General features: G+C 44.4%; 2 protein-coding genes across 2 annotated transcripts; one reads left to right on the top strand and one right to left on the bottom strand.

The window, feature by feature from the left end:
- Positions 1–11,059: 11,059 nt before the first annotated feature.
- LOC138651418 (beta-2-glycoprotein 1-like) lies at positions 11,060–77,668 on the bottom strand. The gene is made up of 8 exons (XM_069741601.1): positions 77,521–77,668; positions 44,941–45,081; positions 33,224–33,412; positions 28,994–29,096; positions 28,257–28,333; positions 27,384–27,563; positions 25,906–26,103; positions 11,060–11,379 (listed from the first exon to the last, which is right to left on the bottom strand). The coding sequence occupies exons 1-8, from the start codon at positions 77,597–77,599 to the stop codon at positions 11,306–11,308; spliced, it is 1,041 nt and encodes a 346-aa protein (XP_069597702.1). The 5' UTR covers positions 77,600–77,668; the 3' UTR covers positions 11,060–11,305.
- A 77,200-nt stretch (positions 77,669–154,868) lies between these two features.
- Positions 154,869–896,283, top strand: PRKCG (protein kinase C gamma). The gene is made up of 18 exons (XM_069742550.1): positions 154,869–155,398; positions 272,239–272,270; positions 495,700–495,782; positions 659,771–659,882; positions 671,390–671,521; positions 737,267–737,423; positions 739,618–739,752; positions 740,279–740,369; positions 767,306–767,335; positions 778,267–778,398; positions 821,047–821,220; positions 821,878–821,969; positions 822,315–822,377; positions 840,870–841,008; positions 886,897–886,977; positions 887,469–887,576; positions 889,602–889,742; positions 892,279–896,283. The coding sequence occupies exons 1-18, from the start codon at positions 155,229–155,231 to the stop codon at positions 892,456–892,458; spliced, it is 2,052 nt and encodes a 683-aa protein (XP_069598651.1). The 5' UTR covers positions 154,869–155,228; the 3' UTR covers positions 892,459–896,283.
- Positions 896,284–1,153,433: the final 257,150 nt, after the last annotated feature.

The raw sequence follows: 1,153,433 nt of genomic DNA on the forward strand, positions 1-1,153,433 counted from the left end.
GTAGTATATTACCCAGCCACGTAATATATGGCACAGCCACGTAGTATATTGCACAGCCACATAATATATTGCACAACCATGTAGTATATAGCACAGCCATGTAGTATATAGCACAGAGACGTAGTATATAACTCTGCCCATGCAGTATATAACCCAGGCCACGTAGTATAGAGCACAGCAATGTAATATATTCCCCAGCCACGTAATATATACCAAAGCCATGTAGTATATAGCACAGCCCACATAGTATATAGCACAGAGATGTAGTATATAACACAGCCCATAGAGTATTTAACACAGCCCACCTAGTATATAGCAATGTGGGCACCATATCCCTGTTAAAAAAAGAATTAAAATAAAAAAATAGTCATATACTCACCTTCTGTCGGCCCCTGGATCCAGCCCAGGCTCCTTGCGACACTCCAGTCCCAAGAGTGCAATGCGGTCTCACGAGATGATGACGTAGTGGTCTCGCGAGTTTGTGGTTATTTATGTTATATAAATGACCTGTTGGTGCTCCAATATGCCGGTGATTTGTTGTGCCAACCAAGATCGATCAGCTGTTAGGCTGGTTTCACACGTCAGTGGCTCCGGTACGTGAGGTGACAGTTTCCTCACATACAGGAGACACTGACTCACGTAGACACATTGAAATCAATGTGTCTCTGCACATGTCAGCGTGTTTTCACGGACCATGTGTCCGTGTGCAAAACACGGAGACATGTCAGTGTTCGTGGGAGCGCACGGATGACACGGACCCATTAAAGTCAATGGGTCCGTGTAAAACACATACCGCACACGGAAGCTGTCCGTGTGCAGTCCGTGTGCCGTGCAGGAGACAGCGCTACAGTAAGCGCTGTCCCCCCAGCAAGGTGCTGAAGCCGCCATTCATATCTTCTCTCCAGCAGCGTTCGCTGGAGAGAAGATATGAAAAAACCTTTTTTTTGTTTTTTTTCGTGTTTAAAATAAAGATCCCTGTCCCCACCCCCTCCCACCCCCTGTGCGCCCGCCCGCTGTTATTTAAATACTTACCTGGCTCCCTCGCAGCGTCCTGTCCTCGCCGCAGCTTCTCCTGTATGAGCGGTCACGTGGTGCCGCCCATTACAGTCATGAATATGCGGCTCCACCTCCCATAGGGGTTCCCATTCATCTTCATCAGCGAGGTATCCGGCACTCCACGAATACCACGAAGTGAGTACAACACCAAAAAATGATCCATATATATACCACTTATATTCGTTCAATCCATGTTAGTTCTATTAATTAGCGCGGTGATTATCCTTAATTATTATTAAGCGGGATTTCTATATTGTCACAGGCAGACATTTGCATGTTAAGGTGAATTTGTTTGCTTTTTTTTGCCATGTAAGCTTAAGACAGCAGGAGAAAGAGGCTGAAACACAGAATTCGGGGATGTGATCCTTGTCAAAGTGCATGATGTTTATTAAATGTGAAGGAGTTGTCACTAAGAGATTAACATTGCTGGACTACTTTAGTCAGGCCATGCCCCCTCCCCCAGTAATAAGCACCTCACTGTCTATGGAGTTCGTATATGGAGAGCCTGGTGTGGGCGGGGTTAGCTTTCTCAGCTCTGCTTCATTCTAAAGCTGAAATATCTGATTGTGTCAGAATCGCTGCACCCAGTAAACTAAGTAGTAGATCATTGGATTCAGCTTACCTTTGCCTACATCATGCTGCTTCCAGATGAGGTAGCAAAACTTGCTGACAGATTCCCTTTAAAACACACCTGCTCCTGTGCTGTGAGAGAAGATATTGTTGCTGGTTCCTGGTTTCTGCCTCCATGCTGCACGTTATGTGGCCCTTTCTGGCTGTGTTATTCAGACCCGTTCTCTGTTTTTTCAGCTTGCTCTGCTCTTCATTCCTTGTTTGCTCCTTCTCTCTGCTTCTTCCTTTTGTTTGCTCTGCTTTCTTCCTTGTTTGCTCCGTTCCTTTCTTTCTGCTTCCTCACCTGCTCCCTGCACTGTATTCTTTGTGCTCATTTGCCCAGTCTGCCTCCTCATGGCGTCAGCCTATATGTTCCTATATCTCACATTGCCTGCACCCCCTTGCACCACTCTATTTCACACAGTCTGTATCCCATAAACCTTTCTGTCTCATACAGCCTACACCCATATTCCACAAGCCTTCACCCCATACACTCATCTATTCCACACAGCCTGCATCCTCTATATCACTCAGCCTGCACTCCTCTATCCCACAGTCTGCACCGTCATGCACCCTTCTATCCCACAGTCTGCACCGTCATGCACCCTTCTATCCCACACAGCCTGCACCCCATGCACTCACCTATTCCACTCAGCCTGCACTCATCTATCTCACTCAGCCTGCACTCCTCTAGCCCACAGCCTGCACCGTCATGCACCCTTCTATCCCACACAGCCTGCACCCCATGCACTCATCTATTACACTCTGCCTGCACTCCTCTATCTCACTCAGCCTGCACCGTCATGCACCCTTCTATCCCACAGCCTGCACCGTCATGCACCCTTCTATCCCACAGTCTGCACCGTCATGCACCCTTCTATGCCACACAGCCTGCACCCCATGCACTCACCTATTCCACTCAGCCTGCACTCATCTATCTCACTCAGCCTGCACTCCTCGATCCCACAGCCTGCACCGTCATGCACCCTTCTATCCCACACAGCCTGCACCCCATGCACTCACCTATTCCACTCAGCCTGCACTCATCTATCTCACTCAGCCTGCACTCCTCTAGCCCACAGTCTGCACCGTCATGCACCCTTCTATCCCACACAGTCTGCACCATCATGCACCCTTCTATCCCACACAGTCTGCACCGTCATGCACCCTTCTATCCCACACAGTCTGCACCGTCATGCACCCTTCTATCCCACACAGTCTGCACCGTCATGCACCCTTCTATCCCACACAGCCTGCACCCCATGCACTCACCTATTCCACTCAGCCTGCACTCGTCTATTTCACTCAGCCTGCACTCCTCTAGCCCACAGTCTGCACCGTCATGCACCCTTCTATCCCACACAGCCTGCACCCCATGCACTCATCTATTCCACACAGCATGCACTCATCTATCTCACAGCCTGCACCCTCATGCACCCTTCTATCCCACAGTATGCACCCTCATGCACCTTTCTATCCCACACAGCCTGCATCCTCACATCCTACAAGCCTGCATCTCCATGCACCTCTGTATACCCATATCCCACAAGCCTGCACCCCATGCACTCATCTATTCCACACGGCATGCACTCCTCTATCTCACACAGTTAGCCCCCTCATGCACCTGTAAGGAGGTGGCGGGGACCCTAATGTACCCTCTCTCCCCGTAATGCTGTTCACCTGTGTCACATGTGGCACCCTGATGTTTTACTAATGTTTTGCTATTGTGTGCACTGCAATGTAATTGTACTGTAATGTGATGTATTGCGCTTTTGTGGCACCCCAGAAGTTCGGGTACCACAGTAGTGCTGCCTTCCTCTCGGGGAGGGTAGTGCTATGTCTGGAGACAAATGAGAATCCCTTTGGTAAGTTATCACACACACAACACCTTCCAAATCCAGGCCAGGAGGGGGAGCTCAAAACCCTGTTTTAGGGCAGCCTCCCTGGATAAAGATCCTGGTTTGGAGGTGGAGCTAGTTCAGTTAGTGCAGACAGTCTGTGTGCGATGACAGACAGGGTCGGAGCACAGTGGAGAAACAGGACTCCAGGAGGGGACTAGAAAGGCCTCCTGGGAGTCAGAACACATTAGCCAAGCATCGGGAACCCGAGGCTTTTGTGGACTATAATACACAGAGCAGAACATGAGGGCATTGAATTACATGGACTTTGCCCATATTTACCTGTGGCACAGCAGCACCTTGGAGCCTGGAGTCACCGTGAAAGGACCCCAGTAGGCACGGCTCAAGCTGCCTGCCATACAGGTACCTGTCCCTGGACAGGAGAACAATTAAGGACTTTGCTTAGGACACTTAGTGGCAGCAGGGACCTCAGAGACAGTGAGCGCAGAGTGGAAGGCTCCTACCTGACCTGCTAAGGGGATTCCACTTGTCCCTGGACTTCTTATTCACCTGTTGCCGGTGCCCTGGACTATGGCCTGTCACCCACAACTAAACCAGGTAAAGGCTTACAACCCGTCTCCTCCATTTATTCACCGACTTTACCATCTACGCCACACACCATAGGACCCCTGGGGACACCGCTTCACCTGTAGGAAGTGTAACATCTGGGCTGCCGCAACATCCCTGAGGGGACCACTGTAATGCAGCGTCAGTCAACATATTGACCGAACTCCACAGGTGGCGTCACAACAAGCTTTGAACATTTAACCCCTTTAACGTTGATGCCCAGGGCTACGGACCGGGTCGCAGCCACCGTGATGTCCCCCTTTACAACCGGACCTGGTACTAAGTATCCCACTGCCCTGTGGGTGCGTCACTTTAGCTTAGGGATAAATTAGTACATAGTGCAGGACCATAATTTAGCTTTCATCGCCGCAGCTGAATGATTTGCATCTGTTAGCCAGCATAAGTACACGTGGGGGTTGCCTGGTTGCTAGGGAATCCCCACATGCAATCGAGCTGGCGAGTAGCTGCAAATCATTCAGCTGAGGTGAGGAAAACTAAATTTCCAAGCACTAAAATGTACTTGGAGGACACCCGAGCGTGCTCGGCAAATCTCGAGTAACGAGTATATTCGCTCATCACTATTAGTTAAATAAAGACAGCATAGAGGTTAAGCAGATGGGAGGAGTCACACAGCAGAGCAGGACAGAGCGGGCTGTATATGACAGATACTTCCTTGTTCTGTCAGATGCCCAGGCATCTTGCCCAAGGGCAGGACGCGCGAGCAGAGTATTACAGGCTGTGAGGATAAAGCTGTTTCAGTAATGGGGCCCTGGGCTGAGAATCGTGCAGGTGGTCACCAGATTATACAGAACCATTCCAAGGAAGGATCCGAAGCTAGCAGCTGGGATTAGGAGGCAGCTGAGTCGGCGAGCATGTTACCCTATAACTCGCAGCTGGGCCAGGGAAACAGCAGGAAGCTGATGGGCTTGGAGCACGAGTGGGACAGAGATTGTCCAGAAGAGTGACAGAGATTGTCCAAGGAAACAGGTGGGACACAGATTGTCCAGGAATATAGTTGAGCTTGCCGGGAAAGGGAAGCTGATGCAGAAAATGGAGTCTGTCCGGATGATAGGGAAAGATAAGATGTCTCTGTGTTTAACTTGTGCTGCTTGTGTGAACAATGCAGATAAGAAGATGTCTCTGTGTTTGACTTGTGCTGCCTATGTGTGAATATGCTGCTGTCTAGTAAAGTTCAACTGGTGGAAAAAGACCTTGTCTCTGATGTGATTTTCGGAGCCGACATGGCAGCAGCTGAGGGGAATCTGACACAGCTCATGAGTATGCTGTGATGCATGATACACATACAGTACAAGGGACTTTATTTCTCTTTTCATGTACAAGGTGCCGGGGTGCTCATTGACTGTTGCTTAGTGAACTCGCCCATGACTACCACCCCGTGCCACCTTCTTACACACCCTTCTATCCCGCACAGCCTGCATCCTCGTATCCTACATGCCTGCATCCCCATGCAGCTCTGTATTTCATATAGCCTGCATCTTTCTATTTCAAACACACCCTGTACTGCATGTACCCATCTATGATATATATCCTGCACTCCCCATGTTCTCCTGTTCCCTCATTACCTGCCTCCAGTGCCCCTTTGTTCTCCAGCTTACATACTGCTGCTTCCTGCCCTGGAAAAGGAAAAACTTCCTCCACAACTCTATGATGGCTTCTTCCACACAAGTCATCACAGGTCCTGTACCATTAGTATGCATTCTCTTCTGTCTGTGCTGTGAGATAATGATGGCTTTTCTACTCCTGCAACATGATGCATCACTATAGCACCCCCCTTGCAACTTGCCACCATAGACACATGTTCTCCAATGCCTAGTGGCTAATAGAGCCCTGGTTCTGGTAAAGTATTCATGTACTGACTATCCTTTTGGTGATGTAATCCTGTACTGATCGTGGTTGTGATGCTGTATTTCTGCACTGATGATTCTTCTGGTGTTGTATTCATGTACTGTTATTGGTTCTGATCCTATATATATATATATATATATATATATATATATACACAACAATTCACAACTTGACAGAAAACCTGATACATGACTATGTTATTAACCTTCGTCCGGCTGAGTAGGTACAATTGTAACTATTCCGTTTTAAAATTGCAATAACTTTTTTTTCCGAAAAGCCGTAGAGGGCTGAAATTTCGTGACATCTCTGCAGTTTTGGTCCAGAATATATTGGCCAAATTTCAATAAAATATATATGAAGGTACAATTGTACCTCTGCAGCCTGTTAACGTTGCAAAAATTATGCAGCCTGACGAAGGTTAAAGTATTATGCCATCTGACAAGTTCAGGGTTACTCTATCTGTATTTATGTTAGGTACATTATTTACAAAAATAATCACTCTAGTGTGCCAAATCCTAACCGTATGTAATATATTCACTGCCAGGATTCGGCTCTGCTTGCCAATTTAAGCTGTCATCATGTGACCACACATACACTATTTTCATGTTCATGGTCACATGCAAACTAGCTTCTCTTTCTGCCTCTCTTAATGAAGCAAACACTGTAATGTTTCACTGAACATTGAGAGAGTTTAAAAGAGCAGGTAGTTGCTGTTATGCCGTTCTGTCTGTTTCTGGTTTTCGGTATGACAATGCATATGTTTGCTTTAACCCTTTACTCTTTTTGCCCTAATTTGAGCTGGGATACTGTTGGCTGTTACCTTAAAGGAGCCTTCTCAGTTCCCTGCTCTGCTGTGCAGTCGTACATGGGCATTTAGGTATTTGCCCTGCTGCATACCTTCCTCATGTGCGGTCCCTGGTTGCTGCTGTGAAGCTGTCCGTGGGTTGTGAAATCATTTGCAGCTGGTGCATGACTTTCCACGTGGCTCAGTGCATGCAGTCTCAGCCAGGTGCCCTGAGCCTCAGATCCTGCACTGTTTGTGCTGTAATGGTTTCTGTGTGTGCTTAGGGCATGCGCGGCCACACCTCCCCTGCTTTTATCAGGGTTAGGGTGTGTACTTCAAATGCTGTTTCTAGCCAATTGCTGAGGGGCAGCTCATATATAAAGTTCCCCTGCCCTATGGGCGGGGCCTGAGCTACACTCATAAAGCTCTAGAACTTTGCTATGTGTGTTTGTGGTCCTGCATCTCTCCTGTCTATGTTTTGGTACCAAAGTCCTTGCCTTGATTCCTGTTTTGTCCTGTTCTGGCACCTGTCCTGGAGGCGGTAAATCCAGGCCCAAATCCTTGATCCTGTACCTGAACCTGTCTGAACTGTGTCTGCTGTGATTATGTTCCTGGAATCCCTCTGCATCTGGAGCCTCACTCCCAGTGACTTTGAGTGTCTTGAAACCGATGTTTCTGCTGAGCATCTACTACTCTGTGCTCTGACTGCCATGCGGTGTTAACCCCATCTGGCTCATGTCCAGTACGGCGGTGTTTGCACCATCACGCTTGAGTTCCTTCCTAAGTCCAATGCCCGGAGCCTAATGACCGCAGTCTGGAACCTGATGACCGCTGTCTGGAGCTTGGAGCCTGAAGACTCTGGTGGTGCCGGTAGGTCGTGTCGGATGTCTGGAACCGAACGACTCCTGTCTGATGTCTACCGGTGACCCTGGGTCCAGATGTCCTGATGTCCTGTCTGTACCCTGATGTCCTGCCTGTGTCTTGAATACCTCTTGGACCCTGATGTCCTGTCTGTACTCTGATGCCCTGCCTGTGTCCTGATGTCCTGAGGTCTTTCCTGTGTCCAGATGTCCTGGCTGTATCCTGATGTCTTGCCTGTGCCCTGATGTCCTCGTGTATCCTGATGTCCTGCCTAGGTCCTGATGTCCCGCCTATCTGTGCCTCAGTGATCCGTTGGTGCCTTGGGGTCCACTGGGTGGTACTCTTCTGAGGTGTGGAATCGGGAGCCTGACATTGTCATGTTTTGTTTATGTACTGTGTGACTTTGCTTTAGTAAACTTTACTTTCTCTATACCTGAAGTATCGGTGTAATCAAGTCCTATGTGTCTCTTTCCTTGTCCACATGCTCAGCTGCCACAGAACCCCGTTCGCTGCCCTCCCCTAGTTCGGGTAGGCCAGGTCCCCCTCTGTGGTTTAAAGGGTCCGTATTTCATCCCCGGGGGACGCACACCCCACGCCTTCTGAGGTTGGTCGGCTTGGGGGTGTCTATGGGCTGCGCCGCATCTGCGGCCGCAGCTGATCGTGACAGTTGCCACATGACGACTACTCAAACTTAAGCTGCATATAGGAGGAGCACCAAGCCAAATTTTTGCCCCGGGTAAAGGAAAACTAGACTTGCATCTGATTGTAGCAATGTCTTATGTTGCCACTTGCCAGTCTAGATAGAAGAGGAACCATGGAGATCATTAGAGGACTGGAGCAGTGTTGGAAAAAGAGTGGCGAGAAACAAGTAATGTGAATTTTTTTTACTTTGGCCTCCTACATCTTTTTTAAACCCTTTCACCTGTTGGGTGACTGATCCTGCCAATTGAAAATACAGTGGGCACAGAAATTATTCAGACCTCTTTAAATTATTCACTCTTTGTTTCTTTGCAGCCATTTGATAAATTCAAAAAAGTTCATTTTTTTCTCATTAATGTACACTCTGCACCCCATCTTGACTGAAAAAAAACAGAAATGTAGTACGGTAATTTATGCAAATTTAACGGGGTCTGAATAATTTCCGTACCCACTGTATCTATTATCTATCTATCTATCTATCTATCTATCTATCTATCTATCTATCTATCTATCTATCTATCTAATATTAAGTGTCAGTACTTGTACTAGTTTACACATTGCAGAGAAATCATACAGTTTTGTAAAGTTAAATAATTTCTAGTATAATTATTTATGAGGAGTCGGTCTAATCCCTTCCTGAAGTATTTGTTATCCTATAATCATTGGCGTGTAGATTTTCTCTTCTATTTATGTGGTCATCCTCTCCGTCATGTGTTCTCAAATACAGATTGCACATTTGTTTCTAGTAATTCAAGGTCAAGATCCCCCAAACTCGTCATTCTAATAGCAGTGACTTTCTCCAGAGGTCTTGGATCACTTATAATGAGATTGATCTCTGTTGACATTTTGTGTTTGTGAAGTAAAAGATGAAACGGCAATGCTTGTCAAATCTTCTACCTCTGTACCCTGTGGAGAAAACTACAAGGTCATTGGTGTGAGCCTTGCTCATTTTTAATCTGAGTTTTCCTGCCGGGTTGTGCAACCTTTTACAAACAAGGGACCTGGAGGCAGCCATAAAATAAATGCAGAAAAACAACAACACCGGCCATTGAGTGGTAGCACATTTCTCACGTATTCGGTTTTGTTATGGGGACGTCAATGATTTCTGGCAAATCTACAGTATCTGAAGATATAAGGGGACACATCTCCTTACAATATTTTCAACTGGCCATGTAAGATGCAGCATGTGATGTGGCAATATGGTGCCAAGGCCCAGGCGTAATTCCCTAAACCATTCCTAAAGAGCTCTGCAGGAGTGGCTTAAGGTATTGAATAGTAACAGTCACAACTGGACCATCCCGTGTGGATCTGCATGTCCTACAGGGAATTGCACATTTCTTTTTAGGAGTTGCAGCTGCTGGATTCGATTTTGTTAGGTTTCCCATTTTCTTGTCAAATTGGAATAAAAATTAATGTGAGGCTGAAGCCAAAAAAAAAAAATTGTCAAAATTTCGATAATTATATATGTGCAGATAAGCTGCTTACATGCTGTGCTCCATAAATTGTAAGTTGCCCAAAATATTAGCAAAATGCTATAATATAACATAGTAATACTTACAGTACCAAGAATTCAAGCGCCTAACTGGGGCATTTAAGCCTCCTAGGCATCCTAGGCCTCCCAGGTTCATCTACAAAATTACCTGGAATGTCTACCACAGAAATTGAGATTGAAATCGTGACTTTTACCAATTTTGTAAAGTTTCTATTAGAATAATTTCCTTTAACAGTGATAGCTTCCATTACCCATGTGATACTAAAGGAAATCGAAGCCCCTTCTGCTGACCTATTGCCTGTTACTGCAGTTGTTGTGCTGTTATTCCATCTTGAAATGGATAAGGTAATTGGAAGTAGTCTGCTACTTTTGCCATGGTCAATAAGGTAAAGAATATCTATACACTATCTGAAATTATCAGCATTGAATGGTCAGGGTCAAAGTGAACTGATAATATTCAATTGTTAATTTGGACCAATTTGCTCCAGAATTTCTATTTTGGAAGAATTAGCTCTAACATGTCAGGAGAGGTGGTAGACCCTTTAAAATGATACCGTCTACAGACTGGTACAATGGGAATATGGTGGCACATGTTAGAGACAAATAAGTTGTAGGGGCAAGTCCTTTTCAACTTAGAAATTCCCCATCTAAAATAAAAATAACATAATCACATCCCATGCCACCACCATTTTAGCGATGTCTCCCAGGGCTCACATGACATTATGTCATGTGATCCCTGCAGCCAATCAGCCGCCACTATTGAACTGCTGCTCGCTCACATCCTTCATCATCTTCAACCTTAGACAAAGGTAATTAGAGAGAGCATAGCATCCTACTAATAGCGACCACTTACTGGCTGCAGAGCTCATGTGACATAATGTCACGCAAGCCCTGGGAGACCCGGTGCTGGCATCCCTGGGATAATGGAGGTGCCGGAGTATATGTTATTTAAAAAATAGGATGTGCAAGTATTATGCTTGTTTATATAGCGCCATCATATTTCGCCACGCTTTACAGACATAACCATTGCTGTCCCCATTGGGGCTCATAATCTACATTCCCTAGAAACATGTCTTTGCAGTATGGGAGGAAATAAGAGGAAACCCACACTTTATGACATGGACTGATAATACAGAAGTTTGAGTAAGTGATCAAAAATCATTACATTGTATTATTTCTGGTCGGTTCGGCTTCTTCTCTGAAAACAAGAACACATGCAAAACCCCATCAACTTAAATGTATTTAATAAAAGTTGCAGTCATTACAAATAAATATCACTCTGTACACATTGTGCTAAACTCTATATTAAAACCATTTAATTGCAGCCCCTGAGAGCGGCCGTTCTTTCACACCGTCTTGAAGAATTATTTACCGCCAGATGGAAAGGGTTAACGATGACGAACCAACACACAATGGCGCGCTTCTGTCTTGGTAGCAATACTTATAGCGACATCTCCCATTCTTTGAAAGCATTTACAGTTCTTGGCAGGAAGAAATTTCTGATACAAGGTTCTTGGAGAAAAAAGTGTACTGGACCCAGGTCGGCTCTAAGAAAGATTGAAAAGAAATATATTTAGAAAAATGAAGTCTGGAATCAATGTATTTCTTCCCCCGAGGACGTTCGGCGGAGCTGACCCAATCATTCCTCAGCTTTAAGGCTCCTCTCGGCACTGTCAAGTACATAACAGCCCGCGGGGTCAAATTAGCATCCTATGGCGTGGAGACACCTCATATATGAAGTTTTCGCTAATTAGAAGTGTGCTTATCTTTCAAGTGAAAAATAAACTGTGAGATATAATGGATGAGTGGATTGTAAATCTCGTTACTTTCTGAAAATGATTAAAGGGGGACTGAGAGTTTTATTTGGATCATGTCCATCTGTCATCCATACAAATTATTTTCCCTTTTGTAGCTATGTGGGTTCTAAGAAACGCTTCGCGACCACTTTGCCTTTTCATAGGATATACTAAAATGGAGCTTTTATATCAAGACGTTGCAATTCCAACCTTTGCTTTCAGAAAGCTCCAGCTGCAAGCAGAGTGACCAATATTGATAGCCAGCAGTTGCAGAGGGGTTATCTGAATACAGCTGCTCATTAAGACATAGGGATGTTATGATTTCCTGCCTTGGACACCCTCTATGTACCATGGGAAACCACCCTTGCAAACCTTGCATTATATCACTGGTTCCCAACCTTTTATTACCAAACGCACTATGCTGGTACTAAGTAATAGCATAATGTAGGCAACTACAAGAAGGTTGCAATGCAACACACAAATTATTGTGACACACATGTCCCAATAAACCTAAATCCTTAGCATTTTCTACAACTTGCGAGTGACAGGTGTCCAATCGAGAGTATTCAATTTTTCCACTATACTGAAATGTAGCACGATATTTGGTTACATGATGATTGACATTGCCTAACTTTTTTTGTAGCCTTAGCCTTGAGCCATTTTTTAGAATAACACATTTCACGCTCCATATAAAGAACCGCCATGCGTCTCCTAACTTGAATTAACAACCTCATAGGCAAATATACAGTAAGGCTGCTAGATCGGGTCAAGATACATTTTTCCGGTCTGTGCGTTATGGTTCATTTATGGATCTTGAGACATGCTCGTCTGAAATCAACCTTCAATCACATATCCACGTAACTCGGTTGCGGGTTTCCCAACCCAAACTCAACAGGCTCTTGAGCATTTTTGAGACTCTCAAGTTTGGGTCAGAAGCCAGTAGCCAATCAGTATCATGCACTCCACTTTGAAGAGGTTATCCAGGCCTATGGTTTTTTTTATACTATTGGCCTAAGAACTCTTACTGGCAGGTAGATGCTAACTACCTGCCTGTTCGTCCCCGTGACAATCCCTTCTGGCTCAATCAGTGATTCTCCAGCTTCATTTGACCTCATGTCAGTAGAGAAGCTCTTTCACTACCGGTGTGCCCTGCAGACAGATCATCACTGTCGATGTCATCCTAATTGACAGCTGGATCACCGCTGTTAGGCAATGGATAATTCGTATAAGAAGAGAAGGAACTGCTCTGTTGACGTGATGTCATTGGAAGCACAAGAACCACTAGCAGGAGTGATCTGTGACTGCTCTGAACTCTTATAGATTGTCGCAGGGTAGAACTGACAGGTAGTTAGCTACCACATGCCAATAAGTTCTTAGTCCCACAGCCAAAAAAAACCCCAAAGTCCCATATAACATCTTTACATCTCAGTTCACATTTTCATACAGTTATAATAGTCAAAACTATGAATAGAGTTAAACAGAGGAATGTCCAACCTAGAGAAGAATTGTGCTTATTTTTGATTAATAATATCATATTTTTTGCTAGAACCTGTGCCTAATTTCTTATTATACTTGTAGGAATAAATCTTTGGGAACACTAATAGTATTGCTATAAAAATAAGCACATTTTTCATGAAGCCCATCATATGTACATTATGTGTACCGCACTAATAGATTAAATTCAGAATTATATCACATCTAGAGATAGAGAAAATGTCCTACAGGAGTGAATAGAAAGACACACTGCTCTCTGAGGGACTTGTAGGTGTTTTTCTTTTGTGATGATTTCTCACATTGGCAAAGCCGAGTTTGGCACTCCAACATAGTGATAGACTTTAAGAAGCTTCATTGGAAAATGACACATTATTTCTACATGGACCTTTTTTTGGAAGCTTGTAATGATTTTGCAATATTCTTTCTATATCAATTTATCACAGTTGTCAAGATCTTCTTGTGCTGCCATTCAATAAGAAATTATTGATTCCCATTGGATTAAAATACTGCTCATATGATGAACACAGGTCCATAAAAAAATAAGTGGAAGCATTGGGCCCGATTTACATCTTTTTTTTCCAAGTCACATTCTTTTTCCAGGACATCCCTCATGACAGCACACCAGGAGGTGGTCCTTCTCATATTCTAGGGACAGGAAACACGAGAGGTTAAAAGCACCCCTCTCCACCTCACCCTCTGTGTTTTTCCCATCTATGAAGATCTGAGGTTGTGGGTTGTAATACTCACCTAGGCAGGTTAACGAAGCAACTATTTTTTATTCCTTACATCCATGTTTGTACAACAAATCCAGGTAGATGGCCAAAATGTAATGTCCTCAGTCCACAAGTTCGCAACCTGGAATTGGTAGTTCCACTGCCCTGTACCAGGCAATACCCACTGTCTCCCAACTTTTGGTTGGTCCGCAGCTTTTGGTATTTCCAGACGGTATAGTGTGCATTCACAGCTTATGTTCCTCCAGACATTGGATATCACAATTGTAGCACAATGATACTCTTTCAGCCAACAACCAATCTCCAACTCCATTGGTCATCCATCCATGTGCTTCAGGACCTCATCCTCGATCCTCTCCCTTCTAAGTCACTCTTCTCACTGCCTGACAAAACATGTGGCTTCTTTTTCTCCCGCCCCCTTAAACATTTGCTTTTAGCTCAAAGAATGAAGCATATTCCATAAGCCCATCACCTGGGACTACATGTGAGACCCCCTGTAGTAAAAGCTCCATTAGGTCTACAATCCCCATTTACACAATGGAACTAGTGGCTGTAAGAACAACGGAATGATAGAGTTTCTTGATTACTAATCTTGGGTTTGGCCTAATGTATGCATCAGATCTAGCCTGCAAGTCTTCCTCTGCTTACTGTCACTGAATGGAAACATTGATTCCTGAGGCTGAACTGATGAACAAGCAAATCACTAATAAAACACAGCAAGCAAATCTCTAATAATATACAATAATATCAACGCAACCAGTGCTCTGTGCTGGAAAAAGTTAGCAACTTGTAGAGCCATGAACTCCACTCTATGTCTATTTGTCCAATAGTCTTTAATAAGTGGACAGCTCCTCACACTGTCCCTAGGAGGACAGACACGCGGTAGATGCGCATTGGAGCAAGGATTACCTGGAATGTGCTCAGGGGGATCGGAGGGGATACCTCATTTCCTTTCCTCCTGTGAAGAGGCACATGGCTGATACCTTGCTGAGTAGGGGGCACTCAGCCTGGGTCAGTAGAGCGGGAAGTGGCTCCTGGCTTTCACCACTTACCTCTGTGGATTCCTCTCAGCTGCATGCTGCAGCTTCCCCTAAGGCACGCATTCAGACAGGCTGGATCGAGCCGCCCGCCCCCCTCCCCCGGGCGGCGTACGTGGAAGCCGCCATGACAGGGGGTTTGGAGCATGGGGAGGGGGGGCGTGGGGTTTGCTCCAGGGGGAGGGTTAACTTGCTGGTGAGGGGTATAGTGGGAGCAGGTGGGAGGAGCTGTTCACTTCCCGCTCAGTGGACTCGTGAGCAGGAGGGAACACACACCAGCGCTGACAATGGCAGCCATTGAGCAGGTTCTGGCACAGCTGCGGGCGGCAGCGACGTCGCAGCCTCCCGGCTGGCTAGAGGCACAAGTATCAGACATCCTAGGCGATACCAGCAGCAGCGGCAGCGGCGCGGATCCCTCGGCGGCTGGGCCCGGTGAGCGGCGGCCTAGGCGCGTGCGCCCCCCTCAGCGCCTATCCCCTGGCACTGCCCCAGCATCACAGCGGCGGCGCAGGAGCCCCTCACAGGACCCTCCGGGCCGCGTGCCTGCGCACAAGCGCCCCAGCAGGCCGCGGTCCAGGAGGAATCCACCTGCCGTGCTGGGGCCTGCGGCGGCAGTCGGGCCTTCTCCCCCATCACTCCGGGGGTCTGGGCCCATGCGCGCCAGAGCGGCTGCAAGACACGGTGATGTCACGGTGGGCCGTGGCGGTTATGCCTGTCCCAGGCGGCCTGGTTCCGGCGGCACCATGAGACGGCGGGGGAGTATCCCAGCGGCGGGCGGCGCCCCAGACCCGGCGGGGCTGCTGGACTCGGCCGGGGTATGCCATTCCCCTCATGCATCGGCGAGCGGGCCCGCACCTCTTCCTGGGATGGCGGCAGATGGCAGAGTTTCGGATGGCGGGTCCGGGTCTGGGCCTGACGGATACATGCTCGAGTGACGGGGTCGGCACGGTCCCCTCTGCAGGGGTCGGATCAGCTGGAGCTGTGAGGTGCGAAGTTCACATCCGGGGGGACGCACGGACGGCTTCGGGATCAAGAGACGGCTGGACGGCGACGGCGTCTGCGGCTGGGGGGATCACAGCTCCCCTGCAGCCTGGTGAGAACCCTTCTATGTTTTGTTTGTCCCCGGCGTTGTCGATGCCGACTTTGACTTCGGTGGATCGGGTTGGGGGGTATGTAGAGCGGGGTGAGGGAGTTGGTTTGCGGGCAGATACGAGTCGTGAAGGGGTGGGCGAGTTGTTGTCGGGGGTGCGGGAGCTGTTGTCGCGGTTGAGCAGTGGTAGGCCAGGGCCGTCTCCTTTGATAGCTTGGGTCGGATTGTTGGGGTTAGCATTGTTAGGCAGCGGTTCGGGTGACCAGGGCAGGTCGGCCGAGCCGGTCTCGGTATCTGTACAGACTGAGAAAGAGAAAGAAGGGGGCATTCGGCTAGATGATAAGGCGTGTGGTGAGGTGTATGTGTGCTTTGAAGGGCCGTTGTGGGTGCATTTGAAGAAGGAGGTGCATGAGAATATTTGGAAGGACGATTACGTGGAGATACTTTCACTTTTACCGCTGGAGAAATTTAACCTGGATAAGAATAAAAAGGAGGATAGTAAGAAGGAGGATGAGGAAAAGCGGCGATGGCGCCTTATTCCTCAGATGTTTGTGAACTGGCTTCAGGCATTTGCGATTTGGTAAGTGTTATTGGCGAGAAGGCTCCCGAGAATTGCTCAGCTTTGTTTTGTTATATGGATTCCATAGGGGAGGCGCATAGGGCCTATGGTGGTCAAGCATGGTTACGATAAGATGAGCAGTTTCGGCAGCGGAAGGCAGTTTGTCCAGCGATCAGATGGGATCAGAAGGATACTCCTTTCAAGGCGGGGCCGGAACTTCCGGCCAAGGCACTGGGCATGGTTCCTCTTCAGGAGCCGGGGGTCAGGCGGGACAATCCAGCAGTCAAAAGCACGGCATGTGTTGGCAGTTCAACGAGGGCCAGTGTAAGTTCGGAGCGACTTGCAAGTTCAAGCATTTGTGCTCGCACTGCAACGGCGCTTCACACGGAGCCTCCAAGTGCTTTAAGAAGAAAGGGAAGCCAGAGGGTAATTCAAAAGGGGGTGACTCCGGTGAGGTTGGACGCAATGGCTCCTTATCTAGATAAGTTCCCTGATAGGGAGAGGGCAGAGTTACTCCGGGCCAGGTTTGATGTTGGCTTTTGTATACCGGCCCCGGGTTTTGCGGTACCACCGACGTTGAAGAATCTTAGATCGGCCGAGTTGCACGCATCAGTCGTGTCTGAAAAGTTGGGCAAAGAGGTGGCGTTGGGTAGGATGTCTGGTCCGTTTCCCATTCCCCCTTTGGATGATTTGGTGGTGTCGCCTTTGGGCGTAGTGCCCAAGAAGGAGCCGAATAAGTTCCGGCTCATTCAGCATTTGTCATACCCGAAGGGGAGGTCGGTTAATGATGGGATTGATCCGGAGTTCTGTTCGGTGGTTTATACGTCGTTTGATGAGGCAGCCAGGTGGGTGCGCAGTTGCGGTAGGGGAGCATTGTTGGCCAAGACCGATATTGAGTCGGCCTTTTGTTTGTTGCCGGTTCACCCCGATAGTATGAGGTTGTTAGGCTGTTATTGGGACGGCGGGTTTTATGTTGACCGATGTTTGCCGATGGGCTGTTCACTATCGTGCGCTTATTTTGAGGCTTTCAGTTCCTTTTTGGAGTTGGCGGTGCGGGATGTGTCCGGTTTGGACTCGGTGATTCATTATCTGGATGACTTCTTGTGCATAGGCCCCGATCAGTCTCAATGTTGTGAGGTCCTGTTAAGGACGGTTGTTAGGGTCGCTGAGCGCTTTGGGGTCCCGATGGCACCGGGCAAGACGGAGGGTCCGTGCACGAGTTTGTCCTTTTTGGGTATTGTCATCAATTCTGTGAGGTGGGAGTTTAGGTTGCCGGTTGACAAGGTGTTGGGTCTGAGAGACGAGGTGGCCCGAGCTAGACGTTTGAAAAAATTGCCACTGCGCGAAGTGCAGTCGCTCTTGGGGAAGTTGAACTTTGCGTGTCGAATTATTCCCATGGGGAGAATTTTTTCACGGAGGCTGGCCAGTGCTACGGCAGGGGTAACCGCCCCTCATCATTTTGTTCATTTGTCAGCCGAACACAAGGCTGATTTGGAGGTTTGGGACCGTTTTTTGTCCTGTTACAACGGGCGTTCGTTGTTGATGGAGGAGGCAGTGGGTAATGCTGACTTGGACTTGTTTACAGACGCCTCGGGCGGTATTGGTTTTGGGGCCTTTTTCGGGGGCCGTTGGTGTGTAGCTAGATGGCCGGAAGCCTGGTTTGAAACAGGGTTGGTGCGGAACATCACGTTGTTGGAAATTTTCCTGATTTTGGTGGCGGTGCAGCTTTGGGGCGACGATATGCGGAACAAAAGGGTTCATTTTAATTGTGATAATATGGCGGTTGTGTGCGCCATTAACAGTTTGACGACGGCGTCGCCCCCGGTGATCAGAGTTCTTCGGCAGTTGGTTTTGTCTTGCTTACACTTGAATGCTTATTTCACGGCTTTGCATGTGCCTGGTGTTAATAATTGCATTGCCGATTCTTTGTCTCATTTCCAGTGGGAGCGTTTTTGGTCGCTTGCGCCGGATGCCGAGGAGATGGGGCTGGAATGCCCGGCGGAACTCTGGAGCATGGTGTCCGGGCTGCACAGCCTCTAATCCAAGCATCCTTCGCTCCGAGTACGTGGTCAGTTTATCAGGCGGTATGGAGCAGTTGGGAGAGTTGGCTGGCGGCTTGCGGCGTTGCGGGTGCGGGTTTGGACCAGGTGGGGGCATTGTTGTTGTGGTTGAGACATGGGGCGGATCAGGGATGGTTGGCAGCGAAGGTGGATAGGACGATAGCGGCTTTAGCCTTTGGTTTCAGGCTACGGGGCCTTCAGGACGTGACAAAGTCCTTTTTGGTAAAGCAAGCTGCGAGCGGGCTGAGAAGATCATGCAGCCGTGGAGATTGCAGGCGCCCGGTGTCCTTTGAGATGTTGGAGCGGTTGGGGGTACGTTTGGGCGACGTATGCGTTTCCAGCTTTGAGGTTGTGCTTTTTCTCTTAGCTTTTTCGTTGGCCTTTTATGGAGCTTTGAGGATTGGGGAGTTAGTGTCACCCACTAAGGTTCATCAAGGGGGCCTGTGGGCGGGGGACGTTTTTGCTTCCGAGGGGTCACTGCAGTTTTGGATTCGGAAGTCTAAGACAGATCAGATGGGGTGGGGTAAAAAAGTGGCTTTGGGCGCTGTTCCCGGTTCTGTTATGTGTCCTGTCCGTTGCTGGCAGGATTTTGATAGGTTTCACCTGTGTGGTGATGGGCCTTTGTTGCGTCATGAGGACAGGTCTTTCCTGTCTAAATATCAGTTTGTAGCGGTTTTTCAGCAGTGTTTAAAGGCCATCGGGGTAGATTCTGCCAGGTTCGCCTCCCATTCTTTTCGGATCGGGGCTGCTACTAAGGCGGCGCGAAATGGATTGGCTCCTGAGGTGGTGCAGAAGATTGGGCGGTGGGAGTCCGGCCGTTATCGGAGTTATGTGAGGCCTTGAGCAGCTGGGGACTGTTCGATCTTTTACTCGTTTTGGCGCTTGTTTAAGTTGTTCATGTTTTTCAGGTTCATCCTCGCTGTTGGTGTGGATTGTCGGCCACTCGTATGTGTACTGGGGCGCGAGGTGGGCAGACGTCAGACAGGATGGAAGACAGCTCGGCTTTTCCAGGGATGTGGCCGTCATCAGGTAGTTGGGGTTTCGGGGGTTAGGTTGGAACAGAGTCCTGGAGGAGGTACATAATGGCATCTGAATGGACAGACCTCCTGATATTTTGGTTCTGCACGTCGGGGGAAACGACTTGGGAATTCGGCCTTGTCGTGAGTTGATCCGGGCCATTAAACACGACATGCTGCGGTTATGGGTTTCTTTTCAGGAGATGTCCATAGTATGGTCGGAGATTGTTCCTCGGACATCTTGGAGACACGCCAGGTCGGTGGACAAGATAAATAAAGCCCGAATTAAGGTGAATCGGGCCGTGTCGGGTTTTGTTGTGCGGAATGGTGGTTTGGCCGTGCATCATTTTGAGTTGGAGCGGGGCGGTGACCAATTTCTTTTGGGTGATGGGGTTCATCTGAACGCGTTGGGCATTGATTTGCGGGCCCTGGGGTTACAGTCTGGAATTGAGCGGGCCATAGCGGTTAAGGTTGGTGGGGTCTCGGGTACTTGAGGGGGTCAAGTATCCTCGTGGTGGTGGGGGGAGGGGTCCTTGGAGTTGGTGCTAAATTGGCCTGGGGGGTCCGTCAGGATACAGACTCTCCAGTTTGGTATAAGTTTTGGTTGCGGGTCTGGCGATTTGGGGGAATCTTGGTAACGGTGGGCCAGATTCCTAAGTTGGAAGTGGACAATGGTAACCCTACGGGGTATTTTAATGCTCTCGAGCCTGTGGGGTAACGGCTGAGAGTAATCTACAGTTGGTCTCTTGTCCACTTGTTTATACTATGGTTGACACCAGACTTTTAGCTTCAAGGACCCCTTCCCAGCTCATTTTATGGTTATATGTTTTGTTTGATTATAATAAAGGCCGCTGTGGCTAATTATTTCCAACTTGAGACTTATGTCGTTATTTGGAGGTTGGGAAGGAAAGGGGGTCGGTGACCCCTTGGGAAGGCACTTATCCATGGTAGTCGACAATACCAATGTCAAGACAGGCTGGAGCGAGCCGCCCGCCCCCTCCCCCGGGCGGCGTACGTGAAAGCCGCCATGACAGGGGTTTTGGAGCATGGGGAGAGGGGGCGTGGGGTTCGCTCCTGGGGGAGGGTTAACTTGCTGGTGAGGGGTATAGTGGGAGCGGGTGGGAGGAGCTGTTCATTTCCCGCTCAGTGGACTCGTGAGCAGTCCCGCCCTCCCTTTATTTTTGTGTTCAAGGGTGTTGTTTGGCTTTCTGTTTTTGGGTCATAGTGGCTGTAGGCGGGGGAATGGGTGCTTGGAGTTGGTGCTAAATTGGCCTGGGGGGTCCATCGGGATACGGACTCTCCAGGTTGGTATAAGTTTTGGTTGCGGGTCTGGTGATTTGGGGGAATCTTGGTAACGGTGGGCCAGATTCCTAAGTTGGAAGTGGACAATGGTAACCCTACGGAGTATTTTAATGCTCTCGAGCCTGTGGGGTAACGGCTGAGAGTAATCTACAGTTGGTCTCTTGTCCACTTGTTTATACCATGGTTGACACCAGACTTTTAGCTTCAAGGACCCCTTCCCAGCTCATTTTATGGTTATATGTTTTGTTTGATTATAATAAAGGCCGCTGTGGCCAATTATATCCAACTTGAGACTCATGTCGTTATTTGGAGGTTGGGAAGGAAAGGGGGTCGGTGACCCCTTGGGAAGGCACTTATCCATGGTAGTCAACAATACCAATGTCAAATAACATGCACGGCATGCGTTCCAGAGTGGAATGCATTTTCAGAATTACAGGGGAAGGACGCAGGACTATCTGTCAGCACGGCGTGCATTCCAGGGTGGAACACAAGGGATTATGGGCGGTGGTGCTGGTGCATATACCGGAAGACAAGGTAGGACACTATAAAAGCTTATTGTGGATGAGATTTGGGTGTACACTGTCTGACAATTAATGTTAATCTACTCGTTCAGAGACATCGTCCAAACAATCCTTGGGTACAGTAGGTCATAATGATTAATATTAGCCCTAATGTTTCCTTGAGTCAGTTCAGAAAGTCTTAGCCCCTTTTTCTCCTATCTTGTTTACCTTTAGGTCAAAGGAGTCCCTATAAGGTCTGGTTCTTCCTCCAGGAAGAAAACCAGTAGATGTGCAACATGTATTACCCAAAACACATAAACAGTTGTCTGCCAAGTGTATCATGAAGATCCGGAAAAAAGGAGCAGGCCTCATTTATGGCTGACATACTATCCATGATTACGGAATAAGTACAAAGTACTGTCTCCAGCCTAGTTCCCCTTTAGATGATACAGGTCTTGCCGCATTATAAATGGGCAAGATGAGAAATGGAGGGGTCATCAGAAGAGGAGGAATGTTCCTATTATTCTGACCAGGATCTGGAAGGTGAAGAGGATACACCTCAGATTCCCATATAGGAAAGAAAAAAAATATTATTTCTCGTCTGAAGATACTGATGAGCTTTAATGTAATGGTCCCGCTCATTACAGTGAGGAATATGCACATATTCATCACTGTAATGAGCGGTACCAAGTGACCGCTCACACAGGACCTGCTGCAGGTGCTGAGAGGAGAAATTGCAGGAGCTGGGTGAGTATTTCCCGGCAAGCAAGGGGGTGCACAGGGGATGGGAAGCGGGAGGGGACGCACAAACTTTATTCTTAAGTGAAAACAAAAAAAAAGCATTGATTTTTAATTCCTTCTCTCCATCGAACACTGCTGGGGAGAAGGGATGAATGCCGGCTTCAGCACCACACGCAGGGGGGACAGCGCTTACTGTAGCGCTGTCTCTCCTGCGGGCGGTATGTGCACACGGAGGAGAGTGTACACTGTTCTCCGTGTGCACGTGTGCTGTCTGTATTGTGGTCCGTGCTGCCGGTAAAAAACGGACATGTCTATGTGTTTTGCACATGGACACACGGCCCGTGTGAAAACACGCACATGTGCAGAAACACATAGATCCTAATGGCTCTACGTGTGTCAGTGTCTCCGGTACATGAGAAAACTGTCACTACACGTACCGGAGACACTGACGTGTGAAAGAGGCCTTAGACTGCAGCTATCATAAAGGTCATGCCCAAGAGGTCATCTACAGCAGACTCTGGCCTTTAAAAGCTTCAAGTAGGCAGAGAGGGCTGTTATTTTTTGTTTAACAGTGGTTCACCTGAAAGGCAAACAGGAAAACTGTATGGACTGTATGGTCCTCAGAGTGGGAATTAAACACAAAAGTGTTTCATCAGCTATCACAATGTTGGGGTGTCCCTTGAGTAGACTTGTGTGCATCCTGGAAAAATGGAAAAGTGGCAATTTTCTTTTTCCTGAACACTGAAGACAACACGGAGGGGGTGGACGACTTGTCCAAAAATTGGGACAAGAATTTTCTATATGCCTTCCTGCCTTTTCCATTTATCCTATGGGTCCTGAGAAAGATTCAGGAAGTTCAAGCTACTATAATACCAATCACCGCTATTGGCAGAAAAGTAGCCGTTTCCTCTAGTAAATCTTATTGCTCTAGAAGATCCACTTCTCCTGCCAGAAAGGTATGACCTTGTCTCTCAAGGTCCTCTCTTACATCACAATATAGAGCTATTGCTTATGACAGCTTTGATCGTAAGAGGCAGATCTTAATGTTTCAGGGTCTGTTGGATCGGGTGGTCATGACGATGCGGGCAAGCAAGAAACTAGTGACTTCTGCTATTTCTATAAAAATCTGGAAGAAGTTATGATCGCAATACAGGGAAACCGTTATCAATTCCTCCTGCCCGAAGATTCCTATAATCGTGGATTTATTACAACTGGTGTTCGAAAAGAGTCTAGGACCAAGTACACTAAGGGTCCAGATCTCAGCACCGAACATCTTTTTTGTCTCTGGCAAACCATTCAGGGGGTGCTAGATTTTCTAAAGCAATGAGCAGATTAAGACCCACAATTAGGAAATCAGTGCTCCCGTGGGATCTAAGCTTGGTACTGAATGCTCTATGCAATTCTCCTTATGAACAGAAGGGAAACATTAACATGAAGATGCTTTCCCTGAAGATGAGTTTTAGTGGTCACTTCAGCGAAGAGAGTCAGAAAAATCCAATCCCTGTCAGTGAGAAATCTTGAACCACGAAATTGTCCTACCCTCCTTTTGCCAGAATTAAAAGAATCGGAAGGAGAAATTGTTTCATTCATTGGATCAAAGATGCACGGTTCTACGTTATGTGGGGGCTACCGAAAGTTGGAGGCAAAGTTCAAACCTCTTCGTCCAGATCGCAGGGAAGAATAAAGGCAAGAAGACTTCAAAAGTGACATTGGCCAGATGGATCACACGCACTATTTTTCTGGTATACTAGGCAAAGGTGAAAGCACTGCTGGAACGTGTCAAGGCACATTCAATAAAAGCGATCTCTGCTTCTTGGGCTGAATGGACAGGAGCATCAGTGGACCAGATTTGTAAAGTCACAACCTGGTCTAACTTAAATACCTTTTGTAAACATTACAAGCTGGACATATTATCTGGCCAACAGGTGACCTATGGAAGGAAATTCCTTCAGGCAGTGGTCCCGTCCTAAAATCCATTCATTTGGTATTTCTCCTGGTGTAATGTCATGAGGGATATCCTGAAAAGTAGGAATTAGTCCTACCAGTAATTGTATTTCCAGGAGTCAATCATGACAGCACTCTTACATTCCCTCCCATGAATTCCTTGTACTTATGTGCAGTTAACATTTGTGTAAGAGAATTCAATAAAATTGAGTTGCATCCATTCTGGTGTGGTGATTGGTAAAACAATGAGGGTGAGGTGGAAGGAGGAGAATCTTCTAACTACTTGTGTGTTTCCAGTTCCTAGAGGATGAAAAGGACTACCTCCTATTGTGCTGTCATAACGGACTTCTGGAAATGCAAATACCGATAGGACTAATTCCTACTTTTTGTCGTCTGGTAATCATTGCAGATTTTTTACGCCAATTTCGTAAAAATCGGGTTGATGAATTTTTCATCAAAATAAAAATGTTCTTTTGTTCTTATGTCTTTTACCTTTTTCGGGCCTTTTTAGAGAAAAAGTTGCATAAAACTTAGATGCTAAAGATGTACAAAGATATGGATAGATAAATAGATAGAAATGGGGTAAATAAATAGATAGATAATAGATATAAAGATAGACAGATATTCCTGAGATGTTGTATAGAATTAGTGCTTTGCATGTGAAGCTTACTGTACACAGATGTACACTATACTGCTCTTCACAGTCACCGGATCTCACTGAGCGCAACATGAGCCAAATTTGGGGAACGTCGAGGGAAGTGCTGGACTACGTTGGACCTGTGTGGGAACTTTTTTTTTCATAAAGTGGTGAAGAAGGGACAGTGTCTTGTTTTTAACTTATCTCTTTTTAGGGTTTCCACGTGGTGATTACATTGGATTCCCTGGACTATACTGGACATTCGTATTTTTTTTTCAATTTAATCAGCTGTGTTTTTTGACAATTTACAGTTGTCGTCAACCCCAAGCCCCATTACCCTGATTACCACCGCACCAGGGCAATCAGGAAGAGAAAAGGCGAAGCACCAGAAATGGTGCATCTAATGTGATGTGTCACGTCTGGGGTGGCTGCAGGCTGGTAATTTTAGGCTGGGAAGGTCCCAATATCCAAGGACCTTACCAGTCAGACAATAAAAGCTCATAGCTGTCTGCTTTACCTTTGCTGGTTATCAAAAAATGAGTGGACCCCATGTTATTTTTTCATTTATTTATTAGGTTAATTCATATATAGTAAGCTACACATGCAAGGCACTAATTATATATCTCTCGGATATCTATCTCATATATGTCTATCTCATCTATCTATCTATCTATCTATCTATCTATCTATCTATCTATCTATCTATCTATCTATCTATCTATCTATCTATCTATCATCTATCTGCACATCTTTAACACCTAAACATCTGTAATTTCTATTCTGCATTTTATTCTCGTACATGTCACACAGATAATGCACACTTATGACATCCATGTGCACATGTGTGACACATATTGTCTTCCGTGCTGCCTGAAAATAATGGGCAGGTGCAGACGACCGGATTTTCACACCAATGTGAAAAAAAAAGACTTAAAAGAGAAAGACAAATTAAAACCTGGTGTAAGACTTATAGAGAATAAGGTGCAAATACTAAACGCTACAAAAAAAGAACAAAATACTCCAGAACAGTGGAGAAACAGTAATGTGAATAGGGGCCAAAGAATGTTATTGTGCTCACTATGGTCAAAGTGGTCCCTCCTCAGGGAACATGCTGCACAATCTACAGTGTATGTCCGCCCCTGCGTCACCTAATGGCATTAGTTTACCTTCATAACATGGTGGTGGTCTGAGTACACCATCAAAGCACTGGCCGGAGGCTGTATAACTACAGGCTTGTGTTTTATTCTGGCAGAAAAACTCCACGTTCTCTGAGTGATGCACTAGACCTTCATCGATCTCTGTGACCCAGAGCTTCTGACCTTTGTAAATCACTTGGCTCCGCTGTACTGGCACTTTACATCTTGCTGTGTATAGAACAGAGATGGACACATACATTTAAGAGAAAACCAAAAAATTAGATTAAACATTTTTGTATGCTCAACATTTTGTCTTTGCTGAAATTGAAAGCAGGTGCCACTATCAAAAAAACCCTTGTTTTACAGTCAGGGCCGGACTGGCCATCTGGCAATTCTGGCAAATGCCAGAAGGGCCTGTCTGGTTGTGGCCGCCTTGTCTGCTACATTGTTAGCAGAATCTGTGTTCTCAAGACACCCATACTGTTAAGAGTTGTGACGGAGCACAAAGTCGCTGACTCCGTCACTTACCCTGGCAGCCACGGGTATCATGAGAAATATTGGTCTTGTAGAAAATCTTCCTTTCCTCCATCCAGGGTAATATTGGTAATATATCCCATCTGGTTCATCGGGATGAGGACAAATGGGCCTGTGTGATTTTACATGCCAGGGCTGAATTTCAGCCCCAGTCCGTACCTGTTTACAGTCCTTACTTATGAGTTCTATTGTGCATGAGATATGGCCACCAGCTCTCCCCATTTCTATAGATGCAGGTGTCTGTGATCTGCTTTGTTGCAGGAGCTTGAACAGAGACATTTTCACATGGGGTGAAGATTGTTAATCTGTGTTGCTGCCGATGGTTTTGAGGTCACACAGACACAGCTTATACTCAGTTGAGGCATGCTAATGTAGCTGCTGCCACCCCTCAGAGTACAAGCTCCATGGCTACACAAAAATGTTGGGACACTTCTTGATGGTTACACATCGACATTAAAGCACAGAGCTTAGTGATAACATAAGAACAGGTCAATATTAAAGCACAGATCTTGATGATAACATAAGAACAGGAACAGTCTGTTTATTGAGTGTCTAAATTACAGTTCTGTGGCATGGAACTTGATGGTTACACTGCTAGACAGAGGCGTGCAGCTTGGTGGTTATTAATTATTGTCTTTCAGCAAATGTAACCAGGTCTTCTGGCTCAGGACAAAGTCAGGTTACAGAAGCTCAAGGTCCAGGCCAGAGTTGACTAATTGTCTCAGACTACAGGAGAGCTATTCTTTTGATGAGCTCTGCTATTCACCAGTCCTGTGACTGCACAGACATTGTTTGCGAAGCTGCGGGGATGAGCATGAGTATGCTTGCCTCAAAAATTAAATAAATATGGCATATAATGTTCCCAATATCAAATCTTACTTTAACTGCAAGTGTCCCATTCCTAGAGGAATTTGCTGTAGTTTTGCAAAGTGTAAGATAATAAACGCAGACTTCAGTGAGTTCCCATATGTTACCTCTGCAGGCAGGACCGTCAGACCATTGTCCATCCGCCATACACGTTACACTATGTGATCCATCCATAAAGAAGTTTCTTTTGCACATGTAGTAAATCACTTCTGAGACTTCATACTCGGCTTTCTTCACTGCTACCAGAATGCCTTCTTTGATCTCAGGAGGTGGTGGACAGTAGACTTCTAAAATTAAAAATGTGAACTTTTATTCTCAATAGACAAATGTAAGTGGTCATTGAGTCTGGAGGACCAGCATGTGGAAGGGGAACACTGATGGTCTTCAGGTAAGTGAGGACAGCATGTGACTGGTTGTACTTCTAAGGAGATATTGTGGCTCATCATGTGTCATTTATACCATAATCTCTTCGTATGGAATAAAGGGATGTTTTAGGCTCTCTCATGCTCCAGGGCCCTGTTGCAGACACAACTACTGCACTCCATAAAGTGTCATCGCTGTATATAGGACAGCACGGTGTCGCAGTGGTTAGCACAGCAGTCTTGCAGCGCTAGAGTGTTGGGTTCAAACCCCACCAAGGACAACATCTGCAAGGAGTTTGTATGTTCTCATTGTGTTTGCGTGTGTTTTCTCCGGGTACTCCAGTTTCCTCCCACATTCCAAAGACATACTGATAGGAAATTTAGATTGTGAGCCCCAACGGGGACAACGATGATAATGTGTGCAACCTGTAAAGCGCTGCAGAATATGTTAGCGCTATATAAAAATAAAGAATATTATTATATGCCTGTTTACGTATATGTACATATGAGTTAATTCCTGACCCTTCCGTTACTAAATCTTGTGTATACCACTAAATGAAAAGATATAAAATATAGATAAACTGAGCAAACTGTTGCATAAAGAGAATAATAACTTACTTTTACATGTGGGGACATTGCTAGACCAGGTCTTGTTCTCCAAGCACTTTGCGAATACCGGACCTTCTAATGTGTAGCTGTCAAGAAGAAAGAAAAGTCATATATGTCTATAGAACAAAGACAACTGTGTGGCTGCTGTACCCTAAACCCTTCCCACATTAGGGCATGAATTAACATCAGGGGAAGGGGCCTGTAAGTGTGAAGGGTGCTCATGAGGTGTGACTGATGCCAGGTAAATGACATAGCCGACATCTACGGGATCTCCAACAGCCATTGCTGGAGCTGAGTTCAGGCTGTTAACCTCTTCAATCTATGACTGCGGCATTTAAATGGAACACATGGCGTTCCTTGTGTACATTGGCTCCAATTTTAGGGTTTTTCAGCAGTCTTTTATGCTGTAAATTTTAAGTGAGTGTTACACAGCCATGACTTTCTTCAGCCAGAGATACCTCCTGAAACTTCTCACCCATTCTCCACTATGAAAACTCAAGTTTTTCCAGATTGAAGTGTTTCAAAGTTACTAAAGTAATACCATTGTATTTGCAGTAAATCTCCTTTTTGGATGATGGAAATAGATTTGACTCCAAAGTATAATATACACAGAGTCCAATACTATGTCCCTGCGATACCGTCGTTCTATACTGCCCAGTGTCCTGGTAGCTGCACGGTAGCTCCACTTTGTGGCTTTCAATTGTAGTAATAATTGTAAAAGAAACCATTGTTGGCTTTACACTTACCCTTGGTCGCATTCATAGCGGACCATTGCTCCTTCTACCAAATGTCCATTCTTTACAAAGTATCCATTCTCAATGCTTGGAGGATCGGCACACGTGGATACGACTGAATATAAAACAAAGGAGGGTTGCTCAATAGCATACTAATCTAAAACCTATCGATACAACATTATAAGCCATGACCAGCATATATGTGGTCCCTGCTTGGGACATCTGTCTTTTAACTAGATGCCATGTAATACAATGGATTCCATGCAACACTAGAGCTCCATTGCAGTAGCTGAAGATATGGAAATGTACGGGCATTTGATATTGAGAAGAGGTTGTTCTGGGGTACAAACCCATTTTAAGAAATGATTGCACTTTATGGCACTATAGACAAATTATCACCTATTGACTGTCAATAGATCAATATGGTTCCATCTACAGTGACCACCACAGATCTTCAGAATAGGAGTGTCCATTTATCTGTAAGCCATATGACTGTGAACTGGAGAAGTTGAATGTCTGGTTGAGCAGCCGAGCGCAGTGGTCATCAGAGCCTTCGACTTTGAATGGAGCAGTAGGGCGCATACACTGTCAGACTGAAGAACATTGGGCCTACCTTCCTCCCCCACTCAAGAGTCCCATAGTAGCTGCAAGGTTTGCACTGTGAACTCTCCTGAAGGAGAAGGCAGGGCCCACTGGAGGATTCTCCAGTTTTCTGGTGGACCAGTCCAACCCTGGGTGCATTGCAGCTTCTCTCACCCACGGTCTTGTGACTGGTGGGGGACGGAGTCCATCAGTCGTTGCCACCATAGCAGATGAACCCACATTAATCTGATTACTAGGATCTAAATAATGGAAATGTGATAATTTGGGTAACCTGCAATTAGTAGCTCATTTCTCAAGCTTGCTCTAGAGCAGTGCTTCCCAAACCTCTCCGGTATGACCCCCAACAGGCCATGTTGTCAGGATTTCCTTAGCATCTCACAGTCGTGAGAACCTGTCGCAAATACTGATGTCTTTCTAATAAAGCCATCACCAGGACAATACTAAGAAAATTCTGAAAATATTATTTGTTGATGCCATTAGGACTGGGGCTTGGGAAACTCCGGTATAGATGCAGATTCACACTGGTGCATGATTGTACAGTACGTCATTTGTAGGATATCTGAATTCATGGCTTGCTCTACCAGCTTCTGCGTGTAAAAAGCTGAATGGGTAAATAATCATTATAACACGATGACCTTGAAACATAATTTGGTCATTTCACGTGGTTTTTTACTAATAAGTCATCGACACCGCATTTAGATTCCAGAAATATTACAAATAATGACAGATGGAGTGGATGTGAGCAAATTGAATCATGATGTGAGCCAATCATACTGAATTGTTGAGTAGTAAAGTAATAGATACCGACGTTCCTGAAAGTGACACTTGGGTATTTCTTATTGTTAAAACCGACATCTCTTGTATAGGGTTGAGCGACTTTTCTTTTTATAGGATCGGGTCGGGTTTCATGAGAACCGACTTTTTCAAAAGTCGAGTCGAGTGAAATCGGCCGATCCTATAGAAAAGTTGGGGTCGGGGTCGGCCGAAACACGAAACCCAATGCAGTGCATTGGGTTTCTAATGGTTCCCAGGGTCTGAAGGAGAGGAAACTCTCCTTCAGGCCCTGGGATCCATATTTAAGTGTAAAATAAAGAATCAAAATAAAAAATATTGATATACTTACCCTCGGACGCGCCCTGGTTCTCACCGGCAGCCTTCCTTCCTAAGAATGAGCGCCTGAAGGACCTACGATGACGTCGCGGCTTGTGATTGGTCGCGTGAGCGGTCACATGGGCGTCACGCGACCAATCACAAGCCGTGACGTCATCTAAGGTCCTTCAGGCGCTGATTCTTAGGAAGGAAGGCTGCGGGTTAGAACCAGGGCGAGTCCAAGGGTGAGTATATACTTATTAGGAATATACTCACCCTCGGACGCGCCCTCGGACGCTTCCTTCCTAAGAATTAGCGCCTGAAGGACCTTAGATGACGTCGCGGCTTGTGATTGGTCGCGTGACCGCCCATGTGACCGCTCACACGACCAATCACAAGCCGCGATGTCATCGAAGGCCCTTCAGGCGTTCATTCTTAGGAAGGAAGGCTGCCAGTGAGAACCAGGGCGCGTCCGAGGGTGAGTATATCAATATTTTTTTATTTTTATTCTTTACTTTACACTTAAATATGAATTCCGATACCGATTCCCGATATCTTAAACATATCGGAACACGGTATCGGAATTCCGATTCCAGATCAGAAGATCGCCGACCTCATGGCCGACCCCACACAGGGGTCGGGTCGGGTTTCATGAAACCCGACTTTGCCAAAAGTCGGCGACTTCTGAATCTGGCCGACCCGTTTTGCTCAACCCTACTCTTGTATAATAGATATACCCTTTAGCAAAACATGTGCAGTGTTTGATCATTTCTGTACTGGGCAGGCTGTAACACATGGTTTTAATATGGCTGTTTTTAGGTTTTGTTTTGACCACATCTGAAGGTCACAGAATCTTCCAAAAATAAGTTGCCAAGTTTTACATCTACTCTTTTTAGGAGACAAAATCTGCAGGGTCGTCATTTGTGCCATTCTACAAACTCAGTCTTTGCTACTTGTCATGTAAATATAACAATAAGATGCAAAGTCATCCAAGATTGACCATTTGGATTTTGGGCATGTTTGACCATAAAATGTCTATTTTTTATAGTAAGTGAAATATATGGTAGAGATGTTTTCACAAGCACAAAAGTGTAAAAATCCCAGCTTCCTGTGGCCACTGGATCCATTGCAAAGGTGATACCTATAGTACCCAATGGTTTCAACCGTGGCATTCTGAGTTTCGTCATGTTGGTGGTAATAAACAGGGCTGCATGCAGTGCCACTTGTTTCCTTCAAATGTAATGAAATCTGTAATAAAGGTTCCCAAAGATGATATGAACGTATCTTATTCGGTGAGTGTAAATGTGGCTTTAATGGGGGCAAAGTTAGACTTAGACTTAGTCAGACACTGCTTTGCCACAAATTCTACTCCAGTCCCTGCTGGAGTAAGACTTGTGGAGTAGCGAACATTACATTACAGCTGGTCATGAACTTGCCAGGCAGTAGTAGCCACATCACTGCCCTGTCCCAGCTTTGCGCTCTTTGTCGAAGTTGGGTGAAATTGGCATGAGAAAGCCAAAATTCACAAGATTTGAACGCAGCCTCCGGTTACACCCAAACTATGAGACTTTTCAAAGCTTTGTTATGTGAGAATCCTGCGTAAAAGCTTTGATGAATCGGGCCCCTAGTGACTAGGGACTGTAAATACAGGCCTGCCCGGCTTCCCATTCCAGCATTTCCCTGGCCCCCTGTTAGGATCAGTACCTCCAGTGTTGGTCACTAGAGATGAGCAAGCATACTCGTTGCTCGGGTTTTCGGGTGGTCTCCGAGTATTTATGACTGCTCGGAGATTTAGTTTTCAAATGATTTACAGCTACTAGCCTGCTTGATTACATGTGGGGATTCCCTAGCAACCAGGCAACCCCCACATGTACTCAACCTGGCTAACAGCTTTAAATCATTCAGCTGCTGCGATGAAAACTAAATCTCCGAGCAGTCATAAATACTTGGAGGTCACCCGAGCGTGCTCAGGAAAACCCGAGCAATGAGTACACTTGCTCATCACTATTGGTCACCCATACAGTGAAAGATTGGCTGCAGTGGTCACATTTCTGCTTGGACTAAGCAGGACAGACAGAGACCGGCGGGTGACCCTGGAAATTTCGGAATGAGCAGTCAGGGATAAATAAAGTGAGCGTTGTCAGAGTTTTTTTTTATTTTTAAGAGGTCACACAACCCCAGAAATATAAAATCTGCCCTCAGCCTTTAGCTGCGGGCCTTCTGTCTGCCTCCCTCCCTGGCGTCTGTGTATTTGCTCCGCTTCGTAGCCTGTTTTACATTAGCATCGGAAGAACTTTTCCTGGAAAACTTATTTATGACGGTGTCTATAGGCAGCATGGTAAGTAGTAGTGATTAACAGCCTGAGGGGAATAAGGCAGCTCGCTTCCTGGCAGACTCAGGATAACAGCTGCACCCAGGTCCATCTTCTGCCGTTCCCACTGGTGAAAGTGTTTAAAAATGTAAAGGGGAAGATTGCGGAGAGCCGGCGTGTGAGCAACATTACGGATTACAGCGCTGGAATAAAAATGAATCATGTCACTTTGCTATTACCATCACAGGGTGCTGTCACACTCCACTTCTTGTCTCCCTGACAACGGCTTTGTGCCATCTCCTGTCCGTCGGCCATCTTGAATCCCGGATGGCAGTGCACTAACATCTGATCTCCGAAGTTCCATGTTTCCTGCTTCAGGGACACGTTCGCATTCTCAAGGCTTACAGGCCACGGGCAGCTGCTGCGGGCTTTCATGTGGGAACCAGAGGAAATCCACCGTCAAAATGTGTCAGACAAAATGCAGATAATATACAGTTAATCTTCCTGACAATAGAATAACATTGATACGAGTGGTATCCGTCAAAACCATGGACATCTAATGACCAAACAAACCAACTCCGGTGTCGGGTTAACCCCTACCATATACCTTTGTCTAGCATGAAGCTACATCTCCCAGTTTGACCTTAAAAACATGGGATAGCCCCTTATCATTTGCCATATTTCCTGGTGTAAATTAAAAATATCTTGTACTCACCTCTAGTGCTGGCGCCAATGGTCTTCTGGGGCTCGCGCGACATTGATATGTCACGTGGATCCCTGCAGCCAATCAGCAGCCTCATCACTATCTCCTCCTTCAAACAAAACTGATATCAGGAGGAAATGAGCTATGCTGCTGCTATCTGACTTCACCTGGATGTCAGTTACATCCGAAAGAAGTGAGAATAAAGCAACTACTGTGGAATAACAATGTAACATGAGCCCTGGGACACCAGGCATCGATGTCGTTGGAACGGCATTGGAGGTGAGTATAGGCTGCTTTAGTTTTACAAATGGAAATATAGCAATTGAGAAGGAGTTCTCCAATTAGTGTACAATCCCTTTAAGAATTCATAATATGAGAATGAGGATCCCACACATATTGCCAATATTCTGAGGAAGCCTCCTCCTGTGATGATACACGTAGGGTCCTAATTCCCATCTGAAGGTTTTGAGCCAATTCCTCTGTGACTATTCACAGTGCACTGTGTTATTGCAGACCTCTTTAGATTGTTTTGATGCCACATTATTTTATATTAGCTGTACTTGTGCATTACTCCTCTCTCTTTTATTGAATATTCTTTGACATTTCTTTAGCTGTACAGTTTATTTGTACCTATTTCAGGTATCCACTTTATTACATGGTCTATTGGATATCATGCTGGTCATATGAGTTTTAACTCAATGCCAGATTATAGCCTAGGAAACAGATTCTGGTGCATATTTTAATTGGTTTTATGCTTTTTTTGTGTTTGCTGCAAAAAAAAAATTTGCATGCTAAAGTTTAGGAAGTGCAACCAATCTCTTGCATGTGTCTTTCCTTTTTTTTTTTTGAATGACAGATTTGTGCTTTTCTTATACTATGATTAAGGACCAAGATCCGAAACGCATCTCTATGTCTTCATCTTGATGTAATATGTGGAATTTTCAGCCAGGAAAGTATTTTATTGGATTGTTAGTGTTGGATTTTTTGTGTTCTATCATGCTACCTGTCGGGAGTGAGGTTGAATTTTTGTGCTTTTTACTGTACACATGGTGACTGGTGAAATAAATAATTTTCTACATGGTGCCCCTTGGTGCAATAAACCATTCCTCTCTGAACATAAAACAAATACTCTAGACACATTACAACTTTTTTGAGTAATTGTGTGTCACGGGTGTGTCAGGGGCTGCAGAAAGTCGCACTGCATCTGGCTGCAGAAAATCTCAGCCGTTGGCCTTGCAAACTAGTGGCCACCTCCCCCGGTCTTAATGGTGTTACCTGGATCTGGGTGTTTATAACACCCAACTTCTTGTTGGGAGTTGCGAGTGTTATTTTCTATTATCACTTCTCTGTTGAGGCATGGAGCTGCAGCAGTCCGCTAGCGTCCTCTTGGAGTGTGAAGGATGACGGTGTTTCTCTCTTTGTCTACTCTAGCTAAGTGTACCCTTGTTTTGTGTATCCCAGTTTTCTTTAGCGGTAGTGGGGATTGACTAGTGCACATCCTGTCCTTCTCAGTGCAGGACTTATTCCCAAGGTCAGGCAGGTATGAGGTATCCTGCTCGGCGATAGGTGTGAAACCTATATAGAGACGATAGGGCAGACAGGGTGACGTGAGATCTTTCTAGGGGTCTCCACTCCCCCCTTCCCTAGTGTTTTATTCCCCTTCCCTTATCCCTTTGTGTTGCACTTAGTCTGTCCTGCACTGTGTGTGACATTGTGTGTTTTATGCACTTTTGAATTGATTTTGCTAAAGGAATCAAAGCACAATAAAAAAATGCGAAAGACTTATAGCAGTTTATAAAAGCCATAAGAGATCTGCTCTTAAACTGAAGAATGCCTCCAACTATAGTCTGTTGCCTGCTGAAAGATTTGCGAGCCAACACCAGAGAATTTCCTGTAGCCCCATCTATAGTATTGCAGCACGACACTATATCGTACATCGCCATGTCAGGGCATAAAATTCCTAGAACTATTATAGCAGGATAACCAAAAGTGACCTTCGAGAGTTCTGAGAAAAATGATGGAACCGTAAGAAAACAAGATGTCCCTTGCTATCTGAAGGCTGCGAATTGTGCGGAAACCCTAAATGCATGGCAAATTCATGCTTCCTGTTGGGGTTCGCCTCTATTTCACAGTATTAAAGCTTTCTGTGTGTGAACAGAATCATTTTTCTTAACAGCTTGCACCTTAAATAAGTCAAATGTGCGTGATGATATTAAAGGAAACAGCACCATCTGGTCACCTTCCCTTTGGTGATAAAAGTCATTTATCAGGCAGAGCATCTGGGTTTCCGCAATGCCCTCCTCTGCAACATGTGTGCCAGGGAGTCAGGACGATGCTTTCCTGTGATAAGCCTTTTACTAGCTTTTCATTTTACAGTGAGGCTCCCCTGGCACAAAAATGTCTCCTCTTTTGATATTTTATTCATATTCTTAGTCATTTTTCACTGTGTCGCTGTATTACTGAATTTGTAATGCTGCCACTTACATGGCAGGAGTGACAGACTTGGTCATTACCTGGTGTGATATCACTAGGAATGATGGAGAAGGAGACTATTACGTGTAGTCTGGCAATAATACCATTTTTAGAATATTAATGGTTTATAGGGTTGGTCAGCAGAGCATTGTGCCGTATGGGGGCTCTGCTGCAATGGAGCTCTGGGGTCCTAATCTGGAGGAACATCTCAATAAAGTGTATGTCCCCAGTGTGAAGGTTTCTTGCCACACTCCGAAAACAAGGAAATTGACCCTAGTTTTTGTCCAGTCGGTTGCCGTGATCATGTGACAGAACAATATCATGTGACCTCCGGGGATTGCAAATGTGACACCAATCCGGGAGCTGAGTATTTGTTTTTTTTATCATTTGTGGGCTCTTAAAGAGAATCTTTGATCAGGTATTTGCTACTCCATATGAAAGCAGCATAATGTAGATACAGAGATACTGATTCTAGCGGTCTATCAGTTACCGAGCTGCTTGCTATAGTTTGGATACAATCTCTGTTTTACCTACTGCAGATCTACCAGTTTGTTGAATGCGGAGCTCTGTTTAGCCCCATCCACGCCACTGATTGGCAGCTTTCTGTGTACACTGCATAGTCAGAAAGCTGCTAATCAGTGGAGAGGGAAAGGTTATACATGGCTCATGAATATGGAGGATTATATGGTGGCAGGTTTTCTAGTTCTTTAGTGATAAAACAGTGATTATGTCAAAACTACAGCAAGCAGCCAATGAGTAACACATCAAAGGAATCAGGGTCTATGTCTCTATGTAATGCAGGTGCCACAGATCTGGTGACAGATTCCCTTTACGCTTCTAAGAAATGGTTGTCCAACCCCTTTAAATTGTGTGCCTAATTGGGGACTTAGAAGTGAATGGTGACAAACTCTGTATAATGCTGCCACCTAAGAACTGGGAAGGATACTGCATAGAAAGACTAGTTAGCACGCTAGGTTCTGTGCTGTGCTACTAGTTACCGTAGTTGATGATATGGAGCGCCCCGTCAGGCCAGTGGGGTACTCGGTACCGGGTCCTGCGGTTCACAGGGGATGTCACGGTGGCTAACCCGGTTCGTGGCCCTGGGACGTCCGTGTAAAAGGGAATGATCTTTAAAGGGGAAATGTTCATGATGCCACCTGTGGTATTCGGTCAGGGTGACCGACGCTGCTTTAAAGGGGTCCACTGGGGTGATGTTATGGCAGCTAGATGGTATACCTTCCCACAGGTGAAATATATCCCCAGGGCTTCCCAGTTTGTAGGTGGTGGATGGTGAGAGGCGCAGTGAAGAACGAGGACACAGGTTTGCAGTCTCTTTACCTTTTACTGAAGACTTCAGCATCCACAGTCCAGGGCACCAGATCACAGGGCAGACAGAGTCCGGCCGGTTTGGAGGCAAGTCCAGAGTCCCCTTGTCCAGGTGGAAATCAGTAGCCTTCCTTTGCACTGCAGTGTTGTAGTCACTTACTGCTAAGCTTCTCATAAGGTCCTCACAATTGTTGTAGATGTTATGTCTCTCTCTCTGTCCCCCGAATAGGATAGGACCAACCCATATGACTGGTGGCTTGAGGCGGTTTATAGGGACTCTATCATGCTCCAGCCTCTATGGGGTGCCACAGTGCCTCCTGGGTGTAGGGTGGACAGGTAACGTGAAATTAGCTGTCCTGCCGGTCTCTGGAGCAAGGCATAAAGGATCGTTGCTCCCTCGGTGTTCTGGCTACTGGGCTTCTGCGCCTCAGAAGGAGGCAGCCTGTGTAGGGCTAGTCCCCTTCTGATATCCTCTCTTTGCTACGACTTCCTTCACGCTCGCTGCAATACAATTCTGCCTTTGATATCTCTTCCTAGGAGCTGCAGCTCTGAGGGCATGAACAGCTTCTTGTCCTTCTCCTTTGATCTCTGACAGGATTCCACCCCTGCCAGGGACCAACTAACTGAGCGGAGCTTATCCAGCAACTCACTAACTTTCCCTACAGGCGACCAGTTTTACCAATGTGGGGAGTGACCTAATAAATAGGAGCAAGAGCTCCCTCTGGTGGCCCGGAGTGTGAAATATGTTGCATGTTTGTGGTACCTGGATGCAGTTATCCTTCTTTGCCTCCAAACGTAACACCACTCTCCCCTAGAGGAGAATGACATTAGTGCAATGACCAGGACCCTGGGGCGCTGCAGATACAGTCCACATGAACGATTATCGAAATGGACGCACGACTGGACTCTGTCCTGCGGATGCCCGGAAACACAATGTGAACTGTGGACAGGTATATGGAATTGCACAGGAAGTGTAAACATGTCCGTTTGTTCCAGACGATCAAAGAGTTGTATTAATTTAGCAAAAGAGATGTTCAAGTTTACAAACATTTTTTTCCTGCTTATTTCCCCGATTTTAGGGATTTGCCCTGCAAGTATGTGCAGTGGCATATAAAAGTTTGGGCACCTTCGTCAAAATTATCGTTATTGTAAACAGTTAAAGAAGTTTAAGATGAAATGATCTCTGAAAGACCTAAAGTTAAAGATGACACATTTACTTAGTATATTAGGCTTACAAATATATATACTGTATATATGGTAATTTTTTATATTTTAAAAATTATAAGAAGGAATATTGGCTAATGCAAAAGTTTGAGCACCCTTCGAGATTTGTGGACGCAGATAACTTTGATCAAGGTTTAAGACCTTAAATAGCCTTTTCACACCTTAATTAGTCTGTTAGGGTTATGGCTTGTTCACTACCATCTTTATGAGAGGCCAAGTGATGCAAATTTCTCAGCTTTACAAAAGCCCAGCCTCCTTTAAAGGGAACCTGTCACCCTGTTTTTTGAGATTGAGATATAAATACTGTGAAATAGGGCCTGCGCTGTGCGTTACTATAGTTTATGTAGTGTACCCTGATTCCCCACCTATGCTGAGAAATACATTACCAAAGTCGCCGTTTTCGCCTGTCAATCAGGCTGGTCTGGTCAGGTGGGCGTGGTGACATCGCTCTTTTCTTCCCCAGCTTTCCGTTGGTGGCGTAGTGGTGTGCGCATGTCGAAGTTCCGAATTCCCTGCGCGCAAACTCGGCTTTGGGAAAATGGCCGCCGCGATCTCTTCTGCGCACGCGCGGCATCCCGCGGCCATTTTCCTGAAGCCCCGTGCAGCAGAGCACTCCATCTGCGCACGCGCGGCCCCAGGAAGATGGCCGCCCCCACCGATGAAAGGGATAACAGCGCAGATCGCGCGCTGTTTCTTCACGTGCGCGCAGGGAATTCGGAACTTCGACATGCGCACACCACTACGCCACCAACGGAAAGCTGGGGAAGAAAAGAGCGATGTCACCACGCCCACCTGACCAGACCAGCCTGATTGACAGGTGAAAACGGCGACTTTGGTAATGTATTTCTCAGCATAGGTGGGGAATCAGGGTACACTACATACACTATAGTAACGCACAGCGCAGGCCCTATTTAACAGTATTTATATCTCAATCTCAAAAAACGGGGTGACAGGTTCCCTTTAACCTTGTGCCAAAAGACAGCAGCCATGAGTTCTTCTAAGCAGCTGTCTAGCACTCTGAAATGGGGGAGGCCCACAATGCAGAAGAAGGCTTTAAGAAGACAGCAAAGTGTTTTCAAGTTGCCGTTTCCTTCATCTGAAATGTAATTAAGAAATGGCAGTTAACAGGAACAGTGGAGATCAAAATAAGGACTAGAAGACCAAGAAAAGTTTCAGTGAAAACTGCTTGTAGGATTGCTAGAGGGGCAAATGAGAACCCCTGCTTGACTGCAAAAAAACTTCAGAAAGATGTAGCAGACTCTAGAGTTGTGGTACATTGTTCTATTGTTCACAGACCCCTGCACAAATATGGCCTGCATGGAAGAGTCATCAGAACAAAACTTCTCCTGCATCCTCATCCTCATCATAAAATTCAGCTTCAGAAGTATGCAAAAGAACATCTAAACAAGACTGATGCATTTTGGGAAAAAAGTCCTGTGGATTTATGAGGTTAAAATAGAACTCTTTGGCCACAATGATCAAAGGTATGTGTGGAGAAAAAAGGGCACAGAATTTTCAGGGAAAGATCATCTCACCAACCAACAAAGAGGGAAATAGGAGAGCAGGGCAGGCCAGATAGGTGCTGGTCATGGGGGACTCAATTATTAGGGGAACAGATAGGGCAATCTGTCACAAAAACAGGGATCGTCGAACGGTGTGCTGCCTACCTGGCGCTCGAGTCCGACACATCGCTAATTGGGTGGACAGATTACTGGGAGGGGCTGGTGAGGGCCCAGTGGTCATGGTGCACATTGGCACAAATGACAAAGTTAGAGGTAGGTGGAAGGTCCTTAAAGATTATTTCAAGGAATTAGGCTGAAAGCTGAAAGCAAGGACCTCCAACGTTGGTATTTTCCGAAATACTGCCTGTACCACGTGCCACGCCAGATAGGCAACGGGAGATTAGGGAGGTTAATAAGTGGCTCAAGAATTGGTGTAGGAAGGAGGGGTTTGGGTTCCTGCAGAACTGGGCCGACTTCTCAGTTGGCTACAGGCTCTACGCTAGGGACGGGCTGCATCTCAACGGGGAGGGTGCAGCTGTGTTGGGGGAGAAAATGGCTAGAAGGTTGAAGGAGTGTTTAAACTAGGGATTGGGGGGAGGGTATTCATTTTATAGGAGGGGAAGATAGTGCAGATAGAGACCTAGACACAAATAAGGAAGTTGGGGGTGGCGGTGGCATGGGGGGTGGGGTTAGAACAGTTAATAATTTAAGAAAGAATCGAGGTGCAGAGAGGAACATCAAGTGCGTGTATACTAATGCCAGAAGCCTCACCAACAAAATGGACGAATTAGAACTAATGTTGTTGGAGCATAATTATGACATGGTGGGGATATCTGAAACGTGGCTGGATGAGAGCCATGACTGGGCTGTTAACTTGCAGGGCGATAGCCTGTTCAGAAATGACCGTACAGATAAGCGTGGGGGTGGGGTGTGTCTATATGTAAAATCGTCCTTAAAACCCATCCTGCATGATAATATAGGTGAATCTAATGAAAATGTAGAATCCCTGTGGGTAGAGATAAGGGGAGGGGGAAAAAATAATAAATTACTGATAGGGGTTTGTTATAAATCTCCAAAAATAATGGAAGCAATGGAGAATATTCTCGTAAAGCAAATAGATGAAGCTGCGACTTAAGGAAAAGTCATTATTATGGGGGACTTCAACTACCCTGAAATAGATTGGGGAACAGAAATCTGCAGTTCCAGCAAAGGTAATCGGTTTTTGACAACTATGAGAGACAATTACCTTTCACAACTGGTTCAGGACCCAACAAGAAGGGGGGCACTGCTAGACCAAATATTAACCAACAGGCCAGACCGCATAGCAAATATAAGGGTTGGGGGTCACTTGGGAAATAGTGATCACAAAATAATAAGTTTTCATGTATCCTTTAAAAATATGTGTAATAGAGGGGTTACAAGGACACTAAACTTCAGGAGGGCAAATTTCCAACGGATGAGAGAGGATCTTGGTGCAATTAACTGGGACGATATCCTGAGACACAAAAATACACAAAGAAAATGGGAGACGTTTATTAGCATCCTGGATAGGACCTGTGCACAGTATATACCGTATGGGAATAAACATACTAGAAATAGGAGGAAACCAATATGGCTAAATAGAGCTGTAAGGGGCGCAATAAGTGACAAAAAGAAAGCATTTAGAGAATTAAAGGAAGTAGGTAGTGATGAGGCATTAAATAAATACAGAAAATTAAATAAATTCTGTAAAAAGCAAATCAAGGCAGCAAAGATTGAGACAGAGAGACTCATTGCCAGAGAGAGTAAAAATAATCCCAAAATATTCTTTAACTACATAAATGGTAAGAAACTAAAAAATGATAGTGTTGGCCCCCTTAAAAATAGTCTGGGTAAAATGGTGGATGAGGATGAGGAAAAAGCCAATATGCTAAATGACTTTTTTTCATCAGTATTTACATAAGAAAATCCCATGGCAGACAAAATGACTAGTGATAAAAATTCCCAATTAAATGTCACCGGCTTAACCCAGCAGGAAGTGCGGCGGCGTCTAAAAATCACTAAAATTGACAAATCTTCGGGCCCGGATGGGATACACCCCCGAGTACTGCAGGAATTAAGTACAGTCATTGATAGACCATTATTTTTAATCTTTAGAGACTCCATAATAACAGGGTCTGTACCACAGGACTGGCGTATAGCAAATGTGGTGCCAATATTCAAAAAGGGGACAAAAACTGAACTCGGAAATTATCGGCCAGTAAGCTTAACCTCTACTGTGGGTAAAATCCTGGAGGGCATTCTAAGGGATGCTATGCTGGAGTATCTGAAGAGGAATAACCTCATGACCCAGTATCAGCACGGGTTTACTAGGGACCGTTCATGTCAGACTAATTTGATCAGTTTCTATGAAGAGGTAAGTTCCGGATTGGACCAAGGGAACCCAGTGGATGTAATGTATATGGACTTTTCAAAAGCTTTTGATACGGTGCCACACAAAAGGTTGATACATAAAATGAGAATAATGGGGATAGGGGAAAATATGTGCAAGTGGGTTGAGAGCTGGCTCAGGGATAGGAAACAAAGGGTGGTTATTAATGGAACACACTCGGACTGGGTAGCGGTTAGCAGTGGGGTACCACAGGGGTCAGTATTGGGCCCTCTTCTTTTTAACATATTTATTAATGACCTTGTAGGGGGCATTCAGAGTAGAATTTCAATATTTGCAGATGACACTAAACTCTGCAGGGTAATCAATACAGAGGAGGACAATTTTATATTACAGGATGATTTATGTAAACTAGAAGCTTGGGCTGATAAATGGCAAATGAGCTTTAATGGGGATAAATGTAAGGTCATGCACTTGGGTAGAAGTAACAAGATGTATAACTATGTGCTTAATTCTAAAACTCTGGGCAAAACCGTCAATGAAAAAGACCTGGGTGTATGGGTGGATGACAAACTCATATTCAGTGGCCAGTGTCAGGCAGCTGCTACAAAGGCAAATAAAATAATGGGATGCATTAAAAGAGGCATAGATGCTCATGAGGAGAACATAATTTTACCTCTATACAAGTCACTAGTTCGACCACACTTAGAATACTGTGCACAGTTCTGGTCTCCGGTGTATAAGAAAGACATAGCTGAACTAGAGCGGGTGCAGAGAGAAGCGACCAAGGTTATTAGAGGACTGGGGGGTCTGCAATACCAAGATAGGTTATTACACTTGGGGCTATTTAGTTTGGAAAAACGAAGACTGAGGGGTGATCTTATTTTAATGTATAAATATATGAGGGGACAGTACAAAGACCTTTCTGATGATCTTTTTAATCATAGACCTGAAACAGGGACAAGGGGGCATCCTCTGCGTTTGGAGGAAAAAAGGTTTAAGCATAATAACAGACGCGGATTCTTTACTGTAAGAGCAGTGAGACTATGGAACTCTCTGCCGTATGATGTTGTAATGAGTGACTCATTACTTAAATTTAAGAGGGGACTGGATACCTTTCTGGAAAAGTATAATGTTACAGGGTATATACACTAGATTCCTTGATAGGGCGTTGATCCAGGGAACTAGTCTGATTGCCGTATGTGGAGTCGGGAAGGAATTTTTTTTCCCAAGGTGGAGCTTACTCTTTGCCACATGGTTTTTTTTTGCCTTCCTCTGGATCAACATGTTAGGGCATGTTAGGTTAGGCTATGGGTTGAACTAGATGGACATATAGTCTTCCTTCAACCTTAATAACTATGTAACTATGTAACTATGTAACCATTAAGCATAGGGATAGAACAATCATGCTTTGGAGTTGTGTTACAGCCAATGGCACAGGGTACATTTCTTGGGTAATGGGAAGAGTGTATTCAATGAAATTTCAACAAATTCTTAACGCAAATATAACACAGTCTATAAAAAAGCTGAAGCTGAAGAGAGGATGGCTTCAACAAATTGACAATGATACTAAATACACGCTAGACAACCTCAAAAGATGCAAACTGAAAGTTTTACAATGGCCCTCACCGTCCCCTGCTTTTAACATCATTGAAAATCTGAGGCTAGACCCCCAAAATAGAAGTTCATGCAAGACGACCCAGGAATCTCACAAAATTGGAAGAAATTTCCAAGGAAGAATTGGTGAAAATCCCTAAACAAGAATTGAAAGACTCTTGTCTGGCTACAAAAAGGGTTTACAAGCTGTGGTACTTGCAAAAGGGCGTGCTGCTAGGTATGAGCTATGCAAGGTGCCCAAATTTTTGCATTGGTCCATTTTCCTTTTTATAATTTTTATATGTAAAAAATGGCAGTATTTAAATATATATTTTGCCTAAAATACAAAGGAAATGTCTCATCTTTAACTTTAGCCGTTAAAGAGATCATTTCATCTTCAACTTACTTAACTGTTCACAATAACAGTGATTTTAACCAGGGGTGCTAAAACTTTTACATGCCATTGTACTTATCACCCGTAGACTTTGGATATGTCCATCAGGATCTATGATCGTTGGTTAAAATCAAGATCAAGCACACAATACATTGCTATAGCCATGGCCCCTGAGATCAGTGCTCGTGAAGTGTTCATAATAGATACTATATTAGGAAATGAGGACGCGTCTTCTGCTCTGCTAATTGAGTTCTAATTATACTCTCCTGGAGAACCACATCACCGTCCTGTTACAATTTATAAAATGTGATAAGGTAACAGGAACATTTACATGACGATCACTAGAGTAATGATACGAGCTATAGACATACGTGGAACGCAGCTCATCCCGCATTCTCCATCACAGAAACATTTCAGCCTCTTCTTTGGACAGTCTTGGTCTACAGCACAAGCCTTTTGACAAGTATGACCAACGGGGCTTTTATTTCTCGTTGGGCAAAAATCTGCAATATCTGAAAAAGATATGAACAAATGAAACAGTCAAATAATCCTATCACTGTGTCTGAACAATAATGCTGATACCAAAGTTTACAGCAATCATAGCAATTTATAATAAATTCAACATGTAGAACAGGGTTGGGTTGAGAACGGCTGAAAAGCTACAAGCAGGTTGTGGGTTCCACTCCTACAGCTACTGACTCCCGACTACAAGCTCATGGAAATATCAATTTACACAGTTTATTAAACTCTAGGATGAAGGGATTGGGTGGATTGAGTAGCACTCTTCTCAGTAAAAGACCAGTCAGAGACAAATTTGTTTAACCCTGGAACTGGATTCACAGCCACACAGATCAGTACTTCTATATAATCTTTCTAGAGAAAGAAAAGCAGGAATTTTTTCTCTGTCGGCATTTGCATTTCTACATTTTGCAGTTGCCCAATCATCAAATCTAGTTACCCCTCCATATACATATATCACATTTCCAATATGGTGAAAAGCTCAAAAAGGTAAAAATTGGTAAAATCAATTTATCCTAAATGGAAGAAAACAGGCAAACAAAATTTTTAAGGGTTTCGCAAAAGACGAGTTATCAAAATTAGGGTTATTCAGTTAGGAAAAACAAAGGCTTAGGGGCGATCTTATTATAATGCGCAAATAATTGAATGGACAGTACTGAGTTCATTACATCTTGGCCTGCAACCATGACAATGGGACATCCTCTACATCTCGAATTAATTCTTTACTGAACAAGCAGTGAAACTATGAAACTCTCTCCGACACAAGGATATAATGGTCATTTCACAAAATAAAAGTTCTAGGAGGGCCTGGACGCCTTTCTTAAAAATGAAATATAGGTTATTGGTCCTAGATTATGTAATGGGACTTTTATACAGGGAGCCAGACTAATTGCTATACATGGAGCTGGAAAGCAAAGTTCACCCAATATAGGGCCAATGAAATCTGACGCTATTTCCGAACATTTCAAGCTTTATCACCTACTTAAAATTAGGTAGTAATATGCCCTGTAAGAAGAGAGCACGCCTCCATTCATTGTCTATGGAAACTGTCATAGATAGCCCAGTGCAGTGCTCTGCTTTCTCCATCAGTCCTATAGACGATAAATGGAGCAATGGTGCACATGCACAGACAGTGTTTATTTCCAACAAACCATATCAAAGCCTTGTTCTTAGCAATATGTAGGTCTCAACTGTCAGACCCAGACTGATCAGCAAGTTATCACTTATCCCATGGACTTGCAATGCTGGAAACAATCCTTTACCCTTTAATTAATTTTAAAAGAAAAAAAAAAGCATTCCATGTTCCATCTAAAGTGAGGAAGCTTATTAGGGTAATGAAACCTAGAGCTCAAAGGTCATGTAGAAGAAAAGTGACCATGAGATGTCAACGTATCTTCATATGAGTCTAAAATTACACAGAATAATTATAGTATTACATGCTGCTAGTGATGAGTGTGGGCATTAGGAGCCCCACAATTTGATCCAAATCAAAGTTGAGTTTAATTTCATGAAATGTGCAGGTCCCAGCAAGCAAAATTCAATTATTTGTGATCCAATCACCCTTCCCCCCCCAAAAAAAATTGTGCCAGTTATTAGATGCCACTTATTCGATGCACCAATTCTGGCGCTTTGCCTGGCTCTTCCCACTTGCACTGGTGCGGTGGCAAGTGAGGTAGTATTTATGGGGTTGATGTCAGCTGTTTTATGGCCACTGACATCAAGCCAAAGGGTTAGTAATAACACCTTTTTTATTTAATAGAAAAAAACAAGGTTATACTCACCTTCATGCCTACTCCACTGAAGCCAATGTCACCTGTAAAAGACAGAAAATAATAAACAACCATAATACCTTTACACCTAATCTACCGACACCCATGTCCCCTGTAAATGAAGAAGCATAATAGACAACTAAATATCTTACCTGTTTGATGTGAAGATAATCTATCTCAGAAAGATCCAGATGATTTCAATAGTGGTCACATTAGTGATGCAACCGCTATCAGTGTGAGCTGGCTTGCGTGAATAGCAGTCATCATCAACTTAGGATTAGGTGTGAAGGTGAGTAATATCGTTGTTTTTCTTTTTTTGTTCTGCCCAAACCACCTTTTCCCGTCATTTCTTCCCCTTTACTAGCCCTGCTATCCACAATGCTTCTTCTGGGGTAAAGGCCAGGACCTCTTCCACATGCCCATGAGGTGGAGCGCTTAGGGACATTATGCAGGATCAGGGCTTTACCGGGAAGAGGGGCAGAGGCTGACCACTACTGCACTCACTGCTGCTGCTCTGCTACCATGTCCATAGGGTTTTGGTGCACCACGGCCACAATTATTTCTTGGCCACACGATCCAGGCACTTTGGCTGCATCTTCTTTACGGCCAAGTGATCAAGATTCCTCGGCTGCATATTCTTCCTGACTGTGTGGTTCAGGCTCTTCAGCCACAACTCCATTACGGGTGCTCCTCACTTCCCTCCATTTATGATACAGCTCTCTGACCAGGATAGGAAAGTCGTTGTCTTTGTGATCCCCGTTGGAGTCGTCCATTCTCCAGAGGCCTCCAGGACACTCTTCTTTTTCAGCCAACAGCTACACTGCCCCTTAATTTGGCTGATACCTCCCTGGTAAGTCACACTGCTGTTCACCATCCTGGTTGGTGTTGTCTCTCACAATGGCACCAGGCTGCTGAGGACAAGGGATCCCTCTTCCAGAATGCGTCCTTCCTTGGGTGGAGTCACTTACGGCTGCTGTGCCCGTTCGACTTCAGTTTTCTCCCATGCTTCAATGATCTGCATTAAAAGGTGGGGTTTCTTCTTTCTTCACTCCACCCACCGTGGGCGGGCGGGCACTGTTCACAGGGGGCTGACTTCTGGGCTCAGGTCACCACCCATACCAGGAGGAATTTGTGATGTTTTCTGCTAGGCTGCCTATGATTGGTGAACCTTTTGTCAGCCTCCATGCCATCATCTGCCATTTCTAACAGTTGCTATCTTGGCCATTTCAGGAGTTCCTCTCTTTTCTTCACACAAGGACTGTAAATCCTGCAGACTATGCCAAGTTGTGAGGCTTCTTTGTTTCCACACCCCGGCACCTCACAATTAAATAATATCCTGTCTCCCTTGTGCTTTGTGTGAATTGGATTACACTCATGGTTTCACTGGAAGCTGTCACTGACTCCACACCCCTGGATCCTGGATCAGCCACACTTTGAACGGGAGGCAATTGATAATTTTCAAACAAATGAACTTTACTGAACTGTCCAATTTTCAGCACAATGCGATGTTATAGTCACATCTTTTTCAGCCTGAGGTATCTTTTTCTGGTCTGGCACCCCAAGCCCCTGAGATACTCTGTCTAGCACCGCAGCTTTCATGGGTTTCGTCCCACCTTTCTGACACAGTTCCCCGTTAAGCTTCCCCTTCTGGAATGTGAATAATGCATTCTCCTCCATAACTTATTCGAGCCATAGGCCCCGGATGTCTCGGGAAGGTCTGCTGCTGCCCAAACTTTCTTACTTTCCTGTGCTTTTCAGCCCTAATGCTTTGGACTCCACTGAATCAGTCTTTCTCTCTAATCTCTCATCTCATCTCTATCTGACTAAAACCAGGAAGTGTTTTCCCATATAACTATCCTTCCCCTCCCAAACTGGGGCTGTTCCTGAATACTTCAACTGCTTCTATGCTATCTTCCACTGCAATTTCACATTCCCATCTATGCCTGTCACTTTATCTTATTCCTATACATACATCCTAATTTCCTATCCTCATACTGTCCCTATATTTAATTCAATGAAACACTACACTTTATCAAAGAACTTTTTGCGTCATCCACAATATTATTATTGAAACATGGTGTATCATTATTCATATTACAACAAAAAACCCACCCATTTTATTAGGAAGGGAAGAATAACATGCTTGTCCTTGACATACTCCTGCAATCACATTACATGGTATAGTGCAGCCAATCAGGAGAGACTATCATAGCATGCATAACAACAGAGACAGGTAATGCAGCAGCAGAAACCATCACTGATTGTGGAAACTTCACACTAGATCTTAGAAATCAAGGTCCCAGAGTCTGGAGGAAGAATGGAGAGACAGACAATCCAAGCTGCTTAAGGTCTAGTGTGAAGCTTCCTCAATCAACGATGGTTTGGGGAGCCATGTCATCTGCTTGTGTAGGTCGACTATGTTTTATCAAGACCAAAGTCAGAGCAGCCATCTACCAGGAAATTTTAAAGCACTTCATGCTTCCGTCTGCCGACAAGCTTTTTGGAGTCGGAAATGTAGCTCTCCAACAGGACTTGGCACCTGTCCACACTGCCAAAAGTACCAATACCTGGTTTGCAACCAACAGTATAACTGTGCTTGATTGGCCAGCAAACTCACTTAACCTTAACCCCATAGAGAATCTATGGAGTATTGTACGGACGAAGATGAGACACACCAGACCCAACAATGCAGACGAGCTGAATGCTGCTATCAAAGCAACCTGGGCTTCCATAACACCTCAGCAGTGCAACAGACTGATTACCTCCATGCTACTCCGCATTGAGGCAGCAATTGATGCCAAAGGAGCCCTGACCAAGTATTAAGTGCATTTACTGAACATACATTTCAGTAGGCCAACATATTGGATTTTAAAATAATTTTTTCAACATGGTGTTATAAAGTATTCTAATTTACTGAATCTATGACTTTTGGGTTTTAATTGGCTGTAAGCCATAATCATCAACATTAACAGAAATAAACATTTGAAATATATCACTCTGTTTGTAATGACTCTATATAATATATGAGATTCAGTTTTTGTATTGCAGAACTGAAATAAATTAACTTTTTGATGATATTCTAACTTTGTGAGATGCACCTGTAGCACATCTCATGTCCCAATCACAGCAGGATTATGTTATCTCTGACAGCGACACCATCAGTTTGAGTCAGTGTTCTGTAAAGAACAGTCTTCCTAATCACAAATGACCAAGACGGATCATTTCTGGATGATATTATTGATTTTAAAAGAAGTAAAAAATAATCCTATACTATGCTTTAGAATGAGCTCTACTGCCGGATTAACATCCATTCTCTGGTGAGGTCACTCTGACATTGCTAAGGCCGTGTTTGCTTATTAGAGACTGCAAGAGGTCGGATACACTCCTTGTAGGCCTCAGAGAGTTATACACATCTTTTCAAGGCAAATGAAGTTCCTTCCAATCAAATGTTTTGAAAAATTCAACAAATCTGGCAAATTCAAATTCTAAAAGATTTGGTCATCTCTACTTTTTACCTTGTTACAGCAGATATGAATGCAATTTATATTACCCCTTAAGATCTACTAGTGTGTCAGGGAAAGATAGTGTCTGGGTAGTTTTTAAAATTAATGTAATACTATTATTTCTCACTAGATGTCAATGGAATCTTTAAGCAAACCTCAGTTTACCGTTGCAAGCATTCTGCAAAACGAGGATTACATTGCTATACAACGCTCGACTGCAAGAACATGTGACTGCTGAATGTATTAGTTACCAAAGATACCAACAGTGGGCTGCAAACTGTTCCTGCTCATCAGCACAGCTGGCAGCACCTTTCATCAGCAGAAAGATCCTTATTCACGTAGCAACGGAACGGGAAAAATTGCATTAACAAACTCAGGTCTACATTCCCAACACTACATAATCATTATACCGAGTGTACCTACTATAGCTACAGCGCACAGCAAAGCTGAATAGCCAAGCAATAGCAAATAGTCTACAAAGGCAGTAAAAAAAGATATTTAAGCTCATGATCATACATGACAAAAAATGCAAAAAATAAAACAAAACACAGCATTTAACAGTTTAAGGAAATGGAATGTGATTTCATAAAAAGATGTTGTTGAATTCTATATTTCTTTTTGCACAAAAATGTAAAAGAGGTTGTTTTTTTTAAAGCAGGACAAAGCTTTCCTGTACTAAAATATGCATTAAAAAATCTGCTTGCGATTTGCCCCAAAAACCAGATCTTCCAACTTTTGAAGATTAGAAAGAGGGACAAATTTTGCGGCAAATTTTGGCCATACCCCAATCCGCGCCCATTTACCACTTCTCCCTTGATAGGAGGAATTGTCAGAGGGACGCTGGCAGTGAGGGACATTCAACAGATGCCCGAGACTGCAGGGCGTAGACCTACTCAGTAGGTTTTGATGCATTTTTCCTCTATAAGCTTCTTCTGAAAAAACACACACAAAAAAACGCATTTGAATTTTTAAGCGCAGAATAAACACTTTTCTGCATTATTGAAAAAGCGCTAAAAGCTCGGATTCACATCGTCATCAAAAATGCATTAAATATGGCGATAACAGGCAGAAAAGAAACGCAGCAAACACGCACTAATCAGAGAAGATTGCTATTGCGTTGTGTGGTGAAGACATCTGCACAAAAAAAGCAGCAGAAAAAAATGCAGCATTCACTCTACATGTGAACACAACCTAAGCATTGCATTTTTATTACATTTTCTTATGAGTTTAATATAGAAAAAATATCAATCAAGCAAATATTTTTTACGCCATTTACCGATCCCAGTAAATAATCTGATCACTGTGATGTGTGGGTTGTATGATTAATGGACATCAAATAAGTGCATGTTATTTGCTGACTTGTGATGTTCATTATTTTTTTTAAAAAGTGCATTAAAAATGACAATATTTTGATTGTTTTTCATTATTTTTTAATAATGTTATAGTTTAAAAAAATCAATTTTATTCTCCCTCTAGAATACAGAAGCATAGAAATACATTTTGTACAATGTATCACTACAATCTGCGTCTGGAATCAGAGCCTGCAATACAGATCAAGCACACAAAATTCTCACCACTTATATCACCAGAGCTTGTGACTCAATTGCTTCCTCTCCTGCCTGTCATGTTGAAAGTTGTGGGTTCTATTACATAGAAGAGGATTCTTTACTGTTAGGGCGGTGAGAATCTGGAATTGCTTGCCTGAGGAGGTGGTGATGGCGAACTCAGTCGAGGGGTTCAAGAGAGGCCTGGATGTCTTCCTGGAGCAGAACAATATTGTATCATACAATTATTAGGTTCTGTAGAAGGACGTAGATCTGGGGATTTATTATGATGGAATATAGGCTGAACTGGATGGACAAATGTCTTTTTTCGGCCTTACTAACTATGTTACTATGTTACTATGTTACTATTACAGGGGAGAATCACAAAAAATACTTTTTTGTAATTGCGTTTCTTTATTTTTAGCATTTTTATAGGAGCAAAAAATATATGACTTTTTGTTTACCTCAGTGTACAGGTAACATAAAAACACGCAGGAATATGCAATATGTGTTTTTACACACACTACTCCCATAGACAGGGGTGCAGAGCAGAGCAATTTGTTTTTACACACAGCACTGCCACAGAAACAGGTGCAGAGTATAAAACTTTGGTTAGGCACCTAACTTTGATAGACACTGGTGCAGAGTATAAAAAATTGGTAGACACGGGTGCAAAGTAGAAAAAATTGATTAGGCAGACTACTCCCACAGACACAGGTGCAGAGTAGAAAAAATTGATTGTAGGCACACTACTTCCACATACACGTGTGCTGAGTAAACACAGGGAGGCTTTTTGGAAAAATGCGCACACACAAAATCTAATGCTGTCCTTTCCTCCAGCTGTCCTGATGTTTGCGATGGCAATTCACGACCAAATAGCGGCCTTAGAGTCTGCCGGCTGTTGTAACCTGTTCAGAAGTTAGCGGCATTTACGTGGTAAACATACACTTTTTCATTTCTGTCATGCCACTTTGCATTATTTCCAGAAAAAGCACCTAAAGGGTTAATAAACTACCTGACTGCAGTTTTCAATATGTCTGGGGGTGCTGTTTTTACAATGGTACCACATTTGGGGGTTTCCCAATATATGAGACCCCTAAAGGCACTTCAAACCTGGATAGTCCCCTAAAAAAATAAATGTTGTAAATTTCCTTGAAAAAATGAAAAATTGCTGCTACATTTTTAAACCTCCTAAAATGATAACAAAATGCAATAATGTTTTACAAATGGTGTTGATGTAAAGCAGAATGTGGGGAATGGTATTTATTAATGGTTTGCGGTGGTATGACTATCTGGATTAAAGGGATAATCATTAAAATTTAGAAAATTGCAAATTTTTTAACATTTTTCTCAAATTTTTGATATTTTTTATAAATAAACACAAAACATATTGAGCTAAATTTATCATTATCATAAAGTATAATGTGTCACGAAAAAACATTCTCAAAATCACTGGGATTTGTTGAAGTGTTGCAGAGTTATTACCACATAAAGTAACACTGGTCAGATTTCAAAAATTTGGCTCCGTCACTAAGGGGTTAAAAATCTCCAGCCCAATCTATTGGGTTTAATTTAGGAGCACGGTGATTCCGTGGAGGTAGAGGGCAACAGAAGAGTGGATGAGGCTGCTAAAGTAGCAGCAAGGCGGCCTAGGGAGCAGAGGACGGTGGCGGGAAATCAGCAAATTTCAGCCACACTGAGCCTAGGTGTCCTGAAATCCCTCCAGCTGCCCAAACAGAGAAGGAACACAACACTGGGAGAATGGGAGCTGAGCTGAATTCAAATGGAGTATGGGAGAATAAGGATAAATTGTATATACCAAGGTCCCTGTTTCCAATCATGGCACAAGCAACACATGGCCCCACTCACACCTCAAAATGTCACATGTGTCCATGGTAGATGCCTTCTGGATCGCTCCTGGTTTCAGTTACGCAGCCGCAAAGCTCGTACGGTCATGCCTCATCTGTGCACAGCACAACCCAGGTAAAACAGGAAAAGTCCCCAAGAAAGCGACACCCAGGCCTCTCTACCCGTTCCAGAGACTGCAGACTGACTACATACAGCAACCCAAGGTAGGAGTGTGTGAAAAATATCCTAGTATGTGTAGATCTCTTCTCTGGTTGGCTGGAAGCCTATCCGGGAATATGTGCAAATGCTAAAGCGACTGCAGACAAACTGATGAAAGAACTGATCTGCAAGTATGGTGTCCAGAAACCATAGAAAGCAATAGGGGTACACACTTCACAGGATAAATAATGAGGGAAATCATGCAGGCCCTGGGAATACTGCAAACATATGTAGACTGCAACACCATGTAGACCACAAGGTAGTGGAAAAATGGAAAGACTAAATGGGACACTTAAACTGAAACTTCAAATGGCCATGGCAGATGCAGGAAAGAGCTGGGTAGAGTGTTTGCCTCTTTCACTCTTTTCAGTCAGACACACTCTAAATAGAAAGACAGTCCTGCTATTGTTATGTGAATCCACAATAAAGAATGGACTTTTTGCACGGATGGTGAGTGCTCTTCCTTCTTAAATATTTTATCCAAGTCTTTCACATACTGTTTTCTGAATGAGCACCCGTAATCCGGCGTGGCTAAAGAACGCATTTCAAACGAATGGGAGGTGCGACAGGTGCTTTGAGCTGATTGTGCGCACCACTTTTTTCTATGCTATTTTGGAAAGACAGTCTTGACTCCTTTTGAAGTCCTGTTTGGTAGTGCGCCAAAGACTGGTCTGTACTTCCCACAGGTGCTACAAATGCAACACGGTGCTATGACAGCCTATGTCCAGGCCTTGCAGAAAAGACTTAATGTGGTGCATAAACATGTGTTCTCATCCATTTCCAGATCCTAATGCCAGTGCAGACGTACATCAGCTGAATCCAAGTGATTGGGTGATCATACACAGACACGTGAGAAGGAGCCTAGATCCACGATTTGATGGCCTGTTTTAAAGTCCAGCTGACCACATTCACCTCAGTGAAACTTGAGGGAAAGCCCACCTGGATCCATGCCAGTCACTGCAAATAAATCTTTTCACCAACAGAATGACAGTTCTCCTAATCACCTTGCTGGCAGTGGCAGGGTTATTGCACTCTACAGAGACACCGGATAAACTTTTAAATGTTCACAGGCACAACAAACTTATTCATGACCGCGTATGGCCAATAAAGGATCCTTTCCGTAAAGCATCCCCCACCCCCAACTACCTTGCCCCTCTTAACCCCTCCATCTATTACCCAGGAAAACACACCACCACGTTAATTTCTTTTTGGATAATTTGGCCACAGCGGCCATTTTATTAACAAACAAATACATAAATAACAACATGTAAACAGTAAATATATAAAACCTCGAGGGGGGGGCTCTTGGAGCTAAAAAATCTGGCTCATAATAGGCAGAGAGCCTACCCAAAATTTTTACAAAAAACACGTATTTACCCTCAGCCGTAACCACCAGCTCGAGGGCACCATGTAACCCATTTCGGGCAAACCAACCACAAAGCTCCCGAGGTAAACACCCCGTCCAGAGCCCGTACCAAAAGCCAGATCAACCCTATCAGCATCATCACCAACTCCAAGAACCCCACCCCCCGCCAACGCCACTGTGACAATAATACAGAATGCTTGCCTTCAATAAATCAACAGAAAAGAAATATAATTCAAAAGACCCCTTTTTTTTTTTTTTTTTTTTTTTTACCTTAAGAATTGACGAACTCGCCGATCTTGCCTAAAGCTACGTTGCCTCATAGAACCGCTAAAACAGGGAGGGTGGGAGGGACTCACTTCGCCCGTCTAAGGTAACTGATCTCCCCTTTTCCCGCACTTTCCCAAGCCCCCACCTCCCTTTTTGCATAAATCCCCACCCCAAATCCTACTCTTCCAATCCCCGGGCTCCTTTACTCAATAACACCTTTATTTTTTAAAAGAAAACCTACTGCACTGCTCCCATGGCAACGCAGTCATGTGGGGGCCTCCTTTTAGCTGCGCCCCATACAGCCCCCCCTCTTGACCGCGTATGGCCAATAAAGGATCCTTTCCGTAAAGCATCCCCCACCCCCAACTACCTTGCCCCTCTTAACCCCTCCATCTATTACCCAGGAAAACACACCACCACGTTAATTTCTTTTTGGATAATTTGGCCACAGCGGCCATTTTATTAACAAACAAATACATAAATAACAACATGTAAACAGTAAATATATAAAACCTCGAGGGGGGGGCTCTTGGAGCTAAAAAATCTGGCTCATAATAGGCAGAGAGCCTACCCAAAATTTTTACAAAAAACACGTATTTACCCTCAGCCGTAACCACCAGCTCGAGGGCACCATGTAACCCATTTCGGGCAAACCAACCACAAAGCTCCCGAGGTAAACACCCCGTCCAGAGCCCGTACCAAAAGCCAGATCAACCCTATCAGCATCATCACCAACTCCAAGAACCCCACCCCCCGCCACACACGAACAGCCCTGACCACCTCAGGCTCGTGAGTGCCCCACCACCGCCAAAGCTCTTTCAACTCCTTCCTGTAGACCGAGCGCCCATAAATCCATCCCGATCTCGTTAAGATGCACTCCATCATCCCTCCAAAAATTACCGACCCCGGCCTCCAGCTCGAAATGCCTCACGGCAATACCCCCATTCCGGGACACAAAACTCGCCACCATCCTGTTCAATTTTACCCTGGCTCTGTTAATCCCTTTATGGGAACGGGCCTCCCGCCACGTCTTCCGCGGCACAATGTCTGACCACACAGTCAGCATACCGGGAAAAGATACCCACAGCCTCAACAAGTCATAACGGATATCCCGAATGAGTTCCCTCACGGGTTTTGCCCCCAAATCATTACCCCCCAAGTGAACCACTAAAATATCCGGAGGGCGATCCAGACGGGCGGCGCGGGAGAATTCCGGCAAAAAACTACGCCACGACATACCACGAGTCCCCATCCAACGGATGATCACTGCCTCTCGGCCGAAACCCAGTTGCCTACCATTCGCGCGCGCATCGGCCCGGAGGGCGCCCCAATAAACGAAAGAGTGTCCGACAATCCACGCCAAAAGAGGGGTACGACCTGAAAAACACAACCATAATTAACAATCCGCAAAGATGTCCCTCTTCACCCCGCATTGTTGATTTAATGCCGCACATAAGACAGGTAACGATTAGAACTCCATCTGCCTATTTTCTTGATCACCTCCGGCCCAAGGCCCAAACCATCGGCCTCAGATGCGGCCCCAATCCTAAAAGAATGCGAGCCGAAATTTTCCGGGTTAACACCCAGCAAACCCAAGCCCTTCTTCAAAATGGCTACAAACTGGAAACGTGACAAGAAATCCCCCTCTTGGTGTTGCAACAGAGGGCCTGACCTGACTGATGACAAATTCCAATATGCCTCTAAGCAGCGTTGCGGACACATCCCGCTTCCCGCCACTCTTCCTAGCACTACTTTCTTTCCCCTACCTAGCTGATCCGTCTTTGAACGCCTTATCCAAAAGGCAACTCCCCCTTCCCAAAAAACCACATCTTCCGCCAAAAGACCACCTGACCTGTCCTTGCTCGGGGAAACCAATTCACCCAGACGCAAAGCACCAAAAAACGCTAGAGAAAAGGCCAATTGAAACAGTACCACCTCAAACTGAGATGAACAAATTACGCCCAAGGCCTCCCCTAACCGCTGCAACAACCCAAAAGAAATGGGCCTGCGCTTATCAAAAGTCGAATTACCCTTACGAAAACCTTTCAACGCCTGCCGTATAACAAAGTCCTTTGTGACGTCCCTCAATCCTTGCAACTGAAAACCAAAAGCCAAACCTGCTATAAACTTGTTTAACCTAGACACGGACCAACCCCACTCCACGACCTTACCTACCAGTGCCAATATCGCCATTGCCCTGTCGCTATCTGACTCAGCCGAGCCGCATTGAAACAACCAACTTTCCCACATGGCCCATGACGCCGCATAATCTGACCATGTCCTGTTTGACACCGAGGCTTGGATCAATCGGCCTCCCCTTCCGTAACCACCTGCCACAGATGCAAAGGACATGCTGCTCCTGCCGCCTCCGAATCTGGAGCCAAATCCCGGAATCGGTCCCACTGCAAACGAGACAAAGCATCAGCTATATTGTTCTGAACTCCTGGCACGTGCACCGCCGTAATCCATGCATTCAACTCCAAGCATCTCAGTACCAACTCCCTGACCAACCTAATTACTGGAGGGGAAGAAGAAGATAAGCTGTTAATCACGGCCACCACGCTCGAGTTATCGCAATGGAAACGTACTCGCCGATCACGAAAGCTGTCACCCCAAACAAACACTGACACCACAATCGGGAACAACTCCAACAATGCCAAATTCTTGGTGAGCCCCTTCTTTCGCCAATCCTCTGGCCACACCCCAACGCTCCATTTTCCTCCACAGTAGGCCCCATAACCAACTCCACCTGCTGCGTCTGTGTAGATCTCGCAATCAAAAGCATTCAGATCCTCCTGCTGAATAAGCGACCTGCCATTATAGCCTTCCAAAAAACGTTGCCAAACAAGAAGGTCCTCCTTATGCTCTCTACCCAAACGAATAAAATGATGAGCCGACCGAACTCCAGCCGTCGCCCTGGACAATCTGCGGCAAAATATCCTGCCCATTGGCATAATACGACAAGCAAAATTCAGGCGGCCCAGCAGCGACTGCAACTCCTTCAATGAAGTCTTCCGCAATTTTCCAATCCGACTCACCTCTCGCTTAAGCAACTCCAACTTATCATCAGGCAACCTACACTCCATTTTCTCAGAATCAATGAGAATCCCTAAGAAACTCAAGACCGTGCAGGGGCCCTCCGTTTTTCCCTGTGCCAAAGGAACACCAAACTGTCCGGCCACCCATTCCATGGTCCCAAGTAAATGACAGCACACTGCTGAATCCGGTGGACCAACAAACAAAAAATCATCCAAATAGTGAATGACAGAAGGAACGGCCGATACATCTCTCACTACCCACTCTAAAAAGGTACTGAAAGTCTCAAACAATGCACAGGAAATAGAACATCCCATAGGCAAACACCTATCCAAGTAAAAACCACCCTCCCACCAACAACCTAACAAAGGAATGCTCTGCGGGTGCACCGGCAAGAGCCTAAATGCCGACTCGATGTCCGTTTTTGCCAGCAATGCTCCAGGCCCGTACATTCGCACCCACCGAACAGCCGCATCAAACGATGTGTAAACAACGGAGCACAACTCCTCCGCAATCCCGTCATTAACCGAGGATCCTTTGGGATATGAAAGATGCTGAATTAGCCGGAACTTGTTCGGCTCCTTCTTGGGCACCACCCCAAGCGGGGAAACAATTACACCCGCCATGGGCAACGAACTAAAAGGCCCCGCCATTCTTCCCAGCTCAACCTCTTTTGCCAATTTAGCCGAAACCACCTCCGCATGCAAGCCAGCTGATCTCAAATTTTTTGTAGAAAAAGGAACAACATGCATCGGGTGAGGGATCTTAAACCCCTCAAGAAAACCGTCCCTAATAACCTCCGCCTTTTTAACATCCGGGTATCTACTTAGATAGGGGGCCATCTTTTGAACCCTCACCGGAGTCACCCCCTTGACCGCCACCCACTGATGGCTTACCACGTGATTTCTTGAAACACTTAGCGACTCCGTGAGAGGCGCCGTTGCAATGGGAGCACACGTGTTTAAATTTACAAGTGGTGCCATACTTGCACTGGCCCTCATTAAACTGCCAGCATGTCCCAGATTTTTCCTTTGAACCCTGAGACCCGTGTCCTCCACTTTGTCCTGACTGCTGACTGCTACCCCCCCCTCCCCCCTGAAAGGACTGCCCATAACGCACCGGAGCCATCACCTTCAGCCACAACCCGATGTCTTTTTGGTCCCACCTTATCTCCGGCCTCACTGCTTTTCGCTGCCTGAACTGTTCATCGTATCTCAGCCAAGCCTGGCCCCCGTAGGTACGATGCGCCTCACCAATAGCATCCAAATAACAAAACAGGCCCGAGCAATTCTCGGGGAATTTCTCCCCTATAACACTCGCTAGAATGGCAAAGGCCTGCTGCCAGTTAACGAACGTCTGAGGAATAAGACGCCAACGCCTCTTTTCTTCCTCTTCCTTTTTGCTGTCGTCTTTCTTTCCTTTATCCAAGTTAAATTTTTCTAAAGGAAGGAGAGAGAAAATCTCTACGCATTCATCTTTCCAAATCTTTTCCTTGACTTCTTTCTTCAAATGGGCCCCCAGCGGACCCTCAAAACACACATATACCTCGCCTTTTGCCCTGTCGTCTAACTTAACGGTATCACCTTTTCCCGTTTCCGTTTGTACCGACACTGACACCCCCGCCACAGAAACAGGTGTCCCGCTACCCGAGCTCGCAATCTCGTTCGAACCCCCTGCTACGCCCCCGGCAACTGACACCCAGGCACCAGCGGGCGACGATCCCACACTGTTAGCAACTGAGCTACCCCCGCCCCCATCCAATCTACGCAAAATCTGCGACATACCCGCTAGAAGTTCTCTGACCCCCGGGACCTCATTACAGCCCCCACCCCGCTCCACCACACCCGAAACACCCGGCACTGGGGAAAGACTGGACATGTACTCACGTGGCTGCGCAGGTGCTGTGACCCCACCAGCCGTGCTTCCTGAATCCTGCTGGTCCATTTCGTCGCGATGTTCGTTCCCGGAATCATCGCTGCCGCTCATCTGCCCCAGGCCCGCGCCCCTGGCCTCCACGTCACCAGGGGGGACCGAGACTGGCGAAGGCGACCGGTCCCTCGACCTCCTGCTGGATCTGGATCTGTCCGGCTCCGTGATTCCTCTGCCTCCAGCCGCTGGACTGTCTCCTCTGGACGCCGCTCCTGCGGCCCGACCGCGACCCGCTCCTTGCCGTGATGCCGCCGCTGTCCTGCCCGATAGTCTGCTCTGCCGTCCTGTCGCAGAGCCAGGCGCACTGGGGGGATGGGATCCGGGTGCAACCGCCGCAATTGCGCCCGCCGCGATACTCCCCGGCTCCTGCCTGGTGGATGCTGCCGCCGCCGCTGGGCTCCTTCCCCGTCCCCCTGCTCGTGTTGCCGCCACCACGGGAGGTGCTCCCCGGCGGGTAGAAGCTGCTGCTATCGGTGCTGCGGCGCCGCCGCGCCCTCTGCTAGGCCGCACCGGAAGTGCGACCCTGACATCCTGTGCAGCGCCGGCGTCCTGCCGCGTCTGCACCGCTCGCCCAGCACCGCGCCGCCTCGCGCCGGCAGGGCCGCCAGGTGGATTCCTGCCGGGGGAGGGGGCGGGCAAGGTGGATCGGCCGCGTCCCCCAACCTCCGCAGGGTCCCTGGAGGGGCTCCGCGGCCTGCGCCTGCCGCACGGTGTAGTGTCGGGGGACAGCCTGTCTGGCGGCCTAGACCGCCTGGTTCTGCTGCCCCGGCTCCCGCTGTCCTGGCTCCCACTGCCTCCGAGCAGCCCTGTGAGCTACTCCTCCAGCCATCCGGCCCTCCTGGAACTGGCCTCCCGATGAAGCTGAGCTACCAGGCTGTCCACAGAAGACATGGTGAGAGGGATGTGGCAGCAGGTCCACTCACTTCGCCCGTCTAAGGTAACTGATCTCCCCTTTTCCCGCACTTTCCCAAGCCCCAACCTCCCTTTTTGCATAAATCCCCACCCCAAATCCTACTCTTCCAATCCCCGGGCTCCTTTACTCAATAACACCTTTATTTTTTAAAAGAAAACCTACTGCACTGCTCCCATGGCAACGCAGTCATGTGGGGGCCTCCTTTTAGCTGCGCCCCATACAGCCCCCCCTCTGCATCATGCTCTTCTTATAAAGGACGTGGAAGGGCAAAAACCAAAAGACTGATGGATCTGTACACACAGCCCCTGTATCTGCAAGGACTATGCTGTACTTAGCCTTACCCCTGGAGCGAAGGAAGGTTTTAACACCACACTGCATACACAAGGAGACTTGGACTCAGATTTTCTTGGTTCCTTGAGGTTCTTAATGAGACTAATACAGTACAGAGACTCCTTTTTAAATTCTGCCAATTGGTTTAGTGGACTAGCAGGATGTTTTTTTTTGTATTTTACAGACTTGCATGCAAATTTTATTGTTTTGTTTATTGAATAGTGTATGTGTAAGGAAGGAATTTAAGGCTGAGCCTTCCATAGTGTATCATAGACCCGAGATAACCACTGCTGACTGGGGAAGTGAGTGTCCACACTGAGGGTGGATGGGCGAAGCAGGTAGAAAGCCCCCTTATGGGTACTAGACCTGTTAGACAGTAGCTCCTTTGTGGACATCAGCTGACCCTGTGGCAGAGGTTATACCATTTACAAAAGGGGAAATTGATATAGAAGGGTTAATGTTTTGCCTTTAATTTGCCTTTTGCCTTTAATTGCTAGAATGTGTTTAATCATGATGCAGTAGTCTAGTCAAGGAGACTACACTTCTTATCATATATGTTCTCAATAGTCAGCCACAGCATGTGCTGGGTATGTGGGAAATAAGGTCAGCATGACCTGGGGTAACGGAGGAGGGGGGCTACATGAATTACATTGAGTTTCCTTTGTTGTAAATGGTATAAAATACTGCCTCTTGCTCCACTAGATCAGATAAAGTGATTTTGCTCACAACATCTGTGCAGCTTCCTTTTTCTCCAAGCGCGCTTGTCGATTAAGGGTGTAATTCCACAATTTGGCCTCACTGGTGATCTGGCTATCTGACTCTGGGTAAGAGTGAAAACAGCTATGACAATTATAATAAGTAAGTAACATACGGTAAGTATGATGCAAAATATTCCCTGACTAAGTATAAAAAGAATATACTTGTTCACATTTTCTTTTTTAATTAGGTCAGCTATATTGATATCAACTCTAGTTATTAAGTTAATATTATTCCAGTACTATGAAGTAGCTCTCAGTGGGTTAACACTGGAAATTATGGGATCATAAATGGCAGCTTTTACTACAAAGTGCCCTATAGAGATTTGCTGGGATATTGGCTGTAATTGGAATGTTCGGGGGCTGTTAGCAGCAGAATACAATGTTGTAACTCGCTGGTGTTTAGTATAATTACTTTGCTCATATTGCTGATGAAGCCTCCGGAGGTTGATTTTGTATACAGACTATCAAATACTGCTTGGGATCCTTGAAATAGGTCACATGAAGAAAGGAATCTAGTTGGAGCCGGAACTATTTATTTCTGAAAAATAAGCTCTAATCCACAGTCTAATAATAAAAAATAAATAAAAAAAAATTGGTGGTTAAAAAGATAGGCTAACGACAAGTAATATCCATGATGCAGAAAATGGGGGGAAGATAGTCAAGGTATACAGGTCCTTCTCAAAAAATTAGCATATAGTGTTAAATTTCATTATTTATTATAATGTAATGATTACAATTAAACTTTCATATATTACAGATTCATTATCCACCAACTGAAATTTGTCAGGTCTTTTATTGTTTTAATACTGATGATTTTGGCATACAACTCCTGATAACCCAAAAAACCTGTCTCAATATATTAGCATATCAAGAAAAGGTTCTCTAAACGACCTATTACCCTAATCTTCTGAATCAACTAATTAACTCTAAACACATGCAAAAGATACCTGAGGCTTTTATAAACTCCCTGCCTGGTTCATTACTCAAAACCCCCATCATGGGTAAGACTAGCGACCTGACAGATGTCAAGAAGGCCATCATTGACACCCTCAAGCAAGAGGGTAAGACCCAGAAAGAAATTTCTGAACAAATAGGCTGTTCCCAGAGTGCTGTATCAAGGCACCTCAATGGTAAGTCTGTTGGAAGGAAACAATGTGGCAGAAAACGCTGTACAACGAGAAGAGGAGACCGGACCCTGAGGAAGATTGTGGAGAAGGACCGATTCCAGACCTTGGGGAACCTGAGGAAGCAGTGGACTGAGTCTGGTGTGGAAACATCCAGAGCCACCGTGCACAGGCGTGTGCAGGAAATGGGCTACAGGTGCCGCATTCCCCAGGTAAAGCCACTTTTGAGCTACAGAGAAGCAGCACTGGACTGTTGCTAAGTGGTCCCAAGTACTTTTTTCTGATGAAAGCAAATTTTGCATGTCATTCGGAAATCAAGGTGCCAGAGTCTGGAGGAAGACTGGGGAGAAGGAAATGCCAAAATGCCTGAAGTCCAGTGTCAAGTACCCACAGTCAGTGATGGTGTGGGGTGCCATGTCAGCTGCTGGTGTTGGTCCACTGTGTTTCATCAAGGGCAGGGTCAATGCAGCTAGCTATCAGGAGATTTTGGAGCACTTCATGCTTCCATCGGCTGAAATGCTTTATGGAGATGAAGATTTCATTTTTCAGCACGACCTGGCACCTGCTCACAGTGCCAAAACCACTGGTAAATGGTTTACTGACCATGGTATTACTGTGCTCAATTGGCCTGCCAACTCTCCTGACCTGAACCCCATAGAGAATCTGTGGGATATTGTGAAGAGAAAGTTGAGAGACGCAAGACCCAACACTCTGGATGAGCTTAAGGCCGCTATTGAAGCATCCTGGGCCTCCATAACATCTCAGCAGTGTCACAGGCTGATTGCCTCCATGCCACGCCGCATTGAAGCAGTCATTTCTGCCAAAGGATTCCCGACCAAGTATTGAGTGCATAACTGAACATTATTATTTGTTGTTTTTTTTGTTTGTTATTAAAAAACACTTTTATTTGATTGGATGGGTGAAATATGCTAATTTATTGAGACAGGTTTTTTGGGTTATCAGGAGTTGTATGCCAAAATCATCAGTATTAAAACAATAAAAGACCTGACAAATTTCAGTTGGTGGATAATGAATCTATAATATATGAAAGTTTAATTGTAATCATTACATTATGGTAAATAATGAAATTTAACACTATATGCTAATTTTTTGAGAAGGACCTGTATTTGATGTAATGTACTGTAATTTTTTTAGAAGGTGTGTGGAGAGGGGGTAATTATCTAGAACTGTAAGGGTTATTAAAGGGAATGAATCATCAGAAGATAACCTGAAGTGTTTAAAGTGTAAAGGTACCGTCACACTAGACGATATCGCTAGTGATCCGTGACGTTGCAGCGTCCTGGCTAGCGATATCGTCCAGTGTGACAGGCAGCAGCGATCAGGCCCCTGCTGTGCTGTCGCTGGTCGGGGAAGAAAGTCCAGAACTTTGTTTCGTCGCTGGACTCCCCGCAGACATCGCTGAATCGGTGTGTGTGACACCGATTCAGCGATGTCTTCGCTGGTAACCAGGGTAAACATCGGGTAACTAAGCGCAGGGCCGCGCTTAGTAGCCCGATGTTTACCCTGGTTACCATCGTTAAAGTAAAAAAAACAAACGCTACATACTTACCTACCGCTGTCTGTCCCCGGCGCTGTGCTTCTCTGCACTCACTGTGAGCACAGCGGCCGGAAAGCAGAGCGGTGACGTCACCGCTCTGCTTTCCGGCTGCCCGGCGCTCACAGCCAGAGCAGAGAAGCACAGCGCCGAGGACAGACAGCGGTAGGTAAGTATGTAGCGTTTGTTTTTTTTACTTTAACGATGGTAACCAGGGTAAACATCGGGCTACTAAGCGCGGCCCTGCGCTTAGTTACCCGATGCTTACCCTGGTTACCGGCATCGTTGGTCGCCGGAGAGCGGTCTGTGTGACAGCTCTCCAGCGACCAAACAGCGATGCTGCAGCGATCCGGATCGTTGTCGGTATCGCTGCAGCGTCGCTTAGTGTGATGGTACCTTAACTGACATTTCACGAGAACTTCCTAGAGGAAGTCACAGGCATTCTGCTGCAAGTTCTGCTGAAACATCAGTTACAGCTCCTCCCTCCTCCTGCCCACTTCCTTCTCCATAGAACCTTATGAGCACCAACTATCATCTCCTATTTCAGAAATGGGAAAATCTGTATTTACTGAAGAGAGATTTTACCTGCAAATTGAGAATTTTGAACATGAAAGATCAGTCCAGTAAAAAGAAAGAAGCAAAGGAGATACAAAAGTTTCTTATTTTTATGTGTACTATTGATTAATGAAAAATAAATAAATAAATGAAGGTTACTTTTTAATTCATCAAAACCCGTGGGTAACGCATTAGGGATGATAAACTTTCACGCAAGTGTGGGATCCGGTCACCACTGCAATTTCAATCTACACTGGACATGCCCTGGATTATGGTCTGATATAGGCGCCGTGTCACTTATTCCTAACTGAACATGTGTGGAGCGGATTGAGTGTAAAAAAAGTTGATAATAATTTTAAAACATATAATAAAACATAAAAACGTGATTTAAACAGTATGTCATTTTATAATTACATGTTCCCCTTAAATACATTTCATGAAGTCTCTAATCTCTGATCATGTTATCACTAGGTGAAACCATATTTGTCGCTCAGTGCCCGCTCTCCTCTGGTGTTTTCCTGTCAAGGTGACCTGTTTGTGGCTACTCTTTGGTTTGGATCTTCTGTGCCTGGCCTCCTGTTTACCACCAGTGTCTTCCTTTTGGATCCTCTGCTAATGATGGCACCAGCTTCTTGAAGCCTCAGCGCCCAATCATTTGTCCTTTAGTCAATGCCCAAATCGTCATAACCTTTTTGAATATGCGGACCACATTGTTCAGCTCTTTAGTAATAGTAAGGTCCTTTTCGTTCCTATACTATGTGCCTTTTCCTTGCATCACTTGGCTTTAAATTAACTTGTTTCTGACCACGTCATATCGGCTGGTGCCTGTCCCGACCTCTGCCTCTCGTCTGAGGGTGACTGAGAGTGACTGATCTCTGCCTGTCCTCATCTGTGACTGTCTGACCTACTGTTTAATCCAGTTATTGCTAAAAGATACTACTCTGGGCGAAGCAGCCTGGGAATTCCTTGTGGGAAAGGTAGACTCTCAATCTTTTAAATGGGTTGTCTAATTCGATGTCCATTTCTTAGTGTAGGTCATCAATATGAGATTGGTGGAGATCCGACACCTGGAACTCCCACCGTCAACTATAACTAACTTCAGTAGCAGCCGTCTATACACCATTGAATGGAAGTGGACAGTACAGCCCTGTACTCTCTCCATTAGAAGCTGATGGGCATGGAGCGCCCCCAGACACAGGGTTGCAGTCTCTTTACCTCTTTACTGAAGGCTTTGGGATCCGCAATCCAGAGCACTGCTAACAGGGCTGTCTGAGACCGGCCGGTCCGAAGGCACATCCAGAGTTTCCTTTGCAGGTGGAAATCAGTGCCTACCCACTAGCGCCTGTGTGTTGTAGTCCTTCCCTGCTGAGCACCACGGGATAGTCCTCACAACTGTTGTGTCTGTGCTCGTTGTTCTTTCTCTCTTCGTCCCCCAGATGATATGGTTAGGACGCACCCATATGACTGGTAGGCCTGGAGTTATTCTGGGACCCTAGAGACGCCCCTCTCCCACAGTAGCCTCCTCTGTCTGCTTAGGTGATTTAGGAGAGACAGCCAACCTATAATTAACTGTCTTGCCGTGTTGAAGTAATGCGTAAAGTCTTTCTCGGTGCTCAGGCCACCGCTATGCGCCTCAGAAGGATGTTGCCTCGGTCTCACGACACGACTCCTACTGGCTCTATCTCCTTTACACGATGATCCCACTTCTCACTTCTCCACAATCAACTTCGCTTTGTGTCCTTTCTTAGAATACCGCTGCAAGTAGTGCAGGCGCGGCTCCGTAACGATCTGTTCTCTTTCTAGACCGCTGTCAGAATCCCACCCCTGACAGGTCCTCTCCCGAACTCTCCTGGGCTCTTTCTGTCCAACTTCCTGTCCCACCCCCAGTTTTACCAGAGTGTGAAGAGTGGCCTACTAGATAGAACCACTCCCCCTGGTGGCCGGAGTGTGAAGTGTCATGTGTGTTTGTGATACCTGGTCAGAACTCCTTTAGTGCCATCAGACGTACCATCACTCCCCTTAGCGGCAGAGCGTCATACTGCAACGACCAGATCTCTGGGGCGCTGCAGGCACGTCAGGGCAGATGATAAAGATTGTACAAGTGTGTGCTCTACAGGTCTGTACAATTTTTACATCTGGACGCCACCAAAGATAATAACAGATGATCGGTGGGGTGGTGCTGTTTTGGTATTGATGACCAATCTAAAAGATATTTCTTAAATATTAAATGCCTGAACTATCGCTTTTTACCAACCCCTTGAAACTGAGCCCTGATAATATGGAATCACCAATGTTTTAGGTCCACCTCAAGGCAGTTTGTCCACTTCAACTAAGGTAGGCCTCATGAGTCACGTCAATAATTTTTATAACAATGGCTGTATTTTTCAGGCACACCCATCTAAGGTATTTAGACAACCTAAAGATGCCCTTAGCTTTGCAATGTAGTTACCATTTTTAGAGCACTGTTTGTAAATTATTGATGCACTGTAGTTTTTTTTAACCTATGTTGACTGCTCATGCTGTGGAAAGAAAACGTTGGCACCATCTTGGTCTCTGTCTCGCTGGATATTTTATCAAAAATTGCCTAACTCGTCATCAGGCATGTACGTCGCCGTGAGAATACCCCAGTCTTGGTGATTGTCGAGGAGGTCTCGCCTTTACAATTTATTTAAGCCTGAATGAACCGCCATGAAAGACTATGTTAACGAAAGTTTACGATAGAGTTATATCTGTCCTGCCTCCTCCCCTGTAGCTGCTGGATTTTTCTTTGTAAGAAAAAAAGATGGGGGTCTCCGTCCTTGCCTCAATTTTTGAGAACTGAACAAAATAACGGTTAAGAATGCATATCCACTTCGACTCATCTCCGACCTATCTACTATATAATTGTCTAGGGGTCACTTCCATCTGTCTGTCTTTCTGTCTGTCTGTCTGTCACGGATGTTCATTGGTTAAGGTCTCTGTCTGTCATGGAAATCCAAGTTGCTGATTGGTCACGGCAAAACAGCCACGACCAATCAGCAACGGGCACAGTCCGGAGAAAATGGCCGCTCCTTACTCCCCGCAGTCAGTGCCCGGCGCCCGCATACTCCCCTCCAGTCACCGCTCACACAGGGTTAATGCCGGCGGTAACGGACCACGTTATGCCACGGGTAACGCACTCCATTACCGCTGCTATTAACCCTGTGTGTCCCCAACTTTTTACTATTGATGCTGCCTATGCGGCATCAATAGTAAAAAAAGGCAATGTTAAAAATAATAATAAAAAAAAACCTGCTATACTCACCCTGTGTCCGACGATCCGCTCGCGCCTGCCGCCATCTTCCGTTCCCAGCGATGCATTGCAAAATTACCCAGAAGACTTAGCGGTCTCGCGAGACCGCTAAGTCATCTGGGTAATTTCGCAATGCATCCTGGGAACGGAAGATGGCGGCAGCCGTGCGCATATCGCCGGAGCTTCGGTGGATCCCAGGGGTGAGTATATAACTATTTTTTATTTTAATTATTTTTTTAACAGGGATATGGTGCTCACAGTGCTGTATACTCCGTGGGCTGTGCTATATACTGCGTGGGCTGTGCTATATATTATGTGGCCACTGTTATATACTGTGTGGGCAGTGTTATATACCATGTGACTGGGCAATATACTACGTGGCTCTGTGCTGTATACTACATGGCTCTGTGCTGTATACTACGTCGCTGGGAAATATACTATTTGGCTGGGCAATATACTAGTTGGCTCTCTGCTGTATACTACGTGACTGGACAATATACTACGTGACTGGACAATATACTACGTGACTGGGCAATATACTACGTGACTGGGCAATATACTACATAGCTGGGCAATATACTACGTGACTGGGAAATATACTATGTGTCTGGGCAATATACTACGTGGCTGGGCAATATACTACGTGGCTGGGCAATATACTATGTAGCTGGGCAATATACTACGTGACTACGCAATATACTACGTGGGCTGTGCAATATACTACATGACTGGGCAATATACTACGTGGGCTGTGCAATATACTACGTGGACATGCATATTCTAGAATACCCGATGCGTTAGAATCGGGCCACCATCTAGTAGTATATAATTGTCTGTGCTGTATACTACGTCGCTCTGCAATATACTATGTAGCTGGGCAATATACTACATGACTGGGCAATATACTATGTGGCTGGGCAATATACTACGTGGCTGGGCAATATACTATGTGGCTGGCAATATACTACGTGACTGGGCAATATACTACGTGACTGGGAAATATACTATGTGTCTTGGCAATATACTACGTGGCTGGGCAATATACTATGTAGCTGGGCAATATACTACATGACTGGGCAATATACTACGTGGCTGGGCAATATACTACGTGACTGGGCAATATACTACGTGACTGGGAAATATACTATGTGTCTTGGCAATATACTACGTGGCTGGGCAATATACTATGTAGCTGGGCAATATACTACGTGGCTGGGCAATATACTATGTGGCTGGGCAATATACTACGTGACTGGGCAATATACTACGTGACTGGGAAATATACTATGTGTCTTGGCAATATACTACGTAGCTGGGCAATATACTATGTAGCTGGGCAATATACTACATGACTGGGCAATATACTATGTGGCTGGGCAATATACTACGTGAGTGGGCAATATACTACGTGACTGGGAAATATACTATGTGTCTTGGCAATATACTACGTGGCTGGGCAATATACTATGTAGCTGGGCAATATACTACATGACTGGGCAATATACTATGTGGCTGGGCAATATACTACGTGGCTGGGCAATATACTATGTAGCTGGGCAATATACTACGTGACTGGGCAATATACTACGTGACTGGGCAATATACTACGTGACTGGGAAATATACTATGTGGCTGGGCAATATACTACGTGGCTGGGCAATATACTATGTAGCTGGGCAATATACTACGTGACTACGCAATATACTACGTGGGCTGTGCAATATACTACATGACTGGGCAATATACTACGTGGGCTGTGCAATATACTACGTGGACATGCATATTCTAGAATACCCGATGCGTTAGAATCGGGCCACCATCTAGTAGTATATAATTGTCTGTGCTGTATACTATGTGGCTCTGTGCTGTATACTACGTCGCTCTGCAATATACTATGTAGCTGGGCAATATACTACATGACTGGGCAATATACTATGTGGCTGGGCAATATACTACGTGGCTGGGCAATATACTATGTGGCTGGGCAATATACTACGTGGCTGGGCAATATACTATGTGGCTGGGCAATATACTACGTGACTGGGCAATATACTACGTGACTGGGAAATATACTATGTGTCTTGGCAATATACTACGTGGCTGGGCAATATACTATGTAGCTGGGCAATATACTACGTGACTGGGCAATATACTACGTGACTGGGCAATATACTACGTGACTGGGAAATATACTATGTGGCTGGGCAATATACTACGTGGCTGGGCAATATACTATGTAGCTGGGCAATATACTACATGACTGGGCAATATACTATGTGGCTGGGCAATATACTACGTGGCTGGGCAATATACTATGTAGCTGGGCAATATACTACGTGACTGGGCAATATACTACGTGACTGGGCAATATACTACGTGACTGGGAAATATACTATGTGGCTGGGCAATATACTACGTGGCTGGGCAATATACTCTGTAGCTGGGCAATATAGTACGTGACTACGCAATATACTACGTGGGCTGTGCAATATACTACGTGGACATGCATATTCTAGAATACCCGATGCGTTAGAATCGGGCCACCATCTAGTAGTATATAATTAGCTAATGGAGGCTAAATGGTTGTCTAAACTTGACTTTAAGGGACCTTACAATTTGTTCCGCATCCGGAAGAATGATAAGTGGAAAATGGTGTTTTTAACATCTGAGGGCATAATTGGGATACTCAGTGCACCTCCTTTATTTCAAAATTTTATGAATGGTATTTTTTCTAATTGCATTGGAAGATTTGTTGTCATTTACCTGGATAATATTCTAATTTTCTCGCCCGATTTGGACTCTCACCAGAAGCATGTCCTTGTAGTTTTACAAAAGTTTACTCACGGCTCTTTGCTTGCTAAATTAGAGAAAATGTGTTTTCTGTTCAAGAAATTTCACATCTGGGGTTAATTTTGTTAGCAGAATGGTTTAAGATGGACCCTGGGAAAGTGCAGTCCTCCCTAAGGATTTTTCTCAGGTTGCTAAACCTCTTACTGACCTTAATCGTAAGGGGGCAGATCTCAAGGTTTTTGTCCCCAGATGCTATTAGGGCTTTTGAAAGATTAACAGTGTTTCATGTCTGCTCCTTTTCTCATTCATCCCGATCTCCAAGAGCCTTTCATTGTGCAGGTGGATGCTTCAGAGGTCTGGGGCAGTTCATCAAGGGGCAGTTCATCAAGTTACCGTGGTCACTGAACATAGGAATCTAATTCACATTGAATCAGCTAAACAATTAACCCCCAGACAGGTCAGATGATCCCTGTTTTTCTCTAGGTTTAATTTCTCTATCACATTCATGCCAGGGTCCAAGAATGTGAAAGCTGACAAATTATCTCCCTGGATTCAGTTTCTCCTCCATAACCTCAATCAGCAAACAAGCTCATTTGCTTCGTTTGTTAGGATTACAATTTCCATGTTGGTTATTTCTCATATTTTAAGGTTGCCTGTGATCACTCCTAACATTGTCTATGATAGGGGAGCGCAATATGTCTCTAAATTCTGGAGAACATTTTGTAGTAAACTGGAGACTGACTTGTGATTTTCCTCTTCCTATCAACATGAAGCCAATGGTCAGACAGAGATGATAAATCAGTCTGGAACAAATTTTAAGGTGCTTTTCTGCAGCTCAGCAGGAGGACTGGTCCTCATTCTAACCTCTCGCTGAGTTCGCCTTTAAAAGTCAAGTCAATCAGTCTATTAAAACCTTGCCATTTATCTGTAACTATGGTTGTCATCCCCATTTTGGAGAATTTTCTAGGACTAGTTCTGAATGTCTGGGATGAACGTTGCCATACAGAAACTTGGGAATGTCTGGAAGGAGGTTCAAAAGAACACTTAGATTCTCCAAAAATGTAAGGCTGATAGAAAACGGTAGGTGGGTCTTGTCTTAAGGGTAGGTGATAAGATCTGCTTAACTTAAAGTGCAGTTGGCGAAGTTTGGTACTACATTCTTTGATCCTCATGAGACCCTGGAAGTAGTCAATCCTGTGACTTTTAGATTGAACCTTCCTCAGTCTCTTCGGATCCCTAATGTTTTCTATAGATCCCTATTAAAGGAGTTTGTCCCTTTCGTAGTACCTCCCTCATCCCCACCTTCTCCGGTTTCGGTCGATGGCTTGGATTATGAGGTTCAGAGGATCGTGGATTCTCAAGGGGTTTGAAATTCTCTGCAATACCTCATCCACTGGAGGGGATATGGAGTCGAGGAGAGATCCTTGGTCCTAGCTCGAGATGTGAAAGCTGATTGGTTGGTCAGGGCCTCTCGTTTGAAATTTACTGGAAACCTGGGGGTCCGGTGGCCCATCTAGAAGAGGTGGTACTATCACAATCTTGCTGCTCACTGTGTCCTAGGGATGTAGTGAGTGACCACTCGGTCATCCTATAGATTGAAGGGACATACTAGACTGTCAGTTTGGGAATGGGATTTCTTTGCATCCCAATTAGGCCACTCCTGCTCAAAATCCTCCAGTTGATGCCCTTTCAGGATAAATTCTTGGCAATTAAGCTGTCTGGATATGCTGGGACAATTGCCTGCCTTAGCTTTCAACTCAGTGGTATGTTTGCTTTGTGCTGCGTACTCTGTACTCTGATATTCTGATCTTTGTTGTCGGATATTGGATTTGCATTTTGACTGTTTGTATTACCCCTTTTGCCTTGATGCACTTTGACCTTGGAATTCTGACCCCAGACAATGACCTGACTACACCTTTGTATCTCCCCTCTTTTTATGACATACTCTCCCTTGCCCGCAGACTCTTTGACTTCTCTGCCTCACGGCTTGTCCAAGTGAAGTGACTTAACCTCATAGCAGACTTACACAAAAACAAAAAAAATAAATATTCAGGGTAGCAGTGGAAATAAAAAAAGAGCAAAAACTGGCTAATTTTGACCTGGACACAGGCCATTTGATAGGCTCATTGTAAATGGGCCGATAATCTGGAAATGAACGTTCATACGACAGGCTGAAGAGTGAGCAAACTGCTCACTCTTTTGGTGGAATAGCTGTTTCCTAATAGATGTAGTCAGAAATTGTCTTGATGTTTACTTTTCTTCATTTCTTTAACCAAGAAACTCAGTATCTCTATATAGATTTAAAATGTATATACATTGATATTTGCTACATGTATATAGGTAATTACCCTCATGTCCTTGCTGTCAACTTTTCACCCCACCTGTAAGTAGTTTTTGCACGTCAACCACACCTTAGGGATTTCCAGTGACATGCTTACATTTGCCCCAAGAGGAAGAGTGGTCAGATTATACAGGTATGAGGTGTTCATTTGCACGGACATAGTGCCAACAACACAACCATCCAATACCTGGATAAGAAGATACGGATTTTGAAGGGAAATATATATATATATATATATATTTCCCTTCAAAATCCGTATATATATATATATATATCTATATATTGTGAGGGGTTCCATAGTTCCAATGGTTCCAAAGGTAGACACAGGAATGCTTCTTGTGGTAAATCATCTTTTGGTTTATTATGGAACATCATAAACCATAGCAGGGTTCAGCAAAGTAAACGTGGCCTTTTTGGCATAACAACACAAAAAGATAACATATAGTAAAGTCCATATGTCTGAGGGGTTCGCCTGCTCAGACCACCATGTGTCTTCAGCTCCACCTGGAGCCACGTCTGGAGTCTCTCCTCTCCAAACCACAACATCAAGAAAAAAAAACAGTGGCTGTACATTTAACATCCCAGCCACATCCTTGAGGTGGAGATATGGTAAGTAGGCATCCCACCCGTCTCTTACCTACTAACCTAAACACCCATCCCATAATATGGCTGATTAACTCCTTCAGCACCTAGCATGCATAAGAGAAACTTGTGTGTTTCTGGATCACAGCAGAAAGCAATCTTCGTGACACATATCTCCCCTCCTATTCCATGCCAATGACCCTGTCACTATATATATACAGTAAAGAGCAAAAGGGTAACAATGTTTTGAACTCTTGACTTTCAGTCTCCATATCTCACCATCAACTACTGCTTTGAACTTGAGACTATCATCATTTTATAGACAATCATCTTGGATATCTCATACATAAATGTGACTTGAAACTATTTGGCATATGATTAGTTATATATAATTCTTGTCATGTCACTGCATTGTTATGTTTTGTTGCTAAAGATTTACATTTTTATTATTCTGTTAGTAATTTGTAAATCCGCGTTTGGATTTCAACACTGCCTGGATCCTTCTGGGCATGCTCTCTGTCAGATTCAAACATGTGTTGGCTGAAATTTGATCTTAGGTCTTTTCTACACTTTCCGAAAGTTGGTGTATAGCAGTCGACTCACTTGGGTATGTACAGTTTTTTCTTCAATTCTACCCATAAGTGTTTGATTGGGTTGAGTTCTGGAGACTGTGGGGGCCATTCCAGCACTTCTACTACAACCATTTCTTTGACAATCTCGATGTTTGCTTCTTGTTGTCCCGCTGGAACACTATATCATCCTTGCCATAGTACTTGAGTGTATGAAGTAACTCATCTTGTATGATACTCACATATAACCCAGCATTGAGACCACCATTGACCTTGGTCAAGTATCCAATGCATTTGGCTGTAAAACAGTCCCATATCTCAAGCAGGGAAACAGGGTTTCTCAAGCGAACTTGACATTTTCTTCAATTTCTCAATCCATTAGCCCTTTTTCCCCTTGTTTCTTCCATACTCATTTGCACCTATCAGAGCAGAGTCTACCGACTTTCATCCAAATCATCTGCTTACAATCTTCTACTGTCCACTTTTTGTACTTGTTTGCAAACTCGATCCAACGCTTTTTATGACAATATACAAGTTGAGGCTTCTTCACCTTTTTTCTGGTCACCATTCCAGACTTGTGTAATGTGCGTCGCACCATGCTTGTATCGAGGTCTGTGATCTCACTAATAAGAAGCATACGAGCCACCTCCACTGCCGTGTTTGTCACTCCAGAACTGATAGACCTTGGAATGAGCCAATGTGTTGACACCGATATCTTGCCTGGATGTCCACCTTTTGGCTTCTGAATGAATGGATAGACTTGATTTTTGAATTCTTCCAACTGTCATGGCACTCACATGATGCAGTTTAGCAATTTTTTTGGCCAAGAGACCTCTATCGATAAGCGTATGATGCTGTCAATTGTCTTCAAGGCTGTTCCTTGATTAGAACCAATGACCTTTCACTTGGGAATCAACCTAGTCATACATTGAGCTAGTAGGGAATGTGAGAACAGGTTGTATTTTGTAGTATTCAGGAAGAAAAATATTTTTCCACCACCAGCAGCAAATCAGTAACATGACAAAAATCTGCATAACTAATCATATGCTAAATAGTTGCAAGTCACATTTAGGTATGAGATAGCCAAGATGATTGTCCACAAAATCATGATAGTTTCTTGTTCAAAGCCATAGGTGGATGGAGAGATATGGAACCTGAAACCCAAAGTTCAAAACATTGTTACCATTTTGCTCTTCACTGTATATATATATTCATATGGACATTTTTCCAGAGTATGAGGTTTATATTTGCTGTGTCCACAGCTAGATAGGCTTCTTTGCGCCCCAGGGCAGTGGTGAAACTGTCAAGAAGATGTGATGCCAGAATACAACGATGACAAATTACATCTTTCCATATGTGAAAATACACAAGCACATTCCATCAGAACAAGGTGGAAAGGACACATCATAGTCAATGACTGAAATGCATTGCAATTGTGTATAATTTAGTATATAGACTTGATATTGATTCTTATATATTTGACATGTGCTAATATTCTACTGATTTGTCGTGATTTATGCATAGTTTTCTTAGTCAATAAACTTGTTATATTTAACTATAATAAAGTGTCATTAATCAGTGTGCTCATGTGCAAAGTAATAAATATTTTAGGATAAGGATAAAGGTGGGAAAGTATAATATAATTATATAATTATTATAAATTATTATAAATCTGTTTCTGCTTTTAGAATATGCATTCATCTCATCTTATAATTCTGCATAATGGCTGCATGATGGGGGCAAAGGATTTGGATCAGAAATGGGAGTTCTAGTAACGAACCAAGATGTCCACAATTGACACCTATTAATGGCCGCCATTATAGCGCCTGGAGAGGATATTATCCTACATTTCACAATCTCTGGTGGCGTCTGACAAAGTGCATAGAATTGGGACATGGAACATTTTAATTTAAATATTACTTTCATTTGTTTATTAAATCTCAATGTTGTCATAATCTAGCATTTATAGTCACAAGTCAATTTTATGACGGATATTTAGAGAGGTAAACTTGAAAGCCTATAACTTTGGGATGGAATAACTGAGATCTACAATATTTACCAGATACCAAAACATAGGACAAATCTACTACAGAAGATGAAAAAATGACCCATAAGCAGAAATCAGCAAATACTGGTATTAATGAGTAGCTAACAATACTATACCTTTATCTCCAAAGTCACAATGGACGGCGATCGGGATGAAGACCATTAGGAAATATATTTTCCAAGCCATTTTTAGCATTGTCAGTATCCAAATGTTGTCGCTCTTCACTGGTTCCTACTTTTCTACTCTGCACCTTCTTTACAAATTAGAAATGTTACTGATCAACCAGTTACTAGTACGAAAAATAACAAAATCTGTGCTAAAGGCCATGTTGACTGTGGGCTCATCCTTCTGATTTGGTCACTGACCTCTCCCACGCTGATAGTTTAAGAACAAAGAAACAACTAACAGTCTCATGCCGGCTGGGAAAAAAAGTAAATATAACATAATAGAAACTGTATTTATCAATGTCAGCAATGTAGGATTCTATGGGATTTTATATTTCCAAATCAGGAACTCAGATCTCTGCCCCTACATCATGGACTCAAGCCCTGGTGACATATTCACTTCAGAAGGGTTTTCTCATCACAAACAACACATTTACGGTTCGCGCACACTAACGTATAAACAATCTGTCCTATTCTCATCCAGAAATGTTGGACGAGTGGAATCTGTATGGTTTATCTTTTTGTCATGCGAGTGTGAGCATTATTTTCTTAGCTTGGATCTGTATGCGATCTGTATGATATACGTATGAAATCCGTATGCAACACTTTTTTAACATAATTTTTTACATCATATACTGTACATACTATAATACACTATGTAAACTTAAATCTAGATGCCAAAAAATAATAAAGCAATCATATATAAAGATATAGGTAGATGATAGAAAGACATTAGATATACAGTATGTTAGGGTTGGCGGAACGCACCGAGTATAAATATATGCAATAATAGGTGCGTTTGCAACCCGGGGTCCACCGTGCAGGAGAGGAACCTGCTGCTAGCAAATGGCAGCGCTATATGGCGGTATTAGCGAACTCTGTTACATCACAGAATCGCTAGGATAGGGAAATGCTGTGCCCTGTTAACCTCACAGAGGAACACAGCTACCAAACACAGCAAAACTGTGGTCATGCAGTCAGCAAAGCACACAAACAACTCCTCACCGGAGGTGCCGGTATTCTAGGGGCTTATTTCAGCCAAGACCTGAAACCAAACACACAAAACTCCTCACCGGAGGTGCCGGTATTCTAGGGGCTTATTTCAGCCAACCCTGACCTCATGCAAACATGGCTCTGCCAATGCAACTTGACGCCTGCACACCAATCCATCTAAGTTTGCATTCCAAATAGCGCTCTTTTCCTTCCGAGCTCTGCCATGCGCCCAAACGGTGGTTCCCCCCACATATAGGGTATCAGTGTACTCAAGACAAATTGGACAACAACTTTTGGGGTCCAATTTCTCCTGTTACCCTTGGGAAAATACAAAACTGGGGGCTAAAAAATAATTTTTGTGGAAAGAAAAAAGAATTTTTATTTTCAAGGCTCTGCATTGTAGTGTAGTGAAACACTTGGGGGTTCAAAGCTCTCACAACACATCTAGATAAGTTCCTTAGGGGGTCTACGTTCCAAAATGGTGTCACTTGTGGGGGTTTCAATGTTTAGGCACATCAGGGGCTCTCCAAACGCAACATGGTGTCCCATCTCATTTTCAGTCAATTTTGCATTGAAAAGTCAAACTGCGCTCCTTCCCTTCCGAGCTCTGCCATGCGCCCAAACAGTGGTTTACCCCCACATATGGGGTATCAGTGTACTCAGAACAATTTGCACAACAACTTTTGGGGTACAATTTCTTCTGTTACCCTTGGGAAAATAAAAAATTTGGGGCAAAAATTTCATTTTTGTGAAAAAAATATTATTTTTTATTTTTACCGCTATATCTTATAAACTTCTGTGAAGCACTTGGTGGGTCAAAGTGCTCACCACACATCTAGATAAGTTCCTTAGTGGGTCTACTTTCCAAAATAATGTCACTTGTGGAGGGTTTCAATGTTTAGGCACATCAGGGGCTCTCCAAACGCAACATGGTGTCCCATCTCAATTCCTGTCAATTTTGCATTGAAAAGTCAAACGGCGCTCCTTCCCTTCCGAGCTCTGCCATGTGCCCAAACAGTGGTTTACCCCCACATATGGGGTATCGACGTACTCCGGACAAATTGCACAACAACTTTTAAGGTACAATTTCCTTTCTTACCCTTGGGAAAATAAAAAATTATGGGCAAAAAAGATCATTTTTGTGAAAAAATATGATTTTTTATTTTTACAGCTCTGCATTATAAACTTCTGTGAAGCACTTGGTGAGTCAACGTGCTCACCAGACATCTAGATAAGTTCCTTAGGGGGTCTACTTTCCAAAATGTTGTCACTTGTGGGGGGTTTCAATGTTTAGGCACATCAGTGGCTCTCCATGCGCAACATGGTGTCCTACCTCAATTCCTGTAAATTTTGCATTGAAAAATCAAACCGTGTTCCTTCCATTCCAAGTTCTGCCATGCGCCCAAACAGTGGTTTACCTCCACATATGGGGTATCAGCATACTCAGGACAAATTACACAACAACTTTTGGGGTCCAATTTCCTCTCTTACCCTTGGGAAAATAAATAAATTGGGGCAAAAAAGATCATTTTTGTGAAAAAATAAGATTTTTATTTTTATGGCTCTGCATTATAAACTTCTGTGAAGCACTTGGTTAGTCACAGTGCTCACCACACATCTAGATAAGTTCCTTCGGGGTCTACTTTCCAAAATGGTGTCACTTGTGGAGGGTTTCAATGTTTAGGCACATCAGGGGCTTTTCAAACGCATCATGGCATCCCATCTCAATTCCAGTCAATTTTGCATTGAAAAGTCAAAGGGCGCTCCTTCCCTTCCGAGCTCTGCCATACGCCTAAACAGTAGTTTACCCCCACGTATGGGGTATCGACGTACTCAGGACAAATTGTACAACAACTTTTGTGGTCCATTTCTCCTGTTACCCTTGGTAAAATAAAACAAATTGGAGCTGAAGTAAATATTTTGTGAAAAAAGTTAAATGTTCATTTGTTTTAAACATTCCAAAAATGCCTATGAAACACCTGAAGGGTTAATAAACTTCTTGAATGTGGTTTTGAGCACCTTGGTTATTTTCTATCATATAGACCCCTCAAAATGACTTCAAATGTGATGTGGTCCCTAAAATTAAATGGTGTAAAAACGAGAAATTGCTGGTCAACTTTTAACCCTTATAACTCCCTAACAAAAAAAAAATTTGGTTTCAAAATTGTTCTGATGTAAAATAGACATGTGGGAATTGTTACCTATGAAGTATTTTGCGTGACACATCTCTGTGATTTAAGGGCATAAAAATTCAATGTTGGAAAATTGCAAAATGTTCTAAATTTTTGCCAAATTTCCATTTTTTTGACAAATAAACGCAGGTAATATCAAAGAAATTTTACCACTCTCATGAAGCCCAGTATGTCTCGAGAAAACATTGTATGAATCACTGGGATCCGTTGAAGCGTTCCAGAGTTATAACCTCATAAAGGGATAGTGGTCAGAATTGTAAATATTGGCCCGCTCATTATCGTGCAAACCACCCTTGGGGCTTAAGGGGTTAAAATAATCAGAAATTTTGGCAAAATATTGAAAATTTTGCAATTTTCAAACTTTAAATTTTTAGGACCTTAATTCAGGGGGTTAATCGAAATAGTTAAAAAATATATCTAATTTACATCAGCACAATTTTTAAAGATTTTTTTTCTTAGGACGTTATATGAGTTAAAAGTTGACCAGCGATTTCTCATTTTTCCAACAAAATTTAAATTTCCATTTATTTTAGGGACCACATGTCACTTGAAGTGACTTTAAGCCGTGACAATAAAAAAAATCATATTTTTCCCACGAAAATGTTCTCTTAGCTCCAACTATTTTATTTTCACAAAGGGTAACAGGATAAAATGAACCTCAAAATTTGTTCTGCAATTTAGTACGCCAGTACTCCATATGTTGGGCAAAATTACTGTTTAGGTGCACGGCATGGCTCAACAGGGAATGAGCGCCTTATGACTTTTGGAGGTCAAAATTGACTGCAATCATTAGCAGGCACCATGTTGCATTCAACCCCGGGCCCTCACTGATCACCCCATTTTGGAAACTAAACCCCTCTAGAAATGTATCTAGAAAGATGTGTCGTGAGCTCCTTGAACCCACAGGTGCTTCACAGAAGTTTATAACGTAGAGCCGCAAAAATAAAGAAAATCACATTTTTCCCACAAAAATGTGTTTAGAACCAATTTTGGATTTTCACAAGTGTAACAGAAGAAATCGCATTATAAAATTGCAATTTCTTCAGAATACGGGGTGAAAACTACTGTTTGGGCACATGGCAGGGATCAAAAAGGAAAGAATAGTGTTTTGGAATGCAGAATTTGATGGAATGGTCTACAGGTCTCATGTTGCGTTTGGAGAGCTCCTAAACAGTAGAAATTCCCCAAAGTGACCTCATTTTGAAAATTAGACCCCTCAAAGAATTTATCTAGATGTGTGGTGAGAACCTTGAACCCACAGATGCTTCACAGAATTTTACAACGTTGAGCTGTGAAAATGAGGAAACATTATTTTTCCCGCAAAAAAGTTGTTTTAGCCCCAAATTATTTCACTTTCGCAAGGATAGCAGGAGAAAATTGACCCGAAAAGTTATTGTGCAATTTCTCCTGATTAAACTGATACCCCATATGTGGTCGAAAACTACTTTTAATGCACTGTGCAAAGCTTAGAACGGAAGGAGCGTCATATTGCAGTGCAATTGAGGTGCCAGAAAAGCAGAACCCCAAGTGACCCTATTTTCAAACTATACCTCTCAATGAACTCTAGGGCTGCAGTGATCATGGTGCCATCACCATGGTCAGGTGTGTCACAAATTTTATACCATTGAGCAGTGAGTAAAAAATAATTGCATTGTAACCACCCAAATTTTGTTTTAGCCCCATATTTTACATTTTCACACTGGAAAATTGGTCAAAATTGAACCAAAATTTTTCTCACTATTTCTGCTGAATGTAGAGATGTGACTGTACAGTATTATTTAGCTATACGAAGAGACTCGGGAGGGACGGAGTGCTATTTGCCTCCTGGAGCGCAGATTTTTCTAAAATAATTTGCAGACTCCATATACAGAGAATCTAAGTGCTAGAAGAGCAGAATTCCCCCTCAAGTGACCCAATTTTGGAAATTATATCCCTTTGTGAATTTATTTACAGGTGTAGTGGTGATTTTGACTCCATGAGTGTGCATCGCTCCAGGGTCCTGGTCGTCGCAGTGGTATTGCTTTCCTCTCGGGGAGAGTGATGCTGCGTTTGGAGGCAATGAAGGAGAACTCTTTGTCCGGTAACACAATGCATGTAACATGTTCACACTCCAGACCAGAAGGGGGAGCTCTAAGCCTGTTTAAGGTGAACTCCCCTGTAAGAACATCCTGATCTGGAGGAAAAGTGTTCAGTTCCTGTCAGAAAGACAGAAGGAAAGGAAGGAGAGGAGCCCTGTGGCCTAAAGTGCTGCAGCTCCTAGGAAACAGATGGATAGAAAGCAGAACATATTGCGGCAAGCGTGAAGGAAGTCAGAGCAAAGGAGAGGATATCAGTGGGAGATCAGCCAGGAGCAGGCTGACTCCTTCTGAGTCGCAGTAATCCGGAAGCCAGAATACCGAGGGAGTAAGGATCTCTATGCTTTACTTCAGAGACCGGCAGGACAGCTAATTGCAAGTTACCTGTCCGCATCTACACCCAGGAGGCACGGTGGCACCCCTCAGAGGCCGGGGCATGCTAGAGGCCCTACAAACAGCCTCAAGCCACCAGTCATATGGGTTTGTCCTATCCATCTGGGGGACAGAGAGAGAGTCATAACATCTACAACATCTGTGAGGACCTTGTGAGAAGCTTAGCAGTAAGGGACTACAACACTGCAGCGCTAGAGGAAGGCTAATGATTCCACCTGGACAAGGGGACTCTGGATTTGCCTCCAAACCGGCCAGACTCTGCCTGCCCTGTGTGTTATGTTTGCTAATGACAGGTGTTATGAAGGCAATCCAGAAACACAGTGTGCTTAGCGATCAGAGCGCACACAGTGATCTGACAAATACCCAAAAATACAAGAACGAGCTCTGAGACGTGGAAACTCTGTAGACTGCACACCTGATCCTATCCTAAACACAACTAAAAGCGGCTGTGGATTGCGCCTAACAACTACCTAGGCAACTCGGCACAGCCTAAGAAACTAGCTAGCCTGAAGATAGAAAAATAGGCCTGACTTGCCCCAGAGAAATTCCCCAAAGGAAAAGGCAGCCCCCCACATATAATGACTGTGAGTAAGATGAAAAGACAAAACGTAGGGATGAAATAGATTCAGCAAAGTGGGGCCCGATATTCTAGGACAGAGCGAGGACAGTAAAGCGAACTTTGCAGTCTACAAAAAACCCTAAAGCAAAACCACGCAAAGGGGGCAAAAAAAACCCACCGTGCCGAACTAACGGCACGGCGGTACTCCCTTTGCGTCTCAGAGCTTCCAGCAAAACAAAAGACAAGCTGGACAGAAAAAAAGCAACAAAAAAACAAAAAGCACTTAGCTATACAGAGCAGCAGGTCACAGGAACAATCAGGAGAAGCTCAGATCCAACACTGAAACATTGACAAGGAGCAAGGATAGCAGCATCAGGCGGAGTTAAGTAATGAAGCAGTTAACGAGCTCACCAGAACACCTGAGGGAGGAAGCTCAGAAGCTGCAGTACCACTTGTGACCACAGGAGTGAATTCAGCCACAGAATTCACAACACCTTTAGTCCGGTGCCCTGGACTGTGGATGCTGAAGTCTTCAGTAAAGGTAAAAAGACTGCAACCTTGTGTCCTCGTTCATCATTGTGCCTCTCACCATCCCCCATCTACACATTGGGAAGCCCTGGGGACATACTTCCCCTGTGGGAAGGTATACCATCTAGCTGCCATAACATCACCCCAGCGGACCCCTTAAAGCAGCGTCGGTCACCCTGACCGTATACCACAGGTGGCGTCACGAGCATTTCCTCTTTAAAGACCTTTCCCTTTTACACGGACGTTCCAGGGCCACGGACCGGGTCAGCCACCATGACATCCTACTGTGAACCGCAGGACCTGGTTCCGAGTACCGCGCTGCCCTTGGGGGCGTTCCAGGTGTTTTCCAGAAACAAGCAGCAGTGCATGTTGCTGAGTGAAAATTGCAAACTGACATTATAGTGCCCACACGTTGTACTACCAGTAAACTTTAGTGCCCAGTATCTTGTAGTCAACAGTAGTACGTTGTAGTGCCCAGTATGTGGGAGTTTGGGGCATTTGGATTTGGGAGTGGAGAATTTGCTGAATTTCTTTTGGCGGGTGAGGAGCCATTTCGCTTTTCTAGAGTTTTTGTGCTACCAGTAATGTGGAAGCCCCCTATATATCCATTAACAGATGACAGTCCTGAGTGAGGACTTGCTTTTTTTGTGGATTGAGTTGAATCTTTTATTGGGAACATTTTCCATAACGTTTGGGATCACATTTATCTGGTGCTCTACGCTGAGCAATTACTTTGTTTTTTCCATCTAAATCTCAGAGGAGTGACATCATTCAGATGAAACCCCTGATGGATCCATTCACTATAATGAGGCAGTAGAGTTACTCTGGCCTCTGTTCAGTGGTGTCCTTCTTTTCTGAAGTGAACGACTGTGGCCGACCACGCTTTTAGAAGAAGATGACATTTTCAGCGATACCATAATAATACATAGTAAATAGATATTAGATAGATGATAATAATCTTTATTTTTATATAGCGCTAACATATTCCGCAGCCTTTACACACATTATCATCGCTGTCCCCAATGGGGCACACAATCTAGACTCCCTTTCAGTATGTCTTTTGGAATGTGGGAGGAAACCAGAGTACCCGGAGGAAACCCACGCAAACACAGAGAGAACATACAAACTCTTTGCAGATGTTGTCCTTGGTGGGATTTGAACCCAGGACTCCAGCGCTGCAAGGCTGCAGTGCTGACCACTGAGCCACCGTGCTGCCCTCAATAGATAGATAGATACAGGTTCAGACTGGCCCACGGGGTAACAGGGGAATCCCCCGGAGGGCCCATGTGTAGATCTGGGCCCACAACACCACTGTATGAGCAGTACTTGGCAAAATACTTTATTCACTCTGTACAAAAAAAGCAGCATCTCATCATTCATTAACCACACTACCCAGTTTAATATTATATAGAGATTTAGGTAAATTTGTGAACGAAGGTAGTATAATATTTGCATGCAGGTGAAAATTGGGCCACCCCAAAGTCAATGTTACTGGTGGGCCCTTGTCACCCCAGTCCGACACTGGATAGATAGATAGATAGATAGATAGATAGATAGATAGATAGATAGATAGATAGATAGATAGATAGATAGATAGATAGATAGATAGATGATATATAGAAAATAGATGGATAGATAGATAGATAGATAGATAGATAGATAGATAGATAGATGATAGACAGACAGACAGATAGATAGATAGATAGATAGATAATATATAGAAAATAGATGGATAGATAGATAGATATCCTGTAGATATACAATTTCACATCTCTTCTGCATATTATAAAATTGCACACTTTAGTGCCTTTCATGTGGAGTTTATGCTATAGCTTTTTATGCTTGTTTAACCTAATAAATGAAAATTACTTTGTGAGGTACTCCCTTATTTTATGAAACAGGCAATGTTAAAGCAGACAGCTGTCAGGTGACATTATCAGGCTGGGAAGGTCCATGGTTATTGGCCTCTTCCAAGCCTAAAAATACCATCCTGCAGCTGCCCCAGAATTGACACATCACATTAGATGCACCAGTTCTGGTGCTTTGCCCTGGTGTGGTGGCAATTGGGGTAATGGTAGTTAGGGTTGATGTCAGCTGTGAATTGTCCAAAGATACAGCTGTCATCAAGCCCTGGGGTTAGTAATGGGGAGGAATCCATCAGACACCCCCATTACTAACCAGTAAGTAAAAAGAAAAAACACACAGACAAAAATCATTGTTTTAAAAAAAACTCCCCCACACTTTCTCTTGTTCACCATTTTATAAAAAAAATTCCAATGCAGGTCTGACATAGTTCACAAAGGGAAACCTGAAAAACAAACCGAGAGAATTGAATGCAAGACTCTGTCGTTCACCACTTTATTAGAAAAAAAGGTCCCATGCAGGTCTTACTTAGTCTAGCGCTTCCTCCCAATGTTCCCTGATACCATGACCCAGAGCCTATGGAACCTCGTTCCGAGGCAGCAGCCCCTCCCAGCTTACACTGCACTTCAGGAGACCCAGCGTCTTTGATGAGCGGTGACATCAGTAGCGTTACTGATCTTCACAATGGTGATTGAGAGCTCTGGCTGGCCTGACAGTGCTCACTCCAGGCATACCAGTGCTGTCAGTCACCAGTGAGGGAGGTGTAGTTTGCAAAACCAATGGGCGGAACCATGCAAGGAGTCCCTCTTTCCTGTAAAAGGTGTGCAGAGCACCCTAAATTTCATATTTAATTTGGCTTTCTTTTCTACAGCGATTAGAACATTTAGGTGTCGTTTTCTATGGGTTATATCTATAATATAACGCTGGGAGCGTCACTCTGTCCGAAGCCTTAATAAACTGCGCAGGCGCGACGCTCCTAGCGTTACATTACAGAAAAAATGCCGCCGAGAGCAGGGGGTCGGGAGCACGGGGACGCCGTCTACATATGTGCGCCCTGTTTATGAAAATAATCCGCCGCCATATTAAGTTTTTACTTACGCTATTCGTTTCGGGCGCCACTGTCTTGCTCCTCCTGGTGCCGGAATCGGCGCCTGCGCAGTCCGTGCTTACCGGCGCCATTTTCTTGAAGACACACAGCAGTGTGTCTTCAAGAAAATGGCGCCGGAAAGCGCGGTTGCGCAGGCGCCGATTCCGGCACCAGGAGGAGCAAGACAATGGCGCCGGAAAAGAATCAGGTAGCGTAAGTAGTGTTGAGCGATACCGTCCGATACTTGAAAGTATCGGTATCGGATAGTATCGGCCGATACCCGAAAAATATCGGATATCGCCGATACCGATATCCGATACCAATACAAGTCAATGGGACATCAAGTATCGGAATGTATCCTGATGGTTCCCAGGGTCTGAAGGAGAGGAAACTCTCCTTCAGGCCCTGGGATCCATAGTGAGGTGTAAAATAAAGAATTAAAATAAAAAATATTGATATGCTCACCTCTCCGGTAGCCCCTGGACATCACGCTGGTAACCGGCCGGCTTCTTTGTTTAAAATGAGCGCGTTTAGAACCTGCGAATGACGTCGCGGCTTCTGATTGGTCGCATGCCGCTCATGTGACCGCCACGCGACCAATCAGAAGCCGCAACGTCATTCTCATTCACTAAACTCCTAATTCTAGGAATTTAGGACCTGCGAATGACGTCGCGGCTTCTGATTGGTTGCGTGGCGGTCACATGAGCGGCACGCGACCAATCAGAAGCCGCGACATCATTCGCAGGCCCTAAACGCGCTCATTTTAAACAAAGAAGCTGGCCGGTTACCAGCGTGATGTCCAGGGGCCGCCGGAGAGGTGAGCATATCAATATTTTTTATTTTAATTCTTTATTTTACACATCCCTATTGATCCGATACCGATACCCGATACCACAAAAGTATCGGATCTCGGTATCGGAATTCCGATACCGCAAGTATCGGCCGATACCCGATACTTGCGGGATCGGAATGCTCAACACTAAGCGTAAGTAACAAATTGCTGTGCCATGAGGCTGTGGCACTTCATGCCACAGCTATTTGTTACTTACGCCACCTGATGGGGGTCATAAACCTTTATGGAGCAGCGTATGGGGCATATGTATGGGAGCAGCACATGACAGAATAGGGCAGCACATGACAGAGCGGGGGTGCAGGATGGCAGCAGCACATGACAGAACAGGGGTGCAGGATGGAAGCAGCACATGACAGAACAGGGGCGCAGGATGGGAGCAGCACATGTCAGAACGGGGGCGCAGGATGGCAGCAGCACATGACAACGGGGGCGCAGGATGGGAGCAGCACATGACAGAACGGGGGTGCAGGATGGCAGCAGCACATGACAGAACGGGGGTGCAGGATGGAAGCAGCACATGACAGAACGGGGGCGCAGGATGGGAGCAACACATGACAGAACGGGGGTGCAGGATGGAAGAAGCACATGATAGAACGGGGGTGCAGGATGGAAGCAGCACATGACAGAAAGGGGGGCGCAGGATGGGAGCAGCACATGACAGAACGGGGGCGTAGAATGGCAGTAGCACATGACAGAACGGGGGTGCAGGATGGAAGCAGCACATGACAGAACGGGGGCGCAGGATGGAAGCAGCACATGACAGAACGGGGGTGCAGGATGGAAGCAGCACATGACAGAATGGGGGCGCAGGATGGGAGCAGCACATGACAGGATGGGGACGCATGATGGGAGCAGCCAGTGACAGAATGGAGGCGCAGGATGGGTGCAGCACATGTCAGAATGGAGGCGCAGGATGGGTGCAGCACATGTCAGAATGGAGGTGCAGGATGGGTGCAGCACATGTCAGAATGGGGGCGCAGGATGGGAGCAGCACATGTCAGAATGGGGGCGCAGGATGGAGCAGCACATGACAGGATGGGGGCGCAGGATGGAGCAGCACATACCAGGATGGAGACCATATACCAATATAAATGCTCGCCACCCCGGCGTAGAACGGGTTCAATAGCTAGTCCCCTATAAGGCTGGGTACTATTATATACTTTTAGTTTGGGCTGATAGGTTCCCTTTAAACGCTCTAAAATGATTATATAGCCGTAATGATATGGATATTTCGAGTAGGTACACCAGTCTCATCAGGTCTAAGAGATTTATTTATAAATGTATGTAGTTTGTATTGTGAAATCTGACAACAGATCCAATTTAATGAAATTTATGGAAAGGTACAGGCGGACACATCTGTACAGTGATAACATGAATTTGCAAGCGTGGGAGCAGCTGCTAGTTAGTGGCTTTTCTCTGGCTCAGGGATTATGCTTTTTACAATTAATGTGCATCCTAAAGTATCAAAGTGTAAGAAATATCTGAGAAGACTCAAAGGCGAATTCAGCTGGGACTCAGTGAGGGGCCAGAGACTGGGATTGCCATCAATCTTCATTTACCAATCCTGACGCTGCTCCTGCTCTCTGCATGGCTGCACCAACCCCCAGGACTTAACCAATGCTATCTGCTGTTCAGGATCTAGTCTACTGTACAGATGCCGACCGATAAGTGCATAACTGATAGCATTGGTTAAAAAGTAAATGTCATTTTATTTTATTTTTTTCAAAACTCAATAGTACACATGAAAACAAGAAATCTTGTAATATATCAGAGAAATCTCTATGTGACTGCAGACTTGTGAAACCTTACAGAGCATGCACTGTATGCTGTGAAGATTTGCCAGGGCTGGGAGCAGGTGGTAACTTTGAATACTTCTGGCCACACTCTGACTAGACATGTCTGGCCTTGCTCAATTTGCTTGTATTGAGTGTGGTCATGCACTTCTAATTGGCATGTGACTGCATTCATTCAAAACACAAACTTGAAGTCACATGCCCGCCACTCCCGTCTCTGGCCTTGGAGAATCTGCACAGTGCATAGTACACATGATGCAAGGATTCCCAAGTCTGTAGTCATATAGAGTGACTGAAGACTGGACAAACCCTTTAAGTGTTTGTAGAGATTCAGACTGCCGTCACACTAGCAGTATTTGGTCAGTATTTTGCATCAGTATTTGTAAGCTAAAACCAGGAGTGGAACAATTAGAGGAAAAGTATAATAGAAACATATGCACCACTTTTGCATTTATCACACACTCCTGGTTTTGGCTTACAAATACTGATGTAATATACTGACCAAATACTGCTAGTGTGACGGCAGCCTCAGACTAATATGTGAATTGCACGTACAGTTGGTTAAATCTTGGACTGGGCAATAGTTAAAATGCTTCAAAATAAAAGAAGTTGTGTTTGTGACCAACCATAAAATGATGTAGTTCTTCCTTCTAAATTTTACTTCTTTGCTTTAAATTAGCCAGGCTTACAGGTCTTTACCCACACTCCCCAGATCCCTGGTAAATCTCTCTCTACTGCAGCACTGATGTCACATTAGTGGCACTGCAGTGCTGAAGTCATATTAGCGATGCTGTAGCACTGAAGTCACATTAGCGGTGCTGCAGCACTGAAGTCACATTAACGGTGCTGTAGCACTGAAGTCACATTAGCGGTGCTGCAGCACTGAAGTCACATTAACGGTGCTGTAGCACTGAAGTCACATTAGCGTTGCTGTAGCACTGATGTCACATTAGTGGTGCTGCAGCACTGAAGTCACATTAGCGGTGCTGCAGCACTGAAGTCACATTAGCGGTGCTGCAGCACTGATGTCACATTAGCGGTGCTGCAGCACTGAAGTCAGATTAGCAGTGCTGTAGCACTGAAGTCACATTAGCGGTGCTGCAGCACTGAATTCACATTAGTGGTGCTGCAGCACTGACATCACATTAGTGGCACTGCAGCACTGAAGTCACATTAGCGGTGCTGCAGCACTGATGTCACATTAGCGTGCTGTAGCACTGAAGCCACATTAGCGGTGCTGCAACACTGATGTCACATTAGCGGTGCTGCAGCACGGATGTCACATTAGTGGTGTTGCAGCACTGACGTCACATTAGTGGTGCTGCAGCACTGACATCACATTAGTGGTGCTGCAGCACTGAAGTCACATTAGCGGTGCTGCAGCACTGATGTCACATTAGCGTGCTGTAGCACTGAAGCCACATTAGCGGTGCTGCAACACTGATGTCACATTAGCGGTGCTGCAGCACGGATGTCACATTAGTGGTGTTGCAGCACTGACGTCACTTTAGTGGTGCTGCAGCACTGACATCACATTAGTGGTGCTGCAGCACTGAAGTCACATTAGCGGTGCTGCAGCACGGATGTCACATTAGTGGTGTTGCAGCACTGATGTCACATTAGTGGTGCTGCAGCACTGACGTCACATTAGTGGTGCTGCAGTACTGAAGTCACATTAGTGGCGCTGCAGCTGTTCTGTCCTCACTAGCTGAGGCAGGCTCATACGTAGCTATACAGTCAGCTAAACCGCTATACCGGGGTCCAATAAGGAGACTGTGGTTGAGTCTGTGCTTTCTTAAACGTAGTGGTATATTGATGCGGTGAAACTGTGAACAATGATATACATAGAATCAGTGCATGGCATAGAACAGATACATAATACACATGATATACATTATGCATAACATTTAGAAAGCTAGTGACTAAACTGGGAGTACAACTGGTTAAACTAAGCTAATATAGAGCAGGAATATCTATAGGAAGCATAAAGACATACCGGCAATGCAATCGCAAGGGGGATGAAGTGAAGCGTCTTTCCTTGAAGGCAAACTGAAGAAAGTGAAAGGAAAAATGGAGGGAAATGGAGGCTGAGCTACCATAATGCATTGCAAAGGAGGAGGAGAATCAGACATGGATAATACAAAAACAAGATTGAACTGCCAACATAACTCTGACCACTAGAGGGAGCCAAAGCATCACAGATGAATAAAGGCATGAATATATCAATACTGTATACTGAGGAAACTGCAATTATGCAAGCAAATAATCAGGGTAACAATATTAGATGGCGGAGACAGAACAGCAGCACTGTCATCACATCAGTGACGCTGCAGACGATCACTGAGCTCCCAGGCCTGAGTGACTCATGCCTTAAACTTTGGCAAAGTTGCAGCGCTGTTAATGTGACATCACTGCTGCAAACAGCAACAGACATGGGAAGCAAAGACTCAGTGTTGCACCCGGGGATGATGAGCAAAGCCCTGATTTTGCAAAACCATGCATCCCTTTAAGAATGGTTGCAGATTTTTCAGAGAGGCTTAAACTTAAGAATTGCTATTTATTGAAATGGACAAATGATTGTGAATTCACCAAGCGTCGTCGTGCATAACATAACATGCCCGGTGCTTTGGAATTTAACACATTGTTGCCATGTCAACAGGCAGGTGCAGTGACCATAGAAATTGATAATCTCCAAGTTACCAACTGATATGCAAACAGCACTCCGTATAAGCTGCAGAATGACAGGTCGAAAAAATGTGAAGAGCTTGACTGGGTTTTATATAAGGGGCAGGTAAACAGCTTACTAAGAAATCTATGGAAAGACTGTGAAAAAACACCCCAACACCTCTGAAAGACGACTTTATTCCTAATCCTTACCATTGAAATACATTTATGCATTTTTTTTTAACCCATTAACTTCCTACTGGCCAAGGATGAATATTTATAAGAGAGGGGATTCTAAAATTAGCAGAAAATAAAGGGTGTTGCAAGTTTGTGTATCTGCAACTGCAAAAAAAGGCATTATAGCAGATGGTAATGTTGCCTAGCAACCAGGAATGCGGGTACAGCGCTGGTCCTTCCGCTTTAACATGTACAGTTAACTCCTTTGGACCTTGTTTTGAATGGATAATAGTGGTACAGTTTTTACTATTACAGCCTCTGCCCCTGAAAAAGCCTTTATCAAATGTAAAAGTATCTAAGCAGCAGCATAATTCTGAAATCAGAAATCTCCATATATGAACAATGCACCAATGGACAAAAGTATTGGGACACCTATACGTTACCCTACCGGAGGTTTTATGGCATCCCATTCTAGATCCATAGACATTAATATGGAGTTGGTCCCCACTTTGTAAAACTGACAGTTTCCACTCTTCTGGGAAGGCTTTATACAAGGTTTTGGAGCAAATTCATCCAGAAGATCATTTATGTGGACAGATGTTGATGATGTAGGAGAGACGGGCTCATATAATGCACAATTCCACCAGTTTTGGAAGTGTTCGTTGGCCCCTTACATCTTGGGTCCCCATAAGATTGAACAAGTTGTAAGACTAGTATGTCCACCCCTGCCCTAACAGTGTTGGATGGGGATGAGATTGGTTGAGGTTAGGGCTCTGTGTGGTCGGTCTTCTTCTTCTTTATTAAATTCCTCCAACTTTTATGGTCTACACTCTGTCCACTTGTAAAGGTGAAGAAGATGGCATAGCACCCTCTCTGAAGATCCCTATTGTTACATCATGTGTGGATTATATATATATTTTTTTTACCCTCATGAAGGCTGCATTTTCCTGTAAGTCAGAGATGACAGGGTTAACTGGAGGGCCAGCCCTGAGTTGAGGAAAAGTGATAGGCACTAGTGTTTTAGCTCCTGGTTTTTAAATTAGTTTAGAGAGAGAGAGAGAAGAAAGGACACCCTCAGAGAGTTATGTCATTATTGGGTGTGTATGAACAGACCTGATAGGGAGCATGCTAAAGCAAGCAATCTACAGTGGCGGGAGTTTTCATCATTTGCGGCACCTATGCAAGAAGATTTAAAGCAAGTCTCGGTGTTAGCCTGACCTGAAGATCAGTTAGGGTGCACAGTCGGTAAAGTGCAACACATTGACTCGTGTGTCTCTGTATCGGAAGATGGAGGCCTCCAGGGTAACCCGTTATGCATTTGTAACTATCATGGCTCGGCTTCATGGCTCGATCCAGTGACCTCTGGCTGGTGGTTTGTTTCTGTTTCTATTGGACCACAGCTTGTGTTGCTCTCAGTCCAACTGCTGATAATACTCTTGTCTTTGCTTTGCTTTACTGTGTTGCTTCTATGCAGGTGTTTCCATTTTCTTGTTTGGTTTGTCCTACCACATCTTGGGAAGGGCTATTTATACTCACCTTGAACTGGCAGTCTTTGCTGGCTATATTTGTCACGACTCAGCTGTCTGGAGACCTGTGACCAAGGGCTCCTTCCATGTCTCTACAATAGGGGGCGCCCTAGCTCACCCTATTCCCTGGGATAGTTCTGAATGTGAATATGCCGGGGCCACCAACCTTGTCTTATCTCCTTAAACCGCCCTTTGTCTGTTCCCTTCACCCACCCACAGAAGAGGGGAGCTGCCATGCACCGTAGTACAAAAACCAGACAAACAAGGCAACAGGAACAAGGGCAATTAAAAATACCAGGCATACAAAACTTCACTCACATATAACAGAGGAATAAACTGGGGAGTGGAGGACAAAGAAAAACCAAAGTATTGGGAGGGAAGGGAATTATCACACTTATGAACCCAAGCAACAGTCACAGAAAAATCCACTAAACTCCTTCACATATAACCACTAAGCAACAATCCTCCCAGCCATGCATCATAAGCTAGCTCTGACGAGGTGTTTCAGTAAGGACCCAGATAAATATAGGGGATAGGAGTGGGTAACCGAGCTCTGCTGAGAGCAGATACTCCCAGAGCTCCCAACATGGACGATTAACCACTGTACTGCCAAAAGAAATTTACACCGTTTAAATAGAAGGTGAAGTGCCTCTATCAGCACAGGAGTAGAACGCTGCAATCTTCTGACTCCTCTCTGTAGCGGTAACCCGTGACAATATTCCAAGATTGATGGTGTTTTGAGTTCCAGCTTCTCAGCTAGGTATTACCGACCTGACTAATCTCTGTTGTTTTCCAATGGTTTGCGTGTCTTCCTCCCTAGTACCCTTTCCTTTCGTCTACTTTTAGGGTGTGGGAGGTTTTCCATGTATTCCTTTTGATGTTTGTATCTTATTATTTTCTTCTGTCTTTTCTGTGTGGCTGTGTGAACACATCCTTAGCCCTGTCTCTCACGCTGTGCTTGTGTACACTACTTTCTGTTGTGGTTTTTGGAGTACACACTGTGTGTAGTTTATGGTGCAGTTAAAGACACTCATGGTCAGGAATTTAGAGGCCCCATACTGGCAACATTTTTGGGGCCCCTTGAGTATTCACCCAGGCTCCACCCCTAGAACTGTTCACAGTCCCACTGCTCTCTCTTGGAAAAACTCCACTTCTCGTGAGTCTCACATAACAGTTCCCATCACCAGATCACACATGTAGCCAGCAGCTCTTGTTTTGGCTAAAAGATTTCGTAAATCTGCCACCACAACAAGGTAGATTATTTGGGCCAGGCCCTACTCTACTGTAGCCTGTTAAACATTTGTTAAAATAAGCAATGCAATTTAGGTATATTTTTATATATTTTTCAATTTTTAACATGACCAATAATATCACATACAAGGGACAAATACCACCGCACCATGTCCAGACCACATATTACCACCACACGGTGACAATTAATACCACATACAAGGAACAAAAGCAACACAACATGACCAGACCACTTATTATCACCATGCAGTGACCAAATAATAGCACATACAAGTGACAAATACAACCACACCATGACCAGACCACATATTATCAACACATGGTGACCAAATAATAGCACATACAAGGAATAAATACAACTACACCATGGCCTAACAACATTTTACCTCCAGATAGTGACTGAATACTACCATACTGATCATTAATAAAAAAACACAATACTACTACCATAAGTGTCATTATACACAGAAGATCTGTACTTAGAATTCAGTGTCTGTATACAGGTAATACAGGTATCACCAGTGACATTATACACAGGAGCTCTGTATATACTGTCAGTGTACAGTTAATACAGTGATCACCAGTGACATCATACACAGGAGCTCTGTATATAGCGTATAGTGTACAGGTAATACAGTAGTGATCACTAGTGACATTATACACAGGAGCTCTGAATATAGTGTCAGTGTACAGGTAATACAGTGATCACCAGTGACAATATACACATGAGCTCTGTATATAGTGTCAGTGTAAAGGTAATACAGTGATCATTGGTAACATTGTACACAGGACATCTGTATATAGTATACAGTGTATAGTGCCAGTGTACAGGTAACACACTGACTCACCAGTGATGTCAATAGGTGAAGTCCTTCATCTTCGCTTTTCATCTTTATCCAGCACAGACCGCCATCACTTCTTCCAGCCAGGGCTCGTCTCTGCAGGAACTAACACAGTTATCTAGAGATCCGCTTGCAGAACACATTACTTAATTTTTTTCCCAACTTCTACACTACACCAGATGAAGAAAAAAAGGCAACATAGTGTCACTCTGCACAGTAACAGGACCGTCCCCCCATTTAAAACAATATTCTCAAAAAATAAAATAAATACATCATTGCATTAATAATATCCCTTAATTAGCACATATGGTAATAATATCCACCATCCTGGCCACGTGTATCTCATTCCTGGCTCAAGCCATATGTTCTCCCATCCTGCCCTCATAAGTATCCATTCTGCCCCCATATGATCTCCCCATCCTGCCCCATCTGTCACATGATCCTGCCCTATCTGTCTCCATCGTATCCATCCTGCTCCATGATCCTGCACCAAGTGTCTCCATCTTGCAATATGATCTGCACCATGTGTCTTCTTCCTGCCCCATGGCCCTGCCCATCTGTCTCCATCCTGCCCCATGACCCTGCCCCATCTGCCTCCATCTTGCCCCATATTCCTGCCCCATCTGTCTCCATCCTGCCCCATATTCCTGCCCCATTTGTCTCCATCCTGCCCCCATACCTCCCATCCTGCCCCGTATCTCCCATCCTGCCCCGCATCTCCCATCTTGCCCCATGTCTCCATTCTGCCTCGGGCTTGCAGCTTTCAATAAAAATAAAAACAAAAACTCTCTTCTTACCTGGCCACGCTCATACTCAATACTCATGAGAACATAGGGAATGAAATAAGAGCAGACGCTGGCCACTTTTGACCTGCTGACAGGACCTATTTTACATCAGTATCTGTAAGCCAAAACCAGGAGTGGGTGATAAATACAGAAGTGGTGATGTGTTTCTATTATACATTTCCTCTGATTGTTCCTCTACTGGTTTTGGTTTACAAATAGTGATGTAAAATACTGACCAAATACTGAATGTGTGAACGTGGCCTTAAGACAATAAAATCCCACCCTAAGGCTGCCATTACACTAGCAGTATTTGGTCAGTATTTTATATCAGTATTTGTAAGCCAAAACCAGGAGTGGAACAATTAGAGGAAAAGTATAATAGAAACATCTGCACCACTTCTGCATTTATCACCCACTCCTGGTTTTGGCTTGCAAATACTGATGTAAAATACTGACCAAATACTGAGCGTGTGACGGCAGCCTTAGTCTATTGGAACAAATCTTGATATTAGGTATAATTAAATGTAATTCTGATACTAACTTAGGCCTCATTCATACATCCGTGTCTCCAGTATGTGTGGTAACTAGTGATGAGTGAGTATACTAAATACTCGAGATTTTCCGAGCATGCTCGGGTGGTCTCTGAGTACTTCGGCAGGCCCGGACATTTAGTTTATGTTGACGCAGCTCCATGATTTGCGGCTGCTAGACAGCTTGAATACATGTGGAGATTGCCTAACAAACATGTATTCAGGCTGTCTAGCAGTCGCAAATCATGCAGCTGCGTCGACATAAACTAAATCTCTGAGCCCGCCGAAGTACTCGGAGACCACCCGAGCATGCTCGGAAAATCTCGAGTAACGAGTATACTTGCTCATCACTAGTGGTGACAGTTTTCACACGTACCGAAGCCACTGACACACGTAGACATGTCCGTTTTGTACTGTTAGCACTGGTCGCAAAACGTCCCACACACTGCACACGGTGAACACACATGAATGTCATCCGGATGACACCCATCGGCGCCGGGGAAGAATCATTACAGCAAGCGCTGTTCCCCAGCTCCGGGTGCTGAAGACGGCTCTCATCATTCTCCCAGGTTCTGCCGGCGATCGGGGTCCCTATGCTATTTTTTTAAATTGCTTAAATAAATAATTTAAAAAAAAACAGTATGGGGACCCCTCTATTCTTGATAACCAGCCTTGCTGAAGCTGACAACTGAGGGTTGCAGCCCCCAGCTGTGAGTTGCTTGGCTGGTTAAAGAAAACACGGGGGAACCCACGCCATGTTTTTCATTCATTTATTTAGTTAAAGCGCAGGCGGGTGAGAAATATCCCGATCATCCGCTCCGGCCGTCACTGTTATTAGCGGCAGCAGGTGTAGGTTGACGAGAGTAATTGTCCCAAGAGCCCCCACCTGCTGTTATTGATCTTACTTGAATATAACTCTCATCATTCTCCTCTGCTCACTACGATCTCCGGCAGAGCAGGTGAGAATGATGAGAGCCATCTATAGCACCCGGCGCCGGGGAGCAGCGCTTACTGTAGCGCTTCTTCCCTGCTGGCCATCCGTGTGGTACTGATGCAGCAAGTATTACACAAACACATGGACATGGATGTGTGAAACCGGCCTTAGATGGGTTCTGGTAACATAGGCTTTACAATGCTTGGATAATCTATCAGAAATTGAGAACCTTCATAATTTACTTGAAATTCTGCTCTGTTCCTGAGCTGTCACATGAGGCCATGTGACCTCCAGCTCCTTACTTCCTGTTACAATCCATTCAAAGCACAGAGTACAGAGATTTCCTGCCTGTGCTTTGTAAAGCTTGGCCAGCAGTTCTGCAGTGTGCTCTGAACAATGATGTCATGGGGTATTTTTATTGACTGCAGATTAGCACAGGAAGGGATGGAGAGCACATTGCAGGCTCCACACAGAAGTATTCATGTCAAGTTGTGACTTTGGGCAGAGGGGATGGAGCTGGAGATTCTAGAGTTCTACATTACATCATATTATAATACATGAATATAATCAGGACTGAAGTGGAATAAAGAAGCAGCCCAGGCGCACACACCCTACCAGCCTTCATACTATAACACTCACCATCTAGGAAAAATAGTGCTCAATACCAGGCTCAGAATATCTTACCTTTCTCTGTCATGCCTCTGACCAGTCCCATAACACAGATTGTCTAGGATTCATTTTATTTGCTCATAGGCTTTCAAATGAAATAGCATACACCTCAATACTCATCCTCTGCTGGTCCATTTCTGCCTCTCTGGTGCCATTCCTATCTTTATTGACAGACTGCAGTAGTGACCTCATGATTACATAGCACATGACTGCTGCTGTCATTCATTGGAAGCAGCGGTTATGAAGAATTATGGCCTCCATATGCATTACATAGCTGTTGGCAGACAGCTATATATCCTGACTTCCCTATACAAGAAACACTCAGGGGATCATGTTTTCTCTATGACAGAGTTGTTGTCAGACTCCCTCATTCTCTCCAGACTCCCTTGTCCTCTTCAGACTCCTTTGTCCTCTCCAGATTCCCCTGACCTCTCCAGACTCCCTTGTCCTCTCCAGACTCCCTTGTCCTCTCCAGACTTCCTTGTCCTCTCCTGACTCTCCTGTCCTCTTCAGATTCCCTTGTCCTCTCCAGACTCCTCTGTCCTCTCCAGACTCCCTTGTCCTCTCCAGACTCCCTTGTCCTCTTTAGACTCCCTCATCCTCTCCAGACTTCCATGTCCTCTCCAGACTCCCCTGTCCTCTCCAGACTTCCATGTCCTCTCCAGACTCCCCTGTCCTCTCCAGACTCCTCTGTCCTCTCCAGACTCCTCTGCCCTCTCCAGACTACCCTGTCCTCTTCAGACTCCCGTGTCCTCTCCAGACTCCCCTGTCCTCTCCAGACTCCCTTGTCCTCTTTAGTCTCCCTCATCCTCTCCAGACTCCTGTGTCCTCTCCAGACTCCCCTGTCCTTTCCAGACTCCTCTGTCCTTTCCAGACTCCCCTGTCCTTTCCAGACTCCCGTCCTTTCCAGACTCCCCTGCCCTTTCCAGACTCCCCTGTCCTCTTCAGACTCCCTTGTCCTCTCCAGACTTCCATGTCCTCTCCAGACTCCCCTGTCCTCTCCAGACTCCTCTGTCCTCTCCAGACTCCTCTGCCCTCTCCAGACTACCCTGTCCTCTTCAGACTCCCGTGTCCTCTCCAGACTCCCCTGTCCTCTCCAGACTCCCTTGTCCTCTTTAGTCTCCCTCATCCTCTCCAGACTCCTGTGTCCTCTCCAGACTCCCCTGTCCTTTCCAGACTCCTCTGTCCTTTCCAGACTCCCCTGTCCTTTCCAGACTCCCATCCTTTCCAGACTCCCCTGCCCTTTCCAGACTCCCCTGTCCTCTTCAGACTCCCTTGTCCTCTCCAGACTTCCGTGTCCTCTCCAGACTCCCGTCCTCTCCAGACTCCCCTGTCTTCTCCTGACTCTCCTGACCTCTCCAGACTTCCTTGTCCTCTCCAGAACCCTCTGTCCTCTCCAGGCTCCCCTGTGTTCTTCAGACTCCACTGTCCTCTTCAGACTCCACTGTCGTGTCCAGACTCCCTTGTCCTCTCCAGACTTCCCTGTGCTCTCCAGACTCCACTCTCCTCTTCAGACTCCCTTGCCCTCTCCAGACTCCCCTTTCTTCTTCAGACTCCTCTGTCCTCTCCAGACTCCCTTGTCCTCTCCAGACTCCCTTGTCCTCTTCAGACTCCCCTGTCCTCTCCAGACTCCCCTGACCTCTCCAGACTCCCTTGTCTTTTCCAGACTCCCTTGTCCTCTCCAGGCTCCTCTGTCCTCTTCAGACTCCCTTGTCCTCTCCAGTCATCCCTTTCCTCTTCAGACTCCCTTGTACTCTTAAAACTTCCTTGTACTTTCCAGACTCCCTTGTCTTCTTCAGACTCCCTTGTCCTCTCCAGACTCCCTTGTTCTCTCCAGACTCCCCTGTCCTCTTCAGACTCCCCTGTCCTCTCCAGACTCCCCTGACCTCTCCAGACTCCCTTGTCTTCTCCCGACTCCCTTGTCCTCTCCAGACTCCCTTGTCCTCTTCAAACTCCCTTGTGCAAACATTATACAAGCCGAGAGTATAATCACGCAAGCCATACCTCTTAACGTTTGAAGAATAGAAGGATGGACAGATCATACGTTGCGCATAATGCACCGTCGCTAATTTTGGCCATGCCCCAATCCACGTCCATATACCATTTCTTTCTCCCCTGACAGGCAGAGTTGTCAGAGGGGCACTGGCAGTGAGAGGTGTAGACCCAAATCCAGGACTGTCCTCTGTATCCGGGACAGTGGGGACTAGAGCTGAGCGGATGGATTCCCGGGTCTCTTGTCCAGGTCAGTGGTACCTGGCGGCTGGACGTGGGGGCCATGAATCTTTTACCTTCCGGGGTCCCCGGCAACTTTTCATTAGTCCGGGCAGCGTGGCGTCATCTGTGCGTCCGGCTCCTCTCTAGTTGGGACCTGGGGATTATGGTCTGTTCCTTCATTCACAGTCGGAGCCGCCAGAACTTTCTCATATTTATGTAGCGCCACTATGCGACCTCCGGCTTTGGGGTCTGTACAGCCGTGTTCACACGCTGCAGAAATACTGTGTTTTCTGCAGGATCCGCCTCAAACTACACAATAACAATCTTCTCCCCTTATTTGATGCGTTTTTGGTGCAGATGTGAAGCCGCGTTATTAATCTGCTTTTTATAGTACAGAAAAGCTTTTATTCTGCACTTAACAATGTCTGCAGTTTTGTACATGCATTTTATTTAGACACCATAGAAGCATCTTGAGAAAAAAAGCCCCAAAGCCGCACAGTTCTGTAGCATCTTTAGACAACAGGGCGAGCAATTCTCATGACATCACATCCAGATGTAGCGCATGGCTCAGTAGTTAGTCCTGGGTTCAAATCCCACCAACGACAACATCTGCAAGGTGTCTGTTTGTTACCCCCGTATTCGTGTGGGTTTCCTCCAGGTTTTCCGGTTTCCTCCCACACTCCAAAGACATACTGATAGGGAATCTAGATTGTGAGCCCCCATGGATACAGCGATGATGATGTCTGTAAAGTGCTGTGGAATATGATAGCGCTATACAAGCAAAGCATAATAAATAATCCACTTTGCTTGGGCAGTTAAACACAGCAGAATTTTTTTGCAAAAAAAGCAGCAGAAAATACAGACCATTTACGCTACATGTGAACATAGTCCAAAGCGCAGAATTAAAGCTTTTCTGTACTATTAAAAGGCACTAAAAACTCTGATTCACATCTGAACCAATATCGTGTCCAATAAGGTGGAAAACGCACAAAAGAAAGACAGAAAGCATGCAATAATGAGGGAAGATTGTGTGGTGAAGACAGCGGCAGAAAAAAACTGAAAAAATGGCAGCGTTTATGTTACATGTGAATATGGCCTCAGTGTTATAGTTTATTACATTTTTATGGGTTTAATAGAGAAAAACTATCAATCACGCAATTATTTTACTTCATTGACCGATTCCTGTAAATAATCTGATTTCTGTTGTTACAATTACAGTGACGTCAAATATGTCCCTGTCATTTGCTGATTTGTGATGTAAAAACATTAAAAATGCAATATTTTTTATCAAGTGTTTTTAGTCATTTTATAGGATGAAAAAATCAGTTATTCTCCATGTAAAATACAAATATATACATTGTACACAGCAATATATTTTTATCAGTATAATCTGCCTGTGGAGTCAGAGTCTGGAATGCAGATCAAGTACACAAAATTCTCCCCATTTCATCACCAGAGCATGTAGCTCAGTAGCTTTAGGTCCTGGCTGTAATATTAAGGTGTAGGTTTGAGACTTGGGGAGACTTTCACAGAAAAATTGCATTTTTGTGATTGCTTCTTACTATTTTTACTTTTTTTGAAATAAAATAAATATTTTTCTTCATCTCAGTATACAGTGGCCATAGAAATACAATATTTATACACATTCTATCTCCATGGACATGTATACTTGCACTACTTCTGGGTGTACTAGGTTAAGACACATGATGTGTCATGTGTAGTGTTGAGCATTCCGATACCGCAAGTATCGGGTATCGGCCGATACTTGCGGTATCGGAATTCCGATACCGAGATCCGATACTTTTGTGGTATCGGGTATCGGTATCGGATACATAGAGATGTGTAAAATAAAGAATTAAAATAAAAAATATTGATATATTTACCTCTCCGGCGGCCCCTGAACTCAGCGCGGGTAACCGGCAGGCTTCTTTGTTCAAAATCAGCGCTTTTAGGACCTGAGAATCACGTCCCGGCTTCTGATTGGTCGCGGGCCGCCCATGTGACCGGCACGCGACCAATCACAAGCCGCGACGTCACTGCAAGCTATTAGCGCGCTCTTTTTTGAAAAATGAGCGCGTTAATGACTTTCAAAGACGTAGCGGCTTGTGATTGGTCGCGGCCACGCGACCAATCACAAGCCGCGACGTCACCGCAAGCTATTAACGCGCTCATTTTTAAAAATGAGCGCGTTAATGGCTTTCAAATACGTAGCGGCTTGTGATTGGTCGCGTAGCCACGACCAATCACAAGCCGCGACGCCACCGCAAGCTATTAACGCGCTCATTTTTAAAAATGAGCGCGTTAATAGCTTGCGGTGACATCGCGGCTTGTGATTGGTCGCGGCTACGCGACCAATCACAAGCCGCTACGTATTTGAAAGCCATTAACACGCTCATTTTTAAAAATGAGCGCGTTAATAGCTTGCGGTGACGTCGCGGCTTGTGATTGGTCGCGGCTACGCGACCAATCACAAGCCGCTACGTATTTGAAAGCCATTAACGCGCTCATTTTTAAAAATGAGCGCGTTAATAGCTTGCGGTGGCGTCGCGGCTTGTGATTGGTCGCGGCTACGCGACCAATCACAAGCCGCTACGTATTTGAAAGCCATTAACGCGCTCATTTTTAAAAATGAGCGCGTTAATAGCTTGCGGTGACGTCGCGGCTTGTGATTGGTCGCGTGGCCGCGACCAATCACAAGCCGCTACGTCTTTGAAAGTCATTAACGCGCTCATTTTTCAAAAAAGAGCGCGTTAATAGCTTGCGGTGACGTCGCGGCTTGTGATTGTTCGCGTGCCGGTCACATGGGCGGCCCGCGACCAATCAGAAGCCGGGACGTGTTTCTCAGGTCCTAAAAGCGCTGATTTTGAACAAAGAAGCCTGCCGGTTACCCGCGCTGAGTTCAGGGGCCGCCGGAGAGGTAAATATATCAATATTTTTTATTTTAATTCTTTATTTTACACATCCCTATGGATCCCAGGGCCTGAAGGAGAGTTTCCTCTCCTTCAGACCCTGGGAACCATGAGAATACCTTCCGATACTTGATGTCCCATTGACTTGTATTGGTATCGGATATCGGTATCGGCGATATCCGATATTTTTCGCGTATCGGCCGATACTATCCGATACCGATACTTTCAAGTATCGGACGGTATCGCTCAACACTAGTCATGTGTGTAAACTAGTGTTTTAATCTCTTTTTAAATAAATACTCATTAAAGCAATCAAAAAGACACAGTCCGAGATTCAACCACAGCAACAGAAGACAGTGCTTATTCTGGTCTCCCTTTCTGATTCTTCCAAATGTGTCTTTGACAGACCCTCATTGGCTACATTGTTTCCAGCCAGGGTCTAGAGATGGATCTGGAGAAGGTCTTTGCTTTCCTCTCCTGGCTTTGTCCCTAAGTATTGCATGCCATCCAAAGGTTCATGGCTTTTGCCAAGTTCTATAGATAATTTATACCACACCTCTCGTCTCTCAAGGCACCCATCTCTACCTTAACCAAGAAGGGGGCTATGCCAGAATCTGGTCAGAGTCGGCTGTGTCTTTCTTCCAGCATTTGAAAGAGGCCATCACGAGAGCTCCAGTTCTGTATCACCCTGATCCCATCAAACAATTTCTTTTGGAGGTAGATTCCTTTTCTACCAATGCTTGAGTGGTGCTCCTGAAAAGAACTTCTTTTGGGCAGTCTATCTCGTGTTTTTTTTCTGAAAAATGTTTTTCGCCGGCTGAGCCAAAATGTACCATTGGGTATTGTGAACTTCTGGCCATTAAGATAGCACTCAAGGAATGTTGACATCAACTGGAGGGTGTCAGTTCTCTGGTATTATTAAACATGAACCATACAAACCTGACCTTCCAGCAGTCCACCTAGCTATTGAATCCCCATCAAGCCAGGTGGGCACTCTTCTTTGCTCATTTTAACATCAAATTATTCTTCCGCACTGCGGAGAAGCATGACAAAGCAGATGCTCTGTCTCGATCTTTTATGTGACCAATTCTGTGGAGGAGTCTTAACACATCGTTGACATGGCCAGGATTATTGGAGTAGCCCCAGTCCCTTTAAAGACATTCCTGAAGGCAAAACATTTGTGCCTACAGCTAAGAGGAGGAGAATTCTTTGCTGGGGATACAAATCCAAGTTTGCTGGCCATATGGGCATATGCAAGTCCGCTGAGCTGATTACTTGACACTTCTGGTGGCCTTCGCTGATAAAGGATTTCGCAACTACCTGTCAGCAGTGCGCCAGAATGACAAGTTGGATTTCTCCTCCGTATATCACCCTCTGACCAATGGGCAAATAGAAAGAGTCAACCAGGTTCCTGAGAATTACATGCATCACTTTGTCTCTGCCCGCCAGGATAATTGAGTGGAATTATTATTATTATTATTATTTATTTATATAGAACCATTGATTCCATAGTGCTGTACATGAGAAGGGGTTACATACAAATTACAGATATCACCTTGGCTAGGGTCACATTGCGTTAGTGCAATCCGTTTAGCACTAGTGCTAGCGGATTGCGCTAACGCAATGTTTTTTATGGGGCCGCGTTCGGGGTCGCGGTAACGTCCCCGCTCTCGCAGATCCCCGATCTGCGAGAGCGGGGAACGGACCGCGGGCGCGCCTCGGACGCTGCAAGCAGCGTCCGCGGCGCGCCAGGAATCTCCGGCGCGTCGCTAGCGCGTGCCGAATATGGCACGCGCTAGTGTAGCGCGTTCCTATTAGCGTGAATGGGCGCGTTAACGGCCGCGTTGCACAGCGTTAATTTAGCCGTGCAACGCTGTCCGTTTAACGCGGTCCCATAACGCAATGGGAACCCAGCCTTACAGTAAGCAAACTAACAATTACAGGCTGATACAGAGGGGAGAGGACCCTGCCCTTGAGGGCTTACATTCTACAGGATGGTGGGGAAGGAGATAATAGGTTGAGGGTTGCAGCAGCTCCGGTATTGGTGAGGCGGTAGCTCCGGTAGTGGTGAGGAGGCAGCAAGGTCAATGCAGGTTGTAAGCTTTCCTGAAGAGGTAGGTTTTCAGGTTTTGTCTGAAGGATCTGAATGTGGTTGATAGTCGGACATGTTGGGGCAAAGAATTCCAGAGGATGGGGGATATTCAGGAGAAGTCTTGGAGGCGGTTGTGTGATGAGCGAATAAGTGTGGAGGAGAGAAGGAGGTCTTGGGAGGACCGGAGATTATGTGAGGGAAGATATCGGGAGATTAGTTCAGAGATAAAGTATATGGAGGAGACAAGTTATGGATGGCTATGTAGGTTAGTATTAGTAATATGAACTGGATACGCTGAGAGAATGGGGGTCAGTGAAGAGCTTTGCAGAGGGGGAAGCAGAGGAGTAGCGAGGAGAGAGATGAATTATTTGGGCACAAGAGTTAAGGATAGACTGGAGAGGTGCAAGGGTGTTAGGCCACAGAAAAGGATGTTGCAATAGTCAAGGCGGGAGATGATGAGGGCATGCACAAGCATTTTGGTAGATTGATGGTTGAGGAAAGGACGGATTCTGGAGATATTTTTGAGCTGGAGGCAACAGTAGGTGGAAAGAGCTTGGATGTGTGGTTTGAAGGACAGGGCAGAGTTGAAGGTTACTCCGAGGCAGTGGACTTCTGGCACGGGGAAAACATGATGTCGTTAATTGCAATAGAAAGGTCAGGTAAGGAAGATCTATGACATGGAGGAAAGATGATGAGCTCAGATTTGTCCACATTGAGTTTGAGGAAGCAAGAGGAGAAGAAGGAGGATATGGCGGATAGACACTCTGGGTTTCCGGACAGCAGAGAGGTGACGTCTGGGCCAGAAAGTTAGATCTGAGTGTCATCAGCATAAAGGTGGTACTGGAATCCATGAGACTGTTAGGATTTGAACCTGCGACTCTTTGTTTGCTTGTCTGTTCCTTTGCTTGGTGAGCTTTTTGGAACTTGCTTGACTTCTGCCTGAAACCATATGAACTTCGTCTGAGATAGAGATCATCACCTGCCCTGCTGATTTGTCCCCACCCTGATTGAGCTTGATTGGACCTGCTATATATACCTGGCCCTGTGCAGCCTCCTGTTGCTGAGTATTTTGTGTGCTCAGTCTAACTGAGTGAAGCAATCTCTGAGCTCCTGGTTGGAAGGTGTCTTGCTGGCATCTTTCTGCTTCTTATTGACTTTCTGCTGCTACTACCCTGAACTCCTGCTGCTCTTACGGACTTTGTGCACGTGTGTGATCCAGGCCGGCCCTGGCTCGGGCTGGTCCCTGCATCTGCGGATATATTGAACTGCCACTGCCATATATTGCATCTCCTGAGGTCTTTCCACAGTCCGGTCACTTGTATACATCTGCTTCGGCCACTGACCTTCAGTCCTGTATCGCCAGTAACGTGACAGGATACTCAGCCCAAAAATGGAGGCCGCTGGGGCAGAAACTATGGAGACACGTGTCAGAAAACTGCAGGGTGCAATGTCCAATCTGCACGGCGAACAGATGAATGGAAAAGCACGGATGGACGCATTTATTATACAAAACGACCATAATGTCCAGAATCTCCAACAAACTATCCAAGATTTGCAGAATACGGTACAGGTGTTGACTGTCCGAATTACACAGCTAGAAGGACAAGCTTCCGTCTCAGCGTCTGACAGGCCCCCTAAGTTGCCACCGTTTCGTTTTGGAGGTGATCGAGATAAATTTCGTGGATTTTTGAACCAATGCTATCTGTTCTTCGATACACATCCAAATCAGTTCCCGACCGATAGGTCAAAGGTTTTATGCATCATTATGCTGTTAACCCACAAAGCGATCGCTTGGGCGAATCCTCTGATTGAGACTAGGGACGCACGTTTAGACAATTTGAATGAGTTTATCCGGGCGATGCAGCAGATGTTTGATGACCCAAATCGTGCAGCTACAGCTGAATCAACGTTGCTGGCATTACGACAAGGCAAACGTCCCGTCGCAGAATATGCTATGGAGTATAGGAGGTGGGCCGTCGACAGCGTCGGACTGGAGTACCTTGGGCCCACCAGAGAAAAATCATTCTTGGGGCCCACCACACAGTTTAAAAATACCACCCAGGATAGATCCTATGTACCACACCACACACAAGAGCTGACAGATCCTCTATATACTACACCACATACGAGAGCTGACAGATCCTCTATATACTACACCACACACGAGAGCTGACAGATCCTCTATATACTACACCACACAGGAGAGCTGACAGATCCTCTATATACTACACCACACAGGAGAGCTGACAGATCCTCTATATACTACACCACACGGGAGAGGGGGCAGATCCTCTGTATACTACACCACACAGAAGAGCTGACAGATCCTCTATATACTACACCACACAGGAGAGCTGACAGATCCTCTATATACTACACCACACAGGAGAGCTGACAGATCCTCTATATACTACACCACACAGGAGAGCTGACAGATCCTCTATATACTACACCACACGGGAGAGGGGGCAGATCCTCTGTATACTACACCACACAAAAGAGCTGACAGATCCTCTATATACTACACCACACAGGAGAGCTGACAGATCCTCTATATACTACACCACACACGAGAGCTGACAGATCTTCTATATACTACACCACACGGGAGAGGGGGCAGATCCTCTATATACTACACCACACGGGAGAGGGGGCAGATCCTCTGTATACTACACCACACAGAAGAGCTGACAGATCCTCTATATACTACACCATACAGGAGAGCTGACAGATTCTCTATATATTACACCACACAGGAGAGCTGAGAGATCCTCTGTATACTACACCACACAGGAGAGCTGACAGATCCTCTATATACTACACCACACGGGAGAGCTGACAGATCCTCTATATACTACACCACACGGGAGAGCTGACAGATCCTCTATATAATACACCATACAGGAGAGCTGACAGATCCTCTATATATTACACCACACAGGAGAGCTGACAGATCCTCTATATACTACGCCATACAGGAGAGCTGACAGATCCTCTATATATTACACCACACAGGAGAGCTGACAGATCCTCTATATACTACACCACACAAGAGAGCTGACAGATCTTCTATATACTACACCACACGGGAGAGCTGACAGATCCTCTATATACTACACCACACAGGAGAGCTGACAGATCCTCTATATACTACACCACACAGGAGAGCTGACAGATCCTCTATATAATACACCACACGGAAGAGGGGGCAGATCCTCTGTATACTACACCACACAGAAGAGCTGACAGATCCTCTATAAACTACACCACACAGGAGAGCTGACAGATCCTCTATATACTACACCACACGGGAGAGGGGGCAGATCCTCTGTATACTACACCACGCAGAAGAGCTGACAGATCCTCTATATACTACACCACACAGGAGAGCTGACAGATCCTCTATATACTACACCACACACGAGAGCTGACAGATCCTCTATATACTACACCACACGGGAGAGGGGGCAGATCCTCTGTATACTACACCACACAGAAGAGCTGACAGATCCTCTATATACTACACCACACAGGAGAGCTGACAGATCCTCTATATATTACACCACACAGGAGAGCTGAGAGATCCTCTATATACTACACCACACAGGAGAGCTGACAGATCCTCTATATACTACACCACACGGGAGAGCTGACAGATCCTCTATATACTACACCACACAAGAGAGCTGACAGATCTTCTATATACTACACCACACGGGAGAGCTGACAGATCCTCTATATACTACACCACACGGGAGAGCTGACAGATCCTCTATATACTACACCACACAAGAGAGCTGACAGATCTTCTATATACTACACCACACGGGAGAGCTGACAGATCCTCTATATACTACACCACACAGGAGAGCTGACAGATCCCCTATATACTACACCACACGGGAGAGGGGGCAGATCCTCTGTATACTACACCACACAGGAGAGCTGACAGATCCTCTATATACTACACCACACAGGAGAGCTGACAGATCCCCTATATACTACACCACACGGGAGAGCTGACAGATCCTCTATATACTACACCACACAGGAGAGCTGACAGATCCCCTATATACTACACCACACAGGAGAGGGGGCAGATCCTCTGTATACTACACCACACAGGAGAGCTGACAGATCCTGTATATACTACACCACACAGGAGAGCTGACAGATCCTCTATATACTACACCACACGGGAGAGGGGGCAGATCCTCTATATACTACACCATACAGGAGAGCTGACAGATCCTCTATATACTACACCACACAGGAGAGCTGACAGATCCTCTATATACTACACCACACAGGAGAGCTGACAGATCCTCTATATACTACACCACACGGGAGAGGGGGCAGATCCTCTGTATACTACACAACACAGGAGAGCTGACAGATCCTCTATATACTACACCACACAGGAGAGCTGACAGATCCTCTATATACTACACCACACAGGAGAGCTGACAGATCCTCTATATACTACACCACACGGGAGAGATGTCAGATCCTCTATATACTACACCACACGGGAGAGCTGCCAGATCCTCTATATACTACACCACACAGGAGAGCTGACAGATCCTCTATATACTACACCACACAGGAGAGCTGACAGATCCTCTATATACTACACCACACGGGAGAGCTGACAGATCCTCTATATTCTACACCACACGGGAGAGCTGACAGATCCTCTATATACTACACCACACGGGAGAGCTGACAGATCCTCTATATACTACACCACACGGGAGAGATGTCAGATCCTCTATATACTACACCACACGGGAGAGCTGCCAGATCCTCTATATACTACACCACACAGGAGAGCTGACAGATCCTCTATATACTACACCACACAGGAGAGCTGACAGATCCTCTATATACTACACCACACAGGAGAGCTGACAGATCCTCTATATACTACACCACACGGGAGAGCTGACAGATCCTCTATATACTACACCACACGGGAGAACTGACAGATCCTCTATATACTACACCACACAGGAGAGCTGACAGATCCTCTATATACTACACCACACAGGAGAGCTGACAGATCCTCTATATACTACACCACACGGGAGAGCTGACAGATCCTCTATATTCTACACCACACAGGAAAGCTGACAGATCCTCTATATACTACACCACACAGGAGAGCTGACAGATCCTCTATATTCTACACCACACAGGAGAGCTGACATCCTCTATATACTACACCACACAGGAGAGCTGACAGATCCTCTATATACTACACCACACGGGAGAGCTGACAGATCCTCTATATACTACACCACACGGGAGAGCTGACAGATCCTCTATATACTACACCACACAGGAGAGCTGACAGATCCTCTATATACTGCACCACACAGAAGAGCTGACAGATCCTCTATATACTGCACCACACAGGAGAGCTGACAGATTCTCTATATACTACACCACACGGGAGAGCTGACAGATTCCCTATATACTACACCACACGGGAGAGCTGACAGATCCTCTATATACTACACCACACAGGAGAGCTGACAGATCCTCTATATAATACAGCACACAGGAGTGCTGACAGATCCTCTATATACTACACCACACAGGAGAGCTGACAGATCCTCTATATTCTACACCACACAGGAGAGCTGACAGATCCTCTATATACTACACCACACAGGAGAGCTGACAGATCCTCTATCTATTACACCACACAGAAGAGCTGACAGATCCTCTATATACTGCACCACACAGGAGAGCTGACAGATCCTCTATATACTACACCACACGGGAGAGCTGACAGATCCTCTATATACCACACCACACAGGAGAGCTGACAGATCCTCTATATATTACACCACACAGGAGAGCTGACAGATCCTCTATATACTACACCACACAGGAGAGCTGACAGATCCTCTATATACTACACCACACAGAAGAGCTGACAGATCCTCTATATACTGCACCACACGGGAGAGCTGACAGATCCTCTATATACTGCACCACACAGAAGAGCTGACAGATCCTCTATATACTGCACCACACAGAAGAGCTGACAGATCCTCTATATACTACACCACACGGGAGAGCTGACACATCCTCTATATACTACACCACACGGGAGAGCTGACAGATCCTCTATATACTACACCACACAGGAGAGCTGACAGATCCTCTATATACTACACCACACAGGAGAGCTGACAGATCCTCTATATACTACATCACACGGGAGAGCTGACAGATCCTCTATATACTACACCACACGGGAGAGCTGCCAGATCCTCTATATACTACATCACACAGGAGAGCTGACAGATCCTCTATATACTACACCACACAGGAGAACTGACAGCTCCTCTATATACTACACCACACGGGAGAGCTGACAGATCCTCTATATATAGTACACCACACACGAGAGCTGACAGATCCTCTATATACTACACCACACAGGAGAGCTGACAGATCCTCTATATACTACACCACACGGGAGAGGGGGCAGATCCTCTGTATACTACACCACACAGGAGAGCTGACAGATCCTCTATATACTACACCACACAAGAACTGACAGATCCTCTATATACTACACCACACGGGAGAGCTGACAGATCCTCTATATACTGCACCACACAGAAGAGCTGACAGATCCTCTATATACCACACCACACAGGAGAGCTGACAGATCCTCTATATACTACACCACACAGGAGAGCTGACAGATCCTCTATATACTACACCACACGGGAGAGCTGACAGATCCTCTATATACTACACCACACAGGAGAGCTGACAGATCCTCAATATACTACACCACACGGGAGAGCTGACAGATCCTCTGTATACTACACCACACAGGAGAGCTGACAGATCCTCTATATACTACACCACACAGGAGAGCTGACAGATCCTCTATATACTACACCACACGGGAGAACTGACAGATCCTCTATATACTACACCACACGGGAGAGGGGGCAGATCCTCTATATACTACACCACACAGAAGAGCTGACAGATCCTCTATATACTACACCACACGGGAGAGCTGACAGATCCTCTATATACTACACCACACGGGAGAGCTGACAGATCCTCTATATACTACACCACACAGGAGAGCTGACAGATCCTCTATATACTACACCACACAGGAGAGCCGACAGATCCTCTATATACTACACCACACAGGAGAGCTGACAGATCCTCTATATACTACACCACACGGGAGAGCTGACAGATCCTCTATATACTACACCACACAGAAGAGCTGACAGATCCTCTATATACTACACCACACAGGAGAGCTGATAGATCCTCTATATACTACACCACACAGGAGAGCTGACAGATCCTCTATATACTACACCACACAGGAGAGCTGACAGATCCTCTATATAATACACCACACAGGAGAGCTGACAGATCCTCTATATACTACACCACACGGGAGAGCTGACAGATCCTCTATATAATACACCACACAGGAGAGCTGACAGATCCTCTATATACTACACCACACAGGAGAGCTGACAGATCCTCTATATACTACACCACACAGGAGAGCTGACAGATCCTCTATATACTACACCACACAGGAGAGCTGACAGATCCTCTATATATAGTACACCACACACGAGAGCTGACAGATCCTCTATATACTACACCACACGGGAGAGCTGACAGATCCTCTATATACTACACCACACGGGAGAGCTGCCAGATCCTCTATATACTACACCACACAGGAGAGCTGACAGATCCTCTATATACTACACCACACAGGAGAGCTGACAGATCCTCTATATATAGTACACCACACACGAGAGCTGACAGATCCTCTATATACTACACCACACAGGAGAGCTGACAGATCCTCTATATACTACACCACACAGGAGAGCTGACAGATCCTCTATATACTACACCACACAGGAGAGCTGACAGATCCTTTATATACTACACCACACAGGAGAGGGGGCAGATCCTCTGTATACTACACCACACGGGAGAACTGACAGATCCTCTATATACTACACCACACAGGAGAGCTGACAGATCCTCTATATATAGTACACCACACACGAGAGCTGACAGATCCTCTATATACTACACCACACAGGAGAGCTGACAGATCCTCTATATACTACACCACACAGGAGAGCTGACAGATCCTCTATATACTACACCACACAGGAGAGCTGACAGATCCTCTATATACTACACCACACAGGAGAGCTGACAGATCCTCTATATATAGTACACCACACACGAGAGCTGACAGATCCTCTATATACTACACCACACGGGAGAGCTGACAGATCCTCTATATACTACACCACACAGGAGAGCTGACAGATCCTCTATATACTACACCACACAGGAGAGCTGACAGATCCTCTATATACTACACCACACGGGAGAGCAGTATGTGTAGTAAAATACTTACCGGTGGCCATATTCCACTGCAATGAAGAAACAACCAACGACACAGCGGCAGAAGATGGCGACTGCTGCATATTTTTTTACACACAGGGAAGTTTTCTGTTGGGGGCGAGACATTGTTTTTATTAGTACGATTTTGGGATAGATGTAATGTTTTCATCATTTGTTTTAGTTTTTTTGTGGAATTGTGGTGAACAGAAAAAAGGACATTTGGCATTTGTTTCTTTTTACGGTGTTTTCTGATCAAGTTAATTGTTTTTTATAGTTTTATCGATCGGACTTTTCTGAACCCAGCAATACCAAATATTTGTTGTTTTTTATTTTTAAAATATATTTATTTTCAATGGGATAAAAAGGGTGATTTGAACTTTTAGGAATTTTTTTATTTTCTTTTTACCTTTCACTGGTACAGTTAGCCCCCTTAGGCTATGTGCACACGTTGCGGATTCTCTGCGGATCCACAGCGTTTTTTGCAGTGCAGAAACGCTGCAGATCCGCAATTGATTTATAGTACAATGTAAATCAATGAGAAAAAAAATGTTGTGCACACTTTGCGGAAAATCTGCTGCGGAAACACTGCGGTTTAAAAGAAGTAGCATGTCACCTCTTTTTTGTGAAATTGCAGCGTTTTTGTACCCATTCCATTATAGAAAACCGCAGGGGTAAAAAGCGCAGCAAATCCGCAAGAAAACCGCAGCAAAAACGCACAAAAAAAGCTGCGGAATTGCACAAAAAAATGCGACAAATCCGCAGGTCCTTTTTATGCCAGGAGAGGCTGAATACGTACCATATATTCCTAAGCCTAATCCGCAACGTGTGCACATAGCCTTCGAGGACATGAAGATGCGATCATCCGATCACATGTGCTATTATATACAGTGATGCCACAGCATCCCTGCATATAGAAGAAATTATGGTCTCCTTTAAAGCTCAGCTACAGGAAGAAGACCCCTGGCTGTCATTAAAACCCATCGGCGACCCACGATCACCTCATGGGCACCAATGGGTGAGAGAATGATACGCACGCATGCTGGCATGTGTTATATGCTGCAGTCAGAGATTGACACTGGCATTTAACACGCGCCATACATGTAAGGCTGATGTCGTAACGGTGTTAATCACCTGAGGACCCCCTTCACCACTGTGTCACCCAGTATCCTATGGGCCCCCTCCCCCACTGTGTCACCCAATATCCTCCTCCCCCACTGTTTCACCTCTATTTCCTGTGGGCCTGCTCAGAGAGTGAAAGGGAAGCCACAGTAAGACGATGCAGATTTTGCTGCGGATCCGCAGTATTTCCGCAGCTGCGGATCCGCAGCAGTTTCCCATGCGTTTACAGTACCATGTAAACCTATGGGAAACAGAAAACGCTGTGCCCATGCTGTGGAAAAAACCGCGTAGAAACGCAGTGGTTTACATTCCGCAGCATGTCACTTCTTTCTGCGTTTTCCGCAGCGGTTTTACAACTGCCCTTACGGAAAACCGCAGTTGTAAAACCACAGTGGAAAATGCAGAAAAACCGCGGTGAATCCGCAGCGGTTTTCCACTGCGGATTTATCAAATCCGCTGCAGAAAAATCCGCAGTGGACCCAGAATACGTGTGCACATACCCTAAAATAGAGGTAGGGGAGGGGGCCCACAAGAAAATTAGAATATCACTGTGGGCCCCCTCCCCTGTGTCACCTATAGGATGCATGGGGCCCCCTCCCCAACTGCCTCTGTGGCCGGAGATCTACTCAGGGTGCCGGCATCATATAGCTATGTACTTACAGTCACACTGACTGCAGCCATCAGACTCCCTCTGCTCCACTGCTGCCTGGGTAGGACTCCTGACCAATCACAGCGCAGCTCCTTGCCTGAGCTGTGCTGTGAGCTCACACAAAGAAAACTAACGCTGATTGGCTGAATTGCAGCCAATCAGCGTTTACACTGCTGCCCAGGGCATTTTTGAAGAGGAGCAGAGGACAGAGCACAGGAAACAGGTGACTGCGGGTGAGCTGTGTGCTGTCTGCCCTCAGCCTCACAGTCAGCTGTTCCTCTGACTGCTGGCTGTATTGAGGGTCAGCACTCTGCACACACCGCTCTCTGCACACACCGCTCTCCTGGCAGAGGAATGGCAGCGGCAGCAGGTGATGTGAAGGAGCTGCTCCTGCACTTCCCATCACCTGTGCAGTCTGCCAGCTGCTGCGGTGCCGACTATACAATGCGGTGCCGGCTGGGTTTACACTATGAGCAGCATGATGCAGGGGCCGGGCAGGCACAAATGAAGGAGGCAGGAGCTGGGGGCGGGGCCCACCGGAGGATTGTCCGGTGTCCCGGTGCCCCAGTCCGACCCTGGCCGTCGACACTGAATGGAATAATGCAGCAAAAGTAACTTTCTTTAAAAGAGGACTTTCTAGTGCAGTAAAGGACGAACTTGCCCGTGGAGAGACCCCTTCAGATTTGGATGATTTCATCAAACATTGCGTCCGGATTGATACCCGTCTGTCTGAACGACAACAAGAGATGTGGAATTCCATGAATCGCTCAACAAACTCATATAACCCTTCCCTGCCATCGGTCATCAAAGAAGTGCCTAGCCGGAATCCCAGGGATACAGAATCAGAACCGATGCAAGTAGACGCGATCCAAAGACGAGCGAGTGCAGAACGAAGAGAACAAAGATTTAAAGAGAATCTATGTCTGTACTGCGGGGAAGCAGGACATTTTCTCATTAACTGTCCAAGTCGTCCCACAAGCCGTTCACGAAAAATGGTGGTGGCCATAATGGACCCTGACTCCTCCGACGAGGAGTCTTACATTTCAGAGACTGACTATGCTAAGGATGAGATCCAGTCTATATCATCCATAGCTCCACATGTTAGGAAAGAGAACCGAGAATCGCATTATTTTATAACTATTAAACTGAAGGTCAACTCCATGTGGATCACCGCATCATAGTTACATAGTTACATAGTTATTAAGGTTGAAGGAAGACTATATGTCCATCTAGTTCAACCCATAGCCTAACCTAACATGCCCTAACATGTTGATCCAGAGGAAGGGAAAAAAAACCCATGTGGCAAAGAGTAAGCTCCACATTGGGGAAAAAAATTCCTTCCCGACTCCACATACGGCAATCAGACTAGTTCCCTGGATCAACGCCCTATCAAGGAATCTAGTGTATATACCCTGTAACATTATACTTTTCCAGAAAGGTATCCAGTCCCCTCTTAAATTTAAGTAATGAATCACTCATTACAACATCATACGGCAGAGAGTTCCATAGTCTCACTGCTCTTACAGTAAAGAATCCGCGTCTGTTATTATGCTTAAACCTTTTTTCCTCCAAACGCAGAGGATGCCCCCTTGTCCCTGTTTCAGGTCTATGATTAAAAAGATCATCAGAAAGGTCTTTGTACTGTCCCCTCATATATTTATACATTAACATAAGATCACCCCTTAGTCTTCGTTTTTCCAAACTAAATAGCCCCAAGTGTAATAACCTATCTTGGTATTGCAGACCCCCCAGTCCTCTAATAACCTTGGTCGCTCTTCTCTGCACCCGCTCCAGTTCAGCTATGTCTTTCTTAAACACCGGAGACCAGAACTGTGCACAGTATTCTAAGTGTGGTCGAACTAGTGACTTGTATAAAGGTAAAATTATATTCTCCTCATGAGCATCTATGCCTCTTTTAATGCATCCCATTATTTTATTTGCCTTTGTAGGCATGTTAGGGCATGTTAGGTTAGGCTATGGGTTGAACTAGATGGACATATAGTCTTCCTTCAACCTTAATAACTATGTAACTATGTAGCAGCTGCCTGACACTGGCCCCTGAATATGAGTTTGTCATCCACCCATACACCCAGGTCTTTTTCATTGACGGTTTTGCCCAGAGTTTTAGAATTAAGCACATAATTATACATCTTATTACTTCTACCCAAGTGCATGACCTTACATTTATCCCCATTAAAGCTCATTTGCCATTTATCAGCCCAAGCTTCTAGTTTACATAAATCATCCTGTAATATAGAATTGTCCTCCTCTGTATTGATTACCCTGCAGAGTTTCGTGTCATCTGCAAATATTGAAATTCTACTCTGAATGCCCCCTACAAGGTCATTAATAAATATCAGCCATGATCGATTCTGGGGCCAGCGGGACTTTCATGGATTCTGCGTTTGCGCAAAAACATGGCATAGATGTGCAGAAAAGACATTCACCTATTGTGATGGAGACAGTAGATGGATCTCCACTGAATTCGGGGCCAGTGGACCATGAGACAGGACTTTTGGAGATCTATATTGAGCCACAGCACCGTGAGATGTTGACATTCCTAATTATTTCTTCCCCACATTTTCCCATTATTTTAGGTCTGCCCTGGTTACAGAAGCAAAATCCTTGCATCGACTGGGAGATGAAAAAGATCAGTTTCCCCGTAATGGACGTTCGGGTGGAAGTTCCAAGTGAGTCAAGATTAGAAACAGCCCAGAATTCAGAATTACCTCAGCTACCAGCGGTGTATGAAGATTTTCTAGATGTCTGTGACAAGAGGGGGGCGGATACCCTTCCCCCGCATCGACCATACGACTGCCCTATAGAGGTACTCCCGGGGGCGGCTATGCCATTTGGAACTATCTACCCTCTAGCAGGTCCTGAACTAAAGGCTCTCAAAGAATTTATTGAAGAAAATCTAAACAAAAAATTCATTCGTCCATCATCCTCTCCCGCTGGAGCTCCAATATTCTTCGTTAAAAAGAAGGATGGAACACTTCGGCCAGTAGTGGACTACAGGGAGCTTAATAAAGTGACGATTAAAAATCGTTATCCCTTACCATTGATCCCGGAACTCCTAGAAAAGGTGCGATGTGCGAAGATCTTCACTAAGTTAGATTTACGTGGGGCATATAACTTAGTACGTATAAGACCTGGGGATGAGTGGAAGACAGCTTTCCGTACCCGATATGGACACTTTGAGAGTCTAGTGATGCCCTTCGGACTTTGCAATGCTCCAGCTACTTTCCAGCACTTGGTGAATGATATTTTCCGAGACCTGTTGGACGAGTTCATGGTTGTTTATCTAGATGACATCCTGATTTTTTCTAACTCTGTGGAAGAACATCAGACGCACGTAAGACGAGTGCTAGAACGTTTAAGAGAGAATTCATTGTGTATTAAATTAGAAAAATGTGAATTCCATCGAGAAGAGATCCAGTTCCTCGGATACATCATTTCACCTCAAGGATTACGGATGGATGCTAAGAAAACGTAAGCTATCACCGAGTGGCCTATCCCTACAAATGTGAAAGAGGTCCAGCGTTTTGTGGGGTTCGCCAACTTTTACAGACGTTTTATTAAAAATTTTTCAGAAATTGTGGCACCCATCACGCAACTGACAAAAAAAGGAGCAAATTTCATCTGGACTCCACAGGCGCAAGAAGCATTCTCTCGTTTAAAAATGAAATTCACGACGGCTCCCATATTACGCCATCCTGACCCAGAATTGGCATTCATCATTGAGGTGGATGCCTCAGATTGTGCGGTCGGTGCTATCCTCTCTCAGAGGACAGGGGAAAAGAAGTTGCTGCATCCATGTGCATTTTTCTCACAACGTATGTCCTTAACCGAAAAGAACTATGACGTGGGTAATAAAGAATTGCTCGCCATTATATCAGCATTCAAAGAGTGAAGACATCATCTTCAAGGGGCTGCACAGCAAATTTTGGTGTTGACTGATCATCGCAATCTAGAGTTTATCAGGTCTGCAAAATGCCTCTCTCCTCGGCAGACCCGTTGGAGTCTGTTTCTGAATCAGTTTAATTTTGTAATTTCATATCAACCAGGCTCCCGCAACAAGAAGCCAGACGCATTATCCCGAATGTTTTCAAGTGATGTTAACCTCGTAACAAAACCCAAGCCTATTGTGGCCGATACTAAAATCGTGGGAGTAATACATGATGGAGATTTGCTGGAAAATCTGAAAGCAGCATACGAAACAGACTCTTTTCTATCACGTTCATCAGGGGCTTTACACCTATTTTTCAAAAATCAAGTATGGACTGATGGTCGACGACTATATGTGCCAGAAGCAGCTCGGTTAAAAGTTCTACAACTACTGCACGACTCTAAAGTTGCAGGGCATAAAGGGGTACAGAAAACGCAGGAGTTTTTGTCACGTTTCTTTTGGTGGCCGAACTTTCAAGAAGACGTGAAGAAGTACGTTAAGTCTTGTGACATCTGTGCCAGACATAAGACCCCACGTGTATCGCCTATGGGACTACTGCAGCCTCTTGCCATTCCAACATGGCCATGGGGATCGATTTCAATGGACTTCATAGTGGATCTACCTGATTCCAAGGGAAAGACATCCATTCTGGTAGTAGTGGATCGACTTACGAAAGCAGCGCATTTTATCACGTGTACAGGTCTGCCTTCAGCAAAAGATACAGCTGATCTGAAATTTGCAATGTTTTTCGTCTCCACGGAGTGCCAGATGAAGTTGTCTCAGATCGAGGTGTACAATTTACATCTAAATTTTGGCACAGTCTGTGCTCAGCACTAGATATCAAGGTACGATTGTCAACCGCTTATCATCCGCAATCTAACGGTCAAACAGAACGTACGAATCAGACGCTGGAGCAGTATTTTCATTGCTATATTTGCCATCTGCAAGATGACTGGGTAGATTTGTTGCCATTTGCGGAGTTTTCATACAACAATTCACAGAATGCCTCTACGAAACAGACGCCATTTTTTGCAAATCTTGGATATCATCCAAACATCCTTCCCAAGAATCCTGTGGCGCCATTAATAACAGCAGTCGCAGAAAGAATCTCTCTCCTACAAAAAAATCTGAATGTCCTGAAAGACACATTAAGGGAAGCTCAGGAGAAATATAAAAAAGCTGCTGACAGGTATCGTAGACCCACTCCCACGTTTAGGATTGGAGATCGAGTGTGGTTATCCACTAAGAATTTGAAACTGAAGATTCCTTCTCCTAAATTAGGACAGAAGTTTGTGGGACCATACAAAATCAATAAGATTGTGAGTCCATTGGCTGTTCGTTTACAGCTACCAAAATCAATGAAGATTCATCCCGTATTCCACGTGTCTTTGTTGAAAGCCACCACAGCCAATCCATTCCTAGAGCGATCCCCTCCGCCTCCTGATTCAATTGAAGTGGACGGACAGGAGCAGTTTGTGGTGGAGAATATCTTGGATTCTCGAATTAATAGAAATGTTTTACAATATTTGATCAAATGGCAGGGCTACGACACGGAAGAAAATTAATGGGAACTGGTAGGCAATGTCAATGCTCCCCGTTTGATTAGACAATTTCATCAGCGGTATCCTGCAAAGCCTGGGCAAGTTGCGTCCAGAGGCCGCCATTAAGAGGGGAATATTGTTAGGATTTGAACCTGCGACTCTTTGTTTGCTAGTCTGTTCCTTTGCTTGGTGAGCTATTTGGAACTTGCTTGACTTCTGCCTGAAACCATATGAACTTCGTCTGAGATAGAGATCATCACCTGCCCTGCTGATTTGTCCCCACCCTGATTAAGCTTGATTGGACCTGCTATATATACCTGGCCCTGTGCAGCTTCCTGTTGCTGAGTATTTTGTGTGCTCAGTCTAACTGAGTGAAGCAATCTCTGAGCTCCTGGTTGGAAGGTGTCTTGCTGGCATCTTTCTGCTTCTTATTGACTTTCTGCTGCTACTACCCTGAACTCCTGCTGCTCATACGGACTTTGTGCACGTGTGTGATCCAGGCCGGCCCTGGCTCGGGCTGGTCCCTGCATCTGCGGATATATTGAACTGCCACTGCCATATATTGCATCTCCCGAGGTCTTTCCACAGTCCGGTCACTTATATACATCTGCTTCGGCCACTGACCTTCAGTCCTGTATCGCCAGTAACGTGACAGAGATTTTATGAGTTGTCCCAGGCCAAGTGTAAAGTTTGAAAACAGTAGGTGTCCTAGAAAAGAGCTTTGGGGGACTTTAACAGAGAGAAGGTGGGATTAGGAGGCAGTGTGGGAGGGGGAGACGCTGAATGTGCGGTTGGAAAGGTATGAGAAGATCCAGGATAGGGTGACGTTCTTGATGCCAAAGGAGGAGAGGATCTATAGTAGGAGGCAGTTGTCAACTGTGTCGAAAGCAGAAGACAGGTCTAGAAGGAGGAGTACAGAGTATTGTCCGTTAGCTTTGGCTGTAAGTAGGTCGTTAGTTTTGGTCAGGGCTGTCTCAGTTGAGTGATGGTGGCAGAAACCAGATTGTAGATTGTCAAAGAGCAAGTTAGATGAGAAGTGAGAGGAAAGTTCAGCATGGAGGTGCTGTTCCAGGAGTCTGGAAGCGAATGGGAGCAGCGATATTGGGCTATAGCTGGACATAGCAGTTGGATTGAGGGCTGGCTTTTTAAGGATAGGCGTGATTGTGGAATGTTAGAAAGCAGAAGGGAAGATGACAGAAGTTAATGATAGGTTGAAGAGGTGGGTTAGGGATTGGATAATAGTGGTGGTGAGGTTGGGGAGGAGGTGGGATGGGGTTGAGCACACAGGTGGTGAGGTGCGATTTGGAGGGGAGACAATTAAGCCCCCCTTCAGTGATGTTGGATAGGGAGGTTATGGGGTTTGTGCATTTGTCTGGTATACAAAGGGGTTATGGTGGTTGATCAATGAAGACTTGCCTTGTTTGGTCAATCTTATTTTTAAAGTGTGTGACAAAGTCCTGAGCAGAGATGAGGGAGGTCGGAGGAGGGAGTTAAAGGTTTTGAATAACTGTTTGGGGTTGTAGGATAGGGAAGATACGAGGGTTGTGAAATAGGCCTGTTTAGCAGAGGATAGAGCAGATTTAAAAGCGAGTGTTGCCTGTTTAAATGCAGTGATGTCATCTTGCAAATGTGTTTTCTTCCAATGCCGCTCAGCAGCCCTGGACACTTGCCCTGGAGCTTTTTAGTGGTGTTATTGTGCCAGGGTTGTCTATTGATACGTCGCACTCTGCCATGAACGAGAGGGGCAACCGTGTCAATAGCTGATGCGAGAGTGGCATTGTAGAAAGCAGTGGCATTGCCTGTGTCGTGGGGTGAGGATATGGATGCCAGTGGTAGGATAGAGTCAGAGAATGTGTGGATGTCTAGGTGTGCAAGGTTTCTGCGGGGGTGCACATGTTGCTGGACATGGGTGACCAGTAGTGTTGAGCATTCCGATACCGCAAGTATCGGGTATCGGCCGATACTTGCGGTATCGGAATTCCGATACCGAGATCCGATATTTTTGTGATATCGGGTATCGGTATCGGAAGTGTAAAATAAAGAATTAAAATAAAAAATATTGTTATATTCACCTCTCCGGCGGCCCCTGGACATCAGCGGGAGGATCCGGCGTCCGGCACGGCTTCTTTCTTCAAAATGCGCGCCTTCAGGACCTGTGGAATGACGTCCCGGCTTCTGATTGGTCGCGTGCCGCCCATGTGACCGCCACGCGACCAATCAGAAGCCGCGACGTCATTCCTCAGCTAAAGTCCTAGAATGAGCGCCTTCTAGGACCTGAGGAATGACGTCGCGGCTTCTGATTGGTCGCGTGGCGGTCACATGGGCGGCACGCGACCAATCAGAAGCCGGGACGTCATTCCACAGGTCCTGAAGGCGCGCATTTTGAAGAAAGAAGCCGTGCCGGACGCCGGATCCTCCCGCTGATGTCCAGGGGCCGCCGGAGAGGTGAATATAACAATATTTTTTATTTTAATTCTTTATTTTACACTTTAATATGGATCCCAGGGCCTGAAGGAGAGTTTCCTCTCCTTCAGACCCTGGGATCCATGAGGATACATTCCGATACTTGATGTCCCATTGACTTGTATTGGTATCGGATATCGGTATCGGCGATATCCGATATTTTTCGGGTATCGGCCGATACTATCCGATACCGATACTTTCAAGTATCGGACGGTATCGCTCAACACTAGTGACCAGTGAAGAGGACAGTGATGAGAAAGTGAGCAGGTGGTGGTCGGATAGAGGGAGAAGGGAGGTGGGGAAGTTAGATAGAGAGCAGAGATGGGTGAAGACCAGGTCTAGCATGTGTCCATCTGTGTGGGCGGCTGCGGAGGACCACTGAGTAAGTCCAAAAGATGAAGTAAGGGACAGAAGTTTGGAGGCTGTTGACTGAAGGGTATCAGTGGGGATGTCGACGTCAAACATGATGATGGTGGGAATGTCAGCAGAGAGAAAGTGAAGCCAAGTGGAGAATTAATCAATAAAGGCAGTGGCTGGGCCCGGAGGTCGGTATATGATGGCCACTTGGAGGTTGGAGGGAGAGTAAATGTGGACAGAGTGGACTTCATAAGAGGCGAGGATAAAGGAGGGTAGAGGTTAGATTGGGTTAAAGGTGCAGTTTGAAGAAAGGAGAAGACCCAATCCTCCACCATGTCTGTTGCCGGGGCGAGGGACGTGGGTGAAGTGGAGGCCGCCATAACACAGCTCAGCAGGGGAGGCAGTGTCAGAGGGTGTTAGCCATGTTTCTGTGAGGTCGAGGAAGGCAAGCTTGTGAGAGAGAAAAAGGTAATGAATCACATGAAGCTTACTGCAGATTGAGCGGGCATTCCAGAGTGCTCCAGAGAGAGGGAGCAGGGGGATGGGCATCAGGGGCACAGGTTTTATGTTCGAAAGATTGCGGTAGTTCCTATTAGATAGGGAGCAGTAGGAGGGTGTAGTATTGGGAGGTATGAGCTGTGGGGGTCCAGGGTTGGGAGATATGTTGCCAGCAGTGACAAGAAGCAGAGAGACAGAGCAGGTGGGAGAAGGAGAGTGGGTGGCTTATTTTATGTTTTATTAGGACAGATTTTAGGTTGAAGAAAGAGGGAAGGGGATATTTGGTTAGAGGGTGCTGGGGTTTGTGGATAGCAAAGGAGAAAGAGGATTAGGGGAACAAACACTGTAAGGACATATGTAAACATGGTGAAGGAGTAAGATGGGTTAATAGAAAGGCTAGATGCAAGTAATAAGAAGTGCTTACTCAGCAGACATTCCCAAAAGAGACAGATACATAGAGTGGGATCATGACTTTTGCCGTGACTAACTGCCGTTGAAATAACTGCACTTCACAATAATTAGCTGCCGTGGTACTTTGCTACCGTTATTCCCTGGGCAGAATTTTCCTACAAAAACCACATTGCATAGTCTTCCAGAGCAAATATTATTGTATACTCCCAGCATCTTCTAGTGCACTCTCATATGTCTGATTTTTGTGGATCGCCAGCAGCTGATTCCTTGTACTGTTGTAGCAAGGCAGTTGCCACAGGCGAGGCACGACAGTGGTGTCATTAGGAAGCTCTGCCCACCATTCCTTGCCTGAACATAGGCTCCTAGTAGCTTGTCCTTAGTTCCTGCTTGTGCATGTTTGATCTGTCTCAACTCTTATTGACACAGCTTGTTTACCATTTATCCTAATTTTTCTGCTTCTGACCTCAGCTACTTATATTGAACCTCTGCTGCCTGCCCTGTTGTCAGATTGTCTAATCATGTCTTTGGCTTCATTCCCTGTACCTCTTACTCGTTGGTCTGCTGCTGCAGACCCGGGGACTGCCCTGGAATGGTACCTGATGAGTACCTGTGGCCAAACCTATGCTTACCATCAGAGGCTCCAGTGAATCCCAGGTAGTCACTTAGTTACACTCCTCCAGGCTAAGCCCTTTCTGTGGTGCAATGGGTCCACACCCACCAGCGTTACACAAATGCAATTTGCGCACCTCACACAAGCACAGCACATGTCACACATGCACAGTGCACACATCACATCACATGAGCTCAGGCTAACTGGTTAGATTTCCCACTGCTAATAAACACAACCAGGCGCTCTGACTACACTAATGACAAGCAGGGGCCCCAGGCTAAGTAAGATGTGGAGTTTTGATATTGAAACAGATCTAGCTTTGCCTCCATTGAACATTCCGACGGCCAGCAGCCAATCTCCACAGTAGCACCATATGTGCGATGCAGGAGCTGCCTGTGACATGTAAAGGGACCAGGAAAGGTGGGGATGGGAACAAGCAGCACAGATGAGGCAAACGGCTAGTCTGGGATGGTAAAAGTTAAATAAGGCATATCTCTCCTGCAGGAAACTGAACCTATGTTGGAGATTATTGCCTGCAGGAGACTATCAGGACAGTGCATACAAGGTGAAGGAGTGTTAGGAAGAAGAAAGTATGTGCAATGATGTATCCTTCTTGAGACTATGTAGGAGCCCTTAGGTGGTACTTTCTAGGTAATGGGTGGGAAATATAGCCTAGAGACACATAGAAAGATGGCAGGAAGTTCAGGATGTAACTTCTCTCTTCCCCTCTTATCTCCTCTTCCCACAATCACATACAAGATTTCTCTCGTGCAACACCCCTACTCTGGAACTCTCTACCACAACATATCAGACTCTCACCTACCATCGAAACCTTCAAAAAGAGCCTGAAGACCCACCTCTTCCGACAAGCCTACAACCTGCAGTAACCACCGATCGACCAAACCGCTGCATGACCAGCTCTATCCTCGCCTACTGTATCCTCACCCATCCCTTGTAGATTGTGAGCCTTCGCGGGCAGGGTCCTCTCTCCTCCTGTACTAGTTAAGACTTGTAATGTTTAAGATTATTGTACTTGTTTTTATTATGTATACCCCTCCTCACATGTAAAGCGCCATGGAATAAATGGCGCTATAACCATAAATAATAATAATAATAACTAATGATAGACCACAAGGATGGCTATAGGGGGCTAAAAATGTAAACAAATATGAAATGCCATTTACATTTCACAATTAGTGTGAATAATTGCTCAGTCTGCACAAAGGCCTATGACCTGAAAAACTAGCAAAAAAAGCTCGTTCTTCAAGTAAAATGATCTTTTCGGTTGCATAATAGATCATCCTTATCGGCAGCGCCTTATCCTATGTAAACAGAAGCTATGCTGCCAAGAAAAGGCTACTAGACGACAGCCGATTGCCAAAAATGATATCGGTGGGCGGTCGTTGAACACTCATAAATACACCTTAACAGTGGGGCCTTATTTCAGAGACAGCCAGATCAATTTTTACTTTCTTTGTGTGCCTGGAAAACCCCTTTAATGATTTATAAGTGCACTAGTGTTGATGAGCTGAATTTACCAGATAACAGATCATTTCACTATGAACTGTTCCGAGCACTGCTCACCCTGACAAATGTAGCACTGCTAGCTTTGTAACGTAGCATTTCCATGAGATTTTCCGGTGATCGAACGATAAACCAATTAGTGGAATGAGCGCTGTGGTAAGCCTAGCATGGGGAGGGGAGCTCATCACATGTGACATACCTTAGCGTCTGCTCATTAACTAACTGACCACTGTAGGAATCATGGAGAGACTCGGTCAGCCTAGTCCCAGGTAAGTGAGCACATAAACAGGGCCACGTGCCATGGCGTCACGTCATATTCCAGGATTGTGTGCCGGTTCATATTCACTAATGTGCAAACCATTGTATGTTTCCTACCTGCTGTGTCCTTAGATGATACTCTAAAGCACAGTAAAAAGCAAGGAAACAGCAAAGACTGTGCTATTCTGTTAACACATATCAAAGGAAAAAAGTAATAACGAAGCTGAATAATATAACCTTCAATGCTATCCAAATAAATGAACTATATAAGCTAAATGTATTTCAGGAAAAAAAGTATGTCAATAAGTAACCTGGGGGAGGATGGGGGGGGGGCGCAAGGTATAACATAAGGCACTAAAGGCCAGTATAATATTAACTATACTACGCAAAATTGTGTTCATTATAATTACGCTGAATTGAAATATTGATGAATTAGAGTAATTAACGAATGTACAAAAGATAAATAGTAATAGTTATGTCAGCACCGTGTCACATACATAAAGCAAAGGACTCATAAAGAAGAGAAGTATTCCTAAGCTGGCACCCAAAACTCATCACAGTTTTGATACAATTTTAAAGTTTCCAGTATTCGAGAAGCATCGGAAAGTGTGGCATGTTTTGTCCTACAAGCATCTCCCCAAATAATCTAGTCTCGGAACATGTTAGACTTGTATGTGAACCAAAGTTGTTTTAAAGAGTTATCCCCCCACCCAAAAAAAGGTTATCCCTTATTCAGTGAATAGGGGATAATCAGTTGATCACTAGCTTGGCGGCTGCTGTTTCTTGATTGAAAAAAATGCGAAAGCCAAGCTTGGTTGTGTGTCCACTAGTTGGGCTCAGTCCTTCTCCAGTTTTTAATATTAGAGTTAGGACTGTCCCAATTTTGGTGGCCGTGATGAGGCGGGATGGCTTCTGCGCTTTTTTAATCAAAAAAACATGTTAACTAAGTACCATATATTATCTTCATGCAATATCCAATTTTTTATTTACTGCAGAGTATTTAATCATTATGTTTATATCTTTGTTTTTTTATGTTTAACTAGATGGTAGCCCGATTCTAACGCATCGGGTATTCTAGAATATGTATGTAGTTTATTTATGAAGATTTTAGAATAATACATTGAATACACAGGATTCGGCCAACCGCGACCAATTAGCGAAGCGTGGTTCAAATCCCGCGCCAATTCGCAGACGGACTGCGCCTGTCGCTGATTGTTCGCACCCGGCCACGTAGTATATAGCACAGCCACGTAGTATATAGCAGCCCACGTACTAAATAGCACAGCCACGTAGTACATAGCACAGCCACGTAGTATATAGCATAGCCCACGGAGTATATAGCACAGCCCATGGAGTATATAGCACAGCCACGTAGTATATAACACAGCCCACAGAGTATATAGCACAGCCACGTAGTATATAACACAGCCCACAGAGTATATAGCACAGCCCACGGAGTATATAACAGCCCACATAGCATATAACACAGCTCACGTAGTATATAACAGCCCACGCACGCAGTGTATAACACAGCTCACGTAGTGTATAACACATCCCACGTAGTGTATAACACAGCCCACAGAGTATATAGCACAGCCACGTAGTATATAACACAGCCCACAGAGTATATAGCACAGCCACGTAGTATATAACACAGCCCACAGAGTATATAGCACAGCTCACGTAGTATATAACAGCCCACGCACGCAGTGTATAACACAGCTCACGTAGTGTATAACACATCCCACGTAGTGTATAACACAGCCCATGTAGTGTATAACACAGCCAACGCAGTATATAACAGCCCACGTAGTGTATAACACAGCCACGTAGTATATAGCACAGCCCACATAGTATATAGCAAAGCCACGTATTATATTGCACAGCCACGTAGTATATTGCACAGCCATGTAGTATATAGCACAGACACGCAGTATATTGCCGAGCCACTTAATATATTGCACAGCCACATAGTATATTGCACAGCCACGTAATATGTTGCACAGCCACATAGTATATTGCACAGCCACATAATATATGGCAGAGTCACGTAGTATATTGCACAGCCACGTAGCATATTGCACAGCCACGTAGTATATTGCACAGCCACGCAGTATATTGCACAGACCACATAGTATATTGCACAGCCCTTGTAGTATATAACAGCCCATGTAGTATATAACAGCACATGTAGTGTATAACACAGCCACGTAGCATATTGCACAGCCACGTAGTATATAGCACAGCCCACATAGTACATAGCACAGCCACGTAGTATATAGCACAGCCACATAGTATGTTGCACAGCCACATAGTATATTGCACAGCCCACGTAGTATATTGCACAGCCCACGTAGTATATTGCACAGCCCATGTAGTATATTGCACAGCCTACGCAGTATATTGCACAGCCCACGTAGTATATAGCAATGTGGGCATCATATCCCTGTTAAAAAAAAGAATTAAAATAAAAAATAGTGATATACTCACCTTCCGTTGGCCCCTGGATCCAGGCGAAGCATTTACCGATGCTCCTCGCGCGCTCCGGTCCCAAGAGTGCATTGCGGTCTCGCGAGATGATAACGTGGCGGTCTCGCGAGACCGCTACGTCATCATCTCACGAGACCGCAATGCATGGAGCGGTCACCGGGGCATCGCGAGGAGCGAGAAAGGCCTGTTCTGGATCCGAGGGGCCGACGGAGGGTGAGTATATAACTATTTTTTATTGTTTTATTATTTTTAACATTAGATCTTTTTACTATTGATGCTGCATAGGCAGCATCAATAGTAAAAAGTTGGTCACTCAGGGTTAATAGCAGCGTTAACGGAGTGCGTTACACCACGGCATAACGCGGTCCGTTAATGCTGCCATTAACCCTCTGTGAGCGCTGACTGGAGGGGATTATGGAGCGGGCACTGACTGTGTGGAGGAAGGAGCGGCCATTTTGCCGCCGGACTGTGCCCGTCGCTGATTGGTCATGGCTGTTTTGCCGCGACCAATCAGCGATTTGGGATTTCCGTGACAGACAGACAAAAAGACAGATAGACAGAAAGACAGATGGACAGAAAGACGGAAGTGACCCTTAGAAGATTATATAGTAGATGGCCAGTGTGAACATGCTCTTACATGCTGCATGCACACCAGTTTATATCCCAGTTCATACCTTTGGGTTTTGTTCAGCTTACTTGTAACTAGAAAACCCAAGTCCTTCTCCTGTTCTGTAGTCCTGAGTATACCCCCATTTATTGTATATGCAGTGTGAGGGGTTGACACAGGAACACTTTGGTGGTGAAACGCCTGCTGGTTTATTAACATCAGCATGCACCAAGGCAGGGTTCAGAAAAACAAAAGCAGAGCCTTCCTGGCTTAACGGAAAACAAAACAAATAAAGTATAACAGAGTCCTTTCTCTGCAGCTTTAAACCTGCAGACACCACACACTGTCCTCAGCTCCACCATGTAGCTACTTGGGAGTACCTTCCATCCCAAGACACCCACACACTGACTGACTCTCATGCCCAGGTATTTAACAACCCATGTGATAACCACACGACCTTGACTTCACACAGGTCCTGTTAGGACTCTGCAAGTGGAAATATCGTGGACCTTCTCTCTATGAAGGTCCACTAAAACCACTAAATAACATAACTTAACCCTCTCAGTACAGAGCGTGCTGGAGGAAAACAATTCTGGTTTTACATCATTGAAGCCAATATGCACAGTGGCACATATCTCCCTTCATAGACTGTGCCAGTGACCCAGTCACATATCCCCCCCTCTGCCCAAAGGACAGTCCCCAGGTATATGCTATTTGGGGTGCCCACCGCCACTCAAAATACAGTATGTGTGTATTTTCCCTATGCGTTTCCTCCCCAATAAGGGGGATTCATCAGGGGAATCTAATGATAAATGTCAAAGAGTGGACTCTCTATAAAGTAGTTTTGCAGTTCAAAAATGTAAATGTGCCACATTTACAATAGGGTTGGTGATGCTATTGGTCACACCTTGAGAGGGGGATGTCTGCCACTGCAGGTCTCCCTTATAAGAGCAATGCAGGGACACAACAGGGAAGGATAGATATCCTCCTTCCCCCCCGCTATTATATTAGGAAGGCACACATTCTTGCTCCTGTTCATCATGGATTCGATAAGGTTCTACGAGACTTGGTGAGACTCTACCATTTTTTTTAATTGAGCACTTTTAAGCACTTTTATGCTTGATTATTTGTGTCACTCATGTGGATTGTCCAGAATTAAGTTTAGTGGATGGAAACCAATAAAGTTATATTTTATTGTTATTTAGATAGGACCCTCAGAGCTAGATTACATTATATTTCGAGGGGAATTGTGTTGATAGATAATTAAACAACCAAAAAGCTGACTTTAACGTACCCTGTGGCACCCAGTCGCTCAGTGAGTTCATCCATGCAGGGTATCAGGTACGTGTCAAAACGGGACACCTCATTGAGCTTCTGGTAGTCATTACAAAACCGCCAATCGCCATTGGGCTTCGGTACGAGGATGACGGGACTTGACCAGCCACTTTTTGATTCCTCTATCACCCCGAGGTCCAGCATTCTCTTCAACTCCTTGGAGATTATCTCCTGGCGAGCTTCAGGGATTCTGTAGGGTTTGAGGTTTACCCTTGCATGTGGTTCTGTTAGCACATTGTGTTCCATGACCTGTGTGCGAACTGGCAACTCCGAGAACAGGTCACGGTTCTGCTGCAGCAGTTCTTGACATTGTTGCTTCTGGGCCAGTGTTAGCTTCTCAGTGATCATGAACTCTTCGATCTTGGCTTCGCGTCTGGTCCAGGAAAGGAGCTTCCAGCGATTCACGGTCCTGCCAAAGTTTGAGTAGGTTCACATGGTATACCTGGTGCGGCTTCCTGTGACTGGGCTGGTGTACCTTGTAATTCACGTCCCCGAGTTTTTCCACTATCTCACATGGATATTGCCACTTTGCCAAGAATTTGCTCTCCACTGTAGGGATAAGTACTAGCACGCTGTCCCCGGGCTGGAATTGCCTTAGCCTCGCTGATCGGTTGTATACCCTCGCTTGGGCCTCCTGTGCTTGGAGAAGATGTTCCATTACAATAGGCATTACATGTGCCATCCTTTCTTGCAGCTGTGCGACATGCTCAGTGACTCTCCAGTATGGCATGACCTTGGCTTCCCAGGTCTCCTTGGCGATGTCCAGCAGCCCTCGTGGATGTTGACCATACAGGGGCTCGAACGGCGAGAAGCCACTAGAGGCCTGTGTTACTTTTCTCATAGAAAAGAGCAAGAATGGGATCAGATAGTCTCAGTCCCTTCAACTGCTAACCAGAAATTTTTATAGCAGTTGTGGTTTGTAAAGCTGAGAGGTGCGGTTGACCTGAGATGGTAAATTGAAACATTCTCACCCATTTATTGCTCTTCCTATTAGATCAGGATGTACCTGGAGTTTTCATACAGGAAAGAGACGGTGTTCTGAATATCCCTATAGGTCCCTATGATGGCTATGTCTGATTCTAACCCCGAGTCCCCGAGTATTCCTGCCCTGAGTACGAGAAGAGTGAAGTCCCAGTCTTCTTTATTGCACAATCTGACCCGTTTTCTCCAAGTAAATCATCAGGGAACTAAACACTTGTTTCTTATGAATAAGGTTTCTAAGGTGCTAGGGGCTAGATAGACTCTCTGTACTTTCCTGCAAAGGTCCTATTATTGTATATGTACCTGTAATAGGATCTTTTGTCTTCCAAAAGTGGCTGGATCATTTTAACTGTCCTGCTGTGTCTAACCCACTCCATGACACAACTCATAAGATATATAATTTTGATCTCCACACTGCAGGGAAGATCAAATCATTCTATACTATTTTAATAAGATAGACAGAGCTCCATATCTAGGGGTGATTTGATTTATACCTGATCTTTTTTTAGGTGCCACTTTTTTATTTAAATTTGGAACTATTAAAAGTCTTAAGTCTTAATATTATCTCACAATGTCTGTACACTGCTGTGGCAAGGAGGTCAAGGGTGAAGACTGGCTGAAACATCATGCAGGGGATTATTATTATTTATTTTTAGAGCCCCGTTGATTCCTTGGTGTTGTACATGAGGAGGAGTTTTATACAAAACACAAATAGAAATGACAATGAACAAACTAATAGTGACAGACAGGTACAGAGGGAAAAAGATCCTACCCTTGCTGCATAATATTCTACAGGACAATAGGGAAGGAGACAGTAGGTTCAGGAGGTGGCAGAGGGGTCATTGCAGACTGTAGACTGTTCTGAGGATATGGGTTTTCAAGATCTCCTTGAAACTTCCAAATATAGGAATAATGACCACAGAATTCTACAGGACGGGTGATAGTTGGGATAAGTATTGCAGGCAATTGGATGAGGCACGAACGATTTTTGAGGAGAGAAGGAGGTCTTGGGAGGACTAGAGATAACGTGGTGGGAGATATCATGAGATTAGTTAAAAGATATATCGGGGAGACAAATTATGGACAGCTTTGTAGGTTAGTGATAGTAGCTTGAAGTGGATACGGTTATGAGCAGGAATAGCTACACTGAAGCGACTTGTAGACGCACTTTGCGCAAGCCACCACTGCTAGGCAAGTTCTTGAGAGCCAGGAAACTATTCTCACACTACCAAAGGAAGTGTGTGTGTGTGTGTGTGTGTGTGTGTGTGGGGGGGGGGGGGGGGGGGCTTTACAGAGCCGTCTTCAGACTGCTGCCACAGGGTGATTTCTGTTAATGCGGAAGATGTGAAGTCAGGTTCAAGATTAAATCCAAAGCTAGCAAAAAACTCAAATGAAAGCCAAATGGAAATCAAGGACAATAGCTAATAAAGAAGAACCAATAGCAATTATTAGCAACACTGAACTGGATTAGAATCAGACCTTATAAAGCCAGACCTTATCCAAGGGCAATAATCAGATGATGAATTCATCCCAGTCATGTCAAGGAAGCTACTCCCTGCTCACTGAAGAGCAGGGTGCACATCTCCCCATCATTGGCTAACACAAGGCAAAGCAATGTCCTCTGTTGCCGGCAACCCAGGAGACAGAGCGTCCAAAGGCTCCCATCCAGCAAAGCGCAGCATCCCGTGTTCTGTCATCGCTCAGCACTTCCACACACGAGGAACCACTATATATAGTCACATCACCCAAGTGAGCGTTGGCTCCATCACCAGAGTGGATCAACTGGCGAAGCACGAAACTGGAGGAGGACAATTGCATCCACGGCATGTATTCCTATCAAATAAGTCGTGGAATTGTGAGACACTGAAGGGATCTGCAGAGGGGAGAAGGAGTAGAGTAGCGAGGACAGAAATGGATTATTAGGTCAGCAGAGTAACGGACAGACTGGAGAGGTGTGATGATGCAATAGGAGATGATGAGGTCCTAGACTCACACATGAATTCCTATTACACATACATTGGAGGAATTGAAATGGGTATTGTCCAATTTCTGCAAATCTTTTGCTATCAGTTAGTTTTGCAGTGGATAAATCACATAATTCATCAAACTGTTTGATAAGGGAGGCAGTATCTCTTTTAACTGCCCACTGGGTAAATGTAGTGGTGGCTGGGTCTGAGGCGGAAAGTGTTTTGGTGCATGGCCTACACACCACCGAGGTTTGCTGGATGTTTCTCTGTCCATGTTACCTCCTCTTCTTCCACCACCTCCTCAACTGCCTCCTCATACAGTCGACAACTGCACAACCAACTTCAGCACAGCCAATGAGAAACTACAGCAGGCTGCTCTGAAACTCCAACTGTTTGAGGGAAAATCCCACACTACGCAGGATCTGTGTATGTGGATTAAAGACTGTAAAGATGTGTGGTTGGTGCCGCTAAACCTCAAGCCAAGCCTGGTGGTGTGAAATCTTGTATCAGCTCTGAGCCTAGATGGTTTGAGGCACATCCCTTGCCTGGCGCATCTGCTGAATTTGGTGGTTAGAGCTTCCTTAAAAATTACACAGATGTGTCAGAGCTGCTGCTGAAACTGTCGGCTGATTGTTCACACCCTGATGATGCTCGCCTGCGCTGCAGCTTCAATTCTGCCTTCCTTCTCATTGCCTCATGTTATGCACCCACAAGGTGGAACTCCAACTTGCACATGCTGGAGAGACAGTTCAAGCAGCAGCAAGCAAAACGTGAATTTGAGCTGCAGAACGCATAGGTGAGTTCCTGTGCGGCGGGACAATATCACTTCATGACCAGCGAGTGTGCCTTCGTGCGGAATGTGTGTGCCGTGTTGTGCTTCTTCGAGTACTCCATGAACATGGCCAGCGCTGATGATACCATCAACGGCATTACTATCCCACTTTTTTGCCTCCTAGAAAACCAAAGTTTCAGGTGATGATGGACAAAGTGGTGGCACAGGAGGAAGAGGAGGAGGAACAGCAAACAATTCACACCATTATCAGGCCAGGCATCCAAACATCTTTGTGGGTGGGTTCCTATACCAATCTCAGCCCGGTAGACAAGTTTCCAGCCAGGGGACAGTTTTGAAGAAGGAGGAAGGAGGATGAGGAATAACTGCGTTCACAGCAGGGTGGCACTCAAGGCAGTTCACAGGCTTCACTGGAGCATGGCTGGAGAGATACAGACAATACTGAGAACTCAGGTGATATCTGGCAGCATGGCACAAATGAGGCAATACAAGCTGCTTTGTCTGCGCAATGACTGCCGAGTTGGTAAAATTTTTACAAGTGCTGATTACTGTGTGGTCAAGCTTCTGGATCCCCAATATATGCACAACGTGCCACCCTTACCTACTAAAATGTTATCAGAAAATGTGGGAATTCAAGTGCACGCCGAAAGACACACTACTGAAGGCATCCTCACCTGACAACAGGGAATCAGTGGAAGAACAACACAAAGGAAGAGGAGGGGGGTATGGAGCGCCCCCAGACACAGGGCCACAGGTTACTCAGTACCGGTCCTTTCTGTCTCAGTTCTGGGGTTGTCACAGTGGCTGGACCCAGTCCGTGACCCTGCTAAGGGGCGTCCAATAAAAGGGGTGATGCTAGTTTGTCAAGGTTTTGTGACGCCACCTGTGGTGTTCAGTCAGGGCGACCGACGCTGCTTGGGGTCCGCTGGGGTGATGGACTGGCAGCTAGATGGTATACCTTCCCACAGGTGAAGTATGTCCCCAGGGCTTCCCAGTAAGGTGGATGGTGATGGTGTGAGGTGCAGACAATAATGAGGACACAGGGTTGCAGTCTCTTTACCTCTTTACTGAAGACTTCAGGATCCTCAATCCAGAGCACGGTTAACAGGGCTGTCTGAGACCGGCCTGTCCGATGGCACATCCAGAGTTCCCTTTGCAGGTGGAAATCGTTGCCTACCACTAGCGCCTGTGTGTTGCAGTGCTACCCTGCTGAGCATTCGGAATAGTCCTCACAACTTCTGTTCTCATTCGTTCGTTCTTTCTAATTCGTTCCAGATCTTTCTAGTTCTCCGTCCCCCAGGTATGTTATGGCTAGGACGCACCCGTTTGATGGGTAGGCTCGGAGCTCTTCCGGGACCCTAGAGATGCCCCTCTCCACGCGTTGCCCCCTATGTCTGCTTAGGTGATGTAAGGTAGACAGCCAACCTATAATTAACTGTCCTGCGGAGTTTGAAGTAAGGCATATAGTCAGTTACTTCCTCGGTGTTCCGGCCACCGGCTACGCGCCTCAGTAGGATGTTGCCGTTCTCCGGGCACGACTCCTACTGGCTCTCATTTGTGCTTGATCTCGTTTCTCACTGTTCCACAATATCCCTCGCTTCGTGTCTCTTTCTTAGGATACCGCCGCGGGGTGTGCAGGCGCGGTTCCGTAACGTTCTATTCTGGTCGCTGGGTACCTGCCAGGTTCCCACGCCTGACAGGGACCCCCCTGAATCTTCTCCCTGCAACACCCCCTGCCACGGGATGTTGCCTCAATCCAACCCAGTCAGCTCTGACTAACTTCCTATCCAACCCCTAGTTTTTACCAGTGTGAGGAGTGGCCTAGTAAATAAAACCTTTTGCTCCCCCTAGTGGCCGGAGTGTGAAGTGTAATGTGTGCTGGTGATACCTGGTCAGAAGAACTCCTTTAGTGCCATCAGACGTACCATCATTCCCCTTAGCGGCAGTGCGTCATACTGCAACGACCAGGTCCCTGGGGCGCTGCAGGTGCCATCGCAGCTGGGCAGGAAGGGAGGGTTAGTATGACAGAAATGTGGAAAACCTTACTCAGCATGTCGCAACTTCCAGCACCCCCATCAGATGCGGTCTGTATTAGCAGGCGGCAGCGTTTAGGTTATGCCTGTGTAGCAACTCACTCAGTAGTAATAGGTTAGACACTAAAAAACCCAACTAAGCCTGGCGGTTCCTCTACAGACTAGATATCTTGACATCACAGTCTCTAGTAGTGCCTGCTGGTACAGAGATAGCTGTAACCAAAGAACTATTAGATGGCAACTCAGACGTAAACTCCCTAAACGACGGTCGATTTGCTTCAGGTTCCTCTTAAAGGACCGGTGGGCAGAGCAGAGTGTGAATTAACAGCAAGTAGAGAAGTGTGCTGAACAAAGGCAAGATGTTAGAGTGGATACATTAAATCGCGAGATACCAAACAATCATATAATTCCTCATAACAAATACTTACTAAAGTTAAGCAGAAGAGAGATGCAAAGTATAGCAAAGAAACAACAAGGTGAAAATCCTTAGCACAAAGCTCACATACTGGCTCCAAACATCAATACAATGTCAGAACACCTAAATGAATCTATCACTAGCAGTAAATGCAATGGGGGAGATAGAATATAAAGCTGCATCCAGAGTAGAAAAATTTGTTTTTACGCACAGTACTCCCACAAACACAGGTGTAGAATATAACTATTTTTAAGCCCACAACTCATACAGATACAGTGGTAGAGTATAAATATTTTTTAGTAGACAGAGAGGATTTCTGGCACAGTACACAGTGGCTTTTTAGCGCATTATTACTAGGGACAGGGTTGCAGAGGCATAAAGGCACAGTTATTTTTTAGGCACATCTATAACTCGTGCAGATACAGCAGTAGATTAGAATTTCTTTTAGACACACTACTCACAAAAAGACGGCTGCAGAGTAGAGTATCTTTTTGGAAACACTACTTGTATAGACACAGCGATAGAATAAAATAATTTTTTCAGCTCACAAATGGGAAAGAGGCTGCTACAAAGTAGATTTTTTAAAGACACACTGGTAGCAAAAAAAGCTCCGGAGTACAATAATTTTTTACACACACTACTCACAAAAAAACACTGCAGAGTACAATTATTTTATTTTTTACACACACTACTCAAATAGACACAGCGGTACAATAAAATTTTGGTTTGCCCTGCAAATGGTAACGAGACAGCTGTTGCCAATTGTTTATTTTCCAGGCTACTAAAAAAGACACAATGGTCCACAAAAAATATTTATTTAGCTTATAAATGGCAATGAGATGGAAATGCCAATTATTTATTTGCAACACTACTAGGAAACACTCACTGGCACTGAAAAATTACCGCATTTATTTGTTCTATAACTGGTAACGAGATGGCTGATGCAAATTATTTATTTCCCAGACTACTAAAAAACACACAAAAGTGTAGAAAAAATATTTTTGGACTTTAAATGGTATTGAAGTAGCTGTTGTCAGTTATTTATTTGCAACACTACTGGAAAATACACAGCGGAACAGAAAAATTATTTATATGGCCTACAAATGGCAAGGAGATGGCTGATGCCAATTATTTATTTCCCAGACTAGTAAAAACCAGACACCAGCCCAGAAAAATTATTTTGGGGTCTAGAAATCGTAACAAAACGACTGATGTGACATATTTCTTTGCAAAACTACTAGAAAACACACAGTGGCCTTGAAAAATTATTTATTTGGACAACTAATTACAATGAGACGTCTGGTGCCAATTATTTATAGCTCAGACTGCTAGAAAACAAACAGTGGTATAAAGGACAATGTTCTCACAGGCGGGCGGTGCAGAGTACACACAGCAGCTTAAAGTAAAGTACTCCCACAGGCAAGGGGGTGCAGGATACACACAGCAGATTTTAGCACAGTACTCTCACAGAAGGGTCTGCGGAGTACACATAGTGACTTAAAGGACAGTTCACCCACAGGCAGGGGGTGCATAGTACACAAAGTTGATTTTAGCACAATACTTTCACAGATGGGTTTACAGAGTACACAGTGATTTAAAGGACAATTCTCCCACAGGCAGGGGGTGCAGAGTACACACAGCAGATTTTAGCACAGTACTCTCACACATGGATCTACAGAGTACACTCAGCAGCTAAAGGACAGTATTTCCATAGTTGTGTGTGTGGGGGGGGGGGGGGCAGAGTACACCAAGGCTTAAAGGACAGTACTCTCAAAGGTGGGGGTGCAGAGTACACACAGCAGCTTAAAGGAAAGCATTTCTATAGGTGTGGGAGGGTGCAGAGTACACCACGGCTTAAAGGACAGTACTACCACAGACAGGAGGGTGCAGAGTACACACAGTGGATTTTAGCACTATACTGTCACAGATAGGTTTGCAGAGTACACACAGTGGCTTAAAGTACAGTACTCCCACAGGCAGGGGGTGAAGAGTACACACAGTAGATTTTAGCACAATAATCTCACAGATAGGTTTGCAGAGTACACACAGTGATTTAAAGAACAGTTCTCACACAAGCAGGGGTGCAGAGTAAAGCGGCATAAAGGACAGTACTCCCACAGACAGGTGGGTGCAGAGTACACAGCGATTTTTAGCACAGGACTAGCACTCACCGGCGATTATACGAAGCGCTTGTTTTACAGAGTGAACAGTCAGAATCTGTCCCTCACTCCAGCTGCGTCCTGTCCCTAAACAAATAAAAGTAGAATAGCGCCGACACTCGTGATCTGGCCTTTATATAGGCCAGTTGATGTGCTGTGCCGGCTAATCACAGCCATGCTAATACTTGGTTGTGATGGCTCCGAAAATGCCCGAGTCTAAGGCCGCCGTCACACATGCGAGTTTTACGGACGTAAGAGCGCAGAATCTACGTCCGTAAAACTCGCAAAAAATACGGCACAATTATTCTCTATGCCCCTGCTCCTATTTGCCGTATTTTACTGATCAGTATTATACGGCTTTCTACGGCCGTACAAAATCGCAGCATGCTGCGTTTGTCACCGTACTGCGCAAGAAATACGCCAATGAAAGTCTATGGAAGCGTGAAAAATACGGATTACACACGGACAAGCAGTGTGACTTGCGAGAAATACGCAGCGCTATTAGAGAGAAAAGCCGGTAATTCAGTGCGGTGTACAGTAAAATCACACTGACAGCTTACAGTAGAATAGGTAGAATAAATGTGTACACATAGAATAGGTATATATATATATATATATGTCAGTGAGACACATATATGTATATATATTAATATTTATTCCAGCGCTATACAGCTTGAAAGCAGGTAATTCAATTACCGGCTTTTTCCTTCTCCTTCCTAAAACCCGACATGATTTGAGACATGGTTTACATACAGTAAACCATGTCTTCTCTCCATTTTTTTTGCAGATTCCACACTACTAATGTCAGTAGTGTGTATCTGCAAAATTTGGCCGTTCTAGCTCTTAAAATAAAGGGTTAAATGGCGGAAAAAATTGGCGTGGGCTCCCGCGCAATTTTCTCCGCCAGAGTAGTAAAGCCAGTGACTGAGGGCAGATATTAATAGCCTGGAGAGGGTCCACGGTTATTGGCCCCCCCCTGGCTAAAAATATCTGCCCCCAGCCACCCCAGAAAAGGCACATCTGGAAGATGCGCCTATTCTGGCACTTGGCCACTCTCTTCCCATTCCCGTGTAGCGGTGGGATATGGGGTAATGAAGGGTTAATGCCACCTTGCTATTGTAAGGTGACATTAAGCCTAATTAATAATGGAGAGGCGTCAATTATGACACCTATCCATTATTAATCCAATACTAGTAAAGGGTTAAATAAAACACAAACACATTTTTTAAAATTATTTTAATGAAATAAAAACAATGGTTGTTGCAGTATTTTATTCAACGCCCAATCCAGTCACTGAAGACCCTCGTTCTGTGAGTAAAAAAACATAATAAACCAACAATATACTTACCCTCCGCAGATCTGTAACGTCCAACGATGTAAATCCTTCTGAAGGGGTTAAAACATTTTGCAGCAAGGAGCTGTGCTAATGCAGGCTGCTCCTCGCTGCAAAACCCCAGGGAATGAGGCTAAAAATAGATCAATGATCTATATTTAGCTTCATTTGCGGTGAGGTGCCCTCTGCTGGCTGTTCATAGATCGTGGGAAATTACCTAGAAAGCCAGGGAGCCAGGGAGCTTTCTAGGTAATTTCCCACGATCTATGAACAGCCAGCAGAGGGCGCCTCACTGCAAATGAAGCTAAATATAGATCATTGATCTATTTTTAGCCTCATTCCCTGGGGTTTTGCAGCGAGGAGCAGCCTGCATTAGCACAGCTCCTTGCTGCAAAATGTTTTAACCCCTTCAGAAGGATTTACATCGTTGGACGTTACAGATCTGCGGAGGGTAAGTATATTGTTGGTTTATTATGTTTTTTTACTCACAGAACGAGGGTCTTCAGTGACTGGATTGGGCGTTGAATAAAATACTGCAACAACCATTGTTTTTATTTCATTAAAATAATTTTAAAAAATGTGTTTGTGTTTTATTTAACCCTTTACTAGTATTGGATTAATAATGGATAGGTGTCATAATTGACGCCTCTCCATTATTAATTAGGCTTAATGTCACCTTACAATAGCAAGGTGGCATTAACCCTTCATTACCCCATATCCCACCGCTACACGGGAATGGGAAGAGAGTGGCCAAGTGCCAGAATAGGCGCATCTTCCAGATGTGCCTTTTCTGGGGTGGCTGGGGGCAGATATTTTTTGCCAGGGGGGGGCCAATAACCGTGGACCCTCTCCAGGCTATTAATATCTGCCCTCAGTCACTGGCTTTACTACTCTGGCGGAGAAAATTGCGCGGGAGCCCACGCCAATTTTTTCCGCCATTTAACCCTTTATTTTAAGAGCTAGAACGGCCAAATTTTGCAGATACACACTACTGACATTAGTAGTGTGGAATCTGCAAAAAAAATGGAGAGAAGACATGGTTTACTGTATGTAAACCAGGTCTCAAATCATGTCGGGTTTTAGGAAGGAGAAGGAAAAAGCCGGTAATTGAATTACCGGCTTTTAAGCTGTATAGCGCTGGAATAAATATTAATATATATACATATATGTGTCTCACTGACATATATATATATATATATACCTATTCTATGTGTACACATTTATTCTACCTATTCTACTGTAAGCTGTCAGTGTGATTTTACTGTACACCGCACTGAATTACCGGCTTTTCTCTCTAATATATGTGTCTACTGACATATATATATATATATATATATATATATATATATATATATATAGACAGTATATATATATTTTCTTTTCTTTTTGGGACACATGGATCACTTCTATAGCGGTATGTTGGTTTTGCTAGCCTGCGAGAAAACCACGCAGTACGGATGCCATACGGATTACATACGGAGGATGCCATGCGCAAAAAACGCTGACACACCCTGCCTACGGAGGAGCTACGGACCACTTTTTTCGGGACTTTTCAGCGTATTACGGCCGTAATATACGGACCGTATTGTTTTACGCTGTGTGTGACGCCGGCCTAAAAGTATGTTCATTGGCCACACAACCAGATCTACCCTCTCCTAGAGTATCCTGACCAATCCCCTGCAGACTGTGAGCCCTCACGGGCACGGTCCTCCGTCCTTACGTACCTGTGTGCCTTGTTTTTTGCTCATGTTTAATGTGTTTGTCTATATTTGCCCCCTTTTTCACATGTAAAGCGCCATGGAATAAATGGCGCTATAAAAATGTATAATAATAATAATAATAATAAATTGGCTGCACCACAGCCTTTCAGCATGCTTTATTAGACTAGTCGAACCTGAACAGGAAAAAAAACATACAGGTAAAAGTCTATGTTTGGGGTTCAATAACGCACACTAGCTGCCCGGTACAAAACCTAAACTTTACAGGATGGGTTTGCTCATCCCTAATTATGGTCTGTAAAAGATAGTGTTCATTGCTCCCTCTGTGATATATTGCAAGGTGTTTTACTGTATGTCTACTGTTCAGGCAAATTTGGGCAGTGTAATTTGCTGGTGGCAGTCATAGTTGCTTATAAAGAGACTATACCTGTTGATTGCCATAAATGCCAAGCCTTGCCACTAGTGATAAGTGAGTATACTCGTTGCTCGGGTTTTCCCCAGCACGCTCGGGTGAACTGCGAGTATTTGTTATTGCTCGGAGATATAGTTTTCATCGCCTCAGCTGCATGATCCGTTTTTTTCTCACAAACTTGTATTAGCGACGGATTGCGACATGGCCTCACATTTCATCCGTTTTTCACCAGATCCTTTAAAAATTGATTTTCCGGCGGCAGGAGAAAACAGACGTAGTAACCTTTTTTTCTCCATTGAAAAAACAGACAGCGACGGATCCATCGCCGTCATTTGCTAGAATGGAACCCTATGGCACCGGATTCTGTTTTTTTTTTAACTGAGCATGCTCTGATTTTTTTAGGATCCAATTAGCTGTATCAGCTAGTCGGATCCGTAGAATAAAAGGATCTGTCTCATCAGTTTGTCACAATCTGCGGCGGATCCGTTTTTTCAACATTCGACGGATTGTGCCTAACAGCAAAAAACTGATGTGTGAAAGCAGCCTAACTGGCAACAACTGTGCCATCATTGTTTTCTGGCGTAATTAAAGTGGACCTGTCATCAGGTAAAAGATGGCCAGTTTTTTCACTTTTTTTTATTTCCGCTGTTCTCTTGAGTATTCCCTCTGGCAGATTCCAGAGGAAACCCAGCCATTAAACCCAGTACAGGGATCTGGTCTTAAAAAAAGGTCTATTGGATTGTTTCCACAGAAGAGCTGCTATCCGGAGAAGTGAACCAGAGGCAAGAGAATAGTTGGGTAGCTGGGTCAGAATTAGGAAGACCATCAGGACTTTCCACTGGGACAAAAGCAAGGCAAGTTACACTGAAGCTGGTCAGAATATAAAGTAACTGGCAATGGACATCAAGACCTTAAAGGGAACCTGTCACCCCCAAAATCGCGGGTGAGGTAAGCCCACCGGCATCAGGGGCTTATCTACAGCATTCTGGAATGCTGTAAATAAGCCCCCGATGTATCCTAAAAGATGAGAAAGAGAGGTTAGATTATACTCACCTGGGGGCGGTCCCGCTGTTGGTCCGGGTCCGGCATCTCCGGGTCCGGCATCTTCACGCTGCGGCTTCAGTGCATGCGTACTTTGTCTTCCCTGTTGAGGGCAGAGCAAAGGACTGCAGTGCACAGGCGCCGGGAAATACGTGAAATATGCAAAAAAAAACCCGCAAATAATCCGCAATAATCTGGATTTCATGCAGAAAATGTCCGGTTTTGTTCAGGAAATTTCTGCAAGAAATCCAGACTAGGGTTGAGCGACTTTTACTTTTTTAGGGTCGAGTCGTGTTTCATGAAACCTGACTTTGCCAAAAGTCGGCGACTTTTGAATTTGTCTGATCCGTTTCGCTCAAGCCTAATCCAGACGTGTGCACATACCCTGAATAGCTTGCAGCCCCACCCAAACCACTCAGCAGTTAACTCTATATCTCCCAGTATAGATGGAACTGCAAGATCCAGAGGAGATAAAACTGGAATTGTCGCCTCAAGTGAGAGTGTGGCACCACCAGGCAAGAGAAGCAGAGGCAGCAAGGGTAGGCACTAGTGATGAGCGAATATACTCGTTACTTGAGATTTCCCGAGCATGCTCAGGTGTCCTCCGAGTATTTTTTAGTGCTAGGAGATTTAGTTTTCATCGCCTCAGCTGAATGATTTACAGCTATTAGCCAGCCTGAGTACATGTGGGGGTTGCCTGGTTGATAGGGAATCCCCACATGTAATCAAGCTGGCTAATAGCTGTAAATCATTCAGCTGCGGCAAAAAAAACTAAATCTCCGAGCACTAAAAAATACTCAGAGGACCCCCGAGCGTGCTCAGGAAATCTCAAGTAACGAGTATATTCGCTCATCACTAGTAGGCACCTATACAGATTTCACACTTATGGTGGATTAAAAAAAATAGCCGATTACTTAAGGGGAACACTGGAAGTAAAATAAGAGCAAATACTGTCCATGTTTGACCTGGCGACTGGTCCTCTGTAGACTTGCCTGCCTCACCTTACCTTTACCTTTGTCTTGTCTTCATCGATTGCTGCGTCCTCTTGTAACAGTTTTAGGAGTCAAAGGCCCACACACACACAACAACTGATCCACTTACAGTCATCATGTGACAGCTGCTCCAGATAATGAAGATGTATAAATATATCATACCTGTGATTATTAAAATGCCTGAAAGAGTGAAATCTGGGGCAGGTGTGGGGGGCTTACACAGTGAAGCCATGCGTTATATGGCTCTGTCTACAACGACAGAGATGTAATATCGCCGTGTAAAGGTCAGCCGTCATACTTTTAGATGAGATATCTTACTACACATGTATCACGGAGAGCCTCGGCATGGGTAGTGCCTTCATACAGTATCCGAGTCTGACATAATTCTGCTGTCTTCTCTGCAGCTCTGTGGTTACGAGCTGCCTGCATGCCGGACTGGGGGCATTAATGCACTGATATATTCATGTCTTCATAAAACAGCTTTCTCCGTTACATTGACACCCCGTTCCCTTCATCTAGCAGATTGGAGTTGTTCATGAGCAGGAAGCCAACAATTCAACTAACATTCCTGACAACCAATGACAGATACGGAGCAGCGATCTGCATGCATCCCCCGGTCACTATGGAGACTGATACACTATGGACTGCCGGCTTCTTATGGCATTTCCACCACATTATCACCATTTGTTTACTAGGAGAACGGCAGAACATTAGTGTCCGTCTATGGTAACCTTTCCACTAGCTATAGCACAAGGCTGGCATTTGCTGTCGGCAGCTTCATTATATATCCTTTATAATGATGTAGTTCGATAAAAGGAACAAGTGTTAGATGTCCTCCGAAACTAATCCATCCTTGTCTGTGGAGTCTGAGGAAATGTATGAATTCTTTATTGTAATGCTCAGATTAAAGCAAAACCTCACACGGCCATGAAATCTTTCCGCATGAAATTTCCTCTGATTCACATATGTACAATCCACATGAGAAAATAACAAAACGGACTGCAAAAACACGTTGCATCCGTCGCAATGCGTCGCTAATGCAAGTCAAAGGAGAAAAAACGCATCCTGCAGGCAACTTTGCAGGATGCATTTTTTTCTTCAAAACGACGCATTGTGACGTGCGTTGAACGACGCTAGTGTGAAAGTAGCCTAAGACAAGTCTTATCCGACATGCAGAAGAGATGAGTGCATACTGTGATTTTTTTTCATGTAGACATTCAGTCCATCTAAAAAACAGTCATCTTAACAGCCCTATTGAATACATTTGAGCCTAGTGCTCTCCTTTGTCCGTGTGATATAATTTTTTTCCTCGGACAGCACTTGGACCTAAAATATGTTGGTGTGAACGAACTCTTATCTCTACATGAAGGAGGAATAAAAGCTGCAGCACCACTAAATAGCACTTCTAGCTAGGTCAGTCTTCAAAGATATACTCAATACTTCTGGACTGTCATGATATGAGATGAGCGAACATCGTCGGCTCCATCCTTATTCGGCAATTTATAGCGCTTACCGAAGAAGCTGCATCGGGAACACGGATACCTGGATCGTTCCCAATAAAAAGGTGTCCGGCGCCACAGCTGCATGTGTCACGGCTATGTGTCAGTCACAACACATGCATGGAGAGCCTGATAGTTGTGACAGTCACACAACCACGACACAGCCGCGGCTCGGAACAGCTGATTATCGGGAGTGATCCATGTATTCGGGTTCCTGCTGCAGCTTCTTCGGTAAGCGCTATAACTTGCCGAATAAGGATGAATCTGATGATGTTCGCTCATCTCTAGTCATGATGGCATGCGACTCCCTGAGTCATACCCCAAAATGAATGCAGACCATATTCAAGCCAACCTTAAAAAAATACAGACTTCTCAAAAGACATCTTAAAAATATTAACATCTTTGTAAAAACTCCAGTCCAGCTCTGTCTTTTAGTAAAGTAGAGTTGGCGTGCACACCGTGGATGAGGTGAGGTGTTGGTAGAAGAGGGTGGTGGTGAGCACCTGGGACATCGAGTGAAGTAAATTCACCGCACACTCAAGTTGAATGCAAAGTTCTTTTGTTTTCATTTCAGATTACAGATACACACAAGCTCTGTTTAGGTAAAGAGAAAGATTGTAGTAGTTGTGACCTAGACGTTTCAACCTAGTCCTGGGTCTTGTTCACAGAGTCACGCTTATAGTGTTGAGCTTGAGCTAAGATGCTGATGGTTCCTGGAGGGGTAGAAATGGAGGGGCTTCTCCTGAAGGAATATCTTGTACAGTGCACATCCGTGCCTCTGACATGTGCCCACAACCCTTCCTCTATACCTAAATTGAGCTTGTGTGTAACTGTATTCTGGAATAAAAACAAAAGAACTTGTATTCAACTTGAGTGTGCAGTGACTCAGCTCTTTTAAACAGACACCAGACCAAATCCGCTATATACAGACCTCAATCAGACCCACACACCATGCAAACCCCAATCCTGGCCCCACTGTATACTGAACAAAGACACTACGGTCCATGAATAGAGAGCTCAAATAAAACCTTCATCTGACAGCCCTCAGATCAGACCCCAATCAAATGCCAGACTGGTCCTTAATCCAGACAATACACCAAATAAAGACCACAAGCTAGACTGCACTATTTAGATACTCAAGACTAAATATTCCTCATTTGTATAGACCCAAGAATAGATCCTCCATTAATACAGACCTAAGATCCCTCATTTAAACAGATCCCTGACAAGACCCCCTATCTATGCAGACCGTATACTAGACACCCTGTAAACTAATCACTGACCAGGGCCCCCATCTTCATACAGTTCAGCCTGACACCCGAGCTATACAGACTTCAAGCTAGAAGCTAGACTATCTTCATATATACACACCCCAGACCTCCAGATATAGAGACCCAATACTTTACCCACTTTTTAACAGACCATAACCACAGTCACATCAGTACAGACCTGAGACATCCACCTAGTCAGACCCCAAACAAGGCCATCTCTCTCTACAGACACCAGACCATATCACCACTTTTTACGGCCTCCAAACTTAAGCCCTTCTTTTACAGACCGAAGAACAGACCGCATCTTTCTATAGACCCAAGAACAGACCCTTTGTCTCGTCAGACCTCAGACCAGATGTACAACAATGGCCAGAAAAGCATCAGTATCCGAACATTGTGTGTGTCAGCATCAAGGCATGAAAAGAAGTGTGAGAACATCGAGAGGTAAGTGTCATTTAAACGTAGGCTCCTGTAAAAATTCTCCTCTCTTCCAGGAGTTACAGAATACCGTAGAGCCATCCCCCAAGGTGTACCTAATCAGGATGGTCCCTAACACCTGAAGTTTTTGTACCCTCGGTACTTCTTGACTTCAAGAAGTTATACGACCCTCTTAGGTATACCCCAAAAACTGCCTATCATATTCTGGCCAACCTAAATAAATACAGACCTCTTAAAAGACCCCTAAAAACCGTAAACCTTCTCTTTGTAAAGACTCCTGCCCAGCTTATATTTTTTAAATGGACACCAGACCAGGTCCACTATGTACAGACCTTCCAGTGTACACACCCCAATCCTGGCTCCCATGAACACTGAATACAGACCAAACGATCCATGAATAGAGAGCTCAAACAAGGTCCTGATCTGTACAGACCTCAGATCAGACCCCAATCAACGCCAGACTAACTCTTAATCTAGACATCATGCCAAATGAAGATCACAAGCTAAGCTAGACTGCACTATTTATAGACTCAAGAATAAATCCCCCATTTGTATAGACCCAACACTAGATCCTCCATTAATACAGACCCTTCTGGAGTGCCCCCATGGGCAGTGGGATACTCGGTACCGGGTCCTTCGGTTCTCGGGGGGATGTCACGGTGGCTGACCGGTTCGTGGCCATGGGACGTCCATTTGAAAAGGAAAGGTCTTTAAAGGAATAGAGTTTATGTTCATAATGCCACCTGTGGTATTCGGTCAGGGTGACCGACGCTGCTTTAAGGGGTCCGCTGGGGTGATGTATAGGCAGCTAGATCATATACAGTGGGGCAAAAAAGTATTTAGTCAGTCAGCAATAGTGCAAGTTCCACCACTTAAAAAGATGAGAGGCGTCTGTAATTTACATCATAGGTAGACCTCAACTATGGGAGACAAACTGAGAAAAAAAAATCCAGAAAATCACATTGTCTGTTTTTTTATCATTTTTTTTGCATTTTATGGTGGAAAATAAGTATTTGGTCAGAAACAAACAATCAAGATTTCTGGCTCTCACAGACCTGTAACTTCTTCTTTAAGAGTCTCCTCTTTCCTCCACTCATTACCTGTAGTAATGGCACCTGTTTAAACTTGTTATCAGTATAAAAAGACACCTGTGCACACCCTCAAACAGTCTGACTCCAAACTCCACTATGGTGAAGACCAAAGAGCTGTCAAAGGACACCAGAAACAAAATTGTAGCCCTGCACCAGGCTGGGAAGACTGAATCTGCAATAGCCAACCAGCTTGGAGTGAAGAAATCAACAGTGGGAGCAATAATTAGAAAATGGAAGACATACAAGACCAGTGATAATCTCCTTCGATCTGGGGCTCCACGCAAAATCCCACCCCGTGGGGTCAGAATGATCACAAGAACGGTGAGCAAAAATCCCAGAACCACGCGGGAGGACCTAGTGAATGGACTGCAGAGAGCTGGGACCAATGTAACAAGGCCTACCATAAGTAACACACTACGCCACCATGGACTCAGATCCTGCAGTGCCAGACGTGTCCCACTGCTTAAGCCAGTACATGTCCGGGCCCGTCTGAAGTTTGCTAGGGAGCATTTGGATGATCCAGAGGAGTTTTGGGAGAATGTCCTATGGTCTGATGAAACCAAACTGCAACTGTTTGGTAGAAACACAACTTGTCGTGTTTGGAGGAAATAGAATACTGAGTTGCATCCATCAAACACCATACCTACTGTAAAGCATGGTGGTGGAAACATCATGCTTTGGGGCTGTTTCTCTGCAAAGGGGCCAGGACGACTGATCCGGGTACATGAAAGAATGAATGGGGCCATGTATCATGAGATTTTGAGTGCAAACCTCCTTCCATCAGCAAGGGCATTGAAGATGAAACGTGGCTGGGTCTTTCAACATGACAATGATCCAAAGCACACCGCCAGGGCAACGAAGGAGTGGCTTCGTAAGAAGCATTTCAAGGTCCTGGAGTGGCCTAGCCAGTCTCCAGATCTCAACCCTATAGAAAACCTTTGGAGGGAGTTGAAAGTCCGTGTTGCCAAGCGAAAAGCCAAAAACATCACTGCTCTAGAGGAGATCTGCATGGAGGAATGGGCCAACATACCAACAACAGTGTGTGGCAACCTTGTGGAGACTTACAGAAAACGTTTGACCTCTGTCATTGCCAACAAAGGATATATTACAAAGTATTGAGATGAAATTTTGTTTCTGACCAAATACTTATTTTCCACCATAATATGCAAATAAAATGTTAAAAAAACAGACAATGTGATTTTCTGGATTTTTTTTTCTCAGTTTGTCTCCCATAGTTGAGGTCTACCTATGATGTAAATTACAGACGCCTCTCATCTTTTTAAGTGGTGGAACTTGCACTATTGCTGACTGACTAAATACTTTTTTGCCCCACTGTACCTTCCCACAGGTGAAGTATGTCCCCAGGGCTTCCCAGTGTGTAGATGGTGGATGGTGAGAGGCGCAGTGAAGAACGAGGACACAAGGTTGCAGTCTCTTTACCTTTTACTGAAGGCTTCAGCATCCACAGTCCAGAGCACCAGATCACAGGGCAGACAGAGTCTGTCTGGTTTGGAGGCAAGTCTAGAGTCCCCTTATCCAGGTAGAAATCAGTAGCCTTCCTCTAGCACCGTGGTCTTGTAGTCCCTTACTGATAAGCTTCTCATAAGGTCCTCACAGATGTTGTAGATGTTATGTCTCTCTCTCTCTGTCCCCCAGATAGAAAGGACAAACCCGTATAACAGGTGGCGTGAGGTGTTGTACAGTGACTCTGTCATGCCCCAGCCTCTAAGGGGTGCCACCTTGCCTCCTCGGTGTAGGGAAGGACAGGTAACGTGAAATTAGCTATCCTGCCGGTCTCTGGAGCAAGGCATAAAGGATCTTTGCTCCCTCGGTGTTCCGGCTACCGGATCCTGCACCTCAGAAGGAGGCAGCCTGTGTAGGGCAGAACTCCTCCTGGTTTCCACTCCTTTGCTATGACTTCTTCACCCTCTCTACAATACAGTTCTCCTTCAGTGTCTCTTTATAGAAGCTGCCACACTTAGGCAGGCACAGCTCCGCATCCTTCTTCCTCGATCTCTGACAGGCTCCCACCCGTGTCAGGGACCAACTACCTGAGCAAAGCTCAGCCAGCAACCAACTCCCTGAGCGAAGCTCAGGCAGCAATTAACTAACTTCCTCCCCAGGCAACCAGTTTTACCTAAGTGTGAAGAGTGCCCTAATAAATAGGAGCAGAGCTCCCCCTTGTGGCCTGGAGTGCGAAATGTGTTGCATGTTTGTGATACCTGGATTCAGTTGTCCTTCTTTGCCTCTAAACGTAATATCACTCTCCCCTAGAGGAAAATGACATTACTGCAACGACAAGGACCCTGGGGTGCTGCACTTCATGTAAACAGTTCCCAGACCTGAAACATTATCTGTACTATACTTATAATAGATCACCTCAGTAAACAGATCCTTGACAAGGCAACTCCATCTTCATAGATTTCAACCAGACAACCCACATATAAAAACTTCAAGCCAGACTATCTTCATATAAACAGTCCCCAGACCAGACTCCCAGATAAAGAAACCCCATACTTGACCGACTAGCTTGATCCCTAACCACAACCACCATCGGTACAGACCCGAGACACCCATCTAGTCAGACCCCAAACCAGACGCTCTCTATCCATAAAGATATCAGACCTGATCACACCTTTTTACAGACTCCAAAATTAACCTCTTCTTTTCCAGACCCAAGAACAGATCCCATCTTTCTACAGCCCAAAGAACAGACTCTTTGCCTCTTCAGACCTCAGACCAGATGTACAGCACGAGTCAAAAGAGCATCAGCGTCCGAACATTGTGTGTGTCAGCATCAAGACATGAAGAGGAGTGCGAGAACAAGGAGAGGTAAGCGTAACGTAAAACTTAGGCTCCTGTGATATTTCTCCCCTCTTCTAGGAGTTACAGTATATCATTCATATATCCTCTTATTTCAGCAGAGTAGGCAAGTTTTATTTAGTGTCAAATACTCTCCTATTACCGGTATATTTATATTTTTACTTGGTTATATAATGCCATACTCCACCGTAGAACACCTTTTCCTGATTTGTCCCATCACGATATCTTATCAGGTTAGGGTCACATAATAATTTTTCTCTTATTTGAGAAAATTAGTTTGATTAAGGTAATCACAGTGTGATCAGAGTTTGATCAGAGTGTGATCTGATATTCTCAGATGTGGAGAATAATAAAAAATAAATTCTCCAACTTCTCCATTCTATCAGTCCATGAACATTGAATGAATTTTTTCTACTGAGCCATAGACATGAATGGCTGAGTGCAGTATGCTAATCGGTGCTGTGATTTTTTTACTTGAACCACTTAGAGGAAATAATCAGACAGGTGTGCGCTGCTCCATAGAATAATTTGGAGCCGAGTGCTATCCGTCAAAAAGACGGATAGCACTTATTCAATTTTTACATTCACGTGCACGAGCCCTTAGGATGTATTTTAGATGAGTGATTTTTCTAGCAGCTCCTTATGTGTTTTTTTTTTCACAATTTTCATATTTTGTCAATTTTGGGGGGAATTGTCACAATTTTGAAAAGCGGAAAAAAATTGCAAAAAAAAAAAAAACATCTGGTGGAACTACACCCTTAGCTCTAAATATACGGCTCCTCCAAATAGTCCTTTTAACGTAGTGTGAGCGCTAACCTAGAAGTGTGCTGCCACATTTTTGAAGGCAAAATATCAAGATGATCTATTCCAGAGATCAGAACCCCCGGAAGAATTTGCCCCCAAAACGCTCTTTGGTGAACGTATGGCGCTGCTGGCATTTATCTAACACCGGCGTCCACCGAACTAGGACACGTTCCACAACCGAAAATACTATAAACATTTCCCTGTCGATTCACAGGACGCGCTGATGCCATTGTAGGAGCTTATTATTGGCTGAATCGTAGAAGACATCAGCATGATAATTGTTTTTAACTCTTACATAGCCAGCCAATTCCATTATTGTTTTCCTTTATTGAACTCCCCCCGTTTGCTCCCGATAGACAGGGAAAAGTCCTTCCTTTTGAAGGATACGTGGAAGAACTGCCCTCTCCATCTCCTAGGCTCGTGAGGATAGCATCCAACCGTGGCTCTCCGCAGTCACACACACACACTCACACGTACACACAGCCGTGACGACTGCCCTACAGTTACAGCAAGTGTCTCCAGCGAGAGGCTCGTAGCTACAGCTGACTGCAGCTCTCTCCTCTGCCAGCCTTCATTTCCACAGGCACCTATTAAAGAGCTCATTCTGGTTTTCTCTCTGCCAGGTGTTCAGGTTTTATTTCCTCGCTGTGTCCCCTGGCATTGGGCGAATCTGGAAATCTCACAGACAGTCGCAGCCATAAAGACCTGGACAAGATGGCTCAGGTGTGCACTGGCACCGACGTGGAGCAGCCTTTTGTAAAACCACTGTTTTGTAGGAAGGGTGCCCTCAGGCAGAAGCTGGTGCATGAGGTCAAGAGTCACAAGTTCACCGCCAGGTTCTTCAAGCAGCCAACCTTCTGCAGCCATTGTACTGATTTCATATGGTAAGTTTCCTATGAGGAACTTTTGGTATTTGCATGCATCCTATACTCCGAACATTGCATCTCTGTGGAGAACACCTCATCTCTCTCGTTGTTTTCTCATCCTTCACATCCAGTGTCTGACTTTATGCCGTACTGATCATTTGCATGGACAGATGTGGCTGGAAAACAATGTGTGTGCAGAGCAGATGTTTACGGTAAAAGACAGCAAAGAGCACCTGTGTGCAAGTCTCCGAAAGAAAGGCTGTCCCTCATCGCCGTCACCTTTCAGTGCAGCATGGCATGGACGCTAGTAATACACTCGCTACAGAACCAAGCGGCACACATATCTGCTCCAGTTCCTGCTTATATATTGTAGTAATGGCCAACAGTGTGACAGGGAAGATATGAGCAGTATACATATATATAATCATTAGTGCATGGACCCAAACATGGCAGAAATGACCGATAATCACAACGATAATCCTGTGTATATGACCCCAAACATGTAAGGTATGACCAATCATACCTATAATTGTGTGTACATAGATCCCAACATGTAAAGTTTCACCAATAATCATACCTATAATCCTTGTGTATAGACCCGAACATGTAAGGTGTGACCAATAATCATCCTTACAGTCATGTGTGTATGGAGCAGAACATGTAAGGTATGACCAATAATCATCCTTATAGTCATGTGTATATGGACCCGAACATGTAAGGTATGACCAACAATCATCCTTATAGTCATGTGTGTATGGACCCGAACATGTAAGGTATGACCAATAATCATCCTTATAGTCATGTGTGTATGGACCCGAACATGTAAGGTATGACCAATAATCATCCTTATAGTCATGTGTGTATGGACCCGAACATGTAAGGTATGACCAATAATCATCCTTATAGTCATGTGTGTATGGAGCAGAACATGTAAGGTATGACCAATAATCATCCTTACAGTCATGTGTGTATGGAGCAGAACATGTAAGGTATGACCAATAATCATCCTTATAGTCATGTGTATATGGACCCGAACATGTAAGGTGTGACCAATAATCATCCTTATAGTCATGTGTGTATGGACCCGAACATGTAAGGTGTGACCAATAATCATCCTTATAGTCATGTGTGTATGGACCTGAACATGTAAGGTGTGACCAATAATCATCCTTATAGTCATGTATGTATGGACCCAAACATGTAAGGTGTGACCAATAATCATCCTTACAGTCATGTGTGTATGGAGCAGAACATGTAAGGTATGACCAATAATCATCCTTATAGTCATGTGTATATGGACCCGAACATGTAAGGTATGACCAATAATCATCCTTATAGTCATGTGTATATGGACCCGAACATGTAAGGTGTGACCAATAATCATCCTTACAGTCATGTGTGTACGGAGCAGAACATGTAAGGTATGACCAATAATCATCCTTATAGTCATGTGTATATGGACCCGAACATGTAAGGTATGACCAATAATCATCCTTATAGTCATGTGTGTATGGAGCAGAACATGTAAGGTATGACCAATAATCATCCTTACAGTCATGTATATATGGACCCAAACATGTAAGGTATGACCAATAATCATCCTTATAGTCATGTGTGTATGGACCCGAACATGTAAGGTATGACCAATAATCATCCTTATAGTCATGTGTATATGGACCCGAACATGTAAGGTATGACCAATAATCATCCTTATAGTCATGTGTATATATAGTAAGCATAGTTATTAAGGTTGAAGGAAGACTATATGTCCATCTAGTTCAACCCATAGCCTAACCTAACATGTGTGTATGGAGCAGAACATGTAAGGTATGACCAATAATCATCCTTATAGTCATGTGTATATGGAGCTGAACATGTAAGGTATGACCAACAATCATCCTTATAGTCATGTGTGTATGGACCCGAACATGTAAGGTATGACCAATAATCATCCTTATAGTCATGTGTATATGGACCCGAACATGTAAGGTATGACCAACAATCATCCTTATAGTCATGTGTGTATGGACCCGAACATGTAAGGTATGACCAATAATCATCATTATAGTCATGTGTGTATGGAGCAGAACATGTAAGGTATGACCAATAATCATCCTTATAGTCATGTGTATATGGACCCGAACATGTAAGGCATGACCAATAATCATCCTTATAGTCATGTGTATATGGACCCGAACATGTAAGGTGTGATCAATAATCATCCTTACAGTCATGTGTGTATGGACCCGAACATGTAAGGTATGACCAATAATCATCCTTATAGTCATGTGTATATGGACCCGAACATGTAAGGTATGACCAACAATCATCCTTATAGTCATGTGTGTATGGACCCGAACATGTAAGGTGTGACCAATAATCATCCTTATAGTCATGTGTGTATGGAGCAGAACATGTATGGTATGACCAATAATCATCCTTATAGTCATGTGTGTATGGAGCTGAACATGTAAGGTGTGACCAATAATCATCCTTATAGTCATGTGTGTATGGAGCAGAGCATGTAAGGTGTGACCAATAATCATCCTTATAGTCATGTGTGTATGGAGCAGAACATGTATGGTATGACCAATAATCATCCTTATAGTCATGTGTGTATGGAGCTGAACATGTAAGGTGTGACCAATAATCATCCTTATAGTCATGTGTGTATGGAGCAGAACATGTATGGTATGACCAATAATCATCCTTATAGTCATGTGTGTATGGAGCAGAGCATGTAAGGTGTGACCAATAATCATCCTTACAGTCATGTGTGTATGGAGCAGAGCATGTAAGGAGTGACCAATAATCATCATTATAGTCATGTGTGTATGGAGCAGAACATGTAAGGTATGACCAATAATCATCCTTATAGTCATGTGTGTGTGGACCTGAACATGTAAGGTGTGACCAATAATCATCCTTATAGTCATGTGTGTATGGAGCAGAACATGTATGGTGTGACCAATAATCATGCTTATAGTCATGTGTGTATGGACCCGAACATGTAAGGTATGACCAATAATCATGCTTATAGTCATGTGTGTATGGACCCGAACATGTAAGGTATGACCAATAATCATGCTTATAGTCATGTGTGTATGGACCCGAACATGTAAGGTACGACCAATAATCATCCTTATAGTCATGTGTGTATGGAGCAGAACATGTAAGGTGTGACCAATAATCATCCTTATAGTCATGTGTGTATGGAGCTGAACATGTAAGGTATGACCAATAATCATCCTTATAGTCATGTGTGTATGGAGCAGAACATGTATGGTGTGACCAATAATCATCCTTATAGTCATGTGTGTATGGAGCAGCACATGTAAGGAGTGACCAATAATCATCCTTACAGTCATGTGTGTATGGAGCAGCACATGTAAGGAGTGACCAATAATCATCCCTGTAGTCATGTGTGTATGGAGCAGAACATGTAAGGTGTGACCAATAATCATCCTTATAGTCATGTGTGTATGGAGCTGAACATGTAAGGTATGACCAATAATCATCCTTATAGTCATGTGTGTATGGAGCAGAACATGTATGGTGTGACCAATAATCATCCTTATAGTCATGTGTGTATGGAGCAGAACATGTAAGGTGTGACCAATAATCATCCTTACAGTCATGTGTGTATGGAGCAGGACATGTAAGGTATGACCAATAATCATCCTTATAGTCATGTGTTTATGGAGCAGAACACGTATGGTGTGACCAATAATCATCCTTATAGTCATGTGTGTATGGAGCAGAACATGTATGGTATGACCAATAATCATCCTTATAGTCATGTGTGTATGGAGCAGAACATGTAAGGTATGACCAATAATCATCCTTATAGTCATGTGTGTATGGAGCAGCACATGTAAGGAGTGACCAATAATCATCCCTATAGTCATGTGTGTATGGAGCAGAACATGTAAGGTGTGACCAATAATCATCCTTATAGTCATGTATGTATGGAGCAGAACATGTATGGTGTGACCAATAATCATCCTTATAGTCATGTGTGTATGGAGCAGAACATGTAAGGTATGACCAATAATCATCCTTATAGTCATGTGTGTATGGAGCAGAACATGTAAGGTATGACCAATAATCATCCTTACAGTCATGTATGTATGGAGCAGAACATATATGGTGTGACCAATAATCATCCTTATAGTCATGTGTGTATGGAGCAGAACATGTATGGTGTGACCAATAATCATCCTTACAGTCATGTATGTATGGAGCAGAATATGTAAGGTGTGACCAATAATCATCCTTACAGTCATGTATGTATGGAGCAGAACATATATGGTGTGACCAATAATCATCCTTATAGTCATGTGTGTATGGAGCAGAACATGTAAGGTATGACCAATAATCATCCTTATAGTCATGTGTGTATGGACCTGAACATGTATGGTATGACCAATAATCATCCTTATAGTCATGTGTATATGGACCCGAACATGTAAGGTATGACCAATAATCATCCTTATAGTCATGGGTGTATGGAGCAGAACATGTATGGTGTGACCAATAATCATCCTTATAGTCATGTGTGTATGGAGCAGAACATGTAAGGTATGACCAATAATCATCCTTATAGTCATGGGTGTATGGAGCAGAACATGTATGGTGTGACCAATAATCATCCTTATAGTCATGGGTGTATGGAGCAGAACATGTAAGGTATGACCAATAATCATCCTTATAGTCATGTGTATATGGACCCGAACATGTAAGGTATGACCAATAATCATCCTTATAGTCATGTGTATATGGAGCAGAACATGTAAGGTATGACCAATAATCATCCTTACAGTCATGTATGTATGGAGCAGAACATATATGGTGTGACCAATAATCATCCTTATAGTCATGTGTGTATGGAGCAGAACATGTAAGGTATGACCAATAATCATCCTTATAGTCATGGGTGTATGGAGCAGAACATGTAAGGTATGACCAATAATCATCCTTATAGTCATGTGTATATGGACCCGAACATGTAAGGTATGACCAATAATCATCCTTATAGTCATGTGTATATGGACCCGAACATGTAAGGTATGACCAATAATCATCCTTATAGTCATGTGTATATGGACCCGAACATGTAAGGTATGACCAATAATCATCCTTATAGTCATGTGTATATGGACCCGAACATGTAAGGTATGACCAATAATCATCCTTATAGTCATGTGTGTATGGAGCAGAACATGTAAGGTATGACCAATAATCATCCTTATAGTCATGTGTGTATGGAGCAGAACATGTATGGTATGACCAATAATCATCCTTACAGTCATGTGTGTATGGAGCAGAACATGTAAGGTATGACCAATAATCATCCTTACAGTCATGTATGTATGGAGCAGAATATGTAAGGTGTGACCAATAATCATCCTTATAGTCATGTGTGTATGGAGCAGAACATGTAAGGTATGACCAATAATCATCCTTATAGTCATGTGTATATGGACCCGAACATGTAAGGTATGACCAATAATCATCCTTATAGTCATGTGTATATGGACCCGAACATGTAAGGTATGACCAATAATCATCCTTATAGTCATGTGTGTATGGAGCAGAACATGTATGGTATGACCAATAATCATCCTTACAGTCATGTGTGTATGGAGCAGAACATGTAAGGTATGACCAATAATCATCCTTACAGTCATGTATGTATGGAGCAGAATATGTAAGGTGTGACCAATAATCATCCTTATAGTCATGTGTGTATGGAGCAGAACATGTAAGGTATGACCAATAATCATCCTTACAGTCATGTGTGTATGGAGCAGAACATGTAAGGTATGACCAATAATCATCCTTACAGTCATGTATGTATGGAGCAGAACATATATGGTGTGACCAATAATCATCCTTATAGTCATGTGTGTATGGAGCAGAACATGTATGGTGTGACCAATAATCATCCTTACAGTCATGTATGTATGGAGCAGAATATGTAAGGTGTGACCAATAATCATCCTTACAGTCATGTATGTATGGAGCAGAACATATATGGTGTGACCAATAATCATCCTTATAGTCATGTGTGTATGGACCTGAACATGTATGGTATGACCAATAATCATCCTTATAGTCATGTGTGTATGGACCTGAACATGTATGGTATGACCAATAATCATCCTTATAGTCATGTGTATATGGACCCGAACATGTAAGGTATGACCAATAATCATCCTTATAGTCATGGGTGTATGGAGCAGAACATGTATGGTGTGACCAATAATCATCCTTATAGTCATGTGTGTATGGAGCAGAACATGTAAGGTATGACCAATAATCATCCTTATAGTCATGGGTGTATGGAGCAGAACATGTATGGTGTGACCAATAATCATCCTTATAGTCATGGGTGTATGGAGCAGAACATGTAAGGTATGACCAATAATCATCCTTATAGTCATGTGTATATGGACCCGAACATGTAAGGTATGACCAATAATCATCCTTATAGTCATGTGTATATGGAGCAGAACATGTAAGGTATGACCAATAATCATCCTTACAGTCATGTATGTATGGAGCAGAACATATATGGTGTGACCAATAATCATCCTTATAGTCATGTGTGTATGGAGCAGAACATGTAAGGTATGACCAATAATCATCCTTATAGTCATGGGTGTATGGAGCAGAACATGTAAGGTATGACCAATAATCATCCTTATAGTCATGTGTATATGGACCCGAACATGTAAGGTATGACCAATAATCATCCTTATAGTCATGTGTATATGGACCCGAACATGTAAGGTATGACCAATAATCATCCTTATAGTTATGTGTATATGGACCCGAACATGTAAGGTATGACCAATAATCATCCTTATAGTCATGTGTATATGGACCCGAACATGTAAGGTATGACCAATAATCATCCTTATAGTCATGTGTGTATGGAGCAGAACATGTATGGTGTGACCAACAATCATCCTTATAGTCATGTGTGTATGGACCTGAACATGTATGGTGTGACCAACAATCATCCTCATAGTCATGTATGTATGGACCTGAACATGTATGGTGTGACCAACAATCATCCTTACAGTCATGTATGTATGGAGCAGAACATATATGGTGTGACCAACAATCATCCTCATAGTCATGTATGTATGGACCTGAACATGTATGGTGTGACCAACAATCATCCTTACAGTCATGTATGTATGGAGCAGAACATATATGGTGTGACCAATAATCATCCTTATAGTCATGTGTGTATGGAGCAGAACATGTAAGGTATGACCAATAATCATCCTTACAGTCATGTGTGTATGGAGCAGAACATGTAAGGTATGACCAATAATCATCCTTATAGTCATGTGTGTATGGAGCAGAACATGTATGGTGTGACCAATAATCATCCTTACAGTCATGTATGTATGGAGCAGAACATGTAAGGTATGACCAATAATCATCCTTATAGTCATGTATGTATGGACCTGAACATGTATGGTGTGACCAACAATCATCCTTACAGTCATGTATGTATGGAGCAGAACATATATGGTGTGACCAATAATCATCCTTATAGTCATGTGTGTATGGAGCAGGACATGTAAGGTGTGACCAATAATCATCCTTATAGTCATGTATGTATGGACCTGAACATGTATGGTGTGACCAACAATCATCCTTATAGTCATGTGTGTATGGAGCAGAACATGTATGGTGTGACCAATAATCACAATTAAGGCAGTTATATCCTAATTACGATACTGGAGCATTACGGCACATTGTCGCGCCTACGTCCGGGTCTACGCCTATGCTCAATGTTCATGGAGAACCTCACAGGCAGTGTGTGGGAATTCCACCATTCCAGCATATCACATTCTGATATAAAGAGTAGAGTTGAGCGACCTTGACCTTTTTAGAGTCGAGCCGGGTTTTGCGAAACCCGACTATGTCCAAAGTCGGGTCGAGTGAAATCGGCCGATTATGACGTAAAGTCGGGATCGACCGAAACACGAAACCCAATGCAAGTCAATGGGGCAGCATAGTCGGCAGTGAGTGGGGCCAGGAAAACACCTAGAGTGCCCATTTTAATGTCAAAACCATCCATTCTTCTTAATGAAGCTTGTCAAGCGTAATTTACCTTATAATAATTGGAAGGCATTTGAAATTGGGGGTCATTTGGCTAAAGTTGTGGGGGGTAGGGCTGGTTCAAGTAATTAGTGGGCCCAGGAAATCTGGACCACGTCACGGCAGTGGAGCAGGGAGAGGTAAGTATTTCAACTTTGCAAGTGCTGTGAACCTGAGCAAGCAGGGGGGGCCCACTCGTTGGCATTGGCACTGGCACAGGGCCCCTCAAAGTACAGCGGTGTGTTTGCACGGCGGGGGCGCCTCCCACCGGCAGCAACACTTTTGCGTACTATGAGAGGCCCTGTGCCAGTGACGTCGCCAACTAGTATTCCTCCCCCCACCTGATGAAGGAACCTGCACTTTCATCTGCACCTTCCTCTTTGTCCCCGTGTAAGGTGGTATGGTATGCGGGAAGAGCAACCTGACTTTCAGCAGGGTCACAATGTTGTTGTGTAGCGTGCACGGGGAATGTTGCGTTATGGGTCAATGTACCAGCAGACTCATCTATCACTGGCTGGGCAATGGGCACGATGAAGTGGAAACACAGATATAGGCCCAAAGAAGAAAGTGGGCTAAATGCAGTTCAAAATTGGTAACACAGGAATAACCAGGGGGCATTGCAGTGGAGGACAACTGGAATGAGAGGCTGACACAGAGAGTAGGGCCAAATCAGTAAGTAGTTGAAATGCAGTTCAAAATTGGCAACCGTAGTAAACAGGCGGCACAGCTTTGTTCAGTGGAGGAGAACAGCAAGGAGTGGCAGACACCGATAGTAGGCCCCAACCCAACTAGTAGGCCAAATGCAGTCTAACATTAACAACTACTTAACGAGAGGCTGAAAATGGTATTTCAGGACAGGAAACCAGGAGAACAGCAAGGAGTGGCAGACACCGATAGTAGGCCCCAAACCAACTAGTACGCCAAATGCAGTTGTTCCATTTAACCACAATTTAATGAGAGCCTGAAGATAGAAGCTCAGGAAAGGCAACCTGGGGAACACCTTGGAGTGTAACACACCATCTCTCTCCACCCCATACCCATTTTGTAGGCCTAATGCTGTGTACTTTTCTACAACTACTAAACGAGAGTCGGAAGACCGAAGCAATGGCAAGGAAACCTGGGGAACACCTTGGAGTGTAACACACCATCTCTCTCCACCCCATACCCAATTTGTAGGCCTAATGCAGCCTACTTTCCGACACCTACTAAACGAGAGCATGAAGATCGAAGCTCAGGAAAGGCAACCTGGGGAACACCTTGGAGTGTAACACACCATCTCTCTCCACCCCATACCCATTTTTTAGGCCTAATGCAGTGTACTTTTCTACAACTACTAAACGAGAGTCGGAAGACCGAAGCAATGGCAAGGAAACCTGGGGAACACCTTGGAGTGTAACACACCATCTCTCTCCACCCCATTCCCCATTTTTTAGGCCTAATGCAGCCTACTTTCCGACACCTACTAAACGAGAGCATGAAGATCGAAGCTCAGGAAAGGCAACCTGGGGAACACCTTGGAGTGTAACACACCATCTCTCTCCACCCCATACCCATTTTGTAGGCCTAATGCTGTGTACTTTTCCACCAACTACTAAACGAGAGCCGGAAGATCGAAGCTCATGAAAGGCAACCCGGGGAACACCTTGGAGTGTAACACAACCTCTCTCTACACCACGAAAGGGCTGATTCTTAGGAAGGAAGGCTGTTGTAAATAAGCATTGCGCGTCCGAGGGTGATTATATTCTTATTCGGTATCTACTCACCCTCGGACGCGCCATGCTTCTTGATTTGTAATTAATGTTTATTTGCAATGTGCTTTTGACTTACTCAATTATTTTTTTAATTATTGATTTTATTAAATTAATAGTTTAACATCTTATTGGAAATAATTTAAAGGAGACGCGACAGGACAACACTCGGTGGATGCCATATCTGTGTTAACAACTCCAAAAAACTTTCAGTTAACTTCTTGCAGGAGAAAGAAATTGTAGCTGTTGGACCTTTGTAGTACAGTTCCAGATATTTGTTGTGTGTTTGTTTTGATTGTTAAAATGTCTGCATTTGAGATCTCAACACGATCTTATTTTTTATAATCAAATTAATTTTTTTTATATTTAATGATGTTGGTTCAAGGGGTACACGGGCAGCAATAGACAGGTCAGTGGAGGCCTAGTGGAAGGAGTGACGGCAGACAGGCATCAAAGGCCTAACATTGGGCTGGCTGTAGGCAAGTTAAAATTGGTTCCAGGGGAACACGGCCATCAGTGGCCTGGTCAGTGTAGTTGTAGTTGAAAGAACGGGACGCAGACAGGCTTCGAAGGCCTAACATAACAAACTTGGGCTGGCTGTAGGCACTTTTAAATTTGTTCCAGGGGTACATGGGCAGCAGTGTATGGTCAGTGGAAGTCTAGTGGAAGGAGTGACCGCAGACAGGCTTCCAAGGCCTAACATAACAAACTTGGGCTGGCTGTAGGCACTTTTAAATTGGTTCCAGGGGTACACGGGCAGCAGTGGTCTGGTCAGTGGAAGTCTAGTGGAAGGAGTGACCGCAGACAGGCTTCCAAGGCCTAACATAACAAACTTGGGCTGGCTGTAGGCACTTTTAAATTGGTTCCAGGGGTACACGGGCAGCAGTGGTCTGGTCAGTGGAAGTCTAGTGGAAGGAGTGACCGCAGACAGGCTTCCAAGGCCTAACATAACAAACTTGGGCTGGCTGTAGGCACTTTTAAATTGGTTCCAGGGGTACACGGGCAGCAGTGGTCTGGTCAGTGGAAGTCTAGTGGAAGGAGTGACCGCAGACAGGCTTCCAAGGCCTAACATAACAAACTTGGGCTGGCTGTAGGCACTTTTAAATTGGTTCCAGGGGTACACGGGCAGCAGTGGTCTGGTCTGTGGAAGTCTAGTGGAAGGAGTGACCGCAGACAGGCTTCGAAGGCCTAACATAACAAACTTGGGCTGGCTGTAGGCACTTTTAAATTGGTTCCAGGGGTACACGGGCAGCAGTGGTCTGGTCAGTGGAAGTCTAGTGGAAGGAGTGACCGCAGACAGGCTTCCAAGGCCTAACATAACAAACTTGGGCTGGCTGTAGGCACTTTTAAATTGGTTCCAGGGGTACATGGGCAGCAGTGGTCTGGTCAGTGGAAGTCTAGTGGAAGGAGTGACCGCAGACAGGCTTCCAAGGCCTAACATAACAAACTTGGGCTGGCTGTAGGCACTTTTAAATTGGTTCCAGGGGTACACGGGCAGCAGTGGTCTGGTCTGTGGAAGTCTAGTGGAAGGAGTGACCGCAGACAGGCTTCGAAGGCCTAACATAACAAAAATGTCAAAACAATGGTATTGTCAGTGCCAGGCATTGAAGGATGTCAGCGCCTAGACTACACATTGGTGAAGCTGTGAGAGATAATTTTGCTAGTGGTAGAGCACTGTTTGAGCTGGGGGGGGGAACTGTCTTGTGGCCGGCGGTACAGGCACAGGGCCCCTCATATTACAACGGTGTGTCTGACGTTGGGTGCGCACCACCACCGCCAGAGACACTTTATTGTACTATGAGGGACCCAGTGGCAGTGCCGTCGACCAAAAGCGGCCACACCCACCTCTTCAGACAAACAGCACTCTCAAGGGTCCAAGCGCAAAGTGGCGATAGCACGGCCCCGTGTGGGGAGTTTGGCCATTTCGTGAGGTGGAAACATGTCGTATGCTGGACAATCAGGTGAAGAAAATTACGAGATTGGAAAAGTCATTCAGAATAGTCCACAGGCAAGACCTTTTCATAGGAAAGCTAGGTGTCAGCCGGGCAGGGTGGGGCAAAAGATTTTGAAATCCAGTTGTGGTTCATTTTAATGAAGGTTAGATCATCTACATTTTGGGTAGCCAGACGAGTCCTTTTTTCTGTTAGTATTGAACCTGCAGCACTGAATACTCTTTCTGATAGGACACTAGCTGCCGGGCAAGCAAGCTCCTGCAATGCATATTCTGCCAATTCTGGCCAGGTGTCTAATTTGGATGCCCAGTAATCAAATGGGAATGACGGTTGAGGGAGAACGTCGATAAGGGATGAAAAATAGTTTGTAACCATACTGGACAAATGTTGTCTCCTGTCACTTTGAATTGATGCTGCAGTACCTGTCCTGTCTGCGGTCATAGAAAAATCACTCCACAACCTGGTCAGAAAACCCCTCTGGCCAACGCCACTTCTGATTTCTGCCCCTCTAACACCTCTGGTCTGCTGGCCCCTGGAGCTCGTGTGAGAACGATCACGGGCGCTGTGTGCAGGGAATGCCAGAAGCAAACGGTCAACAAGAGTTGATTGTTTTGTTGCTAATATTAGTTCCAAGTTCTCATGTGGCATAATATTTTGCAATTTGCCTTTATAGCGAGGATCAAGGAGGCAGGCCAACCAGTAATCGTCATCGTTCATCATTTTTGTAATGCGTGTGTCCCTTTTGAGGATACGCAAGGCATAATCCGCCATGTGGGCCAAAGTTCCCGTTGTCAAATCTGCGGTTGTGCTTGGTTGAGGGGCAGTTGCAGGCAAATCTACGTCACTTGTGTCCCTCAAAAAACCAGAACCCGGCCTTGCCACGCCACCAATTTCCCGTGCCCCCGGGAAAGCTTCCTCATTAAAAATATACTCATCCCCATCATCCTCCTCATCCTCCACCTCCTCTTCGCCCGATACCTCGTCATGTACACTGCCCTGACCAGACAATCGCTGACTGTCATCAAGGCTTTCCTCTTCCTCTGGTGCAGACGCCTGATCCTTTATGTGCGTCAAACTTTGCATCAGCAGACGCATTAGGGGGATGCTCATGCTTATTATGGCGTTGTCTGCACTAACCAGCCGTGTGCATTCCTCAAAACACTGAAGGACTTGACACATGTCTTGAATCTTCGACCACTGCACACCTGACAACTCCATGTCTGCCATCCTACTGCCTGCCCGTGTATGTGTATCCTCCCACAAAAACATAACAGCCCGCCTCTGTTCGCACAGTCTCTGAAGCATGTGCAGTGTTGAGTTCCACCTTGTTGCAACGTCTATGATTAGGCGATGCTGGGGAAGGTTCAAAGAACGCTGATAGGTCTGCATACGGCTGGAGTGTACAGGCGAACGGCGGATATGTGCGCAAAGTCCACGCACTTTGAGGAGCAGGTCGGATAACCCCGGATAACTTTTCAGGAAGCACTGCACCACCAGGTTTAAGGTGTGAGCCAGGCAAGGAATGTGTTTCAGTTGGGAAAGGGAGATGGCAGCCATGAAATTCCTTCCGTTATCACTCACTACCTTGCCTGCCTCAAGATCTACAGTGCCCAGCCACGACTGCGTTTCTTGCTGCAAGAACTCGGACAGAACTTCCGCGGTGTGTCTATTGTCGCCCAAACACTTCATAGCCAATACAGCCTGCTGACGTATGCCAGTAGCTGCCCCATAATGGGAGACCTGGTGTGCAACAGTGGCAGGTGCGGATGGAGTGTTTGTGCGACTGCGGTCTGTGGACGAGCTCTTGCTTCTGCAGGAGGACGAGGAGGAGGAGGAGGAGGAGGGGGTGCGAACGGCTACAGACAACTGTTTACTAGACCGTGGGCTAGGCAGAACTGTCCCAAACTTGCTGTCCCCTGTGGACCCTGAATCCACCACATTTACCCAGTGTGCCGTGATGGACACGTAACGTCCCTGGCCATGCCTACTGGTCCATGCATCTGTTGTCAGGTGCACCTTTGTGCTCACAGATTGCCTGAGTGCATGGACGATGCGCTCTTTAACATGCTGGTGGAGGGCTGGGATGGCTTTTCTGGAAAAAAAGTGTCGACTGGGTAGCTCGTAGCGTGGTACAGCGTAGTCCATCAGGTCTTTGAAAGCTTCGCTTTCAACTAACTGGTAGGGCATCATCTCTAACGAGATTAGTCTAGCTATGTGGGCGTTCAAACCCTGTGTACGCGGATGCGAGTCTAAGTATTTCCTTTTTCTAACCATAGTCTCATGTAGGGTGAGCTGGACTGGAGAGCTGGAGATCGTGGAACTAGCGGGGGTGCCGGTGGACATGGCAGACTGAGAGACGGTGGGAGATGGTATTGTTGCCGCCGGTGCCCTAGATGCAGTGTTTCCTACTACGAAACTGGTGATTCCCTGACCCTGACTGCTTTGGCCTGGCAAAGATACCTGCACAGATACAGCAGGTGGTGCGCTAAATGGTGGTCCTACACTGCCGGAAGGGATGTTGCGTTGATGACTAGCTTCATTGGCCGAGGGTGCAACAACCTTAAGGGACGTTTGGTAGTTAGTCCAAGCTTTCAAATGCATGGTGGTTAAATGTCTATGCATGCAACTAGTATTGAGACTTTTCAGATTCTGACCTCTGCTTAAGGAAGTAGAACATTTTTGACAGATGACTTTGCGCTGATCAATTGGATGTTGTTTAAAAAAATGCCAGACTGCACTCTTTCTAGCATCGGATACCTTTTCAGGCATTGCAGACTGAGCTTTAACCGGATGGCCACGCTGTCCTCCACCAGGTTTTGGCTTTGCCACGCGTTTTGGGCAAGATACGGGCCCGGCAGATGGAACCTGTGGCGATGTTGATGCCTGCTGCGGCCCCTCCTCCTCCTCTGCTTCAGAACTGCTGCCGCCTGCACCCTGTTCCCCCAATGGCTGCCAATCGGGGTCAAGAACTGGGTCATCTAATAACTCTTCTTGTACCTCCTGCGCAACTTCGTCTGTGTCACCGTGTCGTTCGGTGGTATAGCGTTCGTGATGGGGCAACATAGTCTCATCAGGGTCTGATTCTTGATCAGCACCCTGCGAGGGCAATGTTGTGGTCTGAGTCAAAGGACCAGCATAGTAGTCTGGCTGTGGCTGTGCGTCAGTGCACTCCATGTCAGATTCAATTTGTAATGGGCATGGACTGTTAACTGCTTCACTTTCTAAGCCAGGGACGGTATGTGTAAAGAGCTCCATGGAGTAACCCGTTGTGTCGCCTGCTGCATTCTTCTCTGTTGTTGTTTTTGCTGAAGAGGACAAGGAAGTGACTTGTCCCTGACCGTGAACATCCACTAACGACGCGCTGCTTTTACTTTTACCAGTTTCACGAGATGAGGCAAAAGAGCTAGAGGCTGAGTCAGCAAGATAAGCCAAAACTTGCTCTTGCTGCTCCGGCTTTAAAAGCGGTTTTCCTAATCCCAGAAAAGGGAGCGTTCGAGGCCTTGTGTAGCCGGACGACGAACCTGGCTCCACAGCTCCAGACTTAGGTGCAATATTTTTTTCCCCATGACCACCTGATGCTCCACCACTACCACTACCCTCATTACCAGCTGACAATGAACGCCCCCGGCCACGACCTCTTCCACTAGACTTCCTCATTGTTTTAAAAACGTAACCAAACTAACGTTATTTGTTGCAGTCACACAACTTACACGGTGAGCTATAACTTCAGTATGATTTAGCTACCCCTTTACAGGTTGGTGAGACCACAGCGAAAATCAGGCCCAATGTTACACACTCTTTTTTTGGTGGCTGCAAATTAGAGAGATGCCCCACACGCAGGACTGTCACTGAAGCACAAATGTTAATATTAATGTCACACTATTATTTTTTTTTTATTTTTATTTTTTTCAGGAACACTTTAGAAACCCCCCAAAAAAAAAAAAATAGATTTTTGCAGGGAGAATTTAGAAAACAAATGTAACAAACTATATGCTTTCTATGGGCCACTGAGTGAGAGATGACGCACACAGGAATCAGGAGTGGCACACAAGCCCAGAGGCCAATATTTTTCTACCAATGATTGATGGAGTTATTTTCTCTGGTAGATTTTGGAACCCAAATCAAGGAAAAAAAATGTAGGCTTTCTATGGACCACAATTGGAGAGAGAGAGAGAGAGAGAGAGAGATGGCACACCCAGGAGTCAAGACTGGCACACAAGCAGAAAGGCCAATATTAATCTCCCATTTTTTTGGGGGTTTTGTTTTTTTTTTTTGTTTTTTTTTTTTTTCAGGGAGACTTTAGAAAAAAAAATAATAAAAAAAATATGATTTTATCAGGAAGAATTTAGAAACCAAATAAAATAAAATGATTTTTTCAGGGAGAATTTATAAAACAAATAAAAACAAAAATAGGCGTTCTATGGCCCACTGACTGAGAGATGACGCAAATAGGAGTCAGGAGTGGCACACAAGCCCAGAGGCCAATATTTTTCTACCAATGATTGATGTAGTTATTTTCTCTGGTAGATTTTGGAACCCAAATCAAGGAAAAAAAATATAGGCTTTCTATGGACCACAATTGGAGAGAGAGAGAGAGAGAGAGAGAGAGAGATGGCACACCCAGGAGTCAAGACTGGCACACAAGCAGAAAGGCCAATATTAATCTCCCACTGTTTTTTTTGTTTGTTTTTTTTTTTTTTTTTTCAGGGAGACTTTAGAAAAAAAAATAATAAAAAAAATATGATTTTATCAGGAAGAATTTAGAAACCAAATAAAATAAAATGATTTTTTCAGGGAGAATTTATAAAACAAATAAAAACAAAAATAGGCGTTCTATGGCCCACTGACTGAGAGATGACGCACACAGGAGTCAGGAGTGGCACACAAACCCAGAGGCCAATATTTTTCTACCAATGATTGATGTAGTTATTTTCTCTGGTAGATTTTAGAACCCAAATCAAGGAAAAAAAATATAGGCTTTCTATGGACCACAATTGGAGAGAGAGAGAGAGAGAGAGAGAGAGAGAGAGAGAGAGAGAGATGGCACACCCAGGAGTCAAGACTGGCACACAAGCAGAAAGGCCAATATTAATCTCCCACTGTTTTTTTTTTTTTTTTCAGGGAGACTTTAGAAAAAAAAATAATAAAAAAAATATGATTTTATCAGGAAGAATTTAGAAACCAAATAAAATAAAATGATTTTTTCAGGGAGAATTTAGAAAACAAATAAAACCAAAAATAGGCGTTCTATGGCCCACTGACTGAGAGAGAGAGAGAGATGGAACGCTTAGTACTGGCACACAAGCCCAAAGGGCAATATTAATCTCCCTTTTTTTTTCCAGGGAGAATTTCTAAAACCCCAAAAAAAAAAAAAATAGGCTTTCTATGGCCCACTATTTGTGAGAGAGATGGGACGCTCAGGACTGGCACAGATGGCACGCTCAGGACTGGCACAGAAGCCCAGAGGCCAATATTAATCTCCCTTTTTTTCTGGGAGAATTTATAAAACCAAAAAAATATTTAAATAGGCTTTCTATGGCCCACTATTTGTGAGAGAGATGGCACGCTCAGGACTGGCACAGATGGCACGCTCACAACTGGCACACAAGCCCAGAGGCCAATATTAATCTCCCTTTTTTCAGGGAAAATTTATAAAACCAAAAAAAAAATTAAATAGGCTTTCTATGGCCCACTATTTGTGAGAGAGATGGCACGCTCAGGACTGGCACAGATGGCACGCTCACAACTGGCACACAAGCCCAGAGGCCAATATTAATCTCCCTTTTTTCAGGGAAAATTTATAAAACAAAAAAAAAAATTAAATAGGCTTTCTATGGCCCACTATTTGTGAGAGAGATGGCACGCTCAGGGCTGGCACAGATGGCACGCTCAGGACTGGCACACAAGCCCAGAGGCCAATATTAATCTCCCTTTTTTTCAGGGAGAATTTATAAAACCAAAAAAAAAAATAAATAGGCTTTCTATGGCCCACTATTTGTGAGAGAGATGGCACGCTCAGGGCTGGCACAGATGGCACGCTCAGGACTGGCACACAAGCCCAGAGGCCAATATTAATCTCCCTTTTTTTCAGGGAGAATTTATAAAACCCAAAAAAAAATAAAATAGGCTTTCTATGGCCCACTATTTGTGAGAGAGATGGCACACTCAGGACTGGCACACAAGCCCAAAGGCCAATATTAATCTCCCACTGTATTTTTATCAGGGAGAATTTATACACCCCACAAAAAAAAATACAGAAAAATGAAAAGGCTTTCTATGGCCCACTATGTGAGAGAGATGGCACACACAGGGATGGCACTCTAGCAGAAATGCCAAATTGCCAATCTTAATCTCCCACCAAAAAAAAAAAAAAAAAAAAAAAAACAGGGAATGTCCTACAATTACTATCTCCCTGCCTGCAGTAATCTCAGCCAGGTATGGCAGGCAGCTACTATCTCCCTGCCTGCAGTAATCTCAGCCAGGTATGGCAGGCAGCAATAAGGAGTGGACTGATGCACAAATGAAATAAAAAGTGTGGACAAACAAAAAAGATAGCTGTGCAGAAAGGAAGGAACAAGAGGATTTGTGCTTTGAAAAAAGCAGTTGGTTTGCACAGCGGCGTACACACAGCAATGCAGCTATCAGGGAGCCTTCTAGGGCAGCCCAATGAGCTACAGCGCTGAGGGGAAAAAAAAAAAAAAAAAAACTTCCACTGTCCCTGCACACCGAGGGTGGTGTTGGACAGTGCAAATCGCTGCAGCACAAGCGGTTTTGTGGTTAATGGACCCTGCCTAACGCTATCCCTGCTTCTGACAAAGCGGCAGCAACCTCTCCCTAAGCTCAGATCAGCAGCAGTAAGATGGCGGTCGGCGGGAACGCCTCTTTATAGCCCCTGTGACGTCGCAGACAGCAAGCCAATCACTGCAATGCCCTTCTCTAAGATGGTGGGGACCAGGACCTATGTCATCACGCTGCCCACACTCTGCGTTTACCTTCATTGGCTGAGAAATGGCGCTTTTCGCGTCATTGAAACGCGACTTTGGCGCGAAAGTCGCGTACCGCATGGCCGACCCCGCACAGGGGTCGGATCGGGTTTCATGAAACCCCGACTTAGCCAAAAGTCGGCGACTTTTGAAAATGTTCGACCCGTTTCGCTCAACCCTAATAAAGAGGAATGAAACCTTCTGCTCAAAGTGCTTAGCAACCATACACCGCTGATAAAACGCTATTTACATAGCCCTGATCTCGCGTCTATGGCTCTGCATCTGTGCCAGAAGAAACTGGAGGTTATTGGGCTCAAACAGGTTGCCATCTGGATTAACATGACAATTAAAGCTCATTATTGGCTGCCAATTACCATGTTATGGATGTTAGATATATAAAAAGAAAAAGAAAAACAGGTTTAAATAGAAATAACCATTTGAACAGGAAACACCAAGCCCAACACAGATCGTGAGTAGCAGTATGCACTTATGGGGTCTTATAGACACCGGCAGACCCGCATTTTGTTTTTGTTTTGAAGACACTTCAATTTAATGCCAGGGGTGTTTTCATGAAGTGTCTTCTTTTATTTCCTTTTTATGGCGTACTTTTTTATTCCATATATAAAGTAATGATGCCGCCTGAAAAATAGACCTTTTCTTTTAGCTGCTTTACAACTCTCAAGACCTGAAGTGGTAACAAGAATTGTAAGCGGCAAGAAAGCACACTGTCAGTGTGCATTGCACGGAGTTTACCAGGCAAAGTTATATTGGTTTTGGCGGTGGGACAGATCTATGCTTTTCCTGCTCTCCGGGTTATCGCTTTACAATGCACAGTGCCAGTGCACTCTCTTGCCAGCTCATCGCTTCTCATCAGAGCCAGCGATGGAGTGCACTGTCACTGTGCACAGTAAGAAGGGAGCTCGTTGGAGTTGACAACCAATGCAGAGACTAGCCCAATCCCTGAAACAGACGTCAGTGATGAGGCTTCATTTTAAGGTGGGAACAGAAGCTTTAAAACAGACTGATCATATGCACAGCAAACCAGTTTTGATAATGCTGTGTATATATACAGTGGGGCAAAAAAGTATTTAGTCAGTCAGCAATAGTGCAAGTTCCACCACTTAAAAAGATGAGAGGCGTCTGTAATTTACATCATAGGTAGACCTCAACTATGGGAGACAAACTGAGAAAAAAAAATCCAGAAAATCACATTGTCTGTTTTTTTAACATTTTATTTGCATATTATGGTGGAAAATAAGTATTTGGTCAGAAACAAACAATCAAGATTTCTGGCTCTCACAGACCTGTAACTTCTTCTTTAAGAGTCTCCTCTTTCCTCCACTCATTACCTGTACTAATGGCACCTGTTTAAACTTGTTATCAGTATAAAAAGACACCTGTGCACACCCTCAAACAGTCTGACTCCAAACTCCACTATGGTGAAGACCAAAGAGCTGTCAAAGGACACCAGAAACAAAATTGTAGCCCTGCGCCAGGCTGGGAAAACTGAATCTGCAATAGCCAACCAGCTTGGAGTGAAGAAATCAACAGTGGGAGCAATAATTAGAAAATGGAAGACATACAAGACCACTGATAATCTCCCTCGATCTGGGGCTCCACGCAAAATCCCACCCCGTGCGGTCAGAATGATCACAAGAACGGTGAGCAAAAATCCCAGAACCACGCAGGGGGACCTAGTGAATGAACTGCAGAGAGCTGGGACCAATGTAACAAGGCCTACCATAAGTAACACACTACGCCACCATGGACTCAGATCCTGCAGTGCCAGACGTGTCCCACTGCTTAAGCCAGTACATGTCCGGGCCTGTCTGAAGTTTGCTAGAGAGCATTTGGATGATCCAGAGGAGTTTTGGGAGAATGTCCTATGGTCTGATGAAACCAAACTGGAACTGTTTGGTAGAAACACAACTTGTCGTGTTTGGAGGAAAAAGAATACTGAGTTGCATCTATCAAACACCATACCTACTGTAAAGCATGGTGGTGGAAACATCATGCTTTGGGGCTGTTTCTCTGCAAAGGGGGCAGGACGACTGATCCGGGTACATGAAAGAATGAATGGGGCCATGTACCGTGAGATTTTGAGTGCAAACCTCCTTCCATCAGCAAGGGCATTGAAGATGAAACGTGGCTGGGTCTTTCAACATGACAATGATCCAAAGCACACCGCCAGGGCAACGAAGGAGTGGCTTCGTAAGAAGAATTTCAAGGTCCTGGAGTGGCCTAGCCAGTCTCCAGATCTCAACCCTATAGAAAACTTTTGGAGGGAGTTGAAAGTCCGTGTTGCCAAGCGAAAAACCAAAAACTTCACTGCTCTAGAGGAGATCTGCATGGAGGAATGGGCCAACATACCAACAACAGTGTGTGGCAACCTTGTGAAGACTTACAGAAAACGTTTGACCTCTGTCATTGCCAACAAAGGATATATTACAAAGTATTGAGATGAAATTTTGTTTCTGACCAAATACTTATTTTCCACCATAATATGCAAATAAAATGTTAAAAAAACAGACAATGTGATTTTCTGGATTTTTTTTTCTCAGTTTGTCTCCCATAGTTGAGGTCTACCTATGATGTAAATTACAGACGCCTCTCATCTTTTTAAGTGGTGGAACTTGCACTATTGCTGACTGACTAAATACTTTTTTGCCCCACTGTATTCAGTATTTTTACTTTTTTTAACACATTTTCAGGCAGGTTCCAGGCGAAACCTGCCTGAAAAAGATGTATACAGATATAATCAGAGACGCAAAATTCATCTGTTTTAGCACATGAAGAGGTGCTAAGCTTGGGTGAAGGATCAGAGCCTACTTTGGCACAGTGTGAATTGGCAGCTTGAATGATGTATTGCTGTTGTATGCGCAAATTGAAAATCTGCTGAAAATTCCATTTGTAGCATTATGGATGATTTGGAGCTTTTTTTTTTTTTACAAAATCTCATCCGCACCCTGCAGGAAATCTGTAATGTAAATTGACCGAAGATTTGATATGAAGCGAAGGTTGACATATACTGTAAATCCAAATTTTCGCCCAAGTTTCAAATTTGCCGCAGATTTTCCATGCAGATCTACCCTAAATAATTATCATTTGCATGGGTAGGAGGGCTGAGAGTTATGTAATCCCAGGTAGTATATGCAGCTCTTAGGGGGACAACAAAATCCCAGACAATGATTGTGATTATTGAGCGTAAGAATTAAGTTTGACATTTCTTCCTCCGATCCTTTTACAAATCCAATGAGGTAGGTTTGCCGCCCATGAAACTTCTGCTTGACATAACTAGGCAGCCCGATAAATCAAGGCATTTTCTGTTATTGATTTGTACAAGGCTGGAACTCCCCGCTGGAGTTTGAGACTCGTGAACGCTCGGGAATGTCGCTCAATGATGTCCTATTGTGGATAAACAATGAACGTCTACGGCATCAAATGGAAGCTGGCATTTACGATATAATGAAAGGCTTAGCAATATTAATTAACGCTCGGCTGTGTGCACGTTACGCAGCCTAATGTTGACATATGAGGTGGTTGTATATAGGATCAATACTTTTTTTTTAGCTTCTAGAAATTACAATTAAACATTTGCTTGTTTGTAATTTGTCTATTTTCAACGACATAAATAATCCTGATGATGTGCATTCACATAACGGGCTCGTACCTTATTAGCTGCTGATTGAAGCCACTTATAGTTATTATAGAACCACATTATGAGCAGTTGTCTATCATAATAGTATAAGGTTGAGTACAAATGATATTAGTCTCCTCTGTTTATGGCCCGGAGTTCTCGAAGTATTGATCCTGAAAAAAAAGCAGTTAATTCAAAGAAATCTAACACTATGTTCCGATAAAAAGAGATGTAACAAACCAAAATAAATCTTAGAAAGTTTTAAAATTGGCAAAGTACTGTTAATAAAATTCACACTCAGGTGTTGGATACAGTGTATGGTCACCCCTAAAATGCACTTTTTCTTGTATTATAAATGTAATTCTTACTTATACTAATACTTACTTAAAGCCTTAATAACTGCAACATTCATGTATCATGGCTTCAGAACTTATATCTTCCAACATTCCCACTTTTGACGTGGCTTTCATTATAAATCTGCCAAATACTACTACTACCACATAAATCATGTTAATTTAAAATAGACTCCATTGGATTCTCCATTAAGTTGACCAGAGACAATGGACAAATTTGACCAGTGACAATGGACATTATTGATCAGAAACAATGGACGCTTTTGATTAGAAACAATAGACACGTTTCACCAAAGACAATGGGCACTTTGGATAAAAAACAATAGACACTTTTCATCAAAGACAATGGGCACTTTAGATAAAAACAATGGACACTTTTCATCAAAGAGAATGAGCACTTTAGATAAAAACAATGGACACTTTTCCCCAAAGACAATGGGCACTTTAGATAAAAAAAAGTCACTTTTCATCCCAAACAATGGGCTCTTTAGTTTAAAAACAATGGATACTTTTCCCCAAAGACAATGGGCACTTTAAATAAAAAAAACAATGGACACTTTTCACCAAAGACAATGGGCACTTTAGATTATAAACAATGGATACGTTTCTCCGAAGACAATGGACACTTTAAACAAAAATAATGGATACTTTTCCTCAAAGACAATGGGCAGTTTAGATAAAAAAACAATGGACACTTTTCACCAAAGACAATGGGCACTTTAGATTAAAAACAATGAATACGTTTCTCCAAAGACAATGGACACTTTAAATAAAAATAATGGATACTTTTCCTCAAAGACAATGGCCACTTTAGATAAAAAAACAATGGACACTTTTCACCAAAGACAATGGGCACTTTAGATTAAAAACAATGGACACTTTTCACCAAAGACAATGGGCACTTTAGATTAAAAACAATGGATACGTTTCTCCGAAGACAATGGACACTTTAAACAAAAATAATGGATACTTTTCCGCAAAGACAATGGGCACTTTAGATAAAAAAACAATGGACACTTTTCACCAAAGACAATGGGCACTTTAGATTAAAAACAATGGATACTTTTCCACAAAGACAATGGGCACTTTAGATTAAAAACAATGGATACTTTTCACCAAAGACAATGGGCACTTAAGATTAAAAAAATTGACGCTTTTCATCAAAGACAATGGGCACGTTAGATAAAAAAATTGGACAATTTTGCCCAGAAACAGTGTGACTCAGAATTCATCTCAAAGAACAAAAGCAGAGAGCTCCTCAAGTTGACCATACGAGTTTGACAAAAAAAAATGTGCAGGACCATTGTCCAGTGGTCATGTCAGTAGTCCGTACCTCTACAACAGAGCGAACTTCCTCTGGGCCCACGGTAATTCTCGGCACCTCTACTGATTAGTAGGTTTAATGCAATGTCAACAACTCCACAATGAAGAAAATGCGCCAAGTCTACAACATAGGCCTACTTATCAGAGGAAGCTCCAATGATGCTGGCAGATATCTACCATATCTTTGTATCTCTGCACCTTTGAGTAGTGTGTCTATTGACAGGAGCCGGTCCATGGGCCACGTCAGTGATCTGTGGAAGCCCTGAGAACCACCTCTTATATGGTGCCATTCTTAGCTTCTCTATTGATTAGTCAGCCTGTCATAACATCATGGTTTTGGTGTGAAGCACTTTGGATGGCGTGCCAGATCGACTAATAGAAAAAAAAGCTTCAGATATTGTCAAATACAGTTGGTTCTGAAGGCTCCAGTCCAGCAGCCATAGAATAGATTGGCACCATCTCTTGTGTGTATCTGTTCAGCTTGTTATCCCTTTACTTTCCCCATCTGCCTACATATTCACTTGTCTGTCTGCCCTGATAACGATAGCCATATTTAAAGCGTATAGTCAGTGTAGCCGCGATGCTCTCGGTGATATACGGGGAGTTCTCTATCAACTCTCGCCTTCTGTCGCTGAAGGTAATGAAGCATAGGAATGCAGCTTATCAGAGATTACAATTACGGGAAAACCATTTTTCTATTCTCTTGTTAAAGTTCAAAGATTTAGCAATGTGGTGAGACTAATCCGAGGAGCGATGAACGTATCTCTTCGGAAGGGGGTCTTGTTACGGAAACATGACATTTCTTTCCAGTTACACAAGGCATGAAAGGATGCGGAGTCCGGGGTATCTCCCAGGCTGATGCTTCTCTGTATCTCTTACTGGCATCTCAGAATAAGCAGAACTTGTGGATTTATTACTAATGGCGGCCAATATCATAGCCTCAAGCTATCCACACTCACTACATTGATACTGTCATCATGAAATATCTAACCTGGATGAATTCCCTTGGCGTCCTCCATTTCCATATAAACGATCAAGCATCTTTGGCTAAAGTAATTCGTGTCAATAGGTTGATGATGAATATTGATGGGTTATGTAGGTGACAACGGACGCCTGGTCAATGTTACGGTCAATTTCCCTTGACCCCCTCGCTGACTGTTTCTGTTTGTGAATAAATTGGAGCATGAACCGAAAATGCATTTTACAAACCACCTCTGTCAAAAACAGATCAGATGCTGTAGGCCGCACCACCGGGGCTTGTCATAGTCAAAGCTCTATTGCCTAAAGTGCCGGACAAAATAATGGCAGTCTGGTTTATAAACCCTATCCATAAATACTGCAGTTGTGTGAAAAAGTGTTTGCCCCCGTCCTGATTTCCTATTCTTTTACATGTTTGTCGCATTACATGTTTCAGATCAAGTAATCACAAAATGCAGTTTATAAATGAAGGTCTTTATTACTAAGGGAAAAAGAAATCCAAACCTACAGGGCCCTGTGTGAAAAAGTGATTGCTCCCCACACCTTAAAACATATATTATCTGTGGTTTATCACATGCCCTAGTCACACACAAGCCTGAGTACTGCCACACCTCTTCTCAATCAGGACCAGTTTATTAGCCAGAGAGATGATCAGGATCTCAAGCTATGGTATGGTGGAAACACCTCTACTTGTGGCACTGGAGACAAAAAAAATTAGGATTCAAAGAGTGATGATCATTTTCATTATTAAAGGAAATCTGTCAGCAGGTTTTTGCTACGTAATCCGAGGACAGCAAGAGGGAGGGGCTGAAACACAGATTTCAGTGACATGTCACTTACTAGGCTGTGTAATGCATTTTATCAGCAGGAGATTATCACTGCGGACTGGTGATCTTGTGAGTCCTGGTCCAACTATGCCCTCAGCTTTCTGACAACATACAGAGTATAATCAGTGGTATGGGTGGGGGCAGCTTCTGAGCTCTGCTGCATACTACATTTAAAAACTGATTGTCACAGCTGCTGCACCCAGTAAACTAAGTGACACATCACCGGAATCGGGATCTCTGTCCCTAAGTTATGCTGTACTCAACTTAGGTCGCAAACCTGTCATGTCAAAAAACACTATTAACCTGCAGATGTGGGGTTTATTTTTTTGTTAATGGCGTTTTAAAGCCATGCAGCCACTAATGAAACCCTGGCTACTGGGAGGAAATAAGCGTTTACCCTTGCCCCAGCATTGACTGGCAGCTGGCTGTGCTGTGCCTCAGTACAGAGCTGGCTATCAGTCAGTGCCGGGGTGTAGTTACAGCAATTACTTACTATGTACTGAGCAGTGACTGAAATCACTCTGGCCACGCCTCTATGACTGAAAGCTGGAGGCCGATGAGAGGAACTAGGTCAGGGTCACACTTGTGAGTGTGATGCGAGAAACTCGTGCATCAATACCTGGCACTGCTGCCAGCACTTGGGACCGGAGCGTTCTCCTGCATAGAAATACATACTCCGTTCCCGAGTGCCGGCGGTAATGCCGGGAATTGAGGCGAGAGACTCGCAAGTGTGACCCTGGCCTAAAGTTAATTTCCTCCCTGTTGCCGAGCTTTCATTTCGCGGTCTGCACAACTTTAGAATGTTATTAACCTGCAGATTAACCCTGTATCTGCAGGTTCATTGCATTTTGGGACATGAAAGGTTCTCTTTAAGTTCTCTTATTGTTGCATACATTGACCCTTATATCATTTAATCCCTTATTTGTCAAAAATTCGGCATAATGCTCCAATGCTAGGCATGACTAGTGATATGTTATTTCTGTTATGCTGTAATGTCTATTGTCTGTACAAGTCCCCTCCATAATTTGTAAAGCACTGCGGAATATGTTGGCGCTATATAAATAAAAATTATTATTATTATTATTATTATTATTATTTGTATACCTTAAGTATGGAGGCATTTTGAATACATCCTGTTCTTTTATAAGCTTTAGCAGCAGCTGACTGGCATTGCTTTCTGCTGCTCATTTTAATTACAACTAATTTCCCCTGTTATTTTTTCATGTCAGTGTTGCCAAATGTTATTCTATTGAATATGTAGTGATGACATTTATTAAATCATTCTCAATGTATAATCGTATATTAATCTACAATAAACCTTCCCATTTCTCCAACTTCCTTAGTAATATCACACTATCAATCTCTGACATGCATCGGCAGGGGGGCATGCATCATTCCACGTGATGCTATCGCAGGGCACCATTGGGTTGTCATGACAGCCGGGGGTCTGATAAAGACCCCCGGGTTTGACATGACGATTCTTTTATTCATAGGAGAGTCTGATTTTTCACTATACATACCAGTGTTGATGTACTACTGTGCATAGTACAGATGATCGAGGCTTCGATTAATAAAGTAAAAATACAGTAAAAAAAAATATTTTGAAAAAAAATGAAAAAACTCAAAAGTTCAAATCACACCACTTTTTTGGCCGACGCAAGCAAATTTTCTTTGCACTATGCATATTTGGTATCCGTGTACTCGTACTGACCTGCAGGATCATATTACCTGATCAGTTTTCCATATAGTAAACAATGTAAATTAAAAAAAAAAAAACAATTGTGAAATTGATCTTTTTTTTTACAATTTCAACACACTTAGAATTTTTTTCCGCTTTCTAGTGCATTAAATGATAAAAATGAATGGTGTCATTCAAAAGTACAACTTGTGAGGCAAAAAAACAACAAATGATACGGCTATGTGGACGTAAAAGTATAAAAATAAGGCTCTTAGAAGAAGGGGAGGTAAAAACGAAAATGAAAAAAAGGAAAATGACTGCGGAAAGAAGGGGTTTAAGCCTTCTAATAGAACAATCACTTAGCGGCAAATATGGGGAAAGGTATTGAGTCCCCGTTGTATTTATTTATAGGCTTATTATTTGCAGACTTATTATTTATAGGGTTAGTACCACTTCCTGTAATTTACATGACTCTAACTGTGTAAAGAATATTTAGCTTTTCGTTAGTTTGTGTAGCTTACATATTTTCTCCTATTATATTACCGATTGGCTCCTCATTTGCCATAAGACCACACATAATGTAAGAACATGGAAGCACCATGCAGTAGTCCTGATTTAGGCTTTCTAAGGCATCATTTATAATGAAACTGTCTCAGAGCGTCATGTTTTTCTCTTGCCTTTTCACAAGGGTGACATCAAATATGCCTGGTCCGTCATTAAATAGTAAAGGTAATAAATAAAAAATCCAGGTCACAAAATTATTCAGGTTCCTTTTATCTAGATGGTGCAACATTCTTCTTAAAGAGTAACGAAACTTTTGAAAAAATTTTTTTCACATTTCTTTGCCTCAATAATTACAAGCAAATTGGTGGCGGTCAGAGTCCGGAGGTGTCCGATGATTGCTCAAAATCCCCTTCCCGAGAGGTGCACAGGTCAGGAGACAGGAGCGCGCAGCTCCTGGTTGAGTACACGCAAAGAGTGGGGTACGGATATGCTTTCAATTTAATCTGAAGTAGAAAAACTGGAATGACAATGAGCACAAAACGGTTTTATCAAGTGGCATTGGGGAGACCAAAGGCAATGGTACTCATCTGGTAAGGTTGTGCATCCGCATCAACTAAAAAACTCAAGGCTAAGATGAGAACTGAAATGGAATGAAAATGGTTAATTCTGCGCTGCCGGTAGTCAAAGATGGAAGAGGAGAACAATATCCAGGAATTTCTTTTGTTTGTCAACGCATTTCGAAGATCCAAACTTCTTTGTCAATGTAAACCACAGTGACCCGGTTGTAACTTCGAAACGCATTGACAAATGAACCTCATTCCTGGATACCGTTCTCCTCTACCGGCATGTCAGAATGAACCTTTTTTTCCCGTTTCAGTTGTTCAATCTAATCTGCACATTATGTTGTTTGCATGCATAGCCAAGAGGAGCTGTGCACTCTTGTCTCCTGAGCTGTACACCTCTCACGGATGGGGTTGAGTTTAGGCAATCAATGGGTGTCTCAGGACTCAAACTCCCACCAATCTGCTTGGAATGATTGGGGCAAGAAAATGTCAAAAAACCTTTAAAAGGCTTAGTAACAAATGAAATATTGTGTGGTAGCATTACAGAAATCAGCTCGTAGTGATAGTATAATGGGGGGACTGTTTACAGTCACAAGTCGGCTTTAAAAATGGCTTGCCACTCCGTTTACCAAATCTCATGGGTTGTCCTGGCCTTCACCTATTTAATTCTGAACAGGGATCTAATCTTTTGCAGGGTCCCCTGGTTTGGCGCCACAGTGTCGGCTATTGCTCTTCAATGATGTGGGCTGGCAGGAATGGTGTGATAGCCAGGTGAAAATCAGAAAGGCAGATAAGGTACAAAATCATGAGGCAAGAGAATAGTCAGTAAACAAGCTGGGATCAGAAACAGGAAAATCCACTAGAAACCAGGCATTAAAAATCAGAATGTGTGAACAAGGCAAGCCGAACTATATCTGGCAGCTTCCAGCAGGAAGCTTGGAGCTTTTGCAAGGTGCGGTGCTGTCCAACTGGTCAAGGTAGGAAGTTGATTACTCCATCTGATGCACACACCCATAGTCTAGGTGCAGAAAAACATATTTTTTGTCTTGCAAGAAAATCGGATCAATTAAGCAAATGACACTTTGCTCAAACTGTGATCAGACTGTCAGTATAATGTGATCTGATTCTGTCTGATGATGAGAAGATTGGGAAAAAAATGTCTCCATCCTCTCCATTTTGTCAGTACATGGAAATCGGTCTGCACTCAAATGTCATTCGACATTTGAACTTTAAGTCCTGACATCTCCTTTAATGAAACATTTAAGCAAGTACCTCTTCTTAGTAAAGCTTACCCCATTATAGAGACTGTGTCATGTTCTGTCCATGGTTTCAAGAAAGGAATCACCAGCTTGGGCCATCCTATAAATTATAGTAAGGTTGCAGCCAACTGCACACGTTTGGGCATCGAAGACTAACACTGAAAAATCATCTGTTGGTCTAAGTGTGTGTTCTTAATGGGAGAGGGGAGTCACTGCTGGTCAACCCTGAAGACCATTTATCTCCCTTGAGAAGAAAGGATCGGGCATGTTGAAATTGTTGCACTTCTGTTCATTGCGTTGGATTATCTCAATGCATTCAAAATAAAAAAATGTAATCTTTATAGAAATTTCCCTTGTTTTCTCTATTTCTTAATTAAAGATTTTTTTAATGTAGATAAGCAAAAAATGGAGAGAGATGGAAAGGTGCATGACTGCACAATATTATTACACAGACAGGACTTGTTTGTAGTCTGTAACCATGGTCTACAAAAGGGAGTATAAAAAAAATCAAAAAATATATACAACAAAATTTCCCATTTCAGATGCTTTAAGATGATAGAAATAGTTGTGAAGGTGTACACAACCGACTTTACATGAATCTATAAAAGATAAAGGTGAGACATTTCTGAGAAATGACCTGTGTAATATAAAGGTCCTCTATCGTCTGGGCATTATATTGCATGACAATATATTTCATTATTGTATTAAATTGTATGGAAACCCATTGACTTTTTGGTTTGCCATGACCGGATGTTTTACAGTTCAATAAACTTTTTAATGGATGGGAACTTGGTAGAGAGTATAAACAGGAGATAAGCGGAAGTTCCGGAAGTATTTTGCTGTGTTCCGGGACATAGTGCGCCGGCGCATGCGCACTAATGGTTTTCGGCTTTGCCCGTAGTTGGGCAAAGCATACTGAGCGTGCGCAAGGCAAGATTGCTTTGCATACGCGTTAACTAGGGAGGAAAGCGAATCAACAGCAAGTCAATTTCACGACCAGCGGGAAAAAATGGGAGTAATAAAAGACCCGAAAACACCGCCCTTATGACCCAAAAAAGGACCCGCCAATTTCAGGTGACAGGTTCTCTTTAACTCTCACTATTTCTACTGTCAAAATACACACATTATCAACATCATTAACACAAATCACAATTCATATTCATATCACTGTTCATATTACACAGAACAATTTACATAATCGTCAAGGGGGAACATGAGCAATATGTCCATATCCTTACACATGCAAATGGGGATACGGCAGAAATAGATGGCAGCTGCCTATTGTGTATTACAGTGTAAATTGCAGGACCTGACAGATGAAAATGGCTGTCCAGCTCATGGAATCCCGTTAATCAACATGAAAATCTATACAAAGCTCAAAGTATGTTAATTCTTTCATAGAGTCAATGTTTTGAGACTGGCACAAATTGTGTTTTTCACAAAGTTTGCTGCTTCACTAATTTTAGTCAGATGTTTCTCTGGTTATAAAAGTACAATTATCAGCATTTCATAAGTTCTTAAATTGTTATTGACAAATATATCAACGTAACGCAAATACTCAATATGTATAGCGTTGACCCTTATTTTTCTAGACTTCTGCAATTCTTCCTGGCAGATAGATATCAGCGTCTGGGCCAAATCTTGACTGATAGCTAGGGTTGAGCGACCTTGACTTTTTTAGAGTCGAGTCGGGTTTCGCAAAACCCGACTATCTCAAAAGTCGGGTTGAGTGAAATCGGCCGAATATGTCGTAAAATCGGGATCGACCGAAACACGAAACCCAATGCAAGTCAATGGGGCAGCATAGTCGGCAGTGAGTGGGGGCCAGGAAAACACCTAGAGTGCCCATTTTAATGGCAAAAACATCCATTCTTCTTAATGAAGCTTGTCAATCTTAATTTCCCTTACAATAATAGTTAGGCATTGGAAATTGGGGGTCATTTGGCTAAAGTTGTTGGGGGTAGGGCTGGTTCAAGTATTTTGTGGGCCCAGGAAATCTGGACCACGTCACGGCAGTGGAGCAGGGCGAGGTAAGTATTTAAACTTTGCAAGTGCTGTGATCCTGAGCAAGCAGGGGGGGCCCACTTGTTGGAATTGGCACTGGCACAAGGCCCCTCAAAGTACGGCGGTGTGTTTGCACGGCGGGGGCGCCTCCCACCGGCAGCGACACTTTTGCGTACTATGAGGGGCCCTGTGCCAGTGACGTCGCCAACGAGTATGCCCCCCCCACCTGATGATGGAACTTGCACTTTCATCTTCACCTTCCTCTTTGTCCCCTTGTAAGGTGGTATAGTATGTGGGAAGGGGAACCTGAATTTCAGCAGGGTCAGATTCTGGCTGTGTAGCGTGCAAGGGGAATGTAGTGGTCTGGGGCAATGTACCAGCAGACTCATCTATCACTGGCTGGGCAATGGGCAGGATGAGGAGGAAACACAGATATAGGCCCAAATAATAAAGTGGGCTAAATGCAGTTCAAAATTGGTAACAGGACTAACCAGGGGGCATTGCTTTGTTCAGTGGAGGACAACTGTAACGAGAGGCTGACACAGTGAGTAGGCCCAAATCAGTAAGTAGGCTAAATGCAGTTCAAAATTGGAAACAGAAGTAAACAGGCGGCACTGGTTTGTTCAGTGGAGAACAGCAAGGAGCGGCAGAGACCATTAGTAGGCCCTACCGAAGTAGTAGCCCCAATGCAGTTTTCAAATTCCTATAGGCTGAAAACCAGACAATTGACGCTCCGCTTTTTTCAGAGGAGGACAGCTGTATTGAGTGGCGCAGACAGACACAGGTAGTAGGCCTTAAACAAAAATTTTGGCTCAATGCAGTTTAAAAAAGGTTACAGGGGTACACAGGCAGCATTGGTGTGGTCAGCGGAGGATAATTTGAATTAGGGACTGCAGACAGACTTAGAAGGCTGTCCCCTGTAAACCATGCATCCACCACATTAACCCAGTGCGCCGTAATGGACACGTAACCTTCCGTGGACATGCCTACTGGTCCATGCGTCTGTTGTCAGGTGCACCTTTCTACTCTTAGATTGCCTGAGTGCATGGACAATGCGGACTTTTACATGTTGGTGGAGGGCTGGGATGGCTTTTCTCGCAAAAGAAGTGTCGACTGGGTAGCTCGTACCGTGGTACAGCGTAGTTCATCTGGGCTTTATAAATATAAAATAAAGAAAAAAAGTAGGCTCTATGCACTTTCAACTAGGTTCCAGGGGTACACGGCCAGCATTGGTCTGGTCAGTGGAGGACAATTTCAATTATGGACCGTAGACAGACTTAGTACGCTGTTATGAAAGGCAATTCAGTTCCACAATGGACATAGCGGTCAGAGCACATACAGTGATCTGACAATAACCCAAAATCATAGAACGAGCTCTGAGACGTGGGAACTCTGCAGACCGCAATCCCTAATCCTCTCCAAACAACACTAGAGGCAGCCGTGGATTGCGCCTAACTCTGCCTATGCAACTCGGCACAGCCTGAGAAACTAACTAGCCTGAAGATAGAAAATAAGCCTACCTTGCCTCAGAGAAATACCCCAAAGGAAAAGGCAGCCCCCCACATATAATAACTGTGAGTTAAGATGAAAAGACAAACGTAGAGATGAAATAGATTCAGCAAAGTGAGGCCCGACTTTCTTAACAGAGCGAGGATAGGAAAGGTAACTTTGCGGTCTACACAAAACCCTAAAGAAAACCACGCAAAGGGGCAAAAAGACCCTCCGTACCGAACTAACGGCACGGAGGTACACCCTTTGCGTCCCAGAGCTTCCAGCAAAACAATTAGACAAGCTGGACAGAAAAAATAGCAAACAAATAGCAAAGAAGAACTTAGCTATGCAGAGCAGCAGGCCACAGGAATGATCCAGGGAAAAACAAGTCCAACACTGGAACATTGACAGGAAGCCAGGATCAAAGCATTAGGTGGAGTTAAGTAGAGAAGCACCTAACGACCTCACCACATCACCTGAGGGAGGAAACTCAGAAGCCGCAGTACCACTTTCCTCCACCAACGGAAGCTCACAGAGAGAATCAGCCGAAGTACCACTTGTGACCACAGGAGGGAGCTCTGCCACAGAATTCACAACAGTACCCCCCCCTTGAGGAGGGGTCACCGAACCCTCACCAGAGCCCCCAGGCCGACCAGGATGAGCCACATGAAAGGCATGAACAAGATCGGGAGCATGGACATCAGAGGCAAAAACCCAGGAATTATCTTCCTGAGCATAACCCTTCCATTTAACCAGATACTGGAGTTTCCGTCTTGAAACACGAGAATCAAAAATCTTCTCCACAATATACTCCAACTCCCCCTCCACCAAAACCGGGGCAGGAGGGTCAACAGATGGAACCATAGGTGCCACGTATCTCCGCAACAATGACCTATGGAATACGTTATGTATGGAAAAAGAATCTGGAAGGGTCAGACGAAAAGACACAGGATTAAGAACCTCAGAAATCCTATACGGACCAATGAAACGAGGTTTAAACTTAGGAGAGGAAACCTTCATAGGAATATGACGAGAAGATAACCAAACCAGATCCCCAACACGAAGTCGGGGACCCACACGGCGTCTGCGATTAGCGAAACGTTGAGCCTTCTCCTGGGAGAAGGTCAAATTGTCCACTACATGAGTCCAAATCTGCTGCAACCTGTCCACCACAGTATCCACACCAGGACAGTCCGAAGACTCAACCTGTCCTGAAGAGAAACGAGGATGGAACCCAGAATTGCAGAAAAATGGCGAAACCAAGGTAGCCGAGCTGGCCCGATTATTAAGGGCGAACTCAGCCAAAGGCAAAAAGGACACCCAGCCATCCTGATCAGCAGAAACAAAGCATCTCAGATATGTTTCCAAGGTCTGATTGGTTCGTTCGGTCTGGCCATTAGTCTGAGGATGGAAAGCCGAGGAAAAAGACAAGTCAATGCCCATCCTACCACAAAAGGCTCGCCAAAACCTCGAAACAAACTGGGAACCTCTGTCAGAAACGATATTCTCTGGAATGCCATGTAAACGAACCACATGCTGGAAGAACAATGGCACCAAATCAGAGGAGGAAGGCAATTTAGACAAGGGTACCAGATGGACCATCTTAGAAAAGCGATCACAGACCACCCAAATGACTGACATCTTTTGAGAAACGGGAAGATCTGAAATAAAATCCATAGAGATATGTGTCCAAGGCCTCTTCGGGACCGGCAAGGGCAAAAGCAACCCACTGGCACGAGAACAGCAGGGCTTAGCCCGAGCACAAATCCCACAGGACTGCACAAAAGTACGCACATCCCGCGACAGAGATGGCCACCAAAAGGATCTAGCCACTAACTCTCTGGTACCAAAGATTCCAGGATGACCAGCCAACACCGAACAATGAACCTCAGAGATAACTTTATTCGTCCACCTATCAGGGACAAACAGTTTCTCCGCTGGACAACGATCAGGTTTATTAGCCTGAAATTTTTGCAGCACCCGCCGCAAATCAGGGGAGATGGCAGACACAATTACTCCTTCCTTGAGGATACCCGCCGGCTCAGACAAACCCGGAGAGTCGGGCACAAAACTCCTAGACAGAGCATCCGCCTTCACATTTTTAGAGCCCGGAAGGTACGAAATCACAAAGTCAAAACGGGCAAAAAACAGCGACCAACGAGCCTGTCTAGGATTCAACCGCTTAGCAGACTCGAGATAAGTCAAGTTCTTATGATCAGTCAATACCACCACGCGATGCTTAGCTCCTTCAAGCCAATGACGCCACTCCTCGAATGCCCACTTCATGGCCAGCAACTCTCGGTTGCCCACATCATAATTTCGCTCAGCAGGCGAAAACTTCCTGGAAAAAAAAGCGCATGGTTTCATCACTGAGCAATCAGAAACTCTCTGCGACAAAACAGCCCCTGCTCCAATCTCAGAAGCATCCACCTCGACCTGGAACGGAAGAGAAACATCTGGTTGACACAACACAGGGGCAGAAGAAAAACGACGCTTCAACTCTTGAAAAGCTTCCACAGCAGCAGAAGACCAATTGACCACATCAGCACCCTTCTTGGTCAAATCGGTCAATGGTTTGGCAATACTAGAAAAATTGCAGATGAAGCGACGATAAAAATTAGCAAAGCCCAGGAACTTTTGCAGACTTTTCAGAGATGTCGGCTGAGTCCAATCATGGATGGCTTGGACCTTAACAGGATCCATCTCGATAGTAGAAGGGGAAAAGATGAACCCCAAAAATGAAACCTTCTGCACACCAAAGAGACACTTTGATCCCTTCACAAACAAAGAATTAGCACGCAGGACCTGAAAAACCGTTCTGACCTGCTTCACATGAGACTCCCAATCATCCGAGAAGATCAAAATGTCATCCAAGTACACAATCAGGAATTTATCCAGGTACTCTCGGAAGATGTCATGCATAAAGGACTGAAACACTGATGGAGCATTGGCAAGTCCGAATGGCATCACTAGATACTCAAAATGACCCTCGGGCGTATTAAATGCAGTTTTCCATTCATCGCCTCGCCTGATTCGCACCAGATTATACGCACCACGAAGATCTATCTTGGTGAACCAACTAGACCCCTTAATCCGAGCAAACAAATCAGATAAAAATGGCAAGGGGTACTGAAATTTAACCGTGATCTTATTTAGAAGGCGGTAATCTATACAAGGTCTCAGCGAACCATCCTTCTTGGCTACAAAAAAGAACCCTGCTCCTAATGGCGACGATGACGGGCGAATAAGCCCCTTCTCCAGGGATTCCTTCACATAACTGCGCATAGCGGCGTGCTCAGGCACGGATAAATTAAACAGTCGACCTTTTGGGAATTTACTACCAGGAATCAAATTGATAGCACAATCACAATCCCTATGCGGAGGTAGGGTATCGGACTTGGGCTCATCAAATACATCCCGGTAATCAGACAAGAACTCTGGAACCTCAGAAGGGGTGGATGATGAAATTGACAGAAATGGAACATCACCATGTACCCCCTGACAACCCCAGCTGGACACCGACATGGATTTCCAATCTAATACTGGATTATGGGCTTGTAGCCATGGCAACCCCAACACGACCACATCATGCAGATTATGCAACACCAGAAAGCGAATAACCTCCTGATGTGCAGGAGCCATGCACATGGTCAGCTGGGTCCAGTATTGAGGCTTATTCTTGGCCAAAGGCGTAGCATCAATTCCTCTCAATGGAATAGGACACTGCAAGGGCTCCAAGAAAAACCCACAACGCTTAGCATATTCCAAGTCCATCAAATTCAGGGCAGCGCCGGAATCCACAAATGCCATGACAGAATACGATGACAAAGAGCAGATCAAGGTAACGGACAGAAGAAATTTTGACTGTACCGTACCAATGTTGGCAGACCTAGCGAACCGCTTAGTGCGCTTAGGACAATCAGAGATAGCATGAGTGGGATCACCACAGTAGAAACACAGCCCATTCAGACGTCTGTTTTCTTGCCGTTCAACTCTGGTCAAAGTCCTATCGCACTGCATAGGCTCAGGTTTAAGCTCAGGTAATGCCGCCAAATGGTGCACAGATTTACGCTCACGCAAGTGTCGACCGATCTGAATGGCCAAAGACATAGACTCATTCAAACCAGCAGGCATAGGAAATCCCACCATGACATCCTTAAGGGCTTCAGAGAGACCCTTTCTGAACATAGCTGCCAGCGCAGATTCATTCCATTGAGTGAGCACGGACCACTTTCTAAATTTCTGACAATATACCTCTATCTCATCCTGAGCCTGACAAAGAGCCAGCAAATTCTTTTCTGCCTGATCCACTGAATTAGGCTCATCGTACAGCAATCCAAGCGCCAGGAAAAACGCATCGATATTACTTAATGCAGGATCTCTTGACGCAAGAGAAAATGCCCAGTCCTGAGGGTCGCCACGCAAAAAAGAAATGACGATCCTAACCTGTTGAACTGGGTCACCAGAGGAGCGAGGTTTCAAAGCCAGAAATAGTTTACAATTATTTTTGAAACTCAGAAATTTAGTTCTATCTCCAAAAAACAAATCTGGAATAGGAATTCTCGGTTCTAACAAAGAATTCTGAACCACAAAATCTTGAATATTTTGAGCTCTTGCCGTGAGCTGATCCACACATGAAGACAGACCTTTAATGTCCATTGATACACCTGTGTCCTGAACCACCCAAATGTCTAGTGGAAAAAAAAAGGCAAAACACAGTGCAAAGAAAAAAAAATGGTCTCAGAACTTCTCTTTTCCCTCTATTGAGAATCATTAGCACTTTTGGCTTCCTGTACTGTTATGAAAGGCAATTCAGTTCCACAATGGACATAGCGGTCAGAGCACATACAGTGATCTGACAATAACCCAAAATCATAGAACGAGCTCTGAGACGTGGGAACTCTGCAGACCGCAATCCCTAATCCTCTCCAAACAACACTAGAGGCAGCCGTGGATTGCGCCTAACTCTGCCTATGCAACTCGGCACAGCCTGAGAAACTAACTAGCCTGAAGATAGAAAATAAGCCTACCTTGCCTCAGAGAAATACCCCAAAGGAAAAGGCAGCCCCCCACATATAATGACTGTGAGTTAAGATGAAAAGACAAACGTAGAGATGAAATAGATTCAGCAAAGTGAGGCCCGACTTTCTTAACAGAGCGAGGATAGGAAAGATAACTTTGCGGTCTACACAAAACCCTAAAGAAAACCACGCAAAGGGGCAAAAAGACCCTCCGTACCGAACTAACGGCACGGAGGTACACCCTTTGCGTCCCAGAGCTTCCAGCAAAACAATTAGACAAGCTGGACAGAAAAAATAGCAAACAAATAGCAAAGAAGAACTTAGCTATGCAGAGCAGCAGGCCACAGGAATGATCCAGGGAAAAACAAGTCCAACACTGGAACATTGACAGGAAGCCAGGATCAAAGCATTAGGTGGAGTTAAGTAGAGAAGCACCTAACGACCTCACCACATCACCTGAGGGAGGAAACTCAGAAGCCGCAGTACCACTTTCCTCCACCAACGGAAGCTCACAGAGAGAATCAGCCGAAGTACCACTTGTGACCACAGGAGGGAGCTCTGCCACAGAATTCACAACAGTACGCCTACAATTAAAAAAAGGATGCTCTATGCAATTTAAAATAGGTTCCAGGGGTACACGCCCAGCATTGGTCTGGTCAGTGGAGGACTATTGGAAGGAGGGACCGCAGACAGGTTTAGTAGGCCTAACATAAGAAAAGTAGGCTGTAGGCACTTTAAAATAGGTTCCAGGGGTACACGGGCAGCAGTGGTGTGGTCAGTGAAGGACAATTTCTATTATGGACCGCAGACAGACTTAGTAGGCCTAACATAACAAAAGTAGGCTCTATGCCGTTGGAATTATCTTGCAGGGGTACACAGGCAGCATTGGTGTTGTCAGCGGAGGCCGATTGTAAGGAGTGTCTGACAGTTAGTACTCCCAAAAAATAAATAGATGTTAATGTCTCGCAATACAACAAAACCAAAAAACAAAAGGGTGGCATACTTAGGTACAGGGGTGGGCTCCTCTGCTGAGTTTCAGACCTAGTAATTTGGCGCTAAGTATTTACTGGTGTAAATATAGGACACTGCCCCTGACTATTTTAAGTAGCATCATACATGTCAACACATTGGTATTGTCAGTGCCAGGCATTGAAGGATGTCAGCGCATAGACTAAACATTGGTGGAGCTGTGAGAGATAATTTTGCAAGTGGTAGAGCACCGTTTGAGCTGGGGGGTGGGAACTGTCTTGTGGCCGGCGGTACAGGCCCAGGGCCCCTCATGTTACAACGGTGTGTCTGACGTTGGTTGTGCGCCACCACCGCCAGAGACACTTTATTGTACTATGAGGGACCCAGTGGCAGTGCCGTCGACCAAAAGCGTGCACACCCACCTCTTCAGACAAACGGCACTCTCACGGGTGCTTGCACCAAGTGGCGAGACCACGGCCCCGTGGGGGGAGTTTGCCCATTTAGGGAGGTGTAAACATGTCGTATGCTGGACAAACAGCTGCTGCAAATTACAAGATTGGAAAACTCAGTCAGACCAGTCCACAAGCAAGACCTTTTCATAGGAAAGCTAGGTGTCAGCCGGGAAAGGTGGGGCAAAATAATTCGAAATCCAGGAGTGGTTCATTTTAATGAAGGTTAGATCATCAACATTTTGGGTAGCCAGACGAGTCCTTTCTTTGGTTAATATTGAACCAGCAGCACTGAATACTCTTTCTGATAGCACACTAGCTGCTGGGCAAGCAAGCTCCTGCAATGCATATTCTGCCAATTCTGGCCAGGTGTCTAATTTGGATGCCCAGTAATCAAATGGGAATGACGGTTGAGGGAGAACATCGATAAGGGATGAAAAATAGTTAGTAACCATACTGGACAAATGTTGTCTCCTGTCACTTTGAATTGATGCTGCAGTACCTGTCCTGTCTGCGGTCATAGCAAAATCACTCCACAACCTGGTCAGAAAACCCCTCTGTCCAACGCCACTTCTGACTTGTGCACCTCTAACACCTCTGGTCTGCTGCCCCCTGCAGCTCGTGTGAGAACCATCACCGGCGCTGTGTGCTGGGAATGCCTGAATCAAACGGTCAACAAGAGTTGATTGTTTGGTTGCTAATATTTGTTCCAGGTTCTCATGTGGCATAATATTTTGCAATTTGCCTTTATAGCGAGGATCAAGGATGCAGGCCAACCAGTAATCGTCATCGGTCATCATTTTAATAATGCGTGGGTCCCTTTTGAGGATACGTAAGGCATAATCCGCCATGTGGGCCAAAGTTCCAGTTATCAAATCTGCAGTTGTGCTGGGTTGAGGGGCAGTTACAGGGAAATCTACGTCACTTGTGTCCCTCAAAAAACCTGAACCCGGCCTTGCCACGCCACCAATTTCCATTGGCCCCGGAGAAGCTTCCTCATTAACAAAATACTTATCCCCATCATCCTCCTCGTCCTCCTCCTGTTCGCCCGCTACCTCGTCCTGTACACTGCCCTGACCAGACAATGGCTGACTGTCATCAAGGCTTTCCTCTTCCTCGGCTGCAGACGCCTGCTCCTTTATGTGCGTCAAAATTTGCATCAGCAGATGCATTAGGGGGATGCTCATGCTTATTATGGTGTTGTCTGCACTATCCAGCCGTGTCCATTCCTCAAAACACTGAAGGACTTGACACATGTCTTGTACCTTCGACCACTGCACACCTGACAACTCCATGTCTGCCATCCAACTGCCTGCCCGTGTATGTGTATCCTCCCACAAATACATAACAGCACGCCTCTGTTCGCACAGTCTCTGAAGCATGTGCAGTGTTGAGTTCCACCTTGTTGCAACGTCGATGATTAGGCGATGCTGGGGAAGGTTCAAAGACCGCTGATAGTTCTGCACACGGCTGGAGTGTACGGGCGAACGGCGGATATGCGATCAAAGTCTGCGCACTTTGAGGAGCAGGTCGGATAACCCCGGATAACTTTTCAGGAAGCACTGCACCACCAGGTTTAAGGTGTGAGCCAGGCAAGGAATGTGTTTCAATTGGGAAAGGGCTATGGCAGCCATGAAATTCCTTCCGTTACCACTCACTACCTTGCCTGCCTCAAGATGTACAGTGCCCAGCCATGACTGCGTTTCTTTCTGCAAGAACTCGGACAGAACTTCCGCGGTGTGTCTGTTGTCGCCCAAACACTTCATTGCCAATACAGCCTGCTGACGCTTGCCAGTAGCTGCCCCATAATGGGACACCTGGTGTGCAACAATGGCAGCTGCGGATGGAGTGGTTGTGCGACTGCGGTCTGTGGACGAGCTTTCGCTTCTGCATGAGGACGAGGAGGAGGAGGAGGGGGGGCGAACGGCTACAGCCAACTGTTTCCTAGACCGTGGGCTAGGCAGAACCGTCCCAATATTGCTGTCCCCTGTGGACCCTGCATCCACCACATTCACCCAGTGTGCCGTGATGGACACGTAACGTCCCTGGCCATGCCTACTGGTCCATGCATCTGTTGTCAGGTGCACCTTTGTACTCACAGATTGCCTGAGTGCATGGACGTTGCGCTCTTTAACATGCTGGTGGAGGGCTGGGATGGCTTTTATCGAAAAGAAGTGTCGACTGGGTAGCTCGTAGCGTGGTACAGCGTAGTCCATCTTAAGGTAGTTGAACATTTTTGACAGATGACTTTGCGCTGATCATTTGGATGTTGTTTAAAAAAATGCCAGACTGCACTCTTTCTACCATCGGATACCTTTTCAGGCATTGCAGACTGAGCTTCTTTAACCGGATGGCCACGCTGTCCTCCAACTGGTTTTGGCTTTGCCACGCGTTTTGGGCCAGATACGGGCCCGGCAGATGGAACCTGTTGCGATGTTGATGCCTGCTGCAGCCCCTCCTCCTCCGCTTCAGTACTACTGCCGCCTGCACCCTGTTCCCCCAATGGCTGCCAATCGGGGTCCACAACTGGGTCATCTATGACCTCCTTTTCTATCTCGTGTGCAACTTCGTCTGTGTCACCGTGTAAGCCGGTGGTATAACGTTCGTGACGGGGCACCATAGTCTCATCAGGGTCTGATTCTGGATCAGTACACTGCGAGGGCAATGATGTGGTCTGAGTCAAAGGAACAGCATAGTAATTTGGCTGTGGCTGTGCATCTGTGCACTCCATGTCCGATTCAACTTGTAATGGGCATGGCCTGTTAACTGTTTCACTTTCTAACCCAGGAACGGTATGTGTAAAGAGCTCCATGGAGTAACCCGTTGTGTCGCCTGATGCATCCTTCTCTGTTGTTGTTTTTGCTGAAGAGGACAAGGAAGCGACTTGTCCCTGACCGTGAACATCCACTAATGACGCGCTGCTTTTACATTTACCAGTTTCAGAAGAGGAGGCAAAAGAGCTAGAGGCTGAGTCAGCAAGGAAAGCCAAAACTTGCTCTTGCTGCTCCGGCTTTAAAAGCGGTTTTCCTACTCCCAGAAAAGGGAGCGTTCGAGGCCTTGTGTAGCCAGACGAGGAACCTGGCTCCACAACTCGAGACTTAGGTGCTATATTGCTTTTCCCACGACCACCTGATGCTCCACCACCACTACCATCATTACCAGCTGGCAATGACCGCCCACGGCCACGACCTCTTCCACCAGACTTCCTCATTGTTTGCAAAACGTAACCAAAGTAACGGTATTTGTTACTGTAAAACAACTTACAAGGTGAACTCTAACTTCTGTAGGATTTAGATATCCCTTTATAGGTGGGTGAGACTGCAAGGAAAATCAGGCACAATGTTACACACTTTGTTTTCTGTGGCACAAAATGAGAGAGATGCCACACACGCAGGACTTGGGGGCAGTGTTCTGGATCACTGCGTTGAGAAACACGTGATGGTGTCTCCGCGGTGTTGGATGTTTTGGTCTCCATGAGGTCAATCATCCGTGCCTTTATATATTTTATACACACGCAGGACTGTCACTCAAGCACAAATGCCAATATTAATCTCCCACTAATTTTTTTTTTCAGGGAGATTTAAAAAAAAAATAAAATAAAACAGTATTATAGACACTAGGCTTTCTGTGCCCCACAATTTGAGAGAGATGGTGTTAGGGTTGGCGGAACGCACCAAATATATAGTTTATTAAATGGAATTGGTGCGTTCGCAACCCGGGATCCACCGTGCAGGAAAGTACCTGCTGCTAAGTAAGACGGACTATATGGCGGTACTATAAGTATACATACAAGGGTTAACTTCACCCTGCGTGAAGGAAGCGATCCTGTTGCGTCACAGGACCGTGGCACCGCACATAGAGCGCGAGCAATAAGTCAGCGAACACAACCCCAACTAGGATTGAAGTCCGATTAGACCACTTGCTGGCACAACACCGCAACTGGGTGTGAAAGGAAACTATTGAAATAGTAAATAAAGGTACGAGAGTGCGTGCGGTGCCGCACTGACGGACGCCACTAACCACCCAGGCTTGGGTAAGGAAAGCGCAGAGGAAGCGCACGGCGCCGTACTGGCGGACACAGCAACTGGACGCTGTGATGTGTGTTACGTGCTGTAGGATAAGTCGGGCACTAGATAGCAAACATACACCTTCCGCGAACAGACATTCATTAGGGAGGGTTATTTAAAGAGCGACTTTCACTCACAACACACACACATATTTACAACACAATACTAGCGCATGGCCGTGCGTTCATGCGCAGTTTATATAGTTGCAGCACAGGAAGCTGCTACTGAAGTTTTTGCCCTTTCAGGACTTTCCAGGAGGACCAATGGAAAGTGCTGGAGTACCTGGGCATGTTTTGCCCTTTCAGGACCTTCCAGGAGGACCAATGGAATGTACTGCAGTACCTGAGCATGTGACCGAACATGTGGCCCTCGACCTCCAATGGGAGACCCTGCCCTGGGCATGCTCAGTGTGAGTAAATAAGGACTTAGTCCCAGAGAGGCTCGCTCGCCGCAGATCAGTGCAGGGTACCATAGGAAAGCCAGAAAAGGCAGTAGTGACCCTATGCACCGAATCAGCCTCAGCGAGACGCTGGGAGCGACGTCTCTGCTGAGCAGAGCCCACTGCGGCCGATACCGAATGGGAGACCGCAGCAGAAACGGATCGAGATTCCCCCTGTGCAGCAGAGGAAACTCGACTCCTAACAGATGGCACACATGACTGGCACTCAAGCACAAATGCCAATATTAATCTCAAACAATTTTTTTTTTTTTTTCAGGTAGAATTTAAAAAAATAAAAAAATAAAACAGTATTAGACACTAGGCTTTCTGTGCCCCACAATTTGAGAGAGATGGCACACACGACTGGCACTCAAGCACAAATGCCAATATTAATCTCCCACTATTTATTTTTTTTCAGGGAGAATTAAAAAAAAAAAACAGTATTAGACACTAGGCTTTCTGTGCCCCACAATTTGAGAGAGATGGCACACACGACTGGCATTCAAGCACAAATGCCAATATTAATCTCCCACTATTTATTTTTTTTCAGGGAGAATTAAAAAAAAAAAAAAAAACAGTATTAGACACTAGGCTTTCTGTGCCCCACAATTTAAGAGAGATGGCACACACGACTGGCACTCAAGCACAAATGCAAATATTATTCTCCCACTATTTATTTTTATTCAGGGAGAATTTAAAAAACAAAAAACAAAAACAGTATTAGACACTAGGCTTTCTGTGCCCCACAATTTGAGAGAGATGGCACACACGACTGGCACTCAAGCACAAATGCCAATATTAATCTCCCACTATTTATTTTTTTTCAGGGAGAATTTAAAAAAAAACAAAAAACAGTATTAGACACTAGGCTTTCTGTGCCCCAAAATTTGAGAGAGATGGCACACATGACTGGCACTCAAGCACAAATGCCAATATTAATCTCCCACTATTTTTTTTAAGGGAGAATTAAAAAACAAAAATAAAAAAACAGTATTATAGACACTAGACTTTCTGTGCCCCACAATTTGAGAGAGATGGCACACACGACTGGCACTCAAGCACAAATGCCAATATTAATCTCCCACTATTTATTTTTTTTCAGGGAGAATTAAAAAAAAAAAAAAAAAAAACAGTATTAGACACTAGGCTTTCTGTGCCCCACAATTTGAGAGAGATGGCACACACGACTGGCACTCAAGCACAAATGCCAATATTAATCTCCCACTATTTATTTTTTTTCAGGGAGAATTTAAAAACAAAAAACAAAAACAGTATTAGACACTAGGCTTTCTGTGCCCCACAATTTGAGAGAGATGGCACACACGACTGGCACTCAAGCACAAGTGCCAATATTAATCTCCCACTATTTTTTTTTTTTCAGGGAGAATTTAAAAAAAAATAAAATAAAACAGTATTAGACACTAGGCTTTCTGTGCCCCAAAATTTGAGAGAGATGGCACACACGACTGGCACTCAAGCACAAATGCCAATATTAATCTCCCACTATTTTTTTTTTTTCAGGGAGAATTAAAAAAAAAAAAAAACAGTATTAGACACTAGGCTTTCTGTGCCCCACAATTTGAGAGAGATGGCACACACAACTGGCACTCAAGCACAAATGCCAAAATTAATCTCCCACTATTTTTTTTTTATTTCTGGGAGAATTGGCAAGAAATCAGGCCCACTGTTAGACTGTATGTTTTCTGTGCCAGAAAATGAGACACAGATGCCACACACAGGACTGCCACTGATGCAGATTTGCCAATTTTAATCTGCACCCTTTTTTTTTATTCAGGGAGACTAGTGAATAAATGTGGGCCACTGTATTAGACTATATTTTCTGTGGCAGAAAGTGGCTTGAAGGACTGTCCTACAATTACTATCTCCCTGCAGTAATCTCAGCAAGGTATGGCAGGCAGCAATAACAAGGAGTGGACTGCTGCACAAATTAAATCAAAAGTGTGGACAAACAAACAAGATAGTTGTGCAGAAAGGAAGGAACAACAGGATTTGTGCTTTGAAAAAAGTAGTTGGTTTGCACAGCGGCGTACACACAGCAATGCAGCTATCAGGGAGCCTTCTAGGGCAGCCCAATGAGCTACAGCGCTGAGGAAAAAAAAAAAAATGTAGCTTCCACTGTCCCTGCAAACAAAAGGTGGTGTTGGACAGTGGAAATCGCTACAGCACAAGCGGTTTCGGGGTTAATGTACCCTGCCTAACGTTATGCCTGCTTCTGACGAAGCGGCAGCAACCTCTCCCTATGCTCAGATCAGCAGCAGTAAGATGGCGGTCGGCGGGAACGCCCTTTATAGCCCCTGTGACGCCGCAGACAGCAAGCCAATCACTGCAATGCCCTTCTCTAAGATGGTGGGGACCAGGACCTATGTCATCACGCTGCCCACACTCTGCGTCCACCTTCATTGGCTGAGAAATGGCGCTTTTTGCATCATTGAAATGCGACTTTGGCGCGAAAGTCGCGTACCGCATGGTCGACCCCACACAGGGATCGGGTCGGGTTTCATGAAACCTGACTTTGCCAAAAGTCAGCGACTTATGAAAATGAACGATCCGTTTCGCTCAACCCTACTGATAGCAACACATTCTTGTGTATTCCATGCTGGGAGTTGATCACAACTTTGCTGTTTTTGTTTGTCCACTCGGCAAGCTCTACACTGATGTTGAAATGAACCTATAGTGGAATCCTCTTTAGGAATTGATCCTGGCTCTTGCTTTACTCTCTTTGGTGCCTTAAAGTTTTATTCACAGCAATGAACAACTCTCTTTAACCCCTTCATGACCCAGCCTATTTTGACCTTAAAGACCTTGCCGTTTTTTGCAATTCTGACCAGTGTCCCTTTATGAGGTAATAACTCAGGAACGCTTCAATGGATCCTAGCGGTTCTGAGATTGTTTTTTCGTGACATATTGGGCTTCATGTTAGTGGTAAATTTAGGTCAATAAATTCTGCGTTTATTTGTGATAAAAACGGAAATTTGGCGAAAATTTTGAAAATTTCACAATTTTCACATTTTGAATTTTTATTCTGTAAAACCAGAGAGATATGTGACACAAAATAGTTAATAAATAACATTTCCCACATGTTTACTTTACATCAGCACAATTTTGGAAACAAAATTTTTTTTTGTTAGGAAGTTATAAGGGTTAAAGTTTGACCAGCAATTTGTCATTTTTACAACGAAATTTACAAAACCATTTTTTTTAGGGACCACCTCACATTTGAAGTCAGTTTGAGGGGTCTATATGGCTGAAAATACCCAAAAGTGACACCATTCTAAAAACTGCACCCCTCAAGGTACTCAAAACCACATTCAAGAAGTTTATTAACCCTTCAGGTGCTTCACAGCAGCAGAAGCAACATGGAAGGAAAAAATGAACATTTAACTTTTTAGTCACAAAAATTATCTTTTAGCAACAATTTTTGTATTTTCCCAATGGTAAAAGGAGAAACTGAACCACGAAAGTTGTTGTCCAATTTGTCCTGAGTACGCTGATACCTCATATGTGGGGGTAAACCACTGTTTGGGCGCACGGCAGGGCTTGGAAGGGAAGGAGCGCCATTTGACTTTTTTAATCAAAAATTGGCTCCACTCTTTAGCGGACACCATGTCACGTTTGGAGAGCCCCCGTGTGCCTAAAAATTGGAGCTCCCCCACAAGTGACCCCATTTTGGAAACTAGACGCCCCAAGGAACTTATCTAGATGCATAGTGAGCACTTTGAACCCCCAGGTGCTTCACAAATTGATCCGTAAAAATGAAAAAGTACTTTTTTTTCACAAAAAAATTCTTTTAGCCTCAATTTTTTCATTTTCTCATGGGCAACAGGATAAAATGGATCCTAAAATGTGTTGGGCAATTTCTCCTGAGTACACCAATACCTCACATGTGGGGGAAAACCACTGTTTGGGCACATGGTAAGGCTCGGAAGGGAAGGAGCGCCATTTGACTTTTTGAATGAAAAATTATTTCCATCGTTAGCGGACACCATGTCGCGTTTGGATAGCTCCTGTGTGCCTAAACATTGGCGCTCCCCCACAAGTGACCCCATTTTGGAAACTAGACCCCCCAAGGAACTTATTTAGATGCCTAGTGAGCACTTTAAACCCTCAGGTGCTTCACAAATTGATCTGTAAAAATGAAAAAGTACTTTTTTTTCACAAAAAAATTCTTTTCGCCTCAATTTTTTCATTTTCACATGGGCAGTAGGATAAAATGGATCATAAAATTTGTTGGGCAATTTCTCCCGAGTACGCCGATACCTCATATGTGGGGGGTAAAACACTGTTTGGGCACTCGGCAGGGCTTGGAAGGGAAGGCGCGCCATTTGACTTTTTGAATGGAAAATTAGCTCCAATTGTTAGCGGACACCATGTCGCGTTTGGAGAGCCCCTGTGTGCCTAAACATTGGAGCTCCCCCACAAGTGACCCCATTTTGGAAACTAGACCCCCAAGGAACTTATCTAGATGCATATTGAGCACTTTAAACCCCCAGGTGCTTCACAGAAGTTTATAACGCAGAGCCATGAAAATAAAAAATAATTTTTCTTTCCTCAGAAATGATTTTTTAGCCTGGAATTTCCTATTTTGCCAAGGATAATAGGAGAAATTGGACCCCGAATATTGTTGTCCAGTTTGTCCTGAGTACGCTGATACCCCATATGTGGGGGTAAACCACTGTTTCGGCACACGGCAGGGCTCGGAAGGGATGGCACGCCATTTGGCTTTTTAAATGGAAAATTAGCTCCAATCATTAGCGGACACCATGTCACGTTTGGAGAGCCCCTGTGTGCCTAAACATTGGAGATCCCCCAGAAATGACACCATTTTGGAAACTAGACCCCCAAAGGAACTAATCTAGATGTGTGGTGAGGACTTTGAACCCCCAAGTGCTTCACAGAAGTTTATAACGCAGAGCCATGAAAATAAAAAAAAAAAATTATTTTCTCAAAAATGATTTTTAGCCTGCAATTTTTTATTTTCCCAAGGGTAACAGGAGAAATTTGACCCCAAAAGTTGTTGTCCAGTTTCTCCTGAGTACGCTGATACCCCATATGTGGGGGTAAATCACTGTTTGGGCACATGCCGGGGCTCGGAAGTGAAGTAGTGACGTTTTGAAATGCAGACTTTGATGGAATGCTCTGTGGGCGTCACGTTGCGTTTGCAGAGCCCCTGATGTGGCTTAACAGTAGACACCCCCCACAAGTGACCCCATTTTGGAAACTAGACCCCCAAAGGAACTTATCTAGATGTGTGGTGAGCACTTTGAACCCCCAAGTGCTTCATAGAAGTTTATAATGCAGAGCCGTGAAAATAATAAATACGTTTTCTTTCCTCAAAAATAATTATTTAGCCCAGAATTTTTTATTTTCCCAAGGGTTACAGAAGAAATTGGACCCCAAAATTGTTGTCTAGTTTCTCTTGAGTATGCTGATACCCCATATGTGGGGGTACACCACTGTTTGGGCACATGCCGAGGCTCGGAAGTGAAGTAGTGACGTTTTGAAATGCAGACTTTGATGGAATGCTCTGTGGGCATCACGTTGCGTTTGCAGAGCCCCTGATGTGGCTTAACAGTAGAAACCCCCCACAAGTGACCCCATTTTGGAAACTAGACCCCAAAAGGAACTTATCTAGATGTGTGGTGAGCACTTTGAACCCCCAAGCACTTCATAGAAGTTTATAATGCAGAGCCGTGAAAATAATAAATACGTTTTCTTTCCTCAAAAATAATTATTTAGCCCAGAATTTTTTAATTTTCCCAAGGGTAACAGGAGAAATTTGACCCCAATATTTGTTGTCCAGTTTCTCCTGAGTATGGTGATACGCCATATGTGGGAGTAAACTACTGTTTGGGCACATGCCGAGGCTCGGAAGTGAAGTAGTGACGTTTTGAAATGCAGACTTTGATGGAATGCTCTGCGGGCATCACGTTGCGTTTGCAGAGCCCCTGATGTGCCTAAACAGTAGAAACCCCCCACAAGTGACCCCATTTTGGAAACTAGACCCCGAAAGGAACTTATCTAGATGTGTGGTGAGCACTTTGAACCCCCAAGCGCTTCATAGAAGTTTATAATGCAGAGCCGTGAAAATAATAAATACGTTTTCTTTCCTCAAAAATAATTATTTAGCCCAGAATTTTTTATTTTCCCAAGGGTTACAGGAGAAATTGGACCCCAAAAGTTGTTGTCCAGTTTCTCCTGAGTACGCTGATACCCCATGAGTGGGGGTAAACCACTGTTTGGGCACACGTCGGGGCTCAGAAGGGAAGTAGTGACTTTTGAAATGCAGACTTTGATGGAATGGTCTGCGGGTGTCACGTTGCGTTTGCAGAGCCCCTGGTGTGCCTAAACAGTAGAAACCCCCACAAGTGACCCCATTTTAGAAACTAGACCCCCCAAGGAACTTATCTAGATATGTGGTGAGCACTTTGAACCCCCAAGTGCTTCACAGACGTTTACAACGCAGAGCCATGAAAATAAAAAATCATTTTTCTTTCCTCAAAAATTATGTTTTAGCAAGCATTTTTTTAGATTCACAAGGGTAACAGGAGAAATTGGACCCCAGTAATTGTTGCGCAATTTGTCCTGAGTATGCTGGTACCCCATATGTGGGGGTAAACCACTGTTTGGGCACACGTCAGGGCTCGGAAGTGAGGGAGCACCATTTGACTTTTTGAATACGAGATTGGCTGGAATCAATGGTGGCGCCATGTTGCGTTTGGAGACCCCTGATGTGCCTAAACAGTGGTAACCCCTCAATTCTACCTCCAACACTAACCCCAACACACCCCTAACCCTAATCCCAACTGTAGCCATAACCCTAATCACAACCCTAACCGCAACACACCCCTAACCACAACCCTAACCCCAACACACCCCTAACCACAACCCTAATTCCAACCCTAACCCTAAGGCTATGTGCCCACGTTGCGGATTCGTGTGAGATATTTCCGCACCATTTTTGAAAAATGCGCGGGTAAAAGGCACTGCGTTTTACCTGCGGATTTTCCGCGGATTTCCAGTGTTTTTTGTGCGGATTTCACCTGCGGATTCCTATTGAGGAACAGGTGTAAAACGCTGCGGAATCCGCACAAAGAATTGACATGCTGCGGAAAATAGAACGCAGCGTTTCCGCGCGGTATTTTCCGCACCATGGGCACAGCGGATTTGGTTTTTCATATGTTTACATGGTACTGTAAACCTGATGGAACACTGCTGCGAATCCGCAGCGGCCAATCCGCAGCCAAATCCGCACAGTGTGCACATAGCCTAATTCTAAAGGTATGTGCACACGCTGCGGAAAACGCTGCAGATCCGCAGCAGTTTCCCATGAGTTTACAGTTCAATGTAAACCTACGGGAAACAAAAATCGCTGTACACATGCTGCGGAAAAACTGCACGGAAACGCAGCGGTTTACATTCCGCAGCATGTCACTTCTTTGTGCGGATTCCGCAGCGGTTTTACAACTGCTCCAATAGAAAATCGCAGTTGTAAAACCGCAGTGAAATGCGCAGAAAAAAACGCGGTAAATCCGCCATAAATCCGCAGCGGTTTAGCACTGCGGATTTATCAAATCTGCAGCGGAAAAATCCGCAGAGGACCAGAATACGTGTGCACATACCGAAACCCTAACCCTAACCCTAACCCTACCCCTAACCCTACCCCTAACCCTAGCCCTAACCCTACCCCTAACCCTAACCCTACCCCTAACCCTAGCCCTAACCTTACCCCTAACCCTACCCCTAGCCCTAACCCTAACCCTAACCCTACCCCTAACCCTAACCCTACCCCTAACCCTAACCCTATTCTAACATTATTTTTTTATTGTCCCTACCTATGGGGGTGACAAAGGGGGGGGGGGGTCATTTATTATTTTTTTTATTTTGATCACTGAGATATAATCTATCTCAGTGATCAAAATGCACTTTGGAACGAATCTGCCGGCCTGCAGATTCGGCGGGCGCACTGCGCATGCGCCCGCCATTTTGGAAGATGGCGGCGCCCAGGGAGAAGACGGACGGGACCCCGGCTGGATCGGTAAGTATGATGGGGTGGGGGGGGACCACGGGGGGGGGGATCGGAGCACGGGGGGGAATCGGAGCGCGGGAGGGGTGGAACGGAGCACGAGGGGCGTGGAACGGAGCACGGGGGGGCTGGAATGGAGCACGGGGGGGTGGAACGGAGCACCGGGGGGTGTGGATCGGAGTGCAGGGGGGGTGATTGGAGCACGGGGGGGTGATTGGAGCACGGGAGGAGCGGACAAGAGCACGGGGGGGAGCAGAGCACTGGACGGAGGGGAGCCGGAGCAGTGTACCGGCCAGATCGGGGGTCTGGGGGGGCGATCGGTGGGGTGGGGTGGGGGCACATTAGTATTTCCAGCCATGGCCGATGATATTTCAGCATCGGCCATGGCTGGATTGTAATATTTCACCAGTTATAATAGGTGAAATATTACAAATCGCTCTGATTGGCAGTTTCACTTTCAACAGCCAATCAGAGCGATCGTAGCCACGAGGGGGTGAAGCCACCCCCCCCTGGGCTAAACTACCACTCCCCCTGTCCCTGCAGATCGGGTGAAATAGGAGTTAACCCTTTCACCCGATCTGCAGGGACGCGATCTTTCCATGACGCCACATAGGCGTCATGGGTCGGATTGGCACCGACTTTCATGACGCCTACGTGGCGTCAAAGGTCGGGAAGGGGTTAAATAATTGATTTAAGGTAATGTTATAAGCAGCAATGTCCTTGTCTGTAAAGACCTTTTGATGCAAGGAAATGATGACTGGAAGTGTTTAATTAGAGGTGACCATGGTTAATAGAACAATTTCAAACAACAGCCCCATTTTAAACCAAAGAGTCTGCACTCATAAATCTATTAACATGACAGAGTTATATCAATTGCCTTGTCCTCGTTACTACTTTCTTCAAAGCTAACGAGAAGATCACTGAAATGATGTAAGCATTTTATTTTTTTGTAGTAGAGCTGTAATTCAATGAAAATTCAATGTTATTTTGTTCATTTTCATGACAAGTAATGGCTTTCCAATTTTTTGCAACTCATCTGAACACTCTCCATAACCATCTAAAGTTAAAGCGGTATTCACAATTTATTAAATTCCATTAATTAGGTAACATGAAAATAAGCAAGTTTGCAATCGACTTGCTTTCTCTATCTACTGTCAGTCTCCTGTTTTCTTTCATAGTGTAAAGCTGCTTTCCTTGGAGCCTGGCAACTAGAGTCGGCCCAGACCTTGACCAAGATTGCAATGCACAATAGTTACATTCCAGGAATTAAGATTAACTACTAACATACCAGCAACTGCTCTTCAGCTCATTATTTTTCTATAGTAGTTTTTTGCTCACCTCACTTCCTCTCCCTCTCAGTTCCTGATAAGCTGCTATTATCAATCTTGCAAAATCATCAGCTCATAGACCTCAGACCTTCCTGTCCTAAGCTATGTGCTTGTTCAAATGCCCTGTTCTCTTTGTATGTAACTATTGTGAAAACAGTTTAGATGCAAAACAGACCACTGATAGCTGAAGGTGGTATAGCAAGACTTGTGCTGAGTTATATAGTTTTACTAATACTGCAACTCTATATTTCACATGAACTGCCATTCAAGATGGTGCCCCCACCTTACCAAAATCAGGAAGTAAGGAGACTGCATAGCTGTGAGATGCTCAAGAGGCAACATGAGACTATACCTTTAATGCAATTTGCCACTATAAAAACTAAAGTAACAAACTTTGTGAAAACCAAAATTTTTATCAGTTTCAATACTTTTGGTCAAGTGTAACACGGCATGGGGCGTAGCCATGACCGAGGCACTCATCTTCTTTTATGCCCTGACATGCTACATGAAAGTGTAGGTTCTGGCTGGGTGTGTTGGCTACAGCTGTGGTAACTCTTTGCTGAATGGTAACTTGGTAAAGGTTATATACAAGGGATAGTGGGTACAAAGTCTTATGGACGTTTTCTTCACGGTACAAAGCATTTTCCACTTTCAATATCCTTCCTCCGTAGTTTACTCCATGGCTAGTGAGGCACACTGTTTCATCTTATTCTGCCACAACCCAGCTTTCTCTCTATAGCTCTGATTAGCAAGATTTCTTATTTGCTCTCTGGTTCCATGTCCTATTTTTTTCCACTACTGGCACCCTGGAATCCTTGCACTTGGAACCTCCACTAGTCTGTCATACTCAGTTCTGCTTAAGTCCTTTACCTTCTATGTTACAAGCTCTGGGGTTTGTTACTCTGTGTCTTATCCAAAATACCTCGCTGGAAGTGTCTCATCAGTCACTTCTCTTCAAGATCTCACTATCCCTCTCCTTAGTCTCCTCTAACTGTGAACCACCTTTTTGCAGCTCTGCTCACGTTACGCACCAAACTCTATCTCTGTAACTATCAGGAACTCCATCACATCTCTTTATTCTGAGAGCTATAGCTTTTTTATTTTTCTACTAACATAGCTTTGTCATGGCTTGTTTTTTTGCACAACAAGATGCGCTTTGATTGTTATATAGTTTGGTCTTTTTTATCGTGTTTTATTCCACTTTTTGTTTGGCGGTGATGATAAAGCATAGTTTTTTGCCTCTTTTTTTTTTTTTAAAGTGTTCACTGGAGGGGTTAACAAGTGGGACAGTTTTATAAGTTGTGTCATTCCGGATGTGGCGATACCAAATATATGTGCTTTTAAAAAAAAATAAAAAATGTATTTATTGGATTAATATTATTTTTTGTTGTTCTTCTTTATTTTGTGATTTTTAAAAAATATTTTTACACTTTTTATTAACTTTTTTAAAAAACTTTTTTACATTGTCCAAGGATGGGACATCAACTGTATAATGACAGATCGCTGATGCAGAGCATTAGAGCAGCGTCTCAGATGCAGGGAGGAGGTGAGTCAGCTCGAGCTCTCAGTATGAGACTCGGGTCACCATTGAGAGCATCGTCACAATGCGATCACATCGTGTTGTGCCGATTGGAGCACACAGGGAGCTCACTCCCTCTGCGAAGCCCGACGATGTCGCTGTCACTATTGACAGCGGCATCACAGGGATTAAATGCCCGTGATTGGGGCTAGCACCGATCATGGGCATCGCTGCAGGGCGTCAGCTCTTTCATAGAGCTGTCACCCGCACTCAATTGCGGTGGTGAAGCCTGGAGAGACTACAGTATATCACGAAGATTCAGATACTGTCCAAATATTTGTGGACCTCACTGTAACTACGAAAGTGTAGAGCTTTGTCGTTACTTGCCTCAGTCAATAGCCTTGGTGCCGTGCATATACAGTAATCATTTAGAGGATATGTTCTTTTAACGATAATAACGAGCCTTTAGTTCACAAGCATGGGAACATGACAGAGGAGAGCAGATCCTCAGATCACAAAAACAAGACAGAAGATGAAACAAGGGTACAAACCAGATACTAATGTGTGTATTTACTAATTTGATGACAGCATGTATAGAAGTCGTGGAAGGATTTCTCAAGGGGGAGGCTTGACAGCAGAACAGAGCAGCAGAAGATAAACCATGACAGTTGTTCTGTATTTCCAGTCTGCTGATATTCTAAGCATCTCCCATGGAAATTATGAATGCCAATATTCTCTCTACAGAAGATAGTGTACCGAAGACCGCGGCTTCTGTTTACTGTTTAACCCTACAATGACCGATATTTTGGGCCATAAAATGTAGATATTTTGTAGATATATATTTCTGCCTGTACTGATAATGAAATGATGGCTCATACACCCAGTGTACACAGCTGGATCTAAAAGTTATCTATCTGCAAAAGTCAATTAAGGCTCTGTTGTGAGTGCTCAATTGCAAAAAATTGTAATATATATATTAACTTTTTGCATTTTTAAATTTAGGGAAAAGAAAGAAAATAAGATAAAAATTATTTTTCTCTGGATTACTGACTATAAAAGTGTTAGTTACAATTACCGTATATACTCGAGTATAAGCCGACCCGAGTATAAGCCGACCCCCCTAATTTTGCCACAAAAAACTGGGAAAACTTATTGACTCGAGTATAAGCCTAGGGTGGAAAATGCAGCAGCTACCGGTGAATTTCAAAAATAAAAATAGATGCTCCATACCGTTCATTATTGCCCCATAAGATGCTCCATATAAAGCTGTGCCACATATAATGCTCTGCACCGTTCATTATGGCCCCATAGATGCTCCATATAAAGCTGTGCCACATATAATGCTCTGCAACAATCATTATGGTCCCATAGATGCTCCATATAAAGCTGTGCCACATATAATGCTCTACACCGTTCATTATTGCCCCATAGATGTACCATAGAAAGCTGTGCCATATAGTGCTCTGCACCGTTCATTATGGCCCCATAGATGTACCATAGAAAGCTGTGCCATATAGTGCTCTGCACCGTTCATTATTGCCCCATAGATGTACCATAGAAAGCTGTGCCATATAGTGCTCTGCACCGTTCATTATTGCCCCATGGCTGTGCCATATAGTGCTCTGCACCGTTCATTATTGCCCCATAGCTGTGCCATATAGTGCTCTGCACCGTTCATTATTGCCCCATAGCTGTGCCATATAGTGCTCTGCACCGTTCATTATTGCCCCATAGCTGTGCCATATAGTGCTCTGCACCGTTCATTATTGCCCCATAGCTGTGCCATATAGTGCTCTGCCCCGTTCATTATTGCCCCATTGATGTACCATAAAAAGCTGTGCCATTGCTGCTGCTGCTGCTGCAATAAAAAAAAAATGCCATACTCACCTCTCTTGCTTGCAGCTCCTCAGCGTCCCGTCTCGGCGTCTCTCTGCACTGACTGATCAGGTAGAGGGCGGCGCGCACACTAGTACGTCATCGCGCCCTCTGACCTGAACAGTCAGTGCAAGAGGACGCGAAGACAGAGCGGCGCCCGGCGTGTGGAACGCGGACAAGTGAATATGTAATACTTACCTGCTCCCGGCGTCCCGCTCCTTCTCCCGGACAGCTGGTCTTCGGTGCCGCAGCCTCTTCCTCTATCAGCGGTCACCGTTACCGCTCATTAGAGAAATGAATATGCGGCTCCACCCCTATGGGAGTGGAGTCCATATTCATTTCTCTAATGAGCAGTCCCACGTGACCGCTGAACAGGGGAAGAGCTGTGGCACCCGGAGACCGTGGGACTGCAGGGACAGTGCCAGGAGCCCCGGAAGCAGGTAAGTATGCCTCAGCGCCCTCTCCCCCTCACCCACCGACCCTGCCGCCGACCGTGACTCGAGTATAAGCCGAGAGGGGCACTTTCAGCCCAAAAATTTGGGCTGAAAATCTCGGCATATACTCGAGTATATACGGTAATCGCACTTTGGAAAAAAACAAATATACAGTACCTTGCAAAAGTATTCGGCTCACTGGAACTTTTCAACCTTTTCCCACATATCATGCTTCAAAAATAAAGATACCAAATGTAAATTTTTGGTGAAGAATCAACATGTGGAACACAATTGTGAAATTGAACAAAATTTATTGGTTATTTTACATTTTTGTGGATATTCAAAAACTGAAAAGTGGGGCGTGCAATATTATTCGGTCCCTTTAACTTAATACTTTGTTGCGCCACCTTTTGCTGCGATTACAGCTGCAAGTCACTTGGGGTATGTTTCTATCAGCTTTGTACATAGAGAGACTGAAATTATTGCCCACTCTTCCTTGGCAAACAGCTCGAGCTCAATGAGGTTTGATGGAGATCGTTTGTGAACAGCAGTTTTAAGCTCTTTCCACAGATTCTCGATTGGATTGAGGTCTGGACTGTGACTTGGCCATTCTAACAACTGGATACGTTTATTTCTGAACCATTCCACTGTAGATTTTGCTTTATGTTTGGGATCATTGTCTTGTTGGAAGACAAATCTCCGTCCCAGTCTCAGGTCTTTTGCAGACTCAAACAGGTTTTCTTCAAGAATGGTCCTGTATTTGGCTCCATTCATCTTTCCATCAACTTTAACCATCTTCCCTGTCCCTGCTGAAGAAAAGCAGGCCCAAACTATGATGCTGACACCACCATGTCTGACAGTGGGGATGGTGTGTTCAGGGTGATGAGCTGTGTTGCCTTTACGCCAAACATATCATTTGGCATTGTTGCCAAGAAGTTTGATTTCGGTTTCATCTGACCAGAGCACCTTCTTCCACATGTTTGGTGTGTCTCCCGGGTGGCTTGTTGCAAACTTGAAGTGAAACTTTTTATGGATATCTTGGAGAAATGGCTTTCTTCTTGCCACTCTTCCATAAAGGCCAGATTTGTGCAGTGTACGACTGATTGTTGTCCTATGGACAGACTATCCCACCTCAGCTGTAGATCTCTGCAGTTCATCCAGAGTGATCATGGGCCTCTTGGCTGCATCTCTGATCAGACTTCTCCTTGTTTGAGATGAAAGTTTAGAGGGACAGCCGGGTCTTGGTAGATTTGCAGTGGTATGATGCTCCTTCCATTTCAATATGATCGCTTGCACAGTGCTCCTTGGGATGTTTAAAGTTTTGGAAATCATTTTGTATCCAAATCCGGCTTTAAACTTCTCCACAACAGTATCACGGACCTGCCTGTTGTGTTCCTTGGCCTTCATAATGCTCTCGGTGCTTCAAACAGAACCCTGAGACTATCACAGAGCAGGTGCATTTATATGGAGACTTGATTACACACAGGTGGATTATATTTATCATCATTAGGCATTTAGGACAACATTGGATCATTCAGAGATCCACAATGAACTTCTGGAGTGAGTTTGCTGCACTGAACGTAAAGGGGCCGAATAATATTGCACGCCCCACTTTTCAGTTTTAGAATTTCCACAAACATTTAAAATAACCAATACATTTTGTTCAACTTCACAATTGTGTTCCACTTGTTGTTGATTCTTCACCAAAAGTTTACATTTGGTATCTTTATGTTTGAAGCATGATATGTGGGAAAAGCTTGAAAAGTTCCAGGAAGCCGAATACTTTCACAAGGCACTGTATCAGAAGTCAACGCATGGGGTAGAAAAAAATTCTGTGCAAACCTAACATGTGCAATTATAGGGAAAACGAGACAGTCTCTCTACATGTCTTCTAGATCAGTCTAAACAATTGAGTTATGTATGTTTTTATGATATGGATTGAAAATGTAAATTTATTAATTTAATTAAAATACTTTAATTCTAATAGCAGGAAGGAAGCCACGGTCAGTGGCAGAAAGCGTGGGATGACTTGTCCCTTCATTTTCTGTAGCCCTGTATCTGGTGATACTTCTGCTTCTTTATTCTTTATGATTTTGTGACTTTGAGTCACCAGCTTTTTGTTTATTTTTGAATCTCTTTCAGCCATTTGTAACACCCCAGGAAGCCAGCTGATGCAGTGGTGTCTCTTTCCTTTTGGGGAGGGTGATGCCATGCCTGGAAGCGAGGAGGATCCCTTTAACAGGTGGTACATACATGCGACATGTTCTGATTCCAGGCGAGAAGGGGGAGCTCTGAACTCAGTTACAGGGGAGCTTCCCCAGATTTATATATATTCTGGCTTGGAGGAGGAGTTAGTGAGATGGTGTCAGTTGGAGGAGACAGAGGGAGCAGGAGAACTGGGGCCGTGCAGCCACGTGGTGCTGCAGCTCCAGGCCAGAGAGGAGAAGCGGACAGTGCTGTATCTGTAGAACGTGCCAGAGGGGAGAAGCACAGGAGAACTAAGGAGCTGGAAGGGAGCTGCGACTGAGCTCCTTCCATGCTGAAGCGCAAGAGCCGGGCACAGGGAGCCCTAGGCTGTGTGGAACTGTATGTCCCATAGCAGAAAGCGGAGGGCAGAAGATTCTAGGTAAATAAAAAATCACCTGCAGCAGGCGGCGGAGCCAGCGCTGCAGCATGATCAAATGTGTAATGTGCAGTTCATTCTTTTATATCATGCTATAAATAAATTCTTGAGAAAAAAGATGTGTCTGAAAATGGCGCAGGCTGCATCTGTGCATCTGTGCAGTAGCAACTATCGGTAATCTGATAGCTGTTACTGCGGAGTCACCAGCGGCAACATCTTTCTAGATTAAAACATTTCCTCCTCAAAAATGGCAAAGCAGGCTGCTGCGCAGTAGCAGCTATGAGATTGTCGATAGCTGCTACTGCGCTGGCTGGTGTCATTTTCAGACACATTTTTTTAAATTATGTATGCCATCAAAAACAATAATTAAATACACAATATAGATGCGATCATGCTGCAGCGCAGACGCAGGTGCCTGCCTGCAGAAAGTGATTTAAAAAAAATATATATAATAATCATTATGCTAACTAAGGGGCAGGTCAGTGAAGGACCTGTCAGAAGCCATATAGATGAATACCTAATCAGAGCACCACATGAAGACCCCCCACAGGCTGCCCGGGGGAACGAGCATATCATTAACTCAAAACTGAAAATAAAGATTACACAACAATCACAAGACGGTTTTTATGACCAGGTATCATTGTAATCAGTATAACGACACCGACCTGACAGTGTCCGTTGGTTACTCAGCACAATCCTGCTGACAGGTTCTCTTTAACTTATTTTTGGAAACTGAGTGAGTTTATATTTGTTGCATTGTGGTTAAATCACACAATCACTGTTCTTTATTCTAAATATAAAATCTATAAATCACTTTATTTAAAGATTATAGTTTCTTGCCCCTGAAAAATCACTCCAAAGTTCCTGTCACTAGATGTCTCTCTCTCAACTGCCTGTTGTCAAGAGTAATAGGTCACTAGCAGCAGAAACACTGTGATGGAATACAAGTGGAGACTAGATTTGGTGCAAATTGAGTAACAGAACCAAATCCATCGGTCATGTCAGTGTTCTGTGGTCACTAGACAGGAGCCTTCAGAACCTCCTCCTACCTCCCAGCATTCACAACTCCTCTTCTGATAAGCCGGTCTCATGCAGCATCATTACCGTGGTGTGATGCACATGTGACATCACTCCAAGCCCGCTAATCAAAAGAAGAACCATGTATTCTAGGAGGTAAGAAATGGTTCTTTGGGCTCCAATTTATCGGGAACATACTATGAACATGGCCGACGGACAGGTTCCTGCAAATTGATTTGAATCAACTTTTGTGAAGACCGGGCTTTGTCTCTCTGATTCTGCTGTTGTATTTGTGTAAAGGTACCGTCACATTAAACGACGCTGCAGCGATATAGACAACGAGACGATCGCTACAGCATCGCTGTTTAGGTCGCTAGGAGACGTCAAACACCGGCAACAGCTGAACGATGCAGGAGCGATCCAGTGATGTACTTATCGTTCTCGCTGGTTGTTGCTCCATGAAAAAACATTGCAGACATCATTGCTTTTGCTGTCAAACATGACGAATCACGCCGACGTGACGACCAAATAAAGTTCGGGACTTTCAGCGACGACCAGCGATGTCACAGTGGGATCCTGATCGCTGCTGCGTGTCAAACACAACGAGATCGCTATCCAGGACGCTGCAACGTCACGGATCGCTGTCGTTCTCGTTGGTAAGTTGTTCAGTGTGAAGGTACCTTAAAGGCATATCAAAGAGAGACAGCCTTTCAGTGCAGGGCAGCTAAGCCAATGGGCAATATCAGAGGAAGTACATGCTGGGTAGTGAATGAAAAAGACAGTCCAGATTCTATAATGATGGCAGAATGCTGATAAAGAAAACCGCCCTTGTTACAGAGCACATGGATATTCTAGACTGGTATTTGGAGCTGTTTTGTTATTGTAACCAATTTTCCATTTTTGAAGTCTGGAAAACGCCTTTAAATTAAAGTCGAATCAGGGGCTCAAAGTTTATATTTTAGTCTGTACTTACAGAAGACTCTGATCTGTTTATTTGTCTCAGGTTGTGTTGCTTGGCTCAGCTTTATTTAATCAAATCTATGATTAGTTACTACAGTTTCACTATACATCCTACAGGGAGTCTGAGGTGGTCTGAGACACACCTCCTGTCTCATCATTGGTTCAGTGCACTGCTCTGTCCCACCCCCAAGGAACTCTTCCACCTCAGATTGGTTGCTGTGTATTGCTTAAGGCTTGAATAGGTCTCTACGTGGAGAGGGGATTTCTATTACATCAAGGGCAGAATGAGTATAAAATGCAGAATGGTAACAACCAGTAACAAAAAATAAGATTACTAGGCAACTATCAGTTTTTTTGTTAACCAAACTGAGCTTTAGTAGGGTTTAGGCTGAATGGTCACTTTTATGTATTTGTGACCCTTTTATTGATATTGCTTTATATGTAAAAGACACAGTGAATTTAATAAAACGCAGATTACATTTATACAATAGATTTTATAGTAGATCTATAAATGGAAAACTAATCTCTGCAGAGCAGAACATGAATATTTCATGTCAGATCATAGACTTAGATTTTTATGTTTGCATCTATTCTCATGGTGCCCATACATATTTAAAGAATTGAAAATCTGTTGTTAGAAATTGAAATTTAACTACATGTTCAAGTCTATAATTTGGCCCACAAGGGGCACTATCAGTCAGAAGTGCTAGTGTATGTAGTCAACAAGTTTGGCTTATTTAGGAAAAGCAAAGGCAGAAAAATGACAGCCAATTTTCCGAGATAGAAATACTCCCAGCATGCTTCTCTTCCTCTGCTCCTCTGGGTACGTCCTAGAAAATGCATTACTCAGCAGGGGTCGGCCATGAGAAGAGGAGGAAGCGCTTCTGAATGAAGGCAGTTTCAAATTGGCACGATTAGATTCAGATTCAGATTCAGAAAAATTTGTATAAATTCAGAATAAAACATTTATTAATAATTCACTGCAATTATCAATTATTTATAATCTGTATCTCCATAAGCCTCTGTAAATGATCCTGTAAATGATTAATATCTGCTCCTGTAAAGAAAACTGATTCCACATGGATGACAAGTGAGAAAAAAATTGGGATGAAACTCTGTACGATATTTGAAATGCTCTTTTTATAATTATAGCCTTGATATTCATAACTAAGAGGACATATCACAAATGTATTAACATGGAAAGACGTGATATCCAAGTTTTACCGACAAATCTTCTAAGTGATTTCCATTGGCCACATGGCAGATGTCTAGTCGGTAGCGTAGGTCTGTCCAGACTCGTGCCCGTATATCCTCAGATATAGATTCCATGGTTTCAATGATCCGTTATAATAGATGAAATGTGGATTACATCCGCGCTGCTGAGACAAATAATAGATCCAGATATACTTGTAAGATGTTCGGGTGGTTTATTCAACGCGTTTCGAAGCTCATGGCTTCTTCTTCAGGAAGTTTCCACACAAAGATATATCTTTGTGTGGAAACTTCCTGAAGAAGAAGCCATGAGCTTCGAAACGCGTTGAATAAACCACCCGAACATCTTACATGTATATCTGGATCTATTTGTCGCAGCAGCGCGGATGTAATCCACATTTCATCTATTATAACGGTTCTGAGAGGTCGCAGCCCCGACCCGTGGATCTGCAGCAGCTGACAAACTACACGCTTGTGCTGTGTACTACCAGGTGAGCAGTTCTCTCACAATTGATCAGAAACAATCCTGGGGATAAGACCCTATTTGCGCTTTTTTTGGATCCTATCTTTCAATACTAATGGTTTCAATGATGTGTTGTCTTAGGCCGGTTAAATACTTTTATGGGGGTGTGGGGACAGGTAAGCTGAATCCTTGATGTAGACCCACAGAAAGATGTTGCAAGGTCCTAAACCTGGTGATAGTGAAGGCCAGCACTTTTTTTTATTGACCTGAGGCAACAGATCACTGAAACAGTGGATCCTTATCTTAGAAAATGCTGGCATGTGTAAGGACATATGTTAATTATTGCCGCAACATTCTCCTTGTCATCAATGGAAATAACGTGGAATATTTCTAGCCTATAGATAAAACCTGGACAGATATTATTTATTTTCTTGTTAATATATTTGCGTTATGTTCTTCTCTTGGTTATGAATACCAAGGCTATAATTTTGTACCATCCTTTTTAAATCAGACTGCACATAATTGTTGAACATAATTTCACTGCTTTTTAATACATTTTGCACATTTGTCATCAAGTTTTCGTATTCCCTCATTAAGAAATATTTTAGACAGAGTTGAGAGCCAAGAATGCACCCAATGTCTTCAGTTCCATCAGACTTGAATCTTCAACCTCTTGGGACTTCTTGCTTGGACCAAACAAGAGATAGTTTGATGGGACAAGATCATGAATTTGGAGCAGATTGTTTGACTCCTTTTGACATCAGTCATGGACATGGACTGCTGTCCAACTTCTTCTTCATGGCTAACACTTTTGCCACGTAACGTGAACTTTCCTATCCATTCATACACACTTCTTCATGACAAAACATTTTCTACAACCTGTGCACAAAGGCCCACACCAGTCTTGACAGGAGGATATGGTGGAGTCGGAGGTGCGCGATTCATTGAGAGGCACATATTTAATGAAACTGGGTGCATCTGAAAAGTGGAGTGCGCCTACAAACGCTTTGCGACAAATCTTACTCCAGATTTCTTGTATGAGGTACAGCACAATTCATTGTCAATTAGTTGAGCTGTGGCATCACATCCCCGTTTCTCCCTTGTTTTGCCTCATCTCATGATCCAGACCGGGTTTTGAGTCTTGTCTTACTTTTTCCCTGTCTGATCAGGAAAAGAGGTTAACTTTTCTCAGCCTCAGTCTGGTCTCAGATTTTCTATTTAGCCCCGCTGTGTTCTGCAGATCATGTCAGTAATAGTTTCTGCCTAGTGCTGCTGTAGCTGACTCTGAATGCTCCGATTTGTCCTGCTGCATTTGCTTTCTGAACCCATGTCTGTTTTCTCCTGTTCCCATCTTGACTCAGTGTTTCTCGTTAGTGTGCATACTCCCTGGTTTGACTTGGCTGGTACCCTGACCTGTTTCTGTCCTTTGTCTTTTGGCTTATCCGCTCCTGAACGTTTTTGACCCCCTGGCCTCTCTCTTACCGCTAGTTTGTTTTTCCTTTGGTACTGCGCTACAATCTAGGATTTGACCCGGCTTGTTTTGACTGTTCTGCTGCCTGTTGTAGCCTCACTGCTGCACTGCAGGTTAGCTCTGTTTAGGTGCAGACCTGCTTCCTCTCTACTGCCATCTTGTGAAGCCTGCACCTACTGGCATTTGGTGACTTATCAAAGTGTTTTATGCCTGATTTATGGTGAAAACACTTACTTAAATGAATGGGGGCCAAAGACATTCGTAATTATCCTTACGATGAACTGCCATGACACATTCAAACCAGCACAGTAGTGACCTGTAAGACAGCGACCTCTTACAGAAACGACTGATAAGACAGGGAGGCCAACAAAAGTTTTACTACCATTAGAGTGCATCATATTTTTGACTCACTCTTGTATATTGGTAACTTCATTTAACGTGCAAACTGAGGTATCCTGTCATACATTACATGATGTTAAAAGGACTCACAAACAAAAGGTACAAGGCAAACACATCACTATTCACATAGTGTGATATGGACTCTACAAGGGTAGTTCCATATGCATCAACGCATGTTTCACCCTGCTTCATCAGGGGACATGTCAAGAGAAGTTATATAGCAAGTATGTACGCCATGAATAAATTGATGCTAGTCAATACCTGTTGAGAGGCATCACTACCATGAGTTCTATACTTATATTTTTGTCTACCTTACTGATTAACTTTGTCGCTTACATGTCTTTTAATTGCCTCTTATGAATTTTATCTATTAGCATTTTATATGATTAGTGGATGAGATTTCCCTTTCCATAGTGACTTGAGATTTTTGTTGGGAAGAGAATGATGGCAAGTATGGGAATAATATTCTCCGCAGATCTGTGTTAACTCCTTGTGGAGCATTGCTCCTTACATACTTTCAGCATGGTGCATCCAGTGCCAGGCTCCGGACTCCTCGCCTCTTTAAAATCTGTTCCTCATAAAACTGCAGCACTCAATTTCAGGCAAAAAAAAAAAAAGTCTAGTTTCCATAGAGCAGTTGCTTTGTTTCATACTGATTGTTTTCAGCAAAAGAATCCTTGCTTCATAAAGAATCAGTATGGTTTGAGATTCATTACACACACAATGCATAGGATTACTTCTATTCATTTTTTTTTTGTGGTGAGGGTAAAAGAAACAGCATTTTTTTCTGTTTTGCTGTAGCAGTAAATGCTGTGCAATGTAATTACCATGATGACTTTATTCTCTGGGTTAATATGATTATGGTGATGCCATATTTATATCATTTTTAATGTTTTACTACTTTTGTACAATAAAAAATATCATTTGTTTTTTTTTACTGTTGTCGTGTGTAAGGCTACTTTCACACTAGCGTTTTCTGCAATCCTTCACAATGCGTCGTTTTGCAGAAAAAACGCATCCTGCAAAAGTGCTTGCAGGATGCGTTTTTTCCCCATAGACTTGTATTGACGACGCATTTGCAACGGAATGCCGCACGTCACATCCGTCGAGCGACGGATGCGTCGTGCTTCTGCGGACCGTCGGGAGCAAGAAACGCTACATGTAACGTTTTTTGCTCCTGAAGGACCGCTTTTTGCGACCGCGCATGCGCGGCCAGAACTCCGCCCCCACCTCCCCGCACCTTACAATGGGGCAGCGGATGCACCGGAGAAATGCATCCGCTGCCTCCATTGTGCAATGCGCTAAACGCTAGCATCGGAATCTCTCCCCAACGCATTGCGACGGGGAGATTCCGACGCTAGTGTGAAAGAAGCCTTTGACCAAAAACACTTTGATTTAATTCCCGAATGTGTTTGAGGGCTTCATTTTTTGCAACAAGAGTTAACGATATTATTATTGGCAATATTTTTTGGTATATTTAACTTTTTGATCAATTTTTATTACTTATTGTGGAGGAGAAATTACTTTTCTATTTTTAAAGAAGTTCACCACATGGGATAAATAATAGGCTAATTTTATAGTTTGGTAAGTCAAGATCTCTTCGTTTGGCATCAAAGGCCATGCCCTATCCTGGATCTCCTCATGCCTTACGACCCGCACGTTTAGCGTTTCCTACTCCCACACTACCTCCTCATCCCACCCTCTCTCTGTTGGTGTCCCTCAAGGTTCTGTCCTAGGACCCCTACTCTTCTTCATGTTTACCGTACACTATGGATAGCTCATGAAGTCCTATGGCTTCCAGTACCATCTATATGCTGATGACACTCAGATCTACCGATGTCCACCAGACGTCACCTCTCTGTTGTCCAGAATCGCAGAGTGTCTATCAGCCATATCCTCCTTCTTCTCCTCTTGCTTCCTCAAGCTCAATCTGGACAAATCTAATTATCTTTCCTCCGCCTCACATACCTTCCCTACCTGATCTATCTATCACAATAAATGACATCTTACTTTCCCCTGTCCTGGAAATCCTCTGTCTTGGAGTAACCCTTGACTGTCCTGCTTTCGCCACCTCATTTCGCCTTCAGCTCAAAAATATTTCCAGAATCCGTCCTTTCCTCAACCCTCACTCCACCAAAATGCTTGTGCATGCCCTAATCATCTCCCGCCTCGACTACTGCATCTTCCTCCCCTGTAGCCTTTCTTCTAACAATCTTGCACCTCTCCAGTCCATGTTTTATTCAGTATGTGGCAAATGTTTGATCACTTTTATATTATAGTAAAGGTCCCTATACACATTGGACTAATGTTAGCCAAACCTGCCAATATTGACGGGAACGGCAAACAGATGGTCGGGAGATTACCGTATATACTCGAGTATAAGCCGACCCGAGTTTAAGCCGACCCCCCTAATTTTGCCACAAAAAACTGGGAAAACTTAATGACTCGAGTATAAGCCTAGGGTGGGAAATGCAGCAGCTACCGATAAATGTCAAAAGTAAAAATAGATACTAATAAAAGTAAAATTAATTGAGACATCAGTAGGTTAAGTGTTTTTGAATATCCATATTGAATCAGGAGCCTCATATAATGCTCCATACAGTTCATGATGGCCCCATAAGATGCTCCATATTAAAATATGCCCCATATAATCCTGCATAAAGGTTAATAATGGCCCCATAAGATGCTCCATAGACATATTTGCCCAATATAATGCTGCACAAATGCTGATTATGGCCCCATAAGATGCTCCATAAAGATATTTGCCCCATGTAGTGCTGCACAACCATTGATTATGGCCCCATACAGACACTTGCTCCATATAGTGCTGCACAAATGTTATGGCCCCATATAGTGCTGCTCAAACGTTATGGCCCCATATAGACACTTGCCCCATACAGTGCTGCACAAACGTTATGCCATATAGACCTGCACAAACGTTATGGCCTCATATAGTGCTGCACAAACGTTATGGCCCCATACAGTGCTGCACAAACATTATGCCATATAGAGCTGCACAAACGTTATGGCCTCATATAGTGCTGCACAAACGTTATGGCCCCATACAGTGCTGCACAAACGTTATGCCATATAGAGCTGCACAAACGTTATGGCCTCATATAGTGCTGCACAAACGTTATGGCCCCTGTTGTGAATTCTGTGGCTGAATTCACTCCTGTGGTCACAAGTGGTACTGCAGCTTCTGAGCTTCCTCCCTCAGGTGTTCTGGTGAGCTCGTTAACTGCTTCATTACTTAACTCAACCTGATGCTGCTATCCTTGCTCCTTGTCAATGTTTCAGTGTTGGATCTGAGCTTCTCCTGATTGTTCCTGTGACCTGCTGCTCTGTATAGCTAAGTGCTTTTTGCTTTTTTGTTGCTTTTTTTCTGTCCAGCTTGTCTTTTGTTTTGCTGGAAGCTCTGAGACGCAAAGGGTGTACCGCCGTGCCGTTAGTTCGGCACGGTGGGTTTTTTTTGCCCCCTTTGCGTGGTTTTGCTTTAGGGATTTTTGTAGACTGCAAAGTTCGCTTTACTGTCCTCGCTCTGTCCTAGAATATCGGGCCCCACTTTGCTGAATCTATTTCATCCCTACGTTTTGTCTTTTCATCTTACTCACAGTCATTATATGTGGGGGGCTGCCTTTTCCTTTGGGGAATTTCTCTGGGGCAAGTCAGGCCTATTTTTCTATCTTCAGGCTAGCTAGTTTCTTAGGCTGTGCCGAGTTGCCTAGGTAGTTGTTAGGCGCAATCCACAGCCGCTTTTAGTTGTGTTTAGGATAGGATCAGGTGTGCAGTCTACAGAGTTTCCACGTCTCAGAGCTCGTTCTTGTATTTTTGGGTATTTGTCAGATCACTGTGTGCGCTCTGATCGCTAAGCACACTGTGTTTCTGGATTGCCTTCATAACACCTGTCATTAGCAAACATAACAGTACAAGGAGCCTAACTAATGATTCTCAATAGAGGGAAAGAAAAAGTTCTGACATCATTTTTTTTTTTTTCTGCTCTGTGTTCACTTTTTTTTTTTTTCCCCTAGACATTTGGGTGATTCTGGACACAGGTGTGGACATGGATATTCAGGGTCTGTGCTCTTCAATGGATAATCTCGTTATAAATGTACAAAAAATTCAAGATACTATTGATCAGAAATCTATGTTAGAACCAAGAATTCCTATTCCTGATTTGTTTTTTGGAGATAGAACTAAGTTTCTAAGTTTCAAAAATAATTGTAAGCTATTTCTGGCCTTGAAACCTCATTCTTCTGGTAATCCTATTCAACAGGTTTTGATTATTATTTCTTTTTTGCGCGGCGACCCTCAAGACTGGGCATTTTCTCTTGCGCCAGGAGACCCTGCATTGAGTAGTGTCGATGCGTTTTTCCTGGCGCTCGGATTGCTGTACGATGAGCCTAATTCAGTGGATCAGGCTGAGAAAAATTTGCTGGCTTTGTGCCAGGGTCAGGATGATATAGAAGTATATTATCAGAAATTTAGGAAATGGTCAGTACTCACTCAGTGGAATGAATCTGCGCTGGCAGCTTTGTTCAGAAAGGGTCTCTCTGAGGCTCTTAAGGATGTCATGGTGGGATTTCCTATGCCTGCTGGTTTGAATGAGTCTTTGTCTTTGGCCATTCAGATCGGTCGATGCTTGCGCGAGCGTAAATCTGTGCACCATTTGGCGGTACTGCCTGAGGTTAAACCTGAGCCTATGCAGTGCGATAGGACTATGACTAGAGTTGAACGGCAGGAATACAGACGTCTGAATGGTCTGTGATTCTACTGTGGTGATTCCACTCATGCTATTTCTGATAGTCCTAAGCGCACTAAGCGGTCCGCTAGGTCTGCCGTCATTGGTACTGTACAGTCCAAATTCCTTCTGTCCATTACCTTGATATGCTCTTTGTCGTCGTTTTCTGTCATGGCGTTTGTGGATTCGGGCGCTGCCCTGAATCTGATGGATTTGGATTATGCTAAACGTTGTGGGTTTTTCTTGGAGCCTTTGCGGTGTCCTATTCCATTGAGAGGAATTGATGCTACACCTTTGGCCAAGAATAAACCTCAATACTGGGCCCAGCTGACCATGTGCATGGCTCCTGCACATCAGGAAGTTATTCGCTTTCTGGTGTTGCATAATCTGCATGATGTGGTCGTGTTGGGGTTGCCATGGCTACAAACCCATAATCCAGTATTGGATTGGAATTCCATGTCGGTATCCAGCTGGGGTTGTCAGGGGGTACATGGTGATGTTCCATTTTTGTCGATTTCGTCATCCACCCCTTCTGAGGTCCCAGAGTTCTTGTCTGATTATCAGGATGTATTTGAAGAGCCCAAGTCCGATGCTCTACCTCCGCATAGGGATTGTGATTGTGCTATCAATTTGATTCCTGGTAGTAAATTCCCTAAAGGTCGATTATTTAATTTATCCGTGCCCGAACACGCCGCTATGCGCAGTTATGTGAAGGAATCCCTGGAGAAGGGACATATTCGCCCATCGTCATCACCACTGGGAGCAGGGTTCTTCTTTGTAGCCAAGAAGGATGGTTCGCTGAGACCGTGTATTGATTACCGCCTTCTTAATAAGATCACTGTTAAATTTCAGTATCCCTTGCCATTGTTATCTGACTTGTTTGCTCGGATTAAGGGGGCTAGTTGGTTCACTAAGATAGATCTTCGTGGTGCGTATAATCTGGTGAGAATCAGGCAAGGAGATGAATGGAAAACTGCATTCAATCCCCCGAGGGTCATTTTGAGTATCTAGTGATGCCGTTCGGACTTGCCAATGCTCCATCTGTGTTTCAGTCTTTTATGCATGACATCTTCCGTGAGTATCTGGATAAATTCCTGATTGTTTACTTGGATGACATTTTGATCTTCTCAGATGATTGGGAGTCTCATGTGAAGCAGGTCAGAATGGTTTTTCAGGTCCTGCGTGCTAACTCTTTGTTTGTGAAGGGATCAAAGTGTCTCTTCGGTGTGCAGAAAGTTTCATTTTTGGGGTTCATCTTTACCCCTTCTACTATCGAGATGGATCCAGTTAAGGTCCAAGCCATCCAGGATTGGATTCAGCCGACATCTCTGAAAAGTCTGCAAAAGTTCCTGGGCTTTGCTAATTTTTATCGTCGCTTCATCTGTAATTTTTCTAGCATTGCCAAATCATTGACCGATTTGACCAAGAAGGGTGCTGATTTGGTTAATTGGTCTTCTGCTGCTGTGGAAGCTTTTCAGGAGTTGAAGCGTCGTTTTTGTTCTGCCCCTGTGTTGTGTCAGCCAGATGTTTCTCTTCCGTTCCAGGTCGAGGTTGATGCTTCTGAGATTGGAGCAGGGGCGGTTTTGTCACAGAGAGGTTCTGATTGCTCAGTGATGAAACCATGTGCTTTCTTTTCCAGGAAGTTTTCGCCCGCTGAGCGTAATTATGATGTGGGCAATCGAGAGTTGCTGGCCATGAAGTGGGCATTCGAGGAGTGGCGTCATTGGCTTGAAGGAGCTAAGCATCGCGTGGTGGTATTGACTGATCAGAAGAACTTGACTTATCTCGAGTCTGCCAAGCGCTTGAATCCTAGACAGGCCCGTTGGTCGTTATTTTTTGCCCGCTTCGACTTTGTGATTTCGTACCTTCCGGGCTCTAAAAATGTGAAGGCGGATGCTCTGTCTAGGAGTTTTGTGCCCGACTCTCCGGGTTTATCTGAGCCAGCGGGTATCCTCAAGGAAGGAGTCATTGTGTCTGCCATCTCCCCTGATTTGCGGCTCGTGCTGCAAAAATTTCAGGCGAATAAACCTGATCGTTGTCCAGCAGAGAAACTGTTCGTCCCTGATAGGTGGACTAATAAATTTATCTCTGAACTTCATTGTTCGGTGTTGGCTGGTCATCCTGGAATCTTTGGTACCAGAGAGTTAGTGGCTAGATCCTTCTGGTGGCCATCTCTGTCACGGGATGTACGTACTTTTGTGCAGTCCTGTGGGATTTGTGCTAGGGCTAAGCCCTGCTGTTCTCGTGCCAGTGGGTTGCTTTTGCCCTTGCCGGTCCCAAAGAGGCCTTGGACACATATTTCGATGGATTTCATTTCTGACCTTCCCGTTTCTCAAAAGATGTCAGCCATTTGGGTGGTCTGTGATCGCTTTTCTAAAATGGTCCATCTGGTGCCCTTGGCTAAATTGCCTTCCTCCTCTGATTTGGTACCTTTGTTCTTTCAGCATGTGGTTCGGTTGCATGGCATTCCTGAGAATATTGTTTCTGACAGAGGTTCCCAGTTTGTTTCAAGGTTTTGGCGAGCCTTTTGTGGTAGGATGGGCATTGACCTATCCTTTTCCTCGGCTTTCCATCCTCAGACTAATGGCCAGACCGAACGAACCAATCAGACCTTGGAAACATATCTGAGATGTTTTGTTTCTGCAGACCAGGATGATTGGGTGTCCTTTTTGCCGTTGGCTGAGTTCGCCCTTAATAATCGGGCCAGCTCGGCTACCTTGGTTTCTCCATTTTTTTGCAATTCTGGGTTCCATCCTCGTTTCTCTTCAGGACAGGTTGAGTCTTCGGACTGTCCTGGTGTGGATTCTGTGGTGGATAGGTTGCAGCAGATCTGGACTCAGGTAGTGGAAAATTTGATCTTGTCCCAGGAGAAAGCTCAACTTTTCGCTAATCGCAGACGCCGTGTGGGTCCCCGACTTCGTGTTGGGGATCTGGTTTGGTTATCTTCTCGTCATATTCCTATGAAGGTTTCCTCTCCTAAATTTAAACCTCGTTTTATTGGTCCGTATAGGATTTCTGAGGTTCTCAATCCTGTGTCTTTTCGTTTGACCCTCCCAGACTCCTTTTCCATACATAATGTATTCCATAGGTCGTTGTTGCGGAGATACGTGGCACCTATGGTTCCATCTGTTGAGCCTCCTACCCCGGTTTTGGTGGAGGGGGAATTGGAGTATATTGTGGAGAAGATTTTGGATTCTCGTGTTTCTAGACGGAAACTCCAGTATCTGGTTAAATGGAAGGGTTATGCTCAGGAAGATAATTCCTGGGTTTTTGCCTCTGATGTTCATGCTTCCGATCTTGTTCGTGCCTTTCATGCGGCTCATCCTGGTCGGCCTGGGGGCTCTGGTGAGGGTTCGGTGACCCCTCCTCAAGGGGGGGGGTACTGTTGTGAATTCTGTGGCTGAATTCACTCCTGTGGTCACAAGTGGTACTGCAGCTTCTGAGCTTCCTCCCTCAGGTGTTCTGGTGAGCTCGTTAACTGCTTCATTACTTAACTCCGCCTGATGCTGCTATCCTTGCTCCTTGTCAATGTTTCAGTGTTGGATCTGAGCTTCTCCTGATTGTTCCTGTGACCTGCTGCTCTGTATAGCTAAGTGCTTTTTGCTTTTTTGTTGCTTTTTTTCTGTCCAGCTTGTCTTTTGTTTTGCTGGAAGCTCTGAGACGCAAAGGGTGTACCGCCGTGCCGTTAGTTCGGCACGGTGGTTTTTTTTTGCCCCCTTTGCGTGGTTTTGCTTTAGGGTTTTTTGTAGACTGCAAAGTTCGCTTTACTGTCCTCGCTCTGTCCTAGAATATCGGGCCCCACTTTGCTGAATCTATTTCATCCCTACGTTTTGTCTTTTCATCTTACTCACAGTCATTATATGTGGGGGGCTGCCTTTTCCTTTGGGGAATTTCTCTGGGGCAAGTCAGGCCTATTTTTCTATCTTCAGGCTAGCTAGTTTCTTAGGCTGTGCCGAGTTGCCTAGGTATTTGTCAGATCACTGTGTGCGCTCTGATCGCTAAGCACACTGTGTTTCTGGATTGCCTTCATAACACCTGTCATTAGCAAACATAACAGGCCCCATACAGTGCTGCACAAACGTTATGGCCCCATATAGAGCTGCACAAATGTTATACCCCATACAGTGCTGCACAAACGTTATGGCCCCATATAGTGCTGCACAAATGTTATGGCCCCATATAGTGCTGCACAAACATTATGGCCCCATACAGTGCTGCACAAACGTTATGGCCCCATACAGTGCTGCAGAAACGTTATAGCCCCATATAGTGCTGCACAAACGTTATGGCCTCATATAGTGCTGCACAAACGATATGGCCCCATACAGTGCTGCACAAACATTATGGCCATATATATTGCTGCACAAACGTTATGGCCCCATATAGTGCTGCACAAACGTTATGGCCCCATACAGTGCTGCAGAAACGTTATGGCCTCATATAGTACTGCACAAACGTTGTGGCCCCATACAGTGCTGCACAAACGATATGGCCCCATACAGTGCTGCACAAACATTATGGCCCCATATATTGCTGCACAAATGTTATGGCTCCATATAGTACTGCACAAATGTTATAGCCCCATATAGTGCTGCACAAACATTATGCCCCATATAGTGCTGCACAAACGTTATGGCGCCATACAGTGCAGCACAAACGTTATGGCCCCATATAGTGCTGCACAAACGTTATGGCCCCATACAGTGCTGCACAAATGTTATGGCCCCATATAGTGCTGCACAAATGTTTTGGCCCCATATAGTGCTGCACAAACGTTATGGCCCCATATAGTGCTGCACAAATGTTATGGCCCCATATAGTGCTGCACAAACGTTATGGCCCCTTATAGTGCTGCACAAACGTTATGGCCCCATAGATGCTCTATACAGACACTTGCCCCATTTGCTGTGATAAAATAATATCGCATACTCACCTCTCCGTCGCTCAGGCCCCCGGCACTTTAAATATTCACGCGCTCCTCATTCCGGCGCCGCTCCATCTTCAGCACTGGCGTTTAGGCTGAGGGCGCGCACTAACCATGTCACCACGCCCTCTGACCTGAGCGCCACTGCTGACGATGGAGCGGTGCCGGAACGAGGAGCAGGTGAATATCGCGCAGCGCTCCCCCTCCCCATTATACTTACCTGCTCCTGGCGCGGTCCCTGCAGTCCCTGCTTCCCCGGCGCTGCAGCTTCCTCCTGTACTGAGCGGTCACCGTTACCGCTCATTACAGTAAAGAATATGCGGCTTCACTTCGATGGGAGGTGGAGCCGCATATTCATTACTGTAATGAGCGGTACCATGTGACCGCTCAGTACAGGAGGAAGCTGCCGGCGCCTGGAAGCCAGGGACCTGCAGGGACCGCGCCAGGAGCAGGTAAGTATAATTAGACAGCCCGCGCTCCCCCTCATCTGCCGACCCCTGGGTATGACTCGAGTATAAGCCGAGAGGGGGACTTTCAGCCCAAAAAAGCTTATACTCGAGTATATACGGTATATTTGGGAATGTCCAATTTCAGACTGCCAATTGCATTGTTCCCCTGAGGTAGACTGCCGGCCAACATGTCACCAAGCGGTTTTCTCGTAGAGAATACAGTAGGAGGAGCGGTCAGCGTTCATAGCAAGTGAGTATTTCTAATAGTCAGGCTCAAGCCCTGCTCTGTGTAGCACAAGTGATCGGATGATTTCAGCTTCTAGTCACCCATGGAGACTATTGAAGCAAGTGTAAAGTTTAAAAAAAAAGTTTTAAAAAATATGAATTTTTTTTTAAAAATATAAAAGTACAAATCACCCCCCTTTTGCCCCATTCAAAATAAAACAATTAAAAAAATAAAACATACACATATTTGGTATTGCCGGGTACACAATCGCCTGATCTATCAAGATATGAAAATAATTAATCCAAACAGTACCAGTGTAGTGAGAAAAAAGTCAAAATCACGATTTTTTTGGTCTCCGCAACATTGCATTAAAATGCAATAACGGGAGATCAAAAGATTTAATTTACATAAAAATGGTATCAATAAAAACAATGGCTCATCATGCAAAAAATAAGCTCTTACATGGCACCAGATCACGAAAAATGGATTTTTTACGGGTCTCGGAAAATAGTCCAATTTTTCTTTTCTTTTTTTAAACAAACTTTGCATTTTTTTTTTCACCACTTAAGTAAAAAATAACCTAGACATGTTTGGCGTCTATGAACTCGTAATGACCTGGAGAATTATAAAGGCAGGTCAGTTTTAGCATTTGGTGAACAGCTGTATAATTGCACTTTTTTTGCAATATAGTGCAGTATATAGCACAACCCACGCAGTATGTTGCACAGCCCACGTAGTATATTGCACAGCCCACGTAGTATATTGCACAGCCACGTAGAATATTGCACAGCCCACGTAGTATATTGCACAGCCACATAGTATATAGCAATGTGGGCATCATATCCCTGTTAAAAAACAGAATTAAAATAAAAAATAGTTATATATTATATACTCACCTTCCATTGGCCCCCAGATCGAAGCGGTTACCGATGCTCCTCGCGCGCTCCAGTCTGAAGAGTACATTGCGGTCTTGCGAGATGATGATGTAGCGGTCTCGCAAGACCGCTACGTCATCATCTCGCGAGATCGCAATGCATGGAGCGGTAACCGGAGCGTTGCAAGGAGCGGGAAAGGCCTGTTCTGGATCCGAGGAGCCGACGGACAATGAGTATATAACAATTTTTTAATTTTTTAATTATTTTTAACATGAGATCTTTTTACTATTGATGCTGCATAGGCCGCATCAATAGTAAAAAGTTGGTCACAAAGGGTTAATAGCAGCGTTAATGGATTGTGTTACACCGCGGCATAACACGGTCCATTAGAGCTGCCATTAACCCTGTGTCAGCGCTGACTGGAGGGGAGTATAGAGCGGGCAGTGACTGCGGGGAGTAAGGAGTGGCCATTTTGCCGCCGGACTATGCCCGTCGCTGATTGGTCATGGCTGTTTTGCCGCGACCAATCAGCGACTTGGGATTTCCGTTACAGACAGACAGACAGAAAGACAGAAGTGACCCTTAAACAATTATATAGTAGAAGGGTTAAAAAACACACATACACATTAGGAAAAAAGTATTTTAATGAAATAAAGACACAGGGTGTTGTAATAGTTTATTAAACGCTCAATCCAATTGAAGACCCTTGTCACCTGAAACAAAGTTAAAATAAAAAAACAACAATATCACATGCCTCTCCGGTGTTACAGTCAAGTCCCACGATGTAAATCCATCAGAAGGGGATAAATAATTTTTCAAGCAGAAGCCTGCTAATGCAGCCGCCCTTGCCTGTAAAAACTGGGGAATGAAAGGAAAGCAGGGGAGCGTAGCTACCTAGACTTGCGGTGCTGCGCCCCCTGCTGGCATAAACTCATATGAACTCGAACGTGAGAAAATATTCAGAAAAATTCCCACGCTCGAGTTCATATGCGTGTATATATATATATATATATATATATATATATATCTATGCTATGTGTAGACATTAATATTATCTGTTGTATTCTAACCTGTCAGTGTGATTTTACTGTACACAGCACTGAATCGCAAGTCACACTGAGGGTCCGTGTGTAATATGATTTTTTCTTCCACCAGACTTGCATTGGCGATTCTCGGCCGAGATATGCTGACAATCGCAGCATGCTGTGATTTCACTTGGATCCTGAATACGGACGAGAAAACAACTGATGATAGGAGCTGCCCCATAGATTAACATTGGGCCGAGTGCCCAAAATTTAGCAATGTTCAACCTTTCAATTTTTAATATCCTTAAACCAGTTAGTCATGCTGTACAAAATAATTTATAAATACCATTTCCCACATGTCTACTTTACATCTGCATAATTTTTTAAACCTAATTTTTTTTTCATTATGAAGTTAGAAGAGTTAAAAGTTTATTAGCAATTTCTCATTTTTCCAACAAGATTTACAAAACTGTTTATTTAGGGACCACATCACGATTGAAGTAACTTTGAGGGGTCTATGTTGTGAATTCAGCTTTTGGGCTCCCTCCGGTGGTTGTAGAGGGTAATGCAGTTGTGCCTGGACTGCAGGAGTGGACAGGTGTATCTACTAATTGCAAAACTGACTGGGGTATATAGCTTTGCTGGATCCTTTGGTCAGTGCCAGTTGTCCATTGTTCTTGAAGGATTCACTTCCCTGCTGGTCTCTCCAGTTTGCTGTGTTTTTCTACAAAGATAAGTCCTGGCTTTGTTTTTGCTGTCCACCTGCTGTGGACCTTGTCCAGCTTGGTCTGTGAAGGATTTTTTGCAGCCTAGCTATTTCTCTGGAGATGCAGATATACCCCCCATGTCTTTAGTCAGATGTGGTGATCCGTATTTTCTGCGGTGGATATTTTCTAGTGTTTTTATACTGACCGCATAGTACTCTGTTCTTTTCTTTCTTTTTAGCTAGTATGGCCTCCTATGCTAAAATCTGATTTCATATCTGTGTATGTTATTTCCCTCTCCTCTCACAGTCAATATTTGTGGGGGGCTATCTATCCTTTGGGGATTTTCTCTGAGGCAAGATAGGTTTCCTATTTCTGTCTTTAGGGGGTAGTTAGATCTTAGGCTGTGCCGAGGGGTCTAGGGAGTGTTAGGTACCCCCCACGGCTACTTCTAGTTGCGCTGCTAAGTTCAGGGTTTGCGGTCAGTACAGGGACCACCTTCTCCAGAGTACGTCTCATGCTGCTCCAAGGCCACCAGATCATAACAGGTCTATATGACAAAAATGCCCCAAATGACACTATTTTAAAAACTGCACCCCTCAAAATTCTCAAAACCACATTGAAGAAGTTTATTAACCCTTTAGATGCTTCACAGGAATTAAAGCAATGTGAAAGGAAAAAACAAACTTTTTACTTTTTCTCACAAAGAAAATGTTCATTTAGCCTCAAATTTTGCATTTTTACAAGGGTATTACACACCGGCGTGATCAGTAAATGAAATGACCCCGACCATGGTACAAAATAAAAACAATATTTATTATATGATGTTAAAAACAACAAGTTTCTACTAGTAAGGAAGGTGCTGGAACCAAAGAACGAGGGATGGATCTGCCATAGGCTAATCTCTAACATATGAACTGGTCGACTTCTAATAATACTAAAACATCGTACATAGCCTTGTAAACATGTGAACGGTAAGATATCTGTATGGTTTTTAGTTTATCATATATACATATAGGAGAGGCTTGAACGCTATGTCTCCTAGTTATATGACCAAACAAGACAAAGATGACCCTACAAAGGCATTAAGATGTAAATATCTAAAATATACCTGATAGTCAGTCCAATGGGGATAAGCCGCGGCGTCCCTCTGCCCCGACGCGCGTTTCACACTGCTTCTTCAGGAGGCCTCCTGAAGAAGCAGTGTGAAACGCGCGTCGGGGCAGAGGGACGCCGCGGCTTATCCCCATTGGACTGACTATCAGGTATATTTTAGATATTTACATCTTAATGCCTTTGTAGGGTCATCTTTGTCTTGTTTGGTCATATAACTAGGAGACATAGCGTTCAAGCCTCTCCTATATGTATATATGATAAACTAAAAACCATACAGATATCTTACCGTTCACATGTTTACAAGGCTATGTACGATGTTTTAGTATTATTAGAAGTCGACCAGTTCATATGTTAGAGATTAGCCTATAGCAGATCCATCCCTCGTTCTTTGGTTCCAGCACCTTCCTTACTAGTAGAAACTTGTTGTTTTTAACATCATATAATAAATATTGTTTTTATTTTGTACCATGGTCGGGGTCATTTCATTTACTGATCACGCCGGTGTGTAATAGTTCAGTTTAATGGTACTTCGTCCCCCGTTGGGAGGGATATTATAGATACTATTGAGCCCAATCTGTGAATATATTTTTACAAGGGTATCAGGAGAAAACGGACCATACAATTTGTTTTGTAATTTATCCTGAGTACGAAGATACCCCATATGTGAAGGAAAACTACTGTTTGGGTGCATGGCAGGGCTTGGAAGAAAAGGAGCGCCATTTCACTTTTGGAGTACAAAATTGGCTGAAATAGATAGCGGGAGCCATGTTGCTTTTACAGAGTCTTTGATGTGCTTAAACAATGGAAACCCCGCACAAGTGACTCTATTTTGGAAACTACACCACTCAAGGAATTTAGAAGTGTGATGAGAAACTTCAACCCACAGGTGCTTCACAAAATTTTATAATGTTGATCTATGAAAATGTAAAATTACAAAAATTGTTGCTCAGCATCAAATATTTAATTTTCACAACAGGAGAAAATGAATCATACAATTTGTTGTACCAAGTAAACCGATAACCTATTTGTGGTGGAAAACTAATGCTCGGGCACATGGCAGGGCTTGGAAGGGAAGGAGTGTCAGCTCAGCTCAGAAGGGAACAAGTGCCACACTGTAGTGCACAGTTTGCTGGATTGGTTTGAGTCTACCATGACACACTGGAAGAGCCACTGAGGTGCCAGAACAGCAGAACCCCCCATAAGTGACCCCATTTTACAAACTGCACCTCTCATTGACTTCAAATAAGGGTCCAGTGATCATATTGATGCCACATGTGTGTCACAGAATGTTATACCACTGGATGATGAAAAAAAAAAATTACTGTCCATTTTTAGCATAGAAAATTAGTTTTAGCTTCCGATTTTACCTTGTCAGTCAGGGTAATGTATAAAAATGGCAACAAAATGTGTCCCATAATTTCTGCAGATCATGGTGACACCCTATATTTGGCTGTGCAGTACTGCATACGGAGCGACTCGGGAGGAACAGAGCGCTATTTGACTCTCAGAGAACAAATTATCGTAGAATAGTTTGTGGACTCCATGCATAGAGCCCTTAAGAGCCAGAAGAGAAGAATATCCCCTCAAGTGACCCCATTTTAGAAATTAGACCCCTCTTGGAATTTCTCTACAGTTGTAGTGACGATTTTGACTCCATTGGTGTTTGTCAGAAACTAGCAAGAGTGGATGTTGCTGAGTAAAAATTGAAAAGCTGCCACTGTAATGCCCAGTACTTTGCAGTACCCAAACATTGTGCTCAGCTCGTGATTCTGGAGACATGGACCCCGTAAGTTAGGTGAGCTCTCATCACTACAGAAATGCCAAACGTGGACGCTATATGTGGTTTAGGTATACTGCAGAGCTCAAAAGGGGGGGGGGGATTTGGATTTAGAGTCTCATAATTTGTTGGATTTCTTTTGAGGATGAGGAGCCATTTAGCTTTTTCAGAGGCTTTTTGCTACCAGTAATGAGAAAGCACTGTATATTTCAATTGGTAGATGACAGACCTGAGTGAGGACTTGCTTTCTTTGTGGATTCAGTAGAAGCTTTTATTGGGAACATTTTACATAACACTTTGGATCACATTTATCTGGCGCACTACCCTTAGCACGTACTTTGGCGTTTCCATCTAAATCTTTGAGTGATGCGATTCAGGTGAAACCCCTGATGGATCTATATAATGAGGCAACAGAGTTACTTTGGACTCTGTCTGGCCTCTGTTCAGCTTTGTCCTTGTTTTCAGAAGTGCACAAAACTGTGCTTTTATGCAATCCTAAAAACACAGACACCGCCGGATCCCAGGTCAGACGGCATCCACAGTGCCTCCATCTGCCTCATTATAGGGAATCTTCTGCCGGGAGTTCTGTCTGAATCACATATTTTAGAGATTTACATGGAAACCCTGGTGTAAGTGCTCAGTGCAGAGCGCAGGATAAATGTGCGCTGAGACTTACTGCGATCTTTGGGAGGCAAAATGAATGAATGAATCAACAGCAGGTGAAGAATTGGTTTTATTTATTTTTTACGCCGTTCCTCGTGCGGTATAAGTGATTAGGCGACTTTATTCTTCAGGTCGGTGCAATTACAGCGATACCAGATTTATATCGGGTTTTTATGTTTGGCTGCTGTCACACACTATAAGATGCTATTTTTATAAAACAAAGTCTTTTCATCGCCATATTTTGAGAGCTATCATTTTTTCTGTTTTCTGCCTATAGATTCATGTGAGGGCTTGATTTTTTGCTGTCCGAGATGTGATTGTATTGGTACCATTTTCGGGCATGTAACACTTTTTATTCCAAAGAATTTATTGGGTTTTCCAAACTTTTTAACTGGGGAGGCTAGATCAGGGGAGGGGGAAGGGAGGGAAAGGGAGGGATATGAGTGTAGGGAAAGTACCCCTATAAAAATAGGGGAGACGGACCGTCACACAATACAGTAAGAATATACAAAGTTGGAGTGGCATTGAGATAAAGCATCATAGTAGGTTTGTAGAGTAATATAGTGGCCATTATTTTACATATAAGAAACAAATATATGAAAGCCCAACCTAAACTTGATTAGATAACTCTGACGATATGTTGCAGCTCCAAAAGTACTACCTAAAAACAAAAAGGTTAGTTAAGAAATGCATAGACATAAATAATGCATTAGCTCTGAAGCTGTTCAGTGATGGCATATTATACACGGAAGTATAGATTGCTCAAAAGCTGTCCAGTAGAAATGAAGATTATGTGAAGGCCTGTTGGCTCCCGGACATCATCAGATGACCTATGGACCTTGTGGGCAAAATGTTCGGTTCAAATACAGGCTGTGACGTGGACTAAACGTAAAGAAGTGAGATGTCCCTCAAAATTCTCAATTTGGTTTGGGTTTGGACGCAGGGCCAGGGGGAGATCTAGGAGGACCAATTCCCACACAATACAGGAAGTCCGCCGCCCCGTCTGGAGAAGTGAAGGTGCGCCACTTTGCCGCAAAAAAGAATCTTAGGCTGGAGAACTGATGCCAAATGTACTGCATTCCAGCCTGCTGCAGTCTATAGGTGACGTGTTGGAATGATTTTCGTTTTTGTAGAGTATCCTTACACAGATCCCTGTAGAAGGACAAGTGGCTGTATGGGGAAGAGAGAAATTTTGATTCCCTTGCGACATTGAGCAATAAGTCTCTTAACCAGTTGGGATAGAATGAGATAATTACGTCTGCAGCTAGATTTGACGGGAGAGACGGTGGTCTGGGTATCCTGAATGTTTTCGCAACTAAGTTTTTCCCTTTCGTATCAGGGAGCAGGTAAGATATCATAGATGAGACATAGTCTCCCAGTTGAGATTTTCCCACTGATTCTGGGATTCCTCGGATTTTCAGGTTGATCTTTCTTTTAAAGTTTTCAAAATCTGATAAGTTGTTCTTAAAGGGAAGGTGCCGCGTTTTAATATTGTAAAAAAAAAAAAAACCTCTTTAATTCCTTATTTTTATAAGTTATTTTCAAGTGCATAGTATTTATTGTTTTTTTTTTATTCATTTTTTTTTCTGCCACTGGGCGCCGCCATTTTCATTTGCAGGACTGTAAGTGTAGCTGCACGACACTTACAGTCTTCACATACGGCAGCCCTGGACATAGAGATCTGCAGTCGGGAGGCGACCCCATAGCTAGCATTGTCTGCTCTCTGCTCTGATGTGGCCACGCTCCCTGGGCTGTCTCCACATCACAGCAGAGGCAGGAGGTCGGCGCCATCTTGCTTCAGCCTACAGTGGAGTGTATCTGTGAGCTCCACTGTGACTGAGCTGTGCTGTTGGAGGGGCAGCTCCATCTGTCTCCCCTCACACTCAGCGGCCGTTCCCTGTCCTCTGCTGCCTGGTGTGTGGCTGAATCTCTAGAATCGCTAGAGAGTCTGAAGTGCTGGGGTCTGATGTTCTCTTATCAGGAGCTACAGAGAGGTAACAGAGGGGGATGGGGGAGACTCTGTGCTGCTCCGACCTCACTGCAGCTCCTCACAGGACATCAGACCTTGCATCTATCACTATACTGTGCTGAGCCGTGTATCTAATCCTCTCCTGTGCTGACCTGTGTATCTAATCCTGTGGAATACTGACTGCTGAGCCGTGTATCTAATCCTCTCCTGTGTGATACTCTCTGCTGAGCCGTGTATCTAATCCTATCCTGTGCTGACCTGTGTATCTAATCCTCTCCTGTGGAATACTGACTGCTGAGCCGTGTATCTAATCCTCTCCTGTGTGATACTGTCTGCTGAGCCGTGTATCTAATCCTATCCTGTGCTGACCTGTGTATCTAATCCTCTCCTGTGGAATACTGACTGCTGAGCCGTGTATCTAATCCTCTCCTGTGTGATACTGTCTGGTGAACCGTGTATCTAATCCTATCCTGTGCTGACCTGTGTATCTAAGGCTATGTGCACACGTCTGGATTTTTAGCGGGTTTTTTTTGCGGAATTTCGCCATAAAAACGCTATAAATCCGGTAAAAAAACGCTAACATTATGCATCCTATCATTTAGAATGCATTCCGCATTTTTTGTGCAGATGTTAGTGTTTTTTTCCGCAAAAAAAACGCATACCGCAAAAAATCCGGACATGCTCTATCTTTTTGCGGATTTTTTGCGGATTTCCTATCAAAAAGGACATTCCGGAAAATAAAAAAAAAAGCAAAAAATCCGCAAAAAACGCGCAAATTCCGTGAGAAATCCGCGCAAAAAAAGCACGCGGATTTCTGGCAGAATTCTCAGGATTATGTCAGGAAAAAATCCTGACGTGTGCACATAGCCTAATCCTGTGAAATACTGACTGCTGAGCCGTGTATCTAATCCTCTCCTGTGTGATACTGTCTGGTGAGCCGTGTATCTAATCCTCTCCTGTGTGATACTGTCTGGTGAACCATGTATCTAATCCACTTCTATGCACTCCTCTCCCCCCTGCATATCTTTCCCCATTGCGCACACAACTCAATGCGTGCGGTAACAGGAGCTGCGAGCGTCATGCTGTATTATGGCATTATGTGAGATCTATATGATGGTATTATGTGATCTGTATGGTGGTATTATGCTTGATCAGTATTGTGAGAATTATATGGTGGAATTGTGTGTGATCTATATGGTGGTATTATGTGAGAACACTGGCAGCATTATGTGTGATCTTTATGGCGGTATTATGTGAGAACACTATGGCAGTATTATGTGCGATCTATATGGTGGTATGTGAGAACACTGGCAGTATTATGTGTGATCTATATGGCGGTATGTGAGAACACTGGCGGTATTATGTGTGATCTATATGGTGGTATGTGAGAACACTGGCGGTATTATGTGTGATCTATATGGCGGTATTATGTGAGAACACTATGGCAGTATTATGTGTGATCTATATGGCGGTATGTGAGAACACTGGCGGTATTATGTGTGATCTATATGGCGGTATTATGTGAGAACACTATGGCAGTATTATGTGTTATCTATATGGCGGTATGTGAGAACACTGGCGGTATTATGTGTGATCTATATGGTGGTATTATGTGAGAACTGTATGACAGTATTGTGTGATCTATTTGATAGTATTGTGTGTGACCTATATGGCGGTATTATGTGAGAACACTGGAAGTATTATGTGTGATCTATATGGCGGTATGTGAGAACACTGGCGGTATTATGTGTGATCTATATGGCGGTATTATGTGAGAACACTATGGCAGTATTATGTGTTATCTATATGGCGGTATGTGAGAACACTGGCGGTATTATGTGATCTATATGGTGGTATTATGTGAGAACTGTATGACAGTATTGTGTGATCTATTTGATAGTATTGTGTGTGATCTATATGGCGGTATTATGTGAGAACACTGGAAGTATTATGTGTGATCTATATGGCGGTATGTGAGAACACTGGCGGTATTATGTGTGATCTATATGGCGGTATGTGAGAACACTGGCGGTATTATGTGTGATCTATATGGCGGTATGTGAGAACACTGGCGGTATTATGTGTGATCTATATGGTGGTATTATGTGAGAACTGTATGACAGTATTGTGTGATTTATTTGATAGTATTGTGTGTGATCTATATGGCGGTATTATGTGAGAACACTATGGCAGTATTATCTTCAGAAAGCGGACCCATTCTATGGTGGTTCTGGCTGAGCACCTGCTCGCAGGTCTGGGGTAATAGAGGGGCAGCAGGACCTCCAGTTAGGTGTAGTCAGGGGAAGGCTGGTGAGGCAGCTGAAGAGAAGCGTCTCATTTTTATTGTTACTATATGGCTACATTTCCCCCCAGCGTCACCCCGTACTTCGCCTGTCGTCTCGCTTTCACACATTGCCAGGACAGGATGGAGAAGACAGGATCTGAGGAGGGGAATGGGGTCTGTATGCAAAGTCTGGATCAGACCAGGCCATAAATCCGCAGAAATGTTTCCTGGATTTCTGTGGAGCAAACAAGCAGAGGGTCCATCCATGTGTATAAAAGACAGCGCTCTATGTACAATCCCTGGCTGCTCCGCACACCAAACAGGGGGCCCCTATAGACCAGCACACTGCTCTCCTGAAATACTCTGTGCTGCTGTCACCCTGCTCCCTCCACCACCTATCTCCCAGAATCCTTGCTGCCTGCCATCCTCGGTGACTGTCTACTTGTCAGTATAAGGCTGCTTTCACACTAGCGTCGGTACAGGCCTTTCGCAGTGCGTCATACCGACTCATGCTGTGACAGAAATGTCCGACGTGGGCAGCAGAAGCAGTCTTACGACGCTTCCGCTGCCCCATTGTTAGGTCTGGGGAGGATGGGGCGGAGTTTCGGCCGTGCATGCGCGGTCGAAAATGGCGGACTCGACGCACAAACATTACATGTAACTTTTTTTGTGGCTGCGGTCCACCAAAACATGACGCAACCGTCGCACGACAGTTGTGACGTGTGGCAATACGTCGGTAATGTTAGTCTATGGGGAAAAACGCATCCTGCAGACAACTTTGCAGGATGTGTTTTGTCTCCTGAACGACGCATTGCAACGTATTGCAAACAACGCTAGTGTGAAAGTAGCCTAAGGCTGCCGTCCACTATCAGTATTTGGTCAGTATTTTACCTCAGTATTTGTAAGCCAAAACGAGGAGTGGGTGATAAATGCAGAAGTTGTGCATATGTTTCTATTATACTTTTCCTCTATTTGTTCCACTCCTGGTTTTGGCTACAAATACTGAAGTAAAATGCTGACCAAATACTGATAGTGTGACGGCAGCCATACTCTGCAGTCACCAACAAAATGGCTGCTCACTGGGTTCCTGAATATCATCCTCTCTAATCCCTTAGTAAACACCCAGAAGGGGAGGAGAGGAGACATCACACACGTCAGCAGACTCTGCCCATAATTACTGCAGTGCTGTAATGTGAGCTAGTTGTACACTAGGTTTTTCTGAAATTTCAGCAGCTGCTCCCCCTAGTGTTGAAAAGTGGAAATTCCAAAACTTTTCAAATTATTTTTCATATTTTACTAAATTATAAACAAATGATAATATTTTTTAAGAAAATGTAATCATTAATTCTTTACATTTTTACAATTTCTGAAAAAAAAATTTTTTTGATGGCACCTTCCCTTTAAATGTGACAATATCCTTTTTTAGATTGGTCATAGGATCTGGTTGTATAGGTTCACCCCCTGTATTATGGGAAGACTTCAACTCGTGATGTTCCCTAGAGGCGTCAGACTTTTTCAGGGTGACGGGAGGTTTGACAGAGGACATTTTAAAGTTAGAGGTTGGAACAGCATTAATTTGTGAAAAAATGTCTTTAAATAGTTTTTTGAAGATTTTCTCAGATGTTCTGGTTCCCGTTATGTCCATAGATGTTAGGAGAGCCTTACATAGATTAACCATGAATTTCACTGAGGGGTAGCTGTCAGAGGCTGAGATTTTGTCTATCAAGGAGTAATTAGGGACCTCATAGCAAGAATGTTCATGCTCCATGTCGCTATTATCTGAGGACTTTGACATATCGTCTAAGCCGCTCAAATCCTCAGTGTCGGTAGACCCCTCTGAGTACCCGTCTGAGCCTGATAGGCCCTCATTGTCAAAGTCATCAGATGAACCGTTGTAGTCAATGTCGGAGGAAACTGAAGATTCCATGCAGTTGTCTGGGTGTGCATATTTCTCTTCTAATGGTGACATAGGAGGGTCAGGGGTTAACTGAGAATAGTCAGTATTGGGCTGATCTTTAGATATCCCTCCAGTAAGGGTTTCAAGTTGTGCATTGAGTGAGTCAATAAATGCCTGGGGCATCGTTGCAGCAAGTTCTGCTATTTCTCTTAGTGAAGAGGATTTATTCTTACACATATTGGATTTATTTTTTGAGGATACACAGTCATTGAGGATCCAGCTCCAGTGATAGTACTTCTTCTTCCTCCTCAAAATTCAGCACTGGAGGTGATAGGGAGTTGTCTCTGTGATTGTGCCCCTGTTGTGGGTACGATTCTGTCCCATCCCTAAGGGGTCTGTCCCAGTCTGATGAATTACACTTATTGCCGCTTTTTTTATCATTAGGCAATTTCCCCCTCATGCTCTGGAGGGGTGTGCGGCACCCGTAATGCTCTCTCTCAGGGTGTAGTGAAGCGGTTAAGCCTTGCCGCTGCTCTCCGGCTTCACCATCCTCTGCCGCCACTCCCCGTGATTGATCCCCTCTGCCCCCTTCACATCCAGGTACGAATTCTTGGGCATCGTACCTTAGTGTGCTCCGGTGTGTCAGGGGGATCTCTCAGCGGCTGGGCTGCTGAGCTGCCTGTGTCTCTTCTGTCGGCTTCCTCAGCGATGCCAGGGCTTGCGACGCTGGGGTGGACTCTCGGCGTCTTCTATCCACTTCCCCGCCTGTCATCGGTAGCTGGACGGGTGCAGGGATCCTCGTCGCTGGCGCCGCTGCACTATTTGCGGTATACCTCCGCTGCGTCGCTGCATAGTGGAGCCCGGCTGTCTCTTTGCTTCTTATCGGGTTATCCGCAATCTGTGCCGGGGTAGAGGCAGGGATAGGGGACCTCCACACAGCCGCTTGGGTGGTCTTCGGTAGTCTTTGGGGCTGCAGGACCGCTGTATTCCGACCAGCCGCTCTGCTGCTCTGAGTCCCGGAACTACTTCCTCTCTCTCCAGAAGGAAGCTTGTGGCCGCCATTACTGAGATTCTCCCGGGTACTTCTGAGCCCAAATGAGGGAGATTTCGTCGGAGTGCTGGCATTTTTCTTCGTCCCCCCTGGTCCTGACATGTTCTTGTTGGTTGGGGAGTAAGATAGTCCACGTTTAAGTATGTTTGAATAGTAGCAAACAAGGGAATAGCAGGAGCTTCAGACAAGCACGTCTGCTCCTGTCCCTTGGCAAACCACGCCCCGGGCATGTAACACTTTTTGATCACTGTGTCTATTATGATTTTGTGAGATAGAATAAACAAAAATCAGCAATTTAGGAATTTTTTTGTTTCGGCAGAATGAATGAATGAATCATCAGCAGCTGAAGAATGGGTTTTATTTATTTTTATGCCATTCCTTGTGCGGTATAAATGATTAGGCGACTTTATTCTTCGGGTCAGTGCGATTACAGTGAAACCAAGTTTATATTTTTTTTAATGTTTTGTTGCTTTTACACAATAAAAACTATTTCATAGAAAAAAGAATTGTTTTTACATCACTGTATTCAGAGAGCTATTCCTTTTTTATTTTTCCGCTGATTGAGCCGTATTGTGGCTTGTTTTTGCGGGACAAGATGATGTTTTCAGCTATACCATTTATATTTACATTTGTCTTTTTCATTGCTTTTTATTCCACTTTATGTTTTTTGCCCCTTTTTTACAGTGTTCCCTGAAGGGGTTTATTAGTATGACAGTTTTATAGGTCAGGTCATTCCAGATGTGGCAATACCAAATGTGTGTACTTTATTTGCTTATTTTTGATTTTGCATATACTGTATGTATTTATTGGATTAATATTTTTTGCTCTTTATTTTGTCATTTTTTAAATATTTTTACAATTCTGAAAAACTTATTTATACTTTTTTATTTTGTCACAAGATGGGGCAGTAACTTTCCCTACCCCAAGCACTGATCTAATACTCTGCAAATGCATCTCACACAGGTAGGAGGTGTGTGACCTCCTGCTTGGAGCAGGAGCTTACAGGCCACTGTACCTGGGTGACCCCGCGGCCATCTTTCGGAGCAGAGAGGGAGCTCCCTCCCTCTGCGATGCTCATTGATGTTGCTGTCACTATTGACAGTGGCATCAGAGGAGTTAAACGCCCACAATTGGTGTTAGCACCGATCATGGGTCTTGCTGCAGGGTGTCAGCTTTTATATAGCGCTGGCACCTGCTTTTCGTTTTGCCGGAGTAAGCAGCGCAAGATGTCGAGAAAGGGGCTAAAGGGAAATTGTTACAAGGATTTTGCTTCCTCATTTGAGAGCAGCATAATGTAAGAAAAGAGACCCTGATTCCAGCTATGCATCACTTAATTTACTGAGTGTAGCAGTTGTGAAACAATCAGCATTTTTAAGCTCCCATTACACGCCCTGGTGATTTTGGTACTGCCTATGTGCCATCCATGTGTGTGGGCATGTGACATCCATGTGCTGTCAGTGTGATAACAGTGTAACACGTATGGAATGAAATGCAGCATAGAAATTAAAGAGTGTTATGTATTAAAGATGTTCAAAGATAGAGATAGTGATGAACATATTAGATAGATAGATAGATAGATAGATAGATAGATAGATAGATAGATAGATAGATAGATAGATAGATAGTAGTGATGAGCGAATATACTCGTTACTCGAGATTTCTCGAGCGTGCTCGGGTGTCCTCGGAGTATTTTTTAGTGCTCGGAGATTTCGTTTTTCTTGCCGCAGCTGAATGATTTACATCTGTTAGCCAGCATAAGTACATGTGGGGGTTGCCTGGTTGCTAGGGAATCCCCACATGTACTTATGCTGGCTATCATATGTAAATCATTCAGCTGCGGCAAGAAAAACTAAATCTCCGAGCACTAAAAAATATTTGGAGGACCCCGAGCGTGCTCCTGAAATCTCGAGTAACGAGCATATTCGCTCATCAAATAGATAGAAATATGCCAGTGTGCTGTATAATCAGTTCTTTGCATATTTTGTTTTTTTGTACTAGCTTTTTATTTTTAGGCAAATAACTTGATTTAAAAAAAATGGCATGGGTTCCCATGTAATTTTCATAACCAGCAGAGGGAAACCTGCTTTCTGGGAGCTGATGTTACTATTCTGGGAAAGGGGACAATATTCCAAAATGTTCCCCGGCTATTAATAACAGCTCATAGCTGTTTGCTTAGCCATTACTTGTTAGTTTATACAGGGACACCAGAAAAAAATGACGTACAGTCTCCTTATAAATTGTAGCCAGTAAAGGCTAAACAGACAGCTGTGGATTGATATTAATAGCCAGGGAAGGGGCCATGGATATTGGTCACCTTCTCAGGCTAATAACATCAGCCTTTAGTGGCCTCAGAAATGGCACATCAATAAGATGCGCCAAATCTGGCACTTAGTCTCACTCCTCCCACTTGCCCTGATTGGGTGGCAAGTGGGGTAATATGGTTGGGGTTGATGTCAGCTGTTTTATGGCATCAAGCCCAGGGGATAGTAATAGAGAGGCAGCTATAGGACGCCCCCATTACTAACCCCATAGTCATATTGTTAAAAATATACAGCCAGAATTTCTTTATTTAAAAGAAACCACAGACTCTTTTATTTGAAATGAACACTTCCCACACACTTACCTATTTACTAGTGTAAAAAAAAAAAAAAAAAAAACATTCCTCACCAGTCCGACGATAATCAATTTGTCCCACGCCATAATCCATCTCTGGTTCATCTGGATGCCTTGCTGAACAGTTTCATGATGTGACCGTTCAGCCTGGCATCCAGAAGACACTGAGCTGAGAGTCAGAGCACAGCTTCAGTGACTTGCGGTGACTTCATTGAGGTTACTGCAGGTCACTAAAGCTGTGGTTCCCACAGACTGCTCATTGTGAGCATCCTGATGAACTGCGGTGACCTCAGTGAGATCACCTCTAGCACCGTGAGAAATTTCTTGATGTCAGCAGCCATAAAACAGCTGATATCAAACCCAACCCTATTACCCTACCTGTAGGTTAGAATTTATAGGGGGACTTAATGTAATTTTTTTTTCTGTGGTCCCCCTGTACAATAACCAGTAAAGGCTAAACAAACAGATGTGAGCTGTTATTAATAGCCTGGGAACATTTAGGACTAATGGCCCCTATTATTATCAGCTTCCAGCAGTTGGCTTTTTCTCTGCTGGTTATGAAAAATAAGCGTGAGCCCACACTGTTCTTTTTTAACATTTATTTAATACACCCCTGGACACACGCTATGACTACAACTATCAGCAGTGTTGCCTGCTCTCGCTGATCGCAGGGAGAGTAGGTGATAATGATGAGCTGCCTTCCGAATTTGGTGTCTGGGAACAGAGCAAACTATACGTGTTTTCACGGATGCTGGTACGTGACACACTGATGACACACAGATGTTATCCGTGTTATCAGTGTGGACGTGTGCAGCATGCATTCTGTCCGTGGTGCTGTTAAAAAACGGACATGTCTGCAAGTTTTTCATATGGACATACTGTCCGTGTTAAAAGCCTGACATGTGCACACCACCATTAAATACAATGGGTGTGCGTGTGTACATATTTGCGGTCCTTAAGAAATGGACCACATACGAACATGAAAAACGGACGTGTGAAGGAAAGCTCAGGAAGCTAGCCCTACACACTGTAGCAATATGTTATATGTTCATGTGGCCTCTAGGGGTCTCACTACTTTTATGTGTGTTCTATATTCTTTGTTTGGAACTTGTTGGATGTTGTTGTACTCGGTAGTTTTGAGCGAAACGGGTCGTTCATTTTCAAAAGTCGCCGACTTTTGGCAAAGTCGGGTTTCATGAAACCCGATCCGACCCCTGTGCGGGTTCGGCCATGCGGTACGCGACTTTCGCGCCAAAGTCGCGTTTCAATGACGCGAAAAGCGCCATTTCTCAGCCAATGAAGGTAAACGCAGAGTGTGGGCAGCGTGATGACATAGGTCCTGGTCCCCACCATCTTAGAGAAGGGCATTGCAGTGATTGGCTTGCTGTCCGCGGCGTCACAGGGGCTATAAAGGGGCGTTCCCGCCGACCGCCATGTTACTGCTGCTGATCTGAGCTTAGGGAGAGGTTGCTGCCGCTTCGTCAGAAGCAGGGATAGCGTTAGGCAGGGTCCATTAACCACCAAACCGCTTGTGCTGTAGCGATTTCCACTGCCCAACACCACCTTCGGTGTGCAGGGACAGTGGAAGCTACATTTTTTTTTTTTTCCCCTCAGCGCTGTAGCTCATTGGGCTGCCCTAGAAGGCTCCCTGATAGCTGCATTGCTGTGTGTACGCCGCTGTGCAAACCAACTGCTTTTTTCAAAGCACAAATCCTCTTGTTCCTTCCTTTCTGCACAGCTATCTTTTTTGTTTGTACACACTTTTTATTTAATTTGTGCATCAGTCCACTCCGTATTGCTGCCTGCCATACCTGGCTGAGATTACTGCAGGGAGATAGTAATTGAAGGACACTCCCTGTTTTTTTTTTTTTTTTTTTTGTGGGAGATTAAGATTGACATTTCTGCTAGAGTGCCATCCCTGTGTGTGCCATCTCTCACTCAGTGGGCCATAGAAAGCCTATTTATTTTTTTGCTTGATTTGGGTTCTAAAATCTACCTGAAAAAATCACTACATCAATCAGTGGGAGAAAAATATTGGCCTCAGGGCTTGTGTGCCACTCCTGACTCCTGTGTGCATCATCACTCACTCAGTGGGCCATAGAAAGCCCATTTTTTTTTTTTTTGCTTTATTTGGGTTCTAAATTCTACCTGAAAAAATCAATAAATCAATCAGTGGGAGATTAATATTGGCCTTTGGGCTTGTGTGCCAGTCCTAAGCGTGCCATCTCTCTCTCAGATAGTGGGCCATAGAAAGCCTATTTATTATTTTTTTTATTGGGTTTATAAATTTTCCCTGGACCAAAAAAAAATAAAGTGGGAGATTAATATTGGCCTCTGGGCTTGTGTGCCAGTCCTGAGCGTGCCATCTCTCTCACAAATAGTGGGCCATAGAAAGCCTATTTATTTATTTTTTTTTTTTTTTATAAATTCTCCCTGAAAAAAAAAAGGGAGATTAATATTGGCCTTTGGGCTTGTGTGCCAGTCCTAAGCGTGCCATCTCTCTCTCTCTCAGATAGTGGGCCATAGAAAGCCTATTTATTATTTTTTTTATTGGGTTTATAAATTTTCCCTGGAACAAAAAGAAAACAGTGGGAGATAAATATTGGCCTCTGGGCTTGTGTGCCACTCCTGACTCCTGTGTGCGTCATCTCTCACTCAGTGGGCCATAGAAAGCCTTTTTTTGTTTTATTTGTTTTCTAAATTCTCCCTGAAAAAATCATTTTATTTTATTTGGTTTCTAAATTCTTCCTGAAAAAATCATTTTATTCTATTATTTTTTTTTCCTAAAGTCTCCCTGAAAAAAAAAACAAAAAACAAATCAGTGGGAGATTAATATTGCCCTTTCTGCTTGTGTGCCAGTCTTGACTCCTGGGTGTGCCATCTCTCTCTCTCTCTCCAATTGTGGGCCATAGAAAGCCTATTATTTTTTTAGCTTGATTTGGGTTCCAAAATCTACCTGAAAAAATCACTACATCAATCAGTGGGAGATAAATATTGGCCTCTGGGCTTGTGTGCCACTCCTGACTCCTGTGTGCGTCATCTCTCACTCAGTGGGCCATAGAAAGCCTTTTTTGTTTTATTTGTTTTCTAAATTCTCCCTGAAAAAATCATTTTATTTTATTTGGTTTCTAAATTCTTCCTGAAAAAATCATTTTATTCTATTATTTTTTTTTCTAAAGTCTCCCTGAAACAAAAAAAAAAAAATCAAATCAGTGGGAGATTAATATTGCCCTTTCTGCTTGTGTGCCAGTCTTGACTCCTGGGTGTGCCATCTCTCTCTCCAATTGTGGGCCATAGAAAGCCTATTTATTTTTTTGCTTGATTTGGGTTCCAAAATCTACCTGAAAAAATCACTAAATCAATCAGTGGGAGATAAATATTGGCCTCTGGGCTTGTGTGCCACTCCTGACTCCTGTGTGCGTCATCTCTCACTCAGTGGGCCCTAGAAAGCCTATTTTTTGTTTTATTTGTTTTCTAAATTCTCCCTGAAAAAATCATTTTATTTTATTTGGTTTCTAAATTATTCCTGAAAAAATCATTTTTTTTGTATATTTTTTTTCTAAAGTCTCCCTGAAACAAAAAAAAAAAATCAAATCAGTGGGAGATTAATATTGCCCTTTCTGCTTGTGTGCCAGTCTTGACTCCTGGGTGTGCCATCTCTCTCTCTCCAATTGTGGGCCATAGAAAGCCTATTAATTTTTTTGCTTGATTTGGGTTCCAAAATCTACCTGAAAAAATCACTAAATCAATCAGTGGGAGATAAATATTGGCCTCTGGGCTTGTGTGCCACTCCTGACTCCTGTGTGCGTCCTCTCTCACTCAGTGGGCCCTACAAAGCCTTTTTTTTTTTTTTGTTTTCTAAATTCTCCCTGAAACAATCATTTTATTTTATTTTGTTTCTAAATTCTTCCTGAAAAATTCTTTTTTTTGTATTTTTTTTTTCTAAAGTCTCCCTGAAAAAAAAAAAAAAATCAAATCAGTGGGAGATTAATATTGCCCTTTCTGCTTGTGTGACAGTCTTGACTCCTGGGTGTGCCATCTCTCTCTCTCTCTCTCCAATTGTGGGCCATAGAAAGCCTATTTATTTTTTTGCTTGATTTGGTGTTGTGAATTCTGTGGCTGAGTTCACTCCTGTGGTCACAAGTGGTATTGCAGCCTCTGGGCTTCCTCCCTCAGGTGTTTTGGTGAGCTCGTTGGCTGCCTTGCTATTTAACTCCACCTGAGTCTGTCTTCCTTGCTCCTTGTCAATGTTCCAGTGTTGGATCTGAGCTACTGCATCTTTCCTGTGGCCTGCTGCTCTGCTAGATAAGTGTTACTTTGTTTTTGTTTCCGTTTTTTCTGTCCAGCTGTGCTATTCTCTTTTGCTGGAAGCTCTGAGACGCAAAGGGTGCACCGCCGTGCCGTTAGTTCGGCACGGTGGGTCTTTTTGCCCCCCTTTGCGTGGTTCTGCTTTAGGGTTTTTTGTAGACTGCATAGTTCTCTTTGCTATCCTCGCTCTGTCTAGAATATCGGGCCTCACTTTGCTGAATCTATTTCATTCCTACGTTTTGTCTTTTCATCTTGCTAACAGTCATTATATGTGGGGGGCTGCCTATTCCTTTGGGGTATTTCTCTGAGGCAAGTCAGGCTTGTATTTCTATCTTCAGGCTAGTCAGCTCCTCAGGCAGTGCCGAGTTGCATAGGTAGTGTTAGGCGCAATCCACTGCTGCTTTTAGTTGTGTGAGGATAGGTTCAGGTATTGCAGTCTGCAGAGATTCCACGTCTCAGAGCTTGTTCTATTGTTTTTGGGTTATTGCCATATCACTGTATGTGCGCTGATTACTGCACACTGTGTTGCCTGATAGCACAGCATAACAGTACAAGGAGCCCAAACCAATGATTCTCAATAGAGGGAAAAAAGAAGTCCTGACATCATTTTTTTTTTTCCTCAGCTCTGTCTTCAGTGTTTTTTTTTTTGTTTTTTTTTCCCCTAGACATTAGAGTGCTTCAGGACACAGCTGTGGACATGGATATTCAGGCTCTGTGCTCCTCAATGGATAATCTCGTTATAAATGTACAAAAGATTCAAGATACAATTGATCAGAAATCTATGCTAGAACCAAGAATTCCTATTCCTGATTTGTTTTTTGGTGACAGAACTAAGTTCCTGAGCTTCAAAAATAATTGTAAGCTATTTCTGGCCTTGAAACCTCATTCTTCTGGTAATCCAATTCAACAGGTTTTGATTATTATTTCTTTTTTGCGCGGCGACCCACAGGACTGGGCGTTTTTTCTTGCGCCAGGAGACCCTGCATTGAGTAATGTTGATGCGTTTTTCCAGGCGCTTGGATTGCTTTACGATGAGCCTAATTCAGTGGATCAGGCTGAGAAAAATTTGCTGGCTTTATGCCAGGGTCAGGATGATGTAGAAGTATATTGTCAGAAATTTAGGAAGTGGTCAGTACTTACTCTGTGGAATGAATCTGCGCTGGCAGCTTTGGTCAGAAAGGGTCTCTCTGAAGCTCTTAAGGATGTCATGGTGGGATTTCCTATGCCTGCTGGTTTGAATGAGTCTATGTCCTTGGTCATTCAGATCGGTCGTCGCTTGCGCGAGCGTAAATCTGTGCACCATCTGGCGGTATTGTCTGAGATTAAACCTGAGCCTATGCAGTGCGACAGGACTATGACTAAAGTTGAACGGCAAGAACACAGACGTCTGAACAGGCTGTGTTTCTACTGTGGTGATTCCACTCATGCTATTTCTAATTGTCCTAAGCACACTAGGCGGTTCGATAGCTCTGCCGTCATTGGTACTGTACAGTCCAAATTCCTTCTGTCCATTACCTTGATATGCTCTTTGTCATCGTATTCTGTCATGGCGTTTGTGGATTCAGGCGCTGCCCTGAATCTGATGGATTTGGATTATGCTAAACGTTGTGGATTTTTCTTGGAGCCTTTGCGGTGTCCTATTCCGTTGAGAGGAATTGATGCTACACCTTTGGCCAAGAATAAGCCTCAGTACTGGGCCCAGCTGACCATGTGCATGGCTCCTGCACATCAGGAAGTTATTCGCTTTCTGGTACTGCATAATCTGCATGATGTGGTCGTGTTGGGGTTGCCATGGCTACAAACCCATAATCCAGTATTAGATTGGAACTCTATGTCGGTAACCAGCTGGGGTTGTCAGGGAGTACATGGTGATGTTCCATTTTTGTCTATTTCGTCATCCATTCCTTCTGACATCCCAGAGTTCTTGTCTGACTTTCAGGATGTATTTGAAGAGCCCAAGTCTGATGCCCTACCTCCGCATAGGAATTGTGATTGTGCTATCAATTTGATTCCTGGTAGTAAATTCCCTAAGGGTCGTTTATTTAATTTGTCCGTGCCTGAACACACCGCTATGCGCAGTTATGTGAAAGAATCCCTGGAGAAGGGACATATTCGCCCATCGTCATCACCATTGGGAGCAGGGTTCTTTTTTGTAGCCAAAAAGGATGGTTCGCTAAGACCGTGTATTGATTACCGCCTTCTTAATAAGATCACTGTTAAGTTTCAGTATCCCTTGCCATTGATATCTGACTTGTTTGCTCGGATTAAGGGGGCTAGTTGGTTTACTAAGATTGATCTTCGTGGTGCGTATAATCTGGTGAGAATCAGGCAGGGAGATGAATGGAAAACGGCATTTAACACGCCCGAGGGTCATTTTGAGTATCTGGTGATGCCGTTCGGACTTGCCAATGCTCCATCTGTTTTTCAGTCTTTTATGCATGACATTTTCCGTGAGTATCTGGATAAATTCCTGATTGTTTACTTGGATGACATTTTGATCTTCTCTGATGATTGGGAGTCTCATGTGAAGCAAGTCAGAATGGTTTTCCAGGTACTGCGTGCTAATTCCTTGTTCGTGAAGGGATCAAAGTGTCTCTTCGGTGTGCAGAAAGTTTCATTTTTGGGGTTCATCTTTTCCCCTTCTACTATCGAGATGGATCCGGTTAAGGTTCAGGCCATCCAGGATTGGACTCAGCCGACATCTCTGAAAAGTCTGCAGAAATTCCTGGGCTTTGCTAATTTTTATCGTCGCTTCATCTGTAATTTTTCTAGCATTGCCAGACCATTGACCGATTTGACCAAGAAGGGTGCTGATTTGGTTAATTGGTCTTCTGCTGCCGTGGAAGCTTTTCAGGAGTTGAAGCGTCGTTTTTGCTGTGCCCCTGTGTTGTGTCAACCAGATGTTTCTCTTCCGTTCCAGGTCGAGGTTGATGCTTCTGAGATTGGAGCAGGGGCGGTTTTGTCACAGAGAGGTTCTGGTTGCTCAGTGTTGAAACCATGTGCTTTCTTTTCCAGGAAATTTTCTGCTGCTGAGCGTAATTATGATGTGGGCAACCGAGAGTTGCTGGCCATGAAGTGGGCATTCGAGGAGTGGCGTCATTGGCTTGAGGGAGCTAAGCATCGCGTGGTGGTATTGACTGATCATAAGAATCTTACTTATCTCGAGTCTGCCAAGCACTTGAATCCTAGACAGGCCCGTTGGTCGTTATTTTTTGCTCGTTTTGATTTTGTGATTTCGTACCTTCCGGGCTCTAAAAATGTGAAGGCGGATGCTCTGTCTAGGAGTTTTGTGCCCGACTCTCCGGGGTTATCTGAGCCGGCGAGTATCCTCAAGGAAGGAGTCATTGTGTCTGCCATCTCTCCTGATTTGCGGAGAGTGTTGCAGAAATTTCAGGCTAATAAACCTGATCGTTGTCCGGCCGAGAAACTGTTCGTCCCTGATAGGTGGACTAGTAAAGTTATCTCTGAACTTCATTGTTCGGTGCTGGCTGGTCATCCAGGAATCTTGGGTACCAGAGAGTTAGTGGCTAGATCCTTCTGGTGGCCATCTCTGTCACGGGATGTGCGTGCTTTTGTGCAGTCCTGTGGGATTTGTGCTAGGGCTAAGCCCTGCTGTTCACGTGCCAGTGGGTTGCTTTTGCCCTTGCCGGTCCCGAAGAGGCCTTGGACACATATTTCGATGGATTTCATTTCTGACCTTCCCGTTTCTCAAAAGATGTCGGTCATTTGGGTGGTCTGTGATCGCTTTTCTAAAATGGTCCATCTGGTGCCCTTGGTTAAATTGCCTTCCTCCTCTGATTTGGTGCCTTTGTTCTTCCAGCATGTGGTTCGTTTGCATGGCATTCCTGAGAATATTGTTTCTGACAGAGGTTCCCAGTTTGTCTCGAGGTTCTGGCGAGCCTTTTGTGGTAGGATGGGCATTGACCTATCTTTTTCCTCGGCCTTCCATCCTCAGACTAATGGCCAGACCGAACGAACCAATCAGACCTTGGAAACATATCTGAGATGTTTTGTTTCTGCTGACCAGGATGATTGGGTGTCATTTTTGCCGTTGGCTGAGTTCGCCCTTAATAATCGGGCCAGCTCGGCTACCTTGGTCTCTCCATTTTTCTGCAATTCTGGGTTCCATCCTCGTTTCTCTTCAGGACAGGTTGAGTCTTCGGACTGTCCTGGTGTGGATTCTGTGGTGGATAGGTTGCAGCAGATCTGGACTCAGGTAGTGGACAATTTGACCTTGTCCCAGGAGAAGGCTCAGCTTTTCGCTAATCGTAGACGCCGTGTGGGTCCCCGACTTCGTGTTGGGGATCTGGTTTGGTTATCTTCTCGTCATATTCCTATGAAGGTTTCCTCTCCTAAATTTAAACCTCGTTTTATTGGTCCGTATAGGATTTCTGAGATTCTCAATCCGGTGTCTTTTCGTCTGACCCTCCCAGACTCCTTTTCCATACATAATGTATTCCATAGGTTGTTGTTGAGAAGATACGTGGCACCTATGGTTCCATCTGTGGAGCCTCCTGCCCCTGTTTTGGTGGAGGGGGAATTGGAGTATATTGTGGAGAAAATTTTGGATTCTCGTGTCTCTAGACGGAAACTCCAGTATCTGGTCAAATGGAAGGGTTATGCTCAGGAGGATAATTCCTGGGTTTTTGCCTCTGATGTCCATGCCCCAGATCTTGTTCGTGCCTTTCATGTGGCTCATCCTGGTCGGCCTGGGGGTTCTGGTGAGGGTTCAGTGACCCCTCCTCAAGGGGGGGGTACTGTTGTGAATTCTGTGGCTGAATTCACTCCTGTGGTCACAAGTGGTATTGCAGCCTCTGGGCTTCCTCCCTCAGGTGTTTTGGTGAGCTCGTTGGCTGCCTTGCTATTTAACTCCACCTGAGTCTGTCTTCCTTGCTCCTTGTCAATGTTCCAGTGTTGGATCTGAGCTACTGCATCTTTCCTGTGGCCTGCTGCTCTGCTAGATAAGTGTTACTTTGTTTTTGTTTCCGTTTTTTCTGTCCAGCTGTGCTATTCTCTTTTGCTGGAAGCTCTGAGACGCAAAGGGTGCACCGCCGTGCCGTTAGTTCGGCACGGTGGGTCTTTTTGCCCCCCTTTGCGTGGTTCTGCTTTAGGGTTTTTTGTAGACTGCATAGTTCTCTTTGCTATCCTCGCTCTGTCTAGAATATCGGGCCTCACTTTGCTGAATCTATTTCATTCCTACGTTTTGTCTTTTCATCTTGCTAACAGTCATTATATGTGGGGGGCTGCCTATTCCTTTGGGGTATTTCTCTGAGGCAAGTCAGGCTTGTATTTCTATCTTCAGGCTAGTCAGCTCCTCAGGCAGTGCCGAGTTGCATAGGTAGTGTTAGGCGCAATCCACTGCTGCTTTTAGTTGTGTGAGGATAGGTTCAGGTATTGCAGTCTGCAGAGATTCCACGTCTCAGAGCTTGTTCTATTGTTTTTGGGTTATTGCCATATCACTGTATGTGCGCTGATTACTGCACACTGTGTTGCCTGATAGCACAGCATAACAATTTGGGTTCCAAAATCTACCTGAATAAATCACTAAATCAATCAGTGGGAGATAAATATTGGCCTCTGGGCTTGTGTGCCACTCCTGACTCCTGTGTGCGTCATCTCTCACTCAGTGGGCCATAGAAAGCCTATTTTTTTTTTATTTGTTTTCTAAATTCTCCCTGAAACAATCATTTCATTTTATTTGGTTTATAAATTCTTCCTTAAAAAATCATTTTTTTTAATTATTATTTTTTTTCTAAAGTCTCCCTGTTAAAAAAAAACAAACAAATCAGTGGGAGATTAATATTTACATTTGCGCTTCAGTGACAGTCCTGCGTGTGTGGCATCGCTCTCATTTGTTGCCACCAACAACAGAGTGTGTAACATTGTGCCTGATTTTCGTTGTGGTCTCACCCACCTGTAAAGGGGTAGCTAAATCATACTGAAGTTATAGCTCACCGTGTAAGTTGTGTGACAGCAACAAATACCGTTAGTTTGGTAACGTTTTTAAAAAAATGAGGAAGTCTGGTGGAAGAGGTCGTGGCCGGGGGCGTTCATTGTCAGCTGGTAATGAGGGTAGTGGTAGTGGTGGAGCATCAGGTGGTCGTGGGAAAAAAAATATTGCACCTAAGTCTGGAGCTGTGGAGCCAGGTTCGTCGTCTGGCTACACAAGGCCTCGAACGCTCCCTTTTCTGGGAGTAGGAAAACCGCTTTTAAAGCCGGAGCAGCAAGAGCAAGTTTTGGCTTATCTTGCTGACTCAGCCTCTAGCTCTTTTGCCTCCTCTCGTGAAACTGGTAAAAGTAAAAGCAGCGCGTCGTTAGTGGATGTTCACGGTCAGGGACAAGTCGCTTCCTTGTCCTCTTCAGCAAAAACAACAACAGAGAAGAATGCAGCAGGCGACACAACGGGTTACTCCATGGAGCTCTTTACACATACCGTCCCTGGCTTAGAAAGTGAAGCAGTTAACAGTCCATGCCCATTACAAGTTGAATCTGACATGGAGTGCACTGATGCACAGCCACAGCCAGACTACTATGCTGGTCCTTTGACTCAGACCACAACATTGCCCTCGCAGGGTGCTGATCAAGAATCAGACCCTGATGAGACTATGTTGCCCCATCACGAACGCTATACCACCGACCGACACGGTGACACAGACGAAGTTGCACACGAGCTACAAGAAGAGGTAATAGATGACCCAGTTCTTGACCCCGATTGGCAGCCATTGGGGAAACAGGGTGCAGGTGGCAGCAGTTCTGAAGCGGAGGAGGAGGGGCCGCAGCAGGCATCAACATCGCAACAGGTTCCATCTGCCGGGCCCGTATCTTGCCCAAAACGCGTGGCAAAGTCAAAACCTGTTGGAGGACAGCGTGGCCATCCAGTTAAAGCTCAGTCTGCAATGCCTGAAAAGGTATCCGATGCTAGAAAGAGTGCAGTCTGGCATTTTTTTAAACAACATCCAATTGATCAGCGCAAAGTCATCTGTCAAAAATGTTCAACTACCTTAAGCAGAGGGCAGAATCTGAAAAGTCTCAATACAAGTTGCATGCATAGACATTTAACCACCATGCATTTGCAAGCTTGGACTAACTACCAAACGTCCCTTAAGGTTGTAGCACCCTCGGCCAATGAAGCTAGTCATCAATGCAACATCCCTTCCGGCAGTGTAGGGCCACCATTTTCTGCACCCCCTGCAGTATCTGTGCAGGTTTCTTTGCCAGGCCAAAGCAGTCAGGGTCAGGGAATCACCAGTTTCGTAGTAGGAAACACTGCATCTAGGGCACTGGCGGCAACAATACCATCTCCCACCGTCTCTCAGTCTGCCATGTCCACCGGCACCCCCGCTAGTTCCACGATCTCCAGCTCTCCAGTCCAGCTCACCCTACATGAGACTATGGTTAGAAAAAGGAAGTACTTAGCCTCGCATCCGCGTACACAGGGTTTGAACGCCCACATAGCTAGACTAATCTCGTTAGAGATGATGCCCTACCGGTTAGTTGAAAGCGAAGCTTTCAAAGCCCTGATGGACTACGCTGTACCAAGCTACGAGCTACCCAGTCGACACTTTTTTTTCCAGAAAAGCCATCCCAGCCCTCCACCAGCATGTTAAAGAGCGCATCGTCCATGCACTCAGGCAATGTGTGAGCACAAAGGTGCACCTGACAACAGATGCATGGACCAGTAGGCATGGCCAGGGACGTTACGTGTCCATCACGGCACACTGGGTAAATGTGGTGGATGCAGGGTCCACAGGGGACAGCAAGTTTGCGACAGTTCTGCCTAGCCCACGGTCTAGAAAACAGTTGGCTGTAGCCGTTCGCACCCCCTCCTCCTCCTCCTCGTCCTCCTGCAGAAGCGAGACCTCGTCCACAGACCGCAGTCGCACAACCACTCCATCCGCAGCTGCCACTGTTGCACACCAGTTCTCCCATTATGGGGCAGCTACTGGCAAACGTCAGCAGGCTGTATTGGCTATGAAGTGTTTGGGCGACAACAGACACACCGCTGAAGTTCTGTCCGAGTTCTTGCAGAAAGAAACGCAGTCGTGGCTGGGCACTGTAGATCTTGAGGCAGGCAAGGTAGTGAGTGATAACGGAAGGAATTTCATGGCTGCCATCTCCCTTTCCCAACTGAAACACATTCCTTGCCTGGCTCACACCTTAAACCTGGTGGTGCAGTGCTTCCTGAAAAGTTATCCGGGGTTATCCGACCTGCTCCTCAAAGTGCGTGGACTTTGCTCACATATCCGCCGTTCGCCCGTACACTCCAGCCGTATGCAGACCTATCAGCGTTCTTTGAACCTTCCCCAGCATCGCCTAATCATAGACGTTGCAACAAGGTGGAACTCAACACTGCACATGCTTCAGAGACTGTGTGAACAGAGGCGGGCTGTTATGTTTTTGTGGGAGGATACACATACACGGGCAGGCAGTAGGATGGCAGACATGGAGTTGTCAGGTGTGCAGTGGTCGAAGATTCAAGACATGTGTCAATTCCTTCAGTGTTTTGAGGAATGCACACGGCTGGTTAGTGCAGACAACGCCATAATAAGCATGAGCATCTCCCTAATGCGTCTGCTGTTGCAAAGTTTGACGCACATAAAGGATCAGGCGTCTGCAGCTGAGGAAGAGGAAAGCCTTGATGACAGTCAGCCATTGTCTGGCCAGGGCAGTGTACAGGACGAGGTAGCGGGCGAACAGGAGGAGGAGGACGAGGAGGATGATGGGGATGATTATATTTTTAATGAGGAAGCTTTTCCGGGGCCAGTGGAAATTGTTGGCGCGGCAAGGCCGGGTTCTGGTTTTTGGAGGGACACAAGTGACGTGGATTTGCCTGAAACTGCCCCTCAACCAAGCACAACCACAGATTTGAGAACTGGAACTTTGGGCCACATGGCGGATTATGCCTTACGTATCCTCAAAAGGGACACACGCATAACAAAAATGATGAACGATGACGATTACTGGTTGGCCTGCCTCCTTGATCCTCGCTATAAAGGCAAATTGCAAAATATAATGCCACATGAGAACTTGGAACTAATATTAGCAACCAAACAATCAACTCTTATTGACCGTTTGCTTCTGGCATTCCCTGCACACAGCGCCCGTGATCGTTCTAACACGAGCTGCAGGGGCCAGCAGACCAGAGGTGTTAGAGGGGCAGAAATCAGAAGTGGCGTTGGCCAGAGGGGTTTTCTGACCAGGTTGTGGAGTGATTTTGCTATGACCGCAGACAGGACAGGTACTGCAGCATCAATTCAAAGTGACAGGAGACAACATTTGTCCAGTATGGTTACTAACTATTTTTCATCCCTTATCGACGTTCTCCCTCAACCGTCATTCCCATTTGATTACTGGGCATCAAAATTAGACACCTGGCCAGAATTGGCAGAATATGCATTGCAGGAGCTTGCTTGCCCGGCAGCTAGTGTCCTATCAGAAAGAGTATTCAGTGCTGCAGGTTCAATACTAACAGAAAAAAGGACTCGTCTCGGCTACCCAAAATGTAGATGATCTAACCTTCATTAAAATGAACCACAACTGGATTTCGAAATCTTTTGCCCCACCTTGCCCGGCTGACACCTAGCTTTCCTATGTAAAGGTCTTGCCTGTGGACTATTCTGAACGACTTTTCCAATCTCGTAATTTGCAGCACCTGATTGTCCAGCATCCGACATGTTAACACCTCCCTAAATGGCCAAAGTCCCCACACGGGGCCGTGGTATCGCCACTTGGCGCCAGCACCCGTGAGAGTACTGTTTGTCTGAAGAGGTGGGTGTGCCCGCTTTTGGTCGACGGCACTGCCACTAGGTCCCTCATAGTACAATAAAGTGTCTGGCGGTGGTGGTGCGCACCCAACGTCAGACACACCGTTGTAATATGAGGGGCCCTGGGCCTGTACCGCCGGCCACAAGACAGTCCCCCCCCCCAGGTCAAACAGTGCTCTACGACTTGCAAAATTTTCTCTCACAGCTCCACCAATGTTTAGTCTATGCGCTGACATCCTTCAATGCCTGGCACTGTCAATACCATTGTATTGACATTTTTTTTATGTTAGGCCTTCGAAGCCTGTCTGCGGTCACTCCTTCCACTAGGCCTCCACTGACCTGTCTACTGCTGCCCGGGTTCCCCTGGAACCAATTTTAAATTGCCTACAGCCCAATTTTTGTTATGTTAGGCCTTCGAAGCCTGTCTGCGGCCCGTTCTTTCCACTACTACTACACTGACCAGGCCACTGCTGCCCATGTTCCCCTGGAACCAATTTTAAATTGCCTACAGCCAGCCCAATTTATTATGTTAGGGCTTCGAAGCCTGTCTGCGGTCCCTCCTTCCACTAGGCCTCCACTGACCTGTCTACTGCCGCCCGTGTTCCCCTGGAACCAATTTTAAATTGCCTACAGCCAGCCCAATTTATTATGTTAGGGCTTCGAAGCCTGTCTGCGGTCCCTCCTTCCACTAGGCCTCCACTGACCTGTCTACTGCCGCCCGTGTTCCCCTGGAACCAATTTTAAATTGCCTACAGCCAGCCCAATTTATTATGTTAGGGCTTCGAAGCCTGTCTGCGGTCCCTCCTTCCACTAGGCCTCCACTGACCTGTCTACTGCCGCCCGTGTTCCCCTGGAACCAATTTTAAATTGCCTACAGCCAGCCCAATTTATTATGTTAGGGCTTCGAAGCCTGTCTGCGGTCCCTCCTTCCACTAGGCCTCCACTGACCTGTCTACTGCCACCCGTGTTCCCCTGGAACCAATTTTAAATTGCCTACAGCCAGCCCAATTTATTATGTTAGGGCTTCGAAGCTTGTCTGCGGTCCCTCCTTCCACTAGGCCTCCACTGACCTGTCTACTGCTGCCCGGGTTCCCCTGGAACCAATTTTAAATTGCCTACAGCCAGCCCAATTTATTATGTTAGGGCTTCGAAGCCTGTCTGCGGTCCGTCCTTCCACTAGGCCTCCACTGACCTGTCTACTGCTGTCCGTGTTCCCCTGGAACCAATTGTAAATTGCCTACATCCCAATTTTTGTTATGTTAGGCCTTCGAAGCCTGTCTGTGGCCCGTTCTTTCCACTACTACTACACTGACCAGGCCACTGCTGCCCGTGTTCCCCTGGAACCAATTTTAAATTGCCTACAGCCAACCCAATTTATTATGTTAGGGCTTCGAAGCCTGTCTGCGGTCCCTTCTTCCACTAGGCCTCCACTGACCTGTCTACTGCTGCCCGGGTTCCCCTGGAACCAATTTTAAATTGCCTACAGCCAGCCCAATTTATTATGTTAGGGCTTCGAAGCCTGTCTGCGGTCCCTCCTTCCACTAGGCCTCCACTGACCTGTCTACTGCTGCCCGGGTTCCCCTGGAACCAATTTTAAATTGCCTACAGCCCAATTTTTGTTATGTTAGGGCTTCGAAGCCTGTCTGCGGTCCCTCCTTCCACTAGGCCTCCACTGACCTGTCTACTGCTGCCCGTGTTCCCCTGGAACCAATTGTAAATTGCCTACATCCCAATTTTTGTTATGTTAGGCCTTCGAAGCCTGTCTGCGGCCCGTTCTTTCCACTACTACTACACTGACCAGGCCACTGCTGCCCGTGTTCCCCTGGAACCAATTTTAAATTGCCTACAGCCAGCCCAATTTATTATGTTAGGGCTTCGAAGCCTGTCTGCGGTCCCTCCTTCCACTAGGCCTCCACTGACCTGTCTACTGCCGGCCGTGTTCCCCTGGAACCAATTTTAAATTGCCTACAGCCAGCCCAATTTATTATGTTAGGGCTTCGAAGCCTGTCTGCGGTCCCTCCTTCCACTATGCCTCCACTGACCTGTCTACTGCTGCCTGGGTTCCCCTGGAACCAATTTTAAATTGCCTACAGCCAGCCCAATTTATTATGTTAGGGCTTCGAAGCCTGTCTGCGGTCCCTCCTTCCACTAGGCCTCCACTGACCTGTCTACCGCTGTCCGTGTTCCCCTGGAACCAATTGTAAATTGCCTACATCCCAATTTTTGTTATGTTAGGCCTTCGAAGCCTGTCTGCGGCCCGTTCTTTCCACTACTACTACACTGACCAGGCCACTGCTGCCCGTGTTCCCCTGGAACCAATTTTAAATTGCCTACAGCCAGCCCAATTTATTATGTTAGGCCTTCAAAGCCTGTCTGCGGTCCCTCCTTCCACTAGGCCTCCACTGACCTGTCTACTGCTGCCCGTGTACCCCTTGAACCAACATCAGAAAATATAAAAATAAGTATTTTGCTTATAAAAAAGAAAATACTGGAGAGATATCAAATGCAGACATTTTAACATTAAAAACAAACACATACAACAAAAATCTGGTACAATACTAAAAATGGCCACCAGCTACAATAACTTTCTCCTGCAAGTAGTTAACTGAAAGTTTTTTTCAATTTAAAACACAGATATGGCATCCACCGAGTGTTGTCCTGTCGCGTCTTCTTTATATAATTGTCAAGAAGATGCAAAACAATGAAAATAATAAAATCATTATTTACCAAAAAAATTGAGTAAGTCAAAACCACATTGCAAATAAACATTCATTACAAATAAAGAAACAGGGCGCGTCCGAGGGTGAGTATATACCTAATAAGAATATAATCACCCTCGGACGCGCCCTGCTTCTTTCCGACAGCCTTCCTTCCTAAGAATCAGCCCTTCCGTGGTGTAGAGAGAGGGTGTGTTACACTCCAAGGTGTTCCCCAGGTTGCCTTTCCTGAGCTTCGATCTTCATGCTCTCGTTTAGTAGTTGTCGGAAAGTAGGCTGCATTAGGCCTACAAATTGGGTATGGGGTGTAGAGAGATGGTGTGTTCAACTCCAAGGTGTTCTCCAGGTTGCCTTTCCTGAGCTTCGATCTTCCGGCTCTCGTTTAGTAGTTGTTGGAAACTACACTGCATTAGGCCTACAAATTGGGTATGGGGTGTAGAGAGATGGTGTGTTCCACTCCAAGGTGTTCTCCAGGTTGCCTTTCCTGAGCTTCGATCTTCCGGCTCTCGTTTAGTAGTTGTTGGAAACTACACTGCATTAGGCCTACAAATTGGGTATGGGGTGTAGAGAGATAGTGTGTTCCACTCCAAGGTGTTCTCCAGGTTGCCTTTCCTGAGCTTCGATCTTCCGGCTCTCGTTTAGTAGTTCTTGGAAACTACACTGCATTAGGCCTACAAATTGGGTATGGGGTGTAGAGAGATGGTGTGTTCCACTCCAAGGTGTTCCCCAGGTTTCCTCGCCAATGCTTCGATCTTCATGCTCTCGTTTAGTAGTTGTTGGAAACTACACTGCATTAGGCCTACAAATTGGGTATGGGGTGTAGAGAGATGGTGTGTTCCACTCCAAGGTGTTCTCCAGGTTGCCTTTCCTGAGCTTCGATCTTCCGGCTCTCGTTTAGTAGTTCTTGGAAACTACACTGCATTAGGCCTACAAATTGGGTATGGGGTGTAGAGAGATGGTGTGTTCCACTCCAAGGTGTTCTCCAGGTTGCCTTTCCTGAACTTCTATCTTCAGGCTCTCATTAAATTGTGGTTAAACGGAACAACTGCATTTGGCGTACTAGTTGGTTTGGGGCCTACTATCGGTGTCTGCCACTCCTTGCTGTTCTCCTGGTTTCCTGTCCTGAAATTCCATTTTCAGGCGCTCGTTAAGTAGTTGTTAATGTTAGACTGCATTTGGCCTACTAGTTGGGTTTGGGCCTACTATCGGTGTCTGCCACTCCTTGCTGTTCTCCTCCACTGAACAAAGCTGTGCCGCCTGTTTACTACGGTTGCCAATTTTGAACTGCATTTCGACTACTTACTGATTTGGGCCTACTCTCTGTGTCAGCCTCTCATTCCAGTTGTCCTCCACTGCAATGCCCCCTGGTTATTCCTGTGTTACCAATTTTGAACTGCATTTAGCCAACTTTATTATTTGGGCCTATATCTGTGTTTCCTCCTCATCCTGCCCATTGCCCAGCCAGTGATAGATGAGTCTGCTGGTACATTGACCCATAACGCAACATTCCCCGTGCACGCTACACAACAACATTGTGACCCTGCTGAAAGTCAGGTTGCTCTTCCCACATACCATACCACCTTACACGGGGACAAACAGGAAGGTGCAGATGAAAGTGCAGGTTCCTTCATCAGGTGGGGGGAGGAATACTAGTTGGCGACGTCACTGGCACAGGGCCTCTCATAGTACGCAAAAGTGTTGCTGCCAGTGGGAGGCGCCCCCGCATTGCAAACACAACGCTGTACTTTGAGGGGCCCTGTGCCAGTGCCAATGCCAACGAGTGGACCCCCCCTGCTTGCTCAGGTTCACAGCACTTGCAAAGTTGAAATACTTACCTCTCCCTGCTCCACTGCCGTGACGTGGTCCAGATTTCCTGGGCCCACTAATTACTTGAACCAGCCCTACCCACCACAACTTTAGCCAAATGACCCCCAATTTCAAATGCCTTCCAATTATTATAAGGTAAATTACGCTTGACAAGCTTCATTAAGAAGAATGGATGGTTTTGACATTAAAATGGGCACTCTAGGTGTTTTCCTGGCCCCCACTCACTGCCGACTATGCTGCCCCATTGACTTGCATTGGGTTTCGTGTTTCGGTCGATCCCGACTTTACGTCATAATCGGCCGATTTCACTCGACCCGACTTTTGAGATAGTCGGGTTTCGCGAAACCCGGCTCGACTCTAAAAAGGTCAAGATCGCTCAACTCTAGTACTCGGAATTCATGTAATGGAGGTTGAGACATGATGTGAATAAAGAGCCTGGAGATACTCACAGAGTGTGATTTATGACAGGATTCATTAAACAGAACACACACCAACACAGCTTTTGTGTGCATTGTCTGTTGACAGTAAACTGCTAATCAGTGCTGGGGGTGGAGTTGAATCTCAATGCAGGTAAGCACCAGTCTGGACCGCTCCTGCTGATAAAAAACTCATTGTATTGACACAACAGCATAGAGACTAATAAGTGAAACCTCTCTGAAATCTGCATGTCAGCTCCCACATAATGTTGAAAACTTTACTAATTAAGGGATTTTTTCCATTTCCTAAAATGATGACACATCTCTAGGAAATAGCGTTACTTGATAAGTGAAAATACGGAGTGAAGTGGCTATAGCATTGGTTTAGTGCTGTTACCATTCATACTTTTTACTATATACTCGGGCTCCTGGCCACCGATTGTGCAGGGAATGAAGAATGGCCACATTCACTTGCACAGTGAGTACTTGGAAATGATGCTGTGCCGTGAAATACAGCGAAGGGATATGGAGCTAAATTAGATTTTTCCTACATTTGACTTCTTGGACACGTAGTACCTGGCGGTCTCATTTTCTTTCTCATTAGGATTATTTACCGGTGAAGACTAGCGATGAGCGAGTGTACTCGTTGCTTGGGTTTTCCCCGAGCACGATCAGGTGACCTCCGAGTATTTGACTGCTCGGAGATTTAGTTTTCATCGCGGCAGCTGAATGATTTACAGCTACTAGCCAGCTTGATTACATGTGAGGATTCCCTAGCAACCAGGCAACCCCCACATGTACTCAGGCTGGCTAGTAGCTGTAAATCATTCAGCTGCCGCTATGAAAACTTAATCTCCGAGCAGTTACAAATACTCGGAGGTCACCCGAGCGTGCTCGGGAAAACCCAAGCAACTAGTACACTCGCTCATAACTAGTCAAGACAAACTCTGCTATATTTAATTCTATGGTGAAAGGGTTGTCTCACCAGGTTCAAGTGATCTCTATCCAGCTGTTTGGAGGAAGCTCTCAGGTTGAAGTTACCATTCAGCCTTGCATTTCTCTGTAGCAGCCTCTCTTGTATGGGGGCTTACTAAAGTCAAGAAGGAGGATGAACCCCCCTATGATCTACTCAACCTCCAGTGGACACAATCACTATATACAGAGAGAGAATAGAGAGCAGATAGGGAAGTATTATCACTTTGATTTTCTGTTGGTGACCCAGTAAGTGACTGGCACTCCACTTTGGCTCATAGGGGGTGGTCCTGAGTGAGGACCTCTTTTGATAATGTTCATATGTTCGTTAATAGGGAGTCCAAATATTTTCAAGTTAAATACCGAAATAACATTTTTACATTTAACCAGCCAAGAAGAGATTATATTTTATACTAGGATGAAATCAAAGATGATAGTACTTGTCTGGCTAAAACGTATTTATTTTAAATGAAGACAAATCTTTGGTTCAATTTCAAAGGTCAAAGATTCTTTAAGCTCATTACCAAAATCTAATAGACTTTCCTCTAATACATGCTGTCCTGAAATGAAAGCCATAATAAAATCAATGTAAGCCATATTTATTCCAGTTATCTCGCTGGGAATTAAACATGCTGTGCCTGTTACTATCACATTAATTATGTAGATCTTTATGTCACAGGAACTTTCTGAATATGGGGGAGATAATTCACAATATTTCAATTATGTGCAATAATCTTATAGTTTTTTGTGAATTTAAAACAATATACTGTACAGCATATACTTTAGTTTTTTTTTAATGTAGATTTAGGCTCTGTTCTTGTTGGTGTTTGTTCCCCTTCCACCAGGGTTCCAGTTTTTTAACATCAAGAATAGTCAAAATTGCAACACTTGCCTTGCTGTCCAAAATGAGGAAACCATGTGGATTTTAAAAAAAGCATACTGTAAATCCTCCAAGACTCAAACTTTAAGGATATTGTTAAACTGGTTGTCTCGTCCTTTTATATCTATGGTCTACACTTAGGGAATCTGATGAAGCAAAGCAAAGATAGCGGTGTAGGCGAGTAGACTGAGTGATGTGGTGAAGTTGACTACGTGGCAGAGTCCGAAATCTAAGTACAACAAATCTAGGCATGAGGCACAGTCCTGTGCAAAGCAGGTACAGCATATGGTAGAATAAAATGCAGTAAAGTCAATGAAGGTACTGCAGCTGAGTGGAATAGTGGATTAGAGCTCACCCTTTGAGGAAGCACATTGTGTGAAACGTGTGTTGAGCCTGATAGGTGACTAGATTCCCTGCTTGCACTTTATCAGTATTTTATTCTTAATTTGGATTTGTCCCTGGCTTTTTTACTCTGTATACATTGGAATATATAGACTTTTTTTTACTTGTTTTTTTAATAATACTTATTTGTCAGTTCATTTTAAAACTGAGCCTGGAGTGTTGTTGTGTATATGTATGTATACTTACTAAACTATTAAATCAATTCAATACTTGATTCTATAGATGTTATTGAGGTTCTATAATGCTCCACACATTTCTTACGTTCGAGTTTACTATTTAAAACGTCTTTTTATCAGTGTCTTATTTTAATATGCATTATCAAATACAGTTTGCGTAAAGTTTTTACTGATTATTTTTGGTGACATTCATGATTTGTGTTTGGAGGATTCATGGCAATGTAGCAAAACCCAACAAAGCAGGGAATGTCAAGAGGCACACTTGTAGCAAAATAGCAGAGCCCAGCCACAAAACATGGCTGTCTATGTCAGAAAGCACACTTGTTGCAAAATAGCAGAGCCCAGGTGTGAAGCTAAGCTGAGTGTGTCAGGAAGTGTAACAGAGCCCAGTGGTATACCAGACAATGCTGCATGTGTTAGGAGATATACTTGTGCTAGCACTGATAAGAAGAGCCCAGAGGTGTGACAGTTGTAATGGTCAAATTACCTGAATACTCAGGTGGTGTGCTGCCTGAGCCAGCCTAGAAGTTTTAGCAGTCTTCCATCAGAGGTGCGTGACTGGTTATGTTGGTAAATTGATGCACATAAGAGCAAATAGAGCTGTATATCGGAAGAGGAGCCTGCAGAGTCTAACACTGGAGCCAGGACAGGTGAATAACACAGTGAAGCATTATAAATTAACCCTTTCTGTGGTTGATTTTCTATATTTAAGTTATCCAATTATTTTTATTTCTCCACGCATGCAGGTGGCGCATGTAGTTTGTGGACATACTCTAACACGGTGCTGGATTTACTTAGGAGGGACGTAGCTAAACGGCAGCCTGGTGTTCATTAGAGCTCCTGATGGTGGAGACAAGTTTGAGCTACAGGTAGCCGTCAGGTACCACTCCTAGGCAGCCTCCAGTACTGCAAATGTTGAGCACAGGGATAGATATGCAGACACGGATATGACTTGGTCTCCATTCAGGATCGATGGGTAGAGTGGTTGCTGACATGGAAACTCAGACAGGATTGACCCAGAGACTGATAGGTCCAGATACATGAAATACTTGCATAGGTACACATTCAGATACTGGCCGCACATGGACCGACGGATGAGGTTAAAAAACTGGCCGCACAGAGACTAGGGACTATGGGTTCAGGACTGACCATGCAAAGAACAGGGACTACGGGTTCCCATTGCCCACATGAGGACTAGTGGTTTGGATTCAGAACACTGGCCACACCAGCACTAAGGGATCTCATAACTCACTAGTAGACTACCACACCACCTAATGATTCTACGTTGTGTCTGCACCTCCCTAATGAGGAGGCTGCCTTTTAAGCAATATGCCTCCCAGTTATTGGCTGGGGTCATCTTGAACGTGGCATTCTAAGAACAGGGCAGCACGTGCGTGCATGTACTATGTGTGCTATCAGAAATTCAGAGACGCAGGGAGACACCGCGTGGCCGGGGCAGTGAGTATCTCACCGTTCCTGCATGGAGAAGGAGCCATGGGGGGATGCTGGATGCGGTGTTGCAGAATTTGAGCGATATAATCTTGTCAGTAACTTTAAAATAATTTATTATAAGACAAAATCATTGATAATTTCTATGCACCTATGGCAATTATTGCAGGCAACCCAATTTCTTCTATCCACTTTGAGATAGGGGATAAAAGTATGTTGGCGTTTCGATTCTCATACCATTGATGGACATGTTTGACCTAAATCTAAATCTCTATTAAACCATATACAGTACTTAACAAACTAAAGTAATATAATAAATCTTTGTCCTTGTGTGGATAAATTATTAAAAAACACATTCTATATATTTATCAAATCAGTCCTCCTTATCGAAGGATCTCTCAGTAGGGTTTCGCCATTTCGTATAGGTGTTGGCCAAACCTCAGATGAGGTTAGACACAATATTTGAAGAAAAGGCTACTTTTGTAGTTGGCCACCTTAATTTTAGTCAATCCTTTCATGCAGCCATCTTATCTAGGACAGTTAATTGATCTCTATCCTTTGAAATCAGGCAGTGAATGAGACTTGAAAGTGATCTTTTCTCCTTATAAGCTGATATCTCTACATGGATCTCAGAAAGTAATGACTATGAAGATGGATACATTTCTCATTAGCGACCATTCGCACTTTAGAGGTTTGGAGTTATTACCTAAGTCTAGAAAAAAATCTACTCGTTGTTCCAGGTCCTTTATCATTCCTTTTTTTGTAATCTTCATTTTTATCCAACCATAGCTGTTTCTCAGTTTCTTTGGTCATAGTCGACCGGCAAACCATGTCTAAATGAAATGACCTCAACATCGGGGGAGATTGGTTTACTCAATACGTTCAGTGGGTCCTACCTGATTTATCGCTGGTTCAGCTACAGTATTCACAATTACAATGGTTTGTTAGTGAGATTGCATCCACACCGATTCTGAACCTTTTTTTGCTTTCTACTAGAAATCTACCTACTGATTTCTCTCTTGTTTATTTTTCCAGATTGTGGATAGAGAAATTAGAGATAATTTCCAATTCTGGGCAATGCACCAACATTTTTCTCTTAAAGCATAGAATTCCCTTGGCACATCATGCTCGGAAAAAAATTATAAAACGTTGTCTCACTGGTACACAGTACCCACCATGCTTCACAGGATGTTCCCCTCTGTATCGGAGCTGTGCTGACTATGACTCTGACCCGGGCTATTCTCCATGCTTGGTGCAGTGGTGCATCTTCACACCCCTTCTGGAAGCCATATTTGAGATTTACAACCATCTTTTTGTAACTACATTAAGGAATATCCCACAGTTGACTTGGCCTGCTCCGATGCTTTTTGGCAGCTGCTAAGGATGTCATCCTTAAGATATTGGAAATCTACATGGGCCCAATCAATTCAGGAATAATGTTTTTGAAATGAATCTCTCTGAATGCTGAGCTCGGTTTAACCCTGTCCACACCACTGATTAGCAGCTTTCTGCCCATGTACGCAGAAAGCTGCCAATTAGTGCTGGGGGGCGGGGTTATACAGAGCTCATTATTATGCTGGACTACTTGGTAGAAGGTTTACTAGTCCTCCTGCTGAGAAAACAGGTATTTTATCAATGCTACACCAAGTAGCCCAGTAAATGGCATATTGCTGGGATGTGAGTATATGAAAGAAGGGTATACCAGAAGTATATAAGATGTGATAGGATCACACAATTATGAGCCCTGATTGTATTTCCGTATAAATATAAACATATTATTATACCATGTACTGTGAATGATATAGAAAGTCATGTATCCACTCTAGTCCACAGCTGAGATTCTTTGATGATGCCCCATTCCATAATATTCACATTCCATATTCATCTAATGAATCCTATTTGTTCTTTCATCTCCACAGGGGAATTGGAAAACAAGGATTCCAGTGCCAGGGTAAGATGTTTATTTTATGCTTTGCTTTATTTGTGCGTTCTCTGTTCCTCTCATTTTCTCTAGAGGATGCCCTCTGCTATTTTTTTGCAGCTGTGCAGAGGAGAAAATGATTCATTTATTCAGAACGCCTTTTCTTTTGCTGTAGGTAATACTGGCTGCCTAATTCTCCAATGCCTGGAAATACATATAGCATACCGCAATTTAATTTAAAATATGCCAAACCCATATCATGTAGCATAGCAGGCTGCGCTTAATTACTTAATTAACAGGCATTAAAATGTTTATGCCGATATCACAATTCTGTGCTCCCTTACTTCTCTGTATGTTCCAAGTACGATATTCAAACTGCAGCAATTGAACGTTCACATTTTGGAATACAGATGTTGGATACGTGGATGTGTCATTGTCGTGAGCTTTAAAAACCTTAAAGAAGTTGTCCACTATTAACCCCAGTTTAATCGATTTAGGACCCCCAAATAAAATAGCAATATATACTTACCTCCTGCAGTGGCACCATTCCAGCGATGTTGGCGCACCTGTTCTTGGTGCATAACGTGACTTGTCGAGACACATCGTGAGGAGTTGACTCACTCACCTGCTTTCAGAAGTAGACACAGGAACGTAACTCACCTGCTGGTTTATTATGGAACAGCATAAACCATGGCAGGGTTCAGTAAAGTAAACGTGGCCTTTCTGGCATAACGGCCAAACAGAAAGATAAATCACAGCAAAGTCCTTATATCTGAGGGGTTCACCAGCTCAGACCAGCATATGTCTTCTGTTCCTCCTGGAGCCACGCCTGGAGTCTCTCCTTTCCAAACCACAACACTAAGAAAAAAAAACAGTGGCTCAACATTTAACTCCCCAGCCACTGCCTTAAGGCGGAGATATGGTGAGTAGGCCACCCACCCCTCTCTCACCTACTCACCTAAAAACCCATCCCTTATCATGGTTGATTGACCTCTTCAAAACATAGCACGCTGGAAAGAAACTTATGGGTTTTTAGATCACGGAAGAAAGCAATCTCCGTGACACGTATCTCCCCTCACATACGGTGCTCATGACCCTGTCACAATATACAAACCGCAGCCAGTGAGTGGTCACTCTTTGGCTGCAGCTCATCAATATTCCATCAGGATGGAAGAGTAAAGGCTGCAGCTGACAATTGTCCGCTCATTGGCTGCAGCCTGGATAGGAAACAATAATTTAAACTGTTGGAATGGTGCAGTTGCAGGAAGTAAGCAGTTAACCCATTTGTGACATGTATGACACTTTGAGTGGTGTGAGCAAGCTTCATACATGTCTTGTACAAGCTGTTTTATACAACTGACAGTACTCTTCAGCTGCTGAAATAGAGACAGATCTGAGCCCTGTGGTTTAACCTCTTAAATGCCACGGTCAATAGCAGCCTAAGTCTAAGGCATTAGGCAATGGGACGCATCGTTAGCATTCACATATTGATCGTAAGTTGCTAATGGCTTGTTCTAGTGCTGGATCAGGATTCCACTTTGTAAACCAAAATCAGAGCAACACTCGGAACTCCGATCCATTAAAATAAGAAATTATAAGTGCAATCATTAGACAGTATTATAGTAAACCACAAAGGCCAAAATGGCACAAATATACTGTCTGAGAATTGCCGTGATAAATCTTTATTGTAACAGATGTACTGAGTAGTTATTTTTGATTGGAGTTGAATTCTACTTGAATATTCCAAAAAGTTTATAACTTGCTTCCGCAGAGTCAGAAAAATGGTGAAGAGGTATCAAAAGGATAAAAAATTGTAAAAAACAATAAAAACAATAATTATGCTTAACTTTCCATCTGGAAGGTTTCTATACTTGTGCACCAAAAGTCAAGGCACACATTGTGCAACCAAGGTCAATGCATATGTTGTGTATCCAAGTTTAAGGTATACATTGTGCACCCAAGGTGAAGGCACATGTTGTGTATCCAAGGTCAAGGGATACGTTGTGCACCCAAGGTCAAAGCACATGTTGTGCACCCAAGGTCAAGGCACACGTTGTGTATCCAAGGTCAAGGCACACTTTTTATATCCAAGGTCAACTGGTACGTTGTGCACCCAAGGTCAAGGCGCACGTTGAGTATACAAGGTCAAGGCACACGTTGTGTATCCAAGGTCAAGGCACACGTTGTGTATCCAAGGTCAAGGCATACATTTTGCACCCAAGGTCAAGGCACACGTTGTGTCAAGGGATATGTTGTGCACCCAAAGTCAAGGCACAGGTTGTGTATCCAAGGTCAAGGCACACATTGTGACATCAGTACATCATGACCTTATTCAGAGATGTTCCAGGCCTCATCAGAGCCGGAAGTCCTGACCTGGGGTAAAGAGGCAGATGAATTTAGTGCTCGGTGGTGATATCAATATGTACTGAGGAATTGACTGAGGGGCCGGAGAGGGGAGTATAGCAAGGGATATTCAGTTTGGAGAGAATAATTTTTCTGAGAATCGAATTTTCTGGAAAATTTGCTTGAGAAGATGAATTTGAAATTTGACTGATCCATTTATCTCTTATATTGAGTTCTGAGTGTTACTGTAATAGCTATACTGATTTAGGACCACATCAAAGTTAGTAGAGGTCAGAAGACCATTCAGGAGAAGAATGACAAGGGTCATCATCTTGACCATCAAAGAAACACAATGATGTAATTACTCAGTTACTGTGCGTATTGAGTGATACATAGGAGCCAAACCGTCAAAAACTTTTAAAGAAACCCTATTGATAAAATTGCTTTTACCCAAAGAAACATTCAAGCAAAAAAAATGACTCAATGGTGTTTATTTCCTTAAAGATTAAGGCCCATGTAAATAAATGATAATATAGCACAGATCTCCTATTAAGGAGTGTCGGTGTTGCCTAATGGCTTTTCTCATGATAGCCAAGTGCTGGACAGCAATGTCTTGACTAAATGGCTGAACAAATCATTTTAATGATTAATTTTATTGAACAATTTCATAATCATTGTTATTTTTCGTTCTATTACACTGTACAATAAGCCTAATGGTTGCACTAAATTATTGAATGCTCAAAAATTCCAAAGTCAGTGGAAAATAAGAAAAATACTGTAGCTAACAAAAAATGTTTCCGCCATGCTTGCACTTGCATTGCAGTTTCTGATTATTAGTCTATATTCAAACTTACATTTTAACATAATGTTTGCTCAATTTTAGGAATAAATTAATGGAATTAATATATTTGTCCAGTGAATACAAGTTATCATATACCTACAAGATAGGTGACACGTTGCTGATCGGTGAGTTCCAACCACTGGACTGATCGGTATATCAGGTAACTTTTATCCCCAAGAAAACTTTAACCCCTGTTACAAAAAGTAGTGGCGTACTGGATGCATGACCACATCTATTGTTTCTTTATGGGGCTGTGAGAAAAAGTGGAGCACAGCTTCTAGCAGCCCCATAAAGAATGACTGGAGTAGCGGTCGATCATGCTGGCTTCCGCATGGGGATAAAGTCCCAACCACCAGTTCTATAAATTGGCTCAGTTCCCAATTTTTGGACCACCACTAATCAGTAAGTTATCCACCTGATGGATATAATAACCTGTTTTTCACTGGACAACTCCCTTCTATGTCAACTGTTGTACAACTGACGAAAATGGAAGCTGAGGGACTCCATTGATTATTATGGGGCCTTCATGTCTCTGTTTTTAGAACGGAAGAAAAAGTGCATCATGCAGAACAATTTCTTCCATTCTAAAGACTTCATGATATTCCAATACGGGTAACATGACCTCCACGTTTAGTCATCCATAATATCGTCATATGTATTTTATTTTTATTCTTTTGGTAATCGGGCAGGAATAATTAATTCCTATTGCATCTGTTATTAAACCACTTGGAACAATTAGTCATCACTTTAATTATTGGAGCAACTTGTTATCATGGAGATTTCGATACAGTTAGTAGGGAATGTTACTAAAATTGCCATTTTTTACATTAATACTAAGGCCGGGTTCACATTAGCGTAAGTGTGAGCAGCATATACCTGCACACCGATCCGCATGCGTCTTGAGTACATATATTTAACATTGTGTACGCAGGGACATGTGTTTGCATCAGTTCGCATGCGGATGTGTACACAAGGGTCGTTTCGCGGTGTACGTCGAATACAACATGCTGCATTTTTTGAGGCATCAATTAAGCGCAGACATGCGCTTGCGGATGAGTGCGTCAAAATAACGCACTGCTGTCTATGGGAATGCATTGGTACGCAAGGACATGCATACGCATGCGTTCAATGAGCTTGTGTACTTCAGACTGCACATGTCCAGGAACTGATTGATGCAAAAGATCTAACCCTGGCATACTCCACTGACCACCGGCCAATCAAGACCACTTTTGACAGACTTCCATAGGGCAATCTGAGAACACGGGACATACATACAATATACAGAACTACCATAAGATTGTTCTCCTGATGAAGGCTTGTACCTGAGCTGAAACATTGGAAACCATTCTCTTTTGCACAAGATAAATTAAAAAAAACTTTGAAAGCAACAGTTCTGTCTTCACGTTTTTGCAGTGTGCCGGGGTTAGATCTTTTGTATTGTCTTACCGTTTTACCCCTGAGCACCTAACAGTGGATGAGCCTGATCCTATCCGCTTTCAGGAAGTGATTGAGACATACCCAGACAAGCCCTCCTGGAAATATCGAATGCATGCTGTTATGATCTGGTGGTTTAGGAACAACATGAGACAAGCTCTGAAGGAAGTGGTATCTGTACTGACCGCAGACCCTGAACCTAGCAGCGCAACTAGAAATAGCCGTGGGGGGTACCTGACGCTCCCTAGACCCCTCGACACAGCCTAAGATCTAACTTCCCCTAAAGATGGAAACAGGAAACCTATCTTGCCTCAGAGAAAATCCCCAAAGGAAAGATAGCCCCCCACAAATATTGACGGTGAGAGGAGGGGAAAATAACATACGCAGAGATGAAATCAGATTTTAGCATAGGAGGCCAGTCTAGCTTGATAGATAGGACAGGAAAGGATACAATGCGGTCAGTATAAAAACTACAAAACAATCCACGCAGAGTTTACAAAATCTCCACACCTGACTAAAGGTGTGGAGGGTAAATCTGCTTCCCAGAGCTTCCAGCTAACAGAAAAAATCCATAATGACAAGCTGGACAAAAATAGAATGCACAGAACAATAAGTCCACAACATGTGGACTAAAATGAGCAAAGCCAGAACTTATCTTTGCAGAACTGGTCAGGAAACCAGGAGAATCCAAGCAGAGATGTGAATCCAGCCAGAGAACAATGACAAGTGGCATAGGCTGAAGACTAGAGCCAGGTTAAATAGCAGAGCAGAAGAGACGATAAGTGAAAGCAGCTGATGACAGCTAACTCCAAGGAGCGGCAGTTCCACTCAAAACCACCAGAGGGAGCCCAAGGACAGAATTCACAAAAGTGCCATTTTCAACCACTGGAGGGAGCCCAAGAACGGAATTCACAACTGTATGCGCATACTTAGCCTTATTCAGCATTTTTTTTTAAATTACGGTAACTTATTGCTGTTTTGCTGTTATTGACCCCCAGACCATGTGTGTAATTTCATCCCAGATTTCATTTTTCCACTTTTGTTTTTCTTGACTCATTTCCAAAAGTCGTAACTTTGTTGAAATTTCAGTAGAAATAACCATAAGAGGGCTTATTTTTTTAAAATGTATATATTTTTTTTATGATCTTTCATTTTTATTTTCAACAGAAAAAATAATAATAAAACAAAATAATCATTCAAAATGCCAGCTCGCGAGCTTGGTTGGATAATAGCATGAAACCAATATTCACATTTTAGAAGCATAAGATGCAATATTTCACATTTCTAGCAGGAAGAGACTATAATAATTTATAATTAATTTTAAGAATGGTAACTATCCGTTCGATTTTCTCAGGTGTGAAATACTTCAAAATAAATTGCCTCCATCTCTTATAGAAACTATCCCTCTGCCTGACCTATTTCTTTTCAGTGTTGAGTCTTTCTATGATCAGGAGATGCCCCATTTGGTCCAGAAGCTCTAATACTGTTGGGCAGAATTTCTCAACTAATGTTTAAGCAAGAACCATTTGGCAGATAATGACATCACAAGCAATAATTGAGACAACATGAAAACTTCCAAGAACAATCATTCTCTTCTGCCCAGTAATTCAACAGAATAAGATGAGGAGACTGCTCCAAATGTTATATCCAAAATTACATGATGCGCCTTCAAACCATTGTAAAGTGACCGAAGGTGGTAGCCATGACGGAGTTGCTGCTTCACATTGCCCCGGCACTTTACTGGAAAGTTGTGTCCCAGTACTAACGTGCCTCCCAGAGTGGAGTATTTGTTTATTATAGTTGGCATATGCCTTGTAATGAGCAGGCTACGCTTCTGAGTCTTCTCCAAAGTCACTGACGCTTCACAACATAATGGTAAGTCACGGAGCATAAAGAACACCTATGTCCAGGAGTGGACACAGACAGAAGAAGGCACCTGTGAAAAAGGATTGATGTGCCCTTTGCAGTCTAATTGTCACAACTCAGCTGTCGGGTGACCCGGGACCCGGGGCTCCTTCCTTGTCCCTAACACTAGGGGGCACCCTAGCTCGCCCTATTCCCCAGGATACCCATGTGCACGTTACATGGGTTGGTGTGTCAGATCCATTCCTTTGTTTTCCTGTGATTTCAATGCTCCCCAGCGGAACAAGCACTCACCCGGAATTTTCATTTGGACTCAATCTCACGTGCATTCATCTGGATAACATTTGCAGCACCCTACCTCTCTCTCCTACCTGTAAACAGAATCTTTGGCCCTGAGGAAGTGGCAGATTGCCACAAAACGCGTCAGCACAATAAAGCTTTCAAGAACATTTCCATCGTGTGTGGTCAGCGCGGATACATTGAGAAACCTGGTCTTCTCCTTCCTTCTTTGTCTACCTGTAAACAGGGCAGTGTCTAGTTTTGTTTGTAGGAACGGGGGTGTTTTGGTTCGGCATTTTGAGTTGGAAAAGGGGAATAATGATTTCTGGTTGGCAGATGGGATTCATTTGAAATCAGTGGGTAGTGGCACTTGGTTTACAAGATGGTATTGAAAGAGCCATAGCATTTCGGTGTAGGGGAGTCTCGGTCATTTGAGGTGGTCAAAGGCCCTTGTCGTGGCGGTTGGGGGAGTCCTTGAAGTTGGTTGCAAACTGGTCTGGGGATCAATTGGGATATGGATTCCTCAATTTGGAATTTAACTTGGTGTTGGATCTGGTGAAATGTGGAGGGGATTGTCAGATCCCCAGGAAGTTCAAGTGAACATTGGAACCCTTGTGGTTATGGTGCTCCTGAGCCAGTGGGGTAACAGCTTGGAGTAATTGATGGTATATTTTATGTTCACTTTTTTATATTTGTTAATCACCAGATTTTGGGAGCTTCAAGGACCCCTCCCAGCGCGTTATTGTTATTTGTTTGTTGCTTATTATTGCATATTTGTTTTAATAAAGGCTGCTGTGGCCATAATTATCCAACAATTTTGTAGTCACCGTTTTATTTTAAGGATTGGTAAATAAGGGGAGGTATAGTTAAGGGGTATAATTATATTATAGGGTATCCCCACAGGTAGAACTTCGACAATACCAGTGTAAGGATGCAAACACCAACATAAAAAATACTCATCAGTTTACCTTTCTTTTGTGTCCTAAACTCTGACTAAAATTTAAATGAGAAAAATGAGTTAACCATGCTGCTAAATCAAAGATAACTGCAGCCAGAGAAAGAGCTTTGCAGTTTATAGTCATCTATATGAAGACTGAGCTGCGGAACTAGATAGTGTTAGATAAAAGTGTAAAATGTTAGGCGCTATCTGCTAAATTGGCTTCCAGCTTTGAATCGATTTACGATATAAAAACTGCTTTCAATGCTATGCACAAATAAAGGGAATACTAATACAAGATATAAAATATTTAAAAGAACTTGTTTACACAATTAAATATTTTATTCCATTTATTCTAACATAGTTTAAAGATCACAGGCTGAGATGAGATTAGTCCGGCGCTGCCCGGCCGGCTTCTTTCCGCACCGCTCAAGTTGACTGACAGGGCTCTCCCATGTGGTACATCTAGAGAGATCTTTAAACCTTTATGTTTTCTCTGAAACGCCAAAGAGCTTCAGAGGAGAATGTACCGGCTTGCATTCATTCTGACAGGTTCTGATTAATGTTTCTTGCGGTTTGGGCAGCATGAATCAGCTTTGTGTGCACAAATAAAATTAATAAGAATAGAGGATATTTGTAAATATTTATAAATATCCATAGAAATTTTACAAATTTTATACCCCCTATTCTTCTTCTAATATCTAATCTGTATCTTCTCCTTTTCAGTTTCATTCCATTGCTTCTTGTGCTTCCATTTGCTAATGAGAATAAGGATGATCCCTCTGCTCTGTGACAGTGACAAACCTTTAGATATTTGTAGACAGCTATTAAGTCTCCTTTTAGCCTTTGTTTTTGCAAGCTTAAAGGGACACTGTCACCTGAATTTGGAGGGAACAATCTTCAGCCATGGAGGCGGGGTTTTTGTGTGTTTGATTCACCCTTTCCTTACCCGCTGGCTGCATGCTGGCTGCAATATTGGATTGAAGTTCATTCTCTGTCCTCCGTAGCACATGCCTGCACAAGGCAAGATTGCCTTGCGCAGGCGTGTACTATGGAGGACTGAGAATGAACTTCAATCCAATATTGCAGCCAGCATGCAGCCAGCGGGTAAGGAAAGGGTGAATCAAACACACAAAAACCCCGCCTCCATGGCTGAAGATTGTTCCCTCCAAATTCAGGTGACAGTGTCCCTTTAACATTCCCTGATCCTTTTATCACTCCATGTAGGACATGCTTTGCAGTCCGCTCACCATCCTGGTAGCTCTACTCTGAACTTCCTTCAGTCTTTCAATGTCTCTTTTAAAACATGGTTCCCCAAACTGGACACAGTATTTCAGATGCGGCTTGACCAAGAAGGAGTAGAGGGGTATAATTACTTCACATGATTTAGACTCTTTGCTTCTCTTAAAACATCCTAGAACTGTTTGCCTTTTTGCTGCTGCATCACACTGTTGACTCATGTGCAGTCTGTGATCTACAATTATAACCAAGTCTTTTTCACATGCGCTATTGCTTCATTTTATTCCTCCCATTCTGTAGATGTAATTTTTGTTTTTCTTGTCCAAATGTAGAATCTTGCATTTTTACCTGTCAAATACCATTCTATTAGTCGCTGCCCATTGTTCAAGTTTATTTAGATCCTTATGAATCTTTTCTCTGTCTTCCTTGATGTTAGCTATCTCTCCTAGCTTTGCATCGTCTGCAAGTTTGATCAGTTTACCTTCAGTTCCCTTATGTAGATCATTTATAAAAATGTTGAACAACACTGGAGCCAGGACAAAGCCTTGTGCTACCCCAGTTCAAACACTGCTCCAATTGGATGTGCAGCCATTTATTACCACTCTTGGAGTACGATCACTGAGCCAGTTATGAATCCACCTAACCGTAGCCTGGTCAGTCCCACACTTGGTCATTTGTTCAATAAGGATAGTATTAGATGCTTTATCAAATGATTTCCTGAAGTCGAGATATACTATTTGTGTACAAATCCTTACTTGTAGAAGAAAAGGACAGAGCCAGGAGTCAGCTAAACTGTATATATAGAAAATGGGAGGAGAAAAATAAAGAGTTTTAACTGGAAATAATAATATTATGGATTGGTGAGGAAAAGAAGTGATGAAATAGATAAAGCACCACTCCAGTGATTTTATTATTGCAGCACTGGAGTGGTGCTTATAATCTAAGTTTCTTGTCCTTAGTCTTGTACTTACCAACCACCATCTTCTTTTTTTATCAGTGCCGCTTTTTTTGGTCAACAGTAGTGATGAGCGAGTGTACTCGTTACTCGAGTTTTCCGAGCATGCTCGGGTGTTCTCTGAGTATCTTGGGCATGCTGGTAGATTTTGTTTTAGTCCTCGCAGCTGCATGATTTGTGGCTGTTAGACAACCTGACCACATGCAGGGATTACCTGTTTGTTAGGTAATCACTACATGTATTCAGGCTTTCTAGCAGCCGCAAATCATGCAGCTGCAGGGACTAAAAGATAATTTACAAGCATGCCCAAAATACTCGGAGAACACCTGAGCATGCTCAGAGAACTCGAGTAACGAGTACACTCGCTCATCAATAGTCAGCAGCAATTTGTAACCTGCCGGATGGCTCTAATGTTTGCTTAGTGATCTGAGTCCCAACTTAATGTATGCCTATGAGAGCTAGGACGAGGCCAGAATGAGGGTCTCATAGACTTACGCTGAGAACTTGTGACCGTTATCTCTGACTTCAAGTCAGTAAGAAGTTGCGGTCACGAGATGGCGCCAAGGGCCTAGATTGGCACTGGGAACAGCAGAAGAAATCCCTAGTAGGTATAATACTAGAGTCAGGTTCCTTACATTAGTGACACCACTTCAGCACTTCAGTTTATCCAATTGTTTTCAAGTGGAACATCAGAATGTGTAGGGTGAGACTCCAGGTTCTGGAATCAGTAGAGTTAGTGCTACCTTCATTTCATAAAAAAAGTGGTGTTCTGTACTATTATAGTGGGTGAGAGTACAGGGTAATTATTATAGTTTTGCATCTGCTGCTAGAGTTGGGCAGATCGATTTACAGGACATTGGTCCATCGGCCAGATCAGTAGTCTCTTGCAGCTGGATGGTTCACAAATCTCTTATCTTCAGGGATCCCAAGAATGGCTTTTGATTAGTCAGTCTGGTGCAATGTCATATGTGTGTCATGTCACAACAATGCTATCTCACCAAACCATCTAATTAAAAGCCGCATTGGAAATTTAGGAAGGAGGAGTCCTGTTAATCGATCCACCCACTTCTATCTTCTGCACAATAATTAATGTCCTCTCATGATCAGGCATTGCTCAACAATGACAAGTACTGAGCAAATGTATTCATACTAATCAAATTCATCACAAATTTCATTATAAATTTGAACTCATCAGAATCCAAATTTTTCCTGATTAGTTTTTTCAAATCCCAAAAAATGATGGCTGGCCAATTTGATGGATTCTCTTGAGGGCTAGGGATGTTCTAATTTAACAATAAAAGATTATACTCTCCTGTCCAAGACCTGCCCTTTAACTGTCCTGCCATAACTGCTTCTTCCATGGTTCTCAAAGCTTTGCATTGGATCTTCTGGCCCCAGTCTTTGGATCTTCTGGCCTATGACCTTCGGGTTTTCAGACCCTGACTAGACCTCACACAGTCACATAGGGCACAATGCATATCAATGACATGTGTTGCATGCTGTGTGACTGCGTGAGGTTTGGCCAGTGCTGGAAGACCCAAAGACCTCAGGCAAAACTATCCGGTCACAGAGAATAGAAGGTCTGAAGTGAAGACTAGAGGACTGAGTGGGGTGCAATATCAACAGGACAGGTGAGTACAATCTTTTATTGTTTCTTAACCTTTTTTCTCGCCCTGAACCAAAAACTAATTTTGAAAAATTCTTTCAACTCTAACAGTGGCATAACATGAAGCTGGTGGGCCCCAATGCAAACTGTAAAACAGGGCCTCCAAATATCACGAGTCTTTAATAGTATCATTCTTCTAAAATGGGCCAAAGGGACCTTTTGGGCCCAGATGTGACTGCTACTTCTTCACTTACTACAGTATATACACCCCTGGTGACCAATATTGTTATATAATTTTTGGATTAAATTTATCATAAAAGAGTTTATACTGGACTATTTTTTATAGGTTTATTTGCCAACTACCTGCCTGGTCAACACAGCACAAGCACGCTGCTGTCGACAATTCAGCTGCTCTGTCACAAAAGAGTACCTCTTCTTCTTCTGGGCTTCTCTGTCAACAAGGCATGACCACCGATGTCATGCTGATTGACATCTGGCTCCCTGCAGTTAAGCAGCGGGAAGCCAGGTATCAATCATCATGATGTCGGCAGTCACGCCCCATCAGCAGAGTAGAGATTAAGAGAAGCTGCCGCCCTGTTGATGTGACATCAGCTGAAGCCGCTTAATCGCCGGCTGTCTGTAACCATGCTGTGTTGGCGGAGATCGGAGCTGGTTGGTTTCTAGTCCTATGGTGAAAAAAAAATAGTCCTGGATAAACCCTCTCTTAAATTTTACTCCAGAAAATGTTGGCATGGTAACCCACGGTCCAACAAATTTTCCATTCTTTAAGCCAGCTGGTTCTCATTTTAACTTCTTTTGTAAACAGATGCGCAAAGATGCACCTCATTTTCCAGCCTCTTGATAAATTACTCTAGCGGGCACTTTATTGGAACTGGTTTATAAAATAGTGATCTTAATGGATTGTCCAACTCTGAGGACAACTTCTTTTAATCAAATGCATGTATTATGGGCTAAAAATAATTTTAACAAATTGGTTTCATGAATGATGTTGCACCGTTTGACTTTTATTTCATCTTTATTGTGATCTGTGGTCATAAATCAGCTGAGAGGAGCTCAGAAAAAAGTTAGGTAAGAGAATTTGAGACTCTCCTATTGGGCCATCAGAATGGGATCAATCAATGATTCCCAGCTTACTCATCTTGCAGCCTGGCATAAACAAGGTAAGGCAGAGGATATAGAAAGAAAACTATGAAAATTTATTTATGAAATCTCACTACGAAAAATAGTTTTTAGCCCAAAATACATAAGAAAAAAATGTATTCAAATGTTGACAACCCTTAAATGGCACATCTAAAACATAATAATGCTATCATCATCACTCTCGGATTGGCTGTTTAGTGAACCATGGCTTTTAAGCCCAGCTTAACACGTAAACTGATTGAATTCAGTCACAACAAGGCCTTAGCCACTAAGTAATAGTTAAACTGAAGTAATAGCAGGGAGCAAAGTGGTAGTGGCAATTACACACAATAGTTGTAGCTTAATTGTTGTCATCAAATTATTATTGTATTCTACATCAATTGTAAATTTTAAAGAACCACAAACATCTGAGGGTCCCCACCGCGCACCATAATAACCAGTTGTGGCCCCCTGGCTTGAGGTTGGCACTCGCTCTATTACTCTATAGCAGCATTCTGCATATTACTGTTGCAGAGCAGATCCGGCTGATAGTCTAGTAATTTTCCTCCTTTGTAATTCGGATTATTTGAACTATTAATTTGATGCTTTTATTCGCTAATTAAACAACAAGGATAAAACAGTCTGAACCGTCAATCCGGCTCTAGGATAACTGGTGCTCACGGAATGAAAAAAGGAGCCTTGTATCTAACCTGTCATTTAATTACCTTTATAAATTAGATTTTTTTTTTCAATATTTAGGACTAGAAATGTTTTCTTTCAGGGTTTCTATGACAACTTCAAAATGCTTTGGCATTGCATCCTTTATCCGAGGTTTGAATTTAATACATAAATTGAAAATGTGTAACCTAGAATTATGCAAACACTGAATTCTGAGATATTTATATATACAGTATATATATATAGTATTATATGTTGTTTTTCTTACATGAATATATGTATTAAATGGAGAATTTAGTTGTCCGGGGGAAGGCAAAAAGGCCCGGACAGGTTACCTGACCTGGAAGCTGGGGGTGTGGTTATAAAAAAACAAAACCGCCTGCAGCGTTGGGCAGTTTCCCGCCAGCGGTGACAGAGGCAAGGTGCGTGCACAGCAAGCTCTGAAGGGGTGCGCAGCCGGGCCACAAAGATACGCGGGTGATCCAATGCTGGGATGCTACCAGAGCCCACTGCAGTAACAAGGAAAGAGCCGGGAGCCCTGCTCAGCTAAGCTCCGCACGTCAGCCTAAGAGCCAGGGTAGAGTTCGGGACTGTTAGCTGCTACCGTTGTCGTCAGACTGTTGTCTACAGGACCTTTTTGGAGAAACATCGTACCAGCTGTTGTTGGCGCTACAGATTTGGTGGGAACAGGCAGCGCGCAGCAGAGAGAGAGAAGTGCAGTGCGCCCGATAGCAGGCAGAGAGCGAGGTGCCGTGTGCTTCGTGACCGTGGGTACAGTGCACGTACCGCAAGGCGAGAACCAAGTACTGGACAGACTTTTGCAACCCACCTTACCAGCATATACCTTCCCGCCCACGGGAGACCATGATTGTGCTGCAGCCTTGTTTGCTCCTGCCACATATGTTCATGGACTATGGGCTTAGCGGAAGGTACCACACACCGACCGCTGCCAGCATAAGATGGACCACTGTTACCAGCTGAACCTTCTTGTACAAGCACAGCACCAGCCGTTGTTGGAGCTATTGACTTCCCAACAGAATTCACAGTCTGGGGAACTAGTGCCACGTTAAGTGATTCACAAGAACTGCTCAATCTGCTTTCATGTAGTCTAATCCCGCCTCCACCACTTAATTGGCAGCTTTCTGCCTATGCATGGTGTATACAGAAAATTAGCTACCAATCAGTGGTGTAGGTGGAGCTCAAAATTCCAAGAACTGCTGCAAATAAAATTCCTGTTTTATAAAAACTGCGGCAAGCAGCCCATTATTTATTTATTATACTTACTTGTGGTTTCTCTAAACCCCTCTCCTTTACTGTCAGTTGGCTTGACTGTCCCACCAATGTTATGACAGTTGAAAAGTTCTCAAGAACTGTTTGGTTTCTTTGTGAGGCATATGATGAAGTTGATGGCTTAAAGAGTTATTCCCAAGATAGTAAATTCTTTCCAATCCCTAAGATAGGGCATAGAGAACTTATTGATTGATCCCCAGCGATCCTGAGAGCAGGGCTACAGAACCACAAAATGTGTGCACCGTCCGCTAAACTCTGTCTTGAATGGAGTGTAGGTGCACATGCTCCACCTCTTTTCCATTCATTATCTATTGAAAGGTTTTCCATCAATTATCTATTGACGGAATGCTTTTATGCAATCCTAAAAAGACGGCCACCACCGGATCACAGGAGATATGGCGCCCATACTGCCTCCATCTGGCTCATTATAGGGAATCTTCCGTCAGGGGATCCGAATTCGGCTACACTCCTGAGACACGGACTGCGTCCACCTTCTGCTACGTGACTGATGAAGGTCCGGCTAATAGGACAGAAACTTTTTCTGCTACTAAGCGTGGATACAATTAAACCACTTATAAAGCCAAGTTTGAGTGCCGAGTGTAACGGGGTCTACTGTGCTGTAGTACCTCTTTCAGCACCCCCCGTGTTTCAGGAGGTCCACTCTGCTTTTGCTGGATTCTGAATGAAGGACGCTGGCTAGAATTTCTTGATTACATGGGAACATATAAAAGCTGACTGCTACTCCAGGTATTTCCAGTCTAAAAGAACACACTTTATTTACAACACAGAGAATATATAACACAGATACACAGGGCAGGCCAATAGAAAAAGCAGGCCAGACATACATTACAATAGCCGCAGGGGGCCGGAGCCTGCTGTTATTTACTGTGGGAATTACAAAGGTGGGGGAGGTCAGAAGGAGAATATCTTGTCCCCTCTGCCCAGGGATGCAGCCTGTGGACTGATGCATTTCATATGGAACCTATTATACATAATATATATATAGCATAACATATTCTTGGTGCTGGGGGTTCTGTAACACCGAGTTTTTTGCTAAACTTCACGGTATTGGAACCTACTCTGGCACCTTATATACGGCTGTGCACGTGCTTATCTTTCTACTATGGAGACAATAGGCACAATTGCCGATGTGCCGATGGGAGCAGAGAGGGAGCTCCCTCCCTTTGCGATGCCCATCTATATCGCTGTCACTATTAAGAGCGGTATCAGAGGGGTTAAATGTGAGATCCGAGATAGCATTGATCCCTGATGTTGTTGCAGAGTGTCAGTTGTCATATAGGTCAGACACCTTCAGTTGATTGTGGAGCGCCCGCTAGGGCCATGGGGTACTTGGGCCGGGTCCAGTGGTACTTAAAGGGGTGGTCACAGAAGTGGTGACCCGATCTATGGCCCTGGGTAACCAATAAAAATGACAAAGGACAGTGGGAAAATAAAGTCTATAGGGAATAACTCGTGATGCCACCTGTTGTGAATTCTGTGGCAGAGCTCCCTCCTGTGGTCACAAGTGGTACTTCGGCTGATTCTCTCTGTGAGCTTCTGTTGGTGGAGGGAAGTGGTACTGCGGCTTCTGAGTTTCCTCCCTCAGGTGATCTGGTGAGGTCGTTAGGTGCTTCTCTACTTAACTCCACCTAATCCTTTGATCCTGGCTTCCTGTCAATGTTCCAGTGTTGGACTTGCTTTTCCCTGGATCATTCCTGTGGCCTGCTGCTCTGCATAGCTAAGTTCTTCTTTGCTATTTGTTTGCTATTTTTTCTGTCCAGCTTGTCTAATTTGTTGCTGGAAGCTCTGGGACACAAAGGGTGTACCTCCGTGCCGTTAGTTCGGTGCGGAGGGTCTTTTTGCCCCCTTTGCGTGGTTTTCTTTAGGGTTTTGTGTAGACCGCAAAGTTACCTTTCTATCCTCGCTCTGTTAAGAAAGTCGGGCCTCACTTTGCTGAATCTATTTCATCTCTACGTTTGTCTTTTCATCTTAACTCACAGTCATTATATGTGGGGGGCTGCCTTTTCCTTTGGGGTATTTCTCTGAGGCAAGGTAGGCTTATTTTCTATCTTCAGGCTAGTTAGTTTCTCAGGCTGTGCCGAGTTGCATAGGCAGAGTTAGGCGCAATCCACGGCTGCCTCTAGTGTTGTTTTGGAGAGGATTAGGGATTGCGGTCTGCAGAGTTCCCACGTCTCAGAGCTCGTTCTATGATTTTGGGTTATTGTCATATCACTGTATGTGCTCTGACCGCTATGTCCATTGTGGTACTGAATTGCCTTTCATAACAGTACAGGAAGCCCAAAGTACTAAGGATTCTCAATAGAGGGAAAAAAGAAGTTCTGAGACCATTTTTTTTTCTTTGCACTGTGTTTTGCCTTTTTTTTCCCCTAGACATTTGGGTGGTTCAGTACACAGGTGTAGCGATGGACATTAGAAGTCTGTCTTCATCTGTGGATCAGCTCTCGGCAAGAGTACAAAAGATTCAAGACACTATTGATCAGAAATCTATGTTAGAACCAAGAATTCCTATTCCTGATTTGTTTTTTGGAGATAGAACTAAGTTTCTGAGTTTCAAAAATAATTGTAAATTATTTCTGGCCTTGAAACCTCGCTCCTCTGGTGATCCAGTTCAACAGGTTTTGATTGTTATTTCTTTTTTGCGCGGCGACCCTCAGGACTGGGCATTTTCTCTTGCGCCAGGAGATCCTGCATTGAGTAATATCGATGCGTTTTTCCTGGCGCTCGGATTGCTGTACGATGAACCTAATTCAGTGGATCGGGCAGAGAAAAATTTGCTGGCTCTTTGTCAGGGTCAGGATGAGATAGAGGTATATTGTCAGAAATTTAGAAAGTGGTCCGTGCTCACTCAATGGAATGAATCTGCGCTGGCAGCTATGTTCAGAAAGGGTCTCTCTGAAGCCCTTAAGGATGTCATGGTGGACAGGTTGCAGCAGATTTGGAGTCATGTAGTGGACAATTTGACCTTGTCCCAGGAGAAGGCTCAACGTTTCGCTAATCGCAGACGCCGTGTGGGTCCCCGACTTCGTGTTGGGGATCTGGTTTGGTTATCTTCTCGTCATATTCCTATGAAGGTTTCCTCTCCTAAGTTTAAACCTCGTTTCATTGGTCCGTATAGGATTTCTGAGGTTCTTAATCCTGTGTCTTTTCGTCTGACCCTTCCAGATTCTTTTTCCATACATAACGTATTCCATAGGTCATTGTTGCGGAGATACGTGGCACCTATGGTTCCATCTGTTGATCCTCCTGCCCCGGTTTTGGTGGAGGGGGAATTGGAGTATATTGTGGAGAAGATTTTGGATTCTCGTGTTTCTAGACGGAAACTCCAGTATCTGGTTAAATGGAAGGGTTATGCTCAGGAAGATAATTCCTGGGTTTTTGCCTCTGATGTCCATGCTCCCGATCTTGTTCGTGCCTTTCATGTGGCTCATCCTGGTCGGCCTGGGGGCTCTGGTGAGGGTTTGGTGACCCCTCCTCAAGGGGGGGTACTGTTGTGAATTCTGTGGCAGAGCTCCCTCCTGTGGTCACAAGTGGTACTTCGGCTGATTCTCTCTGTGAGCTTCTGTTGGTGGAGGGAAGTGGTACTGCGGCTTCTGAGTTTCCTCCCTCAGGTGATCTGGTGAGGTCGTTAGGTGCTTCTCTACTTAACTCCACCTAATGCTTTGATCCTGGCTTCCTGTCAATGTTCCAGTGTTGGACTTGCTTTTCCTTGGATCATTTCTGTGGCCTGCTGCTCTGCATAGCTAAGTTCTTCTTTGCTATTTGTTTGCTATTTTTTCTGTCCAGCTTGTCTAATTTGTTGCTGGAAGCTCTGGGACGCAAAGGGTGTACCTCCGTGCCGTTAGTTCGGTGCGGAGGGTCTTTTTGCCCCCTTTGCGTGGTTTTCTTTAGGGTTTTGTGTAGACCGCAAAGTTACCTTTCTATCCTCGCTCTGTTAAGAAAGTCGGGCCTCACTTTGCTGAATCTATTTCATCTCTACGTTTGTCTTTTCATTTTAACTCACAGTCATTATATGTGGGGGGCTGCCTTTTCCTTTGGGGTATTTCTCTGAGGCAAGGTAGGCTTATTTTCTATCTTCAGGCTAGTTAGTTTCTCAGGCTGTGCCGAGTTGCATATGCAGAGTTAGGCGCAATCCACGGCTGCCTCTAGTGTTGTTTTGGAGAGGATTAGGGATTGCGGTCTGCAGAGTTCCCACGTCTCAGAGCTCGTTCTATGATTTTGGGTTATTGTCATATCACTGTATGTGCTCTGACCGCTATGTCCATTGTGGTACTGAATTGCCTTTCATAACAGCCACCTGTGATGTTCGGTCAGGATGGCTGACGCTGCTTAAAGGGACCGCCGGGGCTGATGGTAATGCAGTGGGGATGGTTCTGCTCTCCACCGGTGGAGCGGGGCCCCAGAGCTACTGGTACAGTTGGTAAGGGGTGATTGACGGAGGCGTGCAGGACGGAGGGCGTAGGAAATGATTGGACGACACGTGGATTGCCGTTTCCTTTACCTTTTACTGGTGAATTGCAGGTCCGGGGCACAGGTAACAGGTGATGATGGGGTACGGGTGGCTTGGAAGTAACTTGGGATCCACCTAAACAGGTGGGTTTGGAGGCTTCCCTTCTGCGCTGTATTTTCTGTCTCTTGCTGCCTGAAGCTTTGCACAAGTTCCAGTCAGTGTCTGTTACTCCTAACCCGTATGGCTGACAGCTTGAGACTTTCATGGGCACTGTCTTCTCACTGGCAGACCCAGGCTCCTGACCTGCTGTGGTGCCTGCAGGTATCAAATGGGGAGAGGAAACTTGCAATCTCCTGCCCTCCGTCTTTAGTTGCTTGGCATTTAGTACCCATGCAACCACGGATTCCGGAGTCCGGTCTCTTTGGTTTAATCCTGGGGTGAGCTCAGTCGCAGCTCCACACCCCAGGCTTTCCTCTCTTGCCTCCTCGACCCTCACTCACTGTCTCTACACCACCAACTAACTAACCCCGCCTCCAGACCAGAAATTATAGGGAAGTTCCCCTGAAACCGGGTTTAGAGCTACCCCTTCTCGTCTGGAGTCAGGAAGGTGTTGCATGTTTGTGTTACCTGCCAAGGGGATCATATAATAATAATAATAATAACAATCTTTATTTATATAGCGCCAACATATTCCGCAGCGCTTTACAGTTTAACAGCTTCAAATACAACAGTCATAAGTAACAATGTTAACAATACAATAATTAAAGCAACACAAGACGACCCCGCTCGTGAGAGCTTACAATCTACAATGAGGTGGGGAAATACAAAGTACAGGTGTGTATTTACAATGATGTATTTACAATGATGGTCCAGGCATCTTCAGGGAGTGGGGGATAGATGGAAGTAGTGAATGGGCTACACACAAACAAAATAACTGATTAGGGAACATGATAGGCCGCTCTGAACAAATGTGTTTTGAGGGAGCACCTAAAACTCTGCAAATTGTGGATGGTCCTAATTTCTTGGGGTAGAGCATTCCAGAGGATTGGCGCAGCACGGGAGAAGTCTTGTAGTCGGGAGTGGGAGGTACGGATTAGTGCAGAGGTTAGTCAAAAGTAATTTGCAGAGCACAGAGGTCGGTTAGGCCGATAGACAGAAATGAGGGAGGAGATGTAAGGGGGTGCCGCACTGTGGAGAGCTTTGTGGGTGAGAACAAATACTTTGAATTGTATCCTGTAATGAATGGGCAGCCAGTGTAATGACTGGCGAAGAGCGGACGCGTTTGAGTAATGATTAGCCAGATAGACAACCCTGTATGCTGCATTAAGGATAGACTGGAGAGGGGAAAGTCGAGTGAGGGGGAGGCCAATTAATAGAGCATTGCAGTAGTCCAGACGGGAGTGGATCAGGGTGACAGTGAGGGTTTTTGTTGTTTCTATGGTGAGAAAAGGGCGGATTCTAGAGATGTTCTTTAGGTGTGAGCGGCATGCGCGGGCAAGAGATTATATATGGGATGTGAAGGAGAGATCGGAGTCAAACATAACACCCAGACAGCGTGCCTGCTGCCAGGGTGTTATTATGGTGCCACCCAGAGAGAGGGAAATGTCAGGTTTAGGGAGGTTAGTAAATGGTGGAAGCAGAAGAAGTTCAGTTTTGGAGAGGTTGAGTTTCAGATAGAGAGCGGACATGATGTCAGAGACTGCGGACAGACAGTCAGTGGTGTTCTGTAGTAGAGCAGGAGTAAGGCCAGGGGATGACGTATATAGTTGTGTGTTGTCGGCATAAAGATGGTGCATAAAGCCAAATCTGCTGATGGTCTGTCCAATTGGGGCCGTGTAGAGGGAGAAGAGAAGGTGGCCAAGGACTGAGCCCTGAGGTACCCCGACAGTGAGAGGAATAGAAGATGAAGTGGAGCCAGAGAACAGAACACTGAAGGAACGGTCAGAAAGATAGGAGGAGAACCAGGACAGAGCAGTGTCCTTAATGCCAAGTGACTGGAGCCTAGAGAGTAAGAGAGGGTGGTCAACAGTGTCGAAAGCTGCCAAAAGATCAAGAAGAATGAGCAGAGAGTGGTCACCGTTACATTTTGTGTCAGAAGGTCGTTGGTCACTTTGAGTGCAGTTTCTGTCGAGTGTATGGGGATGAAGCCGGACTGTGAAGGGTCTAGGAGGGAGTGAATGGAGAGGTAACAGGTAAGGCGGGAGTAGACTAGGCGCTCCAAGAGTTTAGAGATGAAGGGGAGATTGGAGACCGGTCTGTAGTTGTTTGTGCAGGATGGGTCGAGGGTGGGTTTCTTTAGTAACGGAGTAATGATAGAGTGTTTGAAGGAGGATGGGAAAATGCCTGAGGAGAGTGAGAGATTAAAGATTGTAGTTAGGTGAGTAGTGACGACTGGAGAGAGAGACTGGAGGAGATGAGAGGGAATGGGGTCTGTAGAGCATGTAGTTGGATGAGAAGAAGAGAGGAGCCTGGAGACTTCTTCTTCTGTGATGGGATCAAATGTGGAGAGTGAGCCAGGGGAGATGCAGGGAGGGATGGGAGTCATTGCACTCGGTGTCTTGGAGCGGATTTCCTGATGGATATTGTCTATTTTGTCTATAAAGTGGGAGGCCAGGTCATCAGCACAAATGTCTGTGATAGGGGCTTGAGTTTTTGGCCTGAGGAGGGAGTGAAATGTGTCAAAAAGTTTCTTAGGGTTGTTGGATAGTGAGGAGATCAGAGTGGTGAAGTAGGTCTGTTTGGCAATGTGAAGGGCAGAGTTATAGGTTTTTAGCATAAATTTGAAGTGTATGAAGTCTTCTGGTGTGCGAGTTTTCCTCCATAAGCGTTCAGCACTCCTAGAGCATCACTGGAGAAATCGGGTTTGTGATGTGAGCCCGGGCTGTTTCACTCTGTGTTTGGAGGTTCTGAGGGTGAGGGGAGCTACTTGGTCTAGGGTGCTTCTAAGAGTGTCATTGTAGTGATGTACCGCCAGATCAGGACAGGAAAAAGAGTTGATTGGGGACAGTGTTTCCAGGCATGACATCACCCCCTGTGAGGAAGGCAATGCCATTGTGGCAACCGGACTCCTGGGGTGCCACAATTGTAGCGGTGCTCAGCGTGAGCCCATGTGATCATCAGGAAGTATTTGTGCAGCGGTTTGCAGGAATGCAGCTCACACTGAGCCGTACATATACTGCACTTGTCGGGAAGGGGTTAAAGGTGTATGACTTTTTTGTTCCATGGCTGTAAAAATTCTTTACTCACTTATTGCAGGTTCAGTGCTGCCTCTCTACTACAATCCTTAAACTTTGTTTACAGGCTGCAGTAGTGACTTCACGGCCACCGCACATCTGACATCTGCAGACAATCACAGCGCTCAGCAGTCTCTTGCTAACTACCCCAACCCAGCGATTGGCTTCAGTTATGTGTGCGGTAGTCTTGAAATCACCACTGCAGTCTATCAACAAATACCGGTGCAGCAGCAAAGAGCCAGCACTTGAACCTGCAGTGGGGATTCAATGATTCATTTTATTATTTTTTACAGGGGGGAAGCCAAGGAACAAAAAGATTCTTAGAACTTAGAACTTAGAGCACTCCTATAATGATTATCCTTTTCATTGTAGTGTTTCTCACTGACAATTTATTTTTACAAAATATTTGCTAAGCTACTTCCAGCACAGGTCTGTAAACTAATGAATTATTACTAGTGATTTCCATAAAAATGTTTAGAAGTGGAAATATTTTGTAATAACTTTAGAAATGGAGATTAGAAAAAGGACTGTGAACAGAATACAGAACTCAAAGCTTTAAAGTCTATGATTATCTGTGAACACCATTATACAGTTTACATAGATAATCTACCTAAATGCTTGAGTGACTTTGAAAATACATCGCATTACTAATCTTGTCCTCATCCATAGGCATGTATTATAGCTCAGAGCGGCATTCACAATTCACAATGCTTTTTTCTGGCTCAGTGTCTGCACAGTGATAATTAGCATTCTGGGAACTGTCACCCTTCTTACTTCGGGCGCTGTGCAATAATTTCATGCAGGGAATAGTCCCTCCATTGCTGCAGTGTAGGCGTTTAGCTAGGCTAAGGTGTATCTGGTGATAAGCTTGTTGATATTTTCCAAGAGCCACCAGCAGAACTTTAAATGCAGCTCTGGGATGTAAAACATAATGCAACTCAAGACCAATATATTTTATATAAGACATTTAGATTAGACTTTCCCTACTTTTACTATGAACCTAGGGCAATTTTTTTCCACCAGACACTGAAGGTTCAGTGCCTAAGGAGGCAGATTACAGGGGGCGTCATCAGCCAGAACTAATAAACTTTTTTTTTTCTCTTCATTTAACAAGAACTTTCTCAAGTAGGAATGTTGCATCCAACACATGTGTGGTGGCTGATAAAGCGATGGTCAGGACATCTCTAGGGTAAGATCAAACAGTGTTACTGCCACGTGACCAAAGCTCTGCCCACTCATGGCTGAGAAATGGCCCCTCGATTGTTAAACAAAATTGTGCAGCAATTTACCATCACTGTGGATTCAGCTTTGGACACATGCAGCCAGCTACACCATCTGGCCATACCCTTACTGTGCATGCACAGAATGCCTCTGGAACTTGATTGCTGGCAGTTTGGGTGAAATCAGATGGCCATATAAATCAGAATGAGATCATAACTCTATGTACAGATTGGCCGGCAGCACTCCTGATCCAAGTGTGACAGCTGCATAGGAACACATGTAACCATGTAACCATCAAGCTTGGGTCGGGAGAGCCGCTGACTGGATCATGTGTAAGGAGGCCAGGGTGGTAGTCATGGCAATGAGTTGTAGTGTTCCCACACCCTGGTGCCTCACAAATGAAGTATAATGTCCCTTCTGCGGTATATACAACGTGCGCAGCAAAACAGTCACATTAGTTGCCGGAGTCCCCTCATCTTTGGTCATTCTGGCTCCGGATCTACGGGTCTCACAAACAACTCCAGATTCAATGTTCATTCTCAACAGTTCAACTTTACATCCTGGCAATCACTGCTCTTCCTGGACAATCCCTGTCCCATCCTGGCAATCACTGCTCTTCCTGGACAATCCCTGTCCCGTCCGGGCAATCACTGCTCTTCCTGACCAATCCCTGTCCCATCCTGGCAATCACTGCTCTTCTTGGACAATCCCTGTCTTGTCCTAGCAATCACTGCTCTTCCTGGACAATCCCTGTCTTGTCCTAGCAATCACTGCTCTTCCTGGACAATCCCTGTCCAGTCCGTGCCTTTAGGTCCACCAACTTCCTCCTATTCCCCTTGCCCAGCTTCAAAAGGAAAAGGTAAAAGGCTCACCATCTCAGCTTTGCCTAGTCCTGGCTGTAGGCCCTAGATCCTCTTCACAATGGTTACCGTTTAAGCAGGTGACCCCCTGCATGCCACTGAGCCTGGGGTCGCTTCCTGCATTAGCAGCTTCAACCCCATGGCTATCAGACTGTCATCTGTCACTGCTGCATCCTTACTGCTCTCTAACCAGAAAGTCCTATCACTACACTCTACTGTTACTCCTCCAAGTCTGGAAAACCATTATTTGCCTATTCTTACACTCTCATTCCCTATCTCTAATGTGCCCCACTATTCTATCTTTGCGATTGTCTACCCCTTTGTCCTTTATACCTTTCCCTAACCCTATGCATAACACATGCATAATACATACACATTACATGAATACATAAACCGTTATAAGCACTATGGAACCGCACACAGTTAATGTGAATACTCTTCAAAGAGGGGGAAGCATATGACGGACTCTGTCACCTCCTTTCACATGCATTGCAGTCCACTCTTGGTCAGGTAGCAGGTAGCGAGCTACCCAATAATTACATTAATGCTGCTTGAAATTATGACAGACCTGATTTCCGCAGCATGTCTTCTGTGTGTGAATATGCACTAGTTTTATAAAACCCACCCTTAGTACTTGCTGCACAATGTGAGCACTGCAAGGTAGGAAGCCATTGTGTTCATGATGTGCTGAATCAACGATTAGTGAGTGCACTTGTGTTTTAATGGAGGTCTAAGTGGTTTTATGGATATGGGCCATTTGTGGTTCTTGCAGCCATTTGCAAGAGTTTACATCTGTAAATATAATTGTTTTTGGTTATATATTTGTCTGATTTTCTCTCTTGGCATCTCAGACTTACTAAAGTGAATATCAACACTAAAGACTGTTAGAATCAGTTTTGCTTATCTAGTATTTTTCTTTAAGAACAAATTACTTTTTGAAGTTACAATTCCTTTAGTGAAAATATACTTGTTCACAATTGAAATAAACTATGGTATGTCCTCTCCTTTCTGTAGTTACAATGCTGGTAATAAAACAAGGCAAAATGATAAATGATACCAGCGTTCATATATTCAGATTTTAGAGCTTATTGTCTTCGAAACAAATGCAAAAAGAAATCTAAAAAAAACAAAAAAAAAACGCCTACTTGTATATAAAATAGAAAAGGTTTGGTAGTTAGAAACTAAATTATAGATATCAGCTGTGGGGAAAGGGTGAAATTTGTTTGGCCATGCCACCACCATTGCAGCCATCTTGAAGTTCTCGATTTGAATTCAACTTCAGTTTTTCACTTGGGAAGACAGGTGTGGCATGAGTTTTCATGTTAAAACATAGATTTTTCTTCTTTACAGGCGATGTGCAGGATGGCATTATCCCAAGCAGAATGTGTGCTTATGTGGTGAGCCGTCATCACCAAAGCATGCCTCTTTATCATCCAAACTTATTGCCAAATGTTTTAAAACAGAAGGAATTAATAGCTGAATTAGCAAAACCACTACGGATGTATCAGCAGAAGTTATTGTACTGGCATCATTCAGCAAGAGTCCACAATGTAGCCTTCATCGTCTATCAGAGGCCTTCAAAGCCTCAATTCAGTGATTTTTGTCTACCCATTAAGATACTGCAAAGACTAGGGTTGAGCGAAACGGGTCGGCCAGATTCAGAAGTCGCCGACTTTTGGCAAGGTCGGGTTTCATGAAACCCGACCCGACCCCTGTGTGGGGTCGGCCATGAGGTCGGCGATCTTCTGATCTGGAATCGGAATTCCGATACCGATTCCCGATATGTTTAAGATATCGGGAATTTGTATCGGAATTCATATTTAAGTGTAAAATAAAGAATAAAAAAAAAAAAATATTGCTATACTCACCCTCGGACGCGCCCTGGTTCTCACCGACAGCCTTCCTTCCTAAGAATGAGCGCCTGAAGGGCCTTCGATGACGTCGCGGCTTCTGATTGGTCGCGTGAGCGGTCACATGGGCGGTCACGCGGCCAATCACAAGCCGCAACGTCATCTAAGGTCCTTCAGGTGCTAATTCTTAGGAAGGAAGGCTGCCGGTAAGAACCAGGGCGCGTCCGAGGGTGAGTATAGCAATATTTTTTATTTTGATTCTTTATTTTACACTTAAATATGGATCCCAGAGCCTGAAGGAGAGTTTCCTCTCCTTCAGACCCTGGGAACCATTAGAAACCCAATGCACTGCATTGGGTTTCGTGTTTCGGCCGACCCCGACCCCGACTTTTCTATAGGATCGGCCGATTTCACTCGACCCGACTTTTGAAAAAGTCGGGTTTCGTGAAATCCGACCCTATAAAAAGAAAAGTCGCTCAACCCTAGCAAAGACGATCCAAAAATTCGGATAGAAATTTTGATAGAATTGAATTAAAATGAGTGACACAGTAACTTTAACTAAACGATCATTTTCTGTATTAAATACTGTTCAGTGACGGCAAGGAGTTTGGCTACTGCCATCGCTGGTTGGCGTTGGATGAAATCTTCTGCAATGACTCGTGTGCTTCATTCTTCAGAAATAAGGATGATCTTAACATGTTTTGTTTGGGATAAAGCCATCCTGCACATGAAAATAAGCCATCAATTTGAAAAAGGAGTTGACATTAAAAATGAAACTGTTAACCAGTATGGATCGGCGTATTGCGCTATATACAATAGGAATAATAGATGAGAAGGAAAAACAGGTCAGGGATGAATGACCCACTGTATTCCTAGAAAGATGTTATTCTCTGGCATGATTAAGAAACATGTTTTGCAACAGAGATTATTAGATCAATGAACTTTGTTTTTCAGGATGTTGTGGAATGTGTTCATGAACTATCTGATATTGGCATGAATCTTTGGCAGTTTCCATCTTACTAACAGACCGATCATGTCATGTTGTTTCCTTTGTATTCGAGGTGAACGTATCTATTCACAAGACCCTGATCCAGAGGCCATGTCAGAAGTCCGTGGCTGCTGAGATGGAGCCTTGCGATCCGTCTCCTTATTGCCATAATCTCTGGCGTCTCTTCTGATCTGTAGGTTCGATGTGACATCATTTTTGCCATGTGACATGTGCATGACATCACGCCAGGCCTACTAATGAGAAGAAGCACCAGAAATGGCGGCAGGTAGGAGTTAGTTCACATTATTCCCATCGAGTAGCTTCAGATTAATGTGGCTTGAGAATTGGTTTGCTCATCTTTACATTTTATTTTTTATTGTTTTATTAAAATGATATTAATATAATAATTGGATCGGCCTGTCATGTGTGGTCTTTACTGTTGATATAAGTAGTTATAAACACTAGAAAAAAATCTATGACATGGGTTTGGATTGGATAATGCAAGAGTGCGTGATTAAGGGTTTTCTACTAATGGACAACTCCTTGTGAACGATCTTAGAGTGCTGCATAAAATAAAAAATTGACCTTACCTGCACTCCACACACTCCGCTTCTTCACTCTCAGCGCTATGTCACCACAGGTCTTGTGCGTAATCCATGCCTTGTGACCACTGCAGCCAACCAGCAGTCACTGTTTCACAATTTCATCAGAACACTATTGGTCCAAAAGGCAAGTATTCATTTGTTTTATTTTATGCAGCACTTTGTGACCATTGTCCAATAGGGATAACTCTTTTAACCCCTTCATGACCAGAGCTATTTGCATTTTTGCGTTTTCATTTTTTGCTTCCCTTCTTCCCAGAGCCATAACTTTTATATTTGTGGCCGTGGCCAAGTGAGGGCTTGTTTTTTGCGGGACAAGTGGTACTTTTGAAAGACACCATTGTTTTTAACATATTGTGTACTGGAAAACAGGAATAAGATTTAAAGTGCGGTGAAATTGCAAAAAAGTGAAATTCCACAGTTTTTTTTTCTTTTTTTTCACTATTTTCATTAAATGCTAAACCTGACCTGTCATTGTGAATCTACAGGTCATTGCGAATTCATAGACACCAAATATGTCTAGGTTCTTTTTTAGTTAAGTGGTGAAAAAAAAAATCAAATGTTTGGTTAAAACAAAAATGGTGCCATTTTCCGAGACCTGTAGCGTCTCCATTTTTCGGGGTTTGGGGCTGGGTGAGGGCTTATTTTTTGTGGGTCGAGCTGCCATTTTTATTGATACCATTTTGGTGTGGATATGATCTTTTGATCGCCTGTCATTGTATTTTATTTTGACGTTTTGGTAGGACCCCAGTAATTTCTCCCATGGAATCAATGGTGCTATATAAATAAATAAATAGTAATAATATTAGTAATAATAATCACACATGTACTATGTGTCCTGTGGAGAGCTGATGCGAAGTAAACTTTAAAAAATAATAACTAAGTAAAAGGTCTTAAAAGCCCAATCAACTTCTCATCCAACACTTGATTATACATTTTTGCAGCTACTTTGGGTCCTTAGATTATATATTGAAACCAAAGAACAGGCTCTTCTGTATGTGTTCTCAATAATCTCATTAGATAAAAAGGAGTAGAAACACAAAGTATTATTTTGGCGTTTTTATGAAGATGTATGGTCTTTTTGTTTATGGAATACATGTAGTTATTGCATGAGCTCTTTACAAAGATCGTCAGCAAGTCATAATGACCCGGTGTACTGAATAAGAAGGTTAGCGCAAAAGCATTATTTACTGATGGGTTTTATGAAAGCGAGAAGTCGCCGAGTTAATTCATTATTAATTAATTAATTAATTAATTTGCATTCCATCTTGTGGTTTTTTTTGTTCCTAAGAGAAAATGACAAAAAGACATTATCTGTTAATATTAATTAAAACCTTCTGCATTTGCTGCTTAGGAATGGGGAACAGTCATTGAGTTTATTGAAACATCCATTTTTGAACTTTAATGTGTCGGAAATAAACATTAATTTGTGATTGTCTCTATTGCTTCGCACCTTCCGACATTTGTAATGCTTTTGTGTATGATCTTTAAATGTGACCTTTTTTTTTTAGTTTGGGCAAAATCTGTCTCATGCATGCTAGCGGTATGTGTCCATCTGGAGGCTAATGTCCTGCTGAGCCTGAAAATGCAACAATACTAATGAGATTGTCCCCTGCTGATGCATGTGAGAAAAGTACTCTTGTCATCTCCATGTGACTTGACTCTGTAGGAAATTCCATCAAAACATGGTGGTGCAGTGTATGGAAGCTCTCTAAAGGTACCTTCACACATAACGATATTGTTAACGATATCGTTGCTATTTGTGACGTAGCAACGATATCGTTAATGAAATCGTTATGTGTGACAGCGACCAACGATCAGGCCCCTGCTGGGAGATCGTTGGTCGCTGAATAAAGTCCAGAACTTTATTTCGTCGCTGGACTCCCTGCTGACATCGCTGGATCGGCGTGTGTGACACCGATCCAGCGATGTCTTCACTGGTAACCAGGGTAAACATCGGGTAACTAAGCGCAGGGCCGCGCTTAGTAACCCGATGTTTACCCTGGTTACCATGCTAAAAGTAAAAAAAAACAAACAGTACATACTTACCTACCGCTGTCTGTCCTCCAGCGCTGCGCTCTGCACTCCTCCTGTACTGGCTGTGAGCCGGAAAGCAGAGCGGTGACGTCACCGCTCTGCTTTCCGGCTCCCAGACAGTACAGGAGGAGAGCAGAGAAGCAGAGCACAGCGCTGGAGGACAGACAGCGGTAGGTAAGTATGTAGTGTTTGTTTTTTTTTACTTTTAGCATGGTAACCAGGGTAAACATCGGGTTACTAAGCGCGGCCCTGCGCTTAGTTACCCGATGTTTACCCTGGTTACCGGCATCGTTGGTCGCTGGAGAGCGGTCTGTGTGACAGCTCTCCAGCGACCAAACAGCGACGCTGCAGCGATTCGGATCGTTGTCGGTATCGCTGCAGCGTCGCTAAATGTGAAGGGGCCTTTAGGAATGGCAGATTATCATATCAACAGTGCGTAATTTATGCAGAACCGTACACTACGCTATAAAAGGCTGCAGTCCGTCATCACATCCGAGTCAGCAGTCCATGTCATCCCATAATACTGCTCCGATGTCTGAGAATTTTGCAATCCTTTTAAATCCATGATTATACTGTTACTTTCTGCTGATGTTACAGCTGATGAACACGTTTCTTTTGTGAAAGGCATCAAATCCATTTTTACTGCTACAACCCCTGGCAAAAACATACAAACGTGCAAACACCTTGCAGATGTTGCCCTTGGTGGGATATGAACCCAAGACTACAGCGCTGCTAATCACTGAGTCACCATGCTGCCCCATGATACGATGTTTCCTACCAAAATACACAAAATATATAACCCCTGGCAAAAATTATGGAATCACAGGCTTTGGAGCATGTTCATTCAGTTGTTTAATTTTGTAGGAAAAAAGCAGATCACAGACATGGCACAAAACTAAAGTCATTTCAAATGGAAGCTTTCTAGCTTTAAGAAACACTAAAAGAAATCAATAACAAAAAATGTGGTAGTCAGTAATGGTTACGTTTTTAACAAAAAATAGGGGAAAAATTCCGTAATCACTCAATTCTGAAGAAAAAATTATGGAATCACCCTGTAAAGGATTTACTGGGTTAGATGCAGTAAAAATTTAGATACACAGGTGGTGTAGCTAGCTTCACAGGCGGGCTACTCCCTTGACGTGCAGACACTGCTCCTAGGCCCAAAACAATTTACTGGGTTAGATGCAGTAAAAATTTAGATACACAGGCGGTGTAGCTAGCTTCACAGGCGGGTTACTCCGCTGATGTGCAGACACTGCTCCTAGGCCCAAAACGATTTACTGGGTTAGATGCAGTAAAATTTAGATACACAGGTGGTGTAGATAGCTTCACAGGCGGGCTACTCCTCTGACGTGCAGACACTACTACTAGGCCCAAATCTATTTACTGGGTTAGATGCAGTAAAAATTTAGATACACAGGCAGTGTAGTTAGTTTCACAGGCGGGCTACTCCGCTGACGTGCAAACACTGCTACTAAGCCCAGAAAGATTTACTGGGTTAGATGCAGTAAAAATTTAGATACACAGGCGGTGTAGTTAGTTTCACAGGTGGGCTACTCCGCTGAAGTGCAGACACTGCTACTAAGCCCAGAAAGATTTACTGGGTTAGATGCAGTAAAAATTTAGATACACAGGCGGTGTAGCTAGCTTCACAGGCGGGCTACTCAGATGACTACCAGACAATGCTACTAGCCCAAAAGGATTGGCTGAGCTAGATTACACCAAATGCTGTGACAAACACTTGCACATCACTGGCACAGACCTGCCTGGCAAAAAGTGCTATGAACTGCTGTAACCTACCCTGAAAAGGGCTGATATTACAACTAGTCCCGACTCCTCCCGACTCTCTAAACCTATCTCTCTGACAATTCGCTCCCAAAAAAGACTCATAGTCTGTATAGCGCCCACAGCAGCAGTGGTGCCGTCAAACACTAAGCTGCAGCAGTGAGGAAATGGTGGCGACGGGGAAAATGGCTGGTTTTCATAGGGCAAGGACATGTGACATACACAGCCAATGACACCTGCCCTTGCTTGTGTGCATCACCTGCACATTGCTGTGTGTGTGTGCACTGCTGATAGGCTGAGAGACTGCACCGCCCCACTATAAATGCGGGAAAGGAAAATGGAGATCGGCATTATTTCTGCACAGATCTATCCCCCTCCCACTATACACTGAAACAGTCTATTAACAATGATAAACAGTTTTAATGTGCAAATCAAGTTAGGCTTTTGGTGAATGAACAGTTATCGAACAGAAACTCGAACGGCCGAATTTCAAGCAAATAGTTTGAGTTTGTCGAACGACTCGAACACCGCCCAAAACAGCTCAAATTTGAAATTGGCGAACAATTCGACTTGAACACCGCTCATCTCTAATGAGGAGGCGTAATGGTGCACCAAAATCTTGGCCGTAGCAAGGGTGTACCAAAGCCTCTTCATTGGCAGATGAATTAACAGTTACTTTCTCAGCATCTGTACCAGAAACAGGTACACTGCTAGTATGGTTGTAATAGGGGGTTAATCCCGTACAACACTGTATGGTCCATTTAGAATGAATTTTGGAGTTGATGGACCCACTTTAAATTGACATCTCCTTAAAATGCCATTGATGATGTTCCATTCCAGTCACCAATGATAGTTCTCTGTGGTCAATTGTCTGAAGAACGGGTCATCATCGCTTCCTGCTTAACTGAAGTCCACTGACGTTGCAGAGGTTGGAGTGGTTGAGTGTACCTTCTTTCATTATTTTTTAACCATCCCTTCCTTCTATAATTTTTTTTTCAAAGTCGAACAAGCCTCACCATATGCAATAACGGGGTGACAGGTTTCTTCATACCTTTTTATTTGCTTACAGCAAATAAGATGTGCTGCATCTACTGATACTTAAACGATAGGCTACTGTTACCAATAATTTCTCAAAATAAACAGAGAGGGCCTCATTACTGAACAACCTATAGCAATTAATCGGAGCTCAGTATTAATTTATTAACTGCAGGTGAACTGTCAGACTCCCCATTGAGAAGGCAGATTAGGTTTATTACCATCTCTGTCTTTCTGAACACTGCATACACACCTCCAAACAAGCATTATGTAAAGACAGGGCTTCTTTCTGCTGTCCTAGTAATCACACTGGCAGATTTGTACAAATGTCTGAATGTGCTTTAAGGATGACTTTATCTATATATTATTTCAAGGGTCCCACCACCTCCCAACCACTCCTTAGTTCTCTTAGTCTTAGGTTGATGAGCGGCATTTACCATACAAGAAGGCCATATTTGTTCCAAATTATTATGCAAATGATATTTTTCTCGGACTTTCCTAAATGGTCGGTGTAAATTACAGTCAGTCTCAGAGGCGTAGCTAGGGTTTTGGTCCAGGGGGGGGCAAAGCTTCTGAGTGGGCCCCTAACCAGGTAACCTTGATTACAACTCGGTGATGCGCCCTAATAGTGGAGGAGAACCTCAGCAGATGACCGCGCTATTACTGAAGAAAATCTCTATATCAAGACCAATATGGATATTACCGCCATATGGTCAGTGGTAGAAACCAGTCCTACAGAACATATAACAGATCACTGCACAATTATAGATGGTGACTTACCACTGACGTCCTTTCTGATGGAATCGTTCATTTTTCCCATCTTTTCCATCTGGCCCAGACCGACATAACAACCTCTTCCAGCAATGACTCACCTGCAAAGAATACAACAAAGACACAATTAACTTCTCATATTCCAGCCCCGTCACCATCTATTCCCAACCTGCACAAACTCCTCATCCTGCTGATACCCCAATACTGAGCTGCTGCTGCCGTATGTGTCCCTATTACTGCACCTGATACCCCAATACTGAGCCGCTGCTGCCATATGTGTTCCTATTACTGCCCCTGATACCCTAATACTGAGCCACTGCTGCTGTATGTGTCCTTATTACTGCACCTGATACCCCAATACTGAGCTGCCGATGCCGTATGTGTCCCTATTACTGCACCTGATACCCCAATACTGAGCCGCTGCTGCCGTATGTGTCCCTATTACTGCACCTGATACCCCAATACTGAGCCGCTGCTGCCGTATGTGTCCCAATTACTGCCCCTGATACCCCAATACTCAGCCACTGCTGCCGTATGTGTCCTTATTACTGCACCTGATACCCTAATACTGAGCCGCTGCAGCCATATGTGTCCCTATTACTGCACCTGATACCCCAATACTGAGCCGCTCCTGCCATATGTGTTCCTATTACTGCCCCTGATACCCCAATACTGAGCCACTGCTGCCGTATGTGTCCCTATTACTGCACCTGATACCCCAATACTGAGCCGCTGCTGACATATGTGTTCCTATTACTGCCCCTGATACCCTAATACTGAGCCACTGCTGCCGTATGTGTCCTTATTACTGCACCTGATACCCCAATACTGAGCCGCTGCTGCCGTATGTGTCCCTATTACTGCACCTGATACCCCAATACTGAGCCGCTGCTGCTGTATGTGTCCCTATTACTGCCCCTGATACCCCAATACTGAGCCGCTGCTGCCATATGTGTCCATATTACTGCACCTGATACCCCAATACTGAGTCACTGCTGCTGTATGTGTCCTTATTACTGCACCTGATACCCCAATACTGAGCCGCTGCTGCCGTATGTGTCCCTTTTACTGCCCCTGATTCCCCAATACTGCGCTGCTGCTGCCGTATGTGTCCCTATTACTGCACCTGATACCCCAATACTGAGCCGCTGCTGCCATATGTGTCCTTATTACTGCACCTGATACCCTAATACTGAGTCGCTGCTGCCGTATGTGTCCCTATTACTGCACCTGATGCCCCAATACTGAGCCGCTGCTGCCATATGTGTCCCTATTACTGCACCTGATACCCCAATACTGAGCCGCTGCTGCCATATGTGTCCTTATTACTGCACCTGATACCCCAATACTGAGCCGCTGCTGCCGTATGTGTCCCTATTACTGCACCTGATACCCCAATACTGAGCCGCTGCAGCCGTATGTGTCCCTATTACTGCACCTGATACCCCAATACTGAGCCGCTCCTGCCATATGTGTTCCTATTACTGCCCCTGATACCCCAATACTGAGCCACTGCTGCCATATGTGTCCCTATTACTGCACCTGATACCCCAATACTGAGCCGCTGCTGCCATATGTGTCCCTATTACTGCACCTGATACCCCAATACTGAGCCGCTGCAGCCCTATGTGTCCCTATTACTGCACCTGATACCCTAATACTGAGCCACTGCTGCCGTATGTTTCCCTATTACTGCACCTGATACCCCAATACTGAGCTGCTGCTGCCGTATGTGTCCCTATTACTGCACCTGATACCCTAATACTGAGCCACTGCTGCCGTATGTTCCCTATTACTGCACCTGATACCCTAATACTGAGCCACTGCTGCCATATGTGTCCCTATTACTGCACCTGATACCCCAATACTGAGCTGCTGCTGCCATATGTGTCCCTATTACTGCACCTGATACCCTAATACTGAGCCGCTGCTGCCATATGTGTCCCTATTACTGCACCTGATACCCCAATACTGAGCCGCCGCTGCCGTATGTGTCCCTATTACTGCACCTGATACCCCAATACTGAGCCGCCGCTGCCGTATGTGTCCCTATTACTGCACCTGATACCCTAATACTGAGCCACCGCTGCCGTATGTGTCCTTATTACTGCACCTGATACCCTAATACTGAGCCACTGCTGCCGTATGTGTCCTTATTACTGCACCTGATACCCTAATACTGAGCCACCGCTGCCATATGTGTCCTTATTACTGCACCTAATGCCGGGGTCACACTAGACCGTAATATGGCCTAGTGCAATGCGATAAAAAATCGCATTGCACTCGGACCAAGGTTACCATATGGGGCCGCTCCCACCAGCCGACTTTTTGTCGGCCGTTTTCCTCAGCCCGAGACAATCGCAGCATGCTGCGATTGTCTCGGACCGAGGAAAACTCTCGGCTCACTCGCAGCCATATAAGCCTATGGGTGCGAGTGAGACAGCACACACCACTCGGATATCATCCAAGTGATGTGCGCTATAAGCGGACCCCAGCAATGGAGGAGATGGAGAAATTCATTTCTCCGCCTCCTCCGCAGCTGTGCTCCGATCCTCCCTGTGCGAGAGAATCGGAGCACAGACGCATGACACTCGGCTCCTGCTCTGCTGCGAGCAGGAGCCGAGTGTCATTAGCATATTGCATCCGATGCTCTCGCTAGTGTGACCCCAGCCTAATAACCCAATACTGAGCCGCTGCTGCCATATGTGTTCCTATTACTGCACCTGATACCATAATACTGAGCCACTGCTGCCGTATGTGTCCTTATTACTGCACCTGACACCCTAATACTGAGCCACTGCTGCCAGTATGTGTCCTTATTACTACACCTGATACCACAATACTGAGCTGCTGCTGCGGTATGTGTCCCTATTACTGCACCTGCTGTGTGGTTCTCTGTGCCCTCTAAATTCTGAAGCAACTCTCTACATTATAGTAATGCCGGGTGCAAGTGCCCTAGAAAACAGTGCCCATATTTTTCCCCTAGAAAGTAATAATGCCCTGTGTGCCCCTTTGATAGCCACAGTAACTTGAGTTCCCCTATAACAATAAGTGCCCTCTTTACATTTAATAAAGTCCCGAATCTCCCCCTGTACAGCTCCCCTTTACACAGCATGATGCTCTCTTATACACAGTATAATGCACCCACACAGTATACTGACTCCTTAGTAGCCCCGCAACTGTTTGATGGCTCCAACACTGTATAATGACCTCCACACTGTAATCTCCATACTGTATGATGGCCCCTTAGATAGCCTCCATATACAGTAGCATATTGCATTAAATAGTCCACAATATAGTATAATGCACTCCCCATAGGCAGACTTCATAGCATAAGGCAGTACCCCCGTAGGCAGACTCTGTAGTATAAGGCAGCACCCCCATAGTCAGACCCTGTAATAAGGCAGCCCTCATAGTCAGACCCTGTAATAAGGCAGCACCCCTATAGGCAGGCCATGTAATAAGGCAGTACCCCCATAGGCAGACTCTGTAGTATAAGGCAGCAGCCCCATAGGCAGACCCTGTAATAAGGCAGCACCCCCATATTCAGACTCTGTAATTAGGCAGCTCCCATAGTCAGACCCTGTAATAAGGCAGCACTCCTATAGGAAGACCCTGTAACAAGGCGGCAGACCCTGTAATGAGGCAGCACCCCCATAGTCAGAACCTGTAATAAGGCAGCACCCCCATAGGCAGACCCTGTAATAAGGCAGTTCCCATAGTCAGACCCTGTAGTAAGGCAGCACCCCTATAGGCAGACCCTGTAACAAGGCGGCAGACCCTGTAATGAGGCAGCACCCCCATAGTCAGAACCTGTAATAAGGCAGCCCCCTTAGTCAGACCCTGTAATAAGGCAGCACCCCCATAGTCAGACCCTGTAATAAGGCAGCCCCCATAGTCAGACCCTGTAATCAGTGACGCTGCTACCATGAGACATTTTGAGCTCTTTGGCTCAGGCGGCAGAAGAGAGTGGGCGGCAGATTCTGTAGTATTATACTCACCTACTCCCGGCGTGGTCCCTGGACGTCCCTGCTTCTTCCAGCGCTGCAGATTCTTCCTGCACTGAGCGGTCACATGGTACCGCTCATTACAGAAATGAATTTGCAGCTCCACCTCCCATAGGGGTGGAGCCGCATATTCATTTCTGTAATAAGCGGTAACTGTGACCGCTAAATACAGGAAGAAGATTATTATTATTATTATTATTATACATTTTTATAGCGCCATTTATTCCATGGCGCTTTACATGTGAATACGGGGCAAATATAGACAAATACATTAAACATGAGCAGATAACAAGGCACACGAGTACATAAGGAGGGAGGACCCTGCCCGCGAGGGCTCACAGTCTGCAGGGGATGGGTGATGAAACACTAGGAGAGGGAAGAGCTGGCTGTGCGGCTGTTCAGTAGGTTGAGGATCACTGGAGGCTGTAGGCTTGTCGGAAGAGATGAGCCTTCAGGTTCTTTTTGAAGGTTTCTATGGTAGGCGCAAGTCTGATGTGTTGGGGTAGAGAGTTCCAGAGATGCAGCGGTGGAAGAAGCAGGGACGCAGCGCCAGGAGCAGGTGAGTATACGGGGAGGGGTAGCGCAGCGCAGCGCTGCGCGATACTTACCTCTCCTCGTTCCAGTGCAGCTCCGTCTTCAGCGTCCTCTGGCAGTGACGCTCAGGTCAGAGGGCGCAGTGACGTCAGTGCGCGCCCTCTGCTGAACGTCAGTGCCGAAGACGGAGCCGCACGAGGAGCAGGTAAATATTGCCAGTGCCGGGGTCCTGAGCGAAGAGAGGTGAGTATGTGATTTATTTTTTTTTATCGCAGCAAAATCATATGGGGCAAGTGACTATACAGAGCATCTTATGGGACCATAACTCTTGTGCAGCACTATAAGGGGCAAGTGGCTGTACGGAGCATCTTATGGGGCCATAACACTTGTGCAGCACTATAAGGGGCAAGTGGCTGTACGGAGCATCTTATGGGGCCATAACACTTGTGCAGCACTATAAGGGGCAAGTAGCTGTACGGAGCATCTTATGGGGCCATAACACTTGTGCAGCACTATAAGGGGCAAGTGACTATACGGAGCATCTTATGGGGCCATAATGTTTGTGCAGCACTATAAGGGGCCGTGACTGTATGGAGCATCTGTATGGGGCAATAACGATTGTGCAGCGCTATAAGGGGCAAGTGGCTGTGCGGAGCATCTTATGGGGCCATAACACTTGTGCAGCACTATAAGGGGCAAGTGGCTGTATGGAGCATCTGTATGGGGCAATAACGATTGTGCAGCACTATAAGGGGCAAGTGGCTGTACGTAGCATCTTATGGGGCCATAACGCTTGTGCAGCACTATATAGGGCAAATATCTCTATGGAGCATCTTATGGGGCCCTTATTACCCTTTATGCAGGATTATATGGGGCATATTTTAATATGGAGCATCTAATAGGGCCCATCAAACTTTATGGAGCATTATATGAGGCTCCTGATTCAATATGGATATTCAAAAACACTTAAACTACTGATGTCTCAATTAATTTTACTTTTATTGGTATCTATTTTTACTTTTGAAATTGACCGGTAGCTGCTGCATTTTCCACCCTAGGCTTATACTCGAGTCATTAAGTTTTCCCAGTTTTTTGTGGCAAAATTAGGGGGGACGCCTTATACTACTCGGGTCGGCTTATACTCGAGTATATACGGTAGCTGGATTTGCGCCGCTAGGTTTTTTTGTTTTTTTTTATAAAACTCCGGGGTCAAGTGCCCGCCCCCTCCTCCCTCCCTCCTTCCCGCCTCCCTCCAGCAGGGACTGTGGGGGGGGGTGCCATTTTTCTGTTCGCCTCAGGCAGCAGAGAGGCTAGGTTCACCCCTGTCTGTAATGAGGTAGCCCCCCTATAGTCAGACCCTGTAATAAGACAGCCCCCACAGTCAGACCCTGTAATAAGGCAGCCCCCCATAGGCAGACCCGGTAATAAGGCAGCCCCCACAGTCAGGCCCTGTAATTCGGCAGCACCCCTATAGGCAGACCCTGTAACAAGGCGGCAGACCCTGTAATGAGGCAGCACCCCCATAGTCAGAACCTGTAATAAGGCAGCCCCCTTAGTCAGACCCTGTAATAAGGCAGCACCCCCATAGTCAGACCCTGTAATAAGGCAGCACCCCCACAGTCAGGCCCTGTAATTCGGCAGCACCCCTACAGGCAGACCCTGTAACAAGGCGGCAGACCCTGTAATGAGGCAGCACCCCCATAGTCAGACCCTGTAATAAGACAGCACCCCCATAGTCAGACCCTGTGATAAGGCAGCAGCACCCATTAAAAAAAAATACTCCCCTTTCTTCTTCCTGATTCCTGCATTGCTCCCACTGATCTCTTGACAGCGGGCGCCAGGGCAGTGACGTCATCGCGCCCGCTGTCAGTTTCGGTGACATCAGATGCCGACACTGACAGGGGGATGATGGGAGAAGGAGTGCAGCGCTCCTTCTCCCATCATTGCGATCAGCTATATCGGCTAAATGCTGGTACAGCTGACCTTCCGATGATGGCGGGGGGCCCACTGCTGGCACCAGGCCCCCCTGCCTGCTCAGGGGCCCCATAGTGGCAGAGCAGGGAGATTGATTCTCCCTGCTCTGCCGCTGAATGTAACTGTATCGGCGCGCTGCGCGCGCCGATACAGTTACAGTAGCGTAGATCCGGTTGGGCCCCCTCAGAGCGCCGGGCCCGGGGCCACCGTACCCTCTGCCCCCCGGTAGCTACACTACTGGTCAGTCTAATAAAAGTCATCACCCATTAGATTATACATCGAATTTTATTGAAGAAACCTCCCAATGATAACAGAATAATCTCCAAAATGAATAAAAACTCAAAATGCACTGTTCCAAATTATTAGGCACAGTAGAATTTCTATACATTTGATGTTTTAAAGAAATGAAAATGCTCATTTGTGGAATTTGCAGCATTAGGAGGTCACATTCATTGAACAAAAAGCTATTTACGGTAACTCCAAATCATCCTAACAGGCAAAGTTATATGTTAACATAGGACCCCTTCTTTGATATCACCTTCACAATTCTTGCATCCATTGAACTTGTGAGTTTTTGGAGAGTTTCTGCTCATATTTCTTTTCATGAAGTCAGAATAGCTTCCCAGAGCCGCTGTTTTGAGGTGAACCACCTCCCACCCTCATAGATCTTGTGCTGGATGATACTCCAAAGGTTCTCTATAGGGTTGAGGTCAGGGGAAGATGGTGGCCACACCATGAGTTTATCTCCTTCTATGCCCATAGCAGCCAATGACTCAGAGGTATTCTTTGCAGCATGAGATGGTGCATTGTCATGCAGGAAGATGATTTTGCTCCTGAAGGCACGTTTCTGCTTTTTATACCATGGAAGAAAGTTGTCAGTCAGAAACTCTAAATACTTTGCAGATGTCATTTTCACACCTTGAGGAACCTTAAAGGGCTGTTTCCCCATGATTCTGGCCCAAAACATGACTCCACCTCCTTGCTGACGTCGCAGCCTTGATGGGACATGGTGGCCATCCACCACCCATCCACTACTCCATCCATCTGGACCATCCAGGGTTGCTCGACACTCATCAGTAAACAACTGTTTGGAAATTAGTCTTCATGTATGTCTGGGCCCACTGCAACCATTTCTGCTTGTGAACACTGTTAAGGGGTGGCCGAATTGTAGGTTTATGCACCACAGCAAGCCTTTGTAGGATCCTACACCTTGCGGTTCTAGGGACTCCAGAGGCACCAGCAGCTTCAAATAACTGTTTGCTGCTTTGTAATGGTATTTTGGCAGCTGCTATCTTAATGCAATGAATTTGTCTGGCAGAAACCTTCCTCATTATGCCTTTATCTGCATGAACTCTGTCTGTGCTCTGTTTCAGTCAAAAATCTCTTCACGGTATGATGATCACTCATTTTTGTGAAATATCTAATGTTTTCATACCTTGTCCAAGGCATTGCACTATTTAATGCTTTTCAGCAGCAGAGAGATCCTTTCAGTTCCCATATTGCTTGAAACCTGTGGCCTGCTTAATAATGTAAAACTTCATTTTTAAGTAGTTTTCCTTTAATTAGTGGAGCAGGGCAGGTAGGGAAGGTAAACGATTGCATAGCATTTTGGAATCAGTCATTTTGCCAAAGGTATTGCCTTCCATCACATTAATACCAAACATGACTGATTCCATACTATTGTACAATTTTTAGCAAATAAGGATGACAATAATAAGGGGGAGCACTACAGGAAAAACTGATCCATTGGGCCCAATTCTTCATTTGAGTTTTGTTTGGTCAATTTTCTTTTCTCGTTTTATGGTAATTGTTGATGGTTTTTGCTCTAAATTCTTCAAAATGGTGCAGAGGGTTTGTGATTTTTGAATAATGTGATATAATTGCTTTCTTTCATCTCCTTAGTGCAAAAAGTCTCATGTGCCTCTAAATTATTGCAAAATTGGATCAAAACTTCATGCAGATGTAAAATTCCTGTAAAATGATGTGACTTTTTCAAAAGTTGAAATTGATGAATTAGTCATAAATATCAGGAGACCCCAAATTTTGTCCATAGCACGGGGAGCGGAAAAAAGGCCCACCCTCACAAGTGACGCCTGTTTTGGGGCGGGGTGGGCTGGTTTCTGCTTGCCGTGCTCTCTCTTTACAATGTGCACTTACAGTGCGCTCTTTTGCTTGCTTTTCACTTCTAATTAGAGCCTGTGAAAGTGTGCACTGTCAGTGTGCACTGAGAAGAAGATTGCACAGTAAGGCTGCCGTCACACTAGCAGTATTTGGTCAGTATTTTACATCAGTATTTGTAAGCCAAAACCAGGAGTGGGTGATAAATGCAGAAGTGGTGCAGATGTTTCTATTATACTTTTCCTCTAATTGTTCCACTCCTGGTTTTGGCTTACAAATACTGATGTAAAATACTGATCAAATACTGCTAGTGTGACGGCAGCCTAAGAAGGGAGCCCAAACTGAGTATACATTGAAATTGAATCACCGTAGACTAAGCTTATTTGAACAAATATTAAAATATAACTTTTAACAATTTGTAATTAAAAAGTTACTGATTTAATGATATTTAGTGGCAAGTCAATTAATCTCTTAGTATATTTCTCATGTGTAGAGGGAACTTGGAATATCTAGAGGAGACCCATTTAAACATGGAAAGAACAAATAAACTTCAGGCTTCAAGATTTAGCACATATAATGAACTTTAAGTCACAACTTTCCATTATACTTCACTTCAGTCCTTCACAATCCTCGAGATCTCTGATTGTCAGTGAATGAAAACGTTCTTGATTCAGTACAAAATGAAATTCTCACTGGGGGTTTTCAAATAGGTATCAGTTTGGGCACTCCTCTGTGAGCAAATATTTTTCCTACTCAAAGTTTATTACTTATATCAGGACTTCATCAAGATTAGTATTTCTCAGACGACCAGAGTCCTCAGACCTCCGATCCACCTTTTAATACGTCCACCATCATCCAGGCGCAGACTGATGGGAGAGATGATGTCATGCATGTTCATGGCTCATTCCATTTTAATCTGTGGAAGTCACACAAGCATGCTTTCTCAGACGCTTCCCTAATGCCTATAAAATAAACTATTAAAAAAGAATTGTCCTGTCAGACATTTTGCACCTCTGGTACCCTATTGTACAGTAAATAAAAATTACGTAAAACACCCTTACTATGCACTAAAACACCAGACCATGCAAAGATGTGCAATATTTGCAAATATGCTAATTATTGACAAACTTGTCATGCAACCAAAATGTACTCAGCAGAAAAGTGTAAGGTAAGAAGAAGAGATGAGCGCATGGCTCAGCGGAGGATCGAGTTTGAGTTGAATTTAGAACATTTTGACATTTGTTTTGAAAAAATAAAGAAACACTTGCCGGGCACCATTTCTCTCACTGCTGAAGCATTAGAGCTCAAGCTGACATAATTTTGTGTGGTTTCGTGGGCCTCCGTACAATGCCATTCAGCAATGACATCTTACGGATGATCATACCTTGTTCAGTGGTGGTCAATGCCGGGGCCATCACAGATCAGTGTTTCGCAGTGGAACACAGTTTGTACAGCAGAGTTGTTTTCTATCTCAAGAGTCACTGGGTAAGTCTCTTTCTCCTGTAAAGTGTAAGCTCTTATGGTCAGTGTGATCCTCTCCCTTTTGTACAGTGTAAGCTCTTATGGTCAGTGTGGTCCTCTCTCTCTCCTGTAGAGTATAAGCTCTTATGGTCAGTGGGGTCCTCTCTCTCCTGTAAAGTGTAAGCTCTTCTGGTCAGTCTGGTCCTCAATCTCCTGTAACATGTAACGTCTTCTCGTCAGTGCTGTTCTCTCTCTCTTGTAAAGTGTAAGCTCTTATGGTCAGTGGGGTCCTCTCTCTCCTGTAGAGTGTAAGCTCTTATGGTCAGTGGGGTCCTCTCTCTCTCCTGTAGAGTGTAAGCTCTTATGGTCAGTGGGGTCCTCTTTACTGTAGTGTGTAAGCTCTTATGGTCAGTGGGGTCCTCTCTTTTCTGTAGAGTGTAAGCTCTTATGGTCAGTGGGCTCCTTTCTCTTTCCTGTAGAGTGTAAGCTCTTATGGTCAGCGGGGTCCTCTCTCTCTCCTGTAGAGTGTAAGCTCTTATGGTCAGTGTGGTCATCTCTCTCCTGTAGAGTGTAAGCTCTTATGGTCAGTGGGGTCCTCTCTCTCTCCTGTAGAGTGTAAGCTCTTATGGTCAGTGGGGTCCTCTCTCTCCTGTAGAGTGTAAGCTCTTATGGTCAGTGGGGTCCTCTCTCTCCTGTAGAGTGTAAGCTCTTATGGTCAGTGGGGTCCTCTCTCTCTCTCCTGTAGAGTGTAAGCTCTTATGATCAGTGTGGTCCTCTCTCTCCTGTAGAGTGTAAGCTCTTATGATTAGTGGGGTCCTCTCTCTCCTGTAGAGTGTAAGCTCTTATGGTCAGTGGGGTCCTCTATCTCTCCTGTAGAGTGTAAGGTCTTATGGTCAGTGGGGTCCTCTCTCTCCTGTAGAGTGTAAGCTCTTATGGTCAGTGGGGTCCTCTCTTTTCTGTAGAGTGTAAGCTCTTATGGTCAGTGGGCTCCTTTCTCTTTTCTGTAGAGTGTAAGCTCTTATGATCAGTGTGGTCATCTCTCTCCTGTAGAGTGTAAGCTCCTATGGTCAGTGGGGTCCTCTCTCTCCTGTAGAGTGTAAGCTCTTACAGTCAGCGGTGTCCTCTCTCTCCTGTAGAGTGTAAGCTCTTATGGTTAGTGGGGTCCTCTGTTTCCTGTAGAGTGTAAGCTCTTACAGTCAGCGGTGTCCTCTCTCTCCTGTAGAGTGTAAGCTCTTATGGTCAGTGTGATCCCCTCTCTCCTGTAGAGTGTAAGCTCTTATGGTCAGTGGGGTCCTCTCTCTCCTGTAGAGTGTAAGCTTTTATGGTCAGTGGGGTTTTCTTTCTCCTGTAGAGTGTAAGCTCTTATGGTCAGTGGGGTTTTCTTTCTCCTGTAGAGTGTAAGCTCTTATGGTCAGTGGGGTTTTCTTTCTCCTGTAGAGTGTAAGCTCTTATGGTCAGTGGGGTCCTCTCTCTCCTGTAAGGTGTAACCTCTTCTTGTCAGTGGGGTCCTCTCTCTCTCCTGTAAATGGTAACCTCTTCTGGTGGTCAGTCTGGTCCTCAATCTCCTGTAAAGTGTAACCTCTTCTGGTCAGTGTGGTTCTCTCTCTCCTGTAACATGTAAGCTCTTAGCATTTGCTGGGTTCTCTCACTTCTGTACAGTAGAGTGTAATCTCTTAAGATCTGTGGGAGCTTCTTTCTCTTTGTCTTCAGTAGAGTGCAGCTTTTATGGTCAACAGTGTCTTCTTTCCCCTGTATAGTATATGCTATCAGTGGGGTCCTCTAGTGTCTTTTCACCCCTCTCTGTCTCCTGTCGAGTGCAAGCTCTTATGATCAGCAGGGTCCTGTCTCTCTTTACTATAGTGTTAGCTCCTATTATCATCTCTCTCGCTCTCTCACATTCTGTCTCTCAGAATCACGGGAATTTTTATTCACCATCAATCAAATATTTGGGAAAAATTTGGCAAAGTCGGTGAATTAGTATTATAAAAGGTCATCTCTAGTAAGAAGCTTATACATACCGCATATCACTACTTTCACACTTTCATAAAGAGACAACAAGACCACATTAATGCGCCAAATAATTTTTTCCATTCAAATTAGATTAGCCATTATTATTTTCCATCCCTGTACATGAAGTCTAACCGTAATTAATCACAGATCTCTAACATAATGTGTTAACTAATATTAACAGCTTTGTGGAACTTGTCCACCCTAAAAATTCTTGGTTGAATTTTCCCCATTGAAAGTAATTAGGTCAGTGAAAAGCAGAAAATAGTCTGACATAAAACTGATTCAACTCTTGTAGAAAAGTAACTGACCAATTTCAATCTAAACACTGCCTGTAACCCTCACAAAACATTAAACTGAGCCACACTCAATGATATCGTCAGATTCGGCCAACAATATATTGTGTATGGGGCACCGGTCGACAGATTGTAGGTGAAATGTTGATTGGGAATGTCCGATTTCGGACAGCTGATTACTTTGTCTCCCCAGAGATAAGCTACCGGCAGGCATGTCTGTTGGGGGATATTCCATAGAGAACACAAGCGCCCTGTGTATGGGAGACACATTCAAGATGATTGCCGAATGATTGGCCAAAGCATCATTCAGCTGACAGCCATCTAATGTGCATGGGGCCTTAACTTTCAAAATGTCAGTGTTTTGTACATTGTACCAATAATAGAATTCACTATACAGCCATTAAATAAGATACATAGGAACCAGATGGAATGACTAAATCTCAGAAACACGGAGCCTTCCGTTTTATACAGTAATTTAGATGAGCAGAATGTAGATTTCCTATCCTAATTAGCTTATACTGTACATCAGATTCTCAGACCAATTTAAAGCATGTTTAAATATAGCAATTGTCAAGTTGTCTGAGACAAGAACATATCCCCAGGCGCTGGTAGCTTTCCTAAGATACTTGCACATGACTCTGATTAGCGAGTTATAAATGTTTGTTGTTCACTTTCATTACATATCTGACTTATATAGTTTCATGTAAAAGAAAGAAACAAATCGCTATGTACTGCAACATTTATACTTGATTTATACATTTCTGCTTCTAAATCTGGTGCTGAAAGTTGCAATAGGTGATAGCACTTAAATATCTGTAATACTGTGTATGGCTAATCAGAACCCGTGACTGCCCCTCTCCTCCAACATAGGGCTGCCACCAGGAATTTCAGGGTCCCATACTGTCAAAATTTTTGGGCCCCCTTGAGAATCCGCCCAACCTCCACCCTTCAAACATTCCACAGTGCCACTGCCCACTCTTGGAAAAACTCCACCTTTGCACCACGTCCTCCCCAATCACACATTAACAGTTGCCATCGAACACCAGATCACATACAGTACATAGCCAGCAGCTTTTGTTTTGGTGAAAAGGTGATGACCCGTTGAAGCACACACCGTGCGAAACGGCCGTTGTCCTTTCTCCACTCCCGCACCCTCCTGTCTGACCTGATGTCCTAACGGATGTATTAGATGTTACTATTTCAATTTTCCAAATAAAGAACACGAATTCCACAGCAAAAAAGGGTGAGTGTCGCACTTTTCTTCTGTTCTGTTGGACAATACTAATATTGCCATAAGTGCCATTATACACTAGAGCTCTGTATATAGTTTATAGCGTACAGGTAATTAAGGGATCACCAGTGCCATTATACACAGGAGTTCTGTATATAGTAATAAATGCATAGGGTAACTGTACAGGTAATACACTGACTTTTTAGTGACCTTATACGCAGGAGCTCTGTATATAGTATATAGTATCAGTGTACAGGTAACACACTGACTCACCGGTGATATCTCTAGTTGAAGTCCTTCATCTTTGCTTTTCTTCTTCATCCAGCATAGATCACCATCACTTCTTCCAGCCAGACTCATCTCTGCAGAAAATAGCACTGTTATCCAGAGCACCAATTCCAGAGCACATTCCCCACTTTTTCCCCAACTTCTACACTACTAATGCAGATGTGCACCCACCATTAATATATAATAAGTTAATATGCAACCCACCATTCCAAATATAAATTGTAATCCACCACTGCGCCATCAATAACTATACATAGCCACTTTTCCCACCTAATAAATACATAAATTAATTAGAACCTGTACTCTTTCCACCAATTCATTACCAGTCACACGCCTGCATCTTCAATGCCTCCACTTTACACCTCCAGCTCTCCCGATTCATTATATTTATATGCCCTCTCCACCCCATTTCATTGTCATGTCCCCTTTCTCTTCCACCATCAATTCATTATTTGCTCTCTCCATCCCCTCACCACTAAATAATCATTTGCTGTCCCCAACCCTCAATTTATCATTTGCTGTTCCCTACCCCAATTCATCATTATTTGCGCTCCCCCACCATAAAATATATCATCATTCACTGTCCTCCACCCTGAATTCATCATTTACCGTCCCCCACTCCCAATTTATTATTTTTTTATGCTCCTCCACCTCAACTCATCATCATTCATTTGCTCCCACCCAAGCCCATTTAATTCATTTCACTAAAAAAAATAAAAATTCATACTTACCTCTCATATGATCCCCTGCAGGCTCCGCTCCGCTTCTGATGTCCTGGCAAGTGGCGTGCGTGCATATGAGAAGAAGTTATTACATACACACCGTCACCAGGGTATCACAGAACAGGCGGAGGGACTCCCTTGGAGTTGCACGGCTGTTCCTTGAAGCTCCAGGAAGGCTGCCTGTGTCAAGATGTATGGCACCGATGGCGGTGCCCTAGCACACAATGGTTTATTATACCCTGGGGCCCGGTGAGCAGAAACATAAGAGGGGAGGCCCATGAGCAAACATAAAGGGGAGTCAGGTTCTATGTTAATCCGATACTCATCGATGTGATATTAATAACCTATTCTAAGCATAGGTCACCATTATTTTATACTCGGACAACCCCTTGAAGTAGAAGTATCGGTAATAATATGACTGTCATCTGCCAAAATAAGTTGTTGAGAGACTTTCTGACCTCACATGTAGCTATGCCAATAGAATCCATGAGCAGCAGCGGAGATTCAGTGCCAGAGCAGCGGTGGTTGAATTGAATATTATTACCTTAATTTTAAAGATTGAAATCCCTCTTAACAAACACACATAATATAGATGACATTTAAGGAAAAATATCTGTGTTTTTTTAAGTAGCGATAGGCAGCAGACTAAACCTTGACCCGTGGTCATATAAAGCAAGCAATAAAGAATATTGCAGCCCTAAAAAGGATTAAGAAGAATATCGCAGTTTATTATTTAGTAATAATAATTTATTTATAATAATAATAATTTTATTTATATAGCGCCAACATAAAATTGATAATGAAATATGACACTGGAGTAAAAAAAAAAAGACACTAAATTTTCTTCTGAATAGCTGTAACATTCTTCATGAAAGAAAAAGCAAAACCTGTGTGGGTCTTAACGCCTCAGACTTTTGTTTTTCACGTAATTGTTCTGCCCATGGTTTTCATGGACAGAACACGTACCCATGATAGTCTATGGGGCTGTTCACATGTCCATGGTTTTTTACGTATTGTGTCAATGCAAAAATCATGACAACATTTCCATTTTTTACTGGCATCATGGATGAAAAGTACCAATATAAATCTATGGGTCGGTAAAAATTACGGACCGCACACGGATAGCATCAGTGCAAAGTCTTTGTACTGTCCATTTATTGGAGAAGCTTTGTATTTATTTACTTATTCATCTATATGTGAAATAACTGGTAGAAACAGACACACGGAGAAAAAAAAAATTATAAAAATTAGATCCGAAACACTGATGAAAATCCTACTTTTTTAATAAATTTTCTTTTCGCACGTGAGCCAACACAGATATCTGAATGAGGCCGTAATGCAGTTTATTAATGTCACAGTTTATATTGATCACGGGCGTACATCAGAAAGTGAAGCGAATAAAAAGCAAGTGAAAAATTGCTCTGGGCGGCATCCATCAGTGGCCAGCTGTGCTAAATGCACAAAACTGCATTGCGTCAGAGGCAAAATCCTTCCAGCCAGTAACTCCAGAACAATATGCTAATGTGACTGTGTTTGGATTTTGATGTGAAGTTTTGTTTATTGGTTTTCTAAAAATAAGTTATCATGGCAATGTATTTTTGCTGTGGTATTTTCCTGTTTTCTAGCATCAACAGAAAACTAGAATCATTTAGACTTGTGTAAATAGTCGTTAGTAACATTGTCAATCAAATCAACATTTAGAAACCTTTTACCCTTGTCTTGAAACTAGGCCAATTCGCATGTCGTTACAATTAATAGATGCTTTCGATACTTTTTTTTTCTATGAAGCTTCATACAAAATTGGAAACCACTTGATCATGCTGCTTGTGAAAGGACAGACTCGAAGCAAACAGGGAATACAGAGTGAAACGGGCTGGGTAGTGGAACAACTGTGCCGAAGCCCAAGAAAAACCTGGAGGGGCGTGACTAGGAGCCTCCACTAATCTGACCATGGATACGCAGCAACATACAATACCGAGATCCAAGGAGAGACAAGAGAAGTAGTCCAGGTGCTACTCCAGGACTGACCTTGGGTAGGTGGCCGCTGACCCCCTAGGAAGGGATAGTTGAGGCGGCCCGAGGGAATGTTCAACAGATGCAGGCAGACAGAGTAAGAGGACAGGAACCACGGATTCATACTGGACCTGCTGATGAAGAATTGGGAACTAGCAAATGCAACTGGACCAAATGATGTAGTGATAAGCAAAGGCAGGTGCAATGAGACAGGCTGACTTTGAGTATTGCATGGCAGGTGCCACGGGAGCGGCTGATGTTGAGATGAGAACTGGCAAGTGCAGCGGGATCAGCTGACATTGAGATGAGCACTGGCAGGTGTAGCGGGATTGGCTGACGTTGAGATGAGCACTGGTAGGTAGAGGGTACAGAGACCTGAGAACTCATAAGAGTGTTAAAAACAAACTCACAACGCTTCACAGGCACCTCCACTTTGGAGGAGGTGCCTTAAATAGTTAGTGTCCTCCAGCTATTGGCTGAGGACACTTTAGGGGAACATGCACTGCTCCTTTAAGAAAGGGGAAGTGTGCATGTGCCCTAAGCACAGTGCCCGGGGACCTGTGCTGCATGCACCCCGGGCAGCTGCAGACTTGAAAGGAGGAGACAGAGCAGAACGGGTGCCGAGGCGGTGAGCACACTGCATCTCTGCAGGAGGAGAAGGACTGCCTGCAGAAATTCCAGCGCTCCACAGAGACCAGTGGGATACAATGGCCAGTGTAGGAGGGATGTGGAATTGGCACATTGACTTTATTTTACCATGAGGTTTAAGGGGTAATGTTTCTCCTTGTAGAGAGTGACATGCCTGACATTCCAGGGTAAGGAGACTTATAGGCCATGCAATGCTCCTCTGAGAAATGAAATATGCAAATTGCTTCTTTAGAGATGAAGAGGACTTGAACTCTAGTGCCACCTATAGGAGGTATCAATCCTAAAAATCAATACCGACCCCTTAAGGAGCCTTGCTATATGACTTAGACACGTTTTGGGGTGTTGCCCCTCCTCAGTGAAAAGTGTGACATCTGATTTTGGCTGTGTAAGAGAACTCAAACTAGAGACTAAGGGGTTACTTTTTTCCTTGTGTAGACTAACATGCCTGATGTACCAGGGTAAGGAGACTTATAGGTTATGCATGCAATTATTTTATAATGTTACCACATTCTGGCTGCCTTAAAAAAATGTTTACAGACCGGACAACCCCTAAGGCTGGCGTCACACTCAGCGTATGAAAATACGGTCCGTTTTTTACGGCCGTAATACGCAGAAATGTTCCCAAAATACTGATCCATATGTCATCCGTAGGCAGGGTGTGTCAGCGTATTTTGCGCATGTCATCCTCCCTACATAATCCGTATGGCATCCGTGCTTCGAGATTTTCTCGCAGGTTTGCAAACCGGACATACAATGGATCCATGGTCTCAAATATTCGTTAAAACATATATACTGTCTATATATATATATATATATATATATATATATACAGTGGGGCAAAAAAGTATTTAGTCAGTCAGCAATAGTGCAAGTTCCACCACTTAAAAAGATGAGAGGCGTCTGTAATTTACATCATAGGTAGACCTCAACTATGGGAGACAAACTGAGAAAAAAAAATCCAGAAAATCACATTGTCTGTTTTTTTAACATTTTTTTTGCATATTATGGTGGAAAATAAGTATTTGGTCAGAAACAAACAATCAAGATTTCTGGCTCTCACAGACCTGTAACTTCTTCTTTAAGAGTCTCCTCTTTCCTCCACTCATTACCTGTAGTAATGGCACCTGTTTAAACTTGTTATCAGTATAAAAAGACACCTGTGCACACCCTCAAACAGTCTGACTCCAAACTCCACTATGGTGAAGACCAAAGAGCTGTCAAAGGACACCAGAAACAAAATTGTAGCCCTGCACCAGGCTGGGAAGACTGAATCTGCAATAGCCAACCAGCTTGGAGTGAAGAAATCAACAGTGGGAGCAATAATTAGAAAATGGAAAACATACAAGACCACTGATAATCTCCCTCAATCTGGGGCTCCACGCAAAATCCCACCCCGTGGGGTCAGAATGATCACAAGAACGGTGAGCAAAAATCCCAGAACCACGCGGGGGGACCGAGTGAATGAACTGCAGAGAGCTGGGACCAATGTAACAAGGCCTACCATAAGTAACACACTACGCCACCATGGACTCAGATCCTGCAGTGCCAAACGTGTCCCACTGCTTAAGCCAGTACATGTTCGGGCCCGTCTGAAGTTTGCTAGAGAGCATTTGGATGATCCAGAGGAGTTTTGGGAGAATGTCCTATGGTCTGATGAAACCAAACTGGAACTGTTTGGTAGAAACACAACTTGTCGTGTTTGGAGGAAAAAGAATACTGAGTTGCATCCATCAAACATCATACCTACTGTAAAGCATGGTGGTGGAAACATCATGCTTTGGGGCTGTTTCTCTGCAAAGGGGCCAGGACGACTGATCCGGGTACATGAAAGAATGAATGGGGCCATGTATCGTGAGATTCTGAGTGCAAACCTCCTTCCATCAGCAAGGGCATTGAAGATGAAACGTGGCTGGGTCTTTCAACATGACAATGATCCAAAGCACACCGCCAGGGCAATGAAGGAGTGGCTTCGTAAGAAGCATTTCAAGGTCCTGGAGTGGCCTAGCCAGTCTCCAGATCTCAACCCTATAGAAAACCTTTGGAGGGAGTTGAAAGTCCGTGTTGCCAAGCGAAAAGCCAAAAACATCACTGCTCTAGAGGAGATCTGCATGGAGGAATGGGCCAACATACCAACAACAGTGTGTGGCAACCTTGTGAAGACTTACAGAAAATGTTTGACCTCTGTCATTGCCAACAAAGGATATATTACAAAGTATTGAGATGAAATTTTGTTTCTGACCAAATACTTATTTTCCACCATAATATGCAAAAAAAATGTTAAAAAAACAGACAATGTGATTTTCTGGATTTTTTTTTCTCAGTTTGTCTCCCATAGTTGAGGTCTACCTATGATGTAAATTACAGACGCCTCTCATCTTTTTAAGTGGTGGAACTTGCACTATTGCTGACTGACTAAATACTTTTTTGCCCCACTGTATATATATATATATGTCGGTGAGACACATATATGTATATATAATAATATTTCATACAGCGCTAGATAGCAGAAAAGCCAGTAATTCAATTGCCGGCTTTTCCTATCTCCTTCTAAAACCCGACATGATATGAGACATGGTTTACATATAGTAAACCATCTCATATCCCTTCTTTTATTATATATTCCTCTTTAGTAATGTAAGAAGTGTCTTGGTGTAAAATTTGGTGTGTCTAGCTATTAAATTAAAGGGTTAAATCCCATAAAAAACTAGCGTGGGCTCCCGCACAATTTTCTCCGCCAGAGTGGGAAAGCCAGTGACTGAGGGCAGATATTAATAGCCTGGAGATGGTCCATGGTTATTGCCCCCCCCCCCACGGCTAAAAACATCTGCCCCAAGCCACCCCAGAAAAGGCACATCTGGAAGATTTGCCTATTCTGGCACTTAGCCTCTCTCTTCCCACTCCCCTGTAGAGGTGGGATATGGGGTAATGAAGGGTTAATGTCACCTTGCTATTGTAAGGTGACATTAAGCCAGATTAATAATGGAGAGACGTCAATTATGACACCTATCCATTATTAATCCAATAGTGCAAAATGGTTAATAAAACACACACACATTATTACAAAGTCTTTTAATGAAATAAAGACACAGGGTGTTTTAATATTTTATTATACTCTTAATCCACCTGAAGACCCTTGTCACCTGAACCAAAGTAAAAAAAAACCAAACAACAATATTCCATACTTTCTGTCATTACAGTCTTGTCCCACACTGTAAATCCATCTGAACGGGTTAAATCATTTTACACCCAGGAGCTCTGCTAATACATCTGTGCTCGTGGATGCATAAACCAGGGAATGAATGGAATGCAGGGGAATGTACTGTAGTTGCCTTGAGTCGTGGTGATGCGCCCTCTGCTGGATGTCCTCATATGAACTCGAGCCTGGGAACTTTTCAGAATATTTTCCCACGCTCGAGTTCATATGAGTCAGTGCCCGCTCCATACTCCCCTCCAGTCAGCGCGTTATGCCGCGGTGTAACGCACTCCCTTAACGCTGCGATTAACCCTGTGTGACCAACTTTTTATCAATAGTAAAAAGTTCTAATGTTAAAAAAAATAAAAAAAATAAAAAAATCATTATTTACTCACCGTCCGTTGGCGCCCACATCCAGAACCGGCCTTTACCGCTCCTCGCGTCGCTCCGGTGACCAGTCTATGCATTGCGGTCTCGTGAGATGATGACGTGGCGGTCTTACGAGACCACTACATCATGATCTTGCGAGACCGCAATACACCGCGTGACCAATCAGCGACATTGGCGCGGGATTTAAATCCTGCTTTGCTGATTTGTCTCGCCCAGCTGACCTTGGCATGGGATTTAAATCCCGCTTCGCTGATTGGTAGCACCCAGCCGGCGCACATGACCAATCAGTGACATTGGCGCGGGATTTAAATCCCGCTTCGCTGATTGGTCGCGCCCAGCCGACATTGGCGTGGGATTTAAATCCCGCTTCGCTGATTGATAGCGCCCAGCCGGCGCGACCAATCAGTGACATTGCCGCGGGATTGAAAACCCGCTTCGCTGATTGGTAGCGCCCAGCTGGCACGACCAATCAGTGACATTGGCGCGGGACTTAAATCCCGCTTTGCTGATTGGTCGCGCCCAGCTGACATTGGTGCGGGATTTAAATCCCTCTTCGCTGATTGGTCGCGCCCAATCAGCGACATTGCTGCGGGACTTAAATCCCGCTTCGCTGATTGGTAGCGCCCAGCCGGCGCACGTGACCAATCAGTGACATTGGCGCGGGATTTAAATCCCACTTCGCTGATTGGTCACGCCCAATCAGCGACATTGCTGCGGGACTTAAATCCCGCTTCCCTGATTGGTCGCGCCCAGCCGGCGCGACCAATCAGCGACATTGCCACAGGACTTTTTACTGTTAAGGCTGCCTATGCAGCATCAATAGTAAACAGATGTAATGTTAAAAATAATAATAAAAAAAAAAACCTGCTATTCTCACCTCCCGTAGTCCGACGATGCGCTCGCACCGGCCGCCATCTCCCGTTCCCAGAGATGCATTGCAAAATTACCCAGAAGACTTAGCGCTAAGTCATCTGGGTAATTTCGTAATGCATCCTGGGAACGGAAGATGGCGGCAGCCGTTCTGCTCGGCACAGCTTCGCTGGATCTCAGGGAGTGAGTATATAACTATTTGTTATTTTAATTTTTTTTTTAACAGGGATATGGTGCCCACACTGCTAAATACTACGTGGGCTGCGTTATATACTACATGGCTGCTATATACTACATGGGCAGTGTTATATACTCCGTGGGCTGTGTGATATACTGCGTGGGCAGTGCTATATACCACGTGCCCTGTGTTATATACTGCGTGGGCTGTGTTATACACCGCGCGTGGCTGCTATATACTACATGGACAGTGTTATATACTCCGTGGGCTGTGTGATATACTGCGTGGGCTGTGCTATATACTTCGTGCCCTGTGTTATATACTGCGTGACCTGTGGTTTATACTATGTCGCCTGTGTTATATACTGCATAGCTGCTATATACTCCGTGGGCTGTGTTATATAGTATGTGGGCTGTGTTATATACTGTGTGGGCAGTGTTATATACTGTGTGGGTTGTGTTATATAGTACGTGGGCTGTGTTTTATATAGTACGTGGGCTGTGTTATATACTGCATGGGCTATGCTATATACTACGTGGGCTGTGTTATATACTGCGTGGGCTGTGTTATATACTACGTCGCCTGTGTTATATATTGCGTGGCTGCTATATACTGCGTGGGCTGTGTTATATAGTATGTGGGCTGTGTTATATACTATGTGGGCTGTGTTATATACTCTGTGGGCTGTGTTATATACTCTGTGGGCTGTGTGATATACTGCGTGGCTGCAATATACTGCATGGACTGTGTTATATAGTACGTGGGCTGTGTTATATACTCCGTGGGCTGTGTGATATACTGCGGGACCTGTGTTATATACTGCGTGTCCTGTGTTATATACTGCGTGGCTGCTATATACTGCATGGACTGTGTTATATAGTACATGGGCTGTGTTATATACTCCGTGAGCTGTGTGATATACTGGGTGGCCTGTGTTATATACTACGTGACCTGTGTTATATACTGCGTGGCTGCTATATACCGCGTGGCCTGTGTTATATACTGTTTGGGCTGTGTTATATACTGCGTGGCCACGGTTATATACTGCGTGGCCTGTATAAATGCATCGGGTATTCTACAATATGTATGTATGTATATAGCAGCCACATAGTATATAGCACAGGCCACGTAATATTTGCTATATACTACGTGGCCTGTGCTATATACTATGTTGCTGCTATACACATACATACATATTCTAGAATACCCGATGCGTTAGAATCGGGCCACCATCTAGTATATATATATATATATATTTATTTATTTATTTATTTATATAGTTGCCTTGTAATGTTTTTATTTCCTGTTCTGTCCAGCTGTCACCATATTCCAGAATTCCAAGCGGAGGAAGTTCACCGGCTGCCATATTTTGACACCCAAGTGATGAGTGTCCCAATATGGAAACTGCTGCTGGTACCAACCTATTGCGCGGTACCACCAGCGGAGCACCATCACACCATACACACACACGCCGTACGCACCACACACACACACACACACTCACACACTCACACATGCAGCCTCTTGAGCGCTACCACCAGCAGAACACCGTCGCGAACACGCTGCCGCTGGGATCAGCCAAATGATTCACCGACTGCCGCCATCTTCGTACAGGAGGAGCGCATGCGCAGTTTTAATGTGACCGCCGCTATCTGTCTGCACAAAGATGGCAGATTACGCGCAAGTGCAGTGAATCATTCGGCTGATCCCGGTGGCAGGTTTTCCCACAAACGAAAGTTCATTTTAAAAATTGACTGTGTCTGACCATGTACAGAACATACCACATCTCCATGGCAGGGGAGGAAGCAAAAGATAATACTGACATTAGAGCAGGGGATCACAGTGGATTCATTTTGTGAGGTAAAATATTTCACTGACTGTTTTAATAAAAATATTTATTGCTTTCTGAACTCCTCCTGATTTAAAACATTAGTATTGTTGTTTCTAAATGATTATGAACGTGTTTTCTTAACATTATTTGAGGTCTGTCTGAAATCACAGTTTTTTTTTTTTAATTTTGACCATTTTTGTTTGTGAGAAAAAAAATACAAAATGTGTCGCTTGGAAATTTGGAGACATGTTGTCAGAAGTTTATAGACTAAAAGAACAATTTACATTAAACTCAAAAATATACCTATAAAGAGAAAATCAGGCAATCTGAACATTTTGCAGCGGTCTTTTAATTTTTGCCACAGCTGTATAAATATATATATATATGTATATGTATATATCTTGCAAACAGCGTCTGCGGCGGCACCTGTGCTGCAGCATGATCGCATCAACAATATGAATGCAATCCTTTTCCTTCAAGTTATCCATCATTTCTTTAAAAAAAAAATCAGTTTGAAAATGGCACTGGCTGCGCATGCGCCATCTTGCAAGAGGAAAAAAAAATCCTCCTCCAAGATGGCGCCACTCTTACGGAGTAGCAGCTATCTGCGATCATCTAATCAAAGCACCACATGAAGACCCCCACAGTCCGTCTCTGGAGCATGAGCATATCGTTAACTCAAAGCTTAAAATAAAGATTAAAGAACAACCACAGGACGGATTTCATCAACCAAATACAATACATCGGGATTGCAGGATTTTATCTCTCTTTTTGGACCCCCTAAAATTTTGCTTGCTTTTGCAGCTGCTGCTTGGCATTGAGTGCTGCTGTTTAGCTTATTGTAAGCAGAATACTCAAATCTTTAGTAGTTGCGTTTTCTGGGTATTGTGGTGCTTCCTCATTCATGTTAATAGCACAATAGGGCAATATCTAATATAGCTGCTGCTGTATACAGAACAGTGAACCCACTAAATGGACCAAAGGACAGCGCTCGTACGAACACCGCAATCTCTTATTACAGCTCATTGGTGGGAGTGCCTAGAGTAAGACCCTCACCCTTCTGTTTTGTGACATTATTATGATGCTGAAATCCCCTTTAGTAAATCATAATTTTCCGACATCACACAGTGTCTGTATAGAGGCGAGGAGAACTCACCAATACAATCCCAACTGTATTTTGTAGGAAATATCATCATTTAGTAGTTTGGTGTGAAGGTAGTTGAGATGAGTTTCATGTCCCCATGAGGATCAGAACCATATATTTAGGTCGATAACATAATGCAGTGAGATAAACCAAGCTTACGAGTCAGGAATCACAAGTAAAATCTGTAGATTATAATATAGAGTGATCTATTGATCTGTGGAAAAAATGTAGAAAAATCAGAAAGTGAATGCTATTATCTCTGGTCTCATCTATAAATTTACATTCACATAGCTACAGATGTTCCAGATCCTGCACGTTATTATTTTCTTACCTGCACTCAAGGACATCGTTTTAAGGATAATGGGAAAGCATTAATTCGGGGTCCTGCTGACTGGCCAGCTGTATTATCTCTACGGCACCCCATCCAACATCATTCCATTAACCCAATCCACACCGTTCTGATTCTCTACAAATGTCACTACTGCAGTCAAGAAATCATGTAATTATTATAATTATACATTTAGATGAAACTAAATTTAAATATATTACTAATTATGCTTAGGGATCCAGTCAACGAGTCAAGTGTAGTTTATGGAAATAAGATGTCTGAGTGGATGCACTGTGATTTATATTCATGTTAATCTCTTTTAGTTCTATCTTTTACAGTATATTAACATGAAAACCCTAGAAAACATTGATTTAAGAGTGAATAAAAATTTACATTTTTAATTTTAGGCAAAAAACAACTATTGGCTTCCTGTACATTTTCAAAATTACAAAAAGGAATGTAGTCCGATGCAAATATTTGGGCACCTTTGGAGATTTGTGCTCAGATAACTTTGACTTTAATTGGCCTGTTAGCAATATGGCTTGCTCACTATCATTGTTAAGAATGGCAAGGTGATTCAAATTTCTCAGCTTTATAAAAACCAAGCCTCCTCTAACCTGGTGTTGTCTAAGCTGCTGCCAAGTACTGTGAAAATGAAAATGGTGGAGGCCAGGGCCGGACTGGGACTAAAATTCAGCCCTGGCATTTGAAGTTACACAGGCCTACTTGTCACATGGTGACTGTATAATATCTGTGTACACTTGTAGGTTACAAGAAGTGAGGGGAGTGTAACACGACTATATAACATATAATCACAGCTGTATCCAGCATTACAGCTCAGTCCTATTTATTGCTTTTAGTTGCGGTACCAAGAAAAGCCGCTACTTTACCTACATAACTGGATCTCGTAGATAATGAAGGGATTGAGAAGAGTAAAGGCTAAGGAACCTCATTCTGATGCTCCATATACTTTGCCTACAGCCACTTTTGGTTCTGCTGCGCCGCACGAGACCCGTTGACTCTGAAGAGCGGTGACATCAGTAACGTCACCACTCTTCAGATATTCCGGGTCTTGCGCTGAGCTCGGCGACTGTAAAGAGCGGTGTTGTTACAACCGTCACCGCTCTTCAGAGTCGCTGGGTCTCGCCAGGTCTGAGCTAGTAGTGGGGGTGTCTGATAGACACCTCTCCATTACTTACACCAGGGATTGATAGCAGCTGACATTACGCAGCTGACATCAACCCTAAAAATCATTACACATACCAGAATTAAGTGCTTTGGCGGCTGTGAAAAGCAGTAGAGTTAGCGCTATTCCCAGGCGTCGGGTGCTAACTACAACTGTCATCATCCTTGCCTGGTCTCCCTGCGAAGCATTTCTGCTGTATTTACATGCGCTGATCTCAGGCCACTAAACGAGTGTGATCGACAATACTGATCGACAATACTGAAGTCATTCGCTTGTTTCCTGGCCTCTTTACACCAACTGAGAAAGAATGAAGGGAACAGAACAATCACAATTAGATCAATCTGTTCCCATACAGTATCATGTTATCAGCAGCACAACTACAGTTTACACCGGCGATGTGCTGCTGGGAACAAGGATTTCTGTTCCCACATAGACAATACAATCACTCGATGAATAGGCAGAATTTTGCTTGTTTAGTATAATACACTCCTCAGTCCTCCATATAGTATAATACACTCCTCAGTCCTCCATATAGTATTATACACTCCACATAGTCCTCCATATAGTATTATACACTCCTCATAGTCCTCCATACATTAAAATACACTGCAATTCCTCCAAATAGTATAATACACTCCACATAGTCCTCCATATAGTATAATACACTTCTCATAGTCCTCCATATATTAAAATACACTGCAATTCCTCCATATAGTGTAACTAGATTGTGGCCCGATTCTAACGCATCGGGTATTCTAGAATATGCATGTCCCCGTAGTATATGGACAATGGTGATTCCAGAATTTGCGGCAGACTGTGCCCGATGCTGATTGGTTGAGGCAACCTTTATGACATCATCGTCGCCATGGCAACCATTATGACATCTACGTCGATACTGTGCCCGTCGCTGAATCAGAAACGTGGGATTTCTACGTCCTTTATGACATCATCGTCGCTGTGCCCGTGGTGGCCTCGACCAATCAGAGACGCGGGATGTCTACGTCCTTTATGACATCATCGTCGCTGTGCCCGTCGCTGATTGGTCGAGGCCTGGGGGCCTCGACCAATCAGAGACGTGGGATTTCCAGGACAGACAGACAGACAGACAGACGGAAAAAACCCTTAGACAATTATATATATAGATACACTCCTCAGTCCTCCATATAGTATAATGTACTGCCACAGTCCTCCATATAGTTTAATACACTCCTCAGTCCTCCAAATAGTATAATACATTCCTCATAGTGCTCAATATAGTATAATGCCCCGCCATTCAACTTCCCCAGATTTCCAGCGGTGTGAAGCGAGTGGGCGTGTCCCTGAAGGACACTTGACCTAGCAGTAGGGTTGAGCGTGTCGCTTAAGCTTGACAGAGATAGAGGGGAAAGAACAAAGCCAAGGAGCCTGCAGCAGCTGTCACAGAGTCCGGGTGAGTCGCGAAGGCAGCAGCTGATGTGCGGCCAGTGTGCTGCTTCCACCTGTCATGCATGCACCTACCTCCACCCGCAGAGCCGCACACCTGTGCACACAGAACCTGTGATGAGGTCACAGGAGGCGAGGAGTCAGGGGTCCATGATCAGGTGCCTCAGTGTATGCAGGACTCTGCTGTGCTGGTTGTCATGGTGCTGGATGAGGGGAAGTTTATGTGTGGGGTCAAGAGGGTTTACAGTGTGGATGTAGCAGAGTCGTGTGTGTTCAAGGTGTACGGAGCAGAGCCGTGTGTGTAGTGGAGCCATGTGTACGAGATGTACAAAGCGCAGTCAGGTGTGTACGAGGTGTACAGAGCTGAGCAGAGTGTGAAAGAGGTGTACGGAGCGGAGTCGTGTATGTATGGAGTGTACGGAGTGGTGCTGCGTGTTTTTGAGGTGTATGGAGTGGAGCCGCTTGTGTAAAAGGTGTGCGGATCGGAGCCGCGTGTGTACGGGGTGTACGGAGCGGAGCTGTGTGTGTACGAAGTGTACGAAGTGCAGTGAGGTGTGTAAAAGGTGTACAGAGCTGAGCCCAGTGTGAAAGAGGTGTACGGAGTGGAGTCATGTATGTATGGGGTGTATGGAGTGGTGCTGCGTGTTTACGACATGTATGGAGCGGAGCCGCTTGTGTACGAGGTGTGCGGAGCGGAGCCGCATGTGTACGGGGTGGACAGAGCGGAGCCACGTGTGTATGGAGTGTACGAAGCGGAGCCGCATGCGTATGGAGTGTACGAAATGGAGCCACGTGTGTACAGGGTGTACAAAGCGGAGCTGTGTGTGTACGAGTTGTATGGAGTGGATCCGCGTGTGTAAAAGGTGTACGGAGCAGATCTGCGGGTGTAAGGAGAGGGGCCGCATGTGTACGAGGTGTACGGAGTGGAGCTGTGTGTGTATGGGGTTTACGGAGTGAAGCCGCGTGTGTACGGGCTGCAAATTTCCAAGTCGGGAAGAATGGTACACGGCTGTGGGCAGAGCTCAGCATGTGTCATGTGCACTGTGGGGGAGTATTGCGTGTACTCGCCAGCGTCAGAATGTGCAGGGCGTATGCTCCAGAGCCAACCAGTACACCCAATATACCCCCACACTGCACAGGACTGGAAATGACGCAGACGGGCGTCATACTAGGAAGAAACAGCATACAGATTTCAAACGCCGGGAGTGCACTTGGAATTAGAGCGAGGGAGGATATGAACGCCCAGAGTGCACTTCCGAGGACATCACCTTAATTAGCATAGGGACATGTTAGTTATAAAATCATTTTTCTCAGCGATTAGAGGGCAGTATTAGGTCAGACAAAGAAAAATATTCCAAAACTAATATATACAATAACTTTATTTCAAACCAAAAAAAAATGGGATTAAAAACTTTAGCACAACGCCCAAAATCCCTTATAGTTAGGGAATGGGTAGATAAAAAATCTGGCCTATTGGTGAAAGGACAGATGGGTGGGAGCAGGATAGAAAACCCTATACGTCCCTGATTTCTCCCTGCCTGTCAGCGGAAGTTGGCACCCTCTTGGACGCAATATGGCGCCCCCGCTCCTCGACGGCTAAACCTAAAAGCCCTACAAATATAAAAATGGGGGAATGCTAAATACCTCTAGATACCTACTAACTAGCACCCAGACACACAAACCACATATACCACCAAAAACACCAGATGGTAAACCACCAAAAATAAATTAAGTTAGGAAAGCTCGATCTGACCGTACCACACCCTACAGATACAGTTAGGGCCAGAAATATTTGGACAGTGACACAAGTTTTGTTATTTTAGCTGTTTACAAAAACATGTTCAGAAATACAATTATATATATAATATGGGCTGAAAGTGCACACTCCCAGCTGCAATATGATAGTTTCCACATCCAAATCGGAGAAAGGGTTTAGGAATCATAGCTCTGTAATGCATAGCGTCCTCTTTTTCAAGGGACCAAAAGTAATTGGACAATGGACTCTAAGGGCTGCAATTAACTCTGAAGGCGTCTCCCTCATTAACCTGTAATCAATGAAGTAGTTAAAAGGTCAGGGGTGGATTCCAGGTGTGTGGTTTTGCATTTGGAAGCTGTTGCTGTGAGCAGACAACATGCGGTCAAAGGAACTCTCAATTGAGGTGAAGCAGAACATCCTGAGGCTGAAAAAAAAGAAAAAATCCATCAGAGAGATAGCAGACATGCTTGGAGTAGCAAAATCAACAGTTGGGTACATTCTGAGAAAAAAGGAATTGACTGGTGAGCTTGGAAACTCAAAAAGGCCTGGGCGTCCACGGATGACAACAGTGGTGGATGATCGCCGCATACTTAATTTGGTGAAGAAGAACCCGTTCACAACATCAACTGAAGTCCAGAACACTCTCAGTGAAGTAGGTGTATCTGTCTCTAAGTCAACAGTAAAGAGAAGACTCCATGACAGTAAATACAAAGGGTTCACATCTAGATGCAAACCATTCATCAATACCAAAAATAGACAGGCCAGAGTTAAATGTGCAGAAAAACACCTCAAGATGCCAGCTCAGTTCTGGAAAAGTATTCTATGGACAGATGAGACAAAGATCAACCTGTACCAGAATGATGGGAAGAAAAAAGTTTGGAGAAGAAAGGGAACGGCACATGATCCAAGGCACACCACATCCTCTGTAAAACATGGTGGAGGCAACGTGATGGCATGGGCATGCATGGCTTTCAATGGCACTGGGTCACTTGTGTTTATTGATGACATAAGAGCAGACAAGAGTAGCCGGATGAATTCTGAAGTGTACCAGGATATACTTTCAGCCCAGATTCAGCCAAATGCTGCAAAGTTGATTGGACGGCGCTTCATAGTACAGATGGACAATGACCCCAAGCATACAGCGAAAGCTACCCAGGAGTTCATGAGTGCCAAAAAGTGGCACATTCTGCAATGGCCAAGTCAATCTCCAGATCTAAACCCAATTGAGCATGCATTTCACTTGCTCAAATCCAGACTTAAGACGGAAAGACCCACAAACAAGCAAGACCTGAAGGCTGTGGCTGTAAAGGCCTGGCAAAGCATTAAGAAGGAGGAAACCCAGCGTTTGGTGATGTCCATGGGTTCCAGACTTAAGGCAGTGATTGCCTCCAAAGGATTTGCAACAAAATATTGAAAATAAAAATATTTTGTTTGGGTTATGTTTATTTGTCCAATTACTTTTGACCTCCTAAAATGTGGAGTGTTTGTAAAGAAATGTGTACAATTCCTACATTTTCTATCAGATATTTTTGTTCAACCCTTCAAATTAAACGTTACAATCTGCACTTGAATTCTGTTGTAGAGGTTTCATTTCAAATCCAATGTGGTGGCATGCAGAGCCCAACTCGCGAAAATTGTGTCACTGTCCAAATATTTCTGGCCCTAACTGTATATGACTATCCTACTTAATGGCTATTACACCCTCAAAAAACCCTACCTGGTAATACCTGCCTAACGGCGGATGTTGGCACCCTCTTGAACGCAAATTGGCGTCCCCGCTCCTCGGCGGCTGTCCCTACTGACCCCTAGACAATCCCTATAAAACAGGAATCCTGTAAAAAGGTGTCTAAGGGGCTACACTAGTGTGCTTTACCAAATTACCCCTATTGCTCAGTCAGATCAAAAACAGATACCCAATGACACAAGCACACAGTGGTCTAAAACGATATCCTTATTAAAGCCCACCAGAGTATTAAACAGATGTTAGCACATATTAAATGGGTATAACAGTAACCTCGCCCAGGTACAGTGTTATAAATCTTAATTGCTCATAGCCATAACACTAACTCAGATGTAAAGATCTCATATTACCAAGGGCACAATACAGCTGATATATAAACATTCATATGGTGCCCCAATTATAAACATACAGATGGTGGAATACCAAAGAGAATACAACTAAAAGACCAGATACACTTATCTGTGTTCAGGTCTTGCCTCTACGCGTTTCCCCCCCATGATATGGTTCCTCAGGAGGCGTATGGGTAAATCAGAATCCGTGTGCTGAAGACACATCAAAGATAGGTGCTGTGCCTGGTTGTAGGCATGGGGATAGCACTGCCCAAGCCATCATTAAATAGCCACCGCCCTTAAAATGCACAAAGGAAGGGGAGGGGGCTGAATGATGCTCATATGTAATAGCTATTACACAATCTAACTGGGTACCTGTACTGTAACTTGTGCGGCTATAAGCCACAGCCGCCATAATCCTCATGTTCCCACCGGCGTCCTGGTTCTGCACGTGTGCCAAATGCAGACCCTAGAGGTACATTTCTCTCTATTTGGCACTGCGCATGCGCTGCTGTCCTCCACTACCTTGAAGACCACAGCGCACTACGCAGGCGCCGTTAACTCAATCGCCGGGTCCCGGAGCGGCATCACGCAAGCGCTGCCATCCACCATTATATTGAAGACCACAGCGTACCACGCAGGCGCCATTTACTTAGTCGCCGGGTCCCGGAACGGCACTACGCATCCGCTGCCGTTCGCCCTATTCCCAAAGACAAAAGCGCAATACACAGGCGCCATTAACTTAGTCGCCGGGTACATAAGCTCTCGGTCAAAAAGACCTGTTATAGCATTAAACTAGGCATAATGACAAAGTCTCTGGTATATGATCAGTTTGAATATGCGCTAAATAGTGGGCCACCACACTGAACATATATATATGCATGTTAGCCACATAAGACAACTAAGTCCACTGAGACTATATCAAGGTACCCCAATGTAAGTATACCATTGATTATATACCCCTAAATCCTGCCAGTACACCTAAACAATGGAGCTCATGGCTAAAACCTATTTATTAGACTAGGGTACACAGATAGACCCACAGGCAGGCCCTCAGATAAAAAATTAACGTGCACAAAAACAATTGGCAATTCCCCAAAACCCCATTACCCTAATCAAACACCCATTATAAAGATAATACTTATTATTAGATACTAATGGAGTTATAGTAAAACTCCTATACTCTGATAATACGTACTGCAAACCGTCTACTAGGTCTACACGGCTATCTTATTCATATCAGGGGAAGATGGACAAAAAGCGGAACCAGATGAAAACAGTTCACACAAAACAACTATAAGTCAACCGCTCATTTAGTCCTCTCGGGACCACCGACTCCATCCTAAATATCCATTGGGTTTCCTTCTGCAGGATAACCTTATCCCAATCACCTCGCCTACCATTTTGTTTAACCACCTCTAAGACACAGAAAGACAGTACCCTATTATCGCCCTGATGTGACTCCCAGACATGGCGTGCTATGGGGGTATCTCTACCATTCTTTATATCTCCCAGGTGTTCCCCGATCCTCCTTCTCAGTTCTCTTTTTGTCTTCCCTATATAATTTCGTGGACATGTACATGTAGCCATATAAACCACCCCGATGGTTTTACAGTTGGCAAAATCCCTACAGAAAAATTGTTTTCCGTTAGATGCACTGGTGAAACTTTTACACGGTACTATGAAGTCACAAAATGAACAATTTCCACACTTGAAAGTGCCATTAACCCGTCTCTCCAGCCAGGTTCCTTCATACTTTGGTCTTTTATAATGGCTGTGTACAAGCCGATCTTTCAGGGAATGTCCCCTACGGAAGGTGATCTGAGGTCTACCTGGGATGATATCTACCAAGGTCTCATCCATTTGTAGAATACCCCAATGTCTATTGAGGACACTGTAAATTCGATTGACCTGATTGTCATAGGTACCAATGATCCTCGGGATATCTTTGACCTCTGGTTTACTATTAGTCTGTAGGAGAGACCGTCTATCTTTCCCCACAGCGTTTCTAAAGGCCGGATCAAGGACCTCATCCGGATAACCTCAGTCCCTAAACCTCTTTCTTAGATCACATACCTGTACCCTGAAAGTAGCAGGACTGGAGCAGTTTCTTCTTGCTCGTAGATATTGGCCTCTCGGGATGCCCCTCTTCAGGGGGGCCGGATGATGACTCTCCCACCGAAGAAGGGCATTTGTAGCCGTCAGCTTGCGAAACAGTCGTATATCTAGAATACCATTCTCATTGATGGTGATCTTAACATCAAGAAAGGCCAGTTCACACATATCATTCTCTGACGTGAATTTAAGGCCCACCGCATTATTGTTTAGACCATGTACAAAGCTGTTAAACTCCATTGCTGTGCCATTCCATATCACCAGGACATCATCGATATATCTATACCAAGCTGATATCTTATCTGTCCACCATTCCTCTGTACCAGAGAACACAACGGTTTCCTCCCACCAGCCCAGGAGGAGATTAGCATACGAGGGTGCACAAGAGCAACCCATCGCGGTCCCCCTGAGCTGGTGGAAGTACTTCCTGTCAAAAAGAAAATAGTTGTGGGTTAAGATAAACTCCATCAATTCAACCACAAATTTGTTGTGTTTCTCAAAGAAGACGGCTCTAGTTCTTAGAAAGTATTCAAGCGCCCTAAGGCCCATGTTGTGGGGAATGCTACTATATAAGGCCTCCACATCGATCGAGACCAAAATGGTACCTTGTTCAACTACAACGCCGTCAATCTTTTGAAGTAAATCAGAGGTGTCCCGCACATATGAAGGCAATGATGTTACAAATGGACGTAGGATATTGTCTACATAGATACCGACATTTTGGCTCAATGAGCCAACCCCTGAAACTATGGGGCGTCCCCTAAGGGGCGAGAGGCCTTTATGCACTTTAGGGAGTGCGTAAAAGGTTGGAATCATTGGGGTACGGGGGGCCAAGAACTTATGCTCATTAAAAGAGATTAGCTTTTCATTCAGACCAGCGTCCAAAATAGTCATCAATGATGCTGTAAACCTTTCTGTAGGGTCATTTTCCAATCTGCCATAAGTCTCCTTGTCATCAAGGATTAGTTTACACATATCGACATACTTCTGATGGTCGAGGATGACCAAATTACCACCTTTGTCAGATTGCTTGACTATAATTTGATCATTTTTCTCCAATCTCTCTAAGGCCTCCCATTCATCACTATTCAGATTTGATGGTACATCTCCATTTCTACGGCCAATCTTTTTGAGGTCATCCTCGACCAATTTAAGGAAAATGTCAATATTAGTGTAATCTCCGGGGGGGGGGGGGGGGGGGGCAATCTATTACTCTTCAATTTAAGGTCAGTATGTGGACCCATCCCTCTCCCCCTTTCATTGTCTTCCAAGAGGTCTCTCAGGGCATTAACCCCCTCTAGATCCTCTTCCGAGATACCAAGTTCTAAACACTGTTGTTTATTGTGTAAAGAAAAAAACTTTTTCCATCTCAGCTTACGGCAGTAAAGATTCAAGTCTTTAACCCAAGAAAAAGTATTATAGCAAGTAGTAGGGACAAACGTAAGCCCCTTTTTTAATACATTAATCTCTCCAGATGACAAAGCATAACTACTAAGGTTCATAATCTGATTATCATCAAACGTAGTTCTCACATCCGTTTCCTCAGATCGTACCCCGCAGGAGCCCTCTGCTCTAAAAAAGAGGAAGATTGAGGTTCAGAGATAGAAGAGTAGGAAGATCCTGGCGCTGGAACCGAAGACCTGTTTGGTGCCCCAAAGCCATTTGCTCCTTTCATGTGGCCCATGAAGCCCTGATCCCGGTCCCTGCCACCCTGATATCTGCCCATCTGGCCTCTTGGTCTCTGCCATTTTCCTTTCCCCCTATATGACGAGGAACCTCCTCCACCTCTTTGTTTCCAATATCCCCCTGGCTTTTCTGTGTCTGAGCCCTCTGCCTCAGAAGATGAGATCTCAGAAACAGTTTCTATGCCTCCTGAAAAGTTATAGGCTCTGTTGGTTTTAAATTCCTCAGAGTCCCGCATAAACTGTGTATGTTTGCGATTCTTCAGTTGGTTATGATAACGTTCCACTGAAATCACAGGAGGCGAGGAGTCAGGGGTCCATGATCAGGTGCCTCAGTGTATGCAGGACTCTGCTGTGCTGGTTGTCATGGTGCTGGATGAGGGGAAGTTTATGTGTGGGGTCAAGAGGGTTTACAGTGTGGATGTAGCAGAGTCGTGTGTGTTCAAGGTGTACGGAGCAGAGCCGTGTGTGTAGTGGAGCCATGTGTACGAGGTGTACAAAGCGCAGTCAGGTGTGTACGAGGTGTACAGAGCTGAGCAGAGTGTGAAAGAGGTGTACGGAGCGGAGTCTTGTATGTATGGGGTGTACGGAGTGGTGCTGCGTGTTTATGAGGTGTATGGAGTGGAGCCGCTTGTGTAAAAGGTGTGCGGATCGGAGCCGCGTGTGTACGGGGTGTACGGAGCGGAGCTGTGTGTGTACGAAGTGTACGAAGTGCAGTGAGGTGTGTAAAAGGTGTACAGAGCTGAGCCCAGTGTGAAAGAGGTGTACGGAGTGGAGTCATGTATGTATGGGGTGTATGGAGTGGTGCTGCGTGTTTACGACGTGTATGGAGCGGAGCCGCTTGTGTACGAGGTGTGCGGAGCGGAGCCGCATGTGTACGGGGTGGACAGAGCGGAGCCACGTGTGTATGGAGTGTACGAAGCGGAACCGCATGCGTATGGAGTGTACGAAATGGAGCCACGTGTGTACGGGGTGTACAAAGCGGAGCTGTGTGTGTACGAGTTGTATGGAGTGGATCCGCGTGTGTAAAAGGTGTACGGAGCAGATCTGCGGGTGTAAGGAGAGGGGCCGCATGTGTACGAGGTGTACGGAGTGGAGCTGTCTGTGTATGGGGTTTACGGAGTGAAGCCGCGTGTGTACGGGCTGCAAATTTCCAAGTCGGGAAGAATGTGCCTTCTGGGAAAGCGAAGAGTCTCCCTAAGCTAGAAGATCGTTGGGTACAGCCGGGACCAGCTGCTTGGAAAGAATCACCAAACCGCGCGCCGTAATTTTTGCCTGTAGGACATTATTGCAAGAGAGCTTGGCTGAGTAGATTACACAAGAAGGAAAACACACAGCAACTCAGCAGGATCTAGGAGCAACATGGCAGATGTGACAACCTACATGGTGAGCTGCAGCATGTGCTACATGTTCACAGATCGACCAGAAGAAGAATTAAATTTCACCTGTCAGAAGTGTAGACTAGTGGCCCTTTTAGAAGAAAAGGTGCGGGGTCTGGAAGAAAGAATAGCAACTTTGAAACTCATCAAAGAGAATGAAGACTTTCTAGACAGAACAGAAGCATCTCTACTGGTCACAGAAGGTGAAAAAAGTGTCAGAGAACCTCCAAAAGCAGATGAGTGGAAGCATGTGACCAAAAGAAGCAAGAAGACCATGGAGAAATCACCAACCACACAACTGAAGAACCGATATCAAATCTTTGTAGAGGATGAAGATGGCACACCTAAGGATGAAGCAATACCAGCAAGCAAAAAAGAAAAGGGCACACAGCAACAAGTGACAGCAAAAAGTACAGCCAAGAAGCAACGAAGAGTGGTGGTGGTGGGAGACTCACTACTGAGAGGCACAGAAGCAGCCATCTGCAGACCGGACATAACTGCAAGAGAAGTATGCTGCCTTCCAGGTGCAATGATCAAGGATGTGACCGATAGGATACCAAAGCTCTTCAACTCCAAGGATGTCCACCCATTTCTTCTGATATATGTTGGCACCAATGACACGGCAAGGAAGGACCTACCGACAATCTGCAAAGACTTTGAAGAGTTGGGGAAGAAAGTAAAGGAACTGGATGCACAGGTAGTTTTTTCTTCTATCCTTCCAGTAGACGGGCATGGCACCAGGAGATGGAACAGGATCCTTGATGCAAACAACTGGCTAAGACGATGGTGCAGACAACAAGGATTCGGATTCCTGGACCACGGTGTGAATTACTTGTACGATGGACTCCTCGCCAGAGACGGACTACACCTCAACAAACCTGGGAAACACACATTCGCCAGAAGACTCGCTACACTCATCAGGAGGGCGTTAAACTAGAAGAAGAGGGGACGGGAAGAAAAACATTAGACTTGAACAAAGAAGATCCAGGAAAACATACTCAGAAGGGAGGTAAGAACATTTCTAAAACAATCCACAGCGAGGAGATTGGAACAAAACAAAATCCTCTAAACTGCATGCTTGCAAACGCCAGAAGCCTGACAAACAAGATGGAAGAACTAGAAGCAGAAATATCTACAGGTAACTTTGACATAGTGGGAATAACCGAGACATGGTTAGATGAAAGCTATGACTGGGCAGTTAACTTACAGGGTTACAGTCTGTTTAGAAAGGATCGTAAAAATCGGAGAGGAGGAGGGGTTTGTCTCTATGTAAAGTCTTGTCTAAAGTCCACTTTAAGGGAGGATATTAGCGAAGGAAATGAGGATGTCGAGTCCATATGGGTCGAAATTCATGGAGGGAAAAATGGTAACAAAATTCTCATTGGGGTCTGTTACAAACCCCCAAATATAACAGAAACCATGGAAAGTCTACTTCTAAAGCAGATAGATGAAGCTGCAACCCATAATGAGGTCCTGGTTATGGGGGACTTTAACTACCCGGATATTAACTGGGAAACAGAAACCTGTGAAACCCATAAAGGCAACAGGTTTCTGCTAATAACCAAGAAAAATTATCTTTCACAATTGGTGCAGAATCCAACCAGAGGAGCAGCACTTTTAGACCTAATACTATCTAATAGACCTGACAGAATAACAAATCTGCAGGTGGTCGGGCATCTAGGAAATAGCGACCACAATATTGTACAGTTTCACCTGTCTTTCACTAGGGGGACTTGTCAGGGAGTCACAAAAACACTGAACTTTAGGAAGGCAAAGTTTGACCAGCTTAGAGATTAAAATAGATAAATCTCCGGGTCCGGATGGCATACACCCACGAGTACTAAGAGAACTAAGTAATGTAATAGATAAACCATTATTTCTTATTTTTAGGGACTCTACAGCGACAGGGTCTGTTCCGCAGGATTGGCGCATAGCAAATGTGGTGCCAATATTCAAAAAGGGCTCTAAAAGTGAACCTGGAAATTATAGGCCAGTAAGTCTAACCTCTATTGTTGGTAAAATATTTGAAGGGTTTCTGAGGGATGTTATTCTGGATTATCTCAATGAGAATAACTGTTTAACTCCATATCAGCATGGGTTTATGAGAAATCGCTCCTGTCAAACCAATCTAATCAGTTTTTATGAAGAGGTAAGCTATAGGCTGGACCACGGTGAGTCATTGGACGTGGTATATCTCGATTTTTCCAAAGCGTTTGATACCGTGCCGCACAAGAGGTTGGTACACAAAATGAGAATGCTTGGTCTGGGGGAAAATGTGTGTAAATGGGTTAGTAACTGGCTTAGTGATAGAAAGCAGAGGGTGGTTATAAATGGTATAGTCTCTAACTGGGTCGCTGTGACCAGTGGGGTACCGCAGGGGTCAGTATTGGGACCTGTTCTCTTCAACATATTCATTAATGATCTGGTAGAAGGTTTACACAGTAAAATATCGATATTTGCAGATGATACAAAACTATGTAAAGCAGTTAATACAAGTGAAGATAGTATTCTGCTACAGATGGATCTGGATAAGTTGGAAACTTGGGCTGAAAGGTGGCAGATGAGGTTTAACAATGATAAATGTAAGGTTATACACATGGGAAGAAGGAATCAATGTCACCATTACACACTGAATGGGAAACCATTGGGTAAATCTGACAGGGAGAAGGACTTGGGGATCCTAGTTAATGATAAACTTACCTGGAGCAGCCAGTGCCAGGCAGCAGCTGCCAAGGCAAACAGGATCATGGGGTGCATTAAAAGAGGTCTGGATACACATGATGAGAGCATTATACTGCCTCTGTACAAATCCCTAGTTAGACCGCACATGGAGTACTGTGTCCAGTTTTGGGCACCGGTGCTCAGGAAGGATATAATGGAACTAGAGAGAGTACAAAGGAGGGCAACAAAATTAATAAAAGGGATGGGAGAACTACAATACCCAGATAGATTAGCGAAATTAGGATTATTTAGTCTAGAAAAAAGACGACTGAGGGGCGATCTAATAACCATGTATAAGTATATAAGGGGACAATACAAATATCTCGCTGAGGATCTGTTTATACCAAGGAAGGTGACGGGCACAAGGGGGCATTCTTTGCGTCTGGAGGAGAGAAGGTTTTTCCACCAACATAGAAGAGGATTCTTTACTGTTAGGGCAGTGAGAATCTGGAATTGCTTGCCTGAGGAGGTGGTGATGGCGAACTCAGTCGAGGGGTTCAAGAGAGACCTGGATGTCTTCCTGGAGCAGAACAATATTGTATCATACAATTAGGTTCTGTAGAAGGACGTAGATCTGGGTATTTATTATGATGGAATATAGGCTGAACTGGATGGACAAATGTCTTTTTTCGGCCTTACTAACTATGTTACTATGTTACTATGTTAATGGTACACGGCTGTGGGCAGAGCTCAGCATGTGTCATGTGCACTGTGGGGGAGTATTGCGTGTACTCGCCAGCGTCAGAATGTGCAGGGCGTATGCTCCAGAGCCAACCAGTACACCCAATATACCCCCACACTGCACAGGACTGGAAATGACGCAGACGCGCGTCATACTAGGAAGAAACAGCATACAGATTTCAAACGCCGGGAGTGCACTTGGAATTAGAGCGAGGGAGGATATGAACGCCCAGAGTGCACTTCCGAGGACATCACCCTAATTAGCATAGGGACATGTTAGTTATAAAATCATTTTTCTCAGCGATTACAGGACAGTATTAGGTCAGACTACACAACATTGCAACAAAACTATAGTGTGCGAATTGAATAGGGAAAATGTGAATTTCGGTGGGAAATATTTTGGCATTGAGGGGGCCCCATTTGAAAGTTCGCACTGGGGCCCATAACTTTGTAGTTATGCCACTGCTGATGCATTTTGCAAACAAGTCCTGTGAACCAATGAGGTTACAATAGAACTCTTTGGCCCCAATGACCAAAGGTATATGTGGAAAAAAAAGGGCACAGAATTTCAGGAAATGAACATCTCGCCAACCATTAAGCATGGGGGTGGATCAATCATGCTTTGTGGTTGTGTTGCAGCTAATGGCACAGTGAACATTTCACTGGTAGAGAGAAGAATGGATTCAATGAAACAAATTCTTGATGCAAAAATAACACCATCTGTAAAAAAGCTGAAGTTGAAAAGAGCATGGTTTCCACAAATGTATAATTATCCTAAACACATGTCAAAACTCACAATAGACAATCTCAAAAGGCAGAGGTTGAAGGTTTTACAATAGCCCTCATAGTCCACTGATCTGAAAATCATTGAAAATCTGTGGCTAGACCTCAAAATAGCAGAGCATGCAAGTCGACCTTGGAATCTCCAGAACTGGAAGAATTCTTTGATGAAGAATGGATAAAAATCCCTTAAACAAGAATTGAAAGACTCTTGTCTTGCTGCAAAAAGCGTTTACAAGCTGTGATACTTTCAAAAGGGGGTGCTACTAAATACCAATCATGCAAGGTGCCCAAACTTTTTCATCTGCCCATATTTCTTTTTGTAATTTTTAAAATGTAAAAGATAGATGACAATATTCTTTTTTTTTGCCTAAAATACAAAGGAAATGTGCCTGTCTTGTCCCTCCCTTTGATGTGGGCTTCGGTGATGAGCCCACATGTTTCCTGGCACATGTCAACTGTTTTGAACCCAATCAAACCTGATTTGTTGATTTCAAAATGATGGGACAACACTTTGTGTCTAAATCAGTCAGCCTGATTATTGCAAACACCCAAAACAGCAGCAATTTACTTTACTGCTATGGCCGTCCTAACAGAGAAAGTTTCAGTATAGGACATCAATATTACAGTAGATTTGTGGGCATCTAGCTCTTTGCACCCTTGCCAAACAGCTGCTTGAATGGAGAGAGCACGGCATCCCTTTTATTGTTTCCACACAATGCCATAGCTTTAGAACTGCCTGTGTTTAGTTTTATGGTTTGCAGAGAAAGAAGACGGTCACAGGAGTGCTGGAAAGAGACTCAGATACTGGGATGGGGTTTAGCCACAACTCGTTTCGACGGAGGCTTCGTCTTAATCAGATGGAACTTGTGTTCAGTTTTATAGCTCAAAAACATTCACTTGGAAATAAAGTAGTAATACCAGGCGCATAAAGAAGAGAATGCAGGAGCACTTCGATGCCTTCAAACAGCTAATCAGGAGTGTTTACAAGAGTCAAAACCCTACAAACCTAATATTGATGGCCTATACTATTATTGAGCCATCCAATGTAAAGAATTAGAAAAATTATTCAAGCCAATGATATTCATTATTACTTTTTTATTGCACTATGATTTGTGCACAGCATCTCCATGAGTATTGCAAAGGAACTTCACTTCGCCAAATGTTAGCATTATTTTGCCAAATAGTATAAGCTATGACACTAGTGAAGGGGGCTCAGGGCCGGTTGTGACTTTTTTTCACCCTAAAACCCCTCTTCTAAACTGATATTCTTCCCATGTGTGTTGTGCTCGCTCTGCACTTACTTGTGGGCTGGAAGCCTCTGCTACATTTGTTTCCTTGGGACTGGGATTAGTAGCACACACAGCAGGAGGCCTTGGGTCTGGGTCAACAGGTTTTGTTTTACTGTACAGTTTCGTTACATTCAACTGCGGCACACAGTTTGGGGCAGAGCGCCCTCTGGTTGATGTTCCCATAAAACAGTACACTTCAAGGTCCTGCCTTCGGTCTGCCCGATCTCTCCCTACATCATCCGCTTCTGTTGGGACTAAGTACTCCTTGACTGGCAATCCAGCTTTTCTGAGGCTGGTCACCAGGTCCTCTTGCTCTTTTTCTTTGGATAGAATGAAACATGGACTCCAATGCCTCTTCCGAGCCATAGGCCTCGGACCGTCCAGGGATCTACGCTATATTCTCGCTGCGGCCTCCTGCTGTTTGGCAGCTTGGTTCTGTTAGGGCCCATTGCAGCTTGTACTTGAACTGACTTCAACTTGGTGCTATCACTGTTGGAAACTCGCACTCCTCTCTAAACTCTTTTCATCAGGAAGTGCTTCTGCTTTTTGTTAGACATAATCCCTGCCAATATGTGGGCAATTCCCAAAACATTTATCTGTTTCTTAACTCTGTATGTACTAACCACATCCCAACAGCTCCCCTATTGGTCAGCCCTCCCCAATTCCCGGAGATGGCCTTGAGGTAAAGCCTCCAGGAAACCGAAACACAGGCCAGCAATAAGGGCAAAATGCACATTTATATTATATATATATATATAAATATATAAAACACGTAACCATAACACCTCTATGAGATACAACTCTCTCTTGCCATGGCTTTTTCTTGACCATTGCTCACCCTTTTACACTAGGGTTGCGGAGAATCGCATCAAACTTGCGATACTTGGCATTTCAACAAAAAAATCAAACAGTAAATCTCCAACAGATTTTGAAAAAAAGATGCAGTCGATTGATTTATCCAACATGCAACCTTTTCTGCATCTCATGAAGCCTCTATTAAGAATTTCCACTAGCTCCCTTGGACTTAGTAACACATAAGACCCACATATTGAGTAAATAAAGTAATTGAGTAAATGAAGGCTTGAGAGGGTTTATTTTAGTTTTCTCCGTGTGTTTTGGTTTTATTAGTCTATGATTATTATTATTATGTTGTTATACATTTTCTTGAAAACATCAAAATGTTCCGTTTGGAAAAAAAAAAGAAAAACATATGCATCCAAATGTGACCTTTTTCTGACTTTAACTTGAATGCTCTATGACTATTTTATGATTACTGGCCATCACTAACTCCTTTCTCTAGCACTGATTGACTTTTATTGTTGGGATACATAGAAAAATCAAATAAACAGTTAAACAAGGAGAAAAAAAAGATGAGAGGTTTTATGTTTTGTTCACCAGTTTCTTGTGATGATTTTATTGACATTATTTTTTATTATGTTCATTAAATGAAAATTGAACCTATGTGACTTCTACTTCAAGTCATTCGTAAGTAAAGTAGATTACAAACGTTTGTTGTTTTCGCTCTACTTTAGGAATAGATCAGGTCTGAATAGGTTTCACTATGGCTACATCATAAGAGGTATAAAAACATCTTTGGCCCAATTCATTAGTTCATTTGCTTTTCTTTTTTTGGTGTTTTTCATCTATTTTTTCATTTGCCCCTAATTACTTTTTTAATTTGGACCTTTTTTAAGGAAGTTTATTTTACCTGTTAACATGTTGTTTTTGTGCAGATCTTGCCCTTTGTTCAAAAGGTGTAATGTGTTGTAAACATAAAAAAAGGTGCAAAAAAAGTAAAAACTCAACAAAAAACAAATGCAAATGCAATAGTGAATCGGGCACATAGTGCTGGCCACCATACTATCCTTACAGAAATTACAGCTGGTGACTCCATGAAGTTTCCACACCTTAAAATAGTGTTATCCAAATTTGCTAATTTTTCCAAGATGTCCGGGAGGCTCCAGAAAAATGGGAAGACCTCCTTATGATGGCAAGTTTCCTGGGTGTTGCAGAAGACTCCTTGAAGCTCCTATGCAGGGCCAATGTCACCACCCAGATTCGGGGCCCTGAGCAAGTGGGGGGGGGGGGGGAGTCACTGGCTGTTGGGTACACTGGCATGCTATGGGGCCCATGAGCCGGAAGTGCCCCGATGCCAGCGCCCCCCATGCCCATGCTTCACACTGTTTGCAAGCCTTACCTCTCCTTTTTCCCAGCTGGCCCCAGGTGCTGTCTCTTCTGCGTTTTGTAACTTAATGACATCACAAGGCAGAAGGGGCAATAACATCACTACAGCGCGTCCGCTGCCCTGAGCAGCAGGGAGGCAGAAGCCGCTGAAGAGACTGGACCTGCGGCCAGCAAGGAGAGGTGAGTATTTGATTTTTTTTAATGTGTGGAGCATTATATGGGGTCCATTCTGTATAGAGCAATATTTAGGGCCCATTCTGTATGGAGCTTTTATGGGGATCATTCTGAGGAGCATTATATGGGATCCATTCTGTATGGAGCGTTATATGGGGTCCATTCTGTATAGAGCAATATTTAGGGCCCATTCTGTATGGAGCTTTTATGGGGATCATTCTGAGGAGCATTATATGGGATCCATTCTGTATAGAGCAATATATGGGGTCCATTCTGTATAGAGCAATATTTAGGGCCCATTCTGTATGGAGTGTTATATAGGGCCCTTACTGTATGGAGCAATATATGGGGCCCACTCTATATGGAGCAATATATGTGGCCCATTGTACTGTATGAAGCAATGTATGGGGCCCATTATTTTGTAGGAAGCATTATATGGGAATCATTATTCTGTATAGAGCATTATATGCGGCCCATTACTCTGCATGGAGCAATACATGGGGCCCATTCTGTATGAAGCATTATATGGTACCCATTGTTTTGTATGGAGCATTATAAGGAGGTCCTTCTGCATGGAGCATTATATGGGGTTCGTTATTCTGTATCGAGCTATTTATTGGCTCATTATACTGTATGGAACAATATATGGGGCTCATTATACTGTATGGAACAATATATGGGGTTCATTATATTGTATGGAACAATATATGGGGCTCATTATACTGTATGGAACAATATATGGGGCTTATTATACTGTATAGAACAATATATGGGGCTTATTATACTGTATGGAAAAATATATGGGGCTCATTATACTGTATGGAAAAATATATGGGGCTCATTATACTGTATGGAACAATATATGGGGCTTATTATACTGTATGGAACAATATATGGGGCTTATTATACTGTATGGAGCACTATGTGGTGCCGATAATACTGTATGGAAGACTATACTATCCTATCTAAAATGAAAACTTTTGCATTCCCCCAGGGCATGCACTGTGCGCTGCGAGGATTCTCCAGTTTCTGAGCTATTGTAGGATGTACAATAGATATAACTCCTGTAATGTAATAAGTGAAATCTTTGGCATTGTACTATACCTACATATATTTCTCTGCTGTATCTGTGCATCATGAACCATGGTATGTGTTAAAGGGACCAACTGAGACTCTTTCATCAGGGGCCCACGAAAACCTGGAGCTGTCCCTGCTATGGATCTCTGAAGGTTTCCTCATTGTAGAGTTGGGTTGCTTCATCAGCATTGCAAGCGCCAGCATCCAGATGCACAGGCCTGTAAAAGAGGTATTATTATCTAAAAAATTCATATGCTTCCTGTAGGGATTTCATGCTCCTTTGGCAGCCGTTAGCATCTACACAGGCAACGTCTCAATGTTTTATTGCTTTCATAAAACTTCAGTGGTTACAAAAACAAAACAGTCTCTTCTGGGCCCAAAGGTATAACAGAAAATAAACAGTTCTTGCACCAGCAAATATATAGCCCACCCATCTCTTTTGGCCGTTCCTAAAGCCCGGTCCCAAAATCTGCACCCATTACAAAACCTCTCCGCGTGATCTGTGCTGAAGCCTGCTTTTCCAGGCTCACATCACAAAAGCTAACCACCTCCGTGACACATATTTCACATCTAGGATCTGTCCAGCTGCCACCTTACGCTCCATATTTTGGAATATCTCGCAAAGCTACTTCACAAAGTTAACATGTATGGTGTAATCTTAGGTGGATGAAGTTTGAGACTATTATTAGATGGAATCTGTCACCAGGTTTTTGCTATGAAATTTGAGAGCAGCGTGATGGTGGGGCAGAGAACCTGGTACCAGTAATTATATACTGGTTTGCTTAGTCTAGTTTTTATGGAATCCCTGTTTTCTCTGCTGCTGATCTATCAATTTTCTGAATGTTGAGCTCTATATAACTCTACCCACATTACTAATTGATCTTTGACAAAAACCGACCTTGCAGATACATACACTAGTATTTTCCAGTTATTGACTTTGGTTAGCGATCCGACTCTTTGAATGACCTGCCAGTACTTGTTCCCTGCTCTAAAATGGCCTCTTAGTGGTGCGCATGCGCGGTGGATCCCTGCCTGTTTGCGTTCCAGAAGGCATCTGCCACAGCGACGCACAGACTACTGACGTCACAGGAATTTTATTCCTCATCTGTGCACCGCTGAGATGGCCGGAAAGAGCGCAATACTGGCTTGGGAGACCCGCCCCTATGCGCCGCATGATCTAAGCAACAATTAGTTACAGATGTGGTAGGGAGATATAAACCCAACACTATCCATAATGCACAAAGCCCCCCGAGGAAGCTCAGTACGCGAAACGCGCGTCGGGGCTTATGGTGGACGTATCCAGTGGCAGGTCTAACATGGGTAAGCAGTACTGATGGCACTTTGGATTGATGCACCTTTGTGTGAATAAAACTGGGCTATGTGCAATATGGGAGGGAATTTATGGGGTTGAACAATTGGTTCATATTCCACAATAGGATTGAGTTTTGGTCCATATGGGACTAATTCCATATATTCCTTATATCCCTGAGACGTAGCAATTGTTTTGTGTTACTTAGTATTATATGATGTGCCGCATTGTGGTGCACCTTTATATTCTGAATGTGGGCTTTTCAGCTGGAATCGTTCGTTTGATCATTCACTGACCCTAATCATACTGATATTGTGCAATTACTGGTTTTACAAAATATTATATATTGTGTGATAGTACTAATAAAGTTTATATTTTTATACTAATTTGGTGACGTCATATCTATTTTGGGGCAGTATGCTCTTAGTTTATCTGTAGGACCACATTACTAATTGGTAGTTTTTTTTTCTGTGGATAAGCAGAAAGCTGCTACTCAGTCATGGGGATGGGACTGCTCAGAGCAGAAGGACTACATGGCATGAGACACCTAGTCTTCTAGTGATAATCTCCTGCTGATAAAACACTGATTTTATTGTGAAACTACAAGCAGCCCAGTACATAGCAAAAACCTGCTGACAGATTTCCTTTAATCTTTCCCCTTAATGTGTGGTCCTGCCGTTCAGAAGGTTGTTGTTTCAACTTGTTTGTATTCCTTTTTGTTTCATTATTACATGTTTGCCTGCTGCCTTATTAAATGTGTAATGTGACTATGAGCGGAGCCTTTGCTTCAGAAGTGGACCTTGCATAACACCTGCCTAGGTACCTTGCTGCTTTCAGCATTCATTATTATAAAGCATTGAAACACGGCATGACTTCACGTTGCTATGCAGACGGGTATTATTACTTTTATGTGATATATCTGAGATGTCTGCACAATAGCTTAATGGAGTCGGGGCCTTTCCGTCACTAGTTGCCATAATGAAGTCTTGTCAAAGCTATACTTAGCATTTCTTTAGGACTTTCTTACCTAACTTGAATTACTTTAAACAGCCTTTGTGAATTATTTATGCAGATTCCTATCACTCACATGCTCACTATTTTAACTAATTTGAACAAATAGTGCTGCTATGTCAAATGGTTTAGAACTCTAATGTCATCACAAAGATGATCTGTCAGGTCCCCACTGCTCCCCTACAAATCTGATGACAGCATACGCTAGAGGTAGACATTTTAGTATGGTCTGTTTCAGGATTTTCACGTACATATCTGACTACATGACCAGCCAAAGTAGTGAACAGGTCATGGTCTATCTCGACCATTGGATAAAGGGGGCTGTTGGGTCGTGAAACCATATTGTATAGGAGGCTAATAAAGAAGCTTCTGCTAGATCTATACCATGGATTTCATTAATCGTGAGGTCTCCAGAGTGGTAGTCATGACGAGCGGCTACTGTTCCTTCACACCCTGGTACCCAGCGTCGGACTAGAGCACCTTGGGCCCACCAGAGAAAATCATTTTTATTGCCCACTATGTAGCTACATAGAAATAAATACAAGACCACCAACTGTGTAATAAAAAGCGCTAATATCAGGGTATAATGTAAGGTATTCACGTCTTAATTATGTAGCAGGATTGGGGTAGAATCATAGAGGGGTAGCCCCCTCATAGAATATAATGTCGCCCCCTCATAGAATATAATGTAGCCCCCTCCATGAAATATAATGCAGCCCCCTCTCATAGAATACAATGCAGCACCCCGCAAAATATAATGCAACCCCCTCACGTATAACGCAGTCCCCACCATAGAATATAATGTAGCACCCTCATAGGGTATAATGCAGCCCCCCTCATAAAGTATAATGCAGACCACCACAGAATATAATGCAGCCCCCATATAGTATACTGTAGCCCCCTCATAGGGCATAATGCTGCCCCCTCATGATTTAGCCCCCAGAATATAATGTAGTCCCCTGAGATAATAATGCAGGCCTACCACAGAATATAATGCAGCCCCCCATAGAGTATACTGTAGCCCCCTCATATTATGTTGTAGCCACGCAGAATATAATGTAGTCTCCTGAGAATAATAAGGTCCCCCACAGAATATAATGTAGCCCCCTCATTAAGTATAATGCAGTCCCTTCCACCCCATCATTGTCCTAATCACCACCTCCATCATTGCCTCTTCCCCCACCACCATCATTGTCCATTTCATCACCACCATCATTGCCCATTTCATCATCTCCATCATTGCCTCCCCCACCACCATCATTGGCCATCACCTCCATCATTGCCTCCCCCACTGCCATCATTGCCCATCACCTCCATCATTGCCTCCCCCAACATTATTGCCCATCATCACCTTCATTGCATCCCCCACTATCATTGCCTCCCCACCATCATTGCCCATCACTTCGATCATTGCCTTCCCCCACCACCATCATTGCCCATCACTTCCATCACTGTCTCCCTCCACCGCCATCATTGTGCATGACCTGCATCATTGCCTCCCCCACCACCCCTCTCTCCCACACACACACAGCACTGCATCACTATCACACTCACACACAAATCACAGCACCACATACACATAGGCACACAGCACAGCTCACCTCGCCGCAGCAGCAACTCATCCCGGCAGCCTCTTCCTCACCGGCAGCTTTCAAATTCTGTCTGAGACAGCGCGCTGGATGATGACGTCATCCAGCTGGGCTGTCTCAGACAGGAAGCAGGATGCCGGGATCTTCTGCTCTGTGTGCCTGCGTGTCTGCGTGTGTGTATGTGGTGCGTTGCTTTGTGTGTGTGTCTTTTCTAAATCTAGCCGAACTTATAGGAAAAACTTTTCTATAAGGGTTCACTCTTCACAAACCCCACAGATCTCCGCAGTTTATAGATTTAGATATTTGCATGTAAAAAAATTTAGAGTAATACAACAAATAAAAAATTTGTCAACAATGTGAAATAGAGCAAGATACAGCTGCATGCCAAACCCTCTTTCTATTTTGTCACATCTTGTGCTGAGTAAGCAAAACAGACCACAACTATTCTGAACACTCAAAGTAGTGCCCAGGTCATCATCCCAGAGAGAGTAACACGAATTACAGTGTTGTCATTCTTTAAGCACCACCACATTATGGGTGTCAGGTCCGAGCATTCCTACATGAACAGTTAACTGGAAAGTGGATTGGTCATCGTGGGTCAGTTGAACGGCCACCAAGGTCTCCCAATCTGACCCCCTTAGACTTTTATCTTTGGGGTCATCTGAAGGCAATTGTCTATGCTGTGAAGATACGAGATGTGCAGCATCTGAAACAACGGATACTGGAAGCCTGTGCTAGCATTTCTTCTGCGGTGTTGCTATCAGTGTGACAAGAGTGGGAGAAGAGAGTTGCATTGACAATCCAAAACAATGGACAGCACTTTGAACATCTATATATATAATTGCCTAAGGGTTTTTCCGTCTGTCTGTCTTTCTGTCTGTCTGTCTGTCTGTCTGTCTGTCTGTCCTGGAAATCCCGCGTCTCTGATTGGTCGAGGCCGCCAGGCCTCGACCAATCAGCGACGGGCACAGCGACGATGATGTCATAAAGGACGTCGATATCCCGCGTCTGATTGGTCGAGGCCGTTACGCCTCGACCAATCAGCAACGGGCACAGTATCGACGTAGATGTCATAATGGTTGCCATGGCGACGATGATGTCCTAAAGGTTGCCTCGACCAATCAGCGACGGGCACAGTCTGCCGCGAATTCTGGAATCATCATTGTCCATATACTACGGGGACATGCATATTCTGGCGGCCAATCAGCAACGGGCACAGTCTGCCGCGAATTCTGGAATCATCATTGTCCACATACTACGGGGACATGCATATTCTAGAATACCCGATGCGTTAGAATCGGGCCACAATCTAGTATTTTATAAGTGGTCACAAACTTGTAATTAACTCATGAAAGAATAAAGTTACGCTAAAACCAAGCACACCATTGTTTTTCTTGTGAAATTTTCAATATGTTTGATGTGTCACATGACCCTCTTCCCAGTATAAAAAATAAAGTTGGATACAAAATGGCCAACTTCAAAATGGCCACAATGGTCACCACCCATCTTGAAAAGTTTTTCCCCTTCCATATACTAATGTGCCGCAAACAGGAAGTTGATATCACCAAGCATTCCCATTTTATTTAGGTGTATCCATATAAATGGCCCACCCTCTATATATTTTTAAGCTAAAAAACTCCATTCGCACCTTTTTGTTGATTAAAGTCGCAGCACACATGCTTCATATCTGCTCCATTCATGTTTGTAAGCCTTTGGAACTGGATGTGCACATGCTTGTCCACAATTATCATCTAGTCAATGGTGTAGTGGTCACATACTTACAATTCCTCTTCATTCAAGGGGTGACATGGAATTACCATTTTTATGATATTGGAAGTCCTAGTGTTGTGAATTCTGCTCTTGGGCTCCCTCCGGTGGTTGTAAGTGGCACTTTTGTGAGTTCTGCTCTTGGGCTCCCTCTTGTGGTTTCTAGTGGTATGGCTGCTCCTTGGAGTTAGCTGTCATCAGCTGCCTCCACTTATCGTCCGCTATTTAAGTCTGGCTCTTTCTTCAGCCTGTGCCACTTGTCAATGTTTCCTGGCTGGATTCACATCTCTGCTTGGATTCTCCTGGTTTCCTGACCAGTTCTGCAAAGATAAGTTCTGGCTTTGCTCATTTCAGTCCACATGTTGTGGACTTATTGTTCTGTGCATTCTATATTTGTCCAGCTTGTCAGTATGGATTTTTTCTGTTAGCTAGAAGCTCTGGGAAGCAGATTTACCCTCCACACCTTTAGTCAGGTGTGGAGATTTTGTAAACTCTGTGTGGATTGTTTTGTAGTTTTTATACTGACCGCACAGTATCCTTTCCTGTGCTATCTATCAAGCTAGACTGGCCTCCTATGCTAAAATCTGATTTCATTTCTGCGTATGTTATTTTCCCCTCCTCTCACCGTCAATATTTGTGGGGGGCTATCTTTCCTTTGGGGATTTTCTCTGAGGCAAGATAGGTTTCCTGTTTCCATCTTTAGGGGAAGTTAGATCTTAGGCTGTGCCGAGGGGTCTAGGGAGCGTCAGGTACCCCCCACGGCTATTTTTAGTTGCGCTGCTAGGTTTAGGGTTTGCGGTCAGTACAGATACCACCTCATTCAGAGCTTGTCTCATGTTGTTCCTAAACCACCAGATCATAACACCTAGTGGTTGATCCCCTAAAACCATTCAATTATCACCATTAAGGAAGCATCAGACTCTGTATAATTCGGAAGAGAATCACATCACAATTCTCAGCCTGGCCATCGGATCTCCCACTCCGAGCATGACAACATATATTTCTATGCTGCTGCCACACTCGGGTTGGGAGAGCCAAGAGCTAGTCCAAGCATTGCGATACGATCCTCATCCGAATTATATGTCCATCTGGCTCTTTCCTTACGATCGATAGGTGATTAATGCTGTTCATGGGATAACCAAGGCTAAGTTCCAATACATATAGGCAATTTGAACTCACAAATTTTAATGGCATTGGACAATTATATAGTGTTTGTAGTGTTGTTCCAACCCTTCCCATAAAGGCAGATGTCAATGGAAAGAAGGATAGTGGATTCTGAAAGTTCACATGCCTCATGCTATGTGAAATAAGACTCTTCCACAAGTGCATGATAGCGACTTATTCTCCAACATTTGCACTTGGTCAGATGAGCATGATTGTATATAAGAAGAATGGCCTAAGGAATGTTCAGCCGACAGCTATCATATGTTTCGGGGCCTCCTCAGAGCAATATTCTGAATATTCTAACTCAAATTCACCATACCCAAATTCAGTAACTCGACTCCATCTGTTAGAGACAAATTCCAACTACTTAAAGGGGTTGTTCAGCATTAAACAACTCTATGTGACTGCAGGCTTGTGAATCTTCACATTGCTCACACTGCATGCTGTGAAGTTCCTCTGGTGCGCCCTTATGAACTCGAGCCTGGGAAAATATTCTGAAAAGTTCCCAGGCTCGAGTTCATATGAGGACATCCAGCAGAGGGCGCATCACCGTGACTTAAGGTAACTACAGTACATTCCCCTGCATTTCATTCATTCCCCGGGTTTTTACAGCCACGAGCACAGCTGCATTAGCAGAGCTCCTGGGTGTAAAATGATTTAACCCCTTCAGATAGATTTACAGCGTGGGACAAGACTGAATGACGGAAGGTATGGAATATTGTTGTTTGATTTTTTTTAACTTTGTTTCAGGTGACAAGGGTCTTCAGGTGGATTTAGAGTATAATAAAATATTACAACACCCAGTGTCTATATTTCATTAAAGTACCGTACTTTGTAATAATGTGTGTGTTTTATTAACCATTTCATACAATTGGATTAATAATGGATAGGTGTCATAATTGACGCCTCTCCATTATTAATCTGGCTTAATGTCACCTTACAATAGCAAGGTGGCATTAACCCTTCATTACCCCATATCCCACCGCTACACGGGAATGGGAAGTGAGTGGCCAAGTGCCAGAATAGGCGCATCTTCCAGATGTGCCTTTTCTGGGGTGGCTGGGGTCAGATGTTTTTAGCCAGGTTGGGTGGGGGGCAATAACCATGGACCCTCTCCAGGCTATTAATATCTGCCTCAGTCACTGGCTTTCCCACTCTGGCGGAGAAAATTGCGCGGGAGCCCACAACAATTTTTTCCACGATTTAACCCTTTAATTTAATAGCTAAAGCCACCAAATTTTACATCAAGACACTTCTTACATTACTAAAGTGGAATATGTAATAAAAGAAGGGATATGATATGGTTTACTGTATGTAAACCATGTCTCATATCATGTCGGGTTTGGGAAGGAGATAGCAAAAGCCGGCAATTGAATTACTGGCTTTTCTGCTATCTAGCTCTGTATGGAATATTAACATACTGTATATATATATATATATATATGTATATATATATACATATATATGTTGTATATATGTGTCTCACACATATCAGGTTTACTTGCCACCTCACTAATTATACACATGCACTTTACTAATATATTTAGGTTCTGTTATTTCTGCTGATTACATCTTCATGGCATATATACATAGATATGCATATATATGTTGAATTTCCATTGTGGCTATACTTATTATTTATGATTGCCATTTGTATGTCCCTGATGTAGTGCCTTGTTGTGAATTCTGCTCTTGGGCTCCCTCCTGTGGTTATGAGTGGTAGTGCTGCGGTAGTTGGATCGCAGCATTCATCAGGTATATCCATTTTTTGCAATTTGGGCTGGGCTATTTAAGCCATTGTTTTTGGAGGATTCACATCCATACTTGGTCTCTCCTGGTCTGCTGTTCATTTCTTCAAAGATAAGTTCTGGCCTTGTTTTTGCTGTCCACCTGCTGTGGACCTAATAGTCTGTGCATTTTCTTGTTTTGTTTTGTCCAGCTTTGTCTGTGAAGGATTTTTTGCAGCCTAGCTGTGTCTCTGGAGATGCAGATATACCCTCCATGTCTTTAGTCAGATGTGGTGTTTTGTATTTTCTGTGGTGGATATTTTCTAGTGTTTTAATACTGACCGCATAGTACTCTGTATTCTTCCTTTTTAGCTAGTATGGCCTCCTATGCTAAATCCTGATTTCATGTCTGCGTATGTTACTTTCCTCTCCTTTCACAGTCAATATTTGTGGGCGGCTGTCTATCCTTTGGGGATTTTCTCTGAGGCAAGATAGTTTTCCCGTTTCTGTCTTTAGGGGCAGTTAGTTCTTAGGCTGTGTCGAGGGGTCTAGGGAGTGTTAGGTACCCCCACGGCTACTTCTAGTTGCGCTGCTAGTTCAGGGTTTGCGGTCAGTAAAGGTACCACCTTCTCCAGAGTACGTCTCATGCTGCTCCTAGGCCACCAGATCATAACAGTACAACTGGCCAACAATGAGTTAAATGCATCTCAGAAGAAGGGAAGGAAGCTCTTGAGCCATTTTTTTTCTCCAGTCTATTCTGTGTTCTCTTCCCTCTTAATCTCTGGGTGGCTACGGAACCTAGTATTAACATGAATGTTCAGGAGTTAGTTTCTCGAGTGGATCAGCTTGCTGCTAGGGTACAGGGTATTTCAGATTTTATTACTCAGACTCCTGCCTTAGAACCTAAGATTCCCACTCCTGATTTATTTTTTGGTGACAAATCCAAATTTTTGAGTTTCAAAAATAATTGTAAACTGTTTTTTGCATTGAGACCCCGTTCTTCTGATGATCCCATTCAGCAGGTTAAAATCATCATATCCTTGCTGCGTGGTGACCCACAGGATTGGGCATTTTCCCTGGAATCTGGCAATCCTGCTTTGCTTAATGTTGATTCTTTCTTTCAAGCATTGGGGTTATTGTATGATGAGCCTAATTCTGTGGATCAAGCTGAGAAGATCTTGTTGGCCCTGTGTCAGGGTCAAGAAGCGGCAGAATCGTATTGCCAGAAATTTAGAAAATGGTCTGTACTGACTAAATGGAATGAGGATGCCTTGGCGGCCATTTTCAGAAAGGGTCTTTCTGAATCCGTTAAAGATGTTATGGTGGGGTTCCCCACGCCTGCTGGTCTGAGTGATTCTATGTCTCTGGCCATTCAGATTGATCGGCGCTTGCGCGAGCGCAGAGTTTTGCACACTGTGGCGTTGTCCTCCGAGAGGAGCCCTGAGCCTATGCAGTGTGATAGGATTTTGTCTTGAGCTGAACGACAAGGATTTAGGCGTCAGAATAGGTTGTGTTTTTACTGCGGCGATTCTGCTCATGTTATTTCTGATTGCCCTAAGCGTACAAAGAGAATCGCTAGTTCTGTTACCATCAGTACTGTACAACCAAAATTTCTGTTATCTGTGACCTTGATCTGCTCATTATCGTCATTTTTTGTCATGGCATTTGTGGATTCAGGCGCCGCTCTGAATTTAATGGACTTAGAATTTGCCAGACGTTGTGGTTTCCCCTTGCAGCCTTTGCAGAACCCTATTCCTTTAAGGGGGATTGATGCTACACCGTTGGCTAAAAATAAACCTCAGTTTTGGACACAGCTGACCATGCGCATGGCGCCAGCCCATCAGGAAATTGTCGTTTTCTGGTGTTGCATAATTTGCATGATGATATTGTGCTGGGTTTTCCATGGTTACAGCTACATAATCCGGTGTTAGATTGGAAATCCATGTCTGTGACTAGTTGGGGTTGTCAGTGGGTAATGATAACGTTCCTTTGATGTCGATTTCCTCTTCCCCCTCTTCTGAAATTCCTGAGTTTTTGTCAGATTTCCAAGATGTATTCGATGAGCCTAAATCCAGTTCCCTTCCACCACGTAGGGACTATGATTGTGCTATTGACTTGATTCCAGGTTGTAAGTTCCCTAAGGGTCGACTTTTCAACCTGTCTGTGCCAGAACATGCCGCCATGCGGAGCTCTATTAAGGAGTCTTTGGAGAAGGGGCATATTCGGCCATCTTCTTCACTATTGGGAGCAGGTTTTTTTTTTGTTGCCAAGAAGGATGGCTCCTTGAGACCGTGTATTGATTATTGCCTCTTGAATAAGATCATGGTCAAATTTCAATACCCTTTGCCTTTGCTTACTGATTTGTTTGCTAGGATTAAGGGGGCTAGCTGGTTTACTAAGATTGACCTTCGAGGGGCATATAATCTTATTCGTATTAAACAGGGTGACGAGTGGAAAACTGCATTTAATACGCCCGAAGGCCATTTTGAATACCTAGTGATGCCATTCGGACTCTCTATTGCCCCATCTGTGTTCCAGTCCTTCATGCATGATATCTTTCGGAGTTATCTTGATAAGTTCATGGTTGTATATTTGGATGATATTTTGATTTTTTCCGATGATTGGGAGTCTCATGTGAAACAGGTCAGGATGGTATTTCAGATCCTCCGTGATAATGCTTTGTTTGTGAAGGGGTCGAAGTGCCTCTTTGGAGTGCAGAAGGTTTCTTTTTTGGGCTTCATTTTTTCTCCCTCATCTATAGAAATGGATCCGGTTAAGGTTCAGGCCATTCATGATTGGATTCAGCCCACATCTGTGAATAGCCTTCAGAAATTCTTGGGCTTTGCTAATTTTTATCGTCGTTTCATTGCCAACTTCTCCAGTGTGGTTAAACCTCTGACCGATTTGACGAAGAAAGGCGCTGATGTGACGAATTGGTCCTCTGCGGCTGTTTCTGCCTTTCAGGAGCTTAAACGCCGATTTACTTCTGCCCCTGTGTTGCGTCAGCCGGATGTTTCTCTTCCATTTCAGGATGAGGTTGACGCGTCTGAGATTGGGGCAGGGGCCGTTTTGTCTGAGGAATTCTGATGGTTCCTTGATGAAACAGTGTGCCTTCTTTTCTCGGAAGTTTTCACCTGCGGAACGCAATTATGATGTCGGCAATCGGGAGTTGTTGTCTATGAAGTGGGCATTTGAGGAGTGGCGTCATTGGCTTGAGGGGGCCAAGCACCGTATTGTGGTCTTGACTGATCATAAGAATCTGATTTACCTCGAGTCTGCCAAACGACTGAATCCTAGACAGGCTCGATGGTCCCTGTTTTTCTCCCGTTTTGATTTTGTGGTCTCGTACCTTCCTGGTACTAAGAATGTTAAGGCGGATGCCCTCTCTAGGAGTTTTTTTCCTGATTCCCCTGGGGTTCTTGAGCCGGTCGGCATTCTGAAGGAAGGGGTGATTCTTTCTGCCATCTCCCCTGATTTACGACGGGTTCCTCAGGAATTTCAGGCTAATAAACCTGACCGCTGTCCAGTGGGGAAACTGTTTGTTCCTGATAGATGGACTAGTAAAGTGATTTCTGAGGTTCATTGTTCTGTGTTGGCTGGCCATCCTGGGATTTTTGGTACCAGAGATTTGGTTGGTAGGTCCTTTTGGTGGCCTTCTTTGTCGCGGGATTTGCGTTCTTTTGTGCAGTCCTGTAGGATTTGTGCGCGGGCTAAGCCTTGCTGTTCCCGCCCTAGTGGGTTGCTTCTGCCCTTGCCGGTCCGTAAGAGACCTTGGACGCATATTTCTATGGATTTTATTTCAGATCTTCCGGTTTCCCAGAGGATGTCGGTTATCTGGTTGGTTTGTGACCGGTTTTCTAAGATGGTTCATTTGGTACCTTTGCCTAAATTGCCTTCCTCTTCTGATTTGGTTCCGTTGTTGTTTGAGCATGTGGTTTGTTTGCATGGCATCCCGGAGAATATTGTGTCCGATAGAGGTTCCCAGTTTGTTTCTAGGTTTTGTCGGGCCTTTTGTGCTAGGCTGGGCATTGATTTGTCTTTTTCTTCCGCATTTCATCCTCAGACAAATGGCCAGACGGAGCGAACTAATCAGACTTTGGAAACTTATTTGAGATGCTTTGTGTCTGCTGATCAGGATGATTGGGTGGCGTTCTTGCCATTGGCCGAGTTTGCCCTTAATAATCGGGCTAGTTCTGCTAACTTGGTTTCGCCTTTTTTTTGTAATTTTGGTTTTCATCCTCGTCTTTCTTCAGGGCAGGTTGAGCCTTCTGATTGTCCTGGTGTGGATTCAGTGGTTGACAGGCTGCAGCGGATTTGGGCTCATGTGGTGGACAATTTGGTGTTGTCTCAGGAGGAGGCTCAGCGTTTTGCTAACCGTCGTCGGTGTGTTGGTTCCCGGCTTCGGGTTGGGGATTTGGTCTGGTTGTCTTCCCGTCATGTTCCTATGAAGGTTTCTTCCCCTAAGTTCAAGCCTCGGTTTATTGGTCCTTATAGGATTTCTGAGATTATCAATCCAGTGTCTTTTCGTTTGGCCCTTCCAGCCTCTTTTTCCATCCATAATATGTTCCATAGATCTTTGTTGCGGAAGTATGTGGTGCCCGTTGTTCCCTCTGCTGATCCTCCGGCCCCGGTGTTGATTGATGGGGAGTTGGAGTATGTGGTTGAGAAGATTTTGGATTCTCATTTTTCGAGGCGGAAGCTTCAGTATCTGGTCAAATGGAAGGGTTATGGCCAGGAGGATAATTCTTGGGTTGTTGCCTCCGATGTTCATGCTGACGATTTGGTTCGTGCCTTTCATTTGGCTCATCCTGATCGGCCTGGGGGCTCTGGTGAGGGTTCGGTGACCTTTCCTCAAGGGGGTGTACTGTTGTGAATTCTGCTCTTGGGCTCCCTCCGGTGAGTATGAGTGGTAGTGCTGCGGTAGTTGGATCGCAGCATTTATCAGGTGTATCCATTTTTTGCAATTTGGGCTGGGCTATTTAAGTCCTGCTTTATCCTTTAGTCAGTGCCAGTTGTCCATTGTTTTTGGAGGATTCACATCCATACTTGGTCTCTCCTGGTCTGCTGTTCATTTCTTCAAAGATAAGTTCTGGCCTTGTTTTTGCTGTCCACCTGCTGTGGACCTTATAGTCTGTGCATTTTCTTGTTTTGTTTTGTCCAGCTTTGTCTGTGAAGGATTTTTTGCAGCCTAGCTGTGTCTCTGGAGATGCAGATATACCCTCCATGTCTTTAGTCAGATGTGGTGTTTTGTATTTTCTGTGGTGGATATTTTCTAGTGTTTTAATACTGACCGCATAGTACTCTGTATTCTTCCTTTTTAGCTAGTATGGCCTCCTATGCTAAATCCTGATTTCATGTCTGCGTATTTTATTTTCCTCTCCTTTCACAGTCAATATTTGTGGGCGGCTGTCTATCCTTTGGGGATTTTCTCTGAGGCAAGATAGTTTTCCCGTTTCTGTCTTTAGGGGTAGTTATTTCTTAGGCTGTGTCGAGGGGTCTAGGGAGTGTTAGGTACCCCCCACGGCTACTTCTAGTTGCGCTGCTAGTTCAGGGTTTGCGGTCAGTAAAGGTACCACCTTCTCCAGAGTACGTCTCATACTGCTCCTAGGCCACCAGATCATAACAGTGCCTATTTCTGGTATTTTTTCCACTCTACCACATCAACATATATTTTAATAAATTTTGTTATATATACCTTACATTGGACTTTGTTTCGGGTTTTTTCTTTGTGTTTTCTATTTGAGTTACCGATTTGTCCATTATATATCCTATTGGTGCACATTGGCGGTGATGGTTCCCTCCTTTACATTATTTGTTTATGTGTACCGTGCCTTGAGTTTTCTATATCTATGAGGGGGCTGCATTATACTCTGTGAGGGGGCTGCATTATTCTCTATGGGGTGGCTGCATCATACTCTATTAGGGGGCTGCAATATATTCTGAGGGGGTTGCATTATACTCTATGAGGGGGCTGCATTATTCTCAATGGGGTGGCTGCATTATACGCTATGAGGGGGCTGCATTATACTCTAAGGGGGTTGCATTATACTGTATGAGGGGGGCTGTGTTACAGTCCGTGAGGGGGCTGCATTATACTCTATGCGGGGGCTGCATTATTCCCTATGGGGTGGCTGCATTACTCTATGAGGGGGTTTCAAGACACTCTATGAGGGGGCTGCATAATTCTCTATGGAGTGGCTGCATTATAATCTATGAGGGGCTGCATTATACTCTGAAGAAAGTCACATTATACTTTATGAGGGGGCTGCATTAAACTCTATGAGAGGAGTTGCATTATACTCTATGAGGTTGTTGAATTATTCTCTATGGGGTGGCTGCATTATACTCTATGAGGGGGCTGCATTATTCTCTATGGTGTGGCTGCATTATACTCTGAGGGGGGATGCATTATACTCTGAGGGAGGCTACATTATACTTTGCAAGGGGGCTGCATTATACTGTATGGGGAGGTTTCATTATACTATGGGGTTTGCATTATACTCTTTGAAGGGGCTGCATTATACTCTATTTGGAGGTTGCATTATACTCTATGGGAGTATTATATGTTGTAATATTGTAATAGTGTGTATTATACTTTATGGAGGACTATGGGGAGTGTATTATACTATATGGAGGGCTATGGGGAGTGTATTATACTATATGGAGGGCTATAGGCAGTATATAATACTATATGGAGGGCTATGGGGAGTGTATTATACTATATGGAGGGCTATGGGGAGTGTATTATACAATATGGAGTGCTATAGGGCACATTATACTATATGGAGGACTATGGGGGCATTATACTAAACAAGGGAAATGCTGCCTATTCATCCAGTGATTGGATTGTTTATGACGGATCAAAAATCATAGTCCTCGGCAGCACATCGCTCACTGAAAACTGCAGATATGCTGCTGATAGCATGATACTGTATGGACTGATTGATCTGTTAATGATTGTTGTGTCCCAATCATTCTTCCTCAGCCGGTATAAAGAGTCCGGGAAAGAAGACTTGAACGACATCAATATTGTTGATTACGCTCGTTTAGCGGCCTGAAATCAGCGCATGTAAATGCAACCAAAATGTTTCTGTGTGATGTGCAATATGTGAGCATTTGAGGCCCCACTTTAAGCTTTTGCCCAAGTCCCCACTTTGTATAAAACTGGCCCTGCCTAAGGTCCAATAACCCCTTTAATACTGCTGTCAACAACTGTCAGCAGCGGAGAGCCCGCCATATGCGGTCACCCCATCATATCGTTACGTCCATATGGGCAAAAGGGTTAATGTTTTATAGTTCTGTTTTAAGACTTGTAGAATTACTAAGTTTTTACTTATGGTTTTCTGCTAAAAGTACAGTAGTTTGGGATTTAATACTCAATCTGTACACTTCAGAAAATTAATATTCATTGGATCTATATGGCAATGGCTTGACTCATTCATGTCTCTTTTATCACACTTGTATGAATAGCTCTGTGACTTGTGGGTGGAAATAGGGTCTAGATTGGCAGGTGGTATTGTATAGTATGGATGAATGCTCTGTTTGCCTCCAGACTCCGCTAGGGAAGTAGGAGACTTTTTCGAATATCCTAATGGCTGAAAGAGAAATTCAATTTAAGTTACAGAGGCTGAAGAGCTGCTGGAGTTTCTCATTTCTTTGTGCAAATCTATTGATAGAGTATTGCACTGATCATTGCAAGAAAAAGAATAGCTGCTACCGGCAGGTTGTTGAGAGTCTATAAAAATGACTATCACTTGGAGAGAAACTTCTTCCGAACACATTATGAGGATGCTCCTCACAAGCAGCAGGCAACTGTTGGGTCATCCAGTATGGCAAAAATGGCCACATTTTCAGAAACGAGACAATGGCTAGAATATGAGGCTACGGTATTGCTCTAACAGTAGAGATAAGAGCAACCATTTGTCACTATGAACACTGATAGACCTTCGTTTAGACTAGGCCTATACGCAACTTGATGCATCCCACGTCTAATGACTTCCTATGGTGTCTGTCAATCATCACATTTCGCAAAAGACTTATTCAGTTTGGAAAAAAGATTAGGGGTTATCTCATTACCATGTACAAATATATAAGGGGCAGTACAGAGATCTTTCTAATGATCTTTTTGCACTTAGGCTTGTGATGGGGACAAGGGGGCATCGTCTACGTCTAGAAGGAAGAAGTGTTAATCATAATCATAATCAGAGACGCAGATTCTTTCCTATAAGAGCAGTGAGGCTATGAAACTCTCGACCACATGATGTTATAATGGTTGAGTCACTACTAAAGTTCAAGGAGGGTTTGGATGCCTTTCTTGAAAATTACAATTAGGGGAACTAGATTCTGAGATGGACGTTGATCCAGGGAACTGGTCTGATTGCCATATGCGGAGTCGAGAAATAATTTTTCCCCAAATATAGAACTATTCGTATCTTCTTTTTTCGGATCATCATGTTCGGTAGGTTGAACTCAATGGACGAAAGCCCCATGTAACCCCAGCTTATTTTTTGTCATAAGAAATCCCAGTCACATGATCACCATTAATGGCAAAACAACCCAAGGACTGTTCGGTCATATTTTCTATTGTTAGGTCACACTTTTTGATACAACATAAAAATAATAAATCTTCCAATGAGTTTAATAAAAGTAAAATGAATGGGAAAAAGTATCGTAAAAAAATCAATCAAAAGTTCATATTTTTTAAAATGTAGGTTTTATTGATATAATAAACATAAGGTCAAGGTTGGGGCTACACAGTGACCAAAGTTTGCTGGATGTCACTGCTACACCGCCGTACAAAACAAGTCAATGAGATCCCATTGAAACCTGTGGCCATGAATCTACAGCCTTAGGCATGTAAAATAATAAATGCAGACAAAAATGAACATTTTTCACAGTTAAAAACCATTACACTGTATAAGTTTCCAAACAGTATTTAAAGGTGTGGGCCAATACTAATGCTTATTTAATCGTAAATGTCTGTCTATGTAAAGGGAACCTGTCACCGGGTTTTTCCCGGCACCTGTAAGCCCTATATGACAGCATGCTAGAATGCTGTGTATGTGTTTCCAATGCGCTCTGAATAGCACAAAAAATAGCTTTTATTATAATCACCTACGGAGCGATTCGGTCCAATGGGCGACATTGGTCTTCATCCGGCGCCTCCTGTCTTCTTGCTTTGTGTAGATCACGTGTTCTCCGTCATCCACACAGTGTCCTCGGCATTGCTCTCATACGCAGGCGCACTTCTTTTCCATGCCAAGGGCAGAGCAAAATACTTTAATATGCATACGTGGGGAAAGGCCAAAGTTCATCGGTACATACGCACTATAATACTTTACTCTGCCCTCGGTAGGGCAAACAAGGGCACCTGCGTAGGAGCGCGATGTTGAGGATACTGTGCGGATGACATAGAACACATCATCTACACGAAGCAAGAAGAGAGGAGGCGCCGGATTAAGACCAGCGACCCCCATCGGTCTGGAGCATCCCATAGACGAGTATATTTAAAGCTATATTTTGTGTTAGTTGGAGCTCATTGGAGACATATATCCAGTATTCTTGAATGCTGTCACCTAGGACTTACTGGTGATGGTCATACTTTGTATAGGAAAAAACTGGTGACAGGTTCCCTTTAATGTAATAATCTAATTCCTTTTCTATTCTACTTTAATGAAGCATTCCCCACTGTTCCCTCTCTACATTATCTAGCTGCTTTTTTTTTGCCAAGTTCCTGTTAGATGACATTTATTTTGAGAATCTCCATGCTGGGATACTCTAACGAAACATCATCAGGGGGCAGCAGCTGTGATATCTTTCCAAGGTGGGCCTCATCTTTTCTTTTTCTGCTTGTCAGGTCCTCTCCTTACAATGCGCACTGACAGTGCGTTCTGTTGCTGACTTGTCATTTCTCATCAGTGTCGGTGAACGAGCGCACTGTCACTGCGCATTAAAAAGAATATCGCGCTGTGACAAAATCCTACTGAGCGTACGTTGAAATTCACAACCAATGCATGCTCAGTAGAGCAGGGACTAGCCCAGCATCATTGATTACCCTTCATTTTAGGATGGAGACAGAGGATGTGACAGTGACTGCAGCCTCGGCTCCCTGATGACGTCACATTTGAGTATCCCAGCATGCACTGGGGGGCTCTCCAATGAAATTTCATTAAACAGGAAAATGATTAAAAAAAAACGCCGATAGGGTAGAGATAGAAAGGTAGGGATTTTTTAAATATGGTATATTAAAAAAAAATCAGGTCATCACATTAAGCAGACAGACATTTTGGATTAAATCAGTGTTAGTTTCAGACCACCCCTTTGATATACACATATTTGTTCTTCCTTATGATGTCCATGGTCTATTAAAATATAGATAAATGTTTTTCATTTTCTAGTTTCCTTTTTTTTTCAAAGAATTTTGTTTTCCATTTTTGTCAGGCCATTAGCAGATGTGTATACCTTCTCTTATCATGATGCTTTTTGAAGACTTTCTGTATGTGCTTTGTAGAGCGGCTGAATAATAAACGACTTAATGTGACAGTAGCACAGAACATCGGCATCTAAGGTCCAAGTCTGTACTTATCCTGCCTGATGTTTCTCTAATGTGTAATCTGGGCTGCCGGGTGTAATGCATCTGTCATTGTACTATCCAATTAATGTGTACAGCAGTAAATATATATGTAGGAAACCAGCTGAACGCAACAATGAGGAATCCAGGTCAGAATTTAGCAAACGAGCTGTAAACTTTAACGAGGAACTTGGTAAATATCTTACTGGTACAACTCATTAAACGCAACTTGCTGGAATATCCTGGATTATTTGCTTCAATGGTTCAGACATCACAGAATGATTGAGGAGAGATTGTGGCTGAGAAGTGTAATCCCGGTATCTGCTCCCCGGTCCATAATCTGACCTTTCAGGGCTTTGTAGCCATTACATAAAGGGCGACATAAAAACACCTTATACCGTTAAGGATAATGTTTACTTTTTTAGCACTGAACATGGTAATATTCTGACAATGATTGGAACGGGGGATCGATGTGTGGAACATGCGGCCACGAGAGGTGGTGAGTTCTCCTTCAATGGAAGTCTTCAAATAGAAGCTGGACAGACATCTGTCTGAGATGGGTGAAAGAATCCTGCATTGAGCCGGAGGTTGACACATAACTTTGGAGGTCTCTTCCAAAGATTCTATGATTCTATAACACCCTTGCCCATCAAAGCACAATACATGTTCAGTAAATTTTGACTTACTTGGTCATGTCCCTCGTCAGTTCTTTAAAAGATTTTTTTTGATGAGGAACGTCCACGTATGAATGGAGCTGCAGTATGCATTATCGACCACAGCTACAGTGGGGCAAAAAAGTATTTAGTCAGTCAGCAATAGTGCAAGTTCCACCACTTAAAAAGATGAGAGGCGTCTGTAATTTACATCATAGGTTGACCTCAACTATGGGAGACAAACAGAGAAAAAAAAAATCCAGAAAATCACATTGTCTGTTTTTTTATCATTTTTTTTGCATATTATGGTGGAAAATAAGTATTTGGTCAGAAACAAACAATCAAGATTTCTGGCTCTCACAGACCTGTAACTTCTTCTTTAAGAGTCTCCTCTTTCCTCCACTCATTACCTGTAGTAATGGCACCTGTTTAAACTTGTTATCAGTATAAAAAGACACCTGTGCACACCCTCAAACAGTCTGACTCCAAACTCCACTATGGTGAAGACCAAAGAGCTGTCAAAGGACACCAGAAACAAAATTGTAGCCCTGCACCAGGCTGGGAAGACTGAATCTGCAATAGCCAACCAGCTTGGAGTGAAGAAATCAACAGTGGGAGCAATAATTAGAAAATGGAAGACATACAAGACCACTGATAATCTCCCTCGATCTGGGGCTCCACGCAAAATCCCACCCCGTGGGGTCAGAATGATCACAAGAACGGTGAGCAAAAATCCCAGAACCACGCGGGGGGACCTAGTGAATGAACTGCAGAGAGCTGGGACCAATGTAACAAGGCCTACCATAAGTAACACACTACGCCACCATGGACTCAGATCCTGCAGTGCCAGACGTGTCCTACTGCTTAAGCCAGTACATGTCCGGGCCCGTCTGAAGTTTGCTAGAGAGCATTTGGATGATCCAGAGGAGTTTTGGGAGAACGTCCTATGGTCTGATGAAACCAAACTGGAACTGTTTGGTAGAAACACAACTTGTCGTGTTTGGAGGAAAAAGAATACTGAGTTGCATCCATCAAACACCATACCTACTGTAAAGCATGGTGGTGGAAACATCATGCTTTGGGGCTGTTTCTCTGCAAAGGGGCCAGGACGACTGATCCGGGTACATGAAAGAATGAATGGGGCCATGTATCGTGAGATTTTGAGTGCAAACCTCCTTCCATCAGCAAGGGCATTGAAGATGAAACGTGGATGGGTCTTTCAACATGACAATGATCCAAAGCACACCGCCAGGGCAACGAAGGAGTGGCTTCGTAAGAAGCATTTCAAGGTCCTGGAGTGGCCTAGCCAGTCTCCAGATCTCAACCCTATAGAAAACCTTTGGAGGGAGTTGAAAGTCCGTGTTGCCAAGCGAAAAGCCAAAAACATCACTGCTCTAGAGGAGATCTGCATGGAGGAATGGGCCAACATACCAACAACAGTGTGTGGCAACCTTGTGAAGACTTACAGAAAACATTTGACCTCTGTCATTGCCAACAAAGGATATATTACAAAGTATTGAGATGAAATTTTGTTTCTGACCAAATACTTATTTTCCACCATAATATGCAAATAAAATGTTAAAAAAACAGACAATGTGATTTTCTGGATTTTTTTTTCTCAGTTTGTCTCCCATAGTTGAGGTCTACCTATGATGTAAATTACAGTCGCCTCTCATCTTTTTAAGTGGTGGAACTTGCACTATTGCTGACTGACTAAATACTTTTTTGCCCCACCGTATATTGCAAGGGGCTTGTTAGAGCACCCGTTCTCAGAGTCAGTCGGGGTCCCAGCTGTAAGACCCCCAGTAATCAGAAAGTTAACTTCCAATCCTGACCTAACCCTTTTAAACCGGTTGTTCCATTTCTATTTGCCAAATTGCAGCGCACATGTGGAGAAGATGGAGAACTTAAATGCTGCGTCTTCTCCATGGTTCTGTGCGACGCGTACATCGGCAAAGAATTGGCTGACATTTAAGTGTACTCCGATGTTTCATACATACCCATAAACATCATAGAACAAAAAATCTGACCAGCACCTCCATATAATGTGAACAAGTGCTCGCTGCAATGACTACATAACTTGCAAAAAGGAGGAACACAGCAGCACTCTGTAGAGACCAATATATATGCAAACACAAAATCCATCATAATAGCTGAGTAAACTGTAATAACAAGTATGAAAAAGTTAAAAATGTACTTACAAAAGTGAAGGTTCATGGCGCATAAATTGGCCAATTCATGTGAGCCCATCAACCACGACAAGGTGACACTCCTCTGATGGGTCCTATCATCTAAAACATGCCTCTCTTAGGCTATAAAAGCCTACAGTGTGAACGGGCAAACATGCTTCTTGTATGTTTCAGAGTGTCAGCTTAGTGTGATCCGATTCTCCCGAATGAGAGGTATGACAGGTAAGGAGAAGATGGAGAACAAGATTTCTCCATCTTCTCCATTGTGTGAGTCTGAAGACATCAGACTGTGTTCAGATGACATCCAAGTGCAGTCCAATGTTTTCCATGCACACATAGACTTTTATAGCTGAGTGGCATCTGATTTGCACTGCAAGTGTATATATATACATTGACAGAGCAGAATCGGAATGGAAGACCTCCTCTGTTGACATGGAGCAGTCAGGAGAAGTTGGTGACTGCTGTGAGACGATGTCAGGTAGAACAGGCAGGTTATTTAGCACCCACCTGCCTGTTCGTTTTTAGGCCCATATTAAAAAAGAGTAGTCTTAAGGTACCTTCACACTGAACAATTTAACAATGATAACGATAGCGATCCGTGACGTTGCAGCATCCTGGATAGCGATATCGTTGTGTTTGACACGCAGCAGCAATCTGGATCCTGCTGGGAGATCGTTGGTCGGAGCTGAAAGTCTGGAACTTTATTTCGTTGCTGGACTCCCGCAGACATCGCTGAATCGGCGTGTGTGACGCCGATTCAGCGATGTCTTTACTTGTAACCAGGGTAAACATCGGGTTACTAAGCGCAGGGCCGCGCTTAGTGACCTGATATTTACCCTGGTTACCAGTGTAAATGTAAAAAAAAAAAAACACTACATACTTACCTTCCGGTGTCTGTCCCCTGGCGTTCTGCTTCCCTGCACTGTCAGCGCCGGCCGGCCGTAAAGCAGAGCACAGCGGTGACATCACCGCTCCGCTTTACGGCCGGCCGGTGCTCACAGTCAGTGCAGGAAGCAGAACGCCGGGGGACGCGACAGACACCGGAAGGTAAGTATGTAGTGTTTGTTTTTTTTTACATTTACACTGGTAACCAGGGTAAACATCGGGTTACTAAGCGCGGCCCTGCACTTAGTAACCCGATGTTTACCCTGGTTACCAGGGGACTTCGGCATCGTTGGTCGCTGGAGAGCTGTCTGTGTGACAGCTCTCCAGCGACCACACAGCGACGCTGCAGCAATCGGCATCGTTGTCTAGATCGCTGCAGCGTCGCTAAATGTGACGGTACCTTAAGATAAACCCTTAAATCATGGAAATGTGGTACTAGTCTATGTTCCAGCTTCCAACATCAACTTCTACAACTGCCTACTCATTATCTGCCCAATGTACTCCACATCTTGAAAGCTGCTATTGCCCTACGGTAATCAATGGCTGATTGCTACGGTATATACTGTAGCTGACGTTGACTTCAATCCTAACTTTGCCAGATGCATTATGGATTTACCAATCATGAAAGAAGCTTCAATCTGCACAAGGCCGGTCTGCAAATAAAAGATGATTTTTATTTTATTTTTTATTTAGCCCTTCTGAGGCAAATGAACAGCAGAATGCCAATCAGGAGAAGCAGACCATGCCAAATCTTTAAAGGTGCTCACCGCGTGTCAAATCTACAATTAAACAAAAGAATATTTGCATGAACGAAAAATAAAATTGGGCTGCAGGAAAAGGATCAAATAATGTGACTGAATGAATGGGGAAATCATTTCACAGGCCTTAGAGACACCAGCTCTGAATCACAAAATTCACATGGGACCCGGCAGAAGCGAGTCGTCCATTTATCCAGTTGACAATGAATGATTATAATTTCTGTCTTTTGTGCTTTGTTGTCTTTTAACCATTTATTTCATTAGCATACTACTGTATTTCTTTTTTCTTAACTTATCCATTAACTTACAGGGCTAAATATGAAATACACAATGACTTGTTTTTATTTTACTACATGTAGGGCTCATTCACGAGTTCGATCTTCCCACGTAGGAGAAAAACAGACTGATTATGCTGATCAGACTTTCATCAGTGTGGTCCAAAAAGCATCCATTTTTCCCATTCGTGGAGAAATTATATAAAAAAAAAAACATTTTGCACCTTCTCCGTGCTGACAATTCATGAAAGTCTGACTGCACTTAGATATCATCAGAATGAAATCTTAATTTTCACGGACCCATAGACTTACCTTGTTGATTTTGACCCAACTCTCGGATTAAAATCAGACATGTCTCATGCATTTTCCGCAGACTACTCAAGTAGCTCTTGTATGCGAAAATCGGACAGTACAGGTGCATCTCACAAAATTAGAATATCATCAAAAAGTTAATTTATGTCAGTTCTTCAATACAAAACGTGAAACTTGTGTATTAGAAAGAGTCCTTACAAGCCGAGTGATGTATTCTAAGTGTTTATTTCTGTTAATGTGGATGATTATGGCTTACAGCCAATGAAAACACCAAAGTCATTATCTCAGTAAATTAGAATACTTTAAAACACCAACTTGAAAAATGACTTTAACCCCTTTACCCCCCAGGGGTGGTTTGCACATTAATGACCGGGCCAATTTTTACAATTCTGACCACTGTCCCTTTATGAGGTTATAACTCTGGAACGCTTCAACGGATCCCAGTGATTCTGACATTGTTTTCTCATGACATATTGTACTTCTTGATAGTGGTAAAAATTCTTTGATAGTACCTGCGTTTATTTGTTAAAAAGACGGAAATTTGGCGAAAATTATGAAAATTTTGCAATTTTCCAACTTTGAATTTTTATGCAATTAAATCACAGATATATGTCACACAAAATACTTAATAAGTAACATTTCCCACATGTCTACTTTACATCAGCACAATTTTGGAACCAAATTTTTTTTGTTAGGGAGTTATAAGGGTTAAAAGTTGACCAGCAATTTCTCATTTTTACAACACCATTTTTTTTTATGGACCCCATCTCATTTGAAGTCATTTTGAGGGGTCTATATGATAGAAAATACCCAAGTATGACACCATTCTAAAAACTGCACCCCTCAAGGTGCTCAAAACCATATTCAAGAAGTTTATTAACCCTTCTGGTGCTTCACAGGAATTTTTGGAATGTTTAAATAAAAATGAACATTTAACTTTTTTTCACAAAAAATTTACTTCAGCTCCAATTTGTTTTATTTTACCAAGGGTAGCAGGAGAAAATTGACGACAAAAGTTGTTGTACAACTTGTCCTGAGTACACCGATACCCCATATGTGGGGGTAAACCACTGTTTGGGCGCATGACAGAGCTCGGAATCGAAGGAGCGCCATTTGACTTTTCAATGCAAAATTGACTGGAATCGAGATGGGACACCATGTTGTGTTTGGAGAGCCCCTGATGTGCCTAAACATTGAAACCCCCCCCCCCCAAGTGACACCATTTTGGAAAGTAGACCCCCTAAGGAACTTATCTAGAGGTGTGGTGAGCACTTTGACCCACCATGTGCTTCACAGAAGTTTATAATGCAGAACCGTAAAAATAAAAAATCATATTTTTTCACAAAAATTATCTTTTCGCCCCCAATTTTTTATTTTCCCAAGGGTAAGAGAAGAAATTGGACAGCAAAAGTTGTTTTACAATTTGTCCTGAGTATGCTGATACCCCATATGTGGGGGTAAACCACTGTTTGGGCGCATGGGAGAGCTCGGAAGGGAAGGAGCGCCGTTTGACTTTTCAATGCAAAATTGACAGGAATTGAGATGGGACGCCATGTTGCGTTTGGAGAGCCCCTGATGCGCCTAAACATTGAAACCCCCCATAAGTGACACCATTTTGGAAAGTAGACCCCCTAAGGAACTTACCTAGAGGTGTGGTGAGCACTTTGACCCACCAAGTGCTTCACAGAAGTTTATAATGCAGAACCGTAAAAATAAAAAATCATATTTTTTCCTAAAAATTATATTTTCGCCCCCAATTTTTTATTTTCCCAAGGGTAAGAGAAGAAATTGGACCACAAAAGTTGTTGTACAATTTGTCCTGAGTACGCTGATACCCCATATGTGGGGGTAAACCACTGTTTGGGCGCATGGGAGAGCTCGGAAGGGAAGGAGCGCCGTTTGACTTTTCAATGCAAAATTGACAGCAATTGAGATGGGACGCCATGTTGCGTTTGGAGAGCCACTGATGTGCCTAAACATTGAAACCCCCCACAAATGACACCATTTTGGAAAGTAGACACCCTAAGGAACTTACCTAGATGTGTTTTGAGCGCTTTGACCCACCAAGGGCTTCTCAGAAGTTTATAATGCAGAGCCGTAAAAATAAAACAAAATTTTTTTTTCCCACAAAAATTATATTTTAGCCCCCAGTTTTGTATTTTCCCGAGGGTAACAGGAGAAATTGGACCGCAAAATTTGTTGTCCAATTTGTCCTGAATGCGCTGATACCACACATGTGGGGGGGAACCACTGTTTGGGCAAATGGGAGGGCTCGGAAGGGAAGGAGCTCCATTCGGAATGCAGACTTAGATGGAATGGTCTGCAGGTGTCACATTGCGTTTGCAGAGCCCCTAATGTACCTAAACAGTAGAAACCCCCCACAAGTGACACCATTTGGGAAACTAAACCCACTAAGGAACTCATCTAGATGTGTTGGGAGAGCTTTGAACCCCCAAGTGTTTCACTGCAGTTTGTAACGCAGAGCCGTGAAAATAAAAAAAAAAAACTTCCCCCCAAAAATTATTTTTTAGCCCCCAGTTTTGTATTTTCCCGAGGGTAAGAGGAGAAATTCAACTCCAAAATTTGTTGTCCAATTTGTCCTGAGTATGCTGATACCCCACATGTGGGGGGGAAACCACCATTTGGGCGCATGGGAGGGCTCGGAAGGGAAGGAGTGCCATTTGGAATGCAGACTTAGATGGAATGGTCTGCAGGCGTCACATTGCGTTTGCAGAGCCCCTAATGTACCTAAACAGTAGAAATCCCCAACAAGTGACCCCATATTGGAAACTAGACCCCCCAGGGAACTTATCTAGATGTGTTGTGAGAACTTTGAACCCCCAAGTGTTTCACTACAGTTTATAACGCAAATTATTTTTTAGCCCCCAGTTTTGTATTTTCCCAAGGGTAACAGGAGAAATTGGACCCCAAAAGTTGTTGTCCTATTTGTCCTGAGTACGCTGACACTGCATATGTTGGGGTAAACTCCTGTTTGGGCACATGGGAGAGCTCAGAAGGGAAGAAGCACTGTTTTACTTTTTCAACGCAGAATTGGCTGGAATTGAGATCGGACGCCATGTCGCGTTTGGAGAGCCCCTGATGTGTCTAAACAGTGGAAACCCTCCAATTATAACTGAAACCCTAATCCAAACACACCCCTAACCCTAATCCCAACAGTAACCCTAACCACACCTCTAACCCTGACACACCCCTAACCCTAATCCCAACCCTATTCCCAACTGTAAATGTAATCTAAACCCTAACCGTAACTTTAGCCCGAACCCTAACCCTAACTTTAGCCCCAACCCTAACTGTAGCCCTAGCCCTAACTCTAGCCCTAACCCTAACCCTAGCCCTAACTCTAGCCCTAACCCTAACCCTAGCCATAACCCTAGCCCTAACCCTAACTCTAACCCTAACCCTAGCCCTAACCCTAACCCTAGCCCTAATCCTAACCCTAGCCCTAACCCTAGCCCTAACCCTAGCCCTAACCTAGCCCTAATGCTAACCCTTTTAATTTTTCCCTCACTAAGGGGGTGATGAAGGGGGTTTGATTTACTTTTATAGCTGTTTTTTTAGCGGATTTTTATGATTGGCAGCCGTCACATTCTGAAAGACGCTTTTTATTGCAAAAAAGATTTTTTGCGTTACCACATTTTGAGAGCTATAATTTTTCCATATTTTGGTCCACAGAGTAATGTGAGGTCTTCTTTTTTGCGGGACGAGTTAACGTTTTTATTGGTAACATTTTCGGGCACGTGACAATTTTTGATCGCTTTTTATTTCGATTTATATGAGGCAGAATGACCAAAAACCAGCTATTCATGAATTTCTTTTGGAGGAGGCGTTTATACCGTTCCATGTTTGGTAAAATCGATGAAGCAGTTTTATTCTTCGGGTCAGTACGATTACAGCGATACCTCATTTATATCATTTTTTTATGTTTTGGCGCTTTTATACGATAAAAACTATTTTATAGAAAAAATAATTATTTTTGCATCGCTTTATTCTCAGGACTATAACTTTTTTATTTTTTTGCTGATGATGCTGTATGGCAGCTCGTTTTTTGCGAGACAAGATGATGCTTTCAGCGGTACCATAGTTATTTATATCTGTCTTTTTAATTGCGTGTTATTCTACTTTTTGTTCGGCGGTATGAAAATAAAGCGTTGTTTTTTGCCTCGTTTTTTTTTTTTTTTTTCTTACGGTGTTTACTGAAGGGGTTAATTAGTAGGTCAGTTTTATAGGACGGGCCGTTACGGATGCGGCGATACTAAATATGTGTACTTTTATTGTTTTTTTTTATTATTTAGATAAAGAAATATATTTATGGGAATAATATATATATTTTTTTCATTGTTTAGGAATATTTTTTTTAATTTTTTTTACACATTTGGAAATTTTTTTTTTAACTTTTTTACTTTGTCCCAGGGGGGGACATCACAGATCGATGATCTGACAGTTTGCACAGCACTCTGTCAGATCACCGATCTGACTTACAGTGCTGCAGGCTTCACAGTGCCTGCTCTGAGCAGGCTTTGTGAAGCCACCTCCCTCCCTGCAGGACCCGGATGCCGCGGCCATATTGGATCCGGGCCTGGAGCAGGGAGGGAGGTAGTGAGACTCTCACAGCAACGCGATCACATCGCGTTGCTGCGAGGGGCTAAGGGAAGCCCGCAGGGAGCCCCTTCCCTGCGCGATGCTTCCCTGTACCGCCGGCACATCGCGATCATGTTTGATCACGGTGTGCCGGGGGTTAATGTTCCGGGAGCGGTCCGTTACCGCTCCTGGCACATAGTGCCGGATGTCAGCTGCGATAGGCAGCTGACACCCGGCCGCGATCGGCCACGCTCCCCCCGTGAGCGCGGCCGATCGCGTATGACGTACTATCCCGTCGGTGGTCATAGGGGCCCACCCCACCTCGACGGGATAGTACGTCTAATGTCAGAAAGGGGTTAAAATCCATAATGTTGGGCTACTGACATGTACATTCAGTAAATGTACTCAATGCTTGGTCAGGGCTCCTTTAGTATCAATTACTGCATCAATGCGGCATGGCATGGAGGCAATCAGTCTGTTGCACTGCTGAGGTGTTATGGAAGCCCAGGTTGCTTTGATGGCAGCCTTCAGCTCGTCTGCATTGCTGGTTCTGGTGTGTCTCATCTTCCTCTTGACAATACCCCATAAATTCTCTATGGGGTTAAGGTCAGGTGAGTTTACTGGACAATCACGCACAGTTACTGTTTTTATTAACCCAGGTATTGGTACTTTTGGCAGTGTGGACAGGTGCCAAGTCCTGCTGGAGAATTAAATTTCCATCTCCAAAAAGCTTGTCGGCAGAGGGAAGCATGAAGTGCTCTAAAATTTTCTGGTAGACGGCTGCGCTGACTTTGGTTTTGATAAAACACAGTGGACCTACACAAGCAGATGATATGACTCCCCAAACCATCACTGATTGTGGAAATTTAACACTAGACCTCCAGCAGCTTGGATTATCTATCTCTCCATCCTTCCTCCTGACTCTTGGACCTTGATTTCCAAGGTCTAGTGTGAAGTATTCACAAACAGTGATGGTTTGGGGAGCCATGTCATCTGCTGGTGTAGGTCCACTGTGTTTTATCAAGATCAAAGTCAGCACAGCCGGCTACCAGGAAATGTTAGCGCACTTCATGCTTCCCTCTGCCGAAAAGCTTTTTGGAGATGGAAATTTCATTCTCCAGCAGGACTTGGCACCTGTCCACACTGCCAAAAGTACCAATACCTGGTTTAAAAACAACAGTATCACTGTGCTTGATTGGCCAGCAAACTCGCCTGACCTTAACCACATATAGAATCTATGGGGTATTGTCAAGAGAAAGATAAAAGGCACCAGAACCAACAATGCAGATGAGCTGAAAGCAACTTGAGCTTCCATAACACTTCAGCAGTGCCACAGGCTGATGGCCTCCATGCCACACCACATTGATGCAGTAATTGATGCAAAATGAGCCCTGACCAAGTATTGAGTGAATTTACTGAACATACATGACAGTAGGACAACATTTCAGAATATAAAATAATTTTTCAAGCAAATGTTATAAAGTATTCTAATTTACTGGGATAATGACTTTTGGGTTTTCATTGGCTGTAAGCAATAATCATCAATAGGGTTGAGCGACTTTTACTTTTTTAAGGTCGGGTTTCGCGAAACCTGACTTTCTCAAAAGTCGAGTCGAGTGAAATTGGTCGATTATCGCGAAAAGTTGGGGTCGGGGATCGACCGAAACACGAAACCAAAAGCAAGTCAATGGGAAATCTCTCTCTCCATATATTTATATTTACTTCAGCGCGATATAGCAGAAAAGCCGGTAATTCAATTGCCGGCTTTTCATTTATCCTTCCTAAACCCGACATGATATGAGACATGGTTTACATACAGTAAACCATGTCATATTCCCATTTTTTTGCATATTACACACTACTAATGTTAGTAGTGTGTATGTGCAAAATTTGGGCGCTGTAGCTATTAAATTTAAGGGATAAATCACGGAAAAAATTGGCGTGGGCTCCCGCGCAATTTTCTCCGCCAGAGTGGTAAAGCCAGTGACTGGGGCAGATATTAATAGCCTGGAGTAGGTCCACAGTTATTGCCCCCCCCTGGCTAAAAACATCTGCCCCCAGCCACCCCAGAAAAGGCACATCTGGAAGATGCGCCTATTCTGGCACTTGGCCACTCTCTTCCCATTCCCGTGTAGCGGTGGGATATGGGGTAATGAAGGTTTAATGTCACCTTGCTATTGTAAGGTGACATTAAGCCAGATTAATAATGGAGAGGCGTCAATTATGACACCTATCCATTATTAATCCAATTGCATGAAAAGGTTAAAAAACACACACACATTATTACAAAGTCTTTTAATGAAATAAAGACACAGGTTGTTGTAATATTTTATTAGACTCTTAATCCACCTGAAGACCCTCGCTCTGTAACAAAGGAAATATAAAAAAACAACAATATCCCATACCTTCCGATGATTTGTCACGTCCCACGCTGTAAATCCATCTGAAGGGGTTAAAATATTTTACACCCAGGAGCTGTGCTAATGCAGCTGTGCTCATGGCTGTAAAACCTCAGCGAATGAATGGAAACTAGGTTAATGACCTGTAGTTACCTTCATTCGCAGTGATGCGCCCTCTGCTGGATGTCCTCATATGACCTCGAGAGTGGGAACTTTTCTGAATATTTTCCCAGCATCGAGGTTATATGAGGACATCCAGTAGAGAGCGCATCATCCCGACTGAAGGTAACTACAGGTCATTGACCTACATTACCTTCTTTCCCCGGGGTTTTACAGGCACGAGCACAGCTGCATTATAGCAGAGCTCCTGCCTGTAAAATATTTTAACCCCTTCAGATGGATTTACATCGTGGGACAGATCGACGGAAGGTATGAGATATTGTTGGTTTATTATTTTTACTTTGTTACAGATCGAGGGTCTTCAGGTGGATTGAGAGTGGAATAAAATATTACAACAACCTGTGTGTTTATTTCATTAAAATACTTTGCAATATTGTGTGTGTGTTTTTTTAACCATTTCATACTATTGGATTAATAATGGATAGGTGTCATAATTGACGCCTCTCCATTATTAATCTGGCTTACAATAGCAAGGTGACATTAACCCTTCATTACCCCATATCCCACCGCTACACGGGAATGGGAAGAGAGTGACCAAGTGCCAGAATAGGCGCATCTTCCAGATGTGCCTTTTCTGGGGTGGCTGGGGGCAGATGTTTTTAGCCAGGGGGGGGCAATAACTGTGGACCTACTTCAGGCTATTAATATCTGCCCCAGTCACTGGCTTTACCACTCTGGCGGAGAAAATTGCGCGGAGCCCACGCCAATTTTTTCCGTGATTTATCCCTTAAATTTAATAGCTACAGCGCCCAAATTTTGCACATACACACTACTAACATTAGTAGTGTGTAATATGCAAAAAAAATGGGAATATGACATGGTTTACTGTATGTGAACCATGTCTCATATCATGTCGGGTTTAGGAACTAGAAATGAAAAGCCGGCAATTGAATTACCGGCTTTTCTGCTATATCACGCTGAAGTAAATATATATATATATATATATATGTGTCTCAATGATATATATATATATAAAAATGGCGCTGAACGCGTCATATGAAACCCAACTTTGGTGCGAAGATCGCCGACCGCATGGCCGATCCCACACTAGGATCGGGTCGGGTTTCATGAAACCCGACTTTGCCAAAAGTCGGCGACTTTTGAAATTGTCCGATCCATTTCGCTCAACCCTAATCATCAACATTAACAGATATAAACAATTGAAATACATCACTCTGTCTGTAATGACTCTATATAATATATGAGTTTCACTTTTTGTATTGAAGAACTGAAATAAATTAAATTTTTGATGATATTCTAATTTTGTGAGATGCACCTGTATATTTCTAATGTGCATATGCCATGTACAATGATCACATTCTGATTGCAGCTCATATTAAAAGTAAATCATTTAAAGAAGGCAATAGCCGAAACGTGCGTAGGGGCAGGCACCATCACCCACCAGAGGTAATTTTTGTGCTATCTTGATTTTTTTCTTAAGGGTTCTTCACACTTCTTTAGGAGAATGTTCTTTCCCTAGAATTCTTTGGTTGATTTTTTTGTATGTATTATCCTGTGAAGTGTGTTACTTTACCAACTTTCATGTACAACCTCTATGTAACATGTGGTGGGCTTTTGGTGCCAAATTTTTGGTTTCACTTTTTAATAACCTTGTCTGTCTCTTTGGTTCTTTTTGTTAACAAACATTTGTATTTTTTACTATCATTGGTTCTTGTGTACATTTTTCTCTCTCTGATTTTATCGTATTGTACTGAACCCCGTACATGTCCATTCCTTTCCGCAGTTTATTATTATTTTTGAATATTGAATTTGGTGTACTTTGATTTGATGCAATAACTATCGACCCAACCCCCCATAGCATAACATAAATAAAACATTTCAGAACATTAGCCTCAATTTGCAATCTGTTGCTGATGATACAGTAGTTAACGGGGTTGTCCGACACCGAAATATACTTCTTTACTCACCTTCCAGTGCCCCTGTGATTGGTTACAGTATTCAGGTGATTAGAAAAGTGTGTCATCAGATGTTTCTGTTTCCGGTGACTTACGAACGGCGTAGACATCACTCTTTGATGAAGTTTGGACCTCTGGAGGAGCCTACGCTGGATACTTGGGGGCAGTTGATGGTGGGTATGCCTCTGTTTACCATTTTAAAACCAATCATGTAGTAATCAATTAAGTAAAATTTGTTTTGGTGATAAGCGACCACTTTAACACTTGTTAAAGAGAATCTCTCTGTAGAATCAACCCACTATAGTCATCTATATGGGTATGTAGGTCAAAAAAATAAAAAATACACCCTGGTGGCAAATCTTCAAGGAGATCTATGTCCGGGACTTAGATCTTAACAGCTCATTTGCATATTATGAAAAATCTGGATTTCTCTGGAGTAAGACATCAGATCTCAGATATCAAGGTATCATTTTATTCAACTTCCTATTACCTGCAAACCTATATAAATAGCTTAAGGAGGATTGATCCTACTGAGATGTTCTCTTTAATTTTAAGGGGTGATATTACCTATTTAGTTGGAACTAATTCTTAAAATGGAGTGTATATGTCTAGCATCCCCTCCCCTTCTGTATTGTCTGCTGTCTTTTTGCCATATTCTGTGTTATGTCCTAACTGTGTCTGTCCATTTTGTCTTTTGATGTTTGGAATGGAAAAGATCTGCAAATACCTTCTCCATTTCACTATGATTGTGGAGCAATGGAAAGGAGAAGACAGCGGTATTGGCATACTCGTGGTCCTCAATGTGAGAACAGCTTCCTTATGGGCTGAACAATTAAGGAGAGAAAAACATTGTCATCTTCTTTGCAGTGGTGATATTTAGCCATGATGATACCATGTGGTGGTGGAGGTCAGTAGACACAGTGAAGCGCTGTTGGTTAATGGTGCATGTAGGAGAAGGAGGCAGTATAAAAAGAAGATAGGGCCGTCATACACATTAAGCTAACGTTGGCCAAAACTGCTGATATCAAGAAGTTTGGCCTACTGTTTATCGTGTATGAAGGTCAGCAATTAGGATCTGGGGTGTCCGATGTTGGACTGCTAATCCTTTTGTTCTCTAAGTGATAAACATCAGCCAAAGATGTCTGGGAGCTCTTTTCTTACAGAGAACACAGGAGTACTCAGCAGAAAGAGTAAGGGTTAGGCTACTTTCACACTGGCGTTTTTTGCCAGACGTCGCAATGCGTCGTTTATGGCAAAAAACGCATCCTGCAAAGTTGTTTGCAGGATGCGATTTTGCCCCATTGATTAACATTAGCGACGCATTGCAGCGCTTTGCCACACGTCGCAACCGTCATGCGACGGTTGCGCCGTGTTGTGGCGGACCGCCGGTAGCAAAAAACGTTAAATGCAACGTTTTTTGCTCCTGACGGACCGCTTTTTCCGACCATGCATGCGCGGCCGGAACTCCGCGCCCACCTCCCCGCACCTCACAATGGGGCAGCGGATGCGCCGGAGAAATGCATCCACTGCACCCGTTGTGCAGTGCATCATCAAACGCTAGCGTCGGAATCTCTGCCAGACGCATTGCGACGGGGAGATTCCAATGCTAGTGTGAAAGTAGCCTAAGAGAACTAGGAAAAACAATCAGCCAAACAGATACCTAAAGTGTGTGGGGGGCTATAAGTGCAGAGGCACCTACGCAGTGGTTAGCACAGCAGCCTTGCAGCGCTGAGTCCTGGGTTCTAATCCCACCCAGGACAACATCTGCAAAGAGTTTGTATGTTCTCTCCGTGTTTGCGTGGGTTTCCTCCGGGCACTCCGGTTTCCTCCCACATTCCAAAGACATACTGATAGGGATTCTAGATTGTGAGCCCCATCAGGGACAGTGATGATAATGTGTGCAAAACTGTAAAGCGCTGCGGAATATGTTAGCGCTATATAAAAATAAAGATTATTATTATTACTTCAAGTACTGCAAATGTAAAAGGCCCAACCTAGCTGTCCAGAGGGGAACTGGTGGGCAAGAGACAGCTAATGAAGGCCACCCCTGTGTTGATCCCCACAGGTTTTTAATATCAGATAGTATAGGTTCTGTCCCGATCAGGGGCACATTGACGATGATGGGATGGTTTTTATGCTATTTTTGATGAACACAGTAATACTAAGAACCCTGTGTCATTTAACTCCTTAATCCCATATGAAGTACTATTCCGTCGAAGTGACCCGGGACTTAATTCCCAGTGACGGGATAGTACATCATAGTTGATCGTCCGCGTTCACGAGGGGAGCGCGGCCGATTGCTGATGGGTATCAGCTGATTATTATAGCTGACATCTGGCACTATGTGCCAGGAGTGGTCACGGACCGCTCTCGGCACATTAACCCCTGGAACACTGCGATCAAACATGATCTCAGCATTCTGGAAGCATAGGGAAGCATCGCGCAGGGAGGGGGCTCCCTGCGTGCTTCCCTGAGACCCTTGGAACAACGCGATGTGATCGCTTTGCTCAGAGGGTCTCCTACATCCTCTTGCCTGCAGGCCCCAGATCCAAATGGCCACGGGGTTCCTTCCGGGTCCTGCAGGGAGGTGGCTTGCAAGCGCCTGCTCAGAGCAGGCGCCAGCAAGCCTCACTGTAGTGCCTGTCAGATTGCTGATCTGACACAGTGCACTACAAAGTGTCAGATCAGCGATCTGATAATATATAGTGATGTTCCCCCCTGGGACAATGCTATAAAGTAAATAAAAAAAAGATATTTACATGTATTAAAAAAAAAGAATTCCTAAATAATGAAAAAAAAATTGTTCCAATAAATACATTTCTTTATCTAAATAATAACAAAAAAACAATAAAAGTACACATAATTAGCATTGCCGCGTCTGTAACGACCCGACCTATAAATCTGTCCCACTAGTTACCCCCTTCAGTGAACATGGTAAAAAAACGAGCCAAAAAGAAATGCTTTATTATCATACCGCCAAACAAAAAGTGGAATAACACGTGAAAAATATGGATATAAATAACCATGGTACCGCTGAAAATGTCATCTTGTCCCGCAAAAAACAAGCCCCCATACAGCATCAGCAGCGAAAAATAAAAAAGTTATAGTCCTCAGAATAAAGCGATGCAAAAAAAAATTTTTTTTATATAAAATAGTTTTTATCGTATAAAAGCGCCAAAACATAAAAAATTATATAAATGAGGTATCGCTGTAATCGTACTGACCTGAAGAATAAAACTGCTTTATCAATTTTACCAAATGTGGAACGGTATAAACGCCCGCCCCAAAAGAAATTCATGAATAGCTGGCTTTTGGTCATTCTGCCTCACAAAAATTGGAATAAAAAGCGATCAAAAATGTTGAGTGCCCGAAAATGGTACAAACAAGACCTCACATGACTTGATATGATGATATGCCAAAATATTGAAAAATTATAGCTCTCAAAATGTTGAGACGCAAAAACTATTTTTTGCAACAAAAAGCGTCTTTTAGTGTGTGATAGCTGCCAATCATAAAAATCCGCTAAAAACCCGCTATAAAAGGTAGTCAAACCCCCTTCATCATCCCCTTAGGCTAAAAAATAAAATAAAAACAATGTATTTATTTCCATTTTCCCATTATGGTTAGGGTTGGGGCTAAAGTTAGGGCTAGGGCTACAGTTAGGGTTGGGGCTACAGCTAGGGTTGGGGCTACAGTTAGGGTTAGGGTTGGGGCTACAGTTAGGGTTAGGGCTAAAGTTAGGGATGGGGCTAAAATTAGGGTTAGGATTGGGGTTAAAGTTATGGTCAGAGTTGGGGCTAAAGTTAGGGTTGGGGCTAAAGTTAGGGTTGGGGCTAAAGGTAGGGTTAAGGTTGGTGCCAAAGTTAGGGCTAGGGTTGGGGCTAAAGTTAGGGTTAATGTTGGGGCTAAAGTTAGGGTTTGGATTACATTTACGGTTGGGATTAGGGTTGGGGATGTGGTTAGGGTTATGGTTGGGATTAGGGTTAGGGGTGTGTTGGAGTTAGGGAGAGGTTAGGGTTGAGATTAAGGTTAAGAGTGTGTTGGGGTAAAGGGTGTGGTTGGGATTAGGGTTAGGGGCATGTTCGGGTTAGGGGTGTGGTTAAGGTTATGGTTAGGATTTGGGTTAGGAGTGTGTTTGGGTTAGGATTTCAGTTAGAATTGGGGGGGTTCCACTGTTTAGGCACATCAGGGGCTCTCCAAACGCGACATGGCGTCCGATCTCAATTCCAGCCAATTCTGCGTTGAAAAAGTAAAACACTGCTCCTTCCCTTCCGAGCTCTCCCTTGCGCCCAAACAGGGGTTTACCCCCACATATGGGGTATCAGCATACTCAGGACAAATTGGACAACAAGTTTAGGGTCCAATTTTTCCTGTTACCCTTGGGAAAATACAAAACCTGGAGCTAAAAATAATTTTTGTGGAAAAAAAATGATTTTTTATTTTCACAGCTCTGCGTTATGAACTGTAGTGAAACACTTGGGGGTTCAAAGTTCTCATAACACATCTAGATAAGTTCCTTGGGGGGTCTAGTTTCTAATATGCGGCCACTTGTGGGGGGTTTCTACTGTTTAGGTACATCAGGGGCTCTGCAATGCGACGCTTGCAGACCAATCCATCTAAGTCTGCATTCCAAATGGCGCTCCTTCCCTTCCGAGCTCTGCCATGCACCCAAACGGTGGTTCCCCCCCAACAAGTGGGGCATCAGCGTACTCAGGACAAATTGCCCAACAACTTTTTTGGTCCAATTTCTCCTGTTACCCTTGGGAAATTACAAAACTGGGGGCTAAAATATAATTTTTGTGGAAAAAAAAAGAATTTTTATTTTTACAGCTCTGCGTTATAAACTGTAGTGAAACACTTGAAGGTTCAAAATTCTCACAACACATCTAGATCAGTTCCTTAGGGTGTCTTCTTTCCAAAATGGTGTCACTTGTGGGGTTCTTTAATGTTTAGGCACATTAGGGGCTCTCCAAACGCGACATGGTGTCCTATCTCAATTCCAGTCAGTTTTGCATTGAAAAGTCAAACGGCACTCCTTCCCATCCGAGCTCTGCCATGCACCCAAACAGTGGTTTACCCCCACATATGGGGTATCAGCGTAATGAGGGCAAATTGCACAACAACATTTTGGGTCCAATTTCTTCTGTTACTTTTGGGAAAATAAAAATTGGGGGCGAAAAGCTAATTTTTGTGAAAAAATATGATTTTTATTTCTGCGGCTCTACATTATAAACTTCTGTAAAGCACTCGGTGGGTCAAAGTGTTCACCACACATCTAGATAAGTTCCTTAGGAGGTCTGCTTTACAAAATGGTGTCACTTGTGGGGGGTTTCAATGTTTAGGCATATCAGGGGGTCTCCAGACACGGCATGGCGTCCCATCTCAATTCCAGTCAATTTTGCATTGAAAAGTCAAATGGCACTCCTTCCCTTCCGAGCTCTGCCTTGCGCCCAAACAGTGGTTTACTCTCGCATATGGCATTTCAGCGCACTCAGGACAAATTGCACAATAACTTTCGGAGTCCAATTTCTTCTGTTACCTTAGGGAAAATAAAAAATTGGGGGCGAAATATCATTTTTGTGAAACAATATGATTTTTTATTTTTATGGCTGTGCATTATAAACTTCTGTGAAGCACTCGGTGGGTCAAAGTGCTCACCACACATCTAGATAAGTTCCTTAGGGGGTCTACTTTCCAAAGTGGTGTCACATGTGGGGAGTTTCAATGTTTAGGCACATCAGGGGCTCTCCAAACGCGACATGGCATCTTATCTCAATTCCAGTCAATTTTGCATTGAAAAGTCAAATGGCGCTCCTTCCCTTCGAGCTCTGCAATGCACCCAAACAGTGGTTTACCTTCACATATGGGGTAATAGCGTACTCAGGACAAATTGTACAACAACCTTTTGGGTCCAATTTCTCCTGTTATCCTTGGTAAAATAAAACAAATTGGAGCTGAAGTAAATTTTTTGTGAAAAAAATTTAAATGTTCATTTTTTTTTAAATATTCCAAAAATTCCTGTGAAACACCTGAAGGGTTAATAAACTTCTTGAATATGGTTTTGAGCACCTTGATAGGTGCAGTTTTTAGAATGGTGTCACACTTGGGTATTTTCTATCATACATACCCCTCAAAGTGGCTTCAAATGTGATATGGTCACTAAAAAAATGGTGTTGTAAAAGTGAGAAATTGCTGGTCAACTTTTAACCCTTATAACTCCCTAACGAAAAAAATATTTGGTTCCAAAATTGTGCTGATGTAAAGTAGACATGTGGGAAATGTTACTTATTAAGTATTTTGTGTGATATACAGCACAGACCAAAAGTTTGGACACACCTTCTCATTTAAAGATTTTTCTGTATTTTCATGACTATGAAAATTGTACATTCACAGTGAAGGCATCAAAACTATGAATTAACACATGTGGAATTATACACTTAACAAAAAAGTGTGAAACAGCTGAAATTATGTCTCATATTCTAGGTTCTTCAAAGTAGCCACCTTTTCCTTTGATGACTGCTTTGCACACTCTCGGCATTCTCTTAATGAGCTTCAAGAGGTAGTCTTCAGTGTGAATGTACAATTTTCACAGTCATGAAAATACAGAAAAATCTTTAAATGAGGTGTGTCTAAACTTTTGGTCTGTACTGTATCTCTGTGATTTAAGGGCATAAAAATTCAAAGTTGGAAAATAGCAACATTTTGAAAATTTTCGCCAAATATCCATTTTTTTCACAAATAAATGCAGGTAATATCAAGAAATTTTACCACTATCATGAAGTCATACGTCACGAGTAGTGTTGAGCGATACCGTCCGATACATGAAAGTATCGGTATCGGATAGTATCGGCCGATACCCGAAAAGTATCGGATATCGCTGATACCGATACCCGATACCAATACAAGTCAATGGGACACCAAGTATCGGAAGGTATCCTGATGGTTCCCAGGGTCTGAAGGAGAGGAAACTCTCCTTCAGGCCCTGGGATCCATATTAATGTGTAAAATAAAGAATTAAAATAAAAAATATTGATATAATTACCTCTCCGGTGGCCCCTGGACATCACCGCTGGTAACCGGCAGCCTTCTTTGTTTAAAATGAGCGCGTTTAAGACCTGAGAATGACATTGCGGCTTCTGATTGGTTGTGTGCCGCTCATGTGACCACCACGCGACCAATCAGAAGCCGCGACGTCATTCCTCAGGTCCTAAATTCCTAGAATGAGGAGTTTAGGACCTGAGGAATGACGTCGCGGCTTCTGATTGGTCGCGTGCCGCTCATGTGACCGCCACGCGACCAATCAGAAGCCGCGACGTCTTTCCTCAGGTCCTAACTTCCTAGAATGAGGAGTTTAGGGCCTGAGAATGACGTAGCGGCTTCTGATTGGTCGCGTGGCGGTCACATGAGCGGCACGCGACCAATCAGAAGCCGTGACGTCATGGGAGTCCCAAAACGCGCTCATTTTAAACAAAGAAGGCTGCCGGTTACCAGCGGTGATGTCCAGGGGCCTCCGGAGAGGTAAGTAAATCAATATTTTTTATTTTAATTCTTTATTTTACACATAACTATGGATCCGATACCGATACCCGATACCACAAAAGTATCGGAACTCGGTATCGGAATTCCGATACCGCAAGTATCGGCCGATACCCGATACTTGCGGTATCGGAATGCTCAACACTAGTCACGAGAAAACAATGTCAGAATCATCAGGATCCGTTGAAGCGTTCCAGAGTTATAACCTCATAAAGGGACAGTGCTCAGAATTGTAAAAATTAGCCCGGTCACTAACGTGCAAACCACCCTTGGGGGTTAAGGGGTTAAATGCACTGGCTTTTTACTTATTTAGTTACAGCAGGGTTTTTTGCTCATTTTGTTTCTTATAGGATTTAGGATCAGAAAGTAGAAGATCCATAAAAGTTAAAATTAAGGGTAAGCTTATAATCTGCATTGTATGGCCGGGCTTTTTTTTGTATACATTGAGTCATTCTGCTGAGTGTAAAATAGTTTTCACAATGACTTGAGAACTTCAAAGCTCCTCAGAAAGGCAGAGCTGAATTGCTTGCTTACCCTGATGACAAATTGTTAAAGGTGAAAGCTCCAGGGATTCAGTCTTTGCAAGGCAATCTATTTTCTTAGACAGCTGGGTGGTTAATAAACCCTCGAAATACAGAGTCAGCTTAAGAACAAAAATGTTGCTTACCGCAGAAACAGTGAATAAAGGAATAGTATTATGGTAAATGTTTCATACTACTAAAATATATGGACAAATTTGGTGTGAGGGTTTTATTATTATTATTATTATTATCATTATAGCACCATTTATTCTATGGCGCTTTACATGTGAAAAGGGTATACATAATAAAATACAAAAACAAGTACAATAATATTAAACAATATGGACAAATTTGGTGGGAGGAGGGACTTCATTATTATTATTATTATTATTATTATTATTACACCATTTATTCCATGGCACTTTACATGTGAAAAGGGTGTACCTAATAAAATACAAAAACAAGTACAATAATATTAATCAATATGATGTCATTCAGTCTAGAGGATCGGAAAAACCAAGAAGACCTACATTTATTTTGCAGCATGATGGACATTTGCCGTGGCATGGCTATAAACGCTTAATATGCTCTCCTAGAAAATATATATATATATAGCAGCATCTGCAGTGTACATTTTAACGCAAGCAGTTGACGGAAAAAAAACAAGAATGAAGAATCTGGAAAAGTTGCAACACATTTATCAGTTTCTGGTGAAGGGACATGGAAAAAAAAGAGGATCTCATTTTTATTTGGTGTGTCGACGATGGGGTTAAAAGTAGGTTGTGTGAAGCGAGTAATATGTGGAACAAAAAGGACGGCAGTATTGAGGAATGCAATGAATGGCATGAAACACACGTAGAAATGTGCTCCATAACTCACCAAGGCAGTGTGGGTAAAATGGAGATCAGCGCTACCACTGTTATTTTTTTAAGATCACAGGAGGAGCACAGAGCTCTTTTGGAAAGGAACATTGGAGACAGGGACAGCAAAACGTTTCACTGAATTGTTAATCCGTATGAAGATGAAGCTACTGTCGTGAAAAAGGAGTGTGTAGCCACGTGCAAAAACAATTCACATGAGACTTCGCCAGGCAAAAAAATAACAAAGGTATCGGTGGTAAAGGAACTGGAAAGTTAACAGATACAGTTCTTGGTGAACTCCCTAAGTATTATGACTTGGCGATTCACAAACATTCAGATTTCCTCGAGGAAATGAGGAAAGAAATATGGGCCACGTACTATCATAAAAGTTCTATCGATGATAAACCGCAACATCGCAACTGCCCGCTGGTGCAAGTGGTGTAAGACCAAAGCCGAAAGTACACTCACAACCTTCCATCAAAATAAACCACCTCTTACTGCGATGGTACTGGAGGTAAAAAAGACAATTAATGAAGCGCTGTCATCAGATGATTTGCTGTAACGTTGTGTTGGAGCAGTAACACAAAATAACAACGAATCGCTCAACCCACTCAAAACATCTTCATTCGGGTGCAAAGATTGTGAACATAACTACGTTTTTGGCAATAATTATTTTTAAGGAGGGATTTCTGCCAATTCTTGAAGTAATGGACGTGCTGGGAATGATTATGGGAGAGCAAGCGGAGATGCACGCTCAAGCTCGGGTCAAGGTTCGTTCAAGTCTCTCGGAGTGGCGTTCGTCTGACTCCGTTCAACATGACAGATCTCATCACCGAAAAGAGAGAGCAGCTCTGCAGGAATTTTATGTGCATGAGGAAGGATCACTCAATAATCCTGAAATAGCTGATTGTTACTACCCATGTCTCTGTATAATCAGTACGAAAAACGTTTTCTCAAAACCACTTTTTTCAAATCGGTGGCCACAATATCTCCAGAACCAACTGGTCAAGTGAGTGGGGCTTGTAAACACACTTTCAGCATATAAGTGCCTATTTCATGTACTAGAATTAAGTCAAAAATTTTTTTATATAATATTGATGGACCTCCTATTGTGCCAAAAAGTGGCAATACTCAATCAATACTCAATTTTCAGCATGACGCCATTTTTTTTGGTAATTTTTACAGTTTTTTTTAATTCTGCTATAGTAGATGGCAACAATCAAAGTAGTTAAGAATATCTTTATTTTTTTTTGTTTCAGACAAGTACAACAGCCGGGATCGTGGTCAACATTCACCACTCTTTAGTTTTCCTTGCCCACATCACTGCATTTTTACAGTACTTATTTATGCTCTTTTCTTAAAATAACAATTTGTAAGCAAGCTTAAAACATGTGTAAATTATTCTAACAAAAAACTATCCTAAAAATCCATTTACTTTTTCCACCAAATTTTTTTTGTAAAAATAGCATAAAAATCTGGGGTCTAGACTATAAGACACCTGTAGATGTTGGTATTTTGGCTAAAAATCATTTTGTTTCAAATGGTATTCATTAAGGGCATAGAAATTTAAAGTTTGAAAATTGCAAAATTAGAATTGTAAAATCTGGCCTCATCAGGAAGGTGAAAATAGGTTTGGGCTTGAAGAGGTTAATTCTGTATTGAGATGGGCTAGTGACTTAGTTCTTGATAGACTGTGATTATTTTGTGATCATTTCCTTTGAAGAAAGTGTTATTTACATTACATGGCAGCTACTATTGGCATGGGAAGTGGTTTTAAAAGGATTCTGTCAGTAGGATCAACCCTCCTAAGCCGAATATATGGGTACACGAATATAGTTGCACTTTGATATCTGTGAACTGATGTATTATTCCAAAGAAATCAACACTTTTCTTATATGTAAATGAGCAGTTTGGATCTATGGGCCGGACATAGATCTCCCTGAGAATCTGCCTCTAGAGATAATTGTAAATGAAACGGGGCATAACCAGTATGAAACATGTAAAAAAATGGGGTGAGAACAGAAGAATAGAACCTGACTAAGGGCAGAAGTGGGATTAGGGATGAAGGAAATAGTATGTGAGACCATAGAGAGATGGGAAATGAGATGCGGGTGGTTGGATGAAAAAGTGTAAAGGTAAAAAGACAAAAAAGCCATCTAAAAAAAAGTAATATTTGAGGATTTTATCATCAAAAGAAATTCCAAGGTCAAGATCACTGAGAGCAAAGTGCAAAAAGGTTTATTGTGTGCAAAGTTAGTGCAGAGTACAAAAAGAGCATGTGGAGAAAGAGAACAGTGAAAGGGAAGAAAGAATGGCTGTTGGTGTGAGGAAGAAGAGTATGAGAAAAAAAGTAAAAAAAAGAATTAGATAAAAACAAAGAAAAAATAAAAGTGAAAGGAGTGATGCTAAAAAAGAAAATGGAGGAACTAGGAGGATCATAACTCAGAATTGAAGTGAGAGCAATGAAGGAAATACGGCATCAAGTGTGTGGGGCTGAAAGAGACAGGGATAAGTTGGTGAAAATGGGGTGATGGCCAGAATTGTGAACAATGTAAGGTAGGGATAGTAATGAATAAATGGAAAAGGGAGTACAAGACAGAAAGTTATTAGTTACAAATATAATTGCGCAGGAGGAGAATAATGGAGAAAAAAAATGCTGGAAAACTGCTGTCAATCAGCATGACGCCGACATTCACGACCCATCGACCGAATAGCCCAGAAGAAGGAGAGCGGATCTGTTGACATGGAATAGCTGATTCGTTGACTGCTCTGAGCCGGTGCCAGGCAGGTGATTACCTCTGTTAGCAACTTCCTGCCTGTTAGTTTTTAGACCCATAGTAAAAAAAAAAATTCCTGGATAACCTCTAAGTATATCTGCAATTACATTAATTTCTTACAGACATTTCTGTCATCTTGTAATGGCTTATGTTCAGCGTTGTATGGCAGCTCGAAAAATTGTAACCCACCTCTATCACTGAAAGGTTCCGGTTTTGGAAGGGTGTGTATTGTCATTGATTTTTTGGTTGATTTATCTTTACATTTGAGATTGGGAATGTTGCAAAACAACAGACATGAGCACATTACAAGTACGACACTCTCGATGTGTGAAAACTTTCATCATCATCCTCACCAGACGTCTCCTTAGGAATTTGAGAAGATTTTAAGACATACAAACTGCAAGTGGAACAGGCAAATTTCATGTAGCAAAGTGGTCATGGATTTTAAGTTTTCACCTCCCCCATGCTTGGCTCCTTCCAGCAATGCAGAAAATCTGAGTATATTTGGGGAATCTGTTGTCATGGAGACTAGGATTGGATTCTGCAAGTGCTAAGAAATACATTACGTCTTTCTCTTTGTAGTTCTATGCGGATGGGGTGATTTTTCTAACTAACTTCAACTGTGTTAGTTTGTTTCTTTAGTTAAAGTTCTTTGAAAATAATCCTGAAGGGACCATAAAATGGTTCTTTAGGCATATTTTGATAGTTATTAATTGTAAAGTACCTTCTGCTTTTGCCATACAGTTGGCTATGAGATACTTTATGTGGGATTACTTTCATTTCTGGGTGCAATGATAAGAAATTCATTCAGTAGAGATCCACAAAACCTTGCCAAAGTTGATAGAAATTGCATTGTTTGTTATTCGTAAGGAAAAAATTATATAACTGCTCCAACTTCAAAATAACCATAAGTTTATCTGGCAGAGCACTTGGACTGGTTGCTAAGTCTACTGTGTTATCCCAAAAATCTCAAATCTGGGGAAGTTTGCAGGGGAGGCTTTCAACATTGTACAAGCAACTTTACTGTTCCCACTTCCAACCACTTTTAAACTTCTGTCGAGAGACATTTTCACAACATTATACACTTTATATAGCTTTAACGATCTTTGCAAAAACTTTGTAATATATCGTACCAGAGTGGCACGGTGGCGCAGTGGTTAGCACTGCAGCCTTGCAGCGCTGGAGTCCTGGGTTCAAACCCCACCAAGGACAACATCTGCAAAGAGTTTGTATGTTCTCTCTGTGTTTGCGTGGGTTTCCTCCGGGCACTCCGGTTTCATCCCACATTCCAAAGACATACTGATAGGGAATTTAGATTGTGAGCCCCATCGGGGACAGTAATGATAATGTGTGCAAAATATAAAGCGCTGCGGAATATGTTAGCGCTATATAAAAATAAAGATTATTATAAAAGATTATTATGTACCAGAAAAATATGCTTCTTTCATCACTTAAAGGGAACCTGTCACCTGAATTTGGCGGGACCAGTTTTGGGTCATATGGGCGGAGTTTTCGGGTGTTTGATTCACCCTTTCCTTACCTGCTGGCTGCATGCTGGCCGAAATATTGGATTGAAGTTCATTCTTTGTCCTCCATAGCAGGGGTCCCCAACTCCAGTCCTCAAGGCCCACCAACAGTTCAGGATTTCCTTTGCATTGCACAGGTGATGCAATTATTACCTGGGCAAGACTAAGGAAATCCTGAAAACATGACATGTTTTACCTGTGCAAGGTAAGATTACTTTGCGCAGGTGTGTACTACGGAGGACAGAGAATGAACTTCAATCCAATAATGCAGCCAGCAGGTAAGGAAAGGGTGAATCAAACACCCGAAAACTCAGCCCATATGACCCAAAACCAGTCCCGCCAAATTCAGGTGACAGGTTCCCTTTAATAGCCTTCTTTTCTCCATCATGAGCTCATCATTCAATCTAAAAAATGGCTAAAATCCAACTATCATAGCAGTGAGCGTTAGGAGTCGAGTTCCCACTGATGCACAGGAGGAATCTCGAGCCTTGTTTGTTGTGGTCTCCCATTCTGCTTCAGCCGCAGTGGAGCCTGCTCAGCGGAGACGTCGGTCCCAGCATCTCGCTCAGCCTGATACTGTGCAAAGAGTTACTGCTGCCTTTCCAGGCTCAGCCATTGTAGCCAGTACTGGTCAGCGGTGAGCAGATGTCTCTGGGACTAAGTCCTGCTTTTCCTCTTCTGAGCATGCTCAAGGTAAGACCTCTCATTGGAGGTCACGGGTCACATGCTCAGGTACTGCAGCAGCTACTATTGGTCCTCTAGGAAGGTCCTGAAGTTGCCCAGGTACTGTAGCAACTCCCATTGGTCCTCTAGGATGGTCCTGAAGTTGCTGCAGCTATAAAAGATTTGCATGGCCATGCGCTAGCATCAAACCAAAGTATGTGAGCTCAGCGCCAGTGTGGTCATGTCTGGATGCGGTTAGGGTTTGGCTGAAATAAGCCCCTAGAATATCAGCACCTTCGGTGAGGAGTTTGTATGTGTGTATTCAGGGTCTTGGCTGAAATAAGCCGCTAGAATACCGGCACCTCCGGTGAGGAGTTGTTTGTCTGTTTCTCTGACTGCATGACCACAGTTTTGCTCTGTTTGGTAGCTGTTTACCTCTGTGAGGTTAACAGGGCACAGCATCTTGTTTCTAATGAATCTGTGGAGTTAACAGAGTTTGCTTATACCACCATATAGCGCCGCCTTTTGCCAGCAGCAGGTTCCTCTCCTGCACGGAGGACCCGGGTTGCGAATGCACCTATTAATACATATATATATATATACTAGATTGTGGCCCGATTCTAACGCATCGGGTATTCTAGAATATGCATGTCCCCGTAGTATATGGACAATGATGATTTCAGAATTCGCGGCAGACTGTGCCCGTCGCTGATTGGTCGAGGCAACCTTTAGGACATCATCGTCGCCATGGCAACCATTATGACATCTACGTCGATACTGTGCCCGTTGCTGATTGGCCGAGGCCTGGCGGCCTCGACCAATCAGACGCGGGATATCTACGTCCTTTATGACATCATCGTCGCTGTGCCCGTGGCTAATTGGTCGAGGCCTGGCGGCCTCGACCAATCAGAGAGGCGGGATTTCCAGGACAGACAGACAGAAAGACAGACAGACAGAAAGAAAGACAGACAGACGGAAAAACCCTTAGGCAATTATATATATATAGATATATATATACACTCGGTGCGTTCTGCCAACCCTAACAGTGAGTCTCCACCCACTAGTTCAGAGACAACTGTAAATCAGTGATAGAGTTTGCAGAGGGAAACAAGTGAATAATGAAGGATACAAGTCATATAATGGCAAGAAATAGGGTTTTTCTAAACATAGAAAGCAAAAATAATAAACAACTACATCCCTCACCTCTCCGACGTGAAGATAATCCTCCCATGCCCATGTCCCCTCTAAAAAGAAAACCAAGTAATAAACAACCATATCCCTCACCTGTCCGACGTGAAGATAATCCATTCGTACCTTGATGCCAGCTGACAATACAAAGCTAATATAAACCTTTTCCCCCACTTGCTACCATCACAGGGCAAGTGGGAAGAGCTAGGATAAGTGCCATAAGATGCGCCATTTCTGGGGCAACTGAAGGCTGATGTTGAAACCCTGGGCAATGTCTCTGGCCCCTTCCCAGGCTATTAATATCAACCCACAGCTGTCTGTTTAGCCTTTACTGGTTTGCATTTATAGGGTGTAATTTTTTTTCTGAGGTCCCCCGTAAGTTCACCAGTAAAGGCTAAGCACACAGCTCGGAAATTTTTAGGATATTGTCCCTTTTCCCAGATTATTAACAGCAGCCCCCAGCTGTGGGCTTTCCATCTGCTGGTTATGAAAATTACACACCCATTCCTTTTTTAAATTTCATTATATATTTTACACAGATTGTACACAGCGGGTGCTGAATACAACTCCAATCATTGTCTCCTGGTTGCGCTGATCACAGGGAGACCAAGCAACAATAATGAGAGCTGCCTTCAGTAGCCGACGCCTGGAATCAGCGCAAACTGTACTGCTTTTCCCAGATCCTGGTATGTTTCACACGGATGGCACAAGGATGTGATACAAGGACACACGGACAGCACACGAATACATGGATGTCACATACGTACATACGCATGGCACACAGACATGGACCATGGATCTCATCAGTACTGGTTTTTCATGTACAGGAATCAGCAGGACATGTGAAGGAAGCCTAAAAGGGTTGTCTCATTTTAATAAATTGGTAAAAAAGGAAAGAGCTTGTAAAAATACGCAACTATGCAATTTATCTCTTAAAAATCCTATCTGATCTAAAAAAAACAGAAGGATTTTTAATTTTATAGTTTATAGCTCTTTGCCAAGGTTGCTGGTTAAATGAGAGGTAGCTAGTTTCCTAGGCAAGGAGTTTGAGTTTACAAAATGTTTCCTATACACCTTGCAAGAGCTGCTCTGAAGGTGGCCAGATTGCTGGATTTGCATTAAACGTTCACAGTAGATTTAATTTTCAGAAAGCAAATGTACTGAATCCATAGTAAATTTACAAAAAAAAACACCAGCATGTAACGAAAGCATCTGAACTCATACAGTCATCTTGAATTAAAGTTAGAACATTTTTAAAGTAAAAGATCTAACAAGGATTCCAAGAGCTACTGGTAACCAATATAAAAAATTGGTAGGGGATGACAACCAGCACCCCAACCAATCAGCTGATACCTAGTCCCGTGGTCAGTGGAAGTGTATGGAGCAGTACCACCCTATACACTGTCTATTGGCCTTTCTTGGGTACTGCAACTCAACTCATCTCCATTACTAAGCCATGGGCTTGATGTCACTGGACAATACAAACGTGACATCAACCCCACAAATATGAAATTTGCCACAGCTACAGGGCAAGTGGGAAGAGTCGGGAAAAGTGCTAGAATTGGCACATCTAATAGATGAGCCTTTTCTGGGCTGCCGAGGGCTGCTATTTTAAGGCTGAGGCAATATCCATGGCCCCTTACCAGCCTGAGAATACCAATCCTCAGCTGTCTGCTTTAGTTTGGTTGGTTGCCAAAATTTATTTAAATGTATTTAAATAATTAAAAAAAAATCAGACATGGAACCCCTCTATTCTTGATAACCAGTCTTGCTGAAGCAAATAGCTGAGGGTTGCAGCCCCAAGCTGTGAGTTTTGCCTCGATGATTATCAAAATTACAGGGGAACCCAGTGACTTGAGGTAAACTTTTTACTTCCGATCACAGCTGCGGGCTCACGCTGTCATTTGAGGACAGCTGGATTTGCAACATGGTCAGTTCTAGTCAACTAGCACAGCAGTGAAGTAATTCACGTCCTCATAGTTTTGATCTCACCCTTTCACGTGCCACTCAGAACAGGAGGATTACACTGGACACAGCACATGAAAATTGGAAAAGCTAAAGCTCCAACTTAAAATATGTTGGTGTCTCATAAAAATATATCACAGGGTGAAAATATAGGGTAGAATAAAAAAAGAAAGCACATCTTCTGACGCCGTTCGAGCGTTCATAATACACTTAATCATAGACACTAGATGAGAATTTGTCAGTTGCTTAAATATCTTTTCCAACCTCCAGTTACGCCTTATTAAAATTAGCAGGTGCATGGGAAAATGATGCACTATAAAACAAAACATGGAAACATTGGCAAATTAGGAATTAAAAACATAGAAAATACACAAGTCACAAGGGAAAGACTAAGATGAGAAACATAAGTTACTATTAGATCTTGTATTTTTATGAAACCAAACAGAACACAAGTATTCATCGAGAAGATCCAATAAGTCTTCCTGATGAACAATTTTTGGAGATGGTCTTCACCCCTGAATGGTGCATTAACTCTATCTGTACCCTCTTCTTTCAAATGTGAGGTGTTTCCGGAGTATTTTCCCTCCCGCAATGCACCAAAACATGGGATGTTTATTTTGCTTGTACCAGCCGCGTAAGTTAAGTGTCTTGTGATATGAGTCTTTAAATTATCGGAAGTTTAACCAACGTCTTGTACTTAGCAGGAAACACAAGTTATTAAATACACCACAAAAGCAATGTTGCAGTTCATATATTGGCAAGGTTGGAATGTTTTATCATTAGACATAAAATTGAGTTATACTGACAAAACTTTACAGCACAAACGTGCGTGGATGCCTTTGAAGTTGTGTTTGATTGGTAACCCAACAGCAGGAGGTGGTGGTGCATCCGTAAGAAAAGATTAAAGCAACTTCTTTTATGTTGGTGCTTTTCATGGAACATATTGCAACGCTGCATCATCAGAACTTTGTAGAAATCTTGCCATATAGTAAGGGAATATTCTTTTTGATAATCTTTCTGATATCATTAAACAGAATATTGAGTTGTGAAAATGAATTCAGATGAACCGTGTGCATCACGATTAGATTTTTGTATTGGACTTATGATTCAACAGTTGTTTTCTGCTTTTAGATCTTGCAATAGTTTCTGCACAGATGATTGTCCATTCTGGATATGATCTGGACCTTCATTAGAGAGGAACTACTCAGCTTCCAATGTGAACGAGTTGGTATTAGTGTAATTGCATTTTGTTCTGAAAAGCTCGCCACGGGGATCTCATTAATAAAATGTAAAATGAAACAAAAATCCATCCTAATCCAACTAATTGTCTGAATATTTTCTGCCGGGGAAAAAAAACATTTCCTTTCAAATTATAAAAAGTTTAGCATCAAAATGAATTTTGATGCTAATTTAAAAATGAATTTGAATTTGAAAATTTAAAAAATGGAAATAACATTGGTGTGGTGCAAAATCAGTGCATGGAGTTTCACTTCCTACTAGAGATGAATGGATCGCTTTGCACTACAGTCCACGATCAGGGTCAGTGCCTACTGGCCATCGACAGGAGCTGTGTGAATTTTTAGGTATGTGGTCTAACACTGTTCCTTCCCCTGAACACAGCAGCTTCACTATGTGAATACTGTTGTGCATTTTTTTAAGTAAAAGTAACGTGTGTCTAATGCAATCCAATGTAATGTTTTATGGTGATGTATAGCATAAGGATAAGCTTCGGACAGCATAGAATATAGCATAAGGATAATAGGTTAGCAATAGCATGAAAGAAAGGAACGTGTTAAGGTTAGGATTAGCCTAGTAGGTGGACACTAGTTCTGATAACAATGGGGTCACTTGCTGGTTAGAGAGAGTTCAGTGTCAGCTAGTGAAGTGTACAGTGGAGTCCAAGTTTAGCTGAGGGTTGTTAGGGGCAGCATAGACCAGACATTCAAGGCAATGGGCAGACAAATAGAGATCTCTGATGGTCATTCCAATAGCATCTGGAGCCTAGGGCTCAGGCCACGTACCATGGAGTAGACCTGGTCTTCTGACATCATGCGGTAGATGGACATGGAGTTACTTGGGGGACAAATGGTCGATCCTGGGTGCACTGCCAGAGTGGACAACGAATCCCCTAGGCCTGTGGAGTCAGTGGGCTTGGGTGTAGTCCAGAATGAATGTGTGGCAAGACAGAAGAGAAGCTGTACTAAGAATGAAGGAAGTGTGAATTGCTGTGCCCTATCCCACTTCTACCCTCCTGATGAACTTGAACTGTTTAGTAAAAGTTTGACTGTTGCAAAGAACCTAGTGTCCCATGCATTGTGTGCAGCGCCTCCTGAGGATGGAACCCAGGAAGCAGTGGAGGCCTACTGACTACAATTTAGTGTGATGCACCCCATGTTCTACAGCACACAAGAAATGGGACTTGCCTTGTATGTAAAGTGACAGAGCGCAACCAGACAGCAGCTCAGTCGTGACTATCACTCTGGAGCACTTTACAGATTTCCCTACTTTTCGGGATTCCAGGCTCAGCTTATGATTTTCATGGCTAGCGAAACATCACCTTTGCATCACACCGATGATGTTTACACAGGCGGGCAAATTAAATGCTGCGCCGAGGAACCTGGACACTCAGGAAATTCATACAGTTCTCATTTATTGCCGTTATTGTCTCTCCAGAATCCTCATCAATGAAGAAGTTTTCATATTATTTTTTATTGGAATTTATAACAAAGAACTAAATAGTGTGGTGTCTGAGTCTTGCACAGCCACAATTGTTTGGAGACCTTTTTTGTTGTGTTATCCTAATTGCTTGTGGTCAAGTAGTGTTACCCTAGAGAGCACTCTCTGGCTTTTTCTTGAAATACAGTCTTTCATACCTACCAGATGACTCATTAATGCTTATGGAGAGCGAAATTTGAACCATCTCGTCTAATCCCACAGAAAAGCTACTGTAGAACAAATTGGAGACATTGTTAAGGGAATCTGTCACCTCCTGGACAATTTTGAGCTATTACTATGGGCATACAGGTATTAGAATGGTTAAACCAACCTTACCTGTGTGCAGTGGGAGACTCGCCTATGCCTGTGCGGAAGATCAATGCAAACATTGCCCATAGGTGAGCGAGCAAGATTATCATAACCTCGCGCAGCGCTGAACAGATCAGTGTGACGCTGATGGGAGGGGGGTACTATTATAATGAAGTCAGGAGGCAGTGATTTCTTCCAGGTACCACACGCCCAAAAGCCTGGAAGAAATCATTAACATATAATATTATAAATGAATTTCTCAAGATCTACACCACAGCTAGGAGGATATGGGTAAAGCTGGTTTAACCATTATATTACCTGTATGCCCATAGTAATAGCTCAAAGTCATCCAGAGGAAGACAGATTCCTTTTAAAGCTGGCTGTGATGGAAGCATGTCAAAATGAACAATCCTTAACAGTTCATTATGACTTGCACTGCATAGTGGCCAGTCAGAGTACCCTTTCAGGCCACTTACAGTGGATGCCAGGAAGGTTGCCTTGTCATCTTGGTTTTAACATTTCACAGATTTAATGGTTATGATTTAATTAATACTATACTGTCTTCTGTAGATACATTCTGGATAATACTTATTTTGGAGGAAATATCGTATAAATCTGAAATAATCTGAGCTCAAAATATTACCTTACAGTTAGAATATAACATATTTGTTCCATATCTAAAAATATCCTTCAAATTTTTAAATCTGTCCAAAAGTTCTGCATTTAACCAACATGATTTCCATCATTTGTGAAATAGCAGTGAGAAAAAACAAACAAACAGGGCGCTCAAAAGAGTATCACTTCTGGGTTACTGCATACTCATGCTAGAGAGATCAGTTAGGATTACGGTAGATAGCTTTTTAGGATAAGCAAAATGTTATTGTATAGTTTACAATAGGATCAATGAAGCCTGATGTACCAAACCTGCTAGAAGAGTTGCTGAGTTCAATGAAGGTTGAAATTGACAGAAAAAGACTTAGGTCAGTTGTTAAACAGATCCAGGTAAGCAGACATCAGTGGGCACCATAGATTCTGAGGAATGAAGAGGATGTTTGGGAGCATAATGGCTGAAAAATGACCTGTCACTTGCTGAAAAAAAAAGTTAAATACCGTCTAATAATCCCTGATCTTCCCTGATTTTGCAGCTCTTTTCCCGTTTTAGCTGCTTCATTCCAATGCACAAATGCTCACATTTTTTCCTTCTGGATCACTGTATGCGAAATATCTGCTTGCAGACCAACTGGGTGTTTATTCAGGATATTCTCTGGGGATCTGGGCAGCTGATATAGCAGTCTATGAAGAAACACCAAGTTGGACTGTGACACAGAGATTTCACATACTGAGCTCCAGAGAACAAAACAAATGAGAATATAGAGCACCCGCTAGGGCCATGGGGTACTCGGGCCGGGTCCGACGGTTCTTAAGGGGGGTGGTCACGGCAGCAGTGACCCGGTCCCTGGCCCTTGATGTTGTAGCGTGGCTAAAGGTCATGTGATTAATGGACGGTATGTATCGCAGAGGTGGGTGGCCCTGTGATGGAAGGCTGGGTATGTTTTGCTCAAGCAGATCTACTGCTGAGGGATTTGTTTACATTGGGAAGGCTTTCAGGTGATTGGAGAGATGGGTGGGTTCAGTCACCTACAAACCCACCCCAAGAGGCATGTTTGAATACCTAAGATGGTTTTGTGTTGAAGGACCTGTGGTGATGTCACACTCACCTGACTGGCCATGTGACAGGTATCTGGGTGTGGTTACACTTATGTAAAGAGGTGTGTGTAGCCCATGTGGTGAGTGTGTTTGGGAGTCTGCAAGAGTGGACAGACTTCCATGTGTCCTGGCTGGACACTGCAGAGTGGCCTGTGTTTTGGAGGGTTCCAAGTGGGGACAGACGTCCCGAACAGCACACAGAGACCATATTTAGGCTGGAGAGCCTACGTGCTGGACATGGCACAGCCTGTATGCCTACTGGTCTGAGAGAGAGCGGAGCTCTAATATGGACATTGAGGATTCAACTGTCTGAAGTAAGACTGTTTACCTGTTGTTCCTGTTGCTATGTGGTTTATGGAGCAATAAACCTGTGAACTTTTAATGAAATGTGCCTCCAGAGTGTCATCCGCCGCACCTGAGCGAGTACAATCCCTACAGTGTCCAATAAAAGTCAATTAAAGGGGAATTAAAGTTTATAGGGGATTTGTTTGTGACGCCACCCGTGGTGCTCGGCAGTAGGGAAATGGCCGATGCTGCCGTTCAGGTCCACTGGGGCAGATGGTGATGCAGCAGAGATGTTTCAGTTCTCCACAGGTAGAGCTAGGCCCCAGGGCAGTTAATGAGTTAAAGTTAATGATGGTGAATGTTGTGATGCACGGCAGGTGACACAGTAATAATTCAGAGGACACAACAGGGAGCAGTTTCCACATTTTTACTCACAGTTCTTAAATGCAGTCCCAGCTGGGTGCTGTGTCCTCCGGGTCTGTGGTCCAGCCAGCTCTCAGGTAATTTGGGGTCTTTGCCAGAACCCCCTTCTTATGTTCCTTCCTTATCGTCTCACTGCGCTGGCTCCTGCCTCTCCTGCCCTGTGCCATCACACACAGTGTCCCAAGCCAGCATCCTTGGATTCTGTCAGGCAACCTCCTGGTCCCCTTGATCCTATATGGCTGCCTTTTCAGTGAGTGTGTATGGTTGACTCTGTGGCACGTACAGATACCACAGCCTCCGGCTGGCTAGCTGAGCCTAGTATTTCTCCACTAGTCTGGGGGCCGGTTCCCCCACTGTGACCTGGTCCCTCCACCAAGCTACAGTCGGCATGGATCCAGGCTCCACGAGTGGATTCCTCACTACCTCTGCCCCTAGGACCCCTTCTCTCTCTTCTTTCTGTCAGGAGCTTCTCTCTATCTTCCATGTTCTCTCTCTCTATCCTCTGGTGCTGGGATGAAATCCTTACTGCTCAAGTCCCCAGCTCTAACTTCCTAGTTCCCTCCAGGCCTATAGAGGTCCAGTGTTGGGTGCTAGTGTGTGGGTCCTGGGTAGTGCCCCCTTCTTACTCAAGAGTGAAGGCCACACCTCTGGCTGAGATGCAGTACATCTGTAGCAACTGGACCCTCAAGTGCACCACAAATATCTCTACAATTGATCGACTCAGAATCAGGGGAGCTCAGGAATTATCGTACAGACTGGACACAAATACAAAGATGGTATAGAAGATGTAAAGCACAGCCTAGGAGGGAGGTGCACAGTCAATAGGTGCCCAAACCTTGATGTATAGATTATAAGTGACTAGCACACTCCAAGAAATTGTGATGCAAATAAAGGGGGTTTATTACATACAAAGATCAGAAACGTTTCGGTCTACTCTTGACCTTCATCAGTGTGCTAAATACACTTGTATGCTTGCATGAACCCCAAATATTGGATAGTATATTTTTGCATCAGTATAATGGATCTGGTGAACCTGAACCAGATAGGGTTACAGAAGGCTGTCCAAAACAAAGGTAAAGCCAAAAGAATCTACGGCTGTAAAATATAAACAGCCAATCAGCGCACAGGAGAGGATATAGGTATACGCGGTATCCACCGCAAGAAGGTGTGCGGTGGATACCGCATATACCTATATCCTCTCCTGTGCGCTGATTGGCTGTTTATATTTTACAGCCGTAGATTCTTTTGGCTTTACCTTAACCCTATCTGGTTCAGGTTCACCAGATCCATTATACTGATGCAAAAATATACTATCCAATATTTGGGGTTCATGCAAGCATACAAGTGTATTTAGCACACTGATGAATGTCAAGAGTAGACCGAAACGTTTCTGATCTTTGTATGTAATAAACCCCCTTTATTTGCATCACAATTTCTTGACAAATACAAAGATGACTAGCTGGGCTTAAAAAATGGTAAATAGTTGCCCTTTTTCACAGTAACATGAAATAAAAGTTAGATTGATGCGATCATGAAGCAATAATGATAAGAGTAATAGCTCATTTTTGACATGATAAGAAATTGTGTCATTAGAGACTCTAGGGTAAATTGTGTCATATAGTGGAAGTCCAAGGATAATTGTTTTAGTAATATCTACATGAAGGCACTACATTTGACATGTCCAGAAGGCAAATCAAAATGGTACACAGATGAAAGCGCCTAAAAGTACTAGACAGGTTGTGTGTATGTGCATTAATTTTTAAGCACTATTTTGGCCCTTTTGTCACAGCCCACCCAATCATCAAAACAAAGTTTATTTCTATATATTTTTTAATCATGATTGATATTTGATTTTTAAGTAAATGTATTTAATCAGCATCCATTAACATCATGAGTAATCATTTTTATCCAGCTATTAAACCCACTACTAATCTCACGATACAGTAAGAGGTTACATTTTATTTTGCACAGTTCTGTTTCAGTTCACCAAGTCTTCCATCCTATCCCTTACAGCCAAACTTTTAGCTAATACTGGGACGCTACACTTCCTGACATGAAGCTTCAAGTCTGGCAGCTATGGACAATCAGGGACAATCAGTGACATGGGTCTGGCTGCGCCTACGTCACTCTTCCTCAACCTTTTGATATATGGGTTGCTATTAACAGCTTTCCTTCTCAATTTGAATCTTGCCTTGCTCAGAGGTGTGGTGCAGATTGTCAGGTTTGCTATAATAACCTTTGATGCCTTTCCATGTTTCCTGGGACCTATAATTATATTTGTCGTTGTTCATTTTTTTAGGCACTTGGCTAGTATATTTTATTGTTAAGTTTTGTTGTCATGACTTGTGGGGACATGAGGGTCCATGGGTGCTCTCGTCCGCTAGCCCGAGACCGCCTGGATGAGGGATCATCCCACAGAACACCTGTACTCCTTTCCTGTGGACAGAATACTACTCAGACAACACAGGGTGAAGGTAAAACAGCGTGGCAGTACATTATCGAACCAACAAGCATACAATAACATATAGAACTGTCCCAGCAAAATATCCACGATGACTCAAGCTACAGAGTCTCACCCTACTGCTGGCTAGCCGGGATTAGAGAATCTGCAACTTTGGGGCTTCAAGGGCCAACTAATCCCACTACTGGCACCCCGATTTTGGTGGGCACCCACAGGGAGGAGGTAACAACAAGCTTAGGAAGCTGATCGAATGCAATGAGGTATGTGGCCAGGTGACTTGATTGTCCCAACTTGGATTCTCCAAATGTCTTTGTAGGTTTAGTGATGGTCAATGGAGCAGATTTGCATTCTTCCAGCTATGGTCAAGGTCCTTAATCCTGTAGAATGTAAAATTTCTTTCTCTCTTGATGGAGCCATGGTGTTCTGGCAGCTGTCCTGTAGAGTGTTCCTGGCAGTGGTTTTGTAAAGTTGCCCTGATACAGAGGCAGAGCCCTCTTTCATAGTTCACAGCTCTTATTCAGGCATTTTTCCTCATGATTTTGAAAAGGTGGCAGGGGCTCATCTCTCATTGTTTGAGTATTTAATCAATTTACATTGTCCTCCTCAGTTTTGCAGGTTAACAAACTGCATGGCCTGATACAATGTGTAATCAACATATTAGCAAACATGATTGTTCAATGACCCTGCATCCCTGTTTTGCAAAAATAGGAACAATAACCTGTAGGAGATGATTTAAGAGGTAAAGAACAGCTAATAAGCAATTTAACAAGCAACAATTCTAGTGTCAACATTCAGACTCATATGACAATAGACCATGTGCCTTGACCAACTGAAGAAAAACACAAATTCAATAGTCAACTTCAAAATAATTGCCTAATAGCCTATTAGTGATGAGCGAGTATGCTCGTTGCTTGAGTTTCTCCGAGCATGCTCGGGTTGTCTCTGAGTTTTTCAGTTTTCTCGGAGATTTAGCTTATGTTGACACAGCTGCATGATTTGCAGCTGCTAGACAGCCTGAATACATGTGGGGGTTGCCTGTTTGTTAGAGAATCGTACATGTATTCATGCTGTCTAGCAGCTGCAAATGATGCAGCTGCGTCGACAGAAACTAAATCTCCGAGCACGCCAAAATACTTGGAGACCACCTGAGCATGCTCGGAGAAACTCGAATATCGAGCATACTTGCTCATCACTATAGCCTATGTCTCGTGGCCTACTAAAAAAAGACAACTGAATAATTAAGATTAAATGGTGTGTCATCACATGTCTGTTATCCCTAATACCACTGAATCATCGAGCAATAAGTAGTTTGCAATGTTGCTTTGCAGTGTTGGGATCTTGGGTTCAAATTCCACCAAGGACAACATCTGCAAAGAGTTTTATGTTCTTCTGTTTGTTTCCTCTGGGTTCTCTGATTTCCTCTCACAATCCAAATACAGACTAACAGGGAATTTAGATTGTAGCCCCAATGGGGACAGTAATGCCAATATCTGTAAAGTGCTGTGGAATATGATGGTGCTATATATGTAGGCATAATAAATATTACCTCCCACCAGATGGTCTTAGAAGTTTGGCAACATTTTAAATTGTATTTAAGGACCTTAAGCTACTGTGGTCCCACATGTCTTTTTGTACTTGACGTTGGGGTCTGAGATTATCCAAATAAACAAGACTCTTCCACAATATCTTGCTTTGTCTCCTCCCAATTCATTTATTTGGGACTATTGTCCCCAAGGATGTCTCCTAACTTGGGTAAGTCTAACAACAAACCTAAGCCTTTTTCAATCAGTGTCTATTACAAATGTAATTTGGAATTGGACTTATTATTGGCTGAACTGATAAATCTAATTCTTCACTGCAGGAAACAGAACAGAACATAATATAATAAAAACATAATATAAAGTAACATAATGTTTAATAAGAACATAATATAAGATTTGACATTATAGAATCCTGCACCAGTGTTTAGCAGCATTAAATATTCCAGTTACATCTGAATACTGGGATATTGACTCATTAGAATATTATCTGTAAATGTTGCTTGGACCTTTTCATCATCAGTTGGAGTCAAAATTAGGTATGCATGAATAAAATCTTCAGGGAAGCGGGGCAGAGAAGGCAAAAGGGTTATTGACCGTTGGAGCACAGCATTTGATATGCTCACTCTCCATGGATGACAGACACCTAGCTGGTATTTTCCACATAACAGCCATGAGCAGAATATATAACGAGGAGTAGTGTTTTTTTCACGGGAAGTAACAGTAGACAACATTATTAAGCAATTATATCATAATCTGAATGTTTTATTTGTTATGGAGACTAAGATTTTAGCCATTATTGTTGATAAAATGAATTTACCAGATTTCAGATTCTATTTGATTACTGTAAAAGGGAATATATATAAACCGATATTCCTTGCTAGACATTATTCCCCACAGACCCCTGACTTGGTGTAAAGAGTTGACATTTATCACTTTTTGTTAAACTCCTGCTTGATTGCTATGTCTTGTGCTGTTTGTTACATGGATGGGAGGAAAGTAAAATACAGATGTCCACCAATTACTTGTCTTGAATTGTGTTAACCTAAAGTATTTGTCTTGATTAGAGATGAGTGGAACCATCAGCAGAGGATCAAATTTGATTTTGAACATTTTAAGATTTGATTTGCAGGACACAAAAAAAAAACACATTTCCCACACTGCTGAAGCATCAAAGAGCATAGCGAGCTAGTGTGATTTTTCGTTGCCGTGTTGGTGTCTCCATAATGTCTTGCAGCCAGAGGGGTAGCTAGGGTTTTGGTTCAGGGGGGGCAAAGCTTCTGAGTGGGCCCCTAACCAGGTAACCGTGATTACAACTCGATGACGCCTCCTAATAGTGGAGGAGAACCTCAGCAGATGACCGCACTGTTACTGAAAATAATCTCTACATAAAGACCAACATGGATATTACCGCCATATGGTCAGTGGTAGATACCAGTCCTACATATAAGAGATCACAGCACAGCTATAGATGGTGACTTACCGCTTTCTGATGGGGTTGTTCACTTTTCCGGTCTTTTCCATCTGGCCCAGACCAACATGACAACTTCTTCCACCCGGGACTCGGCTGCAGAAAATACATCAAAAACACATTTCACTTCTCATATTTTCAGCCCCATCACCATCTATTCCCAACCTGCACAAACTCCTCATCCTATTGGTACCCCAATGCTGCTGCCGTATGTGTCCATATTACTGCACCTGCTGTGTGGTTCTCTGCCCTATAAATTCTAAAGTAACCCTCTACAATATAGTAATGCCAGGTGCAAGTGCCCTAGAATACAGTGCCCACATTTTGCTCACTATAAAGTAATATTGCCGTCTGTAAGCCCCTTTGATAGTCACAGTAACCTGAGTTCCCCTATAACAATAAGTGCCCACTTAACATTGAATAATGTCCTGAGTCTCCCCCCTGTACAGCTCCCCTATACACAGCATGATGCTCTCTTATACATAACATGATGCCTCCTCACTGTAATGTATCCCCACACAGTGTACTGACCCCTTAGTAGTCCCCAAACTGCTTGATGGCCCCTTCACTGTGTGATGGCCCTTTCACTGTAATCTTCACACTGTATGATGGCCCCCTAGATAGACTCCATATAGTATAATGTGCCAAATAGTCCTCAATATAGTATAATACATTCCCCTTAGGCCTGCATAGAATAATGCATTCCCCATAGGTCTGTGTAGTATAATGCACCCTCCATAGGCCTGTATAGTATAATGCACTCCCCATAGGTCTGTGTATTATAATGCACTCCTCATAGGCCTCTACATTATAATGCACTCCCCATAGACCTGCATAGTATAATGCACTCCCCATAGGCCTGTATAGCATAATGCACTCCCTATAGGCCTGTATAGTATAATGCACTCCCCATAGGCCTCTACATTATAATGCACTCCCCATAGACCTGTATAGTATAATGCACCCCCATAGGCCTGTACAGTATAATGCACTCCCCATAGACCTGTATAGTATAATGCCTTCCCCATAGGCCTGTATAGTATAATGCACTCCCCATAGGCTTGTCAAGTATAATGCACCCCCATAGGCAGCCAGTACAGTATAATGTACCCCAATTAGGCAGCCAGCACAGTATAATGCACCCACCCCCATAGGCAGCCAGTGCAGTATAGTGCACCGCCATAGGCAGCCAGTACAATATAATGCACCCCAATTAGGCAGCCAGCACAGTATAATGCACCCCCATAGGCAGCCAGTGCAGTAGAGTGCACCTCCATAGGCAGCCAGTACAATATAATGCACCCCATAGGCAGCCAGTACAGTATAATGCACCCCCATTAGGCAGTCTGTATAGTATAATGCACCCCCATTAGGTATTCTGTATAGTATAATGCACCCCAATAGGCAGTCTGTATAGTATAATGCACCCCCCATTAGACAGCCAGTACAATATAATACACCCCCATAGGCAGCCAGCATAGTACAATGCACCCCATAGGCAGCCAGTACAGTATAGTGCACCCCCATTAGGCAGTCGGTATAGTATAATGCACCCCCATTAGGCAGTCTGTATAGTATAATGCACCCCCATTAGGCAGCCAGTACAGTATAATGCACCACCATTAAGCATTGTTCATAGTATAATGCACCGCCATAAGGCAGCCAGTACAACTTAATGCACCCCATAGGCAGCCAGTACAGTATAGTGCACCCCCATTAGGCAGTCGGTATAGTATAATGCACCCCCATTAGGCAGTCTGTATAGTATAATGCACCCCCATTAGGCAGCCAGTACAGTATAATGCACCACCATTAAGCATTGTTCATAGTATAATGCACCGCCATAAGGCAGCCAGTACAACTTAATGCACCCCAATTAGGCAGCCATCTAGCACTGACATCATTGCGACCCCCTGTCAGGGTCGGCGTCGGTGACATCAGACACTGACAGTGGGATGAGGGGAGAAGGAGCGTAACACTCCCTCTGTTAACAATGCGATCAGCTGTAGCCGATACAGCTGACCCTGTGATGACAGGTGGAGGGCCCACTGCTGGCACCAGGTCCCCGACCGTCTCCTCAGGGGCCGCACAGTGGCCAGACGGCAGAGCAGGGAGATCGTGTCTCCCTGCCCTTCCACAGAAAGCTATGTACGCCAATACAGTTACATAGCGTAGCTCTGGATGGGGCCCCTCAGAGTGCAGGGCCCTGGGCCACCGCCCCCTCTGCCCCCCCAGTAGCTATGCTTCTGCCTGCAGCTAAGATATATCGTGGATTATCATACTTTGCACAGTGGTCATCAGTACTTTGGCCATCTCAGATCAATGGTTCAAAGTTGAGCATAGTTTGTATAATAGAGACTAGTGATGGTCGAATCCATGGTGTTCAGCTCTGGTGAGTTCAAACACCTAAAAAAAAGTTTGGCTCGAGTACCAGAACGGTACCCGAACAAAAACCTGAACCCGGACACCATGCAGATGAATAGGGGGCCTGAACATTTGTTGTTTGTGTGACAGCACGACAGACAAGGGCCAGTTTTGATGTAGTTTTGTATAATTTATTTTGAAGAGTTCACCATGTAGGATAAACATTGGTATTTTTTTTTCCACTGGTTATTACATTAACATGATACCAAATATGTGTTCTCCTTTGAGCATTTTTATTTTATTAAATCAAACAACATTTTATTTTGAAAGTTTTTTTTTGCATATTTATAAATATTTTAAAACATTTTTGGCTATTCTGCTACAATGTTTATTAGTTCCATAGGGGGACATGAACACGTGGTTCCTTGATTGCATAGATAATCCTCCCAAGGGTGGGTTCACACAACTGATATCTCACCATTTGTGAATAAATGGATCAGACTTTGATCAGAGCGGCATCAGTTTTTATCGTATGCGGAGAGAAAAAAAATGTTTTTCCACCTTGTCCTTTATGTCTGTCCGTGAAAATCGAACCACAGTCTTATTCCTTCTGAGTGTGGTCTGATTTTTTTTCACAGATCCATAGATTTGCATTGCCAATTTTGATCCAGCTCCCTTGGATCAAAATTGGACATGTCTCTGATTTCCTCCGATGACCACTCGATCCAAGCAAAAGATTGGACATGTGCACTGCCTCATAGAATATCATCTGTATGTAAGTCGTGTATCGGGGTGTGTTCCTCAAAATACAGTGAAGTCACTGGAGGGAAAGCCTGAGTCCTACACAGTTCACTCACTGTAAGTAATTTACTTGGATATGTGGATTACTCAACCAGAAAATAGACAACATTCAAAACATCAAACAGACATTCAGGCCTGAGGCTGAGATCCTTGTGCTGTACAGGCTGGTGCCCAAACAATCTGTACCCACTATACTTTCTATAAATCTACTTACTGGCATGACTGTCTACACTGGCCACCGGCTACCTGTTAACATGCGGAGAACTGGGACTATTATATGAGTGTAATGTACAGGCTCACCACAGTTTATAATCTTACAATCAATTACCTCTATCCTCCAAACAAATATTCCTTTCCTGTCCTGATGTGACTTCAATGAACTCAGAAGAATAGCCCGTCCTGAACTATACCAAAAATACCAACTGCGATGGCTATTTAGCCGTAAACTAAGTCTGTAGAAGTTGAACAAATGTCCTGTGCTATAATGTTCCTCAGAAACTCTTTCCTGAAATAAAAATAAGTTCAGGTTTGGTCTAAAGTCCATTGTATGCTGTGTTAGAACCACGGTGTGGATTAGGATTCTTAACTAAGGAAGAAACAGGAAACATGGCAGTGAATCAGGAAGTTCCACACACTGATTTTGGCAATAAACATGGCCGGAAACAGTTAATATGCCTATCTATCTAACTACAGGTCCTATCTCAGCCTTGAATATTTTGGTGTCAGAATGTAGTGAGGTGTATGCACGGTTACCCGTTGTGGCAGCATAGTGGGCTTTATTTTCTTACCTACCAGGGTCTGCTCCGGACAAACAATTGGTATATACGGAACGGATGAGGGACCCCTCCAGAACAGTACTGTTGATGACTGTGACTTAACTCCTCAATTGTGTTCAACATCTCTCATGCCAGGTGCCCGGCCTTTTCTGCCTCAGCAGTGTCTCTGGCAAAAATGTTCTCACATCTGGATAGGTTCTGGTCACAGACATGATCAGCTCCACCCTGCCACTAATCTGGTCTCCATGGAATTCTTCCAGGGGATGATGTCATTGGATTCCCCTCCAGCACATCCTCTCCCTGATCTCAAAAACTGCAGACCCCTTCATGACCTTGGGATTTTTCATTTTTCCGTGTTCGTTTTTCACTCCCCTCCTTCCCAGAGCCATAACTTTTTAATTTTTCCGTCAATTTGGCCATATGAGGGCTTATTTTTTGCGGGATGAGTTGTACTTTTGAACGACATCATTGGTTTTAGCATGTCGTGTACTAGAAAATGGGAAAAAAATTCCAAGTGCGGTGAAATTGCAAAAAAAGTGCAATCCCACACTTGTTTTTTGTTTGGCTTTTTTGCTAGGTTCACTAAATGCTAAAACTGACCTGCCATTATGATTCTCCAGGTCAGTACGAGTTCATAGACACCTAACATAACTAGGTTATTTTTTATCTAAGTGGTGAAAAAAATTCCAAACTTTGCTAAAAAAAAAAAAAAAAAAAAAATTGCGCCATTTTCCGATACTCGTAGCGTCTCCACTTTTCGTGATCTGGGGTCGGTTGAGGGCTTATTTTTTGCATGCCGAGATTACGTTTTTAATGATAGCATTTTGGTGCAGATACGTTCTTTTGATCGCCCGGTATTGCATTTTAATGCAATGTCACGGCGACCTGAAAAATGTAATTTTGGCGTTTCTAATTTTTTTCTCGCTACACCGTTTAGCGATCAGGTTAATGCTTTTTTTTAATTGATAGATCGGGCGATTCTGAGCGCGGCGATACTAAATATGTGTAGATTTGATTTTATTTTTATTGATTTATTTTGATTGGGGCGAAAGGGGGGTGATTTAAACTTTTATATTTTTTTAATTTTTTCACATTTTTTTAAACTTTTTTTTTTACTTTTGCCATGCTTCAATAGCCTCCATGGGAGGCTAGAAGCAGGCACAACGCGATCGGCTCTGCTACATAGCAGCAATCTGCTGATCGCTGCTATGTAGCAGAAATGGAGGTGTGCTGTGAGCGCCGTCCACAGGGTGGCGCTCACAGCCACCGGTGATCAGTAACCATAGAGGTCTCTAGGACCTCTATGGTTACCATCCTGACACATCGCCGACCCCCGATCATGTGACGGGGGTCGGCGATGACGTCATTTCCGGCCGCCCGGCCGGAAGCGGTAGTTAAATGCCGCTGTCTGCGTTTGACAGCGGCATTTAACTAGTTAATAGGTGCGGGCAGATCGCGATTCTGCCCACGCCTATTACGGGCACATGTCAGCTGTTCAAAACAGCTGACATGTCCCGGCTTTGATGCGGGCTCACCGCGGAGCCCTGCATCAAAGCAGGGGATCTGACCTCGGACGTACTATCCCGTCCGAGGTCAGAAAGGGGTTAAGATGGCCGCACATCCTGTTCCTGTGTTTCACATCATTTCAGATCATAACTACACCTCTGGCATTAACTTTTTGCATCTTTTTACAGTCTTTTGGTAATGTTTAGGCAACAGCCACATTAGTGACCGAATAACAATATTACAGCAAAGAATAAAATCTATTTACAACAGGTAGAGTATTAAACTGATGGAGACGCAGGTATACACATTAAACTGATGGAGACGCAGGTATACACATTTATACCACCTTGGTTAGCCAACACACATCTCACAGGTATAAGTGTTATCCATGAAAACCACAGATTTCACTTACGAGTGAAAATGTCCATAGAATGCCCTTTTTACCTGTCTTCTAAAATGAGCATACAGTGCATAACCATCCATCAGCGCCTGACTATTTAGTGCCGCTGTTTTACTGTTGTCTAAAATTATATTATGTAGAAAAGTAAATGATCTGAGATAATATCAAATAAGAATCAATAAAGGTTCTCAATCTTCGAGCATTATGGAACCGTTACAGATGCACAGTGCATGGAAATAGATACAATTACCTATTTTTTTCTGGATTATTGCAAAAGTCTTATTGCATGAAGTAAACCTTAGGAATAAAAGTAAATCGAGCAAATTACCAGAACATAGCAGCACATAAATTGCTGAACGTTTGATGCTATTTGTAGAATGTGTCCCTTAAAACACTTTATTTATAGCACTGCTTAAGCCTGGAGACAATTGTGTGTGTATTTACATTACCTAAATGGTAGGTATCACATCCACACAGGCATTGGAGCCATCATTTGCAGAAAGCATATAACGTACTAGCAAAACTATAAAATTTTAGTCTTGCTAGTACTCTGAAACTTTAGAAAAGTTACCATTTCATATCGGTTGTGGTCCAACTCCTGCTCAACACCCTGAGGGCCCACAGTATTTCCTTCAGCTACATAATTTGATTGGTGGGGATGCTGGACATCAGATTTGCTCTTGAGAATGTGTACTATGGATTCTATGTCAATATCAAACTCGAGAAAAAACACTAAGGCCTCTTTCACACTTCCGTCGTTTGGCATCCGTCGCAATCCGTCGTTTTGGGCAAAAAACGGATCCTGCAAATGTGCTCGCAGGATGCGTTTTTTGCCCATGGACTTGTATTAGCGACGGATCGTGACGGATGACAACATGTCGCGTCCGTCGTGCGACGGATCCGTCGTGTTTTGGCAGACCGTCGTCACAAAAAAACAATCAAGTGAATGTTTTTTTGTCCATCGCATCCGCCATTTTCAACCATGCAGGCGCGGCCGAAACTCCGCCCCCTCCTCCCCGGACTGCAGAATGGGCAGCGGATGCGTCAAAAAACTGCATCCGCTGCCCACGTCGTGCAAAAATTTCACAAAGTGTGTCGGTACGTCGGCCCGACGCATTGCGACAGACCCGTACCGATGCAAGTGTGAAAGAGGCCTAACTCCTTCAGAAAGCTGGAAATTAACAAGTAACAGGGCCCCAAACATCAAGAAGTCCAACAGGCATGGTGTGATAGGCTGGGAGCCCCACTATAGAATTTCTTTTGGGTTAAAGTTCATCATCATTTTACAGAATTCTAGCATAATTTGTTAGAGATGAGCGGATCGACCCACTAAGAATCCAACTCAAATTGAATTTCCTGAAATCGGAGGTTTAACAAGAATTAGAACGTTATATTCAAATTGCAGTTCACAAAAAACCTTTGCTCGGCAGCAACACTGCTGAAGCATCAGAGAGCAGGCAAATGTCATCTTGCATTGTCGTGCAGACCTTCCCATAATGCTCTGCAGCTATGATGTCTAGTAGATGATCATGCATTGCACAGTGGCGGTCATTACCTGGGATATAACACATCACTGGTTCCCAATGGAGAACAGCTTGCAGAGTCCCTTTTCATCTCCAAAGTCACTGGGTAAGTCTCCTATAGTGTGTAAGCTTTACAGTCAGTGGGGTCCTCTCTCTCTTTCCTGTAGAGTGTAAGCTTTACAGTCAGTGGGGTCCTCTCTCTCTTTCCTGTAGAGTGTAAGCTCTTACAGTTAGCAGGGTCATCTCTCTCCTGTAGAGTGTAAGCTCTTATGGTCAGCGGAGTCCTCTCTCCTGTACAGTGTAAGCTCTTATGGTCAGTGGGCTCCTTTCTCTTTCCTGTAGAGTGTAAGCTCTTACAGTTAGCAGGGTCATCTCTCTCCTGTAGAGTGTAAGCTCTTATGGTCAGTGAGGTCCTCTCTCCCCTATAGAGTGTAAGCTCTTACAGTCAGCAGGGTCCTCTCTCTCTTGTAAAGTGTTAGTTCTTACAGTCAGTGGGATCCTCTATCTCTACTGTAGAGTATAAGCTCTTATGGTCAGTGGGAGCATCTCTCTCCTGCAGAGTGTAAGTTCTTATGGTTAGTGGAGTCCTCTCTCTCTCTCTACTGTGAAGTGTAAGTTCTTACAGTCAGCGAGGTCCTCTCTCTCTCTCCTGTAGAGTGTAAGCTCTTACAGTCAGCAGGGTCCACTCTCTCTCCTGTAGAGTGTTAGATCTTATGGTCAGTGTAGTCCTCTCTCTCCTGTAGAGTGTAAGTTCTTATGGTAAGTGGGGTGCTCTCTCTCCTGTAGAGTGTAAGCTCTTATGGTCAGTGGGGTCCTCTCTCTCTCTCCTGTAGAGTGTAAGCTCTTACAGTCAGCAGGGTCCTCTCTCTCTCCTGTAGAGTGTTAGATCTTATGATCAGTGGGATCCTCTATCTCTCCTGTAGAGTGTAATCTGTTATGGTCAGTGGGGTCCTCTCTCACTCCTCTGTAGTGTGTAAGCTCTTATGGTTAGTGGAGGCTTCTCTCTCTCTATGGTGAAGTGTAAGCTCCTACAGACAGTGGGGTCCTCTCTCTTCCCAGTACAGTGTAAGCTCTTATAGTGAGCAGAGTCCTCTCTCTCCTGTAGAGTGTAAGCTCTTATGATCAATGGGGTTCCCTCTCTCTTTATGGTATAGTGTAAGATCTTACAGTCAGCAGGGTCCTCCCTTTCCTATAGAATGTAAGCTCTTAAGGTCAGTCTTCGGGTTTGCAGAAAGCACTAAATAAAATATAATAATATAGTGCATTCGCCACCTGGGGTCCAACGTGCAGAGATGTAAAACTGCAGCTAATGTGAGCAATGGCGGAGAACGAAGTGAGCGATTGCTAGCTCTCACTGCAATAGAACAGTGTCACTCGCACACAGTAATGAAAGATATGATGCTAGACATGATCCCTGTTAACCTCACAGAGGATCGAAGCTCACTAACAGAGCAGGTAGCATACAGTGGTCATACAGTCAGCAACCGCACTCAAAACAACTCCTCTCCGGAGGTGCCGGAATTCTAACGGCTTACAGCTGACCCTGAGCACATGCTGACACAGACCACAGAGTATCAAAATTCATACACCCATGAAGATAAGTTGATACTAGCGCACCGGCGTGCGCCTCAGAAACCTTTTATACCTTAAGCTCAAGTCCAGACAGAATGGTCCACATGCAAGTTCCTATCTGAATCTGCCACATCACCAGAGCAGCTGACGTCCGAGCACCAATGAGAAGGGGCAACATCATGAACATGCTCAGTAGGGTGAATTCTGGACTTAGGCTCCAGAGCATAATGCTGCACGTGTATACCAGTAGTCACCATAGGCTTAGCTGGAGAGCCAGCGGTAACTACACATACAGCAGGAGTCTGGGCAAGGTGCCGGGACTGATGTCCTTGCTGAAAAGTACTCACAGCAGTCGAAGCTGAATAGGAGACCGCAGAGGCAGACAAAGGTTGCTCTACTAATTGGCCTCCCCCTTACTCAACTTTCCCTTCTCCAGTCTATCCTTAATGCAGCAGCCAGGATCGTCCATCTGGCTAGTCATTACTTGGACGTATCCGCTCTTTGCCAGTCGTTACACTGGCTGCCCATTCATTACAGGATACAATTCAAAGTACTTGTTCTCACCCACAAAGCTCTCCACAGTGCGGCACCCCCTTACATCTCCTCCCTCATTTCGGTCTATCGGACTAGCGGACCGCTGCGCTCTGCAAATGACTTTCGACTAACCTCTGCACTGATCCATACCTCCCACTCCTGACTCCAAGACTTCTCCCATGCTACGCCAATTCTCTGGAATGCTCTACCCCAAGATATTAGGACCATCCATAATTTGCATAGTTTTAGGTGCTCGCTCAAAACACATTTGCTCAGAGCGGCCTATCACATTCAGTAATCAAAGTCATGTTATGTTTGTGTGTGCCCATTCACTATCTCCATCTATCCCCCACCCCTGAAGATGGTTGGACCATCATTGTAAATACATCATTGTAAATACACACCTGTGCTTTGTATCTCCCCCACCTCATTGTAGATTGTAAGCTCTCACGAGCAGGGTCATCTTATTTCGCTTTAATTATTGTATTGTTAACGTTGTTACTTATGACTGTTGTGTTTGAAACTGTTAAACTGTAAAGCGCTGCGGAATATGTTGGCGCTATATAAATAAAGATTATTATTATTATTATTATACATCCTGAGCAGTGAGAGAATCCCTGCGCCTAACAGTCAGCAAGGTCCTCTCTCTCTCCTGTAGAGTGAAGCTCTTAGAGTCAGTGGGGTCCTCTCTCTTTCCTGTAGAGTGTAAGCTCTTGTGGTTTGTGGGGTCCTCTCTCTCTTCTGTAGAATGTAAGCTCTTATGGGCATAAGGGTCCTCTCTTTCTCTTGCGTAAGCTCTTATGTTTAGCTAGGTCATCTCTCTCTCTCTTTCTCCTTTAGAGTATAATTTCTCATGGTCAGTGGGTCCTCTCTATCTCTCGCTCTCTTTCCTGTAGAGTGTAAACTCTTATGGTCAGTGGGGTCCTCTCTTCCTGTAGAGTGTAAGCTCTTATGGTCAGTGGGGTCCTCTCTTCCTGTAGAGTGTAAGCTCTTATGGTCAGAGGGGTCCTCTCTCTCCTGTAGAGTGTAAGCTCTTATGGTCAGTGGGGTCCTCTCTTTCTCCTGTAGAGTGTAAGCTCTTATGGTCAGTGGGGTCCTCTCTCTCCTGTACAGTGTAAGCTCTTATGGTCAGTGGGGTCCTCTCTTTCTCCTGTAGAGTGTAAGCTCTTATGGTCAGTGGGGTACTCTCTTTCTCTCCTGTAGAGTGTAAGCTCTTATGGTCAGTGGGGTCCTCTCTCTCTCTCCTGTAGAGTGTAAGCTCTTATGGTCAGTGGGGTCATCTCTTTCTCTCCTGTAGAGTGTAAGCTCTTATGGTCAGTGGGGTCATCTCTCTCTTTCTTTCTCTCTCTTGTAGAGTATAATTTCTTATGGTCAGTGGGTCCTCTCTATCTCTTTCTCTCTCCTGTAGAGTGTAAGCTCTTATGGTCAGTGGCGTCCTCTCTCTCCTGTAGAGTGTAAGCTCTTATGGTCAGTGGGGTCATCTCTTTCTCTCCTGTAGAGTGTAAGCTCTTATGGTCAGTGGGGTCATCTCTCTCTTTCTTTCTCTCTCTTGTAGAGTATAATTTCTTATGGTCAGTGGGTCCTCTCTATCTCTTTCTCTCTCCTGTAGAGTGTAAGCTCTTATGGTCAGTGGCGTCCTCTCTCTCCTGTAGAGTGTAAGCTCTTATGGTCAGTGGGGTCCTCTCTCTCTCTCCTGTAGAGTGTAAGCTCTTATGGTCAGTGGGGTCATCTCTTTCTCTCCTGTAGAGTGTAAGCTCTTATGGTCAGTGGGGTCATCTCTCTATTTCTTTCTCTCTCTTGTAGAGTATAATTTCTTATGGTCAGTGGGTCCTCTCTATCTCTTTCTCTCTCCTGTAGAGTGTAAGCTCTTATGGTCAGTGGCGTCCTCTCTCTCCTGTAGAGTGTAAGCTCTTATGGTCAGTGGGGTCTTTTCGCTCTTTCTCTCTCTCTTGTAGAGTGTAAGCTCTTATGGTCAGTGATGTTTTACTTCCCATAGAGTGTAAGCTGTTATGGTCAGTGAAGTCTTCCCTCCTGTAGAGTGTAAGCTCTTATGGTCAGCAATGTCCTCTCTTCCCCTGTTCTGCAGTGTGTAAGCTCCTATGTTCAGCTAATTTCTCTCTCTCTCTCTTTTCTCCTTCGGAGAAAGTTATCAACTCTCTACAGAATAGGTGATAAACTCTAGATCAGAGGTGGTCTGACCAATGAAACCCCATCAATTGGTAGAATAGGGCACTTTCCTAACTGGGTAGTACAGTAAGTAGTGTGCATGCTCGACACTGCTCCACTCGTTCTCTATGAGACTGGTGGAGAGTGATAAATTCAGCATGTGAACGAGATAACAACATCCAGAGACTATTGTGAGGCAGATGACACTTTTCATTTCTAAGAGTTTATATTTCACGTATGAGCCAAAATGTAATGGAATAAAGCAAAAGGTGAATATACCAACTAATCGAAAAGTATCAACCTCTGCATGACACTTTTTTCTGACTTATTACTTTTTGTCATCATGTTCGGTATTTAACCCTCATAAAGCCAAGATTTTTGGACAAGTCCCACAATTCCAGCCAGGTGAGGGTTTTTGGAGGATGCGTTATACAGGCTTGACTTGATCTTTTGTATATAAACAGAGAGAAGGACGACTCGTGTTCCCCTCTCCACCACAATCCCTTTATATAGCAGTTTTCTCTGTGCTGATCCAGTTTCTATAAAGGTGACAGTCTTCTAATGCCACTTTTGGAATCTGCCATTGGTTTCCATGGAGACAAGGAATCTAAATATGTTCTTTCCAAGCAAACCCACAGTTTGCCTCCTATTCTGAAGACTAATGAGAATGGATAGAAAAAAAAGCAGAGGATTAAAAAAAAAAAAAGACCTTTAAAATTAGTAAAACCGTTTGTCTCTGTATTTAGTTGCGATCTGCTGTGGAACATTTCACATTTTCCGTTAAATGTCATTGCCATTCATTTCTATAGACCTAACTGATGTATATCACATTAATAAAAAGTTATTTTTTTACCTAGTTTCCACTAAAAACAAGTATGCAAAGAGGAGTTTTTGCTCTTATTTTATTCCCGTTACTCCTCTGCTTTTTCAATTTTTTTTAAATCTACAATATGGTTCAAGAGTAAGAGACCTTTCATTTAGATCTACTTTTTACAATCTTTACAAAGGGGTGTTGCTCACAAGGATCTCTGGGGGTGCTTCTCATAGGATCCTCTGGGGCATGTCTTTAGGCTCCTCTCTATAATTACCCCTTGAAAAGACCATAAACTTTTGCACTGAATAAAAAGACGATATTTCTGAAAACCTATGATGGATTTAAAATATAAAAAATAATATGAAATAGTCAGAGAAGCTGCGGAAATAAAGTAAAAGCCAAATCTTGCCACTTTTCATCCGGTCAAAGGTCCGTTTTAATCATTTTACTTTTTTCCATAACATTCCCATCTAGCAGCATCATAACGTCATTAACCCCTGTGATGCCAGAAGTCATTAGGGATGTAATATATGTGGAGTATATTATAATTATAACCAGACATCGATTTATTTTTATCAGAAACTGAGTGCCAAAAACCAATATTACAAATTGTGCCCCTTGTGACCATCTCTAATACATGCTATTGTCCAAACTGGTAATTCAGTTCTTCAGCTATTGCTGCTCTAAAAACTCTGTTTTATTTTTTAACATGAAAATAAGAAAGGTTGTAATATATCTGATCAAAGAAATCTGCTTATTTTTATTTCCTGAGCTTTCATTCTCAATATTCTCAATTCAGAGGTAAAATCTGCCTACAGTGAATACAGATTTTCCCACTTCAGAGGAGGGAGATAGCAGTTGGTGCTCATAAAGTTCTATGAGAACTTATAACAGAATGTCTATGACTGACTCTAGCTCCTGCCTCCTCCTGCCTTCTCCATAGAAATTTAAAAGCACCAACTGTCCTCTTCTATCTCAGGGAAGATCTGTATGCAGATCTTCACCGGAGGCAGATTTCTTCCAATGAATTGAATGAAAATTGAGAGTGAAAGATCAGTCCAGAAAGAGAAAGAAGCAAATTTCTCTGATAAGATATAATACAAAATGATTGTTTTAATGTGCATTTTTGATTTATGAAATAAAAATGAACATAATTTATGTTTTATGGCCTTCATACAAATTAGAGAACAGTCAGACAACCACGTAATGTGTTAAGGAGCCTTCCGACAGATGAAATGAGTTACACTGAACTTGAATGCCCAAACCTTTTGTTTTCCCAGAAGATAAGGTCCGTCCTGCCAGTGGTGCCTGGCGGTGGTGTTGTGGTCCACGTTCATGTGCATGTTGATGTCAAGAAAAACAGCTGAACAAGTGTTCATTCAACAATTATCTAAACAGTCTGGGCAAGCCTGGTTACCGATAGGCCATCATTCATCATAAGCACAATCTGGTATCATTCTCTACTGCTAGAGTAGGAATTCTTGCAGCGCATGTATACTGAGGGTATCATATGTAGGCTTTCTTCTTATCACCACATCTCTGTTTGTTTTGATTTCTTTCTGGGTATATACAGAAGTCCAGGCACAAGCTTATCAGACAATCAGAGCATGGAATATTAAAGGGTTTTACAGCCTTTAGCTGCAAGTCTGCAGTCATTCTATAAGACTGCAGACTTGTGAATCCACACATCATGTGCACGGCGGGGCATTGAGGATTCTCGGGTGTCGGCTGCAGCAGTGGGTGGTCATGTGACCGCAAGCATGCGCTTTGCAAACTTCTGGCCACATTCCAACTAGACTGTGTCCGGCCTCGCTCAATACACTTTCATTGAGAAAGGCTGGACTCGTCTAGTCTACATATGACTGCATGTACATAAATCATATACTTGCAGTCATGCGCCAACATCGTAGAATTCTCACAATGAACAGAGCATGAGTTACGAGGCTTCACAAGTCTGCAGTCATATAGAGTGACTTTAGATTTGTAGCCTTGGAAGTATGGATACATACGCATGATCGCCTCCAGAAGTCAGCTGATTCTGACAGCTGACATCCAACTCTCAGTGCCAGGCATCAATCCCAGCACTTTAACCCCCTAAATGCTGCGAATACTTGTAGTGAGCAGGCAGAGGGAAGAAAACTCCTCTGCCCTTGGATCGGAGTTGATGCAGCATAATCGCGGGGTCTCGATAGTTGCTATGGTGACCCAATGTTCTCATGACGACACCAGGTACTAGCAAGTTAGTTGGATCATACAAAGAAGAATATGAGTGGGCACCACTAGAAAAAATGAAACCATATCTAAGGAGGGTGCAACTACTGCGCCGAAACATAAATTCCAACAAAAAAGAAGAAAGAAGCGCAGAAACAAGTGCACACACAACCATATAAATGTGAACAAGGCTTTATTGAGGCAATAAAGTGCTAAAGACATAAAAACATTTTAAAAAGTATGTTGAGACATACCCAAAAGGGAGCACCCCTTATATAAAAGGGTGTGCATGAACCAGACAGAAAAGGGAATAAATGACCCCTAAAAAGAAATCCAGTGAGTGTAACCCATACATATTTAAAAGTGCATATAACAACAACAAACCCTAGGCTCAAATTGTAGAAAATCCCCACATATATATGATAATGATTCCATAAATAGAGAAAAATCAAATATTCAATCAATATAAAATACAAAATAATCTGTATAAAAATCACTGTGCAGGACAGCCCACATCAAGCCCAAGGTAGGTGCTAATAGACAAAGAGATGAAAGCAATAATGGATATGCATACAATAATTATACTTGCCACTCACTGGAATCCAAAGGCCCCACTCCCAACGCGTATATCGCTACACACGGTAGCCTCGTCAGGGGAAGTCAGTTGGGTCATGCGCAATGCATGATCTAACTTGTGTCTGCAGGGCTGATAGGGTACAAGGTATAGCAATGCTCCTGCATTGTTATTCCTTATAACTGTGATCAGACTGCAGAAAGTAAAAAGTTAAACCATCACTGATTGTGGATACTTCACACTAGACCTTGGAAACCAAGGTCCAAGAGTCTGGAGGAAGGATGGAGAGGCCACAATCCAAGCTGCTGGAGGTCTGGTGTGAAGTTTCCACAATCAGTGATGGTTTGGGGAGCCATGTCATCTGCTGGTGTAGATCCACTGTGTTTTATCAAGACCAAAGTTAGCACAGCCGTCTACCAGGAAATTTTAGAGCACTTCATGCTTCCCTCTGCCGACAAGCTTTTTGGAGATGGAAATGTAATTCTCCAGCAGGACTTGGCACCTGTCCACACTGCCAAAAGTACCAATACCTGGTTTATAGACAACAGTATCCCTGGGCTTGATTAACAGCAAACTCGTCTGACCTTAGCACCACAGTAAAAGGGATCAATATGGTAGAAGTTGGTATTTGGGGAGGTAATGTCTTGAGGAAACTCGCTCAGATGGAGTCCAGATTAGTGTTGAGCATTCCGATACTGCAAGCATCGGGTATCGGCCGATACTTGCTGTATCGGAATTCCGATACCGAGTTCCGATATTTTTGTGATATCGGAAATCGGTATCGGAGTGTGCGGTGCATATGGTTCCAAGGGTCTGGAGGAGAGGAAACTCTCCTTCAGGCCCTGGGATCCATATTAATGTAAAAAATAAAGAATAAAAATAAAAAATTTGGCTATATTCACCCCTTCGAAGAACCCTGGCTGTCATCGCTGCAAGCGTCTGCCTCCGTTCCTGAAAATGTAGTGAGTGAAGGACCTTCGATGATGTCACGGTCAGGTGAGCGGTCACCTGACCGCGACGTCATCGAAGGTCCTTCACTCTCTGCAATTCTCAGGAATGGAGGCAGACGCTTGCAGCGGTGACAGCCAGGGTCCTTCGGAGGGGTGAGCATAGCCATATTTTTATTTTTATTCTTTATTTTTTACATTAATATGGATCCCAGGGCCTGAAGGAGAGTTTCCTCTCCTTCAGACCCTGGGAACCATCGAGGATACATTCCGATATTTGTGTCCCATTGACTTGTATTGGTATTGGGTATCGGTATCGGCGAGATCCGATATTTTGCCGGTATCGGCTGATAGTTGATACCATCCGAAACCGATACTTTCAAATATCGGAAGGTATCGCTCAACACAGATGGATCTGGACATTGGGTACTCTACATCCATCTGGACTGAATGAAAACATTAGCTATGCTCCCTTTCTCTGATCATGTGTCTGATTATTAAATTGTTTTGTTTATGCTATCATTTTAATTATTTTTAATTTTTAACAATCCCTGTCCTTAATGCAGTAATTCCAGGTGCCACCCTTGATGTAATCCTGAATAATCGTTCCCCCATATATTCCATCTGGTGGCTCCAGATGTGAACATATATATGGATGCATTGTATATGTGATAATGAACATTTATATTATAATGTATACGTAATTTTTTTTAAGTTTGTTGTAGTTTTTGTATTTGTAATCCATGCCTTTGTGATGGGATGCTGTGGAATACATTAGCATCGGGGACCAGTATTGTAGGTGGTGGTATTTAAATTCTATCTTATCTTAATTATGCCTGTTTGTGATGATTATATTATGGTTAAGTCCTTTCTGTGGGGAAGTGCGTCTCTTGCCTGTACGTGTGTGCTGGCCTGGCATCTGTGGCTCCTCCTGGCTTTCGGCATCTCTATGCAATGGATCATGCATGTGCGCTCTTCTGGATGATGCCGGGTGGTGTCGCCGTTGTCCCGGCGATGCGCGCTGTTGTGAATTCTGTGGTCAAGCTTCCTCCTGTGGTCATGAGTGGTACTTCGGCTGGTTCTGTCTATGAGCTTCCTCTGGTGGATGTGAGTGGGGCTGCGGCTTCTGAGTTTCCTTCCTCAGGTGACGAGGTTAAGTCGTTAGGTGCTGCTCTATTTAACTCCACCTAGTTCTTTGTTCCTGGCCTCCAGTCAATGTTCCAGTATTGGTCTTGCTCTCTCCTGGATCGTCTTGTGGCCTGTCTGCCCTGCATAAGCTAAGTTCTGCTTGTGCTACTTTTGTTTGCTCTTTTTTCTGTCCAGCTTGCTATATTGGTTTTTCTTGCTTGCTGGAAGCTCTGGGACGCAGAGGGAGCACCTCCGTGCCGTTAATCGGTACGGAGGGTCTTTTTGCGCCCTCTGCGTGGTTGTTTGTAGGTTTTTGTGCTGACCGCAAAGCTATCTTTACTATCCTCGGTCTATTCAGTAAGTCGGGCCTCACTTTGCTAAAACCTATTTCATCTCTGTGTTTGTATTTTCATCTTTACTCACAGTCATTATATGTGGGGGGCTGCCTTTTCCTTTGGGGAATTTCTCTGAGGCAAGGTAGGCTTATTTTTCTATCTTCAGGGCTAGCTAGTTTCTCAGGCTGTGCCCGAGGCGCCTAGGTCTGGTCAGGAGCGCTCCACGGCTACCTCTAGTGTGGTGTGATAGGATTAGGGATTGCGGTCAGCAGAGTTCCCACGTCTCAGAGCTCGTCCTATGTTATTAGTAACTATCAGGTCACTTTGTGTGCTCTTAACCATCAGGTCCATTGTGTTTCTGAATCACCAGTTCATAACAGTACTGGAGGCCCAAAGTACTAATGCTTCTCAATAGAGGGAAAAGAGAAGTTCTGAGACCATTTTTTTTTCTCTGCACTGTGTTTTGTCTTTCTTTTCCCCTAGACATTTGGGTGGTTCAGGACACAGGTGTAGTGATGGACATTAAAGGTCTGTTTTCTTGTGTGGATCATCTCGCTGCAAGAGTACAAAATATTCAAGACATTGCGGTTCAGAAATCTATGTTAGAACCTAGAATTCCTATTCCTGACTTATTTTCTGGAGATAGAGCTAAGTTTCTGAATTTCAAAAATAATTGTAAACTGTTTCTGGCTTTGAAACCCCGCTCCTCTGGTGACCCAGGTCAACAAGTTAAGATCATTATTTCTTTATTGCGTGGCGACCCTCAAGACTGGGCATTTTCTCTTGCGCCAGGAGATCCTGCATTATGCAATATTGATGCGTATTTTCTGGCGCTCGGATTGCTGTATGATGAACCTAATTCAGTGGATCAGGCAGAGAAAAATTTGCTGGCTCTGTGTCAGGGTCAGGATGAGGTAGAGATATATTGTCAGAAGTTTAGGAAGTGGTCTGTGCTCACTCAGTGGAATGAATGTGCGCTGGAAGCAATTTTCAGAAAGGGTCTCTCTGAAGCCCTTAAGGATGTCATGGTGGGATTTCCTATGCCTGCTGGTCTGAATGAGTCTATGTCTTTGGCCATTCAGATCGATCGACGCTTACGTGAGCGTAAAAATGTGCACCATTTGGCAGTATTATCTGAGCATAAACCTGAGCCTATGCAATGTGATAGGACTTTGACCAGAGCTGAACGCCAAGAACACAGACGTCAGAATGGGCTGTGTTTTTATTGTGGTGATTCCACTCATGCTATCTCCGATTGTCCTAAGCGCACTAAGCGGTTCGCTAGGTCTGCCACCATTGGTACGGTAAAGTCGAAATTTCTTTTGTCTGTTACTTTGATCTGCTCTTTGTCATCCTATTCTGTCATGGCATTTGTGGATTCAGGCGCTGCCCTGAATTTGATGGACTTGGACTTTGCTAGGCGCTGTGGGTTTTTCTTGGAGCCCTTGCAGTATCCTATTCCATTGAGAGGAATTGAAGCTACGCCTTTGGCCAAGAATAAGCCTCAGTACTGGACCCAGCTGACCATGTGCATGGCTCCTGCGCATCAGGAGGATATTCGCTTTTTGGTGTTGCATAATCTGCATGATGTGGTCGTGTTGGGGTTGCCATGGCTACAAGTCCATAACCCAGTATTGGATTGGAAATCTATGTCTGTGTCCAGCTGGGGTTGTCAGGGGGTACATGGTGATGTTCCAGTTCTGTCTATTTCATCATCCACCCATTCTGAGGTCCCAGAGTTCTTGTCGGATTACCGGGATGTATTTGATGAGCCCAAATCCAGTGCCCTACCTCCGCATAGGGATTGCGATTGTGCTATCGATTTGATTCCTGGTAGTAAGTTCCCTAAGGGTCGACTGTTTAATTTGTCTGTACCTGAGCACGCTGCTATGCGGAGTTACGTAAAGGAATCCTTGGAGAAGGGTCATATTCGCCCGTCGTCGTCGCCATTGGGAGCAGGGTTCTTTTTTGTGGCCAAGAAGGATGGTTCGTTGAGACCTTGTATTGATTACCGCCTTCTAAATAAAATCACAGTCAAATTTCAGTACCCCTTGCCGCTGCTGTCTGATTTGTTTGCTCGGATTAAGGGGGCTAGTTGGTTCACCAAGATAGATCTTCGTGGTGCTTATAATCTTGTGCATATTAAACAGGGCGATGAATGGAAAACAGCATTTTATACGCCCGAGGGCCATTTTGAGTACCTGGTTATGCCATTCGGGCTTTCCAATGCTCCATCAGTATTTCAGTCCTTTATGCATGACATCTTCAGAGAGTACCTGGATAAATTCCTGATTGTATACTTGGATGATATTTTGGTCTTCTCGGATGATTGGGAGTCTCACGTGAAGCAGGTCAGAATGGTGTTCCAGGTCCTGCGTGCGAATTCTTTGTTTGTGAAGGGGTCAAAGTGTCTCTTTGGTGTTCAGAAGGTTTCATTTTTGGGTTTCAGTTTTTCCCCTTCTACTATCGAGATGGACCCTGTTAAAGTTCAGGCCATTTATGATTGGAATCAGCCGACATCTCTGAAGAGTCTGCAAAAGTTCCTGGGCTTTGCTAATTTTTATCGTCGCTTCATCAATAATTTTTCTACTATTGCTAAGCCGTTGACTGATTTAACCAAGAAGGGTGCTGATGTGGTCAATTGCTCTTCTGCTGCTGTAGAAGCTTTTCAGGAGTTGAAGCGTCGTTTTTCTTCTGCCCCTGTGTTATGCCAGCCAGATGTTTCGCTCCCGTTCCAGGTCGAGGTTGATGCTTCTGAGATTGGAGCAGGGGCTGTTTTGTCGCAAAGAAGTTCTGATGGCTCGGTGATGAAACCATGTGCCTTCTTTTCCAGGAAGTTTTCGCCTGCTGAGCGTAATTATGATGTTGGCAATCGAGAGTTGTTGGCCATGAAGTGGGCATTCGAGGAGTGGCGTCATTGGCTTGAAGGAGCTAAGCATCGCGTGGTGGTATTGACTGATCACAAGAACTTGACTTATCTCTAGTCTGCCAAACGGTTGAATCCTAGACAGGCTCGTTGGTCGCTGTTTTTCTCCCGTTTTGACTTTGTGGTTTCGTACCTTCCGGGCTCTAAGAATGTGAAGGCGGATGCCCTGTCTAGGAGTTTTGTGCCCGACTCTCCGGGTTTGCCTGAGCCGGAGGGTATTCTCAAAGAGGGGGTAATTTTGTCTGCCATCTCCCCTGATTTGCGGCGGGTGCTGCAAAAATTTCAGTCTAATAGACCTGACCGTTGCCCAGCGGAGAAACTGTTTGTCCCTGATAAATGGGCGAGTAGAGTTATCTCTGAGGTTCATTGTTCGGTGTTGGCTGGTCATCCTGGAATCTTTGGTACCAGAGATTTGGTGGCTAGATCCTTTTGGTGGCCTTCTCTGTCGCGGGATGTGCGTTTGTTTGTGCAGTCCTGTGGGATTTGTGCTCGGGCTAAGCCCTGCTGTTCTCGTGCCAGTGGGTTGCTTTTGCCCTTGCCAGTCCCGAAGAGGCCCTGGACACATATCTCTATGGATTTTATTCAGGATCTCCCCGTCTCTCAAAAGATGTCAGTCATTTGGGTGGTTTGTGATCGCTTCTCTAAGATGGTCCATTTGGTACCCTTGTCTAAATTGCCTTCCTCCTCTGATTTGGTGCCATTGTTTTTCCAGCATGTGGTTCGTTTACTTGGCATTCCGGAGAACATCGTTTCTGACAGAGGTTCCCAGTTTGTTTCGAGGTTTTGGCGAGCCTTTTGTGCTAGGATGGGCATTGATTTGTCTTTTTCCTTGGCTTTCCATCCTCAGACAAATGGCCAAACTGAACGAACCAATCAGACCTTGGAATCATATCTGAGATGTTTTGTTTCTGCTGATCAGGATGATTGGGTGTCCTTTTTGCCTTTGGCTTAGTTCGCCCTTAATAATCGGGCCAGCTCGGCTACTTTGGTTTCGCCGTTTTTCTGCAATTCTGGTTTCCATCCTCGTTTCTCTTCAGGGCAGGTTGAGTCTTCGGACTGTCCTGGTGTGGATACTGTGGTGGATAGGTTGCAGCAGATTTGGACTCATGTAGTGGACAATTTGACATTGTCCCAGGAGAAGGCTCAACGTTTCGCTAACCGTAGGCGCTGTGTGGGTCCCCGACTTCGTGTTGGGGATTTGGTTTGGTTGTTGTCTCGTTATATTCCTATGAAAGTTTCCTCTCCTAAGTTTAAGCCTCGTTTCATTGGTCCGTATAGGATTTCTGAGGTTCTTAATCCTGTGTCTTTTCGTTTGACCCTTCCAGCTTCTTTTTCCATCCATAATGTATTCCATAGGTCATTGTTGCGGAGATACGTGGCACCTGTGCTTCCATCCGTTGATCCTCCTGCCCTGGTTTTGGTTGAGGGGGAGTTGGAGTATATAGTGGAGAAGATTTTGGATTCTCGTATTTCGAGACGGAAACTCCAGTACCTGGTTAAGTGGAAGGGTTATGGTCAGGAAGATAATTCCTGGGTCTTTGCCTCTGATGTTCATGCTGCCGATCTTGTTCGTGCCTTTCATTTGGCTCATCCTGGTCGGCCTGGGGGCTCTGGTGAGGGTTCGGTGACCCCTCCTCAAGGGGGGGTACTGTTGTGAATTCTGTGGTCAAGCTCCCTCCTGTGGTCATGAGTGGTACTTCGGCTGGTTCTGTCTATGAGCTTCCTCTGGTGGATGTGAGTGGGGCTGCGGCTTCTGAGTTTCCTTCCTCAGGTGACGAGGTTAAGTCGTTAGGTGCTGCTCTATTTAACTCCACCTAGTTCTTTGTTCCTGGCCTCCAGTCAATGTTCCAGTATTGGTCTTGCTCTCTCCTGGATCGTCTTGTGGCCTGTCTGCCCTGCATAAGCTAAGTTCTGCTTGTGTTACTTTTGTTTGCTATTTTTTCTGTCCAGCTTGCTATATTGGTTTTTCTTGCTTGCTGGAAGCTCTGGGACGCAGAGGGAGCACCTCCGTGCCGTTAGTCGGTACGGAGAGTCTTTTTGCGCCCTCTGCGTGGTTGTTTGTAGGTTTTTGTGCTGACCGCAAAGCTATCTTTACTATCCTCGGTCTATTCAGTAAGTCGGGCCTCACTTTGCTAAAACCTATTTCATCTCTGTGTTTGTATTTTCATCTTTACTCACAGTCATTATATGTGGGGGGCTGCCTTTTCCTTTGGGGAATTTCTCTGAGGCAAGGTAGGCTTATTTTTCTATCTTCAGGGCTAGCTAGTTTCTCAGGCTGTGCCCGAGGCGCCTAGGTCTGGTCAGGAGCGCTCCACGGCTACCTCTAGTGTGGTGTGATAGGATTAGGGATTGCGGTCAGCAGGGTTCCCACGTCTGAGAGCTCGTCCTATGTTATTAGTAACTATCAGGTCACTTTGTGTGCTCTTAACCATCAGGTCCATTGTGTTTCTGAATCACCAGTTCATAACAGCGCGCATCATTTCTAGCCAGGATGCAACTTCCAGTGGGTGGTGCCGCTCCTGGATTAGCGGCGTTAATTATGAGTCTGGTATATACTGCGGTGGATGGGGGTAGTGTGTGAACCCTGAAGAAGGCAGGACCGAAACGCGCGTTGGGGCGGGCACACACTTCCCTGCGCACTCTGCACTTTAACAATAGGTATAAGCTTGAATCTTTTGTATTCACATTCCCTTGTTGTTATGGCTATGTGGGGGTAGGATAATTTGGATGGTAGTAGTGTTGAATATCAATTGTATTGATTCATGCCTTGTATTAGGTGTGCAATTATATATTATATAATGAGATATGAATTATAGTACCTTTTGATGGGCTCAATTACGTGGTGTATGCACCTGCTTAACAGCATATTATTTATTTTATACTATTCATCTGCTGAATCCTTTTTTGTGGAAGTGCATTGAACAGCAAGGTGGATTGCTGCTGAGGGGATAAAGAAAAAAAAAATCTTTAAATCTCCAGCTTAGCGAGTGTGAGCGAGCTGAGTGTGATCTGAGTGTAAGTGTGGACGGCGGTAAGTGTGACTTGTGATTCAGTGACTTTGGATTCAGGGAGTTTCCAAGGGAGGAATTGCTGTCTGTTTTTTATTAATACTTTGTATTTATTTTTATTTAACGCTTTTGTCTGGTGCAATCCCCATTAGGAAATGTGATCCACTATTGTTAATGCCATCCAGTGCACATCTTGCCACATGTATGCAATCCTTGATCAGCCGGTCGAGGGTGCATACTGCTGTGCGAGATGTGAGCACGTCGTGCATATGGAAACCCAGATTCTGACTCTAAATGTGCAGCTGGCAACACTGAGATCCATAGACAATATGGAGAGGAGTCTTCTGCTCACGGAGCAGACGCTCAATCGGACAGATGAGGGGGGGATGGTGGGATGGAGCTGCAGGACGGTGAAATAGCAAGCTGGGTGACAGTTAGGAAGCGGGGTAGAGGGAAGAGTGCCAGGGAGGCTAGTCCTGATCTGGAACACCCCAATAAGTTTGCTAAGTTGGCAGATGAGGGGGGTGCCAGTACAGGGGTAGCACTGCTGCAGCCAGGCATGTCCTCTGAAAGCCGGAGGAGTGACTGCTCCAGTAAGGAGGGAAATAGGAGAGCAGGGCAGGCTAGACAGGTGCTGGTAGTGAGCGACTCGCTTATTAGGGGAACAGATAGGGCAATGTGTCACAAAGACAGGGATTGTCGAACGGTGTGCTGCCTACCTGGCGCTCGAGTCCGACACATCGCTGATCGGGTTGACAGATTACTGGGAGGGGCTGGGGAGGTCCCAGGTCCCAGCAGTCATGGTGCACATTGGCACAAATGACAAAAGTTAGAGGTAGGTGGAAGGTCCTTAAAGACGATTTCAGGGAATTAGGCTGCAAGCTGAAAGCAAGGACCTCCAACGTGGTATTTTCCGAAATATTGCCTGTACCACATGCCACGCCAGAGAGGCAACGGGAGATTAGGGAGGTCAATAAGTGGCTCAAGAATTGGTGTAGGAAGGAGGGGTTCGGGTTCCTGCAGAACTGAGCCGACTTCTCAGTTGGCTACAGGCTGTAGGCTAGGGACGGGCTGCACCTCAATGGGGAGGGTGCAGCTGTGCTGGGGGAGAAAATGGGTAGAAGGTTGGAGGAGTGTTTAAACTAGGGAATGGGGGAGGGTATTCATTTTATAGGAGGGGAAGATAGTGCAGATAGAGACCTGGGCACAAATAAGGAAGTTGGGGGTGGCGGTGGCATGGGGGGTGGGGTTAGAACAGTTAATATTTTAAGAAAGAATCGAGGTGCAGAGAGGAACATCAAGTGCATGTATACTAATGCCTGAAGCCTCGCCAACAAAATGGATGAATTAGAATTAATGTTGTTGGAGTATAGTTATGACATGGTGGGGATATCTGAAACATGGCTGGATGAGAGCCATGACTGGGCTGTTAACTTGCAGGGCTATAGTCTGTTCAGAAATGACCGTACAGATAAGCAAGGGGGAGGGGTGTGTCTATATGTAAAATCATCCTTAAAACCCATCCGGCGTGATAATATAGGTGAATTTAATGAAAATGTAGAGTCCCTGTGGGTGGAGATAAGGGGAGGGGGAAAAAATAATAAATTACTGATAGGGGTTTGTTATAAATCTCCAAAAATAATGGAAGCAATGGAGAATATCCTCGTAAAGCAAATAGATGAAGCTGCGACTCATGGAGAAGTCATTATTATGGGGGACTTCAACTACCCTGAAATAGATTGGGGGACGGAAACCTGCAGTTCCAGCAAAAGTAATCGGTTTTTGACAACTATGAGAGATAATTACCTTTCACAACTGGTTCAGGACCCAACAAGAAGGGGGGCACTGCTAGACCTAATATTAACCAACAGGCCAGACCGCTTATCAAATACTAGATTGTGGCCCGATTCTAACGCATCGGGTATTCTAGAATATGCATGTCCCCGTAGTATATGGACAATGATGATTCCAGAATTCGCGGCAGACTGTGCCCGTCGCTGATTGGTCGAGGCAACCTTTAGGACATCATCGTCGCCATGGCAACCATTATGACATCTACGTCGATACTGTGCCCGTTGCTGATTGGTCGAGGCCTTGCGGCCTCGACCAATCAGACGCGGGATTTCTACGTCCTTTATGACATCATCGTCGCTGTGCCCGTTGCTGATTGGTCGAGGCCTGGTGGCCTCGACCAATCAGAGACGCGGGATTTCTACGTCGATGCTGTTCCGGTCTCTGATTGGTCGAGGCCTGGTGGCCTCGACCAATCAGAGAGCCGGGATTTCCAGGACAGACAGACAGACAGACAGACAGACGGAAAAACCCTTAGACAATTATATATATAGATAAGGGTTGGGGGTCACTTGGGGAATAGTGATCACAAAATAATAAGTGCACATGTGTAATAATAAGTTTCGGATTTCATGCGAAAACAGCGCGGAGGGGACGGCGCCCGGAGCCCCTGCAGATTTGAGTGACGGCAATGTGGCGTTTCAAGCAGGGGGGTTAAGACCTGCCTCCAGGTCTAAAGAAAGGTATTTTGGAGAAGTTATAAAACCCTTTATTTTGGGAATACATGCACCAAAAACTAAAAGAGCCACCTTGTTAGGCCGGCTTCACACTCAGCGTATGAAAATACGGTCCGTATATTACGGCCGTAATACGCTGAAAAGTCCCGAAAATAGTGGTCCGTAGCTCCTCCGTAGGCAGGGTGTTTCAGCGTTTTTTGCGCATGGCATCCTCCGTATGTAATCCGTATGTCATCCGTACTGCGTGTTTTTATCGCAGGCTTGCAAAACCGACATACGGCTATACAAGGGATCCATGTGTAAAAAAACAAAACAAAACATATATACTGTCTATATATATATATATACTAGATGGCGGCCCGATTCTAATGCATCGGGTATTCTAGAATATTCGTCGCCATGGCAACCATTATGACATCTACGTCGATACTGTGCCTGTCGCTGAATCAGAAACGTGAGATTTCTACGTCCTTTATGACATCATCGTCGCTGTGCCCGTTGCTGATTGGTCGAGGCCTGGCGGCCTCGACCAATCAGAGACGCGGAATGTCTACGTCGTTTATGACATCATCGTCGCTGTGCCCGTCGCTGATTGGTCGAGGCCTGGCGGCCTCGACCAATCAGAGCCGCGGGATTTCTACGTCGATGCCGTGCCCGTCTCTGATTGGTCGAGGCCGCCAGGCCTCGACCAATCAGCAACGGGCACAGTATCGACGTAGATGTCATAATGGTTGCCATGGCGACGATGATGTCCTAAAGGTTGCCTCGACCAATCAGCGACGGGCACAGTCTGCCGCGAATTCTGGAATCATCATTGTCCATATACTACGGGGACATGCATATTCTAGAATACCCGATGCGTTAGAATCGGGCCACAATCTAGGATGCGCCTAGACCAGAGTCCAGGTACCCCACCTGTCCCTGAATCCTGACCCAGTGGTGACAGCGGTCAGGGGAATCGTGACAAGCCTGCTCTACACAATACAGGCTGCTACACTGGCTGCAGGGGGAGGACTCCTCCTAATCACTGTATAATAGACTGCTCTGCACAATACAGGCTGCTACACTGACTGCACATGGGAGATTATACAGTATACAGTGGAGGATTCTGGGTGATGAGAGGAGACTGCTGGGAGATTATACAGTATACACTGGAGGATTCTGGGTGATGAGAGGAGACTGCTGGGAGATTATACAGTATACACTGGAGGATTCTGGGTGATGAGAGGAGACTGCTGGGAGATTATACAGTATACACTGGAGGATTCTGGGTGATGAGAGGAGACTGCTGGGAGATTATACAGTATACACTGGAGGATTCTGGGTGATGAGAGGAGACTGCTGGGAGATTATACAGTATACACTGGAGGATTCTGGGTGATGAGAGGAGACTGCTGGGAGATTATACAGTATACACTGGAGGATTCTGGGTGATGAGAGGAGACTGCTGGGAGATTATACAGTGTACACTGGAGGATTCTGGGTGCCTAGCAGGTAGTACCTCAGGGTATCCGCGGCCCATTTTATGGCTAAGCACTCTTTCTCAGCGATGCCATAGTTTCTCTCCCATGAAGAGAGCTTCCAGCTCAGATACAGGATGCTCCTCCCCACTCACTTCCTGAGATAGCACGGCTCCCAAGCCGGCTGTCCCCGCACATGATGCTCCATACTGTATAATGGCCACACATGATGCTCCATACTGTATAATGGCCACACATGATGCTCCATACTGTATAATGGCCACACATGATGCTCCATACTGTATAATGGCCCCACAATGCTCCATAATGTATAATGGCCCCACAATGCTCCATACTGTATAATGACCGCACATGATGCTCCATACTGTATAATGGCCACACATGATGCTCCGTACTGTATAATGGCCACACATGATGCTTCGTACTGTGTAATGGCCACACATGATGCTCCATACTGTATAATGGCCCCACAATGCTCCATACTGTATAACCCCTTTCTGACATCGGACGTACTATCCCGTCGAGGTGGGTGTCCCCTGATTCCAGAATTCGCGTCAGACTGTTCCCGTCCCTGATTGGTCGAAGCAACCTTTATGACATCATCGTCGCCATGGCAACCATTATGACATCTACGTCGATACTGTGCCCGTCGCTGAATCAGAAACGTGGGATTTCTACGTCCTTTATGACATCATCGTCGCTGTGCCCGTCGCTGATTGGTCGAGGCCGCGAGGCCAATCAGAGACGCGGGATTTCCTGGACAGACAGACAGACAGGAGGACTGATCAATATAGAAGTGTCAGGAGGACTGATCAATATAGAAGTTTCAGGAGGACTGATCAATATAGAAGTGTCAGGAGGACTGATCAATATAGAAGTGTCAGGAGGACTGATCAATATAGAAGTGTCAGGAGGATTTATCAATATAGAGGTGTCAGGAGGACTGATCAATACAGAAGTGTCAGGAGGACTGATCAATATAGAATGTGAGGAGGACTGATCAATATAGAAGTGTCAGGAGGACTGATCAATATAGAAGTGTCAGGAGGACTGATCAATATAGAAGTGTCAGGAGGACTGATCAATATAGAAGTGTCAGGAGGACTGATCAATACAGAAGTGTCAGGAGGAATGATCAATATAGAAGTGTCAGGAGGACTGATCAATATAGAATGTCAGGAGGACTGATCAATATAGAAGTGTCAGGAGGACTGATCAATATAGAAGTGTCAGGAGTACTGATCAATATAGAAGTGTCAGGAGGACTGATCAATATAGAAGTGTCAGGAGGACTGATCAATATAGAAGTGTCAGGAGGACTGATCAATATAGAAGTGTCAGGAGGACTGATCAATATAGAAGTGTCAGGAGGACTGATCAATATAGAATGTCAGGAGGACTGATCAATATAGAAGTGTCAGGAGTACTGATCAATATAGAAGTGTCAGGAGGACTGATCAATATAGAAGTGTCAGGAGGACTGATCAATATAGAAGTGTCAGGAGGACTGATCAATATAGAAGTGTCAGGAGGACTGATCAATATAGAAGTGTCAGGAGGACTGATCAATATAGAAGTGTCAGGAGGACTGATCAATATAGAAGTGTCAGGAGGACTGATCAATATAGAGGTATCAGGAGGACTGATCAATATAGAAGTGCCAGGAGGACTGATCAATATAGAATGTCAGGAGGACTGATCAATATAGAAGTGTCAGGAGGAATGATCAATATAGAAGTGTCAGGAGGACTGATCAATATAGAAGTGTCAGGAGGAATGATCAATATAGAGGTGTCAGGAGGACTGATCAATATAGAAGTGTCAGGAGGACTGATCAATATAGAGATATCAGGAGGACTGATCAATATAGAAGTGTCAGGAGGAATGATCAATATAGAAGTGTCAGGAGGACTGATCAATATAGAAGTGTCAGGAGGACTGATCAATATAGAGGTATCAGGAGGACTGATCAATATAGAAGTGTCAGGAGGACTGATCAATATAGAAGTGTCAGGAGGACTGATCAATATAGAAGTGTCAGGAGGACTGATCAATATAGAAGTGTCAGGAGGACTGATCAATATAGAGGTATCAGGAGGACTGATCAATATAGAATGTCAGGAGGACTGATCAATATAGAAGTGTCAGGAGGACTGATCAATATAGAGGTATCAGGAGGACTGATCAATATAGAGGTATCAGGAGGACTGATCAATATAGAGGTATCAGGAGGACTGATCAATACAGAAGTGTCAGGAGGACTGATCAATATAGAAGTGTCAATCAGAGACGCGGGATTTCTACGTCGATGCTGTGCCCGTCGCTGATTGGTCGACCAGAGACGTGGGATTTCCAGGTCAGACAGACAGACAGACAGACAGACAGACAGACAGAAAGACAGACAGACGGAAAAACCCTTAGTCAATATAGAAGTGTCAGGAGGACTGATCAATATAGAAGTGTCAGGAGGACTGATCAATATAGAAGTGTCAGGAGGACTGATCAATATAGAAGTGTCAGGAGGACTGATCAATATAGAAGTGTCAGGAGGAATGATCAATATAGAGGTGTCAGGAGGACTGATCAATATAGAAGTGTCAGGAGGAATGATCAATATAGAGGTGTCAGGAGGACTGATCAATATAGAAGTGTCAGGAGGACTGATCAATATAGAGATATCAGGAGGACTGATCAATATAGAAGTGTCAGGAGGACTGATCAATATAGAAGTGTCAGGAGGACTGATCAATATTGAAGTGTCAGGAGGACTGATCAATATAGAGGTATCAGGAGGACTGATCAATATAGAAGTGTCAGGAGGACTGATCAATATAGAAGTGTCAGGAGGACTGATCAATATAGAAGTGTCAGGAGGACTGATCAATATAGAGGTACCAGGAGGACTGATCAATATAGAATGTCAGGAGGACTGATCAATATAGAAGTGTCAGGAGGACTGATCAATATAGAGGTATCAGGAGGACTGATCAATATAGAGGTATCAGGAGGACTGATCAATATAGAGGTATCAGGAGGACTGATCAATATAGAGGTATCAGGAGGACTGATCAATATAGAAGTGTCAGGAGGACTGATCAATATAGAGGTATCAGGAGGACTGATCAATATAGAGGTATCAGGTTGACTGATCAATATAGAAGTGTCAGGAGGACTGATCAATATAGAAGTGTCAGGAGGACTGATCAATGTAGAAGTGTCAGGAGGACTGATCAATATAGAAGTGTCAGGAGGACTGATCAATATAGAGGTATCAGGAGGACTGATCAATATAGAGGTATCAGGAGGACTGATCAATATAGAAGTGTCAGGAGGACTGATCAATATAGAGGTATCAGGAGGACTGATCAATATAGAAGTGCCAGGAGGACTGATCAATATAGAATGTCAGGAGGACTGATCAATATAGAAGTGTCAGGAGGACTGATCAATATAGAGGTGTCAGGAGGACTGATCAATATAGAAGTGTCAGGAGGACTGATCAATATAGAGATATCAGGAGGACTGATCAATATAGAAGTGTCAGGAGGAATGATCAATATAGAAGTGTCAGGAGGACTGATCAATATAGAAGTGTCAGGAGGACTGATCAATATAGAGGTGTCAGGAGGACTGATCAATATAGAGGTATCAGGAGGACTGATCAATATAGAAGTGTCAGGAGGACTGATCAATATAGAAGTGTCAGGAGGACTGATCAATATAGAAGTGTCAGGAGGACTGATCAATATAGAGGTATCAGGAGGACTGATCAATATAGAATGTCAGGAGGACTGATCAATATAGAATGTCAGGAGGACTGATCAATATAGAGGTATCAGGAGGACTGATCAATATACAGGTATCAGGAGGACTGATCAATATAGAGGTATCAGGAGGACTGATCAATATAGAGGTATCAGGAGGACTGATCAATACAGAAGTGTCAGGAGGACTGATCAATATAGAAGTGTCAATCAGAGACGCGGGATTTCTACGTCGATGCTGTGCCCGTCGCTGATTGGTCGACCAGAGACGTGGGATTTCCAGGTCAGACAGACAGACAGACAGAAAGACAGACAGACAGAAAGACAGACAGACGGAAAAACCCTTAGTCAATATAGAAGTGTCAGGAGGACTGATCAATATAGAAGTGTCAGGAGGACTGATCAATATAGAATGTCAGGAGGACTGATCAATATAGAAGTGTCAGGAGGACTGATCAATATAGAGGTATCAGGAGGACTGATCAATATAGAAGTGTCAGGAGGACTGATCAATATAGAGGTATCAGGAGGACTGATCAATATAGAGGTATCAGGAGGACTGATCAATATAGAGGTATCAGGAGGACTACGTCGATGCTGTGCCGGTCTCTGATTGGTCGAGGCCTGGCGGCCTCGACCAATCAGAGAGCCGGGATTTCCAGGACAGACAGACAGACAGACAGACAGACAGACAGACAGACAGACGGAAAAACCCTTAGGCAATTATATATATAGATAAGGGTTGGGGGTCACTTGGGGAATAGTGATCACAAAATAATAAGTTTTCATGTATCCTTTAATAAGATGTGTAGTAGAGGGGTTACAAGGACACTAAACTTCAGGAGGGCAAATTTCCAATGGATGAGAGAGGATCTTGGTGCAATTAACTGGGACGATATCCTGAGACATAAAAATACACAAAGAAAATGGGAGACGCTTATTAGCATCCTGGATAGGACCTGTGCACAGTATATACCGTATGGGAATAAACATACTAGAAATAGGAGGAAACCAATATGGCTAAATAGAGCTGTAAGGGGCGCAATAAGTGACAAAAAGAAAGCATTTAGAGAATTAAAGGAAGTAGGTAGTGAGGAGGCATTAAATAAATACAGAAAATTAAATAACTTCTGTAAAAAGCAAATCAAGGCAGCAAAGAATGAGACAGAGAGACTCATTGCCAGAGAGATTAAAAGTAATCCCAAAATATTCTTTAACTACGTAAATAGTAAAAAACTAAAAAACGATAGTGTTGGCCCCCTTAAAAATAGTCTGGCTGAAATGGTGGATGAGGAAAAAGCCAATATGCTAAATGTTAAGGACCGGCGGAACACACCAAGTATAGATGATATGAAACTAGGTGCGTTCGCAGTCCGAGGTCCACTGTGCAGGAAAAGACCCTGCTGCTAGTAAGACGGACTTCCTTTTGGAAGTGCATTTGAACAGCAAGGTTGATTGCTGTTGAGGGGAACTAGAAAAAAAAAAAAAATCTATAAATCTTCAGCAGAGCGAGTGTGAGCGAGCTGAGTGTGATCTGAGTGTAAGTGTGGACGGCGGTAAGTGTGACTTGTGATTCAGTGACTTTGGATTCAGGGAGTTTCCAGGGGAGGAATTGCTGTCTGATTTTTATTAGTACTTTGTATTTATTTATTTATTTATTTTTTAATTGAACTGTTCTGTCTGGTGCAATCCCCATTAGGAAATGTGCTCCACGATTGTTAATGCCATCCAGTGCACATCTTGCCACATGTATGCAATCCTTGATCAGCCGATCGAGGGTGCATACTGCTGTGCGAGATGTGAGCACGTTGTGCATTTGGAAACCCAGATTCTGACTCTAAATGTGCAGCTGGCAACACTGAGATCCATAGACAATATGGAGAGGAGTCTTCTGCTCACGGAGCAGACGCTCAATGGGATAGATGAGGGGGGTGATGGTGGGATGGAGCTGCAGGACAATGAAGTAGCAAGCTGGGTGACAGTTAGGAAGCGGGGTAGAGGGAAGAGTGCCAGGGAGGCTAGTCCTGATCTGGAACACCCCAATAAGTTTGCTAAGTTGGCAGATGAGGGCAGTGGCGTATCCAGGGGGGGGCAGCCGGGGCATGTGCCCCGGGCGCAGCCGACAGGGGGGCGCCAGCGGGCCGCCTGATGATGCGGCGGTCCAAGGAGGCTCGGGTGGGACTGCACTTGTCCCGCAGCTGAGCAGAGCCCCTCCACCGCAGAGAGCCGCACACCACAGCTATTGCTTGTGCAGCTCTGTGCTCACAGGACCTGTGATGAGGTCACGGGGGGGAGGAGTCAGGAGTCACATGATGAAGGGCTTCTGTGTAGTGCAGGACTCTGCTGATTGTCATGGTGCTCGGTGCTGGACGAGGGTAAGGGTCAGGAGTGGTTTGTGTGGATGTAGCAGAGCCATGTGTGTACTAGGTGTACAGAGCGGAAGCCGTGTCTGCAAGGTGTACGGAGCGGAGCCGTGTCTGTGTACAGAGCGGAGCCGTGTGTGTACGGAGCGGAGCCGTGTGTGTACGGAGCGGAGCCGTGTGTGTGTACGGAGCGGAGCCGTGTGTGTTTACGGAGCGGAGCCGTGTGTGTGTACGGAGCGGAGCCATGTGTGTACGGAGCGGGGCCATGTGTGTACGGAGCAGAGCTGTGTGTGTGTACGGAGCAGAGCCGTGTGTGTGTGTACGGAGCGGAGCCATGTGTGTACGGAGCGGAGCCATGTGTGTACGGAGCGGAGCCATATGTGTACGGAGCAGAGCTGTGTGTGTGTACGGAGCGGAGCCGTGTGTGTGTGTACGGAGCGGAGCCATGTGTGTACGGAGCGGAGCCATGTGTGTACGGAGCGGAGCCATATGTGTACGGAGCAGAGCTGTGTGTGTGTACGGAGCGGAGCCGTGTGTGTGTGTACGGAGCGGAGCCGTGTGTGTACGGAGCGGAGCCGTGTGTGTGTGTACGGAGCGGAGCCGTGTGTACGGAGCGGAGCCGTGTGTGTGTGTACGGAGCGGAGCCGTGTGTGTGTACGGAGCGGAGCCGTGTGTGTGTGTACGGAGCGGAGCCGTGTGTGTGTGTACGAGGTGTACAGAGCTGAACTGCGTGTGTGCAAGGTGTACATAGCGGAGCCGTGTGTGTACGAGGTGTACATAGTGGAGCCGTGTGTGTACGAGGTGTACATAGCGGAGTCGTGTGTGTACGAGGTGTACGGAGCGGAGCCGTGTGTTCAAGGTGTACGGAGCTGAGCCGTGTGTATACAAGGTGTATGGAGTGGAGCCACGTGTGTACGGAGCGGAGCCGTGTGTGCAAGGTGTACGGAGCTCAGCCACGTGTGTAGGAGTAACTAGGTGTGGCCATTACATTACTGTACTCAGTGTGTGTGTGTGTGTTTGTGCGTGCATGCGTAGCGCTGCGGGTGAATGTGCAGAGACGTAAATGGTTTTGTGTGTGTACGGAGAGGAGAGGCGAGGGCAATGATGGGACTGACGGGGAGAGGGCAATAATTGGGATGGAGGGGGAGGAGGAAATGATGGATGTGGTGGAATGGGCAATAATGAGGGGGGGAAGAAATGATGGAGGTGGTAGAATGGACAAGGATGGTGGTGGTGGAAAGCACACTGATGATATTGGAGGGGGAGAAAATGATGGAGGTGGTGGAATGGGCAAGTATGGTGATGGTGGAAAGGACAATGATGATGGTGGTGGAAAGGGCAAAGATGGAGATGGTGGGGGAAAAGAAAATGATGGATATGGTAGAAAAGGCAAAGGAGGAAATGATGGAGGTGGTGGAATGGGAAATTATGGGGTGGTGGGGGAGAAAGCAATTATAGTGGTGGTGGAGAAAGTAAAGATGGAGGTGGTGAAGAGAGCAATGATGGGGTGGGGTAGAGGAAAATAATGGGCATATATGAGGAAACAGTTCAGGAGAATGGGGGGCATATCTGAGGAAACAGTATGGGGGATGGGTGCAGACAGTATGAGGAGCGAACGGGGGAATGTATGTGGACACAGTATGAGTAGCAATGTGAAAAATGTATGTGGACAGAGTACGGGGAGTGAGGGTGATGGGATGTGTGCAGACACAATATAGGGAGTCGGGTGAGCAGGCAGTATAGAAAGCGAGGGGGTAAATATATGAGGAGACAGTTTGGTGAACAGGAGGGATGTGAGAGGAGACAGTATGAGGAGGGAAGGGAATAGTGTGAGGAGACAGTATGCGGGAGAAAAGTGAGTGGGCACAGAATAGAAACTGAGCAGTAGGGGTGTAGAATGAGGGGACAGTGTAAGGGCACAGCCAGCAGAGGACGGTATACCAAGGAGGGGGGAGTGTAATCAGAGTACAGTACAAATACTGGGCCCTATAGAGGGGGACACAGTGTGAGAGGACAGTGTGAAGAGGGGACCGGTATGGAAAGGAGAGGTTAGAGTGAAGAGTATGTACCATAAGAGGGACAGTGTGGGGGTCATATTTTGGGCAGACAATATAGTGAGGGGCAATTTTTTATTCAGGAGCATTATAATGACACTTGTATCTTTAAGGGCGTCATGTGGAGATTTTCTGCAAAAGAGCGGACAAGATGGAAGTCTGCAGAGACGGCTGTGGATGAGAAAACTCATCATGGGGTCTGGACAAGATGAAGAAAAGAAGTAGAACGACTCCAGAGATGACGACATCTATAAGGTACCTGGATGTAAATGTTATTTGTGTGTTGTGAATTCTGTGGCAGAGCTCCCTCCTGTGGTCACAAGTGGTACTGCGGCTTCTGAGTTTCCTTCCTCAGGTGATGTGGTGAAGTCGTAAGGTGTTGCTCTATTTAACTCCACCTAGTGCTTTGCTCCTGGCCTCCAGTCAATGTTCTAGTGTTGGTCTTGCTTCCTCCTGGATCTTTCCTGTGGCCTGTCTGCTCAGCATAAGCTAAGTCTGCTTGTGTTTATTTTGTTGCTATATTTTCTGTCCAGCTTGCTTTTTGGGTTTTGCTTGCTTGCTGGAAGCTCTGAGACGCAGAGGGAGCACCTCCGTACCGTTAGTCGGTGCGGAGGGTCTTTTTGCCCCTCTGCGTGGTTGTTTGCAGGTTTTTGTGTTGACCGCAAAGCTATCTTTCCTGTCCTCGATCTATTCAGTAAGTCGGGCCTCACTTTGCTAAACCTATTTCATCTCTGTGTTTGTATTTTCATCTTACTCACAGTCATTATATGTGGGGGGCTGCCTTTTCCTTTGGGGAATTTCTCTGAGGCAAGGTAGGCTTATTTTTCTACCTTCAGGGCTAGCTAGTTTCTCAGGCTGTGCCCGAGGCGCCTAGGTCTGTCAGGAGCGCTCCACGGCTACCTTTAGTGTGGTATTATAGGATTAGGGATTGCGGTCAGCAGAGTTCCCACGTCTCAGAGCTCGTCCTATGTTTTGTGGGTTTTGTCAGGTCACTTGTGTGCTCTGAACTTCAAGGTCCATTGTGGTTCTGAATTACCTAATCATAACATTGTGATACTGACTAACTCATGTTTTTATTTATGTTAGGAGCATTAAAGGGGTTGTCCAGGTTTGTAATGAGTCTGCAGTCATTCTTTGTGACTGCAGACTTCTGAATTCTCACAGTGCGCCCTGCACGCTGTCAGGATTCTCTCGTGCTGGTGATTTACATACATGCGGTCACGTGCTGACTAGACATGTGTGGCCTCACTCAATGAAAATGAACTGAGCGAGGCCGGCACGTCTAGTCGGAATGTGGTCAGAAGTATACAAATCACATGCTTTTGCTGACATGACCGTCCACCGGCAAGGGAGAATCCTAAAAGAATTCAGAAGCTGCGATGTCAGGATTCAGCTCTGCAGGTTCCAGTAGTCGTCACATGGACACTTCACTCATATGCGACTTTCAGACTTGTGGTCCTGTGACAACGAGCTTCTCTTCTGCTTCTCTCAGTTTTTCACTGAATATTGAGAGCATTAGGGAGAGGAGCTCGTGGGTACATGACTAAGTGTGAAAATCACATATGTCCTGGGGGGGGGGCGCCGAAATGAATTCTTGCCCCGGGTGCCAGAAACCCTAGATACGCCTCTGGATGAGGGGGGTGCCAGTACAGGGGTAGCACTGCTGCAGCCAGGCATGTCCTCTGAAAGCCGGAGGAGTGACTGCTCCAGTAAGGAGGGAAATAGGAGAGCAGGGCAGGCCAGACAGGTGCTGGTAGTGGGGGACTCAATTATTAGGGGAACAGATAGGGCAATCTGTCACAAAGACAGGGATCGTCGAACGGTGTGCTGCCTACCTGGTGCTCGAGTCCGACACATCGCTGATCGGGTGGACAGATTATTGGGAGGGGCTGGTGAGGACCCAGCGGTCATGGTGCACATTGGCACTAATGACAAAGTTAGAGGTAGGTGGAAGGTCCTTAAAGATGATTTCAGGGAATTAGGCTGCAAGCTGAAAGCAAGGACCTCCAACGTGGTATTTTCCGAAATACTGCCGGTACCACGTGCCACGCCAGAGAGGCAACGGGAGATTAGGGAGGTTAATAAGTGGCTCAAGAATTGGTGTAGGAAAGAGGGGTTTGGGTTCCTGCAGAACTGGGCCGACTTCTCAGTTGGCTACAGGCTCTACGCTAGGGACGGGCTGCACCTCAATGGGGAGGGTGCAGCTGTGCTGGGGGAGAGAATGGCTAGAAGGTTGGAGGAGTGTTTAAACTAGGAATTGGGGGGAGGGTATTCATTTTATAGGAGGGGAAGATAGTGCAGACAGAGACCTGGGCACAAATAAGGAAGTTGGGGGTGGCGGTGGCATGGGGGTTGGGGTTAGAACAGTTAATAATTTAAGAAATAGAAGTACAGAGAGGAACATAAAGTGCATGTATACTAATGCCAGAAGCCTCGCCAACAAAATGGACGAATTAGAACTAATGTTGTTGGAGCATAATTATGACATGGTGGGGATATCTGAAACGTGGCTGGATGAGAGCCATGACTGGGCTGTTAACTTGCAGGGCTACAGCCTGTTCAGAAATGACCGTACAGATAAGCGAGGGGGAGGGGTGTGTCTATATGTAAAATCATCCTTAAAACCCATCCTGCGCGATAATATAGGTGAATTTAATGAAAATGTAGAATCCCTGTGGGTGGAGATAAGGGGAGGGGGAAAAAATAATAAATTACTGATAGGGGTTTGTTATAAATCTCCAAAAATAATGGAAGCAAAGGAGAATATCCTCGTAAAGCAAATAGATGAAGCTGCGACTCAAGGAGAAGTCATTATTATGGGGGACATCAACTACCCTGAAATAGATTGGGGAATAGAAACCTGCAGTTCCAGCAAAGGTAATCAGTTTTTGACAATTATGAGAGACAATTACCTTTCACAACTGGTTCAGGACCCAACAAGAAGGGGGGCACTGCTAGACCTAATATTAACCAACAGGCCAGACCGCATAGCAAATATAAGGGTTGGGGGTCACTTGGGAAATAGCGATCACAAAATAATAAGTTTTCAAGTATCCTTTAAAAAGATGTGTAGTAGAGGGGTTACAAGGACACTAAACTTCAGGAGGGCAAATTTCCAACGGATGAGAGAGGATCTTGGTGCAATTAACTGGGACGATATCCTGAGACACAAAAATACACAAAGAAAATGGGAGACGTTTATTAGCATCCTGGATAGGACCTGTGCACAGTATATACCGTATGGGAATAAACATACTAGAAATAGGAGGAAACCAATATGGCTAAATAGAGCTGTAAGGGGCGCAATAAGTGACAAAAAGAAAGCATTTAGAGAATTAAAGGAAGTAGGTAGTGAGGAGGCATTAAATAAATACAGAAAATTAAATAAATTCTGTAAAAAGAAAATCAAGGCAGCAAAGATTGAGACAGAGAGACTCATTGCCAGAGAGAGTAAAAATAATCCTAAAATATTCTTTAACTACATAAATAGTAAGAAACTAAAAAATGATAGTGTTGGCCCCCTTAAAAATAGTCTGGGTGAGATGGTGGATGAGGATGAGGAAAAAGCCAATATGCTAAATGACTTTTTTTCATCAGTATTTACACAAGAAAATCCCATGGCAGACAAAATGTCTAGTGATAAAAATTCCCAATTAAATGTCACCTGCTTAACCCAGCAGGAAGTGCGGCGGCGTCTAAAAATCACTAAAATTGACAAATCTCCGGGCCCGGATGGGATACACCCTCGAGTACTGCAGGAATTAAGTACAGTCATTGATAGACCATTATTTTTAATCTTTAAAGACTCCATAATAACAGGGTCTGTGCCACAGGACTGGCGTATAGCAAATGTGGTGCCAATATTCAAAAAGGGGACAAAAATTGAACTCGGAAATTATAGGCCAGTAAGCTTAACCTCTACTGTGGGTAAAATACTGGAGGGCATTCTAAGGGATGCTATACTGGAGTATCTGAAGAGGAATAACCTCATGACCCAGTATCAGCACGGGTTTACTAGGGACCGTTCATGTCAGACTAATTTGATCAGTTTCTATGAAGAGGTAAGTTCCAGATTGGACCAAGGGAACCCAGTGGATGTAGTGTATATGGACTTTTCAAAAGCTTTTGATACGGTGCCACACAAAAGGTTGATACATAAAATGAGAATAATGGGGATAGGGGAAAATATGTGCAAGTGGGTTGAGAGCTGGCTCAGGGATAGGAAACAAAGGGTGGTTATTAATGGAGCACACTCGGACTGGGTAGCGGTTAGCAGTGGGGTACCACAGGGGTCAGTATTGGGCCCTCTTCTTTTTAACATATTTATTAATGACCTTGTAGGGGGCATTCAGAGTAGAATTTCAATATTTGCAGATGACACTAAACTCTGCAGGGTAATCAATACAGAGGAGGACAATTTTATATTACAGGATGATTTATGTAAACTAGAAGCTTGGGCTGATAAATGGCAAATGAGCTTTAATGGGGATAAATGTAAGGTCATGCACTTGGGTAGAAGTAATAAGATGTATAATTATGTGCTTAATTCTAAAACTCTGGGCAAAACCGTCAATGAAAAAGACCTGGGTGTATGGGTGGATGACAAACTTAAATTCAGTGGCCAGTGTCAGGCAGCTGCTACAAAGGCAAATAAAATAATGGGATGCATTAAAAGAGGCATAGATGCTCATGAGGAGAACATAATTTTACCTCTATACAAGTCACTAGTTCGACCACACTTAGAATACTGTGCACAGTTCTGGTCTCCGGTGTTTAAGAAAGACATAGCTGAACTGGAGCGGGTGCAGAGAAGAGCGACCAAGGTTATTAGAGGACTGGGGGGTCTGCAATACCAAGATAGGTTATTACACTTGGGGCTATTTAGTTTGGAAAAACGAAGACTAAGGGGTGATCTTATTTTAATGTATAAATATATGAGGGGACAGTACAAAGACCTTTCTGATGATCTTTTTAATCATAGACCTGAAACAGGGACAAGGGGGCATCCTCTGCGGTTGGAGGAAAAAAGGTTTAAGCATAATAACAGACGCGGGTTCTTTACTGTAAGAGCAGTGAGACTATGGAACTCTCTGCCGTATGATGTTGTAATGAGGGATTCATTACTTAAATTTAAGAGGGGACTGGATACCTTTCTGGAAAAGTATAATGTTACAGGGTATATACACTAGATTCCTTGATAGGGCGTTGATCCAGGGAACTAGTCTGATTGCCGTATGTGGAGTCGGGAAGGAATTTTTTTCCCCAATGTGGAGCTTACTCTTTGCACATGGGTTTTTTTTGCCTTCCTCTGGATCAACATGTTAGGTTAGGCTATGGGTTGAACTAGATGGACATATAGTCTTCCTTCAACCTTAATAACTATGTAACTATGTAACTATATGGCGGTACTAAGTATACACACATGGGTTAATTTCACCCTGCGTGAAGGAAGCGATCCTGTTGCGTCACAGGACCGCAGTACCGCACATAGAGCGCGAGCAAGAAGTCAGCGAACTCAACCCCTACTCAGGATTGAAGTCCGATTAGACACTTGCTGGCACAACACCGCAACTGGGTGTGTAAGGAAACTAATAAATAGAATATAAAGGCACGAGAGTGCGTGTGGTGCCGCACTGACGGACGCCACTAACCACCCAGGCTTGGGTAAGGAAAGCGCAGAGGAAGCGCACGGCGCCGTACTGGCGGACACAGCAACTGGACGCTGTGATGTGTGTTACGTGCAGATGGCTAGTCGGGTGCTAGATAGCTACCAACATCCGCGAGCAGTCAACAACACTAGGGAGGGATACTTAGGAGCTTTCATCCATCGACATACATCCATCTACACACACACATTATCAAGACAATACTAGCGCATGGCCGTGCGGTCATGCGCAGTTTATATAGTTGCAGCACAGGAAGCAGCTACAGAAGTTTTGCCCTTTCAGGACCTGCCAAGAGGACCAATGGGATGTGCTGCAGTGCCTGAGCATGTGACCCTCGATCTCCAACGGGAGATCTTGCCCTGGGCATGCTCAGTGTGTGTAAATAAGGACTTAGTCCCAGAGAAGCCCGCTCGCCGCAGATCAGTGCAGGGTACAACAGGAGAGCCAGAAAAGGCAGCAGTAACCCCCTGCACAGAATCAGTCCCAGCAAGACGCTGGGAGCGGCGCCTCCGCTGAACAGAGCCCACTGCGGCCGAAGCAGAATGGGAGACCGCAGCAGACACGGATCGAGATTCCCCCTGTGCAGCAGAGGAAACTCGACTCCTAACATTACCCCCCTTCCTAGGAGGAGGAATAGCCAAATGGTAGACCACAGGGTTGACCTGTTCCAGAACCTTAAACGGGCCAATGTAGCGAGGAGCAAACTTAGTGGACTCAACTCGCAGCCTGATGTTACGGGCGGAGAGCCACACTAAGTCGCCAGGACCAAAGACCGGAGCGGGGCGCCGGTGTGTATCAGCCGAAACCCTCATTCTCTCCTTGGAGGCCCGGATGGCATCCTGTGTGCGGTCCCAGATGTCACGTGCCTCCACCGCCCAGTCTGCCACCCTAGAATCGGTCGATGACATGGGCATGGGCACAGGGACATGCGGATGCTGGCCGTAATTAAGGAGAAAAGGAGTCTGACCAGTGGAATCGGCTACGGCGTTGTTCAAGGCAAATTCCACCCAAGGTAGCAAAGATGCCCAGTCATCCTGCCTAGCAGAGACGAAATGTCGCAAATATGTCACCAGAGTCTGGTTGGTTCTCTCCACCAACCCATTCGTCTCGGGATGGTATGCAGAGGAGAGGTTTAACTCTATGCTGAGTAAACGGCAGAGCTCTCTCCAAAACCAAGACGCGAACTGGGGACCCCGATCGCTGACAATCTTATCAGGCATACCATGCAATCGGAAAACGTGCTTAATGAACAACACCGCCAAGGCCCGTGCTGAGGGTAACCGAGGAAGCGGCACCAAATGCACCATCTTAGAGAAATGGTCGGTGACAACCCAAATAATGGAGCAGCCACGCGACTTGGGTAAGCCCACCACAAATTCCATCCCGACCATCTCCCAGGGCCTGTCTGCCACCGGTAGAGGGTAAAGCAACCCAGCAGGCCGTTGCCGAGGAGACCGATTCTGGGCGCAAGAAACGCACGCCTGAATATAGTCCCTGACATCTCGGGCCATATGCGGCCACCAGTATGTTCTCGCCAAAAGCTCAGATGTCCTCTTGGTCCCAAAAGGCCCACCCACTCTGGAGGAGTGAGCCCAAGAGAGAACCTCCGGTCGCAAGTTAGCTGGTACGAAAGTCTTGCCCGGGGGCACAGACTCTAGCGAAACCGGAGCTACAGTTCTCAGGCTCTCAGAAGGGACAATAAGCCGAGGCTCCTCCGATGACACCACGGAGCGGGAGAGAGCGTCAGCACGAACGTTCTTCTCCCCGGAGAGGAAATGGAGAGTAAAATGAAACTGGGAGAAGAACAGGGACCATCTAGCCTGGCGAGAATTCAGCCGCTGGGCCGTTTGTAGATATACCAAGTTCTTGTGGTCAGTGAAGACTTGGAAGGGAAAGCGAGCTCCCTCCAAGAGATGTCTCCACTCAGAAAAAGCCAACTTCATGGCTAGTAACTCCCTGTCCCCGATGAAATAATTCCTCTCCGCTGGTGTGAAGGTCTTGGAGAAGAACAATGTAGCACAACAGCTGACGCACTCCTAAATTAGTGTCAATGCAACATGGGTGGGGGTGCAGAACCAGTGGCTAGAATGTATAACATAAAACAACAAGAAAAAGAAAAGAAGCCACCAAATGAATGTTCGCACACCACCTGATACGTATAAAAAAGGAACAACTTTAATGGGTAACACCACAAATAAAAACATTTAAAAGCAATCCAACAAAACTCCCCCCGTCAGGCCCATAAAGCTCGTAAGTATATACATATACATGCTGTGTAAAGCCGGCTGTGTACAACGATAAAGTACCATATAATGTCACATAAAGCAATACCATAAAGAACCGGGCATCCGGAAGATCTGGGCCCAAATGCCCCACAAGGGAACTCTAAGGGGAGAGGGAAAAGAAGGACAACACGCCCAACCCCCTCAAATGAAAACCCCTAGAGAGCCTAAACCACTGTGGCGTACTGTAAACGAAGGTCTTGGAGAAGAAGAAGCAAGGATGCTTCCGACCTTGAGCATCCTTTTGGAAAAGGACTGCTCCAGCACCAACGGATGAGGCATCCACCTCCAAGATAAATGGTTTATCAACATCGGGGCGATGTAGGATGGGAGCGCTAGCGAAGTGTGACTTGATCGAGAGAAAGGCTTTGGAGACCTCCTCTGACCACAACTTGGGATTTGCTCCCTTCTTGGTGAGGGCAACCAAGGGAGCTACCAAAGTTGAGAAGTGTGGAATGAACTGGCGATAGTAATTAATGAACCCCATAAAGCGATGCACCGCTTTAAGAGAATGGGGTTCCTGCCAGTCCATTACAGCCTGTAGCTTGGCAGGATCCATAGCCAAACCCTGGGCAGAGATGATATAACCAAGGAAAGGCAAGGATTCCTGCTCAAACACACACTTCTCCAACTTGGCGTAGAGGGAGTTTGCCCGTAAGAGGTCGAAGACTTTGCGAACATCTCTCCGATGGGAGTCAATATCTGGAGAGAAGATGAGAATATCATCCAGATAGACTACGACCGAGGTGGTGAGCATATCCCGGAAGATGTCGTTCACAAAGTCTTGGAAAACGGCTGGGGCATTACAGAGCCCGAAGGGCATCACCAGATATTCATAGTGCCCATCCCTGGTGTTAAAAGCCGTCTTCCATTCATCCCCCTCACGGATGCGAATCAGGTTGTAAGCACCCCGCAGATCTAACTTAGTAAATATCCTCGCTCCCCGTAGCCTATCAAACAGCTCAGATATCAGGGGTAATGGGTACTTGTTCTTAACGGTGATGGTGTTAAGACCCCTGTAGTCTATGCATGGACGTAAGTCTCCAGTCTTCTTCTGTACGAAGAAGAACCCAGCCCCTGCAGGTGACACTGACTTCCTAATGAATCCTCTTGCCAGATTCTCTTGGATATACTGAGACATTGCCTCCGTCTCTGGGAGAGATAACAGATAGACTCGACCCCGGGGAGGCTCAGCACCAGGCAAGAGGTCAATAGGACAGTCATAGGGGCGGTGAGGCGGAAGGGTCTCCGCAGCTCTTTTGGAGAACACGTCTGCATAGGGCCAATAGTGCTTGGGGAGAGAGGAAAGATCTGCGGGTACCTGTGTAGTAGCAACCTGAATGCACTCCCTCTGACATCTACCCTCGCAGGATTTACTCCATCCCAAAATTCTCCCAGAGGACCACTCAATATGAGGAGAATGGTAGCGAAGCCATGGTATCCCCAACAGGACCTCATCAATTCCCTCAGGAATGACTAATAGGGAGATTATCTCCTGATGTGATGGAGACACAGAAAGCGTGAAAGGAATGGTCTAGTGGGTAATCTGTGAGGGTAGTGTTGACCCATTTACCACTCGAACGGTTACAGGCTTGGCGAGCATCACCAAGGGTATTGCGTGACGCTGGGCAAAAGAGGAAGACATAAAATTACCCTCTGCCCCAGAATCCACGCATAGCTCGACCATAAGAGTGGATGGGCCTATGGTAATTGTCCCCTTGAAGGACAACTTTGAGGCAAATGTCGCCGTGTCTAGTGTACCTCCTCCAACTGCCACTAGACGCTGACGTTTCCCCGACCGCTGAGGACCCTTGGAGGCAAGATGTCCTGACTGCTGGCAAACATGACGGACCCTATGTACACGGCCGGACTGAGATTTGGATCCCGCTCGTGTCACCTCTAAGGCCTCATGTGACTCAGATGCCTGGATTGGAGATTCCAAAGGTTTGGCGAAGGTGGGAGCCAGCCGAAACCTCTGCCTACACTGGGCTCGCTCTAAACTCCGCTCGTTAAAACGGAGGTCAATACGAGTAGAGACAGTTATTAACTCCTCCAGTGTGGCAGGAATCTCCCTAGTGGCCAGAGCGTCCTTAACGTGATCAGCCAGGCCCCTCCAAAATATGGGGATAAGGGCTTTATCCGACCACTCCAGCTCAGAAGCTAAAGTACGGAAGCGGACGGAAAAATGGCTGACCAAGGACTCACCCTGAGTTAATGCCAGTAGTTAGAGCGCTGTGTCATGGGTGACTTGAGGTCCTAAAAAGACCTTTTTCAGAGTGCTCAGAAACAACGGAGCACTCTGCACCACATGATCATCACGCTCCCACAGCGGCGTAGCCCACTCCAACGCCCTGTCCGACAAGAGAGAGACAATAAATCCCACCTTAGCCCGCTCTGTAGGAAAACGTGCAGCCAGGAGCTCGAGATGGATAGAGCACTGACTCACGAATCCCCTACAAGTTTTGCAATCTCCAGAAAATTTTTCTGGCAACAGGAGGCGAGATAATGTCGGAACAGGCGTGGCAGTGGACAAGGTTGCTGCAGCCACGCTAGCAGCCTGTACAGCAACTGCGGTAACATCCACAGCTGAGGTTGAGCTCTCGAGAGCCAACAACCTACCCTCCAGCTGCTGGATATACCGCCAAGATTGCTGAATGTCCGCCATTTACTAGCCAGACCTTGGAGCTAGTATTATGTTAAGGACCGGCGGAACACACCAAGTATAGATGATATGAAACCAGGTGCGTTCGCAGTCCGAGGTCCACCGTGCAGGAAAAGACCCTGCTGCTAGTAAGATGGACTATATGGCGGTACTAAGTATACACACATGGGTTAACTTCACCCTGCGTGAAGGAAGCGATCCTGTTGCGTCACAGGACCGCAGTACCGCACATAGAGCGCGAGCAAGAAGTCAGCGAACTCAACCCCTACTCAGGATTGAAGTCCGATTAGACACTTGCTGGCACAACACCGCAACCAGGTGTGTAAGGAAACTAATAAATAGAATATAAAGGCACGAGAGTGCGTGCGGTGCCGCACTGACGGACGCCACTAACCATCCAGGCTTGGGTAAGGAAAGCGCAGAGGAAGCGCACGGCGCCGTACTGGCGGACACAGCAACTGGATCAGTATTGGGCTCTCTTCTTTTTAACATATTTATTAATGACCTTGTAGGGGGCATTCAGAGTAGAATTTCAATATTTGCAGATGACACTAAACTCTGCAGTGTAATCAATACAGAGGAGGACAATTTTATATTACAGTGATGATTTATGTAAACTAGGAGCTTGGGCTGATAAATGGCAAATGAGCTTTAATGGGGATAAATGTAAGGTCATGCACTTGGGTAGAAGTAATAAGATGTATAATTATGTGCTTAATTCTAAAACTCTGGGCAAAACCGTCAATGAAAAAGACCTGGGTGTATGGGTGGATGACAAACTCATGTTCAGTGGCCAGTGTCAGGCAGCTGCTACAAAGGCAAATAAAATAATGGGATGCATTAAAAGAGGTATAGCTGCTCATGAGGAGAACATAATTTTACCTCTATACAAGTCACTAGTTCGACCACACTTAGAATACTGTGCACAGTTCTGGTCTCCGGTGTATAAGAAAGACATAGCTGAACTGGAGCGGGTGCAGAGAAGAGCGACCAAGGTTATTAGAGGACTGGGGGGTCTGCAATACCAAGATAGGTTATTACACTTGGGGCTATTTAGTTTGGAAAAACGAAGACTAAGGGGTGATCTTTTTTTAATGTATAACTATATGAGGGGACAGTACAAAGACCTTTCTGATGATCTTTTTAATCATAGACCTGAGACAGGGACAAGGGGGCATCCTCTACGTCTGGAGGAAAGAAGTTTTAGGCATAATAACAGACGCGGGTTCTTTACTGTAAGAGCAGTGAGACTATGGAACTCTCTGCCGTATGATGTTGTAATGAGTGATTCGTTACTTAAATTTAAGAGGGGACTGGATACCTTTCTGGAAAAGTATAATGTTACAGGATATATACACTAGATTCCTTGATAGGGCGTTGATCCAGGGAACTAGTCTGATTGCCGTATGTGGAGTCGGGAAGGAATTTTTTTCCCCAATGTGGAGCTTACTCTTTGCCACATGGGTTTTTTGCCTTCCTCTGGATCAACATGTTAGGGCATGTTAGGTTAGGCTATGGGTTGAACTAGATGGACTTAAAGTCTTCCTTCAACCTTAATAACTATGTAACTAATTAAGAATCTTTTTATAAGTGTTAATAAAGTTCAAATGTTTAATATTTGGATTTGTACATCATTTGTTCCTTTGGAACTGCGGTTATGGCTATTCCTTGATGTGTCCCACTAGTTTAATTATCCACATTTAATTTTTCTATAATATATAATGATAGTGGAAAATTGAGTGTACAGTATCTGATATTGGTGTTTTTTGTATATATTATGCGGTCTAGTAGTGGTTGGATGTAAACAATGTACACACTGTTGTGGCTCAGTATATTGTTTAATTTTTACTAACTATTTAGGGGAGTGAGAGATAATGAGCAGCACGCAGTAGCGTAGCTACTGGGGGGCAGAGGGGGCAGTCGCCCAGGGCCCCGCGCTCTGAGGTGGCCCACCCGGAGCTACGCTACTGTTACTGTATTGGTGCGCGCAGCGGGCCGATACAGTTACATTCTGTGGCAGTGCAGAGAGAATCGATCTCCCTGCTCTGCCGCTATGGGGCCCCTGAGCAAGCTGGGGGCCTGGTGCCAGCAGTGGGCCCCCGCCCGTCATTGCATGGTGAGCTGTATCGGCATCTAGCCAATACAGCTCACCGCAGTGATGAGGGAAGGAGCGCTGCGCTCCTTCCCCCATCATCCTCCACACCTTCTGACAGCGGGCATGATGACATCACTGCCCAGCGCCCGCTGTCAGATGAGCGGGAGCAGGAGCAGGAAGCACCTCTGTAACAAGGAGGAAGAGAGGTGAGTATTTATTTACTGTGTTTTTATGGGGCTGCCTTAGGTATCTGCCCATAAGGGGGGAGTGCTGCCTTATATAAAGGATCCGCCTATAGGGGGAGTGCTGCCTTATTCTACAGTATCTGCCTATAGGGGGAGGAGTGCTACCTTATATACAGGATCTGCCTATAAGGGGAGGGAGTGCTGCCTTATATACAGGATCTGCCTTTAGGGGGAGTTCTGCCTTATTCTACAGTATCTGTGTTGTGAATTCTGTGGCAGAGCTCCCTCCTGTGGTCACAAGTGGTACTTCGCCTGATTCTCTCTGTGAGCTTCTGTTGGTGGAGGGAAGTGGTACTGCGGCTTCTGAGTTTCCTCCCTCAGGTGATCTGGTGAGGTCGTTAGGTGCTTCTCTACTTAACTCCACCTAATGCTTTGATCCTGGCTTCCTGTCAATGTTCCAGTGTTGGACTTGCTTTTCCCTGGATCATTCCTGTGGCCTGCTGCTCTGCATAGCTAAGTTCTTCTTTGCTATTTGTTTGCTATTTTTTCTGTCCAGCTTGTCTAATTTGTTGCTGGAAGCTCTGGGACGCAAAGGGTGTACCTCCGTGCCGTTAGTTCGGTACGGAGGGTCTTTTTGCCCCCTTTGCGTGGTTTTCTTTAGGGTTTTGTGTAGACCGCAAAGTTACCTTTTCTATCCTCGATCTGTTAAGAAAGTTGGGCCTCACTTTGCTGAATCTATTTCATCTCTACGTTTGTCTTTTCATCTTAACTCACAGTCATTATATGTGGGGGGCTGCCTTTTCCTTTGGGGTATTTCTCTGAGGCAAGGTAGGCTTATTTTCTATCTTCAGGCTAGTTAGTTTCTCAGGCTGTGCCGAGTTGCATAGGCAGAGTTAGGCGCAATCCACGGCTGCCTCTAGTGTTGTTTGGAGAGGATTAGGGATTGCGGTCTGCAGAGTTCCCACGTCTCAGAGCTCGTTCTATGATTTTGGGTTATTGTCAGATCACTGTATGTGCTCTGACCGCTATGTCCATTGTAGTACTGAATTGCCTTTCATAACATATCTGCCTATAAGGGGGGAGTGCTGCCTTATACTACAGTATCTGCCTATAGGGGTGAGTGCTTCCTTATATACAGGATCTTCCTATAAGGGGAGGGAGTGCTGCCTTATATACAGGATCTGCCTATAGGGGGGAGTGCTGCCTTATATACAGGATCTTCCTATAAGGGGAGGGAGTGCTGCCTTATATACAGGATCTGCCTATAGGGGGGAGTGCTGCCTTAAATACAGTATCTGCCTATAGGGGGGAGTGCTTCCTTATATACAGGATCTGCCTATAAGGGGAGGGAGTGCTGCCTTATATACAGGATCTGCCTATAGGGGGAGTGCTGCCTTATTCAACAGGATCTGCCTATGGGGGGAGTGCTGCCTTACATACAGTATCTGCCTATAGGGGGTGTGCTGTCTTATTCTGCTTTATCTGCCTATAGGGCGGAGTGCTTCCTTATATACAGTATTTGCCTATGGGGGGAGTGCTGCCTTATTCTACAGTATCTGCCTATAAGGGGGGAATGTTGCCTTATTCTGCAGTATCTGCCTATAGGGGGAGTGCTGCCTTATTCTATAGTATCTACCTATGGGGGGAGTGCTGCCTTATTCTACAGTATCTGCCTATGGGGGGATTGCTGCCGTATTCTGCAGTATCTGCCTATAGGGGGGAGTGCTGCCTTATTCTACAGTATCTGCCTATAGTGGGGAGTGCTGCCTTATTCTACAGTATCTGCCTTTGGGGGGAGTGCTGCCTTATTCTACAGTATCTGCCTATAAGGGGGGAGTGCTGCCTTATATACAGGATCTGCCTATGGGGGGAGTGCTGCCTTATTCTACAGTATTTGCTTTTGGGGGGGAGTGCTGCCTTATATACAGGATCTGCCTATAGGGGGAGTGCTGCCTTATTCTACAGTATCTGCCTTTGGGGGGAGTGCTGCCTTATATACAGGATCTGCCTATAGGGAGAGTGCTGCTTTATTCTGCAGTATCTGCCTATGGGGGGAGTGCTGCCTTATTCTACAGTATCTGCCTATGGGAGAGTGCTGCCTTATTCTACAGTATCTGCCTATGGGGGGTGCTGCCTTATATACAAGATCTTCCTATGGGGGAGTGCTGCCTTATTCTACAGGATCTGCCTATGGGGGGGTTCCTTATGTACAGGATCTGCCTATGGGGGTGAGTGCTGCCTTATTCTGCAGTATCTGCCTATGGGGGGAGTGCTGCCTTATTCTGCAGTATCTGCTTATAGGGGGGAGTGCTGCCTTATTCTACAGTATCTGCCTATAAGGGGGAGTGCTGCCTTATTGTAAGGTATCTGCCTATGGGGGGGAGTGCTGCCTTATATACAGGATCTGCCTATAGGGGGAGTGCTGCCTTATTCTGCAATATCTGCCTATGGGGGGGAATGCTGCCTTATATACAGGATCTGCCTGTGGGGGTGAGTGCTGCCTTATTCTGCAGTATCTGCCTATGGGGGGGAGTGCTGCCTTATTCTACAGGATCTGCCTATGGGGGGTGCTGCCTTATATACAGGATCTGCCTATGGGGTGAGTGCTGCCTTATTCTGCAGTATCTGCCTATGGGGGGAGTGCTGCCTTATTCTACAGTATCTGCCTATGGGGGAGTGCTGCCTTATATACAGGATCTGCCTATGGGGGGAGTGCTGCCTTATATACAGGATCTGCCTATAGGGGGAGTGCTGACTTATTCTACAGGATCTGCCTATGGGGTGCTGCCTTATTCTACAGGATCTGCCTATTGGGGGGGGTGCTGCCTTATACTACAGGGTCTGCCTATGGGGGGAGCTGCTTTAAACTACAGGGTCTGCCTATAGGGGTGCTGCCTTGTGCTATATTGAGGACTATCTGGCACATTATACTATATGAAGGTTATCTATGGGGCCATCATACAGTGTGGGGATTACAGTTTTGGAGACATTAAACAGTGTTGGAGCCATCAAACAGCTACTAAGGAGTCAGTATTCTGTGTGGGTGATACTATACAGTTAGGGGGCATTATACTGTGTATAGGGGAGCTGTACAGGGGGGAGACCCGGGACATTATTAAATGTAAAGTGGGCACTTATTGTAATAGGGGAACTCAGGTTACTGTGACTATCAAAGGGGCACACAGAGGGCATTATTACTTTCTAGGGGGCAAAATGTGGGCTCTGATTTCTAGGGCACTTGCACCCGGCATTACTGTTTTATAGAGGGGTGCTTTAGAATTTAGAGGATACAGAGAACCAAAGAGAAGGTGCAGTAATAGGGTCACATACGGCAGCAGCGGCTCAATATTGGGGTATCAGGTGGCGTAATAGGGACACATACGGCAGCAGCGGCTCAGTATTGGGGTATCAGGTGGAGTAATAGGGTCACATACGGCAGCAGCAGCTCAGAATTGGGGTATCAGGTGGCGTAATAGGGACACATACGGCAGCAGCGGCTCAGTATTGGGGTATCAGGTGGAGTAATAGGGTCACATACGGCAGCAGCATTGTGGTATCAGGTGCAGTAATAGGGACACATACGGCAGCAGCGGCTCAGTATTGGGGTATCAGGGGCAGTAATAGGGACACATATGGCAGCAGCAGCTCAGTATCGGGGTATCAACAGGATGAGGAGTTTGTGCAGGTTGGGAATAGATGGTGATGGCTGGAATGTGAGAAGTGAAATGTGTCTTTGTTGTTTTCTCTGCAGACGAGTTGTAGCTGGAAGAAGTTGTCATGTCGGTCTGGGCCAGATGGAAAAGATGGGAAAAGTGACGATTCCATCATAAAGAACGTCAACGGTAAGTCATTATCTATAACTGTGCTGTGATCTCTTATATGTTCTGTAGGGCTGGTATCTACCACTGACCATATGGCGGTAATATCCATGTTGGTCGTTATATAGAGATTATCTTCAGTAACAGCGCGGTTATCTGCTGATAATAGTTCTCCTTCACTATTAGGGGGCATCATCGAGTTGTACTCAAGGTTACCTGGTTAGGGGCCCACTCACAAGCTTCACCCCCACTGTACCAAAACCCTAGCTACACCTCTGGCAGCACGTGTGGGCGGCGGAACAGAAGTGCAGACAGACCTTTGTTTTATTGAACTCAATGCCTCATTCAATGTAGGGGCTAAACCCAATGTGGACATCTCCTAAGCTATAATTACATAAACCTTGTGTATTCCGACACATGACCAGAACTGGTTAGTCTCCTATCCTAAATTTTGATGGGTGCACTGGTGGCTACTTTCCTCATTTATAAAATCTAAAAAAGATGGAGATGTTTGATTCATGTTATTTCTACTTTTCTCTAATTAAATTCTGTGATCTAGAGTTTTTTTTTTAAAAAACAAATCTAGTGAGTTTAGCATAACTTCTCTGAGTTCAAAGATTTGTATTTTCTGTGTTGAAGCTATTGCCTTCACGCTGGTTTTCACATTATATTGATTCTCAGTATCATTGGCTTATGCGTGACTCATGATGTCCCTTCCTCGTAGAACGTGTATATCAAAGCAATGGTATTTAAGTGTTTGCAGATCAAAGTACTTGGCAGTAGATTTAAGCATCCCTTTCACTGCTTTAGCTGGTACAAACAGGGAGACATTGGCATTGTACACTGCATATCATCCCCCGCAGAGATGGGTTATTTGCTTGATATGACAATTAAGGAGGGTTGGGAAAAATTGCAAGAGGGTGGAGGACTAGCAATGGGTTTGAGAAAAATAACATGGGATGTCTGCCAGAAAAATCCATTGTTAAACCACTACAGTTAAAGCACTTGGAAAATCAGACGCTTGTTCATAGCTGTGTTGCTTTCATGTTCAACATAATTTATTAAAGCTAATATTCAGGTTTTTTTTATAAATGTGATTACAAAAATGTATTCAGTTGTAAATTCATTGGTATGAGTGAAGAACCCACACCTCGCTACCCTGCCTGACGTCACTATTACGTCTGAAGGATCACGTAGTGCAGTCTCCCCACTTTCACCAACTTGACGTTCCACACCTCCTGGGAACATATAAGGTCAGCTTGGTACAGTTTTGCCCAGACACCCCTCCCTTTCACATGGGCACAGGGAGGCATGAGGACGCACTCACTCACTACCCTGACAGGCTGAGATGTCCTTTTCACGAGCACCAGTGAAACGGCACCTGGTCAGCCTGGTGGGAAACTGCAAACCAGTTCCTTGTGAGATATAAGCCTGGTCCATTAACAGGATTATATTGGGCCAGAAACCAGCACCGGTAGCATGGAAAGTTAAGCTGAGAATATGGACGTGTGGACTCGTAGATCGAGATAAGTTAAATTATATATGTAATTGCCTTAATGACACACTAGACAATACACTATATACACAATGGTTATACATATACAATGGACAGATATGCAGATACATGTGAAGTGCAAAAGATATAAGCAGATGAATCCAGTCCATTTCCGGTTGATGTTCAATCATGTGTGCGCTGGGATGAAGGGGGCATGGGCTGCCAGCTGGTTCCTAGTTCCATCACAGCAAGATACTCAATGAAGCCCCCACTTTTCGAAGTGAACAGCAAGCAAACCAGAGAGAAAGCACATCACCTTACACAAGCCTTTATCCCCTTGGTTGGTCACACTCCTTTCCATCTCAGGAGGGTCCTGTTTCCCCTCCCCTGGAGGTTTGTAGCTACATCTCCCAAAACCTATGAAAGATCACAACTTCCTGACGGCAGGTCCTAGGGAGGAGGGACAAGTGCCATCGGATCTGGCCTGACCCCATTATTCTTGGTTATGAAACACGGCTTGGCTACATGGCTCTTACTTACCTTTCTACCTTTCTCCCCACTCTGGGGTGTTAGAATGGATCGAGACCCTGGAAGTCATTCAGCCCATTCCAGAGATCGTAAAATGTAACTGGTACGTGGCTAGAATGTACAATAAGTCCATATTCTCTTTATAAAATCATAGCTGACTGAACAAAGCAGTTAGACCGCATGGTACACACAAGGGGTCTTCCTGTAGGAGCTTGGATGTGGGGGTGTGAATTTCTCCTCTGAAGCTGATTAGGCTAGGGACCCCTGCCAGGTATTCTGTTACAGCTGCACAAAGGAAGGGAATTTTATAATCCCATGCCAAATATGACACAAATGATTGATATGAAATTATAGCCCCAATATTCTTCACAGTAGGTATCTGTAGAATATGGAGATGGGAAATATAAAGCAGCACAACGTGACTATTAAACTAAGCAGTGGGCAATAAAAAGTTGGGTAAAGGATACTATGCAACTTAACCAGATCACAGCTGATGGCCAAACAGATGCAAAAATGTATCAGATGGAGAATTGAGCAGATCAGGCAATTGATTTTTATCTAGGGAAATTTGAAAATTATTCTCTGCAAATTTTATGTACCTTAGTATGCTGTGGGGTCTCTCTAGACACCAGAGCAATACTAAATTTAATATGTAAAAATGTAAAAAAAAAAATCCTTATTCCAACCCTCACCTGTCCAGACCCTCTGCTCCTCACCATTACCTGTCTGGTCCTCATCTTGCTCATATTGAAATTCCCAGTTCTCTCACAATGAGCCATCATTTCTGACTATGTTTAGGCATGGGAGGATTACATGTAAGCATACAAAATTTCATGATGTCATGATGTGGCCAATGACCTCGCGTGCGCATGTACAGATCCGTCTCAGCCATCATCATAGTGGGAAGTCCCTGTTCAGTGTGAGAGACCCAGAGATATCAGCATGTGCCACATAGATGGGAAGATGCAATGAGAATCAGACAGGTGATTGATAAGATGAGTACGGATTTCTCTGTTTACCTTTCGATGGTCAACAGGTGTCATTTTGCTAAATCGCTTGGAAGTAAATTACAAAAAAAAAAAAAAAATTTTGACAATTGCAAATTTTTGTAAAATTAGAGTTATATTCAATTTCACTCGAATATATTTTCTCTTCTCTAATAAATTGCTATCACGATTTTTCATCATTTCACGTCAGAGCACAAGTAGATCACTGGTCTGGATCACAACGATACATGAAATGTGATCCCAGCCATCGGATCTGCACCTGCACCTGTCCAACTGATGCATTGAAGAGGCATAAATGATCCAATTGCAAACATTGTGATTAGTTCATCCATCATCTACCAACAGGTGTTTTAGTTAAAACTATTGTATACATCGTATGTAGAGAAAAGCAGAAGAGTAGAGATGTGCGAACCCGAATAGTAGAGTTTCTGTCAGTACCGAACACCTACAGAGTTCACCACAAAGTCCGTGTTACTTGTTCGGGTTTGCCCCCCTGAACACTGGTTGTTGTGCATATGCATGACAGCACAGCAAACACAACTTCTGATCGGTGGTAAAATCTGGTGCTTTGCCCTGCTCTTCCCAGGTTTATGTCACCTTTGCATTGTCCGGTGACATCAAGCCCATGGCTTAGTAATGGAGAGACATCAATAAGACACCCATCCATTACTAATTCTATAGTTATATTGTAAACAAATACACAGCCAGAATAAAGTCCTTTAATTGAAAGAATGACATAGACTCACTTCATCACCCATTCCATTGAAGCACTCGTCTCCTGTAATAAAACAAAAATAAAAAGCAGTCATATCCCTCACCTCTCCATCGCTCTTTCCCACACTGTAATCCATGTCTGGGGATAAGCAATTTTCAACCTGGATGGTGCCAAGATGCAACCATTCAGGCTGCGAACCACTAGGAGAATGAGCTGTTGCGAGATCCCCGCTAGCACAGTGACAAAAAGCCTCATAGTGCAGCCGTGAGTTTACCGGGAGAAATTTCTCACAGTTAACTGGGGTGAACTCTCTGAGCTCAGGGCTGCACTGTGAGACTTTTTCTCACAGTACTAGCAGTGTACTCACAGAAGTCACGGCAGTTCAGGTGCCCGGCTGGGAATGAAGCCTCAGTGACTGGCGGTAACCTTGATGAAATCACCGCTGCTCACTGTGCTCTGACAACAGTTCATTCTCCCAGTGGTTCTCAGCTTGGATGGTCACATCTTGGCACCGTCCAGGCTGAAAACTGTTTATTCACACACATGGATACTAACCCGTGGAAGCGCAAGTACAGCGCGAAACGGCCATCGTCTACTCCTGCTCACAAGAGCTCCGCTCCTCACTCCCCAGGCCATGGAATTTTAACATGAAGATGGAATAAAGTTGGTAATTTTGGATCGGTGAGTGCCTTCTCTTTCTTCTTGCATATGATCACAGACATGGATGAACTTTGATGGAAATGCTTCTTTAATGAAAAGGACCCATTTTTCTTTCATGGATCTAAATTTGCAGGATTAACATGTAGCATGTTTACCCATACGCCATAATATTTAGATTTATGGCATGTGTGGGATTACTTCTAAGAGAGAATACAGTGGCGCATGTAATACCTTTAGCTTTGCACAATGGATCTGTAGATATGCCAAAGCTCTGTCATGTACATGTACATGGATCCTTTTTTGTTAAAAAAATGTATTTGTTTTGACCTTTAAGTGACAAATACATTCATGAGGGCTGGGTAGAAAATGTAATTAGGGTTATACAGGTTACCCAAAATGAAATTATGCTAAATAATAGTGGCTGATAGATTTCCCAGACATCCAGAATGGCAAATTTAATTTAACAAGCCCTTTCAGGGTACACAAGACACCTGCAGTTACAATATTTTCACAGAGCAGGAAAAAAAGAGATGCAAAGTTTGAAGTTTTATTATGACTGTCAGTTGATTCTGCCAACATTGGTGAGTTTGGCCAACATTAGTATAATATGTACTGGGGCTTTTAATACTATTTATACCCATTGCTAAATAATAAGAAAAATATATACTGTATATAATTGTAGTGTGTTACCCAGTAGATGGAAAAAATATTACAATTTGAGGGTCCTCAGTGGTTGATACTCTTTAATGGCTAACTGAAAAGATGATAACAAATTGCAAGCTTTTAAGACTGCTCAGGTCTCTTCAACAGGCAAAGACTAAAATAAATTCTGAAGAATCACATATTTATGCACAAGATACAGGAATAATGCAATAGATAAGACAAGTGACATGAAGCAGAACTATCATTATGGGAGAGGGATAAACAGTTGTGGCTGTAAATATTTGAACAGTTCATGGATAAGGAGTGTGAAAGTTTTATTTTCCTGTGATTGAGGTCTGTTTGGGTTGTGATGCCCCATCAAGGTCTGAGGAGCACATTCCTTAGTTGATAAAGAAAGACATAAATCCATGTGACATATTCATTCCTGCAAGAGAAGTAGAATGAACAGCGCTCCATCCGGGTGTAGAAATCTTGAAAAAATAGTTTATTCAGCCATAATACAGCAACGTTTCGACCGATACACGGTCTTTGTCAAGCATATAATACAGCAAGGGCAGCCATCTTAAATAGTATAGGTGCCTCACAGTGCACTAATCAGCATCATACGCCGCCCCCCACACAAAACATATAATCTCATAGAAAAAAACAGACATCGGTACCCCACATACAAAAGTGTCACAAATATAAAACCTTGAACCATAAAATAAATCACATTACGCCGCATACATGAGGAAATCTTCTTATGTTCAACCCGGATTCTTGCGTTGCTCCTTCCTGTGTGTCCATCTCCGTGGGAACACCTAGCCAATCACAGCATCCAGTCCCGATATGTGGTGTCAAGGGAAAAGAACACCCAATAACATCCTCCAATACAAATAGTTCCACAGAGGACACCCAATAGACGACGCTCTAAGCCAACATAATCCTACATACAATATCCGGGTCAATGACGCCCAAGACTAGAACGCATAGAGCCACGCAGGCGCATAAGCGCCGGAGTGAGCCGACGCCCCCGGCCCCAGCGAGGACCAGCCCATAAGACATAAAGCGCACGCGCATCCACTCAGCACCCGAACACAGGTGCCTCATAGGTGCGCAGGCGCATCACATCAAGGACCAGGCACCGCCGCCGACCCGGAGCGTCCGCCCACCCCCGCATCCCAATGCACAGGCGCCACCACATAAGTCATGTAATGCACTGGCGGCGAGTACACAGGGAGCAACCGCAGTGGCGCGCAGGCGCGTCCCAGCCAGGGAGATGTAACGAAAAGCTCACCTCACGGTCTGGATACGAGAGCGCAACCACCGCAGCGGACCCCCGCCCGCCCACATCAGGGGTTAAGACATGAAGGGAATACCATCCCTGAAGCATAGATACGACTCATGAGTAGACCCATAATCACTATAAACAGTAAAGAGAAATCACAACATAGTTACACGGCAACAAAGGTGAAAACCAAAACTACACCATATATATAAAATGCAAAGGGACAATCGGGCAGCATACATGGAGGCATATACACCAATAAACATCCATTTATTACTAAGTCTTACTGAGAGGAAAATTCCTTCAAGTAATGAGAAATCCATCTCCAACAGCCACCGACTGTCCCAATGCCTACAAGACAAAGCATAAAAACATGACACAAGAAAATAATAAAGGTCCATTTAAAAACAAACATATACTGACGGGTCAACTGACGGGAAACGGCCAGGTTACACACATGACAGCAAGTTGAAATCCAAGTTCAATCCCTTTGGTTGCAACGTACCCAGTGTGTAGATCCATCTCATCTCTTTTTTCTTTAACCCCTTCATGACCCATCCTATTTTGACCTTAACCCCTCTGTGACCTTAGACGTACTATCCCGTCGAGGTGCCCTGGGCTTATCTGACCCTGGACGGGATAGTACGTCATAGCCGATCGGCCGCGCTCACGGGGGGAGCGCGGCCGATCGCGGCCGATCGCGGCCGGGTGTCAGCTGCTTATCGCAGCTGACATCCGGCACTATGTGCCAGGAGCGGTCACGGACCGCCCCCGGCACATTAACCCCTGGCACACCGCGATCAAAGATGATCGCGATGTGCCGGCGGTGCAGGGAAGCACCGCGCAGGGAGGGGGCTCCCTGCGGGCTTCCCTGAGCCCCCCGCAGCAACGCGATGTGATCGCGTTGCTGCGAGGGTCTCCTCACCTCCCTCCCTGCTCGAGCCCCGGATCCAAGATGGCCGCGGATCCGGGTCCTGCAGGGAGGGAGGTGGCTTCACAGAGCCTGCTCAGAGCAGGCACTGTGAAGCCTGCAGCGCTGCATGTCAGATCAGTGATCTGACAGAGTGCTGTGCAAACTGTCAGATCACTGATCTGTGATGTCCCCCCCTGGGACAAAGTAAAAAAGTAAAAAAAAAATTTTCCAAATGTGTAAAAAAAATAAAAAAAAATATTCCAAAATAATGAAAAAAAAAAAAATATATTATTCCCATAAATACATTTCTTCATCTAAATAAAAAAAAAAAACCAATAAAAGTACACATATTTAGTATCACCGCGTCCGTAACGACCCGACCTATAAAACTATCCCACTAGTTAACCCCTTCAGTAAACACCGTAAGAAAAAAAAAAAAAAAACGAGGCAAAAAACAACGCTTTATTATCATACGCCGAACAAAAAGTGGAATAACACGCGATCAAAAGGACAGATATAAATAACCATGGTACCGCTGAAAGCGTCATATTGTCCCGCAAAAAAAGAGCCGCCATACAGCATCATCAGCAAAAAAATAAAAAAGTTATAGTCCTGAGAATAAAGCGATGCAAAAATAATTATTTTTTCTGTAAAATAGTTTTTATCGTATAAAAGCACCAAACCATAAAAAAATGATATAAATGAGGTATCGCTGTAATCGTACTGACCCGAAGAATAAAACTGATTTATCAATTTTACCAAACGCGGAGCGGTATAAACGCCTCCCCCAATAGAAATTCATGAATAGCTGGCTTTTGGTCATTCTTCCTCACAAAAATCGGAATAAAAAGCGATAAAAAAATGTCACGTGCCCAAAAATGATTTCAATAAAAACGTCAACTCGTCCTGCAAAAAACAAGACCTCACATGACTCTGTGGACCAAAATATGGAAAAATTATAGCTCTCAAAATGTGGTATTGCAAAAAATATTTTTTGCAATAAAAAGGGTCTTTCAGTGTGTGACGGCTGCCAATCATAAAAATCCGCTAAAAAACTCGCTATAAAAGTAAATCAAACCCCCCTTCATCACCCCCTTAGTTAGGGAAAAATAAAAAAAAATGTATTTATTTCCATTTTCCCATTAGGGCTAGGGTTAGGGCTAGGGTTAGGGCTAGGGTTAGGGTTAGGGCTAGGGTTAGGGCTAGGGTTAGGGCTAGGGCTAGGGTTAGGGTTAGGGCTAGGGTTAGGGCTAGGGTTAGGGCTAGGGTTAGGGTTAGGGCTAGGGCTAGGGTTAGGGCTAGGGTTAGGGCGAGGGTTAGGGCTAGGGTTAGGGTTAGGGCTAGGGTTAGGGCTAGGGTTAGGGCTAGGGTTAGGGTTAGGGTTGGGGCTACAGTTAGGGTTGGGGCTAAAGTTAGGGTTAGGGTTTAGATTACATTTACAGTTGGGAATAGGGTTGGGATTAGGGTTAGGGGTGTGTCAGGGTTAGAGGTGTGGTTAGGGTTACCGTTGGAATTAGGGTTAGGGGTGTGTTTAGATTAGGGTTTCAGTTATAATTGGGGGGTTTCCACTGTTTCGGCACATCAGGGGCTCTCCAAACACGACATGGCGTCCGATCTCAATTCCAGCCAATTCTGCGTTGAAAAAGTAAAACAGTGCTCCTTCCCTTCCGAGCTCTCCTGTGTGCCCAAACAGGGGTTTACCCCAACATATGGGGTATCAGCGTACTCAGGACAAATTGGACAACAACTTTTGTGGACCAATTTCTCCTGTTACCCTTGGGAAAATACAAAACTGGGGGCTAAAAAATAATTTTTGTGGGAAAACAAAAAGATTTTTTATTTTCACGGCTCTGCGTTATAAACTGTAGTGAAACACTTGGGGGTTCAAAGTTCTCACAACACATCTAGATAAGTTCATTGAGGGGTCTAGTTTCCAATATGGGGTCACTTGTGGGGGGTTTCTACTGTTTAGGTACATTAGGGGCTCTGCAAACGCAATGTGACGCCTGCAGACCAATCCATCTAAGTCTGCATTCCAAATGATGCTCCTTCCCTTCCGAGCCCTCCCATGCGCCCAAACGGTGGTTCCCCCCCACATATCTGGTATCAGCGTACTCAGGACAAATTGGACAACAACATTTAGGGTCCAATTTCTCCTGCTAACCTTGGAAAAATACAAAACTGGGGGCTAAAATATAATTTTTGTGGAAAAAAAAATATTTTTTATTTGCATGGCTCTGCGTTATAAACTGTAGTGAAATACTTGGGGGTTCAAAGCTCTCACAACACATCAAGATGAGTTCCTTAGGGGGTCTACTTTCCAAAATGGTGTCACTTGTGGGGGGTTTCTACTGTTTAGGTACATTAGGGGCTCTGCAAACGCAATGTGACGCCTGCAGACCATTCCATCTAAGTCTGCATTCCAAATGGCGCTCCTTCCCTTCCGAACCCTCCCATGCGCCCAAACGGTGGTTCCCCCCCACATATGGGGTATCAGCGTACTCAGGACAAATTGGACAACAACTTTTGGGGTCCAATTTCTCCTGTTACCCTAGGGAAAATACAAAACTGGGGGCTAAAAAATAATTTTTGTGGGAAAAAAAATTTGTTTTATTTTTATGGCTCTGCATTATAAACTTCTGTGAAGCCCTTGGTGGGTCAAAGTGCTCACCACACATCCAGATAAGTTCCTTAGGGGGTCTACTTTCCAAAATGGTGTCACTTGTGGGGGGTTTCAATGTTTAGGCACATCAGTGGCTCTCCAAACGCAACATGGCGTCCCATCTCAATTCCTGTCAATTTTGCATTGAAAAGTCAAACGGCGCTCCTTCCCTTCCGAGCTCTCCCATGCGCCCAAACAGTGGTTTACTGCCACATATGGGGTATCAGCGTACTCGGGACAAATTGGACAACAACTTTTGAGGTCCAATTTCTTCTCTTACCCTTGGAAAAATAAAAAATTGGGGGCAAAAATATAATTTTTGTGAAAAAATATGATTTTTTATTTTTACGGTTCTGCATTATAAACTTCTGTGAAGCACTTGGTGGGTCAAAGTGCTCACCACACCTCTAGATAAGTTCCTTAGGGGGTCTACTTTCCAAAATGGTGTCACTTGTGGGGGGTTTCAATGTTTAGGCACATCAGTGGCTCTCCAAACGCAACATGGCGTCCCATCTCAATTTCTGTCAATTTTGCATTGAAAAGTCAAACTGCGCTCCTTCCCTTCCGAGCTCTCCCATGCGCCCAAACAGTGGTTTACTGCCACATATGGGGTATCAGCGTACTCAGGACAAATTGGACAACAACTTTTGAGGTCCAATTTCTTCTCTTACCCTTGGAAAAATAAAAAATTGGGGGCAAAAATATAATTTTTGTGAAAAAATATGATTTTTTATTTTTACGGTTCTGCATTATAAACTTCTGTGAAGCACTTGGTGGGTCAAAGTGCTCACCACACATCCAGATAAGTTCCTTAGGGGGTCTACTTTCCAAAATGGTGTCACTTGTGGGGGGTTTCAATGTTTAGGCACATCAGTGGCTCTCCAAACGCAACATGGCGTCCCATCTCAATTCCTGTCAATTTTGCATTGAAAAGTCAAATAGCGCTCCTTCCCTTCCGAGCTCTCCCATGCGCCCAAACAGTGGTTTACTGCCACATATGGGGTATCAGCGTACTCAGGACAAATTGGACAACAACTTTTTGGGTCCAATTTCCCCTGTTACCCTTGGTAAAATAAAACAAATTGGAGCTGAAGTAAATTTTTTGTGTAAAAAAGTTAAATGTTCATTTTTATTTAAACATTCCAAAAATTCCTATTAAACACCTGAAGGGTTAATAAACTTCTTGAATGTGGTTTTGAGCACCTTGAGGGGTGCAGTTTTTAGAATGGTGTCACACTTGTGCATTTTCTATCATATAGACCCCTCAAAATGACTTCAAATGAGACGTGGTCCCTAAAAAAAAATGGTGTTGTAAAAATGAGAAATTGCTGGTCAACTTTTAACCCTTATAACTCCCTAACAAAAAAAAAAATTGGTTCCAAAATTATGCTGATGTAAAGGAGACATGTGGGAAATGTTACTTATTAAGTATTTTGTGTGACATATCTCTGTGATTTAATTGCATAAAAATTCAAAGTTTGAAAATTGCGAAATTTTCAAAATTTTCGCCAAATTTCCGTTTTTTTCACAAATAAACGCAGGTACTATCAAAGAAATTTTACCACTATCATGAAGTACAATATGTCACGAGAAAACAATGTCAGAATCACCAGGATCCGTTGAAGCGTTTTGGAGTTATAACCTCATAAAGGGACAGTGGTCAGAATTGTAAAAATTGGCCTGGTCATTAACGTGCAAACCACCCTTGGGGGTAAAGGGGTTAAAGACCTTGCCATTTTTTGCAATTCTGACCAGTGTCCCTTTATGAGGTAATAACTCAGGAACGCTTCAACGGATCCTAGCGGTTCTGAGATTGTTTTTTCGTGACATATTGGGCTTCATGTTAGTGGTAAATTTAGGTCAATAAATTCTGCGTTTATTTGTGATAAAAACGGAAATTTGGCGAAAATTTTGAAAATTTTGCAATTTTCACATTTTGAATTTTTATTCTGTTAAACCAGAGAGATATGTGACACAAAATAGTTAATAAATAACATTTCCCACATGTTTACTTTACATCAGCACAATTTTGGAAACAAAATTTTTTTTTGTTAGGAAGTTATAAGGGTTAAAATTTGACCAGCGATTTGTCATTTTTACAACGAAATTTACAAAACCATTTTTTTTAGGGACCACCTCACATTTGAAGTCAGTTTGAGGGGTCTATATGGCTGAAAATACCCAAAAGTGACACCATTCTAAAAACTGCACCCCTCAAGGTACTCAAAACCACATTCAAGAAGTTTATTAACCCTTCAGGTGCTTCACAGCAGCAGAAGCAACATGGAAGGAAAAAATGAACATTTAACTTTTTAGTCACAAAAATTATCTTTTAGCAACAATTTTTTTATTTTCCCAATGGTAAAAGGAGAAACTGAACCACGAAAGTTGTTGTCCAATTTGTCCTGAGTACGCTGATACCTCATATGTGGGGGTAAACCACTGTTTGGGCGCACGGCAGGGCTTGGAAGGGAAGGAGCGCCATTTGACTTTTTGAATCAAAAATTGGCTCCACTCTTTAGCGGACACCATGTCACGTTTGGAAAGCCCCCGTGTGCCTAAAAATTGGAGCTCCCCCACAAGTGACCCCATTTTGGAAACTAGACATCCCAAGGAACTTATCTAGATGCATAGTGAGCACTTTGAACCCCCAGGTGCTTCACAAATTGATCCGTAAAAATAAAAAAGTACTTTTTTTTCACAAAAAAATTCTTTTAGCCTCAATTTTTTCATTTTCACATGGGCAACAGGATAAAATGGATCCTAAAATGTGTTGGGCAATTTCTCCTGAGTACACCAATACCTCACATGTGGGGGTAAACCACTGTTTGGGCACATGGTAAGGCTCGGAAGGGAAGGAGCGCCATTTGACTTTTTGAATGAAAAATTATTTCCATCGTTAGCGGACACCATGTCGCGTTTGGATAGCTCCTGTGTGCCTAAACATTGGCGCTCCCCCACAAGTGACCCCATTTTGGAAACTAGACCCCCCAAGGAACTTATTTAGATGCCTAGTGAGCACTTTAAACCCTCAGGTGCTTCACAAATTGATCTGTAAAAATGAAAAAGTACTTTTTTTTCACAAAAAAATTATTTTCGCCTCAATTTTTTCATTTTCACATGGGCAGTAGGATAAAATGGATCATAAAATTTGTTGGGCAATTTCTCCCGAGTACGCTGATACCTCATATGTGGGGGTAAACCACTGTTTGGGCACTCGGCAGGGCTCGGAAGGGAAGGCGCGCCATTTGACTTTTTGAATGGAAAATTAGCTCCAATTGTTAGCGGACACCATGTCGCGTTTGGAGAGCCCCTGTGTGCCTAAACATTGGAGCTCCCCCACAAGTGACCCCATTTTGGAAACTAGACCCCCCAAGGAACTTATCTAGATGCATATTGAGCACTTTAAACCCCCAGGTGCTTCACAGAAGTTTATAACGCAGAGCCATGAAAATAAAAAATAATTTTTCTTTCCTCAAAAATGATTTTTTAGCCTGGAATTTCCTATTTTGCCAAGGATAATAGGAGAAATTGGACCCCAAATATTGTTGTCCAGTTTGTCCTGAGTGTGCTGATACCCCATATGTGGGGGTAAACCACTGTTTGGGCGCACGGCAGGGCTCGGAAGGGATGGCACGCCATTTGGCTTTTTAAATGGAAAATTAGCTCCAATCATTAGCGGACACCATGTCACGTTTGGAGAGCCCCTGTGTGCCTAAACATTGGAGATCCCCCACAAATGACACCATTTTGGAAACTAGACCCCCAAAGGAACTAATCTAGATGTGTGGTGAGGACTTTGAACCCCCAAGTGCTTCACAGAAGTTTATAACGCAGAGCCATGAAAATAAAAAAAAAAAATTATTTTCTCAAAAATGATCTTTTAGCCTGCAATTTTTTATTTTCCCAAGGGTAACAGGAGAAATTTGACCCCAAAAGTTGTTGTCCAGTTTCTCCTGAGTACGCTGATACCCCATATGTGGGGGTAAATCACTGTTTGGGCACATGCCGGGGCTCGGAAGTGAAGTAGTGACGTTTTGAAATGCAGACTTTGATGGAATGCTCTGTGGGCGTCACGTTGCGTTTGCAGAGCCCCTGATGTGGCTTAACAGTAGAAACCCCCCACAAGTGACCCCATTTTGGAAACTAGACCCCGAAAGGAACTTATCTAGATGTGTGGTGAGCACTTTGAACCCCCAAGCGCTTCATAGAAGTTTATAATGCAGAGCCGTGAAAATAATAAATACGTTTTCTTTCCTCAAAAATAATTATTTAGCCCAGAATTTTTTATTTTCCCAAGGGTTACAGGAGAAATTGGACCCCAAAAGTTGTTGTCCAGTTTCTCCTGAATACGCTGATACCCCATGAGTGGGGGTAAACCACTGTTTGGGCACACGTCGGGGCTCAGAAGGGAAGTAGTGACTTTTGAAATGCAGACTTTGATGGAATGGTCTACGGGTGTCACGTTGCGTTTGCAGAGCCCCTGGTGTGCCTAAACAGTAGAAACCCCCACAAGTGACCCCATTTTAGAAACTAGACCCCCCAAGGAACTTATCTAGATATGTGGTGAGCACTTTGAACCCCCAAGTGCTTCACAGACGTTTACAACGCAGAGCCGTGAAAATAAAAAATCATTTTTCTTTCCTCAAAAATTATGTTTTAGCAAGCATTTTTTTAGATTCACAAGGGTAACAGGAGAAATTGGACCCCAGTAATTGTTGCGCAGTTTGTCCTGAGTATGCTGGTACCCCATATGTGGGGGTAAACCACTGTTTGGGCACACGTCGGGGCTCAGAAGTGAGGGAGCACCATTTGACTTTTTGAATACGAGATTGGCTGGAATCAATGGTGGCGCCATGTTGCGTTTGGAGACCCCTGATGTGCCTAAACAGTGGTAACCCCTCAATTCTACCTCCAACACTAACCCCAACACACCCCTAACTCTAATCCCAACTGTAGCCATAACCCTAATCACAACCCTAACCGCAACACACCCCTAGCCACAACCCTAACCCCAACACACCCCTAACCCTAACCACAACCCTAATTCCAACCCTAACCCTAAGGCTATGTGCCCACGTTGCGAATTCGTGTGAGATATTTCCGCAACATTTTTGAAAAATCCGCGGGTAAAAGGCACTGCGTTTTACCTGCGGATTTTCCGCGGATTTCCAGTGTTTTTTGTGCGGATTTCACCTGCGGATTCCTATTGAGGAACAGGTGTAAAACGCTGCGGAATCCGCACAAAGAATTGACATGCTGCGGAAAATACAACGCAGCGTTTCCGCGCGGTATTTTCCGCACCATGGGCACAGCGGATTTGGTTTTTCATATGTTTACATGGTACTGTAAACCTGATGGAACACTGCTGCGAATCCGCAGCCAAATCCGCACCGTGTGCACATAGCCTAATTCTAAAGGTATGTGCACACGCTGCGGAAAACGCTGCGAATCCGCAGCAGTTTCCCATGAAATTACAGTTCAATGTAAACCTACGGGAAACAAAAATCGCTGTACACATGCTGCGGAAAAACTGCACGGAAACGCAGCGGTTTACATTCCGCAGCATGTCACTTCTTTTGTGCGGATTCCGCAGCGGTTTTACAACTGCTCCAATAGAAAATCGCAGTTGTAAAACCGCAGTGAAATGCGCAGAAAAAAACGCGGTAAATCCGCCATAAATCCGCAGCGGTTTAGCACTGCGGATTTATCAAATCCGCAGTGGAAAAATCCGCAGAGGACCAGAATACGTGTGCACATACCGAAACCCTAACCCTAGCCCTAACCCTACCCCTAGCCCTAACCCTAGCCCTAACCCTACCCCTAACCCTACCCCTAACCCTACCCCTACCCCTAGCCCTAACCCTAACCCTAACCCTACCCCTAACCCTACCCCTAACCCTACCCCTAACCCTAACCCTACCCCTAAACCCTACCCCTAACCCTACCCCTAACCCTAACCCTATTCTAACATTAGTGGAAAAAAAAAATTTCTTTATTTTTTTATTGTCCCTACCTATGGGGGTGACAAAGGGGGGGGGTCATTTATTATTTTTTTTATTTTGATCACTGAGATAGATTATATCTCAGTGATCAAAATGCACTTTGGAACGAATCTGCCGGCCGGAAGATGGCGGCGCCCAGGGAGAAGACGGACGGGACCCCGGCTGGATCGGTAAGTATGATGGGGTGGGGGGGGACCACGGGGGGGGATCGGAGCACGGGGGGGGGGGAGTCGGAGCACGGGGGGGGAATCGGAGCGCGGGAGGGGTGGAACGGAGCACGGGGGGGCTGGAATGGAGCACGGGGGGGCTGGAATGGAGCACGGGGGGGTGGAACGGAGCACCGGGGGGGTGTGGATCGGAGTGCAGGGGGGGTGATTGGAGCACGGGGGGGTGATTGGAGCATGGGGGGAGCGGACAAGAGCACGGGGGGGAGCGGAGCACTGGACGGAGGGGAGCCGGAGCAGTGTACCGGCCAGATCGGGGGGCTGCGGGGGCGATCGGTGGGGTGGGGTGGGGGCACATTAGTATTTCCAGCCATGGCCGATGATATTTCAGCATCGGCCATGGCTGGATTGTAATATTTCACCCGTTATAATAGGTGAAATATTACAAATCGCTCTGATTGGCAGTTTCACTTTCAACAGCCAATCAGAGCGATCGTAGCCACGAGGGGGTGAAGCCACCCCCCCTGGGCTAGACTACCACTCCCCCTGTCCCTGCAGATCGGGTGAAATGGGAGTTAACCCTTTCACCCGGCCTGCAGGGACGCGATCTTTCCATGACGCCGCATAGGCGTCATGGGTCGGATTGGCACCGACTTTCATGACGCCTACGTGGCGTCATGGGTCGGGAAGGGGTTAATATCTGTACCCTATCACCACCTCTTCTTAAGACGGGAACACTATCAATTACTCTGAAACGGAGCTGGTTCACAGAGTGTCTCATGTCCACAAGGTGTTTCGGAATTGGTAAACCTGTCAAACCTGTCCTTATCGTGCTTTTATGTTTGCTGATGCGGACTTTAACTGCTGTAGTCGTCTCACCCACATAAGCCAAGCCACATGGGCACACAATCATGTACACCACGTAACTAGACAAGCAGGTGTATCTATCCTTCAAATAGATCTTTTTACCAGTGTGTGGGTGATAAAAAAATTCACCTTTCAACAGATTATGGCAGCAGGCACAACCCAGGCACGGAAAATTACCATGCCTGGCTGTGCCAAAAAACTGTTGCGTAAGGGTCCTTTCGGAACCGATGTCAGATCTCACCAATTTATCCTTTAAGTTCCGACCCTTTCTAAACGACATCATTGGAGGTGACCTGAATCCCACAACGGACGGCAGTCCCCGTTGAAGAAAAGACCAATGTCTCTTCAACACCCGACCAATTTGATTGCTGGCAGAATTATACGTGGACACGAAGGGAATACGCTCACATGGCTGTCTATTCAGTGGCCTATTACAAACACTATCCCGTGATGTATTCCGTGCCCTTATCTTAAAGTCATTCACCACCGTCCTTGGGTAACCCCTCTGCAAAAATTTGCCACACATCTCCTCCAATCGTAAGTCCACCCTTTCGTCATCTGATACAATCCATCTAACACGTAGAAGTTGACTCCACGGCAAGGAGTCCACCATCCTCCTGGGGTGATTGCTATTAAACAATAGAAGGCTGTTTCTATCAGTCCCCTTAATATAGATATCCGTCCTCAACACTCCTCCCTCTTTATAGACCAGAGTGTCCAGAAACTGTATCTGGGTAACAGAATGGGTAAGCGTAAATTGTAGTTCGGGGTATACACTGTTGATCTCCCCCCAGAAGTCCTCCAGTCCTTTCAGGTCACCGTCCCATATGACAAAAATATCGTCAATATAGCGCCACCAGGCTCTGACGTGGCGCCAGAGGATGGAGCTGTACACAAACCTGTCCTCGAATACCACCATATAAATATATTCATATATTCATTCCTGCAGTGACTGTGTCAAAGGTTGGTGAGACAGGGCATAACCTTAGAACAAGGATGAATTCTCATCACCACACAATAAAAGAAAAAGGAATAGATCTCCCTGTGGCCAAGCTTTTTTGTATTACCGATCAAAGCACCATGGACAAGAAATTACTAGTATTAAATGGTAACTTAAATCTCAGAGACACAGAAGAGTCTGGCAGTATAAACTTATGACAACTTTTGACACCCTCAGTGCAGGAATGAATGTGTCGCATGGATTTATGCGTTTCTACATCAACTAAGGATTGTGCTCTTCTAACCATTTGGGGGCATCAGGACCATGGACCAGACCTCAGTAACAGGACAATAACATTTTCACACTCCTAATCTATGAACTGTTCCAATATTTGTGTCCATAACTGCTTATCCCTCAACCATAATGATACTTCTGCTTCACGTCACTTGTCTTACCTATTACATTATTCCTGTCTTGTATATAAATATGTGACTTCAGATTTTGCACTATTCTATGCCTGATGAAGAGATGTGAGTAGTGTCGAAAGCTTGCAAGTTGTTACTATCTTTTCAGTTAGCCATTAAAAGGTGTCAACCACTGAGGACTCTCAAATCTTAATATTTTTCTATCTACTGGGTAGAAAAGTACAAATATATATATATATATATATATATATATATATATTGAGCTTGAATAATAATACATTTAGTTGATACTGGCTCTAAACATTAGCTTCTCTTAGAGTAGCTTTTTTTGGTTGATAGAGTCTTACAGGGAACCTGTCACCCCCAAAATCGATGGTGAGGTAAGCTCACCGTCATCAGGGGCTTATCTACAGCATTCTGTAATGCTGTATATAAGCCCCAGATGTTACCTGAAAGATGAGAAAAAGAGGTTAGATTATACTCACCCAGGGGCGGTCCCGCTGCGGTCTGGTCAAATCGGTGTCTAAGGTCCGCTCCGCCACCTCCCATCTTCATTCCATGACATACTCTTTTGGTCTTCACGCCGTGGCTGTGGCGCAGGCGTACTTTGTCTGCCCTGTTGAGGGCAGAGCAAAGTACTGCAGTGCGCAGGCGCTGGGCCTCTCTGACCTTTCCGGCGCCTGCGCACTGCAGTACTTTCCTCTGCCCTCAACAGGGCAGACAAAGTATGCCTGCGCCGGAGCCGCGGCATGAAGACCAGAAGAGGACATCATGGAATGAAGATGGGAGGCGCCAGAGCGGACCTGAGACACCCATTTGACCAGACCGCAGCAGGACCGCCCCTGGTTGAGTATAATCTAACGTCTTTTTCTCCTCTTTCAGGTAACATCGGCGGCTTATCTACAGCATTACAGAATGCTGTAGATAAGCCCCTGATGCCGGTGAGCTTACCTCACCATCGATTTTGGGGGTGACAGGTTCCCTTTAAGCAGTGGACTGCCTTTGGTACATCCTTCATACAAAATTAAAAACACAAAACAGGAAAGTTTTTTTTCAACCAAATTTGCATTAACAGTTTTCAAGATAACAAAATTATTTTATGGACAATTTTTTATTTATTTCAAAATTATAATTATTTTACAAAATAATGCTGGACATTGCTAAAAACACAATACAATACAATTCAGTAATCTTACAGTGTATCATATGAGCGACTAAACAATCACAAATTGAAGCTTTTAAACATAGAACAAAAAATACAAAATATAAGTTTCAGTTCCCTTTACTTTGCTATTCATCACATAAGAAACCTAAACAATAAATATGATTTTAGGTATCACTTCATCTAAATGGATAGCGCTAGTACAATATCTACAATAGAACAATATCCATAAAAAAATAAAGTGTAAAAATTGCAGTATTTTTGTCATTTGACTATTCCACAAAAAATTTAAAAAAGGGATAAAAATTGCAGTATTTTTGTCATTTGACTATTCCACAAAAATTTAAAAAAGGGATAAAAAAGGTTTCCTGTAGGTCAAAATGGTAAAAATGAAAATTACAGCTCTTCCTGTGAACAAATAAACCCTTTAAGTGCTCTGATGATGGAGAAATAAAAATAAATTATTGATCTAAAAGGACACAAACCAAGTTAATTTTTAAAGATATAACACAGGTGAAGAACTTGGTACTCCAAAGTGGATGCTAGAATTAGGATTATTTATATCACAAAGCAATTCACGGTATATTATTATTATGTTTATTATTATTATACTTTTTATAGCGCCATTTATTCCATGGCACTTTACATGTGAAAAGGGGGAAAATATAGACAAATACAATAAACATTAGCAAAAAACAAGGCACTAACAGGTACAGAAGGAGGGAGGACCCTGTCCGTGAGGGCTCACAGTCTACAGGGGATGGGTGAGGATACACTAGGAGAGGGTAGAGCTGGTTGTGTGGTGGTTCAGTAGGTTGAGGATCACTGCAGGTTGTAGGCTTGTCGGAAGAGGTGAGTCTTCAGGTTCTTTTTGAAGGTTTCTATGGTAGGTGAGAGTCTGATGTGTTGGGGTAGAGAGTTCCAGAGTATGGGGGAAGCACGGGAGAAGTCTTGGATTTGGATCTGGGAAGAAGAGGGGAGTAGAGATGGAGATCTTGAGAGGATCAGAGGCTGCGTGTAGGTAAGTACCGGAAGACCATGTCGCAGATGTATGGAGGAGACAGGTTGTGGATGGCTTTCTATGTCATAGTAAGGGTTTTGAACTGGAGTCTCTGGACGATAGGAAGCCAGTGAAGGGCTTGGCATAGGGGAGAGGATGGGGAGTAGAGGGGAGACAGGTAGATTAGTCAGGCAGCAGAGTGTACGATGGATTGGAGTGGTGCCAGAGTGCTGGAGGGGAGGCCAGAGATGTGAGGTTGCAGTAGTCAAGGCGGGAGATGATAAGGGCATGCACTAGTGTTTTTGTCATTTCGTTGTCGAGGAATGCGCGGATCCGGGAAATATTTTTGAGTTTGAGATGGCAGTAGGAGGCAAGGGCTTGGATATGTGGCTTGAAAGAGAGGGCAGATATACACATTAACGTTTTTGGCCTTTCGTCAGGCCTAAATCAGAAACAGACTGCAGGGTTCAATAACGAAAGCAATACAACAATGAATTGTGGTAACAGCCCTTAGGTTGTATACAAGTTTGTGCTGTGAAGTTCTTCATCTGTGTTATATTTGAAGTATCATCTTTGAGCACCCAGCCATTAGGAGTGCAACGCAGCTCTACGTCCTTAAAAGAACATATCATTATTGTGTTGCTATAATAGCACAGATGTGCCGAATAAAGTGAACAAGTCATTTTTATGTCAGAGTAAATGTTGTAAAACTAAACTGAAAAAACAAACAGGCAACTTGTTTTATGTCATTTCCAACCCACAACTCCACAACATTTTTTTTTCCATACAGTTTATGATAATTTAAATGGTGTCTTTAACAGCATACTGTTCTGTCATGTATAAAGAGCACTTGACAATTGTTTTTCCATGAAAGATATATGTCACATTGATTATATGAATACTGCCTATGTATCCGAGTGATCAGCTGCAGGTGATTGACAATGTGTGTGTAGATGGCTTCTGCAGAAACTGAAGGGAGAACACAGATTGCTGTAGTTTAATGCCTTAATCCCTTTACGACCGCTATGACATATAAATACGTCATAGGTCATGACCCGGCATTTGATGCGGGCTCCTGAACTGAGCCTGCATGATTTCAGGCACAAGATAGCAGATCTGATCAGCTGTCATGTGTCCCTAACAGCCGCAGGTGGAATCACGACCCATCTGCTGCTGTTAACATGTTAAATACTGCTGTCAATCTCTGACAGCGGCATTTAACATGGACAAACAGGTTGTTTGTCACAAACCCCACCTATCTGCGCCCCTGTCACATGATTACAGGACGCCAATGGTTTCGCATGACAACCCAGGGTCTATGGTAGACCATTGTGGTTGTCAGCAGCAAGAGCTTTCATGTACCGCACCAGAAATGTTACTCCAATCTGCGTCTCTGATGTGAAAAACTCCACCGCTTTTCATGAGATTTGATGTGCTGACATAGCCTCACTCCTTCCCGCCATGGCTCCTCCCCAGCTTAGCCCGTTTTGGTGGAGCTGCCAGGAAATGTGTTGAAAATGTCAAAAGTCGCAAATTTGTTCTGATTTTTCAAAGTGTGGTAACGTTTTGGGATAGATATGACTTTGTGCTTTCATTTTATTTCATATTTTTTAGATGGTTATGAGCCAAAACAGTAATTTATTTTTGCGGCCTTCATCGTGGGTGATGAATACTGAAACCATTTTATAGCATGCGTCATAATAGACACAGTAATGATAATGTATGCCTTGCTTTAATGGTGTTTTTTGTAAAGAAATCATTTTTTTATTAAGGAAAACTAGCTTTTTTTAATAATAATAATAATAATAATATTTAGGGCTGATTTACACTACCAATTGTTATCCTTGAATAAAACGGACAGCACTCAGACCAATGTTATTCAGTGGAGCAGTGCAGACTGGGGTGTGCATAGCATTGGTGCAACCTAGTTCGGGGGCCTCTTCGACCTCCAGAGCAGGTGGAGTTGTCCATTACTATGAGCCATTGGACTGCAAGGGGCCCATATACTATTTTTTCACAGGAGCCCTCTTCTGTCTGTGTCCGCTAGTGAGTGCAGATGAGCGGTTTTTTTTCACTGAATGAAAAAAATCGCAGCATGCACTAGTTTCGGATGAGAGTCAGTTATTCGTCAAGGGTGTGCAAATAAAATGGAATATCACATGGAGCCATGGTATAGCATCCAATTTTCAGGGATACTATAAAGATGAGATTATCAGTCTCCTGATAATAACTGTTTTTCTACATATTCTCTGCATAGAACAGGGGGTGTTGTCATTCCCCCTGTCCCCGGACTGGCTGTTACTCACAGGAGGGAGCTGCATACTAGTGTGTGATGTAATGTCCTAGATGGAAGGGGAGAGCAGTGAGGAGCAGCTCTTGTCACACTAAATTATAAGTGTAATTATTACAAATGTACATGCAGAGCCTTACTGGCATAGGTACATAAATTATATTAGGATAGATCAGCCATAGCAAAGAGCCATACCAGATGGATGGGTGATGTGCTGTGTTTGAAGTTTGGAGCCAAACCCCGACGCGCGTTTCAGACCAGATCAGACCAGACCTACATCAGACCTGCTATTTAAATATATTGTTTATAAACATCTTGGTTTGTTTGTGTTGGTTTCCTACATAGGGCATTTGTAGGGTGGTGATTTGTGACTATCCATAGACAATTTTTGTTGTTTTTTTGTTCTGTATGTTCACCTTTGAGTTGAGTTGTTTTGTTTTAAAGATATCTAATAACACTGAGGTTAAAAGATATTTTATGATTCGGCTGTAATAGCTAATGACTACAGGAACAAGACGCTATTAATATAGGGTCCTTGCCCCTCTGTATTAGTCTGTCATTATTAGATTGATTACTGTAAGTGATATCTGTAACTTGTATGTAACCCATTATCATGTACAGCACCATGGAATCAATGGTGCTATATAAATAAATAATAAATAAATAATAATAATAATAATAATAATAATAATATAGAGAAGACATCTGCCCAATATGTTTCACCCTTTCTGGCTTCATCAGGGTCAGGAGGCAAATGCAAACCAATATGGGGAGGATATAAATAGTTTGTTCGGCCATATTGGTTTGCATTTGCTTCCTTACCCTGATGAAGCCTGTAAGGGTGAAACATATTTGGGAGGTGTCTTCTCCATATTAATAGCTCCTTGTTCCTGTGGTCATTACACAGTAGAGTACACTCCCTCAGGGCTAGATAATGGCGGCCGTCCTTGTGCTTTATGTTGGTTATATACTTGGAGCTGTTACCGATGTGGCTACAGATAGATCTACCCATATGTATATTACACTTTTATGACACTGCTAGTGCCGCAATGTGACCGCTTAGGATGCATTTATACATAGCACCAATAAGGAATAGAGTGAAATTTTAAAGTGCATCTTAACATATGATTTTCACTAGTTTCTCTTATTTTTAGTTTAATAATTAAAAGTTATGTTTTATTTTGTATTGGTTAAATAGTATTTTTTTGGCCTTTGGCTATTGGATTTAAATTATTAGCTAATCTCTACTGATACCATTGAGCAATTCTGATGTAATCTTAATTCATTTGGAGCATCTTGTTCCTTCAAGCGCCTCATTAAGGCTGGCTTATGAAATACCGATCTTAATGAATCCAGGCTTCTAAGCTTAATGAGAGATGTAAAAACTAGCCTGTTAGCGAGATACTTGTTTTTAGCCCATTGAAGATAAAGCTATTTTTGCATTGATGAAATGGTTATTTTTAATTTGTGCATCAACACTTCCTGAGAGCCATAACCTATATATTTTCCCAATCACTCAGCGGTGTGAGGACCTTGTTTTTCATTGTGTACGACTTGCATTTTTAATGACAACATTTAAGGATATTTATAATTTGTTGACTTTTTTTTATAAATATTCTTTTTTGAAGATTTTTGTTTGTTATGCTGTAGAAGTGACCACTTTATTTTATGCTTCAAAGAGAAAACAGACAAAATAAATAATGGTATGCACACTAAAACAACAAGAAAACAAATGATTACCTCCCCTGACGAAGCTGCTTTTAGCAGCGATACGCGTGGGGCTCTTTCCCCACACCCCTGCTCCATGTCAACATTTTTGCCCATTTTGGCTGCCGCATGATTTCTCCAGAGCCGGTCAGGTAGCTATATTTAAGGACAATTCTATTCATTTTTCAATCTTGACACTGTCATTTTTTTTTTACTTCTCGGCTGCTTTCTTGGCTATTATGCCACTTAGATTGTACATGTTGTGATTCTATGGGTAATACAGGTCCTTCTCAAAAAATTAGCATATAGTGTTAAATTTCATTATTTACCATAATGTAATGATTACAATTAAACTTTCATATATTATAGATTCATTATCCACCAACTGAAATTTGTCAGGTCTTTTATTGTTTTAATACTGATGATTTTGGCATACAACTCCTGATAACCCAAAAAACCTGTCTCAATAAATTAGCATATTTCACCCATCCAATCAAATAAAAGTGTTTTTTAATAACAAACAAAAAAACCAACAAATAATAATGTTCAGTTATGCACTCAATACTTGGTCGGGAATCCTTTGGCAGAAATGACTGCTTCAATGCGGCGTGGCATGGAGGCAATCAGCCTGTGACACTGCTGAGATGTTATGGAGGCCCAGGATGCTTCAATAGCGGCCTTAAGCTCATCCAGAGTGTTGGGTCTTGCGTCTCTCAACTTTCTCTTCACAATATCCCACAGATTCTCTATGGGGTTCAGGTCAGGAGAGTTGGCAGGCCTATTGAGCACAGTAGTACCATGGTCAGTAAACCATTTACCAGTGGTTTTGGCACTGTGAGCAGGTGCCAGGTCGTGCTGAAAAATGAAATCTTCATCTCCATAAAGCATTTCAGCCGATGGAAGCATGAAGTGCTCCAAAATCTCCTGATAGCTAGCTGCATTGACCCTGCCCTTGATGAAACACAGTGGACCAACACCAGCAGCTGACATGGCACCCCACACCATCACTGACTGTGGGTACTTGACACTGGACTTCAGGCATTTTGGCATTTCCTTCTCCCCAGTCTTCCTCCAGACTCTGGCACCTTGATTTCCGAATGACATGCAAAATTTGCTTTCATCAGAAAAAAGTACTTGGGACCACTTAGCAACAGTCCAGTGCTGCTTCTCTGTAGCCCAGGTCAGGCGCCTCTGCCGCTGTTTATGGTTCAAAAGTGGCTTTACCTGGGGAATGCGGCACCTGTAGCCCATTTCCTGCACACGCCTGTGCACGGTGGCTCTGGATGTTTCCACACCAGACTCAGTCCACTGCTTCCTCAGGTTCCCCAAGGTCTGGAATCGGTCCTTCTCCACAATCTTCCTCAGGGTCCAGTCTCCTCTTCTCGTTGTACAGCGTTTTCTGCCACATTGTTTCCTTCCAACAGACTTACCATTGAGGTGCCTTGATACAGCACTCTGGGAACAGCCTATTTGTTCAGAAATTTCTTTCTGGGTCTTACCCTCTTGCTTGAGGGTGTCAATGATGGCCTTCTTGACATCTGTCAGGTCGCTAGTCTTACCCATGATGGGGGTTTTGAGTAATGAACCAGGCAGGGAGTTTATAAAAGCCTCAGGTATCTTTTGCATGTGTTTAGAGTTAATTAGTTGATTCAGAAGATTAGGGTAATAGGTCGTTTAGAGAACCTTTTCTTGATATGCTAATTTATTGAGACAGGTTTTTTGGGTTATCAGGAGTTGTATGCCAAAATCATCAGTATTAAAACAATAAAAGACCTGACAAATTTCAGTTGGTGGATAATGAATCTATAATATATGAAAGTTTAATTGTAATCATTACATTATGGTAAATAATGAAATTTAACACTATATGCTAATTTTTTTAGAAGGACCTGTAGATGTAGATGTGGTTAATTTATTATTTCAACGGGGTTGCACAATACAGGCCACTTACCCCTTCAACAAGCTCATCAGCATGCTTTTTGCAGCAGCCTTTTGCTTGCGTATCTATTTTGGTACTTTAGCATGTGGTAATTTTAAAGTTCTAATCGCATGTGTTTATATGCCTGCTTTGTCAGACTCCTTTACTCAGCAGAGATATTTTGTCCTCTATTGTCTGACATTTCTTTGGCTCAGGGGTGTGATTCATTGATCATGAGTTGTTCATGTTTTTAAGTGGTTTTAATACACATTTTGTATGTCCTGGTTTTCTGATAAAAATAATTTGTCTTCATGTTGTTTGGGTGTGCATACCATTATTTGTTTGGTCAGTTTTCTCCTTGTATCATGGTTTCCATCCAGGTATTGCACCCCATCTTTACTCTACAAATATTTATTTGTTTACGAATGTAGGTGCACCCTATACATTTTTTGTGGTACACTTTATTTTATGGGTCAGTGCAGCTGCAATGCTGAATATACTGTGTATGTATACATATATGTACTAGATGGTGGCCCGATTCTAACGCATCTGGTATTCTAGAATATGTATGTAGTTTATTTATGAAGATTTAAGAATAATGCAATGAGTACACAGGATTTTCCGGGTAAAATATATACAGTATCAATGAAGTGGTGATTAAATCCCGCACCAATATCCCTGATTGGTCGCACCCAGCTGGCCGCAACCAATCAGCGAAGCGTGGTTCAAATCCCGGGTCAATTCGTGGCCGGACTGCGCCTGTCACTGATTGCTTGCACCCGGCTGGCCGCGACCAATCAGAGAAGCGTGGTTCAAATCCCGGGTCAATTTGCGGCCGGACTGCACCAATATTGCTGATTGGTCGCGGCCTCCATGTTACTCTCCCACTCACAGACGGTCCATGTTATTCTCACCCTCACAGACTGACCTCCATGTTATTCTCTCCCTCACACTGTCCTCCATGTTATTCTCTCCCTGACAGACTGTCCTCCATGTTATATTCTCCCTCACAGACTGTCCTTCATGTTATTCTCTCCCTCACACACTGTCCTCCATGTTAGTCTCTCCCTCACAGACTGTCCTCCATGTTATTCTCTCCCTCACAGACTGTACTTCATGTTATTCTCTCCCTCACAGACTGTCCTCCAGGTTAGTCTCTCAAACACACACTGTCCTCTGTGTTATTTTCTCCCTCAAAGACTGTCCTCCATGTTATTCTCTCCCTCACACACTGTCCTCCATGTTATTCTTTCCCTCACAGACTGTCCTTCATGTTATTATTGTTCTAGTATATGTATGTAGTTTATTTATGAACGCTGATTGGTCATGGCTGGCCGGGCATGACCAATCAGCAAAGCGTGGTTCAAATCCCAGGTCAATTCGCGGCCGGACTGCGCCTGTCACTGATTGGTTGCACCCGGCTGGCCGCGACCAATCAGCGAAGCGTGGTTCAAATCCCGGGTCAATTTGCGGCCGGACTGCACCAATAGTGCTGATTGGTTGCGGCCTCCATGTTACTCTCCCACTCACAGACGGTCCATGTTATTCTCACCCTCACAGACTGACCTCCATGTTATTCTCTCCCTCACACTGTCATCCATGTTATTCTCTCCCTGACAGACTGTCCTCCATGTTATATTCTCCCTCACACACTGTCCTCCATGTTATTCTCTCCCTCACAGACTGTCCTTCATGTTATTCTCTCTCTCACACACTGTCCTCCATGTTATTCTCTCCCTCACACACTGTCCTCCATGTTATTCTCTCCCTCACACACTGTCCTCCATGTTAGTCGCTCCCTCACACACTGTCCTCCATGTTATTCTCTCCCTCACAGACTGTCCTTCATGTTATTCTCTCCCTCACACACTGTCCTCCATGTTATTCTCTCCCTCACAGACTTTCCTCCATGTTATTCTCTCCCTCACACACTGTCCTCCATGTTATTCTTTCCCTCACAGACTGTCCTTCATGTTATTATCGTTCTAGTATATGTATGTAGTTTATTTATGAATGCTGATTGGTCATGGCTGGCCGGGCATGACCAATCAGCAAAGCGTGGTTCAAATCCCGGGTCAATTCGCGGCCGGACTGCACCTGTCACTGATTGGTCACACCCGGCCTTCCGCGACCAATCAGCGTGGTTCAAATCCTGTGCCAATTCACAGCCGGACTGCGCCAATATCGCTGATTGGTTGCGGCCTCCATGTTATTCTCTCAAACACACACTGTCATCTATGTTATTTTCTCCCTCACAGACTGTCCTCCATGTTATTCTCTCCCTCACACACTGTCATCTATGTTATTTTCTCCCTCACAGACTGTCCTCCATGTTATTCTCTCCATCACACACTGTCATCTATGTTATTTTCTCCCTCACAGACTGTCCTCCATGTTATTCTCTCCCTCACAGACTGTCCTCCATGTTATTCTCTCCCTCACAGACTGTCCTCCATGTTATTCTCTCCCTCACAGACAACCCTTCATGTTATTCTCGTTCTAGTATATGTATGTAGTTTATTTATGAAAGCTGATTGGTCAAGGCCGGCTGAGCACAACCAATCAGTGACGCGGGATTTCGGTTAGAGATAAACATACCCTTAGACAATTATATATGCACAAAAGTCCTATAGTGCACAACAGTCCTATCAAATAGGACTATACAAATAGGACTAAAAGGACTATCCTCCTACCAGTAGGACTATGCACGATAGTCCTACTGAGTAGACTGTTAGAATTTGTATTATGGCAAGAAAAAAGCAGCTAAGTAAAGAAAAACGAGTGGCCATCATTACTTTAAAAAATAAAGGTCAGTTAGTCCGAATAATTGGGAAAACTTTCAAAGTGTCCCCAAGTGCAGTGGCAAAAACCATCAAGCGCTACAAAGAAACTGGCTCACATGAGGACCGCCCCAGGACAGGAAGACCAAGAGTCACCTCTGCTTCTGAGGATAAGTTTATCCGAGTCACCAGCCACAGAAATCGCAGGTTAACAGCAGCTCAGATTAGAGACCAGGTCAATGCCACACATACACATCTCTACAACTGTTAAGAGGAGACTTTGTGCAGCAGGCCTTCATGGTAAAATAGCTGCTAGGAAACCACTGCTAAGGACAAGCAACAAGCAGAGAAGAGACCTGTTTGGGCTAAAGAACACAAGGAATGGACATTAGACCAGTGGAAATCTGTGCTTTGGTCTGATTTAGTCTTAGAGGGACTGCAGACTTGTAACCTAAGGCTGGCCAATCGTTCAAGTAGTTCTGTAGTTCTGTAAGACTATAAAAGAGCTGACCTGGGATCATTAATTAGGCCCTCAACCTCGAAAAGAAAGGGAATAATAATAATAATCTTTATTTTTATATAGCGCTAACATATTCCGCAGCGCTTTACAGTTTGCACTCATTATCATCACTGTCCCCGATGGGGCTCACAATCTAAATTCCCTATCAGTATGTCTTTGTAATGTGGGAGGAAACCGGAGTGCCCGGAGGAAACCCACGCAAACACGGAGAGAACATACAAACTCTTTGCAGATGTTGTCCTTGGTGGGGTTCGAACCCAGGACTCCAGCGCTGCAAGGCAGCAGTGCTAACCACTGCGCCACCGTGCTGCCCATCTCTTCCCTGCATTTTTCCTTCCCATTTCCTAAGCTCTTAGATAATAATAGGATCATTATTGGCCTTGGCATCTAGGAGGTTCAGTGACCTGGATTGGAGCAATATCTGATCATGACAGCTGCAGAAAAGTGTTAGATGTAATATTATATTGACACCTGCTGAGGATTGTGAGTGAGGGCATCAGCTTCTGAACCCATCTCATGCCAAACTGCACTTGGTGGTAACTACGCAGAGCCAACATCATTTAGGTGTTAGCAAATTGGACTGACACTGGGCTGCAATGTATGTAATGGACACAAGTCTCCTGATCAGAGAGTGACAGGTTCAGTTATTTCTGTGAAACTGTCGGGAGACCCGGTCTGATCTTAGACCGATTTGCACAGACATCTACCTGCACCCTAAATGTACAGGGGCCGTTATCAAAGAGTTAAAACAAAGTAGGATCCACGTAAATGACAATGTATTTTTGTATTGCGTTTACCTATTTCTGTAAAATTAATTTGATCTTTCTTTTCAGTTTGCAGCTTTGTAGTACACAAACGATGTCACGAGTTTGTCACCTTCGAATGTCCCGGTGGCGGTAAAGGACCACAGGCAGATGTAAGTACTATGTGAATAGCCCGATGTTGGCTCCTTCCTGTAAGTGTCGGCCCACACAATCTTTGACAAATATGGTGCACTCTGCTATGAGAATGACTGGTATCAGCAATCATCTGGTATTAACAAGATACGGTACTTATATGCTAATCCAGGATTATTTTTGTATTCTGAAATTTTCTTTAACAGTTTACGTGCCAAGCAAGGTCAGAATTAGCATTGAAACCCATCTGGTGTTTGAAAATGAATTACCAAAGATAAGACAATGAAAATTGGCTCATTAACCTTTGTCTACTTTGAGCAAATATACAATGAGATGAATAAATGAGTAGGAACGTGTGATTGGCAATAAGTCATAACTTCTGACACCTAGAAATATGAGGTGACCCAGGCTTATCTTTCAATAATTCAGCAGCCATACATCCATGACAAGCAACGTTGTGGTCAGTAGTAAAATTACAGTGTGCCAACAAAAGTGGACCTTGTCAGAACATTGTTTGTAATGTATCTTTCTTCTATAAAAAAAAGATTTGCATGGATTTTAATTTTTCCTATGCCGTATTAGAACATGTGCTCAGAACTCTCTGCTTAGAACTCTTAATTATTAGCCAGAACAGAAAATTCCTACAAAGACCATGTTTCGCCCTGGATGATACCTCATGGATCCTGCTCTTTTCAGAAATCACAATATCATCACAGACCGGATTACAGTGACAGTTAATATCTTTGTGCAAGGTCTAATAACATGGAATCCACAATCACGAGTGGTGTCACCGCTCTCCCTGCTCCACCTCCCTTCACAATCACCTCTGCACATGCTCGTTAGATATTTAGTTAAATGGAACAGGGTCTGAGTCAGTCTAGTGCTGCTAATGTACAGTGAAGTTTCTGAAAGAACAGGCATCATGAGTCTAAAATAGCCCCAATGGCCACTGTGAGAATTGTAAGAGTTTTAATTTGTATTCAATAAAGAAAATGATATATAAAAAAATACCAATTTTGTTTTCCCAAAAAATAAAACATAAGCACATGATTTAAAGAGCACGTGATTTTTTTGATAACACATCCCCATTAAGACTAGGCAACTCCAGTCATTACTTCATCTACACATTAATTTAATTTCCGTGCAAGAAAGTAACCTCATGTTCGAATCAAGTTTTTATGTTAAAAATAATTTTATATTTTGGGGCTTTTTCCTTATCATCAAAATAAACATGATAGAATTTGCAATTTTGAAACTGATTATGGAGCCAACATTGCAGTGATGGTTTACATATATATAAAAAACTTCCTTCTCACCCTCCACTGGAGTTGCTCGTTTTTGTCCTTTCTCATTCTCAGGTCCTCTACCAGGAGCCTGGGAGTTTGAGGGTTCTGCACAGGATCTTAGTTGTTCCCTGCATTGCGCTTTTCTGGACAGAGATCTCAGATGTTGCTCCTGGGATTTGTTGTAGCCATTTTCCCAACTTAGGGGTCACTGCTCCAAGTGCTCCTATCACCACAGGAATCACTGTTGCCTTCACCTTCCACATCTTCTCCATTTCTCCTTTGAGCCCTTGATATTTCTCCAGTAGTGTTGAGCGATACCGTCCGATACTTGAAAGTATCGGTATCGGATAGTATCGGCCGATACCCGAAAAATATCGGATATCGCCGATACCGATATCCGATACCAATACAAGTCAATGGGACATCAAGTATCGGAATGTATCCTCATGGATCCCAGGGTCTGAAGGAGAGGAAACTCTCCTTCAGGCCCTGGGATCCATATTAAAGTGTAAAATAAAGAATTAAAATAAAAAATATTGTTATATTCACCTCTCCGGCGGCCCCTGGACATCAGCGGGAGGATCCGGCGTCCGGCACGGCTTCTTTCTTCAAAATGCGCGCCTTTAGGACCTGCGGAATGACGTCCCGGCTTCTGATTGGTCGCGTGCCGCCCATGTGACCGCCACGCTACCAATCAGAAGCCGCGACGTCATTCCTCAGGTCCTAAAAGGCGCTCATTCTAGGACTTTAGCTGAGGAATGACGTCGCGGCTTCTGATTGGTCGCGTGGCGGTCACATGGGCGGCACGCGACCAATCAGAAGCCGGGACGTCATACCACAGGTCCTAAAGGCGCGCATTTTGAAGAAAGAAGCCGTGCCGGACGCCGGTTCCTCGCGCAGATGTCCAGGGGCCGCCGGAGAGGTGAATATAACAATATTTTTTATTTTAATTCTTTATTTTACACTTCCGATACCGATACCCGATATCACAAAAATATCGGATCTCGGTATCGGAATTCCGATACCGCAAGTATCGGCGGATACCCGATACTTGCGGTATCGGAATGCTCAACACTATTCTCCAGCTTCTCACCTGCTTATCCATCTGGATCTTGAAGTCCCACAGGATTTTAGCCCTTTCATTCTCCACCACATTTTCTGGGGTCTCCCACCTGGCCTTAGGGGGACTTAGCCCATATGATGTGCAGATGCTCCTGTATACAATTACCGCTACTTGGTTGTGGCGTTCGGTTCACGCTGTTCCTGCTTGCATTTTGCATCCTGCTGTAGGAGGGGGGAACCAAGGAGGTAGCCATGGCCGACAACAATCCCTGCATCACTCCCTGGACGCCCTCCTGCATAAGATCACGTCTCTCTGCTGCGTTACCTCTATGCTGATTCTCTGCACCATCTGGACTTGCCCGCTACAGGGATGTATTCTTCACAGACGGTTCCGAAATAAGGGAGACTCCGGCTCAACTTCAATGTTAACTCTTTTACTCAGCACAGCTTGTTCAAATACAGGCACTTCAAGAATCACAGTTGACTTGTTCTTTTCTGTCCCTTCTCTGTCCCTTTCTTCGCTATGCTCAGCCCCTGGTCGGACCGAATCTTCTGGTCTCGCAGAATCTATTCTATCCGGAATTCTTGCCTCACATGGGGGAGTCCTACACTGCCTCTCCCCGGTTCTAAGAACTGCTGCCCAGGCAAAGACCTGCCACATCTTGTTCTATGCTGGGCCCCTTCTCTTGTAACGTTGTGGGGCACAGTGACTACTGGCTAGGCAGCCTAGCAAGCTGCACGGGCACCCAGGCCCTGACTGACTAGAAGTAGGAAGCCTAACTCTTCTTATGCCACTGTGCCCCTCCTACTCTAACTATATGCTAAAGCGCCCCATCTAATGGCCAACTATGGACATTACGCCCCTATCACTATACTGGGCCTTGGGACAAACTTTCCCTATAAACTATATGTGCTAGCAACTGTGCATGTAAAGACATACATATATTAAGAGCAATACACAAGGGGTGTAGCAATACTCTTGTACACGGTGGTAATACACTTTGTGTGTAGCAGTACCACCATGTACGAACACAATAAGGGCTTGTGCACACGCTGCAGATTTTGCTGCGGATCCGCAGCGGATTTGACGCTGCGGATCCGCAGCAGTTTTCCCTAAGTCTACAGTACCATGTAAACCTATGGGGAAAAAAACCGCTGTGCACATGCTGCAGAAAAATCCGCGCGGAAAACGCTGCAAATTATTTTCCGCAGCATGTCCATTCTTTGTGCGTATTCCACAGCGGTTTTACAACTGCACCAATAGGAAACTGCAGTTGAAAATCCACAGTGGAATCCGCAGAAGAAACCGCAATAAAATCCGCAGTGAAAACCGCAGTGGTTTTGCACTGAGGATTTTCCAAATCCGCTGCGGAAAAATATGCAGCAAAATCCACAGCGTGGGCACATACCCTAATAATATACAATATACACACTTAAGGGATTGGGGAGAAGAGGGAACAACAAAAGTTTCACATCCCCTACATTTCCCCCTTTCTTAAAGATGGTTGTCCTCAACCATATAAGACTTTAGTATGAAAACATTATTAAACATAATAAAGGACTTAATAAGATTTATGTCCATATTATTCTTCAAAGGGGAGCTGACCTGCTTCCTTTAAATAAGATACTCCTGTACCAGAAACATAATTCACTGGTGAGTTTTGCATCTCCAGCAGAATAGGCACAAGGGGTGCAACCAAAAAGAAAAAGGGGTTGGGGAGAAGAGCGAAGAACAATACTTTCACATCCTCTAAACTGCCACTATGTGTTGGACTGTTTCTGAGGTTTCTTTGCATAGTCTGCACCTTGGGTCTTGTCTTGTGTGGTAGATTCCTGCTTCTATGGATCTGGTACTTAGTGCTTGCTCTTGTGCCACTATGATTAGTGCCTCTGTCTGTCTCGGAGTCCAGCTTTCTCCAACCATTGGTAGGATTTCTCCATGTCAGCCACCTTCATTATCGGTCGATGGTACATCCCATGCAGTGTCTTGTCTTGCCATGGCGCTTCATGGTCCTGTTCTTCCTTCCAGATCTGTTGTTGTTGCTGCCTTAGGCTTTCTCTCAGCATCTCATCTTTTGGTGCCATTTTTTTTCTGATGTATTCCTGGATACTCCTTGTTTCGTCTGTGATGGTGGCTTGGATGCTTATCAAGCCTCGCCCACCCTCCTTGGTATACAATCTTTGGGCGTTAGACTTAGGGTGTAGACCTCCATGCATTGTGAGGAGCTTTAGTGTTTTCACATCTGCAGCTTCCATCTCTTCTCTTGGCCAGCACACTATGGCAGAAGGGTATCTGATAACTGGCAGGGCATAGGCATTGATGGCACGGATTTTATTCTTCCCAATTGAGCTGGTTCTTCAGGACGTGTCTTACCCTTTGATGATTTTTGGATGTTGCTGCTTTCCTTGCCTCCTCATCATAGTAACTGTATCCCTGTGGGATGCCGAGGTACTTGTAGCATGTCTGCACATCTGCTATGTGTTCTGTAGGTAATTTCACTCCATCAGTCATGACTACCAACCGGCCGCACATCTCCAGGCCACCTAGGCCATTTTTATCATTTTTTTGTTATTTTTCTCTTTTGAATTTTCTCTCAGAAATGGGGGATAAAGGAAAAACAATATATGTACACCCATTAATACCAATAAGTATAAAGAGTAATGATATATATGTACATATAAAAATATCTTAGGCATACATATTCACTAATAATAATGCCAGACAAGTCAGTATTGATCTATGTGCCTATTTTCAATACATGATGTTTTTAGAACTTTATCTACATTTGGATGTTTGTGTATTCACTGAGCAACATTTTGATTCCTAATAAAATACCGTATTTATTCTTTAAATTGGAAAGAGCCATAGATTATTTTTTCCGTTTTCTCTTCTTCTTCTAACGAAAGCTCAGGCAAGATGACCATAATCATATACAGATATTGTAATAACAAAAATCTATAAGAAAATGAAAACAGTTTATAAAATAATGTTTTACTATCTGACTTTAATTATTTCATATTTCAAAGTGTTCATTGAATCTATATACAGTAAAAAGTAGAAAAAAGCAAATGAAATGAGGACATAAGACCTGAAGGCATAATAAACAAAAACAAATTAGATAGCAATAATGACAATTATATCAGATCATCATAATGGTCATAGTATAACAATAGTAGTAAATAAAACAATATAAGTGGCACAATTCTTTTAAAGAGATTGTCCAATCAAATACGTATATAACCAATCAACAGGATAAGATGATAAATGAATGATCTCTGCAGACCCAGCTACTGAGACCCTCTTTGATTCCGAGATCAAGAGGTCAAAATTACTCTGTGAAAATGAAAATGTTACTGAGCATGTGCAACCCCTGCTTTTCCATTAGGTTTATGACATCATGTGATTAAAAGCTGACGAGCTGAATGCTTCTAATCTCTATGGAGAAACAGGAGGTCAATTTTACCTGTATGAGTAATCATAAGTCACTGAAAAAGGCCCTGGCAGGGGAGAGGAGGGAGCAGCTAGGTCAGGAGTTGAAGAGGGGAATGATTTATGCAAAGACAAGAGATTCCTGTTTCTACATAGGAAAAGATAAGAACTAGTTGGGTAGAAAGGCAAAATGAGCAATAGTAAGCATACAGTGCTATATAGTATGATGAATTCAATATATTAAGATAAAAAATTTGATGGAAGTGCTTCTTTCATGGACAATTAATGGAGCAGTGGCTGCACATGCTCAGTAATGTTTCATTAATAAAGGGATCATAGATTTAACATAGATTTAACATTTTTCCTGTATATGGGTGATAAACTGTATATTGTTTATGGCAAAACCGCTTTAACCCCCTTCCGACATATGATGTATTGATACGCCATTTTTCAGCTCCCTCACTTTCATGTGGGTTTGCACGCCAAGGCTTGCTTAACCCCTTTCTGACATCAGACGGGATAGTACGTCCGATGTCAGAAACCATGCTTTGAGGTGGGCTCCTGCTGTGAGCCCACCTCAAAACCGCGACATGTCAACTGTTTCCATCAGCTGACATGTGCCCGCAATAGGCATGGGCGGAATCGTGATCCGCCCTCGCCTACTAACTAGTTAAATGCCGCTGTCCAACTCTCCAACGGTGGTATCATTAAAAATGTCAGCAAAAAATTAGCCTTCACCCAACCTAAGATCACGAAAAATGGAGACGCTACGGGTATCGGAAAATGGCACTTTTTTTTTTTTTTTTAGCAAATTTTGGATTATTTTTTTTTCTCCACTTAGATGAAGAAAAAGAACCTAGATATGGTGTCTATGAACTCGTAATGATCTGGAGAATCATATTCGCAGGTCAGTTTTAGCATTTAGTGGACCTAGCAAAAAAGCCAAACAAAAAACAAGTGTGGGATTGCACTTTTTTTGCAGTTTTGCCTCACTTGGAATTTTTTTTTCCGTTTTCTAGTACACAACATGTTAAAACCAATGATGTTGTTCAAAAGTAGAACTTGTCCCGCAAAAAATAAGCCCTCACATGGCCAAATTGATGGAAAAATAAAAAGGTTATGGCTCTGGGAAGGAGGCGGAGCGAAAAACGAAAACGCAAAACTGAAAAAAGCTCCGGTTATGAAGGGGTTAAGAACTTTATGCCTGTCATTACCATCTTCCTGCGAAAGCCAGCATTTAGCTGACGTTCATAAAACATTGTGATTTTCACTATACATAGGACTATATACCCCCCTTTTGCCTCATTAAAAAATAAAACAGTTTAAACAAATTTAAAAGTATAAAAAGTATTCATGTTTGGTATCTGTGTACTCGTATTGACCTGGGGAATCATATTGCCAGGTCAGTTTTACCATATAGTAAACATGGTAAATAAAAAACCCAAAGAACCATTGTGGAGTTGCACTCTTTTTGCAATTTCAATGCACTTTGATTTTTTTTCTCGCTTTCCAGTGCATCACTTGATAAAATGAATTCAAAAGTACAACTTTTCCCCCAAAAAATCCCTTATACGGCCATACTGATGCAAAAAAAATGTGTGACTCTAGAAGAAAAGGAGGAAAAAATGAAAATGAAAAAAGTAATATGGCCACAGCATAAAGGTTTTTTTTTCAATAAGCTCATCCTATAATGTCACCAAATGTATTGACACTCATTGCCTGGATGGCTGTGTGTTTGGTGTCTGCATTTAGCATTGTGTTCTTGGCTGTTACCATTTCCTGTGGGGTTTTTTAAGTCTACTCACTGATATCATGGCCATCTGACCTTTAGGCTGTATGCCCACGTTGCGTTTTTTAAGCGTTTTTGCCACGATGTTCCGCTGCGGAAACGCTTAAAAAACGCTTACAAAATGCATCCCATTATTTTTAATGGCATTCCGCAATTGTTCTGCCCGTGCCTACAACACCATTTTATTTTAGGGACCACATCTCATTTGAAGTCATTTTGAGGGGTCTATATGATAGAAAATACCCAAGTGTGACACCATTCTAAAAACTACACCCCTCAAGGTGCTCGCAACCATATTCAAGAAGTTTATTAACCCTTCTGGTGCTTCACAGGAATTTTTTGAATGTTTAAATAAAAATGAACATTTAACTTTTTTTCACAAAAAATTTAATTCAGCTCCAATTTGTTTTATTTTACCAAGGGTAACAGGAGAAAATGGACCCCAAACATTGTTGTACAATTTGTCCTGAGTATGCCAATACCCCACATGTGGGGGTAAACCACTGTTTGGGCGCATGGCATAGCTCGGAAGCGAAGGAGTGCCATTTGACTTTTCAATGCAAAATTGACTGGAATTGAGATGGGACGCCATGTTTCGTTTGGAGAGCCCCTGATGTGGCTAAACATTGAAACCCCCCACAAGTGACACCATTTTGGAAAGTAGACCCCCTAAGGAACTTATCTAGAGGTGTGGTGAGCACTTTGACCCACCAAGTGCTTCACAGAAGTTTATAATGTAGAACCGTAAAAATAAAAAATCATATTTTTTCACAAAAATTATCTTTTCGCCCCCAATTTTTTATTTTCCCAAGGGTAAGAGAAGAAATTGGACCCCAATAGTTGTTGTACAATTTGTCCTGAGTACGCTGATAGCCCATATGTGGGGGTAAACCACTGTTTGGGCGGATGGGAGAGCTCGGAAGGGAAGGAGCGCCGTTTGACTTTTCAATGCAAAATTGACAGGAATTGAGATGGGACGTCATGTTGCGTTTGAAGAGCCACTGATGTGCCTAAACATTGAAACCCCCCACAAGTGACACCATTTTGGAAAGTAGACCCCCTAAGGAACTTATCTAGAGGTGTGGTGAGCACTTTGACCCACCAAGTGCTTCACAGAAGTTGATAATGCAGAGCCGTAAAAATAAAACAAAATTTTTTTTCCACAAAAATTATTTTTTTAGCCCCCAGTTTTGTATTTTCCTGAGGGTAACAGGAGAAATTGGACCCCAAAATTTGTTGCCCAATTTGTCCTGAGTGCGATGATACACCATATGTGGGGGGAACCACTGTTTGGGCACATGGGAGGGCTCAGAAGGGAAGGAGTGCCATTTGAATGCAGACTTAGATCGAATGGTCTGCAGGTGTCACATTGCGTTTGCAGAACCCCTAATGTACCTAAACAGTAGAAACCCCCCACAAGTGACACCATTTTGGAAAGTAGACCCCCTTAGGAACTCATCTAGATGTGTTCTGAGCGCTTTGACCCACCAAGGGCTTCACAGAAGTTTATAATGGAGAGCCGTAAAAATAAAACAAAAAATTTTTCCCACAAAAATTATTTTTTAGCCCCCAGTTTTGTATTTTCCCGAGGGTAACAGGAGAAATTCGACCCCACAATTTGTTGTCCAATTTGTCCTGAGTGCGCTGATACCCCATATGTGGGGGGGAACCACTGTTTGGGCGCATTGGGAGGGCTCGGAAGGGAAGGAGCTCCATTTGGAATGAGGACTTAGATGGAATGGTCTGCAGGTGTCACATTGCATTTGCAGAGCCCCTAATGTACCTAAACAGTAGAAACCTCCCACAAGTGACACCATTTTGGAAACTAGACCCCCTAAGGAACTCATCTAGATGTGTTGTGATAGCTTTGAACCCCCAAGTGTTTCACTACAGTTTGTAACGCAGAGCCGTGAAAATTAAAAAAAAAAATCTTTCCCCCCAAAATTATTTTTTAGCCCCCAGTTTTGTATTTTCCCGAGGGTAAGAGGAGAAATTCGACCACAAAAGTTGTTGTCCAATTTGTCCTGAGTACGCTGATACACCGTATGTTGGGGGAAACCACCGTTTGAGCGCATGGCAGAGCTCGGAAGGGAAGGAGCGCCATTTGGAATGGAGACTTAGATGGAATGGTCTGCAGACGTCACATTGCGTTTGCAGAACCCCTAATGTACCTAAACAGTAGAAACCCCCCACAAATGACCCCATATTGGAAACTAGACCCCCCAGGGAACTAATCTAGATGTGCTGTGAGAACTTTGAACCCCCAAGTGCTTCACTACAGTTTATAACGCAGAGCCGTGAAATTAAAAAATCTTTTTTTTTTCCCACAAAAAATATGTTTTAGCCCCGAGTTTTGTATTTTCCCAAGGGTAACAGGAGAAATTGGACCCCAAAAGTTGTTGTCCTATTTGTCCTGAGTACGCTGATACCCCATATGTTGGGGTAAACACCTGTTTGGGCACACGGGAGAGCTCGGAAGGGAAGAAGCACGGTTTTACTTTTTCAACGCAGAATTGGCTGGAATTGAGATCGGACGCCATGTCGCGTTTGGAGAGCCCCTGATGTGCCTAAACAGTGGAAACCCCCCAATTATAACTGATACCCTAATCCAAACACATCCCTAACCCTAATCCCAACAGTAACCCTAACCACACCTCTAACCCTGACACACCCCTAACCCTAATCCCAACCCTATTCTCAACCGTAAATGTAATCTAAACCCTAACTGTAACTTTAGCCCCAACCCAAACTGTAGCCCTAGCCCTAACCCTAGCCCTAACCCTAATCCTAACCCTAGCCCTAACCCTATCCCTAACCCTAACCCTAACCCTAGCCCTAACCCTAGCCCTAACCCTAGCCCTAGCCCTAACCCTAGCCCTAACCCTAACCCTAGCCCTAACCCTAGCCCTAGCCCTAACCCTAGCCCTAACCCTTGCCCTAACCCTAACCCTAGCCCTAACCCTAGCCCTAACCCTAGCCCTAACCCTAGCCCTAGCCCTAACCCTAACCCTAGCCCTAACCCTAGCCCTAACCCTAGCCCTAGCCCTAACCCTAGCCCTAACTCTAACCCTAGCCCTAATGGGAAAATGGAAATAAATACATTTTTTTAATTTTTCCCTAACTAAGGGCGTGATGAAGGGGGGTTTGATTTACTTTTATAGCGGGTTTTTTAGCGGATTTTTATGATTGGCAGCCGTCACACACTGAAAGACGCTTTTTATTGCAAAAAATATTTTTTGCGTTACCACATTTTGAGAGCAATAATTTTTCTATATTTTGGTCCACAGAGTCATGTGAGGTCTTGTTTTTTGCGGGACGAGTTGACGTTTTTATTGGTAACATTTTCGGGCACGTGACATTTTTTGATCGCTTTTTATTCCGATTTTTGTGAGGCAGAATGACCAAAAACCAGCTATTCATGAATTTCTTTTGGGGGAGGCGTTTATACCGTTCCGCGTTTGGTAAAATTGATAAAGCAGTTTTATTCTTCGGGTCAGTACGATTACAGCGACACCTCATTTATATCATTTTTTTATGTTTTGGCGCTTTTATACGATAAAAACTATTTTATAGAAAAAATAATTATTTTGGCATCGCTTTATTCTCAGGACTATAACTTTTTTATTTTTTTGCTGATGATGCTGTATGGTGGCTCGTTTTTTGCGGGACAAGATGACGCTTTCAGCGGTACCATGGTTATTTATATCTGTCCTTTTGATCGCGTGTTATTCCACTTTTTGTTCGGCGGTATGATAATAAAGCGTTGCTTTTTGCCTCGTTTTTTTTTTTTTTTTTTCTTACGGTGTTTACTGAAGGGGTTAACTAGTGGGTCAGTTTTATAGGTCGGGCCGTTACGGACGCGGCGATACTAAATATGTGTACTTTTATTGTTTTTTTTTTTATTTAGATAAAGAAATGTATTTATGGGAATAATATTTTTTTTTTTTTTCATTATTTTGGAATATTTTTTTTTATTTTTTTTTACACATTTGAAATTTTTTTTTTTTACTTTTTTACTTTGTCCCAGGGGGGGACATCACAGATCAGTGATCTGACAGTTTGCACAGCACTCTGTCAGATCACTGATCTGACATGCAGCGCTGCAGCCTTCACAGTGCCTGCTCTGAGCAGGCTTCTGTGAAGCCACCTCCCTCCCTGCAGGACCCGGATCCGCGGCCATCTTGGATCCGGGGCTGGAGGGAGCAGGGAGGGAGGTGAGACCCTCGCAGCAACGCGATCACATCGCGTTGCTGCGGGGGGCTCAGGGAAGCCCGCAGGGAGCCCCCTCCCTGCGGGAAGCTTCCCTGTACCGCCGGCACATCGCGATCATCTTTGATCGTGGTGTGCCAGGGGTTAATGTGCCGGGGGTGGTCCGTGACCGCTCCTGGCACATAGTGCCGGATGTCAGCTGCGATAGGCAGCTGACACCCGGCCGCGATCGGCGGCGCTCCCCCCGTGAGCGCCGCCGATCGCGCTGGACGTACTATCCCGTCCATGGTCATAGGGGCCCACCCCACATGGACGGGATAGTACGTCCGATGTCAGAAAGGGGTTAAGATTGACATTTCTGCTAGAGTGCCATCCCTGTGTGTGCCATCTCTCACTCAGTGGGCCATAGAAAGCCTATTTATTTTTTTGCTTGATTTGGGTTATAAAATCTACCTGAAAAAATCACTACATCAATCGGTGGGAGAAAAATATTGGCCTCAGGGCTTGTGTGCCACTCTTGACTCCTGTGTGTGCCATCTCTCAGTCAGTGGGCCATAGAAAGCCTATTTATTTTTTTGCTTGATTTGGGTTCTAAAATCTACCTGAAAAAATCACTACATCAATCAGTGGGAGAAAAATATTGGCCTCAGGGCTTGTGTGCCACTCCTGACTCCTGTGTGCATCATCACTCACTCAGTGGGCCATAGAAAGCCCTTTTTTTTTTTTTTGCTTTATTTGGGTTCTAAATTCAACCTGAAAAAATCAATAAATCAATCAGTGGGAGATTAATATTGGCCTTTGGGCTTGTGTGCCAGTCCTAAGCGTGCCATCTCTCTCTCTCAGATAGTGGGCCATAGAAAGCCTATTTATTATTTTTTTTATTGGGTCTATAAATTTTCCCTGGAACAAAAAAAAAAAAGTGGGAGATTAATATTGGCCTCTGGGCTTGTGTGCCAGTCCTGAGCGTGCCATCTCTCTCACAAATAGTGGGCCATAGAAAGCCTATTTATTTTTTTGCTTGATTTGGGTTCTAAAATCTACCTGAAAAAATCACTACATCAATCAGTGGGAGAAAAATATTGGCCTCAGGGCTTGTGTGCCACTCCTGACTCCTGTGTGCATCATCACTCACACAGTGGGCCATAGAAAGCCCATTTTTTTTTTTTTTTGCTTTATTTGGGTTCTAAATTCTACCTGAATTAATCAATAAATCAATCAGTGGGAGATTAATATTGGCCTTTGGGCTTGTGTGCCAGTCCTAAGCGTGCCATCTCTCTCTCTCAGATAGTGGGCCATAGAAAGCCTATTTATTATTTTTTTTATTGGGTTTATAAATTTTCCCTGGAACCAAAAAAAAAAAAAAGTGGGAAAAGTGCCAGTCCTGAGCGTGCCATCTCTCTCACAAATAGTGGGCCATAGAAAGCCTATTTATTTATTTTTTTTTTTTGTTTTATAAATTCTCCCTGAAAAAAAAAAGGGAGATTAATATTGGCCTTTGGGCTTGTGTGCCAGTCCTAAGCGTGCCATCTCTCTCTCTCAGATAGTGGGCCATAGAAAGCCTATTTATTATTTTTTTTATTGGGTTTATAAATTTTCCCTGGAACAAAAAAAAAAAAGTGGGAGATTAATATTGGCCTCTGGGCTTGTGTGCCAGTCCTGAGCGTGCCATCTCTCTCACAAATAGTGGGCCATAGAAAGCCTATTTTTTTTTTTTTTGTTTTGGTTTTATAAATTCTCCCTGAAAAAAAAAGGGAGATTAATATTGGCCTTTGGGCTTGTGTGCCAGTCCTAAGCGTGCCATCTCTCTCTCTCAGATAGTGGGCCATAGAAAGCCTATTTATTTATTTTTTTATTGGGTTTATAAATTTTCCCTGAAAAAAAATAAAAAGTGGGAGATTAATATTGGCCTCTGGGCTTGTGTGCCAGTCCTGAGCGTGCCATCTCTCTCACAAATAGTGGGCCATAGAAAGCCTATTTATTTTTTTTTTTTTTGGTTTTATAAATTCTCCCTGAAAAAAAAAGGGAGATTAATATTGGCCTTTGGGCTTGTGTGCTAGTCCTAAGCGTGCCATCTCTCTCTCTCAGATAGTGGGCCATAGAAAGCCTATTTATTATTTTTTTTATTGGGTTTATAAATTTTCCCTGGAACAAAAAAAAAAAAGTGGGAGATTAATATTGGCCTCTGGGCTTGTGTGCCAGTCCTGAGCGTGCCATCTCTCTCACAAATAGTGGGCCATAGAAAGCCTATTTTTTTTTTTTTTTTTGGTTTTATAAATTCTCCCTGAAAAAAAAAGGGAGATTAATATTGGCCTTTGGGCTTGTGTGCCAGTCCTAAGCGTGCCATCTCTCTCTCTCAGATAGTGGGCCATAGAAAGCCTATTTATTTATTTTTTTATTGGGTTTATAAATTTTCCCTGAAAAAAAATAAAAAGTGGGAGATTAATATTGGCCTCTGGGCTTGTGTGCCAGTCCTGAGCGTGCCATCTCTCTCACAAATAGTGGGCCATAGAAAGCCTATTTATGTTTTTGGTTGATTTGGGTTCTAAATTCTACCTGAAAAAATCAGTAAATCAATCAGTGGGAGATAAATATTGGCCTCTGGGCTTGTGTGTCACTCCTGACTCCTGTGTGCGTCATCTCTCACTCAGTGGGCCATAGAAAGCCTTTTTTTGTTTTATTTGTTTTCTAAATTCTCCCTGAAAAAATCATTTTATTTTATTTGGTTTCTAAATTCTTCCTGAAAAAATCATTTTATTCTATTATTTTTTTTTCCTAAAGTCTCCCTGAAAAAAACAAAAAAAACAAATCAGTGGGAGATTAATATTGCCCTTTCTGCTTGTGTGCCAGTCTTGACTCCTGGGTGTGCCATCTCTCTCTCTCTCTCTCTCTCTCTCCAATTGTGGGCCATAGAAAGCCTATTATTTTTTTAGCTTGATTTGGGTTCCAAAATCTACCTGAAAAAATCACTACATCAATCAGTGGGAGATAAATATTGGCCTCTGGGCTTGTGTGCCACTCCTGACTCCTGTGTGCGTCATCTCTCACTCAGTGGGCCATAGAAAGCCTTTTTTTGTTTTATTTGTTTTCTAAATTCTCCCTGAAAAAATCATTTTATTTTATTTGGTTTCTAAATTCTTCCTGAAAAAATCATTTTATTCTATTATTTTTTTTTCCTAAAGTCTCCCTGAAAAAAAAAAAAAAACAAATCAGTGGGAGATTAATATTGCCCTTTCTGCTTGTGTGCCAGTCTTGACTCCTGGGTGTGCCATCTCTCTCTCTCTCTCCAATTGTGGGCCATAGAAAGCCTATTATTTTTTTAGCTTGATTTGGGTTCCAAAATCTACCTGAAAAAATCACTACATCAATCAGTGGGAGATAAATATTGGCCTCTGGGCTTGTGTGCCACTCCTGACTCCTGTGTGCGTCATCTCTCACTCAGTGGGCCATAGAAAGCCTTTTTTTGTTTTATTTGTTTTCTAAATTCTCCCTGAAAAAATCTTTTTATTTTATTTGGTTTCTAAATTCTTCCTGAAAAAATCATTTTATTCTATTATTTTTTTTTCCTAAAGTCTCCCTGAAAAAAAAAAAAAATAAAACAGTGGGAGATTAATATTGCCCTTTCTGCTTGTGTGCCAGTCTTGACTCCTGGGTGTGCCATCTCTCTCTCTCTCTCCAATTTTGGGCCATAGAAAGCCTATTATTTTTTAGCTTGATTTGGGTTCCAAAATCTACCTGAAAAAAATCACTACATCAATCAGTGGGAGATAAATATTGGCCTCTGGACTTGTGTGCCACTCCTGACTCCTGTGTGCGTCATCTCTCACTCAGTGGGCCATAGAAAGCCTTTTTTTGTTTTATTTGTTTTCTAAATTCTCCCTGAAAAAATCATTTTATTTTATTTGGTTTCTAAATTCTTCCTGAAAAAATCATTTTATTCTAATTTTTTTTTCCTAAAGTCTCCCTGAAAAAAAAACAAAAACAAATCAGTGGGAGATTAATATTGCCCTTTCTGCTTGTGTGCCAGTCTTGACTCCTGGGTGTGCCATCTCTCTCTCTCTCTCTCCAATTGTGGGCCATAGAAAGCCTATTATTTTTTTAGCTTGATTTGGGTTCCAAAATCTACCTGAAAAAATCACTACATCAATCAGTGGGAGATAAATATTGGCCTCTGGGCTTGTGTGCCACTCCTGACTCCTGTGTGCGTCATCTCTCACTCAGTGGGCCATAGAAAGCCTTTTTTTGTTTTATTTGTTTTCTAAATTCTCCCTGAAAAAATCTTTTTATTTTATTTGGTTTCTAAATTCTTCCTGAAAAAATCATTTTATTCAATTATTTTTTTTTCCTAAAGTCTCCCTGAAAAAAAAAAAAAAAAAAAAATCAGTGGGAGATTAATATTGCCCTTTCTGCTTGTGTGCCAGTCTTGACTCCTGGGTGTGCCATCTCTCTCTCTCTCTCTCCAATTGTGGGCCATAGAAAGCCTATTATTTTTTTAGCTTGATTTGGGTTCTAAAATCTACCTGAAAAAATCACTACATCAATCAGTGGGAGATAAATATTGGCCTCTGGGCTTGTGTGCCACTCCTGACTCCTGTGTGCGTCATCTCTCACTCAGTGGGCCATAGAAAGCCTTTTTTTGTTTTATTTGTTTTCTAAATTCTCCCTGAAAAAATCATTTTATTTTATTTGGTTTCTAAATTCTTCCTGAAAAAATCATTTTATTCTATTATTTTTTTTTCCTAAAGTCTCCCTGAAAAAAAAAAAAAATCAAATCAGTGGGAGATTAATATTTACATTTGTGCTTCAGTGACAGTCCTGCGTGTGTGGCATCTCTCTCATTTGTTGCCACCAACAACAGAGTGTGTAACATTGTGCCTGATTTTCGTTGTGGTCTCACTCACCTGTAAAGGGGTAGCTAAATCATACTGAAGTTATAGCTCACCATGTAAGTTGTGTGACAGCAACAAATACCGTTAGTTTGTTTACGTTTTTAAAACAATGAGGAAGTCTGGTGGAAGAGGTCGTGGCCGGGGGCGTTCATTGTCAGCTGGTAATGAGGGTAGTGGTAGTGGTGGAGCATCAGCTGGTCGTGGGAAAAAAAATATTGCACCTAAGTCTGGAGCTGTGGAGCCAGGTTCGTCGTCTGGCTACACAAGGCCTCGAACGCTCCCTTTTCTGGGAGTAGGAAAACCGCTTTTAAAGCCGGAGCAGCAAGAGCAAGTTTTGGCTTATCTTGCTGACTCAGCCTCTAGCTCTTTTGCCTCCTCTCGTGAAACTGGTAAATGTCAAAGCAGCGCGTCGTCAGTGGATGTTCACGGTCAGGGACAAGTCGCTTCCTTGTCCTCTAAAGCAAAAACAACAACAGAGAAGAATGCAGCAGGCGACACAACAGGTTACTCCATGGAGCTCTTTACACATACCGTCCCTGGCTTAGAAAGTGAAGCAGTTAACAGTCCATGCCCATTACAAGTTGAATCTGACATGGAGTGCACTGATGCACAGCCACAGCCAGACTACTATGCTGGTCCTTTGACTCAGACCACAACATTGCCCTCGCAGGGTAATGATCAAGAATCAGACCCTGATGAGACTATGTTGCCCCATCACGAACGCTATACCACCGACCGACACGGTGACACAGACGAAGTTGCACACGAGCTACAAGAAGAGGTAATAGATGACCCAGTTCTTGACCCCGATTGGCAGCCATTGGGGGAACAGGGTGCAGGCGGCAGCAGTTCTGAAGCGGAGGAGGAGGGGCCGCAGCAGGCATCAACATCTCAACAGGTTCCATCTGCCGGGCCCGTATCTTGCCCAAAACGCGTGGCAAAGCCAAAACCTGTTGGAGGACAGCGTGGCCATCCGGTTAAAGCTCAGTCTGCAATGCCTGAAAAGGTATCCGATGCTAGAAAGAGTGCAGTCTGGCATTTTTTTTAAACAACATCCAATTGATCAGCGCAAAGTCATCTGTCAAAAATGTTCAACTACCTTAAGCAGAGGACAGAATCTGAAAAGTCTCAATACAAGTTGCATGCATAGACATTTAACCACCATGCATTTGCAAGCCTGGACTAACTACCAAACGTCCCTTAAGGTTGTAGCACCCTCGGCCAAGGAAGCTAGTCAGCAACGCAACATCCCTTCCGGCAGTGTAGGGCCACCATTTTCCACACCACCTGCAGTATCTGTGCAGGTTTCTTTGCCAGGCCAAAGCAGTCAGGGTCAGGGAATCACCAGTTTCGTAGTAGGAAACACTGCATCTAGGGCACTGGCGGCAACAATACCATCTCCCACCGTCTCTCAGTCTGCCATGTCCACCGGCACCCCCGCTAGTTCCACGATCTCTAGCTCTCCAGTCCAGCTCACCCTACATGAGACTATGGTTAGAAAAAGGAAGTACTTAGCCTCGCATCCGCGTACACAGGGTTTGAACGCCCACATAGCTAGACTAATCTCGTTAGAGATGATGCCCTACCGGTTAGTTGAAAGCGAAGCTTTCAAAGCCCTGATGGACTACGCTGTACCACGCTACGAGCTACCCAGTCGACACTTTTTTCCAGAAAAGCCATCCCAGCCCTCCACCAGCATGTTAAAGAGCGCATCGTCCATGCACTCAGGCAATCTGTGAGCACAAAGGTGCACCTGACAACAGATGCATGGACCAGTAGGCATGGCCAGGGACGTTACGTGTCCATCATGGCACACTGGGTGAATGTTGTGGATGCAGGGTCCACAGGGGACAGCAAGTTTGGGACAGTTCTGCCTAGCCCATGGTCTAGGAAACAGTTGGCTGTAGCCGTTCGCACCCCCTCCTCCTCCTCTTCGTCCTCCTGCAGAAGCGAGAGCTCGTCCACAGACCGCAGTCGCACAACCACTCCATCCGCAGCTGCCACTGTTGCACACCAGGTCTCCCATTATGGGGCAGCTACTGGCAAACGTCAGCAGGCTGTATTGGCTATGAAGTGTTTGGGCGACAACAGACACACCGCGGAAGTTCTGTCCGAGTTCTTGCAGAAAGAAACGCAGTCGTGGCTGGGCACTGTAGATCTTGAGGCAGGCAAGGTAGTGAGTGATAACGGAAGGAATTTCATGGCTGCCATCTCCCTTTCCCAACTGAAACACATTCTTTGCCTGGCTCACACCTTAAACCTGGTGGTACAGTGCTTCCTGAAAAGTTATCCGGGGTTATCCGACCTGCTCCTCAAAGTGCGTGGACTTTGCTCACATATCCGCCGTTCGCCCGTACACTCCAGCCGTATGCAGACCTATCAGCGTTCTTTGAACCTTCCCCAGCATCGCCTAATCATAGACGTTGCAACAAGGTGGAACTCAACACTGCACATGCTTCAGAGACTGTGCGAACAGAGGCGGGCTGTTATGTTTTTGTGGGAGGATACACATACACGGGCAGGCAGTAGGATGGCAGACATGGAGTTGTCAGGTGTGCAGTGGTCGAAGATTCAAGACATGTGTCAAGTCCTTCAGTGTTTTGAGGAATGCACATGGCTGGTTAGTGCAGACAACGCCATAATAAGCATGAGCATCCCCCTAATGCGTCTGCTGATGCAAAGTTTGACGCACATAAAGGATCAGGCGTCTGCAGCTGAGGAAGAGGAAAGCCTTGATGACAGTCAGCCATTGTCTGGCCAGGACAGTGTACAGGACGAGTTAGCGGGCGAAGAGGAGGAGGAGGACGAGGAGGATGATGGGGATGATTATATTTTTAATGAGGAAGCTTTTCCGGGGCCACTGGAAATTGGTGGCGCGGCAAGGCCGGGTTCTGGTTTTTGGAGGGACACAAGTGACGTGGATTTGCCTGAAACTGCCCCTCAACCAAGCACAACCGCAGATTTGAGAACTGGAACTTTGGCCCACATGGCGGATTATGCCTTACGTATCCTCAAAAGGGACACACGCATAACTAAAATGATGAACGATGACGATTACTGGTTGGCCTGCCTCCTTGATCCTCGCTATAAAGGCAAATTGCAAAATATAATGCCACATGAGAACTTGGAACTAATATTAGCAACCAAACAATCAACTCTTGTTGACCGTTTGCTTCTGGCATTCCCTGCACACAGCGCCCGTGATCGTTCTCACACGAGCTGCAGGGGCCAGCAGACCAGAGGAGTTAGAGGGGCAGAAATCAGAAGTGGCGTTGGCCAGAGGGGTTTTCTGACCAGGTTGTGGAGTGATTTTGCTATGACCGCAGACAGGACAGGTACTGCAGCATCAATTCAAAGTGACAGGAGACAACATTTGTCCAGTATGGTTACAAACTATTTTTCATCCCTTATCGATGTTCTCCCTCAACCGTCATTCCCATTTGATTACTGGGCATCAAAATTAGACACCTGGCCAGAATTGGCAGAATATGCATTGAAGGAGCTTGCTTGCCCGGCAGCTAGTGTCCTATCAGAAAGAGTATTCAGTGCTGCAGGTTCAATACTAACAGAAAAAAGGACTCGTCTGGCTACCCAAAATGTAGATGATCTAACCTTCATTAAAATGAACCACAACTGGATTTCGAAATCTTTTGCCCCACCTTGCCCGGCTGACACCTAGCTTTCCTATGAAAAGGTCTTGCCTGTGGACTATTCTGAATGCCTTTTCCAATCTCGTAATTTTCTGCACCTGATTGTCCAGCATACGACATGTTTACACCTCACTAAATGGCCAAACTCCCCACACGGGCCGTGGTATCGACACTTGGCGACAGCACCCGTGAGAGTGCTGTTTGTCTGAAGAGGTGGGTGTGCCCGCTTTTGGTCGACGGCACTGCCACTGGGTCCCTCCTAGTACAATAAAGTGTCTCTGGCGGTGGTGGTGCGCACCCAACGTCAGACACACTTTTGTAATATGAGGAGCCCTGGACCTGTACCGCCGGCCACAAGACAGTTCCCCCCCCCCAGCTCAAACAGTGCTCTACCACTTGCAAAATTATCTCACAGCTCCACCAATGTTTAGTCTATGCGCTGACATCCTTCAATGCCTGCCACTGACAATACCATTGTATTGACATTTTTGTTATGTTAGGCCTTCGAAGCGTGTCTGCGGTCACTCCTTCCACTATGCCTCCACTGACCACACCACTGCTGCCCGTGTACCCCTGGAACCAATTTAAAATTGCCTACAGCCAGCCCATTTTTTTTATTTTAGGCCTTCGATGCCTGTCTGCGGTCCATTCTTTCTACTACAACTACACTGACCAGGCCACTGCTGCCCGTGTACCCCTGGAACCAATTTAAAATTGCCTACAGCCATGTGTTATTATTTTAGGCCTTCGATGCCTGTCTGCGGTCACTCCTTCCACTAGGCCTCCACTGACCACACCACTGCTGCCCGTGTACCCCTGGAACCAATTTAAAATTGCCTACAGCCAGCCCATTTTTTTTATTTTAGGCCTTCGATGCCTGTCTGCGGTCACTCCTTCCACTAGGCCTCCACTGACCACACCACTGCTGCCCGTGTACCCCTGGAACCAATTTAAAATTGCCTACAGCCATGTGTTATTATTTTAGGCCTTCAATGCCTGTCTGCGGTCACTCCTTAAAATATGCCTCCACTGACCACACCACTGCTGCCCGTGTACCCCTGGAACCAATTTAAAATTGCCTACAGCCAGCCCAATTATTTTATTTTAGGCCTTCGATGCCTGTCTGCGGTCACTCCTTCCACTAGGCCTCCACTGACCACACCACTGCTGCCCGTGTACCCCTGGAACCAATTTAAAATTGCCTACAGCCATGTGTTATTATTTTAGGCCTTCGATGCCTGTCTGCGGTCACTCCTTACAATATGCCTCCACTGACCACACCACTGCTGCCCGTGTACCCCTGGAACCAATTTAAAATTGCCTACAGCCAGCCCAATTTTTTTACTTTAGGCCTTCGATGCCTGTCTGCGGTCACTCCTTCCACTAGGCCTCCACTGACCACACCACTGCTGCCCGTGTACCCCTGGAACCAATTTAAAATTGCCTACAGCCATGTGTTATTATTTTAGGCCTTCGATGCCTGTCTGCGGTCACTCCTTACAATATGCCTCCACTGACCACACCACTGCTGCCCGTGTACCCCTGGAACCAATTTAAAATTGCCTACAGCCAGCCCAATTTTTTTATTTTAGGCCTTCGATGCCTGTCTGCGGTCCGTTCTTTCTACTACTACTACACTGACCAGGCCACTGCTGCCCGTGTACCCCTGGAACCAATTTAAAATTGCCTACAGCCATGTGTTATTATTTTAGGCCTTCGATGCCTGTCTGCGGTCACTCCTTACAATATGCCTCCACTGACCACACCACTGCTGCCCGTGTACCCCTGGAACCAATTTAAAATTGCCTACAGCCAGCCCAATTTTTTTATTTTATGCCTTCGATGCCTGTCTGCGGTCACTCCTTCCACTAGGCCTCCACTGACCACACCACTGCTGCCCGTGTACCCCTGGAACCAATTTAAAATTGCCTACAGCCATGTGTTATTATTTTAGGCCTTCGATGCCTGTCTGCGGTCACTCCTTACAATATGCCTCCACTGACCACACCACTGCTGCCCGTGTACCCCTGGAACCAATTTAAAATTGCCTACAGCCAGCCCAATTATTTTATTTTAGGCCTTCGATGCCTGTCTGCGGTCTCTCCTTCCACTAGGCCTCCACTGACCACACCACTGCTGCCCGTGTACCCCTGGAACCAATTTAAAATTGCCTACAGCATGTGTTATTATTTTAGGCCTTCGATGCCTGTCTGCGGTCACTCCTTACAATATGCCTCCACTGACCACACCACTGCTGCCCGTGTACCCCTGGAACCAATTTAAAATTGCCTACAGCCAGCCCAATTTTTTTACTTTAGGCCTTCGATGCCTGTCTGCGGTCACTCCTTCCACTAGGCCTCCACTGACCACACCACTGCTGCCCGTGTACCCCTGGAACCAATTTAAAATTGCCTACAGCCATGTGTTATTATTTTAGGCCTTCGATGCCTGTCTGCGGTCACTCCTTACAATATGCCTCCACTGACCACACCACTGCTGCCCGTGTACCCCTGGAACCAATTTAAAATTGCCTACAGCCAGCCCAATTTTTTTATTTTAGGCCTTCGATGCCTGTCTGCGGTCCGTTCTTTCTACTACTACTACACTGACCAGGCCACTGCTGCCCGTGTACCCCTGGAACCAATTTAAAATTGCCTACAGCCATGTGTTATTATTTTAGGCCTTCGATGCCTGTCTGCGGTCACTCCTTACAATATGCCTCCACTGACCACACCACTGCTGCCCGTGTACTCCTGAAACCAATTTAAAATTGCCTACAGCCAGCCCAATTTTTTTATTTTAGGCCTTCGATGCCTGTCTGCGGTCACTCCTTCCACTAGGCCTCCACTGACCACACCACTGCTGCCCGTGTACCCCTGGAACCAATTTAAAATTGCCTACAGCATGTGTTATTATTTTAGGCCTTCGATGCCTGTCTGCGGTCACTCCTTACAATATGCCTCCACTGACCACACCACTGCTGCCCGTGTACCCCTGGAACCAATTTAAAATTGCCTACAGCCAGCCCAATTTTTTTACTTTAGGCCTTCGATGCCTGTCTGCGGTCACTCCTTCCACTAGGCCTCCACTGACCACACCACTGCTGCCCGTGTACCCCTGGAACCAATTTAAAATTGCCTACAGCCATGTGTTATTATTTTAGGCCTTCGATGCCTGTCTGCGGTCACTCCTTACAATATGCCTCCACTGACCACACCACTGCTGCCCGTGTACCCCTGGAACCAATTTAAAATTGCCTACAGCCAGCCCAATTTTTTTATTTTAGGCCTTCGATGCCTGTCTGCGGTCCGTTCTTTCTACTACTACTACACTGACCAGGCCACTGCTGCCCGTGTACCCCTGGAACCAATTTAAAATTGCCTACAGCCATGTGTTATTATTTTAGGCCTTCGATGCCTGTCTGCGGTCACTCCTTACAATATGCCTCCACTGACCACACCACTGCTGCCCGTGTACCCCTGGAACCAATTTAAAATTGCCTACAGCCAGCCCAATTTTTTTATTTTAGGCCTTCGATGCCTGTCTGCGGTCCGTTCTTTCTACTACTACTACACTGACCAGGCCACTGCTGCCCGTGTACCCCTGGAACCAATTTAAAATTGCCTACAGCCATATGTTATTATTTTAGGCCTTCGAAGCCTGTCTGCGGTCACTCCTTACAATATGCCTCCACTGACCACACCACTGCTGCCCGTGTACCCCTGGAACCAATTTAAAATTGCCTACAGCCAGCCCAATTTTTTTATTTTAGGCCTTCGATGCCTGTCTGCGGTCACTCCTTCCACTAGGCCTCCACTGACCACACCACTGCTGCCCGTGTACCCCTGGAACCAATTTAAAATTGCCTACAGCCATGTGTTATTATTTTAGGCCTTCGATGCCTGTCTGCGGTCACTCCTTACAATATGCCTCCACTGACCACACCACTGCTGCCCGTGTACCCCTGGAACCAATTTAAAATTGCCTACAGCCATGTGTTATTATTTTAGGCCTTCGATGCCTGTCTGCGGTCACTCCTTACAATATGCCTCCACTGACCACACCACTGCTGCCCGTGTACCCCTGGAACCAATTTAAAATTGCCTACAGCCAGCCCAATTTTTTTATTTTAGGCCTTCGATGCCTGTGTGCGGTCCGTTCTTTCTACTACTACTACACTGACCAGGCCATTGCTGCCCGTGTACCCCTGGAACCAATTTAAAATTGCCTACAGCCATGTGTTATTATTTTAGGCCTTCGATGCCTGTCTGCGGTCACTCCTTACAATATGCCTCCACTGACCACACCACTGCTGCCCGTGTACCCCTGAAACCAATTTAAAATTGCCTACAGCCAGCCCAATTTTTTTATTTTAGGCCTTCGATGCCTGTCTGCGGTCACTCCTTCCACTAGGCCTCCACTGACCACACCACTGCTGCCCGTGTACCCCTGGAACCAATTTAAAATTGCCTACAGCATGTGTTATTATTTTAGGCCTTCGATGCCTGTCTGCGGTCACTCCTTACAATATGCCTCCACTGACCACACCACTGCTGCCCGTGTACCCCTGGAACCAATTTAAAATTGCCTACAGCCAGCCCAATTTTTTTACTTTAGGCCTTCGATGCCTGTCTGCGGTCACTCCTTCCACTAGGCCTCCACTGACCACACCACTGCTGCCCGTGTACCCCTGGAACCAATTTAAAATTGCCTACAGCCATGTGTTATTATTTTAGGCATTCGATGCCTGTCTGCGGTCACTCCTTACAATATGCCTCCACTGACCACACCACTGCTGCCCGTGTACCCCTGGAACCAATTTAAAATTGCCTACAGCCAGCCCAATTTTTTTATTTTAGGCCTTCGATGCCTGTCTGCGGTCCGTTCTTTCTACTACTACTACACTGACCAGGCCACTGCTGCCCGTGTACCCCTGGAACCAATTTAAAATTGCCTACAGCCATGTGTTATTATTTTAGGCCTTCGATGCCTGTCTGCGGTCACTCCTTACAATATGCCTCCACTGACCACACCACTGCTGCCCGTGTACCCCTGGAACCAATTTAAAATTGCCTACAGCCAGCCCAATTTTTTTATTTTAGGCCTTCGATGCCTGTCTGCGGTCCGTTCTTTCTACTACTACTACACTGACCAGGCCACTGCTGCCCGTGTACCCCTGGAACCAATTTAAAATTGCCTACAGCCATGTGTTATTATTTTAGGCCTTCGAAGCCTGTCTGCGGTCACTCCTTACAATATGCCTCCACTGACCACACCACTGCTGCCCGTGTACCCCTGGAACCAATTTAAAATTGCCTACAGCCAGCCCAATTTTTTTATTTTAGGCCTTCGATGCCTGTCTGCGGTCACTCCTTCCACTAGGCCTCCACTGACCACACCACTGCTGCCCGTGTACCCCTGGAACCAATTTAAAATTGCCTACAGCCATGTGTTATTAATTTAGGCCTTCGATGCCTGTCTGCGGTCACTCCTTACAATATGCCTCCACTGACCACACCACTGCTGCCCGTGTACCCCTGGAACCAATTTAAAATTGCTTACAGCCAGCCCAATGTTTTTACTTTAGGCCTTCGATGCCTGTCTGCGGTCACTCCTTCCACTAGGCCTCCACTGACCACACCACTGCTGCCCGTGTACCCCTGGAACCAATTTAAAATTGCCTACAGCCAGCCCAATTTTTTTACTTTAGGCCTTTGATGCCTGTCTGCGGTCACTCCTTCCACTAGGCCTCCACTGACCACACCACTGCTGCCCGTGTACTCCTGGAACCAATTTAAAATTGCCTACAGCCATGTGTTATTATTTTAGGCCTTCGATGCCTGTCTGCGGTCACTCCTTACAATATGCCTCCACTGACCACACCACTGCTGCCCGTGTACCCCTGGAACCAATTTAAAATTGCCTACAGCCAGCCCAATTTTTTTATTTTAGGCCTTCGATGCCTGTCTGCGGTCCGTTCTTTCTACTACTACTACACTGACCAGGCCACTGCTGCCCGTGGTCCCCTGGAACCAATTTAAAATTGCCAACAGCAATGTGTTATTATGTTAGGCCTTCGATGCCTGTTTGCGGTCACTCCTTCCAATAGTTCTCCACTGACCAGACCAATGCTGGCCGTGTACCCCTGGAACCCAGCTGAAAGTGCATGTAGCCTCCTTTTTTTCTTTGTTTTATATTTAGAAAGCCCAGATGAACTACGCTGTGCAACGGTTCAAGCTACCCAGTCGACATTTCTTTTGCGAGAAAAGCCATCCCAGCCCTCCACCGGCATGAAAAAGTCTGCATTGTCATAGCACTCAGGCAATCAAACAGTAGAAAGGTGCACCTGTCAAGAGACGCATGGACCAGTAGGCATGTCCACAAAAAGTTACGTGTCCATTACGGCGCACTGGGTTAATGTGTTGGATGCATGGTCCACAGGGGACAGCCTACAAAGTCTGTCTGCAGTCCCTAATTCCAATTTTCCTCCGCTGACCACACCACTGCTGCCCGTGTACCCCTGGAACCAATTTTACAGTGTCTACAGCCTAATTTTGTTATGTTAGGCCTACTACGCCTGTCTGCGGTCCCTCCTTTCAATACTCGTCCACTGGCCACACCACTGCTGCCCGTGGACCCCTGGAACCTATTTTTAATTGCATAGAGCATCCTTTTTTTAATAGTAGGCGTACAAAGTCTGTCTGCGGTCCACTATTGAAATTGTCCTCCACTGCCCAGAGCACTGCTGCTTGTGTACCCCTGTAACTTTTTTAAGCTGCAGTGAGCCACATTTTTGGGTTAAGTCCTACTACCTGTGTCTGTCTGTGCCACTCAATTCAGCTGTGTTCCTTTGAAAAAAGCTGAGCGTCAATAGTCTTGTTTTCAGCCTCTAGGAATTTTAAAACTGCATTGGGGGTACAACTTTGGTAGGGCCTATTAACGGTGTCTGCCTCCCCAAGGTGTGCCCCAGGTTTCCTCGCCATTGCTTCGATCTTAATGCTCTCGTTTAGTAGTTGTTGGAAACTACACTGCATTAGGCCTACAAATTGGGTATGGGGTGTAGAGAGATGGTGTGTTCCACTCCAAGGTGTTCTCCAGGTTACCTTTCCTGAGCTCCGATCTTCCGGCTCTCGTTTAGTAGTTCTTGGAAACTACACTGCATTAGGCCTACAAATTGGGTATGGGGTGTAGAGAGATGGTGTGTTCCACTCCAAGGTGTTCTCCAGGTTGCCTTTCCTGAGCTTCGATCTTCCGGCTCTCGTTTAGTAGTTCTTGGAAACTACACTGCATTAGGCCTACAAATTGGGTATAGGGTGTAGAGAGATGGTGTGTTCCACTCCAAGGTGTTCTCCAGGTTGCCTTTCCTGAGCTTCAATCTTCCGGCTCTCGTTTAGTAGTTCTTGGAAACTTCACTGCATTAGGCCTACAAATAGGGTATGGGGTGTAGAGAGATGGTGTGTTCCACTCCAAGGTGTTCTCCAGGTTGCCTTTCCTGAGCTTCGATCTTCATGCTCTCGTTTAGTAGTTCTTGGAAACTACACTGCATTAGGCCTACAAATTGGGTATGGGGTGTAGAGAGATGGTGTGTTCCACTCCAAGGTGTTCTCCAGGTTGCCTTTCCTGAGCTTCGATCTTCCGGCTCTCGTTTAGTAGTTGTTGGAAACTACGCTGCATTAGGCCTACAAATTGGGTATGGGGTGTAGAGAGATGGTGTGTTCCACTCCAAGGTGTTCTCCAGGTTACCTTTCCTGAGCTCCGATCTTCCGGCTCTCGTTTAGTAGTTCTTGGAAACTACACTGCATTAGGCCTACAAATTGGGTATGGGATGTAGAGAGATGGTGTGTTCCACTCCAAGGTGTTCTCCAGGTTGCCTTTCCTGAGCTTCGATCTTCCGGCTCTCGTTTAGTAGTTCTTGGAAACTACACTGCATTAGGCCTACAAATTGGGTATCGGGTGGAGAGAGATGGTGTGTTCCACTCCAAGGTGTTCTCCAGGTTGCCTTTCCTGAGCTTCGATCTTCATGCTCTCGTTTAGTAGTTGTTGGAAACTACACTGCATTAGGCCTACAAATTGGGTATGGGGTGTAGAGAGATGGTGTGTTCCACTCCAAGGTGTTCTCCAGGTTGCCTTTCCTGAGCTTCGATCTTCCGGCTCTCGTTTAGTAGTTCTAGGAAACTACACTGCATTAGGCCTACAAATTGGGTATGGGGTGTAGAGAGATGGTGTGTTCCACTCCAAGGTGTTCTCCAGGTTGCCTTTCCGGAGCTTCGATCTTCCGGCTCTCGTTTAGTAGTTGTTGGAAACTACGCTGCATTAGGCCTACAAATTGGGTATGGGGTGTAGAGAGATGGTGTGTTACACTCCAAGGTGTTCTCCAGGTTGCCTTTCCTGAACTTCTATCTTCAGGCTCTCATTAAATTGTGGTTAAACGGAACAACTGCATTTGGCGTACTAGTTGGTTTGGGGCCTACTATCGGTGTCTGCCACTCCTTGCTGTTCTCCTGGTTTCCTGTCCTGAAATTCCATTTTCAGGCTCTCGTTAAGTAGTTGTTAATGTTAGACTGCATTTGGCCTACTAGTTGGGTTGGGGCCTACTATCGGTGTCTGCCACTCTTTGCTGTTCTCCTCCACTGAACAAAGCTGTGCCGCCTGTTTACTACGGTTGCCAATTTTGAACTGCATTTCGACTACTTACTGATTTGGGCCTACTCTCTGTGTCAGCCTCTCATTCCAGTTGTCCTCCACTGCAATGCCCCCTGGTTAGTCCTGTGTTACCAATTTTGAACTGCATTTAGCCAACTTTATTCTTTGGGCCTATATCTGTGTTTCCTCCTCATCCTGCCCATTGCCCAGCCAGTGATAGATCAGTCTGCTGGTACATTGACCCATAACGCAAAATTCCCCGTGCACGCTACACAGCAAGATTGTGACCCTGCTGAAAGTCATGTTCCTCTTCCCGCATACCATACCACCTTACACGGGGACAAAGAGGAAGGTGCAGATGAAAGTGCAGGTTCCTTCATCAGGTGGGGGGAGGAATACTAGTTGGCGACGTCACTGGCACAGGGCCTCTCATAGTACGCAAAAGTGTTGCTGCCGGTGGGAGGCGCCCCCGCCATGCAAACACACCGCTGTACCTTGAGGGGCCCTGTGCCAGTGCCAATGCCAACGAGTGGGCCCCCCCTGCTTGCTCAGGATCACAGCACTTGCAAAGTTGAAATACTTTCCTCTCCCTGCTCCACTGCCGTGACGTGTTTCAGATTTACTGGGCCCACTAATTACTTGAACCAGCCCTACCCCTCACAACTTTAGCCAAATGACCCCCAATTTCAAATGCCTTCCAATTATTATAAGGTAAATTACGATTGACAAGCTTCTTTAACAAGAATGGATGTTTTTGCCATTAAAATGGGCAGTGTAGGTGTTTTCCTGGCCTCCACTCACTGCCGACTATGCTCCCCCATTGACTTGCATTGGGTTTCGTGTTTCGGGCGATACCCGACTTTTCGCGATAATCGGCCGATTCCACTCGACTCGACTTCTAAGATAGTCGGGTTTCGCGAAACACGGCTCGACTCTAAAAAGGTCAAGGTCGCTCAACCCTACTGACAATCCTTTTTGATTCTGACACATTACACTGGCTACTCCTGCCAGCCTACTCCACCGTCCAGTGGATTCTCTGATGACTTAAAACCAGGTTCCCCTTGTAAGTCCACATCCTTGTACTGGGATGTAAGGGTGAAGGTCAGAGCTTCCCTGGAACCAGACAGTCTGAGTAACTTGTGCAAAATCTGTTTGTGAAAACTATTTAGAGCTGTCAGATGCCCACAGACAGAGCCAGTTTACATTTACCTCAGTTTTTCCAGAAAGTTCTAGTTATATTAAATTATATGATCTCAAATAATCCTACTCAAGATCTGCTTTTTGGATCAAATGATTGCAGTTTATGTTACAAAATATACTCAGTGCTCATTTCAATTAACTTTATTCACACTTACGAGCTGAACACCTTTGAGGAACATGAAATAGCCATCAAGATGACTTACAAGTACAACGCATGAATGTGTATGTGTGAGAGATTGCTGCAAGAATTATGTCCATACAAGAACTACCGAGGACAATGCTGGAGATATCTACTTAACAACAAACAGAGATTTCATGCAAATGGTATCAAAAAAGCAAAGAGGGATTCTGTCTGAAATGTTAGTACAGTTCCAGAATTTGGGAATCTTTGTCATCTAAGTGTCTATGCAGGAGAGTGTTGCTGAAAATGATCAGCAGTGCAGTGCAAGAATATGATCCTCCTCGCCATTCATTGACCTTGGTTATGATACTGATGACGGGTGATCAGATGCTTGAAAGTGAATGAGGACCATTAGGCATCAAGGTACTGGTTAAAAAAATAAGTTTTGGTTATTTTTCTGTCACCCTTGCCTTTGAAAGAAAAGTATGCTCTATACAAACCTTATACGAGTTTGGAATATAAATAATTGCTCATTGTTCATTACTTACATATGTTTCTGTAATTTAACCCCTTCACGACTGACATATAGGTACGTCATAGACCATGTCCCGGCGTTTGACGTGGGCTCTGGTGCTGAGCCCGTCTCTTTTCCGGCACATGATTTGATCAGCTGTCATGTGCCCCTCACAGCCGCTGGTGGAATTGTGTTCCACCCGCGGCTGTTAACATGTTAAATATCGCTGTCAATCTCTGACTGTGGCATTCAACTTGTACTGACAGGAAGCACGTCACAAACCCCTCCCATCAGCACCCCCGTCACATGATCGCAGGGGTGATGGGTTGGTATAAAAACCAAAGGTCTGCAGAAGACCCCCGTGCTTGTCATTACAGATCTCCTTTAATTGCCGGCAAGTGGAGATGATGAAGCCCCGCTATGTGTAGCACAAGCGATCCGATGATCGCAGCTTCAAGTCTCCTTAGAGGACTATGGAACCCAGTAAAAACTTTAAAAAAATGTTTTCAACACATACAAAAAAATAAAAGTTCAAATTGCCAGTGATGACAATCGATGATGAGTTTTAGGCTGCATTGAAGACGTAATCACCGGACAAGAGAGCTGATTACTGGCATGTTTGATTGTGACAATTATTGGAATCAGTAGTCCTCGAAGTTTCCGCTTGGTCTATCATAGGCCCTTGTAAAAGGACCTTAATCAGGAGAAAACATCATCTAGTCAGGTAATAAACAACAGAGTGATGCCTTCTTCGTAGTAAGTAGAAGAGAAGAAGTGGAAATAAAACTGTGACCGATGTGGTACGATTTCATGCCCAGCCATTCAATATGACAGTCAAGTAGGTTTATGTGCCAAGAGCTGTTAAAGCTGAGGAAGAAATGGAAACAATTTATGGTCAAGCAAGACTGAAGATGACAATCCCTCTAAAGAATAACTGTCGACTATAGATTGGAATGGCAAGGTGGTAAATGTGTAGGAAAACATAAAGCGGGTCACGGTAGCTGAAATAGCAGGAAGTGTTCTGTCAGCGTGATTCAGTTACGTCTGGGATAAAGCCACGGAGCCCTCTTATTATTAGTATATTTACTGATAAACTTGTAAGGGGATGATCAAATATAGTTTCAATATTTTTCAACATTTGCAGATGATCTAAAACTCTGTAAAGTTAATCAAGACAAAGGAAAAAGCTCTAATATTACAAAAGATGTAAGAAAGCTGGAGGATTGGGCTGAGAGAAAACAAAGTATGTTTAAAGGGACACTGTCACCTGAATTTGGAGGGAACAATCTTCAGCCATGGAGGCGGGGTTTTGGGGTTTTTGATTCACCCTTTCCTTACCCGCTGGCTGCAATATTGTATTGAAGTTCATTCTCTGTCCTCCATAGTACATGCCTGCACAAGGCAAGATTGCCTTGTGCAGGCATGTACTACGGAGGACAGAGAATGAACTTCAATCCAATATTGCAGCCAGCATGCAGCCAGCGGGTAAGGAAAGGGTGAATCAAAAACCCCAAAACCCCGCCTCCATGGCTGAAGATTGTTCCCTCCAAATTCAGGTGACAGTGTCCCTTTAAAGGGAGTCTGACGACTTAATAGCCCTGAAGAAATTACTGTAGAGCCTCCATAAAAAAATTGTACCTTTAGTGTTGTAATCACTGCCTCCCTACGGTAGAAACTGAATTTAGTCAAATATGCCACATAGGGTACTTGGTACACCCTTGGTGTGGCTTAATAGCTCAAAGCACCATTCTGCCCACTGATTTTGCATTCTTTTGCTTCCCTCACTGGTGATTGGCAGCGATGGCTGGACTCGAGCCATTGCTGCTTTCAGAGAAAATTCAGACAAGTCAGCACTGTCAATCATCAGTGAGGGAGGTGGAATGGTGCACAGAACCTCTGGGTCACAGTTAGGGTGCACCGATTACTGAACACCCTAAGTTAAACTTCAGATTCTGTAGAAAAGGTACAGTGATAAGAAAATAACATATCTACATATTGGGTGCATCCCATAGTAAGGAATGTCCTATAGTACAGAAATTACAGTATATGTCCCCCTCCTCTGTGCTGTTCTAGTTATTTCCTGGGTATGAGGGGTGGTGTCATCTAGGGGGAGAGTCTATTTAAATGTCTGCTGTGGCGGCCCTGACACTCTGAATTACAACACTGGAACACAGTTAACTTAATTCTCACAACTATTGGCAAACAGCAACACACAAAACAAAAATTATGGGCTGCATCAAAAAAAAGGCAGACATGCACATAACATAAAATCATGGTTCTGTTTCTCAAGAATTCACTAGTTAAAGCATAAATTAGATTTATTTTGCACAATTTTGGAAGGAGCGAAATTACAGTGGGTGCAGAGGAGGAGGACAAAAGTAATTAATAAACAAAAATAAGAATTACTGGTCCTTCCAATTAATGAACAAGTAAACAGTAATAGTCCTCCTCACACTAATTGAACACCACTGATAAAATAAATGATCCAGGGAAATGGGGTAAAGACGTGATAAAGTAAAAATGTGAGTTACAAAATATCACCTTTATTATCATTTCATTAAAATATACACGTACATTATTTTTTATCAGCTATCGACAGCAGTACATAAAATATGTACACTGCAGCCTGGCAGTCCAACTGTGGTTCAATATTATTAAAAAAGAGCCACTTAGGTGAAACTAGCTGAGATCTCCTAGAAAGGCTTGTATTCTATGCAGCAGAAGCCCCTGTTACAGGATTTTTCTATTTACACTACAGAAAGGGCTATATTAGTGCTGCAATTCTGATTAAAATGATACCTGCGGTGAAGAAATCTGTTTTGTGGTTCTTGTGTAATGAGTGAGTAAACTTTTGCCATAATCATGTTTTCATGCATCGGGGCGGGACTATGGGTAGTCTCTTTTCCTGTTGCTCCTGTTTGAATGACATGTCATTGATTCGTCAGTGACCTGCCTTCCAATTGAAATAGTACTTTATTTTGTCTAAAAAATCATTGGTGGCGGTGGCGCATGCGCAGTTGCATTCAAAAGTCTATACTACTTCTTAATCTGCGCATGCGCCACCCACCGTGCCCAGAGCACCAGGGCGGGAGTGCGCAGAAGAAGAGACCGTAAACATTGCACAATCCAGCATTTCCATAAGCTGATTATAGACGCTTTCGAGAACAGGGGCAGTATCTCTTAAGTGATTGTGGCAGCTTCCGGTGTCTCTTTCATGAGACTAAAAACATTGGCGTACATCACTTTCTCATAGATTAAAACATTCCTATCTCTTTCTTTCTACCATACTGTCCTTAATAATGGTTACAAGAACAATCATCCTTACTTAGGTTTCGCCTAATTTACTGGCTTCTTCAAGAAGCGCAGCCTACCCAGTTGGCAAGCCCCTACAAAGGCTTAAAAAAAGCATAAAAACTTAAATTACTATCATTATGTTACTAATTATACAGCTGTTATATCTATGGTAATAATAAATAGCTTTCAAAAAAAGAGATAAAACATCTGCAACACTGTTATGTATTAAAAACAAAAAGGGCATGTTCTCTCCAAATATAAACTTTTTTAGAAGGTACAGCAACATGCAAGATCAATATGAAGATTAAACTGTGTATGATTTAATTAATGCACTTTGTATTACCATATAAATTCTTCAAGTCCATGAAACTTAAATGTATACAGCTAGAAACACTGCCACATACGAAATCCCTGGTAGTAAAAATAAAAATTAAAAAAGATATTTGCTGTAAAAGGTGCCATGTAGAGCCATAAAGTGTAGCATGCTAGTTTCTATTATTATATGAGATGTCACATAAAATGAATAAAGCCATTCAGCCTAGTGTAACGTTAGGTCGTTAGGCAGTCCGGCATAACTCATAGCATGATAATATTCACACCATACCTGTAGTCATCTATAAAATAAAAATAAATAATGATCCAGATAAGCATAAAATACTATTATGTGAAGTTCCATTTTTTTAAATAGTTATAAATAATTTAGATATGTATGAAGATTCTGTTTAGCATTATTTCAGCATTCATGCAGCCCCACATAAGGAGACTGTCCCCACCATGTTTCACTGTAGGCACCATTTTTTTTCTAAATTCATTTTCTAACTGAATGGTGCCTACAGTGAAACAAAGTGGTGGCAGTGTTATTATGTGAGGCTGCATGAGCTGCTGGTGTTGTGGAGCTACATTTCTTTGATGGTATCATAAATTCCCAGATGTACTTCTCTATAGTGAAAGAGAAGATGCCACCATCGCTCCATGCCCTTGGTAATCGGGCACTTTCCCGACAACACAATGATCTAAAACACATTTTAAAGGGGTGTACATACTCATTTATGCTGAGCACTGTGCGTATATGCATTTATTTATACTTGCGCAGTGCAACTGATATGTGTTTTGGACCATTGCATATATATATATATATATATATATATATATATATATATATATATATATATATATATATCCACTTAACCACCAAGACGCATAAATATACACTGGATACGGAAAGCAAATTAAAGCCCAGGACCAAATACTGTAAATTTTTAATGTTTTGTCATTATCAAGTTACTAGATCAAATGTGGCCATTTTTTCCGTTTATTTTACTCGCAATGTTCCCTTGAAAATGCAATGTATATGGTTACAGAAATATGGGCCTCTTCTATTTAGTGTTAATTTTTATGCCATTTACCAAAGGGGAGTGGCTCACAGAAAAATGATGTAGAGCAACCTATAGACATACCCACAAAGAATTCTTTGCTCATCGCCCCATTGTAAAGACGATAAAAAACAGGACACAATAAAAAGTTCCATATATCGATAAAATGTATGACGAATTCCTAAAAAAATGTTTTAGGTGAGCATGAGCAACAGGAATAAAGTAAGAGCAAAAACTGTTATTTTAACCTATGACAGGTCTTCCATAACACTTAAAAATAGATAGAATTTTGCAATTCAAACTTTCTCTGTTATTTCGAATATTGTATTTTGCTGACATTTCAAGAAAGAATTCTGGCAGTTGAATCAATAATTAACTTCATATTCTATCATTAAACAATTATTATGACTTTCTCTATGATTATTTTATATTTAATCCTGATCTTCAGAAAAAAATATATTTTTTTAAATTTGTTTCAACTTGTGCAGCGATCTTTCCCTAAGGAATCCTTGTCCCATTTCTAAGATCTATTATTAATGTTCAGAAAGAATGAAGAGAATACAGTCAGCACAAGTTCTTTGTCCCCGATTGCATTGTGCCCTTGGCCTTTTTATTAATAGGGAAGACAGGTGCTTTGTAAAAAAAAAAAACTCCAACTAAAATGGAACATTACATGGAATCAAAGAAAAACACAGCATTCTATTTTTTAAACTGCTCACTATCAAAGGCAGACGCTCAATGAAATACACTATATAGAGCGGCATCTAAAAGTTTGGGCACCCCTGCTCAAAGTTACTGTTTCTGTGAACAGTTAATCAAGTTGAAGATGAAATGATCTCTAGAAGGCTTAAAGATAAAGATGACACATCTCCTTTGTATTTTAGACAAATATATATATATAAACTAGATGGAGGCCACATGCTATCGCATCGGGAGGGCGGTATTGTCACAATGGGGGCAGGCTTTGCAGCGTTGAGAATCTCTCCCCCCCATGTGCTCACCCACCTATCCATTCTCTCTTTCCTTATGTGCTGACTTCTCCCATCTGTGCTCTCTTCTTTGACCGGTCTACCCCATGTGCTATGTGCTCTTCCTGTATAAAGATGGTGGCGGTCAGTGAGTCATTTGGCTGATCCCATCGGTGGGGTGTTCGCGATGGTGTTCCACTGGTGGTACAATACAAGAGGCTGCATACGGCGTATACAGTGAGAGTGTGGTGCGTACGGCGTATACATTGTGTGTGTGTGTGTGTGTGATGCAACAGTGTCTGGCCAGTGGTACCGTGCCAGAGGCTTGTACCACCAGCAGTTTCCATATTGAGACACCCATTATTTGGGTGTCTCAATATGGAGGTTGGTGAACTTCAGCAGCTTGGAATTCTAAGATCCAGACACATCTCGAGTCTCGAATGAACAGGGTGTGAAGACATTACAAGGTAAGTATACATTAAGATATATATATATATATATATATATATATATCCAACATAGTAAGAAAGGATTGCAAATGCACTCACCGACTGCAGTTCAAAGTGTTTATTCCAACAACAAGTAAAACATCTTCACGGCACGGGGGAAAGGAAATTAGCCAGGGAGAGTGCGGCAGACGAGACGACGGCCGTTTCGCGCTGCACAAGAGCGCTTCTACGGGTCCTTCTCATTTAAAGATTTTTCTGTATTTTCATGACTATGAAAATTGTACATTCACACTGAAGGCATCAAAACTATGAATTAACTAGTGTTGAGCATTCCGATACCGCAAGTATCGGGTATCGGCCGATATTTGCGGTATCGGAATTCCGATACCGAGTTCCGATATTTTTGTGATATCGGGAATCGGTATCGGGATTTAGATTAATGTGTGAAATAAAGAATAAAAAAAAAAATATTGATATACTTACCCTCGGACGGGCCCTGGTTGTCACCGCTGCAATCGCCATGTTTTCCTTCCTATGAATGAGCTTGTTAAGTACCTTCGATGACGTCGCGGCTTGTGATTGGTCGCTGAGCGGTCATATGACCGCTCACGCGACCAATCACAAGCCGCGACGTCATCGAAGGTTATTAACGCGCTCATTCCTAAGACATTCTGCCAGAACAGCAGAAACCCCCCCATAAGTGACCACATTTTACAAACTACACCCCACAATGAATTAATCTATGTGTGCAGTGAGCATGTTAACACCACATGTGCCTTACATAACTTTATACCATTGGGCAGTGAAGAAATAATATTTAGATTTTTACAGCTAAAATGTTGTTTTAGCCCCAAATTGGAGGACAGGGGGAGCCCCCTCCCTCTGCCCGACTTCTGGCATTTAGAGGGCTAAAGTGCTGGGAGCGGTGCGGGCAATGAGTGTAGGGTGTCAGCATCAGCTGAACATCTGGCGGCAATCGTACGTACAGCTCCTGTGTGGGCAAAATCACCTGGATGAATTCATACGTTCAAGATTGGTAAGAACTTTCCAACCTGGACGCATGATACATCCTAGGTCCTGAAGGGGTTTAGAAATTGAATTAAATTAAAAACACATCAGTGGTAGTGTCTTATGTGTGATGGATTTTAAAGGAAGTATTAAATGAAACCTTAAGATGTTACCTACAAGTGTATGCCAAATGTAATTGTAATTATGGGAATACTGAAAGGTACACTCATCAAGACCTGAAAGGAACAATAACGCTTTTGTGCAGAGTGAAATTGGTGTACGTTTCTTATCATTAAGGAACTTTACTGCTTACTTACAAAAGCCATTAACCCTCCGTCACATACAACTGATCTGACAGGCGCTTCTCTTTTACTTTCATTTCTCCTTCCTCACCAGATTGTGAGGAAACCCCCTCCCTCCAGGTAGTCTCCTGTCTCTTGAAGGTCTGTGAAGCCTGATATCACAGTTGGATTTCAGAGCTTCAGGGGAGAGGAAATAGCTGCACAGATCTCTCAGGCTCATTGTATGTGAATACGTCACATTCAGTAAGGTTGGTATTTTATGTTTTTATTCATCACAATAGTTTATTTAGCTTGTTTTATGAATGTATAGCACAAAATGTGAGGATATTTCATAGAAATAAGGGAGATTTTATAAAAGAAAGTGTGCTGCTCAGGCATATACAGTAGTTCCCTAACATATTCCTTCTCTTGCTTCAGATTATCTGCTGAAATGGAGAGGAAAATGTACAATTTATCCAAACAACTTGATGTTGAGGAAGTAACAAACATGCTGTTAGATGATAGAGACCTCACACTGAATGAGGATTTAGGAGAGGAAAGTGAGATTGATTCTCATGATGAGGTGGAAGAATGTGTCCTGGATTCTGAAACAGAGCAAGATGGTGACAGTGGTGAGGATGAAGAAGTTGGATCATATTATATTGGAAAAGATAAAAATACTAAATGGAACAAGAAGCCATTCCAGAAAAAACTTAGGGAACCTTTAAACATTATTACTCACCTTCCTGCAGTAATAGGAACTGCACGTAATGCAAAAACTGCAGTTGAATGCTGGAACAGTATATTTACAGATGACATTCTGGACTCTATTGTCACATATACCAACCAATATATAGACATTATAAAGGACAAGTACATCTGCAACAGAACCATCAAGCCCACAGATGAAATAGAACTGCGTGCCTTTTTTGGATTTCTGTACCTTGCAGGAGCTTATAGGGCAAATAGACAAAGTTTGGAGGAACTTTGGGGTAAAGATGGGGATGGAGTTGAAAAATTTAGCCTTGTTATGTCCATAAACAGATTCAAGATTCTAATTTGTTGCCTTCGGTTTGACGACAGAACTACCCGAACCGAACGCAAAACACATGACCGACTTGCTCCAATTCGTGATATATTTCAAAGATTTGTTGTAAACTGTAAACAAAGTTATTACCCTGGAGAGAATCTCACTATTGACGAAATGCTCCCTGGTTTTCGTGGTAGATGTGCCTTTCGTCAATATATTCCATCAAAGCCAAACAAATATGGAATAAAAATGTATGCCCTTGTTGATGCCAGTAAGACCTACACTTACAACCTGGAAGTTTATGCAGGAAAACAACCAGAAGGTCCTTACTGTGTGAGCAACAAACCCATTGATGTTGTAAAAAGACTGGCTGAACCCTTATTTGGATCGGGTCGCAATATTACCGCTGACAATTGGTTTACAAGTTGTGATCTGATTGATTATCTGAAAATTCAGAAGCTGTCATATGTGGGAACTGTAAGAAAAAACAAAAGGGAATTGCCGCCACAGTTTGTAAGTGTGAAAGAGAGACAACAGTACAGCAGTATGTTTGCATTCCATAATGGAAAGGCTTTAGTTTCCTATGTACCACATGCCAAAAAAATCGTACTTCTTCTATCAACACTTCATGATGATGCTGCCATCGATCCTGGGACTGGGGCAGAAAAAAACCCGGAGATAATTACATTTTACAATGCCACCAAAGGGGGTGTGGATACAGCAGATCAGATGTGCTCCACTTTCAACGTCAGCAGAAACATCAAACACTGGCCAATGGTCATATTTTTTGCTATGTTGAATTTGGGTGGTATAAATTCACAAGTAATTTATCTTGAAAACAAGCTTGAACCACTCCGTAGACGATTGTATCTGAAAAAATTGGCCCATGAACTAGTACTTGGAGAGCTACGCAGGAGAAGCGTGAAAACAATCGGTATCCCCTCTCGCCTTCAAGTTCAGCTCAAAAGGTTCCGCCCAGAAGATGATGGTGAAAAGTCACCATCTGCACCACCTCACAAAAGAAGGAGATGCACCACCTGCCAAACGGAAAGCGGAACCAGAAGGCTTTCAAATTATGAATGTCTCAAATGTCATAAAGCAATTTGCCTGACACATGCAAAAATGGTGTGTAATTCTTGCTATTTGCTCTGCAAGTGTGACTTTTCTGGGGAAACCTCAGCATCTACTTCTGATTGAATATGTTTTTAATAGTACTTAAGGTACCTTAAAATTAAGTTTGTGTTCAAAAATTTTCTTTGTACATTTTTTTGAGAGAGTCGAACTGGGGACTATTTGGCGGGAGTTTTGAAAAGTTTGTATTTCATAGTTATTAGTTTTATGTTAAGTAAATGTTTTTTTTTGCAACTGATTATGTGTAGTCTCTTTTATTACATCCCTATGAAGGTCACTGATCACTTTTAGAGCACTGAAATTGCAAACATTAGATATTATAGGTATTTTTCCAGCAGGCGCCTGACAGGCACATTGTATGTGAACTTGTGGCATGTCCAAAAAATATGACAAAATGAACCAGGCGCAGGGACATTTATCATCATAATTAGGGCAGAGTCTGTGCAGTCTTGTACACCTAAGGCTCTGTGGACTATACAAATTTGTAAAGTTCATTGTGGTTAGAGGCAACTACATTTAAAGAGATAAGAGTCCTATTCCATTCATCTTCTGCAAGTAAATCTCCCATGCACCCCTGAGGGTTATGAGCTTGGGGACTCTTATTTTTTTCTGAGAGAAGAGCATAAAAAAAGCAAAATTCAAGCTGCTAGATCAGTGATAGATGAAAAAAATGTAAAAGTTGGATATCTCAGTGTAAGACAACTCTATACAAAGTAGTTGAAAGGCAACAAAATTATCTTAGTCACCTATCTAAACCATAGGGGGGAAAAGTAATTTTGGGTCATTGTATATAGTAGTTGCATACAAAGAATGCTGCCTCAACAAAGAGTAATTCTAGTGTATTGTAGGACACAGATGAGAATATGTGAGAGATGGAAGAATCCTGGCATAATTATTAGTATCTAGACTTGTATTTTGTTGTCTGGTATCCCATCAAATGAGGTCTGGCGGCAATATTGGACTTCAATTGTAACAAAAATATGTGTTAGTAATAAACGGGAGATTGATAACATAAGTATAGAATTATGAGTATGGAGCAAGTAGTAAAAAAGAGTAGCATAACCCATTACCATTATCGGTGAGACTCGTCAGGAGAGGAACTTGAGTTGATGGAACACGCAGTATAGGAGGAAGAGGAGAGCTGCCAAGCTCCATGATTGGGAGGAACAGCTTAACCGGTGAGAAGATGTTAGTTCTTTCCTTCATTCTCGAGCATCCCAGTGAATAATCAAGAGGTGCGGTGTGATAAGGTGTCTAGTAGTGATGAGTGAGTGTGCTCGTTACTTGGGTTTTCCGAGCATGCTCGGGTGTTCTTCGAGTATTTTGGGCATGCTTGTAGATTATGTTTGTTTCTCCACAGCTGCATGATTTGCGGCTCCTAGACAGCCTGGATACATGCAGGGATTTCCTGTTTGTTAGGAATTCCACACATGCATTCCGGCTGTCTAGCAGCCGCAAATTATGCAGCTGTGGAGACACAAACATAATGTACGAGCACGCCCATGATATTCGGAGATCACCCAAGCATGCTCGGAAAACCTAAGTATCGAGCACACTCGCTCTTCACTAGTGTCTAGACATTTTCTGTATGAACAAGAGGACAGTTTACATGCAGGGAGAGCAGTGAATAAGTAGTTTCTCTGCCTTCATAAAATCTTCTCTGTGTTTTGCCTTCACTGTTTCTCAGCACTAGAGTGTTATCAGTAACTCCTGTTCTCCTTCTTGGTGTAAGATGTTTACAATTTCTTATTTTCCTCCCCATATATCTCTAGCTTTTTTTTTTCTGTTATCTATTTTTTTTCCCTATTCTGTATTTCGGCCCATGTGGCTTATACCCTTCATAAACTGCAATAATGTTTGTTTCTGATTAAGTGGATAATTCCAGCATCTACAATTAAAAAAAATGGAAAAAAAAAATATTCACAATATTGGTCACTGTAAAATTTCAAGGACAAAAAATCAAAATAAAAATCACTTGGCCTACGCATTTCAAGTCCATTCATAGCCCTTTGTTATAGATGCTTTTCAAATATTTTTGCTCTAATTTATACTTTTTTTGGAACAGATGTAACCAAATTTGATGTGATGTGGATGTCCTCGCTTTTCTACTAACCTCCTAGTTATTAGTTTAGCACGGGTCTTTGGATACGTGATATAGGCCGGTACGAAAAAAAAACAGTAGGTCTAGACTTGAGTATAGTGATCATGGCCTCTCACATTATGTGGGGAAATATCATGTCACACTAAGGCAGTGTTCCCCAACGCCAGTCCTCAAGAGCCACCAACAGGTCATGTTTTCAGGATTTCCTTAGTATTGCACAGGTGATTGAATGCTTGTCTGTCCAGGTGATGCAATTATTACCTGTGCAACACTAAAGAAATCCTGAAAACATGACCTGTTGGTGGCTCTTGAGGATTTGAGTTGGGGAACACTGCACTAAGGCTACAGTACATACTACTAAGTATCTTAGTAAAAGTGTCAGGGCCCCATTACGAAGGGTGAGCCATCCTGAAGGATAAATGGTTGTTCTAAACCTTTTTTTCCTTCTTTGTAAAAAAAAAATTGTTGTCTGGAGAAAGGAGACTTTTCTTCTTGGCTGCATGTGGTTTGAGATGGTCTGGTTTTGCAGAGCCATTCACACTTATTTTACTCAGCGCAGTTTTTTTATATTGAAATGGTACCGTATATACTCGAGTATAAGCCGAGAATTTCAGCCCATTTTTTTAGGCTGAAATTGCCCCTCTCGGCTTATACTCAAGTCATTCCCAAGGGTTGGCAGGGGAGGGGGAGCGGCAGCTGTCTAATAATACTCACCTGCTCCTGGCGCGGTCCCTGCAGGTCCCTGGTTTTCCGGGCACTGACAGCTTCTTCCTGTATAGAGCGGTCACATGGTACCGGCTCATTACATTAATGAATATGGACCCGACTCCACTCCCATAGGGGTGGAGCCACATATTCATTACTGTAATGAGCGGTACCATGTGACCGCTCACTACAGGAAGATGTCAGTGCCCGGAGAACCAGGGACCTGCAGGGACCGCGCCAGGAGCAGGTGAGTATAATGGGGGCATATTCACCTGTCCCATGTTCCACCGTCGGCGCCGCTCCATCTTCCGCGTCCTCTGCAGTGACGCTCAGGTCAGAGAGCGCGATGACACGATTAGTGGGCGCGCCGCCCTCTGCCTGAACAGTCAGTGCAGAGGACGCGGATGATGCAGCGGCGCTCAGCGATGGAACGGGAAAGGTAAGTATAGCAAGTGCCGGGGGCCTGAGCGACGAGAGGTGAGTATGTGATTTTTTTATCACAGCAACAGCATATGGGGCAAATATCTCTTTGGACATCTTATGGGGCCATGTGCAGCATGATATGGCGCAAATATTTCTATGGAGCATCTTATGGGGCCATGTGCAGCGTTATATGGGGCAAATATTTCTATGGAGCATCTTATGGGCCATGTGCAGCATTATATGGGGGAAAATATTTCTATGGAGCATCTTATGGGGCCATGTGCAGCGTTATATGGGGCAAATATTTCTATGGAGCATCTTATGGGGCCATAATCAGCATTTGTGCAGCATTATATTTAATCTTAGTCCATCTTTCCCTGTAGCTTTACAAGCTGAGTGTGCCCAAAGGCCCCGATGTTCATCTTAACGTTCTCCAGGCCTGTAGACAGAATCACATGGAAGAGTATTTTTGGCAATCCACTGCCGCTATTGTTAGGCCCTCATTGTCCCTGGCAGCCTATTACATGAGACTGCTGTTGACACTTTTCTCTACTTTTCCCTCAACTGTCTGACACTTATGAACCTGACATTAACACTCAGTTCCCCCTTCCCCCTTCCAATCTGGGCCGACCATTACAGTTAACCCTGCCTAGGTTTGACTGAAGCTCCAGTGAGTGTTACCCTTTTATAACATGCATGATATAAAATACAATTAACCCTTTTAGAGTGTCAAAGAGCAGACCATCAGCTCCACCACTCCTGCATCTACATAGCTTGGTGTCATCAGCAAAGAATGACAATTTCTCTTAATTCCATCCACAATGTCAGTACTAAAGAGATTACAAATAATTAGCCTAGCACAGATCCTTGCGGTATCCCACTGCTGACTTTATCCCATCTAGAGAATGTACCATCCACAACTCTGCTTCCTGTCTTTTAGCCGTTTTTTTACCCATCTCTATATATTGTCCCCTAGTCCTTGCTTCTGTAGCTTCAGTATAAAGCTGTTATGTGGTTCAGCATCAAATGACTTTGCAAGTCAAGATAAATCACATCAGCCGCATTACCAACATCGAGATTGGCACTTATCTCCTCATACAAACCCAACATGTTAGTTAGACATAACTTATCTTTCATGAATCCATGCTGGTTGTCAGTTATTATATTATTCTCTGCAATATATCTCTACAGGTCATATCTTATTAGGCCCTCAAAAACTTTGCACACTACTGATGTCAGACTTACAGGGCGGTAATTGCTAGGATCCACCTTCTTATCTATCTTCATTTATGGAGTTCAATTCCCTCAATATCCATGGATGAATGCCATCTGGCTCATAGGATTTGCAATGTTTAATTTGGTCATACGCAGGCGTACTTTTTCTTGTGTTAAACTAGTTATATCAGGTGCTGAACTTTTATTTTGCCTTGTTAAATGATCCCTGGAATGGTTAGTAGTTCATTGGTAATGAAAATTGCCTGTTTAATATCTGAGCCTTTTTTCTGTCCTCTATAATTACCTTGTTATTATCATCTTCTAAGGGGCAGATACCATCCTTTTTTTGTTTTTGGCATTTCAAAGCTTTCAGACTCTCAGGGAAATATTTAAAAGATGGAAGAGAAATCTACCTAAGGAATGATCAAAATCTGGTCTAGACAAATAACCTGCATTTAAAACTGCCCTATGTAATAATGAGTAATTCACTACTAAAATTTAAGAGGGGAATGGATGGCTTTCTTGAAAAGTATAATGTAACAGGTTATATATACAAGATTCCTTGATAGGGCGTTGATGCAGGGAACTAGTCTGATTTCCATATGCAGGGTGGGGAAGGAATTTTTTTCCTCAGTGTGGAGCTTAGTGTTTGCCACATGGTTTTTTTTGCCTTCCTCTGGATCAACTTGTTAGGCTATTGGTTGAACTAGATGGAGTTAAAGTCTTCCTTCAACCTTAAGTGCTATATTACTATGTTACTATATGTCGGAGGTATGGATATGCATTAGGTCTGTAAATGCAAGAATATCATCAATGGTTAAACTCAACAACGACTGATTAAAGCTAGGGAAGAGGGCATACAGTAGCAGAAGCAAAATTGTCCAAGGGGATTGTCCCAGGAGCAATTAAAGGAAATTACAGGCATTGTCAGGTTGGTGCTGTTAAGGGTTGGTGAAGGTTCAGTGACCTGTCATTTAAGCCCATATGGATGAGTATGTGAACAGAGCACCATATAAAGCCCCAACCACAGACCTACCCCAGAGCACAAGGAACTCATTAACTCAAAACTGCAAACACAGATTAAACAAGAAACACAAGATTTCTTCAACCTTGTTATCATTTTAATCAGTATAACAGCACCAACTTGACAGTGCCTGTGGTTTACTTAGCAAAATCATGATGACAGGTTTACTTTTAAATTGCCAAAGTGAACATCTAGGACAGATTTGCATGAATATCTGAATGATCCCTAATTCAACAGAGCTGCTTTTATGTCACCCACCATTTGCATATCCTATCACCAGTAACTGATGTGCCACTTTTCATGATTCCTTCCCTTCAGGTTCTGCCAAGCTTCCTTGCCCCTTGATTGCCTTCAGTGCAGTGGCAATTCTGTCTTGGATTGTCAGATTGCGACAAACTGGTTGTAGTTTGCCTGATGACCCTATTGAAAAGATGTTGGTTGTTATTCTCTATACCTTCGTCAATGAGAGTGCCTCATATGACTCTGCTGTTCTTCCCAGCAACTTGGCAGCAGTCATTCTTTGCTATCCTTTTTGTTAAACAGATCTTTTTAAAATAAGATTTAGGCTGAAAAACCTCACAAAAAGGTTAAAGTGTAATTAGACAAAAGGCTTTTTTTAAACCAAGGTCGTTAAAGTTGCTATACAGTGTGGTCATCAGCTTGGTTAAAATCCGGAAAGGTCCTCCGAGCATGAATGAAACATATTGGTAAAATGCTGTGATGTGAAAATAGCTACGTAATGAGTAGCCTTGTTCGGATTCAATGAAAATTTTTCACGGCAAAGAACTCAAAGGTCCATTTCAATTCCATTTGCAATTCGCTGATGCATTAAAGGACACTAATGTGCAAAGAGTTATATTGCTCATATGTCATTAATTTTGCAACTTAATTTATGTCTGTTTTAGATTAGTTTCATATTGATTAGTGCTGTAAGTAATATTTATTTTTGATAGCTTTTGATTTCTAACTCAAGGGCACGACATTGGTTAGCTATTTGATGATTACTCAAGGAGTAATCATCACTAGTGGGACATTGTTCTGTTCAGGTGTGGAACTATGAAATGATAGGTCAAAGGAGCATATGTACTGTGTATAAATGGTATGTACACACTGCAGCATGTGAAACTAGAGTAATTTATATTATTTTATTACTGATATGATGAAATATGTGTTTTAAATTATCTAACAAATGGTACATTTTATTTATATTTTTTCATCAAAGTGTGGCATTTTTCTTTGTAGGATTTGTGATTGATTTACACGGTTATTTTTATTGTTTAGTAAATTGGTAATCTAAGAAATATTTAGAATCAAGAATAAATTTTCTCAATACACCTTGAATTACCATTTTCAATGTCTCTGTACATATTTCATGTTCTTAAGGTAGACTGGCAATCGAACAGTCATAAAGTAAAATGATAAAATATTAACTAAATCTTCTGAAAGAGACAACCCAGAGTCATCAAAAAGTTTTTACCAAAAATCTGGCATAAAAGTAAAGCACGGTAAGGTCTTTGGCATAACGCAAAGTTGAGCTAAATTTGGTGTCTTTAGGGGGGGAAGAAGAAAAAATTAAAGGCCCCTTCACATTAAGCGATGCTGCAGCGATACCGACAACGATCCGGATCGCTGCAGCATCGCTGTTTGGTCGCTGGAGAGCTGTCACACAGACTGCTCTCCAGCGACCAACGATCCCGAGGTCCCCGGGTAACCAGGGTAAACATCGGGTTACTAAGCGCAGTGCCGCGCTTAGTAACCCGATGTTTACCCTGGTTACCAGCGTTAAAGTAAAAAAAACAAACGCTACATACTTACCTACCGCTGTCTGTCCCCAGCGCTCAGCTTCTCTGCACTCCTCCTGTACTGGCTGTGAGCACAGCGGCCGGAAAGCAGAGCGGTGACGTTACCACTCTGCTTTCCGGCTGACCGACGCTCACAGCCAGTACAGGAGGAGTGCAGAGCACAGCCCACGTAGTATATAACACAGCCTACGTAGTATATAGCACAACCCACGTAGTATATAACACAGCTCACATAGTGTATAACACAGCCACGTAGTATATTGCCCAGCCACGTAGTATATTGCCCAGCCACGTAGTATATAGCACAGCCATGTAGTATATAGCACAGAGACATAGTATATAACACAGGCCACGCAGTATATAACACAGGCCACTCAGTATATAACACAGCCACGTAGTATATTGCGCAGCCACAACATAGTATATACCACAGCCCACGTAGTATGTAGCACAGCGGCGTAGTATATAACACAGCCCATGCAGTATATAACACAGGCCACGCAGTATATAACACAGCCTGTTGTGAATTCTGTGGCTGAGTTCACTTCTGTGGTCACAAGTGGTATTGCAGTCTCTGGGCTTCCTCCCTCAGGTGTTTTGGTGAGCTCGTTGGCTGCCTTGCTATTTAGCTCCACCTGAGTCTGTCTTCCTTGCTCCTTGTCAATGTTCCAGTGTTGGATCTGAGCTACTGCATCTTTCCTTGGGCCTGCTGCTCTGCTAGATAAGTGCTTCTAGTTTGTTTTCTGTTTTTTCTGTCCAGCTTGTTATTATCTTTTGCTGGAAGCTCTGAGAAGCAAAGGGGTGCACCGCCGTGCTGTTAGTTCGGCACGGTGGGTCTTTTTGCCCCTTTGCGTGGTTTTCGTTTTAGGGTTTTTTGTAGACTGCATAGTTCTCTTTGCTATCCTCGCTCTGTCTAGAATATCGGGCCTCACTTTGCTGAATCTATTTCATTCCTACGTTTGTCTTTTCATCTTGCTAACAGTCATTATATGTGGGGGCTGCCTATTCCTTTGGGGTATTTCTCTGAGGTAAGTCAGGCTTGTATTTCTATCTTCAGGCTAGTCAGCTCCTCAGGCAGTGCCGAGTTGCATAGGTAGTTGATAGGCGCAATCCACTGCTGCTTCCAGTTGTGTGAGGATAGATCAGGTACTGCAGTCTACAGAGATTCCACGTCTCAGAGCTCGTCCTATTGTTTTGGGTTATTGCCAGATCTCTGTATGTGCGCTGATTACTGCACGCTGTGTTGCCTGATTGCCAGCCATAACAGTACAAGGAGCCTTTCAATGATTTCCAATAGAGGGAAAAAAGAAATCCTGACATCATTTTTTTTTCTTAGCTCTGTCTTCAGTCTTTTTTTTCCCCTAGACATTAGAGTGCTTCAGGACACAGCTGTGGACATGGATATTCAGGCTCTGTGCTCCTCAATGGATAATCTCGTTGTAAATGTACAAAAGATTCAAGATACTATTGATCAGAAATCGATGCTAGAACCAAGAATTCCGATTCCTGATTTGTTTTTTGGTGACAGAACTAAGTTCCTGAGCTTCAGAAATAATTGTAAGCTATTTTTGGCCTTGAAACCTCATTCTTCTGGTAATCCTATTCAACAGGTTTTGATTATTATTTCTTTTTTGCGCGGCGACCCACAGGACTGGGCGTTTTCTCTTGCACCAGGAGATTCTGCATTGAGTAATGTTGATGCATTTTTCCAGGCGCTGGGATTGCTTTACGATGAGCCTAATTCAGTGGATCAAGCTGAGAAAAATCTGCTGGCTTTATGCCAGGGTCAGGATGATGTAGAAGTATATTGTCAGAAATTTAGAAAATGGTCAGTACTCACTCTGTGGAATGAATCTGCACTAGCGGCTTTGTTCAGAAAGGGTCTCTCTGAAGCCCTTAAGGATGTAATGGTGGGATTTCCTATGCCTGCTGGTTTGAATGAGTCTATGTCCTTGGCCATTCAGATCGGTCGTCGCTTGCGCGAGCGTAAATCTGTGCACCATCTGGCGGTATTGTCTGGGAGTAAGCCTGAGCCTATGCAGTGCGACAGGACTATGACTAAAGTAGAACGGCACGAACACAGACGTCTGAACAGACTGTGTTTCTATTGTGGTGATTCTACTCATGCTATTTCTAATTGTCCTAAACGCACTAGGCGGTTCGATAGCTCTGCCGTTATTGGTACTGTACAGTCCAAATTCCTTTTGTCCATTACCTTAATGTGCTCTTTGTCATCATATTCTGTCATGGCGTTTGTGGATTCAGGCGCTGCCCTGAATCTGATGGATTTGGATTATGCTAAACGTTGTGGATTTTTCTTGGAGCCTTTGCGGTGTCCTATTCCGTTGAGAGGAATTGATGCTACACCTCTGGCCAAGAATAAGCCTCAGTACTGGGCCCAGCTGACCATGTGCATGGCTCCTGCACATCAGGAAGTTATTCGCTTTTTGGTACTGCATAATTTGCATGATGTGGTCGTGTTGGGGTTGCCATGGCTACAAACCCATAATCCAGTATTGGATTGGAACTCTATGTCGGTAACCAGCTGGGGTTGTCAGGGAGTACATGGTGATGTTCCATTTTTGTCTATTTCGTCATCCATTCCTTCTGACATCCCAGAGTTCTTGTCGGACTTTCAGGATGTATTTGAAGAGTCCAAGTCTGATGCCCTTCCTCCGCATAGGAATTGTGATTGTGCTATCGATTTGATTCCTGGTAGTAAATTCCCTAAGGGTCGTTTATTTAATTTGTCCGTACCTGAACACACCGCTATGCGCAGTTATGTGAAGGAGTCCCTGGAGAAGGGACATATTCGCCCATCGTCGTCACCATTGGGAGCAGGGTTCTTTTTTGTAGCCAAGAAGGATGGTTCGCTAAGACCGTGTATTGATTACCGCCTTCTTAATAAGATCACTGTTAAGTTTCAGTATCCCTTGCCATTGATTTCTGACTTGTTTGCTCGGATTAAGGGGGCTAGTTGGTTTACTAAGATTGATCTTCGTGGTGCGTATAATCTGGTGAGAATCAGGCAGGGAGATGAATGGAAAACGGCATTTAATACGCCCGAGGGTCATTTTGAGTATCTGGTGATGCCGTTCGGACTTGCCAATGCTCCATCTGTTTTTCAGTCTTTTATGCATGACATTTTCCGTGAGTATCTGGATAAATTCTTGATTGTTTACTTGGATGACATTTTGATCTTCTCAGATGATTGGGAGTCTCATGTGAAGCAAGTCAGAATGGTTTTCCAGGTACTGCGTGCTAATTCCTTGTTCGTGAAGGGATCAAAGTGTCTCTTCGGTGTGCAGAAAGTTTCATTTTTGGGGTTCATCTTTTCCCCTTCTACTATCGAGATGGATCCGGTTAAGGTTCAGGCCATCCAGGATTGGACTCAGCCGACATCTCTAAAAAGTCTGCAGAAATTCCTGGGCTTTGCTAATTTTTATCGTCGCTTCATCTGTAATTTTTCTAGCATTGCCAGACCATTAACCGATTTGACCAAGAAGGGTGCTGATTTGGTTAATTGGTCTTCTGCTGCCGTGGAAGCTTTTCAGGAGTTGAAGCGTCGTTTTTGCTGTGCCCCTGTGTTGTGTCAACCTGATGTTTCTCTTCTGTTCCAGGTCGAGGTTGATGCTTCTGAGATTGGTGCAGGGGCGGTTTTGTCACAGAGAGGTTCTGGTTGCTCAGTGTTCAAACCATGTGCTTTCTTTTCCAGGAAATTTTCTGCTGCTGAGCGTAATTATGATGTGGGCAACCGAGAGTTGCTGGCCATGAAGTGGGCATTCGAGGAGTGGCGTCATTGGCTTGAGGGTGCTAAGCATCGCGTGGTGGTATTGACTGATCATAAGAACTTGACTTATCTCGAGTCTGCCAAGCGCTTGAATCCTAGACAGGCCCGTTGGTCGTTATTTTTTGCTCGTTTTGATTTTGTGATTTCATACCTTCCGGGCTCTAAAAATGTGAAGGCGGATGCTCTGTCTAGGAGTTTTGTGCCCGACTCTCCGGGGTTATCTGAGCCGGCGAGTATCCTCAAGGAAGGAGTCATTGTGTCTGCCATCTCCCCTGATTTGCGGAGAGTGTTGCAGAAATTTCAGGCTAATAAACCTGATCGTTGTCCGGCCGAGAAACTGTTCGTCCCTGATAGGTGGACTAGTAAAGTTATCTCTGAACTTCATTGTTCGGTGCTGGCCGGTCATCCAGGAATCTTTGGTACCAGGGAGTTGGTTGCTAGATCCTTCTGGTGGCCATCTCTGTCACGGGATGTGCGTGCTTTTGTGCAGTCCTGTGGAATTTGTGCTAGGGCTAAGCCCTGCTGTTCACGTGCCAGTGGGTTGCTTTTGCCCTTGCCGGTCCCGAAGAGGCCTTGGACACATATTTCGATGGATTTCATTTCTGACCTTCCCGTTTCTCAAAAGATGTCTGTCATTTGGGTGGTCTGTGATCGCTTTTCTAAAATGGTCCATCTGGTGCCCTTGGTTAAATTGCCTTCCTCCTCTGATTTGGTGCCTTTGTTCTTCCAGCATGTGGTTCGTTTACATGGCATTCCTGAGAATATTGTTTCTGACAGAGGTTCCCAGTTTGTCTCGAGGTTCTGGCGAGCCTTTTGTGGTAGGATGGGCATTGACCTATCTTTTTCCTCGGCCTTCCATCCTCAGACTAATGGCCAGACCGAACGAACCAATCAGACCTTGGAAACATATCTGAGATGTTTTGTTTCCGCTGACCAGGATGATTGGGTGTCATTTTTGCCGTTGGCTGAGTTCGCCCTTAATAATCGGGCCAGCTCGGCTACCTTGGTCTCTCCATTTTTCTGCAATTCTGGGTTCCATCCTCGTTTCTCTTCAGGACAGGTTGAGTCTTCGGACTGTCCTGGTGTGGATTATGTGGTGGACAGGTTGCAGCAGATCTGGACTCAGGTAGTGGACAATTTGACCTTGTCCCAGGAGAAGGCTCAGCTTTTCGCTAATCGCAGACGCCGTGTGGGACCCCGACTTCGTGTTGGGGATCTGGTTTGGTTATCTTCTCGTCATATACCTATGAAGGTTTTCTCTCCTAAATTTAAACCTCGTTTTATTGGTCCGTATAGGATTTCTGAGATTCTCAATCCGGTGTCTTTTCGTCTGACCCTCCCAGACTCCTTTTCCATACATAATGTATTCCATAGGTCGTTGTTGAGGAGATACGTGGCACCTATGGTTCCATCTGTGGAGCCTCCTGCCCCTGTTTTGGTGGAGGGGGAATTGGAGTATATTGTGGAGAAGATTTTGGATTCTCGTGTCTCTAGACGGAAACTCCAGTATCTGGTCAAATGGAAGGGTTATGCTCAGGAAGATAATTCCTGGGTTTTTGCCTCTGATGTCCATGCCCCAGATCTTGTTCGTGCCTTTCATGTGGCTCATCCTGGTCGGCCTGGGGGTTCTGGTGAGGGTTCGGTGACCCCTCCTCAAGGGGGGGGTACTGTTGTGAATTCTGTGGCTGAGTTCACTTCTGTGGTCACAAGTGGTATTGCAGTCTCTGGGCTTCCTCCCTCAGGTGTTTTGGTGAGCTCGTTGGCTGCCTTGCTATTTAGCTCCACCTGAGTCTGTCTTCCTTGCTCCTTGTCAATGTTCCAGTGTTGGATCTGAGCTACTGCATCTTTCCTTGGGCCTGCTGCTCTGCTAGATAAGTGCTTCTAGTTTGTTTTCTGTTTTTTCTGTCCAGCTTGTTATTATCTTTTGCTGGAAGCTCTGAGAAGCAAAGGGGTGCACCGCCGTGCTGTTAGTTCGGCACGGTGGGTCTTTTTGCCCCTTTGCGTGGTTTTCGTTTTAGGGTTTTTTGTAGACTGCATAGTTCTCTTTGCTATCCTCGCTCTGTCTAGAATATCGGGCCTCACTTTGCTGAATCTATTTCATTCCTACGTTTGTCTTTTCATCTTGCTAACAGTCATTATATGTGGGGGCTGCCTATTCCTTTGGGGTATTTCTCTGAGGTAAGTCAGGCTTGTATTTCTATCTTCAGGCTAGTCAGCTCCTCAGGCAGTGCCGAGTTGCATAGGTAGTTGATAGGCGCAATCCACTGCTGCTTCCAGTTGTGTGAGGATAGATCAGGTACTGCAGTCTACAGAGATTCCACGTCTCAGAGCTCGTCCTATTGTTTTGGGTTATTGCCAGATCTCTGTATGTGCGCTGATTACTGCACGCTGTGTTGCCTGATTGCCAGCCATAACAACAGCCCACGTAGTATCTAACACAATCCACGTAGTATATAGCAATGTGGGCACCATATCCCTGTTAAAAAAAGAATTAAAATAAAAAATAGTTATATACTCACCTTCCGGCGGCCCATGGATCCAGCCCAGGCATTTAGCGATGCTCCTCGCAACACTCTGGTCCCAAGAATGCATTGCTTATATAACTTGTGATGATGTAGCGTTCTCGCGAGACTGCTACGTCATATCCGGTCATTGCTGCAATGCATTCATGGGACCGGAGCATCGCGAGGAGCGGGAAAGGCACTGGAAGGTGAGAATATAGTGATTTTTTAAAAATTATTTTTAACATTAGATCTTTTTACTATTGATGCTGCATAGGCACCATCAATAGTAAAAAGTTAGTCACACAGGGTTAATAGCAGCGTTAACGGACTGTGTTAAACCGCATTATGCCACGGTGTAACGGAGTCCATTTAACAGACTGCTAAACTGCTATGGGGGCACTGACTGGAGGGGAGTAGGGAAGGGCGAATTCACGGCCGGACTGTGGCTGACGCTGATTGGCTAGCCGCGACCAATCAGCGACACGGGATTTCCGTGACAGACAAACAGACAAACAGATAAACAGACGGAAGTGACACTTAGACAATTATATAGATAGATGTCTTGGAATACCAAAACAAGGGGTATTATCAAAATTGCTAACACCGACATGTAGATATTATCCCATTTTTTACTTGCCTTTTAAAATCTGAAAATAAGGGAGGAAAATAAGGGAGGAAAATAAGGGAATGGAAGAACAGAGGAGAAACTATGAAAACAATAGAGGACAACATCTGCAAGGAGTTTGTATGTTCTCCCCATGTTTGCCTGGGTTTCCTCCGGGTTCTCCGGGTTCCTCCCACATTTCAAAGATATACTGATCGGGAATGTAGACTGTAATATCAGTAATGCTCTGTGGAAATTTAAAGCGCTAGATAAATGAGTGAAATTAACAAATAATTATCATCAAAAGTGACATTTATGGAGTCTGGTCCATCACACGTCGTAGTGACCTTCAGTCTTGGACTACACATGACTTGAACCCACGATTCATATTATTTGAGAGAACTAGCTACAACCTAACAGAAATTCAATTTGGACAATCCTTTGTGTTTTTTTCCAATTTTTCCGAAGTTATCTTTCCTTTTTCTCTGTCTTTATGTGTCCACACAAGTTCATATATTAGCTGCCTTCTTCTTTTCTCCAAGAAGCTTTCTCTTTGAAGCAGATAACCTGTAAGAAATGAATGATTCTCTTGAGAGGTGCTTAACAATTACTGTAGATAATTATTCATATCCCGGTACGGAGAGCCCCAGAGCCTCATTCAAAAGATGTTCTATATTCTGGGAACGGGACATTTATCGTCGCTCCAGGGATATCTGTCGCATCAAAATATAAGTAGCTTCCACTTTTTCTAAAGTACGCTACTACTAATATGATATGTTACAGTAATTTCAATTATTAAGAGTACAAGCAGCAGATACACGTTATGTAAAAATCAAAGCCCAAAGCTAATCAGTTAAATTAATTCATTTTACAAGTCATGTGTCCTGTGATTGCCTCGCTAAATGCTTTTGGTTTCTACAAAAGGTGAGAAACACTGGGGGACATTTATTAACTTTTGAAACCTCTCAAAAACAATAGTCTTAAAAAATAAAACACACTTTTTACATTAGGATGATGATAGGCATTTTTCTATATTTGTGTCTTCCATTATTGTGGAAAACCTTTATGGACATTCATTTATAAAGACTTGAAGTGCAGTTCCACTAGTGAAAGTGTAAAATAGTGCTCAGAGTTGGCCTTTGAAGAGCTAAACTTTCTTGCAACCAGGGCTGTGGAGAACGGAGGTGGAGTCGTGGAGTCGGAGTCGGTGTCCATTTTGGACCAACTCCGACTCCTAAAATGAATAATAAATTGTGTACAGTAGTTCAATGAAGGATGTGCTGTAAACTTTATCATATATGAATTTGGGAAATTATGAAATGTCACACAAGCATCTGTTCTGTTCCTGATCTAAGGATCTCGGCTTTCAGTTGAGATGAATCTGTGCTGCACTTTATGCACATGCTCAGTAGTGAGGCAGTGCTGTGGAGTCGGAGTCGGAGGTTTGGCTTACCGGCTCCACGGCATTGATTGCAGCTAACATCCTTGAAGGCCATAATAGATTACACTGACAGCACATTTTCTGTATGGCTCAGATAAAGAAGTGGTGGTTCTAATTATTTCAGATGTTCAATCGGCACATATCTGTGTCTGACATTCCTCTCCTGGTCCCAAACTATCACCAGGAGCGTCTTATCTCCTCTAATTAAGCTCAGAGCTCCACTCGGTGGTTCAAGGCTTTCTAGGTCCATCCCCATGGCATCACCTTTTGATTAAAAAATTGTCTACTCCACATGTGTATTCTACTTTCTCACAGGAACCTCTTATATTTATATATTCCCCATTGTTCACACGTAGCATGTGGACCATAGTTCAACAATGTCTGAATCCTCCTCCTCTGCGCCATCTTGAGATGGGCATTACCTCAAAAAAGGAAGAACTACTATCTCTGATTTTTAACGTAACATACTTTATCATGGTATGCACATTCACATAAACTGTATAGTATTTCAGCATAATTATCAATATGACTTATTAAGGAGTTTTCGTCCCCACCTTACAGCAGCACAAACTTAAAGGGTTTGTCAAATAGATCCCGCATAGCATGAGTTGTCAGGATTCTCCAGTGTTGGGAGCGGGTGGTCATATGAATGCAAGTATGCAATAAGCATACTCCAGGCCACATTCCAACTAGACATATGCAGCCTTGCTCAATACAGGTAAAATGAGCAAGGCCACAAACATTTAGCCGGAATGTGGCCGGTAGCAAACATATCACATATGGCACTTGCAGACACATGACCACACAGTCTTGCTAATGGTACTGGAGAATTCTGACAGGGCGTACTGTGTATGATGTCAGGATTGACAAGCCTGCAGTCACCTGGAGTGACTGCAGACTTTTGTGCCAAACCGTGACAACATCTTTAAGCAGAATGACAATTACTACAATGCATACATGCTAGCCACCTTAGGGAGAGACCCAAGTTGGGCTAAATGTAGCGGGACGAAAGAGACCGAAAAGTCCTCTACTTAAAGGAAATACATAGTGGATGCTTTCCTGAAACGGAAAGTACTTGCAAGCAGCATAATACAAAGAATAGCAGGTTTACCCAGAATCCTTTGCAGTAGGCGGAGCTATGCAAATCATTTCTTTCCACCCCAGTCTAATCCACAGCGCTTGGAATCGCCAAGCGTGCAATGCTGCGGATTAGTTCTAAATTTACACAGCCAACCAATTCCTACCTGTGGACACGTGTTTCGGGCTTTAGGCCCTCATCAGCACAGGGCTGGAATTGGTTGGCTGTATGGAGTGGGGCTCGGTGAGAAAGCGATGCATACATGCTAGCCACCTTAGGGAGAGACCCAAGTTGGGCTAAATGTATCATTACTACAATGATAATCTCATGCAGAAATCACTGCTCAGCTTCATCAATTATGGAAATGCCTTTGTGGAATACAAGAGCGAGCAGACTGTCACTGGCTACTGCGCTTTGTTCATTGTGCTTGAATGTGCAGAGTGCAGTAACCAGAGGCCGTGTAAGCTCAGCTTCTACTCTCAGTAAAGTCAACAGTTGGACTTCACTAGGTGGGAAGAGTGCAGCAACCAGTGGCCAGGTAAGCTCAGCTTCTGCCCTCAGTAAAGTCAGCGGTTGGACTTCACTAGGTGAGCAGAGTGCAGCAACCAGTGACCAGGTAAGCTCAGCTTCTGTTCTCAGTAAAGGCAGCAGTGGGGTTTCACTAGGTGAGCAGAGTGCAGCAACCAGTGACCAGGTAAGCTCAGCTTCTGCTCTCAGTAAAGGCAGCAGTGGGGTTTCACTAGGTGAGCAGAGTGCAGCAACCAGTGACCAGGTAAGCTCAGCTTCTGTTCTCAATAAAGGCAACAGTAGGGTTTCACTAGGTGTGCAGAGTGCAGGAACCAGTGGCCAGGTAAGCTCAGCTTCTGCTCTCAGTAAAGGCAGCAGTTGGGTTTCACTAGGTGTGCAGAGTGCAGGAACCAGTGGCCAGGTAAGCTCAGCTTCTGCTCTCAGTAAAGGCAACAGTTGGGCTTCACTAGGTGTGCAGAGTGCAGGAACCAGTGGCCGGGTAAGCTCAGCTTCTACTCTCAGTAAAGGCAGCAGTTGGGTTTCACTAGGTGTGCAGAGTGCAGGAACCAGTGGCCTGGTAAGCTCAGCTTCTGCTCAGTAAAGGCAGCAGTTGGGTTTCACTAGGTGTGCAGAGTGCAGGAACCAGTGGTCAGGTAAGCTCAGCTTCTGCTCTCAGTAAAGGCAACAGTTGGGCTTCACTAGGTGTGCAGAGTGCAGGAACCAGTGACCAGGTAAGCTCAGCTTATGCTCTCAGTAAAGGCTGCAGTTGGGCTTCACTAGGTGTGCAGAGTGCAGGAACCAGTGGCCGGGTAAGCTCAGCTTCTATTTTCAGTAAAGGCAGCAATTGGGCTTCAGTAGGTGTGCAGAGTGCAGGAACCAGTGGCTGGATAAGCTTAACTTCTGCTCTCAGTAAAGGCAACAGTTGGACTTCACTAGGTGTGCAGAGAGCAGGAACCAGTGGCTGGGTAATCTTAACTTCTACTCTCAGTAAAGGCAGCAGTTGGGTTTCACTAGGTGTGCAGAGTGCAGAAACCAGTGACCAGGTAAGCTCAGCTTCTGCTCAGTAAAGGCAGCAGTTGGGTTTCACTAGGTGTGCAGAGTGCAGGAACCAGTGGCCTGGTAAGCTCAGCTTCTGCTCAGTAAAGGCAGCAGTTGTGTTTCACTATGTGTGCAGAGTGCAGGAACCAGTGGTCAGGTAAGCTCAGCTTCTACTCTCAGCAAAGGCAGCAGTTGGGCTTCACTAGGTGTGCAGAGTGCAGGAACCAGTGACCAGGTAAGCTCAGCTTATGCTCTCAGTAAAGGCTGCAGTTGGGCTTCACTAGGTGTGCAGAGTGCAGGAACCAGTGGCCGGGTAAGCTCAGCTTCTATTTTCAGTAAAGGCAGCAATTGGGCTTCAGTAGGTGTGCAGAGTGCAGGAACCAGTGGCTGGATAAGCTTAACTTCTGCTCTCAGTAAAGGCAACAGTTGGACTTCACTAGGTGTGCAGAGAGCAGGAACCAGTGGCTGGGTAATCTTAACTTCTACTCTCAGTAAAGGCAGCAGTTGGGTTTCACTAGGTGTGCAGAGTGCAGAAACCAGTGACCAGGTAAGCTCAGCTTCTGTTCTCAGTAAAGGCAGCAGTGGGGTTTCACTAGGTGAGCAGAGTGCAGCAACCAGTGACCAGGTAAGCTCAGCTTCTGCTCTCAGTAAAGGCAGCAGTGGGGTTTCACTAGGTGAGCAGAGTGCAGCAACCAGTGACCAGGTAAGCTCAGCTTCTGTTCTCAATAAAGGCAACAGTAGGGTTTCACTAGGTGTGCAGAGTGCAGGAACCAGTGGCCAGGTAAGCTCAGCTTCTGCTCTCAGTAAAGGCAGCAGTTGGGTTTCACTAGGTGTGCAGAGTGCAGGAACCAGTGGCCAGGTAAGCTCAGCTTCTGCTCTCAGTAAAGGCAACAGTTGGGCTTCACTAGGTGTGCAGAGTGCAGGAACCAGTGGCCGGGTAAGCTCAGCTTCTACTCTCAGTAAAGGCAGCAGTTGGGTTTCACTAGGTGTGCAGAGTGCAGGAACCAGTGGCCTGGTAAGCTCAGCTTCTGCTCAGTAAAGGCAGCAGTTGGGTTTCACTAGGTGTGCAGAGTGCAGGAACCAGTGGTCAGGTAAGCTCAGCTTCTGCTCTCAGTAAAGGCAACAGTTGGGCTTCACTAGGTGTGCAGAGTGCAGGAACCAGTGACCGGGTAAGCTCAGCTTATGCTCTCAGTAAAGGCTGCAGTTGGGCTTCACTAGGTGTGCAGAGTGCAGGAACCAGTGGCCGGGTAAGCTCAGCTTCTATTTTCAGTAAAGGCAGCAATTGGGCTTCAGTAGGTGTGCAGAGTGCAGGAACCAGTGGCTGGATAAGCTTAACTTCTGCTCTCAGTAAAGGCAACAGTTGGACTTCACTAGGTGTGCAGAGAGCAGGAACCAGTGGCTGGGTAATCTTAACTTCTACTCTCAGTAAAGGCAGCAGTTGGGTTTCACTAGGTGTGCAGAGTGCAGAAACCAGTGACCAGGTAAGCTCAGCTTCTGCTCAGTAAAGGCAGCAGTTGGGTTTCACTAGGTGTGCAGAGTGCAGGAACCAGTGGCCTGGTAAGCTCAGCTTCTGCTCAGTAAAGGCAGCAGTTGTGTTTCACTATGTGTGCAGAGTGCAGGAACCAGTGGTCAGGTAAGCTCAGCTTCTACTCTCAGCAAAGGCAGCAGTTGGGCTTCACTAGGTGTGCAGAGTGCAGGAACCAGTGACCAGGTAAGCTCAGCTTCTACTCTCAGTAAAGGCAGCAGTTGGGCTTCACTAGGTGTGCAGAGTGCAGGAACCAGTGACCAGGTAAGCTCAGCTTATGCTCTCAGTGAAGGCTGCAGTTGGGCTTCACTAGGTGTGCAGAGTGCAGGAACCAGTGGCCGGGTAAGCTCAGCTTCTATTTTCAGTAAAGGCAGCAATTGGGCTTCAGTAGGTGTGCAGAGTGCAGGAACCAGTGGCTGGATAAGCTTAACTTCTGCTCTCAGTAAAGGCAACAGTTGGACTTCACTAGGTGTGCAGAGAGCAGGAACCAGTGGCTGGGTAATCTTAACTTCTACTCTCAGTAAAGGCAGCAGTTGGGTTTCACTAGGTGTGCAGAGTGCAGGAACCAGTGGCCGGGTAAGCTCAGCTTCTATTTTCAGTAAAGGCAGCAGTTGGGCTTCACTAGGTGTGCAGAGCGCAGGAACCAGTGGCCTGGTAAGCTCAGCTTCTGCTCAGTAAAGGCAGCAGTTGGGCTTCACTAGGTGTGAGAGTGCAGAAACCAGTGGCCAGGTAAGCTCAGCTTCTACTCTCAGTAAAGGCAGCAGTTGGGCTTCACTAAGGGCACAGACTACAGAAACCAGTGGCCTGGTAAGCTCAGCTTCTGCTCTCAGTAAAGGCAGCAGTTGGGCTTCACTAGGTGTGAGAGTGCAGAAACCAGTGGCCAGTTAAGCTCAGCTTCTACTCTCAGTAAAGGCAGCAGTTGGGCTTCACTAAGGGCACAGACTACAGAAACCAGTGGCCTGGTAAGCTCAGCTTCTGCTCTCAGTAATGGCAGCAGTTGGGCTTCACTAGGTGTGCAGAGTGCATTGATTTCACTGCTGCACCCTGGATATTGTAGGTAGCAGAATTCGGGAGGGGCCCCTCCATATGAGTGCCTTTATGTATTGTCTATAATTCTGGGCCAAATATTATGGGATGAGCTTACCTAAATTTTCAGTAATAACTGCCAATAAGTACCATTCTATAGCTATAAATACAGTTAGGTCCATATATATTTGGACAGAGACAACATTTTTCTAATTTTGGTTATAGACATTACCACAATGAATTTTAAACAAAACAATTCAGATGCAGTTGAAGTTCAGACTTTCAGCTTTCATTTGAGGGTATCCACATTAAAATTGAATGAAGGGTTTAGGAGTTTCAGCTCGTTAACATGTGCCACCCTGTTTTTAAAGGGACCAAAAGTAATTGGACAATTGAATCCAAAGCTATTTCATGGAAAGGTGTGGGCAATCCCTTCGTTATGTCATTCTCAATCAAGCAGATAAAAGGCCTCGAGTTGATTTGAGGTGGGGTGCTTGCATTTGGAAGATTTTGCTGTGAAGTAAACATGCGGTCAAAGGAGCTCTCCAAGCAGGTGAAACAAGCCATCCTTAAGCTGCGAAAACAGAAAAAACCCATCCGAGAAATTGCTACAATATTAGGAGTGGCAAAATCTACAATTTGGTACATCCTGAGAAAGAAAGAAAGCACTGGTGAACTCATCAATGCAAAAAGACCTGGGCGCCACGGAAGACAATAGTGGTGGATGATCACAGAATAATCTCCATGGTGAAGAGAAACCCCTTCACAACAGCCAACCAAGTGAACAACACTCTCCAGGAGGTCGGCGTATCAATATCCAAATCTACCATAAAGAGAGGACTGCATGAAAGTAAATACAGAGGGTTCACTGCACGGTGCAAGCCACTCACAAGATTCAAGAATAAAAAGGCTAGACTGGACTATGCTAAAAAACATCTAAAAAAGTCAGCAAAGTTCTGGAAGAACTTTCTTTGGACAGATGAAACCAAGATCAACCTCTACCAGAATGATGGAAAGAGAAAAGTATGGCAAAGGCGTGGTACAGCTCATGATCCAAAGCATACCACATCATCTGTAAAACACGGCGGAGGCAGTGTGATGGCTTGGGCATGAATGGCTGCCAGTGGCACTGGGTCACTAGTGTTTATTGATGATGTGACACAGGATGGAAGCAGCCGAATGAATTCTGAGGTATTCAGAGCCGCCATACTGTGTGCTCAGATCCAGCCAAATGCAGCCAAACTGATTGGCCATCGTTTCATACTACAGCTGGACAATGACCCAAAACATAAAGCCAAAGCAACCCAGGAGTTTATTAAAGCAAAGAAGTGGAATATTCTTGAATGGCCAAGTCAGTCACCTGATCTCAACCCAATTGAGCAGCATTTCACTTGTTAAAGACTAAACTTCAGACAGAAAGGTCCACAAACAAACAGCAACTGAAAACCACCGCAGTGAAGGCCTGGCAGAGCATCAAAAAGGAGGAAACACAGTGTCTGGTGATTTCCATGAGTTCAAGACTTCAGGCAGTCATTGCCAACAAAGGGTTTTCAACCAAGTACTAAAAATGAACATTTTATTTAAAATTATTGAATCTGTCCAATTACTTTTGGTCACTTTAAAAACAGGGTGGCACATGTTAAGGAGCTGAAACTCCTAAACCCTTCATCCAATTTTAATGTGGATACCCTCAAATGAAAGCTGAAAGTCTGAACTTCAACTGCATCTGAATTGTTTTGTTTAAAATTCATTGTGGTAATGTCTATAACCAAAATTAGAAAAATGTTGTCTCTGTCCAAATATATATGGACCTAACTGTATGTTTCATGAATTTTTTGATCTGAGCATCACTTAGGAAAGTTCTAAAGGAAATGTGTTCTCCTAAACTATCTTAGAATAAGGTGTTCAGTGTATGAATGCTGAGAGACTGACGTTTGAGAAGGATATAGGTTAGGCCATGTCAGGATTGAAAGCTACACATATAACTTAGTTTCCTCCTTCATAATTAGCTTGAATATTATCTGCCTAAAATCCAGAAAACGCTATTGCATATAACTTGCAAGTGCATACCACTTATTTCCCTCCTGTCATAAGATCCAAAGCATGAGAGCAGGATTTCTGCGTCTTCTGTTTGAATAGAACAACAGTTGCGCTAGCGAACACTAATCTCTCTGTCAATATGACTGTCAAAAATAGCAGAGTGCTTTATCAGCTATCTACAGTATGTCTATCCAATACTTGTTAAAAAGAGCAACAGAACACATGCAATAATGCCACTTCTTTCATATAAAGAACACAGGACTCCTGTTCTCACAATTGGTGGGACATCCAAGTGATCAGACATTGGTCAAATATGTTGGCGGATAGTTGGTTAGTTGTAATTGAGGGGCATCTTCACAAAAGGTTAGTCTTTAACAAGCATCTTCAGTAGCACGCTAGTCACCCGCCTCCTGACTTTTTTATTGCTTGAGGTTGGGCACTCCTTGAGTGGTCCTACTGTTGAACTGAATGTTCTACGGTGACTGACAGTGGGCTTGTTCCAAAGTTTGCACTGTTATCTTTACATTCACATATAAAGATAATTGTGCCTTTGAACGAGTGGACTGCTCAGCAGCTCTTGGAAAAAGTGAGCAGTGGTTAGAAGCTCAAGTAGCCAATAGGTGGGTGACTTAGGCTTATAATTTTTCGGGACTAATAGCTCCTAGTGAGGAGCTGACAGGCATGGTGAGGTGAGAAGCACTGTCAAACTACTCTATAGGAATTGTTGGATTGAAGAGAAGTGACTGGAATCTCAGGAATTAACTTTCAGATCCCATCCTTGTATGCAGCTACTGCTGGTCGGTCCCATTGTAATGAGCTATGAACAATAATGGACAAAAGAATAGCAGACGAATGACAGTAGATTGAAAAACAAGTCATTTGTAACCTTGCTTATTTCCAAGATATCTGACTAAACCAATTAAAAAAACATGATGATAATTCTTTAAAAGGAATCAGTCATCACCGGTTTATTATGATTTGCTTATATAGCGTCATCATATTTTGCAGCGCTTTACATACATCATCATCACTGTCCCCAGTGGGGTGCACAATCTAAATTCCCTAACAGTATGACTTTAGAGTGTTGGAGGTATCTGTGCTACCCAGAGGAAGCTCATGCAAACATACAAACTCATTGCAGATGTTGCTCTTGGTGGGATTTTAGCCCAAGATGCCAGCGCTTCAAAACAACAGTGTTAACCACTGTGCAGCCCCATTTTTTAAGAGCATATGAGAGCAGCATAAAATAAGGGTAGAGATCCTTATTCCAGTGATGTATCACTTACTAGAATGATTGCTCTTGCTTTGATAAAATCACTGTTTTATCTGCTGCTGATCTACCACACATAGTGAATGGGAGATATGTATCAGGGAGGTACCTGTCCTCTGTGATATAAACCTAGAATAATACTCCAGTACTCATAGTACTAAGAGGGGTTAATCAACCATGTTAGGGCCAGGTCTTATTGTGAGCATCTGAAGAGTTAGGAATGGATGGCTGCTCACCATATCTCCACCCTATTGCAAAATGGGACCTGTTTGCCTCACACATGGTTCTGAGTATGGAGGTAAGAAGACCTCCTGGATTGTGTGCCTTTTGTAAAGGACAAAGAAGCTGGACTCAAACCCAAGTGGGAAAACCATCACAATTGTATTCACCTTATGCTTTATGTTTCACTTTGTGTGGGACAACGGCTGTATTTTAGTTTTTCTGTGATGTGGTTTATGAGGACTAAAATAAATCAGCTGGATTTTCAAATAGAAACGGTTCCTGTGATACCTCATATTGCTCTTAAGTGAGTAGCATTATCACAACCTGTATTAAAAATGTCCTACTGTTCTCTACTGATATTCTATTTTTTTTATCTATTTCCTTTCTGATGACACTTTGTTTGAGAATCCCACTGCATGCTGCGACACTCAAATAAAGTGTCATCCGGGGGGTAGAGGCTGCTGTCACTGTCACAGCTTCTGCCACCTCCCTGAAATAAAACGTCATCAATGACACTCGTTTCAGCGGCCGTTCTCATCCCTGCTGATTCCATGCTGTGTCCCTCCATGTGAGCTGTGCATTTTGAGATTTGCACAGTGCCAGCTTTCGATCTGTTGTTGGCTCAGATGACTAATTAGCCGGCAACAGAGCTGTGTCAGAATACCCAACATGCAGGAAATGAGTGACGTCACTGTCAGGAGTGGCGCTAGGCTCCAGCACGACGAATATTCTGACACCCTACTGTTACCAGCTGATTATTACTGATCTGAGCTGACAACAGAGCGGACTCTGGCTCGGTGCAGACCACACAGGGTACAGCTTGCATGGAGGGACACATCAGGGACGAGCATAGCCCCTGGAACGAGCATCACTGATGATGACACTTCGATTCAGGGATGGGCAGTGGTTGTGAAAATAACCGCAGCCTCTGCCCCATAATGACATTTTGTTTGAGTATCCTAGCATGCACTGGGATTCTCAAACAAAGGGTCATCATCAGGAAGGAAGTAGAGAAAAAATAGCATAGCAGTTAGGTTGTGTAGTTAGGGTATTTTTAATACAAGTATAATTGAAAATAGCATTGATTATGGCACTAAATAGATAGGGATTTAGAATGCAATTAGTTTGCCTTTGGACCACCTTTTTAACTAACGGACTCAAAATTTAATAATAATCACCAAGGACATTAGGCTAAATACTGCTGCTGATAATTACTTCAACTGCAACAAAACCAGACCACATGTTTTGAAGAGAAAGGGGCTATTAGCACTAAATAGTGGTAAGAGACCCAAGGCCAAGAAGCAAGGCAACCCACTCCATACAACAAAAGAAATCAGGAGAAAAATGGGTATAACAGTATAAATTTTATTTAAATATCCAAAAAAGTCAGAAGACATCATAAAAAGAATCAAAAAGATGTACCACACATATATAGTAACGATTCAGTATAAATGCATAAGGGTGATTGCGGAAAACAGGTGTCCACCGGTATGCTGTGCCCAGAGTGTAAAACTGACTGACAAAGTCAGCTCGCTAGTGACAGCAGAGCTGCAAGCCACCGCTATACATAACAGTCTACCAGTCAAATACATAAATAATGCTATGCTTACCGCTATCGTTTAGGGCAGAGAGGCACACCGGACTGGACCCTGGATGGTATTAGACCCCCGACGCGCGTTTTGCCTTGGTGTTACTGCTTTCTCAAGAGGAAGTGGTATGTAATGCTGAGAAGGACCTTAAAATAGGGCGGTGTTAGGACATGTGACTGATCACATGCTCCATATTGGCCAATAGAGTGTGGCACAAACGGCGCATGCGCCGGGCAGTCGGCAGGTCCTGCACCAGAAAGCGGCGTCAAGCGTCCCAACACGTGGGTGCGGAAAAGCCCCGGTCACATGTGGGAGGCAGAGAAGATACCGCTCCGGACCAGGAGACCGCCGACCGCACCAGCTGATGCGCACGGCCACAGGTAGGAGGGGATAAGCTGTTGCATGTGACAAGTGCAGATAAATACAGACATGTATAATAAAAACACCCACCACAAATGAAGACAGACCAGATTGTAAGCGACAAAGAACCCACCCCATCCAACAACATAAGATACAACATAGGTATGCAGAGAATAATAATTGCAACAGCAGTAGAATCCCACGGTGAGACCGGATTAGCAGCGATTATAGCATATTTATCAGCTTCTGGTACAAAATGTGATCTCAATCCTCCGTGGGCTTGAACATGAGTTCTCCAATAGACAAAAGGGGTGTGATATGTGTCCTCCCAGGCATAAAAGTCAAAAGGAAACTATGAAAAGAAAAAAGGGAATAAAAATACTGAACAACATAAACAGTTAAAAACACAGTAAAACAGGGACCAGTAGGTGGGAACCTGTTCCTAAAGGAAGAAGAATGGATTGGGAAACAGGAGAAAAAGGAGACGCCTGCCAATGCCAAAAAGGATCCCTAAATGGCACAGGTTACAGAAATGACGAAAAGCTAAGCGATTCGTTCAAACCGTTTGGCGCAACAGTGTTGAGTCGAACAATCCAGCTGGCCTCACGTTGTGCCAGTGAATTCTTGTAATCACCCCCTCTGGCACCCAAATGAACACAGTCGATGCCCCTGACCCGCAGCGACCCCGCGTCACAATCATGATGTAACTTAAAGTGACGGGGTATCGTTTTTAAGTCAGAGGCATCGATTGCGGATCGGGCCGCTCGGATATTCCGTACATGTTCCCTAGTGCGGACATGGAGCTCACGGGAAGTAAGACCCACGTAAATCAAAGAACATCCACATGTGGCATAATAGATGACGTTTGTGGTGCCACATGATATATGATGTCAAATAGAGAAGGTCCTAGAACCATCAGATGATGAAAAGGAGGTAGTCTGTAGGATGTTGGCACAAGCTACACAGTGTCCGCACTGGAAGCATCCGAGCAGGGGACCCCTGGTGCCGAAAGGGTTACGGGCAGGAGGAACGTAGTGACTACGAACAAGCATGCTGTTCAAATTGGGGGATCTACGAGCCGTCATAGAGGGGAAATCCCCCAATACAGGACCCAGGGATGGCTCTGTTGACAAAATCGACCAGTACCTAGTAAGGATGTCTCGCATATGAGTCCATTCATGGTTGTAAGTTGTTATAAACCTAATCTTCTCATCCTTCAGCTTAGTTTTGGCTCGATCCCTTGTTGTATAAAGGAGATCCCTACGTTGTGTCCTCCTAGCTCTATCGTAGCCATGCCTGATACATCTGCGGCTGTAGCCGCGCTCCTCAAAACGTGTCCTCAGGGCCGCAGATTGAGCCTGAAACCTATCCTCGGTAGAGCAGATGCGTCTCATCCTTAAAAACTGTCCGACTGGGACGGCCCTCACTGTTGCTGGATTATGTGCGGAGCCAGCATGAAGTAAAGCATTGACAGCAGTTGGTTTTCTAAAGACATCAGTCTGGACCCTGCGTGTGCTGTCAATCTCCAGAGATATGTCCAGAAAATCGATGTGGGTCTCATCATATTTATAAGTTAAAGAGATGTTAAATGGATTGTCATTCAGCTGGCTCATAAAGGCCTCGAGCTGCTGCGCCGTGCCCACCCACAAAAATAAAATATCATCTATATCGCTTAGCTTTTCGTCATTTCTGTAACCTGTGCCATTTAGGGATCCTTTTTGGCATTGGCAGGCTTCTCCTTTTTCTCCTGTTTCCCAATCCATTCTTCTTCCTTTAGGAACAGGTTCCCACCTACTGGTCCCTGTTTTACTGTGTTTTTAACTGTTTATGTTGTTTAGTATTTTTATTACCTTTTTTCTTTTCATAGTTTCCTTTTGACTTTTATGCCTGGGAGGACACATATCACACCCCTTTTGTCTATTGGAGAACTCATGTTCAAGCCCACGGAGGATTGAGATCACATTTTGTACCAGAAGCTGATAAATATGCTATACTCGCTGCAAATCCGGTCTCACCGTGGGATTCTACTGTTGTTGCAATTATTATTCTCTGTATACCTATGTTGTATCTTATTTTGTTGGATGGGGTGGGTTCTTTGTCGCTTACAATCTGGTCTGTCTTCATTTGTGGTGGGTGTTTTTATTATACTGTACATGTCTGTATTTATCTGCACTTGTCACGTGCAACAGCTTATCCCCTCCTACCTGTGGCCGTGCGCATCAGCTGGTGCGGTCGGCGGTCTCCTGGTCCGGAGCGGTATCTTCTCTGCCTCCCACTTGTGACCGGGGCTTTTCCCCGCCCATGTGTTGGGATGCTTGACGTCGCTTTCTGGTGCAGGACCTGCCGACTGCCCGGCGCATGCGCCGTTTGTGCCACACTTTATTGGCCAATATGGAGCATGTGATCAGTCACATGTCCTAACACCGCCCTATTTTAAGGTCCTTCTCGGCATTACATACCACTTCCCCTTGAGAAAGCAGTAACACCAAGGCAAAACGCGCGTCGGGGGTCTAATACCATCCAGGGTCCAGTTCGGTGTGCCTCTCTGCCCTAAACGATAGCGGTAAGCACTGCATTATTTATGTATTTGACTGGTAGACTGTTATGTATAGCGGTGGCTTGCAGCTCTTCTGTCACTAGCGAGCTGACTTTGTCAGTCTGTTTTACACTCTGGGCACAGCATACCGGTGGACACTAGGGTTGAGCGACCTTTACTTTTATAGGATCGGGTCGGGTTTCACGAAACCCGACTTTTTCAAAAGTTGGGTCGAGTAAAATCGGCCGATCCTATAAAAAAAGTCGGGGTCGGGGTCGGCCGAAACACGAAACCCAATGCAGTGCATTGGGTTTCCATGGTTCCCAGGGTCTGAAGGAGCGGAAACTCTCCTTCAGGCCCTGCGATCCATATTTTAGTGTAAAATAAAGAATTAAAATAAAAAATATCGCAATACTTACCCTCTGACGCGCCCTGGTACTAACCGGGAACCTTCCTTCCTTAGAATCAGCCTTCCAGGACCTTGCGGTGATGTCGCGGTGACGTCGCGGCTTGTGATTGGTCGCGGTGACGTCGCGGCTTGTGATTGGCCGCGCGGCCGCCCATGTGACCGCTCGCGCGACCAATCACAAGCCGCGACGTCACCGCGACGTCACCGAAGGTCCTGGAAGGGCTGATTCTTAGGAAGGAAGGCTGCCGGAAAGAAGCAGGGTGCTTCCGAGGGTGAGTATATTCCTATTAGGCAGATTTACACTTAAATCTGAATTCCGATACCAATTCCCGATATCTTAAACATATCGGGAATCGGTATCGGAATTCCGATTCTAGATTCAAAAAATCGCCGACTTCATGGCCGACCCCACACTGGGGTCGGGTCGGGTTTCATGAAACCCGACCTTGCCAAAAGTCTGCGACTTTTGAATATTTTCGACCCGTTTCGCTCAACCCTAGTGGACACCTGTTTTCCGCAATCACCCTTATGCAGTTATACTGAATGGTTACTAGATATGTGTGGTACATCTTTTTGATACTTTTTATGATGTCTTCTGACTTTTTTGGATATTTAAATAAAATTTATACTGTTATACCCATTATACTCCTTTTTCTCCTGATTTCTTTTGTTGTATGGAGTGGGTTGCCTTGTTTCTTGGCTTTGGGTCTCTTACCACTATTTAGTGCTAATAGCCCCTTTCTCTTCAAAACATGTGGTCTGGTTTTGTTGCAGTAATTGTTTCTGTGTTTATCACAGTTGTTTCCAGATTTACCATGGACTTTAGGGCCCGCGATTTGACTTGGCGGGCTCAAATTGACGATGCATTTAAGGATGGTTTGGACAGGGTACTGGATGGGTCAGGAGGTGATTTACAAGAATCTATAACCCGGTTTAAGGATCTCCTCCGTAAGAGGACGAGAGTATGGTGGAACCACGCCTATTTCGAAAAATATCTAGAAGGGAAATTAATCCCTCGTGGTCTAAGGATACATGTGTTTCCTTCCTTTCCCATACCTGATGGTGATTTTAAAGATAGATGGGAGGAGCTATCTAACACATGTTCACTGGGTTACATGATGCTTTTAAAGGAGATGGACTCACAAACGTTAAATGACTTAGAAACTGAAATTGAGTCCATCCAACTATTATTAAAAAAGGAGATGTCTGCCGAAGCACTTAAAAAACTGAATGACACCATTGATGTTGACCTACAGAAATGGGCAACTGAGATACAGAATAATAAAGCGAGAAAGTTCAAGCGCGATGTGCGCGACAAACAAACCGCTAATGTATACAGATGGCGTGGCTCGGGTGAATGGTCCCGCTCCCGTTACCGCAACATGTCAAGTTCTAGATCCAGGTCACGATCGGTGGCATCTAATATCTCTCGGGATGCACAATATACCCAGACGCTTAAAGATCAAGCAAGACCCACTACGTCCCAGAATAGGATCATGACCAGACAGACATCTTAGAACAAAGGTTCAGCTGGGAGACGACAGGGGACGGGTACCCAGGGCACCCTACAGGTACTCAATCTATCCACGCAGACATTCACTAGTACACAAATTGCAGTGTTAAGTAAGGGCCTGACTTTTTCACCCACTCACCCTTTTGACTTTTTTACAGCATTGAAGAACCTCCACCTTTTCTCTAGGAAACTTGTTTTGAGGAAATTACACCATAAAAGTCATGATTCATCTGATCCCCTAACTGAGACGGAGAGAGAAACATTGCGAATCCTGGAGGAGCTGTTGGACGAACAATCTTCCACACCTCCAGGTAGGTTTCCACCTACCATCATGCCCAGATCAACGAGGTTTCCCCCCTTGTCACTGTGTCCATCGGTCGACATGTTCACTAAGTTGGTAACTGCCAACTTGAAAAAACTTTCGTCAAAACGTACGTTTGACAATTTGACACACAGCCAACGGTCCGCCATTAAGGAACTACAGTCCTACACAGATGTGGTTTATAAACCAGCTGACAAGGGGGGAAACATCGTGATCTGGCCATGTTGCAAGTATGAAAAAGAGGTGTTTCACCAGCTTAGGGACACGATTACGTATACCAAGCTTACCTATAACCCGATGCTTTCTTTTTCGTCTCAGTTACAAGTAATACTCACTAGAGCTCTGAAGGAGGATGTGATTGACAAAAAAGTGTGGGAGGGATTGACGGTCAGGCACCCTAAGACACCCACTTTTTATCTTCTACCAAAGATCCACAAGGACCCCGTCGACCCCCCCGGGACGTCCGATCGTGTCCGGCATCGACGGTCTCTGTGACCCAATATGTAAATTCATAGACTTTTATCTTAAACCTTTGGTTGAGGTCTTACCGTCGTATGTCAAGGACACGACGGACGTCCTTACTAGGGTGAACGGGGTCCTTGTGGATCCTGACGTTCTCCTGGTCACTGCGGGTATTCAAACATTGTATACCTGTATAGACCACGAGCAGGGGTTGGAAGCAGTGCGCCTCTTTCTGGGAGCCTCCGACCTGGGCGGCCCACTGTGCCAATTTATCCTCGAGCTGCTGCACTTTGCCCTTACCCACAATTTTTTTGTGTTTAAAGATTCTTATTATCTGCAGAAGCACGGCACAGCTATGGGTGCGGCCTGCATGCCCTCGTATGCTAATCTCTTCCTAGGTCACTGGGAGAGATTCCTTTTTGGCGACGGGGGGGCGCGGGCCGCTGACCATGTGCTGTGCTGGCTTCGGTATATAGATGATATTTTATTTTTGTGGGTGGGCACGGCGCAGCAGCTCGAGGCCTTTATGAGCCAGCTGAATGACAATCCATTTAACATCTCTTTAACTTATAAATATGATGAGACCCACATCGATTTTCTGGACATCTCTCTGGAGATTGACAGCACACGCAGGGTCCAGACTGATGTCTTTAGAAAACCAACTGCTGTCAATGCTTTACTTCATGCTGGCTCCGCACATAATCCAGCAACAGTGGGGGCCGTCCCGGTCGGACAGTTTTTAAGGATGAGACGCATCTGCTCTACCGAGGATAGGTTTCAGGCTCAATTTGCGGCCCTGAGGACACGTTTTGAGGAGCGCGGCTACAGCCGCAGATGTATCAGGCATGGCTACCATAGAGCTAGGAGGACACAGCGTAGGGATCTCCTTTATACAACAAGGGATCGAGCCAAAACTAAGCTGAAGGATGAGAAGATTAGGTTTATAACAACTTACAACCATGAATGGACTCATATGCGAGACATCCTTACTAGGTACTGGTCGATTTTGTCAACAGAGCCATCCCTGGGTCCTGTATTGGGGGATTTCCCCTCTATGACGGCTCGTAGATCCCCCAATTTGAACAGCATGCTTGTTCGTAGTTACTACATCCCTCCTGCCAGTAACCCTTTCGGCACCAGGGGTCCCCTGCTCGGATGCTTCCAGTGCGGACACTGTGTAGCTTGTGCCAACATCCTACGGACTACCTCCTTTTCATCATCTGATGGTTCTAGGACCTTCTCTATTAGACATCATATATCATGTGGCACCACAAACGTCATCTATTATGCCACATGTGGATGTTCTTTGATTTACATGGGTCTTACTTCCCGTGAGCTCCGTGTCCGCACTAGGGAACATGTACGGAATATCCGAGCGGCCCGATCCGCAATCGATGCCTCTGACTTAAAAACGATACCCCGTCACTTTAAGTTACATCATGATTGTGACGCGGGGTCGCCGCGGGTCAGGGGCATCGACTGTGCTCATTTGGGTGCCAGAGGGGGTGATTACAAGAAGGCACTGGCACAGCGTGAGGCCAGCTGGATTGTTCGACTCAACACTGTTGCGCCAAACGGTTTGAACGAATCGCTTAGCTTTTCGTCATTTCTGTAACCTGTGCCATTTAGGGATCCTTTTTGGCATTGGCAGGCATCTCCTTTTTCTCCTGTTTCCCAATCCATTCTTCTTCCTTTAGGAACAGGTTCCCACCTACTGGTCCCTGTTTTACTGTGTTTTTAACTGTTTATGTTGTTCAGTATTTTTATTCCCTTTTTTCTTTTCATAGTTTCCTTTTGACTTTTATGCCTGGGAGGACACATGTCACACCCCTTTTGTCTATTGGAGAACTCATGTTCAAGCCCACGGAGGATTGAGATCACATTTTGTACCAGAAGCTGATAAATATGCTATAATCGCTACAAATCCGGTCTCACCGTGGGATTCTACTGCTGTTGCAATTATTATTCTCTGCATACCTATGTTGTATCTTATGTTGTTGGATGGGGTGGGTTCTTTGTCGCTTACAATCTGGTCTGTTTTCATTTGTGGTGGGGCGTTTTTATTATACATGTCTGTATTTATCTGCACTTGTCACGTGCAACAGCTTATCCCCTCCTACCTGTGGCCGTGCACATCAGCTGGTGCGGTCGGCGGTCTCCTGGTCCGGAGCGGTATCTTCTCTGCCTCCCACATGTGACCGGGGCTTTTCCCCGCCCACGTGTTGGGACGCTTGATGCCGCTTTCTGGTGCAGGACCTGCCGACTGCCCGGCGCATGCGCCGTTTGTGCCACACTCTATTGGCCAATATGGAGCATGTGATCAGTCACATGTCCTAACACCGCCCTATTATAAGGTTCTTCTCGGCATTACATACCACTTCCCCTTGAGAAAGCAGTAACACCAAGGCAAAACGCGCGTCGGAGGTCTCATACCATCCAGGGTCCAGTTCGGTGTGCCTCTCTGCCCTAAACGATAGCGGTAAGCACTGCATTATTTATGTATTTGACTGGTAGACTGTTATGTATAGCGGTGGCTTGCAGCTCTGCTGTCACTAGCGAGCTGACTTTGTCAGTCTGTTTTACACTCTGGGCACAGCATACCGGTGGACACCTGTTTCCCGCAATCACCCTTATGCATTTATACTGAATCGTTACTATATATGTGTGGTACATCTTTTTGATACTTTTTATGATGTCTTCTGACTTTTTTGGATATTTAAATAAAATTTATACTGTTATACCCATTATACTCCTTTTTCTCCTGATTTCTCTTCTCTCTAATTACTTCAACCCAAAAAGAAGAAGAAAGCCCAAATAATGACAAAATGTATAAACTTTATCAATTATGTCAAAACTAGGGATGGGCGAACCCGAGAATGTTCGGGTTCGTCGAGTTTGGTCGAACTGCAGTCCAAAGTTCAGATCGGGTATCATAGCTTGACACGAACTTGACCCGAATTGAATAAAAGTCAATGATGACCCAACTTTGGTGCTGCAAAATGATCATAGTAAGGGCAATGGGGCTGCAAAAGGAAGTAAAATGGAGGTAAGAGCAGGACAATTGCCCTGCAAAAAAGTGTGGATAGGAAAATGACTTAAAATAATGTAAAATAAAAAAAATAATAATCTTGAACAAGGAGGCTGAGGTCCAGGTTTAGGAGGAGGTTGAGGAGGAGATGGAGGTGGACATGGTTGTGTAGGTGGAAGAGTCAGAGAAGAAGGTAGCCAACACTATTTTTGTGTTTTGTTTTTCGTTATTTATTTTTTGGGGGTACTCTAAAAACAGGCTCTGTGGGGAAACTTTGCATATAGGCCATTTAATAATCTGCTGGCTACTCTCTTTAATCAGGCCGTATAATGCTCTGCACTTTTTGGGGTGCAAAGAATGAGGAGCGCAACGAATAACTGACATGGCCGCGTGCTTCAGGTGGTGGGATATCTGCTGCAGGGAGAGGGATGTAATTGTCAATTATTTTTCAGGCAGAGTGTAAAGCTGAGAAGGCTGTTATGGTCTGCAGGTGTCATAACCCACTGGGAGAGCCCATGAGGTACCAGAACAGCCAGGGGTGGATTAAGGGTAGCCAGGGCCCCGGGCTGTTCACACACTGTGGGCCCCCGGGGTCATGTGACGGGGGTCATGTGACGGGGGTCATGTGACGGGGGTCATGATATACCCGAACCAGATTATTCCAGAAAAAGGGCCGGGCCCTACTCTACTGTAACCTATTAAATATTTGTTAAAATCTGCAATACAATTTAGGTATATCTTGACCAATAATATCACATACAAGGAACAAATACCACCGCACCATGACAAGACCACAAATTACAACCACAGTGATCGAATAATATCACATACAAGGAACAAATACCACCGCACCATGTCAAGACCACATATTACCACTTGGTGACCAAATAGCACATACATGGGACAAATACCACAACACCATTTCCAGACCACATATTACCACCATATAGTGACTGAATACTACAATACTGATCAGTAATAAAAAAAAAACACAATACTGTCACCATAAGTGCCAGTATTCACAGGAGATCTGTACTTAGTATGCAGTGTCTGTGTAGAGGTAATACAGAGAGCACTGGTGGTATTATACACAGGACCGCTGTATATAGTATACAGTGTATAGTGTCAGTGTATAGGTAACACTGATTCACCAGTGACATCTCTAGGTGAAGTCCTTCATCTTTCATCCAGCACAGACCGCCATCATTTCTTCCAGCCAGGACTCGTTTCTGCAGGAAATAACACAGTTATCTCGAGCTCCGCTTGCAGAACACATTACTTAATTTTTCACAACTTCTAAATTACACCACATGAAGAAAAAAAGGCGATATAGTGTCACTCTGCACAGTAACAGGACCGCCCCCCCATTTAACCCTGCTGTTTTGTTCGCATTTACTATACACTTGTAGTGTTCCGGGTCACTATGACCCGGCTTATTAAACCTTGATTTTAGACACTCTAGCTCCATTTTTTTAATACTTTTTGCTTACTAGACTGTTTGTGAACATGTTTGGTAGTAAAAAAAAAAAGAAAAATGAACTAGAAATCTTTTTCTTTTGTTTTTATTCTGAAAAAACAGATCCATCCAATGAGCTAAACGAAAATAGAAAACTACACATATTTTGTAAAAAAAAAAAACAAAAACAAAACAATCAAATCAAACATTTTGTGATAAAAAATTAAAGATAATAAACATTACAATGTGAATATATTTACATGATCATATAAATTTACGGATTCTTGCATGAAAAACAATACACATGATTTTTGCATAGAAATGTTTTACAGCCAGAACATGTTATACTCGTCTTGTTGTCACAAGTAGAAGGGCAATAGCTGCATCTTTTTCTTTTGATGCCGGAAGAGGCCATGGGGGTAGAAGCACAAAGCTGCTCTCCAAAGAAACTGAAAGGTAACATGTCTGGGCTAGCATATGTGTACTGATAAGAGCAGAGAAGATAAGAACCCTTCTGAAAACAAGCAGATAAGCCAGGAAGACAGACTTACTTAGCAAAAAAAAATTATTTGCAAGACTTTACAGCTCAGCTTTACAAAAAAAAAGTCTTAGGGTACCGTCACACACTGCCATTTCGATCGCTACGACGGTACGATTCGTGACGTTCCAGCGATATCGTTACGATATCGCTGTGTCTGACACGCAGCAGCGATCAGGGATCCTGCTGAGAATCATACGTCGTAGCAGATCGTTTAGAACTTTCTTTCGTCGCTGGATCTCCCGCTGGCATCGCTAGATCGGTGTGTGTGTGACACCGATATAGCGATCTAGCGATGCGATCTAGCAATGCATTCGCTTGTAACCAGGGTAAACATCGGGTTACTAAGCGCAGGGCCGCGCTTAGTAACCCGATGTTTACCCTGGTTACAAGCGTAAAACTAAAAAAAAACAAACAGCACATACTTACATTCTGGTGTCCGTCAGGTCCCTTGCCGTCTGCTTCCCGCACTCAGTGACTGCCGGCCGTAAAGTGAAAGCAGAGCACAGCGGTGACGTCACCGCTGTGCTGTGCTTTCACTTTCACTTTACGGCCGGCAGTCAGTGAGTGCGGGAAGCAGACGGCAAGGGACCTGAAGGACACCAGAATGTAAGTATGTGCTGTTTGTTTTTTTTTGCGCTGGTAACCAGGGTAAACATCGGGTTACTAAGCGCGGTCCTGCGCTTAGTAACCCGATGTTTACCCTGGTTACCCGGGTACCTCGGAATCGTTGGTCGCTGGAGAGCTGTCTGTGTGACAGCTCCCCAGCGACCACACTACGATTTACCTACGATCACGGCCAGGTCATATCGCTGGTCGTGATCATAGGTAAATCGTATAGTGTGACGGTACCCTTAGACAGCGCGTTCTTAGCAGTCTGTTCTGCGCATAATATACACGTGTAGTGCACACCTAGTGATCTCTCCGGATGCACTCTACATTTTAGAATAGACTGCGCACCAAAAATAATCAATATAAAGCCATTTTTATGGTGCGCAGATCTCAATGCATACCCCCGGTAGAGCGCGTGTACGACCCCATTGAAATAATTTAGGAAATAAATCAATTGATATACAATAGTAGATGCAATAAATAGACCCAACTGAGGTTATAACTCCTTTATTTCACTGAAAATATGGCCTCACAGCTGTAAAAAACGATGTCGGGTCACTATGACCCGAACACAACAAGTGTAACTTTTTGCGTGCTGCAAAAAGTAAACGAAAAAAAAAAAAAAAAAAATACTCATAGGTAGGACCCCCCAAATGAGGAAAAGTCAAGGAGTCTCAAGTTTTATAGACTTACAGAAAAAAATCTACAGGGCCGCAAAAAGTCTGTTCGGGTCACTATGACCCGAACAGAACAGCAGGGTTAAAACAGTATACTCAAAAAATAAAATAAATACATCACAGCAGTAATAATATCCCTTAATTAGCCCCTATGGTAATAATATTCCCCATCCTGGCCCCGTGTGTCTCATTCCTGGCTCCAGCCATATGTTCTCCCATCCTGCACTCATGACTATCCATTCTACACCATATGATCTCCCCATCCTGCCCCATCTGTCACCATCGTATCCATCCTGCCCCATGATCCAATCCTGCCCCATCTGTGTCTAGCACTCTGCCCCATGTCTTTCATTCTACCCTGTGTCTCCATTCTGCCCATGCCTCCAGTCCTGCCCCCAGTGTGTACAGCATCTTACCCCCAGTGTGTCCAGCATATTTCCCTCAGTGTGTCCAGCATATTACCCCCAGTGTGTCCAGCATATTACCCCCAGTGTGTCCAGCATATTACCCCCAGTGTGTCCAGCAATCTGCCCCAGTATGTCCAGCATATTGCCCCCAGACAGTGTGTCCAGCAATCTGCCCCAGTGTGTCCAGCATATTACCCCCAGTGTGTCCAGCAATCTGCCCCAGTGTCTCCAGCATTGTCCCAGTGTCTCCATCATTGCCCCACTGTCTCCAGCATTGCCCCACTGTCTCCAGCATTTCCCCACTGTCTCCAGCAATCTGCCCCACTGTCTCCAGCAATCTGCCCCACTGTCTCCAGCAATCTGCCCCACTGTCTCCAGCAATCTGCCCCACTGTCTCCAGCAATCTGCCCCACTGTCTCCAGCATTGCCCCCAGTGTGTCCTCCAGCAATCTTCCCCACTGTCTCCAGCATTGCCCCACTGTCTCCAGCAATCTGCCCCACTGTCTCCAGCAATCTGCCCCACTCTCTCCAGCAATCTGCCCCACTGTCTCCAGCAATCTGCCCCACTGTCTCCAGCATTGCCCCAGTGTCTCCAGCAATCTGCCCCAGTGTCTCCAGCATTGCCCCAGTGTGTCCTCCAGCATTGCCCCAGTGTGTCCTCCAGCATTGCCCCACTGTCTCCAGCATTGCCCCACTGTCTCCAGCATTGCCCCACTGTCTCCAGCAATCTGCCCCACTGTCTCCAGCAATCTGCCCCACTGTCTCCAGCATTGCCCCCAGTGTGTCCTCCAGCAATCTGCCCCACTGTCTCCAGCATTGCCCCACTGTCTCCAGCATTGCCCCACTGTCTCCAGCAATCTTCCCCACTGTCTCCAGCAATCTGCCCCACTGTCTCCAGCAATCTGCCCCACTGTCTCCAGCAATCTGCCCCACTGTCTCCAGTATTGCCCCCAGTGTGTCCTCCAGCAATCTGCCCCACTGTCTCCTGCATTGCCCCACTGTTTCCAGCATTGCCCCACTGTCTCCAGCATTGCCTTACTGTCTCCAGCAATCTGCCCCAGTGTCTCCAGCAATATGCCCCAGCGTCTCCAGCATTGCCCCCAGTGTGTCCTCCAGCAATCTGCCCCACTGTCTCCAGCATTGCCCCACTGTCTCCAGCATTGACCCACTGTCTCCAGCATTGCCCCACTGTCTCCAACAATCTGCCCCAGTGTCTCCAGCAATCTGCCCCAGTGTCTCCAGCATTACCCCCAGTGTGTCCTCCAGCAATCTGCCCCACTGTCTCCAGCATTGCCCCACTGTCTCCAGCATTGCCCCACTGTCTCCAGCATTGCCCCACTATCTCCAGCATTGCCCCACTGTCTCCAACAATCTGCCCCAGTGTCTCTAGCAATCTGCCCCAGTGTCTCCAGCATTGCCCCCAGTGTGTCCTCCAGCAATCTGCCCCACTGTCTCCAGCATTGCCCCCACTGTCTCCAGCATTGCCCCACTGTCTCCAGCATTGCCCCACTGTCTCCAGCATTGCCCCACTATCTCCAGCATTGCCCCACTGTCTCCAACAATCTGCCCCAGTGTCTCTAGCAATCTGCCCCAGTGTCTCCAGCATTGCCCCCAGTGTGTCCTCCAGCAATCTGCCCCACTGTCTCCAGCATTGCCCCACTGTCTCCAGCATTGCCCCACTATCTCCAGCATTGCCCCACTGTCTCCAACAATCTGCCCCAGTGTCTCTAGCAATCTGCCCCAGTGTCTCCAGCATTGCCCCCAGTGTGTCCTCCAGCAATCTGCCCCAGTGTCTCCAGCATTGCCCCCCAGTGTGTCCACCGTTAACTGATAAAAAAAAATACAAACAAACAAAAAAAAAAAACAAACAGTCTCCTCACCTGTCTGCGCTCCAGGCGGAGAGCTCCCTTCAGCAGCGCACACTCGCCGGCGACTGACAATGAAGTCAGACGCCGGCGACGTGTGAACTGCGGCCGACATCAGCTGCCAGCCTCCAATTGGCTGGCGGCTGTTGTTGTTAACTATTGACGTGCGGGCACGCGCCCGCACGTCAATAGAAAACCGCCGCAGCGCCGGAAAGGGCCCAGTGAGCAGATGAGAAGGGGCCCAATGCGGGCCCCCTCTCTCTGCCCACCGTGTCCGGGGGCACACAAATGTCGGCGGGCATTCAGACGATTAGCGGAGGGTCAATCTGTGCGGCAGACCAGGGCCCCCCCAGACCACTGGGCCCTGGGCTACCGCCCATATTGACCCTCTGATAATCCGTCCCTGAGAACAGCAGAACCCCCCATAAGTGACCCCATTTCACAAACTACATCTCTCAATGAATTCATCTAGGGGTGCAGTTGTGGCTCCCCAGGAGTCTGGTTGCCACAGTGGCATTGCCTCCTTCACAGGCAGTGATGACATGCCTGGATGCAAGAAGGGATTCCCTTAGCAGGTACTCTGGCATACAACACCTTTCCTGACTCCAGACCAGAAGGGGGAGCTCTAAACTCGGTTTCAGGGGAACTTCCCTATAAGTTCTGGCCTGGAGGCCGGGTTAGAGAGTTCAGTGTGAGACAGTGAAGAGAGAGGAAGCATGTAAGGAGAAGGCTGGAAGTGGAGCTGCAACTGAGCTCACCCCAGGATTGAGCGCAACATAGCAGACACCAGAGTCCATGGTTGTGTGGGAATTACAGGACCGGCAGCCAAATTCAGAGGACAGGAGATTGCAGGTCTCTTGGCCACAGCTGACACCCGAAGGTACAGCCGCATACCAGAGCCTGGAATCACCACGAGGGAGTGACACTTTGAACAGGCTCAAACTGCCTGCCATGCTGGTAGTGTTTCACTAATTGGACAGACTGAGAAAAGGACTTTAGGAAAACTACAAGCATCAGGAACCAAGGAGCAGCGCAGTAGGGAGGCTTTCAACCCCACCAGCTGCATCACCTTCGTCCACAGTGGTCCCTTTAAGCAGTGTCGGCCATCCTTGGCCAAGTACCACAGGTGGTGTCACAAACATTTCCCCTTTATCCCCTACAAACTTTATCATCAACATTCCCTCATTCCCTTTTGCTGTACGCCCAGGGCCACGGACCTGGTCACCGTTGCCGTGACCACTCCTTTAAGAACCGTGCGACCCGGTTCTGAGTACCCCATGGCCCTAGCGGGTGTTGCTCAGTGATCATATTGACACCATGGATGTGTCACAGAAATTTATACCATTGAGCAATGAAGAAAAAATAACTACATTTTTACCATCAAAATTTTGTTTTAGCCCCAGATTTTACATTTTCACACAAGAAGTGGGTAACGTGACAATACCCCATATGTGTCTGTACAGTACTGCTTAGCCATACCGAGAGACTCAGGAGGGAAAGAGAGCTATTTGTCTCCTGGAGCGCAGACTTTCCTAGAACAGTTTGCAGACTCCGTATACAGAGCTCCTAATTGCTAGAAGAGCAGAATCCCTCTCAAGTGACCCCATTTTGGAAACTATACCACTTGGGGAATTTATCTACTGGTGTAGTGAAGATTTTGAATCCATGGGTATTTTCCAGAAACAAGCAGCAATGAATGTTGCCGAGTGAAAATTGCAACTGCTGTTGTAGTGACCAGTATGTTGAAGTCACCAGTACGTTATGCCCAGCCCGTGCTTCTGGAGGCATGCATCCATAACTTAGGCAGGCTCTCATCGCTTCAGAAATGCCAAATGTGGATGCAATATGTAGTTTAGGTACACTTCAGGCTCAGAAGGGAGGGTGCATTTGGATTTGAGAGAAGAGAATTTGCTGAATTTCTTTTGACGGGTGGGGAACCATATTGCTTTCCCAGAGCCTTTGTGCTACCAGTAATGTGGAAGCCCCCTATATTTACTATAGCAGATGATGAACCTTAATGGAGACTTGCTTTTTTTTATGGATGGAGTTAAAGCTTTTATTGGGAACATTTTACATAACATTCCAGGCTCTACGCTGACCACTTACTTTGGGAAGTCCATCTAAATCTCTGAGTGACATGATTCAGATGAAACTCCCAATGGATCCATTCACTGTAATGAGGCAGCAGAGTTATTCTGTCCAGTGTTGTCCTTTTTTTCCAGAAGTTCCCAAAACTGTGACTGACGGCACTTTTATGCAATCATAAAAAGACAGACACCGCCGGATCGCATGTCACACTGCGTCCACAGTGCCTCCATCTGGGTCATTATAGGGAATCTTCTACCAGAGGTTCACTCTGAATCATGTATTTCAGAGATTTACACAGAAACCCCAATGCAAGCACTCAGCGCAGAGTGCAGAATAAATGTGCGCCGAGTCTTACTGTGATATTTGGGAGGTAGAATTAAAAATCAACAGCAGGTGAAGAATAGGTTTATTTATTTTTTACGCCATTTCTCGTGTGGTATCTCATTCGATCGCAGCATTTTTGTGGGTTAAAGTGCTGGGAGCAGTGCGTGACCTTTCCTGGCACTAAGTGCTGGGCATAAGCTTTCAGAATCAGCTGATACCCGGTGGCAATCACCCGCACACCACCCCTTTGTGTTGGCGATCGCAGGGGCCTTAATAATCTGTGCACAAAAAAAAGAGCGTGAACCGCACTTCCAAAAATCATACAGTGATCTAAAGCCGCGAGGCAAAAATTGTGTAACTAAACATGAGGTTCTTAGTTTAACATTCTGATCAGACTGTATGAAGCCCACTGCCACATCATAGCAAACCCCGTAGTGCGTCCTAGTGCCCTAACTGAGCAGAGCCATGTGCCGACCATCATCACAGTGGCAATGCACCAGCAGGGCAGACAGCTTGGTTACCCACAGTGCCCATGCTGCAAGACTTAGTCCCTATGACTCCAGACCACACCGCTCCACCAGCACAAAACCACAGCAACAATGGCCACCACACTGCACCCACACCAAATGAAAGGATCACTGAAACTCACTTTCCTTCAGCTCCTCAGTGAGAACAAAAATGGGCTAGTCCCCTTACTTTGGAGTCTCCTGCTAATTAAAATATTGGTGCCGAGATTTCCAACTGGACAAGTGCTGCCCCTGGCAGCAATTTTCCCAGAACCCATCGCATAGGAAACCTTGGAACTGCTAGGGTTCTGGCCTTTCACAAAATGTCGGCAGAGCACTCACAGCACCGGAGGCACCCGCAGCAGCACCAGACACCCCCGCAGCAGCACCAGACACCTCCGAAGCAGCGTTGACACTCCCGCAGCACTGCCGGACACCCCCTCATCCCAGCCTGCAGCCTGAAACAACGGTACCTTTAAGGTATTTCCGCATTACAAGACTCACCCCTATTTTCCCCCAAAAAAGTGCATCTTATAATCCAAAAAGTGCGGTATTATTTTAGGGTCTGCGGCTCGATCTCGAACTATGGCAACTTGATAGATAAATGATCTGTAGAAAGATGATCTTGTGCAAACCTAAATACATCCACCAGTGTCTTGTCCGACATTATCTTGATAGTATCAAGCTACTGGGTTGCTGGTGTTCCTCTTTGCCTTGTTCTTTCTATTCTTCAGACCATGATTTCATTCTCCAGTGATTGCTGTCTTCTGATGATGTGTCTAAAGTAGGAAAGTCATAGTTTGAGGTCCGTGCTTCAAGTGACATGTGTGGCTTGATCTTTTCCAAAATTGTTTTGTTTGTTCTTCTTGCTATCCATGGAATTTATAGCATCCTTCTCCAACACCTTGTAACAACCCTGCCGGCATCACTGCATGGCCTTCCATTCCCCACCTGCCTGTTACATCTACTCACTCACCCAGTGCCATGCTGTGAGATCTGTCTGCTGCTGGTTCCATGCCATGTGCTTCATGGCGGCCTGCTCTGTGTACACTTCCTGGCTGTGTGCATAGGGGGGCAGCGCCAGCCACTCCGGATTCTTATTGAGACTGTGTGCACCTCCCTAAGGTGCTTCTGGCCAAAAGCCTTGAGGCCTCTGATACTTAAGGCATCCTCACCCATTGGAGGATGCCTGAGCAAACTATTCCCCTCAGTTAGCATTTGCTACTGAGCTGCCAGGTCGTGTCTGTTTCCTGTCTCAGAGGGCTGCACTATTGCAGGTCTTCATCTGTATTCTGTTTGTGTATCCGTGTCCGTTCCTGTCTGTACTCTGGTCTATGTCCGTTCCTGCTCCTTCTGTCATTAGTCATTTCTCACTCAGCTGTGTGTACCTCTGCCTTATCTTTCTGCTCTGTTCGCCACTGTCTGTGGCTCTGCTTCTCTCTGCTCAGTTCTTCCACAACCTGTGGCTCTGTGTTTCTCAGCTTTTCTCTCAGCTCTGCTCTCTGACCTTGCTCCGCTCTCTGTGGCTTTGCTCTACGGCTCCGCTCCTTGCGGTTCCACCTGGCACCGCTCCTTGCAGTTCTACGTCTTTAGCTCTTGGCTCCGCCTCCAGCGTCTTCGCTCTTGGCTCCGCCTTCAGCATCTCCACTCTTGGCTCCGCCTCCAGCATCTCCGCTCTTGGCTCCGCCTCCAGTGTCTCCGCTCTTGGCTCCGCCTCCATCGTCCCCGCTCTTGGCTCCGCCTCCAGCATCCCAGCTCTTGGCTCCGCCTCCAGCGTCTCCGCTCTTGGCTCCGCCTCCAGCATCTCTGCTCTTGGCTCCGCCTCCTGCGGCTCCGTCCTTGGCTCTGCCTTCTCCTTCTCTACTCTCTGCTCTGCCTTCTCCTTCTCTGTTCATAGCTCCACCTTCTACTCGTACTCCGCCTCCTGCGATTCAGCTTTTCTTCCACTCTTGCTCTATCTTAATTCTGCAACTTTCCATACAGGTCTCTACCTGTTCCTTTATATTCTCCAGTCTGAACAGGTTCTTACCTGTTTCCACACATCCATCTGAATACCAGTTCCTACCAGAGTATCAGTCCTGTCTGCCAGTGCCAGCCGTGCCCGCCTGTCTGTCTGAGTGCCAGCCGCGCCCGTCTGCCTGCCTGTATCTCCGTCAAGCCAGTCCGCCCGTCAGGGCCTCTGCCGTACCCGTCTGTCAGCCAGTGTCACATCCGTGCCTGCCTGCCCGTGTCTTGTCCCCGGTGGGATCAGCATCACCAGTCCGACTCCACCCTGGAGTGCTACCTGGTAGCTTCCTATTGCACAAGTCTGACCTCACTATCAGAGGCTCCAGCGAACACCTAGGAAGCTACTTAGTTACGCCCCTTCCAGGGAAGTTCGGTCTGTGGTCCAGTGGGGCCACACCCCCAGGTGCCCGCGCCAACCAGTCTCGGCGCGAGCGTTACACACCTTTCGAAGGTGTTGAAGCTGTTGATTCTTTCTATTCTGGCTTTTACTGTAGATGTATAAATAAGTAGTGCATCAGATGTATAAAACGTTGTCTAAGCCTGCAAAATCCTTTATTATGTCACAAAGAAAAGGTGTTAGAGAAATGTACATTGTACATTTTTTCTGCTCTTTCCAAGTTAATGATAGATGAATACATGAGTAATTCCAAGAAATCTTCATACATAATACAAGTGTAAATATCTACTTGCCTGACTACTTCTATTCCCAAAAGAGCTTAACTTCAAAGGCCAAGAAAATAATTCTAACTACAGCATAATTACTATTGAGATGTGAAGGCATGGAAATTATCTTAAGATGAAGCTACGGGAGGGGGAAGGAAGCCGTTGTCACAGCATAGAGATATTCCAAGAATGAGATATTAAAGGGCTTCCTTTAAAGCCTTTCTTGCAATATATTCTAAGCTTTCAGCTACAGAAGTTGTTAGAAATCTCACTAAATAGATATGACTACTCAGATCTTCAATCTAATTTTGCTTCTTTGTTGAGGATGCAATATGCATAGAAGTGACCGAGATCTTCAACATACCCTTGAGTGTTCATCCGGTGCAGGCATTTGTGATCTTCATAGATTGAGTATGATTTCTGAGTAATATAGTTATAAGGTAAAAGGTGTCTGTCAGTAGGATCAACCCTTCTAAGCTAACTATATTGGTATGCATGTCATAGGAAGATGAATAAAATGATATATTGATATCCACAATCTGATGTTTTATTCCAGAGAAATCTCTCTTTTTCTTAATATGTCAATGAGCTCTTAAGATCTTTGGGCCAGAAATAGATCTTCCTGAGAATCTGCCTCCAGAGATTATTGTAAATGAAATGGAGAGTTACCAGTGTGATATGTAATGACTGACAGTCTGCTCTCCTGATCTACATGTCTCACAATGGTAACTACCCTTTTATTTAAAACTAGCTGTTTCCAGCTAGCTGATGCTTGGCACGCTCATTGCTATGGACGGAGCCTCGTGTGGTAATGTGTGTGGACAGAGCCTCGTGTGGTAATGTGTGGGGACGGAGCATCGTGTGGTAATGTGTGGGGACGGAGCCTCGTGTGGTAATGTGTGGGGACGGAGCATCGTGTGGTAATGTGTGGGGACGGAGCCTCATGTGGTAATATGTGGGGATGGAGCCTTGTGTGGTAATGTGTGGGGACGGAGCCTCGTGTGGTAATGTGTGGGGTCGGAGCCTCGTGTGGTAATGTGTTGGGACGGAGCCTCGTGTGGTAATGTGTGGGGACGGAGCCTTGTGTGGTAATGTGTGAGGACAGAGCCTCGTGTGGTAATGTGTGGGGACGGAGCCTCGTGTGGTAATGTGTGGGGACGGAGCCTCGTGTGGTAATGTGGGGGGTGTGATTATGTGTGGTAATGTGGTGGGGGCGGGATTCTGTGTGGTAATGTGGTGGGGGGCGGGATTATCTGTGGTAACGTGGTGGGGGGGCGGAATTATGTGTGGTAATGTGGTGGGGGCAGGACTATGTGTGGTAATGTGGTGGGGGGCAGGATTATCTGTGGTAATGTGGTGGGGGGCGGGATTATCTGTGGTAACTTGGTGGGGGGGCGGAATTATGTGTGGTAATGTGGTGGGGGCAGGATTATGTGTGGAGATATGGTGGGGGCAGGATTATGTGTGGTGATGTGGTGGGGGGCGGGATTATGTGTGGTAATGTGGCGGGGGAGTGGGATTATCTGGCAATGTGGTTGGAGGCGGGATTATGTGTGGTTGATGTGGTGCGGATTGTGTGTGGTAATGGGGTGGGGGGCGGGATTATGTTTGGTTATGTGGTGGGGGTGGAGCTCCTGTGCAGCGGGCGTGATTAGCGAGTAATCACGATGCCTCTTATATATAGATATTCTCAATGGGCAGATTCTCAGGGAGATCTATGTCCAGCCCATAGATCTTAAAATCTTATTTATGTATAAAGAAAACATGTATTTCCCTGGAATAAGACATCGGGTTGAAGATATCAAGGTATAATTTTATTCAGCTTCCGAATACCTAGAAGCTTCGTAGATGGGTTAGGACTGTTGACCCTACTGACAGATTCACTTTAATCATAATGTATTGATTAAATACAATACATAAAAAAGCAGCCAGAGCATTAGGCTTTGTGTTTGTGATGATGGCACATTTCTTAATGTATAACCCAACTGTTTACCACTAGAGATTTTCTTGGCATGTACAGCACGTGGAACATCCATCACATCATATAATATAGGGCTGCAATGTGCTGTATGCTAACATGGTGCAGGTGTTATATTGTCATGCTCTACTGTCATAGTATGTGAATGCATTGCCATCTGGTTGGAAACAGTGAAGAACATTGCTAACAATTCCAGATTAGCTGATAATTTGTAGATAATGCTACAGATGTTGCTACTGAACATTTAAAATGATGATTATCTACAGTTTTATTTTAGCGTTGAAGACATTTTTCCGAGCTGTGGCAGCTCATACATAGAGTTTCTGCCTATTGATATCTAAATTTGGCATACTGAATACTGCATATCACTATAAACTCTAGCTTCCCAAAATGAAACTCTAAGTGCTAAACTTAATTAAAGGGAATCTGTCAGTAGTATGCACTACCCAAACCAAAAACCCGTATATATGGGCATGTAGGTCATAGGAAGCTGAATAAAATGATATCTTGATATCTGCGAACGGATGTATTATTCCTGAGAAACCTATGTTTTTCTTATATGCAAATAAGCTGTTAAGATCTATGGGTCGACACTGATCGCCATAGGAATCTGCCTCCAGAGCTTATTTTAAATGGCATTACTAGTGTGAGACATGTAATGACACATTTATAATAAGCTCTGGAGGCAGATTCTCTGGGAGGTCTATGTCCGGCCCATAGATATGAACAGCTCATTTACATATTAAGAAAAATGTAGATTTCTCTGTAATAAGAAATCAGATGACAAATATCAAGATGTCATTTTATTCAGCTTCCTATGACCTACGTGCCCATATAGACCGCTCAGGAGGGTTCATCCTACTGATAATTTTCCATGAAAATACTATATGGTATAATATTGATGCTACATGACAAAAGAACCTTTTCACTTTGATTATATTGAATGTGTAAAGTCAAGAGCACTTTAGAGAATGTTTTCGCTAAATGTTTTTGAATGGATGTAAGGTTTTGATAAATTATGTAAGAGAGCAAATGCAAGCAACAAATATTGACTTACAAACCAGGGGCAGATATTGAAAGCTTGAGGCCCCTGTACAAGAAATGTGTTTGGGCCCCCTCCTTTTATGGCATCCAAGCTTATTATTATATGTAGTTTGTGTACATACTGTATACTGTATATGTATTACATAGTGTCCTCTCATCATGAATATTGCTGTCCCTTATAGCACAGTGCTCGCTCTTGTTACGTACAGCACCGTACCTTAGATATACCATTATTTTTATATTTATGGAACCCTGTCTTTATTTCTCTTGTTAGATATAACCTGAATTGATGACTGATGGAACATACAGTATTAAAACTTCTTTTCTGATGGAGGAGGCTGATGGATTAGCTTTTTGGTCAGATGCTGATCCATCAGCAGTCATTTTATTTTATATCTATCAAGAGAAAACTATGTAATAAAGAGAGGAAGCCATGAATAACAAAAATAACAATAATACATTATGTAATGGAGGGTGCTGTACATAACACAAGATTAACTATGTAATAAGGGATGGCGCTGTACATAACACAAGATTAACTATATAATAAGTGATGGCGCTGTACATAACACAAGATTAACTATATAATAAGGGATGGCGCTGTACATAACACAAGATTAACTATATAATAAGGGATGGCGCTGTACATAACGCAAGATTAACTATATAATAAGGGATGGCGCTGTACATAACACAAGATTAACAATATAATAAGGGATGGCGCTGTACATAACTAGAAAGAATGATACGTAATGTGTAATTAAAGATGGTGCAATACATAACAAAAAAGTACACTATATGCTAAGAGATGGTGCTTTACATAATTAGCCTGCATTCATGTATTTGTGTGAAGTATCAGTGATCAGTGTGTGCCAATTTTTTTCCTCGATAGCACATTGAGTATGTCACGTTGTGATCCTCAGAATCGGATCAGAACAGGACATGCTCTGAGTCACTCAAATCTCATTCTCGGATCCATGATTTTCACACATGAGAATGGATCTAGGAAACTGTGAGTCCTTATGCAGTATAATAAAACAAAATATGGCAGCATATGGATAATTAATGTGAATGTGAGAAACTTGCCTAAGGGAGGATATTTTAATAACAACAAATGTACTCTACGTCATACAGTACAGGTATAGAACAATATGTACATGACACCACATGGAAATGTCTTGTCTCAAGGTTTTCCCCATATAAAGTAAGGCTAGCACCTACAGTGGGGAAAAAAAGTATTTAGTCAGCCACCAATTGTGCAAGTTCTCTCACTTAAAAAGATGTGAGAGGCCTGTAATTGACATCACAGGTAGACCACAACAATGAGAGTCAAAATGAGAAAACAAATCTAGAAAATCACCTTGTCTGATTTGCCAAGACTTATTTATGGTGGAAAATAATGTATTTGATCATTAATGTAATGCGGGTGGGTTTATACCTTGTTTCTTCGGCGTTACTCTGCATGTCTCTGCTTTAACCCTTGCTCCTCTCCCCCTAACTTGCAGGGATACTACAGTCTGTTACCTGAATGGATGCGGCTAAGTTCCCTGTGCTGCTGCGTAGCTGTGCATGTGTTATTAGGTCTTTGCCCTGCTGCATGACCACTCACATGTGTGGTCCCTGGCTGCCACTGGAAGCTATCCGAGGCTTGCAAGGTCCTCTGCAGCTGGTGCATGACTTTCCACGTGTGTTCAGGCTAGTAGTCGCTGCCAGGTGCCCTAAGCCACAGTTCCTGTGCTGTCTGTGCTGCAATGGTTTCTGTTTGTGCTTAGAGTGCATGCAGCCACACCTATTCTGCTTTTATTAGGGTTTGAGTGTGCACCTGGGTTGTTTTCCTCAGCCTATTGCTGAGGGGCAGCTCCTATATAAACTCCCTCTTTCCTGTTGGGCATTGCCAGAGCATTGCATTGTGCTTCTGAGTCTTGCCTTGTGTGTTAGGCATCCAGCTCCCATTCTGTCTGCAGTCTGTTCTGGGAGAGCTGATAGCTGTCTTCCACCTATTCTGGGGGCAGAGTACCCAGATCCGCTTGTATCTCGTTTTTCCGCCTGTTCTAGGGTCAGAGTACCCAGACCCGCCTATCCTGGAGGCTACATATCCAGTCCGTTTTTATTTTGTTATTTTCCGCCTGTTCTGGGGGCAGAGTACCCAGATCCACCTATCCTGAATGCTGCATATCCAGTCCGTTTGTGTTGTTTTTTTCTGCCTGTTCTGGGGGCAGAGTACCCAGATCCTCCTATCCTGGAGGCTACATATCGAGTACCTGATCCTGTCTGAACTGTGTCTTTGGTGTAATGTTCCTGAAGTCCTTTTGTCTGACACCCCGTACACAGTGTCTGAACTTCCTGGGCTCATCTTTTAAAGATGGAGTCTGGTGTTCTTGCTGAGCTTTTACTATGCTGTGCTCAGCCTGCTATGCGGTGCTAACCCCGTCCGACCCAGGTTCCATCCGGTGGTGCTTGCACCATCACGCTTGAGTTCCTTCCTAGGTCCACTGCCCGGAGCTTGACAGCCGTCGCTAGGAACCTGATGACCAATGCTGCCTGGTCCTGTGCCATCTGTGTCCCAGCCAATGACCTGGGCTGCCTCGCCAGTGTCTTAGATGTCTATCCAGTATTCCTGATGTCCTGATGCTTGGCTGAGTCCTGATGTCCCTCCTGTGTCCGATATCCTGATGTAACTGATGCCCTGGGTTACCACACCAGTGTCCAAGCCGATGACCTAGGCTGCCACACCAGTGTCCCAGATGTCTATCCGGTATTCCTGATGTCCTGATGCACTGCCTGTGTCCTGATGTCCTTCTTGTGTCCGATGTTCTGATGTAACTGATGCCCTGGGCTGTCACGCCAGAGTCCCAGCCGATGACCTGAGCTGCCACATCAGTGTCCCAGATGTCTATCCGGTATTCCTGATGCCCTGCCTGTGTCCTGATGTCCTGATGTTCAGCCTGTGACCTGATATCCAGCCTGTGTCCGATGTCCTGATGTCCTGCCTGGGATACGATGTTCCACCGGTTCCCTGGGGTCCACCCTGCGATTACATCTATCCTGGATCGGTGTCTGATGTTCTCCTTCTGAGTCTGTGCTACGCCCAAGGCCTGAGAGAGGCCGTTCTAGTAAGCCCGTGTCAGATGACCATGGACTGCATCAACCCGTGATGACCCCTGCCATCGTCTGACGTCTGTCCAAGGTTGGTGTCTGATGTTCTCTTGCTGAGCCTGTGCTACACCTGAGGCCTGAGAGAGAGACCATTCTGGTAAGCCCATACCAGAGGACCCTTGACTGCATCAACCTGTGATGACCCCTGCCATCATCTGAAGTCCATCCGAGGTCAGTGTCTGATGTTCTCCTGCTGAGCCTGTGCTGCACCTGAGGTCTGAGAGTGAGGTCGTCCTAGTATGCCCATGTCAGATAACCCAGGACTGCATCAACCCGTGATGTCTTCCTGCCTTCGCCTGTTATCCTGAGACGTGTACCCTTCTCTGATGTGTGGAATCGGGATCCTGACATCATTATGTTTTGTTTATGTACTGTGCTTTCATTTAAGTAAACTTTGTTTCCTCATAACTGAAGTTGTGCGGTGTAATCTAGTTCTGCACATTGCCATCTGCACAGCTGCCACAGACCCTGCTCGCTGCCCTTCCCTAGTCTGGGTAGGACGAGGAAACTCTATGTGGTCCAGTGGGTCCACATTGCGTTCCCACTTGGGACGCTCGCCCACGTCGTCATGGTTTGGCGACGTGGAAGCATTGGTACGGCCGCGTCTGCGGTCGCAGCCTTAACAATTAACAAAAGTTCATCTCAATATTTTGTTATATATCCTTTGTTGGCAATGACAGAGGTCAAACATTTTCTGTAAGTTTTCACAAGGTCGGCACACACTGTTGGTGGTATGTTGGCCCATTCCTCCATGCAGATCTCCTCTAGAGCAGTGATGTTTTGGGCCTGTCGCTGGGCAACACAGACTTTCATCTCCCTCCAAAGATTTTCTATGGGATTGAGATCTGGAGACTGGCTAGGCCACTCCAAGACCTTCATATGCTTCTTGTGCTTGGGATCATTATCGTGCTGAAAAACCCATCCACATTTCAATGCCCTTGCTGATGGAACGAGGTTTGAGCTCAAAATCTCACGATACATGGCCACATTCATTCTTTCATCTACACGGATTAGTCATCCTGGTCCCTTTGCAGAGAAACAGCCCCAAAACATGATGTTGACATCCCCTTGCTTCACAGTAGATATGGTGTTCTTTGGATGCAACTCAGCATTCTGTCTCTTCCAAACACGATGAGTTTTGTTTCTACCAAACAGTTCTACTTTGGTTTCATCAGACCATATGACATTCTCCCAATACTCTTCTGGATAATCCAAATACTCTCTAGCAAACTTCAGATGGGCCCAGACATGTAGATGCATGGGGACACGTCTGGCACTGCAGGATCTGAGTCCCTGGTGGTGTAGTGTGTTACTTATGGTAGGCCTTTGTTACAGTAGTCCCAGCTCTTTGCAGGTCATTCACTAGGTCCCCCTGTGTGGTTCAGGAATTTTTACTCACCATTCTTGTGATCATTTTGACCCCACGGTGTGAGATCTTGCATGGAGCCCCAGATCGAGGGAGATTATCAGTGGTCTTGCATGTCTTCCATTTTCTTATTATTGCTCCCACAGTTGATTTCATCACAGCAAGCTGCTTGCATATTGCAGATTCAGTCTTCCCAGCCTGATGCAGGGCTACAATTTTGTTACTGGTGTCCTTCGACAGCTCTTTGGTCTTCACCATAGTGGAGTTTGGAAGTGTGACTGTTTGAGGTGTCTTTTATACAGGTAACAAGTTCAAACAGTTGCCATTACTATAGGTAATGAGTGGATGACAGAGTAGCCTCTTAAAGAAGTTACAGGTCTGTGAGAGCCAGAAATCTTGCATGTTTTAAGGTTACCAAATACTTATTTTCCGCCATAATTTGCAAAATTGGTGACTGACAAAATACTTTTTTTCCTCACTGTACTTTCTTGGTGTAATAGTCTATAATGAGTCTTGTACATGCCAAATTATTACAGCAACCTTTTGAAGATGCTTGGTATTTGGATGTGAACTTACCTTACGCTTCTAATTCCATCCTTTTTGGTAAATGCCTGGAAGTGGAGTTCTTTAATTAATTTTTTAATCTTTAAAGAAAATCATATTTTAATTTTGAAATAACGGTTTTAATATTCCAATTTCATAACAGTACACCCCACAACCATACTGCATGATGATGCAATAATTGCAAGAACCAACGTGTAGCTTCTTAGCAATGTAGCAATTTAGGGTTATGTATGTTGCATTTTTGGTCAAGAGCGGAAAATTTTAATGAAAAAAGTTGTGAAGAGAATATAAAAAAGTTAAGGTTTTTCAACTATTGTACTAGTCCAATTTAACAAACCTATATGTACTGCACTTGTCCAGTGCACTGTAATACTTCTGAGAAGTGTACTCTCCCGAGAGCATACAAACACAAAACAACTTCACTTAAAGGGATAGATTTTTTTCATGGCTTTTTGACAACAGCTAGACTGTTCCTGCTCCCTAAAAAGGGGATAATTGTTAGACCTCTTGATAAAAAGTTTTTGCAATTGTTTAATCATTTGGAGAATATCAAACCTGTTGCAGATCACAGAAAGGATACTTGTTTCATTCTTAGTTAAGAAGTAATTACTTATTTATTTCCAAAATAGCTTATGCAAATTGCCTCTTCTGAGAAAAAGGGGACTTAAACTCTATAGCTCCACCTATTGGAAGTAGCGATCCTACAAGTCACAATCAACCCTTTAACAAGTCGTGCAATATGACTTAGGATAAAAGCCAAATCAGTATCTCAATTCGCAGACACGGTGTTTCGGGCTGTTGGCCCTCGTCAGTGCGAAGCATGAGAACTAATTTGGCTAGATGAGTGGCTCTGGACTGGGGTCTAAGGGGTATCGTTTCTCCTTATGGAGAGTGACATACCATCTCTGGCTTGTCAAGGTAAGGAGGCTTATTCGCCGTGCAATGCTCCTCTGGGAAATATAATATGCAAATTGCCTCTTCTGAGAAAAAGAGGACTTAAACTCTATAGCGCCACCTGTTGGAAGTGGCGATCTTACAAAATAGCTTACAAATTCTTGCTCACTAAATAAAGGGATAATTTTTGGATGACTTGTTAAAATTTCTTTATTTAGCAAATAAAGGAAGCTCTTGATACTCCATGAACATAGATCATTTTGCCCTACCCCATGTGAGTAAGCCATGGCTTCTTCCATTTTCAACATCTGTGTATAATAATAGCAAAGCAGGTGTCTGCCCCCCAGTAAGGGATAATTTTTGGACTGTTTTTAAAATGAAAGCAGCCTAAAAGTGTATTGTGTTGTTAAATAAACTGTTGGCTAAGAGCGGTTACCATCCATTTTCCACTCTGATAGGTATATTGAAGTCATTTGGACATTAATACGGCTGTATTTGCGTTAGAGAGAACAAAAAAAGGGTTCAATACAGACCTTGGAAACCTAGAGATTTCGCAGGATTCAGTTTTGCGGCTAACTTTTATTTTTCGCAAGTCAAATTTTGGGGAAAAGCTGGAGAGTTCACATCTCAAAATATCCACTCATTTCCATATCAAAGTTACGGCCAAGGAACCATTCTGTTTTAAAGTGTTTTCACACCATTTATATATATTTTATACAAGTCATATTCAGCTGTGAAACTTACACACATGTACCATCAATAGACATGTCCTCAAGTTTCTTTAATATGTTTGACTCAATTTTGTCTTTAGCTAATAAAGCTTACGTGAAATGACTTTTATAGTAATGACATGTCAAAACTAGGATGTGGGGCATTCCTCTACTTCAGTAAAAACCCTTCAACAATCACCAACACATATGACAACAAATACAACAAGATGCATCTGTTTTTCATGTTTTAAAAGGACATTCCCACGCAAATTCTAAAAATTAAGAAGGAGTGGGGGAAACTGCCAGTAGATATATAGTGGGGGCGTTGGTGATAGACAGTGGATGTGGGACTGGGAGTTTGGCTTTTTTTCCCCGTGTAATAGAGTACTCAGTACCCACTGTAATTATAAGGTTCAGTCGCTGAATATCACTTTCTTTACTTCAGTAATTTTAGAAAATCACTCAGAACTATTTGACTTCTATTCCAATGATTGTATATGTGAAAAAGCACATAAATAATCTAAATGATTGCAGATATCTTGAATATTAATTAAAAAAGAAGCCGTTCTTCACTTTGCATTTTAGTATATGTATGCAAATATGCATTTTTCACGCGCGTAAAAATGAATTTAAGCTCAGAAACCTTTGAAATACAAATTACTCTTTGATACTATTTCATATATACAATGAAAAATGATATTGTGGCACCATGTCAGCTGCAAAAATATATGTAAAAAAGAAAAAAATATTCGGCTAGTTAGACCTTTTTTGACAAAATGGACAGTATCTGGGGTCTTTTTATTTACATAAAAGTTTTTTCAAATACTTTTTCATACTGGTTTGATAGTCCCTTTGATCAATTGTTTATTGAGGTCTCCATTTTTTCATGTTTCTTTTGTTCACATTTTCGAAGATTGTCAAGGAAGCTAGGTACCCAAAAATAAGATTTTGAAATAGAGTCTGTAAGCTCACGCGGTGCACCCTTGGTATGGTCAAATATTTAAGCGCACCTTCCGCCTAGTTGTTTTTCCTTTTTCTCCACCCTCCTCTTCTTTGATCGATATCTCTGGCTTTATAGAACCAGGGAAGGGTGGAGGTAGATGGATAACAAGCAGATGAAAACGTCCACTTAAATGTTTGATGTTTTTCCATACCAAAGGTGCACCGAGCTCCTGTACTTGGATTGATACAGGAAAGATATGTATCTTGGTACCGTGTTAGTGGATAGAAAAATATTTAGAACTAGATGGTGGCCCGATTCTAACGCATTGGGTATTCTAGAATTTGTATGTACTGTATGTATGTATGTCGCACTGTGAGTGGGGGTTAAATTCCGCACCAATATCACTGATTGGTCAGCCGGGCGTGATCAATCAGCGAAGCGTGGTTCAAATCTGGCACCAATTCGGGCCGGACTGCACCTGTCACTGATTGGTCGGACACGACTAATGACCGAAGCGATGTTTAAATACCGTGCCAATATCGCTGATTGGTCGCGGCCAGCCGTGAGCTACCAATCACTGAAGCGGTGTTTAAATCCCGCGCCAATATCGCTGATTGGTCGCGGCCGGCTGGGCACGACCAATGACCAAAGCGGTGTTTAAATACCACGCCAATATGGCTGATTGGTCGCGGCCGGCCGGGCACGACCAATCAGCAAAGCAGGGTTTAAATCCCGCGTCAACTCGCGGCTGAACTGCGTCTGTCGCTGATTGGTCGCAGGATGTCGGGGGTTCGGGTGCAGGATATAGTACAGCCACGTAGTATATAACACAGCCACGTAGTATATAGCACAGCCACATAGTATATAGCACATCCACGTAATATATAGCAGCCACGTAGTATATAGCACAGCCACGTAGTATATAGCACAGCCACGTAGCATATAGCACAGCCATGTGTTATATAGCACAGCCACGTAGTATATAACACAGCCCACATACTATATAACACATACAGCCACGTAGTATATAGCAGAGCCACATAGTATATAGCACAGCCACGTAGTATATAGCACAGCCATGTAGTATTTAGCACATCCACATAGTATATAGCAGCCTCATAGTATGTAGCAGCCACATAGTATATAGCACTGCCACGTGGTATATAGCAGCCACGTAGTATTTAGCAGCCACGTAGTATATAGCAACCACGTAGTATAAAACACAGCCCACACAGTAAATAACACAGCCCACGCAGTATATAACATTGCCCACGTAGTATATGTCAGTCACGCAGTATATAACACAGCCCACATAGTATACAGCAGTGTGGGCACCATATCTCTGTTAAAAAAAAGAATGAAAATAAAAATAGTTATATACTCACCCTCCGGCGTCCACCGAAGTTGTCCCAATGCATGCGAGGCTGCCGCCAGCTTCCGTTCCCAGAGATGCATTGCGAAATTACCCAGATGAGTTAGCGGTCTCGCGAGACCAATAAGTCATCTGGGTAATTTCGCAATGCATCTCTGGGAACGGAAGCTGGCAGCAGCCTCGCCGCTTACGCGCATCGGTGGACGGCAGAAGGTGAGAATAGCGCCATTTTTTTAAAAATTATTTTTAACATTATATCTTTTTACTATTGATGCTGTATAGACAGCATCAATAGTAAAAAGTTTGTCAAACAGTGTTAATAGCAGCGTTAACAGACTGCGTTACACCGCGTTATGCCGCGGTGTAACGCAGTCGGTTTAATCGACTGCTAAAACGCTATGTGGGCGGCGGGCGCTGACTGGGGGGGAGTATGGAGGGGGCACTGACTGCAGGGAAGTAGGGAGTGGCCATTTCGTGGCTGGACTGTGCCAGCTGGCCGCGACCATTCAGTGACTTGGGATTTCTGTTACAGACAGACAGACAAAAATACGGAAGTGCCCCTTAGACGATTATATATATAGATTGAGAGTCCTCAGTGGTTGATACCTTTTAATGGCTAACTGAAAAGATGGTAACAAATTGCAAGCTTTCGAGACTACACAGGTCTCTTCATCGGCATAGACTAATAGAAATTTAACTAGAAATTCAACTAAGGAATTTGCTCCTCAGAACGTTTGGGGGCATCATAACATAGAACCAGACCCCAATCAGAGGACAATAAAACATTCACACTCCTTATCTATTATTTATTATTATACATTTTTATAGCGCCATTTATTCCATGGCGCTTTACATGTGAATACGGGGCAAATATAGACAAATACATTAAACATGAGCAGATAACAAGGCACACGAGTACATAAGGAGGGAAGACCCTGCCCGCGAGGGCTCACAGTCTGCAGGGGGTGGGTGAGGATACACTAGGAGAGGGAAGAGCTGGCTGTACGGCTGTTCAGTAGGTTGAGGATCACTGCAGGCTGTAGGCTTGTCGGAAGAGATGAGTCTTCAGGTTCTTTTTGAAGGTTTCTATGGTAGGCGCAAGTCTGATGTGTTGGGGTAGAGAGTTCCAGAGTATGGGGGAAGCACGGGAGAAGTCTTGGATGCGGTTATGGGAAGAAGAGATGAGAGGGGAGTAGAGAAGGAGGTCTTGGGAGGATCGGAGGTCGCGTGTAGGTAGGTACCGGGAGACCATGTCACAGATGTATGGAGGAGACAGGTTGTGGATGGCTTTGTATGTCAGTGTGAGGGTTTTGAACTGGAGTCTCTGGGCGATAGGAAGCCAGTGAAGGGCTTGACACAGGGGAGAGGCTGGGGAATAGCGGGGGGACAGGTGGATTAGTCGGGCAGCAGAGTGTAGGATGGATTGGAGTGGTGCCAGAGTGCTAGAGGGGAGTCCAGAGAGTGGGAGGTTGCAGTAGTCGAGGCGGGAGATGATAAGGGCATGCACTAGCGTTTTTGCAGTATTGCGGTCAAGGAAAGCACGGATCCGGGAAATATTTTTGAGTTTGAGACGACAGGAGGAGGCAAGGGCTTGGATATGTGGCTTGAAAGAGAGGGCAGAGTCGAGGATCACCCCGAGGCACCGGGCGTGTGGGACTGGGGATAGTGAGCAGCCATTGACATTGATGGATAGGTCTGGTGGAGGGGTAGAGTGAGATGGGGGAAAGATGATGAATTCTGTTTTGTCCATGTTCAGTTGTAGAAAGCGAGCAGAAAAGAAGGCTGAAATGGCAGACAGACAGTGCGGGATTTTGGTAAGCAAGGAGGAGAGGTCAGGTCCGGAGAGGTAGATCTGCGTGTCGTCAGCGTAGAGATGGTACTGCATACCGTGGGATTCTATGAGCTGTCCCAGGCCGAAAGTGTAGATGGAGAAGAGTAGGGGTCCTAGAACAGAGCCTTGAGGAACACCGACTGACAAGGGGCGAAGTGAGGAGGTGGTGTGGGGGAGGGAGACACTGAATGTTCGGTCTGTCAGATATGACGAGATCCAGGAAAGGGCCAAGTCTGTGATGCCAAGGGATGAGAGGATTTGTAGCAAAAGGGAGTGGTCTACAGTGTCAAAGGCAGAAGACAAGTCCAGGAGAAGGAGGACAGAGTAGTGTCGCTTGCTCCTGGCAGTTAGTAGGTCATTGGTGACTTTAGTTAGGGCAGTTTCAGTTGAGTGATGGGAACGGAAGCCTGATTGTAACCGATCAAAGAGGGAGCAGGAGGAGAAGTGGGAGGACAGTTCAAGATGGAGGTGTTGCTCCAGCAATTTGGAGGCATAAGGGAGAAGAGATATTGGGCGATAGCTAGACACAGAGGATGGGTCGAGGGAGGGCTTTTTGAGGATGGGTGTGATCTTGGCATGCTTGAAGGATGAGGGAAAGACACCTGTTGTGAGTGAGAGGTTGAAGAGGTGCGTAAGGGTTGGGATGAAGACCGTGGAAAGGTTAGGGATGAGGTGGGATGGGAGCGGGTCAAGCGTGCAGGTGGTGAGGTGTGATCTTGACATGAGGGTGGAGAGCTGATCTTCTGTCATGGTGGAGAAGCTGGTTTTGGAGGAGCAGGGTTGAGCAGGTAAGAGGGGCAGTGGGCGCTGTGGGCCAAAGCTTTCTGATCTTCTGTTTAAAGAAAGAGGCGAAGTCATCAGCAGAAATGAGGGGGGAGGGAGGAGGTGCAGGGGGACGGAGTAGAGAATTGAAAGTGTTGAAAAGCTGTTTAGGGTTGTGGGACAGGGAGGATATGAGGGATGAGAAGTAAGTTTGTTTTGCGGCAGTGAGCGCAGACTTGAAGCTGGCGAGGGACTGCTTGTATGCAGTGAAGTGGTCGGCAGAGTGGGATCGCTTCCATCTCCGCTCAGCAATCCTAGAAGCCCGTCTCAATTCTTTGGTCAGGCTGGTCAGCCAGGGCTGCCTGTTAATTGTACGAGTTTTACTATGCATGAGTGGGGCGGCCGAATCGAGTGTTGTTGTTATTGTGGTGTTATAAAAAGTGGCAGCAGCATCTGTGTCATGAAGGGAGGCTATATCTGTGAGAGGGAGAAGGGACTCAGAGAGTGATTGTAAGTTGAGATGTTTGAGATTTCTGCGAGGGTGAGTGAGTTTGTGGAGTGGGGGTTGCACACTAGGAGAGGAGAGGGACGAGAATGTCAGTAGGTTGTGGTCAGACAGGGGGAGGGGTGTGTTAGTGAGGTTAGTAAGGGAGCAGAGGCGGGTGAAGATGAGGTCCAGCGTGTGGCCATCTTTGTGAGTGGCCTCAGAGGACCATTGAGTGAGGCCAAAGGAGGCAGTCAGTGATAAAAGTTTAGAGGTAGCTGAGGTGAAAGTGTCAATGGGGACATTGAAATCACCCATGATGATAGTGGGGATGTCAACAGAGAGGAAATGAAGTAGCCAGGTGGTGAAGTGGTCGAGAAAGGTGGAGATGGCTAGTTCTGGGGGGTGGTAGATGACAGCCAGCTGGAGGTTGGAGGGGGAATAGATGCGGACAGAGTGCACCTCAAACGAGGGAAGAGTAGTGGAGGGTGGTAGCGGGATTGGAGTAAAGGAGCAGGTGTCGGACAGGAGCAAGCCAACTCCTCCACCGCGTTTGTTGCTGGGGCGAGGGGTGTGAGAGAGGTGGAATCCGCCATAGGAGAGCGCAGCTGGAGAGGCCGAGTCAGAGGGGGTGAGCCAGGTTTCAGTGAGGCCGAGGAAGGAGAGTTTGTTGGTGATGAAGAGGTCATGGATAAATGGCAGTTTGTTGCAGATGGAGCGTGCGTTCCATAGTGCTCCAAGTAGGGGGAGCGGGGGAGTGGGGGCTGGATGAATGGGTATGAGGTTGTCGTGGTTGGGAAAACGTGCGGAGGATCGTGGCAGGGGGTTAGAAACGAGTGTGGGGATGAATTGGGGAGGGCCGGGATTTGGGGATATGTCACCAGCAATGAGGAGTAACAGACAGATCATTAGAAGGTGGGAGCAGGATAGGACATGATGTGGCCGTGTGTGTCTGGATAAAAAGGATTGTATGTGGAGGAACAGTTCTGAGGAGAAGGTGAGATGGCTGGGGAGTAATGAGGGAGAAATGACTAGTTCCTTACTAGGAGGAGGGATTGCAGGAGATTGTAAGAAGGAAAGTAGTATGGGGGTGAAAGCGAAAAGAAACCGAAACATTGTAGTGGTTAGTAGTCTGTTACCTTCCAGTCAATTCCAGTCCAATTCAGTCTAATTCAGAATCATAATTAAAAAGATGTAATTTAAAAGATGGAAGTTAAAAGATGATTTGCAGCAGACTGAGTCTATAGCAGACTCCTGCATGTGAATATATCCCCAGTTAAGGGCAATCAGGTGTGAATGAGGAGGTGGCTGGGTATGGGAGACCAGATGTAGAGAGTTAAGCAAAGGTCATAAAGTGAGGGAGGGGTAAGACTGACCACTCAAAGAGATGCCAGGATCACACAATGAGAGACATGAAAACAGGTCATGGAAAACAAGCTGATAGGTAAGAAAGCATACTAAAAGGATTATATGTGCTGCACCAAGACACTCAGATCCAGGGGAAGCATAGAAAAGCCAGTGCAATATACAGAGACATTCAGAAGCCAGGGAGAGCTGGGTAAAGTCAGTGCATACCATGGAAAATCAGTGCAATATACAGAGACATTCTGGAGCCAGGGAGAGCTGGGTAAAGTCAGTGCATACCATGGAAAATCAGTGCAATATACAGAGACATTCTGGAGCCAGGGAGAGCTGGGTAAAGTCAGTGCATACCATGGAAAATCAATGCAGTATACAGAGATATTCTGGAGCCAGGGAGAGCTGGGTAAAGTCAGTGCATACCATGGAAAATCAATGCAGTATACAGAGACATTCTGGAGCCAGGGAGAGCTGGGTAAAGTCAGTGCATACCATGGAAAATCAATGCAGTATACAGAGATATTCTGGAGCCAGGGAGAGCTGGGTAAAGTCAGTGCATACCATGGAAAATCAATGCAGTATACAGAGATATTCTGGAGCCAGGGAGAGCTGGGTAAAGTCAGTGCATACCATGGAAAATCAATGCAGTATACAGAGATATTCTGGAGCCAGGGAGAGCTGGGTAAAGTCAGTGCATACCATGGAAAATCAATGCAGTATACAGAGATATTCTGGAGCCAGGGAGAGCTGGGTAAAGTCAGTGCATACCATGGAAAATCAATGCAGTATACAGAGACATTCTGGAGCCAGGGAGAGCTGGGTAAAGTCAGTGCATACCATGGAAAATCAATGCAGTATACAGAGATATTCTGGAGCCAGGGAGAGCTGGGTAAAGTCAGTGCATACCATGGAAAATCAATGCAGTATACAGAGATATTCTGGAGCCAGGGAGAGCTGGGTAAAGTCAGTGCATACCATGGAAAATCAATGCAGTATACAGAGACATTCTGGAGCCAGGGAGAGCTGGGTAAAGTCAGTGCATACCATGGAAAATCAATGCAGTATACAGAGATATTCTGGAGCCAGGGAGAGCTGGGTAAAGTCAGTGCATACCTGTGGGAAGAGGAGAACAGCTCGATTAGATGGTGCAGATGATGATAATATTGTAGTAGTGATGAGTAGCCAAATGCATTCTAGAATTCAGTCTAATTCAGAATCATAATTAAAAAGATGTAATTTAAAAGATGGAAGTTAAAAGATGATGAACTGTTCCAATATTTATAGACATACAGTAACAGTTTAGCACTCACATAATGGTAATTCTGCTTCACGTCACCTGTCTTATCTATGGCATTTATCTGTGCTATGTTGTGCATAAATATGTGATTCTTCAGAATTTCTATTAGTCTATGCCTGATGAAGAGACCTGTGCAGTCTTAAAAGCTTGCAATTTGTTACCATCTTTTTAGTTAGCCATTAAAAGGTATCAACCACTGAGGACTGTACTTGGATTGAACATTCATTCTGTGCTGACGGACTCCCTTTAAAAGGTGATGTCCATTACCAAGCAAATATGCCAATCCTGTTAAGGGGGTGGTATTACAGGCTTGAATTTCACCAATATTAATTTTCATCTCCTTTCTCCCATCTCAACACTATATTTAACAGCTAAGACCTTCTTGAAGTTTGTATAAATCTACCATGTTTTACCTTGGACATAATGTAAACATATGCAGACTACATTTTCTTGGGTGAAGATTTCATGTGCCCATGATAGGCTTTTGTTGCGTTTTTGATGCTGTATATTATTGCTGAAAGGCAGTGACTTACAGCTCCAGTAAAGCGGATGGGATTTATGGAAATCTCCTGCCCACCGTCCTTCTTTTCAATGCAGCGTAAACTCACCTGAGGTGCGTGTTTCAATTTTGCAACATGGCAATTTGTTTTGTAGGTACACTGCGTTTTCTGTGCATAATTTCCTCATAGACTTGCTTTCCGTGCAGAAATTCCGCAGGTTAAAAAATCCATGTAATCCGCACTTAAATATATCAATAACGTTTGGTCAAATCCAAATACCAGGAAATAGGACAAACAAAGCACCTTTATTGAACTCCTTCACCTTGAAGCCTGTTTTCACCTTCCTGACCAGGCCATCTTTTTCAATTCTGATCAATGTCACTTTGTATGGTAATGACTCTGAAAGGCTTTAACAAATCCCACCGATTCTGAGAATGTTTTCTCATAACATATTGTACTTTATGATAGTGGTAAAATTTGTTCAATGTTTTTTGTGTTTATTTGTGAAAATATCAAAAATTTAGAACATTTTGCAATTTTCAAACTTTTAATTTTTATGCCCTTAACTCAGAGAGTTATGTCACACAAAATAGTTAATTTCCCATTTCCCACTTGTCTACTTTACATCAGCACAATTTTTAATCATAATTTGTTTTTTGTTAGGAAGTTATAAGGGCTGAAATTCGACTAGTGATTTCTAATTTTTCCAACAAAAAATTTTTTTAGGGACCACATCACATTTGAAGTGTCTTTCAGTGGCCTATATGACAGAAAATACCCAAAAGCGAAACCATGCTAAAATTGCACCCCTCAAGGTGCTCAAAATCACATTCAAGAAGTTCATTAGCTCTTCAGGTGCTTGACAGGAACTGAAGCAATGTAGAATGAAAAAATTATCATTTAACTTTTTTCACGAAAATTCTTATTTGAATCTAATTTTTTATTTTCGCAAGGGCAACAGGAAAAGATTGATGACAAAATGTGTTGTGCAATTTGTTCTGAGTATAACTATAACCCATATGTGGGGGAAAACCACTGTTTAGGCGCACGGCAAAGCTCGGAAGTGAAGGAACGCCATTTGACTTTATGAACTCAAAATTATCTGGAATCAAGTGCGGACGCTATGTCATGTTTGGAGAGCCAATGATGTAACCAAAAGTATAACCCCCCACAAGTTACTCCATTTTGGAAATTAGAGACCTCAAGGAACGTATCTAGATGTGTGGTGAGCACTTTGAACCCTGAGGTGCTTCACAGAAATTTGTAACATTGAGCCGTGAAAATAAAAAAAAAAAATTCCACAAAAATGTTCTTCTAGCCCCAATTTTTTTTATTTTCAAAAGGGTAACAGGAGAAATGGACCCTAAAAATCATTGTGCTATTTCTCCTAAGTACGTCGATAAACCATATGTAGTAGAAAGCTACTGTTTGGATGTACAGCAGGGCTCGTAAGGAAAGGAGTGACGTTTCGGAGTGCAGATTTTGATGGAATTGTTTGGCAGCGCTGTCATGCTTGAAGAGCCCTTGATGTGCCTAAACAGTGGAAATCCCCAAGTGATTCCATTTTAGAAACTACACCCCTCAAGGAATTTTCAAGAGGCATAGTTATAGTAATGATAATAATGTTTGGGGTTTTACTGGTGTATGAATTTATTATGTGCTGGTGTGTGTAAATTGGAAACAGGGGAATCAGAACAGAATACATTGTTATAACATCCTAAATATAGTCCCTTGCCTGAAAAACTGGGACTTGGGTAATACCCATATGGACACTCCTCATCAATATGAAAAACAGAAAATCTGAAGTAATTAGTCCAAAGAAAAAATTTGTACTAATTTGTACTAATTACATCACAAAAAGGCACATACATTTACAAAATTGTATCATGACAACAATAGTTTATACAGAGAGGGATTGATAACAAAAAATGTGGGTCTGAAAAAATCTATAATGAGGTGGGTATAGCATTCATAAACATATATAAAGTGCTAGTGCTAGGATGGAAAGGTGCATGCTCAAAATTTATATGACACTATGTTAATGATATGCAATCAGTAGTAAGCAGAGTCCATAAAATGCCATATTTCGATATATAAGAAACACCACTGCCTATCCCATAAATGTAAGAGTGCTCTTATCCATAGACCTTCTTTAAGACACCACAGCCATAGCCCTAACGCGCGTTTCGCGATGGCTTCTTCGGGGGGTCATGCCTGCGGTATGTCCCAGCGGTCTTTTTATAGGGCTCTATAATTGTGTGCCGGTGTTTTGGGCGTTCTCGGCACATGTGACTCATCAGTTGCCCCCGGGAGTGCGTCACACTCTGCAGCCCATGGTGGTGCGGGTCACAGGGAAATCCCCGATGACGTCATTGACCGGCACACATCATTATCAAGTGCCGAGGCCCCTTTCCCACGTACAGCAGCAGGTTGGTTCATATGTCATTATTATGGTTACTATATGTGCAGCTTTTTTATTGTATGGGATTTTCCCCTTTATATTTATTTAGATACTGCATTTTGCACTTTACCATAGTCTAATCTTGTATATGAACCTCCCTTTAAATTTAGTCGTGCGTTATGAGCCTTTTTTCCATGAGAGATTGATTTAATTGCTATATTTGCATATTTTTAAATTATTTCTGATTTGATATTTTACATACATTTACTGGTTATCATTATTTTTTTCATACGTTTGGTGGTCTCCGTACTAGACCCATGGATGCCATATACTAAATTGTCTATTTTTTTTTTTGGGCTCTATAGACTTTATATGATAGTAATAGTCTTTCATTATTATCTCGTTTATGCATTTATTATTTATTATCTTTGTGGCTATCTGTATATGGCACTAGTGTGTTGCCTTCTCTTATCTTGTGTATCATTTCTTATTACCTTCATTATTGTTGTTCTACATTTTTTAATAATATTCTGAAATAAATTTCTAAATTTTTAGCTCAAGTGTCTATTTTTCTTTTGGTTTTCTGTATATATATAATGGCAGAGCGTATATAGTATTTGCCCCAAATAGTCGGTTTACAGTTAAGTCCATATATATTTGGACAGAGACAACATTTTTCTAAATTTGGTTATAGACATTACCACAATGAATTTTAAACGAAACAATTCAGATGCAGTTGAAGTTCAGACTTTCAGCTTTCATTTGAGGGTATCCACATTAAAATTGGATGAAGGGTTTAGGAGTTTCAGCTCCTTAACATGTGCCACCCTGTTTTTAAAGGGACCAAAAGTAATTGGACAGATTAAATAATTTTAAATAAAATGTTCATTTCTAGTACTTGGTTGAAAACCCTTTGTTGGCAATGACTGCCTGAAGTCTTGAGCTCATGGACATCACCGGACGCTGTGTTTCCTCCTTTTTGATGCTTTGCCAGGCCTTCACTGCGGTGGTTTTCAGTTGCTGTTTGTTTGTGGGCCTTTCTGTCTGAAGTTTAGTCTTTAATAAGTGAAATGCATGCTCAATTGGGTTGAGATCAGATGACTGATTTGGCCATTCAAGAATATTCCACTTCTTTGCTTTAATAAACTCCTGGGTTGCTTTGGCTTTATGTTTTGGGTCATTGTCCATCTGTAGTATAAAACAACGATCAATCAGTTTGGCTGCATTTGGCTGGATCTGAGCACACAGTATGGCTCTGAATACCTCAGAATTCATTCGGCTGCTTCTGTCCTGTGTCACATCATCAATAAACACCAGTGACCCAGTGCCACCGGCAGCCATGCATGCCCAAGCCATCACACTGCCTCCGCCGGGTTTTACAGATGATGTGGTTTGCTTTGGATCATGAGCTGTACCACGCCTTCGCCATACTTTTCTCTTTCCATCATTCTGGTAGAGGTTGATCTTGGTTTCATCTGTCCAAAGAATGTTATTCCAGAACTATGCTGGCTTTTTAGATGTTTTTTTTAGCAAAGTCCAGTCTAGCCTTTTTATTCTTGATGCTTATGAGTGGCTTGCACCGTGCAGTGAACCCTCTGTATTTACTTTCATGCAGTCTTCTCTTTATGGTAGATTTGGATATTGATACGCCGACCTCCTGGAGTTTGTTGTTCACTTGGTTGGCTGTTGTGAAAGGGTTTCTCTTCACCATGGAGATTATTCTGCGATCATCCACCACTGTTGTCTTCCGTGGGCGCCCAGGTCTTTTTGCATTGATGAGTTCACCAGTGCTTTCTTTCTTTCTCAGGATGTACCAAACTGTAGATTTTGCCACTACTAATATTGTAGCAATTTCTCTGATGGGGTTTTTCTGTTTTCGCAGCTTAAGGTTGGCTTGTTTCACCTGCGTGGAGAGCTCCTTTGACCTCATGTTTACTTCACAGCAAAACCTTCCAAATGCAAGCACCACACCTCAAATCAACTCCAGGCCTTTTATCTGCTTAATTGAGAATGACATAACGAAGGGATTGCCCATACCTGTCCCTGAAATAGCCTTGGAGTCCATTGTCCAATTACTTTTGGTCCCTTTAAAAACAGGGTGGCACATGTTAAGGAGCTGAAACTCCTAAACCCTTCATCCAATTTTAATGTGGATACCCTCAAATGAAAGCTGAAAGTCTGAACTTCAACTGCATCTGAATTGCTTTGTTTAAAATTATTGTGGTAATGTCTGTAACCAAAATTAGAGAAATGTTGTCTCTGTCCAAATATATATGGACTTAACTGTATATAAAGTGACAGTGGTCACAATTGTAAAAATTGGCCTGGTCATTAAGCTGCAAATTGGCTCTGTCACTAAGGGGTTAAAGCAATCCTTTATGCAAAGGCCAGGTTTCTCAGGGCAGGTTTCACAATGGCAAATTGTGCCACTTGGATTCTCTTCTTGAAGCATACTCTGCAACTTTTTTGTGATCTTCCCTTCTTCGCTGTTTGGGGAGCCTCTGCTGGAAAATGTTGACCTGGGACTCTCACCTGCCTGACTGCCAAACATTAAGGCCTTGGTTACTACCGCTTGAGACTGAAGGAAGGTCCCCATATTGCTTGCAGATCAAAACTGAGCAAAAGCATTGTACAGTGCACTGCCATATATATAATGTGCAGGGCCAATTTTGTGTACCATACTTTAGATGTGATCTGATTTCAGAGATCTCTACCACCATGTACTTATAAAAATCCAAGATACAATCTGGCTTTGGGACTTGTGTTGCGTTACCTCGGACAGTGACATGAGAGCTGTTGTCAGGGTGTGTGGTGATCCCTCTTGTTCTTATAGTTGACCACCAGCATGTTGTTGCTGCATTGGACTCTGCTTTCGCCGTTTCTCAGCAGTTGCCCAATTAGCGGCTTAGGGGGGGCCTTTCTGATTTTTTCACATTGTGCCGCAATGCAACTGTGCCTCTGACAGTGAGGGTCTTGAAGACTGGGATGCTGGGGTAAAGGTTATCTATGTAGGGGTGATAACCCTTATCCTGCAGTGAGTGCAGGAACTCCCTCAAAATTTTCCCACTCACCCCCAGGACAGGGGAGCATTCAGAGTTGTAAAGCTGGGTGCTCTTTCACTTTCATTTCTAGACCCTAAATCTGTGGGTGTACCCTGAGGTCCTCTCGCACAGCTTTTACAGTTTAATTCCATACCTGCCTCTCTTATTGGGCAGGTATTGTCAGAATTTTAGCCTTACTTGGAAATGAACCAGAGTTTCATCAATACAGATGTCCCTTAGGAGGTTGTACGTCTCAGCAAAATTTCTGCTGAGGTGTTCAACTGCTGGTCAAATTTTATATAGATGATCAAAGTTAGGATCGTATTGGGAAGGACTCACTTTTGATCTCAAAATTTTGAGATCACTTTAAAATGTGTCCTTGTCATGGACATGCGGAATACCCGTATGCTGTAGAGTATATAGAAGGTTTTTTCACCAACATAGAAGAGGATTCTTTACTGTTAGGGCAGTGAGAATCTGGAATTGCTTGCCTGAGGAGGTGGTGATGGTGAACTCAGTCGAGGGGTTCAAGAGAGGCCTGGCTGTCTTCCTGGAGCAGAATAATATTGTATCATACAATTATTAGGTTCTGTAGAAGGACGTAGATCTGGGGATTTATTATGATGGAATATAGGCTGAACTGGATGGACAAATGTCTTTTTTCGGCCTTACTAACTATGTTACTATGTTACTATATCAGTATTGATGAAGCTCTGGTTTTCGGACTATTCCCATATGCAGCATAATGCCCCAAAATGTCATGATGTCTTCTGCATATACAGGGGTCCATTTGGGGTATGACGATGTAAGATTTTGGTTGAAAAATTGATGAGCATACAAATTTGTCTAGACCAGCCATGCTGGTGTCCCTCCTCACTAGATGAGGAGGAGAAAGAGGAGGAAGAAAAATAGAGGAATGTGGGATCTTCCTCACTGCCTGAATCCATGTCGGAGGCAAGAAAAGCGTATACGTCTGGTAAATAGAGTCTTGTTGACGAATGGGCCATTTTTATTTTATTCTTCAAAACACTGGGGATGTGTGTGTAAGTGGTGCTTTTACACATGTATTGCATGGGGCTTGTGTAAAGGGTACTATTTATTATAAAAAGTGGAGAGAAAAAAGTACAGGAAAAATTTAGAAGAAGTGCTTAGAAGGAAAAAATGAAGAGAAAAATCAGTAGCTGTGTAAAAAAGTTTGTTTTAAAAAAATTAAAGTGACATTCACTACTCTAATGCCCTTCCTACCTATAAAGTTACTCAGTGCTAACTAAATTTTTTTTGCAAAACATCACTAACACTGCGACATACGCTCCTCTAATGCACTATCTACAAATTTACCCGCCACTAACTATTCTTTTTTTCACAAAAGAAAAATGGACATCACTAACACTGCAACATATGCTCCCATAATGCACTAGATATAAATTTACTTGGCATTAACTATTCTTACTTTGTTTGCTAAAGAAAAACAGACGTCAATAACACTGCGACGTACGCTTCCCTTATACACTAGATATAAATTTACTGGGTGTTAAAAATTATTTTTTTTTACAAAAGAAAAAAACGAACGTCACTAACACTGCGATGTACGCTCACCTAATGCACTAGCTAAGAAATTATCCGGGGACAACAATTCTTTTTTTTTTAAATTATATAAAGCTACTCTGTAAACTGAGCATTACTAATGGAGCGCCCACCAGGGCCGTGGGGATACTTGGTACCGAGCCAGTTCTTAAAGGGGACGTGTAACGGCAGCAGTGACCCGGTCCGTGGCCCTGGGCGTCCAATAAAAGGGGAATAAAATTGTTGGGATTAAATGTTCGTGTTGCCACCTGTGGTATTCGACAAATGTGAGATGTTAGCCGACGCTGCTTGAAGAGACCGCTGGGGCTGATGGTGATGCAGCAGAGTTGGTACAGCTCTCCACAGGCAGACCTTTAGTCCCAGGGCACTTAGGACACAGCAGAGAGCAGTTTCCAATGCTTTACTAACAGTTCTTAGTTCACCCAGCTGGGGTGCTATGTCCTCCAGGTTTGTGGTCCAGCCAGCTCTCAAGCAATTTGGATGCACTTTCCAGAACCCTCTTTCTATGTTCCTTTCTCTGGCCGTCTCTCTGTGCTAGCTATCGCCTCTCCTGCCCTGCGCCTGCCACACAGTGTCCCAAGCCAGCAGCCTCGGATCTTGTCGGGCGGTGTGCATTAAATCCCCCTGCATCCTATACGGCTGCCATTTCAGCGAATGTGTGCAGATGTGACTGTGCTTTTTACAAAAGCCACAGCCTCTGGTTAGCTAGCTGAGTCCTTAGATTCTCCACTAGAATGGGGCCGGTCCCCTTGCCTGCAACTTGGTCCCTCCACCTGACTCTGGTCAGCATGAATACGAGCCCCATGGGTGGACTTCTCACTACCCGTGCCTCTAGGACCCCTTCTGGGCACGCGACCAATCAGAAGCCGCGACGTCATTCCGCAGGTCCTAAAGGCGCTCATTTTGAACAAAGAAGCCTGCCGGTTCCTCGCGGTGATGTTCCAGGGGCCGCCGGAGAGGTGAATATAACAATATTTTTTATTTTAATTCTTTATTTTACACATTAATATGGATCCCAGGGCCTCAAGGAGAGTTTCCTCTCCTTCAGACCCTGGGATCCATCAGGATACCTTCCGATACTTGGTGTCCCATTGACTTGTATTGGTATCGGATATCGGTATCGGCGATATCCGATACTTTTCGGGTATCGGCCAATACTATCCGATACCGATACTTTCAAGTATCGGACGGTATCGCTCAACACTAGTCATGATGCATGGCTTGACATTAACTTAGGGAAAATTCACTAGCCCAATTTTTAATTATGAGTGCTATCCATGTTTTTCCTGTGAGAGTCCATGCACCATTCACATATCTCGGTCTGTGGAAAATAGCTGAGACGTGTACGATTTTGATCCTTTGATCACAATCAGTAATGCAAGTCAACAGGTCCATAAAAAAAGGTTAACAGTGTTTAATGTGCAATAATAATGACCTGGGGACATGATTCTGCTAGTCAGTAGAATAGGATCAATGTGAAATGTAAATGTTATTTTATTATTATAATTTATTTTTTTAAACTAATTTTGATGTTACTGTTTTTTTGAGATATGCACACAATACAAGGAGAGAGGGATCAATCTGTAAATGATCGAGTTTGAGTCATATTTAATTAAATTCATGGTTTCTCATGAATTTCAACATTTCGACATTCGATTCGCTGTTCACAAAAATAGAACATCTCTCTTTCTCTCTCTGTGTCTCTCTTTCTCTCCTTAACCTGTAGAGTGGAAACTTCTTTTTCTTTCTCTCTTCTGTAGAGTGTAATATCTTTTCGACAGTGTGGACTTCATTTCCTTTAACTGTCTCTGTCTCCCTCCCCATTCCCCTCTCACTGCTATGGAGTCCAAGCTTTTATGGTTAGCAGGGCTCTCTTTTTTCTCATTCTCACTCTATCTTTCTCTCTCTCTTTCCTGTAGAGTATAAGTTCTTATAGATGGCGTGGTCCGCTTTTTCTTTCTTTCCCTCTCCTTCTTCTTCTCTCACAGTGGGGTTCTCTCTCTTCTGTAGAGTGTAAGCTCTTATGGTCAATGGGGTTCTCTCACTCTCTCCTGTAGAGTGTAAGCTCTTATGGTCAGCAGGGTCCTCTCTCTCTCCTGTAGAGTGTAAGCTCTTATGGTCAGCGGGGTCCTCTCTCTCTCCTGTAGAGTGCAAGCTCTTATGGTCAGTGGGGTCCTCTCTCTCTCTCTCTCTGAAGAGTGTAAGCTTTTATGGTCAGGGGGGTCCTTCCTCTCTCCTGTAGAGTGCAAGCTCTTATGGTCAGTGGGGTCCTCTCTCTCTCTCCTGTAGAGTGTAAGCTTTTATGGTCAGGGGGGTCCTTCCTCTCTCCTGTAGAGTGTAAGCTCTTATGGTCAGCAAGGTCCTCTCTCTCTCTCTTTCTGAAGAGTGTAAGTTCTTATGGTCAGTGGGGTCCTCTCTCTCTCCTGTAGATTGTAAGCTCTTATGGCCAGTGGGGTCCTCTCTCTCCTGAAGAGTGTAAGCTGTTATGGTCAGTGAGTTCCCCTCTCTCTTTGAGGAGTGTAAGCTTTTATGGTCAGTGGGGTCCTCTCTCTCCTGTAGAGTGTAAGTTATTATGGTCAGTGGGGTCCTCTCTCTCCTGTAGAGTGTAAGCTCTTATGGTCAGTGAGGTCCTCTCTCTCTCTGAAGAGTGTAATCTCTTATGGTCAGCGGGGTCCTCTCTTTCTCCTGTAGAGTGTAAGCTCTTATGGTCAGCGGGGTCCTTTCTCTCACCTGTAGAGTGTGAGCTCTTATGGTCAGCGGGGTCCTTTCTCTCACCTGTAGAGTGTGAGCTCTTATGGTCAGCGGGGTCCTTTCTCTCACCTGTAGAGTGTGAGCTCTTATGGTAAGCGGGGTCCTTTCTCTCACCTGTAGAGTGTAAGCTCTTATGGTCAGTTGGGTCCTTTCTCTCACCTGTAGAGTGTAAGCTCTTATGGTCAGCGGGGTCCTTTCTCTCCCTGTAGAGTGTAACCTCTTATGGTCAGTGGGGTTCTCTCTCTCTTTTGTAGAGTGTAAGCTCTTATGGTCAGCAAGGTCCTCTCTCTCCTGTAGAGTGTAAGCTCTTATGGTCAGTGAGGTCCTCTCTCTCCTGTAGAGTGTAAGCTCTTATGGTCAGTGAGGTCCTCTCTCTCCTGTAGAGTGTAAGCTCTTATGGTCAGTGGGGTCCTCTCTCTCTCCTGTAGAGTGTAAGCTCTTATGGTCAGCGGGGTCCTCTCTCTCCTGTAGAGTGTAAGCTCTTATGGTTAGTGGGGTCCTCTCTCTCCTGTACAGTGTAAGCTCTTATGGTCAGTGGGGTCCTCTCTCTCCTGTACAGTGTAAGCTTTTATGGTCATTGGGGTCCTCTCTCTCGTAGGGATAATATCACATCAGAGCATGCTTGTATGTTATCCGAGTATCTTGGAGGTGCTCGTATATTATGCTTGAGTCCCCGCGGCTGCATGATTTGTGGCTGTTAGACAGTCTCAACACATGCGTGGATTGCATGTTAGGGAATTCCCTCATGTTGAAGCAGTCTAATAACCGCAAATTATGCAGCCGAGGGACTCAAACATAATATACGAGCACACCCAGATGCTCAGATAACACCCAAGCATTTTCAAATAAGATGCTATCCGAGCACATTCCCTCATCACTGACGAGCATCATATGCTTGAAACAAAGTTATTTATCCACAATTTTGTAAAGTTGCCAACAATTTTGTCCAGACCGTTTTTGGGGTTTTGTGTGAAATTATGTCCAATTTGACTTTTGTTCTCAGTTTTTTTGTGGTGTTCCAGGTCACACAGATAAAATAAACATGTGCATAAAAAAACGTGAAATTTACATTCTTTTTGCTGATGTTTTTAACTTGAAACATTTTGTGTCTTTTTAACATTGCTTTCTGGGAAATACAGCAACTGTTCTCCAAACCTTAAAGCCAGTTCAGATCGATCACAAAGTGCAATGTCATTGTTTTCCATTGTACAACATCCATCAACTCTTTAAATTGTTAACTATGTGTCTGTGTGTTGTGCAATAAACAAATGTGCAATTAGTGAGTGGGTGAGATGCCCCTTGAGCATTTTATCCACTAAACTAGTTAGAGGTATTTTAAACACATGAAAGTGTTTGCTTTATTCATTTGCTATGTTTAAAGGGAACCTTCCAGCAGGTTATACTACCAACTGGTAATCTAATCTGTGCCAGTTCATTGGAAGGGCTAGTTCACATGATGGTATTTTCGGTCAGAGAGTTGCCATGAAATACACGGACCACATTTGGACCAATATTTTTAATTAGGGCAATACAGGTGAGTGATTTTTTTCATTGACTGAATCTACATGCACTAGTTTTTTCTGTAAATCTGATGAGACTCGGACAATCAAGTCTATGGATGCATGAAAAGAATCAGATGCCATACGGGGCCGTAATATAACATGCCTTTTTTATGGCTACATTGCGATTCTGTAACGTGAGAATGGTCATATAAAATGGTCTTGTAAATTATTAATTGCTGCTGTTGTAAAACAAAACCGGACTGCAATCAGGTGACACGTGTGAAAAAAAATCATCCCACTTTTCTGGATGAAATTCTGTACAATTTTTTATATGATCTTGTGACCCTACTGTAAGGGCCGTGCACACGACTGTTTAAATTGGACAAGTGCTACCCGTGGTTCTGACAGATTGCATTTGTACCCATGTTACTCTATGTGCACGTCTAATTTTTTTCGGACCGCACTCGGATGACATGATTTTCATGGACTGACGTAATGGAGAAGATGGAGAACCTGTTTTTTTGCTCCTTTTCTGGTCACTGACTGATAAGTCTTTCTTCTCTCAATGATCAGCTCCACTGCGGGAGACAAGTTGCCATCATTCCCTACGGAGGCGCATGTGCAGACTCATTGTCCAGTTTTTAAAACGTCATCAGGACTTGTCTTTAGCATGTGCCATCCTAGGGAAGAACAGCACCTGTACCAGATATCAGGCAGGAAAGCAGATAATTGAGGCAAGAGTGACCTCTCAGTCAAGCTGTGCCAACACAATTGAATGGCTGAACACCATCGGCTCCCAGGAGGAATAAAGTTCATTTTCTTCAGGGTGCCACATTTCTTCTAAGGCACCTTCCTAATGCTATTAGCTGTAGATTTACCCCATAACTTCAGGTTCATAGTGTTATCTGACCTAACAGGCTCCCTTTAAGCCTGTTCTATTTATATAATGTAAATCCATTAGTATGGCAATCTCAAGAAAGCCATTTTATGCAATATTTTTGCAACAAGATTTACTTCTGACACCATCATTGTGAAATTTACTTTAGACAATGCATATATTGGCTTTTTCTGGGTGGCTTGAGTGGTGTTAGTCGAAAGTGTCCCAACTGCATTCACAGGAGTTTGTGGTGTCTTAAATCTGAAGAACTACACATGAACAACTGTGGTGTATTAGGCTTTATTCGGATGTCTAGTTGTAAGGCTTTTGTGATGGTTTTAATGGTGTGACAGGGACTGTCATATGCCTCTCCCTCTTAAAACAGCATTTATACAAAGTATAAAAGTGTGTGTGCAGAGGTTCCCGGATGCTTATGCGTGCACCCCAACGCGCGTTTCAGACCAGTCTTCATCATCATTCGTCCACCCCTGACGGAGACTGGTCCAAAACGCGCGCCGAGGTGGACTCATGAGCATCTGGGAACCCTTGCTAACACTGTTGTTTACTTCAAGTAATATATAGCCCTTTTACCGCATAGTCGCATGGCAATTGTTGTTATACACATCAGTGTCTATCATCTACCATGATACTTTGCCTTTGGTTGTAGCGTAGGATGTGTGACGCCCGAGAGACCGGGGTACCCAGCACCGGACCAATGGGGTCTGTCTCTTGAGGGGGATGTCACGGGTGGCTTGACCCGGTGCTGTGGCCTCAGGCAATGCACAGTGTAAAGGGTATCGTGAGGGAACAGGCACTTACTTGATCAGCAGCAGGTTCTCCCAGCGGTGATGATCCCAATCCTGGATAGATGGCTATTGTCCAAATGAATGACTGAGGCACTGAAACGTTTAACCAGTTTACTTTAACAAAAAAGGATTTACAACCAGTCCTGTCACCGGAGTCTGTATGGGAACTCTGAGTTACTTTGACCCTGCCGGGGTCTTCGCCTCTTATTGTACGCAATATCTGTGTGGCCCTGCTGCTGTATGTGAACTGGCTGCCGGCCCAATCTGTCCCCTCCGGGTCCTGGTTCGACGGGCAACCCGAGTCCTTTTATCGGCTTACCCCCTCCTGGAGTACCGCTGAACTCTGTGTCTGTTGCTGCGCCCGACCCTAGTGAAGCTGATATCACCTCACGTTTTTCCGGTTGCTGTATTATATGTAATGAATACAGCCACGGATCCGGTATCCGTCTTTGCGCCTGTTCTGGGTAGTGATTAATGCTACCCGGTTCTCACAATGTCCTTTTTCTCTGTCCCTCTTCTCCTCAGGCCAGTGATTTGGGCCTGGAAACCGTCATAGGGCTGTTAGAAATTCAGCTGTATGACCTCTCACTTTCAGCTCCTTAGCCCAACTGCCCAACTGCCAGTTCTTCTCTCAGACCAGAATGGATCAAGGGGAGTCTCTGGAGCTCCCCCTTCTGGCCGGAGGAGGTAGTGCAGTCTTGCTATTTTAGTATTTGTATTCAGTGTCAGTAACTATATTTGTGGCAAATACCTCTAGGGGTGCCACATTCCCCCTTAGTTAAGAACAGTACTCCGGGACTGTGGGACGATAACATTTTGAAATAACAATTAATATGTACAGAGTCTTAAAAATGAAAAGTTACAAAAACCACTCAAGGAAACAAAAATAGAGTTCTGTAAAAAGTCACTTCAAATAGCGTCCATTAATACAGTTCTATCCTTGAAGGTGCTAGGAAAGGCACTGCACTTTGTGTCCAAGAATTTAGTTCCATTTTTCCAACGGAGTTATCAATATAACATCTAAAGAAAGTTCAAAAAGAGCAAAAAGCAAAGTTCAAAAAGCAGTCTTTCTGGAGCTTTGATTTAGTGCCTCCGGGCTGATAAAAAGTTCAAGAATATGCAAGAAGTTCATACAGACAAGTCTCTGTAGGTACTGGGCTTAAACGTTGCAGAATGATAACAATGACTATAGTTTTATAGTTGGTAATCTGCATACCTGGCCGGTAATTGACCCTGGGTACTACGCTGTGATCTACTTAACAGCGGTATCTCTCCATGTGGTGTACTACTGTCTACTGCGGATGTAGTATCTGCCCGCTCTGCTAAAGATAATTCCACGACTATGGAGTTGGCAAGTCCACCGTGAATGGGATTACTCTGACCAGGAATCTGTTCTTCCTGGCCTGGAACCTCCCGTAGTACGGGGTCAGCCTCCTCCTGTCTTGGGACTTCTGGTATTGGGTTCGGTGTTGGGTAAAAGGCCACCATGGGAACCACTACTGCACCATGGTATGTTAGTAGGGTTTTGGGAAAGTCTCCTATACAGGTGTGATACATTTCCTCTTCTTTTTCCTTTACTGGTTGGACCTGCATGGGTTGAATAACTTCTGGTTCTGGCTGGACAACTTCTGTCTCTTTCAATGCTTCCGGACATAATTTAAGATTGTCTCTTGACACTAGTACAGATGATAAGCCCCCGTTTTTGCTAATGAGACACATTTTAGGATTATCCATTCTTGTTGGTAAAACTGTGTAGGGTACGGCTTCCCACTGATTGTCTAGTTTATTGGTTCGACGATTTCTCTTGAGCACTTGGTCACCTGGTCTTAATGGGGTCGCTAGAGCATTCTGGTTGAAAGTTCGCTCTTGTCTTTCTCTAGTTTGCTGAAGGCTTCTTTCCACACTCTCTTGCACTTGGCGATACTGCTTTTGCCGTATGATATCCCAATTGGAGTCTTGGACTTCTGCGTCTGGTTTCAGAATTCCCATTTCTAGATCGATTGGTAATTGGCCGGGTCTTGCACGCATAAGGTAAGCCGGGGTGCAATTGGTGGAACTCACCGGGACATGATTATACAGATCCACCAAGTCAGGCAATTTCTCTGGCCATTGATTCCTTTCTGCCTCAGGTAAAGTCTTTAGTAGTTCTATTACAATATGGTTCATCTTCTCGCATAAGCCGTTTGTTTGTGGATGATAGGCCGTCGTCCGGATCTTTTTGCAACCATACATATTACAGAATTCTCTGAAGATCTCTGATTCAAAGGCTGTACCTTGGTCGGTGAGAACCTGTTCCGGATATCCATGGGGTCTACAAAAGTACGTTTGGAACGCTTTGGCTGCTGTTTTTGCTGTCAGATCTTTTACGGGTACTACTACCAAGAAGCGTGAATAATGGTCCACGATGGTCAAGGCATAGACATAGCCGGACCGGCTTGGTGTCAACTTCACGTGGTCCATGGCTACAAGTTCAAGTGGTTGTTTGGTGATTATGAGCTGCAGTGGTGCTCTTTGGTTCTTTTGATCGTTTCTTCTGAGGTTGCACGGGCCACAATTTCTGCACCACTGTTCGATTGATTTTCTCATCCCGACCCAATAAAATCTTTCTCTTAGAAGTACTTCTAACTTTTTCCAACCGAAGTGACCAGCACCATTTTGGTAAGCTTCGAGGACCATCTTGACAACTTGTTTAGGCACGATAATTTGCCAAACCAATTCATGTGTTTTCGGATTGGTGTACCTTCTACAGAGTTTCCCTTGATACAGGAACATTTTACCTCTCTCTTTCCAGAGTTGATGTGTCTCTTCTGGGGCATCCTCATCGGGATATGCGCTTTGCTCAGTCAGCAGTTCCTTCACCAACTTCACAGCCGGATTGCTGTCTTGGGTGTCAGCCCATCTATGGTGTGCTAACGGATTAAAATTCACCTCTTGTTGTTTCTGATAGGTACTTGACTGATGATGTTTTGCCTTGGGATGATGGAAGGCTGGTAGTTCAATTTCTTCAAGCTCCCCCGTTTCTTCTTCTACATCTCTCAAGTGTGGCATCCGGGATAGGGCATCGGCATTTCCATTCTTGCGACCTGCTCGATACTTGATTATGAAGTTGTAATTAGGCTACGTTCACATTAGCGTTGCGCGCCGGTGCGTCGATGACGCATCGGCGACGCAACGCGCGACGCACCAAAAACGCGCGCAAAAACGCTGCGTTTTGCGACGCGTGCGTCGTTTTTTGACGAAAATCGGACGCACGAAAAATGCAACTTGTTGCATTTTCTTGCGTCCGACGCTAGCGTCGAAAACGACGCACATGTCGGAAAACGCTACCAAAAAAACGCACGCGTCCCCCATGTTAAACATAGGGGCGCATCACCGCTGCGTCGCCGACGCAACAGCGACGCACATTAGCGAAACACTAATGTGAACGTAGCCTTAGATAACAGGGCTATCCATCGCTGTTCTAACGCACCTAATTTGGCTGTGTCCAGATGGGTCAACGGATTGTTGTCAGTATAGACAATAAATTCTGCAGCAGCCAGATAGTGTTTGAAACGTTCAGTCACAGCCCAAACTACTGCCAGTAGTTCCAATTTGAAGGAGCTGTAATTTTCTGAATTTCTTTCAGTTGGCCGGAGCTTTCTACTTGCAAAGGCGATGACTTTCTCCCGACCTTCTTGCTTTTGTGACAGCACCGCTCCTAGTCCCACATTACTGGCATCGGTGTAGAGGATGAAAGGTTGATGGTAATCTGGGTATGCCAGAACCTCTTCTCCGGTTAGTGCCTTCTTTAGTTGTCCAAAGGAGTCTTTCCTTTCATCGTTCCACTGAAAAGGAGGGTTTCGGTTTGAAGGTTTCTTCGTCTGCCCTACCAAGGCGTCTTGCAAGGGTGCTGCCAACTTGGTAAATCCTTTTATAAATCTGCGATAGTAACCCACCAATCCCAGGAATTGCCTCACTTCTTTTGCGTTGGTAGGTCTTGGCCAATCCCTTATGGCGCTTATTTTCTCGGGATTCGGTGCTACTCCCTCCGAACTCACGATGTGTCCCAGGTACTGTACCTTTGGCTTGAGAAGGTGACATTTGGATGGCTTGATTTTCATGCCATACCTGGATAAGGCTTCGAACACTTCTGCCAGGTCTTTTAAGTGTTGTTCGTAAGTCTTTGAGTAGACGATCACATCATCTAGGTACAGGAGGACGGTCTCGAAGTTCTTGTGTCCGAGGCAGCATTCCATCAGCCGCTGGAAGGTACCGGATGCGTTGCAGAGTCCGAATGGCATGCGATTAAATTCACATAGACCCATTGGTGTGGTGAATGCCGTCTTTTCCTTATCTCTCTCAGCCACAGGGACTTGCCAATACCCGCTTGTTAAGTCTAAGGTGGAAAAGTAATTAGCAGATTTCAAAGCAGTCAAGGACTCTTCTATCCTAGGCAAGGGGTAGGCGTCTTTATGGGTGATGTTATTAATCCGCCGGTAGTCTACGCACATTCTCATGGTTCCGTCCTTTTTTTTGACAATCACTAGAGGGGCCGCCCAGGGGCTACAGCTGTCTCTTATTACCCCGGCCTGTTTCATCTCCCTCAGCATATCTTTTGCACATTGATAGTGAGCGGGCGGTATGGGTCTATATCTTTCTTTTATTGGGGGATGGTCACCGGTGGGGATTGTGTGTTCTACCCCTTCTATCCGTCCGAAGTCCGATGGGTGTTTACTGAAGACTTGTTCATATTCCGTCACTAGCCTATACACCCCTTGTTTTTGATGGGTAGGTGTTGAATTTATGCCCACGTGTAGCTGTTGGCACCAATCCTCCAATTCTCCATCTGAGCCGTTGACTTCCACCTGACAGGTTGGTTCTAAGGGCTCAATGGTTGTGATGGCATTGTTGTCAACATTATATAGCTTTGCCACTGTAGCATACCTTGGCAAAGTGACCTCTTCCTCTCCACAGTTCAAAAGTCGTACCGGCACTCGTCCCCGGTGTACCTCGACTACCCCTCGTGCTGTGAGTATAGTGGGCCTGCTGTCGGTGTACACTGGTTCTACTAAGGCTTGATAATCTCATCCCTTAGTACCAATGGCTGCTCTACACCATACCAGCATTTCTGTTTTTGGTGGGATTACAATAGACGTTGGATCACTTACCCGCACACTGCCGATTTCTCCACCTGCAACTTCTACCTGTTGCCTTAACATCAATACTTTTATTTCCCTCCGGAGAACTCTCTGCTGGCAGGATTGGGCAGTTTCAGCAATTTGCTGTAAGACAGAAATAACTTCGGCAAAGCAGTTCTCTAACACATTCATTCCTATCAATACCGTTGGTTCACAGTTCCGCCGGTCAACATCAACAACAATTATACCCTGTTTCTTCAATTCTACTTTACCAATCTTTATGGTCATCTCCCTGAATCCTAGTTTCGGTACCAACTTACCATTACTGGCCCATATATCTAGTTCAACATCAGAGGGCCCTTTATCAATATCTGCATCAGCCCAGTACCTCTTATAAAGGATATACGGTATAGATGAAATCTGGGAACCTGTGTCCAGCAAAGCGTTGAGGGGAATTCCGTCCAGCACGATAGGGATAATGGGTCGTCCTCTGATGTACCTGTCGTGCCAGGGTGTTGGGCCTTGAAAGTTTATTCCTGTGAAGCGGCCCGCATTCCCAGGGGATTCCCGTTTAAATCACAATCTCGTGCAAAGTGGCCTGGCTGCTGGCAACGGCGGCAAATGGGCAGTCCATTCGGTTGGTAGCGGTCGCGGGGTCGTCCTCTCCATGTCGGGTATTTCCGGGGTCTCATCCATGGAACATCCTCTCTACGGTTTGCCAACTCCATCTTGTGTCCTCTCATCTCCTGCATGGTTTTAGTCATTGAATCAACAACATCAGCTAAAGAGTCAAGCTTTTGTTGAAGAGCCTCATTAGTACTGGGCCCCAGGGGCTTAGCAATGGCCCCGGACATAGCTGATGTCACTTGCACTCCCTGTTGTTGAGGTGCCTCTGCCATGGGTTGCGCAGGATCCTGATCCCGAGGTGCCTCTGCCAGCTGGAGACGTATAGCCCTCTCCTTTAATTGGGCAAATGTCAATTCAGGGTTCTTAAAAACAAGCATGCTCACATGCCCCCGGTGAGAAGGGGTGTAGAGTCCCTCAATAAATTGATCTCTTAGCAGTTTATCCGCTCCGGTGTTAAAAATGGGTTCAGCCAGTGTAAGTGATTTAAGGGCTTCCTGCAGGTTTAAGGCAAAGTCTCTCACGCCCTCATTAGCTTTTTGTTTGCAATTAAAGAATCGTACTTTAGCTTTGCTGCCGGCAGTGGTTTCAAATGTAGCTTTTAATCCAGCAAATATGCGTTCAACAGTGCCTTTTAGGTCAGCTGCCCATGCTGTGACTTCTCGCTTAGCATGGCCACTTAACTGCATCATCAGGAGACTAACACGCTGAACTTCACCCACGGGGAACATGTCAAAATGGGCCAGCATCTTTTCTCTGAAATCGTCAAGGGTATTAGGCTCACCTTCATACATTGGAAGCCACGGGCCACCCGGGGTATATGGCATCAGCACCGGCATGATAGGCGCCACTCTTTGCACCGCTGCGGTACCGGACTCTCTATCGACACTCTGTCTTTCAGCTGCATTAGCGTCGCCGGGTGCTGCGGCGTCTCCGTGCTGCGACATACTGTGCCCCCTTAGTTAATCCGGACCCTTCCGGTCCTCCGCTTCCGTCGGGATAGTGTAGATTCGTTCCGCTGTGCAGCAGGATTGGTTTTCCCCTTGCTCTGACGTCAGAGCGCTCAGCTTGGTGCCGCCCACAATGACACGCCCCCTGCTGCTCCCGCCCGCCGCGCGCTCTGTAATGGCGGATTCTGAAGTTTTTCAGTCAGACTGGGGTTCAGGTAATGGGTAGCTCAATTAACAGTCTCGTGCCTAACGGTTATGAGGTGATGGCGGCCATCTTTACTCCATTATAACCAATGGGGAAAAGTCACTTTCAATAGTTTTTAATGGGAAATGGAATTTTCTTTAATAAAGTCAATTTTCAAGATTTTTCATCCAAGTTTTCACAGTTTTGGGCTCCAATCACGGCACACGATACCCGGTATACGGGCTGGCTGAATCCTGTTCATGACGCCAATTGTGACGCCCAGGAGACCGGGGTACCCAACACCGGACCAATGGGGTCTGTCTCTTGAGGGGGATGTCACGGGTGGCTTGACCCGGTGCTGTGGCCTCAGGCAATGCACAGTGTAAAGGGTATCGTGAGGGAACAGGCACTTACTTGATCAGCAGCAGGTTCTCCCAGCGGTGATGATCCCAATCCTGGATAGATGGCTATTGTCCAAATGAAAGACTGAGGCACTGAAACGTTTAACCAGTTTACTTTAACAAAAACGGATTTACAACCAGTCCTGTCACCGGAGTCTGTATGGGAACTCTGAGTTACTTTGACCCTGCCGGGGTCTTCGCCTCTTATTGTACGCAATATCTGTGTGGCCCTGCTGCTGTATGTGAACTGGCTGCCGGCCCAATCTGTCCCCTCCGGGTCCTGGTTCGACGGGCAACCCGAGTCCTTTTATCGGCTTACCCCCTCCGGGAGTACCGCTGAACTCTGTGTCTGTTGCTGCGTCCGACCCTAGTGAAGCTAATATCACCTCACGTTTTTCCGGTTGCTGTATTATATGTAATGAATACAGCCACGGATCCGATATCCGTCTTTGCGCCTGTTTTATGTTGAGGATGCAGTAGAGTTTTTTTTCTTATGTTTCTTCCATGAAGGCCATATTTGTGTAGATGTCTCTGAACAGTAGACCAATGTACCCAACTCTAGAGAGTGCTAAATCTTTCTGAAGGTCTTTTGCAGTCAAACACAGGCTCTTATTTGCCTATTTAGCAATCCTACGAGCAACTCACACTCAAATTTTCCTTGGTTTTCTTGACATTATCTTGATCAACACTGTGCCTATTTTCTCTTTATATATGAACTGTTGAATTGCAAAGTGCTGCGGAATATGTTGGCGCTATATAAATAAAGATTATTATTATTATTATTATTATTATTATTAATTGCCATTTCTTAATTACATTTTGAACTGAGGAAAGGGCAGCTTGAAAATGCTTTGCTATCTTCTTACAGCCTTCTGATTTGTGGGCTTCCACCATTTTCATTTTTGGAGTGCTAGGCAGCTGCTAAGAAGAACCCATGGCTGATGTTTTTGGCACAAGGTTAGAGGAGGCTGGGTTTTTATAAACCTTGGAAATTTGCATCACCTGGCCTTTCCTAACAATGACAGTGAACAAGCCATAACCCTAGCACGCTCATTAAAGGGAACCTGTCACCTCATTTTTTGCATATAAGTTACTGCCACCTCCATTAGGGGCTTATCTACAGCATTCTGTAATGCTGTAAACAAGCCCCCAATGTAACCTGAAAGATAAGAAAAATAATTTAGATTATAGTCAGCCGGGGGGACGGTCCGGTCTGGTCCAATGGGCATCACGGGTCCAGGTCCGACGCCTCCCATCTTCATACGATGACGTCCTTCTCCTTGCTTCAATTGTGGCTCCTTTGCAAAGCATACTGATTTGCCCTGTTGAGGGCAGCGTAAAGTACTGCAGTGCACAGGCGCCGGGCCTCTCTGACCTTTCCCGACACCTGAGCACTGTAGTACTCTGCTCTGCCCTCAGCAGGGCAGAGAATTAAGCCAGCACTGGAGCCGCGACAGAAGCAAGTAAGAGGATGTCATCGCATGAAAATGGGAGGTGGTGGACACGGACCTGCGACGCCCATCGGACCCGGATCACACCAAACCGCCCCTGGAGAGTATAATCTAGCTTGTTTTTGTTAGCTTTCAAGTTACATTTGGGACTTATCTACAGCATTACAGAATGCTATAGGTAAGCCCCTAATGGTGGTGTCAGCAACTTATATACAAAAAATGAGGTGACAGATTCCCTTTAAGGTCTGAAACCTTGGTCAGAGCTATCTGAGCACATACATGTCCAAGAGTTCCCAAACTTTTGCATCTGCCCATTTTTTCCTTTTTGCAATTTTTAAACTCTAAAGAATGAATATATACATACATACATACATACATACATACATAGTGGGGGGAAAAAGTATTTAGTCAGCCACCAATTGTGCAAGTTCTCCCACTTAAGAAGATGAAAGAGGCCTGTAATTGATATCATAGGTAGACCACAACTATGAGAGTCAAAATGAGAAAACATTTCCAAGTAAAGGTTCCAAGCAATAAATTTTGTATTTATTTTCTGAAAATGAGAAATGGTCACAATAACCAAAAAATGCATTGCTTGCAAACCTCAAACAATGCAAAAAAAACAAGTTCATAATCATTTAGAAACAACAATACTAAAGTTTTAAATCAGGAAGAGTTCAGAAATCAATATTTTGTGGAACAACGATGATTTTTAATCACAGCTATCATGCTTCTTGGCATGCTTTCCACCAGTCTTTCACACTGCTTCTGGGTGACCTTATGCCACTCCTGGTACAAAAATGTAAGCAGTTCTTTGTTTGTTGGCTTGTGACTATCCATCTTCATCTTGATTGCATTCCAGAGCTTTTCAATGGGGTTCAGGTCTGGAGATTGGGCTGGTCATGACAGGGATTTGATGTGGTGGTCCCTCATCCACACCTTGATTGACCTTGTTGTGTGGCACGGCGCATTGTCCTGCTGGATAAACCAGTCCTCAGAGTTGGGGAACATTGCATGAGCAGAAGGAATCAACTGTTTTTCCAGGATAACCTTGTATGCGGCTTCATTCATACGTCCTTCGCAAAGATTAACCTGCCCACTTCCAGCCTTGCTGAAGCATCCCCAGATTATCACTGATCCTTGACCAAATTTCACAGTGGGTGCAAGACACTGTGGCTTGTACGCCTCTCCAAGTCTCCATCTAACCATTAGATGACCAGGTGTTGTGCAAAGCTGAAAATTGGACTCATCAGAGAAGATTACTTTACTCCAGTCCTCTATGGTCCAATCCTTATGGTCTTTGGCAAACTTCTCCTTTGCTTTTCCTTGATGAATAAAATAAAACAAGATGACGGTCATCCCGGTCAGTGGTGAGTTTTTTGTTGTCCCCAATGTCTGCTGCTTGACCTTGCTGTAATGGACTACTGTCTTAGAAATTTTAGGATGGAGGCAACATGACTCTCACTGTGCCCCTCTGCTAGTAAAGCCAGAACTGAGCCCTTCTTTTCCTCACTCAAGACTTTTCTTTTCAACTCCTTTAGCATGTTTAAAAGGTATTTTTTCATTCCTACTACTTTTGGGATATTGCTAGCACTTGTTTTGCCATCCAGCTTGTCCTACTGCAAGAGGATTGTGAACACCACACCAGTGTTTTATATACTTTCCTTCATTCAATAAGATTTGGTTCAGGTGATCACCTAATCAGAAGAATGTAACACCAGGAGTGTCACTCTGTCTGAAGCCTTTGCAGACTGCGCAAGCGCGATACACCTCTGCAGTCTGGACCCCACAGAGCTACGCATCCGGTAGTAGCGTAGCTACCAGGGGGCAGAGGGGACCTGTTGTGAATTCTGTGGCAGAGCTCCCTCCTGTGGTCACAAGTGGTACTTCGGCTGATTCTCTCTGGGATTTTCCGTTTGTGGAGGAAAGTGGTACTGCAGCTTCTGAGTTTCCTCCCTCAGGTGATCTGGTGAGCTCGTTAGCTTCTTCTCTACTTAACTCCACCTGATGCTTTGATCCATGCTTCCTGTCAATGTTCCAGTGTTGGACTGGTTTTTTTCCTGGATCATTCCTGTGGCCTGCTGCTCTGCAAAGCTAAGTTTTGCTTTTGTTATTGTGTTGCTATTTTTCAGTCCAGCTTGCTTTATTGTTGTTTTTCTCGCCTGCTGGAAGCTCTGAGACGCAGAGGGACTACCTCCGTACCGTTAGTCGGTGCGGAGGGTCTTTTTGTCCCCTCTGCGTGGTTATTTATAGGTTTTTGTGCTGACCGCAAAGTTATCTTCCCTATCCTCGTTCTATTCAGCTAGTCGGGCCTCACTTTGCTAAATCTGTTTCATCTCTATGTTTGTGTTTTCATCTTACTCACAGTCATTATATGTGGGGGCTGCCTTTTCCTTTGGGGAATTTCTCTGAGGCAAGGTAGGCTTATTTTTCTATCTTCAGGCCTAGCTAGTTTCTCAGGCTGTGACGAGGCGCCTAGGTTCTGGTCAGGAGCGCTCCACGGCTACCTTTAGTGTGGTTGGATAGGATCAGGGATTGCGGTCTGCAGAGTTCCCACGTCTCAGAGCTCGTTCTATTATTTTGGGTGTTTGTCAGACCACTGTATGTGTTCTGACCGCTATGTCCATTGTGGTACTGAATTGCCTTCATATCAGTTTTCATAACAGTACAGGAAGCCAACAGTGCTAATGATTCTCAATAGAGGGAAAAAAGAAGTTCTGAGACCATTTTTTTTTCTTTGCACTGTGTTTTGTCTTTTTTTTCCCCTAGACATTTGGGTGGTTCAGGACACAGGTGTAGCAATGGACATTAAAGGTCTGTCTTCATGTGTGGATCAGCTCTCGGCAAGAGTACAAAAGATTCAGGACACTATTGATCAGAAATCTATGTTAGAGCCGAGAATTCCTATTCCAGATTTGTTGTTTGGAGATAGAATTAAATTTCTGAGTTTCAAAAATAATTGTAAACTATTTCTGGCTTTGAAACCTCGTTCTTCTGGTGACCCAGTTCAACAGGTTAGGATCGTCATTTCTTTTTTGCGCGGCGATCCTCAGGACTGTGCGTTTTCTCTTGCGTCAGGAGATCCTGCATTGAGTAATATTGATGCGTTTTTCCTGGCGCTCGGATTGCTGTACGATGAGCCTAATTCAGTGGATCAGGCAGAAAAGAATTTGCTGGCTCTTTGTCAGGCTCAGGATGAGATAGAGGTATATTGTCAGAAATTTAGAAAGTGGTCAGTGCTCACTCAATGGAATGAATCTGCGCTGGCAGCTATATTCAGAAAGGGTCTCTCTGAAGCCCTTAAGGATGTTATGGTGGGATTTCCTATGCCTGCTGGTTTGAATGAGTCTATGTCTTTGGCCATTCAGATCGGTCGACGCTTGCGTGAGCGTAAATCTGTGCACCATTTGGCGGTATTACCTGAGCTTAAACCTGAGCCTATGCAATGTGATAGGAACTTGACCAGAGTTGAACGGCAAGAGCACAGACGTCTGAATGGTCTGTGTTTCTACTGTGGTGATTCCACTCATGCTATCTCTGATTGTCCTAAGCGCATTAAGCGGTTCGCTAGGTCTGCCACCATTGGTACAGTACAGTCAAAATTTCTTCTGTCCGTTACCTTGATCTGCTCTTTGTCATCGTATTCTGTCATGGCATTTGTGGATTCAGGCGCTGCCCTGAATTTGATGGACTTGGAATATGCTAAGCATTGTGGGTTTTTCTTGGAGCCCTTGCAGTGTCCTATTCCATTGAGAGGAATTGATGCTACGCCTTTGGCCAAGAATAAGCCTCAATACTGGACCCAGCTGACCATGTGCATGGCTCCTGCACATCAGGAGGTTATTCGCTTTCTGGTGTTGCATAATCTGCATGATGTGGTCGTGTTGGGGTTGCCATGGCTACAAGCCCATAATCCAGTATTGGATTGGAAATCCATGTGGGTGTCCAGCTGGGGTTGTCAGGGGGTACATGGTGATGTTCCATTTCTGTCAATTTCGTCATCCACCCCTTCTGAGGTCCCAGAGTTCTTGTCTGATTACCGGGATGTATTTGATGAGCCCAAGTCTGATACCCTACCTCCGCATAGGGATTGTGATTGTGCTATCAATTTGATTCCTGGTAGTAAATTCCCAAAAGGTCGATTGTTTAATTTATCCGTACCTGAGCACACCGCTATGCGCAGCTATGTGAAGGAATCCCTGGAGAAGGGGCATATTCGCCCGTCATTGTCGCCATTAGGAGCTGGGTTCTTTTTTGTAGCCAAGAAGGATGGTTCGCTGAGACCTTGTATTGATTACTGCCTTCTTAATAAGATCACAGTTAAATTTCAGTACCCCTTGCCATTGTTGTCTGATCTGTTTGCTCGGATTAAGGGGGCTAGTTGGTTCACAAAGATAGATCTTCGTGGTGCGTATAATCTGGTGCGAATTAAGCAAGGCGATGAATGGAAAACTGCATTTAATACGCCCGAGGGTCATTTTGAGTATCTTGTGATGCCGTTCGGACTTGCCAATGCTCCATCAGTGTTTCAGTCCTTTATGCATGACATCTTCCGACAGTACCTGGATAAATTACTGATTGTGTACTTGGATGACATTTTGATCTTCTCGGATGATTGGGAGTCTCATGTGAAGCAGGTCAGAACGGTTTTTCAGGTCCTGCGTGCTAATTCTTTGTTTGTGAAGTGATCAAAATGTCTCTTTGGTGTGCAGAAGGTTTCATTTTTGGGGTTCATCTTTTCCCCTTCTACTATCGAGATGGATCCTGTTAAGGTCCAAGCCATCCATGATTGGACTCAGCCGACATCTCTGAAAAGTCTGCAAAAGTTCCTGGGCTTTGCTAATTTTTATCGTCGCTTCATCTGCAATTTTTCTAGTATTGCTAAACCATTGACCGATTTGACCAAGTAGGGTGCTGATGTGGTCAATTGGTCTTCTGCTGCTGTGGAAGCCTTTCAAGAGTTGAAGCGTCGTTTTTCTTCTGCCCCTGTGTTGTGTCAACCAGATGTTTCTCTTCCGTTCCAGGTCAAGGTTGATGCTTCTGAGATTGGAGCAGGGGCTGTTTTGTCGCAGAGAGGTTCTGATTGCTCAGTGATGAAACCATGCGCTTTCTTTTCCAGGAAGTTTTCGCCTGCTGAGCGAAATTATGATGTGGGCAACCGAGAGTTGCTGGCCATGAAGTGGGCATTCGAGGAGTGGCGTCATTGGCTTGAAGGAGCTAAGCATCGCGTGGTGGTATTGACTGATCATAAGAACTTGACTTATCTCGAGTCTGCCAAGCGGTTGAATCCTAGACAGGCTCGTTGGTCGCTGTTTTTTGCCCGGTTTGACTTTGTGATTTCGTACCTCCCGGGCTCTAAAAATGTGAAGGCGGATGCTCTGTCTAGGAGTTTTGTGCCCGACTCTCCGGGTTTGTCTGAGCCGGCGGGTATCCTCAAGGAAGGAGTAATTATGTCTGCCATCTCCCCTGATTTGCGGCGAGTGCTGCAAAAATTTCAGGCTGAGGCTGGTTTCACATTTGCGTTTTTTTGGGTGCGTTTTTGCGGTAAAAAATGCAAAAAAACGCATGGTGAAAAAACGCATGTAAACGCATGCAAACGCTGCGTTTTTTTGACGCATGCGTTTTTGCATGTGGTGTAAAAAACGCGGCGTTTTACCGCGTTTACATGCGTTTTTTCATGCGTTTGCGTTTTTTAAACGCATGCTGAGAAATGTGTGACAGCTGCCAATCATTAAAAAAAAGTAAAAAACCCACTATAAACAGAAATAGTTAGGGTTAGGGGTAGGGTTAGGGGTAGGGATCATAACCCTAACCCTAAAGGGATCCTAACCCTAACCCTACCCCTAACCCTAACCCTACCCCTAACCCTAAGGGATCCTAACCCTAACCCTAACCCTAACCCTAACCCTACCCCTAACCCTAAGGGATCCTAACCCTACCCCTAACCCTAACCATAAAGGGGTTAGGGTTAGGGTTAGGGGTAGGGTTAGGGTTAGGGGTAGGGTTAGGATCCCTTTATCACCTTTACGTTGGGTGGTGGCATATTAGTGTGTTTTCAGGGTTTTTAATAAAAAAACGCATGCGTTTTTTAACGCAAAAAACGCATGCACCAAAAAACGCATGCGACTCCAATGCATTTTTTGACCCAAAAAAAAGCATGAAAACGCATGCGTTTTTTTTGGTCCAAAAAACGCTTCTAAAAATACTACAAGTAGCATTTTAGAAAAAAAACGCATGCAGTAAAAAAACGCATGCGTTCCAAAACGCGACCAAACGCATACACAAAAAAACGCATGCGTTTTCAATGTTAAATATAGGGAAAAAAAACGCAGCAGACAAAAACACAAGTGTGAAACCAGCCTAATAAACCTGATCGTTGTCCAGCGGAGAGACTGTTTGTCCCTGATAGGTGGACGAATAAGGTTATCTCTGAGGTTCATTGTTCGGTGTTGGCTGGTCATCCTGGAATCTTTGGTACCAGAGAGTTAGTGGCTAGATCCTTTTGGTGGCCATCTCTGTCGCGGGATGTGCGTACTTTTGTGCAGTCCTGTGGGATTTGTGCTCGGGCTAAGCCCTGCTGTTCTCGTGCCAGTGGGTTGCTTTTGCCCTTGCCGGTCCCGAAGAGACCTTGGACACATATCTCTATGGATTTTATTTCAGATCTTCCCATTTCTCAAAAGATGTCAGTCATTTGGGTGGTCTGTGATCGCTTTTCTAAGATGGTCCATCTGGTACCCTTGTCTAAGTTGCCTTCCTCCTCTGATTTGGTGCCATTGTTCTTCCAGCATGTGGTTCGTTTGCATGGCATTCCAGAGAATATCGTTTCTGACAGAGGTTCCCAGTTTGTTTCGAGGTTTTGGCGAGCCTTTTGTGGTAGGATGGGCATTGATTTGTCTTTTTCCTCGGCTTTCCATCCTCAGACTAATGGCCAGACCGAACGAACAAATCAGACCTTGGAAACATATCTGAGATGTTTTGTTTCTGCTGATCAGGATGACTGGGTGTCCTTTTTGCCTTTGGCTGAGTTCGCCCTTAATAACCGGGCCAGCTCGGCCTCCTTGGTTTCGCCATTTTTCTGCAACTCTGGGTTCCAACCTCGTTTCTCTTCAGGACAGGTTGAATCTTCGGACTGTCCTGGTGTGGATACTGTGGTGGACAGGTTGCAGCAGATTTGGACTCATGTAGTGGACAATTTGACCTTGTCCCAGGAAAGGGCTCAACGTTTTGCTAATCGCAGACGCTGTGCGGGTCCCCGACTTCGTGTTGGGGATCTGGTTTGGTTATCTTCTCGTCATATTCCTATGAAGGTTTCCTCTCCAAGTTTAAACCTCGTTTTATTGGTCCGTATAGGATTTCTGAGGTTCTTAATCCTGTGTCTTTTCGTCTGACCCTTCCAGATTCTTTTTCCATACATAATGTATTCCATAGGTCGTTGTTGCGGAGATACGTGGCACCTATGGTTCCATCTGTTGACCCTCCTTCCCCGGTTTTGGTGGAGGGGGAGTTGGAGTATATTGTGGAGAAGATTTTGGATTCTCGTGTTTCAAGACGGAAACTCTAGTATTTGGTTAAATGGAAGGGTTATGCTCAGGAAGATAACTCCTGGGTTTTTGCCTCTGATGTCAAAGCTCCCGATCTTGTTCGTGCCTTTCATGTGGCTCATCCTGGTCGGCCTGGGGGCTCTGGTGAGGGTTCGGTGACCCCTCCTCAAGGGGGGGGTACTGTTGTGAATTCTGTGGCAGAGCTCCCTCCTGTGGTCACAAGTGGTACTTCGGCTGATTCTCTCTGGGATTTTCCGTTTGTGGAGGAAAGTGGTACTGCACTTCTGAGTTTCCTCCCTCAGGTGATCTGGTGAGCTCGTTAGCTTCTTCTCTACTTAACTCCACCTGATGCTTTGATCCATGCTTCCTGTCAATGTTCCAGTGTTGGACTGGTTTTTTCCCTGGATCATTCCTGTGGCCTGCTGCTCTGCAAAGTTAAGTTTTGCTTTTGTTATTTTGTTGCTATTTTTCAGTCCAGCTTGCTTTATTGGTGTTTTTCTCGCCTGCTGGAAGCTCTGAGACGCAGAGGGACGACCTCCGTACTGTTAGTTGGTGCGGAGGGTCTTTTTGTCCCTTCTGCGTGGTTATTTATAGGTTTTTGTGCTGACCGCAAAGTTATCTTCCCTATCCTCGTTCTATTCAGTAGTCGGGCCTCACTTTGCTAAATCTGTTTCATCTCTATGTTTGTGTTTTCATCTTACTCACAGTCATTATATGTGGGGGGCTGCCTTTTCCTTTGGGGAATTTCTCTGAGGCAAGGTAGGCTTATTTTTCTATCTTCAGGCCTAGCTAGTTTCTCAGGCTGTGACAAGGCGCCTAGGTTCTGGTCAGGAGCGCTCCACGGCTACCTTTAGTGTGGTTGGATAGGATCAGGGATTGCGGTCTGCAGAGTTCCCACGTCTCAGAGCTCGTTCTATTATTTTGGGTGTTTGTCAGACCACTGTATGTGTTCTGACCGCTATGTCCATTGTGGTACTGAATTGCCTTCATATCAGTTTTCATAACAGGGACCCACCCACAGCTACGCTACTGTAACTGTATTGGCGTGCACAGTGCACCGATCCAGTTACATTCTGCAGAAGAGCAGGGAGAAACGATTTCCCTGCTCTGCTGCATGGCCGCTATGGGCCCCTGAGCAGGTGGGGGGATCCGATTTTCTTGAAGGTGGAGAGAAAAAAGAAAAGTTTTTCAAACTTTTCCAAGCACTTAGTTCAAAAGTACTTTTGGGTGGCATCTGTGTACACTCAGATTTCATATTCTATTCATTAACCCATAGGCTTGAATGGGCAAGTGCTGTCTGATTCTTGGAGGTACCCCGCCTGTCATCACAGTGTCAGGTGACAGCATTGATGAGGGAAGGAGCGCTATGTTCCTTCTCCCATCATCTTCCGGTCAGCGTCTGATATCACCGACACCAAACACTGACAGGGGGCGCAATGATGTCACTGCCTGGCGCCCACGGTCCGGAGGTGAGCAGCAGCAGGGAGCAGCACAGGAATAAGGAAGAAGAGAGATGAGAATTTATTTATTGTTTTTTTAATGGGAGCTGCCTTATACTACAGAGTCTTCCTGTGGGGGATGCTACCTTATACTGCAGGATCTGCCTGTGGGGGATGCTGCCTTATACTACAGTGTCTGCCTGTGTGGTGGTCCAGCATTATACTACAGTGTCTGACTATGGGGGGGGGGTGCTGCCTTATACTACAGAGTCTGCCTGTGTGGGGGGTGCTGCCTTATACTACAGTGTCTGACTGTGGGGGGGTGCTGCCTTATACTACAGAGTCTGCCAGTGGGGGTGGTGCTTCCTTATACTACAGGGTCTGCCTGTGAGGGGTGCTGCCTTATACTGCAGGATCTGCCTGTGGGGGATGCTGCCTTATACTACAGTGTCTGCCTGTGTGGGGGTCCTGCATTATACTACAGTGTCTGACTGTGGGGGGGTGCTGCCTTATATTACAGAGTCTTCCTGTGGGCGGTTGCTGCCTTATACTGCAGAGTCTGCCTGTGGGGCATAAGATGATAGAAGGCCATGTTGGGTACAGAAGCTGCCATAATTGGCATCACAGGTGGACGCTATAATAATTGTAATATAAAAAAACTTATATCCACAGAGTCTGCCTGTGGAGGGGTGCTGCTTTATACTACAGGGTCTGCCTATGGGGTGCTGCCTTATATTACAGAGTCTTCCTGTGGGCGGTTGCTGCCTTATACTGCAGAGTCTGCCTGTGGGGCATAAGATGATAGAAGGCCATGTTGGGTACAGAAGCTGCCATAAGTGGCATCACAGCTGGACGCTTTAATAATTGTAATATGAAAAAACTTATATCCACAGAGTCTACCTGTGGAGGGGTGCTGCTTTATACTACAGGGTCTGCCTATGGGGTGCTGCCTTATACTACAGGGTCTGCCTACGGGGTGCTGTCTTATACTACAGGGTCTGCCTATAGGGTGCTGCCTTATACTACAGAGTCTGCCTATGGGGTACTGTCTTATACTACAGAGTTTGCCTATGGGGTGCCTCCTTATACCAGAGTCTGCCTATAGTGTGCTGCCTTATACTACAGAGTCTGCCTATGGAGTGCTGCCTTATACTTCAGAGTCTGCCTATGAGGTGCTGCCTTACACTAGAGTCTGCCTATGGGGGGCTGCCTTATACTGCAGAGTCAGCCTATGGGGGCTGCCTTATGCTATAGAGACTGCCTATTGGGATGCTACATTATACTACAGAGTTTGCCTATGGGGTGCTGCCTTATACTACAGGGTCTGCCTATGGTGTGCTGTCTTATACTAAAGAGTCTGTCTATGGGGTGCTGCCTTATATTACAGGGTCTGCCTATGGTGTGCTGCCTTATACTACAGGGTCTGCCTATGGGGTGCTGCCTTATACTATAGAGTCTGCCTGTGGGGACTGCCTTATGCTACAGGGTCTGCCTATTGGGTGCTGCTTTATAATACAGAGTCTGCCTATGGGGACTGCCTTATGCTATAGAGTTGACAGAATGGGGGGCGCAGAATGTGTGCAGCACATGACTGAATGGAGGTTCAGGTTGGGAGCAGCACATTACAGAATGGGGGCACGGGATGGGAGCAGCACATGACAGAATGGGGGCGCAGGATGGGGACGCAGGATGAGAGCTCCACATGACAAGATGGGAACGCAGGATGAGAGCACCACATGACATGATAGGGGGTGCAGAATTGGAGTAGCACATACCAGGATGGGGGCAGCATATGCCAGAATTGGGGCACAGGATGGGAGCACATGACGAGATGAGGGCACAGGAAGAGAGTAGCACATGACAAGATGGAGGCGCACAAAACAGGATGAAGGCGCAGGATGGGGGCTGCACATGACAGGTAGGGGGCGCACGATGGAGGCTGCACATGACAGGAAAAGGGGGTGCAAGATGGTAGCAGCACATGACAAGATTAAGGTGCAGGAAGGAAGCAGCACATACCAGGATGGAGACCGTATACCAATGTACATGCTCACCAACTGGGTGTAGAACGGGTTCAATAGCTAGTATATATATACATATATATACAGTGGGGCAAAAAAGTATTTAGTCAGTCAGCAATAGTGCAAGTTCCACCACTTAAAAAGATGAGAGGCGTCTGTAATTTACATCATAGGTAGACCTCAACTATGGGAGACAAACTGAGAAAAAAAAATCCAGAAAATCACATTGTCTGTTTTTTTAACATTTTATTTGCATATTATGGTGGAAAATAAGTATTTGGTCAGAAACAAAATTTCATCTCAATACTTTGTAATATATCCTTTGTTGGCAATGACAGAGGTCAAACGTTTTCTGTAAGTCTTCACAAGGTTGCCACACACTGTTGTTGGTATGTTGACCCATTCCTCCATGCAGATCTCCTCTAGAGCAGTGATGTTTTTGGCTTTTTGCTTGGCAACACGGACTTTCAACTCCCTCCAAAGGTTTTCTATAGGGTTGAGATCTGGAGACTGGCTAGGCCACTCCAGGACCTTGAAATGCTTCTTATGAAGCCACTCCTTTGTTGCCCTGGCGGTGTGCTTTGGATCATTGTCATGTTGAAAGACCCAGCCACGTTTCATCTTCAATGCCCTTGCTGATGGAAGGAGGTTTGCACTCAAAATCTCACTATACATGGCCCCATTCATTCTTTCATGTACCCAGATCAGTCGTCCTGGCCCCTTTGCAGAGAAACAGCCCCAAAGCATGATGTTTCCACAACCATGCTTTACAGTAGGTATGGTGTTTGATGGATGCAACTCAGTATTCTTTTTCCTCCAAACACGACAAGTTGTGTTTCTACCAAACAGTTCCAGTTTGGTTTCATCAGACCATAGGACATTCTCCCAAAACTCCTCTGGATCATCCAAATGCTCTCTAGCAAACTTCAGACGGGCCCGGACATGTACTGGCTTAAGCAGTGGGACACGTCTGGCACTGCAGGATCTGAGTCCATGGTGGCATAGTGTGTTACTTATGGTAGGCCTTGTTACATTGGTCCCAGCTCTCTGAAGTTCATTCACTAGGTCCCCCCGCGTGGTTCTGGGATTTTTGCTCACCGTTCTTGTGATCATTCTGACCCCACGGGGTGGGATTTTGCGTGGAGCCCCAGATCGAGGGAGATTATCAGTGGTCTTGTATGTCTTCCATTTTCTAATTATTGCTCCCACTGTTGATTTCTTCACTCCAAGCTGGTTGGCTATTGCAGATTCAGTCTTCCCAGCCTGGTGCAGGGCTACAATTTTGTTTCTGGTGTCCTTTGACAGCTCTTTGGTCTTCACCATAGTGGAGTTTGGAGTCAGACTGTTTGAGGGTGTGCACAGGTGTCTTTTTATACTGATAACAAGTTTAAACAGGTGCCATTACTACAGGTAATGAGTGGAGGAAAGAGGAGACTCTTAAAGAAGAAGTTACAGGTCTGTGAGAGCCAGAAATCTTGATTGTTTGTTTCTGACCAAATACTTATTTTCCACCATAATATGCAAAAAAAATGATAAAAAAACAGACAATGTGATTTTCTGGATTTTTTTTTCTCAGTTTGTCTCCCATAGTTGAGGTCTACCTATGATGTAAATTACAGACGCCTCTCATCTTTTTAAGTGGTGGAACTTGCACTATTGCTGACTGACTAAATACTTTTTTGCCCCACTGTATATACATATATATATATATATATATATATATATATATATATATATATATAGCTCAGTGGTAAAATTCTTCTGATAGATTCCCTTTAACCCATTGAGATCTGTATATTTGAGGTGACTGGTCTGGCATCTGTATAAAAGGTTAAGCAGAAATCTGTGGAAAGGCACTGGATTCTGTATTTTTAGGTAAGGGGTCTTATCAAGGATCAGGTAAGTTGAAGGGGAGGTTTTATATTTTTCCAATATAAATGTCATAGGTTGAGTCGCACATCCAATATAAATGGAATGTACATTTGCAAGAGAGTATAACATGTATATGCATATACTTTTCCCTCGCAATAATACTTGTTTTTATCTTATATCTTATGATGTTACATCAATCTGTAACACATTTTGTATAGGGAGATAAGCTGTAAGGAAATGTCCCAATAAAGTACTGATGGCAGCTGTGCTGTCTGTCTGCACGTGAACTGATGAAAATGAAAACCATAAACCATGAATTTGGAGAATCATCCTGATTATTTGTACTTTTGATGTCGGATGAAAGAGTGACCCACAGAGGCGCACACGGTGAGGTATAACGGACCCTTTTTACCGTTAAGCAGATTAAATTGGATGAGCTGTTTCACTTGGATGGTGATATGTAATAATATTTCAAAGCTTCCACGTCCCACCACGCCGAGAGAACATTGCATTACCTGGCTCTCATTAAAAACCCGAAGGTGACTTTGTATCTATTGTGAATGTAACAAGAGTGGAGCAGAGGGAAGCTTTGTGCCTACGTTTTGAGGCTTTCAGTTTTACGGGAAGACTTCCTATGTTTGGTCTGAGGGAAAACAATGGAAATAAAAAAATAAACGGATAATTTTTAGACTGTAGAATGAAAAGGAACTTGTCAGAAGATGTACAAAATGAAGAGTTAAAGTTAATAAGCAAGTGGTAGGGAGATAATCTCATCCAAGGAATGTGTCAGAGATTCCTTACAATCCAGCCTGGTGACAAATTACATTGCTTGGGCTTGACATCTAATGGTTTTGGAGTGAGCAACTCTTTATGGGAAAGAAATAATGCCAATTTAGGAAGTGATGGTCTCTATGATGTGTAAGATTTGGAAAAGTCAAGTCAATCTCCATTGCTCCGTTTTCGCTCTTAGGCCAAGGTCATGAGACCTTGGAGACCATGGCCATCCAAGAAAATGGTCTGAATATGTTAATCAAACTCTGATCAGAGACTGATGTGCGTTTGATCAGGGTGGGATCCGATTTTCTCGAAGGTGGAGAGAAAAAAGAAAAGTTTTTCAAACTTTTCCATGCACTTAGTTCGTGAGTACTTTTGGGTGGCAAATGAGTACACTCAGATTTCATATTCTTTTCATTAAGCCATAGGCTTGAATGGGCAAGTGCCATCTGATTCTTGGAGGTGGCAAATTGGGCATGATCTGATTTTTTTCCTTGAAACGCCCAGTCTAAGGAGAAAGTTGGACATGTGCACATAAAATACTATGGGTACGAGTGCTATGCATCAAAACCATGGCATAGCACTCGTCCAATTTTAACGGTCATGTGCATAAGCCTTAAACAGAGTTTGGCATGACGTTCTATCAGAATTTGGATCAGGATTGAAATATGGATGTTGGGGGCATTTAGTGACATACGTTCTGGTGCTGGCTGCTTGAGGAAGGGGTGATGCTGACGCCAGGAACAAGACATTTTGCATGTTATTGAAAAGGGGGGCATCAGTGCTTGACTGGTCAAGCTGAATATTTGAAAAATTTACTAAAAATCCATACAGGAAGCTGTACATATTATTTTGAAAGGAGGAATAAAAAACTGAATATTTACCCTGGATAGCCTATAGAGTTAGGAGGACAATTCCTATCACTTATATCTCCTAATAGAGAATATGCATGTCATAGAAGGGAGGTGGGGGGTCCATAGCTTGAGACTTCTCTATATGTGCCAAAACAGAGAGCCATATGTAAGAGCAGCCCACACTCTCATGGAAGGCGTCTATCCTTTTAGACCGATAGTGCCACAATCAGCTGATAACTGATCATATGGAAAGGGAGTTGCCTTAAAGGGGTAAATCAGGACTAAATTTTTTTATTATGAGACAAAAAATAAGCAGGCATGTAGTTGCCTGTTCTTTCCGGCTTCAGCTCAGAGGAGTCAAGAGAGGGGTTCAAGAGAGGCCTGGATGTCTTCCTGGAGCAGAACAATATTGTATCATACAATTATTAGGTTCTGTAGAAGGACGTAGATCTGGGGATTTATTATGATGGAATATAGGCTGAACTGGATGGACAAATGTGTTTTTTCGGCCTTACTAACTATGTTACTATGTTACTATGTATGAGTCATTGACCGCTCCAGTTGGCGATTCAGCTGTCCACGTTGAAACCAGCTCTTCTTTTCAGGACTGCTCTGACAATGGGACATGACTGACAACATCATGCTGATTGACAGTTGGCTGTCAATCAGCATGACATCAGCAGTCACGCCTCATCAACAGAGCAGAGCGGAAGAGAAGCTGCTGCTGGCAGGATTGTGCCGGCACAGATTATCACCAGATATGCCAGACAGGCAGTTAGCAAGTATCGGATTGTTTGCTGGTAGGAGCACAGTAACAAATGTATAAAGTTCTGAATAACCCCTTCAATCTTACCACCAGCTTGATATAGGAGTCTTGTTGCCTGTGCTGTTCCACAAATATACCAAACTGGTGCCGGTTTAATACAAATGTGTATCACGGTTGATTTTTTCAGAATTCCAGAAACAGTCAGCACTGATTCATTGTATGGAAAAAAGTTTTGTTCAAAATTAACTAAAAAATAACGACGACACGGCATAAGATAGAATATATAGGTCAGTGGAAGTGAGGCTGGGGCATCATTCATGTGCACAAGAATAGAGAACACGTTGGCTGCAATGAATGCATTGTCCTTTCAATTTAATCTGTGAGACCCAAAGGATTTACACAAAGGATTTGCCTGCGACTGTAAATTAATGTCAGAGGAAGCAATAATGAAAACAAGAAAACAAGAGTAAATGTCTGCCTCTTCTATAGCTTGTAGTAATCAAAAGTACTCGCTATTTTGGGTCACACATTCCTTTTCTGTACATCGGAGAAGTGAATCTCTCATTATGTTCTCTGTGGCCCACAGAAGCTACAGATGTGGCCAAAAGTTTAGAGACTGACACAAATTTGGGTTTTCACAATCTTCATTCCTTTCTGATCTTTTAATCTGATGTTTCTATTGTTACTGAAGAACAATTAGAAATATTTCATACGATTATAAACTTTTATTGAAAAACACATTAAGATTTCGTAAAGACTCAATATTTAGTTGACCCCTATTTATTCAAGACTTCTGCCCTTCGCCCCAGCAGATGGATATCAGCTTCTGGGCCAAATCCTGACTGATGACCGCCCATTCTAGCCTAATCGGTGCTTTATTACAAGTTCTGTTTTTTTTTTTCAGTTTGTCGCTTTTCGAGGATTGACCAAAGTTCTTAATGGGATGGAGATCTGGAGAGTGTTTTTGCACTGGACAGGAAATGTCAACGTTTTGTTCACCAAGCCACTTATTAATTTTGCCTTGTGATGGTCTCCATCATGCTAGATAAAGCATTGTTTTTCAGCAAATTGCTCCTGGATCGTTGGGAGAAGTTTCTCTTTGAGTGCGATTAGATACAATACTTTATTACTGACAGTGTTCTTTGGTAAAATTGTGAGTGAGCCTCGTCCATGGATGAAAGCCTCCACACATGAATGGTCTGAGGATGCCTTTTTTTGGCCGAATACAGGACAATGTTCATATTTTCTTGATTTTTTTGGCCAATTCTTGCTAATCAAATTACAAAGTTTTCAAATAGGATTTGCAAGGATATGCAAATTTCAGGAAATTGGATCGTCCTTGGATTGTTCGGTTCATCACTATTGGACACTTCCTTAAATGAGACCATGTTTTAATAATAATCAATGTAATAATCCAGGTGGTTTTAAATAACGCTGATGCACTGCATTCCTTATTTTTGAGGTATACCAATAGGAACCCACTCGTTCTCATAATACATACAAAAAATTGGACTCTTAAATTCTGATTCAGACATGTCATTTTTATATTCTAGCAAGCCGATCATGTAAAAAGTTGTTTTAGTTCAAATTCTGGACCTTCCTCAGACGCGCTGTTACGACACATACAAGACAGATCATAAGTCACTACATATCCAAACTATAAACATCCCCGGTTCATCCAGAGGCTCAGGACAAAGGAAGAGGAGAGTGGAGGGAGAGAGTCGACCCACTACCATCCTACAGATCTCTCCAAAAATAAAAGCCAATGTCCGGTTTTCCTAAATCTGACTTGGTCAAATAGTTTGACCAAATCCATTCTCTCTTTTATTTTGCCACAGGCTCGACTGTAATTTCAATGCTCTCCAGAGGGTTTAGTATGCCTCTATGCCCATCCTGAGGGACAAATAACAACCCTCATATTTGATTCTCCTCACTGCATCACAACTGCAACAAGCGACCATCAGATGTGCTTCTAATGACACGTCAATCCAAAGGTGTCCTGGCACAGACCATTTGATCCTCCTGGCGTAGAGCAGGTAAATAGGTATGTTTGATCATAATATTCACCCACTCGTACATTTTCCTTAGAGCCTGGACCTCCTCGTCATTAGCATAGTGCACCATAGTGATTTTTCATCAGATACCATTCGACCAATGTTATTTATTAGGTCAGTGTTCATGACTGATATCTCTCACTGACCGTATCTGCCTGTGAAATAAATTGCAGCATGCTGCGATTTCACTCTCTGAAATCGGAAGAGACTCATCCACTCAAGTCTATGGGCACGTGGACATTATCTTGGATGACATCTGAGGGTAGTCTGAATTCCGCAGACTCACAGGATGGAGAAGACGAAGACATTTTTTCTCTTCACCTTTGCTCATCTGAAAGAATCGGACCACACTAATCGGACACTCTGATGAAACTCGGACCAGGGTGTCATAACCATAATTGATCTGATTCTCCTGGAGGAGAGAGTCTACGCTCGTATGACCTTAGCCTTCTTCTGTACAGACTTGTTAATATATCTGATCACTATGAATAATATTCCCCTAGTGTTCTCATACTCCTTACTCATTGCCTTTGCTTGTGTGACGCCCAAGAGACCGGGGTACCCAGCACCGGACCAATGGGGTCTGTCTCTTGAGGGGGGTGTCACGGGTGGCTTGACCCGGTGCTGTGGCCTCAGGCAATGCACAGTGTAAAGGGTATCGTGAGGGAACAGGCACTTACTTGATCAGCAGCAGGTTCTCCCAGCGGTGATGATCCCAATCCTGGATAGATGGCTATTGTCCAAATGAAAGACTGAGGCACTGAAACGTTTAACCAGTTTACTTTAATAAAAAAGGATTTACAACCAGTCCTGTCACCGGAGTCTGTATGGGAACTCTGAGTTACTTTGACCCTGCCGGGATCTTCGCCTCTTATTGTACGCAATATCTGTGTGGCCCTGCTGCTGTATGTGAACTGGCTGCCGGCCCAATCTGTCCCCTCCGGGTCCTGGTTCGACGGGCAACCCGAGCCCTTTTATCGGCTTACCCCCTCCAGGAGTACCGCTGAACTCTGTGTCTGTTGCTGCGCCCGACCCTAGTGAAGCTGATATCACCTCACGTTTTTCCGGTTGCTGTATTATATGTAATGAATACAGCCACGGATCCGGTATCCGTCTTTGCGCCTGTTCTGGGTAGTGATTAATGCTACCCGGTTCTCACAATGTCCTTTTTCTCTATCCCTCTTCTCCTCAGGCCGGTGATTTAGGCCTTGTAACAGTCACAGGGCTGTTAGAGATTCAACTGTATGACCTCTCACTTTCAGCTCCTTAGCCCAACTGCCAGTTCTTCTCTCAGACCAGAATGGATCAAGGGGAGTCTCTGGAGCTCCCCCTTCTGGCCGGAGGTGGTAGTGCAGTCTTGCTATTTTAGTATTTGCATTTACTGTCAGTAACTATTTTTGTGGCAAATACCCCTAGGGGTGCCACATTCCCCCTTAGTTAAGAACAGTACTCCGGGACTGTGGGACAATAACATTTTGAAATAACAATTAATATGTACAGAGTCTTAAAAATGAAAAGTTACAAAAACCACTCGAGGAAACAAAAATATAGTTCTGTACAAAGTCACTTCAAATAGCGTCCATTAATACAGTTCTATCCTTGAAGGTATTAGGAAAGGCACTGTACTTAGTGTCCAGGAATTTAGTTCCATTTTTCCAACGGAGTTATCAATATAAAGTCTAAAGAAAGTTCAAAAAGAGCGAGGAGCAAAGTTCAAAAAGCAGTCTTTCCGGAGCTTTGATTTAGTGCCTCCGGGCTGATAAAAAGTTCAAGAATATGCAAGAAGTTCATACAGACAAGTCTCTGTAGGTACTGGGCTTAAACGTTGCAGACTGATAACAATGACTATACTACATTTTCTGTTTAACTATATACGGCATAACATATATACAATTCACATTATGAGCTTTATAGTTGGTAATCTGCATACCTGGCCGGTAATTGACCCTGGGTACTACGCTGTGATCTACGTAATAGCGGTGTCTCTTCATGTGGTGTACTACTGTCTACTGCGGATGTAGTATCTGCCCGCTCTGCTAAAGATAATTCCACGACTATGGAGTTGGCAAGTCCACCGTGAATGGGATTACTCTGACCAGGAATCTGTTCTTCCTGGCCTGGAACCTCCTGTAGTACGGGGTCAGCCTCTTCCTGTCTTGGGACTTCTGGTATTGGGTTTGGTGTTGGGTAAAAGGCCACCATGGGAACCACTACTGCACCATGGTATGTTAGTAGGGTTTTGGGAAAGTCTCCTATACAGGTGTGATACACTTCCTCTTCTTTTTCCTTTACTGGTTGAACCTGTATGGGTTGAATAACTTCTGGTTCTGGCTGGACAACGTCTGGCTCTTTCAATGCTTCCGGACATAATTTAAGATTGTCTCTTGACACTAGTACAGATGTTAAGCCTCCGTTTTTGCTAATGAGACACATTTTAGGATTATCCACTCTTGTTGGTAAAACTGTGTAGGGTACGGCTTCCCACTGATTGTCCAGTTTATTGGTTCGACGATTTCTCTTGAGCACTTGGTCACCTGGTCTTAATGGGGTCGCTAGAGCATTCTGGTTGAAAGTTCGCTCTTGTCTTTCTCTAGTTTGCTGAAGGCTTCTTTCCACACTCTCTTGCACTTGGCGATACTGCTTTTGCCGTATGATATCCCAATTGGAGTCTTGGACTTCTGCGTCTGGTTTCAGAATTCCCATTTCTAGATCGATTGGTAATTGGCCGGGTCTTGCACGCATAAGGTAAGCTGGGGTGCAATTCGTGGAACTCACCGGGACATGATTATACAGATCCACCAAGTCAGGCAATTTCTCTGGCCATTGATTCCTTTCTGCCTCAGGTAAAGTCTTTAGTAGTTCTATTACAATATGGTTCATCTTCTCGCATAAGCCGTTTGTTTGTGGATGATAGGCCGTCGTCCGGATCTTTTTGCAACCATACATATTACAGAATTCTCTGAAGATCTCTGATTCAAAGGCTGTACCTTGGTCGGTGAGAACCTGTTCCGGATATCCATGGGGTCTACAAAAGTACGTTTGGAACGCTTTGGCTGCTGTTTTTGCTGTCAGATCTTTTACGGGTACTACTACCAAGAAGCGTGAATAATGGTCCACGATGGTCAAGGCATAGACATAGCCAGACCGGCTTGGTGTCAACTTCACGTGGTCCATGGCTACAAGTTCAAGTGGTTGTTTGGTGATTATGGGCTGCAGTGGTGCTCTTTGGTTCTTTTGATCGTTTCTTCTGAGGTTGCACGGGCCACAATTTCTGCACCACTGTTCGATTGATTTTCTCATCCCGACCCAATAAAATCTTTCTCTTAGAAGTACTTCTAACTTTTTCCAACCGAAGTGACCAGCACCATTATGGTAAGCTTCGAGGACCATCTTGACATCTTGTTTAGGCACGATAATCTGCCAAACCAATTCATGTGTTTTCGGATTGGTGTACCTTCTACAGAGCTTCCCTTGATACAGGAACATTTTGCCTCTCTCTTTCCAGAGTTGATGCGTCTCTTCTGGGGCATCCTCATCGGGATATGCACTTTGCTCAGTTAACAGTTCCTTCACCAACTTCACAGCCGGATTGCTGTCTTGGGTGTCAGCCCATCTATGGTGTGCTAACGGATTTAAATTCACCTCTTGTTGTTTCTGATAGGTACTTGACTGATGATGTTTTGCCTTGGGATGATGGAAGGCTGGTAGTTCAATTTCTTCAAGCTCCCCCATTTCTTCTTCTACATCTCTCAAGTGTGGCATCCGGGATAGGGCATCGGCATTTCCATTCTTGCGACCTGCTCGATACTTGATCTTGAAGTTGTAATTAGATAACCGGGCTATCCATCGCTGTTCTAACGCACCTAATTTGGCTGTGTCCAGGTGGGTCAACGGATTGTTGTCAGTATAGACAATAAATTCTGCAGCGGCCAGATAGTGTTTGAAACGTTCAGTCACAGCCCAAACTACTGCCAGTAGTTCCAATTTGAAGGAGCTGTAATTTTCTGAATTTCTTTCAGTAGGCCGGAGCTTTCTACTTGCAAAGGCGATGACTTTCTCCCGACCTTCTTGCTTTTGTGACAGCACCGCTCCTAGTCCCACATTACTGGCATCGGTGTAGAGGATGAAAGGTTGATGGTAATCTGGGTATGCCAGAACCTCTTCTCCGGTTAGTGCCTTCTTTAGTTGTTCAAAGGAGTCTTCCCTTTCGTCGTTCCACTGAAAAGGAGGGTTTCGGTTTGAAGGTTTCTTCGTCTGCCCTACCAAGGTGTCTTGCAAGGGTGCTGCCAACTTGGTAAATCCTTTTATAAATCTGCGATAGTAACCCACCAATCCCAGGAATTGTCTCACTTCTTTTGCGCTGGTAGGTCTTGGCCAATCCCTTATGGCGCTTATTTTCTCGGGATCTGGTGCTACTCCCTCCGAACTCACGATGTGTCCCAGGTACTGTACCTTTGGCTTGAGAAGGTGACATTTGGATGGCTTGACTTTCATGCCATACCTGGATAAGGCTTCGAACACTTCTGCCAGGTCTATTAAGTGTTGTTCGTAAGTCTTTGAGTAGACGATCACATCATCTAGGTACAGGAGGACGGTCTCGAAGTTCTTGTGTCCGAGGCAGCATTCCATCAGCCGCTGGAAGGTACCGGATGCGTTGCAGAGTCCGAACGGCATGCGATTAAATTCACATAGACCCATTGGTGTGGTGAATGCCGTCTTTTCCTTATCTCGCTCAGCCACAGGGACTTGCCAATACCCGCTTGTTAAATCTAAGGTGGAAAAATAATTAGCAGATTTCAAAGCAGTTAAGGACTCTTCTATCCTAGGCAAGGGGTAGGCGTCTTTATGGGTGATGTTATTAATCTTCCGGTAGTCTACGCACATTCTCATGGTTCCGTCCTTTTTTTTGACAATCACTAGAGGGGCCGCCCAGGGGCTACAGCTGTCTCTTATTACCCCGGCCTGTTTCATCTCCCTCAGCATATCTTTTGCACATTGATAGTGAGCGGGCGGTATGGGTCTATATCTTTCTTTTATTGGGGGATGGTCACTGGTGGGGATTGTGTGTTCTACCCCTTCTATCCGTCCGAAGTCCAATGGGTGTTTACTGAAGACTTGTTCATATTCCGTCACTAGCCTATACACCCCTTGTTTTTGATGGGTAGGTGTTGAATTTTTGCCCACGTGTAGCTGTTGGCACCAATCCTCCATTTCTCCATCTGAGCCATTGCCTTCCACCTGACAGGTTGGTTCTAAGGGCTCAATGGTTGTGATGGCATTGTTGTCAACAGTATATAGCTTTGCCATTGTAGCATACCTTGGCAAAGTGACCTCTTCCTCTCCACAGTTCAAAAGTCGTACCGGCACTCGTCCCCGGTGTACCTCGACTATCCCTCGTGCTGTGAGTATAGTGGGCCTGCTGTCGGTGTACACTGGTTCTATTAAGGCTTGATAATCTCGTCCCTTAGTACCAATGGCTGCTCTACACCATACCAGCATTTCTGTTTTTGGTGGGATTACAATAGATGTTGGATCACTTACCCTCACACTGCCGATTTCTCCACCTGCAACTTCTACCTGTTACCTTAACATCAATACTTTTATTTCCCTCCGGAGAACTCTCTGCTGGCAGGATTGGGCAGTTTCAGCAATTTGCTGTAAGACAGAAATGACTTCGGAAAAGCAGTTCTCTAACACATTCATTCCTATCAATACAGTTGGTTCACAGTTCCGCCGGTCAACATCAACAACAATTATACCCTGTTTCTTCAATTCTACTTTACCAATCTTTATGGTCATCTCCCTGAATCCTAGTTTCGGTACCAACTTACCATTACTGGCCCATATATCTAGTTCAACATCAGAGGGCCCTTTATCAATATCTGCATCAGCCCAGTACCTCTTATAAAGGATATACGGTATAGATGAAATCTGGGAACCTGTGTCCAGCAAAGCGTTGAGGGGCATTCCGTCCAGCACGATAGGGATAATGGGTCGTCCTCCGATGTACCTGTCGTGCCAGGGTGTTGGGCCTTGAAAGTTCATTCCTGCGAAGCGGCCCGCATTCCCAGGGGATTCCCGTTTAAATCACAATCTCGTGCAAAGTGGCCTGGCTGCTGGCAACGGCGGCAAATGGGCTGTCCATCCGGTTGGTAGCGGTCGCGGGGTCGTCCTCTCCATGTCGGGTATCTCCGGGGTCTCATCCATGGAACACCTTCTCTACGGTTTGACAACTCCATCTTGGGTCCTCTCATCTCCTGCATGGTTTTAGCCATTGAAGCAACAACATCAGTTAAAGAGTCAAGCTTTTGTTGAAGAGCCTCATTAGTACTGGGCCCCAGGGGCTTAGCAATGGCCCCGGACATAGCTAATGTCACTGGTACTCCATGTTGTTGAGGAGCCTCTGCCATGAGTTGCGCAGGATCCTGATCCCGAGGTGCCTCTGCCAGCTGGAGACGTATAACGCTCTCCTTTAATTGGGCAAATGTCAATTCAGGGTTCTTAAAAACAAGCATGCTCACATGCCCCCGGTGAGAAGGGGTGTAGAGTCCCTCAATAAATTGATCTCTTAGCAGTTTATCCGCTCCGGTGTTAAAAATGGGTTCAGCCAGTGTAAGTGATTTAAGGGCTTCCTGCAGGTTTAAGGCAAAGTCTCTCACGCCCTCATTAACTTTTTGTTTGCAATTAAAGAATCGTACTTTAGCTTTGCTGCTGGCAGTGGTTTCAAATGTAGCTTTTAATCCAGCAAATATGCGTTCAACAGTGCCTTTTAGATCAGCTGCCCATGCTGTGACTTCTCGCTTAGCATGGCCACTTAACTGCATCATCAGGAGACTAACACGCTGAACTTCACCCACAGGGAACATGTCAAAATGGGCCAGCATCTTTTCTCTGAAATCGTCAAGGGTATTAGGCTCACCTTCATACATTGGAAGCCATGGGCCACCCGGGGTATATGGCATCAGCACCGGCATGATGGGCGCCACTCCTTGCACCGCTGCGCTACCGGACTCTCTATCGACACTCTGTCTTTCAGCTGCATTAGCGTCGCCGGGTGCTGCGGCGTCTCCGTGCTGCGACATACTGTGCCCCCTTAGTTAATCCGGACCCTTCCGGTCCTCCGCTTCCGTCGGGATAGTGTAGATTCGTTCCGCTGTGCAGCAGGATCGATTTTCCCCTTGCTCTGATGTCAGAGCGCTCAGCTTGGTGCCGCCCACAATGACACGCCCCCTGCTGCTCCCACCCACCGCGCTCTGTAATGGCGGATTCTGAAGTTTTTCAGTTAGACTGGGGCTCAGGTGATGGCGTAGCTCAATTAACAGTCTCGTGCCTAACGGTTATGAAGTGATTACCTCAGGGGATGGCGGCCATCTTTACTCCATTATAACCAATGGGGAAAAGTCACTTTCAATAGTTTTCAATGGGGAATGGATTTTTCTTTAATAAAGTCAATTTTCAAGATTTTTCATCCCAGTTTTCACAGTTTTGGGCTCCAATCACGGCACACAATACCCGGTATACGGGCTGGCTAGATCCTGTTCGTGACGCCAATTGTGACGCCCAGGAGACCGGGATACCCAGCACCGGACCAATGGAGTCTGTCTCTTGAGGGGGATGTCACGGGTGGCTTGACCCGGTGCTGTGGCCTCAGGCAATGCACAGTGTAAGGGGTATCATGAGGGGACAGGCACTTACTTGATCAGCAGCAGGTTCTCCCAGCGGTGACGATCTCGATCCTGGATAGATGGCTATTGTCCAAATGAAAGACTGAGGCACTGAAACGTTTAACCAGTTTACTTTAACATAAAAGGATTTACAACCAGTCCTGTCACCGGAGTCTGTATGGGAACTCTGAGTTACTTTGACCCTGCCGGGGTCTTCGCCTCTTATTGTGCGCAATTTCTGTGTGGCCCTGCTGCTGTATGTGAACTGGCTGCCGGCCCAATCTGTCCCCTCCGGGTCCTGGTTCGACGGGCAACCCGAGTCCTTTTATCGGTTTACCCCCTCTGGGAGTACCGCTGAACTCTGTGTCTGTTGCTGCATCCGACCCTAGTGAAGCTGATATCACCTCACGTTTTTCCGGTTGCTGTATTATATATAATGAATACAGCCACGGATCCGGTATCCGTCTTTGCGCCTGTTCTGGGTAGTGATTAATGCTACCCGGTTCTCACAATGTCCTTTTTCTCTATCCCTCTTCTCCTCAGGCCGGTGATTTAGGCCTGGTAACAGTCACAGGGCTGTTAGAGATTCAACTGTATGACCTCTCACTATCAGCTCCTTAGCCCAACTGCCAGTTCTTCTCTCAGACCAGAATGGATCAAGGGGAGTCTCTGGAGCTCCCCCTTCTGGCCGGAGGTGGTAGTGCAGTCTTGCTATTTTAGTATTTGCATTTACTGTCAGTAACTATTTTTGTGGCAAATACCCCTAGGGGTGCCACACTTGCATCTCTCTAACCAACCTTGAGCAGATTTAGGAATCATTTCAGTGCTCTCATAAACCTTCTGGTTGCACATTTCCATGTCCTCTGGCATCATGTGTGACGAGGGGGTGACAGAGCCATCTGCATCCTCCTAGTGGCTTGCGTACCTGACACTAAAAAAAAATAATCTACTTTGCATCTGTGCAGAAAGATCAGTGTTCTGGCCCTGATTAAACTATTCCAAGCTTAGTGATCTTCAGGGAAAGCCAGATGTCTGCTCATAGTCAAGTGTGACCAGACGGAAAGATGGACCAGACCAGAATACATAACAAGCATATCAGCTGCATGACATATTAGACCAGAAAACCCTGACAAACGATGGGAATATTCAAAAAACGTAATGAAACACAGTGGTTGGAAATTCGTTGTCGATCTGTGAGGGATCCGGATTGGACCACCCTTTAATCACGATGATTACGGTGTAACGATGCATATGTACAGACAGAGGAGGCATTATTACAGGCTCGCCTGCATCTCTTTCCTTACTTTCCATGCCCACAAGCAATTAAAGCATCAGAAAGCCATTTGCAATCAGAACGTCGGCGCTGTCAGCGAGATTGCTGTTGATATTTCACTTGCATTTGATTTCCTGGAGTGTTAGTCTGTAATTTATAGAAATTAGCTTTAAGTTCTCTTTTTGATTGCTGAAGAGGAAAAGAAAAATGAATGATATCGCCGATGAATTGTAACAAGCCCAATTACCCCGGTGTCACTGACAAGGAATTACAGGGAGTAACAATGCAGCAAACATGGGATTATGTTCTAAACTTTCTCGTCGCTGCATATTTCATTGCACTTGTCTCTTAACCCTGCTGTTGTCTTCGGTCTGGGGAGACCGATTTTGAACTTTGGTATTTTTGGGGGTGTTCAAGATGCGTTTCTGAAACTTGTGGTTGAGGATGGGTCGGTCGGCCACAGGTTTCAGAGCCGCATCTTGAATATTTTAAAGAATATTGAAGTTTAAGGTCGGTCGTTTTTGACCGAAGACAACAGCAGGGTTTTAAAGGAAACCTGTAACCAGTAAAAAATGCTATTAACCTGCAGATTCGGGGTTATTCTGGAGGTTAATAGCGTTACTAACCTGCCGGAGCTTGCACTTAGCTAAACGCTAACGGGAGAAGTTGTATTTTATCCCCCCCCCCCTCCGCAGTGTTCAGTTTCAGTCACAGGGGCGGCGATGGCGTGTGTTCAGTCACTGCTCTGTAACCGCACCCCTGGCCCTGACTAACAGCCGGCCCCAATGCAGAGGGTGTGTCAGTCAGGACCGGGGGGCGCAGTGACAGAATCCGCACCACTGCCGCCGCCCCTGCGACTGAAACCAGAATGCTGCTGGAGCAAATAAAGTTTATTTTCTCCCTGCAGGGTTCAGCTAAATGCGAACACCGGTCAGGTTATTAACACTATTAACCTGCAGATAAGCCCATAGCTGCAGGTTAGCAATGCTTTTTATGACGACAGGTTCCTTTTAAAAGGATTTTGTCACCAGGTGTTTGCTACAAAACCTGAGAAAAGCATCATGGAATCAGGAATCCTGATTCCAGTGATGTGTTACTTACTAGGCAGCTTGCTATAGTTTTGATAAAATCACAGTTTTATTATTAGATTTTCACTATAGGACTAGTAAACCTGGTGTCATGAAGACCAACCCCGCCCCCACCACTGATTGGCAGATATCTGCACATGCACAGTGTACACAGAAAACTGACAATCAGTGCTGGGGACGGGGTTATAAAAAGCTCAGCATTCAGAGAACTGCTAGATCTGCAGCAGAGAAAGCAAAAATTTTATCAAAACTGCAGTAAGCAGCCCAGTAAGTGACTTATCATTGGACTCATGGTATTTGATCCAAACTCATTCTGCTCTCAGATGGGGTAGCAGACAACTGTTGACAGATTCCCTTTAAATGTTATATGAAAATAGAAGATTCCGGCCCTCAAATGTTAGTTAATACTCTTTAATGAAAATCCAGACACAAAATGTTTTAGGCCATCCCAGACTTTTTCATTAAAGAGCATTAACTAACATGTGAGTGCTGGGACCTTCTATTTTAGTGAGTGGCCCCTAACCAGGTAACCTTTACTACAACTCGGTGACCTAATAGTGGAGGAGAACCTCAGCAGATGACCGCGCTGTTACTGAAAATAATCTCTGTACAATGACCAATACTGATATTACCGCCATATATTTAGTGGTAGATACCAGTCCTACAGAACATATAAGAGATCACAGCACAGTTACCAATGGTGACTTACCGCTGACGTTCTTTCTAATGGAGTCGTTCACTTTTCCCATCTCTTCCATCTGGCCCAGACCGACATGACAACTTCTCCAGACAGGACACGGCTGCAGAGAATACAACAAAGATACATTTCACTTCTCACATTTCAAGCACTGTCCCCATCTATTCCCAACCTGCACAAACTCCTCATCCTACTGATACCCCAATACTGAGCGACTGCTGCCGTATGTGTCCCTATTACTGCCCCAGATACCCCAATACTGAGCCGCTGATGCCGTATGTGTCCTTATTACTGCACCTGATACCCCAATACTGAGCCGCTGCTGCCGTATGTCCCTATTACTGCACCTAATACCCCAATACTGAGCCGCTGCTGCCGTATGTGTCCCTACTACTGCACCTAATACCACAATACTGAGCCGCTGCTGCCGTATGTGTCCCTATTACTGCCCCTGATACCCCAATACTGAGCCGCTGCTGCCGTATGTCCCTATTACTGCACCTAATACCCCAATACTGAGCCGCTGCTGCCGTATGTGTCCCTACTACTGCACCTAATACCACAATACTGAGCCGCTGCTGCCGTATGTGTCCCTACTACTGCCCCTGATACCCCAATACTGAGCCGCTGCTGCCGTATGTCCCTATTACTGCACCTAATACCCCAATACTGAGCCGCTGCTGCCGTATGTGTCCCTACTACTGCACCTAATACCACAATACTGAGCCGCTGCTGCCGTATGTGTCCCTATTACTGCCCCTGATACCCCAATACTGAGCCGCTGCTGCCGTATGTCCCTATTACTGCACCTAATACCCCAATACTGAGCCGCTGCTGCCGTATGTGTCCCTACTACTGCACCTAATACCACAATACTGAGCCGCTGCTGCCGTATGTGTCCCTATTACTGCCCCTGATACCCCAATACTGAGCCGCTGCTGCCGTATGTCCCTATTACTGCACCTGATACCCCAATACTGAGCCGATGCTGCCGTATGTGTCCCTATTTCTACATCTGATACCCCAATACTGAGCCGCTGATGCAGTATGTGTCCCTATTACTGCCCCTGATACCCCAATACTGAGCGACTGCTGCCATATGTGTCCCTATTACTGCACCTGATACCCCAATACTGAGCCGCTGCTGCCGTATGTGTCCCTACTACTGCACCTAATACCACAATACTGAGCCGCTGCTGCCGTATTTGTCCCTATTACTGCACCTGATACCCCAATACTGAGCCGCTGATGCCGTATGTGTCCCTACTACTGCACCTAATACCACAATACTGAGCCGCTGCTGCCGTATTTGTCCCTATTACTGCACCTGATACCCCAATACTGAGCCGCTGATGCCGTATGTGTCCCTATTACTGCCCCTGATACCCCAATACTGAGCCACTGCTGCCGTATGTGTTCCTATTACTGCCCCTGATACCCCAATACTGAGCCGATGCTGCCGTATGTGTCCCTATTACTGCACCTGATACCCCAATACTGAGCGACTGCTGCCATATGTGTCCCTATTACTGCACCTGATACCCCAATACTGAGCCACTGCTGCCGTATGTGTCCCTATTACTGCCCCTGATACCCCAATACTGAGCCACTGCTGCCGTATGTGTCCCTATTACTGCCCCTGATACCCCAATACTGAGCCGATGCTGCCGTATGTGTCCCTATTACTACATCTGATACCCCAATACTGAGCCGCTGCTGCCATATGTGTCCCTATTACTGCACCTGATACCCCAATACTGAGCCGCTGCTGCCGTATGTGTCCCTATTACTGCACCTGATACCCCAATACTGAGCGACTGCTGCCATATGTGTCCCTATTACTGCACCTGATACCCCAATACTGAGCCGCTGCTGCCGTATGTGTCCCTATTACTGCCCCTGATACCCCAATACTGAGCCGCTGCTGCCGTATGTGTCCCTATTACTGCACCTAATACCACAATGCTGAGCCGCTGCTGCCGTATGTGTCACTATTACTGCCCCTGATACCCCAATACTGAGCTGCTGCCATATGTGTCCCTATTACTGCCCCTGATACCCCAATACTGAGCCGATGCTGCCGTATGTGTCCCTATTACTACATCTGATACCCCAATACTGAGCCGCTGCTGCCGTATGTGTCCCTATTACTGCCCCTGATACCCCAATACTGGGCGACTGCTGCCATATGTGTCCCTATTACTGCACCTGATACCCCAATACTGAGCCGCTGCTGCCGTATGTGCCCCTATTACTACACCTGATACCCCAATACTGAGCCACTGCTGCCATATGTGTCCCTATTACTGCACCTGATACCCCAATACTGAGCCACTGCTGCCGTATGTGTCCCTATTACTGCACCTGCTGTGTGGTTCTCTGAGCCTTCTAAATTCTAAAGCACCCCTCTAGAATATAGTAACACCAGGTGCAAGTGCCCTAGAAAACAGTGCCCACATATTGCCCCCTAAAAAGTAATAATGCTCTCTGTGTGCCCCTCTGACAGTCAAAATGATCTGAAATCCCCTATAACAATACTTGCCACTTTCCTTTAATAATGTCCTGAGTCTCCCCTGTACAGCTCCCCTATACACAGTATAATGTCCCCTCATTGTATAGTACCTCCCACACAGTGTACTTAGTAGCACGCAAACTGTTTGATCCAACATTGTATGATGCCCCTCTTACTATAATCTGCACACTGTATGATGGCCCCCTAGATAGCCTCCATATAGTATAATGCACCAGATAGTCCTCAATGTAGTATAATGCACTCTCCATAGGCAGACTCTATATTGTATAATGCATTCCCCATAGGTCTCCATATAGTATAATGTACTAACCATAGGCCCAGACTCTATAGTATAAAGCACTCCCCATAGGCAGACTATATACAGTATAATTCACCCCCATAGGCAGACTCTGTAGTATAATGCACCCCTCGAGGCAGACTCTATATAGTATAATGCATCCCCCATAGGCAGACTCTAATGTATAATGTACCCCCCAATAGGCAGACTCTATATAGTATAATGCAGTCCTCAAGGCAGACTCTGTATAGTATATTGCACTCCCCATAGGCAGACTCTGTATAGTATAATAATAATCTTTATTTTCATATAGCACTAACATATTCCGTAGTGCTTTACAGCCATTATCATTGCTCACAATCTAAATTCCCTATCAGTATGTTTTTGGAATGTGGGAGGAAACCCACGCAAACACAGAGAGAACATACAAACTCTTTACAGATGTTGTCCTTGGTGGGATTTGAACCCAGGACTCCAGCGCTAACCACTGCTCCACCGTGCTGCCCTAGTATAATGCATCTCCATAGGCAAACTCTGTAGTATAATGCACCGCCCCAAAGGCAGACTCTATAGTATAATGCACCCCCATAGGGAGACACTATATAATATAATATACAAAAAAAGGTTGCACTCTATCATGCTAAAGCATGTCAATGTGAAATATATGAAATATTAATAGCAATACGGCTTTTGAATATTAGGAAAAAAATGAGATGCTTAGCATAGAATTTGGCCAAATAATGCTCCAAGCATAATGGGCCTCATATAATGCTCCAGTATATGCTGGGCCCCATAACATGATCCATACATAATGGGCCTAATATAATGCTCCAGTATATGCTGGGAGCCATATAATGCTCCATACATAATTGGCGCAATATACAGCAATATTCTAGTATATGATGGGTATAATGGTCTCCATAGTATATAATGGGCCCCATTTAATGCTCCAGTATAAGATGGGTTCCATATATTGTGCCAGGTCTAGGAAGACTTCTGGTGGTCCCAAACTGCTTCCACTTAATGATTATGGAGGCCATTATGCTCTTAGGAACCCTGAGTACTGCAGAAATTCTGTTGTAACCTTGGCCAGATCTTGCCTTGCCAGAATTTTGTCTCTGAGCTCCTTGGCCAGTTCCTTTGACCTCATGATTCTCATTTGGTCTGACATGCACTGTGAGCTGTGAGGTCTTATATAGACAGGTGTGTGCCTTTCCAAATAAAATCCTATCAGTTTAATTAAACACAGCTGGACTCCAATGAAAGCATAGAATCATCTCAAGGAGGTTCACAAGGAAATGGACAGCATGTGACTAACATATGAGAGTCTGGGCAAAGGGTCTAAATACTTATGACCATGTGATATTTCGGTTTTTATTTTTTAATAAATTTGCAAAAATTTCTACATTTCTGTTTTTTTCAGCCACGATGGGGTGCAGAGTGTACATTAATGAGAAAAAAATGAACTTTTTTGAATTTACCAAATGGCTGCAATGAAACAAAAAGTGAAAAATTTAAAGGAGTCTGAATACTTGCCGTACCCACTGCATTATGGGCCCTATATACAGTAAAGCTCCAATCACACAAACATCAGAGTGGGGTACGAGAGACCTACGTCTTTCAAACTGGCTCTTAATAATGGTATAATATGAACTCACAAAGTACAAACTTTTTAAAAGCAAATATCAACAAAAATATATTTAAAAAAACAAACATACCCCTTCTAATTAATTCTTAAAATGACAAGAATATGAATAAATATATCGTATTTCAAATAACATCATTATGGCATTACAAATTTTTTTTTATGAATATGAAATATGCCTGTAACTTTTGTATATTACACTGGTCCTACTCCCTAGATTATGGTGTGGGTTGGTATATTATACAGCAACTATTCTTCATTCTAGTTACAGCTTGGCCTTACATTGCTTTGGAAATGGAACCGGTGTTACAATCATTTCTCCAAAGTGTTCCAGAAGCCATTTTTCAATACAACAATGCCAGTTTCCTGTGCTACTGTAAGCATGCTACATGTCCTAAACATACTGCCATTGCCTTTAACATCTCCGGACTTATCTTCCATCAAGCACATCTTGGATGTCATTGGTTAGCAATTGCACAGGAAGCTGCCAGCAGCAGAACTTGATGATTTTTGAGCCCAAATGCAATCATCATAGCAGAACATTTTTCGGACAACTAAGACATACAGTTGTGCTCAAAACTTTACATACTCCAGCAGAATTTTTGCTTTCTTGGTCTTTTTTTCAGAGAATATGAATGATAACACCAAAACGTTTTCTCCAATCATGGTTAGTGGTTGAGTGAAGCCATTTACTGTCAAACTATTGTGTTTTCCCTTTTTAAATCATAATAACCACCCAAAACAACCAAATGACCCTGATCAAAAGTTCACATACCCCATTTCTTAATACCGTGTATTGCCCCCTCTAACATCAATGACAGCTTGAAGTCTTTTGTGGTAGTTGTGGATGAGGTCCTTTATTTTCTCAGATAGCAAAGCTGCCCACTCTTCTTGGCAAAAAGCCTCCAATTCCTGTAAATTCCTGGGAACTTCTGTGCATGTCATCAGGCCAAAATCACCAGGGTATGTGAACTTTTGATCAGGGTCATTTGGATGTTTTGGGTTGTCATTATGATTTAAAAAGAGAAGACACAGTAGATTGACAATAAATGGCTTCACCCAACCACTAACCATGAGTGCAGAAAAAGTTTTGGTGTTATCATTCATATTCTCTATAAAAAGGCCAAGAAAGCAAAAAATTTTATGGGGTATATAAGCTTTTCAGCACAACTAGGCAAGGTTTTTTTTTCTCTTGTACTTTGTCTTGCTACGCAACCCAACAGCTCCTGAGCTTCAGGACACTGACTAATAATCAGACGTTCTCCTTCAGAATTTTTTGGTAGATAGTGATCTATGGGATAATGTCTCTCCATGTGGACATGCCTGACATGCCAATGTAAGGAGACTTACCGGCTATCCGGTAGATAGCAAATTTTGACGGACCACTCTGGACATGAAGCAGGATAACATTCTTCTACAATCACGCTACCACCACCATGTTCCAATAAGGCTCTCCAGTCAACAAAATTTCAGTACATTGCCTTGAGTTGAGCACGATGATTTGACAATAATTAGATGAGCCTTTAAATTCTTTTGCTTGATGGAGATTTACATCTTCCAGCTTTATGAAAGAAACATAATATTAAGTAATACTCAGTTAGAAGTTAGTAAGCAGGAGTCTTGACAGAGGGCTGAAGTAAAATGCAATGTGTATAAAATATTCCATTATTTTAGATTGTACAAGAGGAGATCAATGACAATACCCAATGATTTATGAATGGCTGCTCTTCAGAGAAGTCCAATCATGCTGACATTTGGGTGCAGCAGAATTGACAGAACTGGTAACATATTATACTGTACATGTCTTAGTGTTGGACGCTTGCTCTGTATGTAATGATCCTACAGGCATCTTTCAAGTTTCTTGTCCAAATTCCTAAATATCTCTTTAAAAAAAGGAACAATTAATTTCATAAATTGAAAGGATGATTAAAACTGGAAAATGTGTGCAAAGTCTAGGAACTTGGTGTTTAATTCATTTAATGTAATTAATGAAGGCTATGTTTGAAAATTCTGATGAGTGACCACATAATTAAATTCTGAGGACCTTACATAGTTTTAGTTTATTGATCCCCGCATATGATATCTTCTAGCTTGCCTTAATAACCTTTTCATTATTTTTTTTTTACAGTACAATGTCCTGTTTATTTTTGTTTAGAGAAAAAATAATCAATAAAAACATGCTTAGGCCTTTATCATACATTCATGTACTGTGATGCACGTACTATCCACGGGTCTGCTGCCCTGAGACTGGTGTGGATTCTCTCTCCCATAGTTGGAATATAAAAAGCAGAAGTGTGAAATAAGCTTTCACATGTCCATTCTTTATGTCCGTATGCGGTCCGTTTTTAAGGACCTCAAATACTGACATACACACACCCATTGTATTCAATGGTGCTGTGCACATATCAGGTTTTTCACACAGACCATGTGTCCATGTGAAAAACAGGCAAATATGTCATAGTTTTTTAGCACCGTGGACAAAAATGCTTGTCACATACATGCACACTGATGACACAGGGATGACATCCGGGACATTTACCGGTGCCTGGGAAAAAGCTGTATAGTTCACTTTGACCTCAGGATCCGACTGTTCTTCTGGGGCAGCTGAGGGCTGATGTTGGTAGCCTGGAGGGGGCAATATCTCAGACCTCTTCCAAGGCTATTACTATCAACCCACTGCTGTCTGTTTAGCCTTTGCTGGTTTCAATTTATACTGAGACTCTACATCATTTTTTTTCAGAGCTCCCCCATAAAGTCAAAAGTTAAAGTTCAGAAAACAACTGTGAGCTGTCATTAATTGTCTGGGAACCTTTTGGGATATTGTCCCTTAACCGTGGGCTTTCCCTCTGCTCTAAATTACATTTTTTGTATTTAATTTTTAATTTTACACAGAATGTACACATATGGTGCCAAATATAGCTCCCATCAGTTGTGCCTGGTCGCACTAATCTCAGGTAGACCAGGAGACAATGATGAGACTGAGCTGCCTTCAGCAGCTGGTTCCTGGGATGAGCGCACATAGATGCCACATGGATGTGACACTCGGACTGCAAACGGATACAAGGATGTCACACGGATGTCACATATGTACATACAGATGGCACATGGATGCAGACCATGGATCTCACAAGTACTGTTTTTTTCTGGACAGAAATCACCAGGACATGTGAAGGAGACCTTAGGCCGAGGTCACACTTGCGAGTGTGATGCGATAAACTCATGGAAGTGTCTCGCATCAATACCCGGCACTGTCGCCAGCACTCAGGACTGGAGCGTTCAGCTGCGCAGAAATACATGTAGCCGCACACTCCGGTCCCAAGTGCCGGCGGCAGCATCGGGTAATGATGCGAGAGACTCGCACGAGTTTCTCGCTTCACACTCGCAAGTGTGACCTTGGCCTAAGGCCGGCATCACACTCGGCGTAAGACAATACGGTCCGTATATTACGGCCGTAATACACATAAAAGTCCCCAAAATAGTGGTCCGTAGCTCCTCCGTAGGCAGGGTGTGTCAGCGTATTTTGCACATGGCATCCTCCATATGTAATCCGTATGGCATCCGTACTGCGTGTTTTTCTCGCAGGCTTGCAAAACCAACATACGGATTTACAATGGATCCATGTGTTAAAAAAAACATAAAAACATATATACTGTCTATATATATATATGTATATATATATATATGTCAGTGAGACACATATATGTATATATATTAATATTTCATCCAGCGCTAGATAGCTTTAAAGCCGGTAATTCAATTGCCGGCTTTTGCTATCTCCTTCCTAAACCCGACATGATTTGAGACATGGTTTACATACAGTAAACCATCTCATATCCTCTTTTTTTGGCATATTCCACACTACTAATGTTAGTAGTGTGTATGTACAAAATTTGGCCATTCTAGCTAATAAATTAAAGGGTTAAATGGCAGAATTGGCGTGGGCTCCCGCACAATTTTCTCTGCCAGAGTAGTAAAGCCAGTGACTGAGGGCAGATATTAATAGCCTGGAGAGGGTCCATGGTTATTGGCCCCCCCTGGCTAAAAACATCTGCCCCCAGCCTCCCCAGAAAAGGCACATCTGGAAGATGCGCCTATTCTGGCACTTGGCCACTCTCTTCCCATTCCCGTGTAGCGGTGGGATATGGGGTAATGAAGGGTTAATGTCACCTTGCTATTGTAAGGTGACATTAAGCAAGATTAACAATGGAGAGGCGTCAATTATGACACCTATCCATTATTAATCCAATACTAGTAAAGGGTTAAAAAAAACACAAACACATTATTAAAAAGTATTTTAATGAAATAAACACAAAGGTTGTTGTAATATTTTATAGTACTCTCAATCCACCTGAAGACCCTCGCTCTGTAACAAAGAAAAAATAATAAACCAACAATATACATACCTTCCGAAGATCTGTAACGTCCCACGATGTAAATCCATCTAAAGGGGTTAAAATATTTTACAGCCAGGAGCTCTGCTAATGTAGAGGGGGCAGATGTTTTTAGCCAGGGGGGGGCAATAACCATGGACCCTCTCCAGGCTATTAATATCTGCTCTCAGTCACTGGCTTTACTACTCTGGCTGAGAAAATTGCGCGGGAGCCCACGTCAATTTTTTCCGCCATTTAACCCTTTAATTTAATAGCTAGAGCGCCCAAATTTTGCACATACACACTACTAACATTAGTAGTGTGGAATATGCAAAAGAAAAAGGGGATATGAGATGGTTTACTGTATGTAAACCATGTCTCATATCATGTCGGGAAGGAGATAGCAAAAGCCGGTAATTGAATTACCGGCTTTAAAGCTATCTAGCGCTGTATGAAGTAATAATATATATACATATATGTGTCTCACTGACATATATATATATATATATATATATACCTATTCTATGTGTACACATTTATTCTACCTATTCTACTGTAAGCTGTCAGTGTGATTTTACTGTACACCGCACTGAATTACCGGTTTTTCTCTCTAACATCGCTGCGTATTTCTCGCAAGTCACACTGCTAGTCCGTGTGTAATCCGTATTTTTCTGGCTTCCATAGACTTTCATTGGCGATTTTTTTGCGCAATACGGTGACAAACGCAGCATGCTGCGATTTTCTACAGCCGTAGAAGACCGTATAATACGGATCAGTAAAATACGGCAGATAGGAGCAGGGGCATAGAGAATAATTGGGCCGTGTGTAATGCGTGTTTTACGGACGTTTTTTATGCGCTCATATGTCCGTAAAACTCGCTAGTGTGATGCCGGCCTTAGGGTGAGGATTGGCTTCAGCGCATCATTTTCTCATTTGATCTTCATGTTACAAATAGTTTATCCACAGGCTGACTTGACTTTCACCTTTCGAGTTTGAGGTGCTTTTATGGACCAGTTGTATGTGTACATTTAGGGTATACAATAGATTCGGCTGATGCCGTCGGTTTCCGATTGGTAGTTTGATGACATTGCCTTCGATTTGACTAATGGCTTGATAATGATGATATCTTCTTTAGGAAGACAGTCCTACGGTAATATGATCTTATATTATGGCATCTGCTTTACTTACAGGATCCTCGTAGCAGACACAAGTTCAAGGTCCACAGCTACAGCAGCCCAACTTTCTGTGATCACTGCGGTTCCCTTCTTTATGGGCTGGTCCACCAGGGAATGAAATGTGCTTGTAAGTACTATTTATTAGTAATTGATTTTTTTAAATAAGTACTATATCTATATTTTATTTTACTTTTTTAAATCAGATCACAAACTATCTCTATTCCATAAACATTCATAATACACTTCTATATATTGCATCTCATTTCTCCCATCTGCTTACCCACCCAACTTCCTTTCATCATTCCCTCTAAAGTCCACATTTATCCAGTACTAGGATATATCTTGTACATACTTCCATACTCCATCATGTATAGCTTTTATCTCTGCTCTTAGGTCTTGCAGATCTAGTAGATCTTGTGATTCCTGGCTAGAAATCACTAAAGTTATCAGTTGTTTCTCCAATTTATCATCTTGTGTCAACCCCAGAAATCTGATATAATCTTCCTAACCTCCTCATCAAGAAATACAGTATATTTCATTAGTCTATGGGAGCAAAATGAAGCAAGGTCCATGAGAACCTTTTCTGTAGGATGGAATTAATTTTTTAAATCCCCCTTCCTTAAACTAAAAGAATAGTGATACCTTTGTCATGGATATATTGAATTTGACATATTTTAATGATAAAGCTGGAACATTTTAATGAAGACTATTTAGAATATTGCTTAACTTTGCATTTAACGAATCAAATCTGTGAGATGGTGTAAATAACATTAACTCTATCTGCGGCTGGTTGTAGACAAAGTGGAGCACTGGACAAAAGTTTAATGTAGAATCCTAAATGCAGACTCAGTGCACCATCACACTCAACATTTTGGTTGCATTTACATGCGCATGGAAGACCATTAAATGAGCACGATGGACAATATTGAAGTTGTTTGGAGTTTGTTTCCCGGCCTCTTTACATGGGCTGATGAAGAATGATGGGGACAGAACAATCGCTAAAAGACAATCTGTGGTATCAAAGTACAGGTGCTTATCACAAAATTAGAATATCATCAAAGGGTTTTTTTTCAGTTCTTCAATACAAAGAGTGGTACTCATATATTATATATAGACATTACAAACAGAGTGATCTCTTTCACGTGTTTATTTCTGTTAATGTTGATGATTATGGCTTACAGCCAATGAAAACCCCCAAATCATTGTCGCTGTAAATTAGAATAATTAACAAAAAACATCTGAAAAGGCTTCCTAAGTGTTTAAAAAGGTCCCTTAGTATGTTTCAATAGGCTCCACAATCATGGGGAAGACTGCTGACTTGACAGATGTCCAGAAGGAAGTCATTGACACACTCCACAAGAAGGGTAAGTCACAAAAGCTCATTGCTAAAGAAGCTGGCTGTTCACAGAGTGCCGTATCCAAGCATATTAATGGAAAGTTGAGTGAAAGATAAAAGTGTGGTAGAAAAAAGGTGCACAAGCAACCGGGTTAACTGTAGCCTTGAAAGGATTGTTAAGAAAAGGCCATTTAAAAATGTGAGGAAGATTCACAAAGAGTGGACTGCTGATAGAGTCATTGCTTCAAGAGCCATCACACACAGAGGTATCCAGGACATGGGCTACAAGTGTCACATTCTTTGTGTCAGGCCACTCATGACCAATAGACCACGCCAGAAGCATCTTTCCTGGGCCAAGGAGAAAAAGAACTGGACTGTTGTCAGTGGTCCAATGTGTTGTTTTCAGATGAAAGTAAATTTTGCATTTCATTTGGAAATCAAGTCCCAGAGTCTGGGGGAAGAGTGGAGAGGACACAATCCAAGCTACCTGAGGTCTAGTGTGAAGTTTCCACAATCAGTGATGGTTTGGGGAGCCATGTCATCTGCTGGTGTAGGTCCACTGTGCTTTATAAAGACCAAAGTCAGCGCAGCCGGCTACCAGGAAATTTTAGAACACTTCATGCTTCCCTCTGCAACAAGCTTTTTGGAGATGGAAATTTAATTCTCCAGCAGGACTTTACACCTGTGCAGACTGCCAAAAGCACCAATACCTAGTTTAAAAACAATGGTATCAATGTGCTTGATTGACCAGCAAACCCACCTGACCTTAACTCCATAGAGAATCTATGGGTATTGTAAAGAGGAAGATGAGAGACACCAGACCCAACAATGTAGACAATCTGAAGGCTGCTATTGCTATTAAAGCAACCTGGGCTTCCATAACACCTCAGTAGTGCTACAGGCTGATCGCCTCCATGCCACACCGCATTGATGCAGTAATTGATGCAAAAGGAGCTCGGACCAAGTATTGAGTGCATTTACTGAACGTCTACTTCTGTAGGCCAACATTTTGGATTTTAAAATCATTTTTAAAGCTGGTGTTATAAAGTATTCTAATTTACTGAGATAATGACTTTTAGGTTTCCATGGGCTGTAAGACATAATCATCAACATTAACAGAAATAAACACTTGAAATACATCACCCTGTTTGTAATGACTCTATATAATATACAAGTTTCACCTTTTTTTATAGAAGAACTGAAATAAATGATTTTTTTGATGATATTCTAATTTTGTGAGAAGCACCTGTACCCGTTCTACTGCTACTGAATGAAACAGTTGTTGTGTGGCGGACGCGGTAGATTTGTTCCATCTCACATTGATGAGGGGCAGTACCCTGAAACAGGTGTCTGCAAATTGAGATTCTGGTTTGGCTTTTATCCTAAATCAATTGGCAAGGCTTGTTAAAAGGTCAATATTGACTTTTAGGTTTGCTACTTCCAATATGAGACACTAGAGTTCTTTTCCTCTTCCTCTCTGAATATGGAATTTGAACTACTACTACTTTGGGCTCTGGGAGTTAGGAGATGTAATACACTGCATTGTGCATACATTAATGATTTATAAATGTGCATTGTGCTTTGCTGCCATCTACTAGTCAATGTATACATATGAAAGTTAGATGATTAATGTCCTCACAACAAGCTACCATAGAAAGGGCTGGAAGGAGCCTCCTAGCTCAGAGCACACACTTCCTGTGAGCTGCTACTAGCCAGTCTAGTCCTGTCTAGTCAAGGCAGAGGAAGGAAGCAGCACTGCTCCCTGAATCCTTCCAGTTCACACTGAGGGGACATCATTCTCCACACAGTCGCTTCCACAAAAGAGTGAAGCTTCAAACATTTAGGAAAGTTGAAGTTCAACAAGTGTTTTCCTGCATACTGATTTTTCCTATGTGTTTTTAGCAAGAATCAGTTCCGCGTGTCTTCCACAACCCAAACTTTGTCCGACCTACTCCCTTCAATAGGGAACGGTATGGCCCAAACCATGAGAACTTACACACTACTAGTGTGTCACCACGGGAGCCCACCCGTGAAGGTTCATCTATCAGTGTAGCATTTCCTGGACTTTGCAGAATATTAACTCTACTAGAGGAAAAATATGTGCTCCAGCTGCCCTGAGAGGCTCTATACTTTCTTATTTTATAAGGAGAACCTTCCTTCGTACCCACAATATGCAGTGTAACCTATGATATGAACTACCGGCGCCTTACCTATAAATGAGAGACTGTACCATGTTTTCTGCTTCAGTAAAGTGTTTCGTTAACCAACTCTCACATGTGTCAGGCTGCATAAGATTGCAGGAACATCACAGGCGCTACAACACCGGCACCCAGACACCACCTCTACAAGTGCGCCCCTGCGGGTCTTACAGTATACCATCTCCATAAGTGCCACCTCCCACTCCTGACAACTGTTGTGGACACGAGGGAAATGTTTAGGGGTCCAGTGACCTACTTCAGCAAGCGTGACTTTAAAATCTGCTGCCAGTGGAACTACAAGTCCCAGCTGTTCCCTCTGCAATATCTAGCTCCTCCCACAAGGCAAATCTGTCCCCAAACAGTATCATGTTATCAGCATCACTTCTACAGTTTACATGAAGCGACATGCTGCTGAGAACAATGATCTGATGAATGAGCAGCCTTTTGCTGGTTCTTTGGGCGATTGCTGACATGTTTACACCTATAAAATCTCTTCTGCACTGTTTATAAATGCGGATACTACATACACACACATACTGTATGTATACGCACATAGCACACACACATATATACGCCAAGCACACACAAGCACATAGCACACACACATGTATATACAGAGCATACACACACATACAGTTAGGGCCAGAAATATTTGGACAGTGACACAAGTTTTGTTATTTTAGCGGTTTACAAAAACATGTTCAGAAATACAATTATATATATAATATGGGCTGAAAGTGCACACTCCCAGCTGCAATATGATAGTTTCCACATCCAAATCGGAGAAATGGTTTAGGAATCATAGCTCTGTAATGCATAGCGTCCTCTTTTTCAAGGGACCAAAAGTAATTGGACAATGGACTCTAAGGGCTGCAATTAACTCTGAAGGCGTCTCCCTCGTTAACCTGTAATCAATGAAGTAGTTAAAAGGTCAGGGGTGGATTCCAGGTGTGTGGTTTTGCATTTGGAAGCTGTTGCTGTGAGCAGACAACATGCGGTCAAAGGAACTCTCAATTGAGGTGAAGCAGAACATCCTGAGGCTGAAAAAAAAGAAAAAATCCATCAGAGAGATAGCAGACATGCTTGGAGTAGCAAAATCAACAGTTGGGTACATTCTGAGAAAAAAGGAATTGACTGGTGAGCTTGGGAACTCAAAAAGGCCTGGGCGTCCACGGATGACAACAGTGGTGGATGATCGCCGCATACTTAATTTGGTGAAGAAGAACCCGTTCACAACATCAACTGAAGTCCAGAACACTCTCAGTGAAGTAGGTGTATCTGTCTCTAAGTCAACAGTAAAGAGAAGACTCCATGACAGTAAATACAAAGGGTTCACATCTAGATGCAAACCATTCATCAATACCAAAAATAGACAGGCCAGAGTTAAATTTGCAGAAAAACACCTCAAGAAGCCAGCTCAGTTCTGGAAAAGTATTCTATGGACAGATGAGACAAAGATCAACCTGTACCAGAATGATGGGAAGAAAAAAGTTTGGAGAAGAAAGGGAACGGCACATGATCCAAGGCACACCACAACCTCTGTAAAACATGGTGGAGGCAACGTGATGGCATGGGCATGCATGGCTTTCAATGGCACTGGGTCACTTGTGTTTATTGATGACATAAGAGCAGACAAGAGTAGCCGGATGAATTCTGAAGTGTACCGGGATATACTTTCAGCCCAGATTCAGCCAAATGCTGCAAAGTTGATTGGACGGCGCTTCATAGTACAGATGGACAATGACCCCAAGCATACAGCCAAAGCTACCCAGGAGTTCATGAGTGCCAAAAAGTGGAACATTCTGCAATGGCCAAGTCAATCTCCAGATCTAAACCCAATTGAGCATGCATTTCACTTGCTCAAATCCAGACTTAAGACGCAAAGACCCACAAACAAGCAAGACCTGAAGGCTGCGGCTGTAAAGGCCTGGCAAAGCATTAAGAAGGAGGAAACCCAGCGTTTGGTGATGTCCATGGGTTCCAGACTTAAGGCAGTGATTGCCTCCAAAGGATTTGCAACAAAATATTGAAAATAAAAATATTTTGTTTGGGTTATGTTTATTTGTCCAATTACTTTTGACCTCCTAAAATGTGGAGTGTTTGTAAAGAGATGTGTACAATTCCTACATTTTCTATCAGATATTTTTGTTCAACCCTTCAAATTAAACGTTACAATCTGCACTTGAATTCTGTTGTAGAGGTTTCATTTCAAATCCAATGTGGTGGCATGCAGAGCCCAACTCGCGAAAATTGTGTCACTGTCCAAATATTTCTGGCCCTAACTGTATATATACACATAGCACACATGTAAGCAGGTTGCACGGATGCAGTGACGGACATGAGGGAGAGCAAGGGTTAAGAAGTTTAACAGTTTAATCGAACAGAGTAGTTAACTCCTCGCAGGGAGATAAATGGTTAAAAGAGGAAATTAAATGAGCAACAAATGCAAAGTAGCAATAGTCCAGTTATCCTTTATGCTCCTCCACCGCAGAAGATCCCGCAGGGGTTGTAGCACCGGCAATGGCCAGGAAGATGTCCACAAACGGGGTCCTTTAAACGATGATCCATCTCCTGGCGGCAGCGGTCGGTCTCCGGTACCTTCCACTGAGTCCTTAGTCCATAAACTTGTGCAGCCAAATCCAACAAGGCAGCGGCACTTCCAGAGTCAAATGTGGCCTGGCGTACGGCAACTGGCAGAGAAGGTTGCAAGCATATGTCCGGAGCTTGGTTTTCTCTCCTCTGCACGTGCGCGGTACTCACGGTTGCTGAGTCTTACTGCTCCGCTTGTGATGATGGGAGCCGACAAATATGGCTTGACGCAGCGCCAGTGCTTGGGGGATGGAGCACGCTGCTCACCCTGCTGCGTGCTGCTGCTTCGTGCCCAAACTGACTGTTGCCGTGGCGCTACAGGCTCGCCACGCCCCGTGCTTCCGGGTAACCCGGTCAGTCTGGTTCATTATTCTTTCCCTGGGACGCAGCCTCGACAGTTCCGAACCTGGCGCAGTACAGGTACCCACGGCCCAGTTTTCCTCCTTACACTCCCCCTCTCTTTTAGCTCACCATTCTATGGGCGTGAGTTCTTGCAGTAAGTGTTGGCATTCCTTCATCTCTTGCACATTCCGCTGCCATAGAAATTGGTCTCGTTAATAATTATTGAGAGGTATTCCAGCTGTCGATCATTCTGTGCAATGTAAGTCAGGTTGAGTAGTCGAGAAGGGGTCATGCGGAAATTATCTGGATATTACAAGGATATTAACTGCTTCACCCCTGGGATTTTTTTCATTTTTTGCTCCTCCCCCTTCTTCTTAGAGCCATAACTTTTATTTTTCTGTCCACAAATCCATATGAGGGGTTGTATTTTGCACGACAAGTTCTATTTTTGAATAATTACGACATCAATAATTTTACCACATAATGTATTTAAAATTGCAAAAAAAAGTGCAATTTCACAATTGGTTTTTGAATTTTTTTTATTTAAAAAGTTCACTAGATCATTATGAGTATGAGTTGTCGCCATTTTCCGAGAACCTTAGTGGTTTCATTTTTCAGGATCTGGGGCTGGTTGAGGGCTTGTTTTTTTTGCGTCTTGAGCTGAAGTTTTCACTGATAAGATCTTGGGGCAGATGCAAAATATTTTTATTTCTTCTTACTGGATTTTATTGTAATGCTGCGATGGTCCCAAAAAAATGCAATTCTGGCGTTTTGAATTTTGTTCTCGTTAAGCTGTTTACCGTTCAGATGGATTTACTTTAGATTTTGATAGATCGGACTTTTACGAATGATACATTGATACTATTAGCTGCATTATGTGTGCACAATTGACAACTGACTCTTTCATGGCCAACACGTGGATTTCATTATGATCACTCCACAAACTCCTTTTGCACATACAGGCTCTTTGCTTTAAGATCCTTTCCTACCCTTGCTTTGTGCCTTTTATCCTGAAACTTTAGAATGTGCTCTTATGGTAGACATATGGGCATAGCATTTAATTTTGTACTTCACTTTAAAACAAAAAACAATAAAACATACATACAAATAAATTATATGGGTTCCTGCATGTTTTGGGGGTTTCCCTTTTCTGAAGAATTTTTTATTGCAATACCAAGACTCTCAATATCTTATAATATGATACCCTGATTATATTTATCAAAAAACACATACATCTTACCATCATTGTATTATTTTTAATGAGGAAAATATGGGTGATTTGATTTTTTTTTTAAATGTAAACTTTATTTCTTGCTTTTTACTTTATTTTTTGTCCCCTTAGGGGACTTAAACTTTCAATCATTTGATCAGCTAATGCTGCTATATATACTTTGCATGATCGTAAGATACCTTGTTGCAATACAATGTATGTCTTATCAGAGCAGTACGCTTCTTTCTTCACTTATGAGCCACCTCACCCTCTTCTCGCCTCAACATTAACTGTGAAAATCTGATAAAATGTGCATAGGTCGAAACAGGATGGACTGCCATTACACTGAGGGATCAGATTATGTCTTCCTATTAAATTCTATGGAGATGGGAAAGGGAGAAAAGAGAAATGCAGTGGGAGACAAGGCAGAGGCACAGGCACACATATACCCATAGTGCTCCTTGTAGTTCTATCTCACTCCAGAGCTGGATTCACAGCTTCTCTGCATAGTACTGCTTTATAATGTCCTCCATGCTGCAGCATCTAAACTTTTGTAACATAGAGACAGGAGACCAGGAATCACTCATGTCTGTGTGTACTGCGTATAGGAGACAGCATAGCAGCTAGTCATCATCCAGTAGCTTAGAGAAAACTGAAACGTATACAGTCATGGCCAAAAGTATTGACACCCCTGCAATTCTGTCAGTTTCTTCCTGAAAATGAATGCAAACACAAATTATTTGGTATTATTATCTTCATTTAATTTGTCTTAAATGAAAAAACACAAAAGAGAATGAAGCAAAAAGCAAAACATTGATCATTTCACACAAAACTCCAAAAATGGGCCAGACAAAAGTATTGGCACCCTCAGCCTAATACTTGGTTGCACAACCTTTAGCCAAAATAACTGCGACCAACTGCTTCCGGTAACCATCAATGAGTTCAAATGATATTTGAAGGGTGCCTTCTCCAAACTGCCATTTTTAGATCTCTCCACAAGTGTTCTATGGGATTCAGGTCTGGACTCATTGCTGGCCACCTTAGAAGTCTCCAGTGCTTTCTCTCAAACCATTTTCTAGTGCTTTTTGAAGTGTGTTTTGGGTCATTGTCCTGCTGGAAGACCCATGACCTCTGAGGGAGACCCAGCTTTCTCACACTGGGCCCTACATTATACTGCAAAATTTGTTGGTAGTCTTCAGACTTCATAATGCCATGCACACGGTCAAGCAGTCCAGTGCCAGAGGCAGCAAAGCAGCCCCAAAGCATCAGGGAACCTCCGCCATGTTTGACTGTAGGGACTGTGTTCTTTTCTTTGAATGCCTCTTTTTTTCTCCTGTAAACTCTATGTTGATGCCTTTGCCCAAAAAGCTCTACTTTTGTCTCATCTGACCAGAGAACATTCTTCCAAAACGTTTTAGGCTTTTTCAGGTAAGTTTTGGCAAACTCCAGCCTGGCTTTTTTTATGCCTCGGGGTAAGAAGTGGGGTCTTCCTGGGTCTCCTACCATACAGTCCCTTTTCATTCAGATGCCGACGGATAGTATGGGTTGACACTGTTGTACCCTTGGACTGCAGGGCAGCTTGAACTTGTTTAGATGTTAGTCGAGGTTCTTTATCCAACATCCGCACAATCTTGCGTTGAAATCTCTTGTCAATTTTTCTTTTCTGTCCACATCTAGGGAGGTTAGCCACAGTGCCATGGGCTTTAAACTTCTTGATGACACTGTGCATGGTAGACACAGGAACATTCAGGTCTTTGGAGATGGACTTGTAGCCTTGAGATTGCTCATGCTTCCTCACAATTTGGTTTCTCAAGTCCTCAGACAGTTCTTTGGCCTTCTTTCTTTTCTCCATGCTCAATGTGGTACACACAAGGACACAGGAAAGAGGTTGAGTCAACTTTAATCCATGTCAACTGGCTGCAAGTGTGATTTAGTTATTGCCAACACCTGTTTGGTGGCACAGGTAAGTTACAGGTGCTGTTAATTACACAAATTAGAGAAGCATCACATGATTTTTCAAACAGTGCCAATACTTTTGTCCACCCTCTTTTTTATGTTTGGTGTGAAATTGTATCCAATTTGGCTTTAGGACAATTCTTTTTGTGTTTTTTTCATTTAAGAAAATTAAATGAAGATAATAATACCAAAGAATTTGTGTTTGCAATCATTTTCAGGAAGAAACTGAGTATTATCTGACAGAATTGCAGAGGTGTCAATACTTTTGGCCATGACTGTAGATTGGGCCAAAATTGGAGAATATGTGAAAAATGCAGGATGTAAGACAGATAATGATCAAAACTACACAACAACTTATTCCAAAAAGTCACATGAAAAGAAGATTTAACTTTAGGTCTTTTGCCCCCCTAAGGGTACCGTCACACTATACGATTTACCTACGATCACGACCAGCGATACGACCTGGCCGTGATCGTAGGTAAATCGTAGTGTGGTCGCTGGGGAGCTGTCACACAGACAGCTCTCCAGCGACCAACGATGCCAAGGTCCCCGGGTAACCAGGGTAAACATCGGGTTACTAAGCGCAGGACCGCGCTTAGTAACCCGATGTTTACCCTGGTTACAAGCTTAAAACTAAAAAAAAACAAACAGCACATACTTACATTCTGGTGTCCGTCAGGTCCCTTGCCGTCTGCTTCCCGCACTCACTGACTGCCGGCCGTAAAGTGAAAGTGAAAGCACAGCCGCTGTGCTCTGCTTTCACTTTACGGCCGGCAGTCACAGTGCGGGAAGCAGACGGCAAGGGACCTGACGGACACCAGAATGTAAGTATGTGCTGTTTGTTTTTTTTTAGTTTTACGCTTGTAACCAGGGTAAACATCGGGTTACTAAGCGCGGCCCTGCGCTTAGTAACCCGATGTTTACCCTGGTTACAAGCGAACGCATCGCTAGATCGGTGTCACACACACCGATCTAGCGATGACAGCGGGAGATCCAGCGATGAAAGAAAGTTCTAAACGATCTGCTACGACGTACGATTCTCAGCAGGATCCCTGATCGCTGCTCGTGTCAGACACAGCGATATCGTAACGATATCGCTCGAACGTCACGAATCGTACCGTCGTAGCGATCGAAATGGTATAGTGTGACGGTACCCTTAGTTATATCTGAATATTGTATTTATAATATAACACTTTTGGGTGTGGACCCTCTGCCCCACCCGCTGGGCTTACCCTGAAGATGCATGACTAACTGTATACCGGGTCTTTACTAGAGTCTCTGATGGTGAGGATAAGCTGGGCTGCCCGTTGACACCAGGCCCCAATCCAGGACAATCCCCAGGTCTGCAGAAGGTAACGGACGGTCAGAAGCAAGATACAAATAGCAAAACGAATGTGTAGTCAGAAGGTTAAAGGTCAAGACAGGCAGCACGGGTTCTCAAAATAAATCAGGAGTGCGGGGGGGGGGGGGGAAAGAAGTCAAGCCCTTCATCAGCGCAAAGCAGTAGGCCTTATTTGGCTGAGTGAGAGGCCTGTGATAGGGGGAAGGTTTCTCCTTGTGAAGAGTGCCAAGCAAGCATAAAGAGACTTATAAGTCATGTGATGCTCCTTTGGTAATTTAAATATGCAAATATCCTCTTCAAAGAGGAAGAGAACTGGAATACTAGCGCTACTGATTGATCTACTGGGATAGCAATAATGAAAGTCAATAAAAAATGATAGAACACATAGACAAAAATCAGACATGTCAGTGGGGCTTTATGATGAGTTATGCCTCTGTATACTGTATATAACTAATGCAAATATATATCCCTTGGAAATAAACAATGAAGGATCCCATACAACAATAGCAAAAATAAATGTGAAACATTGATCCCGAAGATATATACATTTTTATTGCATCATTTAAAAGTTGTTGCTTTTTGCTGAAACTGAAATACTGATTTAATATTTATACGTCGGTAAAGGTTTGCAAGTATAATGCAGTATGTTGTCTTTCTGCAGGCTGCGAGATGAATGTACACAAGCGTTGTGTTCAGAGTGTACCTAGCCTCTGCGGGGTCGACCATACTGAACGTCGTGGCCGGATGCACATCAGGGTGGAATCAATTAACGATGAAGAGTTTCAAGTAACAGGTGTGTGAGACATTGTACACCCATGCCTACATGTACATTTAAATATGTATATATATATATTTTTATTTACTGTATTTATTTATTTTTCTTTCTACTATGAATAGTTCTATTGCTGCCCTTTTAGTATCACTTTTTAGTTCTTTTTATAGAGTGGCATGAAGTGCTCATAACTTGAGAGTGAATCCTTTAATCTGGATGGCCACCCTAGCATATATTTATATATTATATATATATATTTGTACTAGATGGTGGCCCGATTCTAATGCATCGGTTATTATAGAATATGCATGTCCACGTAGTATATTGCCCAGTCACGTAGTATATTGCCCAGCCACGTAGTATATTGCCCAGCCACGTAGTATATTGCCCAGCCACGTAGTATATTGCCCAGCCACGTAGTATATTGCCCAGCTACGTAGTATATTGCCCAGTCACGTAGTATATTGCCCAGCTACGTAGTATATTGCCCAGTCACATAGTATATTGCCCAGCCACATAGTATATTGCCCAGCCACGTAGTATATTGCACAGTCACGTAGTATATTGCCCAGCTACGTAGTATATTGCCCAGCCACTTAGTATATTGCCCAGCCACGTAGTATATTGCACAGCCACGTAGTACATTGCCCAGCCACGTAGTATTTTGCCCAGCCATGTAGTATATTGCACAGCCACGTAGTATATTGCCCAGTCACGTAGTATATTGCCCAGCTACGTAGTATATTGCCCAGTCATGTAGTATATTGCCCAGCCACTTAGTATATTGCCCAGCCACATAGTATATTGCCCAGTCACGTAGTATATTGCCCAGCCACGTAGTATATTGCACAGTCACGTAGTATATTGCCCAGCCACGTAGTATATTGCCCAGCCACGTAGTATATTGCCCAGTCACGTAGTATATTGCCCAGTCACATAGTATATTGCCCAGCCACGTAGTATATTGCCCAGCCACGTAGTATATTGCCCAGCCACGTAGTATATTGCCCAGCCACGTAGTATATTGCCCAGTCACATAGTATATTGTCCAGCCACTTAGTATATTGCCCAGCCACATAGTATATTGCCCAGTCACGTAGTATATTGCCCAGCCACGTAGTATATTGCCCAGTCACATAGTATATTGCCCAGCCACGTAGTATATTGCACAGCCACGTAGTGTATTGCACAGCAACAGAGTATACAGCACAGAGCCACATAGTATACAGACTTAAAATAAAAAATAAACATATACTCACCCTCGGAAAGCCCGTTGAAGTCCTGGCCCTGTGTGCGGTGCACGCGGCAGCTTCCGGTCCCAGGGTTGGTATGGGCACAGGACCTGTGATGACGTCGCGGTCACATGACTGTGACGTCATGGCAGGTCCTTCTCGCATACCATCCTTGCCACTGGAACCTGCCGCTTGCATGAAGCGATCACCGGAGCGTGGAGAGGAGCGGGAAAGGCGGCGGAAGGTGAGTATATAATGATTTTTATTTTTTTATTATTTTTAACATTAGATCTTTTTACTATTGATGCTGCATAGGCAGCATCAATAGTAAAAATTTGGTCTCACAGGGTTAATAGTAACATTAATGGAGTGTGTTACACCGCGGCATAACGCTTTCCATTAGCGCTGCCATTAACCCTGTGTGAGCGCTGACTGGAGGGGATAATGGAGCAGGCACTGACTGCGGGGAGGAAGGAGCGGCCATTTTGGCACCAGACTGTGGCCGTCGCTGATAGGTCATGGCTGTTTTGCCGCAACCAATCAGCGAGTTGGATTTCCGTGACAGACAGAGGCCGCGACCAATGAATATCCAGGACAGACAGACAGACCGAAGTGACCCTTAGACAATTATATACTGTAGTAGATATTTCATTCGCAGAATGAGAAATGGGTATACAAAAAGATAAAGAAGGTGGGGAAAGATGTAGTACAAGTTTTAGAAACAATAATATCAGTATTTAGTGACATTAATGCAAAATAAAGTTGGGACTTTTAAATAATATCCTTTGCATCTACAGTTTACATTCTCACTACATTCTACATACAAGAGTGCCAGATTTTATTTTTATAGAGAGTGATATCCTATCTGGGCACCTTTTGTAAAAACGGAGTGACGTGTATCCATACTCAGTATATGGGGGTATGTGGGGATATTACACTGTGTATGGGAGCCTATGAGGTATCTTACTGTATGTAGGGGGCTATGGGCCATGCTACTGTATATAGGGAACTATTGGGCCATCATGCTGTGAATAGAGTATGTGGGAAATCAAGATATATAATATAATAAGGTTGGCGCAAAGTATAATAGAGATGTTATTGCCGCTGCAAAAGACAGGACACCAACCACCAATGTTGTCCAAAGTAAATACTATGTAAAAAGAAAATTAAAAATTTGTTTTGCGCTGAGCAGAAACAATCTCTATAAGCATTACCACATTCTTATATATCCCCCATGTCCTCTATCATATTTAGAGTACCATATATAAAAATGCCTAATAAATACCTGTTAAAGATCCTAAGTTAATCTTCCACGGTAACAAAAAAGTTGTCCGGGAGAAGCATAGAGTGTCAGAGAAAGAGATTTCTTCAGGAATGTAGTCCCGGCCGGTGACTCACATCCCCCTTTGGTGATATCCCCGCTGGCGGTGCACAGATAGAGCCGGTGTGTGCTCGGTGCACGTTCGGAACCTGTGGCGTTGCAGACGCCGAAACAGGACCTAGCGGGACGTTGGGGATCACGTGCTTGTCCAAGGTAAGGAACGCTGTGTGGACCAATTCCTGTGTGAAGAGAAATCTTGTATACGATTGTGGGAAGAGGAGAAGGAGATCTTGTGAGGATCGAGGTTGCGTGCAGGAAATTACCGGGAGACAAGGTCACAGATGTATGGAGGAGACAGGTTGTGGATGGCTTTGCATGTCACAGAGCAGGAGGTTACAGTAGTCGAGACGGGAGATGATGAGGGCATGGACTAGGGTTTTTGCTGATTCTTGGATTAGGAATGAACGGATTTGTGAAATATTTTTGAGTTAAAGGCAGCAGGAAGTGGAAAATGCTTGGATATGTGGTTTGAAGGAGAGATCAATGTCAAGGATTACCCTGAGGCAGCGAGCTTGTGGGACTGAGGAGTGTGGGCAGCCGTTTACTGTAATGGATAGGTTTGTTGGGGGGGGGTCGCGTGAGATGGGGGAAAGACAATGAATTCTGTTTTGTCCATGTTAAGTTTTAGAAATCTAGTGGAGAAGAAGGATAAAATAGCGGATAGACATTGAGGGATTCTGGTTAGTAGGGTGGTGATATCTGGTCCAGAGATGTAGATCTGTGTATCGTCAGCATAGAGATGATACTGAAAACCGTGAGATTCTATGAGCTGTCCCAGGCCAAAAGTGTAAATGGAGAAGAGCAGGGGCCCTAGACCTGAACCTTGTGGGACTCCGACAGATAGGGGGCGAGGTGAGGAGGTGGTGTGTGAGTGGGAGACGCTGAATATCCAGTCAGTTAGGTATGACGAAATCCAGGATAGGGCCAAGTCTGTGATGCCAAGGGACGAGAGGGTCCGCAGCAACAGAGAATGGTCCACTGTGTCAAAGGCCGAGGACGGGTCCAGGAGGAGGAGGATAGAGTAGTGTCGATTGCTCTTGACGGTTAATAGGTCATTGGTGACCTTAGTTAGGGCAGTTTCAGTGGAGTGGTGTGACCGGAAGCCTGATTGTAAGCGGTTGAAGAGGGAGCAGGAAGATAGATGGGAGGACAGTTCAAGATGGACGTGTTGTTCCAGTAGTTTTGAGGCATAGGGGAGGAGTGATATAGGGCGATAGCTCGATACAGAGGATGGATCAAGAGAGGGCTTTTTGTTATGGATGCCACAGTTCTTCTTTTTGTACCATAGAAAAAAGTGGTCAGTCAGAAACTCTATATACTTTGCGAAGGTCATTTTCTCGCTTTTTGGCTCAATGCATGATTTTGTCACCTCCTTGCTGATGTTGCAGCCTTGTACGGACATGTTGGCAATGTACCAATCATCCACTACTCTATCCATCTGGACCATCCAGGGTTGCATAGCACAGCAAAATTGGTCTCCATGTATGTCTGGGCCCACTGCAACCATTTTTGCTTGTGAGCAAAGTTTAGGAGTGTCCAAATAGCTGGTTTATGCACAACTGCTAGCCTCTAGAGCAGTGTTCCCCAAGTCCGGCCCTCAAGAGCCACCAACAGGTCATGTTTTCAGGATTTCCTTAGTATTCCAATAATTCCATTACCTGTGCAGGTGATGCAATTATCAACTGTGCAATACTAAGGAAATACTGAAAACATGACCTGTTGGTGGCTCTTGAGGACCGGACTTGGGGAACACTGCTCTAGAGGATCCTACACCTTAAGGTTCATGGTACTACCAAGGCATCAGTAGCTTCAAATACCTGTTTTCTGGTTTGCAATGGTATTTTAGCAGCTGCTCTCTTCATCCAATGAATTTGTCTGGCAGAAACCTTCCTCATTATGCCTTTATCTTCACGAACCCATCTGTGCTCATCTGTTCTCTGTATCAGCCACATATCTCTTCAAAGTACAATGATGACGCTTAATTTTTCACTAAATATCAAATGTTTTCATACCTTATCCAAAGCATTGTGTTATTTGACACTTTCCAGCAGCAAAGATCATTTTTCTTTCCTATATTGCTTGAAACCTGTGGCCTGCTTAAAAATATGGTACTTCTTTCTTAAAGGGACACTGTCACCTGAATTTGGAGGGAACAATCTTCAGCCATGGAGGCGGGGTTTTTGGGTGTTTGATTCACCCTTTCCTTACCCGCTGGCTGCATGCTGGCTGCATGCTGGCTGCAATATTGGATTGAAGTTCATTCTCTGTCCTCCGCAATCTTGCCTTGCACAGGCGTGTACTATGGAGGACAGAGAATGAACTTCAATCCAATATTGCAGCCAGCATGCAGCCAGCGGGTAAGGAAAGGGTGAATCAAACACCCAAAAACCCCGCCTCCATGGCTGAAGATTGTTCCCTCCAAATTCAGGTGACAGTGTCCCTTTAAGTAGTTTTCCATAAATTGGACTCACCTGGCAAGCTAATTATCACTAAGCTAATTAAGTGCTTGATATTGGTTTCAATGATCCAAAGAGACCTGAGACACAAACCATCCATGAGTTCATTTGAAAATAAAAAAAATTGATCTTTATGACACATAAATCCAATTTCCATAATAATTTGGAACATCTAAGATCTAGGGATCTACAACAGCACATGAAGTGATATCACCTGCTTATTTACGAAAATAAGCTAGCAAGCGATCAGAGCTGCACCCCCTGATTGGTTTCATCATCACTATCATCATTATCCACCGCTATTCCTTGTCATACTTCGATTACGCCTTCTCCTCCTGTTCCACATAGGAAGATATCACCATTTGTGGAAAACCTATTTTTTCACTCTTTGTTGAAACACAATTACTTCTTTTTTGGAAGGCTCAATAAAAAGATATTGCTCTTTCATTTAGCAAAGAAAAAAGCTCTTGATACTCCCCAAACAGGGATAATTTTTGCACCACCCGTGTGAAACAGCCACAATTTCGTCCATTTGCGCTACTTATATGTTAACACCTGCAAGGCAAGTATCTTTCCCCCAAAAGGATAATGTTTGGACAGTTTTTACAATTTAGGTAGCCTAATAGTCACAGATCATATGCTTCCTTTAGCCAGATGGGTTGATATGAATGCAGTGAGGGATAGAAGCCGCGAGCATGTGCGAGGTATATATAGCGCAAGCGATAATGTCAGTGATTGTAAGCTATGTTATCTCGCCCACAGGGGCGTGATAACATCTAAATGGGCCAACTAGTCTGGGGATATTAACAACCCATCCAACTAGTCAAAGCCCTCATTTTCATGTCATAAACAGACTTTACAACTACATATAGTCATGCGAAAAGAAAAGAGGTGGAGGAGTAAAAGGAGGAGGAGACATGGATATAGGCATGTCATGCCCATCTAAAATCAAGAAAGGCTGGAGTAAAAATCTAAAATCACCCTACCAACACCCAGACATCGCGACAAAAAAATTTAACAAAGAAATATCTTTAGGTAGAATGTCGGCGGGTCCATTCAGAACACTTTCCTTAGAAGACGTAGTGGTATCCCTGTTGGGAGTCGTGCCAAAAAAGGAACCCAATACATTCAGGCTAATCCACCATTTGTCATATCCAAGGGGCAGGTCAGTAAACGACAACATCGACGCGGAACCAAGTACAGTGCTATATACTGTACCTCCTTTGACAAGGCAATTATGTGGGTCAAGAAGTTGGAAAGGGGCACCCTAATGGCCAAAACAGACATTGAGGGGGCGTTCCGGTTACTACCTGTGCCTCCGAATAGTGTCCTCCCATTGGGCTGCTTCTGTGAAGGAGCATACTACATAGATCGCTGTTTGCCCATGGGGTGCTCCATATCCTGCAAACTATTTGAGGCGTTTAGTTGCTTCTTTGAATGGGTTTTCATGGATGTTTCTAAGGGGGCACATATTATCCAATACCTCGACGACTTCTTATGCCTGGGCCCAAAAGATGTGCCACAGTGTGAATACATGCGGTAGTCCACCTGTGAGAAGCAGAGAGCTGGAGGGAGAGTGGACACCCCAGAGCCGAGGGGTTAGATTGAGAAAGGAAGAAGACGGGGTAGCTTGCTTCATGGGTGGGGTGCTCTGCTGAGTAGCAGAAATTACTACTAGGCCCAAAGTATTGCCTGGGCTAGATGCAGTTAAAGATTAGTCATTAGATAAACATGCGGTGTAGCTTGCTTCATGGGTGGAGTACTCTGCTGAGTAGCACAAAATTCTACTAGGTCCAAAAGGATTTCCTGGGCTAGATGCAGTTGAAAATTAGTAGTTAGATAAACAGGCGGTGTAGCTTGGTTCACGGGTGGGGTACTCTGCTGAGTAGCACAAAATGCTACTAGGCCCAAAACGATTTCCTGGGCTAGATGCAGTTAAAGATTATTACTTAAATAAACAGGCAGTGTAGCTTGCTTCATGGGTGGTGTACTCTGCTGAGTAGCAGAAATTGCTACTAGGCCCAAAGTATTGCCTGGGCTAGATGCAGTTAAAAATTATTACTTAGATAAACAGGTGGTGTAGCTTGCTTCATGAGTGGGGTACTCTGCTGAGTAGCACAAAATGCTACAAGGCCCAAAAGGATTTCCTGGGCTAGATGTAGATAAAAATTATTACTTAGATAAACAGGCAGTGTAGCTTGCTTCATGGGTGGTGTACTCTGCTGAGTAGCAGAAATTGCTACTAGGCCCAAAGTATTGCCTGGGCTAGATGCAGTTAAAAATTATTACTTAGATAAACAGGCAGTGTAGCTTGCTTCATGGGTGGTGTACTCTGCTGAGTAGCACAGAATTCTACTAGGCCTCAAAGGATTTCCTGGGCTAGATGCAGTTAAAATATAGTACTTAGGTAAACAGGCAGTGTAGCTTGCTTCATGGATGGGGTACTCTGCTGAGTAGCACAAAATGCTTCTAGGCCCAAAAGGATTTCCTTGGCTAGATGCAGTTAAAAATTAGTACTTAGATAAGCAGGCGGTGTAGCTTCCTTTATGGGTGGGCTACTCTGCTGACTAGCAGACACTGAAGCTTTGGAGCAGACCTCTGAATCCCAGGCCATAGTATGAGTAAACAACTCTGCAGACGACCCCACCCACCTGGAATTGATGATTGCAACGTCATGTAAAACACATCAAGGGGACTCCAAAAAGAGTCTTAATTTTTTCCAAAAATTCAGCCACAGACACCACTTAAGTGGCATCAATTTTGCCAAAGTTTTTTAAATCGGTTGGTGAGGTGATTTTCAAAAATTATCAAGCTTTTAGTCTCCCCAGGATGACACAGGGGTAGAAAAGTCCTTGCGGATCCAGGATTTGTTCATCTTTATGAACGTTAGTCTGTTTACATTGTCACTGAACAGCCGCGTGTGCTTATCTGTCAGCACACCACCAGCAGCGCTGAACACACGTTCAGAGAGAAAAAGATGGCTGCGGGGGAGATCTCCAAGGCGTGAGTGGCAAGCTCAGGCCATTTTTCAAGATTGGAAGCCCAAAATGAGCAAGGGTCCAGTTCCACAGTCATGGCATCGATGTTAACTTGGAGATACACCTGTACCATCCTCTCTAGGCGTTGGCTGTGCATCAGACTTCTTGCCTCCTGTGGCCTTGTAAAGGAAGGTCTAAAAAAAAATCTTGAAACAATTGGAAAAAATTGCTGTTACCACCAGATACAATGTTACTGTTACGGTTTGAGTGATGACTCGATAGTCCCACAGTTGGCAAGTTAGAACTCGGAGATTCACTACGTGCACCACTGGTGTTTTGTGGAAAAGCAGATGTAAGATTCTGTAACAGTCTCTGCTGATACTCCTGCATGCGTGAATCCCTTTCTATGGCAGGAATAATTTTGGAAAGTTTACTTTTGTACCGGGGATCTAAGAGTGTGACAACCCAGTAGTCGGCATTACTTTGGATTCTGACAATCCGAGGGTCATGTTGCAGGTAGTGCAGCAAGAAGGCACTCATGTGTCTCACGCACCCATGAGGACCAAGTCCTTGTTGTCTTGGTGGCAGCGAGGTGAGAATCATGCTTCCTTCCTCTGCCCTCTCCCCCAACCTTGCACAACAGAAATTTAATCAAGGTCTCCCTCATCTGATGAGTCTTCCATGGCCAGCGCCATTTCGTCCTCCACTTCTTCCTCGCCTCCTGCACCTTCCTCAACAGTTTGGCTGCTACCATGCGCCTTCGGTAATCCCTCTCCCCCAATCTCCAATGCCAGCCGGCTTGGTGCCGCCGACCGTCTGGCCTTTGGAGATATTATCTCTTTCGCATACGACTCCTCCTGTTCCTCCTCCTCCTCCTCTTGTTCCACCACCTGACTCCGAATACTGTTTAAGGTGTGCTTCAGCATGTAAATCACCGGAATAGTCATGCTGATAATGGCATCATCAGCACTAAACATCTTCATCGCTATTTCAAAACTGTGCAGAAGGGTGCATAGGTCCCTGATCTGAGACAACTCCTGCAGCGTGATTTGCCCCACCTCTGGATCTCGTTGGCCCAGGCTATACATCATAACATATTGCACCAGGGCTCTTCGGTGCTGCCACAGTCACTGCAACATGTGCAGAGTTGAATTCCACTGTGTGGGCACATCGCATTTCAGCCGGTTAACTGGCAGGCCCAACGACTTCTGTAGAGATGTAAGTCGTTGAGCTGCGGGATGCGAACAGTGGAAGTGAGCACACAGCGACCTTGCCCTCTGCAGAAGCTCATCTAGTCCGGGATAGTTGGATAAAAATAGCTGGACAACCAGGTTCAAAACGTGAGCCATACAAGGCTTGTGTGTGACATTGCCCCGGCAAAGGGCTGCACCCAGGTTTGCAGCATTGTCGCACACGGCCTTCTCTGGCTGCAGGTTGAGTGGAGACAACCATTGATGGAACTCGGTCTCCAGAGCTGACCACAACTCCTCAGCTGTGTGACTCACATTTCCCAGACATTTCAATGTAAACACTGCCTGATGCCGTTGAGCCCTGGTGACAGCATAGTAAGGAGGTTTGAAGGATTCCTTCTGCGCAGTAAGAACGTGGGTGGCATTACCAGACAGGTTTTGGGTGCAGGTGGAGGAGGCAGAAGCAGTGGAGGAACTTCTAGATACAGAAGATCGAAAAGCAACTCATGGGGACAGCAAGACTTGGACAGCAGCCCCTTCTCCTGATGTCACCATAGTTACCCAGTGCACAGTCACCGACATGTAACGCCCCTGTCCATGTCTACTCATCCAAATGTCTGTGGTGAAATGCACCCTGCCACACTCAGTTTTTCTCAAGGAAGCGGTGATGTTGTATGCGACATGCTGGTGTAGAGCAGGCACAGCGTTCTTTGAGAAGTAGTGGCGACTGGGCATCCAGTACTGGGGCACTGCGACGGACATAAGATTTTGAAAATCCTCTGTGTCCACCAGGCAGAAAGGCAGCATTTCTGTAGCCAACAGCTTGCAGATGGTGAAATTCAACCTCTTAGCTTTGTCATGGCTAGGAAGAAATGGTCTTTTAACTTGTCCACATCTGATGGACTGAGGGCTGGCTGCCATGCTTAGACGGGGTTGAGTAGGGTGTCCCTGGCAAACTACTGGTCTGTGAGGAAGGGGCAGGCAGAGATGTTATGTTGCCTTGATCAAAATGTCTCAATGTCAGAGAGCGCTCAACACCAGCAGGTGTTTCCACTTGCAAATGTCCTGACGACCTGCCAATCACCCTGGCTGTTGCGGGTAAAGAGGTGGAAGGTCTGCATCCAAAACCATGTGCGACTGCTGTCCCCACAGTCACAGAGGATGAAGAGGATGCAGATGCACTTGATGGGGCAGACGGTGGTTGACCCGGCCCACTAGGCCGCATTGTAGCACAGTGAGCTTCCCACTGCAACTTATGCCTCATATCCATGTGACGTTTCATGCATGAAGTACTCAAACTAGTCATTTTTTGGCCTCTACTGAGATTTTGGTGACAAATCTTACAGACAACATGAGTTGGGTCTTCCTTTGCTATCTCAAAAAATGCCCAGGCTATGCAAGGCTTAGAGCCCGTGCGACCTGAAGAGCCACCACGACTTCTGCTCAGAGGCACAGTTGGGGTTGAGGATGCAGTTGTTGACATGCTTCCAGTACTCCATCTCTGTCCAGGAAGGCGCAACCTAACCTCGTCGTTAGACTAGTCACTAGCATCCTCCTCCACCTCCTCTGCTCACCTCATAGACTGTCGGACTGTGGGTTGATAGTAAGTGGGGTTTCCAACCTCGTCATCATCGTCCTGTGTGTTCTTACACCCGTCGTCCTCAGAGCCAACCTCTTCCTGCCCTGACCAAAAAGTCAAGTTTTCGTTCCAATCAGGTATCTCAGTCTCATCATCTTCCTGATTGTCTCCACCAACAGGAGTTACAGTTTGGGAACGAGGGTCTACATTTTGCTCAGTACCTTTTTCATCTGGGCCTGGATCCGACTCACAAAGATTCTGGGCATCAGTGCAGATAATTTCCTCATCTGGATTCACAGAAGCTCTGGAGCAGACCTCTGATTCCCAGGCTATAGTATGAGTAAACAGCTCTGCAGACTCAACCATCTGTGTTACCCCATACTCAGACGGGCGGCTGGAGACTTGGGAGCTGTGAGGAAGCAAGTGCGAATAGGGTGACAAATCTGAGGACTGGAGTAGTTGTGATGTTGAAGTTGACATGGAGGAGAGCCCACTTGAACGAGCACTTGATATCCGTTCAAGAACCTGCTGTTTTTGTGCCTCATCTGGAATTTGTAGCGATGTTCATAGCGATGGTCGTCAGTAGTGTTGAGCGATACCGTCCGATACTTGAAAGTATCGGTATCGGATAGTATCGGCCGATACCCGAAAAATATCGGATATCGCCGATACCGATATCCGATACCAATACAAGTCAATGGGACATCAAGTATCGGAATGTATCCTCATGGATCCCAGGGTCTGAAGGAGAGGAAACTCTCCTTCAGGCCCTGGGATCCATATTAAAGTGTAAAATAAAGAATTAAAATAAAAAATATTGTTATATTCACCTCTCCGGCGGCCCCTGGACATCAGCGGGAGGATCCGGCGTCCGGCACGGCTTCTTTCTTCAAAATGCGCGCCTTCAGGACCTGTGGAATGACGTCCCGGCTTCTGATTGGTCGCGTGCCGCCCATGTGACCGCCACGCGACCAATCAGAAGCCGCGACGTCATTCCTCAGCTAAAGTCCTAGAATGAGCGCCTTCTAGGACCTGAGGAATGACGTCGCGGCTTCTGATTGGTCGCGTGGCGGTCACATGGGCGGCACGCGACCAATCAGAAGCCGGGACGTCATTCCACAGGTCCTGAAGGCGCGCATTTTGAAGAAAGAAGCCGTGCCGGACGCCGGATCCTCCCGCTGATGTCCAGGGGCCGCCGGAGAGGTGAATATAACAATATTTTTTATTTTAATTCTTTATTTTACACTTCCGATACCGATACCCGATATCACAAAAATATCGGATCTCGGTATCGGAATTCCGATACCGCAAGTATCGGCCGATACCCGATACTTGCGGTATCGGAATGCTCAACACTAGTCGTCAGAAAGGGATCATATCAGATTGTCCACAAAAAGAAGTAGACATCTTACTTTGGCTGGAAGATGGTCTTTCTTCTGAAGATGTTACTGTTGCTTTACCACCTACCCCATGGACACAACCTTTTTTTCCCTTTCCAACACGCCTATTCTCCTTTCCACCAGCAGCAGGCCTTTTGCCACTCATTTTGGTGCTTAACTAATTGGCAACTCTGTATCTGTAGTTGTTGGCACAAAAAATGATGGATGAAAACCGAGCAGAGCTGAGTGACCAAACTGTGGTACTAGGCCCAAAAGGATTTACTGGGTTAGATGCATAAAAAATTTAGATACACAGGCAGTGTAGTTAGCTTCACAGGCGGGCTACTCCGCTGACGTGCAGACACTGCTACTAGGCCCAAAACAATTTACTGGGTTAGATGCAGTAAAAATTTAGATACACAGGTGGTGTAGTTAGCTTCACAGGTGGGCTACTCCGCTGAAGTGCAGACACTGCTACTAGGCCCAAAAAGATTTACTGGGTTAGATGCAGTAAAAATTTAGATACACAGGCGGTGTAGCTAGCTTCACAGGCGGGCTACTCAGATGACTACCAGACAATGCTACTAGCCCAAATGGATTGGCTGAGCTAGATTACACCAAATGCTAAGGAAAACACTTGCACAGCACTGGCACAGACCTGCCTGGCAAAAAGTGCTATGAAGTCTTGTAACCTACCATGAAAAGGGCTGATATTACAACTAGTCCTGACTCCCTAAACATATGTCTCAGAAAATTCGCTTGCAAAAAAGACTCTTTGACTGTATAGTGCCCACAGCAGCAGCGGTGCCATATAACACTAAGCTGCAGCAGTGAGGAAATGGTGGCGACGGGGAAAATGGCTGGTTCTTATAGGGCAAGGACATGCGACATACACAGCCAATGACACCTGCCCTTGCACATGCACATTGCTGTGTGTGTGCACTGCTGATAGGCTGAGAGACTGCACCGCCCCACTGTAAATGCAGGAAAGAAAAAAAATGGAGATCGGCGTTATTTCAGCACAGATCTATCCCCTGTCCCCCAAAACCCGCACCCCCCCGCCCACTATACACTAAAACAGTCTATTAACAATGATAAACAGTTTTAATGTGCAAATCAAGTTAGGATTTTGGTGAACAAAACGTTATCGAACAGAAACTCGAACAGCCGAATTTTAAGCAAATTGTTCGAGTTCGACAAACGCCTCGAAAACCGCCCAAAACAGCTCGAATTTGAAATTGGCGAACAGTTTGACTCGAACACTGCTCATCTCTACTCCTAATGTGTGTGCCAACATTGAACTATGGTGGGTACAATATACTTAACCTGTATATGCAGAAGCAGGGCTGAGGGTATGGACAAAACAAGGAGAGGAAAATACCTTCAGAGGAGATCTATAAGGAGTACTGATGAACCAGTATACTCGTTACTCCAGTTTCTCCGAGCACGCTCGGGTGGTCTCCGAGTATTTTGGCATGCTCGGAGATTTAGTTTCTGTCTCCGTAGCTGCATGATTTGTGGCTGCTAGACAGCTTGAATACATGTGGGGATTCCCTGACAAACAGGCAATCCCCACATGTATTCAAGCTGTCTGACAGCCGCAATCATACAGCTGCGTCAACATGAACTAAATCTCGGAGCACGCCAAAATACTCGGAGACCACCCCAACATGCTCCGAGAAACTGGAGTAATGACCACACCCACTCATCACTAATAAGGAGCAGACAGGTAATGAGAATCATAAATTATAATATAATGAAGTTGCAATCATAGTAATCTGTACAGTCTTCTCCAGTAAAAAAAAAAAAAAAAAAAAAATATATATATATATATATATATATATATTTAAGAAATAGACAAAAAAGTCACCTGGTGAACCTGACACCAGGTCCTCATCTGATCCAACAGAAGGAAGTTGTCTTTCCCGGAACTTCATTAAGTCCCATCTCACCAGTAAGACCAATAGGTTTATTGCCTAAAACTCATGTACTAAATTCTCTGTAGCGTAAGGAAGTGGCCATCTGTATAAAGAATCATCCCTATCTAGTGCTACTGAACCTAACGATACCATAAAGATGCTGAATTAACCAGAATATGAAAATATTAGGATTAGGAACATGAGGCATTTCCTGTTTTATATTTAAGAACCAGAACATTTGTGTATCTAAAAATGTCTCAATCTGTGAACACGGCTAATTATTTCATCACAGGAACATCCGTTACCTTGTCTCCTACTCTCGTCTCTAGCACCATCTTATGGAAAATACTCAGTACAGACGCGCTTCGCACCTAAGATTCGAGATTCCCCTTAGCAACAAGCTGGAGTTAAAAATAACCTTTATCCTCTATACTTGGATTTCTTTCCTGTTGTTTGTGCACATTAAGACAGCATTTATTCCGTCTTCTGAGCCAAGCAGAAGCACCTTCGTATGAGAACATTCTGTGTATCTGTAAGAAAAGGTGTGAGATGGTAGACATCTAATACATGCCGTCTAATTACAGAATAATGGCATGTGCTTGTGAAACGAACACTGTGCAAACATGATATCGAGAGATCATTTTTGATAAATATGTGTACACTTTTTCCAATAAATAAAGATATTTTTATGTGTGTCCTTTACAAAGGAAGAAAATGCAGGCACTCAATATTAGAAAAAAAAATTGTTTGACAGTGAGGGTGATCAATGAGTGGAACAGGCGGCCACGAGAGGTGGTGATGAGTTCTCCTTCAATGGAAGTCTTCAAACAGAGGCCGGACAGGAAACTGTCTGAGATAGTTTAGTAAATCCTTCATTGAGCAGGAGGTTGGACACGATGACCCTGGAGGTCCCTCCCAACTCTAACATTCTATGATTTTATTATTTTAGTATTCTAGTAGACCATTCTTGAGATATACATGTTCTAATGCAACCACTGTTTGTGCCTTTCATGGAACATTGTTCATTAGATTTTCTTCTAATATCTTTTGAAAATATTGTAAAGGTGCCAATGTTCAGAGTAAGGATAAAGATGCACAAACAAATTTGCAAGTATTACATGCAGATTTTGAAGTGGCTTTCCGTGGCTTTCACACTATGTATTGCAAACGGTTAAATCTACAGAGAAAATCGGGAGGGAGATTTGTTAAGCTGCAAACATAAAATCCACAGGGCAGGTCAACGTCTGTGCAGAATTTTTGTTTCACAGTGTATAGAAGAAATTTGGCAAAATTTTTAAACACTTTGATGCTAATGATTTTTCGTATTCTTCAAATATGCCTATGAGAAGACACAAGCTATGTTCACATGTTCCTTTTTCATTACTTTTTTTTTGTTAAGCCAAAATCTGATCTCTTGGCAGTAAAAAAGCTGCAGACAAAAAAAAAGATTTTGCTGGATTTTTCTGCTGCTTTTTTTTTTTTGCTTATTTTTTTTTTTGTTTTTCGGGATCCCAAAGTTCAGCTTTCCTTCTATTATACAAGGTGTTAGGTCATCAATGCGAGACATACAGTATGTGAAACCATAAAACATTTTTGGAAAAAAGGACAATTTGATCAAATTATTGAATGGAAAAATAATTTTATGTCTGAAAAAATAGTGACGAGTCTGACCAAAAAAGTTCATATGAGATCATTAAAAAATACACAATTGCAAATGTAAAAACTGCTAGGAAGTTGAATTGGTCGGGCATAGTTTACCTGAGACACAGGCAGAACATTGAGTTTGTAGACATTGTTCATTTTCACACATTGGTCGGCCATTGAGTTGGTCAGGTATTGTTCACTTTCACACATTGGTGGGCCATTGAGTTGGTCAGGTATTGTTCACCTTCACACATTGGTTGGCCATTGAGTTGTTCTGCTATTGTTCATTTTTACACATTGGTTGGCCATTGAGTTGGTCAGGTATTGTTCACTTTCACATATTGGTCGGCCATTGAGTTGGTCAGGTATTGTTCACTTTCACATATTGGTCGGCCATTGAGTTGGTCAGGTATTGTTCACTTTCACACATTGGTTGGCCATTGAGTTGGTCAGGTATTGTTCATTTTCACACATTGGTCGGCCATTGAGTTGGTCAGGTATTGCTCACTTTCACACATTGGTTGGCCATTGAGTTGTTCTGCTATTGTTCACTTTTACACATTGGATGATCATTGAGTTGGTCAGGTAAAGTTTACTTTAACACATATCACTAATTTAATTAAACTGTACTAATCCTAACAACCATACTCAGGTGAGGTGATCAAGACATTTTGGAATAAACGTTGAAAATTACAAAAATAAATGGATTCACATCCTGTTGTATCTGCCTTTTGTTTCACAAAAAAATGCTGCAAGAACAGACAGCAACGATATTTACTGGCAAATAAATGCAAAAAGGAGTTATTCTATATACAAATAATTTATTCAGTGCTTATGATCAACATAGCAGCCCTGCATTGCATACATTCATGGTGCTTTAGTCCTGTAGTCTCCATGGTTGCAGCTCTACCACAAGAATCATATCTTCACGTTCCTGCAGTCTGTTTCCTGCTCTGGCATCAAACTTCAGTGACAGCTCATGCCTCAGGGCATCTGCTGTCAACTGCTTCACACAGTACTTTGCACGTGTATTTAAAGAGCATTTTAGTCATCATTGCATTACACTAATAATTACAATTACATTTTGCAATTTTCCTCATAAGTTGGAAATGTGGCACTGAACCAAGCATAGTGCATGAAAACAATAATAATTACATAGGTGCAAAAATGTATTATATAGTGCCATATCCAAAGTTAGTTTATTTACACAGTCACAGAACCAGGTACAGCACATAGATACAATCACAACTTATTGCAAAGAAACAGTACCAGAACCAAGTTTAAAAGGGTTGTCTCATCTAAAATGAAAAGAGTGCAGTCACTCTGCAGGGTCTGGGGGTACAACATAAGGGAAGTTGTGCTGTGTGCAGGGTCTGGGGTTGCAATATAAGGGAGCAAGAGTTGTGTGCAGGGTTTGGGGGTACAACATAAGGGAGCATGTTATTAAACATGGAGAAAACAGAGTCAAATTGCTAAAAAGAGTATAAAGATTTTATTTGTGTTACAAAAAAAAATTATTTTCCTTATTATTGGTACAGTGTGATTAAATCCATAAGTGAATATAAAAGTGAATATAAAATTGATCAAGAAACAAAGGTAACCTTATATGTACAGTAATTAAATTAGATCCCTATTCAGCATTTACAGTTGTGCTCAAAAAGTTTACATACCCCGGCAGAATTTTTGCTTTCTTGGCATTTTTTCAGATAATATGAATGATAACACCAAAACTTTTTCTCCACTCATGGTTAGTAGTTGGGTGAAGCCATTTATTGTCAAACTACTATGTTTTCTCTTTTTAAATCATAATGACAACCCAAAACATCCAAATGGCCCTGATCAAAAGTTCACATACCCTGGTGATTTTGGCCTACTAACATGCACAGAAGTTGACAGAAATGGGTTTGAATGGCTACTAAAGGTAACATCCTTACCTGTGACCTGTTTGCTTATAATCAGTGTGTGCATAAAAGCTGAGTGAGTTTCTGGGATCCAGACAGGCCCTTGCATCTTTCATCCAGCCACTGACGATTCTGGATTGTGAGTCATGGTGAAAGCAAAGGAATTGTCAACGGATCTACAGTAAAAGGTAGCTGGACTGTATAAAACAGGAAAGGGATACAAAAAGATATCTAATGAATTGATAATGCCAGTAAGCAGCATTCAAACTGTGATTAACAAATGGAAAATCAGGGGCTCTGTAAAAACAAAACCACAGTCAGCTAGACCAGCAAAAATGTAGTCCATAACTGCGAGGAAAATTTTTTGGGATGCAAGGATAAACCAACAAATAACATCAGCTGAAATACAGGACTCTCTGAAAACTAGCGGTGTGGCTGTTTCAAGATGCACAATAAGGAAGCACTTGAAGAAAAATGGACAGCATGGTCGAGTCGCCAGAAGAAAGCCATTACTGCGAAAAATGCCACAATGTATCTCACCTACAATATGCAAAACAGCACAGAGACAAGCCTCAAAACTTCCGGAACAAGATAATTTGGAGTGATGAGACCAAAATTGAACTTTTTGGCCACAACCTTAAATGTTACATTTGGAGAGAGGTCAACAAGGCCTATGATGAAAGGAACACCATTCCTACTGTAAAGCACGGAGGTGGATTGCTGATGTTTTGGGGATGTGTGAGCTACAAAGGCAAAGGAAACTTGGTCAAAGTTGAAGGAAAGATGAATGTAGCACGTTATCAGCAAATACTTGAGGCAAATTTGCAATCATCATCCCGGATGCTGCGCATGGGACGTACTTGGACGTTTCAACATGACAACATTCCAAAACACAAGGCCAAGTTGACCCGTCATTGGCTACAGCAGAACAAAGTAAAGGTTCTGGAGTGGCCCTCTGTCTCCTGACCTCAATACCATTAAGTGGGCAGCTTTACCATCTGAGAAAATAAAGAACCCCATCCACAACTACCACAAAATACTTCAAGCTGTCATTGATGTTAGAGGGGGCAATACACGCTTCTAGACGCAGCCCTTTTTCGTTTTTGCGTTTTCGTTTTTCGCTCCCCTCCTTCCCAGAGCCATAACTTTTTTATTTGTCCATCAATTTGGCCATGTGAGGGCTTATTTTTTGCAGGATGAGTTGTACTTTTGAACAAAACCATTGGTTTTGCCATGTCTTGTACTAAAAAACAGGAAAAAAATTCCAAGTGTGGTGAAATTGCAAAAGAAGAGCAATCCTACACTTGTTTTTTGTTTGGCTTTTGTGCGAGGTTCACTAAATGCTAAAACTGACCTTCTATTTTGATTCTACAGGTCATTACGAGTTCATAGACACAAAACATGTCTAGGTTACTTTTTATCTAATTGGTGAAAAAAAAATCCAAACTTTGCTAAAAAAAAAAATTGCGCCATTTTCCAATACCCGTAGCGGTTCCATTTTTCGGGATCTCCCGTCCACAGATTGGCGCTCACAGCAAGTTGACATCAACAACCATAGAGGTCTCAAGGAGACCTCAGGTTTTCATGCCGACGCATCGCCGCCCCCCGATCTTGTGACGGGAGCCGGTGATGCGAGCATTTCCGGCCGCACGGCCGGAAGCAGTAGTTAAGTGCCGCTGTCAGCGTTTGACAGCGGCATTTAACTCATTAAAAGCGGCAGGTGGATCGTGATTCCACCTGCCGCTATTGCGCGCACATGTCAGCTGTACAAAACAGCTGACATGTCGCGACTTTGATGTGGGCTCAGTGCCGGAGCCCACATCAAAAGGGGAGACATGACAAGTGCAGTACTAGTATGGGGCATGTCGTGAAGGGGTTAAGAAATGGGGTATGTGAACTTTTGATCAGGGTCATTTGGATGTTTTGGGTTGTCATTATCATTTAAAAAGAGAAAACACAGTAGTTTTACAATAAATGGCTTCACCCAACCACTAACCATGAGTGGAGAAAAAGTTTTGGTGTTATCATTCATATTCTCTGAAAAAAGCCAAGAAAGCAAAAATTCTGCTGGGGTAGGAAAACGTTTGCACACAACTGTATATTATCTAACACTGCCAGTTTTTGCATTGCTACCGCTTCTTCAGGGACCAGGGACAGGATGCAGAGGACCAATGTAGATAAGAAGGCAGCAACACAGGTGCAAAAATTCCGATGAAACAACCACTCTCGGCCTGCCAAATCATGGAAGGGGTGGTTGCTTACTATGCTAGTGTACAATAGAGCCTTGTATGTGGCGCTGTTCACATGCCGAGATCTCAATCTGAGCATGCGCCGCCCCCAGTGGCCATTTTCCCGGAGGCCACCACATCACAGCAATGGATGTGTGGGGGTCTCTGGGCTTTTGCAAAATTTCGTAGGAGCCCCCCGCATCACAGAGCACCGCAGAACCTGCCTCATCAGCCTGGGAAGGGAGTGTGATCATCGCCCTGCAGTATCGGACTGGGACCGCCGCAGAATCACCCGACTCCTGCTGCTGCCATACTATTTGAAACCTACAGAGAATCAGGAGTGTACTCTCATGGGTATAAATATAAGAATAGAGCCTAAGTCATTTACTTATAGTATCAAAAACAATTATTTATTACAAAAGCTCATTAACAGTACAAAACGGCTAAAAGCCAAGATACAAAAGCACATAATGAGAGGGAACGGGAAAGAACACACAAAAAAAAAAAAAACAGCCAGAGAGGATTCCTCCATATGTGCTGGTACTAAGAGTAGGTTATAGATTTGTAAAAAGGGGCATCCCTCAATCCATAAATAATTACATATGGAGCCCATATACGCAAATGCCGTTACCAAATATGGCTAAAGTGACCACACTCATGAGCCCAAACACAGCAAGTGCTTACCCATGTGGGATGGAGAGACCTCAGCAGGCTGAATATTATTATTATTATTATTATTATTATTATACATTTTTATAGCGCCATTTATTCCATGGCGCTTTACATGTGAATACGGGGCAAATATAGACAAATACATTAAACATGAGCAGATAACAAGGCACACGAGTACATAAGGAGGGAGGACCCTGCCCGCGAGGGCTCACAGTCTGCAGGGGGTGGGTGAGGATACACTAGGAGAGGGAAGAGCTGGCTGTGCGGCTGTTCAGTAGGTTGAGGATCACTGCAGGCTGTAGGCTTGTCGGAAGAGATGAGTCTTCAGGTTCTTTTTGAAGGTTTCTATGGTAGGCGCAAGTCTGATGTGTTGGGGTAGAGAGTTCCAGAGTATGGGGGAAGCACGGGAGAAGTCTTGGATGCGGTTATGGGAAGAAGAGATGAGAGGGGAGTAGAGAAGGAGGTCTTGGGAGGACCGGAGGTCGCGTGTAGGTAGGTACCGGGAGACCATGTCACAGATGTATGGAGGAGACAGGTTGTGGATGGCTTTGTATGTCAGTGTGAGGGTTTTGAACTGGAGTCTCTGGGCGATAGGAAGCCAGTGAAGGGCTTGACACAGGGGAGAGGCTGGGGAATAGCGGGGGGACAGGTGGATTAGTCGGGCAGCAGAGTGTAGGATGGATTGGAGTGGTGCCAGAGTGCTAGAGGGGAGTCCAGAGAGTAGGAGGTTGCAGTAGTCGAGGCGGGAGATGATAAGGGCATGCACTAGCGTTTTTGCAGTGTTGCGGTCAAGGAAAGCACGGATCCGGGAAATATTTTTGAGTTTGAGACGACAGGAGGAGGCAAGGGCTTGGATATGTGGCTTGAAAGAGAGGGCAGAGTCGAGGATCACCCCGAGGCACCGGGCGTGTGGGACTGGGGATAGTGAGCAGCCATTGACATTGATGGATAGGTCTGGTGGAGGGGTAGAGTGAGATGGGGGAAAGATGATGAATTCTGTTTTGTCCATGTTCAGTTGTAGAAAGCGAGCAGAAAAGAAGGCTGAAATGGCAGACAGACAGTGCGGGATTTTGGTAAGCAAGGAGGAGAGGTCAGGTCCGGAGAGGTAGATCTGCGTGTCGTCAGCGTAGAGATGGTACTGCATACCGTGGGATTCTATGAGCTGTCCCAGGCCGAAAGTGTAGATGGAGAAGAGTAGGGGTCCTAGAACAGAGCCTTGAGGAACACCGACTGACAAGGGGCGAAGTGAGGAGGTGGTGTGGGGGAGGGAGACACTGAATGTTCGGTCTGTCAGATATGACGAGATCCAGGAAAGGGCCAAGTCTGTGATGCCAAGGGATGAGAGGATTTGTAGCAAAAGGGAGTGGTCTACAGTGTCAAAGGCAGAAGACAAGTCCAGGAGAAGGAGGACAGAGTAGTGTCGCTTGCTCCTGGCAGTTAGTAGGTCATTGGTGACTTTAGTTAGGGCAGTTTCAGTTGAGTGATGGGAACGGAAGCCTGATTGTAACCGATCAAAGAGGGAGCAGGAGGAGAAGTGGGAGGACAGTTCAAGATGGACGTGTTGCTCCAGCAATTTGGAGGCATAAGGGAGAAGAGATATCGGGCGATACCTAGACACAGAGGATGGGTCGAGGGAGGGCTTTTTGAGGATGGGTGTGATCTTGGCATGCTTGAAGGATGAGGGAAAGACACCTGTTGTGAGTGAGAGGTTGAAGAGGTGCGTTAGGGTTGGGATGAAGACCGTGGAAAGGTTAGGGATGAGGTGGGATGGGAGCGGGTCAAGCGTGCAGGTGGTGAGGTGTGATCTTGACAGGAGGGTGGAGAGCTGATCTTCTGTCATGGTGGAGAAGCTGGTTTTGGAGGAGCAGGGTTGAGCAGCTAAGAGGGGCAGTGGGCGCTGTGGGCCAAAGCTTTCTCTGATCGTATCGATCTTCTGTTTAAAGAAAGAGGCGAAGTCATCAGCAGAAATGAGGGGGGAAGGAGGAGGTGCGGGGGGACGGAGTAGAGAATTGAAAGTGTTGAAAAGCTGTTTAGGGTTGTGGGACAGGGAGGATATGAGGGATGAGAAGTAAGTTTGTTTTGCGGCAGTGAGCGCAGACTTGAAGCTGGCGAGGGACTGCTTGTATGCAGTGAAGTGGTCGGCAGAGTGGGATCGCTTCCATCTCCGCTCAGCAATCCTGGAAGCCCGTCTCAATTCTTTGGTCAGGCTGGTCAGCCAGGGCTGCCTGTTAATTGTACGAGTTTTACTATGCATGAGTGGGGCGGCCGAATCGAGTGTTGTTGTTATTGTGGTGTTATAAAAAGTGGCAGCAGCATCTGTGTCATGAAGGGAAGCTATGTCTGTGAGAGGGAGAAGGGACTCAGAGAGTGATTGTAAGTTGAGATGTTTGAGATTTCGGCGAGGGTGAGTGAGTTTGTGGAGTGGGGGTTGCACACTAGGAGAGGAGAGGGACGAGAATGTCAGTAGGTTGTGGTCAGACAGGGGGAGGGGTGTGTTAGTGAGGTTAGTAAGGGAGCAGAGGCGGGTGAAGGTGAGGTCCAGCGTGTGGCCATCTTTGTGAGTGGCCTCAGAGGACCATTGAGTGAGGCCAAAGGAGGCAGTCAGTGATAAAAGTTTAGAGGTAGCTGAGGTGAAAGTGTCAATGGGGACATTGAAATCACCCATGATGATAGTGGGGATGTCAACAGAGAGGAAATGAAGTAGCCAGGTGGTGAAGTGGTCGAGAAAGGTGGAGATGGCTAGTTCTGGGGGGCGGTAGATGACAGCCAGCTGGAGGTTGGAGGGGGTATAGATGCGGACAGAGTGCACCTCAAACGAGGGAAGAGTAGCGGAGGGTGGTAGCGGGATTGGAGTAAAGGAGCAGGTGTCGGACAGGAGCAAGCCAACTCCTCCACCGCGTTTGTTGCTGGGGCGAGGGGTGTGAGAGAGGTGGAATCCGCCATAGGAGAGCGCAGCTGGAGAGGCCGAGTCAGAGGGGGTGAGCCAGGTTTCAGTGAGGCCGAGGAAGGAGAGTTTGTTGGTGATGAAGAGGTCATGGATAAATGGCAGTTTGTTGCAGATGGAGCGTGCACCGCTCCATATAAGGCACCGACGCGCTTTGCGCGTGGTTGGCTTCCTCGGGGGACAGTCAGTGCGGAGGAAGGGGAAGACACAGCGGTGGTCGGCGGTGGAACAAGGAGCAGGTGTGTATAGCAAGTGCCGGGGACCTAAGAGGTGAGTATGTGATTTTTTTATTTTTTTAATTGCAGCAACAGCATATGGGGCAAATATCTGTATCGAGCATCTTATGGGGCCATAATCAGCATTATATGGTGCAAATATCAGTATGGGTATGGGGCCATGTGCAGCATTATATGGGGCAATTATCTGTATGGAGCATCTTATGGGGCCATAATCAGCATTTGTGGAGCATTATACGGGGCAAATGTGTCTATGGAGCATCTTATGGGGCATTTGTGCAGCATTATATGGGGCAAATGTCTGTATGGAGCATCTTATGGGGTCATAATCAACATTTGTGCAGCATTATATGGGGCATATTTTTAATATGGAGCATCTTATGGAGCCCATCATAAACTGTATGGAGCATTATATGGGGCTCCTGATTCAATATTCAAAAACACTTAACCTACTGATGCCTCAATTAATTTTACTTTTATTGGTATCTATTTTTATTTTTTAAATTTACCAGTAGCTGCTGCATTTCCCACCCTAGGCTTATACATGAGTCATTAAGTTTTCCCAGTTTTTTGTGGCAAAATTAGGGGGGTCGGCTTATACTCGGGTCGGCTTATACTCGAGTATATACGGTAATTACTGCACATATAAGGTTACCTTTGTTTCCTGATCAATTCCCCGGAATTTTATATTCACTTACATATTTAATCACACTGTACCTTTAATAAGGAAAATAAACTTGTATTTTTGTGCAAAGTTTTGTAAAATTACTGCTAATTATGCAAAATGTCTCTTCAGAGAGGAAGAGAATTAGAACTCTAGTGCTACCTATAGGAAGGTAGCAATCCTACAAGTCAATGTCAACCCTTTATTGAGCCTTGTCACATGACTCAGGATAATAGCCAAACCAGAATAAATGGTTGACATTGACTTGTAGGATTGCCACCTTCCTATAGGTGGCGCTAGAGTTCTAGTTCTCTTCCTCTCTGAACAGACAATTTGCATAATTAGCATATTTCCCAGAGGAGTATTGTGGATTTAAGTCTCCTCATCTCGGCATGCTTAGCATGTCAATTATACTTCTTAGATATCAGTCGGACGCCTCTCACACAGCCAAACCAGAGCTCCACTTTGCACTGACAAGGAGCAGTACCCCGAAACACAGTGTCTGCAAATTGCGATTCTGCTTTGGCTATTATCCTAAGTCATGTGACAAAGCTCGAGAAAGGGTTGACATTGACTGTTAGGATTGCTAATTCCAATAGGTGGCACTAGATTTCTAGTTCTCTGTTATGATCTGGTGGCCTTGGAGCAGCATGAGACGTACTCTGGAGAAGGTGGCCCCTGTACTGACCGCAAACCCTGAACCTAGCAGCGCAACTAGAAGTAGCCGTGGGGGGTACCTAACACTCCCTAGACCCCTCGACACAGCCTAAGAAACTAACTACCCCTAAAGACAGAAACAGGAAACCTATCTTGCCTCAGAGAAAATCCCCAAAGGACAGACAGCCCCCACATATATTGACTGTGAGAGGAGAGGGAAAAAACATACGCAGACATGAAATCAGGATTTAGCACAGGAGGCCATACTAGCTAAATAGAAAGAATAGAACAGAGTACTATGCGGTCAGTATTAAAACACTAGAAAATATCCACCACAGAAAATACAAAACACCACATCTGACTAAAGACATGGAGGGTATATCTGCATCTCCAGAGACACAGCAAGGCTGCAAAAAATACTTCACTTCACAGACAAAGCTGGAAAAGAAAAAACATGAAAATGCACAGAACTATAACGTCCACAGCAGGTGGACAGCAAAAACAAAGCCAGGACTTATCTTTGAAGAAAAGCACAGCGAACAGGAGAGATCAGAAGGGATGTGAATCCTCCAAAAACAATGGACAACTGGCAGGGACTAAAGAGTCCAGCAAAGCTATATACCCCAGTCAGTTTTGCAATTAGTAGATACACCTGTCCAATCCTGCAGTCCAGGCACAACTGCATTACCCTCTACAACCACCGGAGGGAGCCCAAAAGCTGAATTCACAACATTACCCCCCCTTGAGGAGGGGTCACCGAACCCTCACCAGAGCCCCCAGGCCGATCAGGATGAGCCCGATGAAAGGTACGAACCAAATCAGCGGCATGGACATCAGAGGCAGAAACCCAAGAATTATCATCCTGGCCATAACCCTTCCATTTGACAAGGTACTGAAGCTTCCGCCTCGAAAAACGAGAATCCAAAATCTTCTCAACAACATATTCCAACTCCCCATCGACCAACACAGGGGCCGGAGGATCAACAGAGCGAACAACGGGCTCCACATATTTCCGCAACAAAGATCTATGGAAGACATTATGAATAGCAAAAGAGGCCAGAAGCGCCAGGCGAAAGGACACCGGATTAATAATCTCAGAAATCCTATAAGGACCAATAAATCGAGGCTTAAACTTAGGGGAAGAAACCTTCATAGGAACATGACGGGAAGATAACCAAACCAGATCCCCAACCCGAAGTCGGGAACCAACACACCGACGACGGTTAGCAAAACGTTGAGCCTCCTCCTGAGACAGCACCAAATTGTCCACCACATGAGCCCAAATCTGCTGCAACCTGTCGACCACAGAATCCACACCAGGAAGGTCAGAAGGCTCAACCTGCCCAGAAGAAAAACGAGGATGAAAACCAAAATTACAAAAAAAAGGCGAAACCAAAGTAGCCGAACTAGCCCGATTATTAAGGGCAAACTCAGCCAATGGCAAAAAAGCCACTCAATCATCCTGATCAGCAGACACAAAGCATCTCAAATAGGTCTCCAAGGTCTGATTAGTTTGCTCAGTCTGGCCATTTGTCTGAGGATGAAATGCAGAAGAAAAAGACAAATCAATGCCCAGCTTGGCACAAAAGGCCCGCCAAAACCTTGAAACAAACTGGGAACCTCTGTCGGACACAATATTCTCCGGAATACCATGGAAACGTACCACATGCTGAAAAAACAACGGAACCAAATCAGAAGAAGAAGGTAATTTAGGCAAAGGCACCAAATGAACCATCTTAGAAAATCGGTCACAGACAACCCAGATATCCGACATCCTTTGGGAAACAGGAAGATCAGAAATAAAATCCATAGAAATATGTGTCCAGGGCCTCTCGGGGACCGGTAATAGCAAAAGCAACCCGCTAGCGCGGGAACAGCAAGGCTTAGCCCGCGCACAAATCCCACAGGACTGCACAAAAGAACGCACATCCCGCGACAAAGAAGGCCACCAAAAGGACCTACCAACCAAATCTCTGGTATCAAAAATCCCAGGATGGCCAGCCAACACAGAACAATGAACCTCAGAAATCACTTTACTAGTCCATCTATCAGGAACAAACAGTTTCCCCACTGGACAGCGGTCAGGATTATCAGCCTGAAATTCCTGAAGCATCCGTCGTAAATCAGGGGAAATGGCAGAAAGGACCACCCCTTCCTTCAGAATGCCGACCGGCTCAAGAACCCCAGGGGAATCAGGAAAAAAACTCCTAGAGAGGGCATCCGCCTTAACATTCTTAGTACCAGGAATGTACGAGACCACAAAATCAAAACAGGAGAAAAACAGGGACCATCGAGCCTGTCTAGGATTCAGCCATTTGGCAGACTCGAGGTAAATCAGATTCTTATGATCGGTCAGGACCACAATACGGTGCTTGGCCCCCTCAAGCCAATGTCGCCACTCCTCAAATGCCCACTTCATAGCCAACAACTACCGATTGCCGACATCATAATTGCGTTCCGCAGGCGAAAACTTCAGAGAAAAGAAGGCACACTGTTTCATCAAGGACCCATCAGTAGGGTTGAGCGACCTTGACCTTTTTAGAGTCGAGTCGTGTTTCGCGAAACCCGACTATCTTAGAAGTCGAGTCGAGTGGAATCGGCCGATTATGGCGAAAAGTCGAGTATCGCCCGAAACACAAAACCCAATGCAAGTCAATGGGGGAGCATAGTCGGCAGTGAGTGGAGGCCAGGAAAACACCTACACTGCCCATTTTAATGGCAAAAACATCCATTCTTGTTACAGAAGCTTGTCAATCGTAATTTACCTTATGATAATTGGAAGGCATTTGAAATTGGGGGTCATTTGGCTAAAGTTGTGGGGGGTAGGGCTGGTTCAAGAAATTAGTGGGCCCAGTAAATCTGGACCACGTCACGGCAGTGGAGCAGGGAGAGGTAAGTATTTCAACTTTGCAAGTGCTGTGATCCTGAGCAAGCAGGGGGGGCCCACTCGTTGGCATTGGCACTGGCACAGGGCCCCTCAAAGTACAGCGGTGTGTTTGCACGGCGGGGGCGCCTCCCACCGGCAGCAACACTTTTGCGTACTATGAGAGGCCCTGTGCCAGTGACGTCGCCAACTAGTATTCCTCCCCTTACCTGATGAAGGAACCTGCACTTTCATCTGCACCTAATAATAATAATAATAATAATAATCTTTATTTTTATATAGCGCTAACATATTCCGCAGCACTTTACAGGTTGCACACATTATCATCACTCTCCCCGATGGGGCTCACAATCTAGATTCCCTATCAGTATGTCTTTGGGGTGTGGGAGGAAACCGGAGTACCCGGAGGAAACCCACGCAAACACGGAGAGAACATACAAACTCTTTGCAGATGTTGTCCTGGGTGGGATTAGAACCCAGGACCCCAGCGCTGCAAGGCTGCAGTGCTAACCACTGAGCCACCGTGCTGCCCTGCACCTTCCTCTTTGTCCCCGTGTAAGGTGGTATGGTATGCGGGAAGAGGAACCTGACTTTCAACAGGGTCACAATCTTGCTGTGTAGCGTGCACGGGGAATTTTGCGTTATGGATCAATGTACCAGCAGACTCATCTATCACTGTCTGGGCAATGGGCAGGATGAGGAGGAAACACAGATATAGGCCCAAAGAATAAAGTTGGCTAAATGCAGTTCAAAATTGGTAACACAGGACTAACCAGGGGGCATTGCAGTGGAGGACAACTGGAATGAAAGGCTGACACAGAGAGTAGGCCCAAATCAGTAAGTAGTCGAAATGCAGTTCAAAATTGGCAACCGTAGTAAACAGGCGGCACAGCTTTGTTCAGTGGAGGAGAACAGCAAGGAGTGGCAGACACTGATAGTAGGCCCCAACCCAACTAGTAGGCCAAATGCAGTCTAACATTAACAACTACTTAACGAGAGCCTGAAAATGGAATTTAAGGACAGGAAACCAGGAGAACAGCAAGGAGTGGCAGACACCGATAGTAGGCCCCAAACCAACTAGTACGCCAAATGCAGTTGTTCCATTTAACCACAATTTAATGAGAGCCTGAAGATAGAAGCTCAGGAAAGACAACCTGGAGAACACCTTGGAGTGTAACACACCATCTCTCTACACCCCATACCCAATTTGTAGGCCTAATGCAGCGTAGTTTCCAACAACTACTAAACGAGAGCCTGAAGATAGAAGCTCAGGAAAGGCAACCTGGAGAACACCTTGGAGTGTAACACACCATCTCTCTACACCCCATACCCAATTTGTAGGCCTAATGCAGCGTAGTTTCCAACAACTACTAAACAAGAGCCAGAAGATCGAAGCTCAGGAAAGGCAACCTGGAGAACACCTTGGAGTGGAACACACCATCTCTCTACACCCCATACCCAATTTGTAGGCCTAATGCAGCGTAGTTTCCAACAACTACTAAACGAGAGCATGAAGATCGAAGCAATGGAGAGGAAACCTGGGGAACACCTTGGAGTGGAACACACCATCTCTCTACACCCCATACCCAATTTGTAGGCCTAATGCAGTGTAGTTTCCAACAACTACTAAACGAGAGCATGAAGATCGAAGCAATGGAGAGGAAACCTGGGGAACACCTTGGAGTGGAACACACCATCTCTCTACACCCCATACCCAATTTGTAGGCCTAATGCAGTGTAGTTTCCAACAACTACTAAACGAGAGCATGAAGATCGAAGCAATGGAGAGGAAACCTGGGGAACACCTTGGAGTGGAACACACCATCTCTCTACACCCCATACCCAATTTGTAGGCCTAATGCAGCGTAGTTTCCAACAACTACTAAACGAGAGCCAGAAGATCGAAGCTCAGGAAAGGCAACCTGGAGAACACCTTGGAGTGGAACACACCATCTCTCTACACCCCATACCCAATTTGTAGGCCTAATGCAGTGTAGTTTCCAACAACTACTAAATGAGAGCATTAAGATCGAAGCAATGGCGAGGAAACCTGGGGCACACCTTGGGGAGGCAGACACCGTTAGTAGGCCCTACCAAAGTTGTACCCCCAATGCAGTTTTAAAATTCCTAGAGGCTGAAAACAAGACTATTGACGCTCAGCTTTTTTCAAAGGAACACAGCTGAATTGAGTGGCGCAGACAGACACAGGTAGTAGGACTTAAACCAAAAATGTGGCTCACTGCAGCTTAAAAAAGTTACAGGGGTACACAAGCAGCAGTGCTCTGGGCAGTGGAGGACAATTTCAATAGTGGACCGCAGACAGACTTTGTACGCCTACTATTAAAAAAAGGATGCTCTATGCAATTAAAAATCGGTTCCAGGGGTCCACGGGCAGCAGTGGTGTGGTCAGTGGACGAGTAATGGAAGGAGGGACCGCAGACAGGCATAGTAGGCCTAACATAACAAAATTAGGCTGTAGACACTGTAAAATTGGTTCCAGGGGTACACGGGCAGCAGTGGTGTGGTCAGCGGAGGAAAATTGGAATTAGGGACTGCAGACAGACTTTGTAGGCTGTCCCCTGTGGACCATGCATCCAACACATTAACCCAGTGCGCCGTAATGGACACGTAACATTTTGTGGACATGCCTACTGGTCCATGCATCTCTTGTCAGGTGCACCTTTCTACTGTTTGATTGCCTGAGTGCTATGACAATGCAGACTTTTTCATGCTGCTGGAGGGCTGGGATGGCTTTTCTCGCAAAAGAAATGTCGACTGGGTAGCTTGAACCGTTGCACAGCGTAGTTCATCTGGGCTTTCTAAATATAAAACAAAGAAAAAAAGGAGGCTACATGCACTTTCAGCTGGGTTCCAGGGGTACACGGCCAGCATTGGTCTGGTCAGTGGAGAACTATTGGAAGGAAGGACCGCAGACAGGCTTCGAAGGCCTAACATAATAACAGATGGCTGTAGGCAATTTTAAATTGGTTCCAGGGGAACATGGGCAGCAGTGGCCTGGTCAGTGTAGTAGTAGTAGAAAGAACGGACCGCAGACAGGCATCGAAGGCCTAAAATAAAAGAATTGGGCTGCTGTAGGCAATTTTAAATTGGTTCCAGGGGTACACGGGCAGCAGTGGTGTGGTCAGTGGAGGCCTAGTGGAAGGAGTGACCGCAAACAGGCATCGAAGGCCTAACATAATAACACATGGCTGTAGGCAATTTTAAATTGGTTCCAGGGGTACACGGGCAGCAGTGGTGTGGTCAGTGGAGGCCTAGTGGAAGGAGTGACCGCAGACAGGCATCGAAGGCCTAACATAATAACACATGGCTGTAGGCAATTTTAAATTGGTTCCATGGGTACACGGGCAGCAGTGGTGTGGTCAGTGGAGGCCTAGTGGAAGGAGTGACCGCAAACAGGCATCGAAGGCCTAACATAATAACAGATGGCTGTAGGCAATTTTAAATTGGTTCCAGGGGAACACGGGCAGCAGTGGCCTGGTCAGTGTAGTAGTAGTAGAAAGAATGGACCGCAGACAGGCATCGAAGGCCTAAAATAAAAAAATTGGGCTGGCTGTAGGCAATTTTAAATTGGTTCCAGGGGTACACGGGCAGCAGTGGTGTGGTCAGTGGAGGCCTAGTGGAAGGAGTCACCGCAAACAGGCATCGAAGGCCTAACATAATAACAGATGGCTGTAGGCAATTTCAAATTGGTTCCAGGGGAACACGGGCAGCAGTGGCCTGGTCAGTGTAGTAGTAGTAGAAAGAACGGACCGCAGACAGGCATCGAAGGCCTAAAATAAAAAAATTGGGCTGGCTGTAGGCAATTTTAAATTGGTTCCAGGGGTACACGGGCAGCAGTGGTGTGGTCAGTGGAGGCCTAGTGGAAGGAGTGACCGCAGACAGGCATCGAAGGCCTAACATAATAACAGATGGCTGTAGGCAATTTTAAATTGGTTCCAGGGGAACACGGGCAGCAGTGGCCTGGTTAGTGTAGTAGTAGTAGTAGACAGAACGGACCGCAGACAGGCATCGAAGGCCTAAAATAAAAAAATTGGGCTGGCTGTAGGCAATTTTAAATTGGTTCCAGGGGTACACGGGCAGCAGTGGTGTGGTCAGTGGAGGCCTAGTGGAAGGAGTGACCGCAAACAGGCACTGAAGGCCTAACATAATAACAGATGGCTGTAGGCAATTTTAAATTGGTTCCAGGGGAACACGGGCAGCAGTGGCCTGGTCAGTGTAGTAGTAGTAGAAAGAACGGACCGCAGACAGGCATCGAAGGCCTAAAATAAAAAAATTGGGCTGGCTGTAGGCAATTTTAAATTGGTTCCAGGGGTACACGGGCAGCAGTGGTGTGGTCAGTGGAGGCCTAGTGGAAGGAGGGACCGCAGACAGGCTTCGAAGGCCTAACATAAAAAAAATAGGGCTGTTGGCAATTTAAAATTGGTTCCTGGGGCACACCCACCTCTTCAGACAAACAGCACTCTCACGGGTGCTGGCGCCAAGTGGCGATACCACGGCCCCGTGTGGGGAGTTTGGCCATTTAGTGAGGTGTAAACATGTCGTATGCTGGACAATCAGGTGCAGAAAATTACGAGATTGGAAAAGTCATTCAGAATAGTCCACAGGCAAGACCTTTTCATAGGAAAGCTAGGTGTCAGCCGGGCAAGGTGGGGCAAAAGATTTCGAAATCCAGTTGTGGTTCATTTTAATGAAGGTTAGATCATCTACATTTTGGGTAGCCAGACGAGTCCTTTTTTCTGTTAGTATTGAACCTGCAGCACTGAATACTCTTTCTGATAGGACACTAGCTGCCGGGCAAGCAAGCTCCTGCAATGCATATTCTGCCAATTCTGGCCAGGTGTCTAATTTGGATGCCCAGTAATCAAATGGGAATGACGGTTGAGGGAGAACGTCGATAAGGGATGAAAAATAGTTTGTAACCATACTGGACAAATGTTGTCTCCTGTCACTTTGAATTGATGCTGCAGTACCTGTCCTGTCTGCGGTCATAGCAAAATCACTCCACAACCTGGTCAGAAAACCCCTCTGGCCAACGCCACTTCTGATTTCTGCCCCTCTAACACCTCTGGTCTGCTGGCCCCTGCAGCTCGTGTGAGAACGATCACGGGCGCTGTGTGCAGGGAATGCCAGAAGCAAACGGTCAACAAGAGTTGATTGTTTGGTTGCTAATATTTGTTCCAGGTTCTCATGTGGCATAATATTTAGCAATTTGCCTTTATAGCGAGGATCAAGGAGGCAGGCCAACCAGTAATCGTCATCGTTCATCATTTTAGTAATGCGTGTGTCCCTTTTGAGGATACGTAAGGCATAATCCGCCATGTGGGCCAAAGTTCCAGTTCTCAAATCTGCGGTTGTGCTTGGTTGAGGGGCAGTTTCAGGCAAATCCACGTCACTTGTGTCCCTCCAAAAACCAGAACCCGGCCTTGCCGCGCCAACAATTTCCAGTGGCCCCGGAAAAGCTTCCTCATTAAAAATATAATCATCCCCATCATCCTCCTCGTCCTCCTCCTCCTCTTCGCCCGCTACCTCATCCTGTACACTGTCCTGGCCAGACAATGGCTGACTGTCATCAAGGCTTTCCTCTTCCTCAGCTGCAGACGCCTGATCCTTTATGTGCGTCAAACTTTGCATCAGCAGACGCATTAGGGGGATGCTCATGCTTATTATGGCGTTGTCTGCACTAACCAGCCGTGTGCATTCCTCAAAACACTGAAGGACTTGACACATGTCTTGAATCTTCGACCACTGCACACCTGACAACTCCATGTCTGCCATCCTACTGCCTGCCCGTGTATGTGTATCCTCCCACAAAAACATAACAGCCCGCCTCTGTTCGCACAGTCTCTGAAGCATGTGCAGTGTTGAGTTCCACCTTGTTGCAACGTCTATGATTAGGCGATGCTGGGGAAGGTTCAAAGAACGCTGATAGGTCTGCATACGGCTGGAGTGTACGGACGAACGGCGGATATGTGAGCAAAGTCCACGCACTTTGAGGAGCAGGTCGGATGACCCCGGATAACTTTTCAGGAAGCACTGCACCACCAGGTTTAAGGTGTGAGCCAGGCAAGGAATGTGTTTCAGTTGGGAAAGGGAGATGGCAGCCATGAAATTCCTTCCGTTATCACTCACTACCTTGCCTGCCTCAAGATCTACAGTGCCCAGCCACGACTGCGTTTCTTTCTGCAAGAACTCGGACAGAACGTCCGCGGTGTGTCTGTTGTCGCCCAAACACTTCATAGCCAATACAGCCTGCTGACGTTTGCCAGTAGCTGCCCCATAATGGGAGACTTGGTGTGCAACAGTGGCAGCTGCGGATGGAGTGGTTGTGCGACTGCGGTCTGTGGACGAGCTCTCGCTTCTGCAGGAGGACGAGGAGGAGGAGGAGGGGGTGCGAACGGCTACAGCCAACTGTTTCCTAGACCATGGGCTAGGCAGAACTGTCCCAAAATTGCTGTCCCCTGTGGACCCTGCATCCACAACATTCACCCAGTGTGCCGTGATGGACACGTAACGTCCCTGGCCATGCCTACTGGTCCATGCATCTGTTGTCAGGTGCACCTTTGTGCTCACAGATTGCCTGAGTGCATGAACGATGCGCTCTTTAACATGCTGGTGGAGGGCTGGGATGGCTTTTCTGGAAAAAAAGTGTTGACTGGGTAGCTCGTAGCGTGGTACAGCGTAGTCCATCAGGGCTTTGAAAGCTTCGCTTTCAACTAACCGGAAGGGCATCATCTCTATTGAGATTAGTCTAGCTATGTGGGCGTTCAAACCCTGTGTACGCGGATGCGAGGCTAAGTACTTCCTTTTTCTAACCATAGTCTCATGTAGGGTGAGCTGGACTGGAGAGCTGGAGATCGTGGAACTAGCGGGGGTGCCGGTGGACATGGCAGACTGAGAGACGGTGGGAGATGGTATTGTTGCCGCCGGTGCCCTAGATGCAGTGTTTCCTACTACAAAACTGGTGATTCCCTGACCCTGACTGCTTTGGCCTGGCAAAGAAACCTGCACAGATACTGCAGGTGGTGCGGAAAATGGTGGCCCTACACTGCCGGAAGGGATGTTGCGTTGATGACTAGCTTCATTGGCCGAGGGTGCTACAACCTTAAGGGACGTTTGGTAGTTAGTCCAAGCTTGCAAATGCATGGTGGTTAAATGTCTATGCATGCAACTTGTATTGAGACTTTTCAGATTCTGCCCTCTACTTAAGGTAGTTGAACATTTTTGACAGATAACTTTGCGCTGATCAATTGGATGTTGTTTAAAAAAATGCCAGACTGCACTCTTTCTAGCATCGGGTACCTTTTCAGGCATTGCAGACTGAGCTTTAACCGGATGGCCACGCTGTCCTCCAACAGGTTTTGGCTTTGCCACGCGTTTTGGGCAAGATACGGGCCCGGCAGATGGAACCTGTTGCGATGTTGATGCCTGCTGCTGCCCCTCCTCCTCTGTTTCAGAACTGCTGCCGCCTGCACCCTCTTCCCCCAATGGCTGCCAATCGGGGTCAAGAACTGGGTCATCTATTACCTCTTCTTGTAGCTCGTGTGCAACTTCGTCAGTGTCACCGTGTCGGTCGGTGGTATAGCGTTTGTGATGGGGCAACATAGTCTCATCAGTGTCTGATTCTTGATCATTACCCTGCGAGGGCAATGTTGTGGTCTGAGTCAAAGGACCAGCATAGTAGTCTGGCTGTGGCTGTGCATCAGTGCACTCCATGTCAGATTCAACTTGTAATGGGCATGGACTGTTAACTGCTTCACTTTCTAAGCCAGGGACGGTATGTGTAAAGAGCTCCATGGAGTAACCCGTTGTGTCGCCTGCTGCATTCTTCTCTGTTGTTGTTTTTGCTGAAGAGGACAAGGAAGCGACTTGTCCCTGACCGTGAACATCCACTAACGACGTGCTGCTTTTACATTTACCAGTTTCACGAGAGGAGGCAAAAGAGCTAGAGGCTGAGTCAGCAAGATAAGCCAAAACTTGCTCTTGCTGCTCCGGCTTTAAAAGCAGTTTTCCTACTGCCAGAAAAGGGAGCGTTCGAGGCCTTGTGTAGCCAGACGACGAACCTGGCTCCACAGCTCCAGACTTAGGTGCAATATTTTTTTTCCCACGACCACCTGATGCTCCACCACTACCACTACCCTCATTACCAGCTGACAATGAACGCCCCCGGCCACGACCTCTTCCACCAGACTTCCTCATTGTTTTAAAAACGTAACCAAACTAACGGTATTTGTTGCTGTCACACAACTTACACGGTGAGCTATAACTTCAGTATGATTTAGCTACCCCTTTACAGGTGGGTGAGACCACAACGAAAATCAGGCACAATGTTACACACTCTGTTTTTGGTGGCACCAAATGAGAGAGATGCCACACACGCAGGACTGTCACTGAAGCACAAATGTAAATATTAATCTCCCACTGATTTTTTTTAATTTTTTTTTTTTTTCAGGGAGACTTTAGAAACAAAATAAAATAAAATGATTTTTTCAGGAAGAATTTAGAAACCAAATAACATAAAATGATTTTTCCAATGTCAATTTAGAAACCAAATTAAAAAAAAAAAGGCTTTCTATGCCCCACTGAGTGAGAGATGCCACACACAGGAGTCAGGAGTGGCACACAAGCCCAGAGGCCAATATTTTTCTCCCAATGATTGATGTAGTGATTTTTTCAGGTAGATTTTGGAACCCAAATCAAGCAAAAAAAATAATAGGCTTTCTATGGCCCACAATTGGAAAGAGAGAGAGAGATGGCACACCCAGGAGTCAAGACTGGCACACAAGCAGAAAGGGCAATATTAATCTCCCACTGATTTTTTTTTTTTTCAGGGAGACTTTAGAAAAAAAAATAATAGAATAAAATGTTTTTTTCAGGAAGAATTTAGAAACCAAATAAAATAAAATGATTTCTTCAGGGAGAAATTAGAAAACAAATAAAACAAAAAATAGGCTTTCTATGGCCCACTGAGTGAGAGATGACGCACACAGGAGTCAGGAGTGGCACACAAGCCCAGAGGCCAATATTTATCTCCCACTGATTGATTTATTGATTTTTTCAGGTAGAATTTAGAACCCAAATCAACCAAAAAAATAAATAGGCTTTCTATGGCCCACTATTTGTGAGAGAGATGGCACGCTCAGGACTGGCACACAAGCCCAGAGGCCAATATTAATCTCCCACTTTTTATTTTTTTTTTTCAGGGAAAATTTATAAACCCAATAAAAAAAATAATAAATAGGCTTTCTATGGCCCACTATCTGAGAGAGAGAGATGGCACGCTTAGGACTGGCACACAAGCCCAAAGGCCAATATTAATCTCCCTTTTTTTTTCAGGGAGAATTTATAAAACCAAAAAAAATAAAATAAATAGGCTTTCTATGGCCCACTATTTGTGAGAGAGATGGCATGCTTAGGACTGGCACACAAGCCCAAAGGCCAATATTAATCTCCCACTGATTGATTTATTGATTTTTTCTGGTAGAATTTAGAACCCAAATAAAGCAAAAAAAAAAATAGGCTTTCTATGGCCCACTGAGTGAGTGATGATGCACACAGGAGTCAGGAGTGGCACACAAGCCCTGAGGCCAATATTTTTCTCCCACTGATTGATGTAGTGATTTTTTCAGGTAGATTTTGGAACCCAAATCAAGCAAAAAAATAAATAGTCTTTCTATGGCCCACTGACTGAGAGATGGCACACACAGGAGTCAGGAGTGGCACACAAGCCCTGAGGCCAATATTTTTCTCCCACTGATTGATGTAGTGATTTTTTCAGGTAGATTTTAGAACCCAAATCAAGCAAAAAAATAAATAGGCTTTCTATGGCCCACTGAGTGAGAGATGGCACAGACAGGGATGGCACTCTAGCAGAAATGCCAATCTTAATCTCCCACAAAAAAAAAGGAACTGTCCTTCAATTACTATCTCCCTGCAGTAATCTCAGCCAGGTATGGCAGGCAGCAATAAGGAGTGGACTGATGCACAAATTAAATAAAAAGTGTGGACAAACAAACAAGATAGCTGTGCAGAAAGGAAGGAACAAGAGGATTTGTGCTTTGAAAAAAGCAGTTGGTTTGCACAGCGGCGTACACACAGCAATGCAGCTATCAGGGAGCCTTCTAGGGCAGCCCAATGAGCTACAGCGCTGAGGAAAAAAAAAATGTAGCTTCCACTGTCCCTGCACACCGAAGGTGGTGTTGGACAGTGCAAATCGCTACAGCACAAGCGGTTTGGTGGTTAATGGACCCTGCCTAACGCTATCCCTGCATCTGACGAAGTGGCAGCAACCTCTCCCTAAGCTCAGATCAGCAGCAGTAAGATGGCGGTCGGCGGGAACGCCCCTTTATAGCCCCTGTGACGCCGCAGACAGCAAGCCAATCACTGCAATGCCCTTCTCTAAGATGGTGGGGACCAGGACCTATGTCATCACGCTGCCCACACTCTGCGTTTACCTTCATTGGCTGAGAAATGGCGCTTTTCGCGTCATTGAAACGCGACTTTGGCGCGAAAGTCGCGTACCGCATGGCCGACCCCGCACAGGGGTCGGATCGGGTTTCATGAAACCCGACTTTGCCAAAAGTCGGCGACTTTTGAAAATGAACGACCCGTTTCGCTCAACCCTACCCATCAGAATTCCTCTGAGACAAAACGGCCCCTGCCCCAATCTCAGAGGCGTCAACCTCAACCTGAAATGGAAGAGAAACATCTGGCTGACGCAACACAGGGGCAGAAGTAAATCGGCGTTTAAGCCCCTGAAAGGCAGAAACAGCCGCAGAGGACCAATTCGTCACATCAGCGCCTTTCTTTGTCAAATCGGTCAGAGGTTTAACCACAATGGATAAGTTGGCAATTAAACGACGATAAAAATTAGCAAAGCCCAAGAATTTCTGAAGGCTCTTCACAGATGTGGGCTGAATCCAATCATGAATGGCCTGAACCTTAACCGGATCCATTTCTATAGATGAGGGAGAAAAAATGAAGCCCAAAAAAGAAACTCTCTGCACTCCAAAGAGGCACTTCGACCCCTTCACAAATAAAGCATTACTACGGAGGATCTGAAATACCATCCTGACCTGTTTCACATGAGACTCCCAATCATCGGAAAAAATCTAAATATCATGCAAATATACAACCATGAATTTATCAAGATAACTCCAAAAGATATCATGCATGAAGGATTGGAACACAGATGGGGCATTAGAGAGTCCGAATGGCATCACAAGATATTCAAAATGGCCTTCAGGCGTATTAAATGCAGTTTTCCATTCGTCACCCTGCTTAATACTAGGGTTGAGCGAAACGGGTCGTTCATTTTCAAAAGTCGCCGACTTTTGGCAAAGTCGGGTTTCATGAAACCCGATCCGACCCCTGTGCGGGGTCGGCCATGCGGTACGCGACTTTCGCGCCAAAGTCGCGTTTCAATGACGTGAAAAGCGCCATTTCTCAGCCAATGAAGGTAAACGCAGAGTGTGGGCAGCGTGATGACATAGGTCCTGGTCCCCACCATCTTAGAGAAGGGCATTGCAGTGATTGGCTTGCTGTCTGCGGCGTCACAGGGGCTATAAAGGGGCGTTCCCGCCGACCGCCATGTTACTGCTGCTGATCTGAGCTTAGGGAGAGGTTGCTGCCGCTTCGTCAGAAGCAGGGATAGCGTTAGGCAGGGTCCATTAACCACCAAACCGCTTGTGCTGTAGCGATTTCCACTGCCCAACACCACCTTCGGTGTGCAGGGACAGTGGAAGCTACATTTTTTTTTTTTCCCCCTCAGCGCTGTAGCTCATTGGGCTGCCCTAGAAGGCTCCCTGATAGCTGCATTGCTGTGTGTACGCCGCTGTGCAAACCAACTGCTTTTTTCAAAGCACAAATCCTCTTGTTCCTTCCTTTCTGCACAGCTATCTTTTTGGTTTGTACACACTTTTTATTTAATTTGTGCATCAGTCCACTCCTTATTGCTGCCTGCCATACCTGGCTGAGATTACTGCAGGGAGATAGTAATTGAAGGACACTCCCTTTTTTTTTTTTTTTTTTGTGGGAGATTAAGATTGACATTTCTGCTAGAGTGCCATCCCTGTCTGTGTCATCTCTCACTCAGTGGGCCATAGAAAGCCTATTTATTTTTTTGCTTGATTTGGGTTATAAAATCTACCTGAAAAAATCACTACATCAATCAGTAGAAGAAAAATATTGGCCTCAGGGCTTGTGTGCCACTCTTGACTCCTGTGTGCATCATCACTCACTCAGTGGGCCATAGAAAGCCTATTTATTTTTTTGCTTGATTTTGGTTCTAAAATCTACCTGAAAAAATCACTACATCAATCAGTGGGAGAAAAATATTGGCCTCAGGGCTTGTGTGCCACTCCTGACTCCTGTGTGCATCATCACTCACTCAGTGGGCCATAGAAAGCCCATTTTTTTTTTTTTTTGCTTTATTTGGGTTCTAAATTCTACCTGAAAAAATCAATAAATCAATCAGTGGGAGATTAATATTGGCCTTTGGGCTTGTGTGCCAGTCCTAAGCGTGCCATCTCTCTCTCTCAGATAGTGGGCCATAGAAAGCCTATTTATTTTTATTTTTTTTTATTGGGTTTATAAATTTTCCCTGGAAAAAAAATAAAAAATGGGAGATTAATATTGGCCTCTGGGCTTGTGTGCCAGTCCTAAGCGTGCCATCTCTCTCACAAATAGTGGGCCATAGAAAGCCTATTTATTTATTTTTTTTTGGTTTTATAAATTCTCCCTTAAAAAAAAAAGGGAGATTAATATTGGCCTTTGGGCTTGTGTGCCAGTCCTAAGCGTGCAATCTCTCTCTGTCTCTCAGATAGTGGGCCATAGAAAGCCTATTTATTATTTTTTTTATTGGGTTTATAAATTTTCCCTGGAACAAAAAAAAAAAAGTGGGAGATAAATATTGGCCTCTGGGCTTGTGTGCCACTCCTGACTCCTGTGTGCGTCATCTCTCACTCAGTGAGCCATAGAAAGACTATTTTTGTTTTATTTGTTTTCTAAATTCTCCCTGAAAAAATCATTTTATTTTCTTTGGTTTCTAAATTCTTCCTGAAAAAATAATTTTATTCTATTTTTTTTTTTCCTAAAGTCTCCCTGAAAAAAAAAAAAAAAAAAAAAAAAATCAGTGGGAGATTAATATTGCCCTTTCTGCTTGTGTGCCAGTCTTGACTCCTGGGTGTGCCATCTCTCTCTCTCTCTCCAATTGTGGGCCATAGAAAGCCTATTATTTTTTTTAGCTTGATTTGGGTTCCAAAATCTACCTGAAAAAATCACTACATCAATCAGTGGGAGATAAATATTGGCCTCTGGGCTTGTGTGCCACTCCTGACTCCTGTGTGCGTCATCTCTCACTCAGTGGGCCATAGAAAGCATTTTTTTGTTTTATTTGTTTTCTAAATTCTCCCTGAAAAAATCATTTTATTTTCTTTGGTTTCTAAATTCTTCCTGAAAAAATCATTTTATTCTATTTTTTTTTTCCTAAAGTCTCCCTGAAAAAAAAACAAACAAAAAAACAAATCAGTGGGAGATTAATATTGCCCTTTCTGCTTGTGTGCCAGTCTTGACTCCTGGGTGTGCCATCTCTCTCTCTCTCTCCAATTGTGGGCCATAGAAAGCCTATTATTTTTTTAGCTTGATTTGGGTTCCAAAATCTACCTGAAAAAATCACTACATCAATCAGTGGGAGATAAATATTGGCCTCTGGGCTTGTGTGCCACTCCTGACTCCTGTGTGCGTCATCTCTCACTCAGTGGGCCATAGAAAGCCTTTTTTTGTTTTATTTGTTTTCTAAATTCTCCCTGAAAAAATCATTTTATTTTATTTGGTTTCTAAATTCTTCCTGAAAAAATCATTTTATTCTATTATTTTTTTTTCCTAAAGTCTCCCTTAAAAAAAAAAAAAAAAAATCAAATCAGTGGGAGATTAATATTTACATTTGTGCTTCAGTGACAGTCCTGCGTGTGTGGCATCTCTCTCATTTGTTGCCACCAACAACAGAGTGTGTAACATTGTGCCTGATTTTCGTTGTGGTCTCACTCACCTGTAAAGGGGTAGCTAAATCATACTGAAGTTATAGCTCAACGTGTAATTTGTGTGACAGCAACAAATACCGTTAGTTTGTTTACGTTTTTAAAACAATGAGGAAGTATGGTGGAAGAGGTCGTGGCCGGGGGCGTTCATTGTCAGCTGGTAATGAGGGTAGTGGTAGTGGTGGCGCATCATCTGGTCGTTGGAAAAAAAATATTGCACCTAAGTCTGGAGCTGTGGAGCCAGGTTCGTCGTCTGGCTACACAAGGCCTCGAACGCTCCCTTTTCTGGGAGTAGGAAAACCGCTTTTAAAGCCGGAGCAGCAAGAGCAAGTTTTGGCTTATCTTGCTGACTCAGCCTCTAGCTCTTTTGCCTCCTCTCGTGAAACTGGTAAATGTCAAAGCAGCGCGTCGTTAGTGGATGTTCACGGTCAGGGACAAGTCGCTTCCTTGTCCTCTTCAGCAAAAACAACAACAGAGAAGAATGCAGCAGGCGACACAACGGGTTACTCCATGGAGCTCTTTACACATACCGTCCCTGGCTTAGAAAGTGAAGCAGTTAACAGTCCATGCCCATTACAAGTTGAATCTGACATGGAGTGCACTGATGCACAGCCACAGCCAGACTACTATGCTGGTCCTTTGACTCAGACCACAACATTGCCCTCGCAGGGTGCTGATCAAGAATCAGACCCTGATGAGACTATGTTGCCCCATCACGAACGCTATACCACCGACCGACACGGTGACACAGACGAAGTTGCACACGAGCTACAAGAAGAGGTAATAGATGACCCAGTTCTTGACCCCGATTGGCAGCCATTGGGGGAACAGGGTGCAGGCGGCAGCAGTTCTGAAGCGGAGGAGGAGGGGCCGCAGCAGGCATCAACATCGCAACAGGTTCCATCTGCCGGGCCCGTATCTTGCCCAAAACGCGTGGCAAAGCCAAAACCTGTTGGAGGACAGCGTGGCCATCCGGTTAAAGCTCAGTCTGCAATGCCTGAAAAGGTATCCGATGCTAGAAAGAGTGCAGTCTGGCATTTTTTTTAAACAACATCCAATTGATCAGCGCAAAGTCATCTGTCAAAAATGTTCAACTACCTTAAGCAGAGGACAGAATCTGAAAAGTCTCAATACAAGTTGCATGCATAGACATTTAACCACCATGCATTTGCAAGCCTGGACTAACTACCAAACGTCCCTTAAGGTTGTAGCACCCTCGGCCAATGAAGCTAGTCAGCAACGCAACATCCCTTCCGGCAGTGTAGGGCCACCATTTTCCGCACCACCTGCAGTATCTGTGCAGGTTTCTTTGCCAGGCCAAAGCAGTCAGGGTCAAGGAATCACCAGTTTCGTAGTAGGAAACACTGCATCTAGGGCACCGGTGGCAACAATACCATCTCCCACCGTCTCTCAGTCTGCCATGTCCACCGGCACCCCCGCTAGTTCCACGATCTCCAGCTCTCCAGTCCAGCTCACCCTACATGAGACTATGGTTAGAAAAAGGAAGTACTTAGCCTCGCATCCGCGTACACAGGGTTTGAACGCACACATACCTAGACTAATCTCGTTAGAGATGATGCCCTACCGGTTAGTTGAAAGCGAAGCTTTCAAAGCCCTGATGGACTACGCTGTACCACGCTACGAGCTACCCAGTCGACACTTTTTTTCCAGAAAAGCCATCCCAGCCCTCCACCAGCATGTTAAAGAGCGCATCGTCCATGCACTCAGGCAATCTGTGAGCACAAAGGTGCACCTGACAACAGATGCATGGACCAGTAGGCATGGCCAGGGACGTTACGTGTCCATCACGGCACACTGGGTAAATGTGGTGGATGCAGGGTCCACAGGGGACAGCAAGTTTGGGACAGTTCTGCCTAGCCCACGGTCTAGAAAACAATTGGCTGCAGCCGTTCGCACCCCCTCCTCCTCCTCTTCGTCCTCCTGCAGAAGCGAGAGCTCGTCCACAGACCGCAGTCGCACAACTACTCCATCCGCAGCTGCCACTGTTGCACACCAGGTCTCCCATTATGGGGCAGCTACTGGCAAACGTCAGCAGGCTGTATTGGCTATGAAGTGTTTGGGCGACAACAGACACACCGCGGAAGTTCTGTCCGAGTTCTTGCAGAAAGAAACGCAGTCGTGGCTGGGCACTGTAGATCTTGAGGCAGGCAAGGTAGTGAGTGATAACGGAAGGAATTTCATGGCTGCCATCTCCCTTTCCCAACTGAAACACATTCCTTGCCTGGCTCACACCTTAAACCTGGTAGTGCAGTGCTTCCTGAAAAGTTATCCGGGGTTATCCGACCTGCTCCTCAAAGTGCGTGGACTTTGCTCACATATCCGCCGTTCGCCCGTACACTCCAGCCGTATGCAGACCTATCAGCGTTCTTTGAACCTTCCCCAGCATCGCCTAATCATAGACGTTGCAACAAGGTGGAACTCAACACTGCACATGCTTCAGAGACTGTGTGAACAGAGGCGGGCTGTTATGTTTTTGTGGGAGGATACACATACACGGGCAGGCAGTAGGATGGCAGACATGGAGTTGTCAGGTGTGCAGTGGTCGAAGATTCAAGACATGTGTCAAGTCCTTCAGTGTTTTGAGGAATGCACACGGCTGGTTAGTGCAGACAACGCCATAATAAGCATGAGCATCACCCTAATGCGTCTGCTGATGCAAAGTTTGACGCACATAAAGGATCAGGCGTCTGCTGCTGAGGAAGAGGAAAGCCTTGATGACAGTCAGCCATTGTCTGGCCAGGGCAGTGTACAGGACGAGGTAGCGGGCGAAGAGGAGGAGGAGGACGAGGAGGATGATGGGGATGATTATATTTTTAATGAGGAAGCTTTTCCGGGGCCACTGGAAATTGGTGGCGCGGCAAGGCCGGGTTCTGGTTTTTTGAGGGACACAAGTGACGTGGATTTGCCTGAAACTGCCCCTCAACCAAGCACAACCGCAGATTTGAGAACTGGAACTTTGGCCCACATGGCGGATTATGCCTTACGTATCCTCAAAAGGGACACACGCATAACTAAAATGATGAATGATGACGATTACTGGTTGGCCTGCCTCCTTGATCCTCGCTATAAAGGCAAATTGCAAAATATAATGCCACATAGTAACATAGTAACATAGTAACATAGTTAGTAAGGCCGAAAAAAGACATTTGTCCATCCAGTTCAGCCTATATTCCATCATAATAAATCCCCAGATCTACGTCCTTCTACAGAACCTAATAATTGTATGATACAATATTGTTCTGCTCCAGGAAGACATCCAAGCCTCTCTTGAACCCCTCGACTGAGTTCGCCATCACCACCTCCTCAGGCAAGCAGTTCCAGATTCTCACTGCCCTAACAGTAAAGAATCCTCTTCTATGTTGGTGGAAAAACCTTCTCTCCTCCAGACGCAAAGAATGCCCCCTTGTGCCCGTCACCTTCCTTGGTATAAACAGATCCTCAGCGAGATATTTGTATTGTCCCCTTATATACTTATACATGGTTATTAGATCGCCCCTCAGTCGTCTTTTTTCTAGACTAAATAATCCTAATTTTGCTAATCTATCTGGGTATTGTAGTTCTCCCATCCCCTTTATTAATTTTGTTGCCCTCCTTTGTACTCTCTCTAGTTCCATTATATCCTTCATGAGCACCGGTGCCCAAAACTGGACACAGTACTCCATGTGCGGTCTAACTAGGGATTTGTACAGAGGCAGTATAATGCTCTCATCATGTGTATCCAGACCTCTTTTAATGCACCCCATGATCCTGTTTGCCTTGGCAGCTGCTGCCTGGCACTGGCTGCTCCAGGTAAGTTTATCATTAACTAGGATCCCCAAGTCCTTCTCCCTGTCAGATTTACCCAGTGGTTTCCCATTCAGTGTGTAATGGTGATATTGATTCCTTCTTCCCATGTGTATAACCTTACATTTATCATTGTTAAACCTCATCTGCCACCTTTCAGCCCAAGTTTCCAACTTATCCAGATCCATCTGTAGCAGAATACTATCTTCTCTTGTATTAACTGCTTTACATAGTTTTGTATCATCTGCAAATATCGATATTTTACTGTGTAAACCTTCTACCAGATCATTAATGAATATGTTGAAGAGAACAGGTCCCAATACCGACCCCTGCGGTACCCCACTGGTCACAGCGACCCAGTTAGAGACTATACCATTTATAACCACCCTCTGCTTTCTATCACTAAGCCAGTTACTAACCCATTTACACACATTTTCCCCCAGACCAAGCATTCTCATTTTGTGTACCAACCTCTTGTGCGGCACAGTATCAAACGCTTTGGAAAAATCAAGATATACCACGTCCAATGACTCACCGTGGTCCAGCCTATAGCTTACCTCTTCATAAAAACTGATTAGATTGGTTTGACAGGAGCGATTTCTCATAAACCCATGCTGATATGGAGTTAAACAGTTATTCTCATTGAGATAATCCAGAATAACATCCCTCAGAAACCCTTCAAATATTTTACCAACAATAGAGGTTAGACTTACTGGCCTATAATTTCCAGGTTCACTTTTAGAGCCCTTTTTGAATATTGGCACCACATTTGCTATGCGCCAGTCCTGCGGAACAGATCCTGTCGCTATAGAGTCCCTAAAAATAAGAAATAATGGTTTATCTATTACATTACTTAGTTCCCTTAGTACTCGTGGGTGTATGCCATCCGGACCCGGAGATTTATCTATTTTAATCTTATTTAGCCGATTTCGCACCTCTTCTTGGGTTAGATTGGTGACCCTTAATATAGGGTTTTCATTGTTTCTTGGGATTTCACCTAGCATTTCATTTTCCACCGTGAATACCGTGGAGAAGAAGGTGTTTAATATGTTAGCTTTTTCCTCGTCATCTACAACCATTCTTTCCTCACTATTTTTTAAGGGGCCTACATTTTCAGTTTTTATTCTTTTACTATTGATATAGTTGAAGAACAGTTTGGGATTAGTTTTACTCTCCTTAGCAATGTGCTTCTCTGTTTCCTTTTTGGCAGCTTTAATTAGTTTTTTAGATAAAGTATTTTTCTCCCTATAGTTTTTTAGAGCTTCAATGGTGCCATCCTGCTTTAGTAGTGCAAATGCTTTCTTTTTACTGTTAATTGCCTGTCTTACTTCTTTGTTTAGCCACATTGGGTTTTTCACATGAGAACTTGGAACTAATATTAGCAACCAAACAATCAACTCTTGTTGACCGTTTGCTTCTGGCATTCCCTGCACACAGCGCCCGTGATCGTTCTCACACGAGCTGCAGGGGCCAGCAGACCAGAGGAGTTAGAGGGGCAGAAATCAGAAGTGGCGTTGGCCAGAGGGGTTTTCTGACCAGGTTGTGGAGTGATTTTGCTATGACCGCAGACAGGACAGGTACTGCAGCATCAATTCAAAGTGACAGGAGACAACATTTGTCCAGTATGGTTACAAACTATTTTTCATCCCTTATCGATGTTCTCCCTCAACCGTCATTCCCATTTGATTACTGGGCATCAAAATTAGACACCTGGCCAGAATTGGCAGAATATGCATTGCAGGAGCTTGCTTGCACGGCAGCTAGTGTCCTATCAGAAAGAGTATTCAGTGCTGCAGGTTCAATACTAACAGAAAAAAGGACTCGTCTGGCTACCCAAAATGTAGATGATCTAACCTTCATTAAAATGAACCACAACTGGATTTCGAAATCTTTTGCCCCACCTTGCCCGGCTGACACCTAGCTTTCCTATGAAAAGGTCTTGCCTGTGGACTATTCTGAATGCCTTTTCCAATCTCGTAATTTTCTGCACCTGATTGTCCAGCATACGACATGTTTACACCTCACTAAATGGCCAAACTCCCCACACGGGGCCGTGGTATCGACACTTGGCGACAGCACCCGTGAGAGTGCAGTTTGTCTGAAGAGGTGGGTGAGCCCGCTCTTGGTTGACGGCACTGCCACTGGGTCCCTCCTAGTACAATAAAGTGTCTCTGGCGGTGGTGGTGCGCACCCAACGTCAGACACACCGTTGTAATATGAGGGGCCCTGGGCCTGTACCGCCGGCCACAAGACAGTTCCCCCCCCAGCTCAAACAGTGCTCTACCACTTGCAAAATTATCTCACAGCTCCACCAATGTTTAGTCTATGCGCTGACATCCTTCAATGCCTGCCACTGACAATACCATTGTATTGACATTTTTGTTATGTTAGGCCTTCGATGCCTGTCTGTGGTCACTCCTTCCACTAGGCCTCCACTGACCACACCACTGCTGCCCGTGTACCCCTGTAACCAATTTAAAATTGCCTACAGCCATGTGTTATTATTTTAGGCCTTCGATGCCTGTCTGCGGTGACTCCTTCCACTAGGCCTCCACTGACCACACCACTGCTGCCCGTGTACCCCTGGAACCAATTGAAAATTGCCTACAGCCATGTGTTATTATTTTAGGCCTTCGATGCCTGTCTGCGGTGACTCCTTCCACTAGGCCTCCACTGACCACACCACTGCTGCCCATGTACCCCTGGAACCAATTGAAAATTGCCTACAGCCATGTGTTATTATTTTAGGCCTTCGATGCCTGTCTGCGGTCACTCCTTCCACTAGGCCTCCACTGACCACACCACTGCTGCCCGTGTACCCCTGTAACCAATTTAAAATTGCCTACAGCCATGTGTTATTGTTTTAAGCCTTCGATGCCTGTCTGCGGTCACTCCTTCCACTAGGCCTCCACTGACCACACCACTGCTGCCCGTGTACCCCTGGAACCAATTTAAAATTGCCTACAGCCATGTGTTATTATTTTAGGCCTTCGATGCCTGTCTGCGGTGACTCCTTCCACTAGGCCTCCACTGACCACACCACTGCTGCCCGTGTACCCCTGTAACCAATTTAAAATTGCCTACAGCCATGTGTTATTATTTTAGGCCTTCGATGCCTGTCTGCGGTCACTCCTTCCACTAGGCCTCCACTGACCACACCACTGCTGCCCGTGTACCCCTGGAACCAATTTAAAATTGCCTACAGCCATGTGTTATTATTTTAGGCCTTCGATGCCTGTCTGCGGTCACTCCTTCCACTAGGCCTCCACTGACCACACCACTGCTGCCCGTGTACCCCTGGAACCAATTTAAAATTACCTACAGCCATGTGTTATTATTTTAGGCCTTCGATGCCTGTCTGCGGTCACTCCTTCCACTAGGCCTCCACTGACCACACCACTGCTGCCCGTGTACCCCTGGAACCAATTTAAAATTACCTACAGCCATGTGTTATTATTGTAGGCCTTCGATGCCTGTCTGCGGTCACTCCTTCCACTAGGTCTCCACTGACCACACCACTGCTGCCCGTGTACCCCTGGAACCAATTGAAAATTGCCTACAGCCATGTGTTATTATTTTAGGCCTTCGATGCCTGTCTGCGGTCACTCCTTCCACTAGGCCTCCACTGACCACACCACTGCTGCCCGTGTACCCCTGGAACCAACATCAGAAAATATAAAAATAAGTATTTTGCTTATAAAAATGAAAATACTGGAGAGATATCAAATGCAGACATTTTAACATTAAAAACAAACACATACAACAAAAATCTGGTACAGTACTAAAAATGGCCACCAGCTACAATAACTTTCTCCTGCAAGTAGTTAACTGAAAGGTTTTTTCAATTTTAAACACAGATATGGCATCCACCGAGTGTTGTCCTGTCGCGTCTTCTTTATATTATTGCCAAGAAGATGCAAAACAATGAAAATAATAAAATCATTATTTACCAAAAAAATAGAGTACCGTATATACTCGAGTATAAGCCGACCCGAGTATAAGCCGACCCCCCTAATTTTGCCACAAAAAACTGGGAAAACTTATTGACTCGAGTATAAGCCTAGGGTAGAAAATGCAGCATTTACCGGTGAATTTCAAAAATAAAAATAGATGCTCCATACCGTTCATTATTGCCCCATAGATGCTCCATATACAACTGTGCTATATAGAATGCTCTGCACCGTTGATTATGGCCCCATAGATGCTCCTTATAATGCTGTGCCATATAGGCTCTGCACCTTTGATTATGGCCCCATAGATGCTCCTTATAATGCTGTGCCCCATATATGCTCTGCACCTTTATGGCCCCATAGGTGCTCCTTATAATGCTGTGCCCCATATATGCTCTGCACCTTTATGGCCCCATAGGTGCTCCTTATAATGCTGTGCCCCTTATATGCTCTGCACCTTTATGGCCCCATAGGTGCTCTTTATAATGCTGTGCCCCATATATGCTCTGCACCTTTATGGCCCCATAGGTGCTCCTTATAATGCTGTGCCCCTTATATGCTCTGCACCTTTATGGCCCCATAGGTGCTCCTTATAATGCTGTGCCCCTTATATGCTCTGCACCTTTATGGCCCCATAGGTGCGCCTTATAATGCTGTGCCCCTTATATGCTCTGCACCTTTATGGCCCCATAGATGCTCCTTATAATGCTGTGCCCCTTATATGCTCTGCACCTTTATGGCCCCATAGGTGCTCCTTAGAATGCTGTGCCCCTTATATGCTCTGCACCTTTATGGCCCCATAGGTGCTCCTTAGAATGCTGCTGGTGCTGCCATAAAAAAAAAAAATCACATACTCACCTCTCTTCTCAGGACGCCGGCGCTTTCAATAATTACCTGCTCCTCTGCGGCTCCGTCTCCAGCACTGACGCTCAGCAGAGGGCGCGCACTGACTACGTCACAGCGCCCTCTAACCTGAGCGTCACTGCTAGAGGATGCTGCAGACGAAGCCGCACCGGAGCGAGGAGCAGGTAATTATAGCGCTGCGCTCCCCTTACCTGCTGCGGCGCGGTCCCTGCAGTCCCTGGCTTCTCCGGCGCTGCAGCTTCTTCCTGTAATTGAGCGGTCACATGGCACCGATCATTTACAGCAATGAATATGCGGCTCCTCCCCTATGGGGGTGGAGCTGCCTATTCATTTCTGTAATGACCGGTGCCATGTGACCGCTCAGTGCAGGAAGAATCTGCAGCGCCGGAGAAGCCAGGGACTGCAGGGACCGCGCTGGGAGCAGGTAAGTATAATTACACAGCCCCCGCTCCCCCTCCCCTGCTGACACCCGGGTATATGACTCGAGTATAAGCCGAGAGGGGGACTTTCAGCCCAAAAAAATGGGCTGAAAATCTCGGCTTATACTCGAGTATATACGGTAAGTCAAAACCACATTGCAAATAAACATTCATTACAAATAGAGAAGCAGGGCGCGTCCGAGGGTGAGTATATACCTAATAAGAATATAATCACCCTCGGACGCGCCCTGCTTCTTTCCGACAGCCTTCCTTCCTAAGAATCAGCCCTTCCGTGGTGTAGAGAGAGGGTTTGTTACACTCCAAGGTGTTCCCCAGGTTGCCTTTCCTGAGCTTCGATCTTCCGGCTCTCGTTTAGTAGTTGTTGGAAACTACGCTGCATTGGGCCTACAAATTGGGTATGGGGTGTAGAGAGATGGTGTGTTCCACTCCAAGGTGTTCCCCAGGTTGCCTTTCCTGAGCTTCGATCTTCCGGCTCTCGTTTAGTAGTTGTTGGAAACTACGCTGCATTAGGCCTACAAATTGGGTATGGGGTGTAGAGAGATGGTGTGTTCCACTGTAGAGAGATGGTGTGTTCCACTCCAAGGTGTTCCCCAGGTTTCCTCGCCAATGCTTCGATCATCATGCTCTCGTTTAGTAGTTGTTGGAAACTACGCTGCATTAGGCCTACAAATTGGGTATGGGGTGTAGAGAGATGGTGTGTTCCACTGTAGAGAGATGGTGTGTTCCACTCCAAGGTGTTCCCCAGGTTTCCTCGCCAATGCTTCGATCATCATGCTCTCGTTTAGTAGTTGTTGGAAACTACGCTGCATTAGGCCTACAAATTGGGTATGGGGTGTAGAGAGATGGTGTGTTACACTCCAAGGTGTTCCCCAGGTTTCCTCTCCATTGCTTCGATCTTCCGGCTCTCGTTTAGTAGTTGTTGGAAACTACGCTGCATTAGGCCTACAAATTGGGTATGGGGTGTAGAGAGATGGTGTGTTACACTCCAAGGTGTTCCCCAGGTTTCCTCTCCATTGCTTCGATCTTCCGGCTCTCGTTTAGTAGTTGTTGGAAACTACGCTGCATTAGGCCTACAAATTGGGTATGGGGTGTAGAGAGATGGTGTGTTACACTCCAAGAGCTTCCTTCCCTTCTTCTGAGATGCATTTAACTCATTGTTGGCCAGTTGTACTGTTATGATCTGGTGGCCTTGGAGCAGCATGAGACTCTGGAGAAGGTGACCCCTGTACTGACCGCAAACCCTGAACCTAGCAGCGCAACTAGAAGTAGCCGTGGGGGGTACCTAACACTCCCTAGACCCCTCGACACGGCCTAAGAAACTAACTACCCCTAAAGACAGAAACAGGAAACCTATCTTGCCTCAGAGAAAATCCCCAAAGGACAGACAGCCCCCCACATATATTGACTGTGAGAGGAGAGGGAAAAAAACATACGCAGACATGAAATCAGGATTTAGCATAGGAGGCCATACTAGCTAAATAGAAAGAATAGAACAGAGTACTATGCGGTCAGTATTAAAACACTAGAAAATATCCACCACAGAAAATACAAAACACCACATCTGACTAAAGACATGGAGGGTATATCTGCATCTCCAGAGACACAGCAAGGCTGCAAAAAATACTTCACAGACAAAGCTGGACAAGAAAAAACATGAAAATGCACAGAACTATAAGGTCCACAGCAGGTGGACAGCAAAAACAAAGCCAGGACTTATCTTTGAAGAAAAGCACAGCGAACAGGAGAGACCAGAAGGGATGTGAATCCTCCAAAAACAATGGACAACTGGCAGGGACTAAAGAGTCCAGCAAAGCTATATACCCCAGTCAGTTTTGCAATTAGTAGATACACCTGTCCAATCCTGCAGTCCAGACACAACTGCATTACCCTCTACAACCACCGGAGGGAGCCCAAAAGCTGAATTCACAACAGTTCTCTTCCTCTCTGAAGAGACAATTTGCATGATTAGCATATTACCCAGAGGTGCATTGCAGCTTTAAGGCTCCTCATCTCGGCATGCTTAGCATGTCAATCTCCGCAAGGAGAAACGATACTTCTTGTAACATAAATAATATTTGTATACTCTTTTTAGCAATTTGATTCTGTTTTCTCCATGTTCAATAATTTATAGTGAGTCACTAATTATGTGGGTTCAGTATTTCTGAACTGGTACGTTTATTTAACTGTAAGGGAGCATGTGTTGCGTGTAGGATCTTGGGGTACAATTTGAGTTGAGTGAGTATGTGTTATTAATGGGTTCTGGGTAGTGTTGAGCGATACGGTCCGATATTTGAAAGTATCGGTATCGGATGGTATCGGCCAATATCCAAAAAATATCGGATATCGCCGATACCGATATCCGATACCAATACAAGTCAATGGGACACAAATATCGGAAGTTATCCTGTAACGGATCCCAGGGTCTGAAGGAGAGGAAACTCTCCTTCAGGCCCTGGGATCCATATTCATGTGTAAAATAAAGAATAAAAATAAAAAATATTGATATACTTACCCTCTGACGCGCTCTGGTCGTCACCGCTGCAACCGCCTTGCTTTCGTTCCGAAGAATGAGCGCGTAAAGGGCCTTCGATGACGTCGAGGCTTGTGATTGGTCGCTGAGCGGTCATGTGATCGCTCACGCGACCAATCACAAGCCGCGACGTCATCGAAGGTCATTAACGCGCTCATTCCTAAGTCATCGAAGGTCCTTAACGAGCTCATTCTTAGGAATGAGCGCGTTAATGACCTTCGATGACGTCGCGGCTTGTGATTGGTCACGTGAGCGGTCACATGACCGCTCAGCGACCAATCACAAGCCGCGACGTCATCGAAGGCCCTTTACGCGCTCATTCATCTGAACGAAAGCAAGGCGGTTGCAGCGGTGACGACCAGGGCGCGTCAGAGGGTAAGTATATCAATATTTTTTATTTTTATTCTTTATTTTACACATTAATCTTAATCCCAATACCGATTCCCGATATCACAAAAATATCGGAACTCGGTATCGGAATTCCGATACCGCAAATATCGGCCGATACCCGATACTTGCGGTATCGGAATGCTCAACACTAGTTCTGGGTGCAGAATATGTTGCATGTGATAAACTGAAATAAATTGACTGTGAACCCCTCTGCTATAAAGAACTGCTGCCATCTTTCTTGTAACAACAGGAATCCTGCTGCCTGTGTTGGTCACTTAGTGGTCTTAGTTTTTTAGTACATTGGTGAGACAGTGAAGTGAACAGTGAAACAAAAAGACAGCAGCTGATTTCTACTGCTGAATTTTGGAAGAATGGACACTAACGTGTAACATATAACTTTACCATAAATAGACCCAACAATGCTATTGCATCGGGAGTGCGGTGAAATGAACATCTGTGTATCCTTAGTGGTGCTATCAGGAGCAGTGCAGATTTGAATACCCCTATCATCTGATGTGATTGGTCACCCACCGCCGGGTTGCCGATCTATCAGCTGTTAGTGGTATTGCTGATCTCCCGACGGTGTGGCCGCAGGGGTTATAAACACAGCCGTGTTTAAATCTCCCACACCGACACCGTCGTGAGATCGGCAATACCGCTAGCAGCTGATTGGTCCCCAGCCTTGGCAGGGGATTCAAATCCTGTGCAATTGGGATTGAAATCCCGCTCCAAAGCCACATGGTTCCGCTCATTGGCTGAGCTGCTGGTGGCTGAGCAAATAAGTGGCACGGGATTCAAATTCCCCACCAAAGCCGCACGGCACTGCTCAGCCAATGAGTGGTGCCGCGCGCCTTGGCAAGGGATTTGAATCCCACGCGGCACCGCTCATTGGCTCAGCCAGAGGGGCATTTGAATCCCGCGCCGCTCATTGCCTCAGCCGGCGGCAGCTTAGTCAATGAGCAGTGCTGCGCGGCTTTGAGCGGCGCGGGATTCAGGGTATGTGCATACGTTGCAGATTTGCCTGCGGATTTTTGCACACTGAATCCACATGTCTTGGCAGAAAACGCAGGTGCATTTTTGATGCTTTTTTTATACGTTTTTGTATGCGTTTTTCAAAGCTAAATAAAGATGTATTATTGAACAAAAAAAAAGATGTAATTTCTTGTCCTACCTCCTCTTTTACATTTGTCCAACCCACACTCCATTACACAAATAGATAGATAGACAAATAGATAAAATATAATATATATAAAGATAGATAGATAGATAGATAGATAGATAGATAGATAGATAGATAGATAGATAATAGATAGAAGGAATGAGATAGATAGATAGATAGATAGATAGATAGATAGATAGATAGATAGATAGATAGATAGATAGATAGATAGATAGATAGATAACTATAGATAGATAGAAAGATAGATAATTGATAGAAGGAATGAGATAGATAGATGATAGATAGATTATAGATAGTTCGCTAGATAGAAGGAATGAGAGATGATAGATAGATAGATAGATAGATAGATAGATAGATAGATAGATAGATAGATAGATAGATAGATGGAATGAGATAGATGATACACTGGACAATCAGTGGACACTGCGTCCAAGGTCCATATACATCTCTCTCTTCTTTCATTGCAGCCTGCTCCCTCTTTACAGCAGGAGCCTATTGACCACAACAGGGACTCCTTGTCCTCCACATGACCCGGGGTACCCTATATAAAAATTGAGTGAAGTACATTGATGAAGGTCTGTTGTATAGACCCAAATGTCTACTACTGTATGTACTTTACCTCATTAAACCCCTTTTTCACTGCATCTACATATTGGTGTGTGCCAAGTTTATCGCTACAATTCTGGCACTAAGCCTCTCTCTTCCCACTCCCCTGTAGTGGTGGGATATTGGGTAATAAGGGGTTAATGTCACCTTTGTATTGTAAGGTGACATTAAGCCCGATTAATAATGGAGAGATGTTGTGAATTCAGCTTTTGGTCTCCCTCCGGTGGTTGTAGAGGGTAATGCAGTTGTGCCTGGACTGCAGGATTGGACAGGTGTATCTACTAATTGCAAAACTGACTGGGGTATATAGCTTTGCAGGACTCTTTAGTCCCTGCCAGTTGTCCATTGTTTTTGGAGGATTCACATCCCTTTTGGTCTCTCCTGTTCGCTGTGCTTTTCTTCAAAGATAAGTCCTGGCTTTGTTTTTGCTGTCCACCTGCTGTGGACCTTATAGTTCTGTGCATTTTCATGTTTTGTCTTGTCCAGCTTTGTCTGTGAAGGATTTTTTGCAGCCTTGCTGTGTCTCTGGAGATGCATATATACCCTCCATGTCTTTAGTCAGATGTGGTGTTTTGTATTTTCTGTGGTGGATATTTTCTAGTGTTTTAATACTGACCGCATAGTACTCTGTTCTATTCTTTCTATTTAGCTAGTATGGCCTCCTATGCTAAATCCTGATTTCATGTCTGTGTATGTTTTTTCCCTCTTCTCTCACAGTCAATATTTGTGGGGGGCTGTTGGGCGCATGCGCAGTGTGCCCGCAGGCCGCCACCCAGATCTTTGGGGTCTTGGCTGCTGGGGGTAGCCGAGACTCCAAAGAACATGATCGGGGTCGGTTTTTACCGACCCCTGTTTTGTGATTGCCGGTAAATAACCTTTTACTGGCGAGCACAAAAAGAAAAAAAATGGGCTAGGGTTAGGGCTAGGGTTAGGGCTATGGTTAGTGCTAGCGTTAGGGTTAGGGCTAGGGTTAGGGTTGGGGCTAAAGTTAGGGTTAGGGTTGGGGCTAAAGTTTGGGTTAGGGTTGAGGCTAAAGTTAGGTTTAGGGCTAGGGTTAGGGTTGGGGCTAAAGTTAGGGTTAGGGTTGAGGCTAAAGTTAGGTTTAGGGCTAGGGTTAGGGTTGGGGCAAAAGTTAGGGTTAGGGTTGCGGCTAAAGTTAGGGTTGGGGCTAAAGTTAGGGTTAGGGCTAAAGTTAGAGCTAGGGTTGGTGCTAAAGTTAGGGTTAGGGTTGGGGCTAAAGTTAGGTTTGGGGTTGGTGCTAAAGTTAGGGTTAAGGTTAGAGTTGGGGCTAAAGTTAGGGTTAGGGTTGGGCTAAAGTTTTGGTTAGAGTTGGGATTAGGATTAGGGTTTGGATTAGGGTTAGGGTTGGTATTAGGGTTAAGGTTGGCATTAGGGTTACGTTTGGGATTAGGGTTAAGGTTAGGGTTGGGGTTAGGTTTGAGGTTAGGGTTGTGATTATGATTAGGGGTGTGTTGGGCTTAGGGATTTGATTAGGGTTGAGATTAGGGGTGTTTTGGCATTAGGGTTGTTATGGTTAGGGGTGATTTGGGGTTAGGGTTTTGATTAGGGTTATGGATTGGGTTGGGATTAGCGTTAGGGGTGTGTTGGGGTTATGGTTGGAGTAAGAATTGGGGGGTTTCCACTGTTTAGGTACATCATTGGGTCTCCAAATGCGACAGCCAATTTTGCATTCAAAAAGTCAATTGGTACTCCCTCCCTTCTGATCTCTGCCGTGCCCCCAAACAGTGGTTTACCTCCACATATGGGGTATCAGTGTACTCAGAAGAAATTGGACAACAACTTTTGGGGTCCAATTTCTCCTGTTACCATTGCGAAAATAAAAAAAATTGGGGGCTAAAAAATTCATTTTTGTGGAAAAATATATATATATATTTTTATGACTCTGCCTTATAAACTTCTGTGAAGCACTTGGGCATTCAAAGTGCTCACTACACATCTAGATCCGTTCCTTGGGGGGGTCTAGTTTCCAAAATGGGGTCACTTGTGCAGGGTTTCTACTGTTTAGGCACATCAGGGGCTCTCCAAATGCGACATGGCATCCGATCTCAATTCCAGCCAATTCTGCATTGAAAAAGTCAAACTGAACTCCTCTTCCAAGCTCTGCCATGCACCCAAACTGTGGTTGACACCCGCATATGGGAAATCAGCTTACTCAGGACAAATTGTACAACAACTTTTCGAGTCTAATTTCTCCTGTTACCTTTGTGAAAATAAAGATTTGGGGGCAAAAAGATCTTTTTTGTAGAAAAATGTTATAAACTTCTGTGAGGCACCTGGGGGTTTAAAGTGCTCACCACTCATCTAGGCAAGTTCCTTAAGGGTCTAGTTTCCAAAATGGGGTCACTTGTGGGGGGTTTCCACTGTTTAGGCACATCAGGGGCTCTCCAAACGCAACATGGCGTCTGATCTCAATTCCAGCCAATTCTGCATTGTAAATGTCAAACGGCGCTCCTTCTTTTCCAAGCCATGCTGTGCGCCCAAGCAGTATCGGCGTATTCAGGAGAAATTGCACAACAAATTTTGTGGTTCATTTTCTCTTTTTACACTTGAGAAAATAAAAAAAATTAGTTCTGAAATAAAATGTTTGCAAAAAAAAGTTAAATGTTAATTTTTCCCTTCCACATTGTTTCAGTTATTGTGAAGCACGTCAAGGGTTAATAAACATCTTGAAAGTGGTTTTGAGCACCTTGAGGGGTGCAGTTTTCAGAATGGTGTCAGGTTTGGGTATTTTCTGTCATGTACACCTCTCAAAGTGACTTTAAATGTAAGATGGTCCCTAAAAAAAATGGTTTTGTAAATTTTGTTATAAAAATGAGAAATCGCTGGTCAACTTTTAACCCTTATAAGGCTGGTTTCACATTTGCGTTATTTTGGGTGCGTTTTTGCGGTAAAAAACGCAAAAAAACACATGGTGAAAAAACGCATGTAAACGCATGCAAACGCTGCGTTTTTTTGACGCATGCGTTTTTGCATGTGGTGAAAATAACTCGGCATTTTGATGCGTTTACATGCGTTTTTTCATGCGTTTGCATTTTTTAAACGCATGCTGAGAAATGTGTGACAGCTGCCAATCATCAAAATAAAGTAAAAAACCCACTATAAACAGAAAAAGTTAGGGTTAGGGTTAGGGGTAGAGTTAGGGGTAGGGATCATAACCCTAACCCTAGCCCTAAGGGATCCTAACCCTAACCCTACCGCTAACCCTAACCCTAAGGGATCCTAACCCTAACCCTACCCCTAACCCTAACCCTACCTCTAACCCTAAGGGATCCTAACCCTAACCCTACCCCTATCCCTAACCCTAAGGGATCCTAACCCTAACCCTACCCCTAACCCTAACCCTACCTGTAACCCTACCCCTAACCCTAACCCTAAAGGGATTAGGGTTAGGGGTAGGGTTATGGTTAGGATCCCTTAGGGTTAGGTAAGAACAGAAAATGCGGCAGCACTCACCCATCTGTGGTCCAATTCTTTATTGAAAACATGAAAAAATACAGCCTTGCGGTCCGAGGGAGTGCAGATGGACGGGAGGTGAGCAGGTGAACGACGACGGCCGTTTTGCGCTGATCCAAGCGCTTCTACGGGTCTGGAAGCAGGGGAAGTGACGCCGGCTTAAAACAGGTGAGTGAGAGTAACCCGCCCCCACCCCGCCGCACGCCCACGACCCCTGTACCAATGAAAACAGGTGCATAACAAACTACACATAAATTATGTTAAAAGAAAAATCCCTGGAAAACGAACTTTAGGACGAACCTCAACAAGACCAGGCAATCAGGGAAACTGAGCCTACGGTCTGAACGCATAATCCACCCTATCAGAATTGTATTAAAGTAGACGAAAATCAATTTAAGCCAGAGAAAGCCTATTGCAAGGGCATATTACAGCTCTTCCTACTCACGGTGACAGACTATTCCATGGAAAAAGAAAACAGAAAACAAAGAGAGGAAAAACTAATGGGGAGAGAGGAAAAAAAGCAGAAATAAGCAAGAATAATAGGGAAAGAGAAAAAAAAATGGAGAAAAAATCATCAAAACTCATGCAGCATAAACAACAGAGGGGGCTATAAAAATACAGACATGTCAATTCTGTCATTGAAGCCAGCGGGACCAGTGGCGTTAGTGCGCATGATCCACCGCGCTTCTGCCCTCAATAGCAATTTATGTAGATCCCCCCCCTCCCGCTGGTAACACAACCCGTTCTATGCCAGCAAATGTGAGAATATCCGATTTACCCTCATGCATTTCCCTTACATGATTGATAAGTCTGGGAACGCCTTTCCCCATCTGAATGGAACGGACATGTTCCCTAAATCGCACGTACATCTGGTGTATCGTTTTGCCTATATAAAACATTCTACAAGGACAAAAAATGACATACACTACATAATCAGTCTTACAGGAAATAAACTGACTTATCGTGTGTCTAATAGGGCCTATACTCATACTCCGTCCAATAACATGGCATGCGCAAAAGTGACAATGACCGCAACGGTAATTACCTCTAAGGGTCGACCGCTCCAACCAATTCCCCTGAGTTCCTAACAACCGATTGCGAACCAGAATGTCCCTAACCCGTGTGCTCCTCCTATTAGAGATCAACGGACCCCCTGATGCCTTACCTGAGAGGTCCCTGTCCCTTTCTAGAACATGCCAATGGCGTCTTACCGACGCACGAATCTCCTGGTCCAGCGGACCATACTTAAAGCAGAAGGTGAAACGTGGTTCAACTAGACTCTGCTCTCCTCTATTCTGCTTTTCAGTAGTAGAACCCACCCTATTCATGGCTGTATCCAGCAGGGTTTTTGGATATCCCCTCTCACCTAAACGTTGGCAAAGTTCACCAGCTTGCTGTGTAAACCCCCTCTGCGTGTTGATCACCCTCCGCGTACGTAGTAATTGACTATAGGGGAGAGAACGTTTGAAATGCGCCGGATGGAAGCTATTAAAATGCAGAATGGCATTGGTGGCAGTGGGCTTACGATAGATAGATGTACAAATATTGCCCTCCTCGATCGTGACCAGCACGTCCAGGAATTCTAAACGACGTCCCCCAAACACTGAGGTAAACGACATACCCATCTGATTAGTGGTGTTCAGATAATTGACGAAACCTTCAAAATCCTCCTCCGTGCCGTCCCACACCAGGAACACGTCATCGACATATCTCAAAAATAATCTAATGTGCTTAAGGAAGGCATTACTGTCCGAATACACATAATCCTCCTCAAACACGGCCAAAAAAAGGTTGCCGAAAGTGCATGCGACCGGGGTCCCCATGGCAGTCCCAGTGGTCTGAAGATACCATGTATCCAAAAACGTAAAAGCGTTATGGGTAAGTACAAAACTCAACCCATCGCATACAAAATCGACAAAGGCCCGGCTCCTATCAGTAGTGCATATAGTGGTATATATACCAGTATCCCACAATCGCTTGGGGTCGACTGCATCAAGCGTGTTCCTGGTGTGGGACGGCACGGAGGAGGATTTTGAAGGTTTCGTCAATTATCTGAACACCACTAATCAGATGGGTATGTCGTTTACCTCAGTGTTTGGGGGATGTCGTTTAGAATTCCTGGACGTGCTGGTCACGATCGAGGAGGGCAATATTTGTACATCTATCTATCGTATGCCCACTGCCACCAATGCCATTCTGCATTTTAATAGCTTCCATCCGGCGCATGTCAAACGTTCTCTCCCCTATAGTCAATTACTACGTACGCGGAGGGTGAACAACACGCAGAGGGGGTTTACACAGCAAGCTGGTGAACTTTGCCAACGTTTAGGTGAGAGGGGATATCCAAAAACCCTGCTGGATACAGCTATGGATAGGGTGGGTTCTACTACTGAAAAGCAGAATAGAGGAGAGCAGAGTCTAGTTGAACCACGTTTCACCTTCTGCTTTAAGTATGGTCCGCTGGACCAGGAGATTCGTGCGTCGGTAAGACGCCATTGGCATGTTCTAGAAAGGGACAGGGACCTCTCAGGTAAGGCATCAGGGGGTCCGTTGATCTCTAATAGGAGGAGCACACGGGTTAGGGACATTCTGGTTCGCAATCGGTTGTTAGGAACTCAGGGGAATTGGTTGGAGCGGTCGACCCTTAGAGGTAATTACCGTTGCGGTCATTGTCACTTTTGCGCACGCCATGTTATTGGACGGAGTATGAGTATAGGCCTTATTAGACACACGATAAGTCAGTTTATTTCCTGTAAGACTGATTATGTAGTGTATGTCATTTTTTGTCCTTGTAGAATGTTTTATATAGGCAAAACGATACGCCAGATGTACGTGCGATTTAGGGAACATGTCCGTTCCATTCAGACGGGGAAAGGCGTTCCCAGACTTATCAATCATGTAAGGGAAATGCATGAGGGTAAATCGGATATTCTCACATTTGCTGGCATAGAACGGGTTGTGTTACCAGCGGGAGGGGGGGATCTACATAAATTGCTATTGAGGGCAGAAGCGCGGTGGATCATGCGCACTAACGCCACTGGTCCCGCTGGCTTCAATGACAGAATTGACATGTCTGTATTTTTATAGCCCCCTCTGTTGGTTATGCTGCATGAGTTTTGATGAATTTTTATCCTTTTTTTTCTCTTTCCCTATTATTTTTGCTTATTTCTGCTTTTTTTCCTCTCTCCCCATTAGTTTTTCCTCTCTTTGTTTTCTGTTTTCTTTTTCCATGGAATAGTCTGTCACCGTGAGTAGGAAGAGCTGTAATATGCCCTTGCAATAGGCTTTCTCTGGCTTAAATTGATTTTCGTCTACTTTAATACAATTCTGATGGGGTGGATTATGCGTTCAGACCGTAGGCTCAGTTTCCCTGATCGCCTGGTCTTGTTGAGGTTCGTCCTAAAGTTCGTTTTCCAGGGATTTTGCTTTTAACATAATTTATGTGTAGTTTGTTATGCACCTGTTTTCATTGGTACAGGGGTCGTGGGCGTGCGGCGGGGTGGGGGCGGGTTACTCTCACTCACCTGTTTTAAGCCGGCGTCACTTCCCCTGCTTCCAGACCCGTAGAAGCGCTTGGATCAGCGCGAAACGGCCGTCGTCGTTCACCTGCTCACCTCCCGTCCATCTGCACTCCCTCGGACCGCAAGGCTGTATTTTTTCATGTTTTGAATAAAGAATTGGACCACAGATGGGTGAGTGCTGCCGCATTTTCTGTTCTTATCTACATGTTTGCATCTATCTTCCATGCGAGCACCCCCTATACTGAAGTCAGTCTGTCACCACTCACTGCTGCTGATCTGCCGGAAGAAGGAAGGCTGTGCAGCTCACTTTTTTCTTTTGCTTTTGGACTTTCCCTTAGGGTTAGGGTTAGGGGTAGGGTTAGGGTTAGGGGTAGGGTTAGGGGTAGGGTTAGGGTTAGGATCCCTTAGGGTTAGGGTTAGGGTTAGGGGTAGGGTTAGGGTTAGGATCCCTTAGGGTTTAGGGTTAGGGGTAAAGTTAGGGTTAGGGGTAGGGTTAGGGGTAGGGGTAGGGTTAGGGGTAGGGTTAGCGTTAGGATCCCTTAGGGTTTAGGGTTAGGGTTAGGGTTAGGGTTAGGGGTAGGGTTAGGGTTAGGATCCCTTTATCACTTTTATGTTGGGGGGTGGCATATCAGTGTGTTTTCTGGTTTTTTAATAGAAAAATGCATGCGTTTTTAACGCAAAAAAATGCATGCACAAAAAAAACGCATGCATCCCCATTGACTCCAATGTATTTTTTGACCCCCAAAAAACGCATGAAAACGCATGCGTTTTTTTTTGGTCCAAAAAACGCCTCTCAAAAATACTACAAGTTGCATTTCTGAAAATGAACGCATGCAGTAAAAAAACGCATGCGTTTCAAAACGCGACCAAACGCATGCACACAAAAACGCATGCGTTTTCAATGTTAAATATAGGGAAAAAAACGCATGCTTTTTTTGAAAAAAAACGCTGCAGACAAAAACGCAAGTGTGAAACCACCCTAACTTCCTAACAAAAAAAAATTTGTTTCCAAAATTGTCCTGATGTAAAGTAGACACGTGTGAAATGTTATTTATTAACTATTTTGTGTGACATATCTCTCTGATTTAAGGGCATAAAAATTCAAAATTTGAAAACTGCAAAATTTAAAAATTTTTCGCCATATTTCCATTTTTTTCGTAAATAATCGCAAGTAATATCGAAGAAATGTTACCACTAACATGAAGTAAAATATGTCACGATAAAACATTCTCAGAATCAGCGGGATCCGTTAAAGCGTTCCAGAGTTATAACCTCATAAAGTGACAGTGGTCAGAATTGTAAAAATTGGACCGGTCATTAAGTACCAAATTGGCTCTGTCACTAAGGGGTTAATGACAAGTACTTTGTCCTGGTGGAAAATAAAGCAAAATAAAATAAAAAAATAAAATAAAAAAAATGCACAATCATTTGCCCCAGATGAAGCTTTAATTCTGTCTTTCAGGGTTCTTGAGCTTTATTTAGTCCCAGAGAACCTTTTTACCATAGTAAGTTGCTTATTAGTGTCAGCAGGAAGGGATTTGTAGAAAACATGATTTTTTTTTTCACCAAGTCTGTTTGATTGCTTCCATGAGAACAATCATTTCTGGACAAAGGTTAATCTCACGGTGTATTTGAGAGCACACATCCAGTGTATCACACATCCTAAACCATTTCCCTATAATCCCTTTTGCTCTTGTGTATAAATAGGACTGGAACAGAATAAAAGATAAAACACTCTACAATTAGACATTTCATTTCTTATTGTTGAGTAAAATTTCAAAAATATCAAAACCTCGTTTTCCATTTTTTTCGTTTTCATTTTTTCCTCCCCTTCTTCCAAGAGCATTAACTTTTTCTTATATTTCCATTAATACGACGGTATGAGGGCTTGTTTTTTTGTGGTATTTTTAAATGGTACCATTGATTGATACCATATAGTGTACTAGAAAATGGGAAAAAATTCAATGTTCGGTGAAATTGCAAAAGAAAAGTGCATTTCCACAATTACTTTTTTTTATTTACTTACCATGTCCACCATATGATAACACCAACCTGCCAATATAATTTTTGAGGTCAGTACGAGTATACGAGTATACAGATATGAAATGGGTATAGTTTATTTTCGATTTAAGTGGTGAAAAAAAAAATCAAAATTTCATATGAAAATTTTTGGGGGCTTATGTCGCCTTTTTCCGAGACCCGTAGTGTTTTCATTTTTCAGAATCTTTGCCTGGGTAATGACTTAATTTTTTTGCCCTAAGCTGACATTTTTATTAATACCATACGATGTTCTGATTGTCTCTTATTGCATTTTATTGCAATGTTTCAGCAGCCAAAAAAACCCATAATTTTAGTTGTTCTATTTTTTTTCTCATTACACCTTTTACCGATCAGATTGATTTAGTTTTTTTGATATACCAGACTTTTCTGAAAGCAACAATACCAAGTATGTTTATTTTCTTTTAGAATTGTATTATTTCCTATGGAGTAATAAAAGGGGGTGATTTGAACTTTTGTGTTTTTATTTTTTTTTTTTCATATTTTTAAAACCTTTTTTTTCACTTTTTTTTTTTCTTTTTTTTTTACCTTAGAAGATGAGCTGAAGTACACAGAAGTATTATAATAACAGGCACAGGGGTGTCATGACAATCCATCGGTGCCCCACCAATCACGTGACATGGGCCCCTGGCCTGCGCCAGCTGACACGGTTTAAATCCTATTGTCAGTAATTGACTGCGGGATGTAACTGGATAACAGCCGAGGGTGGAGATCTGATCCACCCGCGTCTGTTAAAGGCACTTGATGGCTGATTAAATCAGCTGTCGTGTGAAGGGAAAGACGCGGCTCAGCGTGGTGATTTCCAGATTGCCTATTTAGCACATTATCTATCAAAAGATTGAGTTGTCTAGAAATGCAGTGACCAATTAATGCATCAACATATTTTATTGGTCATTCATGGAGTTTTCTAACAGTAACGTGTTTCTATTTCATGTTATTTTGTTTCTTCAGTTGGAGAAGCTCGAAATCTTATCCCAATGGATCCCAATGGCTTGTCAGATCCTTATGTGAAGCTGAAGCTCATACCTGACCCAAAGAACATGACCAAACAGAAAACCAGGACTGTCAAATCCACGCTTAACCCATTGTGGAATGAAGCCTTTATTTTGTATGAAACATATCTTTACAATTACTGTTGTGTGCCGAATGTAGATGTTTAGCTGACAAGTATTAGCAAGTTTTTTTTTAAGGCATTAAGGTGCCTCTACAATTTAGCTTATTTACTTGTGTGACTGCTATTTTATCCAACTCCCCCATAAATAGCCTAAGGGTGCAATTATTGGGAATGAGTGTTCCAAAGAACATTCGTTTCTTGGAAACCATACAGTGTAAACTGGCTACCAATCACCCGATGAATTAGCAAAATGCTTATTCCACAGGAAGATTGATTTTTAAGCTTGTATAAAAAAAATCATTGTTCTCGGCAGCACATCCTGTGTAAACAGCGCATATGCTGTCGAGAACAAGTCAGCCTATTACTTATTGTTCTGTGCCCACAGTAAGGGTACCGTCTCACAGTGGCACTTTGGTCGCTACGACGGCACGATCCGTGGCGCTCCAGCGTCGCACCATCATCGCTCCAGCGTCTTACACTGCGGTCACACTTCGCAATGCACGGCGCTGGAGCGATAATTTCATGATGTATTTGCGATGTAGAATCAGCAGAGGAGGTGGAGAATATCGTGCACACCTTTGTTACACGATGCGATCATGCCGCCACAGCGGGACACTTGACGACGAAAGAAAGTTTCAAACGATCTGCTACGACGTACGATTCTCAGCAGGGTCCCTGATCGCAGTAGCGTGTCAGACACAGCGAGATCGTAAGTATATCGCTGGAACGTCACGGATTGTGCCGTCGTAGCGACCAAAGTGCCACTGTGTGACGGTACCCTAAGGGTGGTCAGCCTTTCTAAACAAGCTTTAAACAATCTCTAATCATCCAACATGTAGTGATGGTTTAATAGCCATCATCGACCAGTGTAAATGGGCCGTAACACTCGGTGTTTTCACTCAGATTACATGATGATTCTCTAGGAAGCCCTCATTCACATCCGATGGTTGGCCTGCATTATTCCATGTGTCTAAGTGGCTTAAGACACAACCATGCATATGAAATGCTGCTATATATATACTATATTATCACACAAAACCGTGCACGGCATCCAGTATGCCTCCACATAGAGCACGCAGACAACCATACATCTTATGTAACTCCACATAAAATATCTGGTGCCATTATAGAAAGGGGAGCAAGACCAACTGACCTGACGTAGAGGCTCTCTGTAGGGTTAAGGCTCAGAAGGTGCATTCGCTTTATTAACAAAGGAAGGACCATGGAACTTCAAAGATAGCAGATGCACTGATTGAAGAGTTGCTCAGAAGGAAAGGGAGTGAGGATGTAAAGTGGGCAGCACAGCAGCTCCATGCTTAGCACTATAGCCTTGCAGCGCTTTGGTCCTGGGTAGAAAAGTCATGAGTAGGGATGAGTGGACCCATGGATGTTCGGGTTCGTTGAGTTTGACAAAACTTTTTTCCAAAGTTCAGTTCGTTTGCCAGAACTCTACCTAAACTTGAACCCAAATCCATAGAAGTCAGCGGGAACCTGAACTTTGGTGCTGTAAAAGGGCTTATCAAATGGTTGCAGTAAGGGCTATGTGTCTCACCCTCTCTCTCTCCCTCTCTGCCGGAATTCCAAAAACTAATACGGACTTCCGGGAGAACTCTATGTTTGGACTTTAGCTCCATACGCTAGGTGTTCGGTACAAACCCTGAACTTTTCATTTCGGGTTCGCTCATCTCTAGTCGTTTGTCTACTGGCATTAAGTTAAACTTTCATGTCAGAGATGGGAATAACTTCTTCTGGTCACGGTAACCAGAGGAGGGTTTCGAAAACAGCCGAATGCTGCACTGTTTATGTATCTATCTATTATAAGAATGAATGGGAAATACCAATGCAGCATAACAAAATATACTATGCTGTTTCCACAACTCATGCACTATGCCAAGATTATAGCTTACTTTGCTAAGGTGCATAAAATACCTCCTTATGGAAAGTATATTAGTAGAATTTTAAATGCATGTACATTAGAAAATTGTTTCACATCTTCTCAAATACCATAGTCCATCACCATAACTGAGACCTTTAAAGATCTTTTTGATACGTGAAGAAACATTATTTATCTATAAACGTACATTGTTCTTCCCTTACCAAATGCATAACATTGCTTTTTTATGAAATTTTTAAAATTATTATTTATGCAAAGCATTCATTTTACTTTTTTTTTATTTGGATTCCTAAGCTCCCTAAAGCAAGGGGATGAAGACAGACGTCTCTCAGTAGAAGTTTGGGACTGGGATCGCACGTCGCGCAATGACTTTATGGGCTCCATGTCATTTGGTGTCTCAGAAATCATGAAGAATGCTGTGGATGGCTGGTAATTACTTTAGATCTATTGTACGTTACTTCCGTGTACATTGTGGTGCAGACGATGGGTCGCTTACCATTCGGTGATTAGTCAGTTATTGTGATGAATGAATGTAAGATGTTCTCGTCTTGTTGTGATGTAGAGACAAAACATAAGATATATATGGAATATCAGACACCAATAAACTTTCCAGGGAATACCTACCTTATTTTCCTTTCTTTTTTTTTCTTATTCTTCTTTCTCTTTTTTATATTTGTTCACTTGATGTTGCCATAAATCCCCCCCTACCTATTTTTTTTATCACTTACCACTTTAATTTCATTTGGGCTCCTTTTTTACTTAATTTAATATAATTTCTTGTACGTTCACGTTACCATGTACAATGCTTTTTACTGTGGTCTCGATTATTTGATCATTTTCTTACTTGCTGATCTACTCAATCACACTATTTTTTTTTTCATGCGCCATTTTTCCTGTGTCCCCCTTCCCCCTCCTTCTTGGTCCTGGTTGTTTGTCTGCCCTGTGTCTCTCTCAGGTACAAGCTATTGAATCAAGAAGAAGGCGAGTATTACAATGTGCCTGTAGCTGATGACGCAGATGACTTTGGACTTCGGCAAAAGTTTGAGGTACAGGCTGTGCCCGTACACACTTTAGGGTTTTAGCTTTGGTACCAGTACTTGATTTTTTTTTCATGGTTCACATAAATATAAAATTATTTTTACATGACTCCAGGTTTTACATAGAGGAGTGGATTTCCTCTTAGTGTCCTACTCAGAAGAAGAAGATGGCCTTGATCTCTAAGCTTCTCCCCAACCTACTTTGTTTGGCTTTCAATGATTTTGAAGATAGGAAGCCCTAAGACTATGGGAAAGGAAGGTATAGAAAACCAGAAAATAGGGTTCTATGGTCCTAATCTCCCATAACAGAGGCCGATGTGCTAAATTCTTCTTCAGCACCCTACATGTGATTCACATTCTACGAGAACTGGAGACAAAATCAGACGGCTATATTTTGGCTTGTGGTATTAATTTAGTTTTACTAATTTTGTAAAAAAGAAAACAACTGCAAGACTTCTTGCTGTCTATGATAGTCCTAAGTATCTAGTGGAAGACTACTAATTATGGCAGCCAGTATTCTGTAAATTGGTTAATATACGTTTCATCGTCCGGTACACAGTATGCAAGCAGCTGTTTGATGTCTAACACAGTTAGACCAATGGTGATATTACCGTACTTTATATAGATAGAAAACAATCCAAAGATCTAATGCACCAGATAGTGTCCTTCAAAAAAGTTTTGTTGACACTAATATGCGCATAAAAAAACCTGACATGTGACGTTTCAGCCACACAGGGCCTTTCTCAAGCCAAAAATAGGTGTTCATACTTTTTCACCTTGAAAAAGGCCCTGTGTGGCTGAAACATTGCATGTCAGTTTTTTCGATGTATACACTGGGGTTAAGAAACCTTTTCTGGAGGGAACTACCCAGTGCCTTGGATCTTTGGATTGTTTACAGTTTTTACAACTGAGTTGAGCGTTGTACCAAGTCTGCAGGGATCACTTATGGATCTATTTGGATAGAAGTTACGCTGACCACATACTAAAAGATTTGTTCTTGATTTGATGAGCATTCTGCTTTATCCTAAGAGGATAAGCCCCTTCCATGTGCCCTAATACTAGTGCATATTTAGAGGGCTGTTTGGATTACAAAAATTATTTTTTAAAAGTCCTGTCGAGGGGTTTTCAGAGTTCTTGCATTTGCCAGTTGAGTGTGGATATAAGGAAAGTTTCTCACTCTCTCTATCTCTCTATACGTTGGAGAGCCTAAAAGTTAAAGGCAGTTTGTCATCCCGAAAGTGCATATTAAACTTCCTGTACACTGATACAGAGGACTTAGCCCCTACAAAAAATAATACTAACCTTGTACATTTTAGTGGTACAGTGCCTAAGAAAATCACTTTTACTTCAAACTCAAATGCGGAGGCTTTGGAGCACCATTAGTGTAGCTAAGGGCTCATTGCATTGTTATGTCTCCTCAATTTGCATTTTGAGGATTTACCCTGCTTCTGATTGACAGTGTTTGCCTACTAAAGGCCCCTTCACATTAAGCGACGCTGCAGCGATACCGACAACGATCCGGATCGCTGCAGCGTCGCTGTTTGGTCGCTGGAGAGCTGTCACACAGACAGCTCTCCAGCGACCAACGATGCCGGTAACCAGGGTAAACATCGGGTAACTAAGCGCAGGGCCGCGCTTAGTAACCCGATGTTTACCCTGGATACCATGCTAAAAGTTAAAAAAAACAAACACTACATACTTACCTACCGCTGTCTGTCCTCCAGCGCTGTGCTCTGCACTCCTCCTGTACTGTCTGTAAGCCGGAAAGCAGAGCGGTGACGTCACCGCTCTGCTTTCCGGCTCCCAGACAGTACAGGAGGAGAGCAGAGAAGCAGAGCGCAGCGCTGGAGGACAGAAAAAAAAGTTAAAAAAACCAAACACTAGATACTTACCTACCGCTGTCTGTCCTCCAGCGCTGCGCTGTGCTCTGCACTCCTCCTGTACTGTCTGTAAGCCGGAAAGCAGAGCGGTGACGTCACCGCTCTGCTTTCCGGCTCCCAGACAGTACAGGAGGAGAGCAGAGAAGCAGAGCGCAGCGCTGGAGGACAGACAGCGGTAGGTAAGTATCTAGTGTTTGTTTTTTTTAACTTTTAGCATGGTATCCAGGGTAAAAAAAACAAACACTAGATACTTACCTACCGCTGTCTGTCCTCCAGCGCTGCGCTCTGCTTCTCTGCTCTCCTCCTGTACTGTCTGGGAGCCGGAAAGCAGAGCGGTGACGTCACCGCTCTGCTTTCCGGCTCACAGACAGTACAGGAGGAGTGCAGAGCACAGCGCTGGAGGACAGACAGCGGTAGGTAAGTATGTAGTGTTTGTTTTTTTTAACTTTTAGCATGGTATCCAGGGTAAACATCGGGTTACTAAGCGCGGCCCTGCGCTTAGTTACCCGATGTTTACCCTGGTTACCAGTGAAGACATCGCTGGATCGGTGTCACACACACCGATCCAGCGATGTCAGCAGGAGTCCAGCGACGAAATAAAGTTCTGGACTTTATTCAGCGACCAACGATCTCCCAGCAGGGGCCTGATCGTTGGTCGCTGTCACACAGAACGATTTCATTAACGATATCATTGCTACGTCACAAATAGCAACGATATCGTTAACAATATCGTTATGTGTGACGGTACCTTAAAGGTACCGTCACACATAGCGACGCTGCAGCGATACCGACAACGATCCGGATCGCTGCAGCGTCGCTGTTTGGTCGCTGGAGAGCTGTCACACAGACAGCTCTCCAGCGACCAACTATCCCGAGGTCCCCGGTAACCAGGGTAAACATCGGGTAACTAAGCGCAGGGCCGCGCTTAGTAACCCGATGTTTACCCTGGTTACCATCCTAAAAAGTAAAAAAACAAACGCTACATACTTACCTTCTGCTGTCTGTCCTCGGCGCTCTGCTTCTCTGGTCTGGCTGTGAGCGCAGCGGCCGGAAAGCAGAGCGGTGACGTCACCGCTCTGCTTTCCGGCTGACCGACGCTCACAGCCAGAGCAGGAGGAGAGCAGACCACAGCGCTGGAGGACAGACGGCTGTAGGTAAGTATGTAGTGTTTGTTTTTTTACTTTTAGGATGGTAACCAGGGTAAACATCGGGTTACTAAGCGCGGCCCTGCGCTTAGTTACCCGATGTTTACCCTGGTTACCAGCAAAGACATCGCTGAATCGGTGTCACACACGCCGATTCAGCGATGTCTACGGGGAGTCCAGCGACGAAATAAAGTTCTGGACTTTCTTCCCCGACCAGCGATCTCCCAGCAGGGGCCTGATCGCTGCTGCCTGTCACACTGGACGATATCGCTAGCGAGGACGCTGCAACGTCACGGATCGCTAGCGATATCGTCTAGTGTGACAGTACCTTAAGAGTGAATACTGCTGGAACCCTTCTCACATGTTTGCTTGTTTGCTCGTGTGCACTGTCACTGCATTGGGCAGGCCACATGCGGGCACACATACAGCATGAGTGGGCACGTTCTCCTTCCTGGCTCCTCTCTTTGGCCATCGCTCAACGCACTGATGTATTCAGAAGTGTAGAGAGTGGCTCAAAAACAGAGGAGAGGTGAAAGAAGAACTTTTAGACTTGATGCTGTAGACTGCATGTGATCACTGGATGGGGAATTAGATAGCGGTCAGAAATTTGTGACCATACTCAACGTGGTGGAGAACGGTTGAACTTGATGGACTGAGGTCTTTTTTCAACCTATGAAACTCTATAGGAGCGTGGTCACATATTGTACACATTTTCAAAAAAATGTTGCCTAAATGAAAATCCCAATATTAGCTCATATGACCTCAGCTTAAATCTAGCCATAAATATGAAGCTTATCACTAACGATCCAAATGATTTTATGTGCCTTAGTCGAAAAACCTGTATTTATAACTGATGGAAATCTGCTGATCGTTGACGCTTCAAAATGTCTCTTTTTAAGTCAAGTGTTCTCTAGATGTATCTGCAGGAGCGAATCGCTCCCCAACCCCCCACTTCCTAATTTGTTAGTGTGGAATCACAGTAGCATAAGGCATTGGATGCGATATGTTACTGACCCTTGGCTCCTGCTCTGCTGAACTGGGTGCCATGGTATTGTGCTCCGATCCTGCCGCAAGAGAGAATCATAGCAGAGGTGTGGAGGAGACGGAGAAGGTAATTTCTCCATCTCCTCTACGGCCTGACTCAGTGTATATCGGACTGCGCAGGGATGATCATAATGCCAACCGTCTAGAAATTACAGAATATTTAGTAAAAATAGGGCACTTTTTTGACCTGTCCCTAAAAAACATTTAAGGCGTCTGCGATTTTTTTTTGAAGCTGAAGAAGTTTATACAGATTATTTTGTCTACAATTATCATCATTTCACAGTGTACAGTGGCTGTAGCAGATGTTTTCATATCAGAAAGTATGTGTCCAGAAAAAATATTGTCTGTCCATGAATTTTTGATAAGATGTCAAGAAAAAATAAAAAGTGAAGTTGACTCCCAAGCTGATAATAGGAGCAGTTTTGCTTCAGCGAGAGAGAAGCAAGGGGGAGACTGAAGCTGACTGCATCCAGAGATCCGACCAGCTTCAGAGTGGCGCAAGCAGGATGTAAAGCATAGAGGTTGCCCATGGCACATGCTCCTTACCTAGGTAACCGACCATTATGGGACCACAGGGTTACCATAACCCAGATATCAAGCTGCACACTATTGCACTTTACTATTTTGCCATTTCTGAATTTGTTGACACTCTCTTAATGGGAACTTTTCAGTAGATTTTACATCACCAAATTGCCATCGCTTTGATTTTTGGTGTTAAGCTTTCTAAAGCCGTTAGTATATTTAATATAAGTAGCTGCATTATGTGAAAGAAGAAGCTAACTACCCACCCATGCTTTAAGCACTCTGCCTTGTAGGAGTCATGGAAGTGGAGCCCCTGACAAAACAGTCACAGTGACCAGACTGTAAACAAACCCAATGTGGTCTGGTTTAGGTGCATGAGTATGGGACGCGTCACCAGAATCCCTCTTCTTACAGGGCTTACATCATTAGTTACCTCGTTGTTCCACACATTTACTGAAAAATACCAGCCTGTCAAGCGACAGTTTCAGATTACATATCCCATGCTATTTGCCCATTACCTTGTAGAAGTCATGGCGGTGGAATCCCTGGAAAAAGAGGAAATGTGACAAGACTAGAGTAGAAATGGGATTGGGGCTTTTCTCTGCACTGCTGATATTTCCGGTAAAGGTCCATGGACCAGGAGATACAGTAATCAAAAGTGGTTTAACTCAACACGTGTCAAAGTCATTTGACTTGTTTCTCAGGACAACCACATGTACCTATGGTACCAGATATACCTATGGTACATGTGGTTGTCCTGATGAAGGTCCATGAAGTTGTCCTGAGGAACGTACATGTGGTTTTCCTGAAGAAGAAATCAGATGACTTTGAAACGCATGTACCATACGTGTTAGTCATGAGGTAGAAGAGTGTCCTGAGGAAGAAGTCAGATGACTTTGAAATACTTGTACCTTAAGTGCATGTGGTTGTCCTGAGGAAGAAGTCGGATGACTTTGAAACACGTCTACCATAGGTACATGTGGTTGTCCTGAGGAAGGTACATGTGGTTGTCCTGAGGAAGAAGTCAGATGATTTTGAAACAGGTGTACCATAGGCACATGTGGTTGTTCTAAGGAAGGTATGTGTGGTTGTCCTGAGGAACCTACATGTGGTTGTCCTGAGGAAGAAGTCAGATGACTTTGAAACACGTGTATAATAGGTACATGTGGTTGTCCTGAGGAAGGTCTGTGTGGTGTCCTGAGGAACCTACATGTGGTTGTCCTGAGGGGGAAGTCAGATGACTTTGAAACACGTATACCATAGGTACATATGGTTGTCCTGAGGAAGGTACATGTGGATGTCCTGAAGAAGACGTCAGATGACTTTGAAACACGTGTACCATAGTTACATGTGGTTTTCCTAGGGAACGTACATGTGAATGTCCTGAGGAAGAAGTCGGATGACTTTGAAACAAGTGTATGATAGGTACATGTGGTTGTTCTGAGGAAGGTCCGTGTGGTTGTCCTGAGGAACGTACATGTGGTTGTTCTGAGGGTGAAGTCGGATGACTTTGAAATGCTTGTACCATAGGTGGATGACATTGTTCTGAGGAAGATGCATGTGGTTGTCCGGAGTAAAAAGTCGGATGACTTTGAAATGCGTTGACATTATATCACTTTGAATTATCTTCTGGTCTGTGGATCCTTTACCTGAAATATCAGCAGCGCAAAGGAAGCCTACCATCCCATTTCTCCTACATTTCTATCCTTGTGGGCACTGGCGATTTTAAAGCCAGTTTAGTATTTCACAGAACCTCATCAGGTGAGCACCTCCTACACTTTTAAGAGTCTCATCCCACTTAGAAAAGACCTATTGCGCTTTACATCTTTTTCTTACGTCTTTTTCTTCAGCATAATATGGCCAGAATGTAAACGCGTCCAATGTGGTTTGATTTACATTCTTTAAGCCCTTTTCTCCGTGTTGGAGGCTCCCAGCTCGTTTGCAGTCCAGCCGGCTGTAATAGCCGTAGTTACATTGGTAAATTGGGAAATTGCATAAGTGCCAGCCTGACAAAAGAGAGATCCCACTCTCGTGGATTGAATGTACTCTGTTGTATAAGGCATCCAAGCTCGGACTGGCTCACAGGGGAACAGGTGAATCCCCCCATGGGGTACTCAGTGCAGGAGTAAGCCACTTACCCCCAACATAAGCAGTAGTTGACCCAATATATTTGTTTCACTGTACAAACAGCATCCCATCCTTCAGCTGTATGATTTGGGGCTGCTAGACAGCCTGAATACATGTGGGGGTTGCCTGTTTGTTAGGGAATCCCCACATGTATTCAGGCTGTCTAGCAGCCCCAAATCATAATAATAATAATAATAATTTTTATTTATATAGCGCCAACATATTCCGCAGCGCTTTACAAATTATAGAGGGGACTTGTACATACAATAGACATTACAGCATAACAGAAATACAGTTCAAAACAGATACCAAGAGGAGTGAGGGCCCTGCTCGTAAGCTTACAGACTATGAGGAAAAGGGGAGACACGAGAGGTGGATGGTAACAATTGCTATAGTTATTCGGACCAGCCATAGTGTAAGGCTTGGGTGTTCATGTAAAGCTGCATGAACCAGTTAATTAATTTTTTTTTTTAATATAGGCCACACAGGGATCGTTAGGTTAATGCATTGAGGCGGTAGGCCAGTCTGAACAAATGAGTTTTTAGGGCACGCTTAAAACTGTGGGGATTGGGGATTAATCGTATTATCCTAGGTAGTGCATTCCAAAGAATCGGCGCAGCACGTGTAAAGTCTTGGAGACGGGAGTGGGAGGTTCTGATTATTGAGGATGCTAACCTGAGGTCATCAGCGGAGCGGAGGGCACGGGTAGGGTGGTAGACTGAGACCAGAGAGGAGATGTAGGGTGGTGCTGAGCCATGGAGTGCTTTGTGGATGAGGGTAGTAGTTTTGTACTGGATTCTTGAGTGGATGGGTAACCAGTGTAATGACTGGCACAAGGTAGAGGCATCGGTGTAACGGTTGGTGAGGAATATGATCCTGGCAGCAGCATTCAGGACAGATTGGAGCGGGGAGAGTTTGGTAAGAGGGAGGCCGATTAGTAGAGAGTTACAATAGTCCAGACGAGAATGAATAAGTGAATAAATCATGCAGCTGAATCGACATAAACGAAACCTCCGAGCACACCCAAAATACTCGGAGACCACCCGAGCATGCTCAGGAAAACCAAGCACCGAGTACACTCGCTCATCACTACTGGTGAAAAATCGCTTTTTTTCTCTTTTTTTTTACCTTTATTTTCTCTTTTTCTTTTCTTTTTTTCCCTCTTTTAACCTTTTTTCTCTTTTTATTTTTTATTTTTTTTTGCATGTGGTGGAATTTTCGTTCTGCTTAATGTCCATCTAATCTTTTCAGTGCAGAAACGTTTAGTTCCTTTCATTGGCCGGGATCACACGACTGTAGATTTTCACATCTCAGACAATTAGGTCTCTGAAATGAGGAGAAAGAAGGAGAAAAAAATGTCTCCATCTTCTCTATTGTGTGAGCCTGAGGAAATCGGACTGCACTCAGATGTCATCCGAGTGCAGTCAGATGTTTTCCGTGCACTCATAGAGTTGAATAGGCGAGGGTCACAGTAAAATATCAGTATGCTATGATATTTTTCACAGATTCTATCATTAAAAAAACAAATCGGACATCAGCACTGCCCCATTGAATAACATTGGTCCGAGGGCTATCCGATAAATAATGGGACAGCACTCCTCCCATTAATGCGCTTGTCTGACCCCGGCCATAGCATCATACCGAGACCTTACCATACATGATATCTGTGATATTTGTATTATAATAGGCCACACTGTAACTCTATGCACATCTGGGATCCGTTATATTATTATATTAGGAATGTTTTCTTTCCTGATCTCTACAGGAACATAAACTCTTCAAAAATGGGTTATATAAATAACTAGCTGAATAGCCCGGCGTTGCCTGGGCATAGTAAATATCTGTGGTTAGTTATAGCACCTCACTTCTCTTATTTTCCCATCACACCTCTCATTTTCCCCCTCACATCTCTCATTTTCTCCCTTAGACCTCTCATTTTCCCCCTCACTCCTCTTATTTTCCCCCTCACTCCTCTCATTCCCCCCTAACATTTGTCATTTCGACCTCACATCTGTCATTTTCCGATCACTCCACTATTTTCCCTCACTCCTCTATTTTTGCACTCACACCTTTTCATTTTCACCTCACACCCCTCATTTTCACCTCACACCTCTCATTTTCCCCTCAGTACATACATGTTTGTCATCTCCCTTATATATAGTATACACCTGTATGTCATCTCCTGTATATAGTATATACATGTATGTCATCTCCCCTGTAAATAGTATATACATGCTGTATGTCATCTCCTCCTGTATATTGTATATACATATGTGTCATCTCCTCCTGTATATAGTATATACCTGTATGTCATCTCCCCTGCATATAGTATATACCTGCTGTATGTTATCTCCTCTATATACCTATGTGTCATCTCCTCTTTTATATAGTATATACCTGTATGTCATCTCCTCCTGTATATAGTATATACGTGTGTCATCTCCTCCTGTATATAGCATACACCTGTAAGTCAACTCCTCCTGTACATAGTATACACCTGTGTGTCATCTGCTACTGTATATAGTATATACCTGTGTGTTATCTCCTCCTGTATATAGTATGTACCTGTATGTCATCTCCTGTATATAGTATATAGCTGTGTGTCATCTGCTCCTGTATATAGTATATATCTGTGTGTCATCTCCTCCTGTATATAGTATATACGTGTGTCATCTCCCCTGTATATAGTATATCATCTCCTGTATATAGTGTGTCATCTCCTCCTGTAAATAGTATGTACCTGTATGTCATCTCCTCCTGTATATAGTATATGCCTGTGTTTCATCTCCTCCTGCATATAGTATATACCTGTGCATCATCTCCCCTGTATATAGTATGTACAAGAGTGTCATCTCCCCTGTATCCAGTATATATCTGTGTGTCATCTCCCCTGTATATAGTATGTACCTGTATGTCATCTCCCCTGTACATAGTATATTCCAGTGTGTCATCTCCTGTATATAGTTTATACCTGTGTGTCATCTCCCCTGTATATGGTATATATGTGTGTGTCATCTACTCCTGTATATAGTATATACCTGTATGTCATCTCCTCCTGTATATAGTATATACCTGTGTTTCATTTCCCTTGTATATAGTATATATGTGTGTCATCTCTTCTGTATATAGTATATACCTGTGTGTAATCTCCTCCTGTATATAGTATATACATGTGTGTCATCTCCTCCTGTATATAGTATATACCTGTGTGTCATCTCCCCTGTATATAGTATATACCTGTGTGTCATCTCCCCTGTATATAGCATATATCTGTGTGTCATCTCCCCTGCATATAGTAGGTACCTGTATGTTATCTCCCCTGTATATAGTATATACCTGTGTGTCATCTCCCCTGTATATAGTATATATGTGTGTGTCACCTCCTCCTGTATATAGTATATACCTGTGTGCCATCTCCTCCTGTATATAGCATATACCTGTGTGTCATCTCCCCTGTATATACTGTATATGTGTTTGTAATCTCCTCCTGTATATAGTATATACCTGTGTGCTATCTCCTCTTGTATATAGTATATATGTGTGTGTCATATCCTCCTGTATATAGTATGTACTTGTAAGTCATCTCCTCCTGTATATAGTATGTACCTGTGTGCCATCTCCTCCTGTATATAGCATATACCTGTGTGTCATCTCCCCTGTATATACTGTATATGTGTTTGTAATCTCCTCCTGTATATAGTATATACCTGTGTGCTATCTCCTCCTGTATATAGTATATACCTGTGTGTCATCTCCCCTGTATATAGCATATACCTGTGTGTCATCTCCCCTGCATATAGTAGGTACCTGTATGTTATCTCCCCTGTATATAGTATATACCTGTGTGTCATCTCCCCTGTATATAGTATATATGTGTGTGTCACCTCCTCCTGTATATAGTATATACCTGTGTGCCATCTCCTCCTGTATATAGCATATACCTGTGTGTCATCTCCCCTGTATATACTGTATATGTGTTTGTAATCTCCTCCTGTATATAGTATATACCTGTGTGCTATCTCCTCTTGTATATAGTATATATGTGTGTGTCATATCCTCCTGTATATAGTATGTACCTGTAAGTCATCTCCTCCTGTATATAGTATGTACCTGTGTGTCATCTCTCCTGTATATAGTATATACCTGTGTGTCATCTCCTCCTGTATATAGTATATACCTGTGTGTCATCTCCCCTGTATATAGTATATATAGTATATCTGTGTGTGTCATCTCCTCCTGTATATAGTATATACCTGTGTGTCATCTCCCTTGTATATAGTATATATGTGTGTGTCTTCTCCTCCTGTATATAGTATATACCTGTATGTCATCTCCTCCTGTTTATAGTATATACCTGTGTGTCATCTCCCCTGTATATCTATATATATAATTGCCTAAGGGTTTTTCCGTCTGTCTGTCTGTCTGTCTGTCTGTCTGTCCTGGAAATCCCGGCTCTCTGATTGGTCGAGGCCGCCAGGCCTCGACCAATCAGCAACGGGCACAGCGATGATGATGTCATAAAGGACGTAGAAATCCAGCGTCTGATTGGTCGAGGCCGCCAGGCCTCGACCAATCAGCAACGGGCACAGCGACGATGATGTCATAAAGGACGTAGACATCTCACGTTTCTGATTCAGCGACGGGCACAGTATCGACATAGATGTCATAATGGTTGCCATGGCGACGATGATGTCATAGGTTGCCTCGAACAATCAGCGACGGGCACAGTCTGCCGCGAATTCTGGAATCATCATTGTCCATATACTACGGGGACATGCATATTCTAGAATACCCGATGCGTTAGAATCGGGCCACAATCTAGTAGTATATAAGTGTGTGTCATCTCCCCTGTATATAGTATATACCTGTGTGTCATCTCCCCCTGTATATAGTATATATTTGTATGTCATCTCCTCCTGTATTAGACCGCGTTCACACGTTATTTGCTCAGTATTTTAACCTCAGTATTTGTAAGCTATATTGGCAGCCTGATAAATCCCCAGCCAACAGGAAGCCCTCCCCCTGGCAGTATATATTAGCTCACATATACGCATAATAGACAGGTCATGTGACTGACAGCTGCCGTATTTCCTATATGGTACATTTGTTGCTCTTGTAGTTTGTCTGCTTATTAATCAGATTTTTATTTTTGAAGGATAATACCAGACTTGTGTGTGTTTTAGGGCTAGTTTCGTGTGTTAAGTTGTGTGTGTTGAGATGCGTGTGGCGACATGCATGTAGCGACTTTTGTGAGATGAGTTTTGTGTGGCGACATGCATGTAGCAACTTTTTGTGTGTCGAGCTGCATGTGACAGGTTAGTGTAGCAAGTTGTGTGCAGCAACTTTTGCGCATGGCGAGTTTTGCGCGTGGCGCGTTTTATGTGTGGTGCCTTTTGAGTATGTGCAAGTTTTGTATGAGGCAACTTTTGCTTTTGTGCATGTTGCAATTTTTCCACGGGTGCAAGTTTTGCGTGTGGCGAGTTTTCCCATGAGGTGAGTTTTGCATGTTTGGCGAGTTTTGCGTGAGCCTAGTTTTGCATGTGCCAAGTTTTGCGTGTGGCGAGTTTTGAGCGGCGACTTTTGTGTTTCGACTTTTATGTGGCGAGGTTGGTGTATGTGTGGTGAAATGTGTGCTGAGGGTGGTCTATGTGTTCAAGCATGTGGTAGTGTGTGGCGCATTTTGTGTGTGTGTGGTGAGTATCCCATGTCGGGGCCCCACCTGAGCAACTGTATGGTATATACTCTTTGGCGCAATCGCTCTCACTCTTTAAGTCCCCCCTGTCTGGCAGCTGTCAATTTGCCTCCAGCACTTTTCCTTTCACTTTTTCCCCATTATGTAGATAGGGGCAAAACTGTTTGGTGAATTGGAAAGCGTGGGGTTAAAATTTCACCTCACAACATAGCCTATGACGCTCTCGGGGTCCAGACGTGTGACTGTGCAAAATTTTGTGGCTGTAGCTGCGACGCCTCCAACACTTTTCCTTTCACTTTTTCCCAATTATGTACATAGGGGCAAAATTGTTTGGTGAATTGGAACGCGCGGGGTTAAAATTTCACCTCACAACATAGCCTTTGACACTCTTGGGGTCCAGACGTGTGACTGTGCAAAATTTTGTGGCTGTAGCTGCGACGGTTCAGATGCCAATCCCGGACATACACACACACACACACACACACACACACACACACACACACACACACACACACACACACACACATTCAGCTTTATATAGTAGATTATAGAGATGATGTTCCAAATGCCAAACAACAAAAAAGAGTAAGGTTAACTCATCCACCACTGTAAATAATTGAACACCCTCATGTCATAAAATGTCACTTTCACATTTTATGCTTTATATTGTGAGACACATGCGGAGCCATTTACAAATATGCATAAATATTATTTATGCATGTTGTTATGAGGTGAAAACATGTGTTCTTCCCCCAAAAGTGCTAATGCAGGGTTCATTTACTTTACAGGCAGTCGGTGAATTATTGGCATCGCTAATAAAATCAGATTTGAGGACTGTGTCGCCCTCTTGTGGCAGAAATAAAAAATGCGTTCAGATTGATAAATAAATATGCCAATTTTACACACACACATACACACATGCTAAATATATATAAAATAGCATAAAGATGTCATACATTTTTCTGTAATTTCTGCTAAAGACCACCAAAACATATTATGCATAAGAAAACTCTTAAAAGGAGAGAGTATGGTGCAAGTGTACAAATTAATTTATTGAAGAAAATGTTGGCGATGACAATCCAAGGATTTGTTTCCTTCCCCCATATTCATACCAAAGCTTTTTTATCTGTAAGACAAACATAAGGGCAATTTTTACATAACATAACATTTATATTACATTACATTGAGTTACATTTATTTTCATTTTTATCATATTGTAAACGCAGGAAAAACAAACTTACTGTTTAAGTCATTTTTTTTCTTTGCCATGCATTGTTATACCTAGAGGCTGTAGAAGTCAAACAATCCAAAAAATGTTCGTGAAACCTTTTTTTTTTTCCAAGAAAGATTTTAGCTAAAAAAATATATGCATCCAACATTTTTAGTTCATTTCACAGCTGGAGTGATGCTAATAATCTACGTTTCCTTGTGTTATACTATCTTCAGCTGTTTCTGGCGCCACTTCGGTTCTGATGCGACATCTTTAGTTCTTTATTTTACTCACTTATATAGCACCATTAATCCAACAGCTTTACAGATATCATCCTCACTGTCCCCATTGGGGGGCAAAATCAAGATTCCCTATCAGTATGACTTTGGAATGTGGGAAGAAACCGGAGGAAACCCACGCAAACACGGGGAGAACATAGAAACTCCTTGCAGATGTTGTCCTGGGTGGGATTTTAACCCCAGATCCCAGCGCTGCAAGGCTGCTGTGCTAACCACTGAGCCACATGTTGCTCCTGTGACCACAATTTCTGACTGACCGGAAGTAAGTAAGTAAGTAAGTAAGTAAGCTCTCAATGTAAGTCTATCACATCGTCATTCTGGTCTCAGACTTACAGTGACTTGTGATTTCCAGCTCGCCCAGTAGAGCGATCCAGCAGGTCACAACCTGTAAAAGACCGACCGGAGCAGAGCTGATAAAAGATGAAGATGGTGGCTGGTGAGTATAATATTAGGGACACAGAACTTAGATTAGTGGCACCACTCCAGAGCTTAAATCAAAAAAACACCCAGAAAAAAATCAATTGGACCAGGATGCAGTTGAAACAGTTACTGTTAGGCCGGCGTCACACTAGCGAGTTTTACGGACGTATGAGAGGTGCTGAAAATACGGATTGCATACGGTACAATGATTCTCTATGCCTCAGCTCCTATCTGCCGTATTTTACTGATCCGTATTATACGGTCTTCTACGGTCGTAGAAAAACGCAGCATGCTGCGTTTGTCACTGTATCGTGCAAAAAATACGCCAATGAAAGTCTATGGGGGCCAGAAAAATACGGATTACACACGGACCAACAGTGTGACTTGCGAGAAATACGCAGCGGTGTTCTAGAGAAAAGCCGACAATTCAGTGCGGTGGACAGTAAAATCACACTGACAGGTTAGAATAGAATAGATAGAATAAATGTCTACACATAGTATATATGTATATATTGTGAGGCAGTGACCCCTGTTACAGCTAGGGGGCGCTGTATGTGCTCTGCAGAATGTGCATGGAAGCATAGTGAGGCCATGAGGGCGTACTGCAGACACAGGTGTGGCTGTAACTAGAATGATGAAGCAGCGACTGAGTACTGGGGGAGGGGTCAGTGTGTTCTTGGAAGCAGACAGGGCAGTTGTCTGCAGATTTCTCTCTGTGTGGAGCAGCACAGAGGCTAAAGGAACCAGAGAGACTGACACCCTGCGTCTTGGGCTGTCTTATGTGTACCCGGCTGCACTCCAGAGGATAAAGAGTGCAGTGCGCTGAGTGAGTACTTGTTACCGGCGTGCGGTCACCCAGGGAAACTGGACAGAGGGAAGTTCGGCCTGTATATTGACTGCGTCATATAGCCATGCATTATTAATGGACTGTATGAAGATGCCGTACATTATATTGACTGTGTGAAGTAACACAATAAAATAACGTTTTGTTTGAACTTGCTTGGGTCACTGCCGTTTCACTGTATATGGTCCTACCGCTGCATCACAATATATATATATATATATATATACATATACTATCAGTCAGACACATATATATATATATGTTAATATTTCATACAGCACTAGATAGCTTAAAAGCCGGTAATTCAATTACCGGCTTTTGCTATCTCCTTTCCAAACCCGACATGATATGAGACATGGTTTACATACAGTAAACCATCTCATATCCCTTTTTTTGCATATTCCACACTACTAATGTTAGTAGTGTGTATGTGCAAAATTTGGTGGCTCTAGCTAGTAAATTAAAGGGTTAAATTGCGGAAAAAATTGGCGTGGGCTCCCGCCCAATTTTCTCCGCCAGAATGGTAAAGCCAGTGACTGAGGGCAGATATTAATAGCCTGGAGAGGGTCCACGGTTATTGCCCCCCCCCCCCGGCTAAAAACATCTGCCCCCAGCCACCCCAGAAAAGGCACATCTGTAAGATGCGCCTATTCTGGCACTTGGCCACTCTCTTCCCATTCCCATGTAGCAGTGGGATATGGGGTAATGAAGGGTTAATGTCACCTTGCTATTGTAAGGTGACATTAAGCCAGATTAATAATGAAGAGGTGTCAATTATGACAACTATCCATTATTAATCCAATAGTATGAAATGGTTAAAAAACCCACACACATTATTACAAAGTATTTTAATGAAATAAATGCACAGGTTTTTGTAATATTTTATTATACTGGTAATCCACCTGAAGATCCTCGTTCTGTAAAAAAGGTAAAATAAAAAAACAACAATATCCCATACCTTCCGTCGTTCTGTCACATCCCATGATGTAAATCCATCTGAGGGCAGTCCCACACGTCCAGATAATTCCGGTACCAGAAAAATCAATACCGGAATTATCCGTGTCCGTGTGCCCGTGCGTTTCTGTGGCACATCAGTGTGGCACACGTGTGCCGACTGGGTACCACACGGAGCGTGCAGGAGACAGCGCTAGAGATAAGCACTGTCACCTGCATCTGGTTCTGAAGCAGCGATTCATATCTTCTCTGCAGCAGCATTTGCTGTAGAGAAGATATGAAAAATCCTTTTTTTTTTTGTTTCTCGTGTTTAAAATAAAGATCCCTGTCCCCACCCCCCTCCCACCCCCTGTGCGCCCGTCCGCTGTTATTAAAATACTCACCCGGCTCCCTCGCAGTGTCCTGTCCTGGCCGCAGCTTCTCCTATATGCGGTCACGTGGGGCCGCCCATTACAGAAATGAATATGCGGCTCCACCCTTATGGGAGGGAGGACCTTATAATGGGGTACTCCTATTATTAAAAGGGGTTGTCTGATCTCAGCCCTATTCAGGTTATGCACATATTGAGCATTAATATGCATTATCCAGAAGGGTCCGAGGTCTGTTCTCCAGTCAACCCTGTTACCAAGAACAAAACTGTATGGTTAATTTCTTAGAAATGCTCTCCAGAATTTGGAGACAATTTTTTTCTCCCCTATCAGACTCAATGTTAAGAAGAATTCTATGCAATCTAACATGACAAATTAGAAAGTGTCTCTGCTTTAGGTAACCTTGACAGAGGAATAAAATGAGCCTATCTATTGAATTTGTCAAACACCATCGAAATAACAGTTTTCCCACCAGACAGAGGCAAATCCGAGATGAAATCAATGGACAGATGAGTTCACAGTCTTTCTGGAATTGGCAATGGAGCTAATTCACTGGCCGGTTAGGACAGAGCTTAGCACATGCACAAACATTACAAGAGAATAAAACATCTTTAATATCATTATTCATAACTGCCCATCAAAAGAGCCAAGCAATAACTTTCTGCATAGCTGTGATCCCAGGATGACCACTTAAGATGGGATCATGAAAGTCTAGTAACAGATGCAACTTTAGGTATACAGGTACAAATTACTTTACCCTGAAGTGGTGAAGAAGCCAATGACTGGATTTTGCAGATCTCCACTTCCAACTCCAAGGATACCACAGAGACCACAATGACCATAGGCAGAATGGAGGTTCTGGAAGAGACACTGAATCAAGGCTGTGAAATAATGTGTAAACCTTCGGATTATGGAGATAAAATCACAGGTAACTGTGTAAGACCTTAGAAATGCAAAAAGATGAAGGAAGCTTAAACCTAAAAGCCACCATTTTGACCACTTTCAGAATCTCATAGGGACCAATGAATTTCTGACCCAACTTCACCACCAGTACTTTAAAGAGGTTATCCGGTCTAATATGACAATTCTGTAGTCAGTCTGTGTGACTGCAGACTTTGCCGGCTTCTTGATTCAGCCAATTATTTGTAAACCTGCCTAAAAAGAAGTGGCCTCTGTGCTCTGAAAGCTTGCAAATATATATTTTTGGTTAGCTAATAAAAATATTCGTGTGATGCCCCAGGGTCCTGGTCATCACAGTGACATTGCTTTCCTCACGGGGAGAGTGATGTTACGCTTGGAGGCAAGGAAGGATAACTCTCACCAGGTAAACACAAACATGCAACATGTTCACACTCCAGGCCACCAGGGGGAGCTTTTGATCCTATTCCTAGGTGACTCCCCTATATATATATATATTGCGGTTTGGAGGGAAAGTTAGTTAGTTCCTGTCAGAGAGACAAAGGAGAAGGAAGCAGAGGGGCCATGCAGCCATGAGAAAGTGCTGCAGCTCCTGGACAGAGATAATACCGAAAGCAGAACAGATTGCAGTGAGCGTGTAGGAGAGCGAAGCACAGGAGAGTGACATCAGGGGAGGACAGCTGCAAACGAGTGATTCCCCTCTGAAGCGCAGATTACCGTTAGCCGGAAAACCGAGGTTGTAAAGGACTCTAAGTCTTACAGCAGAGACCGGCACGACAGCTGAACTGCAAGTTACAAGTCCGTCTCAATACCCAGGAGACAGAGTGACACATAGAGCCCGGATCGTGATAGAGACCCTGTAAAAAGGCTCGAGTCACCTTGTCATACGGGTTTGTGTCCAATCCTATATGGAGGACAGAGAATAACTGTGAGGACCTAATCAGAAGCCATAGGCAGTAAGGAACTACAACACCACCACGCTAGAGGAAGGCTTTTAACTCCACCTGGAAAAAGGGACTCCCAACCTGCCTCCAAGCCGGCCGGACTCTGCCTGTGATCTGGTACCCTGGACTGTGGCTGCCTGAAGTCTTCAGTAAACCAGGTAAAGAGACTGCAAACCTGTGTCCTCGTTCTTTACTGCACCATTCACCATCTTCCATCTACACAACGGGAGCCATGGGGACATACTTCATCTGTGGGAAGTTATACCATCTAGCTGTAATAACATCATCCAGAGGACCCCTTGAAGCAGCGTCGGTCCCCACTGACCAAATACCACAGGTGGCGTCACAAACATAAACTTTATTCAATCTCCCTTTTACATGGGCGCCCAGGGCCACGGACATCCCCCGTGAACACCAGACCCAGTACCGAGTACCGCACGGCCCTGGCGGGTGACTCATTAGTCCTAGAATACTTTTGTAATTTTTGGTCATTAATGTATTTACATCGATTTTTCTGGCTAACAATGTACCACAATATATTTTTTATTGTACATCTGCTTAGAGATGCAATAATGATCAAGACTTAAGTACATACAGTATTTCTATATGTGAGCTTTGGCACACATGAGCTAAAATTTTTATTATAATTAGATATGTAAGCAAATATTGGACTTACACATACATTTGAGCTAATATTGTACTCATAGATGAGAATATCAGCAAACCTTGTACTTACAGGCACATGTTTGCTGATATTGTACTCAGACATCCATATTAGCTAGAATTGTGCCTATAAGACACATGTGAGCTAATATTGTACCAATTGGGACATATGAGAGCAAATATTGTGCAAATATTTATACATTTGAGGTAATAGTCTACTCATAGGTGAACAATTCAGAAAATATAGTACTTCTAGACAGATGTGAGCTAATATTAATTTTATAGATACACATGTGGACCAAAATACATGCTGTGAGGCAGTACCCCTGTTGCAGTTAGGGGGTCCTGTATGTGCTCTCCAGAATGTGCATGGAAGCATAGTGAGGCCATGAGGGCGTACTGCAGACACAGGTGTGGCTGTAATTAGAATAGTGAAGCAGTGACTGATTAAAAAGCCCTGTAGTACTGGGGGAGATGTGTCAGTGTGTTCTTGGAAGCAGACAGAGCAGTTGTCTGCAGAGCTCTCTCTGTGTGGAGCAACACACCCTGCGTCTTGGGCTGTCTTGTGTTTTTGCGGCTGCATTCCAGAAGATAAAGAGTGCAGTGCACTTGACTGAGTACAGAGGCTTGATACCGGCGTGTGGTCACCCAGGGAAACTGGACAGAGGGAAGTTCGGCCTGTGTATTGACTGCATCATATAGCCATGTATTACTAATGGACTGTATGAAGAAGTCGTATAATGTATAGTCTGTGTGAAGTAACACAATAAAGGAACTTTTTGTTTGAACTTGTTTGAATCACTGCCGTTTCACTGTGTATGGTCCTACCGCTGCATCACAATGCATATATACCAATACAATAGCAAATTTATACTTATAGAGTATAGAGTAAATGTGAATTAATACTGTACCTGTAGGCACACATTTGAAATAATATTTTTGTCATGGCACACATGAGTTAATATTGTACATCATGGAGCACACATGCACTAATGCTGTACTCGTAGGTACATGTGAGCTAATGTTCTTCTTATAGGCACGCAATGTAGACTAACATTGTACTTCTTCAGAGCTCTAAAAAAATTAAAGTGGATACGACGCCTCACAGGGCAACTTCCTTTCACTGTGATGAAACTTGGGATGACCTTAGTATTTTCCTTGCTGGATAAATCTGCTGACAAGACTGGATTTTGTACAGGGCACAAAACCTCCATGTGTAAATAATGTAGGGTTTCTACTCACTCAGCTGTGGCTGAGGTAGGCACAGGAAGCAGTTTCATAAAAATGTCCAGGCTGGTTTACTCTAATCTTCATAAACTGCTCAGCATAAGAAAACAAACAGACTGCCTTTTCCAGACAGAGTGAGAAAGAGCAAAAAGTAAATACACTGGAGGCCTCCACAACTCCAGTCACAGTCACTGGATGAGACACGTGGTCTCCTTTTTTTTTGCCATATGTGAGCAGTGAGTACCACCCATTTTTTTGACTGCTTGTACACACACATATATATATTTATATATATATATATATATGTATATATATATATATATATACATATATATATATATATATATATATATATATAATTGCCTAGAATACTACTTCCTGCAATTTGTGCCAACTTCCGTGGCTTTGTTCGGAGCTAATGTCCGGAGCTAATGTCCGGAGCTAATGTCCGGAGATAAGTGACGTCAACAGTGTCCAGTGTCTGATTGGTTGCCGCCTGCTGCGAGCGACCAATCAGAAACGTGCCGTACTGTGACACACTCCGCCTGCCATTTTGGTGTGATTTTTGAATTTTTACCTCACAGCAAGTTTCTACTGCGTGGAGGCGGGCCCAGTGACGTTGCTCTTCAAGCTCCTGCCGAATTTCAAGTATATATGGAATCTAGACTCCCGATTCTTTAGAATCGGGCTGCCATCTAGTATATATAAAATTGTCTAAGGGTCACTTGGGTCTGTCTGTCCTTCTGTCACGGTTATTCATTCGCTGATTGGTCTTGCCAGCTGCCTGTCATGGCTGCCGCGACCAATCAGCGACGGGCACAGTCCTGAAGAAAATGGCCGCTCCTTACTCCCCGCTCCATACTTCCCACTCCCCGCAGTCAGTGTCCCCGGCGCTCCGCTCCATTCTTCCCGCTCCTCGCAGTCAGTGTTCCCGGCGCTCCGCTCCATACTCCCCGCAGTGTCCCTGGCGTTCCGCTCCATACTCGTCACAGTCAGTGTCCCCGGCGCTCCAGTACATACTCCCTGCAGTGTCCCCGGCGCTCCGCTCCATGCTTCCCGCAGTCACTGTCCCCGATGCCTGCTCCATACTCCCCTCCGGTCACCGCTAACACAGGGTTAATGCCGGCGGTAACGGACCTCGTTATGCTGCGGGTAACGCACTCCGTTACCGCCGCTATTAACCCTGTGTGTCCCCAACCTTTTACTATTGATGCTGCCTATGCGGCATCAATAGTAAAAAAAGTAATGTTAAAAATAGTAAAAAAACAAAAAACCTGCTATACTCACCCTCCATTGTCCGCTCGCGCCTGTATCTGGGTAATTTCGCAATGCATCCTGGGAACGGAAGATAGCGGCAGCCGTGCGCCCATCGGCACAGCGCCGTTGGATCCCAGGAGGCGGAGAGACGGGACACTGAGGAGCAGCGACAAGAATGGTGAGTATGTTAAACTACAAGGGGCCCTCGGATCGTTAGGTGAGTATGTTTATTTTTTATTTTTTAACCTGTGACATACGTGGCTGGGTAATATACTACGTAGCTGGGCAATATACTACGTGACTGGGCAACATACTACGTGGCTCTGTGCTGTATACCAGAGGTCCCCAACTCCAGTCCTCAAGGCCCACCAACAGGTCATGTTTTCAGGATTTCCTTTGCATTGCACAGGTGATGCAATTATTACCTGGGCAAAACTAAGGAAATCCTGAAAACATGACATGTTGGTGGGCCTTGAGGACTGTAGTTGGGGACCTCTGCTGTATACTACGTGACTGGGCAGTATACTACGTGACTGGGCAATATACTACGTGACTGGGCAATATACTACGTGGCTGGGCAATGTACTACGTCACTGGGCAATATACTACGTGGCTCTGTGCTGTATACTACGTAACTGGGCAATAGACTACGTGGCTGGGCAATAGACTACGTGGCTGGGCAATATACTACGTGGCTGGGCAATATACTACATGGCTGGGCAATATACTACGTGGCTGGACAATATACTATGTGGCTGGGCAATATACTACATGGCTGGGCAATATACTACGTGGTTGGACAATATACTACGTGGCTGGGCAATATACTACGTAACTGGGCAATATACTACGCAACTGGGCAATATACTACGTGGCTGGGCAATATACTACGTGACTGGGCAATATACTACGTGACTGGGCAATATACTACGCGACTGGGCAATATACTACGCGGCTGGACAATATACTACGTGGCTGGGCAATATACTACGTGACTGGGCAATATACTACGCGGCTGGACAATATACTACGTGGCTGGGCAATATACTACGTAGCTGGGCAATATACTACGCGACTGGGCAATATACTACGCGACTGGGCAATATACTACGCGGCTGGGCAATATACTACGCGGCTGGGCAATATACTACGCGGCTGGGCAATATACTACGCGGCTGGGCAATATACTACGTGACTGGGCAATATACTACGCAACTGGGCAATATACTACGTGACTGGGCAATATACTACGTGACTGGGCAATATACTACTAAAGTTAAATAAATAGGGCAGCACACTGCAGCGCCAAAACATGTAAACTTGAAAAAACGAAATTTGAACTGCATTACTGCACTAGAAATATGAAAAATGAGAGCTTTTAGCGCACAAAAATGGCCAATTTTATGTGTACCTCGTAGCCACGTTAAGGCATCTCTCTTATACGAGGTCCTAAGTTTGACCTACCTCACTGAGAATAAACGTCTCCATCTGAATGGGTACATGCAAAAACCTCTTCTTGGACTCAAATTCTCTCTCTATGTGGAGGGGTATTGGACCTACTATAATTAAAACACCTGAAGCTAGGAGGCGGGGAGTGCACGATCAGAAGGCTAGAGAATACATTTCAAAAACCTGACCTGCACATCCAAACATAGACTGAGTGTGAACAGGTGCTGAACCCAGAGTCGCCAGAGCTTTTAGCGCACAAAAATGGCCAAATGGCTACAAGGTACACATAAAATTGGCCATTTTTGTGCGCTAAAAGCTGTCATTTTTCATATTTCTAGTGCAGTAATGCAGTTCAAATTTCGTTTTTTCAAGTTTACATGTTTTGGTGCTGCAGTGTGCTGCCCTATTTATTTAACTATATACGAGTTGGCGACTCTGGGTTCAGCACCTGTTCACACTCAGTCTATGTTTGGATGTGCAGGTCAGGTTTTTGAAATGGGCAATATACTACGTGACTGGGCAATATACTACGCGACTGGGCAATATACTACGCGGCTGGGCAATATACTACGTGGCTGGGCAATATACTACGTGACTGGGCAATATACTACGTGACTGGGCAATATACTACGTGACTGGGCAATATACTACGTGACTGGGCAATATACTACGTGACTGGGCAATATACTACGTGACTGGGCAATATACTACGTGACTGGGCAATATACTACGTGACTGGGCAATATACTACGTGACTGGGCAATATACTACGTGACTGGGCAATATACTACGTGACTGGGCAATATACTACGTGACTGGGCAATATACTACGTGGCTGGACAATATACTACGTGGCTGGGCAATATACTACGCAACTGGGCAATATACTACGTGACTGAGCAATATACTACGTCGCTGGGCAATATACTACGTGGCTGGGCAATATACTACGCAACTGGGCAATATACTACGTGACTGGGCAATATACTATGTGGCTGGTCAATATACTACGCGGCTGGTCAATATACTGCGTGGCTGGGCAATATACTACGTGACTGGGCAATATACTATGTGGCTGGGCAATATACTACGTCGCTGGTCAATATACTACGTGACTGGGCAATATACTACGTGACTGGGCAATATACTATGTGACTGGGCAATGTACTACGTCGCTGGGCAATATAATATGTCGCTGGGCAATATACTACGTCACTGGGCAATATTTTACGTGGACATGCATATTCTAGAATACCCGATGCGTTAGAATTGGGCCACCATCTAGTATATATATATATATATATATATATATATATATATATATATATATATATATATATATGTATGTATGTATATATAATATATGTTACTCAAAAAGATAAAGGGTAAACATACCACATACCAAATCTTTATTCATTACATAGTGGAATGCATTGAGAACAATATAACATAAAAATGATCAATGTTAATCAAAATTATTATCCCATGGAGGTCTGGATTTGGAATGATACTCAATATCAAAGAGCAAAATCAAATTACAGGCTTATCCAACTTCAGTGGAAATGCCTCAAGACAAGGAATGATGTTCAATATTGTGTGTGGCCTCCTCATGCCTGTATGACCTCCTTACAATGCCTGGAGATGCTCCTCATGAGGCGGGAAATGTTCTTCTGAGAGATCATGCGGGAACTGCAGACACACTTCAGCTACACTGTCATGCATCAGAAGGAATCCAGAGCCCAGTGCACCTGCATATGGTCTCACAAGGAATCTTAGGATCTCATCCCTATACCCTATAATTGCAGTCAGAGTACCTCTGGCTAGCACATGGAGGGCTGTGCGGCCCTCCAAATAAATACCTCCCCACACCATTACTGACCCACTACCACACCAGTCATGCTAGAGGATGTTACAGACAGCAGAATGTTCTCCACAGCGTCTCCAGATTCTGTTACGTCTGTCACATGTGCTCAGTGTGAACCTACTCTCATCCGTAAAGAGAACAGGGCGCCAATGTTGAATCTGCCAATATTGGTGTTGTCTGGCAAATGCCAATTGCTCTGCAGGGTGTTGGGCTGTAAGCACAACGCCTACTTGTGGATGTCAGGCCCTCATACCACCCTCCTGGAGTCTGTTTCTGACAGTTTCAGCAGACGCATGGATGTTAGTGGCCTGCTTGAGGTCATTTTGCAGGGCTCTGGCAGTGCTCATCCTGTTCCTCTTTGCACAAAGGAGGAGGTAGTGGTCCTGCTGCTTTATAGCTTCCCTCCTACGGCCCCCTCCACGTCTTCTGGTGTACTGGCATGTCTCCTGATATCTGCTCCATGCACTGGACACAGCTAATCTTCTTGCAACAGCTTGCATTGATGTGCCATCCTGGATGAGCCTGCACTACCTGAGCAACTTCTGTGGGTTGTACAGTAGACACCGCCTCATGCTAGTATACCTCTGGGGGTGAGAGCAATGACAAGATGCAAAAGTGACTAAAATAACAGCCAAAAAGGATGAGAGCAGAAAAATTGTTTGTGGTCACCCCCTGCTTAATCACTCCGTTATAGGGGTTGTCTTGCTAATTGCCTATCATGTCTATCTGTTGTCTGTTCCATTTGCACAACAGCAAGAGAAATTGATTCACAACCAGTGTTGCTTCATAACGGCACATGGTTGTTTTCACACAAGTGTGATTGACTTGGAGTTACATTCTGTTGGTTAAGTTGGTTAAGGTTTCCTTTATTTTTTGAGCTATATATATATATATATATATATATATATATATATATATATATACACATACATATATATATATATATATATATATACTGTATATATGCAAAAAACAGTGTTCCCTGATGATAATGCACATTTATATGAGTTATGTGACTTCAAAAGCATACCAGACAAGGATAGCTTAAGCCAGCAGGAATAAGGCAACTAAGAAAAAGACATTACCTACTGTGGATGTGGCGCCAGGCCCCGACGTGCGTTTTGATGTACTGCATTCTTCTGGGGGAATTATGAGCTCATATTATTCATTGAGGCACAAGTGTATGCTTATGTTGTCTTTGTAGGCACAGATGAGTTAATATCATATCATACAGATGGTTTTACCTAAGCTGATACAATATTTGCAACTAAATTGAGTTAGTTAATTAGGCGGTTACTGTCTTTTCAACAAAGTGCATAAATCAATGGTAGAAAAATAGTACAGACAACTATAGTAAACTTTATAATTTATCTTATTCTATCTATATGTTTCCTTCTCACTTATGAGCCACTTTCTCAAAGCCTTACAGTTTTTAAACTCATTATCTGCTCATATCCAATGGACAGTCAGCACAGTGAGAAGTTAGGGAACAGTTCCTATTATACTCAATGAAGAGGAGTAAAAAGCACTCAGCACAGTGAGAGTGCAGATAGACAAAGGCAAAGAAAGAGGCAGATCCTTCTGCGGCTACTAGAACATTTATTTTCACTTCGGTGTTGGATTCACAGCCACACAGCTCAGTGATACTGCATAATGTTTCCCTAGCTACCTCTGCTGCTTCAGTCTGTGTGCTTCACAGAAAGAAGAGCAGGAATTCACCTCCTTCTGTGTGCTATATCAAAGCAGCTAGTCTATGCCCACCAGCTCAGAGAGAACTGAAAATAAGAGATGAGCCTGCATAGGAGAGAACTGGGGAAAATGCAGGCTATAAGTCATATAGTAGCCATAAGTAGAGTTATCCCATGTGACCGCTCATTCATAGGTTACCTGAAATAACAGGCACACTGCTTTATATAATAACTATTGTGATGAGCTGTTTGGCACAACTATTACTATTTTAGCCCCAAACTACTTTTTTCTTCATCGATTTTCAGTTTGTTAATTTAATATAAATATTTGTTTTTTTCCTCCTTCTTTATATCAGTTTCTCTCTGTTTCTTGAATTACCTTTATTTTCTTTGCCATTCCCACACTTTTTCATTTTCCTCTTTATTTCAGGCGTGCAATTTTCCTCTTGAACTTTATGAGGTAATTTATATGTTATCTGTTGTGAAAACAAACAGCGTCTTGTATGTGCGTCTTGTTCTACTGTGGCGTTACCCACAGATATCTATCATCTGTCTAGTTTGCAATGTCTCCGGTCTTGTGATCTTCTATAATGATACTGTGTTTGGAGCCAATGCTGGTGGAGTCCCAGCAGCCAAGGTGATAGGTAATACTTTTGGACCCTGGAGGAGAGGAAGTGAGTACTGAAAAATCTCATGAGCAGGCTGAAAAATACAAGCTGAAGATCAAGAGAGCTGTAGGAGCTGGTAATCTACTGGAGAAGGAAGGCTATCGAGGGGCTGGTGCAGCTGCCTGGGGGCATATATCAAGGGAGTGGTCCAATTTGTGCATTTTTTTCTCAGTGGGAGGGAATCTGTCAGCAGGTCTTTGCTATATAATCTAAGAGCAGCATGATGTAGTGGCAGAGACCCTGATTCCAGGGATGTATAACTTACTGGACTGCTTGATGTAGTTTTGATACAGTGTAGATTTAGCAGAGCTAAATCAGAACTCCTAATAGGCAGCTTCCTGTATACATTGTGAATTGTCAGGGGGCGGGGTTACAGAGATCAGCTGGACTGCTCTGCACTTGAAATGTAGTCCTGTAGTGATAATCTCCTTCTAATAAAATACTGCTTGTATTGAAACTACAGCGCACAGCCTAATAAGTGAGATATCCCTGGAATCAGGCTCTTGTACCCCATATTATGCTGCTCTCAGATTAAATAACAAAAATCTATGAACAGATTTGTTTAACAGTCCTGGCTTCAGTATCCCCACTAATCAGTTACATACTGTAGATAATCGTTTCTGGCATCCTATCCACAGATCAGACCTGAAAGTTTGCCACCTACAATGAAAAGTTATGAGTGGTCCACGTCCACTGGAGATAAAAAAAAAATTGGCTGTCATACAACGGCTTTAAAATTTATTAGATAAAAAAGTCTGAATGTGCTCAAATCATTTTTACAGGCAAATTCCATCTTGATTCCGCGTAAAAAAGTGCTGAAAAACCACCGTGAAAAATGAACATTGCTGTGCACATGTTCAATATTCATATTAATTAGGGACTAATAAAAACTTTTGACATAGTTATTGCAGTTTATGTTTGTGCAACTCTTGACTGTTCCACTAGAGGGCGGACTTGCTCCATCATATACCTTACACGTTTTCTAGTTGCAGGTGAAGAAACACAATACAAGTCTATACAATAACTGTACAAAGAAAGTAATTTAATATTAATTTATTCACTTAAAATTGCTATATTTTCACAAATTGTAAATCAGAAGATTCTTAGAGTCTGGGAAAATACCATTTTTTAAATCTTCAACAGTTTCCATTCAAGGCAAATTGAAAAATAAAATAATATTTGAAAACTTCCATCTTTTATTTTATTTTTTATATGGCACAAATAATCCATTGCCAGTAAAAATGTGAAATTGTGCCTAAAGTCCGGATAAGGCTCCATATAAGTGTGTTACACCGATCTACCTTAGCTTTATATCACTTTATATCAGAGGCATTGTTGCAGGAAAATAGCACTATTATAGTCATTGGGGTCTTTTTGGTGCAATTGTCAGAGCATAAAAGAAGAAATAGAAGCACAGATATGAACCCATTTACCTTAGGTCCTATAGAATTAATCAGGAAAACTTTTCTTTTTAAAGGGCTCGTTTCACAAAGTCTTGGTCCTCAAATACAGTTTATTATAAAATTTAAATAAGGCTTTTCTCACCATAGATGGTATCTGCCAAGTCTGGAGAGAACTCAGCTGCTGAACCTTCTCCACACGCAATCACCATAGCCGATATCTGCCACATGTGGAGAGAACTCAGCTGCTGAGCCTTCTCCACACGCAATCACCATAGCCGGTATCTGCCACGTAGAGAGAACTCAGCTGCTGATCCTTCTCTACACGCAATCAACATAGCTGGTATCTGTCTCGTTCAGAGAGAACTCAGCTGCTGAGCCTTCTCCACACGCAATCACCATAGCCGGTATCTGCCTTGTCCAGAGAGAACTCAACTGCTGATCCTTCTCCACACGCAATCACCATACCCGGTATCTGCCACGTAGAGAGAACTCAGCTGCAGAGCCTTCTCCACACGCAATCACCATAGATGGTATCTGCCAAGTCTGGAGAGAACTCAACTGCTGAACCTTCTCCACACGCAATCACCATAGCCGTTATCTGCCACATGTGGAGAGAACTCAGCTGCTGAGCCTTCTCCACACGCAATCACCATAGCCGGTATCTGCCACGTAGAGAGAACTCAGCTGCTGATCCTTCTCTACACGCAATCAACATAGCTGGTATCTGTCTCGTTCAGAGAGAACTCAGCTGCTGAGCCTTCTCCACACGCAATCACCATAGCCGGTATCTGCCTTGTCCAGAGAGAACTCAACTGCTGATCCTTCTCCACACGCAATCACCATACCCGGTATCTGCCACGTAGAGAGAACTCAGCTGCAGAGCCTTCTCCACACGCAATCACCATAGTTGGTATCTGCCAAGTCTGGAGAGAACTCAGCTGCTGAACCTTCTCCACACGCAATCACCATAGCCGATATCTGCCACATGTGGAGAGAACTCAGCTGCTGAGCCTTCTCCACACGCAATCACCATAGCTGGTATCTGCCACGTAGAGAGAACTCAGCTGCTGAGCCTTCTCCACACGCAATCACCATAGCCGGTATCTGCCACATCTGGAGAGAACTCAGCTGCTGAGTCTTCTCCACACGCAATCACAATAGCCGGTATCTGCCTCGTCGGGAAAGAACTCAGCTGCTGAGCCTTCTCCACACGCAATCACCATAGCCGGTATCTGCCTCGTTCAGAGAGAACTCAGCTGCTGAGCCTTCTCCACACGCAATCACCATAGCCAATATCTGCCTCATCCAGAGAGAACTCAGCTGCTAAGCCTTCTCCACACGCAATCACCATAGCCGATATCTGCCTCATCCAGAGAGAACTCAGCTGCTGAGCCTTCTCTACACGCAATCACCATAGCCGGTATCTGCCTCATCCAGAGAGAACTCAACTGCTGAGCCTTCTCCACACGCAATCACCATAGCCGGTATCAGCCACATCCGGAAAGAACTCAGCTGCTGAGCCTTCTCCACACGCAATCACCATAGCCGGTATCTGCCTCGTTCAGAGAGAACTCAGCTGCTGAGCCTTCTCCACACGCAATCACCATAGCCGATATCTGCCTCATCCAGAGAGAACTCAGCTGCTAAGCCTTCTCTACACGCAATCACCATAGCCGATATCTGCCTCATCCAGAGAGAACTCAGCTGCTGAGCCTTCTCTACACGCAATCACCATAGCCGGTATCTGCCTCATCCAGAGAGAACTCAACTGCTGAGCCTTCTCCACACGCAATCACCATAGCCGGTATCAGCCACATCCGGAAAGAACTCAGCTGCTGAGCCTTCTCCACACACAATCACCATAGCCGGTATCAGCCACATCCGGAAAGAACTCAGCTGCTGAGCCTTCTCCACACGCAATCACCATAGCCGGTATCTGCCTTGTCCAGAGAGAACTCAGCTGCTGAGCCTTCTCCACACGCAATCACCATAGCCGGTATCTGCCAAGTCTGGAGAGAACTCAGCTGCTGAGCCTTCTCCACACGCAATCACCATAGCCAATATCTGCCACATCTGGAGAGAACTCAGCTGCTGAGCCTTCTCCACACGCAATCACCATAGCCGGTATCTGCCTTGTCCAGAGAGAACTCAGCTGCTGAGCCTTCTCCACACGCAATCACCATAGCCGGTATCTGCCAAGTCTGGAGAGAACTCAGCTGCTGAGCCTTCTCCACACGCAATCACCATAGCCAATATCTGCCACATCTGGAGAGAACTCAGCTGCTGAGCCTTCTCCACACGCAATCACCATAGCCGGTATCTGCCTTGTCCAGAGAGAACTCAACTGCTGAGCCTTCTCCACACGCAATCACCATAGCCGGTATCAGCCACATCCAGAAAGAACTCAGCTGCTGAGCCTTCTCCACATGCCATCACCATAGCCGGTATCTGCCTCGTCCAAAGAGAACTCAGCTGCTGAGCCTTCTCCACACGCAATCACCATAGCCGGTATCTGCCTTGTCCGGAGAGAACTCAGTTGCTGAACCTTCTCCACACGTAATCACCATAGCCGGTATCTGCCTTGTCCGGAGAGAACTCAACTGCTGAACCTTCTCCACACGCAATCACCATAGCCGGTATCTGCCACATCCGGAAAGAACTCAGCTGCTGAGCCTTCTCCACACGCAATCACCATAGCCGGTATCAGCCACATCCGGAAAGAACTCAGCTGCTGAGCCTTCTCCACACGCAATCACCATAGCCGGTATCTGCCTTGTCCAGAGAGAACTCAACTGCTGAGCCTTCTCCACATGCAATCACCATAGCCGGTATCTGCCACGTAGAGAGAACTCAGCTGCTGAGCCTTCTCCACATGCAATCACCATAGCCGGTATCTGCCTTGTCCAGAGAGAACTCAACTGCTGATCCTTCTCCACACGCAATCACCATAGCCGGTATCTGCCTTGCCCAGAGAGAACTCAGCTGCAGAGCCTTCTCCACACGCAATCACCATAGTCGGTATCTGCCAAGTCCGGAGAGAACTCAGCTGCTGAGCCTTCTCCACATGCAATCACCATAGCCAGTATCTGCCTCGTCCAGAGAGAACTCAGTTGCTGAACCTTCTCCACACGTAATCACCATAGCCGGTATCTGCCTTGTCCGGAGAGAACTCAACTGCTGAACCATCTCCACACGCAATCACCATAGCCGGTATCTGCCACATCCGGAAAGAACTCAGCTGCTGAGCCTTCTCCACACGCAATCACCATAGCCGGTATCTGCCTCGTTCAGAGAGAACTCAGCTGCTGAGCCTTCTCCACATGCAATCACCATAGCCGATATCTGCCTCATCCAGAGAGAACTCAGCTGCTAAGCCTTCTCCACACACAATCACCATAGCCGATATCTGCCTCATCCAGAGAGAACTCAGCTGCTAAGCCTTCTCTACACGCCATCACCATAGCCGGTATCTGCCTCATCCAGAGAGAACTCAACTGCTGAGCCTTCTCCACACGCAATCACCATAGCCGGTATCTGCCACATCTGGAGAGAACTCAGCTGCTGAGCTTTCTCCACACGCAATCACCATAGCCGGTATCTGCCGCTGAGCCTTCTCCACACGCAATCACCATAGCCAGTATCTGCCTTGTCCAGAGAGAAATCAACTGCTGAGCCTTCTCCACACGCAATCACCATAGCCGGTATCTGCCACGTAGAGAGAACTCAGCTGCTGAGCCTTCTCCACACGCAATCAACATAGCCGATATCAGCCACATCCGGAAAGAACTCAGCTGCTGAGCCTTCTCCACACGCAATCACCATAGCCGATATCAGCCACATCCGGAAAGAACTCAGCTGCTGAGCCTTCTCCACATGCCATCACCATAGCCGGTATCTGCCTCGTCCAAAGAGAACTCAGCTGCTGAGCCTTCTCCACACGCAATCACCATAGCCGGTATCTGCCTTGTCCAGAGAGAACTCAGTTGCTGAACCTTCTCCACATGCAATCACCATAGCCGGTATCTGCCACATCCGGAAAGAACTCAGCTGCTGAGCCTTCTCCACACGCAATCACCATAGCCGGTATCTGCCTCGTCCAAAGAGAACTCAGCTGCTGAGCCTTCTCCACACGCAATCACCATAGCCGGTATCTGCCTTGTCCAGAGAGAACTCAGTTGCTGAACCTTCTCCACATGCAATCACCATAGCCGGTATCTGCCACATCCGGAAAGAACTCAGCTGCTGAGCCTTCTCCACACGCAATCACCAAAGCCAGTATCTGCCTCATTCAGAGAGAACTCAGCTGCTGAGCCTTCTCCACACGCAATCACCATAGCCGGTATCAGCCACATCCGGAAAGAACTCAGCTGCTGAGCCTTCTCCACATGCCATCACCATAGCCGGTATCTGCCTCGTCGAAAGAGAACTCAGCTGCTGAGCCTTCTCCACACGCAATCACCAAAGCCAGTATCTGCCTCATTCAGAGAGAACTCAGCTGCTGAGCCTTCTCCACACGCAATCACCATAGCCGGTATCAGCCACATCCGGAAAGAACTCAGCTGCTGAGCCTTCTCCACATGCCATCACCATAGCCGGTATCTGCCTCGTCGAAAGAGAACTCAGCTGCTGAGCCTTCTCCACACGCAATCACCATAGCCGGTATCTGCCACATCCGGAAAGAACTCAGCTGCTGAGCCTTCTCCACACGCAATCACCATAGCCGGTATCAGCCACATCCGGAAAGAACTCAACTGCTGAACCTTCTCCACACGCAATCACCATAACCGGTATCTGCCACGTCCTTAGAGAACTCAACTGCTGAACCTTCTCCACACGCAATCACCATAGCCGGTATCTGCCACGTCCTTAGAGAACTCAACTGCTGAACCTTCTCCACACGCAATCACCATAGCCGGTATCTGCCACGTCCTTAGAGAACTCAGCTGCTGAGCCTTCTCCACACGCAATCACCATAACCGGTATCTGCCTTGTCCAAAGAGAACTCAGCTGCTGAGCCTTCTCTACACGTAAACACCATAGCCAGTATCTGCCTCGTTCAGAGAGAACTTAGCTGCTGAGCCTTCTCCACAAGCAATCACCATAGCCGGTATCTGCCTTGTCCAGAGAGAACTCAACTGCTGAGCCTTCTCCACACGCAATCACCATAGCCGGTATCTGCCACGCAGAGAGAACTCAGCTGCTCAGCCTTCTCCACACGCAATCACCATAGCCAGTATCTGCCTCATTCAGAGAGAACTCAGCTGCTGAGCCTTCTCCACATGCCATCACCATAGCCGGTATCTGCCTCGTCGAAAGAGAACTCAGCTGCTGAGCCTTCTCCACACGCAATCACCATAGCCGGTATCTGCCACATCCGGAAAGAACTCAGCTGCTGAGCCTTCTCCACACGCAATCACCATAACCGGTATCTGCCACGTCCTTAGAGAACTCAACTGCTGAACCTTCTCCACACGCAATCACCATAGCCGGTATCTGCCACGTCCTTAGAGAACTCAGCTGCTGAGCCTTCTCCACACGCAATCACCATAGCCGGTATCTGCCACATCCGGAAAGAACTCAGCTGCTGAGCCTTCTCCACACGCAATCACCATAACCGGTATCTGCCACGTCCTTAGAGAACTCAACTGCTGAACCTTCTCCACACGCAATCACCATAGCCGGTATCTGCCACGTCAGTAGAGAACTCAACTGCTGAACCTTCTCCACACGCAATCACCATAGCCGGTATCTGCCACGTCCTTAGAGAACTCAGCTGCTGAGCCTTCTCCACACGCAATCACCATAACCGGTATCTACCTTGTCCAAAGAGAACTCAGCTGCTGAGCCTTCTCTACACGTAAACACCCCCGTAATCACGTACATGCATTGAATATTGTGCTATGGGTTTAAAGGGACCCTGACAGCTGATTCATGCTGCAAAAACCACAGGTAGCATGAATCAGATCTTTTCTGCATGATTACAGCAAGGCATACTGCAGCATTTGAGAGAAAAAAATAATTTGAAGTTCTAGCTGATGACTGTAGCCAAAGAGAAAACTAGTCCAGTGCCTTCCTTGGCCGGCTCTTCCCAGCAGTGCCAGAGGTGATTGACAGGTCTCTCGCTATATACACACATGGGAAAACCATGTTAAAGACTTGGAGTGGTGTGGTGAGAGGCCGTCCAGTGGTTTTAAGAGAAAACTATACCTGGCTGCAGTCATGCATGCTCGAATTGATGCCGCCAGCATGAATCAACTGACAGATTCCCTTTAATATTCATTCTAAAAGCACAGCAGCCATGATAAGGTGGACAACTTAATCTCCTTGGATAAAATACTGCATGTTATGGTTTTTCCCCTTTAAGTCAGCCTCTGTTGCTATGCAACAAGCAGTCTGCGGCATGGAATCAGAGTCAGGATACAGTGTGGAGAAGACGGAATTAGCCAGCATTACGTTGTTATATCAGCCAAGAAATGCCGTCTAATGAAGTGTGATCAGCATGAGAATCTCTAGTGACATGTGCTGTCATTTGTGAAAGTCACCTTCCTGCTAGAAGCCCAGTATCAGGGCCAACTTCATGGAGGCAGCCATACATGGCATTTAAAGGGAATCTGTCAGCAGGTTTTTGCCAGGTCATCTGAGAGCAGCATGATGTAGGAGCAGAGACGCTGATTCCAGTGATGTGTCGCTTAGTTTACTGGGTGCAGCAGTTTTGACAAAATCTGAGTTTTTAGATGTAGCATGTAGCAGAACTGAGAAAGTTAACCCAACCACACAACAGCTTTCTGTGTATATTGTATCATTAATAGTTTGCTAATCAGTGCTGGGTGTGTGGTTGGACCAGTATGCACAGGAACTGTAGTCCGGCAGTGATAATCTCCTGCTGATAGAACACTTATTGTATTGAAACTACATCACACAGCTTAATATGTGGCACATCCCTGAAATCAGTGTCCCATCCCCTACTTCATGCTGTCCTCAGATTACATGGCAAAACCTGTTGGTAGATTCCCTTTAATCCTGACCTTCGGGTGCTCCCATTGCCCAGCTTTCTGACCGTGCTTAGTTGAAGTTCTCAGTTCACTTAGACCAGTCCTTCCCTCCTAGTCTTTCCCAAATCCTGTTTTTAATATAAAATCCAATAAAAAAAATATTAAAAAAATACCAGCCCCCAGCTGTCTGCTTTAGCAAGACTGGTTGAACAAAATGTGGCGGACCCCATGCCATTTTTTAAAATTATTTATTTCAATAATAAAAAAAACACGGCGTGGGGTCCCCTCTATTCTTGATAACCAGCCGTGCTTAAGCTGACAGCTGAGGGTTGCAGCCCCAGCTGTTAGTTTTGCATGGCTGGTTATCAAAAATACAGGGGAACCCATGCTGTTTTTTTTATTATTACAATTCAGGAGCCGTCTGATGATTACTCCCATCAGCCGCTCCTGCTCTCACTGTTATTAGCGGCAGCATTCATCAGATGATTGGAGATATAGACCCATTCACTGACCCCAGTGACCGGAGGTAAACGTTATACCTCCGATCACATCTGCGCACTCATGCGGTCTTTTGACAGCGTGGGAACCGTGGCTGTCTGATCAGCGGTGATTATTTTATTGCCGATCAGAAGCTTTGTTTGCTGCCCTGTCTTGCACATAACAGCATAGCAAACACTGGATATTCGGGCCCCCATTTAAGTGAATGGGGTCTGGGATCGGGTCCAGGTACTGTTCTTGTACCTGAACCAGAACGTTTTGTAACTGTTTGACCCAAACATCCAGGTATCCGCCAACTCTAATCATTTATTCTATAAATCATGTTCTCCAACCTTTTTAGACATAGAGAAAATACCGGAAAAATGGCGCTACCACAAAAAAATGTATGCTCCAAAAAACAAAACTATTTATTAAAATTTTGTAGCATTAAAACACAATGTGTTTCGGCCATAACAAATCAGGAGTCTCTTTTTATTCCACTTTCCCTAGGGAAATCCTTCTTTTAACCTTTTTTACTAGATGTTTGATAATTCTTGTTTCTTGTTTTACCATTTGCTCCCATGGATGAATACAAATTCGTGAGAACTTGTTACTTACTTACAAAACATAAAAAAAGAACATGAGAGAAGCAATTGAATGTTTTAACAGGTTGGATAATTTTTAGACAGGGTTTTAACAGGCTGGATAATTTTTAGACAGGGTTTTAAAAGGTTGGATAATTTTTAGACAGGGTTTTCACAGGTTGGATAATTTTTAGACAGGGTTTTAACAGGCTGGATAATTTTTAGACAGGTTTTGATTTTATCATCTCTGGTTGAATTACCTACAAGATTGTACGTAAATACTTTTAACTGTCTGTTAAATACTTTTAACTGTCTGTTAAATACTTCTAACTGTCTGACTGCTGGGCTTTTTGTCTGGTCTATATGTTGCCATGTTCACAATGTCAAACTGTTTGATGTATCCTTGCTGTTATACGTGTACCGAAATTTGCTTCTGTCAAACATCCTGTGGTCATCGAAAATTTATGAAATGCAAAAAATATGTTTACTCTACTTCTCACAGATGTTAGAGGTTTATTTTCCATCTTGATTTAGATATAAAGTTAATTATCTGTCATGCTGTTACTCTCCTTTTTCTTATTCTAAACCATATGCAAATCAATGATCCCCTGGCAAGCAGCTTAATAGCTTGGAGATGGAGTGTAGTAACTCACTGACTGTTGCTTGAGTTATTATTACTAGGCAAAGACTTCTACAATATCTGTCAACCAAGGGTTTTTTTTAACTTGTGCCTACAAATATGTATGAGACTATATATGGATTAAATAAGGTATATGGTTAAAGGGAGCCCAGTCCATGATGAAGTCCATCTGTTTTATGAATGAAAAGTGGTCTAGATGTAGAGTAGTTTAGAAGATGACCCATGTGTTGCATGTACTGTACAACTAGATACATCCCGCGCACATCATCGCTGGGTTGACCGCGATGAACTTGTAGATATCAATCTTACACACAACGATATGAGATCTACTCTGTAATTTGTATATGATTGTAGCTTTCCATTTTAGTTTTTTATATTTCACAGTAGTGCATTTGTGCGAATGCCAGATCCTACATCTTGCCTCACAATCTCGTGTAGTACGTACAGGTAAATAGGTGTCTTTGCAGTCACATTCTATGATATGATGCACCTTGTACATACGCCTACAATATTGATTTATACCGAAAAAGGACAGCCTGAGCAAATCGTCTCAAGATCCTTTCCTTGTAAGAACTGTATAAATTTGGTTGGTTAATGAATTGCCTTTATTTCACTTCTGTTGTGCAGAAAGTCAGACGAGGTCCAGTTCCGAGTCCAAGCCCAACAGATTCCAAACGCGTCAGCTTCTTTGGTACTAGTCGCTTCCACATCTCCGACTTCAACTTTCTCATGGTGCTTGGGAAGGGAAGTTTTGGAAAGGTTAGTAAATCTTGGCATTGGATGTTATAATATTTATCTTATTAGATCAGTCTTTTTAGGACAGTTTTACTGCTAACAGAGCACAGCACAGAAACTTGTGTAGGATGTTGATTAATTACTAGTGGTGAGTGAGTGTGCTCGTTACTAGGGTTTTCCGAGCATGCTCGGGTGATCTCTGAGTATCTTGGGCGTGCTCGGAGATTATGTTTGTGTCTCTGCAGCTGCATGATTTGCGGCTGCTAGACAGCCTGAATACATGTTTGGATTCCTTATCCAACAGGCAATCCCTGCATGTGGTCAGGTTGTCTAACAGCCGCAAATCATGCAACTGCACGTGCTCGGAGATTATGTTTGTGTCTCTGCAGCTGCATGATTTCCGGCTGCTAGACAGCCTGAATACATGTTTGGATTCCTTATCCAACAGACAATCCCTGCATGTGGTCAGGTTGTCTAACAGCCGCAAATCATGCAACCGCGGGAACACAAACATAGTCTACGAGCACGCCCAAAATACTCGGAGAACACCCGAGCATGCTCAGAAAATCCGAGTAACGAGCTCACTCGCTCATCAATAGTAATGACATATTTTTTACATTTTACGTAGTGTAAGAAATATAAATGTACCATTACAGAGAACCTGCCAGCTGATTCATGCTGCCCAAAGGACGAGCAGTATGAATCAGAGCCTGGCTGCATGATTGCAGAGATGTATATATTTTTCTCTGTAATCCTCTGGCATTTGAGAGAAAGGTTTCCTTTAAATATAGACAATTTCTCGGATCATGTCTAAAAAAGTGGAATCTATGGTACTGTTCATTTCCTATTGACTACAATGCCAGAAATCGATTACTTAAAGGGGTTGTCCCACAAATAAAGCACACTTTGAACGATAGATCTTGGAACAATAACCCACAATTGGAATTTTAAGTTTATTTTTCCTGTGCTGAAATAAACTTATAAATGTGCTCCTGGTATATGCTGTTATGTGCTGTGTCTGACCATGCTGAGCTGCCCCAGATCATGGTTGGCACATACCACAGCTATTGGCCAAAGGCAGGGAAGCATAAGTCAGTAATGATAAGTGAATACATAAGACGACACAGAAGGACTCACACATGCCGCTTTCTGAGTTAACACATTTCCATGCCTGAGTTAACAGAGGAGTGAGTGTTTCTACTGCTTTACAGCCATCTGAGCTCATCAAAATCAAGTTGTTGGCTTAGGAGCGCAAGTGCCAGCTTAGCTTATATGTCAATCACTTGATTTTTGATGAATTCAGAGGACTGGAGATAAGATAGAAACACTCACTCCTGTGATAAAACAGGCAGGGAAATGTACTTCTTCAGTAAGCAGCTGTAAGCTCCTGTTGTTTCTTCTGTTTACTCACTTATCATACAAAAAGTAACTTATGCTTTCAACCATGACCAGGAGCATTAATATCTGTTGACCATGAGCTGGAGTGACTTTGCATGGTCTGACACAGTCATTTCACAGTATACAGCACAGGCTCATTTATAAGAAAAGGTTGTTAACACATCCAATTGAGGAACTTATTAAAATTCCAAGATCTATTAATAAAAAAATAATAAAAAATGTACTTTGTGAAACAATCCATTTAAGATGAGCACATATTAGACTTTGTGTAAAGCTGACTTTGGAGGGAATCATTAACTATCTAACATATCTATAATGTTCTGGAGAGGAGAGCAGAGGAGGAAAGTTGGCATGTTTTAAATCCATAACAATTTTGATGTCTTAAAACTTTAGGAAAAATATAAACATTATAATTAGCTATGATGAAAAATTGTACATACCTTGTATGTATGTGAAACCAGAAAACATGAGCTGCGCGCACAGTGAACAAGCCCGTAGAGACATGTTCACACCACCAAGAGACTTGAAAACACAAAAATACACAGTAAAACCAAAAACACTCTGTTGCAAAAAAATCACAGTGGACAGCAAGGGCTAGTAAAAAGATTGAAAAAACAGTTTTCAACGTTTTCAAACGTATCAACCAAATACCATGTTTTTTCCATCTTTTTACTAGCCCTTGCTGTCCACTGTGATTTTTTTTGCAACAGAGTGTTTTTGGTTTTACTGTGCATTTTTGTTTTTTCATACCTTGTATTTAGTAACTGAGGGCATACTTCAACAATTTCTCGTTTTTTGCATTCTAATTTACACAGCAAGAGTTGAATAACTTATTTCATTGCAAATTCTCCCTGCAGAGATCACATTAATAAGCAAGAAAACACAGAAAACTATGGGACATCATGTTAATATACAATGTAATATATATAAGCGTAACCCATAGTATATTGCAGGACGTACACGGACACACTGAAGTCCATAAAGAGAACACCACAGATAAAAATCAGTGTACAAATGTCCAGAGACTGACACCAAAATCAATGCAAAAGTTTATTAATCATACAAAAAAGACCTATAGACAGCACACATAGTAAAAGAGTAACGGGCACTCCCACAGACAAAACCGGCGGAGAAAGAGCATGTGAACCGACCCTAAGAGACAGCAGATAATTCTAAAGATTAATACACAGTACCCATATTGCACAGTGGCCGTGTCTCTGATAAAATACCTAGTAGTGTGGCACGTACACACGCGTATTCCCGCCCTCCCCGACGCGCGTTTCGGAAGTTTAGAAACTTTCTTCCTCAGGGGAGATCACATTGTAGCATGCATCGTAAGCAGTCGGTATGTCCCTCCCTGTAGATGGTGCCTCCATTGCTCTTAGGAGAGTAAGTCTTTAAATATAAGATGTAAATGAAAGGTATAGGAGCTCGAAGGTATCGTGTGGACCCACAGAGGTCCATGGTCGTTGGTTTAGGTCTCAAGTTGTAATAAACAATAATATGGCAGTATGTATGAGCCCTTGGACTTTTTCTGAGATGTAATTAAAAAACTTAATTTTGTCGGAGTGAATTCCACTTGTATATAGTCAGTAGTTATGTATTTTACTATATTGTGGCCCGATTCTAACGCATCGGGTATTCTAGAATATTCATGTCCCCGTAGTATATGGACAATGATGATTCCAGAATTCGCGGCAGACTGTGCCCGTCGCTGATTGGTTGAGGCAACCTTTATGACATCATCGTCGCCAAGGCAACCATTATGACATCTACGTCGATACTGTGCCCGTCGCTGAATCAGAAACGTGGGATTTCTATGTCCTTTATGACATCATCATCGCTGTGCCCGTTGCTGATTGGTCGAAGCCTGGCGGCCTCGACCAATCAGAGACGCGGGATTTCCAGGACAGACAGACAGACGGAAAAACCCTTAGACAATTATATATATAGATTCACATCCACAATCAATCTAGCTACGCTGGGCTGATTGAAATCTTCGTGAAATATCAAATGTTTTCATTTTCTGCTTACCAATAGAGGACACCGTATTGTGTGCCCCGTTTGTCGGGTTTTATTATCATGGATTTGCTTATGGTGAAATTGGTTTATTTATGCATTGGCAATCAGAATTCTCCCTGCATGAATACCGGATCCCGTGGTGAGTTTACTTCAATTGATTTGTGCAGCAGAACTTCATTTTCTGAACTGAGTAATATAAATAATGTAAAGTGCTTATGATGTAAGCACCCGAGGATTTTATATTGCATATATTCTGTGTAATGGAAGCTAAATGAAAGAAAAGCAAAGCCTCTGTTGGTTGTATCATTAATTCTAGAGACTACGGGAAAATATTAATAGGTGCTGGGTTTACAATAAAACTGTTGAACCATGACTGAATCAGATAGTCTCTATGTACTATAAAGCGTCTTTTCATCAGACACTCCATTTCCCCTCATTTCAGTTCCTTAAAGGGAAACTGTCAACAGGATTCCACCTTCAAACTATTTATACATGGATGTACTGTAGCTCTCTCAAAGACAAGTCCAGTAATACCTTTACATGTCCAGTTCGTTCTGAAATGAGGCAGTAGATCTGAAGCCTCTGTCACTCCAGCTCTATTCCACTCCCACCGCAGTCTCCTTCTAGACTCTATGCTGTGTGCCTTTACGAAAAGGAGTAAAAACAGAAGCGGAAGGAGGTACCCTGTTGTGAATTCTGTGGTCAAGCTCCCTCCTGTGGTCATGAGTGGTACTTCGGCTGGTTCTGTCCATGAGCTTCCTCTGGTGGATGTGAGTGGGGCTGCGGCTTCTGAGTTTCCTTCCTCAGGTGACGAGGTTAAGTCGTTAGGTGCTGCTCTATTTAACTCCACCTAGTTCTTTGTTCCTTGCCTCCAGTCAATGTTCCAGTATTGGTCTTGCTCTCTCCTGGATCGTTCTTGTGGCCTGTCTTCCCTGCATAAGCTAAGTTCTGCTTGTGTTTCTTGGTTTGCTTTTTTTTCTGTCCAGCTTGCTATTTTGGTTTGTCTTGCTTGCTGGAAGCTCTGGGACGCAGAGGGAGCACCTCCGCACCGTTAGTCGGTGCGGAGGGTCTTTTTGCGCCCTCTGCGTGGTTGTTTGTAGGTTTTGTGCTGACCGCAAAGCTATCTTTCCTATCCTCAGTCTATTCAGTAAGTCGGGCCTCACTTTGCTAAAATCTATTTCATCTCTGTGTTTGTATTTTCATCTTTACTCACAGTCATTATATGTGGGGGGCTGCCTTTTCCTTTGGGGAATTTCTCTGAGGCAAGGTAGGCTTATTTTTCTATCTTCAGGGCTAGCTAGTTTCTTAGGCTGAGCCGAGGCGCCTAGGTCTGGTCAGGAGCGCTCCACGGCTACTTCTAGTGTGGTGTGATAGGATTAGGGATTGCGGTCAGCAGAGTTCCCACATCTCAGAGCTCGTCCTATGTTATTAGTAACTATCAGGTCACTTTGTGTGCTCTTAACCACCAGGTCCATTGTGTTTCTAAACCACCAGTTCATAACAGTATCCTTGCTCAAAGAATAGACCAGGAGGGACAGAGAGCTGATTTCTCAGTAACAGGGGAACAGGTTGGCCATGTTAGGGTACTGCTGGACTTGTCATTGAAAGAGCTACATGTTCATATAAATTGTTTTGATTGTGGGGAGGGTTAAATCCTGCTGACAGATTTTCTTTAGCTAGTTTCAGACCAGCCATAGATGATAAAAGTCCAAACGGTCCGCACTGTACTTTGCAGTGACATTATTAAATGTCAGTGCAAAGTATATCAGCTGAACACGATCTTACAGCTGTGGGAGTGGGGAGTCAGCTGACTGTTCCCATAAAGAAGGCACAGACAGTTTATCATCCTCTTGATCTTCTCTATCGCTCTATACACAGCGCTGCACAAGCACTGTGCGGGTAGTAATAGATAGGGTTGAGCAAAACGGATCGTCAATTTCAGAAATTGCCGACTTTTGGCAAAGTCGAGTTTCGTGAAACCCAACCCGATCCCACTGTGAGATCGGCCGCGAGGTCGGCGATCTGTGCGCCGAAGTCGCGTTTCGTATGATGCTTGAAGCGCCATTTCTCAGCCAATGAAGGTGCACGCAGAGTGTGGGCAGCGTGATGACATAGGTCTCGGTCCCCACCATCTTAGAGAAGGGCATTACAGTGATTGGCTTGCTTTCTGCGGCATCACAGGGGCTATAAAGGGGCGTGCACGCCGACCGCCATCTTACTTCTGCCAATCTGAGCATAGGGAGAGGTTGCTGCAGCTTCGTCAGAAGCAGGGATATAGTTAGGGAGGGAAGATTAACCCCCAAACTGCTTGTGCTGTAGTGATTTCCACTGTCCAACACCACCTTTTATTTGCAGGGACAGTGGAGTGGTCTTTTTTGGGGTACATAAGCTCTGTAGCTTATTAGGCTGCCTTATAAGGCTCCCTGATAGCTGCAATGCTGTGTGTACGCCGCTGTGCACACCAACTGCTTTTTTCAAAGCAAAAATCCTGTTGCTTCTTTCTGCACAGTTCTCTTGTTTCTTTGTTCACACTCTTTTGTGTGCAGCAGTCCTTTTTATTGCTGCCATTCTTGTCCTTTGATCAATGTAGGGAGATTGAAATTCTACTACAGCCCTTGTATTTTTTGATATATCTTCCAGCCACATTCTGCCTTGTCCATTGTGTGGTCTAATACACAGGGCCTGTTTTTCCCTGCAGTCTCCCCCTCCCCCAAAAAAGGAGCTTTAAATTGCCAGTAAGTGGATCTACGTGAGTTCTGTTTGGCGTATATCTGACAGCCACGTTCTGCCTTGTCCATTTTGTGGTGTAATACACAGGGCCTGTTTTTTCCTGCAGTCTCCCCCTCCACCAAAAAAGGGAGCTTTAAATTGCAACTAAGTGGATCTATGTGAGTTCTGTTTGGCGTATATCTGCCAGCCACGTTCTGACTTGTCCATTGTGTGGTGTAATACACAGAGCCTGTTTTTTCCTGCAGTCTCCTCCCCCCCCCCCCGAAAAAAAGAGAGCTTTCACATAGTAACATAGAAACATAGTAACATAGTTAGTAAGGCCGAAAAAAGAGATTTGTCCATCCAGTTCAGCCTATATTCCATCATAATAAATCCCCAGATCTACATCCTTCTACAGAACCTAATAATTGTATGATACAATATTGTTCTGCTCCAGGAAGACATCCAGGCCTCTCTTGAACCCCTCGACTGAGTTCGCCATCACCACCTCCTCAGGCAAGCAATTTCAGATTCTCACTGCCCTAACAGTAAAGAATCCTCTTCTATGTTGGTGGAAAAACCTTCTCTCCTCCAGACGCAAAGAATGCCCCCTTGTGCCCGTCACCTTCCTTGGTATAAACAGATCCTCAGCAAGATATTTGTATTGTCCCCTTATATACTTATACATGGTTATTAGATCGCCCCTCAGTCGTCTTTTTTCTAGACTAAATAATCCTAATTTCGCTAATCTATCTGGGTATTGTAGTTCTCCCATCCCCTTTATTAATTTTGTTGCCCTCCTTTGTACTCTCTCTAGTTCCATTATATCCTTCCTGAGCACCGGTGCCCAAAACTGGACACAGTACTCCATGTGCGGTCTAACTAGGGATTTGTACAGAGGCAGTATAATGCTCTCATCATGTGTATCCAGACCTCTTTTAATGCACCCCATGATCCTGTTTGCCTTGGCAGCTGCTGCCTGGCACTGGCTGCTCCAGGTAAGTTTATCATTAACTAGGATCCCCAAGTCCTTCTCCCTGTCAGATTTACCCAGTGGTTTCCCGTTCAGTGTGTAATGGTGATATTGATTCCTTCTTCCCATGTGTATAACCTTACATTTATCATTGTTAAACCACATCTGCCACCTTTCAGCCCAAGTTTCCAACTTATCCAGATCCATCTGTAGCAGAATACTATCTTCTCTTGTATTAACTGCTTTACATAGTTTTGTATCATCTGCAAATATCGATATTTTACTGTGTAAACCTTCTACCAGATCATTAATGAATATGTTGAAGAGAACAGGTCCCAATACCGACCCCTGCGGTACCCCACTGGTCACAGCGACCCAGTTAGAGACTATACCATTTATAACCACCCTCTGCTTTCTATCACTAAGCCAGTTACTAACCCATTTACACACATTTTCCCCCAGACCAAGCATTCTCATTTTGTGTACCAACCTCTTGTGCGGCACGGTATCAAACGCTTTGGAAAAATCGAGATATACCACGTCCAATGACTCACCGTGGTCCAGCCTATAGCTTACCTCTTCATAAAAACTGATTAGATTGGTTTGACAGGAGCGATTTCTCATAATCCCATGCTGATATGCAGTTAAACAGTTATTCTCATTGAGATAATCCAGAATAACATCCCTCAGAAACCCTTCAAATATTTTACCAACAATAGAGGTTAGACTTACTGGCCTATAATTTCCAGGTTCACTTTTAGAGCCCTTTTTGAATATTGGCACCACATTTGCTATGCGCCAGTCCTGCGGAACAGACCCCGTTGCTATAGAGTCCCTAAAAATAAGAAATAATGGTTTATCTATTACATTACTTGGTTTTCTTAGTACTCGTGGGTGTATGCCATCCGGACCTGGAGATTTATCTATTTTAATCTTATTTAGCCGGTTTCGCACCTCTTCTTGGGTTAGATTGGTGACCCTTAATATAGGGTTTTCATTGTTTCTTGGGATTTCACCTAGCATTTCATTTTCCACCGTGAATACCGTGGAGAAGAAGGTGTTTAATATGTTAGCTTTTTCCTCGTCATCTACAACCATTCTTTCCTCACTATTTTTTAAGGGACCTACTTTTTCAGTTTTTATTCTTTTACTATTGATATAGTTGAAGAACAGTTTGGGATTAGTTTTACTCTCCTTAGCAATGTGCTTCTCTGTTTCCTTTTTGGCAGCTTTAATTAGTTTTTTAGATATAGTATTTTTCTCCCTATAGTTTTTTAGAGCTTCAATGGTGCCATCCTGCTTCAGTAGTGCAAATTGCCACTTAATGGATCTACATGAGTTCTGTTTGGCGTATATCTGCCAGCCACGTTCTGCCTTGTCCATTGTGTGGTGTAATACACAGGGACTGTTTTTTCCTGTAGTCTTCCCCCCCAAAAAAAAGGGAGCTTTAAATTGCCACTAAGTGGATCTACGTGAGTTCTGTTTGGCGTATATCTGCCAGCCACGTTCTGCCTTGTCCATTGTGTGGTGTAATACACAGAGCCTGTTTTTTTCCTGCAGTCTCCCCCCCCAAAAAAAAGGGAGCTTTAAATTGTCACTAAGTGGATCTATGTGAGTTCTGTTTGGCGTATATCTGCCAGCCACTTCTGCCTTGTCCATTGTGTGGTGTAATACACAGGGCATGTTTTTTCCTGCAGTCTCCCGCCCCCCCAAAAAAGGGAGCTTTAATTTGCCACTAAGTGGATCTACGTGAGTTCTGTTTGGCGTATATCTGCCAGCCATGTTCTGCCTTGTCCATGGTGTGGTGTAATACACAGGGACTGCTTTTTCCTGCAGTCTCCCGCCCCCCCCCTAAAAAGGGAGCTTTAAATTGCCACTAAGTGGATCTACGTGAGTTCTGTTTGGCGTATATCTGCCAGCCACGTTCTGTCTTGTCCATTGTGTGGTGTAATACACAGGGCCTGTTTTTTCCTGCAGTCTTCCCGCCAAAAAAAGGGAGATATAAATTCTCTAAAAGTTAATATGCACCTTCTACCTTGTTAAACAGTAGTAGCATATAATGGTTGTTATTTTGATAACATTTACGCAAAAATGAGGAAGTCTGGTGGAAGAGGCCGTGGGCGGTCGTTGCCAGCTGGTACTGATGGTGGTGGTGGTAGTGGAGCATCTGGTGGTGCTGGGAAAAGCAAGATAGCACCAAAGGCTCGAGGTATTGAGGCAGTGTCATCGTCTGGCTACACAAGGCCTCGAACGCTCCCTTATCTGGGAGTAGGAAAACAGCTTTTAAAGCCAGCGCAGCAGGAACAAGTTTTGACTCAGCCTCTAGCTCTTTCACCTCCTCTTCAGAAGCTTCGAAATCTAAAACCAGCGTGTCATCAGTGGCTGCACCAGGTCCGGAAAAAGTTGCTTCCTTGTGTCCTTCACCCAAAACAAAAGTGAAGGATGCGGCAGGCAACACTACACTTTACTCCATGGAGCTCTTTACACATACCGTGCCTGGGTTAGAGAGGGAAATTGTTAAAAGCCCATTACAGGATGAATTGGACATGGAGTGCACTGATGCACAGCCACAGCTTGATTATTATGCTGTTCCATTGACTCAGATCACTACTTTGCCCTCGCAGTGCACTGAGCCCGAATCTGACCCTGATGAGATTATGGTGCCCAGTCCCGAACGCTATAGCACCTTACATGGTGACACTGAGGACGGTGCACATTACATTGAAGAGGAGGTGATAGATGACCCACTTGTTGACCCAGATTGGCAGCCATTGGGGGAAGAGGGCCTGTAGCTCAGAAGTGGAGGAGGATGATCTGCAGCAGCCATCTACATCACAAAAGCTGTCATCTGGCAGGCCCGCATCAGGCCCAAAACGTGTGTCAAAAACCACAACAGGTGTAGGACAGCATTACAACCCAGTGACAGTAGCACGGCGGGCAAAGCCTGAAAAGGTATTCCATAGTATGACGAGTGCAGTGTGGCAATTTTTTAACCAAGATCCGAATGATCAGTCTAAAGTTATATGTAAGAAATGCTCCAAGACCTTTAGCAGAGGGAAGAATGTTCAAAATTTAAATACAACGTGCATGCGTAGACATCTAACCAGCAGGCACTTGGAAGCATGAACTAACTACCAAACGTCCCGTACCATTGATGCACCTGCTCATATTGAAGCTAGTCAGCAACGCAACATTGCTTCCCTCACTGGAAGCCCAACGGTTATGACACCACCAGTACCAAATGTGGAGGTATTGTCGCAAGGCCAAAGCAGTCAGGGAATCGCAAGGTTCTTGGTTGGAAACACTATAGGTAGGCCCAAATCAAGAATACCATCACCAACCCTCTCTCAATCTGCCATGTCCACCACCACCCCCGCTAGCTCCACCATATGCTCTCCAGTCCAGCTCAGCATAAAAGAGACTCTCGATAGGAAAAGAAAGTACTCTTCCTCTCATCCGCGTACACAGAGTTTGAACGGCTACATTGCTCAACTAATCTCGTTAGAAATGATGCCCTACCGTTTGGTTAAAAGCGAGGCTTTCAAAGCCCTGATGGCCTACGCAGTACCACGCTATGACCTACCCAGTCGACACTTCTTTGTGAGAAAAGCCATCCCAGCACTCCACCAACATGTCAAAGAACGCATTGTCCATGCACTCAGACAATCGGTCAGTAGAAAGCCGCACCTCACAACAGATGCATGGACCAGTAGGCATGTCCAGGGACGTTACGTGTCCATTACCGCACACTGGGTTAATGTGGTGGATGCAGGGTCCACAGGGGACAGCCATAGTGGCACAGTTCTGCCTAGCCCACGGTCTAGGAAACAGTTGGCTGTAGGCATTTGCCCCTCCTCCTCCTCCAGAAGCGAAAGCTCGTCCACAGAGCGCAGTGGCACGACCACTCCATCTGCAGCTGCCAGTGTTGCACCCGTGGTGTGCCATTATGGAACAGCTAGTGGGAAGCGTCAGCAGGCTGTGCTGCAAATGAAGTGTTTGGGCGACAACATACACACAGCGGAAGTACTGGCCGAGTTCTTGTAGCAAGAAACTCAGTCATGGCTGGGCAGTGTACATCTTGAGGCAGGCAAGGTAGTCAGTGATAACGGAAGGAATTTTATGGCTGCCATAGCCCTTTTAAAACTTAAACACATACCTTGCCTGGCTCACACCTTGAACCTGGTGGTGCAGTGCTTCCTCAAGAATTACCCTGATTTACCAGCCCTGCTCCTGAAGGTGCGCAGACTTTGCTCGCACATCCGCCGGTCGCCCGTACACTCCAGCCGTATGCTTAACCATCAGCGATCGCTGAATCTTCCCCAGCACCGCCTAATAATTGATGTTGCAACAAGGTTGAACTCAACACTGCACATGCTTCAGAGGCTGTGTGAACAGAGGCGTGCTGTCATGTATTTGTGGGAGGATACACATACACGGGCAGGCAGTTGGATGGCAGACACGGAGTTGTCTGGTGTGCAGTGGTCGAAGCTCCAAGACCTCTGTCAATTCCTTCAGTGTTTTGAGGAATGCACACGGCTGGTCAGTGTGGACGACGCCATCATAAGCATGAGCATCCCACTAATGCTTTTGCTGATGCAAAGTTTGACGCACAGGCGTCTGCGGCCGAGGAAGAGGGAAGCCTTGATGACAGTCAGCCATTGTCTGCTCAGGGAACTTTCCTGGACGAGGTGGCGGACGAAGAGGAGGAGGAGGAGGAGGATGATGGGGCTGAATATTTATGGGAGGAGGATGCTTCTCAGGGGGCAATAGAAACTGGTTCAGGCTTTCGGCCTACATCAGATATTACACTGCATTTGGGCTACTGGCTTGGTTGGGCATACTAATGGTGTCTGCGGCTGCTTGCTTTTCTCCACTTTACAAAGCTGAGCTTCAATCTTCAGGCTTTTGGCCTATATCAGATATTACACTGCATTTGGGCTACTGGTTTGGTTGGGCGTAATAACGGTGTCTGCGGCTGCTGGCTTTTCTCAACTGTACAAAGCTGAGCTTCAATCTTCAGGCTTTCGGCCTACATCAGATATTACACTGCATTTGGGCTACTGGTTTGGTTGGGCCTACTAACGGTGTCTGCGGCTGCTTGGTGTTCTCCTCCACTTTACAAAGCTGAGCTTCAATCTTCTGGCTTTCGGCCTATATCAGCTATTACACTGCATTTGGCCTACTTGTTTGGTTGGGCCTACTAACGGTGTCTGCCACTGCTTGTTGTTCTCCTCCACTGAACAAAGCTGTGCCGCCTGTTTACTCCTGTTACCAATTTTGAACTTCATTTGGCCCACTTTATTACTTGGGCCTACTAACTGTGTCTGCCACTCATTACAGTTTTTCGCCACTGAACAAAGCTATGCTGCCTGTTTAGTCCTGTTACCAATTTTGAACTGCATTTAGCCTACTTTATTCTTTGGGACTATATCTGTGTTTCCTCCTCATCCTGCCCATTGGCCAGCCACTGCTACATGAGTCTGCTGGTACATTGACCCAGACCACTACATTCCCCTTGCACTCTACACAGCCAGAATCTGACCCTGCTGAAAGTCAGGTTCCCCTTCCCGCATACTATACCACCTTACACGGGGACAAGGAGGAAGGTGCAGATGAAAGTGCAGATTCCTTCATCAGGTGGGGGGGCATACTCGTTGGCGACGTCACTGGCACAGGGCCCCTCATAGTACGCAAAAGTGTCTCTGCCGGTGGGAGGCGCCCCCTGCCGTCAAACACACCGCCTTACATTGAGGGGCCCTGTACAAGTGGGCCCCCCCCTGATTGCTCGGGATCACAGCATTTGGAAAGTTTAAATGCTTACCTCTCCCTGCTTCACCGCCGTGACATAGTCCGCATTTCCTGGGCCCACGAAAATCTTGAGCCAGCCCTACCCCCCCACAACTTTAGCCAAATGACCCCCTGTTTTCAATGCCTAACTATTATTATAAAGTAAATTAAGATTGACAAGCTTAAGAAATAAGAATTGATGTTTTTGGCATTACAATGGGCACTGTAGGTGTTTTCCTGTCCTCCACTCACTGCCGACTTTGATTCCCCATTGACTTGCATTGGGTTTCGTGTTTCGGTCGATCCCCAACTTTTCGCAATAATCGGCCGATTTCACCCAACTCGACTTTTGATAAAGTCGGGTTTCGCGAAACCCGACTCGATCCTAAAAAAGTAAAAGTCACTCAACCCCAGTAATAGATCGTGATAATGTTGCTTCCTCCTCCAGACAGAGCAGTCATGTGATTGAGAGGGAGAATGAGCTGCTGGGTCTTAGGAAACCCAATCAACTCTGCTATGGGGGTCCATTTGGATAGCAAACTGGACTGGAGATGCCACTCAGAGACTGTCTACAAAAAGGGGATGAGCAGACTGTATTTCCTAAGGAAACTGAGGTCTTTTAATGTGGGCAGCAAAATGTTAGAAATGTTCTACCAATCTGTAGTGGCAAGTGCCATCTTTTTTGCAATCACGTGCTGGGGTAGTAGTGTGCGGGCCTCTGATGCTAATAAGCTGAATAAGATTATTAAGAAGGCAAGTTCTGCTGTGGGCTGCAATCTGGACTCTTTTGGGGAGGTAGTGGAGAAAAGAACTCTAATAATGCACATCCACTATATGAGCTATTCATGAGACAGAAGAGCACGTTCAGTAACCGGCTAATACTTCTGAGGTGTAAGAAGGAAAAATATAGGAAATCGTTTGTGCCAACTGCCATGGGAATGTACAATAATAACATTAGGGTTAAACCACCAAGGTGAATGTCTACTTATTTCTCTACATTTCAGTTCACTCGTTGTGTATGTCCTATTCTAATGTATAATGTGTAATGTTCTTCTGTCAACTCCACTGTCATGTCAACTATGTAATTCTTTTATGATTTTTATGATTTAAGTTGTGCTGCTGTGATACCATAATTTCCCACGGGATCAATAAAGTGTATCGTATCGTATACAGCCAGGATGCTTTATTTCTACTGCAACTTGGCATAATATGGTGACCTAGTTACAGGATAAATAAACAATATATATTTAAATGTTGATATACACCCCCAAAGGACTTAAGTTCTTTTTTTACTTTATGGGGGAAAATATATAAAATAATGAAAAATTAATAAATAAATATACAGTAATTCATGTTAAAAAATATAAAAACCCACTACTTATCCACTTTGCTGTTACTTGCATTGAAAAAAAAAGCGTCCGATATTTAAAAACAATTGTTATAAATAGGGGAACACATTTTTTAATGTACAGTATTCTAGTGGTCTTTTGTGTTCCTAAAAAATAATACAAAATGTGAAAAACAGATACCGTATATACTCGAGTATAAGCCGAGATTTTCAGCCCAAATTTTTGGGCTGAAAGTGCCCCTCTCGGCTTATACTCGAGTCAAGGTGGGCGGCAGGGTCGGCGGGTGAGGGGGTGAGGGCGCTGAGGCATACTTACCTTGTCCCAGCGATCCTGGCGCTGTCCCTGCCGTCCCACGGTCTTCGGTGCTGCAGTTCTTCCCCTCTTCAGCGGTCACGTGGGACCGCTTATTAGAAAAATGAATAGGCGGCTCCACCTCCCATAGGGGCGGAGCCGCCTATTCATTTCTCTAATCAGCGGTGCCGGTGACCGCTGATAGAGGAAGAGGCTGCGGCACCAAAGACCAGCTGTGACAGGCAGAGGGAGCGTCAGGATCGCTGGGACCAGGTAAGTATTTTATATTCACCTGTCCGCGTTCCAGCCGCCGGGCGTCGCTCCATCTTCCCGGCGCCTCCATCTTCCCGGCGTCTGCGCTCTGACTGTTCAGGTCAGAGTGCGCGATGATGCATATAGTGTGCGCGGCGCCCTCTGCCTGATCAGTCAGAGCAGAGACGCCGGGAAGATGGAGGCGCCGGGACCGGACGCTGGGAGCTGCAAGCAAGAGAGGTGAGTATGTGTTTTTTTTTTTTTTTTATTGCAGCAGCAGCAGCGGCAGCACAGATTTATGTGGAGCATCTATGGGACAAAATGAACGGTGCAGAGCACTATATGGGGCACAGATATGGGGCAATAATGAATGGTGCAGAGCATATATGGGGCAAAGCTATGGGACAAAATGAACGGTGCAGAGCATATATGGGGCACAGATATGGGGCAATATGAACGGTGCAGAGCACTATATGGGGCAAAGATATGGGACAATAATGAACGGTGCCGAGCACAGTATGGGGCACAGCTATGGGACAAAATGAACGGTGCAGAGCATTGTATATGGGGCACAGATATGGGGCAATAATGAATGGTGCAGAGCACAGTATGGGGCACAGCTATGGGACAAAATGAACGGTGCAGAGCACTATATGGGGCACAGCTATGGGACAAAATGAACGGTGCAGAGCATTGTATATGGGGCACAGATATGGGGCAATAATGAATGGTGCAGAGCACAGTATGGGGCACAGCTATGGGACAAAATGAACGGTGCAGAGCACTATATGGGGCACAGCTATGGGACAAAATGAACGGAGCAGAGCATTGTATATGGGGCACAGCTATGGGACAAAATGAACGGTGCAGAGCACAGTATGTGGCACAGCTATGGGACAAAATGAACGGTGCAGAGCACTATATGGGGCACAGCTATGGGACAAAATGAACGGTGCAGAGCACTATATGGGGCACAGCTATGGGACAAAATGAACGGTGCAGAGCACTATATGGGGCACAGCTATGGGACAAAATGAACGGTGCAGAGCACTATATGGGGCACAGCTATGGGACAAAATGAACGGTGCCGAGCACAGTATGGGGCACAGCTATGGGACAAAATGAACGGTGCAGAGCACTATATGGGGCACAACTATGGGGAAATAATGATCTATTTTTATTTTTGAAATTCACCGGTAAATGCTGCATTTCCACCCTAGGCTTATACTCGAGTCAATAAGTTTTCCCAGTTTTTTGTGGCAAAATTAGGGGGGTCGGCTTATACTCGGGTCATCTTATACTCGAGTATATACGGGTATGTAATTTCCTCTGCATAAGGAAAAAGGGATCTGCATCACAAAAGAAAAGAAAATTCAAGTCTATATTGTATCTAAATTAAGAATGTGGACATCCATGGCATAGGATTAAAAACATGCTCGTTTTGACCCATTTCTGGCCAAAGTCCTAAGTCGTAGAATATGTCATTGAATGTATTTCCTTTATTTTCACACCAATATCGACAAAAAAAGTAAGGTCTGACAATTTCACAAAAAGCTGAGCCTGCAATCCTATAGGGTAAGGAAATTCGCTCAGCTGATGTTCATGGCCAGAGAAAACTGAGCGGTGCAGTTCACTTGTGGAGCACCCCGTCAGGGCCGTGGGGTACTCGGTACCGGGTCCCGCAGTTCACAGGGGGATGTCACGGTGACTGACCCGGTCTGAGACCCTGGGACGTCCGTATAAAAGGGGAAAGGTCTTTAAAGGGATGTAGTTTGTGTTCGTGACGCCACCTGTGGTATTTGGTCAGGGTGACCAACGCTGCTTTAAGGCGTCCGCTGGGGTGACGTTATGGCAGCTAGATGGTATACCTTCCCACAGGTGAAGTATGTCCCCAGGGCTTCCCGGTGTGTAGATGGTAGTATGGTGAGAGGCACGGAGAAGAACGAGGACACAAGGTTGTAGTCTCTTTACCTTTACTGAAGACTTCAGCATCCACAGTCCATGGCACCAGATCACAGGGCAGGCAGAGAAAGGCTGGTTTGAAGGCAAGTCCAGAGTCCCCTTGTCCAGGTGGAAATCAGCAGCCTTCGCTTGCGCTGCGGAGGTGTAGTCTTTTACTGCCTATAGCTTCACATAAGGGTCTCACAGATGTGGTATTTCGTTCTCTCTGTCCCCCATATAGGATAGGGCAAAACCCGTATGACTGGTGACTTGAGCCTGTTTATAGGGTCTCGTAGATAACCCGGCTCTGTAGGTGTCACCGTGCCTCCTGGGTGTAGGTGCGGACACGTAACCTGCAATTAGCTGTCCTGCCGCTCTCTGAAATAAGGCGTAAATGTCCTTACTCCCTCGGTGTTCCGGCTACCAGGATTTTGCGCCTCAGAAGGAGGCAGACTGAGCGGGGCTGGTCTTCTTTTGGTATCCTCTCCTTTGCTTTGCTTTCCTTCACGCTCGCTGCAATACAATTCTGCCTTTCAATGTCTCTTTCTGGGAGCTGCAGCGCTGAGGGCATGCACAGCTCCATTGACCTTCTATCCTCCTCAGACTCTGGTCTGGAACTCACTAACAGAACTCCTGCCTGGAGCTATGTCAGGAACTGACTCCTGTCTGGATCTAACTAACTTTCCCTACAGACTTCCAGTTATGTATATATATATGGGGAGTGACCTAATAAATAGGAACAGAAGCTCCCCCTGGTGGCCTGGAGTGTGAATGTGTTGCATGTTTGTGATAACTGGATGCAGTTATCCTTCCTTGCCTTCAAACGTAGCATCACTCTCCTGAGAGGAAAGCAATACCACTGCGACGACCAGGACCCTGGGGCGCCGCACTTGCTTTGTACAAACAGCTTCGCTCATCTCTAGTAAGCACATTTCAAATCTCTGTGCATCTTGGAATAGTTCTGCAGGCACAAAAAAAAGGTTTAATACTCCTTGTGCAGTAACCTGATGTGGTGTGCAGTAGAGGGAGGTTATATGCTCCTGGCGGTCTAAAAAACAGATACCGTATATACTCGAGTATAAGCCGAGATTTTCAGCCCAAATTTTTGGGCTGAAAGTGCCCCTCTCGGCTTATACTCGAGTCAAGGTGGGCGGCAGGGTCGGCGGGTGAGGGGGTGAGGGCGCTGAGGCATACTTACCTTGTCCCAGCGATCCTGGCGCTGTCCCTGCCGTCCCACGGTCTTCGGTGCTGCAGTTCTTCCCCTCTTCAGCGGTCACGTGGGACCGCTTATTAGAAAAATGAATTCATTTCTCTAATCAGTGGTGCCGGTGACCGCTGATAGAGGAAGAGGCTGTGGCACCAAAGACCAGCTGTGACAGGCAGAGGGAGCGTCAGGATCGCTGGGACCAGGTAAGTATTTTATATTCACCTGTCCGCGTTCCAGCCGCCGGGCGTCGCTCCATCTTCCCGGCGCCTCCATCTTCCCGGCGTCTGCGCTCTGACTGTTCAGGTCAGAGCGCGCGATGATGCATATAGTGTGCGCGGCGCCCTCTGCCTGATCAGTCAGAGCAGAGACGCCGGGAAGATGGAGGCGCCGGGACCGGACGCTGGGAGCTGCAAGCAAGAGAGGTGAGTATGTGTTTTTTTTTTTTTTTTATTGCAGCAGCAGCAGCGGCAGCACAGATTTATGTGGAGCATCTATGGGACAAAATGAACGGTGCAGAGGACTATATGGGGCACAGATATGGGGCAATAATGAATGGTGCAGAGCATATATGGGGCAAAGCTATGGGACAAAATGAACGGTGCAGAGCATATATGGGGCAAAGCTATGGGACAAAATGAACGGTGCAGAGCATATATGGGGCACAGATATGGGGCAATATGAACGGTGCAGAGCACTATATGGGGCAAAGATATGGGACAATAATGAACGGTGCCGAGCACAGTATGGGGCACAGCTATGGGACAAAATGAACGGTGCAGAGCATTGTATATGGGGCACAGCTATGGGACAAAATGAACGGTGCAGAGCACTATATGGGGCACAGCTATGGGACAAAATGAACGGTGCAGAGCACTATATGGGGCACAGCTATGGGACAATAATGAACGGTGCCGAGCACAGTATGGGGCACAGCTATGGGACAAAATGAACGGTGCAGAGCACAGTATGGGGCACAGCTATGGGACAAAATGAACGGTGCAGAGCACAGTATGGGGCACAGCTATGGGACAAAATGAACGGTGCAGAGCACAGTATGGGGCACAGCTATGGGACAAAATGAACGGTGCAGAGCATTGTATATGGGGCACAGCTATGGGACAAAATGAACGGTGCAGAGCACAGTATGGGGCACAGCTATGGGACAAAATGAACGGTGCAGAGCATTGTATATGGGGCACAGCTATGGGACAATAATGAACGGTGCCGAGCACAGTATGGGGCACAGCTATGGGACAAAATGAACGGTGCAGAGCACAGTATGGGGCACAGCTATGGGACAAAATGAACGGTGCAGAGCACAGTATGGGGCACAGCTATGGGACAAAATGAACGGTGCAGAGCACAGTATGGGGCACAGCTATGGGACAAAATGAACGGTGCAGAGCATTGTATATGGGGCACAGCTATGGGACAAAATGAACGGTGCAGAGCACAGTATGGGGCACAGCTATGGGACAAAATGAACGGTGCAGAGCATTGTATATGGGGCACAGCTATGGGACAAAATGAACGGTGCAGAGCACAGTATGGGGCACAGCTATGGGACAAAATGAACGGTGCAGAGCACTATATGGGGCACAGCTATGGGACAAAATGAACGGTGCAGAGCATTGTATATGGGGCACAGCTATGGGACAAAATGAACGGTGCAGAGCACTATATGGGGCACAGCTATGGGACAAAATGAACGGTGTAGAGCATTGTATATGGGGCACAGCTATGGGACAAAATGAACGGTGCAGAGCACAGTATGTGGCACAGCTATGGGGCAAAATGAACGGTGCAGAGCACTATATGGGGCACAGCTATGGGACAAAATGAACGGTGCAGAGCACTATATGGGGCACAGCTATGGGACAAAACGAACGGTGCAGAGCACTATATGGGGCACAACTATGGGGAAATAATGATCTATTTTTATTTTTGAAATTCACCGGTAAATGCTGCATTTCCACCCTAGGCTTATACTCGAGTCAATAAGTTTTCCCAGTTTTTTGTGGCAAAATTAGGGGGGTCGGCTTATACTCGGGTCATCTTATACTCGAGTATATACGGGTATGTAATTTCCTCTGCATAAGGAAAAAGGGATCTGCATCACAAAAGAAAAGAAAATTCAAGTCTATATTGTATCTAAATTAAGAATGTGGACATCCATGGCATAGGATTAAAAACATGCTCGTTTTGACCCATTTCTGGCCAAAGTCCTAAGTCGTAGAATATGTCATTGAATGTATTTCCTTTATTTTCACACCAATATCGACAAAAAAAGTAAGGTCTGACAATTTCACAAAAAGCTGAGCCTGCAATCCTATAGGGTAAGGAAATTCGCTCAGCTGATGTTCATGGCCAGAGAAAACTGAGCGGTGCAGTTCACTTGTGGAGCACCCCGTCAGGGCCGTGGGGTACTCGGTACCGGGTCCCGCAGTTCACAGGGGGATGTCACGGTGACTGACCCGGTCTGAGACCCTGGGACGTCCGTATAAAAGGGGAAAGGTCTTTAAAGGGATGTAGTTTGTGTTCGTGACGCCACCTGTGGTATTTGGTCAGGGTGACCAACGCTGCTTTAAGGCGTCCGCTGGGGTGACGTTATGGCAGCTAGATGGTATACCTTCCCACAGGTGAAGTATGTCCCCAGGGCTTCCCGGTGTGTAGATGGTAGTATGGTGAGAGGCACGGAGAAGAACGAGGACACAAGGTTGTAGTCTCTTTACCTTTACTGAAGACTTCAGCATCCACAGTCCATGGCACCAGATCACAGGGCAGGCAGAGAAAGGCTGGTTTGAAGGCAAGTCCAGAGTCCCCTTGTCCAGGTGGAAATCAGCAGCCTTCGCTTGCGCTGCGGAGGTGTAGTCTTTTACTGCCTATAGCTTAACATAAGGGTCTCACAGATGTGGTATTTCGTTCTCTCTGTCCCCCATATAGGATAGGGCAAAACCCGTATGACTGGTGACTTGAGCCTGTTTATAGGGTCTCGTAGATAACCCGGCTCTGTAGGTGTCACCGTGCCTCCTGGGTGTAGGTGCGGACACGTAACCTGCAATTAGCTGTCCTGCCGCTCTCTGAAATAAGGCGTAAATGTCCTTACTCCCTCGGTGTTCCGGCTACCAGGATTTTGCGCCTCAGAAGGAGGCAGACTGAGCGGGGCTGGTCTTCTTTTGGTATCCTCTCCTTTGCTTTGCTTTCCTTCACGCTCGCTGCAATACAATTCTGCCTTTCAATGTCTCTTTCTGGGAGCTGCAGCGCTGAGGGCATGCACAGCTCCATTGACCTTCTATCCTCCTCAGACTCTGGTCTGGAACTCACTAACAGAACTCCTGCCTGGAGTTATGTCAGGAACTGACTCCTGTCTGGATCTAACTAACTTTCCCTACAGACTTCCAGTTATGTATATATATATGGGGAGTGACCTAATAAATAGGAACAGAAGCTCCCCCTGGTGGCCTGGAGTGTGAATGTGTTGCATGTTTGTGATAACTGGATGCAGTTATCCTTCCTTGCCTTCAAACGTAGCATCACTCTCCTGAGAGGAAAGCAATACCACTGCGACGACCAGGACCCTGGGGCGCCGCACTTGCTTTGTACAAACAGCTTCGCTCATCTCTAGTAAGCACATTTCAAATCTCTGCGCATCTTGGAATAGTTCTGCAGGCACAAAAAAAAGGTTTAATACTCCTTGTGCAGTAACCTGATGTGGTGTGCAGTAGAGGGAGGTTATATGCTCCTGGCGGTCTAAAAAACAGATACCGTATATACTCGAGTATAAGCCGAGATTTTCAGCCCAAATTTTTGGGCTGAAAGTGCCCCTCTCGGCTTATACTCGAGTCAAGGTGGGCGGCAGGGTCGGCGGGTGAGGGGGTGAGGGCGCTGAGGCATACTTACCTTGTCCCAGCGATCCTGGCGCTGTCCCTGCCGTCCCACGGTCTTCGGTGCTGCAGTTCTTCCCCTCTTCAGCGGTCACGTGGGACCGCTTATTAGAAAAATGAATTCATTTCTCTAATCAGTGGTGCCGGTGACCGCTGATAGAGGAAGAGGCTGTGGCACCAAAGACCAGCTGTGACAGGCAGAGGGAGCGTCAGGATCGCTGGGACCAGGTAAGTATTTTATATTCACCTGTCCGCGTTCCAGCCGCCGGGCGTCGCTCCATCTTCCCGGCGCCTCCATCTTCCCGGCGTCTGCGCTCTGACTGTTCAGGTCAGAGCGCGCGATGATGCATATAGTGTGCGCGGCGCCCTCTGCCTGATCAGTCAGAGCAGAGACGCCGGGAAGATGGAGGCGCCGGGACCGGACGCTGGGAGCTGCAAGCAAGAGAGGTGAGTATGTGTTTTTTTTTTTTTTTATTGCAGCAGCAGCAGCGGCAGCACAGATTTATGTGGAGCATCTATGGGACAAAATGAACGGTGCAGAGCACTATATGGGGCACAGATATGGGGCAATAATGAATGGTGCAGAGCATATATGGGGCAAAGCTATGGGACAAAATGAACGGTGCAGAGCATATATGGGGCACAGATATGGGGCAATATGAACGGTGCAGAGCACTATATGGGGCAAACATATGGGACAATAATGAACGGTGCCGAGCACAGTATGGGGCACAGCTATGGGACAAAATGAACGGTGCAGAGCATTGTATATGGGGCACAGCTATGGGACAAAATGAACGGTGCAGAGCACTATATGGGGCACAGCTATGGGACAAAATGAACGGTGCAGAGCACAGTATGGGGCACAGCTATGGGACAAAATGAACGGTGCAGAGCACTATATGGGGCACAGATATGGGGCAATAATGAACGGTGCAGAGCATATATGGGGCACAGATATGGGGCAATATGAACGGTGCAGAGCACTATATGGGGCAAAGATATGGGACAATAATGAACGGTGCAGAGCACTATATGGGGCACAGCTATGGGACAAAATGAACGGTGCAGAGCATTGTATATGGGGCACAGCTATGGGACAAAATGAACGGTGCAGAGCACAGTATGGGGCGCAGCTATGGGACAAAATGAACGGTGCAGAGCACAGTATGGGGCACAGCTATGGGACAAAATGAACGGTGCAGAGCATTGTATATGGGGCACAGCTATGGGACAAAATGAACGGTGCAGAGCACAGTATGGGGCACAGCTATGGGACAAAATGAACGGTGTAGAGCATTGTATATGGGGCACAGCTATGGGACAAAATGAACGGTGCAGAGCACAGTATGGGGCACAGCTATGGGACAAAATGAACGGTGCAGAGCACTATATGGGGCACAGCTATGGGACAAAATGAACGGTGCAGAGCACTATATGGGGCACAGATATGGGGCAATAATGAACGGTGCAGAGCATATATGGGGCACAGATATGGGGCAATATGAACGGTGCAGAGCACTATATGGGGCAAAGATATGGGACAATAATGAACGGTGCAGAGCACTATATGGGGCACAGCTATGGGACAAAATGAACGGTGCAGAGCATTGTATATGGGGCACAGCTATGGGACAAAATGAACGGTGCAGAGCACAGTATGGGGCGCAGCTATGGGACAAAATGAACGGTGCAGAGCACAGTATGGGGCACAGCTATGGGACAAAATGAACGGTGCAGAGCATTGTATATGGGGCACAGCTATGGGACAAAATGAACGGTGCAGAGCACAGTATGGGGCACAGCTATGGGACAAAATGAACGGTGTAGAGCATTGTATATGGGGCACAGCTATGGGACAAAATGAACGGTGCAGAGCACAGTATGGGGCACAGCTATGGGACAAAATGAACGGTGCAGAGCACTATATGGGGCACAGCTATGGGACAAAATGAACGGTGCAGAGCACTATATGGGGCACAGCTATGGGACAAAATGAACGGTGCAGAGCACTATATGGGGCACAGCTATGGGACAAAATGAACGGTGCAGAGCACTATATGGGGCACAGCTATGGGACAAAATGAACGGTGCAGAGCACTATATGGGGCACAGCTATGGGACAAAATGAACGGTGCAGAGCACTATATGGGGCACAGCTATGGGACAAAATGAACGGTGCAGAGCACTATATGGGGCACAACTATGGGGAAATAATGATCTATTTTTATTTTTGAAATTCACCGGTAAATGCTGCATTTCCACCCTAGGCTTATACTCGAGTCAATAAGTTTTCCCAGTTTTTTGTGGCAAAATTAGGGGGGTCGGCTTATACTCGGGTCATCTTATACTCGAGTATATACGGGTATGTAATTTCCTCTGCATAAGGAAAAAGGGATCTGCATCACAAAAGAAAAGAAAATTCAAGTCTATATTGTATCTAAATTAAGAATGTGGACATCCATGGCATAGGATTAAAAACATGCTCGTTTTGACCCATTTCTGGCCAAAGTCCTAAGTCGTAGAATATGTCATTGAATGTATTTCCTTTATTTTCACACCAATATCGACAAAAAAAGTAAGGTCTGACAATTTCACAAAAAGCTGAGCCTGCAATCCTATAGGGTAAGGAAATTCGCTCAGCTGATGTTCATGGCCAGAGAAAACTGAGCGGTGCAGTTCACTTGTGGAGCACCCCGTCAGGGCCGTGGGGTACTCGGTACCGGGTCCCGCAGTTCACAGGGGGATGTCACGGTGACTGACCCGGTCTGAGACCCTGGGACGTCCGTATAAAAGGGGAAAGGTCTTTAAAGGGATGTAGTTTGTGTTCGTGACGCCACCTGTGGTATTTGGTCAGGGTGACCAACGCTGCTTTAAGGCGTCCGCTGGGGTGACGTTATGGCAGCTAGATGGTATACCTTCCCACAGGTGAAGTATGTCCCCAGGGCTTCCCGGTGTGTAGATGGTAGTATGGTGAGAGGCACGGAGAAGAACGAGGACACAAGGTTGTAGTCTCTTTACCTTTACTGAAGACTTCAGCATCCACAGTCCATGGCACCAGATCACAGGGCAGGCAGAGAAAGGCTGGTTTGAAGGCAAGTCCAGAGTCCCCTTGTCCAGGTGGAAATCAGCAGCCTTCGCTTGCGCTGCGGAGGTGTAGTCTTTTACTGCCTATAGCTTCACATAAGGGTCTCACAGATGTGGTATTTCGTTCTCTCTGTCCCCCATATAGGATAGGGCAAAACCCGTATGACTGGTGACTTGAGCCTGTTTATAGGGTCTCGTAGATAACCCGGCTCTGTAGGTGTCACCGTGCCTCCTGGGTGTAGGTGCGGACACGTAACCTGCAATTAGCTGTCCTGCCGCTCTCTGAAATAAGGCGTAAATGTCCTTACTCCCTCGGTGTTCCGGCTACCAGGATTTTGCGCCTCAGAAGGAGGCAGACTGAGCGGGGCTGGTCTTCTTTTGGTATCCTCTCATTTGCTTTGCTTTCCTTCACGCTCGCTGCAATACAATTCTGCCTTTCAATGTCTCTTTCTGGGAGCTGCAGCGCTGAGGGCATGCACAGCTCCATTGACCTTCTATCCTCCTCAGACTCTGGTCTGGAACTCACTAACAGAACTCCTGCCTGGAGTTATGTCAGGAACTGACTCCTGTCTGGATCTAACTAACTTTCCCTACAGACTTCCAGTTATGTATATATATATGGGGAGTGACCTAATAAATAGGAACAGAAGCTCCCCCTGGTGGCCTGGAGTGTGAATGTGTTGCATGTTTGTGATAACTGGATGCAGTTATCCTTCCTTGCCTCCAAACGTAGCATCACTCTCCTGAGAGGAAAGCAATACCACTGCGACGACCAGGACCCTGGGGCGCTGCACTTGCTTTGTACAAACAGCTTCGCTCATCTCTAGTAAGCACATTTCAAATCTCTGTGCATCTTGGAATAGTTCTGCAGGCACAAAAAAAAGGTTTAATACTCCTTGTGCAGTAACCTGATGTGGTGTGCAGTAGAGGGAGGTTATATGCTCCTGGCGGTCTAAAAAACAGATACCGTATATACTCGAGTATAAGCCGAGATTTTCAGCCCAAATTTTTGGGCTGAAAGTGCCCCTCTCGGCTTATACTCGAGTCAAGGTGGGCGGCAGGGTCGGCGGGTGAGGGGGTGAGGGCGCTGAGGCATACTTACCTTGTCCCAGCGATCCTGGCGCTGTCCCTGCCGTCCCACGGTCTTCGGTGCTGCAGTTCTTCCCCTCTTCAGCGGTCACGTGGGACCGCTTATTAGAAAAATGAATTCATTTCTCTAATCAGTGGTGCCGGTGACCGCTGATAGAGGAAGAGGCTGCGGCACCAAAGACCAGCTGTGACAGGCAGAGGGAGCGTCAGGATCGCTGGGACCAGGTAAGTATTTTATATTCACCTGTCCGCGTTCCAGCCGCCGGGCGTCGCTCCATCTTCCCGGCGCCTCCATCTTCCCGGCGTCTGCGCTCTGACTGTTTAGGTCAGAGCGCGCGATGATGCATATAGTGTGCGCGGCGCCCTCTGCCTGATCAGTCAGAGCAGAGACGCCGGCAAGATGGAGGCGCCGGGACCGGACGCTGGGAGCTGCAAGCAAGAGAGGTGAGTATGTGTTTTTTTTTTTTTTTTATTGCAGCAGCAGCAGCGGCAGCACAGATTTATGTGGAGCATCTATGGGACAAAATGAACGGTGCAGAGCACTATATGGGGCACAGATATGGGGCAATAATGAATGGTGCAGAGCATATATGGGGCAAAGCTATGGGACAAAATGAACGGTGCAGAGCATATATGGGGCACAGATATGGGGCAATATGAACGGTGCAGAGCACTATATGGGGCAAAGATATGGGACAATAATGAACGGTGCCGAGCACAGTATGGGGCACAGCTATGGGACAAAATGAACGGTGCAGAGCATTGTATATGGGGCACAGCTATGGGACAAAATGAACGGTGCAGAGCACTATATGGGGCACAGCTATGGGACAAAATGAACGGTGCAGAGCACAGTATGGGGCACAGCTATGGGACAAAATGAACGGTGCAGAGCACAGTATGGGGCACAGCTATGGGACAAAATGAACGGTGCAGAGCATTGTATATGGGGCACAGCTATGGGACAAAATGAACGGTGCAGAGCACAGTATGGGGCACAGCTATGGGACAAAATGAACGGTGCAGAGCACTATATGGGGCACAGCTATGGGACAAAATGAACGGTGCAGAGCACTATATGGGGCACAACTATGGGGAAATAATGATCTATTTTTATTTTTGAAATTCACCGGTAAATGCTGCATTTCCACCCTAGGCTTATACTCGAGTCAATAAGTTTTCCCAGTTTTTTGTGGCAAAATTAGGGGGGTCGGCTTATACTCGGGTCATCTTATACTCGAGTATATACGGGTATGTAATTTCCTCTGCATAAGGAAAAAGGGATCTGCATCACAAAAGAAAAGAAAATTCAAGTCTATATTGTATCTAAATTAAGAATGTGGACATCCATGGCATAGGATTAAAAACATGCTCGTTTTGACCCATTTCTGGCCAAAGTCCTAAGTCGTAGAATATGTCATTGAATGTATTTCCTTTATTTTCACACCAATATCGACAAAAAAAGTAAGGTCTGACAATTTCACAAAAAGCTGAGCCTGCAATCCTATAGGGTAAGGAAATTCGCTCAGCTGATGTTCATGGCCAGAGAAAACTGAGCGGTGCAGTTCACTTGTGGAGCACCCCGTCAGGGCCGTGGGGTACTCGGTACCGGGTCCCGCAGTTCACAGGGGGATGTCACGGTGACTGACCCGGTCTGAGACCCTGGGACGTCCGTATAAAAGGGGAAAGGTCTTTAAAGGGATGTAGTTTGTGTTCGTGACGCCACCTGTGGTATTTGGTCAGGGTGACCAACGCTGCTTTAAGGCGTCCGCTGGGGTGACGTTATGGCAGCTAGATGGTATACCTTCCCACAGGTGAAGTATGTCCCCAGGGCTTCCCGGTGTGTAGATGGTAGTATGGTGAGAGGCACGGAGAAGAACGAGGACACCAGGTTGTAGTCTCTTTACCTTTACTGAAGACTTCAGCATCCACAGTCCAGGGCACCAGATCACAGGGCAGGCAGAGAAAGTCTGGTTTGAAGGCAAGTCCAGAGTCCCCTTGTCCAGGTGGAAATCAGCAGCCTTCGCTTGCGCTGCGGAGGTGTAGTCTTTTACTGCCTATAGCTTCACATAAGGGTCTCACAGATGTGGTATTTCGTTCTCTCTGTCCCCCATATAGGATAGGGCAAAACCCGTATGACTGGTGACTTGAGCCTGTTTATAGGGTCTCGTAGATAACCCGGCTCTGTAGGTGTCACCGTGCCTCCTGGGTGTAGGTGCGGACACGTAACCTGCAATTAGCTGTCCTGCCGCTCTCTGAAATAAGGCGTAAATGTCCTTACTCCCTCGGTGTTCCGGCTACCAGGATTTTGCGCCTCAGAAGGAGGCAGACTGAGCGGGGCTGGTCTTCTTTTGGTATCCTCTCCTTTGCTTTGCTTTCCTTCACGCTCGCTGCAATACAATTCTGCCTTTCAATGTCTCTTTCTGGGAGCTGCAGCGCTGAGGGCATGCACAGCTCCATTGACCTTCTATCCTCCTCAGACTCTGGTCTGGAACTCACTAACAGAACTCCTGCCTGGAGCTATGTCAGGAACTGACTCCTGTCTGGATCTAACTAACTTTCCCTACAGACTTCCAGTTATGTATATATATATGGGGAGTGACCTAATAAATAGGAACAGAAGCTCCCCCTGGTGGCCTGGAGTGTGAATGTGTTGCATGTTTGTGATAACTGGATGCAGTTATCCTTCCTTGCCTCCAAACGTAGCATCACTCTCCTGAGAGGAAAGCAATACCACTGCGACGACCAGGACCCTGGGGCGCCGCACTTGCTTTGTACAAACAGCTTCGCTCATCTCTAGTAAGCACATTTCAAATCTCTGTGCATCTTGGAATAGTTCTGCAGGCACAAAAAAAAGGTTTAATACTCCTTGTGCAGTAACCTGATGTGGTGTGCAGTAGAGGGAGGTTATATGCTCCTGGCGGTCTAAAAAACAGATACCGTATATACTCGAGTATAAGCCGAGATTTTCAGCCCAAATTTTTGGGCTGAAAGTGCCCCTCTCGGCTTATACTCGAGTCAAGGTGGGCGGCAGGGTCGGCGGGTGAGGGGGTGAGGGCGCTGAGGCATACTTACCTTGTCCCAGCGATCCTGGCGCTGTCCCTGCCGTCCCACGGTCTTCGGTGCTGCAGTTCTTCCCCTCTTCAGCGGTCACGTGGGACCGCTTATTAGAAAAATGAATTCATTTCTCTAATCAGTGGTGCCGGTGACCGCTGATAGAGGAAGAGGCTGTGGCACCAAAGACCAGCTGTGACAGGCAGAGGGAGCGTCAGGATCGCTGGGACCAGGTAAGTATTTTATATTCACCTGTCCGCGTTCCAGCCGCCGGGCGTCGCTCCATCTTCCCGGCGCCTCCATCTTCCCGGCGTCTGCGCTCTGACTGTTCAGGTCAGAGCGCGCGATGATGCATATAGTGTGCGCGGCGCCCTCTGCCTGATCAGTCAGAGCAGAGACGCCGGGAAGATGGAGGCGCCGGGACCGGACGCTGGGAGCTGCAAGCAAGAGAGGTGAGTATGTGTTTTTTTTTTTTTTTTATTGCAGCAGCAGCAGCGGCAGCACAGATTTATGTGGAGCATCTATGGGACAAAATGAACGGTGCAGAGGACTATATGGGGCACAGATATGGGGCAATAATGAATGGTGCAGAGCATATATGGGGCAAAGCTATGGGACAAAATGAACGGTGCAGAGCATATATGGGGCACAGATATGGGGCAATATGAACGGTGCAGAGCACTATATGGGGCAAAGATATGGGACAATAATGAACGGTGCCGAGCACAGTATGGGGCACAGCTATGGGACAAAATGAACGGTGCAGAGCATTGTATATGGGGCACAGCTATGGGACAAAATGAACGGTGCAGAGCACTATATGGGGCACAGCTATGGGACAAAATGAACGGTGCAGAGCACTATATGGGGCACAGCTATGGGACAATAATGAACGGTGCCGAGCACAGTATGGGGCACAGCTATGGGACAAAATGAACGGTGCAGAGCACAGTATGGGGCACAGCTATGGGACAAAATGAACGGTGCAGAGCATTGTATATGGGGCACAGCTATGGGACAAAATGAACGGTGCAGAGCACAGTATGGGGCACAGCTATGGGACAAAATGAACGGTGCAGAGCATTGTATATGGGGCACAGCTATGGGACAAAATGAACGGTGCAGAGCACAGTATGGGGCACAGCTATGGGACAAAATGAACGGTGCAGAGCATTGTATATGGGGCACAGCTATGGGACAAAATGAACGGTGCAGAGCACAGTATGGGGCACAGCTATGGGACAAAATGAACGGTGCAGAGCACTATATGGGGCACAGCTATGGGACAAAATGAACGGTGCAGAGCATTGTATATGGGGCACAGCTATGGGACAAAATGAACGGTGCAGAGCACTATATGGGGCACAGCTATGGGACAAAATGAACGGTGCAGAGCACTATATGGGGCACAGCTATGGGACAAAATGAACGGTGCAGAGCACTATATGGGGCACAGCTATGGGACAAAATGAACGGTGCAGAGCACTATATGGGGCACAGCTATGGGACAAAATGAACGGTGCAGAGCACTATATGGGGCACAGCTATGGGACAAAATGAACGGTGTAGAGCATTGTATATGGGGCACAGCTATGGGACAAAATGAACGGTGCAGAGCACAGTATGTGGCACAGCTATGGGGCAAAATGAACGGTGCAGAGCACTATATGGGGCACAGCTATGGGACAAAATGAACGGTGCAGAGCACTATATGGGGCACAGCTATGGGACAAAACGAACGGTGCAGAGCACTATATGGGGCACAACTATGGGGAAATAATGATCTATTTTTATTTTTGAAATTCACCGGTAAATGCTGCATTTCCACCCTAGGCTTATACTCGAGTCAATAAGTTTTCCCAGTTTTTTGTGGCAAAATTAGGGGGGTCGGCTTATACTCGGGTCATCTTATACTCGAGTATATACGGGTATGTAATTTCCTCTGCATAAGGAAAAAGGGATCTGCATCACAAAAGAAAAGAAAATTCAAGTCTATATTGTATCTAAATTAAGAATGTGGACATCCATGGCATAGGATTAAAAACATGCTCGTTTTGACCCATTTCTGGCCAAAGTCCTAAGTCGTAGAATATGTCATTGAATGTATTTCCTTTATTTTCACACCAATATCGACAAAAAAAGTAAGGTCTGACAATTTCACAAAAAGCTGAGCCTGCAATCCTATAGGGTAAGGAAATTCGCTCAGCTGATGTTCATGGCCAGAGAAAACTGAGCGGTGCAGTTCACTTGTGGAGCACCCCGTCAGGGCCGTGGGGTACTCGGTACCGGGTCCCGCAGTTCACAGGGGGATGTCACGGTGACTGACCCGGTCTGAGACCCTGGGACGTCCGTATAAAAGGGGAAAGGTCTTTAAAGGGATGTAGTTTGTGTTCGTGACGCCACCTGTGGTATTTGGTCAGGGTGACCAACGCTGCTTTAAGGCGTCCGCTGGGGTGACGTTATGGCAGCTAGATGGTATACCTTCCCACAGGTGAAGTATGTCCCCAGGGCTTCCCGGTGTGTAGATGGTAGTATGGTGAGAGGCACGGAGAAGAACGAGGACACAAGGTTGTAGTCTCTTTACCTTTACTGAAGACTTCAGCATCCACAGTCCATGGCACCAGATCACAGGGCAGGCAGAGAAAGGCTGGTTTGAAGGCAAGTCCAGAGTCCCCTTGTCCAGGTGGAAATCAGCAGCCTTCGCTTGCGCTGCGGAGGTGTAGTCTTTTACTGCCTATAGCTTCACATAAGGGTCTCACAGATGTGGTATTTCGTTCTCTCTGTCCCCCATATAGGATAGGGCAAAACCCGTATGACTGGTGACTTGAGCCTGTTTATAGGGTCTCGTAGATAACCCGGCTCTGTAGGTGTCACCGTGCCTCCTGGGTGTAGGTGCGGACACGTAACCTGCAATTAGCTGTCCTGCCGCTCTCTGAAATAAGGCGTAAATGTCCTTACTCCCTCGGTGTTCCGGCTACCAGGATTTTGCGCCTCAGAAGGAGGCAGACTGAGCGGGGCTGGTCTTCTTTTGGTATCCTCTCCTTTGCTTTGCTTTCCTTCACGCTCGCTGCAATACAATTCTGCCTTTCAATGTCTCTTTCTGGGAGCTGCAGCGCTGAGGGCATGCACAGCTCCATTGACCTTCTATCCTCCTCAGACTCTGGTCTGGAACTCACTAACAGAACTCCTGCCTGGAGCTATGTCAGGAACTGACTCCTGTCTGGATCTAACTAACTTTCCCTACAGACTTCCAGTTATGTATATATATATGGGGAGTGACCTAATAAATAGGAACAGAAGCTCCCCCTGGTGGCCTGGAGTGTGAATGTGTTGCATGTTTGTGATAACTGGATGCAGTTATCCTTCCTTGCCTCCAAACGTAGCATCACTCTCCTGAGAGGAAAGCAATACCACTGCGACGACCAGGACCCTGGGGCGCCGCACTTGCTTTGTACAAACAGCTTCGCTCATCTCTAGTAAGCACATTTCAAATCTCTGCGCATCTTGGAATAGTTCTGCAGGCACAAAAAAAAGGTTTAATACTCCTTGTGCAGTAACCTGATGTGGTGTGCAGTAGAGGGAGGTTATATGCTCCTGGCGGTCTATAAAACTATGTCACGGTGGCCAAACCTTCTGTCATGATGAGCATCTTCCCCCTCTACAATTACACATGCACAAAGTTCCTCCAATAAAAATGTAAAAACAAAATGTAACAGTGGGAAATAGTTTGCCATGACTCTAGCGGCGTATCAGACAATTGGAGATGAGCCTCTGTACATGAAAATGGATTCCATATCTGCGTACCTCAAAGAGGATAATGTGGGAAATGATGATTTGCACAGTAGCTGCCTCTTTAAAGGGAACCTGTCACCCCGTTTTTTCAGTAGGAGATAAAAATACCAATAAATAGGGCCTGAGCTGTGCTTTACAATAGGGTATTTTTTGTCCCCTGATTCCCTACCTATGCTGCCGAAATACCTTACAAAAGTGGCCTTTTTCGCCTGTCAATCAGGCTGGTCAGGTCAGATGGGCGTGGTCACAGCGCTGTTTCTCCCCCACATCTTGCTTATGTTCCCGTTGGTGGCGTAGTGCTTCTCGCATGCGCAAGTGCCGAATGCACTGCGCAGCTGTAGAAAAAGAGCGCGCTCGCCGCTATTCAGCGGTTTCTCGGTGGGCGCGGCCATCTTCCTGAGGCCGCGCGTGCGCAGATGGAGTCTCCTGCTTCCCGGGGCTTCAGGAAAATGGCCGCGGGATGCCGCGCGTGCGCAGATGGTCATCGCGGCGGCCATTTTCCTGAAGCCGAGTCGAATCTCGGCTGAAGGTAGGGAATCAGGGGACAAAAAATACCCTATTGTAAAGCACAGCTCAGGCCCTATTTAACGGTATTTTTATCTCCTACTGAAAAAACGGGGTGACAGGTTCCCTTTAAGTAGAGTATGATGGTGGTGGTTGTTTGAACAGCTAATCGCCAATCTTGAAGAATCAGTGTTAACTTGAAAAGAACAGTCTCTTTATTAATGATAACTGGTAAATTAATATATACAAATTGTAGATAATTGTTGGCCAAATTTACACTCACATACCGGCAGATCTCTGTGAGATAATTGTCTTATTAATTCAATTCACTCATTCTCTGGCTGTCTCCTCTGGTAATCCTTGTTTAATATTCCTTACTTAGAGCTGAACTTTGCTTTCTTCTCTAAGTTGCATTTTCCTCCTGGACTTGTAATAGGAATCCTTCCAATCTGAAGGCTGTCAGCTCCCCTCATTTCTCATGGATCCCTTTCAGACCCAGCAATCAGGGGGAGATCAACATCTCCAGGTTGCAGTCTGCCTTCCTGTACTGAATTATCTCTCCTGTGACTCTTTTTAGCTGCAGTCATTGGCTGAATGCCAGGGGAGCTTGTTCCAGATCTTTCCAAAAAAGTCTGAATAGCAAGCAGACCTGAGCAATGTAATCAAGCCCTTGAGAGGGAATATTAACCTTTTGAGTGCTGCCTGCCAACAGGTCTCACAATATGTTACAACAAACAGTTTACACAGAAATCACAGTATTAGCATGAAGCACACTTTACATTCGGTATACCATAGAGATGGCCACTTTGTGGGATGCCACACTTGCAATGAATACCCACGACTCTGTTACATTTATTTTTCCTTTTTAGTTCCCCTATAGCCCTTTCAGCCACCCTTGTGGCCTGTTATTGTTTACATTCTGAACTTCCCTCTCCCTCTTTACTCTGATCTGTATTTTCCAGAAGACAGCACACTCTGGCTTTTCCGACAGATCACTCACTCCTACCCACAGTGTCTGCTCACTTTACCTACAAGGCCCATCTTGAGACTCGAGTCTCAAGATGGATAAATAATTGTCCACGCAGATTTTCTCTATTAACAATAATATGCAGTTCCTTGCAGTCAATAATATTAGAAATGCTGACACTGGATCCACACAAGCTCAGTGTGTGGTAGGGTAGCAATGAGTGGGATTATATATTAATTTGTTATAATGTAATCTAGAATTTTTCTGGAGTGGCACCTCCACTGTGATTTCCCTCCCTACCTCATTACCATCTGAGGCCCTGCTGTAGGGGATATGGTAAATGTGTTATTGCCTTTCCCTCTCATCCCGGTGCTGTATATTATTAGTGTATGTGTATAGGTTAACATGTGTTGATATTGCTACATGATTTAAGTGTACTATCACCCTTGTATATAATGGTACTGCTACACAATCAGGTGTATTACCATGTCTTGTTCTGTTAAATGTATATATATTTGCTATTTGATGTATCTGTTAAATAGGGAAGGTGTAGTATTAAAGTTTGCTTATAAGATGGGGTATCTTAGTATAGTGTACATAATGCTAGATAGGAGTTTCACATAGCTGAAGTGTGAAGCATGAGAACTAATTTGGCTAGATGAGAGGCTTTGGACTCTGGACATTGTCCAGATTTGACCTCACAAACTTATTGTTTTCTTACTTTGTTATCAAATTGAGTCATTCAATAGAGGGAATATTACTATGACTAAGAACATGTGTGGTCGAAACGCATAAGGACTTTCCCTGTTCACACCTTGTTCTTTTTTTCCATGGAGTTTTAGCCATTGGGTTTTTATCATGGTTTATTAAAGAATTTAGCTTTTAATTACCTATTATCGACGTGATGCTGGATGCACACTTTTTTCTTTTAGCTTCATAGCGTACTTGCTGAAGAGCTTGGCGTTGGCCGGGCATAGTAACTAACAGTGGTTAGTTATAACAAATTATAATGGCTATATTGCACATAAAACCATTTCACATCATATACTAAATACTACAGATTTTCATTTTACCCCTCACATCTCTCATTTTCCCCTCACTCCTCTCATTTTCCTCCTCACACCTCTCATTTTCCACCTCACTCCTCTTATTTTCCCCCCTCACATCTGTCATTTTCTGATCACTCCACTATTTTCCCCTCACTCCTCTCATTTTCCACTAACTCCTTTTCATTTACTCCTCACATCTCTCATTTTCCCCTCAATCCACTATTTTCCCCTCACTTCATTATTTTCCCCTCACTCCTCTCATGTTCCACTCACTCCTCTTATTTTCCACTTACACCTTTTCATTTTCACCTCACATCTCTCATTTTCATCTCACTCCACTATTTTCCCCTCACTTCATTATTTTCCCCTCACTCCTCTCATGTTCCACTCACTCCTCTTATTTTCCACTCACACCTTCTCATTTTCACCTCGCACCTCTCATTTTCACCTCACTCCTCTCTTCCCCTCACATGTGCACAGCAACTTCCTGTTTTGAGCACAGCGGTTTGATCCATGAGGCTCCTCCCTTTCACTTCATGTCATGCCTCACAGGAGAAACTCCATTCTAGTCACGATGGAGCTAGATGCGGCCTGTGCCTGCTGCGCACTGATACTCTGAAGGCGGTGGCCCTGATTGTAGATTGCAGCAGCTGGGATGTCGCAGCCGGTGAGTTTTGCAGGGTGGCTTTCGAGGTGAATATGTCTCCGCCCGCGTGCGCTAACAACGTGGGCCATGTGGATGGGGCTTTGCGTGTGGAGTAAGTGTGGCTATGCGGAGTGGGTGGGGCTATGTGGAGTGGGTGTGGCTTGATACATGCACACACACATACATGCACTCAGCTTTATATATATGGATACCTTTTTCAAAATTTGAATAATGCAGAGTCGTCTTTTATAAGAAACTCTGTAACTTTGCAGATTCAGGTGACTAGTTTATGCTTCTTTTTTATATACTTAAGTAACAATATTATACTGCAAGATGAAAAAATGTTTCTCATTTTTAGTCATTCACTGTGGTTAAAAATACAGGACAGCAGAACAAGGGTTGACACTTTTATTATGCTAATAGTATGGTGCTGGATCGAGCTAGAAGGGAGCTGAACATTATATAGTTTAAAGGAGAGGAGAACAGTGACAATAAAAGGAAAATGTGTTAAGTTATTGCACAAAATTATAGGCTTTCTACAGATACTTTATAATTAACGTTGCTTGAAGGGGTTTTAGATATCACAGTGTCAGGTATATGACATGGTAATAAAAATGCAAGAATATAAAAATAGGTTACGCAGAGAAATCTGTTTTACACAATGTTTAACCCAAGTGAAAAAAGCTATAGTCATATGCAGAAATTAAACATGTGCAGTAGAGATAAATTTGTCAATACAGCGGGGATGGCTTTGTATGTTGGCACCAGTTATTGTGACAAATCTATCTCTGGTGCTTTTTCTTTATACATTTTTTCCAAGCTTACTGCAATCCCTCAACATTGAAGTTGCAGCACCAAGAGGGAAAACTTGTGGATTTATGGAAATCACAGGATTTTTCAAAACCATTCCATTTATTCAGCATCGAGTATGAGCGACACAAGCAGAAATCCTCACACTTAAATCCTTGGCTGCTATTAGTGAGGTTACTCGTGGTTGAAGAATGTTCTACTGCGTTGAAATTACAATTTGGTATAAAAATCATCAAGATCAGCTGCTGGCAGCTCCCATTTCAGTTGCAGAGCATTGGCATCCCAGATGTGCTCGATGGCATACAAGTCCAGAGACTCTACATTTTTTACATGCAGGCTGCTCACGGTAGCACAATCAACATACTGCCTGGCATAGTTGTATTGAAAAATGGATACTTTGGAGAAATGACCATACCAGTTGTTCCACAACTGTTTCATTTTGTACTGCAAATGAAATTGGACATCACATACCAACCCTAAGGCGTAAAACAGTGTCTGAACAAACCATCAAAAGGAGTTTGCACGACATTGCACTACAAACCAAACAGCTACAGGTGCTCCATTGACCTCCCACCACCATTCTTAAAGGTTATTATAGTGCAATGAAAGATGGCAACTAGTGATGAGCGCCTATACTCGTTGCTCGGGTTTTCCCTAGCATGCTCGGGTGTCCTGCGAGTATCTTGGGCGTGCTCGGAGATTTAGTTTTTGTCGACGCAGCTGCATGATTTGCGGCTGCTAGACAGATTGAATACATGTGGGGGTTGCATGTTTGTTAGGGAATCCCCCCATATAATCAGGCTGTCTAGCAGCCGCAAATCATGCAGCTGCATCGATAAAAACTAAATCTCCGAGCACGCCAAAATACTCGGAGGACACCAGAGTGTGCTCGAGGAAAACCCGAGCAACGAGTATAGTCGCTCATCACTAATGGCAATGGACACTGGAATTGAGTTCTCTTCTTTTCAGCAATAAGTCCTGTTTTTGTCTTGGATGCAGCGATAGCTAAAACTTAGTTTTGAGACAACTTGGGGAACTCCACGAAGAAGCCTTCATAAGGGAATGTAACATTGGTCCTGTTCCTGGGATTATGTTGTTGGGAGGTTTAATGTATGGTAGCCAGACACCTCAAGTCTTCATTCCAGGTACACTAAGGGCTTAGTCACAAGAGCATATAACTCAGATGAGTGCTATCCAATGTTTTATCGGATAGCACTAGGACCAATATTATACTATGGGACAGTGGAGATATGTGTTTTTTTTTTCTCTCATGCCTATTCAGGATGAGAAAAAAATTGCAGCATGCTACGAGTGGCTCCACAAATTGTACCACGCACATGCATTCAAGTCTATGAGTGCGATGAAACATAAGATTTATGAAGACACATATTTTTCGGACTATAAGACGCACCCCAAATTTGGGGTGAAAATTGCAGAAAAAAAGATTTTTTATAAGATGGGGGTCCATCTTATTGTTCGAATTTACAGTATTTTACCTGAGGGCTGGCGGTGGCAGAGCAGGGTCACAGGAGGCATGGTGTCGGCAGAGGTGGGGTGATGCAGTACGGTGTGCACCTGAGCAGGGGTCCCTTCCTGCTTAGGTGGGCGACACCACGGCCTGGTGTCCATGGGGGGTTGCAGCAGTGGTGTGGCGACGGCAGAGGTGCGGGGATAATGAGCGGTGTGGCGTGAGCAGGGTCCCTTCCACAGGTGAGGATGCAGCGGCCTGGTATCCATTCCCAATGTGAGCAGCAGAGCCGGGTTAATTAGCGGTTTATCGGTGGCGGCGGCCATCTTCCTGAGGCTGTCCGTGTGCAGATGGAGTGCTCTGCTTCCCGGGGCTTCAGGAAAATGGCTGCGGGAGGCCGATCTAAATCTGCAAACTCGGCTTCAGGAAAATGGCCGCCGCTATCTCCATCTGCGCACGCACGGCCTCCCGCGGCCTGAATTCCTGAATCCCCGGGAAGCAGAGCACTCCATATGCGCATGTGCGGCCTCAGGAAGATGGCCGCCACCACCAATAATGCCATGATTCACCCGGCTCTGCTGCTTATCGGGCTGCTGCATCATCTCAACTGTGGAAGGGACCCCACTCACGCCATACCGCCTCCTCATCCCCGCACCTCTGCCGCCGCCACACCACTTCCGGTAAGCCTGTATTCCAACTATATGATACACGCCCCATTTCCCCCCCATTTTTGAGGGGGAAAAGTGCATCTTATAGTCGGGAAAATACGGTAGGTTCTCTGTTTTCTCCACACCTGTGATACTATTCTAATAGAGAAAATCATTACTCATATGAGTGAGCACTAAGAGCTCAGCGTTATATTGAATTGGTCATTTAATCAGTGGTATTGCCATTTCTCGAATGTTGCTTCTTGGCCTAAATATGCTACCGTGGCCTCCAGCATCTTCGGACTTGTCTCCCATTGAGCACATCTGGGACATAATTGGCCAGCAATGAAAAGGGAACTGCTTTCAGTGGATATTGATGATTAACATGCCCAAGTGCATTCAGCATGGCAGAACATTTCTTAGACAATATTTCATCATGCAGCATCAGTAGTTTTCAGAAAATTTCTCCTAATCAAAGCTTTCACTTTCCAGGGCCCTGCGCTTGTTCAAATGTGCTGTTACTTGTATATATAGTGATAATAGTGAAGACTCAGACCAAACAGTGACAGATCATTACTGTGTAGTCTCAGGACGAAGCTCCTGACTAGAACTGTCACCCAAGAAGGAACACCCAACCGTAAGCAACCAGGAAGTAAGGAGACCACAAAGCTCTGAGCTGCTCAAGAAACTACTTCAGAATGCCGCTTTAAGTGCTCATGCATGGTTAATTAGATGGATGTCAGCTCTAGTGGTGGGCATTAGGGTTGAGCGAAACGGGTCGAAAATTTTCAAAAGTCGCCGACTTTTGGCAAGGTCGGGTTTCATGAAACCCGACCCGACCCCTGTGTGGGGTCGGCCATGAAGTCGGCGATCTTTTGAATCTAGAATCGGAATTCCGATACCGATTCCCGATATGTTTAAGATATCGGGAATTGGTATCGGAATTCAGATTTAAGTGTAAAATAAAGAATTAAAATAAAAAATATCGCAATGCTTACCCTCTGACGCGCCCTGGTACTAACCGGGAACCTTCCTTCCTTAGAATCAGCCTTCCAGGACCTTGCGGTGACGTCGCGGTGTCGTCACGGCTTGTGATTGGCCGCGCGGCCGCCCATGTAACCACTCGCGCGACCAATCACAAGCCGCGACGTCACCGCGACGTCACCGAAGGTCCTGGAAGGGCTGATTCTAAGGAAGGAAAGTTCCCGGTTAGTACCAGGGCGCGTCAGAGGGTAAGTATTGCGATATTTTTTGTTTTAATTCTTTATTTTACACTAAAATATGGATCGCAGGGCCTGAAGGAGAGTTTCCGCTCCTTCAGACCCTGGGAACCATGGAAACCCAATGCACTGCATTGGGTTTCAGGTTTCGGCCGACCCCGACCCCGACTTTTTTATAGGATCGGCCGATTTCACTCGACCCGACTTTTGAAAAAGTCGGGTTTCGTGAAACCCGACCCGATCCTATAAAAGTAAAGGTCGCTCAACCCTAGTGGGCATCTTTTGGGATCTTGGATTTTCTTTTCCTAGTTATCTTCTTTTTATTCTTTGGTTACGTATATACCATAGTGTTTGCTTCGTCTTTGTTTTTTTTCTTTATGTTCAGATTTTTATGGCTTGGGGTCTATGCACAGATTTATTTGGAGAGATTTCTTAATATATGCAATCTGTGTGAACAGTGTGGTAGTTTTTCCTCTGATGCCGCATGCACAACCTCCTGATAATTATGGTGTATGTGCTCCTTACCAGCGAGGTGTCAGCAAGTCAGAACAGAGATGGCAGTTTTCATGGGAGTGATCATATGCTTCACAGTCCTTTCTATGGCTGCTGCACTATTTAGTTTTATAACTCATTTGATACATTAAAGTCTTATATTAATGTTTTATGGGATTCAGGATTCAGAAGACAAATATAGAAAAATTGAGAGAAAATTTTCATTATAGTATGCACTTTCACTATACATGTTGAGGCTTAGACATCATCTTGGTCTGGCCTTACTCTTGGTGGTCTGTGAGACCTCTTCTTGGTCTGTCTGAGGTGGCCCCAGAAGTAAAACTTTGTAAAGCCCAAGATATACCAGCTTATAAATTTGAAAACTTCATAAATGAGTTGCATAAAATTTGATTATCTCAGATTTAATAAAAAATATTGACACTGGGGACGCATAGAGATATTATGTGATGTAATAGTTATTTAGATACTGTCACGGGGTCCTTCTCCGATACCACACAATCAACAGAGTGAGGGAATTGTGAACAATCCCAAGACCTTTATTATAGTCAAAACTAAAAGGTCCATAAACAATCTGCCACACTGAGGATACAATAGTCCAGAACACGAATGCAGTTCAGTAACAGGATAAAATGTACAAGCAGATGAGAGTCCAGTAATCCAACAGACAGAGGATAAAATGGTCCATATGCTTCCCTTTCTCTCTGACGTGCTGTGTTCACACCATCCTCATCACACAGGATCTGACTTCAAGCTCCTGTCCTCCCCAGCCCCCTCCTTATGTCCAGGGGTAGTCAGACAGGTTGGGGCGGTTTTCAGGCCTCCCCGACCTGACAAAGGTGCCTCGGGGATTAAGGCACTACAGGGGGTTCATCAAGAGGCATAGATACAGTCAGGCTGCAGATAGTAAGTGAGCTAATTCAATTATCAGCCTTTTGGAAGGTAATTGAGACTCTAGACAATATGGGGAATACACAGAATGATACAGGGCAACAAGATAACACTATGAAAATCAGTAAAATATAAATATACACAAAATGATACCCACATAACATATCACACCATCACAGATACATTTTCTAGATAGTTCAAATTCACTGTTATAATTCATTCTTGAAGGGGTTGTTCTATAAACAACAGTTATCATATATCGACAATATAGATAATTACTGTACGATCACCTCAGGACTCTTAGTGATCTCAAGAATGTGGGTCTTATAGTCCTTTGTGTAAATGGATCTGTACTGTGTGTGTGTATCTTCACCACAGTATTCACTGTCTATGGTCATTCGCACTCCCACTTTCCTAGATCCATAGCAATGAATAAAGTGGTGGTTTTCCATGCAGATCACTGTTCCATTCTTACAAGAACCTCTGGAGGTCCCAGAGTTTAGACTCAATCCTAGTTTAAGTAGGTGGTAGATGAATGAATGTGAGAGTGACAGCAGCATCAGATTTCCCTGTACTTGTAGTCCGTAACGATAGAGGCATGTAATTCTGCTTAGTGACTGCAGGAACAAAACAGTATGAGCTTTTTAATCAAGGTATTTGTCGAAGTTGCTCCACTGTTTAATTTTATATGCATTGGAGAAATAAAAAAAAATGTTGGCTGAAACGTAGCTTTTAAGCCTTTGCCATTTTTTGCGGTGCTTTGCCATTTTCGCAAACCTCCTACATCGCATTATTAATGACTCCATTAGTGAGGACTTTTCTGTTAGGTAGTCCTTTGGATTGTTAAGATGCTATATTCAACTTTATTACCAGATATTGTTTGCTGCCATTACACATGTCTGCCTGGAGAACAACTCCAAACCAGTTTTCTATAACACAGCTGCATCAAAAATCATGTTGTGAGACCCCTAAACGTCAAACAATGGGACTTCGAAAACCTGCAGTAGTAAATTCTGGAACCTACTGTAGCTCCTAGGCCCTGCTGACCTGGGAGAGAAAGAAATATTAGGCTTTACTGCTAGAATTTTTATTTTGTGACTCCCTCCCCCCCCCCCTGTATTTCAGGTTATGCTGGCTGAGAGGCGTGGATCAGATGAATTGTACGCAATTAAAATTCTTAAGAAGGATGTAATTATTCAGGATGACGACGTGGAGTGCACTATGGTTGAGAAACGCGTTTTAGCATTGAATGAAAGACCTCACTTTCTCACACAGCTTCATTCAACATTTCAGACCGTGGTACGATGTTTTTCTGATTCGCCATATGTTATATTTTTATTGCATGGATATCAAGAATGTGACAAAACAAAATGATGCAGTGTAAAATATGGCGGAGAGACAGAGCATCCGCCTAATTGTTAATTGGTCTGTCATTTGACCTGTTGAGTAATAGTTACTGTGATTGGCTAACCCTTACTCACTGAAGTATACAAACTCCGCCCCATGGAGTACATCAGAATTATGGAAAATCTTACTAATGCTTTAAAAATGTCCTTAGAGCTTAATTGGAGCCATCATTTAAAGGGATTACTCCAACCCTTATCATCTAACCATAGATGATCAGAAGAAAAAACTCTCATACATTCTGTGTGTAGTAACCCATAATGAGCATTCAGGACCACCTCTTTGTCCATTGTATGGGAGCACAACGACTCTAATCATGTTGGTCACGGGATCTCATAGATCATGGAATTCCAAATGGTTGAATTCCTGTTGATCATGAATAACATTTCTTGCAAATGTTGTCTGCCGGATAATATCTTTAACTGATTTGTCCCAAAAGCATTAATTAAAAGGTTGATCAGATGAACATGACATACATGGGCTGTGTACTTCTTTTCTGTTTATAAATGTCTAAATGTACAGTAACATATTCAGGATTTTCTGTAATTCTAGGATCGTCTTTATTTCGTTATGGAGTATGTCAATGGTGGTGACCTCATGTACCACATACAACAGGTTGGCAAGTTCAAGGAACCTCATGCCATGTAAGTGATTGAAGGTTAAGTGGGATGTCTGGTATAGGAAACCAGTTTTATATGCCGTGTCAGGAAATGTAAAAAAAACTTTGAAAAATGGGGTATTGCTCATGAGAGCAGAGAGCAACTACAAAGATAGCTACAATCTCCCAATTCACCTTTTTTGGCAATATAGGGTTGTGCATTTGTCCAACCACCTCTCTGTTCATTCTGTTATTTTTCACCTTGGTCGACCCCCAAATATAAGACATGTTCTGTGGATTTTAAATGATTCTAGCGCATGGATTTGTTCCCCGTTCTTAAGTTCCCATTAGATACTAGTCATCCCTTACGATATGTTGTGTCTATTTGTAGGTTCTATGCTGCTGAGATTGCCATTGGACTCTTCTTCCTCCACAATAAAGGAATCATCTACAGGTATTTAATAGCATAATGCATTTTATATGTCTAAAACAAAGGTCATTGGAAATACCTACAGTGTCATAATAAAGCAACATATGGAAAAAAATAATTTTAGTTTTGCCATTAGGATAACAAATTATGGTGAAGTAAGATATCAAGACATAATTGTCCTTCACTGACACATTGTGAAGCATCATTAATTTGTCAACATCCCTTTGGCTTCTATTTCCATGTTTTTGCTTCTCTTTGTCAATGCAGCACCTATTTTCTTCAGCTCACTGGACACATGGAAATAGATAACCATTGTGTATTAACTTTTAATGAAGAGAAGTGGAAATGAGTTGACCATATCATACCCAAGACCACCGACTTTATCAGAACAGACCAACCATCTAATGTGATTTTGGGGAAGATAAAGATCAGGCATTTTCAATTCTGAATCTCAATAATTTTAGTCCCTACAATAATTTACGACCAGTGCTGTTTGACAGCGACTCTTCAAAGCGAACACATGAGCTCTCAGCTGAGCCAAGCGATCATATGTATGAATAGTCAGGAGTGATATCTTTCGGCTGACAGCTCTATGGGGTGTATGGGACACTAAGTGTAAGATTCTAATGTGTTAAGATCTACATTTAAAATTCATGTGTGATACATTTTATGAAAGAAAAAAAGAAAAAAGAACTAACGTAAAGCCGGCACACTACACCAAATAATATATGAAAATATTTTAATTAGGTACAAAAAAACGCAGCAAAAAACACATATAAAACATAAGTAAAACCAGAAAACTGGCACCCCACTCATGGACCCCCTACAAGCATGACAATTATCTCATACAACAAAGATGGTATGATAACAGCAAATACAAAAAATGATAAACATATAAATGTCAATATATAATAGTTATAAAAACCATCTAAGCTAATACCAATGCATCTGGAAGGCAAATATATAAACCCCCTATAGTGACCATATAGCATACATAACGCTCAGCCACATCTAATAAAGTGGTTAGAGTGCATAATACACGGACCCAAGTAAGCCTATAGCAGAGGGTGAGTAATCCTCAGAAACAATCCAAAAGGCGGGCCATAGTAGCCCATAAAGGACAGATACTCAGGTCAACACAGATTGAAAAGACCATAGAACACGGCCACAGTCATATGTGTACCAAAGGTGGCACAGGGCCAAGTGCCAAAGACCTAATAGCAGATGACACCAGCAGGCCAACAAAGAGGGAGATACCAACCAGGAGAGGGCCCCAGATGGAAATGAGAGTGGGGCGCGACCCAACGCGTATCGCCGTAACCCGTACGGCTTCGTCAGGGGAAGATGTGTATAGGTAACCGCAGGGCACATAAATACCTGCAAGCTGATGAGCATACCGGGCACTGGTGTGGAGCGCAGGTGTCCAGGAGAGATACGGCGGCCGAAACCGGAAGTGAACTGAGCAGCGCTGACCAGGGCTGCGCATGCGCCCAAAGATGCAGTGCGACAGCGCCTGCGTCAAGGGGTGAGGAGGCCAGAGCGGCCCGAATAGATAGCAGCTAGCGACGCTGATTCGCGCATGGGCACGGTGACAGATAGTCACAGCGCCTGCACAGAATTTGTAAAGGTCTAAGCCAGTGGTCCCCAACTCCAGGCCTCGAGGGCCGCCAACAGTGCAGGTTTTCAGGATTTCCTTAGTATTGCCCAGGGGTTTTAATCATCACCTGTGCAGATGATCACATTACCACCAATGCAATACTAAAGAAATCCTGAAAACCTGCACTGTTGGCGGCCCTCGAGGCCTGGAGTTGGGGACCCCTGGTCTAAGCCGACCACAGGAGTATTGTAGAGCTACGCCGGGCCCAATATGGTTATCAGGCATCAGGCAAAAGCAGAATATCGCTGACAATGAGAGCAATGGTGCAACAAGCACCAAATTTAATAGAAATAGAGCAAAAGGACCAGTCTGTCCATCTCCAGAGTAAACGTGCAGAAAAAAGAAAATTATATGCAGAGAAAATTTTTTTTATATATAACGAGAGAGAAAAACATATAAATAAAAAAATGAAAAGAACAAAAATATATATATGCAAAGAAAAAATGCTAATGATAATAAAAGTAATCCAAAAATATGCCTATAAATATAAGAAAAAAAAAAAAAAAAAAAAAAAAATATATATATATATATATATATATATATATATATAAATCAGAAATAAATAATAAAATAAAAATAACAAGACAAGGCACCACAACATATAAAACAAACATGCACAAATGAGACATATAACCATTCATACTCATGCAATTCCACAAATAACATATAACCTAACCAAATATATGGCACAATGAATGAAAAAGAAAAAGAAAAAGTGCAATATATATTAAGGGCAAATAAACAAAAATACAGATATCGGACCGCAGACCACCGGTCCATAAAATGAAAATACACGAAGCAAATATATTTGTGTATGTAGAAGGAGCACCACATATGTCAGCATCAGAAAGAAAGCCCATAGAGCAACAACCGGACACAGTCAGAGATGGACCCAAAGGACCAAATAGAAAGAAGACCTGTCCAAGATGACGAGCGGTCAGCAAAGGTCAAGCCCAAAAAGGACCGGGAGGGCTCGTAGGTAATAGGCCCAAAATGACCAGTCATAGAAAATACTGGCCCACTAGCAGGCAGCAGGGAGGAGACTAGACAGGCAAGACAGCTGGATATCAAACCCCTAAATGAGCGGGGTGAATAAATCAAGCAGGACTACCCTCGGGGTCCGGATAGCACAGAACCAAAGATATAAGAATAAATAAATTGTAGTACAACCATAATATATATAGTACACTGTGGATGGATCGAGGGAGGGGGGACAAATCCAATCATAATGGCAGGATACACAGACCGTAAAACGACGGGACAATGACCAGCATGAATACGCAAAGGTGTCCATTGCTCCATACGTCCAGAAATCCAGAAGTCCCGGAACTCATTGTTAAGGCTAGCGGAATGCACCAAATAATGATACAGATAGAGTATGGTGCGTTCGCAGCCCGGGGTCCACCGTGCAGAGATGAAACCTGCTGCCAAGTAATGACAGACTATATGGCGGTACTCATAAGTATACACACGTGGGTTAGACTTCACCCAGCATGAAGGAAGCGATCCTGTTGCGTCACAGGATCGCGGTACCGCACAACATAGAGCGCGAGCAAGTAGTCAGCGAACCAGGGCCGGCGTCAGCACCCGGCACACCGGGCAAATGCCGGGGCCCTGGGGAGAGGGGGGGGCCACTCATGCTGTCATAGATACAGCTGGGAGAGCAGAGCAGGAGATAACATGCTCTCTCTGCCCACAAAGTCACTGCTGGCTGCGTTCTCTTAACCCCTATGTGCCAGCTCTGACACAAGCATCTTCTCACTCAGTCAGTGCAGCCAGGCAGGCACACATAGGGGTTAACAGAAGGCAGCCAGTGTGACTGTTTGTGGGCGGAGAGAGCACTTCTCTGCTCTCCCCCTGGGTGGCTGCAGACAGTGCTGAAGTTTATCAGGCAGATTCCGAGGAGCTCCGTCCTACCCGTGCCCCAGTGAGTGTTAAGGTATCCAGCAGTGGTTGCAGTTGTGGCTCAGTCTGCTGCTGTCTGTCTCCGCTGCCTAAAAATGTGGGTGATGTCTGGAGGAGCAGCTGGTGGGGTGCAGCCTGTAGCCGCCCAGCTCACCCAGAATACATGCATGCTGCACCAAACCTGCACCAGTGGGGTAGGAAGAAGCTTAACCCCTTCCCATCTGTATGAAGGTTATTGCTAAACCTTAAAGATAACAATCTGACCCGCATAAATGGGGTTAACCAGATGCCAGGAGGAAGGGGAGCTGCTGCCATGGATAAAACTGAGCTGTGGGCTGTACGTTGGGGCCCCGTGGCCCCAGGCTGGTGACTGGAGGGACTCTGCCCAGTGCTGGCATGTGGGTGATTTCTGCTCCGGAGTCTTAGCTTCTCTCCTCCAGGTCACACTGTGCAGTCACAGCAACATTGGTTGTCTCTGTCCAGGTCCCAGCAGCTGCCACTGCTCCCACCACGGACATGGCATCACTTAACCCTTCCCCTGCAGCCACCGGCAACAAATCCACATTATTCCTTGATTAAATCAGGTTCCAACCCAATAGAGGAGCAGACATTTCCTGCTGCCATTAGGGTCCGGGAGGGGGTGACATTGGCTGCCCTGCTACTCTGTAGTGGGGGGTGACAAGTGTAACATGGGGTAACGATGAAGGAGAAATGCACAGGATAATAGTGAGCGCGACAGAGGGCAGTGTACGGTATGGAGCAGTCAGGGGGTGGGCTGCAGGATCCCCCCATACTGTACATGACTGCTCGGGACAGGGAGGCGTTTAATGAGCTTCCAATGACGGGGCACTAATTGGGTCATTAGGGTTTGTGGAAAGGATTCAGCATCAGGTCCCTCATTAACGCCCGAGCCGCCTGTTACTTTGTAGCACAGATCTGTTGGGGCCGCAAAACCAAACAACGTTGTTTATGTAGAAAAGTCTTTGTTTCATAGAAAAACTCAAAACAGAAAAGCACCCAAGAAGAGGTGCGAAACCGGCTAAATAAGATCAAAATAGATAAATCTCCGGGTCCGGATGGCATACACCCACGAGTACTAAGAAAACTAAGTAATGTAATAGATAAACCATTATTTCTTATTTTTAGGGACTCTATAGCAACAGGGTCTGTTCCGCAGGACTGGCGCATAGCAAATGTGGTGCCAATATTCAAAAAGGGCTCTAAAAGTGAACCTGGAAATTATAGGCCAGTAAGTCTAACCTCTATTGTTGGTAAAATATTTGAAGGGTTTCTGAGGGATGTTATTCTGGATTATCTCAATGAGAATAACTGTTTAACTCCATATCAGCATGGGTTTATGAGAAATCGCTCCTGTCAAACCAATCTAATCAGTTTTTATGAAGAGGTAAGCTATAGGCTGGACCACGGTGAGTCATTGGACGTGGTATATCTCGATTTTTCCAAAGCGTTTGATACCGTGCCGCACAAGAGGTTGGTACACAAAATGAGAATGCTTGGTCTGGGGGAAAATGTGTGTAAATGGGTTAGTAACTGGCTTAGTGATAGAAAGCAGAGGGTGGTTATAAATGGTATAGTCTCTAACTGGGTCGCTGTGACTAGTGGGGTACCGCAGGGGTCAGTATTGGGACCTGTTCTCTTCAACATATTCATTAATGATCTGGTAGAAGGTTTACACAGTAAAATATCGATATTTGCAGATGATACAAAACTATGTAAAGCAGTTAATACAAGAGAAGATAGTATTCTGCTACAGATGGATCTGGATAAGTTGGAAACTTGGGCTGAAAGGTGGCAGATGAGGTTTAACAATGATAAATGTAAGGTTATACACATGGGAAGAAGGAATCAATATCACCATTACACACTGAATGGGAAACCACTGGGTAAATCTGACAGGGAGAAGTACTTGGGGATCCTAGTTAATGATAAACTTACCTGGAGCAGCCAGTGCCAGGCAGCAGCTGCCAAGGCAAACAGGATCATGGGGTGCATTAAAAGAGGTCTGGATACACATGATGAGAGCATTATACTGCCTCTGTACAAATCCCTAGTTAGACCGCACATGGAGTACTGTGTCCAGTTTTGGGCACCGGTGCTCAGGAAGGATATAATGGAACTAGAGAGAGTACAAAGGAGGGCAACAAAATTAATAAAGGGGATGGGAGAACTACAATACCCAGATAGATTAGCAAAATTAGGATTATTTAGTCTAGAAAAAAGACGACTGAGGGGCGATCTAATAACCATGTATAAGTATATAAGGGGACAATACAAATATCTTGCTGAGGATCTGTTTATACCAAGGAAGGTGACGGGCACAAGGGGGCATTCTTTGCGTCTGGAGGAGAGAAGGTTTTTCCACCAACATAGAAGAGGATTCTTTACTGTTAGGGCAGTGAGAATCTGGAATTGCTTGCCTGAGAAGGTGGTGATGGCGAACTCAGTCGAGGGGTTCAAGAGAGGCCTGGATGTCTTCCTGGAGCAGAACAATATTGTATCATACAACTATTAGGTTCTGTAGAAGGACGTAGATCTGGGGATTTATTATGATGGAATATAGGCTGAACTGGATGGACAAATGTCTTTTTTCGGCCTTACTAACTATGTTACTATGTTACTATGTTACCTCTCCTGTATATATACACTGCACAGAGCCTTTCCTCCTGTATATATACACTGCAGAATCTACAATAGCTGTCACTCATGTAAGAAGTGAAATCTGGCATTGTACTATACATTTCTCTGCCGTATCTGTGCATCATAAATCGGGGTATGTGTTAAAGAGGGGGGGGCCCACTGAGACTCTTTCGCCCGGGGCCCTCGAAAACCTGGAGCCGGCCCTGCAGCGAACTCAACCCCAACTAGGATTGAAGTCCGATTAGACCCTTGCTGGCACAACACCGCAACTGGGTGTGAAAGGAAAATAACAATATTTAGGGCACAAGAGTGCATGCGGTGCCGCACTGACGAACGCCACTAACCACCCAGGCTTGGGTAAGGAAAGCACAGAGGAAGTGCACGGCGCCGTACTGGCAGTCACAGCAACTGGACGCTGTAATGTGTGATTTGTGCTGTAGGATAAGTCGGGCGCTAGATAGCAACCATACACCTTCCGCGAACAGACATTCAATAGGGAAGGGGTATCCAAGGACGACTTGCACTCACAACAAACACACGTATGCAAATGTACACTAGCGCATGGCCGTGCGGTCATGCGCAGTTTATATAGTTGCAGCACAGGAAGTGGCCACAGAAACTTTGCCCTTCCAAGACCTGCCAAGAGGACCAATGGAATGTGCTGCAGGGCCTGAGCACATGACCCTCGATCTCCAACGGGAGATCTTGCCCTGGGCATGCTCAGTGTGTGCAGACAAGGACTTAGTCCCAGAGAAGTCTGCTCGCTGCTGACCAGCACTGGCTTTAATGGCAGAAGCTGAAGAAGCAGCAGTAACTCTCTGTACAGAGTGAGACTGAGCAAGACGCTGGGACCGACGTCCCTGCTGAGCAGACTCCACTGCGGCTGGATAAGAATGGGAGACCGCAGCGGAGATGGCTCTAGATTCCCCCTGTGCAGAAGCAGGAACTCGAGACCTAACACTCATGGTATGTAAGTCACATGTGATAGTCATGGTCCACTCCAAGGTATATCCCAAGACTGATCGAGACTTGTCCATTATCCAGCCCAATGGTGTCGAAAGATAGTCACATAATAGTTAAGGTCCGCTCCAGGGTATATTCCGAGACCGCTTCAGATTTGTCCATTCTCCAGCCAAATGGTGTCGAAAGAAAGTAAGTAACCCTAGCGCCAATGTAAGTAAAAGATGGGGAGGGACATGCGGCACCTGAAAAAAAAATATATATAAATATAGGAGAAGCATAAGATGACTAAAAAATATATATATATATATATATATATAGGAGAAGCATAAGATGACTAGAAACCCTAAATAATCAAACCCACAGGGGACAGGGGAAACTGTTATTCCCCCAAAAAGCCAGTGAATAAAAGCTCCTCATTAAGGCCCATTGGAGTGATAGAATTGAGAAGAAAGATCCAGCGGGACTCTGACCGCAAAAGCAATTTCCTGGGACAGCCACCCCTGTTAGATAGCTGTATCTTCTCCAACCCAACCACCCGTGTGTTGCCGATTCTACCAGAGTGGTGGGTGAGGTAGTGGGATGCCACTGAGGTAAGAGTTTTACCCTTTGCTTGATCCAGAGAGGCTAGATTTATAGTGGAGAAATGCTTCTGTATGCGGCGTCGGAGTTCTTGGGATGTCTGCCCCACGTATACCATATGACATGGGCATATCACGGCATAGATGACACAACAACTTTTACAATTGATGTACTTCTTTAAAGCAAATCTAGTTCCATCCCTAGGGCTGACAAAAAAATCCTTGTTAGCACACATATAGGGGCATACATTGCAGCTGCCACATGCAAAAGAGCCTTTAAGAACCACCCCCCGCTGAAGTCTAGTAGTCTGTCTCGTATAGTGGCTCCTAGTAAGGAGGTCCCTGAAATTGGGAGCCCTTTGAGCTGTGAGCAAGGGTATATCACTGACAATACTCGAGGTCTGCAGGTCAGTCGTCAAAATATCCCAGTGGCTACAAAGGATCCCCCTCACCTGTGACCAATGGGAATTGAACGTGGTAATGAAACGAGGTCTGGAATTAACCGTTTTTGTCCTGGACGTCAATAGGGATGCCTGGGTGTGCGACCTTGCCCACTCATAGGCAGCTGAAATACATCGCCTCGGGTAACTTCAATCTTTAAGCCGTGATGTAAGGTCCCGTGCCTCTATATGGAACTCGCTACTCTCCATACAATTCCGTCTCACTCGTAAGAATTGCCCGATAGGCACACCTCTCTTAGTGTGTGCTGGATGAAAGCTACGATATTCCAAAAGAGAGTTCGTAGCCGTAGGTTTCCGAAACAGGCTTGTGACAAGTGAATCATTCTCCTTAGTAATCCGAAGGTCTAAAAATGTTGCTATAGACGGGGACATGGCAGATGTCAAGACGATATTGTGTGTATTACAATTCAATTCCTCGATGAAGTTCTGGCATTCTGAAACTGTACCTGTCCAAATAAAGAACAGGTCATCAATGTAGCGCCGCCAATAATGTACATGGGTGTTATACGATGCCATCGGGTAGACCTCAGTAGCTTCCCACCATCCCAAGAAGAGGTTCGCGAGGGCCGGGGCACACCGCGCCCCCATGGCCACCCCCGATACCTGTAAAAAGAACGTCCTGTCAAACACAAAATAGTTGTGATTCAAAACAAAACTCAAGAGATCCACTACGAAAGAATCGTGCATACGGTCCGAATCTAAAACCTGATCCAAAAAATACAAGACCGCCGCAGTCCCATCCCCATGGCTGATATTTGAATGCAGGGACTCCACATCACATGTTACAAGCAGAGCCTGAGATGGCATGCTCATATCCAAACATGTGCGAATAAAATGCGAGGAGTCCTGTATAAAAGAGGGCAGCTTTTGAACCAACGGCTGTAGAAAAAAATCTACATAAATCGATGCCTTTTCACATAGGCTCCCAATACTGGCCACAATGGGCCGACCCGGAGGTTTGACCAAATTTTTGTGCACCTTGGGAAACATGTAAAAGGTAGACACAATAGGCCACTCCACCAACAAAAATTTCAATTCCTGTTCCCGGATAACACCTAAATCCTTGGCTTTATCCAGAAGCCTCCTATATTTAACAGAAAATAAACCTGTGGGATCTGACGGAAGTTTTCTATAAAATTTGGTGTTTTGTAATTGCCGATTGGCCTCCTCCAAGTACAGCTCATGTGACCAGAGAACCACGTTGCCCCCCTTGTCGGCCTCCTTGATGACAAAGGCCTGATTATTTTTGAGGCCCATGATAGCCCTCCTATCCATGACATTCAAATTATTTGGCAGGGGAGGCCGAGTGGACAGTGAAAGTATATCCTTCTTCACTGATTCAAAAAAAACCCTCACAGAGGGTACTAGGGAGAAAGGAGGGGCCGTAGTGGATTTAGACCTATATGGGGATCGACCCTTTCCTGTCACATCTGAATTTTCTTGTAGCAGGTCCAATAAATCCTGTAAGACCCGTTGATCAGCCTGGTCCACATTATCAATCAATTTAGGTTTATTGTGGAGGACCTGGAGAACTAATGACCTACAAAAAAGATACAAATCCTTAATGAGAACAAATTTATCGACGGGCTGAACGGGTGAAAAGGTCAAACCCCTTTGGAGAACCGAAATTTCAATTGGCGAAAGTTGATACTCAGACAGATTGATAATATGAAGTGTGTCACATTGTACCTGACTTCCCGATGTGACTTGAGACTGGTCGGCTGGAGCCACTATTTGCGAAATCTCCTGCGCTGATTGTGAAATGTCGGTTTGTATATCTTGCTCCGTGTCACTCTCGTGGATACACTGTCGCCGCTTCTTCCCTCTTCGGGTCCGGTGTCGAGGTCGCTTTCGACCGAAGATAAAAAAATCACTCCCAGATGTCCGGGCGTCGTCTGTGCGTGGCATAGCACCAGCATCGATCTTGTATTTTCATGACGTAGTTTGGGGCCTTTGGTTGCCATGATGTTTCCAACGAAACGCCTGACCCTGATCAAAATCTCTGCGATCCCTTGAGAACTTCGATTTTTTACGTTGCATGATCTCATGATCAAACTTGTCCAAGATGCCCTTCAATTTTAATGTGAACGGTTGGACTTGGGTGCTAACATCATAAGAGGTCAATTTAGCTTCCATATCCTTAATCTTCTTTTTAGTCTCCGAGAATAGTTCTCTATCATGTGCTAAAAGCATGTTCATGAGTATATTGGAGCAACTTAATAGTCCTTTTTCCCAAATAGCTTGAAATTCAACAGAGGGCTCCCATGCTGGATATATAGTCACCCTTAGGCCGCGTGGTGCTATGCTGGACCTTATATACTCCTCCAGGCTGCGGATATTCCACCACAGCCTGATACCAAGTTTGTGCGCCGCCGTAAGATCGGTAGCAAGTTGTGAAAAATCTGAATCCTGAACAACCGGCTCCGTGGCAGAAAAAATGTTGGAAGATTGGGCCTGCCAGGCCGCCTCACGGGCATCCCAATCCATGGTCCTACGTCCACAACAGCAGCAGTATAGCTAGCACCAAAAATATAGAAAGCAATATCAATCATTAAATATCAAACATAAGTCTGGCATAACCTACTAAAGTCCAAAATGGGACGTGTGCTAGCCCTGAAGAGAAACACCCACCACTGGTAGGGCAAAAAAGCAATTGATACAATAAAGAAAAACAAGGCGCACAACTGTAAATCAAATAACAGGGAGGTGCCAAAAGGCCGGTAGTAAAAGACCATATAAACGAAAAAAAGAAAAAAGAACTACCGTAAAGCCTGCACACTACACCAAATAATATATGAAAATATTTTTATTAGGTACAAAAAAACGCAGCAAAAAACACATATAAAACATAAGTAAAACCAGAAAACTGGCACCCCACTCATGGACCCCCTACAAGCATGACAATTATCTCATACAACAAAGATGGTATGATAACAGCAAATACAAAAAATGATAAACATATAAATGTCAATATATAATAGTTATAAAAACCATCTAAGCTAATACCAATGCATCTGGAAGGCAAATATATAAACCCCCTATAGTGACCATATAGCATACATAACGCTCAGCCACATCTAATAAAGTGGCTAGAGTGCATAATACACGGACCCAAGTAAGCCTATAGCGGAGGGTGAGTAATCCTCAGAAACAATCCAAAAGGCGGGCCATAGTAGCCCATAAAGGACAGATACTCAGGTCAACACAGATTGAAAAGACCATAGAACACGGCCACAGTCATATGTGTACCAAAGGTGGCACAGGGCCAAGTGCCAAAGACCTAATAGCAGATGACACCAGCAGGCCAACAAAGAGGGAGATACCAACCAGGAGAGGGCCCCAGATGGAAATGAGAGTGGGGCGCGACCCAACGCGTATCGCCGTAACCCGTACGGCTTCGTCAGGGGAAGATGTGTATAGGTAACCGCAGGGCACATAAATACCTGCAAGCTGATGAGCATACCGGGCACTGGTGTGGAGCGCAGGTGTCCAGGAGAGATGCGGTGGCCGAAACCGGAAGTGAACTGAGCAGCACTGACCAGGGCTGCGCATGCGCCCAAAGATGCAGTGCGACAGCGCCTGCGTCAAGGGGTGAGGAGGCCAGAGCGGCCCGAATAGATAGCAACTAGTGACGCTGATTCGGGCATGGGCACGGTGACAGATAGTCACAGCGCCTGCGCAGAATTTGTAAAGGTCTAAGCCGATCACAGGAGTATTGTAGAGCTACGCCGGACCCAAGAAGGTTATCAGGCATCAGGCAAAAGCAGAATATTGCTGACAATGAGAGCAATGGTGCAACAAGCACCAAATTTAATAGAAATAGAGCAAAAGGACCAGTCTGACAATCTCCAGAGTAAACGTGCAGAAAAAAGAAAATTATATGCAGAGAAATTTTTTTTATTATATAACGAGAGAGAAAAACATATAAATAAAAAAATGAAAAGAACAAAAATATATATATGCAAAGAAAAAATGCTAATGATAATAAAAGTAATCCAAAAATATGCCTATAAATATAAGAAAAAAATATACATTTTATTCTCCCATTTTTCTGAGCTATTAGAAAGGAATTTCATCTAACTTAAAGGGGTTGTCCAGCCTTGGGGCTCAAGCCTGCAGTCACTCCATACTTCCGACCACTTTTTAACTAGATGTGTCTTGCCTCGCTCAATACATTTGCATTGAGTGAGTCCACGCCCATCGAGTTGGCATATAACTGCATGTATGCAAGTCACATACTTGCGGTCACGCATTCGCAGCTCTCAGCGCAAGCACCAAAGAATTCTCAAAACATGCACATTGTGAGCTTTGAGGATTCTCTGGTGCTGGCTCAGGGAGTGGGTGGTCATGTGACCACAAATATGCAATTTGTATACTTCCGATTACTTTGCGACCAGACGTTTGTGGCCTAGTTCAAGGCACTTGCATGAAGTGTGACCACACATATCTAGTTGGCATTGGAGATGGGTGAACCCGAACAGTAAAGTTTGGGGTCTGTATCGATCACGTACTGTTCATGAACATGGACTTCCTTACTGTTCAGGTTCGGCACCTGAATATCAGGGGTTTCCCACGCTCCCGTGTGCATGACATCGAGAGAAAACACTGGTGACTCGGACAGGAGGTAAGATTATTACCGCTGGTCAGAGAGCTGCAGGTCCCACTCTGTCAGATGACAGCGTCAGTCGGCAGCTGATGTGACTACTACTCTCATCAGCCTACGCATGTTATCGCTGATAACAGCAAGATCAGGTGCTGCTGATGGGATTATTCATCAGTCAGCGCCTTCACAATAAATAAATAAAAAAATGACATAAGGTCTGTTCTATTTTTGATAACCAGTATGGCAGAACTGACAGCTGTGGAAAGCAACCCTCAGATGTCAGCTTTATCATGGCTGGTTATCAAGAGTAGAGGGGTTTGCACACCATTTTTTACAAAATTAATTAAATAAATAATTAAAAACGCTGTTCCCCCAGTTCTTTACAACCAGCCAACATAAAGCCGACAGCTGGTATTCTCAGGCTGGTAAGGGGCCATGGATATTGGCCCCCGAGCCTAAAAATAGCAGCCCGTATCCATCCCAGAAAAGGAGCATCTATTAGATTCACCAATCCTGGTGCTTTGCTCGGCTTTTCCTACTTGGCATGTGGCAGTAACAAGTGGGGTGATATTTGTAAGGTTGATGTCCCCTTTGAATTGTTTCATCAGTTCAAGCTTAATGTGGAGTGGGGGCAGGACAACTTTAATGGGATCAACAAAACTTTCCACAGCTCTGCTCTTGAGTCCAGGTTGCAAAGAAGCTCTTATTTGCCAACCTTTTTGGTTCCATTGATGAGTCCTATCCTGACTGTCCCATTCTTGCAAAAAGCATGGGTACTTTGTGTACCCTCCTTGCTGCCCAAGGAGCAAGGAGAGAACTGTCATATCATCACATATTGTTCTGTCCTCACTAGCTGAGGCAGGCTCATACGTAGCTATACAGTCAGCTAAACCGCTATACCGGGGTCCAATAAGGAGACTGTGGTTGAGTCTGTGCTTTATTAAACGTAGTGGTATATTGATGCGGTGAAACTGTGAACAATGATATACATAGTATCAGTGCATGGTATAAAACAGATACATACTACACATGATATACATTATGCATAACATTTAGAAGGCTAGTAACTGAACTGGGAGTACAACTGGCTAGGCTAGGCTAATATGGAGCAGAAATATCTATAGGAAGCATAAAGACATACCGGCAATGCAATCGCAAGGGGGATGAAGTGAAGCGTCTTTCCTTGAAGGCAGACTGAGGAAAGTGAAAGGAAAAATGGAGGGAAATGGAGGCTGAGCTACCATAATGCATTGCAAAGGAGGAGGAGAATCAGACATGGATAATACAAACACAGAAGATTGAACTGTCAACATAACTCTGACCGCTAGAGGGAGCCAAAGCACTAAAAACAAATAAAGATATGAACATCTATACTGAGAAACCTGCAATTACGCAAACAGATAATCAGGGTAACAATATTAGATGGCGGAGACAGAACACATATTGACCATGCTTGATTCTCATAGTTACATTTATTGAGAATAAAGTCTAAATTCTCTTAGCTTTCATTCAAGTTCACAGAATATCCTACAGGTGCTGAAGCATACTTGCTGCTAATGTGCAGTACCACGTCTTTCAGCCTTTTTCAGATGAATCAATAAAAAGTCTCCACTTGCTCACATTATGTTCAATGTTAAATATTTCCATCAGCCCAGGAGCATCACTGCAATACAGTAGAGCGCCATCAGAAGAAAAGTATGAAAGGAATTCCTTTTTCTGCTTCTTTACAATGAAAATCAGGTACCAGGAGCAGGAAGGTTCTTTTCCTTTAGCCTAGCCCCTAAAAGTTCTGCTGAATGTTTAGCAAGGTCAAAGTCCCTGACTAAATCATTTAATTTGAGCTGTAGCTCCTTGGGACTAGCGTGAATGTCGTCTTCAGAATTCTGCTCTTCATGTTCTGAATCTTCTGAATTGGGCGTATCTTCAAGTTTCTTCAGAGGTGAAGGGACAGGTATTCCTTGACTGTAAGACACAGGGTGAATCCCTGACAGGAGGTCAGGATATATAATTTCCTTCTTAGTTTTAAGCTTGAATTCCTCCACGTTGCACGTATAAAAGCAGCAATCATCACTATGATTTTGTGGTTCCCTCCAGTCATAGTTACATAGTTATTAAGGTTGAAGGAAGACTATAAGTCCATCTAGTTCAACCCATAGCCTAACCTAACATGCCCTAACATGTTGATCCAGAGGAAGGCAAAAAAAACCCATGTGGCAAAGAGTAAGCTCCACTTTGAGGAAAAAAATTCCTTCCCGACTCCACATACGGCAATCAGACTAGTTCCCTGGATCAACGCCCTATCAAGGAATCTAGTGTATAGACCCTGTAACATTATACTTTTCCAGAAATGTATCCAGTCCCCTCTTAAATTTAAGTAATGAATCACTCATTTCAACATAATACGGCAGAGAGTTCCATAGTCTCACTGCTCTTACAGTAAAGAACCCGCGTCTGTTATTATGCTTAAACCTTTTTTCCTCCAAACGCAGAGGATGCCCCCTTGTCCCGTTTTCAGGTCTATGATTAAAAAGATCATCAGAAAGGTCTTTGTACTGTCACCTCATATATTTATACATTAACATAAGATCATCCCTTAGCCTTCGCTTTTCCAAACTAAATAGCCCCAAGTGTAATAACCTATCTTGGTATTGCAGACCCCCCAGTCCTCTAATAACCTTGGTTGCTCTTCTCTGCACCCGCTCTAGTTCAGCTATGTCTTTCTTAAACACCGGAGACCAGAACTGTGCACAGTATTCTAAGTGTGGTCGAACTAGTGACTTGCATAGAGGTAAAATTATGTTCTCCTCATGAGCATCTATGCCTCTTTTAATGCATCCCATTATTTTATTTGCCTTTGTAGCAGCTGCCTGACACTGGCCACTGAATATGAGTTTGTCATCCACCCATACACCCAGGTCTTTTTCATTGACGGTTTTGCCCAGAGTTTTAGAATTAAGCACATAATTATGCATCTTATTACTTCTATCATTGGACGTCAGGGAGCTAAAATAAATGAGATCCGCCAGATGTCTGGAGCACAGATCAAGATTGAGAACCCTTTTGAAGGTTCTACTGATCGTCAGGTTACAATTACTGGATCAACAGCCAGCATTAGTTTGGCCCAATACCTTATCAATGCCAGGCTTTCTTCCGAAGCCGGTGGCATGGGAAGCAGTTAGGCCGGGGACACACACAACGTATAAAAAACGGTCCGTTTTTGACGGACGAGAATCGCACAAATGTTACCAAAACAATGATCCGTGTGCAGTTCGAGGATGCGATTTTCTCGCATTAAATGATCCGTGTGACATCCGTGTGACATCCGTATGGTGAGATTTTCTCACACACTTGCAAAATGAGCAAATAATGGCTGAGCCTTTCCTGTCACCTGCCCAATGCCTGAGAATTTCTCGCAAGTCACACTGATGGTCCGTGTGCTGTGCTATTTTTTCTCACCCCCATAGACTTTCATTGGCGATTCTCGGCCGAGAAACGCTGACAATCGCAGAATGCTGCGATTTCACTCGGATCCTGAATACGGCCAAGAAAATATCGGATGATGGGAGCTGCCCCATTGATTAACATTGGAACGAGTGCTATGCGATTTTTTTATCGCATTGCACTCGTCCGTATTACGGTCTAGTGTGACCCCGGCCTTAAACATCTTCCAACATCTCTTCCTCTGTTTAGCTCATGTCAGTTTGCATAGCTCTGCAAAGTTTATAATTTATTACTTAGGCATGCCAAAATGAAATCTTTCTCGCTTCCTGCTGTTGTAGTTCTTCTACACAAGCAGAACTTCATGTGGAGCCCACGACTTGTCTTGATCATCTATTTTTACCACAAAGGTGCATAATACAGTTCGTAATCCTTCGGTGTTACTTCACTACAAAATTACCACAAAAATATAGCAAAAGTTGTTGGGTGAATTACGACACCTCCTTGTAGCCATTTTGACCACGTTGTTAGAAAACAAAAGATTAATCCACAACCACTAAATATTGAAAGGAACCATGGAATGCATACCTCCACACTCTTATGAACCCTGGCTAAAAGAAAATCTGTCTTTATTGCCCATAACAACCAATCACAGTGCAGCTTAAATTTCTTATACTGCTGAAGTACAATGAAAGATATGCTTTGATTGGATGCTATGGACATCACCACACTCTTTGATACCTGGGTTAATAAAATCTTCTCTGCCCACAGCAGCCAAATGCAGCACAGCTTATTTTTTAATTATTTTTAAAAACATTTTTTTTTAACTTTTTGCACGCTTCAATTGTCTCCATGGGAGACTAGAAGCTGCCATACTTTAATCAACTCTGCTACACACAGGCGATGATAAGATGGCCCATGTGTAGCAGAAATGCTCACTTGCTTTGAGCAATGACCATGGGGCCGCACTCATAGAAATCTGGCAATGACAACCATAGAGATCTGCAGGAGACCTCTGGATGTCATGCCGACTCACCGGTGACCCACGATCTTGTGACGGAGTCACCGATGGGCAGGAACTAACAGGACTGAAAGAGAGATGCATTAGGCTATATCTGGCAGCTTCCAGCTGGAAGCTTAAGTACAGTGTGGTGCTCTCCAATTGGCAAGAGTAGGAACCTGATAACTCCAGCAGGACAGCTCACGCAGCCATGCTGCCAGACTGAACAGCAATGTAAGTCCACCACCCTAATCTCAGTGGCTGTATAGACCATGGACCAATGACCATGGGGCCGCACCCATAGAAATCTGGCAATGACAACCATAGAGGTCTGCAGGAGACCTCTGGATGTCATGCCGACTCACCGGTGACCCACGATCATGTGACGGAGTCACCGATGGGCAGGAACTAACAGGACTGAAAGAGAGATGCATTAGGCTATATCTGGCAGCTTCCAGCTGGAAGCTTAAGTACAGTGTGGTGCTCTCCAATTGGCAAGAGTAGGAACCTGATAACTCCAGCAGGACAGCTCACGCAGCCATGCTGCCAGACTGAACAGCAATGTAAGTCCACCACCCTAACCTCAGTGGCTGTATAGACCATGGACCAATGACCATGGGGCCGCACCCATAGAAATCTGGCAATGACAACCATAGAGGTCTGCAGGAGACCTCTGGATGTCATGCCGACTCACCGGTGACCCACGATCATGTGACGGAGTCACCGATGGGCAGGAACTAACAGGACTGAAAGAGAGATGCATTAGGCTATATCTGGCAGCTTCCAGCTGGAAGCTTAAGTACAGTGTGGTGCTCTCCAATTGGCAAGGGTAGGGACCTGATAACTCCAGCAGGACAGCTCACGCAGCCATGCTGCCAGACTGAACAGCAATGTAAGTCCCAGCCACCCTAATCTTCGTGGCTGGACGGAGACTGCACCGTCCAGAGCTTCTGGTTCAGATATCTCTTCTATCATCTGCGTCGCCCGCAGGATGAACACGGCCGCACCTGGCGACAGAATCAGATGTCACAGGAGCAGGGCTTGGAGGAGATGTGATACCCGTGCAGCAGCACATTCGTTATTCTTTGACAAATGAGATTAATGGTGTCCTTAAATATCACATGTTTTTGCGGTTTATATTGTACATGTGCCATTTGTCATTTAGAGAAGATTTATAACATATCAGTATGTTCTGCTATCATATCTTGGGACATTTACTTAGTTCCCTGATGATATGGTTTTTTTGTATGCAGAGACTTGAAGCTGGATAACGTCATGCTGGACGCCGAGGGACACATAAAAATCACTGACTTTGGAATGTGTAAAGAGAACATTTTCAGCGGTGCCACCACGCGCACATTCTGCGGGACCCCGGACTACATAGCTCCAGAGGTAATTCATTGTACGTCTATAAATCTGTCTAAGCTCCGGGAATCTGGACCTGCATCTTTACTAAATTATTTCATTATCTACTCTTATTGCTCCAAATGATCAAACATACTTTCAGTGGACAGTTTATTTGGAAATCTAACTGAAATCCCATTGGCTTCACTCAAAATTACAGCTGAGACATCACTGGGTCAACTGATCCTATCACTGTCAGGCACAGAAACAAATCAAACTACATTTACGTGTCTGTCTAAAAGAGGGGCACTGTCAGAAAAAAAACACAAAAAGGCTCCATTGGGGGTTCGTACTATATCTTGTTTTTCGGGAGATTCAAGAGTAAACTTTGAATGCAGTACAGACATACAGTATAAATAGGGACTTAGAAAGTCTAATAAAATATATCATAAAAAAAAAATAAAAATAAAAAACCTAAAAGTTTATATAATTCACCTTCAGCAAAAAAAAAAAGCACAAAAAGGCTCCATTGGACTTAGAGTGGCTAATAAAATATATATTAAAAAAGTAAAAATAAATAAAAAAATAAACAAAAACCCTAAAAGTTTATATAATTCACATTTTCTCTATCTGAAAACAACATAAAAATGGTATAACCTCATCTGTACAAGTCAGATCTTTCAGAATAAAAACTTATTGAACCCATGTGGTAAATGCTATAAAGAAAAAGAAAATTGGACATTCCATAATTGTGCTGTTTTTGCTCACCTGCCTCCCAGAAAAAAAAATGGAATAAAAAGCGATTAAATAGTCGCATATAGACCAAAATGCTCTCAATAACAGTAATAATAAAAACAATAGATTACAAAAATGATGTTAGTTTGTTATCGCACTGGAAAATCAACTCAACAGATAATTTATACAGCACAATTAACACCGTAAAAACAAGTACATTATATGGTGAAGTCAATTGTGGAATTTAAAACTGCAACTCATCAAAAAATAGCTTTTTTTTACAGCTTTAGTAATGGATAAAAGGTATGGCTTCGAAAAAAGAGGAAGAAACAACAAATGCTCAAAAATGAAAAATTGGCCTGTTGTGGGATGGGAGGGAGTTTAAGGGGTTTTCCACTTTGCGAAAAGTGGATCCCAAACGCTCCAAGCACTTGGGTCTTGGTGTTTTGGCCACAGCTGTGACGTCAAATCAACAGCGTGCAACACTTCTGTAGCCAGTAAGCTTTGCCAAGGTAGACACCATGGGCCGCCGAGCTCCATGATTGGTTACAGTGGTGAGGAGTGCTGTCGAGTTGACGTCTCCACTGCAGCCAAAACACCGAGGCCCAAGCAGCGGCAGTGAACCAGTGCTGGAGTCAGAGAGGATAAGTACTGGCTGTTTGTTATTTTAGGTATTTTAGAGCATATAGGGTCAACTTTCCTAAAAGTGGAAAATCCCATTAAACTAAGTTACAATATCTGGAAAACAAGCCAATGGATTTTTTCAATAAAGGTATGATTTTTCTAAGGGTCAGGTTCCATTTATGAAACTATGTATTGTTTGCCACAAAACTATGGCCTAAAAAAACTCTCTGTAAGAAAGGGCTGCAAGAGCAAAGTTGATGAAGTTACTTGATGACATCAGTGGAAGAAACCGAGTTATTAAATGTCTTGCATGGCGTCTTATACTGTTTGAGTTGTATAAAAATACAAGACGTCCAGCAGCATCCTATACAGCAAGGGTGGGGAATCTCAGGCCCCAGGGCCATTTACGGCCCTCGATGACCTTTTATCAGACCCTCAAGCAGATTCTCAGGGACCGCATTCTTGGGCAGGGAGGTGTATTATGACTACAACCAGCTCATTAATTTCTTCTTGCTCTGTAAACACACACACGCAGTGTTAACTACTGAACATTGAAGGGCATGCAATGAAAGATTATGTCCTGAAACCGGTGCCAGAGTCAGGATGTAATTTGTGGGCAGAGTTTGCATGGCCCCCGAAGGATGGTATAAATATCCAAATGGCCCTTGGCAGAAAAAAGATTCCACACCCCTGCTATACCGGCTGCAATTATTGGTTATCCTACAAACCCTGCTAAATATATTATAGTACAGATATTAAACATTAATGATGATCAAATTTTGCCACCCAAATTTGTTTCCCATAGAAGTTATTTAACGCAAATCGAATATTCCTTTGTTATGATCTGCGGTCTCTGCAGATTGGGGCCATAATAAACATGCCGTGCAGCAAAAAAAAATACTCACCTGTCCTCCATTGTAGCCCTGCATCCTGTCCACCATCGTAGCCCTGCATCCTGTCCACCATCGTAGCCCTGCATCCTGTCCACCATCGTAGCCCTGCATCCTGTCCACCATCGTAACCCTGCATCCTGTCCACCATCATAGCCCTGCATCCTGTCCATCATCGTAGCCCTGCATCCTGTCCACCATCATAGCCCTGCATCCTGTCCACCATCGTAGCCCTGCATCCTGTCCACCATCGTAGCCCTGCATCCTGTCCACCATCGTAGCCCTGCATCCTGTCCACCATCGTAGCCCTGCATCCTGTCCACCATCGTAGCCCTGCATCCTGTCCACCATCGTAGCCCTGCATCCTGTCCTTCTCTCATCTTCTTTGGCGCCTCCATCATCTTCACTCGGCACATACAGTAAAAACATAATAATTTCACACCAAGTGGAATGAAAAGACAAACACACCAACTGGACACTGAGAATAATTATATGTGAAACATGGTAATTTATCAGTATTCGGATCTAAAACTCCATTGGAGTTTACAAATTGCACCACTCCATTTATTCTCTTTGAAACTGTAGATAACTAGGTCCTATGGCGATCTACTCAAGTGGTAAAGTTTCCTCTGTCTAGTGATGAGTGAATTGAGTGACGGAGCATTAAAGGGAACCTGTCACCCCCAAAATCACGGGTGAGGTAAGCCCACCGGCATCAGGGGCTTATCTACAGCATTCTGTAATGCTGTCGATAAGCCCCCGATGTATCCTAAAAGATGAGAAAAAGACATTAGATTATACTCACCCAGGGGCGCTCCCGCTGTTTGTCCGGGTCCGGCGCCTCCCATCTTCATGAGATGACGTCCTCTTCTTGGCGTCACGCTGCGGCTCCAGTGCAGGCGTACTTTGTCTGCCCTGTTGAGGACAGAGCAAAGTACTGCAGCGCGCAGGCGCCGGGAAAGGTCAGAGAGGCCCAGCGCCTGCGCAATGCAGTACTTTGCTTTGCCCTTAACAGGGCAGACAAAGTATGCCTGCGCTGGAGCAGCAGCGTGAAGCCAAGAAGAGGACGTCATCTGATGAAGATGGGAGGCGGCAGACCCGGACCAACAGCGGGAACGCCCCTGGGTGAGTATAATATAACGTCTTTTTCTCATCTTTTAGGATACATCGGGGGCTTATCTACGGCATTCCAGAATGCTGTAGATAAGCCCCTGATGCCGGTGGGCTTACCTCACCCGCGATTTTGGGGGTGACAGGTTCCCTTTAAGTTCTAATCAAATTTCATGAGATTTGCATGCCCCTGAAGACAGGCATAATCTAAATGTGGTGAACTATTTCAATGCACAAGAAGATTGAAAATGCGAGTGCTATTCTCGGTCTGTAAATAAATCCAAATATTCAAGTGATATATGGAGAAGTGCTGCTGCTGCATAGTCAGTGTAACTGAATTGATTGATCTCTGACATACAGTAGTATCGGCACATTTTTTAATTCTTCAAATACTGACAAACAAGGAGGGGAATATTAAACCCCTCAGTTCTCTCTTTCTTTCCATCTCCCTCTCCTCTATTTTTAGGTCAATTACTGGCTTTTCAGTATCAATCACAGCAAATGTATTCAATGTAAATCAAATTTTGGGGAAAAAAATAATGACCTTGGTGAATTTGAATTTCAAAAGATCCACTCATCTTTAGGTTAGTCTAATGATGGTCTCATTCACTTGCATTGACACCTCTGCATTTGAGAAATTCCATAAACACTTACCAAATGCAAATGCCACACTTAGAATTACTTCCAGACCTTTCATCGCCTTAATATGTAATGACTTGGTATTGAGGTAACAGGTCACATGTAACCGTGATACAGGCGATCAATTCGTTCTCCAATTAATTTTACTTCTATTAAAATGGAGGGCCTAGGTAAAAATGGCAGATTCTTACACCCCCTTAATTAGTGCACAAAAGCTTAAATATGAAAATTAGGTCACAATCCATAAGATTGGCGTGGTACATACACTATGTATGACGTATTCGTAAAACATTGTTTTATTTCATAGAATAAGTAACTGTAACATTGCGCAAAATCAAATTGTAATACACAATGGAAGCCACAAGATGGCACATTTTATACACTATGTACTATGAGTAGCACGGCAATGTATAATGCATTACCGCATTTGCTTCCTGAGTATATTTACAATTTACAGAACCTCTTTTATTATCATTTCAATATATTATGTTATATATATTTTGTTACATCTTATAGTTTTTTAACTAAAATATACTGTATTTCCATATACAAATGCTAACAATGATTTCCTATGGTGTATATATATATTTTTTTAAATCGGGCCCCAATACAATTGACTCAGTGTATTTAATAAAGCAAGGGGTCCATTTTTGTAATGTTCATAAGTAATCATCATAGTTTGTGCGTGAGATAATATTGAGCTAAATAAATATTATATAAAAATCTGGAAGAGTGATAATTTGAAACAATTTTACAAGGAAATGTAATTCCTAATACAAGGTGATTCGCTCACTTCTTTACCCGGAAAAATAGCTGTAACTAGGGTTGAGCGACCTTGACCTTTTTAGAGTCGAGCCGTGTTTCGCGAAACCCGACTATCTTAGAAGTCGAGTCGAGTGGAATCGGCCGATTATCGCGAAAAGTCGGGTATCGACCGAAACACGAAACCCAATGCAAGTCAATGGGGGAGTATAGTCGGCAGTGAGTGGAGGCCAGGAAAACACCTACACTGCCCATTTTAATGGCAAAAACATCCATTCTTGTTACAGAAGCTTGTCAATCGTAATTTACCTTATAATAATTGGAAGGCATTTGAAATTGGGGGTCATTTGGCTAAAGTTGTGGGGGGTAGGTCTGGTTCAAGTAATTAGTGGGCCCATGAAATCTGGACCACGTCACGGCAGTGGAGCAGGGAGAGGTAAGTATTTCAACTTTGCAAGTGCTGTGAACCTGAGCAAGCAGGGGGGGCCCACTCGTTGGCATTGGCACTGGCACAGGGCCCCTCAAAGTACAGCGGTGTGTTTGCACGGCGGGGGCGCCTCCCACCGGCAGCAACACTTTTGCGTACTATGAGAGGCCCTGTGCCAGTGACGTCGCCAACTAGTATTCCTCCCCCAACCTGATGAAGGAACCTGCACTTTCATCTGCACCTTCCTCTTTGTCCCCGTGTAAGGTGGTATGGTATGCGGGAAGAGGAACCTGACTTTCAGCAGGGTCACAATCTTGTTGTGTAGCGTGCACGGGGAATGTTTCGTTATGGGTCAATGTACCAGCAGACTCATCTATCACTGGCTGGGCAATGGGCAGGATGAGGAGGAAACACAGATATAGGCCCAAAGAATAAAGTGGGCTAAATGCAGTTCAAAATTGGTAACACAGGACAACTGGAATGAGAGGCTGACACAGAGAGTAGGCCCAAATCAGTAAGTAGTCGAAATGCAGTTCAAAATTGGCAACCGTAGTAAACAGGCGGCACAGCTTTGTTCAGTGGAGGAGAACAGCAAGGAGTGGCAGACACCGATAGTAGGCCCCAACCCAACTAGTAGGCCAAATGCAGTCTAACATTAACAACTACTTAACGAGAGCCTGAAAAAGGAATTTCAGGACAGGAAACCAGGAGAACAGCAAGGAGCGGCAGACACTGTTAGTAGGCCCCAAACCAACTAGTAGGCCAAATGCAGTCTAACATTAACAACTACTTAACGAGAGCCTGAAAAAGGAATTTCAGGACAGGAAACCAGGAGAACAGCAAGGAGCGGCAGACACTGTTAGTAGGCCCCAAACCAACTAGTACGCCAAATGCAGTTGTTCCATTTAACCACTATTTAACAAGAGCCTGAAGATAGAAGCTCAGGAAAGGCAACCGGGAGAACACCTTGGAGTGGAAGACACCGTCTCCACACCCCATACCCAATTTGTAGGCCTAATGCAGTATAGTTTCCAACAACTACTAAACGAGAGCATTAAGATTGAAGCAATGGAGAGGAAACCTGGGGAACACCTTGGAGTTGAACACACCGTCTCTACACCCCATACCAAATGTGTAGGCCTAATGCAGTGTAGTTTCCAACAACTACTAAACGAGAGCATTAAGATTGAAGCAATGGAGAGGAAACCTGGGGAACACCTTGGAGTGGAACACACCGTCTCTACACCCCATACCAAATGTGTAGGCCTAATGCAGTGTAGTTTCCAACAACTACTAAACGAGAGCATTAAGATTGAAGCAATGGAGAGGAAACCTGGGGAACACCTTGGAGTGGAACACACCGTCTCTACACCCCATACCCAATTTGTAGGCCTTATGCAGTGTAGTTTGCACCAACTACTAAACGAGAGTAGGAAGATCGAAGCAATGTGGATGAAACCTGGGGCACACCTTGGAGCGGCAGACACCGTTAGTAGGCCCTACCAAAGTTGTAGCCCCAATGCAGTTTTAAAATTCCTAGAGGCTGAAAACAAGACTATTGACGCTCAGCTTTTTTCAAAGGAACACAGCTGTATTGAGTGGCGCAGACAGACACAGGTAGTAGGCCTTAAACCAAAAATGTGGCTCACTGCAGCTTAAAAAAGGTTACAGGGGTACACAGGCAGCATTGCTCTGGGCAGTGGAGGACAATTTCAATAGTGGACCGCAGACAGACTTTGTACGCCTACTATTAAAAAAAGGATGCTCTATGCAATTAGAAATAGGTTCCAGGGGTACACGGGCAGCTGTGGTCTGGTCAGTGTAGGAGTAGTAGAAAGAACGGGCCGCAGACAGGCTTCGAAGGCCTAACATAAAAAAATAATGGGCTGTAGGCACTTTAACATTGGTTCCAGGGGTACACGGGCAGCAGTAGACTGGTCAGTGTAGTAGTAGTTGAAAGAACGGGCCGCAGACAGTCTTCGAAGGCCTAACATAAAAAAATATTGGGCTGTAGGCACTTTTAAATAGGTTCCAGGGGTACACAGGCAGCAGTAGACTGGTCAGTGTAGTAGTAGTAGAAAGAACGGGCCGCAGACAGGCTTCGAAGGCCTAACATAAAAAAAATTGGGCTGTAGGCACTTTAACATTGGTTCCAGGGGTACACGGGCAGCAGTACACAGGTCAGTGGAGACCTAGTGGAAGGAGGGACCGCAGACAGGCTTCAAAGGCCTATCATAATAAAATTGGACAGGCTGTAGGCACTTTATAATTGGTTCCAGGGGTACACGGGCAGCAGTACACAGGTCAGTGGAGGCCTAGTGGAAGGAGGGACCGCAGACAGGCTTCAAAGCCCTAACATAATAAAATTGGACAGGCTGTAGGCACTTTATAATTGGTTCCAGGGGTACACGGGCAGCAGTACACAGGTCAGTGGAGCCCTAGTGGAAGGAGGGACCGCAGACAGGCTTCAAAGGCCTAACATAATAAAATTGGGCTGGCTGTAGGCAATTTAAAATTGGTTCCAGGGGTACACGGGCAGCAGTACACAGGTCAGTGGAGGCCTAGTGGAAGGAGGGACCGCAAACAGGCTTCAAAGGCCTAACATAATAAAATTGGACAGACTGTAGGCACTTTATAATTGGTTCCAGGGGTACACGGGCAGCAGTGGTCTGGTCAGTGGAGGCCTAGTGGAAGGAGGGACCGCAGACAGGCTTCGAAGGCCTAACATAATAAAATTGGGCTGGTTGTAGGCAATTTAAAATTGGTTCCAGGGGTACACGGGCAGCAGTACACAGGTCAGTGGAGGCCTAGTAGAAGGAAGGACCGCAGACAGGCTTCAAAGGCCTAACATAATAAAATTGGACAGGCTGTAGGCACTTTATAATTGGTTCCAGGGGTACACGGGCAGCAGTGGTCTGGTCAGCGGAGGCCGATTGTAATGAGTGTCTGCCAGTTAGTAGTCCAAAACAATAAATAAATGTGAATGTTTCGCATTAAAACAAAACGAAAACACTAAAGGGTGCAATCATTAGGTACAGGGGTGGGATCCTCTGCGTAGTTTCAGACCTACTAATTTAGCGCAAAGTATTTACTGTGGTAAATAGAGGACACTGCCCCTGACTATGTTAAGTACCATCATACATGTCAACACAATGGTATTGTCAGTGGCAGGAATGGAAGGATGTCAGCGCATAGACTAAACATTGGTGGAAGTGTGAGAGATAACTGTGGAAGTGGTAGAGCAATGTTTGACCTGGGGGTGGGTGAACTCTCTTGTGGCCGGCGGTACAGGCCCAGGGCCCCTCATGTTACAACAGTGTGTCTGACGTTGGGTGCGCACCACCACCGCCAGAGACACTTTATTGTACTATGAGGGACCCAGTGGCAGTGCTGTCGACCAAAAGCGGGCACACCCACCTCTTCAGACAAACAGCACTCTCATGGGTGCTTGCGCCAAGTCGCGATACCACGGCCCCGTGTGGGGAGTTTGGCCATTTAGGGAGGTGTAAACATGTCGTATGCTGGACAATCAGCTGCAGCAAATTAGACATTAGAAAAGTAATTCACAGTTGTCCACAGGCAAGAGCTTTTCATAGGAAAGCTAGGTGTCGGCCGGGCAAGGTGGGGCAAAAGAATTCGAAATCCAGTTGTGGTTCATTTTAATGAATGTTAGATCATCAACATTTTGGGTAGCCAGACGAGTCCTTTTTTCGGTTAATATTGAACCTGCAGCACTGAATACTCTTTCTGATAGGACACTAGCTGCCGGGCAAGCAAGCTCCTGCAATGCATATTCTGCCAATTCTGGCCAGGTGTCTAATTTTGATGCCCAGTAATCGAATGGGAATGACGGTTGAGGGGGAACATCGATAAGGGATGAAAAACAGTTTGTAACCATACTGGACAAATGTTGTCTCCTGTCACTTTCAATTGATGAAGCAGTACCTGTCCTGTCTGCGGTCATAGCAAAATCACTCCACAACCTGGTCAGAAAACCCCTCTGTCCAACGCCACTTCTGATGTGTGCACCCCTAACACTCCTGGTCTGCTGCCCCCTGGAGCTCGTGTGAGAACGATCACGGGCGCTGTGTGCTGGGAATGCCTGAAGCAAACGGTCAACAAGAGTTGATTGTTTGGTTGCTAATATTAGTTCCAAGTTCTCATGTGGCATAATATTTTGCAATTTGCCTTTATAGCGAGGATCAAGGAGGCAGGCCAACCAGTAATCGTCATCGTTCATCATTTTAGCAATGCGTGTGTCCCTTTTGAGGATACGTAAGGCATAATCCGCCATGTGGGCCAAAGTTCCAGTTGTCAAATCTGCGGTTGTGATTGGTTGAGGGGCAGTTTCAGGCAAATCTACGTCACTTGTGTCCCTCAAAAAACCAGAACCCGGCCTTGCCACGCAAACAATTTCCAGTGCCCCCGGGAAAGCTTCCTCATTAAAAATATACTCATCCCCATCATCCTCCTCGTCCTCCACCTCCTCTTCGCCTGCTACCTCGTCCTGTACACTGCCCTGACCAGACAATGGCTGACTGTCATCAAGGCTTTCCTCTTCCTCTGGTGCAGACGCCTGATCCTTTATGTGCGTCAAACTTTGCATCAGCAGACACATTAGGGGGATGCTCATGCTTATTATGGCATTGTCTGCACTAACCAGCCGTGTGCATTCCTCAAAACACTGAAGGACTTGACACATGTCTTGTATCTTCGACCACTGCACACCTGACAACTCCATGTCTGCCATCCTACTGCCTGCCCGTGTATGTGTATCCTCTCACAAAAACATAACAGCCCGCCTCTGTTCGCACAGTCTCTGAAGCATGTGCAGTGTTGAGTTCCACCTTGTTGCAACGTCTATGATTAAGCGATGCTGGGGAAGGTTCAAAGACCGCTGATAGGTCTGCATACGGCTGGAGTGTACAGGCGAACGGCGGATATGTGAGCAAAGTCCAAGCACTTTGAGGAGCAGGTCGGAGAACCCAGGATAAGTTTTCAATAAGCACTGCACCACCAGGTTTAAGGTGTGAGCCAGGCAAGGAATGTGTTTCAGTTGGGAAAGGGAGATGGCAGCCATGAAATTCCTTCCGTTATCACTCACTACCTTGCCTGCCTCAAGATCTACTGTGCCCAGCCACGACTGCGTTTCTTGCTGCAAGAACTCGGACAGAACTTCCGCGGTGTGTCTGCTGTCGCCCAAACACTTCATAGCCAATACAGCCTGCTGACGCTTGCCAGTAGCTGGCCCATAATGGGACAACTGGTGTGCAACAGTGACAGCTGCCGATGGAGTGGTTGTGCGACTGCGGTCTGTGGAAGAGCTCTCGCTTCTGCAGGAGGACGAGGAGGAGGAGGAGGGGGTGCGAACGCCTACAGCCAACTGTTTCCTAGACCGTGGGCTAGGCACAACTGTCCCGAAATTGATGTCCCCTGTGGACCCTGCATCCACCACATTCACCCAGTGTGCCGTGATGGACACGTAACGTCCCTGGCCATGCCTACTGGTCCATGCATCTGTAGTCAGGTGCACCTTTGCACTCACAGATTGCCTGAGTGCATGGACGATGCGCTGTTTAACATGCTGGTGCAGGGCTGGGATGGCTTTTCTGGAAAAAAAGTGTCGACTGGGTAGCTCGTAGCGTGGTTCAGCGTACTCCATCAGGGCTTTGAAAGCTTCGCTTTCAACTAACCGGTAGGGCATCATCTCTAACGAGATTAGTCTAGCTATGTGGGCGTTCAAACCCTGTGTACGCGGATGCGAGGCTAAGTACTTCCTTTTTCTAACCAGAGTCTCATGTAGGGTGAGCTGGACTGGAGAGCTGGAGATCGTGGAACTAGCGGGTGTGCCGGTGGACATGGCAGACAGAGAGACGGTTGAAGACGGTATTGTTTCCGCCGGTGCCCTAGATGCAATATTTCCTCCTACAAAACTGGTGATTCCCTGACCCTGACTGCTTTTGGCTCGCAAACAAACCTGCACAGATACTGCCGGTGGTGCGGAAAATGGTGGCCTTACAGTGACGGAAGGGATGTTGCGTTGCTGACTAGCTTCATTGGCCGAGGGTGCTACAACCTTAAGGGACGTTTGGTAGTTAGTCCAGGCTTGAAAATGCATGGTGGTTAAATGTCTATGCATGCAACTTGTATTGAGACTTTTCAGATTCTGACCTCTGCTTAAGCTAGTTGAATATTTTTGACAGATGACTTTGCGCTGATCAATTGGATGTTGTTTAAAAAAATGCCAGACTGCACTCTTCCTAGCATCGGATCCCTTTTCAGGGATTGCAGACTGAGCTTTAACCGGATGGCCACGCTGTCCTCCAACAGGTTTTGGCATTGCCACGCGTTTTGGGCCAGATACGGGCCCGGCAGATGGAACCTGTTGCGATGTTGATGCCTGCTGCGGCCCCTCCTCCACCTCCGCTTCAGAACTACTGCCGCCTGCACCCTGTTCCCCCAATGGCTGCCAATCGGGGTCAAGAACTGGGTCATCTATTACCTCCTCTTCTAGCTCGTGTGCAACTTCGTCTGTGTCACCGTGTCGGTCGGTGGTATAGCGTTCGTGACGGGGCAACATAGTCTCATCAGGGTCTGATTGTGGATCAGTACCCTGAGAGGGCAATGTTGTGGTCTGAGTCAAAGGACCAGCATAGTAGTCTGGCTGTGGCTGTGCATCAGAGCACTCCATGTCAGAATCTACTTGTAATGGGCATGGCCTGTTAACTGTTTCACTTTCTAAGCCAGGGACGGTATGTGTAAAGAGCTCCATGGAGTAACCCGTTGTGTCGCCTGCTGCATCCTTCTCTCTTGTTGTTGTTTTTGCTGAAGAGGACAAGGAAGCGACTTGTCCCTGACCGTGAACATCCACAAGCGACGCGCTGCTTTTACATTTATCAGTTTCAGAAGAGGAGGCAAAAGAGCTAGAGGCTGAGTCTGCAAGGTAAGCCAAAACTTGCTGTTGCTGCTCCGGCTTTAAAAGCGGTTTTCCTACTCCCAGAAAAGGGAGCGTTCGAGGCCTTGTGTAGCCAGACGACGAACCTGGCTCCACAGCTCCAGACTTAGGTGGAATATTTTTTTCCCATGACCACCTGATGCTCCACTACCACTACCATTATTACCAGCTGACAATGAACGCCCATGGCCACGACCTCTTGCACCAGACTTCCTCATTGTTTTAAAAACTTAACCAAAGTAACTTTATTTGTTGCTGTCAAACAACTTACACTGTGAGCTATAACTTCAGTATGATTTCAATATCCCTTTACAGGTTGGTGAGACCACAAGGAAAATCAGGCACAATGTTACACACTCTGTTTTCTGTGGCACCAAATCACAGAGATGCCACACACGCAGGACTGTCACTCAAGCACAAATGTCAATATTAATCTCCCTCTGATTTTTTTTTTTTTTCAGGGAGACTTTAGAAACAAAATAAAATAAAATGATTTTTTCAGGAAGAATTTAGAAACCAAATAAAATAAAATGATTATTTTCAGGGAGAATTTAGAAACCAAATAAAAAAAAATAGGCTTTCTATGGCCCACTGAGTGAGAGATTTCACACACAGGAGTCAGGAGTGGCACACAAGCCCAGAGGCCAATATTTATCTCCCACTGATTGATTTAGTGATTTTTTCAGGTAGAATTTAGAACCCAAATCAGGCAAAAAAAATAAATAGGCTTTCTATGGCCCACTGAGTGAGAGATGGCACACACAGGAGTCAGGAGTGGCACACAAGCCCAGAGGCTAATATTTATCTCCCACTGATTGATTTAGTGATTTTTTCAGGTAGAATTTAGAACCCAAATCAAACAAAAAAATAAATAGGCTTTCTATGGCCCACTATTTGAGAGAGAGAGAGAGAGAGAGATGGCACACTCAGGAGTCAAGACTGGCACACAAGCAGAAAGGGCAATATTAATCTCCCACTGATTTTTTTTTTTTCAGGGAGACTTTAGAAACAAAATAAAATAAAATGATTTTTTCAGGAAGAATTTAGAAACCAAATAAAATAAAATGATTTTTTTCAGGGAGAATTTAGAAACCAAAAAAAAAAAAAATAGGCTTTCTATGGCCCACTGAGTGAGAGATGGCACACACAGGAGTCAGGAGTGGCACACAAGCCCAGAGGCCAATATTTATCTCCCACTGATTGATTTAGTGATTTTTTCAGGTAGAATTTAGAACCCAAAGCAAGAAAAAAAATAAATAGGCTTTCTATGGCCCACTGAGTGAGAGATGGCACACACAGGAGTCAGGAGTGGCACACAAGCCCAGAGGCCAATATTTATCTCCCACTGATTGATGTAGTGTTTTTTTCAGGAAGATTTTATAACCCAAATCAAGCAAAAAAATAAATAGGCTTTCTATGGCCCACTGAGTGAGAGATGGCACACACAGGGATGGCACTCTAGCAGAAATGCCAATCTTAATCTCCCACAAAAAAAAAAAGAAAAACAGGGACTGTCCTACAATTACTATCTCCCTGCAGTAATCTCAGCCAGGTATGTCAGGCAGCAATAAGGAGTGGACTGATGCACAAATTAAATAAAAAGTGTGGACAAACAAACAAGATAGCTGTGCAGAAAGGAAGGAACAAGAGGATTTGTGCTTTGAAAAAAGCAGTTGGTTTGCACAGCGGCGTACACACAGCAATGCAGCTATCAGGGAGCCTTCTAGGGCAGCCCAATGAGCTACAGCGCTGAGGGGGAAAAAAAAAAAATGTAGCTTCCACTGTCCCTGCACACCGAAGGTGGTGTTGGGCAGTGGAAATCGCTACAGCACAAGCGGTTTGGTGGTTAATTGACCCTGCCTAACGCTATCCCTGCTTCTGACGAAGCGGCAGCAACCTCTCCCTAAGCTCAGATCAGCAGCAGTAACATGGCGGTCGGCGGGAACTCCCCTTTATAGCCCCTGTGACGCCGCAGACAGCAAGCCAATCACTGCAATGCCCTTCTCTAAGATGGTGGGGACCAGGACCTATGTCATCACGCTGCCCACACTCTGCGTTTACCTTCATTGGCTGAGAAATGGCGCTTTTCGCGTCATTGAAACGCGACTTTGGCGCGAAAGTCGCGTACCGCATGGCCGACCACGCACAAGGGTCGGATAGGGTTTCATGAAACCCGACTTTGTCAAAAGTCGGCGACTTTTGAAAATGAACGACTCGTTTCGCTCAACCCTAGCTGTAACTTCTAAAAGAGACCGTACATACCTTGGTTCATGAGAAACTGATGTGTTAACCCCTTAATCCCAGGAGCTTTTTTCAGTTTTGCGTTTTTGTTTTTCACTCCCCTCCTTCCCAGAGCCATAACTTTTATATTTTTCTGTCGTTATATGGCCATGTGAGGGCTTATTTTTTGCAGGACAAGTTATACTTTTGAACGACACCATTGGTTTTTTAAAAATTCAAAGTGCGGTGAAATTGCAAAAAAAGTGCAATCCCACACTTATTTGTTTGGCTTTTGTTGCTAGGTTCACTAAATGCTAATACTGACCTGCCATTATGATTCTCCAGGTCATTACGAGTTCACAGACACCAAACATGTCTAGGTTACATTTTATCTAAGTGGTAAAAAAAGTTTCCAAATTTTGCTAAAAAAAAAAAAAGGCGCCATTTTCCGAGACCTGTAGCGTCTCGATTGTTCGTGATCTTCGGTAGGGTGAGGGCTTATTTTTTGCATTTGAGCTGACATTTTTAGGGATTCTACTTTTGTGCAGATACGTTCTTTTGATCGCCCGTTATTGCATTTTAATGGGATGTCGTATCGACTGAAAAAAACGTAGCTCTGGCATTTTGAATTTTTTTTTCTCTACGCTGTTTAGCGATCAGGTTAATGCTTTTTTTCATTGATAGATCGGGCGATTCTGAATGTGGAGATACCAAATATGTATAGGTTTGATTTTTTTTATTGTTTTATTTTGAATGGGGTGAAAGGGGAGTGATTTGAATTTTTATATATTTTTTATTTTTTTCATATTTTTAAAAACATTTTTTTTTACTTTTGCCATGCTTCAATAGCCTCCATGGGAAGCTAGAAGCTGGCATAGCCTGATCGGCTCTGCTACATAGGGGAGATGCTCAGATTGCCCCTATATAGCTGAATTACAGCATTGCTGTGAGTGCCGACCACTATTTAGTAGGTGCGGGTGGATCACGATTCTATCCGCGCCTATTGCAGGCACATGTCAGCTATTCAAAACAGCAGACATGTCCTGGCTTTGATGTTGGCTCACCATTGGAGGCTGCATCAAAGCGGGGGTTCTGCCATCGGATGTACTATTCCGTCTGATGGCAGAAAGGGGTTAAAGCATGTTTTGGAAATGTCCACTGTTCACATCCAAGCACAACTGTACACGCCGTTCCATATTGTTGAATGTATTCAGCAGGATGTCTGGGGTCATAGCCTGAATTTCTCAATGTATCTTCTCTCAGAGTGCCTGTAATGTTCAAGGTTTGATACAGTATACCCGACCATTCAAATGGCACCTAAGGAAAAAAAACCTGAGGCAACAAGTCATTGAGATCACTCAGTGAGAGGATATTTCTCGTCGCTGTCGCTGAGGTTCATTGTATTCTCAATTCTCATGGACCAAAGTATGTACAGTCCAAATTTCAGAACGGTCGACGGACACCACAGGATCATAGGTCAGGCAGCATCCACAGTGCCTCATTATATGGAATCTTCTGCTGGGGGTTCTGTCTGAATCACATATTTTTGCATTGCTTTTTTCTGAGAGTTATAATTCTGTTTTCCGCTGATGGAGCTGTGTTGTGGTTTATTTTATGCAGAAGAAGCTGACGTTTTCAGAGATACCGCAGTTATTTACATTTGTGTTTTTGATCACATTTTATATACTTTTTGTTTGGCGGTATGATGATAAAGCATCCTTTTTTACATAGCTTTTTATTTATTATTTTCATGGTGTTCATTAACTGTGTAAAGTAGTGGGACAGTTTTATAGGTCGGGTTATTCTACAGCCAAATAGGTGCAGTTTTGTTTCATAAAAATTTTTATTGCTAGGTACAATATATTTTGTTTTATTTTGTGATTTTTTTTATGTTTTTTTTTTTTTAAATTTCACTTTATTTTTTACTTTGTCCCAGTATGGGTCTTTCACTTTTTGCAGTCTGATATCTTGTAAAGTATAGCAAAGCAGGAACTTTGCTATGCTTTACATACTGTCAACGCTGCACTGTCAGACAAACTTGCTACATCATGCTCTGAACATGTTAACAGGTTAATGTGACGCCAACAAGGGCCGTGGTGTACTCGGAATGGGGTCGGGCAGTTCTTTGGGGAAGTCACGTGGACGTGACGCATCTCCGTGGCCCTGGGCGTGCAATAAAAATGCTTCCTGCTGGTGTAGGCTATCACTCTCTCTCTCTGCCTTTCTGCACTTGTGATAGCACTGCTCCCAATCCCACGTTGCTGGCATCAGTGTAAAGTATAAATGGTTGGTCATAGTGAGGCCAGGACTTCATCTCCCATGACAGCCAACTTCAACCGGGTGAAGGATTCTTCTATCCTGTTGTTCCACTGAAACGGATGACTCTTGTTCTTGGCCTCCTTGGGTTGGGCCACTAGGAAGTCTTGCAGAGATGTGGCTATCTTGGTGAAGCCCTTGATGAATCTCCAGTAGTAGCCTACCAACCTGAGGAACTGCCGTACTTCATGAATGGTGTTGGGTTTTGGCCAGTCCCTGATAACGTGATTTTGTCAGGGTCTGGTGCCCCGCCTTCTTCGCTTACTACGTGGCCAAAGTACTGCACCTTGGCCTTTAAAATGTGACATTTGGACGGCTTCACTTTCAGACCAAAGTTGAACAGGGCTTCGAACACCTCGGACAAGTGCTTCAAGTGGTCTTCATAGGTCTTGGAGACGACAATGAAGTCATCCAGGTACAATAGAACCATTTTGAAGTTCTTGTGCCCAAGGCAACACTCCATCAACCTGTGGAACGTCCCCGGTGCGTTGCAAAGCCTAAATGGCATGCAGTTGAACTCACATAAGCCTCATGAAGGCGGTCTGCTCTCTATTCGCCTCTGCCACGGGAACCTGCCAGTACCCACTGGTAATATCCAAGGTGGAGAAATAGTTAACAGATTTAAGTGCAGCTAATGACTCCTCAATTAGTGGTAACGGGTAGGCATCTTTATGTGTAATGTGGTTTATCTGCCTATAATCAACACACATCCTCATTGTACTGTCTTTTTTCTTAACGAGGACTAAAGGAGCTGCCCAGGGGCTACTAGTATCTCTAATGTCCCCCGTATTTTTCATCGCCCGTAACATGCCCTTTGAACACTGGTAGTGAGCCGTGGGAACTGGGCGATACTTTTCCTTAATGGGTGGATGGTTTCCAGTGGGGATATTGTGTTGAACCCTTTCTACCTGTCCAAAGTCTAGTGGGTGTTTGCTGAATACCCGTTCATACTCTTGAACCTCCCGGTAAAACCTATTCTGTTGGTGCGATGGGGTGGAATCAATGCCTATGTGCAGCTTTTGACACCAATCCTCTAGCTGTTTTGCAGAGCCGGATCGGTCATCCTCTGACGTACTTGTCTCGACGACTTTGTGGGCCCTGTTGTCTTACTCCTGGGGGTTGGCCCTCTGCCCCAGGGGTTGGTTGTTTAAATTACAGAATCTTGCGATGTGTCCCACCTTATTGCAGTGGGGACAGATGGGTCATCCATCCGTGGTAAACGGCCTTTGGGGTGCCACATTTACCATGTCAATCTTATCAAACCTTGGCAAGACAGGGAACCCATGGAAGCTCCTTGTCTGGTGATCAAGTTCAAAGTCAGCGTGAAAGACATTAAAGTGGCGGACCTCAATGAGTTAATAAAGCATAAGGTATCCACAGAGCCTCATGTTTGCTTTAACTTAAAACCTTGTCAGATTTCAGAGGCCTGCCGAGAGGTGATCTCGAAAGAGGTGAAGTAGATGCTGAATCTGGGAGTCATTGAAGAGTCTTTCAGTAGCTGGTCCAGTCCCATTGTGTTGGCACTAGTGTTGAGCATTCCGATACCGCAAGTATCGGGTATCGGCCGATACTTGCGGTATCGGAATTCCGATACCGAGATCCGATACTTTTGTGGTATCGGGTATCGGTATCGGATACATAGGGATCTGTAAAATAAAGAATTAAAATAAAAAATATTGATATATTTACCTCTCCGGCGGCCCCTGGACTCAGCGCGGGTAACCGGCAGGCTTCGTTGTTCAAAATCAGCGCTTTTAGGACCTGAGAATCAAATCCCGGCTTCTGATTGGTCGCGGGCCGCCCATGTGACCGCCACGCGACCAATCACAAGCCGCGACGTCACCGCAAGCTATTGACGCGCTCATTTTTAAAAATGAGCGCGTTAATGGCTTTGAAAGACATAGCGGCTTGTGATTGGTCGCGTGGCCGCGACCAATCACAAGCCGCGACGTCACCGCAAGCTATTGACGCGCTCATTTTTAAAAATGAGCGCGTCAATAGCTTGCGGTGACGTCGCGGCTTGTGATTGGTCGCGGCCACGCGACCAATCACAAGCCGCTATGTCTTTCAAAGCCATTAACGCGCTCATTTTTAAAAATGAGCGCGTCAATAGCTTGCGGTGACGTCGCGGCTTGTGATTGGTCGCGTGGCGGTCACATGGGCGGCCCGCGACCAATCAGAAGCCGGGACGTGATTCTCAGGTCCTAAAAGCGCTGATTTTGAACAACGAAGCCTGCCGGTTACCCGCGCTGAGTTCAGGGGCCGCCGGAGAGGTAAATATATCAATATTTTTTATTTTAATTCTTTATTTTACACATCCCTATGGATCCCAGGGCCTGAAGGAGAGTTTCCTCTCCTTCAGACCCTGGGAACCATGAGAATACCTTCCGATACTTGATGTCCCATTGACTTGTATTGGTATCGGATATCGGTATCGGCGATATCCGATATTTTTCGGGTATCGGCCGATACTATCCGATACCGATACTTTCAAGTATCGGACGGTATCGCTCAACACTAGTTGGCACCAAAGCCGATGTGGATTGGTGTTTCTGCAATGACTGCAAGAAGGTCAATGAGGTCTCAAAATTAAACAACTACACTATGCCCTGGGCAGATGAGCTCTTTGAGAGGCTACGGCAAGCTCAGTACATCACCAGCCTGTACCTCACAAAAGGTTAATGGCAAATTCCCCTGTCCAAAGAGGCCAAGGAAAAAATGGCCTTCTTGATACCAAACGAGTGTTTCTAATATGTCATGATGCTTTTTGGGTTGTAAACAGCTCTGACCACCTTCCAGAAAGCCATGAACCAGGTCCTAGCACCCGACAAGAAGTATGCAGTGGCCTACCTGAATGACATTGTAATATTCATCCAGGAATGGGGAAATCATTTCAGCAAGTCCAGGCTTTTCCATTAACCCGAAGAAATGCACCATGGGGATGAAGGAAGCCAAGTACTTGGGCTATGTCATAAGCAGGGGCAAGATCAAAGCTCATATAAATAATGTAGACACAATCTATAGTTGGCCGTAATCTTTGTCAAAGAAACTGGTCAGAGCATTCCTTGGCATGGTGGGCTACTACTGACAGTTTGCCCTTTACTTCGAACATCTAACGGATTTACTTAAAGGTATGAAGTTGGCTATGGCTAAGTGCTACCTGAAAGCTGAGACAGCCTTTCCAGACCTGAAGCTAACGCTGTTTAAACAACCAGTATTGGTGGCGCTGGACTTCTTCAAGGAGTTTTAGGTCCAGACGACTGAAGCATCGGATTTTGGCCTGGGCACTGTCTTTTCTCAGGAGGTTAATTGGGAAGAGCATCCGGTAAGGTACCTAAGTTGGAAGCTGTCTTCCTGCAAAAAAAACTACTCCATAGTAGAGAATGAATGTCTTGTGATCAAGTGGACATTGGATACTCTGAGTTACTACCTGTTAGAAAGTTAAGGTTAGTGTCAGACCATGCCCTATTGAGATGGATGCTGGAGAAGAATGGAAACAATGCCCGAGCAATGAGGTAGTTCCTATACCTTCAGGATTCTAGTTTTTGGCTGGAGCAAAAGCCTGGAATATAACATGGAAATGCAGATGCCCTATTAAGGGTCTATTGTATGTTGGCAGAAGGTGCCATTCCCCCCCCCCCCCGAGTTTTGGCAGAGGGGAGTATGTAAGGTAGCAGCTGGACAGGTCCTGGATGGGAGGCATGTGTCCCCAAGGTGCAAAGCCTCAGAGATGTAGGACCTGGAAAGGCAGGTGGAGTGCTCGATAGGACTGTGGGGTACTCGGAACTGAGCCGGTTCTTAAATGGGATGTGTCACGGCAGCAATGAAGCAATGACCCGGTCCGTGGCTCTGGGCGTCCAATGAAAGGGGTTGAAGTGAATGGAAATAAAGATTATAAAGTTTGTTCGTGATGCCACCTGTGGTACTTGGCAAATGTGAGATGTTAGCCAACGCTGCTTGAAGAGTCCGCTGGGGCTGATGGTGATGCAGCAGAGTTGGTACAGCTCTCCACAGGCAGAGCTTTAGTCCCAGGGCACTTAGATTGTAAACGGTGGTGATGGCTGTTGTGGTAGTTGTAGTAGCTGTTGTGCAGGGTGGATGGTGCAGTAAATAAATGTGAGAAAACAGCGTGGTGCAGTTTCCAATGCCTTACTCACAGTTCTTAGTTGCCCCAGCCGAGGTGCTGTGTCATTCAGGTCTGTGGTCCAGCCAGCTCTCAAGCAATTTGGGTGCACTTTCCAGAACCCTCTTTCTATGTTCCTTTCTCTGGCCATCTTTCTGCGCTGGCTATCGCCTCTCCTGCCCTGCTCCTGCCACACAGTCTCCCAAGCCAGCAGCCATGGATCCTGCTGAGCGGTGAGTGCTAAGTCCTCCCTGAATCTTATACGGCTGCCTTTTCAGTGAATGTGTGCAGATGTGGCCGTGCTTCTTGCAAAAGCCACAGCTTCCAGTTATCTAGCTGAGTTCTTAGTTTCTAGTTTGAGGGATGGTGCCTCACTGCGACCTGGTCCCTCCACCTGGCGATGGTCAGCGTGGATACGGGCCCTACGGGTGGACTTCTCACTACTCGTGCTTCTAGGAACCCTTCTTTCGGTTCTTTCTGTCGTTTCACTTCTCTTCAGTTCCCTCACTTTCTGGGAACTCCTTTCTATCTCTTTCAGTCTTTTCTGTCTCACAGGAGCTGCACACTCCCACGTCTGCTAAGCTCCACTTCTCTCTCAATTTCTGCCTTAGCTTATGTCCTAACAAGCTCCTCCCCTACTCTACCCACCCCACCAACTCCTTCAACAGCCTTTCCTATCCAGCCTGGCCCTGACTGAATTTACTAGCGTTAGATGCAGGTGTAGGGTTCTGTGCAGTGCCCCCTCCTTACTTGAGAGCGGAGTCCCACACCTCTGGGTGAGGTGCAGTACTATGTGGAGACTGGACCCTCAGGGGCGCCACACAGGCTCCAGGGCATATAGTCCGGAGAGGTTTTTTCTATTGGCCTGGATCCATGGGGTCCAGGATTTAAGAGCAACTGAAAGAGCTGGAAGGGCAAAGTGAGATTTTAATCAATATCTCTCTAACTACAAGAAAACGTGCAAAATTTTGACATAATTGAGTTTTATAGAATACTTTTTTCACTCATAACCTGATTGTAAGGTTAATAATAAAACTTTTAAAAATCTTTATTTTTACTGAAATTAGTTGATGCAAACATGAATACACCCTACATCAAAAACTACTTTATCCAGAATATTTTATGACCTCTATGATTTTAAGGACAGCAGCACCAATGCATGGAAGGAACAAATTGCCAACTTATTTCTAATATCTATCTTTTTCCATTCTTCAAGAATTATGTCTTTTAGAGCCTGTATACTGGAGAGTGATGATCACTTATCGTTTCTTCAGAATTCCCCATAGGTGTTTGGTTGGTTAGAAATCAGAAGACACTTGGCCACTGAATCACTTTCACCCAGTTCTTCTTCGAAAATGCAACAGTGGCCTTAGATGTGTGTTTTGGGGCATTGCCATGTTGGAAAATTATACATCTACCAACGGAGCGGAGTGATGGCAGCATCTTCTCTTTAAATACAGAGCAATACATCTGTGATACCATCAATTAAATGAATCTCCTCGACACAGCAGCACTCATGCAGACCCACTGCTGCCACCATGTTTCCCTGCAGTCACCATATGTTTTTCTAAATTCATTATTCTAAAAGCTTGGTGCCTACAATGAAACATGACATATTTTTTATATTCCCTGACTAAAAATATTTTAGGCTGGGCTGTGAGCCACTAATGCACAAATATCTTCACCTCTTCATCAAATGATTTCCTGCAAAATCCAACGTCACTCATCTATCCAACAGTATCAGTTTACGTGCACGCTCAATTATGTCATCAGTCTTGGATGTAGAAGAATTTCCAGATCCTTCATCATTGCTGACACTTGTGAGACCTTCCTTGAACTGCTCTATTGATTTTTTGCTACACTTCGGTGCACAAAACACTTTTTCTAGACAGTTGTTTATAAATATTGGCACTAGGGATGAACGAGCACTAAAATGCTCAGATGTTCGTTGCTCGAACCGAGCAACACCTAATACTCGGCTGCTCGTTTTGAGTAACAAGTATAATGGGAGTCAATGGGAAATCTGGACATTTTCCTACAGACCCTACAAGGAGGTCTGGTGTGCAATGAAAATTATTATTATTTATTATTATTATTATACATTTTTATAGCGCCATTTATTCCATGGCGCTTTACATGTGAATACGGGGCAAATATAGACAAATACATTAAACATGAGCAGATAACAAGGCACACGAGTACATAAGGAGGGAGGACCCTGCCCGCGAGGGCTCACAGTCTGCAGGGGGTGGGTGAGGATACACTAGGAGAGGGAAGAGCTGGCTGTACGGCTGTTCAGTAGGTTGAGGATCACTGCAGGCTGTAGGCTTGTCGGAAGAGATGAGTCTTCAGGTTCTTTTTGAAGGTTTCTATGGTAGGCGCAAGTCTGATGTGTTGGGGTAGAGAGTTCCAGAGTATGGGGGAAGCACGGGAGAAGTCTTGGATGCGGTTATGGGAAGAAGAGATGAGAGGGGAGTAGAGAAGGAGGTCTTGAAAATGTTGAAATGGATGGAAAAAGTGCTGAAGAGAAGGAGAACAGCATGGAGAAGACCCATAGAAGCATGTCTGACTCCCTGAACGCTGATGAGAACAATGGTGTGAAACTTTTACTTCACTTTAAGGACTGACAATAAAACATTCAAAATCTAAGAGAATTGGAAAATGGAAGTGGGAAAAATACCCACTCCAACGAGCACTTTATCGCATTCAAACAGTCCCTCACTACTTTTAAGACCACACTTGCCACAGCTAAACAAACCTACTTCTCATCTCTCATATCCTCCCTGTCTCACAACCCTAAACAGTTATTCAACACTTTCAACTCTCTCCTCTGTCCCCAGCACCTCCTCCCTCCCCACTCATCTCAGCTGAAGACTTTCCCTCATATTTCAAGCAGAAGATTGAGAACATCAGAGACAATTTTTGTGGACAACCCCCAGAGCCCTTCCTCCCAACTACCCAGCCCTCCACCTCGAAAACCAACTTCTCCACCATTACAGAAGATCGACTCTACACTCTACTCTCAAGATCGCATCTCACCACCTGTGCACTTGACCCGATCCCTTCCCACTTCATCCCAAACCTCGCCACAGTCTTCATCCCAACTCTAACCCATCTCTTCAACCTATCACTAACAACTGGTGTTTTCCCCTCAAGCTTTAAACATACCACAATCACACCCATCCTCAAAAAGTCCTCTCTTGACCCATCCTCTATATCTAGCTATCGCCCTATATCACTTCTACACTATGCCTCTAAACTACTGGAAAAACACGTCCATCTTGAACTGTCCTCCCATCTATCTTCCTGCTCCCTCTTCGCTTACAATCAGGCTTCCGGTCACACCACTCCACTGAAACTGCCCTTACTAAGGTCACCAATGACCTATTAACCGCCAAGAGCAAGCAACACTACTCTATCCTCCTCCTCCTGGACCTTATCCTCTGCCTTTGACACAGTGGACCATTCCCTATTACTAAAGACCCTCTCATCCCTTGGCATCACAGATTTGGCCCTATCCTGTATCTCGTCATACCTAACTGACCAAACATTCAGCGTCTCCCATTCACACACCACCTCCTCACTTCGCCCCCTATCTGTCAGAGTCCTGCAAGGTTCAGTGCTAGGGTCCCTGCTCTTCTCCATTTACACTTTTGGCCTGGGACAGCTCATAGAATCTTACAGTTTTCAGTATCATCTCTATGCTGATGACACACAGATCTACATCTCTGGACCAGATATCACCATCGTACTAACCAGAATCCCTCAACGACTATCCGCTATTTCATCCTTCTTCTCCACTAGATTTCTAAAACTTAACATGGACAAAACAGAATTCATTGTCTTTTCCTCTTCTCACGCGACCCCCCAACGAACCTATCCATTACAGTAAACGGCTGCCCACTCTCTTCAGTCCCACAAGTTCGCTGTCTTGGGGTAATCCTTGACACTGATCTCTCCTTCAAACCGCATATCCAAGCCCTTTCCACTTCCTGCCACCTTCAACTCAAAAATATTTCACGGATCCGTACATTCCTAAACCAAGAATCTGCAAAAACCCTAGTCCATGCCCTCATCCTCTCCCGCCTCGACTACTGTAACCTCCTGCTCTGTGGCCTCCCCTCTAACACTCTCGCACCCCTCCAATCTATTCTAAACTTTGATGCCCGACTAATCCACCTGTCTTCCCGCTATTCCCCGCCCTCTCCCCTCTGTCAATCCCTTCACTGACTCCCCATTACCCAGAGATTCCAGTCCAAAAGTCTAACCATGACATACAAAGCCATCCACAACCTGTCTCCTCCATACATCTGTGACCTCGTCTCCTGGTACTTTCCTGCACACAACCTCCGATCTTCACAAGATCTCCTTCTCTACTCCCCTCTTATCTTCTCTTCCCACAATCACATACAAGATTTCTCTCGTGCATAACCCCTACTCTGGAACTCTCTACCACAATATATCAGACTCTCACCTACCATCGAAACCTTCAAAAAGAACCCGAAGACCTACCTCTTCCGGCAAGCCTTCAACCTGCAGTAACCACCGATCGACCAAACCGCTGCATGACCAGTTCTACCCTCGCCTACTGTATCCTCACCCATCCCTTGTAGATTGTGAGCCCTCGCGGGCAGTGTCCTCTCTCCTACTGTACCAGTTGTGACTTGTATTGTTCAAGATTATTGTACCTGTTTTTATTATGTACACCCCTCCTCACATGTAAAGCGCCATGGAATAAATGGCGCTATAATAATAATAATAATAATTGGAGTTTAGAAACTTGATTCCAGCTCACCCAGTTACTCTATGCTCATCCACCTGGGGCTCAGACATCGGCCTTGCCCTGGCCTCACATCAAGGAAAATAGAAAAAATTGGAGTCTGTCTCAACAGGACTAGATATTATTTTTATTTTTTAAAGAAAATATAGTTCATAGGAAAGAAAATTTTCATGGTCGACATGACCCAGTTGATGTGTTTCGACTGCACTAAGTAGTCTTACTCATGATTTGGAGTTTACTGGAGAAAAAAAGAAATATTCTTACCTGTATAATGACTTGTATATGTGGCAAAATTTTGAAAGGATTATAAAAAAATAATAATAATATATGTTGCCAAAATTTAATTTTTTATAGAAATGTTTTTGAAATATCAGTGCAATTTATGAAGGAGGCAAGAGGTGCCAAAAATTAGGGACTCAGAGTGACTCAGATACACATGGTATTAGACATAGAGTTGCCTATCACTTCAACATACTTCTGCAGCATTCCCTGTTTTGCCTATACAACATTTTTTTTCAAAACCAGGTGCTGTGTATTATCTGCTCACACAACTTACATACACTTAATAGCCATTTGTGTCCGTACACATAATGGATGATAACTAGTGTTGAGCATTCCGATACCGCAAGTATCGGGTATCGGCCGATACTTGCGGTATCGGAATTCCGATACCGAGTTCCGATATTTTTGCGATATTGGGAATCGGTATCAGATCCATATTAATGTGTAAAATAAAGAATTAAAATAAAAAATATTGATATACTCACCTCTCCGGAGGCCCCTGGACATCACCGCTGGTAACCGGCAGCCTTCTTTGTTTAAAATGAGAGCGTTTAGGGACTTCCATGATGTCACGGCTTCTGATTGGTCGCGTGCCGCTCATGTGACCGCCACGCGACCAATCAGAAGCCGCGACGTTATTCTCAGGTCCTAAATTCCTAGAATGAGGAGATTAGGACCTGAGAATGACGTCGCGGCTTCTGATTGGTCGCGTGGTGGTCTGTTGTGAATTCTGTGGTCAAGCTCCCTCCTGTGGTCATGAGTGGTACTTCGGCTGGTTCTGTCCATGAGCTTCATCTGGTGGATGTGAGTGGGGCTGCGGCTTCTGAGTTTCCTTCCTCAGGTGACGAGGTTAGGTCGTTAGGTGCTGCTCTATTTAACTCCACCTAGTTCTTTGTTCCTTGCCTCCAGTCAATGTTCCAGTATTGGTCTTGCTCTCTCCTGGATCGTCTTGTGGCCTGTCTGCCCTGCATAAGCTAAGTTCTGCTTGTGTTACTTTTGTTTGCTATTTTTTCTGTCCAGCTTGCTATATTGGTTTTTCTTGCTTGCTGGAAGCTCTGGGACGCAGAGGAAGCACCTCCGTGCCGTTAGTCGGTACGGAGGGTCTTTTTGCGCCCTCTGCGTGGTTGTTTGTAGGTTTTTGTGCTGACCGCAAAGCTATCTTTAATATCCTCGGTCTATTCAGTAAGTCGGGCCTCACTTTGCTAATACCTATTTCATCTCTGTGTTTGCATTTTCATCTTTGCTCACAGTCATTATATGTGGGGGGCTGGCTTTTCCTTTGGGGAATTTCTCTGAGGCAAGGTAGACTTATTTTTCTATCTTCAGGGCTAGCTAGTTTCTCAGGCTGTGCCCGAGGCGCCTAGGTCTGGTCAGGAGCGCTCCACGGCTACCTCTAGTGTGGTGTGATAGGATTAGGGATTGCGGTCAGCAGAGTTCCCACGTCTCAGAGCTCGTCCTATGTTGCTAGTAACTATCAGGTCACTTTGTGTGCTCTTAACCACCAGGTCCATTGTGTTCCTGAATCACCAGTTCATAACAGCGGTCACATGAGCGGCACGCGACCAATCAGAAGCCGCAACGTCATTCTCAGACCCTAAACTCCTCATTCTAGGAATTTAGGACCTGCGAATGACGTCGCGGCTTCTGATTGGTCGCGTGGCGGTCACATGAGCGGCACGCGACCAATCAGAAGCCGCGACGTCATTCTCAGGTCCTAAACGCGCTCATTTTAAACAAAGAAGCCTGCCGGTTACCAGCGGTGATGTCCAGGGGCCTCCGGAGAGGTAATTATATCAATATTTTTTATTTTAATTCTTTATTTTACACATTAATATGGATCCCAGGGCCTGAAGGAGAGTTTCCTCTCCTTCAGACCCTGGGAACCATCAGGATACCTTCCGATACTTGGTGTCCCATTGACTTGTATTGGTATCGGGTATCGGTATCGGCGATATCCGATACTTTTCGGGTATCGGCCGATACTATCCGATACCGATACTTTCAAGTATCGGACGGTATCGCTCAACACTAATGGTAACCAATTCATGCAGCATTATGTGAACACGCTATTTATTATATTGATGGCTGGATGGTACAATACAAGCAATTGTTACCATTCACCTTTCATGTCTCCCCTCTTTCCTCCATAGATTATAAGCTTGTGAGAAGGGCTCTCACTCTTCTCGGTATCTGTTGATTTATGTGATCATTATTCTGTAATGTCTTTTATTTTCTGTACAAGTTCCCTCCAAGATGTACAGTGCTGCGGAATATGTTGGCGCTATAGAAATAAAATTATTTTTATAAAGAAGGACATCATGCACATTCTGTTCAAATTGTCATGAAGTGGTACTCCAAGACTCATAAAAGCTATGCACTAAGGGCAAGGTCTGCCAAAAATTGCAAGCAGGGTCATCCATACACCCTTGAAGGCACCAATTGTAGCGTCTCATTCAAATATTGTGAATAAAGTGCCATTGTGGTATTTCTAACAGGAACAGAATAGCTGGTCTCAGGAGTGCAGAAGGAGAGCACAGACACCAGTTTAGGGTAAAACCACAACACATTTCAAGGGTGTGCACCATCTTCTTCAGGTGGATATTTATTAATGATATGCAAGAAAGCAGTATTTAACCTTACAAGGACAAATCACAGAACAGTGGTAATTACATTGTGGTACTTCTACACTCTTAAAAGCTCTGCACACAGTGCAAATCCTGCCAAAAATTACAAGCAGGGCCATCCATGCAGCCTACAAGGGACCTCATTCAAATATTAAGAAAGTGTAGTTGTGGTACTTCTATACTCATAAAGGCTCTGCACACAGTCCACATAGGAGAGAACGGATGAAGCTTGTGTGATTACTAGCCTCTATATTCAGCCAGCTTCTGTTTCTCCTCCTCTTACTCAGCCTCCACCTCCTCATTTTTACCCAATCTAAGCTGAGCAGATGAGATGAGGCTGGGTTGGGTTGTACCTCCCTGTCTCGTATCTTCGTCCATCTCCACCTGTTCTGCATGCAAATCTTCTTGTTTAATTGTGTGCAGCGACTGTTTAAGTAGACATAGAAGCAGAATCGTTGCACTGATGATGGCGTCATCACTGCTTACCATCTTTGTGGAGTCCTCAAAGACTTGAAAAACTGCATAAATGTCAAAAATCCATGCCGACTCTTCAGTTGTTATGTGCGGAGGCTGACCAGAATACTGACTTGCATGTTGGAGCTGGTATTCTACAACTGGCCACTGCTGCTCACAAAGGCTTGCCACCATGGGTAATGTTGAGTTACAGCGCGTGGCAACATCACACACCAGTCAGTGAGCTGGCACTTGTATGCTCTGCTGCAGCACTGATAGAGCGGCATATATAGCTGACTTGTGGAAATGGACGCTGATGACCAGTAGCTCTGGGAAATCTGGGTAGGTTTTCAGAAATCGCTGAACTACCAAGTTGAGCATGTGGGTCAAGCATGGTACATGTGTGAGCTTGCCAAGTTTCACTGCCGCCACCAGGTTACAGCCATTATCACACACGAACATGCCTGGTTGTAGGTTAAGCGGCAAGAACCGCAGATCTGTCTGGTCTGTAATTACTTATAATGACTCTGCTGTGGTGTGCAGTTTGTCTCCTAGACAAATTAGCTTCAACTGAGCCAGTTGCTGCATCATTGAGGCAGTGCTGCCAAATCAATGAACTGCCAGTTTCCGACTAATGTGGACAACATGCTCTGAGATAGCACATCAGAGATGGAGGATGAGGAGGAGCAGAATGAAGTGTAGGAACTGTTGTAGGAGATGAAGGAAACACTGATAGAAGTAGGGCCAGCATACCTCAGCGTTGGTAGCATATGTGCTGTGACAGGGTGCAACTCGGCTCAGGCCTCCACAATGTTCACCCAGTGTGCCGTTAGGGAAATTTAGCATACCTGGCCACAATGGCTTGTCTACATGTCAGTTATTAATTGAAAATTCCCTTTAACTGTGTTGGTAAGAGCACAAGTAATGTTCCTGGACATGTGTCGGTACAATGCGGGGGTGCCACACCATGAGAAATAATGACGGCTGGGGATTAAGTACCAAGGGACCAATTTTGTACACCTATAGGAGGCCAATTCTTGTTTTTATTTTAAACCAACAAAACTGAACACAAACCAAGTTCTACAGTACATACGACAATAATTCATTTTTGAACAACAAAATTTTTATACCTGTATTAGGCCAATTTTTCCTTTTTTATTTTAAAACAACGAAATTTCACACAAAGCAGGTTATACAGTATATATGACAATAGTCAATTTTTTAAACAAAAATATTTTGTGAACTGTATCAGGCCAAGCGGCTTTTAAACATGTTAAACCAGTGTAATTTTACACAAATCACATAAAACTAATTTAAACCAAGAAAAATGTTCACCGCTTTATTAAATGTTACAATCACCAAAATTTGATAAAAAAGACGTAAAACTATATTACAGAATAACTGAATCCAGAAAAAAATGTTGAAGGTTTTTTTGAAGTTTTAAATACCACCTTGATTTAACACAAAGTATGTAATAATCTATGGATAATAAATTCAATCCAGAATTTTTTTTTGAACATAAATATTTTGAAACTTTAGATGATGTTCCCTTCCACTCATCAAGGCTATGCAACAAGTGCAAAGCCAGGAAAAAAATGATAAGGATGATTATCCAATCATCCATAGACCCCAGAAAGAAAACAAGTGCTGGGCCTCATCCAAATGTTTTTAAAGTGTAGTTGATGTACTCCTACAGTCATAAAGGCCTTTATTGAAAGTGCAAAGCCAGGAAAAAAAATATAAGGATGGATGGTCATCCATATACCCTTGAAAGTCAACAACTGAATGGCTTCAATCAAATATTTTGAAAGTATAGCTGATGTACTCCAGTCTCCTACACTCATAAAGGCTTTGCACAATAGACCCCTACAGGACAACAACTGGCGAGACTCATTCAAATCTTTTGAAAGTGTATTTGACATACTCTTACACTCATAAAAGCTTTGCACAAGGTGAAAATCCAGGAAAAAATTATGAGGACGGTAATACAGTTATTTAGTTCTTTAGGTGTCCATTTCTTCTTTTCCATCCTTGGGAGGCTGAAGGGACTGCCTCCACCTACTTCCCGATGCCCAATTCCAAGGTGCCTGGGCTGTAAGTTACCCAGCTTCAGGTACTGCTAGAGCCCACAACATGTAGAGATGGGTGACAGCCCTCTGTTTCACCTGCACTATCGTCTGCTCCCACATACGAGGTAGGTAACCCCATGGAGAGTCCGATCTCAGGGGTGGTGGTCCCGTCTCGAGCCACCTTGAGGAGCCTCTCCCAGACCCATTCATTTTGCATAAAGGGTTCATCCTGCTCTCTTCCTTTTTGGATCACACTCACCACATACCAGCAATGTTACTTATCCATTTTGAGGAAAGTGACCCTTGTTCCAGCCGTCAGCTATTGCTTACTTTGAGGCAAGCATTCATCTCACTAAGCGCGTTACATTGAATGGATTACTGATTCAATCTAGAAAAAAATGTGAAAGCTTTTTTTAAATGTTATATACTACCGAAATGTAACACAAAACATGTAAAGCTCTATGGATGACTCATTGAATCCAGAAAAAAAAATTCAACGCTTTTTTAAAATGTTACATACCACCAACATCTATCAGAAAGCACATAATGCTCTATGGATGACTAATTGAATCCAGAAAAAAAAGAAAATCAGAAACATTTTTGAACAACTTTTTTGAATGCTATATACAACCAAAGTTTAGCACAAAGCACATGATATTCTATGGATGACAATAGTCATTTTTTTCACCCAAAAGAAAAAGAATATGGTCACATGCAGCAGATATTTAGTATCAGACTGAAAAACCCTGCCCAGAAGCTGTAGTCTGCCACTTTCCCTGATAAAGCAATGGTCCTTTCGTAGGTTAAATGCAGAATGTATGTATCTGATACAAACAGAAAAGCTCAAGATTATCTCAAGACAAGCCAACTGTTAGAATGATGGTTCAGAATCAGCACAAGTATCAACACTAGAGAACTCTGACTTAGGATAAAAGCCAATCCAGAATCTCAATTTGTAGACACAATGTTTCAGGGTGTTGCCCCTCATCAGTGCAAAGAACAGAGTTAACACATTGAAACCAGCACGACAAAGACAGGTGAGACAATGACCTCAAACAGAAAGGTCTGATAAGACAGTGAGGCCAACAGAAGTCTAACTCCTTAACCCCCGGATCTTTTTTTGGTTTTGTATTTTTGTTTTTCCCTCCCCTCCTTCCTGGAGCCATAAATTTTTCATTTTTCCATCAATATGGCCATGTGAGGGCTTATTTTTTGTACTATTGAATGACACCATTGGGGAAAAAACGGGAAAAAAATTTCAAGTGCGGTGAAATTTCAAATACGGTGCAATCCCACACTTGTTTTTTGATGGCTTTTTTGCTAGGTTCACTAAGTGCTAAAACTAACCTGCCATTATGATTCTCCAGGTCATTACGAGTTCACAGACACCTAACATGTCTAGTTTTTTTTTTATCTAAGTGGCAAAAAAATTCCAAACTTTGCTAAAAAAAAAAAAAATAATTGTGCAATGTTCCATGACCCGTAGCGTCTCCATTTTTCGTGATCTCAGGATGGGTGAGGGCTTATTTTTTGCGTTCCAGGCTGACGTTTTTAATGATAGTATTTTGGTGCAGATATGTTCCTTTGATTTCCTGTTATTGCATTTTAATGCAATGTTGTGGCAACCAAAAAAAACGTAATTCTGGTGTTTTTAATTTTTTTCTCACTACGCCGTTTAGTGAGCAGGTTAATTCTTTTTTTTATTGATAGATCAGGCGATTCTGAACGCAATGATGCCAAATATGTGTAAGGTTTATTTTTTTTTGTTTTATTTTTAATGGGGCAAAAGAGGGGTGATTTGAACTTTTATATTTTTTTTCATATTTTTAAAAACATTTTTCTTTTACCGTATATACTCAAGTATAACCTGACCCGAGTATAAGCTGACCCCCCTAATTTTAGCACAAAAAACTGGCAAAACTTAATGACTCGAGTATAAGCCTAGGGTGGGAAATGCAGCAGCTACCGGTAAATGTCAAAAGTAAAAATAGATACCAATAAGAGTAAAATGAATTGAGACATCAGTAGGTTAAGTGTTTTTGAATATCCATATTGAATCAGGAGCCCCATATAATGCTCCATAAAGATTATGATGGCCCCATAAGATGCTCCATATTAAAATATGCCCCATATAATCCTGCACAAAGGTTAATAATGGCCCCATAAGATGTTCCATAGACACATTTGCCCCATATAGTGCTGTACAAACCTTGATTATGGCCCCATAAGATGCTCCATACAGACACTTGCCCATTTGCTGTTGCTGCATTAAAAAAATAAATCACATACTCACCTCTCCGTCGCTCAGGCCCCCGACACTTTCAATATTCACCTGACTTCATTCTTGCGCCTCTCCATCTTCAGCGTCTTCTGCACTGACGTTCAGGCAGACGGCACGCACTAAACATGTCACTGCGCCCTCTGACCTGAGCGGCACTGCTGAAGACACTGAAGACGGAGCAGCGCCCGGAACGAGGAGCAGGTGAATATCGCGCAGTGCTCCCCTCCCCATTATACTCACCTGCTCCTGGCGCTGTGCAGTCCCTGCTTCCCCGGCGACGCAGCTTCATCTTGTATTGAGCGGTCACCGTTACTGCTCGTTACAGTAATAAATATGCGGCTCCACCCCTATGGGAGGTAAAGCCGCATATTCATTACTGTAATGAGCGGTACCATGTGACCGCTCAGTACAGGAAGAAGCTGAGGAGCCGGGGAGCCAGGGACTTGCAGGGACCGCGCCCGGAGTAGGTAAGTATAATTAGACAGCCCTCGCTCCCCCTCCCCTACTGACCCCTGGGTATGACTCGAGTGTAAGCCGAGAGGGGGACTTTCAGCCCCCAAAATTGGCTGAAAATCTCGGCTTATACTCCAGTATATATGGTACTTTTGCCATGCTTCAATAGCCTCCATGGGAGGCTAGAAGCTGGCATAGCCTGATCGGCTCTGCTACATAGGAGCGTTGCTCAGATCACTCCTATGTAGCTGAATTACAGCATTGCTATGAGCGCTGACCACAGGGTGACCCTCACAGCAATCTGGCATCAACAACCATAGAGGTCTTTAGAAGATTGATTGTTATGCCAATGCACCGATAACCCCCAATCATGTGACGGGGTCACGAGTGCGCACCGGATGGCCGGAAGCACTTGATAAATGCCGCTGTCAGGGTTTGACAGCAGCATTTAACTAGCTAATAGCGGTGAGTGGATCGCGATTCCACCTGCCGCTATTGCGGGCTCATGTCAGCTGTACAAACAGCTGACATGTCCCGGCTTTGATGCGGGCTCACCACAGGAGCCCACATCAAAGCGGGGGTTCTGCCATCGGACGTAATATTCGGACGGATAATTTTTATCCCACCCCCATACATTACATTATATGCATGCATTACTTTTTAAGTCAGAATTTTTCTTATTCTCTTTTGCATTGTTTTTCTGCTGTAATTATGACACATAAAAAAGTGAATTGGTTCTTACGGCCACAGACCAGTAGATCTATATGAAGGTAACACAGCCCTGAAGTTGTGCATTCCTCCCCTACCGTAGCTATCCATTTTGTGATACAAATGGTTTTGAAGCCAAAGGGTATATGAGACCATTCCCGTCTCTTGTTTTGGGAGATAGAATGATGACTTTCTCTGTTCTCGGATCACCTCGGGCTTCTGTTAGGCAGGAGGAGGCCACAGGGGAGATTCATTAGCGCAGGATATGTAAAACAAAAGCTACAGCCTCCTTCACGTTGTTTCTCCTTTGCTCCTCGGTCTTGTACTTGTCATGTTCTATCTGAATAACTAGCATGTGTATTACATTGCAAGGGAAATTAGATCTTTGCTGAAATACCCATGAAAAACAGCAGATGGCATAAAAAAATCAGGATTGCCGACTAGATAGAGATGTGCATCATTACCTACCTGCATCTGAGCAGGGACACACAGAAATTACATGGCTGCATAGAAATGCTAATAATTTGTATAGGTTCATCTTCATCTTACGTTCATCAGGAACCTCTGCTAATTTCACTTCATTGGGTGCTACAAAAGCCCTTGTGACCGCTCATATTTATTAAAGGGAATCTGATAGTACTTTTTATCAACTACGTGGGATCAGCACAAATTTAGGGGCAGAGATCCTGATTCCAGTCATGTATCACTTACTGCTGTCTTGATTAAATCTTTCTTTACTCTGCTGCAGATCTAGCAGTTCCCTGAATGCTGAGCCCTGTATTGGACACCACTGATTGGCAGCTTTTGGCATACACTGTGCATAGGCAGAAAGCTGCAAATCAGTGGTGGGGCAGAGCTCATGAATATGGAGGACTACATGCCAGCTGGTTCACTAGTCCTTTAATGATAATCTCTTGCTGATAAAACTGTGATTTTGTTTCAAAACTACACTAAGCAGCCCAGTAAGTGACACATCGCTGGAATCAGGGTATCCGACCCTACATTAGGCTTATCTCAGATGAGGTGGCAAAAAAAACCTGGTTGGCAAATTTGATTGAACAGGGTGCACTAACAATTGATTAATCTGACTTATACTAAAGACCCTAGATTCCACCACTTTCAACATTTTTCAAAGAAAAGAAGCAAAATAGAGGTAATTGACTGTTTTCTTGCTGAATATTGCATGATTTCACCATGTATGCATTACTTGTGCTTATTCCGTATGTAATACTCCTTATGATAATATATAGTTATATACTATTGTATACACTTGCTATTTGGTGTATTATGTACATCTTTCATACATCTATCCAATGTTACAGTCACTGCACTGTTCAGAGAAACCAACCAGACTCTGTTCACGACTAAGGTTCCTTTTTTTATTATGTCACTAATTTTTGTAGATTAGAAATATACTGAATTTTCAAAACTGCTAGCTGCCTCAAAATAATCTCCACAATATGGGCACTGGAAAATAAAATCTTTGCTGTATCAACATATCTGTATCTGCTGAGCATGTAATCCAAAGGCAAACAATTTATATAGACTTGTATATTTTCACAGCGAAAGGTCCAAAGTGATTAATGGTGCTGGGACTTTGTATTACCCTGTACTGGTAATCACAAAATACATCCCGTGTATTGGAGCAGCATTTACAAATCTTCTTGTTTAAAGAGGACCGTTCTGTACTATTGTAGTTGTATCTGCTTTCCTCATCATAAAGCTTTTCAAGTTCTGATTAAAATGTTTTTATATTTTTTTTTTTTTCACCACTCTGTTGTGGAAATATTCATTACTGAATTTTGCTGTGCCCCATAAACAAATTCCACTTCAACCAAAGTTTCTTCTCTGTGGGTGTTTACTTTTCTCCTGTATGATATTACCCAATTATAAGAAGGCAGCATTATAGAGGTGAAAAAGCTAAAGTCCCCAGATAAGGTAAATGTTAGCATTTTCAGTGTAATCTGGTAAGATGATATCTTGCACGTGATCACGCTGAGAACTCCTTTCTCCTTCCTCCTATCATTATAGCTTTTGGAGAGAAGAGGAGTGCCTGGAGAAATGAAGATCTTTGTAGCAGCAATGTTTACCACAATAAGCGTTCTGGAACTCCTACAGGTATCTTGGAATAAAGAGATTGGCGGTATGCCCCGATGCCTGAAGTAGGTCCTGAGCGTTGTATGTGACAAACGTTGCTCCCACAATGATGTTTTCTGCTCCAGGTGCATCACACAGCAGCTCTTCTCCACTTAAAGAAGCCTCCATCAAAGTTTTTACCCTCTTAATATATTGCAGTCATCACATTATATTGACCTGTGTACTTACAATTGCTCATTTTGCCTTTCTAACGAATTAATTCTTCTGTTTTCTCTGCTCTAAGTCTCTTGTCCCTGGAAAAATAATTCCGCTCTTCAACTCCTGACCCAGCTGCTCAGCTCCTCCTCCTGCCAGGGACTTTTGCAGTGACTCATGACTCATACAGGGAAAATTGACCTCCTGTTTCTACATATAGCTTAGAACGATTCAGCGAGTCAGATTTTAATCATGTGATGTCTTAGACCTAATGGAAAAGAGTATAATTATCTGTTGTAGTGCTGAGGTAGCACACGTACACAGTGAAGAGGCAGTGACCCACAAAGTTCAAAAACAAAATGTTCCTTTAATGTGTTACTTCACACAGTCAATTTCTCACAAGTGCACAGAATTCATGTTTAGTTCACATAAACACTGCACTACATAATACACGGCATCTTCCAAGTCATAGTCCCTACACACGCCGGACTTCTCTTTGCCCAGTTTCCGTGGGGGCGACTGCAGATTGTGACCAAGTCTCTTACACACTCAGCTTCATATGTTGCAGACACTACACATGCCAGTCCTCCTCTGACTAGTTCCCATGGGTGTGCTGCACCACTGTATCACAGTCTCTTTACTCACAACTCACGCTGGTCCTCCTCCGACCAGTTCCCGTGGGTGACGGCAGCGCTGTGTTAGCTGTGGATGCCAGGCATCTCAGCTCCCCTGTCTGCTTGGCTTGACTCTGACCTGTGTCACCACACACCAACAAAGCTCCACAGAGCCTCTTGCTCTGTCCTCCTCCAAACACTAGCTGGACACTGACTCTGACCCTGACACCTGATCCTCCTCAGACTCACAAAGACCTCACTAACCCTTTCCTGTACAGTTTTTAACAAACAAATCTGTGGCTTCCTGCCACATAGAAAACCCGGACCGGAAATGAAACAGACTGCACCATTAACATACCACAGTCAGTTTCATAACACAAAACCCAGAGGAGGTTTTGCCTAAATCTCTCTTGGACACACAGTATGTCCAAGACTTACACTTATTTTTATTAGTTTTAAACTGCATTGTAGTCAGTGCTACACCATTGACTGCCATGCACATCTATGTACTTCATACATCTACATTCACAACCTGGGGAGAACACACAGCGACCCCTACCTGTGACATCGGTCACTGCTTCACCATTGCAATCACAGCTACACCTGCGACTGCAATACCCCTTATGGCCTCACTATGCCTCTGAGCGCATTCTGGGGAGCCCAAAGAGTGCCCCCTAGCTGTAACAGAGGTCACTGCCTCACACTGGGTAGAAAGGCAAAATGAGCAATTGTAAGTACACAGTGCCATATGATATGATGACTGTAAGATGTTAAGAGGATACAAACTTTGATGAGAGGTTTCTTTAAAGCTGGGGACACACTGTGTTTATGACCATTATTGAACACATACATTCTCGAGGTATGCATAATCAGGAATGATGCTCAGCCGTCCATCCAACATAGGGATCCATTGCAAAAAAAACCCCATATACTGCATGGTGTATTTTTTTTATCAACAGCCCCATGTATAAGAAAATGCTGTCTGCTGTGCTTTCCTATAAAGTTATCCAACCGGTATGCAGGAGCATACTGACCAGACAGGGGCCAAACAAACACACATTTCTGTCTAGTGAATGAGGGCTGGCACCACTGACCTTACTACTGCACAGTATTCTGCCCTTCCATGGGCACTGGACTAAGCGTCCCTTTGCATGACTATATGATGCCTGGGCTTTCAGTAGCAGAATCTGAAGTCACACATGAAATGGAAGATCAATTTACATACAAAGGTGTCACTAAGCATTAACATAAGCTCTGGAGGCAGACTCTAGGGAAGATCTCTGTCCGACCCAGAGATCTTAATCCTTATTTACAAATTTAGAATGGATTTCTCTGCAATGTGTCATTATATCGCAGATATTAAGGTAGCAATTCATTCATCTTTGCATGACCCACATGCCCATATAGATGACTTATGAGAGTTGATGCTTCTGACACAACCTCATTAAGGGATATCCCAGAGTCACCTGTTTTTACTAAAGTTGTCCCCTCTGAATACTTAGGCTGCGATTCACCATTGACTTTACTTCTTTTTTTTCTGGAGCATTATTGCTGGTAATAGTGACTTTCATTTTTGCGCCTCATTCAATATTTAATTTGTGCTTTTTTTATACGTTAATTTTTTTCTAATCAACAATATCAGGGTGGTTTTCCATTCTTTTATCATAATTCAAAATGTTGCTAAATATATGCACAATTGTAGTCTATCCTAATAAGGTACAAAATCTAATTTTAGTTTTGCGAAGAAAAAAAATATCTTGAATTTTGAGCAAAAATTCATCAGCACACATATACCTTTATGAAGAATGTGGTGCAAAAAATGTCAATGAAGACAGCAAAGATTAAAAAGAATAGACACTTACAAAAAAAGATAGACCCACCAAAGCGTTTTAAGCCCTAAGACATTTTGTCATTTGCATTGTTTTTGTCCTCTGTTTATTTTTTTGGGTTGACTCTCTTTACCTTAGTGTTTGATGCATGTGTGTCACTGAGCACAAGGAGTGGCGCTATAGTAATATAGCAGTGCTATATTGTGCATGCTTGACTGGCTAAAAACTGTGCTGTTAAGGAACTAACTAAGGGTAAATATCAGATATTAGAGTTCAGCAAAAGATTTGCGCAATCTTCCCTTCTGTGGCTTTCAACCACATCCCAGGCATACTGGGTGCCTCTGACATTTATTAGGGGTCAAGACGTTGCGATGTGATGCACTTCATGATGTTGCGTAATGACTAGAGACTGGGCTCATACATTTTGATGACTTTACTGACCCTAGTTAATGCCAGAAGTTTCAAGGATGCCGGGGCGATGATGCTAGAGAAAATAAGAGAGCTAACACTCCATGTGAAGGCCTGCAATTAAAATCATAGGGAGGAGGATTTACCGCACTCACCTCCGAGAGTTGTGCAGAGAAGCCACAACATTGACCCCAGTTAATGTGGTTCATTACAAATTACAAACTATATAAAACCTTAAGGCTAGAGATGGACGAATCTGAACAATAGTTTGTGGTTTCTACCGAACACTTAATGTTCGGGCACGGACCCCATACATGGACTTCATCAGGAAGTGTGTGTTACTGTTTGGGTTTGGAACCCCGAACACCAAGTGTTTCTCATGCTGTCATACACACTGCCTCCGATTGGAGGTAAAATCATTCCCACCGGTCAGACAGCCATGGTCACTACGCTGTCAAATGACAGCGTGAGACCGCAGCTGTGATCAAAGGTAAAAAATGTCACAGCTCGGTTGGCAGGTGACCCGGGACCAGGGGCTCCTACCCTGTCCCTAACACTAGAGGCGCCCTAGCTCGCCCTATTCCCTGGGTTACTTCTGAGGGTGAAGATGTCGGGGTCACCAACCTTGCCTTACCTCATGTAAGGCAACACGAACAAGGGCAACTGAAAATACCAGGCATACAAATATTCATTCACATATAACAGATGAATGCACCGGAGAATGGAAGGTGGGGAAAAACCAAAGTAAGAGGAGGAAAGGAAATTATCACACTTACAAACCCAAGCAACAGTCACAGATAACTCCTCCTTTTCATATAACCACCAAACAACTATCCTCCCAGCCATGCAGCATAAGCTAGCTCTGACAATATGTTTCAGTCAGGACCCAGATTATAAAGGGGATAAGAATGGCTAACCAAGCTCGGCTGAGAGCTCAGACTCCCAGAGCTCCCAATATGGCCAATTAACCCAAGTTCTGCCTAAAGAAATTAACATAATTTACAAAGAAGGTGAAGTGCTTCTTTTCAGCACAATAGTGGGAGCAATCAGACGCTGAAGTCTTCTGGCTCCTCTCTGTTGCGGTAACCCCATTACAGAAAGTTTACATCCAGTCACTAGCATCAGCTGATCAAACTGCTGCTCCCATCAGCCTATGCCTGCTGCCACTAATAACAGAGAGCAGGCGGGAGCTGATGAAAGTATTCATCACCTGGTGCCTATGCCCTAAATAAATAATTAAAAGAAAAAAACACTTGGGTTCCCCTGTAATTTTATAATCTGCCAGGCTGCAACCCTCAGCTGATAGCATTAGCAAGGTTGGTTATCAAGAATAGAGGACTCTCCACTTTTTTATGTTTTTTAAATAAATCATTTAAAAAAACGACATGGGTTCCAGCCATTTTTGACAGCTAGCCAAGCTAAAACTGGTGTCTGGTATTCTCAGGCTGGTAAGGGGCCATTGATATTGACCCCCCCAGCCTAAAGTGTACATCTTGCAGCCACCCAGTAAAGGCACATCTATTAGATGAGCCAATTCTGCCGCTTTGCCCGGCTCTTTCCACTTGCCCTGTGGAGGTGGCAGGTGGGGATCATATTTGTGGGGTTGATGTCACCTTTGTATTGTCTGGTGACATCAAGTCCACTGCTTAGTAATGGAGATGCGTCTATAAGACACATAACAATTACTAATCCTATAGTTATATTATAAATAAGCACACAATCAGACTAAAGACTTTTATTTGAAATTTAAAAGAAAACACTTTTACTTTTTTATTTAAAAATAACAAACACAGTAATACTCACATTATACTTTTTCCTTTGAAGCCCTTATCTCCTGTAATAAAAAATAAATAAAAAGCAACAATATCCTTCACCTATCGTTCGTTCTGTCCCAGGCCGTAATCCATGTCTGGGGATAAACAGTATTTAATGTGGATTATGCGACCGTCCAGGCTGAGAACCACTGAGGAATGAGCTGCAGCAAGTGCAGCGTCAGTGATTAGCGGTGATTTCATCGATGTTACCTCCGGCTATTGATGCTGCCTTCCCACCTGGACCCTTGAACTGCGGTGCCATCCAGTAAGATCAGCGCTGCACCGTGAGAAAAAATTCTCACGGTGCAGCACTGAGCTCAGAGAGTTCATCGGGAGAAATGAGAAATTAAAATTGTTAAAAACGCATGTCTCACACCTTCTTAAAGGGCTGTTATCTGATGACCAGTAACTGTCATTTTTGCATCCATAGGAAATGTATTGCATATAAAGGACATGCAGGTCCTTTGGTCAGAATCATTTCCAAGTCCTCTTGTCAGTGTCCTATCTGGATACAATAGAATTTAGATTATGGAGTAAAATTTGTTCCACCATGTCTATCAGCTCCCTCTGTGCCACCCATGTACCATGATATGGGAAAACCCACTCACCCTCGTTGAGGCTAAAACAAATTTTCCGCACTCAATGAAGATCCAGAAAATGAAATTCCTCCAGCGATTTTCCAAATAAAGTGGTAATCTTCAATCCAAACAATTTAAAAGACAATTTCAAGTATATTCAAGTTTCTGTGTTCTCTCCTACACGTTTCAGACTGCCGTTCAGTCCTCATTATCCATGATTAAGGACTGAATTGCAGTTTGATCTGCGTAGGAAAGTACTTCGAAGTTTGGAAATACTTGAACATGACTTTCTTTTGAATTTTTGGGAATAAAATATACCATTATATTTGGAAAACAGCTGGAGGACTCTTTTTTTTCCTGGACCACCGAATACCACCTCCTATGAATAAGGCAAAAGGAAGGTGGGTACGACAAATCCTGGCCAGATGGGATCACCATAAATAGTGCAATGCTTGACATTTTGAGGATGATAACCCATATAAGTGGTGTAAACATGTTGCAGTCTTATAATTTGCTGCCCGCTATGTGGTAAACCTTTCTATATATCACTACAGATTGACACTTGTATTCACAAAAGTGAAATATAATGATTGAGTCTTGGATTCTGCTGCTTCCTGACCACTGTAGGTGTCCGACTCACATTGCGCCACATAATGATGTCACACTGAGGGGCAAAGAAAGGCCACAGAATTTTCTTTGTCTGATAATTGGCGTTTCTGTGCTTGTATCAGCTTCATTGTTCTACATTGGTCTAAAGGCCCCGTCACACATAGCGAGATCGCTAGCGAGATCGCTGCTGAGTCACAAGTTTTGTGACGCAACAGTGATCTCAGTAGCGATCTCGCTATGTGTGACACGTACCAGCGATCAGGCCCCTGCTGTGAGATCGCTGGTCGTGTCGGAATGGCCTGGGCCATTTTTTGATCGTTGAGGTCCCGCTGACATCGCTGAATCGGCGTGTGTGACGCCGATTCAGCGATGTCTTCGCTGGTAACCAGGGTAAACATCGGGTTACTAAGCGCAGGGCGGCGCTTAGTAACCCGATGTTTACCCTGGTTACCATCCTAAAAGTAAAAAAACAAACGCTACATACTTACCTATCGCTGTCTGTCCTCGGCGCTTTGCTTCTCTGGTCTGGCTGTGAGCGTCGGTCAGCCGGAAAGCAGAGCGGTGACGTCACCGCTCTGCTTTCCGGCCGCTGTGCTCACAGCCAGACCAGAGAAGCAGAGCGCCGAGGACAGACAGCGATAGGTAAGTATGTAGCGTTTTTTTTTTTTTACTTTAACGATGGTAACCAGGGTAAACATCGGGTTACTAAGCGCAGCCCTGCGCTTAGTTACCCGATGTTTACCCTGGTTACCGGGGACCTCGGGATCGTTGGTCGCTGGAGAGCGGTCTGTGTGACAGCTCTCCAGCGACCAAACAGCGACGCTGCAGCGATCCGGATCGTTGTCGGTATCGCTGCAGCGTCGCTATGTGTGACGGGGCCTTTATTTAATGCAGTATAAATGGGAGATTAACGCAACTAAATTACAGCCTAAAAAATAATCACAAGAAATTGTTGTTGAATTTCAGGTTGGTCGCAAGATCGAATTTATGTACTGAAACCCAAAGAAACCAATAAGATTTCATAAGCTTCAGTACTGAGTACCACTAAAACCTGATATACATACAGTAGGTTGACTTTGTACCATTTCACTAATTAAGGCTCATAATGTGCACAGTAATAAAGTCGGCAATAAAGGATAAAACAGAAGGCGGACTCGTTATTGCAATCTTTCCTCGTACGGCTAGTAAATAAGTTTTACATTTATGATTCGTTAGAAGATTACATAATACAATGGCTTCTCCTACATTATAAAGATTGCTAATAAAACCCCTGCAGAACCTAATTACACGCGCTTTATGATTGTATATGGAGTCGCTGTAGTGGCGGTGATAAAGAAGACTGTAGAAGAAGAGCACTGGGCAATGTGAGCATTTCTCTATCTATTGTGTCCCGATAATGTACAGGAACTGTTGACACACTATGCATTGCATGGTAATGACCAAGAAAGTATCACAAGACTAATTTTAATTAGTTAATTAGGATATATTCCTCTGCAAGGCAAGTTCCTTATAGTTTTAGAGGCTAAACATTTTCGGAAACACTTGTAGGATTTGGACATATACACAAAATTCCCTACAATACAATAGTTTCTCTTGAGGCTCTGATGGTAAATTACCACTTATTCATAGGATCAGGAATAAGTGTCTTTGTGAGCTGACCCCCACTATTATTATAATATAAAAAGGACACCTTTCTTCCCTATAAACTCTGCTCACTGTTTATGTCTCTTATTCTCATATTTGCAATGTCGCTTTACTTTTTAATGTATCTGGTTATAGTCAGCATATTAGACACGCTGTTTGCTGCTCTAGCGATAAACCCATAATTTGATAAAAGCGAACATACATTTCTGCAGTTACATTATGTAATTTCAGATTGCCAATATGTACACTGTCAGGACTCCTCTGAGCGGTTGTGATGGGGGAACATAGTTGATGTAGCTTGCCGACTAGCTTCTCATCTGCTTTCCTCAATAGAACATTGATAGAGGCAGGAAATTTTGCTGGTTACCACCTATGCAAATCAAGCAGGCAATACAGGGGAATCCTGACAGCATGCATATTGCGCAATGTCAAAATTTGTGAATCTGAAGTCACTCAATGTATAAACTTATATTCATCCTGAAAAATTTTTTTTAAGTTCCAATATACTACAAAAAAACATGTTTGATAAAATATCAAATTAGTTAAATGTATCTTTAAATTCTAATGATCCTCGACTCTGCCCTCTCTTTCAAGCCACATATTCAAGCCCTTGCCTCCTCCTGCCGTGTCAAACTCAAAAATATTTCCCGGATCTGCACATTCCTTGACCATGAAACCACAAAAACACTAGTGCATGCCCTTATCATCTCCCTCCTTGACTAGTGCAACCTCCTACTCTCTGACCTTCCCTCTAGCACTCTGGCACCCCTCCAATCCATCCTACACTCTGCTGCCCGATTAATCTACCTGTCTCCCCCCTACTCCCCAGCCTCTCCCCTATATCAAGCCCTTCACTGGCTTCCTATCGTCCAGAGACTCCAGTTCAAAACCCTAACTATAACATACAAATCCATCCACAACCTGTCTCCTCCATACATCTGTGACATGGTCTCCCGGTACTTACCTACATTCAACCTTCGATTCTCACAAGATCTCCTTATCTACTCCCCTCTCATCTCTTCCCACAACCACATCCAAGACTTCTCCCGTGTTTCCCCCATACTCTGGAACTCATTACCACAACACATCAGACTCTCACCTACCATAGAAACCTTCAAAAGGAACCTGAAGACTCACCTCTTCTGACAAGCTTGCAGCCAGCAATGATCCTCAACCTACTGAACCGCTGCGTGACCAGATATACCATCTCCTATTGTATCCTTACCCATCCCCTGTAGACTGTGAGCCCTTCCGGACAGGATCCTCTCTCTTTCTGTACCTGTTAGTGCCTTGTTTTTGCTCATGTTTATTGTATTTGTCTATACTTGCCCCCTTTTCACATGTAAAGTGCCATGGAATAAATGGCGCTATAAAAAATGTATAATAATAATAATAAAAAAGGAGTTTTTTGGTATGTTAATATTGATTGCCTATCCTTAGATAGATTGGTGTGTGCGTGGTGCAACACACAGCAGCCCTGCCAATTAGATAGATACCATCGATCCAACCCTAGTCATTCAAATAGTGGTGGATGTGTGGTACCTGGCTGCGGCCACTATGAAGTTGATAGAGCTGTACAGTTGCCCTCCACAACTTATTACATCTGGCCACTAGTGGCATGGGGAACAGCTGATTAGAGGGGGAGCATTTAATAGCTAGTGCCGATTTCATGATCCCGTAATTTGCGTTCTTTTCAGATTATTGCCTATCAGCCCTATGGGAAGTCAGTGGATTGGTGGTCCTATGGGGTTTTACTGTATGAAATGCTGGCAGGACAGGTAAGTTGTATGATTGCATCATAATGTTGCTCTTCATTTTACCCTGACGCTATTGAGGAAAGACATTCTACTGGCCTTCCGTTACTGCATGTGACCCTCTGGGCTCTATTTGGTCACCGCTGATCTGACCCATAATTTATGAGTAATAGTTTTTGCCATTTTTTGTCATGTTTATTTTTCCACTTTTTAAAATATTTACAGACTTATTCCATAGAATCTTGTAACCATCTTTTATATTTTTTGATCGTAAACATTATTTTAGGGTATGTCCAAGATTACGATGTTGATGACTTATTCTTAGGATAGGTCTTCAACATTAGATTAGTGAGGGTCCTATAAGAGCCACTAGACAGGGTACAGAACCATGTTATTCTGGTCCGTTCGTTGTTACAGATGCCGCCAGAGCTGATAACTGCTGAATTCATCTATGTCACAGGACAACCGGACAACCCCATTAATGTGATATTTATTTTCTCTTTATGGTACAACAGCCCCCATTTGATGGAGAAGATGAGGATGAGTTATTCCAGTCCATCATGGAGCAGACTGTATCGTATCCCAAGTCCCTGTCCAGAGAAGCTGTTTCTATATGCAAAGGGGTAAAATGTATTAATATATTCCTATTATTAAGGGGATTCTGTCACTGTTCCCAACCAGTATTACAATGGCCTGCATGTTATTTGCTATTTCTAGTAAAGGGTTTTATGCACTTACTTAAAGGGAGTCAGAAAGCTGAAATCTGTGGTCAGCATGTATCAGGAACTGGCTACATGATTCCAGCCCTTTATGTTCAACTCTGAAATACTGTGGAGTTCAGAGAAATACATATTTCAATAGCCAGCAGGGACAGAGAAGCTCTGATGAGTAGTCCAACAGGCGGGTCCCCAGTGGCTTTTCCTCACTCGTGGCCCAGGATTGACCAGTCTCTGCCTATTCGCACATGTAGGTAGAAGCCTGTCACTGCAGGGTAGCCCGCTAGGAGATGCTGCTGGGGACCCGCCTGTCCAACTAGTCTCCAGTTCCCTTTAAGCAAGCTTTTAAAAGTGAACTTTAATTCGGCAGAGTCCCATTTCCTGATGAGGTAGGGCTAGTCCATTTGGGCAGCCTCTTCCGCCAGCCTAGTCGTGCTCTAACCGCACTCATCTTGACATGATTCATAGCCCGCGTTACCATGATAGTATAACAAATATTCAGGTTGGCAATAATGCACAGTGTGATGTGATTAGAGGCTCCAAGCCTGGACCCAGATATAGCCCCAAGACACGTTATACACATTTTTTTCAGGATTATTGGAGTATTTGCAACTTATGATACTCATCAAATTTTTTTGAAAAATGTGCCATACCTGGCAAATTTGAATGACAAATCTCTACATATAAGCATTCTTCTATGCCTAGATGCAGCAAGCTCGCTCTGACCCCACATGTATTTAACCATATAAATGAGATTTCCTCTGAGGCGTCGTCTTTCTAAGCTAAACAAGCCCAATTGTTCCAACATCTTATAGGAGAGAACTTCCATTCCTTGAGTTGCCACCTTTAATCCTTTAATTGTCCATGTGTGCTAGAAATAGATCAACATTTGCTTCTGAACTGTCATTATAAAAATGTAACTTCAGACTTGTTTGTCTTCTCCAGCTGCCATTATTCCCCAATACCTCCTTTCGTTCCTCACACCACATTCCCCCCGACCTCATCTTTTGAAGTTCCCCTTTAACTCCCAATATCATCCATATTACAGCTAGTCTACGTAAGTCAATCACCACTACATAAGCAAAGACTTTATTGATATTCTGTACCATGACAGAGCACGGCTGAAGCCAGTTGTCTTACAGACACACACAAGACAGTTTGGGGATGAGGTGGGTGAATAGCTGAGTATTAGTGATGAACGAGTGTACTCGTTGCTTGGGTTTTCCCGAGCATGCTCAGGTGACCTCTGAGTATTTATGACTGCTCGGAGATTTAGTTTTCATCACGGCAGCTGAATGATTTACAGCTACTAGCCAGGCTGAGTAGATGTGGGGGTTGCCTGGTTGCTAGGGAATCCCCACAAGTAATCAAGCAGGCTAGTAGCTGTAAATCATTCAGCTGCCGTGATGAAAACTAAATCTCTGAGCAGTCATAAATACTCGGAGGTCACCCGAGCGTGCTCGGGAAAACCCAAGCAACGAGTATATTCGCTCATCACTACTGAGTATCCGAGAAATGTATTTCTTAGTTGTAACTGTGATGTTAGATGAAATTGTATTAAATAAAAGGAAGAGATTATAGGCATAACTGCTCAGATTTTTTTTATTATATTTTTGGACTTTTTTTTAATAAGACTAATATTCAAGTGAGATATCAGTTAAAGCTGAGTCTATGCCATTTTACGCAGTGAGATATCATCCACTTTATTTTTAATACATTTCTGTCACAGCCATACATTTATTCATCTTCTATGTTTAGGTGAAAGAACCTGTTTCTGTAATAAAAAGTCAGCTTTTTATTAAATAGAAGAAAATATGTCTGCGTATGTGAGTGATGGCTCGATGCGCTGCAGAATTCATGAAAAAGATGGAAAAACATATTGACAGATAGTCAGACTAATAACTGTAGCATTTATTTTTATCATTTTGCTAGTTGCTCACAAAACATCCACTAAAGCGACTTGGATCTGGCTGTGATGGGGAGCGGGATATTCGCGATCATGCATTTTTCCGTTGGATTGACTGGGAACGTTTAGAGCGTCTCGAAATCCAACCGCCTTTCAAACCGCGTCCAGTAAGTTAAAAAAAAGTAAACATATTTATATACATGTGAGAAGGAATGTTCCGGAGTATGTCCCAACTTTAGTGACTCCTTTTTATTGTGAGCGAGAAGGTCAACCGATAGCGAGAGTCTAGAGTTCTATCTTCTAATTGTTTGGGGTTAAAAAACGGATGATGTCAAATCACCAACAAGATGTTAAACTTGACCAACTGAAGGAAAACATGAACAAAAAAGAGAAATGGTAAATTGTACAATGAAAAAGTTATAAATCTCCTTTAAGATGCAAATTATAGACGGAGTATGGGTACAGATTAGAAAAAGTGTCAATTCAGCTCATTACTTATGTGTAAGAGATTATTTTCCTAGGAGATTTCCAGGGTAGACCGTCTGTGGTCTGGATGTGGTGCTCGGAGTATGGCCTGGTCTAACCTCCAGGTCAAATACCTTTCAATCCAGAAGTCCAGAAGGTGAATGTTCTCCAAAACCAAAGGAAAGTAGATAAAAATTAATTGTTAATCATATTAAAAAAAAAACTCATAATGCTAACACATTTCGGGTAGAAAACCCTGAATCTACCCGAAACACATAAGCATTATAGTTTATTTTTTATCCTGTATGATTGAAGGCTAAGATTTAACTATCTTCCTTTGGTCGTGTAGACCATCTTCTTCTGGAGATATGGAAAAAGATGTTGGTCTTTCCCATCGATCTATGTGTACATTCTCAAAGCAATGTTTCGAAAATAGAAAATGCCCAACCAAATGAAAAAGAAATGGGCAGAAACAGGAGTAAATGTTTATGAGAGAACTGTAAGAAATTGGCTGAATAAAATGACATTTACAGATAGAAAATGAGTAGAAAAAAACATTACTAGCACCTCAACAGTAGAAAACAAGGTGACAGTGAGCTACAGAGAAGCAATCATGGAGAGTGGATGATTAGATGAAAGTTATATTCAGTAATGAATCACGGCAAAGTAATGAATGACGAGGGCTGGAACTTTCTAACGATATACAGGAAGATGGTTTCCTTAAGAAAGCAATCAAATTTCCTTCCTCAGTTATGATATGTGACACATAAAGGACCGGGGAGATGACAATCATTATGTTCATAGTCAACTCACAGGTGTTCATAAACATTTTAGACACCTTTCTCATTCTGTCGATAGAAAATAGGTAAAGTGATGGCAAAATCATTTTATAGCATGACGATGCATCTGTCTTACAGAGAAACTCGATTAAAGCTTTTTTTCAGGCAAAAGCTATTCGCATGGCTAGTAGACATTTCGAACCGACCTAGCATTTGTGGATAGAATGAAAAATGTTGGATCCTGCAAAGCTGATTTGTCAACTACTTTTCCAAGGAGTTGAAACTAGCCAGATATAGAATATTACAGTCTTATAGGTTTTAATGGATGATCGTAGGCATAAGTCTATCAAGTTCATCCAAGAGGATAACATACTGATCCACAGCAAAAAGAAAATGCCATGACGCAGATACTAATTGCTCCATATTAAGGGAAAAAATCATTCCCGACTCCACATACAGCAATCCTACTGCCGATAACCTGTAATATTTTGGTCAAACCATTGATTCATTAGTCTATCCATTGCCTTCAAAAATTCAGGCCTTCATAAAAATCCAAGACGGAGCAACAAAGTACTGGTCAGAGATGAGTGATCTCTCAAATTTTGTTTCATCCAACAACTTCAATTCCATTTCAAGGACATTAGTCCAAATTTAAAGCTGCAAAAAGACATTTATTATGCTCTGAAGTTTCTCTAGACCCAAAAGTATAATCAGAGGGGAGAGAAGTGTTAAAAATAGAGAACTCAGTCAAGGGGTTCAAGAGATGCCTGTATGTCTTCCTGGAGCAGAACAATATTGTATCATACAATTATTAGGTTCTTCAGAAGGACGTAAATATGGGGACTTATTCTGATGGAATATAGGCTGAACTGGATGGACAAATGTCTTTTTTCAGCCTTGCTAACTATGTTACCATGTTACTAGGTATTACTTCTAAATATATTTATCTGTTGGTTTTACAAGTGTATTACCACTCCATTTATACTGGGGACTTTGGGACCCCAATATATGATCTCCTGGGTAAAACTGCTGGAAGACACAGTGATCCAGAGAACAGGGGTCCTAAAGTCCCCAATGTGGATTAAAACTGGTAGTCATTCACGTGTACTACTACTACCACTCCATATACATTGGTGATATTGGGATCACAATGTATGATTGTTGGCGGTCCCACCATTTGAGCCACAAACAATACCGAGAACGAAAGTCCCAAATTCCCCAGTGTAAATGGAGTGGTAGTACACATAAATAGCATCCAGTTTTAATCCACACAGGGGACTTTAATGCCACTTTTCTCCAGATCAGGATCACTTCAGTTCCCAGTAGTTGGACCCCCAACAATGGTACATTTATTATCTATCCCCTTCGAGACATAAGCTAAGTTTTTTTTTAGCAAAGTGACTCACCCACTTAAATAGTAAATTAGCATGTGTAATACAGTTTTTTTTTTCTTTTACAGTGCGGAAAGAGTGGTGAAAATTTTGACAAATTCTTCACTCGAGCAGCTCCAGTCCTTACACCTCCAGACCAGATGGTTTTAGCTGGGATCGACCAGAGTGAATTTGCTGGTTTCACATTCATCAATCCAGAGTTTGTCCATACTAATCCTCACAGTCCAGTTCCCATATCCTTGGTGTGACCACTTGATACGTACCACAAGGAGCAGAAGGCATTTTCTCCAAGCCCCAATGCTTTGGTCAGCATGGTATCCTCCTTGATATTGGCTTTCTTGGCAGTTTATGCCCTAACCCCATCTTCTCCTTCGTCCCATTCTGCATCTTGGAAAAGCACTAAGTGTTGTAACGTGCCGTGTGATGGAGCTAGGATGCAATAGTGAATCCATTCCTTCCGGGACCTGACGCTGATCTGGTATTTAACTATAATTAGAAGATATGAAAGAGCTGATGAGCAATTTGTGAGTTTTACCTTTGGGTTGCTTGGTGTCTCAAGACCACCTAATGAAGAGTCAGGTCATTGCTATACTGTCTACAACGAGGTCACTTTGAAGTGGCACATGGTAATCTAATTCAGATGTTGGAACCCAATTGTGAGCCTATAAGATGGACGCCTGGGAGTCCGCATTTTGGACAAGTGCTCATACTTGAAGTAAATTTGGATTCTGAATATATAAGAAGCAAATGTCTCTTTTAGTTTGCACAACCCTGACTTGGAATGGACTTAACACTGCCTGCATCTCTCCCGAATTTGCATCTAGCACTGGCATGCATGGCCTTTTATTATATTTGTTTGTGCAAAATATATCTAAGTGTTATTCTGTCAGCGTAGGCACAGGTATTCCCTTTATCTCTAGGAAGAACGACCCTCGGAAAAAGATATATGTATTATATACTTAGATCATCTGCTTTTTTGTGCATGGGCTGTAAGAGATCATGCTATGTGTACATGCTCGCTAGTCTGATCAGTTTCGCGGAGTCTTTCTGGACTTGGCGAAGAAATAGTGGTGGGATAACTGGTTTGGGCTTCCATGGGTATATTTTGATAAATAATTTCCACGTATTCTGAATATTTTGATTGTAGTGTTTATGAGTATTTTGACAAGTATAAATTAGCGCCACACAAAGACTGCTGGGTCCAACTTGAAGGAAATGTATGTTTGTTCGATGATAATTTATCCATTGGTTCACGATGGGGCTTACCATGAGTAAAGCGGAGAAGGTTTTGGTTGCGTCTTGTTAGACCATTGACATAGTAGTGTGTGATATCATGTTCTTCCACTGCACACTGGTACATTACTTGGATTTATGGAAACATGCGTTATTACAATAAGGTTATTGTGTTTCTGATGTAATAACAAGCCAATACAAAGAGCTCGTTTACTCACCTCGTCTGAGCTTCTACTTTCTTATTCTGTTCCAGTAAATGGAAGGGAAAGTGAAGGAGGGCACTTTGAATAAATAATTGGGATGCCTAATGAACTATAATGAAAGAGCAGAAGTCTATTCATTAAGCTAATTTTAAGAAGTCACAATATTCAGAGGATCATAATGAAAGAAGTCATCTTTCTATGGAGATATAAAAAGTATTTTGCATGCAGTCCACTCAGGACTGTTCGACTGTCCGTCTAATCCAAAGTGTAGCTAACAAACAGGTATATACTGTATATAGGTTGGGAGCTTTCAGTGACTTAAGGGAACTGGTCACTTAAAACATGCTGTGTGAGGTTCGAAAGCATGTTATCATGCAGGAGAAGGTCAACAAATTAGTATATGGTTTTGTTGGAAAATATTTGGGAGAAATTATGACCGAATCCCTTAAAAGACAAAAAACTTTAATTTTAAGTTATTTTAAAAAGAACACCTTCTCCCAGTGCAGACAAAAAATACAATAACCTAGCAATTTCCCTGTACTCAGCTGCTGTCCCTTCCTAGCAGTGGAGGTTGGCACCCTGATAGATATGCTTTTTTGGCGCCCCCACTCCGCGGCGACTGTCCCCGACTAGCCCTGATTTAGTCCTACCGTGCTATAGGTTGGAAAACAAAGAGCAGTATAAAGAGATGAAGGGAAAGTGCTTATTGCTAAAAGGTCATTGTACAAAATTAGATACCCCCATCCAGAAGGGTGCTAGCCTCTCAAAAATATAGCCACACGAAAGCATCAAAATCCCACAGTATAAATATACATTAAATAATTTTTATGGCTACTACACGCACATTATGAGACAGCTGGAGTGGGAAGACTGCCCACTGGACTTCCAATGAAAGAATAGGCGGTGTTTAATTATATCAGTTAAGGTAGTTTTTACTCTTTAAAATACCACTGGCAGATCACACTGGATGTTTAATGTGATGGGTTCCTGTTAAGGTGGTTGCCTAATTTATTGTAAATGAAGCTGGATTCTTTTACTTTGTGATACACTATACAGTGATTAGGTCCATGGAAAGTAAGACAATTTTGATTGAGTGGTTTGTCCACCGAAGACACTTCTTCTTTGGAAATAATGGTTGCTTTAAAGCATTTGTCTAGGTTTGGGGCAAAAGTCTGCAGTCACTTTTTGCAAGTGCCGACCATTAATAAGCGCACTGTCACGATTCCCCAGGATTGTGGGCGGTCACATAACCACATGTATGTGCTTTGCGTGTTTGTGGTCACGAGCTAGCTAGACACTCTCTGCTTCTCTCCATAGAAGTGAATCGAGAGAAGCCGGATACTTCTTGTTGGGCCATTATCCCATGCATGGAAAATTGTTATAAATCATGACAGTGTGCTCACTACATCAGGACAGGACTTCAGAATTTTGTCCCAAGCCAGGACAACCCATTTAAGTCTATTCCATTAAACACAATGAAGGACTTCCCTTAGAAAGACGCTGTCCTTTTTTCTCCATCTTTGTTTGCCACAATTGGTACTGGTGGTCATGTGATCACTGAGATGCTGGTATGAGGAGGCCAGAAGTAACAATGTGAATTGGCACCATAAGAAGACTGAAAAGTATAGTGGGGGAAAAGTAATTTACACCTCTGGCAAAAATTAAGAGACCACCACATCAAAACCCTGCCATGGGCAGCCCCATCTCCAGTCCTGAACCCCATTGAAAACCTCTGGAATGTAATCAAGAGGATGATGGATAGTCACAAGCCATCAAACAAAGAAGAACTGCTTCAATTTTTGCACCAGAAGCAGTGTGAAAGACTGGTGGAAAGCATGCCAAGACGCATGAAAGCTGTGATTGAAAATCATGGTTATTCCACAAAATATTGATTTGTGAACTCTTCCGAGATAAAATATTAGTATTGTTGACTATCTACCATCTTCTTGATTACATTTGAGAGGTTTTCAATTGGGTTTAGGTCTGGAGATGGGGCTGCCCTTGACAGGGTTTTGATGTGGTGGTCTCTTAATTTTTGCCAGAGCTGTATATATACGTTTTTCTTTTTTCCCAAAATGATTTTTTATGACCTTTGATGAAAAAAAACCAAACAAGAATATCCCTAAAAATGATCCTCAAGAAGAACTAACCCAGCACTCCCAACAGTCATTTGTGCAACTCCAGCCTTGACCCAACTTCTCTAAAATAGACATGTATTATATCAAGACTATCATCAGTATACAACAGGGAACTCAAATACAATGTCCATTTTAGGGTAATGTTATAAAACTGAAAAATTATTTTAAATGAAAAAAAAATGCATAAATTGTGTATAAAATGAAAAAGAATCAAGCACTAAAATAAGTACTAAATGTCTTGCTGGTAGTCTAACAAAAAAATGTCACGGCTGCTCTGTTGGTGCACGCTATGGGTAAACTATTTCTGGTCCTACGTACCCTGCCTAAAAACCAGTAAATAAACTTAATTTATAACAGGACAATCATATTAACTCTTGAAATGAGAAATGTAATGATATGATATTGCTTTCTTCTGTGACGGGTACTCCTAAAAATGAAAGGTTGCAATGTATCTCTCTGACTAGCAATGTGAATAAAACAGAGTGCATGCCTACCATTATTCTAAGTATTCTTCTTCTGTTATATTATTTTATTATGCATAGTAACATCTTTGATCTCACAAGGTGCAATACGACTAACATATGTGTTTATAGTGAAATATCATCTAAAAATATAGGAGTTTAACATTAGAAGAGACGATCCTCTGAAAATAAAAGCTCATTAAAATGTGTTACTTTTTGCCGTCACGCTCGCTCTACCTGCTACGTGGATGGACAGGAAGGTTCTTCAGGAACTTAACAAATTGCTATTACCTTAAGACTCTTGGAAGGGGAACATTCGCGGCACCTTCTACAAGACTTTTCACGGATGACTGGAGGAGAATTGCTTATTCAATTCAGATTAGGCTGACATTAATTTTCTGCACGCACTGTATGCACAGCTCCGCTGTTTCCGCCTAGTGATTACCAGTCTCTGCATTTGTTTTGAGAAGGCCTAAGTAATCCTTCATCAAACATCTACTTTATTAATAATAGATAGATTTGTCAATAGTCCCTAAACTTGACAAGCGATGTTTTCCGTCACTCTATATTTCTCTGTTGCTTACGAGCATTTGTTTTTAAATATAAAAAACATAGGGCCGTTCTCATCAAGATTGAGGTTGTGCATGCCCATCTTAATGAAGGGCTCACTGGAGTGTGATGTGCCCAATTCATTAAGTGGCGCCCCTCATGTAAAACACCACTTCTGTGATATTTTTTTATTGCAGCGCTGGAGTGGTTCTAGTAATCTAAGTTCCTTGCCTCTAGTCTTATACTTATGCTTACAAGGCACCATCTTCATCTTTTATCAGCTCTACTCCAATTGGTTTTGCAGAGGATGTGATCTGCCAGATCGCTCCAGTGTTTGCTGAGCAATCTGAAAGTCACAAGTCAGTGTTTGCCTATAAGAGCCAGAGAGAAGCCAGAACGAGAGTCTCATAGACTTGCATTGAGAGTGTCACAGGGAGCAATGGGAAAACAGGAGATAAGGAACCTGGGCTCCTGAACTGCCCCTCAGACTAGGGGAGCCCTGTCTTTCCTAACCTCAGAGGTACCCTTGATGGTAGGGAGGCCTGAGTCACCGACCTGTCCCTATCTTCTGTCAGGCCTGAGCTGAACCCTCAACCCCCACCCCAGGAGGTGAACCGTAATGGAAGACACCGATAAAGAACGACAGGGAATAAAGTAAACTACAGCACAAAGCAAACTATCAGGATGCCACAATATAAACAGAGGAATGAACAAACAACAGAGTATACTTCACCAGACTCCAAACTAAGATTTGAGTATGAACAGCTACTCCAACACAGGACTGGGAAGCAAGAGGCACACAAATGCTATAGTCAGCATCCAGGAATGTTCTGAGCCATACTTAAAGGGAGAAGGCGTTCCCAGTAGCCTCAATCTTCAAGTGATATTAATCAAGAAGTTAACTCCTTAAAAGCTAGACATCAGTGAACAAGCCAGCACCGATGCCCAAACTCAGGCTGAGCAACAGAAAGGTCTAAGACTGCTCATCAGTCTTCCCAGTGTGAACAGAGTCCTAAGCCGGCTTGAGAGAGAGCTTGTGACCTTTACTTCTGACTTCCGGTCAGTCAGAAGTTGTGGTCACATGATGGTGGCATGGGGCTGGGAGGAACTGAAGATGGCAGCTGGTAAGTGTAATACTAAGTGCAGGGAATTTAGATTGGTAGCACCCACCACTCCAGAACCGCAATAAATAAAGAAGTAAATAGCTCAATGTCTTAGTAATCCAATGAGCCCATATTAATGGGTAAACACTTTCCAAAAGGTATCAATACAAAACAACAACCTAGGTGCATATTAACTATGGGTAGAAAGGAGTGTTACAATACTGTGTATTTAAAAAAATATGTTTTTATTGATAATTAATAAAAAGTAATTAAAATAATAAAGGTACAGGATGAGAAGGAGGGAGTGAGACTTAAAAGTAAAATTTGTGAGGCATGGTAATTCATATATACTTCGGTAATTATGCAATGGCATATTTTTAGGACATAATTGCATGATATAGCTAAGCAAAATATACCATGGAGAGGCCACAAGTATAAACTGCATAAGTAGTGCAAATAAATATAAATTGTCATCACCCCATTGTGGGGATATAGAGAAAGCGTACTCAAAGTAATATAATGGAAAAAGAAGGTGATTACATGAAGTAATTACCCGAGTTGTAGGCAAGCAATGGCGGTAATAAAGTCCAGTTCTCTGCCCCGACATGCTCGTTTCGCCCTGCTTCTTCGGGGGCAGAAGAAGTAGAAGCTGAAGCGGTGCTTTAATAATTTTGAGCATTTTCTTGATAGCATTTGCCTGCATGTGCCTATCGCTAAAAGCTACTACAGACAGACTGGACAAAGCATAGGATAGAAACAAAATGAGCATAAGTAAGTAAATAGTAATAGTACATATAAATAACAGGGTACTTAGTAAACACTGTTTTTGATTACGAAAGCATAAAATCCATCCCACCAGCAACAAGGTGTACCCAACCAGGAAAGTCCTATTCTCTGAAACTTTACCATGTGTCAGATGATGTCAATATAGATGGGGGCAGAGCAGATCAGGAGTCCAACTGTTCAGTCACCCAGCTATGGGAAACGATATAAAAGAAACGCACCCACGCTCATATAGCTTCCCATGGCTGGGTGTCTGAACAGTTGGACTCCTGATCTGCTCTGCCCCCATCTATATTGACATCGTCTGACACTAGATGAGGTTTAGGATAGGACTGTCCCAATTGGGGTACACTTTGTCACTTTTTTGATCAAAAACAGTGTTTACTATGTTCCCTATATTATTTATATGTACTATTACTATTTACGTACAGCAGTGTACATACTCATTTTGTTTCTATCTTGGGTTTTGTGCGCTATATGTCCACAGAACATGTTTTGATATATCAACTTATAATCCAGCCCATATTTATTTTTGCTATAGTTTCTATTAGTTTGTGCAAACAGGGGTGTGTCTCCCCATTTTTGAGCTAGATATTTCATTTATATAAGTTCCCATGGCTGGGTGACCTCGGTCCCACTCTGCCCCATCTACATTGAGGTCATCTGGCACAAGGTGAGGTTGCAAAACTAGAGGAAAGGACCGTTCCGATTGGGGTGCACCTTTTCGTGGCAGGATGGCTTTTATGCTTTTTGATCAAAAACAGTATTTGCTAAGTACCCTGTGTCATTTATATGTACTATTACTATTTACTTACTTACGGCAGTGTACATGCTCACTTTATTTCTGCCTTAGGTTTTGTTTGCTAACTAGCCACAGTGTGAACATGATTCTATATGTTACATGTATACCAACTTACACTCCGACTCATTTTGGGGGGTTTTACAGGCAGTGATTGGAGTAATAATAATCTTTATTTTTTAAATAATCTTTATTTTTATATAGCGCTAACATATTCCGCAGCGCTTTACACACATTATCATCACTGTCCCCGATTGGGCTCACAATCTAGAATTCCTATCAGTATGTCTTTGGAATGTGGGAGGAAACCGGAGTACCCGGAGGAAACCCACGCAAACACGGAGAGAACATACAAACTCTTTGCAGATGTTGTCCTGGGTGGGATTAGAACCCAGGACCCCAGCGCTGCAAGGCTGTAGTGCTAACCACTGCGCCACCGTGCTGCCCTAGTAGCATTTTTGGTGTAAGAAACACTGGAACTTTTCCAAAATTTGATTGGCAGGAAAAAGCCCTGGCTCCTCCCAAATGCAGCCCATTTTGGCAAAGCTGTTTCCCAAAATATTTTTCAAGTGTCTTATGCCAGTTTTAAGGCAAAAACGTTTTGATGAATCGCACCCACAAACACATTTGTGTCAGAGGCTTTATTACAAATATGGCAGGAGGAATAGCACAGCACGCAGATGGAACTCCAAAAGACACTGACAGTGCCTATAGGACAGATTGGGCACTGGGTTATTTTATTAAAATGTATAAATAATGCCATGTGTGCATTGCATTTGTGGCCAATGTTGGGCATATACTGTATGTTCACGAGATTTGCACTTAAGAGTGGCCACAGTCTCGATGGATGCAGTGGCTAATTACATGTTTTCTTCTTGATGAATATAACCACTCCATGTGAGTGACTGCTGAACCTATCGTCTCACGCATATGGTCTTATTATGGATTTGTATAAAGACTGACATGTATGGAACCATACAATAATTGCAGAAGTTGATGGAGTCTTCTACCTTTGAATGTCTACAGTTTCCATAAATGGAAGTGTGCTGATTTTTAATCTGTCTGTTTTATGGAATTGGCTGTTCTGTTTTAAAAACTGACCCCAGATGGAAACCAGACAGACCTCATAATGACCAATGGGGCCCTTTTGGCTTCTGATTGCATCAGCTAGCAAATGGATAATTTTTGGACTTTTCCATTTGTCTGTTCCTGCAATGGCACAGTAATCAGAACTCTGAAGGAGACATGTAAATTTACTCTTAGCAGTAGTCCTGTTACCTGGGAAAATAAAACAAATACTAAACTAATTTTGAGAGTGTGGTACTTCACTAAATATATTTAGAGAGCAATCAAAGCAACGGAGAACATGGAAGACCAAAAAGTATACAAGCTGGAAATAGATTATAGAATGCCCTTATTGATAAAAAGGGACAAATAATGAATTTAAAATAATTATGTGCATGACAGGACAAAAAAATCACATAAAAATACACAGTATGTACAAAAAAGCAATCAATAGCAGCAGGCCCAATAATCTTATTAACAAATATATTATTCAGTTGTGCAAAAGTAAAATCAATTCATAGTGGTAAAAAATCATAATATATCGTGCGTATAATATAATATAAATAATTCATCCAGTGTGGTTGATTTATAAGATAAACTCCTAAAGAAGTGCTAAAAAAAGTGTTATGTGCAAGACAAAAAATGCAAAAGACCTTTCAATGGTCCCCACATCCAAATACACAACTTCAATAAAGTGCTACGTGTTGAAAAAAGGCACAACAGAACATTAGTAATATACCTTTGTGGGGCCCCAGGGTCCTGGTCGTCACAGTAACATTGCTTTCCTCACGGGGAGAATGATGTTACGCTTCGAAGCGATGAAGGATATCTCTTTATCATGTAACCACAATGCACACAACATGTTCACACTCCAGGCCACAAGGTGGAGCTTTTGATCTTGTTCCTAGGTGACTCCCCTATATATATTGTGGCTTGGAGGGAAAGAGGAGTTAGTTCCTGTCAGAGAGACAGAGGAGAGAGCAGACTGACATAGAGTGTCAGAAGGTCTGAAGGGGTCCTGTAGTCCGAAGTACTACAGCCCCTGGAGAAAGAGGTATATAGAAGGAAAGAACATCGTTCAATGAGCGTGCAGGAGAGGGAAGCACAGGAGAGTGATATCAGGGGAGACCAGCTGCGAACGAGCTGCCTCCCTCTGAAGCGCAGATAACCGGTAGCCAGAATAACGAGGTTGTAAGGGACTCTACGACTTACAGCAGAGACCGGCAGGACAGCTGAAATGCAAGTTACCTGTTCGCCACACACACCTGAAGACACAGTAACACATAGAGCCTGGGGCGTGATAGAGTCCCTGTAAAAAGGCTTGCGTTGCCTGTCATACAGGTATTGTCCTATCCTATATGGGGGACAGAGAGAAGAAATGTGAGGGCCTTATCTGAAGCCATAGGCAGTAAGGGACTACAACGCCACCGCACTAGAGGAAGGCTTTTAACTCCACCTGGTAAAGGGGAACTCTGGATTCACTTCCAAGCCGGCCGGACTCTGCCTGCCCTGTGATCTGGTACCCTGGACTGTGGCTGCCTGAAGTTTTGAGTAAACCAGGTAAAAAGACTGCAAACCTGTGTCCTCGTTCTTTACTGCACCATTCACCATCATCTTCCATCTACACACCGGGAGCCCTGGGGACATACTTCACCTGTGGGAAGTTATATCATCTAGCTGCCATAACGTCACCCCAGAGGACCCCTTAAAGCAGCGTCCGTCCCCCTGACCGAATACCACAGGTGGCGTCATGAACATAAACTTTATTCAATTTCCCTTTTACATGGGCGCCCAGGGCCACGGACTGGGTCGCCACCGTGACATCCTCTTGTGAACACCGGACCCGTTACCGAACACCCCTGCCCTGGTAGGCGACTCATCTTTAAGGGTCGCCACGTCCCGTTACTGCACACCCCGACGAAGGTATATTACTAATATTCTGTTGTGCCTTTTTTTTCAACACGTAGCACTTTTTTAGCACTTCTTTTGGAGTTTATCTTATAAATCAACCACACTGGATGAATTATTTATATTATATGCACGTTATACTGTATATTATGATTTTTTACAACTATGAATTGATTTTACTTTTGCACAATTGAATAATATATTTGTAAATAAGATTATTGGGTCTGCTGCTATTGATTGGTTTTTTGTACATACTGTATATTTTTATGTGATTTTTTTTTTGTCCTGTCATGCGCGCACAATTATTTTAAATTAATTATTTGCCACTTTTTTTTTTATTAATAAAAGCATTTTATAAAATACTAGATGGCAGCCCGATTCTAAAGAATCGGGAGTCTAGAATCCATATATACTTTATTTATTCAAATGTAAGAATAATACAATTAATAAATAATAGTAAGAAAGAACAAAAAATGGCTGCACTCACCAGCTCTTGACAAAAGTTCAAAATTGGTGTGAAAATGTCACTGAACCACTTCACAACTAAATATATATAGTTTTGGTAAATGGTTTTATCATTTTTTTGACGAAATTCGGCAGGAGCTTGAAGAGCAACGTCACTGGGCCCGCCTCCACGCAGTAGAAACTTGCTGTGAGGTAAAAATTCAAAAATCACACCAAAATGGCGGGCGGAGTGTGTCACAGTACGGCACGTTTCTGATTGGTCGCTCGCAGCAGGCGGCAACCAATCAGACACTGGACACTGTTGACGTCACTTATCTCCGGACATTAGCTCCGGACATTAGCTCCGGACATTAGCTCCGGACATTATCTCCGCACATTAGCTCCGGACATTAGCTCCGGACATTAGCTCCGGACATTAGCTCCGGACATTAGCTCCGGACAAAGCCACGGAAGTTGGCACAAATTGCAGGAAGTAGTATTCTAGGCAATTATATATTAGATTTCCAGCTTGTATACTTTTTGGTCTTCCATGTTCTCCATTGCTTTGGTTGCTCTCTCACTTTAGTGGTATCTACTACCTTTCACGGAACACCGTGACTTTTTCATTTGTATATGTACATTTTTTTTATATATTGTATATTTTATTTGAATATTGTGCCTGCGTTTTTAACCAAGTCTATTTAGTCGCAGCTGTGCTGGGAATTACAATATAAATATTCTTTCTACTAGATGTATAGTATAGCATGGCCAATCCCCTGTAATGCCTTCAAGCAGATGATCATCAGGGCTGCCGAGAATGATCTTTCCATTCTAAGAAAAATAAAACTGGAAAAATGCTTTATCCAAACAGACCCTTTTAAAACTATTTTTTTATTTATGGCATATCACATAGAATATAAATATGGGATGTCACATGCACCTGTACGTAGAGTACTACGAAGCACGATATAGTGCAATAATCACTGCACATAATATCAGCAGGAAATGAAAACTCAAGATTTAATGAAATACAAGGTCACTTTTTGGTAGAATGATACCCGATGAAATAGGTTCTGAAAACAATGTAATAATCCCAAAATCCTTCCGCGTGTATAATAGTAAAAAACGGAGATTTGCATCTCCTCCTGCCTCCTTTTTTTTTAGCCGAACCTTCATTACTTCTAACACATTGACACATATAAATGATATTTATGTGTATATCTGATGATGCGTGCGTCTTCTAAATCCACGCATATGACATGAATAGAAGCACCTGCTTCGCGCTTTCACCCCCTCCCACCGGGCAGCCAATCAGGACTGCACTGGATCATATTGGTATGCAGGGAGCGTTGTATGCTGCAGTCAGCAGCTGTGATTGCAAGGGGGGTTGGATGAAGGCGAAGGAACAGCAAGCTCAGGCAGTGGAATATTGCATGCATTAACCCTAGTGCTGCCTAGGGATTGTTCAGCACAGTCAGCCCTTAAAATGTTAAGACTATAAAGGCGGACACAGCATTTGTCTATGCGTCCACCCACCCTTACTTAGGTCTCAATGTCCATATCGATGATATTTCTATACATACAGTATGTACTCACACACACACACACATATATATATGAATAAATGTACGATACATGCTATTGCGCTAAGCAGCATCACTACGGTAATCATCCAGAAGACTGAATTCACACGCACCCATACATTTATAAATAAAAGAAATAATGTGACATAAGTCACCTGATCCCAATATTCCCTCTAGGATTAAGGGCTCGCTCACACTTTGCCTTTCTGGAGTTTTTATTGTTGCATTTCAATAATTGTTGTGCTGTTTTTCATGTGCATTCAATTACATTTTTTTTAACATTTCTACATGCATTTTCCCTAATATTTTGTATACAGTTGTATCTTAAAATACCAGAAAAAAATATCTAGAGCAATGCTCCGTGGATGACCTAAAAAAGGCAGCAAAGATGCCAAAAAAACAAAATTCTGCATGTGTAGAATTTAAAATGATCTAAGGATGGCGCTGTTTCACCTTATTGAGATGAACAGATAAGAGGTAATGCTACCTCTCAAAAGTATTAGCTCTCTATCACTTGTGACCGCTGCTGCCAATGACTGGTCTAAATGGTACACCGCTGAAACTAGTGTTTGACTGCAGCAGTTATGGGTAATAAATAGTGTTGAGCGATACCTTCCGATATCCAGAAGTATCGGTATCGGATTGCATCGGCCGATATCCAAAAAATATCGGATATCGCCGATACCGACACCCGATACCCAGGGGTGGATTAAGGGTAGCCAGGGCCCCGGGCTGTTCAGACACTGTGGGCCCCCCGGTCATGTGACGGGGTCATATGACAGGGGTCATGTGATGGGGGTCATGTGACGGGGGTCATATGACGGGGGTCATGTGATGGTTGTCATATGACGGGGGTCATGATATACCCGAACCAGATTATTCCAGAAAAATGGCCGGGCCCTACTCTACTGTAACCTATTAAATATTTGTTAAAATCAGCAATACAATTTAGGTACATTTTGACCAATAATATCACATACAAGGAACAAATACCACCGCACCATGACCTGACCACAAATTACAACCACAGTGATCGAATAATATCACATACAAACAGGGGCAGATTATCAGAGGGTCAATATGGGCGGTAGCCCAGGGCCCGGTGGTGTGGGGGGACCCTGGGCTACCGCACAGATTGCCCGCCGCCGGCATTTATGTGCCCCCGACCCGGTGGGCAGAGAGAAGGGGCCCGCATCGGGCCCCGTCTCATCTGCTCACCGGGCCCCTTCCGGCACTGCCTGCCGTGGTTTCCTATTGACGTGCAGGCGCGCGCCCGCACGTCAATAGTTAACAACAGCCGCCAGCCAATTGGAGGCTGGCAGCTGATGTCGGCCGCAGGCGCAGTGCACATGTCGCCGGCGTCTGACGTCATTGTCAGTCGCCGGCGAGTGTGCGCTGCGGGAGGGAGCTCGCCGCTGGAGCGCACAGGTCAGGGGAGGAGACTCGTTTTTTTTTTTATAACCGTTACGGTGGACATAATGGGGGCAATGCTGTAGACACTGGGGCAATGCTGTAGACACTGGGGCAGATTGCTGGAGACACTGGGGCAATGCTGGAGACACTGGGGCAGATTGCTGGAGACACTGGGGCAATGCTGGAGACACTGGGGCAATGCTGGAGACATTGGGGCAGATTGCTGGAGACACTGGGGGCAATGCTGGAAACACTGGGGCAGATTGCTGGAGACACTGGGGCAATGCTGTAGACACTGGGGCAGATTGCTGTAGACACTGGGGCAATGCTGGAGACACTGGGGTAATGCTGGAGACACTGGGGCAATGCTGGACATACTGGGGCAGATTGCTGGAGACACTGGGGCAATGCTGGAGACACAGGGGCAATGCTGGAGACAATGGGGCAGATTGCTGTAGACACTGGGGCAGATTGCTGTAGACACTGGGGCAATGCTGTAGACACTGGGGCAATGCTGTAGACACTGGGGCAGATTGCTGGAGACACTGGGGCAATGCTGGAGACACTGGGGCAATGCTGGAGACAATGGGGCAGATTGCTGGAGACACTGGGGCAGATTGCTGGAGACACTGGGGCAATGCTGGAGACACTGGGGCAGATTGCTGGACACACTGGGGTAATGTTGGAGACACTGGGGCAATGCTGGAGACAATGGGGCAGATTGCTGTAGACACTGGGGCAGATTGCTGTAGACACTGGGGGCAATGCTGGAGACACTGGGGCAAAGCTGGAGACACTGGGGCAATGCTGAACATACTGGGGCAGATTGCTGGAGACACTGGGGCAATGCTGGAGACACAGGGGCAATGCTGGAGACAATGGGGCAGATTGCTGTAGACACTGGGACAGATTGCTGTAGACACTGGGGCAATGCTGTAGACACTGGGGCAATGCTGTAGACACTGGAGCAGATTGCTGGAGACACTGGGGCAATGCTGGAGACACTGGGGCAATGCTGGAGACACTAGGGCAGATTGCTGGACACACTGGGGCAATGTTGGAGACACTGGGGCAATGCTGGAGACAATGGGGCAGATTGCTGGAGACACTGGGGCAGATTGCTGGAGACACTGGGGGCAATGCTGGAGACACTGGGGCAGATTGCTGGAGACACTGGGGCAGATTGCTGTAGACACTGGGCCAATGCTGTAGACACTGGGGCAATGCTGGAGACACTGGGGCAGATTGCTGGAGACACTGGGGCAGATTTCTGGACACACTGGGGGCAATGCTGGAGTCACTGGGGCAATGCTGGACATACTGGGGCAGATTGCTGGAGACACTGGGGCAATGCTGGAGACACTGGGACAATGCTGGAGACAATGGGGCAGGTGGCTGTAGACACTGGGGCAGATTGCTGGAGACACTGGGGCCGATTGCTGTAGACACTGGGGCAGATTGCTGTAGACACTGGGGCAATGCTGGAGACACTGGGGCAATGCTGGAGACACTGGGGCAATGCTAGAGACACTGGGGCAAAGCTGGAGACACTGGGGCAGATTGCTGGACACACTGGGGGCAATGCTGGAGACACTGGGGCAATGCTGGAGACACTGGGGCAGATTGCTGGACACACTGGGGGCAATGCTGGAGACACTGGGGCAGTGATGGACATACTGGGGCAGATTGCTGGAGACACTGGGGCAATGCTGGAGACACTGGGGCAATGCGGGAGACAATGAGGCAGATTGCTGGAGACACTGGGGCAGATTGCTGGAGACACTGGGGCAATGCTGGACATACTGGGGCAGATTGCTGGACACACTGGGGGTAATATGCTGGACACACTGAGGCAGATTGCTGGACACACTGGGGGCAATGCTGGACCATTGGACATAATGGGGCAGATTGCTGGACACACTGGGGGCAATGCTGGACATACTGGGGCAGATTGCTGGACACACTGGGGGCAGGACTGGAGGCATGGGCAGAATGTAGACACGGGGCATGATTGGAGACACGGGGCAGAATGAAAGACATGGGGCAGGATTGTATCATGGGGCAGGATGGAGACAGATGGGGCAGGATGTGGAGATCATATGGGGTAGAATGGATACTCATGAGGGCAGGATGCGAGAACATATGGCTGGAGCCAGGAATGAGATAAACCGGGCCAGGGTGGGGAATATTATTACCATAGGGTCTAATTAAGGGATATTATTACTGCAGTGATGTATTTATTTTATTTTTTGAGTATACTGTTTTAATTGGGGTGCGGTCCTGTTACTGTGCAGAGTGACACTATATCGCCTTTTTTTCTTCATGTGGTGTAATGTAGAAGTTGTGAAAAATTATGTAATGTGTTCTGCAAGCGGAGCTTGTGATAACTGTGTTATTTCCTTCAGAAAAGAGTCCTGGCTGGAAGAAATGATGGCAGTCTGTGCTGGATGAAAGATGAAGGACTTCACCTAGAGACGTCACTGGTGAGTCAGTGTTATCTATACACTGACACTATACACTGTATACTATATACAGAGATCCTGTGTGCAATGTCACCAGTGATCACTGTATTACCTATACATTATATACAGAGCTCCTGTGTATAATACCACCAGTGATCTCTGTATTACCTCTACACAGACACTGCATACTAAGTACAGATCTCCTGTGAATACTGGCACTTATGGTGATAGTATTGTGTTTTTTTTTTATTACTGATCAGTATTGTAGTATTCAGTCACTATGTGGTGGTAATATGTGGTCTGGAAATGGTGTTGTGGTATTTGTCCCTTGTATGTGCTATTTGGTCACCAAGTGGTGGTAATATGTCATCTTGACATGGTGCGGTGGTATTTGTTCCTTGTATGGGATATTATTCGATCACTGTCATTGTAATTTGTGGTCTGGTCATGGTGTTGTGGTATTTGTTCCTTGTATGTGATATTATTGGTCAAAATATACCTAAATTGTATTGCAGATTTTAATAAATATTTAATAGGTTACAGTAGAGTAGGGCCCGGCCATTTTTCTGGAATAATCTGGTTCGGGTATATCATGACCCCCGTCACATGACCCCCATCACATGACCCCCATCATATGACCCCCGTCACATGACCCCCATCACATGACCCCTGTCATATGACACCGTCACATGACCGGGGGGGCCCACAGTGTCTGAACAGCCCTGGCTACCCTTAATCCACCCCTGCATACAAGAAACAAATGCCACCGCACCATGTCAAGACCACATATTACCACCACTTGGTGACCAAATAGCACATACAAGGGACAAATACCACAACACCATTTCCAGACCACATATTACCACCACATAGTGACTGGCTACCCTTAATCCACCCCTGCATACAAGGAACAAATGCCACCGCACCATGTCAAGACCACATATTACCACCACTTGGTGACCAAATAGCACATACAAGGGACAAATACCACAACACCATTTCCAGACCACATATTACCACCACATAGTGACTGAATACTACAATACTGATCAGTAATAAAATAAAAAAAACACTATACTATCACCATAAGTGCCAGTATTCACAGGAGATCTGTACTTAGTATGCAGTGTCTGTGTAGAGGTAATACAGAGATCACTGGTGGTATTATACACAGGAGCTCTGTATATAATGTATAGGTAATACAGTGATCACTGGTGACATTGTACACAGGATCTCTGTATATAGTATACAATGTATAGTGTCGGTGTATAGGTAACACTGACTCACCAGTGACGTCTCTAGGTGAAGTCCTTCATCTTTCATCCAGCACAGACCGCCATCATTTCTTCCAGCCAGGACTCTTTTCTGAAGGAAATAACACAGTTATCACAAGCTCCGCTTGCAGAACACATTACTTAATTTTTCACAACTTCTACATTACACCACATGAAGAAAAAAAGGCGATATAGTGTCACTCTGCACAGTAACAGGACCGCACCCCCATTTAAAACAATATACTCAAAAAATAAAATAAATACATCCCTGCAGTAATAATATCCCTTAATTAGACCCTATGGTAATAATATTCCCCACCCTGGTTTATCTCATTCCTGGCTCCAGCCATATGTTCTCGCATACTGCCCTCATGAGTATCCATTCTACCCCATATGATCTCCACATCCTGCCCCATCTGTCTCCATCCTGCCCCATGATATAATCCTGCCCCATGTCTTTCATTCTGCCCCGTGTCTCCAATCATGCCCCGTGTCTACATTCTGCCCATGCCTCCAGTCCTGCCCCCAGTGTGTCCAGCAATCTGCCCCAGTATGTCCAGCATTGCCCCCAGTGTGCCCAGCAATCTGCCCCAGTATGTCCAATTGTCCAGCATTACCCCCAGTGTGTCCAGCAATCTGCCTCAGTGTGTCCAGCATATTACCCCCAGTGTGTCCAGCAATCTGCCCCAGTATGTCCAGTATTGCCCCAGTGTCTCCAGCATTGCCCCAGTGTGTCTAGCAATCTGCCCCAGTGTCTCCAGCATTGCCCCAGTGTCTCCAGCATTGCCCCAGTGTCAACAGCAATCTGCCCCAGTGTCTACAACATTGCCCTAGTGTCTCCAGCAATCTGCTCCAGTATCTCCAGCAATCTGCCTCATTGTCTCCCGCATTGCCCCAGTGTCTCTAGCATTGCCCCAGTGTCTCCAGCAATCTGCCCCAGTATGTCCAGCATTGCCCCAGTGTCTCCAGCATTGCCCCCAGTGTGTCCAGCAATCTGCCCCAGTGTCTCCAGCATTGCCCCAGTGTCCCCAGCATTGCCCCAGTGTCTCCAGCATTGCCCCCAGTGTGTCCAGCAATCTGCCCCAGTGTCTCCAGCTTTGCCCCAGTGTCTCCAGCATTGCCCCAGTGTCTCCATCATTGCCCCAGTGTCTCCAGCATTGCCCCAGTGTCTACAGCAATCTGCCCCAGTGTCTCCAGCAATCTGCCCCAGTGTCTCCAGCAATCTGCCCCATTGACTCCAGCATTGCCCCAGTGTCTCCAGCATTGCCCCAGTGTCTCCAGCAATCTGCCCCAGTATGTCTAGCATTGCCCCAGTGTCTCCAGCATTGCCCCCAGTGTGTCCAGAAATCTGCCCCAGTGTCCCCAGCATTGCCCCAGTGTCCCCAGCATTGCCCCAGTGTCTACAGCAATCTGCCCCAGTGTCTTCTGCAATCTGCCCCATTGTCTCCAGCATTGCCCCAGTGTCTACAGCATTGCCCCAGTGTCTACAGCAATCTGCCCCAGTGTCTTCTGCAATCTGCCCCAGTGTCTCCAGCATTGCCTTAGTGTCTCCAGCAATCTGCCCCAGTGTCTCCAGCAATCTGCCCCATTGTCTCCAGCATTGCCCCAGTGTCTCCAACATTGCCCCAGTGTGTCCAGCAATCTGCCCCAGTGTCTCCAGCATTGCCCCAGTGTCTCCAGCATTGCCCCAGTGTCTCCAGCAATCTGTCCCAGTGTCTACAGCATTGCTCCAGTGTCTACAGCATTGCCCCAGTGTCTACAGCATTGCCCCAGTGTCTACAGCAATCTGCCCCAGTGTCTACAGCAATCTGCCCCATTGTCTCCAGCATTGCCCCTGTGTCTCCAGCATTGCCCCAGTGTCTCCAGCAATCTGCCCCAGTATTTCTAGCATTGCCCCAGTGTCTCCAGCATTGCCCCAGTGTCCCAAGCAATCTGCCCCAGTATGTCCAGCATTGCCCCAGTGTCTCCAGCATTGCCCCCAGTGTCTCCAACATTGCCCCCAGTGTCTCCAGCAATCTGCCCCATTGTCTCCAGCATTGCCCCTGTGTCTCCAGCATTACCCCAGTGTCTCCAGCAATCTGCCCCAGTATGTCTAGCATTGCCCCAGTGTCTCCAGCATTGCCCCAGTGTCTCCAGCAATCTGCCCCAGTATGTCCAACATTGCCCCAGTGTCTCCAGCATTGCCCCCAGTGTCTCCAGCATTGCCCCCCAGTGTCTCCAGCAATCTGCCCCAGTGTCTCCAGCATTGCCCCAGTGTCTACAGCATTGCCCCAGTGTCTACAGCATTGCCCCAGTGTCTACAGCAATCTGCCCCAGTGTCTACAGCAATCTGCCCCATTGTCTCCAGCATTGCCCCTGTGTCTCCAGCATTGCCCCAGTGTCTCCAGCAATCTGCCCCAGTATGTCTAGCATTGCCCCAGTGTCTCCAGCATTGCCCCAGTGTCTCCAGCAATCTGCCCCAGTATGTCCAGCATTGCCCCAGTGTCTCCAGCATTGCCCCCAGTGTCTCCAGCATTGCCCCCAGTGTCTCCAGCAATCTGCCCCATTGTCTCCAGCATTGCCCCTGTGTCTCCAGCAATCTGCCCCAGTATGTCTAGCATTGCCCCAGTGTCTCCAGCATTGCCCCAGTGTCTCCAGCAATCTGCCTCAGTATGTCCAGCATTGCCCCAGTGTCTCCAGCATTGCCCCCAGTGTCTCCAGCATTGCCCCCAGTGTCTCCAGCAATCTGCCCCAGTGTCTCCAGCATTGCTCCAGTGTCTACAGCATTGCCCCAGTGTCTACAGCATTGCCCCAGTGTCTACAGCAATCTGCCCCAGTGTCTACAGCAATCTGCCCCATTGTCTCCAGCATTGCCCCAGTGTCTCCAGCAATCTGCCCCAGTATGTCTAGCATTGCCTCAGTGTCTCCAGCATTGCCCCAGTGTCTCCAGCAATCTGCCCCAGTATGTCCAGCATTGCCCCAGTGTCTCCAGCATTGCCCCCAGTGTCTCCAGCATTGCCCCCAGTGTCTCCAGCAATCTGCCCCAGTGTCTCCAGCATTGCCCCAGTGTCTCCAGCATTGCCCCAGTGTCTACAGCAATCTGCCCCAGTGTCTTCAGCATTGCCCCAGTGCCTCCAGCAATCTGCCCCAGTGTTTTCAGCATTGCCCCAGTGTCTCCAGCAATCTGCCCTAGTGTCTACAGCATTGTCCCCAGTATGTCCACAGTAACGGTTATCAAAAAAAAAAAAAACGAGTCTCCTCACCTGACCTGTGCGCTCCAGCGGCGAGCTCCCTCCCGCAGCGCACACTCGCCGGCGACTGACAATGACGTCAGACGCTGGCGACGTGTGCACTGCGCCTGCAGCCGACATCAGCTGCCAGCCTCCAATTGGCTGGCGGCTGTTGTTAACTATTGACGTGCGGGCGCGCGCCTGCACGTCAATAGGAAACCACGGCAGGCAGCGCCGGAAGGGGCCCGGTGAGAGGATGAGACGGGGCCCGATGCGGGCCCCCTCTCTCTGCCCACCGGGTCGGGAGCACACAAATGCCGGCAGCGGCGGGCAATCTGTGCGGTAGCCCAGGGTCCCCCCACACCACCGGGCCCTGGGCTACCGCCCATATTGACCCTCTGATAATCTGCCCCTGCCGATACCAATGCAAGTCAATGGGACACAAATATCGGAATGTAAATAAGCCCTTTCTGTCCTTCTACATCCTGTTCCAGAGGGGGAAGTGTGTGGACCGTGCGTGGGTGGACACTGTGCGTGTCTGTGTGTGCAGGCGTGGTCTGTGCGGGCCTGCCAGGGATCTGTACGGGTCTGCCAGGGCTCTGTGCAGGCTTGTCGGGGCTCCGTGCGGGCCTGCCGGGGCTCTATACGGGCCTGCTGGGGCTCTCTGCGGCCTGCCAGGGCCAATTTTTACAATTCTGACCACTGTCCCTTTATGAGGTTATAACTCTGGAACGCTTCAATGGATCCTGGTGATGCTGACAATGTTCTCTCGTGACATATTGTACTTCATGATAGTGGTAAAATTTATTTGATATTACTTGCGTTTATTTGTGAAAAAATGGAAATTTCACAATTTTTCAACTTTAAATTTTATGCCCTTAAATCACAGAGATATGGCACACAAAATACTTAATAAATAACATTTCCCACATGTCTACTTTACATCAGCACAATTTTGGAACCAATTTTTTTTTTGTTAGGGACTTATAAGGCTTAAAAGTTGACCAGCAATTTCTCATTTTTACAACACCATTATTTTTTAGGGACCATATCACAATTTGAAGTCACTTTGAGGGGTCTATATGAAAATAACCAAGTGTGACACCATTCTAAAAACTGCACCCCTCAAGGTGCTCAAAACCACATTCAAAAAGTTTATTAACACATTATGTGTTTCATAGTAATTTTTGGATTGTTTAAAAAAATGAACATTTAACTTTTTTTCACAAAAAAATTATTTCAGCTCCAATTTTTTTTATTTTACCAAGGGTAACAGGAGAAATTGGACCCCAAAAGTTGTTGTACAATTTGTCCTGAGTACGCTGATACCCAATATGTGGGGATACACCACTGTTTGGGCACATGGCAGAGCTTGGAAGGGAAGGAGCGTTTGACTTTTCAATGCAAAATTGACTGAAATTGAGATCGGATGCCATGTTGCGTTTGGAGAGCCCCTGATGTGCCTAAACATTGAAACTCCCCACAAATTACACCATTATGGAAAGTAGACCCCCTAAGAAACTTATCTAGATGTATGCTGAGCACTTTGAACCACCAAATGCTTCACAGAAGTTTATAATGCAGAGCTGTAAAAATAAAAAATCATATTTTTTCACAAAAATTATTTTTTCACGCCCAATTATTTATTTTCCCAAGGGTAACAGAAGAAATTGCAAACCAAAAGGTGTTGTGTAAATTGTCCTGAGTACGTTGATAGCCCATATGTGAGGGTAAACCACTGTTTGGGCGCATGGCAGAGCTCGGAAGGGAAGGAGCTACGTTTGACTTTTCAATGCAAAATTGACTCGAATTGAGATGGGACGCCATGTTGCGTTTGGAGAGCCCCTGATGTGCCTAAACATTGAAACCCCACACAATTTACACCATTTTGGAAAGTAGACCCCCTAAGGAACTTATCTAGATGTGTGACTTTGCACCTACAAGTGTTTCACTACAGTTTATAAGGCTAGGTTCACATTGCGTTAATGGGTTAACGCTAGCGGACTTCATTACATGGCGAAAAAGTTGCAATTAACGCCATGCAACGGATTTGTTAGTGCACCCATTGACGGCAATGTGCTAACAGATCTCTAGCGCATCGCTAGCGCATGCCATTTTCGGCACGCGCTAGCAATGTCCCGTTAGTTTCGGACGGACCGCGGACGTTGCTTGCAGCGTCCGAGGTCCGTTCCTCGCTAGCGCAGATTGGGTATCTGCGCTAGCTGGATCGGCAAATGCGATCCCTTTTGGGACATTGCGTTAGCGCAGTCCATAGCGCTATGTGCTAAATGGACTGCCCTAACGCAATGTGAACCTAGCCTAACGAAGAGCCGTGAAAATAAAAAATCTTTTTTTTTCCCATAACAGTTATATTTTAGCTCCCGGTTTTGTATTTTCCCAAGGGTAACAGGAGAAATTGGACCACGAACGTTGTTGTGCAATTTGTCCTGAGTACGCTGAATCCCAATATGTGGGGGGGAACCACCATTTGGGCACATGACAGAGCTCGCAAGGAGCTCCGTTTGGAATGCAGACTTAGATGGAATGGTCTGCAGGCATCACATTGTATTTGCAAAGCCCCTAATGTACCTAAATAGTAGAAACCTCCCACAAATGACCCCATGTTGGAAACTAGACCCCCCAAGGAACTTATCTAGATGTGTTGTGAGAACTTTGAACCCCCAAGTGTTTCACTACAGTTTATAATGCAGAGCCGTGAAAATAAAAAATCATTTTCTTTCCACAAAAATTATTTTTTAGCCCACAGTTTTGTATTTTCCCAAGGGTAACAGGAGAAATTGGACCCCAAAAGTTGTTGTCCAATTTGTCCCGAGTATACTGATACCACAAATGTGGAGAGAAACCACTGTTTGGGCATATGGCAGAGCTCGGAAGGGAAGGAGCGCCATTTGGAATGCAGAGTTAGATGAATTGGTTTGCAGGCGTCACGTTGTATTTGCAGAGCCCCTGATGCACCTAAACAGTAGAAATCCCGCACAAATGACCCCATATTGGAAACTAGACCCTCAAGGAACTTTTCTAGATGTGTTGTGAGAACTTTTCACCCCCAAGTGTTTTACTACAGTTTATAAAGCGGAGTCGTGAAAATAAGAATTCTTTTTTTTCCACAAAAATTATTTTTTATCCCCCAGTTTTGTATTTTCCCAAGAGTAACAGGAGAAATTTGACCCCAATAGTTGTTGTCCAGTTTGATCTGAGTATGCTGATACCCCATATGTGGGGGGGGAACCACGGTTTGGGCGCATGGCAGAGCTCGGAAGGGAAGGAGCGCCGTTTGGAATGCAGACTTAGATGGACTGGTCTGCAGGCGTCACATTGCAATGCAGAGCCTCTGATGTACCTAAACAGTATAATTCCCCCACAAGTGACCCCATAATGGAAAGTAGTCCCCCCAAGGAACTTATCTAGATATGTTGTGAGATCTTTGAACCCCCAAGTGTTTCACTACAGTTTATAACACAGAGCCGTGGAAATAACAAATCCTTTTTTTTCCACAAAAATTATTTTTTAGCCACCGGTTTTGTATTTTTCCAAGGGTAACAGGAGAAATTGGACCCCAAAAGTTGTTGTCCAATTTGTCCTGAGTACGCTGATACCCCATTTGTTTGGGTAAACCCCTGTTTGGGTGCACAGGAGATCTCGGAAGAGAGGGAGCACTGTTTTACCTTTTCAACGCAGAATTGGCTGGAATTGAGATCGGATGCCACGTTGCTTTTGGAGAGTCCCTGATGTGCCTAAACAGTGGAAACCACCCAATTCTAACTGAAACCCTAACCCAAACACACCCCTATCCCTAATCCCAACCATAACCCTAACCACACCCCTAACCCTAATCCCAACCCTAACCATAACTTTAGCCCCAACCCTAACTTTAGCCCCAACCCTAACTCTAACTTTAGCCCCAACCCTAACCCTAACTTTAGCCTAACCTTAACCCCAACCCTAACCCTAACCCCAACCCTAACCCTAACCCCAACCCTAAGTGTAGCCCTAACCCTAACTTTAGCCCCAACCCTAACCCTAACTTTAGCTCCAACCCTAACCCTATTGGGAAAATGGAAATAAATAGATTTTTTAAAGTTTTATTATTTTTCCCTAACTAAGGGCGTGATGAAGGGGGTTTGATTTACTTTTGTAGGGGATTTTTTAGCGGATTTTTATGATTGGCAGCCGTCACACACTAAAAGATGATTTTTATTGCAAAAAATAGTTTTTGCGTCTCAGCATTTTGAGAGCTATAATTTTTCCATATTTTGGTCCACAGAGTCATGTGAGGTCTTGTTTTTTGAGGGACGAGTTGACGTTTTTATTGGTACCATTTTCGGGCATGTGAAAGTTTTTGATAGCTTTTTATTCCGATTTTTGTGAGGTAGAATGAACAAAAACCAGCTATTCATGAATTTCTTTTGGGGGGGCGCTTATACTGTTCCACGTTTGGTAAAATTGATAAAGCAGTTTTATTCTTCGGTTGAGAACGAGTACAGCGATGCCTAATTTTTTTTTTTTTATGTTTTGGCGCTTTTATACGATAAAAGCTTTTTTACATAAAAAAAAAATATTTTTGCATCGCTTTATTCTGAGGACTATAACTTTTTTATTTTTTCATTGATGACACTGTATGGCAGCTCATTTTTTGCGGGACAAGATGTATTCAGCTGTACCATGGTTATTTACAGTATATCTGTCTTTTTGATCGCGTGTTATTCCCCTTTATGTTTGGCGGTATGATAATAAAGCGTCGTTTTTTGCCTCCTTTTTTTTACGTGTTCACTGAAGGGGTTAACTAGTGGGACAGTTTTATAGGTCGGGTCGTTACGGACATGGCGATACTAAATATGTGTACTTTTATTATTTTTTTTATTTAGACAAAGAAATGTATTTATTGGAACAATATTATTTTTTCTTTATTTAGGATTTTTTTTACACATGTAAATATTATTTTTTTTACTTTTTTACATTGTCCCAGGGGGGGGGGGAGGGCATCACATTACATTGACAGATCGCTGATCTGACACTTTGCAGTGCACTGTGTCAGATCAGCGATCACACAAGCACTGCAGGGGGGCCTTACCGGCAAGCCACCGCGCTGCAGGACCCGGAAGGCCCCCCGCGGCCATTTTCAATCTGGGCCTGCAGGGAGGAGGAGGTAGGAGACCCTCGGAGCAACGCGATCACCTCGCGTTGCTCTGAGGGTCTCAAGGAAGCACGCAGGGAGCCCCCTCCCTGCGTCATGCTTCCCTGTGCCGCCAGAATGCTGCAATCATATTTGATCGCAGTGTTCCTGGGGTTAATGTGCCAGGAGCGGCCTGCTGAAGGTTGCAGCCCATAGCTGTCAGTTTTGCTTGGCTTGTTATAAAAAATACAGAGGAACCTTTAATTATTTATTTAAAGTGCAGGTGCCAGCTCATGAATACTCCCATCAGCCTCGCCTGCTCTTGCTGTTATTAGTGGCCGTAGAGTTGTAGTCACATCAGCTGATGCCAGAGACCGGAGATAAACTTTTTATCTACTATCACAGATGCGGGCACACACTGTCATTTCACAGAGTGGGAACTGCAGCTCCCTGAGCAGAGGTAATGTTTGCTGCACTGTCATATATCAGACATCATGGCAAGCACTAGATCTTCTGACCCCGCCCAGTCAAGTGAAGTGGTCCGGGTTCATGATCGGGTTCTGTTTGGTTTCCGAATTAAACCTTTTTTTTAACTGTTCGCCGAATAAGAACATCCAGGGGTTGGCTCATCTCTAGTATGCAGCAGCTGATTTTCTGAGCTACGTGTGTTGCGTCACACAACCAGATCCGGTCTGCACTAGAGATGAGCGAACCTTTCAAAGTTTGGTATGGATTTGCCGAACAGTTCGCAGAAGTGAATAGCAATAGTGCATGAAAATAACATAGGGTACTTACATCATTTGACATATGGTAAGCTTTGCCTTTGCTAGTTATTAAAAATGGGAGGACCCCCCAAAAATGATGTGGGGTCCCCCTATTTTAAAAAACAAGCTAAGGCAAGGCAGACAGGTCAAAACTGATATTAATAAGCTGGGAAGGTGCATTGATATTGGCCCCTTCCCAGACTAATAAGATTCCCCTTCTGCTCCCCCAGAAATGGTGCATCCATTCATTTTCTCCCTGCAGTAGGGATCTCAGTGCATATATATATGACCTACAGTTATGGTCTTACTTGCATTATTCTTACTCCATAACTAGGCTAACAGTGTGGGTTCTTGAGACACCGTTTATATGGATGTTTGTATTGACCTGTACTCACACAAAGTTATTTAATCAGATAGCCTTAACACGTCTGCAGAAGCAAGTATGAATATAACAGAAATTTTATTGTCAAATTGAACTCTTTTATCATGCAATTGCAGTAGGTAAACATACTTTTCTAAACCAGAAATGTATAGGTGATCCTAGCAACATGGAAGACAAACACTGACTTGGGGAAATGGAAGAAGGCAAGTGTTACTGACAACAGAGCTGGACTACAGGAGAGAGATTCTTCAAACTTCTAAAAGGCAAACCTGATTGCATAGCAGTACAGTGGGGCAAAAAAGTATTTAGTCAGTCAGCGATAGTGCAAGTTCCACCACTTAAAAAGATGAGAGGCGTCTGTAATTTACATCATAGGTAGACCTCAACTATGAGAGACAAACTGAGAAAAAAAAATCCAGAAAATCACATTGTCTGTTTTTTTAACATTTTATTTGCATATTAGGGTGGAAAATAAATATTTGGTCAGAAACAAACAATCAAGATTTCTGGCTCTCACAGACCTGTAACTTCTTCTTTAAGAGTCTCCTCTTTCCTCCACTCATTACCTGTAGTAATGGCACCTGTTTAAACTTGTTATCAGTATAAAAAGACACCTGTGCACACCCTCAAACAGTCTGACTCCAAACTCCACTATGGTGAAGACCAAAGAGCTGTCAAAGGACACCAGAAACAAAATTGTAGCCCTGCACCAGGCTGGGAAGACTGAATCTGCAATAGCCAACCAGCTTGGAGTGAAGAAATCAACAGTGGGAGCAATAATTAGAAAATGGAAGACATGCAAGACCACTGATAATCTCCCTCGATGTGGGGCTCCACGCAAAATCCCACCCCGTGGGGTCAGAATGATCACAAGAACGGTGAGCAAAAATCCCAGAACCACGCGGGGGGACCTAGTGAATGAACTGCAGAGAGCTGGGACCAATGTAACAAGGCCTACCATAAGTAACACACTACGCCACCATGGACTCAGATCCTGCAGTGCCAGACGTGTCCCACTGCTTAAGCCAGTACATGTCCGGGCCCGTCTGAAGTTTGCTAGAGAGCATTTGGATGATCCAGAGGAGTTTTGGGAGAATGTCCTATGGTCTGATGAAACCAAACTGGAACTGTTTGGTAGAACCACAACTTGTCGTGTTTGGAGGAAAAAGAATACTGAGTTGCATCCATCAAACACCATACCTACTGTAAAGCATGGTGGTGGAAACATCATGCTTTGGGGCTGTTTCTCTGCAAAGGGGCCAGGACGACTGATCCAGGTACATGAAAGAATGAATGGGGCCATGTATCGTGAGATTTTCAGTGCAAACCTCCTTCCATCACCAAGGGCATTGAAGATGAAACGTGGCTGGGTCTTTCAACATGACAAGGATCCAAAGCACACCGCCAGGGCAACAAAGGAGTGGCTTCTTAAGAAGCATTTCAAGGTCCTGGAGTGGCCTAGCAAGTCTCCAGATCTCAACCCTATAGAAAACCTTTGGAGGGAGTTGAAAGTCCGTGTTGCCAAGTGAAAAGCCAAAAACATCATCTGCATGGAGGAATGGGCCAACATACCAACAACAGTGTGTGGCAACCTTGTGAAGACTTACAGAAAACGTTTGACCTCTGTCATTGCCAACAAAGGATATATTACAAAGTATTGAGATGAAATTTTGTTTCTGACCAAATACTTATTTTCCACCATAATATGCAAATAAAATGTTAAAAAATCAGACAATGTGATTTTCTGGATTTTTTTTTCTCAGTTTGTCTCCCATAGTTGAGGTCTACCTATGATGTAAATTACAGACGCCTCTCATCTTTTTAAGTGGTGGAACTTGCACTATTGCTGACTGACTAAATACTTTTTTGCCCCACTGTATAAAAACAATACACTACTGTATGATTCACCAATACACTCAATAACTTTAAATGTGGTTTATAACTTTATGTACAGTGGGGCAAAAAAGTATTTAGTCAGTCAGCAATAGTGCAAGTTCCACCACTTAAAAAGATGAGAGGCGTCTGTAATTTACATCATAGGTAGACCTCAACTATGGGAGACAAACTGAGAAAAAAAAATCCAGAAAATCACATTGTCTGTTTTTTTAACATTTTATTTGCATATTATGGTGGAAAATAAGTATTTGGTCAGAAACAAAATTTCATCTCAATACTTTGTAATATATCCTTTGTTGGCAATGACAGAGGTCAAACGTTTTCAGTAAGTCTTCACAAGGTTGCCACACACTGTTGTTGGTATGTTGGCCCATTCCTCCATGCAGATCTCCTCTAGAACAGTGATGTTTTTGGCTTTTCGCTTGGCAACACGGACTTTTAACTCCCTCCAAAGGTTTTCTATAGGGTTGAGATCTGGAGACTGGCTAGGCCACTCCAGGACCTTGAATGCTTCTTACGAAGCCACTCCTTCGTTGCCCTGGTGGTGTGCTTTGGATCATTGTCATGTTGAAAGACCCAGCCACGTTTCATCTTCAATGCCCTTGCTGATGGAAGGAGGTTTGCACTCAAAATCTCACGATACATGGCCCCATTCATTCTTTCATGTACCCGGATCAGTCGTCCTGGCCCCTTTGCAGAGAAACAGCCCCAAAGCATGATGTTTCCACCACCATGCTTTACAGTAGGTATGGTGTTTGATGGATGCAACTCAGTATTCTTTTTCCTCCAAACATGACAAGTTGTGTTTCTACCAAACAGTTCCAGTTTGGTTTCATCAGACCATAGGACATTCTCCCAAAACTCCTCTGGATCATCCAAATGCTCTCTAGCAAACTTCAGACGGGCCCGGACATGTACTGGCTTAAGCAGTGGGACACGTCTGGCACTGCAGGATCTGAGTCCATGGTGGCGTAGTGTGTTACTTATGGTAGGCCTTGTTACATTGGTCCCAGCTCTCTGCAGTTCATTCACTAGGTCCCCCCGTGTGGTTCTGGGATTTTGGCTCACCGTTCTTGTGATCATTCTGATCCCACGGGGTGGGATTTTGCGTGGAGCCCCAGATCGAGGGAGATTATCAGTGGTCTTGTATGTCTTCCATTTTCTAATTATTGCTCCCACTGTTGATTTCTTCACTCCAAGCTGGTTGGCTATTGCAGATTCAGTCTTCCCAGCCTGGTGCAGGGCTACAATTTTGTTTCTGGTGTCCTTTGACAGCTCTTTGGTCTTCACCATAGTGGAGTTTGGAGTCAGACTGTTTGAGGGTGTGCACAGGTGTCTTTTTATACTGATAACAAGTTTAAACAGGTGCCATTACTACAGGTAATGAGTGGAGGAAAGAGGAGACTCTTAAAGAAGAAGTTACAGGTCTGTGAGAGCCAGAAATCTTGATTGTTTGTTTCTGACCAAATACTTATTTTCCACCATAATATGCAAATAAAATGTTAAAAAAACAGACAATGTGATTTTCTGGATTTTTTTTTCTCAGTTTGTCTCCCATAGTTGAGGTCTACCTATGATGTAAATTACAGACGCCTCTCATCTTTTTAAGTGGTGGAACTTGCACTATTGCTGACTGACTAAATACTTTTTTGCCCCACTGTATGTCTATGTAATTATTTTGTTATCAACTTGTTCATACACTATGAGGCCTATTCATCAAGACTGGCATTTTGTGCCCTAGATTTGATTCAAAACGATTTAGAGTTAGATGTACCAAATCGATAAAGAGACATGAGCGTGGACAAGAAATTTATTTTGTAATTTAAGCCACTTTTAACGGTTGCAGTTAAGGGTACTTATTCCTCAGTGCCGTTTTTTAATGGCACTGAGAAATAAGGCAATAGCGCACCTTAGCATCGGAAAGGCTTCGGGGTCTCGGGTACCAGAGTTAGCTGAGAACCCATAGAACATGATTCAGGTCAGTTTTTACTGACCCCAGTGTTGAGATCACCATTTTTCATGGAATAACGGCAAGCGCAAAAAAACCAAAGTCTGATTTCCCATTTAATTTCTCTCTCCTCTGATATGATCTAGCACATCAGAGGAGGGAGAGATGGGGTCCCCGGAGTTCCCTCGGTACCTTCAGTGTCCCTGGACCCTCCTGCATCCCCCAGTCCTGTCCCCTAGCCGCCGTTGGCGTCTTCTTTCGGGAAGAAAATGGCAGGCACATGTGCAGTGCGCTTGCTGAGATCTACCGGCCGGCAACAATAGGACATTTTTCCTATTGGTTCATTTTGATCACTGCGATAGACCCTATCACAGTGATCTAAATAAAAAAAATAGTAAATCAAACCCCCCTTTATCACCGCCTTTGTTAGGTAAAAATACTAAAATAAAAAAATCCCTTTTTCCATTAGGGTTAGGGTTGGGCTAGGGTTAGGGTTGGAGATAGAGCTAGGGTTAGGGTTGGGGCTAGGGTTAGGGTTGGGGCTAGGGTTAGGATTGGGCTAGGGTTAGGGTTGGGGCTAGGGTTAGGGTTGGGGCTAGGTTTGTGTTGGGGTTAGGGTTGTGGTTAGAGTTATAGTTGTGGTTATGGTTGGGATTACGGTTAGAGTTGGGATTAGGGTTAGGGGTGTGTTGCAGTTAGGATTGAAGTTAGAATTGGGGGGATCCACTGTTTAGGTGCATCAGGGGGTCTCCAAATGTGACATGGCAACCACCATTAGTTCCAGACAATTTTGCTCTCAAAAAGTCAAACGGTGTTCCATCCCTTCTGAGCCCAGCCATGCACCCAAACAGTGGCTTTCCCCCACACGCAGGGTATCACCACACTCAGGAAAATTGAACAACAAATTTTGTGTCCATTTTCTCCTGATACCCATGTGTGAATATAAATAAATTGGTTCCAAAGTAAATTTTTGTGAAAAAAGCAAAATGTTGTTTTTTTTCCTTCCACATTGCTTTAGTTCTCGTGAAGCACCTGAAGGGATAATAATACATAGTAACATAGTAACATAGTTAGTAAGGCCGAAAAAAGACATTTGTCCATCCAGTTCAGCCTATATTCCATCATAATAAATACCCAGATCTACGTCCTTCTACAGAACCTAATAATTGTATAATCTTCTTGAATGTGGTTTTGCGCACCTTGAGGAGTGCAGTTTTTTGAATGGTGTCATGTGTTAGGGGTCAAGTTCCTGCCTCTGCACAGGGGGAATCTCGAGCCATCTCCGCTGCTGTCTTCCATTCTTCTCCTGCCGCAGTGGAGCCTGCTCAGCGGAGGCGTCGGTCCCAGTGTCATGCTCAGTCTGACACTGTGCGAAGGCTTACTGCTGTCCTTCCAGCTTCTGCCATTGTGGCCAGTACTGGTCAGCAGCGAGCAGATGTCTTTGGGACTAAGTCTTACTTTTCCCCTTCTGAGCATGCCCAGGGTAAGATCTCTCATTGGAGATCAAGGGTCACAGGCTCAGGTACTGCAGCAAATCCTATTGGTCCTCTAGGAAGGTCCTGAAGGTGTTCAAAGTCTGTGGCAGTCTCTCATTGGTCCTTCTAGGAAGGTCCTGTACTTGCTGCAGCTATAAGAGTTGCAAACATTTTTTGGTTAACTGCAAGTATATTTTTGTCAAAATGTGGATTTTTTTGTCATTTGCTCCAACATTTTTCTGAACGGTAAACGGTCATCAAAAGGTTAAAAAAAAAATCTTAATACTCACCTTACCACTCAACTTTCTGGCCCCTTAACTCCTCATCGTAACCAGTCTGGTCTTCTTTCCATCCTCTGATCCCAGAACCTCACACAATGAGCTGCGACTTCTGGCTTCTAATGAAATCCAAGAGAATTCTGTGCATGCACACAGAAGGTCACAAAACGCATGTCGTGACGTCGTAATGCAGAACCCTCCCAGGCTTCGTCATATTCGGAGCTCCTGGATCACTGTGAGAGGCCCGGTGATTTCAAAGGATGCGACGAGGAACAGACATGTGATGGTGAGGAGCGGAGGGACTGAAGAGGTGAGCAGTAAGGTGAGTATAATTTTTTTATATTACATTCATTATGCTCTGGGGTTTAGAGAAATCACAGAATATAACAATCTGTTAAACACATTTTGGGGAAAAATCTGTGCAATCAGGCAAAATAGAATTTTGCCTGATCTACTCATCTCTAGTCACTAGGTCATAAGTAAGCCGCTTTTGCATTAATCTAATTTCTGGTGCTCGCCTGAGTATTCCATTTTAATTTGTCTGGATGTCTTTAAATCCAACATATGATTCCAGAGATATGGACCATTTCTATTAGTGCAAATTGTTGTTGTCTTCAAAGGAGGCATGGTTCACAGGGGAATTTTGAACAGCATCCAAAAGACATGTCCCAAGAAAATCGTTAAGCTGCACCTCCTTGGTGAAATTCAGAAACATTTGGACTAAGTATAAAGATTAATACCTCTGGAACTAGAACTGTATGGTGAATTAAAAAAAAATTTGAAAAATGGAATATTCACAGTAGTAGCGAGAACAAATTGAGAGAAAATGCTAGCCACTTTTTAACCTGGTGTCCAATCCTCTTTAATCCCTCATGTAAAAGGATGGATTATGGACCTGTTCAACCTCTGAGTTGCAGAGCACATTACAATTGTGCTCAAAAGTATAAATACCCTGTTAGGGCTAGCGGAACGCACCAAATAATTATAAGGATGGTATAAGGTGCGTTTGCAGCCCGGGGTCCACCATGCAGAGATGGAACCTGCTGCTGATTAATGACGGACTAAATGGCGGTATAATGTGGATACACACACGAGTTAGCTTCACCCGGTATGAAGGAAGCGAACCCTGTTGCATCACAGGGCCGCGGTACCGCACAAAGAGCGCAAGCAAAGTGTCACAGAACTCTATCCCAAGACTCAGGGAAAGAGTTCCTCTAGACCTCTTGCGCTCGACACCGCTATTGGGGTGTCAGAGATTAACAGAACTAATAATTTTCTGCAAAAGAGTGCATGCAGTGCTGCTCTGGCGGACGCCACTAACCACCCAGATTTGGGTCAGGAAAGTGCTCTATTAGCGCATGGCGCCGCACTGGTGAACCTTTTATAGTGGAAGCTCTCCAGGACCTTCCTAGTGGTCCAATGGGAGCTGCTACAGGACCTGAGCATGTGACCCCCGACCTCCAATGAGAGGTCATCCCTTGGGCATTCTCAGAAGAAAAAAAGCAGTACTTAGCTTGCTCACTGGTGATCAGTACTGGTTACAATGGCTGAGCCAGGGAGGAAAGCAGTAACCAGCCGCACAGTATTAGCTCGAGCCAGACATTGGGACCGATGTCTCTGCTGAGCAGGCTCCACTGCGGCTGGAGGAGAATGGGAGACTGCAGCGGAGATGGTTCAAGATTCCCCCTGTGCAGCAATGGCAACTCAACACCTAATATACCCCTGCAGAATTTTTGCTTTCTTGGCCTTTTTTGAGAGAATATGAGATAACTTTTTCTCCATTCATGGTTACTGGTTGGGTGAAGCCATTTATTGTCAAATTACTGTGTTTTCTCTTTTTAAATCATACTGACAACCCAAAACATCCAAATGACCCTGATCAAAAGTTCACATATCCCACTTCTTAATACCATGTATTGCCCACTCTAACATCAATGACACCATGAAGGCTTTTGTGGTAGTGATGGATGAGGTTATTTATGTTCTCAGATGGTAAAGCTTCTTCGCAAAAAGCCTCCAATTCCTGTAAACTACTGAGCTGTCTGGCATGAACTGTGCACTTGAGATCTCCCCAGAGTGGCACAATGATATTGTTGTCAGGAGACTGAGATGGCCACTCCAGAAGCTTCACTTTGTCCTGCTGTAGCCAATGACAGATCGACTTGGCCTTGTGTTTTGGATTGTTGTCATGTTGGAACATCCAAGTGCATCCCATTTGTGATGATTGCAAATTTTCCTCCAGTATTTGCTGATATTGTGCTGCATTCATCTTTCCTTCAACTTTGACCAAGTTTCCTTCACCTTTGTGTCTCACACATCCCCAAAACAACAGTGATCCACCTTTGTGCTTTACAGTACGAATGGTGTTCCTTTCATCATAGGCCTTGTTGACCTCTCTCCAAATGTAACGTTTATGGATGTGGCCAAAAAGTTCAATTTTGCTCTTATCACTCCAAATTACCTTGTTACAGAAGTTTTGAGGCTTGTCTCTGTGCTGTTTTGCGTATTGTAGATGAGATACTTTGCGGCATTTGGACAATAATGGCTTTCTTCTGGTGACTAGGGTTGAGTGACCTTTACTTTTATAGGATCGGGTCGGGTTTCACGAAACCCGACTTTTTCAAAAGTCGGGTCGAGTGAAATCGGCCGATCCTATAAAAAAGTCGGGGTCGGGGTCGGCCGAAACCTGAAACCCAATGCAGTGCATTGGGTTTCCATGGTTCCCAGGGTCTGAAGGAGCGGAAACTCTCCTTCAGGCCCTGCGATCCATATTTTAGTGTAAAATAAAGAATTAAAACAAAAAATATCGCAATACTTACCCTCTGACGCGCCCTGGTACTAACCGGGAACTTTCCTTCCTTAGAATCAGCCTTCCAGGACCTTGCGGTGACGTCGCGGCTTGTGATTGGCCGCGCGGCCGCCCATGTGACCGCTCGCGCGACCAATCACAAGCCGCGACGTCACCGCGACGTCACCGAATGTCCTGGAAGGGCTGATTCTTAGGAAGGAAGGCTGCCGGAAAGAAGCAGGGCGCGTCCGAGGGTGAGTATATTCCTATTAGGTATATACTCACCCTCGGACGCGCCCTGCTTCTTTCCGGCAGCCTTCCTTCCTAAGAATCAGCCCTTCCAGGACCTTCGTTGACGTCGCGGTGACGTCGCGGCTTGTGATTGGTCGCGCGAGCGGTCACATGGGCGGCCGCGCGGCCAATCACAAGCCGCGACGACACCGCGACGTCACCGCAAGGTCCTGGAAGGCTGATTCTAAGGAAGGAAGGTTCCCGGTTAGTACCAGGGCGCGTCAGAGGGTAAGCATTGCGATATTTTTTATTTTAATTCTTTATTTTACACTTAAATCTGAATTCCGATACCAATTCCCAATATCTTAAACATATCGTGAATCGGTATCGGAATTCCGATTCTAGATTCAAAAGATCGCCGACTTCATGGCCGACCCCACACAGGGGTCGGGTCGGGTTTCATGAAACCCGACCTTGCCAAAAGTCGGCGACTTTTGAAAATTTTCGACCCGTTTCGCTCAACCCTACTGGTGACTAGACTATAACCCCATTTTTCTTCAAGTGTCTCCTTATTGTGCATCTTTAAAAAGCCACACCGCTAGTTTTCAGAGAGTCCTGTATTTCAGCTGATGTTATTTGTGGGTTTTTTTTTGCATCCTGAACAATTTTCCTGGTAGTTGTGAACAAAATTTTTGTTGGTCTACCTGACTGTGGTTTTGTTTATACAGAGCTCTTGATTTTCCATTTTTTTTTATCACAGTTTGAACGCTGCTGACTGGCATTATCAATTCATTGGATATCTTTTTGCATCTTTTTCCTGTTTTATACAGTTCAACTACCTTTTCCCGTAGATCCATTGACAATTCTTTTGCTTTCCCCATGACTCACAATTCAGAAAGGTTAGAGGCCAGATGAAAGATGCAAGAGTCTGTCTGGATCTCAGAAACTCACTCAGCTTTTATGCACACACACTGATTACAAACAGGTCACATAGGAGGATGTTCCAGTACCTTTAGTAGCCATTCAAACCCATTTGTGCCAACTTCTGTGCATGTTATCAGGCCAAAATCACCAGGGTATGTGAACTTTTTATCAGGGTCATTTGAATGTTTTGTGTTGTCATTATGATTTAAAAACAGAAAACACAGTAGTTTGACAATAAATGGCTTCACCCAACCACTAACCATGAGTGGAGAAAAAGTTTTGGTGTTAGCATTCATATTCTCTGAAAAAAGGCCAAGGAAGCAAAAATTCTGCCGGGGTATGTAAACTTTTGAGCACAACTGTAGTCATAAACCTGTAGGCTTCTATGGACTCTAATGGGTTCCAGTAAGCGCTATAGCCTTTCTTTTAGCTGTATAGTAGAGAGAAGATGGATGACATATACAATCCAGCAGTAATAACTTAGGAGCCTCTAAGTTTCTAGAGGATTGGCTCTGACTAGACAAGGGCAAAATATCTAAATTAAACCATGGTATTCACACCTCTTCTCCCCCATAAAGGTTTTGTCCTCTTTAATAGTTTGGGTTAATTTCTGCAGTCACTTTTTTGCTACACTCGTATGAGACTTGATCAAATCTCGTCATCAATTTACTAATTTATTTCCAGCATCTCTGCCGCATATGCACATTCCAATGTTTGGCTAAGATTTGCAATCCTATACAGTTCAAGAGGAATTTACTGAGCTGGGTCCTTTCTTCTGTAAAATAAATAATGTATGTGTCAGTGGCTTTTTTATCTGTGAACTTGCTTTGCTGAGAAGGCTTTTATCTCAAGCCAGAACATCAGCATAAGTTAAGATGCCTTATATTGAGCTCAGTCGGGATTTCAAAAACTGTTTCTGGCTCCATTGAGCCTGATATGATGCAATGCAGACTAAAATATCTTACATTTTTCTGCTTTTACAAAGAGGTGAAATTGAAAACTTTTAATCCCCAAATCAAAATAGTTTACAGGCCCTCCAAACACCACTTATCATTTAAAGTACAGAGACAGTACAATCTTGTGGGTAAAGAGGTCTGAAAGGTCCTGATATGAATTATAGGACCCAGCTTTGGTCTGTCTTTAGAAGATAGGGGTAGTTGGGTGAATAATGGTGTGCTGCCCAAATGGTTGCCACAATTCTCAAAGCGCAATGCAGAAAACTGCATTTCACTTCAGAGCTGTGTGGGATTATACCTAACACATCTTATAATGCTGAAGTTGGTTTCTTATTTTGCCATTTCTTATTCGGGGCTCAAGTTAGTTTCTTATTTGTCCAGTTTCTTATTCAGGACTGAAGTTGGTTTCTTATTCGGCAATTTCTTTTTTTCTTTTTTTATAGGTTTAATGACAAAAATGAAAAATTACAATAATAAAACACAATGCAGCAGGGAGCCCTGATCTGATTACGCTTAAAAGCAGCTACAATAGTTAAAACTGGTGCAAAAAGGGCCATCAAAGTGGGCACTGAAGGGTGTTAATAAAAGGGGTTAAATGACTTTGGACCACTAATCTCACACTGCAGACACATAGATCAGGGTGACCCACATCAAATTCTGGCCCAAATTGATTATGGGCATCAAAACAGGCATCAAAGAGGGCAAATTGCCACTTTTCACAGATTTAAATAGGTAACTGGTGGTTTTGAGGGGTTAACCCCTTCATGACCCAGCCTATTTTGACCTTAAAGACCTTGCCGTTTTTTGCAATTCTGACCAGTGTCCCTTTATGAGGTAATAACTCAGGAACGCTTCAACGGATCCTAGCGGTTCTGAGATTGTTTTTTCGTGACATATTGGGCTTAATGTTAGTGGTAAATATAGGTCAATAAATTCTGCGTTTATTTGTGATAAAAATGGAAATTTGGCGAAAATTTTGAAAATTTCGCAATTTTCACATTTTGAATTTTTATTCTGTTAAACCAGAGAGTTATGTGACACAAAATAGTTAATAAATAACATTCCCACATGTATACTTTACATCAGCACAATTTTGGAAACAAAATTTTTTTTTGCTAGGAAGTTATAAGGGTTAAAATTTGACCAGCGATTTCTCATTTTTACAACGAAATTTACAAAACCTTTTTTTTTTAGGGACCACCTCACATTTGAAGTCAGTTTGAGGGGTCTATATGGCTGAAAATACCCAAAAGTGACACCATTCTAAAAACTGCACCCCTCAAGGTACTCAAAACCACATTCAAGAAGTTTATTAACCCTTCAGGTGCTTCACAGCAGCAGAAGCAACATGGAAGGAAAAAATGAACATTTAACTTTTTAGTCACAAAAATTATCTTTTAGCAACAATTTTTTTATTTTCCCAATGGTAAAAGGAGAAACTGAACCACGAAAGTTGTTGTCCAATTTGCCCTGAGTACGCTGATACCTCATATGTGGGGGTAAACCACTGATTGGGCGCACGGCAGGGCTTGGAAGGGAAGGAGCGCCATTTGACTTTTTGAATGAAAAATTGGCTCCACTCTTTAGCGGACACCATGTCAAGTTTGGAGAGCCCCCGTGTGCCTATAAATTGGAGCTCCCCCACAAGTGACCCCATTTTGGAAACTAGATGCCCAAGGAACTTATCTAGATGCATAGTGAGCACTTTGAACCCCCAGGTGCTTCACAAATTGATCCGTAAAAATGAAAAAGTACTTTTTTTTCACAAAACAAATCTTTTAGACTCAATTTTTTAATTTTCACATAGGCAACAGGATAAAATGGATCCTAAAATTTGTTGGGCAATTTCTCCTGAGAACACCAATACCTCACATGTGGGGGTAAACCACTGTTTGGGCACATGGTAAGGCTCGGAAGGGAAGGAGCGCCATTTGACTTTTTAAATAAAAAATTATCTCCATCGTTAGCGGACACCATGTCGCGTTTGGAGAGACCCTGTGTGCCTAAACATTGGAGCTCCCCCACAAGTGACCCCATTTTGGAAACTAGACCCGCCCAAGGATCTTATCTAGATGCCTAGTGAGCACTTTAAACCCTCAGGTGCTTCACAAATTGATCTGTAAAAATGAAAAAGTACTTTTTTTTCACAAAAAAATTCTTTTCGCCTCAATTTTTTCATTTTCACATGGGCAATAGGATAAAATGGATCATAAAATTTGTTGGGCAATTTCTCCCGAGTACGACGATACCTCATATGTGGGGGTAAACCACTGTTTGGGCACTCGGCAGGGCTCGGAAGGGAAGGTGCGCCATTTGACTTTTTGAATGGAAAATTAGCTCCAATTGTTAGCGGACACCATGTCGCGTTTGGAGAGCCCGTGTGTGCCTAAACATTGGAGCTTCCCCACAAGTGACCCCATTTTGGAAACTAGACCCCCCAAGGAACTTATCTAGATGCATATTGAGCACTTTAAACCCCCAGGTGCTTCACAGAAGTTTATAACGCAGAGCCATGAAAATAAAAAATAATTTTTCTTTCCTCAAAAATGATTTTTTAGCCTGGAATTTCCTATTTTGCCAAGGGTAATAGGAGAAATTGGACCCCAAATGTTGTTGTCCTGTTTGTCCTGAGTACGCTGATACCCCATATGTGGGGGTAAACCACTGTTTGGGCGCACGGCAGGGCTCGGAAGGGAAGGCACGCCATTTGGCTTTTTAAATGGAAAATTAGCTCCAATCATTAGCGGACACCATGTCACGTTTGGAGAGCCCCTGTGTGCCTAAACATTGGAGATCCCCCAGAAATGACCCCATTTTGGAAACTAGACCCCCAAAAGAACTAATCTAGATGTGTGGTGAGGACTTTGAACCCCCAAGTGCTTCACAGAAGTTTATAACGCAGAGCCATGAAAATAAAAATAAAAAATATATTTTCTCAAAAATGATCTTTTAGCCTGCAATTTTTTATTTTCCCAAGGGTAACAGGAGAAATTTGACCCCAAAAGTTGTTGTCCAGTTTCTCCTGAGTACGGTGATACCCCATATGTGGGGGTAAACTACTGTTTGGGCACATGCCGGGAATCGGAATTGAAGTAGTGACGTTTTGAAATGCAGACTTTGATGGAAAGCTCTGTGGGCGTCACGTTGCGTTTGCAGAGCCCCTGATGTGGCTAAACAGTAGAAACCCCCCACAAGTGACCCCATTTTGGAAACTAGACCCCGAAAGGAACTTATCTAGATGTGTGGTGAGCACTTTGAACCCCCAAGTGCTTCATAGAAGTTTATAATGCAGAACCGTGAAAATAATAAATACGTTTTCTTTCCTCAAAAATAATTATTTAGCCCAGAATTTTTTATTTTCCCAAGGGTTACAGGAGAAATTGGACCTTAAAAGTTGTTGTCCAGTTTCTCCTGAGTACGCTGATACCCCACGTGTGGAGGTAAACCACTGTTTGGGCACACGTGGGGGCTCAGAAGGGAAGTAGTGACTTTTGAAATGCAGACTTTGATGAAATGGTCTGCGGGCGTCACCTTGCGTTTGCAGAGCCCCTGATGTGGCTAAACAGAAGAAACCCCCCTCAAGTGACCCCATTTTAGAAACTAGACCCCCCAAGGAACTTATCTAGATATGTGGTGAGCACTTTGAACCCCCAAGTGCTTCACAGACGTTTACAACGCAGAGCCGTGAAAATAAAAAATAATTTTTCTTTCCTCAAAAATGATGTTTTAGCAAGCATTTTTTTATTTTCACAAGGGTAACAGGAGAAATTGGACCCCAGTAATTGTTGCTCAGTTTATCCTGAGTATGCTGGTACCCCATATGTGGGGGTAAACCACTGTTTGGGCACACGTCGGGGCTCAGAATTGATGGAGCACCATTTGACTTTTTGAATACGAGATTGGCTGGAATCAATGGTGGCGCCATGTTGCGTTTGGAGACCCCTGATGTGCCTAAACAGTGGTAACCCCTCAATTCTACCTCCAACACTAACCCCAACACACCCCTAACTCTAATCCCAACTGTAGCCATATCACAACCCTAACCCCAACACACCCCTAACTCTAATCCCAACTGTAGCCATAACCCTAATCACAACCCTAACCATAACCCTAATTCCAAACCTAACCCTAAGGCTATGTGCCCACGTTGCGGATTCGTGTGAGATTTTTCAGCATCATTTTTGAAAAATCCGCGGGTAAAAGGCACTGCGTTTTACCTGCGGAATTTCCGCGGATTTCCAGTGTTTTTTGTGCGGATTTCACCTGCGGATTCCTATTGAGGAACAGGTGTAAAACGCTGCGGAATCCGCACAAAGAATTGACATGCTGCGGAAAATACAACGCAGCGTTTCCGCGCGGTATTTTCCGCACCATGGGCACAGCGGATTTGGTTTTCCATGGTACTGTAAACCTGATGGAACACTGCTGCGAATCCGCAGCGGCCAATCCGCTGCGGATCCGCAGCCAAATCCGCACCGTGTGCACATAGCCTAATTCTAAAGGTATGTGCACACGCTGCAGAAAACTCTGCGGATCCGCAGCAGTTTCCCATGAGTTTACAGTTCAATGTAAACCTACGGGAAACAAAAATCGCTGTACACATGCTGCGGAAAAACTGCACGGAAACGCAGCGGTTTACATTCCGCAGCATGTCACTTCTTTCTGCGGATTCCGCAGCGGTTTTACAACTGCTCCAATAGAAAATCGCAGTTGTAAAACCGCAGTGAAATGCGCAGAAAAACCGTGGTAAATCCGCCATAAATCCGCAGCGGTTTAGCACTGCGGATTTATCAAATCCGCAGCGGAAAAATCCGCAGAGGACCAGAATATGTGTGCACATACCAAAACCCTAACCCTAGCCCTAACCCTATCCCTACCCCTAACCCTACCCCTAACCCTAACCCTACCCCTAACCCTACCCCTAACCCTAGCCCTAACCCTAACCCTAGCCCTAACCCTAACCCTACCCCTAACCCTAACCCTACCCCTAACAATATTCTAACATTAGTGGGGAAAAAAAAAATTCTTTAGTTTTTTATTGTCCCTACCTATGGGGGTGACAAAGGGGGGGGGTCATTTATTATTTTTTTTTTTTTGATCACTGAGATATAATCTATCTCAGTGATCAAAATGCACTTTGGAACGAATCTGCCGGCCAGCAGATTCGGCGGGCGCACTGCGCATGCGCCCGCCTTTTTGGAAGATGGCGGCGCCCAGGGAGAAGACGGAAGGACCCCGGCATGATCGGTAAGTATGATGGGGTGGGGGGGAACACGGGGGGAGGATCGGAGCATGGAGGGGTGGATCGGAGCGCGGGAGGGGTGGAACGGAGCACGGGGGGTGCATTGGAGCATCGGGGGGGTGGATCGGACTGCAGGGGGGTGGATCGGACTGCAGGGGGGGTGGATCGGAGTGCAGGGGGGGTGGTTGGAGCACGGGGGAGGGTGATTGGTGCACGGGGGGAGCGGACAAGAGCACGGGGGAGCGGCGCACAGGACGGAGGGGAGCCAGAGCAGTGTACCCGACAGATCGGGGGGCTGGGGGGGCGATCGGTGGGGTGGGGTGGGGGCACATTAGTTTTTCCAGCCATGGCCGATGATATTGCAGCATCGGCCATGGCTGGATTGTAATATTTCACCCGTTATAATAGGTGAAATATTACAAATCGCTCTGATTAGCAGTTTCACTTTCAACAGCCAATCAGAGCGATCATAGCCACGGGGGGCTGAAGCCACCCCCCCTGGGCTAAACAACCACTCCCCCTGTCCCTGCAGATCGGGTGAAATGGGAGTTAACCCTTTCACCCGATCTGCAGGGACGCGATCTTTCCATGACGCCACATAGGCGTCATAGGTCGGATTGGCACCGACTTTCATGACGCCTACGTGGCGTCATGGGTCGGGAAGGGGTTAAATGACTTTGGGCCACTGATCTCACACCACTATTATAATACAGTTAGGGCCAGAAATATTTGGACAGTGACAAAAGTTTTGTTATTTTAGCTGTTTACAAAAACATGTTCAGAAATAAAATTATATATGTAATATGGGCTGAAAGTGCACACTCCCAGCTGCAATATGATAGTTTCCACATCCAAATCGGAGAAAGGGTTTAGGAATCATAGCTCTGTAATGCATAGCGTCCTCTTTTTCAAGGGACCAAAAGTAATTGGACAATGGACTCTAAGGGCTGCAATTAACTCTGAAGACGTCTCCCTCGTTAACCTGTAATCAATGAAGTAGTTAAAAGGTCAGGGGTGGATTCCAGGTGTGTGGTTTTGAATTTGGAAGCTGTTGCTGTGAGCAGACAACATGCGGTCAAAGGAACTCTCAATTGAGGTGAAGCAGAACATCCTGAGGCTGAAAAAAAAGAAAAAATCCATCAGAGAGATAGCAGACATGCTTGGAGTAGCAAAATCAACAGTTGGGTACATTCTGAGAAAAAAGGAATTGACTGGTGAGCTTGGGAACTCAAAAAGGCCTGGGCGTCCACGGATGACAACAGTGGTGGATGATCGCCGCATACTTAATTTGGTGAAGAAGAACCCGTTCACAACATCAACTGAAGTCCAGAACACTCTCAGTGAAGTAGGTGTATCTGTCTCTAAGTCAACAGTAAAGAGAAAACTCCATGACAGTAAATACAAAGGGTTCACATCTAGATGCAAACCATTCATCAATACCAAAAATAGACAGGCCAGAGTTAAATTTGCAGAAAAACACCTCAGGAAGCCAGCTCAGTTCTGGAAAAGTATTCTATGGACAGATGAGACAAAGATCAACCTGTACCAGAATGATGGGAAGAAAAAAGTTTGGAGAAGAAAGGGAACGGCACATGATCCAAGGCACACCACATCCTCTGTAAAACATGGTGGAGGCAACGTGATGGCATGGGCATGCATGGCTTTCAATGGCACTGGGTCACTTGTGTTTATTGATGACATAAGAGCAGACAAGAGTAGCCGGATGAATTCTGAAGTGTACCGGGATATACTTTCAGCCCAGATTCAGCCAAATGCTGCAAAGTTGATTGGACGGCGCTTCATAGTACAGATGGACAATGACCCCAAGCATACAGCCAAAGCTACCCAGGAGTTCATGAGTGCCAAAAAGTGGAACATTATGCAATGGACAAGTCAATCTCCAGATCTAAACCCAATTGAGCATGCATTTCACTTGCTCAAATCCAGTCTTAAGACGCAAAGACCCACAAACAAGCAAGACCTGAAGGCTGCGGCTGTAAAGGCCTGGCAAAGCATTAAGAAGGAGGAAACCCAGCGTTTGGTGATGTCCATGGGTTCCAGACTTAAGGCAGTGATTGCCTCCAAAGGATTTGCAACAAAATATTGAAAATAAAAATATTTTGTTTGGGTTATGTTTATTTGTCCAATTACTTTTGACCTCCTAAAATGTGGAGTGTTTGTAAAGAAATGTGTACAATTCCTACATTTTCTATCAGATATTTTTGTTCAACCCTTCAAATTAAACGTTACAATCTGCACTTGAATTCTGTTGTAGAGGTTTAATTTCAAATCCAATGTGGTGGCATGCAGAGCCCAACTCGCGAAAATTGTGTCACTGTCCAAATATTTCTGGCCCTAACTGTACATATTTATATTTATTAAACCCATTAAATTCAGGTAAATCTAGTCTGGCCCAAATGGGTCCTGGGTAGGGTTGAGTTAAACGGATCGGACAAATTAAAAAATCGCCGACTTTCGGCAAAGTCGGGTTTCGTGAAACCCGACCTGATCCTAGTGTGGGATCGGTCATGAGGTTGGCGATCTTCGCACCAAAGTCGCGTTTCGTATTATGCTTTCAGCACCATTTTTCAGCCAATGAAGGAGGACGCAGAGTGTGGGCAGCGTGATGACATAGGTCTCGGTCCCCACCATCTTAGAGAAGTGCATGACTGTGATTGGCTTGCTTTCTGCGGCATCACAGGGGCTATAAAGGGGCGTGCACGCCGACCGCCATCTTACTTCTGCCGATCGTAGCATAGGGAGAGGTTGCTGCATCTTCATCAGAAGAAGGGATATAGTTAGGGAGGGAAGATTAAGCCCTGAAACTGCTTGTGTTGTAGTGATTTCCACTGTCCAACACCACAATTTGTTTGCAGGGACAGTGGAGTTTATATTTTTATGCATCAGCTCTGCAGCTTATTAGGCTGCCTTATAAGGCTCCCTGATAGCTGCATTGCTGTTTGTACGCCTCTTTGCAAACCAACTGCTTTTTTAAAAGCAAATATCCTTTTGCTCCTTTGTGCACAGTTCTCTTGTTTATTTGTCCACACTTTTGTGTGCAGCAGTCCTTTTTATTGCTGCCATACTTGTCCTGAGATCATTGTAGGGAGATTGAAATTGTACTACAGTCCTTGTATTTTTTCATATATCGTCCAGCCACTTTCTGCCACTGCATCGATTCAAAGTGACAGGAGACAGCATTTGTCCAGTATGGTTTGGAACTACTTTTCCTCCCTTATCGATGTTCTCCCTCACAGGTCATTCCCCTTTGATTACTGGGCATCCAAAATAGACACCTGGCCTGAATTGGCAGAATATGAATTGCAGGAGCTCGCTTGCCCCAGCTGCTAGTGTGCTATCAGAAAGAGTCTTCAGTGCTGCTGGTTCAATACTGACCGAAAAATGGACACGTCTGGCTACCCAGAATATTGATGATCTAACCTTCATTAAAATGAACCAATCATGGATTTCAAATTATTTTGCCCCACTTTCTCCTGCTGACACGTAGCTTGCCTGAAAAATGTCTTGTGTTTGTCCTCCTCTTACTGATTTCTCCAATTCCGCCATTTGCATCTGCTGAATGTCCACCATAGGCCATTTTTATACCTCCCTAAATGGGCTGACTCCCCCCACAGGGCCGTGGTCACCACCTGGCGCAAGCACCGGTGCGAGTGCCGTTTGCCTGGACAGGTGGGTGCGCCCACTCTTGGGCGACGGCACTGGCACAGGGTCCCTCATAGTACAATGAAGTATCTCTGATGGAGGTGGTGCACAACCAACGTCAGACACACCGTCGTAATATGAGGGGCCCTGTGCCAGTACCGCCGCCCATGAGAGAGTGTTCCCCACCAGCTCGAACAGTGCTCTACCACTTGCAATACTTACCTCTCCCTGCTCCATTACTGTGTAGTCTGTGCTGTTAAATCCTTCAATGGCACTGCCAAATTATGTTGAAATTATAAATGATAGCTAAAATATACAGGGGCCCTGACCTCCATTTAGACCAGTTAATACTTTGCGCCTACTACCACTGGCTGCTACTCAGCAGAAGAGCCCACCCCAGTACCTAGCTATGCTGCCTGTTTAGTCCTGTTACCAATTTTGAACTGCTTTTAGCCTACTTTTGTATTTGGGCCTACTAACCGTGTCTGCGCCACTCATTACAGTTGTCCTCCACTGAACAAAGCTAGGCCGCCTGATTAGTCCTGTTACCAATTTTGAACTGCATTTAGCCTACTTTTTTAGTTGGGCCTACTAACTATGTCTGCGCCACTCATTACAGTTGTCCTCCACTGAACAAAGCTAGGCCGCCTGATTAGTCATGTTACCAATTTTGAACTGCATTTAGCCTACTTTTGTATTTGGGCCTACTAACTGGGTCTGTGCCACTCATTACAGTTTTCCTCCACTGAACAAAGCAATGCCGCCTGTTTAGCTCTGTTACCAATTCTGAACTGCATTTAGCCTACTTTTTTAGTTGGGCCTACTAACTGTGTCTGCGCCACTCATTACAGTTGTCCTCCACTGAACAAAGCTAGGCCGCCTGTTTAGTCCTGTTACCAATTTTGAACTGCATTTAGCCTATTTTTGTATTTGGGCCTACTAACTCTGTCTGCGTTACTCATTACAGGTGTCCTCCACTGAACAAAGCTAGGCCGCCTGTTTTGTCTTGTTACCAATTTTGAACTGCAATTTATTTTGGGCCTACTAACTGTGTCTGCGCCACTCATTACAGTAGTCCTCCACCGAGAAAAGCTATGATGCCTGTTTAGTCCTGTTACCAATTTTGAACTGCATTTAGCCTACTTTTGTATTTGGGCCTACTAGCTGTGTCTGCGCCACTCATTACAGTTGTCCTCCACTGAACAAAGCTAGGCCACCTGTTTAGTCCTGTTACCAATTTTGAACTGCATTTAGCCTACTTTTTTATTTTGGGCCTAATAACTGTGTCTGCGCCACTCATTACAGTTGTCCTCCACTGAACAAAGCTATGCCGCCTGTTTAATCCTGTTACCAATTTTACCTCAGGGGCTCTGCCAATGTGACAAGTCACCCTCAAACCATTCTAGCAATCTCTGAACTCCAATATGGCGCTTCTTCCCTTCTGAGCTTTGCACTGTGACTCAAAAGTAGGTTTCGACCACGTATGTGGCATCAGTGTTCTCAGTAGAAATTGGACAAGTTTTTGGGACCATTTTATCCTTAGGAAAATGAAAAATTTGGAAGTAAAATAACATTTTTGTACGAAAAATCTGATTTTTTTATTTTCACCGCTCTATGTTATAAACTTCTGTTAAGCACCTGGGGGTTCATGGTACTCACCACATGATTAATTCTATGAGGGGTCTAGTTTTCTAAATGGGGTCACTTGTGGGGGGCTTCCACTGTTAAGACATAATCTTAGAGGTGACTTCTTCCAGAGGCGTATCTAGGGTTTCTGGCACCCGGGGCAAGAATTAATTTTGGCGCCCCTCCCCCTCCCCCAGGACATATGCGATTTGCACACTTAGTCATGTACCCACGAGCCGCTCTCCCTAATGCTCTCAATATTCAGTGAAAAACTGAGAGAAGCAGAAGAGAAGCTCGTTGTCACAGGACCATAATTATGAAAATTGCATGTGAGTGAAGTGTCCATGTGACGACTACTGGAACCTGCAGAGCTGAATCCTGACATCGCAGCTTCTGAATTCTCACAACGCATGCACTGCACACTTTTAGGGTTCTCCCTTGCAGGTGGACAGTCATGTCAGCACAAGTATGCGATTTGTATACTTCTGACCACATTCCGAATAGTCGTGCCCGGCCTCGCTCAGTTCATTTTCATTGAGTGAGGCCACACATGTCTAGTCAGCATGTGACTGTATGTATGTAAATCGCCAGCACAAGAGAATCCTGACAGCGTGTAGTGTGCACTGTGAGAACTCAGAAGTCTGCAGTCACAAAGAATGACTGCAGACTCATTACAAACCTGGACATCCCCTTTAATGCTCCTAGCATAAATAAAAAAAAATTAGAATTATTCAGTATCACAAATAACATTTACATCCAGGTACCTTATAGATGGCATTGACTCTGGAGCCGTTCTTCTTTTCTTCATCTTGTCCAGACCCCATGATGAGTTTTCTCATCCACAGCCGTCTCTGCAGGCTTCCATCTTCTCCGCTCTTTTGCAGAAAATCTCCACATGATGCCCTTAAAGATACAAGTGTCATTATAATGCTCCTGAATAAAAAATTGCCCCTCACTATATTGTCTGCACAAAATATGACCCCACACTGTCCCTCTTATAGTACATGCTCTTCACACTGACCTCTCCTTTCCATACCGGCCCCCTCTTCACACTGTCCTCTTACACTGTGTCCCCCCTATAGGGCCCAGTATTTATATTGTACTCTCTCATCACACTCCCCCTCCTTGGTATAGTGTCTCCTCCTGGCTGTGCCCTTACACTGTCCCCCCATGCTACGTCCCCACTACTCAGTTTCTATTCTGTGCCCACTCACTTTTCTCCCCCATACTGTCTCCTCACACTATTCCCCTCCCTCCTCATACTGTCTCCTCTCACATCCCTCCTGTTCACCATACTGTCTCCTCATATATTTACCCTCTCACTTTCTATACTGCCTGCTCACCTGACTCCCCATACTGTGTCTGCACACATCCCATCACCTTCACTCCCCGTTCTCTGTCCACATACATTTTTCACATCACTACTCATACTGTGTCCACATACATTCCCCCGTTCGCTCCTCATACTGTCTGCACCCATCCCCCATACTGTTTCCTCAGATATGCCCCCCATTCTCCTGTACTGTTTCCTCATATATGCCCATTATTTTCCTCAACCCCACCCCATCATTGCTCTCTTCACCACCTTTATCTTTGCCTTCTCCACCACCACTATCATTGCTTTCTCCTCCACCACCCCATAATTTCCCATTCCACCACCTCCATCATTTCCTCCTTTGCCTTTTCCACCATATCCATAATTTTCTCTTCCCCCACCATCATCATTGTCCATTCCGCCGCCATCACCATACTTGCCCATTCCACCACCTCCATCATTTTCTCCCCCTCCAATATTATCAGTGTGCTTTCCACCACCACCATCCTTGTCCATTCTACCACCTCCATCATTTCTTCCCCCTTTCATTATTGCCCTTTCCACCACCTCCATGATTTCCTCCTTCCCACCATCATTGCATTCTCCCCCCACAACCATCATTGCCCATTCCAATTTCCACCTCCATCATTTAATTCCCCCACCCCCATCATTGCCCATTCCACCTCCATCATTGCCCATTCCACCACATCCATCATTTCCTCCTCCCCCTCCATCCCAATTATTGCACTCTCCCTGTCAGCCCCATCATTGCCCTCACCTCTCCTCCCCGTACACACACACAAAACCATTTACGTCTCTGCACATTCACCTGCAGCGCAACGCATGCACGCACAAACACACACATATTGTGTACAGTATAATGGCCACATCTAGTTACTCCTACACACGCGGCTGTGCTCCATACACCTCGTACACACACGGCTCCGCTCTGTACACCTCGTACACACACGGCTCCGCTCTGTACACCTCGCACATACACGGCTCCGCTCCATATATCTTGCACACACCCAGTTCTGCTCCGTACACCTCATACACACATGGCTCCGCTCCGTACACACCCAGTTCTGCTCCATACACCTTGCAGACACGGCTTCTGCTCTGTACACCTCATACACACACAGCTCTGCTACATCCACACAAACCACTCCTGACCCCACACAAAAGCTTACCCTCGTCGTCCAGCATTATGAGAACCAGCAGAGATGGGGGCACAGATCTGAACAGTATGGGGGCATAAATCTGGACAGTATGGGGGCACAAATCTGGACATATGGGGGCTCAAATCTGGACATTATGGCCCATACTGTCCAGATTTGTGCCCCCATAATGTCCAGATGTGTGCCCCCATACTGTCCAGATCAGTGCTGTGCCCCCATCACAGTCGTCAGACTCACATTCTCACAACAGTGAGTCTGACAGTCTCGTCACATACCCAGCCAGTTTGCGTTGTTGTTGCAACTTGCCCCTGCCCTGGCCGCTGCTCCCTCCCTCTCCCCCTATCATGCATGATGCATGCAGATGCAGGCAGGCTCTTCGGTGACTCGTCGGTGTCTTCAAACTAACTTCAGCTCCACCCGGTCCCCACGGCCACGGTCTGGAGCACGGTCTTACCACCGGCACGGACGACGTCACCAACACTGCCCAACCACGCTGCAGCAGCCTCAGCCTGTGTCACACGCTCAGCTCAGTCACAGTCAGACTGTGATGTCAGCCGCTGCTGGCCCTTCACTGATGCGGAAGTGCCAGCAGCGTTCAGCGCCTCTCAGCGGTTGTCAAGGGCTCAGCCGGCCAGGCGCTACTGAGAAGAAAGGGGCTCCTTCCTTTTGTCTCACAACAACAAAGCAAGCAAGCAAGCGAAGCGCCGGCGGATATTAGCACAGCACACAGCACGGGATTATTTCACTGCGGGGGGGCGGGGCGGGTGACAGAATGTGCCGGGCGTGCCGACGAGGAGCCTGGCTTTTGACAGCTGCAAATTGCAATGCCGCATCATTCACATCATCTGGCGGCCCCGCTGGCGCCCCCTGTCAGCTGCGCCCGGGGCAGATGCCCCGCCTGCCCCCCCCTGGATACGCCACTGACTTCTTCTCTCATTGGAGATGTTTTCGTTTCCATCTTTTCCAGACCATGTCTTTTCACATCCACAGCTTGTCTCTGCAGATTTTCATCGTCTCCAGTCTTCTGCATCTCATCCTGACATGGTGCACTTAAAAATAACAGTGTGACTATAATGTCCCTTGATAAAAATATCTGCCCTACTCTGGTCATCTGAGTAGCTTCCCCTAAGTGTGCTCTCTGCATAACATATGTACCTTGCATCATCCCTCTATTGGTAAATGACCTCCAGACTCTTTCCTTTTTTAGAAAAACACCAGAAAAAAACAGACAAAGATGCTTACCTGTCTAAGCCTTGAATCAAATGTACTATCATGGCGCAGCGGGCCCAAGTAAAGATGACAACTACACAGGTGCGGTAATACCAATGAGACAGCCAGCTTACAATCAGGGATTGGCCGTTTGGCACACCAGTGCAAACGAATAATCTGCAGCAGTATTCACACAGAGAATTCAAAGCATCTCGATCATAGCCTATTAGTAACGCCCTGTAGTGGGCTGCCCATTACTAACTGTAATATGTCCTGTGTGAACAGAGGCCACAGTCTACAAAGCCATCTGGGCCCAACTGCACCCTGAAAAATACAAATAAATAAAATGCACAAAAACATATCAAAATATGTAAGGTATTAGTTAATATTATGGCCACAATACCTAACTGGCAACCCACATCAAGGGTCCTCACACTTGCCAGTCCTACTCTAACAGCAAAAACCACAAAAGGATGAAAAAAGAGGAAAAACACTCCACTATTCTAGAAAAAACACCAGAAAAATAGCCAAAGGTGCTTACCTGTCTAGGCCTTGAATCAAATGCACTTTTTTTTTATACTGAACCCCTTTTCACACTGCCCACTCTGAACACTGTCCCATGCACGCTGTGCCTTTATACTGTCCCCTTTCTATATTGCCCCCCACACACTACTGAGTCTTTATATTGTGCCTATTCACACGTTTATCCCTCATACTGTCCCCTCACACATTTTTTCCCCTCATACTAACTCCTCACATTTCTCACTCCCCATACTTTCTGCTCACACATTTCCTCTCCCCTTATTGTCTCCTCACACATTCCGTTACCCATACTGTCTATGCACACATTATCCCCCCACCCATACTGTTTCATAATAGTTACCTTGTAGCCGTCTTCTTCACCTTTGTGGAGCAGTAGTGATGTCGGCAGCGTGATAAGCTGATCTGATCACACTACTGTCGACCTGACTCAGAAGGGCTGGTGGTCAGGGCTTCAATGGCATTCATGCCTAAAAGACGTGAAAACAATTGAATACCGGGAGGAAGCTGGCATTTTACATGTTCTGTGAGCTGGTGGTCTAGCTTCATCTGACTCAGAGAAGATGTAAAATGCCGAATTTCACTCTGGTGGTCAGCAATATGCAGACACCTGTGAGACACCTTGGATCACCAGATCAAGCGGCCTGAAGACACCCCTCATGCCGGCTCTACTTGAAGCAAATGCACCCCCACACCAATACACCTTAAAATATGCCACTGCGCTAAGGATTAGCTGGGGATTAAAAAAATACATTTTTACTAGTTTGAGCTTTTTAAATGGGACTCATCATGAAGTAGTGAGTAGTGACTGTAAAATTGGAATTTTTATTTTTTTTATTTAAACTTTTAGTGCCAGTTTCCACTATTACCAAAAGATTGTTAGCCAAGATTTTTCTCTTTCATTTACTTTTTTCCCTGAATGACATAATCATGAGCAGGCATGGAAGAAAAAAGGAAATTGCACCAGAAACTGTGAAAACTGACTTTGCGAGATATAGTAAAACATATAAAGACCCCAGAGCATAATAAGAAATACTAAATTCACAGAGAATAACTTCTCTGCAAATTGAATTTTCCATGAAAAACTGTGCAAACATACCAATCTGAATTTTGACTGATCCGCTCTTCTCTTGTGCTAAATACTACCATACACCTTCAGAAGTAAGTGTTTGTACTATAATATATCTATGTCCACTGCTACTATTCAACTAGAAAAAAAGCCCACAAATGCAAAGCGTTAAAGCTATTTTGCTCTTTGAGGTGTAGGCACACGTATTGCTTTCTTACCTGACACTCACATTTTTGTTGTTACACTTTGCATATCTCCGGCATGTGTGGGTCACAGCTCCCGTTGAAGTACGTCACTTTCACATCTTTCTTGTGATGCCACCTTCTACAACTGGAATAAAATGTGGGTGGCATAATTTAAGACTAGTGAAATAACTTACTGAACAGTGCACAGTACTGAAAATCCATGTTACAGCTTTTCTTCTTATTTTTATGCTATAAAGATAACAACATATTTACAGATATACACCCCTCAATGCCGAAATTGCAACACCAAGAAGGAAAAATCATGAAATTCTGGAAATAACATTATGGATAGACATGTTAATGATATGTAAATTATAGTAAAAAATTAATAATTCAAAACATGTCAATTTATTTAGTATGGAGTACGTTGTATTGAGCACAACGTGCAGACATTCCGGCACTTACAGCCTTGGCTGCTATCAATGAGATTATTAATGATTCTTCTGCCACACTGAATGCACTTGGGTAATCATCAAGATCCACTGCTGGCAGCTCCCTTTGCCATTGATGAAAAATGAAATCCCAGTTGTGCTCGATGGGGGTCAAGTCTGGAGATGCTGTAGGCCATTGAATCACATTTAGGCCATGTAAGCTGCTCAAAGTAGCAAGAGCAACATGCGACCTGACATTATCTCATTGAAAGGCGACAACTGGTACACTTTCATGTGTAAGTATGTGTATTTATATTAACTGAATACATTTTGTTACCATTTTTTAATAATTTCCATGTCAGTAACGTGTTAATCCATCCTATGATTTCCATAATCCCACAACTTTTCCTTCTTGGTGTTGAAATGTCAATGTTGAGAAATGCATATATAAACTAGCTAGTAATAGGATAACTAGTGTTATATTTATAAAAACTATTCTATTCAACTCATACAAAATTTAATTAAAATTAAAGCAAAGACTTTTATGCAAAGAAGGTGTTAAAGAAAGTATGATCTGAAAATGAACTTTGGTTTGCCTTTGTAAGAGTTGGAGCTTTTAGAGCCACTATATTGACACTCAGGGTTTATTAGGGTTAATGATCCTGCCTCTACCAATTTGCAGACCTGATGAGGATGTTGTTCGTGGATATAGCGAATGAGGGATCTTCTTCTTCACCCTAGTGACAACATACATTGGGTGAGAGATTTCTGTTTTTCCATCCAACACTGTCATTTAATGTTTTTCTCTCCATATACAGTATTATGTGCTCTGTCAGTGACCACTGTCGTTTTGAGGCATATTAGTGGGGTTTCAATCCTCAAGTCCATCTTTTTCATAGTGTAAAGATGAACTTGGCACTCAAGTAGTAGATATGAAAGAGTAGGCTTTAATGCAGGTATACAGTGGGGGAAATAAGTATTTGATCCCTTGCTGATTTTGTAAGTTTGCCCACTGACAAAGGCATGAACAGTCTATAATTTTAAGGCTAGGTTTTACTTCTATTCCCTGTCTTAGGGCGCCTCGAGTGTGAGAAAGTTCCAAAAGTGGGGTGATTTAAGCTTTTTTTTTATGTTCTGAAAAATATTTATTTTGCCCTTTTTATTGGCTTCAATAATCTCCTTAGTAGACTTGAAGTTTTAATCTTCTGATCACTTGTGCTTCACCTAGCAGGGCTTCAGCCTGTCCCATCAATCCTCTGGCTTACTATCGTTACATTGACAATGTTTTAATCACATGGTTAGAGTTTGACCAACAGCTAAAGACATACCGTGAACATGAACATTCCCTAACCTAATCAATTTTATCCCACCATCAACTTGACACTCAACTACTCCTGTACTGAAATTAACTTTTTGGACACCATCATTATCAAAAAAGTTGCCACTGGTCACAGCCGTTGGCTGATGACAAAGTACTACTAACAGGGAGAGCAAAAAACAACTTATGTGAGTATTCAACAGCCAACACTTGTGCTATTTAAAAAAAAATATGTAGGGTCTCTTCTATTTTTGATAACCAGGACAGGCAAAGCTGACAGCTGTGGGCTGCAACACTCAGTCAGCTGTCAGCGTTATCATGGCTGGTTATAAAGAATAGTGGGGTCCCACACTGTTTTTCTTTTAAATATTTAAATAAATAATTTAAAAAAATTGGTGTGGGGTCCTCCCCATTTTTGACAACCAGCCAAGCTAAAGCAAACCTCATGGCTGGCATTCTCAGACTGGTAAAGGGTTATGGATATTGGCCTCCCAGCCTAAAAATAGCAGCCCGCCGTTGCCACAAAAAAAGCCTATCTGTTATTTGCTCCAATTCTGGAGCTTTTCCCGACTCTTCCCACTTGCCTTGGTGATTAGGGTTGATAGTTAGATTAAACAAAAACACAGTCAGAATAAAGTCCTTTAATTGAAATAATGACACAGATTCCTTTATTTGAAGTAAAAAAAATCAGTTATACTCACATTTATGCCTAGTCCACCAATGCTCATGTCCCCTGGAAATGAAGAAAAATAATAGGCATCCATATCTCTCACCTGTCTGACGTGAAGATAATTCATACTGTCCCATAACAATCTGGATGATTTGGACAGCAGTCACATCAGTGACCACTCTCCCCGCCAGCCTGCTCACACTGAGAAGCATAATCACATCCTGACACATGTAGAGCTTTCGTCACTGCATGCTGCCCCTCTCCACAGGTAGGGATGCCGTGGCTGCATCCTACAGTTCCTTCTCCTTCCTCATCAGCTGCTGCCCGGGGTGTTCACCCAGCATGCAGATCCCCAGGCACTGTGCTTAGGGCATGCATGCTCACTCCTTTGTAATGGGGTCGTTGCGCCATCCCAAAGTGCTATAGTGCCCCCATTCAACAGCTGGGAGACACTTATTATTTAAAGCATCTCCACCTTCATGGATTTGCCTGTGCAACATTGTTAGTCTGTTCCGAAATATGCTTGCTAGTTCTTACGTCCCTGTCCGCTAGCACAGTTAGTGTCTATCTGTTCCCATCCTCCTTGCTAGTACTTTCCTTGTCAGTCTGTATTGCAGCCAGACCTGCCTGCACCTGTCATGCTAGTCTATTTAAGAGCCAGACCCACTTGCACTTGCCGTGCCAGTCATTAAAACACACATGGCAGCATGTTGCAATGGATTTCTCCACTAATCTTCCAGTATTGGCCAAGTGTATGGTCATCTGGGTGGTTGTGGATCATTTTTCCAAGACAGGTCATTTCACTCCACTGTCCTATCTTCCATCTCCTTCTATGATTGCAGATGTTTATTCTACATATTTTCTGTCTCCATGGTCTACCACTCTATATTGTCTCAGATAGAGGTGTCCAGTTTATTTCTCATTTTTGGAGGGCCACTTGCCAGTTACTGAATTTCATTTTAGATTTTTCTTTGGCATACCATCCTCAATCCAATGGTCAGGCAGAGTTGGGTCAATGAGATCCTGACCAATTTCCTGAGGAAACTTCATCAATGCCCACAACAATTACTGGGCCGAACTTCTGCCTTGGGATGAATTCTCAAACAACAACCAAGTAAGTGAATCTTCTGTCAAATCTCCGTTCCCTATTTCTACTACCTCGGATATTCCTGTTGTTGAATCCCTCGTGAAGGGTTTTTCCAAAATCTGGGAAGACACCAAGTCCACCTTACTGAAGTCTTCTGAATGGATGAAAAGGTCCACAGACAAATGATTGTCGTGTAAGTATGTCTGTCTCAAGGCACCCTCGTATAAACTAGTCCCTCGCTTCATCTATCCATTCGAGGTTTTGAATCAGATTAATCTGGTTGCCTACAAGCTCAAACTCCCTGTCTTTTTACAGATTCCCAATTCTTTTTCATGTTTCTCTCCTCAAGCCTGTCATCCTCACTCAGTCATTTTTCCAAATAACTTGGTACCATTCCTGCTCCAGTCAGTAGAGATGAATTAACTTTCCAAGGTTCCGTTCTGTTCGCTGAATATCCCGATGTTTGCCAAACATGTCCGCTGAACGTACCCGAGCTCCATAAAATTCAAAGGGAGGCAAAGCTAAATGTATACACAACACCTTATTGGGTGATAAAAAGCTTCACAAGCAGCTAAAATTAGGGGCAGATACCATGGAAAGTGACATCAATTGGCTCAAAGTAGAAATTTACTAATGGAACAGCAGCAGACAGCCATGGGCCATGCATGAAGTATCGGGGTCTTGTCCAGCATTTACAGCTTTGAATTGAAGATTCAAGTAAGACTTGGTGCTTAAAGGAGAATTGTAAGCCTTCTTTGCTTGGAGCCCTGAAACGTCACGCAACAGCTCAATTTTTTTTTTCCAAGCCACACTCAGGTGGCCCAAGCATCTATTTCATAGAGTACTATTGGTGGAAAAATGAATGGAAAGCAGCACAGGTAATTGACTGATAAATTGACCCACAGTAGAACATTTTATAATGGCACAGCAGCAGTAATCCATGGGTCATGCAAAAGGTATCAGTGTCTGGGCCACCATTTCGAGCTTTGAATTTAAATTTCAATTAAGACCTGGTGGTTAAGGGACCAGTGTAAGCCTTCTTTGCTGGGATCCCTGATTGCTCATGCAACAGTTCATTTTTTTTAAAAGCAACCTGGGCTTCCATAACACCTCAGCAGTGCCTCAGGCCGATCGCCTCCATGCCATGCCACATTGATACAGTAATTGATGCAAAAAGTATTGAGTGCATTTACTGAACATACGTTTCAGTAGGCCAACATTTCCGATTTTAAAATCATTTTTCAAGCTGGTGTTATAAAGTATTCTAATTTACTGAGATAATGACTTTTGGGTTTTCATTGGCCATAATCATCAACATTAACAGAAATAAACACTTGAAATAGATCACTCTCTTTGTAATGACTATATAAAATATACAGCTCTGGCAAAATTTAAGAGACCATTGCAAAATGTTCAGTTTGTCTGATTTTTCTCTTTAAACGTAGGTATATTTTTGAATAAAATGTAAATTGTTCTTTTATTCTATAAACTTCTGACAACATGTCTCCAAATTTCCAAGCAATAATTTTTTTTCTGACAAAGAAAAATGGTCAAAATAAAAAAACAGTGCTTTCAGACCTCAAACAGTGCAAATAAATCAAGTTCATAATCATTTAGAAACAATACTAATGTTTTAACTCAGGATGAGTTCAGAAATCAATATTTTGTGGAATAACCATGAAATTTAATCACAGCTTTCATGCGTCTTGGCATGCCTTCCACCAGTATTTCACACTGCTTCTGGTGCAAAAATTTATGCACTTCTACTTGTTTAATGGCTTGCGACTATCCATCATCTTCTTGATTACATTCCAGAGGTTTTCATTGGGATCCAGGTCTGGAGATTGGGTTTGCCATGACAGGGATTTGATGTGGTGGTCTCTTAATTTTTGCCAGATCTGTATGAGTTTCTCTTTTTGTATTGAAGAACTGAAATAAATTAACTTTTGATGATATTCTAATTTTGTGAAAAGCACCTGTATTTGGCATTGCTGCATTCAGAAATACCTGATCTGTCAAAATATTTAAAAAATGTATCCAATCGGTAAACGGCATTAGAAGAAAACAATTTAATACGCCAGAATTGCGTTTTTTTTTGGTACAATAAAATGCAAAAACAGATGATCAAAAGATCGTATCTTGCCCAAAATGATATGGATAAAATTGTCAGGTCAGCACACAAAACATAAGCCCTCACCCAGCCCAATATCATGAAAAATGGAGACCCTATGGGTCTCGGAAAATGGTGCTTTTTTTATTTAAACAAATTTTGGATTTTTTTTTCACCACTTAAATAAAAAATATTCATATCTGGTATCCATGAACTCATAGCGACCTGGAGAATCCTAATGGCAGGTCAATTTGGGCATTTAGTGGACATGGTAAAAAGCAAACAAAAAAAACACTTGTGGATTCCACTTTTTTTATATTTCACCACACTTTGTTTTTTTAATGGTTTCCAGTACATTATATGGTAAAATCAAAAGTACAACTCATCCCGCAGAAACAAGCCCTCAGATGCCCATATTGAAAAAGAAAAAAGTTATGGCTCTGCGAAGAAGGGGAGTGAAAAATGATTAAAAAAAAGGAAACTGGCCTAGGGGAATTAAACTCCTCACTAGAGTTGAGCAAATTTGTTCGGCATCGAATATTGTTTTTGTAATATTCGTCAAACACAGCCGAACGTCAGTAGAGTCAATGGGAGTAGAAATTACCGAATATGTTCGGAACCGAACATCAAACGCACATTTGGCACAGATAGGGTACAAATATGGCACGAATATGCCAAATTCAGATTCGACGACCAATTCCGAACAAATTTGCTCTACTCTAGTCCTCACAGTCATTCGTTTCGTCCTCTTCATAACAGTTCTGCACGTGTGCGCGAAAGATCATGGTGCACATAATATCATCAATGCCTTTCATTTGATGGCACAAAACCCACCCAGATCTCAGAGGCAGAAGTTCTAGCTCTGAATTAAAGGCCCAGGGAATTTCAGCATGAGCACTGGGATCAGAAGATGTGACGGAGGCCGGACAGGTGACAATGAGGAGCCAAATAGGTAAGCACTTAGGTGATTATAAAGCATTTTTACCATTTTTCACATATGTTTATCATGTTCTGGGGTCTAGAGAGACCCAAGAGCATTATAAGGGACATTACATTTGTGAAGAATAACTTCTCCGCAAATCGATTTTCCCAGGCGAATTTGAATTTTACCTCTAGTGAAACCCAAGATGCTAAATTATCCTATACATTTTTCTAAAAGTAATTATTGCGTACATATAAGTAAGCTATGTGGATGGTCAGCTTTTAAACTTTTCCCTGTGTCTGGTAAAAAAAAATCAATATACTACATTACATAAATGACAAAGGCAACTAATGAAATGGTTCTTTGTTCTTGTTTTACACTAGAATGATGTCAAATGACTATAATAAGTTGAAATGACCAATTTTCCAGTATTGGAAGTGCACCCATAACTAAATAAGTTAATTTCAGATCATCTGCCATGGTTTATTATCGCTATATCACATATAATATATGGTCAAATAGTCTCCTTCTCCGAGGAGTCAGTCACCTTCACTGGTTCTTGATGTCAAGCTTCTTTTGCAGAGACGGCCGATAGAGTATTTCCATCCTGAACAGACCTCTCGAATTTCAGCACTTACAGTATTTTTTTCCATTCCAAAATAGAATCACTTATTGATCAGCTGTGTTAACAGAAACCCAGTGAGACACATTCTTCCCACTGCCATGGATCCCTCTTAGTCCTGTATTTTACATGCTAATTAGATTTCTAAAATTCAATATGCTAAAAATACAACATAAAGAAACTTTTTTTATTGTAGTATTATGTTTCATATTTGTCATTTTTGGCACATTATTACTATAATAGTTAAACAATTGTTAAGCCTTCAAAGTTATATAAATGCTACTAAATACTATTCTGCCAATCCAATCATAAGTCTATTTAGTGAGAAGAATATGTGCTCTAACATATGAAAGTACCTATTTATTTTCATATTATTCAGCCTTTTTCATGAATCGGAAAGCTTTTAGTTTCTCTGACTCATATTACTACACAGAAAAGTGAATAAAACAGAGAATTAGTTACATTATTTTAAGATGTGCTGATTAGGTTTGAGCGAAACGGATCGGACAAATTCAAAAGTCGCCGACTTTTGGCAAAGTCGGGTTTCATGACACCCGACCCGATCCTAGTGTGGGATCGGCCATGCTGTCGGCGATCTTCGCGCCAAAGTCGCGTTTCGTATGATGCGTTTGGCGCCATTTTTTCAGCCAATGAAGGAGCGTGGGCAGAGTGATGACATAGGCCTTAGGGGCGTGGACACCTATCGCCATCTTGTCGCTTGTGCGCTGTAGCGATTTGCAATGTGTAACACCAGCTTTTCTGTTCTGGGATGGAGGAGAGAGAGAGAGAGAGAAAAAAAAAAAAAGATAGATTTCCCATTGACTTTGCATTGGGTTTCGTGTTTCGGTCGATCCCCGACTTTTCGCCATAATCGGCCGATTTCACTCGACTCGACTTTTGAGATAGTCGGGTTTCGCTCAACCCGACTCGCCCCTAAAAAAGGAAAAGTCGCTCAACCCTAGTGCTGATCAATCATACATTGCATAATTTACTCATTTAGCACGCTGTATTGCACTCTAACAATGTTTTCTCTATATCACAGATTGGAAATCAATTTGAGCAAAGAGCTGAAATTTTGGCAACGATTTTCAATAACTAATACTCTACATATAATCACCAATACTTACAATTCTATTATTCATCAATTCTTGTGCACTCCTGTAAGATTCAAAGATATCCAGCATCTATGTTTTGCTGTATATTTGTATGGTAATACATAATATGAACTCTCCTGATTAAATTTGGGGAGAAAATTGCTGACCGGCATTCACGTTAGGGTTCGCGCACACTACCGATTTTCTCGGACGAGTGCTATCCATGGTTTTCAAATAGGAAACTCGGAAGTAGAAACCTATTACATTTCTCAAATATATTAGATTGGTGTAAATCTTTGCACTCAGTATTGCGGAAACATTTTTAAGCAGGTGTGTAAAAAATGCTTAAAAAAAGAAGTGTTAAAAGTAGAAATAAGTGAAACAATCTACTGCAAATCAACTTTAAACTGAATGCAAGTCCTGGCAAATGTTTAAACAATTTGCACTTTGAGGCCCAAGGATTGCCTCTTACCCCCCCCCCCCCCCAACCCCCCCCCAAAAAAAAGCCCCGTGCCATTTCACACATTGCTGAAAATTGTTTCGACCTTGCATCTAACACATCATATGGTCTAGCATATCCAATATAGGGTTACAGCCTGGAGTTAAGAGGTATCTAGCCAAAAAAAAAATCTCTCATATAGTGCTTTATCATAGAAAAAGACCTAAAATAATCTTCAAAGTCAATATTTTTCAGTCAAAATGGGGTGCAGAGTGTACATGAATGAGAAAAAAATGAACTTTTTTGAATTTACCAAATGGCTGCAACGAAACAAAGAGTGAAACATTTCAATGGGTCTGAATACTTTCCGTGTCCACTGTATGTGAAGAAAATGGCCTAATTTGGTTGTGTTGAAATACTGTAGTGCTGAAATACATAAAATTGGAGTGACAGTCTCAGTCTGTAAAATATAATACAAAGATTTATGTAAAGGGAGGTGCAGTACCTGCATAGTCAGTGAGTTTGTGAATAGATTGATATGTGCTATACAGCAGTAGAAGCACATTAATTGCTGCATTTTTTAACTCTTCACAAATGGCAATTCTAATACCCTGTGCCCTGGACGAAGTTTTCATTAGCGAAACGCACGTCGGGTGTGGTGGGTCCCTGGCTGTTGGCTCTGATAAGGTAATTGTGTGTCTATGGTGCATATCTAGGGTATTGTTAATTTATATTATCGTCTGGCAGGCAGTGGTGTCTTTGCTATTTGTTTATCTTGGTCATATGCATTTGTGCACAAAATAAATATATCCTGCTACTTTTACTATGCACTTTATATTTATGTATTGCTATTATTATTATTACAGTCTCTATATATGCACCTGATATAATTATGCCACTTTGATGCCATGCCCACTTTTCCTTTTTCTGTACTGTCTCCCATTTAAAATATGTTTTTTGATATGTTTTTATCTTTTGATGTGTTGAAATAAAATTTGTATACTTTTGAACCAACTGTAAAGCGGAAATCTTTGGTGTGAGTTATAGATATAGCTGGTTGTTGGTATTTACTATGTAGTCTTTTTATTGGTGTTGACCCCACATAACGAGCCAAAGAACAACAGATATATGTGGATATTGTATTAAAGTGCATGTGCATAAAAGTTTATCATTTCACTCTCTTAGTGAATAGATATAAGCCAGTGAGAACTGCTCTAGAAAGTGCCTGTGCATTTACAGCTGGAAAAAATCGATACACTAACATCTATAAGTGCGGATTATTCACCATGTATAAACAACAACAGATGTGGTGTGCGATGGTGAGCATGATGTCCCTATTGCCATACCTGTTGTGAATTCTGTGGTCAGGCTCCCTCCTGTGGTCATGAGTGGTACTTCGGCTGGTTCTGTCCATGAGCTTCCTTTGGTGGATGTGAGTGGGGCTGCGGCTTCTGAGTTTCATTCCTCAGGTGACGAGGTTAAGTCGTTAGGTGCTGTTCTATTTAACTCCACCTAGTTCTTTGTTCCTGGCCTCCAGTCAATGTTCCAATATTGGTCTTGCTCTCTCCTGGATCGTTCTTGTGGCCTGTCTGCCCTGCATAAGCTAAGTTCTGCTTGTGTTACTTTTGTTTGCTATTTTTTCTGTCCAGCTTGCTATATTGGTTTGTTTTGCTTGCTGGAAGCTCTGGGACGCAGAGGGAGCACCTCCGTACCGTTAGTCGGTGCGGAGGGTCTTTTTGCGCCCTCTGCGTGGTTGTTTGTAGGTTTTTGTGCTGACCGCCAAGCTATCTTTCCTATCCTCGGTCTATTCAGTAAGTCGGGCCTCACTTTGCTAAAATCTATTTCATCTCTGTGTTTGTTTTTTCATCTTTACTCACAGTCATTATATGTGGGGGGCTGCCTTTTCCTTTGGGGAATTTCTCTGAGGCAAGGTAGGCTTATTTTTCTATCTTCAGGGCTAGCTAGTTTCTCAGGCTGTGCCCGAGGCGCCTAGGTCTGGTCAGGAGCGCTCCACGGCTACCTCTAGTGTGGTGTGATAGGATTAGGGATTGCGGTCGGCAGAGTTCCCACGTCTCAGAGCTCGTCCTATGTTATTAGTAACTATCAGGTCATTTTCAGTGCTCTTAACCACCAGGTCCATTGTGGTTCTAAATCACCAGTTCATAACAGTACTGGAGGCCCAAAGTACTAATGCTTCTCAATAGAGGGAAAAGAGAAGTTCTGAGACCATTTTTTTTCTTCTCTGCACTGTGTTTTGTCTTTCTTTTCCCCTAGACATTTGGGTGGTTCAGGACACAGGTGTAGTGATGGACATTAAAGGCCTGTCTTCTTGTGTGGATCATCTCACTGCAAGAGTACAAAATATTCAAGACTTTGTTGTTCAGAATTCTATGTTAGAACCTAGAATTCCTATTCCTGATTTGTTTTCTGGAGATAGAGCTAAGTTTCTGAGTTTTAAAAATAATTGTAAACTATTTCTGGCTTTGAAACCCCGCTCCTCTGGTGACCCAGTTCAACAAGTTAAGATCATTATTTCTTTATTACGTGGCGACCCTCAAGACTGGGCATTTTCCCTTGCGCCAGGAGATCCTGCATTATGTGATATTGATGCGTTTTTTCTGGCGCTCGGATTGCTGTATGATGAACCTAATTCAGTGGATCAGGCAGAGAAAAATTTGCTGGCTCTGTGTCAGGGTCAGGATGAGGTAGAGATATATTGTCAGAAGTTTAGGAAGTGGTCTGTGCTCACTCAATGGAATGAATGTGCGCTGGCAGCAATTTTCAGAAAGGTTCTCTCTGAAGCCCTTAAGGATGTCATGGTGGGATTTCCTATGCCTGCTGGTCTGAATGAGTCTATGTCTTTGGCCATTCAGATTGCTTGACGCTTACGTGAGCGTAAAACTGTCCACCATTTGGCGGTATTATCTGAGCATAAACCTGAGCCTATGCAATGTGATAGGACTTTGACCAGAGCTGAACGGCAAGAACACAGACGTCGGAATGGGCTGTGTTTTTACTGTGGTGATTCCACTCATGCTATCTCCGATTGTCCTAGGCGCACTAAGCGGTTCGCTAGGTCTGCCACCATTGGTACGGTACAGTCGAAATTTCTTTTGTCCGTTACTTTGATCTGCTCTTTGTTATCCTATTCTGTCATGGCATTTGTGGATTCAGTTTCTGCCCTGAATTTGATGGACTTGGAGTATGCTAGGCGCTGTGGGTTTTTCTTGGAGCCTTTGCAGTATCCTATTCCATTGAGAGGAATTGATGCTACGCCTTTGGCCAAGAATAAGCCTCAGTACTGGACCCAACTGAGCATGTGCATGGCTCCTGTGCATCAGGATGATATTCGCTTTTTGGTGTTGCATAATCTGCATGATGTGGTCGTGTTGGGGTTGCCATGGCTACAAGTCCATAACCCAGTATTGGATTGGAAATCTATGTCTGTGTCCAGCTGGGGTTGTCAGGGGGTACATGGTGATGTTCCATTCCTGTCTATTTCATCATCCACCCCTTCTGAGGTCCCAGAGTTCTTGTCAGATTACCAGGATGTATTTGATGAGTCCAAGTCTAGTGCCCTACCTCCGCATAGGGATTGCAATTGTGCTATCGATTTGATTCCTGGTAGTAAATTTCCTAACGGTCGACTGTTTAATTTGTCTGTGCCTGAGCACGCCGCTATGCGGAGTTACGTAAAGGAATCCTTGGAGAAGGGTCATATTCGCCCGTCGTCGTCGCCATTGGGAGCAGGGTTCTTTTTTGTGGCCAGGAAGGATGGTTCGTTGAGACCTTGTATTGATTACCGCCTTCTAAATAAAATCACAGTCAAATTTCAGTACCCCTTGCCGCTGCTGTCTGATTTGTTTGCTCGGATTAAGGGGGTTAGTTGGTTCACCAAGATAGATCTTCGTGGTGTGTATAATCTTGTGCGTATTAAACAGGGCGATGAATGGAAAACAGCATTTAATACGCCCGAGGGCCACTTTGAGTACCTGGTTATGCCATTCGGGCTTTCCAATGCTCCATCAGTATTTCAGTCCTTTATGCATGACATCTTCCGAGAGTACCTAGATAAATTCCTGATTGTATACTTGGATGATATTTTGGTCTTCTCGGATGATTGGGAATCTCATGTGAAGCAGGTTAGAATGGTGTTCCAGGTCCTGCGTGCTAATTCTTTGTTTGTGAAGGGGTCAAAGTGTCTCTTTGGTGTTCAGAAGGTTTCATTTTTGGGTTTCATTTTTTCCCCTTCTACTATCGAGATGGACCCTGTTAAAGTTCAGGCCATTTATGATTGGACTCAGCCGACATCTCTGAAGAGTCTGCAAAAGTTCCTGGGCTTTGCTAATTTTTATCGTCGCTTCATCAATAATTTTTCTAGTATTGCTAAACCGTTGACTGATTTAACCAAGAAGGGTGCTGATGTGGTCAATTGGTCTTCTGCTGCTGTGGAAGCTTTTCAGGAGTTGAAGCGTCGTTTTTCTTCTGCCCCTGTGTTGTGCCAGCCAGATGTTTCGCTCCCATTCCAGGTCGAGGTTGATGCTTCTGAGATTGGAGCAGGGGCTGTTTTGTCGCAAAGAAGTTCTGATGGCTCGGTGATGAAACCATTTGCCTTCTTTTCCAGGAAGTTTTCGCCTGCTGAGCGTAATTATGATGTTGGCAATCGAGAGTTGCTGGCCATGAAGTGGGCATTCGAGGAGTGGCGTCATTGGCTTGAAGGAGCTAAGCATCGCGTGGTGGTCTTGACTGATCACAAGAACTTGACTTATCTCGAGTCTGCCAAACGGTTGAATCCTAGACAGGCTCGTTGGTCACTGTTTTTCTCCTGTTTTGACTTTGTGGTTTCGTACCTTCCAGGCTCTAAGAATGTGAAGGCGGATGCCCTGTCTAGGAGTTTTGTGCCCGACTCTCCGGGTTTGCCTGAGCCGGCGGGTATTCTCAGAGAGGGGGTAATTTTGTCTGCCATCTCCCCTAATTTGCGGCGGGTGCTGCAAAAGTTTCAGGCTGATAGACCTGACCGTTGCCCAGCGGAGAAACTTTGTCCCAGATAAATGGATGAGTAGAGTTATCTCTGAGGTTCATTGTTCGGTGTTGGCTGGTCATCCTGGAATCTTTGGTACCAGAGATTTGGTGGCTAGATCCTTTTGGTGGCCGTCTCTGTCGCGGGATGTGCGTTCGTTTGTGCAGTCCTGTGGGATTTGTGCTCGGGCTAAGCCCTGCTATTCTCGAGCCAGTGGGTTGCTTTTGCCCTTGCCGGTCCCGAAGAGGCCCTGGACACATATCTCTATGGATTTTATTTCGGATCTCCCCATCTCTCAAAAGATGTCGGTCATCTGGGTGGTTTGTGATCGCTTCTCTAAGATGGTCCATTTGGTACCCTTGTCTAAATTGCCTTCCTCCTCTGATTTGGTGCCATTGTTTTTCCAGCATGTGGTTCGTTTACATGGCATTCCGGAGAACATCGTTTCTGACAGAGGTTCCCAGTTTGTTTCGAGGTTTTGGCGAGTCTTTTGTGCTAGGATGGGCATTGATTTGTCTTTTTCCTCGGCTTTCCATCCTCAGACAAATGGCCAAACTGAACGAACCAATCAGACCTTGGAAACATATCTGAGATGTTTTGTTTCTGCTGATCAGGATGATTGGGTGTCCTTTTTGCCTTTGGCTGAGTTCGCCCTTAATAATCGGGCCAGCTCGGCTACTTTGGTTTCGCCGTTTTTCTGCAATTCTGGTCTCCATCCTCGTTTTTCTTCAGGGCAGGTTGAGTCTTCGGACTGTCCTGGTGTGGATACTGTGGTGGATAGGTTGCAGCAGATTTGGACTCATGTAGTGGACAATTTAACATTGTCCCAGGAGAAGGCTCAACGTTTCGCTAACCGCAGGCGCTGTGTGGGTCCCCGACTTCGTGTTGGGGATTTGGTTTGGTTGTCGTCTCGTTATATTCCTATGAAAGTTTCCTCTCCTAAGTTTAAGCCTCGTTTCATTGGTCCGTATAGGATTTCTGAGGTTCTTAATCCTGTGTCTTTTCGTTTGACCCTCCCAGCTTCTTTTTCCATCCATAATGTATTCCATAGGTCATTGTTGCGGAGATACGTGGCACCTGTGTTTTCATCCGTTGATCCTCCTGCCCCGGTTTTGGTTGAGGGGGAGTTGGAGTATATAGTGGAGAAGATTTTGGATTCTCGTATTTCGAGACGGAAACTCCAGTACCTGGTTAAGTGGAAGGGTTATGGTCAGGAAGATAATTCCTGGGTCCTTGCCTCTGATGTTCATGCTGCCGATTTGGTTCGTGCCTTTCATTTGGCTCATCCTGGTCGGCCTGGGGGCTCTGGTGAGGCTTCGGTGACCCCTCCTCAAGGGGGGGGTACTGTTGTGAATTCTGTGGTCAGGCTCCCTCCTGTGGTCATGAGTGGTACTTCGGCTGGTTCTGTCCATGAGCTTCCTTTGGTGGATGTGAGTGGGGCTGCGGCTTCTGAGTTTCCTTCCTCAGGTGACGAGGTTAAGTCGTTAGGTGCTGTTCTATTTAACTCCACCTAGTTCTTTGTTCCTGGCCTCCAGTCAATGTTCCAGTATTGGTCTTGCTCTCTCCTGGATCGTTCTTGTGGCCTGTCTGCCCTGTATAAGCTTAGTTCTGCTTGTGTTACTTTTGTTTGCTATTTTTTCTGTCCAGCTTGCTATATTGGTTTGTTTTGCTTGCTGGAAGCTCTGGGACGCAGAGGGAGCACCTCCGTACCGTTAGTCGGTGCGGAGGGTCTTTTTGCGCCCTCTGCGTGGTTGTTTGTAGGTTTTTGTGCTGACCGCAAAGCTATCTTTCCTATCCTCGGTCTATTCAGTAAGTCGGGCCTCACTTTGCTAAAATCTATTTCATCTCTGTGTTTGTTTTTTCATCTTTACTCACAGTCATTATATGTGGGGGGCTGCCTTTTCCTTTGGGGAATTTCTCTGAGGCAAGGTAGGCTTATTTTTCTATCTTCAGGGCTAGCTAGTTTCTCAGGCTGTGCCCGAGGCGCCTAGGTCTGGTCAGGAGCGCTCCACGGCTACCTCTAGTGTGGTGTGATAGGATTAGGGATTGCGGTCGGCAGAGTTCCCACGTCTCAGAGCTGGTCCTATGTTATTAGTAACTATCAGGTCATTTTCAGTGCTCTTAACCACCAGGTCCATTGTGGTTCTAAATCACCAGTTCATAACAGTACTGGAGGCCCAAAGTACTAATGCTTCTCAATAGAGGGAAAAGAGAAGTTCTGAGACCATTTTTTTTCTTCTCTGCACTGTGTTTTGTCTTTCTTTTCCCCTAGACATTTGGGTGGTTCAGGACACAGGTGTAGTGATGGACATTAAAGGCCTGTCTTCTTGTGTGGATCATCTCACTGCAAGAGTACAAAATATTCAAGACTTTGTTGTTCAGAATTCTATGTTAGAACCTAGAATTCCTATTCCTGATTTGTTTTCTGGAGATAGAGCTAAGTTTCTGAGTTTTAAAAATAATTGTAAACTATTTCTGGCTTTGAAACCCCGCTCCTCTGGTGACCCAGTTCAACAAGTTAAGATCATTATTTCTTTATTACGTGGCGACCCTCAAGACTGGGCATTTTCCCTTGCGCCAGGAGATCCTGCATTATGTGATATTGATGCGTTTTTTCTGGCGCTCGGATTGCTGTATGATGAACCTAATTCAGTGGATCAGGCAGAGAAAAATTTGCTGGCTCTGTGTCAGGGTCAGGATGAGGTAGAGATATATTGTCAGAAGTTTAGGAAGTGGTCTGTGCTCACTCAATGGAATGAATGTGCGCTGGCAGCAATTTTCAGAAAGGTTCTCTCTGAAGCCCTTAAGGATGTCATGGTGGGATTTCCTATGCCTGCTGGTCTGAATGAGTCTATGTCTTTGGCCATTCAGATTGCTTGACGCTTACGTGAGCGTAAAACTGTCCACCATTTGGCGGTATTATCTGAGCATAAACCTGAGCCTATGCAATGTGATAGGACTTTGACCAGAGCTGAACGGCAAGAACACAGACGTCGGAATGGGCTGTGTTTTTACTGTGGTGATTCCACTCATGCTATCTCCGATTGTCCTAGGCGCACTAAGCGGTTCGCTAGGTCTGCCACCATTGGTACGGTACAGTCGAAATTTCTTTTGTCCGTTACTTTGATCTGCTCTTTGTTATCCTATTCTGTCATGGCATTTGTGGATTCAGTTTCTGCCCTGAATTTGATGGACTTGGAGTATGCTAGGCGCTGTCAGTTTTTCTTGGAGCCTTTGCAGTATCCTATTCCATTGAGAGGAATTGATGCTACGCCTTTGGCCAAGAATAAGCCTCAGTACTGGACCCAACTGAGCATGTGCATGGCTCCTGTGCATCAGGATGATATTCGCTTTTTGGTGTTGCATAATCTGCATGATGTGGTCGTGTTGGGGTTGCCATGGCTACAAGTCCATAACCCAGTATTGGATTGGAAATCTATGTCTGTGTCCAGCTGGGGTTGTCAGGGGGTACATGGTGATGTTCCATTCCTGTCTATTTCATCATCCACCCCTTCTGAGGTCCCAGAGTTCTTGTCAGATTACCAGGATGTATTTGATGAGTCCAAGTCTAGTGCCCTACCTCCGCATAGGGATTGCGATTGTGCTATCGATTTGATTCCTGGTAGTAAATTTCCTAACGATCGACTGTTTAATTTGTCTGTGCCTGAGCACGCCGCTATGCGGAGTTACGTAAAGGAATCCTTGGAGAAGGGTCATATTCGCCCGTCGTCGTCGCCATTGGGAGCAGGGTTCTTTTTTGTGGCCAGGAAGGATGGTTCGTTGAGACCTTGTATTGATTACCGCCTTCTAAATAAAATCACAGTCAAATTTTAGTACCCCTTGCCGCTGCTGTCTGATTTGTTTGCTCGGATTAAGGGGGTTAGTTGGTTCACCAAGATAGATCTTCGTGGTGTGTATAATCTTGTGCGTATTAAACAGGGCGATGAATGGAAAACAGAATTTAATACGCCCGAGGGCCACTTTGAGTACCTGGTTATGCCATTCGGCCTTTCCAATGCTCCATCAGTATTTCAGTCCTTTATGCATGACATCTTCCGAGAGTACCTAGATAAATTCCTGATTGTATACTTGGATGATATTTTGGTCTTCTCGGATGATTGGGAATCTCATGTGAAGCAGGTTAGAATGGTGTTCCAGGTCCTGCGTGCTAATTCTTTGTTTGTGAAGGGGTCAAAGTGTCTCTTTGGTGTTCAGAAGGTTTCATTTTTGGGTTTCATTTTTTCCCCTTCTACTATTGAGATGGACCCTGTTAAAGTTCAGGCCATTTATGATTGGACTCAGCCGACATCTCTGAAGAGTCTGCAAAAGTTCCTGGGCTTTGCTAATTTTTATCGTCGCTTCATCAATAATTTTTCTAGTATTGCTAAATCGTTGACTGATTTAACCAAGAAGGGTGCTGATGTGGTCAATTGGTCTTCTGCTGCTGTGGAAGCTTTTCAGGAGTTGAAGCATCGTTTTTCTTCTGCCCCTGTGTTGTGCCAGCCAGATGTTTCGCTCCCATTCCAGGTCGAGGTTGATGCTTCTGAGATTGGAGCAGGGGCTGTTTTGTCGCAAAGAAGTTCTGATGGCTCGGTGATGAAACCATGTGCCTTCTTTTCCAGGAAGTTTTCGCCTGCTGAGCGTAATTATGATGTTGGCAATCGAGAGTTGCTGGCCATGAAGTGGGCATTCGAGGAGTGGCGTCATTGGCTTGAAGGAGCTAAGCATCGCGTGGTGGTCTTGACTGATCACAAGAACTTGACTTATCTCGAGTCTGCCAAACGGTTGAATCCTAGACAAGCTCGTTGGTCACTGTTTTTCTCCTGTTTTGACTTTGTGGTTTCGTACCTTCCAGGCTCTAAGAATGTGAAGGCGGATGCCCTGTCTAGGAGTTTTGTGCCCGACTCTCCGGGTTTGCCTGAGCCGGCGGGTATTCTCAGAGAGGGGGTAATTTTGTCTGCCATCTCCCCTAATTTGCGGCGGGTGCTGCAAAAGTTTCAGGCTGATAGACCTGACCGTTGCCCAGCGGAGAAACTTTGTCCCAGATAAATGGATGAGTAGAGTTATCTCTGAGGTTCATTGTTCGGTGTTGGCTGGTCATCCTGGAATCTTTGGTACCAGAGATTTGGTGGCTAGATCCTTTTGGTGGCCGTCTCTGTCGCGGGATGTGCGTTCGTTTGTGCAGTCCTGTGGGATTTGTGCTCGGGCTAAGCCCTGCTATTCTCGAGCCAGTGGGTTGCTTTTGCCCTTGCCGGTCCCGAAGAGGCCCTGGACACATATCTCTATGGATTTTATTTCGGATCTCCCCATCTCTCAAAAGATGTCGGTCATCTGGGTGGTTTGTGATCGCTTCTCTAAGATGGTCCATTTGGTACCCTTGTCTAAATTGCCTTCCTCCTCTGATTTGGTGCCATTGTTTTTCCAGCATGTGGTTCGTTTACATGGCATTCCGGAGAACATCGTTTCTGACAGAGGTTCCCAGTTTGTTTCGAGGTTTTGGCGAGTCTTTTGTGCTAGGATGGGCATTGATTTGTCTTTTTCCTCGGCTTTCCATCCTCAGACAAATGGCCAAACTGAACGAACCAATCAGACCTTGGAAACATATCTGAGATGTTTTGTTTCTGCTGATCAGGATGATTGGGTGTCCTTTTTGCCTTTGGCTGAGTTCGCCCTTAATAATCGGGCCAGCTCGGCTACTTTGGTTTCGCCGTTTTTCTGCAATTCTGGTCTCCATCCTCGTTTCTCTTCAGGGCAGGTTGAGTCTTCGGACTGTCCTGGTGTGGATACTGTGGTGGATAGGTTGCAGCAGATTTGGACTCATGTAGTGGACAATTTGACATTGTCCCAGGAGAAGGCTCAACGTTTCGCTAACCGCAGGCGCTGTGTGGGTCCCCGACTTCGTGTTGGGGATTTGGTTTGGTTGTCGTCTCGTTATATTCCTATGAAAGTTTCCTCTCCTAAGTTTAAGCCTCGTTTCATTGGTCCGTATAGGATTTCTGAGGTTCTTAATCCTGTGTCTTTTCGTTTGACCCTCCCAGCTTCTTTTTCCATCCATAATGTATTCCATAGGTCATTGTTGCGGAGATACGTGGCACCTGTGTTTCCATCCGTTGATCCTCCTGCCCCGGTTTTGGTTGAAGGGGAGTTGGAGTATATAGTGGAGAAGATTTTGGATTCTCGTATTTCGAGACGGAAACTCCAGTACCTGGTTAAGTGGAAGGGTTATGGTCAGGAAGATAATTCCTGGGTCCTTGCCTCTGATGTTCATGCTGCCGATTTGGTTCGTGCCTTTCATTTGGCTCATCCTGGTCGGCCTGGGGGCTCTGGTGAGGCTTCGGTGACCCCTCCTCAAGGGGGGGTACTGTTGTGAATTCTGTGGTCAGGCTCCCTCCTGTGGTCATGAGTGGTACTTCGGCTGGTTCTGTCCATGAGCTTCCTTTGGTGGATGTGAGTGGGGCTGCGGCTTCTGAGTTTCCTTCCTCAGGTGACGAGGTTAAGTCGTTAGGTGCTGTTCTATTTAACTCCACCTAGTTCTTTGTTCCTGGCCTCCAGTCAATGTTCCAGTATTGGTCTTGCTCTCTCCTGGATCGTTCTTGTGGCCTGTCTGCCCTGTATAAGCTAAGTTCTGCTTGTGTTACTTTTGTTTGCTATTTTTTCTGTCCAGCTTGCTATATTGGTTTGTTTTGCTTGCTGGAAGCTCTGGGACGCAGAGGGAGCACCTCCGTACCGTTAGTCGGTGCGGAGGGTCTTTTTGCGCCCTCTGCGTGGTTGTTTGTAGGTTTTTGTGCTGACCGCAAAGCTATCTTTCCTATCCTCGGTCTATTCAGTAAGTCGGGCCTCACTTTGCTAAAATCTATTTCATCTCTGTGTTTGTTTTTTCATCTTTACTCACAGTCATTATATGTGGGGGGCTGCCTTTTCCTTTGGGGAATTAGTCTGAGGCAAGGTAGGCTTATTTTTCTATCTTCAGGGCTAGCTAGTTTCTCAGGCTGTGCCCGAGGCGCCTAGGTCTGGTCAGGAGCGCTCCACGGCTACCTCTAGTGTGGTGTGATAGGATTAGGGATTGCGGTCGGCAGAGTTCCCACGTCTCAGAGCTCGTCCTATGTTATTAGTAACTATCAGGTCATTTTCAGTGCTCTTAACCACCAGGTCCATTGTGGTTCTAAATCACCAGTTCATAACACATACCTTGTACCTGGAGGTAGACCTGTAGGTTGAAGATCAAATAATTATGTGTTAATATATATTCAAGAAGGATGAGCAGTTTTTCAGCCACTGGTGTTTCAATGTTGCTGGTTTTGAGGAACCAAGCAGTCGCTACATGGCCATCAGAAAGCCTGATGGACGTGTACAGAGACTACCCATCTGCCGTAACCATAAGCATGTTCTCAGTTAGATGCATATGGTCTAACCTGTGCGGTTGCAGTATCCTTGATGTGTGAGGGTAATGTGGCCACCAGTGGCTTAACACCTTTCTGACATCGGGCGTACATTTACGCCGAGGTCAGAAGCGACCCTTTTATGTGGGCTCTGGCGGTGACCCCACATCTTTCCGGGGACATGTCAGCTGTTTTGAACAGCTGACATGTGCCTGCAATAGCCGCGGGTGGAATCGCGATCCACCCTTGGCTATTAACCAGTTAAATGCCGCTGTCAAACTCTGACAGTGGCGTTTAAATCGTGCTTCTAGCAATCGCACCAGAAATACGCACACTGGTGACCCCTGTCACGTGATCGCGAGTCACCGGTGTGTTGGTATGACAACCTGAAGTCTCCTGGAGTCCTCTATCATTGTCAGTGCTGGCTTGTTGTGAGTGCCACCCAGTGGTTTGCGCTCATAGCAAGTGAGTAAATCTGCTATATAGAGGTGATCTGAACATCGCCTCTATGTAGCAGAACTGATCTGGTTGTGGCAGCTTTTAGTCTCCTACGGAGATTATTGAAGCATGCCAAAAGTTAAAAAAAAATATTTAAAAAAAATAAAAGTTCAAATCACCCCCCTTTTGCCCAATTCAAAATAAAACAATAAAAATAAAATCAAACATACACATAATTGATATAGCTGCATTCAGAATTGTCAGATCTATCAATAAAAAAAGGATTAACCTGATCGCTAAACGGCCTAGCGAGAAAAGAGTCAAAACGACAAAATTATGTTTCTTGGTTGCCACGATATTATATTAAAACGCAATAACGGGTGACTGAAAGATTGTAACTATACCAAAATGGTATCGTTAAAAACATCCGCTCAGCACACAACAAATAAGCCTTCATTCAACCCCAGATCACGAAAAATGGAGACACTACAGTTATTGGAAAATGGCGCTTTTTTTTTAACAAAGTTTGGAATTTTTTTCACCTCTTAGATAAAAAAGAACCTAGACATGTTGTTTGGTGTCCATGAACTCATAATGACCCAGAGAATGATATTGGTAGGTCAGTTTTAACATTTAGTGAACGTAGTAAAAAAAGCTAAACAAAAAACAAATGTTTGCGACTGCACTTTTTTTGCAATTTCACCGCACTTGGAATTTTTTTTTTGTTTTCTAGCACATGTCATGGTAAAACCAATGATGTCCTTCAAAAATACAACTCATCGCACAAAAAACAAGCCCTCACATGGCCATATTGATAGAAAAATAAAAAAAGTCATGGCTCTGGGAAGGAGGGGAGCGAAAAAAGAAAACGCAAAACCGAAGAAAGCTCTGGGGATTAAGGGGTTACGAAAATAGTCCAGGGTATCAAACATTACTTCACATAGGCCATAGTTGTGTGCTACAATAGATCTACCAGGAGGATTCAAGGGATCCTTATGAATTTTCAGGGTCAAGTAGAATTAGGGAAGTCGAGAGTCTAGGGTTCAGATATTTTCCTTAAAAGTAAATAAGCTGTTACGATCTATAGGCCAGATAGATCTCCCTGAAAATCTGCGTATGATTTTATTCAAGATTCTATGACCTGAATTCCCATGTACATGACTTGTGAGGGTTAATCTTACTGACAGATTCCCTTTATAGAGACTCTGTATCATCAAACTCTGTACATCCCTGTGAATAAAGTCCACTTGGACTGTTGCATCTGCATTACTTTGCCATACCTAAGTTGAGAAACCACTCTGTCCAACAAAGGTCAATGTATATGTAACGTTTAAAGAGTCACCCCATTCATGCATACTCCTTAAAGAGTGGGATCAGTATTATCTTGGTTTTTAACCATTGCAACGAAGTGTAATAGGCTGTCTGAAACCTTGAAAACTGGAAGTGTGATGATGTTTTCAGCTATACAGACATTTGGCAGCAAGTTTGGTCAATTGACCGGCTCTAAATGATGGAGACACTTAGAATTTGATTGTTGTGAAGGACTCATGTGCAGTAGTCGTATCAGAACTATGATGCATGTGCAGTTGACATATACCAGTTGTGATAATTTTTAATAGATTTTTATATTTTTTTGGAACTTTATGAATTGTTTTATGATGTGCACTATAGCAGTTAAGAGATATTGTATGTGAATAGAGAGTGTACTGTACTTGAATATTGAGCTGAATATTGAGATTCACGAGAGAGAAGGAAGGTTTACTTCTGATTGTCACAATGTTAATTGCCTACCTATAAAAAGCTGCTGTTGCTGCAGATTATATAACATTGACAAAGACAAGACAGGTTGAATTGCTGATTATGTGGAGTAAGGAATAACATTTATTTTTTTGGCAAAACCGGAGAACGCCATCAGTTTTTCCTATTCTGCAAGACCAATAAAAAAAAAGTTCAGAGATGCAAACTTTTGAACTGTTGGTTCATTACAAGTTGGATGGCAACTCTCCTATTGAGCCCGCACGTTACTTTATCTGTGTGCAGCGCCCCAGAGTCCTGGTTTGTTGCAGTAATGTTATTCTTCCACCAGGGGGAGTGATATTACGTCTGATGGCACTAAAGGAGTCCACCCTGCCAGGTATCACAAACCATACACCACACTTCACACTCCAGTCCACCAGGGTGAGCAAAGGTTCTATCTACTAGGCCACTCCTCACATTAGGGTAAAACTGGTGGGTTGGATAGAAAGTGAGAGAGAAGCTGACTGGGCTTGGCCCAGGCAACACCTGTCAGGCAGACAGCGGGAAAGGAGGAACACCACAAAGCTGCAGACAGAGGATGAGAAAGGAATTGTATTGTAGAAAGTGAGACACGAAGTCATAGCACAAGGAGAAAACCAGAAGGAGTTCTGCCCTGAGAGAGGCTGCCTCCTTCTGAGGCACGTAGCCGGTGGCCGGAACACCGAGGGAGTAATAGACTCTACGCTTTACTTCAGAGACCGGCAGGACAGTCAATTCCAAGTTGGCTGCGTGACCTAAATACCTAAGAAGACACGGTGGCAAATTGTGAGGGTCGGGGCGTCTCTAGGGTCCCTGTAAAAAAGCCTCAGGCCATCAGTCATACGGGTTGTCCTATCCACACCATCTGGGGGACAGAGAGGAAGAAATAACAATTAGAACATCTACAACAGTTGTGAGGACCTTACCGAGAAGCTCAGAAGGGAGGTTCTACAACACCCAGGCGCTAGTAGGAAGGCTACTGAATTCCACCTGGATCAGGGGACTCTGGATTTGCCTTCAGACCGGCCGGACACTGCCTGCCCTGTGGTCTGGTGCCCTTGACTGTGGATGTTGAAGCCTTCAGTAAAGGTAAAGAGACTGCAACCTTGTGTCCTCATTATTCACTGCGCCTCACACCATCCATCATCTACACTCTGGGAAGCCCTGGGGATATACTTCACCTGTGGGAAGGTATACCATCTAGCTGCCATACCATCACCCCAGCGGACCCCTAAACAGCGTCGGTCACCCTGAACGAATACCACAGGTGGCGTCACGAACATTATCCCTTTTAAGGACCTTTCCCCCCTTTTTCTACGGACGTTCTGAGGGCCACGGACCGGGTCAACCATCGTGACATCCCCCTAGAGAACCGAAGGGCCCGGTACCGAGTTCCCCTAATCCTCGGGGGCGATCCATGTGGATTCTATTTGACATTTTTCCTTAGTCCATTTTAATTGAGCATTGGCTCAGAGACAACTCTTATGTTCCTGGATTGTATTGATATCTTCTTTACATGATAGAGATTTAACTTGTATTTGTGGATTATACGGTGAATTGTGTTCTCAGACAATTGTTTCTGGGAGTATTCCTTGATCTTTCCTGGTGTCGGTTTTTAATGCAGAGCCACCTGAGGGCCTTTAAATCATGAGCATGCAATATTGACTGTCAGGCTTGACTCTTGTGCACATGGATTCCTCCAGAATTTCTGAGTCATTTGATGATATTATGTACTTTAGATGGTAGGAAATTCAAAGTATTTGCAATATTACTTTGAGAATTCTTTTTCTTTAATTCTTCCACAAGTCCTAGACACAATGGTTGACAGACTAGTGAACCCCTGACTATGTTTGCTTTTGAAAGACTCTGCCTCTCTAGCATGCTCTTTTTATACATAGGCATGTGATACTGCTGAAAATTTACCCCACAACTGTTTTTCATTGGTATTACTTACTTTTCCATCCTTTTTTACAACCTGTCACAATTTTTGGAGATTTGCTTCAGTCATCAATTCCTAAATGCATTTTTTTTTCTTTTCTTTCTTTCAAATTAAATGTCTAATTGTGAATACAATATGAATACAAGAGATTTCCATTGCAATCTTGATTACTTTACATTTTACACAATGTCCCTTCTTTTGGGGAATTTAGGTTGCAAAATCTATTTCACTAAGTAGATTCCTTGCTTTATTTTTACTAGACTATTTCATTTATGCAATTTTGAAAATTATCACCATGAATTTCATCTTTTGCAATGTAAAGGGTAAAAACCTGCAGGGAATCTGCAGCATTTATTCAGAAAAAATGGAATGAATGTCGTCCTGCATAGGTACAATATTGCAATGTTGGACTTATCTCCTGTTAAGTTTTGGCAGCAAAATCCGAAACGGATAATTCCTGTGTTAGCTTACTTTTATTGGTAAGGTATTCATGGTGAATGCTGATGTGCCATTAGTCACTACACATGGACAAGCCTTGTGGCTTGGATAATCAAGAGGTCCGGGGTCTGATACCACTAGGACTTATCAAATGCTAATAAGTAAGGCAAAAGAAATAGGAAGGTCACAGTCAATAGTCAAAATTCCAAAATCAAAGTACGTCAAGACAAAATAGATAATAGGTCAGTAGGTAAATTCAAGGTCCAGCAACAAAAGATTAGACTGTTAGAATTCAGAGCACAAGGCATAGAGGACAAGCCACATGGAGATGGAAGTTACCACTGGCAGTTATCTGGGAGAGATAGATTAGTTAAATAGCTTGGTAATCACTTGGAACAGGGAACACCTGAAGGAAGCTCAGCATCTTAAAGTCCCAGATTGGATGACTAAGCTGTCAATCAAAATACCGACAGCTTAGCGTGCCCCTGCACTTGATAGGAAGACTAAGCTGTCAGTCACTGCGTCCAAGACACACTGAGTGGTGGAATCAAGACAGCTGATTTGTTAATTGCTGGTACATCAGATCACTCAACCCTCTCAACAAAACTTAACGAGTTTAAGTCATGAAGAAAAGGAATGTCAATTCAACAAGTTGTCTTTTGACACTTGCAGAAAATCCAACACATATATACATTAAAATCTTTATTAATATTAATAAATTAATAATTAATATTAATAATAATATAATATAATTAATATAATAATAATTATAATAATTATAATAATAATAATAATAATAATAATAATAATAATATAATATAATTAATATTAATAATTAAAATTTCTATAGCGCCAACATATTCTGCAGCACTTTACATTTTAGAGGGGACTTGTACAGACAATAACGACATTACAAAAAACACATTAGTTCAACAGATACCAAAAGGAGTGAGGGTCCTACTCAAAAGCTTACAATCTATGTGAGGTCATTTCTGCATCATTACATGATAATAAGGAAAACACAGCACATCTGCGGCATCAAGGTACAATGTGTAATATATTGTACAAAAAAAAATAATATCTGGCTTGGAATCATGTCACATAATTTATTTGTTCCTTGTAAAATGGATTAAAAGGTTTTGGATTAAATCAACAACTCAAGTTGTCTTTATGGCCTTCTAGTAGTAGCTAAATTGAAGGGTCAAATTTAAAATTGTGTTAAGGCTTTACAATTGTGTTAACCAAATGGCTAAGATAAAATAGGATAAAAATGTAAATATTAACATATGCTTATATGATTAGAATTGTAACCTTCTTATGAAATTGTAATTCAGCTGTTTGACATTGAAACATTTTGCTGGTTACATTACGACAATAGGGAATATAAAAATCTTATTTTCCTCCCTGCAGGACTTTTTTTTTTGTGCATCTTACGTGTATTAAACCCAGTGTCCTTCTGGCTTGTCGCCCAGCTTCTGTTGTTTTGGGCTATATAATCTGACTATTGAATGAATTTGGGAGTTATTATGTAGATCAGCATCTTCTAACTTGGAGTCTTGTAGTAATTACTTACAATATGACAGTGGGAATCTGAAAATTAGTAGTCAAACGATAAAGTCTGACTTCTTTTGAATTTACTTTAGTTGCAGTTTTGGGAATTCGCGCAACTCTATTTTATCAAATTATATTATATGAAAGTATTATAATTATGATTATTATAATCATGGTTAATTATTATTATAATTATTATTATATGAGATTATAATCATATTATATGAAATTATTAATGAAACAGATTCTGGGGGGCCAGGAAAAGGGAAAATGCTATTTTTTTCTTCTGAACCTTATCATATCCATTATGAATACTAAGGGCTTTTTAATTAAACAAAATATTGTTCACATAACGTCTTTTTCAAGAAGCCAAAATTGTCCGTTATTCACGAGGAAGATGCTTCCGGAAAGCTCCCTTATTCTATGGGGTTTCTTAAACCTGAATCATGTTTTTTTTAGTGTTTTTGATCATTTTGATTTGATCTGGGTGCTTGATCCTGTTCACATTTTCTGGACAGCTTCAGTATTTTTATTTTATTCACCAATGAATAAACCGTTAATGGTTTTTCATGCGAAATCAAAATGTCGAAAAAGACAGCTTTTCAATTTTTGGGCATCTTTTGTGCCTTCCATTGACTTGTGCTAAAAGTTTAGAGTGTCTTATACTTACAAGATGCTTGAAAAATGGTCTTTTCACTTCTTCCTAGCACTTGGTGTCTTTTGAGATCCAAGGTATTTAAGAGATGCTCAAAAGTCTGGACATATAATCAGCAAGTCTTTTTAAAACAGAAACACACAATGCCTTCACTCTTGTGCACATGGATTTCTCCAGAATCTATGAATCATTTAATGATATTATGTACTGTAGATGGTGGGATATTCAATGTCTTTGCAATTTTGCTTTGATATTTTATTTATTCTTCCTCAATTCCTGGACACAATGGTTCACAGATTAGTGAACCTCTGACAATGTTTGCTTCTGAAAGACTCTGCCTCTCTAGCATGCTCTTTATATACATGTGATTTAGTTTAAAATTGACCCTCCAACTGTTTTTCATTGGTATCGCTTACTTTTCCAACTTTTTTCAACCTGTCAAAACTTTTTTTTGAGTTTTATTTCTGCCATCAATCTCTACATGTACTTTTTCTTTTTATTGGATTTCAAATGAAATGTCTAGTTGTGAATAAAATATGGCTATAAAATAATTCCAAGCCATTGCATTCTTGATTACTTTACATTCAAGCTTCAGGGGGATTCAAGCTTCAGGAGGCTAATTTGCATATTCCAGGTGCCTTCTGGGAGAAGCGAAGTCTCCCTAAGCTAGAAGATCGTTGGGTACAGCCGGGACCAGCTGCTTCGAAAGCATCACCGAACCAGGGATTCAAGCTTCAGGAGGCTAATTTGCATATTCCAGGTGCCTTCTGGGAGAAGCGAAGTCTCCCTAAGCTAGAAGATCGTTGGGTACAGCCGGGACCAGCTGCTTCGAAAGCATCACCAAACCAGGGATTCAAGCTTCAGGAGGCTAATTTGCATATTCCAGGTGCCTTCTGGGAGAAGCGAAGTCTCCCTAAGCTAGAAGATCGTTGGGTACAGCCGGGACCAGCTGCTTCGAAAGCATCACCAAACCAGGGATTCAAGCTTCAGGAGGCTAATTTGCATATTCCAGGTGCCTTCTGGGAGAAGCGAAGTCTCCTTAAGCTAGAAGATCGTTGGGTACAGCCGGGACCAGCTGCTTCGAAAGCATCACCAAACCGCGCGCCGTAAGGCGCGCAAATTTTTGCCTGTAGGACATTATTGCAAGAGAGCTTGGCTGAGTAGATTACACAAGAAGGAAAACACACAGCAAGTCAGCAGGATCTAGGAGCAACATGGCAGATGTGACAACCTACATGGTGAGCTGCAGCATGTGCTACATGTTCACAGATCGACCAGAAGAAGAATCCAATTTCACCTGTCAGAAGTGTAGACTAGTGGCCCTTTTAGAAGAAAAGGTGCGGGGTCTGGAAGAAAGAATAGCAACTTTGAAACTCATCAAAGAGAATGAAGACTTTCTAGACAGAACAGAAGCATCTCTACTGGTCACAGAAGGTGAAAAAAGTGTCAGAGAACCTCCAAAAGCAGATGAGTGGAAGCATGTGACCAAAAGAAGCAAGAAGACCATGGAGAAATCACCAACCACACAACTGAAGAACCGATATCAAATCTTTGTAGAGGATGAAGATGGCACACCTAAGAATGAAGCAATACCAGCAAGCAAAAAAGAAAAGGGCACACAGCAACAAGTGACAGCAAAAAGTACAGCCAAGAAGCAACGAAGAGTGGTGGTGGTGGGAGACTCACTACTGAGAGGCACCGAAGCAGCCATCTGCAGACCGGACATAACTGCAAGAGAAGTATGCTGCCTTCCAGGTGCGATGATCAAGGATGTGACCGATAGGATACCAAAGCTCTTCAGCTCCAAGGACGTCCACCCATTTCTTCTGATACATGTTGGCACCAATGACACGGCAAGGAAGGACCTACCGACAATCTGCAAGGACTTTGAAGAGTTGGGGAAGAAAGTAAAGGAACTGGATGCACAGGTAGTTTTTTCTTCTATCCTTCCAGTAGACGGGCATGGCACCAGGAGATGGAACAGGATCCTTGATGCAAACAACTGGCTAAGACGATGGTGCAGACAACAAGGATTTGGATTCCTGGACCACGGTGTGAATTACTGGTATGATGGACTCCTCGCCAGAGACGGACTACACCTCAACAAACCTGGGAAACACACATTCACCAGAAGACTCGCTACACTCATCAGGAGGGCGTTAAACTAGAAGAAGAGGGGACGGGAAGAAAAACATTAGACTCGAACAAAGACGACCCAGGAAAACATACTCAGAAGGGAGGTAAGAACATTTCTAAAACAATCCACAGTGAGGAGATTGGAACAAAACAAAATCCTCTAAACTGCATGCTCGCAAACGCCAGAAGCCTGACAAACAAGATGGAAGAACTAGAAGCAGAAATATCTACAGGTAACTTTGACATAGTGGGAATAACCGAGACATGGTTAGATGAAAGCTATGACTGGGCAGTTAACTTACAGGGTTACAGTCTGTTTAGAAAGGATCGTAAAAATCGGAGAGGAGGAGGGATTTGTCTCTATGTAAAGTCTTGTCTAAAGTCCACTTTAAGGGAGGATATTAGCGAAGGGAATGAGGATGTCGAGTCCATATGGGTTGAAATTCATGGAGGGAAAAATGGTAACAAAATTCTCATTGGGGTCTGTTACAAACCCCCAAATATAACAGAAAGCATGGAAAGTCTACTTCTAAAGCAGATAGATGAAGCTGCAACCCATAATGAGGTCCTGGTTATGGGGGACTTTAACTACCCGGATATTAACTGGGAAACAGAAACCTGTGAAACCCATAAAGGCAACAGGTTTCTGCTAATAACCAAGAAAAATTATCTTTCACAATTGGTGCAGAATCCAACCAGAGGAGCAGCACTTTTAGACCTAATACTATCTAATAGACCTGACAGAATAACAAATCTGCAGGTGGTTGGGCATTTAGGAAATAGCGACCACAATATTGTGCAGTTTCACCTGTCTTTCACTAGGGGGACTTGTCAGGGAGTCACAAAAACATTGAACTTTAGGAAGGCAAAGTTTGAACAGCTTAGAGATGCCCTTAATCTGGTAGACTGGGACAATATCCTCAGAAATGAGAATACAGATAATAAATGGGAAATGTTTAAGAACATCCTAAATAGGCAGTGTAAGCGGTTTATACCTTGTGGGAATAAAAGGACTAGAAATAGGAAAAACCCAATGTGGCTAAACAAAGAAGTAAGGCAGGCAATTAACAGTAAAAAGAAAGCATTTGCACTACTAAAGCAGGATGGCACCATTGAAGCTCTAAAAAACTATAGGGAGAAAAATACTTTATCTAAAAAACTAATTAAAGCTGCCAAAAAGGAAACAGAGAAGCACATTGCTAAGGAGAGTAAAACTAATCCCAAACTGTTCTTCAACTATATCAATAGTAAAAGAATAAAAACTGAAAATGTAGGCCCCTTAAAAAATAGTGAGGAAAGAATGGTTGTAGATGACGAGGAAAAAGCTAACATATTAAACACCTTCTTCTCCACGGTATTCACGGTGGAAAATGAAATGCTAGGTGAAATCCCAAGAAACAATGAAAACCCTATATTAAGGGTCACCAATCTAACCCAAGAAGAGGTGCGAAACCGGCTAAATAAGATTAAAATAGATAAATCTCCGGGTCCGGATGGCATACACCCACGAGTACTAAGAGAACTAAGTAATGTAATAGATAAACCATTATTTCTTATTTTTAGTGACTCTATAGCGACAGGGTCTGTTCCGCAGGACTGGCGCATAGCAAATGTGGTGCCAATATTCAAAAAGGGCTCTAAAAGTGAACCTGGAAATTATAGGCCAGTAAGTCTAACCTCTATTGTTGGTAAAATATTTGAAGGGTTTCTGAGGGATGTTATTCTGGATTATCTCAATGAGAATAACTGTTTAACTCCATATCAGCATGGGTTTATGAGAAATCGCTCCTGTCAAACCAATCTAATCAGTTTTTATGAAGAGGTAAGCTATAGACTGGACCACGGTGAGTCATTGGACGTGGTATATCTCGATTTTTCCAAAGCGTTTGATACCGTGCCGCACAAGAGGTTGGTACACAAAATGAGAATGCTTGGTCTGGGGGAAAATGTGTGTAAATGGGTTAGTAACTGGCTTAGTGATAGAAAGCAGAGGGTGGTTATAAATGGTATAGTCTCTAACTGGGTCGCTGTGACCAGTGGGGTACCGCAGGGGTCAGTATTGGGACCTGTTCTCTTCAACATATTCATTAATGATCTGGTAGAAGGTTTACACAGTAAAATATCGATATTTGCAGATGATACAAAACTATGTAAAGCAGTTAATACAAGAGAAGATAGTATTCTGCTACAGATGGATCTGGATAAGTTGGAAACTTGGGCTGAAAGGTGGCAGATGAGGTTTAACAATGATAAATGTAAGGTTATACACATGGGAAGAGGGAATCAATATCACCATTACACACTGAACGGGAAACCACTGGGTAAATCTGACAGGGAGAAGGACTTGGGGATCCTAGTTAATGATAAACTTACCTGGAGCAGCCAGTGCCAGGCAGCAGCTGCCAAGGCAAACAGGATCATGGGGTGCATTAAAAGAGGTCTGGATACACATGATGAGAGCATTATACTGCCTCTGTACAAATCCCTAGTTAGACCGCACATGGAGTACTGTGTCCAGTTTTGGGCACCGGTGCTCAGGAAGGATATAATGGAACTAGAGAGAGTACAAAGGAGGGCAACAAAATTAATAAAGGGGATGGGAGAACTACAATACCCAGATAGATTAGCAAAATTAGGATTATTTAGTCTAGAAAAAAGACGACTGAGGGGCGATCTAATAACCATGTATAAGTATATAAGGGGACAATACAAATATCTCGCTGAGGATCTGTTTATACCAAGGAAGGTGACGGGCACAAGGGGGCATTCTTTGCGTCTGGAGGAGAGAAGGTTTTTCCACCAACATAGAAGAGGATTCTTTACTGTTAGGGCAGTGAGAATCTGGAATTGCTTGCCTGAGGAGGTGGTGATGGCGAACTCAGTCGAGGGGTTCAAGAGAGGCCTGGATGTCTTCCTGGAGCAGAACAATATTGTATCATACAATTATTAGGTTCTGTAGAAGGACGTAGATCTGGGTATTTATTATGATGGAATATAGGCTGAACTGGATGGACAAATGTCTTTTTTCGGCCTTACTAACTATGTTACTATGTTACTATGTTACCCCGTGAACTTTTCCACATTTTTTTTTCATGTTACACGTATGCACTTAAATGCATCTTATGGGATTTTATGTGCTATGCTAACACAAAGTAACAAATATTTCATTTCTTAAATGAAGGGTTAAGAAAATAATGCATGGTTTTTTTAATATTTTACAATTATAATTTTGAAAATTGTGGCACGCATTGGCCAGGAATACTTTTTCAAGGCACTGTATATATTAATTGGTTAGAGCATTTTGCTAGCAATTTCTTACATTATGGCTGGTCAGAACAATGAAGGCAATTGTTACCATCCACTTTTCGTGTCTCTCCTTTTCCTCATAGTTTGTAAGCTTGCGAGCAGCGTCCTCATTCCTCTTGGTATCTGTTGTTGATGTGATTATTGTTATGCTGTAATGTTTATTGTCTGTACAAGTCCCCTCTAAAATGTAAAGTGCAGGGAATATGTTGGCGCTATAGAAATAAAATTATTATTATTATTAACGCTTTTTCAGGCTGGTTTCAGAGCAGACCAGCTCCAAAATCATCTGAAAATTCTTTGGCCAAAATTCATCAAAGTTTTCACACTATAATTTTAGCGTAAAAGCTTTGAAACGTGGCAAAAGTTAGACACAGATTGGAGTTCTGCCTACATCTCATGATTTTTAGTGTTTTCGCTCAAGTATCTACCAGCTCTAACAAAAAGGAGTGAAGCTGAGGTGAGACGTGGGTGCATCGACATCACAGCTCATCTAATTCATTAAAAGCTGTGTAATTTCCTATGCCAGAAGTTTCACTCCAGTATCTGTCTGAAGAGAGGTCTCTGTGTTAGCGCATGGCGCATGCCACTCGTCAGACACTCTAGATTCATGAAGAGCTATGCACCTTTTCATGAACCAGAAGCATGTAACTACAGCATGCCCCTTCATCAAGAGCAATGTGAACAAAGCCGGTCTTGATGAATCAGGCACTACGTGAGCACATACAATAAGGATGCTCTTGCTGGATATTCTAATATGTCAAAATATTTGTAGTGTAAAGACTTGTGGGAACTTTTGGATAAAAGTTGAACTGATTTTTTATCAGTTTTATTTTATTTTATTTTAGTGAGGTGCGGTGACTGACAATTGGGAACTGAACCATAGAATGTTAGAGTTGGAAAGGACCTCCAGGGTCATTGTGTCCAACCCCCTGCTCAATGCAGGGTTCACTAAACCTTCTCAGACAGATGTCTGTCCAGCTTGTTTGAAGACTTCCATTGAAGGAGAACTCACCACCTCTCGTGGCCGCCAACATCTAATCTGTATCTTCTCCCTTTCAGTTTCATTCCATTACTTCTCGTGTTTTCATGTGTAAATGAAAATAAGGATGATCCCTCTACACTGTGATATCTCTTCAGATATAGCAAACTACGAATTGGAGGATAACGAAAAACCTTTGGAGGGATATAAATATAATTAACAAATTAGGGAGAACCCCAAATAAACACTCACTGGAAGGCTTTAAAATGTATCCTTTAATTTCTATCTAAAACATACAAAATTTAGGGTATACAAATTCACATATTTGTGAATTTGTGTATGTCCCATTAACAAATTGTCTATAACAGGTCCATGTGCTATCCGTTCGTGGACAGCATACAAACCAATTATACTATCACCAGATGGTGGCCCGATTCTAACGCATCGGGTATTCTAGAATATGCATGTCCACGTAGTATGTTGCCCAGTCACGTAGTATATTGCCCAGTCACATAGTATATTGCCCAGCTACGTAGTATATTGCCCAGCTACGTAGTATATTGCCCAGCTACGTAGTATGTTGCCCAGCTACGTAGTATATTGCCCAGTCACGTAGTATATTGCCCAGTCACGTAGTATATTGCCCAGCTACGTAGTATATTGCCCAGTCACATAGTATATTGCCCAGTCACGTAGTATATTGCCCAGTCACGTAGTATATTGCCCAGTCACGTAGTATATTGCTCAGCTACATAGTATATTGCCCAGCCACGTAGTATTTTGTCCAGTCACGTAGTATATTGCCCAGTCACGTAGTATATTGCCCAGTCACGTAGTATATTGCCCAGCTATGTAGTATATTACCCAGCTACGTAGTATGTTGCCCAGCTACGTAGTATATTGCCCAGTCACGTAGTATATTGCTCAGCTACATAGTATATTGCCCAGCCACGTAGTATATTGTCCAGTCAAGTAGTATATTGCCCAGTCACGTAGTATATTGCCCAGTCACGTAGTATATTGCCCAGTCACGTAGTATGTTGCCCAGTCACATAGTATATTGCCCAGCCACGCAGTATATTGCCCAGTGACGTAGTATATTGCCCAGCCATATAGTATATAGCAGAGCCACGTAGAACGGTATATTGCCCAGCCACATAGTATATAGCAGAGCCACGTAGTATACAGCACAGACATGTAGAATATTGGCCAGTCACGTAGTATATTGCCCAGCTACGTAGTATATTGCCCAGCACAGAGCCACGTAGTATAGAGACGTAAAAAAAAATAAACATATACTCACCTTCCGAAGTCCCGTTGGAAGTCCTGCTATACTCACCATCCGCCGCCTTCCCCACTCCTCGCCACGCTCCCGGGACCGCTCCATTGCAAGCGGCAGCTTCCGGTCCCAGGGCTGGTGTGAGCAGGACCTATGATGACGTCGCGGTCACATGACCGTGACATCACGGCAGGTCCTTGTTGCACACCAGCCCTGTGACAGGAAGCTGCCGCTTGCAATGGAGCGATCCCGGGAGCGTTGCGAGGAGCGGGGAAGGCGGCGGATGGTGAGTATAGCAGGTTTTTAGTTTTTTGTATTATTTTTAACATGACATATTTTTACTATTGATGCTGCATAGGCAGCATCAATAGTAAATAGTTGGGGACACACAGGGTTAATAGCAGCGGTAACGGAGTGCGTTGCACCGCGGGCCGTTACCGCTGCCATTAACCCTGTGTGAGAGGTGAGTGGAGGGGATTATGGAGCGGACGCCGGGCAGTGAGTGCAGGGGAGTAGGGGAGGGACTAATCGGACTGTGCCCGTCGCTGATTGGTCGCGGCAGCCATAACAGACAGCTGCCGAAACCAATCAGCGAATGAATAACCATGACAGGACAGACAGACAGACGGAAGTGACCCTTAGACAATTATATATATAGATATGTAGAATCTCTAGTTTTTGTTGCAATGTTGCAAAAAAATGCTCCATATGCTGTCATTTTTGAAAATTACAAGAAAAATGCCTAGCAAAAGAGAGCACTGCTCTCACAATGTTTAACCCCTTCATGACCTTAGGATTTTTCGTTTTTCCGTGTTCGTTTTTCACTGTCCTCCTTCCCAGAGCCATAACTTTTTTATTTTTTGTCAATTTGGCCATGTGAGGGCTTATTTTTTGCGGGACGAGTTGTCCTTTTGAACGACATCATTGGTTTTAGCATGTCGTGTACTAGAAAACAGAAAAAAAATTCCAAATGTGATGAAATTCCAAAAAAAGTGCAGTCCCATACTGGTTTTTTGTTTGGCTTTTTTGCTAGGTTCACTAAATGCTAAAACTGACCTGCCATTATGATTCTCCAGGTCAGTACGAGTTCATATACACCTAACATGACTAGGTTATATTTTACCTAAGTGGTGAAAAAATTTCCAAACTTTGCTACAAAAAAAAAATAAAAATTGCGCCATTTTCCAATACTCGTAGCGTCTCCATTTTTTGTGATCTGCAGTCAGTTGAGAGCTTATTTTTTGCGTGCTGAGATGACGTTTTTAATGATAGTATTTTGGTGCAGATATGTTCTTTTGATTGCCCGTTATTGCATTTTAATTCAATGTCGCAGCGACCAAAAAAAACTTAATTCTGGCGTTTCGAATTTTTTTCTCGCTACGCCGTTTAGCGATCAGGTTAATGCTTTTTTTTATTTGATAGATCGGGCAATTCTGAACGCGGCGATACCAAATATGTGTAGATTTGATTTTTTTTATTGATTTATTTTGATTGGGGAGAAAGGGGGGTGATTTAAACTTTTATATTTTTTTTATTTTTTTCACATTTTTTTTACTTTTTTTTTACTTTTGCCATGCTTCAATAGCCTCCATGGGAGGCTAGAAGCAGGCACAGCACGATCGGCTCTGCTACATAGCAGCGATCTGCTGTTCGCTGCTATGTAGCAGAAAATCAGGTTTGCTGTGAGCGCCGACCACAGGGTGGCGCTCACAGCTACCGGCGTTCAGTAACCATAGAGGTCTCAAGGACCTCTATGGTTACAATACTGAAGCATCGCCGACCCCCGATCATGTGACGGGGGTCGGCGATGCCGTCATTTCCGGCCGCCCGGCCGGATGCGGTAGTTAAATGCCGCTGTCTGCGTTTGACAGCGGCATTTAACTAGTTAATAGGCGCGGGCAGATCGCGATTCTGCCCGCGCCTATTACAGGCACATGTCAGCTGTTCAAAACAGCTGGCATGTCCCGGCTTTGATGCGGGCTCACCGCGGAGCCCTGCATCAAAGCAGGGGATCTGAACTTGGACGTACTATCCCGTCCGAGGTCTGAAAGTGGTTAAAAACAGCATTACTGATAGTGATCACTTTAAGTGGTAAGTCAGGTAGACAGCGATACTATTCTGTGAGAATGGCTTATTAATCCATAGAATTTCTGTTGAACTTGTGTACTGATCTGTGTGTGTGCTCAGGCAGAATTTCATCACTTTTGCCTGCTGAGCAACGTGCTGCAGAGCGGTATTTTGGAGTGATTTATCAATGTTTCCCTTTAAGTACTTATAATGTAGCAGAATTTAAACAAATATTTCTCAAGATTATAGGATCGACACAGATTACACAGCACACCAAAATAAGACACTCATCTGTATGCCCGCTCCACAAAATGCAAAAGTTTAATGTTGCTAACATAAATACATATTAAGTAACCTGAACTTGTCAGACGGCAAACCATTTTGTTGCAAGTGATCTGACTAATTAATTATTACTATGTATACATTGCTACAGGATCAGAATCACAATCAGTACATGAATACAGCCCAGGACAACCACGAGCACAAATATTGCACCAGAAATACTTTCAGCACATAAATACAGCACAAGAACTACCATCAGTACAATAATACAGCACAAAAAAACAAAATAAGTACATGAATGCACAACCAAAACCACCACCATCATGATTACAATACCCAAATCATCATCAATCCATTAATACATAGTTATATAGATGTATATTTTGAAAAAATCATATAAGTCCATCAAGTTCAATTTTTCCCCATCACTAATACATTCTCTATACCTAGGTGATATATAGCCCACAATGACATTTGCTGTGAGAATAACATCACCGGAATAACAAACATAAATATATACCACTAAAACTGCCATCACTACATGAATACTGCATCAGAACCAATATCAGTACATGAATACAACACCAGAAGAGGCATCGGTATATGAATAGACAACTCACCTTATGCCAGCTCAGCTTGCACAATATGCATTTATATGTCATGATCTTGCAACTCTCATTATGATTTCAACAATGGTAAAGAATTGCTGGGAGTTTTTTTCAGTGATCATCAGACTGCACATCATACAAGAACCACAGCACTGATCATTTCCAATTTCATATATTTAAATTTCTAATTTCATATATTTCATATTTGAATGCTATAGCGTTACAGAGTGCAGCTGAATTTGTAAGTTATATATGGAGGGGGCAACTCTTAGCTTTCACCTGTTCAAACCTGTTTTCTGTTTGGAAGTTTAGGTCAGTCTTTGATATTTATACATAGGCAATATGACCAAATACTCCACCCATCAGCAGGATGTTACCTACACATATAATTATGTGCTAAAAGCCCAGGATTATATTAGGTTAGGTTCCCAGCAAAGTGGATCGCCTTGTCGTTGGCAGCTAGGCATGCATGAATTGGCCAATTTAAGTGTTAAGTATCTTCATGTTAACCTATTTTCTAGAGCAGTAATGCAATTCCAATTTCATATGTTTCATGTTTGCATGATATAGCATAACAGAGTGCCAATTCACTTGAAGGTATTTGAAATCTTGAAACTGTATAATATGTATTACATTGATGATCAATATTTTTAAAAAATTATATTGAAGCACTGAAGACGTTTTCACTCTCTGCTGCAATATATCACCCTGCAACCATTAAATGAAAAGATTGATGATGCTTTACCAAATACAGTGGGGCAAAAAAGTATTTAGTCAGTCAGCAATAGTGCAAGTTCCACCACTTAAAAAGATGAGAGGCGTCTGTAATTTACATCATAGGTAGACCTCAACTATGGGAGACAAACTGAGAAAAAAAAATCCAGAAAATCACATTGTCTGTTTTTTTAACAATTTATTTGCATATTATGGTGGAAAATAAGTATTTGGTCAGAAACAAAATTTCATCTCAATACTTTGTAATATATCCTTTGTTGGCAATGACAGAGGTCAAACGTTTTCTGTAAGTCTTCACAAGGTTGCCACACACTGTTGTTGGTATGTTGGCCCATTCCTACATGCAGATCTCCTCTAGAGCAGTGATGTTTTTGGCTTTTCGCTTGGCAACACGGACTTTCAACTCCCTCCAAAGGTTTTCTATAGGGTTGAGATCTGGAGACTGGCTAGGCCACTCCAGGACCTTGAAATGCTTCTTACTAAGCCACTCCTTCGTTGCCCTGGCGGTGTGCTTTGGATCATTGTCATGTTGAAAGACCCAGCCACGTTTCATCTTCAATGCCCTTGCTGATGGAAGGAGGTTTGCACTCAAAATCTCACGATACAATGCCACATTCATTCTTTCATGTACCCGGATCAGTCGTCCTGGCCCCTTTGCAGAGAAACAGCCCCAAAGCATGATGTTTCCACCACCATGCTTTACAGTAGGTATGGTGTTTGATGGATGCAACTCAGTATTCTTTTTCCTCCAAACACGACAAGTTGTGTTTCTACCAAACAGTTCCAGTTTGGTTTCATCAGACCATAGGACATTCTCCCAAAACTCCTCTGGATCATCCAAATGCTCTCTAGCAAACTTCAGACGGGCCCGGACATGTACTGGCTTAAGCAGTGGGACACGTCTGGCACTGCAGGATCTGAGTCCATGGTGGCGTAGTGTGTTACTTATGGTAGGCCTTGTTACATTGGTCCCAGCTCTCTGCAGTTCATTCACTAGGTCCCCCCGCGTGGTTCTGGGATTTTTGCTCACCGTTCTTGTGATCATTCTGACCCCACGGGGTGGGATTTTGCGTGGAGCCCCAGATCGAGGGAGATTATCAGTGGTCTTGTATGTCTTCCATTTTCTAATTATTGCTCCCACTGTTGATTTCTTCACTCCAAGCTGGTTGGCTATTGCAGATTCAGTCTTCCCAGCCTGGTGCAGGGCTACAATTTTGTTTCTGGTGTCCTTTGACAGCTCTTTGGTCTTCACCATAGTGGAGTTTGGAGTCAGACTGTTTGAGGGTGTGCACAGGTGTCTTTTTATACTGATAACAAGTTTAAACAGGTGCCATTACTACAGGTAATGAGTGGAGGAAAGAGGAGACTCTTAAAGAAGACGTTACATATCTGTGAGAGCCAGAAATCTTGATTGTTTGTTTCTGACCAAATACTTATTTTCCACCATAATATGCAAATAAATTGTTAAAAAAACAGACAATGTGATTTTCTGGATTTTTTTTTCTCAGTTTGTCTCCCATAGTTGAGGTCTACCTATGATGTAAATTACAGACACCTCTCATCTTTTTAAGTGGTGGAACTTGCACTATTGCTGACTGACTAAATACTTTTTTTCCCCACTGTATATAACATATAGACCCCGATTCATAAATTCTGTTGTTTTATATGCGATTTTTTTTTATATATGTGCAGGACTAAGATGAAGAGAAGAGAAGATGGCGATAAACATCCACGCCCCTAAGACCTATGTCATCACTCTGCCCACGCTCCTTCATTGGCTGAAAAAATTGCGCCAAACGCGTCATACGAAACGCGACTTTGGCGCGAAGATCGCCGACCGCATGGCCGATCCCACACTAGGATCGGGTCGGGTTTCATTTTGCCAAAAGTCGGCGACTTTTGAATTTGTCCGATCCGTTTCGCTCAAGCCTACTGAGTAGTATAGCTGTGAATCAAGCGTTAGGGTGAGATAAACACCTTATAGGAAGCTGCAGCACCATCTCTCTGTGTCTCATCCCCACCCATCCTCTGGTGGTGCTTTTGTGTTGTTGTTTTTGGCTTGTGGAATGTGTTGAAATTTTTGCTTCAAATTCTTCATTTTTGTCTTTTACATTTTTGCGCCTTTTTGAGCAAAAAGTTGTATGTTCTGCTAAAATGCCACAAAATATGTACAACAATTTAAGATACACATAAAATCGCTCTGTAATGCACATGGGCCAGCTTAACTGCTGGGTCCTCGCCATCCCTGGTCCTCTCTCGGTGCATGCTAATAACAGGAATTTGCTTTACTCTCAGCAAAGCAGAGCAAAGTACTCTTGAACAGGAGTAAGATGGGGGAACTTTGTGGCTATTGTAGGATGTGTCATCCACATCAAGCAGGACTGTGGGATGATGATTTCAGAGATAGAGAAAGCACTGAGCAAGATCAGCGATGCTTATCGGACCAGATAGCACCGTGTGGGGAATTTCTTAAAATTATTTTGGGGGCTACAGATGGGGTTGGTGACTCACACACAGGTTTCTAGACTGCTGCAAAAAAAGCTGTTAAAGGGGGTGGCCTTAGTAAACACATTCCCAAGATAGCTTCATCATTCATTCAGACAAGCAACACTGCCATCTAATGAGCCCTCACCTTTGCTAAAACAGGCCTACTTTACAACCCTTACATCTTCCTCATCCTACAACCCCAAACAGTTATTCATCACTTTTACCTCCCGCTTCTGTCCAACACTGCACATTTCATCCTTCCTCATCTCTGCTGAGGATTTTGCCACATACTTGAAAATAAGATTAACCAAGCAAGGCAAGTCTTTATTGTTTGCCTATGACAACCCCTTTGTATACTAGACACATTCCCTTCACCCATAACCTCCCTTTCCAATATCACCGAAGAGATTACTCATCTCCTCTCCATATCACACCTCACCACTTGTGCACTTGACCCCATCCCATCACACCGCCTCCCTAACCTCACCATCAAACTTCTCTCAGCCCTAACCCATTTCTTCAACCTATCACTAACTTTTGATACCTTCTGTCGTGATCCCACCCTGGTCAGACAGGGATTAATTGTATCTGCCTCTTTCTGGTGTTAGGGTGGCTATTTAGCTGCCATATGACCTAGGTCTGGCATCGGTGATAGTTCTGGTCCCTCGGCTAGAGTAGCTAGGTTTCTCTGCATGCATGCTCGCTGTAGTGTGTATAACCTGGCTTGTTCCCTGACCTGAGTTTCTGTTCTCCATTTTGGTACTGTTTTGCTTGCTCTGGTTTCTGATCCCCTGGCTTGTCTCTGATTACCCTTCCATTTTTCCCCACAGTACCGCTCGCCCATCTGGTTTTGACCTATTGGCTTGTTTCTGACCACGTGCTTGTTTAGACCTCTTGTACAGGGTGGAGCGCGGTAATTTGCTGATTTGGGAATGAAATAAAAAAATTATGATCATTAGAAAAATTTATTTTATATTTTAATTATACTGAACAGTAATGGAATTTTTAAATTACATGGTTTTAAATAGTGTATCTGGCAAATGTCGACCTTCGCTATCCACACACTGCTGCATACGTTTTCTGAAGTTTTCATGAACTCTAACAAGCATGTCCACTGGTATTCTGCCAATTTCAGCTTCAATATTGTTCCTTAGGTCTTCCAAGGTGTTGGGACGGTTGATATACACCTTAGACTTCAGGTAACCCCAAAGGAAAAAATCGCATGGGGCTAAATCTGGTGAGCGTGCTAGCCAGTTCACATCTCCCCTCAAAGAGATAAGCCGTCCAGGAAACATTTGCCTCAAACAATTCATGGTAACCCTCGCTGTGTGTGCAGTGGCACCATCCTGTTCGAACCATGTATCCTCTAGTTCCATTGCCTCAAGAGCCGGCTGAAAATAATCCTGTATCATAGACAAGTACCGTTCGGAGTTCACAGTTATGGCACGACCATTATCCTGAAAAAAGTAAGGACCAATGATGCCTACTCGTGATATGGCGCACCACACAGTGACGCGGTCCGAATGCAGAGGTCTCTCGTGAACTTCTCTGGGGTTTGTTTCACTCCAGTAACGCATATTTTGTTTGTTTACACACCCACTGAGCTGAAAATGTGCCTCATCAGAAAAAAACACAATTGCGTCACGGGGTATCGTTGCTAACATGTCTTCACAAGAGGTCCGCCGTGTCAAATGTCCCATGCTGACAAATGTTGGACCACACACATTTTATACGGGTGAAAATTCAGTTCATCATGAAGAATCCGGTGGAGAGAACGTCTTGGAATGCCAAGAGCAAATGATTGCTTCCGAGCAGAGCGTTTCGGAGATTGCAGTACTGCTGCTCTAACTCTCTCGATGTTTTGTGGTGTTGTAATCCTTCTCTCAGGTCCCCTTCGTACACATGACACATTCCCTGCTGTTCTGAATGCATTCACCCAATTTACAATTGATTGCCGTCCAGGAACACGTCCGCGTGGAGGAACAGCGAATTGTAAACGAAAAGCACGCTGCACTGCAATGATCGAGTGGGCATTTGAAAAATACGCTTCAACACAAAATGACCTCTCCTCACGTGTCCACTGCATGATGGCAACTGAAAGGCAGAGGAATACAAATCTCCCATCAGCCACTGTAAGCCACACCCACTCTCCCCTCTCTTCGACCGACAGTGCTGCCACAGCATGCAGTGCAAAAAAGCAAATTACCGCGCTCCACCCTGTACTTCATATGACTGCTTGTTATTGACCCGGCTTTGGGTGTTTTTGCTGCCACCTGGTGGTAGCCTTGGCTGCTGCAGTGCAGGCCTGCCCTGGGAGTGTGCAATCCTTCCTGCCCCCTGCTGCCAACAGGTGGAGCAAATCTGCATTGTAGCTGCATGACACCTTCTCTTCTGCTTTCAAACATGCCACATTCATGCCTATTCTCAAAAAGCCATCTCTCAACCCTACCGCTATGTTCACCTATCGCCCAATGTTGCTGCTACCATTCACATCCAAACTACTTGAGCAGCATGTTTATGCTGAACTTTCCTCCCACCTCTCATCTAAACCACACTTCAACAGCCTACAATTTGACTTCCATCCCCACCATTACACTGAAACTGCCCTGACCAAGATTACTAACGACTAGTGTTGAGCATTCCGATACCGCAAGTATCGGGTATCGGCCGATATTTGCGGTATCGGAATTCCGATACCGAATTCCGATACTTCCCACGTATCGGATACCGGAATCGGAAGTTCCCAGAATTCAAACTGAACGCAGCAGCCAATGAGGAATGATTGGAAGTGTGGGCACATCCTGTTTAGCATGGTGGGCATGTAAGTACTGGCAAGGCTGTGATTGGCTGCTGAAATGATGTCACTCTGCACTATAAAAAACGCTGCCGCCATTTTGCGCTCACTCTGCTGTGATTTCAGTTAGGGACAGGACGCTGTGTTCTAACTGAGGGCCAGTTGAGATAGCTAATTGCTTTATTTTCCTTTCCCAAGGCTAATTTAGCAAAACGCTGTGTGTTCTTCCCTGTTCACCTTGCTCTTGCCTTGCAGCGCTGTTTTAACAGCGTTCTGCAAGGTCTCTGTGTGTGTGTGTGTGTGCAGCTCACTCTGTAGTCTGTGTGCAGCCATATACCCGGTTGTATTCAGCTCAGGGGGGGTTCACACTGCCTCACACAGTTGTCCATTTTTTCTCATAATGCAGCCTGCTGCACATTTTTTCTCAAATTTCCTATTAGTGTTTTTCCACCCGTCTCCAGCTAAATTGTGGAAAAACACTACATAGGATAACCTATAGGGGGGTTTTTGGGCCTTGCAGCGCCGTTTACGGCTGTCTGCACGGTCTCCGTGTGAGCCCAGCTCGCCCTGTAGTCTGTGTGCAGCCATAGCCGGTTGGATTCAGCTCAGGGTTCGTTACTGCCTCATACCTTGAAAAAAATTTTCCTTTTTTTTCAAATAGTGCAGCCTGTTTAAAATTTAAAAAAAAAAATTCCTATTAGTGTTTTTCCACCCGTCTCCAGCTAAATTGTGGAAAAACACTACATAGGATAACCTAGAGGGGTTTTTTTGGGCCTTGCAGCGCTGTTTACGGCTGTCTGCACGGTCTCTGTGTGAGCGCAGCTCGCCCTGTAGTCTGTGTGCAGCCATAGCCGGTTGGATTCAGCTCAGGGTGCGTTACTGCCTCATACCTTGAAAAAAAATTTCCTTTTTTTCAAATAGTGCAGCCTGTTTAAAATTTAAAAAAAAAATTTCCTATTAGTGTTTTTCCACCCGTCTCCAGCTAAATTGTGGAAAAACACTACATAGGATAACCTAGAGGGTATTTTTTGGGCCTTGCAGCGCCATTTACGGCTGTCTGCACGGTCTCTGTGTGAGCGCAGCTCGCCCTCTAGTCTGTGTGCAGCCATAGCCGGTTGGATTCAGCTCAGGGTGCGTTACTGCCTCATACCTTGAAAAAAAATTTCCTTTTTTTCAAAAAGGGCAGCCTGTTTAAAATTAAAAAAAAAATTTCCTATTAGTGTCTTTCCACCCGTCTCCAGCTAAATAGTGGAAAAACACTACATAGGATAACCTAGAGGAAGGTTTTTGGGCCTTGCAGCGCCGTTTACGGCTGTCTGCACGGTCCCCGTGTGAGCGCAGCTCGCCCTGTAGTCTGTGTGCAGCCATAGCCGGTTGGATTCAGCTCAGGGTGCGTTACTGCCTCATACCTTGAAAAAAAAATTCCTTTTTTTCAAATAGTGCAGCCTGTTTAAAATTTTAAAAAAAAATTTCCTATTAGTGTTTTTCCACCCGTCTCCAGCTAAATTGTGGAAAAACACTACATAGGATAACCTAGAGGGGTTTTTTTGGGCCTTGCAGCGCCGTTTACGGCTGTCTGCACGGTCTCTGTGTGAGCGCAGCTCGCCCTGTAGTCTGTGTGCAGCCATAGCCGGTTGGATTCAGCTCAGGGTGCGTTACTGCCTCATACCTTGAAAAAAAATTTCCTTTTTTTCAAATAGTGCAGCCTGTTTAAAATTTAAAAAAAAAATTTCCTATTAGTGTTTTTCCACCCGTCTCCAGCTAAATTGTGGAAAAACACTACATAGGATAACCTAGAGGGGTTTTTTTGGGCCTTGCAGCGCCGTTTACGGCTGTCTGCACGGTCTCTGTGTGAGCGCAGCTCGCCCTGTAGTCTGTGTGCAGCCATAGCCGGTTGGATTCAGCTCAGGGTGCGTTACTGCCTCATACCTTGAAAAAAAATTTCCTTTTTTTCAAATAGTGCAGCCTGTTTAAAATTTAAAAAAAAAATTTCCTATTAGTGTTTTTCCACCCGTCTCCAGCTAAATTGTGGAAAAACACTACATAGAATAACCTAGAGGTGGTTTTTTGGGCCTTGCAGCGCCGTTTACGGCTGTCTGCACGGTCTCTGTGTGAGCGCAGCTCGCCCTGTAGTCTGTGTGCAGCCATAGCCGGTTGGATTCAGCTCAGGGTGCGTTACTGCCTCATACCTTGAAAAAAAATTTCCTTTTTTTCAAATAGTGCAGCCTGTTTAAAATTTAAAAAAAAAAATTCCTATTTGTGTCTTTCCACCCGTCTCCAGCTAAATAGTGGAAAAACACTACATAGGATAACCTAGAGGAGGGTTTTTGGGCCTTGCAGCGCCATTTACGGCTGTCTGCACGGTCCCCGTGTGAGCGCAGCTCGGCCTGTAGTCTGTGTGCAGCCATAGCCGGTTGGATTGAGCTCAGGGTGCGTTACTGCCTCATACCTTGAAAAAAAAATTCCTTTTTTACAAATAGTGCAGCCTGTTTAAAATTTAAAAAAAAAAATTCCTATTAGTGTTTTTCCACCCGTCTCCAGCTAAATTGTGGAAAAACACTACATAGGATAACCTAGAGGGGTTTTTTTGGGCCTTGCAGCGCCGTTTACGGCTGTCTGCACGGTCTCTGTGTGAGCGCAGCTCGCCCTGTAGTCTGTGTGCAGCCATAGCCGGTTGGATTCAGCTCAGGGTGCGTTACTGCCTCATACCTTGAAAAAAAATTTCCTTTTTTTCAAATAGTGCAGCCTGTTTAAAATTTAATTTTTTTTTTTCCTATTAGTGTCTTTCCACCCGTCTCCAGCTAAATAGTGGAAAAACACTACATAGGATAACCTAGAGGAGGGTTTTTGGGCCTTGCAGCGCCGTTTACGGCTGTCTGCACGGTCCCCGTGTGAGTTAAACTTGCTCTGTAGTCCGATCTGCAGAAAAAAAAAAAGGAAAGTTCACCAAACACAACTTAACACTTGTGTAGGCCACATTTGAAAAATAATAAAGTTTAGTCCACACTTTACAACATTAGTGTTTCTTACACCTGTTAGGAGGAGCACACTAAGGCCTTAGTACTTTTCTGCTTATCTTTATCTGTCAACCAAGACGAAGAGGGCAGGGAGTAAGGCACGTGGGCGTGGGCACGGAGCAGGGAGAGGAGCAGGGAGAGGACGTGGTGATTCTGTGCCTGCTGCGGGCACCGGTGACTCGTCGTCACTCAGTTTCAGCAGGGAACAGTCCTTCATGCGCAGCTTTGTCGGAGAGCGCCGTGCACCGCTGCTGCGTGAAGACCAAATTGAAGCCGTTGTCGGGTGGATGGCAGCTAACGCCTCGGCATCGACTTCAGTTAGTGCCACATCCTCTCAGGCACAGACCACTGGAGAGCAGCCATCTGTCTCTTCACCACCTGCCAAATTGGCCAGGCAGTCAGAGAGCCCAGGACAGGAGCCGTCTCTACTTCTGTTCTCTGAATCTCTTGGCTTGGAAACAGGGGGCCAGCCAAGCAGCATTGGAGAAATGGAAGAAGAGGCAGTGTGCAGTGATGCCCAACAGCTTTGTCTCTCTGACTCTGAAGAGGCGGGTGGGCCAGTGCCTCCGGTGACCACAGCGCAGTACGCATCTGATGATGAAACTCAGGTGATGCTTTCTGGTGCGTACTGTGCTGCCGAGACTACCCAGGAGGAGCAGTTGGTGGCAGAGGGTAGTGGAGATGATGAGGTCGTTGACCCATCGTGGCGTGAGGAACAGGAAGGTGGTGGGAGCAGCTCTGAGGAAGAGATTCCCCTTACGGGCCAAAGAGGGAGAGGGAGGGGGAAGACTGCGGAGCCTGTAGCCTCCACTTTGGCACCCGTTAGGAGCCTGTCTCTTTCCAAAGCCAAAAAGGGCGCTCCCAAGACTTGCAGTGCCTGGTCCTTTTTTGACACAGTTGCAGATGACATTTGTTTTGTCAAATGCAAGCTGTGTCATCAGAAAGTAAAAAGAGGGAAAAATGTCAGCAACCTCAATACCACAAATATGTGGAAACATGTGCGGACCAGGCACGCGGTGGAGTTACAGAAACACACTGAAGATGTAGGCCAACCAACAGCGGCAGCTACCACCTCTTCAGCTCGTGTTGCCTATTCCTCCAGCTCACGCACAGCTGGTTTGGCTTCCTCCCAGGATCGCCATGGAAGAACCTCTGGCACTGTTGTCCAGAGACCTTGTGTAATTCCACCCACAGCACCACCTTCCCAGTCATCCTCACACTCCCAGTCTACTCTACAGCCATCGGTAGTACAGGCATGGGAGAAAAGGCGGGCATTCTCGGCCAACCACCCCCGAGCACAGGCTCTGAATGCAGGCATTGCCAAACTGTTGTCCCTGGAAATGCTCTCGTTCAGGCTGGTGGAGACTGACAGCTTCCGTGACTTGATGGCATTGGCAGTCCCACAGTACAAGGTGCCCAGCCGCTTTTACTTCAGCAGGCAAGCTGTCCCTGCCCTGCACAGGCATGTTGAGGGAAACATAAAACATGCGCTACTGAACACCGTCAGTAGCAAGGTCCACCTCACCACCGATGCATGGACCAGTCAGCATGGACAGGGGCGATACGTTTCCCTCATTGCCCATTGGGTTAATGTTGTTGAGCCAGGTACAGATCGTGCGAGTGGCGCAGGACGTGTCCTGCCCACTCCAAGGATTGCAGGAATCCAGTCTGTACGCATTGACTCCTCCTCTTACACAAGTTCCTCAGAATCATCTCTGCAGGAGCCGTCACAGTCCACCTCCACATGGACCCGTGAACGTTTACCTATGACCGACATGAGCACAGCCGTGGCCAAACGTCAGCAGGCCGGCTTGAAACTAGTTTCATTGGGGAATCGAAGCCACACAGCGCAGGAGCTCTGGAATGCCATCAAGCAGGAGAGCGATATGTGGTTACTGCCAGCGAATCTCCAGCCAGGCATGGTAGTGTGTGACAATGGCCGAAATCTGGTGGCAGCTTTGGCCCTTGGCAACCTCACTCACATCCCATGTCTGGCACATGTGCTCAATTTGGTTGTGCAGAGTTTTCTGAGGGACTATCCGGATCTTGATGCCCTGCTGCACAAGGTCCGCCTAGAGTGTGCTCACTTGCGGCGTTCCAGCTTGGCAAGATCCCGCATTGCTGCTCTGCAGCGCCGATTCCACCTTCCGGAACACCGCATCATATGTGACCTACCTACCCGGTGGAATTCCACGTTACATATGTTGGAGCGGTTGTGTGAGCAGCAGCAAGCAGTTATGGAGTACCAGCTGCATCAGGCGCAAAGAAGTCGCAGTCAGCGCCGATCAGACTTCACAACCACAGAGTGGGCCACTATGAAGGACGTCTGCCAGGTTTTGCGTCCTTTTGATTATTCCACGCGGATGGCAAGTGCAGATGATGCACTAGTCAGCATGACTGTCCCCCTTATCTGCCTGCTTCAGCAAACTTTGCAAGGGTTAAGGGATGATGTTGTGGAAGAGGTGGAGGATGAGGAGTCACCTTTTCCATCAGCTTCTGGAGAGTCAGCGCCACGTGGTTCCTTACAAAGGGGTACGCAGGGGCCACTTTGTGAGGAGGATGAGGAGGAGTCAATGGAGGAGGAAGAGCTCCGTCCAGAGGAGGGAGCGACACAATTGTCCAGTGGTCAGTGTGTACAGCGAGGGTGGGGTGATGACGAGCGGGCAGAGATCATGTCTCAAGCAGGGGACAGCGTTTCTGGGCCAGTTGGCAGTCTGCAGCACATGGTGGATTTCATGCTGCAGTGCCTGAGAAACGACCGCCGCATCGAGCACATTCTCTACATGCCTGATTATTGGGTGTTCACCCTCCTCAATCCTCGCAACCGGGACAACGTCCAAAACCTCATCCCAGCGTTGACCCGGGAGCGTAAATTGCGGGAGTACCACGACACACTGGTGAATTCCATCATCTTCTCCAGTCCAACTGAGAGGAGTGCTGCTAGTGCTTTACAAAGCAGCTCAGTGCGTCGAGGCAGTGGGGGAGGCTCTGCCCAAAGAGGGAGCAGAAGCAGTGCCTCTGCCCAAGGCAAGCCCAGTATGGCACAACTCTGGCACACTTTTGTGTGCCCGCCCCAAATGTCTACACCATCACCGGCGGCTCCAGTCAGCAGGAGGCAACGGTTCCGTCAGATGGTGACAGACTACATGGCTTGCCCTCTTTCTGTACTCCCAGACGGCTCTTCCCCGTTCAAGTTTTGGGTCTCTAAGCTGGATACATGGCCAGAGCTAAGCCAGTATGCATTGGAGGTGCTGGCTTGCCCTGCGGCTAGTGTCTTATCGGAACGTGTCTTTAGTGCCGCAGGTGGTGTACTAACAGACCGTCGCATGCGACTATCCTCCGATAACGTTGACCGGCTTACTTTCCTGAAAATGAACCAGGCCTGGATCTCGCAGGAATTTGCCACTCCTCTGCCTGATTAAGTAATTGGCTGTCATCCAGGTCTCCTGCTGTGTTCATCTTTCTACCACCTGAACTGCTATTCCTGGGCTCCAACACCGCCAGTTGCGGCTCAGAAGTGCAGGCTGCACAGTAAAAACATACGACCCAGTGTTATTGGGTTTTAGTAACGTCAGCTGATCCCCAGCTGTGTAGCCGGCAATGTGTCCTGGGACCGCAGCGCTGGCACAACAACCTAAATGTAAGGGAACCTGTCCCCCCCCCGTCATTTGTTACTGAAAGAGCCATCTTGTGCAGCAGTAATGCTGCACAAGGAAAAGGTAGCTCTTTTAGTTTAGCTCCTTGCACACGCAGAACTTAACACTTATAAAATGTGTTCACTGATACCGTTATACCGTCCCGGAGCTGGGACTTTCCTTCGTAATGTGACGCAGCACAGCCATCATTCCTACCCCCTTGGTGCCATGCGCTGCTTCCTCAGCGTTGTTTTAAGCTGTCACGGAGCCTGCGCTGTTCTGTTATCCCAAGGCCATGCCCTATTTGCGCTGCCTGTCTTCTGACATAATTTGGTGTCAGGCTGGCTGCGCCTGTGCGGCCGCGCTGCCCGAGATCCCGCCTCGCAGTGTCTTCTGATTGAATCACACTGCGGGCCTGGGATCCATGGGCATGCGCAGTGCATATCTTCCCCTCGGGCTCTCGCTCATCTCCCTCCGCCTTCTTTAGACTGTGCGCCGTCAGCTGATCCCTAATAGCATGCCACGGCCGTGACACCGCACAGTCTGAAGAAGAGGGAAGGAGGGGAGTGAGAGTCGAGGATATGCACTGTGCATGCCCATGGATCCAAGGCCCGCAGTGGGATTACGTTAGACGACACTGCGAGGTGGGATCTGGAGCAGCGTGGACGCACAGGCACTGACAGCCTGACACCAAATTATGTCAGAAGACAGGTAGCGCTAATTGGGCATGGCCAAGGGATAACAGAACAGCGCAGGCTCCGTGACAGCTTAAAACAACGCTGAGGAGGCAGCGCACGGCACCAAGGGGATAGGAATGACAGCTGTGCTGTGTCCCATTACGAAGGAAATTCGCACCTCCGGGACGGTTTAACGGTATAAGGGGACACATTTTTAGTGTTTACTTCTGTGTTTGCAAGGAGCATAATTAAAAGAGCAAGCTTTTCCTTTTGCATCCTTAGTGCTGCACAAGATGGCTCTTTCAGCTACAAATGCCTTGGGGGGGGGGGGTTAAAGGTTCCCTTTCAACTTGCTCCAATCAGGCTTCGGCCCACACTCTGTTCCTCTGCTCCTCCTGCTGTCCCTGGGTTCTAACACCGCCAGTTGGTGCCTGGAAGTGCTGTCTGCACAGTCAACAGTCGCTCCTCTGTTATTGGGGTTCAGTAACGTCAGCTGATCCCCAGCTGTGTGTGCGGCAATACCTCCAATCTGCTCCTCCTGCTGTCCCTGGGCTCTAACACCGCCAGTTGGTGCCTGGATGTGCTGTCTGCACAGTCAACAGTCGCTCCTCTGTTATTGGGGTTCAGTAACGTCAGCTGATCCCCAGCTGTGTATTCGGCAAAGCGTCATGCGACCGCCACGCTGTCACAACTAAAATGTAAGGGGACCTGTCCCCCCCCCCTAGGCGTTTGTTACTGAAAGAGCCACCTTGTGCAGCACTAATACTGCACAAGGAAAAGGTCGCTCTTGAAATTATGCTCCTTGCAAACGCTGAACTACACACTCATGTAATGTGTCCCCTCACACCGTCCAACCGTCCCGGAGGTGGGACTTTCCTTTGTAATGTGACGCAGCACAGCCGTCATTGCTACCCCCTTGACACCGTGCGCTGCCTCCTCAGCATTGTTTGATTCCGTCATGGACCCTGCGCTGTTATGTTATCCCTTGGCCATGCACAGTTTGCGCTGCCCGTCCTCTGACATCATTTGTTGTCGTCCTGGCTGCGCCTGTGCGTCCACGCTGCCCGAAATCCCACCTCGCAGTGTCGTCTAATGTGATCCCACAGTGGGCCTGGTATCCATGGCCATGCGCAGTGCATATACTAGCCTCTCACTCCCCTTCTTCACGCTTCTTCAGACTAGGCGGCGTCAGCTGATCCCTAATAGCATGCCACGGCCGTGACGCCACACAGTCTGAAGAAGCAGGAAGGAGGTGAGTGAGAGGCGATGATATGCACTGCGCATGCCCATGGATCCCTGGCCGGCAGTGGGATTACATTAGATGACACTGCGAGGTTGGATCTCGAGCAGCTTGGACGCACAGGCACTGCCAGCCTGACACCTAAATGATGTCAGAAGACGGGCACCGCTAACTGTGCATGGCCAAGGGATAACATTACAGCGCGGGCTCCGTGACAGAACCAAACAACGTTGAGGAGGTGGCGCACGGCACCAAGGGGGTTGGAATGACGGCTGTGCTGTGTCACATTACAAAGGAAAGTCCCACTTCCGGGACGGCTTGATGGTGTGAGGGGACACATTATATGAGTGTGTACTTCAGCGTTTGCAAGGAGCATAATTTTCGGAGCCACCATTTTCCATGTGCAGTATTACTGCTGTGCAAGATGGCTCTTTCAGCAACAAATGCCTGGGGGGGGGGGGGTTAAAGGCTCCCTTTCAACTTGCTCCACTGCAGGCTTCGGCCTACACTCTGCTCCTCTTTGATTCCCTGGGTTTCAACACTGTCATTTGCCACCTGGACGTGTTGTCTACACAGAAAAAACACTAGCTGATGTGTCAGTGGGGCTCAGCACCGCCAGCTGTTCCCCTGCTGTGTAGTTGGCAACGTGTCCAGCACAAGCCACGCTGGCACAACAGAACAAAAGCTGCCACCAGTGCAGGCTTCGGCCTACACTCTGCCCCTCTCCTCTTGCTGCTGCCCCTGGGCTCAAACACCGCTAGTTTTGGCCCGGAAGTGCTAGCTGCACAGAGAAAAACACCAGCCAATGTGTTAGTGGGGTTCAGCAACGCCAGCTGTTCCCCTGCTGTGTAGCTGGCAACGTGACCTGCAAACGCCATGCAGGCACATGAACTGAAATTAAAGGGACCCTGCCACCCACACCAAGGTGTTTCTATGTATAACAGCTACCTTGTACAGCAGTAATGCTGCATTTGTACAAGGTGGCTGACTTTTTCTCCTTGCCAACGTGGAACTCAACACGTACAAAATGTGTCTCATTGAGACCATTCCACTGTCCCTGAAGTGTGACTTTCCTTTCTAATGACACGCACCACCCCCCTTGGGAGCGGTGCCCGTCTTCTGACATCATTGGTTGGCTGCCTGTGCCTGGGCGTCCGCCCTGCCCGACACAACCCCCCTCGTTGTCTCATATATTTTGGCTGCGAGGGTGTGATTGATGGGCATGTGCAGTGCATATGTTCACCTGTCTTAACTCATCTCCTTCCGCCTTCTTCAGACTGGGCGGCCTCATGACCGTGGTAGGCGATAAGGGATCAGCTGAGGCCGCCCAGTTAAAGGTAACTTTTGAAATTGGTTCAACTAGGCTTCGGCCTACACTCGGCTCCTCTCCTCCTCCTGCTGACCCTGGGCTATAACACCGCCAGTTGTAGCCTGAAAGTGCTAGCTGCACAGAGAAAAACACCAGCCAATGTGTTAGTGGGGTTCAGCACCGCCAGCTGTTCCCCTGCTGTGTATCCGGCATCGTGTCCAGCAAAAGCCACGCTGGCACAACCAACCAAAAGCTGCCACCAGTGCAGGCTTCGGCCTACACTCTGCTCCTCTCCTCCTGCTGCTGCCCCTGGGCTCAAACACCGCTAGTTTTGGCCCGGAAGTGCTAGCTGCACAGAGAAAAACACCAGCCATTGTGTTAGTGGGGTTCAGCACCGCCAACTGTTCCCCTGCTGTGTAGCCGGCAACGTGACCTGCAAACGCCACGCAGGCACATGAACTGAAATTGAAGGGAGCCTGCCCGCCACCCCCAGGTGTTTCTATGTATAACAGCCACCTTGTACAGCAGTAATGCTGCATTTGTACAAGGTGGCTGACTTTTTCTCCTTGCCCACGTTTAATTAAACACGTACTAAATGTGTCTCATTGAGACCATTCCACTGTCCCTGAGGTGTGACTTTCCTTTCTAATGATACGCAGCACCACCCTTGGTAGCGCTTCCCGTCTTCTGACATCATTGGTTGGCTGGCTGCGCCTGTGCGTCCGCCCTGCCTTAAACAATGCTCCTCATTGTCTTACTTATTTTGACTGCGAAGGTGTGATTGATGGGTACGAGCAGTGCATATCTTCGCCTGTCTTAACTCATCTCCTTCCGCCTTCTTCAGACTGTGCGGCCTCATGGCCGCAGCATGCGAGAAGGGATCAGCTGTGGCCGCCCAGTCTGATGCAGGTGTAAGGACATGAGTGACAGGCGAAAAAATTTACTGCGCAAGGTCACGAATCCCAGCCCTGTAGTGTGACTTAAACAAAAGACACTGCATGTCTGGTTTTCATGGCCATCGCTAACCGCACCGGCCAACATGAAATGAGGTCAGAAGACAGGCAGCGCTCACAGCGCATGGCCAAGGGATAACAAGAGCGCAGACTCCTGTACAGCAAATAACAACGCTCAGGAATTTGCACCCAGCACCTAGGTGTAAATTTTGACACCTGTGCTGCGTCTCCTTAAAAAGACAAGTCACGCCTCCACTACTGTTTGACAGTATAATGGGCTAAATAGTGTACGTGTTTTATTCAGCATGTGCAAGGAGCAAAATTAATAGAGCAACCTTTTACTTGTGCAGCATTACTGCTGCACAAGGTGTGGCTCTTGTACCTTGCAACACCTGAGGGGGGGTTAAAGGTAACTTTTGAAATTGGTTCACCTAGGCTTCGGCCTACACTCTGCTCCTCTCCTCCTCCTGCTGCCCCTGGGCTCAAACACCGCTAGTTTTTGCCCGGAAGTGCTAGCTGCACAGAGAACAACACCAGCCAATGTGTTAGTGGGATTCAGCAATGCCAGCTGTTCCCCTGCTGTGTAGCCGGCATCGTGTCCAGCGCAAGCCACGCTGGCACAACTGACCAAAAGCTGACACCAGTGCAGGCTTCGGCCTACACTCTGCTCCTCTTCTCCTCCTGCTGACCCTGGGCTCAAACACCGCCAGTTTTTGCCCGGAAGTGCTAGCTGCACAGAGAACAACACCAGCCAATGTGTTAGTGGGGTTCAGCAACGCCAGCTGTTCCCCTGCTGTGTAGCCGGCAACGTGACCTGCAAACGCCACGCAGGCACATGAACTTAAATTGAAGGGAGCCTGCCCCCCAGGTGTTTCTATGTATAACAGCTACGTTGTACAGCAGTACTGCTGCATTTGTACAAGGTGGCTGACTTTTTCTACTTGCCCGACACAACGCCCCTCGTTGTCTCATATATTATGACTGCGAGGGTGTGATTGCTGGGCACGAGCAGTGCATATCTTCGCCTGTCTTCACTCCCCTCCTTCCGCCTTCTTCAGACTGTGCGGCCTCATGGCCGTGGCAGGCGATAAGGGATCAGCTGAGGCCGCCCAGTCTGAAGCAGGTGTAAGGACATGTGTGAGCGGCGAACATATTTACTGCACAAGGCCACGAATCCCAGCATCGCAGTGTGACTTTATGAAAAGGCACTGTGGTTCTGGGATTTATGGCCATCGTTAACTGCACCGGCTAACATAAAATGAGGTCATAAGACGGCCTGCACTAACAGGGTATTGCCAAGGGATAACACAAGAGCGCAGTCTCCTGTACTGCAAATAATAACGGTAAGGAATCTGCGCCCAGCACCTAGGTGTAAATTTTGACACCTGTGCTGCGTCTTCTTCAAAAGAAAAGTCACGCCTCCACTACTGTTTGACAGTATAATGGGCTAAATAGTGTACGTGTTTTATTCAGCGTGTGCAAGGAGCAAAATTAAGACAGCAACCTTTGACTTGTGCAGCATTAATGCTGTTCAAGGTGTGGCTCTTGTACCTTGCAACACCTGAGGGGGGGTTAAAGGTTACCTTTGAAATTGGTTCAACTAGGCTTCGGCCTACACTCTGCTCCTCTCCTCCTCCTGCTGACCCTGGGATCTAACACCGCTAGTTTTTGCCCTGAAGTGCTAGCTGCACAGAGAAAAACACCAGCCAATGTGTTAGTGGGGTTCTGCACCGCCAGCTGTTCCCCTGCTGTGTAGCCGGCATCGTGTCCAGCACAAGCCACGCTGGCACAACCGACCAAAAGCTGCCACCAGTGCAGGCTTCGGCCTACACTCTGCTCCTCTCCTCCTGCTGCTGCCCCTGGGCTCAAACACCGCTAGTTTTGGTCCGGAAGTGCTAGCTGCACAGAGAAAAACACCAGCCAATGTGTTAGTGGGGTTCAGCAACGCCAGCTGTTCCCCTGCTGTGTAGCCGGCATTGTGACCTGCAAACGCCATGCAGGCACATGAACTGAAATTGAAGGGAGCCTGCCCCCCACCCCCAGGTGTTTCTATGTATAACAGCTACCTTGTACAGCAGTACTGCTGCATTTGTACAAGGTGGCTGACTTTTTCTACTTGCCCACGTGGAACTCAACACGTACAAAATGTGTCTCATTGAGACCATTACACTGTCCCTGAGGTGTGACTTTCCTTTCTAATGATACGCAGCACCCCCCTTGGTAGCGCTTCCTGTCTTTTGACATCATTGGTTAGCTGGCTGCGCCTGTGCGTCCGCCCTACTCCAAACAACGCCCCTCGGTTTCTTATTTATTTTGTCAGCGAGGGTGTGGTTTATGGGCACGAGCAGTGCATATGTTCGCCTGTCGTCACTCATCTCCTTCCGCCTTCTTCAGACTGTGCAGCCTCATGGCCGCTGCATGCGAGAAGGGATCAGCAGAGGCCGCCCAGTCTGAAGCAGGTGTAAGGACGTGTGTGAGCGGCCAAAATATTTACTGCTCAAGGCCACGAATCACAGCACCGCAGTGTGACTTTATGAAAAGGCACTGTGGGTCTGGGATTTATGGCCATCGTTAACCGCACCGGCCAACATGAAATGAGGTCATAAGACGGGCAGCGCTAACAGGGCATTGCCAAGGGATAACACAAGAGCGCAGACTCCTGTACAGCAAATAACAACGCTCAGGAAGCTGCGCCAAGCACCAAGGCGTTATTTGGGACACCTGTGCTGCGTCTCCTTAAAAAGACAAGTCACGCATCCACTACAGTTTGACTGTAGAATGGTCTAAATTGTGTACGTCTTTCATTCAGCGTGTGCAAGTAGACAAATTAATAGAGCAACCTTTCACTTGTGCAGCCTTAATACTGCACAAGGTGTGTCTCTTGTACTTTGTAACACCTGAGGGGGGGTTAAAGGTTTCCTTTGAAATTGGTTCAACTAGGCTTCGGCCAACACTCTGCTCCTCTCCTCCTCCTCCTGCTTCACCACGGGCTCTAACATCGCTAGTTTTTGCCCGCAAGTGCTAGCTGCACAGAGAAAAACACCCGCCATTGTGTTAATGGGGTTCAGCAACGCCAGCTGTTCCCCCACTGTGTAGCCGGCAAAGTGTCCTGCAAACGCAACGCAGACACAAAGCTGCCTCCAGTGCAGGCTTCGGCCTACACTCTGCTCCCCCTGCTTACCCTTTGCTCCAGCACCGCTAGTTGGGGCTCTAGGAAGACAATCTTTAATAGGCAACGCATCTGGGTTCCAGCACCGCCAGCTGGTTCTCGGCAGTGTTTTTGTCACAGGTACTCCCTCGTGCCAAACCTGGTTTCAGCACCGTCAGCTGTTTCCGGGTTGTGTCAAGCTCGCTGAGACGCCTATGCTTGCCCCGTCGTGTTGCGGTCGAGTTAGCCAACTCCAGGGTGCCTCCAGTTTAGGAGCTTCCTATGTGGGCTGCATGAATTGGTAGTCAAGGCTGGTTCTGTAGTGCCAGTAGGCCCAGCTCCCCCTGTAGGACTGTTGGGGTTCGGTAACTGCGGCTGCCTCGCGGCCTAGCTGTTCTCTCCTCTCCTGTGGCCCTTCGGGTCCACCACCTGGTTCCAGCACCGTCAGCTGGTTCTCGGCAGTGTCTTTTGCTCTTGTACCTTCTGCTCCCCATCCTGGTTCCAGTACCGTCAGCTGGTTCCGGGCAGAGCCTTTGGCTTAGGTGCCTCCTTCTGGGTATCCAAGTTCCACCAACGTCAGGTGGTCCTTGGTAGTGCTTTCAGGCACGGGTACCTCCTGCTTAGTAACCGGGTTCCAGTAACGTCAGCTGGTCCTCGGTAGTTCCATTGGCTCTTGGACCTTCGGCTACCCATCCGGGTTCCAGTACCGTCAGCTGGTTCTCGGCAGTGTCTTTTGCTCTTGTACCTTCTGCTCCCCATCCTGGTTCCAGTACCGTCAGCTGGTTCCGGGCAGAGCCTTTGGCTTAGGTGCCTCCTTCTGGGTATCCGAGTTCCACCAACGTCAGCTGGTCCTTGGTAGTGCTTTTTAGCACGGGTACCTCCTGCTTAGTAACCGGGTTCCAGTAATGTCAGCTGGTCCTCGGTAGTTCCATAGGCTCTTGAACCTTCGGGTAGCCATCCGAGTTCCAGTTCCATCAGCTGGTTCTTGGCATTTTCTCAGCCTTCTTGTACCTTCTGCTACATTTCCAAGTTGAAGACCCTAACGTCGACGACCCGGAAGACCACCCCGACGACGATGACGGCGGAGACGACGACGGCGGAGACGACGACGGCAGAGACGACGACACTGGAGACGACGACCCTTGAGACAACGACATGGAAGACCGAGAAGCAGAAGAACAAGAGGCTGCAGAACAAAGAGCAGAAGAACATTAAGCATAACACTTAATATCAGAGCAAAAGATATTATCTAAATTATATGCAGAAGAAGACTAAGCAGTGTATGGGGGTGAGTCCGTTCCTCCTCGTGGTGCCCCTGGATAAAGCCTGATGCTGCAGGCCAAACTGAACGCGGACAAATGTAACTTTTGTGACTGGCAGAACGGAAGGTGTAGTCTTCCAACTTTTATAGATAACAACTACGGGAATGCCTGTCACAAATGAGAATATGATGAAGAAGTAGAATAGGAAGAATAATAACAGTTGAATAAAATGAATATGTAGAATAGGAAGAATAATAATAGTTGAATAAAATGAATATGAAGAATGTATTAAAAAAAAAAAAAAGGTAAAGGATGAAGAAGAAGATGAATAAGGTGAAGAAGAGGTTGATGTCAAAGATGCTGATGATGATGAAGATGAAAGTGTGGGAAAAGTAAAAAAAAAAGAAGGGGAAGGGCGTGGAATAGTGAAACATCAATATCTGACAAAATAAAAAAAAAATTTACATAGTCAATATCTTTGTCACTCCGAACGTCTTTAAAAAAAAAAAAAAACATGCTATTCTATTTGATTGGGCTAAACCTCTATGACTTTAATGTCTCCGCCACCTCCCCAAATACATCCTGCATTATTCTTAGTTGTTTTCCTTCATGTAGAATGAACCTACAAGGAAAGAAAGGGTTTATTTTAATTCCGATATTTTGGTCCCCTTGACTTGCATTGGGATCGGGTGTGGGTATCGGCGATATCCGCTATTTTTTGAATATCGGCCGATCCTATCCGATACCGATACTTTACGATATCAGAAGGTATCGCTCAACACTACTAACGACTTACTAACAGCCAAAGCTAACAGGCAATTCTCTATACTCCTCATTTTAGGCCTGTCATCTGCTTTTGAGAAAGTTTTCCGCAGCCTCTTACTACAGATTTTCTCTTCCTTTGGTGTCAAAGACCTTGCCCAATACTGGATCTCCTCATACCTTTCCAACTGCATATGTAGCATCTTCCTCTCCCACCCTGCCTCCTTATCCCATCTCCTCTCTGTTGGAGTCCCTCAAGGCTCTGTCCTAGGACCCCTACTCTTCCCCATCTATACATTTGGGACAACTCAAAGTCACATGGTTTCCAGTAGCATCTATACACTGAGGACACTCAGATCTACATATCTGGCCCTGACATCTCTTCTCTGTTGTCCAGAATCCCAGAGTATCTATCAGCCATATCCTCCTTTTTCTCTTTTCACTTCCTCAAGCTCAATGTAGACAAATCTGAACTCGTATTTCCTCCATCTCACGTATCTTCTCTAGCTGATTTCTCACAATAATTTACATCATGTTTTCCTCTGTACCAGTAATCCACTGCTTCAGATAACCCTTGACTCTGTCCTGTCCTTCAAACTGCACATCCAAGCTCTTGCCACCTCCTTTTGCCTTCAGCTCAAAAATAGTTTCAGAATCCATCCTTTCCTCAACCCTCAATCTACTAAAGCGCTTGTTCATGCCCTCATCATCTCCATAGTATTATTATTATTATTATTTATTTATATAGCACCATTGATTCCATGGTGCTGTACATGAGATTTGACTATTATAGCATCCTCCATTGTGGCCTCCATGCTAACACTCTCTCACCTCTCTAGTCCATTCTTAACTCTGCTGCCTGATAAGTTTAGCTCTTTCCTCACTGCTCATCCACTTCTCTCCTTTGCAAAACCCCTTCATGTCTACTCTGTACATCTTCAAACTAAGCTCCCGATATCTTCCCTCATGTTATCTACAGTCCTCCCAAGAACTGCGTCTCTCCTCCACACTTATTCGTATACAAGTATACAAGTATACTTGACAAAGGCCAACCAGGCCGAAACGTTGTACTTTTATCATGGCGGAATAAAGAACTTTTTTGGATTGACATCACCTGGTATGGATGCTGCTCTTTCTTCTTCATATACGTTTTTGTCCGATTGGATCCTTGGATTTTGGAGCGTGCATCCGTTGTCTGAGTGCTGATGGTTGACCTCGTTGTACTCCCCTCTGTATCAGTCTATCATTGTTAGTTTATTTACTGTCAATTATTGTATTGTTCTATTTTGTATGTAACCCCTTCTCATGTACAGCAACATAGAATCAATGGTGCTATATAAATAAATAATAAAAATAAAAATAATTGGGAAAACCTTGTGATAAGTTAACTTTTAAAAAATGGGTACTAATGTAAAGTGGCCAACAGCGGGAGTCATGACCAATCGACTGTCCGGTTACGCGTCCTAGTGTGCTGTCAGATGTGGGTGCATCACACTCACTTGTAAGCCGCAGACCTCCGCTCTCTCCAGATTCCATCTCCAGGAGCTACCACACACAACTCAGGGAGTACCAAGTTCATATTGACTAGCAAACGTTTACTGGTCAGTTCAAGTTAATCAGATTGCAACATGTGGAATAGGGCACAACATTTCACCTGGCTGAATTGCTTTGCTCCCAATCTGGTACATTCATGCATTTGCTCTACAATAAATGTTCTTATTCACCTACATAAATTGTGTGTTATTTTCCACTTTTTTAAAATTTTACTCTGTAATCAATACGTCATCATCCTCTGTTTTTTTCTGAAACTGTACTATATAGTCTAACATTGTGTAAAAATAAAAATAAATAAATCATACTCATCTTACCACTCCTTTTCCAAAGATGAACAGGTCCTCCTGAATGCTCCATAATTCCTCTACCAGCAAAGTTCCGCATATGACTGCTGATACCAGTCACAGGTTGCAGTGGTGACCAATAGGGTTGAGCGAAACGGGTTGGCCATTTTCAGAAGTCGCCGACTTTTGGCAAAGTCGGGTTTCATGAAACCGGACCCGACCCCTGTGTGGGGGGCAGCCATGAGGTCGGCGATCTTCTGAATCTGGTATCGGAATTCCGATACTGAGTTCCGATATGTTTGCAATATCGGAAATCGGTATCGGAATCCATATTTAAGTGTAAGATAAAGAATTAAAATAAAAAATATTGCTATACTCACTCTCTGACGCGCCCGAGGAATATAGTATAGGAATATACTCACCCTCGGACGCGCCCTGCTTCTTTCCGGCAGCCTTCCTTCCTAAGAATCAGCGCTTGAAGGACCTTCGGTGACGTCGCGGCTTGTAATTGGTCGCGTGAGCGGTCACATGGGCGGTCGCGCGACCAATCACAAGCCGCGACGTCATCTAAGGTCCTTCACGCGCTGATTCTAAGGAAGGAAGGCTGCCGGTTAGTACCAGGGCGCGTCAGAGGGTGAGTATAGCAATATTTTTTATTTTAATTCTTTATTTTACACTTAAATATGGATCCCAGGGCCTGAAGGAGAGCTTCCGCTCCTTCAGACCCTGGGAACCATTGGAAACCCAATGCACTGCATTGGGTTTCGTGTTTCGGCCGACCCCGACTTTTTTATAGGATCGGCCGATTTCACTCGACCCGACTTTTGAAAAAGTCGGGTTTCGTGAAACCCGACCCGATCCTATAAAAGTAAAAGTCGCTCAACCCTAGTGACCAACACATCACCACTGTCGACATTGAATGTCTGCAGCAGTCACAAGTAGAGTCTAAGCAAGACTTGAATCATTACGGTACATCACTGGGTAAAGGTGCCACATCAGTTGTCCATAACCCCTGGACAGGAGTTGTGAGACATTGAACCATCTCATATCTGACAGCATCTACTGTTCTTGTCTGGCACAATGTGAAATCAAAGAAGAACTGCAGTTGCTGTCAGATAAGTGACGGTTCTCAAGCCCTAGTCCAGCAACTACACATTACTGGATCAGCAAATGAATTTGCACCAACTCTACTAATTGTGCTTAATTTCTATATTTTTCACCATAGCAAGCAATACACTGTCGTTGGTGGAAAAGACCATTTAGGTTACGTAAAAAAAAACATACAAAGACAAATAACAGAGCAAAATGAGAGGGCAAAGGTGAAAAGTGGTCAAAAGTGCCTTTAAAGTACCTATCATATGACATTAATATGTAATTTTATATCAGGCATAAGTGCTGCTTTTTTAATCTAGGATTGCTTTGCCTTTCTTCATGCAACTCTCCATTCCTGAGTAGTGTTGAGCGATACCTTCCGATATCGGAAAGTATCGGTATCGGATTGGATCGGCCGATATTCAAAAAATATCGGATATCGCCGATACCGATATCCGATCCCAATGCAAGTCAATGGGACCAAAATATCGGAATTAAAATAAAGCCTTTCTTTCCTTGTAAGTTTATTCTACATGAAGGTGAACAACTAAGAATAATGCAGGATGTATTTGGGGAGGTGGCGGAGACATTAAAGTCATAGAGGCGTAGCCCAATCAAATAGAATAACATGATTTTTTATTTTTTTAAAGATGTTAGGATTGACAAAGATATTGACTATGTATTTTTATTTTAAATATTGATGTTTCACTATTCCACGCCCTTCCCCTTTTTTTTTTTTTTTTTTAAATTTTCCCACACTTTCATCTTCATCATCATCAGCATCTTTGACATCAACTTCTTCACCTTATTCATCTTCTTCTAAATCTTTTTTTTTAATTACATTCTTCATATTCATTTTATCCAACTAATATTATTCTTCCTATTCTACTTTTACATCATATACACATTTGTGACAGGCATTCCCGCAGTTGTTATCTATAAAAGTTTGAAGATTACACCTTCCGTTCTGCCAGTCACAAAAGTTACATTTGTCCGCGTTCAGTTTGGCCTGCAGCATCAGGCTTTATCCAGGGGCACCACGAGGAGGAACGGACTCACCCCCATACACTGCTTAGTCTTCTTCTGCATATAATTTACATATCTTTTGCTCTGATATTAAGTGTTATGCTTAATGTTCTTCTGCTCTTTGTTCTGCAGCCTCTTGTTCTTCTGCTTCTCGGTCTTCCATGTCGTCGTCTCCAGGGTCGTCGTCTCCGCCGTCGTCGTCTCCGCCGTCGTCATCTCCGCCGTCGTTGTCGTTTTCGCCGTCGTCGTCGTCTCCGCCGTCGTCGTCTCCGCCGTCGTCGTCTCCGCCGTCGTCGTCAGGGTCGTCATCTCCAGGGTCGTCGTCGTCATCTTAGGGGTGGTCTTCCGTGATGTCGTCTTCAGGGTCTTCAACGTGAAAACGTAGCAGAAGGTACAAGAAGGCTGAGAAAATGCCGAGAACCAGCTGATGGAACTGGAACTCGGCTGGCTACCCGAAGGTCCAAGAGCCAATGGAACTACTGAGGACTAGCTGACGTTACTGGAACCCAGTTACTAAGCAGGAGGTACCCGTGCTAAAAAGCACTACCAAGGACCGCCTGACGTTGGCGGAACTCGGATACCCAGAAGGAGGCACCTAAGCCAAAGGCTCTGCCCGGAACCAGCTGACGTTACTGGAACCAGGATGGGGAGCAGAAGGTACAAGAGCAAAAGACACTGCCAAGAACCAGCTGACGGTGCTGGAACCAGGTGGTGGACCCGAAGGTCCACAGGAGAGAACAGCTAGGCCGCGAGGCAGCCGCAGTTACCGAACCCCAACAGTCCTACAGGGGGAGCTGGGCCTACTGGCACTACAGAACCAGCCTTGACTACCAGTTCACGCAGCCCACATAGGAAGCTCCTAAACTGGAGGCACCCTGGAGTTGGCTAACCCGACCGCACCACGACGGGGCAATGCATAGGCGTCTCAGTGAGCTTGACACAACCCGGAAACAGCTGACGGTGCTGAAACCAGGCTTGGCACGAGGGAGTACCTGTGACAAGAACACTGCCGAGAACCAGCTGGCGGTGCTGGAACCCAGATGCGTTGCCCCAGTGTGCAAGAGCCAATGGCACGACCGAGGACCAGCTGACGGTGCTGGAACCCGGTTACTAAGCTGTAGGTGCCCGCGCTTAAAAGCACTACCAAGGACCACCTGGCGATGGCGGAACTCGGATACCCAGGAGGAGGCACCTAAGCCAAAGGCTCGGCCCGGAACCAGCTGACGGTGCTGGAACCAGGTGGTGGACCCCAAGGCCCACAGGAGAGGAGAGAACAGCTAGGCCGCGAGGCAGCCGCAGTTACCGAACCCCAACAGTCCTACAGGGGGAGCTGGGCCTACTGGCACTACAGAACCAGCCTTGACTACCAGTTCACGCAGCCCACATAGGAAGCTCCTAAACTGGAGGCACCCTGGAGTTGGCTAACCCGACCGCACCACGACGGGGCAACGCATAGGCGTCTCAGTGAGCTTGACACAACCCGGAAACAGCTGACGGTGCTGAAACCAGGCTTGGCACGAGGGAGTACCTGTGACAAGAACACTGCCGAGAACCAGCTGGCGGTGCTGGAACCCAGATGCGCTGCCCCAGTGTGCAAGAGCCAATGGCACCGAAGACCAGCTGACGGTGCTGGAACCCGGTTAGTAAGCTGTAGGTGCTCGCGCTTAAATGCACTACCAAGGACCGCCTGGCGATGGCGGAACTCGGATACCCAGGAGGAGGCACCTAAGCCAAAGGCTCGGCCCGGAACCAGCTGACGGTGCTGGAACCAGGTGGTGGACCCCATGGCCCACAGGAGAGGAGAGAACAGCTAGGCCGCGAGGCAGCCGCAGTTACCGAACCCCAACAGTCCTACAGGGGGAGCTGGGCCTACTGGCACTACAGAACCAGCCTTGACTACCAGTTCACGCAGCCCACATAGGAAGCTCCTAAACTGGAGGCACCCTGGAGTTGGCTAACCCGACCGCACCACGACGGGGCAACGCATAGGCGTCTCAGTGAGCTTGACACAACCCGGAAACAGCTGACGGTGCTGAAACCAGGCTTGGCACGAGGGAGTACCTGTGACAAGAACACTGCCGAGAACTAGCTGGCGGTGCTGGAACCCAGATGCGTTGCCCCAGTGTGCAAGAGCCAATGGCACCGAAGACCAGCTGACGGTGCTGGAACCCGGTTACTAAGCTGTAGGTGCCCGCGCTTAAAAGCACTACCAAGGACCGCCTGGCGATGGCGGAACTCGGATACCCAGGAGGAGGCACCTAAGCCAAAGGCTCGACCCGGAACCAGCTGACGGTGCTGGAACCAGGTGGTGGACCCCAAGGCCCACAGGAGAGGAGAGAACAGCTAGGCCACGAGGCAGCCGCAGTTACCGAACCCCAACAGTCCTGCAGGGGGAGCTGGGCCTACTGGCACTACAGAACCAGCCTTGACTACCAGTTCACGCAGCCCACATAGGAAGCTCCTAAACTGGAGGCACCCTGGAGTTGGCTAACCCGACCGCACCACGACGGGGCAACGCATAGGCGTCTCAGTGAGCTTGACACAACCCGGAAACAGCTGACGGTGCTGAAACCAGGCTTGGCACGAGGGAGTACCTGTGACAAGAACACTGCCGAGAACCAGCTGGCGGTGCTGGAACCCAGATGCGCTGCCCCAGTGTGCAAGAGCCAATGGCACCGAAGACCAGCTGACGGTGCTGGAACCCGGTTACTAAGCTGTAGGTGCCCGCGCTTAAAAGCACTAGCAAGGACCGCCTGGCGATGGCGGAACTCGGATACCCAGGAGGAGGCACCTAAGCCAAAGGCTCGGCCCGGAACCAGCTGACGGTGCTGGAACCAGGTGGTGGACCCCATGGCCCACAGGAGAGGAGAGAACAGCTAGGCCGCGAGGCAGCCGCAGTTACCGAACCCCAACAGTCCTACAGGGGGAGCTGGGCCTACTGGCACTACAGAACCAGCCTTGACTACCAGTTCACGCAGCCCACATAGGAAGCTCCTAAACTGGAGGCACCCTGGAGTTGGCTAACCCGACCGCACCACGACGGGGCAACGCAAAGGCGTCTCAGTGAGCTTGACACTACCCGGAAACAGCTGACGGTGCTGGAACCAGGCTGGGCAGGAGGGAGTACCCGTGACAAAGACACTGGCGAGAACCAGCAGACGGTGCTGGAACCCGGATGCGTTGCCTATTCAAGATTGTCTTCCTAAAGCCACAACTAGCGGTGCTGGAGCAAAGGGTAAGCAGGGGGAGCAGAGTGTAAGCCGAAGCCTGCACTGGAGGCAGCTTTGTGTCTGCGTTGCGTTTGCAGGACACGTTGCTGGCTACACAGCGGGGGAACAACTGGCGTAGCTGAACCCCACTGACACATTGGCTGGTGTTTTTCTCTGCGCAGCTAGCATGTCCGGGCAAAAACTGGCGGTGTTAGAGCCCAGGGTCAGCAGGAGGAGGAGAGGAGCAGAGTGTAGGCCGAAGCCTGCACTGGTGGCAGCTTTTGGTCTGTTGTGCCAGCGTGGCTTGTGCTGGACACGATGCCGGCTACACAGCAGGGGAACAGCTGGCGGTGCTGAACCCCACTGACACATTGGCGGGTGTCTTTCTCTGTGCAGCTAGCAATTCCGGGCAAAAACTAGCGGTGTTTGAGCCCAGGGTCAGCAGGAGGAGGAGGAGGAGAGGAGCAGAGTGTAGGCCGAAGCCTGCACTGGTGGCAGCTTTTGGTCGGTTGTGCCAGCGTGGCTTGTGCTGGACACGATGCCGGCTGCACAGCAGGGGAACAGCTGGCGGTGCTGAACCCCACTAACACATTGGCTGGTGTTTTTCTCTGTGCAGCTAGCACGTCCGGGCCCCAACTGGCGGTGTTAGAGCCCAGGGTCAGCAGGAGGAGGAGAGGAGCAGAGTGTAGGCCGCAGCCTAATTGAACCAATTTCAAAGGTCACCTTTAACCCACCCTCAGGTGTTTAAATGTAGAAGAGCCACATCTTGTGCAACAGTAATGCTCCACAAGTGAAAGGTTGCTCTTTACATTTTGCTCATTGCACACGCAGAATGAAAGACGTACACAATTTAGCCCAGTATACAGTTGAACTGTAGTGGAGGCGTGACTGGTCTTTTTAATGACACGCAGTACAGGTGTCGAAAAATAACGCCTTTGTGCTGGGCGCTGCTTCCTGAGCGTTGTTATTTGCTGTACAGAAGTCTGCGCTCTTGTGTTATCCCTTGGCAATGCCCTGTGAGCGCTGCTCGTCTTCTGACCTCATTTCATGTTGGCCGGTGCGGTTAGCGATGGCCATGAATCCCAGAGCCACAGTGTGATTTCTAAAATTCACAATGCGGGTCTAGAATTCATGGCCTTGTGCAGTAAATATGTCCGCCGCTCACTCATGTCCTTACACCTGCCTCAGACTGTGCGGCCTCAGCTGATCCCTTATCGCATGCCGCGGCCATGAGGCCGCACAGTCTGAAGAAGGCGGAAGGAGGGGAGTGAAGACAGGCGAATATATGCACTGCTTGTGCCCATCAAGCACACCCTCGCTGTCAAAATAAATGAGACAACGAGGGGCGTTGTGTTGGGCAGGGCGTACGCACAGGCACAGCCAGCCAACCAATGATGTCAGAAGACGGGCAGCGCTACCAAGGGGGGTGCTGCGTGTCATTGAAAAGGAAAGTCACACCTCAGGGACAATGTAATGGTCTCTACTGAGACACATTTTGTACGTGTTGAGTTCCACGTGGGCAAGGAGAAAAAGTCAGCCACCTTGTACAAATGCAGCAGTACTGCTGTACAAGGTGGCTGTTATACATAGAAACACCTGGGGGTGGGGGGCAGGCTTCCTTCAATTTCAGTTCAGGTGCCTGCGTGGCGTTTGCAGGTCACGTTGCCGGCTACACAGCAGGGGAACAGCTGGCGGTGCTGAACCCCACTAACACATTGGCTGGTGTTTTTCTCTGCGCAGCTAGCATGTCCGGGCAAAAACTGGCGGTGTTAGAGCCCAGGGTCAGCAGGAGGAGGAGAGGAGCAGAGTGTAGGCCGAAGCCTGCACTGGTGGCAGCTTTTGGTCTGTTGTGCCAGCGTGGCTTGTGCTGGACACGATGCCGGCTACACAGCAGGGGAACAGCTGGCGGTGCTGAACCCCACTGACACATTGGCGGGTGTCTTTCTCTGTGCAGCTAGCAATTCCGGGCAAAAACTAGCGGTGTTTGAGCCCAGGGTCAGCAGGAGGAGGAGAGGAGCAGAGTGTAGGCCGAAGCCTGCACTGGTGGCAGCTTTTGGTCGGTTGTGCCAGCGTGGCTTGTGCTGGACACGATGCCGGCTGCACAGCAGGGGAACAGCTGGCGGTGCTGAACCCCACTAACACATTGGCTGGTGTTTTTCTCTGTGCAGCTAGCACGTCCGGGCCCCAACTGGCGGTGTTAGAGCCCAGGGTCAGCAGGAGGAGGAGAGGAGCAGAGTGTAGGCCGAAGCCTGCACTGGTGGCAGCTTTTGGTCTGTTGTGCCAGCGTGGCTTGTGCTGGACACGATGCCGGCTACACAGCAGGGGAACAGCTGGCGGTGCTGAACCCCACTGACACATTGGCGGATGTCTTTCTCTGTGCAGCTAGCAATTCCGGGCAAAAACTAGCGGTGTTTGAGCCCAGGGTCAGCAGGAGGAGGAGGAGGAGAGGAGCAGAGTGTAGGCCGAAGCCTGCACTGGTGGCAGCTTTTGGTCGGTTGTGCCAGCGTGGCTTGTGCTGGACACGATGCCGGCTGCACAGCAGGGGAACAGCTGGCGGTGCTGAACCCCACTAACACATTGGCTGGTGTTTTTCTCTGTGCAGCTAGCACGTCCGGGCCCCAACTGGCGGTGTTAGAGCCCAGGGTCAGCAGGAGGAGGAGAGGAGCAGAGTGTAGGCCGCAGCCTAATTGAACCAATTTCAAAGGTCACCTTTAACCCACCCTCAGGTGTTTGAATGTAGAAGAGCCACATCTTGTGCAACAGTAATGCTCCACAAGTGAAAGGTTGCTCTTTACATTTTGCTCATTGCACACGCAGAATGAAAGACGTACACAATTTAGCCCAGTATACAGTTGAACTGTAGTGGAGGCGTGACTGGTCTTTTTAATGACACGCAGCACAGGTGTCGAAAAATAACGCCTTTGTGCTGGGCGCTGCTTCCTGAGCGTTGTTATTTGCTGTACAGGAGTCTGCGCTCTTGTGTTATCCCTTGGCAATGCCCTGTGAGCGCTGCCCGTCTTCTGACCTCATTTCATGTTGGCCGGTGCGGTTAGCGATGGCCATGAATCCCAGAGCCACAGTGTGATTTCTAAAATTCACACTGCGGGTCTAGAATTCATGGCCTTGTGCAGTAAATATGTCCGCCGCTCACTCATGTCCTTATACCTGCCTCAGACTGTGCGGCCTCAGCTGATCCCTTATCGCATGCCGCGGCCATGAGGCCGCATAGTCTGAAGAAGGCGGAAGGAGGGGAGTGAAGACAGGCGAATATATGCACTGCTTGTGCCCATCAAGCACACCCTCGCTGTCAAAATAAATGAGACAACGAGGGGCGTTGTGTTGGGCAGGGCGTACGCACAGGCACAGCCAGCCAACCAATGATGTCAGAAGATGGGCAGCGCTACCAAGGGGGGTGCTGCGTGTCATTGAAAAGGAAAGTCACACCTCAGGGACAATGTAATGGTCTCTACTGAGACACATTTTGTACGTGTTGAGTTCCACGTGGGCAAGGAGAAAAAGTCAGCCACCTTGTACAAATGCAGCAGTTCTGCTGTACAAGGTGGCTGTTATACATAGAAACACCTGGGGGTGGGGGGCAGGCTTCCTTCAATTTCAGTTCAGGTGCCTGCGTGGCGTTTGCAGGTCACGTTGCCGGCTACACAGCAGGGGAACAGCTGGCGGTGCTGAACCCCACTAACACATTGGCTGGTGTTTTTCTCTGCGCAGCTAGCATGTCCGGGCAAAAACTGGCGGTGTTAGAGCCCAGGGTCAGCAGGAGGAGGAGAGGAGCAGAGTGTAGGCCGAAGCCTGCACTGGTGGCAGCTTTTGGTCTGTTGTGCCAGCGTGGCTTGTGCTGGACACGATGCCGGCTACACAGCAGGGGAACAGCTGGCGGTGCTGAACCCCACTGACACATTGGCGGGTGTCTTTCTCTGTGCAGCTAGCAATTCCGGGCAAAAACTAGCGGTGTTTGAGCCCAGGGTCAGCAGGAGGAGGAGGAGGAGAGGAGCAGAGTGTAGGCCGAAGCCTGCACTGGTGGCAGCTTTTGGTCGGTTGTGCCAGCGTGGCTTGTGCTGGACACGATGCCGGCTACACAGCAGGGGAACAGCTGGCGGTGCTGAACCCCACTAACACATTGGCTGGTGTTTTTCTCTGTGCAGCTAGCACGTCCGGGCCCCAACTGGCGGTGTTAGAGCCCAGGGTCAGCAGGAGGAGGAGAGGAGCAGAGTGTAGGCCGCAGCCTAATTGAACCAATTTCAAAGGTCACCTTTAACCCACCCTCAGGTGTTTAAATGTAGAAGAGCCACATCTTGTGCAACAGTAATGCTCCACAAGTGAAAGGTTGCTCTTTACATTTTGCTCATTGCACACGCAGAATGAAAGACGTACACAATTTAGCCCAGTATACAGTTGAACTGTAGTGGAGGCGTGACTGGTCTTTTTAATGACACGCAGCACAGGTGTCGAAAAATAACGCCTTTGTGCTGGGCGCTGCTTCCTGAGCGTTGATATTTGCTGTACAGGAGTCTGCGCTCTTGTGTTATCCCTTGGCAATGCCCTGTGAGCGCTGCCCGTCTTCTGACCTCATTTCATGTTGGCCGGTGCGGTTAGCGATGGCCATGAATCCCAGAGCCACAGTGTGATTTCTAAAATTCACACTGCGGGTCTAGAATTCATGGCCTTGTGCAGTAAATATGTTCGCCGCTCACTCATGTCCTTACACCTGCCTCAGACTGTGCGGCCTCAGCTGATCCCTTTGTCGCATGCCGCGGCCATGAGGCCGCGCAGTCTGAAGAAGGCGGAAGGAGGTGAGTTAAGACAGGCGAACATATGCAGTGCACATGCCCATCAAGCACACCCTCGCTGTCAAAATAAATGAGACAACGAGGGGCGTTGTGTTTGGCAGGGCGTACGCACAGGCACAGCCAGCCAACCAATGATGTCAGAAGACGGGCAGCGCTACCAAGGGGGGTGCTGCGTGTCATTGAAAAGGAAAGTCACACCTCAGGGACAATGTAATGGTCTCTACTGAGACACATTTTGTACGTGTTGAGTTCCACGTGGGCAAGGAGAAAAAGTCAGCCACCTTGTACAAATGCAGCAGTACTGCTGTACAAGGTGGCTGTTATACATAGAAACACCTGGGGGTGGGGGGCAGGCTTCCTTCAATTTCAGTTCAGGTGCCTGCGTGGCGTTTGCAGGTCACGTTGCCGGCTACACAGCAGGGGAACAGCTGGCGGTGCTGAACCCCACTGACACATTGGCGGGTGTCTTTCTCTGTGCAGCTAGCACTTCCGGGCAAAAACTAGCGGTGTTTGAGCCCAGGGTCAGCATGAGGAGGAGGAGGAGAGGAGCAGAGTGTAGGCCGAAGCCTGCACTGGTGGCAGCTTTTGGTCAGTTGTGCCAGCGTGGCTTGTGCTGTACACAATGCCGGCTGAACAGCAGGGGAACAGCTGGCGGTGCTGAACCCCACTAACACATTGGCTGGTGTTTTTCTCTGTGCAGCTAGCACGTCTGGGCCCCAACTGGCGGTGTTAGAGCCCAGGGTCAGCAGGACGAGGAGAGGAGCAGAGTGTAGGCCGCAGCCTTATTGAACCAATTTCAAAGGTCACCTTTAACCCACCCTCAGGTGTTTAAATGTTGAAGAGCCACATCTTGTGCAACAGTAATGCTCCACAAGTGAAAGGTTGCTCTTTACATTTTGCTCACTGCACACGCAGAATGAAAGACGTACACAATTTAGCCCAGTATACAGTTGAACTGTAGTGGAGGCGTGACTTGTCTTTTTAATGACACGCAGCAAAGGTGTCGAAAAATAACGCCTTTGTGCTGGGCGCTGCTTCCTGAGCGTTGTTATTTGCTGTACAGGAGTCTGCGCTCTTGTGTTATCCCTTGGCAATGCCCTGTGAGCGCTGCCCGTCTTCTGACCTCATTTCATGTTGGCCGGTGCGGTTAGCGATGGCCATGAATCCCAGAGCCACAGTGTGATTTCTAAAATTCACACTGCGGGTCTAGAATTCATGGTCTTGTGCAGTAAATATGTTCGCCGCTCACTCATGTCCTTACACCTGCCTCAGACTGTGCGGCCTCAGCTGATCCCTTTGTCGCATGCCGCGGCCATGAGGCCGCACAGTCTGAAGAAGGCGGAAGGAGATGAGTTAAGACAGGCGAACATATGCAGTGCACATGCCCATCAAGCACACCCTCGCTGTCAAAATAAATGAGACAACAAGGGGCGTTGTGTTTGGCAGGGCGTACGCACAGGCACAGCCAGCCAACCAATGATGTCAGAAGACGGGCAGCGCTACCAAGGGGGGTGCTGCGTGTCATTGAAAAGGAAAGTCACACCTCAGGGACAATGTAATGGTCTCTACTGAGACACATTTTGTACAAGTTGAGTTCCACGTGGGCAAGGAGAAAAAGTCAGCCACCTTGTACAAATGCAGCAGTACTGCTGTACAAGGTGGCTGTTATACATAGAAACACCTGGGGGTGGGGGGCAGGCTTCCTTCAATTTCAGTTCAGGTGCCTGCGTGGCGTTTGCAGGTCACGTTGCCGGCTACACAGCAGGGGAACAGCTGGCGGTGCTGAACCCCACTGACACATTGGCGGTTGTCTTTCTCTGTGCAGCTAGCACTTCCAGGCTACAACTGGCGGTGTTATAGCCCAGGGTCAGCAGGAGGAGGAGAGGAGCAGAGTGTAGGCCGAAGCCTGCACTGGTGGCAGCTTTTGGTCTGTTGTGCCAGCGTGGCTTGTGCTGGACACGTTGCCGACTACACAGCAGGGGAACAGCTGGCGGTGCTGAACCCCACTGACACATCAGCTAGTGTTTTTTCTGTGTAGACAACACTTCCAGGTGGCAACTGACAGTGTTGAAACCCAGGGAATCAAAGAGGAGCAGAGTGTAGGCCGAAGCCTGCAGTGGAGCAAGTTGAAAGGGAACCTTTAACCCCCCCCCAGGCATTTGTTGCTGAAAGAGCCATCTTGTACAGCAGTAATACTGCACATGGAAAATGGTGGCTCCTAAAATTATGCTCCTTGCAAACGCTGAAGTACACACTCATATAATGTGTCCCCTCATACTGTCAAACCGTCCGAAAGTGGGACTTTCCTTTGTAATGTGACACAGCACAGCCGTCATTCCAACCCCCTTGGTGCCGTGCGCCACCTCCTCAACGTTGTTTGGTTCTGTCACGGAGCCCGCGCTGTAATGTTATCCCTTGGACATGCAGTTAGCGGTGCCCGTCTTCGGACATCATTTAGGTGTCAGGCTGGCAGTGCCTGTGCGTCCAAGCTGCCCGAGATCCAACCTTGCAGTGTCATCTAATGTAATCCCACTGCGGGCCAGGGTTCCATGGGCATGCGCAGTGCATATCATCGCCTCTCACTCACCTCCTTCCTGCTTCTTCAGACTGTGCGGCGTCACGGCCGTGGCATGCTATAAGGGATCAGCTGACGCCGCCTAGTCTGAAGAAGCGTGAAGAAGGGGAGTGAGAGGCTAGTATATGCACTGCGCATGGCCATGGATACCAGGCCCACTGTGGGATCACATTAGACAACACTGCGAGGTGGGATTTCGGGCAGCGTGGACGCACAGGCGCAGCCAGGACGACAACAAATGATGTCAGAGGACGGGCAGCGCAAACTGTGCATGGCCAAGGGATAACATAACAGCGCAGGGTCCATGACGGAATCAAACAACGCTAAGGAGCCAGCGCACGGTGCCAAGGGGGTAGCAATGACGTCTGTGCTGCGTCACATTACAAAGGAAAGTCCCACCTCCAGGACGGTTGGACGGTGTGAGGGGACACATTACATGAGTGTGTACTTCAGCGTTTGCAAGGAGCATACTTTCAAGAGCGACCTTTTCCTTGTGCAGTATTAGTGCTGCACAAGGTGGCTCTTTCAGTAACAAACGCCTAGGGGGGGGGGGACAGGTCCCCTTACATTTTAGTTGTGCCAGCGTGGCGATCGCATGACACGTTGCCGGATACACAGCTGGGGAACAGCTGACGTTACTGAACCCCAATAACAGAGGAGGGACTGTTGACTGTGCAGACAGCACTTCCAGGCACCAACTGGCGGTGTTAGAGCCCAGGGACAGCAGGAGGAGCAGATTGGAGGTATTGCCGCACACACAGCTGGGGATCAGCTGACGTTACTGAACCCCAATAACAGAGGAGGGACTGTTGACTGTGCAGACAGCACTTCCAGGCACCAACTGGCAGTGTTAGAGCCCAGGGACAGCAGGAGGAGCAGATTGGAGGTATTGCCGCACACACAGCTGGGGATCAGCTGACGTTACTGAACCCCAATAACAGAGGAGGGACTGTTGACTGTGCAGACAGCACTTCCAGGCACCAACTGGCGGTGTTAGAGCCCAGGGACAGCAGGAGGAGCAGATTGGAGGTATTGCCGCACACACAGCTGGGGATCAGCTGACGTTACTGAACCCCAATAACAGAGGAGGGACTGTTGACTGTGCAGACAGCACTTCCAGGCACCAACTGGCGGTGTTAGAGCCCAGGGACAGCAGGAGGAGCAGATTGGAGGTATTGCCGCACACACAGCTGGGGATCAGCTGACGTTACTGAACCCCAATAACAGAGGAGCGACTGTTGACTGTGCAGACAGCACTTCCAGGCACCAACTGGCGGTGTTAGAGCCCAGGGACAGCAGGAGGAGCAGAGGAACAGAGTGTAGGCCGAAGCCTGATTGGAGCAAGTTGAAAGGGAACCTTTAACCCCCCCCCCCAAGACGTTTGTAGTTGAAAGAGCCATCTTGTGCAGCAAGATGCAAAAGGAAAAGGTTGCTCTTTTAATTATGCTCCTTGCAAACACAGAAGTAAACACTAAAAATGTGTCCCCTTATACCGTTAAACCGTCCCGGAGGTGCGAATTTCCTTCGTAATGGGGCGCAGCACAGCTGTCATTCCTATCCCCTTGGTGCCGTGCGCTGCCTCCTCAGCGTTGTTTTAAGCTGTCACGGAGCCTGCGCTGTTCTGTTATCCCTTGGCCATGCCCAATTAGCGCTGCCTGTCTTCTGACATAATTTGGTGTCAGGCTGTCAGTGCCTGTGCGTCCACGCTGCTCCAGATCCCACCTCGCAGTGTCATCTAACGTAATCCCACTGCGGGCCTTGGATCCATGGGCATGCACAGTGCATATCCTCGACTCTCACTCCCCTCTTTCCCTCTTCTTCAGACTGTGCGGTGTCACGGCCGTGGCATGCTATTAGGGATCAGCTGACAGCGCACAGTCTAAAGAAGGCAGAGGGAGATGAGCGAGAGCCCGAGGGGAAGATATGCACTGCGCATGCCCATGGATCCCAGGCCCGCAGTGTGATTCAATCAGAAGACACTGCGAGGCGGGATCTCGGGCAGCGCGGCCGCACAGGCGCAGCCAGCCTGACACCAAATTATGTCAGAAGACAGGCAGCGCAAATAGGGCATGGCCAAGGGATAACAGAACAGCGCAGCCTCCGTGACAGCTTAAAACAACGTTGAGGAGGCAGCGCATGGCAGCAAGGGGGTAGGAATGACGGCTGTGCTGCGTCACATTACGAAGGAAAGTCCCAGCTCCGGGACAGTATAACGGTATCAGTGAACACATTTTATAAGTGTTAAGTTCTGCGTGTGCAAGGAGCTAAACTAAAAGAGCTACCTTTTCCTTGTGCAGCATTACTGCTGCACAAGGTGGCTCTTTCAGTAACAAATGACAGGGGGGGGGGGGGGGACAGGTTCCCTTCCATTTAGGATGTTGTGCCAGCGTGGCGGTCGCAGGACACATTGCCGGCTACACAGCTGGGGATCAGCTGACGTTACTGAAACCAAATAACACTGGGTCGTATGTTTTTACTGTGCAGCCTGCACTTCTGAGCCGCAACTGGCGGTGTTGGAGCCCAGGAATAGCAGTTCAGGTGGTAGAAAGATGAACACAGCAGGAGACCTGGATGACACCCAATTACTTAATGAGGCAGAGGAGTGGCAAATTCCTGCGAGATCCAGGCCTGGTTCATTTTCAGGAAAGTAAGCCGGTCAACGTTATCGGAGGATAGTCGCATGCGACGGTCTGTTAGTACACCACCTGCGGCACTAAAGACACGTTCCGATAAGACACTAGCCGCAGGGCAAGCCAGCACCTCCAATGCATACTGGCTTAGCTCTGGCCATGTATCCAGCTTAGAGACCCAAAACTTGAACGGGGAAGAGCCGTCTGGGAGTACAGTAAGAGGGCAAGCCATGTAGTCTGTCACCATCTGACGGAACCGTTGCCTCCTGCTGACTGGAGCCGCCGGTGATGGTGTAGACATTTGGGGCGGGCACACAAATGTTTGCCACAGTTGTGCCAGAGCCTCCCCCACTGCCTCGACGCACTGAGCTGCTTTGTAAAGCACTAGCAGCACTCCTCTCAGTTGGACTGGAGAAGATGATGGAATTCACCAGTGTGTCGTGGTACTCCCGCATTTTACGCTCCCGGGTCAACGCTGGGATGAGGTTTTGGACGTTGTCCCGGTAGCGAGGATCGAGGAGGGTGAACACCCAATAATCAGGCATGTTGAGAATGTGGTCGATGCGGCGGTCGTTTCTCAGGCACTGCAGCATGAAATCCACCATGTGCTGCAAACTGCCAACTGGCCCAGAAACGCTGTCCCCTGCTTGAGACATGATCTCTGTCCGCTCGTCATCACCCCACCCTCGCTGTACACACTGACCACTGGACAATTGTGTCGCTCCCTCCTCTGGACGGAGCTCTTCCTCCTCCATTGACTCCTCCTCATCCTCCTCACAAAGTGGCCCCTGCGTACCCCTTTGTGAGGAACCACGTGGCGCTGACTGTCCAGAAGCTGATGGAAAAGGTGACTCCTCATCCTCCACCTCTTCCACAACATCATCCCTTAACCCTTGCAAAGTTTGCTGAAGCAGGCAGATAAGGGGGACAGTCATGCTGACTAGTGCATCATCTGCACTTGCCATCCGCGTGGAATAATCAAAAGGACGCAAAACCAGGCAGACGTCCTTCATAGTGGCCCACTCTGTGGTTGTGAAGTGTGATCGGCGCTGACTGCGACTTTTTTGCGCCTGATGCAGCTGGTACTCCATAACTGCTTGCTGCTGCTCACACAACCGCTCCAACATATGTAACGTGGAATTCCACCTGGTAGGTAGGTCACATATGATGCGGTGTTCCGGAAGGCAGAATCGGCGCTGCAGAGCAGCAATGCGGGATCTTGCCAAGCTGGAACGCCGCAAGTGAGCACACTCTAGGCGGACCTTGTGCAGCAGTGCATCAAGATCCGGATAGTCCCTCAGAAAACTCTGCACAACCAAATTGAGCACATGTGCCAGACATGGGATGTGAGTGAGGTTGCCAAGGGCCAAAGCTGCCACCAGATTTCGGCCATTGTCACACACTACCATGCCTGGCTGGAGATTCGCTGGCAGTAACCACACATCGCTCTCCTGCTTGATGGCATTCCAGAGCTCCTGCGCTGTGTGGCTTCGATTCCCCAATGAAACTAGTTTCAAGACGGCCTGCTGACGTTTGGCCACGGCTGTGCTCAAGTCGGTCATAGGTAAACGTTCACGGGAGGTGGACTGTGACGGCTCCTGCAGAGATGATTCTGAGGAACTTGTGTATGAGGAGGAGTCAATGCGTACAGACTGGATTCCTGCAATCCTTGGAGTGGGCAGGACACGTCCTGCGCCACTCGCACGATCTGTACCTGGCTCAACAACATTAACCCAATGGGCAGTGAGGGAAACGTATCGCCCCTGTCCATGCTGACTGGTCCTCGCATCGGTGGTGAGGTGGACCTTGCTACTGACGGCGTTCAGTAGCGCATGTTTTATGTTTCCCTCAACATGCCTGTGCAGGGCAGGGACAGCTTGCCTGCTGAAGTAAAAGCGGCTGGGCACCTTATACTGTGGGACTGCCAATGCCATCAAGTCACGGAAGCTGTCAGTCTCCACCAGCCTGAATGAGAGCATTTCCAGGGACAACAGTTTGGCAATGCCTGCATTCAGAGCCTGTGCTCGGGGGTGGTTGGCCGAGAATGCCCGCCTTTTCTCCCATGCCTGTACTACCGATGGCTGTAGAGTAGACTGGGAGTGTGAGGATGACTGGGAAGGTGGTGCTGTGGGTGGAATTACACGAGGTGTCTGGACAACAGTGGAGGAAGAGGCAACACGAGCTGAAGAGGTGGTAGCTGCCGCTGTTGGTTGGCCTACGTCTTCACTGTGTTTCTGTAACTCCACCGCGTGCCTGGTCCGCACATGTTTCCACATATTTGTGGTATTGAGGTTGCTGACACTTTTACCTCTTTTGACTTTCTGATGACACAGCTTGCATTTGACAAAACAAATGTCATCTGCAACTGTGTCAAAAAAGGACCAGGCACTGCAAGTCTTGGGAGCGCCCTTTTTGGCTTTGGAAAGAGACAGGCTCCTAACGGGCGCAAAAATGGAGGCTACAGGCTCCGCAGTCGTCCCCCTCCCTCTCCCTCTTTGGCCCGTAAGGGGAATCTCTTCCTCTGAGCTGCTCCCACCACCTTCCTGTTCCTCACGCCACGATGGGTCAAGGACCTCATCATCTCCACTACCCTCTGCCACCAACTGCTCCTCCTGGGTAGTCTCGGCAGCACAGTACGCACCAGAAAGCGGCACCTGAGTTTCATCATCAGATGCGTACTGCGCTGTGGTCACCGCAGGCACTGGCCCACCCGCCTCTTCAGAGTCAGAGAGACAAAGCTGTTGGGCATCACTGCACACTGCCTCTTCTTCCATTTCTCCAATGCTGCTTGGCTGGCCCCCTGTTTCCAAGCCAAGAGATTCAGAGAACAGAAGTAGAGACGGCTCCTGTCCTGGGCTCTCTGACTGCCTGGCCAATTTGGCAGGTGGTGAAGAGACAGATGGCTGCTCTCCAGTGCTCTGTGCCTGAGAGGATGTGGCACTAACTGAAGTCGATGCCGAGGCGTTAGCTGCCATCCACCCAACAACGGCTTCAATTTGATCTTCACGCAGCAGCGGTGCACGGCGCTCTCCGACAAAGCTGCGCATGAAGGACTGTTCCCTGCTGAAACTGAGTGACGACGAGTCACCGGTGGCCGCAGCAGGCACAGAATCACCACGTCCTCTCCCTGCTTCGCGCCCACGCCCACGTGCCTTACTCCCTGCCCTCTTCATCTTGGTTGACAGATAAAGATAAGCAGAAAAGTACTAAGGCCTTAGTGTGCTTATTTCTGAAATGCTCCTCCTAACAGGTGTAAGAAACACTAATGTTGTAAAGTGTGGACTAAACTTTATTATTTTTCAAATGTGGCCTACACAAGTGTTAAGTGGTGTTTGGTGAATTTTACTTTTTTTTGTTTTCTGCAAATCGGACTACAGAGCAAGTTTAACTCACACGGGGACCGTGCAGACAGCCGTTAACGGCGCTGCAAGGCCCAAAAACCCTCCTCTAGGTTATCCTATGTAGTGTTTTTCCACAATTTAGCTGGAGACGGGTGGAAAAACACTAATAGGAAATTTTTTTTTAAATTTTAAACAGGCTGCTCTATTTGAAAAAAAGGAAAATTTTTTTCAAAATATGAGGCAGTAACGAACCCTGAGCTGAATCCAACCGGCTATGGCTGCACACAGACTACAGGGCGAGCTGCACTCACACCGAGACCGTGCAGACAGCCGTAAACGGCGCTGCAAGGCCCAAAAACCCTCCTCTAGGTTATCCTATGTAGTGTTTTTCCACAATTTAGCTGGAGACGGGTGGAAAAACACTAATAGGAATTTTTTTAAAAATTTTTCAACAGGCTGTACTAGTTGAAAAAAAGGAAAATTTTTCTCAAGGTATGAGGCAGTAACGAACCCTGAGCTGAATCCAACCGGCTATGGCTGCACACAGACTACAGGGCGAGCTGCGCTCACACCGAGACCGTGCAGACAGCCGTAAACGGCGCTGCAAGGCCCGAAAAAACCCCCTCTAGGTTATCCTATGTAGTGTTTTTCCACAATTTAGCTGGAGACGGGTGGAAAAACACTAATAGGAAATTTGAGAAAAAATGTGCAGCAGGCTGCACTAGGAGCAAAAAAGGACAACTGTGTGAGGCAGTGTGAACCCCCCCTGAGCTGAATACAACCGGGTATATGGCTGCACACAGACTACAGAGTGAGCTGCACACACACACACACAGAGAGACCTTGCAGAACGCTGTTAAAACAGCGCTGCAAGGCAAGAGCAAGGTGAACAGTGAAGAACACACAGCGTTTTGCTAAATTAGCCTTTGGAAAGGAAAATAAAGCAATCAGCGATCTCAACTGGCCCTCAGTTACAACACAGCGTCCTGTCCCTAACTGAAATCACAGCAGAGTGAGCGCAAAATGGCGGCAGCGTTTTTTTATAGTGCTGAGTGACATCATTTCAGCATCCAATCACAGCCTTGCCAGTAGTTACATGCCCACCATGTTAAACAGGATATGCCCACACTTCAATTCATTCCTCATTGGCTGCTGCGTGCTGTTTGAATTTCGGCAACTTCCGATTCCGGTATCCGATACGCGGGAAGTATCGGAATTCGGTATCGGAATTCCGATACCGCAAGTATCGGCCGATACCCGATACTTGCGGTATCGGAATGCTCAACACTATTCCTGAGATATGGCTTCCTCATCCTTGTACGAAAATCAAGAATTTTGTCCAATTGGGTGTGATCTTCATTAAGTTTTCCATGGAGAAGAATTTAGGATCATGCCCATTTGGCTTAAAATATGTCAAGTTTTGACAGTACAATGAAGAAAAAAGACAACACTTGATTCATTACAGTGACACTTATACCAGGCAAAAATACATGCTTATGGCAAGTGACATGCCCTCTGTATAAAGGACCTTCCACTAAATGTTTCATGTCGAATTGAATCAACAAAGAAGCATATATATTTTAATTTTGCCTGTACATTGCAGAGATGATGGACAATCAAAGTATTTGGCACCTAAACAGATAATTTTTTAAGCACAGTGAAAATTTCCAGAGAGATTTCACTGGGGATGTGTACTTCTTCCTCTTTCTGATGTTGAACAATCATAAGCAGGCAGCAACACCCTGGGAAAAGAAGCGCACACCCTTTAACAGCTTAGAACAGGATCAGTGTGAGACATAATATCACAGTCTGGACACTACATACTAGAGAGTGATGACATGTACTTGAGCAAAGCAGACCTGAGTGAGATTGATAGCTTTTATCTTCCAACTCCAAAAGAGTCGGGGGAGGGGTAAAGCCTCAGAGTTAAGTCTCATTGCAAACACTTCAAATAGCTGTCATCTCAAAATTCAATGGAGCTTTTTGGTAGGATCAAATATACATTAGCATTGTCAAAGCAATTGTAATGCTGCCAACACTGCTGTACTAGCCATTTTCCCACCCTGACTGCTGGAGATGAGATCTGACAGCTGTTGATCACACTGAGCTATTAAGTGGGCGTGTTCTATTCCCAGTATGTTGCTGTCTGATTATGATTGGCCAGCATCAGAAAGAGGAAGAAGTACACTCCCCCAGTGAAATCTCTCTGGCATTAACCACTTGTACTTAAAAAAAATAACTGTTAAGGTACCAAACACTTTGATTGCTAAGATCTTTACAATTTTTTTTAAAATGCTTTATTCTGCTCTGCAACCACTATTACTGTACGTTGTTTGTCCAATTCAACATGAAAAATTTGGTAAAATGTTCTCTTTAAATACTTAGGCAGTGAAAGATCACATACATAGATTGCAAGACATTGCAGTCACATACTAAGTTTTAAGAAAACTAATGAAGTGGAAGAAAAAATATTTTACATTAATACTGTTATCATGGTGATATAAGACTCTCAATGTTGTAGAAAAGGCAAAATAAAAAAAAAAGCTTTGTTAAGAAATCGGAGAAATGTATATCCAAAATGGGTAATGTTCACATGCACATGCATTATACTCCTTGCAGACACTAAAACAAAAACAAAAAAATCACAATTTATAAAATGTTATTTTCCTTTTTTATCGTGAAATTATACATTGCAACTTTGGTAGCCATGAGGTTCCATTGGTTCGTTTAGGGAACTTACTGTGCTGCTGCAATGGAGGCCTCAGCAGAGTTGTAGCTTATGCTGACACTATAGACATTACGGAGCATACGTTTAAAACCCTTTCACTCGCCCCAAAGCATTATCACAGGAAAGGAAATTAATTCTACCCTGCAGCAAACTACAGAATTAGTTGGCTAGTTTAGTATTCTAGTCCCATTTATGGTAAAGGGAATGCATAAGGTGCTACTTAGTTTTCATGTAACTAACACATCTGATAGATGAGTATATGGAGCAAGTCAATAAAAAAAAAATATATATATTGGAAAAGAATGAAGAGTTAGCTAAAATTTATATTAAGTAATATTTTCATTAGCGATGAGCGAGCATCCTCGCCACTACTCCGTACTCGTCTGAGCGTCTCACTGCTCGAGATGCTCGGAAGTCGCCGAGTATTTCTGGGGTTGCATGGCGGGAGCTCAGGTCCCCTCCCTTCATGTTTGGCGTTCTTTAGACAGCCAATGAACATGCAGGGATTGTCTGCCACACAGTGTAATGCCGCAGCCATGTTGGATGTGGCATTACAGTGATTAATTGGCCGCACTGCGTAATCTGGTCTATATCAGACCTGGCACCGCCATGCTCGTCACAGTCTACTCTGGAAAAAGGCAGTGTAGGAAGAGGTGCTGCTGAGCTAGGGAGAGATTTGCTTGTTTCTTAGTTAGTGTAGGTATACCACAATATATTATACTCATATCCATCTCAACTAACAGTCCTTCTGACGACTAATCCAGCTGCATAGATATCAGTGCTTGGCAGGTGGGCAGTGTATGTGGCAGACTGCAGTGCATATAGCAAGAGGGTTCAATCCAGTTCTGTCTGCTGCTGCTTTTACAGATATTTCTAGACATAGCCCCAGGTATCAGGGGCCAGGAATCATTTTCTTTTGGATGTTAATCTTCATTATTTGCTTAAAACGCAAACCAGAGAACACCGTTTTTCTGCTCCATTTGCTTGTTGGCACTGCAGAATATAGACAGATCCTTTTCATATTACAGCACTAAAAATCCATGTATTTAAAACTGTGATTTGTCCGTCACACGGATCACATATAATTGCACTCCAAATTCTGCCATTTCTGGCTTCCATTTAAATGTTGTTGCAGTGTGTTAGCGACGTTAGTGACACCAGTTTGCTGTTAAAAATAGTTACCTACTGGCCAGCTATTTAAAACTGTGGTTTTCCGTCACATGGATCACATATAAGCACGCTCCAAATTCAACCAATTGTAGGGAACGTGGAAAATATTGTCTTCCATTTAAAATTGGCAAGGCACGTGACAAGGGAGGGGGGACTTGACATGATGGCGATGGTGCATGCAGAGGTCGATGCCATGGGCAAACTGAAATTGTGCAACAACAAACACCCACATCTTCTCGCCAGACCTTCCTGTCCCAATTACTAGGGGATTGCAGCACGCCACTATTGAGCCCAGAGGAGTTTTAAAAGGTTGTTAGTTGGGTAGAGGATAATGCTTCCAGTCATTTTGCCCCCAACACCACCACCATGTCTTTCACATCGTCAAGTCTCATTAGCAGTGAGTCTGGAGTGCATATTCCTCACCCTAATCCTCCTTCCTCTCACCATGCCGAGTTCCTTGAGACAACTCACCCCACACTTGGACACTCCGAGAGCTATTAATTTTCCATTTATAGATTTGGGCCTCTCATCTGGTCCTCTTGAAGTGGGGCAAGAGGAGATCGCATGTAGCGATGCCCAAATATTTGAGCAGCCACAGTCATACAAAAGTGATGGTGGGAAAGTGTCACAAAAGGTGGACGATGATGAGACACAATTGCAAGAAAGTCAGGAGGAGGACCAGGGTGTGGTACTAAAGACAAGGTGGTGGATGATACAGTAACTAACCCAACCTGGCAGAAGGACATGTAGAGCGAGGACAGCAGCAAACAGGAGGAGGGAGGTGTAGCACCCAAACAGGCAGGAAGAAGCAATGTTGTGGCTGCAGACAGAAGGTGGGCAACCATTACCCGTAATACCAACACAACAGAAGTTGCCAGTCCAACTGTTAGGTCTTTCCGAGTCTGGTTGTTCTTTACAGACTCTACTGATAACCTCAAAAAGGCCATTTGCGCCATCTGCCAGGACAGCATCAGTAGGGGTAGCAAAGCAACCAGCCTGACCACCATCAGCATGATCAGGCACATGGCAGCAAAGGACCCGACTTTGTTGGCCGAGCCCCAGGGTCCAGGAACAGTGTCTGTGTGTAACACCACTATTTCTTCCGCTGTTGTGCGTGCAAGCCAATCCCTTGTCTATGGTGCATGCGAAGATGACTCCTGCCCTGCACCTGTCATTGCACACACTCGTCTAGCACCATCAGCAAGCACGTCCACGTCCTTGTCCCAGCGCAGCATTTGTCCATACCCCAGTCCTTGGAACACAAGCGCAAATACACAGCCAACGCCTGACAGGCCACACTACTAAATTCCCACATCTCGCCACTACTTGCACTCAAAATGTTGCCTTTTAGGCTCATGGAGATGGAAGCTTTCTGCAACCTGATGGCAGTGGCCGTCCCTCAGTACTCGGTCCCCAGCCACCACTATTTCTCCTGGTGTGCTGTCCCCGCATTACCCAAGCACGTGTCCCACAACATTAGCCATGCCCTCAACAATGCAGTTACTGGGAAAGTCCACCTAACCACGAACACGTGGACAAGTGCTTGTAGGCAAGAATGATACATCTTGCTGATGGCACACTGGGTTAACATAGCGGAAGCTGGGACCCAGTCAGACCTTGGGATGGAACATGTCCACCTGACACCAAGGATTGCGGGCCCTACGTCAATCAGGGTTGCCCCCACAGTCTACAGCTCCTGCACCTCATCCTCCCTCTCTTCAGCCTCCATCTCTGAAATGACCACATCAGTCACAAGCTGGAAGCACTGCAGCACTGCCTCAGCCAAGCAGCAACAGGCTATGCTGAAGCTAGTATACCCAGGTGACAAACCACACAATGCTGAAGACTTATGGACAGCTCTGAAAGAGCAGGCAGATCTGTGGCTGACACCGCTGAACCTACAGCAAAGCATGGTCATGTATGATAATGGCCAGAACCTGGTGGTGGCTCTGAGGCAAGGCAAATTCACACACATACCATGCATGACCCATGAACTTTACCTCATGGTTCAGCTGTTTCTTAAAACCTACTTGGAGCTGCTGGATCTGCTTGTCAAAGTATACCACCTGTGTGCCCATTTTAGAAAGTCAGCTACAGCTTCTGCCACCCTTGCCATTCTTCAGCAGCATTTGCAGCTTCAATCTCACCGACTGGTGTGTGATGACCCCACTAGGGTTGAGCGACTTTTCTTTTTTTAGGATCGGGTCGGGTTTCACTCGGGTCGAGTGAAATCGGCCGATCCTATAGAAAAGTCGGGTTCGGGGTCAACCGAAACACGAAACCCAATGCAGTGCAATGGGATACTAAAGGTTCCCAGGGTCTGAAGGAGAGGAAACTCTCCTTCAGGCCCTGGTATCCATATTAATGTGTAAAATAAAGAATAAAAATAAAAAATAGGAATATACTCACCCTCGGACGCGCCCTGGTTCTAACCGGCAGCCTTCCTTCCTAAGGGCCCCTTTCCACTTGTGAGGAAAACGGACGAGTGCAATCTGATAAAAAATCGGATTGCACTCGGACCAATGTTAATCAATAGGTGACATTCCATTTGCGATTTTTTTCTCAGCCGAAATCGGACTGAGAAAAATCTGTGTCGGCTGAGAAAAAAATCGCAGCATGCTGCGTATTGCTGCAATTCTCGGACGAGACTCGCCAATGCAAGTCAATGGGTGCGAGAAAAAAAACGCACAGCACTCGCACCATGCGAGTGCTGTCCGATTTTTACGCACCCGTGTCCTTAGAAAAGCCAGCAATTCAGCGTAGAGTACAGTAAAATCACACTGACAGGTTAGATTAGAGTAGATATATACACATAGAATAGGTATATATACATATATATATGTCAGGGAGACACCTATATATATATATTTATATTTAATGCAGCGTGAGATAGCTTTAAAGCTGGTAATTCAATTACCGGCTTTTGCTTTCTCCTTCACAAACCCGACATGATATGAGACCTGGTTTACATACAGTAAACCATCTCATATCACCATTTTTTTTGCATATTCCACACTACTAATGTTAGTAGTGTGTATATGCAACATTTGGCCGTTCTAGCTAGTAAAATAAGGGGTTAAATGGCGGAAAAAATTGGCATGGGCTCCCGCACAATTTTCTCCGCCAGAGTAGTAAAGCCAGTGACTGAGGGCAGATATTAATAGCCTGGAGAGGGTCCACGGTTATTGGCCCCCCCTGGCTAAAAACATCTGCCCCCAGCCACCCCAGAAAAGGCACATCTAGGGAAGATGCGCCTATTCTGGCACTTGGCCACTCTCTTCCCATTCCCATGTAGCGGTGGGATATGGGGTAATGAGGGGTTAATGCCACCTTGCTATTACATACATAGTAACATAGTAACATAGTAACATAGTTAGTAAGGCCGAAAAAAGACATTTGTCCATCCAGTTCAGCCTATATTCCATCATAATAAATACCCAGATCTACGTCCTTCTACAGAACCTAATAATTGTATGTATTGTAAGGTGACATTAAGCCTAATTAATAATGGAGAGGCGTCAATTATGACACCTATCCATTATTAATCCAATACTAGTAAAGGGTTAAAAAAAAAGACACACACATTATTAAAAATTAATTTATTGAAAAAATCACAAAGGTTGTTGTATTAATTTATTCTACTCTCAATCCACTCACTGAAGACCCTCGATCTGTAACAAAAAAAAAATAATAACCAACAATATACTTACCTTCCGAAGATCTGGCACGTCCAACGATGTAGATCCATCTGAAGGGGTTAAAATATTTTGCAGACACGAGCTCCGCTAATGCAGGATGCTCATTTCTGCAAAACCCCGGCGAATGAAGCTAAATATAGGTCAATGACCTATATTTAGCTTCATTTGCGGTGAGGCGCCCTCTGCTGGCTGTTCCTAGATCGTGGGAACTTTCCTAGAAAGCTCCCTGGCTCGAGTTCATATGAGGACAACCAGCAGAGGGCGCCTCACCGCAAATGAAGCTAAATATAGGTCATTGACCTATATTTAGCTTCACTCGCCGGGGTTTTGCAGAAATGAGCATCCTGCATTAGCGGAGCTCGTGTCTGCAAAATATTTTAACCCCTTCAGATGGATCTACATCGTTGGACGTGCCAGATCCTCGGAAGGTATGTATATTGTTGGTTTATTATTTTTTTTTGTTACAGATCGAGGGTCTTCAGTGAGTGGATTGAGAGTAGAATAAATTAATACAACAACCTTTGTGATTTTTTCAATAAATTAATTTTTAATAACGTCTGTGTGTTTTTTTTTAACCCTTTACTAGTATTGGGTTAATAATGGATAGGTGTCATAATTGACGCCTCTCCATTATTAATTAGGCTTAATGTCACCTTACAATAGCAAGGTGGCATTAACCCTTCATTACCCCATATCCCACCGCTACACGGGAATGGGAAGAGAGTGGCCAAGTGCCAGAATAGGCGCATCTTCCAGATGTGCCTGTTCTGGGGTGGCTGGGGGCAGATATTTTTAGCCAGGGGGGGGCCAATAACCGTGGACCCTCTCCAGGCTATTAATATCCGCCCTCAGTCACTGGCTTTACTACTCTGGCGGAGAAAATTGTGCGGGAGCCCACGCCAATTTTTTCCGTCATTTAACCCCTTATTTTACTAGCTAGAACGGCCAAATTTTGCATATATACACTACTAACATTAGTAGTGTGGAATATGCAAAAAAAATGGTGATATGAGATGGTTTACTGTATGTAAACCAGGTCTCATATCATGTCGGGTTTGTGAAGGAGATAGGAAAAGCCGGTAATTGAATTACCAGCTTTAAAGCTATCTCGCGCTGGAAGAAATATAAATATATATATATATATATAGGTGTCTCCCTGACATATATATATGTATATATACCTATTCTATGTGTATATATCTACTCTAATCTAACCTGTCAGTGTGATTTTACTGTACTCTGCACTGAATTGCCGGCTTTCCTAAGGAGACCCGTGCGTAAAAATCGGACAGCAATACGGATGTCATACGGATTTTGCGATAAAAAAATCGCATCACACTCGCATGACACTCGCATGGCACTCGCATGGCACTCGCAGACGTTACATCAGTTTTTTCGGTCCGTAAATCGGACCGTTTTTTTCTCACACAAGTGGAAAGGGGCCCTAAGAATGAGCGCGTGAAGGACCTTAGATGACGTCGCGGCTTGTGATTGGTCGCGTGACCGCCCATGTGACCGCTCACGCGACCAATCACAAGCCGCGACATCATCGAAGGTCCTTCACTTGCTCATTTTTAGGAACGCAGGCTGCCAGTTAGAACCAGGGCGCGTCCGAGGGTGAGTATATCAATATTTTTTATTTTTATTCTTTATTTTACACTTAAATATGGATTCCGATACCGATTCCTGATATCGCAAACATATCGGAACTCGGGATCGGAATTCTGATACCAGATCAGAAGATCGCCGACCTCATGGCCGACCCCACACAGGGGTCGGGTTTCATGAAACCCGACTTTGCCAAAAGTCGGCGACTTCTGAAAATGGCCGACCCGTTTCGCTCAACCCTAGTCCCCACGCTATGAAACTCTACACTGCAGATGTTGGGAAGGATTTTAGAGCAGAAGTGGGCAGTTATTGACTGCAAGCATCAAGAAGGCCGTCAGTATTCAGTTAAGACTCCACACATAAGACCTCAGGAGTGGACATGGATGTAAGACATATGTACTATCCTCCAAAACTTTGAGCAATCCTCCAAGACGGTGAGCGGTGATGACGCAATAATTAGTGTCACTAAATCGCTTCTCTGTGTTCTTTAATGATCTCTGCTCACAATCAAAGAGGATGCATTGCAGGCGGAGCATAATGAGATGGAGCAAGGAACCATACAGGGTGATAACACACAGCCCAGCCTCATCTCATTCCAACTTGGATTGGGTAACAATGAGAAAGAGGAGGAGGAGAAAGAACAGGAGCTAGTTTCATGCCCTATAGATGGCACTAACTGCACAAATGTCATACCTTTTGTTCAGCATAGATTGCCTGAGGACAGGGAGGAGGAGGAGGAGAAGAGCATGGTCAGTCATCCTGTTGGTGAGGACACGGAAGTCTTGCCTGTTAGCATCCTGTCACGCATGTCTGAATTTATGTTACGCTGCCTTTCCCGCGATCCTCACATTCTCAAAATTTTGGGTGACAGTAATTACTGGTTGGTGACACTTCTAGACCCACACTACAAGGAGAACTTTCTATCTCTTATTCCTGAGGCAGACAGGTCTACTAAAATGGGGCCATACCAGAAGGCCCCTGTTGCGGAATTATTAAAAAAATTCCCATCTGAAAACACTGGCGGCAGAGGTCACAGTTCATTGGACAGCCCAGGAGTATAGGCGAGAGAGAAAACTCGAATCCAGCAAAGGCAGGGGAACACTGTCAAAGTTCTGGGAGTGCAAAGTTTTGGAAGATGCTGAGGGAGTACCTTGCTGACTGTACCAGCATCCTTCGTGATTCCTCTGTGCCTTATAATTATTGGGCATCCAAGCTGGACTCGTAGCATGAACTGGCTCTCTACGCCTTGGAGGTCCAGGTGTTTCCTACCACTAGCATTTTGTCAGAGCGGGTTTTTAGTGCCGCTGGTGGAATTATAACTGATAAGCTCATCTGCCTATCAACTGAATATGCTGACAGGCTGACTCCTATAAAAATGAACAAGGGCTGGACTGGGCCAGACTTCTTAATACCACCGAATGATAGCAGCATAACAAACTGAAATCTAGTGTCTTTTCTTGGGAGGTCTATTCCCATGCACCTCTTCACACCCACACATGGGTTCCCAGGGTCCTGGTTGTCACAGTGGCATTGCTTTCCTCACGGGGAGAGTGATGTCACGCTTGGAAGCGATGGAAGATTCATCTTAACAGGTAATTAGCACATGCAACACCATTCTGACTTCAGGCCAGTAGGGGGAGCTCTACATCCAAAATCAAGGGAGCTGCTCTCTCTTCAGTCAGGAGGAGGAGTTAGTTGCTAGGCAGTTGGGAAGATTTAGACAGTTGGTGTCAGACAGCAGACTGGAGCAGTCTGAGACAGAAGGACAGGTGAGGGGCCATACAGCCTCAGGTGCTATAGCTCCTTGATAGCGAGATACAGAAGGAAGAACAGCCTTTAGCTAACATGCTGGAGAGCAAAGCACAGGAGTGTCACAACAGGGGAGAATAGCTGTGACTGGGATACATCCCTGATTGAGCGCAGACACCGGTAGCCGGAAGACCGAGGCTTTTGTGGGACTCTAAGACACATAGCAGAAACCGGCAGGACAGCTGGATTATACATCACCTGTTCGCCCTAACACCCAGGAGACAAAGTGACACATAGAGCTCAGGTCATGATAGAGACTCTGTAAAAAGGCTTTAGTCACCTGTCATATGGGTTTGTGTCCCAGTTCAACAAAGGATAGATATAACTGAGAGGACCTTGCTACAAAGCCATAGGCAGTAAGGGACTATAACAACACAGCACTAGAAGGAAGGCTTTTAACTCCACCTCATAAAGTTGGACTCTGAACTCGCCTCCAAGCCGGCCGGACCCTGCCTGTTCCTGTGATCCGATGCCCTGGACTGTCGCTACCTGCTACCATCAGTAAACCAGGTAAACAGACTGCACAACTGTGTCCTTCATTCTTTACTGCACCACTCACCATCCTCCATCTATTCACCGGGAGCCCTGGGGACCTACTTCACCTGTGGGAAGTTATACCATCTGGCTGCCATAACATCACCTCAGAAGACCCCTTTAAGCAGCGTTGGTCATCCCAGACTGAATACCACTGGTGGCCTCATGAACATTTATTGTTTTACAAATCCCTTTAACCCCTCTGTGACCTTAGACGTACTATCCCGTCGAGGTGCCCTGGGCTTATCTGACCCTGGACGGGATAGTACGTCATAGCCGATCGGCCGCGCTCACGGGGGGAGCGCGGCCGATCACGGCCGGGTGTCAGCTGCTTATCGCAGCTGACATCCGGCACTATGTGCCAGGAGCGGTCACGGACCGCCCCCGGCACATTAACCCCTGGCACACCGCGATCAAAGATGATCGCGATGTGCCGGCGGTGCAGGGAAGCACCGCGCAGGGAGGGGGCTCCCTGCGGGCTTCCCTGAGCCCCCCGCAGCAACGCGATGTGATCGCGTTGCTGCGAGGGTCTCCTCACCTCCCTCCCTGCTCGAGCCCCGGATCCAAGATGGCCGCGGATCCGGGTCCTGCAGGGAGGGAGGTGGCTTCACAGAGCCTGCTCAGAGCAGGCACTGTGAAGCAGCCTGCACTCCTATCAGATCAGTGATCTGACAGAGTGCTGTGCAAACTGTCAGATCACTGATCTGTGATGTCCCCCCCTGGGACAAAGTAAAAAAGTTAAAAAAAAATTTTCCAAATGTGTAAAAAAAAATAAAAAAAAATATTCCAAAATAATGAAAAAAAAAAAAAAAATATTATTCCCATAAATACATTTCTTCATCTAAATAAAAAAAAAAAACCAATAAAAGTACACATATTTAGTATCGCCGCGTCCGTAACGGCCCGACCTATAAAACTGGCCCACTAGTTAACCCCTTCAGTAAACACCGTAAGAAAAAAAAAAAAAAAAACGAGGCAAAAAACACCGCTTTATTATCATACCGCCAAACAAAAAGTGGAATAACACGCGATCAAAAAGACAGATATAAATAACCATGGTACCGCTGAAAGCGTCATATTGTCCCGCAAAAAAAGAGCCGCCATACAGCATCATCAGCAAAAAAATAAAAAAGTTATAGTCCTGAGAATAAAGCGATGCAAAAATAATTATTTTTTCTGTAAAATAGTTTTTATCGTATAAAAGCACCAAACCATAAAAAAATGATATAAATGAGGTATCGCTGTAATCGTACTGACCCGAAGAATAAAACTGATTTATCAATTTTACCAAACGCGGAACGGTATAAACGCCTCCCCCAATAGAAATTCATGAATAGCTGGCTTTTGGTCATTCTTCCTCACAAAAATCGGAATAAAAAGCGATAAAAAAAGTCACGTGCCCAAAAATGTTTTCAATAAAAACGTCAACTCGTCCCGCAAAAAACAAGACCTCACATGACTCTGTGGACCAAAATATGGAAAAATTATAGCTCTCAAAATGTGGTATTGCAAAAAATATTTTTTGCAATAAAAAGGGTCTTTCAGTGTGTGACGGCTGCCAATCATAAAAATCCGCTAAAAAACTCGCTATAAAAGTAAATCAAACCCCCCTTCATCACCCCCTTAGTTAGGGAAAAATAAAAAAAAATGTATTTATTTCCATTTTCCCATTAGGGCTAGGGTTAGGGCTAGGGTTAGGGCTAGGGTTAGGGCTAGGGTTAGGGCTAGGGCTAGGGTTAGGGCTAGGGCTAGGGTTAGGGTTAGGGTTAGGGCTAGGGTTAGGGCTAGGGTTAGGGCTAGGGCTAGGGTTAGGGCTAGGGTTAGGGCTAGGGTTAGGGCTAGGGTTAGGGCTAGGGTTAGGGCTAGGGTTAGGGCTAGGGTTAGGGCTAGGGTTGGGGCTACAGTTAGGGTTGGGGCTAAAGTTAGGGTTAGGGTTTAGATTACATTTACAGTTGGGAATAGGGTTGGGATTAGGGTTAGGGGTGTGTCAGGGTTAGAGGTGTGGTTAGGGTTACCGTTGGAATTAGGGTTAGGGGTGTGTTTAGATTAGGGTTTCAGTTATAATTGGGGGGTTTCCACTGTTTCGGCACATCAGGGGCTCTCCAAACACGACATGGCGTCCGATCTCAATTCCAGCCAATTCTGCGTTGAAAAAGTAAAACAGTGCTCCTTCCCTTCCGAGCTCTCCTGTGTGCCCAAACAGGGGTTTACCCCAACATATGGGGTATCAGCGTACTCAGGACAAATTGGACAACAACTTTTGTGGACCAATTTCTCCTGTTACCCTTGGGAAAATACAAAACTGGGGGCTAAAAAATAATTTTTGTGGGAAAACAAAAAGATTTTTTATTTTCACGGCTCTGCGTTATAAACTGTAGTGAAACACTTGGGGGTTCAAAGTTCTCACAACACATCTAGATAAGTTCATTGAGGGGTCTAGTTTCCAATATGGGGTCACTTGTGGGGGGTTTCTACTGTTTAGGTACATTAGGGGCTCTGCAAACGCAATGTGACGCCTGCAGACCAATCCATCTAAGTCTGCATTCCAAATGATGCTCCTTCCCTTCCGAGCCCTCCCATGCGCCCAAACGGTGGTTCCCCCCCACATATCGGGTATCAGCGTACTCAGGACAAATTGGACAACAACATTTAGGGTCCAATTTCTCCTGCTAACCTTGGAAAAATACAAAACTGGGGGCTAAAATATAATTTTTGTGGAAAAAAAAAATATTTTTTATTTGCATGGCTCTGCGTTATAAACTGTAGTGAAATACTTGGGGGTTCAAAGCTCTCACAACACATCAAGATGAGTTCCTTAGGGGGTCTACTTTCCAAAATGGTGTCACTTGTGGGGGGTTTCTACTGTTTAGGTACATTAGGGGCTCTGCAAACGCAATGTGACGCCTGCAGACCATTCCATCTAAGTCTGCATTCCAAATGGCGCTCCTTCCCTTCCGAACCCTCCCATGCGCCCAAACGGTGGTTCCCCCCCACATATGGGGTATCAGCGTACTCAGGACAAATTGGACAACAACTTTTGTGGTCCAATTTCTCCTGTTACTCTAGGGAAAATACAAAACTGGGGGCTAAAAAATAATTTTTGTGGGAAAAAAATTTTGTTTTATTTTTATGGCTCTGCATTATAAACTTCTGTGAAGCCCTTGGTGGGTCAAAGTGCTCACCACACATCCAGATAAGTTCCTTAGGGGGTCTACTTTCCAAAATGGTGTCACTTGTGGGGGTTTTCAATGTTTAGGCACATCAGTGGCTCTCCAAACGCAACATGGCGTCCCATCTCAATTCCTGTCAATTTTGCATTGAAAAGTCAAACTGCGCTCCTTCCCTTCCGAGCTCTCCCATGCGCCCAAACAGTGGTTTACTGCCACATATGGGGTATCAGCGTACTCAGGACAAATTGGACAACAACTTTTGAGGTCCAATTTCTTCTCTTACCCTTGGAAAAATAAAAAATTGGGGGCAAAAATATAATTTTTGTGAAAAAATATGATTTTTTATTTTTACGGTTCTGCATTATAAACTTCTGTGAAGCACTTGGTGGGTCAAAGTGCTCACCACACATCCAGATAAGTTCCTTAGGGGGTCTACTTTCCAAAATGGTGTCACTTGTGGGAGGTTTCAATGTTTAGGCACATCAGTGGCTCTCCAAACGCAACATGGCGTCCCATCTCAATTCCTGTCAATTTTGCATTGAAAAGTCAAATAGCGCTCCTTCCCTTCCGAGCTCTCCCATGCGCCCAAACAGTGGTTTACTGCCACATATGGGGTATCAGCGTACTCAGGACAAATTGGACAACAACTTTTTGGGTCCAATTTCTCCTGTTACCCTTGGTAAAATAAAACAAATTGGAGCTGAAGTAAATTTTTTGTGTAAAAAAGTTAAATGTTCATTTTTATTTAAACATTCCAAAAATTCCTATTAAACACCTGAAGGGTTAATAAACTTCTTGAATGTGGTTTTGAGCACCTTGAGGGGTGCAGTTTTTAGAATGGTGTCACACTTGGGCATTTTCTATCATATAGACCCCTCAAAATGACTTCAAATGAGACGTGGTCCCTAAAAAAAAATGGTGTTGTAAAAATGAGAAATTGCTGGTCAACTTTTAACCCTTATAACTCCCTAACAAAAAAAAAAATTGGTTCCAAAATTATGCTGATGTAAAGGAGACATGTGGGAAATGTTACTTATTAAGTATTTTGTGTGACATATCTCTGTGATTTAATTGCATAAAAATTCAAAGTTTGAAAATTGCGAAATTTTCAAAATTTTCGCCAAATTTCCGTTTTTTTCACAAATAAACGCAGGTACTATCAAAGAAATTTTACCACTATCATGAAGTACAATATGTCCCGAGAAAACAATGTCAGAATCACCAGGATCCGTTGAAGCGTTTCGGAGTTATAACCTCATAAAGGGACAGTGGTCAGAATTGTAAAAATTGGCCTGGTCATTAACGTGCAAACCACCCTTGGGGGTAAAGGGGTTAAAGACTATCCCTTGAACATAGGTGCCCAGGGCCGCAGACCGGGTCACCTCCACCATGACTTGTCCCTTTAAGTAACGGACCCGGTACCGAGTACCCCACTGCCCTGGCGGGCGACTCATTTATGCTTCCTGATTTTTGGCTATATGCTGTTTTCCTCCTCCCTCTCCTCATCCTCATCCTCCACCACCATATCACCAGGGTGACCGTGGTCCGTGATGCAACACCCACATCATTTTTTTAAAGGGTGTTTATAACGCTGCGTGTGAACATGGCCCTAGGTGTGGAGGAGCATTTTTGGGGGGTTGTTTATTTTGCTTCATATACAAGTCATTACCCTGGAAAGGATGTTCCTTAACATATTTCTCAGGAAAATCCATTTTGGTTTCGTTTTTGTATGTTTTAGTGTGAGTCTGTAAAAGGGGCATAAGAATCAGAGAACATTGTTCACAGCAGTGACCCAGGAGTCAGAAATGCTCCCAGGGGTCTTCCCCATGCTTTTCCCATGTCATTTGAGCACTGTTCTCATCAATTTCTTCAATTTCTAGTCCTTCTGCAGACCGCAGGGGGTGGGCCACTGGAAAAATGCACCCAAGCATTTTAATTTGCTTGACCCGGGCAATGAGCACCTGAGCATTTTAGTGCTCGTCCATCACTACTTCTGACCTTTTCACTGTACCTCAAAGGTAGTTTTTGACCACATATGGGGTGTCTTTGTTCTCAGGATAAATTGTACACAATTTTTAGGGTTCATTTTTTCCTGTTACCCTCTCTAAAATAATTAAATTGGGGCTAAAATAACATTTTGAGGGAAAAGTTAGATTTTTTTATTTTTACGGCTCTACATTTTAAACTTCTGTGAAGCACTTGGAGGTTTGAGGTGCTCTTCACACATTCCTTGAGGGGTCTGGTTTTCAAAATGGGGTCACTTGTGTTTTTTTCCACTGTTTAGGCCCAATCAGGGCCTCTCCAAAAGTGACAAGACATCTACAGACCATTCCATCAAAGTGAGAGCTCCAAAACATCACTCCTTCTTTTCTGAGGCCCGCCATGCACACAACAGTAGTTTTCCCCCACATATGGGCTATCAGCGCACTCAAGAGAAATTGCGCAACAAATTTTGTGGTCTATTTTCTCATGTTAAACATTGAATTTTTACAAGGTTAAGTTTAAAAAAACATTTTTGTGGTAGAAATTTATTTTTTTTTATTTTCACAGCTCAATGTTATAAACTTCTGTGAAGCACCTGGGGGTTCAGTGTGCTCAGTACACATCTACATAAGTTGTCTGAGGGGTCTAGTTTCCAATATTGTGTCACTCAGGGGGAATTTACTCTGTTTAGGTACATTGGGGGCTCTACAAACATGACTTTGCATTCGCTAATTATTCCAGAAAATTTTGCATTAAAAAAGTCAAATGCAATGCTCTATCCCAGGGGTCCCCAACTCCAGTCCTCAAGGCCCACCAACATGTCATGTTTTCAGGATTTCCTTAGTCTTGCCCAGGTAATAATTGCATCACCTGTGCAATGCAAAGGAAATCCTGAAAACATGACCTGTTGGTGGGCCTTGAGGACTGGAGTTGGGGACCTCTGCTCTATCCCTTCTGAGCCCTGTCATGCACCCAAACAGTAGTTTTCCTCCACATATGGGGTATCGGCATACTCAGGAGAAATTGAACAGCAAACTGTATCATGCTATGTCCCCTGTTACCCTTGTGAAAATGTAACATTTGGGGTTAAAAAACATTTTGGTGTGAAAATGTGATTTTTTTTATTTTCAGTATAGACAAGTCCCGTGGGATCCACGTCTGGTTAATTTTAGTGAATGTGAAGTTGCACAGGTTGGCTGTGGAAAGACAGATATGACTGTCCGAACACAGTCCCTGCTGCACTAAACACATATTCTGACAGTACATTTTCTGCAGGGCAGGCCTTTACCTTCAAGTAATAAAACGCAAGCTCAGGAGGACATGTGTCAAATTTGGAGACCAAGAAGTTAAATGGGGTTGACCCAACACTTAATATATAGAGAGATATAGATACGCAGTCCACCCCATGTTGAAATGCTGCCTCCTGCTAATACGGACCATATCAGATGCATTTTGTAGAGTGCTGAGGAAGGTTTTCCACATTTTGGTCAGACTAACCCTCCCATCTGAGATGGTTCTGGTGTCCCAGCTGCGTCAGCGACTTCCTTCCCCTCTTCTGTCTTGTGCTTCCACTGAGCCCCCGCCGTCAGGTGGGAAAGCTGTCATTAGTCTGTCTACTGAAATTCAAGGGAAAAGAAAGCGGTCACTAGGGAGCGCTGTGAGGGTCACAGTTAAAATTGAAAGCAAAAGGTCCACCGCAGCTCCAGCCGTTAACCTTCTAGGAGGATACAAAATGCAGTAAAGAATAGTAATACCGGTCCTAGGAGCTCTGGAAATGAGACCAAAATAAGGATTTTAGTGTGGAACCACAACGCGTTTCAACGGTTAAACCGTCTTCATCAGGTGAAAGTTTATTAAAGGAGAGCAGGAAGCTCTGACCTTTAACTGATAGGAGCAAATCAGTTTTAGTAACTAATGAGTAGTGATGAGCAAGTATACTCATTGCTCGGGTTTTCCCAAGCAGGCTCGGGTGGTCTCCGAGTATTTGTTAGTGCTCGGAGATTTAGTTTTCATCGCTGCAGCTGCATGATTTACAGCTGCTAGACAGGAATTCCCACATGTATTCAGGCTGTCTAGCAGCCGAAAATCATGCAGCTGAGGCAACGAAAACTAAATCTCCAAGCACTAACAAATACTCGGAGACCACCCGAGCAACGAGTATACTCGCTCATCACTACTAATGGCTTTTACACAGTCAAATACATAGAAGCCTGCATTTCTATAGCCCTTTGGCTACTCTCTCTTTCTACTGTCTTAAGGACCTGAACAGCAAAGTCATGTGAGTTGTGACTGAGAAGGTTCTCAACTGATAATTCATAAGAGCAAAAAACACTAAGAAAAACAAGTAAAGCTCCTTGCTGGAGTAAGGACAATGTTAAATTAATGTTATAATCATGTTCAATTCCTATTAAGACACAAAGAACTATATGAAGAACTGTGTTATAAAGAGAAGATCTCCCTTTTTATTGATATTTATAATATTATTAACCTATTATCCAACTGAACTATGCAATAAACTTTTCCTTGATATAATGTCAATATTGAAAAAAAATCAAACAATGCCATAATACACAAGCAAAGCTGCAAAGAAGTTGAACATACCAAATTCCTATTCTTTCCGCATAATACCAGTTGCCTCTTACTATATTACATTAAAGGTGGTAATAATTGCCTGATGGTTTTACTGTATCTTGTACAGTGTTGATCAGTTTCTGCTTCATCACAGAACAGTGGTCCCCAGTGGATGTTGATCAGTTTCTACGTCATCACAGAACAGTGGTCCCCAGTGGAGCAGTTTGTACAACAGAGTCATTTTCCATCTCCAGAATCACTGGGTAAGTCTCTTTTCTTTAGAGTAAAAGCTCTAATTGTCAATGGGATTTTTGTTCTCTCTACTGTAGAATGCAAGGCACAGAGAGAATAAACCACACAGTAGCTAAGCTTATGTCTGACAGAGATCTCAGAGTAACAGCTCAGTTCAGTAGCCTGGCAATACCTTGGATAAAGATCACCTGGAGACAGCCAGTTCCTCCCAGTCTCAGATTGGACAGTTGAGCAGTCAATCAACACACTAACAGCTCAACACACCCCTGCACCAGACTGGATGACTGAGCTGTCAATGAAAGTACTGACATCTTTAACCCCTTTACCCCCAAGGGTGGTTTGCACGTTAATGACCAGGCCAATTTTTACAAATCTGACCACTGTCCCTTTATGAGGTTATAACTCTGGAACGCTTCAATGGATCCCAGTGATTCTGACACTGTTTTCTCATGACATATTGTACTTCATGATAGTGGTAAAATTTCTTTGATATTACCTGTGTTTATTTGTGAAAAAAATGGAAATTTGGCACAAATTTTCAAAATTTCGCAATTTTCCAAATTTAAATTTTTATGCAGTTAAATCACAGAGATATGTCACACAAAATACTTAATAAGTAACATTTCCCATGTGTCTACTTTACATCAGCACAATTTTGGAACCAAATTTTTTTTTGTTAGTGAGTTATAAGGGTAAAAAGTTGACCAGCAATTTCTCATTTTTACAACACCATTTTTTTTTAGGGACCACATCTCATTTGAAGTCATTTTGAGGGGTCTATAAGATAGAAAATACCCAAGTGTGACACCAGTCTAAAAACTGCACCCCTCAAGGTGCTCAAAACCACATTCAAGAAGTTTATTAACCCTTCAGGTGTTTCACAGGAATTTTTGGAATGTTTAAATAAAAATGAACATTTAACTTTTTTTCACAAAAAATTTACTTCAGCTCCAATTTGTTTTATTTTACCAAGGGTAACAGGAGAAAATGGACCCCAAGTATTGTTGTACAATTTGTCCTGAGTACGCTGATACCCCATATGTGGGGGTAAACCACTGTTTGGGCGCATGGGAGAGCTCGGAAGCAAAGGAATGCCATTTGACATTTCAATGCAAAATTGACTGGAATCGAGATGGGACGCCATGTTGCGTTTGGAGAGCCCCTGATGTGCGTAAACATTGAAACCCCCCATAAGTGACACCGTTTTGGAAAGTAGACCCCCTAAGGAACTTATCTAGAGATGTGGTGAGCACTTTGACCCACCAAGTGCTTCAAAGAAGTTTATAATGCAGAACCGTAAAAATAAAAAAATCATATTTTTTCACAAAAATTATATTTTCTCCCCTAATTTTTTATTTTCCCAAGGGTAAGAGAAGAAATTGGATGCCAAAAGTTGTTGTCCAATTTGTCCTGAGTACGCTGATACCCCATATGTGGGGGTAAACCACTGTTTGGGCACATGGGAGAGCTCGGAAGGGAAGGAGCACCGTTTGACTTTTCAATGCAAAATTGACAGGAATTGAGATGGGACGCCATGTTGCATTTGGAGAGCCACTGATGTGCCTAAACATTGAAACCCCCCACAAGTGACACCATTTTGTAAAGTAGACCCTCTAAGGAACTTATGTAGATGTGTTGTGAGAGCTTTTAACCCCCAAGTGTTTCAGTACAGTTTATAACGCAGAGCCGTGAAAAAAAAAATCCTCCAAAAATTATATTTTAGCCCCCAGTTTTGTATTTTCCCAAGTGTAACAGGAGAAATTCGACCCCAAAAGTTGTTGTCCAATGTGTCCTGAGTACGCTGATACCCCATATGTTGGGGTAAACCCCTGTTTGGGCACACGGGAGAGCTCAGAAGGGAAGGAGCACTGTTTTACTTTTTCAACCCAGAATCAGCTTAAATTGAGATCGGACGCCATGTCGCGTTTGGAGAGCCCCTGATGAGCCTAAACAGTGGAAACCCCCCAATTATAACTGAAACCCTAATCCAAACACACCCCTAACCCTAATCTCAACGGTAACCCTAAACACACCCCTAACCCTGACACACCCCTAACCCTAATCCCAACCCTATTCCCAACCGTAAATGTAATCCAAACCCTGACTTTAGCCCCAACCCTAACCGTAGCCCTAACCCTAGCCCCAACCCTAACCCTAACCCTAGCCCTAGCCCTAACTCTAGCCCTAACCCTAACCATAACCCTAGCCCTAACCCTAGCCCTAACCCTAACCCTAACCCTAACCCTAGCCCTAACCCTAGCCCTAACCCTAACCCTAATGGGAAAATGGAAATAAATACATTTTTTAAAAATGTTTAATTTTTCCCTAACTAAGGGGGTGATGAAGGGGGGTTTGATTTACTTTTATAGCGGGTTTTTTAGCGGATTTTTATGATTGGCAGCAGTCACACACTGACAGACGCTTTTTAATGCAAAAAATATTTTTTGCGTTACCACATTTTGAGAGCTATAATTTTTCCATATTTTGGTCCACAGAGTCATGTGTGGTATTGTTTTTTGCGGGACGAGTTGATGTTTTAATTGGTAACATTTTTGGGCACGTGACAATTTTTGATCGCTTTTTATTCCGATTTTTGTGAGGCAGAATGACCAAAAACCAGCTATTCAGGAATTTCTTTTTGGGGAGACGTTTATACCGTTCCACGTTTGGTAAAATGGATAAAGCAGTTTTATTCTTTGGGTCAGTACGATTACAGTGACACCTCATTTATATAATTTTTTTTTATGTTTTGGCGCTTTTATACGATAAAAACTAGTTTATAAAAAAAAATTATTATTTTTGCATCGCTTTATTCTGAGGACTATTACTTCTTTATTTTTTCGCTGATGATGCTTTATGGCAGCTCGTTTTTTGCGGGACAAGATGTCGTTTTCAGCGGTACCATAGTTATTTATATTCGTCTTTTTGATCGCGTGTTATTCCACTTTTTGCTTGGTGGTATGATAATAAAGCATTGTTTTTTGCCTCTTTTTTTTTTTTTTTTACCGCGTTCACTGAAGGGGTTAACTAGCAGGACAGGTGGGGTCGTTCCGGACGTGGCGATACTAAATATGTGTGCTTTTATTGTTTTTTTTTAAGTTTAGATAAAGAAATGTATTTATAGGAACAATAGATTTTTTTTGGGGGGGGGAATTTTGGGGGGAATTTTTTTTAATTTTTTTTACACATGTGAAATTTTTTTTTTTTACACTATAACATTGCACTGGGGGAGGGGGGGGCATCATGTTATAGTGTAAGATCGCTGATCCGACACTTTGCTGTGCACTGTGTCAGATCAGCGATCTGACATGCACAGCTCCAGGCTTCACAGTGCCTGCTCTGAGCAGGCGCTGTGAAGCCACCTCCCTCCCTGCAGGACCCGGATGCCGCGGCCATTTTGGATATAGGGCCTGCAGCGAGGAAGGAGGTAAGAGACCTTCGGGGGGCTCCAGGGGGCTCAGGGAAGCACGCAGGGAGCCCGCTCCCTGCGCGATGCTTCCCTGTACCGCCGGCACACCGCGATCATGTTTGATCATGGTGTGCCAGGGGTTAATGTGTCGGGAGCGGTCCGTGACTGCTCCTGGCACATTGTGCCAGATGTCAGCTGCGATAGGCAGCTGACACCCGGCCGCGATCGGCCGCGCTCCCCCCGTGAGTGCGGCCGATCGCTATGATGTACTATCCCATCGGTGGTCATACGGGCCCACCCCACCTCGACGGGATAGTACATCAAATGTCAGAAAGGGGTTAACATTCCTCTGTACCAGATTGAATGGCTGAGCTGTCCGTTATTCCATCCCAGACACACTGAGGGGTGGAACCATGACAATACACTCTTATGGTCAGCTGGGTCTTCGATCTACTGTAGAGTGTAAGCTCTTATGGTCAGTAGGGTCCTCTTTCTCCTTTAGAGTCTAAGCTCTTGTGGTCAGCTGGTTCTTCTCACTCTGGTAGAGTGTAAGCTTTTATTGTCAGTGAGGTCCTCCCTCTCTCCTGTACAGTGTAAGCTCTTATGGTCAATGGTGTCCTCTCTCTCCTGTACAGTGTAAGCTCTTGTGGTCAGCAGGTTCCTCTCACTCTGGTAGATGGTGTTGGGTGGTGCTGCAGCTCCAGGAGAAAGGAGTGGAGCAGACTGGTTACATTGATAACAAGTGCCTGAGGGGAGAAGCACAGGAGAACAAAGAAGCTGGAAGGGAGCTGCGGTTGCGCTCCTTCCAAGCTGAAGCGCAGGAACCGGGCGCCGGGAGCCCGAGGCTGTGTAGTACTTTATGTCCGACAGCAGAACCGGAGGACAGTAGATTTTATGTCGACTGTCTGCACCCCTACCTGAAGCTACAGCAACACACAGAGCATGAGTCATGGTAGAGACTCTGCAAAAAGGCTTGAGTCGCCTAACATGCAGGTACTGTCCCAGGACAGAAGCCAAAGGCAGCAAGGAACTCGCTTAAAAGCGCGAGACAGAAGGCTTACGAACTTCACTTGGGAAAGGGATCTGTAATTGCTTCCAGGCCGGCCGGACCTCACCAACACCTGTTGCTCATACCCTGGACTGAGGCTGTCTACCATCAATTAACCAGGTAAAGAGACTGCAACCCTGTGTCCTCCGTTTATTTCCTGCACCACACCATCCTTGCCAAACTGCCAAACACATTGGGAGCCCTGGGGACGCAGCTTCTCCTGTGGGAAGCCATACCATCCCTGCTACCATAACATCACCCCAGAGGACCCCCTTAAGCAGTGTATGTCACCCTTGACCGAGTACCACGGGTGGCGTCACAAGCTCTTATTACTGTACAAACCCCTTTAATGAATGTCCCTTTTACTTGGGCACCCAGGGCCATGGACCGGGTCACCGTCATCGTGACACATCCAATTAGGTACCTGGCAGGCGTTCCACTATTAAATAGTGCAGGATTGGAAGAAATCAGACTCTGCTTTCTTCTGGCTCCTCTCTATCACAGTAAACCGTGACACCTGGATTATAATAAAATGAAAATATGTTCAGCAATTTTACTGGATTATAGAGAAAAATATAATTCCATTCCTCAATATGAATGACAGTTAGTAACAGACTTCTGGTGCACAAGCAACCTCCTATGGTGGCTCATATCATTAAAAGCAGCAATCGTGGAGACACCCGCTGACCCCCCTATATTTCTGGTTGCTTTGTAATTGTTTATACAGTCATCTTCCTTACTTCTGATAAACTGGTTAATTAGAGCACATAGGTCAAATTATATATATATATATATATATAGAGAGAGAGAGAGATAAAGAGATAGAGAGAGAGAGAGAGAGAGATCAAAATTGGAACAGCATCCCCATTCAGGCATTAAAGCCCACTTTTTTATATTTTTTGTGCCGTTTTCCTTTTTTATTCATATATATATTTTTTACATATATATATATATATATATATATATATATATATATATATATATATATATATATATATATATATATATATGTAAAAAATAGTTGGATTTTGTATTTAGTTGCCAGAAAAAAGCACCATAATCTACTACTGTTTTCACTTGAATGCTGCCCTAGATTTGATGTTGGGAACAATAATACATCCTGTGATGTGTAAAGAGATAAAAAAAGAAAGATATTAATACCAAGAAGGGTTTCCTTGCTTTAGACATATACCATTTCACAGTCAATAAATGCTTACATTCATAAATCATGTATAGCTGCACCCTGCACTTCTAGCTAAATGCTAATTCTTCCATTCACAGGGATCTTACTGGCAATGCAAGGGCAGACATGAAACAGATGTCAAAGTCAGAGTCGATGGTTGCATAAATGCCTATTTATAACTAGCTATTTATAAAAATTGTCATTTTTATTGACAATCCTCTGCCGTCAATGGGGCATTTGATTACACTTGCTTTAGATAACACAAAGCAAGTTACGAAAATAAAATAGGGCTGTGTGCCATAAATTGTGTTCATTACTATCATGTGTCATAATCTATCCCTACCATACTAAAATGAAAACAAATGGTAACCCTCCTGGGGACATTAGATCATTCAAAACTTTCAAAATTTAATTTAATTTTTCATGATCTATGTTGGTGTGACACCCCAGGAGTGCGGTTGCCACAGTGGCATTGCCTCCCTCACAGGGGGTGATGTCATGCCTGGAAGCAACGAGGGATCCCCTTTCCAGGTACATCAGCATGCAACACCTTTCCACCTCCAGACCAGAAGGAGGAGCTCTGACACCTGATTTCAGGGGAGCTTCCCTATAAGTTCTGGCCTGGAGGTGGGTTTAGTTAGTCTGAGACAGTGAAGGAGGAAGAGGCAAGTGAGGAGAACCTGGGGGATTGGAGCTGCGACTGAGCTCTACCCAGGACTGAGCGCAGAGGCGTAGCTAGAGCTTTTGCCGCCCGGGGCTGTTCCCGAGTTTGGCGCCCCCCCCCCCAGCTCAATACACACAAAGGTTACCAAAAACGGTTTTCCTGTTTTGTAGAACTTAAACTGGGCCTAATGGTGTCACCCCCACATGCCACACCTGTGACTTAATACCACCACACCATGACCAGGCCACATAGTGACCGAATAATACTACATACAAGGGACAAATACCACAACACCATTTCCAGACCACATGTTACCACCACATAGTGACTGAATACTACAATACTGATCAGTAATAAAAAAAAAACCACAATACTATCACCATAAGTGCCAGTATTCACAGGAGATCTGTACTTAGTATGCAGTGTCTGTGTAGAGGTAATACAGAGATCACTGGTGACATTATACACAGGACCTCTATATAGTATACAGTGTATAGTGTCAGTGTATAGGTAACACTGACTCACCAGTGACGTCTCTAGGTGAAGTCCTTCATCTTTCATCCAGCACAGACCGCCATCATTCCTTCCAGCCAGGACTCGTTTCTGCAGGAAATAACACAGTTATCTCGAGCTCCGCTTGCAGAACACATTACTTAATTTTTCACAACTTCTACATTACATCACATGAAGAAAAAAAGGTGATATAGTGTCACTCTGCACAGTAACAGGACCGCCCCCCCATTTAAAACAGTATACTCAAAAAATAAAATAAATACATCACTGCAGTAATAATATCCCTTAATTAGCCCCTATGGTAATAATATTCCCCACCCTGGCCCCGTTTCTCATTCCTGGCTCCAGCCATATGTTCTCGCATCCTGCCCTCATGAGTATCCATTCTACCCCATATGATCTCCACATCCTGCCCCACCAGCCTCCATCGTATCCGTCCTGCCCCATGATCCAATCCTGCCCCGTGTCTCCAATCATGCCCCGTATCTACATTCTGCCCATGCCTCAAGTCCTGCCCCCAGTGTGTCCAGCATATTACCCCCATGTTGTCCAGCAATCTGCCCCAGTGTGTCCAGCATATTACCCCCATGTTGTCCAGCAATCTGCCCCAGTGTGTCCAGCATATTACCCCCAGTGTGTCCAGCAATCTGCCCCAGTATGTCCAGCACTGCCCCCAGTGTGTCCAGCAATCTGCCCCAGTGTCCAGCCTTTCCCCAGTGTGTCCAGCAGTCTGCCCCAGTGTGTCCAGCATATTACCCCCAGTGTCCAGCATTGCCCCAGTGTGTCCAGCATATTACCCCCAGTGTGTCCAGCAATCTGCCCCAGTGTCCAGCATTGCCCCAGTGTGTCCAGAAGTCTGCCCCAGGGTCTCCAGCATTGCCTCAATGTGTCCAGAAATCTGCCCCAGGGTCTCCAGTATTGCCCCAGTGTGTCCAGCAATCTGCCCCATGGTCTCCTGTATTGCCCCAGTGTGTCCAGCATTCTGCCCCATGGTCTCCAGTATTGCCCCGGTGTATCCAGTAATCTGCCCCATGGTCTCCTGTATTGCCCCAGTGTGTCCAGCATTCTGCCCCATGGTCTCCAGTATTGCCCCGGTGTGTCCAGCAATCTTCCCCATGGTCTCCAGTATTGCCCCAGTATGTCCAGAAGTCTGCCCAGGGTCTCCAGCATTGCCTCAATGTGTCCTGAAATCTGCCCCATGGTCTCCAGTATTCAGTGTGTCCAGCAATCTGCCCCATAGTCTCCTGTATTGCCCCAGTGTGTCCAGCATTCTGCCCCATGGTCTCCAGTATTTCCCCAGTGTGTCCAGCATTCTGCCCCATGGTCTCCAGTATTGCCCCAGTGTGTCCAGCAATCTGCCCCATGGTCTCCTGTATTGCCCCAGTGTGTCCAGCATTCTGCCACATGGTCTCCTGTATTGCCCCAGTGTGTCCAGCATTCTGCCCCATGGTCTCCAGTATTGCCCCAGTGTGTCCAGCAATCTGCCCCATGGTCTCCTGTATTGCCCCAGTGTGTCCAGCAATCTGCCCCATGGTCTCCTGTATTGCCCCAGTGTGTCCAGCATTCTGCCACATGGTCTCCTGTATTGCCCCAGTGTGTCCAGCAATCTGCCCCATGGTCTCCTGTATTGCCCCAGTGTGTCCAGCATTCTGCCACATGGTCTCCTGTATTGCCCCAGTGTGTCCAGCATTCTGCCCCATGGTCTCCAGTATTGCCCCAGTGTGTCCAGCAATCTGCCCCATGGTCTCCTGTATTGCCCCAGTGTGTCCAGCAATCTGCCCCATGGTCTCCTGCATTGCCCCAGTGTGTCCAGCATTCTGCCACATGGTCTCCTGTATTGCCCCAGTGTGTCCAGCAATCTGCCCCATGGTCTCCTGTATTGCCCCAGTGTGTCCAGCAATCTGCCCCATGGTCTCATGTATTGCCCCAGTGTGTCCAGCAATCTGCCCCATGGTCTCATGTATTGCCCCAGTGTGTCCAGCAATCTGCCCCATGGTCTCCAGTATTGCCCCAGTGTGTCCAGCATTGCCCCAGCCCCAGACAGTCAGACATAAAGAAAAAAAAAAAAAAGTAAAATCCTCACCTCTCCCGTTCCTAGCGCAGGTCCGGTGCAGTCAGCGTCTCTCCGGCTCTGCGACGCTCAGGACAGAGAGGCAGAGCGGCGCGCACAGTAGTGACGTCATCGCACCCTCTGCTCTGAGACGTCGCAGAGTCAGAGGACGCTGCAGCTGCCGGCGCCGCAGGAACCAGGAGAGGTGAGTATAGAGCGGGGGGCGGGGTCCGGTGGTGGGGGGAGCTGGCCCTGGTCGTGGCGGCGGACGGCGCCGCCCGAAGATTTAAAGGGGCGTCTTTTTTTTTTTTTTTTTCTCCTGCAGCGCCGGCCGCCCCCCGCATTGTGCCGCCCGGGGCGGACCGCCCCCCCCGCACCCCCCTTCCTACGCCACTGACTGAGCGCCAAAGACCGGACACAGAGTCCATGGTTGTGTTGGAACTGCAGGCCCAGGAACTAGAAACGGAGGGCAGGAGATTGCAGGTTTCCTGGCCCCAGCTGACACTCTGAGTTACAGCAGCTTATGAGAGCCCGGAGTCACCACAAGGAAATGACACCTGGAACAGGCTCAAGCTGCCTGCCATGTGGGTAGTGTTCCATTTAATGGACAGACTGAGAGAGGATTTCAGTGTATCATAAAGCATCAAGAACCCAGAGAGCAGGGCCTCCAACCCCACCTTGCTAGGTGGATTCTGAATTGCTTCCAGGCTGCCCGGATCTCCAATACCATCTGTTACCTGAGCTCCGGACTGCACCTTCAACCAGGAGTTTAAGGTAAACAAAACTGCAGCCCTTGTGTCCTCTAATCCTTTCCCGCACACTCAGTCCTGCACCCCAATGTCCATGATACCTGAAAGACTGTACTTGTAACTCTTGGTCCTTGCTTCACCTGTGGGGAGCAGAACCATCTCAGCTGCGACGCCATCGGCCCCAGCGGTCCCTTTAAGCAGTGTCGGCAACCCATGCCGAACACCACAGGTGGCGTCACGTGAAATCCCCTACCAACATTCCCTCATACTTTTATTGTGCACCCAGGGCCACAGACCAAGTTAACCGCTGCCGTGACCACTCCTTTAAGAATCGTCCGACCCGGTTCCGAATACCCTATGGCCCTAGCGGGTGTCGCATTGGCTTTCAGTGGTCTACACTCTGAAAGTTGGAAATTTGATCTAATTATATGATGCACACATAGCTTATTGTGTATTAACACCTTCCTGACATCTGCTGTGTGCTCCCCCAACTGCTCTACATATATGTGACCCATTGATGGACATACCTCCATCATCAAGGGGTGTCAACTGTATATTATAGTGGACACACAGCTGTAATGGCTACGATTGGTGCTAGCACTAATCACAGTTGTTCAATCCATTAGATGTCACTGTCGATAGTGATAGCAGCATGTAGATAGTTATTTGAGGGAGGCAGCTCACCTTTAACCCAAAAAAGCACCCTGTGATCATGCAATACTGATGGTTGCAGTGGAGATTCATGGCCAAGTAATGTCCTCGGGGTCAGCCAGCTACAGTGGCCTGATAGACCTTGCCATAACCAGGATCTAAAACACCTCCTGTCAGCATTGCAGATCTAATAACCTGCAATCCATAAGTATTGCGGGCACTAGATAAGCGATCACACTAGAAGCGATCACACTAGGGAAAGATAGAGTCCTGTACTGGAAATAAGTAAAAAAAAATATATATATAGTACATATATATATACTGTATATTTATATATATATACTGTATATTGTGAGATAGCGCTACCTGAGTGTGTTGGGGAAATTCGATTAGCATTGGATTAAAGCACTGAGGCACGGTTTCTCCACATAAACAGTCTATCTATCCGGTTTATTAAATATCATAAATCTCACCATGAACAGTTCATTATTTACATCAACGGAACACATTAACCACCAGCAATCTGTTCCAGTGGCAGATACGTCTCTGCCTGTTACCCCTTTATCTGGAGTTACCTTACAGGAGCTCCGGCTCCACACACTGACTCCTGTCAGTCCTGACAGAAAAAAGACTGGCACATCCAAACTAGTGTGAATAGGTGCATACCAGGAGCAGCTACCTCCATATACAATATAAAAAAAAATTTTGCACTATATCATGCCAAAGCATGTTGAATATGAAATACATGAAATATGAATAGCAAAATGGTTTTTTGAACATTAGGAAAAATATTTGAGACGCTTTGCACAGAATTTGGCCAAATAGTATGAGCCCATCAACCACACTTGGTTCCGGCCAACCCATACTGTATATATATATATATATATATATATATTGTAGCATGGCTAAAGGGTTTGTAGTCGATGGGAGGTATGTGCCACATAAGTGCCTGGTTGCTGTAATGTAGCCCGGAGTATTCCTTTCTTGCACATAATCTTGTATATGTGTTTCAGGACCTGTGGTAATGTCAGACCACATGGCTAATCATGTGATGGGTTACTGGGTGGGGTTAGCTCTTTATAAGACTGGCTAATCCTTTACACAGCAGATATGTGTGGAGGTGAAACCCTCCTGAGTGTGTTACGGCTTCAGGACTGAGCCGGATGAACTGGACACTTGCTTTTCTTTGCCTGAACCAAAGGCCCATTTTGCTTTCTGTTATTTGCCACATGGTTTATGAAGCAATAAACCCAGTGAACTTTAAAGGAACATGTCTCCTGAGTGTCAGCCGTCGCAGCTGAGTGAGTGAAATCCTTACAATATATATATATATATATATATATATATATATATATATATATATATACAGTTAGGTCCATATATATTTGGACAAAAACAAAATTTTTCTAATTTTGGTTATAGACATTACCACAATGAATTTTAAACAAAACAATTCAGATGCAGTTGAAGTTTAGACTTTCAGCTTTCATTTGAGGGTATACACATTAAAATTGGATGAAGGGTTTAGGAGTTTCAGCTCCTTAATATGTGCCACCCTGTTTTTAAAGGGACCAAAAGTAATTGGATAGATTCAATAATTTTAAAAAAAATGTTCATTTTTAGTACTTGGTTGAAAACCCTTTGTTGGCAATGACTGCCTGAAGTCTTGAACTCATGGACATCACCAGACGCTGGTTTTCCTCCTTTTTGATGCTCTGCCAGGCCTTCACTGCAGTGGTTTTCAGTTGCTGTTTGTTTGTGGGCCATTCTGTCTGAAATTTAGTCTTTAACAAGTGAAATACATGCTCAATTGGGTTGAGATCAGGTGACTTACTTGGCCATTAAAGAATATTCCACTTCCTTGCTTTAATAAACTCCTGGGTTGCTTTGGCTTTATGTTTTGGGTCATTGTCCATCTGTAGTATGAAACGACGACCAATCAGTTTGGCTGCATTTGGCTGGATCTGAGCACACAGTATGGTGGCTCTGAATACCTCAGAATTCATTTGGCTGCTTCTGTCCTGAGTCACATCATCAATAATCACTAGTGACCCAGTGCCACTGGCAGCCATACATGCCCAAGCCATCACACTGCCTCCGCCGTGTTTTACAAATGATGTGGATTGCTTTGGATCATGAGCTGTAGCACGCCTTCGCCATACTTTTCTCTTTCCATCATTCTGGTAGAGGTAGATCTTGGTTTCATCTGTCCAAAGAATGTTCTTCCAGAACTGTGCTGGCTTTTTTAGATGTTTTTTTAGCAAAGTCCAGTCTAGCCTTTTTATTCTTGATGCTTATGAGTGGCTTGCACCGTGCAGTGAACCCTCTGTATTTACTTTCATGCAGTCTTCCCTTTATGGTAGATTTGGATTTTGATGCGCCGACCTCCTGGAGACTGTTGGTCACTTGGTTGGCTGTTGTGAGGGGGTTTATCTTCACCATGGAGATTATTCTGCGATCATCTACCACTGTTGTCTTCCGTGGGCACCCAGGTGTTTTTGCATTGATGAGTTCACCAGTGCTTTCTTTCTTTCTTCAGGATGTACCAAACTGTAGATTTTGCCACTCCTAATACTGTAGCAATTTCTCGGATGGGTTTTTTCTGTTTTCGCAGCTTAAGGATGGCTTGTTTCACCTGCATGGAGAGCTCCTTTGACCACATGTTTATTTCACAGCAAAACATTCCAAATGCAAACACCACACATCAAATAAACTCCAGGCCTTTTATCTGCTTAATTGAGGATGACATAATGAAGGGATTGCTCACAACTGTCCATGAAATAGCCTTGGAGTCAATTGTCCAATTACTTTTGGTCCCTTTAAAAACAGGGTGGCACATGTTAAGGAGCTGATATTCATAAACCCTTCATCCAATTTTAATGTGTATACCCTCAAAGGAAAGCTGAAAGTTTGAACTTCAACTGCATCTGAATTGTTTTGTTTAAAATTCATTGTGGTAATGTCTATAACCAAAATTAGAAAAATGTTGTCTCTGTCCAAATATATATGGACCTAACTGTATATATATATATATATATACTCCCAAGGGTAAATGTTTTTCAGCGTCTTGCACTTAGTACAAAGGCTTTATCAGTCCAGGAGTGCTGCTCCTTAAAAATGAAGAAAAATGTTTTCTGAGGTCCTCCTCTACATGATGTATAGGAATTAGGAACTTATGAATAATTTCTATTTTAAATCGGGTCAGTGATGCCATTCCACCATCTATGTGAATATGGACATTGAGAAAGTTTTATCATTATGCAACATTTCAACAATACAGACAATGAACTATAATGTTCTACCTAAGGACGGCCTAATATGTGTGAAAATATTGGATGAATTACAATATCCCCTGTGAGGAACACTCAAATGTATCTAACTCCTTAGAATGTGGAGGAAGATGAAAACATCTGCTCTATTCTACAGATTGCACAGGCTACATGCCAGAAGATACCTGTTACTTGCACAGTGAGATGCACAACGATTAGGTGAGGTTAGTTTTTTGAAGCCCTGTAGAGCTGGTGGTGGGAAGAGTAAATGCCATTGAGCTGAAAATGGGAGGGTTGTAGGAGGTTTATTAAAGAAGTTCTCCAGACAAATTTTGTATCTGCTAATCCATCTGTAATCTAGTGAATGTGCATTAAAATCCTTCCACAATTTTCAGCACTGAACCTGTCATCTAGGCCATTTCTTAGCTTTAGTGGGGCTATTTCCACCAATGGAAGTCTATGCAGATTTAGAACTGGGGTCCATAGACTTTGGGCTCATTCGAACATGAATGAGATAAACACATCGAGTTTCATCAGCAATTTACATGAGAGTGACCTCCGAGTTTCACTTGAGTTTAGTCCGATTTTCATCGGGTTTTACTACAGTAGTATGTGCAAACAAAAGTTTCTCTAACTTCTCCTAACAGTCCATGAAAATCACTAGGATAAAACGTCCAATTTTTTCACTGACCCATAGATTTGCATTGCCAATTTTAATTCAAAACTCGTATCGATATGTCATGTCTCCAAGATTTTACGAAGACTGCTCAACTTATGTAAAAAAATTTAACATACAGTCTGGAAAATAATTATTTGATACACTGCCGATTTTGCAAGTTTTCCCGCTCACAAAGAATGGAGAGGTCTGTGATTTTTATCATAGGTACAATTCAACTGCGAAAAACAATCTTTAATAAAACTCCAGAAAATCACATTGCATGATTTTTACACAATGAATTTGTATTTTATTACATGAAATAAGTATTTGATACAATAGAAAAACAGAACTTAATATTTGGTACGGAAACCTTTGTTTGCAATTACAAAGGTCAGACGTTTCCTGTAGTTCTTGACCAAGTTTGCACACATTGCAGCAGGGATTTTGGCCCAGTCCTCCATACAGGTCTTCTCCAGATCTTTCAGGTGTTGGCACTGTCTCTTGGCAAATTTGAGTTTCAGTTCACTCTAAAGATTTTCTATTCTATTCCGATCTGGAGACTGGCTAGGTATCAAGAACCCTGCTGCAAACTTACGGCAGGGGTCTGTGCACAAGATACAGAAGAACAAGGGGTGCGAGGGGAGCGCTGTGATGAGGTGAGCTTACCTGCCGGAGCGCAGGATCTGAAACACGTTGTTATGGACTGGCGGAACACACCAAGAATCAGATGTTATGGTATTAGGTGCGTTCGCAGTCCGAGGTCCATCGTGCAGGTAAAAGACCCTGCTGCTAGTAAGACGGACTATATGGCGGTACTAAGTATACACACATGGGTTAACTTCACCCTGCGTGAAGGAAGCGATCCTGTTGCGTCACAGGACCGCGGTACCGCACATAACGCGTGAGCAAGAAGTCAGCGGACTCAACCCCTACACAGGATTGAAGTCCGATTAGACACTTGCTGGCACAACACCGCAACTGGGTGTGTCAGAGGAACATAAATAATGATATTAAGGCACAAGAGTGCGTGCGGTGCCGCACTAACGGACGCCACTAACCACCCAGGCTTGGGTCAGGAAAGCGCAGAGCCAGCGCACAGCGCCGTACTTGCGGACACAGCAACTGGTAGCTGTAATGTGTGTTTCGTGCTGTTGGATAAGGGCGCTAGATAGCAAACATACACCTTCCGCGAACAGACATTCAATAGGGAGGGTTATTTAAAGAGCGACTTTCACTCACAACACACACACATATTTACAAGACAATACTAGCGCATGGCCGTGCGGTCATGCGCAGTTTATATAGCTGCAGCACAGGAAACAGCTACAGAAGTTTTGCCCTTTCAGGACCTGCCAAGAGGACCAATGGGATGTGCTGCAGTACCTGAGCATGTGACCCTCGATCTCCAACGGAAGATCCTGCCCTGGGCATGCTCAGACAGAGAAAAGCAGGACTTAGATCCAGAAACGTCCACTCGCCGCTGCCCAGCACTGGCTTCAATGGCAGAAGCAGGAAAAGCAGCAGTAACTCTTCGCACAGAGTCAGACTGAGCGAGACGCTGGGATCGACGTCCCTGCTGAGCAGACCCCACTGCGGCCGATGCAGAATGGGAGACCGCAGCAGACTCGGATCGAGATTCCCCCTGTGCAGCAGAGGAAACTCGACTCCTAACACACGTGACCAGGTACGGGCTGGGACTGAAATTCAGCCCTGGCATTTGAAATCACATAAGCCCATGCTGTCACTGTCCCCAAGCACCAGATGGGATATATTACTAATATTACTCTGGATGGAGGAAAGCAAGATTTACTACAAGACCAATATTTCCAATGATACACAAGCCCTACAACCTGGCAAGCCTACAACCTGCAGTAACCACCGATCGACCAAACCACTGCACAACCAGCTCTATCCTCACCTACTGTATCCTCACCCATCCCTTGTAGATTGTGAGCCCTCGCGGGCAGGGTCCTCTCTCCTCCTGTACCAGTTGTGACTTGTATTGTTTAAGATTATTGTACCTGTTTTTATTATGTATACCCCTCCTCACATGTAAAGCGCCATGGAATAAATGGCACTATAATAATAAATAATAATAATAATAATAATAAAAAAGCCCTGCTGGGGTAAGTGACGGATTCAGCAACTTTGTGCTTCGTCACAGCTCTTAACAGTATGGGTGTCTTGAGAACACAGATTCTATTAACAACATAGCAGACAAGGTAGCCCATAACCAGACAGGCCCTTCTGGCATTTGCCAGAATTGCCAGATGGCCAGTCCAGCCCTGCACATGACCACCAGGGGAGGGGCCGGAGGCGGAGCCAGATGCCGAGTAGCGGCGGTAACCGGCGAAACCGGAGAGTAGTCTGAACATGCCGAAGTCAAGCCAAGAGGTCGATGAAGTACCAAAGAGTGAGACACTGAGAGTGGTCAGAACGTAGAAAAAATTCAGGTAGCCAGAGATAGCGGTTCAGTACAAATGGGGCAGACAAAAGATTAGTAAGAGTACCAAGCTGAAGGTCAGAGCCAAAAACAGACAGTAAGCACGGAATCACTAAGCAATGCACAGAACGAGAACATGGACCGGATCATACATGAGAAGGCAAATGGACTACACAGTATGCAAGCACACCAGGGGGTCAGACATACAGCCAGAGCAGATGTATCACTGACAAGGATCCCCAGACGAAGTCGGGTAAATATAGTCCTCCCAAAACCAAAAGGAGGCCATACAAAATTAACCCTGAGAGGACAGGGAAGGAACCGTGTCCACAACCATGACACTACACTCCCTGACAGAAGTTATGTCACTTATTATTATTATTATTATTATTATTTATTTATATAGCACCATTGATTCCATGGTGCTGTACATGAGAAGGGGTTACATACAAGTTACAAATATCACATACAGTAAACAAACTAACAATGACGGACTGATACAGAGGGGCGAGGACCCTGCCCTTGCGGGCTTACATTCTACACTTATCCATCTTATGTAAATAAAAGCTTATAAGCTGATGTTAAATTCATCCATTGGTTGTATAAATTATTCTTATGAAAGCTGAAACCCTCCAAAATGTGGTTTAGGTTAAGAAAATAAATGGGCATCAATGCAGAAATATTGATCTGTTAATAGACACAGAATGGTCAGATTTTGGCAAGACAAAAGTTTTGTCGCCTGGTCATATAATGCACCCATTCCTGGTTTATATCTTCACCTGTGCTAAAGTAAATGATCGGTTAATTACTGTGTGTGTATAAAAAGAAACTCAGCACCCCAGACCTTCACTTGAACTGCAACTTGAGCTCTGACAACATGCCAAAAATCCACCCTGCTACCAAAGCCTGGATTATCAAGATGCTGAAGACCAGTTCCACTGAAGAGGTGGCTGGCACCTTTAATGTGTCTCAGCATCAAGAACAAAGAATTAAAAAAAGATTTAAAGAGACTGGAGATGTGTTTGACAAGCCTAGATCTGCCCGACCCCGCAAGACAACTGCTCAGGAGGAACATTTTTTGGTTAGAAAATATAAAGCAAGCACCTCTTCCACTGCAGCAGAGCTCCAACAGGCCTGGTCACCTCAAGTCCCTGTGTCAACTAGAACAATTAGTAGGATTCTTTCTCAAAATGGCCTCCATGGTCGAATCAGTGCCCAGAAGCCAGCCTGTTATGATCTGGTGGTTTAGGAGCAACATGAGACAAGCTCTGAAGGAGGTGGTATCTGTACTGACCGCAGACCCTGAACCTAGCAGTGCAACTAGAAATAGCCGTGGGGGGTACCTGACGCTCCCTAGACCCCTCGGCACAGCCTAAGATCTAACTTCCCCTAAAGATGGAAACAGGAAACCTATCTTGCCTCAGAGAAAATCCCCAAAGGAAAGATAGCCCCCCACAAATATTGACGGTGAGAGGAGGGGAAAATAACATACGCAGAGATGAAATCAGATTTTAGCATAGGAGGCCAGTCTAGCTTGATAGGACAGGAATGGATACTGTGCGGTCAGTATAAAAACTACAAAACAATCCACACAGAGTTTACAAAATCTCCACACCTGACTAAAGGTGTGGAGGGTAAATCTGCTTCCCAGAGCTTCCAGCTAACAGAAAAAATCCATAATGACAAGCTGGACAAAAATAGAATACACAGAGCAATAAGTCCACAACATGTGGACTGAAAAGAGCAAAGCCAGAACTTATCGTTGCAGAACTGGTCAGGAAACCAGGAGAATCCAAGCAGAGATGTGAATCCAGCCAGAGAACATTGACAAGTGGCATAGGCTGAAGACTAGAGCCAGGTTAAATAGCAGAGCCAGGAGAGACGGTTAGTGAAAGCAGCTGCTAAAGCTAAACCCAAGGAGCAGCAGTTACACTCAAAACCACCAGAGGGAGCCCAAGGGCAGAATTCACAAAAGTGCCATTTACAACCACCGGAGGGAGCCCAAGAACGGAATTTACAACAGTACCTCCCCCCCTTGAGGAGGGGTCACCGAACCCTCACCAGAGCCCCCAGGCCGATCAGGACGAGCCAAGTGAAAAGCACAAACCAAATCGGTAGCATGGACATCGGAGGCAACAACCCAAGAATTATCCTCCTGGCCATAACCCTTCCACTTGACAAGATATTGGAGCCTCCGCCTCGAAAAACGAGAATCCAAAATCTTCTCAACATCATATTCCAACTCTCCCTCAACCAACACCGGGGCAGGAGGGTCAACCGAGGGAACAACGGGCACCACATATCTCCGCAACAAAGATCTATGGAAAACATTATGAATGGCAAAATAGGCTGGAAGAGCCAAACGAAAAGAGACCGGATTAATAATTTCAGAAATTTTATAAGGACCAATAAACCGAGGCTTAAACTTAGGAGAAGAAACCTTCATAGAAACATGACGAGAAGACAACCAAACCAAATCCCCCACACAAAGCCGGGGACCAACACGCCGACGGCGGTTAGCAAAACGTTGAGCCCTCTCCTGAGACAACGTCAAACTGTCCACCACATGAGTCCAAATCTGCTGCAGCCTGTCCACCACAGAATCAACACCAGGACAATCAGAAGGCTCAACCTTCCCAGAAGAAAAACGAGGATAAAAACCAAAATTACAAAAGAAAGGTGAAACCAAAGTAGCCGAGCTAGCCCGATTATTAAGGGCAAACTCTGCCAGCGGCAAGAAAGACACCCAATCATCTTGATCAGCAGACACAAAGCATCTCAAATAGGTCTCCAAGGTCTGATTAGTTCGCTCACTTTGGCCATTAGTCTGAGGATGAAACGCCGAAGAAAAAGACAAATCAATACCCATCCTAGCACAAAAGGCCCGCCAAAATCTAGAGACAAACTGAGAACCTCTGTCAGACACAATATTCTCCGGAATGCCATGCAAACGAACCACATGCTGAAAAAACAATGGAACCAGATCTGGGGAGGAAGGCAACTTAGGCAAAGGTACCAAATGGACCATTTTAGAGAACCGGTCACAAACAACCCAGATAACAGACATCTTCTGGAAAACAGGAAGATCCGAATAAAATCCATGGAAATATGCGTCCAGGGCCTCTCAGGGACCGGCAAAGGCAAAAGCAACCCACTAGCGCGGGAACAGCAAGGCTTGGCCTGGGCGCAAGTCCCACAGGACTGCACAAAAGCACGCACATCGCGAGACAAGGAAGGCCACCAAAAGGACCTAGCAACCAAATCTCTGGTACCAAAAATCCAAGGATGACCAGCCAACACTGAACAATGAACCTCAGAAATTACCTTACTTGTCCATCTATCAGGAACAAACAGCTTCCCCACAGGACAGCGGTCAGGCCTATCAGCCTGAAATTCCTGAAGCACCCGGCGCAAATCAGGGGAGATAGCAGAAAGAATCACCCCCTCCTTAAGAATGCCAACAGGCTCAAGGACTCCAGGAGAATCAGGCGAAAAACTCCTAGAGAGGGCATCAGCCTTAACATTCTTAGATCCCGGAAGATACGAGACCACAAAATCAAAACGGGAGAAAAACAGGGACCATCGAGCCTGTCTAGGATTCAGCCGCTTGGCAGACTCGAGGTAAATCAGATTCTTATGATCGGTCAGGACCACAACACGGTGTTTAGCTCCCTCAAGCCAATGTCGCCACTCCTCAAACGCCCACTTCATAGCCAACAACTCCCGATTGCCGACATCATAATGGCGTTCCGCAGGCGAAAACTTTCTGGAAAAAAAAGCACACGGTTTCATCAAAGAACCATCAGATTCCCTCTGAGACAAGACGGCCCCTGCCCCAATCTCAGAAGCGTTGACCTCAACCTGAAAAGGAAGAGAAACATCCGGTTGACGCAACACAGGGGCAGAAGTAAATCGGCGTTTAAGCTCTTGAAAGGCCTCAACAGCCTCAGAGGACCAATTCGTCACATCAGCGCCCTTCTTCGTCAAATCAGTAAGGGGCTTAACCACACTGGAAAAGTTGGCAATGAAACGGCGATAGAAATTAGCAAAGCCCAAAAATTTTTGAAGACCCTTCACAGATGTGGGTTGGATCCAGTCATGAATAGCTTGGACCTTAACAGGATCCATTTCTATAGACGAGGGAGAAAAAACAAAACCCAAAAAAGAGACCTTCTGAACTCCGAATAGGCACTTAGACCCCTTCACAAATAAAGCATTATCACGAAGGATCTGGAACACCATCCTGACCTGCTTCACATGAGACTCCCAATCATTGGAAAAAATCAAAATATCATCCAAATATACGACCATGAATTTATCAAGATAATTGCGGAAAATATCATGCATGAAAGACTGGAACACAGATGGAGCATTAGAGAGCCCAAATGGCATCACAAGGTATTCAAAATGGCCTTCGGGCGTATTAAATGCAGTTTTCCATTCGTCACCCTGTTTAATACGAACAAGATTATATGCCCCTCGGAGGTCAATCTTAGTAAACCAACTAGCCCCCTTAATCTGAGCAAACAAATCAGTAAGCAAAGGTAAGGGGTATTGGAATTTGACCGTGATCTTATTAAGAAGACGATAATCAATACATGGTCTCCAGGAGCCATCCTTCTTAGCAACAAAAAAGAAACCTGCTCACAATGGTGACGAAGAGGGCCGAATATGCCCTTTCTCCAAAGATTCCTTAACATAGCTCCGCATGGCGGCTTGCTCTGGCACAGACAGATTGAAAAGTCGGCTCTTAGGGAACTTACAACCAGGAATCAAGTTAATAGCACAATCACAGTCCCTATGTGGAGGAAGGGAACTGGACTTGGGCTCATCAAATACATCCTGGAAATCCGACAAAAACTCAGGGACCTCAGAAGAGGGGGAAGAGGAAATTGACATCAAAGGAACGTCACCATGTACCCCTCGACAACCCCAACTAGTCACAGACATAGTTTTCCTATCCAGCACCGGATTATGTTCCTGTAACCATGGAAATCCCAGCACAAAAACATCATGCAGCTTATGCAACACCAGAAAACGGCAATCTTCCTGATGTGCAGGAGCCATGTACATAGTCATCTGTGTCCAGTACTGAGGTTTATCCTTAGCCAAGGGTGTAGCATCAATGCCCCTCAAAGGAATAGGGCTCTGCAAAGGCTGCAAGGAAAAACCACAGCGCCTGGCGAATTCTAATTCCATTAAGTTCAGGGCAGCGCCTGAATCCACAAATGCCATGACAGAAAAGGACGACAATGAGCAAATCAGGGTCACAGATAAGAGAAATTTAGACTGTATCGTACTAATGGTAACAGACCTAACGACTCTCTTAGTACGCTTAGGGCAATCAGAGATAACATGAGCCGAATCACCACAGTAAAAACACAGCCTATTCTGACTTCTGAATTCCTGCCGTTCTATTCTAGTCAAAATCCTATCACATTGCATAGGTTCAGGACTATGCTCAGAGGATACTGCCATATGGTGCACAGCTTTGCGCTCGCGCAGACGCCGATCAATCTGAATGGCTAGAGACATAGATTCGTTCAAACCGGCAGGCATAGGAAAGCCCACCATAACATCTTTAAGGGTTTCAGAAAGACCTTTTCTGAAAATAGCAGCCAGAGCCTCTTCATTCCATTTAGTGAGCACAGACCATTTTCTAAATTTCTGGCAGTATAACTCTGCCACTTCCTGACCTTGACACAGGGCCAACAGTGTTTTCTCAGCATGCTCTACAGAGTTAGGTTCGTCATACAATAATCCGAGCGCTTGAAAAAATGCGTCTACATTCAATAATGCCGGATTCCCTGTTTCAAGAGAAAATGCCCAGTCTTGCGGACCACCACGCAGCAAGGATATGATGATTTTCACCTGATGAATGGGATCACCTGAAGAACGGGGTTTCAAAGCAAAAAACAATTTGCAGTTATTTTTAAAGTTCAAAAACTTGGATCTGTCCCCAAAGAACAAATCCGGAGTAGGAATTCTGGGCTCTAAAGCCGGAGTCTGGACAACATAGTCCTGGATACTCTGTACTCTTGCAGCCAGTTGATCCACACGAGAAAACAAACCCTGAACATCCATGCCAGAGCATATATCCTGCACCACCCAGATATCAAGAGGAAAAAAGAGGCAAACCAGAGCACAGAAAAAAGAATGGTTCAGAACTTTCTTTTCCTTCTTTTGAGATACATTTAATTCATTTTTGGCCACTTGTACTGTTATGATCTGGTGGTTTAGGAGCAACATGAGACAAGCTCTGAAGGAGGTGGTATCTGTACTGACCGCAGACCCTGAACCTAGCAGCGCAACTAGAAATAGCCGTGGGGGGTACCTGACGCTCCCTAGACCCCTCGGCACAGCCTAAGATCTAACTTCCCCTAAAGATGGAAACAGGAAACCTATCTTGCCTCAGAGAAAATCCCCAAAGGAAAGATAGCCCCCCACAAATATTGACGGTGAGAGGAGGGGAAAATAACATACGCAGAGATGAAATCAGATTTTAGCATAGGAGGCCAGTCTAGCTTGATAGATAGGACAGGAATGGATACTGTGCGGTCAGTATAAAAACTACAAAACAATCCACACAGAGTTTACAAGATCTCCACACCTGACTAAAGGTGTGGAGGGTAAATCTGCTTCCCAGAGCTTCCAGCTAACAGAAAAAATCCATAATGACAAGCTGGACAAAAATAGAATGCACAGAACAATAAGTCCACAACATGTGGACTGAAAAGAGCAAAGCCAGAACTTATCGTTGCAGAACTGGTCAGGAAACCAGGAGAATCCAAGCAGAGATGTGAATCCAGCCAGAGAACATTGACAAGTGGCATAGGCTGAAGACTAGAGCCAGGTTAAATAGCAGAGCCAGGAGAGACGATTAGTGAAAGCAGCTGCTAAAGCTAAACCCAAGGAGCGGCAGTTCCACTCAAAACCACCAGAGGGAGCCCAAGGGCAGAATTCACAAAAGTGCCATTTACAACCACCGGAGGGAGCCCAAGAACGGAATTCACAACACCAGGCCTAAACAAAAGGCAAATAAAAAAACGTGCGGCATTTGCAAAGTCCCCCAGCCTGCTAAACAGATGGACGCTTGAAAAGTGGCAGAAGGTGGATTTTTCTGATGAACCTTCAGTAGAATTACACCACAGCCACCACAAATACTGCAGGAGACCTACTGGAGCCTGTATGGATCCAAAAAACACCCAGAAAACAGTTACATTTGGTGGTGGAAAGTTCATGGTCTGGGGCTACATTCAGTATGAGGGTGTGCAAAACATTTGCAAGGTGGAAGGCATTATCAATAGTCTAAAGTATCAAGAAGTATTAGCTACCTCTTATATTCCAAATCATAAAAGGGGTTAAATTCTGCAGCAGGATGGTGCTCCATCTCATACATCCATCTCTACAACAAAGTTCCTCCAGGCAAAAAAAAGATCAAGGTGCTCAAGGACTGGCCAGTCCAGTCACCAGACATGAACATCATTGAGCATGTTTGAGGTAGGATGAAAGAGGAAGTTTGGAAGACAAAACCAAAGAATCTAGATGAACTCTGTGAGGCATGTAAGACTGCATTCTTTGCTATTCCTGATAACTTCATTAATAAATTGTATGAACCATTGTTGAACCCCATGGATGCAGTCCTTCAAGCTCATGGAAGTCACACAAAATATTAAATAACTTCATTCACCAATGTTATGCAACAAATATTTGTATTTTAAGTTAATTATTTGTTTGAATATCACATTCCTTTCTGTGGGCGACAAAACTTTTGTCTTGCCAAAATCTGACCATTCTGTGTCCATTAACTGATCAATATTTCTGCATTGATGCCAATTTATTTCCTTAACCTAAACCACATTTTGGAGGGTTTCAGCTTTCAAAAGAATAATTTATACAACCAATGGACGAATATAACGTCAAGTTATAAGCTTTTATTAACATAACATGGAAAAGCAACATAACTTCTGTCAGGGAATGTAGGCTACTCCAGGACCTTGAAATGCTTCTTACGGAGCCACTCTTTAGTTGCCCTGGCTGTGTGTTTCCGGTCATTGTCAAGTTGGAAGACCCAGTCATGACCCATCTTCAATGCTCTTGCAATAAGTGACCCCATCCACCCTCCTATCAATACGGTGCAGTTGTCCTGTCTCCTTTTCAGAAAAGCACCCCCAAAGTATGTTTCTCCACCATGCTTCATGGTTGGGATAGTGTTTTTGGGGATGTACTCTTTTTTCTTCCTTCAAACATGGCGACTGGAGTTGATACCAAAAAGTTATATCATCTGACCACATGACCTTCTCCCATGCCTCCTCTGGGTCATCCAGATGGTCATTGGTGAAATTTAAATGGGCCTGGGCAAGTGCTGGCGTGAGCAGTGGGACCTTGCGTGCCCTGCATGATTTTAAGCCATGACGGCATAGTGCATTACTAGCGGTAATATTTGAGACTGTGATACTAGCTCTCTTCAGGTCATTGACCAGGCCCTCTTGTATAGTTCTGGGCTGATTCATGACCTTTTTCAGAATCATCCTTAACCCATGAGGCGATCTTGCATGGAGCCCCGAACTAAGGAAGATTGACAGTCATCTTGTGTTTCTTCCATTTTCTAATAATTGGGCCAACAGTTGTCGCCTTCTCACCAAAGTGCTTGCCTATAGTTCTGTAGCCCATCCCAGCCTACAATTGTGTCCGCTGTGTACTTAGACAGCTCTTTGGTCTTGGCCATGGTGGGGAGGTTGGAGTGCGATTGATTGTGTGGACAGGTGTCTTTTATACTGGTGATGAGTTCAAACAGATTCAATTAATACAGGAAATGAGTGCAGAGAAGGAGGGCTTCCTAAAGAAAATCTAACAGGTCTGTGAGAGTCAGAATACTTGCTGGTTGATAGGTGATCGAACACATATTTTATGCAATAAAATGCTATTTAATTGTTTAAAAATCATACAATGTGATTTTCTGGTTTTTATATTTAGATTCTGTCCCTCACACTTGATGTGTACCTTTGACAAAAATTACTATTATTTGTAGGTGGGAAAACCTTCAAAATCGGCAGTGTATCAAATACATATTTCCCCCACTGTATTAATGGACCCATCTCTATTTTAAGTCTGAGTGCTATATGTGAAAAACATGGATTACACTAGTAAGCAAAAACGGATGTGTGAATTAGCCCAGTGAGAAAATCAGCTTTCCACCCATAAAACCCATTGTGATCCAGCTAGTTCAATATGAGATCTCATCATCTAGAAGAGGGATGAAATTGGCTCTGAAACTGGAGCAGACAATAATCCTTCTTTATTATTTCAAAACACTCATTTTCGGTGTTTACTTTGCATCTCTGTTCATACTGCACACACACACACAAATGATACATCATTTGAAAGGTAAACTTGCCCCCTTCAGCAAGAAAATAGCCAAACAAACCACACATCCATGATGTGATCACAAAATACACTTTAAATAATAATTTTCATAAACCTGCAGTAAGGAAATATTATCTGCAGGTGGCACCACACTACCCCAAAGCATAATACCACAAAGCTAAAACAAATGCTAACATTTGCCTTTGGGGCTTCCAAGCTTTCTGAACTCCTTGCCCAGCTGATTTCAGGCAGGTAAATATAAAATATTTGCTACATATGTTGAAGTAGAATAAAAGTAAAACTTCACCTGTTTAAGACTTCAGCTTTAAAACTGAAGATATAAATGAATGCAGCCTAAAAGGGACCGGACAGGTTCGAAACCATCAGATTTTATGTATTATTGGACAGTCATTGAAAAGTCTATCTTCCTTCTAAGGTTGCAGCTCAGTTACCTCTGGCTCCAAGTAAAAAGCTGCAGCATTGACATAACTCTGCACATTGTTTCCCTGATGGGAGAGATTGGTGAAAACAACCTTGCAAAAATTGAAAAAAAGAAATCCAACCGTAGAGAAAAAAAGGTAAAATAATCTGCAGAAATTACTTTTTTTTTTAAAGGGATATTCCCAATTATTATACAATGGTGTAAATATGCTCAGTTATGGGGTCAATTCTACTTCATCATTTTTACTGTCAAAGTGGCACTGTTGTACAGGGAGCTGCTCTGTTCACATACATAGGGCCGTGTTGCACCTCCCTACACTGCAGATAGATGGCAGTGCTGCTGTGGAGAGGAAAAAAATGCTGCTGCCCCTGTTCTTTTGCAAGGTCCTGGCAATCAGACCCCTTCTGATCAGTAAGTAAAATACCATTATGTTTAATGTTGAGGGATCTCCTTTAGGCTGGAGTCACACACAACGTATAAAAATATTGGTCCATTTTACACGTACGAGAATCGCAGAAATGTTCTCTGAACAGTGATCCGTATGTCATCCATGTGCAGTGCGAGGATGTGATTTTCTCGCATGTACTGTAAGCATCCATGTAAAATCCAAATGACATCCGTATGGCGAGATTTTCTCACTGGATTGCAAAATGGACATATAATGGATCCATGGGCTTAAATATTCGTGAAAACATATATATACTAGATGGTGGCCCGATTCTAACGCATCGGGTATTCTAGAATATGTATGTGGTTTATTTATGAAGATTTAAGAATAATGCAATGAATACACAGTATTCTCCAGGTAGCGAGCAATCTGCAAAGTGTGGTTCAAATCTAGCACCAATTCGCAGCCAGACTGCGCCTATTGCTGACTGGTCGCGGTCGGCTGGGCGCCACCAATCAGCAAAGCGGTGTTCAAATCCCGCACCAATATCACATATTGGTCACGGCCGGCCGTGACCAATCAGCTAAGCGTGGATCAAATCCCACACCAATTCACGGCCGGAATGTGTCTGTCGCTGATTGGTCGTGGCCGGCAGAGCACGACCAATCAGCGAAGCGATGTTTAAATCCTGCCCCAATATCTCTGATTGGTCACGTCCGGCCAGGCGTGACCAGTCAGTGAAGCGTGGTTCAAGTCCCTCGCCAATCCACAGCCGAAATGCCCCAGTCGCTGACTGGTCGCGGGCGGCTGGGGCGACCAATCAGCGACGCAGGATTTCCCTTACAGGAAAACAGACAGAATTAGACGATTATATAGTAGATATGTCAGTGACACACATACCTCTCTGTGATCATCATCTCATTAAATACATTTACATTTGACCAGCTTAATTTTCCTGAAAATGCCTGCGCCCCTGACAACCAATGTGCGAAAATTTCACACTGGCCAACTAGTCAGTAAGTATTTTAAAGAAGGCCAATCATTAGGTCAAAAGTTATCAGTTTTTACTCTTATTTTTTTCAGCTTATTCCCAGAGCATTACTTTTTTTGTTTTGTTTTTTAAGCTACCATATGACTCCCTAAATATGGGCTTTTTTATTTGGTACTTCTTATAATCATCTTTACCAAGGGGGAATTGCAAAAACATCTCCTCCCTTGTCAGACTGAATGAGGAGGGGCAGATGCTGACAGCTTGGGGCACCTGTGTTTGGGCCCCCTTCTTTTTTGGCAACCATGCAATTTTCATTCAGTAACTGCTGCTTATTTCTGGAAAACACCCCTAGAGTCAAAACCGTCACTACACCTGTAGATAAATTCCAAAAAAGGTATAATTTCCCAAATGGGATCACTTGAGGGGGGTTTCTGCTCTTTTAGCACTTAGGGGCTCTGTATATTGAGTCCGCAAAATATTCCAGCAAGATCTGCGCTAAGGCTACGTTCACATTAGCGTTTCCCGACGCAGCGTCGGGAAACGCAGCGGCGACGCATGCGTCATGCGCCCCAATATTTAACATGGGGGACGCATGCACATGCGTTGTGCTGCGTTGTGCGACGCATGCGTTTCTTTGCCGCAAGCGTCGGGCAAAGAAAACGCAACAAGTTGCATTTTTTTGCGTCGAAATTTCGGCAAAAAACGACGCATGCGTCGCAAAATGCAGCGTTTTTGCGTGCGTTTTGGTGCGTTTTTATTCGCGTTGTGCGTTGCGTCGCCGACGCAGCGGCGCACAACGCAAATGTGAACGTAGCCTAAGGAAAATAGCGCTCCATCTCTCCTCAGTCTCGACGTATGGCAAAGCAGTACTGCACAGCCACATATGGGGTATTTCCACATTCAGCAGAATTTGTGGGATAAATTGTGGAGCTGTTTTTAAATTTTCACACTGGGAAATGGATACAATCTGGGACTAAAACAAAATTTGATGGTAAAAAAGCAATAATGTCTTCTTCACTGCCCAATGGTATAAAATTCTGTGACACACTAGTGGTGTCAATATGATCAATTCACCCATAAATTAATTAATTGGGAGGTGTAGTTTGTAAAATGGGGTCACAAACGGGGGGTTTTGCTATTCTAATGTGACATGGCACCCTCAAACCAGTCCAGCAAAATCTGAACTCGAATATGGCTCTTCTTTGCTGTGCACTGTGCCTCAAGTAGTTTTCGGCCACATACGGGTTATTGGTGTACTCAAGAGCAACTGCACAACAAATATTGTCGTCCATTTTCAACTGATAACCTTGTAAAAATAAAAGAATGGGACTAAAGGGACATTTTTATGGAAAAAAATGTGATTTTTTTATTTTCATGGTTCAACATTATTAACTTCTGTGAATTACCTTGGGGTTCAAGGTGCTCACCACACATCTAGTTAAGTTCCTTGAGGGGTCTAGTTTCCAAACTGGGGTCACTTGTGGCAGGTTTCTACTCTTTAGGCACATCAAAGGTTCTCCAAACGTGACATGACACCTGCAGAACATTCAATCAAAATCTGCATTCCAAGAGGTCACTCCATCCTTTCTAAGCCCTGCTGTGACCCTAAACAGTAGTTTCCCCTCACATATGGAGTATCTGTGTAGTCAGAACAAAATGGCACAATAAATTTTGGGGCACATTTTTTCCTGTTACCCTTACAAAAAAAAAAAAAAAAAATGGGTCTAAATTATTTTTTGGGGAAAAAAAGTTAAATATTATTTTTTTTCCTTTCACATTCCATTAATGCCTGGGTAGCGTATGAAATGCTAATTAACGTATTGAATGTGGCTTTGGACACCTTGAGGGGTGCAATTTTTAGAAAGGTGTCAAATTTTGATATTTTCTGTCATATAGACCCCTCAAAGTCACTTCAAATGTGGTGCCTAAAAAATGGTTTTGCAAATTTTTCTGGAAAAATAATAAGTCACTAGTCAACTTTAACCCTAATAATTTTCTAACCAAAAAAATGTTATACTTCAAAAATTGTGCTGATGTAAAGTAAGACATGTGAGAAATGCTATTCATTAACTACTAGATGGTGGCCCGTTTCTAACGCATCGGGTATTCTAGAATATGCATGTCCACATAGTATATTGCCCAGTCACGTAGTATTTTGCCCAGTCACGTATTATAATGCTCCATGCAGTTATGGCCTCATAGAGGCCGGCTGGCCTAGACCAATCAGCAAGGCGGGATTTCCGAGACAGACAGACAATTAGACCCTTAGACAACACAATGGCGGCACTTGACAGCAGTGGAGGACAATGATGATTCCAGAATTCGCGGCAGACTGTGCCCTTCGCTGATTGGTCGAGGCCGGCTGGCCTCGACCAATCAGAGACTGTGCCTGTCGCTGATTGGTCGAGGCCTGGCGGCCTCGACCAATCAGCGATGTGGGATTTCCAGGACAGACAGACAATTAAACCCTTAGACAATTATATACTGTATATAGATTTTGTGTGACATAACTCTATGATTTAAGGACATACAAATAAAAATTTAGAAAATTACAAATCTTTTAAAAGTTTCAATATTTTCACAAACAAATATAAGTCATATAGAACATTTTTTACGACTATCATGGTATCATGTCATGAGAAAACTTTCTCTGAATCAGTGGGATCTGTTTAAGCATTCCAGAGTTATTACTATATAAAGTGATACTGGTCAGAATTGAAAAGTTTGACCTGGTGATGAAGGTGAAAACTGGATTCGGGTTGTAGGGGTTAACCAAGTATTATTATTATTATATTATTATACATTTTTATAGCGCCATTTATTCCATGGCGCTTTACATGTGAATACGGGGCAAATATAGACAAATACATTAAACATGAGCAGATAACAAGGCACACGAGTACATAAGGAGGGAGGACCCTGCCCGCGAGGGCTCACAGTCTGCAGGGGGTGGGTGAGGATACACTAGGAGAGGGAAGAGCTGGCTGTGCAGCTGTTCAGTAGGTTGAGGATCACTGCAGGCTGTAGGCTTGTCGGAAGAGATGAGTCTTCAGGTTCTTTTTGAAGGTTTCTATGGTAGGCGCAAGTCTGATGTGTTGGGGTAGAGAGTTCCAGAGTATGGGGGAAGCACGGGAGAAGTCTTGGATGCGGTTATGGGAAGAAGAGATGAGAGGGGAGTAGAGAAGGAGGTCTTGGGAGGATCGGAGGTCGCGTGTAGGTAGGTACCGGGAGACCATGTCACAGATGTATGGAGGAGACAGGTTGTGGATGGCTTTGTATGTCAGTGTGAGGGTTTTGAACTGGAGTCTCTGGGCGATAGGAAGCCAGTGAAGGGCTTGACACAGGGGAGAGGCTGGGGAATAGCGGGGGGACAGGTGGATTAGTCGGGCAGCAGAGTGTAGGATGGATTGGAGTGGTGCCAGAGTGCTAGAGGGGAGTCCAGAGAGTAGGAGGTTGCAGTAGTCGAGGCGGGAGATGATAAGGGCATGCACTAGCGTTTTTGCAGTGTTGCGGTCAAGGAAAGCACGGATCCGGGAAATATTTTTGAGTTTGAGACGACAGGAGGAGGCAAGGGCTTGGATATGTGGCTTGAAAGAGAGGGCAGAGTCGAGGATCACCCCGAGGCACCGGGCGTGTGGGACTGGGGATAGTGAGCAGCCATTGACATTGATGGATAGGTCTGGTGGAGGGGTAGAGTGAGATGGGGGAAAGATGATGAATTCTGTTTTGTCCATGTTCAGTTGTAGAAAGCGAGCAGAAAAGAAGGCTGAAATGGCAGACAGACAGTGCGGGATTTTGGTAAGCAAGGAGGAGAGGTCAGGTCCGGAGAGGTAGATCTGCGTGTCGTCAGCGTAGAGATGGTACTGCATACCGTGGGATTCTATGAGCTGTCCCAGGCCGAAAGTGTAGATGGAGAAGAGTAGGGGTCCTAGAACAGAGCCTTGAGGAACACCGACTGACAAGGGGCGAAGTGAGGAGGTGGTGTGGGGGAGGGAGACACTGAATGTTCGGTCTGTCAGATATGACGAGATCCAGGAAAGGGCCAAGTCTGTGATGCCAAGGGATGAGAGGATTTGTAGCAAAAGGGAGTGGTCTACAGTGTCAAAGGCAGAAGACAAGTCCAGGAGAAGGAGGACAGAGTAGTGTCGCTTGCTCCTGGCAGTTGGTCATTGGTGACTTTAGTTAGGGCAGTTTCAGTTGAGTGATGGGAACGGAAGCCTGATTGTAACCGATCAAAGAGGGAGCAGGAGGAGAAGTGGGAGGACAGTTCAAGATGGACGTGTTGCTCCAGCAAATTGGAGGCATAAGGGAGAAGAGATATTGGGCGATAGCTAGACACAGAGGATGGGTCGAGGGAGGGCTTTTTGAGGATGGGTGTGATCTTGGCATGCTTGAAGGATGATGCTGCCCAATCATACAGTAGCCTAGAAAAATTATAGGCCCACAGTTAGGATCAAATTGAGACCTCATTATAGTCTCCTATAACATTGAACATCACTCAAGGTAAAACAGGAGGGGGGCTGATTCACTTCTCGATTATAAGGGGGAGGGGGAGGGGGACAGATAAAACCCTTGACAACAAGCAGATAGATCTGTATAATGGTGTGAGGGAGGTCCAGGGCCGTAGTTGTGGCTGTGCTTATCGGGGCTGGCGTGCCCTGGCCTCCCATCACATGAAAATAACGTCCCGCTGTCAGCTTACTTGTCTCTCTGTCCTCTGCGTCGTCAGGACTTTCTCTCCGTTCCTTAAGGTCACCTCCGGTCGCTTTTGAACAAACAGAGACACAGTCCAGTTGTAACTCAAAAAGCAAAACTTTACTCTCTTGACTTCTCAGCACATCCATATTCATTACAACAATAACAACAGATTCCACATTGCACATTGCTTCATCTTTCCCTTAACTCCTTTCCTTGTCACATGGCACATGCCTGGGTCGGACCGTATCAGACGTTTCTTCAGCGTCCTTCCTGTCCATACTCACTGCGCTCGGGGATTCCCTCAGCCGTTTCACATAGGATCTGAGGGCATCAGCCCATGCGATGATCTACCACATGGTGAGTGACCTGCCCGTCTGTACTACCTTGACTTCTGCTGCTAACACTTTTGTCACTTTGGCCACTGCTGTATCTCCTGTAGCACAGGCCTATGACTCCTTGATGGCTGGGCTACTCCCTTAGAGCATTGTGGGTTGCAGAGTAGCTCGGGCACTAAGCCCACCTGAACACTTCTGGCTCCCTAGCCCCTTCTGGCTCTACCCAGGAAGTGTTTCTCAATTACTCCCCAGCTAACCCCTCCTACAGTTAACTAATAATAAATGGTGTCCTATCCTAGCTACGTACACTAAAATGTCCCCATCTAGTGGCTGAACTTAGCACTGCGCTTTCCCTACAAAATAACAAAATGAACAATGCAGATCAGCTAGAATGCTATACATGCCTAACAAACATGACATAAAGTATTTACATATACATTATACAAGTCATTCAGGTGACACCCGCAGTAATAAAAAAAAATCAATGTTCTTCACACGGTTATGAGCTATACCATAAGGCCAAGTCTTTTAGGGGAGGCATCCCCCTCACTTTGTCCTGACTACTGCTCTTGCATGTTATGTGCACCGCCTTTCCCCAGAACAGTCTGTTGCCATGGTCGCACATAGTCCCGTTGCTCCACAAAGTCAAAGTCCTGCTTTCCATTAGAAAGGGCGCAACAGGTGCAGCAAAAACATAATTTCAAATCAACGTCTTCTCCAGGCCATACCGGCCACATTGCTCCCTACTCTGGGAACGTATCAGGGCTCCTTTGCCCGCAGTGACGCAGAACAGTCCTGTGTACTGTCTATGTAACAATGGTGCAACAAGCACAACTTTTTACCACTTTTGTTATTTCTAAACGGATTCTCGCAGTTCAATGGCATGTGTCCCGTGCTGCTTTGTCATCATTGTTCCATGCCTGTGCACGAGCTGAAGAGGACTCTGCAGCTGCAGAGTCCGCGGGCTGCCTGGATGCAGTAAAGGCTGTGTTGGAAGTAGTTGAAACAAAGGAAACCGTCCGTTCCCAGTTTGGGCAACATAAAATTCTGGGCCGCCATCCTCCGGACATAATGTCACTTGCTACTGCGAAATAGCTCCTAGGGCAGTCCTCCTTAAAGATAGAGACCCAGTCTACTTCTAATAGGGGTCTCCCGTGTTTCACAGAGGCAGTGTTCACATTGATCTTGTCATCAATTCCTACCTCCCATATAAAGCTGAATCTTTGTTCAACATTGGTGTAAATCAACTGTCCATGAGAGCTGCTCCCGGCCATAGCGCCCTCCCATGTTGATGCAGCAGAGCCCAGATCTCCTTCTCGCGCTGCTTCTTTTTAGCGATGATGTCCGCAATCCATATGGACTGTGCAGGGGTTGGGCCCTGCACTGCTTGGCAAACCTGACGAGTGCCCAACGCTGCACCTGGCAACAACATGGGCCTGGCCTCCTGCTGCTGATGGCTCTGGGACAAAATATGGGGCTTGCTCCCCGGGACAGAGAGCCACAAAACAGTATGGCCTGACAGAGTAGAAGGCCACAGTAATGATGACCATCCTTCCAGTGTCAAGGGTCGTGGTTCACTCACCGCTGGTGTTCTTGGGGGTCTGGCTGCGCCCATCCCGTGAGTGTAAGATCCTTCCGTGGACGCTGCTGCGCACTCCGACTCCTGATGTCTAAGTGCATGCTTGGCCTTCACTTCCGGTTCAAGCTTCTCTGGGGGTTGTCACTGGTTCTCCCCGCTGCTGCTGAAGAACTAGCTCTTGACAATGAGGTTTCACCTCCTGAAGCTGCAGTTCCCGCTGGCGATGCTCCCACTCGGTGACCCTTGGCTCCGGTTCAGCACTTTCTCCAGGCTGGGGCTCCTTCTGGGCAGTCGTTGTTTCCAGCCACTGTCATTGGAGTTTTTGCTCTGGATGATGTTGCAGCACAGGCTCTGGTAGCTGCCGGTGGCTCTCTTCTGCTGGTGATGGGTACCATTCAACAGCGTCGTCCCCCTTACGTCCGGGTCGGGTTCTTTCCTCCTCCTGCCTCCATTTCCACTATGCATCCGCAGTGTCGGATACAGGACTGGTGCATCGCTGCTGGCGCTATATCTCGTAATGATGCCATGCAGCTGCACACATGATTTCCTTCTGGGCCCAACGCGCTCCAGGGTGGGATCGCTTCCAGCCACTCCACTCATTTCCCTGCAACCTGTTGTAGAGGGCAAGTTCTCCTTCTCTGATGCACCCATGGGGCAGGCACCATGACGAGGCCACAGACTCTGCCAGACAGCTTCTCATGCCAATTCCCCATCAGAACACCCACAAAGGGTGGGATCAGGGTTGTTGTCCTTCATTTGCGTGCCACTCCCCGCCATCTTTAGAGCCTCGATCTTTGTCATTGCAATGTAAGTCTCATTCAAGGTTCTTTACAAGTCCAGTATATCAGTCACATCCAGCATTTCAGTAACATCCACAATCTCTTCAACTTTGGTCTTTCTGGTCGCTTCAACTTCTACAGCATTCCCACGCAGCACGGTTGTGGGATCTTGCCGACTACGCCAAGTAAGAGGGAGGTCCAAGGCCGTAGTCGTGGCTGAGCTTGTCGGGGCTGGCATGCCCTGTCCTCCCATCACATGAAAATAACGTCCCGCTGTCTGCATACTTGTCTCTCTGTCCTCTGCACCATCAGGGCCTTCTCTCCATTCCGTAAAGTCACCTCCAGTCGCTTTTGAACAAATAGAGACAAAAGTCCAGTTGCAACTCAAAACTTACAACTTTACTGTCTTAGCTTCACAGCACATCCATATTCGTTACAGCATTAACAACAGATTCCACATTGCACATTGCTTCATCTTTCCTTGTACTCCTTTCCTTGTCACATGGCACATACCCGGGTTGGACCATTTCATACGTTTCCTCAGCGTCCTCCCTGTCCAGACTCACTGCACTCTGGGATTCCCTCATCTGTTTCACGCCAGATCTGAGGGCATTGGCCCATGTGATGATCTGCCACATGGGGAGCGACCTGCCCGTCCGTACTGCCGTGACTTCTGCTGCTAACACTTCTGCCACTGTGGCCACTGTGGTCTCTCCTGTAGCACAGGCCTAAGGCTCCTGGATGGCTGGGCTACTCCTTTATAACGTTGTGGGGTGCTGAACAGCTCTGGCATTAAGCCCAACCGAGCACTTCAGGCTCCTTAGCCCTTTCTGGCTCTACCCAGGAAGTATTCTCACTTACTCCCCAGCTAACCCCTCCTACATTTAACTATATAATAGATTGTGTCCTATCCTATCTAAGTACACTAAAATACCCCCATCTAGTGGCTGAACTTAGCACTGTGCTTTCCCTCTAAGATAGCAAAATACACAGGGCAGATCAGCTAGAATGCTATACATACTTAACAAACGACATAAAGTCTTTATATATACATTATACAGGAGCAATAGACAAATACATTATAAAATATACAAGCCTACAGTAAAACCATATATATGCAATAAAACATGACGGGACGAGTGTGAGGGGCGGAAATACTACCACCCTTGGACCACCTTACAATGGTAAAGGTTTTTTTAGCGCCACTCCTCATCAACTTGTAATGCTTGGAATCAAGTGGTGAGTTCAGCCCCCTGTAAATAATTTGGAGTGATAAGTTATCATCGCCACCAATAAAGTAGTTATTTCAGCATCATGAGTGACGAAATTAAAGACAAAAAAGAATGTCACAGTCTACATTTCTGAAGGCAGTTATGTGCAGCAATGTACAGTATATTTTGGTAAAAGATCCTCTACCACCCCAAAATGCAAACTAAACTACTTATACAGTTATATAGGGGATGTAACCCCTATACAAATCATACATGTTATAAAGATTTCAATGTTTTTGTGGCTGAAAAAAAGTGTTTTAATCCATGTGTAAGGAGGTGAAGCACAAGAAGAGTCCGGGGGCGGTTACCTTCTCGGCTTCTCGGCTCCATGCCTGGAACCATTGAGCTGTGCTACAGGTTCCCTGGGGGGCAGACTTAGAGACTGGGACAGGAAGGAAGCTGGGCAGAGAGCGGGAAAGGCGCGCCCACAAGGGACAGAGCAGCAGTCAGAGCAGCGTGAGCAGTGGTCAGAGCAGCGTGAGCAGCGGTCAGAGCAGCGTGAGCAGCAGTCAGAGCAGCGTGAGCAGCGGTCAGAGCAGGACACAGCTGCACTTCGGGAAAGAGGGAGAGCTCCCGGTCAGAGGACAAATACACGGAGATTGCCCAAAAAGACTGCATCTTGTGAGTACATAAAACCGACTCTGCTGTGACTGGAGAGGGGCGCCTTGACACCCGTGCGGAGACAGTGACCCGTGCAGAGACTGTGATCCCTGGTACCCACGGTACCAGTGCAAAGCCCTTGATTCCTGTTGAGAGACTTATTGAGAGGCTTATTAATAGACTGACCATCATTTTCCCGGGATAGGCTGTGCTGTAAAAGTTAAAGACTCAGAGCCAGTGTATATCACATTAACCCTCAAAACCCCAGGCAGCAGGTTCCTACAGACTACTCAGCCCACGGACAACAGAGGGACGACAAGTGCCGCTGTTTCTCGGCGCCTACATTGGAGAAGACGACCCTTCAAGCAAGTCCTCATCAGACTGATAAGTGTATTTTTCCCAAGAAATTCCGTGTTATACTGTTACACTGGTTGACTCTCATATTTTTGCACTGTTATATTTTTAGTTATCTTCACTTTTCCTCCTTGTGAGGAGAACCTGATTCCTGTTAATAACCCCCTCAACTGTTGATCTGTCTTTTCCGTGGTGACACACTCAGTACTTGCATCATATTACACACGTGCAGATGAGGGTGCTTTGGTATACATTTGGCATGGCCAGAGGCTCAGTGCACCATTACACCCACATATATTGCATTATGAGCACTTTCCCTTATCCTGATTGACAGCGCTTTCTTTCCCAGAGCATTTGCTGCATCAATTCAAGCTGCGGCACACTGAAACTAAAGTAGTCTAGCGGCACTCACACAGTGTCAGTTCCGGTGCGCACACAGCGTAGGTATAGGCATGCTCTCATCCCCAATGCCTTGGCCACGTGTCAGTATATCATTACTACGCATGCTGTATATCATTGCTGTACGTACTTCACATGAAGCCAATCACTGACCGCAACAATGTAATCACTGCTGCCAAGTAAACAATGACAGGCTTGGAGCAACAGATTAGCGTCCACGTAGTGGTTGGAATTTAAATTGGTAAGCAATGCAATGTTTCTTATTTTTCATCCACTCTCCAATCGGCATATTTTCTCTTCTTTAAATAATGACAACTCCTTTAAACAATTCATTCCATTCCAACCATCCATGTTGCCGAGCATTCACATTGTTGGAAAAATATTCATCAGATCTGTTTCCTATTTTATAACTGACCGAATAACCGAATTCAATGAGTGAAACGTGTGAACAATGTCAATTGCAACACTCAGTAAACGAATCACCGTAGATTTTGTTATTTTTGGGGGGCGGTCGCATACTGTCACTAGATGATAGCTATTCTTTTCGTTGTATTGGTAAATATCACTTTCAGAAGTTCGTCAACCTTTTCTGTGGCGTAACCTTCAAGAGATACTGCCCAGGGCTCTAATTCTAGCCCAAGCCAAGGTCATGCGAGCCATGATGACAAAGAGGAGTAACTAATACTGCACAGCTCGGTGCTGTTTTTTGACCAGACGTGTCGTTTTGTTATATATTCATTATTTCTTAGTGTTGGCCTAATCATTCCTATGATTGAAGCTGAATGGTTAAAAGGAGGTGACCTTTTTAGTTTCCATTGTCAGTGGGATAACATCAATTTTTAATTTTATAGCTACATTTTTTAATTGCAGCAAATTCTGACACATTCAGAATAACAGTAGATCATGTAACAATTTATAGAGCATATATGTATGCAGATGCTATATAGTTCCTGATATGATGGCATCTCGGCAGGCATTTTTGCAGCTAGAAGTGTGTGATTCCCGATGACCATTATTCCTCCTCTTTACTCCCACCAGGCGTAAGGGATTCTGGAATTTCTGCTGTAGAGCAGAAAAAAATGCACATTACACTGAGAAGTCCCCAGTCAGTGCAGATTTCCACTGCAGTCCTCATGGTGTGGCAGGTGTGACTAGCAAACCTCAATGCAGAGGCATAGAGTAGTGAAGGGGAAAAACTCTGCTGTCTCTTTAAGAGAGCTCCCTCTGACATCACACTGATGGAGAAAAAAAGGGAGGAGGGGAGAGGGGAATTGTGAATTCTTGGCCACTCAAAGGAGAGAGTGCTCCTGAAAAGCCATGTAGAGGAAAGACAATGGGGACCTCAGGATAGACCAAGGCTCCCAACTGATCCTTTCCCGGCTATGGATGCTTCTCCCACCACTGCAGTATACGTCTTCATCCCTTATCACCAGTGACGTCGCTGACCAAGAACATCCAGGATCTCCTCTTCCCAAGAGAAAGATGATCATGAAATGATTTTCTTCTTTTTTTTTTCTGAATTAACACTCTTTGCATTTTGCACGCGCGATGAGGACCTCCCTCCCCCCTGCTCCCTAAAGGTCCCCTCCGCTCTCCATTCTTTCGCAAATGACTTTACAGTGCCCAGACTTTGACAAGCTGCAATAGTCAGTTCCCATCCCCTCCCCCCATCCGAGATCCAGATCCATACCTACACCAATACATGTATACTTAGATGAATCCTCTCCGCTACACGTCCGTCTTCCGAGAGGATGACTCAGATCTAGAAAATAATAGACCTGGCCGCGGTCGAAAGACTTTTTTTTCCTAGAGAAAGCCAAGTCGTTTGAAGATATAAAAGAACAAGAATTAAAAGAAAAATCGTATTTCTTCCCCTAAAAAATTAGGAATGTTATTTTCAAGATTGACCATGTTCTTGAAGCAATAAGTATGCAGAGGCTTAGAGAAGACTGCAGCTCATAAACCCAGTGGAGAAGGTGAGCATCATGTTTATGCCCTAGTATATATCCTTAATCTTTGCCTTTATGCCGCGGTTAACTCTTTCCGACCAGAACCTTGACCGTGACCCCTGAGAGTAAAAAAAAAATGATATCCCCGATTGCTTGACCCGTGTTCTGCTCTTATTTGACAGCTTGTTCTGCTGCATGCGAGTATGCACCTGCATAATGTGGGGGGTTTTCTGTGCTCGGATGCTGGGGGTGTCTGGGTACCGGTGTGTGATATGGTGTAGCATGGTATGTGGCGGCGTGTGGAGTGGGATGGATCCCTGCATACTATGTAATTATCCATGGAAATGTTGGCATTGGTTGTGCGGCTTTTTACCAGAACCGTATTTTAGCTCAGGAAAGCCACAATCTTCTTGATTACGTCTGCGGCTGGAATTTATGATCCTTGATACATTCTGCTGTGACTTTTTTAATTTACAGCTGTGGTTAAATCATCCGATGACACAGTCCGGCTCATCGTACATTCATCATACCACTACTAGCTGAGCTATCGCCCCAATGTTTAGAGCCACAGAGGACTGGGTACAGAGATTTACCGTGTAATTGTGAACATTGTATCTCCTGCGGTGATAAATATGCATTTCATTGCCTAATGGCCATTGAGCACCCAGGAGTGCGTACCGGAACCTAATAAAATCGTGATCGCACCTAGATGCCCAGGAAGAGCGTTCCTTTTTATGTTTAGGTTTATGCGGTGGATTTTTTTTTTTTTTCGGTGGGGTGCAGCAGATACAAAAAAAAAGTGTGGGAATGAGCAATTATATAGAATGAGATGTATTTATTATTTTTTATTATGATTAGGATTAAAGTGAACGAAGATAGAAAGGTGGTATCCTAAGCAAGTAAAGGAAGCTTGAAAAAGCTATGTACTAACCTCAAGTATCATTATGATTTCTGATACTTCAAGGGTTAGGGGCAAGAAGTGGACAAGGGAGGGACTGCAGCAGCCTACTGAAAAAAAAAGCTGATTCAATTCTCTTTGGATAGCAAGCTTTTGGCTGGAAGGTAGGTTGGAGAGAGATGTGTGATGTGCAGGTAGAGGCTGGGGCTTTACTGCAGAGGATTAGAGGAAACGGTGAAGTCTTTGCTGTAGGAAGGGAGTTAGGAGCCGTGTAGTAATCAGGACAAAGGGTCTCTCGGTTATCCTCTTGTGATACTGCTGCATAGGAAAATGAGACAGCATCGCTGCATCTTTCATAGGGCAATGGGAAAATCCGTCCTAAGTTTTATCCACATCAGTTCGTTTTGAAGTGAACATGTCATTTTAATTTTTGTTAATTATCTACTAGCACGGATCAATGGTCACAAACTAGTATTATCAAATTCTCGTTTTTATTTCATATCCGTATGCATACACATATATCGAACACCCCAATAAAAACAATTATCGTCTTGATTTGTTCTTTATGTTGGGGTGCGTTTTAGAATGTTTACATCAGTTGGTTAGATATTCGGAGCGTTGATGTAATATCCTGTTACATGGTTTTCTTTTCACACAGTTATTGATGGGATGTGAATGATTACATTTAGTAAACAAAAATGGTGCCCGATCCTTCGCCAATCCATTCAGTCATTCATGTGTCTACAACTCTTTATGACATCCGTATAATCTCCGTCACTTTGTTGGAAAGTTGTAGAGCAAAAGTTCAAGATTTTGTCCTCATGATTGAGTCTACTGCTCTTTTTTACAAAATTACAGAAGTACTTGTCCTTTGCTGTCCTTCTCTTTCTAATACCAAGGGTACTTTTTTTTTTAGACCTATTCTAGTCCAAAGACATCAATAAAATGCATTGCCTTGTGGAGGTGAGCTGAGGACAAAGGGTAGATGAACAGGGGTAGATTTTTCTGGGGTTACTCATTATAGGTGATGGAAAAATGTCAATGTTTAAATAAAAGTTTGGAATATCACAAATGGAAGATCAGAGTTACCCATAGGAAGCTTCCCGAGTCCCGACCTTATGTTGTAGTAAAGTTCCATAGAATGTTTAGAAGTAAACTTTTTCACACTGTGTTAGTGCTTCTCAAACTATGAGGCTGGTCCCACCTGAAAGGGGTAGCTGTTTTTATAGGAGGGATCATATGCTGCACAGTTGTTTCAAGTTTGCAGAAATATTTAGTTTAGTACTTATTTTATGCTCAATGTAATGTTATTTTAGGTTTAGAAGACAAAAAAGGAACATTGAGAGATAGTTATAATTATAGTATGGACTTGGGTGTATGTGTGGATGGCAAAGTCCACTTTAGCGATCAGTGCCAGGCAGCTGCTGCCAAGGCAAATAACATAATAGGATGCATAGATGCTCATGACGAGAACATAGCTTTGCTGCTATACAAGTCACTTGTATGGTCACACTTGGAATATCATGTACAATTTTGGTTTCCGTTGTTTAAGAAGGATATAGCTGATCTAAAGTGGGTGCAGAGAAGAGCAACCAAGGTTATTACGGGAATGGGTGGACTGCAATATCAAGATAGGTTATCAAACTTGATTATAGTACCATGTACAAATATATGAGGGCACATTACAGAGATCTTTCTAATGATCTTTTTATACCTAGACCTGTGACAGGAAAAAGGAGGCATCGTCTACGTCAAGAGGAAACCAGGTTTAATCATAATCATAGTCAAAGATTCCTTACGTTAAGAGCAGTGAGACTTTGAACTCTGCTCTGCACATGATGTTGTAATGGTTGCTTCACTACTAAAATCCAAGAAAGGCCTAGATACCTTCCTTGAAAAATATATTACTGGTTATGGGCACAAGATTCTGAGATGGAGTGTTGATCCAGGGAACTAGTTTGATTGTCATATGTGGAGTCAGGAAGGAATTTCCCCCTATTATGGAGCTAATAGTGTCTTCCCCATGGGGTAATTACCTTCCTCTGGATTAAAATGTTAGGCTACAGGTTGACCTCAATAGGCTTAAGTCTACTTTTCACTTTTGATACTATGAAACTATGGTTTTCGCTATAGATGGTGAGGCCCAAGTACCTAACTACTATAGGTCTGTCTGTTAAGACTAGGGCATAGCCTTGGTCTGTCTGATGAGAGCTCAATAGATTAAAGTTTGAGAAGCCTTGATCTTCATAACACTGCACCAAGCTAAAGGGATTTGATCTCAGAGGTTATTCATGTTTTGTTTTTCTGAAAACAGAAAAAATATAAAAAAATATAAGAAATATAAGAAATATAAACAAGTACCGTATATACTCGAGTATAAGCCGACCCGAGTATAAGCCGAGCCCCCAAATTTTGCCACAAAAAAACTGGGAAAACTTATTGACTTGAGTATAAGCCTAGGGTAGGAAATGCAGCAGCTACCGGAGAATTTCAAAAATAAAAATAGATGCTCCATACCGTTCATTATTGCCCCAAAGGAGGTTCCATATAAAGCTGTGCCACATATAATGCTCTATACCGTTCATTATGGCCCCATAGATGCTCCATATAAAGCTGTGCCCCACATATAATGCTCTGCACCGTTCAGTATGGCCCCATAGATGCTCCATATAAAGCTGTGCCCCATATAATGCTCTGCACTGTTCATTATGGCCCCATAGATGCTCCATATAAAGCTGTGCCATATATAATGCTCTGCATCGTTCATTATGGCCCCATATAAAGCTGTGCCACATATAATGCTCTATACCGTTCATTATGGCCCCATAGATGCTCCATATAAAGCTGTGCCCCACATATAATGCTCTGCACCGTTCAGTATGGCCCCATAGATGCTCCATATAAAGCTGTGCCCCATATAATGCTCTGCACTGTTCATTATGGCCCCATAGATGCTCCATATAAAGCTGTGCCCCACATATAATGCTCTGCATCGTTCATTATGGCCCCATATAAAGCTGTGCCCCATATAGAATGCTCTGCACCGTTGATTATGGCCCCATAGATGCTCCTTATAAAGCTGTGCCCCATATAGAATGCTCTGCACCGTTGATTATGGCCCCATAGATGCTCCTTATAAAGCTGTGCCCCATATAGAATGCTCTGCACCGTTGATTATGGCCCCATAGATGCTCCTTATAAAGCTGTGGCCCATATAGAATGCTGTGCACCGTTGATTATGGCCCCATAGATGCTCTATATAAAGCTGTGCCCCACATATAATGCTCTGCACCGTTCATTATGGCCCCATAGATGCTCCATATAAAGCTGTGCCCCATATAGAATGCTCTGCACCGTTGATTATGACCCCATAGATGCTCCATATAAAGCTGTGCCATATATAATGCTCTGCACCATTCATTATGGCCCCATAGATGCTCCTTTTAAAGCTGTGTCCCATATAGAATGCTCTGCACCGTTGATTATGGCCCCATAGATGCTCTTTATAAAGCTGTGCCCCGCATATAATGCTCTGCACCGTTGATTATTGCCCCATAGATGCTCCTTATCAAGCTGTGCCATATATAATGCTGCTGCTGCTGCTGCAATAAAAAAAAAAATCACATACTCACCTCTCTTGCTCAGGACCCCCGGCGCTTTCAATATTTACCTGCTCCTCGTGCGGCTCCGTCTCCAGCACTGACGCTCAGCAGAGGGCGCGCACTGACTACGTCACCGCGCCCTCTAACCTGAGCGTCACTGCCAGAGGATGCTAGAGACGGAGCCGCACCGGAGCGAGGAGCAGGTAAATATCACGCAGCGCTCCCCTTCCCATATACTTACATGCTCCTCCCGGCGTGGTCCCTGCAGTCCCTGCTTCTCCCGGCACTGCATCTTCTTGCTATATTGAGCGGTCACAGTTACCGCTCATTTTCAGTCATGAATATGCGGCTCCACCTCTATGGGAGGTGGAGCCGCATATTCATTTCTGTAATGAGCTGTAATCATTTCTGTAATGATTCTGTTTTACAAATGTGTTTAAAAATCATAAACAAAGTTATACTCACCTTTGGCACATTCTATTGACACCCTTGTCACCTATAAAAAAGCAGAATATAATAAACAACCATGATACTAACATTACACCCAATCCATTAAAGCCCATGTCCCCTGTAAAAAAAAAACAGAAAATAATAAACAACAAAAATATTCATCTAAAGCTCATTCCATTGAAGCCATTGTCCCATTTAAAAAGTGAAGATGTCCCACACCATAATCCATGTCTGCGATATGTGGTTAACAACCTGGACGGTGATATGATGTGACCGTCCAGGCTGAAAACCATGAGAGAATGGGTTACTGTGAGGTACTGTGAGGGCAGCCACAGTGACTAGTGGTGATATCATCAAGATTACCGCAGGTTCCAAAGGCTGCGTTCCCATACTGTACTGTGAGCTGGAACGATAAACTGCGGTGACCTCAATAAGATCACCGCAAGCACAACACACTGATGTGTTTTTTAAAACTGCATTCCTAATGTTTAAAAAAAAGGCATGGGTTCCCCTATATTTTTAATAACCAGCCAGGCAAAACTCGCAGCTGGGGACTGCAACCCTCAGCTGTCAGCTTCATCAAGGCAGGTTATGAAGAATGCTCAAGGTGCTAGGGGGGTTGTCACCACAGTTTCCGCAGTTCAGCCCGGCTGGGAAGGCAGCCCCAATGACATCACAGCCAGTCAATGAGTCAGCACTCACAGCAGCTCATTCACCAGTGGTTCTCAGCCTGGATGGTCGCATCTTGGCACCATCCAGGTTGAAAACTGTTTTCCCCCCAGACATGGATAATGGTGTGGGACAGAACAATGGGTGAGGGATATTGTTGTTGTTTATTTTTGGCTTATTCCAGGAGAACGAGGGCTTTGGTGGAATACATGTTTGGTGAGTATAACTTTGTTTGTTATTTTTAAATAAAAGAGTGTGTTCTGTTCTATTTCTAATAAAAGACTTTATTCTGGCTGTGTCTTTATTTGCAATACAACTATTGGATTAGTAATGGATAGGTGTTATAGACACCTCCCCATTACTGAGCCCTGGACTTGATGTCACCTGACAATACAAAGGTGAGCTCACAAAAATTAACCTCACTTGCCATCACTACAGGGCAAGTGGGAAGAGCTGGGCAAAGTGCCAGAATGGGTGCATCTGTTACATGTGCTTTTTCTGGGCAGCTGCAGGCTGCTATTTTTAGGCTGTGGGGCCAATATCCATGGCCCCTTACGAGCCTGAGAATTCCAGCCCTCAGCTGTCTGCTTTAGCAAAGCTGGTTGTCAAAAATTGGGGGACCCCATGCTGTTTTTTTAATTATTTATTTAAATAATAAAAAAATATGGTTGGGGACCCCTCTATTCTTGATAACCAGCCTTGTTGAAGCTGACAGATGAGGATTGCATCCTCCAACTGTTGGTTTTGCCTGGCTGGTTACCAAAAATACAGGGGAACCCACTCCAAGTTTTTTTAATTTTTTATTTACAGTGCAGGAGCCGGCTAATGAATACACCCATCAGCCGCTCCTGCTCTCACTGTTATTAGTGGCAGCAGGTTTTGGATGATGGGAGCTGTAGTCCCATCAGCTGACACCAGTGACCGGAGGTAAATTTATACCTCTGATCCCAGCTGAGGGCTCATGCTGTCTTTTGACAGCATGGGAACCACGGCTCTCTGACCAGCGGGGATGATTTCACCGCCAATAAGAAGCGATGTTTGCCACGCTGTCGTGCACATGACAGCATGACAGAACGCCCAGTGTTCGGGCAGCCGAGCCTGAACAGTAAAACCGACTTTCTGATGAAGTCCGCGTTCAATGTCCGTGCCCAAAGAGTAGGTGTTCGGAACGGACACAGAACTTTACTGTTTGGGTTGACCCATGTCTAAAAATAACCAAATTACGTTATATTTTGTGATATTACATTTAGATTAAAAAATATCAATCACAGTTTTATGTGGCCAGCACAGTCATTGACCAATACTTTCTAATGGCAATTTTATAATTATAGATGTCGTTTTTTATGACATTTAAATTATCCTATTAATTATATTTATTAAAGCTTTTCTATTTTTTCATATTTTTATAATTGATAAATTATAAAGTTGCTCACAGTATCCATAGTTGTGAGTACACAGCTACAGCACATGTTGTAGAAAAAAATAAAATGAAGAAAAGGTAGTCATTTCACAAGGCAAAAAGTAGACATACGTGATATAAATACATATATTGTGAGGGGTTGACACATTTAGCTGCTTCTTCCGGTAGACACATGAATGCTTTATTACTGAAACACCTGCTGGCTTATTAATATTAGCATACACCAAGACAGGTTTTCAGGAAAACACAAGCAGAGCCTTCCTGGCTTAATAGAAAATAAAACAAATACATTTTAACAGAGTCCTTTCTCTGCAGGTTTCACCTGCAGTCACCTTGCGATGTCCTCCGCTCCTCCTGGAGCCAAGTGGGAGTGTTTCCTCTCCTAATACACCACCCAGACTGTCTCTCCTGTGACATCACCGCAGGTCCTGCTAGTACACCTGCCACTGTCAGCTCTGCAGGAGGGGATACGGAGAGCACACTCCCACTCTATGGGTGCTCACTTCAAACAAGCCCATATATAACTTTACGGCCACGTTGAGCATTTTGTCAGTACTTTACATCAGTATTTGTAAGCCAAAACCAGTAGTGGAACAATCAGAGGAAATAGAAACATGTCACCACTTCTATATTTAAACCCTTCACGACATGCGCCGTACTAGTACTGCGCATGCCGTGTCTCCCCTTTTGATGTGGGCTCCGGCGGTGAGCCCACATCAAAGTCGCGACATGTCAGCTGTTTTGTACAGCTGACATGTGTGCGCAATAGCGGCAGGTGAAATCGCTATTCACCCGCCGCTATTAGGCTACGTTCACATTTGCGTTGTGCGCCGCTGCGTCGGCGACGCAATGCACAACGCAAATAAAAACGCACCAAAACGCACGCTAAAATGCTGCATTCTGCGACGCATACGCATACGTCCTTTTTTGCCGAAATTTGGACGCAAAAAATGCAACTTGTTGCGTTTTCTGCGCCCAACGCTTGCGGCAAAAAAAAGCATGCGTCGCACAACGCAGCACAACGCATGTCCATGCGCCCCCCATGTTAAGTATAGGGGCGCATGACGCATGCGTCGCCGCTGCGGCGCCCAACGCAAACACGCAAAACGCTAATGTGAACGTAGCCTTAACCTGTTAAATGCCGCTGTCAAACGCAGACAGCGGCATTTAACCGGCGCTTCCGCCCGGGCGGCCGGAAATGAGCACATCGCCGACCCTGTCACATGATCGGGGTCGGCGATGCATAAGGAAGGTAACCATATGTCCTTGAGACCTACTGATGCAGGCCTGCTGTGAGCGACCCCCTGTGGTCGGCGCTCACAGCACACCTGCATTTCTGCTACATAGCAGCGATCTGATGATCGCTGCTATGTAGCAGAGCCGATCAGGCTATGCCAGCTTCTAGGAGGGGAGGCTATTGAAGCATGGCACAAGTAAAAAAAAATGTTTTTAAAAATATGAAAAAAATATAAAAAATATAAAAGTTTTAATCACCCCCCTTTCGCCCCATCCTAAATAAAACAATTTAAAAAAAAAACAACCTACACGTATTTGGTATCGCCGTGTTCAGAATCGCCTGATCTATCAATAAAAAAAGCATTAACCTGGTCGCTAAACAGTGTAGCGAGAAAAAAATCCGAAACACCAGAATTACGCAAAAAATAAGCCCTCACACGACCCCAGATCACGAAAAATGGAGACGCTTCGGGTATCGGAAAATGGTACTTTTTTTTAAAGCAAAGTTTTGAATTTTTTTTCACCACTTGGATAAAAAATAACCTAGACATGTTAGATGTCTAGGAACTCGTAATGACCTAGAGAATCACAATGGCAGGTTAGGTTTAGCATTTAATGAAACTAGCAAAAAAGCCAAACAAAAAAAAAGTGTGGGATTGCACTTTTTTTGCAATTTCACCGCACTTGGAATTTTTTTCCCGTTTTCTAGTAAAAGACATGGTAAAACCAATGGTGTCGTTCAAAAGTACAACTCGTCCTGCAAAAAATAAGCCCTCACATGGCCATATTGACAAAAAAAATAAAAAAGTTATGGCTCTGGGAAGGAGGGAAGTGAAAAATGAAAACCCAAAAACGAAAAAGGGCCGCGACTTGAAGGGGTTAAACTTTGACACCTTCAACTTTCCCCAACTTTGTCATGTTTTCTAAAACTTAATGTAACTTGCTGGTAGTAGTGTAAAAACACCAAAGGTTGCAACATCTTTGTGCAACTTTGAGTTGGTCAAAAATTTGTGACATTTTTTTGGGTCAAAATTCTGGCAAACACACTTTGAGGAATAGCGACCACAGTGATAGACTCAAGACCGTCTTCTATGGTCATAGTTCTCCCCTTTTAGCATGACACACCATATTTGCCCATTAGAATTAAAAAAGTACGATGAAGCAATGGACAGTCATAATATTTGCCCTGCTTTCCTTTGAATATAAAACAGCAAAGTCAATTAGCATCATCATTGTCCCATAAAGATGAACTGCTACTTACCATTATTCAAGCTACAGTTGAAGGATAAGCACAGTTTTGGTTGCAGAAAAACAAATAAGCAATGTTTCTCAATCAACGTGACATGGTGGTTTATGACAATTTTTTATCCTTGTAAAACCAATTTATGATGGTAGCCATTTATTGCAGTGGAGCAGGAATAATGGCACACTGACAGATCCACCAACGAACCAGAGAATCCTCCTGTGGGCCCTTGCTCATCCTTGTGTGCTAGTCCATGCAAAGGAAAATGCAATTATGAAGGGTCCACCCATTAGACATTGGGGCCTTCCTGTTTGCTTCTTCTCGCCTTGGGTAAAAGGAGGGTGAGAGAAAACTGATAGCAGGAGCAGACATCAGAGCTCAAACAGAAGAGGCGCTCTTCCTCCTCTCCATGATTACATTGAACACATGCCTTTTATGATTTTTTCTTGCCCCGGGTTCCTGGCACCTGGGGCAGGAATTCAGTTTGGCGCCCCTCAGCACCCCAAGCACATATACGATTTGCATACTTAGTCATGTGCGACTAGCTTCTCTCCCTAATTTTCTCAATGTTCATTGAAAAACTGAGAGAAGCAGGAAGAGGAGCTCGTTGTCCATAAGGCTACTTTCACACATCAGGTTTTTGCCATCAGGCACAATCCGTCGAATGTTAAAAAAATGGATCCGTTGTATATCCAGATAATTGGATGAAAAAAACTTAGAGCATGCTTAGTTTAAAAAACCTGAATCGGGCGTCGGAATACATCATTTTCTGGATCCGGTACCTTCCGCCTCCCATAGGCTTCCATTCTAGCAAAAAGCCAGAAGCGCCGAATCCGGCGCTTCCAGCTTTTTCGCCGGAGACAAAAAACGTTACTGTGTACATTTTTTCCAGACGCCGGAAACAACATTTTTGCCGGATCTGGCGAAAACCGGACGAAACGTAAGGTCATCCGGGGCAATCCAACGCTAATACAAGTCTAAGGGAAAAAAACGATCTGGCGGCATCTTTCGCCGGATCCAGTTTTTTCAAAATTTGCTGAATTGAGCCTGACAGCGAAAGACGGATGTGCAAAAGTAGCCTAAGTGACAACGAAAGTATGAACATAGCTTATTTGTGAAGTTGCTCCTTGATGACTACTGGAACCAGCAAGCAGAGCTGAATCCTCCTGACAGTGAGTATATTACACGCTATTAGGATTGGCTACAATACTTCATTTTATTTTTTGTATATCTATATACATATACTGTATCTATCTGTCTATCTATCTATCTATATACAGTGTATTTATACAGCTGCAAAGTAAGACTGCTTTGAAAATTTGACACCTAAGGGGTAACGTTTCTCCTCGTGGAGAGTGAGATACCTGCTCTGGCATGCCAATGTAAGGAGGCTTATTCAAGTAAGCATAGTAGAGCCGAAATGTCAATCTCCAGAAGGAGAAAAGTTACCCCCTCAGTCCAGAGCCCCTCACCTAGCCAAATCAGTTCTCATACCTTCCACTGGCGAGCGGAAATACCCCAAAACTCTGTCTGCTAATTGAGATTCAGATTTGGCTTTCATCCCAAGTCATATTGCAAGACTTGTTAAAGGGTCGATTATGACTTGTAGGATTGCTGGTTCCATGGGGTGGCGCTATAGAGTTCAAGTGCTCTTCTTCTCTAAAGAGTAAATTTGCATATTGAAAAATTGAACCTTCTATAGTTTATTTTTATCAAAATGACAAAATGCAAAGTGAATAAACAACAGAGAAATCTAAATCGAAATAATATTTAGCGTTATCTCCCTTTGCCTTAAATAGCATCAATTTTTCTAGGTACACTTGCACACAAGTTTAAAACTGGGTGAGGAACAGCCGAACTCTGCTACAAAGGTGACATTGAGTAAAATAGTTGCATGTTGCAAGTCATATACCTTGACAAGACTCAAACACATCAACAGCAGCAGTGTAAGTGGCATATGAAATTTCTGTGAGTCGTTTAATACATTTTTTAGACCAGCCCATGCACCAGCAGACCAAGTACAAGTCTGTCATGTTGTGACTGACTAGAGACGAAAGCGCAGGAGTACCTGAAGCTCAATATCAAAGATATTGAGGAGGTTTGGACCCTTTTACATTTTTGCCTTCAAAAATGGAAGAGTGGCCTAATCTTGCATGTCACAGGTCTTCGGTGCTGCTGGTGGTGTCCTGACAGATAAGCGCATCCGGCTGACTCCTTATATTGTAGACCACCTATCTTTCATTAAAATGAATAAGTGATGGATCTTCAATGACTTTTGCATCCCAGTTGCAGATTGGGCAGACAAGGCGATGGTTTAGTTTTTAGTGTCATGTTGTGATCTCGCGTTATTGCAGTCTGTGCCATCATTCTGGTGTCTTCTGTGTCTGCTGTTGATACTGCTGCTGATGTTACAAACAATTTTTTGTGGAGAATCCAAGTTGGGTCTCCATCTGATGGGTTGCCTGTGGTAGAAGTTGTGTCAGAGATCTATTACAATATTTCTACTCTGTGGAAATTGATGCCACTTTAGTGCTGTGAGATGATTATTTTTTAAAATGTGGAGACTCCAAGTTGGTTGTCTATCAGGTGGGTTGCCTGTGGTGGAAGGTGTGTCAGAGGTCTAGTGTACTGTTTCTACTCTATGGAAATTGATGCAACTTTAGTGCTGTGTGACATTTATTTTTTGAAATGTGGAGACTCCAAGTGGGGTCTCCATCTGGTGGGTTGCTTGTGTAAGTATGTCTCCCAGGCAGGCAGGCCTGCACTTACTTTCAGTCAACTACCTGTGTTACTTTCTTTACATGTTTCTACCCATAGTAGTCTGTAAAACTGATGTTTGTGCCATCTGATTGTGGCTGGAATAAAAAAATTGAAGGTGTTGCATGAGTTATAAGGTCTCGCAGCTAAGAAGGCTTAAACCACTCCCTTAACCAACAGATCCTCATTAAAACTTAAATTCCAAGCTGTAAATAATAATAATAATAATAATAATAATCTTTATTTATATAGCGCCAACATATTCCGCAGCGCTTTACAGTTTAACAGTTTCAAACACAACAGTCATAGGTAACAACGTTAACAATACAATAAAGCAAAATAAGACGACCCTGCTCGTGAGAGCTTACAATCTACAATCAAATCTTTGTAGAGGATGAAGATGGCACACCTAAGAATGAAGCAATACCAGCAAGCAAAAAAGAAAAGGGCACACAGCAACAAGTGACAGCAAAAAGTACAGCCAAGAAGCAACGAAGAGTGGTGGTGGTGGGAGACTCACTACTGAGAGGCACAGAAGCAGCCATCTGCAGACCGGACATAACTGCAAGAGAAGTATGCTGCCTTCCAGGTGCGATGATCAAGGATGTGACCGATAGGATACCAAAGCTCTTCAGCTCCAAGGACGTCCACCCATTTCTTCTGATACATGTTGGCACCAATGACACGGCAAGGAAGGACCTACCGACAATCTGCAAGGACTTTGAAGAGTTGGGGAAGAAAGTAAAGGAACTGGATGCACAGGTAGTTTTTTCTTCTATCCTTCCAGTAGACGGGCATGGCACCAGGAGATGGAACAGGATCCTTGATGCAAACAACTGGCTAAGACGATGGTGCAGACAACAAGGATTTGGATTCCTGGACCACGGTGTGAATTACTGGTATGATGGACTCCTCGCCAGAGACGGACTACACCTCAACAAACCTGGGAAACACACATTCGCCAGAAGACTCGCTACACTCATCAGGAGGGCGTTAAACTAGAAGAAGAGGGGACGGGAAGAAAAACATTAGACTTGAACAAAGACGACCCAGGAAAACATACTCAGAAGGGAGGTAAGAACATTTCTAAAACAATCCACAGTGAGGAGATTGGAACAAAACAAAATCCTCTAAACTGCATGCTCGCAAACGCCAGAAGCCTGACAAACAAGATGGAAGAACTAGAAGCAGAAATATCTACAGGTAACTTTGACATAGTGGGAATAACCGAGACATGGTTAGATGAAAGCTATGACTGGGCAGTTAACTTACAGGGTTACAGTCTGTTTAGAAAGGATCGTAAAAATCGGAGAGGAGGAGGGGTTTGTCTCTATGTAAAGTCTTGTCTAAAGTCCACTTTAAGGGAGGATATTAGCGAAGGCAATGAGGATGTCGAGTCCATATGGGTTGAAATTCATGGAGGGAAAAATGGTAACAAAATTCTCATTGGGGTCTGTTACAAACCCCCAAATATAACAGAAAGCATGGAAAGTCTACTTCTAAAGCAGATAGATGAAGCTGCAACCCATAATGAGGTCCTGGTTATGGGGGACTTTAACTACCCGGATATTAACTGGGAAACAGAAACCTGTGAAACCCATAAAGGCAACAGGTTTCTGCTAATAACCAAGAAAAATTATCTTTCACAATTGGTGCAGAATCCAACCAGAGGAGCAGCACTTTTAGACCTAATACTATCTAATAGACCTGACAGAATAACAAATCTGCAGGTGGTTGGGCATTTAGGAAATAGCGACCACAATATTGTGCAGTTTCACCTGTCTTTCACTAGGGGGACTTGTCAGGGAGTCACAAAAACATTGAACTTTAGGAAGGCAAAGTTTGAACAGCTTAGAGATGCCCTTAATCCGGTAGACTGGGACAATATCCTCAGAAATGAGAATACAGATAATAAATGGGAAATGTTTAAGAACATCCTAAATAGGCAGTGTAAGCGGTTTATACCTTGTGGGAATAAACGGACTAGAAATAGGAAAAACCCAATGTGGCTAAACAAAGAAGTAAGACAGGCAATTAACAGTAAAAAGAAAGCATTTGCACTACTAAAGCAGGATGGCACCATTGAAGCTCTAAAAAACTATAGGGAGAAAAATACTTTATCTAAAAAACTAATTAAAGCTGCCAAAAAGGAAACAGAGAAGCACATTGCTAAGGAGAGTAAAACTAATCCCAAACTGTTCTTCAACTATATCAATAGTAAAAGAATAAAAACTGAAAATGTAGGCCCCTTAAAAAATAGTGAGGAAAGAATGGTTGTAGATGACGAGGAAAAAGCTAACATATTAAACACCTTCTTCTCCACGGTATTCACGGTGGAAAATGAAATGCTAGGTGAAATCCCAAGAAACAATGAAAACCCTATATTAAGGGTCACCAATCTAACCCAAGAAGAGGTGCGAAACCGGCTAAATAAGATTAAAATAGATAAATCTCCGGGTCCGGATGGCATACACCCACGAGTACTAAGAGAACTAAGTAATGTAATAGATAAACCATTATTTCTTATTTTTAGTGACTCTATAGCGACAGGGTCTGTTCCGCAGGACTGGCGCATAGCAAATGTGGTGCCAATATTCAAAAAGGGCTCGAAAAGTGAACCTGGAAATTATAGGCCAGTAAGTCTAACCTCTATTGTTGGTAAAATATTTGAAGGGTTTCTGAGGGATGTTATTCTGGATTATCTCAATGAGGATAACTGTTTAACTCCATATCAGCATGGGTTTATGAGAAATCGCTCCTGTCAAACCAATCTAATCAGTTTTTATGAAGAGGTAAGCTATAGGCTGGACCACGGTGAGTCATTGGACGTGGTATATCTCGATTTTTCCAAGGCGTTTGATACCGTGCCGCACAAGAGGTTGGTACACAAAATGAGAATGCTTGGTCTGGGGGAAAATGTGTGTAAATGGGTTAGTAACTGGCTTAGTGATAGAAAGCAGAGGGTGGTTATAAATGGTATAGTCTCTAACTGGGTCGCTGTGACCAGTGGGGTACCGCAGGGGTCAGTATTGGGACCTGTTCTCTTCAACATATTCATTAATGATCTGGTAGAAGGTTTACACAGTAAAATATCGATATTTGCAGATGATACAAAACTATGTAAAGCAGTTAATACAAGAGAAGATAGTATTCTGCTACAGATGGATCTGGATAAGTTGGAAACTTGGGCTGAAAGGTGGCAGATGAGGTTTAACAATGATAAATGTAAGGTTATACACATGGGAAGAGGGAATCAATATCACCATTACACACTGAACGGGAAACCACTGGGTAAATCTGACAGGGAGAAGGACTTGGGGATCCTAGTTAATGATAAACTTACCTGGAGCAGCCAGTGCCAGGCAGCAGCTGCCAAGGCAAACAGGATCATGGGGTGCATTAAAAGAGGTCTGGATACACATGATGAGAGCATTATACTGCCTCTGTACAAATCCCTAGTTAGACCGCACATGGAGTACTGTGTCCAGTTTTGGGCACCGGTGCTCAGGAAGGATATAATGGAACTAGAGAGAGTACAAAGGAGGGCAACAAAATTAATAAAGGGGATGGGAGAACTACAATACCCAGATAGATTAGCGAAATTAGGATTGTTTAGTCTAGAAAAAAGACGACTGAGGGGCGATCTAATAACCATGTATAAGTATATAAGGGGACAATACAAATATCTCGCTGAGGATCTGTTTATACCAAGGAAGGTGACGGGCACAAGGGGGCATTCTTTGCGTCTGGAGGAGAGAAGGTTTTTCCACCAACATAGAAGAGGATTCTTTACTGTTAGGGCAGTGAGAATCTGGAATTGCTTGCCTGAGGAGGTGGTGATGGCGAACTCAGTCGAGGGGTTCAAGAGAGGCCTGGATGTCTTCCTGGAGCAGAACAATATTGTATCATACAATTATTAGGTTCTGTAGAAGGACGTAGATCTGGGTATTTATTTATTATGATGGAATATAGGCTGAACTGGATGGACAAATGTCTTTTTTCGGCCTTACTAACTATGTTACTATGTTACTATGTTACAATGAGGTGGGGATATACAAAGCACAGGTGTGTATTTACAATGATGTATTTACAATGATGGTCCAGCCATCTTCAGGGGGTGGGGGGTAGATGGAGATAGTGAATGGGCTACACAAACAAACATAACATAACTTTCATTAGTGAACGTGATAGGCCGCTCTGAACAAATGTGTTTTGAGCGAGCGCCTAAAACTATGCAAATTGTGGATGGTCCTAATATCTTGGGGTAGAGCATTCCAGAGGATTGGCACAGTGCGGGAGAAGTCTTGGAGTGGGAGGTACGGATTAGTGCAAGAGGTTAGCCTAAAGTCATTTGCAGAGCGCAGCGGTCGGCTAGGCTTATAGACCGAAATGAGGGAGGAGATGTATGGGGGTGCCGCACTGTGGAGAGCTTTGTGGGTGAGAACAAGTACTTTGAATTGTATCCTGTAATGAATGGGCAGCCAGTGTAACGACTGGCGAAGAGCGGATGCATCTGAGTGACGATTAGCCAGATGGACGACCCTGGCTGCTGCATTAAGGATGGACTGGAGAGGGGAAAGTCGAGTGAGGGGGAGGCCAGTTAATAGAGAGTTGCAGTAGTCCAGGCAGAAATGGATCAGGGCGACAGTGAGGGTTTTTGTTGTCTCCATGGTGAGAAAAGGGCGGATTCTAGAGATGTTCTTTAGGTGTAAGCGGCACGAGCTAGGCAACACCCTGGCACCTCTTGCATGGCCCTTGTTTGACTGCTTGTGTGCCATTATAACACATTCTATAGTGGGTCAATTGATCAGTCACATACCTGTGTTACTATTCTTACATTTTTCTATTAATAGTAGTCTATAAAAATTACATTTTTGCCATCTGAGTTTGGCTGGAAAAAAAACCATTGGAGGTGTTGCATGAGGTATGAGGTCTCCCAGCTAAGAAGGCTTACACTTCTCCCTTAACAACCAGGTCCTAATACTTCATGCATAGCCCATGGTGACTGCTGCTGTGCCATTTGCAAATTTCTATTGTGGGTCAATTGATGCCACTTTTCCTGTTGTCTGCCCCTAATATTAGCTTTTTGAGAAGCTGTTTTCACCCCTTAAGATGTTGTCTATGCATTTGGTTTTGCCTCCCATTGAATCTAATGGGATCTGGTTACGCTTGTCGAACCATTCGACAAACTTTTCGGCGAACGGAGTCCATTCGGTGAATCTGAACCGAGCCAAACCTTGAAAGGTTCACTCATCACTACTCAAATTCAAGAAATAAAAGTCATAGAATTATTGAAATCACAGGATGGATAGACATGTTAATGATGCACTTACAGCCGTCGTTGCTATCAGTGATATTATTAATGGCTGTCTGAGGAAGGTTCTGAATGCACTTGGGCATACAAATCATCAAGATTCCCTGCTAGCAGCTACTTTTTGCAATTGCCAACCAAATACTTCCCAAAAGTGGTTATTGGGAGACAATTACAGATGTGCTGCAGGCCATGGTGGCACATTTAGACCACACAGCCTTCAAACAGTAAGACAAGCAACATGTGGCCTGGTGTGTTCAAAATCGGTTCCTGGGACACTTTGGAGAATTTGTCAGACCACTGATTCCACAATTGATCCATTCTGTATTGCAAGTGAAATCAAACATCAGATACAAAGCTTATGTCATCAATCATTGTCTATAGAATCCATCAGAAGACATCTGAATGACTTTGGGCTTCAAGTCAGATTTCGAGTTACAGATGTTCATTGACCTCTTGGCAAGATGGCAGTGTAGGCTGGAATGGAGATCCCTTCTCTTTAGTGCTGAGTCTGACTTTTCTCTTGGATGCAATGATAGCAAGAGATTGGTCTGAAGAACACATGGGTAACGCCGGGATGAGTCCTTTATGAAGGAACGTGAAAATGTCCAAGGAGCCTATTTTTCCACACGTCAATGCCAAGTCGCATTTTACTTGTGCCACTGTGAACATCCTACGTGCCCTAAACATGCTACCCTGTCCTGCGGCATCTCCCATGAAGCACATGTGGGACATCATTGGACAACAATTGTAAAGACAGCTGCCAGCAGTGGATAGGTGTGCGTATATGTATGTAAATGTATGTATATGCTCTATATGTCTGTGCGCGGCTGTGAATATATGTGTGTATGCAATTGTTTTTGTGTATATTTGAAAGTGTCATTTTAATGGGCGTTGAATTAGCATTAAAAGTTACCCCCTACTTAATTTCGAGCCCTAAACTACCACTAAAACATTATATAGAAGGGAATAAGTTATCCTTGAATAAACTGTCAGTTTCTGCATGATATATAATTGACCTTGTAATGTGTCACGTGGTGATTGCTGACTGTAGTCACCGGGCAGTACTGGAATTCTAAGCAGCCATGCAGTCCAGTCTTCAAATCCTCTCCCTGCCTCCCTCATGTCTCAGGTGCGCCAATGCCTTGTTCTCTCTGCTTATGTGTAGTACATACGTAGTTGCCATTATTGGTACACCATGTAAGAATATAGATTTTATTTGCATATCATAATTTCTTGCTGCATCTCTTTCCCACCACGGACACTTTTTATTGGGTTTACTTTTTTCATATCTGTTTGCCACTTAACATTTCTTTATTTTTCTGACTACAAAGTAGTATAATTTTTTTTCTATGATCATGGCAACTTCTATTTTATTATGTTTTACTGCTTTTAAAAATGAAAAACTTAAAAAAATAATATTTTGTGATACAGAATTTTTTATTTTTTTTGGTTGGAACTGTACAAGAGTCAGTGATTTGGGGGGCCACGGTGAATTTTTCTTGATACAATTTTAGGGTGCAGTACATCCAACTATTGTAAAGTGGTTCTATACGCAAATGATATTGATGACTGTTGTGAATTCTGTGGTCAAGCTCCCTCCTGTGGTCATGAGTGGTACTTCGGCTGGTTCTGTCTATGAGCTTCCTCTGGTGGATGTGAGTGGGGCTGCGGCTTCTGAGTTTCCTTCCTCAGGTGACGAGGTTAAGTCGTTAGGTGCTGCTCTATTTAACTCCACCTAGTTCTTTGTTCCTTGCCTCCAGTCAATGTTCCAGTATTGGTCTTGCTCTCTCCTGGATCATTCTTGTGGCCTGTCTGCCCTGCATAAGCTAAGTTTTGCTGGTGTTACTTTTGTTTGCTATTTTTTCTGTCCTGCTTGCTATATTGGTTTTTCTTGCTTGCTGGAAGCTCTGAGATGCAGAGGGAGCACCTCCGTACCGTTAGTCGGTGCGGAGGGTCTTTTTGCGCCCTCTGCGTGGTTGTTTGTAGGTTTTTGTGCTGATCGCAAAGCTATCTTTCCTATCCTCGGTCTATTCAGTAAGTCGGGCCTCACTTTGCTAAAATCTATTTCATCTCTGTGTTTGTATTTTCATCTTTACTCACAGTCATTATATGTGGGGGGCTGCCTTTTCCTTTGGGGAATTTCTCTGAGACAAGGTAGGCTTATTTTTCTATCTTCAGGGCTAGCTAGTTTCTCAGGCTGTGCCCGAGGCGCCTAGGTCTGGTCAGGAGAGCTCCACGACTACCTCTAGTGTGGTGTGATAGGATTAGGGATTGCGGTCAGCAGAGTTCCCACGTCTCAGAGCTCGTCCTATGTTATTAGTAACTATCAGGTCGCTTTGTGTGCTCTTAACCACTAGGTCCATTGTGGTTCTGAATCACCAGTTCATAACAGTACTGGAGGTCCAAAGTACTAATGCTTCTCAATAGAGGGAAAAGAGAAGTTCTGAGACCATTTTTTTTTCTCTGCACTGTGTTTTGTCTTTCTTTTCCCCTAGACATTTGGGTGGTTCAGGACACAGGTGTAGTGATGGACATTAAAGGTCTGTCTTCTTGTGTGGATAATCTCACTGCAAGAGTACAAAATATTCAAAACTTTGTGGTTCAGAATTCTATGTTAGAACCAAGAATTCCTATTCCTGATTTGTTTTCTGGAGATAGAGCTAAGTTTCTGAGTTTTAAAAATAATTGTAAACTGTTTCGGGCTTTGAAACCCCGCTCCTCTTGTGACCCAGTTCAACAAGTTAAGATCATTATTTCTTTATTACGTGGCGACCCTCAAGACTGGGCATTTTCCCTTGCGCCAGGAGATCCTGCATTATGTAATATTGATGCGTTTTTTCTGGCGCTCGGATTGCTTTATGATGGACCTAATTCAGTGGATCAGGCAGAGAAAAATTTGCTGGCTCTGTGTCAGGGTCAGGATGAGGTAGAGATATATTGTCAGAAGTTTAGGAAGTGGTCTGTGCCCACTCAATGGAATGAATGTGCGCTGGCAGCAATTTTCAGAAAGGGTCTCTCTGAAGCCCTTAAGGATGTCATGGTGGGATTTCCTATGCCTGCTGGTCTGAATGAGTCTATGTCTTTGGCCATTCAGATCGATCGACACTTGCGTGAGCGTAAAACTGTGCACCATTTGGCGGTATTATCTGAGCATAAACCTGAGCCTATGCAATGCGACAGGACTTTGACCAGAGCTGAACGGCAAGAACACAGATGTCTGAATGGGCTGTGTTTTTACTGTGGTGATTCCACTCATGCTATCTCTGATTGTCCTAAGCGCACTAAGCGGTTCGCTAGGTCTGCCACCATTGGTACGGTACAGTCGAAATTTCTTTTGTCCGTTACTTTGATCTAAATAGTAGAAAAGAAGAAAAAAGACAGCGCACTCACCGGAGATGCTTTGGTAGCTTTATTCGGACATCATGACAAACATTGCAGGGAGGGTAGTGAAACACACACAGACGACGGCCGTTTCGTGCTAATAGCACTTCAACAGGTCCTGTGACGGAAGGAAGCAGGGCGGGCATATATGCACAGAGAAATCTCATAACCCCTCCTACCTCCTAAAGCGTCACCATGGCTACATGGCCACGATCGGAAAAACATGTGAAAAACAAAAAAACACAATGTGCAATAAAAAAAGAAATTTAAAAACAATTACAAAGCCACGAAATACCTAACTGGTTTGTACAAAGGAGCAATGTCATAAATTGTTACAGAAAGACCGACATATCAATTTTCTCATTGAAACCAATTGGTCCCGAGGCACCAGCGCGCAAAATCCATCTAGCCTCATGTCTAAGCAAAAGACGATCAAGGTTCCCCCCCTGTTGAGGTAAGAAAACTCTCTCCAAACCAGCAAAACGTAAAACCTGCGCATTACCCGCATGTACTTCTCTTAGATGTTGAATTAAACGGGGCACCCCTTTCCCCGTACGCATGGAATTAAAGTGTTCTCTAACACGAACAAACAAAGGACGTAATGCGCAGGTTTTACGTTTTGCTGGTTTGGAGAGAGTTTTCTTACCTCAACAGGGGGGGAACCTTGATCGTCTTTTGCTTAGACATGAGGCTAGATGGATTTTGCGCGCTGGTGCCTCGGGACCAATTGGTTTCAATGAGAAAATTGATATGTCGGTCTTTCTGTAACAATTTATGACATTGCTCCTTTGTACAAACCAGTTAGGTATTTCGTGGCTTTGTAATTGTTTTTAAATTTCTTTTTTTATTGCACATTGTGTTTTTTTGTTTTTCACATGTTTTTCCGATCGTGGCCATGTAGCCATGGTGACGCTTTAGGAGGTAGGAGGGGTTATGAGATTTCTCTGTGCATATATGCCCGCCCTGCTTCCTTCCGTCACAGGACCTGTTGAAGTGCTATTAGCACGAAACGGCCGTCGTCTGTGTGTGTTTCACTACCCTCCCTGCAATGTTTGTCATGATGTCCGAATAAAGCTACCAAAGCATCACCGGTGAGTGCGCTGTCTTTTTTCTTCTTTTCTACTATTTGGATTTTCATTGAACTGTGGCAACAGCAGCACCCCGGGCGGTAGAATCTGGCCTCTCTAGGCTCTATGCGGTATATGTTTACAGCGCAAGGAAAGCACTAGGGTCCAACTTATCTAGCAGTGCAGATGTATACATTTTTTCTTATATATTTTTTGCATAAGTTGTCGTTACTTTGATCTGCTCTTTGTCATCCTATTCTGTCATGGCATTTGTGGATTCGGGCGCTGCCCTGAATTTGATGGACTTGGAGTTTGCTAGGCGCTGTGGGTTTTTCTTGGAGCCCTTGCAGTATCCTATTCCATTGAGATGAATTGATGCTACGCCTTTGGCCAAGAATAAGCCTCAGTACTGGACCCAACTGACCATGTGCATGGCTGCTGCGCATCAGGAGGATATTCGCTTTTTGGTGTTGCATAATCTGCATGATGTGGTCGTGTTGGGGTTGCCATGGCTACAAGTCCATAACCCAGTATTGGATTGGAAATCGATGTCTGTGTCCAGCTGGGGTTGTCATGGGGTACATGGTGATGTTCCATTCCTGTCTATTTCATCATCCACCCCTTCTGAGGTCCCAGAGTTCTTGTCGGATTACCGGGATGTATTTGATGAGCCCAAGTCCAGTGCCCTACCTCCGCATAGGGATTGCGATTGTGCTATCGATTTGATTCCTGGTAGTAAGTTTCCTAAAGGTCGACTGTTTAATTTGTCTGTGCCTGAGCACGCTGCTATGCGGAGTTACGTAAAGGAATCCTTGGAGAAGGGTCATATTCGCCCGTCATCGTCGCAATTGGGAGCAGGGTTCTTTTGTGTGGCCAAGAAGGATGGTTCGCTGAGACCTTGTATTGATTACCGCCTTCTAAATAAAATCACAGTCAAATTTCAGTACCCCTTGCCGCTGCTGTCTGATTTGTTTGCTCGGATTAAGGGGGCTAGTTGGTTCACCAAGATAGATCTTCGTGGTGCGTATAATCTTGTGCGTATTAAACAGGGCGATGAATGGAAAACAGCATTTAATATGCCCGAGGGCCATTTTGAGTACCTGGTTATGCCATTCGGGCTTTCTAATGCTCCATCAGTATTTCAGTCCTTTATGCATGACATCTTCCGAGAGTACCTGGATAAATTCCTGATTGTATACTTGGATGATATTTTGGTCTTCTCGAATGATTGGGAGTCTCACGTGAAGCAGGTTAGAATGGTGTTCCAGGTCCTGCATGCGAATTCTTTGTTTTTGAAGGGGTCAAAGTGTCTCTTTGGTGTTCAGAAGGTTTCATTTTTGGGTTTCATTTTTTCCCCTTCTACTATCGAGATGGACCCTGTTAAAGTTCAGGCCATTTATGATTGGACTCAGCCGACATCTCTGAAGAGTCTGCAAAAGTTCTTGGGGTTTGCTAATTTTTATCGTCGCTTCATCAATAATTTTTCTAGTATTGCTAAACCGTTGACGGATTTAACCAAGAAGGGTGCTGATGTGGTCAATTGGTCTTCTGCTGCTGTGGAAGCTTTTCAGTAGTTGAAGCGTCGTTTTTCTTCTGCCCCTGTATTGTGCCAACCAGATGTTTCGCTCCCATTCCAGGTCGAGGTTGATGCTTCTGAGATTGGAGCAGGGGCTGTTTTGTCGCAAAGAAGCTCTGATGGCTCGGTGATGAAACCATGCGCCTTCTTTTCCAGGAAGTTTTCGCCTGCTGAGCGTAATTATGATGTTGGCAATCGAGAGTTGCTGGCCATGAAGTGGGCATTCGAGGAGTGGCGTCATTGGCTTGAAGGAGCTAAGCATCGCGTGGTGGTCTTGACTGATCACAAGAACTTGACTTATCTCGAGTCTGCCAAACGGTTGAATCCTAGACAGGCTCGTTGGTCGCTGTTTTTCTCCCATTTTGACTTTGTGGTTTCGTACCTTCCGGGCTCTAAAAATGTGAAGGCGGATGCCCTGTCTAGGAGTTTTGTGCCCGACTCTCCGGGTTTTTCCTGAGCCGGTGGGTATTCTCAAAGAGGGGGTAATTTTGTCTGCCATCTCCCCTGATTTGCGGCGGGTGCTGCAAAAATTTCAGGCTAATAGACCTGACCGTTGCCCATCGGAGAAACTGTCCCTGATAAATGGACGAGTAGAGTTATCTCTGAGGTTCATTGTTCGGTGTTGGCTGGTCATCCTGGAATCTTTGGTACCAGAGATTTGGTGGCTAGATCCTTTTGGTGGCCGTCTCTGTCGCGGGATGTGCGTTCTTTTGTGCAGTCCTGTGGGATTTGTGCTCGGGCTAAGCCCTGCTGTTCTCGTGCCAGTGGGTTGCTTTTGCCCTTGCCGGTCCCGAAGAGGCCTTGGACACATATCTCTATGGATTTTATTTCGGATCTCCCCGTCTCTCAAAGAATGTCGGTCATTTGGGTGGTTTGTGATCGCTTCTCTAAGATGGTCCATTTGGTACCCTTGTCTAAATTGCCTTCCTCCTCTGATTTGGTGCCATTGTCCTTCCAGCATGTGGTTCGTTTACATGGCATTCCGGAGAACATCGTTTCTGACAGAGGTTCCCAGTTTGTTTCGAGGTTTTGGCGAGCCTTTTGTGCTAGGATGGGCATTGATTTGTCTTTTTCCTCGGCTTTCCATCCTCAGACAAATGGCCAGACTGAACGAACCAATCAGACCTTGGAAACATATCTGAGATGTTTTGTTTCTGCTGATCAGGATGATTGGGTGTCCTTTTTGCCTTTGGCTGAGTTCGCCCTTAATAATCGGGCCAGCTCGGCTACTTTGGTTTCGCCGTTTTTCTGCAATTCTGGTTTCCATCCTCGTTTCTCTTCAGGGCAGGTTGAGTCTTCAGACTGTCCTGGTGTGGATACTGTGGTGGATAGGTTGCAGCAGATTTGGACTCATGTAGTGGACAATTTGACATTGTCCCAGGAGAAGGCTCAACGTTTCGCTAACCGCAGGCGCTGTGTGGGTCCCCGACTTCGTGTTGGGGATTTGGTTTGGTTGTCATCTCGTTATATTCCTATGAAAGTTTCCTCTCATAAGTTTAAGCCTCGTTTCATTGGTCCGTATAGGATTTCTGAGGGTCTTAATCCTGTGTCTTTTCGTTTGACCCTTCCAGCTTCTTTTTCCATCCATAATGTATTCCATAGGTCATTGTTGCGGAGATACGTGGCACCGGTGGTTCCATCCGTTGATCCTCCTGCCCCGGTTTTGGTTGAGGGGGAGTTGGAGTATATAGTGGAGAAGATTTTGGATTCTCGTATTTCGAGACGGAAACTCCAGTACCTGGTTAAGTGGAAGGGTTATGGTCAGGAAGATAATTCCTGGGTCTTTGCCTCTGATGTTCATGCTGCCGATCTGGTTCGTGTCTTTCATTTGGCTCATCCTGGTCGGCCTGGGGGCTCTCGTGAGGGTTCGGTGACCCCTCCTCAAGGGGGGGTACTGTTGTGAATTCTGTGGTCAAGCTCCCTCCTGTGGTCATGAGTGGTACTTCGGCTGGTTCTGTCTATGAGCTTCCTCTGGTGGATGTGAGTGGGGCTGCGGCTTCTGAGTTTCCTTCCTCAGGTGACGAGGTTAAGTCGTTAGGTGCTGCTCTATTTAACTCCACCTAGTTCTTTGTTCTTTGCCTCCAGTCAGTGTTCCAGTATTGGTCTTGCTCTCTCCTGGATCGTTCTTGTGGCCTGTCTGCCCTGCATAAGCTAAGTTTTGCTGGTGTTACTTTTGTTTGCTATTTTTTCTGTCCTGCTTGCTATATTGGTTTTTCTTGCTTGCTGGAAGCTCTGAGACGCAGAGTGAGCACCTCCGTACCGTTAGTCGGTGCGGAGGGTCTTTTTGCGCCCTCTGCGTGGTTGTTTGTAGGTTTTTGTGCTGATCGCAAAGCTATCTTTCCTATCCTCGGTCTATTCAGTAAGTCGGGCCTCACTTTGCTAAAATCTATTTAATCTCTGTGTTTGTATTTTCATCTTTACTCACAGTCATTATATGTGAGGGGCTGCCTTTTCCTTTGGGCAATTTCTCTGAGGCAAGGTAGGCTTATTTTTCTATCTTCAGGGCTAGCTAGTTTCTCAGGCTGTGCCCGAGGCGCCCAGGTCTGGTCAGGAGCGCTCCACGGCTACCTCTAGTGTGGTGTGATAGGATTAGGGATTGCGGTCAGCAGAGTTTCCACGTCTCAGAGCTCGTCCTATGTTATTAGTAACTATCAGGTCACTTTGTGTGCTCTTAACCACTAGGTCCATTGTGGTTCTGAATCACCAGTTCATAACAGATGACCTATTACTTGGATAAGTTATTAATAAGATATCGGTCAGCCCCCATGCCGATCATCTATAGTCTCTGGCAGCATGCGGATGTAAACATTTATAGAGCCATAGCTTTTCTTATTTTGTAATTTTGCATTATTCTTAAAGAAAACAGTTCTAATTTTCTTCAGGACTTGATAGACACTCACTCTGCATTGGGGCCGGCTCTCAGTCAGGGTCAGGGGTGCGGTTACAGCCGCCGCTCTGTATACAGTGAGTCTAGTAGAACTAAGTAAGTAATTGGAAAGGTAATAACTGCAATTTGCCATGTTTGCTTGCCCAATAATGTTTTATATTAACTATCATGAGATTCATGAAACATCTAGAAGTTGTCCCCTGTCAAAAAATGAAGATGCCAGGGTGCAGTTTGTTATTAGAAAAACATGCAGCGCTTCATTTCCCACCGAAGAATATCCGCCACTCCTCTCAGTGTCTGATAGAGGCTTCAATGCTGCCATCACATTAACAGTGCTGTAGGTAATCAGTGATCTCTGCAGCTCCACTTATGTTGACTGCTTAGATCAGCAGAGCTCAGTGATTGGCTGCTGTGTTGTCGATGTCAGCACTGCAGTTAGTATCAGATACTGGGAACTTTGGTGGAGCATGGTGGGTACATTGCAGGTTTTTGTTTGATAACAAACTGATGCTAGAGACCAGGAATTTTTTAAAGGGGGCAACATCTTTTAAGCCATGTGTTTCCCAAGACGGTGCTCGATTGAAGAAAGGTAAATATTGTATCAAAATCAATTCTAAAGTATCTTTAATACATTTCATCAGGCATCTATAGAAAGAAATGGATGATTTAATGACAACTGTAAAGAGAATGTGAACTTCTTTACCTGTATATTATTGTCCTGCTTTGCGCTGTATAGTGCTCTATTCTAAAACATAGGGGTATCTCTTGGGTCTGCATACACAAATGGTTTGCATGCCACATGATGTATTGCAGAAGCCATTTATTTTCTGTAAAATAAGAAGAAAGCATTCAGAAATGATGATTTGCATATGATTTGCATTTTATAGTAGGTCACGGACAAAGTGAAAGTGTACAGGCACAACGTGAAGTGGTTCCATGAGTAATGGACACTGATGTAGAACATTTTAATGGTGTAAAGAATTACTTCATACCCTGCACATTTTGTAGCATCTACCAGAATTATGGCAAGATCTACTGACCCACGCATAATTCCAGCTTATAGATACCGTAACTGGATCAGTGACTGTTAGGGTTGAGCGACCTTGACCTTTTTAGAGTCGAGCCGTGTTTCGCGAAACCCGACTATCTTAGAAGTCGAGTCGAGTGGAATCGGCCGATTATCGCGAAAAGTCGGGTATCGCCCGAAACACGAAACCCAATGCAAGTCAATAGGGGAGCATAGTCGGCAGTGAGTGGAGGCCAGGAAAACACCTACACTGCCCATTTTAATGGCAAAAACATCCATTCTTGTTAAAGAAGCTTGTCAATCGTAATTTACCTTATAATAATTGGAAGGCATTTGAAATTGGGGGTCATTTGGCTAAAGTTGTGGGGGGTAGGGCTGGTTCAAGTAATTAGTGGGCCCAGTAAATCTGGACCACGTCACGGCAGTGGAGCAGGGAGAGGTAAGTATTTCAACTTTGCAAGTGCTGTGATCCTGAGCAAGCAGGGGGGCCCACTCGTTGGCATCGGCACTGGCACAGGGCCCCTCAAAGTACAGCGGTGTGTTTGCACGGCGGGGGCGCCTCCCACCGGCAGCAACACTTTTGCGTACTATGAGAGGCCCTGTGCCAGTGACGTCGCCAACTAGTATTCCTCCCCCCACCTGATGAAGGAACCTGCACTTTCATCTGCACCTTCCTCTTTGTCCCCGTGTAAGGTGGTATGGTATGCGTGAAGAGGAACCTGACTTTCAGCAGGGTCACAATCTTGCTGTGTAGCGTGCACGGGGAATTTTGCGTTATGGGTCAATGTACCAGCAGACTCATCTATCACTGGCTGGGCAATGGGCAGGATGAGGAGGAAACACAGATATAGGCCCAAAGAATAAAGTGGGCTAAATGCAGTTCAAAATTGGTAACACAGGACTAACCAGGGGGCATTGCAGTGCAGGAAAACTGGAATGAGAGGCTGAGACAGAGAGTAGGCCCAAATCAGTAAGTAGTCGACATGCAGTTCAAAATTGGCAACCATAGTAAACAGGCGGCCCAGCTTTGTTCAGTTGAGGAGAACAGCAAGGAGTGGCAGACACCGATAGTAGGCCCCAACCCAACTAGTAGGCCAAATGCAGTCTAACATTAACAACTACTTAACAAGAGCCTGAAAATGGAATTTCAGGACAGGAAACCAGGAGAACAGCAAGGAGTGGCAGACACCGATAGTAGGCCCCAAACCAACTAGTACGCCAAATGCAGTTGCTCCATTTAACCACAATTTAATGAGAGCCTGAAGATAGAAGTTCAGGAAAGGCAACCTGGAGAACACCTTGGAGTGTAACACACCATCTCTCTACACCCCATACCCAATTTGTAGGCCTAATGCAGTGTAGTTTTCTACAACTACTAAACGAGAGTCGGAAGACCGAAGCAATGTGGACGAAACCTGGGGAACACCTTGGAGTGGAACACACCATCTCTCTACACCCCATAACCAATTTGTAGGCCTAATGCAATGTACTTTTCTACAACTACTAAACGAGAGCATGAAGATCGAAGCAATGGAGAGGAAACCTGGGGAACACCTTGGAGTGGAACACACCATCTCTCTACACCCCATACCCAATTTGTAGGCCTAATGCAGCGTAGTTTCCAACAACTACTAAACGAGAGCATGAAGATCGAAGCAATGGCGAGGAAACCTGGGGAACACCTTGGAGTGGAACACACCATCTCTCTACACCCCATACCCAATTTGTAGGCCTAATGCAGTGTAGTTTTCTACAACTACTAAACGAGAGCATGAAGATTGAAGCAATGGAGAGGAAACCTGGGGAACACCTTGGAGTGGAACACACCATCTCTCTACACCCCATACCCAATTTGTAGGCCTAATGCAGCGTAGTTTCCAACAACTACTAAACGAGAGCATGAAGATTGAAGCAATGGAGAGGAAATCTGGGGAACACCTTGGAGTGTAACACGCCATCTCTCTACACCCCATACCCAATTTGTAGGCCTAATGCAGCGTAGTTTCCAACAACTACTAAACGAGAGCATGAAGATTGAAGCAATGGAGAGGAAACCTGGGGAACACCTTGGGGAGGCAGACACCGTTAGTAGGCCCTACCAAAGTTGTACACCCAATGCAGTTTTAAAATTCCTAGAGGCTGAAAACAAGACTATTGACGCTCAGCTTTTTTCAAAGGAACACAGCTGAATTGAGTGGCGCAGACAGACACAGGTAGTAGGACTCAAACCAAAAATGTGGCTCACTGCAGCAGAAAAAAGTTACAGGGGTACACAAGCTGCAGTGCTCTGGGCAGTGGAGGACAATTTCAATAGTGAACCGCAGACAGACTTTGTACGCCTACTATTAAAAAAAGGATGCAATTATAAATAGGTTCCAGGAGTACACGGGCAGCAGTGGTGTGGTCAGTGGAGGCCTAGTGGAAGGAGCGACCGCAGACAGGCATCGAAGGCCGAAAATAATAACACATGGCTGTAGGCAATTTTAAATTGGTTCCAGGGGAACACGGGCAGCAGTGGCCTGGTCAGTGTAGTAGTAGTAGAAAGAACGGACCGCAGACAGGCATCGAAGGCCTAAAATAAAAAAATTGGGCTGGCTGTAGGCAATTTTAAATTGGTTCCAGGGGTACACGGGCAGCAGTGGTGTGGTCAGTGGAGGCCTAGTGGAAGGAGTGACCGCAGACAGGCATCGAAGGCCTAAAATAATAACACATGGCTGTAGGCAATTTTAAATTGGTTCCAGGGGTACACGGGCAGCAGTGGTGTGGTCAGTGGAGGCATAGTGGAAGGAGTGACCGCAGACAGGCTTCGAAGGCCTAACATAACAAAAATGTCAATACAATGGTATTGTCAGTGGCAGGCATTGAAGGATGTCAGCGCATAGACTAAACATTGGTGGAGCTGTGAGATAATTTTGCAAGTGGTAGAGCACTGTTTGAGCTGGGGGGGGGGGGAACTGTCTTGTGGCCGGCGGTACAGGCCCAGGGCCCCTCATATTACAACGGTGTGTCTGACGTTGGGTGCACACCACCACCGCCAGAGACACTTTATTGTACTAGGAGGGACCCAGTGGCAGTGCCGTTGACCAAAAGCGGGCACACCCACCTCTTCAGACAAACAGCACTCTCACGGGTGCTGGCGCCAAGTGTCGATACCACGGCCCCGTGTGGGGAGTTTGGCCATTTAGTGAGGTGTAAACATGTCGTATGCTGGACAATCAGGTGCAGAAAATTACGAGATTGGAAAAGTCATTCAGAATAGTCCACAGGCAAGACCTTTTCATAGGAAAGCTAGGTGTCAGCCGGGCAAGGTGGGGCAAAAGATTTCGAAATCCAGTTGTGGTTCATTTTAATGAAGGTTAGATCATCTACATTTTGGGTAGCCAGACGAGTCCTTTTTTCTGTTAGTATTGAACCTGCAGCACTGAATACTCTTTCTGATAGGACACTAGCTGCCGGGCAAGCAAGCTCCTGCAATGCATATTCTGCCAATTCTGGCCAGGTGTCTAATTTTGATGCCCAGTAATCAAATGGGAATGACGGTTGAGGGAGAACATCGATAAGGGATGAAAAATAGTTTGTAACCATACTGGACAAATGTTGTCTCCTGTCACTTTGAATTGATGCTGCAGTACCTGTCCTGTCTGCGGTCATAGCAAAATCACTCCACAACCTGGTCAGAAAACCCCTCTGGCTAACGCCACTTCTGATTTCTGCCCCTCTAACTCCTCTGGTCTGCTGGCCCCTGCAGCTCGTGTGAGAACGATCACGGGCGCTGTGTGCAGGGAATGCCAGAAGCAAACGGTCAACAAGAGTTGATTGTTTGGTTGCTAATATTAGTTCCAAGTTCTCATGTGGCATTATATTTTGCAATTTGCCTTTATAGCGAGGATCAAGGAGGCAGGCCAACCAGTAATCGTCATCGTTCATCATTTTAGTAATGCGTGTGTCCCTTTTGAGGATACGTAAGGCATAATCCGCCATGTGGGCCAAAGTTCCAGTTCTCAAATCTGCGGTTGTGCTTGGTTGAGGGGCAGTTTCAGGCAAATCCACGTCACTTGTGTCCCTCCAAAAACCAGAACCCGGCCTTGCCGCGCCACCAATTTCCAGTGGCCCCGGAAAAGCTTCCTCATTAAAAATATAATCATCCCCATCATCCTCCTCGTCCTCCTCCTCCTCTTCGCCCGCTAACTCGTCCTGTACACTGCCCTCGCCAGACAATGGCTGACTGTCATCAAGGCTTTCCTCTTCCTCAGCTGCAGACGCCTGATCCTTTATGTGCGTCAAACTTTGCATCAGCAGACGCATTAGGGGGATGCTCATGCTTATTATGGCGTTGTCTGCACTAACCAGCCGTGTGCATTCCTCAAAACACTGAAGGACTTGACACATGTCTTGAATCTTCGACCACTGCACACCTGACAACTCCATGTCTGCCATCCTACTGCCTGCCCGTGTATGTGTATCCTCCCACAAAAACATAACAGCCCGCCTCTGTTCGCACAGTCTCTGAAGCATGTGCAGTGTTGAGTTCCACCTTGTGTCAACGTCTATGATTAGGCGATGCTAGGGAAGGTTCAAAGAACGCTGATAGGGTTTGCATACGGCTGGAGTGTACGGGCGAACGGCGGATATGTGAGCAAAGTCCACGCACTTTGAGGAGCAGGTCGGATAGCCCCGGATAACTTTTCAGGAAGCACTGCACCACCAGGTTTAAGGTGTGAGCCAGGCAAGGAATGTGTTTCAGTTGGGAAAGGGAGATGGCAGCCATGAAATTCCTTCCGTTATCACTCACTACTACCTTGCCTGCCTCAAGATCTACAGTGCCCAGCCACGACTGCGTTTCTTTCTGCAAGAACTCGGACAGAACTTCCGCGGTGTGTCTGTTGTCGCCCAAACACTTCATAGCCAATACAGCCTGCTGACGTTTGCCAGTAGCTGCCCCATAATGGGAGACCTGGTGTGCAACAGTGGCAGCTGCGGATGGAGTGGTTGTGCGACTGCGGTCTGTGGACGAGCTCTCGCTTCTGCAGGAGGACGAAGAGGAGGAGGAGGGGGTGCGAACGGCTACAGCCAACTGTTTCCTAGACCGTGGGCTAGGCAGAACTGTCCCAAACTTGCTGTCCCCTGTGGACCCTGCATCCACAACATTCACCCAGTGTGCCGTGATGGACACGTAACGTCCCTGGCCATGCCTACTGGTCCATGCATCTGTTGTCAGGTGCACCTTTGTGCTCACAGATTGTCTGAGTGCATGGACGATGCGCTCTTTAACATGCTGGTGGAGGGCTGGGATGGCTTTTCTGGAAAAAAAGTGTCGACTGGGTAGCTCGTAGCGTGGTACAGCGTAGTCCATCAGGGCTTTGAAAGCTTCGCTTTCAACTAACCGGTAGGGCATCATCTCTAACGAGATTAGTCTAGCTATGTGGGCGTTCAAACCCTGTGTACGCGGATGCGAGGCTAAGTACTTCCTTTTTCTAACCATAACTCATGTAGGGTGAGCTGGACTGGAGAGCTGGAGATCGTGGAACTAGCGGGGGTGCCGGTGGACATGGCAGACTGAGAGACGGTGGGAGATGGTATTGTTGCCGCCGGTGCCCTAGATGCAGTGTTTCCTACAACGAAACTGGTGATTCCCTGACCCTGACTGCTTTGGCCTGGCAAAGAAACCTGCACAGATACTGCAGGTGGTGCGGAAAATGGTGGCCCTACACTGCCAGAAGGGATGTTGCGTTCATGACTAGCTTCATTGGCCAAGGGTGCTACAACCTTAAGGGACGTTTGGTAGTTAGTCCAGGCTTGCAAATGCATGGTGGTTAAATGTCTATGCATGCAACTTGTATTGAGACTTTTCAGATTCTGTCCTCTGCTTAAGGTAGTTGAACATTTTTGACAGATGACTTTGCGCTGATGAATTGGATGTTGTTTAAAAAAATGCCAGACTGCACTCTTTCTAGCATCGGATACCTTTTCAGGCATTGCAGACTGAGCTTTAACCGGATGGCCACGCTGTCCTCCAACAGGTTTTGGCTTTGCCACGCGTTTTGGGCAAGATACGGGCCCAGCAGATGGAAACTGTTGCGATGTTGATGCCTGCTGCGGCCCCTCCTCCTCCGCTTCAGAACTGCTGCCGCCTGCACCCTGTTCCCCCATTGGCTGCCAATCGGGGTCAAGAACTGGGTCATCTATTACCTCTTCTTGTAGCTTGTGTGCAACTTCGTCTGTGTCACCGTGTCGGTCGGTGGTATAGCGTTCGTGATGGGGCAACATAGTCTCATCAGGGTCTGATTCTTGATCAGCACCCTGCGAGGGCAATGTTGTGGTCTGAGTCAAAGGACCAGCATAGTAGTCTGGCTGTGGCTGTGCATCAGTGCACTCCATGTCAGATTCAACTTGTAATGGGCATGGACTGTTAACTGCTTCACTTTCTAAGCCAGGGACGGTATGTGTAAAGAGCTCCATGGAGTAACCCGTTGTGTCGCCTGCTGCATTCTTCTCTGTTGTTGTTTTTGCTGAAGAGGACAAGGAAGCGACTTGTCCCTGACCGTGAACATCCACTAACGACGCGCTGCTTTGACATTTACCAGTTTCACGAGAGGAGGCAAAAGAGCTAGAGGCTGAGTCAGCAAGATAAGCCAAAACTTGCTCTTGCTGCTCCGGCTTTAAAAGCGGTTTTCCTACTTCCAGAAAAGGGAGCGTTCGAGGCCTTGTGTAGCCAGACAACGAACCTGGCTCCACAGCTCCAGACTTAGGTGCAATATTTTTTTTCCCACGACCCGCTGATGCTCCACCACTACCACTACCCTCATTACCAGCTGACAATGAACGCCCCCGGCCACGACCTCTTCCACCAGACTTCCTCATTGTTTTAAAAACGAAACCAAACTAACGGTATTTGTTGCTGTCACACAACTTACACGGTGAGCTATAACTTCAGTATGATTTAGCTACCCCTTTACAGGTGAGTGAGACCACAACGAAAATCAGGCACAATGTTACACACTCTGTTGTTGGTGGTAACAAATGAGAGAGATGCCACACACGCAGGACTGTCACTGAAGCACAAATGTAAATATTAATCTCCCACTGATTTGATTTTTTTTTTTTTTCAGGGAGACTTTAGGAAAAAAAAATAATAGAATAAAATGATTTTTTCAGGAAGAATTTAGAAACCAAATAAAATAAAATGATTTTTTCAGGGAGAATTTAGAAAACAAATAAAACAAAAAAAGGCTTTCTATGGCCCACTGAGTGAGAGAGGACGCACACAGGAGTCAGGAGTGGCACACAAGCCCAGAGGCCAATATTTATCTCCCACTGATTGATGTAGTGATTTTTTCAGGTAGATTTTGGAACCCAAATCAAGCTAAAAAAATAATAGGCTTTCTATGGCCCACAATTGGAGAGAGAGAGAGAGATGGCACACCCAGGAGTCAAGACTGGCACACAAGCAGAAAGGGCAATATTAATCTCCCACTGATTTGATTTTTTTTTTTTTTCCAGGGAGACTTTAGAAAAAAAAAATAATAAAAAAAAATGATTTTTTCAGGAAGAATTTAGAAACCAAATAAAATAAAATGATTTTTTCAGGGAGAATTTAGAAAACAAATAAAAGAAAAAATAGGCTTTCTATGGCCCACTGAGTGTGAGATGACGCACACAGGAGTCAGGAGTGGCACACAAGCCCAGAGGCCAATATTGTTCTCCCAATGATTGATGTAGTGATTTTTTCAGGTAGTTTTTGGAACCCAAATCAAGCTAAAAAAAAAAATAGGCTTTCTATGGCCCACAATTGGAGAGAGAGAGAGAGAGAGAGAAGGCACACCCAGGAGTCAAGACTGGCACACAAGCAGAAAGGGCAATATTAATCTCCCACTGATTTGATTTTTTTTTTTTTCCAGTGAGACTTTAGAAAAAAAAATTATAAAAAAAAATGATTTTTTCAGGAAGAATTTAGAAACCAAATAAAATAAAATGATTTTTTCAGGGAGAATTTAGAAAACAAATAAAACAAAAAAAGGCTTTCTATGGCCCACTGAGTGAGAGAGGACGCACACAGGAGTCAGGAGTGGCACACAAGCCCAGAGGCCAATATTGTTCTCCCAATGATTGATGTAGTGATTTTTTCAGGTAGTTTTTGGAACCCAAATCAAGCTAAAAAAAAAAATAGGCTTTCTATGGCCCACAATTGGAGAGAGAGAGAGAGATGGCACACCCAGGAGTCAAGACTGGCACACAAGCAGAAAGGGCAATATTAATCTCCCACTGATTTGATTTTTTTTTTTTTTCCAGGGAGACTTTAGAAAAAAAAAATAATAAAAAAAAATGATTTTTTCAGGAAGAATTTAGAAACCAAATAAAATAAAATGATTTTTTCAGGGAGAATTTAGAAAACAAATAAAAGAAAAAAAGGCTTTCTATGGCCCACTGAGTGAGAGATGACGCACACAGGAGTCAGGAGTGGCACACAAGCCCAGAGGCCAATATTGTTCTCCCAATGATTGATGTAGTGATTTTTTCAGGTAGTTTTTGGAACCCAAATCAAGCTAAAAAAAAAAATAGGCTTTCTATGGCCCACAATTGGAGAGAGAGAGAGAGAGAGAGAGAGAGAGATGGCGGCACACCCAGGAGTCAAGACTGGCACACAAGCAGAAAGGGCAATATTAATCTCCCACTGATTTGATTTTTTTTTTTTTTCCAGGGAGACTTTAGAAAAAAAAATTATAAAAAAAATGATTTTTTCAGGAAGAATTTAGAAACCAAATAAAATAAAATAATTTTTTCAGGGAGAATTTAGAAAACAAATAAAAGAAAAAACAGGCTTTCTATGGCCCACTGAGTGACAGATGACGCACACAGGAGTCAGGAGTGGCACACAAGCCCAGAGGCCAATATTGTTCTCCCAATGATTGATGTAGTGATTTTTTCAGGTAGATTTTGGAACCCAAATCAAGCTAAAAAAAAAATAGGCTTTCTATGGCCCACAATTGGAGAGAGAGAGAGAGAGAGAGAAGGCACACCCAGGAGTCAAGACTGGCACACAAGCAGAAAGGGCAATATTAATCTCCCACTGATTTGATTTTTTTTTTTTTCCAGTGAGACTTTAGAAAAAAAAATTATAAAAAAAAATGATTTTTTCAGGAAGAATTTAGAAACCAAATAAAATAAAATGATTTTTTCAGGGAGAATTTAGAAAACAAATAAAACAAAAAAAGGCTTTCTATGGCCCACTGAGTGAGAGAGGACGCACACAGGAGTCAGGAGTGGCACACAAGCCCAGAGGCCAATATTGTTCTCCCAATGATTGATGTAGTGATTTTTTCAGGTAGTTTTTGGAACCCAAATCAAGCTAAAAAAAAAAATAGGCTTTCTATGGCCCACAATTGGAGAGAGAGAGAGAGATGGCACACCCAGGAGTCAAGACTGGCACACAAGCAGAAAGGGCAATATTAATCTCCCACTGATTTGATTTTTTTTTTTTTTTCCAGGGAGACTTTAGAAAAAAAAAATAATAAAAAAAAATGATTTTTTCAGGAAGAATTTAGAAACCAAATAAAATAAAATGATTTTTTCAGGGAGAATTTAGAAAACAAATAAAAGAAAAAAAGGCTTTCTATGGCCCACTGAGTGAGAGATGACGCACACAGGAGTCAGGAGTGGCACACAAGCCCAGAGGCCAATATTGTTCTCCCAATGATTGATGTAGTGATTTTTTCAGGTAGTTTTTGGAACCCAAATCAAGCTAAAAAAAAAAATAGGCTTTCTATGGCCCACAATTGGAGAGAGAGAGAGAGAGAGAGAGAGAGATGGCGGCACACCCAGGAGTCAAGACTGGCACACAAGCAGAAAGGGCAATATTAATCTCCCACTGATTTGATTTTTTTTTTTTTTTCCAGGGAGACTTTAGAAAAAAAAATTATAAAAAAAAATGATTTTTTCAGGAAGAATTTAGAAACCAAATAAAATAAAATAATTTTTTCAGGGAGAATTTAGAAAACAAATAAAAGAAAAAACAGGCTTTCTATGGCCCACTGAGTGACAGATGACGCACACAGGAATCAGGAGTGGCACACAAGCCCAGAGGCCAATATTGTTCTCCCAATGATTGATGTAGTGATTTTTTCAGGTAGATTTTGGAACCCAAATCAAGCTAAAAATATAATAGGCTTTCTATGGCCCACAATTGGAGAGAGAGAGAGAGAGAGATGGCACACCCAGGAGTCAAGACTGGCACACAAGCAGAAAGGGCAATATTAATCTCCCACTGATTTGATTTTTTTTTTTTCCAGGGAGACTTTAGAAAAAAAAAATTATAAAAAAAAAGATTTTTTCAGGAAGAATTTAGAAACCAAATAAAATAAAATGATTTTTTCAGGGAGAATTTAGAAAACAAATAAAAGAAAAAATAGGCTTTCTATGGCCCACTGAGTGACAGATGACGCACACAGGAGTCAGGAGTGGCACACAAGCCCAGAGGCCAATATTGTTCTCCCACTGATTGATGTAGTGATTTTTTCAGGTAGATTTTGGAACCCAAATCAAGCTAAAAATATAATAGGCTTTCTATGGCCCACAATTGGAGAGAGAGAGAGAGATGGCACACCCAGGAGTCAAGACTGGCACACAAGCAGAAAGGGCAATATTAATCTCCCACTGATTTGATTTTTTTTTTTTTCCAGGGAGACTTTAGAAAAAAAAAATTATAAAAAAAAAAGATTTTTTCAGGAAGAATTTAGAAACCAAATAAAATAAAATGATTTTTTCAGGGAGAATTTAGAAAACAAATAAAAGAAAAAATAGGCTTTCTATGGCCCACTGAGTGACAGATGACGCACACAGGAGTCAGGAGTGGCACACAAGCCCAGAGGCCAATATTGTTCTCCCACTGAGTGATGTAGTGATTTTTTCAGGTAGATTTTGGAACCCAAATCAAGCTAAAAATATAATAGGCTTTCTATGGCCCACAATTGGAGAGAGAGAGAGAGATGGCACACCCAGGAGTCAAGACTGGCACACAAGCAGAAAGGGCAATATTAATCTCCCACTGATTTGATTTTTTTTTTTTCCAGGGAGACTTTAGAAAAAAAAATAATAAAAAAAAAAGATTTTTTCAGGAAGAATTTAGAAACCAAATAAAATAAAATGATTTTTCAGGGAGAATTTAGAAAACAAATAAAAGAAAAAATAGGCTTTCTATGGCCCACGAAGTGAGAGATGACGCACACAGGAGTCAGGAGTGGCACACAAGCCCAGAGGCCAATTTTGTTCTCCCAATGATTGATGTAGTGATTTTTTCAGGTAGATTTTGGAACCCAAATCAAGCTAAAAAAATAATAGGCTTTCTATGGCCCACAATTGGAGAGAGAGAGAGAGATGGCACACCCAGGAGTCAAGACTGGCACACAAGCAGAAAGGGCAATATTAATCTCCCACTGATTTGATTTTTTTTTTTTTTTCCAGGGAGACTTTAGAAAAAAAAAATAATAAAAAAAAATGATTTTTTCAGGAAGAATTTAGAAACCAAATAAAATAAAATGATTTTTTCAGGGAGAATTTATAAAACAAATAAAACAAAAAAATAAATAGGCTTTCTATGGCCCACTATTTGTGAGAGAGATGGCACGCTCAGGACTGGCACACAAGCCCAGAGGCCAATATTAATCTCCCACTTTTCTTTGTTTTTCAGGGAAAATTTATAAACCCAAAAAAAAATAAAATAAATAGGCTTTCTATGGCCCACTATTTGTGAGAGAGATGGCACGCTCAGGACTGGCACACAAGCCCAAAGGCCAATATTAATCTCCCTTTTTTTTTCAGGGAGAATTTATAAAACCAAAAAAAAAATAAATAAATAGGCTTTCTATGGCCCACTATTTGAGAGAGAGATGGCACGCTCAGGACTGGCACACAAGCCCAAAGGCCAATATTAATTTCCCACTTTTTTTTTTTTCCAGGGAAAATTTATAAACCCAATAAAAAAAATAATAAATAGGCTTTCTATGGCCCACTATCTGAGAGAGAGTGATGGCACGCTTAGGACTGGCACACAAGCCCAAAGGCCAATATTAATCTCCCACTGATTGATTTATTGATTTTTTCAGGTAGAATTTAGAACCCAAATAAAGCAAAAAAAAAAAAAATAGGCTTTCTATGGCCCACTGAGTGAGTGATGATGCACACAGGAGTCAGGAGTGGCACACAAGCCCTGAGGCCAATATTTTTCTCCCACTGATTGATGTAGTGATTTTTTCAGGTAGATTTTAGAACCCAAATCAAGCAAAAAAATAAATAGGCTTTCTATGGCCCACTGACTGAGAGATGGCACACACAGGAGTCAAGAGTGGCACACAAGCCCTGAGGCCAATATTTTTCTCCCACTGATTGATGTAGTGATTTTTTCAGGTAGATTTAAGAACCCAAATCAAGCAAAAAAATAAATAGGCTTTCTATGGCCCACTGAGTGAGAGATGGCACACACAGGGATGGCACTCTAGCAGAAATGTCAATCTTAATCTCCCACAAAAAAAAAAAAAAAAAAAAAACAGGGAGTGTCCAACAATTACAATCTCCCTGCAGTAATCTCAGCCAGGTATGGCAGGCAGCAATAAGGAGTGGACTGATGCACAAATTAAATAAAAAGTGTGGACAAACAAAAAAGATAGCTGTGCAGAAAGGAAGGAACAAGAGGATTTGTGCTTTGAAAAAAGCAGTTGGTTTGCACAGCGGCGTACACACAGCAATGCAGCTATCAGGGAGCCTTCTAGGGCAGCCCAATGAGCTACAGCGCTGAGGAAAAAAAAAAAAATGTAGCTTCCACTGTCCCTGCACACCAAAGGTGGTGTTGGGCAGTGGAAATCGCTACAGCACAAGCGGTTTGGTGGTGAATGGACCCTGCCTAACGCTATCCCTGCTTCTGACGAAGCGGCAACAACCTCTCCCTAAGCTCAGATCAGCAGCAGTAACATGGCGGTCGGCGGGAACGCCCCTTTATAGCCCCTGTGACGCCGCAGACAGCAAGCCAATCACTGCAATGCCCTTGTCTAAGATGGTGGGGACCAGGACCTATGTTATCACGCTGCCCACACTCTGCGTTTACCTTCATTGGCTGAGAAATGGCGCTTTTCGCGTCATTGAAACGCGACTTTGGCGCGAAAGTGGCGTACCGCATGGCCGACCCCGCACAGGAGTCGGATCGGGTTTCATTAAACCCGACTTTGCCAAAAGTCGGCGACTTTTGAAAATGAACGACCCGTTTCGCTCAACCCTAGTGACTGTGAATTATACTGTTTGGGCCTTAACTAGAATTATGAATCCTTCTAGCTATTTGCACTAGACTGTAGTAAAGGTACCTTCACACTCAGCGACGCTGCAGCGATACGGGCAACGATGCTGATCGCTGCAGCGTCGCTGTTTGGTCGCTGGAGAGCTGTCACACAGAAAGCTCTCCAGCGACCAACGATCCCGAGGTCCCTGGGTAACCAGGGTAAACATCAGGTTACTAAGCGCAGGGCCGCACTTAGTAACCCGATGTTTACCCTGGTTACCAGCGTAAACATAAAAAAAACAAACACTACATACTTACCTACCGCTGTCTGTCCCCGGCGCTCTGCTTCTCTGCACTCCTGCACTGGCTGTGAGCACAGCGGCCGGAAAGCAGAGCGGTGACGTCACCGCTCTGCATTCTGGCTGCCCGGCGCTCACAGCCAGAGCAGAGAAGCACAGCGCCAGGGACAGACAGCGGTAGGTAAGTATGTAGTGGTTGTTTTTTTTACTTTAACGATGGTAACCAGGGTAAACATCGGGTTACTAAGCGCGGCCCTGCGCTTAGTAACCCGATGTTTACCCTGGTTACCGGCATCGTTGGTCGCTGGAGAGCTGTCTGTGTGACAGCTCTCCAGCGACCAAACAGCGATACTGCAGCGATCCGGATCGTTGTCGGTATCGCTGCAGCGTCGCTTAGTGTGACGGTACCTTAAGACTTGGCTTTTATATCCTATTTTTGGGATGGGAATGGAAGGATTTTATTTGGGTAGAAAACAAACCTTTACAAATTGCTTAAATGGGTATTCTCAAGTTTGAAAGTTATCCCTTGGATAGGGGATAGTTTCCGATTGCTGGGGGTCCCATCGATATGGCACCCAGTGCTAATGAGAATTGAACTGGTTGAATGGAGCAGAGGTCGATCTTGTTTACAGACGCTCCATTCATTCTATTGTGCTCGACAATCTCCCGCGATTCCATTATAATGAATGGATCGGTAGTGCACATGTTTGAACTCTGCTCTTGAACACTGGGGGTCATGACGGTTGATACCTCAGTCATTGTAAAGCTATCCCCTATCTAATGGATAGGGAATAACTTTCAAGCTTGGGCGCACCCTTTAACTTGTATGGAGAGTAGTATGTAGAGGATGCACTCTACCACGAATGTTCAGTTGCACAGTTTTCCGCTGCCCTAAGGAAATGCAAAGATTACTGCTCATTCAAGAGGGTAATATGCAGAGGTTTGCCATCTATAGTGATAAATAAGGGCGCATTCATTTTTCTTGCACGTGTTTTGTCCATGTTTTCACAGACAGAACTTGTACCTATTATAGTCTATGGTACTGTTCACTTGTCCTTGTGTATTTGTAGTCTGAGTGGCCTGCACAATATCATGAAGACTGATTTTGATCTAAATCTCAAATCAACCTCACCAATGCAAGACTATGTATCTGAGTAAAAATCAGACCGCAATTGGCTGCTTTTCCTGAAGTGTTTGATAGGAGGAGCTTGAGGTGCCTGTATCAGTTCATTTTTTCATCCAAGGAAGCCTGATGAAACTCTGACTAAATTCTTGTGTAGAGATGATAGGACCAGGCAAAATTTGATTTCTCCTGGTTGCTCGGATCACATCATCTGTCCGTCCTCATCGCATCTTCTGACCCCGCGAGTGCTAAATCTCCTGGATTCCTCATGATAGGCTGGGACTAGTAGCTCTGACGAGGCCTGGGATGGTTCTACACAGCAAAGGTAAAGTCACAACATCATGCCATCACTACTTGCACTATAACCATGAGCTTGCATGCATGGAAGTGAGTGCTGAATCCCCGGGCCTCCTCACACTTGGCCGGGACTTCAGACTTTGATGAAATCTGGGGATTCTGACTCGCTCTGGTGATAAGATGCTGCGACGTGAACTGGAAGGGTAATGGTGGAGAGTAGAGGTATGGCAAATATGATTATTTTTTTAGTTTATTTTTTAACCTTTTGATGGCCCTCTTTCAGTTTAGTAAAATGGTGGTCAGCTGTCATCATTTTTCTGAATCTGTTCCACTCGAATATATCTCTACACTGATGGTAGAAACGGATACAGTGACCAAACTCTTATGAAGCTCGGAGCATTTTTTGAGCATGAGAAAAAACACTGAGCTCTTAATCTGCAAAGTCTTACACTGTAAATGAAAAAATATTTTCCGTGATCTTTATGCAGCTAATTTACACCGTGACCTATATGGTGCACAGTTATTGTTCTATCTTATTTGCCTATATGCGTCATTGACCTACTTCTCCACTATAATTTCTAGCCCAAGTAATTTTCCATTTTGACCCTCATAAGACCCCACCTAAGTACTTCTGTGGGTGGAAATAGCTTAGTAAGAGCTATTGCATCAGTTAAATGATGCCCCAAATGCTTGTTTAAGATGCTCTACGCAGTTTATGGTAGCGCTGATTACATCCACCGCACCACTGGGTCAAAGAAGTGAAAGATCTGATCATATGAGGCCTCTTATAAATGTTTATTGCATGTTTTAAACATTTTATTGCAATTTTTTTTATAAATTAAACTGGTTGGTAAAATTAATTTCTGTACTGTTTAGTTTTGCCTTCGTAATATTTATCGTTCTTACTGATACTTTCAGTTTTTACTTGTGGCATTGATACCACAATTATTACTAATAATAATTTCTCAGCGGTTGATTAAATGAAAATATGATGACAAATAACAAACTTTCAAGACTACTTAGGTCTCTTCATAACATGTAGTTTATCACAAGAGACCTAAGTAGTCTCAAAAGCTTTCTATATCTCATCCCTATTTCAATTAAAGGGAATCTGTCACCAGGTTTTTTCCACCTAATCTGAGAGCATCATAATGTAGGGGTAGACCCTAATTCCAACAATGTATCACTTACTTGAATACTTGCTTTAGTTTTGATAAACGCACTGGTTTATTAGCAGGGGATTATCACCAAAGGACTAGTAAACCAGTTGCTATGTATTCCTCCATATTCATGAGCTCTGTATAACCATACTCTTGCCACTAATTAGCAGCTTTCTGCCTATGCACAGTGTACACAGTAAGCTGCCAATCAGTAGTGTGGGTGGGGGTTATACAGTACTGCTGCTCTCCCCAGTCCTTCGGATGTCAATTACGTCAATAGGAGAGGAGATTGAAGCCAGCAGTGATAATGTCACACATGCCCCATGAGAGCCAGTGGTTTAGACCTCTTGGGGTAAACATAGAGGTTGAGAAGGGGTTGTTAGAGGAAAGGACAACCCCTTTAATGATCAAAAGATAAGTTAGACCTGCATATTGTGTGGATTGTGATGACAAAAAAGTTGAGAAAAAACCATGATATTAGTGGGAATGCTGATACTCTTACACAACCTAACGATTGAAAGGGTTTGTCCCCAATGGCATATCCTTATTTTATGCATATCCACATTGACGACATATCTATGGCTTAGATCTACATCTATCTAAAAAATGGGGCCCCTACATGAAAGGAGAGTTAGTTACACATACAAATGAGTGAAGAGAGCAGTGCTTGATTGACTACCTCTCCATTGCCCGTGGGGCATGGTTATGGCCCCACTCTCGGCTTGTATTTATTTGAAATTTATGAAATTTTTTGTGAAAAATTCACTTGAAAAAATGGCTCCACAACCTATATTTTGTTAATATATCCTAAAAATATAGAAACAAGCCCCTTTACAACAAACTTGTATTTCTGCACCTGAGGAAGATTCCTCATATAGAGTACAAGCATAAATTGTTGGTCAATGTCATTGGTAACTTGAAATGTTTGGATTGTTTAGTGTTCTAAATCTTGTTAAAAATTTTGCTTGTATAAAGGCTAAGAAATTAGGAATACATTTTTTATTACAAGTACCGTTCATCGAATCTTTTCATCTAGTTCTTTTATTCTTCTAAATCACCGTAAGTGTACTTTCGGCTGTCAGGAAAAGTTGACTTGTCCCTTTCGGAGGGAATATTCTCAACGGCAAACCGGCAACCAAATCCCTGACAGCTCTGTCAGGAAGTTTCATGGGTGGGCTCATTAAACCTAACTCCTAGAACTGTCATTTTGCTTGAATTCACAACTAGTGCAAAGGCACAATGAAATGTGAAGTCGTTAGGTTTTGGTATGATGAAGAGTTACATAAAAACTGAGGGTTTATTTTTAAGGATAATTCTTAAAAAAAAAAGAAAAGAAGATGATGTACGGGAAAAGTTTAATAGCAAATATGTTTTATAATTATTTTGATTATTTCTCCATTCTTCTAATGATAAAGAATTGTGGATATTTATTAATCCAATTCTATCATAACTGTGTTCAAAGAATGGGGGTTAAGAATGTCGACAAATGTGACCTAATAGTCTAAGAATAATTAAGTTCTCAAAAGTGTAACTTAAAAGGATGCTCCCATTTCCAAGAACCGATCCTAATATGTATTAGAAAATACATTCACTTAAAATGTAGTATAGTCCTTCTGATTACCTATGTCGCTTACCCCATGTGCAGGGCATTGCAGTAACTTAGGTATCCATGGTTACAACCACTAGTAACTAACTGTCACTATATGAGTTGTCATAAACATGCATACCCAACGTATTGCAATGCCTTACACATGGGGAAAGGAACAGAGTTTTTTGATGCATTAGATTCTGTAAAGTGGTCAGACTTTCAGAACAATTTCTCTTTTTAAATGTATTTGACCTCACATTACTGTTTACCATCTCCCTGAATATGTGATTGGATACTGGGGCTCTATCATCGCCCGCCATCTTAGTGAATCCGCATGAAAAGAAGTAATAAAAAATGCACATTTCGGCAAAAGCGGATTTTTGTAATTTTCGAGTAGAACTCCATTCAAATAGATTGTATTTACTCTGCTCTAATGACACCGTGTTCCAAATTATTATGCAAATTGGATTTAAGTGTCATCAATAGAGTTGAGCGACCTTGACCTTTTTAGAGTCGAGCCGGGTTTCGTGAAACCCGACTATCTCAAAAGTCGGGTCGAGTGAAATCGGCCAATTATGACGTAAAGTCGGGATCGACCAAAACACGAAACCCAATGCAAGTCAATGGGGCAGCATAGTCGGCAGTGAGTGGGGGCCAGGAAAACACCTAGAGTGCCCATTTTAATGTCAAAACCATCCATTCTTCTTAATGAAGCTTGTCAAGCGTAATTTACCTTATAATAATTTGAAGGCATTTGAAATTGGGGGTCATTTGGCTAAAGTTGTGGTGGGTAGGGCTGGTTCAAGTAATTAGTGGGCCCAGGAAATCTGGACCACGTCAAGGCAGTGGAGCAGGGAGAGGTAAGTATTTCAACTTTGCAAGTGCTGTGAACCTGAGCAAGCAGGGGGGGCCCACTCGTTGGCATTGGCACTGGCACAGGGCCCCTCAAAGTACAGCGGTGTGTTTGCACGGCGGGGGCGCCTCCCACCGGCAGCAACACTTTTGCGTACTATGAGAGGCCCTGTGCCAGTGACGTCGCCAACTAGTATTCCTCCCCCCACCTGATGAAGGAACCTGCACTTTCATCTGCACCTTCCTCTTTGTCCCCGTGTAAGGTGGTATGGTATGCGGGAAGAGCAACCTGACTTTCAGCAGGGTCACAATGTTGTTGTGTAGCGTGCACGGGGAATGTTGCGTTTTGGGTCAATGTACCAGCAGACTCATCTATCACTGGCTGGGCAATGGGCAGGATGAGGAGGAAACACAGATATAGGCCCAAAGAATAAAGTTGGCTAAATGCAGTTCAAAATTGGTAACACAGGAATAACCAGGGGGCATTGCAGTGGAGGACAACTGGAATGAGAGGCTGACACAGAGAGTAGGCCCAAATCAGTAAGTAGTCGAAATGCAGTTCAAAATTGGCAACCGTAGTAAACAGGCGGCACAGCTTTGTTCAGTGGAGGAGAACAGCAAGGAGTGGCAGACACCGATAGTAGGCCCCAACCCAACTAGTAGGCCAAATGCAGTCTAACATTAACAACTACTTAACGAGCGCCTGAAAACGGAATTTCAGGACAGGAAACCAGGAGAACAGCAAGGAGCGGCAAACACTGTTAGTAGGCCCCAAACCATCTAGTACGCCAAATGCAGTTGTTCCATTTAACCACAATTTAACGAGAGCCTGAAGATAGAAGTTCAGGAAAGGCAACCTGGAGAGCACCTTGGAGTGGAACACAACATCTCTCTCCACCCCATACCCATTTTGTAGGCCTAATGCAGTGTAGTTTTCTACAACTACTAAACGAGAGTCGGAAGACCGAAGCAATGGCAAGGAAACCTGGGGAACACCTTGGAGTGTAACACACCATCTCTCTCCACCGATACCCATTTTATAGGCCTAATGCAGTGTAGTTTTCTACAACTACTAAACGAGAGTCGGAAGATCGAAGCAATGGCGAGGAAACCTGGAGAACACCTTGGAGTGTAACACACCATCTCTCTCCACCCCATAGCCAATTTGGAGGCCTAATGCAGTGTAGTTTCCAACAACTACTAAACAAGAGCATTAAGATCGAAGCTCTGGAAAGGCAACCTGGAGAACACCTTGGAGTGTAACACACCATCTCTCTCCACCCGATACCCATTTTGTAGGCCTAATGCAGTGTAGTTTTCTACAACTACTGAACGAGAGTCGGAAGATTGAAGCAATGGCAAGGAAACCTGGGGAACACCTTGGAGTGTAACACACCATCTCTCTCCACCCGATACCCATTTTGTAGGCCTAATGCAGTGTAGTTTTCTACAACTACTAAACGAGAGTCGGAAGACTGAAGCAATGGCAAGGAAACCTGGGGAACACCTTGGAGTGTAACACACCATCCCTCTCCACCCGATACCCATTTTGTAGGCCTAATGCAGTGTAGTTTTCTACAACTACTAAACGAGAGTCGGAAGACCGAAGCAATGGCAAGGAAACCTGGGGAACACCTTGGAGTGTAACACACCATCTCTCTCCACCCGATACGCATTTTGTAGGCCTAATGCAGTGTAGTTTTCTACAACTACTAAACGAGAGTCGGAAGATCGAAGCAATGGCGAGGAAACCTGGAGAACACCTTGGAGTGTAACACACCATCTCTCTCCACCCCATAGCCAATTTGGAGGCCTAATGCAGTGTAGTTTCCAACAACTACTAAACGAGAGCATTAAGATCGAAGCTCTGGAAAGGCAACCTGGAGAACACCTTGGAGTGTAACACACCATCTCTCTCCACCCGATACCCATTTTGTAGGCCTAATGCAGTGTAGTTTTCTACAACTACTGAACGAGAGTCGGAAGACCGAAGCAATGGCAAGGAAACCTGGGGAACACCTTGGAGTGTAACACACCATCTCTCTCCACCCGATACCCATTTTGTAGGCCTAATGCAGTGTAGTTTTCTACAACTACTAAACGAGAGTCTGAAGACCGAAGCAATGGCAAGGAAACCTGGGGAACACCTTAGAGTGTAACACACCATCTCTCTCCACCCGATACCCATTTTGTAGGCCTAATGCAGTGTAGTTTTCTACAACTACTAAACGAGAGTCGGAAGACTGAAGCAATGGCAAGGAAACCTGGGGAACACCTTGGAGTGTAACACACCATCTCTCTCCACCCGATACCCATTTTGTAGGCCTAATGCAGTGTAGTTTTGTACAACTACTAAACGAGAGTCGGAAGACCGAAGCAATGGCAAGGAAACCTGGGGAACACCTTGGAGTGTAACACACCATCTCTCTCCACCCGATACCCATTTTGTAGGCCTAATGCAGTGTAGTTTTCTACAACTACTAAACGAGAGTCTGAAGACCGAAGCAATGGCAAGGAAACCTGGGGAACACCTTGGAGTGTAACACACCATCTCTCTCCACCCGATACCCATTTTGTAGGCCTAATGCAGTGTAGTTTTCTACAACTACTAAACGAGAGTCGGAAGACCGAAGCAATGGCAAGGAAACCTGGGGAACACCTTGGAGTGTAACACACCATCTCTCTCCACCCGATACCCATTTTGTAGGCCTAATGCAGTGTAGTTTTCTACAACTACTAAACGAGAGTCGGAAGACCGAAGCAATGGCAAGGAAACCTTGGGAACACCTTGGAGTGTAACACACCATCTCTCTCCACCCCATACCCAATTTGTAGGCCTAATGCAGCCTACTTTCCGACAACTACTAAACGAGAGCATGAAGATCGAAGCTCAGGAAAGGCAACCTGGGGAACACCTTGGAGTGTAACACACCCTCTCTCTACACCACGGAAGGGCTGATTCTTAGGAAGGAAGGCTGTCGGAAAGAAGCAGGGCGCGTCCGAGGGTGATTATATTCTTATTAGGTATATACTCACCCTCGGACGCGCCCTGCTTCTTTATTTGTAATGAATGTTTATTTGCAATGTGGTTTTGACTTACTCTATTTTTTTGGTAAATAATGATTTTATTATTTTCATTGTTTTGCATCTTCTTGGCAATAATATAAAGAAGACGCGACAGGACAACACTCGGTGGATGCCATATCTGTGTTTTAAATTGAAAAAAACTTTCAGTTAACTACTTGCAGGAGAAAGTTATTGTAGCTGGTGGCCATTTTTAGTACTGTACCAGATTTTTGTTGCATGTGTTTGTTTTTAATGTTAAAATGTCTGCATTTGATATCTCTCCAGTATTTTCTTTTTTATAAGCAAAATACTTATTTTTATATTTTCTGATGTTGGTTCAAGGGGTACACGGGCAGCAGTAGACAGGTCAGTGGAGGCCTAGTGGAAGGAGAGACCGCAGACAGGCTTCGAAGGCCTAACATAATAAATTGGGCTGGCTGTAGGCAATTTAAAATTTGTTCCAGGGGAACACGGGCGGCAGTAGCCAGGTCAGTGTAGTAGTAGTGGAAAGAACGGGCCGCAGACAGGCTTCGAAGGCCTAACATAACAAAAATTGGGATGTAGGCAATTTACAATTGGTTCCAGGGGAACACGGACAGCAGTAGACAGGTCAGTGGAGGCCTAGTGGAAGGAGGGACCGCAGACAGGCTTCGAAGGCCTAACATAATAAATTGGGCTTGCTGTCGGCAATTTTAAATTGGTTCCAGGGGAACACGGGCGGCAGTAGCCAGGTCAGTGTAGTAGTAGTGGAAAGAACGGGCCGCAGACAGGCTTCGAAGGCCTAACATAACAAAAATTGGGCTGTAGGCAATTTAAAATTGGTTCCAGGGGAACACGGGCAGCAGTAGACAGGTCAGTGGAGGCCTAGTGGAAGGAGGGACCGCAGACAGGCTTCGAAGCCCTAACATAATAAATTGGGCTTGCTGTCGGCAATTTTAAATTGGTTCCAGGGGAACACGGGCGGCAGTAGCCAGGTCAGTGTAGTAGTAGTGGAAAAAACGGGCCGCAGACAGGCTTCGAAGGCCTAACATAACAAAAATTGGGCTGTAGGCAATTTAAAATTGGTTCCAGGGGAACACGGGCAGCAGTAGACAGGTCAGTGGAGGCCTAGTGGAAGGAGTGACCGCAGACAGGCTTCGAAGCCCTAACATAATAAATTGGGCTGGCTGTAGGCAATTTAAAATTGGTTCCAGGGGAACACGGGCAGCAGTAGACAGGTCAGTGGAGGCCTAGTGGAAGGAGGGACCGCAGACAGGCTTCGAAGGCCTAACATAATAAATTGGGCTGGCTGTAGGCAATTTAAAATTGGTTCCAGGGGAACACGGGCAGCAGTGGCCTGGTCAGTGTAGTAGTAGTGGAAAGAACGGGCCGCAGACAGGCTTCGAAGGCCTAACATAACAAAAATTGGGCTGTAGGCAATTTAAAATTGGTTCCAGGGGAACACGGGCAGCAGTAGACAGGTCAGTGGAGGCTTAGTGGAAGGAGTGACCGCAGACAGGCTTCGAAGGCCTAACATAAGAAAAATGTCAATACAATGGTATTGACAGTGCCAGGCATTGAAGGATGTCAGCGCATAGACTAAACATTGGTGGAGCTGTGAGAGAAAATTTTGCAAGTGGTAGAGCACTGTTTGAGCTGGGGCGGGGGACTGTCTTGTGGCTGGCGGTACAGGCCCAGGGCCCCTCATATTACAACGGTGTGTCTGACGTTGGGTGCGCACCTCCACCGCCAGACACTTTATTGTACTATGAGGGACCTAGTGGCAGTGCCGTCGACCAAAAGCGGGCACACCCACCTCCTCAGACAAACAGTACTCTCACGGGTGCTGGCGCCAAGTGGCGATACCACGGCCCCGTGTGGGGACTTTGGCCATTTAGGGAGGTGTTAACATGTCGGATGCTGGACAATCAGGTGCTGCAAATTACGAGATTGGAAAAGTCGTTCAGAATAGTCCACAGGCAAGACCTTTACATAGGAAAGCTAGGTGTCAGCCGGGCAAGGTGGGGCAAAAGATTTCGAAATCCAGTTGTGGTTCATTTTAATGAAGGTTAGATCATCTACATTTTGGGTAGCCAGACGAGTCCTTTTTTCTGTTAGTATTGAACCTGCAGCACTGAATACTCTTTCTGATAGGACACTAGCTGCCGGGCAAGCAAGCTCCTGCAATGCATATTCTGCCAATTCTGGCCAGGTGTCTAATTTTGATGCCCAGTAATCAAATGGGAATGACGTTTGAGGGAGAACGTCGATAAGGGATGAAAAATAGTTAGTAACCATACTGGACAAATGTTGTCTCCTGTCACTTTGAATTGATGCTGCAGTACCTGTCCTGTCTGCGGTCATAGCAAAATCACTCCACAACCTGGTCAGAAAACCCCTCTCGCCAACGCCACTTCTGATTTCTGCCCCTCTAACACCTCTGGTCTGCTGGCCCCTGCAGCTCGTGTTAGAACGATCACGGGCGCTGTGTGCAGGGAATGCCAGAAGCAAACGGTCAACAAGAGTTGATTGTTTGGTTGCTAATATTAGTTCCAAGTTCTCATGTGGCATTATATTTTGCAATTTGCCTTTATAGCGAGGATCAAGGAGGCAGGCCAACCAGTAATCGTCATCGTTCATCATTTTAGTTATGCGTGTGTCCCTTTTGAGGATACGTAAGGCATAATCCGCCATGTGGCCCAAAGTTCCAGTTCTCAAATCTGTGGTTGTGCTTGGTTGAGGGGCAGTTTCAGGCAAATCCACGTCACTTGTGTCCCTCCAAAAACCAGAACCCGGCCTTGCCGCGCCAACAATTTCCACTGGCCCCGGAAAAGCTTCCTCATTAAAAATATAATCATCCCCATCATCCTCCTCGTCCTCCTCCTCCTGTTCGCCCGCTACCTCGTCCTGTACACTGCCCTGGCCAGACAATGGCTAACTGTCATCAAGGCTTTCCTCTTCCTCAGCTGCAGACGCCTGATCCTTTATGTGCGTCAAACTTTGCATCAGCAGATGCATTAGGGGGATGCTCATGCTTATTATGGCGTTGTCTGCACTAACCAGCCGTGTGCATTCCTCAAAATACTGAAGGACTTGACACATGTCTTGAATCTTCGACCACTGCACACCTGACAACTCCATGTCTGCCATCCTACTGCCTGCCCGTGTATGTGTATCCTCCCACAAAAACATAACCGCCCGCCTCTGTTCACACAGTCTCTGAAGCATGTGCAGTGTTGAGTTCCACCTTGTTGCAACGTCTATGATTAGGCGATGCTGGGGAAGGTTCAAAGAACGCTGATAGGTCTGCATACGGCTGGAGTGTACGGGCGAACGGCGGATATGTGAGCACTTTGAGGAGCAGGTCGGATAACCCCGGATAACTTTTCAGGAAGCACTGCACCACCAGGTTTAAGGTGTGAGCCAGGCAAGGAATGTGTTTCAGTTGGGAAAGGGAGATGGCAGCCATGAAATTCCTTCCGTTATCACTCACTACCTTGCCTGCCTCAAGATCTACAGTGCCCAGCCACGACTGCGTTTCTTTCTGCAAGAACTCGGACAGAACTTCAGCGGTGTGTCTGTTGTCGCCCAAACACTTCATAGCCAATACAGCCTGCTGACGTTTGCCAGTAGCTGCCCCATAATGGGAGACCTGGTGTGCAACAGTGGCAGCTGCGGATGGAGTGGTTGTGCGACTGCGGTCTGTGGACGAGGTCTCGCTTCTGCAGGAGGACGAGGAGGAGGAGGAGGGGGTGCGAACGGCTACAGCCAACTGTTTCCTAGACCGTGGGCTAGGCAGAACTGTCCCAAACTTGCTGTCCCCTGTGGACCCTGCATCCACCACATTTACCCAGTGTGCAGTGATGGACACGTAACGTCCCTGGCCATGCCTACTGGTCCATGCATCTGTTGTCAGGTGCACCTTTGTGCTCACAGATTGCCTGAGTGCATGGACGATGCACTCTTTAACATGCTGGTGGAGGGCTGGGATGGCTTTTCTGGAAAAAAAAGTGTCGACTGGGTAGCTCGTAGCGTGGTACAGCGTAGTCCATCAGGGCTTTGAAAGCTTCGCTTTCAACTAACCGGTAGGGCATCATCTCTAACGAGATTAGTCTAGCTATGTGGGCGTTCAAACCCTGTGTACGCGGATGCGAGGCTAAGTACTTCCTTTTTCTAACCATAGTCTCATGTAGGGTGAGCTGGACTGGAGAGCTGGAGATCGTGGAACTAGCGGGGGTGCCGGTGGACATGGCAGACTGAGAGACGGTGGGAGATGGTATTGTTGCCGCCGGTGCCCTAGATGCAGTGTTTCCTACTACGAAACTGGTGATTCCCTGACCCTGACTGCTTTGGCCTGGCAAAGAAACCTGCACAGATACTGCAGGTGGTGCAGAAAATGGTGGCCCTACACTGCCGGAAGGGATGTTGCGTTGATGACTAGCTTCATTGGCCGAGGGTGCTACAACCTTAAGGGACGTTTGGTAGTTAGTCCAAGCTTGCAAATGCATGGTGGTTAAATGTCTATGCATGCAACTTGTATTGAGACTTTTCAGATTCTGCCCTCTGCTTAAGGTAGTTGAACATTTTTGACAGATGACTTTGCGCTGAGCAATTGGATGTTGTTTAAAAAAATGCCAGACTGCACTCTTTCTAGCATCGGATACCTTTTCAGGCATTGCAGACTGAGCTTTAACCGGATGGCCACGCTGTCCTCCAACAGGTTTTGACTTTGCCACGCGTTTTGGGCAAGATACGGGCCCGGCAGATGGAACCTGTTGCGATGTTGATGCCTGCTGCGGCCCCTCCTCCTCCGCTTCAGAACTGCTGCCGCCTGCACCCTGTTCCCCCAATGGCTGCCAATCGGGGTCAAGAACTGGGTCATCTATTACCTCTTCTTGTAGCTCGTGTGCAACTTCGTCTGTGTCACCGTGTCGGTCGGTGGTATAGCGTTCGTGATGGGGCAACATAGTCTCATCAGGGTCTGATTCTTGATCAGCACCCTGCGAGGGCAATGTTGTGGTCTGAGTCAAAGGACCAGCATAGTAGTCTGGCTGTGGCTGTGCATCAGTGCACTCCATGTCATATTCAACTTGTAATGGGCATGGACTGTTAACTGCTTCACTTTCTAAGCCAGGGACGGTATGTGTAAAGAGCTCCATGGAGTAACCCGTTGTGTCGCCTGCTGCATTCTTCTCTGTTGTTGTTTTTGCTGCAGAGGACAAGGAAGCGACTTGTCCCTGACCGTGAACATCCACTAACGACGCGCTGCTTTTACTTTTACCAGTTTCACGAGAGGAGGCAAAAGAGCTAGAGGCTGAGTCAGCAAGATAAGCCAAAACTTGCTCTTGCTGCTCCGGCTTTAAAAGCGGTTTTCCTACTCCCAGAAAAGGGAGCGTTCGAGGCCTTGTGTAGCCAGACGACAAACCTGGCTCCACAGCTCCAGACTTAGGTGCAATATTTTTTTTCCCACGACCACCTGATGCTCCACCACTACCACTACCCTCATTACCAGCTGACAATGAACGCCCCCGGCCACGACCTCTTCCACCAGACTTCCTCATTGTTTTAAAAACGTTGCCAAACTAACGGTATTTGTTGCTGTCACACAACTTACACGGTGAGCTATAACTTCAGTATGATTTAGCTACGCCTTTACAGGTGGGTGAGACCACAACGAAAATCAGGCACAATGTTACACACTCTGTTGTTGGTGGCAACAAATGAGAGAGATGCCACACACGCAGGACTGTCACTGAAGCGCAAATGTAAATATTAATCTCCCACTGATTTGTTTTTTTTTTTTTAAAAGGGAGACTTTAGAAAAAAAAAATAATAAAAAAAAATGATTTTTTAAGGAAGAATTTATAAACCAAATAAAATGAAATGATTGTTTCAGGGAGAATTTAGAAAACAAATAAAAAAAAATAGGCTTTCTATGGCCCACTGAGTGAGAGAGGACGCACACAGGAGTCAGGAGTGGCACACAAGCCCAGAGGCCAATATTTATCTCCCACTGATTGATTTAGTGATTTTTTCAGGTAGATTTTGGAACCCAAATCAAGCAAAAAACAAAATAGGCTTTCTATGGCCCACAATTGGAGAGAGAGAGAGAGATGGCACACCCAGGAGTCAAGACTTGGCACACAAGCAGAAAGGGCAATATTAATCTCCCACTGATTTGAATTTTTTTTTTTTTTCAGGGAGACTTTAGAAAAAAAAAATACAAAAAAAATGATTTTTTCAGGAATAATTTAGAAACCAAATAAAATAAAATGATTTTTTCAGGGAGAATTTAGAAAACAAATAAAACAAAAAATAGGCTTTCTAGGGCCCACTGAGTGAGAGATGACACACACAGGAGTCAGGAGTGGCACACAAGCCCAGAGGCCAATATTTATCTCCCACTGATTGATGTAGTGATTTTTTCAGGTAGATTTTGGAACCCAAATCAAGCAAAAAAAAAATAGGCTTTCTATGGCCCACAATTGGAGAGAGAGAGAGAGATGGCACACCCAGGAGTCAAGACTGGCACACAAGCAGAAAGGGCAATATTAATCTCCCACTGATTTGATTTTTTTTTTTTTTCAGGGAGACTTTAGAAAAAAAAAATACAAAAAAATGAATTTTTCAGGAAGAATTTAGAAACAAAATAAAATAAAATGATTGTTTCAGGGAGAATTTAGAAAACAAATAAAAAAAATAGGCTTTGTAGGGCCCACTGAGTGAGAGAGGACGCACACAGGAGTCAGGAGTGGCACACAAGCCCAGAGGCCAATATTTATCTCCCACTGATTGATTTAGTGATTTTTTCAGGTAGATTTTGGAACCCAAATCAAGCAAAAAAATTAATAGGCTTTCTATGGCCCACAATTGGAGAGAGAGAGATGGCACACCCAGGAGTCAAGACTGGCACACAAGCAGAAAGGGCAATATTAATCTCCCACTGATTTGATTTTTTTTCTTTTTTTTCAGGGAGACTTTAGAAAAAAAAATACAAAAAAAATGATTTTTTCAGGAATAATTTAGAAACCAAATAAAATAAAATGATTTTTTCAGGGAGAATTTAGAAAACAAATAAAACAAAAAATAGGCTTTCTAGGGCCCACTGAGTGAGAGATGACGCACACAGGAGTCAGGAGTGGCACACAAGCCCAGAGGCCAATATTTATCTCCCACTGATTGATTTAGTGATTTTTTCAGGTAGAATTTAGAACCCAAATCAACCAAAAAAATAAATAGGCTTTCTATGGCCCACTATTTGTGAGAGAGATGGCACGCTCAGGACTGGCACACAAGCCCAGAGGCCAATATTAATCTCCCACTTTTTTTTTTTTTTTCCAGGGAAAATTTATAAACCCAATAAAAAAAATAATAAATAGGCTTTCTATGGCCCACTATCTGAGAGAGAGAGATGGCACGCTTAGGACTGGCACACAAGCCCAAAGGCCAATATTAATCTCCCACTGATTGATTTATTGATTTTTTCAGGTAGAATTTAGAACCCAAATCAAGCAAAAAAATTAATAGGCTTTCTATGGCCCACTGAGTGAGAGATGGCGCACACAGGAGTCAGGAGTGGCACACAAGCCCTGAGGCCAATATTTTTCTCCCACTGATTGATGTAGTGATTTTTTCAGGTAGATTTTAGAACCCAAATCAAGCAAAAAAATAAATAGGCTTTCTATGGCCCACTGAGTGAGAGATGACACAGACAGGGATGGCACTCTAGCAGAAATGCCAATCTTAATCTCCCACAAAAAAAAAAAAAAAAGGAACTGTCCTTCAATTACTATCTCCCTGCAGTAATCTCAGCCAGGTATGGCAGGCAGCAATAAGGAGTGGACTGATGCACAAATTAAATAAAAAGTGTGGACAAACAAACAAGATAGCTGTGCAGAAAGGAAGGAACAAGAGGATTTGTGCTTTGAAAAAAGCAGTTGGTTTGCACAGCGGCGTACACACAGCAATGCAGCTATCAGGGAGCCTTCTAGGGCAGCCCAATGAGCTACAGCGCTGAGGAAAAAAAAAAAATGTAGCTTCCACTGTCCCTGCACACCGAAGGTGGTGTTGGGCTGTGGAAATCGCTACAGCACAAGCGGTTTGGTGGTTAATGGACCCTGCCTAACGCTATCCCTGCTTCTGACGAAGCGGCAGCAACCTCTCCCTAAGCTCAGATCAGCAGCAGTAACATGGCGGTCGGCGGGAACGCCCCTTTATAGCCCCTGTGACGCCGCGGACAGCAAGCCAATCACTGCAATGCCCTTCTCTAAGATGGTGGGGACCAGGACCTATGTCATCACGCTGCCCACACTCTGCGTTTACCTTCATTGGCTGAGAAATGGCGCTTTTCGCGTCATTGAAACGTGACTTTGGCGCGAAAGTGGCGTACCGCATGGCCGACCCCGCACAGGGGTCGGATCGGGTTTCATGAAACCCGACTTTGCCAAAAGTCGGCGACTTTTGAAATTGAACGACCCGTTTCGCTCAACCCTAGTCATCAAGATTTACCGTAATTGTTTTGCTTTTCAAATAAACTCGTGGATGGTATTGTGTCTCAGGGCTCAATGGATCACTGAAATCAATCTTAAACACATGTTATAATTAGTTTTCCAGGTGATTCTAATTAAAGGAAAACTACTTAAAAATGATGTTCCACATTATTAAGCAGGCCACAGGTTTCAAGTAACATGGGAAAGAAAAAGGATCTCTCTGCTGCTGAAAAGCGTCAAATAGTGCAATGCCTTGGACAAGGTGTGGAAACACTAGATATTTCACAAAAACTTAAGAGTGATCCAGGGCCGGACTTAAGACGTGGGTGGCCTGGGGCCCATTTTGGAGGGAGGCCCATTTTTGAAGGTGTTTCAATATGTAATGCAAAAACACAAAATGAAACGAACGCAAGTTTATTTACAAAAATCATTTGCGCAGAGTAATTCAGGTAAAATCATTCATTTTTTACAATCCAGGCACTTTCCTTGATTTTCGTGCTGCAAAATCACTAATGATGGCACTAAAGTCCAATTCACGCAGTAGATCTGACTCGATGCTCATGATAGCCAAATTTACAAGTCATTCCTGCTTCATGGATGTCCTTAATCGGTTTTCAACTAATTTGAGTTTTGAGAAGGAACACTTACCACTGCAGTTTGTTACCATGAAAATTAGATATATCCTTAGAGCTATCTCAATATTTGGGAAAGTGTCCTGCACACCCTTTTCCATGATAAGCTTGTACATGAGAAGTTCAGTGCTGATATCTTTTGGCTCCTCGTCTGTGAATAAATTGGCAAATATTACAAACTGACGCAATTCATCAATACATGTAATGTCCAAGTCATCTGAATAATACCCGACGAGTTGCTCTGCTGTGGCTTTAAGCTCGTCTGAAGACAGTTCTTTCAGATTGTTAAAAAGCTACATTTGCTTGATATATCTTTATATGCTTGAAGACATTGGTGAAGAGAAGTGAAAAACTGATCAATGATAGGCAAGAAAGGTTCTGTTCTGTATTTTTCAGAAGGGCTGTATATATCAGAGGCTGTTTGCCTGTGCTCTCCTGGCTGTATATAGAATAGAGGCTGAGGGGCTGTATAAAGTGTATACACAGCACTATACTGTAAACAGGTCCACACTATATACATACAGTATACACAGACACACTGCAATGCAGGATATAGTGTGAACCTGTATATACAGTATGGTACTGTGTAGGACAGGAGCTGCAAGAAAGATACACAGACAGACACACAGTCAGATACACAGACAGACAGAGATCACACTCACCCACCACGACACTGTGCAGACTGAACCACTTCGCCTCTGGATCTTCAGTGACTAAAGATCCAGAGTGAAGTCCTGCCGTGCTCCGCTGTGGAGAATCCTCTTCTTGCGCCGACATCTTGGCTCCGCCTCCTTCCTCGAAGGTCGCTGAACAAATTCTCACCTGATCTAATCCAAGGGAGCGATCAAAGTGCTGAGTGGTAGGGCCTAGAAGATTCTGTTGGGATCGGAGAAGGCTGCCGCATGCCATAGGCTAAGCATTAAAGCATTAGGCACAGGGAGGGTACTAAGGAAGTCTGGCTAGACTAGCCAGGTCAGGTGCCTTGACTCTGCTGCTCTGCGCCAGCCACTGAGATGTAGGACCATAGCCGGGTCCTTACACTTTCAATAGTTTCTCTTTTGTTAAATGTTTCTTATCGTTAGAAATGGTTCACAGCAAAGAGACGTGTATTTTACATGTTTTGAGATATTTATCCCTATATTGGTGGGAGGCCCCCTCCTGGTGGGTGGCCCAGGGCCCGGGCCCCTTGGGCCCCCCTAAATTCGGACCTGGAGTGATCATCATACTGTGAACAGATTTGTGACTGAAACAGAGCACAGACAGAGTTCATGCAGATAAAGGCATAATGACGAAGGCTTCTGCCCAAAAAATTCATTGGATTAAAAGAGCAGCTGCCAAAATCCCATTACAAAGCAGCAAACAGTTATTTGAAGCTGCTGGTGCCTCTGGAGTCCCTCGAACCTCAAGGTGGATTATTCAAAGGCTTGCTGTGGTGCATAAACTTACTATTCGGCCACCCCTAAACAGTGTTCACAGGCAGAAAAGGTTGCAATGGGCCCAGACATATATGAAGACTAATTTTCAAACAGTCTTGTTTACTAGTGAGTGTCGAGCAACCCTGGATGGTCCAGATGGATGGAGTAGTGGATGGTTGGTGGATGACCACCATGTCCCAACAAGGCTGCGACGTCAGCAAGGAGGTGGAGGAGTCATGTTTTGGGCCAGAATCATGGGGAAACAGCTGGTAGGGCCTTTTAAGGTTCCTGAAGGTGTGAAAATGACCTCTGCAAAGTATATAGAGTTTCTGACTGACAACTTTCTTCCATAGTATAAAAAGCAGAAACGTGCCTTCAGGAGCAAAATCATCTTCATGCATGACAATGCACCATCTCATGCTGCAAAGAATACCTCTGAGTCATTGGCTGCTATGGGCATAAAAGAAGATAATCTCATGGTGTGGCCACCATCTTCCCCTGACCTCAACCCTATAGAGAACCTTTGGAGTGTGATCAATCAAAAGATCTATGAGGGTGGGAGGTGGTTCACATCAATACAGCAGCTGTGGGAGGCTATTCTGAATTCATGCAAAGAAATACAAGCAGAAACTCTCCAAAAACTCACAAGTTCGATGGATGCAAGAATTGTGAAGGTGATATCAAAGAAGGGGTCCTATGTTAACATGTAACTTGGCCTGTTAGGAGGTTTTAGAGTTAAATAGCTGTTTTGTTCAGTGAATGTGACCTCCTAATGCTGTAAATTCCACAAATGAGCATTTTCAGTTCTTTAAAACATATCAAATGTATAGAAATTCTACTGTGCCTAATAATTTGGAACAGTGCATTTTCAGTTGTTATTCATTTTGGAGATTACACTTTTATCATTGGGAGGTTTCTTCAATAAAATTCGATGTATAATCTAACGGGTGATGACTTTTATTAGACTGACTGTCATTTGCACCGACCATTTAGGAAAATCCGAGAAAAATATAATTTGCATAATAATTTGGAACATGGTATATTTGTTTAATCAGGTACAGCTACTAATACCACACTTACAATCTCGAATATTGGCAAATCACAAATTTTCATGTTTTGATTCTTACTTATGAGGACCGGGAAGGAATTAAATTAAAAAAATAATCATTATACTCACCTATTCTAGGCATTCACCTGACTCCTTGCTCTGCCTTCCACAGAGCTCCAAGCAGATTTTTTGGGCTTTTCAGGTACTGAGGCCCAGGTGGTCACGTGAGGGGTGATGCACTTCATTTTAGTCACTGTTTTTCACCTCCCATGTGACCATGTGGTCCTGAGCCCCAAAAGAACGGAATAACTGATGAGTTACATTTGGAGGGCCATAAAGCTGCAGTAGTAGTGGAGGTGGAATAGAAAATGATGAAAGGGCCTAGGATAAGAGAGTAAAATGCATTTTTTAAAACCCCTTTCTGTTTAGTATGCTTTGGGATTTGGAGAGACCTCAGATAGGCATATTTTCAAGGCTCTAAGGGCACTTTCGAGTCAGACCAAAGTTATTTGCACCAAATTTTATCTCAACTAATTTTTTAGAGATCCGCTCAACTCTTTAATCCTAACACAATCATTTCCATATTACTTTTGGGGGTGTAGTACTGATAACTAGTGATGAGCGAATATACTCATTGCTCGGGTTTTACTGAGCACGCCCGGGTGGTCTCCGAGTATTTGTGACTGCTCAGAGATTTAGTTTTCGTCGCCGCAGCAGAATGATTTACAGCTGCTAGCCAGCTTGATTACATGTGGGGATTCCCTAGCAACCAGGCAACCCCCACATGTACTCAGCCTGGCTAGTAGCCGTAAATCATGCAGCTGAGTCAACAAAACTAAATCTCCGAGCAGTCACAAATACTCGGAGACCACCCAAGCGTGCTCGGGAAATCCCGAGCAACGAGTATCTTTGCTCATCACTACCAATAACATGTATGAGTTTTATTTTATCATTTTATTCATTGAAGGGAAAACAGTTGCCTTTGACTTGATCAGATTGGAGGTTGCCATTCCATGGAACTGGAACGAGTGATCTAAGGTGGCCAGTTCTTAAGTACATCTTTTGTACTGTTCTTGCCATCATTGTGGTGGTTTTAGAAGTCACTATAGGGTCAGTCATCTAAGGATTTTATATCTTGTGAATTGACACATTGGCTGTTAACTTCATAAGTAAGTATTCATGATCACAACCGTCTTTAAAGGTAGATTTGTAGATTTAAAATCTTTAATCTTTAAAAATGGAGACATATCTTTTAAAGTAATAAAAAAGCAAATAACTCTAAAGAAAAGAGCACAATGAGTACAAGAATACAGTATGAATAACGAAATCTCAAAGGAATGTACGAAGGGGAGATGACATTTAAACATTTGATCAAAGACGTAACACATAATTCATGGGACTGGTACGGAGAGTGAGCCGCCTGTCACATTTAACTACATTTTTACTTCTCAGCAGAGAATCGTGTCATGCAAACATCTTAGAAATTACTTCCAAGGACAAATTGCTCTAAGAGCTTGGCAAATCAAAACAATGTAAAATCTGAAAGTGCAGGTGCATTTTCTTCAGATAACAAAAGTGCCATAAAAATTCTCCCATCAAATCAGATCTGACTCTCCTGATGGATGGGGTGACATGATACAGTAAAGTCACAGTTTGGATGAATATTATCCTACCTGCACTATGCCTGGTAATAACAACTTTCCTGTTCTTGCAGTTGCGTACACCGAAGGTTTCCATCAACCAGAATATAAGCCATAGACATCCAAGACATCTTATATGAATGAATAAATAAATAAAATCATCAGTGCCTTGCATACTTCTTACTTCCAATGTTTAAGAGATTGAAACTACATCATGACTGGCAAATTGTAATTTTAAGACAAATAGAGTGGAGTAAAAAAATTTGTGCTGCTCTAGTCCAGTCGCCCTGCATCCAAGTCTATCCTCCACGACTGCCGGACAAGTGCAGTCTTCACTTCTGTGTCTGGTAACCTCCACAAGGTACCTGTTGTGCTTACTAGGTGGCAACATCATGACACTGTGGAACAACATACTTCATGACATCCCTTGAAGCCTAGTTTCTCACATGATGTTGGCCGCAGAAGTGAACACTGAACTGGTCTAGCTAGCATGAAGTTGGACTGGAAGCCAAATCTTTTTGCTCAACTTCATTGACAAGGTTTGGATAGGTAGAAGTATGGCTGCCAACATATAAACTGGCCCAAAATGCATTGATCTTTGTTCCAGTGCATATACATACCACAGTCCTTTAGTTATACTTCATCCATCTGTGGTGGGACACCATGTTATATACATTGGTTTTTCCATGCTCAGCCTTGGCTGCACTTTGAAAGACCTTCAATTTACATATGAATGAGTATGGATTTCGGGTAATCAGTGAACTTCACCCATCTAATGTAATAAATTACAGTGTATTGCAAAAAGCTATATTATTTAATACAAACATCGTTGTGATGATTGGGACAACTTTGCAAGACAATTGACTGAAAAGAAAGAACATAACATCCAAACAACATCACAGATAATCAGATGCAAAAAACTCCTATGATAAGAGGCAGAATTGGTGCAAAATACTGATGAGCGACCATAAACGCACTGATCGTCCATTAGGTGAGGGGCTGTTTAGTATTTTAGATGCACATCGGTAAGGATGCATCCCGCCGAACATTAGTATTGTGACCAATGACCCTTGATGTGGGTTGAGAGCTTGCAAATCTTGGCCAAAATATCAATAAATACCTTGTGCATTTTCATCTTTGCAGGATGAAGCCAGACCCTGTAATGCATGGCAGTAGGGTGTTTTTCCCTTGTGGGATGCACATACCCGGTGCTAGGCAGACCACTTGATCTAATAGTATAGACGTAACCATAGGTATGGTGCATGACAGAGATCTGTGTGACCGACGCTCCGTGCAAAGCCTTAACTATGTAAAGCCATGATACGGGAGTGACTGTTCATCAGTATTTTGGACTGGTGCTACATCCATCTTTTATCCTAGTTTTTTTTTTTAAACAAATCCATTGAACTCTCGTTCCTTAATCTAAAGTCATTAAAAAAAATAAAAACAAAATAATTATAGGATGTTGTTGTAGGTGAAGCAAGCCACTTTATTTGGCAACCTTGTATTTGGATGACCCAAATTCAGCAGTGAATGTCAATAAGAAGCAGATGATCTGTTTTCAATATTTTGGAGCTCTATAAATAATTGCCAATCAATAACATGGTCCATTGTGGCTTCATCCTTAGTCTTTATTCATTTATCCAATGACAAACTGCAGTGATCAGAATCATTTTGAATTGAAACATCTAATTATATCTTGCATCAGATATTATGTGGACCTAATTTATGGTCTATTGTTGATGTAGAATCCATTGTAGCAAATCATTACTATAATTCATGTCTTCGGCCATTATTACCTTTCTCGTAGCTTCGACCGACCATTTTCTTGTCACCTCTTTAACTAAATTGATGATTTGTGCCCATGGATCTGGCATTAATTTTACATTGTTTTTTATTTTGTGCAACATTCTCTGCAATCTTAGAGGATAGTCTCCATTAACGTAACACGAGATCAGCAGAAGGTTTAATCCACCAATTGTGCCATCAACAAATCTTACAAAACTTCTTTTATTAAAATAAAAAAAATCATGGAGGATGAAAACCAATTGATTGATACTCAAATTTCCAATTGTGATAGAAATCTTCAGGCGTTATAGTACAATAATAGGCGACGTACCACTATCATATATGGAGATTTCCTCTTCAAGGAGGAAGAAGACTAGAACTCTAGTGTCATCAACCCTTAATCGAGCCTTGCCACATGACTTAGGATAAAAGCCAAACCAGAATCTCAATTTGCAGATATGTGTTTTGGGGTGCTGCCTCTCATCAGTGCAAAGTATGAGATCTGATTTGGCCGTATGAGAGGCTTAAGACAGGGATCTCATGTAGAGATTTTAAAGCTTTGTTTAAATGTAGCATTTTTTAAAATAAAAAAAGGAAAGCTGTCAACTCAGTTCCAAGGGAACTGGGAGAGATAACAGCATAATGGTTATGTTGGTGAGCTGCCAATGATATTGGTAAGAATTTGGTTGTTAAAAATGAATTCCTTTTATTTAGGATTCAAAATCACAAACCGGTTTTCGGCTCTGGGCCGGAGCCTTTAGTTATGTTAATTTCCAACCAGATCACACATCGCTACTGGAGCTGACTCAACTATTTGTTGCATCCACGTATTTTGATAGCTGCCATTTGCTGTGGTTTCAATCTACACTAACATGTACGGGTATAGACTGAACTCGATGGACTTTTGTCTACCGTCAAACTTCAAACTATGAACTGGTGTGATGTACCGTAATTGTGATTTAGAAATTGGAGAATCGCATATTTTGTCGTCTTGATTTCATTATACCAAGCAACAAACTGTAATTTTGATGTCGTACCTTCACGTTGTCTCCTGTTTCAGCACTCAGTTTGATTGTTGGTTCAACATGGCGTGCAAGTCAATCATTGCAGTGACACTTTGCTTACCCTGATGATTATCTGATTCAGATGATATGGTATCTGATCTTCTTCCCACTTATATTCCAGTTGACACTACTCATTGGTAACACATGTTACATCTACATATCCATCAATGCTGTGAATGAGTGTAGAGATGACTGTACATGTAGGTGATTTTTTTATTTAAAGGGAACCTGTCAGCAGGATTGTGTACTGTAACCTACAGACACTGTAAGGTTGGCGCCGTTATACTGATTACAATGATACCTTGGTTGATGAAATCCGTCTTGTGGTTGTTGTTTAATCTTTATTTTCAGTTTTGAGTTAATGATATGCTCGTGCTCTGGGGCAGCCTGTGAGTCAGGCTTTATATGGTGCTCTGCTTACATATTCATCAGTATCGTCTTCTGACAGGTCACTGATCCCTAAGTGACCTGCCCCTATTTTAAATACTGAATATGATTTGGTTTGAATAAAAAAAATCACATTCAGCAGGCATGTGACTGCACTGTAGCATGATCACATGTATAATATCCATTTATTTATTTTATTTGGTGATATAAATTTATCCACAAAAAATAATCTCTCTCAAAATGGTGCCGACCGCGCCTGCACAGAAGCATATATTGGAGATCCAATAAATGCTACTGCTCAAGCAGGGCCAGCGCCATCTTGGTGGAGACAACAATTTATTTCTTTCTCTAGCAAAATGGTGCCGGAGGTGCCTGCGCAGTACCATCTATCGGATCGCTGATAGATGCTACTGTGCAGGTGCGGCTGGCGCCATTTTAAGAGGTTTTCTTCTTTATACATTTATATCACTATATAAAATAAACAAATGCACATTATACATGTGATCATGCTACACCGCAGGCGCGTGCCTGCTGAATGTAATTTTTGTTTTTCAAAACATATTATATTCATTATGTAAACTAGGGGGCAGGTCAGTGAGGGATCAGTGACCTATCATAAGCCATCAGTATGAATACCTAATCAGAGCACCACATGAAGACCCCCACAGGTTGCCTCGGAGCATGAGAATCTCATTAACACAAAACTGAAAATAAAGATTAGGCAACCACCACAAGATGGATTTCATCACCAGGTATCATTGTAATCAGTATAACTGCGCTGACCTGACACTGTTTGTAGTTTACTATGCACAATTCTGCTGACATGGAATCTGTCAGCAGGATTATTATTATTATTATACATTTTTATAGCTCCATTTATTCCATGGAGCTTTACATGTGAACGGGGCAAATATAGACAAGTACAATAAACATGAGTAAAACAAGGCACACACAAGTACAGGAGGTGAGAGGACTCTGCCCGCGAGGGCTCACAGTCTACAGGGCATGGGTGAGGATACACTAGGAGAGGGTAGAGTTGGTCATGCGGTGGTTCAGCCGACAGGATCACTGCAGGTTGTAGTCGGAAGAGGTGGGTCTTCAGGTTCCTTTTGAAGGTTTCTGTGGTAGACGAGATCCTGATGTGTTGGGGTAGAAAGTTCCAGAGTTTAGGGGAAACACGGGAGAAGTCTTGTATGCGGTTGTGGGAGGAAGAGATGAGATAGGAGTAGAGAAGGAGATCATGAGAGGATGAGAGGATCGAAGGTTGCGTGTAGGTAAGTACCGAGAGACCATGTCACAGATGTATGAAGGAGACAGTTTGTGAATGGCTTTGTATGTCATTGTTAGTTTCTTGAACTGTAGCCTCTGGACAATAGGAAGCTAATGAAGGGCCTAAAAGAGAGGATAGGCTGGGGAATAACGGGGAGACAGGTGGATTAGTCGGGCAGCAGAGTTTAGGATGGATTGGAGTTGTGCCAGAGTGCTAGAGGGGAGGCCAGAGAGTTGGAGGTTGCAGTAATCGAGGCAGGAGATGATAAGTGCATACGCTACTGTTTTTGTGGTTTCATGGTCAAGGAATGCACGGATCCAGAAAATGTTTTTGAGTTGGAATCTGCAGGAGGTGGCAAAGGCTTGGATATGCGGCTTAAAAGAGAGAAGGCAGAGTCAAGTATCACCCCGAGGCACCGAGCGCGTGGGACAGGGGAAAGTGAGCAGTCATTGACATTGATGGATAGGTGGAGGAGTAGAGTGAGGTGGGGGAAAGAGGATGAATTCTGTTTTGTCC

Source organism: Ranitomeya imitator, chromosome 10 (genome assembly GCF_032444005.1).
Source record: "Ranitomeya imitator isolate aRanImi1 chromosome 10, aRanImi1.pri, whole genome shotgun sequence".
Lineage (NCBI taxonomy): Eukaryota > Metazoa > Chordata > Amphibia > Anura > Dendrobatidae > Ranitomeya > Ranitomeya imitator.

Bases quoted from the DNA above. Each gene is read 5' to 3' on its own strand.
- LOC138651418 (XM_069741601.1), bottom strand. From the start codon at position 77,599: ATGCTAAAAATGGCTTGGAAAATATATTTCCTAATGGTCTTCATCCCG. The intron at 33,413-44,940 runs GTATGTCTATAG...CCCACATGAAAG, and splicing joins CGGGATGAGCTGCGTTCCAC to CCCGCAGCAGCTGCCCGTGG. The intron at 26,104-27,383 runs GTAACATATGGG...TTCTATACACAG, and splicing joins TGACGGTCCTGCCTGCAGAG to CAAGATGTAAAGTGCCAGTA.
- PRKCG (XM_069742550.1), top strand. From the start codon at position 155,229: ATGGCTCAGGTGTGCACTGGCACCGACGTGGAGCAGCCTTTTGTAAAA. The intron at 737,424-739,617 runs GTATGAAACATA...TGGATTCCTAAG, and splicing joins TGGAATGAAGCCTTTATTTT to CTCCCTAAAGCAAGGGGATG. The intron at 889,743-892,278 runs GTAAGTTAAAAA...TTTCTTTTACAG, and splicing joins CGCCTTTCAAACCGCGTCCA to TGCGGAAAGAGTGGTGAAAA.